The 1140346-nt window shown below is 44.5% G+C and overlaps 25 protein-coding genes, 2 long non-coding RNA genes and 7 pseudogenes across 50 annotated transcripts in view; 22 read left to right on the top strand and 12 right to left on the bottom strand.

Moving 5' to 3' along the window:
• The first annotated feature begins 68535 nt into the window (after positions 1-68535).
• LOC308349017 lies at positions 68536-71036 on the top strand. Its single transcript, XR_013967415.1, has 3 exons — positions 68536-69153; positions 69366-69461; positions 70243-71036. It is a non-coding gene; the product is annotated as an uncharacterized lncRNA (long non-coding RNA).
• Positions 71037-78070: 7034 nt separating this feature from the next.
• Positions 78071-78788, top strand: LOC308349157 (uncharacterized protein; the record flags this gene model as incomplete). The annotated part of the gene is made up of 2 exons (XM_080813678.1): positions 78071-78707; positions 78772-78788. 2 exons carry the CDS (start codon positions 78071-78073, stop codon positions 78786-78788), a joined length of 654 nt encoding a protein of 217 aa, XP_080669804.1.
• Positions 78789-78912: 124 nt separating this feature from the next.
• Positions 78913-80166, top strand: LOC308349156 (uncharacterized protein; the record flags this gene model as incomplete). The annotated part of the gene is made up of 2 exons (XM_080813677.1): positions 78913-79736; positions 80153-80166. Exons 1-2 carry the CDS (start codon positions 79046-79048, stop codon positions 80164-80166), a joined length of 705 nt encoding a protein of 234 aa, XP_080669803.1. The 5' UTR covers positions 78913-79045.
• A 73-nt stretch (positions 80167-80239) lies between these two features.
• Positions 80240-82274, top strand: LOC308349155 (uncharacterized protein; the record flags this gene model as incomplete). The annotated part of the gene is made up of 2 exons (XM_080813676.1): positions 80240-81235; positions 82254-82274. 2 exons carry the CDS (start codon positions 80240-80242, stop codon positions 82272-82274), a joined length of 1017 nt encoding a protein of 338 aa, XP_080669802.1.
• A 212-nt stretch (positions 82275-82486) lies between these two features.
• On the bottom strand, positions 82487-115255 carry LOC308349007 (intraflagellar transport protein 172 homolog; the record flags this gene model as incomplete). Its single annotated transcript, XM_080813547.1, is given in 46 exon segments — positions 82487-82520; positions 88304-88433; positions 88547-88656; positions 88902-89082; positions 89266-89330; positions 89443-89536; positions 90422-90564; positions 90893-91009; positions 91094-91229; positions 91359-91456; positions 92043-92132; positions 92895-92951; positions 92954-93044; positions 93220-93340; positions 93534-93612; positions 93792-93946; positions 93949-94039; positions 94262-94309; positions 94313-94339; positions 94863-94955; positions 95263-95347; positions 96722-96794; positions 96797-96828; positions 96996-97105; positions 97107-97133; positions 100159-100326; positions 101137-101168; positions 101171-101212; positions 101215-101247; positions 105149-105234; positions 105411-105514; positions 105732-105785; positions 106139-106300; positions 107650-107745; positions 108139-108262; positions 109150-109253; positions 109471-109548; positions 109552-109581; positions 110641-110728; positions 110941-111020; positions 111232-111297; positions 111596-111635; positions 112073-112185; positions 112410-112440; positions 112442-112551; positions 115217-115255. Coding segments are annotated over 46 exon segments (3957 nt in total). The 3' UTR covers positions 82487-82496.
• Positions 115256-117214: 1959 nt separating this feature from the next.
• LOC308349014 (fibronectin type III domain-containing protein 4-like) lies at positions 117215-120525 on the bottom strand (annotated as a pseudogene). The gene is made up of 7 exons (XR_013968499.1): positions 120152-120525; positions 119814-119958; positions 119617-119731; positions 119177-119391; positions 118434-118523; positions 118007-118131; positions 117215-117832 (listed from the first exon to the last, which is right to left on the bottom strand). The product of XR_013968499.1 is annotated as a fibronectin type III domain-containing protein 4-like (transcript).
• A 1485-nt stretch (positions 120526-122010) lies between these two features.
• Positions 122011-146751, top strand: LOC308349009 (glucokinase regulatory protein-like). Of its 4 annotated transcripts, XM_080813548.1 has the most exons (19): positions 122031-122244; positions 122535-122690; positions 122858-122926; positions 123529-123597; positions 123964-124037; positions 124481-124547; positions 124731-124784; positions 125742-125836; positions 128158-128263; positions 129382-129500; positions 130135-130233; positions 130472-130569; positions 130903-130979; positions 131364-131460; positions 131643-131740; positions 131847-131930; positions 143575-143724; positions 145769-145903; positions 146375-146751. In XM_080813548.1, exons 1-19 carry the CDS (start codon positions 122185-122187, stop codon positions 146543-146545), a joined length of 1878 nt encoding a protein of 625 aa, XP_080669674.1. In that variant the 5' UTR covers positions 122031-122184; the 3' UTR covers positions 146546-146751. The 4 variants fall into 4 exon arrangements, with proteins under 4 accessions (XP_080669675.1, XP_080669676.1, XP_080669674.1 ...); XM_080813549.1 differs by lacking the exon at positions 143575-143724 and having other exon boundaries at positions 122011-122244; XM_080813550.1 differs by lacking the exon at positions 122535-122690 and having other exon boundaries at positions 122030-122244.
• Positions 146752-164165: 17414 nt separating this feature from the next.
• On the top strand, positions 164166-166807 carry LOC308349016. Its single transcript, XR_013967414.1, has 3 exons — positions 164166-164924; positions 165137-165232; positions 166014-166807. It is a non-coding gene; the product is annotated as an uncharacterized lncRNA (long non-coding RNA).
• Positions 166808-178257: 11450 nt separating this feature from the next.
• LOC308349008 (intraflagellar transport protein 172 homolog) lies at positions 178258-210798 on the bottom strand (annotated as a pseudogene). The gene is made up of 37 exons: positions 210760-210798; positions 207953-208094; positions 207616-207728; positions 207139-207178; positions 206775-206840; positions 206484-206563; positions 206184-206271; positions 205009-205119; positions 204688-204791; positions 203676-203799; positions 203187-203282; positions 201676-201837; positions 201270-201323; positions 200949-201052; positions 200687-200772; positions 196673-196783; positions 195695-195862; positions 192540-192677; positions 192266-192372; positions 190807-190891; positions 190407-190499; positions 189806-189883; positions 189336-189583; positions 189078-189156; positions 188764-188884; positions 188439-188588; positions 187814-187903; positions 187130-187227; positions 186865-187000; positions 186664-186780; positions 186193-186335; positions 185214-185307; positions 185037-185101; positions 184673-184853; positions 184318-184427; positions 184075-184204; positions 178258-178291 (listed from the first exon to the last, which is right to left on the bottom strand). The product of its transcript is annotated as an intraflagellar transport protein 172 homolog (transcript).
• A 2542-nt stretch (positions 210799-213340) lies between these two features.
• LOC308349013 (fibronectin type III domain-containing protein 4-like) lies at positions 213341-216066 on the bottom strand (annotated as a pseudogene). The gene is made up of 7 exons: positions 215693-216066; positions 215354-215497; positions 215157-215271; positions 214717-214931; positions 213976-214065; positions 213549-213673; positions 213341-213375 (listed from the first exon to the last, which is right to left on the bottom strand). The product of its transcript is annotated as a fibronectin type III domain-containing protein 4-like (transcript).
• Positions 216067-218110: 2044 nt separating this feature from the next.
• LOC308349011 (glucokinase regulatory protein-like) lies at positions 218111-234461 on the top strand (annotated as a pseudogene). Its single transcript has 7 exons — positions 218111-218498; positions 218737-218834; positions 219907-220004; positions 220103-220186; positions 231315-231464; positions 233487-233621; positions 234084-234461. The product of its transcript is annotated as a glucokinase regulatory protein-like (transcript).
• A 9147-nt stretch (positions 234462-243608) lies between these two features.
• Positions 243609-257116, top strand: LOC308349154 (uncharacterized protein; the record flags this gene model as incomplete). Its single annotated transcript, XM_080813675.1, has 5 exons — positions 243609-246542; positions 247203-247257; positions 247470-254716; positions 255008-256959; positions 257087-257116. Exons 3-5 carry the CDS (start codon positions 248347-248349, stop codon positions 257114-257116), a joined length of 8352 nt encoding a protein of 2783 aa, XP_080669801.1. The 5' UTR covers positions 243609-246542; positions 247203-247257; positions 247470-248346.
• Positions 257117-257808: 692 nt separating this feature from the next.
• LOC308349153 (spermatogenesis-associated protein 31H1-like) lies at positions 257809-261902 on the top strand (the record flags this gene model as incomplete). Its single annotated transcript, XM_080813674.1, has 2 exons — positions 257809-261028; positions 261883-261902. Exons 1-2 carry the CDS (start codon positions 257962-257964, stop codon positions 261900-261902), a joined length of 3087 nt encoding a protein of 1028 aa, XP_080669800.1. The 5' UTR covers positions 257809-257961.
• A 323-nt stretch (positions 261903-262225) lies between these two features.
• LOC308349152 (intraflagellar transport protein 172 homolog) lies at positions 262226-280797 on the bottom strand (the record flags this gene model as incomplete). Its single annotated transcript, XM_080813673.1, is given in 24 exon segments — positions 262226-263314; positions 265068-265197; positions 265311-265420; positions 265667-265759; positions 265919-265985; positions 266531-266673; positions 266992-267108; positions 267193-267328; positions 267458-267500; positions 267503-267712; positions 267817-267880; positions 271304-271471; positions 272295-272326; positions 272329-272406; positions 276313-276398; positions 276575-276633; positions 276637-276678; positions 276896-276949; positions 277314-277475; positions 279085-279180; positions 279577-279700; positions 280600-280679; positions 280681-280785; positions 280789-280797. Coding segments are annotated over 24 exon segments (3297 nt in total), but the record flags the coding sequence as incomplete, so codon positions are not given.
• LOC308349015 (intraflagellar transport protein 172 homolog) lies at positions 280786-287914 on the bottom strand. Its single transcript, XM_080813555.1, has 6 exons — positions 287589-287914; positions 284059-284202; positions 283723-283835; positions 283246-283285; positions 282591-282670; positions 280786-280818 (listed from the first exon to the last, which is right to left on the bottom strand). The coding sequence occupies exons 2-6, from the start codon at positions 284176-284178 to the stop codon at positions 280806-280808; spliced, it is 366 nt and encodes a 121-aa protein (XP_080669681.1). The 5' UTR covers positions 284179-284202; positions 287589-287914; the 3' UTR covers positions 280786-280805.
• Positions 287915-288350: 436 nt separating this feature from the next.
• LOC308349012 (glucokinase regulatory protein-like) lies at positions 288351-308546 on the top strand (annotated as a pseudogene). The gene is made up of 8 exons (XR_013968498.1): positions 288351-289690; positions 290315-290413; positions 290652-290749; positions 291822-291919; positions 292018-292101; positions 303212-303361; positions 305383-305517; positions 305989-308546. The product of XR_013968498.1 is annotated as a glucokinase regulatory protein-like (transcript).
• A 12352-nt stretch (positions 308547-320898) lies between these two features.
• On the top strand, positions 320899-326520 carry LOC308349151 (uncharacterized protein; the record flags this gene model as incomplete). Its single annotated transcript, XM_080813672.1, has 5 exons — positions 320899-321245; positions 321907-321961; positions 322174-322269; positions 323050-324496; positions 326410-326520. Exons 2-5 carry the CDS (start codon positions 321933-321935, stop codon positions 326518-326520), a joined length of 1683 nt encoding a protein of 560 aa, XP_080669798.1. The 5' UTR covers positions 320899-321245; positions 321907-321932.
• A 301-nt stretch (positions 326521-326821) lies between these two features.
• LOC308349150 (uncharacterized protein) lies at positions 326822-329364 on the top strand (the record flags this gene model as incomplete). The annotated part of the gene is made up of 2 exons (XM_080813671.1): positions 326822-328211; positions 329342-329364. The coding sequence occupies 2 exons, from the start codon at positions 326822-326824 to the stop codon at positions 329362-329364; spliced, it is 1413 nt and encodes a 470-aa protein (XP_080669797.1).
• Positions 329365-330877: 1513 nt separating this feature from the next.
• Positions 330878-331595, top strand: LOC308349149 (uncharacterized protein; the record flags this gene model as incomplete). Its single annotated transcript, XM_080813670.1, has 2 exons — positions 330878-331514; positions 331579-331595. The coding sequence occupies 2 exons, from the start codon at positions 330878-330880 to the stop codon at positions 331593-331595; spliced, it is 654 nt and encodes a 217-aa protein (XP_080669796.1).
• A 243-nt stretch (positions 331596-331838) lies between these two features.
• On the top strand, positions 331839-335081 carry LOC308349148 (uncharacterized protein; the record flags this gene model as incomplete). The annotated part of the gene is made up of 2 exons (XM_080813669.1): positions 331839-334042; positions 335061-335081. The coding sequence occupies exons 1-2, from the start codon at positions 331853-331855 to the stop codon at positions 335079-335081; spliced, it is 2211 nt and encodes a 736-aa protein (XP_080669795.1). The 5' UTR covers positions 331839-331852.
• A 212-nt stretch (positions 335082-335293) lies between these two features.
• LOC308349006 (intraflagellar transport protein 172 homolog) lies at positions 335294-367841 on the bottom strand (the record flags this gene model as incomplete). Its single annotated transcript, XM_080813546.1, is given in 46 exon segments — positions 335294-335327; positions 341111-341240; positions 341354-341463; positions 341709-341889; positions 342073-342137; positions 342250-342343; positions 343229-343371; positions 343700-343816; positions 343901-344036; positions 344166-344263; positions 344850-344939; positions 345475-345531; positions 345534-345624; positions 345800-345920; positions 346114-346192; positions 346372-346526; positions 346529-346619; positions 346842-346889; positions 346893-346919; positions 347443-347535; positions 347843-347927; positions 349302-349374; positions 349377-349408; positions 349576-349685; positions 349687-349713; positions 352735-352902; positions 353713-353744; positions 353747-353824; positions 357729-357814; positions 357991-358049; positions 358053-358094; positions 358312-358365; positions 358717-358878; positions 360230-360325; positions 360719-360842; positions 361731-361834; positions 362052-362129; positions 362133-362162; positions 363227-363314; positions 363527-363606; positions 363818-363883; positions 364182-364221; positions 364659-364771; positions 364996-365026; positions 365028-365137; positions 367803-367841. Coding segments are annotated over 46 exon segments (3957 nt in total). The 3' UTR covers positions 335294-335303.
• Positions 367842-369809: 1968 nt separating this feature from the next.
• LOC308349929 (fibronectin type III domain-containing protein 4-like) lies at positions 369810-373083 on the bottom strand (annotated as a pseudogene). Its single transcript has 7 exons — positions 372729-373083; positions 372385-372529; positions 372188-372302; positions 371748-371962; positions 371019-371108; positions 370592-370716; positions 369810-370416 (listed from the first exon to the last, which is right to left on the bottom strand). The product of its transcript is annotated as a fibronectin type III domain-containing protein 4-like (transcript).
• A 1576-nt stretch (positions 373084-374659) lies between these two features.
• On the top strand, positions 374660-399154 carry LOC308349928 (glucokinase regulatory protein). 6 transcript variants are annotated; one of them, XM_080814868.1, is made up of 19 exons: positions 374660-374819; positions 375110-375265; positions 375433-375501; positions 376104-376172; positions 376539-376612; positions 377056-377122; positions 377306-377359; positions 378317-378411; positions 380732-380837; positions 381956-382074; positions 382709-382807; positions 383046-383143; positions 383477-383553; positions 383937-384033; positions 384216-384313; positions 384420-384503; positions 395908-396057; positions 398102-398236; positions 398708-399154. In XM_080814868.1, the coding sequence occupies exons 1-19, from the start codon at positions 374760-374762 to the stop codon at positions 398876-398878; spliced, it is 1878 nt and encodes a 625-aa protein (XP_080670994.1). In that variant the 5' UTR covers positions 374660-374759; the 3' UTR covers positions 398879-399154. The 6 variants fall into 6 exon arrangements, with proteins under 6 accessions (XP_080670994.1, XP_080670995.1, XP_080670997.1 ...); XM_080814869.1 differs by lacking the exon at positions 395908-396057 and having other exon boundaries at positions 398708-399088; XM_080814870.1 differs by lacking the exon at positions 375110-375265 and having other exon boundaries at positions 374696-374819.
• A 19652-nt stretch (positions 399155-418806) lies between these two features.
• SPATA31H1 (SPATA31 subfamily H member 1) lies at positions 418807-429224 on the top strand (the record flags this gene model as incomplete). Its single annotated transcript, XM_080813668.1, is given in 4 exon segments — positions 418807-426072; positions 426076-426911; positions 427413-428298; positions 429018-429224. Coding segments are annotated over 4 exon segments (9195 nt in total).
• On the top strand, positions 429152-460228 carry ZNF512 (zinc finger protein 512). 4 transcript variants are annotated; one of them, XM_080813544.1, is made up of 14 exons: positions 429152-429253; positions 429782-429840; positions 440343-440527; positions 441172-441267; positions 441566-441649; positions 442314-442438; positions 442964-443050; positions 443463-443561; positions 444182-444349; positions 446652-446846; positions 452982-453083; positions 454054-454116; positions 455118-455216; positions 458203-460228. In XM_080813544.1, the coding sequence occupies exons 1-14, from the start codon at positions 429224-429226 to the stop codon at positions 458509-458511; spliced, it is 1701 nt and encodes a 566-aa protein (XP_080669670.1). In that variant the 5' UTR covers positions 429152-429223; the 3' UTR covers positions 458512-460228. The 4 variants fall into 4 exon arrangements, with proteins under 4 accessions (XP_080669670.1, XP_080669668.1, XP_080669667.1 ...); XM_080813541.1 differs by having other exon boundaries at positions 429155-429253; positions 440346-440527; XM_080813542.1 differs by lacking the exon at positions 452982-453083 and having other exon boundaries at positions 429153-429253; positions 458203-460224.
• A 2863-nt stretch (positions 460229-463091) lies between these two features.
• CCDC121 (coiled-coil domain containing 121) lies at positions 463092-466377 on the bottom strand. Its single transcript, XM_080813545.1, has 2 exons — positions 465872-466377; positions 463092-465407 (listed from the first exon to the last, which is right to left on the bottom strand). Exons 1-2 carry the CDS (start codon positions 466213-466215, stop codon positions 464489-464491), a joined length of 1263 nt encoding a protein of 420 aa, XP_080669671.1. The 5' UTR covers positions 466216-466377; the 3' UTR covers positions 463092-464488.
• Positions 466378-466459: 82 nt separating this feature from the next.
• On the top strand, positions 466460-485928 carry GPN1 (GPN-loop GTPase 1). Of its 2 annotated transcripts, XM_080813538.1 has the most exons (14): positions 466466-466599; positions 467300-467393; positions 470244-470283; positions 471293-471359; positions 472063-472100; positions 473763-473841; positions 474046-474140; positions 475094-475139; positions 475772-475918; positions 477033-477115; positions 478999-479038; positions 479875-479965; positions 483745-483852; positions 485101-485928. In XM_080813538.1, exons 1-14 carry the CDS (start codon positions 466489-466491, stop codon positions 485184-485186), a joined length of 1125 nt encoding a protein of 374 aa, XP_080669664.1. In that variant the 5' UTR covers positions 466466-466488; the 3' UTR covers positions 485187-485928. The 2 variants fall into 2 exon arrangements, with proteins under 2 accessions (XP_080669665.1, XP_080669664.1); XM_080813539.1 differs by lacking the exons at positions 470244-470283; positions 471293-471359 and having other exon boundaries at positions 466460-466599.
• A 2054-nt stretch (positions 485929-487982) lies between these two features.
• On the bottom strand, positions 487983-495504 carry SUPT7L (SPT7 like, STAGA complex subunit gamma). Of its 2 annotated transcripts, none has more exons than XM_080813537.1 (5): positions 495347-495504; positions 493148-493755; positions 491252-491576; positions 489978-490215; positions 487983-488655 (listed from the first exon to the last, which is right to left on the bottom strand). In XM_080813537.1, exons 2-5 carry the CDS (start codon positions 493558-493560, stop codon positions 488393-488395), a joined length of 1239 nt encoding a protein of 412 aa, XP_080669663.1. In that variant the 5' UTR covers positions 493561-493755; positions 495347-495504; the 3' UTR covers positions 487983-488392. The 2 variants fall into 2 exon arrangements, with proteins under 2 accessions (XP_080669663.1, XP_080669662.1); XM_080813536.1 differs by having other exon boundaries at positions 495308-495496.
• A 67-nt stretch (positions 495505-495571) lies between these two features.
• On the top strand, positions 495572-530394 carry SLC4A1AP (solute carrier family 4 member 1 adaptor protein). Its single transcript, XM_080813325.1, has 14 exons — positions 495572-496447; positions 496661-496853; positions 498799-498921; positions 500364-500424; positions 500739-500878; positions 514369-514529; positions 515750-515819; positions 516410-516596; positions 519747-519858; positions 521674-521911; positions 523685-523771; positions 525058-525125; positions 526543-526612; positions 528787-530394. Exons 1-14 carry the CDS (start codon positions 495785-495787, stop codon positions 528834-528836), a joined length of 2223 nt encoding a protein of 740 aa, XP_080669451.1. The 5' UTR covers positions 495572-495784; the 3' UTR covers positions 528837-530394.
• A 62567-nt stretch (positions 530395-592961) lies between these two features.
• Positions 592962-602635, top strand: MRPL33 (mitochondrial ribosomal protein L33; the record flags this gene model as incomplete). The annotated part of the gene is made up of 6 exons (XM_080813667.1): positions 592962-593063; positions 593711-593804; positions 594674-594692; positions 596441-596547; positions 600370-600479; positions 602541-602635. 6 exons carry the CDS (start codon positions 592962-592964, stop codon positions 602541-602543), a joined length of 435 nt encoding a protein of 144 aa, XP_080669793.1. The 3' UTR covers positions 602544-602635.
• LOC308348534 (small ribosomal subunit protein eS4-like) lies at positions 597850-603586 on the bottom strand (annotated as a pseudogene). Its single transcript, XR_013968497.1, has 2 exons — positions 603567-603586; positions 597850-598627 (listed from the first exon to the last, which is right to left on the bottom strand). The product of XR_013968497.1 is annotated as a small ribosomal subunit protein eS4-like (transcript).
• On the bottom strand, positions 603273-687014 carry RBKS (ribokinase). Of its 3 annotated transcripts, XM_080812667.1 has the most exons (8): positions 686887-687014; positions 671018-671150; positions 660028-660091; positions 659048-659110; positions 655700-655864; positions 647648-647739; positions 641831-642019; positions 603273-604691 (listed from the first exon to the last, which is right to left on the bottom strand). In XM_080812667.1, the coding sequence occupies exons 1-8, from the start codon at positions 686973-686975 to the stop codon at positions 604518-604520; spliced, it is 969 nt and encodes a 322-aa protein (XP_080668793.1). In that variant the 5' UTR covers positions 686976-687014; the 3' UTR covers positions 603273-604517. The 3 variants fall into 3 exon arrangements, with proteins under 3 accessions (XP_080668793.1, XP_080668794.1, XP_080668795.1); XM_080812668.1 differs by lacking the exon at positions 655700-655864 and having other exon boundaries at positions 686887-687006; XM_080812669.1 differs by lacking the exon at positions 641831-642019 and having other exon boundaries at positions 603274-604691; positions 686887-687006.
• Positions 687015-687333: 319 nt separating this feature from the next.
• BABAM2 (BRISC and BRCA1 A complex member 2) lies at positions 687334-1088655 on the top strand. 2 transcript variants are annotated; one of them, XM_080812665.1, is made up of 12 exons: positions 687334-687470; positions 691036-691186; positions 728730-728806; positions 775274-775368; positions 811177-811371; positions 830640-830714; positions 911113-911222; positions 1003390-1003489; positions 1006567-1006637; positions 1009551-1009633; positions 1054581-1054734; positions 1088329-1088655. In XM_080812665.1, exons 2-12 carry the CDS (start codon positions 691059-691061, stop codon positions 1088390-1088392), a joined length of 1152 nt encoding a protein of 383 aa, XP_080668791.1. In that variant the 5' UTR covers positions 687334-687470; positions 691036-691058; the 3' UTR covers positions 1088393-1088655. The 2 variants fall into 2 exon arrangements, with proteins under 2 accessions (XP_080668791.1, XP_080668792.1); XM_080812666.1 differs by lacking the exon at positions 1009551-1009633.
• A 51129-nt stretch (positions 1088656-1139784) lies between these two features.
• Positions 1139785-1140346, top strand: part of FOSL2 (FOS like 2, AP-1 transcription factor subunit) — a 19814-nt gene continuing 19252 nt past the window's right edge. The window contains exon 1 of the mRNA XM_080812741.1: positions 1139785-1140346. This exon is cut by the window's right edge and continues 358 nt beyond it. The gene's annotated coding sequence lies outside the window, so the exon portion shown is untranslated.

The following is a 1140346-nucleotide window of genomic DNA, read 5'->3' as shown; positions in this document are numbered from 1 at the left end:
AAAAATTCAACGGAGGAGAGATAGTCTTTTCAGCAAATGATGTTATCTTACACAAAAATCAACTCAAAATGGATCATCCCCTAAGTGGACCTCTTTGACCACTAACTATTCTCTTCCTCTTGGAGCTGATTCTCCAGGACCTAATCCAATTATCCCCCTTTCTAAGAAGCCTTCCCCGACTCTCTGCCCCTTCACAGACTTCATGGTCATGGAGTCTCTCTGCACCTGGGCGCTAAGGTTCTCAAGGCCAAAAGCCTTCTTAGTGATCATTGTTTCTGCTCCCTCTTCAGCCCCAGCCTCCAGTACAGGATACTTGAAACCAGTGAACAAATGAAAGAATGGCCTCATCTACTTGTTGTACCCCAACACGATCGAAAGGCTTCAAGCAATGAGTAATAGTAGGCCGTTACGTATTCGTTTTCTGGGTATGTCCGGGACAATGCTCAGCTTTCATCCCTTTTCCAGTACCGGAAATTACTGTGGACAGAGCAGAGGACCCAACAGATTTCCTCTTATTCCTGTCATTTCATTTGCCTGCCACCAGGTAAGCTGTGAGGAGGCTGTCTCCCAGGATGAAAAGGCCTTAGAACCTGTTGAAGGAGTATCTCTTGTAAGGAGGTGGGTCACCTATCTGGTGATCTTAGCCTGCTCTCCTGGAAACACCTGGTTAAGCAATTTTTGTCAAGCTGACTAGGCTGGAATGCATGGAAGTCCTGACACCAAGAAAGTTGGCTGGGGCCATTCAGGGTAGACCCTGAGGCTCTCCTGCTGTTAGGAGAGGCCAGTCCCTTGTGGGGCTGCTGCTGGGGGTGGCGCTGGGGAACAGGACAGGTGGTGGGAGTGAACCCTGTTCCCTTACACAGCAACAGCTGTTTCCCAGGAATACCTGCTCCCCTCCCCACAGGTGTCAGTCCAACCTCTGGGGAGAAGGGGCCCTCCCCCTAGTGAGGAAGGTGGTGGGCAAAGAGGCCGCGGGGAGTCAGGTGACAGAGATGGGAAGATGGGACAGTCACTGCCACAAGCTCATTGTCTGAAGTCAGATGAAGCTGAGTATATTTGATCTTTTGTCCTAAAATCTGAAAACTGGAGTTTTAATTTAATATGCAATTAGGAAATGAATTTCTTCACAGGTGAGGGACACAACCATCCTGGCCAAAGGAAGCCCAGAAAGGCTGACAGATGCAATCTTCCTCTCTCCCATTACAGAGCCAAGGCCAAGGGCGACCGTGAAAGGAGACTTCTCAGTTTGCACTATAGGGAAGTGATGGTGGTGGTAGGGGTGGCCAAAAGAAGACACCCCCACTTCCAGCCCCCTGTGCAAATATATAATCCTCACCTTTTAAAACTGCTCTAGGGCAAGAGGAAAAACAGCAGCATTCATGCTGGGAAACCGCTTATTGTTTATGTCAGTGTTGTAAAGGGAATATTGATTTGCTTTAGAACGCACACCTGAAGGGTGGGGGGAGGGGGGTCCTTGAAGGGTGATATGATAATGAATTACTGGGAATTCCCATCTGAGCTTTGATACTGGTATCAAACCCCGAGGGTGTCTTCTTCAGTAGAAATGAGAGCAATCGCTCTTAGTAACCTAACACCCCGTACCCGGCACACTTCACACGCGTTCAGCCACGCGCCAACTAACCCCGAGAAGTAGGAACCTTAGTCTCCTTTTTAAAGAGGCGGAAACAGAAGTTTTGGAAATGAAAGGCCACACAACTCCGCAAGAAGGATCAGATTCATATTCATGTCTGAGTTAACAGAAAGGTTGAGTTGGTTCTGGGTAGAAGAGTTACAAGGGATTTTTATCTTCTTCATGGTTTTCTGTATTTTCAAATTATAATAGGATAAAATTGGGTCCCCCACCCAAACTATCTTTTTCTTCTTTCTTGCAGAAATCCCTGACAGTTAACCTAGCTCTGAAGAGACTAGATTCCCAGGATAACCTCAGAGGGAACTCCTTCTCGTAACTTAGGGGACCCTATTAATGCTAAAAATCAGTGCACACCTACTGTATACTGGGGTCCTCACTAAACCCATCATTTGCCTTATCTTCTTTGATCCTTACAATGCCCTGGGATACGTAGCATGATTGTGCCATTATCGCCCTGGGATGGTTGAGGCTTAGAAAAATTAAAGGAACCATCCTCAAGGTCACACAGCAACTTTGCAACAAAGTAGGGACTGAAAGCCAGACGATGCCCAGAGCTGTTGTGAACTGAAAATTTTGTTTTTCCAAAATCACACCGGAAAGCCCTTACCTCCAGTGTGGCCGCATTTGGAGGTGAGGCCACTGAGGAAGTTTCTCAGGTTAAATGAGATCATAGGGTGGGGCCCGGATCCCACAGGATTAGTATCCTTATAAGGAGAGATGCCGTAGGGCTCAGTCCGCCACCCACCACTAGGCCTTTTCATAAGGACTGAAAAAAGGCCAAGTGCGAAAGGAGCCATCTACCAGCCTGGAAGAGAGTTCTTCCAGGAAACGGACCACATGGACACTCTCATGTCAGACCGCCAGCCTCAGAACGGTGAGAAAATACATTGTTTTATCAGCCCCCCAGTCTGTGGTATTTTGTTATGGCAGCCCTAGCGGAAAAGAGCTTACGCTCCTGGCCAGGGGCCATATTGCCAACATGGAGGGGCGCCGCCTGCTGGAGCCAGTTCTGTGGGTGCTGGGAGCTCCAGCCCCACCCTCTGGCAGACGTCTAGCTTCAGAACACGCTAGGGTTACGTGTGAACAAAAATGAACATCTGTGTGCCCTCACATAGTCTGGAACCTCACTCTCTTCCAGTGTCAAGCACCAGACCCAGCCCCGAGGAAGACACCGGCCTTGCTCTCAAGAGCTTCAGTCTCGTGGGTGACAGAGACCCAAACTGTGTTACAAAGTGACGAACGGGTAATGGGACGCTTCTTGCCTAAAAACTAAGTTACCAGGAATTGGTTTAAACTGGGTGTGTCTCACGTAGTACCAGACACCAGAGCTGAGAGTGAGAGGAGTGGTTTGGTGATGGTGGGATGATGGTCTTGCTACACCAGTATACCCACCCCCACGCTTCTCTAGATTTCCAAATTGTCTGGCTGGCCAGGAAGTCTCATCCTGCCCAGTTCCCCTCACCAGTGAGGTTGGCATTCATTACGCTTCTCACCTCCCCCAGTAACCTCATTAGCACACAGTCCTCCAGCTCTCCCTGCTAGTCTTTGCTAAACTAAATGAAGAAAAGATGTTCCTGGCATCTTTTTCTGCAGCGAGCCTTCTGTCTGTGTACGTACGTTTGTGAACATAATGCGGTGAGGGGGTGGGTGAGTGGGGAAGACACCTTGGCCCTCTTAGAGAGTCCCTCGGGAGGGAAAAGATTTGAGCACATTTTGAAATACACGAAATACATACTCATGAGCTCCTTAAATGCCACTAGCTATGACTGTCGTTCCCTCCATATTCAGAAAACATTCTTGTCAGGTGGTCACCGTTGGTATCCGTTTTACTAATTTATGGTGCTTCGAATCACTCATTTATTCCAAACACAGTTACTGTGTAGACAGAGCCAATATCGGCCCAATGGTTTACTACATAGGCTGTGAACTGAACGTCTGTATCAGCCCCCAAATTCCCATGTTGAAGCCGCAGTCACAGTGTGATAGTATCTGGAGCTGGGTCTTGGAAGGGAACTAGGTCAGGAGGGCAGAGTCCTCATAAGCGGGATTAGCGCCCTTAGAAGAAGTGACAGGTGATCTCTGACACCCCCCACCTCCTTCTCTCCCTCTACTCCGCTCCCCTGCAGCTCCCACCCCCTGTGAGGATACAGAGAGAAGGCAGTCATCTGCAAGCCAGGCGGAGAGTCCTCACCAGCAAGTGAATTGGCCAGCGTCTTGATCTTGGACTTCTCAGCCTTCAGAGCTGTGAGGAGAAATTTTCTATGGTTTAAGCCACCCAGTCTATGGTATTTTTATTGCAGCAGCGCGAGCTGACTAAGATACTACATCAGACAGAAGTGAACATTATAATCAAATCATCATTAAGTAACAACTGTGCCTTAAAATAAATGTCACCTCCTTTAAGGACTTCTGGCTGTATCCCACATCCCCATTTGTCTAATCCAAAACTTTGATCACCCAGCTATTTCGTCTATGCAAATGAAAGAATTCAAACCACATGGCTGTCCTCCCAGGCAGAAATGGAAGCATGCCAGGGAGTTAAATGGTATTAGAAGGAATAACTCAGAACTATGGAATTCTAGAGCTGCGGAGATTCCTCAAGTCTACCCTGACCACTCCTTCAGTCCTGGGTCTCCACTAACAGTGACCTTGAAAAGGAGAGGCAGTCAGGACTGAGAGGATGCAGGTACACTGCAAATGCGCAGATCTTAAGAATTCTACAATGTATGTGGGGAAGCAATGATGCCTTCCACAGCAAGATGGATATCTTTGATACGCCAAGATTTAGCCAACTGTATGCGGTATATATTCCCCAATTTCCTAATTCTGTGGCATGCAGTCCTTATGTTCCCAAACCCCTGCTGGGTGAAAGCCAAGGTGATGCACGAGCTGGGGGAGCAGCACTGTATGACCTGGGAGTGCAGTGTCTCCCGAGAAAGGCTTTTTATGTTTAAAACAGTGACAGTGACTGCTGTTTGCTATCTAATAACCGTCTTGCTGGATAAAGGACAATTTCCCGTACTGCCCACCCTCCTGCTGCTTACCGCAGTGAGCAGTTCCAATGCAAAACTGCACAGGGGGCACTTTGCCGGCTGGATGGTCAAGGTCATGGCAGCTGCTGCTTCTCATTCATGAAACGCACACAAGCCCAGGCTCTTAGAAGGCACACAGTGTGGTCCTGCCAAGGAAATGCCAACCCGAACACTGCATCTTGCATTTGCCTGCTTCTGTCATCACCTTCCCCAGCTCCCCTGTGCCTGCAGTGAGGTGTGAGACGCAAAGAGCCTGCAGTCTGGCCTGCACAGCTGCCTCCTGCCGGCAGCTCAACTGGAGGGGGCCTGGGGACTCCGGGGCTCCACAAAGACCAGAATGGTGCGAAAGGGATGCTTCCTGCAGAGAGACCTTAAAACAAACTTGATAGGAATCGGGTTTGTATTGGACGGATTTCCTTTTGAATAGGGGCTGGTTTAAGACTCCCATTTCCTCTTCTGGTCCAGCCCGCAGAAGGTGTGATTTTACAGACAATCGGTTCGGTCATTGTGATATCAAGGCACACACATGGCAAGCGCACACAACTGCCCTTGGGCACGAAGGATCCACAGCGGGTAAGCCAACCCTAATGGCCGATGGGCTACTAACTGGTAGGGCAGGGGAAGCCAGCTCTGGTCGCTGGGGACACACTGAATGGTGCAGCTTTTCCTTTGCTCCAAGCAGATAAAGTTTGCCAAAGGACCAAAAGGCAATATTGGCAGCGGTTAGTAAAAGAAAACCAAAACACGCAGCTATTTTTCTTCCTCTGATCAATACATAGGAAAGGGTAACAGAACGGAACTGGGAGAGCCGACCCTAAAGGGGGTTGCGGGGGCGGGGGAGATGGGAGTGCTTGTACTTGTACTTGTAGCATCCTCGATGATTCCCCCGAGATGAAAAATGAGAACAGATGAAAGGTTGGCCAGAACACAAGAGCCAAGAAGGGAAGTTTGAGGTGAGTGGGCAACAGCGAAGGCTTTAAGTTAATACATATAATTTTTTAATAAAGTGAACTGCCTTTCTAAACAGTAAAGCACTAAACAATTCTTAACTAATATTAAAGCAAATATAATTTCATAATTCTTAATTGGCTTTATCAACTCTTGAGTCGATTTAAAATGGTATTTAGAACATCCATGTCGGGTATAAAGCAAAATGACAGACACCTGTGAACTCACCATCGTCACTAACCCTGCAGTCCTACACCTCTTTCATTCCAGCCCAACCCCACTTGCAGACACAACCACTGCCCTAGTCAATTTGTATGAACTCATGAAAATAACAATTAGGTGTCAAGTAAAAATAAAAAAGACAAGCTCGGGGCGCCTGGGTGGCTCAGTGGGTTAAAGCCTCTGCCTTCGGCTCAGGTCATGATCCCAGGGTCCTGGGATCGAGCCTCGCATCGGGCTCTCTGCTCAGCAGGGAGCCTGCTTCCTTCTCTCTCTCTCTCTCTGCCTGCTTCTCTGCCTACTCGTGATCTCTGTCTGTGAAATAAATAAAAAATAAAATCTTTAAAAAAAAAAAAAAAGACAAGCTCACAGTCATTTCCGCTGCACGACCTCTAACCACGTCCCATGATCACACTTTACCTGTCTTATGACGGACTTCTTCAGTACCTGGGACCCTGCTTTCCAGGGTAAGCAGGAATCCAGAAACTATTCTGTGCCAATGAGGGTGTGAGGGCATTTCACATCCAAATGCCCATGGACCATTCCATGGGAATATTCCACGGGCACAAACACGCAGCCTGTCCAAAACCAGCCGCACCATCCCTTATCACCCACCCAGAAGCCCGAGACTCTTCCTAGTCTCCTCTCCAACCAGGCCAGCATTGGCATTGAGGGCTGATCTGAATGGTGGGCCTGGTTTGGGTCACCCAGCAGTTTTGTACAAAATGTTTGGAGAGATTCTGGAGGTAGAACCTAGCCGTGGGGAGAGAACTGGGGAAGGTAAAAGGGCAGGTCTGTCTTTCATGTGGGGCTCAGGCGTCTTCTGGAGATCCAGAGGCAGAAAAAAGCGCCTATCAAGCAAAGGGGTCCCACATGAGGGGGCGGATGCTCCACGGGCTGGGGTTGATGTTACACCCCCAGGAGATACACTGGACCCTTCGTCCTGCAGCCATAAGCCACAAGAGCCCAGCACCGAGCCCACAGTAAGAGGACAGGCCTGCAAAGGTGACCCGATCTGGCCATGGGATGGACGGGAATGTGGAGAACAAGGGATTGTTCTTGAAGAAGTGTAAAGAAACAAGGACAAAGGAGCTGCTATCAGTAAAGCCCGAGACGCGGGCGGGCCTGGCTTCTGGGAAGGCATCTATGGACCCAAGTGGGCCGAGTCCTTAGGCTGAGATGGAGTAAGAAGTCTTAATCCCATGGCTTCACCGCGCCTGGCCTGGCCCAGCCTGGTGGGACTCCACCAACAGGGCACAGAGGGAAGAGTGAAATTCTAAGGGATTAGCCCAAGAGAGTGGTAAGAAATGGAGCTGCAGACCATCTGTTCGAGATTAGCCGTGAGAGAAACCGACCGCTGTGGGAAGGCCAGGCTGACAGTAAGGGCGAGCGTGTGTGGCGTCGGGATCGAAGAGGCCTGCTGCGTGGTGACACGTGTGTGACACTCAGCGCATCACGGCCCCTGAGTGCAGCCTTTGGGTCTGGCCAGAAACCTTGCTCCTTTCAAGTGCTCCCCGGCCCTGGAGGCTTTATGTTTGAGGCTGGGGGAGACTGAGTACCAGCAAAAACCAGTAAAGGGGAGTAAATCCCTTTCTGTGAGCCCACGGCGGGGAGGTGTACAACTGGAGATGAGAATCCCGGCCTGCAACCGAGGCGTCAGCCAGAAAGCACCAGGCTCTTGTGACTGGTAGTCACCATCGCCACCATAACCCTTCCCCAGGCGGACCTTCTGGCGGATTCCTCAGCCCCGCTGTGCTTTCCCCGCTCTCACCAGCTGTCGGCAGGCCCCAGAAATAATTCCGTCAGCTCTCTTGGAAGGACAGCAGCTGCAGCTCCAGGACTCCAGCGGCCCAGAGTGGCTGCTTCGTAGAATGCCAGCCAAAGGGCGGAGCGGCCAGCGCCCACTGCCAGCAAGAGGGAGGGGCAGCGATGCTTCTCGGTCTGAGACCCATCCCCCAACCCGTCCCACCCCGTCCCGTTCTCAGGTCGGGGGTGGGGAAAGTCACAAGTAGGGGAACAGAACACATTTTCCTAACTATAGAAGTGTCCCAGGGGCGCTTGGCTGGCTCAGTCGTGGAGCATGTGACTCTTGATCTCAGGGTTGTGAGTTTGAGTCCCACATTGGGTATAGAGATTACTTAAAAATAAAAACAAAAATAAAACTGGTGGCATCACGTTACCTGATTTCAAGCTTTACTACAAAGCTGTGATCACCAAGACAGCGTGGTACTGGCATAAAAACAGACATATGGACCAGTGGAACAGAGTAGAGAGCCCAGATAAGGACCCTCAACTCTATGGTCAAATAATCTTCGACAAAACAGGAAAAAATATCCAGTGGAAAAAAGACAGTCTCTTCAATAAATGGTGCTGGGAAAACTGGACAGCTATATGTAGAAGAATGAAACTCGACCATTCTCTTACACCGTACACAAAGATAAACTCGAAATGGATAAAAGACCTCAATGTGAGACAGGAATCCATCAGAATCCTCGAGGAGAACATAGGCAGTAACCTCTTTGATATCAGCCACAGCAACTTCTTTCAAGATATGTCTCCAAAGGCGAAGGAAACAAAAGTGAAAATGAACTTTTGGGACTTCATCAAGATCAAAAGCTTCTGCACAGCAAAAGAAACAGTCAACAAAACAAAGAGGCAACCCATGGAATGGGAGAAGATATTTGCAAATGACAGTACAGACAAAAGGTTGATATCCAGGATCTATAAGGAACTCCTCAAACTCAACACACACAAAACAGACAATCATATTAAAAAATGGGCAGAAGATATGAACAGACACTTCTCCAATGAAGACATACAAATGGCTACCAGACACATGAAAAAATGTTCATCATCACTAGCCATCAGGGAGATTCAAATCAAAACCACATTGAGATACCACCTTCCACCAGTTAGAATGGCCAAAATTAGCAAGACAGGAAACAACATGTGCTGGAGAGGATGTGGAGAAAGGGGAACCCTCTTACACTGTTGGTGGGAATGCAAACTGGTGCAGCCACTTTGGAGAACAGTGTGGAGATTCCTCAGGAAATTAAAAATAGAGCTTCCCTATGACCCTGCAATTGCACTACTGGCTATTTACCCCAAAGATACAGATGTAGTGAAAAGAAGGGCCATCTGTACCCCAATGTTCATAGCAGCAATGGCCACGGTCGCCAAACTGTGGAAAGAACCAAGATGCCCTTCAACGGATGAATGGATAAGGAAGATGTGGTCCATATACACTATGGAGTATTATGCCTCCATCAGAAAGGACGAATACCCAACTTTTGTAGCAACATGGACAGGACTGGAAGAGATTATGCTGAGTGAAATAAGTCAAACAGAGAGAGTCAAGTATCATATGGTTTCACTTATTTGTGGAGCATAACAAATAATATAGAGGATAAGGGTAGATGGAGAGGAGAAGGGAGTTGAGGGAAATTGGAAGGGGAGGTGAACCATGAGAGACTATGGACTCTGAAAAACAACCTGAGGGTTTTGAAGGGGCGGGGGGTGGGAGGTTGGGGGAACCAGGTGGTGGGTATTAGGGAGGGCACAGATTGCATGGAGCACTGGGTGTGGTGAAAAAACAATGAATACTGTTACGCTGAAAATAAATAAAAAATTAAAAAAAATAAATAAAATCAAAAGAAAAGTGTCTCAAACCTGGGCTAACCGGTAAGGTCAAGATTTGGGGTAGAGACTGAGTGGAAATACATAAAAATTCTACATTTTCTCTTTTAAACTAAAAATGAGTATGAACTAATAACAGCTACATATAACATCTCACAAAAAACTGAAGCCACAAAATAGTAAATACAGGACAGGTCCATAGAACATTCAAAACCAGGCAAAACTGAACTACAGTGTTTAGGAGGTATATAGTCATAGGAAGAAAAAAACCAAGAAAATCAGGAAAGTCAGGGTGGTTGGTTATCTCTGGGAGGCCAAGGCGGAGCTGTGTTTGGGAAGGGACACATGGTGGGAAGCTTCTCGAGAACGGCAAATATTCAAGTCTCTTCCTTGAAAAGGATGGGAGTTACACAGGTGTTTGCTTTAAATTACTCTTTAAATTAGACATACTTTCTGCACTCTTCTGTATGTATCTCACTAAACACATAAAAATTTTAAAAGAAGAATCGCATGTCAGTACATGGAAATGATATTGCTGTGTGTTGCTATAATCATGTAAAAACATTGCACACAAAAAACAGACCAGGTGGGAATAAATAATGAGGTCTGTGTTGATTGGGATAATAGGTGATTTCACTCCTCTAATTTTTCAAATTTTCTGTATCATATTATATTGATTTTATAATGTAAAATAACTACAGTAATTTAAAGCCACCCAAATAGCTTTATCCTGCTTGGAAAAAAAAAATGAAATAAGGTGAAAAACGTTCCATCTTCTTCTCAGGAAAACTTGCTGTCCTCCTGCCATCTCCTGGAAAATTTCCTCAAAGGACTGGGCTTTAGGACAAACCAATTTCCTTCCTTATTTTGACTCAAATAGATTTCAGAACGACGCAGACTTTTTTCCCCTGTGATGTAAGACTCCTTCCAAGAGGTACTGGACACTTCATCTTTGCGCTAAAAATGTGTTTCCACCTCTCCCTCCCAGATGCAGTGTTTTTACCTGCCATTGACTTTATACCCAGAATGCTTCCGCCTGGTCAATGTCATCCCCTTCCCTCTGCCTGCGTCTGCCAGCTGCCTTCTCATGAACCTGGCTCACCTCCATCACTAAAGCAAATAGGTATTTTTACTTTAACCCAGAATTCTGGAGCCTGAAGAGCAAATCTCACCAGTGTTTGCAACAATACATGACTGATGGAATCCAGCTTTGGGGAGCCGGGCACCAAGTAGGGGAGCACTGTGAACTCTGTCACCTCCTACAGGAGACACGTTCTCATGGGCGACACCCCCAGGCACATGTGAGAAGCACGGTGCCCACCGGGAGTGGCAGATCAAGTGGACACTCTCCAGAGACTTGAAGGCAGGCCTGGGGTGAAAATGGGCAGCTTCCTCCACCTGGGGAGTGAGGCCACTAGCCTGATTGTGTCTGCATCCCAGCGGCCTATTTTAGAGCAGCAGATGGGGCAGGAAAGGGTGCAAGGGGGTAAGAGGAGGATATGGAGCTGCTGAGAAGAGGAGCAATGCCCTGAGCACTGAACTTGGCTTTGCCCCTCTAGCCACATGACTGACTGCCCCACGCAGCATGTTCTCAGCTGTCAAGTGGATGTCAACACCATCAACACCACATTGTCATCACTGAGCTCTGTGTGACAGACTCAGACACAGTTTCAAAGAAAGCTTAGAGCACCCCAGTGAAGTAGTTCGAATGGATAATCCCCATTTTATGGATGAGGAAACTGCGTTGGAATCCATCCATATTAGACTGGGGCTCCTCGACGGCAGAGCTAGGCTTCATTTTACCCTTGTAAGTCCCTGGCACACAGAGGGGCTCACTAAATGCTAGCTGAAGGAAGCGAGGACTGGCCGAAGGAGATAGTGGGCTAAGAGTGTTACAGAGTGTTAGCCACAGTAATGGGCTGTGAGGAATGGGACGGAAGGCTTCTCCAAAGAGAGTTCCATGCTGGCTGTGAGAGGGTCTGGTGCAAAGCCTAGGGCAGAGGATCAAAGCTGGCATTGTCTGGGTTGAAAAAAAAAAAAAAAGTGGCAGAATAAGCAGGTACAGGCTGGGAAAGTCCAAGAGGCTAGAATGGACTGAGCAAGCAGCTTGGGGAGCCAGGATATGAGGTCTAGGGGCGTGCAGGGCAAGAGGCCCAGCCCTCTGAATGAGACCCACTGGGCACAGGATGACCTGGAGCACTCAGAGAGGGACCCCGAGGCTGGTCAGGGGATGGGCACATGATCTGGGGGCTGGGCTTCCTGCCTTTTTACTTGCACAGGTTGGGTGAAGGCTGGGAGAACAGCCACGGTGGTAATCCAGGCGGGAGGCTGCAGTGGGTTAAACGGATGGTGCCAACGGAATAGAAGAGGAAGGCAGGGCCGAGAGAGGGCTGAATGCTGGTAGGCTGTCTGGAGGAAGGGGAAAACAGACTGGGAAAGACGGGAAGAATGGAAGCACGGGTGAGCAGAGCAGAGAGCTGGCGGGGACAGATGGAGACCAGCTGTCAGGGCATGCCTGGGGTTGACAGAAACCCAGTGATGAAAGCCGATTTCAGCTTCTCTCTCGAGGAACGCTTCAGATCAGTCAGACGACGGCAACTGACCCAGTCACCCACGAAGGGGATGGCAGGACCGGAGAGAGAACACCTACTAAATGGTAGTAAGCGCCAGGGGCCGTGAAGGCTCTTATCACCGTGACATTTAATTGAAACAACCTCACCATTGCCCTTGGAGATGGTGGGCCGTCTCTACTTAACAGACGATGACTAGAGGTCATGACCAGTCAAGGTCACACAGCTTCGTGGGAAGGAACAGCAGCAGCAGTTTATTCTAAACACCAAATAACACAAAGATCAAAAGGTCTGGACTGTGCTGATGGGCTGACATTCTGATTTTGTGTGTTGAACACTTAGGAGACGCCTCAGACAAAACACTACTCGAGCACTATCTGTCCTACTTACTAAATCTGTTTCTTATCCATCCTCTTTTGTCCAAACAGACTGCCTCAGTTCGGGCCTTACCATCTACCTGCATTTAGCTATCACTCTTGCCTGGAGACTTCTAACTGGTCTCCCAGATTCCACACTGTTAGCACACTGAGTTTGCTAAGATGCCAGTCGGATCACAGAGGCAGGCTTAGCACCCACACTATACTAAGCGCCAGATACCGCACCACGCCCTAGGGAGCTCACAGGGTTGGAGTGGAAAGAGAGGCATAAACCAAAAATCTGTGAGTTAGGAGAAGCCTGTGTCAGTATCAGGAAGGGGGGCAGGGGGCGGCACTTAACACACACCGGGATGGAGGACTGCTTCTCAGAGGAAGTGCCTTTGAGAAGAGCCCTGACAGTTGTTTAGGAGTTTACCTTGCTTGGGGAGAGGGAAGTCACACCTGAGCATTCCAGCCAGAAGCAGGAAGCAGAAGCAGGAAGCAGAGCCGGTGTGGTCTAGCTGGGGGCATTCAGGATGGCTGGTGTGTCTGATGAGCTGAAGGGAGCCCAAGCCATTCAAGGCCTGAGGGGATGTGCTCCCAGCGGGGACCAGAAGGACTGCAGGTAGGGCAAGCCAAGAAGTGACATCATTAGATTTGCATTTCACATAAAAATTCAAAGGGTAAAGTACTAGAAGAAAACATAGAAAGATACGTTTATAAATTTGGATGGGTTATGGCTTTTTAAGCATAACCCAAAGCCAGAAACCAGAAAAGAAAAGATCGGTACGGGTAGGACTACATAACAAAGAAAAACTGTAATATATCCAAAGATGCTGCAAAATACATTTAATAAAGACAAAAGCTGGTTAGGACATGCTTGCAGCATCCAACCAAGGATGAATATCTATAGTATGTAACAACGTTTATAAATCTTAAGAGAAAGACAAGGACTCCAGAAAAAAATAGGCAAAGGATGTAAACAGGCAACCCCGGGGATGGGCAGGACACAAACAGCTAAGACGCAAATGAAAAGATGTTTGTCTTTATTAATAATCAAAGAAACGCAAATGAAAACAATGAGATTACATGTTTCACCTATCGTAATGGCACAGAAAAAGAGAAGAACAATGCCCAGAGGGAGGAAAGCAAGCCTCCCATACCCTGTTCCTAGGAGTTCGAACTGATGCAAGCTCAGCGGGAGGAAATCTACAAATCTACACGAAAACGTAAAATCTGGGTTTTACATCTAAGAATTGCTTCTAGGAAATAATTGGACCATTGCCCGAAAATGTATCATGAGGGTATTTTGTTGCAGTGTTGTTTATAATAGCAAATACTTTGAGAACAAGCTTAAGGTGTGTCAATGAGAGGGCTGTTTAAATAAATAACGGTATATTCACACAATAGAAGGCTATGCAGCCGTTGAAAAAGTAGATCTTTACTTTTTTAAAAGATTTTTTTATTTACTCATTTGAGAGAGACAGAGAGAGCACGAACAGGGGGTAGGGGCAGGAGGAGCAGCAGACTCCCTGCTGAGTCGGGACTGGACTTACGGCTTTGATTCCAGAACCTGGAGATGATGACCTGAACCGACCTGACCCGAGCTTGAGCCCACCTGACCTGAGCCTGAGCCCTGGGCAGAGGCTTGACCACCCAGAGGCCCCTCACGTAGATCTTTAAGTACTGACATGGGATGTTATCCACGACACAGTACTAAGTGAAGAAAACAGATTACAGAACGGGACTCATGGTATGTGTTGTGTATCTACTTCTGTATACATAAGTGAGATATATATAGCTGAATATATATGAATATGAAATCTCACTTATATATAAACTTTTCATCTATATATGACAACTCACTTATATATAAAAATGAGCCTTGGCATAAAACACTGGTAAGGTTATTCGCTAAACTGTTAACCACAGTTGTCTCGAAGAATTGTAAATTGCAGCAGGACTCAATCTCTCTGCAGTGTTTGACTGTAAAAAATATGCATATAATAGACCAGCTGTGGAGTCCACAGTAGCTCTGGTCAGGGGGAGGGAGCACCAGAGTACACAGAGTGGGCTCTGAGGAAGCCCGCCCCAGTGCAGGCAATTCACTAGCAAGTCAACATCACTTGGACATTTATTTAACCATCAATGTATATATCTAATGGCCTATTAGATCCTTCTCCTTTAACGTCTCACTGGCCCTTCAAAATGATCACATCTAAAACTGAGCTCATTACACTCCATCTCCACTCAGCTCCTCTTCTAGTGTCCCCCATCTCAGTGGAAGACACACTACCTCCCACGCCAGGACCAAGCATCATTTTCTTTCTTTTCTTTCTTTCTTTTCTTTTTTTCCTTTCCTTTTCTTTCCTCCTTCCTTCCTTCCTTTTTTTTTTTTTTAAATTTTATTTATTTATTTATTTGAGAGAAAGAGTGGGAGCAAGGGGAGCAGTACGGGGGAAGGGGAAGGTGGGGGAAAGAATCTCAACCTGACATGGGGCTCGATCCCACGACCCTGAGATCATGACCTGAGCTGACACCAGGGGTTGGACACTTAACAAACTGAGCCACCCAGGTGCCCTGCAAGGGCATCATTTCTGATGAGGAGCACAAGGGATAGCTCCCCTGGCAATAGGATAGAGCCCCCTTCCTCCTCTTTGTCCCCTGGTGCTCCAGACCAGGCAGCGTCTTCTCAAATGGCTGCATAAAGGGGCAGAACACCTCCTTTACCACGGCCCATCTGGCTGCTGCCTTCCTTGAATGAATGGTTGGAGACTCGGAGCAATTGACTGATTGGGCTCAAAAGGCTCTTCCTGGCAGTTGAGTCTGAAAACGTGGAGATAAATCATTCACTTAAACAAAAAGAGGTAATGAGCCCTTCCCTGGAGCGCTCGCTAGGCAGGGAGCACTTGCTGAGTGACTGCCAAGAAAAGGGACGAGGTCAGCGTCTCTGGAAACAAGTAAATGGGAGTAAATGGTCATCAGCCCACCGAGTTCATCCCGGATGCCAGCATTTCCTTTTCTTCTTGTTCACCTGCTTCTGCTAGAAGAGAGGTGGGGTTGGAACTGACGACAGACACCAATGACTCTGATAAATACTGTTTCTTCCCCTTCTACTTTTTAGAAGAGCTGGCCAGATTCCCTTGGTTCCCAGTCCCTGGCAGCCTCGTGCCCACCCCCAGCCCAGGCCAGGGACCTAACCCCGAAGGCAAATCTAAAGACTAGAGTCCAACATGCTGAAGCCGGAGGTTAGGACACCTGGGACTGTGCTCCAGATCTTCCCCGGACTCCACATTGGGAACTGATGCCCTGCGTCCACACCTTGTTTGATCAAGGGCCTACTATCTCATTGCCAGGAGGCTGGCACACGCTTCCTGGTCGTGGAGGCCTGCCCATCCACATCTGAGGCCTCTCCACCTGCTGGCACATTCTCCTGACAGCAGCTGCCTCCTCTTACCCACACCCCCGTCACTGGATTACTCAGATATGTAAGTATGTCCAAACCCTTTGAGCTGTACACGGACAATCCATGCATCTACTGTATGTAAACTGCACCCCAACAAGGCTGACTTAACAACAAACAAAAAAGGGTGTGTGGCGGGCTCAGTCCATAGAGCATGCAACTCTTGATCTGGAGGTGGTGAGTTCAAGCCCCACACTGGGTGTAGAGCTTACTTTAAAAACAACAACAACAACAACAAAAAAAAAAACAAAGCACATTTAAAAAAGAGGATTGCTAAGGCACCTGGGTGGCTCAATTGGTTACTCATCTGCCTTCCGCTAGAGTCATGATCCCAGGATCCTGGGATCAAGTCCCCCACTGGGCTCTCTGCTCAGCGGGGAGCCTGGTTCTCCCTCTGCCTGCTTGTGCTCGCTCTCTATGTCAAATAAATAAATAAATAAAATCTTAACAACAACAAAAAAGAATTGCTAAAGGGCGACCAGAAAAAAACGAGACAGAACTTAGTAGGAATTACATTTAGCACTAAGCTTCCTGGCAATCCAAGCAGAAGGGTAAATGGTCTGGGAAGGAAAACTTCCTATTGCTGGATAAAAGGGAAGCTCTGATTACCCAGGAAAAGCCTTTTGAATTCCAAATAATTCATTACCCCCCTCCATCCAACTGACCATTTAAGAGAAGGCATCAGTCAGAATGTTTTAGAAAAAGCAGGTTTGCTCTCTAAGTAGGTAATTCCAAAAGGAATTTACTAGATTACTTTTTAAGGAGTAAGAAACATGCCAGATATATTTGACTGCAATTTTGCAGAAGGTGCAGAAATATTCTCCAGTGACTATTTTTAATATAGAGCAAACAACAATAAAGGGTTGAGGAAATAACACTAAATTTTTACTTAGTGATGATATTTCTACAGGGTGTTAAGTAATATAGTCCAATTATCAGTTTATATTTGGTGCTCTAATCTGTACTGTAAAGAGAGTGCAAATATGTCTTGTCCATCCTTTAACTGGTAATGGTTAGAAAGGTATCTCAATAGTACTCCACTAGGGACACCTGGCAGGCTCAGTCGGTACAGCGTGTGACTCTCGATCTCAGGGTTGTGGATATGAGTCCCACTTTGGGTGTACAGATTATTTAGAAATAAAACCTTAGGGGTGCCTGGGTGGCTCAGTGGGTTAAAGCCTCTGCCTTCGGCTCAGGTCACGATCCCAGGGTCCTGGGATCGAGCCCTGCATTGGGCTCTCTGCTCAGCAGGGAGCCTGCTTCCCCCCCTCTCTCTCTGCCTGCCTCTATGCCTACTTGTGATCTCTGTCTGTCAAATAAATAAATAAAATCTTAAAATAAAAATAAAAATAAAACCTTAAAAAACATATTACCCCTCTAGTGGGGCCACCGCAACCTCAGCCATCACCTAAGCCAAATTCATGCTCCTTGATTTCTTCTCCCCTCAGCCTCGTATTCCAAAATGGAGGAAAATGTGTACAGGCGACTTTAAGAGGTATACTACTTGGACATAAATGGCATTGAATCACAAGTTCTCTTTCTATACTTCTGATTACAACAAGGACAACCTCTCAGTGGGTGGGTGTGCATCTGCTAATACCTAGCACTTGTTCATTTTCTTTTTTTTAACAAGGGGAAGAGCAAGGTCTAGTTTGCTACTGGAATTTAATAACATTGATTGGCTTTCATTGTATTTCTTTTTCTAGCTATTTATTAATGGCAAATATTCCCATTTATGGTATTGATATAATGTTTCTCTTAAATATGTAAGCAAAAAATGTGAGCTATTTGAAGAAAAATATTAAGCATCAGCTTGTAGATGGCATGAAAAATGGGAGGAGGGTCTATGTAAACGACTCAGGTGAAGAGACAATGACCTTGACCAAGGGTCACCAAACTTTTTCTGTAAAAGGCCAGAGAGTAAAAGTTTTAGGCTTTGTGGGTTACGATCAGGGTTTGCCCACCCAGATGCTAGAGCTGAGTTGTCAGATGAGGTGACAACTAGCTCTGTGTGGCCACTGAGCATGGCCTGTATGACTAAGGAACTGAAATTTTAATTGTCTTTATTTTTTTTTAAAGATCTTACTTATTTATTTGGCAGATAGGGACACGGGGAGAGAGGGAACACAAGCAGGGGCAGTGGTAGAGGGAGAAGCAGGCTTCCCGCTGAGCAGGGAGCCCAATGTGGGGCTTGATCTCAGGACCCTGGGATCATGACCTGAGAGGAAGGCAGATGCTTAACGACTGAGCCACCCAGGTGCCCCTAAATGTCTTTATTTTTAAGTTGCTAAGGCACTACACAGTGCAGCTCCAGCCAATGATTAAGGAAGTGCATATTCCATTCCAGTCATAAAAGACAAACATCAATGTAAAGATTAATTCCCGGGGCGCCTGGGTGGCTCCAGTGGGTTGGGCCTCTGCCTTCGGCTCAGGTCATGATCCCAGGGTCCTGGGGTCCTGGGATCGAGCCCCGCATTGGGCTCTCTGCTCAGCGGGGAGCCTGCTCCCCTACCCCCCACCTCTGCCTGCCTTTCTGCCTGCTTGTGATCTCTGTCTGTCAAATAAATGGATAAAATCTTTAAAAAAGAAAGAAAGAAAAAAAGAAAGAAAGAAATATAACTCCCCCTCAACCTTTTTTTACTTTCTCTGCCTCTACCACTTCATGAAGAGTTGTCAATACATTACATTTTCATGCAAGTCATTGTCATTATAATCAGAAATAAAGCATGGATGCCTTTTCTAATCGTAATTATTAAGCAGTGTTTGCAATTTTCTTAAAAAATGGAATAAGAAAATTAAATCCTCAAAATAAACATGGGAAAAAAGGACATAAAATGTGTTATGATATACCTAGAAACCCCAAGAAAATTTGTAAGGTAATAATAATAAGATAAATGTAATAAAATTAGTATTTTTTTTCCCTATACTAGCAGTCAGCCAGCTAGAAATAGAAACAGGAAAAAAAAATGTGTTCACAATAGTGAAAAACACTGTGAAACACTTAAGCATAAACAGTAAAACACTAAAAAGGTTCAGAAAAGGCAAATCTAAATATAAAATATTTTCTCTATTTTGATAGATTTTGTGTAGTGGCTGCTCAGAACTGGGTTTGGGAATGGGAATGACTGCAAATGGGCTTAAGTTTTCTTTTTGTGGTAGTGGAAATTTTCTAAAATTAAATTGCATGATTAAATTGCACAACTCCTTAAATAATGATCAGTGAATTGTATAAAGTGGATGAATTTCATTGGATGTAAATTACACTCAATACAGCTTCAGAGGGGCGCCTGGGGGGCTCAGTCGGTTTAAGCATCTGCCTTCAAGCTCAGGTCATGATTCCAGGGTCCTGGGATCCAGCCTCCCCACTGAGCTTCCACATCAGGTTCCCTGCTTAGTGGGCAGCCTGCTTCTTCCTCTCCTGTTCCCTCTGCTTGTGTTCTCTGTCAAATACGTAAAATCTTAAAAAAATACATACATAGCATCACACACACACACACACACACACTCACAGTACATAAAATAGGATCTAAACAAAATGAAATAAATATATGCTTCGATGGGAAAAGCTAATACCATAAAATGTGAATTTTCCCAAAGATTAATATATAAATGTAATACAGATCTTATTAGAGTTCTTAATGTATTTATTTTGAAATGGATAATAATGGAATTGAAGAGAGTCAAGAAAATTATGAAAAGGAATACTGTGGGATAGGGAAAGGACTATCCTAGGAATATTAAAAGATGCTATATGCAATTACTATAATTAAAACTATGGTGTCAGCATATGATTAGACAAATGAATGAAAGGAGCAGAATAAGATGCTTGGTAGCGATTTCAATTAAATCTAACAAAAGTGATACTTCAATTCAGTGAAGATGAAATGATTTACTTAATAGATGGGGCAGCATCGGTGGTAATTTGTCTGGAAGAAAATTAAGACAGCCCTCTACCTTCCAGCATGTAATCTGTAATCCATCTGGAATTCATTTAAGTGTAAAATATAAAGCAATAAAAATATTAGAAGCCCAGGAAACGACATGCACAATTTAGGAGTGGGGGAGCCCTTTTAACTCGGTCTGGAAACCCAAAAGTCATAAAAGAAGGATCACATTTCTGGCTTTACACACATTAAAAATTTGGTAAAGTAAATGATACCACAGAAATAGAAAAAGTCAATAGAGAAACAATAAATATCCTGAGAAAACATGCAGGGCTTGTGACAGCAATGAATGCTAACAAACTGATAGGAAAAATACAACCAAGAGAAAGATGGGCTCAGGATATCACTAAGTGCTACAGAGAAGAGCACATCAAAATGACCCACAACATAGGAAAAGATGTCCAACCTTTCCACTGATCAAGAAGATGCAAATGAAAGTCACAACGAGGTGTCCTTCCACACCCATCAGGCTGGCAACAATTCCAGGGTGGCAGGACTGGTGGGGGCAGGGAGGAGAAGGGTGTTGCTAATGAAATGCTAATGAAAACATGAATTATCCAAGGCTTTTAGAGAAGAGTCTGAAAAGTTCTCTATTAAAATTTTAAAAAGCTCTCTGACTTGGCCATTCCATTCCCAGGACTCTATCCATCAGAATAGAAGCCGAGAGAACACAAGGAGATGGGTAGAGAGAGGTCCATGGCAGCAATGTGGGTAGGACAAGAAGCCGCCAAAAACCTGGAAACAAACTGAATGCCCATCAATGGGGGGAGGGGGCAGTGAATGGTACTATCTAAAGGAAGACTACTCTTCCACTCACAACATTTCTTCTTCTTTTTTTTTTAAGAAGATTTATTTATTTATTTATTTAGAGAACACGAGTTGGGGGGGCACACACAGAGGGAGAGGGAGAGAGAGAATCTCAAGCAGACTCTGCACTGACCATAGAGCTGAACACGGGTCTCGATCTCATGAGCCTGAGATGATGACCTGAGCTGAAATCAAGAGTCGGATGCTCAACCAACTGAGTCACTCAGGTGTCCCTCCCACAGCACTTTGGAGGCTAACCACCGGGAGTTAGGGCAGACCCCCCCCCCCCGCCCCCGGCTGAGGGCTCAGTCCCTGCTGAGACTGCTCTCCCCACTGCAGACGCCAGTTGCCTGGACCAGGCTGTCACCTGTACTTCTGACCACCTGACTATAAATCAGGTGTTGCCATCATTCCATCTTCAAGGTTGATAACCTGCTAGAACAGCTCACAAAGCTCAGAGAAGCACTTTATTTACTATGACTGGAAAAAGTCAGGAACATTCAACCAGAAGAGACGCATGGGGGCCAGGGAAGGACAGAGCACGAGCATCCATGCCCTCCCTAGAGGCACCACCCACCCAGCATCCAATCTGGAAGTTCTCCAAACGCCTCTGTTTGGGTTTTTATGGGGATTCCACTACAAAGACAGGATTGGTTCATTCATTGGCCATTGGTGATGAACTCAATCTCCAGCTCTTCTCCCCACCCCCCTCCAGGAGGGGTAGGGGATGCAGGCTGAAAGTTCCAACCCTCTAATCACCTTGCTGGTTCCCATGGCAACCAGCTCCCATCCTCCACCCCAGTCGCCTCATTAGCATAACTCAGGTTTGGGGAAGGGGGCTTATTATGAATAACAAAAGATGCTCCTTTCACCCTTGTCACTCATGAAGTTATAAGGGCTTTAGGAGCTCCAGGGCAGGAACTGGGGATGAAGACTAAATACAGATTTCCTATGATATTATGAGATCACATCATCCATGCCTTAAATATCATGCGACTCTTAAAAAGTCAGATCAATACCAATTGCCTTAAAGCTTCTTCCATGGGTGGTGCACCGAGGTAGACCCAGTGGGTTCAGGGTCCAACTCTTGGTTTTGTCTCTTGATTTCGTCTCTTGGTTTTAGCTTAGCTCTTGATCTCAGGGTCCTAGGACCGAGCCCAGTGTGGGGCTCCACGCCCAGTGCAGTCTGCCTGCCCCCTCTGCCCCCACCCTGCTCGCACTCTCTCTCAAATAAATAAATAAATAAAATTGAAACAAAACAAAACAAAACAAACCCAAAACCCTCTCCCTGGGGTGTGTGGCTGGCTCAGTCAGTGGAGCATGTGACTCTTGATCTGGGGGTTTTAAGTTCAAGCCCACGTTGGGTACAGAGATTACTTCAAAATCAAATCTTTAAAAGAAAAAAAAAAAAAACTTCTTCCAAGTTGTAATGATAAGACAAGTCTTAGAGGTAATATAATTTACCAAACTGGAACTCCAATGCATGTACCCATACATTCACATCCACAGACACAGACATAATGGGATCCCATTTTGATAAAATGTACAAGGACAAAAAATATCTTTGTATCTTATTTATACACAATAATGTGTAGGGAGCAAGATACAGGTGAAAATACCCATTTGTTTATACCGATTACGAGAGGGTGAGAGGTGGCATTTAGTTGAAGAGGGTGGAAAAGAGTCGGGGGGAGAGTCTATTAAAGAAAAAAAAGAAGAAAGAAAAAAATGTCAAGAATTAAGACAGGATGTGTGTGTGTGTGTGTGTGTGTGATGAAGACAGTCCCCAAAACGTGAACGGTGGCTGTCTTAAGGTGGTGGGACTTCAGGTGACTTTTACTTTATTTCACTTACATTTAATTATTGTTTAAAATTTTCACGGTGAATATGTATTATTTAGAAAACCAAGGGGAGAAGAAAGCAATAAAACCACCGTCACTGAAGCGGAACCTACCTATCTGAACTTCAAGGCTGGTCAAACGTACAAAGCCCCTGTTCTGTGCCCTGCACTGTACCAGACCCTTCATGTCTAAGCCTCGAAGCCACCCCGCAAGGACTCAGGACAAAGGGGCTCAGCAAGGCTGGGAGGCTTGCCTGGTATCACGTAGATCATCAGCAAGTCTGGAAGGTAAGATCCGCACCCAGATTTAACCCGCAGATGTTCTCTTACCCTCCTCTGCACTGCACTCTCACAGTGTGGGCTCTGCGGGTCATAGGACATCTACTTTGAGTCTGGCCAACGCATGTGCCAACCCCCCACCCTCTTGACCCTCACTGTTCTCGAGGGCAGCTGCAACATGGGCACAGCAGAATTTCTGCCTCTGAGAGTCTCAAGTCTAGCTCCGTGTTAGCATTTCAGCCTGGGGCTGCTGGAGGGGCGAGGACTGGGCAATCCAGATATTTCCATGTGAACAGCCGGGTTCCTACTGGGCACAAGGCCCTGTCCATATTCACTACTACTTAAGAGTTAAAAACACAAACAGAGAAGCCCTGAGCTATGTTTTCCAGGCTCTTGAAGTTCTCTTCGCCCACAGGGTTTTTCCGCATGGGCCGTACTCAGTACTTTAAATTCTCTTTTTCTTTTTTTTAAAGTAGGCTCACACCCCACGTGGGGCTTGGATTCACGACTCTGAGATCACAAGTCTCATGCTCTACTGACTGAGCCAGCCCGGCGCCCCCAACCTTAAATTCTTATATAAGGAAATACTTGGATTACTCCAAGCTCACCATAAACTTAAAAAGAAAAACATAAACCTATTTACACATCTTAGCTGAGAACAGAGGATTCCACAATTGGGAGGAAAGAGCGTATTTTCCGTGCTATGTACTGGCTATTTGGAGCATGAAAGACATACACAAAAGGTGGTCAGAGAAAGGAAGAACAAGAGACCGGCCTTTTAATCCAACCTTAAGAGGAGAAAAGGCGTTGCATATATTCACATGATTTTCTTCCTTTACAAACACGCACATTAAGCGTAATATATTTTCAACCTTGTCATTGTATTGTCACTGGTTTTCATTAGGAAAGAAAAATCGCCGAGGGTGGTCTGGAGGCCCAGGGAACTGGTCAGACTGTGTAAACTCAGGCAGATAAAGGCCTCATTTTCCACCCTCTGGGCCCCCTCTTTGTCACTCCCCTGAGCACACAGGGCCCCAGAGGGGAAGAGCCGGTAAGGGACAGAAGTGTGGGGGTAGGGATGTGCTCAGTTGCCCAAACAACCTTCAGTCTGCCCCTCCCCCCGCTGCCCAAGCCTCCCCTGGGACACCGGCCACACACATCCCCTCCACCTCCTTGGCTCCAACTTCTTCCCCAAATCCTGCGCCAACACCTTGTCAGAAAAGGCCTTTGATGTATCCTAACAGCCAGATCACTCTCTCAGCCCGAGGGTGACCTTAGCTACACTCTGCCACTTCCGCAGACAGTACACAATCTGCAAGGCCTGGTCTCCCTCCATCTTTTTCTTCCCACAGTACTTAGCATGGTGCCTGCTGAGCGGCAGAGGCACAGAGAACGTTGTTCATCTTCCCCTTTAACCATCTACCCAAATAATCCGACTTTGGGATTTTTATCTGCTCTAGAAAGAGAGATCTAGATGAGGTCAGAATTATCTAGGCCTGCTCTTTCAGACCAGGGCCCAAAGAGAGCAGAATGAGTGAGCCCCAGGGCCCACAGGGCACCTCTTCCCGGAGCGCTTTGGTGGGACTGAACGTTTTAACACTATGTAATTTCCAAAATTCTTTATAACTTCATGTCAACACATGGAAAGGGTATATTGTGAATTAAGAGTGTAGACACTGCATCCATTTTTCTTCAGATTAAAAAATGAGCAGTCATGAAAGGCCACACATGATTCCGTTCATTTGAAACATCTGGAACGGGCAAATCTGTAGAAAGTGGATTAGTGGCTGCCAGGAGCCGGGAGTTGGAGGGAATGGGGAGTGACTGCTAATGGGTAAGGGGTCGTTTCTGGGGCGATGAAAATGTTCTAAGGTTAGAGCATGGTGAGAATACAACTCTGTGAATACACTAAAAACCACTGCATTGTATCCTTTCCAGGCGTGAACTTTATAGTATGTAACTTCTACCTCAATAAAGCTGTCAATAAGGCTTCAAAGATTTCAAACTTGCATCTGGGTGCTGCACGCTAAGCCCACAGGACAAGCTTTAAGAAACAGTAATAGGGGAAGAATGGAAATTCCAGACTGGTCTGCAAGTCAAGAAACAGGTTCCCAGGAGGGCATCTAGAGTACAGATGTCAAGAAATGTCCCCACGGCTCCTGATCAACAGCTGGAACTGAACCAGTGTCAACCAGGACAAGGAAGATATCAAAGGTGCAGAGCCTGATTCTGGGAGCCGATCTATAGCCTGTGTCAGAGCTGTGGCTTTCCAGAGCTGAGAACCAAAGGGGTGGGATGGGCCAAGGGCAATGCAGGCGGCTGGCTTGGTGTGAACGTAAAGGGACATTCAGGTGACATGTGGGAACCTGCCTTGAGCTCCCTCAGGTTGTTGACAGAATTCATTTCCTTATGGTTGCAGGCTTTCAGCTAAAGGCCACTCTAAGCTCCGAGAGGTCACCTAATTTCTTGCCAAGTGGGCTTCCCCAACAGATACACTTCATCAAGCGAGCAAAGAGAATCTCCAGAGTAAGTATGCTAGCAAGACCGGTTCTTGTACATTACATAGTCATGGCGATGACATCATCACCTTTGCCATCTTCTATTGGTTAAAAGCAAGCTGTAGGAAGAGATTACACAGAGGTATGGACACCAGGAGTTGGGGATCCTGGGAAGGGACACACCAAGAGTCTATCTTCACAGTCCTTACAGAGAAAACATCCCCACAAGTAACCAAAACATTAAGCAGAACGGAATGAATTCTACGGGATGATCTGGGGGCTTCTTAATCTGTCATTTGCGACCAAAGAGGGCAAAAACCACCAGATGCTTTCTCTGCACTGAAATAGCTCATTGGAAGTTAAACTGCCCTGAGGTTCCTTCTCTGTGAAATGATGAAATGCTGCCAAATTTCTTCTCAGCCCCCATGTCCTATGATACCACCTAGCTCCCTGTAGGTATTCAACAGCACCTGTTCCATAAAGGAAGGGATGAAGGAATGAGCACTCGCACACATGATGGTGGGAGGTTCATGAGGCCCAGTTAGAGCTTCTCATCTTCAATATCCTAAGATTTACACCACATTTTCCTGAATAAAAATGATGAAAAGGGGAAATATTAGAAATGCTACGTGTTAATTGCAGGAATGGGCCATCCTCACTTCCTGGTCCCAGCACCTCTCTTTTTTGAAAGGGTTACACATTCTGTCTCTTCAGTGGCTCGAAAGCCCTACTCTGCATGCTCGTGTCTTATTTTGGGGGGCTCATCCACATGGGGGCCCATTTGAGAACAGAAGCCATGAGCATGGGGCCAAGAACTAAACCTTTTTCACGTTTTCGTGAGTCCCTAACAGGGTGAGCCAGAGCCAGCAAGGGCTGCCAAATTATTATTGTTTGAACAGATAAAAAATAATGACATATTTAAGACCATATAAACAGTCCCCTCCTCTAGAGATCAGCACCATCATAGGTTTCTTTGCACGGACAATCTATACATATTTAAGCATCTATGTATCTATTTTGTTTGCACAAAGAGCAGCATGCATTAAATACTGCTCTGCCTGCTTTCTTTCCATCATGATATAAATTGGAGGTTGTTGTATATGAGAACAGAAATATCTGCCTTGTTTTCTTAATGGCTGCATAATACTTCTTTGTAAGGATGTATCAGAATGTATTTAACTAGCTCTCCAGTGATGGGAATCGAGGTTCGGTCTAATTTCTCGCTAGTACAAATAATGCTGCAATAATAGTCCTCTGTAGTTCTCATCCTGCACGTATGCTTGTAGATCTTTGGGATAAATTCCTAGAAGTGGTCTCGTTGGGTGAAAGGGTATGTGCTGTTTTAATTCTGCTGGATAGTGCCCAACCACAGCCCGCAGGTTTCAGCTAGTAAGACATCGTGGCACTGGGGCGCCTGGGTGGCTCAATGGGTTAAAGCCTCTGCCTTCAGCTCAGGTCATGATCCCAGGGTCCTGGGATCGAGCCCCACATCAGGCTCTCTGCTCAGCAGGGAGCCTGCTTCCTCCTCTCTCTCTGCCTGCCTCTCTGCCTACTTGCGATCTCTATCTGTCAAAGAAATAAATAAAATCTTAAAAAAAAAAAAAAAAAGACATCGTGGCACTCCCAGCAGAGACACAGCATGGCTGTCACAGAACATCAAAGCTGTCAGTCAGCATCTAGGCTTCATGTCCTCACTGTACATTGGGAACAAGACCATTTTGACCGGATTTCCTATGTGGTCTCTTGTACCTCTGCATCCATGATCACATCGTCCAGTCCGTTCATTTGCCAATCATAGAGCTTTGAGCATGCTTTTACATATCTCAGAGCACCGAACCCAGCACCTAGAGACTTCCAGTAGCTCTGTTTACTGAGCGCTCACCACGCACCCACCACGCTCCAGGCACGTAGGCCCTAGTCCTCCTCACAAACACACGCTCTTTTAAATCACGAGAAAATCGAGGCTCGGGGAGGTTGACTGTGCCTAGGTCTCTCACCCCTAGAAAGCTGCGGAGCCGGGATTCAAAGCCACCTCTCTCCCAAGGGCGAGCTCCTTCCAGGAAATCGCTCTGAGCCTCGCGCGAACTCAGGAAATAACGCGAGATCAGAGGTCCGCGCTTCCTCTGGAGTAACAGCTCAGCGCAAGTCCAGTCCGGTTGTCCCAGGTTAGTAAACGTCTCGCTGGCCGGGCTGCTCCAACATTCATTTCCGGTTCCTAGGTCTTTGCGTTCTACTCCCAAACTAGAATATAACTAAGTACGGAGTGCTCTCTCTAACTTTGTGATCCCTCCACGACTTGGAGAGCATGTCCTGTCTTTCACAGTGGCCAACTATGGGTGCTATTTGCTATTAAGAAACAGCACAGTTTTATAGGATTTATTGATAAAAATCGGCTTTACTTGGGGTCCTTTGCCTTCCAAATTAGTACAGCAGTCCTGTTTTTTAATGACCGGTCATCTCAGACGATTTTATGCCTACATTTACACAAATTCTTTGATGACTAACTTGCTAAGACTGATTAGAAAGCAATTGGGGAACTTTGTGAAGTTGGTCTTTGAATCAAGGGATTTACATACGTTTATGCATTTGTCTTTAAGGGCAAACTACCAGGTACTGTGATTAAAATTGTATTATTAAGGGCGCCTGGATGGCTCATTTGGTTGAACGACTGCCTTCGGCTCAGGTCATGATCCCGGACTTCCAGGATCGAGTCCCGCATCGGGCTCCTAGCTCCTTGGGGAGTCGGCTTCTCCCTCTGACCTTCTCCTCTCTCACTCATTCTCACTCAAATAAATAAATAAAATCTTAAAAAAATTTTTTTAATTGTATTATTAAAATCGCACACCGAAAACTCTTTTAAGAGAATTTCAGTTCTCAAAAACGTATCAGCTGGGTGATAAAATCATGTATGTGATTTCACAAAGATGTGAACAGTATTTAAAATAATAGAAAAGAATTGGACATAATCTAAATGTTTATCAATAAGTAAATGGTTAAATACAATAGTGTACCCAGGCGCCTGGGTGGCTCAGTTGGTTAAGGGTCTGCCTTTAGCTCGGGTCATGATCCCGGGCTCCTGGGATGAAGTTCCATATCTTGCTTCCTGCTCAGTGGGGAGCATGCATCTCCCTCTACCTCTGCCTGCCACTCCCCCTGCATGTGCTCTCTCTGTCCATCAAATAAATAAATAAGATCTTAAAAAAATAATAATACAATACTGAACCTTCAAATGGAATGGTAGGCAGCCATTTATAAGTTTACATTTCTAAATTAGAAACATAAAAAAGTTCTTCTTTAATGTCAAATGAAGAAACAATATGAAATAGTATCCATGTTGCAGTTACAGCTCGGTAAAAATTATGTGAACATATGGACAAAGGTTTGATGGAACTAGCAATCATTACATTAGCTTTATTAGCAAAATGGTCTATAGGTGATTTATAATTGATTAAATATTGGAATATTATGCATTTTATTTATTTTTAAAAACTTTATTTATGTACTTATTTCTTTGAGAGAGCATGAGCAGTGGGGAGAGGCAGAGGCTGGAGAGGGAGAAGCAGGCTCCCTGCTGAACAGGAAGCCCCACGGGAGGCTTGATCCCAGGACCCTGAGATCATGACCTGAGCCAAAGGGAGATGCTTAATCAACTGAGCCTCCAGGTGCCCCAGAACATTATACATTTTTAAAGTACAAATTAAATCCTGTACTATATCTAAGAGCTTTTTTTTTTTTTAAGATTTTATTTATTTGACAGAGATCACAAGTAGGCAGAGAGGCAGGCAGAGAGAGAAGGAAGCAGGCTCCCCGATGAGCAGAGTCCGAATGCGGGGCTCGATCCCAGCACCCTGGGATCATGACCTGAGCCGAAGGCAGAGGCTTTAACCCACTGAGCCACCCAGGCTTAAAGGACTCAGAGTCCAAGCAGTAAACCTAGGTTTTAAAGCAATGATAAATCTTGTCACATTCACTTGCTTGTATAAGGACCCATACAAACATAGTGGGTCACATGACAGGAAAAAAGTCCTTCTTAGGGACAACTTGGGCTCTGAATGGGTCCCATATGGAAAAACCTGCGGAGTTAGGAATTCATGCCTGCCTTGTCCTGCTCCCTTGATGGTCCAGGCTTCATTATCATCATCCCGTGTCACGCCTAAACTGCTGCCTGTGATTTACACTGGCCGTGTTTAACGCCACCATCTCTCATGGATCTTTGTTGATGAGATGGGTTTGTCTTATCTCCACCATCTGAAGGCTACTGCTCTTTGTGCCTCATCTCTATTGGTTTTCAGTAGTTGCAGAGGCTTTTTTCCATTATAGTCCAGTTGTAAAAATCATGTCCATTAAAAATCTTTTTAGAAACCCGCAAAAAATAATTAAATAAATAAAAAAGGATATATGCTATAATTCTAATTCCCCAAATAAGAAATCTGAACTCTGTGATTCCAAGCTGCCGCCTTTTGAGAGATTTTTGTAAGCCACAGAAATGACACAATGCAAAATTGCATGTATTTGACTGGATGTATTTGACTCGATACAAGAAATGCAAAATAGTTAACAGAGAAAAAAATCACTTGTTAATCTTGTTCAAGGCTGATAGGACGTCTCTGGAATGAACTTTGGACCCACGTTGCAATTATAATCTGATTCTCATCTTTTCCTTAAGGAACAGGAGTAAGGAAATTGCTGTAGCAAGACTATGGCTGAACCACAACCATTAGTTTAAAAATGTTCATTTCAGCTACTGTGGAATCAGACACAGCTTCAAGTTCTATTTTTTGCTGAAGAATAAGAATTGGAAACCAAACTCTGATCAAGCCACGACATGATGCCAGCCTCTTGGGTTTCTAAAAATGGTTTAATCACAGCAGTGCATCCCTAAGAGTGTCTTTTAAAAAAAAAAAATCTTTTTTTTTTAAAGATTTTATTTATTTATTTGACAGACAGAGATCACAAGTAGGCAGAGAGGCAGGCAGAGAGAGGAAGGGAAGCAGGCTCCCTGCTGAGTAGAGAGCCCGATGTGGGGCTCCATCCCAGGACCCTGGGATCATGACCTGAGCCGAAGGCAGAGGCTCCAACCCACTGAGTCACCCAGGCGCCCCCCCCAAAAAAATCTTTTAAAAAATGTTTTTAAGTCACCATTAATCTTACTTATTTGGCACAGTCTACTAAAAAATAACATATGCAGGGCGCCTGGGTGGCTCAATTGGTTGAGCAACTGCCGTCGGCTCAGGTCATGATCCCGGAGTCCCAGGATCGAGTCCCGCATTGGGCTCCCAGCTCCACGGGGAATCTGCTTCTCCCTCTGACCTTCTCCCCTCTCATGTTCTCTCTCACGGTCTCTCTCTCAAACAAATAAATAAAATCTTAAAAAAAAAAAATAACATACGCAAACCCTTGACCCAGTAATTCCACCCCTAAGGATATACCCAACAGAAACACACATATGTTCACGAACAAAACATGTACTAGAATATACACAACAGCACTACTCAGGATAGCCCCAAACTGGAAACGACCCAAACACCCATGAACAACATAAAGGGTAAAGGAACTACGGTACAGTGGAACCATACGTAGCAATGAAAATGAGCAGATGAAATCCAACAAACGTGACATTGAGCAAAAGCAGCCACTCATGAAAGACTATCCACTATGATTCCATCTGTGAAAGTTCAAGAGCAGGCAAGGCTTATCTACGCTGTAGAAGTCTGGATGGTGATTACTGACACTGGAGGAAGATCAGTGACCGGGAGGGGACTGAAGGGGGTTGCTCTGGGAGGGTACCTGGCTGGCTCAGTAGGGGGAGCCTATGTCTCTTGATCTCCGGGTTGTAGATTTGAGTCCCATGTTGGGTGCAGAGATTGAAGGGGGGAGGGGGAGGCTTTGGGGTACTGGTAATCTGTTTCTTGTCTGGTGCTGACTACATGGATATGTTTAGTTGCAAAAATTCATTAAGTTACACACGTATGATTTGTATATTTTCTTTATTTCCATTATATTTCACTAAAGAGTTTAAAAATAAAAATATTTTAAAAATACACCCTCACCTATCCCCCCCACCCCCTGCAAAAGTCACCATCTTATGCATATGTATTGCTCACACACTTGGCAATAGGGCAACCTTAGAATAATCCAAATAACTTCATTAAAGTTGAGTTTCACATGTGTTGGAAACAGAGCTTAAGAAACATTAAATGAAAAAAATCAGAGACTGTGTTTGAATTTTATGACAGAATGAACCTATCAATCTGCAAAGACAGAAATCTGGATGAAGTAGTAAAAATGAGAAAGGAGAGGGCTTCTCCATCAATGGTGGGTCATGCCCTGCGGAGGGACAAAGGCAAGGACAGGACCAGACAAAAGCAGGGAGAATAAAGACCCAAAGCCTGAGAAATTAGAGGGAGCCCATGGTGGATTTGAAATCAACAAAGGGCTGCCTATCAATGGACACGGAGGGGACAGAAAGATGGTGTGGCTGAGTATCGGGCACTGCTGATGTGTGGGAGACACATTCACAGGGAGCTAAGGCAGCGACAGACTTGAAAAACTTTGCCGAGCCGATGAGAATGCACAGGTGTTGGGCGTGACACCCCGCTCAATGCTGAATGCAGATACTCTTCTTTTCCCAAGAGAATGTAGTCATTCATAGAACTTCAACTGCACTTGAGCCAAATAATTTTAAATGTAAATGGGTAGCCAGAGGTCTCAATGACTGAAAAATCCTGTAAAATATCCTCAAAATCATCTAGTCATTCTATAAATATTATTGAATGCTTACTGTGAGCAGTACTCCGTGCTGGAAGCTACATGGACCAAAAAACAGGTCCAAATATTATTTGAAACAAGGTGAGGAGAACCATTTTATAATGGAATAGCCCATTAAAAGTTCTTTCATTTGGGGTGCCTGGGTGGCTCAGTGGGTTAAAGCCTCTGCCTTCGGCTCAGGTCATGATCCCAGGGTCCTGGGATCGAGCCCCGCGTCGGGCTCTCTGCTCAGCAGGGAGCCTGCTTCCTCCTCTCTCTCTCTGCCTGCCTCTCTGCCTACTTGTGATCTCTGTCAAATAAATAAATAAATAAAAATCTTTAAAAAAAAAAAAGTTCTTTCATTTACTGGAAACTGTACACCCACCAGGTAAGGTTCTTAGCTTGGAGTCATGTTCAAAAGCATAGGGGTCCCTGGGTAGCTCAGTCATTAAGCACCTGCCTTTGGCTCAGGTCATGATCCCAGGGTCCTGGGATGGAGCCCCACATCAGGCTCCCTGCTCAACAGGAAGCCTGCTTCTCCCTCTCCCACTCCCCCTGCTTGTGTTCCCTCTCTCCCTGTGTCTCTGTCAAATAAACAAATAAAATATTTTAAAAAATAAAAAAAAAAAGCATAGACTCTGTGATGGTTGTTTTTTATGTCACGTTGGCTCAGCTATAATGCCTGGTTATTCGATCAAACACTCATCTATCGATGTTGCTGGGAACGTATTTTGTAGATGTGGTTAACATCTATAATCAGTCGACTTTAAGTAAAGGAGATTTTTCTTACTAATATGGGTGGGCCTCATACAATCAGTTGAAAGGCCTTAAGAGAAAAACAGGTTTCGTTGAAGAAGAAAAAATTCTGCCTTGAAACCTCAACATCAGGGGCGCCTGGATGGCTCAGTCAGTGAAGAGCCCAACTCTTGATTTCAGCTCAGGTCATGATCTCAGGTCGTGAGATGGAGCCCCACATCAGGCTCCGAGCTCAGTGTGGAACCTATTTAGGATTCTCTCTCTCCCTCTGCCCCTCCCCTCCTTCTTAAAAAAAAGACCTCAACATCAGCTCCTGGCTGAGAGTTTCCAGCTGGCTGGCCTACCGTGTATATAGCAGATTTGCCAGACTCCACAATCACATAGGCCAATCCTTATTGGTTCTGTTTCTCTGGAGAGCCCCGACTTACACACTCTAAGCAGACTCCCTGGGTTTGAAACTTGGCTCTGCCACTTCCCTAGCTGGGTCCTTTCTGCGCCTCTGTTATTTCAACTGTAAACTGGGGATAATAATAGCACTGAACTCATAGGAACTAGAACAACCCCTAACACGGAGTAAATGCTTTGAAAGTGTTTGTTAAATAAGTGATGCTGTGGTGCCGAGTTTATTTCTTAGCTGAAAAACCTGAGCTATTTTAATTCCCAACAAATTGCCATCAACCTTAGAGTGCTCTTTCCCATACGAAAACCAGAACAACCTCGCGGCAGCAGCACCCGACCAGTTTCAGGTGTCTGATTCTTTTAGATGGTGTAGGAGCAGGTGAGATGCCCGGCCAGCCCCACACATGGTGATGATTTGGCAAAGTCAGAATCAGAGCACTTCTGGAACATTCTTAACTGCTAGTTCTCAGCTGCTGACGACAGCTGTGCTTAAAGAGGCTCAGATTCAGCACAGAGCTATTCCTACTATTTGCAAGGGTGGGAGTTCGTAAAGGGGTCCGAATCATTCTTTCGGTTCCCACTGTTGATACCCTACAGCAGCCTGTCCAGCCCCTTGCAATTAAAGATTAAATGGAGAAAAAAAGTAACCAAAAAAGGGGCGCCTGGCTGGCTCAGTCAGTAGAGCATGCGACTGTTAATCTCAGAATTGTGATTTGAGCTCCCGTGTTGGGTACAGAGATTACTTAAAAAAAAAAAAAAAAAAAATCAGAAAAAAAAAGAGATCAAATGGGGAATCAAAATGTTTTTGTGGACATATTCTAAGGGAGATTGTGATGTTTGTGATAACAATGTTCACTTGGTAGGTGCTGGGCACTCCCAATGCTAGGTAAACACTAACTCGTACAATGCTTGTTGTATAGACGAAGATACTGAGTCCCCAAGAGAAAAGTAATTTGCCCAAGGATAGACAGACAAAAAGTGGCAGAGTGGGGATTTGACCCCTGGATTTCTGGCTCAGACCCAGGCTCTTCCTCCTGGGCACATTGCCTCTGAGTCTGGACTACAAGGAGGGGATCCAGGCAGGAACACAGGAGCAAGCATCAAACTAGGCTGACTGATGGGAGGGCATGAGGGGGGCACCTGAGTGGCTCAGTCTGACTTCTGTTCAGGTCCCCATCTCTAGGTCCTGGGATCCAGCCTGGCTTTGGGCCTCCAAGCTCAGTGGAGAGTCTACTCGTCCCTCCTTCCTCCCCGCTCCTATGCATGGGAGCGCTCTCTTTCTCTCTCTCTCTCAAATAAATAAATACAATCTTTTTTAAAAATGGGAGGGCATGAGGTCTCAGGGGATTCTACAGTTAAATTTATTTAAGTTAAACAAGTTTCAAAGACTGAAATAGAAGAAATCGTAAATATCCCTTCATGAATTTCTCTTGTTAAAGTCTATAATGTGGGGTGCCTGGGTGGCTCAGTCGTTAAGTGTCTGCCTTCTGCTCAGGTCATGATCCCAGAGTCCTGGGATCGAGCCCCACATTAGGCTCCCTGCCCTGCGAGAAGCTTGCTTCTCCCTCTCCCACTCCCCCTGCTTATGTTCCCTCTCTCGCTGTGTCTCTCTCTGTCAAATAAATAAACAAAATCATTTAAAAAAAAAAGTCTATAATGTGTTTGCTTTATACACAAATACCAAATTTCATTAAAGATTCCTATCACAGTATTTGAACCTTTCTTTCATCTTCATATAAAAACTTTAAGGCAGCTGCGCCTGGGTGGTGGCTCTGTCAGTTAAGTGACCAACTCTTGGTTTTGGTTCAGGTCATGGTCTGATCTCAGGGTTGTGAGATCCGCCCGGCCTGGGGCTCCCAGCTCAGCACAGACTCTGCTTGAGATTCTCTCCCTCTGCTCCTCCCCCCACTCAACCTCAAGCTCTCTCGGATATAAATTAATTCATAAAAAACAAACAAACAGGGGCGCCTGGGTGGCTCAGTGGGTTAAAGCCTCTGCCTTGGGCTCAGGTCATGATCCCAGGGTCCTGGGATCGAGCCCCGCATCGGGCTCTCTGCTCAGTGGGGAGCCTGCTTCCTCCTCTCTCTCTGCCTGCCTCTGCCTACTTGTGGTCTCTGTCTCTGTCAAATAAATAAATAAAGTCTTAAAAAACAAACAAACACATTTAAGGCAAAGTGATCCTGAAGTTATTTCTCATTTATTCACTAGCAGTGCAAAATCAAACACCTTACTTGTTATTCTCACTTGATTTCATGTTACGTCGACTTCTTCCTACAGGTTTTCACCCTGACAGAGATTTTCTGTATTATTGTTTTCCTATAGGGTCCTGTGAACTAAGTCTTAGAAGACTTTTCTGAAATTCTTTTCTTATAGTTCAGAAAACAAAAAAGAACAGGATCAGATTCTATCAGAATTTGGTTAATTTTGGGTGCCTGAGTGGCTCACTGGGTTAAAGCCTCTGCCTTTGGCTCAGGTCATGATCTCAGGGTCCTGGGATCGAGCCCCACATCGGGCTTTCCGCTCGGCAGGGAGCCTGCTTCCTCCTCTCTCTCTCTCTCTCTCTGCCTGCCTCTCTGCCTACTCGTGATTTCTATCTGTCAAATAAATAAATTCTTTAAAAAGGAAGAATTTGGTTAATTTTTACAGCAGAAAGATAGAATCTAAGATTTTTTAAATGTAATTTAAAAATTACATTTTTAAATGTAATTAAATTTACATTTAAAAAAATTTTAATTACATTTTTTAATTACACCCAAAGTGGGCCTTGAACTCCTCATCCCAAGATCAAGAGTCACAGGCTCTACTGACTAAGCCATCCAGACACCCTAGGGTCTTAAATACTTTTTTCTAATAGTACTTTATTACTACTTCTTAGATACTTTTTTTCTAATAATACTGACTTCTCTGGCTCTCTATAATTATCTAAATCCTGATTTACCCCAGAGAGGTATCCAGTTGTGATGGCCTTTGGCCTACAGTTCTCTGGAGCTAAATAGGATCATGCTAAATCCTGGGTCAGAGTAGCTGTTATGAAGGAGAGAAAATTCCCAGGCATCCACGGTAGAAGAACAGAGAGAGGTGGAAATACCACAGATGAAGCCTACATTAACTTAACTGTGGTTAAGTTGTGTATGCTTGCCTTGCTGTGGAGCTGTTCCCGTAGGTGGAAACTCCCAGGGCATTCTGCATATTGAAACTATCCTGGCTTACATCTCCATTTTGGAGAGGCTATGCTGAAAACAGCCAGGTCTTCATGTCCTATGAGCATTTTTTTTTTTAAAGATTTTATTTATTTTAGAGAGAGAGAGAGAGAGAGAGAACGCATGCGCAGGCAGGAGATGGAAGAGGGGGAGGAAAAGGGTGGGGGAAAGAATCTCAAGCAGACTTGTGCAAGCATGGGGCCTGATGCTGGACTCGATCCCATGAAGAACTGGAGAGCACGATCTGAGCAAAAGCAGAAGTCAGATGCTCAACCAACTGAGCCACCCAGGCGCCCCTATGAACATCTTGTATACTAGATCTTGTATACACCTAGCTGAGGTCTCCAGGGTCAGGGAGATGGGAGTTAACAACGGCACCCCAGAATTCTGGGGTCACCTGCCTCCCCCTTCTGGGCTGTCTCCCAGACATTTTCAGAGGAGGTAGGAAGGGGATGCTGCTTTCTCTCCATCTTCCCTGTAGGAAAGGGCTGATCATACTGGCATTCCACATCTCTGGACTCCCCAGGTTGGAGTCATTTCCCACGGGAAAACATTGGGTTGGATGTTCACACCAGGCTCGACAGGATCCCACCCTTAAACAAATCCATAAAATTCATTCAAAAAGAATAAACCAACAAACATTCCTTTCTGAAACTTTCCCCTTGGGTAATGACAGAAAAAACATTTTCTACTGGAGATTTTTCATAAGAAAAAACCCTTCATGTCAGATTTTGGGTTTTCTAATAGGGAGATCCCTGGTTTGCATCTAGAGATAGGCGTAGTCTATTAACTTAGCTTCAAACATCCAATGAACAACATTCCAGCTAATCCTCTCAGACCAGTTTTGTAAATTCTGAGAGGCACCGCCTCAAAGCAACATCCCTGAAAACCAGCAAGATACAGTCTACTTGCTTTCCTGTGGCCACTTGGTATAGCCCAGATAAGAGGACTTGAGGTTGGCAACTATCAAACGTTCTGGGCAAGAGCCAACAGTGACATCACAGCCTTATGCATCAACCTGGTTAAGAAAGAAAATCCTGGGTTTCAAGGCTAGACAGAGCCAAAGGCTCATCCAGTTAACTTACGGGCAAATATAAGTCACAATGATTAGTCCTGTGATGCTCTGTCTTTTATCCATGCTTCCTTCAGTCTTGGAATAAAAACACTCTGCCTTGCCCTCCCTCCCCACCTTTCTGTTAAATGAATGGCAATTTAAAAGTATAAACCTTGTGCTGAAGAGTCACCTTTAATATAACCCAAACAATGATGAAAGAAAACCTCGAAAACCAAATTTTGGTATTAGGCAGTCTTTTCACATGTCAAGATGCTGGAGGCCGGCATGAAAGATGCTTACACTCCAGCAAGTGCATGGAGAGCTTTGCTGAATCCCTGTTTTGTGCTTCCATTTCTGTTCATCTGCTTTCCCACGGGCAAGCAGCCACCTCCTATCACAGAGCCATCCCCATCTTAGGTCAGCAGACAATATGGGCAAAATCTGCGAAGGATGGACACGTTGGCTTGGGTGTGGTCACTGGCAATGGGAAGCTTTGGTCCCCGGGCTGCAGGCTCTAAAAGCCAGGAGCCGCACCCTTGGCGGGTAATCTCCCAAACCACTTCTCCGGATTTTAGCACACAATCCGCACCAACCCTGACTGCTCCCTCTATGAACACACAGCCGCCCTTAGACGCGACCAGCCTGGGCAGACAAAGCCGACTGCTCAGGGAGCCACTCTGCACCGAGGCAACCTCCAGGTCGCCGCCGGGCCACCACGCCGCGTCTGGGCTGCTTGATGGTCAACAGCAAGGGGCGGGAGGCGGGCGGCGCCGAGGTCACCAGGCACCAAAGCCCGTGTCCGCGGCTTTCTGCCCGCCCCCCAGTCTGGGGGGACGCGCGACTCACACTAGGGAATTAAAGGCAGGCCTTGATGCCCCAACACCGACCCCAAAAGACGAGAGCATGCCCTAAGATTTCTACGGAAGCTTTTTCTGCACCAGAAAACTGCACACTTGAGTTCGGGAGGGGGGCGGCCCTAGTTCGGGGTCGGGTGGCTACCAGTGCCGGCTATTGTTCTCCCGGTCTCTCCGGCGGGAGACGTCCCCCATCCCGCCTCCCAGCCAGCATCTGCCACTGGACCAAGCCTTTCAGCTCCGAGAAGAAAGGGGTGTGTGCCTGCGGCGCTGCGGATTATCGCAAAACCTGAAGCGAGTCCCTAAGGGCTGTGTCAGGCCGGGAGACAAAGCTCCTGGTGGGGACAGCGCAGCCCGGTCGCGGATCCGCCTCCCCGGGTCTGTCGCCTGTCCGAGGGCCACGCCCAGCTGGCCACCTGGACCGCCACGCTCCAAGTCAGAAGCCGAGGGTCTTCAGGCCGGAGACCCGCCTCCCAGCCGCCCGCCCCTCCCTTACCTGGAGACCTTCCACCCCTGGGAGACCTCCCTCCCCAGAGAGACCCTCCCCCAACCCGCGCGGGTCTCCTCCTCCCGGGCGTCTACCCTCCTCAAACCCTGGCGGTCTCCACCCTCCAGCATCTCTCCTCCCATCCTCATTCTTCATCAGCCCCAGACTCGCCCCGCCTCGCGCCACCTGCACCGCACTCCTTCCCTCCCTCCTCAGACCCGCCCCCCGCCCCCTCTCTTTCCTCCTCAAACCCTGGTCTCCACTTCCCCCTCCACCCAGACCCCCCAGTCCACCTGTCCCCACCCAGCTTCCCCATCTCCCCATCTTTGCTCAGACAGAGGCCTTGCGTCCGCCTCTCCCCATCCCAGCTTCTCTCTGGCTTGGGCTCTTGCCCCTCCCCAGGCCTGGAGCGTCGGTGTCTGTCGCCCGCCAAGATCTACGCTGCGGGGAGAGCTCCCGCACTGGGCTCCAGCGAAGGGACCCAGCTCGGCGCTCGCTCTGGGCCGGGCAGCCACAGGCGGCCTTTGTGGTTCAGGCAGGTGCCTCGGAGGCGGCAGGCGAGTCGTCCTTAGGCGACCGCTGCGTTAGCCAGACCGGTGGAACGGGCCGTCGGGTCCGGTCCAGGCTGGACAAATCCCAACCCGAAGCCGAGACGCACTCAGGGTGTGTGTACTGGTGGGAGTGGGAGGCCAGAGGCAGCGACGATCTAGGGACTCGGGGAGGACGGGCCCTTAGCCAAAGAAGCCCCCGCCCAACCTTCCAGCCATTCACTGCACCTCGACAAGCCAGGTCGGGCGCCTACTGTGTGCCGAGAGTGAACCCCCTTCGACCAAGCCGTCTCCTCACCCCAGTTCTTTGCAATCCCACGAGCACACCTGAAACGCCTACTATGAGCAAGGCACTGCACGGCGTTCTGTGGGCGTACAAAGAGCACAGGATTCGGGCCGCAGTTTAGCCCCGATGGCCGCCCCAATCCCAAACCACACCTCCCGCCGCGTCCCCTGAGGCCGGGCCCCTGGGCGCAACCCTATCCCTGCCCTTTTGTGCGCCTCCCAGAGAAACAGAGGCCGTGAGAACGATGTCCCAGCCCGGGGAGAATAAGCCCACCGCCCGCCCCGCCATCACGCACTCCTCCGGGATGCTGCGGCCGCGAGGGTCCGTCGGTCGATCCGTCTCTCCTCGGTCTCGCCGCGGCGCGGGAGCTGCGGGTGCTCGGGCAGGCGGCGGCTGCACGCGCGCTCGCTCGATCGCCGCCTTGGCGCGCGGGGCGCTGGAGTCGGAAGCCGGGAGCTGGGGAGGGGACGTGGGTGGGGGCTGGAGGCGGCCTCGGCCAATCACCGACCCGACACCTCCTCCCCAGTGCTCCCCACCTCGCGCTAGCAGGTTAGGGGGAGGCGGGGACAGGCGGCGCCCCGCATCTTCGCCGCCGCGCGCGGCCGCCACCTTGGGACTACAACTCCCGACAGGCCCTGCTGCAGGGCTGGGGTCCGAGAGGGGAAGGAGAGTGAGGCCAGAGAACCCGCCGACCCCCCTAGCGTCCTTCTCCGAGTTCCTTTGGGTTTCCCTGGTGACTGACGGCACTTCACAAAGCCCCGGCGCTGGGACGCGCGGATGCATGAGTCCCCTGGGAGGGCTACGGGGCGGGTCCCAAGGACACACCGCCTCCCCTCCCCCTGCAGGACCCCACCCGAGGGGCTGAAACAATGCCCCCGTAGCCTCACCCGGCTGCTCCCGGGCCTGCCCTTTGCCGCCTGGTTCCCTCCGAGACCCAGTACGACGCCTTCGAAGTGGGCGCTCGGCGGGACCGCAGGATGGAGGGCGGGGTGGTCGTTATAGCAAAATGTTCTGACGTACGCTATATAGTGGACGGCCACTCGGGGCCGACTAAGTTCGCAACTGTCCCCTCTGGGTCCCCTCGATGAACCCGGAGTTCATTCTCTGGGCTGCTGTGAGCTAGAGCTTCTCCATCCGGAGCCCTCAGACCCAGCTGCCTGCCCTATTTCTGACACCACCTTTCAGGACATGGCGAAGTCCCTGGAAATGTTTTAGAACTCAATTTACACTCACCTTTTTTTTTCTTCACGTTTTAAACACAATTTAAATCAACGAATCTAAAAGAGGAGAGGGAGGATCATCAGGCCTTTGTACCACGTACCTAAAACCCTCTCAAGCCTTTACTGTAATATTTTATGTAGTGGTAATAATAGCTCAGATAGGTTAGTAATTTGCCTCTTTTCACTTAATGTCCCTTCAAAGGCGTTCCTATTGATTAAAATGCACCATTGAGTCCTCACCTTCAACCCCATCCCAGGGTCCCTCTAGGGAAACTCTTATGGGTTCCTGCAGAAACCCCTCTCTGAGAGAAGGGGCCAAGGTGAGGGAGTTCCCAGCTGTCTCCACTGCACAGCCATGCCCAGAGAGGTAGTTCACACCTCTACACAAGTTATTTTCAACCAAATTGGTGCTTCACTACTCCCCCAGGATGCCCTCCTCCTCCTCTCAGCAAAACCAACCCGGATGGCAGGCCCACAGAACCTGCCAAAGTGAGATGTCGTTGGAGCACATTCACTGCCGTCCTTTGTGGTGGGCTCAGGGTCTGGACGGGCCAGGCTGGCAGTTGGAGAAGGCTTACTGCTGGATTACCCACACGGAGTCTCTGCTTCTCCGAGGAGGAAGGTTTACTCTTCTGCCCTCTGCCCCACACATCCTGAACTTATGCAGGGAGCCCCTGAATGAGCCTAGCGGCGACACCAAAGCATTCCTGATCCAGGGAGCCCAGGATGCTCCTGTGAAAACTTCGAGGGAGAGTGGCTTGTCCCTCCCACTGCTTCAGCTTGGGGCACTGCCCTAGGGATTCACAAACTGGCCAGGCTCTGTAGGGACCCAGGGATTTAGGCAAAATGGATTGAGCCTCAGGGAGGTGGCCTAAAGCCCCCTACAGGCTGGCAATAGCGGATCCCTGGCTACCACCTTCCTTGGAAGCTGCACTTTCTGCCTAAGGGGGAGGGAGTCCTCTAGTGGAGGAAACGTTTTCTGCAGTACTTAGGGGACCTCAAACTTGGACTCTTCCTTCTTTCCTTTCCTGGAAATAAAATCTTTATTTTATTTTTTTTAAAGATCTTATTTATTTATTTGACAGACAGAGAATCACAAGCAGGCAGAGAGGCAGGCAGAGAGAGAGAGAGGAGGAAGCAGGCTCCCTGCTGAGCAGATCATGACCTGAGCCGAAGGCAGAGGCTTTAACCCACTGAGCCACCCAGGCGCCCAATAAATAAAATCTTAAAAACAAAACAAAACAAAACAAAACAAACAATTGTGAGCCAGCAGTCAAACTTCTGTATTCAGGTCAGTGCCCCAGGGCAGGAACCAAAAGGGAGTCAGAGAGATAGACAAACGGACATAGAGAGAAAGACAAGAAAGGAGGCCCATAGAAGACCTAAAGGAGTAGAACTAGGCGCGCCTGGCTGGCTTAGTTGGTAGAGCATGCAACACTTGATTTCAGGGTTGTGGGGTTGAGCCCCATGTTGGGCGTAGAGATCACTTAAAATTAAATCTTAAAAAGTAATAATTAAAAAAAAATAAAGGCATGGGGCATCTGGGTGGCTCAGTGGGTTAAAGCCTCTGCCTTCGACTCAGGTCATGATCCCAGGGTCCTGGGATCAAGCCCCGCATCGGGCTCTCTGCTCAGTGGGGAGCCTGCTTCCCCCTCTCTCTCTGCCTGCCTCTCTGCCTACTTGTGATCACTCTCTCTGCCAAATAAATAATTAAAAAATCTTTTAAAAAAAATAAAGGCATAGGGCTAAATAGATACACAAACAGGGGCAGTGGGGAATAAGACTAAGAGAGTGTCACATTCCAGAGCTGTGGCACTGAGACACAGGGGAGGGGACCCCACCCTCAGACTGGGGTGACTCTGTTTGAGCTGAAAACATCAAAGTAAATTCCAGGGGCTTATCATTGCTCTTGAAATGCTGATGAGCTCTCTAAAAATTTAAATAATTCCTTTTGGTCTAGGAAACTTATTTTTTCCTGCTTTTATTTTTAAATTTCAACGTTTAATTTTAAAATAAAAGTGTGTCTTGTCTTGGAACTAGAATAGCCACAAGCCAACATAAAGCAAGAATTGCTGCGTGACTCCAGCCCCATAGCAGAAATCTACAATATGAAATTTACATTTATTTCACACCCAGAGAAGGAACCTCTGAATTGCAAGGTTATACAGAGAAGGATAAGGAGGTTTTGTTTTAAGCCATATTCTCCCTTAACAAATCAACTTCATCTGGGCATTAGCAAGAATAATAGTGACAACATGGAACAACTTAAATATATAGAAGCACCTTCAGAGAACAAAACAGTTACTCTAAGAGCCAGATCTTTAAATCATCTTTTTGTCCCCCACCTGTCACACTCCGCAGCACAATGCTTTATTAAACCCCTGATGAATGCTGAAGAGCTGAGAATATTGGAAAGAATCCCCACACCCTGCCACCAAGCTGGATTTTCATTTACAAAATGAGTCCAAAGAAATATAACACTGAGGGGTGCCTGGGTGGCTCAGTGGGTTAAAGCCTCTGGCTCAGGTCATGATCCCAGAGTCCTGGGATGGAGCACTGCATTGGGCTCTCTGCTCAGCAGGGAGCCTGCTTCCCCCTCTCTCTCTACCTGCCTCTCTGCCTACTTGTGATCTCTGTCTGTCAAATAAATAAAATCTCTTAAAAAAAAAAAAAAGAAATACGACACTGAAAATTACCCATCACTGCCTTTACCTGATTTTTTCTCATATTATTTTATGAAGCCAACCCTACAGTTCAGCTAATTTTTTCCTCTTTCGTTGCATTACTCAGAATTTATCTCAATAAGAATCAAAGCAAGTATTAATTGAGTATTTCTTGCATACTTTACGTACATGATTCAATTAATCCCCGCAGCAGACGATTTGAGAAAGTTATCATAATAGCCACTTTATGAAAAAGGGAAACAGGATCTCAAAAGCAAGTAACTTGCCCAAGGTCAAACAGCTCCAAGGGGCAGAGCCCAGATCAAAACCCAAGTCTGACTCCAGAATCCGTATTTGTTCATTTAGACCATACTGTCCGTTCTTGAACATTAGACTATTTACATTTGCCCTTTTCTCAAATCTGTAGTGGTTTTGGGGGATTCATCGTGTAATTTTCAAAGCGGCGGCCATCCCGTCCAGCTTGGTGATTGACTTTGAGTAGTTTCCCTTCTTCCCTTCCCAATGAAAACCCCATGTGGGAGTGCTATGAGGGACCCAGAGAGCCATGTGTCAAAGTTACAGAGTCTCAGAGCACTTGGAATTGTCCCACATGCTTGCACATTCTGTTTTGTTTTTTCATTTTTTTCTCTTTGCATTTAGTTTGAGAAATTGCTATTGGTATATTTTCAAGCACACTGATTTTTCCTCAGCTGTGTTAGGTTTGCTGATGAGCCCATCAAAGATATTCTTTACTTCTGTTACACTGTTTGTTCCTAGTACTTCTTTTTGATTCTTAGAGTTTCCATCTTTCTACTTGCAGCCCCCATCTGTTCCTGCAGGTTTACTTTTTCCATTAGAGTCCTAACATCACAATCATTGTTATTTTTAAATTCCCTATCTCATCATTCCACATGTATGGCATAGCTGATTGCAGTTCTGATGCTTGCTTTGTTTCCTCAGACAATATTCTTCCATGCTTTTTAAAAAAGTTTTATTTATTTAAGTAATCTCTGCACCCATCATGGGGCTTGAACTCATGACCTCAAGATCAAGAGTCACATGCTCCACCAACAGAGCCAGCCAGGCATCCTTCTTTTGTGCTTTTTTAACATGCCTTGTAAATTTTGTTGAAAGCCAGACATGATGGATTGGATAAGAGAAACTGAGGCAAACAGGTTTCTAGTATAAGGCTTTGTGTTAATCTGGGCGGCAACTGGGCTATATTTAATAATTGGCATGGTTGTGAGTGCCAAAGTCTTGTTTCCTCTAATTTCCTTGTTTTTCCTTCCTTTGTTATCTTTGGTTTTCCCTAAGAATTCCTTCTTAAATAGACTCTTTGATTTGCAGCTCTCCCAGTTATAATCCGCTGTTACTATCTTAGAGCCTATTGATGTGGTGGAAAGATGTTGGGAAGGGAAGTGTTCCATAATCTTCTGATTAAATCTTATTTTTTTAGCAGCCCCATGTCCCGGGGCTGTGACCTTTAGAAGCATTTCTCAGCCTTTTTTCTCCCTTCTCTTACATCAGACACAGAGGCAACACAGTGTCAGAACTGGCTAATAGCTCTTCCTTCAGGAAAGAAGAGGCCCCCTGGAGGGCCCTTATTTTGGAGAACCCTCTGGACTTATTTCAAAGTGGTTACCATTCCAGAAACATAAGGGGAATCCTCTCTAGTCTTTACCATTGAGAACCTGGTGGGGTTCCTGGAGTGAAAACCCATGAAATGATAAGGGCCCTTCTAAGACTGGGCTCTGCTATAGGCTGAATGTTTGCCCAATTTCATATTATGAAATCCTAATGCCCAATGTGATGGTGTTAAGTGGTGTGGTCTTTGGGAGGTGATTAAGTGATCAGGTCAGAGCCTTCATGAATGAGATTACTACCTTATAAAAGAGGCCCAGGAGAGCGGGACAAAGGCCCTCACTAGACCATGACCATACTGGCACATTGATCTTGGACTTCCCGTTTCCAGAACGGTGAGAAATAGGAACTTTGCAGATTTAGTCAAATTAAGATGAACCCATTAGGGCAGAATTTAATCCAATATGACTGGTGTCCTCATATGAAGGGAGAAATTTAGGCACAGATACACAGGGAGAATGCCATGTGACAATGGAGGCTGAGTGATGTCTACAAGCCAATGACCTCCAAGGCTTGCCAGGAGCAAGAAACGGGAAGAGGCAAGGAAGGATTCTTTGCTAGCAGCTTCAGAGAGAACATAGCCCTGCAGACAACTTGATCTGGACCTTTAGCTTCAAAACTGGGGAAATATGGGGCACCTGGGTGGCTCAGTGGGTTAAAGCCTCTGCCTTTGGCTCAGGTCGTGATCCTAGCGTCCTGGGATCGAGAGCCCCGCATCGATGCTCTCTGCTCGGCGGGGGGCCTGCTTCCCTTCCTCTCTCTGCCTGCCTCTCTGCCTGCTTGTGATTTCTGTCAAATAAACAAACAAAATCCTTAAAAAAAAAAAACTGGGAAAATATCCATTTCCATTGTTTTATAACACCCATTTAGTATTGCGGTCCTCAACCCTAGGAGACAAATACGGTACTCTTTCTGTGGAAGGCCAGGCTTGCACCTTCCTGGGCTTACCTGATCTCTATCCTGACTGTGTCTTTCGCCATCTTGAATCATGTTGTAACTCTCTAGAATAAAATGTAATGTGGAGAATTCATGGTAATTGTAAATGATTCCTGTTTACCGACACATAAATGCATTTTTCTCCAGTAAAGATGCAATTAATTTCATCCGGTGAAAGAGACCAGTCTCGCCTCTATGATCAGCAAATTCATCTCAGTATCCTGAGTATTTGTATATGTGCTTGTTATTTTGATTCTCCTTGTTAATAATTTTTATATCTTACTGGTTCTCTCAGTAATAAAATGAATTAAATAAAACTTTTAACTTGTCTTTATTTTATATTAGCATGTCATGAGTTTACATTTCTTTCCTTCTTTTTTTTTTTTACAATTTTATTTATTTATTTATTTTTAAAAGATTTTATTTATTTATTTGACAGACATAGATCACAAGTAGGCAGAGAGGCAGACAGAGACAGAGGGGAAAGCAAACTCCCCGCTGAGTAGAGAGCCCGATGCGGGGCTCGATCCCAGGACCCTGGGATCATGACCTGAGCTGAAGGCAGAGGCTTTAACCCACTGAGCCACCCAGGTACCCCCAATTTTATTTATTTATTTTACAGAGAGAGAGAGAGACAGCGAGAGAGGGAACACAAGCAGGGGGAGGGGTGAGGGGGAAGCAGACTTCCCGTTGAGGAGGGAGCCCACTGTGGGGCTGGAGCCCGACGTGAGGCTCAATCCCAGGACGCTGGGATCATAACCTGAGCGGAAGGCAGACCCTTAACAACTGAGACGTCCAGGTGCCCCTACCTTTCTTTCTTTCTTTCTTTCTTTTTTTTTTAAGATTATATCTATTTATTTGACAGAGATCACAAGTAGGCAGAGAGAAGCAGGCAGAGAGAGAGGGGGAAGCAGGCTCCCTGCTGAGCAGAGAGCTGGATGCGTGGCTTGATCCCAGGACCCTGAGATCATGACCTGAGCGGAAGGCAGAGGCTTAACCCACTAAGCCACCCAGGGGACCCTATTTATTTATTTTTAAGATCTTATTTTTAAGATCTCTACACCCACCATGGGGCTCGGACTTAAAACCTTAACTTTACTATTCTGAAAAAGATACCACCTAGGTACAGAGCGTAAGGGGATAATATTTTGAAATGTCTACTGATATTTCTCCATTTTCCCTTGGTTCTTTCTCCATTCAGTCAGCTAGGGTATTCATCATTCACTGCCTCAGGAGAGGCAGAAAGCAGAGAGAAAAGGGAGTTGATTCCTCTCTTCAGTGTTTCCAAAGCCTAACCCTCAGGGAGAGCTGAAGGAACTCAAGCATAATCCATAGATTTGGAAGTTGGAAGAATATAGGAGTCTGAGTTAAGTCTTTTTTTTTTTCTTCCGATTTTATTTGTTTATTCGACACAGAGAGATAGGGAGAGAGCAGGAACACAAGCGGGGCAGTGGGAGAGGAAGAAGCAGACCTCCCCCGTAGCAGGGAGTCCGACCTGGGACTCAATCCCAGGACCCTGGGATCATGACCTGAACCAAAGGCAGACGCTTAATGACTGAGCCACCCAGGTGCCTCTGAGAAGGTCTTCTGATGCTCTGGAGGCCAGATTAATATTTCCAGACTTGGGCCCAATAGAGTGACAGAGGGCCGGGTGAGGAGGGCTGAACACAGCTGTGTCCATTCCCCCTGCCCCGAGCCAAACTGTGGTGGGTGGGACGATAGACTGCCCAAACGGCAGAGAAATCTAGAGCAGAGAGTGTTTGCTGTTACTCTCGGTAGGGCCCCCCTCCCCCGGAATTTAGATACACCCCACAGGACAGGAACCACAAATTCTCTGAGATTAATTTACCACTGCTTCTCCGCCCTACCCCACCTCTGGCTGAATGGGTGCTTACGGTAAGAATCAAGTTCAGCTAGGAAAATCAGGTTCACAGTTTCAGATTCAGCCCCCTTATAAGAGCATCCCACTTCTATTCAGGTATCATCACTTATTTTACCTATTTCCTAATCTGGTGCACATTTGACAATCTTTTTGGCCTCTCAGCATCCAAATTCCCTTCCAGCACAAGGAGAAGCAGAGCCAGCCTCCCTTTAGAGAAACCAAAAGTCCCCAACTGGTTCCTGGGCTCCCTTGACGGTGGGGCACAGGCATGGGATCCAGAATCTACCCATGGCCCGCACACCCCACGTTTCCAGCTAGAAGCTGGTGGCCCGAAAGCAGAGAAACCCTGGAGGCCCTCTGGTAGAGGCAGCCGGTGCAGCAAGATGGCGCACTGCTAGAGAAACCCGCTGCCAGGCGGAGCTGGTGGTGATGACTAGTGCTGGGCACTTGTAGGGTTGGAAGTGCACACCAACGCGGTGGTGAGCCCGTTGCACTGGCCCTGCCCGTGGCCCAGGTACCCTCCACTCCCAGCTTCAAAACTAAAGCTATATGATATCCTTCTAATAAATCCCTTTCCCACCTTAATCAGTCAGAAATGCTTTCTGTTGCTTGCAACTAGGGACCCTACCCGTAGACTAGACTATTTTCGAATTTCCAGATTGTTTGTGGGTTTTGATTATTATAAACAGTCCAGAACAAACACATCTAAAGAGCTAACTTGGTATCCTTGTCTAATTATCTCATTAAGGAAAACCAAATGGTAGAATTGTTGGGGGACTCATACTTTTAAGGGTTTTGATACAGAAAATATTAAATAATGTAAGGGAGAGGAGATTCTCCTTTACTCTCTGGGTCTCTGGCTGGGCCCAAGGATTAAACTGATAACCAGACAGATGAACAGGAGAAAAGCACACGCATTTGAAGTTTTACATGAACATGGGAGTCTTCACAAGAGAACGAAGACCCTAAGATGTGACCAGAGCAGGAAGCTCTTATACCTTTGAGACAAAGAAACAAGAAATTTGTGAAGTATTGACAAGATGGAGGGGCTGGGGGTAGCGGTAAGAGATGGTGAAGAAACTGGGAAGATAAGGGTTAGTTTAACAAAGTTTGTTTATATACAGCCTTCTCGGCCCTAAATTTTCTGTCTCTGGTGATAAGGATGCCTTCTACCCTCTAGCCAAGGAAGGTCCCTTTCACAGTGGATGTTTAGCTGCTTTCAGGAGGGTAAACAGGGTCAGATTATCCTTCTTGTACCTGCTATTTCTTAAGTACCTTTATTTATTTTTTTAAAAAGATTTATTTATTTGACAGAGATCACAAGTAGGCAGAGAGGCAGGCAGAGAGAGAGGGGGAAGCAGGGTCTCTGCTGAGCAGAGAGCCCGATGTGGGGCTCAACCCCAGGACCCTGAGACCATGACCTGAGCTGAAGGCAGCCGCTTAATCCACTGAGCCACCCAGGTGCCCCTCTTAAGTACCTTTAATTCAAAATAATCAATATGTCCAAGTGGCATATTTTGGGGGTGATGTATTCTGAAGCCCTCCAATTATATTCTCACCTGCAGTCTGTTTATGAGCCCCTCTCCCTACAGCATGTTTATTACCCCAGAATTCATCTTGATAAGACTCATTTCTGTGTGTGTGTGTGTGTGTGTGTGTGCGCGCGCGCGCACGTGCATGTGGGTCCAGGCCAGCTGGAATGCTATCTCCCTTCCATCCCTGCGGAGCCCCCAGGCCCTTCCTCCCAGACTTGCGGATCAACTATTGCACTGTAATTCTTCATTACGTAGTTTGGAGCTCCTCCCAACTCATACCCACTAGAAAAATGTCATCAAACTGAAGCATGAAATGAATGAAAGAAAACCAGTCACGAATAAACGCCCTGTGTTAATTTCTCACCCAGGGGTGAGCCCTGTCCTGTCCTCATATCTAGGCTAGAGGCTTGCTGGTTGGCCACAGTTAGCTCGGGTGGGGAGGAGGGAGCCTGGGCAGGGCTGGGCCCCTGAAAGCATTGGGGTGGAGAAATGTCCAGCTCCTCGCATGGGAGGCTGTACTTGCCCCGCCAACCCCCACCCCCAAACTCTTCCCTTTAACCTATATATAAAAGGGAGCCACCAGGTTCAGCCCGCACCACAGCCATGAGGAGAAAGGGGCTGTTCTCTGCTCCTGTGATTGAGGCTTTGCTGCTTCTCCTGTTGCCTGGGATTGCCTCCCACGTAAGTAGTGTTCGATCTCCCCTTGACATTGAAGGTGCTTTCTGTCACGTGCTCTCCCGTCGCTGATGACTCCTGAGGAGCCACGTCTGCCCTTCCTGCAGCAAAGGAGTCTCCCAGGCTGAAGCAGGAGGTGTAGGGGGTGAGGGCCATGGCTGGGGTGTATTTTGGTCTCCTGTCAAGACAGTGGCCCCCACTTCCCGAGGGAGGTCCCAGGAAGTGGGCTAAGTGCTTTATACACATTACCCCATTTAATTCTTTCAATAACTTAATTATATTTTCAGATGAGAGAATTGAAGCTCAGGAGAAGTCAGCTCAGGAAGGGGTTTAAGTTCTATACGCTGTCAGAGTGTTTGGATTTGGGAGAAGATCAAGGCTCTGAGCAGAGGTGAGGCCAACACTTTGCTTTTTGGCGTATGCTGGGAGGTTCAGGAGCTCCCAAGATGCCATAGCTTCTGGTTTTCCCTGGCCCTTTCCTGGGTTAACCTCGTTATGTATACTGGGATGATTTTAAATTTTTTAAAAAGATTTATTTCTTTTAGAGAGAGAATGCAAGTGGGGGCGAGGGGAGGAGCAGAAGAAGAGGGAGAGAAGCAGACTCCCTGTGGAACAGGGACCCCCCATGTGAGGCTCCATCCCAGAACTGTGGGATCGTGACCTGAGCCAAAGGCAGATGCTTAACCAACAGAGCCTGTTTTCTGCCTATGTCCTCTACTAGTTAATTTACATGGGTTAAAAACAGTGGGTTCTCTGTGGCCTTCATGGCAGGGCCTTCATGGAAAGGCAAGGCAAGCCAGGACACAATGGGGCCTTCACAGCAAGGCAAAAAGTTCATCTGCCGGCACCCTGCATAGCCTAGAACTATGGGGAAGTTGGGGGAAGGCAGGCCTCCCTCCTACAGGCCTTTTCTGGCAGGGAGTGATCATAGTGATTTCGTTCGAAGGACGCCTCTGGTTGCCTTGACTCCAGGCGCGTGGGAACACCACACAGGAGTGGGGGTGGGACAGCACCCAGGAGTCGGGTTCAAGTGATTTTCTTGGTAATGAACCATTTCTACTTTTCCAGGAACATGGCAGTTTCCTCTTCAGTTTCATCTCCCTTGGGTTGGCCTAACCCACTGGAAACAATTTGGATTGTAAGATCTAAGGAAAAAGTGGGGCACCTGGGTGGCTCAGTGGGTTAAGCCTCTGCCTTCGGCTCAGGTCATGATCTCAGGGTCCTGGGATCGAGTCCCACATCGGGCTCTCTGCTCAGCGGGGAGCCTGCTTCCCTTCCTCTCTCTCTGCCTGCCTCTCTGCCTACTTGTGATCTCTCTCTGTCAAATAAATAAATAAAATCTTTAAAAAAAAAAAAGATCTAAGGAAAAAGAAACTAATCTTCTTCCGTAACAATGCATGACCTCGGTACTCCTTAGGAGAGAAGGAAAAATGGCCCATTAACGGGACAGTAAACTTTAATACGATCTAGATCTCTATCTCAAGAAACGGGGCAAATGGACAGAGATGCTCTATGTTCGGGCTTTCTTGCCTCTAGATCAGGTTCTGGACCTAAGGGCCTGTTGCAAAATGTGTTCGGCCACTAATCAGACCAACAAATCCCCTCCTGATGTATTGGATAATGATTGTCTGAACACTAATGAATCTGAGTTGTCAGAGGAAGCACAGGCCTCTCCAAATGAAGAGGACTTCGATCCTGTCACTTCTCCTTATGAGCCTGAAGGCCCTTCTCTACCCAGCCCAGCTGAGCACACGAGGAGCAGACTTCTTACCTCCCTGGAGCTCCCCCTAAATCAGCGTTATATCCTCCTTGGGAGGTTGCCAACGGAGAAATGGGCACTATACGAGTCCACGTCCTGTTCTCCAGGGCAGACTAGGGTCAAAACAACAATTAGGACAATATTCTGAAAATCCCTCTCCATTTATTGAGGGTTTTCAACAAATATCCATTATGTTTGATTTGATCTGGCCATATATATGTGTGTATATATAAAATATTATATAAATAATATAAAAATAATAATTCATATATAATAAAATATAAATACATATATATATAATATTGCATCTATCTATCTATCTATCTATCTCAATCATACTAACTCGCTGCTGCACCTCTGAGGAGAAAAACAACCACATCTGGGTAGGCGCCCAAGAGTGTGCTGATGACAACAAGGGACAGAGAACATTATCCGGTGGGGGGGGGCTGCTGTCCCAAACACTGAGTCACATTGGAACTATCAGGAGGTTAGTCAGGGAAGAGAGGAACAAGATCGTATGATCACTTGCCTGACAGAAGAAATGAGAAAAGGCTTTACTAAAGGTATACATTTTAACAAAATTCAGGAAGTCACACTAGGAGCTGATAAAAATCCTGTTCTATTTTGGAGTAACTTAGCAGACGAAGCTATCGGCAAGTATGGAAACCTGGACCCAGGGACACCTGAGGGAATAACTATTTTAAACAGGCAGTTTATAAATCTTTCCGTACCAGACATCTACCTAAAATGGCTTTAGGACCTCAAACACCCACTCAACATCTCTTGGAGGTGGCCACAGGAGTTTTTAGTAATAGGGACATGATATTAAAACAGGAAAACCGCCAGAGGGCTAAATTAGAGGGTGAGATACGGGCTCGAATACTGGCTGCCAGGACTGAGAACTCCCCACGACACCCGGCTAACCCGGAAGGAGGCAAGGGCCGCTTCCGGGTGAAAGGTCGGGTGAGACCCCATGCTTCCGATGCGGCCAGATTGGACACCGTGAGAAAGGGGCAGGCAGGGCTAGGTAGGGAGAGATAGGTAAGGGGCTACATGATCAGGTTCATAGAAATCTCCCAAATGCGGAGGTGTAAGGAAACCAGAGACAAGGGAACTCTCCAGAGCACCCTCCCTTAGCTGTCCGAGGGGGAAGTCTTATTTATGACGGTCTTGGGGCGCCTGGGTGGCTCAGTGGGTTAAGCCTCTGCCTATGGCTCAGGTCATGATCTCAGGGTCCGAGGATCGAGCCCTGCATCGGGCTCTCTGCTCAGTGGGGAGCCCACTCCCCGCACCCCCCCCCCCGCCCCTCTGCCTGCCTCTCTGCCTACTTGCGATCTCTGTCAAATAAATAAATAAAATCTTTATTTATGACGGTATCCTGCGGTCAAAAGAAAATAACCAGAACCCTAAGAAGAAGTAAGCCATTAAAGACGTTATCACTAGCCCTTAATCAATGGTGTTGCCAGGAGAGAAGTCAAAAAGATACAGGTTAGGGGCAACTGGGTGGCTCAGTGGGTTAAGCCTCTGCCTTCGGCTCAGGTCATGCTCTCAGGGTCCTGGAATCGAGCCCCACATCGGGCTCTCTGCTCAGCGGGGAGCCTGCTTCTCCCTCTCTCTCTCTGCCTGCTGCTCTGCCTACTTGTGATTCTATCTCTCTCTCTGTCAAATAAATTAAAAAAAATAAAATCTTAAAAAAATTAAAAAGATTAAAAAAAAAGATACAGGTTACCTGGTTAAGTTTCAATAAAAGACCAACCCAAAAAGCTCTCAGTGGCCCCCCTGTCGGGACCCCTCTCACTCCTGAGAGCTTTTCTTTCTGTACTCTTGCTTAATAAAAATTCTATCGCTTTACTCATAAGAATGAATGTCTGTGAGATTCATTCTTTGACTCCTTGAGACAAGAACCTAGCTCTCCCACTTCAGTTGGAGCAGTAAATGTCCCAAGAAGGGCTCTCCCTCTGGGCCATGTCCAGCATGTAAAAAAGAAGGACGTTGGAAGAGAGACTGTCCTCGTCTCCAGAGAGAGAGGAGGTCAGACACTCACGTCCTGCCAGAGAGGAAGCAGAACTGGAGGGTCCTCCATGACGGGACCATGAGGCTGGTTGGTCTGGCTCTTTTGAGGTCAAGGTGATTGAGTCCCGGGTTGCCCTAGAAGTGGGAGTTGAGTTTATCAATTTTCTTATGGATACAGGTGCCACTTACTCTGTCCTTGTTCAGCCCTCTGGCCCTACTTGTCTTTCTAGCTATAGAGTTGTCCGTATAGAAGGGGAAACTGAAACGCACCATCAGACTGTGACTCTAATTTGTAAATACAAAAGCCAATTGCTTACTCATGGTTTTCTGGCCCTTCTGTCTCATCCCACTCCATTACTCGAGCAAGGCCTGACCTATAAACTAGGAAGCAGTTTTGCTCTTTTTTTTTTTTTTTAAGATTTTATTTATTTATCTGACAGAGGGAGATCACAAGTAGGCAGAGAAGCAGGCAGAGAGAGAGAGGACGAAGCGGGCTCCCCACTGAGCAGAGAGCCTGATGCGGGGCTCAATCCCATGACCCTGGGATCATGACCTGAGCCAAAAGCAGAGGTTTTAACTGAGCCACCCAGGCGCCCCAGCAGTTTTGCTCTTACAAAAGAAGAGGATGGTACGCTCTCTTTAACACTTGGAGAACAAAACCCTTACCCTGATATCCCTTTTGATATTTGGAAGGAAGTTAACCCACAGGTCTGGGATTATGATGTCCCCAGAAGGGCTCTTAAAGCACAACCAGTTAAAGTGACCTTAAAAGACCCAGTTGCTATGCCTTATAGAAGACAATATGCCTCAAAGGCTGAGACAAAGGCTGGATTACAACCACTTATTGATATATTTCTCACATATGGTATTTTAAAACCATTTCAGTCTCTTTATAACACTCCAATTTTACCAGTAAAAAAGCCAATGGGAGGGCTCAGTTGTTTAAGCGTCTGCCTTTGGCTCGGGTTGTGCGGTCTTGGGATCGAGTCCCACATCTGGCTCCTTGCTCAGTGGGGAGCCTGCTTCGCCCTCTGCCCTTCCTCCCTGCTCATGATGGCTCTCTGTCTCTCTCTGTCTCTTAATCTCTCTCTCTCTCAAATAAATAAATGATTTCTTCAAAAAAGAAAAGAAAAATCAAATGGAGAATATTGAGTGGTACAAGACCTAAGGGCCATAAATGAAGCAGTCATACGTATTCATCCCAGAGTGTGCCAACCCATATACTATTCTCATCCTGGTCCCTGGGGATGCCAACTGGTTCACTGTACTTGATTTAAAAGACACCTTCTTTTGCATCCCTTTGAATGGGCCTCCCCTTCCAGCCTGCTGAATGAGCCCGGACAGTCCTGCCATGGGGATTTAAAGACACTCCTCACTTATTCTGGGCTGCACTTAGCAAAGACCTCCGTGATATCACTCTGCCTCAAGGGCCTATAATTCAGTATGTGGGGGATATTTTAATCTGTGGTCCAACAGAGGAAATCTGATAAAAATTCTATAACCTTACTTAATTTCTTGGCAGACAGATGGTATCATATCTCTCCTAAAAAGGTGCAAATATCTGAGCAGAAAGTATGATATTGGGGATATGAACTAACACCATATCACTATACTCTATCTACTGATAGAAAAAAGGCTCTAGGGTGCCTGGGTGGCTCAGTGGGTTAAGCCGCCGCCTTCAGCTCAGGTCGTGATCTCAGGGTCATGGGATCAAGCCCCGCATCGGGCTCTCTGCTCAGCAGGGAGCCTGCTTCCCTTCCTCTCTCTCTGCCTGCCTCTCTGTCTACTTGTGATCTCTCTCTATCAAATATAAATAAAATCTTAAAAAAAAAAAAGAAAAAGAAAAAAGGCTCTATTAGATCTTGAGCCCCCAACTACTAAGAAACAACTCTGAACTTTCCTCGGCGTGGCAGGCATTTGCTGCCTAGGGAATCCCTGGATTGGGGCTCATAGCCAAGCCCTTGTATGATTCAATTAAAGGTCTTGATGAAGAGCCTTTACTCTGGACTGAAGCCCAGCAGACAGCCTTCAGAACGTTAAAAACTAAACTCCTATCAGCCCCAGCCTTGGTTCTACCAAATTTAGAAAAATGTTTTACTTTATACATGCAGAGAAATGGGGCCAAGCTTTGGGAGTTATCACCCAAAAATAGGAGATGAAACAAGACCAGTGGGCTATTTTTCTAAGTCACTCGACAGTGTAGCACGAGGGTGGCCGGCTCATCTCTGAGAGGTGGCTGCGACTGCCCTCCCGGTAGAGGAAGCATCAGACCTTAGTATGGCACAGTCCCGAACTATGATGACCTCACACCAGGTCCACAGTGTTTTAGGAACTAAAGATTAGCAATGAATGACTGGGACAGTGGGGGGTGGGGGTGGTGTGCAACTTACTAAACACCAGGCTGTGCTTTTAAACATACCTGAAGTGGTCCTTAAGACCTGTCAGACTTAGGGGCTCCTGGGTGGCTCAGTGGGTTAAAGCCTCTGCCTTCGGCTTGGGTCATGATCCCAGGGTCCTGGGATCGAGCCTCGCATGGCTCTCTGCTCAGCAGGGAGCCTGCTTCCTCCCTCTCTCTCTCTCTCAGCCTGCCTCTCTGCCTACTTGTGATCTCTGTCTGTCAAAAAAAACACAAAAAACAAAAAAACAAACATGTCAGACTTAGGGGCTCCTGGGTGGCTCAGTCAGTTAAGCATCTACCTTTGGCTCAGGTCATGGGATCAAGCCCCACATTAGGCTCTCTGCTCAGTGGGCAGTCTGCTTCTCCTTCTCCCTCTCCTGCTACTCCCCCTGCTTGTTATCTCTCTCTCTCAAATACATAAATACAATCTTAAAAGAAAAAACAAAAAGAAACTTGTCATTTGGTCTGGACCTGACCATTGTATTTCTATAGAACATAACTGTTCTGGGGTTATTGATCTCGTTCATTCTAGCCAATCAGACTTAAAATATTTTCCTATTGATAAAGCAGATGACAGTGTTTAGTGGTGACGGTAGTTTTATGGAAAAGAGGATAAGAAATGCTGGGCATGCAATCATCAGTCTAACTCAAACTATTGAAGCCAAAGCTCTCCCAGCAAATACATCTGTCCCCAAAACAGTTCGTAGCATTCACTTGTGCTTTACCATTGGCAAAGGACCTCAGAATCAGTATCTATACTGACTATAAAATATGCCTTCCTGGTCCTACAGGTGCACAGGGCAACCGGGAAAGAGAGGGGGCTATTATAAACTCCTAACTCTGCCATTAAATATGGACCTGAAATAACAGATCTCCTAGAGACTGTGCATGAACCCAAAGAGGTGACTGTAATTCATCTCAGGCGACATCAAAAGGACAGGTCCCTGGAATCAGAAGGGAGTAACACAGCAGACGTGCAGCCCGGGAGGCTGCTCAAAGCCTGCTAGTACCAGTCTCCTACCAGTCCTGCCGCCAACAAAGGTATATCCCCAGTCTATTCAAATCAAGAAACCTGAGTAGCCCAGGAACGGGGATTTTCAAAAAATGCACAGGACTCGTTTATAACTGATGGAGGAAAAGTCTTTATACTCAAAGGCAACCAATGGAAATTAATGCAGGGTATACATCAGACTACTCGTTTGGGTAGCAAGGCCTGGAACAAATGGTTAAAAATACCTTTGATGGGATTTGCTTAATCACTACCATTGAACAGGTTTCTCAATCCTGTGCTATTTGCGTACAACCAAATCCAGACGGAGCTATTGGTGCCTCCCCCTGCCCCCTGGCTTTTAAGACCAGTACAAAGGTGTGGAACATATCCTGGGGAGGACCAGCGATTAGATTTTATGCAGATGCCATTATGGAAAGGATATAAATACTTCCTGGTTTTGTTTTTTTTTTAAGATTAAGAATTTCTTTTTTTAAAAGATTTTATTTATTTATTAGTCAGAGAGAGAGAGAGAGCACACGTGCATAGGCAGACAGAGTGGCAAGCAGAGGCAGAGGGTGAAGCAGGCTCCCCGCCAAGCAAGAAGCCCTATGTGGGACTCCATCCCACGACGCTGGGATCATGACCTGAGCCAAAGGCAGCTGCTTAACCCACTGAGCCACCCAGGCGTCCCAATACTTCCCGGTTTAAACAGACACCTTTACCGGATGGATAGAGATCTTTCCTTGTAGAACAGAAAAGGCCACTAAGGTATTAAAAACTTCGCTAAGGGAAATTATCTCTAGATTTGGACTCTCTCAGTCCCTACAAAGACAACGGACCATCTTTTATTGCACAAATAACTCAGCAAATAGCTTGGGCCTTAAAGATTAATTTCTGGTGGGAGAAAAACCATAAGAGACTCTTAACTCTAGGAAACAAATGGAGGATTGCTGGAGAGGAGGGGGATGGGGTGAGGGGGGTTAACCAGGGGATGGGCCTTAAGGAGGGCACTGATGTAATGAGCACTGGGTGTTACATGCAACTGATGAATCACTAAATTCTACCTCTGAAACTGATAATACACTGTATGTTAATTGATGAAGTTCTGGAACCTAGGTGAGGTTTGGTGGGGTGAGGTCCGGAGCCGATGACCAAGAAATAATTCTTGAGACATCTTTGGTGCAAAATGGTGGTTTATTAAAGCACGGGGACAGGACCCATGGGCAGAAAGAGCTGCTGCTCCCCCGGGTTGTGAGGGATGGCAGTCTATCTATGTACCCTGCGTTTGGGGGAAGGTGAGGGAAAGGGAGGTTTCAACAGAGCTTTCATATGTTAATTCTTTTTTGTTTTGTTTTTTTTTTTTAAGATTTTATTTATTTATTTGACAGACAGAGATCACAACTAGGCAGAGAGGCAGGCAGAGATGGGGAGGGGGAAGCAGGCTGCCCGCTGAGCAGAGAGCCCGATGCGGGGCTCGATCCCAGGACCCTGAGATCATGACCTGAGCTGAAGGCAGAGGCTTAATCCACTGAGCCACCCAGATACCCCCAAAGAATACATTTTTAAACACATAGAGGAAAAAGTGGGGCGCCTGGGTGGCTCCGTTGCTTAAGCGTCTGACTTTGGCTCAGGTCACCATCCTGGGGTCCTGGGATTAAGCCCTGTGTCTGGCTCTCTGCTCAGTGGGAAGCCTGCTTCTCCCTCTCCCTTTGCCCCTCCCCCTGCTTAGAGACTCCTCTCTCTCTCACTCTCTCTCAAATACATAAATAAAATCCTTTTTAAAAAGGGTTTGTCAAATTGTACACACGTGTTCTAAGAACCAAAACTCTACCTCCACCCCTAACCTTGGAACTCCAGGCTGGCATATACCAGTAACCTGCCACGTAAGGTGTGCTCAGCCTATCAAGTATCATTCTTTATAATCTTCATAGTGACTGCAAAGTCTTTCATAATGTGGGCATATCATGTGTTTTTTAACCACTTCCTTGATGATGGGCTTACTGAGAATATTACTTTGGCTGCCCCAGTGGGTTGAACATTCTGTAAGGTGAGATACCATCATTGTCTTTTTCAAAAACAGTGCCTGCTATTCCATAGTTATTTAATTAAATTGATCTTCCAAATTAACATTCCTACAAGAAAAAAAAAAAAACCCTGGCCGGTTTTATTCATCTTTACTATAGCATAAGTTGATTCTTTGTCAATTTTGTTTACAGTGAATTCGCCATAGAGAATCCAGCTAACTCTGGGTGTAATGACATAATACATCTTCTAGAAAATGAGACTATGGATTTTGGATTTCTCTGTTTCAATGCTATAGCAACTAAGGAATGTGTCAAACTTTGGAGTTAGGAAACCATATATAATCACATTTCCTGAGAGTATCTGTACTGAAGATAGCCTAGCTTTCCTAAATGGACTGGCCTCAGTATTCTAATGCGTGATTGGGAACATATGACAGCAGACCTGGACCTCTAGGGAGTGAATGGTTCCAGAGAAGATGCTTATAGGACAAGCCCAGCCCTTTGGAGGGGCTGCTCCTTTGAAATCTTGCCTCCATACACTCTATGCCAACTTGTCCAACCCAATCCTAGTAGAATGCTAAGGGAGGTCTTCCCTGAGCATTGGCTGCCAAAGGCAGAGCCCATGGGCAGCTGCAGGAAGGGGCCTCCGATGGACACACATCTCAGAGAAGAGACCCAAGCAGCTCCCACATTGGCTGGGCCCTGTCAGGTTTACCTTGCAATGACCATTGTGATGTCCTATGGAGTCACAACCTTGAGGGGTAATATTGTTGGGCTGAGAGGGGCATGGGGTTGAGAAATGGCACCGATTTGGGGGCTGGCCATACCGCCTCCGTCATGTGTCAGCCTCCTACTACTATTTGGTTTCCTCGTTTGGGGGCTTTGGCTGCTCTTCTCTGGGAGACAGAGCAGGGAGCAGGTGGCAGCCAAGAGAGCCTCAGAGGTATGTGATGCCACCTTCCCTGGAAATCCACTGCTCCCCGTCCCTGCCTCTGAAGCACTGGAAACTCCTACATCTTGGGCCAGGGGAGGAACCGGGTGGGGGAAGAGGGGACTTGAGATAGTGCCTATGGATGTCTTCCTGTAAGTGTAAATCATCCTCAATCCTGTTCCTTTCAGTTTACTTCAACAAACCTTGAGCTCCTATTATATATGGTGGCGTACTGGACGTTGAGGAAAAACAAAACCCCAACCCCACCCTCTAGGAGCTCTAGGCGAGCCTGGGGAGACAGAGGGATGTATACATAATGAAAGAGAAAATGATAAGAGTTAACAGAAGTATAAACACTGCTGAAGAGGTTGGAGGCAGTCTTTTGAAGCAGGGGGATCTAGAAAATGCCTCTGGGGGAGCTCAGGTTTGAATTGTGCTTCAGAAGAAGGGAAGGGCTTTGAAGATGGATAGGCTGGATGGAAGAAAGTAGGGAAGACTTTCCAGTTGGAAGGGATGGATTGGGGAAAAGCAGGGGAAACTGAAGAGTGTTGGATATGTTTGAAGAGAGGACACCTATGTGGATGGAATGTAGAAGTATAGGGAGCTCAGTGAGAGAAAAATCTGGAAAATTGACAGAGGTGACATTGTAGAGGGCTTTCAATGCCAGGCTGAAGAGTTCGTATATATTTCATATATATATATGTGTGTGTGTGTGTGTGTGTGTGTGTGTGTGTGTGTGTGTATCATTCTATATGCAATGGAAAGATGTCAAGGGGCGCCTGGGTGGCTCAGTTGGTCTGTGACTCTTGATTTAGGCTCAGGTCATAATCTCAGGATTGTGAGATCAAGCCCTGCGTCATGCCTTGCGCTCAGCAGGGAGTCTGGCTCTCTCCCTCCCTCCCCCTGCTCCATGCTCTCTCTCTCTCTCTCAAATAAATAAGTAAATCTTAAAAAAAAAAGAAAAAAAGATGTCCAAGGTCTTTATTTTTTGAAGATTTTATTTATTTATTTGACAGACAGAGATCACAGGCAGGCAGAGATGGAGGGGGAAGCAGGTTTCCTGCTGAGCAGAGAGCCCGATGCAAGGCTCGATCCCAGGACCCTGAGATCATGACCTGAGCTGAAGGCAGAGGCTTAATCCACTGAGCCACCCAGATACCCCCAAAGAATACATTTTTAAACACATAGAGGAAAAAGTGGGGCGCCTGGGTGGCTCTGTTGCTTAAGCGTCTGACTTTGGCTCAGGTCACCATCCTGGGGTCCTGGGATTAAGCCCTGTGTCTGGCTCTCTGCTCAGTGGGAAGCCTGCTTCTCCCTCTCCCTTTGCCCCTCCCCCTGCTTAGAGACTCCTCTCTCTCTCACTCTCTCTCAAATACATAAATAAAATCCTTTTTAAAAGGGTTTGTCAAATTGTACACACGTGTTCTAAGAACCAAAACTCTACCTCCACCCCTAACCTTGGAACTCCAGGCTGGCATATACCAGTAACCTGCCACGTAAGGTGTGCTCAGCCTATCAAGTATCATTCTTTATAATCTTCATAGTGACTGCAAAGTCTTTCATAATGTGGGCATATCATGTGTTTTTTAACCACTTCCTTGATGATGGGCTTACTGAGAATATTACTTTGGCTGCCCCAGTGGGTTGAACATTCTGTAAGGTGAGATACCATCATTGTCTTTTTCAAAAACAGTGCCTGCTATTCCATAGTTATTTAATTAAATTGATCTTCCAAATTAACATTCCTACAAGAAAAAAAAAAACCCTGGCCAGTTTTATTCATCTTTACTATAGCATAAGTTGATTCTTTGTCAATTTTGTTTACAGTGAATTCGCCATAGAGAATCCAGTTAACTCTGGGTGTAATGACATAATACATCTTCTAGAAAATGAGACTATGGATTTTGGAGTTGAGTGATTCTCTAAGATCATTTAATTTCCCTAAGTGACATCTCCTCTCTGTTTCAATGCTATAGCAACTAAGAAAGGTGTCAAACTTTGGAGTTAGGAAACCATATATAATCACATTTCCTGAGAGTATCTGTGCTGAAGATAGCCTAGCTTTCCTAAATGGACTGGCCTCAGTATTCTAATGCGTGATTGGGAACATATGACAGCAGACCTGGACCTCTAGGGAGTGAATGGTTCCAGAGAAGATGCTTATAGGACAAGCCCAGCCCTTTGGAGGGGCTGCTCCTTTGAAATCTTGCCTCCATACACTCTATGCCAACTTGTCCAACCCAATCCTAGTAGAATGCTAAGGGAGGTCTTCCCTGAGCATTGGCTGCCAAAGGCAGAGCCCATGGGCAGCTGCAGGAAGGGGCCTCCGATGGACACACATCTCAGAGAAGAGACCCAAGCAGCTCCCACATTGGCTGGGCCCTGTCAGGTTTACCTTGCAATGACCATTGTGATGTCCTATGGAGTCACAACCTTGAGGGGTAATATTGTTGGGCTGAGAGGGGCATGGGGTTGAGAAATGGCACCGATTTGGGGGCTGGCCATACCGCCTCCGTCATGTGTCAGCCTCCTACTACTATTTGGTTTCCTCGTTTGGGGGCTTTGGCTGCTCTTCTCTGGGAGACAGAGCAGGGAGCAGGTGGCAGCCAAGAGAGCCTCAGAGGTATGTGATGCCACCTTCCCTGGAAATCCACTGCTCCCCGTCCCTGCCTCTGAAGCACTGGAAACTCCTACATCTTGGGCCAGGGGAGGAACCGGGTGGGGGAAGAGGGGACTTGAGATAGTGCCTATGGATGTCTTCCTGTAAGTGTAAATCATCCTCAATCCTGTTCCTTTCAGTTTACTTCAACAAACCTTGAGCTCCTATTATATATGGTGGCGTACTGGACGTTGAGGAAAAACAAAACCCCAACCCCACCCTCTAGGAGCTCTAGGCGAGCCTGGGGAGACAGAGGGATGTATACATAATGAAAGAGAAAATGATAAGAGTTAACAGAAGTATAAACACTGCTGAAGAGGTTGGAGGCAGTCTTTTGAAGCAGGGGGATCTAGAAAATGCCTCTGGGGGAGCTCAGGTTTGAATTGTGCTTCAGAAGAAGGGAAGGGCTTTGAAGATGGATAGGCTGGATGGAAGAAAGTAGGGAAGACTTTCCAGTTGGAAGGGATGGATTGGGGAAAAGCAGGGGAAACTGAAGAGTGTTGGATATGTTTGAAGAGAGGACACCTATGTGGATGGAATGTAGAAGTATAGGGAGCTCAGTGAGAGAAAAATCTGGAAAATTGACAGAGGTGACATTGTAGAGGGCTTTCAATGCCAGGCTGAAGAGTTCGTATATATTTCATATATATATATGTGTGTGTGTGTGTGTGTGTGTGTGTGTGTGTATATCATTCTATATGCAATGGAAAGATGTCAAGGGGCGCCTGGGTGGCTCAGTTGGTCTGTGACTCTTGATTTAGGCTCAGGTCATAATCTCAGGATTGTGAGATCAAGCCCTGCGTCATGCCTTGCGCTCAGCAGGGAGTCTGGCTCTCTCCCTCCCTCCCCCTGCTCCATGCTCTCTCTCTCTCTCTCAAATAGTAAATCTTAAAAAAAAAAAAAATAGATGTCGAAGGTCTTTTTTTTTTTTTTTTTAAGATTTTATTTATTTATTTGACAGACAGAGATCACAAGCAGGCAAAGAGGCAGGCAGAGATAGAGGGGGAAGCAGGCTTCCTGCTGAGCAGAGAGCCCGATGCGGGGCTCGATCCCAGGACCCTGGGATCATGACCTGAGCCGAAGGCAGAGGCTTTAACCCACTGAGCTACCCAGGTGCCCCAACGTCTGTTCTTTTAAATGTCATTTTCTAGGGACACCTCCCTGGCTCAGTCAGTAGAGCATGTGACTCTTGATCTTGGGATAGTAAGTTTGAGCCCCACACTGGGTGTAGAGATGATTTAAATATAAAATCTTAAAAAGAATGTCATTTTCTAATTATGTCAACACTTCAAAATAGGGTGCCTGGGTGGCTCAGTAGGTTAAGCAACTGCGTTTGGCTCAGGTCATGATCCTGGAGTTCTGGGATTGAGTCCTGCATCAGGCTCCCAGCTCCACAGGGAGTCTGCTTCTCCCTCTCATCCTCTCCCCTCTCATGCTCTCTCTCTCTCACTGTCTCTATCTCAAATAAATAAATAAAATCTTTAAAGATTTTTTTTTATTCATTTATTTGACAGACAGAAATCACAAGTAGGCAGAGGCAGGGAGAGGGAGAGAAAGAGGAGAAGCAGGCTCTCCGCCGAGCAGAGAGCCCCATGCGGCCTCCATCCCAGGATCCTGAGATCATGACCTGAGCCGAAGGCAGAGGCTTAACCCACTGAGCCACCCAGGCACCCATAAATAAAATCTTTAAAAAATAATAATAAATACCTCAAAATAAAATGGACTTTTCAAAAAAAAGGTTTTTCTATATTGACCTTTTATCTAAAAATCTTGCTAAATTTGCTTATCAATCCTGAAAATGTATCGGTAGATGCTTTTCCAAAAGCATATTGTGATTCCCTACACAGTCACATTGTCTGCATATGATAATTTTATTTCTTCCTTTCTAATGCTATGACTTCTATTTCTTTTCCTTGCTTTATTGCATGGAGTAGGATTCCCAGTACTGTGTTCAGTAGATCGTGGGGATTTTTATCTTCTTTTTTTATGTAGAGGAAGGTTTTCTTTAATTCACCATTTATGCGTAATGTTTGCTGTGTGGTTTTTTTTTTTTTAAGATTTTATTTATTTATTTGACACAGATCACAAGTAGGCAGAGAGGCAGGCAGAGAGAGGAGGAAGCAGGCTCCCTGACGAGCAGAGAGCCCAATGCGGGGCTCGATGCCGGGCTCGATCCCAGGACCCTGAGATCATGACCTGAGTCGAAGGCAGAGGCTTTAACCCACTGAGCCACCCAGGCGCCCCTGCTGTGTGGTTTTTGTAAATACTGTTTAGCAGATGAAGAAAGCTCCCTTTTACTTCTGGTTTGCTAAGAATTTTAGCATGAATGGGTGTTGAATTTTATCAAGCACTTTTTCTGCCTCTATTTAGATGTTCATACGATTTTTCTTGTTTATTCTATTAAAGTGCTGAATTACAATGAATTTTTTTATAAGATTTTATTTTATTTATTTGATAGATCACAAGTAGGCAGAGAGGCAGGCAAAGAAGGAGGGGGAGGCAGACTCCCTGCTGAGCAGAGAGCCCAATGCGGGGCTCAATCCCAGGACCCTGAGATTATGACCTGAGCCGAAGGCAGAGGCTTTAACCCACTGAGCCACCCAGGAGCCCCTACAATGAATATTTAAAATATTAAACCAACTGTGAATTCCTGAAACAAATATAACATGTTTGTGATACTGTTCATGATCCTTTTTAGACATTGTTGGGTGATGTTTGCCGATATTAAGTTTAGGAATTTTGCGTCTGTTTCCATGAAAGAGACTGACCTGTGAGTTTTCCTTTCTTTTTTTTTTTTTTTTTAAGATTTTATTTATTTATTTGACAGGCAGAGATCACAAGTAGGCAGAAAGGCAGGGAGAGGGAGGAGGAAGCAGGCTCCCCGCCGAGCAGAGAGCCCAATGCCGGGCTCGATCCCGGGACTCTGAGATCATGACCTGAGCTGAAGGCAGAGGCTCAACCCACCGAGCCACCCAGGCGCCCCTTGAGTTTTCCTTTCTAATAATGTCTGGATCAGATTCTAGAATCAAGGTTAATTCAGCCTCCTAAAGTAAAGGGAGAAGTAAGGATTCTTTTCTACCTCATTAGCATAACCAAGGCATTCCTATCACTCAGGAAATTCCCAGTGTTTTTGAAGCTCTGTGTCAGGAGTCTGGGACAAACACCAGATGTGTTTTTATTATAACACCACACACACACACACACACACACACACACACACACCCCCACACACCCACACACACACGGGTGGGGGGAGATTGAAAAATTGGCTGATATTAATATATTTGTGGAGGCTGATAAATCCCAACTTCTTGAGGCAGGCTGGAAACTTAGGCAGGGTTTCTATTTTCAATCATTTTCTAAAAAATTAAATTATTATTTATTTTTAAAAATATTTTATTTATTTGAGAGAGAGAGAGATACAGTGAGAGAGGGAACACAAGCAGGGGGAGTGGGAGAGGGAGAAGCAGGTTTCCAGCTGAGCAGGGAGCCAGATGTGGGGCTTGATCCCAGGACCCTGGGATCATGACCCAAGCAGAAGGCAGACGCTTGACGACTGAACCACCTAGGTACCCCTAAGCATCCAACTCTTGATCTCAGCTTAGGTCTTGATATTGATCTTTATCTTGAGCTTAGGATCATGAGGTCAAGCTCTCCATTGGGCCCAGTATGGAGCCAACTTAAAAAAAAATACAACTGATTTTTGGGTGTTGATACTGCATTCTGTAACTCTGTTACATTCTGTAACTCTGATACTGCATATCTGTAAACTCTACTGATAATAAATTCATTTATTAGTTCTAATTGGGTTTTGTGTGTGTGTGTGTGTGTGTGTGTGTGTATTCTTTATGATTTTCTGTAAATAAGGTTATGTCATCTATGAATAGAGATTGTTTAACTTTTCCTTTCCAAAGGAAAGGATGGCTTTTATTTTTCTTTTCTTTTTTTCTCTTTCTTTTTTCTTTTCTTTTTTTTTTTTTAGAAAGGAGGCTTGGTTTGCCTTCTTTCTTTTTCTCTTTCTTTCTTTCTTCCTTTTTTAAGATTTTGTTTATTTATTTGACAGGCAGAGATCACAAGTAGGCAGAGAGGCAGGCAGAGAGGCAGGCAGAGAGAGAGAAGAGGAAGCAGGCTCCCTGCTGAGCAGAGAGCCCAATGCAGGGCTCGACCCAGGACCCCGGGATCATGACCTGAGTGGAAGGCAGAGGCTTTAAACACTGAGCCACCCAGGCGCCCCAGCTTTTATTTTTCTTACATAATTGCTCTGGTTGGAGTTTCTAGCACAATGTTAAAGAAAAGTAGTGAAATTGAGCATCCCTGTCTGTTCACTACCTTAAAAGAAAAGCTCTCAGGCTTCCACTGTTGAGAATGATATTAGCTATGGGTTTTTCATTAATACCCCTTACTATATTGAGGAAATTCCCTTCCATCCCTAGTTTGTTGAGTGTTTTTATTTTTTTATTAAATCATGAATAGGTGTTGGATTTTGGCAATCCTTTTTCTCCACCAGTTGAGATAATTGTCCAGTTTTTTTCCCCTTTGTGTTATTAATGTGGTGTATCACATTGATTTACTTTCTTAGGTTGAACCACCATTCTTGGGAGAATTTTTGCTTTTAACACTTTTATTCAACATTGTTTAGCTAAAACATTTGGCAATACTATGAATAATATTATGTAGGCTCTTATAATACACTCTCCAAGACTGATATCATGATTCAAAATTGTTTTACTTGACATGGTAACAAATGTAATTTCTGCCTTTCAAGTGACTTGGAACATGCTTGCAAAAAACTCAGGAGTTTACGTTACTGATCGGGAAATTCTGACCTAAAGGATAAAATAAAAATTCCATCATTTGATAAAATCTGGCTTCCACTTATATTTTCCGCTTTTGTCTTAGCAAATGTGCACCTGACACTCGTGACTTTATAATCTTCTGGGTGATGTTGCTTTGGACTTGCCTGGAATGCTCTTTTTTCACCTAAAAACTTTCTGCTGATTCTTCAGACGCCAGTACAAATGGCCACTTCTTGAGTAATTTTTCCCATCTCTCCCAGGCAGTTAATCACTGTCCTTTTATTCTCTAACACTTATATTTCTGTTATATATTTATTAATATATCTATAAATTTTAATAATTTATTACTATATTTAGATGTTTCTGTTATCTACTTATTTACATATTATTTATGGGTTATATATTTACCACACTGTATTATAACTTAGCTGTTTAGACATCTGTTTTCCCCATTAATGTGAATTCCCAGACTACAGGGGTCCTATTTATCTTTGCAGTCCTAGCACCCAACCTAATGCCTAGAACCTAGTAAGCATTCATTAAATGATCTATGAATACATGAATGGGGTGCCAGTTGTGCTGTGGTTATGGACACCAACTGTATATCAATATTTGTGTCTGTAGGAGGAAATGTGCTCTTGATTCTCTAACCTAGAACATTTTCTGATTTTATTTTTTTCTCTTTGTGCCTCTCTAGACTTCAAAGCAGCATACACTGAAGAAGATTCAGAAACTCACAGGTCAGAAAGATCCTATCCTTTATTCTTTAGCTCAAGGCTGATGACAAATCAACTGTGGGTCTGCTTTAAGACTCCAGACTTCAATAACAGGTTGAGGAAGGGAATTTGAAAGAGATTATGTAAATGAAAGAAATGTGCTTATTCTTTCTAGCATCTCCAAAGATGCTAGATTCTTTTTAGCAACTTCCAAAGAGATAGAAACAGATTGATAATTCTTCCTATGCTTCCTTTCCCCATGCTTTCTTGCCTAATTTTCCTTTTGTGTAGAACTCAAAGTATCAGGAAAGAAATCTGGTGAGATTAATGTTTGGTGCAGGAAGTTCCGATAACTTTTTCCCCTGTCATAGGCACTGGATAGACTCCTTTGGGGGGAAAAAAATACGTGTTATGAACTTTTGTTCCCCTACTCCAACTCCCTACTCGCATGATTGTTCCTGCTCTTTCCAACAGCTTAATCTACTACATGGTGAAGGCAGCATAGTAGAGTTCAAAATATAAAAACTTGAGCCCTGGGTTAAGTCTGAGCTCTACCACTCATTAAATTAATGATCCTAGGCATGATTTCACCTTCGTTTTCTTATCTGTAAAACAAGGGGGTGGAACAAGGTAGAGGTGCTATCAACAATTGGGGTGCTAAAAGCTTCTTTACCTCTGCTCCCAGCTTCCCAGGGGGAAGAAAATCTTAGGATGAGCTGCTCTGAAGCTAATCCGACACAGTGAGTAGAGTTGACCTTCACTATCTATTCCTCCTCTCTTCAGCTTACTCTACTGATAAACTCTGTAGGAGTTAGGAGAAAGGTACCTAGTACTGTTTTACTTCCCTCACAATGACAGCTGTTCCTTTTCTAAGTTAAGTCACTATTCTTACTGGTTTCCTTACTAGTACTTTAATATCACTTCAGTGACATTGACCTACTCTTGTGTCCAGCTTTTCAGGTCTCCCTATGGGATGGACCCAGGAGCATGCACTCTGGTCAATGGACAGAAGTCTTCAACAGATCTTCCAACATCTGGAATGTGCAAGGTCAGGGAAGGTCGTTTCTGGGAGGGGGTTGGGTGGTGGAAGTTTTTGTTTTTGTCTTAAGTAAACTCTACCCGCAATGTCTTAAGTAAACTCTACCCGCAATGTGGGGGTTGAATGCTTGAGATCAAGAATTGCATGCTCTACCAACGGAGCTAGCCAGATGCCCCAAAGGTGGTAGAACTTTTAAGAGGGAGGGAGCAAGAGACGGAAGAAGGGAGGTAGTAGAGAGGGAAAGAGGGAGGGAAAAAGAGAGGGAAAAGAGAGATTGTTAGTTGGTCGCTTATTTACTTCATTTTGGCAGCGGGGATAAATTCTGGGTCCAAAGGTTTAGTCCATGGATCATTTCTTTTTTTTTTTTTTTTTAGCACTTTTTTTTAAAGATTTAATTTATTTATTTGTCAGAGAGAGAGTACACACAAGCAGGCAGAGAGGCAGGCAGAGGCAGCGAGAGAAGCAGGCTCCCTGCTGAGCAAGGAGCCCGATGTGGGACTCGATCCCAGGACGCTGGGATCATGACCTGAGCCGAAGGCAGCGGCTTAACCAACTGAGCCACCCAGGCGTCCCCATGGATCATTTCTGATTGGAATGGAGACCCATACCTTTCTCTCCTCCTCGTAGAGGAATTCCTTACATAAGTAATGGATATTGGGGAAAAGAATCTCTTTTGTTGTTATTGTTCTCCCTCAGGCCAAAATATTTCACATTTGAAATAGCCGTTACCTTTCCCTTGTCCTACTTTTTCCTGCCTCAAAGCAAATGGAAACTTTTCTTTATTTCTTAGATCAAGTCTTCTGGAACTGAGTTTGCCTGAATCACAGGATACGATTTCTTCCTCCACCTCCTCTGTGCTTGTGGCTCAGGAGCCGGTTCTACCCTGTTGTGGCTGTAAGAAGGCAAAACATTCTACTAAGGACAGCAGCTCCTCCGGATCATTATGCAACAACTCCAGCCTGTCCGGATCATTATGCAACAACTCCAGCCTGTCCCACCTATCCGACTTTTCTGAAGGAACAACCTGGCAACTCCAGAGCCATGGTTTACCTAGTTTACCCAAAAACCAGTCTTCCATGTTCAGGAACCAAGGGTTTGGGAAATCAAAACTTTTCCAGAATTTGGCAGCTCTTTCACCCTTAAGATCCCAAAACTCTTTTATCAACTCACTGTTTGAATCCCCAGATCTCTGCCAACAAGAAAAAACAAAGAATGGGGGAGAGAGCAAGTGTCCTTTGCCATTGGATCATGGGCCAGATTTGATTTTCACCAAGGCAAGACCACGATTCTCGGGGTGGGCTCCAATCCGGCTCTCTCCTTTGGCTAGGGGGGAGTTAGAGGGACATATGGCTTGGAAGGTTTATACTTTGAGGGAACAGACAGTGCCTCTGCCTGTGAGGAAATCGTGGGCAATGCTGAATTACTTAATTGAGGCACAAGGTGGAGTTCCCGAGCCAGAGAAACCTCAAATCCAGGTATCTATGCCCATTCATCAAAGCACTGAACAAAGTCTCTACAATAAATTCCCAAACTGTCCATCATTTCAGCTCCATGTGAATATTGGAGTGGAATCTGGATTAAATAGAACAGAAACAAAAATTTCACAGTCATTCATCCCAGGTAAGCAGTCGCAACTTGGGGATGGCCCGCAAATCCTTAAATGCGGGCCCTTAATTACATCATTGGGCACTCCGCTTCCCAAAAGTTTAGGAGCTGACATAATTCCAGAGAAAACCACTGGACTGCAGAAGGAGCCAAAACATGTTCTAGAACTTAATATAGAACAGAGGGTCACGGGTCTTCTGGAAAAAAGGATTCAGCAGCATAAGTCCCACATGACTAATGTGGAATTGACCCCAAGGCTACCATGTCAAGTTACAGATAGCATAAAGGTAACTCCTTTAGCATTACTTCAAGTCATGGATTCAATGGGGATGATCCCAGAATCACATTCAGAAGTGATAGAATCTGTGGGTTTGTTCCCACAGCCACCAGACAAAGTTGGGAAACCAATGGAAACCACAAAAAAAGTGAGTGTAAGCACTAAACCATCATATCAAGTAACTAAAACAGTGGAGGTAACATCAAGTGCTCAGCATCACGTTATGGAATCAAAGATGACCTCCAGACCACCGAACCAAGTCACAGATAATGTGACGGTAACTCCTCCAGCATTGCTTCAAGTCATGGATTCTATGGGGATGGTTAATGAATCACATCTACATATCATAAAACCCGTGGGAATAACCCCAAGAACACCATCTCAAGCCATGAAATCAGGGGAAATAACCACATCGTTGGACCATAAAGTCATACCATCAGGAAAGATGCATCCAAAGGCACAATATACAGTTCTGGAAACTGTGGAAATGACTTTCGGGCCACATCCTGAAGTTACTGAATCAGTGGATATAACCTCAAAGCCACAAAGTCAAATCACAGGACCACTGAAGATTCCTCCAGGGCCAATATGCCCAAATACAAGATCATTGGAAATGATCTCCAGTCCATTGCATCAAGTTACTGATTACACGAAAGTTACTCCAGTGGCAGTATTACAAGCTATGGATTTCGTGGGAATGATTCCACCAGCACCGCCACACGTTATAGAATCTGGAGATTCACAGTCTGAAATTGCAACTTTGGCCCCAGGAGCAGCTCAACCAGTTGGTTTGACATCTTCTAGCTCTCCTCCACCTATCAGTCCACCTGGAGTGGTAGGATCTGTGGGTTTACCTCCAAAGCCACCACTTAAAGTCACAGAATCAGTAGGGATGATTCCAATGCCATCACATCAATCCATACATTCTTTAAAGGTAACTCCAGTAGCACTGGGGTCATCCATGGAAATGATCATAACGCCACAATCACAAGTTGCGGAAACGCAGGATTTGACCTCAAGGCCAGTATCTCAAGTCAGGAAACCTCTGGAGTTGACTCCTGGGTCATGGATTCAAGTGCAAGACTCTGTGGAGATGACTCCACAACCATATGTTCAAGGCACAAAAACTACAGCATTAACCCCAGGACTACCTCATCAAGTCATGGAATCTCCAAGTTTGACCCCATGGCATCAGATTGTAGAATCTTCAGAGAGGAGTCCAAGGCAAAGCCATCAAATGATGGAAACTATGGGGTTGGCTTCTGACCCCACGATCAGAAATCTGACTGAGTCAAAACAGTCACATCATCAAATAATGGAACATGTAGGGACAGTCCCAAGATCACTGGGTCAAAGAACAGCATCTAAGGAAATGAGCCAAAAGCCACTGCATCAAGTCACAGAATCTGCAGTAATGACCACTACATCTCTACTTTCACGTGCGGAATATTTGGGGGTGAAGCCAATGCCACAACTTAAGACTGTGGATTCTATGAAGTTATCCCCAGCATTGCGAAATGTAAAATCTACAGACATGACTCCAGGTTCGGTCCCACAGATGGTAAAATATGGACAGCTGATCCCGACTGTGAGCCCTACAGAACTGGCCCCAGAACGTCAACTGCAGATTGTAAAATCTAATGAGGTGGCTCCTATTTCACAGCTGGAACGTGGGAATTCTGTGCAGTTAGCCCCAGGGTCTCAGCTTCAAGGTGTGAAATCTATTCATTTTACCCTAGGAACACAACAACAAAGTGGAACATCTGCTGTGTTAGCCCAGGCACCACAGCTGCAAAATAGGAAATCGCTAGATTTGACCCACAATTCACAGCTGCAAGGTCTGGAATATGTTCGTTTGGCCCTACCACCGAAGTTTTCAGGTACAAAAGCTGTGGAGCTGATCCTAAGACCACCACAGGAAGGTAAGAAATCCATGGAGTTGGCCCCAAAACCCTGGTTACAAGATGAAAGATCTAAGGAGACAGCCCCAGTACTATTGCTTAAACATGTGAAATTTCCTCAAATGGTAGAATGTAGAAATGTGATTCCTGAAACACAGGTGGAAAGTACGAAATATGAGGAGCCGATCTCAGGGGCACACATTCAAGCAGTAAAATCTGCAGAGCTGAAGCTCAAGCCAAATCATCAAGCCACAGAACCTGAAGCATTACCCCCATGGCATCAAGCTTTGGAATCTTCAGGAAGGATCACAGAGCCAGGATATCAAGGAGCAGAAGTAGAGTTGACTTCCGACCCTTGTCACCACAGGAAAGAATCTATGGCGTTGACACAATCATCTTTAAGAAGTACTCCAGGGCCATTGAGCCAGACTTCAGAACCTATGCAGGCGAACTCAGTGCCATTCCAAGGTGCTCTTGAGACAATGCTCCAAGGCATAAAAGCCTTGGAGACTCGAATGCCTCAACACATAATACAAGAATCTCCAGAGTTAGTACCAGGATCAGAGATGCCAGGAATGAATCCAGAAGTGTTGAACCCAGAGTCCCAAAGTATGAAGATTGTTCATCTGAATCTAGGGCCGTATTCAGAATTTATGAACTATAAGAAGTTGACCCCAGAACCTCAGTTCCAGGGAGTAAAGTCTATGCAGCTGCATCCAGAGCCACAATTACAAGATGTGGAATATGTTAACTTAATCCTACAGCCAGCTACTACTGGAATGGTAGAATCTGAGAAGCTGGTACAAGAACCAATACTACAACGTATAATATCAAAGGAATTGACTAAGGGGACACAGCTTCAGGGTGTGAAACTGATCCCAGGGCCACGTTTGCAAAGTGTCAGATTTTCAAATTTACCTCCAGGACCACTTCTTCAAGGAGAAAAACCTGTAGATTTCATCTCAGGGTCCCCACATCATAGTGTGAAATCTCATGCACTGACCCCAGGTTCCCCAGTTCAAGAAATCAAATTGTCAGATTTTACCCCAGGGCCAAAGCATCAAAGTGTTACGTCCGTACAACTGTGTCCAGAACCAGAAACTCAAGGTATGAAATCTGTGGAACAAAACTCAGGACCACGCTTGCAAGATGTCAGATTTTCTGATTTGACCTTAGAACCAAAGCATCGAGGTTTGAAACATGTGCAATGCATACCGGGAACACAGGTTCAAGATATACAGTCCTTAGGATTGGTAACAGAATCACCTTTGCCATTAAGCCAAGGGCTCTTGAGTGAAAATGTGAAAACTCTTCCGTCTATTGAAGGATCACAGTTTCACAGCATGCAGTCTATGAAATTGACCTCAGAACTACAGTTTCAAGGTGTGAAGTCTCAGGAACTGAACGTAGGGCCAAGGCAGCAAGATGTCAAATTTTCTGAACTGACCTCCGGGCCAAAACTTCAAGGTGTCACATTTGGGGAGCAAAGCCCAGGATCAGTGTTTAATGGTGTAAATTCTGTAGGGATGACTCCAGAATTAGCATTTCAAGATTCTAAAGTAGCAACGACGTCTCCGGGGCTTCAAGATATAAAACAGGTGGGGCTTACCCCAGGGCCATGGTTACAAGATGTCAAATTTTGTGATCTGACATCAGGAACTCAACCTCAAGGTGTGAAATCTTCAGAGTTAAACTCAGGGCCACAACTACAATATGTGAAATTTTTTGAGTTGACCCAAAACCCAAAGATGCAAGGAGTACGATCTGTGGGGTTGTCCCCAGGACCTCAAAAGCAAGTGGTCAAGCCTGATATGCTAGTACCAGAGACACTGTTTCAAGGTGTAAAAAATTTAGGGATGGACCAAATGTCCAACTTGGAAGGTAACATTTCTTACAGAATTGTCTCCCAGCCAGAGAAACCAGAGGAAAAATCTATGGGGTTGACTCCCGAGTCACAGTTGCCAAGAGTAAACTATTCTGAGTTGGCCAGAAGAACACAGTTCCAAAGTATAAAGTCTTCTGAATTGATCCAAGGGCCAGGTGTGGGGGGTATGAAAGCAATGGAGCTGACCCCAGACTCAAAACTTCAAGGTGTACGATCTGAGCTGTTGACCTCGGAGCTGAAAGATGTGAAATCTGTGGTCTTAACTACAGGACAGGGTCTAAAAGGTACGAAATCTACTTTGCTAACCCCTAGTCCACAGCTGGAAGGTGAGAAATCTATGGAGATCACCACAGTGCCATGGATAGAATATGTCAAACCTGTGAAAAGCACCAAAGATACCAAGCTTCAAGGTACAACTTCTGACTTGATTCTGCATGCAAGAATTCAAGACTCCAAAGCTGTGGAGTGGGTCCAAAGAACACAACTGCAAGATGTGCAAACTGTGGAATTGAAATTTGAGCCCAAGACGGAAGGTGAGAAAGCTGTGCCTTTTGCACCAGGGCCATTGCTCCAAGGGTCTGAACTGCAAGGTGTGAAAGGTAAAAAATTAGCAGACCTCAATTTTGAGTTACAGTTTGAAAGTATGAAATCAGACTTGACTCCAGAATCACATATTCAAGGTTTAAAACCTAAAGGATTCAAACCGGAGCCACCTGAACCGCAGGTGCAAAGCATAAAGTCTCCTCAGTTGACCCCAGGGGCGCCACTGCACCAAATTAAAGGCTCAGAGTTAGCTTCGGAGCCACAGCTTTGTGTAAAAACCATTCCGTTAAAACAAGAGCCACTGCTTCAAAGTATGAGATGCATTCAGTGGATACCAGGACCTACGTTCCACGCTGTGAAATCTGTAGAGTCAAATCTCGGGTCACAGTCTCAAGGTGTCAAATCTGTAGGGTTGAAATCTTCGACACAGTTGAGAGATGCGAAGTCATCTGAATTGACTCTAGGGTCAAAAACTCAAGGTGCGACATATACAGAGTTCAACCTTGGGCCACAGTTGCAGAACATGAAAACCCCCGGGGTGCTCCCAGGAACACAGCTGCAAAAAGGGAAGGTTTTGGCATCAACCTCAGAGCCACAGCTTCAAGATGTAGAAACTACTGAGTTCCAAAAAGAGCCACAGCTGGAAAGAGTGAGGTGTATCCAGTGGATACCAGGACCTGATTTCCAAGGTGTGAAGTCTATAGGGTTACAGTCTCAAGGTGTCAAGTCTCTAGGGTTGAAACCTTTGATGCAGTTAAGAGATAGAAAGTCATCTGCATTAACTCCAAGGCCAAAGCTCCAAGATACACAATCTTCGGCATCACTCCAGGAACATAAGCTTCAAGACTGTGATTTGAAACCTTGTCTACAGGTGAGGAGTGTGAAATCATGTGAGCTGACTTCAAGGTCAAAGCTCTGTGATACAAAATTTATGCCACTGAAATCTAGGCTTTGCATGCATGATAGGAAATCTACTCAATTGACTGCAAAAGCAAAGCTTCAAGAAGTGAAACCCTTACAGTCGTCCCCAGGAGCACAGCTTCAAGGTGTGAAGTCTCTGGTGCTTATGGAAGATCCACAGCTTCCAGGTGTGAAATCTGGGGTATTAAGCCAAGGGTCACAACTACAGAGCAATACAACTAGAGAATTGAACTCCCCACTACACTTGACAAGCCTGAAGTCATCTGAATTGACTCTTCAGACAAAGCTTCAAGGTGTGAAATCTGAGAATTTCAACTCTGGGTCACAGTGGCATGATCTAAAACCTTCTAAGTTGTCACCTGAGATAAAGTCCCAAGATAAGACATTTACTGAGTTAAATCCAAGTTCACAGTCAAAAGGTATAACATGTTCTACACTGATCCCAGGAACAAAGATTCAAGGTACCAAATGTACAGATTTCAACCTTGGGCCATTGTTACAACATGTGAATTCCTCTGAAAGGACCTCAAAGACAAAGCTTCAAAATGTAAAACATAAAGAAAGCTGTCCCAGTCCCCGCGTGCAAGTCGTGAAATCTTCTGACCGGACCCTTGGATCAAAGCTTCAAAATGTGCAACTGGTGTTCAACCCTGACCCACAGTTTCAAGGAGTGCAATGTTCTAAATTAATCTCAGAAACAAAGTGTCAAGATGTAGTATCTGCGAATGTCAAACCTGGGCCACAGCTGAGAGGTGCGAAATCTTCTGAATTGATACAGGGGACAAATCTTCAAAAAGTGAAGTCCGTGGATTTCAAGTCACGCTCACAGTTGGAAGACATGACATCTAGGTTGATCATGGGTATAAAGCTTCAAGATGTAAAATCTATGAATTTCAAGGCTGGACCACACTTGAAGGATGTGAAATCTTCACAAGTGATCGCAACGGAAAAGCTTCAAGGTGTGAAATCTGCAGAATGGAAAGCTAATCCAAAGTTACAAGGTGAGACATCTTCTGATTTGACCCTCAAGAGGAAGTTTTCAGGTATGAAAGCAGGCCCAGAGTTACAAGATGTGAAATGTTCTGAGTTGATCATAGGCATAAAGCTTCAAGATAAAAAATCGGCAGGGTTTGGTTCTAGATCACACTTGCAAGGTATGAGATCTTCTGACGTGATCCCGGGGTCAAAACTTCAAGAAGTGAAACCCTCTGAGTTCAACCACAGTCCACAGCTACAAGGTGGGAAATCTGATTTAATTCAGATGAGGAAGCTTCAAGGTGTGAAGTCTGTGGAGTTCAACCCCAGACCACAGAGACAAGGTGAGAAATCTGATCTGATGCTAGAGCGCAGGCTCCAAGATCTGAAATCTGTTGAGTTAAAACCGGTTCTGCAGTTACAAGGTGTACCATCTTCTGAGTTAACACCAAAAACAAAGCTTCAAAGTGGAGAATCTGTGGAGTTCCTTACCAGACCCACGTGGCAAGACATGAAACCTCTTGAATTGACTCTAGGTGCAAAGACGCAAGATGTGAAATCTTTGGGGTTTGAGTCAGTCCCACAGTTACAAAATAGGAAATTGCCTATGTTGACACCAGGATCACACATTCAAGGTATGAAATCTCTGAAATTCAGTCCTGGGGCAAAGGTGCAAGGTGCAAAATCTCCTGAGTCTGTAAAGCTTCAAATAATGAAAACCACAGAGGTCAACCATGACCTAGAGTTCCAGGTCGCAAAACCCTCTGAGTTAGTCTTGGAATCAAAGATTTGCAATGTGATATCTTCCGAGTTCAATGCTAGGAAGCAGTGGCAAGAAGAGAAGACTTTTAAGTTGAAACCAGGGCCAGACCTTCAAAGTGTGAAAATTGTGGTATACACCCCTGGACCACATTTGCATCATATACAATCTTCAGAATTGTGCAAAGAGACAAAGCTCCAAGACGTGAAATCTAAGGAATCCAATCCTGAGCAACAGTGGCAAGATGTTAAATCCTCTGAGTTATGCCGGGGATCAAGGCTTCAAGGTATGCCATCTTTCCAGTTCAATCCTGGGCCACAGTTACAAGAAGGCAGGAAGCTTCCATATGAGCAATTTCTGGAAACGAAGCATCAACCTAAATTACAAGGTGAGAAATCCTCTGAATTTAATCTAGCCCCACAGCTTCAGTGTATACATGTTAGGGCATTCAGTACTGGACCACAACTGAATGGTGTACAATCTGAGTTGAATTCTGGATCAGAGCCTCAAGGTATAAAATCCCAGGTGTTCTGCCCTGGGCCACCTTTGCAAGATGTGAATTCTTCTGCATGTATTTCAAAACCAAAACTTCAGTGTGTAAATTCTGTTGGATGCAAATCTGAGCCACCCTTGCGAGGTATAAACCCTTCTGAATTAACTTCAGTTTCAAAACTCCAAGGTACAAAGTCTTCTGAGTTGAGGTCAGAGATCCCAAGGGAGACAACTATGGTCTTCAACCTTGACCCACATTTGCAAGATGTGAAATCTGAAGTGATTCCAGGGTCAAAGTCTCTTGCTCTAGCACCTATGGAATGCAACCCTGAGCCACAGGTGAAGTGTGTAAATTCTTCTAAATTGAATCCAGAGCCAAAATTACAATGTGCAAATTCTGTGGGCTGCAAACCCGGGCCACCTTTGCAAGGTGTACAGTCCTTTGAATTGACTTCAGGGGCAAAATGTCAAGGTACAGGATCTCAGGTGAATCCGGGGCCCAAGAATCAAAGTGAGACATCTATGGTGTTCAGCGCTGAACCACATTTACAAGAGTTGAAATCCCAATTGATTCCAGGGTCAAAGTTTCTTGCTGTAGCACCTATGGAATGCAACCCTGGGCCACAGATGAAGTGTGTAAATTCGTTGCAGTTGGATCCAGAGCCAAAATTACAATGTGCTAATTCTATGGGGTATGAACTTGGGCCACCTTGGCAAGGTATACAATCTTTTGAGTTGCCTTCAGGGGTTCAATGTCGAGGTATGGGATCTTTTGATTTGAATCTGGGGTCAGAAGTTCTAGGTATAAAATCTCTTATGTTTGACCCTGTGCAACATTTACAAAATGTGAAACATGAACTGAGTCCAGGGACAAAGTTTCAAGGTATAACATCACAAGAATTAAACTGTGGCCCACAGCTGCAAGGTGTGAATTCTTCTGATTTGAATTTTGGGTCAGAACGTCAATGCATAAATGCCATAAAGTTTAATCCAGACCCACAGATGCAAGGCATGAAACCCTCTGACTTGAATCCTACGTCAGAATATCAAGGTACAAAATCTATTCTGTTCAACCCTGGACCACATCTGCAAGGTGTAAAATCTTCTGAGTTAATTCCAGGGACAAAGTTTCCAGAAATCCAGTTTTTGGAGAATCACTGTGGGTCACGGCAACAAGTTGTGCACTCAGTGTTCACTTTAGGCTCTTCGCTGAATGGTATGAAATCTGTGTTATTTTTACCAAAGCCACTGCTTGAAGATGTAAAGTCTGTGAAGACGAACAAAGAGCCAGCGTCTTGTGGTGGAAATTCTGTGAAACTGGCTTCAGGCTCTGAGCCGCAGGACTTGAAATGTGAGATGTTTGCACTAGAGCCATGTTTTACAGAAGGGAAATCTGTGGAGTTAAATCCAGGGCCACATCCTCAAGGTATGAATTCTGGGGAGTTGCCCTCACACGTCAGGCAGCACAGTGAGAGATCTGTGGTGTTTGCACCAAAGTTGTGTTTTCAAGATGTGAAATCTCTGGAGTTGAAACCAGCGCCACAACCTCAAGACGTGAATTCTAAGGATTTGATTTCTCGCCTCAGGCAGAAATCTGTGGTGTTTGAATCAGAGCCATGTTCTCAAGATGTGACATCTCTGAAGTCAAACCTGCAGCTACAGCCTCAAAGTGCTAATTCTTCAGGGTTTCCATCATGCCTGAGGTCACCAAGTGTTAATTCTGAGGACTTTGCACCGGAACTATGTTTTCAAGATGTGCAATCTGTAGAGTTGACACCAGGGTCCCAACAGCAAGGTATGAATTGCCAAGAGTTGACTTCAGGATGGCAAGGTATGAAATCAATAGAGTTGGCACCAGAGCCAACTAAGAAGTTCGTACCAGGACCCATGTTGAGTAGTGTTAGATTTTCAAATTTGTCTCCAGAATCACAGCGACAAGGTGAGAAACCTTTGGAGTTTACTCCAGAAGCAAAGTTGCAAAGTATAAAACATGTGAAATTGTCTTCAGCATCTCTGCAACAAGATATGAAATCTGTAGAGTTACTACCGGGGTCACTGCTTCAAAGAACAAAATCTGAGGAACGAACTCCAAAGAGGAGCTATCAAATCACAGGCTCCTCTGAGATAATCCCTAGGCCAGGGCATCAATTTGTAGAAGGTGCAGAGATGATCCCAACACCAAAGCCTCAAGTCCCTAAATCTGTGAATTTGGTGATCCCAACACCAAAGCATCAAGTCTCCAAATCTGTAAATTTGATTTCAGTACCAATTTATCATACCACAGAAAGGTTGGCCCATCGAGGCAATGAAACTGTAGAAAAATCTGTGGGGTTGACTCCAAAGTCAACAAGTAAAACCATGGAATCTTCAGGAGTGCCTCTAAGGCTAGATCTTCAAGTACCAGAATCTGTTGACCCGACTCATGTGCTAAGGAATCAAGGCTCTGAAGCTTTAGAATTAACCTTAAGGAAAATTCCAGAAACTCTCGAGTTGCTCTCTCAGTCATGGCCTCAAGTTAAGGACTTGGAGGAATCATATACAAGGCCAGTGCAGGAAGTTACAGGATCTGAAGAGATGACACCAGAGCCCAAGCATCACACTACAGAAACTATGGGGTTGGCCCCCAAAGCAAGGCCAACAGAGAAGGAATTCCTTGGCATGACCCCAAAGCCAATAAGTAAAACCACTGGATATGCAGAGAGCGCTCCAAGGCCCTATCCTCAAGCACTAGAATCTGTGGAGGTGATCTCCGAGAAAAGACTGCAAAGGGAAGAATCAGAAGCACTGACTACAAAGTCATTACATCATGTCCCAGAATCTTCAGAGATGACACCAAGGCTAAAATATCCAGTTCCTGAATCTGTGGGTTCAACCTCTAAGCAATGGCTTCAAAGGGAGGAATCTTTAGATTTGTCCCCAAGGCAAACAGGTCAAGCTCCAGGACATGCAGAATCTGTAGAGCTCCCATCTGAGACATGGCAGCAAGGGGATGGACCAATGGGGCTGACACACTCACAGAATCAAAGTATGAAATATGCACAGATAGCTCCCGGACTACAGGGTCAAATTACAGAGTTTATGAGGATTAGTCCAAAGCCGCTAGATCAAGTCACAGGATCTACAAAGACACTGCTTCAAGCTGCTCAACCAATAGGAAGAACCTCAGTAGGCGCCCCCAAAGTTGCTGAGTATGTGAAAGTGACTCCTGGGCCACCACTTCAGGTTGTAAAGTCTGTAGCATTAACACCAGGGGGAACCTCTCAAATGGCAGACTATGTTGAACTGACTCCAAAAGTACAAGATGTGAGACCTTCTGAGTTTACCTCAGGGCTATGGTTGCAAAGTGTAAAATCAAAGGAATTAACCACAGAGCCAACACACCAGATTTTGGATATAATGAAGCTGACAGGGTTTCACATTGTAAAGACTGTGTTAATCCCAGGGCCACCACTTCAAATTGTGAGATCTGAGGAATTAGCACCACTACCAATTCCTCAGATTGTGGAACCAATAGGAGTCTCCTTAGGATCAGCTACTGAAGTAATGGATTGCTTGGATTTCTTCCCAAGGCCACATCTTCAAGAAATGGTAGAACCTGTAGAACTAACTCTGAGGCCAAATACCGAAGAGAAATCTTCAGAATCACTCTCACAGCCAGCATCTCCTTTGGAGGAATCTACAGTGTTCACTCATGAACAAGGGCTTCAGGCTGTGAAAGGAATGGGGATAAAAATAGGGCCTCCTCAAATCATGGAACGTGAGGATTTGAATCTAGTCCAGGGATATCGGAATAGGGAATCTGAGGATTTTATTTCAAGACAGGAGTTCCAAATAGGGAATTATTTCTCTAGATTTCTACAGAACTCTTCAAACTCGCTCATCTCAAGCTCTGTCGAAGCATCTGAATTAGGAAGCCTTTGTGATTTGGAGATGCCAGAAGTGTCAAGGGCCTTGGATATAAAAAACTTTGGGACAGATATTTTGCAGTCTGAAGAATACTTTAGAGACCCTACTACGATACAAACTTCAACCCTTCCCTTGTCCCTTCACAATCAACCCTCTGATAAGATAGCTAACGTTGTCGAAATCCCACATTTTGAGATCCTAGGAGTGGGTGTCGTATCTAAGAGGACTGATCAGAAGCAGGTGGAGAAGCTAGAGCATTCACTCCAGCGCCCATCCCAACATCCACTGCAAAGCTGGAGATCACCATCTAGGATCTTCCAGTCAGGATCAGGAACTCAGAGAGGCCTTAACTGGTCTGTCTTGAGCAGACAACAGAATGTCTGGGAGAATCACTCCTGGAGACAGCGACTACCCAGAAAATATCTCTCCAATATGCTAGTGTTAGGGAATGTCTTGGGAACCACTATGGAAAGGAACCTTTGTTCTCAATCATCTTTCACGGAAAGAGCCACCGCAGGTATCTGTCAATCTATTCAGAATTTATTTGGGGTTCCTGCGGAACTGATGGAACTTTCCAAGAGTCTGCTAGAGAAGAGTCAAAGTATTATTTCTCAGGCTTCAGTGTCCAAAAACTACATTCAGAGACACACTTCGTATCACGGTCACGAACAAAGAATAGCCTTAAGGATGTGGACACGGAGCTCCATGTCCTCCATAATACAGCAATACTCTGGGGCTAGCGCCAAACGAAAGAAAAGCTCGAAGCTTAGTGGTATATCCCAGGAAGTCATTCAGCACATGCCTGTTTCATGTACAGAGGGCCAGCCTCCTGTCCCGGTAAATTTAGAGTCTCCCTTCAATATAGTTTTCACTAGGAAAGATTCTGTTCCAATGGAAGAGAGTGAGAACTCACAGAGTTCACAGACAAGGATTTTTGAGTCCCAACACTGTCTCAAGCCAAGTTACCTTCCCCAGGCCAAGACTGACTTGTCAGAACAGTTCCACTTGCTACAAGATCTGCAGCTAAAAATAGCAGCAAAACTGTTAAGGAGCCAAATACCCCCCAATGTACCTCCACCTCTAACTTCAGATCTCGTTTTAAAATACCCTATCTGCCTACAGTGTGGCCGATGTGTAGGATTTAATTGCTGTCATAAATTACAGGGCACTTTGGGGCCTTACCTTCTTATCTACCCACAGCTCCACCTTGTAAGCACTCCCGAAGGCCACGGAGAGATTAAGGTGAGTCTTGGCTTTAGGCTGCAAACTGGGAAAAGATCCCAAGTCCCAAAGTATCACAGAAGAGACAGATCCATCACACCAAGGAGTTCTAGATCATCATCACTAAGGAAAGCTAAAGTCTATACTCGAGCTTCCAAGAGTCCTACTTCTACAATGGATTTCCGGTCTGTATCTTCCCAGTCTCGTGCTCCTGTACAAGTCCACATGAGGCAAAGACGGTATAGGAGCCCCGCCCTAGCAGGAAAGACGACAACTGGAGGGCTAGGGCACTATGAGTTTACTCAAGTTCACTCTCTACCACAGAGTGACTCTGAAAGCAATCAGGATGAAAAAGCGGCTAAAAGGAGAACCAAAAAGACCCGTAGTTCAAAATACCCAAAGAAAAGAATCACTACGGGAGGCAGAACACAAAACACAAAGTTCTACACAAATGGCAGAACCACAATACGGAGTTCTTCTCGGGATTTACCAGCCCAGTTAAGAGAGAAGAGGAATGGAGCATCTCAGACAACTACTGCCTCTTCAAAAAGACAATCTAAGAAATCCTCCCAACCCAAATCCATTCAACTGCTTTTTCAAGGTCTAAAGCAAACATTCCAGACAGCATGCAGAATTATGGCTTTTCCTGGACAGAAGCCTGAGGATAGGTCAAGGCCAGACCATTTGTGTTCAAGCAAAAACCACCATCCAAAACAAAAAGCCAGAGATTATTCCTCATCAAGAGATATCAAAAGAGATAGGATGTCAGTTGTTAAACTAAAGCCAGCAGACACAACCACTAAGCAGATGATGTTATGGGAAGAAATACAGCAATTCAGATCAGCTCATCAACCAAAAAGAGGTAGCTCTTTCCAACTTAGACATACCCAACTACCCAAGCCCATAGTTTCCCAAGGAAGTGCTATTTTCAAAACCACTTCAGCCGGACAGCCTGTGGTTATTGTTCAAAACGACAATAGCAGCAAAGGTAAGAAAAACTCCTACAGATGTGAAATCTCTAGCCAGGAGTCCAAGAGCTCCAAAAGAGGAACCAGAGTTCAAGCCAGAGGGAGAAATCGACACGGTTCACTTAAGAGAACCTCACACAGTCACCTTAAAGAGAAACTCACACCCAAGAAGCGAAACCACCATAGCTTCTTAAGGGAGAGAACCCCATGTAATTCCTCTGAAAGGAGCCATCGCAGTCCCTCTGAGAGGAGCCATCGAAGTCCTTCTCTAAAGAGACATCACCGTCTCTCTGAGAGGAGCCCCCGAAGCCACCTTCAGAAGAGCCATCACCGTTTCTCTGAGAGGAGGCTTCGAAGTCCTTCTCTAAAGAGTCATCACAGTCCCTCTGAGAGGAGCCACCGAAGCCACCTTCAGAAGAGCCATCACAGTCCCTCTGTGAGGAGCCACCAAAGTCTTTCTCAGAAGAGCCATCACAGTCCCTCTGAGAGGAGCCATCAAAGTCTTCCTCGGAAGAGACATCACAGTCCCTCTAAGAGGAGCCACCGAAGCCGCCTTCAGAAGAGCCATCACAGTCCCTCTGAGATGAGCCACCGAAGCCTTCTTCAGAAGAGACATCACAGTCCCTCTGAGAGGAGCCATCGAAGTCCTTCTCTAAAGAGCCATCACAGTCCCTCTGAGAGGAGCCATCAAAGTCCTTCCCTAAAAAACTACCGTCTCTCTGAGAGGAGCCCTCGAAGTCCTTCCCTACGGAGCCATCACCGTCTCTCTGAGAGGAGCCATCGAAGTCCTTCTCTAAAGAGACATCACCGTCTCTCTGAGAGGAGCCCCCGAAGCCACCTTCAGAAGAGACATCACAGTCCCTCTGAGAGGAGCCATCGAAGTCCTTCTCTAAAGAGCCATCACAGTCCCTCTGAGAGGAGCCATCAAAGTCCTTCCCTAAAAAACTACCGTCTCTCTGAGAGGAGCCTTCGAAGTCCTTCTCTAAAGAGCCATCACAGTCTCTCTGAGAGGAGCCCTCGAAGTCCTTCCCTACGGAGCCATCACCGTCTCTCTGAGAGGAGCCATCGAAGTCCTTCTCTAAAGAGCCATCACCGTCTCTCTGAGAGGAGCCTTCGAAGTCCTTCTCTAAAGAGCCATCAGAGTCTCTCTGAGAGGAGCCCTCGAAGTCCTCCCCTAAAGAGCCATCACCGTCTCTCTGAGAGGAGCCCTCGAAGTCCTTCTCTAAAGAGCCATCACAGTCTCTCTGAGAGGAGCCCTCGAAGTCCTTCCCTAAAGAGCCATCACCGTCTCTCTGAGAGGAGCCATCAAAGTCCTTCCCTAAAGAGCTATCACAGTCCCTCCGAGAGGAGCCATCGAATTCTTCCTCGGAAGAGACATCACCGTCCCTCTGAGAGGAGACATCAGAGTCCCTGTGAGAGGAGATGTCGCAGTCCCTCTGAGAAGAGATGTCGCAGTCCCTCTGAGAGGAGATGTCGCAGTCCCCTTGAGAGGAGCAGTCGCAGTCTCTTTCAGAAAACTCATCACAGTCCCTTAGAGGTGAGAGGACACAGCCCTTTTGAGAGAGGACGGCACAGGCCCTCTGAGAGGAGTGGTCACAATTCCTCAGAGAGAACTCACTGTAGTCCCTCTGAAAGAAGTGGACGCAGTCGGTCTGAGAGGAACAGACACAGTCATTCTGAGCAGAGCCAACAGAGCCACCTTGAAAGGGGCCAGTACAGTTGGTGTGGCAAAACCCATCTCAGTCCCTCTGTGGGAACCCATCACAGTCCCGCTAAGGAGAGACTCAAACACAGCTCCCCTAGGGAGAGGCTCAGACATGTTCCGTCTGAAGATTGCAAGGGCTACTCAAACACGTCTCCTAGGGACCACACACAAAATGCTCCAAAACAGGCCAAGTTTAGAGGCCTGAAGCTAACAGATGAGAAGAGATTCGTCCCCATTATTCACTGACTGGCTCAAGCCTTCACCGACCTGCCCCTTATCTGGCTTCTTTCCTGCTCAGCCAATGCCTCCCAAACCTGCACCCTCAGCAATCAAAGAGCCTCTCTACCTGGGAGGAGGGAGGGCGGGAATGGGTCTGTAATTTCTCTAAGATAAATAAAGGGGCAATAATTGATCTCCACCTAGAAAGACCACTCGTCGTGCTGGAGGGGGGAATGGAGGGTGAAGGGATATTTGGTGTTGCGCAAATGGATGGAACGCCAGGAAGAGGCCCTGAAGCCAGGTTTGGGGCTCCAAACCCCACCTACAGCTTCCCAGGGCGGGGTCTCAGAGGAGGGAGTCGTGTCACGTGACTCACTCCAGCCGCAGCCCCCTCGGAAGCTGCCAGGGGGAAGTAGACATTCAGACTTGGGATCGGTGGCGCCCACTCCACATCCCCCTCAAACTCCTAATACCATATTTCTCTGAATCAAAGATGCATCATTTACTTCTTTTTGGTTTTTGTTTTAGACAGCACGAGTGGGGAGGGGCAGAGGGAGAAGAAGAGCGAATCTGAGGCAGATTCCACACCCAGTGCAGAGCCCAATGCAGAACTTGATCTCACAACCCTGAGATCATGTGCTGAGCCGAAAATTAAGAGTCAGATGCTTTACCCACCAAGTCACCCAGGTACCCCAGAGACATCATTTAAAACTTCACATGCAGGGGCGCCTGGGTGGCTCACTGGGTTAACCCTCTGCATTCAGATTGGGTCATGATCTCAGGGTCCTGGGATCGAGCCCCGCATCGGGCTCTCTGCTCAGCAGGGAGCCTGCTTCCCCCTCTCTCTCTGCCTGCCTCTCTGCCTACTTGTGATCTCTCTCTGTGTGTCAAATAAATAAATAAAATCTTAAAAAAAAAACACACAAAACATCACATGCAACCCAATTTCTAAGATAATAAAATGTGATTATATATATGTTTAGGAATTGATGAAACCTACTGACTTGGCCTAACCGGCTAGATGCTTCTTTTTAGGAGCTCCTATGTAGAGGAGGAGCCTCTGCTTTCTTCCTGGCTTCCATCTGGCCCCAGCTCTGGCCTCTGGATTTGCCCTTCCAGCTCTGGTCCCAGGTCTACCCCCTCCCTCACACAGCCTCCCTCCCTCTCCGTCGAGACCTCCCCCTCCTCTGAACTCCACTTCAAATCACATCCTTTAGTTTTCACCCAGGTACTCAATTAGTCGAGCCACAGTGGTCCAACTTCCCCCAATTTCAGGCTGTTAGGGGTTCTGCCTCAGATCCCCTTTTATAGTTTTCATAGCTCTGGCTCTAGCATCTAGCAAGCACTCAGCAGGTACCTGCTGCCTGAGCGAAAATGAGAGGCCCAGGAGGAAAAAGCAATGTCTGAGGAGGAATGCTGGCTGTGAGAGCGGTCCGGGAAGTGGACAGCCAGGAAGGGTGTAGCCTGCCTCACCTTCATCCAGCACTTGCCCACCAGGCTGCTGCCGCCTGAGTCCCGCACCTTGAGGTAGCAGTCGACAGCGCGGCTATACTCTCCAGCCTGCTCCCACTGGCGAGCTTGGTCCACGAGCCCCTCCATGCCCCTGAGATGAGAGTACACGTGACCAGAACGGGTTGGGCAGCGTGGCCTATCCTGTGCATACCTTGTGACCCACCCTCCAGCCCTGCCGACACTTGCTGCCTCCTGGCGTCATACCTGGCCCCTCTCTTGGTAGCCTCCCGCTCGTACTCTTCCTGCAGGGCCTCCAGTTGGCCCGGCACATAGTCCTTGCAGATCCACAGGGCATCACTCCATAATCCAGCCTCCTGCTCAGATTTCCAGGTATCAGGAAGGCAGAGGCCGGCATGACACCTTCCCCCTGCCACACAGGTGCTCTCTACTATGGGCCACGGATCCCTAGGTCCTTGGACCTCTCTTCTCCTTCTCGTCTCCTTTCCCCTCTCCAATGCTAACTCTCTGGATCCTTCCCAGGAGTAGTGGTTAGTGTAGTGCTCTGTGGGTTCTTACACTCTCTCCCCCTCCCCTCATGGCCCTGAATCCGGTGCCCTACCTTATAATAATTGAGGGCCAGGCCCGGTCTCTGGGCCCGAAGCAGCAGCCCTTCTGCTTTCTGAAAGTCCTCCTCCTCCGAGGCCCCCCGGGCCTGCCCCACAAGCACCTCGGCGACACTGTCAGGATCGTGAGCCTCGGACACACGCTGAGCTGCCTCCCAATCCTGGTTATGGACGAACCTGCTCCCACAAGAGGACACAGGGGAGGCTCAGTACAGGACTGAGGCCTCAAGAGCGGGAGACAAGCAGCCATGTCAGAGGGGGTAGAAGATTTATTGGTGCCAGGTTCAGGTGAAGGTGGCAATGCCAGGTCCTGGGGCTGCGGATGGGAGGACGGGAGTAAGGAATTGATGGGTAACTCACATGAGGACTGCTTCCTTGGGCTTACCAGCCCTGATGAATTCAGCTTCAGCCTCTTCAAATTTACCCTGTAGGGACAGAAGGGCGGCCGCACATGATCAGAAGCAGAGTGCCATCATGGCAGCCGTGAGACAGGAGGAGGTCAAGGTCAAAAGCAAGGGAGCAGGAGCACGTCCATACCTCATCCTCCAGGTACGTAGCATATCCGAGATGAATCTCAGGGGTTTTGTGCTTGAGGGCCAGCCGAGAGAGTTCAAAAGCAAATTCAAATGAGCTGAAATGGAAGGTGTAAGGAAGGTCTGCCTACTCAGTACTTTCCTTTTATAAGAGGGGGAACAGGGCAAGAGAAAACAGAAAGGGTCGAGACGGGGCCGGGGGAGGGAAAGGACAGATTGAGAAGACAATCCATATGACGTGACACAGAAGCACACAGACACGTAAAGGAGGACGTGGGTCGGGGGACACTCGGAAAAGCCTGTGCTTCCTGCGACGAGTGGGCGTAAAGGAATGGGATGGGCGCGAGGCAGGGGACCGCAGTGAGCCTCACAGCACTACTCTGCCTCGGGAGCAGGGGCTCCGGGTTCTCCACCACTTCCTCCTGAGCCACATTTACGCTAGCAGAAAAACTGTCTCTCTAAAACATTAAGAGGACCCTCAGCCATCTGACTCCATGCAGGATTATCACTGGTCTTTGCAACATTTGCTTAAGAAAAGCTCTTTTTGCATTTAACAGAAGCACACTTCCTTGACTCAGAAGTCAATTACTGGCTTAGTGCACCTTAGCTTTAAAAGCTTTAAAAGCTCTTCTCTCCGGGGCACCTGCCTGGCTCAGTCTGTAGAATGAGTGACCCTTGATCTCGGGTTGAGTTCAAGCCCCACACTGGGGATAGTAATTACTTTAAAGAGGTCTTTTTGAAAAAGAAGGAAAAAGGCTGATCACTTTCCATCTTCTTAGAACAGCTAAACACTGTTCTGAGCCCCCGGGGAACAGGGGCAGAGCTACTGATTCATTCCTTGCCTCTCCATCACGTTCTTCTGAGGATTTCTTCACTCCTGCCTCTGTCTTCAGAAACACTTCTCAGCTATACAGCAATTTTCCTTGTCTACGCAGAGGCTCTCTCTCGAAAGGGGCCAGTGGAGAGAAGCCCTGGGGCCTCACCAGTTGTCAGCGGCGTGGTCAACGGCAGCTTCCGGGAGTCCGAGCTTATTAAGCAGTCTCACTGCGGACTCTCCTCCCAGGCTCTTTGCCCACAGATAGGCCACGTGTTTGTGGGCATTAGCTCCTCCGTGAGCCTTGGCCACCTGTGAAGCAAAGCCATTTGGCAATCCTCCCACGCAGGGCCACATGGCGGCTCCCTTCTCCCCTCTGATCGGACTTCAGCTTTGAAGTCAAAGCTGAAGGGTCAGGGCTTTCTACTAGAACAGGGAGAGGGCTCAGTTTTGGGGTCTGTTAGCCTGCTCAGGGGCCAAGGATGGACTTCAGGTAGTCCACAGACCCCTCCTACCGCATGTGAAATTTTGCCTGTTGGTATGGACATTTTTCAAAGAGACCCACGACCAGTTCAGAATGCATCCCTTGAGAGTGGGGAAGAGGGACGGGCGTATCCCCAGAGCGACCTGGACTCCTTACCCGGTAGGCCTCCTCCCAAAGCCCACTGGACCTGTACATGTCCACCGTTGCCTTCCACTCCTGAGCCTCGAGGTAGTGATACTCGGCCTCCTGCAGTCGGCCTTCAGCCTCCAGCTCCTGGGGAAAGGAGGGTCAGGATGGGGCGAGGGGGACGTGGAGCCTGTTCGGGGAAGAGATGGCCGAGACTGGAAAAAGGCTCACTTTGCCCGGGTGTAGGTGTGTGTCACTGAGGAGATCTGGGTGGTGCTTCCCTACCAGGCGGATCACATCATCATCCAGCTTGTGCTTTCTGAACATGGTGATGGCAAGATCAGGCTCTTCCACTGTCACGTAGGGCCTGCGGAGGGGAGAGAGACACCCGGGGCCTCCTCGACCCAGATTCCTGCATCACTGCCTTCTAGGCAGACGGCGCGCATCCTCAGACGCACCCCTCTCCCTGCACGCCTCCCCTGGGGCTGCGGCTCACCTTTCTGCCTCCGGGTACTTGCCCTGCTTCTCCATCTCCTGAGCCTGGCTGATGTACGGCACCGACACGTCTTCCGGCCTCATGCACTTCATTGCCAGCTGTGCAGACACACAGAGCCCCAGTAGCCTCTGGCACGCTTCCGAGGGAAGCAGGGGGGCTGCGGAGTGGCCAGGGAGGCGCGACTCGAGGATGACCTGTGTTCCCAGCAACTCTGAACCTTCCCAACAACCACAGGGGTTTGTGTACGGATGATTTCCTGGTCAGTCTAGGGAATTCCAAGACCATAAGGAGCAAAGTCAGAACTATATTCTGCTCAGGCAAAAAGGCCAGAGATGCCCTCTGCTGGGCACGTGTTCCCACTCCCGTGCTCCCGCCGTACCCACCGGGTTTTGGGCGCAGGCAGGGAACGAAGTTGCCACTCTGACTACAGCATGGGGAGGGGCATTTGGGGCTCCCCAGCTCCCAAACCCTTCTGCTCGCTTCGGAATTACAGGTTTGGAACAAGGGCCTCTTCATCCTTGCCTTTCCCTGTGGCTAGGTCTCCAAGCGCTCCAGACTTTTCTATTTTGGTGCTCTTTCTCAGCTTTCAAGGAGGCCGGTGAAGAGGGAACATCAGAGCCCAAGGAAAGTGGGGACGGCCCCAGAGAGGTGGAGCCCTCGGACGAACCGCGCCCCGCTACCTACCTTGTGGGCTTGCTCCCAGCGGCCGGCCCGAGTGTACATGTCTAGTGCATCTTTTGTTCGGTCTCCCTTAATGTAGAGCTCCTCCGCAATCTGTGCTCCAGACAGCAGATACAAAAGGCCGAGAGCAAGAGCATTAGAGCAAGAGCGTTAGAGCGGCCTGCACGGGGGAGAGCGAACCTCAGCTGGGATGGCGGGGAGGGGACGGGACCCTTAGTCCACAACACAGAAGAAAAGAGGGCTATCCCGTCTCACATCCTCTACTCTTTTGAAAACAAAAACAGAAACAAAAAACCAGCCAAAACCAGAATGGGGGGACGCCTGGGTGGCTCAGTTGGTTGGGCGGCTGCCTTCGGCTCGGGTCATGGTCCCAGCGTCCTGGGATCGAGTCCCGCATCGGGCTCCTTGCTCGGCAGGGAGCCTGCTTCTCCCTCTGCCTCTGCCTGCCGCTCTGTCTACTTGTGCTCACTCTCGCTCCTCTCTCTCTCTGACAAATAAATAAAAAAAAAAAAAAAAAAAAAAAAAAAAAAACCAGAATGGGGACACTACAACAGGCAGTTTAAAAGGACCTAAAAGGACCTCGTACTTTTGCAACACAGGGCCATTCCACATTGGAACTCCCATGGAGTTACATAGGAAGAGAGCTGGAGACTCGCTTTATAGATCTGGGAGAGGGGTCTATGTTATGTTGGAATGAAATAAGGGAAATAAACTGCTTTCTTCTCACTCAGGGTGGCTGGTGCTGCTGGGACCCAGAAAGAAGGATTTGGTAAGAGGGCCCCCACTTCCGGTTCTGGGGTTCTCATCTCATTCGGTACTGCATTGCCTCCAGCTCCAGCAAGGGACTTTCCTCACCTCATACTCCTGCAGAGACGCATAGTGTTGGGCCACGCGGGGATAGTATTTGGTGTTCCGACAGTGTTCCGGTCCTGTAGATCTAATACATAAATGGCCTTCTTCCACTGGCGGGCGCCCAGGGCAGCTTCAATTGCCTTAATGGAGCGCCTGGCAGAGCTGGGAAAGGCATCCGTGCCTATGAGGCAAGGGGAAGACAGGTAGAGGTAGGGAGACACCTCAAGCCTACTCCAACCTACATGGTGCCATCTCTCTTGGAGCCTCGGTGCCCTTACTTGCCCCATCACCTTGGACCTCACGCCCAGTCGCCTTTGCACCCCTCTACCTGGCTTCAATGTAGTGATTAATGGCTGCATCGAGCGGCTTCTGCTGCACCAAACGATCTCCCCAGGCCTCTTCCAGTCTCACCACTTCCACTGGGAATGCCAACCGAGCCAGCTCCACTGCTGCCAGGGACAGAGAGGGCACTCGGCTAAGCCTTCCAGGGATGGGAGTCAGGGAAATGGGGTGTGGAAAATAGGTGAGAAGTGGAGGGATGGAGAACTGAGCCGATCCACCAGAACAGATGCACAAAATTGGTGCAGGGGGACTATTCGGGCAAGACTCTAACAGGGAAGGCTGGGTTGTCCGGGGCAGTACCTTTCACGAATGCGCTGCCTTTACAGTAGCACTCCAGGGCCCGCTCCGGGTTTCGAATCTTCTCAAAGAGATCACCTGCCTGTCGACACATACCACATGACTACAACCACAGTCCTACTACACTAAGAATCAAGTATCAGCCCCCAAAGGTGGAGACTCGGCCACCAGTTCTGGGGGCTGTGCACTCCAGGACTCCCCTGGGTAGGAGGGAGCGCTGAGTCCTGGAGATGAGGGACAGGAACGGGAAGCCAGCCATACCCTTTCATACAGCTCCCCCTTGATAAGGGCTGCAGTGATGTTTTCTACCAGCTCGGTGTTAGCTAGCAGTTCCTCCCGGGCCAGCACCAGTCGGGCAGCTTTGGCAGGGAGCCCGGCTTTGAGGTAGAGGCTGATGGCTGCTAGTCCATCCCCCGGCTCTCCTGTAGTTCACCGGCTCGCTCCTCTTGCTGTGTGTCCATCAGCCACTGGTAGTAACTCCGGCGCAGCTTCTCCAGGGCTGGGTGCCCCTGGACGTGCAAGAGAGGCAAGACAAGTCACCTCCCTCCTTCCTGTGCTGCTTCCCAAACTTCTCCAATCCCACTGTAACAACGGAAAGCCTCCCGGACACCAACGTGCCAACTCCCAGCCCAATCCTGTTCCAGCTCCTATAGCCTCCTTGGTAAGAAGAGGCTTCGGATATTGGTGGAACTGAGCTGCGAGCACCATGGAGAAGACAGAACTGGTAGTACCTTGGCCTGAGCCACAGCGATACACTCATCCCAACGGTGCAGCTCCTGCTACATGTCCATAGCCTCCTCAACGGCATTCTAGGGGAAGCCGGGCAGAGGAGAGAGGGACACCAAGAGGTGGGAGGAGCATCAGGGATCAGCAGGCTGTCCTCAGCCCGGGCATGATGCCAGCCCGCGGGGACTGAAAGCCTCACCCTTGACTTAGGCACAAGCAGTGGCACACTTATCAGGAAAGGAGAAGGAGGTTAAGCCCCAGGGCACCTTATTTGCATAGGCCCCTTCCAAGGCATTATTTCTTAAGGAGGGCTCCTCAAATTCTATCAGCCTCAGGCCCCACAAACCCTGAATTTGCCTGTGTACACAAGCACGACCAGGGAAGGCTCTGGGGTAGGGGGAGGCGGCAGATGGGGAGGCAGCAGACAGCTTATAAAGACCTAACTGGAAGGAGGAAGGCAGAGCAGAGCCGGAAGGAAGGAGTGGCATTTTAGCTGTGTCAACCTTTCTAAAAGCTCTCCCCCAGGGCTCTCTCCTCCCCTCAGGCTGCCTCACTCCCCCTCCCGCCCAGCTCCCCTCTTCAATCTGGTCCCTCTGCTCCCATCACCTGTTCCAAGAAGATCATCTCAGCCAGCTTGTAGTTCTTCTCCAGCATGGCTAGGCGTGCTCGCACCTGGTAAAAGTCCGTTCCTTCTCCACCCTGTGGGGGAGGAAGAAGGCTCTGGTTATCCTGGCAGCACTGCAGGAGCCATTCGGACTATTGTGAGCTTATTAGACAGGAAGGCCACAGAGACGAGGAAGCTAAAAGACCAGAAAGCTGAAAACCTTCATGGGGCTTAAAGGATGAGGTCTGGCAAGCCATTCCAGAGCGCTCTGACTCGAAGGTGGAGGTGGGCTGGGCAGAACCGAGGGCGCGAGCCATGGCCGGAAAGCCAGGGGTCGTGGGGCTGCGCGTGAAGAGAAATCTCAGCTCGAGAGACTGAATAATTCAGGAGGATAATACTTGCATATTCCCGAGACACCTGGTCTGCAATCTCATTGGTCTCATGCAGGAATCGAGCTTTTGCTACATGGCCCAAAGCAGAAAAGCACCTACAGGATGGAAGCAATCACAGTAACAGCAGCATTACTACAGGATCAGCGCGGACGCACCGGCCCAGCAGCCGTACACTGAGCCTCGGTTAAGTGCCGCGCGCGGTTTCTGCCACTTGAGACACAAGGGGATATGACGGATGAGGGCCTCGCTCTCAGGGAACTTACTTTCTAGGGGAAACAAGTAGTTAGTACGCAAACAAAGACATTCCAGAGAAAGAAGAGTAAAATGGAATAACGTGACAGTACATATAAACCGTAACGGAGGGGGCTAGTTCAGCTGGTACTCAGAGAAGGCCTATCTGAGGAGCTGACATTTGTGCCAAGACCTAAATACAAGAAAAAGTCAGTCACGCAAGATGAGGAAAAATTATTCCAGGCAGAGGGAACAGCGCATGTAAGGTGCCATGGCAGGAATGAGTTTGAGATACTCAAAGGGCCCAAGGGATGCCAGTGTGGCTGGAGACTAACGGGCAAGTGGGTACCTGGAAGATGAAGGGGGCAGAGGCCAAATATTGTAAGGAGTTAGGACACGCCAAGGGTTGTGGATCTTATACTGAGTAGAACAGAAAGCTACTGGAAGGTTTGAGCAAAAAAAGGACACAATCTGATTTATGGTGTAACAAATGATTTCAGCTATTGTGGGATGAATGGATGGTAGGTGTGTAAGAACAGGATCCGTGAGACTAAGAGGTTTTTGTGACACTGCAGGTAGAGGTGTGGTCTGTTCTAGGCTAGACAGTAAGAGCTTCGGGATGTGTTTTGAAGACGCTGGGTCAGGGCCCTAGGACGAGCTGGTCGTCTAGCTGTGGGGCCACGGGAAAGGAAGGAGCCAAGAGGACTCCTGGCAAAACAGCAGCTGTTGACATTTACTGAGCACTGAGAATTCTCCTACTTTCTTCACCGCCCCTATGATTCTTCTTTACCACCCTAGGAGGTAAATGCTATCATTACTCCCCTTTACAGAGAGGAAATTGAGAAACCAAGGTTTGGAAAGGTTCCCTTAACTCATGGTCATACAAGCTGTTAAATGGAGCCAGATAACTCGAAAGAGTCTAAAATGCCAAGACTGTCCTACTAACTACACTCCTATGCCGCATTCGGAAATACACGTCAACACCTGGACTGGAGGGCATGGGTGTTAAAACTCTGATGGGGCACCTACATAGGGGAAGCAAAAGCAAAAAATATCTTATAAACTGGGATGGAAGAATGTTTGGAATAACTACCTGGAAGGTGTTACTGGTTGTAATGGCAGGGGACTGGTGCCTTAGCCCTGGAAGGAGCCTCTCACACACACACCCCACCCCCTACCGAAAATGGCCTCTGGCCATCCTTCCTAGCTGCCCGCACCTCACTTCTGGTCTGCCTCACCTCTCCGCGAAGTGGAGCTGCCTTGCCTCGAGTGCCAGTTTGCTCAAGGTTTTCCACATTGCGTCTGTTTCTAGGTCATTTCCAGAGTCTCCAAGAAGGCTGTGGCCCTGAAGAGAAAAGGAAGGAAAGCAACAGTCCAGGCGCCGCAGGGTGCAGAGGAGCACTGGTGATGGGGCAGGTGTGACAGGGCCAGTTGTCTGGCCCATCCCAGGTCCTCCAGACTCAGAACCAGCCTCTCCCACCACCTCACGGGGATGTCAGCCCAGCCCCTCACTGGGTGTAGATGCCGTCATCAATGGCCATTCCAAACTCGATCAGGCCCTTATCCAGCGTGTAGGCAACAGTTGTCACACCTTCGGTCACCATCACCTCGGTCTTCCCCCCTGCCCCGCTCCAGACCTACCACATCACCCTGTAAAATTTCAATCCCCCTGCCCCACCCGAATTCCAGGTTAGTGTCTCCACCAACTCCACTGCAGAACAGACCCAGCCTTACCCCAACCTAGCGCTTACACACTGAGGGAATTACAGCGGCCCTTGTTTGCCCAGCGTTTAATTTCCTTCAAGCAGCTAAGAATCCCTTATCTACACTAATGCCCTCAGGTTCCTGTACACTCAGAGCTGTGCCCGCACTAATGCCTGGAGGTAACCTGACAAAGTGTGCAACCACTTCTGCTTCCAGCTTGAGTCCTGTTAAAATACAACTTTAACCTGGGCTGTACTTCTGAATACATTCATTGCTTAGGTCCCCTGAAGAAATCACTAGGTATGCTTCCTAGTCTCCCACGGGGAGGAAGGAAGGGAGGGAGGGAGGAAAGGGAAGGAAAAGTAGGGAGGGAAGGAAGGGAAGAAAAGGAAGGAAGGGAAGAAGAGAAAGCAAAGGAGAAAAACAGAAAAGGAAAGAAAAAAAAAAAAAAAGGAAAAAGCTGGTAAGTGAAAACCTGAGCAGGAAAAAAACAGGGGAGCAAGTGGAAAGGGTACAGTTGCCCTGATGGCAAACACAGCAGTGGGTGAATAAACCAGGGGTCCTCGAGCAGGATGAGGGGGCGATTCTGAGAATCTGTTAGTCATGAAATCTGGGATCCTCTCTTCCGGAAAGGGAACAAAAGTCATTAGTATGCCTGATTCCTACAAAAGCAAACACTGATCATCTCTAGAGGAAAACATGCCCATGTTAGGCCCTTGAGCTTCTAAAAATTATATTCAATGTAACGTGAGCCCCCCAATAAAAAAAGGTACCAAAACAGAAGTTAACCACCATAAAGGAGTAAACAATAACAATAACTACAGCACTTTTGGACCTCCAAGGATTTCCAATATTAAAAATAACAATTACGGAAGAACCAGTTATGGAATATGAAAGAAACGTAGAATGTTTAAAGACCTAAGAGATGGAATGAAAAATTAAGCAAGAGACAAGAGACCATAAAAAATGGCCAGGTTGTGTTCGCTTCAGCAGCAAATATACTAGAAAAAATGACCAGGCAGACTAGAGAAAGAACCAAATAAAACCGTACGAAAAATTCACTATTTGAAGTAAGAAAACTCAGTGGGTGATTTCAATAGCAGATGAGATAATAGTGAAAGCGAACCCCTGACTTGCAAGATGTTTCTTTTTTTTTTTTAAATAATCTTTAAAAAATTGTATTTATTTATTTATTTGACAGAGAGAGAGGGAAACAGGCAAGGGGAGTGGGAGAGGGAGAAGCAGACTTCCTGCTGAGCAGGGAGCCCCAGGCAGGGGCTCGATCCCAGGACCCCAGGATCATGACCTGAGCCAAAGGCAGACACTTAAGGGCCTAGCCACCCAGGCGCCCCTTGCAAGATGTTTCTTAAGGAATTATGCAGAATGTAGCATGGAGCGAGAAGGAGGAAGGAAGAGTAAGACGTTATAGAGGCACAAAGACAGGACAAAAAACGGAACACATACCTAATTAGAGTTCTGAGGGTGAGAAAGAGAGTTCGAGAGAAGCAGCAACATTTAAAGAGCTCATGGCTGAGGAACAAGGTGTCCTCGCAGATGGGACGCGCACACACACACACACACACTCGCGCGCGTGCGCATACACACCAAGCACAGTTAAGTAAAAGGACATTTATATGCAGACATAATGTACTGAAGCTTCAGAATGCTGAAAAAACAAAAGACTTTAAAACCAACAAGACCGGGACGCCTGGGTGGCTCAGTCGGGTAAGTCTCTGCCTTAGGCTCAGGTCACAATCCTGGAGTTACGGGATTAAGCCCCCCGCAATCCCTCCCTGCTCAGCGGGGAGTCTGCTTCTCCTTCTGTCCCTCCCCTTGCTCTCCCAAATAAATAAATAAAATCTTTTTTAAAAAAGCCAACAAGACAACACAAGGAACTGTTAATAAACTTCTCAGAACTAAGGGGGTCAGTCAATGGGACGGCAGTATTTGCAAAAGACTAAGAAAAACTGTCAAACTGTTCTTTCAAGAACATGCCAAATAAAAACATTTTCAGATCATTCCATTCTGATAATTTTCAGAAACTGATGATTCATCTTTGAAACACTTTTTCTCAAGGATGTTAACTCCAGAGCAAAGGTCAGCAATGCAAAAAGAGTGAGCAGAGAAACTGGCACCATGATGGCAAATGTAACCAAATTCCGGCTGTGTAAAAGAATAACGTCTCACTTTGGGGATAAAAAAATACTGGGCAATAATGGCAAAGGGGAGGTAATCAAAGTTCAGGTCCTTGTATCATTTGCCAGGGATAAAATGCTAAATAAGTTGAAACTATTCAGAATAATTTAAGGGTATGGTAAACTTCCAAGGGTAACCACTCTAGGAGTCAAATGTATGACCTCCAAAGCAAAAATGTGAAAAATGTGTTTTAAAAAGGACAAAACAACCCCCAAGCGCCAAACTTAATTAGTCTAAAATGAGGAAAGAAAGGAGGGAAAGAAGAGAGATAGAAAAAAGGCAAAAAGAACTATCACATGCTCGCTCTGTACCCACACCAGTCATCCTAGCCTAGCACAGGGGCCTCTCTTGTTTTCCCTCCCAGATTCTGCAAGGTCACTGGAATGTACGTGATGCTGGCGGGACAGGAGAGGGACTGATCTTCAGTCTGATAAAAAAAGGAGCTCTGAACAGCTTACAACAGAGAATCCTCACCCAGGAACTGACAGAACTGCCCCCGCTATGGGGGCTCTTCCAGCCTAAGAGAACTCATTATGACCTGGTGAATTCCCCAGGGCCACTGTAATAGAGAGGACAGGATACAATGTCAGGAATCTGAACAAGGACGGCTCTGGGGCCTAGCGCACTGTGGGCAAGGATCTAAGCTTTACTTGCCGACTCTATCACAGAGATGATGGGTGGTGGGCCACAGAAAACCAAATAACCTTTGGAGCTTCCTCAGGGCCCTAACTGATCAGTGAGACACTATGTCTGAGGACCCCTGGCACCGATGTACCCTAAGAGAGGATGTGGTGACCCTCTCGGGTGCCTCAATGTTGTACCACACACACAGGCTGTTTCGGTTCTGAGCCACCAGCACGTCACTTCCTGGGACCCACTGCACGTAGGAGCAGAAGTTGAGGATCATCGTCTTCGAGCGGCTTTCAATATCGTATAGATGCAACTGCGGAAGGAAGAGGTGGACAGCGCAACAGAAGGGGCTATGGGGCGGCTTCTGATATCGACCATTTCTCTGACGAAATGTGGCGAGCTGACCCACCAGTCAGGCAGATGCTGAATTTCAAAGCTTACTAGCCTGCAGTGCTCGACATTTATGCTGACTTGGTACATCCTGACTCTGGCCCAAAAGGGATGACCAAGTGAGCCCAGAGCTACACCCAGAAATTTAAGTTAGCTGAAGGTCAGACTTTCGTTCTTAGAGTTTAACTCTGGGCCAGAGTTGCCAGACTGGATCACAAAAGGAAGGCCACCACGCACATTAAATGGTCTGGAAATCGGCGATGTGGCTTTCACATCACAATGAACATGAAATGAAAAATCGCCAGATGGTCTCTTTGCCCTTGAGGCTGAGCTCTTTGGTGATACCATATTGAGATCAGAGTCAATAAGGAGTTCGGGGCAGACTGTCGAGCCAGCCTTAACGCTGTGGGGTACGAGTAGCTGAGGAATGCTGCAACAGGTGTGGGTAAAGGTCAGCCAGGCATGCGGGGGTGAGGCAGTCTCACGAGGGCACAGACTTGGGAACAGTAAAAGAGAAACCAGCTCTCAAATTTCCCTCTTGACTTTGGTGCCATCACAATACCATCTTCCTAAGGTATGGGCTATGATAACAGACACAATGTTGATTCTTCTGTGCCTTTTGCTATGTTAATGGCATAGTGCACCAAGAAATTATGCCCCCGCAATCCCTGGCAGCAGGTAGTACATCCTCTATGGACTACTCAATGGCTAAGACCTTAGTAACCCTTCTTACACAAAGTTTCCGGTCCCTGAAGAGAAGCTTGGCCCCGTTTCATTAAGTTCCAGCCAATCCACACGGCTCTCGTGGTGATGGTGCCAATGTTGTAGCCACCAGTCAGATCCACTACAAAGTAAAGGAGACAGGGTTAAGAAGACAGATTCCACATAATCATAGACAGGACACAAGGCAGCCTGCAAAAGTCTTGCCTTTGATTATTATGTTGGGCTTTAAGAATGTTACATCCGTGTAGAGTATGAGGAACATGACATAATTTTGCTAAGATGCTTACAATACTGGATTTCTACTAAAATTGTAGAGATTTTGTTTAGCTCTGTAGCTAACTCAAAAGGTCCAGATCCATCAAGAAATCAGATTCCTCTCTGGGATCTTGGAGTTGTCTCATAGTAGATCAGAACACATCAGAGCAACGGGCATCCGTTACTCAAGAAATCCTCTGGAAGGCAGCACTGAGCACATTAAGGAAGAGCCCCAGTTCCAGCACAACCACGAAGAGAAAGCTGATGGATGAAATGACCTCGATGAACATATTTGCTGCAAGGAGTTCCCTGCATTTTGAGTGTCAATGATGTAAGAGCCCCGAGGGGCAAACAGTGGAGAAGGCACACAGACAAAACAGAAGGAACCTCTGATTAAAGTCAGGCTGAGAGTGCTGAGGATAAGAATTTTAGGTTGGTGTGAATTTTGCAGACAATATAAGATATGATCACACTTAAGGCCTGGCTAGGATGCTTTCAGGGAGTCTCCTGAACACGGCGCATTCACAGCTCTTATTTGTATACGTTACCAATGCGCAACGTCCTGCCGTGATCCGTGCTGGAGCTCAAGACCAAATGCCAGCTAATGTCTACAACTGAGAAGACCAACTTAAAAATGAAATTTCCTTGAATTAAAAGCCAACTTGATAAAGCCATGTTTCAATGTCTTAATTTATAAGTAGAATCACAGAATACTAGAGCTGTGGGACCCTATCTCTGTGAACACCCTGAAATTATATACAAAATTCTATGTTTATGTATATTCTTCTGGGAAAGGATCTATGATTTTTTAAAAAAGATTTTATTTATTTATTTGAGAGGGAGAGAGAGAGACAGAGCATGAGAGGGGGGAGGGTCAGAGGGAGAAGGAGACTCCCTGCCAGGCAGGGAGCCCAAAGTGGGACTCGAGGATCACAACCTGAGCTGAAGGCAGTCGCCTAACCAACTGAGCCACCCAGGCACCCCAGGATCTATGATTTTAATTAGATACTCAAAGGGGTCACTAGTGAAAAAAGGTTAAGAGAAGAACTCTGTCATTTTATATACTATTGAAGACGAGCGCTGTGTAGTGGGATGACTTGTTCAAAGTCTCACAGCTCCTTCCTGCCACTGGAACATGGGCCGCCATACTACATCATTTCCATAACAACTCAACAATCTGATGTGAAACATAAAACTCAGGAACTGTAAAAGTATCTTAAGAACGGACCCATGTGTATTTGGAAACTTGATTTATAAGAGGTGACATTACGAATCAGTGAGTACAGAATGGATTTCCAATAAATGGTTAAACATGGAAAAAGTAAAATATGAGCCACACCCACATTATGCACAAAAATTAATTCCAGGTGACAAGCAAAATCTAAAAATATTAAAATATAGGAGGAAATAGGAAACTTTTTCTTTTTGAAAATTTTTATTTATTTATTTATTTATTTAACTCTACACCCAGCTTGGGGCTCAAACTCACGATCCTGAGATCAAGAGTCACATGCTCCTCTGGCTCAGTCAGTCAGGTGCCCCAGGGAAACTTCTTAAACAAGACCTCAAAAATCACAGACTAGGGGCACCTGGGTGGCTCAGTGGGTTAAAGCCTCTGCCTTCAGCTCAGGTCATGATCTCAGGGTCCTGGAATTGAGCCCAGCATCAGGCTCTCTGCTTGGCAGGAAGCCTGCTTTCCCCTCTCTCTCTGCTTGCCGCTGTGCCTACTTGTGATCTCTCTCTCTCTCTCTCTCTCTCTCTGTCAAATAAATAAATAAATAAAATCTTAAAAAAAAGGGGCGCCTGGGTGGCTCAGTGCGTTAAAGCCTCTGCCTTCGGCTCAGGTCATGGTCTCAGGGTCCTGGGATCACGCCCCGCATCGGGCTCTCTGCTCAGCGGGGAGCCTGCTTCCTCCTCTCTCTCTCTCTGCCTGCCTGTCTGACTACTTGTGATCTGTCAAATATATAAATAAAAATCTTTAAAAAAAAATCACAAACTATTTCTTAAAAAGTGATGAAATGAACTACATTAAAATTAGAAATGTCTGAACACTAAAAGAGGCTGAGACAAATATCCGCAACACAAATGACCATCGAAGGCTAGATATGCACATACACAGAACTCCTTCAAGTCAATATGGAAAAGACAGCCTGATTTTAAAAATAGGCAAGGGATAAGAACTGGCAAAATGCAGAAGAACAAATCCAAACACCAATAAACAAATGAACAACAACAAAAATGAATACGATGAAGTATTATTTCACATAAGTCAGATTGAGCCAAATTATGAAGTCAGGCAATTTCAAGTACTGCAGAGGATGCAGAACACTGGGACCTCTAACTGCTGGTGGGAATGTAAATTGGTACAATCTCTTTGGAGAGCAATTTGGAAAGATTTAGCGAAATTACAGATATACCTCTTCTATGATTCAGCAGTTCTGCTCTAGGTGTAAACCTGAGAGAACCAAAACACTGGAAATGGTGAAAAACCAACAACTTAAATGTCCCTCAGTAAGAGGAGAGATAAAAGATCTGAAGAAAATATAATGAAAGGACAGGACATGATAGAACTAGGGATGGTGGGGGGGGCGCCTGGGTGGCTCAGTGGGTTAAAGCCTCTGCCTTCGGCTCAGGTCATGATCTCAGGGTCCTGGGATCGAGCCCCGCATCGGGCTCTCTGCTCAGTGGGGAGCCTGCTTCCTCCTCTCTCTGCCTGCCTTTCTGCCTACTTGTGATCTCTGTCTGTCAAATAAATGAATAAAATCTTAAAAAAAAAAAAAACTAGGTATGGGTACACAAGTAATAATAATAATATTAATAGCTAACCTTTATTAAGTGCTTATTATGTGCCAGACATTAGACTAAGTGCTTTTCATATAAGGTAGGTACGATTTTTATCCCCATCTTGTGGATGAGGAAATTGAGATAAAGAAAGGTTAAGAAATTGACCTAAGATCACACAGGTATAATTGCAGAAGTGGGGAGGTTTGACTCTAGACCCTTGTTCTTAACGACGCTATATGGATATGTTATTCTCTATACATCATAAGGAATAGTGGGCTGTTCTAAAAACATTTTTCTATACTTGATACATTTCATGATACGGTTAATTTTTTTTTAAAGATTTTACTTATTTGTCAGAGAGTGAGTGCACAAGCAGGGAGAGCAGAAAGCAGAGGGACAAGCAGGCTCCCTGCTGAGCAAGGAGCCTGATGTGGGACTTGATCCCAGGACTCTGGGATCATGACCTGAGCCGAAGGCAGGCTCTTAACTGACTGAGCCACCCAGATGTCCCCAGAGCTAATTATTAATATATATAAATAAGATGTATTTATTTAAGTGAACACTTGTGAAATTCAAATAAATTTTGTCATCACGGGCTACCAATGTCAAACTCGACAGAAAATAAGTCCCCTTCTGGTTCAAACAGTCCATTATCCTATGTCCTAAGTCTAAACAGGAAAATTCATAAATTTACTAATGGTTCCGCTCTACAGTTCACAATTCCTAGCCCTAAGATACATGCCTAAAGAACATGAATAATTACAGAGACAAGCTGATATGCGTAACAGTGTATCTGTATCTCCACAGCTAGACGCAGACTCACACATGTGGGTTAGAACACTTCCCACATCCTCTGTGAGAGCAGGGCCATACATTTACCTGGTGCCTCTCAGGTTCCTGCATTCTCCACTCTACACACCCCTGTGATATGGAAGCATACTATAAACATCTGTTTTGTTATCAGAATTATGAGAGAGTCTTACCTATAGCAATAGTCTTAACATCAACAAGATAAGCCAATTTCTTACTGTCTTCCATCCCTCGTTGACGCCGCTCATTAATACGGACACTGAAACACGAAGGGTGAGGTAAGGCAGAATGGACTTGGGTCATCGGGATGTTTCGCAAGGGCCCCAAAGTACCATATGGGATGAAGTTTTTAGATTAATCTTGAGGATACAGGAGTTAGAGGTTAAAAGGGACTTCTTTTGGGTTTCAAAAATTTAGAGAACCTTGTGGGGTTACCTGATGAGGTGGGGGTTCATGAATTCAGTACGTACAGAACCCAGGGTATCATTACTCCCATATTCCACCGGGGTTAGCTCTCCAGCATTGAAGATCATGTACACCTGGGGATGAAGGGAACTGTCACGTGGTAGGACGTTTGCATGAAGAAGTCTGCATGGTCAACGGTAGTAGAGGGAGATGTCTTGTCAGTGCAAAGTGACTCCCACTTTCCTCTTTATTCTGTTCCTCTGCCTATCTCGCCCTCCTTTCTTTATCTGCTCTCTCTTAGCTAGGAGGTTTACTGAGATGGTGATGGTTGGTTAATCAAGCTCTACTCACATTTTCATTTTCAAAGAAATACTTCTCATTGCCATCAGATCCCTGCCAAGCCACCTGTAAAAGAGGGAGAGGCCATAACAACAATGTGGGTAAGTATCCAAGACAACGCTGACAGAAGGACGGGGTAGGAAGCAGAGAGAAGGAGTTTAGGAAGGCCCTGATTGTTGCACAAGAGGGGTGCTGTGTCACATTCTGCCCTAGGCTTCTAGGCTTCTGAGAGATGCTGTAAAAACAGTCCAACAGTGGGAATTCCCATTCCAGGATTCTAAATCTCCAGGGTCTCACTCCCAGGTCCACCAGGTCCCCAACGCCAGCATCTTAGAGCTTTTCCCCCTCAGGGACCCGGGTTCCCCGGAAGTAGCAGCTCACGATGCTCCATTCCCCGCCCCTCTGCCTGGGGTTCCTACCTCACTAAGGCGATTAGTGTTCAGGTCCCCCAGCAGCAGCGTGTCTGACGTGTGGGCCACCACGTAACGTTCCTTTCCGAGGATTTTCACCTCTTCCACCTCAGAGCCACAGTGTGACTTGAGTACCACTCGGGTCCCCGATGACAGGTTCTTCACAATCACCTTGGTAAGGTACAAGTCTGAGCTCCCTGAGGCTTCCCTCAACCCCAAAGAGGGGTGAACCTGCCGTGCCCACCTCCACAGTGTTAAACAAAGCTAGTCTCTCATTTCCTCACCTAGCCTAGGCTGTTGTTGGTAAAAATGACACCTCCCGTTCACACAGTGCTCTACTATTTACAAAATGTTTTCAGAGATTATCTCCTTCAATGCTAATACATAACACATACGGGGTAAAAGTAATCACCCTCTTCACATTCCTGTACCTCTTCTGAAAATCTTTGTGATTACTTTAATCATGGTGTATACTGATCATACTCTCATTTCATATACCTCTTTGCTAAAATGATCCTGATTAAGGAACAATATAACACAGGCAATTATCCTTGTATTCTCTGTCCTAACAGTGCTCATGTATAGAGAATGGACAGAAAATGAAAGAACAGGAGTGCCTGGCTGGCTCGGTCAGAGGAGCATGCAACTCTTGACCTCAGTTGTGGGTTTGAGCCCCAAGTGGGGTGTAGAGTTATTTAAAAATAAAATCTTAAAAAAAAAAAAGAGGGGGCGCCTGGGTAGCTCGGCTGATTAAGCATCTGCCTTCAGTTCAGGTCATGACCTTGGGGTCTTGGGATCAGGCCCCACATTCAGCCCCACGTCCGAGTGCTCCCTCTCCCTCTGGCCTTCCCCTGCTCCTGTGTGGACACTCTGTCAAATAAGTGAACAACATTTCCAAAAAAGAGAAAAAAAGAATGAAGGAACCAATGAATAATAAATGGAAGGAAAAGAGGACAGAGGTAGAGGAAACAGAAAGGTGGGCTCAGGAACTAAGAAATTACCTTGCAATGTCATACACGGTGAGTTCAGAGGCCCTAAAGCAATGTTATGCACCTGCATAATCCTAAACTCCCCAGTTAACAACATATAGGTAATAAAGCTTTTTCTGTTTTGTTTTGTTTTAGAGAGGGATGGAGACATGGGTGGGGCAGAGGGAGAGGGAAAGAGAGAATCTTCAACAGACTCCATGCCCAGCGTGGAGCCCCATGCGGTGCTTGATCTCACAAGCCTGAGATCATGACCTGAGCTGAAATCGAGAGTCCGACACTTAAGACTGAGCCATCCAGGCGCCCCAGGTAGTAACGTTTTAAACCAGGAAGATGGAAGGGGCGATCTCTGTACCCCTTAAATTTGGTGTTTAAATCTTGTCTTACAATAAGCTGGAAGGGCTACAGCAGGAAAGTTGCCAAAGAGTTGCCTGATACACTCTGTTCTCCAGATCAGCTCTACCAGGGATTAAATTTGGCACCATGGCAGTGTCCAAAAGGAGATTTTGGTGCAGTAGGCTATCAGCTGCTTACCTGGCTAGGTCCCACATACGTCAACTCAAACTTATTCTTGTAAATGCTTCTCCGGAGGCAGCAGTCAAACTGTTCCACTCCACCACAGAGTGTGCCCTAGAAGGGAAAGCGACAACATAAAAGGTAACAGGCATCGGAAGGATATCTAGAGACACCCTTGAAACCCAAGTTCTAGAATCTAGGAAAGAGTTGGCAGTAAAAGGGCTGGCAGTTTTGGGAAGTACCAGATGGAAAGAGGTGGCACTCACAGGACTCAGGGATAGTGATGGGATGAAAGGGAGAAATCAGCCCTGCCTACAGAATTGTCTCTTTTGGCTTCCCATAAAGTGCGAATTTCTCTTTCCTGCCTTTAATGCCATATTTTTAGGTTGGAGTCAAAAGGGAAGAAGAGATTCTCTAGTTTCAGGGAGAGTGCTTTAGGCTAAGGCCGGATTTTTCCTCGTTTGGAGAAAGTCACCCAGGCGGAAAGGGATTACTGGTAAAACGCACCGCACAGAGTTGTGAGCCATCCCGTCTCCAGGCCAAGGCAGTGACGGTATATAAGTTGGCAATCTCCTTGGGCTTTGCCTCCTCCCAGATGCTTCTTCGAGGGCTCCAGTTGAGTACCCGAAGTCTGAAATTAAGGAGGTGGATTTCAGAAGAGATGGAGACTGAGCAAAAGGGTGGAAATGGGTGGGTAACTGAAGGCGATGAGTCTCGCTGTATCAGAGAAGAAAGGAAGTGCAAGAGAACACACATGCTAGGGAATCTCATAGGAGAGGACAAAAAGGTTCAAAGGAAGGAAGTTGGGAAAATCAAGCCAAAAGCAAAATGGGGTGAGAGCGATAGGAGTGGAGAAAACAAAAGGAGATCATGGCTGGTGAGAAAAATGAGCTGCTAGCAAAGGAGAAATAAGGAAAAAGAAACAGAGAAAAAGGAAGGAAGAGACCCACGTGACATCGAAGGGGATAAAAGGACAGGACTGACAAAGCTGATGTGAGGAGACCGGGGCCCTTTCTTTGTTTTATTTATTTTATTTACCCTCCCATCATCCCTCCCTCCCTCCCTCCCTTCCTTCCTTCACCAAACATTTAAGCATACATTATGTACTGGATGCTAATTTAGCCACTGGAGATTTAAAAAAAAATGAACAGGCCCTCTTCTCAAGGGCGTTTCAGTTTAGCCAGATAACTATAAACACCAAAGTGCAATATCATGTGACAAACACTGAGCCAGTGGTCTGAAAAGAGGTAATGGCAATACAAAGAGAGTGGAGATGAATTCCACTGTGGAGGCCCAGGCAGAGGCACAGAGACACAAAATCCTGGTGTACTGTGGAACTCCAGAGTCCCAGCAGATGGTGGGAGCAGGACAAGGGAAGTGAGTGAATTAAAACCTGAGGATCTCTTTCAACCTACACTTGATTTCCAACCATTCTCCCACTCTGGCTGAAAATAACTGGGCTAGAGCAAGGTGTACACAGGGAAAGTAGGCAGAAGATGCACATGGAAAGGGACCCACCTGTCATAACTTCCCAACACAACAGACTGGCCCCCAGGGCTTGCAGCAGCCGTGGTGAACTCCCGCTCCTGAGGGTCACGGCTGTAATCAAAAGTTTGTAGCACGTGGGGGGCCCCTGGGTGGCTCAGAGGGTTAAAGCCTCTGCCTTCGGCTCAGGTCATGATCCCAGGGTCCTGGGATCAAGCCCCGCATCGGGCTCTCTCCTTGGTGGGGAGCCTGCTTCCTCCTCTCTCTCTCTGTCTTCCTCTCTGCCTACTTGTGATCTCTCTCTGTTGAAAAAATAAATAAAAATCTTTAAAAAAAAAAAAAAGTTTGTAGCACGTGGCCTTCCTTTCCATAGGCTACAATTCTCCGATCACAGCCTGCAGCCACGATGCTGTTGGTTGCCCAAGCCAAGGCCTAGGGTGGGCATGGGTGGTTAACCAACTTCCCCTAAGACAAAAGTAAAGGGTTCCAATCGCTCTGACTCTCACAGCCTCAGCCAGGGAGTCTTCCTTTCTAGGAAAAATGTATACCCTGTACAAATCTTCCTCCCAACATTTTCCCACCCCAACACATCCTAATCTGGAGAACGTCACAAACTGTCTTTAGGTTTTATACTCTTACACACAAATGTATGACATACACACACACGTCTGACATTGTCCTCAAGAGGAAACCTCAAAAGGCTTGTATGTTGAGTTCTTTAGTAAACACCTATAAGGCCCCCAAAGGGACATATCCTACACATTAACTAACACTGGGTAGGTCCACACGGAGCATACAACTCCTTCTTTACACAAGAAATACATTTAATTATTACATGAGTAATTCTTTTTTTTTCATCTCTTTTGGCTTCCAATAAAGTACGAATTTCTCTTTCCTGCCTTTAATGTCGTATTTTTAGGTTGGAGTCGAAAGGGAAGAAGAGATTCTCTAGTTTCAGGGGAGAGTGCTTTAGGCTAAGGCCGGATTTTTCCTAGCTTGGAGAAAGTCACCCAGGCTGAAAGGGGTTACTTTGTTTTTTTTTTTTAAAGTTTTAGTTATTTAAGTAATCTCTACACCTCATGTGGCGCTCAAACTCACAACCCTGAGATCAAGAGTTCCATGATCCACCAACTGAGCCAGCCAGGCACCCCTCTACAAGTAATTCTTAAGGTAAGTTAGTCAAACAATAGAGAATTACATAAAGTAAAACATAAACATTCCTTCTATCCCCCACCCTTTCCCTTTTCTCTCTTGAGAATGACTTTTTTTTTCCTATGAATTTATACATATAAACACACTTTTTACATAGATAAGAATAATTTTCACTTTCCCTCACTCTCAGAATCCTTTCCACTCGATTCCTCCTTGCCCACAAATATTAAGCTGTAGCCTCCGGAATAAAAATTCTCTCTGTGGCTGCATCTAAATGTACCCCCGCCAACCACCTCAATCTTCATGTTCAACCTCCCCTAGGAGGGATCTTGGGTTTCTTTACCCCCATCTCACAGCATCCTTTAGTCATACTTGTGACTCTCCAGAGCCTTCATCATCGAAGAAATACCTAACAATGGTCCCATCTGCATGACCAGAGAGAATTCCTTCCCCAGAGGAACTAAAAAAGTGAGTGAATTAAAAGGAAGAGGAAGAGGAAGAAAGAGATTACTCTGTCTCACCAAGAAATCCCGCTTCTGTGTCAAACATTACCCTACCTGGGCTCCCTGCTACCAGTCCTCCCCATCTTCCATATTATAGTCTCCCAGTCCCGACATCCCCATCGCTTCTTCCTACGTCTCCAAGCTTGGGATACTGCTCTTCCTTACTCACTTTGTTGTCAGTGACACCACGGAAGAATCTGTCCCATAGATGGTAGGTGATTTATTAGTTTGAGTGTTTGCTAAACGAACCTGAAAATGGGAAAATGGATACAAGTCTGGTTAGGTTCCTTTCAATGCCACCCAGATCCTAAGGAAAGAGAAAGAAATAACAAAAAACTGGTCCTTCCGTTTTCTCCCCCAATATATAACTGGACCCTAAGGGAGACATTTAACCATATTTCTCTCTCCAGGACCATTATCCCCACCCACAGGCTCTCCTGTGTTTCTCTTCCTCCTTTACCTTCCCTTCAGCCAGTCCAAAAACAATGACGTGCTCTGCTGGCCACTGCAGACAAGTGACAGCACTCGGGAAGGAGGAAATCGTGAAAAGGATAACCCTGTCCATGGAGCCCAGCGCATTTATAACAAACTGAACCCCCCGCCACATGCCACCACCCCAGTCGCCTACAGAGGAGAAGAGGACACAGCCGGGCTCAAGGAGGAAAGCAAGGAGGACGGGCAGCCACGCAGCACCATCCTCCATCCTCTCAGTTGGAAAGGGCAGACTGACAAGTTAAAAATGCAACTTCTGGTTACATTTACGAGTAGATATACTGATATATGTTTGCTCATCCCAATCTCCCAGGGACAGGTCTGAACTTTACCGTCTGGATGAATTTGTTACAGATGACTTTCTTGTCACCCCTGCCAAATAAAAGGAGGGAAAACATATTAAAAACACTTCCATAAATAAAGTGCCACACGTGATGCTGGGGGAAGGGAAGAAAGACCAGATACGTTCCCTGCTCCCCCTAATGTTTCCTACCGTTGCATAGGAGCCTTGAAAGGAGGCATAAAATGGAGCCCGAGCAGTTTTAGAACAGGAACAAAGATGCTGTGTCACCAAGGGCTCCCATCACAGGTCCTCATGCTGACCTTAGGCTGATTCCACCAGGGATGGGATCTCACAACACATGAGGCAGGCACAGATAGGGAAGCAGCAACAGACTCGGGAAGGCCTTTGCTCTCCACGTCCCAGCCTGGACCATCATCTTCTCTACTCCCCTTTCCCCGATGAGACATTTCTTCCTGCCTTCCCCTTCTTTCCCAGGTCACCCCCACCTCCCAGGCTCTATCCTCACCAATCCTCGCCAATCTTGTACACGTAGATGATGTTGTCGGTCTGTCCTATGGCAATTTTAGTGGAATCAGGAGAAAAAGCCACGCCCTTCACCATATAGCTCTTCCTGCCATACTAAGAGTTCAAAAAGGAAAAGAAAAAAAAAGTCATGAGTACACATGGTAGAGAAAAGAGAAGAAAAGGTGTTTGTGTGACTGTATTGAGTGTGAGGGATTTATCCTGAGAAAAGATGGGGCAGGCCATTTCCTGTGCAGATGGCTGGGGAAGTTAGTTAGGAAGTTTTCCAGATTCCTAACACCCCATGAACAGGTTAAGGACACACAGAGTACTCTCTTCACCTTCACGTCAGCTGGTTTCGTGGAGAATCTCTCTCCGCTCCCCATGTTCATCGTATAGCAACACCACTCGGTCCACTGTGCAGACGGCAAACTTGGCATTGTTCTGGGACCAAGCCATGCAGGTCACCTTTGCAGCTCCATCCTGCAGAGGCAGAGGGGGCAGTTGTTCGTCTAGAGTGACAAAAGCATTTCTAGTTCCTTTAGCTCTAGTGTGACTTTGGTCAATTCTCCACATCACAGTCCTTAAAACAAAAGATGCATCCTGGTCTCCAAGGCTGTAAAACCCTGGTGCAGGAGAACAAGGTGCTTTAGAAACCATTAATGCAAATACACTTCGAGGTGACACGCAGAGTCAACTGTACCAATGTGCCCCTGCAATGGCCTTGCTCCTTCATAGCTCAACTGAAATAAATTCAATTGGTCTGATAAGTTTTTGTTTTTTTTTAAATAGGTTCTGGTCTTCAGTCATTCATTCAACATACACATTTTTTTCATTCAATACTATTTTTTAAAGGTTTTATTTATTTATTTGACAGAGAGACAGAGAGAGAGGGAACACAAGCAGAGGGAGCGGGAGAGGGAGAAGCAGGCTTCCCAGTGAGCAGGGAGCCCAATGTGGGGCTCAATCCCATGACCCTGGATCATGTCCTAGCTGAAGACACTTAATGACTTAGCCACCCAGGCACTCCTCTTTCAATGTTTTTTGAATACCTTACGGGGAAAGGCATGTAGCCAGGCGCTGAGAGGAAGACAAAGGGCAAAATATGGTCCCTGCCCCCAGGCTAATAACATGGTGCAAAACAGGAAAAATCCCATTAGAGAGGCATGTACAAAGCAGATGATAGTTTGGAGAAGCCTGAAATCGTTTTATGTTTAAATGACCAACTTTAAGGTTTGAACATTGGATGTAGTTAAATGGGGGAAGTTATCTGAAGTAGAAGGAATGATAGGAGCAAAGGCAAATCTCATTAAGAGACAGTAATTTAATTTAGCTGAAACTATCTTGCAAATAGAACAGACGAAGTAAGGCAGGAAGAACAGTGAGGCCAGCGCAAAAAAAACTTTGAAATTTGGCCAAGGAGTTTGGGCTTATTTGGTAGGAAAAAGACAGTGAAAGTTCTGGAATGGGGAGTAAAACAATCAGAGCTTAGATTTAGGATGAAAATGTCACTAGCTTTTTTTTTTTTTTAAATTCCCCCTCCAAACTACACACTGCTCAGAAGTCCAATTTTGAAATGATCATCTCCCAGTCGATTATTCTCTTCCACATCTGTCCACCACCTGGTCCTCAATGGTTCTGCACTAAGGACTTCCCTCCTTGAAATAAAACATTTAGCTTCTGCTCCAATTGTGTGATTAATTACTTGGGCTCCAGAGCTCTGGTTTGAAACGTTGTTACTTTTCACTCCTAACCCACCTACCTCCAAAGTCCCAGGTTTAAAAGGCCTTTTTTTTTTTCTCCCCTCCATCACAATCCTCAGAGTCAGAAAATAGCCACACCACCACCTTTACCCCCCTCCATCGCTTGATTAAATTAGGTTCGAAGGGCTGAGGGTTCCTCATTTTCCTTGCTCATCATCTTCCTTCATCATTTTGCCAATCCTGGGCGTTGGCCCTACCCTGCATCATGACATCTTATTTTGAAAGACTGAAGGGGATTTTCACTTCCAAGTATTCCATGAGGGTAAAGGAATTTTTAAATTACAATGTCGGGGGCAGTTTCCTGAGCAATGAGCACTTCTCTCTTTTGTTCCAGTTTCCCTCTATTCTCCTCATACCACATTCGCTGTGAAGCCTTCCTCATTCCTCACAGCACTGTCCTGAGGATTAAATGGGGGCAGGGAGTAGAAGAATAAAAACTAACCTTTAACAAGATCTTACCATTGACTAGGCATTTTGATAAATGCTCAATATGCATTGTCCTTTTACTTCATAACGCTGAGACAGATATGATTATGCATATTTTACAGATGGGGAACCTGAGGTTCAGAAAAGTTAAGTCATTTGCTCAAATTTACATACACAGTTCATAACGGGGTGGAACCAAGATTTAAATCCACGTATGTCTGACTCCACAAACCACAGTCCTAACTCCTTAAATTATGCTGTCTTGCTACATATGAAACATTCACTTATGGCAGATGATATCATTAGCTGTATGAGTCTATCCTTTGAATTTTGAATGTTCTCTCTCGTCTATCAGTTTCTACAGGGCTTTTCAGTTCGCTAAGGCTTTTGCGCACGTGACTTTCTTTAACTCTTCCTCCAAACCCCCTCAGGTTGCTATTATTGTTCCTCCCATTTTCCAAACGAAGTAGTTGGGTGGGCGCTCAGAGACTGTGTGCCGAGGGCTTCAAGTCAGCGGGATTGGACCATTTATTTCAAGTGGAGCTGCCACCAGGACTTGAATGCTGGTCTCCCAGCTCCAAAACCCAGCCTTTCTTTAGCATGGCTCCTCTCCCGGTGCCCAGCCTTTTCCGAATCTGAGATCTTCATCATCAGAACGAACGTGAGGTCTTCGGCACTCCGTCTTTGGGGCTTTTACCTAAAGCGCTTGTATACCTGGGCGCAGACTTAGGTTCGCTGTTTACATGGGCGCCCAGCACGGGGCCTCGTACACAACTGATGTCAAATGAAACGGAAATGAAAGCTACCGACGTTAGCGGTCCGTCTTGACTACTGCACCCTACCGACCGAGCAGCGACTCCGCATACAGTAGGCGCCCAACATCGTGAAGATGTCAGTTCCCCCACTTCTCTGGGAACGTTAAGGCTGGCGAGGGAGGGAACAGGCACGCAACTCCTCACCTGAGGGCTCTGCAGGGTCCTCAGGTGCTTCAACTGCATGACGAACACCTGCCTCTCTGATGCCACCAGTCAGCGACAACTCCCGTCGTTACCTGGACAACCCGCCACGCGGCCGCAGCCACTGCCGCTGACGCAGAGGCGACTAGAGCGCGACGCACGTCGCAAGTTCAGCACGTAGCTTCGCCGTGAAGCAAACAGAACGTGCGCAGGCGCAGTGAGGACGAGGGCGGGACCCCGAGAGGACTCGAATCCTCTCTTCAACCAATCCTGTCGTTGCTTGCACACTCAAGCTCAAGCCACGCCCACAAGCCCTCCGCAAACTCGAAGTCCTAGGTAATGGCGGTTTTTCTCGCGCCGGGATTGTGAGTAAAGTGTGGCTGAACACTTCTTTTAATCCTTACAACCCTGGAGGAAGGCAGGGCGGTCGCTTTCATACGTTTTGCAGCGGCCCGGATTGAACCCAAATAGGCTATGATTTGCACGGGGTATCACGAGGCTAATAATGATAGCTAACTGAATACTCAGTATGCGTCTGCCAGGTACTGTGCAAAAGGTTGTCGATGCATTATCTCATTTAATCTCAAAGACACCTTTTGAAGGGGATGGCATTATTAGTTCCATTTCACATGCCAGGAGACTCAGGATTAGAAGGGTCACTTAACAAACTAACAGTAAATGATGTAACTGGGATTCAACCCAGAGCTGATGCATTTAAACAGCCTTTATCTTCTGAACTTCTAGCTCCCTATATCTATGCCATGCTCCTATACCCCGTGCCACTTCCATCCCAAGAGATGAGGTGTCCAGAGTCAGAGATGTGAGTGTTTCCGCGCCAGCGGCCAGTGAGAGGTACTACTTCAGAACTGGGTAGCAGTGGATCAAAGACTGCTGCCCAGATCTGGGTGCTTTTGTGGTTCAAGGCAGAGGGCAAATGAGAACTTGGCTTATCTGATAGGGTGAAGTTAAATCTTGTGATACCTGGGGTTGGAGCTTGGTGAAGTAGAAAGGATAATGTCTTCTTGATCTGTTTGGATTCGGGTCCCTTTCAGAATTACTGGTCTAAATTCTTGTAACATGCCAGAGAGACTGAGATGCAGAAAAGGAGCGTTCATACATCTCCTCTGGAAAGATCCGAAGTTGAGAAGACCTATAATTCTCCAGCGAGTATAGCATATGATGTCCAGATTCTGGGTTCTGCAGCCTTTCCCTCACAGTGGTTGCAAACGTCAACAGGTATTTCTCTCACTGGCACCATCCCCCCACCCTTGGAATTTAGGCAACAGTAGGGGAAAACCTCTATTTTCACAGGAAGGAAGTAGCCCCAGAGCCCAAAGTATAAGTCTTTTGACAGGGGCGTTCCAACCCCTCAGTTTTATTTCCATAATCCTCCTCTGGATATAGTGGCAGAGAGTGACTATAAACTCATTTACACTTCACAGTTCTTATTGACTTTGACCGAATCAGCAGAGACAGAGGCAGACAGAAACAAAAGGAAAAGTGAGGGCGGGGAAGACTATAAGTAGAGGAGTGCACAGGAGAGGAGCATGTGGCACTGAAGGATCCATTAGTGGAGCTGCTCTTTCATTTGTCCCCAAACACCGTTCAGTCCTTTTCTGGAAATTAACTCAAGGTTGATGGAGGAGTCAGAGGAATAAATGGTGAAAAGCTTGGGTGTCAATGTGGGCAGTGAACTTAAAAAGGTTACCGGCCCCTCTCATGTGGTATAACCTTCGTTTCCACGGGTGCAGGAGAATTTATATCCCTCCCTTCTCTTCCTTCTCCCCCCTTCTCACTGAACAAAAGGAACTAGGGCTCTAGTTTTCTACACCCATTTCTGTCCTCTCCCCACCCATCCCAGGCTATAGAATCAAAACAAACACCTTAGAACAATGAGAGTGCTCCTGTCGAGTTGGTGGTGGTGTGAGAGGCCCTTGTGGTTGGGGGAGAGACAGTGGGGAAGTGTCTTCAGCATACTGTACAGTATCCCATACAGTCATCTCCAGTTTGTCCAAGAACGTTTATTGGAAAAATGTCCAATGGGTGAGGTCACCAGCAGCTGGGGGGGGGGGGCACCAGGTGAGAGGGGGAGCACCTGAGGCTCCGTGGAAGACATTGGAGTAGTGCAGTGCAGCATCTGCCTCCAGACCCAGACAATTCCTTTGAGTTGCTGGGGGAGGGGGAGTACCCAAAGAAACACCCCTCTCTGAGACCCAGAGGCAAGATGTGGGGGCAGCTGGGGATGCCGAGAGTCCTGATGCAGGTGCGATGGGGGCCCCATCTGGGACCTAGTGGGATACAGTTGAACAAGTGTCTCTCCCCTGGACCTGGGGGATGGAAGGACATATCCCATCTGATAGCCATTCCCCAGGTCCAGGGGCACAGACCCTAAGAGACCTACCTTCTGGCCCTGCTCACAGTGGAAAGAGGATGGGTACCCGGCCTGAGATTGTGGGAGTGTCATTACCCTCTAGGAGATTATGGGATCCTTCAGCCTTGGGTAGATCACCAACTGAGGCTCTCCCTGACCCTATCCCCATCCCCAGGTTGTTAGTGCATCTGGTTTCAAGTTCGGTTTCTTCACTCATACATCAGTGGTGTTGATGATGGTGACTTTTTCTGTTTAAAAAAAAAAAAATGGCTTGAGTCTCATGTCAGGAAGGTAAGAGCCTCCTCCATCCCAAATATCCATTTCCCCTCTCTTCCTGCCCCTCTTTGGCCTTCTCCCTTTCCCTGACTGCTTCTAGAAGCAAAATCACCCTTCCCTCCCTCACCGGCCCCACATCACATCACCTGTCTCGTCCCCACAGGCCTTCCCTGAGGACTCTGTTCCGGCCCCTTCCCCTTCTCCTTGGGGTTGTTGTTGGAGTCGTTGTCCTTGATGATATCATACTGACGGCAGAAGAGCCCAATTACAGCTGAAACACAACAATACAATCTGCACCTTGATCTTGACCTCCCCACTCACAGCCTTGAAGGGCAGTGAGATATCCACACGGTTTCTAGAAAATCTGAGAAGAAAACCCTTGAATTTCTGGTGCTCATCTGCGAGCACCACCCTCTTAGCCTTCCTCTCCTCAAACTTCTGCTCACCCCCAACTAAGAATCTCCCCGCTGCATTTCCTTCCCTGCCTTTTCTCCCGACAGCCTTCACCACCTCCCACCTTCACTGAGCCCCCACTCCCCCAGTCCTTGGTCCCCCGTGCAGCTGCTCACTCACCGGCCCACATGAGCAACACCACCACAATGATCACCACTTCCCCTGTCTGCAGTGGTCGCTCTCCCTCCAGACCCTCCACTGTGATGTCACCTGAGAAGAAAGATGGACTCCAGGTTACGGGGAGCGGCCACAGAGCTCTTCTATGCAGACCCGTAAGGATGGAGAGTCTGGGGCCAGGGTTGCCCCTGAGAGCCCCTCTCTAGGAAGCTGTTGGTGGACAGGTAGTTAGAGACCAAAACAGCAGGACCGTTGCGGGCAAGTATTCACGCAGACTGCGGCGGCTGGGAACAGAGGGTGTGGAAAAGGAAGCTTAAAAGCCCTTCTCCCGGGGCACCTGGGTGGCTCAGTGGGTTAAAGCCTCTGCCTCCAGCTCAGGTCATGATTCCAGGGTCCTGGGATCGGCCCCGCATGGGGCTCTCTGCTCAGCAGGGAGCCTGCTTCCTCCTCTCTCTCTGCCTGCCTCTCTGCCTACTTGTGATCTTTCTGTCAAATAAATAAATAAAATCTTTAAAAAAAAAAAAAAAAGCCCTTCTCCCAAACGATTCATTATCAGCCTGTTTATACCCAGTCCCCTGCCAACCTTTTTCCTTCGTTTCTTGGCAGTATGATGAATTAAGTCATCCTTTTATTCATCTAAGCTAGACTGTGGCTTGTTTAGGGGGAAGTAAACAAGAGGCTAAAGGGCAGGTAAAAAGCCAGAGAATCCAAAGCTTTCGGGAGTGGAGGATAGCTGAGCCTCTCACCTGGGCTTGAGCTGTTGGAGGGTAGCCGGTTGGAACCCTTGAGAGTTCGGAAGTGCACCCGAGGCCCTGGGGGGCTCTCTCCCCGAAGGCCGATGCTCCGAACCTGCATCGTGTAGCATCGTGTAGTCGCTGTCTTCAGCCAGTCCCCAGAGGGCACAGGCCCGCGTGGTGGTGTTCACCTCCCCGATCACACGCTGCCCAAGGCCATTCTGTCGCTGCGGGGAGATGATGGGACAGGAGGGCAGTCTCACACCAGTCCCAGGACTCAAACATCCAAGCACTCCACGGAGTAGGATGACAAGGGCAGCTTGTGCCAGGGGACACCAGCTCCCAGAATCCCCCACCACGGGGAGGGGAGCTTTGGTCTCCGGTGGGGGTAACGGAAGGAAGGCTCAGAGTTCCAAGGACACGGGCTGAGGGAGCAGAAGGATGATTCGTACTTGCTGGGAAATGGAGTAGCCAATGACGATGTTGCCTCTGGGACGTCCCAGGACACAGTGGCCGAGTTGGCTCTGAGGTGAGTGACTGTCACATTCACAGGAGAGGGAGGCCAGTCTGTTGGGTGTGCCAGAGTGAATACGTTAACAGGTCCCGTCTGCGGACTAGCTCTGCTTGATCCCACTACCCCTTTACTCACCTGCTCGCACAAAGCCCAGGTCACTACTGACCAGCAGGAGGACCGTAGGGCTTAAATATGGGGAGAGGGGCATCAGCGAAGCCATGGTCCCCACCGAGTCCGCTGGGAGGCACTGGGGTATCCGCTTGACATTCAGGCGGGGCTCCTGGAGGCAGGAGTTCTTGTTGGCGGGGGGGGGGGGGGTGTCCAGGACTGCGCAGAACGCACGGGTGGCAGCAGCTCTCCTGGGCTCCCCTCCGCCCACAGCAGCCCCGGATCCCCACGTTCTCCCCACGTCTTCCCCGCCCCCGTATCACCCGGGTGTCCCCAGTGCGCCGCTCTGCCCGGCCCACACCCACCTCCGCCGGTCCTCGCGGTCGGTCAGGCCTCGGGGGGCTGCTCGGTGTCCAGAGGGCGGCCCATCGCCCGGCTCCGTGGCGCTGCCCCTACCCCATCCCGGCGCGGGCCGGGCGCGGCGGGCAGCGCGGGACCGAGCTGCGGGCAGAGGGCAGGCGGAGGCGTAGCGGGAGCGGGCCGCGGGGCTGCGGGGGCCCCCAGAGCTCGGACGGGCCGCGTAGTCTGTCCCTGAGCGGGGGGCGGTGCCGGCGCGGCCTGGCCGCTGTCCGGAGTCCCGGTGCGGGAGGCAGTGCGGCTGCTCCGCCGGCCCCTGCAGCGGGATGTGACCGTCCCGGCTAGTTAGCCGCCGCCTTCTGCAGAGCTGGCCGCGCTCGCTCCGCCGCAGCCCGACCGGGACGTGCCGGCCCGCCCCGCCCCGCCCCGCCCCGCCGGGGTTCTCGCCGCCTTCATCCCCCTCACCCCCCCTCCTTCGACCCCGTTCTCCCGGGGCCCCTCCCACGACCCTCCCATTGGCGGCCTCCCGGGTCCCCCTTGCCTCTAATCCCGGCTCCGTCCGAGGAGCCCGCAGGGGCGTAGGGAGAGGCGCAGATGCGAGGGTCTCGGGCACCTGGGAGGGCCCCTCCCTCCCCGGGTGGAATTAGCCACGTTGGGAGGAGGAATCCCACTTCCCCTGCGGGAGGGGACAGAGTGGCGAGAGATAATTGTTCTGAAATCTCCTACTTGTAGACTGCGTCAGCTTTTAAATCTCTTCCCCATTCAGAATCTGATACTGATTCTCTTCGTTCTCATTCATTTTTAATTTATTAAACAAATATTTATTGAGCGTCAGCTAGGTGTCTGGGCGTGGGAAGAGCAGGAGGACAGCGGTTAAGACAGCAGGCTGGGTTTATAGGGGCGGAAGTCTAAAGAGTAGCAACCTATGGTTTTTAGCTCTTCTTCCTGCCTGGCGTGGAGAAATTGGTCGTCTAAGTGTCAGGTTTCCTAAAATCAGAGCGTCTAGAACCTCATAGGGCTGTTGGCAGCATCCAGTGAGATAATGTTGGGGAATGTCTCTATAAATCTTATGACACTGTGTGAGCGAGGGATTAGCATTAATTTGCACCAGTCTGTTAGTTACTTCATTCGTTTAACAAACAGAAATCCTTAAACTATTTCATGAGATCTGGAGTAACAACCTGGGTGTGAGTCCCCTTTCTGTCAACTGTGTGATCTTCAGCAATGGACCTAACTTCTCTGAGCCTCTGCTTTACCATCTGCAAAACGAGGGTGTCAGTGTGGTCTCCTTAGTGTGAATGTACCCAGTGAGATACTGTATGTGAAAAGTGCATTGTTCAGTGTAAATAAATGTTGGCTCATGTTGTATTTAGGGCAGATACTTTGGTTTCTAATTCTCATTGCAGCATTTCTATTTCTGTGGCACTTTTTTCCTGTAATATTCAGTTCAGCGTGTGTCCCCCTGGGGCTCCAAAGCTTCTGTTACCTTCCTTCTGAGATGAAAGAGTGAAGTGGAGCAAGAGGGGCCCGGAGGACTGTGTGTTCTGGACACGTGATCAAGCCATGGCTCAGGTCCTGTGACCTCTGCTGTGCCTGAGGACCCTGATCTCTGGCCTCCTGTTGCATCCTGGTCCCGGAGCACTCTGCTCAGGGATTCTCCTTGTCCTGGGACTGGGTATTACCCTGCACTTCTGAGCTCCAGGCCCTCCAGAGAAGAGGTCATTGTGTCCAAAGGTTAAGAGTAATGAACCTCAGGTTTCCCCCTTCATGGGGGCAAAGCAGAGGCTGGGCAGTCTGCATGCATGCAAAGAGGGACCCCTGGAGCTTCCCTGGGGTGTCCAGAGGGCTGGTGGCCAACTGATGAGGAAAGGGTGCGGGGAGAGATACTCAGAGGGGGTGGTGCTCAGAGAGGCCAGGGTACCTGGGTTAATCATCACTGTGGCTCAGATAAGGCCCCGCCAGCTGGAAGCAGACTTAGCGTGACAGAAGGGTTTGTGTGGCTGAAGACGCAGGCACGACAGGGTGTCCACAGCGTGCGACCATGCCGGGCACAAAACGGTTTCAACACGTGATTGAGACCCCAGAGCCTGGCAAGTGGGAGGTGAGACCCCCCTCCTTCTCCATATTGGTCTTCTGCACTGATTCCTAGAATCATTTCTCATCTGGACTTCCCTCCACCCTGGGTTTCTGTTTTCCCTCCTCCTTCCCGTCTTCCTTCCTGACCTTCCCCTATTGCGCCCAGAGTACCAAGTTCAGGCTAAATCCTTGGATGGTGTGTGTGTGTGTGTGTGTCCCCAAACCTTGTGCCCGCTGCCGCTCCCACCTCCAGATCAAGAGGCATGAGTGAGGCCAGGGCTTCCTGTCTGTATCCTTGTGCCCCCTTCCCTCTAGTTGTCTGGGTATGAGGCAGCCCTGCCAATCACAGAGAAGTCAAACCCACTGACCCAGGACCTCGACAAAGCAGATGCTGAGCAAATTGTTCAATTGCTGGGACAATGTGATGCTGAGATCTTCCAGGAGGAGGGGCAAGTCATGCCCACATACCAGGTGACCCAGACCCATCCCCTGGACACTGAAAATAAAGATGCCAACTCCATGCCAATGGTCCTTAGTGTTTGAGACCTGAGAGCCCCTCCACCACACCATTCATTCCTCCTCCTCCCCCAAATGCACTGTCCTTTTCTTGGCTTCTGATTCCCACCTGTTCCCGACAGAGACTGTATAGTGAATCAATTCTGACCACCATGGTCCAAGTGGCTGGCAAAGTTCAGGAAGTGCTGAAGGTACAGTCTCTCTGTCTTCTCCCCTCCTAACTTCTCTCCCTCCCCCTTCTCTCTTTTCTTGGCTTCCACTTCTCATTTTACTCCATCTCCGTTCTCCTTTGTCCCAGTCCTCCCTCTGGACTCTTCATTGTCATCTTATTAATCAACAGTAATTATAATAACTATTAACTACATCACACTCTGTAATTGACATTCTGCTTTCACACTCATTACCTTTGCAAAAACCTGTGAAATTCGTGTGATTGTCTCCACTTTTTTTTTCAGATAGGAAAACAAAGGATAATCACAGTAGCTTGCCCAAATATATCCAGCTAATAATTGCTGGGTAGCGCTCTTTTTTATTGAGTGATTGGTTGATGACAAAGCTGCTCTCAGTCCTTTCTGGAATGAGTAAGGGTTTGAATAAGTAGCTAAGCCAGAGTTGGGAGTCAGACTGAAGTTTCTTTCTCAAATCCAGGCATCTTTCTGTTCCCTTTTGTGGTAAAAGGAGGGTTAAGGAGTCTCCCCAGGTGTTCTTCTGCTGCTGACAAAGAAGGAATGAGCTTCCCCCAACCTGAGCTATGAGCTAGGCCCTGGGGACACAGGCAATTTTTCTTTCTCAGGAACCTGAGGGGGGGCTGGTGGTGCTGAGTGGAGGGGGCAACTCTGGCAGGATGGCGTTTCTCATTTCGGTGAGTACCCTGATCCCCGATTTTCCTTCTTCTGCCTTCTCGGGGTAACCCTCAGGACCATAAAGCTCATCATAGCTAAGCTCCTAGGTGGCCCTCTTGAGGCCTGGCTCCCTCTCTTCTCAAAGCCAGATCTCACCATGGAACCCCCGTATCTTCGGAACCCACCTGGGCCCCACTCCGTCTATTGCACGTGTCTCTACATCCCATGCACCCCAAGCCGTCATCTGCAAGTAGCTTTCAAAGTGCCAAATTCCAAGCAGGACTGGCTTAAGCGCTGGCCTGAGGGAATCCTCATACTAGTTGTCAAAATCCAAGGTAACCGCTCCCTTCACTTTCATCACTACCTCATGTCCTTCCCCCCGATAGGTCTCCTTCAACCAGCTGATGAAAGGTCTAGGACGGAAACCTCTTTACACCTACCTCATTGCAGGCGGTGATAGGTAAGCCAAGTTGGCCCATGCATATTTTCGTTGGCCTGGATAGTGTTTTCTAGAAATAGAATTTTAAGGCTTTCAGGTGGAGATCGTGCCCAGTTTGCTTTGGTCCCCATCATTTCTTATTGCCTTATCCTTGGCCCACTTCACATACTCATGTCACCTGACTGGCCCTTGTAAGAACTGGAGTTTTTTAGCCCCAGAAAGCGTCTATCATGGTGTTTAGCAAATAGTGCTCGCTTCGGCAGCACATATACTAAAATTGGAACGATACAGAGAAGATTAGCATGGCCCCTGTGCAAGGATGACATGGTGTTTAGCAAATAGTAGGTATTCAATGATATCTTTTCCATCATTCCCTTCTCTTAAAACATTCCCTTTTCTTCCCTTGTATACCATAATCTTCTGCTTTTAAACCAGTGCCACTGACTTTGAGTCTGTCCTCTTAGGTCTGTGGTGGCATCTAGGGAGGGGACAGAAGATAGTGCCCTGCACGGGATTGAAGAACTGAAGAAGGTCTGTGTTTTCCCCTCATACTCAACCTGACATCTCTGTCTGTTCCTTCTCACGAGGACACAGAATTCCCCATCCAACCAAAGCCCATCCTCTTCCCCAGTCCTGACCCTGTCATCTCTATGCAATAGGTTTATATCCTAGAATCCTCCTGGTGGCACTGTCTCACCCACCCTCCTCTCCTAGGTGGCCACTGGGAAGAAGAGGGTGATTGTCATTGGCATTTCCGTGGGACTCTCTGTGAGTGTGAAGACAGCCTGGGGGGATCCATTCTACAGGGAGGAAGGGGGTGGGGGCAGAACAGCATGGAAAATAGATTGACGAGGTGGGTACTAGAAAACAGAAAAGGTTCGCCCAAGGAATTTTGATTTTACTTTCACTAATTAAGACCCAGCTGCATGAATGTGGAATGACAGGGAAAGGATCCTATTCCAGAATACCTGTGTATCAGTCCATTCAACAACCAAGGTAGATGGACTAGTCCCAGGGTCAGCAAACCACACTGGCCAATCATGCTGCTGCCCATTTTTGTAAATAAAGTTTTATTGAGACACAGCCATTTGTGTTTACATAAGATCTATGGTCACTTCATGCTACAACGATAGGGTTGAGTATTGCACAGAGTTCATAGGGGCCCCAAAGCCTAAAATATTTACTCTCTTGTTCTTTACAGAAGAAGCTGACCCCTGGACCAGCCCTTTGCTACTTAAGCATGGTCCTTGCTTAGCAACATCAGTATCTCCTAGGATTTGCTAGTAATGCAGAATCTCGCCCCCCACCAAGACCTATTGAGTCTGAATCTGCATTTTAACAAGATTCCAAGCACCGGATTTGGTGACCCCAGTTTTCTCTCACCACTGCAGTATACTGATTCTAACAATTCACTAAGCAGAAACAGGTCCAGCAATGCTAGATGCGGAAGGAGGCCCACAAGGAGGGCAGGACACCGAGCTTAAAGAGTGCACAATTTAGTTCAGTAGTTCTTAAACTTTACCATGCAGAGGATTTGGTGGGGGAACTTGTTAAAAATACAGGCCTGGGGCTGTCCCCTTCCAAGGCAGATCCAGTAGATCTTACCTGGGCCTGGGACTGTGCATTTCTAACAAGCACTCAGGGGGATTCTGATGTTCCTGGGCCTCAGGAAACTAGAGTAATCCCTCCCCTCTCAACATGCCCTTTTTCTCGCCGTACCATCAGGCTCCCTTTGTGGCAGGCCAGATGGACTACTGCATGGACAACCCAGCCACCTTCTTGCCAGTCCTGGTTGGTTTCAACCCCGTGAACATGGCCAGGTGAGTCCACTGTAATGAAAGGCAGTGACTGGCCAGGCCCCTGGGGGAGGCTGAGAGGAAACCCATCAAAATCTACAGTACAGCCACAAGGAGGAGGGCATGGTGGCTACGGTCTTATTCACCGCATCTCAGAACATTAGAGTAAATCCTGTCTCTGAGCTTATGAGGTTTTTGTTCTCAGTGGGTTTTTGTTTCGTTTTTTTTTTTGGTCCACCGGTTGATGTAGTCTCTTGTTTCGGAAAGGATTGAAGGCAGCTTGCAAAGGGCACATAAAATACCAGAAAGCAGACATTCAAAACAGGAAGTGAAGAGACAAGGAAAACAAGGGCCAGAAGATAGAATAGGGTCGGGAAGATGTGTACCCCAAAGATAAGCATCTTTTCAAAGGAGCCGTGGGTGCTGAGTGGCCTCTGATTCCCTTTGCCCATCTCCCTTATTGTAGCAACCATTCTCCTTTGTCATCCTAGGCTCCCCTTGGGTCCCCCTCTGGCTACTCAAACCCCCACCCTGTCCCCCTTTCCTGAGAACTCTGTGCCACCCAATGACCTCCACCTTATTCTCTATGTAGATGGCCGCTTTGATCCCAGAGGTCAGCATGTGAAACCGATAGTGCTCAGGTGTGGTTCCCTGGATGTTCAGCCTCAGGAGTGTTAAAGCAAGAAGAGAGTAGATTCGTAGGCCCTTGTGTGAGAGCTCTGATGTTGGCGCTTTGGGGTGAGGCCCTGAAATACCTTAATTTTTGAGACCATCCCTGGAGATGCTGGTGCCCAGCCAGGTGCGGGGAGCTCTGCTGACTTAACCATTGGAGTGGGCCTCTTGATGAAACTGAAGGCTTCCTGTCGCTGGAATATTCCAGGGAAGGCTTGTCCATTCCTCAAGAGCAGCTCTGCACATGCAGTGGTGGTCCTGGGGGGAGGGGCGGCCGGGTGCTTTCTGAGGTCCTTTTCTCAAGTCCCAGATTCCAGGCTTGTAGCGTAATTCATGTGAAGATATAAATGAGTCTGAGATACTTTTAACCCTGCTCCTTTTAATGGAGGACTCTCCTTCACCCAAAATGTCTGTGCTGCAGTGGATGCTAATTTCAGGCCCTGTGACTAAGTGAGATGACGGATGTCAAACAATGTGGGCGCGGAGATCTCCCAGTTGTTCCTTACATCAATGGCTCCCAAACTTGGCCAATCTTCAGAGTCGTCTGGGAAGCATTTTAAAAATACAGATTTTGGGGCTCCACTCCAGAACTCCTGAAACTGACTCTCAGGGTGGGCGTGGTATCCAGAAACGGGTAGTTTAAAAAAAACAAAGAACAAAAATAAACCAACCCCAACTCCCCAGGTGATGTTGAGACTAGCCAAGTTTGGGGATCTCAGTGTTAAACCGCACAACGACGAACCCTGGCTCCGGGCTCTGCTTAGGTCTCTAGGGACTTTCCGAAGTAGATTGAGGACAAATGACAGGAAACCCTTTTACAAAATGGGCATGCAATATGTGAAATTTGCTTGCCCTCGAGGAAATACAAATGAAAAAATACAAAAGTAGTTAAAGAAGGGGTAGACATTTTGCGGGGATGGGAGGATGAGGGGAGGTTAGGGAGGCCTTATACAGAGGTAACTCTCTGAGCTCCTGCCACAGTGGGTCCTTGGCCGGGTATCCCCTAGCAGAGTTGACCAGTAGAGGTCCACTACAGAAGATCCCCGTTCTTTGAGATTCCATGGTTGCACCTAAGCAGGTGACAAGCCTGATGTTCTCTTGTCCCCTTAGCACATTGTTTTGTTCATGGTTAATTTATTCGAGAAATGTTTGCCAACTGTTGGATGCTACGCTTCATGCCTTGTAGCCGTGCTCCTTCAGTAGGAGTGGTTGTCCCTCCCTCAGGTAGTGAGGGGTTCGCTCTTTGGGGAGATGGTCAGATTATATTTCCAGGAATGGGAAGGGCTTCTGATGGACCTTAAGACTGAAAATAAAGTGGCATTTTTGACATTCTGGTGATAGGCACTCCTCCAGGGGCCTACAGAGAGTTGTGGGTATTGTGGCCATGGCAGCAGGACATGGGCAAGGACCAGGACATAAGAAAGTTCTGGTCTCAGGCTGGAGCTTTAAACTTGAGTGTTGGCTTTGCTCTGGGATTAAATGGCTGAATATTTTACTAACCCTTTTCCTTGGGATTCAGGGATATGGTGCCCCTATGAGCTCCAAAGCACATCTCTAGGAGAATGTTGACGTTAGACCCCAATCCCAATGTGGTCTTTGATCCCGACTCTCATCTGAGGTCCTTCCTTTAGATTCTCACCATCTCCCCACGTCTCTCTCTCTGTGGGCCCCAGAAATGACCCCATAGAAGACTGGAGTTCCACATTCCGACAAATAGCAGAGCGCATGCAGAAGCTGCAAGAGAAACAGGAAGCTTTCGTGCTCAATCCTGCTGTTGGGGTAGGATCCTCCCCACCCTCAGCTAGGGAATGCTTGCCGCCTCCTGGATGCCTCCGATCTTGTTACATCTTGTCTGAATTCCTGGCGTTGTATGTCAACTAAAACGTCGTAAAGCAAATCCTATTTTCCCATTTCCTGGTTCACCTTAAGATGTTGTATTTCTGTCCTGACCCTGTCTGCTAAATCCCTAATCATTAAACAGCTCACCCATCTAGGGCAGGTTTCCCTTTGAAGAACCTCTTTTGCATCTGTGAGTAGAGAGGATTGAATGGGAGGTGAATTGCTTTCTGTTTCTCTTACACTTTCCTTTCAGAGGTGGGCTTTGAAACAATGGGATGCAGTTTCATTCTTCTATCTTTCTAATCCTCTCCCAAACTGGGTGGACCTTCCAACCCTCCATGCTGCTCTTTCTCTCGAGTGTGGTCTACCCTCACTTTGACTTGACACGGCCCTGAGCCGAGTCCCTGCCCCTCGGCCTCTCTGCCAGGGACGGGCCCATGTGTGACATTGTCCTCGCTCTTCTGTGAGATGGGAAGGCAGCCGCCCCGTGTGAGGTCTGTATCTTTCAGCTCTCAGGCGCTCATCTCTCCTCCCATCTGCAGTTGTTTTCTTTAAATCTCCTTTCTCAGACACCAATTCGGTCATTCTCTTTGCAATAATCTCTTTATGCTTGGTGTGTCCTGTTACATCCCTGTCCATTACAATGGCTGCTTCATTGGTCTGTCCAAAGGACCTGAAATGTGATGTTTGCATTGACAAACCGCTATTAAAAAAGTGGAGGGTGGGTTGGAAGAAACTTCTTGAAAAAACAAAGCAAAACAAAACCCTCTCCAAAAAACACTTATTTCCTGCTAACGGGACACTCAGTCACTGTGGCTTCCTCCTTAGAGTCCTGAATGTGCCATGGAAATGACCAGAGGTGGCCCTTACCCTCTTTCTGCTTGTCTCAGGGAAGCCCACAACCCAGCCCTCCTCATAGTGCACTGGGCACCCCCCAGTCCTGCTGAATGCAGGCCCAGTGGCCTCTGACCAGAGCACATGCCCAGCAGCCACTAATTCATGAACTACAGGACACTCCTTCCTCTCCCAATCTCTCCCGGGTGTCATCACCTCTTTAGCCCGAGGGCCTCAGTGGCTCCTCCCGGATGAAAGGTGGAAGCGCGACCAAGATCCTGCTGGAAACCTTGCTACTGGCGGCCCATAAGACTGTGGACCGCGGCATCGCAGCCTCTCAGAGGTAGGAGAGAGCGATCAGAGTCAGGCAGGGAGGGGGTCGGTACGGGCAGGGGGATGACAAGTCCAGATGCAGAGACAGACGGGTTAATGGCAGGAAGACTGAGGCCCAGTAACATCACCCCACACCCCACCCTGTGCCGTGGGAAAAGAGCTGACCTGGGTCTCTTAGCACACAAAGTCTCACTTGTTTCCAGTGGACCGTAGGCTCCTCAGGTCCCACTGATCTGTGTGCCCACCTGGGACACCTACTCCCTGAGCCCACCTGGGACACTGAAAGCTCACCTAGTTTCAGAGAGTCTTTGGCTTGGGGATGGTCCGGGTCGTGCAGGAAGAACTCCTGCTGGGTGTCTGTGTCCCTTACCGGGGTCTCTGGCCTGGCTCCCAGAATCCCCACTTACCTCCTCGTCCACTCTGATCCCATGCTCCTCTCACCGCTCTCTTCATGTCCTTTGCCCTCTGTTGGATCTTTGTGTTCTGCTCATTGAAGCCCTTTCTGTCCTCTGTCATACGTTCTGACAGTACTCGCCGCACCTCTGCTAGGGACCAGCAGAACTTAGTTCTGGGCAGGGGTGGGTACCCATGCTATCTAGAGGGGGCCCTGGGCCCACCCCGGGAGCTGGTGGCCTTTCTCCCAGGTGCCTTCTGGAAATCCTGCGGACATTTGAGCGGGCTCATCAGGTGACCTATAGTCAAAGCCCGAAGATCGCTGCCCTGATGAAGCAAGCCAGCACCAGGTGTGTGGAAACGTGTCAGGAGTGGGGAAGTGGCGTGGGTGGGGGACTGTCCTGAGAACAGTGGAGACTCTACAGGACTCCTTAACACGGTGAGGGGAGCAGGTCTGCGTGGTGGAGGGGCACGGTAACCTTTCTGTTGGTTTACACCTGTGCTTGGCCGTGTGCATCTTTCTCTGATCCCTGATCTTTTCTCACTGCGGTATCTCCTCTCGTGTCCTGACCTCTGGCCCGTGCTCAGCCTGGAGAAAAAAGGCCGCGTGTACCTGGTTGGCTGGCAGACCCTGGGCGTCATTGCCATCATGGATGGAGTGGAGTGTATCCACACCTTGGGTGCCGGTGGGACCCCAGTCCAGACTTTCTTCCTGGCTCCTCCTGAATGCAAACCGATTTCCTACCCCCATCGCCAGCCCGTGGGGGTTCCTGTTGGATGTCCAGACTGTCCTATTTGGATAGGCATTTCAGTCAAATGCTCCTTGCTTTGAACCCCTACTCAGGCCTTGGTCCCTCAACTCCCAGCCCTGCTTAGCTGTGGCCTCCCATGTGTGTGACACCTCACCCTACACCCCACTTGGCACTTTCCTCCAAGGCCCATGAACGTTCCCCCAAGCCTAGAATCTTTCTTTCCTGTAAAGCCCATCACTCCTTTCTCCCTGTCCTTAAACTTTCCAGACTACCGAGATGTCCGCGGCTTTCTCATTGGTGATCACAGTGATATGTTTAACCAGAGGACTGAGCTCCTCAACCAGGTGGGAGGATGACGGGACATGGGGGAGGCTGTGAAGGTGACTGGTGTGCAGAGAGTGGGAGGTGACGGGAGGTGGGGACAGGTTGGGGAGTAGAGCAGGGCAGACAGTCCAGGGAAGGGAATATGGGTTAGAGGTCGGGAGGCTTTGGGGGAGCACAGGGAGGGTGGAAGGCTCTGGATTCTCCCTCTAAAGCTGGCTCTAGTCCAGGGCTCTTCCCTCAATTTGGTGCATCATCTTGGGCAAAACACTTGACCTCGTTGAACCTCGGTTCTTTTATCTGTGTACAAACACGCTGTGTGAGGGGTCCTGTGAGGCCCTCTGTGGTCTCCAGGTCTGTGTGTGGGAGTTTTTCATGGGGGGGGATCCCCATCTTCTTGTGCCCAGGGTCCCCAGTTCTCCTTCTCCCAAGAGGACTTCCTGACTTCCATCTTGCCATCCCTCACGGAAATCGACACTGTGGTTTTCATTTTCACCCTGGATGGTGAGAGGGAAGGCGGGAGCGGTGGGGTGAGCAGATGGAGGCAGGGGAGCGACTCGGGGGAGCTGTCATTTTTCTGGGTCTTAAGGCGCCTGCTCCGAGGCAGGGAGAGGGGCGCGTGTCCTGACGGGACCGCAGGGATCAGGAAGAACAGCTTTCATCTCTGGTGCCTTCCCCTCTCCTAGACAACCTCACGGAGGTGCAGATGCTGGTGGAGCAGGTGAAGGAGAAGACTGCCAACATCCAGGCCCTGGTGCATAGCACCGTGGGGCAGACCCTGCCGGTGAGGGTCCAGCCTTGAGGACGGAACCTGGGGTGGCAGTTACAGCAAGGCCTTCCTGGGGATGCAGCTCTGGCTCCTCTCTCTCTCTCTCTCTCTGTTTCTCCAGACCCCTCTGAAGAAGCTCTTCCCCTCCATCGTCAGCATCACGTGGCCACTGCTTTTCTTCGAATACGAAGGGAGCTTCATCCAGGTATGCGGGATGAGAGGGAATTATCTGTGCTGAGGAACTCAGAGGGGAAGGGTTCCAGAAATTAGAAAACTCAAGGCTGGGGCGCCTGGGTGGCTCCATGGGTTAAGCCTCTGCCTTCGGCTCAGGTCATGATCTTAGGGTCCTGGGATCGAGTTCTGTATCGGGCTCTCTGCTCAGCAGGGAGCCTGCTCCCCCCCCACCCCTACCTACTTGTGATCTCTGTCTGGCAAATAAATAAATAAAATCTAAAAAAAAAAACCAAAAAAACAAAAAACCTCAAGGCTGGAGGGTGGAAAGCTTTGCTGGACTTCCAGAAAGCCAGCTGGGCAAGTTCTTGTGTTACCAGGTCACTGGTCAGTGTTTCCAAGGCAATGGCTCAGTTCTCTCCAGGAATATGTGAAAAAGACAGGCCAGGCCACCAGTCACCTCACAGATACTCATTTGTCCTTTGTTTCAGGTTCATTGTTGATGTTACAGTCATCCTCACTATATAGAAGTCTTTAAGCTATATCCTTGCAAGTTCACTATGCTGAATTCACTGCAGACAAAATTACTGATATTGTCTGTAATATAATGAAATTATAATTTCACTAGTTTTCACTAATTATAATTTATTATAATATTTGTAATTATCATTTTACTGATTATAATTTTACTACTGAAACACTGATAATGCTTTAGCAAGACATTATCAGTACAATCCCTGAAAATAATCATAGAAATAATTATCAGTTTGGGTACACTTTGCAGTTTGGTCTGGAGAGGGCACTGGGACATCTGAGTGTTAGTTCACCTGTGCTTTGTGGCCCAAGAAAGAAGGCAGTTTTGCATCTGTGGTTCCTCCGTTTTCTCACCTGACACCTGCCCACCATCCACGGGGCACAACCAGGGCCCTGAAGGGTTGCGCTGGAGAGATGTGGTCTCATCCATTATTCAGATCACCTCCTCCAGGAAGCTTCCTGACTTGACCAAACAGCTGCCATGCTTTCTTATCTGCACTCAGAACTCAAAGGAAGCCCTTCCCCCTGAGCCAGGGGGTCCATGCTCCTTCCAATGCGTACCTTTGTCTTCCCTTCCAAATGGTGTTCATTGGTCACAGCTCTACTTTTGTGGCATACTTTCCACATTCGTTGTCTCCTTTGACATCTCACATCTTCTAAGAAGACTTCTCCGATGAAACCCACATTGTCTAGAATCACATTTCATCTCCGATGAAACCCACATTGTCTAGAACCCTCCTTGATGTGAGATACCTCAAGGTTCCAGGTTCCACTGTGCCGTCATCATACCTAATACACACGTAGGACTCCGTACTTTACAAACTATTTCTTTTATAATATCATTTCTCATAATGGGTTCCTAAGGGATGTAGGTTTTTCCCCCCATCTCAGATAAGGAAACTGAAACTAAGAGATTAAGGCATTTTAATCACAGCCACGTGGCTAAAGCAGGAGCCAGGACTCGAACCCTGGTCTTGTGACTCTAAGTCCGTGGTTTATTTCACTTTACAGTACAAATTTCAACCATATCCACGAATTGAGCCAGATTCTTTTACTCATTCATTCATTATGCACCTATCACACGCCAGGTCCTATTCCAGGTGTAGGGGATATAGTTGGGAATGTTAACCTGTGATCTTTTGAAAAAGATCTGTGTTTTTAAAGAAAATTATAATTATAGTAGCAATATTTTTATTGTAAACACTTTAGAAAATACAGAAATCAAAAGGAGAGAAGCATCCATAATAACCTTCTTCCAGGGGCACCTGGGAGGCTCAGTGGGCCTCTCACTGAGCCCCAGTGTTCTCAGGAGACTAGAGGATCTAAGGGATCCCTTATATTCCTTAAATTCGACCTTGACTGTGCCAAGGAAAAGAATAAATCTCAGATACAAATGCTTTTTTTTTTAATGTTATGAAAACAAAACACCCAGTTTCCCATTTTAAAGATTTTATTTATTTATTTATTTATTTATTTGACAGAGATCATAAGTAGGCAGAGAGAGATGGGGAAGCAGGCTCCCTGCTGAGCAGAGAGCAGTTTCCCATTTTAAAACATATCCTTAGAATGGGGTGCCTGGGTGGCTCAGTGGGTTAAAGCCTCTACCTTTGGCTCGGGTCATGATCTCAGGGTCCTGGGATCGAGTCCCACATCTGGCTCTCTGCTCCGCAGGGAGCCTGCTTCCTCCTCTCTCTCTCTGCCTGCCTCCCTGCCTACTTGTGATCTCTGTGTCAAATAAATAAATAAAATCTGTTTTAAAGAAAACAAAGAAAAACAACCTTCTTCCAAAAAACCACTTAGACAAATTTTGGAGAATGTCCCTCTAGGCTTTTTTATGCATATGTAAGTATGTCAATATATTTATACAAAAATAGGACCATCTTTTGCCATGCTGTTTTTTACTTGCTTCTCTTCACAGAAAATTATGAACACCTTTCTGTACAAATATATCCATATCATCATTTTTAAAAAGATTTTTATTTATGTATTTGAGAGAGAGAATGAATAGGGGGAGGGGCAGAGGGGCAGAGGGAGACGCGGACTCTCTGCTGAGGGCAGAGCCCAACGCAGGGGCTAGATCCCAGGACCTGAGGTCATGGCCTGAGCTGAAGTCAGACACTAAGGTAACGGAGCCACCCAGGGGCCCCTAATTCAAATTCCTGTGATGACTATCAGATTGGCCGCTTAAAGATATATATTGGCTATTATTTTTTTTCTTTATTGTGTTACTTCTTCATGCCTTCTGCGCATATTCACCCATTCTTTTGGGCATATTTAATTTTTTCTTACTAATTTATAAGAGGGAGTGTATATAGCAAGGACAGTAGCCTTTTTTTTATTCCTGTTCTATGTTTTCCCCTAGTTTATTACTATTTTTTATTTCTCTATTTTTGATGGAGAGATTTTTCTTTACATTTTTACATAGTCACATCAATCAGTCTTTTTTTTTGGTGTGTATAGTTTCTGTCTTTTGCTTGGTTCTGCTTTGTATCTTTCCAAATATATTGCGACTGTTTGAAATAAAAAGGCTTCCATTAGTAAATCTTTCCATTAGTAAATCTTTAGTTGCAGAAATATCGTTGATGTAAACTCCTGCCACACTTTTATTTTGAAAAATTTTCCACCCTACAGAAAAATTGCCAGAACAGTGAACACCCATACAATTTTCCCTAGATTCACCAATCTTTTTTTTTAAAGATTTTATTTATGTATTTAACAGAAAAAAAGAGCACATAAGCAGGGGTAGTGGCAGGCAGAGGGAGAGGAAGAAGGAGAAGCAGGCTTCCCACTGAGCAGGGAACCTGACATGGGGCTTGCTCCCAGGATCCCAGGATTGAGACCTGGGCCTGGGCCGAAGGCAGATGCCCAACCGACTGAGCCACTCAGGCGCCCCTAAATTCACCGATATTTAACATTTTGCCACATCTGCTTCATCCCTCTTTTCCTCTGAATTATTTGAAAGATACTTGGAGATAAGATGACACTTGACACAAATTACTGTGTCCCCTAAGAACAAGGACATTTGTCTACATAACCACAATATAATTTTCACACTCAGGAAAAAGGACTGTGAGTACGATTATTGAATATGCAGACTGTATTCAAATTTCCCCAGTTATCTCTGCATTTTTATTTCCAGGTCCAGGATCCAATCAGAGATAATGTGTAGCTCTTAGTTATTAAGTCTCCTTAGTTTTCTTTAATCTAGATTGATTCTTTAGCTGTTTTCTGTGTCTTTTATGACATTGATAGTACAGGAGTCTGACCAGTTATTTTCCAGAATGTGCTTCACCTTGGATTTGCCCGATTGTTTCTTCATTATATTCAGGTGAAGTGTTTCGGCAGGAGTTCCGCAGAGATGAGGCTCATAGATGAGTGTATCACATTGGGAGATGCCTGGTGTCAGTTCATTCCTTTACTGGTGATGTTATGTTTTATCACAGATTTCTTTTCTTTTTCTTTTTTAAGCTTTTATTTATTTATTTGAGAGAGGCAGAGAGAGAATACGAGTGGCAGGGGAGGGGCAGCGGGGGAGGGACACGCAGACTCCCCACTGAGCAGGGAGCCCAATGTGGGACTCGATCGCAGGAGCCCAAGATCATGACCTGAACTGAAGGCAGAAGCTTAACCAACTGAGCCACCCAGGTGCCCTGGTAGTTTCAGATTTCGATGCATCCTGTTCCTTAGTGATCTTTCACCCAATGGTTTTAGCATCCACAGATCATTCTTGGTCGAATCAATTTATTACTCTGGTGGTTTTTAAATGGTTATTTTTCTATTTCTATCTTTCTGTCTACATTTAATAGTTGGTATTCTTCTGTAAAGAAAATCTCTCCCTTCTCTCCCCACCCCATCTACATTTATTTAGACTCAGTGTGGAGTTTTAATCCATTCCTGTCATTACTGATTTTAATACTCAAAATGAGAGCTCATTCAAGCTGGCCCCTTTGTCGTTGTGACATAGTCACATTAGTGTTGGAACACTCTTTGCTGAGTTTCTTTTTGGAAAAAGAAAAAAAAGCACCTTTTCTCGAATGCAGAAGAGTAGCATATGATAGTCTTTTGTGCCTTGCGTTTTTTCTTAACAAGGTATCTTGGAAATCACTCCGCTTCAGTTTCTAACTCCCTTAATTATTATTATTTACCTGTGTGTGTGTGTATGTAGATGTGTGTCTGTACAGTAGTGTCCCCAACCATCTATGTAGGAGAACAGAAATGTGGTCCCAGGTTCACCTTGTACTTTCCTAGTTCCAGTCCTGGCTGGAATCCGTAATTTTCGAGGAGCGCTGGTGCTTGTCCGTGGGGATCGGTACGGCAGTCCTGCCTTCTCACGGTTGTGCTTCCCACAGCTTCATTTACCCTAATCTACTGGTAGTCCAGAAGCAGATGACCCCCTTACGGATCGCCAAAGGGTCGGTAGTAGTCTAACCCTATGTCACGATGCCTACGTCATTCCCGTCCCTCCATGTCATGGAGCAGCCATTTTGCCATCTCATATCGTCACCAGAAGGCGAAGGATGAACACAGTACAATAAGATACCTTGCGAGAGAGACCCCAGTCACATAACTTTTATCATAGTATGCTGTTATAATTGTTCTATTTTATTATTGGTGGTGTTCATCTCTTACTGTGCCTAATGCATGAACTCATCTTTATCGTTGGAATGTATGTAGAGGAAAAAATGGTATGTGTATGGCTCCGTACTGTTTGCAGTAGCAGACATCTATGGGGGGCCTGGAACTTAAGCCCCGGGGTAAGTGGGGGCTGCCGTATTTAGAAACCTAGGTGCTAGGTACGCTCACTGCTCCTGCTGACTTTGCCTCTAAGCAAAATTCTTTGGTAGAAAGAACAAGGAAAAACAGGGACACCGGGGTGGCACAGTCGGTTAAATGTTGGACTCTTGATTTTGGTTCAGGTTATGACCTCAGGGTCATGAGATTGAGCCCCACATCTGGTTCCAAGCTCAGCGTGGAGTCTTCTTGAAATCCCCTCTCTCCCTCTGTCCTTCTCCCTGCTTACATGTGCACGCGTGCGCTCTCTCTTTCTCCTCTGTCTCAAAAAAGAAAGAACGAACGAACAAACAAGGAAATACAGTTGATCATGAACAACATGGGGCTTAGAAGCACTGGCACCCCACACGGTTGAAAATCCCTGTATAACGTTTGACTCCCCCAAACTTAACTAATAGCGTACTCTAGACCAGAAGCCTTCCCAATAACATAAACACTCAATTAACACATATTTTTTAAGTTATATGTATTATATGCTGCATCCTTACAATAAAATAAGCTAGAGAAAAGAAAACGTTAAGAAAATAATAGAGAGGGGTGCCTGGGTGGTTCATTCGTCAAGCATCTGTCTTCTGCTCAGGTCATGATCCCAGGCTCCTGGGATCAAGCCCCAAATTGGCTCCCTGCTCGGCGGGAAGCCTGCTTCTCCCTCTCCCACTCCCCCTGCTGTGTTCCCTCTCTTGCTGTGTCTCTCTCTGTCAAAAAAATAAATAAAACCTTAAAAAAAAAAGACAAGAAAAGAAAACCATACAGAAAATTCATTTCTAGTACACCACACTGTATTTTTGAAAAAAATCTGCATATAAGTAGACCTGTGTAGTTCAAACCTTTGTTGTCCAAGGGTCAAGTGTATATGTTTTTTTCACATAAGTACATATATATATATGTATATATACATACATATACATTTATGAATGTATATATGTTCTCCTTCCTGTTTTCCCTTAATGAGAACGTTGATTCTGAACATCATCAATTATTTGTCCATTTCCTTAGTCCTACAATAAATACCCATTTTGAAATTGCCACCCTGATACCACTATCATCAACAAACTTACCAAGAAACAGTCAAGATTTCTTTGCAGTTCTTTTTGTCTTCTGACCATATTCCACAAAAGACACATAAAGTGTTCAAAAGTCACTAGGATTAGAGTGCCTGGGTGGTTTAGTGGGTTAAAGCCTCTGCCTTTGGCTTGGGTCATGATCCCAGGGTCCTCGGATCGAGCCCCCCTGGGATTGAGCCCCGAATCCAGGCTCCCTGCTCAGTGGGGACCCTGCTTCCCCCTCTCTCTCTGCCTGCCTCTCTGCCTACTTGTGATCTCTCTGTCAAATAAATAAATAAAATCTTTTAAAAAAAGTCACTAGGATTAAAATTTTCCTCTCTCTGTAGTTATGTTATCAATATGATATATAGTGAGTTTCATTTCCTTTATTTTTTTTTTCATTTTAGAGGGGTTTTTTTTTTTTAGGATTTTATTTATTTATTTTTCAGAGAGAGAGACAGGGAGAGCACAAGCAGTGGGAGCAGCAGGCAGAGAAGCAGGCTCCCCGCTGAGCAGGGAGCCCAATTGCAGGACTGGATCCAGGGACCTTGGGATCATGACCTGAGCCAAAGGCAGACACTTAACCAACTGAGCCACCCAGGTGTCCCTGAGTTTTGGTTTTCGATATCACTTTATCTTTTGAATATGTAAAACATAACGTGGTTTAAAGTCAAACTGTATCATAAGGAGATGTCCCATCCCCTTCACTCTTCCTTCCACCTGTTTCCACTCATCCCTGCAGGTAAACAATTTCATTAGCTACTGACTTGCCTTCCTATGTTTCTCTTTGCAAAAAAAGCATATTTGTATGTACTTTGCAATTTTTTCTTTTATAAGAGGCACTGTGCTATGTATATTCTTTTGTGCTTTAATGAGATATCCTGAAAATAACTCCACTTGGGTTTATAAAACCCTTCCTCATTATTTTTTACATTTGTGTGTAAATTGTACATGTGCAAGAATGATTGGGGCAGTCTCTGATATAGGGCATTTGGTTGTTTCCAGTGTTTTGCTATTACCAACAATGATGCAATGAATATGCACGTGTTTATGTAATGTAGAAGTGTATCTTTGGGTAAATTCCTAGAAGAAGGAGAGCTGGATCAAAGGATAAATACATATGTAATTCCATTAGATACGGCAACATTTCCCCTCGGAAGGATTGTCCCATTTTGCTTCTTGTACCAGCAATATAGGAGAATGCCCGTTTCCTATAGTTCCTTTTTAAAAAAAGATTTATTTATTTATTTGAGGGAGGGGAGGGCGGTGGGAGAGAGTCTTATGCGGACTCTGCACTGAGTGTGGAGCCCAGCATGGGGCTCAATCCGTGACCCTGAGATCAGGACCTGAGCCAAAACCAAGAGTTGGATGCTTAACCAACTGAGCCACCGAGGCACCCCTTCCCCATAGCCTCTTTAAAAGCATTCAAAAGCTTTTGAATTTTTGCCAATCTGGTAGATGAGAAATTCTATTTCTGTGTGGTTTTCATTTCTATTTTACTTATTATGTGTTTGGTTGAGCATCATTTCACATGCTTAAAGGTCTTTAGTAAATCTTTTTCTTTGTAACTGTGTGTTCATGTAAATACATGAAATATACAAATTTTCTAATGGTATTGGGGTCTGTATGCCCCCTTGATTTTTAGTACTTTATTTCTATTTAAAGATATATTTATTTGAGAGACAGAGAGTGAGAGAGCACAAGCAGGGGGAGCGACATGCAGAGGGAGAGAGAGAGAAGCAGGCTCCCCGCTAAGCAATGACCTCGATGCTGACCTTGATCATGACCTGAGCTTAAGGCAGAGGCTTCTGACTGAGCCCCTGATTTTTAGTACTTCATAAATCAGGGGCATTAGTTCTTTCTTTCTGATATGCATCGTGAATATTTGGGTTTTAACCATGCAAACGTCTTTGTTTTAATTCTACTGGGGTAGAACTTATTAATCCATTTTTTGTTGAATCTGGACCTTGAGGCACAAAAAGCTCTCTGCTACCCCCAGGTTGTAAAGGGACTCCACCTGTGTTTTCTTCTAGTACATGTTTCTTCTAGTAAAAATGGTTTCTTTTTTCCTTTCCTTCTTTTTTTTTTTAAACACTTAGACCTGCAATTCATTAGTTTATTCTTGTCTATGTGTTAAGGTATGAACCCAATTTAATTTTTTTCTACGTGACTATCTGATTGTCTCTCTCCATATATATATATAATTTATTCGAGAGAGAGAGAGAGAGAGAGAGAGAGAGACGGAGCTGGGGGAGGGGCAGAAGCAGGCTCCCCGTTGAGCAGGGAGCCCCATGGGGAGCTCCATCCCTGGACCCCAAGATCACGACCTGAGCTGAAGGCAGACGTTAACCAACTGAGCCCCCCAAATGCCCCATCTCAATACATTTTTAAAATTCATCTTTTCCTGAGTGATTTGAGATGCAACCTGTATCAGATACTTAGTTCGCATTATTTCTGGACTTTCTGTGCTGTTCTACCAGTCTGTCTATTGATGTGATGATGCCATTCCGTTTAAATATAGAGGCTTCTTGTGGGCTTACTATTTGAAAGGTTAATGCTTCTCTCACTCTTCTTTTTAAGGATTTTTCTAGGCACAGTTGGTGCCTTTTTTCTACATGGACTTTAAAATGAATGTGTCTGGATTCAGATTATGTACACTTTAAAATATTTTTGTGTTGGGGCGCCTGGGTGGCTCAGTGGGTTGGAGCCTCTGCCTTCGGCTCGGGTCATGGTCCCAGGGTCCTGGGATCGAGTCCCGCATCGGGCTCTCTGCTCGGCAGGGAGCCTGCTTCCCCCTCCTCTCTCTGCCTGCCTCTCTGCCTACTTGTGATCTGTCTCTCTGTCAAATAAATAAATAAAAAATCTTTAAAAAAAAAAAATAAAATAAAATAAAATATTTTTGTGTTAATGATAGTTCATGGTACAAATGGTTATTTGATGGCCAGTGACATAAATGATATAACCCAGATTTGACTGATCTCTTTCCCACAGGGCAGTCTGTGTACTGCATACTAGCTAGCTTCATTCTGATTGGTCAGATTTCTGCGTGCACTCTTTTTTTTTTTTTTTTTGCCAAATGAGCCACAATATCTTTTTCTTGTGTTTTTTTTTTCAGTTTTTATCTAAATTCCTGTTAGTTAACATACAGTGTAATGTTAGTTTCAGGTGTATAGTATCATGATTCAACACTTCCATACAACCCGGGGTGCTCATCACAAGGGCACTCCTTAATCCCCATCACCTGCTTCACCCCCCCCCCCGCCCCCACCTGCCTCCCCTCTGGTAATCATTGTTCTCTGTAGCTAACAGTCTGTTTCCTGGTTTATCTCTCTCTCTCTCTCTCTCTCTCTCTCTCTCTCTCTCATATTTTCCCCTTTGTTTTCTTTCTTAAATTCCACACACAAGTGAAATCCTATGGTGTTCATCTTTCTCAGACTGACTTAGTTCACTTATCCTCATAGTCTCTAGCTCCATCCACATCCTTGCAAATGTTCCTATTCAGTCTTCATGTCCTTGTCAGTCACTTGTTAAGTATTTTCACTATACCCACTGCAAGGGGTGTGTGTGACCTGCTCCTTCTAGAAGGCCAGAATAAGGAGGCAGAAGTAGTGGTAGCTTGTTCCCCAGCCTGGCAAGGACCCAGTCATTAATCCCCTCGATTCGTTTTCTGGACTCTTGTTACAGTTAGATACAAAGTGCAGTAATAGAAGGTTATATAAGGGCAAGAGATGAGGGCCAAGGACAGGTGGTCTTTCACTCACAGTACCGTGTGTTTGCACAGTGTTTTAGTATTCAGTGTGCTTGCATATACACTATCTTATTCCCCCAAGGAGATGATGGTGGCCAAGTAGGGAATGTCTTCATCACAGATCAGAAGACCTGGATTTAGGTCCTGAGTCTACACGTCACTATCATACAAACTTACTCAAGTGGCTTTTTTTTTAAAAGATTTTATTTATTTGTTTGACAGAGAGAGACATAGCGAGAGAGGGAACACAAGCAGGGGAATGGGAGAGGGAGAAGCAGGCTTCCCGCGGAGCAGGGAGCCAGATGCAGGGCTTGATCCCAGGACCTGCATCATGACCTGAGCTGAAATGAAGGCAGACGATTTATGAATGAGCCACGCAGGCGCCCCTCAAGTTACTTCTTTTTATTTTTTAAGATTTATTTATTTATTTGAGAGAGAAAGAGAGAGTACAAGCGGTGGGAGGGGCAGGGGGAGAAGGAGAGAAAGAATCTCCAGTGGGCTCCCAACGCAGGGCTCGATCTCCTGACCCTGAGATCGTGACCTGAGCCAAACTCGAGAGTCGGCTTAGCCGACTGAGCCACCCAGGTGCCCCTCAAGTTACTTTACTTTTGACCTCTAGTTTCCACAGATGTAGAAATGGGATAAAAAAGCCTAGTTCATTGGGTCATTATAGGGGTTAAACTGAACTAATTGTCAACAAATGTGTATTGATCAGTAACCATGTATCAGCCATTATCAAAAAGATTGGGGCTCTGGGCGCCTGGGTGGCTCAGTGGATTAAAGCCTCTGCCTTCGGCTCAGGTCATGATCTCAGGGTCCGGGGATTGAGCCCCGAGTCGGGCTCTCTGCTCAGCAGGGAGCCTGCTTCTCCCTCTCTCTGCCTGCCTCTCTGCCTACTTGTGATCTCGGTCTGTCAAATAAATAAATAAAATCTTAAAAAAAAAAAAAAAGATTGGGGCTCTGGAGGAGAGTAAGACACCATCTCTGCTCCAGGAGCCTTTGGTTTAGTGGAATGAGTCCCAGGACCTTCACTCCTCCCCTGTCGGGCACCTGGGAGGCAAAAGGAACGTTCCGATAAGTGCAAAACCCTTCTGGGCAAGAACTCAGAGAAGAGATGTGTGTCCTGGGGGGTCAAAACCACAAATGTGTGACACCAGCAGTTTTGCCGGGGACAGTCCTGCTTTACAACTACCGTCCTAACATCTAAACTCGGGGCTGGTCAAACAAATTTCATCTGTATTTAGGGCCATCTTTGTTTTTTTTTTTAAGGATTTTATTTAATTTGACAGACAGACATCACAGGTAGGCAGAGAGGCAGGCAGAGAGAGAGGCAGGGAAGCAGGCTCGCGGCTGAGCAGAGAGCCCGATGTGGGACTCGATCCCAGGACCCTGGGATCATGACCTGAGCTGAAGCCAGAGGCTTTAACCCACTGAGCCACCCAGGCACCCAAGGGCCCTGGTTTTTGATCCCTGGATTCCTGTCTGACAGTAGGGCCCTCTGCACCCTGTTGCTCTCCCGTCCTCTCATTTCCCAAACCCCCGTGTGCGTGTGCCCTGTTTAGAAGTTCCAGCATGAGCTAAGCACCAAGTGGGTGCTGAATACCGTGAGTACAGGGGCCCACGTGCTTCTTGGGAAGATCCTCCAAAACCACATGTTAGACCTGCGCATTCGCAACTCCAAGCTCTTCTGGAGGGCGCTGGCCATGCTGCAGGTAGGCGGCGATGGGACGTGGCCGGCTGGGGCCTGGCCTCCTGCCTGGGCTGCCAGGGAGCTATGGACGTGGGTGGAGCTAAGGGCTGACTTTCCTCCTGCTGTTGTCTTATTGGGCTCATCCTCTCCTCTAGGGAATGCATGTGCATGCTTGGGGCATGCCTGTGAGATTATAACTATCAGACAGTTCTTTCAGTTACAAGTATGGGACAGACACCTAGTTCATTCTGGTTTAAGCTAAACAAGGCACATGACTGGTTCACGGAACTCGGGTCCCAGGATAGCCAGATCCCAGTACTCTAAACAGTGTACTCCAGAGAATGTCAGCCTTGAACTTTCATCTATGATGCTCTCCTTCGCAGGCAGCTTTTCTCCAACAGGTGGCAAACTGGGCCCCAGCAGTGCCGGCCCTGCTTCCTACCAATTTAGCAACCCGGATGGAAGGAGAGTGTATCTGTGCCCGTGATTCCCATGCATGCCTGGGAGGAAGGTGGCTTGTCTTGGGTCACATGCCATCCCTGAGCTGGTTACTGTTCTCCAGGGGAAAGCAGCCCTCTGCCCAGGCCTGGCTCATGTGCTCTCCCTGTGGGATGGCACTGGAGGAAAGGGTGGGAAGTGAGTCTCAGTCAAACAGCCTGGCCTGAGAATGGAGGGACGATAGTTTTCTGGAGGAAGTTCAAGGCGCTGGTACTAGGAGGAGGAGGAATGGCTGCAGAGCACATAGCACAACAGCTGGTCATGAAAGGAGGGTTGCTAGGTTTAGCGAATAGAAATACAGGACAAATTTGAATTTCAGGTAAGTAAAGGATTTTTTGGGCATAAGTGTATTTCATACAATATTTGAGGCGTACTTACAGTATTTTTTTCATTATTCACTTGAAATTCCTCTTCCTGGGTATCCTGTATTTTTATTTGCTAAATCTGACAACCCTGTGGAAAGGAAATCAATCAAAGAGCTTTAGTGAGGACCCACCAGGTCCCTAAAACCTTCTCAAATCAATAGAACCAACCAACCAGAAAAAGAAAAGTGCATTATGCTCTTTAAGATGCTGGGGTTGGGGTGGGTAGGGGGAATCAGAGATCTGTCTGATCCAGGCCTCGCCATCGCAGAGTGGCCCATCGGAGGATTACGTGGAAGACTGAAAGCCAGACCAGAATTCGAGCTTGCCAAATACAGCTAGACCCAAATCATCCAAAATGGCAGCAACCACCCATATGTGGCTACTGAGCCCTTGAAATGTGGTTAGTGTGTCCGAGGAGCTGAACTTGAAGTTTTGCTTAAAAACTGAAGCAGGGTAATTTTCTTCATTAAATGCAACTTTATTGTTTTGGTAGAGCTACATTTTACTTTTACATCGAAACTCAGTACCTGAACTGAGATGAGCTGGGATTATAAACTAGACACTGGATTTCAAAGACATGATACAAAAATATTGTAGAATATCCTACCGATAATTTTTAATATTATTGACATGTTGAAATAATATTTTAGATCTATTGGATGAGATAAAACATGTTTAAAATTAATTTCCTGTTTCTTTTGCATTCCACATGTTTCTTTTTTAATGGAGTACTAGGAAATCCTAAATTACATGTGTGGCTCGCATTATATTACTCTTGGGCAGTGCTGAGCTAGTGGAGGGGAGGGGAGGGTGACAAAAAGGAACAGATTTGCCAACGAGCCACCTTGGCAGGGTATAAAAGAAGGATAGGGTTGAGGAGGAAACCGGAAGAGTGAGTTCAGTTTAAGATGACCAGCCTATGGGGTTGGAGGCACACGGCTGAAAGTGTGACCAGTTTGCCATTAATCCTCCAGTTTAACCCAGCCAATCAAAGCCCGCCACTAACCCTTTTTCTTCACACCTGGGGATTGTGAGTTTGGGATCACCTATGGGGACCACTTCTCTGCAGCCTCTGTGGCCAGTCTTCGGGATCCCAGGCGCCTGCCTCCCACTCTCCCACTTGTTTCTCCTCCTCCACTCTCTTCCCCCGCTCCCCCAACTTTGCCTTCCAGCCGGACACTGACCTTACTGCTTCTTCCACAGCGGTTCTCCGGACAGCCCAAGGCTCGATGCATCGAGACCCTCCTGCAGGTGATCCACTTCCCCCAGCCACTGTCGGATGACATTCGGGCTGCTCCCATCTCCTTCCACATCCAGCTCGCACACGAGAAGGAGCAGGTATCTCGCCGGCAGCTAATCATTCAGCAAACATTTACTGAGTCCTTAGGACTTAGGACTCAGTGTATCAGGAATCTTGCTTGGTACTGGGTTTACAAAGTTAGAGACGTTCTGCCAACGAGCTCCCTGTTTCTCAGGGCATTGTGATCGTGACAAGGAGGCACAGAGGTGCGGAAAGGCTGCTGCAGGGGTGCAGAAACTGGGTCTATTTAGGAGGGGAGCCAGGAAAGAGGGGGAAGGGCCTCTGAACTGGGTCTTAAAGGATGAATAGGAGTTTTCTGGGTCCGGGGGAAGGCGTCTTTCTGTTCTTAACCCATCTGACTACACTTTCTGGTCTTGATAACTCCCTTCTGTGCTTGCATCCAACCTAGTGGCTTCTGACTCCCACACCGAATGCTCAGGCTCTTCCGGGGCTCTTCGCAGATGGCCTCACTCTCTCTGGCTTCAGTTCTCCCTGCCTCTTCCCCACAGGTGATCCCGGTAGCCTTGCGGAGCCTCCTATGCCGGTGCGCCATCCCCGAGGCGCAGGCGCAGCTGGCTGCCGCTCCGTCTGTCTGTGAGGCTGTCCGGAGCGCCCTCTCTGGGCCAGGTCGGAAGCGCGGCGCGGACCCCCTGGAAGGCCCAGAGCCTACCCCGCTGTGACCTGCTATTTCTGGGCGGGTGAAGCCCTTGGAGGCGTGGTGGACTCGCAGCACGGGAGGAGGACAGGCCCAGTTCCCGGGGCCACCCGCAGCCCAGGGTGGGGGAAAAGCGGCTCTGTACTTTGGTGGGGGGTGGTTCTTGCCCTTGACCCACTGGCATATTCTGATTTCAGAAATAAAACGAAATGCCTTGTTTGGGAAAGTTAACCTTCCGATCTCAGGAGATCAGAGTCAGTAAATTAAAGGTGGGCCAAGACGGGTGGCATGGGTTGGTCCCAACAACCGGTTTATTTCTTTACATCCGCCCTGCCCCCTCGAACCCATTTCATTGTCCACTGATCCAGACCTTATCCCAGCACCTCTGTATCCCTCATCTCCAACATGTGGATTTGTGTGAGCGCGCGCACCCGCACATACCTTCGGCTCCTGCACGGACTCACACACGCAGGGAGAAGTGGGAACCTAGATGATTCCAGAGGAAGGGGGAAAGTTGTATCCCCAACATAGGACACCCAGAGAAAGGATCCCAATTAGGCAGGACAGCAGGCTCCTCATCACTAGAATTGAAAGCTACATCCACAGAGTAGACCCTGAAGTGAGAACTGCTTCCCCTGCCCTAGTTTGTAAGGGGGACATACGGAACTCTGGGGGTGTTGAACAGCCTCTGGTGGTGGGGTGCGACGAACACTAGAAACCCGGGTCCGTCCATTTGAGACCTCAGCTTCGGCTGTTGGGACGTGGGGAAGGCAAACCTTGCCCATCGCAGACCCATTCCAGCCCTTCAGTGCCTAGGGCGTAGGACTCTGATAAAAGAGAGCTGGCTCCCCCTTGTGCCCGAGAAGTACACAGGTAAAAGCTCTGGAGCTCCCTGGAACCTTCGGGCAGTAGGGTGACCGCTAAGGAGCCAAACAGATTTTGGTTTTATGAGGATAGAGTCACCAGCCTTATAAAGGCGGCTGGAAGCGCCCCTAAAATGTCTGGGGGCCTCCATCCTCTATCGGAGCGCTCTTTCCCTGCCATACATTGACATTTACGTTGGACCCGAGATCCTTAACCAGGGCCACTTTCTTCAGCCACCACTCCCCTGACTTTTCAGTTTCATCCCTTTGTTTTTCATCCTCCACAAATGCCTCTTCCTAACTCCATAGCTCAAGATGGGTAAAGTGAGGAAAGGGTCCTGTAAAAGATTTCTGCTTCTCTTTACCTAGAACTCTCCTGCTTGTTTGCATTGCGTAAATTCCTCTTTCTTCTCGGCATCGTGAGCAGGGTCGTCAGAAGAGGTACCCAGCTCTCTAGCACGGGAGAGGGCAGAGTACCCCGTTGATGCTGTTGATGATGCCGGCCTGCAGTAGCCTCGCTCCCAGATGTGGGATGGGTACGGTTCAGGGTCCGATTTCCCCAGTGCTGGGTGCAGGAGGACTCTAGAAGTCCAGAGGGTGTTTTGTTTTGTTCTGTTGCCAAGTACTTGGATGGTGCCGTAGTATCAAGTCAATTCAAGTCTTGTTCAGTTGTGTGTGATGTTCAGGTATAATGAACTCGATGGAGTAGCAGCTGGGGGAGATAAAGACGGCTAAGGTCTGATCCCCACCCCCTAGGAATTCACAAGCACAAAAGAACAATTCCAATACAAGACAGAGAGAGTTGAAATGGATTAAAAAAGCAGGCTTATTTGGGGAGATTACGGGGTAGGCCAAGAGTCAAGGAAAATTTTGGAAGAGAGGAGGCTGGGGGGTGCCTGGGTGGCTCAGTTGGTTAAGCGACTGCCTTCAGCTCAGGACTTGATCCTGGAGTCCCAGGATTGAGTCCCAGGATCGAGTCCCACATCGGGCTCTTTGCTCAGTGCGGAGTCTGCTTCTCCCTCTGACTCTACTCCCTCTCATGCTGTCTCTCATTTTCTCTCTCAAATAAATAAATAAAATCTTTAAAAAAAAAAAAGAAAAGAAAGAAAGAGAGGAGTTTGGGGTGGGGAGAGGGAACATCCAAAGAAAACCTGGGAATGTTTGGACACTTGTACTGATATGTGGTTCCAATATCAGAGAGTCAGGTCATTGTCAATGGAACCTGACTTCTAGGCAGAGCTAAAGAGGTTCAAAGACTTTTTAGAATTATCCAGAGACAAATGGTAGGGTGACAAGATTTACCATTATTTTGAATAAAGCAAAGCAAACTTCCGAGGTTAAGAAAGCTGTAATCTATTATCAACACAAGGCAGCAGTTGTGCTGAAGCAATGAAAGGATCTATCCCAAGAGATTGGGTTGGATTGTGGAAAATGAAGGAAACAATTTCCTGCTATATTCATTTGCTCAATCAAAAGTAAGCAGTGAAGGGTGGGAGATATTTGGATATTGCATATACTTCAAACTTAATATATTAAAGACTGGAGCCCAAGATCTCTCCTCCCAATCAGCCATTCTTTTCATAACATAGGTGGTCTTGAATATTAAACAGGCTGGGCCAGGCACGTGGGACAGTAAGGCTGAAGGAAGACATTGGGACCAGGTAGGAGATCACAGGGCCTCGATATGACTCCAGGGATGGGCCCTACAGCACAGCAAAATGTCTAAGATCCAATCCAAATTCAGCTATGGTTTGGACGGGGCGGGGGGGGGGTCCAAATCCTAGGCACTCAATCTAGGAGTTGTGAAATGCTTCCATCCTGGAGGGGAGAAGATTCGGGCTTACGTATAAACTAGAGGCTGGTGTGCTCTGGCATGGGAGGAAGAGACAGAAAGGGGAGCCAGGAGCATCTTGTAATGCCAGAAAGTAAAGAAGCGCCCATAAAAACAAAAGGGACCTAGAAATCAACCTGAGAGAGCTCCCAGTGGCCAACGTTGGAACAATGTGAGCAACAAAAGAAATAATGTACTGGACTGTAACACAGAGTTCAAAATAAGTATGCATGAGTTCATATGGATAGAACAAAATAATTGAATAAATAAATTAGAGGAGGAAACAAATCTTCCGTACACAAGAATTCCAAATAACATAGGTAGATATACCCCACTGCAAGACACGGAGCTTAACAACCCCTTTCTCCTTCCGACGTAGGCTATACATAGGGGCTCGCTTCCAAAGAACAGAGTATGGAAAGAGAAAAATGATAGCTTCACTGGGGAGAAACCTGGCAGGCACTCACTACCTTGGCCAAGTAATGAAGATTCAAAACACCAGCTGCTATCATGTACTACCTGAGAGGATGTAATGAGAAGGTCATGTCGCCTCTGTGGTATTTTTCCCAAAGTACATAACCTCAGTCTAAGCCTCCAGAAAACAGAGAAACCCAAATGTAAGAACCTGCCTGCCAGTACTCTTCTAAACTGTCAAGGTCAGAGAAACTGTCACAGACCAGAGGTGACTAAAGAAGCATGACAACTAAATCCAGTGTGGGCCCTGGGTTGGATGCCGGACAGAAAAAGGACTTTAGTGGAAAACCTGGTGAAACCTGAATGGAGTCTGGCGCTCAGGTAAAAGTGAATGTGCCAGTGTTAATCACATAGATTTGACACGTGTACCAAAGTTCTGTAAGATGTTAACATTGGGTGAAACTGGGTGAAGGGCGTATGAGAACTCACTGGGCTCCCTTTGCAACTTTTCTGTAAATCTAAAATTATTCCAAAATAGAGTTTATTAAGAAAATAAAATTCCTGGCCATAGTAACCTATATGTGGAAAGGGGTAAATATAATTAAAATATTCAGAGGGCCTTGACAGAGGTTTTAATTTAAGAATGATACATTAAGTGTGTATATTGCATTTTAAAGGGGTTGCATTAAAAAATGGGGTTGGTGGGGCGCCTGGGTGGCTCAGTGGGTTAAAGCCTCTGCCTTCGACTCAGGTCATGATCCCAGGGTCCTGGGGTCGAGCACCGCACCCGGCTCTCTGCTCAGCAGGGAGCCTGCTTCTCCCTCTCTCTCTCTGCCTGCCTCTCTGCCTACTTGTGATCTCTGTCTGTCAAGTAAATAAATAAAATCTTTAAAAAAAATCTACACTCAAAACTCCAAGCTTGTATGGCTTTGTTGACAAATTGTACCAAATGTTGAAGAATCAAATAGTTTCAATCTTTTTTTTTTTTAAAGATTTTATTTATCTATATGACAGACAGAGATAACAAGTAGGCAGAGAGGCAGGCAGAGAGAGAGGGAGACGGAGGCTCCCTGCCAAGCAGAGAGCCCGATGTGGGGCTCGATCCCAGGACCTGAGATCATGACCTGAGCCGAAGGCAGAGGCTTTAACCCACTGAGTCACCCAGGCGCCCCTCAAATAGTTTCAATCTTATGCAAACTTTTTCAGGCATTAAAAAAAAGAGGAAATATTCCCCAACTCAGGAGTCTAGCCTGACCTTGATACCAAAAGCCTGACAAAGACAGAACAAGAGAGAAAAATCACAGGATGGCCTCATTCATGAACGTAGGGAACAAAAATCCTAAACAAAATATTAGCAGCTGGAATGCAGCATTATGTTGAAAAACAAAATGCCCAATTAACTCATGAAAATGTGTTCACAAGTTAGTAATGATTAGTAACCGGAGAGATTGAAGTCAAGCAATGGAATACTGTTACCACATATACCAGATTGGCTAAACAGAAACAGCCTGCTGATACCCCGCGGCGGCAGGAAAATGAAGCAGGAAGAACTGCCATTCACCACTGGGGGAGAGATTGACACGGCCAGTCAGGAGAAGAGAGTTTGGCACTGTCTCCTAAAGCTCACGTCACACGCACTCGATAACCCAGCCATTCCACTCCTTGGTTGATGCTATAGAGCAGGGGTCCTTAAAGTGTGGTCCTGGGTCCAACAGTCCCAGCAACGACTGGAAACGCCTTAGAAATGCCAGATTCCTGAACTTTACTCCAAACTCCATCCATCAGCACCTCTAGGGGTAGGGCCCAGCAGTCTGTGTTTTTACAAACTGTCCAGGTGATTCTGATGTATGTTAAAGCTGAAGAGCCACGGCCGTAGAGAAACAAGAATATATATCCATGAAGATACAAGGACATGGATGTTTTTAACAGCATTGTTTATAACAGCCAAACATGGAAAACAAATGTCCATCACTATCGTAATAGATAAATGAGTTATGCAATGACTGATGAATCACGGAACACTACATCGGAAACTAATGATGTACTATATGTTGGCTAATTGAGTTTAAATTGAAAAAGAAAAAAGTAAGTTATGCAATGGTTACCATGCAATGAAGTAATAAAAACGAATCCCCGAGGTACAGAGTAGCGTGGATAACTCAAACATAATGGTGAGTCAATATTCAAGATATGAAGAATACATTTTTTAAAAGATTTTATTTATTTATTTGACAGAGATCGCAAGTAGGCAGAGAGGCAGGGAGAGAGGGAGGGAAGCAGGCTCCCCAGTGAGCAGGGAGCCCGATGCGGGGCTCGATCCCAGGACCCTGAGATCATGACCTGAGCTGAAGGCAGAGGCTTAATCCACTGAGCCACCCAGATACCCCCAAAGAATACATTTTTAAACACATAGAGGAAAAAGTGGGGCGCCTGGGTGGCTCTGTTGCTTAAGCGTCTGACTTTGGCTCAGGTCACCATCCTGGGGTCCTGGGATTAAGCCCTGTGTCTGCTCTCTGCTCAGTGGGAAGCCTGCTTCTCCCTCTCCCTTTGCCCCTCTCCCTGCTTAGAGACTCCTCTCTCTCTCACTCTCTCTCAAATACATAAATAAAATCCTTTTTAAAAGGGTTTGTCAAATTGTACACACGTGTTCTAAGAACCAAAACTCTACCTCCACCCCTAACCTTGGAACTCCAGGCTGGCATATACCAGTAACCTGCCACGTAAGGTGTGCTCAGCCTATCAAGTATCATTCTTTATAATCTTCATAGTGACTGCAAAGTCTTTCATAATGTGGGCATATCATGTGTTTTTTAACCACTTCCTTGATGATGGGCTTACTGAGAATATTACTTTGGCTGCCCCAGTGGGTTGAACATTCTGTAAGGTGAGATACCATCATTGTCTTTTTCAAAAACAGTGCCTGCTATTCCATAGTTATTTAATTAAATTGATCTTCCAAATTAACATTCCTACAAGAAAAAAAAAAAAACCCTGGCCGGTTTTATTCATCTTTACTATAGCATAAGTTGATTCTTTGTCAATTTTGTTTACAGTGAATTCGCCATAGAGAATCCAGCTAACTCTGGGTGTAATGACATAATACATCTTCTAGAAAATGAGACTATGGATTTTGGATTTCTCTGTTTCAATGCTATAGCAACTAAGGAATGTGTCAAACTTTGGAGTTAGGAAACCATATATAATCACATTTCCTGAGAGTATCTGTACTGAAGATAGCCTAGCTTTCCTAAATGGACTGGCCTCAGTATTCTAATGCGTGATTGGGAACATATGACAGCAGACCTGGACCTCTAGGGAGTGAATGGTTCCAGAGAAGATGCTTATAGGACAAGCCCAGCCCTTTGGAGGGGCTGCTCCTTTGAAATCTTGCCTCCATACACTCTATGCCAACTTGTCCAACCCAATCCTAGTAGAATGCTAAGGGAGGTCTTCCCTGAGCATTGGCTGCCAAAGGCAGAGCCCATGGGCAGCTGCAGGAAGGGGCCTCCGATGGACACACATCTCAGAGAAGAGACCCAAGCAGCTCCCACATTGGCTGGGCCCTGTCAGGTTTACCTTGCAATGACCATTGTGATGTCCTATGGAGTCACAACCTTGAGGGGTAATATTGTTGGGCTGAGAGGGGCATGGGGTTGAGAAATGGCACCGATTTGGGGGCTGGCCATACCGCCTCCGTCATGTGTCAGCCTCCTACTACTATTTGGTTTCCTCGTTTGGGGGCTTTGGCTGCTCTTCTCTGGGAGACAGAGCAGGGAGCAGGTGGCAGCCAAGAGAGCCTCAGAGGTATGTGATGCCACCTTCCCTGGAAATCCACTGCTCCCCGTCCCTGCCTCTGAAGCACTGGAAACTCCTACATCTTGGGCCAGGGGAGGAACCGGGTGGGGGAAGAGGGGACTTGAGATAGTGCCTATGGATGTCTTCCTGTAAGTGTAAATCATCCTCAATCCTGTTCCTTTCAGTTTACTTCAACAAACCTTGAGCTCCTATTATATATGGTGGCGTACTGGACGTTGAGGAAAAACAAAACCCCAACCCCACCCTCTAGGAGCTCTAGGCGAGCCTGGGGAGACAGAGGGATGTATACATAATGAAAGAGAAAATGATAAGAGTTAACAGAAGTATAAACACTGCTGAAGAGGTTGGAGGCAGTCTTTTGAAGCAGGGGGATCTAGAAAATGCCTCTGGGGGAGCTCAGGTTTGAATTGTGCTTCAGAAGAAGGGAAGGGCTTTGAAGATGGATAGGCTGGATGGAAGAAAGTAGGGAAGACTTTCCAGTTGGAAGGGATGGATTGGGGAAAAGCAGGGGAAACTGAAGAGTGTTGGATATGTTTGAAGAGAGGACACCTATGTGGATGGAATGTAGAAGTATAGGGAGCTCAGTGAGAGAAAAATCTGGAAAATTGACAGAGGTGACATTGTAGAGGGCTTTCAATGCCAGGCTGAAGAGTTCGTATATATTTCATATATATATGTGTGTGTGTGTGTGTGTGTGTGTGTGTGTGTGTGTGTGTGTATCATTCTATATGCAATGGAAAGATGTCAAGGGGCGCCTGGGTGGCTCAGTTGGTCTGTGACTCTTGATTTAGGCTCAGGTCATAATCTCAGGATTGTGAGATCAAGCCCTGCGTCATGCCTTGCGCTCAGCAGGGAGTCTGGCTCTCTCCCTCCCTCCCCCTGCTCCATGCTCTCTCTCTCTCTCTCTCAAATAAATAAGTAAATCTTAAAAAAAAAAGAAAAAAAGATGTCCAAGGTCTTTATTTTTTGAAGATTTTATTTATTTATTTGACAGACAGAGATCACAGGCAGGCAGAGATGGAGGGGGAAGCAGGTTTCCTGCTGAGCAGAGAGCCCGATGCAAGGCTCGATCCCAGGACCCTGAGATCATGACCTGAGCTGAAGGCAGAGGCTTAATCCACTGAGCCACCCAGATACCCCCAAAGAATACATTTTTAAACACATAGAGGAAAAAGTGGGGCGCCTGGGTGGCTCTGTTGCTTAAGCGTCTGACTTTGGCTCAGGTCACCATCCTGGGGTCCTGGGATTAAGCCCTGTGTCTGGCTCTCTGCTCAGTGGGAAGCCTGCTTCTCCCTCTCCCTTTGCCCCTCCCCCTGCTTAGAGACTCCTCTCTCTCTCACTCTCTCTCAAATACATAAATAAAATCCTTTTTAAAAGGGTTTGTCAAATTGTACACACGTGTTCTAAGAACCAAAACTCTACCTCCACCCCTAACCTTGGAACTCCAGGCTGGCATATACCAGTAACCTGCCACGTAAGGTGTGCTCAGCCTATCAAGTATCATTCTTTATAATCTTCATAGTGACTGCAAAGTCTTTCATAATGTGGGCATATCATGTGTTTTTTAACCACTTCCTTGATGATGGGCTTACTGAGAATATTACTTTGGCTGCCCCAGTGGGTTGAACCTTCTGTAAGGTGAGATACCATCATTGTCTTTTTCAAAAACAGTGCCTGCTATTCCATAGTTATTTAATTAAATTGATCTTCCAAATTAACATTCCTACAAGAAAAAAAAAAAAAACCCTGGCCGGTTTTATTCATCTTTACTATAGCATAAGTTGATTCTTTGTCAATTTTGTTTACAGTGAATTCGCCATAGAGAATCCAGCTAACTCTGGGTGTAATGACATAATACATCTTCTAGAAAATGAGACTATGGATTTTGGATTTCTCTGTTTCAATGCTATAGCAACTAAGGAATGTGTCAAACTTTGGAGTTAGGAAACCATATATAATCACATTTCCTGAGAGTATCTGTACTGAAGATAGCCTAGCTTTCCTAAATGGACTGGCCTCAGTATTCTAATGCGTGATTGGGAACATATGACAGCAGACCTGGACCTCTAGGGAGTGAATGGTTCCAGAGAAGATGCTTATAGGACAAGCCCAGCCCTTTGGAGGGGCTGCTCCTTTGAAATCTTGCCTCCATACACTCTATGCCAACTTGTCCAACCCAATCCTAGTAGAATGCTAAGGGAGGTCTTCCCTGAGCATTGGCTGCCAAAGGCAGAGCCCATGGGCAGCTGCAGGAAGGGGCCTCCGATGGACACACATCTCAGAGAAGAGACCCAAGCAGCTCCCACATTGGCTGGGCCCTGTCAGGTTTACCTTGCAATGACCATTGTGATGTCCTATGGAGTCACAACCTTGAGGGGTAATATTGTTGGGCTGAGAGGGGCATGGGGTTGAGAAATGGCACCGATTTGGGGGCTGGCCATACCGCCTCCGTCATGTGTCAGCCTCCTACTACTATTTGGTTTCCTCGTTTGGGGGCTTTGGCTGCTCTTCTCTGGGAGACAGAGCAGGGAGCAGGTGGCAGCCAAGAGAGCCTCAGAGGTATGTGATGCCACCTTCCCTGGAAATCCACTGCTCCCCGTCCCTGCCTCTGAAGCACTGGAAACTCCTACATCTTGGGCCAGGGGAGGAACCGGGTGGGGGAAGAGGGGACTTGAGATAGTGCCTATGGATGTCTTCCTGTAAGTGTAAATCATCCTCAATCCTGTTCCTTTCAGTTTACTTCAACAAACCTTGAGCTCCTATTATATATGGTGGCGTACTGGACGTTGAGGAAAAACAAAACCCCAACCCCACCCTCTAGGAGCTCTAGGCGAGCCTGGGGAGACAGAGGGATGTATACATAATGAAAGAGAAAATGATAAGAGTTAACAGAAGTATAAACACTGCTGAAGAGGTTGGAGGCAGTCTTTTGAAGCAGGGGGATCTAGAAAATGCCTCTGGGGGAGCTCAGGTTTGAATTGTGCTTCAGAAGAAGGGAAGGGCTTTGAAGATGGATAGGCTGGATGGAAGAAAGTAGGGAAGACTTTCCAGTTGGAAGGGATGGATTGGGGAAAAGCAGGGGAAACTGAAGAGTGTTGGATATGTTTGAAGAGAGGACACCTATGTGGATGGAATGTAGAAGTATAGGGAGCTCAGTGAGAGAAAAATCTGGAAAATTGACAGAGGTGACATTGTAGAGGGCTTTCAATGCCAGGCTGAAGAGTTCGTATATATTTCATATATATATATGTGTGTGTGTGTGTGTGTGTGTGTGTGTGTGTGTGTGTGTGTATCATTCTATATGCAATGGAAAGATGTCAAGGGGCGCCTGGGTGGCTCAGTTGGTCTGTGACTCTTGATTTAGGCTCAGGTCATAATCTCAGGATTGTGAGATCAAGCCCTGCGTCATGCCTTGCGCTCAGCAGGGAGTCTGGCTCTCTCCCTCCCTCCCCCTGCTCCATGCTCTCTCTCTCTCTCTCTCAAATAAATAAGTAAATCTTAAAAAAAAAAGAAAAAAAGATGTCCAAGGTCTTTATTTTTTGAAGATTTTATTTATTTATTTGACAGACAGAGATCACAGGCAGGCAGAGATGGAGGGGGAAGCAGGTTTCCTGCTGAGCAGAGAGCCCGATGCAAGGCTCGATCCCAGGACCCTGAGATCATGACCTGAGCTGAAGGCAGAGGCTTAATCCACTGAGCCACCCAGATACCCCCAAAGAATACATTTTTAAACACATAGAGGAAAAAGTGGGGCGCCTGGGTGGCTCTGTTGCTTAAGCGTCTGACTTTGGCTCAGGTCACCATCCTGGGGTCCTGGGATTAAGCCCTGTGTCTGGCTCTCTGCTCAGTGGGAAGCCTGCTTCTCCCTCTCCCTTTGCCCCTCCCCCTGCTTAGAGACTCCTCTCTCTCTCACTCTCTCTCAAATACATAAATAAAATCCTTTTTAAAAGGGTTTGTCAAATTGTACACACGTGTTCTAAGAACCAAAACTCTACCTCCACCCCTAACCTTGGAACTCCAGGCTGGCATATACCAGTAACCTGCCACGTAAGATGTGCTCAGCCTATCAAGTATCATTCTTTATAATCTTCATAGTGACTGCAAAGTCTTTCATAATGTGGGCATATCATGTGTTTTTTAACCACTTCCTTGATGATGGGCTTACTGAGAATATTACTTTGGCTGCCCCAGTGGGTTGAACATTCTGTAAGGTGAGATACCATCATTGTCTTTTTCAAAAACAGTGCCTGCTATTCCATAGTTATTTAATTAAATTGATCTTCCAAATTAACATTCCTACAAGAAAAAAAAAAACCCTGGCCAGTTTTATTCATCTTTACTATAGCATAAGTTGATTCTTTGTCAATTTTGTTTACAGTGAATTCGCCATAGAGAATCCAGTTAACTCTGGGTGTAATGACATAATACATCTTCTAGAAAATGAGACTATGGATTTTGGAGTTGAGTGATTCTCTAAGATCATTTAATTTCCCTAAGTGACATCTCCTCTCTGTTTCAATGCTATAGCAACTAAGAAAGGTGTCAAACTTTGGAGTTAGGAAACCATATATAATCACATTTCCTGAGAGTATCTGTGCTGAAGATAGCCTAGCTTTCCTAAATGGACTGGCCTCAGTATTCTAATGCGTGATTGGGAACATATGACAGCAGACCTGGACCTCTAGGGAGTGAATGGTTCCAGAGAAGATGCTTATAGGACAAGCCCAGCCCTTTGGAGGGGCTGCTCCTTTGAAATCTTGCCTCCATACACTCTATGCCAACTTGTCCAACCCAATCCTAGTAGAATGCTAAGGGAGGTCTTCCCTGAGCATTGGCTGCCAAAGGCAGAGCCCATGGGCAGCTGCAGGAAGGGGCCTCCGATGGACACACATCTCAGAGAAGAGACCCAAGCAGCTCCCACATTGGCTGGGCCCTGTCAGGTTTACCTTGCAATGACCATTGTGATGTCCTATGGAGTCACAACCTTGAGGGGTAATATTGTTGGGCTGAGAGGGGCATGGGGTTGAGAAATGGCACCGATTTGGGGGCTGGCCATACCGCCTCCGTCATGTGTCAGCCTCCTACTACTATTTGGTTTCCTCGTTTGGGGGCTTTGGCTGCTCTTCTCTGGGAGACAGAGCAGGGAGCAGGTGGCAGCCAAGAGAGCCTCAGAGGTATGTGATGCCACCTTCCCTGGAAATCCACTGCTCCCCGTCCCTGCCTCTGAAGCACTGGAAACTCCTACATCTTGGGCCAGGGGAGGAACCGGGTGGGGGAAGAGGGGACTTGAGATAGTGCCTATGGATGTCTTCCTGTAAGTGTAAATCATCCTCAATCCTGTTCCTTTCAGTTTACTTCAACAAACCTTGAGCTCCTATTATATATGGTGGCGTACTGGACGTTGAGGAAAAACAAAACCCCAACCCCACCCTCTAGGAGCTCTAGGCGAGCCTGGGGAGACAGAGGGATGTATACATAATGAAAGAGAAAATGATAAGAGTTAACAGAAGTATAAACACTGCTGAAGAGGTTGGAGGCAGTCTTTTGAAGCAGGGGGATCTAGAAAATGCCTCTGGGGGAGCTCAGGTTTGAATTGTGCTTCAGAAGAAGGGAAGGGCTTTGAAGATGGATAGGCTGGATGGAAGAAAGTAGGGAAGACTTTCCAGTTGGAAGGGATGGATTGGGGAAAAGCAGGGGAAACTGAAGAGTGTTGGATATGTTTGAAGAGAGGACACCTATGTGGATGGAATGTAGAAGTATAGGGAGCTCAGTGAGAGAAAAATCTGGAAAATTGACAGAGGTGACATTGTAGAGGGCTTTCAATGCCAGGCTGAAGAGTTCGTATATATTTCATATATATATATGTGTGTGTGTGTGTGTGTGTGTGTGTGTGTGTGTGTGTGTGTGTGTGTATCATTCTATATGCAATGGAAAGATGTCAAGGGGCGCCTGGGTGGCTCAGTTGGTCTGTGACTCTTGATTTAGGCTCAGGTCATAATCTCAGGATTGTGAGATCAAGCCCTGCGTCATGCCTTGCGCTCAGCAGGGAGTCTGGCTCTCTCCCTCCCTCCCCCTGCTCCATGCTCTCTCTCTCTCTCTCAAATAGTAAATCTTAAAAAAAAAAAAAATAGATGTCGAAGGTCTTTTTTTTTTTTTTTTAAGATTTTATTTATTTATTTGACAGACAGAGATCACAAGCAGGCAAAGAGGCAGGCAGAGATAGAGGGGGAAGCAGGCTTCCTGCTGAGCAGAGAGCCCGATGCGGGGCTCGATCCCAGGACCCTGGGATCATGACCTGAGCCGAAGGCAGAGGCTTTAACCCACTGAGCTACCCAGGTGCCCCAACGTCTGTTCTTTTAAATGTCATTTTCTAGGGACACCTCCCTGGCTCAGTCAGTAGAGCATGTGACTCTTGATCTTGGGATAGTAAGTTTGAGCCCCACACTGGGTGTAGAGATGATTTAAATATAAAATCTTAAAAAGAATGTCATTTTCTAATTATGTCAACACTTCAAAATAGGGTGCCTGGGTGGCTCAGTAGGTTAAGCAACTGCGTTTGGCTCAGGTCATGATCCTGGAGTTCTGGGATTGAGTCCTGCATCAGGCTCCCAGCTCCACAGGGAGTCTGCTTCTCCCTCTCATCCTCTCCCCTCTCATGCTCTCTCTCTCTCACTGTCTCTATCTCAAATAAATAAATAAAATCTTTAAAGATTTTTTTTTATTCATTTATTTGACAGACAGAAATCACAAGTAGGCAGAGGCAGGGAGAGGGAGAGAAAGAGGAGAAGCAGGCTCTCCGCCGAGCAGAGAGCCCCATGCGGCCTCCATCCCAGGATCCTGAGATCATGACCTGAGCCGAAGGCAGAGGCTTAACCCACTGAGCCACCCAGGCACCCATAAATAAAATCTTTAAAAAATAATAATAAATACCTCAAAATAAAATGGACTTTTCAAAAAAAAGGTTTTTCTATATTGACCTTTTATCTAAAAATCTTGCTAAATTTGCTTATCAATCCTGAAAATGTATCGGTAGATGCTTTTCCAAAAGCATATTGTGATTCCCTACACAGTCACATTGTCTGCATATGATAATTTTATTTCTTCCTTTCTAATGCTATGACTTCTATTTCTTTTCCTTGCTTTATTGCATGGAGTAGGATTCCCAGTACTGTGTTCAGTAGATCGTGGGGATTTTTATCTTCTTTTTTTATGTAGAGGAAGGTTTTCTTTAATTCACCATTTATGCGTAATGTTTGCTGTGTGGTTTTTTTTTTTTTAAGATTTTATTTATTTATTTGACACAGATCACAAGTAGGCAGAGAGGCAGGCAGAGAGAGGAGGAAGCAGGCTCCCTGACGAGCAGAGAGCCCAATGCGGGGCTCGATGCCGGGCTCGATCCCAGGACCCTGAGATCATGACCTGAGTCGAAGGCAGAGGCTTTAACCCACTGAGCCACCCAGGCGCCCCTGCTGTGTGGTTTTTGTAAATACTGTTTAGCAGATGAAGAAAGCTCCCTTTTACTTCTGGTTTGCTAAGAATTTTAGCATGAATGGGTGTTGAATTTTATCAAGCACTTTTTCTGCCTCTATTTAGATGTTCATACGATTTTTCTTGTTTATTCTATTAAAGTGCTGAATTACAATGAATTTTTTTATAAGATTTTATTTTATTTATTTGATAGATCACAAGTAGGCAGAGAGGCAGGCAAAGAAGGAGGGGGAGGCAGACTCCCTGCTGAGCAGAGAGCCCAATGCGGGGCTCAATCCCAGGACCCTGAGATTATGACCTGAGCCGAAGGCAGAGGCTTTAACCCACTGAGCCACCCAGGAGCCCCTACAATGAATATTTAAAATATTAAACCAACTGTGAATTCCTGAAACAAATATAACATGTTTGTGATACTGTTCATGATCCTTTTTAGACATTGTTGGGTGATGTTTGCCGATATTAAGTTTAGGAATTTTGCGTCTGTTTCCATGAAAGAGACTGACCTGTGAGTTTTCCTTTCTTTTTTTTTTTTTTTTTTAAGATTTTATTTATTTATTTGACAGGCAGAGATCACAAGTAGGCAGAAAGGCAGGGAGAGGGAGGAGGAAGCAGGCTCCCCGCCGAGCAGAGAGCCCAATGCCGGGCTCGATCCCGGGACTCTGAGATCATGACCTGAGCTGAAGGCAGAGGCTCAACCCACCGAGCCACCCAGGCGCCCCTTGAGTTTTCCTTTCTAATAATGTCTGGATCAGATTCTAGAATCAAGGTTAATTCAGCCTCCTAAAGTAAAGGGAGAAGTAAGGATTCTTTTCTACCTCATTAGCATAACCAAGGCATTCCTATCACTCAGGAAATTCCCAGTGTTTTTGAAGCTCTGTGTCAGGAGTCTGGGACAAACACCAGATGTGTTTTTATTATAACACCACACACACACACACACACACACACACACACACCCACCCCCACACACCCACACACACACGGGTGGGGGGAGATTGAAAAATTGGCTGATATTAATATATTTGTGGAGGCTGATAAATCCCAACTTCTTGAGGCAGGCTGGAAACTTAGGCAGGGTTTCTATTTTCAATCATTTTCTAAAAAATTAAATTATTATTTATTTTTAAAAATATTTTATTTATTTGAGAGAGAGAGAGATACAGTGAGAGAGGGAACACAAGCAGGGGGAGTGGGAGAGGGAGAAGCAGGTTTCCAGCTGAGCAGGGAGCCAGATGTGGGGCTTGATCCCAGGACCCTGGGATCATGACCCAAGCAGAAGGCAGACGCTTGACGACTGAACCACCTAGGTACCCCTAAGCATCCAACTCTTGATCTCAGCTTAGGTCTTGATATTGATCTTTATCTTGAGCTTAGGATCATGAGGTCAAGCTCTCCATTGGGCCCAGTATGGAGCCAACTTAAAAAAAAATACAACTGATTTTTGGGTGTTGATACTGCATTCTGTAACTCTGTTACATTCTGTAACTCTGATACTGCATATCTGTAAACTCTACTGATAATAAATTCATTTATTAGTTCTAATTGGGTTTTGTGTGTGTGTGTGTGTGTGTGTGTGTGTGTATTCTTTATGATTTTCTGTAAATAAGGTTATGTCATCTATGAATAGAGATTGTTTAACTTTTCCTTTCCAAAGGAAAGGATGGCTTTTATTTTTCTTTTCTTTTTTTCTCTTTCTTTTTTCTTTTCTTTTTTTTTTTTTAGAAAGGAGGCTTGGTTTGCCTTCTTTCTTTTTCTCTTTCTTTCTTTCTTCCTTTTTTAAGATTTTGTTTATTTATTTGACAGGCAGAGATCACAAGTAGGCAGAGAGGCAGGCAGAGAGGCAGGCAGAGAGAGAGAAGAGGAAGCAGGCTCCCTGCTGAGCAGAGAGCCCAATGCAGGGCTCGACCCAGGACCCCGGGATCATGACCTGAGTGGAAGGCAGAGGCTTTAAACACTGAGCCACCCAGGCGCCCCAGCTTTTATTTTTCTTACATAATTGCTCTGGTTGGAGTTTCTAGCACAATGTTAAAGAAAAGTAGTGAAATTGAGCATCCCTGTCTGTTCACTACCTTAAAAGAAAAGCTCTCAGGCTTCCACTGTTGAGAATGATATTAGCTATGGGTTTTTCATTAATACCCCTTACTATATTGAGGAAATTCCCTTCCATCCCTAGTTTGTTGAGTGTTTTTATTTTTTTATTAAATCATGAATAGGTGTTGGATTTTGGCAATCCTTTTTCTCCACCAGTTGAGATAATTGTCCACTTTTTTTCCCCTTTGTGTTATTAATGTGGTGTATCACATTGATTTACTTTCTTAGGTTGAACCACCATTCTTGGGAGAATTTTTGCTTTTAACACTTTTATTCAACATTGTTTAGCTAAAACATTTGGCAATACTATGAATAATATTATGTAGGCTCTTATAATACACTCTCCAAGACTGATATCATGATTCAAAATTGTTTTACTTGACATGGTAACAAATGTAATTTCTGCCTTTCAAGTGACTTGGAACATGCTTGCAAAAAACTCAGGAGTTTACGTTACTGATCGGGAAATTCTGACCTAAAGGATAAAATAAAAATTCCATCATTTGATAAAATCTGGCTTCCACTTATATTTTCCGCTTTTGTCTTAGCAAATGTGCACCTGACACTCGTGACTTTATAATCTTCTGGGTGATGTTGCTTTGGACTTGCCTGGAATGCTCTTTTTTCACCTAAAAACTTTCTGCTGATTCTTCAGACGCCAGTACAAATGGCCACTTCTTGAGTAATTTTTCCCATCTCTCCCAGGCAGTTAATCACTGTCCTTTTATTCTCTAACACTTATATTTCTGTTATATATTTATTAATATATCTATAAATTTTAATAATTTATTACTATATTTAGATGTTTCTGTTATCTACTTATTTACATATTATTTATGGGTTATATATTTACCACACTGTATTATAACTTAGCTGTTTAGACATCTGTTTTCCCCATTAATGTGAATTCCCAGACTACAGGGGTCCTATTTATCTTTGCAGTCCTAGCACCCAACCTAATGCCTAGAACCTAGTAAGCATTCATTAAATGATCTATGAATACATGAATGGGGTGCCAGTTGTGCTGTGGTTATGGACACCAACTGTATATCAATATTTGTGTCTGTAGGAGGAAATGTGCTCTTGATTCTCTAACCTAGAACATTTTCTGATTTTATTTTTTTCTCTTTGTGCCTCTCTAGACTTCAAAGCAGCATACACTGAAGAAGATTCAGAAACTCACAGGTCAGAAAGATCCTATCCTTTATTCTTTAGCTCAAGGCTGATGACAAATCAACTGTGGGTCTGCTTTAAGACTCCAGACTTCAATAACAGGTTGAGGAAGGGAATTTGAAAGAGATTATGTAAATGAAAGAAATGTGCTTATTCTTTCTAGCATCTCCAAAGATGCTAGATTCTTTTTAGCAACTTCCAAAGAGATAGAAACAGATTGATAATTCTTCCTATGCTTCCTTTCCCCATGCTTTCTTGCCTAATTTTCCTTTTGTGTAGAACTCAAAGTATCAGGAAAGAAATCTGGTGAGATTAATGTTTGGTGCAGGAAGTTCCGATAACTTTTTCCCCTGTCATAGGCACTGGATAGACTCCTTTGGGGGGAAAAAAATACGTGTTATGAACTTTTGTTCCCCTACTCCAACTCCCTACTCGCATGATTGTTCCTGCTCTTTCCAACAGCTTAATCTACTACATGGTGAAGGCAGCATAGTAGAGTTCAAAATATAAAAACTTGAGCCCTGGGTTAAGTCTGAGCTCTACCACTCATTAAATTAATGATCCTAGGCATGATTTCACCTTCGTTTTCTTATCTGTAAAACAAGGGGGTGGAACAAGGTAGAGGTGCTATCAACAATTGGGGTGCTAAAAGCTTCTTTACCTCTGCTCCCAGCTTCCCAGGGGGAAGAAAATCTTAGGATGAGCTGCTCTGAAGCTAATCCGACACAGTGAGTAGAGTTGACCTTCACTATCTATTCCTCCTCTCTTCAGCTTACTCTACTGATAAACTCTGTAGGAGTTAGGAGAAAGGTACCTAGTACTGTTTTACTTCCCTCACAATGACAGCTGTTCCTTTTCTAAGTTAAGTCACTATTCTTACTGGTTTCCTTACTAGTACTTTAATATCACTTCAGTGACATTGACCTACTCTTGTGTCCAGCTTTTCAGGTCTCCCTATGGGATGGACCCAGGAGCATGCACTCTGGTCAATGGACAGAAGTCTTCAACAGATCTTCCAACATCTGGAATGTGCAAGGTCAGGGAAGGTCGTTTCTGGGAGGGGGTTGGGTGGTGGAAGTTTTTGTTTTTGTCTTAAGTAAACTCTACCCGCAATGTCTTAAGTAAACTCTACCCGCAATGTGGGGGTTGAATGCTTGAGATCAAGAATTGCATGCTCTACCAACGGAGCTAGCCAGATGCCCCAAAGGTGGTAGAACTTTTAAGAGGGAGGGAGCAAGAGACGGAAGAAGGGAGGTAGTAGAGAGGGAAAGAGGGAGGGAAAAAGAGAGGGAAAAGAGAGATTGTTAGTTGGTCGCTTATTTACTTCATTTTGGCAGCGGGGATAAATTCTGGGTCCAAAGGTTTAGTCCATGGATCATTTCTTTTTTTTTTTTTTTTTAGCACTTTTTTTTAAAGATTTAATTTATTTATTTGTCAGAGAGAGAGTACACACAAGCAGGCAGAGAGGCAGGCAGAGGCAGCGAGAGAAGCAGGCTCCCTGCTGAGCAAGGAGCCCGATGTGGGACTCGATCCCAGGACGCTGGGATCATGACCTGAGCCGAAGGCAGCGGCTTAACCAACTGAGCCACCCAGGCGTCCCCATGGATCATTTCTGATTGGAATGGAGACCCATACCTTTCTCTCCTCCTCGTAGAGGAATTCCTTACATAAGTAATGGATATTGGGGAAAAGAATCTCTTTTGTTGTTATTGTTCTCCCTCAGGCCAAAATATTTCACATTTGAAATAGCCGTTACCTTTCCCTTGTCCTACTTTTTCCTGCCTCAAAGCAAATGGAAACTTTTCTTTATTTCTTAGATCAAGTCTTCTGGAACTGAGTTTGCCTGAATCACAGGATACGATTTCTTCCTCCACCTCCTCTGTGCTTGTGGCTCAGGAGCCGGTTCTACCCTGTTGTGGCTGTAAGAAGGCAAAACATTCTACTAAGGACAGCAGCTCCTCCGGATCATTATGCAACAACTCCAGCCTGTCCGGATCATTATGCAACAACTCCAGCCTGTCCCACCTATCCGACTTTTCTGAAGGAACAACCTGGCAACTCCAGAGCCATGGTTTACCTAGTTTACCCAAAAACCAGTCTTCCATGTTCAGGAACCAAGGGTTTGGGAAATCAAAACTTTTCCAGAATTTGGCAGCTCTTTCACCCTTAAGATCCCAAAACTCTTTTATCAACTCACTGTTTGAATCCCCAGATCTCTGCCAACAAGAAAAAACAAAGAATGGGGGAGAGAGCAAGTGTCCTTTGCCATTGGATCATGGGCCAGATTTGATTTTCACCAAGGCAAGACCACGATTCTCGGGGTGGGCTCCAATCCGGCTCTCTCCTTTGGCTAGGGGGGAGTTAGAGGGACATATGGCTTGGAAGGTTTATACTTTGAGGGAACAGACAGTGCCTCTGCCTGTGAGGAAATCGTGGGCAATGCTGAATTACTTAATTGAGGCACAAGGTGGAGTTCCCGAGCCAGAGAAACCTCAAATCCAGGTATCTATGCCCATTCATCAAAGCACTGAACAAAGTCTCTACAATAAATTCCCAAACTGTCCATCATTTCAGCTCCATGTGAATATTGGAGTGGAATCTGGATTAAATAGAACAGAAACAAAAATTTCACAGTCATTCATCCCAGGTAAGCAGTCGCAACTTGGGGATGGCCCGCAAATCCTTAAATGCGGGCCCTTAATTACATCATTGGGCACTCCGCTTCCCAAAAGTTTAGGAGCTGACATAATTCCAGAGAAAACCACTGGACTGCAGAAGGAGCCAAAACATGTTCTAGAACTTAATATAGAACAGAGGGTCACGGGTCTTCTGGAAAAAAGGATTCAGCAGCATAAGTCCCACATGACTAATGTGGAATTGACCCCAAGGCTACCATGTCAAGTTACAGATAGCATAAAGGTAACTCCTTTAGCATTACTTCAAGTCATGGATTCAATGGGGATGATCCCAGAATCACATTCAGAAGTGACAGAATCTGTGGGTTTGTTCCCACAGCCACCAGACAAAGTTGGGAAACCAATGGAAACCACAAAAAAAGTGAGTGTAAGCACTAAACCATCATATCAAGTAACTAAAACAGTGGAGGTAACATCAAGTGCTCAGCATCACGTTATGGAATCAAAGATGACCTCCAGACCACCGAACCAAGTCACAGATAATGTGACGGTAACTCCTCCAGCATTGCTTCAAGTCATGGATTCTATGGGGATGGTTAATGAATCACATCTACATATCATAAAACCCGTGGGAATAACCCCAAGAACACCATCTCAAGCCATGAAATCAGGGGAAATAACCACATCGTTGGACCATAAAGTCATACCATCAGGAAAGATGCATCCAAAGGCACAATATACAGTTCTGGAAACTGTGGAAATGACTTTCGGGCCACATCCTGAAGTTACTGAATCAGTGGATATAACCTCAAAGCCACAAAGTCAAATCACAGGACCACTGAAGATTCCTCCAGGGCCAATATGCCCAAATACAAGATCATTGGAAATGATCTCCAGTCCATTGCATCAAGTTACTGATTACACGAAAGTTACTCCAGTGGCAGTATTACAAGCTATGGATTTCGTGGGAATGATTCCACCAGCACCGCCACACGTTATAGAATCTGGAGATTCACAGTCTGAAATTGCAACTTTGGCCCCAGGAGCAGCTCAACCAGTTGGTTTGACATCTTCTAGCTCTCCTCCACCTATCAGTCCACCTGGAGTGGTAGGATCTGTGGGTTTACCTCCAAAGCCACCACTTAAAGTCACAGAATCAGTAGGGATGATTCCAATGCCATCACATCAATCCATACATTCTTTAAAGGTAACTCCAGTAGCACTGGGGTCATCCATGGAAATGATCATAACGCCACAATCACAAGTTGCGGAAACGCAGGATTTGACCTCAAGGCCAGTATCTCAAGTCAGGAAACCTCTGGAGTTGACTCCTGGGTCATGGATTCAAGTGCAAGACTCTGTGGAGATGACTCCACAACCATATGTTCAAGGCACAAAAACTACAGCATTAACCCCAGGACTACCTCATCAAGTCATGGAATCTCCAAGTTTGACCCCATGGCATCAGATCGTAGAATCTTCAGAGAGGAGTCCAAGGCAAAGCCATCAAATGATGGAAACTATGGGGTTGGCTTCTGACCCCACGATCAGAAATCTGACTGAGTCAAAACAGTCACATCATCAAATAATGGAACATGTAGGGACAGTCCCAAGATCACTGGGTCAAAGAACAGCATCTAAGGAAATGAGCCAAAAGCCACTGCATCAAGTCACAGAATCTGCAGTAATGACCACTACATCTCTACTTTCACGTGCGGAATATTTGGGGGTGAAGCCAATGCCACAACTTAAGACTGTGGATTCTATGAAGTTATCCCCAGCATTGCGAAATGTAAAATCTACAGACATGACTCCAGGTTCGGTCCCACAGATGGTAAAATATGGACAGCTGATCCCGACTGTGAGCCCTACAGAACTGGCCCCAGAACGTCAACTGCAGATTGTAAAATCTAATGAGGTGGCTCCTATTTCACAGCTGGAACGTGGGAATTCTGTGCAGTTAGCCCCAGGGTCTCAGCTTCAAGGTGTGAAATCTATTCATTTTACCCTAGGAACACAACAACAAAGTGGAACATCTGCTGTGTTAGCCCAGGCACCACAGCTGCAAAATAGGAAATCGCTAGATTTGACCCACAATTCACAGCTGCAAGGTCTGGAATATGTTCGTTTGGCCCTACCACCGAAGTTTTCAGGTACAAAAGCTGTGGAGCTGATCCTAAGACCACCACAGGAAGGTAAGAAATCCATGGAGTTGGCCCCAAAACCCTGGTTACAAGATGAAAGATCTAAGGAGACAGCCCCAGTACTATTGCTTAAACATGTGAAATTTCCTCAAATGGTAGAATGTAGAAATGTGATTCCTGAAACACAGGTGGAAAGTACGAAATATGAGGAGCCGATCTCAGGGGCACACATTCAAGCAGTAAAATCTGCAGAGCTGAAGCTCAAGCCAAATCATCAAGCCACAGAACCTGAAGCATTACCCCCATGGCATCAAGCTTTGGAATCTTCAGGAAGGATCACAGAGCCAGGATATCAAGGAGCAGAAGTAGAGTTGACTTCCGACCCTTGTCACCACAGGAAAGAATCTATGGCGTTGACACAATCATCTTTAAGAAGTACTCCAGGGCCGTTGAGCCAGACTTCAGAACCTATGCAGGCGAACTCAGTGCCATTCCAAGGTGCTCTTGAGAAAATGCTCCAAGGCATAAAAGCCTTGGAGACTCGAATGCCTCAACACATAATACAAGAATCTCCAGAGTTAGTACCAGGATCAGAGATGCCAGGAATGAATCCAGAAGTGTTGAACCCAGAGTCCCAAAGTATGAAGATTGTTCATCTGAATCTAGGGCCGTATTCAGAATTTATGAACTATAAGAAGTTGACCCCAGAACCTCAGTTCCAGGGAGTAAAGTCTATGCAGCTGCATCCAGAGCCACAATTACAAGATGTGGAATATGTTAACTTAATCCTACAGCCAGCTACTACTGGAATGGTAGAATCTGAGAAGCTGGTACAAGAACCAATACTACAACGTATAATATCAAAGGAATTGACTAAGGGGACACAGCTTCAGGGTGTGAAACTGATCCCAGGGCCACGTTTGCAAAGTGTCAGATTTTCAAATTTACCTCCAGGACCACTTCTTCAAGGAGAAAAACCTGTAGATTTCATCTCAGGGTCCCCACATCATAGTGTGAAATCTCATGCACTGACCCCAGGTTCCCCAGTTCAAGAAATCAAATTGTCAGATTTTACCCCAGGGCCAAAGCATCAAAGTGTTACGTCCGTACAACTGTGTCCAGAACCAGAAACTCAAGGTATGAAATCTGTGGAACAAAACTCAGGACCACGCTTGCAAGATGTCAGATTTTCTGATTTGACCTTAGAACCAAAGCATCGAGGTTTGAAACATGTGCAATGCATACCGGGAACACAGGTTCAAGATATACAGTCCTTAGGATTGGTAACAGAATCACCTTTGCCATTAAGCCAAGGGCTCTTGAGTGAAAATGTGAAAACTCTTCCGTCTATTGAAGGATCACAGTTTCACAGCATGCAGTCTATGAAATTGACCTCAGAACTACAGTTTCAAGGTGTGAAGTCTCAGGAACTGAACGTAGGGCCAAGGCAGCAAGATGTCAAATTTTCTGAACTGACCTCCGGGCCAAAACTTCAAGGTGTCACATTTGGGGAGCAAAGCCCAGGATCAGTGTTTAATGGTGTAAATTCTGTAGGGATGACTCCAGAATTAGCATTTCAAGATTCTAAAGTAGCAACGACGTCTCCGGGGCTTCAAGATATAAAACAGGTGGGGCTTACCCCAGGGCCATGGTTACAAGATGTCAAATTTTGTGATCTGACATCAGGAACTCAACCTCAAGGTGTGAAATCTTCAGAGTTAAACTCAGGGCCACAACTACAATATGTGAAATTTTTTGAGTTGACCCAAAACCCAAAGATGCAAGGAGTACGATCTGTGGGGTTGTCCCCAGGACCTCAAAAGCAAGTGGTCAAGCCTGATATGCTAGTACCAGAGACACTGTTTCAAGGTGTAAAAAATTTAGGGATGGACCAAATGTCCAACTTGGAAGGTAACATTTCTTACAGAATTGTCTCCCAGCCAGAGAAACCAGAGGAAAAATCTATGGGGTTGACTCCCGAGTCACAGTTGCCAAGAGTAAACTATTCTGAGTTGGCCAGAAGAACACAGTTCCAAAGTATAAAGTCTTCTGAATTGATCCAAGGGCCAGGTGTGGGGGGTATGAAAGCAATGGAGCTGACCCCAGACTCAAAACTTCAAGGTGTACGATCTGAGCTGTTGACCTCGGAGCTGAAAGATGTGAAATCTGTGGTCTTAACTACAGGACAGGGTCTAAAAGGTACGAAATCTACTTTGCTAACCCCTAGTCCACAGCTGGAAGGTGAGAAATCTATGGAGATCACCACAGTGCCATGGATAGAATATGTCAAACCTGTGAAAAGCACCAAAGATACCAAGCTTCAAGGTACAACTTCTGACTTGATTCTGCATGCAAGAATTCAAGACTCCAAAGCTGTGGAGTGGGTCCAAAGAACACAACTGCAAGATGTGCAAACTGTGGAATTGAAATTTGAGCCCAAGACGGAAGGTGAGAAAGCTGTGCCTTTTGCACCAGGGCCATTGCTCCAAGGGTCTGAACTGCAAGGTGTGAAAGGTAAAAAATTAGCAGACCTCAATTTTGAGTTACAGTTTGAAAGTATGAAATCAGACTTGACTCCAGAATCACATATTCAAGGTTTAAAACCTAAAGGATTCAAACCGGAGCCACCTGAACCGCAGGTGCAAAGCATAAAGTCTCCTCAGTTGACCCCAGGGGCGCCACTGCACCAAATTAAAGGCTCAGAGTTAGCTTCGGAGCCACAGCTTTGTGTAAAAACCATTCCGTTAAAACAAGAGCCACTGCTTCAAAGTATGAGATGCATTCAGTGGATACCAGGACCTACGTTCCACGCTGTGAAATCTGTAGAGTCAAATCTCGGGTCACAGTCTCCAGGTGTCAAATCTGTAGGGTTGAAATCTTCGACACAGTTGAGAGATGCGAAGTCATCTGAATTGACTCTAGGGTCAAAAACTCAAGGTGCGACATATACAGAGTTCAACCTTGGGCCACAGTTGCAGAACATGAAAACCCCCGGGGTGCTCCCAGGAACACAGCTGCAAAAAGGGAAGGTTTTGGCATCAACCTCAGAGCCACAGCTTCAAGATGTAGAAACTACTGAGTTCCAAAAAGAGCCACAGCTGGAAAGAGTGAGGTGTATCCAGTGGATACCAGGAACTGATTTCCAAGGTGTGAAGTCTATAGGGTTACAGTCTCAAGGTGTCAAGTCTCTAGGGTTGAAACCTTTGATGCAGTTAAGAGATAGAAAGTCATCTGCATTAACTCCAAGGCCAAAGCTCCAAGATACACAATCTTCGGCATCACTCCAGGAACATAAGCTTCAAGACTGTGATTTGAAACCTTGTCTACAGGTGAGGAGTGTGAAATCATGTGAGCTGACTTCAAGGTCAAAGCTCTGTGATACAAAATTTATGCCACTGAAATCTAGGCTTTGCATGCATGATAGGAAATCTACTCAATTGACTGCAAAAGCAAAGCTTCAAGAAGTGAAACCCTTACAGTCGTCCCCAGGAGCACAGCTTCAAGGTGTGAAGTCTCTGGTGCTTATGGAAGATCCACAGCTTCCAGGTGTGAAATCTGGGGTATTAAGCCAAGGGTCACAACTACAAAGCAAGACAACTAGAGAATTGAACTCCCCACTACACTTGACAAGCCTGAAGTCATCTGAATTGACTCTTCAGACAAAGCTTCAAGGTGTGAAATCTGAGAATTTCAACTCTGGGTCACAGTGGCATGATCTAAAACCTTCTAAGTTGTCACCTGAGATAAAGTCCCAAGATAAGACATTTACTGAGTTAAATCCAAGTTCACAGTCAAAAGGTATAACATGTTCTACACTGATCCCAGGAACAAAGATTCAAGGTACCAAATGTACAGATTTCAACCTTGGGCCATTGTTACAACATGTGAATTCCTCTGAAAGGACCTCAAAGACAAAGCTTCAAAATGTAAAACATAAAGAAAGCTGTCCCAGTCCCCGCGTGCAAGTCGTGAAATCTTCTGACCGGACCCTTGGATCAAAGCTTCAAAATGTGCAACTGGTGTTCAACCCTGACCCACAGTTTCAAGGAGTGCAATGTTCTAAATTAATCTCAGAAACAAAGTGTCAAGATGTAGTATCTGCGAATGTCAAACCTGGGCCACAGCTGAGAGGTGTGAAATCTTCTGAATTGATACAGGGGACAAATCTTCAAAAAGTGAAGTCCGTGGATTTCAAGTCACGCTCACAGTTGGAAGACATGACATCTAGGTTGATCATGGGTATAAAGCTTCAAGATGTAAAATCTATGAATTTCAAGGCTGGACCACACTTGAAGGATGTGAAATCTTCACAAGTGATCGCAACGGAAAAGCTTCAAGGTGTGAAATCTGCAGAATGGAAAGCTAATCCAAAGTTACAAGGTGAGACATCTTCTGATTTGACCCTCGAGAGGAAGTTTTCAGGTATGAAAGCAGGCCCAGAGTTACAAGATGTGAAATGTTCTGAGTTGATCATGGGCATAAAGCTTCAAGATAAAAAATCGGCAGGGTTTGGTTCTAGATCACACTTGCAAGGTATGAGATCTTCTGACGTGATCCCGGGGTCAAAACTTCAAGAAGTGAAACCCTCTGAGTTCAACCACAGTCCACAGCTACAAGGTGGGAAATCTGATTTAATTCAGATGAGGAAGCTTCAAGGTGTGAAGTCTGTGGAGTTCAACCCCAGACCACAGAGACAAGGTGAGAAATCTGATCTGATGCTAGAGCGCAGGCTCCAAGATCTGAAATCTGTTGAGTTAAAACCGGTTCTGCAGTTACAAGGTGTACCATCTTCTGAGTTAACACCAAAAACAAAGCTTCAAAGTGGAGAATCTGTGGAGTTCCTTACCAGACCCACGTGGCAAGACATGAAACCTCTTGAATTGACTCTAGGTGCAAAGACGCAAGATGTGAAATCTTTGGGGTTTGAGTCAGTCCCACAGTTACAAAATAGGAAATTGCCTATGTTGACACCAGGATCACACATTCAAGGCATGAAATCTCTGAAATTCAGCCCTGGGGCAAAGGTGCAAGGTGCAAAATCTCCTGAGTCTGTAAAGCTTCAAATAATGAAAACCACAGAGGTCAACCATGACCTAGAGTTCCAGGTCGCAAAACCCTCTGAGTTAGTCTTGGAATCAAAGATTTGCAATGTGATATCTTCCGAGTTCAATGCTAGGAAGCAGTGGCAAGAAGAGAAGACTTTTAAGTTGAAACCAGGGCCAGACCTTCAAAGTGTGAAAATTGTGGTATACACCCCTGGACCACATTTGCATCATATACAATCTTCAGAATTGTGCAAAGAGACAAAGCTCCAAGACGTGAAATCTAAGGAATCCAATTCTGAGCAACAGTGGCAAGATGTTAAATCCTCTGAGTTATGCCAGGGATCAAGGCTTCAAGGTATGCCATCTTTCCAGTTCAATCCTGGGCCACAGTTACAAGAAGGCAGGAAGCTTCCATATAAGCAATTTCTGGAAACGAAGCATCAACCTAAATTACAAGGTGAGAAATCCTCTGAATTTAATCTAGCCCCACAGCTTCAGTGTATACATGTTAGGGCATTCAGTACTGGACCACAACTGAATGGTGTACAATCTGAGTTGAATTCTGGATCAGAGCCTCGAGGTATAAAATCCCAGGTGTTCTGCCCTGGGCCACCTTTGCAAGATGTGAATTCTTCTGCATGTATTTCAAAACCAAAACTTCAGTGTGTAAATTCTGTTGGATGCAAATCTGAGCCACCCTTGCGAGGTATAAACCCTTCTGAATTAACTTCAGTTTCAAAACTTCAAGGTACAAAGTCTTCTGAGTTGAGGTCAGAGATCCCAAGGGAGACAACTATGGTGTTCAACCTTGATCCACATTTGCAAGATGTGAAATCTGAAGTGATTCCAGGGTCAAAGTCTCTTGCTCTAGCACCTATGGAATGCAACCCTGAGCCACAGGTGAAGTGTGTAAATTCTTCTAAATTGAATCCAGAGCCAAAATTACAATGTGCAAATTCTGTGGGCTGCAAACCCGGGCCACCTTTGCAAGGTGTACAGTCCTTTGAATTGACTTCAGGGGCAAAATGTCAAGGTACAGGATCTCAGGTGAATCCGGGGCCCAAGAATCAAAGTGAGACATCTATGGTGTTCAGCGCTGAACCACATTTACAAGAGTTGAAATCCCAATTGATTCCAGGGTCAAAGTTTCTTGCTGTAGCACCTATGGAATGCAACCCTGGGCCACAGATGAAGTGTGTAAATTCGTTGCAGTTGGATCCAGAGCCAAAATTACAATGTGCTAATTCTATGGGGTATGAACTTGGGCCACCTTGGCAAAGTATACAATCTTTTGAGTTGCCTTCAGGGGTTCAATGTCGAGGTATGGGATCTTTTGATTTGAATCTGGGGTCAGAAGTTCTAGGTATAAAATCTCTTATGTTTGACCCTGTGCAACATTTACAAAATGTGAAACATGAACTGAGTCCAGGGACAAAGTTTCAAGGTATAACATCACAAGAATTAAACTGTGGCCCACAGCTGCAAGGTGTGAATTCTTCTGATTTGAATTTTGGGTCAGAACGTCAATGCATAAATGCCATAAAGTTTAATCCAGACCCACAGATGCAAGGCATGAAACCCTCTGACTTGAATCCTACGTCAGAATATCAAGGTACAAAATCTATTCTGTTCAACCCTGGACCACATCTGCAAGGTGTAAAATCTTCTGAGTTAATTCCAGGGACAAAGTTTCCAGAAATCCAGTTTTTGGAGAATCACTGTGGGTCACGGCAACAAGTTGTGCACTCAGTGTTCACTTTAGGCTCTTCGCTGAATGGTATGAAATCTGTGTTATTTTTACCAAAGCCACTGCTTGAAGATGTAAAGTCTGTGAAGACGAACAAAGAGCCAGCGTCTTGTGGTGGAAATTCTGTGAAACTGGCTTCAGGCTCTGAGCCGCAGGACTTGAAATGTGAGATGTTTGCACTAGAGCCATGTTTTACAGAAGGGAAATCTGTGGAGTTAAATCCAGGGCCACATCCTCAAGGTATGAATTCTGGGGAGTTGCCCTCACACATCAGGCAGCACAGTGAGAGATCTGTGGTGTTTGCACCAAAGTTGTGTTTTCAAGATGTGAAATCTCTGGAGTTGAAACCAGCGCCACAACCTCAAGACGTGAATTCTAAGGATTTGATTTCTCGCCTCAGGCAGAAATCTGTGGTGTTTGAATCAGAGCCATGTTCTCAAGATGTGACATCTCTGAAGTCAAACCTGCAGCTACAGCCTCAAAGTGCTAATTCTTCAGGGTTTCCATCATGCCTGAGGTCACCAAGTGTTAATTCTGAGGACTTTGCACCGGAACTATGTTTTCAAGATGTGCAATCTGTAGAGTTGACACCAGGGTCCCAACAGCAAGGTATGAATTGCCAAGAGTTGACTTCAGGATGGCAAGGTATGAAATCAATAGAGTTGGCACCAGAGCCAACTAAGAAGTTCGTACCAGGACCCATGTTGAGTAGTGTTAGATTTTCAAATTTGTCTCCAGAATCACAGCGACAAGGTGAGAAACCTTTGGAGTTTACTCCAGAAGCAAAGTTGCAAAGTATAAAACATGTGAAATTGTCTTCAGCATCTCTGCAACAAGATATGAAATCTGTAGAGTTACTACCGGGGTCACTGCTTCAAAGAACAAAATCTGAGGAACGAACTCCAAAGAGGAGCTATCAAATCACAGGCTCCTCTGAGATAATCCCTAGGCCAGGGCATCAATTTGTAGAAGGTGCAGAGATGATCCCAACACCAAAGCCTCAAGTCCCTAAATCTGTGAATTTGGTGATCCCAACACCAAAGCATCAAGTCTCCAAATCTGTAAATTTGATTTCAGTACCAATTTATCATACCACAGAAAGGTTGGCCCATCGAGGCAATGAAACTGTAGAAAAATCTGTGGGGTTGACTCCAAAGTCAACAAGTAAAACCATGGAATCTTCAGGAGTGCCTCTAAGGCTAGATCTTCAAGTACCAGAATCTGTTGACCCGACTCATGTGCTAAGGAATCAAGGCTCTGAAGCTTTAGAATTAACCTTAAGGAAAATTCCAGAAACTCTTGAGTTGCTCTCTCAGTCATGGCCTCAAGTTAAGGACTTGGAGGAATCATATACAAGGCCAGTGCAGGAAGTTACAGGATCTGAAGAGATGACACCAGAGCCCAAGCATCACACTACAGAAACTATGGGGTTGGCCCCCAAAGCAAGGCCAACAGAGAAGGAATTCCTTGGCATGACCCCAAAGCCAATAAGTAAAACCACTGGATATGCAGAGAGCGCTCCAAGGCCCTATCCTCAAGCACTAGAATCTGTGGAGGTGATCTCCGAGAAAAGACTGCAAAGGGAAGAATCAGAAGCACTGACTACAAAGTCATTACATCATGTCCCAGAATCTTCAGAGATGACACCAAGGCTAAAATATCCAGTTCCTGAATCTGTGGGTTCAACCTCTAAGCAATGGCTTCAAAGGGAGGAATCTTTAGATTTGTCCCCAAGGCAAACAGGTCAAGCTCCAGGACATGCAGAATCTGTAGAGCTCCCATCTGAGACATGGCAGCAAGGGGATGGACCAATGGGGCTGACACACTCACAGAATCAAAGTATGAAATATGCACAGATAGCTCCCGGACTACAGGGTCAAATTACAGAGTTTATGAGGATTAGTCCAAAGCCGCTAGATCAAGTCACAGGATCTACAAAGACACTGCTTCAAGCTGCTCAACCAATAGGAAGAACCTCAGTAGGCGCCCCCAAAGTTGCTGAGTATGTGAAAGTGACTCCTGGGCCACCACTTCAGGTTGTAAAGTCTGTAGCATTAACACCAGGGGGAACCTCTCAAATGGCAGACTATGTTGAACTGACTCCAAAAGTACAAGATGTGAGACCTTCTGAGTTTACCTCAGGGCTATGGTTGCAAAGTGTAAAATCAAAGGAATTAACCACAGAGCCAACACACCAGATTTTGGATATAATGAAGCTGACAGGGTTTCACATTGTAAAGACTGTGTTAATCCCAGGGCCACCACTTCAAATTGTGAGATCTGAGGAATTAGCACCACTACCAATTCCTCAGATTGTGGAACCAATAGGAGTCTCCTTAGGATCAGCTACTGAAGTAATGGATTGCTTGGATTTCTTCCCAAGGCCACATCTTCAAGAAATGGTAGAACCTGTAAAACTAACTCTGAGGCCAAATACCGAAGAGAAATCTTCAGAATCACTCTCACAGCCAGCATCTCCTTTGGAGGAATCTACAGTGTTCACTCATGAACAAGGGCTTCAGGCTGTGAAAGGAATGGGGATAAAAATAGGGCCTCCTCAAATCATGGAACGTGAGGATTTGAATCTAGTCCAGGGATATCAGAATAGGGAATCTGAGGATTTTATTTCAAGACAGGAGTTCCAAATAGGGAATTATTTCTCTAGATTTCTACAGAACTCTTCAAACTCGCTCATCTCAAGCTCTGTCGAAGCATCTGAATTAGGAAGCCTTTGTGATTTGGAGATGCCAGAAGTGTCAAGGGCCTTGGATATAAAAAACTTTGGCACAGATATTTTGCAGTCTGAAGAATACTTTAGAGACCCTACTACGATACAAATTTCAACCCTTCCCTTGTCCCTTCACAATCAACCCTCTGATAAGATAGCTAACATTGTCGAAATCCCACATTTTGAGATCCTAGGAGTGGGTGTCGTATCTAAGAGGACTGATCAGAAGCAGGTGGAGAAGCTAGAGCATTCACTCCAGCGCCCATCCCAACATCCACTGCAAAGCTGGAGATCACCATCTAGGATCTTCCAGTCAGGATCAGGAACTCAGAGAGGCCTTAACTGGTCTGTCTTGAGCAGACAACAGAATGTCTGGGAGAATCACTCCTGGAGACAGCGACTACCCAGAAAATATCTCTCCAATATGCTAGTGTTAGGGAATGTCTTGGGAACCACTATGGAAAGGAACCTTTGTTCTCAATCATCTTTCACGGAAAGAGCCACCGCAGGTATCTGTCAATCTATTCAGAATTTATTTGGGGTTCCTGCGGAACTGATGGAACTTTCCAAGAGTCTGCTAGAGAAGAGTCAAAGTATTATTTCTCAGGCTTCAGTGTCCAAAAACTACATTCAGAGACACACTTCGTATCACGGTCACGAACAAAGAATAGCCTTAAGGATGTGGACACGGAGCTCCATGTCCTCCATAATACAGCAATACTCTGGGGCTAGCGCCAAACGAAAGAAAAGCTCGAAGCTTAGTGGTATATCCCAGGAAGTCATTCAGCACATGCCTGTTTCATGTACAGAGGGCCAGCCTCCTGTCCCGGTAAATTTAGAGTCTCCCTTCAATATAGTTTTCACTAGGAAAGATTCTGTTCCAATGGAAGAGAGTGAGAACTCACAGAGTTCACAGACAAGGATTTTTGAGTCCCAACACTGTCTCAAGCCAAGTTACCTTCCCCGGGCCAAGACTGACTTGTCAGAACAGTTCCACTTGCTACAAGATCTGCAGCTAAAAATAGCAGCAAAACTGTTAAGGAGCCAAATACCCCCCAATGTACCTCCACCTCTAACTTCAGATCTCGTTTTAAAATACCCTATCTGCCTACAGTGTGGCCGATGTGTAGGATTTAATTGCTGTCATAAATTACAGGGCACTTTGGGGCCTTACCTTCTTATCTACCCACAGTTCCACCTTATAAGCACTTCCGAAGGCCACGGAGAGATTAAGGTGAGTCTTGGCTTTAGGCTGCAAACTGGGAAAAGATCCCAAGTCCCAAAGTATCACAGAAGAGACAGATCCATCACACCAAGGAGTTCTAGATCACCATCACTAAGGAAAGCTAAAGTCTATACTCGAGCTTCCAAGAGTCCTACTTCTACAATGGATTTCCGGTCTGTATCTTCCCAGTCTCGTGCTCCTATACAAGTCCACATGAGGCAAAGACGGTATAGGAGCCCCGCCCTAGCAGGAAAGATGACAACTGGAGGGCCAGGGCACTATGAGTTTACTCAAGTTCACTCTCTACCACAGAGTGACTCTGAAAGCAATCAGGATGAAAAAGCGGTTAAAAGGAGAACCAAAAAGGCCCGTAGTTCAAAATACCCAAAGAAAAGAATCACTACGGGAGGCAGAACACAAAACACAAAGTTCTACACAAATGGCAGAACCACAATACGGAGTTCTTCTCGGGATTTACCAGCCCAGTTAAGAGGGAAGAGGAATGGAGCATCTCAGACAACTACTGCCTCTTCAAAAAGACAATCTAAGAAATCCTCCCAACCCAAATCCATTCAACTGCTTTTTCAAGGTCTAAAGCAAACATTCCAGACAGCATGCAGAATTATGGCTTTTCCTGGACAGAAGCCTGAGGATAGGTCAAGGCCAGAACATTTGTGTTCAAGCAAAAACCACCATCCAAAACAAAAAGCCAGAGATTATTCCTCATCAAGAGATATCAAAAGAGATAGGATGTCAGTTGTTAAGCTAAAGCCAGCAGACACAACCACTAAGCAGATGATGTTATGGGAAGAAATACAGCAATTCAGATCAGCTCATCAACCAAAAGGAGGTAGCTCTTTCCAACTTAGACATACCCAACTACCCAAGCCCATAGTTTCCCAAGGAAGTGCTATTTTCAAAACCACTTCAGCCGGACAGCCTGTGGTTATTGTTCAAAACGACAATAGCAGCAAAGGTAAGAAAAACTCCTACAGATGTGAAATCTCTAGCCAGGAGTCCAAGAGCTCCAAAAGAGGAACCAGAGTTCAAGCCAGAGGGAGAAATCGACACGGTTCACTTAAGAGAACCTCACACAGTCACCTTAAAGAGAAACTCACACCCAAGAAGCGAAACCACCATAGCTTCTTAAGGGAGAGAACCCCATGTAATTCCTCTGAAAGGAGCCATCGCAGTCCCTCTGAGAGGAGCCATCGAAGTCCTTCTCTAAAGAGACATCACCGTCTCTCTGAGAGGAGCCCCCGAAGCCACCTTCAGAAGAGCCATCACCGTTTCTCTGAGAGGAGGCTTCGAAGTCCTTCTCTAAAGAGTCATCACAGTCCCTCTGAGAGGAGCCACCGAAGCCACCTTCAGAAGAGCCATCACAGTCCCTCTGTGAGGAGCCACCGAAGTCTTTCTCAGAAGAGCCATCACAGTCCCTCTGAGAGGAGCCATCAAAGTCTTCCTCGGAAGAGACATCACAGTCCCTCTAAGAGGAGCCACCGAAGCCGCCTTCAGAAGAGCCATCACAGTCCCTCTGAGATGAGCCACCGAAGCCTTCTTCAGAAGAGACATCACAGTCCCTCTGAGAGGAGCCATCAAAGTCCTTCCCTAAAAAACTACCGTCTCTCTGAGAGGAGCCCTCGAAGTCCTTCCCTACGGAGCCATCACCGTCTCTCTGAGAGGAGCCATCGAAGTCCTTCTCTAAAGAGACATCACCGTCTCTCTGAGAGGAGCCCCCGAAGCCACCTTCAGAAGAGACATCACAGTCCCTCTGAGAGGAGCCATCGAAGTCCTTCTCTAAAGAGCCATCACAGTCCCTCTGAGAGGAGCCATCAAAGTCCTTCCCTAAAAAACTACCGTCTCTCTGAGAGGAGCCTTCGAAGTCCTTCTCTAAAGAGCCATCACAGTCTCTCTGAGAGGAGCCCTCGAAGTCCTTCCCTACGGAGCCATCACCGTCTCTCTGAGAAGAGCCATCGAAGTCCTTCTCTAAAGAGCCATCACAGTCTTTCTGAGAGGAGCCCTGGAAGTCCTTCCCTAAAGAGCCATCACCGTCTCTCTGAGAGGAGCCTTCGAAGTCCTTCTCTAAAGAGCCATCAGAGTCTCTCTGAGAGGAGCCCTCGAAGTCCTCCCCTAAAGAGCCATCACCGTCTCTCTGAGAGGAGCCCTCGAAGTCCTTCTCTAAAGAGCCATCACAGTCTCTCTGAGAGGAGCCCTCGAAGTCCTTCCCTAAAGAGCCATCACCGTCTCTCTGAGAGGAGCCATCAAAGTCCTTCCCTAAAGAGCTATCACAGTCCCTCCGAGAGGAGCCATCGAATTCTTCCTCGGAAGAGACATCACCGTCCCTCTGAGAGGAGACATCAGAGTCCCTGTGAGAGGAGATGTCGCAGTCCCTCTGAGAAGAGATGTCGCAGTCCCTCTGAGAGGAGATGTCGCAGTCCCCTTGAGAGGAGCAGTCGCAGTCTCTTTCAGAAAACTCATCACAGTCCCTTAGAGGTGAGAGGACACAGCCCTTTTGAGAGAGGACGGCACAGGCCCTCTGAGAGGAGTGGTCACAATTCCTCAGAGAGAACTCACTGTAGTCCCTCTGAAAGAAGTGGACGCAGTCGGTCTGAGAGGAACAGACACAGTCATTCTGAGCAGAGCCAACAGAGCCACCTTGAAAGGGGCCAGTACAGTTGGTGTGGCAAAACCCATCTCAGTCCCTCTGTGGGAACCCATCACAGTCCCGCTAAGGAGAGACTCAAACACAGCTCCCCTAGGGAGAGGCTCAGACATGTTCCGTCTGAAGATTGCAAGGGCTACTCAAACACGTCTCCTAGGGACCACACACAAAATGCTCCAAAACAGGCCAAGTTTAGAGGCCTGAAGCTAACAGATGAGAAGAGATTCGTCCCCATTATTCACTGACTGGCTCAAGCCTTCACCGACCTGCCCCTTATCTGGCTTCTTTCCTGCTCAGCCAATGCCTCCCAAACCTGCACCCTCAGCAATCAAAGAGCCTCTCTACCTGGGAGGAGGGAGGGCGGGAATGGGTCTGTAATTTCTCTAAGATAAATAAAGGGGCAATAATTGATCTCCACCTAGAAAGACCACTCGTCGTGCTGGAGGGGGGAATGGAGGGTGAAGGGATATTTGGTGTTGCGCAAATGGATGGAACGCCAGGAAGAGGCCCTGAAGCCAGGTTTGGGGCTCCAAACCCCACCTACAGCTTCCCAGGGCGGGGTCTCAGAGGAGGGAGTCGTGTCACGTGACTCACTCCAGCCGCAGCCCCCTCGGAAGCTGCCAGGGGGAAGTAGACATTCAGACTTGGGATCGGTGGCGCCCACTCCACATCCCCCTCAAACTCCTAATACCATATTTCTCTGAATCAAAGATGCATCATTTACTTCTTTTTGGTTTTTGTTTTAGACAGCACGAGTGGGGAGGGGCAGAGGGAGAAGAAGAGCGAATCTGAGGCAGATTCCACACCCAGTGCAGAGCCCAATGCAGAACTTGATCTCACAACCCTGAGATCATGTGCTGAGCCGAAAATTAAGAGTCAGATGCTTTACCCACCAAGTCACCCAGGTACCCCAGAGACATCATTTAAAACTTCACATGCAGGGGCGCCTGGGTGGCTCACTGGGTTAACCCTCTGCATTCAGATTGGGTCATGATCTCAGGGTCCTGGGATCGAGCCCCGCATCGGGCTCTCTGCTCAGCAGGGAGCCTGCTTCCCCCTCTCTCTCTGCCTGCCTCTCTGCCTACTTGTGATCTCTCTCTGTGTGTCAAATAAATAAATAAAATCTTAAAAAAAAAACACACAAAACATCACATGCAACCCAATTTCTAAGATAATAAAATGTGATTATATATATGTTTAGGAATTGATGAAACCTACTGACTTGGCCTAACCGGCTAGATGCTTCTTTTTAGGAGCTCCTATGTAGAGGAGGAGCCTCTGCTTTCTTCCTGGCTTCCATCTGGCCCCAGCTCTGGCCTCTGGATTTGCCCTTCCAGCTCTGGTCCCAGGTCTACCCCCTCCCTCACACAGCCTCCCTCCCTCTCCGTCGAGACCTCCCCCTCCTCTGAACTCCACTTCAAATCACATCCTTTAGTTTTCACCCAGGTACTCAATTAGTCGAGCCACAGTGGTCCAACTTCCCCCAATTTCAGGCTGTTAGGGGTTCTGCCTCAGATCCCCTTTTATAGTTTTCATAGCTCTGGCTCTAGCATCTAGCAAGCACTCAGCAGGTACCTGCTGCCTGAGCGAAAATGAGAGGCCCAGGAGGAAAAAGCAATGTCTGAGGAGGAATGCTGGCTGTGAGAGCGGTCCGGGAAGTGGACAGCCAGGAAGGGTGTAGCCTGCCTCACCTTCATCCAGCACTTGCCCACCAGGCTGCTGCCGCCTGAGTCCCGCACCTTGAGGTAGCAGTCGACAGCGCGGCTATACTCTCCAGCCTGCTCCCACTGGCGAGCTTGGTCCACGAGCCCCTCCATGCCCCTGAGATGAGAGTACACGTGACCAGAACGGGTTGGGCAGCGTGGCCTATCCTGTGCATACCTTGTGACCCACCCTCCAGCCCTGCCGACACTTGCTGCCTCCTGGCGTCATACCTGGCCCCTCTCTTGGTAGCCTCCCGCTCGTACTCTTCCTGCAGGGCCTCCAGTTGGCCCGGCACATAGTCCTTGCAGATCCACAGGGCATCACTCCATAATCCAGCCTCCTGCTCAGATTTCCAGGTATCAGGAAGGCAGAGGCCGGCATGACACCTTCCCCCTGCCACACAGGTGCTCTCTACTATGGGCCACGGATCCCTAGGTCCTTGGACCTCTCTTCTCCTTCTCGTCTCCTTTCCCCTCTCCAATGCTAACTCTCTGGATCCTTCCCAGGAGTAGTGGTTAGTGTAGTGCTCTGTGGGTTCTTACACTCTCTCCCCCTCCCCTCATGGCCCTGAATCCGGTGCCCTACCTTATAATAATTGAGGGCCAGGCCCGGTCTCTGGGCCCGAAGCAGCAGCCCTTCTGCTTTCTGAAAGTCCTCCTCCTCCGAGGCCCCCCGGGCCTGCCCCACAAGCACCTCGGCGACACTGTCAGGATCGTGAGCCTCGGACACACGCTGAGCTGCCTCCCAATCCTGGTTATGGACGAACCTGCTCCCACAAGAGGACACAGGGGAGGCTCAGTACAGGACTGAGGCCTCAAGAGCGGGAGACAAGCAGCCATGTCAGAGGGGGTAGAAGATTTATTGGTGCCAGGTTCAGGTGAAGGTGGCAATGCCAGGTCCTGGGGCTGCGGATGGGAGGACGGGAGTAAGGAATTGATGGGTAACTCACATGAGGACTGCTTCCTTGGGCTTACCAGCCCTGATGAATTCAGCTTCAGCCTCTTCAAATTTACCCTGTAGGGACAGAAGGGCGGCCGCACATGATCAGAAGCAGAGTGCCATCATGGCAGCCGTGAGACAGGAGGAGGTCAAGGTCAAAAGCAAGGGAGCAGGAGCACGTCCATACCTCATCCTCCAGGTACGTAGCATATCCGAGATGAATCTCAGGGGTTTTGTGCTTGAGGGCCAGCCGAGAGAGTTCAAAAGCAAATTCAAATGAGCTGAAATGGAAGGTGTAAGGAAGGTCTGCCTACTCAGTACTTTCCTTTTATAAGAGGGGGAACAGGGCAAGAGAAAACAGAAAGGGTCGAGACGGGGCCGGGGGAGGGAAAGGACAGATTGAGAAGACAATCCATATGACGTGACACAGAAGCACACAGACACGTAAAGGAGGACGTGGGTCGGGGGACACTCGGAAAAGCCTGTGCTTCCTGCGACGAGTGGGCGTAAAGGAATGGGATGGGCGCGAGGCAGGGGACCGCAGTGAGCCTCACAGCACTACTCTGCCTCGGGAGCAGGGGCTCCGGGTTCTCCACCACTTCCTCCTGAGCCACATTTACGCTAGCAGAAAAACTGTCTCTCTAAAACATTAAGAGGACCCTCAGCCATCTGACTCCATGCAGGATTATCACTGGTCTTTGCAACATTTGCTTAAGAAAAGCTCTTTTTGCATTTAACAGAAGCACACTTCCTTGACTCAGAAGTCAATTACTGGCTTAGTGCACCTTAGCTTTAAAAGCTTTAAAAGCTCTTCTCTCCGGGGCACCTGCCTGGCTCAGTCTGTAGAATGAGTGACCCTTGATCTCGGGTTGAGTTCAAGCCCCACACTGGGGATAGTAATTACTTTAAAGAGGTCTTTTTGAAAAAGAAGGAAAAAGGCTGATCACTTTCCATCTTCTTAGAACAGCTAAACACTGTTCTGAGCCCCCGGGGAACAGGGGCAGAGCTACTGATTCATTCCTTGCCTCTCCATCACGTTCTTCTGAGGATTTCTTCACTCCTGCCTCTGTCTTCAGAAACACTTCTCAGCTATACAGCAATTTTCCTTGTCTACGCAGAGGCTCTCTCTCGAAAGGGGCCAGTGGAGAGAAGCCCTGGGGCCTCACCAGTTGTCAGCGGCGTGGTCAACGGCAGCTTCCGGGAGTCCGAGCTTATTAAGCAGTCTCACTGCGGACTCTCCTCCCAGGCTCTTTGCCCACAGATAGGCCACGTGTTTGTGGGCATTAGCTCCTCCGTGAGCCTTGGCCACCTGTGAAGCAAAGCCATTTGGCAATCCTCCCACGCAGGGCCACATGGCGGCTCCCTTCTCCCCTCTGATCGGACTTCAGCTTTGAAGTCAAAGCTGAAGGGTCAGGGCTTTCTACTAGAACAGGGAGAGGGCTCAGTTTTGGGGTCTGTTAGCCTGCTCAGGGGCCAAGGATGGACTTCAGGTAGTCCACAGACCCCTCCTACCGCATGTGAAATTTTGCCTGTTGGTATGGACATTTTTCAAAGAGACCCACGACCAGTTCAGAATGCATCCCTTGAGAGTGGGGAAGAGGGACGGGCGTATCCCCAGAGCGACCTGGACTCCTTACCCGGTAGGCCTCCTCCCAAAGCCCACTGGACCTGTACATGTCCACCGTTGCCTTCCACTCCTGAGCCTCGAGGTAGTGATACTCGGCCTCCTGCAGTCGGCCTTCAGCCTCCAGCTCCTGGGGAAAGGAGGGTCAGGATGGGGCGAGGGGGACGTGGAGCCTGTTCGGGGAAGAGATGGCCGAGACTGGAAAAAGGCTCACTTTGCCCGGGTGTAGGTGTGTGTCACTGAGGAGATCTGGGTGGTGCTTCCCTACCAGGCGGATCACATCATCATCCAGCTTGTGCTTTCTGAACATGGTGATGGCAAGATCAGGCTCTTCCACTGTCACGTAGGGCCTGCGGAGGGGAGAGAGACACCCGGGGCCTCCTCGACCCAGATTCCTGCATCACTGCCTTCTAGGCAGACGGCGCGCATCCTCAGACGCACCCCTCTCCCTGCACGCCTCCCCTGGGGCTGCGGCTCACCTTTCTGCCTCCGGGTACTTGCCCTGCTTCTCCATCTCCTGAGCCTGGCTGATGTACGGCACCGACACGTCTTCCGGCCTCATGCACTTCATTGCCAGCTGTGCAGACACACAGAGCCCCAGTAGCCTCTGGCACGCTTCCGAGGGAAGCAGGGGGGCTGCGGAGTGGCCAGGGAGGCGCGACTCGAGGATGACCTGTGTTCCCAGCAACTCTGAACCTTCCCAACAACCACAGGGGTTTGTGTACGGATGATTTCCTGGTCAGTCTAGGGAATTCCAAGACCATAAGGAGCAAAGTCAGAACTATATTCTGCTCAGGCAAAAAGGCCAGAGATGCCCTCTGCTGGGCACGTGTTCCCACTCCCGTGCTCCCGCCGTACCCACCGGGTTTTGGGCGCAGGCAGGGAACGAAGTTGCCACTCTGACTACAGCATGGGGAGGGGCATTTGGGGCTCCCCAGCTCCCAAACCCTTCTGCTCGCTTCGGAATTACAGGTTTGGAACAAGGGCCTCTTCATCCTTGCCTTTCCCTGTGGCTAGGTCTCCAAGCGCTCCAGACTTTTCTATTTTGGTGCTCTTTCTCAGCTTTCAAGGAGGCCGGTGAAGAGGGAACATCAGAGCCCAAGGAAAGTGGGGACGGCCCCAGAGAGGTGGAGCCCTCGGACGAACCGCGCCCCGCTACCTACCTTGTGGGCTTGCTCCCAGCGGCCGGCCCGAGTGTACATGTCTAGTGCATCTTTTGTTCGGTCTCCCTTAATGTAGAGCTCCTCCGCAATCTGTGCTCCAGACAGCAGATACAAAAGGCCGAGAGCAAGAGCATTAGAGCAAGAGCGTTAGAGCGGCCTGCACGGGGGAGAGCGAACCTCAGCTGGGATGGCGGGGAGGGGACGGGACCCTTAGTCCACAACACAGAAGAAAAGAGGGCTATCCCGTCTCACATCCTCTACTCTTTTGAAAACAAAAACAGAAACAAAAAACCAGCCAAAACCAGAATGGGGACACTACAACAGGCAGTTTAAAAGGACCTAAAAGGACCTCGTACTTTTGCAACACAGGGCCATTCCACATTGGAACTCCCATGGAGTTACATAGGAAGAGAGCTGGAGACTCGCTTTATAGATCTGGGAGAGGGGTCTATGTTATGTTGGAATGAAATAAGGGAAATAAACTGCTTTCTTCTCACTCAGGGTGGCTGGTGCTGCTGGGACCCAGAAAGAAGGATTTGGTAAGAGGGCCCCCACTTCCGGTTCTGGGGTTCTCATCTCATTCGGTACTGCATTGCCTCCAGCTCCAGCAAGGGACTTTCCTCACCTCATACTCCTGCAGAGACGCATAGTGTTGGGCCACGCGGGGATAGTATTTGGTGTTCCGACAGTGTTCCGGTCCTGTAGATCTAATACATAAATGGCCTTCTTCCACTGGCGGGCGCCCAGGGCAGCTTCAATTGCCTTAATGGAGCGCCTGGCAGAGCTGGGAAAGGCATCCGTGCCTATGAGGCAAGGGGAAGACAGGTAGAGGTAGGGAGACACCTCAAGCCTACTCCAACCTACATGGTGCCATCTCTCTTGGAGCCTCGGTGCCCTTACTTGCCCCATCACCTTGGACCTCACGCCCAGTCACCTTTGCACCCCTCTACCTGGCTTCAATGTAGTGATTAATGGCTGCATCGAGCGGCTTCTGCTGCACCAAACGATCTCCCCAGGCCTCTTCCAGTCTCACCATTTCCACTAGGAATGCCAACCGAGCCAGCTCCACTGCTGCCAGGGACAGAGAGGGCACTCGGCTAAGCCTTCCAGGGATGGGAGTCAGGGAAATGGGGTGTGGAAAATAGGTGAGAAGTGGAGGGATGGAGAACTGAGCCGATCCACCAGAACAGATGCACAAAATTGGTGCAGGGGGACTATTCGGGCAAGACTCTAACAGGGAAGGCTGGGTTGTCCGGGGCAGTACCTTTCACGAATGCGCTGCCTTTACAGTAGCACTCCAGGGCCCGCTCCGGGTTTCGAATCTTCTCAAAGAGATCACCTGCCTGTCGACACATACCACATGACTACAACCACAGTCCTACTACACTAAGAATCAAGTATCAGCCCCCAAAGGTGGAGACTCGGCCACCAGTTCTGGGGGCTGTGCACTCCAGGACTCCCCTGGGTAGGAGGGAGCGCTGAGTCCTGGAGATGAGGGACAGGAACGGGAAGCCAGCCATACCCTTTCATACAGCTCCCCCTTGATAAGGGCTGCAGTGATGTTTTCTACCAGCTCGGTGTTAGCTAGCAGTTCCTCCCGGGCCAGCACCAGTCGGGCAGCTTTGGCAGGGAGCCCGGCTTTGAGGTAGAGGCTGATGGCTGCTAGTCCATCCCCCGGCTCTCCTGTAGTTCACCGGCTCGCTCCTCTTGCTGTGTGTCCATCAGCCACTGGTAGTAACTCCGGCGCAGCTTCTCCAGGGCTGGGTGCCCCTGGACGTGCAAGAGAGGCAAGACAAGTCACCTCCCTCCTTCCTGTGCTGCTTCCCAAACTTCTCCAATCCCACTGTAACAACGGAAAGCCTCCCGGACACCAACGTGCCAACTCCCAGCCCAATCCTGTTCCAGCTCCTATAGCCTCCTTGGTAAGAAGAGGCTTCGGATATTGGTGGAACTGAGCTGCGAGCACCATGGAGAAGACAGAACTGGTAGTACCTTGGCCTGAGCCACAGCGATACACTCATCCCAACGGTGCAGCTCCTGCTACATGTCCATAGCCTCCTCAACGGCATTCTAGGGGAAGCCGGGCAGAGGAGAGAGGGACACCAAGAGTTGGGAGGAGCATCAGGGATCAGCAGGCTGTCCTCAGCCCGGGCATGATGCCAGCCCGCGGGGACTGAAAGCCTCACCCTTGACTTAGGCACAAGCAGTGGCACACTTATCAGGAAAGGAGAAGGAGGTTAAGCCCCAGGGTACCTTATTTGCATAGGCCCCTTCCAAGGCATTATTTCTTAAGGAGGGCTCCTCAAATTCTATCAGCCTCAGGCCCCACAAACCCTGAATTTGCCTGTGTACACAAGCACGACCAGGGAAGGCTCTGGGGTAGGGGGAGGCGGCAGATGGGGCGGCAGCAGACAGCTTATAAAGACCTAACTGGAAGGAGGAAGGCAGAGCAGAGCCGGAAGGAAGGAGTGGCATTTTAGCTGTGTCAACCTTTCTAAAAGCTCTCCCCCAGGGCTCTCTCCTCCCCTCAGGCTGCCTCACTCCCCCTCCCGCCCAGCTCCCCTCTTCAATCTGGTCCCTCTGCTCCCATCACCTGTTCCAAGAAGATCATCTCAGCCAGCTTGTAGTTCTTCTCCAGCATGGCTAGGCGTGCTCGCACCTGGTAAAAGTCCGTTCCTTCTCCACCCTGTGGGGGAGGAAGAAGGCTCTGGTTATCCTGGCAGCACTGCAGGAGCCATTCGGACTATTGTGAGCTTATTAGACAGGAAGGCCACAGAGACGAGGAAGCTAAAAGACCAGAAAGCTGAAAACCTTCATGGGGCTTAAAGGATGAGGTCTGGCAAGCCATTCCAGAGCGCTCTGACTCGAAGGTGGAGGTGGGCTGGGCAGAACCGAGGGCGCGAGCCATGGCCGGAAAGCCAGGGGTCGTGGGGCTGCGCGTGAAGAGAAATCTCAGCTCGAGAGACTGAATAATTCAGGAGGATAATACTTGCATATTCCCGAGACACCTGGTCTGCAATCTCATTGGTCTCATGCAGGAATCGAGCTTTTGCTACATGGCCCAAAGCAGAAAAGCACCTACAGGATGGAAGCAATCACAGTAACAGCAGCATTACTACAGGATCAGCGCGGACGCACCGGCCCAGCAGCCGTACACTGAGCCTCGGTTAAGTGCCGCGCGCGGTTTCTGCCACTTGAGACACAAGGGGATATGACGGATGAGGGCCTCGCTCTCAGGGAACTTACTTTCTAGGGGAAACAAGTAGTTAGTACGCAAACAAAGACATTCCAGAGAAAGAAGAGTAAAATGGAATAACGTGACAGTACATATAAACCGTAACGGAGGGGGCTAGTTCAGCTGGTACTCAGAGAAGGCCTATCTGAGGAGCTGACATTTGTGCCAAGACCTAAATACAAGAAAAAGTCAGTCACGCAAGATGAGGAAAAATTATTCCAGGCAGAGGGAACAGCGCATGTAAGGTGCCATGGCAGGAATGAGTTTGAGATACTCAAAGGGCCCAAGGGATGCCAGTGTGGCTGGAGACTAACGGGCAAGTGGGTACCTGGAAGATGAAGGGGGCAGAGGCCAAATATTGTAAGGAGTTAGGACACGCCAAGGGTTGTGGATCTTATACTGAGTAGAACAGAAAGCTACTGGAAGGTTTGAGCAAAAAAAGGACACAATCTGATTTATGGTGTAACAAATGATTTCAGCTATTGTGGGATGAATGGATGGTAGGTGTGTAAGAACAGGATCCGTGAGACTAAGAGGTTTTTGTGACACTGCAGGTAGAGGTGTGGTCTGTTCTAGGCTAGACAGTAAGAGCTTCGGGATGTGTTTTGAAGACGCTGGGTCAGGGCCCTAGGACGAGCTGGTCGTCTAGCTGTGGGGCCACGGGAAAGGAAGGAGCCAAGAGGACTCCTGGCAAAACAGCAGCTGTTGACATTTACTGAGCACTGAGAATTCTCCTACTTTCTTCACCGCCCCTATGATTCTTCTTTACCACCCTAGGAGGTAAATGCTATCATTACTCCCCTTTACAGAGAGGAAATTGAGAAACCAAGGTTTGGAAAGGTTCCCTTAACTCATGGTCATACAAGCTGTTAAATGGAGCCAGATAACTCGAAAGAGTCTAAAATGCCAAGACTGTCCTACTAACTACACTCCTATGCCGCATTCGGAAATACACGTCAACACCTGGACTGGAGGGCATGGGTGTTAAAACTCTGATGGGGCACCTACATAGGGGAAGCAAAAGCAAAAAATATCTTATAAACTGGGATGGAAGAATGTTTGGAATAACTACCTGGAAGGTGTTACTGGTTGTAATGGCAGGGGACTGGTGCCTTAGCCCTGGAAGGAGCCTCTCACACACACACCCCACCCCCTACCGAAAATGGCCTCTGGCCATCCTTCCTAGCTGCCCGCACCTCACTTCTGGTCTGCCTCACCTCTCCGCGAAGTGGAGCTGCCTTGCCTCGAGTGCCAGTTTGCTCAAGGTTTTCCACATTGCGTCTGTTTCTAGGTCATTTCCAGAGTCTCCAAGAAGGCTGTGGCCCTGAAGAGAAAAGGAAGGAAAGCAACAGTCCAGGCGCCGCAGGGTGCAGAGGAGCACTGGTGATGGGGCAGGTGTGACAGGGCCAGTTGTCTGGCCCATCCCAGGTCCTCCAGACTCAGAACCAGCCTCTCCCACCACCTCACGGGGATGTCAGCCCAGCCCCTCACTGGGTGTAGATGCCGTCATCAATGGCCATTCCAAACTCGATCAGGCCCTTATCCAGCGTGTAGGCAACAGTTGTCACACCTTCGGTCACCATCACCTCGGTCTTCCCCCCTGCCCCGCTCCAGACCTACCACATCACCCTGTAAAATTTCAATCCCCCTGCCCCACCCGAATTCCAGGTTAGTGTCTCCACCAACTCCACTGCAGAACAGACCCAGCCTTACCCCAACCTAGTGCTTACACACTGAGGGAATTACAGCGGCCCTTGTTTGCCCAGCGTTTAATTTCCTTCAAGCAGCTAAGAATCCCTTATCTACACTAATGCCCTCAGGTTCCTGTACACTCAGAGCTGTGCCCGCACTAATGCCTGGAGGTAACCTGACAAAGTGTGCAACCACTTCTGCTTCCAGCTTGAGTCCTGTTAAAATACAACTTTAACCTGGGCTGTACTTCTGAATACATTCATTGCTTAGGTCCCCTGAAGAAATCACTAGGTATGCTTCCTAGTCTCCCACGGGGAGGAAGGAAGGGAGGGAGGGAGGAAAGGGAAGGAAAAGTAGGGAGGGAAGGAAGGGAAGAAAAGGAAGGAAGGGAAGAAGAGAAAGCAAAGGAGAAAAACAGAAAAGGAAAGAAAAAAAAAAAAAAGGAAAAAGCTGGTAAGTGAAAACCTGAGCAGGAAAAAAACAGGGGAGCAAGTGGAAAGGGTACAGTTGCCCTGATGGCAAACACAGCAGTGGGTGAATAAACCAGGGGTCCTCGAGCAGGATGAGGGGGCGATTCTGAGAATCTGTTAGTCATGAAATCTGGGATCCTCTCTTCCGGAAAGGGAACAAAAGTCATTAGTATGCCTGATTCCTACAAAAGCAAACACTGATCATCTCTAGAGGAAAACATGCCCATGTTAGGCCCTTGAGCTTCTAAAAATTATATTCAATGTAACGTGAGCCCCCCAATAAAAAAAGGTACCAAAACAGAAGTTAACCACCATAAAGGAGTAAACAATAACAATAACTACAGCACTTTTGGACCTCCAAGGATTTCCAATATTAAAAATAACAATTACGGAAGAACCAGTTATGGAATATGAAAGAAACGTAGAATGTTTAAAGACCTAAGAGATGGAATGAAAAATTAAGCAAGAGACAAGAGACCATAAAAAATGGCCAGGTTGTGTTCGCTTCAGCAGCAAATATATTAGAAAAAATGACCAGGCAGACTAGAGAAAGAACCAAATAAAACCGTACGAAAAATTCACTATTTGAAGAAAACTCAGTGGGTGATTTCAATAGCAGATGAGATAATAGTGAAAGCGAACCCCTGACTTGCAAGATGTTTCTTTTTTTTTTTAAATAATCTTTAAAAAATTGTATTTATTTATTTATTTGACAGAGAGAGAGGGAAACAGGCAAGGGGAGTGGGAGAGGGAGAAGCAGACTTCCTGCTGAGCAGGGAGCCCCAGGCAGGGGCTTGATCCCAGGACCCCAGGATCATGACCTGAGCCAAAGGCAGACACTTAAGGGCCTAGCCACCCAGGCGCCCCTTGCAAGATGTTTCTTAAGGAATTATGCAGAATGTAGCATGGAGCGAGAAGGAGGAAGGAAGAGTAAGACGTTATAGAGGCACAAAGACAGGACAAAAAACGGAACACATACCTAATTAGAGTTCTGAGGGTGAGAAAGAGAGTTCGAGAGAAGCAGCAACATTTAAAGAGCTCATGGCTGAGGAACAAGGTGTCCTCGCAGATGGGACACACACACACACACACACACTCGCGCGCGTGCGCATACACACCAAGCACAGTTAAGTAAAAGGACATTTATATGCAGATATAATGTACTGAAGCTTCAGAATGCTGAAAAAACAAAAGACTTTAAAACCAACAAGACCGGGACGCCTGGGTGGCTCAGTCGGGTAAGTCTCTGCCTTAGGCTCAGGTCACAATCCTGGAGTTACGGGATTAAGCCCCCCGCAATCCCTCCCTGCTCAGCGGGGAGTCTGCTTCTCCTTCTGTCCCTCCCCTTGCTCTCCCAAATAAATAAATAAAATCTTTTTTAAAAAAGCCAACAAGACAACACAAGGAACTGTTAATAAACTTCTCAGAACTAAGGGGGTCAGTCAATGGGACGGCAGTATTTGCAAAAGACTAAGAAAAACTGTCAAACTGTTCTTTCAAGAACATGCCAAATAAAAACATTTTCAGATCATTCCATTCTGATAATTTTCAGAAACTGATGATTCATCTTTGAAACACTTTTTCTCAAGGATGTTAACTCCAGAGCAAAGGTCAGCAATGCAAAAAGAGTGAGCAGAGAAACTGGCACCATGATGGCAAACGTAACCAAATTCCGGCTGTGTAAAAGAATAACGTCTCACTTTGGGGATAAAAAAATACTGGGCAATAATGGCAAAGGGGAGGTAATCAAAGTTCAGGTCCTTGTATCATTTGCCAGGGATAAAATGCTAAATAAGTTGAAACTATTCAGAATAATTTAAGGGTATGGTAAACTTCCAAGGGTAACCACTCTAGGAGTCAAATGTATGACCTCCAAAGCAAAAATGTGAAAAATGTGTTTTAAAAAGGACAAAACAACCCCCAAGCGCCAAACTTAATTAGTCTAAAATGAGGAAAGAAAGGAGGGAAAGAAGAGAGATAGAAAAAAGGCAAAAAGAACTATCACATGCTCGCTCTGTACCCACACCAGTCATCCTAGCCTAGCACAGGGGCCTCTCTTGTTTTCCCTCCCAGATTCTGCAAGGTCACTGGAATGTACGTGATGCTGGCGGGACAGGAGAGGGACTGATCTTCAGTCTGATAAAAAAAGGAGCTCTGAACAGCTTACAACAGAGAATCCTCACCCAGGAACTGACAGAACTGCCCCCGCTATGGGGGCTCTTCCAGCCTAAGAGAACTCATTATGACCTGGTGAATTCCCCAGGGCCACTGTAATAGAGAGGACAGGATACAATGTCAGGAATCTGAACAAGGACGGCTCTGGGGCCTAGCGCACTGTGGGCAAGGATCTAAGCTTTACTTGCCGACTCTATCACAGAGATGATGGGTGGTGGGCCACAGAAAACCAAATAACCTTTGGAGCTTCCTCAGGGCCCTAACTGATCAGTGAGACACTATGTCTGAGGACCCCTGGCACCGATGTACCCTAAGAGAGGATGTGGTGACCCTCTCGGGTGCCTCAATGTTGTACCACACACACAGGCTGTTTCGGTTCTGAGCCACCAGCACGTCACTTCCTGGGACCCACTGCATGTAGGAGCAGAAGTTGAGGATCATCGTCTTCGAGCAGCTTTCAATATCGTATAGATGCAACTGCGGAAGGAAGAGGTGGACAGCGCAACAGAAGGGGCTATGGGGCGGCTTCTGATATCGACCATTTCTCTAACGAAATGTGGCGAGCTGACCCACCAGTCAGGCAGATGCTGAATTTCAAAGCTTACTAGCCTGCAGTGCTCGACGTTTATACTGACTTGGTACATCCTGACTCTGGCCCAAAAGGGATGACCAAGTGAGCCCAGAGCTACACCCAGAAATTTAAGTTAGCTGAAGGTCAGACTTTCGTTCTTAGAGTTTAACTCTGGGCCAGAGTTGCCAGACTGGATCACAAAAGGAAGGCCACCCCGCACATTAAATGGTCTGGAAATCGGCGATGTGGCTTTCACATCACAATGAACATGAAATGAAAAATCGCCAGATAGTCTCTTTGCCCTTGAGGCTGAGCTCTTTGGTGATACCATATTGAGATCAGAGTCAATAAGGAGTTCGGGGCAGACTGTCGAGCCAGCCTTAACGCTGTGGGGTACGAGTAGCTGAGGAATGCTGCAACAGGTGTGGGTAAAGTTCAGCCAGGCATGCGGGGGTGAGGTAGTCTCACGAGGGCACAGACTTGGGAACAGTAAAAGAGAAACCAGCTCTCAAATTTCCCTCTTGACTTTGGTGCCATCACAATACCATCTTCCTAAGGTATGGGCTATGATAACAGACACAATGTTGATTCTTCTGTGCCTTTTGCTATGTTAATGGCATAGTGCACCAAGAAATTATGCCCCCGCAATCCCTGGCAGCAGGTAGTACATCCTCTATGGACTACTCAATGGCTAAGGCCTTAGTAACCCTTCTTACACAAAGTTTCCGGTCCCTGAAGAGAAGCTTGGCCCCGTTTCATTAAGTTCCAGCCAATCCACACGGCTCTCGTGGTGATGGTGCCAATGTTGTAGCCACCAGTCAGATCCACTACAAAGTAAAGGAGACAGGGTTAAGAAGACAGATTCCACATAATCATAGACAGGACACAAGGCAGCCTGCAAAAGTCTTGCCTTTGATTATTATGTTGGGCTTTAAGAATGTTACATCCGTGTAGAGTATGAGGAACATGACATAATTTTGCTAAGATGCTTACAATACTGGATTTCTACTAAAATTGTAGAGATTTTGTTTAGCTCTGTAGCTAACTCAAAAGGTCCAGATCCATCAAGAAATCAGATTCCTCTCTGGGATCTTGGAGTTGTCTCATAGTAGATCAGAACACATCAGAGCAACGGGCATCCGTTACTCAAGAAATCCTCTGGAAGGCAGCACTGAGCACATTAAGGAAGAGCCCCAGTTCCAGCACAACCACGAAGAGAAAGCTGATGGATGAAATGACCTCGATGAACATATTTGCTGCAAGGAGTTCCCTGCATTTTGAGTGTCAATGATGTAAGAGCCCCGAGGGGCAAACAGTGGAGAAGGCACACAGACAAAACAGAAGGAACCTCTGATTAAAGTCAGGCTGAGAGTGCTGAGGATAAGAATTTTAGGTTGGTGTGAATTTTGCAGACAATATAAGATATGATCACACTTAAGGCCTGGCTAGGATGCTTTCAGGGAGTCTCCTGAACACGGCGCATTCACAGCTCTTATTTGTATACGTTACCAATGCGCAACGTCCTGCCGTGATCCGTGCTGGAGCTCAAGACCAAATGCCAGCTAATGTCTACAACTGAGAAGACCAACTTAAAAATGAAATTTCCTTGAATTAAAAGCCAACTTGATAAAGCCATGTTTCAATGTCTTAATTTATAAGTAGAATCACAGAATACTAGAGCTGTGGGACCCTATCTCTGTGAACACCCTGAAATTATATACAAAATTCTATGTTTATGTATATTCTTCTGGGAAAGGATCTATGATTTTTTAAAAAAGATTTTATTTATTTATTTGAGAGGGAGAGAGAGAGACAGAGCATGAGAGGGGGGAGGGTCAGAGGGAGAAGGAGACTCCCTGCCAGGCAGGGAGCCCAAAGTGGGACTCGAGGATCACAACCTGAGCTGAAGGCAGTCGCCTAACCAACTGAGCCACCCAGGCACCCCAGGATCTATGATTTTAATTAGATACTCAAAGGGGTCACTAGTGAAAAAAGGTTAAGAGAAGAACTCTGTCATTTTATATACTATTGAAGACGAGCGCTGTGTAGTGGGATGACTTGTTCAAAGTCTCACAGCTCCTTCCTGCCACTGGAACATGGGCCGCCATACTACATCATTTCCATAACAACTCAACAATCTGATGTGAAACATAAAACTCAGGAACTGTAAAAGTATCTTAAGAACGGACCCATGTGTATTTGGAAACTTGATTTATAAGAGGTGACATTACGAATCAGTGAGTACAGAATGGATTTCCAATAAATGGTTAAACATGGAAAAAGTAAAATATGAGCCACACCCACATTATGCACAAAAATTAATTCCAGGTGACAAGCAAAATCTAAAAATATTAAAATATAGGAGGAAATAGGAAACTTTTTCTTTTTGAAAAATTTTATTTATTTATTTATTTATTTAACTCTACACCCAGCTTGGGGCTCAAACTCACGATCCTGAGATCAAGAGTCACATGCTCCTCTGGCTCAGTCAGTCAGGTGCCCCAGGGAAACTTCTTAAACAAGACCTCAAAAATCACAGACTAGGGGCACCTGGGTGGCTCAGTGGGTTAAAGCCTCTGCCTTCAGCTCAGGTCATGATCTCAGGGTCCTGGAATTGAGCCCAGCATCAGGCTCTCTGCTTGGCAGGAAGCCTGCTTTCCCCTCTCTCTCTGCTTGCCACTGTGCCTACTTGTGATCTCTCTCTCTCTCTCTCTCTCTCTGTGTCAAATAAATAAATAAATAAAATCTTAAAAAAAGGGGCGCCTGGGTGGCTCAGTGGGTTAAAGCCTCTGCCTTCGGCTCAGGTCATGGTCTCAGGGTCCTGGGATCACGCCCTGCATCGGGCTCTCTGCTCAGCGGGGAGCCTGCTTCCTCCTCTCTCTCTCTCTGCCTGCCTGTCTGACTACTTGTGATCTGTCTGTCAAATATATAAATAAAAATCTTTAAAAAAAAATCACAAACTATTTCTTAAAAAGTGATGAAATGAACTACATTAAAATTAGAAATGTCTGAACACTAAAAGAGGCTGAGACAAATATCTGCAACACAAATGACCATCGAAGGCTAGATATGCACATACACAGAACTCCTTCAACTCAATATGGAAAAGACAGCCTGATTTTAAAAATAGGCAAGGGATAAGAACTGGCAAAATGCAGAAGAACAAATCCAAACACCAATAAACAAATGAACAACAACAAAAATGAATACGATGAAGTATTATTTCACATAAGTCAGATTGAGCCAAATTATGAAGTCAGGCAATTTCAAGTACTGCAGAGGATGCAGAACACTGGGACCTCTAACTGCTGGTGGGAATGTAAATTGGTACAATCTCTTTGGAGAGCAATTTGGAAAGATTTAGCGAAATTACAGATATACCTCTTCTATGATTCAGCAGTTCTGCTCTAGGTGTAAACCTGAGAGAACCAAAACACTGGAAATGGTGAAAAACCAACAACTTAAATGTCCCTCAGTAAGAGGAGAGATAAAAGATCTGAAGAAAATATAATGAAAGGACAGGACATGATAGAACTAGGGATGGTGGGGGGGGCGCCTGGGTGGCTCAGTGGGTTAAAGCCTCTGCCTTCGGCTCAGGTCATGATCTCAGGGTCCTGGGATCGAGCCCCGCATCGGGCTCTCTGCTCAGTGGGGAGCCTGCTTCCTCCTCTCTCTGCCTGCCTTTCTGCCTACTTGTGATCTCTGTCTGTCAAATAAATGAATAAAATCTTAAAAAAAAAAAAACTAGGTATGGGTACACAAGTAATAATAATAATATTAATAGCTAACCTTTATTAAGTGCTTATTATGTGCCAGACATTAGACTAAGTGCTTTTCATATAAGGTAGGTACGATTTTTATCCCCATTTTGTGGATGAGGAAACTGAGATACAGAAAGGTTAAGAAATTGACCTAAGATCACACAGGTATAATTGCAGAAGTGGGGAGGTTTGACTCTAGACCCTTGTTCTTAACGACGCTATATGGATATGTTATTCTCTATACATCATAAGGAATAGTGGGCTGTTCTAAAAACATTTTTCTATACTTGATACATTTCATGATACGGTTAATTTTTTTTTAAAGATTTTACTTATTTGTCAGAGAGTGAGTGCACAAGCAGGGAGAGCAGAAAGCAGAGGGACAAGCAGGCTCCCTGCTGAGCAAGGAGCCTGATGTGGGACTTGATCCCAGGACTCTGGGATCATGACCTGAGCCGAAGGCAGGCTCTTAACTGACTGAGCCACCCAGATGTCCCCAGAGCTAATTATTAATATATATAAATAAGATGTATTTATTTAAGTGAACACTTGTGAAATTCAAATAAATTTTGTCATCACGGGCTACCAATGTCAAACTCGACAGAAAATAAGTCCCCTTCTGGTTCAAACAGTCCATTATCCTATGTCCTAAGTCTAAACAGGAAAATTCATAAATTTACTAATGGTTCCGCTCTACAGTTCACAACTCCTAGCCCTAAGATACATGCCTAAAGAACATGAATAATTACAGGGACAAGCTGATATGCGTAACAGTGTATCTGTATCTCCACAGCTAGACGCAGACTCACACATGTGGGTTAGAACACTTCCCACATCCTCTGTGAGAGCAGGGCCATACATTTACCTGGTGCCTCTCAGGTTCCTGCATTCTCCACTCTACACACCCCTGTGATATGGAAGCATACTATAAACATCTGTTTTGTTATCAGAATTATGAGAGAGTCTTACCTATAGCAATAGTCTTAACATCAACAAGATAAGCCAATTTCTTACTGTCTTCCATCCCTCGTTGACGCCGCTCATTAATACGGACACTGAAACACGAAGGGTGAGGTAAGGCAGAATGGACTTGGGTCATCGGGATGTTTCGCAAGGGCCCCAAAGTACCATATGGGATGAAGTTTTTAGATTAATCTTGAGGATACAGGAGTTAGAGGTTAAAAGGGACTTCTTTTGGGTTTCAAAAATTTAGAGAACCTTGTGGGGTTACCTGATGAGGTGGGGGTTCATGAATTCAGTACGTACAGAACCCAGGGTATCATTACTCCCCTATTCCACCGGGGTTAGCTCTCCAGCATTGAAGATCATATACACCTGGGGATGAAGGGAACTGTCACGTGGTAGGACGTTTGCATGAAGAAGTCTGCATGGTCAACGGTAGTAGAGGGAGATGTCTTGTCAGTGCAAAGTGACTCCCACTTTCCTCTTTATTCTGTTCCTCTGCCCATCTCGCCCTCCTTTCTTTATCTGCTCTCTCTTAGCTAGGAGGTTTACTGAGATGGTGATGGTTGGTTAATCAAGCTCTACTCACATTTTCATTTTCAAAGAAATACTTCTCATTGCCATCAGATCCCTGCCAAGCCACCTGTAAAAGAGGGAGAGGCCATAACAACAATGTGGGTAAGTATCCAAGACAACGCTGACAGAAGGACGGGGTAGGAAGCAGAGAGAAGGAGTTTAGGAAGGCCCTGATGTTGCACAAGAGGGGTGCTGTGTCACATTCTGCCCTAGGCTTCTAGGCTTCTGAGAGATGCTGTAAAAACAGTCCAACAGTGGGAATTCCCATTCCAGGATTCTAAATCTCCAGGGTCTCACTCCCAGGTCCACCAGGTCCCCAACGCCAGCATCTTAGAGCTTTTCCCCCTCAGGGACCCGGGTTCCCCGGAAGTAGCAGCTCACGATGCTCCATTCCCCGCCCCTCCGCCTGGGGTTCCTACCTCACTAAGGCGATTAGTGTTCAGGTCCCCCAGCAGCAGCGTGTCTGACGTGTGGGCCACCACGCAACGTTCCTTTCCGAGGATTTTCACCTCTTCCACCTCAGAGCCACAGTGTGACTTGAGTACCACTCGGGTCCCCGATGACAGGTTCTTCACAATCACCTTGGTAAGGTACAAGTCTGAGCTCCCTGAGGCTTCCCTCAACCCCAAAGAGGGGTGAACCTGCCGTGCCCACCTCCACAGTGTTAAACAAAGCTAGTCTCTCGTTTCCTCACCTAGCCTAGGCTGTTGTTGGTAAAAATGACACCTCCCGTTCACACAGTGCTCTACTATTTACAAAATGTTTTCAGAGATTATCTCCTTCAATGCTAATACATAACACATACGGGGTAAAAGTAATCACCCTCTTCACATTCCTGTACCTCTTCTGAAAATCTTTGTGATTACTTTAATCATGGTGTATACTGATCATACTCTCATTTCATATACCTCTTTGCTAAAATGATCCTGATTAAGGAACAATATAACACAGGCAATTATCCTTGTATTCTCTGTCCTAACAGTGCTCATGTATAGAGAATGGACAGAAAATGAAAGAACAGGAGTGCCTGGCTGGCTCGGTCAGAGGAGCATGCAACTCTTGACCTCAGTTGTGGGTTTGAGCCCCAAGTGGGGTGTAGAGTTATTTAAAAATAAAATCTTAAAAAAAAAAAAAGAGGGGGCGCCTGGGTAGCTCGGCTGATTAAGCATCTGCCTTCAGTTCAGGTCATGACCTTGGGGTCTTGGGATCAGGCCCCACATTCAGCTCCACGTCAGAGTGCTCCCTCTCCCTCTGGCCTTCCCCTGCTCCTGTGTGGACACTCTGTCAAATAAGTGAACAACATTTCCAAAAAAGAGAAAAAAAGAATGAAGGAATCAATGAATAATAAATGGAAGGAAAAGAGGACAGAGGTAGAGGAAACAGAAAGGTGGGCTCAGGAACTAAGAAATTACCTTGCAATGTCATACACGGTGAGTTCAGAGGCCCTAAAGCAATGTTATGCACCTGCATAATCCTAAACTCCCCAGTTAACAACATATAGGTAATAAAGCTTTTTCTGTTTTGTTTTGTTTTAGAGAGGGATGGAGACTGGGTGGGGCAGAGGGAGAGGGAAAGAGAGAATCTTCAACAGACTCCATGCCCAGCGTGGAGCCCCATGCGGTGCTTGATCTCACAAGCCTGAGATCATGACCTGAGCTGAAATCGAGAGTCCGACACTTAAGACTGAGCCATCCAGGCGCCCCAGGTAGTAACGTTTTAAACCAGGAAGATGGAAGGGGCGATCTCTGTACCCCTTAAATTTGGTGTTTAAATCTTGTCTTACAATAAGCTGGAAGGGTTACAGCAGGAAAGTTGCCAAAGAGTTGCCTGATACACTCTGTTCTCCAGATCAGCTCTACCAGGGATTAAATTTGGCACCGTGGCAGTGTCCAAAAGGAGATTTTGGTGCAGTAGGCTATCAGCTGCTTACCTGGCTAGGTCCCACATACGTCAACTCAAACTTATTCTTGTAAATGCTTCTCCGGAGGCAGCAGTCAAACTGTTCCACTCCACCACAGAGTGTGCCCTAGAAGGGAAAGCGACAACATAAAAGGTAACAGGCATCGGAAGGATATCTAGAGACACCCTTGAAACCCAAGTTCTAGAATCTAGGAAAGAGTTGGCAGTAAAAGGGCTGGCAGTTTTGGGAAGTACCAGATGGAAAGAGGTGGCACTCACAGGACTCAGGGATAGTGATGGGATGAAAGGGAGAAATCAGCCCTGCCTACAGAATTGTCTCTTTTGGCTTCCCATAAAGTGCGAATTTCTCTTTCCTGCCTTTAATGCCATATTTTTAGGTTGGAGTCAAAAGGGAAGAAGAGATTCTCTAGTTTCAGGGAGAGTGCTTTAGGCTAAGGCCGGATTTTTCCTCGTTTGGAGAAAGTCACCCAGGCGGAAAGGGATTACTGGTAAAACGCACCGCACAGAGTTGTGAGCCATCCCGTCTCCAGGCCAAGGCAGTGACGGTATATAAGTTGGCAATCTCCTTGGGCTTTGCCTCCTCCCAGATGCTTCTTCGAGGGCTCCAGTTGAGTACCCGAAGTCTGAAATTAAGGAGGTGGATTTCAGAAGAGATGGAGACTGAGCAAAAGGGTGGAAATGGGTGGGTAACTGAAGGCGATGAGTCTCGCTGTATCAGAGAAGAAAGGAAGTGCAAGAGAACACACATGCTAGGGAATCTCATAGGAGAGGACAAAAAGGTTCAAAGGAAGGAAGTTGGGAAAATCAAGCCAAAAGCAAAATGGGGTGAGAGCGATAGGAGTGGAGAAAACAAAAGGAGATCATGGCTGGTGAGAAAAATGAGCTGCTAGCAAAGGAGAAATAAGGAAAAAGAAACAGAGAAAAAGGAAGGAAGAGACCCACGTGACATCGAAGGGGATAAAAGGACAGGACTGACAAAGCTGATGTGAGGAGACCGGGGCCCTTTCTTTGTTTTATTTATTTTATTTACCCTCCCATCATCCCTCCCTCCCTCCCTCCCTTCCTTCCTTCACCAAACATTTAAGCATACATTATGTACTGGATGCTAATTTAGCCACTGGAGATTTAAAAAAAAATGAACAGGCCCTCTTCTCAAGGGCGTTTCAGTTTAGCCAGATAACTATAAACACCAAAGTGCAATATCATGTGACAAACACTGAGCCAGTGGTCTGAAAAGAGGTAATGGCAATACAAAGAGAGTGGAGATGAATTCCACTGTGGAGGCCCAGGCAGAGGCACAGAGACACAAAATCCTGGTGTATTGTGGAACTCCCAGACTCCCAACAGATGGTGGGAGCAGGACAAGGGAAGTGAGTGAATTAAAACCTGAGGATCTCTTTCAACCTACACTTGATTTCCAACCATTCTCCCACTCTGGCTGAAAATAACTGGGCTAGAGCAAGGTGTACACAGGGAAAGTAGGTCGAAGATGCACATGGAAAGGGACCCACCTGTCATAACTTGCCAACACAACAGACTGGCCCCCAGGGCTTGCAGCAGCCGTGGTGAACTCCTGCTCCTGAGGGTCACGGCTGTAATCAAAAGTTTGTAGCACGTGGGGGGCCCCTGGGTGGCTCAGAGGGTTAAAGCCTCTGCCTTCGGCTCAGGTCATGATCCCAGGGTCCTGGGATCAAGCCCCGCATCGGGCTCTCTCCTTGGTGGGGAGCCTGCTTCCTCCTCTCTCTCTCTGTCTTCCTCTCTGCCTACTTGTGATCTCTCTCTGTTGAAAAAATAAATAAAAATCTTTAAAAAAAAAAAAAAGTTTGTAGCACGTGGCCTTCCTTTCCATAGGCTACAATTCTCCGATCACAGCCTGCAGCCACGATGCTGTTGGTTGCCCAAGCCAAGGCCTAGGGTGGGCATGGGTGGTTAACCAACTTCCCCTAAGACAAAAGTAAAGGGTTCCAATCGCTCTGACTCTCACAGCCTCAGCCAGGGAGTCTTCCTTTCTAGGAAAAATGTATACCCTGTACAAATCTTCCTCCCAACATTTTCCCACCCCAACACATCCTAATCTGGAGAACGTCACAAACTGTCTTTAGGTTTTATACTCTTACACACAAATGTATGACATACACACACACGTCTGACATTGTCCTCAAGAGGAAACCTCAAAAGGCTTGTATGTTGAGTTCTTTAGTAAACACCTATAAGGCCCCCAAAGGGACATATCCTACACATTAACTAACACTGGGTAGGTCCACACGGAGCATACAACTCCTTCTTTACACAAGAAATACATTTAATTATTACATGAGTAATTCTTTTTTTTTCATCTCTTTTGGCTTCCAATAAAGTACGAATTTCTCTTTCCTGCCTTTAATGTCGTATTTTTAGGTTGGAGTCGAAAGGGAAGAAGAGATTCTCTAGTTTCAGGGGAGAGTGCTTTAGGCTAAGGCCGGATTTTTCCTAGTTTGGAGAAAGTCACCCAGGCAGAAAGGGGTTACTTTGTCTTTTTTTTTTTAAAGTTTTAGTTATTTAAGTAATCTCTACACCTCATGTGGCGCTCAAACTCACAACCCTGAGATCAAGAGTCACATGATCCACCAACTGAGCCAGCCAGGCACCCCTCTACAAGTAATTCTTAAGGTAAGTTAGTCAAACAATAGAGAATTACATAAAGTAAAACATAAACATTCCTTCTATCCCCCACCCTTTCCCTTTTCTCTCTTGAGAATGACTTTTTTTTTCCTATGAATTTATACATATAAACACACTTTTTACATAGATAAGAATAATTTTCACTTTCCCTCACTCTCAGAATCCTTTCCACTCGATTCCTCCTTGCCCACAAATATTAAGCTGTAGCCTCCGGAATAAAAATTCTCTCTGTGGCTGCATCTAAATGTACCCCCGCCAACCACCTCAATCTTCATGTTCAACCTCCCCTAGGAGGGATCTTGGGTTTGTTTCTTTACCCCCATCTCACAGCATCCTTTAGTCATACTTGTGACTCTCCAGAGCCTTCATCATCGAAGAAATACCTAACAATGGTCCCATCTGCATGACCAGAGAGAATTCCTTCCCCAGAGGAACTAAAAAAGTGAGTGAATTAAAAGGAAGAGGAAGAGGAAGAAAGAGATTACTCTGTCTCACCAAGAAATCCCGCTTCTGTGTCAAACATTACCCTACCTGGGCTCCCTGCTACCAGTCCTCCTCATCTTCCATATTATAGTCTCCCAGTCCCGACATCCCCATCGCTTCTTCCTACGTCTCCAAGCTTGGGATATTGCTCTTCCTTACTCACTTTGTTGTCAGTGACACCACGGAAGAATCTGTCCCATAGATGGTAGGTGATTTATTAGTTTGAGTGTTTGCTAAACGAACCTGAAAATGGGAAAATGGATACAAGTCTGGTTAGGTTCCTTTCAATGCCACCCAGATCCTAAGGAAAGAGAAAGAAATAACAAAAAACTGGTCCTTCCGTTTTCTCCCCCAATATATAACTGGACCCTAAGGGAGACATTTAACCATATTTCTCTCTCCAGGACCATTATCCCCACCCACAGGCTCTCCTGTGTTTCTCTTCCTCCTTTACCTTCCCTTCAGCCAGTCCAAAAACAATGACGTGCTCTGCTGGCCACTGCAGACAAGTGACAGCACTCGGGAAGGAGGAAATCGTGAAAAGGATAACCCTGTCCATGGAGCCCAGCGCATTTATAACAAACTGAACCCCCCGCCTCATGCCACCACCCCAGTCGCCTACAGAGGAGAAGAGGACACAGCCGGGCTCAAGGAGGAAAGCAAGGAGCACGGGCAGCCACGCAGCACCATCCTCCATCCTCTCAGTTGGAAAGGGCAGACTGACAAGTTAAAAATGCAACTTCTGGTTACATTTACGAGTAGATATACTGATATATGTTTGCTCATCCCAATCTCCCAGGGACAGGTCTGAACTTTACCGTCTGGATGAATTTGTTACAGATGACTTTCTTGTCACCCCTGCCAAATAAAAGGAGGGAAAACATATTAAAAACACTTCCATAAATAAAGTGCCACACGTGATGCTGGGGGAAGGGAAGAAAGACCAGATACGTTCCCTGCTCCCCCTAATGTTTCCTACCGTTGCATAGGAGCCTTGAAAGGAGGCATAAAATGGAGCCCGAGCAGTTTTAGAACAGGAACAAAGATGCTGTGTCACCAAGGGCTCCCATCACAGGTCCTCATGCTGACCTTAGGCTGATTCCACCAGGGATGGGATCTCACAACACATGAGGCAGGCACAGATAGGGAAGCAGCAACAGACTCGGGAAGGCCTTTGCTCTCCACGTCCCAGCCTGGACCATCATCTTCTCTACTCCCCTTTCCCCGATGAGACATTTCTTCCTGCCTTCCCCTTCTTTCCCAGGTCACCCCCACCTCCCAGGCTCTATCCTCACCAATCCTCGCCAATCTTGTACACGTAGATGATGTTGTCGGTCTGTCCTATGGCAATTTTAGTGGAATCAGGAGAAAAAGCCACGCCCTTCACCATATAGCTCTTCCTGCCATACTAAGAGTTCAAAAAGGAAAAGAAAAAAAAAGTCATGAGTACACATGGTAGAGAAAAGAGAAGAAAAGGTGTTTGTGTGACTGTATTGAGTGTGAGGGATTTATCCTGAGAAAAGATGGGGCAGGCCATTTCCTGTGCAGATGGCTGGGGAAGTTAGTTAGGAAGTTTTCCAGATTCCTAACACCCCATGAACAGGTTAAGGACACACAGAGTACTCTCTTCACCTTCACGTCAGCTGGTTTCGTGGAGAATCTCTCTCCGCTCCCCATGTTCATCGTATAGCAACACCACTCGGTCCACTGTGCAGACGGCAAACTTGGCATTGTTCTGGGACCAAGCCATGCAGGTCACCTTTGCAGCTCCATCCTGCAGAGGCAGAGGGGGCAGTTGTTCGTCTAGAGTGACAAAAGCATTTCTAGTTCCTTTAGCTCTAGTGTGACTTTGGTCAATTCTCCACATCACAGTCCTTAAAACAAAAGATGCATCCTGGTCTCCAAGGCTGTAAAACCCTGGTGCAGGAGAACAAGGTGCTTTAGAAACCATTAATGCAAATACACTTCGAGGTGACACGCAGAGTCAACTGTACCAATGTGCCCCTGCAATGGCCTTGCTCCTTCATAGCTCAACTGAAATAAATTCAATTGGTCTGGTAAGTTTTTGTTTTTTTTTAAATAGGTTCTGGTCTTCAGTCATTCATTCAACATACACATTTTTTTCATTCAATACTATTTTTTAAAGGTTTTATTTATTTATTTGACAGAGAGACAGAGAGAGAGGGAACACAAGCAGAGGGAGCGGGAGAGGGAGAAGCAGGCTTCCCAGTGAGCAGGGAGCCCAATGTGGGGCTCAATCCCATGACCCTGGATCATGTCCTAGCTGAAGACACTTAATGACTTAGCCACCCAGGCACTCCTCTTTCAATGTTTTTTGAATACCTTACGGGGAAAGGCATGTAGCCAGGCGCTGAGAGGAAGACAAAGGGCAAAATATGGTCCCTGCCCCCAGGCTAATAACATGGTGCAAAACAGGAAAAATCCCATTAGAGAGGCATGTACAAAGCAGATGATAGTTTGGAGAAGCCTGAAATCGTTTTATGTTTAAATGACCAACTTTAAGGTTTGAACATTGGATGTAGTTAAATGGGGGAAGTTATCTGAAGTAGAAGGAATGATAGGAGCAAAGGCAAATCTCATTAAGAGACAGTAATTTAATTTAGCTGAAACTATCTTGCAAATAGAACAGACGAAGTAAGGCAGGAAGAACAGTGAGGCCAGCGCAAAAAAAACTTTGAAATTTGGCCAAGGAGTTTGGGCTTATTTGGTAGGAAAAAGACAGTGAAAGTTCTGGAATGGGGAGTAAAACAATCAGAGCTTAGATTTAGGATGAAAATGTCACTAGCTTTTTTTTTTTTTTAAATTCCCCCTCCAAACTACACACTGCTCAGAAGTCCAATTTTGAAATGATCATCTCCCAGTCGATTATTCTCTTCCACATCTGTCCACCACCTGGTCCTCAATGGTTCTGCACTAAGGACTTCCCTCCTTGAAATAAAACATTTAGCTTCTGCTCCAATTGTGTGATTAATTACTTGGGCTCCAGAGCTCTGGTTTGAAACGTTGTTACTTTTCACTCCTAACCCACCTACCTCCAAAGTCCCAGGTTTAAAAGGCCTTTTTTTTTTTCTCCCCTCCATCACAATCCTCAGAGTCAGAAAATAGCCACACCACCACCTTTACCCCCCTCCATCGCTTGATTAAATTAGGTTCGAAGGGCTGAGGGTTCCTCATTTTCCTTGCTCATCATCTTCCTTCATCATTTTGCCAATCCTGGGCGTTGGCCCTACCCTGCATCATGACATCTTATTTTGAAAGACTGAAGGGGATTTTCACTTCCAAGTATTCCATGAGGGTAAAGGAATTTTTAAATTACAATGTCGGGGGCAGTTTCCTGAGCAATGAGCACTTCTCTCTTTTGTTCCAGTTTCCCTCTATTCTCCTCATACCACATTCGCTGTGAAGCCTTCCTCATTCCTCACAGCACTGTCCTGAGGATTAAATGGGGGCAGGGAGTAGAAGAATAAAAACTAACCTTTAACAAGATCTTACCATTGACTAGGCATTTTGATAAATGCTCAATATGCATTGTCCTTTTACTTCATAACGCTGAGACAGATATGATTATGCATATTTTACAGATGGGGAACCTGAGGTTCAGAAAAGTTAAGTCATTTGCTCAAATTTACATACACAGTTCATAACGGGGCGGAACCAAGATTTAAATCCACGTATGTCTGACTCCACAAACCACAGTCCTAACTCCTTAAATTATGCTGTCTTGCTACATATGAAACATTCACTTATGGCAGATGATATCATTAGCTGTATGAGTCTATCCTTTGAATTTTGAATGTTCTCTCTCGTCTATCAGTTTCTACAGGGCTTTTCAGTTCGCTAAGGCTTTTGCGCACGTGACTTTCTTTAACTCTTCCTCCAAACCCCCTCAGGTTGCTATTATTGTTCCTCCCATTTTCCAAACGAAGTAGTTGGGTGGGCGCTCAGAGACTGTGTGCCGAGGGCTTCAAGTCAGCGGGATTGGACCATTTATTTCAAGTGGAGCTGCCACTAGGACTTGGATGCTGGTCTCCTAGCTCCAAAACCCAGCCTTTCTTTAGCATGGCTCCTCTCCCGGTGCCCAGCCTTTTCCGAATCTGAGATCTTCATCATCAGAACGAACGTGAGGTCTTCGGCACTCCGTCTTTGGGGCTTTTACCTAAAGCGCTTGTATACCTGGGCGCAGACTTAGGTTCGCTGTTTACATGGGCGCCCAGCACGGGGCCTCGTACACAACTGATGTCAAATGAAACGGAAATGAAAGCTACCGACGTTAGCGGTCCGTCTTGACTACTGCACCCTACCGACCGAGCAGCGACTCCGCATACAGTAGGCGCCCAACATCGTGAAGATGTCAGTTCCCCCACTTCTCTGGGAACGTTAAGGCTGGCGAGGGAGGGAACAGGCACGCAACTCCTCACCTGAGGGCTCTGCAGGGTCCTCAGGTGCTTCAACTGCATGACGAACACCTGCCTCTCTGATGCCACCAGTCAGCGACAACTCCCGTCGTTACCTGGACAACCCGCCACGCGGCCGCAGCCACTGCCGCTGACGCAGAGGCGACTAGAGCGCGACGCACGTCGCAAGTTCAGCACGTAGCTTCGCCGTGAAGCAAACAGAACGTGCGCAGGCGCAGTGAGGACGAGGGCGGGACCCCGAGAGGACTCGAATCCTCTCTTCAACCAATCCTGTCGTTGCTTGCACACTCAAGCTCAAGCCACGCCCACAAGCCCTCCGCAAACTCGAAGTCCTAGGTAATGGCGGTTTTTCTCGCGCCGGGATTGTGAGTAAAGTGTGGCTGAACACTTCTTTTAATCCTTACAACCCTGGAGGAAGGCAGGGCGGTCGCTTTCATACGTTTTGCAGCGGCCCGGATTGAACCCAAATAGGCTATGATTTGCACGGGGTATCACGAGGCTAATAATGATAGCTAACTGAATACTCAGTATGCGTCTGCCAGGTACTGTGCAAAAGGTTGTCGATGCATTATCTCATTTAATCTCAAAGACACCTTTTGAAGGGGATGGCATTATTAGTTCCATTTCACATGCCAGGAGACTCAGGATTAGAAGGGTCACTTAACAAACTAACAGTAAATGATGTAACTGGGATTCAACCCAGAGCTGATGCATTTAAACAGCCTTTATCTTCTGAACTTCTAGCTCCCTATATCTATGCCATGCTCCTATACCCCGTGCCACTTCCATCCCAAGAGATGAGGTGTCCAGAGTCAGAGATGTGAGTGTTTCCGCGCCAGCGGCCAGTGAGAGGTACTACTTCAGAACTGGGTAGCAGTGGATCAAAGACTGCTGCCCAGATCTGGGTGCTTTTGTGGTTCAAGGCAGAGGGCAAATGAGAACTTGGCTTATCTGATAGGGTGAAGTTAAGTCTTGTGATACCTGGGGTTGGAGCTTGGTGAAGTAGAAAGGATAATGTCTTCTTGATCTGTTTGGATTCGGGTCCCTTTCAGAATTACTGGTCTAAATTCTTGTAACATGCCAGAGAGACTGAGATGCAGAAAAGGAGCGTTCATACATCTCCTCTGGAAAGATCCGAAGTTGAGAAGACCTATAATTCTCCAGCGAGTATAGCATATGATGTCCAGATTCTGGGTTCTGCAGCCTTTCCCTCACAGTGGTTGCAAACGTCAACAGGTATTTCTCTCACTGGCACCATCCCCCCACCCTTGGAATTTAGGCAACAGTAGGGGAAAGCCTCTATTTTCACAGGAAGGAAGTAGCCCCAGAGCCCAAAGTATAAGTCTTTTGACAGGGGCGTTCCAACCCCTCAGTTTTATTTCCATAATCCTCCTCTGGATATAGTGGCAGAGAGTGACTATAAACTCATTTACACTTCACAGTTCTTATTGACTTTGACCGAATCAGCAGAGACAGAGGCAGACAGAAACAAAAGGAAAAGTGAGGGCGGGGAAGACTATAAGTAGAGGAGTGCACAGGAGAGGAGCATGTGGCACTGAAGGATCCATTAGTGGAGCTGCTCTTTCATTTGTCCCCAAACACCGTTCAGTCCTTTTCTGGAAATTAACTCAAGGTTGATGGAGGAGTCAGAGGAATAAATGGTGAAAAGCTTGGGTGTCAATGTGGGCAGTGAACTTAAAAAGGTTACCGGCCCCTCTCATGTGGTATAACCTTCGTTTCCACGGGTGCAGGAGAATTTATATCCCCCCCTTCTCTTCCTTCTCCCCCCTTCTCACTGAACAAAAGGAACTAGGGCTCTAGTTTTCTACACCCATTTCTGTCCTCTGCCCACCCATCCCAGGCTACAGAATCAAAACAAACACCTTAGAACAATGAGAGTGCTCCTGTCGAGTTGGTGGTGGTGTGAGAGGCCCTTGTGGTCGGGGGAGAGACAGTGGGGAAGTGTCTTCAGCATACTGTACAGTATCCCATACAGTCATCTCCAGTTTGTCCAAGAACGTTTATTGGAAAAATGTCCAACGGGTGAGGTCACCAGCAGCTGGGGGGGGGGGGCACCAGGTGAGAGGGGGAGCACCTGAGGCTCCGTGGAAGACATTGGAGTAGTGCAGTGCAGCATCTGCCTCCAGACCCAGACAATTCCTTTGAGTTGCTGGGGGAGGGGGAGTACCCAAAGAAACACCCCTCTCTGAGACCCAGAGGCAAGATGTGGGGGCGGCTGGGGATGCCGAGAGTCCTGATGCAGGTGCGATGGGGGCCCCATCTGGGACCTAGTGGGATACAGTTGAACAAGTGTCTCTCCCCTGGACCTGGGGGATGGAAGGACATATCCCATCTGATAGCCATTCCCCAGGTCCAGGGGCACAGACCCTAAGAGACCTACCTTCTGGCCCTGCTCACAGTGGAAAGAGGATGGGTACCCGGCCTGAGATTGTGGGAGTGTCATTACCCTCTAGGAGATTATGGGATCCTTCAGCCTTGGGTAGATCACCAACTGAGGCTCTCCCTGACCCTATCCCCATCCCCAGGTTGTTAGTGCATCTGGTTTCGAGTTCGGTTTCTTCACTCATACATCAGTGGTGTTGATGATGGTGACTTTTTCTGTTTAAAAAAAAAAAATGGCTTGAGTCTCATGTCAGGAAGGTAAGAGCCTCCTCCATCCCAAATATCCATTTCCCCTCTCTTCCTGCCCCTCTTTGGCCTTCTCCCTTTCCCTGACTGCTTCTAGAAGCAAAATCACCCTTCCCTCCCTCACCGGCCCCACATCACATCACCTGTCTCGTCCCCACAGGCCTTCCCTGAGGACTCTGTTCCGGCCCCTTCCCCTTCTCCTTGGGGTTGTTGTTGGAGTCGTTGTCCTTGATGATATCATACTGACGGCAGAAGAGCCCAATTACAGCTGAAACACAACAATACAATCTGCACCTTGATCTTGACCTCCCCACTCACAGCCTTGAAGGGCAGTGAGATATCCACACGGTTTCTAGAAAATCTGAGAAGAAAACCCTTGAATTTCTGGTGCTCATCTGCGAGCACCACCCTCTTAGCCTTCCTCTCCTCAAACTTCTGCTCACCCCCAACTAAGAATCTCCCCGCTGCATTTCCTTCCCTGCCTTTTCTCCCGACAGCCTTCACCACCTCCCACCTTCACTGAGCCCCCACTCCCCCAGTCCTTGGTCCCCCGTGCAGCTGCTCACTCACCGGCCCACATGAGCAACACCACCACAATGATCACCACTTCCCCTGTCTGCAGTGGTCGCTCTCCCTCCAGACCCTCCACTGTGATGTCACCTGAGAAGAAAGATGGACTCCAGGTTACGGGGAGCGGCCACAGAGCTCTTCTATGCAGACCCGTAAGGATGGAGAGTCTGGGGCCAGGGTTGCCCCTGAGAGCCCCTCTCTAGGAAGCTGTTGGTGGACAGGTAGTTAGAGACCAAAACAGCAGGACCGTTGCGGGCAAGTATTTATGCAGACTGCGGCGGCTGGGAACAGAGGGTGTGGAAAAGGAAGCTTAAAAGCCCTTCTCCCGGGGCACCTGGGTGGCTCAGTGGGTTAAAGCCTCTGCCTCCAGCTCAGGTCATGATTCCAGGGTCCTGGGATCGAGCCCCGCATCGGGCTCTCTGCTCAGCAGGGAGCCTGCTTCCTCCTCTCTCTCTGCCTGCCTCTCTGCCTACTTGTGATCTTTCTGTCAAATAAATAAATAAAATCTTTAAAAAAAAAAAAAACCCTTCTCCCAAACGATTCATTATCAGCCTGTTTATACCCAGTCCCCTGCCAACCTTTTTCCTTCGTTTCTTGGCAGTATGATGAATTAAGTCATCCTTTTATTCATCTAAGCTAGACTGTGGCTTGTTTAGGGGGAAGTAAACAAGAGGCTAAAGGGCAGGTAAAAAGCCAGAGAATCCAAAGCTTTCGGGAGTGGAGGATAGCTGAGCCTCTCACCTGGGCTTGAGCTGTTGGAGGGTAGCCGGTTGGAACCCTTGAGAGTTCGGAAGTGCACCGGAGGCCCTGGGGGGCTCTCTCCCCGAAGGCCGATGCTCCGAACCTGCATCGTGTAGCATCGTGTAGTCGCTGTCTTCAGCCAGTCCCCAGAGGGCACAGGCCCGCGTGGTGGTGTTCACCTCCCCGATCACACGCTGCCCAAGGCCATTCTGTCGCTGCGGGGAGATGATGGGACAGGAGGGCAGTCTCACACCAGTCCCAGGACTCAAATATCCAAGCACTCCACGGAGTAGGATGACAAGGGCAGCTTGTGCCAGGGGACACCAGCTCCCAGATTCCCCCACCACGGGGAGGGGAGCTTTGGTCTCCGGTGGGGGTAACGGAAGGAAGGCTCAGAGTTCCAAGGACACGGGCTGAGGGAGCAGAAGGATGATTCGTACTTGCTGGGAAATGGAGTAGCCAATGACGATGTTGCCTCTGGGACGTCCCAGGACACAGTGGCCGAGTTGGCTCTGAGGTGAGTGACTGTCACATTCACAGGAGAGGGAGGCCAGTCTGTTGGGTGTGCCAGAGTGAATACGTTAACAGGTCCCGTCTGCGGACTAGCTCTGCTTGATCCCACTACCCCTTTACTCACCTGCTCGCACAAAGCCCAGGTCACTACTGACCAGCAGGAGGACCGTAGGGCTTAAATATGGGGAGAGGGGCATCAGCGAAGCCATGGTCCCCACGAGTCCGCTGGGAGGCACTGGGGTATCCGCTTGACATTCAGGCGGGGCTCCTGGAGGCAGGAGTTCTTGTTGGCGGGGGGGGGGGGGGGGTGTCCAGGACTGCGCAGAACGCACGGGTGGCAGCAGCTCTCCTGGGCTCCCCTCCGCCCACAGCAGCCCCGGATCCCCACGTTCTCCCTACGTCTTCCCCGCCCCCGTATCACCCGGGTGTCCCCAGTGCGCCGCTCTGCCCGGCCCACACCCACCTCCGCCGGTCCTCGCGGTCGGTCAGGCCTCGGGGGGCTGCTCGGTGTCCAGAGGGCGGCCCATCGCCCGGCTCCGTGGCGCTGCCCCTACCCCATCCCGGCGCGGGCCGGGCGCGGCGGGCAGCGCGGGACCGAGCTGCGGGCAGAGGGCAGGCGGAGGCGTAGCGGGAGCGGGCCGCGGGGCTGCGGGGGCCCCCAGAGCTCGGACGGGCCGCGTAGTCTGTCCCTGAGCGGGGGGCGGTGCCGGCGCGGCCTGGCCGCTGTCCGGAGTCCCGGTGCGGGAGGCAGTGCGGCTGCTCCGCCGGCCCCTGCAGCGGGATGTGACCGTCCCGGCTAGTTAGCCGCCGCCTTCTGCAGAGCTGGCCGCGCTCGCTCCGCCGCAGCCCGACCGGGACGTGCCGGCCCGCCCCGCCCCGCCCCGCCCCGCCGGGGTTCTCGCCGCCTTCATCCCCCTCACCCCCCCTCCTTCGACCCCGTTCTCCCGGGGCCCCTCCCACGACCCTCCCATTGGCGGCCTCCCGGGTCCCCCTTGCCTCTAATCCCGGCTCCGTCCGAGGAGCCCGCAGGGGCGTAGGGAGAGGCGCAGATGCGAGGGTCTCGGGCACCTGGGAGGGCCCCTCCCTCCCCGGGTGGAATTAGCCACGTTGGGAGGAGGAATCCCACTTCCCCTGCGGGAGGGGACAGAGTGGCGAGATAATTGTTCTGAAATCTCCTACTTGTAGACTGCGTCAGCTTTTAAATCTCTTCCCCATTCAGAATCTGATACTGATTCTCTTCGTTCTCATTCATTTTTAATTTATTAAACAAATATTTATTGAGCGTCAGCTAGGTGTCTGGGCGTGGGAAGAGCAGGAGGACAGCGGTTAAGACAGCAGGCTGGGTTTATAGGGGCGGAAGTCTAAAGAGTAGCAACCTATGGTTTTTAGCTCTTCTTCCTGCCTGGCGTGGAGAAATTGGTCGTCTAAGTGTCAGGTTTCCTAAAATCAGAGCGTCTAGAACCTCATAGGGCTGTTGGCAGCATCCAGTGAGATAATGTTGGGGAATGTCTCTATAAATCTTATGACACTGTGTGAGCGAGGGATTAGCATTAATTTGCACCAGTCTGTTAGTTACTTCATTCGTTTAACAAACAGAAATCCTTAAACTATTTCATGAGATCTGGAGTAACAACCTGGGTGTGAGTCCCCTTTCTGTCAACTGTGTGATCTTCAGCAATGGACCTAACTTCTCTGAGCCTCTGCTTTACCATCTGCAAAACGAGGGTGTCAGTGTGGTCTCCTTAGTGTGAATGTACCCAGTGAGATACTGTATGTGAAAAGTGCATTGTTCAGTGTAAATAAATGTTGGCTCATGTTGTATTTAGGGCAGATACTTTGGTTTCTAATTCTCTGTGCAGCATTTCTATTTCTGTGGCACTTTTTTCCTGTAATATTCAGTTCAGCGTGTGTCCCCCTGGGGCTCCAAAGCTTCTGTTACCTTCCTTCTGAGATGAAAGAGTGAAGTGGAGCAAGAGGGGCCCGGAGGACTGTGTGTTCTGGACACGTGATCAAGCCATGGCTCAGGTCCTGTGACCTCTGCTGTGCCTGAGGACCCTGATCTCTGGCCTCCTGTTGCATCCTGGTCCCAGAGCACTCTGCTCAGGGATTCTCCTTGTCCTGGGACTGGGTATTACCCTGCACTTCTGAGCTCCAGGCCCTCCAGAGAAGAGGTCATTGTGTCCAAAGGTTAAGAGTAATGAACCTCAGGTTTCCCCCTTCATGGGGGCAAAGCAGAGGCTGGGCAGTCTGCATGCATGCAAAGAGGGACCCCTGGAGCTTCCCTGGGGTGTCCAGAGGGCTGGTGGCCCACTGATGAGGAAAGGGTGCGGGGAGAGATACTCAGAGGGGGTGGTGCTCAGAGAGGCCAGGGTACCTGGGTTAATCATCACTGTGGCTCACATAAGGCCCCACCAGCTGGAAGCAGACTTAGCGTGACAGAAGGGTTTGTGAGGCTGAAGACACAGGCACCACAGGGTGTCCACAGCGTGAGACCATGCTGGGCACAAAACGGTTTCAACACGTGATTGAGACCCCAGAGCCTGGCAAGTAGGAGGTGAGACCCCCCTCTTCCCCATGTTGGTCTTCTGCACTGATTCCTAGAATCATTTCTCATCTGGACTTCCCTCCACCCTGGGTTTCTGTTTTCCCTCTCCTCCTTCCCATCATTTTCCTGACCTTCATCATTGGGCCCGGAGTACCAAGTTCAGGCTAAATCCTTGGATGGTGTGTGTGTGTGTGTGTGTGTGTGTGTGTGTTGGTGTCCCCAAACCTTGTGCCCGCTGCCACTCCCACCTCCAAATCAAGAGGCATGAGTGAGGCCTGGGCTTCCTGTCTGTATCCTTGTGCCCCCTTCCCTCTAGTTGTCTGGGTATGAGGCAGCCCTGCCAATCACAGAGAAGTCAAACCCACTGACCCAGGTCCACTCTGATCCCATGCTCCTCTCACCGCTCTCTTCATGTCCTTCGCCCTCTGTTGGATCTTTGTGTTCTGCTCACTGAAGCCCTTCCTGTCCTCTGTCATGCGTTCTGACAGTACTCGCCGCACCTCCGCTAGGGACCAGCAGAACTTAGTTTTCAGGGAATTGTACCCTCCCCTGGGCAGGGGTGGGTACCCATGCTATCTAGAGGGGGCCCTGGGCCCACCCCGGGAGCTGGTGGCCTTTCTCCCAGGTGCCTTCTGGAAATCCTGCGGACATTTGAGCGGGCTCATCAGGTGACCTATAGTCAAACCCCGAAGATCGCTGCCCTGATGAAGCAAGCCAGCACCAGGTGTGTGGAAACGTGTCAGGAGTGGGGAAGTGGCGTGGGTGGGGGACTGTCCTGAGAACAGCGGAGACTCTACAGGACTCCTTAACACGGTGAGGGGAGCAGGTCTGCGTGGTGGAGGGGCACGGTAACCTTTCTGTTGGTTTACACCTGTGCTTGGCCGTGTGCATCTTTCTCTGATCCCTGATCTTTTCTCACTGCGGTATCTCCTCTCGTGTCCTGACCTCTGGCCCGTGCTCAGCCTGGAGAAAAAAGGCCGCGTGTACCTGGTTGGCTGGCAGACCCTGGGCGTCACTGCCATCATGGATGGAGTGGAGTGTATCCACACCTTTGGTGCCGGTGGGACCCCAGTCCAGACTTTCTTCCTGGCTCCTCCTGAATGCAAACCGATTTCCTACCCCCATCGCCAGCCCACGGGGGTTCCTCATTCGATGTCCAGACTGTCCTATTTGGATAGGCATTTCAGTGAAATGCTCCTTGCTCTGAACCCCTACTCAGGCCTTGGTCCCTCAACTCCCAGCCCTGCTTAGCTGTGGCCTCCCATGTGTGTGACACCTCACCCTACACCCCACTTGGCACTTTCCTCCAAGACCCATGAACGGTCCCCCAAGCCTAGAATCTTTCTTTCCTGTAAAGCCCATCACTCCTTTCTCCCTGTCCTTAAACTTTCCAGACTACCGAGATGTCCGCAGCTTTCTCATTGGTGATCACAGTGATATGTTTAACCAGAGGACTGAGCTCCTCAACCGGGTGGGAGGATGACGGGACATGGGGGAGGTTGTGAAGGTGACTGGTGTGCAGAGAGTGGGAGGTGACGGGAGGTGGAGACAGGTGGGGGAGTAGAGCAGGGCAGACAGTCCAGGGAAGGGAATATGGGTTAGAGGTCGGGAGGCTTTGGGGGAGCACAGGGAGGGTGGAAGGCTCTGGATTCTCCCTCTAAAGCTGGCTCTAGTCCAGGGCTCTTCCCTCAATTTGGTGCATCATCTTGGGCAAAACACTTGACCTCGTTGAACCTCGGTTCTTCCATCTGTGTACAAACACGCTGTGTGAGGGGTCCTGTGAGGCCCTCTGTGGTCTCCAGGTCTGTGTGCGGGAGTTTTTCATGAGGGGGGGATCCCCATCTTCTTGTGCCCAGGGTCCCCAGTTCTTCTCCCAAGAGGACTTCCTGACTTCCATCTTGCCATCCCTCACGGAAACCGACACTATGGTCTTCATTTTCACCCTGGATGGGGAGAGGGAAGGCGGGAGCGGTGGGGTGAGCAGATGGAGGCAGGGGAGCGACTCGGGGGAGCTGTCATTTTTCTGGGTCTTAAAGCACCTGCTCCGAGGCAGGGAGAGGGGCGCGTGTCCTGATGGGACCGCAGGGATCAGGAAGAACAGCTTTCATCTCTGGTGCCTTCCCCTCTCCTAGACAACCTCACGGAGGTGCAGACGCTGGTGGAGCAGGTGAAGGAGAAGACTGCCAACATCCAGGCCCTGGCGCATAGCACCGTGGGGCAGACCCTGCCGGTGAGGGTCCAGCCTTGAGGACGGAACCTGGGGTGGCAGTTACAGCAAGGCCTTCCTGGGGATGCAGCTCTGGCTCCTCTCTCTCTCTGTTTCTCCAGACCCCTCTGAAGAAGCTCTTCCCCTCCATCATCAGGATCACGTGGCCACTGCTTTTCTTCGAATAGGAAGGGAGCTTCATCCAGGTATGCGGGATGAGAGGGTATTATCTGTGCTGAGGGACTCAGAGGGGAAGGGTTCCAGAAATTAGAAAACTCAAGGCTGGGGCGCCTGGGTGGCTCCGTGGGTTAAGCCTCTGCCTTCGGCTCAGGTCATGATCTCAGGGTCCTGGGATCGAGTTCTGTATCGGGCTCTCTGCTCAGCAGGGAGCCTCCTCTCCGCGCCCCCCCCACCCACTTGTAATCTCTGTCTGGCAAATAAATAAATAAAATCTTAAAAAAAGAAATACAACCCCTCAAGGCTGGAGGGTGGAAAGCTTTGCTGGACTCCCAGAAAGCCAGCTGGGCAAGTTCTTGTGTTACCGGGTCACTGGTCAGTGTTTCCAAGGTAATGGCTCAGTTCTCTCCAGGAATATATGAAAAAGACAGGCCAGGCCACCAGTCACCTGACAGATACTCATTTGTCCCTTGTTTCAAGTTCATTGTTGATGTTATAGTCATCCTCACTATACAAAAGTCTTTAAGCTATATCCTTGCAAGTTCACTATGCTGAATTCACTGCAGACAAATTATTGATATTGTCTGTAATATAATGAAATTATAATTTCACTAGTTTTCACTAATTATAATTTATTATAATATTTGTAATTATTATTTTACTAATTATAATTTCACTACTGAAGCACTGATAATGCTTAGCAAGACATTATCAGTACAAGCACTGACAATAATCATAGAAATAATGATCATTGTGGGTACACTTTGCAGTTTGGTCTGGAGAGGGCACTGGGACATCTGAGTGTTAGTTCACCTGTGCTTTGTGGCCCAAGAAAGAAGGCAGTTTTGCATCTGTGGTTCCTCCGTTTTCTCACCTGACACCTGCCCACCATCCACGGGGCACAACCAGGGCCCTGAAGGGTTGCGCTGGAGAGATGTGGTCTCATCCGTTATTCAGATCACCTCCTCCAGGAAGCTTCCTGACTTGACCAAACAGCTGCCATGCTTTCTTATCGGCACTCAGAACTCAAAGGAAGCCCTTCCCCCTGAGCCAGGGGGTCCATGCTCCTTCCAATGCGTACCTTTGTCTTCCCTTCCAAATGGTGTTCATTGGTCACAGCTCTACTTTTGTGGCATACTTTCCACATTCGTTGTCTCCTTTGACATCTCACATCTTCTAAGAAGACTTCTCCGATGAAACCCACATTGTCTAGAACCACATTTCATCTCCGATGAAACCCACATTGTCTAGAACCCTCCTTGATGTGAGATACCTCAAGGTTCCAGGTTCCACTGTGCCGTCATCATACCTAATACACACGTAGGACTCTGTACTTTACAAACTATTTCTTTTATAATATCATTTCTCATAACAGGTTCCTAAGGGATGTAGGTTTTTCCCCCCATCTCAGATAAGGAAACTGAAACTAAGAGATTAAGGCATTGTAATCACAGCCACGTGGCTAAAGCAGGAGCCAGGACTCGAACCCTGGTCTTGTGACTCTAAGTCCGTGGTTTATTTCACTTTACAGTACAAATTTCAACCATATCCACGAATTGAGCCAGATTCTTTTACTCATTCATTCATTATGCACCTATCACGTGCCAGGTCCTATTCCAGGGATAGGGGATATAGTAGGGAATGTTAACCTGTGATCTTTTGAAAAAGATCTGTGTTTTTAAAGAAAATTATAATTATAGTAGCAATATTTTTATTGTAAACACTTTAGAAAATACAGAAATCAAAAGGAGAGAAGCATCCATAATAACCTTCTTCCAGGGGCGCCTGGGAGGCTCAGTGGGCTCACTGAGCCCCAGTGTTCTCAGGAGACTAGAGGATCTAAGGGATCCCTTATATTCCTTAAATTCGACCTTGACTGTGCCAAGGAAAAGAATAAATCTCAGATACAAATGCTTTTTTTTTAATGTTATGAAAACAAAACACCCAGTTTCCCATTTCAACACATATCCTTAGAATGGGGTGCCTGGGTGGCTCAGTGGGTTAAAGCCTCTGCCTTTGGCTCGGGTCATGATCTCAGGGTCCTGTGATCGAGTCCGCAGGGAGCCTGCTTCCTCCTCTCTCTCTCTGCCTGCCTCTCTGCCTACTTGTGATCTCTCTGTCAAATAAATAAATAAAATCTGTTTAAAAAACAAAAACAAAAAAAAACAACCTTCTTCCAAAAACCCACTTAGACAAATTTTGGAGAATGTCCCTCTAGGCTTTTTTATGTATATGTAAGTATGTCAATATATTTGTACAAAAATAGGACCATCTTTGCCATGCTGTTTTTAACTTGCTTCTCTTCACTGGAAATTATGAACACCTTTCTGTACAAATATATCCATATCATCATTTTTTAAAAGATTTTTATTTATGTATATGAGAGAGCGAATGAATAGGGGGAGGGGCAGAGGGGCAGAGGGAGACGCGGACTCTCTGCTGAGGGCAGAGCCCAACGCAGGGGCTAGATCCCAGGACCTGACGTCATGGCCTGAGCTGAAGTCAGACACTAAGGTAACGGAGCCACCCGGGGGCCCCTAAGTCAAATTCCTGTGATGACTATGGAGATTGGCCGCTTAAAGACATATATTGGCTATTATTTTTTTTCTTTATTGTGTTACTTCTTCATGCCTTTTGCGCATATTCACCCATTCTTTTGGGCATATTTAATTTTTCCTTACTAATTTATAAGAGGGAGTGTATATAGCAAGGACAGTAGGCTTTTTTAAATTCCTGTTCTATGTTTTCCTCTAGTTTATGACTATTTTTTATCTTTCCATTGTTGATGGAGAGATGTTTTCTTTACATTTTTACATAGTCACATCAATCAGTCTTTTTCTGGTGTGTATAGCTTCTGTCTTTTGCTGGATTCTGGTTTGTATCTTTCCAAATATATTGCGATTGTTTGAAATAAAGAGGCTTCCATTAGTAAGTCTTTAGTTGCAGAAATATCGTTGATGTAAACTCCTCCCACACTTTTATTTTGAAAAATTTTCCACCCTACAGAAAAATTGCCAGAACAGTGAACACCCATACAATTTTCCCTAGATTCACCAATCTTTTTTTTTTTTTAAGATTTTATTTATGTATTTTACAGAGAAAAACAGCACATAAGCAGGGGTAGTGGCAGGCAGAGGGAGAGGAAGGAGGAGAAGCAGGCTTCCCGCTGAGCAGGGAACCTGACATGGGGCTTCCTCCCAGGATCCCAGGATTGAGACCTGGGCCTGGGCCGAAGGCAGATGCCCAACCGACTGAGCCACTCAGGCACCCCTAAATTCACCGATATTTAACATTTTGCCACATCTGCTTCATCCCTCTTTTCCTCTGAATTATTTGAAAGACACTTGGAGATAAGGTGACATTTGACACAAATTACTGTGTCCCCTAAGAACAAGGACATTTGTCTACATAACCACAATATAATTTTCACACTCAGGAAAAAGGACCGTGAGTATGATTATTGAATATGCAGACTGTATTCAAATTTCCCCAATTATCTCTGCATTATTTTTATTTCCAGGTCCAGGACCCAATCAGGGAGAATGCGTTGCACTTAGTTATTAGGTCTCCTTAGTTTTCTTTAATCTAGATGAATTCTTTAGCTGTTTTCTGTGTCTTTTATGACATTGATAGTACAGGAGTCTGACCAATTATTTTCCAGAATGTGCTTCACTTTGGATTTGCCCGATGGTTTCTTCATTATATTCAGGTGACGTGTTTTGGCGGGAGTGCCGCAGAGATGAGGCTCATCGATGAGTGTATCACATTGGGAGATGCCTGGTGTCAGTTCATTCCTTTACTGGTGATGTTACGTTTTATCACTTACTCAAAGTAGTGTCAGATTTCTTTTCTTTTTCTTTTTTAAGCTTTTATTTATTTATTTGAGAGAGGCAGAGAGAGAATACGAGCGGCAGGGGAGGGGCAGCGGGAGAGGGACACGCAGACTCCCCAGTGAGCAGGGAGCCCAATGTGGGACTCGATCGCAGGAGCCCAAGATCATGACCCGAGCTGAAGGCAGAAGCTTAACCAACTGAGCCACCCAGGCGCCCTGGTAGTGTCAGATTTCTTTGCATCCTGTTCCTTAGTGATCTTTCACCTAATGGTTTTAGCATCCACAGATCATTCTTGGTTGAATCCATTTATAACTATGGTGGTTTTTAAATGCTGGTTTTTCTATCTTTCTGTCTACATTTACTAGTTGGGATTCTTCTGTAAAGAAAATCTCTCCCTTCTCTCCCCACCCCATCTACATTTATTCAGACTCAGTGTGGAGTCATGAATTTTTTGTTGTTAAATGTGTTTTAACCCATTCCTGTCATTACTGATTTTAATACTCAAAATGAGAGCTCATTCAAGCTGGCCCCTTTGTCATTGTGACATGGTCACATTAGTGTTGGAACACTCTTTGCTGTGTTTCTTTTTGGAAAAAGAAAAAAATGCTCCTTTTCTCGAATGCAGAAGAGTAGCGTATGACAGTCTTTTGTGCCTTGTGTTTTTTCTTAACAAGGTATCTTGGAAATCACTCCGCTTCAGTTTCTAACTCTCTTAATTATTATTTACCTGTGTGTGTGTGTATGTAGATGTGTGTCTCTACAGTAGTGTCCCCAGCCATCTATGTAGGAGAACAGAAATGTGGTCCCAGGTTCACCTTGTACTTTCCTAGTTCCAGTCCTGGCTGGAATCCGTAATTTTCGAGGAGCGCTGGTGCTTGTCCGTGGGGATCGGTACGGCAGTCCTGCCTTCTCACGGTTGTGCTTCCCGCAGCTTCATTTACCCTAATCTACTGGTAGTCCAGAAGCAGATGACCCCCTTACGGATCGCCAAAGGGTCGGTAGTAGTCTAACCCTATGTCACGATGCCTACGTCATTCCCGTCCCTCCATGTCATGGAGCAGCCATTTTGCCATCTCATATCGTCACCAGAAGGCGAAGGATGAACACAGTACAATAAGATACCTTGTGAGAGAGACCCCAGTCACATAACTTTTATCATAGTATGCTGTTATAATTGTTCTATTTTATTATTGGTGGTGTTCATCTCTTACTGTGCCTAATGCATGAACTCATCTTTATCGTTGGAATGTATGTAGAGGAAAAAATGGTATGTGTATGGCTCCGTACTGTTTGCAGTAGCAGACATCTATGGGGGGCCTGGAACTTAAGCCCCGGGGTAAGTGGGGGCTGCCGTATTTAGAAACCTAGGTGCTAGGTACGCTCACTGCTCCTGCTGACTTTGCCTCTAAGCAAAATTCTTTGGTAGAAAGAACAAGGAAATACAGGGACACCTGGGTGGCACAGTCGGTTAAATGTTGGACTCTTGATTTTGGTTCAGGTTATGACCTCAGGGTCATGAGACTGAGCCCCACATCTGGTTCCAAGCTCAGCGTGGAGTCCGCTTGAGATCCTCTCTCTCCCTCTGTCCTTCTCCCTGCTTGCATGTGTGCGTGTGCGCTCTCTCTTTCTCCTCTGTCTCAAAAAAGAAAGAAAGAACGAACGAACGAACGAACAAGGAAATACAGTTGATCTTGAACAACATGGGGCTTAGAAGCACTGGCAACCCACACGGTTGAAAATCCCTGTATAACGTTTGACTCCCCCAGACTTAACTAATAGCGTATTCTAGACCAGAAGCCTTCCCAATAACATAAACACTCAATTAACACATATTTTTTAAGTTGTATGTATTATATGCTGCATCCTTACAATAAAATAAGCTAGAGAAAAGTAAATGTTAAGAGAATAATACAGAGGGGTGCCTAGGTGGTTCATTTGTCAAGCATCTGTCTTCTGCTCAGGTCATAATCCCAGGCTCCTGGGATCAAGCCCCAAATTGGCTCCCTGCTCTGCGGGAAGCCTGCTTCTCCCTCTCCCACTCCCCCTGCTGTGTTCCCTCTCTTGCTGTGTCTCTCTCTGTCAAATAAATAAATAAAACCTTAAAAAAAAAGACAAGAAAAGAAAACCATACAGAACATTCATTTATAGTACACCACACTGTATTTTTGAAAAAAATCTGCATATAAGTAGACCTGTGTTGTTCAAACCTTTGTTGTCCAAGGGTCAACTGTATATGATTTTTTTCACATAAGTACATATATAGAGATGCATATATACATACATATACATTTATGAATGTTTATATGTTCCCTTTCCTGTTTTCCCTTAATGAGAACGTTGATTCCCAACATCATCAATTTATTTGTCCATTTCCTTAGTCCTACAATAAATACCCATTTTGAAATTGCCACCCTGATACCACTATCATCAACAAACTTACCAAGAAACAGTCAAGATTTCTTTGCAGTTCTTTTTGTCTAATGACCATATTCCACAAAAGACACATAAAGTGTTCAAAAGTCACTAGGATTAGGGCGCCTGGGTGGCTCAGTGGGTTGAAGCCTCTGCCTTCGGCTCATGATCTCGGGGTCCTGGGATCGAGCCCCCCTGAGATCGATCCCCGAATCCGGGCTCTCTGCTCAGCGGGGAGCCTGCTTCCGCCTCTCTCTGCCTGCCTCTCTGCCTACTTGTGATCTCTCTGTCCAATAAATAAATAAAATCTTTAAAAAAAAAAGTTACTGGGATTAAATTTTTTCCTCTCTCTGTAGTTATGTTATCAATATGATATATAGTGAGTTTCATTTCCTTTTTTTTTTTTCATTTTAGAGGGTTTTTTTTTTTTTTTTTTTTTTTTTTTTTTTTTTTATTTTTCAGAGAGAGAGACAGGGAGAGCACAAGCAGTGGGAGCGGCAGGCAGAGGGAGAAGCAGGCTCCCCGCTGAGCAGGGAGCCCAATTGCAGGACTGGATCCAGGGACCTTGGGATCATGACCTGAGCCAAAGGCAGACGCTTAACCAACTGAGCCACCCAGGTGTCCCTGAGTTTTGGTTTTCGATATCACTTTATCTTTTGAATATGTAAAACATAACGTGGTTTAAAGTCAAACTGTATCATAAGGAGATGTCCCATCCCCTTCACTCTTCCTTCCACCTGTTTCCACTCATCCCTGCAGGTAAACAATTTCATTAGTTACTGACTTGCCTTCCTATGTTTCTCTTTGCAAAAAAAGCATATTTGTATGTACTTTGCAATTTTTTCTTTTACAAGAGGCACTGTGCTATGTATATTCTTTTGTGCTTTAATGAGATATCCTGAAAATAACTCCACTTGGGTTTATGAAACCCTTCCTCATTATTGTTTACATTGGTGTGTAGATTGTACATGTGCAAGAATGATTGGGGCAGTCTCTGATGTAGGGCATTTGGTTGTTTCCAGTGTTTTGCTATTACCAATAATGATGCGATGAATATGCACGTGTTTATGTAATGTAGAAGTGTATCTTTGGGTAAATTCCTAGACGAACGAGAGCTGGATCAAAGGATAAATACATATATAATTCCATTAGATACGGCAACATTTCCCCTCGGAAGGATTGTCCCATTTTGCTTCTTGTACCAGCAATATAGGAGAATGCCCGTTTCCTATAGTTCCTTTTTTAAAAAAGATTTATTTATTTATTTGAGGGAGGGGAGGGCGGAGGGAGAGAGTCTTATGCGGACTCTGCACTGAGTGTGGAGCCCAGCATGGGGCTCAATCAGTGACCCTGAGATCAGGACCTGAGCCAAAACCAAGAGTTGGATGCTTAACCAACTGAGCCACCGAGGCACCCCTTCCCCATAGCCTCTTTAAAAGCATTCAAAAGCTTTTGAATTTTTGCCAGTCTGGTAGATGAGAAATTCTATTTCTGTGTGGTTTTCATTTCTATTTTACTTATTATGTGTTTGGTTGAGCATCTTTTCACATGCTTAAAGGTCTTTAGTAAATCTTTTTCTTTGTGAACTGTGTGTTCATGTAAATACATGAAATATACTCATTTTCTAATGGTACTGGGGTCTGTATGCCCCCTTGATTTTTAGTACTTTATTTCTATTTAAAGATATATTTATTTGAGAGACAGAGAGTGAGAGAGCACAAGCAGGGGGAGCGACACGCAGAGGGAGAGAGAGAGAAGCAGGCTCCCTGCTTAGCAATGACCTCGATGCTGGCCTTGATCATGACCTGAGCCGATGAAGGCAGAGGCTTAACTGACTGAGCCCCTGATTTTTTAGTACTTCATAAATCAGGGGCATTAGTTCTTTCTTTCTGATATGCATCGTGAATATTTCATTTGGGCTTTAACCATGCAAATGTCTTTGTTTTAATTCTACTGGGATAGATCTTATTAATCCTTTTTTTTTTTTTTAGATTTTCTATTTATTATTCATTTGACAGAGATCACAAGTGTAAGCAGAGAGAGAGAGGAGGAAGCAGGCTCCCCGCTGAGCAGAGAGACCGTTGCGGGACTCGATCCCAGGACCCTGAGACCATGACCCTAGCGGAAGGCAGAGGCTGAACCCACTGAGCCACCCAGGCGCCCTATTAATCCATTTTTTGTTGAATCTGGACCTTGAGGCACAAAAAGCTCTCTGCTACCCCCAGGTTGTAAAGGGACTCCGCCTGTGTTTTCTTCTAGTACATGTTTCTTCTAATAAAAATGGTTTCTTTTTTCTTTTCCTTCTTTTTTTTTTTAAACACTTAGACCTGCAATTCATTAGTTTATTCTTGTCTATGGGTTAAGGTATGAACCCAATTTAATTTCTTTTTACGTGACTATCAGATTGTCTCTCTCCATATATATAAAATTTATTCGAGAGAGAGAGAGAGAGAGAGAGAGCGAGAGAGAAGGAGCTGGGGGAGGGGCAGAAGCAGGCTCCCCGTTGAGCAGGGAGCCCCATGGGGAGCTCTATCCCTGGACCCCGAGACACGACCTGAGCTGAAGGCAGACGTTAACCAGCTGAGCCCCCCAAACGCCCCATCTCAATACATTTTTAAAATTCATCTTTTCCTGAGTGATTTGAGATGCAACCTCTATCAGATACTTAGTTCCCATGTGCACTGGTTTATTTCTGGACTTTCTGTTCTGTTCTACCAGTCTGTCTATTGATGTTATGATGCCATTCAGTTTCAGTATAGAGGCTTATTGTGGGCTTAATATTTGAAAGGTTAATGCTTCTCTCACTCTTCTTTTTAAGGATTTTTCTAGGTACAGTTGCTGCCTTTTTTCTACATGGACTTTAAAATGAATGTGTCTGGATTCAGATTATGTGCACTTTAAAATATTTTTGTGTTAATGATAGTTCATGGTACAAATGGTTATTTGATGGTCAGTGACATAAATGATATAACCCAGATTTGACTGATCTCTTTCCCACAGGGCAGTCTGTGTACTGCATACTAGTTAGCTTTATTCTGATTGGTCAGAGTTCTGCGGCACTCTTTTTTTTTTTCCCCCCAAATGAGCCACAATATCTTTTTCTTTCTTTCTTTCTTTTTTTTTTTTCACTTTTTATCTAAATTCCTGTTAGTTAACATACAGTGTAATGTTAGTTTCAGGTGTATAGTATCATGATTCAACACTTCCATACAACCCCTGGTGCTCATCACAAGGGCACTCCTTAATCCCCATCACCTGCTTCACCCTCCCACCCCCACCCCTGCCCCCACCTACCTCCCCTCTGGTAACCATTGTTCTCTGTAGCTAACAGTCTGTTTCCTGGTTTATCTCTCTCTCTCTCTCATTTTCCCCTTTGTTTGTTTTGTTTCTTAAATTCCACACACGAGTGAAATCCTATGGTGTTCATCTTTCTCAGACTGACTTAGTTCACTTATCCTCATAGTCTCTAGCTCCATCCACATCCTTGCAAATGTTCCTACTCAGTCTTCATGTCCTTGTCAGTCATTTGTTAAGTATTTTCACTATACCCTCTGCAAGGGGTGTGTGTGACCTGCTCCTTCTAGAAGGCCAGAATAAGGAGGCAGAGGTAGTGGTAGCTTGTTCCCTAGCCTGGCAAGGACCCAGTCACTAATCCCCTCGATTCGTTTTCTGGACTCTTGTTACAGTTAGATGCAAAGTGCAGTAATAGAAGGTTATATAAGGGCAAGAGATGAGGGCCAAGGACAGGTGGTCTTTCACTCACAGTGCCGTGTGTTTGCACAGTGTTTTAGTATTCAGTGTGCTTTCATTTACACTATCTTATTCCCCCAAGGAGATGATGGTGGCCAAGTAGGGAATGCCTTCATCACAGACCAGAAGACCTGGATTTAGGTCCAAATTCTTCATGTCACTATCCTATAAACTTATTCAAGTGGCTTCTTTTTTTCTTTTTTTTTAAGATTTTATTTATTTGTTTGACAGAGAGAGACATGGCGAGAGAGGGAACACAAGCAGGGGAGTGGGAGAGGGAGAAGCAGGCTTCCCGCGGAGCAGGGAGCTGGATCCAGGGCTTGATCCCAGGACCCTGGGATCATGACCTGAGCTGAAATGAAGGCAGACGCTTAACGAATGAGTCACCCAGGCACCCCTCAAGTTACTTCTTTTTATTTTTTAAGATTTATTTATTTATTTACTTGAGAGAGAAAGAGAGAGTACAAGCGGTGGGAAGGGCAGAGGGAGAAGGAGAGAAAGAATCTCCAGTGGGCTCCCAACGCAGGGCTCGAGCTCCTGACCCTGAGATCGTGACCTGAGCCACACTCAAGAGTCGGCTAAACCGACTGAGCCACCCAGGTGCCCCTCAAGTTACTTTACTTTTGACCTCTAGTTTCCACAGATGTAGAAATGGGGATAAAAAAGCCTAGTTCATTGGGTTGTTATAGGGGTTAAATTGAACTAATTGCCAACAAATGTGTATTGATCAATAACCATGTATCAGCCATTATCAAAAAGATTGGGGCTCTGGAGCAGAGTAAGACACCATCTCTGCTCCGGGAGCCTTTGGTTTAGTGGAATGAGTCCCAGGACCTTCACTCCTCCCCTGTCGGGCACCTGGGGGGCAAAAGGAACGTTCCGATAAGTGCAAAACCCTTCTGGGCAAGAACTCAGGGAAGAGATGTGTGTCCTGGGGGGTCAATACCACAAATGTGTGACACCTGCAGGTTTGCCGGGGACAGTCCTGCTTTACAACTACCGTCCTAACATCTAAACTCGGGGCTGGTCAAACAAATTCCATCTGTATTTAGGGCCCTGGTTTTTGATCCCTGGATCCCTGTCTGACAGTAGGGCCCTCTGCACCCTGTTGCTCTCCCGTCCTCTCATTTCCCAAACCCCCGTGTGCGTGTGCCCTGTTTAGAAGTTCCAGCATGAGCTAAGCACCAAGTGGGTGCTGAATACCGTGAGTACAGGGGCCCACGTGCTTCTTGGGAAGATCCTCCAAAACCACATGTTAGACCTGCGCATTCGCAGCTCCAAGCTCTTCTGGAGGGCGCTGGCCATGCTGCAGGTAGGCGGCGATGGGACGTGGCCGGCTGGGGCCTGGCCTCCTGCCTGGGCTGCCACGGAGCTATGGACGTGGGTGGGGCTAAGGGCTGACTTTCCTCCAGCTGTTGTCTTATTGGGCTCATCCTCTCCTCTAGGGAATGCATGTGCATGCTTGGGGCATGCCTGTGAGATCATAACTATCAGACAATTCTTTGAGTTACAAGTATGGGACAGACACCTAGTTCATTCTGGTTTAAGCTAAACAAGGCACATGACTGGTTCACGGAACTCGGGTCCCAGGATAGCCAGATCCCAGTACTCTAAACAGTGTACTCCAGAGAATGTCAGCCTTGAACTTTCTTCTATGTTGCTCTCCTTCTCAGGCAGCTTTTCTCCAACAGGTGGCAAACTGGGCCCCAGCAGTGCCGGCCCTGCTTCCTACCAATTTAGCAACCTGGATGGAAGGAGAGTGTATCTGTGCCCGTGATTCCCACGCATGCCTGGGAGGAAGGTGGCTTGTCTTGGGTCACATGCCATCCCTGAGCTGGTCAGTCTGCCCAGGCCTGGCTCATGTGCTCTCCCTGTGGGATGGCACTGGAGGAAAGGGTGGGAAGTGAGTCTCAGTCAAACAGCCTGGCCTGAGAATGGAGGGACAGTAGTTTTCTGGAGGAAGGTCAAGGTGCTGGTACTAGGAGGAGGAGGACTGGCTGCTGAGCACCGTAGCACAACGGCTGGTCATGAAAGGAGGGTTGCTAGGTTTAGCGAATAGAAATACAGGACAGATTTGAATTTCAGGTAAGTAAAGGATTTTTTGGGCATAAGTGTATTTCATACAATATTTGAGGCGTACTTACAGTATTTTTTTCATTATTCACTTGACATTCCTGTTCCTGGGTATCCTGTATTTTTATTTGCTAAATCTGACAACCCTGTGGAAAGGGAATCAATCAAAGAGCTTTAGTGAGGACCCACCAAGTCCCTAAAACCTTCTCAAATCAATAGAACCAACCAACCAGAAAAAGAAAAGTGCATTATGCTCTTTAAGATGCTGGGGTTGGGGTGGGTAGGGGGAATCAGAGATCTGTCTGATCCAGGCCTCGCCATCGCAGAGTGGCCCATCGGAGGATTACGTGGAAGACTGAAAGCCAGACCAGAATTCGAGCTTGCCAAATACAGCTAGACCCAAATCATCCAAAATGGCAGCAACCACCCATATGTGGCTACTGAGCCCTTGAAATGTGGCTAGTGTGTCCGAGGAGCTGAACTTGAAGTTTTGCTTAAAAACTGAAGCAGGGTAATTTTCTTCATTAAATGCAACTTTATTGTTTTGGTAGAACTACATTTTACTTTTACATCGAAACTCAGTACCTGAACTGAGATGAGCTGGGATTATAAACTAGACACTGGATTTCAAAGACATGATACAAAAATATTGTAGAATATCCTACCGATAATTTTTAATATTATTGACATGTTGAAATAATATTTTAGATCTATTGGATGAGATAAAACATGTTTAAAATTAATTTCCTGTTTCTTTTGCATTCCACATGTTTCTTTTTTAATGGAGTACTAGGAAATCCTAAATTACATGTGTGGCTCGCATTATATTACTCTTGGGCAGTGCTGAGCTAGTGGAGGGGAGAGGAGGGTGACAAAAAGGAACAGATTTGCCAACGAGCCACCTTGGCAGGGTATAAAAGAAGGATAGGGTTGAGGAGGAAACCGCAAGAGTGAGTTCAGTTTAAGATGACCAGCCTATGGGGTTGGAGGCACACGGCTGAAAGTGTGACCAGTTTGCCATTAATCCTCCAGTTTAACCCAGCCAATCAAAGCCCGCCACTAACCCTTTTTCTTCACACCTGGGGGTTGTGAGTTTGGGATCACCTATGGGGACCACTTCCCTGCAGCCTCTGTGGCCAGTCTTCGGGATCCCAGGCGCCTGCCTCCCACTCTCCCACTTCGTTCTCCTCCTCCACTCTCTTCCCCCGCTCCCCCAACTTTGCCTTCCAGCCGGACACTGACCTTACTGCTTCTTCCACAGCGGTTCTCTGGACAGCCCAAGGCTCGATGCATCGAGACCCTCCTGCAGGTGATCCACTTCCCCCAGCCACTGTCGGATGACATTTGGGCTGCTCCCATCTCCTTCCACATCCAGCTCGCACACGAGAAGGAGCAGGTATCTCGCCGGCAGCTAATCATTCAGCAAACATTTACTGAGTCCTTAGGACTCTGTATCAGGAATCTTGCTTGGTACTGGGTTTACAAAGTTAGAGACCTTCTGCCAACGAGCTCCCTGTTTCTCTGGGCATTGTGATCGTGACAAGGAGGCACAGAGGTGCGGAAAGGCTGCTACAGGGCTGCAGAAAAGGGGTCTGTTTAGGAGGGGAGCCAGGAAAGAGGGGGAAGGGCCTTTGAACTGGGTCTTAAAGGATGAATAGGAATTTTCTGGGTCCGGGGGAAGGCGTCTTTCTGTTCTTAACCCATCTGACTACACTTTCTGGTCTTGATAACTCCCTTCTGTGCTTGCATCCAACCTAGTGGCTTCTGACTCCCACACCGAATGCTCAGGCTCTTCCGGGGCTCTTCGCAGATGGCCTCACTCTCTCTGGCTTCAGTTCTCCCTGCCTCTTCCCCACAGGTGATCCCGGTAGCCTTGCGGAGCCTCCTATGCCGGTGCGCCATCCCTGAGGCGCAGGCGCAGCTGGCTGCCGCTCCGTCTGTCTGTGAGGCTGTCCGGAGCGCCCTCTCTGGGCCAGGTCGGAAGCGCGGCGCGGACCCCCTGGAAGGCCCAGAGCCTACCCCGCTGTGACCTGCTATTTCTGGGCGGGTGAAGCCCTTGGAGGCGTGGTGGACTCGCAGCACGGGAGGAGGACAGGCCCAGTTCCCGGGGCCACCCGCAGCCCAGGGTGGGGGAAAAGCGGCTCTGTGCTTTGGTGGTGGGTGGTTCTTGCCCTTGACCCACTGGCATATTCTGATTTCAGAAATGAAACGAAATGCCTTGTTTGGGAAAGTTAACCTTCCGATCTCAGCAGATCAGAGTCAGTAAATTAAAGGTGGGCCAAGACGGGTGGCATGGGTTGGTCCCAACAACCGGTTTATTTCTTTACATCCGCCCTGCCCCCTCAAACCCATTTCATTGTCCACTGATCCAGACCTTATCCCAGCACCTCTGTATCCCTCATCTCCAACATGTGGATTTGTGTGAGCGCGCGCACCCGCACATACCTTCGGCTCCTGCACGGACTCACACACGCAGGGAGAAGTGGGAACCTAGGTGATTCCAGAGGAAGGGGGAAAGTTGTATCCCCAACATAGGACACCCAGAGAAAGGATCCCAATTAGGGAGGACAGCAGGCTCCTCATCACTAGAATTGAAAGCTACATCCACAGAGTAGACCCTGAAGTGAGAACTGCTTCCCCTGCCCTAGTTTGTAAGGGGGACATACGGAACTCTGGGGGTGTTGAACAGCCTCTGGTGGTGGGGTGCGACGAACACTAGAAACCCGGGTCCGTCCATTTGAGACCTCAGCTTCGGCTCTTTGGACGTGGGGAAGGCAAACCTTGCCCATCGCAGACCCATTCCAGCCCTTCAGTGCCTAGGGCGTGCGACTCTGATAAAAGAGAGCTGGCTCCCCCTTGTGCCCGAGAAGTACACAGGTAAAAGCTCTGGAGCTCCCTGGAACCTTCGGGCAGTAGGGTGACCGCTAAAGAGCCAAACAGATTTTGGTTTTATGAGGATAGAGTCACCAGCCTTATAAAGGCGGCTGGAAGCGCCCCTAAAATGTCTGGGGGCCTCCATCCTCTATCGGAGCGCTCTTTCCCTGCCATACATTGACATTTACATTGGACCCGAGATCCTTAACCAGGGCCACTTTCTTCAGCCACCACTCCCCTGACTTTTCAGTTTCATCCCTTTGTTTTCATCCTCCACAAATGCCTCTTCCTAACTCCATAGCTCAAGATGGGTAAAGTGAGGAAAGGGTCCTGTAAAAGATTTCTGCTTCTCTTTACCTAGAACTCTCCTGCTTGTTTGCATTGGGTAAATTCCTCTTTCTTCTCGGCATCGTGAGCAGGGTCGTCAGAAGAGGTACCCAGCTCTCTAGCACGGGAGAGGGCAGAGTACCCCGTTGATGCTGTTGATGATGCCGGCCTGCAGTAGCCTCGCTCCCAGATGTGGGATGGGTACGGTTCAGGGTCCGATTTCCCCAGTGCTGGGTGCAGGAGGACTCTAGAAGTCCAGAGGGTGTTTTGTTTTGTTCTGTTGCCAAGTACTTGGATGGTGCCGTAGTATCAAGTCAATTCAAGTCTTGTTCAGTTGTGTGTGATGTTCAGGTATAATGAACTCGATGGAGTAGCAGCTGGGGGAGATAAAGACGGCTAAGGTCTGATCCCCACCCCCTAGGAATTCACAAGCACAAAAGAATAATTCCAATACAAGACAGAGAGAGTCGAAATGGATTAAAAAAGCAGGCTTATTTGGGGAGATTACGGGGTAGGCCAAGAGTCAAGGAAAATTTTGGAAGAGAGGAGGCTGGGGGGTGCCTGGGTGGCTCAGTTGGTTAAGCGACTGCCTTCAGCTCAGGACTTGATCCTGGAGTCCCAGGATTGAATCCCAGGATCGAGTCCCACATCGGGCTCTTTGCTCAGTGCGGAGTCTGCTTCTCCCTCTGACTCTACTCCCTCTCATGCTCTCTCTCATTTTCTCTCTCAAATAAATAAATAAAATCTTTAAAAAAAAAAAAAAGAAAAGAAAGAAAGAGAGGAGTTTGGGGTGGGGAGAGGGAACATCCAAAGAAAACCTGGGAATGTTTGGACACTTGTACTGATATGTGGTTCCAATATCAGGGAGTCAGGTCATTGTCAATGGAACCTGACCTCTAGGCAGAGCTAAAGAGGTTCAAAGACTTTTTAGAATTATCCAGAGACAAATGGTAGGGTGACAAGATTTACCATAATTTTGAATAAAGCAAAGCAAACTTCCGAGGTTAAGAAAGCTGTAATCTATTATCAACACAAGGCAGCAGTTGTGCTGAAGCGATGAAAGGATCTATCCCAGGAGATTGGGTTGGATTGTGGAAAATGAAGGAAACAATTTCCTGCTATATTCATTTGCTCAATCAAAAGTAAGCAGTGAAGGGTGGGAGATATTTGGATATTGCATATACTTCAAACTTAATATATTAAAGACTGGAGCCCAAGATCTCTCCTCCCAATCAGCCATTCTTTTCATAACATAGGCGGTCTTGAATATTAAACAGGCTGGGCCAGGCACATGGGACAGTAAGGCTGAAGGAAGACATTGGGACCAGGTAGGAGATCACAGGGCCTCGATATGACTCCAGGGATGGGCCCTACAGCACAGCAAAATGTCTAAGATCCAATCCAAATTCAGCTATGGTTTGGACGGGGGGGTCCAAATCCTAGGCACTGAACCTAGGAGTTGTGAAATGCTTCCATCCTGGAGGAGAGAAGATTCGGGCTTACGTATAAACTAGAGGCTGGTGTGCTCTGGCATGGGAGGAAGAGACAGAAAGGGGAGCCAGGAGCATCTTGTAATGCCAGAAAGTAAAGAAGCGCCCATAAAAACAAAAGGGACCTAGAAATCAACCTGAGAGAGCTCCCAGTGGCCAACGTTGGAACAATGTGAGCAACAAAAGAAATAATGTACTGGACTGTAACACAGAGTTCAAAATAAGGATGCATGAGTTCATACGGATAGAACAAAATAATTGAATAAATAAATTAGAGGAGGAAACAAATCTTCCCTACACAAGAATTCCAAATAACATAGGTAGATATACCCCACTGCAAGAGACGGAGCTGAACAACCCCTTTCTCCTTCCGACGTAGGCTATACATAGGGGTTCGCTTCCAAAGAACGGAGTATGGAAAGAGAAAAATGATAGCTTCACTGGGGAGAAACCTGGCAGGCACTCACTACCTTGGCCAAGTAATGAAGATTCAAAACACCAGCTGCTATCATGTACTACCTGAGAGGATGTAATGAGAAGGTCATGTCGCCTCTGTGGTATTTTTCCCAAAGTACATAACCTCAGTCTAAGCCTCCAGAAAACAGAGAAACCCAAATGTAAGAACCTGCCTGCCAGTACTCCTCTAAACTGTCAAGGTCAGAGAAACTGTCACAGACCAGAGGTGACTAAAGAAGCATGACAACTAAATCCAGTGTGGGCCCTAGGTTGGATGCCGGACAGAAAAAGGACTTTAGTGGAAAACCTGGTGACACCTGAATGGAGTCTGGCGCTCAGTTAAAAGTGAATGTGCCAGTGTTAATCACATAGATTTGACACGTGTACCAAAGTTCTGTAAGATGTTAACATTGGGTGAAACTGGGTGAAGGGCGTATGAGAACTCACTGGGCTCCCTTTGCAACTTTTCTGTAAATCTAAAATTATTCCAAAATAGAGTTTATTAAGAAAATAAAATTCCTGGCCATAGTAACCTATATGTGGAAAGGGGTAAATATAATTAAAATATTCAGAGGGCCTTGACAGAGGTTTTAATTTAAGAATGATACATTAAGTGTGTATATTGCATTTTAAAGGGGTTGCATTAAAAAATGGGGTTGGTGGGGCGCCTGGGTGGCTCAGTGGGTTAAAGCCTCTGCGTTCGACTCAGGTCATGATCCCAGGGTCCTGGGGTCGAGCACCGCACCTGGCTCTCTGCTCAGCAGGGAGCCTGCTTCTCCCTCTCTCTCTCTCTGCCTGCCTCTCTGCCTACTTGTGATCTCTGTCTGTCAAGTAAATAAATAAAATCTTTAAAAAAAAATCTACACTCAAAACTCCAAGCTTGTATGGCTTTGTTGACAAATTGTACCAAATGTCGAAGAATCAAATAGTTTCAATCTTTTTTTTTTTTTAAAGATTTTATTTATTTATTTGACAGACAGAGATCACAAGTAGGCAGAGAGGCAGGCAGAGAGAGAGGGAGACGGAGGCTCCCTGCCAAGCAGAGAGCCCGATGTGGGGCTCGATCCCAGGACCTGAGATCATGACCTGAGCCGAAGGCAGAGGCTTTAACCCACTGAGTCCCCCAGGCGCCCCTCAAATAGTTTCAATCTTATGCAAACTTTTTCAGGCATTAAAAAAAAGAGGAAATATTCCCCAACTCAGGAGTCTAGCCTGACCTTGATACCAAAAGCCTGACAAAGACAGAACAAGAGAGAAAAATCACAGGATGGCCTCATTCATGAACGTAGGGAACAAAAATCCTAAACAAAATGTTAGCAGCTGGAATGCAGCATTATGTTGAAAAACAAAATGCCCAATTAACTCCTGAAAATGTGTTCACAAGTTAGTAATGATTAGTAACCGGAGAGATTGAAGTCAAGCAATGGAATACTGTTACCACATATACCAGATTGGCTGAACGGAAACAGCCTGCTGATACCCCACGTCGGCAGGAAAATGAAGCAGGAAGAACTGCCATTCACCACTGGGGGAGAGATTGACACGGCCAGTCCGGAGAAGAGAGTTTGGCACTGTCTCCTAAAGCTCACGTCACACGCACTCGATAACCCAGCCATTCCACTCCTTGGTTGATGCTATAGAGCAGGGGTCCTTAAAGTGTGGTCCTGGGTCCAACAGTACCAGCAACGACTGGAAACGCCTTCGAAATGCCAGATTCCTGCGCTTTACTCCAAACTCCATCCATCAGCAACTCTAGGGGTAGGGCTAGTGGGTAGGGCTGTGTTTGTAAAAACACAGCAGTCTATGTTTTTACAAACTGTCCAGGTGATTCTGATGTATGTTAAAGCTGAAGAGCCACGGCCGTAGAGAAACAAGAATATATATCCATGAAGATACAAGGACATGGGTGTTTTTAACAGCATTGTTTATAACAGCCAAACATGGAAAACAAATGTCCATCAGTATCGTAATAGATAAATGAGTTATGCAATGACTGATGAATCACGCAACACTACATCTGAAACTAATGATGTACTATATGTTGGCTAATTGAGTTTAAATTGAAAAAGAAAAAAGTAAGTTATGCAATGGTTACCATGCAATGAAGTAATAAAAATGAATCCCCGAGGTACAGAGTAGCGTGGATAACTCAAACATAATGGTGAGTGAATATTCAAGACACGAAGAATACATTTCTTAAAAGATTTTATTTATTTATTTGACAGAGATCGCAAGTAGGCAGAGAGGCAGGAAGAGAGGGAGGGAAGCAGGCTCCCCAGTGAGCAGGGAGCCTGATGCGGGGCTCGATCCCAGGACCCTGAGATCATGACCTGAGCTGAAGGCAGAGGCTTAATCCACTGAGCCACCCAGATACCCCCAAAGAATACATTTTTAAACACATAGAGGAAAAAGTGGGGCGCCTGGGTGGCTCCGTTGCTTAAGCATCTGACTTTGGCTCAGGTCACCATCCTGGGGTCCTGGGATTAAGCCCTGTGTCTGCTCTCTGCTCAGTGGGAAGCCTGCTTCTCCCTCTCCCTTTGCCCCTCTCCCTGCTTAGAGACTCCTCTCTCTCTCACTCTCTCTCAAATAAATAAATAAAATCCTTTTTAAAAAGGGTTTGTCAAATTGTACACACGTGTTCTAAGAACCAAAACTCTACCTCCACCCCTAACCTTGGAACTCCAGGCTGGCATATACCAGTAACCTGCCACGTAAGGTGTGCTCAGCCTATCAAGTATCATTCTTTATAATCTTCATAGTGACTGCAAAGTCTTTCATAATGTGGGCATATCATGTGTTTTTTAACCACTTCCTTGATGATGGGCTTACTGAGAATATTACTTTGGCTGCCCCAGTGGGTTGAACCTTCTGTAAGGTGAGATACCATCATTGTCTTTTTCAAAAACAGTGCCTGCTATTCCATAGTTATTTAATTAAATTGATCTTCCAAATTAACATTCCTACAAGAAAAAAAAAAAAAACCCTGGCCAGTTTTATTCATCTTTACTGTAGCATAAGTTATTTCTTTGTCAAATTTGTTTACAGTGAGTTCACCATAGAGAATCCAGTTAACTCTGGGTGTAATGACATAATACATCTTCTAGAAAATGAGACTATGGATTTTGGAGTTGAGTGATCCTTTAAGATCATTTAATTTCCCTAAGTGACATCTCTTCTCTGTTTCAATGCTATAGCAACTAAGAAAGGTGTCAAACTTTGGAGTTAGGAAACCATATATAATCACATTTCCTGAGAGTATCTGTACTGAAGATAGCCTAGCTTTCCTAAATGGACTGGCCTCAGTATTCTAATGCGTGATTGGGAACATATGACAGCAGACCTGGACGTCTAGGGAGTGAATGGTTCCAGAGAAGATGCTTATAGGACAAGCCCAGCCCTTTGGAGGGGCTGCTCCTTTGAAATCTTGCCTCCATATGCTCTATGCCAACTTGTCCAACCCAATCCTAGTAGAATGGTAAGGGAGGTCTTCCCTGAGCATTTGCTGCCAAGGCAGAGCCCATGGGCAGCTGCAGGAAGGGGCCTCCGATGGACACACATCTCAGAGAAGAGACCCAAGCGGCTCCCACATTGGCTGGGCCCTGTCAGGTTTACCTTGCAATGACCATTGTGATGTCCTGTGGAGTCACAACCTTGAGGGGTTATATTGTTGGGCTGAGAGGGGCATGGGGTTGAGAAATGGCAGCGATTTGGGGGCTGGCCATACCGCCTCCGTCATGTGTCAGCCTCCTACTACTATTTGGTTTCCTCGTTTGGGGGCTTTGGCTGCTCTTCTCTGGGAGACAGAGCAGGGAGCAGGTGGCAGCCAAGAGAGCCTCAGAGGTATGTGATGCCACCTTCCCTGGAAATCCACTGCTCCCGGTCCCTGCCTCTGAAGCACTGGAAACTCCTACATCTTGGGCCAGGGGAGGAACAGGGTGGGGGAAGAGGGGAGTTGAGATAAGTGCCTATGGATGTCTTCCTGTAAGTGTAAATCATCCTCAATCCTGTTCCTTTCAGTTTACTTCAACAAACCTTGAGCTCCTATTATATATGGTGGCGTACTGGACGTTGAGGAAAAACAAAACCCCAACCCCACCCTCTAGGAGCTCTAGGCGAGCCTGGGGAGACAGAGGGATTTATACATAATGAAAGAGAAAATGATAAGAGTTAACAGAAGTATAAACACTGCTGAAGAGGTTGGAGGCAGTCTTTTGAAGCAGGGGGATCTAGAAAATGCCTCTGGGGGCGCTCAGGTTTGAATTGTGCTTCAGAAGAAGGGAAGGGCTTTGAAGATGGATAGGCTGGATGGAAGAAAGTAGGGAAGACTTTCCAGTTGGAAGGGATGGATTGGGGAAAAGCAGGGGAAACTGAAGAATGTTGGGTATGTTTGAAGAGAGGACACCTATGTGGGTGGAATGTAGAAGTATAGGGAGGTCAGTGAGAGAAAAATCTGGAAAATTGACAGAGGTGACATTGTAGAGGGCTTTCAATGCCAGGCTGAAGAGTTCGTATATATTTCATATATATATATGTGTTTGTGTGTGTGTGTGTGTGTGTGTGTGTGTGTGTGTGTGTGTGTGTGTATAATTGTATATGCAATGGAAAGATGTCAAGGGGCACCTGGGTGGCTCAGTTGGTCTGTGACTCTTGATTTAGGCTCAGGTCATAATCTCAGGATTGTGAGATCAAGCCCTGCGTCATGCCTTGTGCTCAGCAGGGAGTCTGGCTCTCTCCCTTCCTCCTTTCTCCCTCCCCTCCCGCTGCTCCACGCGCTCTCTCTCTCTCTCTCTCAAATAAATAAGTAAATCTTAAAAAAAAAAAAAAAAGATGTCGAAGGTCTTTTTTTTTTTTTTAAGATTTTATTTATTTATTTGACAGACAGAGATCACAAGCAGGCAAAGAGGCAGGCAGAGATAGAGGGGGAAGCAGGCTTCCTGCTGAGCAGAGAGCCAGGTGCGGGGCTCGATCCCAGGACCCTGGGATCATGACCTGAGCCGAAGGCAGAGGCTTTAACCCACTGAGCTACCCAGGTGCCCCAACGTCTGGTCTTTTAAATGTCATTTTCTAGGGGCACCTCCCTGGCTCAGTCAGTAGAGCATGTGACTCTTGATCTTGGGATAGTAAGTTTGAGCCCCACACTGGGTGTAGAGATGATTTAAAAATAAAATCTTAAAAAGAATGTCATTTTCTAATTATGTCAACACTTCAAAATAGGGTGCCTGGGAGGCTCAGTAGGTTAAGCAACTGCGTTTGGCTCAGGTCATGATCCTGGAGTTCTGGGATTGAGTCCTGCATCAGGCTCCCAGCTCCACAGGGAGTCTGCTTCTCCCTCTGATCCTCTCCCCTCTCATGCTCTCTCTCACTGTCTCTATCTCAAATAAATAAATAAAATCTTTAGAAATTTTTTTTATTCATTTATTTGACCGACAGAAATCACAAGTAGGCAGAGAGGCAGGCAGAGAGAGAGAGAGAGTGAAGCAGACTCCCTGCCGAGCAGAGAGCCCCATGCGGCCTCCATCCCAGGATCCTGAGATCATGACCTGAGCCGAAGGCAGAGGCTTAACCCACTGAGCCACCCAGGCACCCATAAATAAAATCTTTAAAAAATAATAATAAATACCTCAAAATAAAATGGACTTTTCAAAAAAAAAGGTTTTTCTATATTGACCTTTTATCTAAAAATCTTGCTAAATTTGCTTATCAATCCTGAAAATATATCGGTAGATGCTTTTCCAAAAGCATATTGTGATTCCCTACACAGTCACATTGTCTGCATATGATAATTTTATTTCTTCCTTTCTAATGCTATGACTTCTATTTCTTTTCCTTGCTTTATTGCATGGAGTAGGATTCCCAGGACTGTGTCCAGTAGATCGTGGGGATTTTTATCTTCTTTTTTTATGTAGAGGAAGGTTTTCTTTAATTCACCATTTATGCGTAATGTTTGCTGTGTGGTTTTTGTAAATACTGTTTAGCAGATGAAGAAAGCTCCCTTTTACTTCTGGTTTGCTAAGAATTTTAGCATGAATGGGTGTTGAATTTTATCAAGCACTTTTTCTGCCTCTATTTAGATGTTCATACGATTTTTCTTGTTTATTCTATTAAAGTGCTGAATTACAATGAAATTTTTTATAAGATTTTATTTTATTTATTTGATAGATCACAAGTAGGCAGAGAGGCAGGCAAAGAAGGAGGGGGAGGCAGACTCCCTGCTGAGCAGAGAGCCCAATGCGGGGCTCAATCCCAGGACCCTGAGATTATGACCTGAGCCGAAGGCAGAGGCTTTAACCCACTGAGCCACCCAGGCGCCCCTACAATGAATATTTAAAATATTAAACCAACTGTGAATTCCTGAAACAAATATAACATGTTTGTGATACTGTTCATGATCCTTTTTAGACATTGTTGGATGATGTTTGCCGATATTAAGTTTAGGAATTTTGCGTCTGTTTCCATGAAAGAGACTGACCTGTGAGTTTTCCTTTCTTTTTTTTTTTAAGATTTTATTTATTTATTTGACAGGCAGAGATCACAAGTAGGCAGAGAGGCAGGGAGAGGGAGGAGGGAGCAGGCTCCCCGCCGAGCAGAGAGCCCGATGCGGGGCTCGATCCCAGGATTCTGAGATCATGACCTGAGCTGAAGGCAGAGGCTCAACCCACCGAGCCACCCAGGCGCCCCTTGAGTTTTCCTTTCTAATAATGTCTGGATCAGATTCTAGAATCAAGGTTAATTCAGCCTCCTAAAGTAAAGGGAGAAGTAAGGATTCTTTTCTACCTCATTAGCATAACCAAGGCATTCCTATCACTCAGGAAATTCCCAGTGTTTTTGAAGCTCTGTGTCAGGAGTCTGGGACAAACACCAGATGTGTTTTTATTATAACACCACACACACACACACACACACACACACACACACACCCCACACACACACGGGTGGGGGGAGATTGAAAAATTGGCTGATATTAATATATTTGTGGAGGCTGATAAATCCCAACTTCTTGAGGCAGGCTGGAATCTTAGGCAGGGTTTCTATTTTCAATCATTTTCTAAAAAATTAAATTATTATTTATTTTTAAAAATATTTTATTTATTTATTTGACAGAGAGAGAGATACAGTGAGAGAGAGAACATAAGCAGGGGGAGTGGGAGAGGGAGAAGCAGGTTTCCAGCTGAGCAGGGAGCCAGATGTGGGGCTTGATCCCAGGACCCTGGGATCATGACCCAAGCAGAAGGCAGACGCTTGACGACTGAACCACCTAGGTACCCCTAAGCATCCAACTCTTGATCTCAGCTTAGGTCTTGATATTGATCTTTATCTTGAGCTGAGGGTCACGAGGTCAAGCTCTCCATTGGGCCCAGTATGGAGCCAACTTAAAAAAAAATACAACTGATTTTTGGGTGTTGATACTGCATTCTGTAACTCTGTTACATTCTGTAACTCTGATACTGCATATCTGTAAACTCTACTGATAATAAATTCATTTATTAGTTCTAATTGGGTTTTGTGTGTGTGTGTGTATTCTTTATGATTTTCTGTAAATAAGGTTATGTCGTCTATGAATAGAGATTGTTTAACTTTTCCTTTCCAAAGGAAAGGATGGCTTTTCTTTTTCTTTCTTTCTTTCTTTTTTTTTTTTTTTTTTTAGAAAGGAGGCTTGGTTTGCCTTCTTTCTTTCTTTTTCTCTTTCTTTCGTTCTTCCTTTTTTAAGATTTTGTTTATTTATTTGGCAGGCAGAGAGAGAGAGGAGGAAGCAGGCTCCCTGCTGAGCAGAGAGCCCAATGCGGGGCTCGATCCCAGGACCCCGGGATCATGACCTGAGTGGAAGGCAGAGGCTTTAACCACTGAGCCACCCAGGCGCCCCAGCTTTTACTTTTCTTACATAATTGCTCTGGTTGGAGTTTCTAGCACAATGTTAAAGCAAAGTAGTGAAATGGAGCATCCTTGTCTGTTCACTACCTTAAAAGAAAAGCTCTCAGGCTTCCACTGTTGAGAATGATATTAGCTATGGGTTTTTCATTAATACCCCTTACTATATTGAGGAAATTCCCTTCCATCCCTAGTTTGTTGAGTGTTTTTATTTTTTTATTAAATCATGAATAGGTGTTGGATTTTGGCAATCCTTTTTCTCCACCAGTTGAGATAATTGTCCAGTTTTTTTCCCCTTTGTGTTATTAATGTGGTGTATCACATTGATTTACTTTCTTAGGTTGAACCACCATTCTTGGGAGAATTTTTGCTTTTAACACTTTTATTCAACATTGTTTAGCTAAAACATTTGGCAATACTATGAATAATATTATGTAGGCTCTTATAATACACTCTCCAAGACTGATATCATGATTCAAAATTGTTTTATTTGAAATGGTAACAAATGTAATTTCTGCCTTTCAAGTGACTTGGAACATGCTTGCAAAAAACTCAGGAGTTTACGTTACTGATCGGGAAATTCTGACCTAAAGGATAAAATAAAAATTCCATCATTTGGTAAAATCTGGCTTCCACCTTATGTTTTCCGCTTTTGTCTTAGCAAATGTGCACCTGACACTTGTGACTTTATAATCTTCTGGGTGATGTTGCTTTGGACTTGCCTGGAATGCTCTTTTTTCACCTAAAAACTTTCTGCTGATTCTTCAGATGCCAGTACAAATGGCCACTTCTTGAGTAATTTTTCCCATCTCTCCCAGGCAGTTAATCACTGTCCTTTTATTCTCTAACACTTATATTTCTGTTATATATTTATTTATTAATATATCTATAAATTTTAATAATTTATTTATTACTATATTTAGATGTTTCTGTTATCTATTTATTTACATATTATTTATGGGTTATATATTTACCACACTGTATTATAACTTAGCTGTTTAGACATCTGTTTTCCCCATTAATGTGAATTCCCAGACTACAGGGGTCCTATTTATCTTTGTAGTCCTAGCACCCAACCTAATGCCTAGAACCTAGTAAGCATTCATTAAATGATCTATGAATACATGAATGGGGTGCCACTTGTGCTGTGGTTATGGACACCAACTGTATCAATATTTGTGTCTGTAGGAGGAAATGTGCTCTTGATTCTCTAACCTAGAACATTTTCTGATTTTATTTTTTTCTCTTTGTGCCTCTCTAGACTTCAAAGCAGCATACACCGAAGAAGATCCAGAAACTCACAGGTCAGAAAGATCCTATCCTTTATTCTTCAGCTCAAGGCTGATGACAAATCAACTGTGGGTCTGCTTTAAGACTCCAGACTTCAATAACAGGTTGAGGGAGGGAATTTGAAAGAGATTATGTAAATGAAAGAAATGTGCTTATTCTTTCTAGCATCTCCAAAGATGCTAGATTCTTTTTAGCAACTTCCAAAGAGATAGAAACAGATTGATAATTCTTCCTATGCTTCCTTTCCCCATGCTTTCTTGCCTAATTTTCCTTTTGTGCAGAACTCAAAGTATCAGGAAAGAAATCTGGTGAGATTAATGTTTGGTGCAGGAAGTTCCAATAACTTTTTCCCCTGTCATAGGCACTGGATAGACTCCTTTGGGGGGAAAAAATATGTGTTATGAACTTTGGTTCCCCTACTCCAACTCCCTACTCGCATGATTGTTCCTGCTCTTTCCAACAGCTTAATCTACTACATGGTGAAGGCAGCATAGTAGAGTTCAAAATATAAAAACTTGAGCCCTGGGTTAAGTCTGAGCTCTACCACTCATTAACTTAATGATCCTAGGCATGATTTCACCTTCGTTTTCTTATCTGTAAAACAAGGGGGTGGAACAAGGTAGAGGTGCTATCAACAATTCAGGTGCTAAAAGCTTCTTTACCTCTGCTCCCAGCTTCCCAGGGGGAAGAAAATCTTAGGATGAGCTGCTCTGAAGCTAATCCGACACAGTGAGTAGAGTTGACCTTCACTATCTATTCCTCCTCTCTTCAGCTTACTCTACTGATAAACTCTGTAGGAGTTAGGAGAAAGGTACCTAGTACTGTTTTACTTCCCTCACAATGACAGCTGTTCCTTTTCTAAGTTAAGTCACTATTCTTACTGGTTTCCTTACTAGTACTTTAATATCACTTCAGTGACATTAACCTACTCTTGTGTCCAGCTTTTCAGGTCTCCCTATGGGATGGGCCCAGGAGTATGCACTCTGGTCAATGGACAGAAGTCTTCAACAGATCTTCCAACATCTGGAATGTGCAAGGTCAGGGAAGGTCGTTTCTGGGAGGAGGTTGGGTGGTGGAAGTTTTTGTTTTTGTCTTAAGTAAACTCTACCCGCAATGTGGGGGTCGAATGCTTCAGATCAAGAATTGCATGCTCTACCAACCGACCTAGCCAGATGCCCCAAAGGTGGTAGAACTTTTAAGAGGGAGGGAGCAAGAGACCGAAGAAGGGAGGTAGTAGAGAGGGAAAGAGGGAGGGAAAAAGAGAGGGAAAAGAGAGATTGTTAGTTGGTCGCTTATTTACTTCGTTTTGGCAGCGGGGATAAATTCTGGGTCCAAAGGTTTAGTCCATGGATCATTTCTGATTGGAATGGAGACCCATACCTTCCTCTCCTCCTCGTAGAGGAATTCCTTACATAAGTAATGGATATTGGGGAAAAGAATCTCTTTTGTTGTTATTGTTCTCCCTCAGGCCAAAATATTTCACATTTGAAATAGCCGCTACCTTTCCCTTGTCGTACTTTTTCCTGCCTCAAAGCAAATGGAAACTTTTCTTTATTTCTTAGATCAAGTCTTCTGGAACTGAGTTTGCCTGAATCACAGGATACGATTTCTTCCTCTACCTCCTCTGTGCTTGTGGCTCAGGAGCCGGTTCTACCCTGTTGTGGCTGTAAGAAGGCAAAACATTCTACTAATGACAGCAGCTCCTCCGGATCATTATGCAACAACTCCAGCCTGTCCCACCTTCCCGTCTTTTCTGAAGGAACAACCTGGCAACTCCGGAGCCATGGTTTACCTAGTTTACCCAAAAACCAGTCTTCCATGTTCAGGAACCAAGGGTTTGGGAAATCAAAACTTTTCCAGAATTTGGCAGCTCTTTCACCCTTAAGATCCCAAAACTCTTTTATCAACTCTGTTTTTGAATCCCCAGATCTCTGCCAACAAGAAAAAACAAAGAATGGGGGAGAGAGCAAGAGTCCTTTGCCATTGGATCATGGGCCAGATGTGATTTTCACCAAGGCAAGACCACGATTCTCGGGGTGGGCTCCAATCCGGCTCTCTCCTTTGGCTAGGGGGGAGTTAGAGGGACATATGGCTTGGAAGGTTTATACTTTGAGGGAACAGACAGTGCCTCTGCCTGTGAGGGAATCGTGGGCAATGCTGAATTACTTAATTGAGGCACAAGGAGGAGTTCCCGAGCCAGAGAAACCTCAAATCCAGGTATCTGTGCCCATTCATCAAAGCACTGAACAAAGTCTCTACAATAAATTCCCAAACTGTCCATCATTTCAGCTCCATGTGAATATTGGAGTGGAATCTGGATTAAATAGAACAGAAACAAAAATTTCACAGTCATTTATCCCAGGTAAGCAGTCACAACATGGGGATGGCCCGCAAATCCTTAAATGCAGGCCCTTAATTACATCACTGGGCACTCCGCTTCCCAAAAGTTTAGGAGCTGACATAATTCCAGAGAAAACCACTGGACTGCAGAAGGAGCCAAAACATGTTCTAGAACTTAATATAGAACAGAGGGTCACGGGTCTTCAGCAGCATAAGTCCCACATGACTAATGTGGAATTGACCCCAAGGCTACCATGTCAAGTTACAGATAGCATAAAGGTGACTCCTTTAGCATTACTTCAAGTCATGGATTCAATGGGGATGATCCCAGAATCACATTCAGAAGTGATAGAATCTGTGGGTTTGTTCCCACAGCCACCAGACAAAGTTGGGAAACCAATGGAAACCACAAAAAAAGTGAGTGTAAGCACTAAACCATCATATCAAGTAACTAAAGCAGTGGAGGTAACATCAAGTGCTCAGCATCAAGTTATGGAATCAAAGATGACCTCCAGACCACCGAACCAAGTCACAGATAATGTGACGGTAACTCCTGCAGCATTGCTTCAAGTCATGGATTCTATGGGGATGATTAATGAATCACATCTACATATCATAAAACCCGTGGGAATAACCCCAAGAACACCATCTCAAGCCATGAAATCAGGGGAAATAACCACATCGTTGGACCATAAAGTCATACCATCAGGAAAGATGCGTCCAAAGGCACAATATACAGTTCTGGAAACTGTGGAAATGACTTTCGGGCCACATCCTGAAGTTACTGAATCAGTGGATATAACCTCAAAGCCACAAAGTCAAATCACAGGACCACTGAAGATTCCTCCAGGGCCAATATGTCCAAATACAAGATCATTGGAAATGATCTCCAGTCCATTGCATCAAGTTACTGATTACACGAAAGTTACTCCAGTGGCAGTATTACAAGCTATGGATTTCGTGGGAATGATTCCACCAGCACCGCCACACGTTATAGAATCTGGAGATTCACAGTCTGAAATTGCAACTTTGGCCCCAGGAGCAGCTCAACCAGTTGGTTTGACATCTTCTAGCTCTCCTCCACCTATCGGTCCACCTGGAGTGGTAGGATCTGTGGGTTTACCTCCAAAGCCACCACTTAAAGTCACAGAATCAGTAGGGATGATTCCAATGCCATCACATCAATCCATACATTCTTTAAAGGTAACTCCAGTAGCACTGGGGTCATCCATGGGAATGATCATAACGCCACAATCACAAGTTGCGGAAACGCAGGATTTGACCTCAGGGCCAGTATCTCAAGTCAGGAAACCTCTGGAGTTGACTCCTGGGTCATGCATTCAAGTGCAAGACTCTGTGGAGGTGACTCCACAACCGTATGTTCAAGGCACAAAAACTACAGCATTAACCCCAGGACTACCTCATCAAGTCATGGAATCTCCAAGTTTGACCCCATGGCATCAGATCTTAGAATCTTCAGAGAGGAGTCCAAGGCAAAGCCATCAAATGATGGAAACTATGGGGTTGGCTTCTGACCCCATGATCAGAAATCTGACTGAGTCAAAACAGTCACATCATCAAATAATGGAACATGTAGGGACAGTCCCTAGATCACTGGGTCAAAGAACAGCATCTAAGGAAACGAGCCAAAAGCCACTGCATCAAGTCACAGAATCTGCAGTAATGACCACTACATCTCTACTTCCACGTAACATTTCTTATAGAATTGTCTCCCAGCCAGAGAAACCAGATGAAAGATCTATGGGGTTGACTCCCGAGTCACAGTTGCCAAGAGTAAACTATTCTGAGTTGACTAGAAGAACACAGTTCCAAAGTATAAAGTCTTCTGAATTGATCCAAGGGCCAGGTGTGGGGGGTATGAAAGCAATGGAGCTGACCCCAGACTCAAAACTTCAAGGTGTACAATCTGAGCTGTTGACCTCAGAGCTGAAAGATGTGAAATCTGTGGTCTTAACTACAGGACAGGGTCTAAAAGGTACAAAATCTACTTTGCTAACCCCTAGTCCACAGCTGGAAGGTGAGAAATCTATGGAGATCACCACAGTGCCATGGATAGAATATGTCAAACCTGTGAAAAGCACCAAAGATACCAAGCTTCAAGGTACAACTTCTGACTTGATTCTGCATGCAAGAATTCAAGACTCCAAAGCTGTGGAGTTGGTCCAAAGAACACAACTGCAAGATGTGCAAACTGTGGAATTGAAATTTGAGCCCAAGACGGAAGGTGAGAAAGCTGTGCCTTTTGCACCAGGGCCATTGCTCCACGGGTCTGAACTGCAAGGTGTGAAACCCAAGGAACTGACTTTAGAGCCACAAACCCAAGAGAGTAAATTTGTCGACAGTACCCCGTGTTTAAAGCATCAAAGTTTACAGTCTGTAGAGGAAACTCCAGATTCAGATCCGCAACGTGTAAAAGCTGTAAAGTTGACCCCAAGGCTAAACAAGCAGGAAGTAAAATCTGTGAAAGTGGCGAGAAGATCAAAGTTTCCCGGAGGAAAAACTGTGGATTTAGGCCCAAGGCAACAGTTTCAAGAGACGGCGCTCATGAATTTAACTTCTGGGCCAGAACAGGATGGCACGCTATCTGTAATCTCACCAAAGCAGCAACGTGTGAATTCAGAGCCGTTGAAGGGAGTGGCTAAGTCGGACGATGGGCTGTCTTTGGAGCTAATTCCAGAGCTAAAATGTAAAGGTAAAAAATTAGCAGACCTCAATTTTGAGTTACAGTTTGAAAGTATGAAATCAGACTTGACTCCAGAATCACATATTCAAGGTTTAAAACCTACAGAATTCAAACCTGAGCCACCTGAACCGCAGGTGCAAAGCATAAAGTCTCCTCAGTTGACCCCAGGGGCGCCACTGCACCAAATTAAAGGCTCAGAGTTAGCTTCGGAGCCACAGCTTTGTGTAAAAACCGTTCCGTTAAAACAAGAGCCACTGCTTCAAAGTATGAGATGCATTCAGTGGATACCAGGACCTACGTTCCAAGCTGTGAAATCTGTACAGTCAAATCTCGGGTCACAGTCTCAAGGTGTCAGATCTGTAGGGTTGAAATCTTCGACACAGTTGAGAGATGCGAAGTCATCTGAATTGACTCTAGGGTCAAAAACTCAAGGTGCGACATATACAGAGTTCAACCTTGGGCCGCAGTTGCAGAACATGAAAACCCCCGGGGTGCTCCCAGGAACACAGCTGCAAAAAGGGAAGGTTTTGGCATCAACCTCAGAGCCACAGCTTCAAGATGTAGAAACTACTGAGTTCAAAAAAGAGCCACAGCTGGAAAGAGTGAGGTGTATCCAGTGGATACCAGGACCTGATTTCCAAGGTGTGAAGTCTCTAGGGTTACAGTCTCAAGGTGTCAAGGCTCTAGGGTTGAAACCTTTCATACAGTTAAGAGATAGAAAGTCATCTGTATTAACTCCAAGGCCAAAGCTCCAAGATACACAATCTTCGGCATCACTCCAGGAACATAAGCTTCAAGACTGTGATTTGAATCCTTGTCTACAGGTGAGGAGTGTGAAATCATGTGAGCTGACTTCAAGGTCAAAGCTCTGTGATACAAAACTTATGCCACTGAAATCTAGGCTTTGCAGGCATGATAGGAAATCTACTCAATTGACTGCAAAAGCAAAGCTTCAAGAAGTGAAACCCTTACAGTCGTCCCCAGGAGCACAGCTTCAAGGTGTGAAGTCTCTGGTGCTTATGGAAGATCCACAGCTTCCTGGTGTGAAATCTGGGGTATTAAGCCAAGGGTCACAACTACAAAGCAAGACAACTAGAGAATTGAACTCCCCACTACACTTGACAAGCCTGAAGTCATCTGAATTGACTCTTCAGACAAAGCTTCAAGGTGTGAAATCTGAGAATTTCAACTCTGGGTCACAGTGGCATGATCTAAAACCTTCTAAGTTGTCACCTGAGATAAAGTCCCAAGATAAGACATTTACTGAGTCAAATCCAAGTTCACAGTCGAAAGGTATAACATGTTCCACACTGATCCCAGGAACAAAGATTCAAGGTACCAAATGTACAGATTTCAACCTTGGGCCATTGTTACAACATGTGAATTCCTCTGAAAGGACCTCAAAGACAAAGCTTCAAAATGTAAAACATAAAGAAAGCTGTCCCAGTCCCCGCGTGCAAGTCGTGAAATCTTCTGACCGGACCCCTGGATCAAAGCTTCAAAATGTGCAACTGGTGTTCAACCCTGACCCACAGTTTCAAGGAGTGAAATGTTCTAAATTAATCTCAGAAACAAAGTGTCAAGATGTGGTATCTGTGAATGTCAAACCTGGGCCACAGCTGAGAGGTGTGAAATCTTCTGAATTGATACAGGGGACAAAGCTTCAAAAAGTGAAGTCCGTGGATTTCAAGTCAGGCTCACAGTTGGAAGACATGACATCTTCTAGGTTGATCATGGGTATAAAGCTTCAAGATGTAAAATCTATGAATTTCAAGGCTGGACCACACTTGAAGGATGTGAAATCTTCACAAGTGATCGCAAGGGAAAAGCTTCAAGGTGTGAAATCTGCAGAATGGAAAGCTAATCCAAAGTTACAAGGTGAGACATCTTCTGATTTGACCCTGGAGAGGAAGTTTTCAGGTACGAAAGCAGGCCCACAGTTACAAGATGTGAAATGTTCTGAGTTGATCATGGGCATAAAGCTTCAAGATAAAAAATCGGCAGGGTTTGGTTCTAGATCACACTTGCAAGGTATGAGATCTTCTGAAGTGATCCCGGGGTCAAAACTTCAAGAAGTGAAACCCTCTGAGTTCAACCACGGTCCACAGCTACGAGGTGGGAAATCTGATTTAATTCAGATGAGGAAGCTTCAAGGTGTGAAGTCTGTGGAGTTCAACCCCAGACCACAGAGACAAGGTGAGAAATCTGATCTGATGCTAGAGTGCAGGCTCCAAGATCTGAAATCTGTTGAGTTAAAACCGGTTCTGCAGTTACAAGGTATACCATCTTCTGAGTTAACACCAAAAACAAAGCTTCAAAGTGGAGAATCTGTGGAGTTCCTTACCAGAACCACGTGGCAAGACATGAAACCTCTTGAATTGACTCTAGGTGCAAAGACGCAAGATGTGAAATCTTTGGGGTTTGAGTCAGTCCCACAGTTACAAAAGAGGAAATTGCCTATGTTGACACCAGGATCACACATTCAAGGCATGAAATCTCTGAAATTCAGCCCTGGGGCAAAGGTGCAAGGTGCAAAATCTCCTGAGTCTGTAAAGCTTCAAATAATGGAAACCACAGAGGTCAACCATGACCTAGAGTTCCAGGTCGCAAAACCCTCTGAGTTAGCCTTGGAATCAAAGATTGGCAATGTGACATCTTCCGAGTTCAATGCCAGGAAGCAGTGGCAAGAAGAGAAGTCTTTTAAGTTGAAACCAGGGCCAGAGCTTCAAAGTGTGAAAATTGTGGTATACACCCCTGGACCACATTTGCAACATATACAATCTTCAGAATTGTGCAAAGAGACAAAGCTCCAAGACGTGAAATCTAAGGAATCCAATCCTGAGCAACAGTGGCAAGATGTTAAATCCTCTGAGTTATGCCAGGGATCAAGGCTTCAAGGTATGCCATCTTTCCAGTTCAATCCTGGGCCACAGTTACAAGAGATAAAACCTGAGTTGTGCACAGACAGGAAGCTTCCATATGAGCAATTTCTGGAAACGAAGCATCGGCCTAAATTACAAGGTGAGAAATCCTCTGAATTTAATCTAGCCCCACAGCTTCAGTGTATACATGTTAGGGCATTCAGTACTAGACCACAACTGAATGGTGTACAATCTGAGTTGAATTCTGGATCAGAGCCTCGAGGTATAAAATCCCAGGTGTTCTGCCCTGGGCCACCTTTGCAAGATGTGAATTCTTCTGCATGTATTTCAAAACCAAAACTTCAGTGTGTAAATTCTGTTGGATGCAAATCTGAGCCACCCTTGCGAGGTATAAACCCTTCTGAATTAACTTCAGTTTCAAAACTTCAAGGTACAAAGTCTTCTGAGTTGAGTTCAGAGATCCCAAGGGAAACAACTATGGTGTTCAACCTTGATCCACATTTGCAAGATGTGAAACCTGAAGTGATTCCGGGGTCAAAGTCTCTTGCTCTAGCACCTATGGAATGCAACCCTGAGCCACAGATGAAGTGTGTCAATTCTTCTAAGTTGAATCCAGAGCCAAAAGTACAATGTGCAAATTCTGTGGGGTGCAAACCTGGGCCACCTTTGCAAGGTGTGCAGTCCTTTGAATTGACTTCAGGGGCAAAATGTCAAGGTACAGGATCTCAGGTGAATCCGGGGTCCAAGAATCAAAGTGAGACATCTGTGGTGTTCAGCGCTGAACCACATTTACAAGAGTTGAAATCCCAATTGATTCCAGGGTCAAAGTTTCTTGCTGTAGCACCTATGGAATGCAACCCTGGGCCACAGATGAAGTCTGTAAATTCTTTGCAGTTGGATCCAGAGCCAAAATTACAATGTGCTAACTCTATGGGGCATGAACTTGGGCCACCTTGGCAAGGTATACAATCTTTTGAGCTGACTTCAGGGGTTCAATGTCGAGGTATGGGATCTTTTGATTTGAATCTGGGGTCAGAAGTTCTAGGTATAAAATCTCTTATGTTTGACCCTGTGCAACATTTACAAAATGTGAAACATGAATTGAGTCCAGGGACAAAGTTTCAAGGTATAACATCACAAGAATTAAACTGTGGCCCACAGCTGCAAGGTGTGAATTCTTCTGATTTGAATTTTGGGTCAGAACGTCAATGCATAAATGCCATAAAGTTTAATCCAGACCCACAGATGCAAGGCATGAAACCCTCTGACTTGAATCCTACGTCAGAATATCAAGGTACAAAAGCTATTCTGTTCAACCCTGGACCACATCTGCAAGGTGTAAAACCTTCTGAGTTAATTCCAGGGACAAAGTTTCCAGAAATCCAGTTTTTGGAGAATCACTGTGGGTCATGGCAACAAGTTGTGCACTCAGTGTTCACTTTAGGCGCTTCGCTGAATGGTATGAAATCTGTGTTATTTTTACCAAAGCCACTGCTTGAAGATGTAAAGTCTGTGAAGACGAACAAAGAGCCAGCGTCTTGTGGTGGAAATTCTGTGAAACTGGCTTCAGGCTCTGAGCCGCAGGACTTGAAATGTGAGATGTTTGCACTAGAGCCATGTTTTACAGAAGTGAAATCTGTGGAGTTAAATCCAGGGCCACATCCTCAAGGTATGAATTCTGGGGAGTTGCCCTCACACGTCAGGCAGCACAGTGAGAGATCTGTGGTCTTTGCATCGAAGTTGTGTTTTCAAGATGTGAAATCTCTGGAGTTGAAACCATGGCCACAACCTCAAGACGTGAATTCTAAGGATTTGATTTCTCGCCTCAGGCAGAAATCTGTGGTGTTTGAATCAGAGCCATGTTCTCAAGATGTGACATCTTTGAAGTCAAACCTACAGCTACAGCCTCAAAGTGAGAATTCTTCAGGGCTTCCACCATGCCTGAGGTCACCAAGTGTTAGTTCTGAGGACTTTGCACCGGAACTATGTTTTCAAGATGTGCAATCTGTAGAGTTGACACCAGGGTCCCAACAGCAAGGTATGAATTGCCAAGAGTTGACTTCAGGATGGCAAGGTATGAAATCAATAGAGTTGGCACCAGAGCCAACTAAGAAGTTCATACGAGGACCCATGCTGAGTAGTGTTAGATTTTCAAATTTGTCCCCAGAATCACAGCGACAAGGTGAGAAACCTTTGGAGTTTACTCCAGAAGCAAAGTTGCAAAGTATAAAACATGTGAAATTGTCTTCAGCATCTCTGCAACAAGATATGAAATCTGTAGAGTTACTACCGGGGTCACTGCTTCAAAGAACAAAATCTGAGGAACGAACTCCAAAGAGGAGCTATCAAATCACAGGCTCCTCTGAGATAATCCCTAGGCCAGGGCATCAATTTGTAGAAGGTGCAGAGATGATCCCAACACCAAAGCCTCAAGTCCCTAAATCTGTGAATTTGGTGATCCCAACACCAAAGCATCAAGTCTCCAAATCTGTAAATTTGATTTCAGTACCAATTTATCATACCACAGAAAGGTTGGCCCATCGAGGCAATGAAACTGTAGAAAAATCTGTGGGGTTGACCCCAAAGTCAACAAGTAAAACCATGGAATCTTCAGGAGTGCCTCTAAGGCTAGATCTTCAAGTACCAGAATCTGTTGACCTGACTCATGTGCTAAGGAATCAAGGGTCTGAAGCCTTAGAATTAACCTTAAAGAAAATCCCAGAAACTCTCGAGTTGCTCTCTCAGTCATGGCCTCAAGTTAAGGACTTGGGGGAATCATATACAAGGCCAGTGCAGGAAGTTACAGGATCTGAAGAGATGACACCAGAGCCCAAGCATCACACTACAGAAACTATGGGGTTGACCCCCAAAGCAAGGCCAACAGAGAAGGAATTCCTTGGCATGACCCCAAAGCCAATAAGTAAAACCACTGGATATGCAGAGAGCGCTCCAAGGCCCTATCCTCAAGCACTAGAATCTGTGGAGGTGATCTCCGAGAAAAGACTGCAAGGGGAAGAATCAGAAGCACTGACTACAAAGTCATTACATCATGTCCCAGAATCTTCAGAGATGACACCAAGGCTAAAATATCCAGTTCCTGAATCTGTGGGTTCAACCTCTAAGCAATGGCTTCAACGGGAGGAATCTTTAGATTTGTCCCCAAGGCAAACAGGTCAAGCTCCAGGACATGCAGAATCTGTAGAGCTCCCATCTGAGACATGGCAGCAAGGGGATGGACCAATGGGGCTGACACAGTCACAGAATCAAAGTATGAAATATGCACAGATAGCTCCAGGACTACAGGGTCAAATTACAGAGTTTATGAGGATTAGTCCAAAGCCGCTAGATCAAGTCACAGGATCTACAAAGACACTGCTTCAAGCTGCTCAACCAATAGGAAGAACCTCAGTAGGCGCCCCCAAAGTTGCTGAGTATGTGAAAGTGACTCCTGGGCCACCACTTCAGGTTGTAAAGTCTGTAGCATTAACACCAGGGGGAACCTCTCAAATGGCAGACTATGTTGAACTGACTCCAAAAGTACAAGATGTGAGACCTTCTGAGTTTACCTCAGGGCTATGGTTGCAAAGTGTAAAATCAAAGGAATTAACCACAGAGCCAACACACCAGATTTTGGATATAATGAAGCTGACAGGGTTTCACATTGTAAAGACTGTGTTAATCCCAGGGCCACCACTTCAAATTGTGAGATCTGAGGAATTAGCACCACTACCAATTCCTCAGATTGTGGAACCAATAGGAGTCTCCTTAGGATCAGCTACTGAAGTAATGGATTGCTTGGATTTCTTCCCAAGGCCACATCTTCAAGAAATGGTAGAACCTGTAGAACTAACTCTGAGGCCAAATACCGAAGAGAAATCTTCAGAATCACTCTCACAGCCAGCATCTCCTTTGGAGGAATCTACAGTGTTCACTCATGAACAAGGGCTTCAGGCTGTGAAAGGAATGGGGATAAAAATAGGGCCTCCTCAAATCATGGAACGTGAGGATTTGAATCTAGTCCAGGGATATCGGAATAGGGAATCTGAGGATTTTATTTCAAGACAGGAGTTCCAAATAGGGAATTATTTCTCTAGATTTCTACAGAACTCTTCAAACTCGCTCATCTCAAGCTCTGTCGAAGCATCTGAATTAGGAAGCCTTTGTGATTTGGAGATGCCAGAAGTGTCAAGGGCCTTGGATATAAAAAACTTTGGCACAGATATTTTGCAGTCTGAAGAATACTTTAGAGACCCTACTACGATACAAACTTCAACCCTTCCCTTGTCCCTTCACAATCAACCCTCTGATAAGATAGCTAACGTTGTCGAAATCCCACATTTTGAGATCCCAGGAGTGGGTGTCGTATCTAAGAGGACTGATCAGAAGCAGGTGGAGAAGCTAGAGCATTCACTCCAGCGCCCATCCCAACATCCACTGCAAAGCTGGAGATCACCATCTAGGACCTTCCAGTCAGGATCAGGAACTCAGAGAGGCCTTAACTGGTCTGTCTTGAGCAGACAACAGAATGTCTGGGAGAATCACTCCTGGAGACAGCGACTACCCAGAAAATATCTCTCCAATATGCTAGTGTTAGGGAATGTCTTGGGAACCACTATGGAAAGGAACCTTTGTTCTCAAACATCTTTCACGGAAAGAGCCACCGCAGGTATCTGTCAATCTATTCAGAATTTATTTGGGGTTCCTGCGGAACTGATGGAACTTTCCAAGAGTCTGCTAGAGAAGAGTCAAAGTATTATTTCTCAGACTTCAGTGTCCAAAAACTACATTCAGAGACATACTTCGTATCACGGTCACGAACAAAGAATAGCCTTAAGGATGTGGACACGGAGCCCCATGTCCTCCATAATACAGCAATACTCTGGGGCTAGCGCGAAAAGAAAGAAAAGCTCGAAGCTTAGTGATATATCCCAGGAAGTCATTCAGCACATGCCTGTTTCATGTACAGAGGGCCAGCCTCCTGTCCCAGTAAATTTAGAGTCTCCCTTCAATATGGTTTTCACTAGGAAAGATTCTGTTCCAATGGAAGAGAGTGAGAACTCACAGAGTTCACAGACAAGGATTTTTGAGTCCCAACACTGTCTCAAGCCAAGTTACCTTCCCCGGGCCAAGACTGACTTGTCAGAACAGTTCCACTTGCTACAAGATCTGCAGCTAAAAATAGCAGCAAAACTGTTAAGGAGCCAAATACCCCCCAATGTACCTCCACCTCTAACTTCAGATCTCGTTTTAAAATACCCTATCTGCCTACAGTGTGGCCGATGTGTAGGATTTAATTGCTGTCATAAATTACAGGGCACTTTGGGGCCCTACCTTCTTATCTACCCACAGCTCCACCTTGTAAGCACTCCCGAAGGCCATGGAGAGATTAAGGTGAGTCTTGGCTTTAGGTTGCAAACTGGGAAAAGATCCCAAGTCCCAAAGTATCACAGAAGAGACAGACCCATCACACCAAGGAGTTCTAGATCACCATCACTAAGGAAAGCTAAAGTCTATACTCGAGCTTCCAAGAGTCCTACTTCTACAATGGATTTCTGGTCTGTATCTTCCCAGTCTCGTGCTCCTGTACAAGTCCACGTGAGGCAAAGACGGTATAGGAGCCCCGCCCTAGCAGGAAAGACGACAACTGGAGGGCCAGGGCACTATGAGTTTACTCAAGTTCACTCTCTACCACAGAGTGACTCTGAAAGCAATCAGGATAGAAAATGGGCTAAAAGGAGAACCCAAAAGACCCGTAGTTCAAAATACCCAAAGAAAAGAATCACTACGGGAGGCAGAACACAAAACACAAAGTTCTACACAAATGGTAGAACCACAATACGGAGTTCTTCTCGGGATTTACCAGCCCAGTTAAGAGGGAAGAGGAATGGAGCATCTCAGACAACTACTGCCTCTTCAAAAAGACAATCTAAGAAATCCTCCCAACCCAAATCCATTCAACTGCTTTTTCAAGGGCTAAAGCAAGCATTCCAGACAGCACGCAGAATTATGGCTTTTCCCGGACAGAAGCCTGAGGATAGGTCAAGGCCAGACCATTTGCGTTCAAGCAAAAACCACCATCCAAAACAAAAAGCCAGAGATTATTCCTCATCAAGAGATATCAAAAGAGATAGGATGTCAGTGGTTAAGCTAAAGCCAACAGACACAACCACTAAGCAGAAGATGTTATGGGAAGAAATACAGCAATTCAGATCAGCTCATCAACCAAAAAGAGGTAGCTCTTTCCAACTTAGACATACCCAACTACCCAAGTCCATAGTTTCCCAAAGAAGTGCTATTTTCAAAACCACGTCAGCCGGACAGCCTGTGGTTATTGTTCAAAACGACAATAGCAGCAAAGGTAAGAAAAACTCCTACAGATGTGAAATCTCCAGCCAGGAGTCCAAGAGCTCCGAAAGAGGAACCAGAGTTCAAGCCAGAGGGAGAAATCGACACGGTTCACTTAAGAGAACCTCACACAGTCACCTTAAAGAGAAACTCACACCCAAGAAGCGAAACCAATATAGCTTCTTAAGGGAGAGAACCCCACGTAATTCCTCTGAAAGGAGCCATCGCAGTCCCTCTGAGAGGAGCCATCGAAGTCCTCCTCTAAAGAGTCATCACAGTCCCTCTGAGAGGAGCCCCCGAAGCCACCTTCAGAAGAGCCATCACAGTCCCTCTGAAAGGAGCCACCGAAGTCTTTCTCAGAAGAGCCATCACAGTCCCTCTGAGAGGAGCCACCAAAGTCCTCCTCGGAAGAGACATCACAGTCCCTCTAAGAGGAGCCACCAAAGCCTCCTTCAGAAGAGACATCACAGTCCCTCTAAGAGGAGCCATCAAAGTCCTTCTCTAAAGAGCCATCACAGTCCCTCTGAGAGGAGCCATCAAAGTCTTCCTCGGAAGAGACATCACAGTCCCTCTAAGAGGAGCCACCAAAGCCTCCTTCAGAAGAGCCATCACAGTCCCTCTGAGAGGAGCCATCAAAGTCTTCCTCGGAAGAGACATCACAGTCCCTCTAAGAGGAGCCATCAAAGTATTCCTCGGAAGAGACATCACAGTCCCTCTAAGAGGAGCCACCGAAGCCTTCTTCAGAAGAGACATCACAGTCCCTCTGAGAGGAGTCATCGAAGTCCTTCTCTAAAGAGCCATCACAGTCCCTCTGAGAGCAGCCATCAAAGTCTTCCTTGGAAGAGACACCACAGTCCCTCTAAGAGGAGCCACCCAAGCCTTCTTCAGAAGAGCCATCACCGTCCTTCTGAGAGGAGCCACCAAAGTCTTTCTCAGAAGAGCCATCACAGTCCCTCTGAGAGGAGCCATCAAAGTCTTCCTCGGAACAGACATCACAGTCCCTCTAAGAGGAGCCACCGAAGCCTTCTTCAGAAGAGACATCACAGTCCCTCTGAGAGGAGTCATCGAAGTCCTTCTCTAAAGAGCCATCACAGTCCCTCTGAGAGCAGCCATCAAAGTCTTCCTCGGAACAGACACCACAGTCCCTCTAAGAGGAGCCACCCAAGCCTTCTTCAGAAGAGCCATCACCGTCCTTCTGAGAGGAGCCACCAAAGTCTTTCTCAGAAGAGCCATCACAGTCCCTCTGAGAGGAGCCATCAAAGTCTTCCTCGGAACAGACATCACAGTCCCTCTAAGAGGAGCCACCGAAGCCTTCTTCAGAAGAGACCTCACAGTCCCTCTGAGAGGAGTCATCGAAGTCCTTCTCTAAAGAGCCATCACAGTCCCTCTGAGAGGAGCCATCAAAGACCTCCGTTAAAGAGCCGTCTCAGTCCCTCTGAGAGGAGCCATCAAAGTCCTTCCCTAAAAAACCACTACCGTCTCTCTGAGAGGAGCCTTCGAAGTCCTTCTCTAAAGAGCCACCACCGTCCCTCTGAGAGGAGCCCTCGAAGTCCTTCTCTAAAGAGCCATCACAGTCTCTCTGAGAGGAGGCCTCAAAGTCCTTCCCTAAAGAGCCATCACCGTCTCTCTGAGAGGAGCCATCGAACTCCGTCTCTAAAGAGCCATCACAGTCTCTCTGATAGGAGCCCTCGAAGTCCTTCCCTAAAGAGCCATCACTGTCTCTCTGAGAGGAGCCTTCGAAGTTCTTCTCTAAAGAGCCATCACCGTCCCTCTGAGAGGAGCCATCGAAGTCCTTCCCTAAAGAGCTATCACAGTCCCTCCGAGAGGAGCCATCGAATTCTTCCTCGGAAGAGACATCACCGTGCCTCTGAGAGGAGCCATCGAAGTCCTTCTCTAAAGAGCCATAACAGTCTCTCTGAGAGGAGCCCTCAAAGTCCTTCCCTAAAGAGCCATCACCGTCTCTCTGAGAGGAGCCATCGAAGTCCTTCTCTAAAGAGCCATCACAGTCTCTCTGATAGGAGCCCTCGAAGTCCTTCCCTAAAGAGCCATCACTGTCTCTCTGAGAGGAGCCTTCGAAGTCCTTCTCTAAAGAGCCATCACCGTCCCTCTGAGAGGAGCCATCGAATTCCTTCCCTAAAGAGCTATCACAGTCCCTCCGAGAGGAGCCATCGAATTCTTCCTCGGAAGAGACATCACCGTGCCTCTGAGAGGAGCCATCGAAGTCCTTCTCAGAGGAGCCATCACAGTCCCTCTGAAAGGAGCCCTCAGAGTCGCTGTGAGAGGAGATATCGCAGTCCCTCTGAGAAGAGATGTCGCCGTCCCTCTGAGAGGAGATGTCGCAGTCCCCTTGAGAGGAGCAGTCGCAGTCTCTTTCAGAAAACTCATCACAGTCCCTTAGAGGTGAGAGGACACAGCCCTTTTGAGAGTAGACAGCACAGGCCCTCTGAGAGGAGTGGTCGCAGTTCCTCAGAGAGAACTCACTGTAGTCCCTCTGAAAGAAGTGGACGCAGTCGGTCTGAGAGGAACAGACACAGTCATTCTGAGCAGAGCCAACAGAGCCACCTTGAAAGGGGCCAGTACAGTTGGTGTGGCAAAACCCATCTCAGTCCCTCTGCGGGAACCCATCACAGTCCCGCTAAGGAGAGACTCAAACACAGCTCTCCTAGGGAGAGGCTCAGACACGGTCTGTCTGAAGATTGCAAGGGCTACTCAAACACGTCTCCTAGGGACCACACACAAAATGCTCCAAAACAGGCCAAGTTTAGAGGCCTGAAGCTAACAGATGAGAAAAGATTCGTCCCCATTATTCACTGACTGGCTCAAGCCTTCACCGACCTGCCCCTTATCTGGCTTCTTTCCTGCTCAGCCACTGCCTCCCAAACCTGCACCCTCAGCAATCAAAGAGCCTCTATGCCTCTCTACCTGGGGGGAGGGAGGGCGGGAATGGGTCTGTAATTTCTCTAAGATAAATAAAGGGGCAATAATTGATCTCCACCTAGAAAGACCACTCGTCGTGCTGGAGGGGGGAATGGAGGGTGAAGGGATATTTGGTGTCGCGCAAATGGATGGAACGCCAGGAAGAGGCCCTGAAGCCAGGTTTGGGGCTCCAAACCCCACCTACAGCTTCCCAGGGCGGGGTCTCAGAGGAGGGAGTCGTGTCACGTGACTCACTCCAGCCGCAGCCCCCTCGGAAGCTGCCAGGGGGAAGTTGACGTTCAGACTTGGGATCAGTGGCGCCCACTCCACATCCCCCTCAAACTCCTAATACCATATTTCTCTGAATCAAAGATGCATCATTTACTTCTTTTTGGTTTTTGTTTTAGACAGCACGAGTGGGGAGGGGCAGAGGGAGAAGAAGAGCGAATCTGAGGCAGATTCCACACCCAGTGCAGAGCCCAATGCAGAACTTGATCTCACAACCCTGAGATCCTGTGCTGAGCCGAAAATTAAGAGTCAGATGCTTTACCCACCAAGTCCCCCAGGTACCCCAGAGACATCATTTAAAAGTTCACATGCAGGGGCGCCTGGGTGGCTCACTGGGTTAACCCTCTGTCTTCAGCTTGGGTCATGATCTCAGGGTCCTGGGATCGAGCCCCACATCGGGCTCTCTGCTCAGCAGGGAGCCTGCTTCCCCCTCTCTCTCTGCCTGCCTCTCTGCCTACTTGTGATCTCTCTCTGTGTGTCAAATAAATAAATAAAATCTTTAAAAAAACACACAAAACATCACATGCAACCCAATTTCTAAGATAATAAAATGTGATTATATATATGTTTAGGAATTGATGAAACCTACTGACTTAGCTTAACCGGCTAGATGCTTCTTTTTAGGAGCTCCTATGTAGAGGAGGAGCCTCTGCTTTCTTCCTGGCTTCCATCTGGCCCCAGCTCTGGCCTCTGGATTTGCCCTTCCAGCTCTGGTCCCAGGTCTACCCCCTCCCTCACACAGTCTCCCTCCCTCTCCGTCGAGACCTCCCCCTCCACTGAACTCCACTTCAAATCACATCCTTTAGTTTTCACCCAGGTACTCAATTAGTTGAACCACAGTGGTCCAACTTCCCCCAATTTCAGGCTCTTAGGGGTTCTGCCTCAGATCCCCTTTTATAGTTTTCATAGCTCTGGCTCTAGCATCTAGCAAGCACTCAGCAGGTACCTGCTGCCTGAGCGAAAATGAGAGGCCCAGGAGGAAAAAGCAATGTCTGAGGAGGAGGAATCTGGCTGTGAGAGCGGTCCGGGAAGTGGACAGCCAGGAAGGGTGTAGCCTGCCTCACCTTCATCCAGCACTTGCCCACCAGGCTGCTGCCGCCTGAGTCCCGCACCTTGAGGTAGCAGTCGACAGCGCGGCTATACTCTCCAGCCTGCTCCCACTGGCGAGCTTGGTCCACGAGCCCCTCCATGCCCCTGAGATGAGAGTACACGTGACCAGAACGGGCTGGGCAGCCTGGCCTATCCTGTGCATACCTTGTGACCCACTCTCCAGCCCTGCCCACGCTTGCTGCCTCCTGGCGTCATACCTGGCCCCTCTCTTGGTAGCCTCCCGCTCGTACTCTTCCTGCAGGGCCTCCAGCTGGCCCGGCACATAGTCCTTGCAGATCCGCAGGGCATCACTCCATAATCCAGCCTCCTGCTCAGATTTCCAGGTATCAGGAAGGCAGAGGCCGGCATGACACCTTCCCCCTGCCACACAGGTGCTCTCTACTATGGGCCACGGATCCCTAGGTCCTTGGACCTCTCTTCTCCTTCTCGTCTCCTTCCCCCTCTCCAATGCTAACTCTCTGGATCTTTCCCAGGAGTAGTGGTTAGTGTAGTGCTCTGTGGGTTCTTACACTCTCTCCCCCTCCCCCTCATGGCCCTGAATCCGGTGCCCTACCTTATAATAATTGAGGGCCAGGCCCGGTCTCTGGGCCCGAAGCAGCAGCCCTTCTGCTTTCTGAAAGTCCTTCTCCTCCGAGGCCCCCCGGGCCTGCCCCACAAGACAATCCATATGACGTGACACAGAAGCACACAGACACGTAAAGGAGGACGTGGGTCGGGGGACACTCGGAAAAGCCTGTGCTTCCTGCGACGAGTGGGCGTAAAGGAATGGGATGGGCGCGAGGCAGGGGACCGCAGTGAGCCTCACAGCACTACTCTGCCTCGGGAGCAGGGGCTCCGGGTTCTCCACCACTTCCTCCTGAGCCACATTTACGCTAGCAGAAAAACTGTCTCTCTAAAACATTAAGAGGACCCTCAGCCATCTGACTCCATGCAGGATTATCACTGGTCTTTGCAACATTTGCTTAAGAAAAGCTCTTTTTGCATTTAACAGAAGCACACTTCCTTGACTCAGAAGTCAATTACTGGCTTAGTGCACCTTAGCTTTAAAAGCTTTAAAAGCTCTTCTCTCCGGGGCACCTGCCTGGCTCAGTCTGTAGAATGAGTGACCCTTGATCTCGGGTTGAGTTCAAGCCCCACACTGGGGATAGTAATTACTTTAAAGAGGTCTTTTTGAAAAAGAAGGAAAAAGGCTGATCACTTTCCATCTTCTTAGAACAGCTAAACACTGTTCTGAGCCCCCGGGGAACAGGGGCAGAGCTACTGATTCATTCCTTGCCTCTCCATCACGTTCTTCTGAGGATTTCTTCACTCCTGCCTCTGTCTTCAGAAACACTTCTCAGCTATACAGCAATTTTCCTTGTCTACGCAGAGGCTCTCTCTCGAAAGGGGCCAGTGGAGAGAAGCCCTGAGGCCTCACCAGTTGTCAGCGGCGAGGTCAACGGCAGCTTCCGGGAGTCCGAGCTTATTAAGCAGTCTCACTGCGGACTCTCCTCCCAGGCTCTTTGCCCACAGATAGGCCACGTGTTTGTGGGCATTAGCTCCTCCGTGAGCCTTGGCCACCTGTGAAGCAAAGCCATTTGGCAATCCTCCCACGCAGGGCCACATGGCGGCTCCCTTCTCCCCTCTGATCGGACTTCAGCTTTGACAAGGGTCAGGGCTTTCTACTAGAACTGGGAGACGGCTCAGTTTTGGGGTCTGTTAGCCTGCTCAGGGGCCAAGGATGGACTTCAGGTAGTCCACAGACCCCTCCTACCGCATGTGAAATTTTGCCTGTCAGTATGGACATTTTTCAAAGAGACCCACGACCAGTTCAGAATGCGTCCCTTGAGAGTGGGGAAAAGGAACGGGCATATCCCCAGAGCGACCTGGACTCCTTACCCGGTAGGCCTCCTCCCAAAGCCCACTGGACCGGTACATGTCCACCGTTGCCTTCCACTCCTGAGCCTCGAGGTAGTGATACTCGGCCTCCTGCAGTCGGCCTTCAGCCTCCAGCTCCTGGGGAAAGGAGGGTCAGGATGGGGCGAGGGGGACGTGGAGCCTGTTCAGGGAAGAGATGGCCGAGACTGGAGAAAGGCTCACCTTGCCCGGGTGTAGGTGTGTGTCACTGAGGAGATCTGGGTGGTGCTTCCCTACCAGGCGGATCACATCATCATCCAGCTTGTGCTTTCTGAACATGGTGATGGCAAGATCAGGCTCTTCCACTGTCACATAGAGCCTGCGGAGGGGAGAGAGACACCCGGGGCCTCCTCGACCCAGATTCCTGCATCACTGCCTTCTAGGCAGACTGCGCGCATCCTCAGACGCACCCCTCTCCCTGCACGCCTCCCCTGGGGCTGCGGCTCACCTTTCCGCCTCCGGGTACTTGCCCTGCTTCTCCATCTTCTGAGCTGGGTGATGTACAGCACCGACACGTCTTCCGGCCTCATGCACTTCATTGCCAGCTGTGCAGACACGCAGAGCCCCAGTAGCCTCAGGCGCACTTCCCAGGGAAGCAGGGGGGCTGCGGAGTGCCCAGGGAAGCGCGACTCAGGGGTGACCTGTGTTCCCAGCAACTCTGAACCTTCCCAACAACCACAGGGGTTTGTGTACGGATGCTTTCCTGGTCAGTCTAGGGAATTCCAAGACCATAAGGAGCAAAGTCAGAACTATATTCTGTTCAGGCAAAAAAGCCAGAGATGCCCTGTACTGGGCACGTGTTCTCACTCCCGTGCTCCCGCCGTACCCACCGGGTTTTGGGCGCAGGCAGGGAACGAAGTTGCCACTCTGACTACAGCATGGGGAGGGGCATTTGGGGCTCCCCAGCTCCCAAACCCTTCTGCTCGCTTCGGAATTACAGGTTTGGAACAAGGGCCTCTTCATCCTTGCCTTTCCCTGTGGCTAGGTCTCCAAGCCCTCCAGACTTTTCTATTTTGGTGCTCTTTCTCAGCTTTCAAGGAGGCTGGTGAAGAGGGGACATCAGAGTCCAAGGAAAGTGGGGACAGTCCCAGAGAGGTGTCTCCACCGACTCCACTGCAGAACAGACCCAGCCTTACCCCACCCTGGCGCTTACACGCTGAGGGAATTACAGCGGCCCTTGTTTGCCCAGCGTTTAATTTCCTTCAAGCAGCTAAGAATCCCTTATCTACACGAATGCCCTCAGGTTCCTGTACACTCAGAGCTGTGCCCGCACTAATGCCTGGAGGTAACCTGACAAAGTGTGCAACCACTTCTGCTTCCAGCTTGAGTCCTGTTAAAATACAACTTTAACCTGGGCCGTACTTCTGAATACATTCGTTGCTTAGGTCCCCTGAAGAAATCACTAGGCAAGCTTCCTAGTCTCCCACAGGGAGGAAGGAAGGGAGGGAGGGAGGAAAGGGGAGGAAAAGTAGGGAGGAAAGGAAGGGAAGAAAAGGAAGGAAGGGAAGAAGAGAAAGCAAAGGGAAAAAACAGAAAAGGAAAGGAAAAAAAAAAGGAAAAAGCCGGTAAGCGAAAACCTGAGCAGGAAAAAAACAGGGGAGCAAGTGGAAAGGGTACAGTTGCCCTGATGGCAAACACAGCAGCGGGTGAATAAACCAGGGGTCCTCCAGCAGGGTGAGGGGGCGATTCTGAGAATCTATGAGTCATGAAATCTGGGATCCTCTCTTCCGGAAAGGGAACAAAAGTCATTAGTATGCCTGATTCCTGCAAAAGCAAACACTGATCATCTCTAGAGGAAAACATGCCCATGTTAGGCCCTTGAGCTTCTAAAAATTATATTCAATGTAACGTAAGCCCCCCAATAAAAAAAGATACCAAAAAAAAAAAAGGTACCAAAATAGAAGTTAACCACAATAAAGGAGTAAACAATAACAATAACTACAGCACTTTTGGACGTCCAAGGATTTCCAATATTTAAAATAACAATTACGGGGGGCGCCTGGGTGGCTCAGTGGGTTAAAGCCTCTGCCTTCGGCTCGGGTCATGATCCCAGAGTCCTGGGATCAAGCCCCGCATCGGGCTCTCTGCTCCGTGGAGAGCCTGCTTTCTCCTCTCTCTCTGCCTGCCTCTCTGCCTACTTGTAATCTCTGTCTGTCAAATAAATAAATAAAATCTTTTGAAAAAAATTACGGAAGAAATCAGTTATGGAATATGAAAGAAATGTAGAATGTTTAAAGACCTAAGAGATGGAATGAAAAATTAAGCAAGAGACAAGAGACCATAAAAAATGGCCAGGTTGTGTTCCCTTCAGCAGCAAATATACTAGAAAAAATGACCAGGCAGACTAGAGAAAGAACCAAATGAAACCGTACGAAAAATTCAATATTTGAAGTAAGAAAACTCAGTGGGTGATTTCAATAGCAGATGAGACAATGGTGAAAGTGAACCCCTGCCTTGCAAGATGTTTCTTTTTTTTTAAATAATCTTTAAAAAAATTGTATTTATTTATTTGACAGAGAGAGAGGGAAACAGGCAAGGGGAGTGGGAGAGTGGGAGAGGGAGAAGCAGGCTTCCTGCTGGCAGGGAGCCCCAAGCAGGGGCTCGATCCCAGGACCCCGGGATCATGACCTGAGCCAAAGGCAGACACTTGAGGGCCAAGCCACCCAGGAGCCCCTTGCAAGATGTTTCTTAAGGAATTATGTAGAATGTAGCATGGAGCGAGAAGGAGGAAGGAAGAATAAGAGGTGATAGAGGCACAAAGACAGGACAAGACAGAACACATACATAATTAGAGTTCTGAGGGTGAGAAAGAGAGTTCGAGAGAAGCAACAACATTTAAAGAGCTCATGGCTGAGGAACAAGGTGTCCTCCCAGATGGGAAACACACACACACACACACACACACTCGCGCGCGTGCGCATACACACCAAGCACAGTTAAGTAAAAGGACATTTATATGCAGACATTTTGTACTGAAGCTTCAGAATGCTGAAAAAAAAAAAAAAGACTTTAAAACCAACAAGACCTGGACGCCTGGGTGGCTCAGTCGGGTAAGCCTCTGCCTTAGGCTCAGGTCACAATCCTGGAGTTATGGGATTAAGGCCCCCGCAATCCCTCCCTGCTCAGCGGGCAGTCTGCTTCTCCTTCTGCCCCTCCCCTTGCTCTCTCAAATAAATAAATAAAATCTTTTTAAAAAAAGCCAACAAGACAACACAAGGAGCTGTTAATAAACTTCTCAGAACTAAGGGGGTCAGTCAATGGGACGACAGTATTTGCAAAAGACTAAGAAAAACTGTCAAACTGTTCTTTCAAGAACATGCCAAATAAAAACATTTTCAGATCATTCCATTCCGGTAATTTTCAGAAACTGAGGATTCATCTTCAAAACACTTCCTCTCAAGGAGGTAACTCCAGAGCAAAGGTCAGCAACGCAAGAAGAGTGAGCAGAGAAACTGGCACCATGATGGCAAATGTAACCAAATTCCGGCTGTGTAAAAGAATAACGTCTCACTTTGGGGATAAAAAAATACTGGGCAATAATGGCAAAGGGGAGGTAATCAAAGTTCAGGTCCTTGTATCATTTGCCAGGGGTCAGATGCTAAATAAGCTGAAAGTATTCAGAATAATTTAAGGGTATGGTAAACTTCCAAGGGTAACCACTCTAGGAGTCAAATGTATGACCTCTAAAGCAAAAATGTGAAAAATGTGTTTCAAAAAGGAGAAAACAACCCCCAAGCGCCAAACTTAATTAGTCTAAAATGAGGAAAGAAAGGAGGGAAAGAAGAGAGATAGAAAAAAGGCAAAAAGAACTATCACATGCTCGCTCTGTACCCACATCAGTCATCCTAGCCTAGCACGGGGCCTCTCTTGTTTTCCCTCCCAGATTCTGGAAGGTCACGGGAATGTACATGATGCTGGCAGGACGGGAGAGGGACTGATCTTCAGTCTGATAAAAAAAGGAGCTCTGAACAGCTTACAACAGAGAATCCTCACCCAGGAACTGACAGAACTGCCCCCACTATGGGGGCTCTTCCAGCCTAAGAGAACTCATTATGACCTGGTGAATTCCCCAGGGTCACTGTAATAGAGAGGACAGGATACAATGTCAGGAATCTGAACAAGGACGGCTCTGGGGCCTAGCGCACTGTGGGCAAGGATCTAAGCTTTACTTGCCGACTCTATCACAGAGATGATGGGTGGTGGGCCACAGAAAACCAAATAACCTTTGGAGCTTCCCCAGGGCCCTAACTGATCAGTGGGACACTATGTCTGAGGTCCCCTGGCACCGACGTACCCTAAGAGAGGATGTGGTGACCCTCTCGGGTGCCTCAATGTTGTACCACACACACAGGCTGTTTCGGTTCTGAGCCACCAGCACGTCACTTCCTGGGACCCACTGCACGTAGGAGCAGAAGTTGAGGATCGTCGTCTTCGAGCGGCTTTCAATATCGTATAGATGCAACTGCGGAAGGAAGAGGTGGACAGCGCAACAGAAGGGGCTATGGGGTGGCTTCTGATATCGACCATTTCTCTGACGAAATGTGGCGAGCTGACCCACCAGTCAGGCAGATGCTGAATTTCAAAGCTTACTAGCCTGCAGTGCTCGACATTTATGCTGACTTGGTACATCCTGACTCTGGCCCAAAAGGGATGACCAAGTGAGCCCAGAGCTACACCCAGAAATTTAAGTTAGCTGAAGGTCAGACTTTCGTTCTTAGAGTTTAACTCTGGGCCAGAGTTGCCAGACTGGATCACAAAAGGAAGGCCACCCCGCACATTAAATGGTCTGGAAATCGGCGATGTGGCTTTCACATCACAATGAACACGAAAAGAAAAATCACCAGATAGTCTCTTTGCCCTTGAGGCTGAGCTCTTTGGTGATACCATATTGAGATCAGAGTCAATAAGGAGTTCGGGGCAGACTGTCGAGCCAGCCTTAACGCTGTGGGGTACGTGTAGCTGAGGAATGCTGCCACAGGTGTGGGTAAAGGTCAGCCAGGCATGCGGGGGTGAGGCAGTCTCACGAGGGCACAGACTTGGGAACAGTAAAAGAGAAACCAGCTCCCAAATTTCCCTCTTGACTTTGGTGCCATCACAATACCATCTTCTTAAGGTATGGGCTATGATAACAGACACAGTGTTGATTCTTCTGTGCCTTTTGCTATGTTAATGGCATAGTGCACCAAGAAATTATGCCCATCCTGCCCCCCGCAATCCCTGGCAGCAGGTAGTACCACATCCTCTATGGACTACTCAATGGCTAAGGCCTTAGTAACCCTTCTTACACAAAGTTTCCGGTCCCTGAAGAGAAGCTTGGCCCCGTTTCATTAAGTTCCAGCCAATCCACACGGCTCTCGTGGCTGATGGTGCCAATGTTGTAGCCACCAGTCAGATCCACTACAAAGTAAAGGAGACAGGGTTAAGAAGACAGATTCCACATAATCATAGACAGGACACAAGGCAGCCTGCAAAAGTCTTGCCTTTGATTATTACGTTGGGCTTTAAGAATGTTGCATCCGTGTAGAGTATGAGGAAGATGACATAATTTTGCTAAGATGCTTACAATACTGGATTTCTACTAAAATTGTAGAGATTTTGTTTAACTCTGTAGCTAACTCAAAAGGTCCAGATCCATCAAGAAATGAGATTCCTCTCTGGGATCTTGGAGTTGTCTCATAGCAGATCAGAACACATCAGAGCAACGGGCATCCGTTACTCAAGAAATCCTCTGGAAGGCAGCACTGAGCACATTAAGGAAGAGCCCCAGTTCCAGCACAACCACGAAGAGAAAGCTGATGGATGAAATGACCTCGATGAACATATTTGCTGCAAGGAGTTCCCTGTACTTTGAGTGTCAATGATGTAAGAGCCCCGAGGGGCAAACAGTGGAGAAGGCACACAGACAAAACAGAAGGAGCCTCTGATTAAAGTCAGGCTGAGAGTGCTGAGGATAAGAATTTTAGGTTGGTGTGAATTTTGCAGACAATGTAAGATATGATCACACTTAAGGCCTGGCTAGGATGCTTTCAGGGAGTCTCCTGAACACGGCACATTCACAGCTCTTATTTGTATACGTTACCAATGCGCAACGTCCTGCCGTGATCCGTGCTGGAGCTCAAGACCAAATGCCAGCTAATGTCTACAACTGGGAAGACCAACTTAAAAATGAAATTTCCTTGAATTAAAAGCCAACTTGATAAAGCCATGCTTCAATGGCTCAATTTATAAGTAGAATCACAGAATACTAGAGCTGTGGGACCCTATCTCTGTGAACACCCTGAAATTATATACAAAATTCTATGTTTATGTATATTCTTCTGGGAAAGGATCTATGATTTTTTAAAAAAGATTTTATTTATTTATTTGAGAGGGAGAGAGAGAGACAGAGCATGAGATAGGGGAGGGTCAGAGGGAGAAGGAGACTCCCTGCCAGGCAGGGAGCCCAAAGCGGGACTCGAGGATCACAACCTGAGCTGAAGGCAGTGGCCTAACCAACTGAGCCACCCAGGCACGCCACGATCTATGATTTTAATTAGATACTCAAAGGGGTCACTAGTGAAAAAAGGTTAAGAGAAGAACTCTGTCATTTTATATACTATTGAAGACGAGCCCTGTGTAGTGGGATGACTTGTCCAAAGTCTCACAGCTCCTTCCTGCCACTGGAACATGGGCCGCCATACTACATCATTTCCATAACAACTCAACAATCTGATGTGAAACATAAAACTCATGAACTGTAAAAGTATCTTAAGAACGGACCCATGTGTATTTGGAAACTTGATTTATAAGAGGTGACATTACGAATCAGTGAGTACAGAACGGCTTTCCAATAAACGGTTAAACACGGAAAAAGTAAAATATGAGCCACACCCACATTATGCACAAAAATTAATTCCAGGTGACAAGCAAAATCTAAAAATATTAAAATATAGGAGGGAGAAGGAAACTTCTTCTTTTTTAAACATTTTATTTATTTATTTATTTATTTAACTCTACACCCAGCTTGGGGCTCAAACTCACGATCCTGAGATCAAGAGTCACATGTTCCTCTGGCTCAGTCAGTCAGGTGCCCCAGGGAAACTTCTTAAACAAGACCTCAAAAATCACAGACTAGGGGCACCTGGGTGGCTCAGTGGGTTAAAGCCTCTGCCTTCGGCTCAGGTCATGATCTCAGGGTCCTGGAATTGAGCCCAGCATCAGGTTCTCTGCTCGGCAGGGAGCCTGCTTTCCCCTCTCTCTCTGCTTGCTGCTGTGCCTACTTGTGATCTCTCTCTCTCTCTCTCTCTCTCTCTCTCTCTCTGTGTCAAATAAATAAATAAATAAAATCCTAAAAAAAGGGGCGCCTGGGTGGCTCAGTGGGTTAAAGCCTCTGCCTTCGGCTCAGTCATGGTCTCAGGGTCCTGGGATCACGCCCCGCATCGGGCTCTCTGCTCAGCGGGGAGCCTGCTTCCTCCTCTCTCTCTCTCTCTCTGCCTGCCTCTCTGACTACTTATGATCTGTCAAATATATAAAGAAAAATCTTTTAAAAAATCATAAACTATTTCTTAAAAAGTGATTAAATGAACTACACTAAAATTAGAAATGTCTGAACACTAAAAGAGGCTGAGACAAAATATCCGCAACACAAATCACCATCGAAGGCTAGATATGCACATACACAGAACTCCTTCAAGTCAATACGGAAAAGACAGCCTGATTTTAAAAATAGGCAAGGGATAAGAACTGGCAAAATGCAGAAGAACAAATCCAAACACCAATAAACAAATGAACAACAACAAAAATGAATACGGTGAAGTATTATTTCACATAAGTCAGATTGAGCCAAATTATGAAGTCAGGCAATTTCAAGTATTGGAGAGGATGCAGAACACTGGGACCTCTAACTGCTGGTGGGAATGTATATTGGTACAATCTCTTAGGAGAGCAATTTGGAAAGATTTAGCGAAATTACAGATGTACCTCTTCTATGATTCAGCAGTTTCGCTCTAGGTGTAAACCTGAGAGAACCAAAACACTGGAAATGGTGAAAAACCAACAACTTAAATGTCCCTCAGTAAGAGGAGAGAAAAAAGATCTCAAGTAAATATAATGAAAGGACAGGACATGATAGAACTAGGAATGGTGGGGGGGCGCCTGGGTGGCTCAGTGGGTTAAAGCCTCTGTCTTCGGCTCAGGTCATGATCTCAGAGTCCTGGGATCGAGCCCCGCATCGGGCTCTCTGCTCAGTGGGGAGCCTGCTTCCTCCTCTCTCTGCCTGCCTTTCTGCCTACTTGTGATCTCTGTCAAATAAATGAATAAAATCTTAAAAAAAAAAAAGAACTAGGTATGGGTACACAAGTAATAATAATATTATTAATAGCTAACCTTTATTAAGTGCTTATTATGTGCCAGACATTAGTCTAAGTGCTTTTCATATAAGGTAGGTACGATTTTTATCCCCATTTTGTGGATGAGGAAATTGAGATACAGAAAAGTTAAGAAATTGACCTAAGATCACACAAGTATAATTGCAGAAGTGGGGAGGTTTGACTCTAGACCCTTGTTCTTAACGACGCTACATGGATATGTTATTCTCTATACATCATAAGGAATAGTGGGCTGTTCTAAAACCATTTTTCTATACTTGATACATTTCATGATACGGTTAATTTTTTTTAAAGATTTTACTTATTTGTCAGAGAGTGAGTGCACAAGCAGGGAGAGCAGAAAGCAGAGGGACAAGCAGGCTCCCTGCTGAGCAAGGAGCCTGATGTGGGACTTGATCCCAGGACTCTGGGATCATGACCTGAGCCAAAGGCAGGCTCTTAACTGACTGAGCCACCCAGCTGTCCCCAGAGCTAATTATTAATATATAAAATAAGATGTATTTATTTAAGTGAACATTTGTGAAATTCAAATAAATTTTGTCATCACTGGCTACCAATGTCAAACTCTACAGAAAATAAGTCCCCTTCCGGTTCAAACAGTCCATTATCCTATGTCCTAAGTCTAAACAGGAAAATTCATAAATTTACTAATGGTTCCGCTCTACAGTTCACAATTCCTAGCCCTAAGATACATGCCTAAAGAACATGAATAATTACAGGGACAAGCTGATATGCGTAACAGTGTATCTGTATCTCTACAGCTAGACGCAGACTCACACACGTGGGTTAGAACACTTCCCACACCCTCTGTGAGAGCAGGGCCATACATTTACCTGGTGCCTCTCAGGTTCCTGCATTCTCCACTCTACACACCCCTGTGATATGGAAGCATACTATAAACATCTGTTTTGTTACCAGAATTATGAGAGAGTCTTACCTATAGCAATAGTCTTAACATCAACAAGATAAGCCAATTTCTTATTGTCTTCCATCCCTCGTTGACGCCGCTCATTAATATGGACACTGAAACACGAAGGGTGAGGTAAGGCAGAATGGACTTGGGTCATCGGGATGTTTCGCAAGGGCCCCAAAGTACCATATGGGATGAAGTTTTTAGATTAATCTTCAGGATACAGGAATTAGAGGTTAAAAGGGACTTCTTTGGGGTTTCAAAAATTTAGAGAACCTTGTGGGGTTACCTGATGAGGTGGGGGTTCATGAATTCAGTACGTACAGAACCCAGGGTATCATTACTCCCCTATTCCACCGGGGTTAGCTCTCCAGCATCGAAGATCATGCACACCTGGGGATGAAGGGAACTGTCACGTGGTAGGAACTTTGCACGAAGAAGTCTGCATGGTCAACGGTAGTAGAGGGAGATGTCTTGTCAGTGCAAAGTGACTCCCACTTTCCTCTTTATTCTGTTCCTCTGCCTATCTCCCCCTCCTTTCTTTATCTGCTCTCTCTTAGCTAGGAGGTCTACTGAGATGGTGATGGCTGGTTAATCAAGCTCTACTCACATTTTCATTTTCAAAGAAATACTTCTCATTGCCACCAGATCCCTGCCAAGCCACCTGTAAAAGAGGGAGAGGCCATAACAACAATGTGGTAAGTATCCAAGACAACGCTGAGAGAAGGACGGGGTAGGAGGCAGAGAGAAGGAGTTTCGGAAGGCCCTGATGTTGCACAAGAGGGGTGCTGTGTCACATTCTGCCCTAGGCTTCTAGGCTTCTGAGAGATGCTGTAAAAACAGTCCAACAGTGGGAGTTCCCAGTCCAGGATTCTAAATCTCCAGGGTCTCACTCCCAGGTCCACCAGGTCTCCAACGCCAGCATCTTAGAGCTTTTCCTTAGAGATCTTCCCCCTCAGGGACCCGGGTTCCCCGGAAGTAGCAGCTCACGATGCTCCATTCCCCGCCCCTCCGCCTGGGGTTCCTACCTCACTAAGGCGATTAGTGTTCGGGGTCCCCAGCAGCAGCGTGTCTGACGTGTGGGCCACCAGGTAACGCTCCTTTCCGAGGATTTTCACCTCTTCCACCTCAGAGCCATAGTGTGACTTGAGTACCACTCGGGTCCCCGATGACAGGTTCTTCACAATCACCTTGGTAAGGTACAAGTCTGAGCTCCCTGAGGCTTCCCTCAACCCCAAAGAGGGGTGAACCTGCCGTGCCCACCTCCACAGTGTTAAACAAAGCTAGTCTCTCGTTTCCTCACCTAGCCTAGGCTATTGTTGGTAAAAATGACACCTCCCGTTCACACAGTGCTCTACTATTTACAAAATGTTTTCAGAGATTATCTCCTTCAATGCTAATACATAACACATACGGGGTAAAAGTAATCACCCTCTTCACATTCCTGTACCTCGTGTGAAAATCTTTGTGATTACTTTAATCATGGTGTATACTGATCATACTGTCATTTCATATACCTCTTTGCTAAAATGATCCTGATTAAGGAACAATATAATACAGACAATTATCTTTGTATTCTGTGTCCTAACAGTGCTCATGTATAGAGAATGGACAGAAAATGAAAGAACAGGAGTGCCTGGCTGGCTCGGTCAGAGGAGCATGCAACTCTTGATCTCAGTGGTGGGTTTGAGCCCCAAGAGGGGTCTAGAGTTATTTAAAAATAAAATCTTTTTTTTTTTTTAAGATTTTTTTTAATTTAATTTGACAGACAGAGATCACAGGTAGGCAGAGAGGCAGGCAGAGAGAGAGGAAGGGAAGCAGGTTCGCTGCTGAGCAGAGAGCCCGATGCGGGGCTCGATCCCAGGACCCTGGGATCATGACCTGAGCCGAAGGCAGAGGATTTAACCCACTGAGCCACCCAGGCGCCCCCTTAAAAATAAAATCTTAAAAAAAAAAAAAGAGGGGTGCCTGGGTAGCTCGGCTGATTCAGCATCTGCCTTCAGTTCAGGTCATGATCTTGGGGTCTTGGGAGCAGGCCCCACATTCAGCCCCACGTCCAAGTGCTTCCTCTCCCTCTGGCCTTCCTCTGCTCCTGTGTGGACACTCTGTCAAATAAGTGAACAACATTTCCAAAAAAGAGAAAAAGAATGAAGGAACCAATGAATAATAAATGGAAGGAAAAGAGGACAGAGGTAGAGAAAACAGAAAGGTGGGCTCAGGAACTAAGAAATTACCTTGCAATGTCATACACGGTGAGTTCAGAGGCCCTATTTTAGTATATGTGCTGCCGAAGCGAGCACGAGTTCAGAGGCCCTAAAGCAATATTATGCACCTGCATAATCCTAAACTCCCCAGTTAACAACATATAGGTAATAAAGCTTTTTCTGTTTTGTTTTGTTTTAGAGAGGGATGGAGACATGGGTGGGGCAGAGGGAGAGGGAAAGAGAGAATCTTCAACAGACTCCATGCCCAGCGTGGAGCCCCATGTGGTGCTTGATCTCACAAGCCTGAGATCATGACCTGAGCTGAAATCGAGAGTCCGACACTTAAGACTGAGCCATCCAGGCGCCCCAGGTAGTAACGTTTTAAACCAGGAAGATGGAAGGGGCGATCTCTGTACCCCTTAAATTTGGTGTTTAAATCTTGTCTTACAATAAGCTGGAAGGGCTACAGCAGGAAAGTTGCCAAAGAGTTGCCTGATACACTCTGTTCTCCAGAACAGCTCTGCCAGGGATTAAATTTGGCACCGTGGCAGTGTCCAGAAGGAGATTTTGGTGCAGTAGGCTATCGGCTGCTTACCTGGCTAGGTCCCACATACGTCAACTCAAACTTATTCTTGTAAATGCTTCTCCGGAGGCAGCAGTCAAACTGTTCCACTCCACCACAGAGTGTGCCCTAGAAGGGAAAGCGACAACATAAAAGGTAACAGGCATCGGAAGGATATCTAGAGACACCCTTGAAACCCAAGTTCTAGAATCTAGGAAAGAGTTGGCAGTAAAAGGGCTGGCAGTTTTGGGAAGTACCAGATGGAAAGAGGTGGCACTCAAGGACTCAGGGATAGTGATGGGGTGAGAAGGAGAAATCAGCCCTGCCTACAGAATTCTTTGTCTCTTTTGGCTTCCCATAAAGTGCGAATTTCTCTTTCCTGCCTTTAACGTCATATTTTTAGGTTGGAGTCAAAAGGGAAGAGGAGATTCTCTAGTTTCAGGGAGAGTGCTTTAGGCTAAGGCCGGATTTTTCCTCGTTTGGAGAAAGTCACCCAGGCGGAAAGGGATTACTGGTAAAACGCACCGCACAGAGTCGTGAGCCATCCCGTCTCCAGGTCAAGGCAGTGACGGTGTATAAGTTGGCAATCTCCTTGGGCTTTGCCTCCTCCCAGATGCTTCTTCGAGGGCTCCAGTTGAGTACCCGAAGTCTGAAATTAAGGAGGTGGATTTCAGAAGAGATGAAGATTGAGCGAAAGGGTGGAAATGGGTGGGTAACTGAAGGCGATGAGTCTCGCTGTATCAGAGAAGAAAGGAAGTGCAAGAGAACACACATGCTAGGGAATCTCATAGGAGAGGACAAAAAGGTTCAAAAGGAAGGAAGTTGGGAAAATCAAGCCAAAAGCAAAATGGGGTGAGAGCGATAGGAGTGGAGAAAACAAAAGGAGATCATAGCTGGTGAGAAAAATGAGCTGTTAGCAAGGGAGAAATAAGGAAAAAGAAACAGAGAAAAAGGAAGGAAGAGACCCACGTGACATCAAAGGGGATAAAAGGACAGGACTGACAAAGCTGATGTGAGGGGACCGGGGCCCTTTCTTTGTTTTATTTATTTTATTTACCCTTCCAACATCCCTCTCTCCTTCCCTTCCTTCCTTCCTTCCTTCCATCACCAAACATTTAAGCATACATTGTGTACTGGATGCTAATTTAGCCACTGGAGATTTAAAAAAAAAAAATGAACAGGTCCTCCTCTCAAGGGCGTTTCAGTTTAGCCAGATAACTATAAACACCAAAGTGTAATATCATGCGACAAACACTGAGCCAGTGGTCTGAAAAGAGGCAATGGTAATACAAAGAGAGTGGAGATGAATTCCACCGTGGAGGCCCAGGCAGAGGCACAGAGACACAAAATCCTGGTGTACTGTGGAACTCCAGAGTCCCAGCAGATGGTGGGAGCAGGACAAGGGAAGTGAGTGAATTAAAACCTGAGGATCTCTTTCAACCTACACTTGATTTCCAACCATTCTCCCACTCTGGCTGAAAATAACTGGGCTAGAGCAAGGTGTACACAGGGAAAGTAGGCAGAAGATGCACATGGAAAGGGACCCACCTGTCATAACTTCCCAACACAACAGACTGGCCCCCAGGGCTTGCAGCAGCCGTGGTGAACTCCCGCTCCTGAGGGTCACTCACGCCTGTAATCAAAAGTTTGTAGCACGTGCCCTTCCTTTCCATAGGCTACAATTCTCCGATCACAGCCTGCAGCCACGATGCCGTTGGTTGCCCAAGCCAAGGCCTAGGGTGGGCATGGGTGGTTCACCAACTTCCCCTAAGACAGAAGTAAAGGGTTCCAATCACTCTGACTCTGACAGCCTCAGCCAGGGATTTTTCCTTTCTAGGAACAATTTATACCCTGTATAAATCTTCCTCCCAACATTTTCCCATCCCAACACATCCTAATCTGGAGAACTTCACAAACTGTCTTTAGGTTTTATACTCTTACACTGACACGTATGACATACACACCCACGTCTGACATTGTCCTCAAGAGGAAACCTCAAAAGGCTTGTATGTTGAGTTCTTTATCTTTTTTTTTTTTTAATTTGTATTTATTTGACAGAGAGAAATCAGAGCTAGGCAGAGAGGCAGACAGAGAGAGGGGGAAGCAGGCTCCTGCCGAGCAGAGAGCCCGATGCGGGGCTCGATCCCAGGACCCTGAGACCAAGACCCGAGCCGAAGGCAGAGGCTTAAACCACTGAGCCACCCAGGTGCCCCTGTTGAGTTCTTTAGTAAACACCTATAAGGCCCCCAAAGGGACATATCCTACACATTAACTAACGCTGGGTAGGTCCACACGGAGCATACAACTCTTGCTTTACACAAGAAATACATTTAATTATTACATGAGTAATTCTTTTTTTTAATCTCTTTTGGCTTCCAATAAAGTACGAATTTCTCTTTCCTGCCTTTAATGTCATATTTTTAGGTTGGAGTCAAAAGGGAAGAAGAGATTCTCTAGTTTCAGGGGAGAGTGCTTTAGGCTAAGGCCGGATTTTTCCTAGTTTGGAGAAAGGCACCCAGGCAGAAAGGGGTTACTTTTTTTTTTTTTTTTAAAGTTTAAGTTATTTAAGTAATCTCTACACCTCATGTGGCGCTCAAACCCACAACCCTGAGATCAAGAGTCCCATGATACACCAACTGAGCCAGCCACGCACCCCTCTACAAGTAATTCTTAAGGTAAGTTATTCAAACAATAGAGAATTACATAAAGTAAAACATAAACATTCCTTTTATCCCCCACCCTTTCCCTTTTTCTCTCTTGAGAATGACTTTTCTTTTCTATGAATTTATACATATAAATACACTTTTTACATAGATAAGAATAATTTTCACTTTCCCTTACTCTCAGAATCCTTTCCACTCGATTCCTCCTTGCCCACAAATATTAAGCTGTGGCCTCCTGAATAAAAATTCTCTCTGTGGCTGCATCTAAATGTGCCCCCGCCAACCACCTCAATCTGAATGTTCAACCTCCCCTAGGAGGGATCTTGCGTTTCTTTATCCCCATCTCACAGCATCCTTTAGTCATACTTGTGACTCTCCAGAGCCTTCATCATCGCAGAAATACCTAACAATGGTGCCATCTGCATGACCAGAGAGAATTCCTTTCCCAGAGGAACTAAAAAAGTGAGTGAATTAAAAGGAAGAGGAGGGGTGCCTGGGTGGCTCAGTGGGTTAAAGCCTCTGCCTTTGGCTCAGGTCATGATCCAAGGGTCCTGGGATCAAGCCCCGCATCGGGCTCTGCAGAGCTGGGGAGCCTGCTTTCCCTCTCTCTCTCTGTCTGCCTCTCTGCCTACTTGTGATCTCTGTCAAAAAAAATAAATAAAATCTTTGAAAGAAAAAAAAAAAAACGGAAGAGAAAGAGGAAGAAAGAGATTACTCTGTCTCACCAAGAAATCCTGCTTCTGTGTCAAACATTACCCTACCTGGGCTCCCTGCTACCAGTCCTCCCCATCTTCCATATTATAGTCTCCCAGTCCCGACATCCCCATCGCTTCTTCCTACGTCTCCAAGCTTGGGATACTGCTCTTCCTTACTCACATTGTTGTCAGGGACACCACGTAAGAATCTGTTCCATAGATGGTAGATGATTTATTAGTTTTAGTGTTTGCTAAACGAACCTGAAAATGGGAAAATGGATACAAGTCTGGTTAGGTTCCTTTCAATGCCACCCAGATCCTAAGGAAAGAAAAGGAAATAACAAAAAACTGGTCCTTCCCTTTTCTCCCCCAACATATAACTGGACCCTAAGGGAGACATTTAACCGTATTTCTCTCTCCAGAACCATTATCCCCACCCATAGCGTCTCCTGTGTTTCTCTTCCTCCTTTACCTTCCCTTCAGCCAGTCCAAAAACAATGACGTGCTCTGCTGGCCACTGCAGACAAGTGACAGCACTCGGGAAGGAGGAAATCATGAAAAGGATAACCCTATCCATGGAGCCCAGCGCATTTATAACAAACTGAACCCCCCGCCACATGCCACCACCCCAGTCGCCTACAGAGGAGAAGAGGACACAGCCGGGCTCAAGGAGGAAAGCAAGGAGGACGGGCAGCCACGCAGCACCATCCTTCATCCTCTCAGTTGGAAAGGGCAGACTGACAAGTTAAAAATGCAACTTCTGGTTACATTTACGAGTAGGTATACTGATATATGTTTGCTCATCCCAATCTCCCAGGGACAGGTCTGAACTTTACCATCTGGATGAATTTGTTACAGATGACTTTCTTGTCACCCCTGCCAAATAAAAGGAGAGAAAACATATTAAAAACACTTCCATAAATAAAGTGCCACACGTGTTGCTGGGGGAAGGGAAGAAAGACCAGATACCTTCCCTGCTCCCCCTAATGTTTCCTACCGTTGCATAGGAGCCTTGAAAGGAGGCAGAAAATGGAGCCCGGGCAGTTTTAGAACAGGAACAAAGATGCTGTGTCACCAAGGGCTCCCATCACAGGTCCTCATGCTGACCTTAGGCTGATTCCACCAGGGATGGGATCTCATAACACATGAGGCAGGCACAGATAGGGAAGCAGCAACAGACTCGGGAAGGCCTTTGCTCTCCACGTCCCAGCCTGGACCATCATCTTCTCTACTCCCCTTTCCCCGATGAGACATTTCTTCCTGCCTTCCCCTTCTTTCCCAGGTCACCCCCACCTCCCAGGCTCTATCCTCACCAATCTTCGCCAATCTTGTTCACGTAGATGATGTTGTCGGTCTGTCCTATGGCAATTTTAGTGGAATCAGGAGAAAAAGCCACGCCCTTCACCATATAGCTCTTCCTGCCATACTAAGAGTTCAAAAAGGAAAAGAAAAAAAAGTCATGAGTACACATGGTAGAGAAAAGAGAAGGAAAGGTGTTTGTGTGACTGTATTGAGCGTGAGGGATTCATCCTGAGAAAAGATGGGGCAGGCCATTTCCTATGCAGATGGCTGGGGAAGTCAGTTAGGAAGTTTTCCAGATTCCGAAGACCCCATGAACAGGTTAAGGACACACACAGTACTCTCTTCACCTTCACGTCAGCTGGTTTGGTGGACGATTTCTCTCTCCGCTCCCCATGTTCATTGTATAGCAACACCACTCGGTCCACTGTGCAGACAGCAAACTTGGCATTGTTCTGGGACCAAGCCATGCAGGTCGCCTTTGCAGCTCCATCCTGCAGAGGCAGAGGGGGCAAAAATAAGCCCAGCTGTTCATCTAGACTGACAAAAGCATTTCTAGTTCCTTTAGCTCTACTGTGACTTTGGTCAATTCTCCACACCACAGTCCTTAAAACAAAAGATGCATCCTGGTCTCCAAGGTATAAAACCCTGGTCCAGGAGAACAAGGTGCTTTAGAAACCCATAATGCAAATACACTTTGAGGTGACACGCAAAATCAAGTGTACCAATGTGCCCCTGCAATGGCCTTGCTCCTTCATAGCTCAACTGAAATAAATTCAATTGGTCTGATAAGCTTTTTCTTTTTTTTAATAGGTTCTGGTCTTCAGCCATTCATTCAATATATACATTTTTTTTCATTCAACATTATTTTTTAAAGGTTTTATTTATTTATTTGACAGAGAGACAGAGAGAGAGGGAGCACAAGCAGGGGGAGCGGGAGAGGGAGAAGCAGGCTTCCCAGTGAGCAGGGAGCCCTATGTGGGGCTCAATCCCACAACCCTGGATCATGACCTAGCTGAAGACACTTAATGACTTAGCCACCCAGGCACTCCTCTTTCAATATTTTTTGAATACCTTATGGAGAAAGGCATGTAGCCAGGGGCTGAGAGGAAGACAAAGAGCAAAATACGGTCCCTGCCCCCAAGCTAATAACATGGTGCAAAACAGGAAAAATCCCATTAGAGAGGCATGTACAAAGCACGATGATAGTTTGGAGAAGCCTGAAATTGTTTTATGTTTAAATGACCAACTTTAAGCTTTGAAGAATTGAATGTAGTTAAATGGAGGAAGTTATCCGAAGTAGAAGGAATGATAGGAGCAAAGGCAAATCTCATTAAGAGACAGTAATTTAATTTAGCTGAAACGATCTTGCAAATAGAACAAAGTAAGGCAGGAAGAATAGTGAGGCCACTGCAAAAAAAACTTGGAAATCTGGCCAAGGAGTTTGGGCTTATTTGGTAGGAAAAAGACAGTGAAAGTTCTGGAATGGGGAGTAAAACAATCAGAGTTGAGATTTAGGATGAAAATGCCACCAGCTTAGTTTTTTTTTTTTTTAATCCCCCCCACCCCCCCTGCTCTCAAAATTGCACTGCTCAGAAGTCCAATTTTGAAGTTAACATCTCCCAGTGGATTATTCTCTTCCACATCTGTCCACCACCTGGTCCTCAATGGTCCTGCACTAAGGACTTCCCTCCTTGAAATAAAACATTTAGCTTCTGCTCCAATTGTGTGATTAATTACTTGGGCTCCAGAGCTCTGGTTTGAAACGTTGTTACTTTTCACTCCTAACCCACCTACCTCCAAAGTACCAGGTTTAAAAGGCCTTTTTTTTTTTTTTCTCCCCTCCATCACAACCCTCAGAGTCAGAAAATAGCCACACCACCACCTTTACCCCCCTCCATCGCTTCATTAAATTAGGTTCCAAGGGCTGAGGGTTCCTCATTTTCCTTGCTCATCATCTTCCTTCATCATTTTGCCAATCCTGGTCGTTTGCCCTACCCTGCATCATGACATCTTATTTTGAAAGACTGAAGGGGATTTTCACTTCCAAGTATTCCATGAGGGTAAAGGAATTTTTAAATTACAATGTCCGGGGCAGTTTCCTGAGCAATGAGCACTTCTCTCTTTTGTTCTAATTTCCCTCTATTCTCCTCATACCACATTCCCTGTAAAGCCTTCCTCATTCCTCACAGCACTGTCCTGAGGATTAAATGGGGGCAGGGAGTAGAAGAATAAAAACTAACTTTTAACAAGATCTTACCATAGACTAGGCATTTTGATAAATGCTCAACATGCATTGTCCTTTTAGTTCATAACGCTGAGACAGATATGATTATGCATATTTTACAGATGGGGAAACTGAGGTTCAGAAAAGGTAAGTCATTTGCTCAAATTTACATACACAGTTTATAAGGGGGTGGTACCAAGATTTAAATCCACGTATGTCTGACTCCACAAACCACAGTCCTAACTCCTTAAATTATGCCGTCTTGCTACATATGAAACATTCACTTATGGCAGATACTATCATTAGCTTTGTATGAGTCTATCCTTTGAATTTTGAATGTTCTCTCTCGTCTATCAGTTTCTACAGGACTTTTCAGTTCGCTAAGGCTTTTGCGCACGTGACTTTCTTTAACTCTTCCTCCAAACCCCCTCAGGTTGCTGTTATTGTTCCTCCCATTTTCCAAACGAAGTAGTTGGGTGGGCGCTCAGAGACTGTGTGCCGAGGGCTTCAAGTCAGCGGGATTGGACCATTTATTTCAAGTGGAGCTGCCACTAGGACTTGAATGCTGGTCTCCTAGCTCCAAAACGCAGCCTTTCTTTAGCATGGCTCCTCTCCCGGTGCCCAGCCTTTTCCGAATCTGAGATCTTCATCATCAGAACGAACGTGAGGTCTTCCGCACTCCGTCTTTGGGGCTTTTACCTAAAGCGCTTGTTTATCTGGGCGCAGACTTAGGTTCGCTGTTTACATGGGCCCCCAGCGCGGGGCCTCGTGCACAACTGATGTCAAATGAAACGGAATGAAAGCTACCGACGTTAGCGGTCCGTCTCGTCTACTGCACACTACCGACCGAGCAGCGATTCCGCATACAGTAGGCGCTCCACATCGTGAAGATGTCAGTTCCCCCACTTCTCTGGGAACGTTAAGGCTGGCGAGGGAGGGAACAGGCACGCAACTCCTCAGGGTCCTCAGGTGCTTCAACTGCATGACGAACACCTGCCTCTCTGATGCCACCAGTCAGCGACAACTCCCGTCGTTACCTGGACAACCCGCCACGCAGCCGCAGCGACTGCCCCTGACGCAGAGGCGACTAGGGCGCGACACATCACGTAGCTCGCCGTGAAGCAAACAGAACGTACGCAGGCGCAGTGAGGTCTAGGGCGGGACCCAGAGAGGACGCGAATCCTCTCTTCAACCAATCCTGTCGTTGCTTGCAAACTCCAGCTCAAGCCACGCCCACAAGCCCTCCGGAAACTCGAGGTCCTACGTAATGGCGGTATTTCTCGCACCGGAATTGTGAGTAAAGTGTGGCTGAATATTTCTTTTAATCCTTACCACCCTGGAGGAAGGCAGGGCGGTTGCTTTCATACGTTTTGCAGCGGCCCGGATTGAACCCAAATAGGCTATATGATTTGCACGGGGTATCGCAAGGCTAATAATGATAGCTAACTGAATACTCAGGCGGGGCTCCTGGAGGTGGCAGGAGTTGTTGGGGGGGGGGTGTCCAGGACTGCGCAGAACGCACGGGTGGCAGCAGCTCTCCCGGGCTCCCCACGGCCCACAGCAGCCCCGGATCCGCCCGTTCTCCCCACGCCTTCCCCGCCCCCGCATCACCCGGGCGTCCCCAGTGCGCCGCTCTGCCCGGCCCACACCCACCTCCGCCGGTCCTCGCGGTCAGTCAGGCCTCGGGGGGCTGCTCGTGGCCAGAGGGCGGCCCATCGCCCGGCTGCGTGGCGCTGCACCTGCCCCATCCCGGCGCGGGCCCGGCGCGGCGGGCAGCGCGGGACCGAGCTGCGGGCAGAGGGCAGGTGGCGGCGTAGCGGGAGCGGGCCGCGCGGCTGCGGGGGTCCCCAGAGCTCGGCCGGGCCGCGTAGTCTGTCCCTGAGCGGGGGGCGGTGCCGGCGCGGCCTGGCCGCCGTCCGGAGTCCCGGTGCGGGAGGCAGTGCGGCTGCTCCGCCGGCCCCTGCAGCGGGATGTGACCGTCCCGGCTAGTTAGCCGCCGCCTTCTGCAGAGCTGGCCGCGCTCGCTCCGCCGCAGCCCGACCGGGACGTGCCGGCCCGCCCCGCCCCGCCCCGCCCCGCCGGGGTTCTCGCCGCCTTCATCCCCCTCACCCCCCGGTCCTCCGACCCGGTTCTCCCGGGACTCCTGCCACGACCCTCCCATTGGCGGCCTCCCGGTTCCCTTTGCCGCTGATCCCGGCTCCGTCCGAGGAGCCCGCGGGGGTGGGGGGCGGCGTAGGGAGAGGCGCAGGTGCGAGGGTCTCGGGCACCTGGGAGGGCCCCTCCGGGCCCTCCCTCCCCGGGTGGAATTAGCCACGTTGGGAGGAGGAATCCCACATCCCCTGCGGGAGGGGACAGAGTGGCGAGGTAATTGTTCTAAAATCTCCTACTTGTAGACTGCGTCAGCTTTTAAATCTTTTCCCCATTCAGAATCTGATACTGATTCTCTTCGTTCTCATTCATTCTTTAATTTATTAAACAAACATTTATTGAGCGTCAGCTAGGTGTCTGGGCGTGGGAAGAGCAGGAAGACAGCGGTTAAGACAGCAGGCTGGGTTTATAGGGGTGGAAGTCTAAAGAGTAGCAACCTATGGTTTTTAGCTCTTCTTCCTGCCTGGCGTGGAGAAATTGGTCGTCTAAGTGTCAGGTTTCCTAAAATCAGCGTCCAGAACCTCATAGGGCTGGTGGCAGGATCCAGTGAGATAATGTTGGGGAATGTCTCTATAAATCTTATGACACTGTGTGAGCGAGGGATTAGCATTAATTTGCACCAGTCTGTTAGTTACTTCATTCGTTTAACAAACAGAAATCCTTAAACTATTTCATGAGATCTGGAGTAACAACCTGGGTGTGAGTCCCCTTTCTGTCAACTGTGTGATCTTCAGCAATGGACCTAACTTCTCTGAGCCTCTGCTTTACCATCTGCAAAACGAGGGTGTCAAATGGTCTCCTTAGTGTGAATGTACCCAGTGAGATACTGTATGTGAAAAGTGCATTGTTCAGTGTAAATAAATGTTGGCTCATGTTGTATTTAGGGCAGATACTTTGGTTTCTAATTCTCATTGCAGCATTTCTATTTCTGTGGCACTTTTTTCCTGTAATATTCAGTTCAGCGTGTGTCCCCCTGGGGCTCCAAAGCTTCTGTTACCTTCCTTCTGAGATGAAAGAGTGAAGTGGAGCAAGAGGGGCCCGGAGGACTGTGTGTTCTGGACACGTGATCAAGCCATGGCTCAGGTCCTGTGACCTCTGCTGTGCCTGAGGACCCTGATCTCTGGCCTCCTGTTGCATCCTGGTCCCGGAGCACTCTGCTCAGGGATTCTCCTTGTCCTGGGCCTGGGTATTACCCTGCACTTCTGAGCTCCAGGCCCTCCAGAGAAGAGGTCATTGTGTCCAAAGGTTAAGAGTAATGAACCTTTCCCCCTTCATGGGGGCAAAGCAGAGGCTGGGCAGTCTGCATGCATGCAAAGAGGGACCCCTGGAGCTTCCCTGGGGTGCCCAGAGGGCTGGGGGCCCACTGATGAGGAAAGGGTGCGGGGAGAGATACTCAGAGGGGGTGGTGCTCAGAGAGGCCAGGGTACCTGGGTTAATCATCACTGTGGCTCACATAAGGCCCCACCAGCTGGAAGCAGACTTAGCGTGACAGAAGGGTTTGTGAGGCTGAAGACACAGGCACCACAGGGTGTCCACAGCGTGCGACCATGCTGGGCACAAAACGGTTTCAACACGTGATTGAGACCCCAGAGCCTGGCAAGTAGGAGGTGAGACCCCCCTCTTCCCCATGTTGGTCTTCTGCACTGATTCCTAGAATCATTTCTCATCTGGACTTCCCTCCACCCTGGGTTTCTGTTTTCCCTCTCCTCCTTCCCATCATTTTCCTGACCTTCATCATTGGGCCCGGAGTACCAAGTTCAGGCTAAATCCTTGGATGGTGTGTGTGTGTGTGTGTGTGTGTGTGTGTGTGTGTGTGTTGGTGTCCCCAAACCTTGTGCCCGCTGCCACTCCCACCTCCAAATCAAGAGGCATGAGTGAGGCCTGGGCTTCCTGTCTGTATCCTTGTGCCCCCTTCCCTCTAGTTGTCTGGGTATGAGGCAGCCCTGCCAATCACAGAGAAGTCAAACCCACTGACCCAGGTCCACTCTGATCCCATGCTCCTCTCACCGCTCTCTTCATGTCCTTCGCCCTCTGTTGGATCTTTGTGTTCTGCTCACTGAAGCCCTTCCTGTCCTCTGTCATGCGTTCTGACAGTACTCGCCGCACCTCCGCTAGGGACCAGCAGAACTTAGTTTTCAGGGAATTGTACCCTCCCCTGGGCAGGGGTGGGTACCCATGCTATCTAGAGGGGGCCCTGGGCCCACCCCGGGAGCTGGTGGCCTTTCTCCCAGGTGCCTTCTGGAAATCCTGCGGACATTTGAGCGGGCTCATCAGGTGACCTATAGTCAAACCCCGAAGATCGCTGCCCTGATGAAGCAAGCCAGCACCAGGTGTGTGGAAACGTGTCAGGAGTGGGGAAGTGGCGTGGGTGGGGGACTGTCCTGAGAACAGCGGAGACTCTACAGGACTCCTTAACACGGTGAGGGGAGCAGGTCTGCGTGGTGGAGGGGCACGGTAACCTTTCTGTTGGTTTACACCTGTGCTTGGCCGTGTGCCTCTTTCTCTGATCCCTGATCTTTTCTCACTGCGGTATCTCCTCTCGTGTCCTGACCTCTGGCCCGTGCTCAGCCTGGAGAAAAAAGGCCGCGTGTACCTGGTTGGCTGGCAGACCCTGGGCGTCACTGCCATCATGGATGGAGTGGAGTGTATCCACACCTTTGGTGCCGGTGGGACCCCAGTCCAGACTTTCTTCCTGGCTCCTCCTGAATGCAAACCGATTTCCTACCCCCATCGCCAGCCCACGGGGGTTCCTCATTCGATGTCCAGACTGTCCTATTTGGATAGGCATTTCAGTGAAATGCTCCTTGCTCTGAACCCCTACTCAGGCCTTGGTCCCTCAACTCCCAGCCCTGCTTAGCTGTGGCCTCCCATGTGTGTGACACCTCACCCTACACCCCACTTGGCACTTTCCTCCAAGACCCATGAACGGTCCCCCAAGCCTAGAATCTTTCTTTCCTGTAAAGCCCATCACTCCTTTCTCCCTGTCCTTAAACTTTCCAGACTACCGAGATGTCCGCAGCTTTCTCATTGGTGATCACAGTGATATGTTTAACCAGAGGACTGAGCTCCTCAACCGGGTGGGAGGATGACGGGACATGGGGGAGGTTGTGAAGGTGACTGGTGTGCAGAGAGTGGGAGGTGACGGGAGGTGGAGACAGGTGGGGGAGTAGAGCAGGGCAGACAGTCCAGGGAAGGGAATATGGGTTAGAGGTCGGGAGGCTTTGGGGGAGCACAGGGAGGGTGGAAGGCTCTGGATTCTCCCTCTAAAGCTGGCTCTAGTCCAGGGCTCTTCCCTCAATTTGGTGCATCATCTTGGGCAAAACACTTGACCTCGTTGAACCTCGGTTCTTCCATCTGTGTACAAACACGCTGTGTGAGGGGTCCTGTGAGGCCCTCTGTGGTCTCCAGGTCTGCGTGCGGGAGTTTTTCATGAGGGGGGGATCCCCATCTTCTTGTGCCCAGGGTCCCCAGTTCTTCTCCCAAGAGGACTTCCTGACTTCCATCTTGCCATCCCTCACGGAAACCGACACTATGGTCTTCATTTTCACCCTGGATGGGGAGAGGGAAGGCGGGAGCGGTGGGGTGAGCAGATGGAGGCAGGGGAGCGACTCGGGGGAGCTGTCATTTTTCTGGGTCTTAAAGCACCTGCTCCGAGGCAGGGAGAGGGGCGCGTGTCCTGATGGGACCGCAGGGATCAGGAAGAACAGCTTTCATCTCTGGTGCCTTCCCCTCTCCTAGACAACCTCACGGAGGTGCAGACGCTGGTGGAGCAGGTGAAGGAGAAGACTGCCAACATCCAGGCCCTGGCGCATAGCACCGTGGGGCAGACCCTGCCGGTGAGGGTCCAGCCTTGAGGACGGAACCTGGGGTGGCAGTTACAGCAAGGCCTTCCTGGGGATGCAGCTCTGGCTCCTCTCTCTCTCTGTTTCTCCAGACCCCTCTGAAGAAGCTCTTCCCCTCCATCATCAGGATCACGTGGCCACTGCTTTTCTTCGAATAGGAAGGGAGCTTCATCCAGGTATGCGGGATGAGAGGGTATTATCTGTGCTGAGGGACTCAGAGGGGAAGGGTTCCAGAAATTAGAAAACTCAAGGCTGGGGCGCCTGGGTGGCTCCGTGGGTTAAGCCTCTGCCTTCGGCTCAGGTCATGATCTCAGGGTCCTGGGATCGAGTTCTGTATCGGGCTCTCTGCTCAGCAGGGAGCCTCCTCTCCGCGCCCCCCCCACCCACTTGTAATCTCTGTCTGGCAAATAAATAAATAAAATCTTAAAAAAAGAAATACAACCCCTCAAGGCTGGAGGGTGGAAAGCTTTGCTGGACTCCCAGAAAGCCAGCTGGGCAAGTTCTTGTGTTACCGGGTCACTGGTCAGTGTTTCCAAGGTAATGGCTCAGTTCTCTCCAGGAATATATGAAAAAGACAGGCCAGGCCACCAGTCACCTGACAGATACTCATTTGTCCCTTGTTTCAAGTTCATTGTTGATGTTATAGTCATCCTCACTATACAAAAGTCTTTAAGCTATATCCTTGCAAGTTCACTATGCTGAATTCACTGCAGACAAATTATTGATATTGTCTGTAATATAATGAAATTATAATTTCACTAGTTTTCACTAATTATAATTTATTATAATATTTGTAATTATTATTTTACTAATTATAATTTCACTACTGAAGCACTGATAATGCTTAGCAAGACATTATCAGTACAAGCACTGACAATAATCATAGAAATAATGATCATTGTGGGTACACTTTGCAGTTTGGTCTGGAGAGGGCACTGGGACATCTGAGTGTTAGTTCACCTGTGCTTTGTGGCCCAAGAAAGAAGGCAGTTTTGCATCTGTGGTTCCTCCGTTTTCTCACCTGACACCTGCCCACCATCCACGGGGCACAACCAGGGCCCTGAAGGGTTGCGCTGGAGAGATGTGGTCTCATCCGTTATTCAGATCACCTCCTCCAGGAAGCTTCCTGACTTGACCAAACAGCTGCCATGCTTTCTTATCGGCACTCAGAACTCAAAGGAAGCCCTTCCCCCTGAGCCAGGGGGTCCATGCTCCTTCCAATGCGTACCTTTGTCTTCCCTTCCAAATGGTGTTCATTGGTCACAGCTCTACTTTTGTGGCATACTTTCCACATTCGTTGTCTCCTTTGACATCTCACATCTTCTAAGAAGACTTCTCCGATGAAACCCACATTGTCTAGAACCACATTTCATCTCCGATGAAACCCACATTGTCTAGAACCCTCCTTGATGTGAGATACCTCAAGGTTCCAGGTTCCACTGTGCCGTCATCATACCTAATACACACGTAGGACTCTGTACTTTACAAACTATTTCTTTTATAATATCATTTCTCATAACAGGTTCCTAAGGGATGTAGGTTTTTCCCCCCATCTCAGATAAGGAAACTGAAACTAAGAGATTAAGGCATTGTAATCACAGCCACGTGGCTAAAGCAGGAGCCAGGACTCGAACCCTGGTCTTGTGACTCTAAGTCCGTGGTTTATTTCACTTTACAGTACAAATTTCAACCATATCCACGAATTGAGCCAGATTCTTTTACTCATTCATTCATTATGCACCTATCACGTGCCAGGTCCTATTCCAGGGATAGGGGATATAGTAGGGAATGTTAACCTGTGATCTTTTGAAAAAGATCTGTGTTTTTAAAGAAAATTATAATTATAGTAGCAATATTTTTATTGTAAACACTTTAGAAAATACAGAAATCAAAAGGAGAGAAGCATCCATAATAACCTTCTTCCAGGGGCGCCTGGGAGGCTCAGTGGGCTCACTGAGCCCCAGTGTTCTCAGGAGACTAGAGGATCTAAGGGATCCCTTATATTCCTTAAATTCGACCTTGACTGTGCCAAGGAAAAGAATAAATCTCAGATACAAATGCTTTTTTTTTAATGTTATGAAAACAAAACACCCAGTTTCCCATTTCAACACATATCCTTAGAATGGGGTGCCTGGGTGGCTCAGTGGGTTAAAGCCTCTGCCTTTGGCTCGGGTCATGATCTCAGGGTCCTGTGATCGAGTCCGCAGGGAGCCTGCTTCCTCCTCTCTCTCTCTGCCTGCCTCTCTGCCTACTTGTGATCTCTCTGTCAAATAAATAAATAAAATCTGTTTAAAAAACAAAAACAAAAAAAAACAACCTTCTTCCAAAAACCCACTTAGACAAATTTTGGAGAATGTCCCTCTAGGCTTTTTTATGTATATGTAAGTATGTCAATATATTTGTACAAAAATAGGACCATCTTTGCCATGCTGTTTTTAACTTGCTTCTCTTCACTGGAAATTATGAACACCTTTCTGTACAAATATATCCATATCATCATTTTTTAAAAGATTTTTATTTATGTATATGAGAGAGCGAATGAATAGGGGGAGGGGCAGAGGGGCAGAGGGAGACGCGGACTCTCTGCTGAGGGCAGAGCCCAACGCAGGGGCTAGATCCCAGGACCTGACGTCATGGCCTGAGCTGAAGTCAGACACTAAGGTAACGGAGCCACCCGGGGGCCCCTAAGTCAAATTCCTGTGATGACTATGGAGATTGGCCGCTTAAAGACATATATTGGCTATTATTTTTTTTCTTTATTGTGTTACTTCTTCATGCCTTTTGCGCATATTCACCCATTCTTTTGGGCATATTTAATTTTTCCTTACTAATTTATAAGAGGGAGTGTATATAGCAAGGACAGTAGGCTTTTTTAAATTCCTGTTCTATGTTTTCCTCTAGTTTATGACTATTTTTTATCTTTCCATTGTTGATGGAGAGATGTTTTCTTTACATTTTTACATAGTCACATCAATCAGTCTTTTTCTGGTGTGTATAGCTTCTGTCTTTTGCTGGATTCTGGTTTGTATCTTTCCAAATATATTGCGATTGTTTGAAATAAAGAGGCTTCCATTAGTAAGTCTTTAGTTGCAGAAATATCGTTGATGTAAACTCCTCCCACACTTTTATTTTGAAAAATTTTCCACCCTACAGAAAAATTGCCAGAACAGTGAACACCCATACAATTTTCCCTAGATTCACCAATCTTTTTTTTTTTTTAAGATTTTATTTATGTATTTTACAGAGAAAAACAGCACATAAGCAGGGGTAGTGGCAGGCAGAGGGAGAGGAAGGAGGAGAAGCAGGCTTCCCGCTGAGCAGGGAACCTGACATGGGGCTTCCTCCCAGGATCCCAGGATTGAGACCTGGGCCTGGGCCGAAGGCAGATGCCCAACCGACTGAGCCACTCAGGCACCCCTAAATTCACCGATATTTAACATTTTGCCACATCTGCTTCATCCCTCTTTTCCTCTGAATTATTTGAAAGACACTTGGAGATAAGGTGACATTTGACACAAATTACTGTGTCCCCTAAGAACAAGGACATTTGTCTACATAACCACAATATAATTTTCACACTCAGGAAAAAGGACCGTGAGTATGATTATTGAATATGCAGACTGTATTCAAATTTCCCCAATTATCTCTGCATTATTTTTATTTCCAGGTCCAGGACCCAATCAGGGAGAATGCGTTGCACTTAGTTATTAGGTCTCCTTAGTTTTCTTTAATCTAGATGAATTCTTTAGCTGTTTTCTGTGTCTTTTATGACATTGATAGTACAGGAGTCTGACCAATTATTTTCCAGAATGTGCTTCACCTTGGATTTGCCCGATGGTTTCTTCATTATATTCAGGTGACGTGTTTTGGCGGGAGTGCCGCAGAGATGAGGCTCATCGATGAGTGTATCACATTGGGAGATGCCTGGTGTCAGTTCATTCCTTTACTGGTGATGTTACGTTTTATCACTTACTCAAAGTAGTGTCAGATTTCTTTTCTTTTTCTTTTTTAAGCTTTTATTTATTTATTTGAGAGAGGCAGAGAGAGAATACGAGCGGCAGGGGAGGGGCAGCGGGAGAGGGACACGCAGACTCCCCACTGAGCAGGGAGCCCAATGTGGGACTCGATCGCAGGAGCCCAAGATCATGACCCGAGCTGAAGGCAGAAGCTTAACCAACTGAGCCACCCAGGTGCCCTGGTAGTGTCAGATTTCTTTGCATCCTGTTCCTTAGTGATCTTTCACCTAATGGTTTTAGCATCCACAGATCATTCTTGGTTGAATCCATTTATAACTATGGTGGTTTTTAAATGCTGGTTTTTCTATCTTTCTGTCTACATTTACTAGTTGGGATTCTTCTGTAAAGAAAATCTCTCCCTTCTCTCCCCACCCCATCTACATTTATTCAGACTCAGTGTGGAGTCATGAATTTTTTGTTGTTAAATGTGTTTTAACCCATTCCTGTCATTACTGATTTTAATACTCAAAATGAGAGCTCATTCAAGCTGGCCCCTTTGTCATTGTGACATGGTCACATTAGTGTTGGAACACTCTTTGCTGTGTTTCTTTTTGGAAAAAGAAAAAAATGCACCTTTTCTCGAATGCAGAAGAGTAGCGTATGACAGTCTTTTGTGCCTTGTGTTTTTTCTTAACAAGGTATCTTGGAAATCACTCCGCTTCAGTTTCTAACTCTCTTAATTATTATTTACCTGTGTGTGTGTGTATGTAGATGTGTGTCTCTACAGTAGTGTCCCCAGCCATCTATGTAGGAGAACAGAAATGTGGTCCCAGGTTCACCTTGTACTTTCCTAGTTCCAGTCCTGGCTGGAATCCGTAATTTTCGAGGAGCGCTGGTGCTTGTCCGTGGGGATCGGTACAGCAGTCCTGCCTTCTCACGGTTGTGCTTCCCGCAGCTTCATTTACCCTAATCTACTGGTAGTCCAGAAGCAGATGACCCCCTTACGGATCGCCAAAGGGTCGGTAGTAGTCTAACCCTATGTCACGATGCCTACGTCATTCCCGTCCCTCCATGTCATGGAGCAGCCATTTTGTCATCTCATATCGTCACCAGAAGGCGAAGGATGAACACAGTACAATAAGATACCTTGTGAGAGAGACCCCAGTCACATAACTTTTATCATAGTATGCTGTTATAATTGTTCTATTTTATTATTGGTGGTGTTCATCTCTTACTGTGCCTAATGCATGAACTCATCTTTATCGTTGGAATGTATGTAGAGGAAAAAATGGTATGTGTATGGCTCCGTACTGTTTGCAGTAGCAGACATCTATGGGGGGCCTGGAACTTAAGCCCCGGGGTAAGTGGGGGCTGCCGTATTTAGAAACCTAGGTGCTAGGTACGCTCACTGCTCCTGCTGACTTTGCCTCTAAGCAAAATTCTTTGGTAGAAAGAACAAGGAAATACAGGGACACCTGGGTGGCACAGTCGGTTAAATGTTGGACTCTTGATTTTGGTTCAGGTTATGACCTCAGGGTCATGAGACTGAGCCCCACATCTGGTTCCAAGCTCAGCGTGGAGTCCGCTTGAGATCCTCTCTCTCCCTCTGTCCTTCTCCCTGCTTGCATGTGTGCGTGTGCGCTCTCTCTTTCTCCTCTGTCTCAAAAAAGAAAGAAAGAACGAACGAACGAACGAACGAGGAAATACAGTTGATCTTGAACAACATGGGGCTTAGAAGCACTGGCAACCCACACGGTTGAAAATCCCTGTATAACGTTTGACTCCCCCAGACTTAACTAATAGCGTATTCTAGACCAGAAGCCTTCCCAATAACATAAACACTCAATTAACACATATTTTTTAAGTTGTATGTATTATATGCTGCATCCTTACAATAAAATAAGCTAGAGAAAAGTAAATGTTAAGAGAATAATACAGAGGGGTGCCTAGGTGGTTCATTTGTCAAGCATCTGTCTTCTGCTCAGGTCATAATCCCAGGCTCCTGGGATCAAGCCCCAAATTGGCTCCCTGCTCTGCGGGAAGCCTGCTTCTCCCTCTCCCACTCCCCCTGCTGTGTTCCCTCTCTTGCTGTGTCTCTCTCTGTCAAATAAATAAATAAAACCTTAAAAAAAAAGACAAGAAAAGAAAACCATACAGAACATTCATTTATAGTACACCACACTGTATTTTTGAAAAAAATCTGCATATAAGTAGACCTGTGTTGTTCAAACCTTTGTTGTCCAAGGGTCAACTGTATATGATTTTTTTCACATAAGTACATATATAGAGATGTATATATACATACATATACATTTATGAATGTTTATATGTTCCCTTTCCTGTTTTCCCTTAATGAGAACGTTGATTCCCAACATCATCAATTTATTTGTCCATTTCCTTAGTCCTACAATAAATACCCATTTTGAAATTGCCACCCTGATACCACTATCATCAACAAACTTACCAAGAAACAGTCAAGATTTCTTTGCAGTTCTTTTTGTCTAATGACCATATTCCACAAAAGACACATAAAGTGTTCAAAAGTCACTAGGATTAGGGCGCCTGGGTGGCTCAGTGGGTTGAAGCCTCTGCCTTCGGCTCATGATCTCGGGGTCCTGGGATCGAGCCCCCCTGAGATCGATCCCCGAATCCGGGCTCTCTGCTCAGCGGGGAGCCTGCTTCCGCCTCTCTCTGCCTGCCTCTCTGCCTACTTGTGATCTCTCTGTCCAATAAATAAATAAAATCTTTAAAAAAAAAAGTTACTGGGATTAAATTTTTTCCTCTCTCTGTAGTTATGTTATCAATATGATATATAGTGAGTTTCATTTCCTTTTTTTTTTTTTCATATTAGAGGGTTTTTTTTTTTTAATTTTTATTTTTCAGAGAGAGAGACAGGGAGAGCACAAGCAGTGGGAGCGGCAGGCAGAGGGAGAAGCAGGCTCCCCGCTGAGCAGGGAGCCCAATTGCAGGACTGGATCCAGGGACCTTGGGATCATGACCTGAGCCAAAGGCAGACGCTTAACCAACTGAGCCACCCAGGTGTCCCTGAGTTTTGGTTTTCGATATCACTTTATCTTTTGAATATGTAAAACATAACGTGGTTTAAAGTCAAACTGTATCATAAGGAGATGTCCCATCCCCTTCACTCTTCCTTCCACCTGTTTCCACTCATCCCTGCAGGTAAACAATTTCATTAGTTACTGACTTGCCTTCCTATGTTTCTCTTTGCAAAAAAAGCATATTTGTATGTACTTTGCAATTTTTTCTTTTACAAGAGGCACTGTGCTATGTATATTCTTTTGTGCTTTAATGAGATATCCTGAAAATAACTCCACTTGGGTTTATGAAACCCTTCCTCATTATTGTTTACATTGGTGTGTAGATTGTACATGTGCAAGAATGATTGGGGCAGTCTCTGATGTAGGGCATTTGGTTGTTTCCAGTGTTTTGCTATTACCAATAATGATGCGATGAATATGCACGTGTTTATGTAATGTAGAAGTGTATCTTTGGGTAAATTCCTAGACGAACGAGAGCTGGATCAAAGGATAAATACATATATAATTCCATTAGATACGGCAACATTTCCCCTCGGAAGGATTGTCCCATTTTGCTTCTTGTACCAGCAATATAGGAGAATGCCCGTTTCCTATAGTTCCTTTTTTAAAAAAGATTTATTTATTTATTTGAGGGAGGGGAGGGCGGAGGGAGAGAGTCTTATGCGGACTCTGCACTGAGTGTGGAGCCCAGCATGGGGCTCAATCAGTGACCCTGAGATCAGGACCTGAGCCAAAACCAAGAGTTGGATGCTTAACCAACTGAGCCACCGAGGCACCCCTTCCCCATAGCCTCTTTAAAAGCATTCAAAAGCTTTTGAATTTTTGCCAGTCTGGTAGATGAGAAATTCTATTTCTGTGTGGTTTTCATTTCTATTTTACTTATTATGTGTTTGGTTGAGCATCTTTTCACATGCTTAAAGGTCTTTAGTAAATCTTTTTCTTTGTGAACTGTGTGTTCATGTAAATACATGAAATATACTCATTTTCTAATGGTACTGGGGTCTGTATGCCCCCTTGATTTTTAGTACTTTATTTCTATTTAAAGATATATTTATTTGAGAGACAGAGAGTGAGAGAGCACAAGCAGGGGGAGCGACACGCAGAGGGAGAGAGAGAGAAGCAGGCTCCCTGCTTAGCAATGACCTCGATGCTGGCCTTGATCATGACCTGAGCCGATGAAGGCAGAGGCTTAACTGACTGAGCCCCTGATTTTTTAGTACTTCATAAATCAGGGGCATTAGTTCTTTCTTTCTGATATGCATCGTGAATATTTCATTTGGGTTTTAACCATGCAAATGTCTTTGTTTTAATTCTACTGGGATAGATCTTATTAATCCTTTTTTTTTTTTTTTAGATTTTCTATTTATTATTCATTTGACAGAGATCACAAGTGTAAGCAGAGAGAGAGAGGAGGAAGCAGGCTCCCCGCTGAGCAGAGAGACCGTTGCGGGACTCGATCCCAGGACCCTGAGACCATGACCCTAGCGGAAGGCAGAGGCTGAACCCACTGAGCCACCCAGGCGCCCTATTAATCCATTTTTTGTTGAATCTGGACCTTGAGGCACAAAAAGCTCTCTGCTACCCCCAGGTTGTAAAGGGACTCCGCCTGTGTTTTCTTCTAGTACATGTTTCTTCTAATAAAAATGGTTTCTTTTTTCTTTTCCTTCTTTTTTTTTTTAAACACTTAGACCTGCAATTCATTAGTTTATTCTTGTCTATGGGTTAAGGTATGAACCCAATTTAATTTCTTTTTACGTGACTATCAGATTGTCTCTCTCCATATATATAAAATTTATTCGAGAGAGAGAGAGAGAGAGAGAGAGCGAGAGAGAAGGAGCTGGGGGAGGGGCAGAAGCAGGCTCCCCGTTGAGCAGGGAGCCCCATGGGGAGCTCTATCCCTGGACCCCGAGACACGACCTGAGCTGAAGGCAGACGTTAACCAGCTGAGCCCCCCAAACGCCCCATCTCAATACATTTTTAAAATTCATCTTTTCCTGAGTGATTTGAGATGCAACCTCTATCAGATACTTAGTTCCCATGTGCACTGGTTTATTTCTGGACTTTCTGTTCTGTTCTACCAGTCTGTCTATTGATGTGATGATGCCATTCAGTTTCAGTATAGAGGCTTATTGTGGGCTTAATATTTGAAAGGTTAATGCTTCTCTCACTCTTCTTTTTAAGGATTTTTCTAGGTACAGTTGCTGCCTTTTTTCTACATGGACTTTAAAATGAATGTGTCTGGATTCAGATTATGTGCACTTTAAAATATTTTTGTGTTAATGATAGTTCATGGTACAAATGGTTATTTGATGGTCAGTGACATAAATGATATAACCCAGATTTGACTGATCTCTTTCCCACAGGGCAGTCTGTGTACTGCATACTAGTTAGCTTTATTCTGATTGGTCAGAGTTCTGCGGCACTCTTTTTTTTTTTCCCCCCAAATGAGCCACAATATCTTTTTCTTTCTTTCTTTCTTTTTTTTTTTTCACTTTTTATCTAAATTCCTGTTAGTTAACATACAGTGTAATGTTAGTTTCAGGTGTATAGTATCATGATTCAACACTTCCATACAACCCCTGGTGCTCATCACAAGGGCACTCCTTAATCCCCATCACCTGCTTCACCCTCCCACCCCCACCCCTGCCCCCACCTACCTCCCCTCTGGTAACCATTGTTCTCTGTAGCTAACAGTCTGTTTCCTGGTTTCTCTCTCTCTCTCATTTTCCCCTTTGTTTGTTTTGTTTCTTAAATTCCACACACGAGTGAAATCCTATGGTGTTCATCTTTCTCAGACTGACTTAGTTCACTTATCCTCATAGTCTCTAGCTCCATCCACATCCTTGCAAATGTTCCTACTGAGTCTTCATGTCCTTGTCAGTCATTTGTTAAGTATTTTCACTATACCCTCTGCAAGGGGTGTGTGTGACCTGCTCCTTCTAGAAGGCCAGAATAAGGAGGCAGAGGTAGTGGTAGCTTGTTCCCTAGCCTGGCAAGGACCCAGTCACTAATCCCCTCGATTCGTTTTCTGGACTCTTGTTACAGTTAGATGCAAAGTGCAGTAATAGAAGGTTATATAAGGGCAAGAGATGAGGGCCAAGGACAGGTGGTCTTTCACTCACAGTACCGTGTGTTTGCACAGTGTTTTAGTATTCAGTGTGCTTTCATTTACACTATCTTATTCCCCCAAGGAGATGATGGTGGCCAAGTAGGGAATGTCTTCATCACAGACCAGAAGACCTGGATTTAGGTCCTAATTCTTCATGTCACTGTCCTATAAACTTATTCAAGTGGCTTCTTTTTTTCTTTTTTTTTAAGATTTTATTTATTTGTTTGACAGAGAGAGACATGGCGAGAGAGGGAACACAAGCAGGGGAGTGGGAGAGGGAGAAGCAGGCTTCCCGCGGAGCAGGGAGCTGGATGCAGGGCTTGATCCCAGGACCCTGGGATCATGACCTGAGCTGAAATGAAGGCAGACGCTTAACGAATGAGTCACCCAGGCACCCCTCAAGTTACTTCTTTTTATTTTTTAAGATTTATTTATTTATTTACTTGAGAGAGAAAGAGAGAGTACAAGCGGTGGGAGGGGCAGAGGGAGAAGGAGAGAAAGAATCTCCAGTGGGCTCCCAACGCAGGGCTCGAGCTCCTGACCCTGAGATCGTGACCTGAGCCACACTCGAGAGTCGGCTTAGCCGACTGAGCCACCCAGGTGCCCCTCAAGTTACTTTACTTTTGACCTCTAGTTTCCACAGATGTAGAAATGGGGATAAAAAAGCCTAGTTCGTTGGGTTGTTATAGGGGTTAAATTGAACTAATTGTCAACAAATGTGTATTGATCAATAACCATGTATCAGCCATTATCAAAAAGATTGGGGCTCTGGAGCAGAGTAAGACACCATCTCTGCTCCAGGAGCCTTTGGTTTAGTGGAATGAGTCCCAGGACCTTCACTCCTCCCCTGTCGGGCACCTGGGGGGCAAAAGGAATGTTCCGATAAGTGCAAAACCCTTCTGGGCAAGAACTCAGGGAAGAGATGTGTGTCCTGGGGGGTCAATACCAGAAATGTGTGACACCTGCAGGTTTGCCGGGGACAGTCCTGCTTTACAACTACCGTCCTAACATCTGAACTCAGGGCTGGTCAAACAAATTCCATCTGTATTTAGGGCCCTGGTTTTTGATCCCTGGATCCCTGTCTGACAGTAGGGCCCTCTGCACCCTGTTGCTCTCCCGTCCTCTCATTTCCCAAACCCCCGTGTGCGTGTGCCCTGTTTAGAAGTTCCAGCATGAGCTAAGCACCAAGTGGGTGCTGAATACCGTGAGTACAGGGGCCCACGTGCTTCTTGGGAAGATCCTCCAAAACCACATGTTAGACCTGCGCATTCGCAGCTCCAAGCTCTTCTGGAGGGCGCTGGCCATGCTGCAGGTAGGCGGCGATGGGACGTGGCCGGCTGGGGCCTGGCCTCCTGCCTGGGCTGCCACGGAGCTATGGACGTGGGTGGGGCTAAGGGCTGACTTTCCTCCAGCTGTTGTCTTATTGGGCTCATCCTCTCCTCTAGGGAATGCATGTGCATGCTTGGGGCATGCCTGTGAGATCATAACTATCAGACAATTCTTTGAGTTACAAGTATGGGACAGACACCTAGTTCATTCTGGTTTAAGCTAAACAAGGCACATGACTGGTTCATGGAACTCGGGTCCCAGGATAGCCAGATCCCAGTACTCTAAACAGTGTACTCCAGAGAATGTCAGCCTTGAACTTTCTTCTATGTTGCTCTCCTTCTCAGGCAGCTTTTCTCCAACAGGTGGCAAACTGGGCCCCAGCAGTGCCGGCCCTGCTTCCTACCAATTTAGCAACCCGGATGGAAGGAGAGTGTATCTGTGCCCGTGATTCCCACGCATGCCTGGGAGGAAGGTGGCTTGTCTTGGGTCACATGCCATCCCTGAGCTGGTCAGTCTGCCCAGGCCTGGCTCATGTGCTCTCCCTGTGGGATGGCACTGGAGGAAAGGGTGGGAAGTGAGTCTCAGTCAAACAGCCTGGCCTGAGAATGGAGGGACAGTAGTTTTCTGGAGGAAGGTCAAGGTGCTGGTACTAGGAGGAGGAGGACTGGCTGCTGAGCACGTAGCACAACAGCTGGTCATGAAAGGAGGGTTGCTAGGTTTAGCGAATAGAAATACAGGACAGATTTGAATTTCAGGTAAGTAAAGGATTTTTTGGGCATAAGTGTATTTCATACAATATTTGAGGCGTACTTACAGTATTTTTTTCATTATTCACTTGACATTCCTATTCTTGGGTATCCTGTATTTTTATTTGCTAAATCTGACAACCCTGTGGAAAGGGAATCAATCAAAGAGCTTTAGTGAGGACCCACCAGGTCCCTAAAACCTTCTCAAATCAATAGAACCAACCAACCAGAAAAAGAAAAGTGCATTATGCTCTTTAAGATGCTGGGGTTGGGGTGGGTAGGGGGAATCAGAGATCTGTCTGATCCAGGCCTCGCCATCGCAGAGTGGCCCATCGGAGGATTACGTGGAAGACTGAAAGCCAGACCAGAATTCGAGCTTGCCAAATACAGCTAGACCCAAATCATCCAAAATGGCAGCAACCACCCATATGTGGCTACTGAGCCCTTGAAATGTGGCTAGTGTGTCCGAGGAGCTGAACTTGAAGTTTTGCTTAAAAACTGAAGCAGGGTAATTTTCTTCATTAAATGCAACTTTATTGTTTTGGTAGAACTACATTTTACTTTTACATCGAAACTCAGTACCTGAACTGAGATGAGCTGGGATTATAAACTAGACACTGGATTTCAAAGACATGATACAAAAATATTGTAGAATATCCTACCGATAATTTTTAATATTATTGACATGTTGAAATAATATTTTAGATCTATTGGATGAGATAAAACATGTTTAAAATTAATTTCCTGTTTCTTTTGCATTCCACGTGTTTCTTTTTTAATGGAGTACTAGGAAATCCTAAATTACATGTGTGGCTCGCATTATATTACTCTTGGGCAGTGCTGAGCTAGTGGAGGGGAGAGGAGGGTGACAAAAAGGAACAGATTTGCCAACGAGCCACCTTGGCAGGGTATAAAAGAAGGATAGGGTTGAGGAGGAAACCGCAAGAGTGAGTTCAGTTTAAGATGACCAGCCTATGGGGTTGGAGGCACACGGCTGAAAGTGTGACCAGTTTGCCATTAATCCTCCAGTTTAACCCAGCCAATCAAAGCCCGCCACTAACCCTTTTTCTTCACACCTGGGGGTTGTGAGTTTGGGATCACCTATGGGGACCACTTCCCTGCAGCCTCTGTGGCCAGTCTTCGGGATCCCAGGCGCCTGCCTCCCACTCTCCCACTTGTTTCTCCTCCTCCACTCTCTTCCCCCGCTCCCCCAACTTTGCCTTCCAGCCGGACACTGACCTTACTGCTTCTTCCACAGCGGTTCTCTGGACAGCCCAAGGCTCGATGCATCGAGACCCTCCTGCAGGTGATCCACTTCCCCCAGCCACTGTCGGATGACATTCGGGCTGCTCCCATCTCCTTCCACATCCAGCTCGCACACGAGAAGGAGCAGGTATCTCGCCGGCAGCTAATCATTCAGCAAACATTTACTGAGTCCTTAGGACTTAGGACTCAGTGTATCAGGAATCTTGCTTGGTACTGGGTTTACAAAGTTAGAGATGTTCTGCCAATGAGCTCCCTGTTTTTCAGGGCATTGTGATCGTGACAAGGAGGCACAGAGGTGCGGAAAGGCTGCTGCAGGGGTGCAGAAACTGGGTCTATTTAGGAGGGGAGCCAGGAAAGAGGGGGAAGGGCCTCTGAACTGGGTCTTAAAGGATGAATAGGAGTTTTCTGGGTCCGGGGGAAGGCGTCTTTCTGTTCTTAACCCATCTGACTACACTTTCTGGTCTTGATAACTCCCTTCTGTGCTTGCATCCAACCTAGTGGCTTCTGACTCCCACACCGAATGCTCAGGCTCTTCCGGGGCTCTTCGCAGATGGCCTCACTCTCTCTGGCTTCAGTTCTCCCTGCCTCTTCCCCACAGGTGATCCCGGTAGCTTTGCTGAGCCTCCTATGCCGGTGCGCCATCCCCGAGGCGCAGGCGCAGCTGGCTGCCGCTCCGTCCGTCTGTGAGGCTGTCCGGAGCGCCCTCTCTGGGCCAGGTCGGAAGCGCGGCGCGGACCCCCTGGAAGGCCCAGAGCCTACCCCGCTGTGAGCTGCTATTTCTGGGCGGGTGAAGCCCTTGGAGGCGTGGTGGACTCGCAGCACGGGAGGAGGACAGGCCCAGTTCCCGGGGCCACCCGCAGCCCAGGGTGGGGGAAAAGCGGCTCTGTGCTTTGGTGGTGGGTGGTTCTTGCCCTTGACCCACTGGCATATTCTGATTTCAGAAATGAAACGAAATGCCTTGTTTGGGAAAGTTAACCTTCCGATCTCAGCAGATCAGAGTCAGTAAATTAAAGGTGGGCCAAGACGGGTGGCATGGGTTGGTCCCAACAACCGGTTTATTTCTTTACATCCGCCCTGCCCCTCAAACCCATTTCATTGTCCACTGATCCAGACCTTATCCCAGCACCTCTGTATCCCTCATCTCCAACATGTGGATTTGTGTGAGCGCGCACCTGCACACACCTTCGGCTCCTGCACGGACTCATACACGCAGGGAGAAGTGGGAACCTAGGTGATTCCAGAGGAAGGGGGAAAGTTGTATCCCCAACATAGGACACCCAGAGAAAGGATCCCAATTAGGGAGGACAGCAGGCTCCTCATCACTAGAATTGAAAGCTACATCCACAGAGTAGACCCTGAAGTGAGAACTGCTTCCCCTGCCCTAGTTTGTAAGGGGGACATACGGAACTCTGGGGGTGTTGAACAGCCTCTGGTGGTGGGGTGCGACGAACACTAGAAACCCGGGTCCGTCCATTTGAGACCTCAGCTTCGGCTGTTGGGACGTGGGGAAGGCAAACCTTGCCCATCGCAGACCCATTCCAGCCCTTCAGTGCCTAGGGCGTGCGACTCTGATAAAAGAGAGCTGGCTCCCCCTTGTGCCCGAGAAGTACACAGGTAAAAGCTCTGGAGTTCCTTGGAACCTTCGGGCAGTAGGGTGACCGCTAAAGAGCCAAACAGATTTTGGTTTTATGAGGATAGAGTCACCAGCCTTATAAAGGCGGCTGGAAGCGCCCCTAAAATGTCTGGGGGCCTCCATCCTCTATCGGAGCGCTCTTTCCCTGCCATACATTGACATTTATATTGGACCCGAGATCCTTAACCAGGGCCACTTTCTTCAGCCACCACTCCCCTGACTTTTCAGTTTCATCCCTTTGTTTTTCATCCTCCACAAATGCCTCTTCCTAACTCCATAGCTCAAGATGGGTAAAGTGAGGAAAGGGTCCTGCAAAAGATTTCTGCTTCTCTTTACCTAGAACTCTCCTGCTTGTTTGCATTGGGTAAATTCCTCTTTCTTCTCGGCATCGTGAGCAGGGTCGTCAGAAGAGGTACCCAGCTCTCTAGCACGGGAGAGGGCAGAGTACCCCGTTGATGCTGTTGATGATGCCGGCCTGCAGTAGCCTCGCTCCCAGATGTGGGATGGGTACGGTTCAGGGTCCGATTTCCCCAGTATTGGGTGCAGGAGGACTCTAGAAGTCCAGAGGGTGTTTTGTTTTGTTCTGTTGCCAAGTACTTGGATGGTGCCGTAGTATCAAGTCAATTCAAGTCTTGTTCAGTTGTGTGTGATGTTCAGGTATAATGAACTCGATGGAGTGGCAGCTGGGGGAGATAAAGACGGCTAAGGTCTGATCCCCACCCCCTAGGAATTCACAAGCACAAAAGAATAATTCCAATACAAGACAGAGAGAGTTGAAATGGATTAAAGAAGCAGGCTTATTTGGGGAGATTACGGGGTAGGCCAAGAGTCAAGGAAAATTTTGGAAGAGAGGAGGCTGGGGGGTGCCTGGGTGGCTCAGTTGGTTAAGCGACTGCCTTCAGCTCAGGACTTGATCCTGGAGTCCCAGGATTGAATCCCAGGATCGAGTCCCACATCGGGCTCTTTGCTCAGTGCGGAGTCTGCTTCTCCCTCTGACTCTACTCCCTCTCATGCTCTCTCTCATTTTCTCTCTCAAATAAATAAATAAAATCTTTAAAAAAAAAAAAGAAAAGAAAGAAAGAGAGGAGTTTGGGGTGGGGAGAGGGAACATCCAAAGAAAACCTGGGAATGTTTGGACACTTGTACTGATATGTGGTTCCAATATCAGGGAGTCAGGTCATTGTCAATGGAACCTGACCTCTAGGCAGAGCTAAAGAGGTTCAAAGACTTTTTAGAATTATCCAGAGACAAATGGTAGGGTGACAAGATTTACCATAATTTTGAATAAAGCAAAGCAAACTTCCGAGGTTAAGAAAGCTGTAATCTATTATCAACACAAGGCAGCAGTTGTGCTGAAGCGATGAAAGGATCTATCCCAGGAGATTGGGTTGGATTGTGGAAAATGAAGGAAACAATTTCCTGCTATATTCATTTGCTCAATCAAAAGTAAGCAGTGAAGGGTGGGAGATATTTGGATATTGCATATACTTCAAACTTAATATATTAAAGACTGGAGCCCAAGATCTCTCCTCCCAATCAGCCATTCTTTTCATAACATAGGCGGTCTTGAATATTAAACAGGCTGGGCCAGGCACATGGGACAGTAAGGCTGAAGGAAGACATTGGGACCAGGTAGGAGATCACAGGGCCTCGATATGACTCCAGGGATGGGCCCTACAGCACAGCAAAATGTCTAAGATCCAATCCAAATTCAGCTATGGTTTGGACGGGGGGGTCCAAATCCTAGGCACTGAACCTAGGAGTTGTGAAATGCTTCCATCCTGGAGGAGAGAAGATTCGGGCTTACGTATAAACTAGAGGCTGGTGTGCTCTGGCATGGGAGGAAGAGACAGAAAGGGGAGCCAGGAGCATCTTGTAATGCCAGAAAGTAAAGAAGCGCCCATAAAAACAAAAGGGACCTAGAAATCAACCTGAGAGAGCTCCCAGTGGCCAACGTTGGAACAATGTGAGCAACAAAAGAAATAATGTACTGGACTGTAACACAGAGTTCAAAATAAGGATGCATGAGTTCATACGGATAGAACAAAATAATTGAATAAATAAATTAGAGGAGGAAACAAATCTTCCCTACACAAGAATTCCAAATAACATAGGTAGATATACCCCACTGCAAGAGACGGAGCTGAACAACCCCTTTCTCCTTCCGACGTAGGCTATACATAGGGGTTCGCTTCCAAAGAACGGAGTATGGAAAGAGAAAAATGATAGCTTCACTGGGGAGAAACCTGGCAGGCACTCACTACCTTGGCCAAGTAATGAAGATTGAAAACACCAGCTGCTATCATGTACTACCTGAGAGGATGTAATGAGAAGGTCATGTCGCCTCTGTGGTATTTTTCCCAAAGTACATAACCTCAGTCTAAGCCTCCAGAAAACAGAGAAACCCAAATGTAAGAACCTGCCTGCCAGTACTCCTCTAAACTGTCAAGGTCAGAGAAACTGTCACAGACCAGAGGTGACTAAAGAAGCATGACAACTAAATCCAGTGTGGGCCCTGGGTTGGATGCCGGACAGAAAAAGGACTTTAGTGGAAAACCTGGTGACACCTGAATGGAGTCTGGCGCTCAGTTAAAAGTGAATGTGCCAGTGTTAATCACATAGATTTGACACGTGTACCAAAGTTCTGTAAGATGTTAACATTGGGTGAAACTGGGTGAAGGGCGTATGAGAACTCACTGGGCTCCCTTTGCAACTTTTCTGTAAATCTAAAATTATTCCAAAATAGAGTTTATTAAGAAAATAAAATTCCTGGCCATAGTAACCTATATGTGGAAAGGGGTAAATATAATTAAAATATTCAGAGGGCCTTGACAGAGGTTTTAATTTAAGAATGATACATTAAGTGTGTATATTGCATTTTAAAGGGGTTGCATTAAAAAATGGGGTTGGTGGGGCGCCTGGGTGGCTCAGTGGGTTAAAGCCTCTGCGTTCGACTCAGGTCATGATCCCAGGGTCCTGGGGTCGAGCACCGCACCTGGCTCTCTGCTCAGCAGGGAGCCTGCTTCTCCCTCTCTCTCTCTGCCTGCCTCTCTGCCTACTTGTGATCTCTGTCTGTCAAGTAAATAAATAAAATCTTTAAAAAAAAATCTACACTCAAAACTCCAAGCTTGTATGGCTTTGTTGACAAATTGTACCAAATGTCGAAGAATCAAATAGTTTCAATCTTTTTTTTTTTTTAAAGATTTTATTTATTTATTTGACAGACAGAGATCACAAGTAGGCAGAGAGGCAGGCAGAGAGAGAGGGAGACGGAGGCTCCCTGCCAAGCAGAGAGCCCGATGTGGGGCTCGATCCCAGGACCTGAGATCATGACCTGAGCCGAAGGCAGAGGCTTTAACCCACTGAGTCCCCCAGGCGCCCCTCAAATAGTTTCAATCTTATGCAAACTTTTTCAGGCATTAAAAAAAAGAGGAAATATTCCCCAACTCAGGAGTCTAGCCTGACCTTGATACCAAAAGCCTGACAAAGACAGAACAAGAGAGAAAAATCACAGGATGGCCTCATTCATGAACGTAGGGAACAAAAATCCTAAACAAAATATTAGCAGCTGGAATGCAGCATTATGTTGAAAAACAAAATGCCCAATTAACTCCTGAAAATGTGTTCACAAGTTAGTAATGATTAGTAACCGGAGAGATTGAAGTCAAGCAATGGAATACTGTTACCACATATACCAGATTGGCTGAACGGAAACAGCCTGCTGATACCCCACGTCGGCAGGAAAATGAAGCAGGAAGAACTGCCATTCACCACTGGGGGAGAGATTGACACGGCCAGTCCGGAGAAGAGAGTTTGGCACTGTCTCCTAAAGCTCACGTCACACGCACTCGATAACCCAGCCATTCCACTCCTTGGTTGATGCTATAGAGCAGGGGTCCTTAAAGTGTGGTCCTGGGTCCAACAGTACCAGCAACGACTGGAAACGCCTTCGAAATGCCAGATTCCTGCACTTTACTCCAAACCCCATCCATCAGCAACTCTAGGGGTAGGGCCCAGCAGTCTGTGTTTTTACAAACTGTCCAGGTGATTCTGATGTATGTTAAAGCTGAAGAGCCACGGCCGTAGAGAAACAAGAATATATATCCATGAAGATACAAGGACATGGATGTTTTTAACAGCATTGTTTATAACAGCCAAACATGGAAAACAAATGTCCATCAGTATCGTAATAGATAAATGAGTTATGCAATGACTGATGAATCACGCAACACTACATCTGAAACTAATGATGTACTATATGTTGGCTAATTGAGTTTAAATTGAAAAAGAAAAAAGTAAGTTATGCAATGGTTACCATGCAATGAAGTAATAAAAACGAATCCCCGAGGTACAGAGTAGCGTGGATAACTCAAACATAATGGTGAGTCAATATTCAAGATATGAAGAATACATTTTTTAAAAGATTTTATTTATTTATTTGACAGAGATCGCAAGTAGGCAGAGAGGCAGGGAGAGAGGGAGGGAAGCAGGCTCCCCAGTGAGCAGGGAGCCCGATGCGGGGCTCGATCCCAGGACCCTGAGATCATGACCTGAGCTGAAGGCAGAGGCTTAATCCACTGAGCCACCCAGATACCCCCAAAGAATACATTTTTAAACACATAGAGGAAAAAGTGGGGCGCCTGGGTGGCTCCGTTGCTTAAGCGTCTGACTTTGGCTCAGGTCACCATCCTGGGGTCCTGGGATTAAGCCCTGTGTCTGGCTCTCTGCTCAGTGGGAAGCCTGCTTCTCCCTCTCCCTTTGCCCCTCCCCCTGCTTAGAGACTCCTCTCTCTCTCACTCTCTCTCAAATACATAAATAAAATCCTTTTTAAAAAGGGTTTGTCAAATTGTACACACGTGTTCTAAGAACCAAAACTCTACCTCCACCCCTAACCTTGGAACTCCAGGCTGGCATATACCAGTAACCTGCCACGTAAGGTGTGCTCAGCCTATCAAGTATCATTCTTTATAATCTTCATAGTGACTGCAAAGTCTTTCATAATGTGGGCATATCATGTGTTTTTTAACCACTTCCTTGATGATGGGCTTACTGAGAATATTACTTTGGCTGCCCCAGTGGGTTGAACATTCTGTAAGGTGAGATACCATCATTGTCTTTTTCAAAAACAGTGCCTGCTATTCCATAGTTATTTAATTAAATTGATCTTCCAAATTAACATTCCTACAAGAAAAAAAAAAAAACCCTGGCCGGTTTTATTCATCTTTACTATAGCATAAGTTGATTCTTTGTCAATTTTGTTTACAGTGAATTCGCCATAGAGAATCCAGCTAACTCTGGGTGTAATGACATAATACATCTTCTAGAAAATGAGACTATGGATTTTGGATTTCTCTGTTTCAATGCTATAGCAACTAAGGAATGTGTCAAACTTTGGAGTTAGGAAACCATATATAATCACATTTCCTGAGAGTATCTGTACTGAAGATAGCCTAGCTTTCCTAAATGGACTGGCCTCAGTATTCTAATGCGTGATTGGGAACATATGACAGCAGACCTGGACCTCTAGGGAGTGAATGGTTCCAGAGAAGATGCTTATAGGACAAGCCCAGCCCTTTGGAGGGGCTGCTCCTTTGAAATCTTGCCTCCATACACTCTATGCCAACTTGTCCAACCCAATCCTAGTAGAATGCTAAGGGAGGTCTTCCCTGAGCATTGGCTGCCAAAGGCAGAGCCCATGGGCAGCTGCAGGAAGGGGCCTCCGATGGACACACATCTCAGAGAAGAGACCCAAGCAGCTCCCACATTGGCTGGGCCCTGTCAGGTTTACCTTGCAATGACCATTGTGATGTCCTATGGAGTCACAACCTTGAGGGGTAATATTGTTGGGCTGAGAGGGGCATGGGGTTGAGAAATGGCACCGATTTGGGGGCTGGCCATACCGCCTCCGTCATGTGTCAGCCTCCTACTACTATTTGGTTTCCTCGTTTGGGGGCTTTGGCTGCTCTTCTCTGGGAGACAGAGCAGGGAGCAGGTGGCAGCCAAGAGAGCCTCAGAGGTATGTGATGCCACCTTCCCTGGAAATCCACTGCTCCCCGTCCCTGCCTCTGAAGCACTGGAAACTCCTACATCTTGGGCCAGGGGAGGAACCGGGTGGGGGAAGAGGGGACTTGAGATAGTGCCTATGGATGTCTTCCTGTAAGTGTAAATCATCCTCAATCCTGTTCCTTTCAGTTTACTTCAACAAACCTTGAGCTCCTATTATATATGGTGGCGTACTGGACGTTGAGGAAAAACAAAACCCCAACCCCACCCTCTAGGAGCTCTAGGCGAGCCTGGGGAGACAGAGGGATGTATACATAATGAAAGAGAAAATGATAAGAGTTAACAGAAGTATAAACACTGCTGAAGAGGTTGGAGGCAGTCTTTTGAAGCAGGGGGATCTAGAAAATGCCTCTGGGGGAGCTCAGGTTTGAATTGTGCTTCAGAAGAAGGGAAGGGCTTTGAAGATGGATAGGCTGGATGGAAGAAAGTAGGGAAGACTTTCCAGTTGGAAGGGATGGATTGGGGAAAAGCAGGGGAAACTGAAGAGTGTTGGATATGTTTGAAGAGAGGACACCTATGTGGATGGAATGTAGAAGTATAGGGAGCTCAGTGAGAGAAAAATCTGGAAAATTGACAGAGGTGACATTGTAGAGGGCTTTCAATGCCAGGCTGAAGAGTTCGTATATATTTCATATATATATATGTGTGTGTGTGTGTGTGTGTGTGTGTGTGTGTGTATATCATTCTATATGCAATGGAAAGATGTCAAGGGGCGCCTGGGTGGCTCAGTTGGTCTGTGACTCTTGATTTAGGCTCAGGTCATAATCTCAGGATTGTGAGATCAAGCCCTGCGTCATGCCTTGCGCTCAGCAGGGAGTCTGGCTCTCTCCCTCCCTCCCCCTGCTCCATGCTCTCTCTCTCTCTCTCAAATAAATAAGTAAATCTTAAAAAAAAAAGAAAAAAAGATGTCCAAGGTCTTTATTTTTTGAAGATTTTATTTATTTATTTGACAGACAGAGATCACAGGCAGGCAGAGATGGAGGGAGAAGCAGGCTTCCTGCTGAGCAGAGAGCCCGATGCAAGGCTCGATCCCAGGACCCTGAGATCATGACCTGAGCTGAAGGCAGAGGCTTAATCCACTGAGCCACCCAGATACCCCCAAAGAATACATTTTTAAACACATACAGAAAAAAGTGGGGCGCCTGGGTGGCTCCGTTGCTTAAGCGTCTGACTTTGGCTCAGGTCACCATCCTGGGGTCCTGGGATTAAGCCCTGTGTCTGGCTCTCTGCTCAGTGGGAAGCCTGCTTCTCCCTCTCCCTTTGCCCCTCCCCCTGCTTAGAGACTCCTCTCTCTCTCACTCTCTCTCAAATACATAAATAAAATCCTTTTTAAAAGGGTTTGTCAAATTGTACACACGTGTTCTAAGAACCAAAACTCTACCTCCACCCCTAACCTTGGAACTCCAGGCTGGCATATACCAGTAACCTGCCACGTAAGGTGTGCTCAGCCTATCAAGTATCATTCTTTATAATCTTCATAGTGACTGCAAAGTCTTTCATAATGTGGGCATATCATGTGTTTTTTAACCACTTCCTTGATGATGGGCTTACTGAGAATATTACTTTGGCTGCCCCAGTGGGTTGAACATTCTGTAAGGTGAGATACCATCATTGTCTTTTTCAAAAACAGTGCCTGCTATTCCATAGTTATTTAATTAAATTGATCTTCCAAATTAACATTCCTACAAGAAAAAAAAAAAAACCCTGGCCAGTTTTATTCATCTTTACTATAGCATAAGTTGATTCTTTGTCAATTTTGTTTACAGTGAATTCGCCATAGAGAATCCAGCTAACTCTGGGTGTAATGACATAATACATCTTCTAGAAAATGAGACTATGGATTTTGGAGTTGAGTGATCCTCTAAGATCATTTAATTTCCCTAAGTGACATCTCCTCTCTGTTTCAATGCTATAGCAACTAAGAAAGGTGTCAAACTTTGGAGTTAGGAAACCATATATAATCACATTTCCTGAGAGTATCTGTACTGAAGATAGCCTAGCTTTCCTAAATGGACTGGCCTCAGTATTCTAATGCGTGATTGGGAACATATGACAGCAGACCTGGACCTCTAGGGAGTGAATGGTTCCAGAGAAGATGCTTATAGGACAAGCCCAGCCCTTTGGAGGGGCTGCTCCTTTGAAATCTTGCCTCCATACACTCTATGCCAACTTGTCCAACCCAATCCTAGTAGAATGCTAAGGGAGGTCTTCCCTGAGCATTGGCTGCCAAAGGCAGAGCCCATGGGCAGCTGCAGGAAGGGGCCTCCGATGGACACACATCTCAGAGAAGAGACCCAAGCAGCTCCCACATTGGCTGGGCCCTGTCAGGTTTACCTTGCAATGACCATTGTGATGTCCTATGGAGTCACAACCTTGAGGGGTAATATTGTTGGGCTGAGAGGGGCATGGGGTTGAGAAATGGCACCGATTTGGGGGCTGGCCATACCGCCTCCGTCATGTGTCAGCCTCCTACTACTATTTGGTTTCCTCGTTTGGGGGCTTTGGCTGCTCTTCTCTGGGAGACAGAGCAGGGAGCAGGTGGCAGCCAAGAGAGCCTCAGAGGTATGTGATGCCACCTTCCCTGGAAATCCACTGCTCCCCGTCCCTGCCTCTGAAGCACTGGAAACTCCTACATCTTGGGCCAGGGGAGGAACCGGGTGGGGGAAGAGGGGACTTGAGATAGTGCCTATGGATGTCTTCCTGTAAGTGTAAATCATCCTCAATCCTGTTCCTTTCAGTTTACTTCAACAAACCTTGAGCTCCTATTATATATGGTGGCGTACTGGACGTTGAGGAAAAACAAAACCCCAACCCCACCCTCTAGGAGCTCTAGGCGAGCCTGGGGAGACAGAGGGATATATACATAATGAAAGAGAAAATGGTAAGGTTAATAGAAGTGTAAACACTGCTGAAGAGGTTGGAGGCAGTCTTTTGAAGCAGGGGGATCTAGAAAATGCCTCTGGGGGAGCTCAGGTTTGAATTGTGCTTCAGAAGAAGGGAAGGGCTTTGAAGATGGATAGGCTGGATGGAAGAAAGTAGGGAAGACTTTCCAGTTGGAAGGGATGGATTGGGGAAAAGCAGGGGAAACTGAAGAGTGTTGGATATGTTTGAAGAGAGGACACCTATGTGGATGGAATGTAGAAGTATAGGGAGCTCAGTGAGAGAAAAATCTGGAAAATTGACAGAGGTGACATTGTAGAGGGCTTTCAATGCCAGGCTGAAGAGTTCGTATATATTTCATATATATATATGTGTGTGTGTGTGTGTGTGTGTGTGTGTATATCATTCTATATGCAATGGAAAGATGTCAAGGGGCGCCTGGGTGGCTCAGTTGGTCTGTGACTCTTGATTTAGGCTCAGGTCATAATCTCAGGATTGTGAGATCAAGCCCTGCGTCATGCCTTGCGCTCAGCAGGGAGTCTGGCTCTCTCCCTCCCTCCCCCTGCTCCATGCTCTCTCTCTCTCTCTCAAATAGTAAATCTTTTTTTTTTTTTTTTTTTCAAATAGTAAATCTTAAAAAAAAAAAAAAAATAGATGTCGAAGGTCTTTTTTTTTTTTTTTTAAGATTTTATTTATTTATTTGACAGACAGAGATCACAAGCAGGCAAAGAGGCAGGCAGAGATAGAGGGGGAAGCAGGCTTCCTGCTGAGCAGAGAGCCCGATGCGGGGCTCGATCCCAGGACCCTGGGATCATGACCTGAGCCGAAGGCAGAGGCTTTAACGCACTGAGTTACCCAGGTGCCCCAACGTCTGTTCTTTTAAATGTCATTTTCTAGGGACACCTCCCTGGCTCAGTCAGTAGAGCATGTGACTCTTGATCTTGGGATAGTAAGTTTGAGCCCCACACTGGGTGTAGAGATGATTTAAATATAAAATCTTAAAAAGAATGTCATTTTCTAATTATGTCAACACTTCAAAATAGGGTGCCTGGGTGGCTCAGTAGGTTAAGCAACTGCGTTTGGCTCAGGTCATGATCCTGGAGTTCTGGGATTGAGTCCTGCATCAGGCTCCCAGCTCCACAGGGAGTCTGCTTCTCCCTCTCATCCTCTCCCCTCTCATGCTCTCTCTCTCTCACTGTCTCTATCTCAAATAAATAAATAAAATCTTTAAAGATTTTTTTTTATTCATTTATTTGACAGACAGAAATCACAAGTAGGCAGAGGCAGGGAGAGGGAGAGAAAGAGAAGCAGGCTCTCCGCCGAGCAGAGAGCCCCATGCGGCCTCCATCCCAGGATCCTGAGATCATGACCTGAGCCGAAGGCAGAGGCTTAACCCACTGAGCCACCCAGGCACCCATAAATAAAATCTTTAAAAAATAATAATAAATACCTCAAAATAAAATGGACTTTTCAAAAAAAAGGTTTTTCTATATTGACCTTTTATCTAAAAATCTTGCTAAATTTGCTTATCAATCCTGAAAATGTATCGGTAGATGCTTTTCCAAAAGCATATTGTGATTCCCTACACAGTCACATTGTCTGCATATGATAATTTTATTTCTTCCTTTCTAATGCTATGACTTCTATTTCTTTTCCTTGCTTTATTGCATGGAGTAGGATTCCCAGTACTGTGTTCAGTAGATCGTGGGGATTTTTATCTTCTTTTTTTATGTAGAGGAAGGTTTTCTTTAATTCACCATTTATGCGTAATGTTTGATGTGTGGTTTTTTTTTTTTTTTAAGATTTTATTTATTTATTTGACACAGATCACAAGTAGGCAGAGAGGCAGGCAGAGAGAGGAGGAAGCAGGCTCCCTGACGAGCAGAGAGCCCAATGCGGGGCTCGATGCCGGGCTCGATCCCAGGACCCTGAGATCATGACCTGAGTCGAAGGCAGAGGCTTTAACCCACTGAGCCACCCAGGCGCCCCTGCTGTGTGGTTTTTGTAAATACTGTTTAGCAGATGAAGAAAGCTCCCTTTTACTTCTGGTTTGCTAAGAATTTTAGCATGAATGGGTGTTGAATTTTATCAAGCACTTTTTCTGCCTCTATTTAGATGTTCATACGATTTTTCTTGTTTATTCTATTAAAGTGCTGAATTACAATGAATTTTTTTATAAGATTTTATTTTATTTATTTGATAGATCACAAGTAGGCAGAGAGGCAGGCAAAGAAGGAGGGGGAGGCAGACTCCCTGCTGAGCAGAGAGCCCAATGCGGGGCTCAATCCCAGGACCCTGAGATTATGACCTGAGCCGAAGGCAGAGGCTTTAACCCACTGAGCCACCCAGGAGCCCCTACAATGAATATTTAAAATATTAAACCAACTGTGAATTCCTGAAACAAATATAACATGTTTGTGATACTGTTCATGATCCTTTTTAGACATTGTTGGGTGATGTTTGCCGATATTAAGTTTAGGAATTTTGCGTCTGTTTCCATGAAAGAGACTGACCTGTGAGTTTTCCTTTCTTTTTTTTTTTTTTTTTTTTTTAAGATTTTATTTATTTATTTGACAGGCAGAGATCACAAGTAGGCAGAAAGGCAGGGAGAGGGAGGAGGAAGCAGGCTCCCCGCCGAGCAGAGAGCCCAATGCCGGGCTCGATCCCGGGACTCTGAGATCATGACCTGAGCTGAAGGCAGAGGCTCAACCCACCGAGCCACCCAGGCGCCCCTTGAGTTTTCCTTTCTAATAATGTCTGGATCAGATTCTAGAATCAAGGTTAATTCAGCCTCCTAAAGTAAAGGGAGAAGTAAGGATTCTTTTCTACCTCATTAGCATAACCAAGGCATTCCTATCACTCAGGAAATTCCCAGTGTTTTTGAAGCTCTGTGTCAGGAGTCTGGGACAAACACCAGATGTGTTTTTATTATAACACCACACACACACACACACACACACACACACACCCCCACACACCCACACACACACGGGTGGGGGGAGATTGAAAAATTGGCTGATATTAATATATTTGTGGAGGCTGATAAATCCCAACTTCTTGAGGCAGGCTGGAAACTTAGGCAGGGTTTCTATTTTCAATCATTTTCTAAAAAATTAAATTATTATTTATTTTTAAAAATATTTTATTTATTTGAGAGAGAGAGAGATACAGTGAGAGAGGGAACACAAGCAGGGGGAGTGGGAGAGGGAGAAGCAGGTTTCCAGCTGAGCAGGGAGCCAGATGTGGGGCTTGATCCCAGGACCCTGGGATCATGACCCAAGCAGAAGGCAGACGCTTGACGACTGAACCACCTAGGTACCCCTAAGCATCCAACTCTTGATCTCAGCTTAGGTCTTGATATTGATCTTTATCTTGAGCTTAGGATCATGAGGTCAAGCTCTCCATTGGGCCCAGTATGGAGCCAACTTAAAAAAAAATACAACTGATTTTTGGGTGTTGATACTGCATTCTGTAACTCTGTTACATTCTGTAACTCTGATACTGCATATCTGTAAACTCTACTGATAATAAATTCATTTATTAGTTCTAATTGGGTTTTGTGTGTGTGTGTGTGTGTGTGTGTGTATTCTTTATGATTTTCTGTAAATAAGGTTATGTCATCTATGAATAGAGATTGTTTAACTTTTCCTTTCCAAAGGAAAGGATGGCTTTTATTTTTCTTTTCTTTTTTTCTCTTTCTTTTTTCTTTTCTTTTTTTTTTTTTTAGAAAGGAGGCTTGGTTTGCCTTCTTTCTTTTTCTCTTTCTTTCTTTCTTCCTTTTTTAAGATTTTGTTTATTTATTTGACAGGCAGAGATCACAAGTAGGCAGAGAGGCAGGCAGAGAGGCAGGCAGAGAGAGAGAAGAGGAAGCAGGCTCCCTGCTGAGCAGAGAGCCCAATGCAGGGCTCGACCCAGGACCCCGGGATCATGACCTGAGTGGAAGGCAGAGGCTTTAAACACTGAGCCACCCAGGCGCCCCAGCTTTTATTTTTCTTACATAATTGCTCTGGTTGGAGTTTCTAGCACAATGTTAAAGAAAAGTAGTGAAATTGAGCATCCCTGTCTGTTCACTACCTTAAAAGAAAAGCTCTCAGGCTTCCACTGTTGAGAATGATATTAGCTATGGGTTTTTCATTAATACCCCTTACTATATTGAGGAAATTCCCTTCCATCCCTAGTTTGTTGAGTGTTTTTATTTTTTTATTAAATCATGAATAGGTGTTGGATTTTGGCAATCCTTTTTCTCCACCAGTTGAGATAATTGTCCAGTTTTTTTCCCCTTTGTGTTATTAATGTGGTGTATCACATTGATTTACTTTCTTAGGTTGAACCACCATTCTTGGGAGAATTTTTGCTTTTAACACTTTTATTCAACATTGTTTAGCTAAAACATTTGGCAATACTATGAATAATATTATGTAGGCTCTTATAATACACTCTCCAAGACTGATATCATGATTCAAAATTGTTTTACTTGACATGGTAACAAATGTAATTTCTGCCTTTCAAGTGACTTGGAACATGCTTGCAAAAAACTCAGGAGTTTACGTTACTGATCGGGAAATTCTGACCTAAAGGATAAAATAAAAATTCCATCATTTGATAAAATCTGGCTTCCACTTATATTTTCCGCTTTTGTCTTAGCAAATGTGCACCTGACACTCGTGACTTTATAATCTTCTGGGTGATGTTGCTTTGGACTTGCCTGGAATGCTCTTTTTTCACCTAAAAACTTTCTGCTGATTCTTCAGACGCCAGTACAAATGGCCACTTCTTGAGTAATTTTTCCCATCTCTCCCAGGCAGTTAATCACTGTCCTTTTATTCTCTAACACTTATATTTCTGTTATATATTTATTAATATATCTATAAATTTTAATAATTTATTACTATATTTAGATGTTTCTGTTATCTACTTATTTACATATTATTTATGGGTTATATATTTACCACACTGTATTATAACTTAGCTGTTTAGACATCTGTTTTCCCCATTAATGTGAATTCCCAGACTACAGGGGTCCTATTTATCTTTGCAGTCCTAGCACCCAACCTAATGCCTAGAACCTAGTAAGCATTCATTAAATGATCTATGAATACATGAATGGGGTGCCAGTTGTGCTGTGGTTATGGACACCAACTGTATCAATATTTGTGTCTGTAGGAGGAAATGTGCTCTTGATTCTCTAACCTAGAACATTTTCTGATTTTATTTTTTTCTCTTTGTGCCTCTCTAGACTTCAAAGCAGCATACACTGAAGAAGATTCAGAAACTCACAGGTCAGAAAGATCCTATCCTTTATTCTTTAGCTCAAGGCTGATGACAAATCAACTGTGGGTCTGCTTTAAGACTCCAGACTTCAATAACAGGTTGAGGAAGGGAATTTGAAAGAGATTATGTAAATGAAAGAAATGTGCTTATTCTTTCTAGCATCTCCAAAGATGCTAGATTCTTTTTAGCAACTTCCAAAGAGATAGAAACAGATTGATAATTCTTCCTATGCTTCCTTTCCCCATGCTTTCTTGCCTAATTTTCCTTTTGTGTAGAACTCAAAGTATCAGGAAAGAAATCTGGTGAGATTAATGTTTGGTGCAGGAAGTTCCGATAACTTTTTCCCCTGTCATAGGCACTGGATAGACTCCTTTGGGGGGAAAAAAATACGTGTTATGAACTTTTGTTCCCCTACTCCAACTCCCTACTCGCATGATTGTTCCTGCTCTTTCCAACAGCTTAATCTACTACATGGTGAAGGCAGCATAGTAGAGTTCAAAATATAAAAACTTGAGCCCTGGGTTAAGTCTGAGCTCTACCACTCATTAAATTAATGATCCTAGGCATGATTTCACCTTCGTTTTCTTATCTGTAAAACAAGGGGGTGGAACAAGGTAGAGGTGCTATCAACAATTGGGGTGCTAAAAGCTTCTTTACCTCTGCTCCCAGCTTCCCAGGGGGAAGAAAATCTTAGGATGAGCTGCTCTGAAGCTAATCCGACACAGTGAGTAGAGTTGACCTTCACTATCTATTCCTCCTCTCTTCAGCTTACTCTACTGATAAACTCTGTAGGAGTTAGGAGAAAGGTACCTAGTACTGTTTTACTTCCCTCACAATGACAGCTGTTCCTTTTCTAAGTTAAGTCACTATTCTTACTGGTTTCCTTACTAGTACTTTAATATCACTTCAGTGACATTGACCTACTCTTGTGTCCAGCTTTTCAGGTCTCCCTATGGGATGGACCCAGGAGCATGCACTCTGGTCAATGGACAGAAGTCTTCAACAGATCTTCCAACATCTGGAATGTGCAAGGTCAGGGAAGGTCGTTTCTGGGAGGGGGTTGGGTGGTGGAAGTTTTTGTTTTTGTCTTAAGTAAACTCTACCCGCAATGTCTTAAGTAAACTCTACCCGCAATGTGGGGGTTGAATGCTTGAGATCAAGAATTGCATGCTCTACCAACGGAGCTAGCCAGATGCCCCAAAGGTGGTAGAACTTTTAAGAGGGAGGGAGCAAGAGACGGAAGAAGGGAGGTAGTAGAGAGGGAAAGAGGGAGGGAAAAAGAGAGGGAAAAGAGAGATTGTTAGTTGGTCGCTTATTTACTTCATTTTGGCAGCGGGGATAAATTCTGGGTCCAAAGGTTTAGTCCATGGATCATTTCTTTTTTTTTTTTTTTTAGCACTTTTTTTTAAAGATTTAATTTATTTATTTGTCAGAGAGAGAGTACACACAAGCAGGCAGAGAGGCAGGCAGAGGCAGCGAGAGAAGCAGGCTCCCTGCTGAGCAAGGAGCCCGATGTGGGACTCGATCCCAGGACGCTGGGATCATGACCTGAGCCGAAGGCAGCGGCTTAACCAACTGAGCCACCCAGGCGTCCCCATGGATCATTTCTGATTGGAATGGAGACCCATACCTTTCTCTCCTCCTCGTAGAGGAATTCCTTACATAAGTAATGGATATTGGGGAAAAGAATCTCTTTTGTTGTTATTGTTCTCCCTCAGGCCAAAATATTTCACATTTGAAATAGCCGTTACCTTTCCCTTGTCCTACTTTTTCCTGCCTCAAAGCAAATGGAAACTTTTCTTTATTTCTTAGATCAAGTCTTCTGGAACTGAGTTTGCCTGAATCACAGGATACAATTTCTTCCTCCACCTCCTCTGTGCTTGTGGCTCAGGAGCCGGTTCTACCCTGTTGTGGCTGTAAGAAGGCAAAACATTCTACTAAGGACAGCAGCTCCTCCGGATCATTATGCAACAACTCCAGCCTGTCCGGATCATTATGCAACAACTCCAGCCTGTCCCACCTATCCGACTTTTCTGAAGGAACAACCTGGCAACTCCAGAGCCATGGTTTACCTAGTTTACCCAAAAACCAGTCTTCCATGTTCAGGAACCAAGGGTTTGGGAAATCAAAACTTTTCCAGAATTTGGCAGCTCTTTCACCCTTAAGATCCCAAAACTCTTTTATCAACTCACTGTTTGAATCCCCAGATCTCTGCCAACAAGAAAAAACAAAGAATGGGGGAGAGAGCAAGTGTCCTTTGCCATTGGATCATGGGCCAGATTTGATTTTCACCAAGGCAAGACCACGATTCTCGGGGTGGGCTCCAATCCGGCTCTCTCCTTTGGCTAGGGGGGAGTTAGAGGGACATATGGCTTGGAAGGTTTATACTTTGAGGGAACAGACAGTGCCTCTGCCTGTGAGGAAATCGTGGGCAATGCTGAATTACTTAATTGAGGCACAAGGTGGAGTTCCCGAGCCAGAGAAACCTCAAATCCAGGTATCTATGCCCATTCATCAAAGCACTGAACAAAGTCTCTACAATAAATTCCCAAACTGTCCATCATTTCAGCTCCATGTGAATATTGGAGTGGAATCTGGATTAAATAGAACAGAAACAAAAATTTCACAGTCATTCATCCCAGGTAAGCAGTCGCAACTTGGGGATGGCCCGCAAATCCTTAAATGCGGGCCCTTAATTACATCATTGGGCACTCCGCTTCCCAAAAGTTTAGGAGCTGACATAATTCCAGAGAAAACCACTGGACTGCAGAAGGAGCCAAAACATGTTCTAGAACTTAATATAGAACAGAGGGTCACGGGTCTTCTGGAAAAAAGGATTCAGCAGCATAAGTCCCACATGACTAATGTGGAATTGACCCCAAGGCTACCATGTCAAGTTACAGATAGCATAAAGGTAACTCCTTTAGCATTACTTCAAGTCATGGATTCAATGGGGATGATCCCAGAATCACATTCAGAAGTGATAGAATCTGTGGGTTTGTTCCCACAGCCACCAGACAAAGTTGGGAAACCAATGGAAACCACAAAAAAAGTGAGTGTAAGCACTAAACCATCATATCAAGTAACTAAAACAGTGGAGGTAACATCAAGTGCTCAGCATCACGTTATGGAATCAAAGATGACCTCCAGACCACCGAACCAAGTCACAGATAATGTGACGGTAACTCCTCCAGCATTGCTTCAAGTCATGGATTCTATGGGGATGGTTAATGAATCACATCTACATATCATAAAACCCGTGGGAATAACCCCAAGAACACCATCTCAAGCCATGAAATCAGGGGAAATAACCACATCGTTGGACCATAAAGTCATACCATCAGGAAAGATGCATCCAAAGGCACAATATACAGTTCTGGAAACTGTGGAAATGACTTTCGGGCCACATCCTGAAGTTACTGAATCAGTGGATATAACCTCAAAGCCACAAAGTCAAATCACAGGACCACTGAAGATTCCTCCAGGGCCAATATGTCCAAATACAAGATCATTGGAAATGATCTCCAGTCCATTGCATCAAGTTACTGATTACACGAAAGTTACTCCAGTGGCAGTATTACAAGCTATGGATTTCGTGGGAATGATTCCACCAGCACCGCCACACGTTATAGAATCTGGAGATTCACAGTCTGAAATTGCAACTTTGGCCCCAGGAGCAGCTCAACCAGTTGGTTTGACATCTTCTAGCTCTCCTCCACCTATCGGTCCACCTGGAGTGGTAGGATCTGTGGGTTTACCTCCAAAGCCACCACTTAAAGTCACAGAATCAGTAGGGATGATTCCAATGCCATCACATCAATCCATACATTCTTTAAAGGTAACTCCAGTAGCACTGGGGTCATCCATGGAAATGATCATAACGCCACAATCACAAGTTGCGGAAACGCAGGATTTGACCTCAAGGCCAGTATCTCAAGTCAGGAAACCTCTGGAGTTGACTCCTGGGTCATGGATTCAAGTGCAAGACTCTGTGGAGATGACTCCACAACCATATGTTCAAGGCACAAAAACTACAGCATTAACCCCAGGACTACCTCATCAAGTCATGGAATCTCCAAGTTTGACCCCATGGCATCAGATCGTAGAATCTTCAGAGAGGAGTCCAAGGCAAAGCCATCAAATGATGGAAACTATGGGGTTGGCTTCTGACCCCACGATCAGAAATCTGACTGAGTCAAAACAGTCACAGCATCAAATAATGGAACATGTAGGGACAGTCCCAAGATCACTGGGTCAAAGAACAGCATCTAAGGAAATGAGCCAAAAGCCACTGCATCAAGTCACAGAATCTGCAGTAATGACCACTACATCTCTACTTTCACGTGCGGAATATTTGGGGGTGAAGCCAATGCCACAACTTAAGACTGTGGATTCTATGAAGTTATCCCCAGCATTGCGAAATGTAAAATCTACAGACATGACTCCAGGTTCGGTCCCACAGATGGTAAAATATGGACAGCTGATCCCGACTGTGAGCCCTACAGAACTGGCCCCAGAACGTCAACTGCAGATTGTAAAATCTAATGAGGTGGCTCCTATTTCACAGCTGGAACGTGGGAATTCTGTGCAGTTAGCCCCAGGGTCTCAGCTTCAAGGTGTGAAATCTATTCATTTTACCCTAGGAACACAACAACAAAGTGGAACATCTGCTGTGTTAGCCCAGGCACCACAGCTGCAAAATAGGAAATCGCTAGATTTGACCCACAATTCACAGCTGCAAGGTCTGGAATATGTTCGTTTGGCCCTACCACCGAAGTTTTCAGGTACAAAAGCTGTGGAGCTGATCCTAAGACCACCACAGGAAGGTAAGAAATCCATGGAGTTGGCCCCAAAACCCTGGTTACAAGATGAAAGATCTAAGGAGACAGCCCCAGTACTATTGCTTAAACATGTGAAATTTCCTCAAATGGTAGAATGTAGAAATGTGATTCCTGAAACACAGGTGGAAAGTACGAAATATGAGGAGCCGATCTCAGGGGCACACATTCAAGCAGTAAAATCTGCAGAGCTGAAGCTCAAGCCAAATCATCAAGCCACAGAACCTGAAGGATTAACCCCATGGCATCAAGCTTTGGAATCTTCAGGAAGGATCACAGAGCCAGGATATCAAGGAGCAGAAGTAGAGTTGACTTCCGACCCTTGTCACCACAGGAAAGAATCTATGGCGTTGACACAATCATCTTTAAGAAGTACTCCAGGGCCGTTGAGCCAGACTTCAGAACCTATGCAGGCGAACTCAGTGCCATTCCAAGGTGCTCTTGAGACAATGCTCCAAGGCATAAAAGCCTTGGAGACTCGAATGCCTCAACACATAATACAAGAATCTCCAGAGTTAGTACCAGGATCAGAGATGCCAGGAATGAATCCAGAAGTGTTGAACCCAGAGTCCCAAAGTATGAAGATTGTTCATCTGAATCTAGGGCCGTATTCAGAATTTATGAACTATAAGAAGTTGACCCCAGAACCTCAGTTCCAGGGAGTAAAGTCTATGCAGCTGCATCCAGAGCCACAATTACAAGATGTGGAATATGTTAACTTAATCCTACAGCCAGCTACTACTGGAATGGTAGAATCTGAGAAGCTGGTACAAGAACCAATACTACAACGTATAATATCAAAGGAATTGACTAAGGGGACACAGCTTCAGGGTGTGAAACTGATCCCAGGGCCACGTTTGCAAAGTGTCAGATTTTCAAATTTACCTCCAGGACCACTTCTTCAAGGAGAAAAACCTGTAGATTTCATCTCAGGGTCCCCACATCATAGTGTGAAATCTCATGCACTGACCCCAGGTTCCCCAGTTCAAGAAATCAAATTGTCAGATTTTACCCCAGGGCCAAAGCATCAAAGTGTTACGTCCGTACAACTGTGTCCAGAACCAGAAACTCAAGGTATGAAATCTGTGGAACAAAACTCAGGACCACGCTTGCAAGATGTCAGATTTTCTGATTTGACCTTAGAACCAAAGCATCGAGGTTTGAAACATGTGCAATGCATACCGGGAACACAGGTTCAAGATATACAGTCCTTAGGATTGGTAACAGAATCACCTTTGCCATTAAGCCAAGGGCTCTTGAGTGAAAATGTGAAAACTCTTCCGTCTATTGAAGGATCACAGTTTCACAGCATGCAGTCTATGAAATTGACCTCAGAACTACAGTTTCAAGGTGTGAAGTCTCAGGAACTGAACGTAGGGCCAAGGCAGCAAGATGTCAAATTTTCTGAACTGACCTCCGGGCCAAAACTTCAAGGTGTCACATTTGGGGAGCAAAGCCCAGGATCAGTGTTTAATGGTGTAAATTCTGTAGGGATGACTCCAGAATTAGCATTTCAAGATTCTAAAGTAGCAACGACGTCTCCGGGGCTTCAAGATATAAAACAGGTGGGGCTTACCCCAGGGCCATGGTTACAAGATGTCAAATTTTGTGATCTGACATCAGGAACTCAACCTCAAGGTGTGAAATCTTCAGAGTTAAACTCAGGGCCACAACTACAATATGTGAAATTTTTTGAGTTGACCCAAAACCCAAAGATGCAAGGAGTACGATCTGTGGGGTTGTCCCCAGGACCTCAAAAGCAAGTGGTCAAGCCTGATATGCTAGTACCAGAGACACTGTTTCAAGGTGTAAAAAATTTAGGGATGGACCAAATGTCCAACTTGGAAGGTAACATTTCTTACAGAATTGTCTCCCAGCCAGAGAAACCAGAGGAAAAATCTATGGGGTTGACTCCCGAGTCACAGTTGCCAAGAGTAAACTATTCTGAGTTGGCCAGAAGAACACAGTTCCAAAGTATAAAGTCTTCTGAATTGATCCAAGGGCCAGGTGTGGGGGGTATGAAAGCAATGGAGCTGACCCCAGACTCAAAACTTCAAGGTGTACGATCTGAGCTGTTGACCTCGGAGCTGAAAGATGTGAAATCTGTGGTCTTAACTACAGGACAGGGTCTAAAAGGTACGAAATCTACTTTGCTAACCCCTAGTCCACAGCTGGAAGGTGAGAAATCTATGGAGATCACCACAGTGCCATGGATAGAATATGTCAAACCTGTGAAAAGCACCAAAGATACCAAGCTTCAAGGTACAACTTCTGACTTGATTCTGCATGCAAGAATTCAAGACTCCAAAGCTGTGGAGTGGGTCCAAAGAACACAACTGCAAGATGTGCAAACTGTGGAATTGAAATTTGAGCCCAAGACGGAAGGTGAGAAAGCTGTGCCTTTTGCACCAGGGCCATTGCTCCAAGGGTCTGAACTGCAAGGTGTGAAAGGTAAAAAATTAGCAGACCTCAATTTTGAGTTACAGTTTGAAAGTATGAAATCAGACTTGACTCCAGAATCACATATTCAAGGTTTAAAACCTAAAGGATTCAAACCGGAGCCACCTGAACCGCAGGTGCAAAGCATAAAGTCTCCTCAGTTGACCCCAGGGGCGCCACTGCACCAAATTAAAGGCTCAGAGTTAGCTTCGGAGCCACAGCTTTGTGTAAAAACCATTCCGTTAAAACAAGAGCCACTGCTTCAAAGTATGAGATGCATTCAGTGGATACCAGGACCTACGTTCCACGCTGTGAAATCTGTAGAGTCAAATCTCGGGTCACAGTCTCAAGGTGTCAAATCTGTAGGGTTGAAATCTTCGACACAGTTGAGAGATGCGAAGTCATCTGAATTGACTCTAGGGTCAAAAACTCAAGGTGCGACATATACAGAGTTCAACCTTGGGCCACAGTTGCAGAACATGAAAACCCCCGGGGTGCTCCCAGGAACACAGCTGCAAAAAGGGAAGGTTTTGGCATCAACCTCAGAGCCACAGCTTCAAGATGTAGAAACTACTGAGTTCCAAAAAGAGCCACAGCTGGAAAGAGTGAGGTGTATCCAGTGGATACCAGGACCTGATTTCCAAGGTGTGAAGTCTATAGGGTTACAGTCTCAAGGTGTCAAGTCTCTAGGGTTGAAACCTTTGATGCAGTTAAGAGATAGAAAGTCATCTGCATTAACTCCAAGGCCAAAGCTCCAAGATACACAATCTTCGGCATCACTCCAGGAACATAAGCTTCAAGACTGTGATTTGAAACCTTGTCTACAGGTGAGGAGTGTGAAATCATGTGAGCTGACTTCAAGGTCAAAGCTCTGTGATACAAAATTTATGCCACTGAAATCTAGGCTTTGCATGCATGATAGGAAATCTACTCAATTGACTGCAAAAGCAAAGCTTCAAGAAGTGAAACCCTTACAGTCGTCCCCAGGAGCACAGCTTCAAGGTGTGAAGTCTCTGGTGCTTATGGAAGATCCACAGCTTCCAGGTGTGAAATCTGGGGTATTAAGCCAAGGGTCACAACTACAGAGCAATACAACTAGAGAATTGAACTCCCCACTACACTTGACAAGCCTGAAGTCATCTGAATTGACTCTTCAGACAAAGCTTCAAGGTGTGAAATCTGAGAATTTCAACTCTGGGTCACAGTGGCATGATCTAAAACCTTCTAAGTTGTCACCTGAGATAAAGTCCCAAGATAAGACATTTACTGAGTTAAATCCAAGTTCACAGTCAAAAGGTATAACATGTTCTACACTGATCCCAGGAACAAAGATTCAAGGTACCAAATGTACAGATTTCAACCTTGGGCCATTGTTACAACATGTGAATTCCTCTGAAAGGACCTCAAAGACAAAGCTTCAAAATGTAAAACATAAAGAAAGCTGTCCCAGTCCCCGCGTGCAAGTCGTGAAATCTTCTGACCGGACCCTTGGATCAAAGCTTCAAAATGTGCAACTGGTGTTCAACCCTGACCCACAGTTTCAAGGAGTGCAATGTTCTAAATTAATCTCAGAAACAAAGTGTCAAGATGTAGTATCTGCGAATGTCAAACCTGGGCCACAGCTGAGAGGTGCGAAATCTTCTGAATTGATACAGGGGACAAATCTTCAAAAAGTGAAGTCCGTGGATTTCAAGTCACGCTCACAGTTGGAAGACATGACATCTAGGTTGATCATGGGTATAAAGCTTCAAGATGTAAAATCTATGAATTTCAAGGCTGGACCACACTTGAAGGATGTGAAATCTTCACAAGTGATCGCAACGGAAAAGCTTCAAGGTGTGAAATCTGCAGAATGGAAAGCTAATCCAAAGTTACAAGGTGAGACATCTTCTGATTTGACCCTCAAGAGGAAGTTTTCAGGTATGAAAGCAGGCCCAGAGTTACAAGATGTGAAATGTTCTGAGTTGATCATAGGCATAAAGCTTCAAGATAAAAAATCGGCAGGGTTTGGTTCTAGATCACACTTGCAAGGTATGAGATCTTCTGACGTGATCCCGGGGTCAAAACTTCAAGAAGTGAAACCCTCTGAGTTCAACCACAGTCCACAGCTACAAGGTGGGAAATCTGATTTAATTCAGATGAGGAAGCTTCAAGGTGTGAAGTCTGTGGAGTTCAACCCCAGACCACAGAGACAAGGTGAGAAATCTGATCTGATGCTAGAGCGCAGGCTCCAAGATCTGAAATCTGTTGAGTTAAAACCGGTTCTGCAGTTACAAGGTGTACCATCTTCTGAGTTAACACCAAAAACAAAGCTTCAAAGTGGAGAATCTGTGGAGTTCCTTACCAGACCCACGTGGCAAGACATGAAACCTCTTGAATTGACTCTAGGTGCAAAGACGCAAGATGTGAAATCTTTGGGGTTTGAGTCAGTCCCACAGTTACAAAATAGGAAATTGCCTATGTTGACACCAGGATCACACATTCAAGGTATGAAATCTCTGAAATTCAGTCCTGGGGCAAAGGTGCAAGGTGCAAAATCTCCTGAGTCTGTAAAGCTTCAAATAATGAAAACCACAGAGGTCAACCATGACCTAGAGTTCCAGGTCGCAAAACCCTCTGAGTTAGTCTTGGAATCAAAGATTTGCAATGTGATATCTTCCGAGTTCAATGCTAGGAAGCAGTGGCAAGAAGAGAAGACTTTTAAGTTGAAACCAGGGCCAGACCTTCAAAGTGTGAAAATTGTGGTATACACCCCTGGACCACATTTGCATCATATACAATCTTCAGAATTGTGCAAAGAGACAAAGCTCCAAGACGTGAAATCTAAGGAATCCAATCCTGAGCAACAGTGGCAAGATGTTAAATCCTCTGAGTTATGCCGGGGATCAAGGCTTCAAGGTATGCCATCTTTCCAGTTCAATCCTGGGCCACAGTTACAAGAAGGCAGGAAGCTTCCATATGAGCAATTTCTGGAAACGAAGCATCAACCTAAATTACAAGGTGAGAAATCCTCTGAATTTAATCTAGCCCCACAGCTTCAGTGTATACATGTTAGGGCATTCAGTACTGGACCACAACTGAATGGTGTACAATCTGAGTTGAATTCTGGATCAGAGCCTCAAGGTATAAAATCCCAGGTGTTCTGCCCTGGGCCACCTTTGCAAGATGTGAATTCTTCTGCACGTATTTCAAAACCAAAACTTCAGTGTGTAAATTCTGTTGGATGCAAATCTGAGCCACCCTTGCGAGGTATAAACCCTTCTGAATTAACTTCAGTTTCAAAACTCCAAGGTACAAAGTCTTCTGAGTTGAGGTCAGAGATCCCAAGGGAGACAACTATGGTCTTCAACCTTGACCCACATTTGCAAGATGTGAAATCTGAAGTGATTCCAGGGTCAAAGTCTCTTGCTCTAGCACCTATGGAATGCAACCCTGAGCCACAGGTGAAGTGTGTAAATTCTTCTAAATTGAATCCAGAGCCAAAATTACAATGTGCAAATTCTGTGGGCTGCAAACCCGGGCCACCTTTGCAAGGTGTACAGTCCTTTGAATTGACTTCAGGGGCAAAATGTCAAGGTACAGGATCTCAGGTGAATCCGGGGCCCAAGAATCAAAGTGAGACATCTATGGTGTTCAGCGCTGAACCACATTTACAAGAGTTGAAATCCCAATTGATTCCAGGGTCAAAGTTTCTTGCTGTAGCACCTATGGAATGCAACCCTGGGCCACAGATGAAGTGTGTAAATTCGTTGCAGTTGGATCCAGAGCCAAAATTACAATGTGCTAATTCTATGGGGTATGAACTTGGGCCACCTTGGCAAGGTATACAATCTTTTGAGTTGCCTTCAGGGGTTCAATGTCGAGGTATGGGATCTTTTGATTTGAATCTGGGGTCAGAAGTTCTAGGTATAAAATCTCTTATGTTTGACCCTGTGCAACATTTACAAAATGTGAAACATGAACTGAGTCCAGGGACAAAGTTTCAAGGTATAACATCACAAGAATTAAACTGTGGCCCACAGCTGCAAGGTGTGAATTCTTCTGATTTGAATTTTGGGTCAGAACGTCAATGCATAAATGCCATAAAGTTTAATCCAGACCCACAGATGCAAGGCATGAAACCCTCTGACTTGAATCCTACGTCAGAATATCAAGGTACAAAATCTATTCTGTTCAACCCTGGACCACATCTGCAAGGTGTAAAATCTTCTGAGTTAATTCCAGGGACAAAGTTTCCAGAAATCCAGTTTTTGGAGAATCACTGTGGGTCACGGCAACAAGTTGTGCACTCAGTGTTCACTTTAGGCTCTTCGCTGAATGGTATGAAATCTGTGTTATTTTTACCAAAGCCACTGCTTGAAGATGTAAAGTCTGTGAAGACGAACAAAGAGTCAGCGTCTTGTGGTGGAAATTCTGTGAAACTGGCTTCAGGCTCTGAGCCGCAGGACTTGAAATGTGAGATGTTTGCACTAGAGCCATGTTTTACAGAAGGGAAATCTGTGGAGTTAAATCCAGGGCCACATCCTCAAGGTATGAATTCTGGGGAGTTGCCCTCACACGTCAGGCAGCACAGTGAGAGATCTGTGGTGTTTGCACCAAAGTTGTGTTTTCAAGATGTGAAATCTCTGGAGTTGAAACCAGCGCCACAACCTCAAGACGTGAATTCTAAGGATTTGATTTCTCGCCTCAGGCAGAAATCTGTGGTGTTTGAATCAGAGCCATGTTCTCAAGATGTGACATCTCTGAAGTCAAACCTGCAGCTACAGCCTCAAAGTGCTAATTCTTCAGGGTTTCCATCATGCCTGAGGTCACCAAGTGTTAATTCTGAGGACTTTGCACCGGAACTATGTTTTCAAGATGTGCAATCTGTAGAGTTGACACCAGGGTCCCAACAGCAAGGTATGAATTGCCAAGAGTTGACTTCAGGATGGCAAGGTATGAAATCAATAGAGTTGGCACCAGAGCCAACTAAGAAGTTCGTACCAGGACCCATGTTGAGTAGTGTTAGATTTTCAAATTTGTCTCCAGAATCACAGCGACAAGGTGAGAAACCTTTGGAGTTTACTCCAGAAGCAAAGTTGCAAAGTATAAAACATGTGAAATTGTCTTCAGCATCTCTGCAACAAGATATGAAATCTGTAGAGTTACTACCGGGGTCACTGCTTCAAAGAACAAAATCTGAGGAACGAACTCCAAAGAGGAGCTATCAAATCACAGGCTCCTCTGAGATAATCCCTAGGCCAGGGCATCAATTTGTAGAAGGTGCAGAGATGATCCCAACACCAAAGCCTCAAGTCCCTAAATCTGTGAATTTGGTGATCCCAACACCAAAGCATCAAGTCTCCAAATCTGTAAATTTGATTTCAGTACCAATTTATCATACCACAGAAAGGTTGGCCCATCGAGGCAATGAAACTGTAGAAAAATCTGTGGGGTTGACTCCAAAGTCAACAAGTAAAACCATGGAATCTTCAGGAGTGCCTCTAAGGCTAGATCTTCAAGTACCAGAATCTGTTGACCCGACTCATGTGCTAAGGAATCAAGGCTCTGAAGCTTTAGAATTAACCTTAAGGAAAATTCCAGAAACTCTCGAGTTGCTCTCTCAGTCATGGCCTCAAGTTAAGGACTTGGAGGAATCATATACAAGGCCAGTGCAGGAAGTTACAGGATCTGAAGAGATGACACCAGAGCCCAAGCATCACACTACAGAAACTATGGGGTTGGCCCCCAAAGCAAGGCCAACAGAGAAGGAATTCCTTGGCATGACCCCAAAGCCAATAAGTAAAACCACTGGATATGCAGAGAGCGCTCCAAGGCCCTATCCTCAAGCACTAGAATCTGTGGAGGTGATCTCCGAGAAAAGACTGCAAAGGGAAGAATCAGAAGCACTGACTACAAAGTCATTACATCATGTCCCAGAATCTTCAGAGATGACACCAAGGCTAAAATATCCAGTTCCTGAATCTGTGGGTTCAACCTCTAAGCAATGGCTTCAAAGGGAGGAATCTTTAGATTTGTCCCCAAGGCAAACAGGTCAAGCTCCAGGACATGCAGAATCTGTAGAGCTCCCATCTGAGACATGGCAGCAAGGGGATGGACCAATGGGGCTGACACACTCACAGAATCAAAGTATGAAATATGCACAGATAGCTCCCGGACTACAGGGTCAAATTACAGAGTTTATGAGGATTAGTCCAAAGCCGCTAGATCAAGTCACAGGATCTACAAAGACACTGCTTCAAGCTGCTCAACCAATAGGAAGAACCTCAGTAGGCGCCCCCAAAGTTGCTGAGTATGTGAAAGTGACTCCTGGGCCACCACTTCAGGTTGTAAAGTCTGTAGCATTAACACCAGGGGGAACCTCTCAAATGGCAGACTATGTTGAACTGACTCCAAAAGTACAAGATGTGAGACCTTCTGAGTTTACCTCAGGGCTATGGTTGCAAAGTGTAAAATCAAAGGAATTAACCACAGAGCCAACACACCAGATTTTGGATATAATGAAGCTGACAGGGTTTCACATTGTAAAGACTGTGTTAATCCCAGGGCCACCACTTCAAATTGTGAGATCTGAGGAATTAGCACCACTACCAATTCCTCAGATTGTGGAACCAATAGGAGTCTCCTTAGGATCAGCTACTGAAGTAATGGATTGCTTGGATTTCTTCCCAAGGCCACATCTTCAAGAAATGGTAGAACCTGTAAAACTAACTCTGAGGCCAAATACCGAAGAGAAATCTTCAGAATCACTCTCACAGCCAGCATCTCCTTTGGAGGAATCTACAGTGTTCACTCATGAACAAGGGCTTCAGGCTGTGAAAGGAATGGGGATAAAAATAGGGCCTCCTCAAATCATGGAACGTGAGGATTTGAATCTAGTCCAGGGATATCAGAATAGGGAATCTGAGGATTTTATTTCAAGACAGGAGTTCCAAATAGGGAATTATTTCTCTAGATTTCTACAGAACTCTTCAAACTCGCTCATCTCAAGCTCTGTCGAAGCATCTGAATTAGGAAGCCTTTGTGATTTGGAGATGCCAGAAGTGTCAAGGGCCTTGGATATAAAAAACTTTGGCACAGATATTTTGCAGTCTGAAGAATACTTTAGAGACCCTACTACGATACAAATTTCAACCCTTCCCTTGTCCCTTCACAATCAACCCTCTGATAAGATAGCTAACATTGTCGAAATCCCACATTTTGAGATCCTAGGAGTGGGTGTCGTATCTAAGAGGACTGATCAGAAGCAGGTGGAGAAGCTAGAGCATTCACTCCAGCGCCCATCCCAACATCCACTGCAAAGCTGGAGATCACCATCTAGGATCTTCCAGTCAGGATCAGGAACTCAGAGAGGCCTTAACTGGTCTGTCTTGAGCAGACAACAGAATGTCTGGGAGAATCACTCCTGGAGACAGCGACTACCCAGAAAATATCTCTCCAATATGCTAGTGTTAGGGAATGTCTTGGGAACCACTATGGAAAGGAACCTTTGTTCTCAATCATCTTTCACGGAAAGAGCCACCGCAGGTATCTGTCAATCTATTCAGAATTTATTTGGGGTTCCTGCGGAACTGATGGAACTTTCCAAGAGTCTGCTAGAGAAGAGTCAAAGTATTATTTCTCAGGCTTCAGTGTCCAAAAACTACATTCAGAGACACACTTCGTATCACGGTCACGAACAAAGAATAGCCTTAAGGATGTGGACACGGAGCTCCATGTCCTCCATAATACAGCAATACTCTGGGGCTAGCGCCAAAAGAAAGAAAAGCTCGAAGCTTAGTGATATATCCCAGGAAGTCATTCAGCACATGCCTGTTTCATGTACAGAGGGCCAGCCTCCTGTCCCGGTAAATTTAGAGTCTCCCTTCAATATAGTTTTCACTAGGAAAGATTCTGTTCCAATGGAAGAGAGTGAGAACTCACAGAGTTCACAGACAAGGATTTTTGAGTCCCAACACTGTCTCAAGCCAAGTTACCTTCCCCGGGCCAAGACTGACTTGTCAGAACAGTTCCACTTGCTACAAGATCTGCAGCTAAAAATAGCAGCAAAACTGTTAAGGAGCCAAATACCCCCCAATGTACCTCCACCTCTAACTTCAGATCTCGTTTTAAAATACCCTATCTGCCTACAGTGTGGCCGATGTGTAGGATTTAATTGCTGTCATAAATTACAGGGCACTTTGGGGCCTTACCTTCTTATCTACCCACAGCTCCACCTTGTAAGCACTCCCGAAGGCCACGGAGAGATTAAGGTGAGTCTTGGCTTTAGGCTGCAAACTGGGAAAAGATCCCAAGTCCCAAAGTATCACAGAAGAGACAGATCCATCACACCAAGGAGTTCTAGATCACCATCACTAAGGAAAGCTAAAGTCTATACTCGAGCTTCCAAGAGTCCTACTTCTACAATGGATTTCCGGTCTGTATCTTCCCAGTCTCGTGCTCCTGTACAAGTCCACATGAGGCAAAGACGGTATAGGAGCCCCGCCCTAGCAGGAAAGACGACAACTGGAGGGCCAGGGCACTATGAGTTTACTCAAGTTCACTCTCTACCACAGAGTGACTCTGAAAGCAATCAGGATGAAAAAGCGGCTAAAAGGAGAACCAAAAAGGCCCGTAGTTCAAAATACCCAAAGAAAAGAATCACTACGGGAGGCAGAACACAAAACACAAAGTTCTACACAAATGGCAGAACCACAATACGGAGTTCTTCTCGGGATTTACCAGCCCAGTTAAGAGGGAAGAGGAATGGAGCATCTCAGACAACTACTGCCTCTTCAAAAAGACAATCTAAGAAATCCTCCCAACCCAAATCCATTCAACTGCTTTTTCAAGGTCTAAAGCAAACATTCCAGACAGCATGCAGAATTATGGCTTTTCCTGGACAGAAGCCTGAGGATAGGTCAAGGCCAGACCATTTGTGTTCAAGCAAAAACCACCATCCAAAACAAAAAGCCAGAGATTATTCCTCATCAAGAGATATCAAAAGAGATAGGATGTCAGTCGTTAAGCTAAAGCCAGCAGACACAACCACTAAGCAGATGATGTTATGGGAAGAAATACAGCAATTCAGATCAGCTCATCAACCAAAAAGAGGTAGCTCTTTCCAACTTAGACATACCCAACTACCCAAGCCCATAGTTTCCCAAGGAAGTGCTATTTTCAAAACCACTTCAGCCGGACAGCCTGTGGTTATTGTTCAAAACGACAATAGCAGCAAAGGTAAGAAAAACTCCTACAGATGTGAAATCTCTAGCCAGGAGTCCAAGAGCTCCAAAAGAGGAACCAGAGTTCAAGCCAGAGGGAGAAATCGACACGGTTCACTTAAGAGAACCTCACACAGTCACCTTAAAGAGAAACTCACACCCAAGAAGCGAAACCACCATAGCTTCTTAAGGGAGAGAACCCCATGTAATTCCTCTGAAAGGAGCCATCGCAGTCCCTCTGAGAGGAGCCATCGAAGTCCTTCTCTAAAGAGACATCACCGTCTCTCTGAGAGGAGCCCCCGAAGCCACCTTCAGAAGAGCCATCACCGTTTCTCTGAGAGGAGGCTTCGAAGTCCTTCTCTAAAGAGTCATCACAGTCCCTCTGAGAGGAGCCACCGAAGCCACCTTCAGAAGAGCCATCACAGTCCCTCTGTGAGGAGCCACCGAAGTCTTTCTCAGAAGAGCCATCACAGTCCCTCTGAGAGGAGCCATCAAAGTCTTCCTCGGAAGAGACATCACAGTCCCTCTAAGAGGAGCCACCGAAGCCGCCTTCAGAAGAGCCATCACAGTCCCTCTGAGATGAGCCACCGAAGCCTTCTTCAGAAGAGACATCACAGTCCCTCTGAGAGGAGCCATCGAAGTCCTTCTCTAAAGAGCCATCACAGTCCCTCTGAGAGGAGCCATCAAAGTCCTTCCCTAAAAAACTACCGTCTCTCTGAGAGGAGCCCTCGAAGTCCTTCCCTACGGAGCCATCACCGTCTCTCTGAGAGGAGCCATCGAAGTCCTTCTCTAAAGAGACATCACCGTCTCTCTGAGAGGAGCCCCCGAAGCCACCTTCAGAAGAGACATCACAGTCCCTCTGAGAGGAGCCATCGAAGTCCTTCTCTAAAGAGCCATCACAGTCCCTCTGAGAGGAGCCATCAAAGTCCTTCCCTAAAAAACTACCGTCTCTCTGAGAGGAGCCTTCGAAGTCCTTCTCTAAAGAGCCATCACAGTCTCTCTGAGAGGAGCCCTCGAAGTCCTTCCCTACGGAGCCATCACCGTCTCTCTGAGAGGAGCCATCGAAGTCCTTCTCTAAAGAGCCATCACCGTCTCTCTGAGAGGAGCCTTCGAAGTCCTTCTCTAAAGAGCCATCAGAGTCTCTCTGAGAGGAGCCCTCGAAGTCCTCCCCTAAAGAGCCATCACCGTCTCTCTGAGAGGAGCCCTCGAAGTCCTTCTCTAAAGAGCCATCACAGTCTCTCTGAGAGGAGCCCTCGAAGTCCTTCCCTAAAGAGCCATCACCGTCTCTCTGAGAGGAGCCATCAAAGTCCTTCCCTAAAGAGCTATCACAGTCCCTCCGAGAGGAGCCATCGAATTCTTCCTCGGAAGAGACATCACCGTCCCTCTGAGAGGAGACATCAGAGTCCCTGTGAGAGGAGATGTCGCAGTCCCTCTGAGAAGAGATGTCGCAGTCCCTCTGAGAGGAGATGTCGCAGTCCCCTTGAGAGGAGCAGTCGCAGTCTCTTTCAGAAAACTCATCACAGTCCCTTAGAGGTGAGAGGACACAGCCCTTTTGAGAGAGGACGGCACAGGCCCTCTGAGAGGAGTGGTCACAATTCCTCAGAGAGAACTCACTGTAGTCCCTCTGAAAGAAGTGGACGCAGTCGGTCTGAGAGGAACAGACACAGTCATTCTGAGCAGAGCCAACAGAGCCACCTTGAAAGGGGCCAGTACAGTTGGTGTGGCAAAACCCATCTCAGTCCCTCTGTGGGAACCCATCATAGTCCCGCTAAGGAGAAACTCAAACACAGCTCCCCTAGGGAGAGGCTCAGACATGTTCCGTCTGAAGATTGCAAGGGCTACTCAAACACGTCTCCTAGGGACCACACACAAAATGCTCCAAAACAGGCCAAGTTTAGAGGCCTGAAGCTAACAGATGAGAAGAGATTCGTCCCCATTATTCACTGACTGGCTCAAGCCTTCACCGACCTGCCCCTTATCTGGCTTCTTTCCTGCTCAGCCAATGCCTCCCAAACCTGCACCCTCAGCAATCAAAGAGCCTCTCTACCTGGGAGGAGGGAGGGCGGGAATGGGTCTGTAATTTCTCTAAGATAAATAAAGGGGCAATAATTGATCTCCACCTAGAAAGACCACTCGTCGTGCTGGAGGGGGGAATGGAGGGTGAAGGGATATTTGGTGTCGCGCAAATGGATGGAACGCCAGGAAGAGGCCCTGAAGCCAGGTTTGGGGCTCCAAACCCCACCTACAGCTTCCCAGGGCGGGGTCTCAGAGGAGGGAGTCGTGTCACGTGACTCACTCCAGCCGCAGCCCCCTCGGAAGCTGCCAGGGGGAAGTAGACATTCAGACTTGGGATCGGTGGCGCCCACTCCACATCCCCCTCAAACTCCTAATACCATATTTCTCTGAATCAAAGATGCATCATTTACTTCTTTTTGGTTTTTGTTTTAGACAGCACGAGTGGGGAGGGGCAGAGGGAGAAGAAGAGCGAATCTGAGGCAGATTCCACACCCAGTGCAGAGCCCAATGCAGAACTTGATCTCACAACCCTGAGATCATGTGCTGAGCCGAAAATTAAGAGTCAGATGCTTTACCCACCAAGTCACCCAGGTACCCCAGAGACATCATTTAAAACTTCACATGCAGGGGCGCCTGGGTGGCTCACTGGGTTAACCCTCTGCATTCAGATTGGGTCACGATCTCAGGGTCCTGGGATCGAGCCCCGCATCGGGCTCTCTGCTCAGCAGGGAGCCTGCTTCCCCCTCTCTCTCTGCCTGCCTCTCTGCCTACTTGTGATCTCTCTCTGTGTGTCAAATAAATAAATAAAATCTTAAAAAAAAAACACACAAAACATCACATGCAACCCAATTTCTAAGATAATAAAATGTGATTATATATATGTTTAGGAATTGATGAAACCTACTGACTTGGCCTAACCGGCTAGATGCTTCTTTTTAGGAGCTCCTATGTAGAGGAGGAGCCTCTGCTTTCTTCCTGGCTTCCATCTGGCCCCAGCTCTGGCCTCTGGATTTGCCCTTCCAGCTCTGGTCCCAGGTCTACCCCCTCCCTCACACAGCCTCCCTCCCTCTCCGTCGAGACCTCCCCCTCCTCTGAACTCCACTTCAAATCACATCCTTTAGTTTTCACCCAGGTACTCAATTAGTCGAGCCACAGTGGTCCAACTTCCCCCAATTTCAGGCTGTTAGGGGTTCTGCCTCAGATCCCCTTTTATAGTTTTCATAGCTCTGGCTCTAGCATCTAGCAAGCACTCAGCAGGTACCTGCTGCCTGAGCGAAAATGAGAGGCCCAGGAGGAAAAAGCAATGTCTGAGGAGGAATGCTGGCTGTGAGAGCGGTCCGGGAAGTGGACAGCCAGGAAGGGTGTAGCCTGCCTCACCTTCATCCAGCACTTGCCCACCAGGCTGCTGCCGCCTGAGTCCCGCACCTTGAGGTAGCAGTCGACAGCGCGGCTATACTCTCCAGCCTGCTCCCACTGGCGAGCTTGGTCCACGAGCCCCTCCATGCCCCTGAGATGAGAGTACACGTGACCAGAACGGGTTGGGCAGCGTGGCCTATCCTGTGCATACCTTGTGACCCACCCTCCAGCCCTGCCGACACTTGCTGCCTCCTGGCGTCATACCTGGCCCCTCTCTTGGTAGCCTCCCGCTCGTACTCTTCCTGCAGGGCCTCCAGTTGGCCCGGCACATAGTCCTTGCAGATCCACAGGGCATCACTCCATAATCCAGCCTCCTGCTCAGATTTCCAGGTATCAGGAAGGCAGAGGCCGGCATGACACCTTCCCCCTGCCGCACAGGTGCTCTCTACTATGGGCCACGGATCCCTAGGTCCTTGGACCTCTCTTCTCCTTCTCGTCTCCTTTCCCCTCTCCAATGCTAACTCTCTGGATCCTTCCCAGGAGTAGTGGTTAGTGTAGTGCTCTGTGGGTTCTTACACTCTCTCCCCCTCCCCTCATGGCCCTGAATCCGGTGCCCTACCTTATAATAATTGAGGGCCAGGCCCGGTCTCTGGGCCCGAAGCAGCAGCCCTTCTGCTTTCTGAAAGTCCTCCTCCTCCGAGGCCCCCCGGGCCTGCCCCACAAGCACCTCGGCGACACTGTCAGGATCGTGAGCCTCGGACACACGCTGAGCTGCCTCCCAATCCTGGTTATGGACGAACCTGCTCCCACAAGAGGACACAGGGGAGGCTCAGTACAGGACTGAGGCCTCAAGAGCGGGAGACAAGCAGCCATGTCAGAGGGGGTAGAAGATTTATTGGTGCCAGGTTCAGGTGAAGGTGGCAATGCCAGGTCCTGGGGCTGCGGATGGGAGGACGGGAGTAAGGAATTGATGGGTAACTCACATGAGGACTGCTTCCTTGGGCTTACCAGCCCTGATGAATTCAGCTTCAGCCTCTTCAAATTTACCCTGTAGGGACAGAAGGGCGGCCGCACATGATCAGAAGCAGAGTGCCATCATGGCAGCCGTGAGACAGGAGGAGGTCAAGGTCAAAAGCAAGGGAGCAGGAGCACGTCCATACCTCATCCTCCAGGTACGTAGCATATCCGAGATGAATCTCAGGGGTTTTGTGCTTGAGGGCCAGCCGAGAGAGTTCAAAAGCAAATTCAAATGAGCTGAAATGGAAGGTGTAAGGAAGGTCTGCCTACTCAGTACTTTCCTTTTATAAGAGGGGGAACAGGGCAAGAGAAAACAGAAAGGGTCGAGACGGGGCCGGGGGAGGGAAAGGACAGATTGAGAAGACAATCCATATGACGTGACACAGAAGCACACAGACACGTAAAGGAGGACGTGGGTCGGGGGACACTCGGAAAAGCCTGTGCTTCCTGCGACGAGTGGGCGTAAAGGAATGGGATGGGCGCGAGGCAGGGGACCGCAGTGAGCCTCACAGCACTACTCTGCCTCGGGAGCAGGGGCTCCGGGTTCTCCACCACTTCCTCCTGAGCCACATTTACGCTAGCAGAAAAACTGTCTCTCTAAAACATTAAGAGGACCCTCAGCCATCTGACTCCATGCAGGATTATCACTGGTCTTTGCAACATTTGCTTAAGAAAAGCTCTTTTTGCATTTAACAGAAGCACACTTCCTTGACTCAGAAGTCAATTACTGGCTTAGTGCACCTTAGCTTTAAAAGCTTTAAAAGCTCTTCTCTCCGGGGCACCTGCCTGGCTCAGTCTGTAGAATGAGTGACCCTTGATCTCGGGTTGAGTTCAAGCCCCACACTGGGGATAGTAATTACTTTAAAGAGGTCTTTTTGAAAAAGAAGGAAAAAGGCTGATCACTTTCCATCTTCTTAGAACAGCTAAACACTGTTCTGAGCCCCCGGGGAACAGGGGCAGAGCTACTGATTCATTCCTTGCCTCTCCATCACGTTCTTCTGAGGATTTCTTCACTCCTGCCTCTGTCTTCAGAAACACTTCTCAGCTATACAGCAATTTTCCTTGTCTACGCAGAGGCTCTCTCTCGAAAGGGGCCAGTGGAGAGAAGCCCTGGGGCCTCACCAGTTGTCAGCGGCGTGGTCAACGGCAGCTTCCGGGAGTCCGAGCTTATTAAGCAGTCTCACTGCGGACTCTCCTCCCAGGCTCTTTGCCCACAGATAGGCCACGTGTTTGTGGGCATTAGCTCCTCCGTGAGCCTTGGCCACCTGTGAAGCAAAGCCATTTGGCAATCCTCCCACGCAGGGCCACATGGCGGCTCCCTTCTCCCCTCTGATCGGACTTCAGCTTTGAAGTCAAAGCTGAAGGGTCAGGGCTTTCTACTAGAACAGGGAGAGGGCTCAGTTTTGGGGTCTGTTAGCCTGCTCAGGGGCCAAGGATGGACTTCAGGTAGTCCACAGACCCCTCCTACCGCATGTGAAATTTTGCCTGTTGGTATGGACATTTTTCAAAGAGACCCACGACCAGTTCAGAATGCATCCCTTGAGAGTGGGGAAGAGGGACGGGCGTATCCCCAGAGCGACCTGGACTCCTTACCCGGTAGGCCTCCTCCCAAAGCCCACTGGACCTGTACATGTCCACCGTTGCCTTCCACTCCTGAGCCTCGAGGTAGTGATACTCGGCCTCCTGCAGTCGGCCTTCAGCCTCCAGCTCCTGGGGAAAGGAGGGTCAGGATGGGGCGAGGGGGACGTGGAGCCTGTTCGGGGAAGAGATGGCCGAGACTGGAAAAAGGCTCACTTTGCCCGGGTGTAGGTGTGTGTCACTGAGGAGATCTGGGTGGTGCTTCCCTACCAGGCGGATCACATCATCATCCAGCTTGTGCTTTCTGAACATGGTGATGGCAAGATCAGGCTCTTCCACTGTCACGTAGGGCCTGCGGAGGGGAGAGAGACACCCGGGGCCTCCTCGACCCAGATTCCTGCATCACTGCCTTCTAGGCAGACGGCGCGCATCCTCAGACGCACCCCTCTCCCTGCACGCCTCCCCTGGGGCTGCGGCTCACCTTTCTGCCTCCGGGTACTTGCCCTGCTTCTCCATCTCCTGAGCCTGGCTGATGTACGGCACCGACACGTCTTCCGGCCTCATGCACTTCATTGCCAGCTGTGCAGACACACAGAGCCCCAGTAGCCTCTGGCACGCTTCCGAGGGAAGCAGGGGGGCTGCGGAGTGGCCAGGGAGGCGCGACTCGAGGATGACCTGTGTTCCCAGCAACTCTGAACCTTCCCAACAACCACAGGGGTTTGTGTACGGATGATTTCCTGGTCAGTCTAGGGAATTCCAAGACCATAAGGAGCAAAGTCAGAACTATATTCTGCTCAGGCAAAAAGGCCAGAGATGCCCTCTGCTGGGCACGTGTTCCCACTCCCGTGCTCCCGCCGTACCCACCGGGTTTTGGGCGCAGGCAGGGAACGAAGTTGCCACTCTGACTACAGCATGGGGAGGGGCATTTGGGGCTCCCCAGCTCCCAAACCCTTCTGCTCGCTTCGGAATTACAGGTTTGGAACAAGGGCCTCTTCATCCTTGCCTTTCCCTGTGGCTAGGTCTCCAAGCGCTCCAGACTTTTCTATTTTGGTGCTCTTTCTCAGCTTTCAAGGAGGCCGGTGAAGAGGGAACATCAGAGCCCAAGGAAAGTGGGGACGGCCCCAGAGAGGTGGAGCCCTCGGACGAACCGCGCCCCGCTACCTACCTTGTGGGCTTGCTCCCAGCGGCCGGCCCGAGTGTACATGTCTAGTGCATCTTTTGTTCGGTCTCCCTTAATGTAGAGCTCCTCCGCAATCTGTGCTCCAGACAGCAGATACAAAAGGCCGAGAGCAAGAGCATTAGAGCAAGAGCGTTAGAGCGGCCTGCACGGGGGAGAGCGAACCTCAGCTGGGATGGCGGGGAGGGGACGGGACCCTTAGTCCACAACACAGAAGAAAAGAGGGCTATCCCGTCTCACATCCTCTACTCTTTTGAAAACAAAAACAGAAACAAAAAACCAGCCAAAACCAGAATGGGGACACTACAACAGGCAGTTTAAAAGGACCTAAAAGGACCTCGTACTTTTGCAACACAGGGCCATTCCACATTGGAACTCCCATGGAGTTACATAGGAAGAGAGCTGGAGACTCGCTTTATAGATCTGGGAGAGGGGTCTATGTTATGTTGGAATGAAATAAGGGAAATAAACTGCTTTCTTCTCACTCAGGGTGGCTGGTGCTGCTGGGACCCAGAAAGAAGGATTTGGTAAGAGGGCCCCCACTTCCGGTTCTGGGGTTCTCATCTCATTCGGTACTGCATTGCCTCCAGCTCCAGCAAGGGACTTTCCTCACCTCATACTCCTGCAGAGACGCATAGTGTTGGGCCACGCGGGGATAGTATTTGGTGTTCCGACAGTGTTCCGGTCCTGTAGATCTAATACATAAATGGCCTTCTTCCACTGGCGGGCGCCCAGGGCAGCTTCAATTGCCTTAATGGAGCGCCTGGCAGAGCTGGGAAAGGCATCCGTGCCTATGAGGCAAGGGGAAGACAGGTAGAGGTAGGGAGACACCTCAAGCCTACTCCAACCTACATGGTGCCATCTCTCTTGGAGCCTCGGTGCCCTTACTTGCCCCATCACCTTGGACCTCACGCCCAGTCACCTTTGCACCCCTCTACCTGGCTTCAATGTAGTGATTAATGGCTGCATCGAGCGGCTTCTGCTGCACCAAACGATCTCCCCAGGCCTCTTCCAGTCTCACCACTTCCACTAGGAATGCCAACCGAGCCAGCTCCACTGCTGCCAGGGACAGAGAGGGCACTCGGCTAAGCCTTCCAGGGATGGGAGTCAGGGAAATGGGGTGTGGAAAATAGGTGAGAAGTGGAGGGATGGAGAACTGAGCCGATCCACCAGAACAGATGCACAAAATTGGTGCAGGGGGACTATTCGGGCAAGACTCTAACAGGGAAGGCTGGGTTGTCCGGGGCAGTACCTTTCACGAATGCGCTGCCTTTACAGTAGCACTCCAGGGCCCGCTCCGGGTTTCGAATCTTCTCAAAGAGATCACCTGCCTGTCGACACATACCACATGACTACAACCACAGTCCTACTACACTAAGAATCAAGTATCAGCCCCCAAAGGTGGAGACTCGGCCACCAGTTCTGGGGGCTGTGCACTCCAGGACTCCCCTGGGGAGGAGGGAGCGCTGAGTCCTGGAGATGAGGGACAGGAACGGGAAGCCAGCCATACCCTTTCATACAGCTCCCCCTTGATAAGGGCTGCAGTGATGTTTTCTACCAGCTCGGTGTTAGCTAGCAGTTCCTCCCGGGCCAGCACCAGTCGGGCAGCTTTGGCAGGGAGCCCGGCTTTGAGGTAGAGGCTGATGGCTGCTAGTCCATCCCCCGGCTCTCCTGTAGTTCACCGGCTCGCTCCTCTTGCTGTGTGTCCATCAGCCACTGGTAGTAACTCCGGCGCAGCTTCTCCAGGGCTGGGTGCCCCTGGACGTGCAAGAGAGGCAAGACAAGTCACCTCCCTCCTTCCTGTGCTGCTTCCCAAACTTCTCCAATCCCACTGTAACAACGGAAAGCCTCCCGGACACCAACGTGCCAACTCCCAGCCCAATCCTGTTCCAGCTCCTATAGCCTCCTTGGTAAGAAGAGGCTTCGGATATTGGTGGAACTGAGCTGCGAGCACCATGGAGAAGACAGAACTGGTAGTACCTTGGCCTGAGCCACAGCGATACACTCATCCCAACGGTGCAGCTCCTGCTACATGTCCATAGCCTCCTCAACGGCATTCTAGGGGAAGCCGGGCAGAGGAGAGAGGGACACCAAGAGTTGGGAGGAGCATCAGGGATCAGCAGGCTGTCCTCAGCCCGGGCATGATGCCAGCCCGCGGGGACTGAAAGCCTCACCCTTGACTTAGGCACAAGCAGTGGCACACTTATCAGGAAAGGAGAAGGAGGTTAAGCCCCAGGGTACCTTATTTGCATAGGCCCCTTCCAAGGCATTATTTCTTAAGGAGGGCTCCTCAAATTCTATCAGCCTCAGGCCCCACAAACCCTGAATTTGCCTGTGTACACAAGCACGACCAGGGAAGGCTCTGGGGTAGGGGGAGGCGGCAGATGGGGCGGCAGCAGACAGCTTATAAAGACCTAACTGGAAGGAGGAAGGCAGAGCAGAGCCGGAAGGAAGGAGTGGCATTTTAGCTGTGTCAACCTTTCTAAAAGCTCTCCCCCAGGGCTCTCTCCTCCCCTCAGGCTGCCTCACTCCCCCTCCCGCCCAGCTCCCCTCTTCAATCTGGTCCCTCTGCTCCCATCACCTGTTCCAAGAAGATCATCTCAGCCAGCTTGTAGTTCTTCTCCAGCATGGCTAGGCGTGCTCGCACCTGGTAAAAGTCCGTTCCTTCTCCACCCTGTGGGGGAGGAAGAAGGCTCTGGTTATCCTGGCAGCACTGCAGGAGCCATTCGGACTATTGTGAGCTTATTAGACAGGAAGGCCACAGAGACGAGGAAGCTAAAAGACCAGAAAGCTGAAAACCTTCATGGGGCTTAAAGGATGAGGTCTGGCAAGCCATTCCAGAGCGCTCTGACTCGAAGGTGGAGGTGGGCTGGGCAGAACCGAGGGCGCGAGCCATGGCCGGAAAGCCAGGGGTCGTGGGGCTGCGCGTGAAGAGAAATCTCAGCTCGAGAGACTGAATAATTCAGGAGGATAATACTTGCATATTCCCGAGACACCTGGTCTGCAATCTCATTGGTCTCATGCAGGAATCGAGCTTTTGCTACATGGCCCAAAGCAGAAAAGCACCTACAGGATGGAAGCAATCACAGTAACAGCAGCATTACTACAGGATCAGCGCGGACGCACCGGCCCAGCAGCCGTACACTGAGCCTCGGTTAAGTGCCGCGCGCGGTTTCTGCCACTTGAGACACAAGGGGATATGACGGATGAGGGCCTCGCTCTCAGGGAACTTACTTTCTAGGGGAAACAAGTAGTTAGTACGCAAACAAAGACATTCCAGAGAAAGAAGAGTAAAATGGAATAACGTGACAGTACATATAAACCGTAACGGAGGGGGCTAGTTCAGCTGGTACTCAGAGAAGGCCTATCTGAGGAGCTGACATTTGTGCCAAGACCTAAATACAAGAAAAAGTCAGTCACGCAAGATGAGGAAAAATTATTCCAGGCAGAGGGAACAGCGCATGTAAGGTGCCATGGCAGGAATGAGTTTGAGATACTCAAAGGGCCCAAGGGATGCCAGTGTGGCTGGAGACTAACGGGCAAGTGGGTACCTGGAAGATGAAGGGGGCAGAGGCCAAATATTGTAAGGAGTTAGGACACGCCAAGGGTTGTGGATCTTATACTGAGTAGAACAGAAAGCTACTGGAAGGTTTGAGCAAAAAAAGGACACAATCTGATTTATGGTGTAACAAATGATTTCAGCTATTGTGGGATGAATGGATGGTAGGTGTGTAAGAACAGGATCCGTGAGACTAAGAGGTTTTTGTGACACTGCAGGTAGAGGTGTGGTCTGTTCTAGGCTAGACAGTAAGAGCTTCGGGATGTGTTTTGAAGACGCTGGGTCAGGGCCCTAGGACGAGCTGGTCGTCTAGCTGTGGGGCCACGGGAAAGGAAGGAGCCAAGAGGACTCCTGGCAAAACAGCAGCTGTTGACATTTACTGAGCACTGAGAATTCTCCTACTTTCTTCACCGCCCCTATGATTCTTCTTTACCACCCTAGGAGGTAAATGCTATCATTACTCCCCTTTACAGAGAGGAAATTGAGAAACCAAGGTTTGGAAAGGTTCCCTTAACTCATGGTCATACAAGCTGTTAAATGGAGCCAGATAACTCGAAAGAGTCTAAAATGCCAAGACTGTCCTACTAACTACACTCCTATGCCGCATTCGGAAATACACGTCAACACCTGGACTGGAGGGCATGGGTGTTAAAACTCTGATGGGGCACCTACATAGGGGAAGCAAAAGCAAAAAATATCTTATAAACTGGGATGGAAGAATGTTTGGAATAACTACCTGGAAGGTGTTACTGGTTGTAATGGCAGGGGACTGGTGCCTTAGCCCTGGAAGGAGCCTCTCACACACACACCCCACCCCCTACCGAAAATGGCCTCTGGCCATCCTTCCTAGCTGCCCGCACCTCACTTCTGGTCTGCCTCACCTCTCCGCGAAGTGGAGCTGCCTTGCCTCGAGTGCCAGTTTGCTCAAGGTTTTCCACATTGCGTCTGTTTCTAGGTCATTTCCAGAGTCTCCAAGAAGGCTGTGGCCCTGAAGAGAAAAGGAAGGAAAGCAACAGTCCAGGCGCCGCAGGGTGCAGAGGAGCACTGGTGATGGGGCAGGTGTGACAGGGCCAGTTATCTGGCCCATCCCAGGTCCTCCAGACTCAGAACCAGCCTCTCCCACCACCTCACGGGGATGTCAGCCCAGCCCCTCACTGGGTGTAGATGCCGTCATCAATGGCCATTCCAAACTCGATCAGGCCCTTATCCAGCGTGTAGGCAACAGTTGTCACACCTTCGGTCACCATCACCTCGGTCTTCCCCCCTGCCCCGCTCCAGACCTACCACATCACCCTGTAAAATTTCAATCCCCCTGCCCCACCCGAATTCCAGGTTAGTGTCTCCACCAACTCCACTGCAGAACAGACCCAGCCTTACCCCAACCTAGCGCTTACACACTGAGGGAATTACAGCGGCCCTTGTTTGCCCAGCGTTTAATTTCCTTCAAGCAGCTAAGAATCCCTTATCTACACTAATGCCCTCAGGTTCCTGTACACTCAGAGCTGTGCCCGCACTAATGCCTGGAGGTAACCTGACAAAGTGTGCAACCACTTCTGCTTCCAGCTTGAGTCCTGTTAAAATACAACTTTAACCTGGGCTGTACTTCTGAATACATTCATTGCTTAGGTCCCCTGAAGAAATCACTAGGTATGCTTCCTAGTCTCCCACGGGGAGGAAGGAAGGGAGGGAGGGAGGAAAGGGAAGGAAAAGTAGGGAGGGAAGGAAGGGAAGAAAAGGAAGGAAGGGAAGAAGAGAAAGCAAAGGAGAAAAACAGAAAAGGAAAGAAAAAAAAAAAAAAGGAAAAAGCTGGTAAGTGAAAACCTGAGCAGGAAAAAAACAGGGGAGCAAGTGGAAAGGGTACAGTTGCCCTGATGGCAAACACAGCAGTGGGTGAATAAACCAGGGGTCCTCGAGCAGGATGAGGGGGCGATTCTGAGAATCTGTTAGTCATGAAATCTGGGATCCTCTCTTCCGGAAAGGGAACAAAAGTCATTAGTATGCCTGATTCCTACAAAAGCAAACACTGATCATCTCTAGAGGAAAACATGCCCATGTTAGGCCCTTGAGCTTCTAAAAATTATATTCAATGTAACGTGAGCCCCCCAATAAAAAAAGGTACCAAAACAGAAGTTAACCACCATAAAGGAGTAAACAGTAACAATAACTACAGCACTTTTGGACCTCCAAGGATTTCCAATATTAAAAATAACAATTACGGAAGAACCAGTTATGGAATATGAAAGAAACGTAGAATGTTTAAAGACCTAAGAGATGGAATGAAAAATTAAGCAAGAGACAAGAGACCATAAAAAATGGCCAGGTTGTGTTCGCTTCAGCAGCAAATATATTAGAAAAAATGACCAGGCAGACTAGAGAAAGAACCAAATAAAACCGTACGAAAAATTCACTATTTGAAGTAAGAAAACTCAGTGGGTGATTTCAATAGCAGATGAGATAATAGTGAAAGCGAACCCCTGACTTGCAAGATGTTTCTTTTTTTTTTTAAATAATCTTTAAAAAATTGTATTTATTTATTTATTTGACAGAGAGAGAGGGAAACAGGCAAGGGGAGTGGGAGAGGGAGAAGCAGACTTCCTGCTGAGCAGGGAGCCCCAGGCAGGGGCTTGATCCCAGGACCCCAGGATCATGACCTGAGCCAAAGGCAGACACTTAAGGGCCTAGCCACCCAGGCGCCCCTTGCAAGATGTTTCTTAAGGAATTATGCAGAATGTAGCATGGAGCGAGAAGGAGGAAGGAAGAGTAAGACGTTATAGAGGCACAAAGACAGGACAAAAAACGGAACACATACCTAATTAGAGTTCTGAGGGTGAGAAAGAGAGTTCGAGAGAAGCAGCAACATTTAAAGAGCTCATGGCTGAGGAACAAGGTGTCCTCGCAGATGGGACGCACACACACACACACACACTCGCGCGCGTGCGCATACACACCAAGCACAGTTAAGTAAAAGGACATTTATATGCAGATATAATGTACTGAAGCTTCAGAATGCTGAAAAAACAAAAGACTTTAAAACCAACAAGACCGGGACGCCTGGGTGGCTCAGTCGGGTAAGTCTCTGCCTTAGGCTCAGGTCACAATCCTGGAGTTACGGGATTAAGCCCCCCGCAATCCCTCCCTGCTCAGCGGGGAGTCTGCTTCTCCTTCTGTCCCTCCCCTTGCTCTCCCAAATAAATAAATAAAATCTTTTTTAAAAAAGCCAACAAGACAACACAAGGAACTGTTAATAAACTTCTCAGAACTAAGGGGGTCAGTCAATGGGACGGCAGTATGTGCAAAAGAATAAGAAAAACTGTCAAACTGTTCTTTCAAGAACATGCCAAATAAAAACATTTTCAGATCATTCCATTCTGATAATTTTCAGAAACTGATGATTCATCTTTGAAACACTTTTTCTCAAGGATGTTAACTCCAGAGCAAAGGTCAGCAATGCAAAAAGAGTGAGCAGAGAAACTGGCACCATGATGGCAAACGTAACCAAATTCCGGCTGTGTAAAAGAATAACGTCTCACTTTGGGGATAAAAAAATACTGGGCAATAATGGCAAAGGGGAGGTAATCAAAGTTCAGGTCCTTGTATCATTTGCCAGGGATAAAATGCTAAATAAGTTGAAACTATTCAGAATAATTTAAGGGTATGGTAAACTTCCAAGGGTAACCACTCTAGGAGTCAAATGTATGACCTCCAAAGCAAAAATGTGAAAAATGTGTTTTAAAAAGGACAAAACAACCCCCAAGCGCCAAACTTAATTAGTCTAAAATGAGGAAAGAAAGGAGGGAAAGAAGAGAGATAGAAAAAAGGCAAAAAGAACTATCACATGCTCGCTCTGTACCCACACCAGTCATCCTAGCCTAGCACAGGGGCCTCTCTTGTTTTCCCTCCCAGATTCTGCAAGGTCACTGGAATGTACGTGATGCTGGCGGGACAGGAGAGGGACTGATCTTCAGTCTGATAAAAAAAGGAGCTCTGAACAGCTTACAACAGAGAATCCTCACCCAGGAACTGACAGAACTGCCCCCGCTATGGGGGCTCTTCCAGCCTAAGAGAACTCATTATGACCTGGTGAATTCCCCAGGGCCACTGTAATAGAGAGGACAGGATACAATGTCAGGAATCTGAACAAGGACGGCTCTGGGGCCTAGCGCACTGTGGGCAAGGATCTAAGCTTTACTTGCCGACTCTATCACAGAGATGATGGGTGGTGGGCCACAGAAAACCAAATAACCTTTGGAGCTTCCTCAGGGCCCTAACTGATCAGTGAGACACTATGTCTGAGGACCCCTGGCACCGATGTACCCTAAGAGAGGATGTGGTGACCCTCTCAGGTGCCTCAATGTTGTACCACACACACAGGCTGTTTCGGTTCTGAGCCACCAGCACGTCACTTCCTGGGACCCACTGCACGTAGGAGCAGAAGTTGAGGATCGTCGTCTTCGAGCGGCTTTCAATATCGTATAGATGCAACTGCGGAAGGAAGAGGTGGACAGCGCAACAGAAGGGGCTATGGGGCGGCTTCTGATATCGACCATTTCTCTGACGAAATGTGGCGAGCTGACCCACCAGTCAGGCAGATGCTGAATTTCAAAGCTTACTAGCCTGCAGTGCTCGACATTTATGCTGACTTGGTACATCCTGACTCTGGCCCAAAAGGGATGACCAAGTGAGCCCAGAGCTACACCCAGAAATTTAAGTTAGCTGAAGGTCAGACTTTCGTTCTTAGAGTTTAACTCTGGGCCAGAGTTGCCAGACTGGATCACAAAAGGAAGGCCACCCCGCACATTAAATGGTCTGGAAATCGGCGATGTGGCTTTCACATCACAATGAACATGAAATGAAAAATCGCCAGATAGTCTCTTTGCCCTTGAGGCTGAGCTCTTTGGTGATACCATATTGAGATCAGAGTCAATAAGGAGTTCGGGGCAGACTGTCGAGCCAGCCTTAACGCTGTGGGGTACGAGTAGCTGAGGAATGCTGCAACAGGTGTGGGTAAAGTTCAGCCAGGCATGCGGGGGTGAGGTAGTCTCACGAGGGCACAGACTTGGGAACAGTAAAAGAGAAACCAGCTCTCAAATTTCCCTCTTGACTTTGGTGCCATCACAATACCATCTTCCTAAGGTATGGGCTATGATAACAGACACAATGTTGATTCTTCTGTGCCTTTTGCTATGTTAATGGCATAGTGCACCAAGAAATTATGCCCCCGCAATCCCTGGCAGCAGGTAGTACATCCTCTATGGACTACTCAATGGCTAAGGCCTTAGTAACCCTTCTTACACAAAGTTTCCGGTCCCTGAAGAGAAGCTTGGCCCCGTTTCATTAAGTTCCAGCCAATCCACACGGCTCTCGTGGCTGATGGTGCCAATGTTGTAGCCACCAGTCAGATCCACTACAAAGTAAAGGAGACAGGGTTAAGAAGACAGATTCCACATAATCATAGACAGGACACAAGGCAGCCTGCAAAAGTCTTGCCTTTGATTATTATGTTGGGCTTTAAGAATGTTACATCCGTGTAGAGTATGAGGAACATGACATAATTTTGCTAAGATGCTTACAATACTGGATTTCTACTAAAATTGTAGAGATTTTGTTTAGCTCTGTAGCTAACTCAAAAGGTCCAGATCCATCAAGAAATCAGATTCCTCTCTGGGATCTTGGAGTTGTCTCATAGTAGATCAGAACACATCAGAGCAACGGGCATCCGTTACTCAAGAAATCCTCTGGAAGGCAGCACTGAGCACATTAAGGAAGAGCCCCAGTTCCAGCACAACCACGAAGAGAAAGCTGATGGATGAAATGACCTCGATGAACATATTTGCTGCAAGGAGTTCCCTGCATTTTGAGTGTCAATGATGTAAGAGCCCCGAGGGGCAAACAGTGGAGAAGGCACACAGACAAAACAGAAGGAACCTCTGATTAAAGTCAGGCTGAGAGTGCTGAGGATAAGAATTTTAGGTTGGTGTGAATTTTGCAGACAATATAAGATATGATCACACTTAAGGCCTGGCTAGGATGCTTTCAGGGAGTCTCCTGAACACGGCGCATTCACAGCTCTTATTTGTATACGTTACCAATGCGCAACGTCCTGCCGTGATCCGTGCTGGAGCTCAAGACCAAATGCCAGCTAATGTCTACAACTGGGAAGACCAACTTAAAAATGAAATTTCCTTGAATTAAAAGCCAACTTGATAAAGCCATGTTTCAATGTCTTAATTTATAAGTAGAATCACAGAATACTAGAGCTGTGGGACCCTATCTCTGTGAACACCCTGAAATTATATACAAAATTCTATGTTTATGTATATTCTTCTGGGAAAGGATCTATGATTTTTTAAAAAAGATTTTATTTATTTATTTGAGAGGGAGAGAGAGAGACAGAGCATGAGAGGGGGGAGGGTCAGAGGGAGAAGGAGACTCCCTGCCAGGCAGGGAGCCCAAAGCGGGACTCGAGGATCACAACCTGAGCTGAAGGCAGTCGCCTAACCAACTGAGCCACCCAGGCACCCCACGATCTATGATTTTAATTAGATACTCAAAGGGGTCACCAGTGAAAAAAGGTTAAGAGAAGAACTCTGTCATTTTACACACTATTGAAGACAAGCCCTGTATAGTGGGATGACTTGTCCAAAGTCTCACAGCTCCTTCCTGCCACTGGAACATGGGCCGCCATACTACATCATTTCCATAACAACTCAACAATCTGATGTGAAACACAAAACTCAGGAACTGTAAAAGTATCTTAAGAACGGACCCATGTGTATTTGGAAACTTGATTTATAAGAGGTGACATTACGAATCAGTGAGTACAGAATGGATTTCCAATAAATGGTTAAACATGGAAAAAGTAAAATATGAGCCATACCCACATTATGCACAAAAATTAATTCCAGGTGACAAGCAAAATCTAAAAATATTAAAATATAGGAGGAAATAGGAAACTTTTTCTTTTTGAAAATTTTTATTTATTTATTTATTTATTTAACTCTACACCCAGCTTGGGGCTCAAACTCACGATCCTGAGATCAAGAGTCACATGCTCCTCTGGCTCAGTCAGTCAGGTGCCCCAGGGAAACTTCTTAAACAAGACCTCAAAAATCACAGACTAGGGGCACCTGGGTGGCTCAGTGGGTTAAAGCCTCTGCCTTCAGCTCAGGTCATGATCTCAGGGTCCTGGAATTGAGCCCAGCATCAGGCTCTCTGCTTGGCAGGAAGCCTGCTTTCCCCTCTCTCTCTGCATGCCACTGTGCCTACTTGTGATCTCTCTCTCTCTCTCTCTCTCTCTCTCTGTGTCAAATAAATAAATAAATAAAATCTTAAAAAAAGGGGCGCCTGGGTGGCTCAGTGGGTTAAAGCCTCTGCCTTCGGCTCAGGTCATGGTCTCAGGGTCCTGGGATCACGCCCCGCATAGGGCTCTCTGCTCAGCGGGGAGCCTGCTTCCTCCTCTCTCTCTCTCTGCCTGCCTGTCTGACTACTTGTGATCTGTCTGTCAAATATATAAATAAAAATCTTTAAAAAAAAATCACAAACTATTTCTTAAAAAGTGATGAAATGAACTACATTAAAATTAGAAATGTCTGAACACTAAAAGAGGCTGAGACAAATATCCGCAACACAAATGACCATCGAAGGCTAGATATGCACATACACAGAACTCCTTCAAGTCAATATGGAAAAGACAGCCTGATTTTAAAAATAGGCAAGGGATAAGAACTGGCAAAATGCAGAAGAACAAATCCAAACACCAATAAACAAATGAACAACAACAAAAATGAATACGATGAAGTATTATTTCACATAAGTCAGATTGAGCCAAATTATGAAGTCAGGCAATTTCAAGTACTGCAGAGGATGCAGAACACTGGGACCTCTAACTGCTGGTGGGAATGTAAATTGGTACAATCTCTTTGGAGAGCAATTTGGAAAGATTTAGCGAAATTACAGATATACCTCTTCTATGATTCAGCAGTTCTGCTCTAGGTGTAAACCTGAGAGAACCAAAACACTGGAAATGGTGAAAAACCAACAACTTAAATGTCCCTCAGTAAGAGGAGAGATAAAAGATCTGAAGAAAATATAATGAAAGGACAGGACATGATAGAACTAGGGATGGTGGGGGGGGCGCCTGGGTGGCTCAGTGGGTTAAAGCCTCTGCCTTCGGCTCAGGTCATGATCTCAGGGTCCTGGGATCGAGCCCCGCATCGGGCTCTCTGCTCAGTGGGGAGCCTGCTTCCTCCTCTCTCTGCCTGCCTTTCTGCCTACTTGTGATCTCTGTCTGTCAAATAAATGAATAAAATCTTAAAAAAAAAAAAACTAGGTATGGGTACACAAGTAATAATAATAATATTAATAGCTAACCTTTATTAAGTGCTTATTATGTGCCAGACATTAGACTAAGTGCTTTTCATATAAGGTAGGTACGATTTTTATCCCCATTTTGTGGATGAGGAAACTGAGATACAGAAAGGTTAAGAAATTGACCTAAGATCACACAGGTATAATTGCAGAAGTGGGGAGGTTTGACTCTAGACCCTTGTTCTTAACGACGCTATATGGATATGTTATTCTCTATACATCATAAGGAATAGTGGGCTGTTCTAAAAACATTTTTCTATACTTGATACATTTCATGATACGGTTAATTTTTTTTTAAAGATTTTACTTATTTGTCAGAGAGTGAGTGCACAAGCAGGGAGAGCAGAAAGCAGAGGGACAAGCAGGCTCCCTGCTGAGCAAGGAGCCTGATGTGGGACTTGATCCCAGGACTCTGGGATCATGACCTGAGCCGAAGGCAGGCTCTTAACTGACTGAGCCACCCAGATGTCCCCAGAGCTAATTATTAATATATATAAATAAGATGTATTTATTTAAGTGAACACTTGTGAAATTCAAATAAATTTTGTCATCACCTACCAATGTCAAACTCGACAGAAAATAAGTCCCCTTCTGGTTCAAACAGTCCATTATCCTATGTCCTAAGTCTAAACAGGAAAATTCATAAATTTACTAATGGTTCCGCTCTACAGTTCACAACTCCTAGCCCTAAGATACATGCCTAAAGAACATGAATAATTACAGGGACAAGCTGATATGCGTAACAGTGTATCTGTATCTCCACAGCTAGACGCAGACTCACACATGTGGGTTAGAACACTTCCCACATCCTCTGTGAGAGCAGGGCCATACATTTACCTGGTGCCTCTCAGGTTCCTGCATTCTCCACTCTATACACCCCTGTGATATGGAAGCATACTATAAACATCTGTTTTGTTATCAGAATTATGAGAGAGTCTTACCTATAGCAATAGTCTTAACATCAACAAGATAAGCCAATTTCTTACTGTCTTCCATCCCTCGTTGACGCCGCTCATTAATACGGACACTGAAACACGAAGGGTGAGGTAAGGCAGAATGGACTTGGGTCATCGGGATGTTTCGCAAGGGCCCCAAAGTACCATATGGGATGAAGTTTTTAGATTAATCTTGAGGATACAGGAGTTAGAGGTTAAAAGGGACTTCTTTTGGGTTTCAAAAATTTAGAGAACCTTGTGGGGTTACCTGATGAGGTGGGGGTTCATGAATTCAGTACGTACAGAACCCAGGGTATCATTACTCCCCTATTCCACCGGGGTTAGCTCTCCAGCATTGAAGATCATATACACCTGGGGATGAAGGGAACTGTCACGTGGTAGGACGTTTGCATGAAGAAGTCTGCATGGTCAACGGTAGTAGAGGGAGATGTCTTGTCAGTGCAAAGTGACTCCCACTTTCCTCTTTATTCTGTTCCTCTGCCCATCTCGCCCTCCTTTCTTTATCTGCTCTCTCTTAGCTAGGAGGTTTACTGAGATGGTGATGGTTGGTTAATCAAGCTCTACTCACATTTTCATTTTCAAAGAAATACTTCTCATTGCCATCAGATCCCTGCCAAGCCACCTGTAAAAGAGGGAGAGGCCATAACAACAATGTGGGAAGTATCCAAGACAACGCTGACAGAAGGACGGGGTAGGAAGCAGAGAGAAGGAGTTTAGGAAGGCCCTGATGTTGCACAAGAGGGGTGCTGTGTCACATTCTGCCCTAGGCTTCTAGGCTTCTGAGAGATGCTGTAAAAACAGTCCAACAGTGGGAATTCCCATTCCAGGATTCTAAATCTCCAGGGTCTCACTCCCAGGTCCACCAGGTCCCCAACGCCAGCATCTTAGAGCTTTTCCCCCTCAGGGACCCGGGTTCCCCGGAAGTAGCAGCTCACGATGCTCCATTCCCCGCCCCTCCGCCTGGGGTTCCTACCTCACTAAGGCGATTAGTGTTCAGGTCCCCCAGCAGCAGCGTGTCTGACGTGTGGGCCACCACGCAACGTTCCTTTCCGAGGATTTTCACCTCTTCCACCTCAGAGCCACAGTGTGACTTGAGTACCACTCGGGTCCCCGATGACAGGTTCTTCACAATCACCTTGGTAAGGTACAAGTCTGAGCTCCCTGAGGCTTCCCTCAACCCCAAAGAGGGGTGAACCTGCCGTGCCCACCTCCACAGTGTTAAACAAAGCTAGTCTCTCATTTCCTCACCTAGCCTAGGCTGTTGTTGGTAAAAATGACACCTCCCGTTCACACAGTGCTCTACTATTTACAAAATGTTTTCAGAGATTATCTCCTTCAATGCTAATACATAACACATACGGGGTAAAAGTAATCACCCTCTTCACATTCCTGTACCTCTTCTGAAAATCTTTGTGATTACTTTAATCATGGTGTATACTGATCATACTCTCATTTCATATACCTCTTTGCTAAAATGATCCTGATTAAGGAACAATATAACACAGGCAATTATCCTTGTATTCTCTGTCCTAACAGTGCTCATGTATAGAGAATGGACAGAAAATGAAAGAACAGGAGTGCCTGGCTGGCTCGGTCAGAGGAGCATGCAACTCTTGACCTCAGTTGTGGGTTTGAGCCCCAAGTGGGGTGTAGAGTTATTTAAAAATAAAATCTTAAAAAAAAAAAAAAAGAGGGGGCGCCTGGGTAGCTCGGCTGATTAAGCATCTGCCTTCAGTTCAGGTCATGATCTTGGGGTCTTGGGATCAGGCCCCACATTCAGCCCCACGTCCGAGTGCTCCCTCTCCCTCTGGCCTTCCCCTGCTCCTGTGTGGACACTCTGTCAAATAAGTGAACAACATTTCCAAAAAAGAGAAAAAAAGAATGAAGGAATCAATGAATAATAAATGGAAGGAAAAGAGGACAGAGGTAGAGGAAACAGAAAGGTGGGCTCAGGAACTAAGAAATTACCTTGCAATGTCATACACGGTGAGTTCAGAGGCCCTAAAGCAATGTTATGCACCTGCATAATCCTAAACTCCCCAGTTAACAACATATAGGTAATAAAGCTTTTTCTGTTTTGTTTTGTTTTAGAGAGGGATGGAGACTGGGTGGGGCAGAGGGAGAGGGAAAGAGAGAATCTTCAACAGACTCCATGCCCAGCGTGGAGCCCCATGCGGTGCTTGATCTCACAAGCCTGAGATCATGACCTGAGCTGAAATCGAGAGTCCGACACTTAAGACTGAGCCATCCAGGCGCCCCAGGTAGTAACGTTTTAAACCAGGAAGATGGAAGGGGCGATCTCTGTACCCCTTAAATTTGGTGTTTAAATCTTGTCTTACAATAAGCTGGAAGGGTTACAGCAGGAAAGTTGCCAAAGAGTTGCCTGATACACTCTGTTCTCCAGATCAGCTCTACCAGGGATTAAATTTGGCACCGTGGCAGTGTCCAAAAGGAGATTTTGGTGCAGTAGGCTATCAGCTGCTTACCTGGCTAGGTCCCACATACGTCAACTCAAACTTATTCTTGTAAATGCTTCTCCGGAGGCAGCAGTCAAACTGTTCCACTCCACCACAGAGTGTGCCCTAGAAGGGAAAGCGACAACATAAAAGGTAACAGGCATCGGAAGGATATCTAGAGACACCCTTGAAACCCAAGTTCTAGAATCTAGGAAAGAGTTGGCAGTAAAAGGGCTGGCAGTTTTGGGAAGTACCAGATGGAAAGAGGTGGCACTCACAGGACTCAGGGATAGTGATGGGATGAAAGGGAGAAATCAGCCCTGCCTACAGAATTGTCTCTTTTGGCTTCCCATAAAGTGCGAATTTCTCTTTCCTGCCTTTAATGCCATATTTTTAGGTTGGAGTCAAAAGGGAAGAAGAGATTCTCTAGTTTCAGGGAGAGTGCTTTAGGCTAAGGCCGGATTTTTCCTCGTTTGGAGAAAGTCACCCAGGCGGAAAGGGATTACTGGTAAAACGCACCGCACAGAGTTGTGAGCCATCCCGTCTCCAGGCCAAGGCAGTGACGGTATATAAGTTGGCAATCTCCTTGGGCTTTGCCTCCTCCCAGATGCTTCTTCGAGGGCTCCAGTTGAGTACCCGAAGTCTGAAATTAAGGAGGTGGATTTCAGAAGAGATGGAGACTGAGCAAAAGGGTGGAAATGGGTGGGTAACTGAAGGCGATGAGTCTCGCTGTATCAGAGAAGAAAGGAAGTGCAAGAGAACACACATGCTAGGGAATCTCATAGGAGAGGACAAAAAGGTTCAAAGGAAGGAAGTTGGGAAAATCAAGCCAAAAGCAAAATGGGGTGAGAGCGATAGGAGTGGAGAAAACAAAAGGAGATCATGGCTGGTGAGAAAAATGAGCTGCTAGCAAAGGAGAAATAAGGAAAAAGAAACAGAGAAAAAGGAAGGAAGAGACCCACGTGACATCGAAGGGGATAAAAGGACAGGACTGACAAAGCTGATGTGAGGAGACCGGGGCCCTTTCTTTGTTTTATTTATTTTATTTACCCTCCCATCATCCCTCCCTCCCTCCCTCCCTTCCTTCCTTCACCAAACATTTAAGCATACATTATGTACTGGATGCTAATTTAGCCACTGGAGATTTAAAAAAAAATGAACAGGCCCTCTTCTCAAGGGCGTTTCAGTTTAGCCAGATAACTATAAACACCAAAGTGCAATATCATGTGACAAACACTGAGCCAGTGGTCTGAAAAGAGGTAATGGCAATACAAAGAGAGTGGAGATGAATTCCACTGTGGAGGCCCAGGCAGAGGCACAGAGACACAAAATCCTGGTGTATTGTGGAACTCCCAGACTCCCAACAGATGGTGGGAGCAGGACAAGGGAAGTGAGTGAATTAAAACCTGAGGATCTCTTTCAACCTACACTTGATTTCCAACCATTCTCCCACTCTGGCTGAAAATAACTGGGCTAGAGCAAGGTGTACACAGGGAAAGTAGGTCGAAGATGCACATGGAAAGGGACCCACCTGTCATAACTTGCCAACACAACAGACTGGCCCCCAGGGCTTGCAGCAGCCGTGGTGAACTCCTGCTCCTGAGGGTCACGGCTGTAATCAAAAGTTTGTAGCACGTGGGGGGCCCCTGGGTGGCTCAGAGGGTTAAAGCCTCTGCCTTCGGCTCAGGTCATGATCCCAGGGTCCTGGGATCAAGCCCCGCATCGGGCTCTCTCCTTGGTGGGGAGCCTGCTTCCTCCTCTCTCTCTCTGTCTTCCTCTCTGCCTACTTGTGATCTCTCTCTGTTGAAAAAATAAATAAAAATCTTTAAAAAAAAAAAAAAGTTTGTAGCACGTGGCCTTCCTTTCCATAGGCTACAATTCTCCGATCACAGCCTGCAGCCACGATGCTGTTGGTTGCCCAAGCCAAGGCCTAGGGTGGGCATGGGTGGTTAACCAACTTCCCCTAAGACAAAAGTAAAGGGTTCCAATCGCTCTGACTCTCACAGCCTCAGCCAGGGAGTCTTCCTTTCTAGGAAAAATGTATACCCTGTACAAATCTTCCTCCCAACATTTTCCCACCCCAACACATCCTAATCTGGAGAACGTCACAAACTGTCTTTAGGTTTTATACTCTTACACACAAATGTATGACATACACACACACGTCTGACATTGTCCTCAAGAGGAAACCTCAAAAGGCTTGTATGTTGAGTTCTTTAGTAAACACCTATAAGGCCCCCAAAGGGACATATCCTACACATTAACTAACACTGGGTAGGTCCACACGGAGCATACAACTCCTTCTTTACACAAGAAATACATTTAATTATTACATGAGTAATTCTTTTTTTTTCATCTCTTTTGGCTTCCAATAAAGTACGAATTTCTCTTTCCTGCCTTTAATGTCGTATTTTTAGGTTGGAGTCGAAAGGGAAGAAGAGATTCTCTAGTTTCAGGGGAGAGTGCTTTAGGCTAAGGCCGGATTTTTCCTAGTTTGGAGAAAGTCACCCAGGCAGAAAGGGGTTACTTTGTCTTTTTTTTTTTAAAGTTTTAGTTATTTAAGTAATCTCTACACCTCATGTGGCGCTCAAACTCACAACCCTGAGATCAAGAGTCACATGATCCACCAACTGAGCCAGCCAGGCACCCCTCTACAAGTAATTCTTAAGGTAAGTTAGTCAAACAATAGAGAATTACATAAAGTAAAACATAAACATTCCTTCTATCCCCCACCCTTTCCCTTTTCTCTCTTGAGAATGACTTTTTTTTTCCTATGAATTTATACATATAAACACACTTTTTACATAGATAAGAATAATTTTCACTTTCCCTCACTCTCAGAATCCTTTCCACTCGATTCCTCCTTGCCCACAAATATTAAGCTGTAGCCTCCGGAATAAAAATTCTCTCTGTGGCTGCATCTAAATGTACCCCCGCCAACCACCTCAATCTTCATGTTCAACCTCCCCTAGGAGGGATCTTGGGTTTGTTTCTTTACCCCCATCTCACAGCATCCTTTAGTCATACTTGTGACTCTCCAGAGCCTTCATCATCGAAGAAATACCTAACAATGGTCCCATCTGCATGACCAGAGAGAATTCCTTCCCCAGAGGAACTAAAAAAGTGAGTGAATTAAAAGGAAGAGGAAGAGGAAGAAAGAGATTACTCTGTCTCACCAAGAAATCCCGCTTCTGTGTCAAACATTACCCTACCTGGGCTCCCTGCTACCAGTCCTCCTCATCTTCCATATTATAGTCTCCCAGTCCCGACATCCCCATCGCTTCTTCCTACGTCTCCAAGCTTGGGATATTGCTCTTCCTTACTCACTTTGTTGTCAGTGACACCACGGAAGAATCTGTCCCATAGATGGTAGGTGATTTATTAGTTTGAGTGTTTGCTAAACGAACCTGAAAATGGGAAAATGGATACAAGTCTGGTTAGGTTCCTTTCAATGCCACCCAGATCCTAAGGAAAGAGAAAGAAATAACAAAAAACTGGTCCTTCCGTTTTCTCCCCCAATATATAACTGGACCCTAAGGGAGACATTTAACCATATTTCTCTCTCCAGGACCATTATCCCCACCCACAGGCTCTCCTGTGTTTCTCTTCCTCCTTTACCTTCCCTTCAGCCAGTCCAAAAACAATGACGTGCTCTGCTGGCCACTGCAGACAAGTGACAGCACTCGGGAAGGAGGAAATCGTGAAAAGGATAACCCTGTCCATGGAGCCCAGCGCATTTATAACAAACTGAACCCCCCGCCTCATGCCACCACCCCAGTCGCCTACAGAGGAGAAGAGGACACAGCCGGGCTCAAGGAGGAAAGCAAGGAGCACGGGCAGCCACGCAGCACCATCCTCCATCCTCTCAGTTGGAAAGGGCAGACTGACAAGTTAAAAATGCAACTTCTGGTTACATTTACGAGTAGATATACTGATATATGTTTGCTCATCCCAATCTCCCAGGGACAGGTCTGAACTTTACCGTCTGGATGAATTTGTTACAGATGACTTTCTTGTCACCCCTGCCAAATAAAAGGAGGGAAAACATATTAAAAACACTTCCATAAATAAAGTGCCACACGTGATGCTGGGGGAAGGGAAGAAAGACCAGATACGTTCCCTGCTCCCCCTAATGTTTCCTACCGTTGCATAGGAGCCTTGAAAGGAGGCATAAAATGGAGCCCGAGCAGTTTTAGAACAGGAACAAAGATGCTGTGTCACCAAGGGCTCCCATCACAGGTCCTCATGCTGACCTTAGGCTGATTCCACCAGGGATGGGATCTCACAACACATGAGGCAGGCACAGATAGGGAAGCAGCAACAGACTCGGGAAGGCCTTTGCTCTCCACGTCCCAGCCTGGACCATCATCTTCTCTACTCCCCTTTCCCCGATGAGACATTTCTTCCTGCCTTCCCCTTCTTTCCCAGGTCACCCCCACCTCCCAGGCTCTATCCTCACCAATCCTCGCCAATCTTGTACACGTAGATGATGTTGTCGGTCTGTCCTATGGCAATTTTAGTGGAATCAGGAGAAAAAGCCACGCCCTTCACCATATAGCTCTTCCTGCCATACTAAGAGTTCAAAAAGGAAAAGAAAAAAAAAGTCATGAGTACACATGGTAGAGAAAAGAGAAGAAAAGGTGTTTGTGTGACTGTATTGAGTGTGAGGGATTTATCCTGAGAAAAGATGGGGCAGGCCATTTCCTGTGCAGATGGCTGGGGAAGTTAGTTAGGAAGTTTTCCAGATTCCTAACACCCCATGAACAGGTTAAGGACACACAGAGTACTCTCTTCACCTTCACGTCAGCTGGTTTCGTGGAGAATCTCTCTCCGCTCCCCATGTTCATCGTATAGCAACACCACTCGGTCCACTGTGCAGACGGCAAACTTGGCATTGTTCTGGGACCAAGCCATGCAGGTCACCTTTGCAGCTCCATCCTGCAGAGGCAGAGGGGGCAGTTGTTCGTCTAGAGTGACAAAAGCATTTCTAGTTCCTTTAGCTCTAGTGTGACTTTGGTCAATTCTCCACATCACAGTCCTTAAAACAAAAGATGCATCCTGGTCTCCAAGGCTGTAAAACCCTGGTGCAGGAGAACAAGGTGCTTTAGAAACCATTAATGCAAATACACTTCGAGGTGACACGCAGAGTCAACTGTACCAATGTGCCCCTGCAATGGCCTTGCTCCTTCATAGCTCAACTGAAATAAATTCAATTGGTCTGATAAGTTTTTGTTTTTTTTTAAATAGGTTCTGGTCTTCAGTCATTCATTCAACATACACATTTTTTTCATTCAATACTATTTTTTAAAGGTTTTATTTATTTATTTGACAGAGAGACAGAGAGAGAGGGAACACAAGCAGAGGGAGCGGGAGAGGGAGAAGCAGGCTTCCCAGTGAGCAGGGAGCCCAATGTGGGGCTCAATCCCATGACCCTGGATCATGTCCTAGCTGAAGACACTTAATGACTTAGCCACCCAGGCACTCCTCTTTCAATGTTTTTTGAATACCTTACGGGGAAAGGCATGTAGCCAGGCGCTGAGAGGAAGACAAAGGGCAAAATATGGTCCCTGCCCCCAGGCTAATAACATGGTGCAAAACAGGAAAAATCCCATTAGAGAGGCATGTACAAAGCAGATGATAGTTTGGAGAAGCCTGAAATCGTTTTATGTTTAAATGACCAACTTTAAGGTTTGAACATTGGATGTAGTTAAATGGGGGAAGTTATCTGAAGTAGAAGGAATGATAGGAGCAAAGGCAAATCTCATTAAGAGACAGTAATTTAATTTAGCTGAAACTATCTTGCAAATAGAACAGACGAAGTAAGGCAGGAAGAACAGTGAGGCCAGCGCAAAAAAAACTTTGAAATTTGGCCAAGGAGTTTGGGCTTATTTGGTAGGAAAAAGACAGTGAAAGTTCTGGAATGGGGAGTAAAACAATCAGAGCTTAGATTTAGGATGAAAATGTCACTAGCTTTTTTTTTTTTTTAAATTCCCCCTCCAAACTACACACTGCTCAGAAGTCCAATTTTGAAATGATCATCTCCCAGTCGATTATTCTCTTCCACATCTGTCCACCACCTGGTCCTCAATGGTTCTGCACTAAGGACTTCCCTCCTTGAAATAAAACATTTAGCTTCTGCTCCAATTGTGTGATTAATTACTTGGGCTCCAGAGCTCTGGTTTGAAACGTTGTTACTTTTCACTCCTAACCCACCTACCTCCAAAGTCCCAGGTTTAAAAGGCCTTTTTTTTTTTCTCCCCTCCATCACAATCCTCAGAGTCAGAAAATAGCCACACCACCACCTTTACCCCCCTCCATCGCTTGATTAAATTAGGTTCGAAGGGCTGAGGGTTCCTCATTTTCCTTGCTCATCATCTTCCTTCATCATTTTGCCAATCCTGGGCGTTGGCCCTACCCTGCATCATGACATCTTATTTTGAAAGACTGAAGGGGATTTTCACTTCCAAGTATTCCATGAGGGTAAAGGAATTTTTAAATTACAATGTCGGGGGCAGTTTCCTGAGCAATGAGCACTTCTCTCTTTTGTTCCAGTTTCCCTCTATTCTCCTCATACCACATTCGCTGTGAAGCCTTCCTCATTCCTCACAGCACTGTCCTGAGGATTAAATGGGGGCAGGGAGTAGAAGAATAAAAACTAACCTTTAACAAGATCTTACCATTGACTAGGCATTTTGATAAATGCTCAATATGCATTGTCCTTTTACTTCATAACGCTGAGACAGATATGATTATGCATATTTTACAGATGGGGAACCTGAGGTTCAGAAAAGTTAAGTCATTTGCTCAAATTTACATACACAGTTCATAACGGGGTGGAACCAAGATTTAAATCCACGTATGTCTGACTCCACAAACCACAGTCCTAACTCCTTAAATTATGCTGTCTTGCTACATATGAAACATTCACTTATGGCAGATGATATCATTAGCTGTATGAGTCTATCCTTTGAATTTTGAATGTTCTCTCTCGTCTATCAGTTTCTACAGGGCTTTTCAGTTCGCTAAGGCTTTTGCGCACGTGACTTTCTTTAACTCTTCCTCCAAACCCCCTCAGGTTGCTATTATTGTTCCTCCCATTTTCCAAACGAAGTAGTTGGGTGGGCGCTCAGAGACTGTGTGCCGAGGGCTTCAAGTCAGCGGGATTGGACCATTTATTTCAAGTGGAGCTGCCACTAGGACTTGGATGCTGGTCTCCTAGCTCCAAAACCCAGCCTTTCTTTAGCATGGCTCCTCTCCCGGTGCCCAGCCTTTTCCGAATCTGAGATCTTCATCATCAGAACGAACGTGAGGTCTTCGGCACTCCGTCTTTGGGGCTTTTACCTAAAGCGCTTGTATACCTGGGCGCAGACTTAGGTTCGCTGTTTACATGGGCGCCCAGCACGGGGCCTCGTGCACAACTGATGTCAAATGAAACGGAAATGAAAGCTACCGACGTTAGCGGTCCGTCTTGACTACTGCACCCTACCGACCGAGCAGCGACTCCGCATACAGTAGGCGCCCAACATCGTGAAGATGTCAGTTCCCCCACTTCTCTGGGAACGTTAAGGCTGGCGAGGGAGGGAACAGGCACGCAACTCCTCACCTGAGGGCTCTGCAGGGTCCTCAGGTGCTTCAACTGCATGACGAACACCTGCCTCTCTGATGCCACCAGTCAGCGACAACTCCCGTCGTTACCTGGACAACCCGCCACGCGGCCGCAGCCACTGCCGCTGACGCAGAGGCGACTAGAGCGCGACGCACGTCGCAAGTTCAGCACGTAGCTTCGCCGTGAAGCAAACAGAACGTGCGCAGGCGCAGTGAGGACGAGGGCGGGACCCCGAGAGGACTCGAATCCTCTCTTCAACCAATCCTGTCGTTGCTTGCACACTCAAGCTCAAGCCACGCCCACAAGCCCTCCGCAAACTCGAAGTCCTAGGTAATGGCGGTTTTTCTCGCGCCGGGATTGTGAGTAAAGTGTGGCTGAACACTTCTTTTAATCCTTACAACCCTGGAGGAAGGCAGGGCGGTCGCTTTCATACGTTTTGCAGCGGCCCGGATTGAACCCAAATAGGCTATGATTTGCACGGGGTATCACGAGGCTAATAATGATAGCTAACTGAATACTCAGTATGCGTCTGCCAGGTACTGTGCAAAAGGTTGTCGATGCATTATCTCATTTAATCTCAAAGACACCTTTTGAAGGGGATGGCATTATTAGTTCCATTTCACATGCCAGGAGACTCAGGATTAGAAGGGTCACTTAACAAACTAACAGTAAATGATGTAACTGGGATTCAACCCAGAGCTGATGCATTTAAACAGCCTTTATCTTCTGAACTTCTAGCTCCCTATATCTATGCCATGCTCCTATACCCCGTGCCACTTCCATCCCAAGAGATGAGGTGTCCAGAGTCAGAGATGTGAGTGTTTCCGCGCCAGCGGCCAGTGAGAGGTACTACTTCAGAACTGGGTAGCAGTGGATCAAAGACTGCTGCCCAGATCTGGGTGCTTTTGTGGTTCAAGGCAGAGGGCAAATGAGAACTTGGCTTATCTGATAGGGTGAAGTTAAGTCTTGTGATACCTGGGGTTGGAGCTTGGTGAAGTAGAAAGGATAATGTCTTCTTGATCTGTTTGGATTCGGGTCCCTTTCAGAATTACTGGTCTAAATTCTTGTAACATGCCAGAGAGACTGAGATGCAGAAAAGGAGCGTTCATACATCTCCTCTGGAAAGATCCGAAGTTGAGAAGACCTATAATTCTCCAGCGAGTATAGCATATGATGTCCAGATTCTGGGTTCTGCAGCCTTTCCCTCACAGTGGTTGCAAACGTCAACAGGTATTTCTCTCACTGGCACCATCCCCCCACCCTTGGAATTTAGGCAACAGTAGGGGAAAGCCTCTATTTTCACAGGAAGGAAGTAGCCCCAGAGCCCAAAGTATAAGTCTTTTGACAGGGGCGTTCCAACCCCTCAGTTTTATTTCCATAATCCTCCTCTGGATATAGTGGCAGAGAGTGACTATAAACTCATTTACACTTCACAGTTCTTATTGACTTTGACCGAATCAGCAGAGACAGAGGCAGACAGAAACAAAAGGAAAAGTGAGGGCGGGGAAGACTATAAGTAGAGGAGTGCACAGGAGAGGAGCATGTGGCACTGAAGGATCCATTAGTGGAGCTGCTCTTTCATTTGTCCCCAAACACCGTTCAGTCCTTTTCTGGAAATTAACTCAAGGTTGATGGAGGAGTCAGAGGAATAAATGGTGAAAAGCTTGGGTGTCAATGTGGGCAGTGAACTTAAAAAGGTTACCGGCCCCTCTCATGTGGTATAACCTTCGTTTCCACGGGTGCAGGAGAATTTATATCCCCCCCTTCTCTTCCTTCTCCCCCCTTCTCACTGAACAAAAGGAACTAGGGCTCTAGTTTTCTACACCCATTTCTGTCCTCTGCCCACCCATCCCAGGCTACAGAATCAAAACAAACACCTTAGAACAATGAGAGTGCTCCTGTCGAGTTGGTGGTGGTGTGAGAGGCCCTTGTGGTCGGGGGAGAGACAGTGGGGAAGTGTCTTCAGCATACTGTACAGTATCCCATACAGTCATCTCCAGTTTGTCCAAGAACGTTTATTGGAAAAATGTCCAACGGGTGAGGTCACCAGCAGCTGGGGGGGGGGCACCAGGTGAGAGGGGGAGCACCTGAGGCTCCGTGGAAGACATTGGAGTAGTGCAGTGCAGCATCTGCCTCCAGACCCAGACAATTCCTTTGAGTTGCTGGGGGAGGGGGAGTACCCAAAGAAACACCCCTCTCTGAGACCCAGAGGCAAGATGTGGGGGCGGCTGGGGATGCCGAGAGTCCTGATGCAGGTGCGATGGGGGCCCCATCTGGGACCTAGTGGGATACAGTTGAACAAGTGTCTCTCCCCTGGACCTGGGGGATGGAAGGACATATCCCATCTGATAGCCATTCCCCAGGTCCAGGGGCACAGACCCTAAGAGACCTACCTTCTGGCCCTGCTCACAGTGGAAAGAGGATGGGTACCCGGCCTGAGATTGTGGGAGTGTCATTACCCTCTAGGAGATTATGGGATCCTTCAGCCTTGGGTAGATCACCAACTGAGGCTCTCCCTGACCCTATCCCCATCCCCAGGTTGTTAGTGCATCTGGTTTCGAGTTCGGTTTCTTCACTCATACATCAGTGGTGTTGATGATGGTGACTTTTTCTGTTTAAAAAAAAAAAAAATGGCTTGAGTCTCATGTCAGGAAGGTAAGAGCCTCCTCCATCCCAAATATCCATTTCCCCTCTCTTCCTGCCCCTCTTTGGCCTTCTCCCTTTCCCTGACTGCTTCTAGAAGCAAAATCACCCTTCCCTCCCTCACCGGCCCCACATCACATCACCTGTCTCGTCCCCACAGGCCTTCCCTGAGGACTCTGTTCCGGCCCCTTCCCCTTCTCCTTGGGGTTGTTGTTGGAGTCGTTGTCCTTGATGATATCATACTGACGGCAGAAGAGCCCAATTACAGCTGAAACACAACAATACAATCTGCACCTTGATCTTGACCTCCCCACTCACAGCCTTGAAGGGCAGTGAGATATCCACACGGTTTCTAGAAAATCTGAGAAGAAAACCCTTGAATTTCTGGTGCTCATCTGCGAGCACCACCCTCTTAGCCTTCCTCTCCTCAAACTTCTGCTCACCCCCAACTAAGAATCTCCCCGCTGCATTTCCTTCCCTGCCTTTTCTCCCGACAGCCTTCACCACCTCCCACCTTCACTGAGCCCCCACTCCCCCAGTCCTTGGTCCCCCGTGCAGCTGCTCACTCACCGGCCCACATGAGCAACACCACCACAATGATCACCACTTCCCCTGTCTGCAGTGGTCGCTCTCCCTCCAGACCCTCCACTGTGATGTCACCTGAGAAGAAAGATGGACTCCAGGTTACGGGGAGCGGCCACAGAGCTCTTCTATGCAGACCCGTAAGGATGGAGAGTCTGGGGCCAGGGTTGCCCCTGAGAGCCCCTCTCTAGGAAGCTGTTGGTGGACAGGTAGTTAGAGACCAAAACAGCAGGACCGTTGCGGGCAAGTATTCACGCAGACTGCGGCGGCTGGGAACAGAGGGTGTGGAAAAGGAAGCTTAAAAGCCCTTCTCCCGGGGCACCTGGGTGGCTCAGTGGGTTAAAGCCTCTGCCTCCAGCTCAGGTCATGATTCCAGGGTCCTGGGATCGAGCCCCGCATCGGGCTCTCTGCTCAGCAGGGAGCCTGCTTCCTCCTGCCTCTCTGCCTACTTGTGATCTTTCTGTCAAATAAATAAATAAAATCTTTAAAAAAAAAAAAAGCCCTTCTCCCAAACGATTCATTATCAGCCTGTTTATACCCAGTCCCCTGCCAACCTTTTTCCTTCGTTTCTTGGCAGTATGATGAATTAAGTCATCCTTTTATTCATCTAAGCTAGACTGTGGCTTGTTTAGGGGGAAGTAAACAAGAGGCTAAAGGGCAGGTAAAAAGCCAGAGAATCCAAAGCTTTCGGGAGTGGAGGATAGCTGAGCCTCTCACCTGGGCTTGAGCTGTTGGAGGGTAGCCGGTTGGAACCCTTGAGAGTTCGGAAGTGCACCGGAGGCCCTGGGGGGCTCTCTCCCCGAAGGCCGATGCTCCGAACCTGCATCGTGTAGCATCGTGTAGTCGCTGTCTTCAGCCAGTCCCCAGAGGGCACAGGCCCGCGTGGTGGTGTTCACCTCCCCGATCACACGCTGCCCAAGGCCATTCTGTCGCTGCGGGGAGATGATGGGACAGGAGGGCAGTCTCACACCAGTCCCAGGACTCAAATATCCAAGCACTCCACGGAGTAGGATGACAAGGGCAGCTTGTGCCAGGGGACACCAGCTCCCAGAATCCCCCACCACGGGGAGGGGAGCTTTGGTCTCCGGTGGGGGTAACGGAAGGAAGGCTCAGAGTTCCAAGGACACGGGCTGAGGGAGCAGAAGGATGATTCGTACTTGCTGGGAAATGGAGTAGCCAATGACGATGTTGCCTCTGGGACGTCCCAGGACACAGTGGCCGAGTTGGCTCTGAGGTGAGTGACTGTCACATTCACAGGAGAGGGAGGCCAGTCTGTTGGGTGTGCCAGAGTGAATACGTTAACAGGTCCCGTCTGCGGACTAGCTCTGCTTGATCCCACTACCCCTTTACTCACCTGCTCGCACAAAGCCCAGGTCACTACTGACCAGCAGGAGGACCGTAGGGCTTAAATATGGGGAGAGGGGCATCAGCGAAGCCATGGTCCCCACCGAGTCCGCTGGGAGGCACTGGGGTATCCGCTTGACATTCAGGCGGGGCTCCTGGAGGCAGGAGTTCTTGTTGGCGGGGGGGGGGGGGGGGGGGGTGTCCAGGACTGCGCAGAACGCACGGGTGGCAGCAGCTCTCCTGGGCTCCCCTCCGCCCACAGCAGCCCCGGATCCCCACGTTCTCCCCACGTCTTCCCCGCCCCCGTATCACCCGGGTGTCCCCAGTGCGCCGCTCTGCCCGGCCCACACCCACCTCCGCCGGTCCTCGCGGTCGGTCAGGCCTCGGGGGGCTGCTCGGTGTCCAGAGGGCGGCCCATCGCCCGGCTCCGTGGCGCTGCCCCTACCCCATCCCGGCGCGGGCCGGGCGCGGCGGGCAGCGCGGGACCGAGCTGCGGGCAGAGGGCAGGCGGAGGCGTAGCGGGAGCGGGCCGCGGGGCTGCGGGGGCCCCCAGAGCTCGGACGGGCCGCGTAGTCTGTCCCTGAGCGGGGGGCGGTGCCGGCGCGGCCTGGCCGCTGTCCGGAGTCCCGGTGCGGGAGGCAGTGCGGCTGCTCCGCCGGCCCCTGCAGCGGGATGTGACCGTCCCGGCTAGTTAGCCGCCGCCTTCTGCAGAGCTGGCCGCGCTCGCTCCGCCGCAGCCCGACCGGGACGTGCCGGCCCGCCCCGCCCCGCCCCGCCCCGCCGGGGTTCTCGCCGCCTTCATCCCCCTCACCCCCCCTCCTTCGACCCCGTTCTCCCGGGGCCCCTCCCACGACCCTCCCATTGGAGGCCTCCCGGGTCCCCCTTGCCTCTAATCCCGGCTCCGTCCGAGGAGCCCGCAGGGGCGTAGGGAGAGGCGCAGATGCGAGGGTCTCGGGCACCTGGGAGGGCCCCTCCCTCCCCGGGTGGAATTAGCCACGTTGGGAGGAGGAATCCCACTTCCCCTGCGGGAGGGGACAGAGTGGCGAGATAATTGTTCTGAAATCTCCTACTTGTAGACTGCGTCAGCTTTTAAATCTCTTCCCCATTCAGAATCTGATACTGATTCTCTTCGTTCTCATTCATTTTTAATTTATTAAACAAATATTTATTGAGCGTCAGCTAGGTGTCTGGGCGTGGGAAGAGCAGGAGGACAGCGGTTAAGACAGCAGGCTGGGTTTATAGGGGCGGAAGTCTAAAGAGTAGCAACCTATGGTTTTTAGCTCTTCTTCCTGCCTGGCGTGGAGAAATTGGTCGTCTAAGTGTCAGGTTTCCTAAAATCAGAGCGTCTAGAACCTCATAGGGCTGTTGGCAGCATCCAGTGAGATAATGTTGGGGAATGTCTCTATAAATCTTATGACACTGTGTGAGCGAGGGATTAGCATTAATTTGCACCAGTCTGTTAGTTACTTCATTCGTTTAACAAACAGAAATCCTTAAACTATTTCATGAGATCTGGAGTAACAACCTGGGTGTGAGTCCCCTTTCTGTCAACTGTGTGATCTTCAGCAATGGACCTAACTTCTCTGAGCCTCTGCTTTACCATCTGCAAAACGAGGGTGTCAGTGTGGTCTCCTTAGTGTGAATGTACCCAGTGAGATACTGTATGTGAAAAGTGCATTGTTCAGTGTAAATAAATGTTGGCTCATGTTGTATTTAGGGCAGATACTTTGGTTTCTAATTCTCTGTGCAGCATTTCTATTTCTGTGGCACTTTTTTCCTGTAATATTCAGTTCAGCGTGTGTCCCCCTGGGGCTCCAAAGCTTCTGTTACCTTCCTTCTGAGATGAAAGAGTGAAGTGGAGCAAGAGGGGCCCGGAGGACTGTGTGTTCTGGACACGTGATCAAGCCATGGCTCAGGTCCTGTGACCTCTGCTGTGCCTGAGGACCCTGATCTCTGGCCTCCTGTTGCATCCTGGTCCCGGAGCACTCTGCTCAGGGATTCTCCTTGTCCTGGGACTGGGTATTACCCTGCACTTCTGAGCTCCAGGCCCTCCAGAGAAGAGGTCATTGTGTCCAAAGGTTAAGAGTAATGAACCTCAGGTTTCCCCCTTCATGGGGGCAAAGCAGAGGCTGGGCAGTCTGCATGCATGCAAAGAGGGACCCCTGGAGCTTCCCTGGGGTGTCCAGAGGGCTGGTGGCCAACTGATGAGGAAAGGGTGCGGGGAGAGATACTCAGAGGGGGTGGTGCTCAGAGAGGCCAGGGTACCTGGGTTAATCATCACTGTGGCTCAGATAAGGCCCCGCCAGCTGGAAGCAGACTTAGCGTGACAGAAGGGTTTGTGTGGCTGAAGACGCAGGCACGACAGGGTGTCCACAGCGTGCGACCATGCCGGGCACAAAACGGTTTCAACACGTGATTGAGACCCCAGAGCCTGGCAAGTGGGAGGTGAGACCCCCCTCCTTCCCCATATTGGTCTTCTGCACTGATTCCTAGAATCATTTCTCATCTGGACTTCCCTCCACCCTGGGTTTCTGTTTTCCCTCCTCCTTCCCATCTTCCTTCCTGACCTTCCCCTATTGCGCCCAGAGTACCAAGTTCAGGCTAAATCCTTGGATGGTGTGTGTGTGTGTGTGTGTCCCCAAACCTTGTGCCCGCTGCCGCTCCCACCTCCAGATCAAGAGGCATGAGTGAGGCCAGGGCTTCCTGTCTGTATCCTTGTGCCCCCTTCCCTCTAGTTGTCTGGGTATGAGGCAGCCCTGCCAATCACAGAGAAGTCAAACCCACTGACCCAGGACCTCGACAAAGCAGATGCTGAGCAAATTGTTCAATTGCTGGGACAATGTGATGCTGAGATCTTCCAGGAGGAGGGGCAAGTCATGCCCACATACCAGGTGACCCAGACCCATCCCCTGGACACTGAAAATAAAGATGCCAACTCCATGCCAATGGTCCTTAGTGTTTGAGACCTGAGAGCCCCTCCACCACACCATTCATTCCTCCTCCTCCCCCAAATGCACTGTCCTTTTCTTGGCTTCTGATTCCCACCTGTTCCCGACAGAGACTGTATAGTGAATCAATTCTGACCACCATGGTCCAAGTGGCTGGCAAAGTTCAGGAAGTGCTGAAGGTACAGTCTCTCTGTCTTCTCCCCTCCTAACTTCTCTCCCTCCCCCTTCTCTCTTTTCTTGGCTTCCACTTCTCATTTTACTCCATCTCCGTTCTCCTTTGTCCCAGTCCTCCCTCTGGACTCTTCATTGTCATCTTATTAATCAACAGTAATTATAATAACTATTAACTACATCACACTCTGTAATTGACATTCTGCTTTCACACTCATTACCTTTGCAAAAACCTGTGAAATTCGTGTGATTGTCTCCACTTTTTTTTTCAGATAGGAAAACAAAGGATAATCACAGTAGCTTGCCCAAATATATCCAGCTAATAATTGCTGGGTAGCGCTCTTTTTTATTGAGTGATTGGTTGATGACAAAGCTGCTCTCAGTCCTTTCTGGAATGAGTAAGGGTTTGAATAAGTAGCTAAGCCAGAGTTGGGAGTCAGACTGAAGTTTCTTTCTCAAATCCAGGCATCTTTCTGTTCCCTTTTGTGGTAAAAGGAGGGTTAAGGAGTCTCCCCAGGTGTTCTTCTGCTGCTGACAAAGAAGGAATGTGCTTCCCCCAACCTGAGCTATGAGCTAGGCCCTGGGGACACAGGCAATTTTTCTTTCTCAGGAACCTGAGGGGGGGCTGGTGGTGCTGAGTGGAGGGGGCAACTCTGGCAGGATGGCGTTTCTCATTTCGGTGAGTACCCTGATCCCCGATTTTCCTTCTTCTGCCTTCTCGGGGTAATCCTCAGGACCATAAAGCTCATCATAGCTAAGCTCCTAGGTGGCCCTCTTGAGGCCTGGCTCCCTCTCTTCTCAAAGCCAGATCTCACCATGGAACCCCCGTATCTTCGGAACCCACCTGGGCCCCACTCCGTCTATTGCACGTGTCTCTACATCCCATGCACCCCAAGCCGTCATCTGCAAGTAGCTTTCAAAGTGCCAAATTCCAAGCAGGACTGGCTTAAGCGCTGGCCTGAGGGAATCCTCATACTAGTTGTCAAAATCCAAGGTAACCGCTCCCTTCACTTTCATCACTACCTCATGTCCTTCCCCCCGATAGGTCTCCTTCAACCAGCTGATGAAAGGTCTAGGACGGAAACCTCTTTACACCTACCTCATTGCAGGCGGTGATAGGTAAGCCAAGTTGGCCCATGCATATTTTCGTTGGCCTGGATAGTGTTTTCTAGAAATAGAATTTTAAGGCTTTCAGGTGGAGATCGTGCCCAGTTTGCTTTGGTCCCCATCATTTCTTATTGCCTTATCCTTGGCCCACTTCACATACTCATGTCACCTGACTGGCCCTTGTAAGAACTGGAGTTTTTTAGCCCCAGAAAGCGTCTATCATGGTGTTTAGCAAATAGTGCTCGCTTCGGCAGCACATATACTAAAATTGGAACGATACAGAGAAGATTAGCATGGCCCCTGTGCAAGGATGACATGGTGTTTAGCAAATAGTAGGTATTCAATGATATCTTTTCCATCATTCCCTTCTCTTAAAACATTCCCTTTTCTTCCCTTGTATACCATAATCTTCTGCTTTTAAACCAGTGCCACTGACTTTGAGTCTGTCCTCTTAGGTCTGTGGTGGCATCTAGGGAGGGGACAGAAGATAGTGCCCTGCACGGGATTGAAGAACTGAAGAAGGTCTGTGTTTTCCCCTCATACTCAACCTGACATCTCTGTCTGTTCCTTCTCACGAGGACACAGAATTCCCCATCCAACCAAAGCCCATCCTCTTCCCCAGTCCTGACCCTGTCATCTCTATGCAATAGGTTTATATCCTAGAATCCTCCTGGTGGCACTGTCTCACCCACCCTCCTCTCCTAGGTGGCCACTGGGAAGAAGAGGGTGATTGTCATTGGCATTTCCGTGGGACTCTCTGTGAGTGTGAAGACAGCCTGGGGGGATCCATTCTACAGGGAGGAAGGGGGTGGGGGCAGAACAGCATGGAAAATAGATTGACGAGGTGGGTACTAGAAAACAGAAAAGGTTCGCCCAAGGAATTTTGATTTTACTTTCACTAATTAAGACCCAGCTGCATGAATGTGGAATGACAGGGAAAGGATCCTATTCCAGAATACCTGTGTATCAGTCCATTCAACAACCAAGGTAGATGGACTAGTCCCAGGGTCAGCAAACCACACTGGCCAATCATGCTGCTGCCCATTTTTGTAAATAAAGTTTTATTGAGACACAGCCATTTGTGTTTACATAAGATCTATGGTCACTTCATGCTACAACGATAGGGTTGAGTATTGCACAGAGTTCATAGGGGCCCCAAAGCCTAAAATATTTACTCTCTTGTTCTTTACAGAAGAAGCTGACCCCTGGACCAGCCCTTTGCTACTTAAGCATGGTCCTTGCTTAGCAACATCAGTATCTCCTAGGATTTGCTAGTAATGCAGAATCTCGCCCCCCACCAAGACCTATTGAGTCTGAATCTGCATTTTAACAAGATTCCAAGCACCGGATTTGGTGACCCCAGTTTTCTCTCACCACTGCAGTATACTGATTCTAACAATTCACTAAGCAGAAACAGGTCCAGCAATGCTAGATGCGGAAGGAGGCCCACAAGGAGGGCAGGACACCGAGCTTAAAGAGTGCACAATTTAGTTCAGTAGTTCTTAAACTTTACCATGCAGAGGATTTGGTGGGGGAACTTGTTAAAAATACAGGCCTGGGGCTGTCCCCTTCCAAGGCAGATCCAGTAGATCTTACCTGGGCCTGGGACTGTGCATTTCTAACAAGCACTCAGGGGGATTCTGATGTTCCTGGGCCTCAGGAAACTAGAGTAATCCCTCCCCTCTCAACATGCCCTTTTTCTCGCCATACCATCAGGCTCCCTTTGTGGCAGGCCAGATGGACTACTGCATGGACAACCCAGCCACCTTCTTGCCAGTCCTGGTTGGTTTCAACCCCGTGAACATGGCCAGGTGAGTCCACTGTAATGAAAGGCAGTGACTGGCCAGGCCCCTGGGGGAGGCTGAGAGGAAACCCATCAAAATCTACAGTACAGCCACAAGGAGGAGGGCATGGTGGCTGTGGTCTTATTCACCGCATCTCAGAACATTAGAGTAAATCCTGTCTCTGAGCTTATGAGGTTTTTGTTCTCAGTGGGTTTTTGTTTCGTTTTTTTTTTGGTCCACTGGTTGATGTAGTCTCTTGTTTCGGAAAGGATTGAAGGCAGCTTGCAAAGGGCACATAAAATACCAGAAAGCAGACATTCAAAACAGGAAGTGAAGAGACAAGGAAAACAAGGGCCAGAAGATAGAATAGGGTCGGGAAGATGTGTACCCCAAAGATAAGCATCTTTTCAAAGGAGCCGTGGGTGCTGAGTGGCCTCTGATTCCCTTTGCCCATCTCCCTTATTGTAGCAACCATTCTCCTTTGTCATCCTAGGCTCCCCTTGGGTCCCCCTCTGGCTACTCAAACCCCCACCCTGTCCCCCTTTCCTGAGAACTCTGTGCCACCCAATGACCTCCACCTTATTCTCTATGTAGATGGCCGCTTTGATCCCAGAGGTCAGCATGTGAAACCGATAGTGCTCAGGTGTGGTTCCCTGGATGTTCAGCCTCAGGAGTGTTAAAGCAAGAAGAGAGTAGATTCGTAGGCCCTTGTGTGAGAGCTCTGATGTTGGCGCTTTGGGGTGAGGCCCTGAAATACCTTAATTTTTGAGACCATCCCTGGAGATGCTGGTGCCCAGCCAGGTGCGGGGAGCTCTGCTGACTTAACCATTGGAGTGGGCCTCTTGATGAAACTGAAGGCTTCCTGTCGCTGGAATATTCCAGGGAAGGCTTGTCCATTCCTCAAGAGCAGCTCTGCACATGCAGTGGTGGTCCTGGGGGGAGGGGCGGCCGGGTGCTTTCTGAGGTCCTTTTCTCAAGTCCCAGATTCCAGGCTTGTAGCGTAATTCATGTGAAGATATAAATGAGTCTGAGATACTTTTAACCCTGCTCCTTTTGATGGAGGACTCTCCTTCACTCAAAATGTCTGTGCTGCAGTGGATGCTAATTTCAGGCCCTGTGACTAAGTGAGATGACGGATGTCAAACAATGTGGGCGCGGAGATCTCCCAGTTGTTCCTTACATCAGTGGCTCCCAAACTTGGCCAATCTTCAGAGTCGTCTGGGAAGCATTTTAAAAATACAGATTTTGGGGCTCCACTCCAGAACTCCTGAAACTGACTCTCAGGGTGGGCGTGGTATCCAGAAACGGGTAGTTTAAAAAAAACAAAGAACAAAAATAAACCAACCCCAACTCCCCAGGTGATGTTGAGACTAGCCAAGTTTGGGGATCTCAGTGTTAAACCGCACAACGACGAACCCTGGCTCCGGGCTCTGCTTAGGTCTCTAGGGACTTTCCGAAGTAGATTGAGGACAAATGACAGGAAACCCTTTTACAAAATGGGCATGCAATATGTGAAATTTGCTTGCCCTCGAGGAAATACAAATGAAAAAATACAAAAGTAGTTAAAGAAGGGGTAGACATTTTGCGGGGATGGGAGGATGAGGGGAGGTTAGGGAGGCCTTATACAGAGGTAACTCTCTGAGCTCCTGCCACAGTGGGTCCTTGGCCGGGTATCCCCTAGCAGAGTTGACCAGTAGAGGTCCACTACAGAAGATCCCCGTTCTTTGAGATTCCATGGTTGCACCTAAGCAGGTGACAAGCCTGATGTTCTCTTGTCCCCTTAGCACATTGTTTTGTTCATGGTTAATTTATTCGAGAAATGTTTGCCAACTGTTGGATGCTACGCTTCATGCCTTGTAGCCGTGCTCCTTCAGTAGGAGTGGTTGTCCCTCCCTCAGGTAGTGAGGGGTTCGCTCTTTGGGGAGATGGTCAGATTATATTTCCAGGAATGGGAAGGGCTTCTGATGGACCTTAAGACTGAAAATAAAGTGGCATTTTTGACATTCTGGTGATAGGCACTCCTCCAGGGGCCTACAGAGAGTTGTGGGTATTGTGGCCATGGCAGCAGGACATGGGCAAGGACCAGGACATAAGAAAGTTCTGGTCTCAGGCTGGAGCTTTAAACTTGAGTGTTGGCTTTGCTCTGGGATTAAATGGCTGAATATTTTACTAACCCTTTTCCTTGGGATTCAGGGATATGGTGCCCCTATGAGCTCCAAAGCACATCTCTAGGAGAATGTTGACGTTAGACCCCAATCCCAATGTGGTCTTTGATCCCGACTCTCATCTGAGGTCCTTCCTTTAGATTCTCACCATCTCCCCACGTCTCTCTCTCTGTGGGCCCCAGAAATGACCCCATAGAAGACTGGAGTTCCACATTCCGACAAATAGCAGAGCGCATGCAGAAGCTGCAAGAGAAACAGGAAGCTTTCGTGCTCAATCCTGCTGTTGGGGTAGGATCCTCCCCACCCTCAGCTAGGGAATGCTTGCCGCCTCCTGGATGCCTCCGATCTTGTTACATCTTGTCTGAATTCCTGGCGTTGTATGTCAACTAAAACGTCGTAAAGCAAATCCTATTTTCCCATTTCCTGGTTCACCTTAAGATGTTGTATTTCTGTCCTGACCCTGTCTGCTAAATCCCTAATCATTAAACAGCTCACCCATCTAGGGCAGGTTTCCCTTTGAAGAACCTCTTTTGCATCTGTGAGTAGAGAGGATTGAATGGGAGGTGAATTGCTTTCTGTTTCTCTTACACTTTCCTTTCAGAGGTGGGCTTTGAAACAATGGGATGCAGTTTCATTCTTCTATCTTTCTAATCCTCTCCCAAACTGGGTGGACCTTCCAACCCTCCATGCTGCTCTTTCTCTCGAGTGTGGTCTACCCTCACTTTGACTTGACACGGCCCTGAGCCGAGTCCCTGCCCCTCGGCCTCTCTGCCAGGGACGGGCCCATGTGTGACATTGTCCTCGCTCTTCTGTGAGATGGGAAGGCAGCCGCCCCGTGTGAGGTCTGTATCTTTCAGCTCTCAGGCGCTCATCTCTCCTCCCATCTGCAGTTGTTTTCTTTAAATCTCCTTTCTCAGACACCAATTCGGTCATTCTCTTTGCAATAATCTCTTTATGCTTGGTGTGTCCTGTTACATCCCTGTCCATTACAATGGCTGCTTCATTGGTCTGTCCAAAGGACCTGAAATGTGATGTTTGCATTGACAAACCGCTATTAAAAAAGTGGAGGGTGGGTTGGAAGAAACTTCTTGAAAAAACAAAACAAAACAAAACCCTCTCCAAAAAACACTTATTTCCTGCTAACGGGACACTCAGTCACTGTGGCTTCCTCCTTAGAGTCCTGAATGTGCCATGGAAATGACCAGAGGTGGCCCTTACCCTCTTTCTGCTTGTCTCAGGGAAGCCCACAACCCAGCCCTCCTCATAGTGCACTGGGCACCCCCCAGTCCTGCTGAATGCAGGCCCAGTGGCCTCTGACCAGAGCACATGCCCAGCAGCCACTAATTCATGAACTACAGGACACTCCTTCCTCTCCCAATCTCTCCCGGGTGTCATCACCTCTTTAGCCCGAGGGCCTCAGTGGCTCCTCCCGGATGAAAGGTGGAAGCGCGACCAAGATCCTGCTGGAAACCTTGCTACTGGCGGCCCATAAGACTGTGGACCGCGGCATCGCAGCCTCTCAGAGGTAGGAGAGAGCGATCAGAGTCAGGCAGGGAGGGGGTTGGTACGGGCAGGGGGATGACAAGTCCAGATGCAGAGACAGACGGGTTAATGGCAGGAAGACTGAGGCCCAGTAACATCACCCCACACCCCACCCTGTGCCGTGGGAAAAGAGCTGACCTGGGTCTCTTAGCACACAAAGTCTCACTTGTTTCCAGTGGACCGTAGGCTCCTCAGGTCCCACTGATCTGTGTGCCCACCTGGGACACCTACTCCCTGAGCCCACCTGGGACACTGAAAGCTCACCTAGTTTCAGAGAGTCTTTGGCTTGGGGATGGTCCGGGTCGTGCAGGAAGAACTCCTGCTGGGTGTCTGTGTCCCTTACCGGGGTCTCTGGCCTGGCTCCCAGAATCCCCACTTACCTCCTCGTCCACTCTGATCCCATGCTCCTCTCACCGCTCTCTTCATGTCCTTTGCCCTCTGTTGGATCTTTGTGTTCTGCTCATTGAAGCCCTTTCTGTCCTCTGTCATACGTTCTGACAGTACTCGCCGCACCTCTGCTAGGGACCAGCAGAACTTAGTTCTGGGCAGGGGTGGGTACCCATGCTATCTAGAGGGGGCCCTGGGCCCACCCCGGGAGCTGGTGGCCTTTCTCCCAGGTGCCTTCTGGAAATCCTGCGGACATTTGAGCGGGCTCATCAGGTGACCTATAGTCAAAGCCCGAAGATCGCTGCCCTGATGAAGCAAGCCAGCACCAGGTGTGTGGAAACGTGTCAGGAGTGGGGAAGTGGCGTGGGTGGGGGACTGTCCTGAGAACAGTGGAGACTCTACAGGACTCCTTAACACGGTGAGGGGAGCAGGTCTGCGTGGTGGAGGGGCACGGTAACCTTTCTGTTGGTTTACACCTGTGCTTGGCCGTGTGCCTCTTTCTCTGATCCCTGATCTTTTCTCACTGCGGTATCTCCTCTCGTGTCCTGACCTCTGGCCCGTGCTCAGCCTGGAGAAAAAAGGCCGCGTGTACCTGGTTGGCTGGCAGACCCTGGGCGTCATTGCCATCATGGATGGAGTGGAGTGTATCCACACCTTTGGTGCCGGTGGGACCCCAGTCCAGACTTTCTTCCTGGCTCCTCCTGAATGCAAACCGATTTCCTACCCCCATCGCCAGCCCGTGGGGGTTCCTGTTGGATGTCCAGACTGTCCTATTTGGATAGGCATTTCAGTCAAATGCTCCTTGCTTTGAACCCCTACTCAGGCCTTGGTCCCTCAACTCCCAGCCCTGCTTAGCTGTGGCCTCCCATGTGTGTGACACCTCACCCTACACCCCACTTGGCACTTTCCTCCAAGGCCCATGAACGTTCCCCCAAGCCTAGAATCTTTCTTTCCTGTAAAGCCCGTCACTCCTTTCTCCCTGTCCTTAAACTTTCCAGACTACCGAGATGTCCGCGGCTTTCTCATTGGTGATCACAGTGATATGTTTAACCAGAGGACTGAGCTCCTCAACCAGGTGGGAGGATGACGGGACATGGGGGAGGCTGTGAAGGTGACTGGTGTGCAGAGAGTGGGAGGTGACGGGAGGTGGGGACAGGTTGGGGAGTAGAGCAGGGCAGACAGTCCAGGGAAGGGAATATGGGTTAGAGGTCGGGAGGCTTTGGGGGAGCACAGGGAGGGTGGAAGGCTCTGGATTCTCCCTCTAAAGCTGGCTCTAGTCCAAGGCTCTTCCCTCAATTTGGTGCATCATCTTGGGCAAAACACTTGACCTCGTTGAACCTCGGTTCTTTTATCTGTGTACAAACATGCTGTGTGAGGGGTCCTGTGAGGCCCTCTGTGGTCTCCAGGTCTGTGTGTGGGAGTTTTTCATGGGGGGGATCCCCATCTTCTTGTGCCCAGGGTCCCCAGTTCTCCTTCTCCCAAGAGGACTTCCTGACTTCCATCTTGCCATCCCTCACGGAAATCGACACTGTGGTTTTCATTTTCACCCTGGATGGTGAGAGGGAAGGCGGGAGCGGTGGGGTGAGCAGATGGAGGCAGGGGAGCGACTCGGGGGAGCTGTCATTTTTCTGGGTCTTAAGGCACCTGCTCCGAGGCAGGGAGAGGGGCGCGTGTCCTGACGGGACCGCAGGGATCAGGAAGAACAGCTTTCATCTCTGGTGCCTTCCCCTCTCCTAGACAACCTCACGGAGGTGCAGATGCTGGTGGAGCAGGTGAAGGAGAAGACTGCCAACATCCAGGCCCTGGCGCATAGCACCGTGGGGCAGACCCTGCCGGTGAGGGTCCAGCCTTGAGGACGGAACCTGGGGTGGCAGTTACAGCAAGGCCTTCCTGGGGATGCAGCTCTGGCTCCTCTCTCTCTCTCTCTCTCTGTTTCTCCAGACCCCTCTGAAGAAGCTCTTCCCCTCCATCGTCAGCATCACGTGGCCACTGCTTTTCTTCGAATACGAAGGGAGCTTCATCCAGGTATGCGGGATGAGAGGGAATTATCTGTGCTGAGGAACTCAGAGGGGAAGGGTTCCAGAAATTAGAAAACTCAAGGCTGGGGCGCCTGGGTGGCTCCATGGGTTAAGCCTCTGCCTTCGGCTCAGGTCATGATCTTAGGGTCCTGGGATCGAGTTCTGTATCGGGCTCTCTGCTCAGCAGGGAGCCTGCTCCCCCCCCCACCCCTACCTACTTGTGATCTCTGTCTGGCAAATAAATAAATAAAATCTAAAAAAAAACCCCAAAAAACAAAAAACCTCAAGGCTGGAGGGTGGAAAGCTTTGCTGGACTTCCAGAAAGCCAGCTGGGCAAGTTCTTGTGTTACCAGGTCACTGGTCAGTGTTTCCAAGGCAATGGCTCAGTTTTCTCCAGGAATATGTGAAAAAGACAGGCCAGGCCACCAGTCACCTCACAGATACTCATTTGTCCCTTGTTTCAGGTTCATTGTTGATGTTACAGTCATCCTCACTATACAGAAGTCTTTAAGCTATATCCTTGCAAGTTCACTATGCTGAATTCACTGCAGACAAAATTACTGATATTGTCTGTAATATAATGAAATTATAATTTCACTAGTTTTCACTAATTATAATTTATTATAATATTTGTAATTATCATTTTACTGATTATAATTTTACTACTGAAACACTGATAATGCTTTAGCAAGACATTATCAGTACAAGCCCTGAAAATAATCATAGAAATAATTATCAGTTTGGGTACACTTTGCAGTTTGGTCTGGAGAGGGCACTGGGACATCTGAGTGTTAGTTCACCTGTGCTTTGTGGCCCAAGAAAGAAGGCAGTTTTGCATCTGTGGTTCCTCCGTTTTCTCACCTGACACCTGCCCACCATCCACGGGGCACAACCAGGGCCCTGAAGGGTTGCGCTGGAGAGATGTGGTCTCATCCATTATTCAGATCACCTCCTCCAGGAAGCTTCCTGACTTGACCAAACAGCTGCCATGCTTTCTTATCTGCACTCAGAACTCAAAGGAAGCCCTTCCCCCTGAGCCAGGGGGTCCATGCTCCTTCCAATGCGTACCTTTGTCTTCCCTTCCAAATGGTGTTCATTGGTCACAGCTCTACTTTTGTGGCATACTTTCCACATTCGTTGTCTCCTTTGACATCTCACATCTTCTAAGAAGACTTCTCCAATGAAACCCACATTGTCTAGAATCACATTTCATCTCCGATGAAACCCACATTGTCTAGAACCCTCCTTGATGTGAGATACCTCAAGGTTCCAGGTTCCACTGTGCCGTCATCATACCTAATACACACGTAGGACTCTGTACTTTACAAACTATTTCTTTTATAATATCATTTCTCATAATGGGTTCCTAAGGGATGTAGGTTTTTCCCCCCATCTCAGATAAGGAAACTGAAACTAAGAGATTAAGGCATTTTAATCACAGCCACGTGGCTAAAGCAGGAGCCAGGACTCGAACCCTGGTCTTGTGACTCTAAGTCCGTGGTTTATTTCACTTTACAGTACAAATTTCAACCATATCCATGAATTGAGCCAGATTCTTTTACTCATTCATTCATTATGCACCTATCACACGCCAGGTCCTATTCCAGGTGTAGGGGATATAGTTGGGAATGTTAACCTGTGATCTTTTGAAAAAGATCTGTGTTTTTAAAGAAAATTATAATTATAGTAGCAATATTTTTATTGTAAACACTTTAGAAAATACAGAAATCAAAAGGAGAGAAGCATCCATAATAACCTTCTTCCAGGGGCACCTGGGAGGCTCAGTGGGCTCACTGAGCCCCAGTGTTCTCAGGAGACTAGAGGATCTAAGGGATCCCTTATATTCCTTAAATTCGACCTTGACTGTGCCAAGGAAAAGAATAAATCTCAGATACAAATGCTTTTTTTTTTAATGTTATGAAAACAAAACACCCAGTTTCCCATTTTAAAGATTTTATTTATTGGGGCGCCTGGGTGGCTCAGTGGGTTAAAGCCGCTGCCTTCGGCTCAGGTCATGATCCCAGCGTCCTGGGATCGAGCCCCGCATCGGGCTCTCTGCTCAGCAGGGAGCCTGCTTCCTCCCTTCTCTCTCTGCTTGCCTCTCTGCCTACTTGTGATCTGTCTGTCAAATAAATAAAAATTAAAAAAAAAAAAAATATTAAAGATTTTATTTATTTATTTATTTATTTATTTATTTGACAGAGATCATAAGTAGGCAGAGAGAGATGGGGAAGCAGGCTCCCTGCTGAGCAGAGAGCAGTTTCCCATTTTAAAACATATCCTTAGAATGGGGTGCCTGGGTGGCTCAGTGGGTTAAAGCCTCTACCTTTGGCTCGGGTCATGATCTCAGGGTCCTGGGATCGAGTCCCACATCTGGCTCTCTGCTCCGCAGGGAGCCTGCTTCCTCCTCTCTCTCTCTGCCTGCCTCCCTGCCTACTTGTGATCTCTGTGTCAAATAAATAAATAAAATCTGTTTTAAAGAAAACAAAGAAAAACAACCTTCTTCCAAAAAACCACTTAGACAAATTTTGGAGAATGTCCCTCTAGGCTTTTTTATGCATATGTAAGTATGTCAATATATTTATACAAAAATAGGACCATCTTTTGCCATGCTGTTTTTTACTTGCTTCTCTTCACAGAAAATTATGAACACCTTTCTGTACAAATATATCCATATCATCATTTTTAAAAAGATTTTTATTTATGTATTTGAGAGAGAGAATGAATAGGGGGAGGGGCAGAGGGGCAGAGGGAGACGCGGACTCTCTGCTGAGGGCAGAGCCCAACGCAGGGGCTAGATCCCAGGACCTGAGGTCATGGCCTGAGCTGAAGTCAGACACTAAGGTAACGGAGCCACCCAGGGGCCCCTAATTCAAATTCCTGTGATGACTATCAGATTGGCCGCTTAAAGATATATATTGGCTATTATTTTTTTTCTTTATTGTGTTACTTCTTCATGCCTTCTGCGCATATTCACCCATTCTTTTGGGCATATTTAATTTTTTCTTACTAATTTATAAGAGGGAGTGTATATAGCAAGGACAGTAGCCTTTTTTTTATTCCTGTTCTATGTTTTCCCCTAGTTTATTACTATTTTTTATTTCTCTATTTTTGATGGAGAGATTTTTCTTTACATTTTTACATAGTCACATCAATCAGTCTTTTTTTTTGGTGTGTATAGTTTCTGTCTTTTGCTTGGTTCTGCTTTGTATCTTTCCAAATATATTGCGACTGTTTGAAGTAAAAAGGCTTCCATTAGTAAATCTTTCCATTAGTAAATCTTTAGTTGCAGAAATATCGTTGATGTAAACTCCTGCCACACTTTTATTTTGAAAAATTTTCCACCCTACAGAAAAATTGCCAGAACAGTGAACACCCATACAATTTTCCCTAGATTCACCAATCTTTTTTTTTTAAAAGATTTTATTTATGTATTTAACAGAAAAAAAGAGCACATAAGCAGGGGTAGTGGCAGGCAGAGAGAGAGGAAGAAGGAGAAGCAGGCTTCCCACTGAGCAGGGAACCTGACATGGGGCTTGCTCCCAGGATCCCAGGATTGAGACCTGGGCCTGGGCCGAAGGCAGATGCCCAACCGACTGAGCCACTCAGGCGCCCCTAAATTCACCGATATTTAACATTTTGCCACATCTGCTTCATCCCTCTTTTCCTCTGAATTATTTGAAAGATACTTGGAGATAAGATGACACTTGACACAAATTACTGTGTCCCCTAAGAACAAGGACATTTGTCTACATAACCACAATATAATTTTCACACTCAGGAAAAAGGACTGTGAGTACGATTATTGAATATGCAGACTGTATTCAAATTTCCCCAGTTATCTCTGCATTTTTATTTCCAGGTCCAGGATCCAATCAGAGATAATGTGTAGCTCTTAGTTATTAAGTCTCCTTAGTTTTCTTTAATCTAGATTGATTCTTTAGCTGTTTTCTGTGTCTTTTATGACATTGATAGTACAGGAGTCTGACCAGTTATTTTCCAGAATGTGCTTCACCTTGGATTTGCCCGATTGTTTCTTCATTATATTCAGGTGAAGTGTTTCGGCAGGAGTTCCGCAGAGATGAGGCTCATAGATGAGTGTATCACATTGGGAGATGCCTGGTGTCAGTTCATTCCTTTACTGGTGATGTTATGTTTTATCACAGATTTCTTTTCTTTTTCTTTTTTAAGCTTTTATTTATTTATTTGAGAGAGGCAGAGAGAGAATACGAGTGGCAGGGGAGGGGCAGCGGGGGAGGGACACGCAGACTCCCCACTGAGCAGGGAGCCCAATGTGGGACTCGATCGCAGGAGCCCAAGATCATGACCTGAACTGAAGGCAGAAGCTTAACCAACTGAGCCACCCAGGTGCCCTGGTAGTTTCAGATTTCGATGCATCCTGTTCCTTAGTGATCTTTCACCCAATGGTTTTAGCATCCACAGATCATTCTTGGTCGAATCAATTTATTACTCTGGTGGTTTTTAAATGGTTATTTTTCTATTTCTATCTTTCTGTCTACATTTAATAGTTGGTATTCTTCTGTAAAGAAAATCTCTCCCTTCTCTCCCCACCCCATCTACATTTATTTAGACTCAGTGTGGAGTTTTAATCCATTCCTGTCATTACTGATTTTAATACTCAAAATGAGAGCTCATTCAAGCTGGCCCCTTTGTCGTTGTGACATAGTCACATTAGTGTTGGAACACTCTTTGCTGAATTTCTTTTTGGAAAAAGAAAAAAAAGCACCTTTTCTCGAATGCAGAAGAGTAGCATATGATAGTCTTTTGTGCCTTGCGTTTTTTCTTAACAAGGTATCTTGGAAATCACTCCGCTTCAGTTTCTAACTCCCTTAATTATTATTATTTACCTGTGTGTGTGTGTATGTAGATGTGTGTCTGTACAGTAGTGTCCCCAACCATCTATGTAGGAGAACAGAAATGTGGTCCCAGGTTCACCTTGTACTTTCCTAGTTCCAGTCCTGGCTGGAATCCGTAATTTTCGAGGAGCGCTGGTGCTTGTCCGTGGGGATCGGTACGGCAGTCCTGCCTTCTCACGGTTGTGCTTCCCACAGCTTCATTTACCCTAATCTACTGGTAGTCCAGAAGCAGATGACCCCCTTACGGATCGCCAAAGGGTCGGTAGTAGTCTAACCCTATGTCACGATGCCTACGTCATTCCCGTCCCTCCATGTCATGGAGCAGCCATTTTGCCATCTCATATCGTCACCAGAAGGCGAAGGATGAACACAGTACAATAAGATACCTTGCGAGAGAGACCCCAGTCACATAACTTTTATCATAGTATGCTGTTATAATTGTTCTATTTTATTATTGGTGGTGTTCATCTCTTACTGTGCCTAATGCATGAACTCATCTTTATCGTTGGAATGTATGTAGAGGAAAAAATGGTATGTGTATGGCTCCGTACTGTTTGCAGTAGCAGACATCTATGGGGGGCCTGGAACTTAAGCCCCGGGGTAAGTGGGGGCTGCCGTATTTAGAAACCTAGGTGCTAGGTACGCTCACTGCTCCTGCTGACTTTGCCTCTAAGCAAAATTCTTTGGTAGAAAGAACAAGGAAAAACAGGGACACCGGGGTGGCACAGTCGGTTAAATGTTGGACTCTTGATTTTGGTTCAGGTTATGACCTCAGGGTCATGAGATTGAGCCCCACATCTGGTTCCAAGCTCAGCGTGGAGTCTTCTTGAAATCCCCTCTCTCCCTCTGTCCTTCTCCCTGCTTACATGTGCACGCGTGCGCTCTCTCTTTCTCCTCTGTCTCAAAAAAGAAAGAACGAACGAACAAACAAGGAAATACAGTTGATCATGAACAACATGGGGCTTAGAAGCACTGGCACCCCACACGGTTGAAAATCCCTGTATAACGTTTGACTCCCCCAAACTTAACTAATAGCGTACTCTAGACCAGAAGCCTTCCCAATAACATAAACACTCAATTAACACATATTTTTTAAGTTATATGTATTATATGCTGCATCCTTACAATAAAATAAGCTAGAGAAAAGAAAACGTTAAGAAAATAATAGAGAGGGGTGCCTGGGTGGTTCATTCGTCAAGCATCTGTCTTCTGCTCAGGTCATGATCCCAGGCTCCTGGGATCAAGCCCCAAATTGGCTCCCTGCTCGGCGGGAAGCCTGCTTCTCCCTCTCCCACTCCCCCTGCTGTGTTCCCTCTCTTGCTGTGTCTCTCTCTGTCAAATAAATAAATAAAACCTTAAAAAAAAAGACAAGAAAAGAAAACCATACAGAAAATTCATTTCTAGTACACCACACTGTATTTTTGAAAAAAATCTGCATATAAGTAGACCTGTGTAGTTCAAACCTTTGTTGTCCAAGGGTCAAGTGTATATGTTTTTTTCACATAAGTACATATATATATGTATATATACATACATATACATTTATGAATGTATATATGTTCTCCTTCCTGTTTTCCCTTAATGAGAACGTTGATTCTGAACATCATCAATTATTTGTCCATTTCCTTAGTCCTACAATAAATACCCATTTTGAAATTGCCACCCTGATACCACTATCATCAACAAACTTACCAAGAAACAGTCAAGATTTCTTTGCAGTTCTTTTTGTCTTCTGACCATATTCCACAAAAGACACATAAAGTGTTCAAAAGTCACTAGGATTAGAGTGCCTGGGTGGCTTGGTGGGTTAAAGCCTCTGCCTTCGGCTTGGGTCATGATCCCAGGGTCCTCGGATCGAGCCCCCCTGGGATTGAGCCCCGAATCCAGGCTCCCTGCTCAGTGGGGACCCTGCTTCCCCCTCTCTCTCTGCCTGCCTCTCTGCCTACTTGTGATCTCTCTGTCAAATAAATAAATAAAATCTTTTAAAAAAAGTCACTAGGATTAAATTTTTCCTCTCTCTGTAGTTATGTTATCAATATGATATATAGTGAGTTTCATTTCCTTTATTTTTTTTTTCATTTTAGAGGTTTTTTTTTTTTTTAGGATTTTATTTATTTATTTGTCAGAGAGAGAGACAGGGAGAGCACAAGCAGTGGGAGCAGCAGGCAGAGGGAGAAGCAGGCTCCCCGCTGAGCAGGGAGCCCAATTGCAGGACTGGATCCAGGGACCTTGGGATCATGACCTGAGCCAAAGGCAGACACTTAACCAACTGAGCCACCCAGGTGTCCCTGAGTTTTGGTTTTCGATATCACTTTATCTTTTGAATATGTAAAACATAACGTGGTTTAAAGTCAAACTGTATCATAAGGAGATGTCCCATCCCCTTCACTCTTCCTTCTACCTGTTTCCACTCATCCCTGCAGGTAAACAATTTCATTAGCTACTGACTTGCCTTCCTATGTTTCTCTTTGCAAAAAAAGCATATTTGTATGTACTTTGCAATTTTTTCTTTTATAAGAGGCACTGTGCTATGTATATTCTTTTGTGCTTTAATGAGATATCCTGAAAATAACTCCACTTGGGTTTATAAAACCCTTCCTCATTATTTTTTACATTTGTGTGTAAATTGTACATGTGCAAGAATGATTGGGGCAGTCTCTGATATAGGGCATTTGGTTGTTTCCAGTGTTTTGCTATTACCAACAATGATGCAATGAATATGCACGTGTTTATGTAATGTAGAAGTGTATCTTTGGGTAAATTCCTAGAAGAAGGAGAGCTGGATCAAAGGATAAATACATATGTAATTCCATTAGATACGGCAACATTTCCCCTCGGAAGGATTGTCCCATTTTGCTTCTTGTACCAGCAATATAGGAGAATGCCCGTTTCCTATAGTTCCTTTTTAAAAAAAGATTTATTTATTTATTTGAGGGAGGGGAGGGCGGTGGGAGAGAGTCTTATGCGGACTCTGCACTGAGTGTGGAGCCCAGCATGGGGCTCAATCCGTGACCCTGAGATCAGGACCTGAGCCAAAACCAAGAGTTGGATGCTTAACCAACTGAGCCACCGAGGCACCCCTTCCCCATAGCCTCTTTAAAAGCATTCAAAAGCTTTTGAATTTTTGCCAATCTGGTAGATGAGAAATTCTATTTCTGTGTGGTTTTCATTTCTATTTTACTTATTATGTGTTTGGTTGAGCATCATTTCACATGCTTAAAGGTCTTTAGTAAATCTTTTTCTTTGTAACTGTGTGTTCATGTAAATACATGAAATATACAAATTTTCTAATGGTATTGGGGTCTGTATGCCCCCTTGATTTTTAGTACTTTATTTCTATTTAAAGATATATTTATTTGAGAGACAGAGAGTGAGAGAGCACAAGCAGGGGGAGCGACATGCAGAGGGAGAGAGAGAGAAGCAGGCTCCCCGCTAAGCAATGACCTCGATGCTGACCTTGATCATGACCTGAGCTTAAGGCAGAGGCTTCTGACTGAGCCCCTGATTTTTAGTACTTCATAAATCAGGGGCATTAGTTCTTTCTTTCTGATATGCATCGTGAATATTTGGGTTTTAACCATGCAAACGTCTTTGTTTTAATTCTACTGGGGTAGAACTTATTAATCCATTTTTTGTTGAATCTGGACCTTGAGGCACAAAAAGCTCTCTGCTACCCCCAGGTTGTAAAGGGACTCCACCTGTGTTTTCTTCTAGTACATGTTTCTTCTAGTAAAAATGGTTTCTTTTTTCCTTTCCTTCTTTTTTTTTTTAAACACTTAGACCTGCAATTCTTTAGTTTATTCTTGTCTATGTGTTAAGGTATGAACCCAATTTAATTTTTTTCTACGTGACTATCTGATTGTCTCTCTCCATATATATATATAATTTATTCGAGAGAGAGAGAGAGAGAGAGACGGAGCTGGGGGAGGGGCAGAAGCAGGCTCCCCGTTGAGCAGGGAGCCCCATGGGGAGCTCCATCCCTGGACCCCAAGATCACGACCTGAGCTGAAGGCAGATGTTAACCAACTGAGCCCCCCAAATGCCCCATCTCAATACATTTTTAAAATTCATCTTTTCCTGAGTGATTTGAGATGCAACCTGTATCAGATACTTAGTTCGCATTATTTCTGGACTTTCTGTGCTGTTCTACCAGTCTGTCTATTGATGTGATGATGCCATTCCGTTTAAATATAGAGGCTTCTTGTGGGCTTACTATTTGAAAGGTTAATGCTTCTCTCACTCTTCTTTTTAAGGATTTTTCTAGGCACAGTTGGTGCCTTTTTTCTACATGGACTTTAAAATGAATGTGTCTGGATTCAGATTATGTACACTTTAAAATATTTTTGTGTTAATGATAGTTCATGGTACAAATGGTTATTTGATGGCCAGTGACATAAATGATATAACCCAGATTTGACTGATCTCTTTCCCACAGGGCAGTCTGTGTACTGCATACTAGCTAGCTTCATTCTGATTGGTCAGATTTCTGCGTGCACTCTTTTTTTTTTTTTTTTTGCCAAATGAGCCACAATATCTTTTTCTTGTGTTTTTTTTCAGTTTTTATCTAAATTCCTGTTAGTTAACATACAGTGTAATGTTAGTTTCAGGTGTATAGTATCATGATTCAACACTTCCATACAACCCGGGGTGCTCATCACAAGGGCACTCCTTAATCCCCATCACCTGCTTCACCCCCCCCCGCCCCCACCTGCCTCCCCTCTGGTAATCATTGTTCTCTGTAGCTAACAGTCTGTTTCCTGGTTTATCTCTCTCTCTCTCTCTCTCTCTCTCTCTCATATTTTCCCCTTTGTTTTCTTTCTTAAATTCCACACACAAGTGAAATCCTATGGTGTTCATCTTTCTCAGACTGACTTAGTTCACTTATCCTCATAGTCTCTAGCTCCATCCACATCCTTGCAAATGTTCCTATTCAGTCTTCATGTCCTTGTCAGTCACTTGTTAAGTATTTTCACTATACCCACTGCAAGGGGTGTGTGTGACCTGCTCCTTCTAGAAGGCCAGAATAAGGAGGCAGAAGTAGTGGTAGCTTGTTCCCTAGCCTGGCAAGGACCCAGTCATTAATCCCCTCGATTCGTTTTCTGGACTCTTGTTACAGTTAGATGCAAAGTGCAGTAATAGAAGGTTATATAAGGGCAAGAGATGAGGGCCAAGGACAGGTGGTCTTTCACTCACAGTACCGTGTGTTTGCACAGTGTTTTAGTATTCAGTGTGCTTGCATATACACTATCTTATTCCCCCAAGGAGATGATGGTGGCCAAGTAGGGAATGCCTTCATCACAGATCAGAAGACCTGGATTTAGGTCCTGAGTCTACACGTCACTATCATACAAACTTACTCAAGTGGCTTTTTTTTTTAAAGATTTTATTTATTTGTTTGACAGAGAGAGACATAGCGAGAGAGGGAACACAAGCAGGGGAATGGGAGAGGGAGAAGCAGGCTTCCCGCAGAGCAGGGAGCCAGATGCAGGGCTTGATCTCAGGACCTGCATCATGACCTGAGCTGAAATGAAGGCAGACGATTTACGAATGAGCCACGCAGGCGCCCCTCAAGTTACTTCTTTTTATTTTTTAAGATTTATTTATTTATTTGAGAGAGAAAGAGAGAGTACAAGCGGTGGGAGGGGCAGGGGGAGAAGGAGAGAAAGAATCTCCAGTGGGCTCCCAACGCAGGGCTCGATCTCCTGACCCTGAGATCGTGACCTGAGCCAAACTCGAGAGTCGGCTTAGCCGACTGAGCCACCCAGGTGCCCCTCAAGTTACTTTACTTTTGACCTCTAGTTTCCACAGATGTAGAAATGGGATAAAAAAGCCTAGTTCATTGGGTCATTATAGGGGTTAAACTGAACTAATTGTCAACAAATGTGTATTGATCAGTAACCATGTATCAGCCATTATCAAAAAGATTGGGGCTCTGGGCGCCTGGGTGGCTCAGTGGATTAAAGCCTCTGCCTTCGGCTCAGGTCATGATCTCAGGGTCTGGGGATCGAGCCCCGAGTCGGGCTCTCTGCTCAGCAGGGAGCCTGCTTCTCCCTCTCTCTGCCTGCCTCTCTGCCTACTTGTGATCTCGGTCTGTCAAATAAATAAATAAAATCTTAAAAAAAAAAAAAAAGATTGGGGCTCTGGAGGAGAGTAAGACACCATCTCTGCTCCAGGAGCCTTTGGTTTATTGGAATGAGTCCCAGGACCTTCACTCCTCCCCTGTCGGGCACCTGGGGGGCAAAAGGAATGTTCCGATAAGTGCAAAACCCTTCTGGGCAAGAACTCAGAGAAGAGATGTGTGTCCTGGGGGGTCAAAACCACAAATGTGTGACACCAGCAGTTTTGCTGGGGACAGTCCTGCTTTACAACTACCGTCCTAACATCTAAACTCGGGGCTGGTCAAACAAATTCCATCTGTATTTAGGGCCCTGGTTTTTGATCCTGGGATTCCTGTCTGACAGTAGGGCCCTCTGCACCCTGTTGCTCTCCCGTCCTCTCATTTCCCAAACCCCCGTGTGCGTGTGCCCTGTTTAGAAGTTCCAGCATGAGCTAAGCACCAAGTGGGTGCTGAATACCGTGAGTACAGGGGCCCACGTGCTTCTTGGGAAGATCCTCCAAAACCACATGTTAGACCTGCGCATTCGCAACTCCAAGCTCTTCTGGAGGGCGCTGGCCATGCTGCAGGTAGGCGGCGATGGGACGTGGCCGGCTGGGGCCTGGCCTCCTGCCTGGGCTGCCAGGGAGCTATGGACGTGGGTGGAGCTAAGGGCTGACTTTCCTCCTGCTGTTGTCTTATTGGGCTCATCCTCTCCTCTAGGGAATGCATGTGCATGCTTGGGGCATGCCTGTGAGATTATAACTATCAGACAGTTCTTTCAGTTACAAGTATGGGACAGACACCTAGTTCATTCTGGTTTAAGCTAAACAAGGCACATGACTGGTTCACGGAACTCGGGTCCCAGGATAACCAGATCCCAGTACTCTAAACAGTGTACTCCAGAGAATGTCAGCCTTGAACTTTCTTCTATGATGCTCTCCTTCGCAGGCAGCTTTTCTCCAACAGGTGGCAAACTGGGCCCCAGCAGTGCCGGCCCTGCTTCCTACCAATTTAGCAACCCGGATGGAAGGAGAGTGTATCTGTGCCCGTGATTCCCACGCATGCCTGGGAGGAAGGTGGCTTGTCTTGGGTCACATGCCATCCCTGAGCTGGTCACTGTTCTCCAGGGGAAAGCAGCCCTCTGCCCAGGCCTGGCTCATGTGCTCTCCCTGTGGGATGGCACTGGAGGAAAGGGTGGGAAGTGAGTCTCAGTCAAACAGCCTGGCCTGAGAATGGAGGGACGATAGTTTTCTGGAGGAAGTTCAAGGCGCTGGTACTAGGAGGAGGAGGAATGGCTGCAGAGCACATAGCACAACAGCTGGTCATGAAAGGAGGGTTGCTAGGTTTAGCGAATAGAAATACAGGACAAATTTGAATTTCAGGTAAGTAAAGGATTTTTTGGGCATAAGTGTATTTCATACAATATTTGAGGCGTACTTACAGTATTTTTTTCATTATTCACTTGAAATTCCTCTTCCTGGGTATCCTGTATTTTTATTTGCTAAATCTGACAACCCTGTGGAAAGGGAATCAATCAAAGAGCTTTAGTGAGGACCCACCAGGTCCCTAAAACCTTCTCAAATCAATAGAACCAACCAACCAGAAAAAGAAAAGTGCATTATGCTCTTTAAGATGCTGGGGTTGGGGTGGGTAGGGGGAATCAGAGATCTGTCTGATCCAGGCCTCGCCATCGCAGAGTGGCCCATCGGAGGATTACGTGGAAGACTGAAAGCCAGACCAGAATTCGAGCTTGCCAAATATAGCTAGACCCAAGTCATCCAAAATGGCAGCAACCACCCATATGTGGCTCCTGGGCCCTTGAAATGTGGCTAGTGTGTCCGAGGAGCTGAACTTGAAGTTTTGCTTAAAAACTGAAGCAGGGTAATTTTCTTCATTAAATGCAACTTTATTGTTTTGGTAGAACTCCATTTTACTTTTACATCGAAATTCAGTACCTGAACTGAGATGAGCTGGGATTATAAACTAGACACTGGATTTCAAAGACATGATACAAAAATATTGTAGAATATCCTACCGATAATTTTTAATATTATTGACATGTTGAAATAATATTTTAGATCTATTGGATGAGATAAAACATGTTTAAAATTAATTTCCTGTTTCTTTTGCATTCCACATGTTTCTTTTTTAATGGAGTACTAGGAAATCCTAAATTACATGTGTGGCTCGCATTATATTACTCTTGGGCAGTGCTGAGCTAGTGGAGGGGAGGGGAGGGTGACAAAAAGGAACAGATTTGCCAACGAGCCACCTTGGCAGGGTATAAAAGAAGGATAGGGTTGAGGAGGAAACCGGAAGAGTGAGTTCAGTTTAAGATGACCAGCCTATGGGGTTGGAGGCACACGGCTGAAAGTGTGACCAGTTTGCCATTAATCCTCCAGTTTAACCCAGCCAATCAAAGCCCGCCACTAACCCTTTTTCTTCACACCTGGGGGTTGTGAGTTTGGGATCACCTATGGGGACCACTTCCCTGCAGCCTCTGTGGCCAGTCTTCGGGATCCCAGGCGCCTGCCTCCCACTCTCCCACTTGTTTCTCCTCCTCCACTCTCTTCCCCCGCTCCCCCAACTTTGCCTTCCAGCCGGACACTGACCTTACTGCTTCTTCCACAGCGGTTCTCTGGACAGCCCAAGGCTCGATGCATCGAGACCCTCCTGCAGGTGATCCACTTCCCCCAGCCACTGTCGGATGACATTCGGGCTGCTCCCATCTCCTTCCACATCCAGCTCGCACACGAGAAGGAGCAGGTATCTCGCCGGCAGCTAATCATTCAGCAAACATTTACTGAGTCCTTAGGACTTAGGACTCAGTGTATCAGGAATCTTGCTTGGTACTGGGTTTACAAAGTTAGAGATGTTCTGCCAATGAGCTCCCTGTTTTTCAGGGCATTGTGATCGTGACAAGGAGGCACAGAGGTGCGGAAAGGCTGCTGCAGGGGTGCAGAAACTGGGTCTATTTAGGAGGGGAGCCAGGAAAGAGGGGGAAGGGCCTCTGAACTGGGTCTTAAAGGATGAATAGGAGTTTTCTGGGTCCGGGGGAAGGCGTCTTTCTGTTCTTAACCCATCTGACTACACTTTCTGGTCTTGATAACTCCCTTCTGTGCTTGCATCCAACCTAGTGGCTTCTGACTCCCACACCGAATGCTCAGGCTCTTCCGGGGCTCTTCGCAGATGGCCTCACTCTCTCTGGCTTCAGTTCTCCCTGCCTCTTCCCCACAGGTGATCCCGGTAGCTTTGCTGAGCCTCCTATGCCGGTGCGCCATCCCCGAGGCGCAGGCGCAGCTGGCTGCCGCTCCGTCCGTCTGTGAGGCTGTCCGGAGCGCCCTCTCTGGGCCAGGTCGGAAGCGCGGCGCGGACCCCCTGGAAGGCCCAGAGCCTACCCCGCTGTGAGCTGCTATTTCTGGGCGGGTGAAGCCCTTGGAGGCGTGGTGGACTCGCAGCACGGGAGGAGGACAGGCCCAGTTCCCGGGGCCACCCGCAGCCCAGGGTGGGGGAAAAGCGGCTCTGTACTTTGGTGGGGGGTGGTTCTTGCCCTTGACCCACTGGCATATTCTGATTTCAGAAATAAAACGAAATGCCTTGTTTGGGAAAGTTAACCTTCCGATCTCAGCAGATCAGAGTCAGTAAATTAAAGGTGGGCCAAGACGGGTGGCATGGGTTGGTCCCAACAACCGGTTTATTTCTTTACATCCGCCCTGCCCCCTCGAACCCATTTCATTGTCCACTGATCCAGACCTTATCCCAGCACCTCTGTATCCCTCATCTCCAACATGTGGATTTGTGTGAGCGCGCGCACCCGCACATACCTTCGGCTACTGCACGGACTCACACACGCAGGGAGAAGTGGGAACCTAGGTGATTCCAGAGGAAGGGGGAAAGTTGTATCCCCAACATAGGACACCCAGAGAAAGGATCCCAATTAGGCAGGACAGCAGGCTCCTCATCACTAGAATTGAAAGCTACATCCACAGAGTAGACCCTGAAGTGAGAACTGCTTCCCCTGCCCTAGTTTGTAAGGGGGACATACGGAACTCTGGGGGTGTTGAACAGCCTCTGGTGGTGGGGTGCGACGAACACTAGAAACCCGGGTCCGTCCATTTGAGACCTCAGCTTCGGCTGTTGGGACGTGGGGAAGGCAAACCTTGCCCATCGCAGACCCATTCCAGCCCTTCAGTGCCTAGGGCGTAGGACTCTGATAAAAGAGAGCTGGCTCCCCCTTGTGCCCGAGAAGTACACAGGTAAAAGCTCTGGAGCTCCCTGGAACCTTCGGGCAGTAGGGTGACCGCTAAGGAGCCAAACAGATTTTGGTTTTATGAGGATAGAGTCACCAGCCTTATAAAGGCGTCTGGAAGCGCCCCTAAAATGTCTGGGGGCCTCCATCCTCTATCGGAGCGCTCTTTCCCTGCCATACATTGACATTTACGTTGGACCCGAGATCCTTAACCAGGGCCACTTTCTTCAGCCACCACTCCCCTGACTTTTCAGTTTCATCCCTTTGTTTTTCATCCTCCACAAATGCCTCTTCCTAACTCCATAGCTCAAGATGGGTAAAGTGAGGAAAGGGTCCTGTAAAAGATTTCTGCTTCTCTTTACCTAGAACTCTCCTGCTTGTTTGCATTGCGTAAATTCCTCTTTCTTCTCGGCATCGTGAGCAGGGTCGTCAGAAGAGGTACCCAGCTCTCTAGCACGGGAGAGGGCAGAGTACCCCGTTGATGCTGTTGATGATGCCGGCCTGCAGTAGCCTCGCTCCCAGATGTGGGATGGGTACGGTTCAGGGTCCGATTTCCCCAGTGCTGGGTGCAGGAGGACTCTAGAAGTCCAGAGGGTGTTTTGTTTTGTTCTGTTGCCAAGTACTTGGATGGTGCCGTAGTATCAAGTCAATTCAAGTCTTGTTCAGTTGTGTGTGATGTTCAGGTATAATGAACTCGATGGAGTAGCAGCTGGGGGAGATAAAGACGGCTAAGGTCTGATCCCCACCCCCTAGGAATTCACAAGCACAAAAGAACAATTCCAATACAAGACAGAGAGAGTTGAAATGGATTAAAAAAGCAGGCTTATTTGGGGAGATTACGGGGTAGGCCAAGAGTCAAGGAAAATTTTGGAAGAGAGGAGGCTGGGGGGTGCCTGGGTGGCTCAGTTGGTTAAGCGACTGCCTTCAGCTCAGGACTTGATCCTGGAGTCCCAGGATTGAGTCCCAGGATCGAGTCCCACATCGGGCTCTTTGCTCAGTGCGGAGTCTGCTTCTCCCTCTGACTCTACTCCCTCTCATGCTGTCTCTCATTTTCTCTCTCAAATAAATAAATAAAATCTTTTAAAAAAAGGAAAAGAAAGAAAGAGAGGAGTTTGGGGTGGGGAGAGGGAACATCCAAAGAAAACCTGGGAATGTTTGGACACTTGTACTGATATGTGGTTCCAATATCAGAGAGTCAGGTCATTGTCAATGGAACCTGACTTCTAGGCAGAGCTAAAGAGGTTCAAAGACTTTTTAGAATTATCCAGAGACAAATGGTAGGGTGACAAGATTTACCATTATTTTGAATAAAGCAAAGCAAACTTCTGAGGTTAAGAAAGCTGTAATCTATTATCAACACAAGGCAGCAGTTGTGCTGAAGCGATGAAAGGATCTATCCCAGGAGATTGGGTTGGATTGTGGAAAATGAAGGAAACAATTTCCTGCTATATTCATTTGCTCAATCAAAAGTAAGCAGTGAAGGGTGGGAGATATTTGGATATTGCATATACTTCAAACTTAATATATTAAAGACTGGAGCCCAAGATCTCTCCTCCCAATCAGCCATTCTTTTCATAACATAGGTGGTCTTGAATATTAAACAGGCTGGGCCAGGCACGTGGGACAGTAAGGCTGAAGGAAGACATTGGGACCAGGTAGGAGATCACAGGGCCTCGATATGACTCCAGGGATGGGCCCTACAGCACAGCAAAATGTCTAAGATCCAATCCAAATTCAGCTATGGTTTGGACGGGGCGGGGGGGGGGGTCCAAATCCTAGGCACTGAATCTAGGAGTTGTGAAATGCTTCCATCCTGGAGGGGAGAAGATTCGGGCTTACGTATAAACTAGAGGCTGGTGTGCTCTGGCATGGGAGGAAGAGACAGAAAGGGGAGCCAGGAGCATCTTGTAATGCCAGAAAGTAAAGAAGCGCCCATAAAAACAAAAGGGACCTAGAAATCAACCTGAGAGAGCTCCCAGTGGCCAACGTTGGAACAATGTGAGCAACAAAAGAAATAATGTACTGGACTGTAACACAGAGTTCAAAATAAGTATGCATGAGTTCATATGGATAGAACAAAATAATTGAATAAATAAATTAGAGGAGGAAACAAATCTTCCGTACACAAGAATTCCAAATAACATAGGTAGATATACCCCACTGCAAGACACGGAGCTTAACAACCCCTTTCTCCTTCCGACGTAGGCTATACATAGGGGCTCGCTTCCAAAGAACAGAGTATGGAAAGAGAAAAATGATAGCTTCACTGGGGAGAAACCTGGCAGGCACTCACTACCTTGGCCAAGTAATGAAGATTCAAAACACCAGCTGCTATCATGTACTACCTGAGAGGATGTAATGAGAAGGTCATGTCGCCTCTGTGGTATTTTTCCCAAAGTACATAACCTCAGTCTAAGCCTCCAGAAAACAGAGAAACCCAAATGTAAGAACCTGCCTGCCAGTACTCTTCTAAACTGTCAAGGTCAGAGAAACTGTCACAGACCAGAGGTGACTAAAGAAGCATGACAACTAAATCCAGTGTGGGCCCTGGGTTGGATGCCGGACAGAAAAAGGACTTTAGTGGAAAACCTGGTGAAACCTGAATGGAGTCTGGCGCTCAGGTAAAAGTGAATGTGCCAGTGTTAATCACATAGATTTGACACGTGTACCAAAGTTCTGTAAGATGTTAACATTGGGTGAAACTGGGTGAAGGGCGTATGAGAACTCACTGGGCTCCCTTTGCAACTTTTCTGTAAATCTAAAATTATTCCAAAATAGAGTTTATTAAGAAAATAAAATTCCTGGCCATAGTAACCTATATGTGGAAAGGGGTAAATATAATTAAAATATTCAGAGGGCCTTGACAGAGGTTTTAATTTAAGAATGATACATTAAGTGTGTATATTGCATTTTAAAGGGGTTGCATTAAAAAATGGGGTTGGTGGGGCGCCTGGGTGGCTCAGTGGGTTAAAGCCTCTGCCTTCGACTCAGGTCATGATCCCAGGGTCCGGGGGTCGAGCACCGCACCCGGCTCTCTGCTCAGCAGGGAGCCTGCTTCTCCCTCTCTCTCTCTGCCTGCCTCTCTGCCTACTTGTGATCTCTGTCTGTCAAGTAAATAAATAAAATCTTTAAAAAAAATCTACACTCAAAACTCCAAGCTTGTATGGCTTTGTTGACAAATTGTACCAAATGTTGAAGAATCAAATAGTTTCAATCTTTTTTTTAAAGATTTTATTTATTTATTTGACAGACAGAGATCACAAGTAGGCAGAGAGGCAGGCAGAGAGAGAGGGAGACGGAGGCTCCCTGCCAAGCAGAGAGCCCGATGTGGGGCTCGATCCCAGGACCTGAGATCATGACCTGAGCCGAAGGCAGAGGCTTTAACCCACTGAGTCCCCCAGGCGCCCCTCAAATAGTTTCAATCTTATGCAAACTTTTTCAGGCATTAAAAAAAAGAGGAAATATCCCCCAACTCAGGAGTCTAGCCTGACCTTGATACCAAAAGCCTGACAAAGACAGAACAAGAGAGAAAAATCACAGGATGGCCTCATTCATGAACGTAGGGAACAAAAATCCTAAACAAAATATTAGCAGCTGGAATGCAGCATTATGTTGAAAAACAAAATGCCCAATTAACTCATGAAAATGTGTTCACAAGTTAGTAATGATTAGTAACCGGAGAGATTGAAGTCAAGCAATGGAATACTGTGACCACATATACCAGATTGGCTAAACGGAAACAGCCTGCTGATACCCCGCGTCGGCAGGAAAATGAAGCAGGAAGAACTGCCATTCACCACTGGGGGAGAGATTGACACGGCCACTCAGGAGAAGAGAGTTTGGCACTGTCTCCTAAAGCTCACGTCACACGCACTCGATAACCCAGCCATTCCACTCCTTGGTTGATGCTATAGAGCAGGGGTCCTTAAAGTGTGGTCCTGGGTCCAACAGTCCCAGCAACGACTGGAAACGCCTTAGAAATGCCAGATTCCTGAACTTTACTCCAAACTCCATCCATCAGCAACTCTAGGGGTAGGACCCAGCAGTCTGTGTTTTTACAAACTGTCCAGGTGATTCTGATGTATGTTAAAGCTGAAGAGCCACGGCCGTAGAGAAACAAGAATATATATCCATGAAGATACAAGGACATGGATGTTTTTAACAGCATTGTTTATAACAGCCAAACATGGAAAACAAATGTCCATCACTATCGTAATAGATAAATGAGTTATGCAATGACTGATGAATCATGGAACACTACATCGGAAACTAATGATGTACTATATGTTGACTAATTGAGTTTAAATTGAAAAAGAAAAAAGTAAATTATGCAATGGTTACCATGCAATGAAGTAATAAAAACAAATCCCCGAGGTACAGAGTAGCGTGGATAACTCAAACATAATGGTGAGTGAATATTCAAGACACGAAGAATACATTTTTTAAAAGATTTTATTTATTTATTTGACAGAGATCGCAAGTAGGCAGAGAGGCAGGGAGAGAGGGAGGGAAGCAGGCTCCCCAGTGAGCGGAGAGCCCGATGCAAGGCTCGATCCCAGGACCCTGAGATCATGACCTGAGCTGAAGGCAGAGGCTTAATCCACTGAGCCACCCAGATACCCCCAAAGAATACATTTTTAAACACATACAGAAAAAAGTGGGGCGCCTGGGTGGCTCAGTTGCTTAAGCGTCTGACTTTGGCTCAGGTCACCATCCTGGGGTCCTGGGATTAAGCCCTGTGTCTGCTCTCTGCTCAGTGGGAAGCCTGCTTCTCCCTCTCTCTTTGCCCCTCCCCCTGCTTAGAGACTCCTCTCTCTCTCACTCTCTCTCAAATACATAAATAAAAATCCTTTTTAAAAAGGGTTTGTCAAATTGTACACACGTGTTCTAAGAACCAAAACTGTACCTCCACCCCTAACCTTGGAACTCCAGGCTGGCATATACCAGTAACCTGCCACGTAAGATGTGCTCAGCCTACCAAGACTATGGATTTTGGAGTTGAGTGATCCTCTAAGATCATTTAATTTCCCTAAGTGACATCTCTTCTCTGTTTCAATGCTATAGCAACTAAGGAATGTGTCAAACTTTGGAGTTAGGAAACCATATATAATCACATTTCCTGAGAGTATCTGTGCTGAAGATAGCCTAGCTTTCCTAAATGGACTGGCCTCAGTATTCTAATGCGTGATTGGGAACATATGACAGCAGACCTGGGCCTCTAGGGAGTGAATGGTTCCAGAGAAGATGCTTATAGGACAAGCCCAGCCCTTTGGAGGGGCTGCTCCTTTGAAATCTTGCCTCCATACTCTCTATGCCAACTTGTCCAACCCAATCCTAGTAGAATGGTAAGGGAGGTCTTCCCTGAGCATTGGCTGCCAAGGCAGAGCCCATGGGCAGCTGCAGGAAGTGGCCTCCGATGGACACATCTCAGAGAAGAGACCCAAGCGGCTCCCACATTGGCTGGGCCCTGTCAGGTTTACCTTGCAATGACCATTGTGATGTCCTATGGAGTCACAACCTTGAGGGGTAATATTATTGAGCTGAGAGCATGGGGTTGAGAAATGGCACCGATTTGGGGGCTGGCCATACCGCCTCCGTCATGTGTCAGCCTCCTACTACTATTTGGTTTCCTCGTTTGGGGGCTTTGGCTGCTCTTCTCTGGGAGACAGAACAGGGAGCAGGTGGCAGCCAAGAGAGCCTCAGAGGTATGTGATGCCACCTTCCCTGGAAATCCACTGCTCCCGGTCCCTGCCTCTGAAGCACTGGAAACTCCTACATCTTGGGCCAGGGGAGGAACCGGGTGGGGGAAGAGGGGACTTGAGATAGTGCCTATGGATGTCTTCCTGTAAGTGTAAATCATCCTCAATCCTGTTCCTTTCAGTTTATTTCAACAAACCTTGAGCTCCTATTATATATGGTGGCGTACTGGACGTTGAGGAAAAACAAAACCCCAACCCCACCCTCTAGGAGCTCTAGGTGAGCCTGGGGAGACAGAGGGATATATACATAATGAAAGAGAAAATGGTAAGGTTAATAGAAGTGTAAACACTGCTGAAGAGGTTGGAGGCAGTCTTTTGAAGCAGGGGGATCTAGAAAATGCCTCTGGGGGAGCTCAGGTTTGAATTGTGCTTCAGAAGAAGGGAAGGGCTTTGAAGATGGATAGGCTGGATGGAAGAAAATAGGGAAGACTTTCCAGTTGGAAGGGATGGATTGGGGAAAAGCAGGGGAAACTGAAGAGTGTTGGATATGTTTGAAGAGAGGACACCTATGTGGTTGGAATGTAGAAGTATAGGGAGGTCAGTGAGAGGAAAATCTGGAAAATTGACAGAGGTGACATTGTAGAGGGCTTTCAATGCCAGGCTGAAGAGTTCATATATATATATACATTCTGTATGCACTGGAAAGATGTCAAGGGGCGCCTGGGTGGCTCAGATGGTCTGTGACTCTTTTTTTTTTTTAAAGATTTTATTTATTTATTTGACAGAGATCACAAGTAGGCAGAGAGGCAGGCAGAGAGAGAGAGGACAGAAAGCAGGCTTCCTGCTGAGCAGAGAGCCAAACGTGGGGCTCAATCCCAGGACCCTGGGATCATGACCTGAGCCGAAGGCAGAGGCTTTATCTCACTGAGCCACCCAGGCACCCCAGGTCTGTGACTCTTGATTTAGGCTCAGGTCATAATCTCGGGATTGTGATATCAAGCCCTGCGTCATGCCTTGAGCTCAGCAGGGAGTCTGGCTCCCTCCCTCCCTCCCCCTGCTCCATGCTCTCTCTCTCTCTCTCTCTCTCCCAAATAAATAAGTAAATCTAAAAAAAAAAAAGTCCAAGGTCTTTTTTTTTTTTAATTTTATTTATTTATTTGACAGAGAGAGAGATTACATGTAGGCAGAGATAGAGGGGGAAGCAGGCTCCCCGCTAAGCAGAGAGCCCGATGTGGGGCTCGATCCCAGGACCCTGAGATTATGAACTGAGCCGAAGGCAGCAGCTTAATCCACTGAGCCACCCAGGTGCCCCCAAGTTCTTTTTTTTTTTTTAATTTTTTATTTATTTTCAGCGTAACAGTATTCATTGTTTTTTCACCACACCCAGTGCTCCATGCAATCTGTGCCCTCCCTAATACCCACCACCTGGTTCCCCCACCCTCCCACCCCGCCCCTTCAAAACCCTCAGGTAGTTTTTCAGAGTCCATAGTCTCTCATGGTTCACCTCCCCTTCCAATTTCCCTCAACTCCCTTCTCCTCTCCATCTACCCTTGTCCTCTATATTATTTGTTATGCTCCACCAATAAGTGAAACCATATGATACTTGACTTTCTCTGTTTGACTTATTTCACTCAGCATAATCTCTTCCAGTCCTGTCCATGTTGCTACAAAAGTTGGGTATTTGTCCTTTCTGATGGAGGCATAATACTCCATAGTGTATATGGACCACATCTTCCTTATCCATTCATCCGTTGAAGGGCATCTTGGTTCTTTCCACAGTTTGGCGACCGTGGCCATTGCTGCTATAAACATTGGGGTACAGATGGCCCTTCTTTTCACTCCATCTGTATCTTTGGGGTAAATACCCAGCAGTGCAATTGCAGGGTCATAGGGAAGCTCTATTTTTAATTTCCTGAGGAATCTCCACACTGTTCTCCAAAGTGGCTGCACCAGTTTGCATTCCCACCAACAGTGTAAGAGGGTTCCCCTTTCTCCACATCCTCTCCAACACACGTTGTTTCCTGTCTTGCTAATTTTGGCCATTCTAACTGGTGTAAGGTGGTATCTTTTTTTTTTAAAGATTTTATTTATTTATTTGACAGACCGAGATCACAAGCAGGCAAAGAGGCAGAGATAGAGGGGGAGGCAGGCTCCCTGCTGAGCAGAGAGCCCCATGCAGGGCTCAATCCCACGACCCTGGGATCATGACCTGAGCTGAAGGCAGAGGCTTTAACCCACTGAGCCACCCAGGTGCCCCGTCACAATTTTTTTTAAGAAAGGAAATTTTTATATTATTTTATTATTTTAAAATTTTAATTGCAGTATAGTTAACATACAGTGTTATATTAGTTGCAGGTGTACAATATAGTAATTCAACAATTCTATACATCACTCAGTGCTTATCAAGGTAAGTGTACTCTTAATCCCTTTCACCCATCCCCCACTCCCCACCTCTGGTAACCATGTTTGTTCTCTGTAGTTAAGAGTCTGTCTTTTGGTTTCTTTCTTTATTTTTCCTTTGTTCATTTGTTTTGTTTCTTAAATTCCACATGTGAGTGAAATCACATGGAATTTGTCTTTCTCTGACTGGCTTATTTCACCTAGCGTTATACTCTCTAGATCCATCCATGTTGTTGCAAATGACAAGGTTTCATTCATTTTTATGACTGAATAATATTCCATTGTGTGTGTGTGTGTGTGTGTGTGTGTGTGTGTATTCTTTATGATTTTCTGTAAATAAGATTATGTCATCTATGAATAGAGATAGAGATTGTTTAACTTTTCCTTTCCAAAGGAAAGGATGGCTTTTATTTTTCTTACCTAATTGCTCTGGTTGGAGTTTCTAGCACAATGTTAAAGAAAAGTAGTGAAATTGAGCTGTTCACTACTTTAAAAGAAAAGCTCTCAGGCTTTCGCTATTGAGAATGATATCAGCTATGGGTTTTTCATTAATACCCCTTACTATATTGAGGAAATTCCCTTCTATCCCCAGTTTGTTGAGTGTTTTTATTTTTTTTTATTAAATCATGAATAGGCGTTGGATTTTGGCAATCCTTTTTCTCCACCAGTTGAGATAATTGTCCAGCTTTTATCCCCTTTGTGTTATTAATGTGGTGTATCACATTGATTTACTTTCTTAGGTTGAACCACCATTCTTGGGAGAATTTTTGCTTTTAACACTTTTACTCAACATTATTTAGCTAAAACATTTGGCAATACTATGAATAATATTATGTAGGCTCTTATAATACACTCTCCAAGACTGATGTCATGATTCAAAAGGGAGAAACAAAAATTGTTTTACTTGAAATGGTAACAAATGTAATTTCTGCCTTTCAAGTGACTTGGAACATGCTTGCAAAAAACTCAGGAGTTTACGTTACTGATCGGGAAATTCTGACCTAAAGGATAAAATGAAAATTCCATCATTTGGTAAAATCTGGCTTCCACCTTATGTTTTCAGCTTTTGTCTTAGCAAATGTGCACCTGACACTCGTGACTTTATAATCTTCTGGGTGATGTTGCTTTGGACTTGCCTGGAATGCTCTTTTTTCACCTAAAAACTTTCTGCTGATTCTTCAGATGCCAGTACAAATGGCCACTTCTTGAGTAATTTTTCCCATCTCTCCCAGGCAGTTAATCACTGTCCTTTTATTCTCTAACACTTATATTTCTGCTGTATATTTATTTATTAATATATCTATAAAATTTAATAATTTATTTATTACTATATTTAGATGTTTCTGTTATCTATTTATTTACATATTATTTATGGGTTATATATTTACTACACTGTATTATAACTTAGCTGTTTAGACATCTGTTTTCCCCATTAATGTGAATTCCCAGACTACAGGGGTCCTATTTATCTTTGTAGTCCTAGCACCCAACCTAATGCCTAGAACCTAGTAAGCATTCATTAAATGATCTATGAATACATGAATGGGGTGCCAGTTGTGCTGTGGTTATGGACACCAACTGTATCAATATTTGTGTCTGTAGGAGGAAATGTGCTCTTGATTCTCTAACCTAGAACATTTTCTGATTTTATTTTTTTCTCTTTGTGCCTCTCTAGACTTCAAAGCAGCATACACTGAAGAAGATCCAGAAACTCACAGGTCAGAAAGATCCTATCCTTTATTCTTTAACTCAAGGCTAATGACAAATCAACTGTGGGTCTGCTTTAAGACTCCGGACTTCAATAACAGGTTGAGGAAGGGAATTTGAAAGAGATTATGTAAATGAAAGAAATGTGCTTATTCTGTCTAGCATCTCCAAAGATGCTAGATTCTTTTTAGCAACTTCCAAAGAGATAGAAACAGATTGATAATTCTTCCTATGCTTCCTTTCCCCATGCTTTCTTGCCTAATTTTCCTTTTGTGTAGAACTCAAAGTATCAGGAAAGAAATCTGGTGAGATTAATGTTTGGTGCAGGAAGTTCTGATAACTTTTTCCCCTGTCATAGGCACTGGATAGACTCCTTTGGGGGGAAAAAATATGTGTTATGAACTTTGGTTCCCCTACTCCAACTCCCTACTCGCATGATTGTTCCTGCTCTTTCCAACAGCTTAATCTACTACATGGTGAAGGCAGCATAGTAGAGTTCAAAATATAAAAACTTGAGCCCTGGGTTAAGTCTGAGCTCTACCACTCATTAAATTAATGATCCTAGGCATGATTTCACCTTCGTTTTCTTATCTGTAAAACAAGGGGGTGGAACAAGGTAGAGGTGCTATCAACAATTGGGGTGCTAAAAGCTTCTTTACCTCTGCTCCCAGCTTCCCAGGGGGAAGAAAATCTTAGGATGAGCTGCTCTGAAGCTAATCCGACACAGTGAGTAGAGTTGACCTTCACTATCTATTCTCCTCTCTTCAGCTTACTCTACTGATAAACTCTGTAGGAGTTAGGAGAAAGGTACCTAGTACTGTTTTACTTCCCTCACAATGACAGCTGTTCCTTTTCTAAGTTAAGTCACTATTCTTACTGGTTTCCTTACTAGTACTTTAATATCACTTCAGTGACATTGACCTACTCTTGTGTCCAGCTTTTCAGGTCTCCCTATGGGATGGGCCCAGGAGTATGCACTCTGGTCAATGGACAGAAGTCTTCAACAGATCTTCCAACATCTGGAATGTGCAAGGTCAGGGAAGGTCGTTTCTGGGAGGGGGTTGGGTGGTGGAAGTTTTTGTTTTTGTCTTAAGTAAACTCTACCCGCAATGTGGGGGTTGAATGCTTGAGATCAAGAATTGCATGCTCTACCAACCGAGCTAGCCAGATGCCCCAAAGGTGGTAGAACTTTTAAGAGGGAGGGAGCAAGAGACCGAAGAAGGGAGGTAGTAGAGAGGGAAAGAGGGAGGGAAAAAGAGAGGGAAAAGAGATATTGTTAGTTGGTCGCTTATTTACTTCATTTTGGCAGCGGGGATAAATTCTGGGTCCAAAGGTTTAGTCCATGGATCATTTCTGATTGGAATGGAGACCCATACCTTTCTCTCCTCCTCGTAGAGGAATTCCTTACATAAGTAATGGATATTGGGGAAAAGAATCTCTTTTGTTGTTATTGTTCTCCCTCAGGCCAAAATATTTCACATTTGAAATAGCCGTTACCTTTCCCTTGTCCTACTTTTTCCTGCCTCAAAGCAAATGGAAACTTTTCTTTATTTCTTAGATCAAGTCTTCTGCAACTGTGTTTGCCTGAATCACAGGATACGATTTCTTCCTCCACCTCCTCTGTGCTTGTGGCTCAGGAGCCTGTTCTACCCTGTTGTGGCTGTAAGAAGGCAAAACATTCTACTAAGGACAGCAGCTCCTCCGGATCATTATGCAACAACTCCAGCCTGTCCCACCTTCCTGTCTTTTCTGAAGGAACAACCTGGCAACTCCGGAGCCATGGTTTACCTAGTTTACCCAAAAACCAGTCTTAATCAAAATTGTTGCAGAATTTGGCAGCTCTTTCACCCTTAAGATCCCAAAACTCTTTTATCAACTCAGTGTTTGAATCCCCAGATCTCTGCCAACAAGAAAAAACAAAGAATGGGGGAGAGAGCAAGTGTCCTTTGCCATTGGATCATGGGCCAGATTTGATTTTCACCAAGGCAAGACCATGATTCTCAGGGTGGGCTCCAATCCGGCTCTCTCCTTTGGCTAGGGGGGAGTTAGAGGGATATATGGCTTGGAAGGTTTGTACTTTGAGGGAACAGACAGTGCCTCTGCCTGTGAGGAAATCATGGGCAATGCTGAATTACTTAATTGAGGCACGAGGAGGAGTTCCCGAGCCAGAGAAACCTCAAATCCAGGTATCTATGCCCATTCATCAAAGCACTGAACAAAGTCTCTACAATAAATTCCCAAACTGTCCATCATTTCAGCTCCATGTGAATATTGGAGTGGAATCTGGATTAAATAGAACAGAAACAAAAATTTCACAGTCATTCATCCCAGGTAAGCAGTCGCAACTTGGGGATGGCCCGCAAATCCTTAAATGCGGGCCCTTAATTACATCATTGGGCACTCCGCTTCCCAAAAGTTTAGGAGCTGACATAATTCCAGAGAAAACCACTGGACTGCAGAAGGAGCCAAAACATGTTCTAGAACTTAATATAGAACAGAGGGTCACGGGTCTTCTGGAAAAAAGGATTCAGCAGCATAAGTCCCACATGACTAATGTGGAATTGACCCCAAGGCTACCATGTCAAGTTACAGATAGCATAAAGGTAACTCCTTTAGCATTACTTCAAGTCATGGATTCAATGGGGATGATCCCAGAATCACATTCAGAAGTGATAGAATCTGTGGGTTTGTTCCCACAGCCACCAGACAAAGTTGGGAAACCAATGGAAACCACAAAAAAAGTGAGTGTAAGCACTAAACCATCATATCAAGTAACTAAAACAGTGGAGGTAACATCAAGTGCTCAGCATCACGTTATGGAATCAAAGATGACCTCCAGACCACCGAACCAAGTCACAGATAATGTGACGGTAACTCCTCCAGCATTGCTTCAAGTCATGGATTCTATGGGGATGGTTAATGAATCACATCTACATATCATAAAACCCGTGGGAATAACCCCAAGAACACCATCTCAAGCCATGAAATCAGGGGAAATAACCACATCGTTGGACCATAAAGTCATACCATCAGGAAAGATGCATCCAAAGGCACAATATACAGTTCTGGAAACTGTGGAAATGACTTTCGGGCCACATCCTGAAGTTACTGAATCAGTGGATATAACCTCAAAGCCACAAAGTCAAATCACAGGACCACTGAAGATTCCTCCAGGGCCAATATGTCCAAATACAAGATCATTGGAAATGATCTCCAGTCCATTGCATCAAGTTACTGATTACACGAAAGTTACTCCAGTGGCAGTATTACAAGCTATGGATTTCGTGGGAATGATTCCACCAGCACCGCCACATGTTATAGAATCTGGAGATTCACAGTCTGAAATTGCAACGTTGGCCCCAGGAGCAGCTCAACCAGTTGGTTTGACATCTTCTAGCTCTCCTCCTCCTATCGGTCCACCTGGAGTGGTAGGATCTGTGGGTTTACCTCCAAAGCCACCACTTAAAGTCACAGAATCAGTAGGGATGATTCCAATGCCATCACATCAATCCATACATTCTTTAAAGGTAACTCCAGTAGCACTGGGGTCATCCATGGGAATGATCATAACGCCACAATCACAAGTTGCGGAAATGCAGGATTTGACCTCAAGGCCAGTATCTCAAGTCAGGAAACCTCTGGAGTTGACTCCTGGGTCATGGATTCAAGTGCAAGACTCTGTGGAGGTGACTCCACAACCATATGTTCAAGGCACAAAAACTACAGCATTAACCCCAGGACTACCTCATCAAGTCATGGAATCTCCAAGTTTGACCCCATGGCATCAGATCGTAGAATCTTCAGAGAGGAGTCCAAGGCAAAGCCATCAAATGATGGAAACTATGGGGTTGGCTTCTGACCCCATGATCAGAAATCTGACTGAGTCAAAACAGTCACAGCATCAAATAATGGAACATGTAGGGACAGTCCCAAGATCACTGGGTCAAAGAACAACATCTAAGGAAATGAGCCAAAAGCCACTGCATCAAGTCACAGAATCTGCAGTAATGACCACTACATCTCTACTTCCACGTGCGGAATATTTGGGGGTGAAGCCAATGCCACAACTTAAGACTGTGGATTCTATGAAGTTATCCCCAGCATTGCGAAATGTAAAATCTACAGACATGACTCCAGGTTCGGTCCCACAGATGGTAAAATATGGACAGCTGATCCCAACTGTGAGCCCTACAGAACTGGCCCCAGAACTTCAACTGCAGATTGTAAAATCTAATGAGGTGGCTCCTATTTCACAGCTGGAACGTGGGAATTCTGTGCAGTTAGCCCCAGGGTCTCAGCTTCAAGGTGTGAAATCTATTCATTTTACCCTAGGAACACAACAACAAAGTGGAACATCTGCTGTGTTAGCGCAGGCACTGCAGCTGCAAAATAGGAAATCGCTAGATTTGACCCACAATTCACAGCTGCAAGGTCTGGAATATGTTCGTTTGACCCTACCACCGAAGTTTTCAGGTACAAAAGCTGTGGAGCTGATCCTAAGACCACCACAGGAAGGTAAGAAATCCATGGAGTTGGCCCCAAAACCCTGGTTACAAGATGAAAGATCTAAGGAGACAGCCCCAGTACTATTGCTTAAACATGTGAAATTTCCTCAAATGGTAGAATGTAGAAATGTGATTCCTGAAACACAGGTGGAAAGTATGAAATATGAGGAGCCGATCTCAGGGGCACACATTCAAGCAGTAAAATCTGCAGAGCTGAAGCTCAAGCCAAATCATCAAGCCACAGAACCTGAAGGATTAACCCCATGGCATCAAGCTTTGGAATCTTCAGGAAGGATCACAGAGCCAGGATATCAAGGAGCAGAAGTAGAGTTGACTTCCGACCCTTGTCACCACAGGAAAGAAACTATGGCGTTGACACAATCATCTTTAAGAAGTACTCCAGGGCCATTGAGCCAGACTTCAGAACCTATGCAGGCGAACTCAGTGCCATTCCAAGGTACTCTTGAGACAATGCTCCAAGGCGTAAAAGCCTTGGAGACTCGAATGCCTCAACACATAATACAAGAATCTCCAGAGTTAGTACCAGGATCAGAGATGCCAGGAATGAATCCAGAAGTGTTGAACCCAGAGTCCCAAAGTATGAAGATTGTTCATCTGAATCTAGGGCCGTATTCAGAATTTATGAACTATAAGAAGTTGACCCCAGAACCTCAATTTCAAGGTGTGAAATCTGTGCCACTGACCCCAGAACTGCAGCCCCAAAGTACAAAATGAGGAGTTAACTCTAGGTCCGTTCATGCACGGCAATAAAGTTGTGGATTTAACTGTACCACTGGAAGTATTTAAGAGGTTGATTCCTGAAACACACTTACATGTTGAATCGAGGACACTAAGCTTGGAACCACACTTACAAGCAACGACATCTTTGGGTCCAACTTCTAGATCAAGGCATCAAGACACAGCATCCGTAAAATTAGCTTCTGAGACCTGGCCACAAGAGGAGGAATCTGAAATTAATCCCAGAGCAAGTCACAGGAACTACTGGGATGATGCCCAGGCCATATTTTCAGAATTTTTCAGAGATGACTCCGGGGCCAGGCCATCAAGACACAGAAACTGCACGGCTCTTCTCTGGGGCTTTGCTCCAAGTGGTATTAACACCAAAACCAACAGGTCAAGCTATAGAATCTACAGGAATGACTCTAAAGTCACACCTTCAAGTTACTGAGCCTTCAGAGATACCCCTATGGTCAGAATACGAAAACACAGAACCTTTTGGGTTGGCATTGTCTCAAGTTGAAAATATCCAGGAGACAATGCTAGTACCACCATATTCAGTAAAAGGATCCCTGGAATTGACTTTAGGACCACGAATGCAGTATGAGAAATCAGAGCGACTAATGCAAAATTTGAAGTCTGTGAAGTTAACCCCTGAGTCATCCCCAGTAGTGGTGGGACCTAAACAATTTATCCCAGGACCAAAACGACAAGTTCCGGAGTTGACCCCAGAGCCACAGTTCCAGGGAGTAAAGTCTATGCAGCTGCATCCAGAGCCACAATTACAAGATGTGGAATATGTTAACTTAATCCTACAGCCAGCTACTACTGGAATGGTAGAATCTGAGAAGCTGGTACAAGAACCAATACTACAACGTATAATATCAAAGGAATTGACTAAGGGGACACAGCTTCAGGGTGTGAAACTGATCCCAGGGCCACGTTTGCAAAGTGTCAGATTTTCAAATTTACCTCCAGGACCACTTCTTCAAGGAGAAAAACCTGTAGATTTCATCTCAGGGTCCCCACATCATAGTGTGAAATCTCATGCACTGACCCCAGGTTCCCCAGTTCAAGAAATCAAATTGTCAGATTTTACCCCAGGGCCAAAGCATCAAAGTGTTACGTCCGTACAACTGTGTCCAGAACCAGAAACTCAAGGTATGAAATCTGTGGAACAAAACTCAGGACCACGCTTGCAAGATGTCAGATTTTCTGATTTGACCTTAGAACCAAAGCATCGAGGTTTGAAACATGTGCAATGCATACCGGGAACACAGGTTCAAGATATACAGTCCTTAGGATTGGTAACAGAATCACCTTTGCCATTAAGCCAAGGGCTCTTGAGTGAAAATGTGAAAACTCTTCCGTCTATTGAAGGATCACAGTTTCACAGCATGCAGTCTATGAAATTGACCTCAGAACTACAGTTTCAAGGTGTGAAGTCTCAGGAACTGAACGTAGGGCCAAGGCAGCAAGATGTCAAATTTTCTGAACTGACCTCCGGGCCAAAACTTCAAGGTGTCACATTTGGGGAGCAAAGCCCAGGATCAGTGTTTAATGGTGTAAATTCTGTAGGGATGACTCCAGAATTAGCATTTCAAGATTCTAAAGTAGCAAAGACATCTCCGGGACTTCAAGATATAAAACAGGTGGGGCTTACCCCAGGGCCATGGTTACAAGATGTCAAATTTTGTGATCTGACACCAGGAACTCAACCCCAAGGTGTGAAATCTTCAGAGTTAAACTCAGGGCCACAACTACAATATGTGAAATTTTTTGAGTTGACCCCAAACCCAAAGATGCAGGGAGTAAGATCTGTGGGGTTGTCCCCAGGACCTCAAAAGCAAGTGGTCAAGCCTGATATGCTAGTACCAGAGACACTGTTTCAAGGTGTAAAAAATTTAGGGATGGACCAAATGTCCAACTTGGAAGGTAACATTTCTTACAGAATTGTCTCCCAGCCAGAGAAACCAGAGGAAAAATCTATGGGGTTGACTCCCGAGTCACAGTTGCCAAGAGTAAACTATTCTGAGTTGGCCAGAAGAACACAGTTCCAAAGTATAAAGTCTTCTGAATTGATCCAAGGGCCAGGTGTGGGGGGTATGAAAGCAATGGAGCTGACCCCAGACTCAAAACTTCAAGGTGTACGATCTGAGCTGTTGACCTCGGAGCTGAAAGATGTGAAATCTGTGGTCTTAACTACAGGACAGGGTCTAAAAGGTACGAAATCTACTTTGCTAACCCCTAGTCCACAGCTGGAAGGTGAGAAATCTATGGAGATCACCACAGTGCCATGGATAGAATATGTCAAACCTGTGAAAAGCACCAAAGATACCAAGCTTCAAGGTACAACTTCTGACTTGATTCTGCATGCAAGAATTCAAGACTCCAAAGCTGTGGAGTGGGTCCAAAGAACACAACTGCAAGATGTGCAAACTGTGGAATTGAAATTTGAGCCCAAGACGGAAGGTGAGAAAGCTGTGCCTTTTGCACCAGGGCCATTGCTCCAAGGGTCTGAACTGCAAGGTGTGAAACCCAAGGAACTGACTTTAGAGCCACAAACCCAAGAGAGTAAATTTGTCGACAGTACCCCGTGTTTAAAGCATCAAAGTTTACAATCTGTAGAGGAAACTCCAGATTCAGAGCCGCAACGTGTAAAAGCTGTAAAGTTGACCCCAAGGCTAAACAAGCAGGAAGTAAAATCTGTGAAAGTGACGAGAGGATCAAAGTTTCCCGGAGGAAAAACTGTGGATTTAGGCCCAAGGCAACAGTTTCAAGAGACGGCACTCATGAATTTAACTTCTGGGCCAGAACAGGATGGCACGCTATCTGTAATCTCACCAAAGCAGCAATGTGTGAATTCAGAGCCGTTGAAGAGAGGGGCTAAGTCGGACGATGGGCTGTCTTTGGAGCTAATTCCAGAGCTAAAATGTAAAGGTAAAAAATTAGCAGACCTCAATTTTGAGTTACAGTTTGAAAGTATGAAATCAGACTTGACTCCAGAATCACATATTCAAGGTTTAAAACCTAAAGGATTCAAACCGGAGCCACCTGAACCGCAGGTGCAAAGCATAAAGTCTCCTCAGTTGACCCCAGGGGCGCCACTGCACCAAATTAAAGGCTCAGAGTTAGCTTCGGAGCCACAGCTTTGTGTAAAAACCGTTCCGTTGGGCGCCTGGGTGGCTCAGTTGGTTGAGCGACTGCCTTCGGCTCAGGTCATGATCCCGGACTTCCAGGATCGAGTCCCGCATCGGGCTCCCAGCTCTTTGGGGAGTCTGCTTCTCCCTCTGATCTTCTCTCTCATACTCTCTCTCACTCATTCTCTCTCAAATAAATAAATAAAATTAAAAAAAAAAAACCGTTCCGTTAAAACAAGAGCCACTGCTTCAAAGTATGAGATGCATTCAGTGGATACCAGGACCTACGTTCCACGCTGTGAAATCTGTAGAGTCAAATCTCGGTTCACAGTCTCAAGGTGTCAAATCTGTAGGGTTGAAATCTTCGACACAGTTGAGAGATGCGAAGTCATCTGAATTGACTCTAGGGTCAAAAACTCAAGGTGCGACATATACAGAGTTCAACCTTGGGCCACAGTTGCAGAACATGAAAACCCCCGGGGTGCTCCCAGGAACACAGCTGCAAAAAGGGAAGGTTTTGGCATCAACCTCAGAGCCACAGCTTCAAGATGTAGAAACTACTGAGTTCCAAAAAGAGCCACAGCTGGAAAGAGTGAGGTGTATCCAGTGGATACCAGGACCTGATTTCCAAGGTGTGAAGTCTATAGGGTTACAGTCTCAAGGTGTCAAGTCTCTAGGGTTGAAACCTTTGATGCAGTTAAGAGATAGAAAGTCATCTGCATTAACTCCAAGGCCAAAGCTCCAAGATACACAATCTTCGGCATCACTCCAGGAACATAAGCTTCAAGACTGTGATTTGAAACCTTGTCTACAGGTGAGGAGTGTGAAATCATGTGAGCTGACTTCAAGGTCAAAGCTCTGTGATACAAAATTTATGCCACTGAAATCTAGGCTTTGCATGCATGATAGGAAATCTACTCAATTGACTGCAAAAGCAAAGCTTCAAGAAGTGAAACCCTTACAGTCGTCCCCAGGAGCACAGCTTCAAGGTGTGAAGTCTCTGGTGCTTATGGAAGATCCACAGCTTCCTGGTGTGAAATCTGGGGTATTAAGCCAAGGGTCACAACTACAGAGCAATACAACTAGAGAATTGAACTCCCCACTACACTTGACAAGCCTGAAGTCATCTGAATTGACTCTTCAGACAAAGCTTCAAGGTGTGAAATCTGAGAATTTCAACTCTGGGTCACAGTGGCATGATCTAAAACCTTCTAAGTTGTCACCTGAGATAAAGTCCCAAGATAAGACATTTACTGAGTTAAATCCAAGTTCACAGTCAAAAGGTATAACATGTTCTACACTGATCCCAGGAACAAAGATTCAAGGTACCAAATGTACAGATTTCAACCTTGGGCCATTGTTACAACATGTGAATTCCTCTGAAAGGACCTCAAAGACAAAGCTTCAAAATGTAAAACATAAAGAAAGCTGTCCCAGTCCCCGCGTGCAAGTCGTGAAATCTTCTGACCGGACCCTTGGATCAAAGCTTCAAAATGTGCAACTGGTGTTCAACCCTGACCCACAGTTTCAAGGAGTGCAATGTTCTAAATTAATCTCAGAAACAAAGTGTCAAGATGTAGTATCTGCGAATGTCAAACCTGGGCCACAGCTGAGAGGTGCGAAATCTTCTGAATTGATACAGGGGACAAATCTTCAAAAAGTGAAGTCCGTGGATTTCAAGTCACGCTCACAGTTGGAAGACATGACATCTAGGTTGATCATGGGTATAAAGCTTCAAGATGTAAAATCTATGAATTTCAAGGCTGGACCACACTTGAAGGATGTGAAATCTTCACAAGTGATCGCAACGGAAAAGCTTCAAGGTGTGAAATCTGCAGAATGGAAAGCTAATCCAAAGTTACAAGGTGAGACATCTTCTGATTTGACCCTCAAGAGGAAGTTTTCAGGTATGAAAGCAGGCCCAGAGTTACAAGATGTGAAATGTTCTGAGTTGATCATAGGCATAAAGCTTCAAGATAAAAAATCGGCAGGGTTTGGTTCTAGATCACACTTGCAAGGTATGAGATCTTCTGACGTGATCCCGGGGTCAAAACTTCAAGAAGTGAAACCCTCTGAGTTCAACCACAGTCCACAGCTACAAGGTGGGAAATCTGATTTAATTCAGATGAGGAAGCTTCAAGGTGTGAAGTCTGTGGAGTTCAACCCCAGACCACAGAGACAAGGTGAGAAATCTGATCTGATGCTAGAGCGCAGGCTCCAAGATCTGAAATCTGTTGAGTTAAAACCGGTTCTGCAGTTACAAGGTGTACCATCTTCTGAGTTAACACCAAAAACAAAGCTTCAAAGTGGAGAATCTGTGGAGTTCCTTACCAGACCCACGTGGCAAGACATGAAACCTCTTGAATTGACTCTAGGTGCAAAGACGCAAGATGTGAAATCTTTGTGGTTTGAGTCAGTCCCACAGTTACAAAATAGGAAATTGCCTATGTTGACACCAGGATCACACATTCAAGGCATGAAATCTCTGAAATTCAGCCCTGGGGCAAAGGTGCAAGGTGCAAAATCTCCTGAGTCTGTAAAGCTTCAAATAACGAAAATCACAGAGGTCAACCATGACCTAGAGTTCCAGGTCGCAAAACCCTCTGAGTTAGCCTTGGAATCAAAGATTTGCAATGTGATATCTTCCGAGTTCAATGCTAGGAAGCAGTGGCAAGAAGAGAAGTCTTTAAAGTTGAAACCAGGGCCAGACCTTCAAAGTGTGAAAATTGTGGTATACACCCCTGGACCACATTTGCAACATATACAATCTTCAGAATTGTGCAAAGAGACAAAGCTCCAAGACGTGAAATCTAAGGAATCCAATCCTGAGCAACAGTGGCAAGATGTTAAATCCTCTGAGTTATGCCAGGGATCAAGGCTTCAAGGTATGCCATCTTTCCAGTTCAATCCTGGGCCACAGTTACAAGAGATAAAACCTGAGTTGTGCACAGACAGGAAGCTTCCATATGAGCAATTTCTGGAAACGAAGCATCAGCCTAAATTACAAGGTGAGAAATCCTCTGAATTTAATCTAGCCCCACAGCTTCAGTGTATACATGTTAGGGCATTCAGTACTGGACCACAACTGAATGGTGTACAATCTGAGTTGAATTCTGGATCAGAGCCTCGAGGTATAAAATCCCAGGTGTTCTGCCCTGGGCCACCTTTGCAAGATGTGAATTCTTCTGCATGTATTTCAAAACCAAAACTTCAGTGTGTAAATTCTGTTGGATGCAAATCTGAGCCACCCTTGCGAGGTATAAACCCTTCTGAATTAACTTCAGTTTCAAAACTCCAAGGTACAAAGTCTTCTGAGTTGAGTTCAGAGATCCCAAGGGAGACAACTATGGTGTTCAACCTTGATCCACATTTGCAAGATGTGAAATCTGAAGTGATTCCAGGGTCAAAGTCTCTTGCTCTAGCACCTATGGAATGCAACCCTGAGCCACAGATGAAGTGTGTAAATTCTTCTAAATTGAATCCAGAGCCAAAATTACAATGTGCAAATTCTGTGGGGTGCAAACCTGGGCCACCTTTGCAAGGTGTACAGTCCTTTGAATTGACTTCAGGGGCAAAATGTCAAGGTACAGGATCTCAGGTGAATCCAGGGCCCAAGAAACAAAGTGAGACATCTATGGTGTTCAGCGCTGAACCACATTTACAAGAGTTGAAATCCCAATTGATTCCAGGGTCAACGTTTCTTGCTCTAGCACCTATGGAATGCAACCCTGGGCCACAGATGAAGTGTGTAAATTCGTTGCAGTTGGATCCAGAGCCAAAATTACAATGTGCTAATTCTATGGGGTATGAACTTGGGCCACCTTGGCAAAGTATACAATCTTTTGAGTTGCCTTCAGGGGTTCAATGTCGAGGTATGGGATCTTTTGATTTGAATCTGGGGTCAGAAGTTCTAGGTATAAAATCTCTTATGTTTGACCCTGTGCAACATTTACAAAATGTGAAACATGAACTGAGTCCAGGGACAAAGTTTCAAGGTATAACATCACAAGAATTAAACTGTGGCCCACAGCTGCAAGGTGTGAATTCTTCTGATTTGAATTTTGGGTCAGAACGTCAATGCATAAATGCCATAAAGTTTAATCCAGACCCACAGATGCAAGGCATGAAACCCTCTGACTTGAATCCTACGTCAGAATATCAAGGTACAAAATCTATTCTGTTCAACCCTGGACCACATCTGCAAGGTGTAAAATCTTCTGAGTTAATTCCAGGGACAAAGTTTCCAGAAATCCAGTTTTTGGAGAATCACTGTGGGTCACGGCAACAAGTTGTGCACTCAGTGTTCACTTTAGGCTCTTCGCTGAATGGTATGAAATCTGTGTTATTTTTACCAAAGCCACTGCTTGAAGATGTAAAGTCTGTGAAGACGAACAAAGAGCCAGCGTCTTGTGGTGGAAATTCTGTGAAACTGGCTTCAGGCTCTGAGCCGCAGGACTTGAAATGTGAGATGTTTGCACTAGAGCCATGTTTTACAGAAGGGAAATCTGTGGAGTTAAATCCAGGGCCACATCCTCAAGGTATGAATTCTGGGGAGTTGCCCTCACACGTCAGGCAGCACAGTGAGAGATCTGTGGTGTTTGCACCAAAGTTGTGTTTTCAAGATGTGAAATCTCTGGAGTTGAAACCAGAGCCACAACCTCAAGACGTGAATTCTAAGGATTTGATTTCTCGCCTCAGGCAGAAATCTGTGGTGTTTGAATCAGAGCCATGTTCTCAAGATGTGACATCTCTGAAGTCAAACCTGCAGCTACAGCCTCAAAGTGCTAATTCTTCAGGGTTTCCATCATGCCTGAGGTCACCAAGTGTTAATTCTGAGGACTTTGCACCGGAACTATGTTTTCAGGATGTGCAATCTGTAGAGTTGACACCAGGGTCCCAACAGCAAGGTATGAATTGCCAAGAGTTGACTTCAGGATGGCAAGGTATGAAATCAATAGAGTTGGCACCAGAGCCAACTAAGAAGTTCGTACCAGGACCCATGTTGAGTAGTGTTAGATTTTCAAATTTGTCTCCAGAATCACAGCGACAAGGTGAGAAACCTTTGGAGTTTACTCCAGAAGCAAAGTTGCAAAGTATAAAACATGTGAAATTGTCTTCAGCATCTCTGCAACAAGATATGAAATCTGTAGAGTTACTACCGGGGTCACTGCTTCAAAGAACAAAATCTGAGGAACGAACTCCAAAGAGGAGCTATCAAATCACAGGCTCCTCTGAGATAATCCCTAGGCCAGGGCATCAATTTGTAGAAGGTGCAGAGATGATCCCAACACCAAAGCCTCAAGTCCCTAAATCTGTGAATTTGGTGATCCCAACACCAAAGCATCAAGTCTCCAAATCTGTAAATTTGATTTCAGTACCAATTTATCATACCACAGAAAGGTTGGCCCATCGAGGCAATGAAACTGTAGAAAAATCTGCGGGGTTGACTCCAAAGTCAACAAGTAAAACCATGGAATCTTCAGGAGTGCCTCTAAGGCTAGATCTTCAAGTACCAGAATCTGTTGACCTGACTCATGTGCTAAGGAATCAAGGGTCTGAAGCCTTAGAATTAACCTTAAAGAAAATCCCAGAAACTCTCGAGTTGCTCTCTCAGTCATGGCCTCCAGTTAAGGACTTGGAGGAATCATATACAAGGCCAGTGCAGGAAGTTACAGGATCTGAAGAGATGACACCAGAGCCCAAGCATCACACTACAGAAACTATGGGGTTGGCCCCCAAAGCAAGGCCAACAGAGAAGGAATTCCTTGGCATGACCCCAAAGCCAATAAGTAAAACCACTGGATATGCAGAGAGCGCTCCAAGGCCCTATCCTCAAGCACTAGAATCTGTGGAGGTGATCTCCGAGAAAAGACTGCAAAGGGAAGAATCAGAAGCACTGACTACAAAGTCATTACATCATGTCCCAGAATCTTCAGAGATGACACCAAGGCTAAAATATCCAGTTCCTGAATCTGTGGGTTCAACCTCTAAGCAATGGCTTCAATGGGAGGAATCTTTAGATTTGTCCCCAAGGCAAACAGGTCAAGCTCCAGGACATGCAGAATCTGTAGAGCTCCCATCTGAGACACGGCAGCAAAGGGATGGACCAATGGGGTTGACACACTCACAGAATCAAAGTATGAAATATGCACAGATAGCTCCCGGACTACAGGGTCAAATTACAGAGTTTATGAGGATTAGTCCAAAGCTGCTAGATCAAGTCACAGGATCTACAAAGACACTGCTTCAAGCTGCTCAACCAATAGGAAGAACCTCAGTAGGCGCCCCCAAAGTTGCTGAGTATGTGAAAGTGACTCCTGGGCCACCACTTCAGGTTGTAAAGTCTGTAGCATTAACACCAGGGGGAACCTCTCAAATGGCAGACTATGTTGAACTGACTCCAAAAGTACAAGATGTGAGACCTTCCGAGTTTACCTCAGGGCTATGGTTGCAAAGTGTAAAATCAAAGGAATTAACCACAGAGCCAACACACCAGATTTTGGATATAATGAAGCTGACAGGGTTTCACATTGTAAAGACTGTGTTAATCCCAGGGCCACCACTTCAAATTGTGAAATCTGAGGAATTAGCACCACTACCAATTCCTCAGATTGTGGAACCAATAGGAGTCTCCTTAGGATCAGCTACTGAAGTAATGGATTGCTTGGATTTCTTCCCAAGGCCACATCTTCAAGAAATGGTAGAACCTGTAAAACTAACTCTGAGGCCAAATACCGAAGAGAAATCTTCAGAATCACTCTCACAGCCAGCATCTCCTTTGGAGGAATCTACAGTGTTCACTCATGAACAAGGGCTTCAGGCTGTGAAAGGAATGGGGATAAAAATAGGGCCTCCTCAAATCATGGAATGTGAGGATTTGAATCTAGTCCAGGGATATCTGAATAGGGAATCTGAGGATTTTATTTCAAGACAGGAGTTCCAAATAGGGAATTATTTCTCTAGATTTCTACAGAACTCTTCAAACTCGCTCATCTCAAGCTCTGTCGAAGCATCTGAATTAGGAAGCCTTTGTGATTTGGAGATGCCAGAAGTGTCAAGGGCCTTGGATATAAAAAACTTTGGGACAGATATTTTGCAGTCTGAAGAATACTTTAGAGACCCTACTACGATACAAACTTCAGCCCTTCCCTTGTCCCTTCACAATCAACCCTCTGATAAGATAGCTAACGTTGTCGAAATCCCACATTTTGAGATCCCAGGAGTGGGTGTCCTATCTAAGAGGACTGATCAGAAGCAGGTGGAGAAGCTAGAGCATTCACTCCAGTGCCCATCCCAACATCCACTGCAAAGCTGGAGATCACCATCTAGGACCTTCCAGTCAGGATCAGGAACTCAGAGAGGCCTTAACTGGTCTGTCTTGAGCAGACAACAGAATGTCTGGGAGAACCACTCCTGGAGACAGCGACTACCCAGAAAATATCTCTCCAATATGCTAGTGTTAGGGAATGTCTTGGGAACCACTATGGAAAGGAACCTTTGTTCTCAAACATCTTTCACGGAAAGAGCCACCACAGGTATCTGTCAATCTATTCAGAATTTATTTGGGGTTCCTGCGGAACTGATGGAATTTTCCAAGAGTCTGCTAGAGAAGAGTCAAAGTATTATTTCTCAGACTTCAGTGTCCAAAAACTACATTCAGAGACACACTTCGTATCACGGTCACGAACAAAGAATAGCCTTAAGGATGTGGACACGGAGCTCCATGTCCTCCATAATACAGCAATACTCTGGGGCTAGCGCCAAAAGAAAGAAAAGCTCGAAGATTAGTGGTATATCCCAGGAAGTCATTCAGCACATGCCTGTTTCATGTACAGAGGGCCAGCCTCCTGTCCCGGTAAATTTAGAGTCTCCCTTCAATATAGTTTTCACTAGGAAAGATTCTGTTCCAATGGAAGAGAGTGAGAACTCACAGAGTTCACAGACAAGGATTTTTGAGTCCCAACACTGTCTCAAGCCAAGTTACCTTCCCCAGGCCAAGACTGACTTGTCAGAACAGTTCCACTTGCTACAAGATCTGCAGCTAAAAATAGCAGCAAAACTGTTAAGGAGCCAAATACCCCCCAATGTACCTCCACCTCTAACTTCAGATCTCGTTTTAAAATACCCTATCTGCCTACAGTGTGGCCGATGTGTAGGATTTAATTGATGTCATAAATTACAGAGCACTTTGGGGCCTTACCTTCTTATCTACCCACAGCTCCACCTTGTAAGCACTCCCGAAGGCCATGGAGAGATTAAGGTGAGTCTTGGCTTTAGGTTGCAAACTGGGAAAAGATCCCAAGTCCCAAAGTATCACAGAAGAGACAGATCCACCACACCAAGGAGTTCTAGATCACCAACACTAAGGAAAGCTAAAGTCTATACTCGAGCTTCCAAGAGTCCTACTTCTACAATGGATTTCCGGTCTGTATCTTCCCAGTCTCGTGCTCCTGTACAAGTCCACATGAGGCAAAGACGGTATAGGAGCCCCGCCCTAGCAGGAAAGACGACAACTGGAGGGCCAGGGCACTATGAGTTTACTCAAGTTCACTCTCTACCACAGAGTGACTCTGAAAGCAATCAGGATGAAAAAGCGGCTAAAAGGAGAACCAAAAAGACCCGTAGTTCAAAATACCCAAAGAAAAGAATCACTACGGGAGGCAGAACACAAAACACAAAGTTCTACACAAATGGCAGAACCACAATACGGAGTTCTTCTCGGGATTTACCAGCCCAGTTAAGAGGGAAGAGGAATGGAGCATCTCAGACAACTACTGCCTCTTCAAAAAGACAATCTAAGAAATCCTCCCAACCCAAATCCATTCAACTGCTTTTTCAAGGTCTAAAGCAAACATTCCAGACAGCATGCAGAATTATGGCTTTTCCTGGACAGAAGCCTGAGGATAGGTCAAGGCCAGACCATTTGTGTTCAAGCAAAAACCACCATCCAAAACAAAAAGCCAGAGATTATTCCTCATCAAGAGATATCAAAAGAGATAGGATGTCAGTTGTTAAGCTAACGCCAACAGACACAACCACTAAGCAGAAGATGTTATGGGAAGAAATACAGCAATTCAGATCAGCTCATCAACCAAAAAGAGGTAGCTCTTTCCAACTTAGACATACCCAACTACCCAAGCCCATAGTTTCCCAAGGAAGTGCTATTTTCAAAACCACTTCAGCCGGACAGCCTGTGGTTATTGTTCAAAACGACAATAGCAGCAAAGGTAAGAAAAACTCCTACAGATGTGAAATCTCTAGCCAGGAGTCCAAGAGCTCCAAAAGAGGAACCAGAGTTCAAGCCAGAGGGAGAAATCGACACGGTTCACTTAAGAGAACCTCACACAATCACTTTAAAGAGAAACTCACAGCCAAGAAGCAAAACCACCATAGCTTCTTAAGGGAGAGAACCCCATGTAATTCCTCTGAAAGGAGCCATCGCAGTCCCGCTTAGAGGGGCCATCGAAGTCCTTCTCTAAAGAGACATCACCATCTCTCTGAGAGGAGCCTTCGAAGTCCCTCTGAGAGGAGCCTTCGAAGTCCTTCTCTAAAGAGACATCACAGTCCCTCTGAGAGGAGCCACCGAAGCCGCCTTCAGAAGAGCCATCACAGTCCCTCTGAGAGGAGCCACCAAAGCCTTTCTCAGAAGAGCCATCACAGTCCCTCTAAGAGGAGCCACCGAAACCTTCTTCAGAAGAGACATCACAGTCCCTCTGAGAGGAGCCATCAAAGTCCTTCTCTAAAGAGCCACCACCGTCCCTTTGAGAGGAGCCATCGAAGTCCATCTCTAAAGAGCCACCACCGTCTCTCTGAGAGGAGCCTTCGAAGTCCTTCTCTAAAGAGCCATCACAGTCCCTCTGAGAGGAGCCATCGAAGTCCTTCCCTAAAGAGCCATCACAGTCCCTGTGAGAGGAGCCATCAAAGTCCTTCCCTAAAGAGCCATCACAGTCCCTCTGAGAGGAGCCATCGAAGTCCTTCCCTAAAGAGCCATCACAGTCCCTCTGAGAGGAGCCACCAAAGTCTTCCTAGGAAGAGACATCACAGTCCCTCTAAAGGGAGCCACCGAAGCCTTCTTCAGAAGAGACATCACAGTCCCTCTGAGAAGAGCCACCGAAGCCTTCTTCAGAAGAGCCATCACAGTCCCTCTGAGAGGAGCCATCGAAGTCCTTCTCTGAAGAGCCATCACAGTCCCTGTGAGAGGAGCCATCGAAGTCCTTCTCAGAGGAGCCATCACAGTCCCTCTGAAAGGAGCCATCAGAGTCCCTGTGAGAGGAGATGTCGCAGTCCCTCTGAGAAGAGATGTCGCAGTCCCTCTGAGAGGAGATGTCACAGTCCCCTTGAGAGGAGCAGTCGCAGTCTCTTTCAGAAAACTCATCACAGTCCCTTAGAGGTGAGAGGACACAGACAGCCCTTTTGAGAGAAGACAGCACAGGCCCTCTGAGAGGAGTGGTCACAGTTCCTCAGAGAGAACTCACTGTAGTCCCTCTGAAAGAAGTGGATGCAGTCGGTCTGAGAGGAACAGACACAGTCATTCTGAGCAGAGCCATCAGAGCCACCTTGAAAGGGGCCAGTACAGTTGGTGTGGCAAAACCCATCTCAGTCCCTCTGTGAGAACCCATCACAGTCCCGCTAAGGAGAGACTCAAACACAGCTCCCCTAGGGAGAGGCTCAGACATGGTCTGTATGAAGATTGCAAGGGCTACTCAAACACGTCTCCTAGGGACCACACACAAAATGCTCCAAAACAGGCCAAGTTTAGAGGCCTGAAGCTAACAGATGAGAAGAGATTCGTCCCCATTATTCACTGACTGGCTCAAGCCTTCACCGACCTGCCCCTTATCTGGCTTCTTTCCTGCTCAGCCAATGCCTCCCAAACCTGCACCCTCAGCAATCAAAGAGCCTCTCTACCTGGGAGGAGGGAGGGCGGGAATGGGTCTGTAATTTCTCTAAGATAAATAAAGGGGCAATAATTGATCTCCACCTAGAAAGACCACTCGTCGTGCTGGAGGGGGGAATGGAGGGTGAAGGGATATTTGGTGTCGCGCAAATGGATGGAACGCCAGGAAGAGGCCCTGAAGCCAGGTTTGGGGCTCCAAACCCCACCTACAGCTTCCCAGGGCGGGGTCTCAGAGGAGTGAGTCGTGTCACGTGACTCACTCCGGCCGCAGCCCCCTCGGAAGCTGCCAGGCGGAAGTAGACGTTCAGACCTGGGATCGGCGGCGCCGACTCCACATCCGGGAGAGGAGAGGAGAGCGGAAGTGGCGTTGGTCTGGCCGGAGCCCTTGGGTGGATTTGTTAGGCGTGGAGAGGGAGTGATGTCTTCCAGACTCGGTGCAGTACCCGCCGTGAGTTTCTCGGTTTGGCCGTTATGCCTTAGGGGTAGCGCTGTGGAGCCCGCAACACGCGGTCCCTCGCTTTTGTCCCGTGCTCAGAGTTGGTTTTATCAGAGCCCATCGTAGGCCCCACCCTTCTAGGTCAGATCTACCTGTCTCCTTTTTTTCCCCCCACTTACCGCTGACTGTTCCCCACCTCCTTGGACTCAGTTTCTCGCCCGATTGCCATTAGTTTCTGTTCCTTTTATATCTCCAGTACCTCCCGTATCCGTATCCTCTCTTTTCGCCTCCCTTTAGAACCTTTATCTGGGACAGGGCTTTGGGAATGGTGAAGACTATGGTGAAGACTATGGTGTTGTCAGCTGCCTTAACTCTGTAGGAAGACAGGACGACACACTTTTCTTAAAAAGTCTTGCCTTTTTCCGTTGGAGGTAGTTGCGGGGGGAGAGCTACATTTCTTCTGAGCACAGGGGGATTCGTCTTTTTGTGGTCAGGATTCAGAGGTCCCTAGCATTCACTCATGTGCTTGCGATTTGCTAGACACCGGAACCCACATCCTTTAAGCAGCAGAGGAGCACGAAGATCGTGGGAGCTAAGAAGTAAGTGAGGTTTTCTGGGATCCATTTACAATTGTGTCGCCAGCGCTGGCCAGTAGAACTTCCTGTGATGATGAGAAAATGTTCTGTATCCACACTGTTCAGGACCGTAGCCACGTATGGCTTTTGAGCACTTGAAATGTGGCCAGTGTGATTGAAGAACTGAATTTTCAATTGTATTTAATCTTAACTTAAATTTAAATAGTCACCTGTAGCTAGTGCCTACCTGATTGGACAGTGCAGGTCTAAACCTAATGTAGGGGAGAAGAACCTAGCTTGCAAAGTATGAATTATATTAAAAATGGAACGTATTGACAGTGTAGCCCCGCATGTCTTCAGACATCAAGTATATACTCATGAATACATTGATGAACATGGAAAGGACTGGTAAAAATGGCTGTAAGAAATCCTTTTATTTTCAGACTATTTGGCTTTAAGGCGGGTTTATTTCGTAGACTGAATGTGCTAACTTTTTCCATATTTTATTTGTTGGTACAAAAGAAATTCTTATTAACTAGGTATTCATTGGAAGGAATTAATTCCTTCAGATAACATTTGCTGAATATCTCATGTGCTACAACACATATATCTGTAGGATATACAGACAAGAAAAACACAGAATAGTCTAAATAGTCTAAAAGGGGAGATAGGCAAGTACATCAACATGATAAGGTGTAAGTAAATATTTTTAAACAGGAATTTAATATAGCACTTGGGGAAAGGGGAGTGATAGTTCAGTTCAGTGATAGTTCAGAAGGGAAGAGTTGCCTGTCAAGGGATAATCCAGTTAGCCAGAAGGAAAAGGTATTTTTTTTTTTCATAGAGAACAGAATGTGAACAGATAAAAGCTTTTAATGGAATAGCAAGTGGTTAATTTTTAAAAAATATAAAGATTAACAGGTCCTTGTCTATTATTCTGAATCGGAATCACTGGAGTTAGGGCATAGGAATCCTTTGTAAGAGATTGAGAACCATCGGTGAGAAGTGAGACTAGAAGAGGCTAGAGGATGAAACCCTAGAGAACATCAACATTTAAAGATTGGGTAGAATGAACGGAGGCTGCAAAGGAAACTGAGATGAACTGAAATAATTTTCTAATGAAGTCTAAGTAGTTGCACCTGGAGAATGAACTAGGGTCTCTGAAAAATTCTTGGTAGGTCAGAAAGGAGTTGAAAATTGGTTAAACTTTTCACTCTTGTGGTTAGAAGCTGAGACCCAAAGGTGTGCTGCACACAACAAATTATGAAGTCACTACAATTATGATTATATTCTTTAAACCAAAGTCTTTCTCTTGCCATATTTATGGAAAGGGAAGTTTGAAATTAATCTGGGTTTTTACAAGCAATCAAGTACTGTCATATGACAAGTGTTGTAAAATACTAGATAAATTGTTTTTGTTGAGTCCTTTGGAAATAAGAGAGACCTATCGGGAGGGATTCCCCTAATCACATTGATTTAATTTCTAAGATGTTAATCATACTGATTATATGAACTATTGATATTTATTTATTTACTTATTACTGTGCTTGTACTTATTCATGAGAGGGGGTATGGGTGTATCTGAGTCCTACATTGACAGTAAAGAAATTCCTATGAGGACAGTTTATCAAGAGGAGTCACATGGGACTTGACTCTTAATGGCTTCTTGATACTATTAAGTGTTCCTAGTAGAGATTGTTCCCATTGTTTTGGATGGTGGGTTTTGGCCCTAGAGGCCTGCCAATTCCGATTAAAAATTTTTAAATATTTTTTGAGGTATTACTGAAGTACAGTAGACTTCATATTTATAGTATACATATTTAAAGTGTACAGTATGATCAGCTTTGGTATATGTAAATAACCATAACAGTGTCACCACAATCAAGATACCATTTCCATCCCTCTGAAAAAATTTTTTGGGTTCCTTTGCAATCCATTCCCTCCTCTACTCCGGTTCCCAGACACCACTGACCTTTTTCCTTTCACCATATAGTGGTTTCCATGTTCTAGGATTTTATATAAATGAAATCATGTAGTATGTTCTCTTTTTGCATGATTTTTTTCACTCAAAATAATGATTTTGAGTGAAAATTAGTTTTTATTGCTGAACAGAATTTGATTATAGATATATCATGATTAGTTTAGCCATCTATTTTGATGGATAGTTGGGTTATTTTCATTTTGAGGTTATTAAAATAAAGATGCTATGAACTTCCACGTACAAGTCTCTATGTGGAAAAATGCTTTGTTTCTTTTTTCTCTTGATAAATACCTAAGATGGTATTTATTTACTAAGATTTACCATCTTAGGTTGATTGGGTCTTATGTCAGGAGTGTTTACCTTTTTAACAAATTGCCTATTTCCCAAATTGGTGGCATTATTTTCTATTCTACCACCAGTGTATGGGAATAACGTCTTCAATTTTAGCCAATTTTATGGGTGTATAGTGGTGTTTCATTGTGATTTTAATTTGCATTTTCCTAATGAATAATGATGTAGAACATCTGTTCATGTGCTTATTGGCCATTCATACATCATCTTCTGGAAAGTGCCTGTTTATTATATCTTTTGCCCATTTAAAAAAATTGAGTTGTCTGTCTTACTATGGAATTGTAGCATTTTTAAAAATTATATTCTGAATACAGTTCCTTTGTCTAATAGATATGTCTTAAATATTTTCTTCCAATCTCTGATTTGCATCATATCTTCATGGCGTGTTTGAAGACCAACAGTTTTATTTATTTTTATTTCTTTAAAGATTTATTTATTTAGTTTAGAGAGGGGGGAAGGGCAGGGGGAGTGAGAGAATCTTGAGGCAGACTCCCTGCTGAGTGTGGAGCTGGACTTGGGGCTTTATCCCATGACTCTGAGATCATGACCTGAGCTGAAGCCACTCAACTGACTGAGCCACTTGGGTGCCTTGAAGATCAACAGTTTTAAATTTATCATTAAAAATGATTAAAATATTATTTTTTTCCTCCTGTGTTTCATGCTTTTTGTATTATATTTGAGAAAACTTTGTCATCCCTAATTGCAAAGATTTTCCTCTTTGTTTTTTTCTGGAAGTTTTCTAGGTTTTACATTTGGGTCTATGACTTGTTTAGAGGTAATTTTTTGGTCATGGTGTGTTATAACAGTCAGTGTTAATTTCTTTTCATTTTGTATATCCTGTTGTTAAGACTTCCCCTATTCAATTGCATTGGCACCTTTGTCAGAAATTATTTGAACATATATGTGTGTGAGTCTGTTTCTGGACTCCTTATTCTGTTCCATTGATGTATGTATCTGTCTTTTTGCCAATACTAAACTGTCTTGATACTGTGGGATTAGAGTAAGTCTTGAAATCAGATAGGGTAAGTCATTTAACTCTTTTTTGTTCTTTCTCAAAATTTGTTTAGTTAGGGGTGCCTGGGTGGCTCAGTGGGTTAAAGACCCTGCCTTCAGCTCAGGTCATGATCCTAGGGTCCTGGGATCGAGCCCTGCATGGGGCTCTCTGCTCAGCAGGGAGCCTGCTTCCCCCTCTCTCTCTGCCTGCCTCTCTGCATACTTGTGATCTCTGTCTGTCAAATAAATAAATAAAATCTTCAAAAAAAATTGTTTAGTTATTCTAGGTTCTTCATCTTTTTATATAAATTTTAGAATTAGTTTGTCAGTTTCTATAAAAAGCACGCTAGAGTATTGATCACTATTTTATGGAGTCATCAGATCAATTTGGGGAGGATTGCCATTTTAACAATACTAAGTTTTCTGACTTATGAGCATGTTATATTTTTCCATTTATTTAGATCCCTAACTTGTCTCACCAACATGCTATAATTTTCCTTATAAGAGTCTTGGTTATCTTTTGGGGCACCTGGGTGGCTCAGTGGGTTAAGCCTCTGCCTTCGGCTTGGGTCATGATCTCAGGGTCCTGGGATCGAGTCCCGAGTCAGGCTCTCTGCTCAGCGGGGAGCCTGCTTCCCTTCCTCTCTCTCTGCCTGCTTCTCTGCCTACTTGTGATCTGTCAAATAAATAAATAAAATCTTTAAAAAAAAAAAAGTCTTGGCTATCTTTTGTTAGATATATTCTTAGCTTTTTAAAAATATTATTGTAAATGACACTTAAGTTCATGGCTAATTGCTTGTTGCTATTATCTCAGTCTAGCTACAAGGTTGTCAATTTTGTTGGTCTTTTCAAAGAACCAGATTTTCTCTGTTTTCTGTTCTAATGCATGAATTTCTCCTCTCCATTATATTTTTCCTTCTATTTGCTTTGGGTTTACTTTGCCCTTTTTAAGATATCTTGAGATGAAATCTTATCGTTGATTATAGATCTAATTTTCTAATAGCAGTATTTAGAGCTGTGAGTTTCCTTCTAGGTACTACTTTGGTTGCAATCCACAAATTTTGATGTGTGTATTTTTGTTGTTATTCACTTCAGAATATTTTGTAATTTCTCTTGTGATTTCTTTTTGACCCATGAATTATTTTCAAGTAGATTGTTTAATGTCCATATTTATTTTATTTTAGATCTCCTGTTGTTCTTGATTTCTAATTTAATTCTGATGTGGTCAATGAATACATGTGTGATTTTTATCTTTTTAAGTTTTAAGTTTATGGCCCAAAATATACTCTGTCTTGTTGAATGCACAGTGTTTACTTGAAAAAACTGTATCCTATAGTTGTTGGATGTAGTTCTATAAAGTGAGTCTAGAGTAGTATAGCTAATAGTGTTGTTCACATCTTTTATGTCTTACTGAATTTTTGTCTCATTCTACCAATTCCTGAAAGGAGGAGGTCTTAAAGTTTTTGCTAAGACTGTAGAATTGTCTGTTATTTTGCTTTAATTATATCAGTTTTGCTTTGTGAACTTTGAGCTTGTACTACTAGATGCATACACTGAATAATTATGTCTTTGTGATGATTTGTTACTTTTATCATTATGAAGTGTCCCTTTATATCTCTGGTGATACTCTTGCCTTGAAGTCTGTTTTATCTGGTATTAGAATAGCCACTTCAGCCTTCTTGTGTTTGCTGTATATGTCATTATATTGAAAGTTTGGGGGCACCTGGCTGGCTCAGTTGGAAGAGCATTTGACTCTTGATCTCGGGTTCCTGAGTTCAAGCCCCACATTGGGTACAGAGATTACTTAAATAAATAAATAAAATAAATAAAACTTAGAAAAGTAAAGAAAAGAAAAAGTGTGCCTCTTATAGGTGCAGTATACAGTTAGTTGACCCTTGAACAACACAGGGGTTAGGGATGCTGACTCCAACACAGTTGAAAATTAGCATATAACTTTTGACTTCCCAAAACTTAACTACTAATAGCCTACTGTAGGCTGGAAGCTTTACTGATAACATAAACAGTCTGTTAAAACAGATTTTGTATGTTATATATTATATTCTATGGTGTTCTTACAATAGAGGAAAGAAAATATTAAATATTAAATATTAAAATATTAAATATTAAATTTAAATATTAAATTTAAATATTAAAATTACCAGGAAAAGACATTTACAATACTGTACTGTATTTATAAAAAAAAATCCATGTATAAGTGGACCCGTATAGTTCAGATTGTGTTGTTCAGGGGTCAACTGTACTAGAGTATTGCTTTTTTATTCATTCTTTAACAGTCTTGGACTTCTTAACTGGAGTGTTGAGACCATAAACATTTAAAGTAATTACTGAGGGACACCTGGGTGGCTCAGTTGGTTAAGCAGCTGCCTTCTGCTCAGGTCATGATCCCAGTGTCCTGGGATCGAGTCCCACATCGGGCTCCTTGCTCGGCAGGGAGCCTGCTTCTCCCTCTGCCTGCCACTCTGTCTGCTTGTGCTCACTCTCGCTCCTCTCTCTCTCTCTCTCTGACAAATAAATAAATAAATAAATCTTTAAAAAAAAAATAAAGTAATTACTGATATGGTTGGATTTAGGTTTGCAGTTTTATTTTGGTTATCGTACCCTGTGTATTGTTCCTTTATATCTTATTTTGGGTTATTTGAATATTTGGTCTCTGATTTTAGTTTATTGATTTTTTAATCTCTCTTTCACTTTTCTTTTTTTTCTGTTTTTCTCATGTGTAGTGGTTGCTCTAGGAAATACAGTGTATATACCTACTGTTTCATAGGTTACTTAAAGTTATTATACTACCACTTTGCTTAAATCTAGAAGCCTCACAACCTTGTAGAATTCCTCAGCCCCCTGTCTGCTGACCATTAAGTTATCACTCTCATATGTATTACATCTACATATTTTAAAAACCTCACCAGATAATGTCAAAATTTTGTTTTTTTTTTTCTTTTAAGATTTTATTTATTTATCTGACAGAGAGATCGAGAGAGCACTAGCAGGGGGGACAATGGGGAGAGAGAGGGAGAAGCAGACTCCCCGCCCGAGCAGGGAGCCAGATGCGGGGCTCGATCCCAGGACCATGGGATCATGACCCGAGCCGAAGGCAGATGCCTAACCATCTGAGCCACCCAGGTGCCCCCAAAATTTTGTTTTAAAGTAGTATTGTTTTTTGTGTTTTTTTAAGATTTTATTTATTTATTTGACAGACAGATCACAAGTAGTCAGAGAGGCAGGCAGAGAGAGAGGAAGGGAAGCAGGCTCCCCGCTGAGCAGAGAACCCGACTCGGGGCTCTATCCCAGGATCCTGGGATCATGACCTGAGTAGAAGGCAGAGGCTTTAACCCACTGAGCCACCCAGGCGCCCCTGTTGTTGTCATTGTTAATATTTTCCCAGCTATTTACCATTTCTTTTGCTCTTCTTCATTCCGAAAAATCCAGATTTCTCTCTGGTATCATTTTCCTTCATTATATCTGGAATAATTTCCGTTAGCATTTCTCATAGAGCAGGTCTATGAGCAGGTCATAGAGCAAACAACAAATTTTCTTTTTTTTAATTTTTTTTTTTAATCTGAAGAAGCATGTCTAAGGGATATTTTTACTTAGTATAGAGTTTTAGATGGGCAGATCTTTTGTCTCAGGATTTTAAAGATGTTACATTATCTTCTCTTCTCCTTGGTTTCTGTTGAGAATTCTGTAACCGTTCAAACCATTGTTCTTTATATGTAACATGTCATTTCTTTCTAGCTGCTTTCTAGATTTTTCTCTCTCAATATTCACTTTTGAACATTTTCGTTAGGATGTGTCTAGGTGTGTTTTTCTTTCAGTGTATCCAATGAGTATTTGTTGAGCTTCTAGAATCTGTAAATTTATGTCTCATTAAATGTGGGTGATTTTCCACCATTATTTTTTTCAAATGTGTTTTTGTGCCACAGTTTCTTTTTCCTTTCCTTCTGGACACCTTTTGGTATTTTTTTTTTTTTTAATGATTTTATTTATTTATTTGACAGAGACAGAGATCACAAGTAGGCAGAGAGAGAGGACGAAGTAGGCTCCCTGCTGAGCAGAGAGCCCGATGTAGGGCTCCATCCCAGGACTCTGAGATCATGACCTGAGCTGAAGGCAGAGGCTTAACCTACTGAGCCACCCAGGTGCCCCACCTTTTGATATCCTTAAGGTGTTAAGTGACACCTTTTGATATTGACTCATAGGTTGTTGAAGCTCTGTTGACTGTTTTTCAGTCTTTTTTCTCTTTGTTCTTTGGAGTAGATAATTTCTGTCTTCAGGTTCACAGATTCTTTCCTTTGTCATCTCCATTCTGTTATTGAGCCCATTTTGTTATTATTTCAAATATATTTTTTTTTCAGTTCTAAAATTTCAGTTAATTCTTTTTTTGGTTTCTTTTTTCTGCTGAGAAGTCCTACCTTTTCCTTCACTTGAAGTGTGTGTTCCTTTATTTCATGGAACATAGTTATAATAGCTGCTTTTTTTTTTCCCCTTAAGATTTTGTTTGTTTATTTGTCAGAGAGAGCGCAAGCAGGGAAAAAGGCAGGCGGAGGGAAAAGCGGGCTCCCTGGTGAGCAAGGACTCAGTCCTAGGACCCTGGGATCATGACCTGAGCTGAAGGGAGACACTTAACTGACTGAGCCACCCAGTAATACGCCCAGTGTTACAGGCGTCCCTATAATAGCTGCTTTAAATCTTTGATAGTTCTAACATCTTGAGGTTGACATTTGTTCATTATCTGTTCCTTTTGAAATTATGCAGATTTTCCTGCTTCTTTGTGTATTGCATAATTTTGGAACTTATTCCCGAGATTGTGAATGTTATTTGTATAGACCTTGGGTCTTTTTAGAATCTTCTGGGGGATCATTGCTATTTTTATTTTAGCAAGTAACCTGTTTACTGTTCAGACCATAAGTTCTGTCTTACTTTCTGAGGTCACTGGGTCAGTCTTAATTCCATTCTTTGAGTCTTTGCTATGATGGTTTAGGTCGGTCTTGAACAGCTCAGGGATTTGACTGAGACTTTTTTGGGTGTTTCAAGTCTCCTTTCATTTCTCCAAGCTTTTGATACATTGGGTCTATCTTTTATTAGCAGCTCAGGGGTTTTTCTGAGACTTGTGTCGTTTGTTCAAATCTTATTTCATTTCTCAAAGCCTTCGCTAAGCTGGTTTCGGTATGCTCCAAACATATGTAGTTCAGATTAAGCTGTGATTTGTGTGGATTCGTACATAGAATTATGGGATCATCTTCTTTGCCTGGTTCTTCTGCACAGTTCCTTCACACATTTTAGTCTGTGGAGACCCTTTTCCTGGTTTCTGTGGCCAGAAAGAGAGTTTCTGTTGCAATTTAGACTGCCCATGCTCCTCTGCAAATGGGGCCCACCCCTATTGCATTGCTGCATGTGAGGGAAAACAAACAAAATGGGGCAACACACCCATGTGAGTCACTTCTCCCAGTTTTGACACCTCTCTATAGTCCACCTACTTTGTTTACTTTTCAGAGTCCAGGATTTTCAGTTGTAGTCAGCAGGAGGGATGAGCTGTGGTGGCCTTATGCACCACGGCGGAATCAGGACTTCGCTGTATTAAATTCGTAATTTTGGATCTCATGTGCAGAGAATGGAAAATCATTCTTCTCTGTTCCTAGCATACTGACATCATCAGTCCCTGTTGTTTTTTGTTTTCCCTGTTTCCATTTCCATTCCCTTCCAGAGACAACCATGTTAACAAGTTTGATATTTGTCCTTAAATATTTATGAATCCTTATAAAATAGCCAGTGTTGTTTATATGTGTATTTGTTTTTAATTTACAAAATTGACATTAAGTCTTGCTCTTTCTTTATTTTTCTTTTAAAGACTTACTTCTTTTTGGAGAGAGAGAGAGAGCAGGCACGCACACAGAGCATGCACGCGAGAGTGTGCGTGTACACATGGTGGAGGGGGTGAGGGAGAGGGAGAGATAGCGTCAGGCAGACTCAGCACTGAGCACCGAGCCCAACGCAGGGCTCCATCTCACAGCCCTGAGATCATGACCTGAGCTGCTGAAACCAAGAGTCAGATGCTTAGCTGACTGGGCCACCCAGGCACCCTGTTTCTTGTTCATTCAGCAGTATGCTCTTTTGCTTATGTTCACGTCTCTATTTGTGGAAATGGTTTATTGCTTCCAACAACTACCTAGAATTCCATAGTGGGCCTGTATCATATTTTACTAACATACATTCTTAAGAATGGTCACCTGTGTTACTTCCATCTCCTTACCTCAGACCTCTACGTGATTCTTATCAGCTGTACCACAGAAGTGTTATCTTGAATTTGTCAACTTATCTCTGGTACAGAACCTTAGTTCAGGTCCTTATGAGCTCTTATCCATACTGTTACCTTGAGCGGCTAGCCCTTCTCCCTGTATTCACTCCTCCTCCACGGGTCATTTTCCATACAGCATCCAGAGTGGTCTTTCTAAACCGTAAACATAAGGCAGGCCTCACGCGGATCTTCAGCTGGAAAAGGGTTGTCTCGAGGTCCTTGGACCACACTGTGAGAACTGCTGCTCCTCTGTGCATTCTGAACGACCTAGTTACTGGTGAATGTTTCTTAACTACGTACTGATTGGTCTTAGATTTGGGAATTTGGATCCAGCTGTATACCAGACTTCTCCAGCCAGCTTACCTTAGATAAGGTAGCTCCTTTAAGGCTGGGAGCTAAGAATCATGTTGCCTAAATAAGACAGGATAGCGCTGACACAGTGTTTAGGGAAGATGGATCAGACTAGGGACCTACAAACTCTGCTTTTCCTTCTTTGTTCTCAGGGATAGTATTTATTACTGTCCCTCTGTCAGAGAAATTGGGAGGCCTGGACATACCTGGTTACTGAAGGATCTTCTGAAGGATCAAAGAACACCCTATTACTTTCACTACTTTCTTTTCTTTGATCAGTCTAGAAAAGAGTGCCTACTTGGGCTCCAGAGTGATCATTAATGTGGACTGCTTTTATTACAATGAAGTGTAATAATTTTATATGTTGCATTTGATCACAACTCTTGTAATTGTTAGAGTACAATCTTAGGTCTGATTTTATTAGGCTTTTTAGTTTTTGCATAGGTAACCAACTTGTCTTCTTATGATATAAAAAATTAATAGGAACTTTACTCCAGATCCTCCTTTGTGGTATGTCTATTTGTTTCGTATTACTAGCAGGACCCAGTGCTCCATAAAGGATAATAGTTTCCAGTACACTATCCCTCATGATGACTCCTTAAGTGGTTCATCATCTGCCTCATCATGTGAGCCAGTGAGTGATTTTCCACCGTCCTTCCGAAAATCTACCTACTGGATGAAGATGAGAAGGGTCAAGCCAGCTGCGGCTTCCCGTGTCGAAGGTATGAGTATCTCTGTCTTATGTCAAAGGCAGAGCACTCTCTAGGTACTTGTTGTAAATGTCACATATGTGTATCTCACATTTATGTTAGGCTGCCACATACTATTCAACTTTGTGAACTATCCTTCTATTTTAGAGTGAAATTCTGCTGATCTCACTCCTCTCGGTTAGACTGGTGTCAGCCTTCCCTCTTCACATGATTTGAACTTCTTTCCAACTGTTCCAGTTTGATCGTCTGTTGAAGTTTAGGGGCTGGTGTAAGGGCGATTCTGGGTGTCATTGTCTTGGTGGGCGTAGTCTCAAGGGTCCTTAGTAGCCCTTTATCTGGAACAGTTCTACTTCGTGTTAGCTTTGAATCAAGATCAAAGAAAGCACATTGCCTGAAGGCTTTTATTACTCATAGGGGAACAGTTGATCACTTGGGTGAAGAATAAGAAAAAGGGAAAAGGGGAGGTTGAGTGAGTTAGTGAAGTTTTACCAACTTCCCTAAAAATGTCAAACCACTTCTGTGAGGCCTGTGCTCACTGATGATCTTCCTCTATGATGGTCTCGTGACTGAAGTTTCAAAACTTCAGGCAGGCCAGAGACGTTCACTTGTAAACCACACTGAGGGTTTTGTTTGTTTGTTTTTGTATGGTGTTTCAGGGTCAGGTGGAGTATCAACCAAAGGAAAAAGGAAACCCAGGCAGGAAGAAGATGAAGACTATCGAGAATTTCCTCAGAAGAAGCATAAGCTTTATGGTAAGGGAGTAACTTTGCTCATTCTCTTTCCGTGGGCGCCTGGGCTTTATTCTTTAGAGGTACAAGAGAGACCTTAGGTTTTGGCCCTTGAAGCACTGTTGAGCCCTTTGATTTTTTGGCATGGAATGGCTTCCATCCTGCCTGACTCTACGAGTTTTTTTCTGTTACAACTTAAGGGAGTCAGTTGGTTGAGGGAGTGGGGGCACAGGGTGTTGAGAAGATGAGGGAGGAGATTTTGGTAGTAGAGACGGGGTAGCAAAGTTGATATGTTGGGCTTCAAGTTTCTGTCTTGCGTCAGGGAGGAAGCAACGGCCTAAAACTCAACCTAATCCCAAATCCCAGGCTCGTCGTATTCGGAAGGAACCACCAGCTTATGCAGCAGGTATGTTTTCTGTTGGAAGCTTTGGGGTATCTAGTTCTCACACCCTGTCTTTGTTGTTGTTGGTGGTGGTTAAGGGATGATGTAGCAGAGAGTTTCTTTCAGGAGGCAGTTACTAAGGGCATGGGTTTGGAGGCCGGTCAGACCCTTGTGGAAGGTTTGGCTCTTAATTGGTTTTCTGGCCTGCCACCATCTAGTTAACTTCTGCAAGCTTTGGTTTCCTTGTCTCTGAGTGGGATAATGAAGGCAGTCAGAATTTTCATAGAGATTAAATGGGATAAAAACATTGTACAAAGTTTCAGGTACACAGGAAACACTCAGCAAACCGGCTGTTAAATATCTCAGTATCCCGTTGTCATATGCGGCTATGAAAGTATTGCCCATTGTGGCTTGTATCTCAGTAAAGCTAGGAAAAAAAAAAACGTTGCCCAGTTCTGTAAGCCACTGGGCTTTTAAGTGGTGCCCAGATGGTTCTTATCATGGGAAACTGAGTAGGTGTTTCCTCACTGACTGAGAAAAAAATATTTCTAGAAATTATACGCAGAGAGTCTTTTCCCCAGGAAGGGAACAAACCATTTTTATGGTACTTTTACTAAGTTTCAGGATTGTGCTTTTTGTTTCAGGAGAATTCTGCAGATTACGAGGTGTTCCTTTTTCTCCTTTGTAGGCAGTTTGGAGGAACAGTGGTACTTAGAAATCGTGGATAAAGGCAGTGTCTCCTGTCCTACCTGCCAGGCAGTGGGGAGAAAGACCATCGAGGGCTTAAAGAAACACATGGAGACCTGCAAACAGGTTAGAGATTTTGTGGCATTTCGTGACAGTTATGCTCTTTCCCCATACCTTAGCTCTCTATTCTGTGTCGGGTGTGCTGATACCTGTGGAGAAGCAGCAGCATTGTGTTAGAAGGAAGACAGAGGCTTTTGAGTCCGACAGACTTGGGTTTGAATCTTCACTCAGCCACTTATTTGTTGCGTCATTTAACTTTTTTATGTGTGGACCTTGGTTTTCTCATTTATAAGAGAGAGAAGATAATTTTGTGCAATCCCTGAGAGGAGAAGAAAGAAAGAATACATGCAAAGGGCCTGTTCCATTACTTGGCAAATATTGGCACTTAGTAAATGGTCATTCTTGAAAAATGAGTTGCTTTTCCTCCTTTGTCCTTAAGGACATGACGCTGAGGTTGTGGGATTTTGAGATGCCTTGACTGTCGAGTTTGGGAGTGAAAGGAGATACGGTTGAGAGTATCTGAGTAGGACTTTTTAACATTTTATTTCTCTGTTGAACAGCCTGGCACTGAGCAGTATTTCTTCCTCGTAGGAAATGTTTACTTGTCATCATTGCGGGAAACAGCTTCGTTCCCTGGCAGGGATGAAGTATCACGTCATGGCAAATCACAATAGCTTGGTAAGGTGTCTCCTGTCCCGTATGAGCCTGCGGGGGGTTCGCATGTCTTTACATAGATGGGTTTGGATAACCCCGTGGAGGTGGCTGAGGCTCTGGGGCTTTGCAGGCGTGTAAGAGCACCCTTTTGATAGAAGAGTTATGTACAGTGAAACCGTTGTGGTGGGTATTTTTGTGTTTACATTAGCCCCAAAGTTTCGTCTCCTAGAAGACAGAGGCTCTGAACTCTTACTTGCATTGCATTTGCTTCCTTGTCTGTCTAGGAGAAGATGGAGAAAGCCAGGAGTCAGATAACTAAGCTTCATGGGCCTCGGCTTAGGTGCTAGTCCAGTCCTTGATTCTCCTATGATACCATTTTTGTCTGTATCTGTCTTTTCCGTGCATCATCTGCTTGTTTGCTTCTCTTGCTTTCTAGCCCATTTTGAAGGCTGGGGATGAAATAGACGAGCCAAGTGAGAGAGAGCGGCTCCGGACAGTTCTAAAGAGACTGGGCAAGCTCAGGTGCATGCGTGAGGTAAGAGCCTAGGGACAGCGTCTCCTTCTGCCTGGAGTCTCGAGTCACTGTCTTTCTGTTTCTTTCTTCCATTTCTTCTCCTCCTCTCTTGTAGACCTGGTTCTGTGTCACCTTCCAGCATTAAGACTGGCTCCTGCTTTTCCAGGTGTTTTGAGTTCATTAATAGTTCTTTATTTTTCTTTCACATCTCCACAAACTTATTTTTCTCCCCTTTTCCTTTATTCAAAGGGGTTCCTTTCCCACCCTTCTTTAGTGTGATGAAAAGGCTCCTGGTAATCTCCCTGTGAGGAGCTTTGGCATCGCTGGGTGTTTGCTGCTGGGGTGGGGTCGAGTCCCGAGCCAGCGAGGAAGCTCTGCGGCAGAGGAGACGCACGGTGCTAGTGGACTGGATGCTGACTGAACTGACGGAACGTCGCTCTTGGTGGCAGACAGGACAGCTGTTAGGGCAGGGACGAGGGACAGGGAAGGGTCATGCTAATGGGAAGTGTTGGAGAGGGTCTAGCCATGTTGGAGGATCTATCGATAGGATGTGGTGGTTGAGTCTTTTGTGGCTGTTTAGAAATTGAGAGATCTTGTCAAAAGATGGAAGATTATAGTTCAGGCCTCTCTCCTGTGTTCAGAGTTGCTCTAGTAGCTTCACCAGCATCATGGGATATCTGTACCATGTCAGAAAATGTGGCAAAGGGGCTGCAGAGCTGGAGGAGATGACCCTGAAATGTCACCACTGTGGAAAGCCATATAAATCGAAGGCTGGACTTGCGTATCACCTGAGGTCAGAGCATGGGCCTGTGAGTACTGATTACTTTCCAGACCCTGTTTGGGGGATCTGTTTCGTGGTGACTACTAACCCTGACATTTCCCATACCTCCTTGGTTCCTCATTTGTATCCCCTTTTAATCTTTGAATGCTTTTGTTTTCTCTTGTTTTTCCTTGGTTCTCTTTTTTTCTGCCTTTTGAACCTAATTAGCTTAGAGAAATCAAAGTTCACTGTATGATCTGTGCAGAAGTAAATTCATTATTATATTTCTAAAGCTTAAGGTGTTCCCCTTTAGCTAGAAATTTTCTGGAAATCTCTGTTCAGCTGGTTCTTCTGTCCCAATTTTTTTGTCTTGACTTTTTTTTTCTTGATTTCTAGGCTTGCCCCACCTCATTTTTTTTTTCAGAGTTAAGTTTCAAGGTATACTTTACATATGGTAATTAATATTCACCCTTTTTAGTGTACAGTTATAAGAGTTTTGACAAATACATACAGTTGTGTAGTCACCAGCACATTCAAGATCTAGAATGATTTGACCACCGATCTATTTTCTATCCCTATAGTTTTGCTTTTTTTCAGAATATCATAAACGGAGTCATACAATATATAGCCTTTTGAGTCTGGCTTCTTTCATTTAGCATAATACATTTGAGATTCGTCCCTGTGTTGCATGTATCATTAATTTTATTTCTTTTTATTTCTGTCTAGGATTCCATTGTATGGATGTTTCACAGTTTCTTTATCCATTCACCAGTTGAAGAACATTTGAGTTGTTTCCATTTTTTGGCAATTATGAATAAAGCTGCTATAAACATTCACATAAAAGGCTTTTCTGTGAAAACAAATTTTAATTTCTCTTGGGTAAATACTTAGCAATGGGAATGCTAGGTCAAATGATAAATACATGTTTATAAGAAACTGCCAAACTGTTTTTCAAAGTGGCTGTGCCATTTTGCATTCTCACTGGCAAAATGAGAGTTCCAGTTTTTTTGTGTCCTTGTTAGGACTTGCTATTGTCAGTGTCATTTTTTTCTTAATCCATTCTATTAGGTATGCAGTGGTATTTCCCTGCAGTTTAAATTTGCATTTTCCTAATGACTAATGACATTAACCCTCCTTTCATGTGCTTATTGGCAATGTGGGTCCTTAGTGAAGTGTCTGTCCTCTTCAGTGAAGTGGCCATTGAAAGCCTTTCTTATTGGAGTTTCATTGTCTTACTGTTGAGGTTTAGAAATATTCTGAGTTTTTTTTATGTATTTTGGACAGAAGTCCTTTACCAACTACCTGTTTTATAAATATTTTCTCCCAGCTTAGCTTTTTATTTTTGGATAGCGTTTTTCAAAGAGTAGAGTTCTTAACTTTGATAAAGTTCATTCAATTTATTTTTTTTCCTTTTATGGATAATGCTTTTATTGTATCTAAGATATATTTTCCCAGCCCAAGGTACAGTTTTTCTATTGCTGCTATAAAAAAAAAAATCACAAAATCAATGGCCTAAACAACACAGCTGTATTAACTCTGCTTGTCAAGCCAGAAGTTCAGGTATAGCACAGCTCAGCTGACTCCCCTGTGTAGAACCTCACCAGGCTGGCATCAAAGTGTGAGTAGGGCTATTCCTTTCTGGAGGCTCAAGGGGAGAATCTGTTTTGAGGCTTCTTAAGATTAAGAATTGAGTTCCATGCAGTTGTAGGACCTCACTTCCTTGCTTGCTGTAGGCCAGGAAGTGTCCTCAGCTTCTGAGGGCCATGTGCATTCCCTGGTTCCCTTCATCGTCACGGCAGCAGACGTAGTGAGTCTCTCTCATGCTCTGAATCTCTCCCGCCTTTTCTTCTCTCACACCTCTCCTACTTGATTTTGGACTTTAAAAATTAGATCTGCAAGGTACCTTCCCATCAGCATGCAGGTTAGTGTTTGGTTGAATAGCTGATGACTGTAGCCTAGCCAGGGTGACACGTCAAGAAACCGTCATACCCAGGCTTACGAAATTTTCTCCCTTGGTTTCTTTTAGGAGTTTTACAGTTATATGGTTTATGTTTGATTCATTTTCAGTTGATTTTTGTATGTAGTATGAGATATGGGTTGAGGGTCCTGTCTTTGCACACAGCCATGTCTTGACCTTTAACCAATTTGACTTATCAAAACAACAGATTTTATCCTGAGAAGTTCTTTTTTTTAACCAACAAAATACGCATTAAGGTGGTAGAACTTTATGCTAATGGTTGGCAAGCTATAAATAGCTTTTGATACTTAGAACAGGAAGGATAGCCTTTAATCATTGGCTCTGATGGAAGCCACCTCTCAGGCTTGTGTTCTGCTATGTCTCATTCTTGCAGATCTCATTCTTTCCAGAGTCAGGACAGCCAGAGTGCTTAAAGGAGATGAGCCTGGAGCCAAAGAGTGGCGGTCGAGTTCAGAGGCGTTCTGCCAAGATAGCTGTATACCACCTGCAGGAGCTGGCTTCTGCTGAACTGGCCAAGGAATGGCCCAAGAGGAAGGTGCTTCAGGATTTGGTACCTGATGATCGGAAGGTAAAGTAGAGACTTAAAGTATTAATGTTGAACCGTGTCTGCTTCTGTGCTTACTGCATACGGAAAACTAAATGCACTGGAGTGCGCGATAAATTGCTTCTTTATTCTTAGAGATGAAACATGAGTGTTTGGATTCTTGTGGGTCCTAGAGAGACAGTCCGTTTCAGAAGTTCCTTAAGGAACCTTCTTAATTTTGGACTACTTCCAGAGGGAATCGGCATTTCCAAATTAGTTTTTTGCCTGGTTGTTGCCTAGTGTGTTTCCACTTTGTTACTTCGTATGTAGTAGTTTATATTTAGTTTAGATAAATGCTTGCAACTTGCTTTTCTGGCCACGGAACTCCTCTCCCTTCCCACTCTGTTTTCCAAATGGAAGCTTATATAAAACACCAGTATGTAAAAGAAGGGGCAGCAGAGTCGCTCTGAATAACTACGGGGTAGTGAACCCAAAGCCTTGTCTACTTGGCTTTCTCCTTGATACTTCCATCATTCCCTCCATGGTCGCAAGTGTATTTCTGCGGGGTACAGAACCCAGCTTGGAAGCCTTTGGTTTAAAATAGATCATAGACCAGAGGAACATTATTTGGCCAAGAGGAGACAAGGGGTATATGACTTGTGGGAGTAGTCATGGGAAGGGCTTGGGAGGATCTACAGTGAAGATTGAGATTAGAGCTAAGGACCTATTACTCTCCATGGTATGGACAAGAATAGTTTAGATTTGGCTTAGGGCTTTGACTCATGTGAAAGGAACGTCATATGTTAAAAGAAAATGGGTCAAATCCTAGAAGTTAATACCTCTTACTTGGCCTAAAAATCAGTCCTACAGGTGTCCCAAGAGTAGGGTCCTGTTTTTGAATAGCAGAGCATCCTTTCTTGTTTTAGACTAATGCTGCTTTCTTCCTGTCACAGGCTAAAGAATATGGTTATCTAAATTCAGTTTAAATGTGAATTTTGTACAGTGATGTGTATATTGTGATATTGTAGACCATCTGGTTTCACTGTGCATGGTCTGTGGTAGGGAATTTGACATAAATACTTGTTAGCTCATTGATAAGTTTTGATAGTCTTTTTTTTTTTAAGTTTTGATAGTCTTATCTCACAGATACTTTTCTAAAATCATCTGTTTTATACTTTGACATTGTGTAGGCTAAGGGAATTATCAAATTTGGGGGCACCTGCTGGGTGTGGCTCTGTCAGTTAAGTGTCTGACCCTTAATTTTGGCTCAGGTCATGATCTCAGGGTTGTGAGATCAAGCCCTGCATCGGGTCAGCACTGGGCGTGGAGCCTGCTTAAGATTCTCTCTCTCCCTGTGCCCCCCGCCTCTCTCTCCCTTTCTAATAAAAGGGGGAAAAAAAAGAATTTGTTTCAGTAGATTATATATTCTTATCATTCAAAAGTCAAGATTGTCATAAATACTGAGATATCACACTCTTACCCTATCCTTGTTCTATCCTGTTTCCATGGTTAACCATTCTTGCTGGTTTCCTCAGTGTCTTCCAATGCTGCTTTTTCTTTCTTTCTTTTTTTTTTTTTTAAGATTTTATTTATTTATTTGACAGAGAGAGAGAGAGTGTGAGTGTGCACAACCAGGGGAATAGCAGAGGGAGCTGCGGAAGGAGAGGGACAAGCAGGCTCCCCGGTGAGCAGGGAGCCCGATGTGGGTCTCAATCCCAGGGCTCTGGGATCATGACCTGCGCCGAAAACAGACGCTTAACTGAGCCACCCAAGTGTCCCATTCCAGTGTTTCCTGATACAAATACAAGCAATATTGTCTAGGAAGAACTCTTGTGTTTTCCTTTACTCACATCAACTGCATGCTTAACAAACTTCTGACGCCAGGTGTGTGGGTTTTTCCCACACAGACCAATTTTCTAACACCACCTGGGTGTCCCTCAGATAATTCAGGTCTGACATTATCTACCCGGAGTTGGTGTCAGATCCCACAAGTTAGGGGCTCCGTCCCCCACAGAACTGCTCTGATTTCAGATGCCAATCACGAGTCTCAGGTTGCTACCCGTGCGTCTGACTGGTTTGGCTATAAATTGGGGTTCCCATAACCCCATCCTTGGTTTTGATAATTTGCTAGAATGGCTCACAGAGCTGGGGAAACACATTTACTGGTCTGTTATAAAGTATATAATAAAAACCTACAGATGAATGATCAGTTGAAGAAATAAATAGAATGAGGTCTGGAAGAGTCCCAGAAGGAGGAGGAGGAGCTCCTGTCCCTGTGGAGTTGGGAGTACACCACCGCCTTGGCATATATATATATATATAGTTATACGTTAATCAATCTAGAAGCTCTCTGAACCCCATAATTTGGGGATTTTTATGGAGGTTTCATCAAGTAGGCATGATTGATTAACTCCATTTCTAGCTACTTTTCCTCTCCAGAGAATGGGGAATGGGTCTGAAAGTTCCAAGCTTCAAGTCATGGCTTGGTCCTTTCTGGTGACTAGCTCCCACCCAGGAGCCTACCGAGAATTGCCTCATTAGAACAAAAGATACTCCTGTCACCAGAATGTTCCAAGGAATTATGAGCTCTGTGTGAAATACTGGTATTACTCAGGAATTTTGGAGTTTTAGGAGCTCTCTGTCAGGAACCAGGGTCGAAGACTAAGTGCTAACAGGAACTGAGTGCAGAGACCAAGATACATTTTTTATTATTTCACAAAGTATATATTCCATTTTGAAAAACCTTTTTTATTTGGGAATAATTTTAGACTTGCAGAGCTATTGCAAAATTAGCACAGAGTTCCCATATGCTCTTTACCTGGCTTCTTCTAATGCCAATTCCTTACATAACGAATGACATAGTATCCGATCAGGATTCCATCATAGGACACCATCAGGATCCCCATTTAATTCTCTTTACTGTCTCCTTAGAGTCCTCTCATCTGTTAACAATTCTGGCTTTTTTGGGGGGGTCTTTTGTGCTCTTGACTCTTTTGAAGAGGACAGGCTGGTTATTTTGTAGAATATCCTCAGTATGGATTTGTGTAGTCTTTTCTTGAGATTAGATTGAGGGTCATATGTTTTCGTCAAGAATACCACTGAAGCAGTGTTGGCACTTCTCAGTGCACTGTATCAGGAGGGATATGATACTGGAACGTCTTTTTACTGATTATAACTTTGATCACTTGATGAGGGTGTGTTGTCGCGTTTTTCTCCAAGGCAAAATTACAGTTTTCCCCCTTATAATTAGTGAATATTTTGTGGGGGGATTTACACTATACAACTGCCCTTCTCTAACCATACTTCTGCCCACTTAACATAGTATCCGTCACTGCAACAGTTATGGTTGTTTGCCTAATGATGTTTAGTGTTCCCATTATTTCTTCTGCAGTTATTAATTGGAATTCTGTGAGAAAGATACGTCCTTTTCTTCTGTTACTCTGTTTATATCAGTATGGACTCAAGGATATTTTATTGTAGCATCATAATAGGGTGCTATTATTGTTGGTCATTTTGTGGCTCAAGTCGTCTCAGAGTTGGCCATCAAGAGCACTTCCAAGTGGGCCCCTGTGTCTTTCAGACATGCCTCTATCATTTTTTTGAGTACTTCTTAAATTTTTGACACCACGAGATGCTGTAGGGTCATCTCATATATTCCCTGCCCTAGCCATGGAATCAACCATTTCTCCAAGGAATGCTGATTTCTCTTATTGAAGAATATATTTAAAAACCAAGATTTGAATGCTGGGTGTGTTCATGCCTGCTGGGGTATCAATGCTTTTGGGCCTTCTTGGTGGATAGAGTTAAAGTTATATGAGAGAGAGAGTGTGTATGTGTGTGTGTATCCATGGGTGTATATGTCTGTGCATATCCATGTATATGTATATTCATGGGTGCATACACACACTCTGTTCTTTTCTTTTTTTTCTTTTTTAGATTTCATTTATCCATTTATTTGAAAGAGGGAGTGAACGAGCGGGTGAAGGGGGGAAGGGCAGAGAGAGAGTGACAGGCAGACTCCACACTGAGTGTGGAGCTCAAGATCATGACCTGAGCTGAAATTAAGAGTCGGATGCTTAACTGACTGCACCACCCAGGCCTACTTTCTCTCGTGTTCATTTCTCTATCTGTATGCATATTGAAAGCCATGATACCTTCAATTCCAGTCCAACACCACAAGTTTCATTCTTGCCTTCCTCTGTGCTTATTTGTAACTCCTTTCTCCAACAGTGAGAGACCTGGCTCTCATTGTGTACAAGCTATTTACTTAATGCTTAATTCTAGTATAATACAGTTTTACAGTTGTTAACCCACACCCCTGTAAAAACAGATTTGCTAATTAGAGAACAGTAGTCGTTACAGTGCTTGTCATCTTTGGCCTCACACTATATAATGGAGTCCTATTTTATAGTTACTTAGATCGTCCCCCCCCCCCGTTAGGTTTCTCATTTGTAATCATTAGGTTTATATGTTATCTTATTACATTTTGGGTCCCCGCTACATCTTGTTTAATTGAAACTAGTCATCTATCTTGGGGGTATGGGAAACATTACCATAGTTCTAAGTCAGACCGGTATTAAAGGTCTTCTCAGAGAAGGGCCACTGCCCTCTTTCCAGTTCCCAGTTCCTAGAACCCTTTTATTTCCATCCTGTTCCCACCCTGCTCCCCACAAAGGTAAACACACTCAGTAGTTTCTGGTTTGTCCTTCTTATATTTTTATGGGATGGATGGCCAGATGATGCGTATTTTCTTATATTCTTTTCTTTCTTACATAAGTACTTTTCTGTACTTTGCTTTATTTCACTTGAAAGTATATCCTGGAACTCACTCCATATGTGTTCATTGAGATTATTCTCATTTTTTTATAGCTGCATAAATATGATAGTTTATTGTATGAATACAATAGCTTATGTAAATATTCTGATATCACTCTAAAAGGATTTTAGATGGATCCATATACACTAGCTGCATATATATAAAGCCAGTTCTGTGCTCTGATTTCTTTTATAGATTTGCCAGAGTTCTTTAGGGTGACTTCCTTACTACCCCTTACCACTGTGGGCTTTGGTTCTGTTTTTCTGTCTCAGTATCTGTTTCATATACTTAGTTTTTCAAGCAGGAGGATCGTTTACTCCCTGGAAATATAGCTATTACCTGTGGTGAACTTTGTAAGAACTGTCTCTCCAGGTGCTAGCTGTCTCTTTTCTGGAAAGTACAGTTGCCCTTGTAAGAAGAGACTAAGTTGTGTCAAAGCACATGGAGGCAAGTGTGAGGAATAGTTAATTCTGCTTGGGCAGTAGAAGGAAAGATTGTGTGTTCCATCCCTAGAGTTCTCTCGCGTCTTTGTTTCAGGTCGAACCTCAGTGTTTTTGTTTGAATTTTTGAAATATCAAAAATTGGGGCTCTTGGGTGGCTCAGTTGGTTAAGCATCTGCCTTTGGCTCAGGTCATGATCCCAGGGTCCGGGGATGGAGTCCTTCTTTGATCCCAAGGAGCCTGCTTCTCCTTCTTTCCTCTGTGCCTCCCCCTGCTTGTGCTCTCTCTTGCTATCTCTTTCGCTATCTCTGTCTCTGTCTCTCTCTCAAATAAATAAATAAAATCTTAAAAAAAAAAACCCCAAAATTAACATGACACCTTTGAAGAAGAAGTAGAAATGCAGAGGCGCAGGGAAAAAACATTAAAACCGCTCAAAATTCCACCACCCAGAGATGACTACTGCTAACATGTTCATTTATAGCCTTCTAGCCTTTTCCCCAGCTACATATATATCTATTGAATGTATTATATATGTGTGTGTATATATGTACCCTGTAAGTATACATGTGATAAGTGCATTTTATATATAGTACATATTTGTATCCCTTTTTTGTAACAATTGTTTTAACTGTATAAATGCTCTGTCACTAGCTTTTTCAAACTGTAGATGAAGTGCTATATCTGAAAGTCTCCTGCCCTCTGTTAAAAATCAGACTATCCTAACATTAAACAATAGACAGCTATACTTACCAGTTTCAGGTAAATTTGGATTTCAAATTTCTCACATACTACAAATTTTTTTTGCATATGAAAGTATGCTTGTTGAACTCCAGAATTACATAACCTGAAGCATTGGGTATGAAACTTTTGGGGTATTTTGGTTGGAAGTTGGATTCCTCCAATAAAATGTTTCTTGTCTTGTAGTTAAAATATACTCGCCCTGGGCTACCTACCTTCAGCCAGGAAGTCCTACACAAATGGAAGTCAGATATCAAGAAATATCATCGCATTCAGTGCCCTAACCAGGTGGTTCTTTCTCATTCATTTCTTCAGTAAATGTTTATCAAACTGCTTTTTAGTTATTTATTCCATCATGGCGAAGTACCTGAACCTCAGTGGCTTAAAACATCAATTATTGGATTTGTTCAGATTTCTATAAATCAGTAATTCTGCTAGGGCTCAGAACATTCTCCTGTTGTACATGGCATCAGCTGGGATCACGTGTGAGTTGCATTTGGCTGCAAGCTGGGATGGGACCTGAATGTCCAAGATGGCTCCTGTGCAGCTAATTCAGCTGGGAGCTCGGCTGTCCCCATGGCCTCTCTCCATCAGGGTGTAGTGGGTTACCAGCAGGGTACATGGCAACTGACTTCCCAGAGTATCCCAAGAACATGAAGGTAGGAGCTGAAGATCTCTTATCGCCTAGCTTCAGAATTTGTTCTGCATCATTTCCATGGCATTCTATTGGTCAAAGGACTCACAGGGTTCACCCAGATTCAGAGGGAGGGTAAGTGGACTCCACTTCTCACAGGAAAGAGTGGCAGAGAATTTCCAGACATCTTTAATCTACCACAGAGCCATATATGCTCACATGTGCTCATATCCTTCCCCAAGTAAGGAGCAGATACACAAGAAATAGGAGACACATTTGTACTCAAGAAAGCAGATTAAAAAAAAAAAAACCAACAAACTAACTGTGCGTTTTTGTTTCTCTAACTGTTAAAGAAAAAGTACCAGAGAAGAGAGTATCTTAAGCTTTTCTGAACAGCTTGTTCACCTTTTTTTTTTTTTTAAACCTTTCCTTGTTTTTTTTTTTTTTTTTTTTTTTTCTTTTCATTTTGCTTTTGTGGCTTGTTTGTGGATTCTTTTCCTGTTTGGTTTGCCATGCGATTTATTGGGCTTCTTCCACATGTAGGGTTGGTCAGTGTAAAGTAGGTTGCTAAGAGAAGGACAAGGTTTCATATAGTCTTATGTTATTTCTTCTTCTCTTTTGCAGGGTTGTGAGGCTGTCTACAGTAGTGTATCAGGCCTTAAAGCTCACCTGGGCTCTTGTACCTTGGTTTGTAACTTTCTGAACAATTTACCTTAGCATGACCTCTAAAGTAGTCTGATAACGGAAGAGAATTCAGTTTAGGTGAACAGCTAGTTGTCCTGTTTGCTGTTATCTTCAGAGGCTGGTTTAGCTTTTTAAGTCCTAAAGATTCTTGGTCTGTTACTGGATGGGATGCCAGCATATGTCCAAGATACAGAAAAAGCCAACCTAACCTTAAATCTTATCAATTAAAGTATTTGGAGAAAAATATTACTAATTTTGAGTCTCTACCAAGGATTTAATTTCTTCCACCTGAGCCTCTCCTGCCTTGGGCCTGGCCCGTCTTATGGGCCTTTAACTTTCTAGAATCAATTTACCTGTGCTTATCTGGATTGGTGAAGAGCCTCTAATCTCATCTGAATTGTACTGGCCTCTGGGGACGAGAAGTAGACTCTGTCCCTGGGTGTCAAGCAGATAGCTGTTCACCTCACTGAATCTTTTCTGTGTTGACCCAGGTGCCCTACAACCCACAGCTATGGGGACTGCTGCCACTTAGTGTCTGAGTCCTTAAACTAGGCATTATGGATGATACTTCTCTAATTTTGGATGTCCAAGGCACTCTTTGGAGCAGTGGATTATAGTGGGAAGAATTATATACATTGGTGCCTCTGGTGAACTTCAGAAGTTTGATCATTTGGGAAGAGGATCCAAGAGAACCTGGAAATGAAATGACAGAAACAAGGGAGGATAGAAAAGTGTGACGTGTTCTATAATACAAGTAGGAGAACTTCAGGTTGTGTTGAGAGGGTGGGGAGATTACATGTAGAGTTTATATTAGGATAGATTTGTAATGGTGACAGTCTGCTCAATCTGGTTTTCCTAAATATATTGCTGTTTTGGATTTTCTTCCTTCCTACCTTTGCGGCAGTAAAATCCCCTTTTTTCATCTTTAACGATCCCTATACATGACCCAGGTATGTGTTCCTGAATTTACCAGTAATTTCCTTTTCTTTCTCTCTTGAAAACAGGGAAACTTTGTGGCTGGAAAATACAAGTGTCTTCTGTGTCAAAAAGAATTCGTGTCAGAGAGTGGTGTCAAGTATCATATCAACTCTGTCCACGCCGAGGTGAGGTCCCTGCTTTCCCACCATGTTTTTGTAGTCCTGTGAAACCCATACATATGCCCCAAGAAAGGTGGATTTTGTGCGTTTTTGTGGGCTAGGACTGTCGTAAAGTAACTCAAAAGTGGTTACCAGAGATGAAGTTAAAATACTTTGTAAAATTACGTGCATAATTGTATTTCTCTTTGAAAGCATTTGAGCTCACTGTAGGTGTGAGCGTGCCTGAACTCTTCTGATTCTTTTAAATTCAGTGAAATCAGGCACTTGGGCACCAGGCTGAATTTACACCTTTGGAATTCTTGTTTTATAGCCATCTCTGTACTTCTGTTTTCTTTTATTCTAATGTCTTTGAGCAACCTGTTTTTAATGTTGTTTCAGATGCTGCAAAGAAACAACTATAAAGGGCATTAGTGAGACAACTGGAGAAATTGGAATATGGACTTGATTAAATAATAGTAATGAGGCAATATTCATGTTCCCAAATGTGATTACTGTATTATAGTTGTACAGGAGAAAGCCCTTGTTCTTAGGCAGATCTGTGCTGAAGTTGTTAGGGATGAAATAAATCTGCAGATAACTTGCAGGTGGTTCAGCAAAAGGCAGAAAAGAAGGAAGAAAGGGAAGAGAAGTTAACCCTAGTACAAATCTAGGGTTCATTGAACTCTTGCCACTTTTCTTAAGGTTTGTAAATTTCCAAAATTAAAGAATCAATTCTGTACTAAAATGCTTTAAGGTTCAGAAAGTCAAGAGTTTTCTCTTAGGCCAACTTTTTAATAATACAGGTGAATAGAGAAATTGTTTCCTGCATAATTAAATACCTGTATTGCAGAAGTTAAAGGAGTAAAGTGTGCATTCTCTTGGAATATCAATTATCAAATGATCAAACTTCTGAAGTTTACTACAGAAACTGTTGTTGCCTGATAAGGAAAAAGAGCGAGCACCTTTAGCTGTTCTCTGACCTCACATTCTTAACAATGTGGGCTGTAGTTAGTGTCACCAAATGTGGTCCCTGTTGTTTTATAGGTTTAAGCTTTGGGAGTCTCTTTGCATATCTGAGATTTCTTCCGGAAGGCAGTCATATCTTTTTTTATAATAATAGCATACTTTTTCGTATTTTAGGAATTCTTTAAGAGATAATTGATCTTCTGACAAAATCTGGCCTTTACGTAGTTAACCTGTTTCTTCAGTTTCTTCTTAAGAAGTTGGGGCCAACAAATTTCACTGGGTTTGCGGCCTGTTCCTTGAGCGTTACTTTGATGATTTGTGCCTGTATTTATGAACTATATGGGGTGGTAAAACATTTTTACTCTCTTCCTCCCTCTTGGCGTCACATTTTCTTATACTACTTTTTTTTTTTAAAAACAGAAATTTTCAAATACATGAAAATGGACAGAATAGTATAATGAATAGCCTCAGCAGACATCAGTATGGCCAGTCTTGTTTTCCTTTATAATCACACCCACTTTTCTTGTCCCTAAAAGGCTTATTCTAAAGCAAATTCCACATACCATGTCAGTTGTTACTGCTTCTTTTGATGTTGTGTCTGAAATGTAAGGACTTTTAAAAAGGTATAACCACAATCATCATTACACCTGAAAAATTAGCAGTGGTTCTTGAGTATTATCATATACCCGGTCATTATTTAAATTATTTAAATTTGCTGATTGCCTCATAAGTTTTTTCAGAGTTGGTTTGTTCAAATCAGGAGCAAGGGGAGAAAAAAAGGTCCATATACTGGGTTTTTTGTGTGTGTGTGTGCATGTTTTAATCCAGAGTGCTACCTAGTAGAAATGTAATTTGAGTCTTCTATGTAATTTAAGATTTTCTGGTAACCACATCTTAAAAATACAAAGAAAACAGGTGAAATTAATTTATCTAATTTAACCCAGTATACCTAAAATGCTATCTTTTGAACATGTAGTCAATACAAAAGTATTAATGAGATACTTTACATTTTTTCATACTAAACCTTTGAAATTTAATGTGTATTTTTTATACTGAAAGCGTATCTCAATTTGGATTAACCATTTTTCAAGAGCTTAGTAGCCATGTGTGGCTAGTGACTATCTCATTAGACACCGTAGGTCTAGAAGTTTCCCCCTTTCTCTGAAGAAGCGGTCATTTGTCACATATGTTTACATACCTTTTGGGTTTTGCTGATTGCATTTCTATGGTGGTGGTCCTCTCTCAGATATTTCCTATAAATTGGTAGTTAGATCTAGAAGACTGATCAGATCACTCACTTTCAGTTGAAATTCATTTCCTTCCGTCCCCTTCCTTCCTTCCTTCCACAAGAATATTTCACAATTGGATTCCATGTTCCTCAACTCTTACTTTTTTAAACTGAGTCTCAGAGAGGTTAAGTAATTTCCCCATGGTCACAGAGCTAGAAACAGTTGGGATTAGCACCTAGGCGGTCTGGGTGTAAAGTTCATACCCTTAACCACCATACTACCATGAAATAAAAATCTCCTATGGCCCAGTGCTTTCTAGCTCATGAGATTTTTCTAAAGGAAATAAATGAGTGGGATGATGCTAAATGAACAGACTTTGTAGATCACTTACTGAAGTCTCCCAAATCATGTCTTAGACAATAAATACTTGTAATGACTACTTTGTATTGAATTTCTCCAGTTCAAAGAGTACAGAGTTAGAAGGTATGGTTCCTATCTGTTTCCTTCTTAATGCCTTCTGCCCTAACCATGCCTTTTAGAAATTCTTCCCACACCCAGGGGAAGTTGAGTTGGCGGACTCTTGATTTCAGCTCAGGTCATGATCTTGGGGTTGTGGGATCGAGTCCTGTGTTGGGCTCCACGCTTGGCAGGGGGTCCGCTTGGGATTCTCTCTTGCCCTCTGCCCCACCCCCTCCTCATGCTCTCTTTGTCTCTCAAATAAATCTTCAAAAAACAAAAAAGTAAAGAATGTCTTCCCATACTCCTTTATGCTCGCTACTGTGTATTGACTGAATGGTTTTTCCATTTTGCCTCTGTAGGATTGGTTCGTTGTAAACCCGACAACAACCAAAAGCTTTGAAAAGCTAATGAAGATAAAGCAGCGGCAGCAGGAAGAAGAAAAGCGGAGGCAGCAGCACAGGAGCAGAAGGTCTCTGCGAAGGCTGCAGCAGCCTGGCATCGAGCTTCCCGAGGCAGAGCTGAGTCTTAGAGTAGGGAAGGATCAGAGGAGGAGTAATGAGGAATTGCTAGTGTCGGCCTCCTGTAAGGAACCGGAGCAGGAGCCCGTGCCGGCACAGTTCCAGAAAGCAAAGCCCCCAAAGACTAACCATAAACGAGGAAGGAAGTAGGCAGGCAGTGCGAAAGCTCCTAGGAGGGCGGACGTGATGCTGTTGTCACGGGGACCTGTGCTGGGAGGACTGAGTCACGGGGGCTGAGTGAGGAGAAATGTCCTTTTCCAGCTGTTTGTGTAAGGCTGTGAGTTTCTCAGCTCCTTCCTCCTGTGTAAATTTCACTGTTCTCCCTATTTATTCACTTTGGCCCCACCCCTATCCCCACCCCTTTTGGGTAGGTTTTCCTGCTCTTCCTCATTGGAGTCCTCTTGTTTTTCTCTTCTCTTGCCCAAAGAGCTCCCTCTTAAGGCTAACTGTGGGCCCCTCTTGCCCTCTACAAAACTGAGAAACCCATTTGGTTGTCCTTTTCCTTCCTGGGCTATAGAATGTTCTTGGACTCTCCACTGATTAAGTAGTCATTCCATCATCTCGCTTATACAACAATTCCAAATTAATTTTTTAAAATCATACTGACTTACCATTTTGTATTTGTGATATAACAATCTAGAAGCTAGAACTGTTGTCACTCATGTAATAAGCTTATCCTGTCTCCTTGGGAAACAGATTTTATGGAGGCTGTTTGTTCTCTCAATATGGTTTTAGGATTGAAAGTAAGAAAATGGATTTAGGATGAAAAAGCTAGAACCTCTCTACGCTGGTTTTCCTGGGAAATGTTTCGTTTGTCCCAAGTAGCAGTGACTGACTGACTAGACCCACAAGCATGAAAAACAGCTCAAACATTAACATGTCCCAAACGTGAAAATGATTGGAAAGAAGGAAGTAGAAGAAGCAATAAATACTGCCTTGACTTTCTTGGGGCTTGAGGCCTCATCAGTTGTTACGATCAGTGCCCTCTGGAAGCTTGTTTTCTCCCCCAGTTTTAAGGATTGAGAAATAACCACATTGCACTTGATGTTTTGACACAGAACCCTAGTGTTCCCGGTAATGCCACTAAGATTGGCAGCCAAGGTACACATTCCTTCTCCCCTGGACTTGACCTCACTTGTTAGTCTACACTGTGCTAAGTCTTCATTCCTCCCTTTAGCCAACCTCTGTCTCTTGGGAGTTTTCTGAGAATATTGTCGTTTGTCCTCTTTTATATGTGGAGTTCTGTCCTCTTTATATCTTGAGACTTTGACACCAGAGGTGGATATTTATCTGATGTCGGAAAGAAAAACTCCTTTACTGTACCTCACACCTACCTGATAAAAAATGTCTGGTGGGCTACTTTTCTTCAAGGCTGGCTTTCTCTGGAGCGTTGCTTAGAACAGCTCTGTTGCTGTGTTTCTAGATTCTCTTCCCCTTTTTCACAAATACTGGTCTTCTATATTCTTGCCAATTTTTGTGGCACATGCCACATAAAGAGCAAAGACCCCAAACCCTGATATGGATAAATACTACGTTTCCAAATTCTGAAAGGCTGTTACTACTCTTGAGGTCTGTGTTCTGTGCCGCTCCACATAGCTTTAAAATGTGGGCTTTTGTGAAGACCACTTTCAAACAAGGGAGCATGGAAACCAGATTTGGATACTGCCAGAATAGATAGTTTTGAAACAAGTCAAGGGCATGGTCTGTCCACTCTACATTTTCCTGGGCAGTTGCACCTTTAAAAACCCTTTTGGTAGATGAGGATTGTCAGGGAGGAGAAATGAAGAAGCTATATTAATTTCTGGTGAGTAAGACTTGGGGAATGTTGGGCAATGACAAAAGAAATAAATGACTGTCGGTTAGAATGATGTTTGCAGTTGTTCATTGACTTCGACCTGCTACTCCACTCCTTGCTGACACAGCGTATGGGGGGTAAGACAATGGCTAGACATGGGAGTGGGTTTGAAATAAGTACCAAATGCAGGGGTAGCGATAGTTTTTTAGCCCCTGAAATCTGCTGGTTAAAATGAGTAATTTGTTTGAGATTAAAGTGAATTAGTATAGAAAACTTGTCCAGTCTCATCCAAGGCCCTTGCAGGCACTTTAAAAAATTTTACCTTGAGGCGCCGGGTGGCTTCGTCCATTAAGCGTCTGCCTTCGGCTCAGGTCATGATCTCAGGGTCCTGGGATCGAGCCCCTCAGGCTCTCTGCTCAGCGGGAAACCTGCTTCCCCTCTCTCTCTGCCTGCTGCTCTGCCTACTTGTGATCTCTCCCTCTCTCTCAAATAAATAAAATCTTAAAATTTTTTTTTTTCCTTTCTGAGGCCAGTTCTCAGCAGGATTCAGTAGAGAGTATCATATTCATACCACTGAGTCTTTACATTTTTAAACCAAATTCATTGGAATAATACAAATTTGACAATACTGAGTATAGCCAGGTTGTGGAGAATGTGAACTCTCATGGACGGTTTGGAACGTAAATTTGGTACAGTCAGTTTGGAAATGATTTGGCAGTATCTAGTCAAGCTGAAAATATGCCCTAAGACTTAGCGGTTTTACTCCTGGGTACATAACAGAAAAATCCTCTTGCCCAGCTGTACCAGGAGACATAAACAAAGAATGATACTGTGGTATGGTTTACAACATGTAGCAGAGACTACTAGCTGTCCACCAAAATCTGCTCTCACCTTGCAGAGTTACAGGACTATAGGACAAGTGGTTAGGCTATGTTTCCCAGCCCTCTAACCCCCTGCCCTGTAGTGAAGGGGTAGCCAACCAGCTTCCCAGCAGTAGATCGTGAGGAAAGTGACATGTCACATCCAGGCTAGATTTTAAGATAGTGCGTGTACCTCTATGTTTTCTTTCCCCTTCCTTGGCTGAATGCAGTTAATAGAGTGTCTTTGGGGGGTGGCAGAGCACAAAATGGAAAATAGGTGATACCCTGAATCCCCCCCATGAAGGACTAACTGCCGACCAGGTACATCTGTCTGAAACTACTGAAGAGAAAAGAATAACTGTTATTTGAGGCATTATATATTCTTGGGTGTCTTTGTTAGCCTACTCTAATACTAATCTAAATGTCCATCAGGAGAAGGGATAAGTTGTGATAGAGTCATCCAGTGGATTACTATACAGCTTATAAAATTAACTAGGGCTGCTTGTGTCATAAAGACATCTCAAAAATAATGTCTGGGAAAAGCAAGTTACAGTGGACATGAAGTGTGCCGTTTTATATAAGGTTTAAACAAAAACTATGCTCTATATTGTTTATGGGTGTATTAAAATATCTATTTCTATGCTATATAAGTATTTGTATTTAGTGTACATTTACAGTTTAATATCACATTTACATACGCAGGAATGATAAACACCAAATTTAGGACAGTGCTTCTGGGATTCAGAGGGACTACAAGTGAATTTTTAAGTTCTTATTTCTTAAGGTGGTAGTTAGTTTGTTCTGGTCTTCTATATTGTGTGTCTGAAATACTTCATTTTAAAAATCAGTTCTCACAAATTATGCTGCTCACCGTCTTCTTAAAAGGGAACACTTGAGAAATTTCCCTTGTGCTTCATTCTTAACCCTTCATTTTCCCTTCACCCTTTAGCCTGCTCTTCTTTCTAGTCACTTCTATTTCAGCCACCCCAGTCTGAACCATCATCACCTCTTGGCTAGACCATAATAGTTTCCTGATTGCTTCTTTCTGGTTTTTACTGGCTTGGATACTTGCCACATAACAGCTGTATTTTTTTAAAATTGTAAATCAGACCTCATTCACCTGCTAAAAGCCTGGTTTCTCAGCGCCCTTAAAGTCACTTCCTCTTTGTCCCATAGGCCTTCTGCTCCCACTGCTAACCCATTTAGCCTCCTCTCCCTCTACTCCACCTCTGTTCTCTGACCATTCCCTAACTGCACTTTAGCTACATTAACCTTTTAGTTCCTGGAACCTACTAAGCCTCATTCCCGTCTTAGGACCTTTACCTTATTTATTGTTCCCATTGTCCAGAGTGGCTTCTTCCCTGATTTTTGCAAGGTGGGCTTCATTGTATCATTTAGATCTTAACCTAAATTTCACCTTGGAGGTCTTTTCCATCTAAGTGCACTTTCTGTAACATCACCCTGTTTCATCTTCTTCATAGCTAAGCAGGCTAAAAGTAGGTTGAGATTAGTTGGCCAACCTACTGCTCACTTGGCAGGTATGGATTTCAAAGTACCCTTAATCAGGTAATTCACCACCCTCTAAAGTCTTCAAGTGTTGAGACCTAACTCTGAAAGGGACAGACATAAAGCAATACACCATTCATTATTTGGGATGATAGGAATTAAAAATAAATGTATGGGATGGAAGTTATCTACTCCCCAATTAGATAATTGGGACAGCAAAGGCAGGAGAGAAATTAACAGCAGAATAGTAAGATTCCAAATCCCTCCTACTTTCCAACTTCTTACAGTCTTAGTATCTATTTTCCTATGCTTTTTTGCACTTTTGCATCCACAGAGAATAGGGCTTCAAATTTGTCTTAGTTACCATGTTTTTCAGGTTCAGTCTTTCTGTATTTTCAGCTCAGGAACCAAAGTATTCAGGTTAAGGTACTCTGCATACTATCAAATTCTACTTTCTGTGTTGAAATTGCAGTTTTATTATGTGCACACTAGTAAGAATAAGATATGCAGTAGCAGTAGAAGAGAGAAGAGGGATGAAGTAGAAAATACCCTGGGAAAAAATCAACAGATACATTATAATCTAAGGTGTTTATTTTTAATAACAAACTACATATTTAACAAAAACATTGTTAAAGCTAGAAGTTGAAGGCATTGAGGGAGAAAAAGATTTTATTCCACAATTTTAAAGGAATTCATTTTACATAGGAATAAAACTGAAAATTCAGGAAAATTATTTTGAAGTTTTTCATCACTGACAGTTTCTGGAAAACATAAAGTTACCTTTATTTTCCCATAGAGGAGTGATGTTAAAATATGTGATTATTTTATATTCCTGTACCTGGGATTCAGCGTGCAAAGAAATAAAAGAGTCCAACCATCAGTATGTCTTTAAGTGCAAAAAAATTTTTAAAAACTACCCTAAAAGTCTATACTAATTAAAAATATTCCCAGTTCTCCTAAACAGACATAAACATAAGGCACATATTGATTACAAAAGGCATTTCATGTACTATCAAGTGCACACATAGTAAGAAAATGCAGTAAGTGACCTAAAACTGAAGTACTTATTACATCTAACGTTAACTAATCTTACTTGTCTTAGAATTTAGAATGTTGTTAGGGAAATAGATGGCACAAGACCCTTTAAAGTCCCAATATGTTAAAAACTTCTTTTCATATATTTTCCTGAACTTAACAGTGACCTCATTAATGATAGAGGTCTTTCTTCACAGACAAGATTTACAAAAGTGAGAGCTGACCTGATAGACATTCCCTTTATCTGCTGTTCCCTTCTCAGTTTACTCAAAGCTAACACTGTAGGGGCTGAGCATCAGACAAAAGGTCATTCCGCGCAGTGCTCTGGCCCCCTCCTCCAGCTTAATGAACGTGCTGTTTAGATTACTTTTCCACTCTGGACAAAACCATAGAAGGAGCCGCCTGGCCCCTGGTGCAGACTTGCAAAAGAGCTTTTTAAAAGCACTTGGCCTTCTTTGTGTGCAGCTGGCCAAGAGGCATAAGGATAACTGGTTGTTTACTGAGCCGGGGCACTACACAAAGCCAGTCTGAAATGCTATTCTTAGAAATCTAACTTACTTAGATGAAATAAATCACAGAACTGTTTTCCTTTCACTACCTCAAGGTGGTTTTCTTGAGCTAGTTTAAGGTACTGGTGTTTGGGAAATGGTATTATGTTATCTGGAGATTTGAGGAACATCCCATTTATTACAAGATCTAATTAAGGAAAAACCTAATTAAGGGAAGCTGATGGCACAAATATCTAGCAGTACTGCTGGAAAAACACACCTAATCTTTCCCACTAAACACATCACGAGGATGTTTTACCATAGCATTCTGAGATGCCAAAGCCTTCCTAACCAGGTGTATACAGCACATAAGAATATTCACTCCAGTCCTTTTTTAATCTGTTATTTTAGGAACTGCTTTGGATTAATCCTTGGTTTGGTACTCAGGGGGCGCTGTGGTCCTTGGGAGCATCCTGTCTTGGGCACCAGTTATGCCTCCTTTGCAATCGTTGCCTCCCCCGGATCAAGCACTGCACATACCACTGTTCCTGCTGCAGCTGCTGCTTCTGATTTTTTAACTGGCTTTTAATAGCCTGCAAGTCCTGGCACTGCTGAGTTTGCTGCAGTAATTTCTTCTGTAACTCCCAGTTCTCTCTCCTGATGCTGCGATAGAACTCCAAAGTATACTGCTTTGCTTCCAGCTCCAAGGCCTGGGCCTTCCTGTCCAGCGCCTTTCTTTTTCTGTTTCCCAGCTGCCTCATGTCTGGCTCACTGAGTTGTTTCTCCAGGAATGCTTTTTCCTGGAGTAACTGGACCTGGAGTTCCTCTTTCTTTGCCTCTGTCTCAGCTTGGGTTTTCTTTTTCTCCTCCTGTAACATCTGCATTTCTCTCTCCTGTTTCTCTTTTAAGAGTGAAATATTCCTCAGTGCCTGCAACTGCTGCTTTAAATTGAACTGGAGCTTTTCCTTCTGCAAGAGCTCCCTTTTAAACGCTGAAGTTTGTTTCGCATACGCAGAGACTGATTCTTGCCTCCTTTGTTTAATCTCCTCACTTTTTTGTAAATAGTTGTTCCACAGCTTTTCAGGCTGCCTTCTATACTCCTCAGTTTTGTTGGTTAGGTATTCCAGAAAGAATTTGTTTTCAGTCTGGACAAGGAACTTTTCAGCGTAGAGCTGCCTGGTCTCCTCCATTAGTAATTCTTGCTGGGTTTGAGCTTGTTTTATTTGGTTGTCCAGCCTCGCTATTTCCACCACTGCCTTTTCTTTAAACCTCATCTCTGAGTTTCTTGGCTTCCCTGGCTTGAAAAAATTGTTAATTAAACTAAGATACGGTGGAGCGGAACTCCTAGAATCCTTAGCAAACCTGAAGGAAGAACAAGTGAGACATTACCCCATCAATTCTTAATGAACATTTAGTAAATACAAAATGCACAATTATACTTTAATTCATACCAGGAAATCTCTTTGAGTACCTATTATGGTTCTGCCGCTATGCAAGTCACCAAGGAATACAGCTAGGGATAAAGATGAATGAGTGTAGTTTACAATTTACAATGCTAACTCACTACAACCCTGTGAGGTATTAACTCCAGTTTAAAGAGGAGAAAACAGGTTCGGATAATTTAAATGACTTGGCCACGATTTATGCCGCCAGCAAATGTGGGTGTGAGATCCAGATTTTAGGATTTATTCAACACTACAGTAGCTACAGAGGACCACAGGAACACGCGGGATGGTCCAGAATAGCCATAACTTTCACGGCTTTTCCACCACCTTTCCGGTATCCGAGGACACTTCCGTGGAGAGAAGCGCCCCTTCAGTACCTACTTGCTCCAGGAATCCAAGCGTTCATCTCCAAGGTCACGGCCTGATTCACTGAGGGTGACTGACAAGGAGGGAGCGCTGGTGTCAGGGGCCTGCGACACTTGGAAATGGCGTCCCCTTGCGGGAAGTTTTCGCAACTTCTCCGTGCCGTACTCCACGGGTCTCCACGCTGCCCCGCAACCCGCCGGGTCGCACTCCGCCCCAGTCCCGGCCGGTCCATCCCTGAGCTGCTGAACCTCGTCGGCTGCCGAATAAGCCCCAGCAGCCGCTTGTCCCGCTCCTTGGGGGCCGAAAGAGAAACGCACTCTCATTTTCGACCCGTGGGTGCCCTGCCTTAGGGACTCCATCTCGTCTCGCCCTTCTGGGGATCAAAGTTTTGCCCCTCCCAGAAAACCCCTACGACGGTGAGTGCCCCTTTTCCTGGCCCTCTCCAGGCCTCTAATTCCCGGCCACTGTCGCTAGTTGGCCGGGGGGCTAGGATGCTCCGGCGCCGGTCCCGCCCCTTCGCTTTCGCTTTTAGCGCTAGTCGGGTTCTAGCCTCCCTGGCTGCCCCGAGCGTCACCGCAGCCTCTCTAGGCACGCAGCGTCTCTATGGCAGAGTGGGCGGAGCCAGGAGGAAGATGGCGGCGCCCGCGGAGGCCCCTGACTCGCAGGCTTCGGGGGGTCCTCGGCCCCCAGTTTGTCTGTTGGTGTTGGGAATGGCAGGATCTGGGAAAACTACCTTTGTCCAGGTGACGTAGACGGCGCGGGCGTAGTGGGTGCGCGCGCGAGGTTGTCAATGGTGGGCGGAAGGCCAGGGAGAAGGGGAGGGGGAGGTCTCTCAGAGTTGGAGGGGACCCGCGTGTGGCTTTCAGGAACTTGCCAGCATCTCCGGTTCCTTCCTAGGTTGGCCTTTTCGGACTCTAGCCTGGTTTAATTAAGGCTCTCTTCTTCGCACCCTTAGGTCATATTTGCTACAATTTACCACGTTGTTCTGGAATTGTCTTACCGGTACAATTGCTGACTCCTCGAAGGCAGAGGCATACCTTAACTGGCAATTAATACAGGGTTAGCACACAGGCTTTTGGTGTAGATTACTAAATAATTATTTCTTACGCAGCTCTCATGTTTCAAGCCCTGGAGATAACAGCGATTGAATTTGACTGGGTTCCCGCTTTTTGAAGCTAATATTTTAAAGAGAGTGATAGGAAAAAAACCTCACAAAAATCAAGTAAATAAGTGATCGAGAGTAGGGGAGACTCTGTTAGATGGGTGATAAAGAAAAAGATAGCATTTATGAGAGTTGAATGTTGGAGGTGGATACCGGGGACGAATATTTCACGTAGAGGGAAATGTAAGTGCAGAAGTCTTCAGTTATGATGGATAAAGGAATCTTGGCCCCTTATCATTCCCTCTTTGTCTCACTCCATCCCTCTTCTTATATCTCTACAGAGGCTTACTGGACATCTGCATAGCCAAGGCTCTCCACCTTATGTGATTAATCTGGACCCAGCTGTACATGAAGTACCCTTTCCTGCCAATATTGGTGAGTAAAATGTAACAGAACTGTGTGAAGTCCTTCAGAATATGGAAAGCCCCCAGCCCACCAGTCCTTAATGTTTTCATTTTCATTTTTTCTTTCTTTTTTTAGATTTTATTTATTTAAGAGAGAGAAAGAGAAAGTGCCGGGGGAGGGGCAGAGAGAGGGAGAAGCAGACTCCCCGCTAAGCAGGGAGCCCTAAGCAGACTCCATCCCAGGACTCTGGAATCGTGCTCTGAGTGGAAGGCAGACGCTTAACTGACTGAGCTATTCAAGTGCCCCTCATTTTAATTTTTTCTAAACTACTTTCTTTTCCTTGAATTTCCTAGAATCTTTAAACAAGCCTTCTCTCTTATTCACATTTTCTTTATTTACTCCTTTCCCTAAGTAAGTTTATTTCCTTACCTCTCACTGTTATCTACTTTTTTTCTGACCAGAGGATTCAGGCTGTTGTTATTTGGGATAATGAAGTGACAGAAAGCCAGTCCTCTAACCTCAAGGTCAAAAAGCCTTCAGCAGGCTCAGATACATAAACTTGTTTTATTTAGTTTCTTTTCTCAAAAGTTTATAGAGTTTAAGGGTTCTTGTGTGGTAGTTTATCCACCGGTCTATAGGAACCTTTCTTCCACTCCCAAAGTTCCATAGGAAAAAGTGTATATATATGCATAGATACATTTTTGGGGGAGAGGTTTCTAGTTATCAGACTGTCAAAGGATCTGTGACCAAAAAAAATTTAAGAGTAGATAAGATTCAGTGTCATGATTCTTGATAGGATCTAGGGGCCTTCTGATTTCCAGGCTGTCACTGTGCTAGTACTCTCCCTCTTTGTTTCTTCTTAATCCTGTTAAGCTAATTGTGCCCCAGTCATACTAATAAAGGAAGACCTTGTTAAGAAGCAGAGATCATTTTTGGAAGAGTTTGGGAAAAAGTTGATACCTTCTCACCTAAAGGATGAACTTCTATCTGTTGATAGATGACTGGATAAAGAAGATGTGATATATATATATTCCATATTTATATATATATACATTTTTAATCACATCTTTATATATATATTCCATATTTTCCATTATATATACAGATATAATGAAACATTACTCAGCCATAAAAAAGAATGAAATCTTACAATTCGGGATAACATGGATGGACCTAGAGGGTGTTATATTAAGTGAAATAAGCCAAGACAGAGAAAGACAAATACCTTATGATTTCACTTATATGTGGAATCTAAAAAATAAAGCAGAAACAGACTCATAGATGCAGGAAATAAACTGTTGGTTACCATAGCAGGGAGGAGTTGGGAGGTGAGTGAAATAGGTGAAGGGGATTAAGAGGTACAAATGTCTGGGTACACTGTAAGTCGTGGGGATGTAACGTACAGCATAGGGAATATAGTCAATAATATAATAACTTTGTATGGTGACAGAGGGTAACCAGGCTTATTGTGGAGATCATTTTGAAATATATAAAAACATCAAATTATTGTGATATAAACCTGTAACTAGTATGATACTATATGTCAGTTATACCTAAATTAAAAAAAAAAATTGGAATTTTAATAGTTGGTGGGGTTTACAGGCTTGTAGACAGGTTTAGTTAGATCTTCCCGGATGCATTAATTCCCTTTGAAAAATCATGTCTGCATTACGTTCATTACCAGTGGACAGTTAGTAATCAAGTTCTTGATTTAGCTCCCATTTTCTTTTCTTCTTTCTTTTTACTTTTACTTTTATTTTAATTCCGGTATACTAAACATACAATATTAGTTTCGGATGTACTATATAGTGATTCAACAATTCAGCAGTTTTTTGCTCCCTTTTTCTATGCGTATGGTCACTGATAAGATATTTAAGTTGTACAAAACTTTTCTCCTGGGGCACCTGGGTAGCTTAGTCAGTTAAGCATCCAACTCTTGGTCTAAGCTCAGGTCATGATCTCAGGGTCATGAGATCGATCCCCAAATTGGGCTCCAGCTCAGGGGGAGTCTGCTTGAGATTCTTTCCCTTTCCCTCTCCCTCCCTCTCTGCTCCTTCCCTTGCTTGTGCATGAGCGCGCTCTCTCTCAAGAAAGTTTAAAAAAACAACCACAAACTCAAAAAAAGAAAAACAAACAAACAAAAAACCCCCAACCAAACCCCATTCTTGCCACATTACTTAAAAAACAAAACCAAAAACCAGTAAAACTTCTCATTGTTTCAGATCATTTCTACCATAATTTCTGAGCTCCTAGCTAACATTTTTCATGGGTTACTTCCCAGTTACCTCTCTCTTTTTTTTTTTAATGTTTATTTTTATTATTTATTTGACAGAGAGAGCGACACAACGAGAGAGGGAACAGGAGCAGAGGGAGTGGGAGAGGGAGAAGCAGGCTTCCCGCTGAGCAGGGAGCCTGATGCGGGCCTCAGTCCCAGGATCCTGGGATCTTGACCTGAGCCGAAGGCAGACGCTTAACTGACTGAGCCACCCAGGCGCGGCCCCCCCCCTCCCCGACTCCTCCCAGTTATCTTTTGTAAGGAAGGAATCCAGGGTGAAGCTGGGGGATTTAGTAGAAGAGAATGCAGATAAGAGAAGCCTGAAAGGCTGGTTTCAGCTTCTTGCTGGGGGAGAATGTACTTCTACCATTTGTTCTCTTCACTATCTTGCTTTTTCCCCCTATCACAGTTCAGTGACCTTAGCTTAAAAATTTGGAAAACAGATTTGAAAAGTAACTGAGATGCCAAGAGAGAAACTTACTTTTTTTCCTCAGAGGAAGCAGAGATGATGTGAGGGGTCCATTGTCTGAGGATATTATAGGTAGAGAGTATCGAACTGTATTGTTTCTATGTGTTAAATTCCAGTGAATTCTTTTTCCCCCCAGATATTCGTGACACTGTGAAGTATAAAGAGGTCATGAAACAGTATCCTTTTCGGCATCTGCTTCGGTGCTGACTCATCCCTGACTGGTTGCTGTCTGTTTTGTTGTGGCTTTGAGAGCGTTTTTGCATTTCTCTGTGAAATACATTAGCAAAAGCATTTAATGGCTTTAAAGTAATTTTTGAGGATAGAAAGATGAATGTGAGGAGAGGTATTTTAGGTGATTAGAAATACTGTTTCAGCTTGTGGTTTCAGTTTTTTTTACCATCTTCCTAGACTACAGGCTGTTGTAATTAGCATGGAAAGTGAGAGGCTAGCTGATGCTGGGCCTGGTTCCAGAGAGCAGTATCGCCTTGGAGACCACTGCCTCCTCTGACTGGGAGACTCAGAAATGAACAGGTTCATTTAGTAGGATTAGCTCTTAGTATGTTGCTGTATGAAATGTGTACTTTCCGTGTAGGTAGGTCTAGGTGGATAGACTAATTCTACTCAGCAGTTAGCTTGATCAGTGAGGATCAGAGCAAGGAGTGTGATTTAAAAAATATATATATTTTATTTATTTATTTGACAGAGAGAGAGAGAGAGAGATCACAAGTAGGCAGAGAGGCAGGTGGGGGGTGGGGGGAGCAGGATCCCTGCCAAGCAGAGAGCCCGATTTAGGGCTCGATCCCAGGACCCTGAGATCATGACCTGAGCCGAAGGCAGAGGCTTAACCCACTGAGTCACCCAGGCACCCAGGAGTGTCATGTCTTAATGATATTTTAAGATGATCTTAATGGCTAATGCTATTAAGCTGTCACTTCCACATGCATCTCTCTGTTACATTTTGGTCACTTTAACGTCTTCATTTGGCCTCGGCATCCCCAAAATGATAAAGATATGAGGAAGATGTTGATAATGAAATTCTTTGTGTGGTATGTCAAGGATAGGCTGCCAGCATCCATTCATGGAACACTAATGTTACAATGCTGTTTGTGTGAATGATGGCCTTAGTGTGAATTTCAGCATCTAATTTGATCTGTAAGTAGTTTAAATCCTCAACTTAGTGTCCAGGTATGGACTTGGGCCCAATGGTGGTATAGTGACGTCACTCAATCTCTTTGCTACGAGATTTGATCAGGTATGTCTGTCTTTACTTTTATAGGCATGGCTGTGTAAAAACGTTTGACTTTTAAATGCCTTAGCTTTCTCACTTTGAGAAAGAAGAGCAGTAAACCTGGACATACATAGAAAATAAATAAGCATTTTGGTAGACAGAGAAGGAGGTTATGAAAGGACGATCAATGTTTTGAGACACTTCACATTTAATATTTGTGATGGCCAATAAAACAAAAATCCAGGTTCTTTTTTTGTATCTTGGCTTGTAGTATCACCTTTAGGATGGAGTGGACAAATGGGGAGTGGGACGGGCTAGTGGGCATGGAATGGAAAGATAATGGGCTTTTTTACGTGTGACAAATAATTGCCACTTTTTAAGTTTTTCTCTATCATCTACTTCCATAAGAGTGTTTTGTAATCGCTCATTTTTTACCCTGATGTCACTCCGTGAGACAGGTTGTTAACATTTTACTGACGCACCAAGAGATGTGTCGCAACGGTGACGGATTGTCTTTAGCTTCTTAGGGCCTTGCAGTATACTCCAGCGTGTTGCAGGGCTGCTGGTGTGGCTGTGTTTCTTTAACTCATGGAGTTTATAAGTTGGTGTCCCAAGATTGAGAACAGAGATTGAATAGTTGATAATGCCTGTAAGTTGGACCACCCTAGAAAGAGTGATTTTTGTGTTGAGAATGGATCCTGTTGTAATCGGCATCTTTTTCTCTTAGGTGATGAAATTTATCGAGAAGGCCCAGAACATGTCTAAGTAAGTGATTTCAGTTTAACACCAATTTGTTACTCTGTAGTTGACGTGTCTCAAGGATTTCAGGATACCATCAAATTCCGAAAGAATGTAGATTGAGATGAAACCATTAGAAGTGGAAAAAAAAAAGTAGGCCAGAAAAACCCCAAAACCCCACATTAAGGTCATATACAGTGAAGAGCTAAATTTACTAGTATTCTGCCCTCAATCACTGTCATATATGCCCATGGCTTCCTAGAAGGTATTTTTGAGACTTTGTCCATATTCAGTTGTCTACTTGCCTTCTCTTGGGAAAACCACATTTGTGGGTATTAAAATCTCTGCAACATCTTTCTAACCCTTGTTTAAAAATAAATCTTAAAAAGATTTACAACTAAAAAAAAAATTTACAACTATGCATAATATTTAAGAGATAAAATTATTTCACCCTGATTCCTAGTAGAAACAACTATCATTATTACTATTATGTTGTGTTATATTATTTTATAATGTATAACATACAGTATTATTATATAATAAGTATTATTGTCATTACTACTGTTGGTAACTATCATATATATGTAGAGGGATGGATGGATAAGGGATAAGGTGTTTCACAAAAAATATTTTTTATAAAAAACTACTAGAGGTAGTTTAAAAAGAAGTAACAGCTTTATTGAGATATAAATTCACATAACAAAGGCCCATTCTAATTTTTAAGTATACAGTGTAGTGGTTTTTAGTACATTCTTAAAGTCATGTAATGGTCATCACTATCTAATTCCAGAACTTTCTCTTCATCCTCAAAAGAAACTCCATACTCATTAGCAGTTCCTGTTATTCTCCCTTCTCGCCCCAGCTCCAGGTGGCTGTACCATTTTACATTCTCACCAGTACTGTGTGAGGGTTCCTGGTCCACATCCTCACCAATACTTGTTATTATCCTCATTTTTGGTTATAGCCATGTCAGTGGGTGTGAAGTGGTGTCTCATTATGGTATTGGATTCGATTTATATTTCCTCAGTGATTAAAGGTGTTAAACATCATTTTATGTACTTTTTGGCCATTGGTATATATTTGGAGAAATGTCCATTCAAAATTTTTTGATTATTTTTAAAAACAGCTTTATTTAGATGTAATTCATATATCATTTAAAGTGTATAGTCCAGTGGCTTTTAGTATATTCACGGAATTGTGCAACCATAACTATAGTCACTTTTAGAATATTTCCATCACCTCAAGAAGAAACCCTGTATTTAGCTGTTACTCCCCTATTTCTGTTTTCCTCCTTCCCCTCCACCTTCCTTCACCCCCACCCCAAGAAACCAGATAGTTTCCTGAAACTTTTGCGAAATTTGGTTTTGTTTATCTCTCATTTTCAATGCAGCGTGTTTCTGAAACTATCACGGTTTCCTCTGTGATCATTTGCAGCAGTTTGTGGACTACTGCTCCTGCCTGGTAGCATGAATATTGGACATTGAACAAAGCCTGGGGGAACGTGGAGTACGTTTTAAGGGCAGTGGGAGGAAGTTAGACTTGACAGTGTGATGAGGTTATTCCAGTCCCGGATAACCAGATGTTCAGTGTTTTGTGTGCTGGGATATCTTTCAGCATTGCACAAGTGTAATACTTCTTTTTTTTTTTTTTTTTTTTGTAATACTTCTTTAATGGTCGTTCTTGACACAGATACGTCTTGATTGACACACCTGGACAGATTGAGGTGTTCACGTGGTCAGCTTCTGGGACAATCATCACTGAGGCCCTGGTGAGTATTGTAGGACTGGTTACTGAGAGTAACTAGAGAGCTAGACTGGTTAAGCATCTTTTTATTGCATGGGACTTTATATGGGAGGGAGTTACAGCGCAGCTCTGCCTAAGGCGGTTCTCCCTTGCTAAGGAAGGTGGGAAAAGAGTTTGGAAATAGCTCATAAGCCCTTTGACTAAGGCTGTGATCATTTTTTGGCTTTAGGCATCCTCATTTCCAACAGTTGTCATTTATGTAATGGACACATCAAGAAGTACCAACCCAGTGACCTTCATGTCCAATATGCTGTATGCCTGCAGGTAATTGATTGCTGGTAGGCATGCTGTTACGTCCAGGGAGGAGGCCTCTTTTTTTCTCTTTTGTATTTGACTCCCGAGTACTTATTAACCTGGATTTGTGCTCATTCAGATGTGGTCCTCAGTTTAGTAGTTCTGAGCTGGGGAGAGGTTAGAAGAGAAAAGAGGCATATGTGTTGGCATTCTCTGAGAAGCTTCTTATCTTCCTCTCTTGCTTATTACAGAAATGGGTGGTGTATGAATATGAACCTTTGGTAGTTGCTAAATGATGAATGAAACAAGTCTAAATAGAACAGAGCCCTCTGGTCTAAATGCTCCTTTTCTGTGTTATGACATGTAGAGTTAAATTATGAGAGATTATGAATAAAGAGATTTATCTGTAATTCCACAAAGCACAAGTTTGCCCAACTTGGTATCATTAGAGACAGAAGGACATGCCTCACTAGGGTGTGTGAGTGCAGAAGACATAGGAGCAAGGCAAACTATTATTAAATCTGAGAGAATTCATTGGGGGGAAGGTACACACAAAAGCCATTACCAGCATTTATGCCTTCTAATATGACTAGGGCTATCCCTTCTTGTTAGATGCAAGAAATCCTAGTCCACATAGAAATCTGAGGACTGACAGCATTTTTTGTTTCCATATTTATTGTTTAAAAGACAATTATTTGGTAAAAACAACCCTACAAAAAAAAAAAACCCATATACAGAAAACAAGATCAGTCTTAAAGCATTATTATTCCAAGAAAAAGCGAGCATGTGTGTATGTGTTGTTTGCTTGATGGTAATGGTGGTTTTTCCTCTTGGGAGAGAAGAATGAAGGCATGTGAGAATGGATACCTACAAGTAGAGTCTGAACCCATTCCACTTGTCTTTAGTCGGTTCCAACAGATTGACACCGGGCAAGCAAGAGCTTAAGTGTTTTTACTAAAAATGTCTCGATGTTTAATTCTCAGCATTTTGTACAAAACCAAGCTGCCTTTCATCGTGGTTATGAATAAAGTAAGTGGATCCTTCCTTTTGTGGTTCAGTATTTCTTTTTCATCAGAACCTTGGGTTACTGGAAGGTTTGGGTAGGTGAGGATTTTCACAAGTCGGAGAACAGATTCAAACTTATCTGAAACAAAGTCATGAGCACTTGTAGGAAAAAGATTCAGTCAATTAGAATGAATATTTATCACTGGCTCTCATCAAAGTAATTTTAAACTAGATGGAGTAGCCCCTCAACTGTAGTGTATAGGTTATCCCTCAGAATTGCAACTGTGTATGTGTGGGAGGGACTGCTAGTTTATTAGCAGTCACAGTTAAAACAGAAAACTTCACTGTTGTTGGGTTGACAGCTGGGATTCGAGACATGACTTCAGAGCCTAGAATGTGCTGGCATCTACTGTTGCCATGGTCACTTGGCAGTAGATAGTGAAGGGTCTGCTTCAACCAAGAGAACACATATCTTCGTTTCATTATATACAGTAGTCTTGGCCCTTTATGGTTTGTTGTAGTGGAGGAGGGAAGGGGGGAAGTGGGGGCAAAAATATATGAATAATTGCTTTGTTGCCGCTTGATTAAAATTTTTTTCGATGTTTGCTATCTAAGCACATCTCTGGGTGCTGATAGTTGACTTCTCTCTGGTACAGACTGACATCATTGATCACAGCTTTGCAGTGGAATGGATGCAAGATTTTGAGGCTTTCCAAGATGCCTTGAACCAAGAGACTACATACGTCAGTAACCTGACTCGTTCAATGAGCCTGGTGTTAGATGAGTTTTACAGCTCACTTAGGGTAAACTTTCTCCTCTGCTTATACTGACAGTCCCTTCAGACAACCTCTTAACCCATAGGGCTGGCTTTGAACCTATGTTAGAAAAGAAGTTTGTTACCTTATAAAAAAAAGCATTTAAGTATTAGTTATTAAAAATTGGAGTTTTGTGGGTTTTTTTCATTCTTTTGTATGTTGCTGGCCAGTTCTAAAACTGGAGGTTTAAGACATAAATAGAGGTGCCTGGCTGGCTCAGTCAGTAGAGCATATGGCTGGCTCTTAATCTTGGGGTTGTGAGTTTGAGCCCCATGTTAGGCACTGCGATTACTTAAAAAAAAAAAAAAGATAAATAACGTAAAAAACCCTACCTTCAGAATTTATGGTTTAGTTTGAAGAGAGGGCTACATACAGAATTGAAACATGATGTATTGTGATAAGGACCTTATGAAGATTGGTGGTTGGGCCTGATGCTGATAAGGGGTAGATCACTCTTGAAATGAGGGATTTTGGAGGATATAGCATTAGAGGTATGCTTTGAAGGAAGGGTATGATTTGTTTTTTTATTTTTCTTTTAAAGATTTTATTTATTTTTGTGCATGTGTGTGCGCGCGGAGGAGAGAGAGAGTGTGCGCACGAGTCAGGGAGAGAGGTAGAGGGAGATGCAGGTTCCCCACTGTGCAGGGAGCCCAATGCAGGACCCTATCTCAGGACCTTTGGATCACAACCTAAGCTGAAGGCAGACGCTTAACTGACTGAGCCACCCAGGCTCCCGGGAAGGGTACGATTTATATAAGTAAAAGTACATCGGGGTGTCAGGGAGGATGGTAATTGGCCAAGCAAAGGCATTGCAACACTGATTTTTGTAGAGAACAGACAGTGGTTGTATTGGCAGGAAATAGATGGGGAGTCTTGCTATGTGTTTCTCCTACTTCTTTATTTTCTAGTCCTCTCTTTTCCATACACATCTTTCCATGGCTCTTGAGTATATGTGCTGTTTTGTTTTGTTTTGGCTTCACTCTTTGCCGGAAACTTCTTGAAGTATCTAAACAACTTTTAGGAAAATTTTATGATATTTGAACACAGTAATGTACACCATGTAAAAATATAGTTTCCTTAGTGGCATTGATGCTTTTGACAGGTGGTGGGTGTGTCTGCTGTTCTGGGTACAGGCTTAGATGAACTCTTCATGCAAGTCACCAGTGCTGCAGAAGAATATGAAAGGTGAGGATAAAGGAAAATCCTGTTGATGACATTTTTGGTAACCTATAATCTGATATGATAGCAGTTTTGCCAGCAAAGCATTTTGGTTCTCATAATCTAGGTATTGTTTTTGCCATATGTATGTGTGCTGGATCTGTACGTGTACACTTAGGGATAACAAGTCCCCATTAACCTTTTTTTAAAAAATAGGAGTATAAAACCTTCTCTGTATTGAATGATTTTTAATTTTTTTTTCGAAGATCTTATTTATTTGACAGACAGAGGTCACAAGTAAGCAGAGAGGCAGGCAGAGAGAGAGGGGGAGGCAGGCTCCCCGCTAAGCAGAGAGCCCGATGTGGGGCCCGATCCCAGGACCCTGGGACCATGACCTGAGCCAAAGGCAGAGGCTCAACCCACTAAGCCACCCAGGCGCCCCTGTATTGAATGATTAAGAGCAGGAGTCTTCAGACTTTCTTTTGGTAAAAAGCCAGCTAGTAAATGTTTTAGGCTTTTGTGGGCCATATGATCTTTGTTGCCACTGCTTACCTGTCATTGTGGGGCAAAAGCATCCATAAACAATTTGCAAACAAATGGGCATGGCTGTTCCAATAAAACTTTATTTACAAAAATAGGCATGATTTGGCCTCTTCGCCACATTGGCTGACCTTGGATTAAGAACATAGACTTTGGGGGCGCCTGGGTGGCTCAGTGGGTTAAAGCCTCTGCCTTCAGCTCAGGTCATGATCTCAGGGTTCTGGGATGGAGCCCCGCATCAGGCCCTCTGCTCAGCAGGGAGCCTGCTTCCTCCTCTCTCTCTGCCTGCCTCTCTGCCTACTTGTGATCTCTGTCTGTCAAATAAATAAATAAAATCTTTAAAAAAAAGAACATAGACTTTGGAGTCAGACAGCCATGGGTTGGATTTCTGCTTTCTCCACTGAGTAAATGAGTGGCCTTAGCAAGTTTTTGTCATTTGTAGATCAGGGATAATAGCGTTTATTATTAAGGTTGTTGGGAGCATTATTTGAGAAAATATATCCAAGCATCTAGCACAGTTGCTGACAGCGAGCAAGCACACTTCATGATAAATGGTTGTTACTACTATTATCATGGTTAATACTGGAATTCTGTTTACTTACATGGAAATGTAATCAGAGCACTTTCCTTGGGCTGATGCCATGATAATTAGCTGCTTACTGGCGTGTTTCTTTGGCTTCATACTTAGCAAGATTCTAACAACCACGTGGTGGTTTTTAGACACATTATTTTGATTTTGATTCCTCAGACAAGGGGTCTTTCTGTGTGTGACCAAAGTCTCAGGAATAGACCCTTCTGTCTCCTTTTGTTACTGCCCAGATAAACCACATAATTACATATTGGGCTTCCTGAGCCCATCAGTCCTCCTTTTTTAAATTTACTTGACAGAGAGAGAGGGAGAGAGTGTGTGCCTGTGCACAAGCAGGGGGAGGGGCAGAGGGAGAGGGAGAAGCAGGCTCCCTGCTGCGCAGGGAGCCTGACATGGGGCTTAATCCCAGGACCCTGGGATCATGACCTGAACTGAAGGCAGATGCTTAACAGACTGAGCCACCCAGGCGCCCCAGGCCTCACTTTTTTTATTCATCTCAGTTTTATCCAAACAAATGCTGAGCTCATGAGTTATGGACGCCACAGAGTTAATCTTTCCAGGCCAGCAGTCTTTTGTCTCTGCTGGTTTCAGGGTGGGGACAAGCACCTTGACTTCTAATTGCATAGGGATAGAATCTCAGTGGTTAAGCCTTGTTACATATAATGTTCAGTGAAGTAAGGTCTTCTGTTATTGTGAGGGAACTAGGAAAATAGAAATGGTGTGGGGGCGGGCAGGACAGATTATTAAACAAAGGAATTTAGAAAGTGTTTTCTCTTTCCAGGGAGTATCGCCCTGAATATGAACGTCTGAAGAAGTCACTGGTAAGATTGGCTGTTTGTGTATTTTGGGCCACTGAAAAATAACTTTAAACCATGCACTAATCCTCCTGCCATAAATGCTTTTGTTTTGGCTATCAGTGTATGTTGTAGATGTTTGTTACTTAAGTTAGTAAATCTGTGTGTTTGCTGTCTAGATGCAGCAGGGCCCCTTAATTATTTTTCTTCTCTTTATTTGAATCTTTTAAAGTCTGATTTTTCTTGCTACATTTGCTAAGCACTTCTTGGGCCCCACCGCACCCCTACTCTCAAGGCTCGTTTAAGGACTGGTTATAGAATTTTAAGAAAAAAAGGTGGTTCACAGTGCTTATTCCAAATAATCCCTTGGCCTGCCCTCGTCAGCTGCATTGGGCCCCTTACCACTGCTCTGTCTGCTTGAGGATTCTTTTGATGTGTTCTCATGTCCAATTTCCAAAACCTCTCATTCTGTCTCCAGAGCCCTCTAGACTGAACTTGTGCTCCTCTGGGCCCACACCGCTTGGCGTTTCTATGTCTGTCATCTCTTAACTGCCCCAGTGTCTAAATAGTCCTTAGTATTTGTTTATTTAGTCTTTTCTGTTAGAAGTCTGGCATCTAACTTGGGGCTCCTTTTTTTTTTTTTTTTTCAGATTTTATATTATTTATTTTGGAGAAAGAGTGAGTTATTTGGAGAGAGAGAGAGGATGGAGGGAGAGAGAGAATCTTAGGCAGGCTCCACACTCAGCAACCCTGGGATCATGACTTGAGCCAAAATCAAGAGTTGGACGCTTAACTGACTGAGCCACCCAGGTGCCCCTAGGACTCCTTCTTTAACATGGAGATATTTTTCTCTGTATGTACAGGCCAGCGCACAGAGCCAACAGCAGAAGGAACAGCTGGAGCGCCTTCGGAAAGATATGGGCTCTGTAGCCTTGGACACAGGGACTGCCGCAGGTATTGGAGGGTTTCTTGGTGTTAGGAACTGAAAGGAGGATATGCTCAATTCCACTGAGCAGGAAGATGCTTAACTTTGAGAGAGAGAAAAGGATAAAGATAATGTGGTGTTTTGAGATGGCTCGATACACTTTGTGATTTGGAAAGGTAAACTCCTGAAAGTTGTGTATAACTACCACTCTGAGTTCTTCCCCTTCAGATAATTTTTGCTTTACTTCGGCAAGACACATAATATTCTCTATTTTCTTAAATACTTCAAAAAATTTTAAATTAAAGTTAGTTAACATACAGCATATTGTTAGGTTCAGGGTACAGTTTAGTGATTCATCGGTTGCGTATAATACCCAGCACTCATTACATTACTTCCCCTCCTTAACACCCATCACCCAATTACCCCATCCTCCACAGTTTTCTTAAATACTTTTTACCCTCTACCCCTTGCCCTTTTTTTTTCCCTGTTTATTTTGACCTACTTTCCGATTAACAGAAAAATTGTGTGGCTAGTTTAAGAATTACTATATACCATTCAACCAGATTCGCAAAATGTTAACATTCTACCACATTTACTTCATTCTTTCTCTTCTTCTCATTATGTATGACTTTATGTATAAGCCTATAAATGTATTTGTAAACAAAATATATATTATGTATATACCTGTTTTCAAAATCATTTAAGAGTAAGTTATAAGACTTAAATATTCTCTTTGAATACTTGAGTGTGTATTTCCTAAAAACAAAGGTATTTTATATAAGCTCATTACTAAACAGTTAGGAAATTAACTCTGATCCTGTTGTCTGATGTGTTCCTTATTTAGATCTAGCCATTTGCCCTGTGTAGCGGGAGAAAATCCTGGATCTGCATTGCATTTAGTTGTCTCAACTCCTGTAATCTGGAACGGTTCCTTCATTTTTCTTTGTATTTATGGCAGTGACAATTTCGAAGTGTATGGGACAGATATTTTATAGAATGTCCCTCAGTTTGGGTCTGTTATTCCCTCAGGACTCCATTCAGGTGGCTCCTTGTTGGCAGGACTTCACAGGAGTGAAGCTGTGATTTTTCCATGCACGACATCCAGAGGCCCACCATGTAGATTTGTCCTGTCATTGGTGGTGTTATTTTTGATCACTTGCTTAAAGTGGTATCTGCCAGGTTTTTCATTGTAAAGTTATTTTTCCCTTTATAATAAATATTTTGTTGGATGATGCTTTGAGAACATATGAATATCCTTTTAATTTTCACATTTACCCACTAGTTTTAGTATCCATTAATGTAATAGGGGTAGTATCCATTTTTCTGTCATGCCTGTTAGAAATATTTTCTCTCTGTCACTTGTTTTTTGACTTTGTCCATGGTGTTATTTTGCCAGGTGAAAGTTTCTGTTTTGTTTTGATCTAGGCAGATTTAGTTCGCATTTTTACTGCCTCTGGATTTTGAGTCATAATTGGGAATCCCTTATCTATATTATGTTAAAGAGGAATTCACACATGTTTTATTGTAGTACTTGTATGGTTTCATTGTATTTATTTATTTATTTTTAAAAAGATTATTTGAGAAAGTGCGAGGAGCGAGAGAACACTAGTGGGGGAAGGGGCAAAGGGAGAAGTGGACTTACCGAGCAGGGAGCCCGATGCGAGACTCGATCCCAGGACCATGGGATCCTGACCTGAGCTGAACGTAGACACTTAACACACTGAGCCACCCAGGTGCTCCACTGTCTACATATAAAGATTTTTATTTATATATTTGAGAGAGAAAGAGAGAGAATGTACCAGTGTGACAGGAGGGTGGGGGGTGAGCAGAGGGGGAAGGAGAGGGAGGGGAAAGAATCTCCAGCAGGCTCTGCACTGAGTATGGAGCCGGAAGCAGGGAGACTGAAGCGGGCCTTGATCTCATGACTCTGAGATCATGACCTGAGCCGAAACCAAGAGTCAGAGGCTTAACTGACTGAGCCACCAGGTAACCCTCATTTTCTGCATTTAGATCCCTGATCCATTTAGAGTTTATACCTGGGTATGATGTAGAGTATAGGTCTGTATTATCTTCTTCATTAACAGTTGTACCTGCACTGTTTCTCAGAAGGTCCACCTTGGGGCTCCTGGGTGGCTCAGTTGTTAAGCGTCTGCCTTTGGCTCATGATCCCAGGGTCTTGGGTTCAAGCCCCACATCGGGCTCCCTGCTCAGCGGGGGGCCTGCTTCTCCGTCTCATACTCCCCCTGCTTGTGTTCCCTCTCTCACTGTCTCTCTTTCTAATAAATGACTAAAATCTTAAAAAAAGAAAAAAAGACTGCCTAACCACTGAGCCACTAGTTTTTTAACCACAGGTGCCCCACTTTTTAAATATTTTTTTGAAGATTTATTTATTTGAAAAAGAGAGTACACCCCTGGGGTGGAAGTGGAAGAGGAGGAGGGGGAGGACAAGAGAGAGAATTGGAAGCAGATTCTGCTGAGCGAGGAGCCCAGTGTGGGGCTCGATCCCATGACCCACGAGATCATGACCTGAGCCAAAACAAGAATAAGTGCCTCAACCAACTGAGCCACATAGATGCCCCTGAATTTTCTTAATGTTTGAATTAGTTTTGTCATTGATTCTTAGGGGTTCTAGGTCGGTGTTCATATTTAGTATGGGTGCACCCCCTCCGACCCACACTTATGGATGGACTGGCCTTTGAAGGAGTGAAGTTCTGTTCATGAAAGCTATTGCTGTATCTTCACTAGACAACAACAGCAAAGCTGCTTGGAGGGGGAGATGCTAGAAACTGGCTGGATTTACCTGTTACGTGAACTTGCCTGGCCATCCTTGTTGTGCACCTCGGTGCCATAAATTTCTGTGCTCATCACTCAGGAATATATGAAGCAGCAAATGTTAAATCTGCTGCAAAAGGCCTTCCACACTCAGATAACCTGTTGAAGGTTGAGAGCTTGCAGTAAATAATTTGGGGGCAGTCACAGGTATAGGGGGCCCAGACTGAAGCACTGATTGTTAGCACCCCGTGTCCCCATCCCTCTTTAGGGCCACGGGCCCCTTGAGATTTGTGCCCCTTGATGTCGCTGCTGTTGGTCTCCTTCATCCCCTGCTAACTTCTCTCCAGCTAGGCTCCTGCAGAGAGTGGTCGTGTGCTCTGGTAGCTCTAGGATCCTGGGCATCATTTTAGGTTCTCAGAGCCCAACCCTTGCAGGCCAAATCCCCTGCACAGGAATGAAGTGATTTGACTTTGATTGGCACTTGGCCTTTGTTCAGTTGCCCGGAGTAGGGAATTTGCCTCTGTTAGTATATTCAATTTCCCATTCCTCCCTCCCTCTTTTGAATAATATCCTCACTCCTTTACTGTCATTCCACCGTCTGTTTTCTTCAGACCCTCAGAACACATTTCCCCCAGGAATCTTCCTCAGTCCTCTACACTTTCGCGCTGACTCCCCAGCACACTGCATCTGCTCTGATGCGTTTAGTCTTCAGAGGAAAAACTGTAGCCTCTTCTAAGTTGTGAGCCAATAAGAACAAACGATGTTACTACCAGGACAAGCTACTTGAGAATTATTTTCCTCAATTTAAAAATAGCACCTCTTGGGTTACTGGGATCCCGAGAGCATTTTATGGACTACACTACTTTAAAAACATTAAGTGGTATTAACAATAGTACATTTAGAATAGGTAAGATTGTGCATTTATGTTTATGACCACCTTCATCCTGCCAATTTATAATCATAGTTACTGAATCAGAACACCTTTTTGAGGAGGCAGAGGTTCCTGATGTACTCCTGACAGGTGTTTTCTCTGTAGACAGCTTGTCTCCTGCGCTGGACGCTTCTGACCTGATCCTGACTCGGGGAACGCTGGATGAAGAGGATGAGGAAGCGGACAGCGATACGGATGACATTGACCACAGAGGTGAGAGGTGGCTGAAGTGCTCGTGAGAAGAGAGTAGCTGCTTCCTTCCACATTATTTGCTCAGGAGCTTCTTGCCAAGAGAAGCCTTACCCATGCAGCCAGTGATCAGGAGAGAAGACGTGGCCCTGGAATCAGATGCGGGAGAGTTCCACGTATCAAGTTCCTGGCCCGTCTACTGAATGGTTAATACTGAGCGCATCACAAGCTTTTAATTAGTCTCTTGTCCTCTCATCGTTAGGGCCTAACTCAGTTTGAGAAATCCAGGATGTTAGTTTGGTTTAATAACGGTTTTAAGAATACATGAGGTAGGGAAAAAGAATGCCTAAGGAGGCCTTGGCAGACCGAAGCCAGTTACAAGGGACTGTACCACTGAGGCTAGAATGGCTCTGGAAACCCAAAAGCGTTCCACCTGGCATAGTTTTATGGGCTGTGAACAGAATCTGTTTCTTGAAACAACCTTTATGGTTCCAGCTACGACCAAGAGCAAACCTCTCTTTACCATCCAGTGTGCTGGATGCTAACATCTAAATTGCCTCATTGACTCAGATGTATCAAGGTCTAATTTACTAACAGTAAAGCCCACCCTTTTTAAGTGTATAGTTTGATGAGATTTAACAAATATATGTGCACTCGAAACAGCCATCATAGTCAAGATACAGAATACTTCCACCACCGCCAGAAGTTCCTCATGCTTGTTTTTATTCAGTCCCGTTCTCTCACACTTAGTTCTTGGCAATCACCAATCTGATTTCTGTTCCTGTAATTTTGCCTTTTCCAGAATGTTGTCTAATTGGAATCACAGTATTTAGCTTTTTGGATTTGACTTTTTCAGTCAGTGTAATGCTTTTGCAATCCATCCATGTATCCGAAGTGCACTCTTTTTATTGATGAATAATATTCCATGGTACGCCTTTTACCACAAGTGGTTTATTCATTCATCAGCTGATTGCCATTAGGGTTGTTTCCAGATTTTAGCTATTATGAATAAAGTTGCTGGATATATTTCTCTTGGTTAAAAGTACGTAGGAGTGGGACCTCATTTTAGTTACTTTATGAGGGGGGGTTTTTCTCCCCACTTAGAGATGAAAGAAACTCGACATTTTGGGCTCCATGATAGAGCATGCTTCTGGGAGAAATGAACACTTAGTTTATTAGAAGCTGAGTACTGTTTGTGATGGATTGGTGACAGAACTCTATTTTACCGGTCTAATGGGAAAGTTAAAAGAATTGACCTTTTTTTCCTTGTAGTTACGGAAGAAAGCCGTGAAGAGCCAGCATTCCAGAATTTTATGCAAGAATCAATGGCACAGTATTGGAAGAGAAACAACAAGTAGTTTCTAGAAGTCCAGAATTTTGGAACTCTGTGAAGGAATTATCCTAACCTCTGATGGGGACTACTTATAAAGGACAATTTTGTTCAGAGTAGCAGAGTTTCTCTTATAGGGAAATTTGACTCAGATGCAGCCAGGGATAGAAAACCATTGGACCTGGCAGGTAGATGCCAATTCCCTTGGCCTTTCCCTTGGATTTATGCAAGGAAGGATATTCTCACTATTCTTGGATGCTGATAGCCCTTCAAGCCTAAAGCTTCAAGTTTTATCATTTGAATTCAAGTACTTTTGCTGCTGGTGGATCGAACAGCGAGAAATCACTATTCACTTCAAACTTCTATCAGGCTGGATCTGTACTCTACTTTCCCAGCATCTTGCCCTTGACCCTATACCATGAGTTTCCCTCCTTTTAGCAGAAAGGGAGAGGAAACATGAGCTTGCCCAGGGTGGCAGTGGAGTCTCCTTGGCAACCAATCAATGTTGGGTACAAAACGTGCCTCAGGTGGGGGTAACTCATTATAGGACAACAGGTTCATTGAGAAAAGTGAGCAAAACATGATTAATGAATAAGATCCTGTTTTGAATGATAACTTGGATACAGTGTTTTTAATTTTAACTTCGTTGTAAGCCTGCCTGTCATAATTTCAAATAAGAAAATTATGTAACTGCAAATAGGTTCACTTCTATTCAACACAGACTTTTAAAGCCACATGTCCAAACCTGTCTCAGTAAAGAGGGGATGTTTACTAATACTAAAGTCTCCCATGTACACCTACCAAGTAACCAGGTACAGACTAGGCATTGTTTGTGTTATACTTTAAGGCAAAGTATCCTTTGTGATTTACTCAAAGGCCATGAATTTGGGTCAGGTGCACATTCCATATATGATAGCCTTAGTAAGGTTGGCCCTGCCTCCACATTCTTCACAGTATCTTAGAACATAGTGCATTTCTCTTAAGGAATTTTATCCCTGCCTAATCTGTACTCCAATTCAATGGTTCTCAAGTGTGGTCACTGAACCAGAAGCCTCAGCATGACCTGGAAAATTGTTAGAAACACACCACTTAACACTTGAATCAGAAACTGGGGGTGGTACCTAGACATCTCTTTTAATAAATCCTAAGGGAATTCCCGTGTACGTTAAGTTTGCAAACTGCTCTAGCTAAAATAGCCTGTGACAGTTCTAGGCCAGGAGAATCTCAGGTATCTTAAAATGACCTGCTTTATCACAGTACCTAACCTTGACCATCTGGTGCCTATACTCCAATGTAAATAGTCTAAAAAGTATTTCATTTTGCCATTAAGTATTAATTTCAGTCTTCTGTACCTATAGATTATATACCTATAGATACTAATTTCAATTTTTTTTTAAGATTTTATTTATTTGCTAGAGAGCACAAGTAGGCAGAGTGCAGGCACATGAGAGGGAGAAGCAGGCTCTCTGCTGAGCAAGGAGCCCGATATGGGACTCGATCCCAGGACCCTGGGATCATGACCTGAGCCGAAGGCAGCTGCTTAACCAACTGAGCCACTCAGGCGTCCCCCTGCTTTCACTTTTATTCTCAGTGCCTGGGATATTGAAGGCATTCGATAATGTATTAATTCAAGTTGTGCCTTGATTTTGGTCTCCTGAAAGAATGCTGTAAATTTCAAAAGACTGTATTCTGCCTCCCAAAACCAAATTTCAGCAGTATTTAACATGCTGGCACCTACTACCAAGGCACACATTTGCTCATTACTCCTAGTAATTCCAGTGTGAATCATTCACTTAATAAACAGTGACTGTGACTATCCGATGCCAAGCGGGGCAGATACTGTGATGGGTAACAATGTAAAGCTGAGGACAGGATATGAAGGAGAGAGATGTGTACTGTTCGCCTTTGAGAGGCTGCCCAGCCCGCAGGAGCACAGCGCAGCTGCCGCATTCTGGCATAGGAGTGGCCTGCTGCCCGCGGATGGCGGAGTAGATGCAGCAAATGCAGTCAGCTCAAGTCTGTCCTTGGACAGGTCCTGGTTGCTCATTTCCAAGGGAGGAGATGAAGGAAACAACTGAAAAAAGGTACATGGTGAAACATTTTCACAAATCTGAACAGAGGGGCGCCTAGATGGCTCAGTTGGGCATCTGCCGTCTGCTCAGGTCATGATCCCGGGGTCCTGGGATTGAGCACTGGGCTCCTTGCTTGGGGGGAGTCTGCTTCTCCCTCTGCCTGCTGCTCTTTTTCTCTTTCTGATAAAGTCTTTTAAAAAAATCTGAATGGGGGACACCTGGGTGGCTCAGTGGGTTAAGTCTCTGCCTTCGGCTCAGGTCATGATCTCAGGGTCCTGGGATCGAGCCCCGAATCAGGCTCTCTGCTCAGTGGGGAGCCTGCTTCCCCCTCTCTCAGTGCCTACTGCTCTGCCTACTTGTGATTTCTCTGTCAAATAAATAAATGAAATCTTAAAAAAAAAATCTGAATGGAAATAAAACGACAGAAAGGATGAAGGTAGATGGAATAAGTGTAACAAGGGAAGACGAGGGGCAGGCCTGGCTGCTCTGTTGGAAGAGTGTGACTCTCTTGGGGTCATGAGTTTGAGGGGCAGAGTTTACTTAATAAAAAAGAAGGAAGAAGAAACGATGTGCACAAGATCAGGAGGGCTGTCTAAAGGAGCACCACAGACCCTTGGTTTCCTAAGACATGAGCAGCAAAAACTGTTTAAAAAAGACTACTGATGGATAAGGGGATTAGCTATTCCTGTTAGGTTTTAGTACTGGGTTCCCAATGATCTGACCCCAAAGTGAAGGAAATTCAATGAAAAAAACTGGCTTCTGATATCAATACATATTTACTTGTGAGTCTCTTCAAGCACAGCTTTGAAGTCTGATGAGAATCTCAATCTGTACAACATCCCTGCGATACGGAGCCGAGCAGTATGATTCTTCTCAGTTGTCAAAGGCAGACACCAGTCAGGGACAGTGCTCTGGTCTCCTGATTACCATCCCAGTACTGTGAACTGTCTGTGAAAGGTGGCCTGGTTGTGGAAAAGAACAAAAACTGGCTATATAAGTAAAATGCAAACTTGTTTGGCTAAATCCAGCTCCAATGAAATCAGGAAGATCCACTGTATTCAAGAGTTAAGAGTCAAATCACCCTGTATGGAAACAAATTTGAATGCAGCAAGGTTTTCTGTTTGGTCTTGTAGGTCTGGAGACAAAGTCTCCTCTTTTCCTTTTATATTTTCCTCATCCTCTTCTTGCAGCGCTGGTTGAAAACAGGGGAGGACCCCATGAGGCTATCCGTGGAATGGGAACCGTAGCTGCTGTCTGAGTCATCAGGGCTCTGGGGGATCCCAGCTTCACTCATCCCGGACATGGGCTCCTCAAAGACATCGCTGCCTAGCACACCATGCCCAGAGACATTGCCTTCTTCGCTCTCTTGAGGCTCCATTTTCACATGGGCCAGATTCCAAAGTGGTGAAGCATTGACCTCTGTGCCTAGCAATGGAAGAGAATACAACTAGTGGTAAGCCACGGCTTGAATGCAGCAGAACAAATATCTCACCCAGGGCAGATTCCTAGCCTTTGAGCTCAGACTTCACTTTGGCTTTACCTGGCTGGAGAATATGGTGGTTATTCTCTGTTCCAAAAACTACCAACTCTTGAATATTTTCTTTTCCACTTCCTCCACCCTCCTTTACCCCACCTCACCCACCTGACATTTGGCCTAAACCAGGGAAATAAAGCTACGCAGGTGGGATGATTCGCTGTCTCGTGGCCCAAAGGCAGGCACATCCACAGGCTCTTGTTCAGGGGTTCAGTCCCTTCCCTCCCACCTTCCCTCCTTCCCTCCTTTTCTTCCTTCCTTCCTCCCTCCCTCCCTTCCTTCTTTCTTTCCTTCATTTCTTCTTTCCTTCATGCTGTCCTGTTTTCCTGCCTTTTGTTTGGATCCCTGGTCCTCTCTCACATTATGAAGTTACCACTACAGAACACTGGCAGCAGTTCCCAGACTGCTGAAAACAGACTTCTAAAACTGCAAACATGGCTTCTAAATCCGCAACACTCTCTCTTTGGCCCTCCTGTCTCTGTTCTGGCAATGCTGTTCTGTGATTATTACTTCTTCACGGTAAAAGGCTCTCTGCCCAACACTTTAAAAAATGTGGCCTTTGTTGTGTAGATTTGTTACTTGTATCATTTCTGCACTGGTGAAATGACAATTTATATTTCTGTAGAACTGAGTAGACCAGTTTGCAATCTAACTGACTTAAGGATTGAGTCATCCTGGTTCCCAAGGTGATCACAGAGTCTGTCTGGAAGAAGAGGCCAGTTGTCTCGACTGAATAGCCCTATTTTAGTCCCTTTCAGCTCCAATCTGTTGGGGGCACTCTAGCAAGGAAGCCCAACTATTCAAACAGCCTCGAGCAATTAGCCTTCCTCCATCTATCCAGAAGCTGTCTTACTAGTACAAGCATCAGGAAAAACAAACACTAAGCATACTAAGGGATGAAGGGGCGTCTGCTCACCCAGCTAGATCAGCTAAATTAGCTCCAGTATGCAATAGGAGAGCACACACTGCATCTACAGCCTAACTAGGAATTGTTTTACAGAATGCCTGTAAGGTTCTGCTAGTCCTCCCTTTACTAATTTCAAAGAGAAGAATGTTGCTTTATCTAGATCAGTGAGGCTGTGTTTGTTTTTAGACTTGCCATTCTCTGGCCCAACCCCCTTTTTTTCTCTCATCTCCAGAGTTTAACTCCAAAATGCAAAAAGTGTTGAGACCGGCAGATCTCCCAGAATCAGAGTCAGCTGCTTTCTCTTACTTGAAGCCTGTGGCGAAGCCTCGACCTCCAGATTAGATGGGAAGCGCTCACTCTGAGCCCCGAGGACCCCCATGGGCAGTGACTGGTCTCCAGGAGCAAGGTCAGCCTCCAGTTCCTCACTGACAGGGAAGGTGATGTCACTTACAGGTTCTTCCTTGATCTTTACAGGTTTAGTGTCCTCTGTGGCCTTCTCAGGATTGACAATCCTTTCATACTCTTCAGATAGTTGCTTACTAATCTGCTGGCAAGCAAGAGTCAGTTTTTCAAAGGCATGTTAAAAGCAAGGTAGATGGTTAGCTTGTGGCATCCCACGGAAAAGCCAACATAATAGGGAATATGCATAAAGCAACCACTGCCAATGGAAGGAATTTTTTTTTTTACTTCTTTTGAGCATAGTAGACACATGGAAGGAATTTAAGGTGTTGAGTTTGCATTTGTAAATGACAGAGACACGTAAAAAAAGGTTGTTTAGCAGACAGTGTGTGTGTCATTAATTAAAAGTTACATAAAGGTAAAAGAGACTTTGTTAAAGATAAATCAGAATGGGGACAAAAGATCACATTTTTGGCTGTAAAAATGAGCAGTTGACACAGGACCCTACATGGATAAGGAAGGGTGTAGGAAATCTGGATCACTTAGCAAAGACTTTTTTGTGGGGTGTTAAAAATTCCTTTTCATATTTTAGATTTAGGGAAACCAAAATAATGAAAAAAATGACTTGCTGAAGGCCACAAGGGTTGAAGAGATTAGATATTTCTGGCTGTAACCAAAAATGGTATCTCTACCCCTTATTCCACCCTTGGGTAGTATCACCTCATTCTGATTGGTTTTGCTTTTCATAGCGCTTAATGCCACCCAGAATTGTTTTGGTCATTATTTACTTACTTGTTTTTGTTTCCCGCTCAAGAATGCAAGCTCCAGGAATCTGTCTTATTAACTGCTGTCTCCCACAGTGCCTGACCCACAGTAGGCACTCAGTAACTACTTGTTGAATAAAGCATGCTAACCACATTCTTTCAGACTCCATATTCCTGTCTATAATTTCTTCCAGCAGAAGTGTTATCAATAAATGCGGCCACTCATTGACTAAAGGAGGTCCCAGGGGCTGGCGAGGCCAGCAATGAAGCCAGTGGAACACACCAAGGGCCCTAAGGAGAGCAGACCTGTCCAGTCTGTTCCAAGACCCCATGCTCTACTCTCTAGGGCAAGTTTGGGATCCCGCTGAATACTCCTGGATTACACACATTTACCCGATTCTCCCAGGGTGACCTCACCTGTAGCATGTAACTGTGATAGTCCTTGATGCGGTGCTGCCAGAACTTCTGGAGGGAGAGCACGCTGCCAATGCCCACCTCATGGAATACTTGCTCCATAATGTCAGGGAAAGGAGTCTGCCCCAGCCGGGCTTCTCGATCCACAGCAAAGCGCAGCAACTTGGTAAATTTGAGGCAATACTCATGTGCCACATCGGTGAGAGTCTCTAGGACGCTTTCATTAGCACACTCAAAGCCCGCGTGGGCCAGGATTGTGGCCACTGCCTGGTAGAGGAGCTGCCGGCAGGAGTGCCAGCTGAGTTCAGTCACAGGTTCCCCCTTCCCCCTGAAAGGGGAGACATGGCAGGGTTATTAGTGCTCTTGCAAAGGGGTGAGCTGTCCTGTCTCCCTAGGAGTTTTACAATTTCAGTCGAACCACTGGCTCAGCTTACTAGGGGGATTCTCTGCAGCTACAGAGCCCAGTTTCATCCTGCTGCTGCCAGGGCGTGTCTCAACGACCCACAACCCTCTCTGAGCTCCTCCAATTACATAAAGTCTTCACAGGCAATACATGTCTACAATAAACAATATAAAAGTGTATCAGATGAATAGGAAGTTTCCTTTTACCAACTGCTCAGTTTTGATCACTTTTAGGATATAATAACCTGTAACAGGATAGCTCAGGTACAGCTCCAGAGTGCTCTAATTATTCCATCACAACACAGTTTCCTCATCTACTGGATGATACTCGGAGTTTCAGAAATTCACAGTCCCAATTAGGAGAGTCTTACACAACTACAGCAGGCCATTTGTAAAACTGGGAAAGCAACTCAATTTTAAAAAAGCAATTTAAAATGTATAGAGTTTACAAAGCACTTTTATCCTATCCTGTGCACAGAAATGGGCAGTAAGTCCATATTATGATTCCCATCTGGCAGGTTTGAGTAACTGAGGTTCAGAGGGGCTGACCTGCCAGAAGTTGTTTTGGTATTATCAGAAGGTGGAGCTTCTGACTTCAGATCCCATGTTCTTCATAATACACCATTTTACCCCTACTCACTGTTGTAGAAATCTTAATCTAAGAAAAAGAAAATTCAAAAAGCTGTCTGATCTCCTAAAAATAACTTTTAGTAAACTTCTAATTATTTACTTGTCTCCTGAAAATTCCTATCTTCTGCCTCCCTCTGATGGTCGTAAACAATTAGAAGTTTGTTGCAAAATTACAAAATTCTAAATAACACCATCAGTTTAATATGATGGACAATATTATTTTATAAAAGCTAAATTGCCTTCAAAATGTGAACATGGTACTAATCAGTGCAGAACAAGTGTTTTGAAGTTGGCCGTATCTATACAAACATGTGCCATGCCTATAATGGTACAATTAACCCTGCCTTTTTCATTATTTCAAGACTTCAGAACCTTCAGTTATACTGTGCACCAGGACATCATCTGGTTTTCATCTGGCCCAACTGCAATCCTTACATATTAAGTCCGTTTCTGTCTTTTTCTCATTAATTTGGGACAATTAAAATAGTAGTAACTACTACCATCAATAGCAGATGCAATAAGTGTTATACAATTTTACTTATTTTTAATTTTTTTTATTTTTGCCAAACATATTTAACCTGAATCTAATCTTGAGGAAATAATCAGCATATCCAGTGAGTGGGACATTCTACATTCCAAATGTCCTGAACTCTTAAAAAAGATTAATATCATGTTTTTTTTAATAAAAGGAAGGAGGATTAGAAGTTCAGGATTCAAGTCTTAGACTTCCTAATTACCTGAGCAACTTCAACCATGTTAATTACCCTTATCCTCAGTTTCCTCATGGAAATATTATTACATGCTTAACAGTGCTGTTGTGAAGATTTTTTTTTGAGAAAACTAAGATACAGCAAAGCCTCGTCTTACCGATAAAAGTCACTCTCTGGGTCACTGTGCCGGATCTGGAATGGCGCATTGGGATTCTTACAATCTAAAGGCAGGAGGTCATCAGGAAGAGGAGGTGACCCAGGGCAAGAGGGAAGAGGTTCAGTCTCTTCAGTCTTTACACCTTCTGTCTGTTGCTGACTCTGGGCCTGAGCTGTGGCAATGAGATTGCGCAGACGTCGGTTGTGCTGGATCAGCTGAATAGTATGGATGGTGAGGCTGCACGGCTCTGAGGGGATGTCCAGCATTGTGGGGGGCTTGGGCTTGTTGGCTGAGGGCTGGTGCAGGGGTGGGTCATGGACTTCCACCAGACGGAATTCCCGTGGGAGCAAGTCAAAGGAACTTCTGTTGGTCTGGCTGGATGAGATTGGTATCTCTCCCCAGTATCTCAACATTTTGGAGTAAGAAAGGAAGAGCTTTCAGGTTAAATGTAGTCGTAACCTAAAAGCAATGTTTTAAAAACTCTAGGATGTAGGCTTCTGTAGTGAAAAATATGAAGTATCGCCAGTTATTTACATAAAAAGTAGGCTGTTCAAGATCACTCAGAAAATGTCAGGGTCAGCAACACTGTAGGACCAAAGATGTTCTCCCTGAAGAGATTAAGAGAAATAAAACCATTAGATGCCAGTCATCACAGTCACAAACAATGGCAATTCTTGCTGGACTGAATCACAGGAGGAATTTGGGTCATTAGTAGACTTAAAGATGCAACAGTATCGGGAGCGCTAGTGTCCATGTTTTCCATCTCACCCCACTAACTCATTACTATAACTATCCTCATGCTCAATCCTGAACAATTTGCAAGGCAAGAAACTTAAATGAGACCTGGAATATTTCTCTGAGTATCTTGACACATCTGTCCTGAATCAGCAGGAGAAGGGGAAGTAGAGTTAAAGACAGGAAGAGGTGGTTCTTAATTCTGTGTGTGTCAAAGACAGGCAACCCTTTCCCTGGTCCTGATGCAAAATTTATTGACCAGTAATCTAAATGGTCTTACACATTCAACTTCTGACACATATAGGGGAGAATCTGAGTGATTTCTGCTGCCTCCTAATTAGTATCCCTTACTCCAGTCTCTGCTTACATATAATCTATTCCCCAGTGCTGCCAGACTTAATCTTGTAAAAAATCAGATCTAATAGCTTCTTGTTGCCTACTGGAAAAAAAAGTCAGCCAGAATTCTTGGGCCTCCCATTCATCAAAATCTGCAATCTGGCTTCAACCCACCTTTCCAGATTCATTGCCCATACATCTCTTCAAGTTCAACAAATGTTTTATCAAATGCCAGGCATTATAGAAGGAGACAAAGACCACTGCAAGATCCCTGACCTGAGGTGAGGGAGAGAAATATAAACAACATTTTTTCCATATGGAAGTGTGCAGTAAGGGATGTTCTAACCACACAGACACAGTAGAAGCACAAAGAGGGAGCTTCCTGGAGGAAATCACTACCCTAGTTCTAACAATAGCATACTATTCAGTTTCTTGAAAATGTCATGCATTTCCAGTTGACCCTTTAAGTTGTGATCTCTGCTAGAAATGCCCTGCTGCCCACCACATCCCTGGCAGACTTGTATTCACTCTTATGGATAGTTTAAGTCACCAGTCTCCATCACCTCCCCAGTAAATCTCTGTTCTTTATATTCTCACAGCACTTCCCATGTCTCCACCACAGCGTTTATACCTGGATTTAAACTAGGTCTTACCTTAATTGAGTTTATTCTCCCATTAACTACCCCCCCATTATAATCTTTGTACCGTGTCTGGTACACCGTATATCTGGCATTTATTGAGTGTTTACTATGTGCCAGGCTTTGCTTTTATTGTTTAATTCAATTTCCCCAATTATCCCATTTTTTTAGATGTGGAAGCTGAGGCCCACGGTCTTGCCCAATGTCACAAATGTGGGAGGGAGAAAACGAAGACAGTTTCGAGTCTGCGGTCTTAACCACTACACTATGCAATCTCAGTAATTAGTTTCGGAAAACAACAACAACAAAAGAGTTAACAAAGAAACGGATCAACGAAGGGACCCCCCCCCCCCAACCCAATCACCCTCTTCCTTAATTTCAACGAAAAGAGCAAGAATAAGCAGCGCAAGTTCAAAGAATGCCCAGGTCCCTCGGGGGCTCCTAGAGTCACCTGCTGCCGGCGGCGGCCGGGAGACGAGGAGGTCCGTACCTAGACCCAAGCAGGGAAGCGCTCCTGTTCACCGCAGCGTCACAGGAGCTGGACTGGACGACCGTGTGCCTCCGAAAGGCCTGAGGCGAGGGTCGCCCTAGGCCGGGAGGGCGGGCTTGTTGATTAGTGGTCCTGGGTCGCCGGAAGCGCTTCTTCTCAATCAGGGTATGCCACAGGAAGTTGTTACCAGCCGGTTGCAACCTCTAAAGATGTCCCTGTTCCCACAGAGCATTGGCGGCCCTTTTCTGTTTTTCCTTCCCGTAATATTCACCTCTTCGTCACGTTGTGGGTGGTGAAGGAGCAACTCCGCTATTGCTGCCCAGAGAAGCTGCTGGGAGCTGAAGGGGGGGGGGGAGAGGGGGGGGGCGTGGAGAGGAACTTAGAGACCGAAGGGGGAGGTTTCCCAGGAACAGATTTCGAGCCTGCATCTGACCGAGGATGGCTGACAGTCCCTCTCAGTCCGAGCCTCTGGCTTTGCAAGACCTCAGTGATGACTTCAAGAAGCCGACCTTGCCGGTGCCCCCGGTTGTGCGGGGCAAGGCCCCAGCCCTCAATCCTTCAAACCCTGAGGAGGCGAAGAAGGAAAGGCCCGCGGCGCTGCTAGAGCCCGATTCCGGGGAGCCTGACGTCCCGCCACCGCGGCGGGACAGCGGGGGCACCAGGAGTCCACCGAAGGAGCAGCCGCAGCCCCCCACAGCGGCTCCTTCCCTCGGCGGCCCGGCCCGGGCTCCCCCTTACCGAGAGCCTCCGTGGGGCGGCCCCGCGACAGCCCCCTACAGCCTAGAGACACTCAAGGGTGGTACCATCCTTGGCACCCGTAGCTTGAAAGGGACGAGTTGCTGCCTTTTCGGGAGGCTGTCTAGCTGCGACGTGTGCCTGGAGCACCCTTCGGTGTCCCGGTACCACGCCGTGCTGCAGCACCGGGCGTCCGGCCTGGAAGGAGAATGCGACGGCCACGGGCCGGGCTTCTACCTTTACGATCTGGGAAGCACTCACGGCACTTTCCTTAACAAAACTCGCATCCCACCCCGCACCTATTGTCGCGTCCACGTCGGGCACGTTCTTCGCTTTGGAGGTAGCACCCGGCTCTTTCTTCTTCAGGTAAGTAGAAAAACCTGGGATTGCAATCTCTGCAGTGCACGGGGCTGGGTTCCAGAGCTCCTTAAGCTTTCGCCGAGGAAGGCGAGTCTCCCAGTGAGCGATGACAAAAGTGGAGTCTGGCCCCTCTCCAGACCTCTGTATGCATCGCCATACTTCTGAAAGTGACTCCAGCAATGCTGAACTCTGAAAGAATTCTTTCGCTTGGTTCGTCAGGGACCGGAGGAAGACCGGGAAGCAGAATCCGAGTTGACCGTAACGCAACTGAAAGAACTGCGAAAGCAGCAGCAAATGATGTTGGAGAAGAAGATGTTAGGAGAAGACTCGGACGAGGAGGAAATGGATGCCACTGAAGGGAAGAGAAATACTAGTAGTCAAGATGATGAGATGGGCTGCACCTGGGGAATGGGTAAGAAATTAATATTGCTGCCAGAGGTTAATATTTTAAATTCATGACTAGTGGTATCCTTAATTGCTTTCTGTCATACAGCTTTTCATGTCTTTTTGAGATAGGTGAGACAAATACAGTTTGGACATGAGATTTTTTTTTTAAGATTTTATTTATTTATTTGACAGACAGAGATCACAAGTAGGCGGAGAGGCAGGCAAAGAGAGAGAGGAAAGCAGGCTCCCTGCTGAGCAGAGAGCCATATGCAGGGCTCCATCCCAGAACCCTGGGACCATGACCCCAGCGGAAGGCAGAGGCTTTAACCCACTGAGCCACCCAGGCGCCCCTGGACATGAGATTATTAAAACCCACTGAGATTTGTTAACTTTTCTGATGTCAAAAAATTGAATTATGGGCCCTATGGATTTCTTTTAATGCGTTTTACAGCGCACTCCCTTGTTCAGAATTCTTCCTCAGCACACAACTAATTTATTTTTACTGTTTATATATATCTTTATATATATATATATATTTATGTATATGTTTATATATGTATCATGTATGTAGTACTGATTTTGATGATCATCCCTGGAGGGGGTGGGACTATATTCAGTCAAATAACATGGGATGTTTAGTATAGGATAGTCCCTCAAATTTTTTTGTACTTTATGTAAATTCCCTGAAATGTGAGATAGCTAGTCAGAGAAAGCTTGTCCCATAGCCAGAGGAATGAATTGAATTTTCCATAATGCCAGACATTTTGAAGGATGAGTATTCAGGAGCTAGGAATATAAAAAGAAGATGACCTTAATATGTTGATGGGATGACTGGATAAATATTATGAAATTACTTTTGTAATGGCAAAACAAAAGCTAGAAACCATAAGTATGCCAGAGTAAAGGTTCAGAGAAGGGAGTAGCCATTGAGGAGTTAGACTTGCACTGTCCAGTATGGTAGCCATTACCCACATGTGGTTATTGGACACTTACAGTATGGCCAGTCCAAACTGACTTGTGTTAAAAATGTAACATACACTCTAGATTTCAAAGACTCAGTGTGAAAAAAGAATGTGAAATGGTCATAATATTTTTATACTGATTACATGATAATAATTTTACCTGTTTTTCCTTTTTAATGTGTCTGCTAGAAAATGAAAACCTTCTTTTTTCCAAGATTTTATTTACTTTTTTAGAGAACAGGCATGAGGATGGGGAGGGGCAGAAAGAGAGGGAGAAACAGAATCTCAAGCAGACTCTGCACTGAGTGTGGAATCCGAGGAGGGGCTGGATCCCACAACCCTGAGATATGACCCGAACCAAGATCAGGAATCAGACTGAGGCACCCAGATGCCCTGAAAATGAAAAACATCATGTATGGCTTTCATTATATTTCTGTTGGGCAACACTGACTTAAAATTTGGGAAAGTTTTTAAGTTTACAAACAGACAGGTCTTGAGGTGGAACTTGAAAGAAAAGAAAATTAGCCCCCAGGAAGCTGAGTGTTGAGAATGGTTTTCAGGGCAGGATTGATTATTTTAAGGGAGTGATGAGTAGACCCGTCTATTTGACAGATACAGTAAATATTAAGAAACTGTATTAGAGACAGAGTATTAGACCCAGGTGATCTAGAGCGGGAATGCCAGCCAAGAAGCTTAGATTTTTTTTTCCATGGACAATGTGGTAGGTGATTTTGTTTTTAAAATATAGTGATGGAGGGAAAAAAAAAAAAAAAACAAAAAAAAAGCAGGAAAAAAAAAAACAAGATGCCATGAAAACAAGTTTTAATTTGTTACACAGCTTAAAAAAACTAAAGGTATTTATACTGGTGATTTTGTGTTTGCCTCTTTCTCACCCACCCCCCACCTTTCTTTTCATTGGTAACTGTATCTTCATGCAGGCCGAATGGAAAGTGGACGTCATTAAGACAGTCTCTTCCCATGTCTGTCTTTCTTTTCCATATCCTGTAGGAGAAGATGCTGTTGAAGATGAGGCTGAAGAGAACCCCATTGTCTTAGAGTTTCAGCAGGAAAGGGAGGCGTTTTATATAAAGGATCCAAAAAAGGCTCTCCAAGGTTTTTTTGACCGAGAAGGTATGTAAACAGATTCTGATCCTGCCAGTAAAAGGTATCCATAGCAGTGTTGTTTTGTAGATCTTCAGGGTACTTAGAAATGCTGTATTTTTTTTTAAAGATTTTATTTATTTATTTGACAGACAGAGATCACAAGTAGGCAGAGAGGCAGGCAGAGAGAGAGGGGGAAGCAGGCTCTCCGCTGAGCAGGGAGCCAGATGCCGGGCTCGATCCCGGGACCCTGGGATCATGACCTGAGCCGAAGGCAGGGACCCTGGGATCATGACCTGAGCCGAAGGCAGAGGCTTCAACCCACTGAACCACGCAGGTGCCCCAGAAATGCTGTATTTTATCTGCTGTTCTCCTTAGTCAGTTCCTTCACTGTGATCAATTGCTTCAGGTTTATTTTGAAAATGTTAAAAGTCTTCCCATGTTGGAAAAAAGGGACTGGTTTTTTTTGACTCATCTCATTCTTCTCAAAAGATCCAGAACTTGGGTGTTGGGGAGATTGACCTAACTTTGTAAAATTTTTTGTTTCTAATTCATCTGATATTTTGTAATTCTTGTTTTTTTTTTTAAGATTTTATTTATTTATTTGACAGAAAGAGATCACACGTAGGCAGAGAGGCAGGCAGAGAGAGAGGGGGAAGCAGGCTCCCTGCTGAGCAGAGAGCCCTATACAGACCTCGATCCCAGGACCCTGAGATCATGACCTGAGCCGAAGGCAGAGGCTTAACCTACTGAGCCACCCAGTCGCCCTTGATCTTTTGTAATTCTTAACATGGATATTCACTTTATATGATTTAAAGAATGTCTCCACAGAGGATTGTTTCAGTAGAGGTGCTTTGAAAGAACATCTCTGTGTGTATGAATATATATATGAACTGGTTGCATTCTGCGTATAATATTTATGCTTCTAAAAATGAGGCAATTGTGACAAATTAACAGCTTACACCTACAACTTAAATATCTAGCGTGAAATCTGCTGTATAGTGGACAAAGCTATTTTTGGAGAGTTGATTGTTTTGATCTGAGTTTGGTTTTCTTCGCCTCAAGTTCATCCTAATTTTTTTCAAAGATTTATTTATTTATTTTAGAAAGAAAGTGAGAGAGCAAGCAGGGGAAAGGTCAGAGGGAGAGAGATTTCCTGAAGCAGACTCCCTGCTGAGCGTGGAGCCCAACATGGGGCGCTATCCCAGGACCTTGAGATCAGGACCTGAGCTGAAATCAAGAGTGGGCCGTTTAACTGACTAAGCCAGCCACCCAGGCTCCCCAAGCTCATCTTAATTTTATTATCAGATGATAATCCCTAGAAAAAAAAGAAGTGAAATGCTTTGAAATTTAGTGTGCAGTGTAGTATGAGAACTTGATATTCTTATTTAACCTTTCCTCTCTTTTCCCTTTGTCTCAACTAGTAGTTTTCAGATGTTATTAAAATTGTTTTGTCTTTCTTCCTCCCATAGGAGAAGAATTAGAATATGAATTTGATGAACAGGGACATAGCACTTGGCTCTGTAGAGTGAGGTATGTTCTGTTCTCATTAATGTCCATTTTTTAAAAGTGGTCAGTTTCAGGTTATATACAGCAAACCCAAAGAGTGACTTTAACCTTATTTTTAGGCTGTTCTTGAATTTGGGCCTTGATAATTTGGCAGGTGGGGTGGAATGGGTCAGAGGTATGAGGAAAAGATTTGAAGTCTGACCTTGGCAAGATAGAACAAGATGAATGGAGAAATTAAAAAGGCATGTCAAAAAATGACTATTATCACAGCACATTAGTTTTTTTTCATGAGAATTGGAGCTTAATACTGTGCTATGATTCCCTCCAAACCAATACAGATTACCTGTGGATGATTCAACTGGAAAACAGCTGGTAGCTGAGGCCATTCATTCAGGAAAGAAAAAAGAAGCAATGATCCAGTGTTCACTGGAAGCTTGTCGAATCCTTGATACTTTGGGATTGCTGCGGCAGGAGGCAGGTATGTGGGAACACTTCTTTTCCTTGAAAGAAAGAAAGAGAGAGAGAGAGAAGCAAAAAGGGAGAGAAAGAGGGGAGAGAGATACAATGAGATGGACAGAGAGAAAGAAGAAAGGACAATTTAACACAGAAGGCAATAAAATATCTTTTTAGGAGGAAAGTGTAAACTATCTAGAATTCTATGCAGGGAAAAGAAAAGATTCCATATCTTGATACCCAAAGGAAGCCGTTGCTTATATTCTCCTAGACATTTTTTATAATACAGATGTGTGTTCAGAACTAGATCCTTTAATAAAAAGCAAATACTCATATACAAATGCGTTTATATTACTTATACTCTTTCATACTTACATTTTTAATGTAAGAATTTATCATGGATATTATCTGTGTGATTGCATTAAATTTATCCCATTTAAAAAACCTGTCTGGTTATATCATCATTTATTAATAAAGGCTTATGCTGTATTTTTGTTTATTCTAAAATTAGTTTTTATTATTGCAGAGAAACTTACGTATAGTTTAAAACTACCAAAGGCTTATTATAAAATATACCTGTTCCTTGCCCTGCTCCTCCTCATTCTTCAACCTTAGAGGGAAGGCTTTTTAACTCTTTCAGTTACTCCTTTTGGCATTTAAAAATATCCATATTTCCGGGGCGCCTGGGTGGCTCAGTGGGTTAAAGCCTGTGCCTTCGGATCAGGTCATGATCTCAGGGTCCTGGGATTGAGCCCCACGTTGGGCTCCCTGCTCAGCGGGGAGCCTGCTTCCCCCTCTCTCTCTGCCTGCCTCTCTGCCTACTTGTGATCTCTGTCTGTCAAGTAAATAAATAAAATCTTTTAAAAAATCCATATTTCCAAAAAGGAAGAGTATAATACTTTATTTTTGAGTTATTTATTTTATTTTATTTTTTATTATTATTTATTATTTATTATTAACATATAATATATTTTTAGTTTCAGAAGTAAAGGTCAGTGATCCATCAATCTTATATAATACCCAGTGCTCATTACATTATGTGCCCTCCTTAATGTCGACCCAATTATCCCATCCCCCTAACCCTTCCCGTCCAGCAACCTTCAGTTTGTTTCCTATGGTTAGGATTCTCTAATGGTTTGTCTCCCTCTCTGATTTTGTCATTTTATTTTTTCCTCTCTTTCCCTGTGCTCCTCTGTTTTGTTTTTTGAATTCCACATATGAGTGAGATCATATGATAATTGTCTTTCTCTGATTGACTTATTTTACTTAGCATAATACCGTCTAGTTCCATCCATGTCATTGCAAATAGCAAGATTTCATTTTTTGATGACTCCATAATTTCCCATTATATATATATATATATGAATATATATATATATGAACTATATATATATATACACACACACACACACACACACATATATCACATCGCATCTTCTTTATCTTTTCATCTGTTGATTGGCATCTAGGCTCTTTCCATAGTTTGGCCATTGTGAACATTGTTATAAGCACTGCGGTACAGGTGCCCCTTCGGATCACTACATTTGTATCTTTGGGGTAAATCCCTAGTAGTGCAATTGCTGGGTCATGGGGTAGCTCAAAGTTTTCAACTTTTTGTTGGAACCTCCACACTGTTTTCCAGAGTGGCTGCACTAGCTTGCATTCCCACCAGAAGTGTAAGAGGGTTCCTCTTTCTCCACATCCTCACCAACATCTAGCATTTTGTGACTTGTTAATTTTAGCCATTCTGATAGGTGTGAGGTGGTATCTCATTGTGGTTTTGATTTGTATTTGTATTTCCCTGATGCCAAGTGATATTGAGCATTTTTTCATGTGTCTCTTGGCTATTTGTATTTTTTTATAATATTTTATTTATTTAGCAGAGAGAGAGATGAGAGCCCACACAAGCAGGGGGAGGGGCAGAGGCAGAAGGAGAAGCGGGCTGCCTGCTGAGCAAGGAGCCTGGTGCAGGACTGGATCCCAGGACCCTGGGATCATGACCTGAGCCAAAGGCAGACACTTCACCGACAGAGCCACCTAGTCGTCTTAATTCTTTGGAGAAATGTCTGTTCATGTCTTCTGCCCATTTCTTGTTTGGATTATTTGGTCTTTGGGGGTTGAATTTGATAAGTTCTTTTTTTTTTTTTTTTTTTGAGTTTGATAAGTTCTTTATAGATTTTGGATACTAGCCCTTTATGTGATATGACACTTGCAGATATCTTCTCCCATTCTGTTGGTTGTCTTTTGGTATTGTCGACTGTTTCTTTGCTGTGCAAAAGCTTTTTTTTTTTTTTTTTGTGCAAAAGCTTTTTATCTTGAAGTCTCAATAGTTCATTTTTGCCTTTGTTTCCCTTGCCTTTGGAGACGTGTCTATCAAGAAGTTGCTGTAGCCAGGGTCACAGAAGTTGCTGCTTCTAGGATTTTGATGGATTCCTGTCTCACATTTAGGTGTTTCATCCATTTTGAGTTTATTTTTATGTATTGTGTAAGAAAATGGTCCAGTTTCATTTTCCTGCTTGTGGCTGTCCAATTTTCCGAACACCATTTGTTGAAGAGACAGTCTTTCCCACTGGATATTCTTTTTTGCTTTGTCAAAGATTACTTGACCACAGAGTCGAGGGTCCATTTTTGGGTTCTCTGTTCTGTTCCATTGATCTGTGTGTCTGTTTTTGTGCCAGTACCATACTGTCATGATGATTACAGCTCTGTAATAGAATTTGAAGTCTGGAATTGCAATGCCGCCAGCTTTGGTTTTATTTTTCAACATTCCTTTGGCTATTCGGGGTCTTTTCTGGTTTGATACAAACTTAAGGATTATTTAGTCCAGCCCTGTGAAAAAAGTTGATGGTATTTTGATAGGGGTCGCGTTGAATAGATTGCTCTAGGCAGCATAGACATTTTAACAATCCATTTGTTCTTTCAGTCCATGAGCATGGAACATTTTCCATTTCTTTGTGTCTTCCTCACTTTCTTTCATGAGTGTTCTGTAGTTTTCTGAGTGTAGCTCCTTTGCCTCCTTGGTTAGGTTTATTCCTAGGTATCTTGGGTTTTGGGTGCAATTATAAATGGAATTGACTCCTTAATTTCTCTTTCTTCTGTCTTGTTGGTGTATAGAAATCCAACTGATTTTTGTTCATTGATTTATATCCTCTGACATCGCTCAATTCCTATATGAGTTCTAGCAATTTTGGAATGCAGTCTTTTGGGTTTTCCGCATAGTGTCATGTCACCTGCAAAGAGTGAGAGTTTGACTTCTTCTTTGCTGATTTGGATGCCTTTTATTTCTTACTGTTTTCTGATTGCTGAAGCTAGGACTTCTACTACTGTGTTGAACAACAGTGGTGATAGTGTACCTCGCTGTCTTGTTTTTGACCTTAGGGGAAAAGCTCCCAGTTTTTCCCTATAGAGGATGATATGCTCTCTGGGCTTTTCATAGATGGCTTTTATGATATTGAGGTATGTTCCCTCTATCCCTACACTGTGAAGAGTTTTAATCAAGAAAGGATGCTGTACTTTGTCAAATGCTTTTTCTGCATCTATTGAGAGGATCATACAGTTCTTATCTTTTCTTTTATTAATGTAGTGTATCACATTGATTGATTTGCGGGTGTTGAACCACCTTTGCAGCCCAGGAATAAATCCCACTTGGTTGTGGTGAATAATCCTTTTAATGTACTGTTAGATGCTATTGGCTAGTATCTTGGTGAGAATTTTTACATCCATGTTCATCAGGGATATTGGTCCATAATTCTCTTTTTTGGTGGGATCTTTGTCTGGTTTTAGGAGCAAGGTAATGCTGGCCTCATAGAAACAGTTTGGAAATTTTCCTTTCATTTCTATTTTTTGAAATCACTTTAGAAGGATAAGTATTAATTCTTCTTTAAATGTTTGGTAGAATTCCCCTGGGAAGCCGTCTGGTCCTGGACTCTTACTTGTTGGGAGATTTTTGATTATGGCTTCAGTTTCCTTGCTGGTTATGGGTCTTTTCAGGTTTTTATTTCTTCCTACTTCAGTTTTGGTAGTTTATACGTCTCTAGGAATGCATCCATTTCTTCCAGATTGCCTAGTTTGTTGGCATATAGTTGTTCATAATATGTTCTTACAATTGTTCATATTTCTTCAGTGTTGGTTGTGATCTCTCTTCTTTCATTCATGATTTTATTTATTTGGGTTCTTCCTCTTTTCTTTTTGATAAGTCTGGCCACAGGTTTGTTGATCTTATTAATTCTTTTTTTTTTTTAAAGACTTTATTTATTTATTTGACAGAGAGAGATCACAAGTAGGCAGAGAGGCAGGCAGAGAGAGAGAGGGGGAAGCAGGCTCCCTGCTGAGCAGAGAGCCCGATGCGGGACTCGATCCCAGGACCCTGAGATCATGATGAGCCAAAGGCAGTGGCTTAACCCACTGAGCCACCCAGGCGCCTCTCTTTTTTAAATTTTTAAAAAATTAACATATAATGTATTATTTGCTTCAGGGATTTTAATTAATTCTTTCAGAGAACCAGCTCCTAGTTTTGTTGATCTGTTCTACTGTTCTTTTGGTTTCTGTTTTATTGATTTCTGCTCCAATCTTTATTAATTCTCCTGCTGGGTTTAGGCTTTATTTGTTCATCTGTCTCCAGCTACTTTAGGTATAAGGTTAGGTTGTATTTCTTATTTCTGGAGAAAGGCTTGTGTTGTTATATACTTTCCTCTCAGGATCACCTTTGCTGAATCCCAAAGGTTTTGAACAGTTGTGTTTTCATTTTCAATTATTTCCATGAATTTTTAAAATTCTTCTTCAGGGACACCTGGGTGGCTCAGTGGGTTAAGCCTCTGCCTTCAGCTCAGGTCATGATCTCAGGGTCCTGGGATTGAGCCCCACATCGGGCTCTCTGCTCAGCAGGGAGCCTGCTTCCCCCTCTCTCTCTGCCTGCCTCTCTGCCTACTTGTGATCTGTCTGTCAAATAAATAAATAAAATCTTTAAAAAAAAAATTCTTGTTCAATTTCCTGGTTGATCCATTCTTTCTTTAGTAGGAAGCTCTTCAGCCTCCATGTATCTGAGTTCTTTCCAGATTTCCTCTTGTGATTGAGTTCCAGTTTCTTTTTCTTTTTCTTTTTTTTTAAGATTTTATTTATTTATTTGACAGAGAGACAGAGTGAGAGAGGGAACACAAGCAGGTGGAGTGTGAGGGAGAAGCAGGCTTCCTGCCAAGCAGCGAGTCTGATGTGGGGCTTGATCCCAGGACCCTGGCATCATGACCATGACCCAGGCACCCCTAAGTTCCAGTTTCAAAGCATGGTGGTCTGAAAATATGCAGGGTTGATCCCAGTCCTTTGGTATCAGTTGAGAACTGATTTGTGACCCAGTTTGGATCTGTTTTGGAGAAAGTTCCATGTGCAACTCGAGAAGAATGTGTATTCTGTTGCTTTAAGATGGAATATTTGGAATATATCTGTAAAATACATCTGGTCCATTGTGTCATTCAAAGCCCTGTTTCCTTGTTGATCTTCTGCTTAGATGATCTGTCCATTTCAGCGAGTGGGGTGTTAAAGTCCCCTAGTATTATTGTATCATTATTGATGTTTTTATTTTTGTTAATAATTGGTTTATATAACTGACTGCTCCCATGTTTGGGGCATAAACATTTACAGTTCTTAGATCTTTTTGTTGAATGGATCCTTTAATTATGATATAGTGTCCTTCCTCATCTCCTATCAGGTCTTTGGTTTAAAGTCGGATTTTTCTGGGGCGCTTGGATGGCTCAGGCATTGGGCATCTGCCTTCGGCTCGGGTCATGATCCTGGAGTCCTGGGATCGAACTCTGTGTCGGGCTCCCTGCTAAACAGGAAGCCTGCTTCTCTCTCTCCTGCTCCCCCTGCTTGTGTTCCCTCTCTCACTGTCTCTCTCTGTCAAATAAGTATATAAATAAAAATTTTAAAATAATAATAAAGTCTAATTTGTCTGATAGAAGGATTGCCACCCCAGCATTATTTTGGTGTCCATTAGCATGATAAAATGGTTTTCCACCCCCTCACTTTATTTACTTATTTATTTTAAATATTTTATTTATTTATTTGTCATAGAGAGTGAGAGAGCACAAGCTGGGGGAGCGATAGGCAGAGGGAGAAGGAGAAGCAGCCTCTCTGCTGAGCAGGGAGCCTGATGTGGGACTTGATCCCAGAACCCTCGGATCATGATCTGAGACAAAGGTAGATGCTAAATGATTAAACCACCCAGACACCCCTCTACCCCCTCACTTTAAATCTGGAGGTGTCTTTGGGTCTAAAATGAGTCTCTTGCAGACAGCATAATGATGGGTCTTGCTTTTTTATCCAATTTGATTCCCTGTGTCTTTTGATTGGGGCATTTAGCCCATTTACATTCAGAGTAACTATTGAAAGATATGAATTTAGTGCCATTGTATTACCTGTAAAGTTACTGTTTCTGTATATTATCTCTGTTCCTTTCTGGTCTATGTTAATTCTGGGCTCTCTCTTTGCTTAAAGGGATCCCCTTTAATATTTTTTGCAGGGCTGGTTTAGTGATCACAAATTCTTTTAGTTTGTTTGTCCTGGAAGTCTTTTATCTCTCTTTCTATTTTGAATGGCATCCTAGCTAGATAAAGTATTCTTGGCTGCATATTTTTCTCATTTAACACCCTGAATATATCATGCTTATCCTTTTCTGGCCTGCCAGGTCTCTGTGGACATGTCTATTGCCAGTCTAATGTTTCTGCCCTTGTATTTTATGGACTTCTTGTCCCAAGCTGCTTTCACAATTTTCTTTGTCTCTGAGATTTGCAAGTTTCACTATTATATGTTGGGGGGTTGGCCTATAGTTTATTGATTTTGAGGGGGATTCTCTTTGCCTCCTGGGCTTGAATGCCTATTTCCCCACTTAGGGAAGTTCTCTGCTATAATTTGCTCCAGTATGCCTTCTGCCCCCCACTTCTCTTTCCTCTTCTTCTGGGATCCCAATTATTCTAATACTGTTTCACTTTATAGTATCACTTATCTCTCGAATTCTCCCTTCGTGATCCCGTAGTGGTTTATCTCTCTTTTTCTTAGTTTCTTTATTCTCCATCATTTTGTTTTCTATATCACTAATTCTCTCCTCTGCCGCATTTATCCTCTCAGTTAGAGCCTCCATTTTCAATTGCATCTCATTAATAGACTTTTTTATTTCAACTTAATTAAATTTTGGTTCTTTTATTTCTCCAGAAAGGGATTCTCTAGTGTCTTCTATGCTTTTTTTCAAGCCCAAGTGGCATCTTTATAATTGTTATTCTGAACTCTAGTTCAGACATCTTGCTTATGTCCATACTGATTAGGTCCCTGGCAGTCCATACTGCCTCTTGTTCTCTTTTTTGAGGTGAGTTTTTCCATCTTGTTATTTTGTCCAGAGAAGAATAGATGCATCAGAGAACAAAATACTAAAATGGCAACAATGACCCCAGTTAATATACACTAAACAAATCAGAAGAGGCCCGAAATAAAAAAAAGAGAGAGAGAGAGAGAATATAATCAGACAGGTGAACAAAATAGAGCAGTGCACTGAGATCCTGTGTATATTTCGATCTGTTTGTTATAAAACTAGGTCCCAAAATTGTAAAGAAAGAAAAATTTTTATATGTACAAAAATAAATACAGTGAAAGGATAGAATGTAACTGTAAAAATGGCAATTAAAAACAACAACAAAGGGGCGCCTGGGTGGCTCAGTGGGTTAAAGCCTCTGCCTTCGGCTCAGGTCATGATCTCAGGGTCCTGGGATCGAGCCCCGCTTCGGGCTCTCTGCTCAGCAGGGATCCTGCTTTCCCCCTCTCTCTCTGTCTGCCTCTCTGCCTACTTGTGATCTCTCTGTCAAATAAATAAAATCTTAAAGAAAACAACAACAACAACAACAACAAAAGAAGGAATATAAACAGGTGAACAAACAGACCAATACACTATATCCTGAGTATATTTTGGTCTGTTGGTTAGAATAAACTACATCTCAAAATTGTAAATAAAGAAAAACTTACATATATAAAAGAAATACCATGAAAGGTAGACTGTAACTGTAAAAATGGAAATTTAAAAAGATTAAAAAAAAGAGTCGATGAAATCAGAAATTGGGAAAAGAGAAAAAAATAAAATTGAAAGACTAAAGTAGCGTGGGGGAAAAAAAGCCATGTATTGTATTCCCCTAGTGCTGGAGTTTTGCAGGTTCCTATGATAAGTAAACTTGGTTTTAACCAATGTTCTTGCTGCTCTTCTTGGGGAGGGGCCTGTTGTGTTGATTCTTAATTGTCTTTGCCTTCTGGAACCTGTGTACTGCCCTTGCCAGGGGCCAGGCTAAGTAATCTGCTCCACATTGCTCCCTGTGGCTTTTGTTCCCTGAAGAATTTCCATGCCACTTTAGGATGAGAATGAAAATGGCAGCCTTCCAGTCTCTAGCCCCAGAGCTGAGAGCGTGGGGCCCCACTCCTTAGTGTGCCTTTAAGGAAAAACAGTCAGTCACTCCTGTCTCCCTGTTCTCTGTCCACACTCTGTGCTCACCCAGCTGGTGACTGACTGTTTTTGTATCAGGCATTTGACTTTGTTTCAAGTGTCCAAACCCTGAAGACTCCAGCAGTGCACAACCACTCCTCCCGAGGGAAGGGGGTGTCTCGCTGTGGTTCTGCCACTTGCTGGACCCCTGTTCTGAGCACAGTGGTCCAATTGTACTGCAGTTCACGGTTTATTGCAACCCCGAGCTAGAGCCCACTCCTGCCACACTGATTGCAGCTGGCTTCCCTGCTCCAGTGCTTGGGAACTCTGTCACGCTCAGGTACCCCCAGTCTTCCTGTGACCGTGGGGATCCTCAGACCACACTGTCCCAGCTAGGGTTCCACCCACGCTAGCCACCTGAGTGATGTCCCTCACCAGAACAGACTTCCAAAAGTTCTGATTTTGTGCTCTGCTGCTATATCACTTTCTGGTGCCAGTTTAAGGAGGCTCCCTTCCCTTGTGGTTTATCTTCTGATATATCGCCTTGGATTCACTTCACTTCTCCACACCTCCTACCTTGCAGCAAGTAGTCACTTTTCTATTTGTAGAGTTGCAGCTATTCTTTTCTTAGATCACTGGTTGAGTTCACAGGTGTTCAGAATGATTTGATAGCTGTCTAGCTGAATTACAGGAACCAGATGAAACTAAGGTCTACTCCTCCTCCGCCATCTTGGGCTATCGACCTTGAGTCATGTATTCTAAACATTATCTACTTACTGTGTTAAATTAGTGTTTAGTATTTCCATGATTGTGTTTATGCAAATATTAGTCACAACTGAGCAATTTTTTCTTTCTGTTTTTCCTAAAGTTAATAATTGTGTTTGTTCTTCATGTGTTTGGATTTTATAGCTCTGGGTCATTCTTCTCTCACCTTTCAATAGCCTTTCAGTATATTTTTCCACATGGTCAATCGCATTCAGTAATTGATCAGTTCTGACTTTTGGAAACATTTCTCCTGAAGAGCACTATTGTTTTAGGGCTTACTGCTCTCTAGACCTGCTGCAGGACTGACACCTGGGTGGCTCAGTTGGTTAAGCATCTGCCAACAGCTCGAGTCATGATCCCAGGGTCCTAGGATTGAGTCTCGCATTGGCCTCCTTCTCTCTTCCCTCCACTTCTCTCTGCCTGCCGCGCCACCTGCTTTCTCCCTGTCTCTTTCTCTGACTAATAAATAAAGTTAAAAAAAAAAAGCTGGTACAAAAGTAGAAACCATGCATGATGATAGTCTTCAGTGGATTTCACATCTTTGATTTTTCCTAGCCTACTCTCTTGTTTTGGTGGATATCCTCTAGTAGATTCCTGAGAAAGGATGTATAACAAGTAAACTTTATTAAATTCTCCATTCTGAAAATGTAATTATGCTAGCTTTACTCTTGGTTAATAGTTGGTCTAGGAGTAGAATTCTAAATTGGAAATAATTTCCTTCACAACTTTGAAGTTATTACTTTTATCACCTATATCCAGTGTTGTTCTCACAGTCCAAAACTGTTCAGAATCCTAATCAATTATATGTCACTCCCCCCACCCCCTCCACCCCAGAAGTTCATCAGAGTTTCCCTTTGTTCTCAAGGTTCTGAAACTTAACTATGATGCACCTTTCTGTTGGTCTATTTTCATTCATTTTTGTAGGTACTTATTGGGTCCTTTGGTCTGGAAAAAAATTTTTTTAAAAGATTTTATTTATCCATTTTAGAGAGAGTGAGTAGGGCAGGGCAGGAGCAGAGGGAGAGAATCCAAAGCAGGCTCTGCGCTGAGCCCAGAGCCCAACTTCGGGCTCAGTCCCACAATTCAGGAGATCATGACCTGAGTTGAAATTAAGAGCCAGAGGTTCAAGGGACTGAGCCACCCAGGTGCTCCTGATCTGGAAATCTTTTGACACTTCAGGAACATTTCTGGAATTATGCCATTAATCTTTTTATCCCTCTGTTTTCTCTTTCTCTCTGGAATTTTATTCTTTAGATAGTGAACATCTTAGACTGACTGTCTAAAGTTTCTTGTCTTTTTTTTTCTTTGTGTTTTTATCTCTATGTCTTTTTGTTCTTTCTGGGAGATTTCTGCAGCTTTATCTTTCTGTCTCTATTTTGCTATCAAGATTTTAATTTCCAAAGCTCATTTTTGTATAAAAATATACATTTTTAAAAAGATTTATTCATTAGAGAGATGTGTGCACACATGGGAGTGCAACTCGGGGGAGGGGTAGGGGATGAGGCGGGGAGAGAGAGAGAGAGAGAGAATCTCAAGCGGACTCCATGGGGGGAGGCAGAGCCTGACACAGGACTTGATTTCACCATCCTGAGATCATGACCTGAGCCAAAATCAAGAGTCAGATGCTTAACCAACTGAGCCACCCAGGTGTCCCTGAATATTCATTTTTAAAATGTAATATGCCATTGTTTCCTGGATTGTAAGTATCTCATCTCACTGCTAATCTGTGCTCTCCAGGTTGTCTTTTCTTTTTGTTTGTGTGGTCTCTATCCTGCTTGTTAGATGTGTTTCTCAGCTATGTAGTCCTTGATTGTAAGTTCTTATTTGGGGACAAAAAGGTGATTGATAGCTTGAATTATATAGGTAGGACTTACTAACTTTCCGCAACAATATGGAATGATGTTGGTGGGCCTTTTTTTGGGGGGGGGGATTCCCTTGTAAATTTCCTTGGGTTTTTCCTCTTCTGCTGGCAGGATTCCTCAGAGAATATTCTTCCAGTCTCCTGCATGAGATGTCTAGGGCTAAGTGCTGGAGGATCGCTGAGCAGATTCTCAATATTGAGATATTCACAGGACAGTACTATTTTTAGAATAGAATAATATATGCCCTCAACTCAACCAGTCAGTCCACAATGCACAGACTTCCTGTCTTACCCTTTCTAGAGATTAACTTCTGGATTCTTTCCGGGATGGGAAGGAGGTAAGTAGGCAGGGAGGAGGATCTGTTTCTCAACCAGCTTTTACTCATTTCTGCTTATTTTAGCACAACTATCCATCCCCAGTTCCAGATCCTTTTGTAGACTCTGCAGTATCATCAGACTGATTCTCTGCTTTCCTCACTGTTGGATTAGGATTTATCTTTTTTAGCTCTGCTAATTTAGTTTCAACTTGTCTGCTTTCTAATTTCCAAAAATTTGGTGTTGCTATCCCTTCTCCCATTCTCCTTTCTTTGCAGATTTAGAATTTTTATTTATTTTTTAAGTAAGTTCTATACCCAGCATTGGACTCAAACTCACAACCCTGAGATCAAGAGTTGCATGCTCTACCAGCTGAGCCAACCAGCTGCCCCAGTAGATTAGTGTTTGTATTTATTTATTTATTTTCTTTATTCATTTATTTATTTTCAGATTAATGTTTTTAAAAAGGATCTTTTCATTGTAGCTTTAGTAGGATATGGGGAAAGTGAAATTAGATATGGTCAGTGTACCATCTAACTTGGAAATTATGAAGTTTATATTAGTAAAGACTGTTTGGATTGTAAATAATGGAAACCCAATTCAGATTAGCTTAGGGAGAAGAGTTATTGGCTCCAGAACCTGAGAAGAGTAGCTTACAGGATTGAAAGAAGAAGTGCATGAACCATAACTTAAGTTCTGGTCCTATCAAGCCAGAACTCTCAGTATCACCAGGATGCCATAAAAGCTGTATGTGTGTATCTGTGTGATCTGTTTCATGAGCGCATGGTTTTATTTTGCAGATAGATTCTTACCTCGTCTGGAAAAGCTGGCTGCTTACAGAATTTATATCTTCCCTCTTTCATAATCTCATTGGAAAGAGAACCCTTTTTTCCTTTTATTTAATATAAATATGAGATTCTTACTGATTGGCTTTGGTCACTTGATTACCCCTAATCCAGATGGAATGAGGGAAGAGTTTTCTAGAAGAAAAGGGGTACTTTTACCAGAACAAGGGGAGTAAGATGGCATAGAGTAGATCAAAAATTAGTAGCTACCATAGTCCCCTCTTGATGAGCTTTCCATATTTTTCACTGTTATAAACAATGTTGCCTTGATGTATGCGGGGTAAATTCTTATAAGTGGAATTGCTAGGTCAGTTGGATTTTTATTATTGACAGATGTGAGATTGATCATCAAAAAGATTGTATCAATGTATATTCCCACCAGCTGTTTGAGAGTCCATTTCCCCATACCCTGGCCAAACTGGGCATTATTAATCTTTTCTTTTTTCTAGTCTATAGGTAAGAAGTGGTATCTCATTATTTTAATTTGTATTTTTTAATTATTAAAAAGTGTTTAACATCTTTAAAAATTTTTTTGGCCATTTATGTTTCTTTTTCTGAACTGCTTTCATTATCCTTTAAAAAATTTTTGGATTATTGGACTTTTCCTTATCTTTTTCCCTTTTTACTGATTGGTTTTTGGGAAATTCTTGCTCATTAAATAAATTAGCCCTTTGTTTTAATTCTTTTATTGTGGTAAAATATACATAATATAAAATTTACCATTGTAAGCTTAAATACATTCACATTGTTGTACAACCAGCACTACTACCCCTTCTCAAAAGTTTCTTATACCCACTGAAAGCTAACTTCTCATTCTTCCTTCCTCCATCCCCTGGTAATTACCATTCTACCTTCTGTTTCTGTGAATTGGGCTACTCCAGTTAACTCTAAGTGGAATCCTGTGTGTCTGGCTTATTTCACTTAGCATAATGTCTTCCAGGTTTAACCCTTTGTTTGTATATGTAGTTTGACAGCTTGTTGGGTCTTGCAGTAATTGATAGTGATTTTTTTTAATTTTTTAAAGATTTTGTTTATTTATTTGATAGAGGGAGAGATCACAAGCAGGCAGAAAGGCAGGCAGAGAGAGAGGGGGAAGCAGGCTCCCCGCTGAGCAGAGAGCTGGACGTGGGGCTTGATCCCAGGACCCTGAGATCATGACCTGAGCCGAAGGCAGAAGCTAATCCACTGAGCCACCCAGGCACCCCTGATAGTGATATTTTAAGCTTCTTATCTACTTGTCTCCTTTTTCTTTTTTTACCATTTATTTTATCTCCTAGTATCTCGGAAAAGGAAAGCCAAGAACTGGGAAGATGAAGACTTTTATGATAGTGATGATGACACCTTTCTTGATAGAACCGGCCTGGTTGAAAAGAAGCGTCTGAACCGAATGAAAAAAGCTGGGAAGATAGATGAGAAGCCAGAGACCTTTGAATCATTGGCAAGTTTTATTTATAGAAGTAGCTGTGGTAGTTTAATTTTTAAATAAGATAATGTATTATTCAAATTTGTTTTATAATTATAATTTTTAAACCAGTAGCATTGAAATCTGGTCTAAAGTATAAGTTTCTTGATTTATTTTATTTTATTTTTAAAGATTATTTATTTATTTATTTAACAGAGAGAGAGAGAGATCACAAGTAGAGCAGCACGCGGCGGGGCGGGAAGCCAGCTCTCTGCTGAGCAGAGAGCCTGATGTGGGGCATGATCCCAGGACCCTGAGATCATGAACTGAGCTGAAGGCAGAGGCTTAACCCACTGAGCTACCCAGGCACTCCAACTTTCTTGATTTTAAATTTGATAGTAACAACAGTATTACCCAAGTTGGAAAAAATTTGGCTTGCTGCTAGAGACTCTGTCCACCCATAGGTGGATATTGATGCATGAATGAGCGATCTTTGGATATTATGTTAAAACTACAAAAAGAAAGGAAAAAGTTCCAAATTGGGCCATTCTGAGGTGAAATCAACTTTAGACTTTTGGCAGTCAAGAATTGTGAAAGGAATTTTGAGGAGTATAGTTTGGTAATAGTCTTAAACTATATATCCTTCATGAAACCATCATAAGTTAGCCTGTGTTTTCGCTATAGTAAGTAACATTCAGAGAGCTTTAAAACATTACCCAACATCTGTTTTTTTGATTCATCAATGAAAACAAATGCCTTGAGTTCTTTCTTTTGAGTAATGTCAAGTCTGTATTCTTTTTCTTTTTTTTTTTTTTTTTTTTTTTTTTAAAGATTTTATTTATTTATTTGTCAGAGAGAGAGTACACACAAGCAGGCAGAGAGGCAGGCAGAGGCAGCGAGAGAAGCAGGCTCCCTGCTGAGCAAGGAGCCCGATGTGGGACTCGATCCCAGGACCCTGGGATCATGACCTGAGCCGAAGGCAGCGGCTTAACCAACTGAGCCACCCAGGCGTCCCAAGTCTGTATTCTATACATATATTTTGTTTAATTCTGAGTTAATTCAGAAGTTAACTCAATTCAGATTAAATAAGCACATGAAAATTGTTAACTCCATAAGATGCAGATTCAACTGGAAATTCTAAATGAATCCTCTTAAACCTTGTAACAATAATGAAAATAAGAGGAGGAAGACAGAACAGCTACCATGTTTTGAAAGAAGAAAAACATTTGCTGACCCTGTTTATTTGGGTGTTACAGGTTGCAAAGTTAAATGATGCTGAAAAGGAGCTCTCTGAAATTTCTGAGAAGCTGAAAGCCTCAAGCAAAGGTAAGTTAATGACCCATTAAATAAGTCTGTAGTAGGCATCTGCCATATGTAGTGCACTCTGCCAGCACTGAGTCTAGTTAATAAGATATACAGAACATGGAACCTTTCTAAGGTTCTAAGCATCTTAGTATTAGAAAGAACATTATAAATTATTTCATTTAAACTCTTTATGTAATAGATGAGGAAAATGAAGCCCAGTGAGGCAAAATGATGTTCCAAGGTCTTCAAGCTATAACCTGTTTTCTTATTCCCAATATGAGTAGTGTTCTCTGACCAGTTTTATGTTAGTGACTTTTTTTTTTTTAAAGATTTATTTGGTTTTTTTGAGAGCGAAAGAGTATGCAGCAGGGGAGGAGGGCAGAGGGAGGAGAGCGAGAATCCCAAGCAGACTTCCTGCTGAGTGTGGAGCCCGACACAGGGCTTGATCTCACAGCCCTGAGATCATGACCTGAGCCAAAATCAAGAGTTGGACGCTCGACTGACTGAGCCACCCAAGCGCCCCTGTTAGTGACTTTTCTCTGGAAACTTTGGGAAATATTAAAATATTTGAGGCCATTTTTCTGAACATATATTATTCCTTTCTTGGACAGCCCTGTCAGAGTCACCATCTCAGGACTCTTTAGAGGCATTTATGTCAGAAATGAAATCTGGGAGTGCATTGGATGGTGTGTCCCGGAAGAAACTTCACCTGAGAACTTTTGAACTGAGGAAAGAACAACAGAGACTTAAGGGATTGATAAAAATTGTAAAGCCAGCAGAGATTCCAGAGCTGAAAAAGTAAGTCTTAGTTATACTTGAAATTTTAAATAAGCATATTTGCATAGATAACATTTTGAATTATGTTATTTTCTTAATCATTAGAGAATAGAAATAAAATGTAAGAAACCCTTTAAAGCACAGGAGGCAGTGATTTCGTAGAGTCAGAGCCATTTCATTTGTGAAATATAGACTGCTGTATGGTTTTTAGAGAAAACTGTAGTGATTCCTGTTTCATTGGAAGGCTTTTTTTTTTTTTTAATAAGATTTTATTTATTTATCTGACAGAGAGTGAGAGAACACAAGCAGGGGGAGTGCAGAGGGAGAGGGAGGGGGAGAAGCAGGCTTCCTGCTGAGCAGGGAGCTTGATGCAGGGCTCGATCCTAGGACCCTGGGATCATGACCTGGGCCAAAAGCAGACCCTTAACTGAGTGAGCCAGCCAGGTGCCCCAAGGCTCGGAATTTTTTACTTAATCTTTTAATGCATAGTAAACTTCTTTAAAGAGGAACATGCCACAAGGCTGATTTTGGTAATATATAAAGACCTTGAATAGGTAGACCACCATCTACCAAAGAGAAAAATGGGAAAAGGGTATCAACTGACAGACCACTGAAGAAGAAATACAAATAACTCTTAAATGTATTTTAAAAAATGCTCCATCTTGCTCACAAGAGAAATATAAATATAATAATGTAATGCCATTTTTTAATCTATGATTTTAAAACCACAGATGAAAAAAATACAAGTGCAGATTGTCGTTTTTGCACCTGGTTTGTCATTCCTAAGAACCAGTCGATAACTTTAGTGTATTTAAATACCTTTTTTAAAAAATATTTTATTTATTTATTTATTTGAGAGAAAGAGAGAGAGAGAGAGAGAGGGAACACAAGCAGAGGGAGAGGGACAAGCAGGCACCTAGCTTAGCACAGGGCCCGATCATGATCTGAACTGAAATCAAGAACTGGTTTTCCAGTTGATTAAGCCACCCAAGAGCCCCTATACTTAAATACTTTTTTCTTATATACTTAAATACTTTTAAAGTGGAATTTCTTTTAAAATCGGGGAAGGCATAGTCCCCTAAAGTTGATTTTATTAGTTAACTTTGATTTTGTGAAAATTATTGGAAGAAGTTAACCTAAATCCATTTTTCTGAGTAATTTGTAAACAAGATTTTGGGAATAGTTTTTCCCAGATTTAGCTAATGTTTGTGAGTGTGTGGATGTTTGTATGGGGTGTGTGTGTGTGTGTGTGTGTAAGAGAGAGAGAGAGAGAGAGAGAGAGAGAGAATAAGATGCAGTCTTTCAATTTGGCAGTATTTTCAAATTTTGTTCTATGTGATATCAACAAATTTTGAAAATGTTGAGTAGGTTGCTGTGGAAATGAGCAACTCCTAGTGAGCACAGTTCAGGTAGGCATCTCAAAAAGTGGTATTGCCTGGGTGGGATCACTCATGTATGAAGGCAAGTAACTCACTTATGAAGTTTCTTGTTTTCTTTTGGTCTGTGCTGTCCTGTATAGCACCCGGTAGTCTCCTGTGATATTAAAATTAAATGAAATTTAAAATTCAGTTCTTCATTCAAGTTAGTCACATTTCAAGTCCTCAATAGCCACATGTGGCTAGTGGCTACTATATTGGACAGCACAGATGTAGAACATTTCCATTATTGCAGAAAGTTCTGTTTGGACGGTGCTGCTTTAAGTAGGCTTAGCATGGAGCCCAACTTGGGGCTTGAACTCACCACCCAGATATCAAGACCTCAGCTGAGATCAACACCTGAGCTGAGATCAAGAGTTGACCACTGAAACGACTGAGCGACCAGGTGCCCCATGGACAGTGCTGCTTTAGATTGTCATTAAGCATTTATGTAGCCCTTTACAAATGTGTACAAAACCTGTAATTTGATGCTGGGGTTGTTGCATAGATGAATATCTAGATATTGGGAGGCACTTTTTTTTTTATGGGGATGTAAAGGTAAAATGTTCCTGGAGCCCTTGATCATCTGTACAAAAAATCCCCAAATTACTAGCAGATTTGTTAAAAGATTGATGTGTAGTTTGGATATTCATGCAGTGATTTGTAGGTCAGTCCACAAAGGCTGTCATCCAAGTGGTATTTCATTTACTGATAGTGAGGAGGGGGGTTAGCACTCAAGTTAGACTCCTTGGCTTTTGCTCTCAGCTCTATGAATTATTTTTGGGCATTTAGAGGCAAGTTATTTAGTTTCTTTGATCTTTGCTTCCTCATCTGTAAAGTAGAAGTACTATTGATGTTGAAAGATGACATGAATAGGGGTGCCTGGGTGGCTCAGTCAGTTGGGCACCCAACTCTTGGTTTCTTGGTTTTGGCTTGGGTTATGATCTTCGGGTCATGGAATCAAGCCCCCACATTGAGCTCTGTGCTTGGCAGGGAGTCTTGGGATTAGCTCTCTCCCTCTGTCCTCCCTCCTCCCCCCACTCATGGGCTCTCTTTCTCTCTCATTAAATAATATCCTTAAAAAGGGAAAAATGACATGAATAGCACTTGACAAAGTGCTGGCCTATGTGTATTATTATTGTCATCATTGTCCTATTTCTGTTATACCTAGCAGCTATTTGTAACATTGAATTTGTGGAGAAAGGATGAAAATTCCTGAGGCATAGTTCAGGGCAAACAAATAACAGTGAGTTTTATTTTAACTCCAAATCCTTTCCCTTGGTAAGTCATCCCTGTGAGAGGGGTATGTCAGTGTCCTCTAGAGCCTCCCCTCTTGCTGTGTTTGTGTCTGCTTAGTTTTTCCTCCCTTTCCTACTTTAGATCCTGGCCTTTAGATGTGTGTACCGCTTTCTTCCTCTTCTTGAGGATTGAACTTCCAAACTTTCTACCTAACACCTTTCTCCCCTGACCCAAGCAGCTCTTGATTGTGATCCCGTCTTCTGCCTTTTCATCTCCCTGTGGTGTCTTTTCTTATCCTCCAGACCAGCCAAGCTATTTATTGGAGCTGAAAAATATCTGTGTTGCTCTTGACTTTGTCCGTGTATGCCAGAATCTTCCTGAGGCCTTTGGGGAGGGGCTGTGAAGGATAGTATTTGGCACAGGGTCTTTAAAGCCAGGCACACAGGATTCTTCTGGTGTTTTGGATAAAATCTTGGCCTCACCGGAATAGATGTGTATAATTGTTCTTTCTTCTTAGGACTGAAAGTCAGGCTACAGATGTGGAAAACAAAGCTAAAAAGCTTACATTGCCTCTCTTTGGTGCCATGAAAGGAGGAAGCAAATTCAAATTAAAAACAGGAACAGTAGGGGTAAGTCGTGGGTCGTGGTGTTAAACTTTTCGCTCTTCAGTCAGTTTGCATGTAACTAATTTGTGATGAATGTTGCATTTAAGAAATGTCTCTTTTCTGGGTGGGTGGATATTGTAACATTCGGACTCTGCTAACATTTGTTAGTCATGTAGTCCCTGCACCTGGCCCTGCCATACGGTGTTCCTAACTTCATTTAATCCCTCTAACACTTTGTGACGTGTGCAAATTACCACCTCTCGCAGGTGAGGAAACAGTGTCAGAGAGGTTAAATATGAGATCACATCATCATTGAGTGATTACTAGACTGGCAATCAAATCCAGGTCCTCTGTTTCTTGAGTTTTGTGATCTTTCTACTGTCCTCTAGCACTTCACTGGTGAATGTGTTTCCTTTGTGTACATCCCTCTTTACAGATTCAGCTTTTAAAAGGTCTCATCACCTAAAGAGCAGAACCTTGTATGTGAGTGTGTGAGGGCTGCCCTAACCAAACACCACAGACTGGGTGGTTTAAATGACAGAAATTTATTTTTCTAACAATTCTGGAGCCTGGGTCCAAGATCGGCATGCCTTGGTTTCCCCTGAGGTGTCTTTCCTTGGCTTGGAGATGACTGCCCTCTTCCTGCATCTTCCTGTGGTCTTCCCTTTGTGCACTTGCACTCATGGGGTCACCCTTACCAGAACGCCAGTCATCTTGGGTTAGGGCCCCAGTCTAACTGCTTTCTTTTAACTTGCCCCTTTAAAAATTTTATCTATAAATATGTTTACATTCTGAGGTACTGGGGGTTAGGACTTCAACATACGAATTTTGTGGGGACAGAATTCAGTCCCCAGGACCTTGAATTAGGGCAAACTGCCCTCTGGTGGCAGAAGCCTGAAGTCTCGGGTTCACCTGAGAGGCAGGCTTTTCTGTGAGGGTGAGGGGAGAGGAGGTGCTTATGTTTAGTTAGAGGATAAACTCTTTACTAAAGAAGCTCTCTAAAGAGGTTCACTGAATTCAATCCTATATTTAAAAAATGATATGCCCAACATATACTTTGGTATCTCTCCATTCCTTAAGCTTCAATCAACCTTTTCTTTTTCTAATAATTTTATTAAAAGGTTTTGATTAGAAAATTTGGCTTTATTCTTCAAGAAATGTCTTCGGGGGGCTCCTGGGTGGTACATTCGGTTGAGCATCCAACTCTTGGTTTCACCTCAGGTCATGATCTCAGGGTTGTGAGATCGAGCCCCAGGTCAGGCTCCTAGCTCAGTGCAGAGTCTGCCTGAGATTCTCTCCCTCTCCCTTCACCCCTCCCCCTGCTCGCTCTCTTTCTGTCTCTCTCTCTTTCTCTAAAATAAATAAATAAATCTTAAAAAAAGAAATGTCTTCAAGATCTATTTTACTGATTTACATGTCTCATTTCTTTGTAATTGTGTTAAATCTAAAATGGAAAAGCTGCACAAATGATCTGTTTCTTAGAAATGTGTGTCTGATTTACTCCTGGAAGAATTTGTAATGAATTAAGATCCTTTAACACCATGAGGGGTGACAGAACAGGATTCCTGCAGCTGGCACCTGCAATAAATGTTAGTTCCTACAAGCTGTTTCAAGTGTCCCATACTTAATATTCTTTTGACTCTAGAAACTAATAAAGGTATGTGTTAAGCGTCCATAGATGGGCAAAATCTCATGTGCAAGTCCTCTCTCCAGCAGAATTCTGCAGGGCTCATCAGCCTAGAGAGGTTAGACGTTTTACATATTTAGCTTAATCTCCTTGAAGAGATTTGTCTCTGTCATTATGTAGCACTATTTGTTCATGATTTGTTTCTTTCATAGAAGTTACCCCCTAAGCGTCCAGAACTCCCTCCAGCTCTATTGAGAATGAAGGATGAGCCCGAAGTAGAAGAGGAGGAGGAAGAGGAAGAGGACGAGGAGGGAGAAAAGGAGGGAGATGAAAGGGGGAAAACGGAGGCTGGAAGCAGTAGGCTGCAGCACGAGACAGAGCCAGAAGATGCAGTGCAGGAAGTGAGGCCTCCCACTGACTTCACCTGTTCTAAAGAGACAAAAGCCCATGGTAATATTTTTCTCCTTCTTCCCGTGCTGTTCAGTGGGGCGTTTGCATTGATTGTGCTTAGGTTTGGAAAGCAAAGCCAGTTCTTGCTTGTGTATTTTGACTTTGTGGCACTTTATGGTATGGGATGCAGCTGACTCTGGAAACATACTTTTTTGGTCTTTCTTTGACTGTTCGTCATTATTTATCCTCATTGCAAAGCAAGAGCAGGCATTTCCAGTCTATTCCAGAATTATGGAACATTGAAAGCTGTGGAATCTGAAACCACAGCTGCTGTGGAACAGCCCAGAGCTGCTACCATTGTGTGATTGGTGGGCAGTAGAAGAGGGTGCATGATGGGGCCTGATCATGTAGTCTCAGGGTAAACCTCCCCTTGGTCATTATTTTCCCCCTCCCTAAAACAGAGGCTAAGCATCACACTTCTTAGGAAGCATAGCGCCTTATTCATCTTTTTGTCCATGGTACCTAGCGGAAAACCTGGCACACCGTACTCACCCACCTCAGCCAAGATTTGACGGCAAATGACAACAGAGGGAAGTGATTGGTTTGTAAATATGTTTTCTTCTGATTATGAGGAAGGTGTATTCATTTTAGAAACTTTGGCTTACACCTCTAAGTCCACAGAAGAAAAGGGAAATCTCCTGCAGCCTCACCCCCAGAGATCATTGTTCATCTTTTCAGTATCTTGTCCCTTGTCAACTGCAGGAGTTACTTCCTGCAGGGTGGCCAACCTGTCTGGCACTGTTAAGACTTCACAGAAAATAGAGCACATGAGGAAAAACAGAACAAAAACCGACATGAAATATGCATGGGAATGCATGCATGTTGCTTCCAAAACAAACCCGGCTTGTCTTCATAAAGGCCAGGCCTGGTATGGAGGCCTTCTCTTGAATCATTCTTAGTTGTTTGAGAAAGAAAAGTTTCTGTTTTTTCATCTGTGAAGAGCTCTTTTGTTTTTGCATGCTCCTTTGTTTAGTTACTGACAAAATGCTTAGCCTTTTCAAACGAAGTACTGACACATACTTTTTTTGTGAGTCCAGTCTCTGATCCATACATTGTGAGGGTGGCATATAAACAGATTAGCAGGAGGCCGAGCAATAAGGATTGTATTTTTTTTTGTTCAGGGACCACAAGAAATATGTGTGTGTATAAAAATAGCAGATTTTAAAATTTGGTAAAGACACATTAATGAGTAAATCTGCAGTTGATTATGGATTACTCTAGGCCTCTTTTTCTTTTTTCAGTGTTAGGATCGTGTTGTATATGCTGTTTTATAACCTATTTTTTTCTGTGTCTTAAAATACTCTTTTAAACTGTGGAGTCAAATGAGGAGCACAGTGGTCCATCACATGCTGGTGCCGTGATTTATGTAATCACCCCCTATTGTTAGACCTGAACATAATTTATTATTTTTGCTATCCTAAACATATTGTATATATAATAAATCTTGGTACTCATCTCTGATTATTTTCTTTGAATATGTTCCTGGAAATAGAATTTCTAGGCCAAGGAATATGTACATTTTTAAGGCTTTTGGTAAGTAGTGCTGAAAAGTTTTAACTCAGAGTTGGCCAGTTTTTAAAGTGGAAAATTGATTTCTCTGTTAAACATATGGAGGCACATTTTTTTGAAAATCTAATTAAGGTTATTGAAGCTAATGATAGCAAAGCTGGATGATTATGTATTTATGTAGCTTTTCTTGCTTTTGTTTTTGTTTTCTTGGTTCCCCACTATGAATTAAATAATAACAATATGCTCTGGTTCTGCATTTTATAGAAAACATGTCTCAACTCAGCCAAGTGGAACAGAATAACGATTATCAAGAGATTAGAGAAACAGCTGCATCATGTGAGGAACCCTCAGGCAAGTAGTGCAGCCAGCTCCATTGCTGCTCTGCATACAAGCAAGCAGCTGGTGTCAGAGAGGAGGGGTTGGCAGCTGAGCTGAGGCAGCATAGAGAATGGCCTTTCAGACACTGGGGAGGTGCTATGCCAGGACCCTGGACAGAACTGGAATATATGAGAGGTTATGTTTGGTGCCATCCCATTTGCCTTTCTTAATTCCTTTTCTGCCTCCTGGGGTTCCGTCTCCCTGATCTGCAAAATTCCTACTGCTTTCGTGCTTCCCTCTGCCCGTGCAAAGCCCTCCGCAGCTTTTCATCTCCCAGAGATGAATCTGCCTATCATGGGAGCAGTTCCAAAACTATTAAGATAAATTGGTTGAAAGATTGGCCTTTCAAAGGCCTGGTTTGGGGGCACCTTGGCAGCTTAGTTGGTTGAATGTCTGACTCTTGGTTTCAGCTCAGGTCATGATCGCATGGGTTGTGGGTTCGAGCCCTCCATCAGGCTCTGCGCTCAGCACAGAGTCCATTGGAGATTATCTCTCTCTGTCCCTCCCCTCACTCATGTGCACTCTCAAATAAAAACCTTTATTTATTTATTTATTTAAAGATTTTATTTATTTCTTTGACAGAGAGAGAGCACAAGTAGGCAGAGAGAGAGCGAGAATCAGGCTCTCTGCTGAGCCGAGAGTAGGATACAGGGCTTGATCTGAGGACTTTGGGCCAAAGGCAGACACTTAACTGACTAAACCACCCAGGTGCCCCAATAAATAACCTTCAGAAAGAAAAAGGGACTGTTTTTCTACTGTTTGAACTGTAACAGTTGAACTGTAGAATGGTAAAATCAGCCCCATTTTTCTTTCCCTTTTCAAATGGTGTGATTATATTCAAGCTTGTAGAACAGCCTTAGGATTGAAAACTAGAGTTATTAGCAGAGAGAAAATTCTCTTAAGATAGTCTTATAGTAGAAGGAATTTATTTTTTAAAGATTTTATTATTTATTTATTTGACAGAGAGAGAAATCACAAGTAGAGAGGCAGGCAGAGAGAGAAGGAGAAGCAGGCTCCCTGCTGAGCAGAAAGCCCAAGGTGGGCCTCGATCCCAGGACCCTGAGATCCTGACCTGGGTGGGAGGCAGAGGCTTAACCCACTGAGCCACCCAGGCATCCCTATAATAGAAGGAATTTTTGAGAATTTGATGGTTACATGTTTTTTTCCATTTTTATAATGATCTCTTAGGAGGAATTTTTTTTCTGTTTTACTTATTCTGAAATAGCTAGTGCCTCTTGCTTTTCTTTTTCTCAAATTAGCATCAAAGAATGAATATCAGAAAAACAGAGATGAATTGAAGAAGAAGAAAGCTCCCGGTCCAGGCAAAGTAAGTACTTTAGCCGTAATCTTCACCTCTCTAGAATTAGAAACGAATCCCTTTGTCATGGACCACACTTAGAAGAGTGAATTTTTAGGGATTGTCTTAGCAGAATTCCCAATTGCCTAATACTCCCTCTTTTAAAAGTCTGGGCTCTCTTTTATTTCTGAATTTTTATGTTTTCAATTCTCTATTCTTGTCTCCGTCCACACTGTTCCCTATAACTCTGCATATACCTCTTTGATTAATTTGTGAATCTTTGTTCATATCCTTTTATGCCATACAAAGACATTTGAATAATATATTCTTATTTGACTATTTTTATTACACAGAAGATAGAATATAATGTTCCGCATTCTACGTCAGGATTTATTATTTTTAACCTATTGTGGAAATCACTGTGTATCAGTTTACCAAGAGCTTCCTACTGTATGGCTGTACTGAACTTAGCCAGTTCCCTACAGGTGGACACTTGGGTTGTTTCTAATCTTTTACTATAACAGTGCTATAATGAATAATCTTGCATATGCATAATTTTATGTGGATATAGTAAGTTCCCCGAAGTGGGATTGCTAGATTGTGTCAGGAGGTCCCCAGGACCCTCAGGCTAGGTCATTCACAGGAGGCCTCACAGGACTCAGCCTGTGGTTGTACTCATAGCTATGATTTACTAGAGTAAAGGATACCAAGTACAGTCAGCAAAGGGAAAAGGCACAAGGGGCAAAGTCTGAGGAAACCAGGCATAAGCTTCCAAGAGTCCTTTTCTTCTGGAGTCACACAAGATGTGTTTAATTGCCCTGGCAATGAGTTGTGACATCTTATGAAATGTTGCTAATTAGCGGGGCTCCTTAGACACTCAGTGCCCAGGATTTTTATTGGGGACTGATCACATAGGCACCTTCTGCCTGTCATGCCCTCAAATTCTGTTCTCCCAGAAGAAAAATCGATGTTTAGCACGAACCATATTGTTTTTATAGACAGTTTAGGCACAGTGAACCACTTTTATCAGGGTAGTAGGAACCTTCCTGAAATCCAGGTCCCCAGATACCAGGCGAGGGGCCAGCCTTAAAACAGGCCTTTCAAAGGATAGTCAGGCTTGCCCTGTTAACTCTTTTCTGCACCTAGATCAAAAGACAAATGACAAATTTCCCTCTGTGTGGGTTATACCATTAGAACTCATGCCTCCGTTAACAGTCCCTTTTAGAAAACGTCACTTCACTCTCACTGGCTAAAAATCAGCTTGTTGAGGCTTTATGGGAAAAAGTCAAGGTTCAGAGAGAGTGTGTTTCACCATTTTTTGGTTACTTATGTCAAGGTAATTAATGGAAGCTTTTCCCTCTTAGTTTTTATTTGCTGACAGGTATAGGGACAATAATTCTTAGAGTTAAAATTCTTTTGAGTAAAATAACCTATCTTTCCTTTGTAGCTTCCAGCAACACTTTCCTCCAAATATCCAGAAGATGACCCAGACTACTGTGTGTGGGTCCCACCTGAAGGTAGATTGTTTTTATTACTTTTCTTCTCTTCTAAGACTTATTTATTTATATTTCTGAATAGGTAATGTAGGTTTAAGGTTCAGAATAAAGGTTTTAGAAGAGTATATGGTGGGATAGGGCACCTGGATAGTGTTCAACCCTTGATTTCGGCTCAGGTTGTGATCTTAGAGTCGTGAAATCGAGTCCCGTGTTGGGCTCCTCACTCAGTGCAAAGTCTGTTTGGGATTCTCTCTCCTTCTGCCCCTTCCACTGATTTACTTGGCGTGCTCTCTTTCTTTCTCTAAAATAAATAGGGGCGCCTAGGTGGCTTAGTTGGCTGAGCATCACGTCATGATCTCAAGATCCTGGGATCAAGCCCCACGTCTGGCTCCCTGCTCAGCAGGGAGTCTGCTTCTCCCTCTCCCCCTACTGCTTCCCCTGCTCATGCTCTCTCCCTCTCTGTCTCTCTCTCAAATAAATAAGTAGTCTTTTTAAAAAAAGTTAAAAAAAAAGCATGTAGTGGGAATGTTCTCCCTTCTAGGGAAACAGAGTAAAAGATCTAAAGAGACATATCAATCAAATACAATTTGTAGGTTCTGCTTGAATCCTTATTTGAACAAACTATTTAAAAAATTATACACTAGTTAGATAATTTTGAACACTAGCCAGATATGTGATGATACTAGGAAATTATTAATTATTTTAAAATGTGGATGATGTTATATTTTTTAGAAAAAGTCCTTATCTTCTAGGACTGTGTACAGAAGTGTTCACAGACAGAATATCTGGGATGTGCCTTAAGATAATCCTGTAGAAGTAGAGGATGAGGGAGCATGGAGGGGGTAATGTCACATATTATTGTTGTAGCTGGGTGATGAGTATATGGAGATTTATTACATCTTTTTTTTAACTTCTGCATGTCTTTTACATTTTCTTTAAAGGTATTAAAACAACTACTACTGGCTCTGCCTTAGCTACTTGGTGTTTTCCTCTAAAGCCAGCCAAATATCACCTTCTTGCGACTTCTTATATATGTCACATAAAATGCTTTTGTGAGCAATTAAATACATAATATTTCACCATTGTTTTTATACAAATAGAAGCATATTCTTTTTTTTTTTTTTTTAAGATTTTATTTATTTATTTGGCAGAAATCACAAGTAGGCAGAGAGAGAGAGAAGCAGGCTCCCTGCCGAGCAGAGAGCCCGATGCGGGGCTCGATCCCAGGACCCTGAGATCATGACCTGAGCCGAAGGCAGAGGCTCAACCCTTTGAGCCACCCAGGTGCCCCTAGAAGCATATTCTATATCTTGCTGTTTCATACTTAACACTATATGGAGATCCTCCCATAGCTATTTATAGATTCCTTCCTTCCTTCCCTCCCTCCCTCCTGTCCTTCCTTGTAGCATAGTTCTTTCTTATGGTACAGATAATACCTTTACTTATTTATTCCTTCAGTGTTCCTTCAATGAATATTTGCTGTATTTCTAGTTCCTTCATGAATATTTGCTGTATTTCCAGTTTTGCCATCACAGACAACTCTGCATGGAGGAGAGGGGTTTGGGGGCTGGGGTAACTGGGTGATAGACATTAAGGAGGGCATGTGATGTAACGAGCATGGGGTATTATATAAGACTGATGAATCACTGACCTCTACCTCTGAAACTAATAATACACTGTATGTTAATTAATTGAATTTAAAAAAAATTCTGCAATGAGCAACCTCTAACATAATACTTTTACAAGTATAGAGGTGCATATGTAGAAAAAAATCATAAAAGTTAACATGCTGGGTCAAAGGCTGTAAACATTTTTAAGACATTGTAAATTGCATTCTGTCGAGAGGATACAGCTTATGGTCATACTTACACTCTTAAGGCAATATATGAGATGCTTGTTTCCCATGTGCTCATCACAAGTTGCTTTTTCTATGGATCAGGTTTCTAATATATTCGTAGTTAATAGAAATTTTAGAAATTTTGTTACTAGAAATGTTTGGTTTTTATTGGCTAATAAATAATAAGGGTAGAAATGAAAAGAGGACCATATTTTGAAATCGTATGCAAAAAGGCAGAGTTCTAGAATAGAAGAAACTCTTTTGTCTGTTTTACTTTTTAACCCACTGATATCTGGGTATCTTTTCCCTCCCAACTTTAGGAAATTGAATGCGTTTCTTTCTTTATACTCTGATCTAGGACAAAGTGGAGATGGCAGGACCCATCTGAATGACAAGTACGGCTATTGACTGCTTCAGAATCCTAAAGGAAGACCTTGTGGACCATGTGACATGGGATATGTAGGGTCCTATATCAAGTTGAATGTCCAGAGAAGGAGTTCAGGTGATCTTTTGCAAAATCTGGTGACTGGCCTTTTCTTTCATGGCTCCCTAAATTTATCTACTCATCTGATTCTCTTGAATTTGGCATTTATGTTTTAAAGTGTTTGTGTATGTATGTAAAAAGAAACCATACAGTTTGAGAATGGGTAAAGTGAGAGACATGACCCTATTAAAAGAGAAGGTAAAGATGTCTCATGTTTGCTTAAGGCCACGATGTCTTTCATTAAGTTTTAGGAACTGTGCTTCTCCTGAGCAATAGGGTGATTCTGGCAGTTAGACTCTAGACTTCACTGATTTGGCCTTCTCAAATAAGTGGTGAAATATGAGGTCACGCCACAGTGTGACTCTGGGTGTCCCTTGTCATTCCTGGAACTAAAAGTAGATACAGAATGGGGCTTCCTACTCCCTCCTACTATAACCTTGTGCCAGGTTTGAGAACAGACCCTCATTTATCAGGACACAGGTCAGGATCATAGTATACCTTGTGTGCTCAGGCATCAGTCCTGATAAAAACTCAGTCCTTTCAATGTCCTGGACTCTGACCAGTCAGATTAGTCACCCCTTGTCCTGTGGAAAGGTACAAATAGGGTCATAGAATGAAAAGCTGGAAGTGTTTTGTCCAGTGTGGAGCTTCTCACTTCTGCGGAGAGGAGACTATAAAAGGTTTTCCTCTCTGGAAACACAAAAAATGCGAGAAGTTGTCTTATATTCCCCAGTGCACCCTCTTCCCCCGCAAACATTAATGGACGCCTCACTCCACAGGGAATGAAGGCCTAAGAGTAGAAGCAAGGTGGCGAGTTTGTGGATTAGGCTGGAGGTAGACCCAATGAGCAGGCAAGAGAAACGCTGTGGCCTAGCAAGAGAGTGGATGAGGGTGATGTTTTCCTTTTTTTATATACGGTATATATATATATTTTTTTTTCTTCATTTTATAGTACGCATGAAGTAGGCAGGGAGCAGTAATGAGTAACTTCAGTTACCCAGACAGATGTGGGAAGTCTGGTCTGCTGAAAGCAATGCCCTTCATTTCTCAAAAAACAATACCAATATTGGCATTATGAGAAACTACTATTTTGAGCTTCATTTAGACCAACGGGGAAGAACTTGATGTTAGAAGTGACAGGAATCTGGGGGCAGAGTGACCTTGCTATCTTGGATTGAAACAGTAAGCAAAGGTCCAAGCCATGTCAGTGGTCTTCAAAGGTAGAACTCTTTATTCAAACAAAATCATATGTGGGATCCTTAGGTCTGAACAGGTAAAAATATATCTACTGTGGTTTAAATGTGGGCACAGAAATGGGCTCTATAGATACATCCCTGCATGCATCCTCTCCATCTCCCCTCATGGCATTCCTTAGGAATCCTAATTTAGGAAGGCAGATTTCTAAGTGTTCTGGAGACCCCCCTGAAAGCAAATAGGACTCCTTATGACAAAATAAAATAGAAGTATGTCACTTGTACAATTAACATCAGTGGTTGGTGGCCTTGATTGAAAAGATGTGTGCCGGAATCTTAGCTCCCTTTACCAAATAGGAGACTTTGGGGACATGACTTAAATCTCCTGAGCCTCAATTCTGTCATGTGTGAAGCAGGGGCAGTAATGCTTCCTGCTCTTTAAACCTCAGATTTGTTCTAAGGATCGAATGAGATAGTGTAGAGCGGTGTGCTGTATAGGGCTTTGTAGGCATTAGTAGTTGTCCCTACAAACAGGAGACAAATCCTGACCTGTGGGGCTGCCCCTCATGCGTGAGGGAGGAGATGGGATGAAATCAGTGGTTCTCAACTGTGGCTACCTATTAGAAACACCTATGGAAATTTGTTAAGTTTTTCATTTTAATGCTTAGATCCCACCTTAAATCTCTTTAATCGGAATCTCTGATGTGATCCCTTTTAAGAGGCATTCTAGGTGATTTTAATGTGCAGCCCAGCCTGTATAGCATGGTCAGCAAACCTTCTCTGTTACTGGCCAGGGACACCAGGCTTTGCAAGCCCTGCAGTCCCTATCACAGCCACCCTACTGTGCCACTGGGGGGCAAATGGCATAGGCAGTACACAAATGGATGACTGGGGCTGTGTTCCAGTAAATATTTCTAAAAACAGGTGGCAGGCTTGATTTGGCCTGCAGGGTATCATTGGCCAACCCCTGCTCTATGCTAATTCATCTTCAGGGTCCCATCTGGCTCAAGGTGTTTGCAAGAACTTTAAGAAATAATGTGTTCCTCAGTTAATGGATGTTTGAAGAGTTTCTGTTCAAAAGGCTAATTATCCCCTCCTAGACAGGGAGGTTGCAGTTTTATGTTACCAGAAATCGAGGTAATCCAGTTTTCTTTTCACAGAAAAGTGACGTTTTTAGTCATTACAAAAAATACTGTTATAGCAAGAACACAATCGGTTAACTAAAAGCAGGGTATCCCTGGTCAGCTGTCCTGGTCTCCCCAGGAGTTCTGTATCACCTCTGCCTTTATATGTAAAGAACAGTGGAAAGCCATTTGGGTGTTAGTGATGGTGAATGATCAGATTTGGGTTTTTAAAAGTACTGAAAGTTACAGGGTGGAGGAAGAAGGGAAGAGGACAAGAGGATTAGGTTAGAAGTCTGCTACAGAAGTCCCGGTGAGAGATTGTGGCAGCTTGCACTAAGTAGAGATTGAAATGCAAAGAGGTACATGGGTCCTAGCAATATCTTGAAAAGTGGAATGGCTGAGACTGAGTGATGGGTTGGTGGGAGGAGGGGGTGGAGTCAGAGGAGAATAAAAGTTCAGTTTTGGACAAGTTGAGCTTGATGTCCCACTGAGACATCTAAATAAAGACATCAGGAAAGCAGGTGGATACAGGAGTCTGGATCGCAGGAGAGAGGGCTGGCGAGCAGTTGCTCGCCACATGAGCCTAGGAGTCCGGGCACCAGCAGGTGAGGGGTTAAAGACCAGGAGGCAAGCAGGAAGTTTGCAGGCCACCGCAGTCTTGGATAGCTGATTGCCCTTTCTTTGGTTTTGGGAGCACTTTTTTTTTTGTATGGGTACTCATTTATTGGAGAAAAAAGATAAAAAGTAAGTGTCACAGTGAGCAGCGTTCTAGAGAAAGAAAAGTCAAGGATAAATATTTAACATTACAACAAGTCTCTTTGTCTGCTTTAGGAAATTTCTAAGGAGTTTGCATAGTGCCTGGTACATTTAAATGTTGAGTGCCTGCCTTAAGCATCTTCCCTGAAATTGCCCCAGTCTAGGATAGGAATTATGAAGCCTCATTGTCTCCTTGTAACCCAAGCCTTTACCAGTTACCACTTCATTGGAACTGGATGGAGTTAGCTCTTTTGGGAAATATGACACAATTCCCAACAAACTTTGAGGCTGTTAGCCGCCGCCTGGGCATCTGTTGCTTTGCCATTGAAATGCTGCCACCTTCCGGATAGGGTGTGACAAGTGGCCAGCAGCTGTGGCTGGCTTCCTGAAAGTGGGAACCAGAGGGAAGCTTGCCAGCCCAGCCCTGAGGTAGTCAAAAGCAGGAATCCAAGCCCCTGGCCGGGGAGCTCTGTTCCCATACAGGGTTTGGTCCAGCCCTGTTTGGACCTAACCAGGTTGGACAGACTGCTGGGAAATGACATAAAACTCTCCCTGACCTTTGGGAAGTGGGTCACAGCATTAAACTCCCGTGGTCTCTTCTGTGACAGGCTGCTCTTTGATCCTGAGATTCCTCACTTGATGTGGGCATTGAGAACAATTTTCCAGATTTCTTCTCTGGTCTCAGAGTAGACTTTGCCCTGCTTTGTTTGGCCTTAGAGGTTTGGCACAACCATAATCCAGGGTGGGATTGAGGCTTCCATTCTGTGCGAGACCGGAAGTTTCCCTTCCCCCAGTAAGAGGAGGTGGGTTGGAAGGTTCAGCATGGGAGGGAACAGTGGTTCCCACCAAAGGTAGCTCCGTTCTCTTCATCCCCCAAGTCAGTCTTAATAATTTCTGTGTGTAAAGTTTTAAGATTCATCTCTTTGCTTGCCCACTGCCCTGACCCAAGCTCCCCTCACCGCATGACTCTTTACAGAGCTCCCTTCCTCTTGTCTCTGCGTTATCGTGCTCTCCTCCACACATCTGAATTATCCCTGAGCAGGATTCTGTGCTCTGAAATCTGGAAGGTTCTTCAGTATCTGAAGGGTGAGGTCTAAGTTCATTTGAGGCTTTAAAATCCAATCCTTGATTATAGGGTTCCTGTAATTTATGATCATCATATACCCCATATGCCCTTGTCCTTTCTTTCTGTCACCTCACCAGGTGTACCTGGTACTCTACTAATAAAAGATTCTTTCCCCAAACACATTTTTTGCTTTTACTTCTTCCTATATTTTCTATCAAGCCTTGCTGTACATGATCTTAAGCCTCGGTTTCCTGGTCTGTCAAATAGAGAAAATAATGCCTCATAGTAGTATGGAGATTAAAGAACAGATCCCTACAAAACCCTTAGCTGTGCTTGATGCATAATCAGCTCCCCCCAAATGTAGCTATTATTAGTATCACTGTGGTCTTCCTTGTTCACATCTGCTCATGTCTGTCATTTTTTTCGAAGTCCAGCTTGAGTCTCACTACCTTCAGAAAACCCTGATCCCCAGGGTCATCATGAATCTCTCCTTCCCCACCAGTCTTGTAGCATTTTGTGTTTTACTTCTCTGATGGCCCTTACACCGATGGCCCTATGTCCGTTAATTACATGTATGCTTCAGTTAGTTACATTTGTAAACTTTATGAGTTTTTGAGGATAGGAATTATGTATCTTATTTTGTACCCCACCCTTAACCTATGTCACTTACCAGTTCACAAAATGAGGACTCTGTTTATTGTTGGTTTAAATGAGCGGGTGTTGGAAGTTCTGGTCCTGGCCCTTTCTACTCTTGGGACTTCCGGGCAGTGAAGGAATACCTCAAGGCTGCCTCATTTCCAAGATCTTGCTCCAGACAAACTGGACAATCCAGGAACTGACCATATGAGTAGGGTTAATGCAGAGGGCCTGGATTCCTGTCCTACTTGGGGCAAAACCAGGCAGAACTACCCCTTCCCGTCAAAAAGCTCTGGATTCCAGCAGCTGGCTTTAATTTGGGCTTTAAGTCCTCTGCTGGCCCTGGAAAATCTTCATCTTGAGGGTTGGCTCTGGTTTCCTGAGGCTGTCACGCACACCCCTTCAAAAGTCAATGCAGCGGTGTCAGAGAATGGCCACAAGAGGACAGTAGAGACCCATTACTATGCAGTCAATTTGCATGCTGGGCTGAAAGCAAGAAGAAAATGTTTGAAAGCAGAAGAAAGAGTACAAATCAGAGAAGAAAATAAAAATTCTGAAAGAGTTAGAGGCAGCAAGCTGGTTTCGCTCACCAGTGTCTTCCTGGGCCCAAGACCTGAGAGCAGCAAGTTAGTCAGGGATGCTGGTAACCCCCAAATGGTGCTCCTTAAATCTCTTCCCAACCTGTTGTTGCTGGTGCTTCATTTTACCTTGAGAAAGTCATTCTCTAGTAGTAATGCAAATACTCTGTGGAGGAGTTTGGGCACTGCCTATCTAGTACTTACACACTATATTACAGCTTTATGGTTTTTTACAGAGAATTTTTCACACTTGTTTCTCCCCATCTTTATTGAGGTGTAATTGACAAAAATTGCATATAATTAAGATACACAACTTGATGTTTCGATATATCATGCCCATTTTTGAAATCTGAATCTCCCTTTAGTCTTAAAAGGTAACAAGAAGAGATGTCATCCTGCCAGGTTCGTGGTGGAACCAAGTCTAGAGTTTCTCTGATCCCAGATATTTTGCTTATTCTTTGTAGCTTTCCATTACTGATGTTTGTCAGCTCTTGAGTTTTTAAGAGCAAGGACTACGTCTGGTTTATCTGTATGTCTCTGTGTACCCTTTAATTTTTAGGACTATGACTGGGTGTGTGGTATAAGGCCCTGCCCTGTGGGAGTTGACTTCCATGATCTCTCCCTTATCCTCCCTGATTCAGGAACTTTTGATTTTGAGGCACAGCCCTAAAAACAGCAGTGGTTTCCCCAAGCAATGCCACTAGCTGGCCATTTCTATAAAGGCAGCCATTGGCTGCCAGTCTGTGAAGATCCATCCTTAGTAATGTGGACTTGATGTAGGACAGTTAGACAGTTTCTCAAAGAGTGCACTGGCATCCTTGGTGTTACGAGAGTTACTTTAAGGAAGGAGGATGAAAATGTTTAATTTTAGCAGTTACACATATATTACTTAGACATATATTTAGATGCATATGTATTGTTGCTTAGAATGAAGTCTATTTTTTAAGTGAGTTTATTTAAAGAAAAGTATTAAGTAAATAATAGTATGGTGGTGTGCAATAGCCAAAGAGCATGAAGCAGGTGTACCAATGATTCAAGTTCAAGGAATTGCTGTGAGATGGGAAGATGTAACTAGAGCCACAAAATTCATTTCAAGTCTGGCTCTGTGACCCTCAAGCCATGTAGCCCTGATTAAGTTGCTGACCTTAAATGAGCTTCAGTTTTCTCATCTGCACAGTCAGAAAAGAATTCTTGCTCTCCTTCACTCAAATGAGAACAAATTAGAGCACACCGAAGCCTGGGAAACCCCTGTGCAAATGTCCAGTGCTGCTAATATCCCAGTTCCCTGTCTTACCGAGGTTTATCTAGGACCTTTTGTCTTTCTCTCTCTCTTTCTTTAATATTTACTTATTTATTTGGGAGAGAGAGCCTGAGTGCATGAGGCGGGGGAGGAACAGAAGGCAAGAATCTTAAGCAGAGTCCTTGCTGAGTGTGGAGTCCAGCCACTGGGGCTCCCTCAGTCCCACAACCCCTAGATCATGACCCGAGCTGAAATCAAGAGTCAGACTCTTAACTGACTGAGCCACCCAGGCACCCCCAGGACTTCCTCTTCACTGCTGCAGAGGATTCCTCCTAATTAGAATCCATGGATTCCGAGGACTGAGTTCAGTTCACTTAGTGGTCCACACCTAGGTTTGCCATTCTGAAGACTGGGAGGAGGGAGTTGCTGGAGAAACCTGGAATCAGGGCAGGAACAAGTCCCAACACATGTCACTGTTTGCTTTGTCATCCTGATTCAGTGACCTCATACAAGGAAGGGAGGGAGCAGAAGGAGCTGTTCTCTTCCAGATACCTAAGGAGGCTTCTGACATCTACTGTTTTCCTTGGCATGAAAGGAGCAGGCGTCGGGCTGTGATTTTTAAGGTCTGAGCTAATCTTGGAAGTGAAGGAGAACAGCACCTCCCAGAGCTGGCCAGACTCTGCTTCTTGGGGAGCTGCCTGGAGTAAAAGGGCAGAAGAGGAGTGACCCCCAGGGCCAGGAAGGATCATCATCCTCACACATTCATACATTCGCTGAATACTTTCTGAGTACCTACTATGCACCAGGCCTTTCGGGGAAATGAGGCAGCCAAGTGTATCAAAGGGCTGCGTAGGATCTTAGAGTCACGTTTTTAGCACAGAAATCCTTTTGTCATCCTTACCCCATCCCTTCTCCCACCCTAGACTTAATTAAGGTTTCAATAAATTATGTTGTCACCCAAAAAGCTGCATTTATTAATTATTTACTTCTGAGTTTTTGGTAATTAATAATTTATGTAACCGCAAGTGAATGTTTTTGATCAACGCAAGGTCATAACCAGCATTACTACACCAAGTAAACAAAAGCAAAGTAATCAGCATTTTAGCTATCCTGTTTATCCTAGTTGAGCTCTTTAAATTTTGGAAAGTGGCTGGCCAACTACCTGGGGAGTCTGTTTTAGAGATGGTGACCATAACCGCTGGGTTTTGAAGGATAAGCAAGAGTTCATAAGCAGAGAGAAAGAGGGCGCTGCAGGTGGAGGGGGCAGAAGGGTCCCACACTGCTGCTGTGTGTGCCCCTCTACCCTGATGGAATGGATCGGGCTGTGACATGAACTTAGTGGGTGGAAGCTGGGTTGTGGAATGGAGCTAATGAGGGTGGAGATGAGAATTGGAAATCTTATGGTCGAATGTTCTAGTCTGTCCACATCATGGTCCTGGGGAAACTGAGGCAGGAAATCCCACTAGAGTCCCTTTGGTTCCCAAGGGCAGAAGGGAAAAAGACAGCAAAGGACACGCCAAAACTCTGCCCCAGAACTGGCCTGAAACCTGTCTCCCACCCTGGCTGCCCCGCCCCTTAGCTCCAATAGCAGACCATTTTTCTGTGATTTTTTGGCTCGTCTCATAAATGTTCCAGAGTCAGAACAGACTGTGCCATGGCTGAAACAAACTTGTTGAACAAATAAACAAGGCAGGCTGCAGGGCTGGGGAAGGCACCAGACATGGGTCCCCAACCCGGTCCATGAGTTCTGGTAAGTCTGTCCTGAGCCTGGGTTTCTGCTTCTTCCTTCCAACATGAGAGGTGGGAGCATGAGATTTTTGGGGTCCCTTCCAGCTCTGTGATCTAGGCAAATTGTCCACACAGGGGTAAATGTCCAAGCTCCAAGTTCAAAAGAAACCTTTCTGCTACGTGGTACAGCTAAGGAGGGCTGGGAGAGGGGAGATCTTCGCATGGCAGATACTAAAACCAAGGGATACCCATTTCCTTGTTCACTCAGCAAACACTTAACAGAGTGTCCAGTCTTTGCTAGGTGCTCTGCTGCCCCTTCCTTCAAGGAGCATTCAAGGAGTTCTAAATGCTGTAGCAGAGGAGAGTATGTCATAGTTCCTTACATGCACTGAGTTGTTCCCCACCTCAGGGCCTTTTCTCCTGCTGCTCCCACCACCTAGAATGCCAGCCTCTCCCTCCTTGTTCCTCAGTCTCGGCTTAAATGTTGTTTCCTCAATAAGGCTTTCCCTGACGTATATGTGGTAGGGTTCCCCAGCTCTCCTGCCACACTGCATTACTCTCAGAATTTTTGGTAGTTTGTAGTTCTACATCTGCTGGTTCATTTAGTTATTTGCCACCATTTTGACCATAGTATAAGCAGCATGAGGGCAAGAATTCTGTTTGTATTGATCACTTCTGGACCCTTAACAGCATATACCTGTAGAATATGAGAAAAATATGTTGGCTATTTTTCATGGACTACCTCATTTAATCCTCTTGACAACCCTAAGAGAGAGGTGTTATTATTATGTACATTTTGCAGTGAAGGGACAAAGTCTAGGGATGGTAAGTATCTTATAATTCACAGCGCTGGGTTTGAACCTCATCTCAAAGAGTCAGGGCTCTTTCTACTTCACCACACAAGGCTGTGTGCCTGGCACCCCCTGACTGACTTTTTCTTTTTTACTTTTTATTTTGAAATAATTTCAACTGACCAAAAAGCTACAACACTAGTACAAAGAACTCCTGTATACTCTTTACTCAAGTTCACCAGATGTGAGCATTTTGCCATATTTGTTTTAATATTCTCTCTTCCTCCTAGCTTGTGTTTTTCCATGTTTATACTGATTTTCTTGTTTTGGATGATTTTAGAGTGAATTGCAGACATTATACATCTCTGCCCTTAAATACTTCTGTGTGAATTTCTCAAGAACAAGGATATTCTTTTATACAAAATCAAAATCGGAATTTACATCAGTATGATACCACTACTTAATATACAATCCATACTTAATTTATCCAGTTGTTTCAATAATGTTCTTTATAATGATACTTTTTTTTTTAAAGATTTTATTTATTTATTTGACAGAGATCACAAGTAGACAGAGAGGCAGGCAGAGAAAGAGAGAGAGGGAAGCAGGCTCCCCACCGAGCAGAGAACCGGATGCGGCACTCGATCCCAGGACCCTGAGATCATGACCTGAGCCAAAGGCAGTGGCTTAACCCACTGAGCCACCCAGGCGCCCTATAATGATGCTTCTTTAGTACAGGATCCAACCCAGGATCATACATTCCTTTTAACTATGATATCCCTTTCATTTTTTATTCAGAACAGTTCTTCAGCCTTTCTTTCTCCTCCATGACACTGATATTTTTCCAGAGTATAAGCCGGTCATTTTGTAAAATGTTTTCTCAGTTTGGTCTAGTCTGATTCTGCTCACGATTAGATGCCGGTTAGGTTTTTGTGGACAGGAGTCTCAGAAGTGATGCTGTGTCCTTCTTAGTGCATCCTGTCAGGAACCACATGCTGTCTGCTTGTTCTAGTATTGGTGACATTAGCTTCAAACACTTGGCTAAGGAAGTGTCTGCCAGGTTTCTCCACCATAAAGTTACTGTTTTTCTCCCTGTATAATTTTTTTCTATTTAAAAAAATTTTTTTTTAAATTTTATTTATTTATTTGACAGAGAGATCACAAGTAGGCAGAGAGGCAGGCAGAGAGAGAAAGAGAAGCAGGCTCCCTGCTGAGCAGAGAGCCCAATGTGGGGCTTGATCCCAGGACCCTGAGATCACAACCTGAGCCTTAGGCAGAGGCTTAACCCACTGAGCCATCCAAGCACCCCTATTTTTTAATTTAAATTCAACTAATTGGCATATAGCATATTATTAGTTTCAGAGGTAGAGTTCACTGAAGCACCAGTCTTATATAGCACCCAGTGCTTATTACATCATATGCCCTCCTTAATGTCCATCACCCAGTCACCCCATCCCATCACCCTGTTGCCCTCTAGCAACCCTCAGTTTGTTTCCTATGATCAAGTCTCTTATGGTTTGCCCCCCTCTCTGATTTTATCTTTGTTTATTTTTCCCTCCCCTTCACCTGTGCTCCTCTGTTTTGTTTCTTAAATTTCACATGCATGAAATCATGATAATTGTCTTTCTCTTACTGACTTATTTCACTTAGCATAATACCCTCTAGTTCCATCCATGTAGTTGCAAATGGCAAGATTTCTTTTTTTGATGGCTGAGAAATATGCGCGTATATATACATATATGTATATGTATACGTATATGTGTGTGTGTGTGTATACACACCACATCTTCTTTATCCATTCATCTACTGATGGACATCTGGGCTCTTTCTTTCTCTGTAGTTTGGTTATTGTGGACGTTGCTGCTATAAACACTGGGGTGCGGGTGCCCCTTCAGATTACAGTGTTTGTATCTTTGGGGTAAATTCCTAGTAGTGCAATTGCTGGATCAAAGGGTAGCTCTATTTTTAACTTTTTGAGGAACCTCCACACTGTTTTCCAGAGTGGCTGCATCAGCTTGCACTCCCACCAACAGTGTAAGAGTGTTCCCCTTTCTCCGCATCCTCACCAACATCTGGCATTTCCTGACTTCTTATTTTGGCCATTCTGACAGGTGTAAAGGGGTATCTCATTGTGGTTTTGATTTTTATTTCCCTGATGCCAAGTGATACTGAGCATTTTTTCATGTGTCTCTTGGCCATTTGTATTTTTTTTATATTTTATTTATTTGGCAGAGAGGGATAGAGAGAGAGAACCCACACAAGCAGGGGGAGGGGCAGAGGCAGAAGGAGAAGCGGGCTGCCTGCTGAGCAAGGAGCCTGGTGCAGGACTGGATCCCAGGACCCTGGGATCATGACCTGAGCCAAAGGCAGACACTTTACCGACAGAGCTGCCCAGGCATCTCAGTTCTTTGGAGAAATGTCTGTTCATGTCTTCTGCCCATTTCTTGTTTGGATTATTTGATCTTTGGGAGTTGAGCTTGATAAGTTCTTTATAGATTTTGGATACTAGCCCTTTATGTGATATGACATTTGCAAATATCTCCTCCCATTCTCTTGGTTGTCTTTTGGTTTTATTGACTGTTTCCTTTCCTGTGCAAAAGCTTTTTATCTTGATGAAGTCCCAATAGTTCATTTTTGCCTTTGTTTTCCTTGCCTTTGGAGACGGTTCTAGCAAGAAGTCGCTGCAGCTGAGATCACAGAGGTTGCTGCCTATGTTCTCTTCTAGGATTTTAATGGATTCCTGTCTCACATTTGGGTGTTTCATCCATTTTGAGTTTATTTTTGTGTATGGTATGAGGAAATGGTTTCATTCTCCTGCATGTGGCTGTCCAATTTTCCGAACACCATTTGTTGAAGAGACTTTTTTCCATTGGATATTTCCTGCTTTGGCGAGGATTATTTGATCATAGAGTTGAGGGTCCATTTTTGGGTTCTCTGTTCTGTTCCATTGATCTGTGTGTCTGTTTTGTGCCAGTACCATACTGTCTTGAGGACTGCAACTTTGTAATATAGCTTGAAGTCTGGGCCTGTGATGCCACCAGCTTTGGTTTTCTTTTTCAACTATCCCCTGGCTATTCAGGGTCTTTTCTGGTTCCATACAAATTTTAGGATTATTTGTCCCAGCTCTTTGAATCTCCCTTTATAATTAATAAATAATTTAAGGGGATATATTTTAAGCCTGTGAATACTCTGCCCTCACCAAACTTTTCCATCTGTTGATGATTCTTGACTGAGTCAATGATTAGTATGACAGTTGCAAAATGGAGATGTTGGTTCAGATTGTAAGGCTGGTGTCTCTATTTCACGATAATAGGGCAGGATGAAAGGGATGGGGGAGCTGGAGACAACATCTAATTTTGTAAACAGTTGGTTTCTCAAGTGTCTTTGTGGAAAGTAGAAGATGACTGGTATTTACTTTCTAACACTAGGAAAAAAAAACTAAAAAATCAGACTGGATTTTATTATTAATTATTTTTATTAACATATAATGTACTATTTGCCTCAGGGGTACAAGTTTGTGAATCGTCAGGCTTACAAACTTCACAGCACTCACCATATGACATACCCTCCCCAATGTCCATAACCCAGCCACCCACTCCACACTCCCCCTCCCCCCAGCAACCCTCAGTTTGTTTCATGAGATTAAGAGTCTCTTATGATTTGAGATCAGACTGGATTTTAAATGATAAAAGATGCTACTTCCTAATAGAATAATGATTTCCATTTATGTAGCACTTACTGAACTCCAAACACCCTGGGAGCCACTTAGCAGACACTGTTTCACCAGTCCTTGTAACAAGCCTGTGAGAGAGAGCATTGTTACCTCCAATTTACGGATGAGGAAGCTAAGGCTCAGAAAGGTTAGGGTATTGGCCAAAAGTGGTAGAGTCTAGGTTCTAACTAAGATGTGTCAGGCTGCAGAGCTCTTACTCTTTTTGGTGGGATGGAGCTCTGGGTAGTGTCATGACATTCAGCCTCAACACACATTCACAGGGCCGGGTTTTCAGCTAATTCCCAGCTTAGGGGTGAGGTTAGCCTCCCAACGTGGATGTTAAAGCCAGGGGTCTGAGTCTTGCAAAGAGGCTGGTATAGTTATCTTTGGCCTCAGCCGGGGGTCCCAGACCATGTGCAGCTCCTTGGCTGGGAGTGGCCTGAGAAGATCTCCTGGCCTGCTCAGCGGCCATCCCCATTAGCTCAGGTCATAGAGCCATCCCAGACATGGACTCATCAGTTCCCCTCGCCCTGCATTGCCACATCTCCTGTGCTTAGAAAGGCAGGAAACTGGACTCTGGTACTTCAGAAAGTTTTTCAACAATAAGCTTGATAATAAGGGGATTTTCCAGTTAACCTTGGAGAATTTCAGTTAACCAATGCCTTATTGTATTCCAGTTCTTTGAAATGCAGTAATCTATGTGCAGTATGTTTTTATGGTAAATCTCATTTTTTTTAATTGTATGGGAAACTTCACTAACCAGACTATTCAATTAAACAGCATTTCTCCCACTATTTAGGATAAACTGAGGAACCACAGAATTACCAAGTTGAAAAAGCTTTGGGGATCATTTAATAGGATCCTTCATGTACAGATGAAGAAACTGAGTTCCAAGGTTACCCACCTTGTTACTGACACAACTGTAACTAGAAACCTGTAGTCCAAAATGTTTCTGCCATGTCAAGAATAATTACAAAGCAGGAAACCTTTATGTCCAGGGTTACCTACAGGCTGAATTTAGCCTGTGGCCGTGTTTTGTTTGGCTTGCACAATGTTTTAAAAGTTGGGAAATTTCCCATAAAAATCCAACTTTGTTTCTTTTGAAAAGCTGGAAAATCTAGTTATACCTGGCCCCGTGGCAATGAAGGAGGACCGAGTAGCAGCAACCCCTCTAACTGGGGACATGGGATCTAGATGCCATCTCCCATCACCCTGCCGTTGTATACTTGGCCTACCTCACCCATTTCATGACCTGCTGGCCCCTCCAGGCACTGGAATTTGGGTTCTCTGCCTTATGGTGAAGGGCCTTCCTCGTTTAATAAAGAAGAGGGCTGCAGTGAGCCAGACCAAAGAGGGGAGACAATGAGGAATCAGAACACTTGTATTAAATACCAGGGTGCAACACCAGAGGTCCTGGCTCGTCCTTGGCAAGCTCAGATTAGGAGCTGAGAGAGAGCTCTAGGGTCTTTCCATTTAGGTGAAAAAATGTGAAACACTAAATAACAATAGGAGAGGTGTTACCTGGCAAGAGAAGATGTACTGGCAAAGTGACTAGAACAGGCAAGGTGAGCTAAAGCAGTTCAAATGGTTGAGAAAGCTATAATGGAGATGGGTCTTGACTCCCAGGTGAACCTCTTCTAAAAAACAGAGAGACTGTGAGTAGAAAAACTAGCCAGGAATCTACTACAGCTATCAGAGCTGAAAGCTAGGTTTAGGTGAATGGAGGTGGGAAAGGGAAGGAAGGGTGACAACAGAGCTTTCATTTACTGTCCTAACAGGCAGATGGGACTGGAACTCAGGAGAGGTCAGAGCTGGTAGCCTAGAGGTGATAGCTGACACCACCAGGATCAGTGCCACCAAAAGGCAGAGGGCACAGGATGGGGAATTGATGGCAACGTGATGAACCCTGGGGATAGCCACCCTTTAAAATGCGCAGAAGAGGAAGAGAGCCAACAAAGAGAAGGAGCAATCAGAGAGGCAGGAAGAGAGAGCTAAGTTAGGGTATTGCTGTAGGAGCTCAGGAGAAGAAAGCTTGAGAAGAGCCCTCTCTAGTGTCAGAAAACATGTCCAGAATTCGAGAGAGAGAGCAGGGACTGAGCAAGGGTCCCTGAACTGGACAATGAGGAGGGCATCACACTGAGAACGCATATTTAGGAGGTAGAGGTGACTCTGGCAGTCTGGAGACATCTCACAGGGCTGGGAGGAAGAACTGAGACCATAAGCAGAGGGCACCTTAGGAAACAGGGAAGGGGAGGATGGGAGGAAAGTGTGTCTGTAGGTGGTAGGGAAGGCTTCGGTGGAGAGGGAGAGATTGAGGATGGATCTCTTTTAACACCTGTGGGAAGAGGGGAGGTCCTGAATCAGAAGCAGCCAGATTTCAAAGGCTGATTTCCATGGTAGCTGCTCTCTTTGCTTGGGGATGGGCTCTTGACTTCTCACTCATCATTCTGGAGATTCTCATCTCACATCGCTTACTTATTTTGGGCTCATTTTTCCAATCAGCATTAAAAAAGAAAACAAAAACTTTATTAGGTGATGTCTGTTCTGAAGGGGCACCAGACAAGGTCTGAGTGATTGAGTGAGAAGTAAACTGGCCCCTCCCTTGACAAAGAAATCCCTTTGAGAGCTGCCCCCCTTTGCACTGCCTCATGCAGTCCTGCCAGGGAAGTTTTATTAATAGAGTTCCCTTTGTGCCGGTGAGGTGGAGGCTCAGGGAAGTCAAGGCACCAAAGCTACTAAGTGTTGGATTCCAGTGCAAGCCTTCTCAAGTCCAAGTGCGACGTCCTTTCCACCACCGGTTAGGCCGGACCCAGGGAATGAACTAGACTGGAGCTCAGGGATGCCCACTATCCCAAGTAAGCACTTTACAAACTGACCTCCCATGGCCCTTTGGGGTGAAATCCTTGCACATACAAAGCCACTTTCAAAAACATACACTGATTGAATATAAAGAGGCAGATCACAGGGGAGGGGAGGAAAGGAAGAAGGGAACAGTGAGTATGTTTGGGAGGAAACTGACAAGAGGAGCTGATCTATGGGTTACTCAGGGCCTCTGAGCTGCGGCTTTTGACCTGGGGTCCTGGGACTCCTAGGGTTGCATGCACAACCCTGACGTTACAAGCACAATTGCAGGGTCTGTGTGTGTTCGGGAGGGGGAGGGGGTTGCACATAGATACTTTCTGGGGAAAGCATGCATAGCTTTCATCAGATTCTCAAAGGGGCCTTTGTCCAAAGAAGAGTTGAAAATCACTGATTCTGAAGCATCTACAGGGACACAGTGGTATAATTTATACCTGGTCCCTGTCATTTTTTTCTAAATCCTTGCCCAGAAATACATTCTAGCTAGCCTTTCATCGGGCACAGGGTGGGGAGGAGGCGTGTTGAGCCCTCCTCCTAAAGCCTCCTTTGGGGCGCTTGTGGTGGAGTGAGTCCCTGAAGTCTCCAGGGTGCTGCGCAGTGCAGGGCACAGGGGTGGCCACCCCGGGAAGGGTCGCGTTGCTGCTTCCAGGGGGCGGGAGGGGGAGGCTGTGGGAGCTGGAGCGGATGTCACGGCTTACCTCAGAGCCCGAATTAGAAGGCTGAAAAAATCACAGCAGGAAATAATGTGGTGCCTAAAATAGAAGCATCAACTGGGAGAGAGGCCGGGGAGTAGGTGGCATTTGAGGCTCCTGCCGAGTCCTCCCCAGCGGCTGCCTGACTAGTGCGTCGGAGGCGTGTGTGGATGCAGTCAGGCCAGAAAAGGCCAGAAAAGGCCAGAAAGGCCAAGGCTGCATTTCTGCTGAGAAAGGAGGACTGCTCAGTAAACAGTCACACTCTAGGATGGGAAGGCGGGGCTGCCCTTTCTGGCCTGGGGCCCCGCTCTCTCCCTGCTGGTTCCTTCTCATCTGCCTCCTCCTTCCCTCTCCCCCACAGTCTCCCCTCCCTGACTTTGGTCTTCCACTTTCCCCACTGCCTCCAGCCTCCTCCTCTACCCACTACCTTTCCCTTAACCCTTCCTTTTTTCCCCCCTCCCTTCCCCTGCCCTGTTTTTTCCCCACACCGGCCCCTCCATTTCTACCCTCTCCCCCAGGAGACTGCCTGCTTTGCTCCTGGCCTCTGGGCTGTAAGCACCTTGCCCTCTTATCCAGGAAGCTGCCTGGAGGCCTGGTGTCTTCCTAGGCAATCCAGTCAGAGGTCATTCTAGGAGCAATAGCCTTCAAGGTCAGCCTCCCTGTCTGACTGCATGACCCTTCCACCACCCCTGCCCCTGGCACCCCTGTGATGCTCTCAAAGCCCCTGTGATGCTCTCAAAGCGGGGTGCCTGCAGGATGGCTGGCAGGGCAGGCTTTGCTTCACCTGGACCACTTCTCCAGAGGGGTTGAGCAGTAGCAAAAACTCTGCCTGCAGACGGGGGCTGGTCCTCCCTCCGTGGGCACGTCCACAGCGGGCGACCCTCACAAAGACTGGCTATGAGGTTTGCCACGCAAGGGGCCCACTGCTACAGTGCTGCCTGAGACCAACAGCCGCATACAAAAATAGTACCTGGCCAGCACTTACTAACTCTGTCCTCCCAACGACCTCCCACTAGAAAAGTAGGTACTTTTATTATCCCCATTTTCCAGATGAGGAAACTAAGACACAAGAAGATGAATTACCTTGGCCATGTTCTCAGAGACAGTCAGGTGGAAGAGCCAGGATTCGGGCCCCAGGGGTCTGACCGCAGGGTCCCTTCTTCCAGATTTCACGTGCTGTTGCCTCCTAGCTTAGTGCCCTTCTACGCAGCTTTTCTTTCTAAAAATGATCTTTGTTTTGTTAATTTTTTTTTCCCCCTGAAAATAAGTGTAAGGTATTTGAGATTCTAAGCATTATGGGTGCTTGGAGATTTCAGTTCTTAAAAAAATCAGATATTCTTATTTTTACTTCACTGGGTGTTTTTCCCCCCAGCTGTTCCTCTCCTGAAAATAAGTGCTCTCATTTTTGCCATTTTCAAATGCTGTGCATCCTCATCACCATCTGGAATGGAGCGGGCATTCACTCATGCTCAAGTGCGCTGCCCACACGCATACGTGCGCCACTGCCTCCCTCCCGCGTTATGTCTCTGTGTGGCTCTGGGGTTAATGGCTTATGACTTGCCAAACAGAATTCTCAGGAACGTTATGTGGCTAGCATGGCTTACTGTGGACTTTATTCCCTGGAGACTGGGAATTATTTGAATAAGTGGTAAGAAATAGGCTAAGGTTGTAGGAAGGGGACTAAAAGAAATGTCAGAAAAAAATAATGATACAGTTAAGATTTATTAATACTAAATGCAGAGCGCCTGGGTGGCTCAGTCGGTTAAGTGTCTGCCTTCGGCTCAGGTTGTGATCCCAGGGTCCTGGGATCAAGCCCCGCATCAGACTCCCTGCTCAGCAGAGAGCCTGGTTCTCCCTCTCCCTCTGCCCACTGCTCTGCCTACTTGTGCTCTCTGTAGCGCTTTCAAATAAATAAGTAAAATCTTTTTAAAAAATTGTTTAATACTTCCTCAATGCAAGTCATTGTGCTAAGCATTTTATAGGCACGATCTCACTGAAGTGACACAATAACATGTGTTATTAGTAGTATCACCCTGTGGCATTAGTGGTATCACCACCATTTGACAGAAAACTCGAGGTTGGGGAAGGCTTAGGGCTTGAGGGGCTCGTGCACTGAACCAGGACTTTGCAGATTAAAAGGAGGTGCTAGTTTTGGCAGCTTTTTTCCTCCACAATTACCCAGAAATATCTTTGTCATCATGCTAATTTTACAAGTAATATGCTCACTGTGAAGAATTAAAACAACACCGAAGTGTACAAAGTAAAATATAGAAGTCCTTCCCCACAATGTGCCTCTGCATAGGCTTTGACACACTTCTACATTTTAAGAAGCCTGGTCTCACACACTATCATGCTCTTCTGTGGACGTCTGTGTGTGTGGGCAGGCTACACTTGATTACCATTTCAAAATGCCCGTGGGGAATTGGTGGGCCAGAAGTTATGAACACTTATATTTTGGTCACTCACTGAAATGTGCAAGTTGTGGTTTTATCTTAAACCATGTTATGCAGTGAAAGGTAGCGATGCAGTGCAAATTGGCCCTCGCGTTGCTGATGGCACTTTAATGAGTACCGTCTTAGAGAAAGCAATTTGTTAACGTGTATCGGGAGACTTAAAAACGTTCCCACTTTCTGCCTCAGAATGATTCCACCTGTGGGAGTCTAACCCACACAAATAAATAAATGAAAAAGTAATATTTAGCATTATGAGAGCCAAACTTTGGGCATAACTTAAATGTCTTTCAATAAGGGAATGGTTAAATAATAAATAGGGAAAAATGACAACTTTTTTTTTGTGGGAATACTATATGCTCATTAAAAATGGTAGTTCTGAAGACTCTAGTAACATGGTGGAAATGCTTAGAATGTAAAGTCCAATGAAAAAAAGTAGTTCACACAGTTACATGCCCATACGATTGTAATTGTGTAAAAGAAACCATAAAGAGATAGTAGCAGAATGATGTCAGTGGTTATATTACAGTGTTGGGATTAATGTGGTTTCTCTTTTTCACTCTTTCTGTAATGTGGTTTATTTTTATAGCAAAAATTATATTTGTTTAAAGGCTGGAAGATGGATGGAAATTGTCAAAGAACTTTTCTTCCTTTCTTCTCTCTGGATTTTAGTTTCAGTTTCTGTAAGAAGCAGTTAGACTAGAAGGAGAGGACTGCTAACTCATCCCAGTTCTGATATTGTGTATTCTCTGATAGAAGCAGGTGGCTTTTTCTGTTACAGGTTCGAAGCCAAAAGTCAGTCTTCACAACTGAAAACGGATAGATCAGACAAGAACCTGTTTTATAACCGTTAGTTTAGGCTGTGCTTGCACATGTCAAAGTCTCCATGCTCATTGCAAGAAGAAGAAAGTTGTTTGAATCTGTGTAGATGCATCCTAAAGGTTCAGTGTTTTCATGGGGAGGAAGAGAGCCCTGGGACTGGATGTTGAGCAGTCACTTCCTGGCCCAACCCAACACTGCGGGGCTGTGTCTGGGACCAGCTCCCTCATTCCCCCTCCTAGGACCCAGGATTGCCAGTGGTGTGTATGGCTCTCCCAGGGCCATACTGGCTCACTCCTCTGCAGTGCAGGGCCTGAATGAAAACTGTTTCCCCTGCCTGGTAGAGAGCTCCTTTTAGACAAGAACTAGGTTTTTATCCCTAGTATCTGAACTGTAAGTGAATGAATGAGAGGGAGATAGAGTGAAGAAGGGCCATTATATGGGAGACCCAGGATTTCACTGAACCTTTGAAATAAGTGAGGCTAGCAGTCAGGGGAAGCATGTTGTGAGTTCACGAATCTGGAGTAGTGAGTGTGCCTGTGGGGGGGTGGTGCGGGGGGGGGCGTGTTTGGAAAGGGGCAAGGCTGGAAGAATACCTCTCTGCTAGCACAGCCTTCGTCAGAGCCCCGAAAAGGGCTGAGTGGGCTCTGACTCAGCTCTATGACTCACTCTCTGCATTGCCATCTCCACGCTCTGGGCACATCCTCTGGGCCTTTTCAGCCCAGCCTCGAGTGGAGGAGGGCGAGATTGGGGCCGGCACCTCCGGATGACTCATCCTGCTGAGCTGGAAAGAAGGAGCCAAGGCCCCACTATCCTGTACCCCCATCACCACCCCTGCCTCTCCAGGGCTTCCCATGCAGTCCAGATCTCATGCATAGGTTATGATTGTTCTGCTAAGGCCCCCACCCAGGCACTGCCCACCCACCTCCCCACACCTTCCTGCTTAAACTGCCATAATTTCATCTGAGGTAAGCCTGTAAGGAGGCTCGAGGGCTCCTCCACACCACCCAGGTGCCATTCTTTTCTTTACCTCTCACAAAACTTTCCAGTTTACAAGATAGTTTTACATCCCTTTTCTCAGTTTTGAGTCTCTCTGAGACCTACAAAGCCTGGCAGGGTGGCAGATATGAGCACTATGCAGGGAAGGACATGGGAAGTCAGAGAAGCGAAGGACACGGTGAAAGGATGAGTGGAGGGCACCGAGGGCTGGGTGGACAGAGGCAGTCCGAGGAAGGGGCAGAGCTGGCAAGGGAACTGCGAGGCATGTGGGTGGACAGTGGGTTGGGGAGGAGGGACGGTGCTGACTGGTTTGTGACACAACAAGAAATATGGCTGTATGGGGGCAGAGACAGACAAGGTGTTTTGACTTAATCCTGAGACCGGTGGGAAAGCCTTGAGGGTTTTGAAGCAGGGGTCCCTGGGTATGGTGTGGCAGGGAGCAGGGCAGGCCGGGAGGCTGGCTGCAGTTCAGGTGAGAGCCGATGGTCTGCCTGTGACAGCAGCTCCGGGGTGGCTGTAGATCGCCCCTGAGTTGGTTGTAGATGCAGGTTTTATGTTAAAAGGTCAGATCTCTCGATAGACGGTGACTGGGGCCGGGCGGTAGATGAGGTTGCTCAGGGAAGAGGGAGGAACACTGGGGACCCCAACACTTAAGAGCTGAGCAAAGGTGGGTACAGACCCTGCGACAGTACTCAGGAGGACTCCTGGTGTAATGTTAGGGCACCTGCTCACCGGGGACCTCCATCCATGAGGACAAGACCCTGTAAAGGAGATTACTCCTGTCTCACAGAGGTTCACAGGTCAAATGACCCAGGGGGACCCTTGGTTCTTCCCTCTGTCATGTTCCTTCTCCTGCCACCCAATGCGGGGCTGCATGAGTCACCACCCAGGAAGTGAGGACACAGCCTTCGTAGACAGCCAGGAAGTGGCCTCTCAGAAGAGTTCCAGAACAGACAGTGGGCTCTAGCTACAGGCTCTGGGAAGGCGCTGGATTCCCGAAGCTCTTTTAACCCTGGGGATTTCAGGGAGCATAAGGTTTCCAGATAAAATATGGGATGCCCAGTTGAATTTGAATTTCAGATAAATAACAAATAATTTTTAGGATAAGTATATGTCAAACATTCCATGGGAGGGGCGCCTGGGTGGCTTAGTCTGTTAAGCATTGACTCTTGATTTCGGCTCAGGTTGTGATCTCAGGGTCGTGAGATTAAGCCCTGCATTGGGCTCTGTGCTCAGCGTGGAGTCTGCTCAAGATACTCTCTTTCCCCCTGCCCTGCCCCCTGCTCGCTCTCTCTCTCAAATAAATAAAATCTTTAAAAAAAATTCCATGGGATATACTTATATTTTAAAAGTATTTCATTCTTATCTGAAATTCAAGTCTAACTGGATGTCCGTCCTATTTTTTATTTGCTAAATTTGGCAACCGTTGGGGTGCCTCACTGCCACTGCATACCAGGGCCTTGGGGATTTTCCTCTGTCCGAGACCATGTTAAGAATAACCTCTCTGTCCCTCAGCCTGCCCTGGGGCTCAGGTCACCTGGAGAGACAAGCTCTGTCCCTGATAGCCTCCAGCTTCTGGCTCAGCCCAGCAGGCATCTAACCCACGCTATGGTGGCCTTCTGTATGCTAGCGGCTCCCCACCTGGATGGACAGCCTGCTGCTTCTGATCATGGGACCTAATAAATGAGGTACCAGGGTTCAGTAGCATCTGCCAGGGTGTCAAATTCAGGCCCAAAAGGTGGCCCAGCAGGCCTGGGACTAGAGGACTGGAGGAAAAGGGACAGGTAAGCTCTGCCCTAGGTCTAGGGGATGAAGGTATTGGGGTCAGGGTTGGAGGGAGGGTGTTTGTGTTTCAGAGGCCTACTGATAGAAAATGGCAGCACCACACCTGGTCTGGGCTTTACCAAGTTCAGGGGCTGTCACATGTCTGACCTCATTTGACCCTTACTCTGTCCTTCTCAAGTGAGCAAGGAGGGCATTTGCAGCCGCCTTCTCCTTTATAGATGAGCAAACTGGGGCTGAGAGGTTAAGTCTGCCTAGAGAGCTGAGGCTCCCCCCAGCACAGAGCAAAGTGATCTCTGGGGCTGCTGCTCCAAGAAGGGTGGGATTCGGCACTCTGGGTGAAATTTCTGCATTTTCACAGTAGGGGGCAGGCCTGAGGCCTTACTTTAAAAACTAGGTGGACAAGGCCGCAGCCCTACCGTGGCCATAGGCAAAAAAGGCAGGCTGGCCCCTCTCACTGAAGGAGAGAGTACTCTTCCAGGGTACATCTTATCTGTACCCCTTCCTGGGCATGGAGTGGGCAGTGCAGAGGACCTCCCTGGGGCAGCAGGATGGGTACTAAGTGCCGTGAGTGAGGATGTGGGTCAGTCACAGCAGAGTGCAGTGAATGTTGAACCAAACTTTGAAGGAGGAAGACAGTGGTGTGTGGGGCTGAAATTGCTCATATGAGGAGTTGTATGTATTTATTCCAGAAATATCTTCTGAGCATCCATTACATGCCAGACGCCATTCTAGATCCTGGGGATACTAAAGGATAGAATATATGTGCACACTTCTGGTGTCTCACACAGTGTTCTCTCTTGCTTGTGCACTGACTATTTTGACCACAGCAAATTTACCCCTTTACCAGCTTCCAGAAAAAAATCCTTTTCTATCAAACATAGGGTGAGGGGCTCATTTTACTGAAGATTTCCTGGGACAGGGCAAGAAGCAGTATGGCTCTTCTCATAGCCCCTCATTATGCAAATCCTTCTCCCATGGCTCCCTATGGCCCTGCAGCTGTCCTGGGGGCACACCTCCCTCCCTCCACCTCCCAACCCAAGCTCCTAGTCTGGCCAGCCTTTCCCCTGCAGTTTTGCACAGACTCTAGTCTTGGGAGGGAAGGCTTTTGTCTCATTTCTTTCTCACTGTTTGGCCTTGAAAAACGTGGCCTCGATCTGCAGGGCCCCTGCTTTCTGATGTGGGGATGTTGTCTATATCCCATTTCCAATCCACTTCTCAGAATTATTCAAGGGTGAAATGAGCTCATATCTGAAAAGCCTTTTCCTCAGATCTCTAGCACTGTGGGTCAGGTCAACCAGAGACACCCTTGATGTCATCTTGTTCAATGTTAGATTAGCTAGGGGAAGACCAGGCTCCCATGTTTTATAAACTCAGGAGATGATGTTCCTGTGGGTATTAAGGTTCCCTTTTAAATTGGATGTAGTTTAGCACCTTTTTTCTCACTCTTGATAAAATAAAACAATAAACACACACTACCATCAAAAAACGTTGACAGCCTGTGTTTCTGTGTTTGTGTTGTGTCTGTCACTAAACTGCAACGGTATTATAGATTTTTAACAAAACGAGTTTTCACTCAGTGCTGGGGAGTATGATAAAAAGGAGGGCAGATTCCTCTACTGGGTCTTTCCAGTCCTGCTTTCTCTTCCTTTTCTTCTTTTTTCTCTCTTTCTCCCTTGTAACAGAGGTGTTGACCCCTCTGTTAACATTGACCTTGGCCATGTCTGACAAGGCCAAGGCAAATAAACTGGGTTCTAAGAGTGCCGGTGCTCACTCTGCGAAGAATCCCACTGGGGAGCCTGGCAAATGCTCTCCTTCCTTCTGCTGTTGCTGGGGTTTTTGTCTGCTGCTCCGCCCTGCCCTCCCCTCAGAGGTCCGCCTTGTGATCCAGACCAACGAATGTGGTGCCTCTAGCGAGCAATGTGCCAGTAAGGAGAGCAAGGAAAGAGAAAAGGAAAGAAGAGAAAAGACAGGGAGCAATGAGAGACTTACCAGTTGCCTTGTGAGCTCAGAGACAAGGGTGACAGACCCAGTGGTCATTTATACATTTTAATCAGAAGTGCCTTTAATCAAGGGTGCCTTGGCTGGCTCAATCAGAAGAGTGTGTGTGACTCTTGAGCTTGGAGTTGCGAGTTTGAGCCCCACTTGGGGTGTAGAGATTACTTAAAAAAAAAAAAAAAAAGTTGGTCTGTTGGCTGAAAGTAACAGGAACCATTCTAATTAGCTTGAGGCCCCCAAGGGAAAGGTGTTGGCTCACATAAGCTGACTGTGGAGCAGAGAGGGAACAACTGGGTTCCGGGAGTGGACACCCTTGGGACTCACCTTCCCCTCTTGGGTGTTGGTTCATTCACAGCTCTCAGGGCTGTGCCAGAGAGAAGAGAGATCTTCCCACCAGCTTCAGGTAGAAAGCCTCAGCAAAGAGCAACCTACCACTTTTTGGGTGTCAGATTTCAAAAATGTTAAACTTCGATGATCTCAACTATTGTTGAAGGGATGGGAGGATGGGGACCTCTTAATGCTCTGATACACTGCTGGAGGGGGTGTAAGTTGTCCCAGTCACTTTGGAGGGAAATGTGGCACTATGTCCTATGAGTTTAAATGTGGGCACTATTGAGCTGATGGTGCCACTTCTCAAAACTCGGATTAGTAAATTTCACACATGTGCATAAAGAAATAAATGCAAGGATGTTATTTGAAATGTTATTTGTGGAACGAAATTAGGAATAACTTAAAATGTCCATCTTTAGACCATGGTATATTTTATACTCTGAAAATATGGAAACTGTTAAAAAAGAATGAAATATGTACTGACATAAACCCGTAAGACATCTTGGTAAATGAAAAAAGTAGTTTGCAGAATGAGGCATACAGTATGGTATCACTCAAGCATAAACAAAAATGAAAACAAAACCTCAAGATAATAATAGATATGTCTATATGTATGTTTTTCACATATATTTCACACTGTATTCAAATGATTACAAAAAAGTGATGAGGGACTAAGATTGGGGTGGGAATGGAAGCAGACCGTCAGGGTAGATGTTTTTCAATGATAACATTTCTGTATAATTTATTTAGAATTAAAAGTGAAGAGGAAAAATGATGGAAGCATTCTGATTGGTTCAACGTGGGCCATGTGACTATTCCTAGACCAGTCAGTGGCCAGGGGTTCTGTGATGGGCCCCACCTGGGTTATGCCTTCACCACTGGAACCATTCTCGTGTTTGGCAGCTCCTTCCATAATTACAGATTGTTGTGGGGAAGGAGCCATCCCCTTAAAGAAGGGAGGTGCTGTTCTGGGCAGACAAAATGGTAAGTTTCTGTAGTGAAAGCATTTGGGCCAGCATCATCTGTATAGGTTTATGTATGTGTCATCGAAGGCGGAAATGCTTTGTTCGCTATATTTCTATTACGGTGTGGGAGAAGAATCTGTACTGCTCGCTGCTGTTATCTCCAGAATCCGTGAAAGTTCAGGGTATATAGTAGTTACTTGACTTAGCAGATATTAGTTGAGTGAAGATACCGCTATTATCATCTATGATTATTCTAATAGTAACCTACCAATGGACCAGCTGACAGAGGCAACTCCTCCCAGATGCTCTCAGTAGGGGCAGAGGGAAAAAGGAAGAGGAAGTCAGATTGCCAGCTCAGAACTCCCAAGGGCAGGGAGTCACCAGGACACACACCTGGGACAGTTTGGCAAGGACCTGGCAGAGGCATGGGGTTGGACAGGGGCAGTGTCTGCAGCCCAGGCACTCATACTTCTCATGACTAAGCGGTGCTTCCTTTCCAGGCTCCTCACTTTGCAAATGCTCCCTTAGCCTGTGTTATAGCCTCACCAGCTGTGGAAGTAGGGCCACAGTGAAAGAGAAGGTAGTAAAATGGGGCCAGGTTACCCAGGGTGGATGACCCTTGGGGGAGTCACCTAAGTCATCTGAATTCTTTCCTTATCTGCAAAGTGAGAATGATATCTTGAAGAATCTCTCCCTTAGCCAGTGGTGAACATGTCCCCCAATTATCCGTTGGTAAACATAGAGGGCTCATTTTTCTGAGGGAGCCCACCATGAAGAACAAAGTCAGAGTCCCAAGGATTGAGTCTTGGGGGGTGCCTCCAGCAGGGAAGGAAGGGCTTGGAAAGGGCACAGTGAAGGAAGAACAGGTGGGTTCAGGGGAAGAACGGGAGCTTGAGATCAGGAAAGCTAATGATGCAGATGGTTCCAGGAAGAGGGACACCAGTAGTGTTAACACTGGTGCTGTTGGAAGGAGGCCTGTGGGACTCTGGGAAGAGTATGGTTCCAGAAAACTGGTGAGGCTGGAAGCCAGCCTGCAGAGGGGAAAGAAGAAAATGGCTTCCAGTTCTCTTCTTCCCACTTCCCAAGAAGACTGGGTAGTCCTTCCTCTCCCATCCTCTTCCTGGGTGCTGGCCTCTTCCTGGGGAAAGAGCTAGTCTGCCCCAGGTCTGCAGGCATGGAAGGCTTAGCCCCAAGCCTCAGGGCTGACCCAGCCTTTGTCACCCCTCTGCAAGGGGACTGGATCCTGCTGGGTCCTGCACTCACCCCACCCCCTGTTCCCAATGGGCTGAGATCCTGCCTGGAAGGGACTGACCAGCTGGAACCTTTCTTCCAAGGCCTGGACTTCCTGGGCCCAGTGGCAGATGAGCTGCCTTTGCCAGGTCCAGAATGTGTCTGCTCTAGGAGCTCTGTGTCTTAGGCCATGTGGTTTTCCCTGCCAAGCAGGTATCCCCAAGCTCTGTGCCTCCTCTGCTGCAGAGTTCCCAGAATGCCCCTCACCTGAGCATCTTTTCCAAGTGGGGAAATAGGATGTCTTCAGACAGAGAAAACATTAAAATGTTCTATAAACATCTACATAAATCTATAATTTTTAAGTGATGTAATATAATGTGCATATGTCTATATGTTTTATATTTGGGGGTTGAGATTTTACCGTAGAGATACAATTTTGTATGCCGTCCCTTTTTTTTCACGTAGCACCAAATCAGAAGCATTTTTCCAGGTCATGGGAAAATGTGTGATGGCATTTTAATTAAGGCCAGGAGAGACCAGCTTGGAAATCACTGTATATTTGTAAGGAAAAGGAGGAAGTGTGAGTGGAGAGAGAGGCTCAAAGACACAGGGTGACAAGTCAGCCAGGAGCCCAAGTTGGGACCAGGGCCAGGAGGGAGGGCACCGGGGCAGGTAGGGCTGGAGGTGTCTTGGATGGGGAGGCAGACTGCCCCTGCTTTCACTCTCACACCTGTACTAGCTCCAGTGACCTCCCCCCCTCCCCAGAGACCAGGCAGTGAGTCCACATTCTTCAGGTTCAGTGGATTTTCTGGTTGGAGAAACATGAGAATTTAAATTGTTGCCACTAGACAGATCTAGCTGCTGAACCTTTGACCCTTGAGCAGAGTTTGGCTTGGCCGAATCTTCCATAAGAAACCAAGGGGGACTGGAGTTGTGCATGTCTGGTGGAGACTAGAAATCTGAGCCAGACAATTCACAAACTGAGCAGATTCCAGGACACATTTTCACCATCTTTCCTTCACCCCCCAGTGCTCTGTCTCCTCATCAGCCCAGTCACCACTGGCCACCTTGACTCCCACAGCTGAGTTTCTGCACCAGCAAACACTACCCTGTGCTGTGGTCATTACCTAGCATTTGATAAGTGTCATTCATTCAGTCAACAAATACTTATTGAGCATCTACTGTATGCCAGATACTGTGCTATGCCAATGTTACAAGACATATCCTTGTCCTTAGGAGACTTCCATCTAACCAGCAGCTATCTCAGGGGGAACACCACAACTTTTGTCTGGGTAATAGACCCCTCTGTGAACTGAAGACAGCTTTGTATATCTCCCCAGAAAAACACAACATGCACAGACGTTTGCATACACTTGAAGGTGGCACGGATTCCTTGGAAGCCCATTTATGATTTGAGCATCTGTGCTCCCCAAGTCGCAAATGCTTTATCTAATTTAACCCTCTCGTTCTGTAGATCAGGAAACTCAGACCTGAGAGAGAAGTCACTTGTCCAAGGTCACACAGTGGGTTAGGGACTGAGCCAGTTCTTGCTGCCAGGACCACAGGCTCCCCAGGCACTGCTTCACCAGGCTTCCGCTGCCTTCCCTGCTGGTTGAGAAAACCCGGCTGGAGAAGGGTCCTGGGCCACTTCCCTTTTCAGCTGTCAAGTCTGGGGCTGCCCAGTCCTTTTCCACCACTCCTCTGCCCCCTCAGGGTTGTAGGCAGTGGTCAGGAGTTCCCTGAACAGTTTGCTCTGGCCCTAACTACCCGACTAGTTCCTCCCAGACATCAGGGGAAATGTTCTGCAGAGAACAGGATGTGTTTTCCTGCAAAATCATTTGTCTCACAAGATGATTTGCATACTGGTAGGGACACAAATGTCATTCCCTGCCCATTTCCTCCCTAGAGAGAAGTGTTCCCATCACAGCTTTCCCCTCAAAGGACAAGCCCAGCCCAGTCCCAGGGGACAACTTCCTGATGGGAGGGAATCAGACATTAGTGAGGGCTCCTGGAAGTAAGGAGGCTCCTGTCTTTGCCTTCTCCTCCCTCGCACATCTTGGCTCCAGCTTTGGCAATGGCTACTCCTGTGATCCTCAGGGTCCTGGGCATCTACCTTGCTCTTACAATATTTTCTTGGAGATAAATTACTGAAAATTCAGCCACGAGAAGGGAGGCTTGAGGTGATGTTATGTGAAGTACAGTAGCAAATACTTAGTGCTTATAACATGCCGGACATGGCTCTAAGCAATTTAGTGTAAGTTCATGGGGTCCTCACAGTAAACCAGTGAGCTTGGTTCTATTACTTTTTCCATTGTCCACATGAGAAATCAAGGTTCAGAGAGGTTAAGTAACTTTCCCAAGGTCACAAAGTGAGTACACAACACAGAATTTAAACAAGGCCAATCTGCCTCCTAAGTTGGGACACTGTGTTATAAGAGGGAGAACTAGAAGGTTGGAGGTCTGTTCTAACCCTTGAAGGCTGTGTGGTAGTCTAGAAGCACTGGCATGGAGTTTGAGTTCCCTTATGATCTGGTCTCAGCCCCACGGCTCTCCCTCCCTGCCTTCTATTGCCATGATCCACTGCCTGAACAGTCCATTGAACATGGCCCAGCTGTCCACACGTACCGTTTTCTCTACCCAGACAGTGCTTCCCCATTTCTCTTTCTGAAATGTCTCTTTTTCTACAGAGAACCTCTGAAAAATCCTTCCAACATCTGTAGACTGAGTCAGATGAAACTGTCTCTTTTTTTTTTTAAGTGTGGTGCTCATCAGTTTGCCTTCTGATTATTTACTAGTAAGTCTCTTTTGCACCTGGATTTCACTCCTAAGGGAAGATGTCTGTCTTATTCATTTCAGAATCCTCACCACTATATCCAGCACACCTGATACATGGTAAATACTCAGCAGAGGTCTGTTACATACAGTGAACAAAGTATGTTACAAAATAATATGCATAGTATGCTAAATACTGTATTATGTTTACTCTAAATATATCACCACCCGATCAATCCCAAATGTTAATGATTTTCACAGAATTTGGGGGTTACAGGTGATTTTTATTTCTTTGTATATCTGCGTTTTCCAGAATTTCCATAATGATCATGTATTACATAATGAGCATGTATTACATGCTGCTGTGAACATTGGCGTACAAGTTTTTGTGCGGACACATGTTTTCATTTCTCTTGGGCATATACCTAGGAATGGAATTGCTGTGTCATATGCTAACTGTATGCTTAACTATTAGAAGAATAATAATGTCATTATTATTTCATTGTTTGTTTGTTTTTTTTTTTTAAGATTTATTTACTTATTTGATGGGCACCTGGGTGGCTCAGTTGGTTAAGTGACTGCCTTCCGCTCAGGTCGTGATCCTGGGGAGTCCTGGGATCAAGTCCCACATCAGGCTCCCCACATCAGGCTCCCTGCTCAGCTGGGAGTCTGCTTCTGCCTCTGACCTCTCTCCTCTCATGCTCTCTCTCTCATTCCCTCTCTCTCTCTCCCAAATAATAAATATTATATATTTTTTTAAAGATTTATTTACTTATTTGAGAGACACAGAAAGAGAGGACGGGGGTGGAGTAGGGTGGGAAGAAGCAGAGGGAGAGGGAGAGAGGAACTCAAGCAGACTCCGTGCTGAGCGAGAACCCCACGCAGGGCTTGATCTCGATCCCATGACCCATGAGATCATTACCTGAGCTAAAACCAAGAGTCCAACACTTAACCAGCTGCACCACCCAGGTGCCCCTGTCATTATTATTTCTGAACCTTATGAGAATAAGTTGCAGATGTGCCCCTTTATCCCTAAATACTTCAGAGAAAACAAACCAAAGACTTTTTTCCCCATTTTTTTTCATAAATTTCAGTAACCAAATTTAGGAAATTTAGCCCCAATATAATATTACTATCTATGATATAGTCCCTATTTACATTTTGCCAATGATGTCCTTTCCAGCAGTTTTCCCCTGATCTGGATGTAGTCCAGGGTCACTCTCTGCGTTCAGTGGTCATTCTCTTTAGTCTCCGTTAGTCCCGAACAGTCCCTTGGCCCTGTTATCTTTCTGTTTCTCTGTAACGAGCCCTCAGTTTAGTTGTATCTGACATTTGGGTGGATGAGTTTCCACGCTGTTTGGTAGGCACTGAGGTCAATTCATGTAGCAGCAGAAGGGAGGAGACGTGGCTGGGCACACATCTGCCCCTTCCAGTCAGACCCGGATGCAGGGAGGGGGAACCCTATGGAAAATTCCTCCCCTGGAGGATCTGCTGGGAAGTGCCATGGGAAAGAAAAGAGGCTTTGTGGGGGTTTCTTCTTCGGGCTTCTCTAGAGCAGCTGAGAGAGCGAAGGATGTGTTTCTGGACCATGTGCTTCCTCATGGCTTCACCGAGGGCTCCTGAGGGCTGACCAGCCTGAGCCCAGCCTGGGAAAGACTGCAATGAAGGACACCAGCATGTCCGGGAAAGGGCAGAGGGGGGAGACCAGCAGGCTCAGTGCTAGGAAGGACCTGCCCCTTCTGGGAAGGACCCTGATGCAAGTGCCCACCCCCTTTTCTGCCCCCTCAGCCTCACCCTGCTCTCCTGCTTCCGGCAGCCCCAGCTTAATTCTTTGGAAGTCTCTGGGGGAGGAGATTGTGGCCTGATTCTAATCAGAGCACGAGATAGAGATTGGGAGCTGGAAGGCAGTTTGCTTCACTTGGCTCTGAGCCTACTTGCTCCACAAGGACTCCCAGGCGAAAGCCCCACCAACCTTCGCAAGAGGCCCTTTTGGAGCTCTGTCAACATTATTGAGAAGAGCATAAACTTCAGTCCTACCCCACAGCTGCCAAGCAAAATTCTACCTGAGGCAGCCCTGGCTCTTTCATTTGTTCTTAGTTCATTCATTCATTCATTCATTCACTCATTCATTCATTTTGTGGTTGAAGATCCCTGTTCCTCATCCTTCCCTCTCCCTTTTGGGAAAGAGGCTTGGTGGGGCTTTCAGGTGGCAGACCTGCACCCAGTCTGCTTTTGTTGAGAACATCTGTCATCCCCTGGCCCCGCCCATGGCCTTGGGTTCAGGCCACCCCAGGGCTGAACTATCCCCAGCTCAGTTTACAATGTGGATAACAGACTATGGGAAAGGCAGAGCCTTAGGGAGCGAGGAAGAAAGGAGTAAAACAGGAAGAGGAGGAAGGAGATCCATACTTTGAGCAGGTAGTGTGTCAGGAGACCTGTAGGAACATCGTTGTCATCTGAGTTGACACTCAGCCTGCAGACATGTTCCGTCCTGTCCTCATAGGCTTTTAAAAATTGAAAAAGTCCACATGAAAATCCATATTTCTGATTTTTCTGACAAATAAAAAGCTCTTACCCCTGAGCCTATGTTCTACGAGGCAGCCATGGTTGAATCAGGAAAGCTTTTTGGGGAAGTTCTCGTCACTAGTTCCATTACCTCCCTGTTTCCCAAGAGCACCTTTGATCTCACTCAGGCCACCTCACCCCCCTGTGAAGAACATTAACCCCATTTTGTACGTGAAAAAAGCAAGGGGAGAGATCAATAGCCCATGGCCCAAGGTCATAGCCAGGGAGAGACAGAAAGAACTGGGAGTCTCACCCAGTTTTTTCCTGATCAGAGAGCTGGTACTCCCAGCAGTTGGATGGATTGCAGATGTAGACGGCAAATGAAAATCTGGCCACCCAGCTCTGGGGCCTTCTAGGCCCCTGCAGAGTCCTGAGCTTGGCTAAAGAGCTCTTGGCTGAGGCTCTGGAGAGGCAACGCTTTACCAAAGCATGGAGCGGGAAGTGGTTGGTCAGTGGGCCCACAACAAACATGGACAGGTGAGAGGCCCCAGGCACCTTGGCATGGGGGCACTGACCTCTCTCTGGTCAGTCTGAGTGGTTGCCCTTCCTGCTTTCTCTCTCTTCTCTGGAAGCAGACTCCCTTTGGCAGCATTTTGCTGCATTTGGCCTTTTCGGCTACACATGGCGTGTCCCGATGGCTCAACAGTGCCAGAACCACCAGAGTCTGTAAATCACAGCCCAGTCCAGTCCAGTCAGCCTTCCTCCACCAAAGCACTCTTTCTGGTCCATTGTACCTTCTCCTCCTGGAAAGGCTGGCTGCCTCTCTTCCTTGGATGGGCTTGACCAGTACTCCCTAGCAGTTTCTAGGAATGAATGGAAGGGCACTCCCTCAGGGTCACAGGGTGTCAGAGGAGGCAGGTTACTGCTAATAAGAAGAGTTCAGCTATGTATGGCACTCCACAGTTTATTAAAAAAAAAAACCTTTCACATCCATGTGTATTATTTCGTGCTCATAATTTTATGAGCCAGACAGAGCAGAATTGGCAAATACGCTCATCTAAGGAAAGGGCACAGAATATTGAGTTATCTTCTCAATCCTGCTACTTATCTTGGGCAAGTTCACTTCATCTTTTAAAAAAGCTAAAGCTTTTATTTCCTCATTGCTTAAAAAAGACAATAATGTCTCAGGCAGGGCTACGCTGCTTTATAACTCTAGGGAGTGCTATTCACACTGACTACCAAGTGATGGGTCCCCTTGCTCGTAAGTGAGGGGTCCCCTTGCAGTTGTTCCTGGCGTGGAACCCCTCATATGCATGTTGTGAAGATTAAGGGACATGATTTGTGTACTAGCAGCGCAGGGCCTGGTAGACAGTAGTTGATTAACAAATGCTTGTCAAGTGAATGAACTGCTCACTCAGTCATGATGGCTTTTGAGAGGCGCTCACAGGAAGAAGGAAGTAGTCCTGGCTCCCTGTGGCTGGTGTTGCATTTCCTGCCCATTTTTCTGTGACTCTTGCCAAGTTGCCCTTTGTCCCAGGCCTGTGGGCTCCCAGCCGGCTGGAGGCACAGACTTATCTATGGGGCCTGGAGAGCTGGGCCTGGGCCGGGTAATGACCAGCCTTCCGCTCACTTGAAGTTTCCGTTGGGGGGCTGGAAGCCACAGCATCCAGATGGCTAATTGCTTTGTGCCTGTTTCTGCAAATCACAGTGATTCACTGTCCCTGCTGAAAACATGCTCTCTTTTCAAAGATTTAATGGTTTCCAAAATTAATTTAGCCTCATCTGTTATCCCCCTGCCCTTCTGCACTGTCCCCTCCTCCCAACACCATCCTCCACCCCAGGATGGAGCTTTCTGCTCCAGAAAGCTGACTTTCACTCTGTAGGGTATAGTAGGAAGGGTTGGGGAGCACAGAACACTTTCCAGCGTCACCTGAGCAAATGCTGAGTTTGGAGCTTTTGGGTAGAAGCCCAGGAGGGAAGGGCTGGTGTGAGGGGGCACTTCTCTCACCCTCCTACGTGCTTCTGGCTACCCAGCCCAGGTATGACTGACACTCCAGGATCAGGAACTCCAGGAAGCTCCCATTTGCACTGCTTTGCTTATAAAACTCCCAGACATCATCTGTTTTCTACATGTGAGAGACACTGTTTATTTTAGATAGCTCATTGTGGGTCCTTGAGACATTGAGGCCAGAGCCTTGGCTAAGAGACCAGAAGTTTAGGGAGTTTACCTCCATCTGATTCTGACTTGTTTCTTGACCATCTTTAGGCCTTTGTTCTCCAGTAATATAAAGGTAATGTAATTCCTACCTCTGCCCACTATTCATTTATTTTTTTATTAAAACATTTTTTTTAGATTTATTTATTTTAGTTGGGGAGAGGGAGAATCTTAAGTAGGCTCCCCACTGAGCAGAGAGCCCAATGCAGGGCTGGATCCCACAACCATGAGATCATGACCTGAGCCCAAATCAATAGTCAGATGCTTAACTGACTGAGCCACCCACTGAGCCCCACTATGCATTTACTTAATAAACATTGAGCCTTTCAATATTTTAGGCATTTAGGGATTGAGGGTACAGCAGTTAAAAAACACGATAATCCTGGCCTTTCACAGGAACTCAGCTCACAAGCTAGAGTGGAGAAAGGAAGGCCCAAGGCCAGCAGGTGAACACACACTGTGTTAGGGAATGTCAGGCATCTGAGGAAGCACCTAGGCTGGCAGAGCCAGAAAGGCTCCCTGGAGGAGGTGATGCCTGAGCCATTTAGGATCTAAATCCTAAATGATTAGAAAGAATCATCTTGAAGAAGAAAGAGGAGGAGAAGGAAAAGGAAAGGAAAGGAAATAACGTAGGCAAAAGCCCCGAGCAAGGGAAACCGTGGTGCATACTAAGGATCTATAAACCAGTTTGGTGTGACCGGCTGTGAGAGTGCGAGTGTAGGAAGGTGGCTGGTGACAAATGTCGGACCAGAGAAGCAAGTCCTTTTATCACCTTATGGAATCATTGCTGGATTTTAAGCATGGTCCAATGCATGTTTTAGAGAAATCACTCTGGCTTTAGTGTGTAGAATTAATTGGATGAGGTAAGACAGAAGTATGAAGGTCAGGTATCCAACGGCTACATCTAAAAAGTATTCCAAGACTCTGGGTGAGATACTGCTAGCCATTTTTTATGAAACAAGTGAACAGAATATCTTTATGGATTTGTAAAATTCTCTCTGTAACTTTTTTATTTTGCTTTATCTGTTTCAAGGCTGTATTAAATACATTGAGATTCCTAGTTAGTATATCTTCCTGGTGAATTGTTCTTTTTATCAGTATGAAATGTCCCACTTTGACACTTACAATACTTTTTACCTTAAATTCTGTTTTATTTTTTATTATTATTTTTTAAAGATTTTATTTATTTATTTGACAGACAGAGATCACAAGTAGGCAGAGAGGCAGGCAGAGAAAGAGGGAGAAGCAGGCTCCCCACTGAGCAGAGAGCCCGATGTGGGGCTCGATCCCAGGACGCTGGGATCATAACCTGAGCCGAAGGCAGAGGCTTTAACCCACTGAGCCACCCAGGTGCCCCAATTCTGTTTTATTTTGCCAATCAGTAAAGGACTAGTTGAATCATTTGTGGTATATCTACACAATGGAGTACTCTGCAGTTGTGAAAAAGAATGAGTGACATCTCCATGTGCTTCTATGGAGTGATTTCTAGCTTATATTGTTAAGATGAAATAGTAGAGTGGAGGAAACATATATTGTATGCTACTGTTTATCTAAAAAAATTACTTGTCAGTGTATGTGTTGTCTATATATTAAAAAGCAGAATAAACCATAACACAAAAAAATAAGGAATAAAATGGTTCTCTCTGGGAGAGAGGCTGAGTACAGGGGTCATTGATAGAAGATAGACTTCTTTGGGCTTTTTGCTTGTTTCTTTGTTTTGTTTTTTAAAGTTTTTATTTTTTTATTTTTAAGTAATCTCTATACCCAATGCGGGACTTGAACTCACAAATTAAAAGATGAAGAGCTGCATGCTCTACTGACTAAGCCAGCCAGGCCCCCGAAGCTAGACTTCTTTGAATAGGTGATGTTATAGGCTTGACTTTGGAGCCATGTAAATATTTACACAATTACAAAACAATTAAATTTAAAGAGAAGAAAGCAATTTTTTAAAAAGGAAATGATACCATGTATCAAATTGGTGGCAAAACTCAGGGAATTGTTTCAATAGACTTTAAAACATAGTAATTTGAGGATGTGACTATAGACTACAGATTTTGGTAATCATTGTTAGTAATATTATTAATATTATTCTGGAACTATTATATGTAGGTAAGATGAAGCAAATAAACAACTATGTTAACATCATTAGCTCCAAGATTTCAAGGTAAAAGAAAAGATAGACACAAATATAAAAGTAAAATAAATTAAGCAAAAATTCAAAATTTGAATTGGACATATAAGTATGGACTTATAATTAGTTTATTAATTTACTTATTTTTTATTTTTTTAAAGATTTTATTTCTTTATTTGATAGACAGAGATCACAAGTAGGCAGAGAGGCAGGCAGAGAGAGAGGAGGAAGCAGGCTCCCCGCTGAGCAGAGAGCCATATGCAGGGCTCCATCCCAGGACCCTGGGACCATGACCTGAGCCAAAGGCAGAGACTTTAACCCACTGAGCCACCCAGGTGCCCCTAATTTACTTATTTTTTTAAAAGATTTAATTTTTGAAGTAATCTTTACACCTAGTGTGGGGCTCAGACTCAAAATCCCCATGCTCAAGAGTCACATGCTCTACCAACTGAGCCATCCAGGCATCCCTGGACTTAAAATCAATTTAAAATAATCTCCCAGTGGGGTCAACTGAGCAGTCCTTTCAAACAATAACCAACCCAGTGACAGTGAACACCTCTAACTCCCAGACTGTGATTTCTAAATACCACATATTACTAAGACCAGGGCTCCTTAGGGGGAAAATCGCTGATTATAGGATAGGATAATGTACTGTGTAGAAGAATCAAACCAGATAGAAGGAAGCTGTCCAATACTATTAGGGTCTTGTCAAAAGAACAGCAGCATCAACTTGAAGAGGCTCCCGCTGGCCAAAGATGGGATAGTTTAAGTGTCAGTAATAATGATAACTTCACTGGATTAAAACACATACAATATCTTAAAGCCTGAGTTAATATTATTATCAAAAAAATAGTCACCTTTGGAGGATGCTAGGAAAATAGCTCATAATTCTGAAAACTGGTAAAAGGAAAAGATTAAGCATTTAACCTCCCTCCTATATGAACTGTATCTCAGGGTGACCAAAAGGCTGATGAAGTGTTCCAGCTGATTAATAAAAAAGGAGTAACAGATTTTGAATATCATTTTGTAATGTACTAATGATAGATTTAGCAATGGCCATTATCAATGGCCAATAAAATCACAGAGAGAGACATCCAAAAATAATGTGAGTCCTGATGGAAGTATGTAACACAATCTAGTAAGTATTCTTGCCAAGAGCTGAACCTGAATCAAATAAAAGTGACACATATTTACCAATTCAGTGGACATACAGGGTATAAAGAAAGATGTAAACAACACTAATGGTAAACAACAAAAATTCACCTGAGTAAGTTTGAAGATCCAGTTAGCTTTATTAAGTGATTCATGAGTTGGGCAGCATGCCATTTAGCAAACAGAGGAGAGCTTCCAGGAGTTGTACAAAATGGAAGGGTTTTATAGGAAGGCTCATAGGGCAAGCAGCTATTAGCAAAAGAAAAGAAAGGATTGTTTCAGGCAATATCACCTTCCTTTAGAGGGAAGGGCTGGGGGTCTTATCTTGCAGATTACCTCATCTTCCTTTGGAGGATGGAGGGGGCCCAATGTGACAGATTACCCTGTTGGTAAAGACCAGAAAAATTCCAGATTGGTTTAAAATTCCACTGCTGGAGGCTGCCGGGGTGGCTCAGTCAGTTAAGTGTCTGTCTTCAGTTCAGGTTAAGGTCCCAGGGTTCTGTGACAGAGCACTTCTCCCCTAGGAGTCTGCCTCTGCCTCTCCCCTCTGCCTCTCCCCTCTGCCCATGCTCTTGCGCGCGCTCTCTCTCTGAAAAATTCCACTGCTGGGGAGGTTGAAACTGCAGTTAAGTCTTGGTTTGCTGCTTTGGGGGCGAGTTACTCCACTTTGCATCTGTGGTTTTCTTTTAACACTACAAGAGACGATCAGCAAAATCCAGACCATGGGAAATTCTATTAAAAAATGACAGTTTCATATATACATATAATATTAAAAATCTATTTTAAGATATATATTTAATAATATATATTTAATGTATACAAAGTATGTAAATATATAATAAAGAATAAAAAGGGAGGGACCCTGCAAATTAAATGAGACTTAAAAGACATATCAACTAAATGCAGTTTGATATTAAAAAAATAATCTTAAGAACCTTTAAGTGTGATACCATAGCCACGAAGTGGAAGCAACACAAACATCCATCAATGGATGAATGGTTGACTAAAATACCATATACACATACAATGGAGTTATTCAGCCTTAAAAAGGAAGGAAATCCTGCCCCATGCTACATGGATGAATCTTGAGGACATTATTTTAAGTCAAATAAACCAGTTTTAAAAGACAAATACTGCATGATTCCACTTGGATGAAGTATCTAAGGTAATCAAATTCATAGAAACAGAATGTGGACTGATAGATAGTTACCAGAGGCTAGAGGTGGGGGTAGGGCAGGAAGTGGAGGTGTTTAATGAGTATAGAGTTTCAGCTTTGCAAGATGAAAAAGTTTTGGAGATCTGTTTCATAACAATGTGAATATACATAACACTACTGAACTGTATGCTTAAAAATGGTTAAGATGGTAAATTTTAAGTTATGTATTTTTTACCACAATTTAAAAAAATAGGTTCAAGGCAAAAAAAAAATTTAAGTGTGATAATGACATTGTGGTTATTTTTAAAGAGAGTCTCTTAGCTGTTAGAGACACATACTGAAATATTCACAGTTTAAATGATAAGAGATCTTGGACTTGCTTCAAAATGATCCAAGACAAAGATGGGGGCGTGGGTGGGGATATAGTTGATAGAACATTCCCTAATTATTGAAGTAGAATAATGGGTATATGGAGTTTCATTATACTATTTTCTTTATTTTTCTATGTTAGAAAATTTATATAAGGTGTTAGCTTTTCTGTGTGGACAATCCTCCAAATCTTGTTATCAAAATTTAGGGAACTACTCATTCTCAGGTGCTGGATGGTGGCTCAAAGTTCATTTCACATCTCAAACTGTCACCGTTTCTTTCAGTACTGGTTGGTGGCTCTTTTGAGAATGTCGTTATCTCCAAAACTTTGTCTTTTTTTTTTTTTTTTAACTTTTTGATTTTAGGGAGCTCTGTATGTCCATAGCTGTTCCCATAATTCTTTTGGAGAATTGCCTCTTTCTAGACTTCATTGCAAGTATTTTGATTAACCAGCTTCTGTGGAATCCTGTTTATACTCTCTTCTTTGTCCAACTGAAAGGATGTACTGGGGGCTTATTTTCTTTAGAATTGGGTTGTTGGTTTGTGGTTTTTTGTTTGTTTTTTTTTACCTTTTCTTTCAAATAAGTTAGTTGCTTTAGTGCTGTTTTTTCCTTTCTAATTCTAAATAACTGAAGGGCAGAGGTTCTGGTATTTATCGCTTATTTCCAATATGCTGTGGGCCCATGGGAGGGTCTCAGGAAAAACATGCTGGTGAACTAATGACCGATAAATGAAAACCTGCTCAGGTAACCCATTTTACCCTTAGATTATGAATTTACTTTTAAAATTAAAATGCCCTTGTAGTTAGCTCAGTACTCAGTGAGGTGGGGGAAGACCCCTTAACCCAAGTCTTTGTTTGTGTGGCGATTGGTGGAACAAAGTGGGTGGGGGTGGTGGGGAGGTGACTGTGAAAACATGCAGCTCTTCATGATAGTCACGTCCAAATCCATGGCTTTTGGCTCCTACTGCTAAGCCCAAAGATACCAAGTCTGATACCTCCTGGCCTACCTTCCATGTTAGGATTTCATCCACCCACCCATCTCTCTGGGTGCTGGTTTATACAGAGACTTCCTACGTGAATAGGTGGTTTGGGTCTCTGCAGCTTCTCCTACTGCCTTGCCTGTGTTCATGCATGCCCTCTCTACAGTCAGCATCAATTACCAGCATTGCTTCCAGTCCTGATGCTTCCAGTCCCCATGCTCTCTGGCACTGTGGAACAGGAAGCAGAACAGGCAGAGCAGACCATTAACGGGTGTTAATGGCCTTCACCTTTCTCATATTCTGTCTTGGCCGGTCAGGACCAGATGTGGCCTTGAGCTCAGATTGAAATCGTGGGAAGTCTCAGAAGGCAGGAGGATGGGTCCAAACACAAACTCTTGGACCAGTCGCATCAGTTCTGTAGGTGAACTCCTGTGACAACTGGAGCTCTTCTAAGCCTCCCTTGAGGAAGCAGCCTCTCGTGGGGGAGTCTGCATGGAACAGGAGCTGGGGCCACTGCGTGTTCTCATTGGTAGGGTGGGCTCTTGGTCTAGTTCTGTTTAGCAGTTTTAACAAGTCTTTGCCTAAAAGGCTGTGTCTTAATTGACCTGGTTGCATGAAACATTTCTCTGCTTTATTTTCTGTTGCTCTTTCAACCCTGCAAGTCCCCGAATTCTGGATTCCCTGTTAATCTTCAATCCCTTCTTGAAAACCAGCCAATCATTTTCTAAGCCTTCTTCTGTCTTGTAGAACATTGTCAAATGCAAGTGGTAATAACCAGGACACACGACTAAACATCCTGTTTCACAGCCTCTTCACTTGAACCTACAAGTTCATTAGGTACCTAAGCCTTCCAAGTGATCACAGATGACAGTTTCTCAAATGATGCACCACTGTGACACGCAGGGCACCATTTTTTTTCAGCTTCCAGTAAAAATACTCTTTGCCCAGCTTCAAAGCCAATATTGTAGTGTTTTCTTTTTCCCTTCCCTTTTTCCTTTGGTATGGCAGTATCTCAGTTCTATGTAGCATTTTCTGTATCTGCTTTGCTGGAGTAATAAACATACCACACATACGAAAAAGACTAAAGAAAAGAACGCTAAAAATTATATTTTATTTGACAATAACATTGAATTAAAACTAGCTTTTTATTAGTTAATACTTGCTTGGTGTCTCTTTTTCTATCCCTTTGTTTTCATCTGTTTTATATCATTGTTTCAAGGCTTGTTCCTCTCTTATACAGGGTCTAGCTGGATTTTGATTAAGAGATTTAATTGGAAGTATTAATTTCTAATTAATATATTAAATCTATATTTAATGAGATTTATGATATACTTGGGCTTTTTTTTTCCTGCCATTTTTAAAAATTTCTATCCCAGAAATCTCATTATAGGAATCTCACCACTTTTGTTTTTTAAATCCCGTATCTTTATCTTTCTAGCTATGATCTCTGAGACCTCCCCACTTCTCTATTCCAAATCACTAAAGCATACCTCAGACTAGAGTTGCAGAACATGAAACTGCTTAGCCACAGTCTAGAATTGGCCCCTCAACAATAGGTAGGTGTCTCATAACTCATGTTTCAGTCATCTGGCCCCTTTTGCTTTAGTGTCACCCTTTTTGGTGTCTGGGACCAGGGTCACAGGGAGCTGACACCTTTGGCTTCTTCTTTTTGTTGTCTTATGTGATAATAAATTATCTAAATCTAAAAATGGCCCATTATATTTTTACTGGTTGACTCAATCAGGCCTTGGCCTTACCTTGACTCCTATGCATGAGCTTGCCAGATGCTATCTGTCGATTTCCTTCATGGTAATTGAAATTTTAGTTTTCTTACATTGTCTCTTCTCTTGTGTTCCCATATAATATGATTTTTAAAAATTAAATCAATAGTCATGTCTATTTTATTGTGTAAATTTTATTTACTGCTGAACAATATTACAAATTACGTTCCTTCCAACTTTGTGTTTTTCTTGCAGTTAACAGTTGCTGTAGTTTTTCTTTTGCTTAGTTTTTTTAAATAACTATAGCTAGTATTTTAAAAATGTTTTCTGTGTATCTATTTAACAGCTAGTGATGTTTCTTTCCAAATGTCCAAATGTATCAAATAACCTATCAATATCTTTCTTGCCATCTACCCCTGGAGGTCTCCTTTTTATGTGCTCTCTCATCTTACTTCAATTTGGATGGGTTACTCTTCATACCTGGGACTCAGGTGTCATCTTAGGACTCCCTTTTATCATTCTTATCCTTTGGATTGTTTCTGTTTTCTGGCATCCCCTTGTTCCTGGTTCTTGGCTTAGCCTTTGATTTCACTGAATCATATCCTTCACTATCTTCCTAAGAAAAGGTGTGTGGGAGGTACAAATTTTGAGTTCTTACGTATCTGAAAATATCTTTATTTCACACTTATACTTGTCCTTTATTTCGATAAGTATAGAATTATAGGATAAAAATAATTTTCACTCAGAACTTAGGGTGCCTAACACTGCTGTCCTCCAGCATCCTGTACTGCTGTTGAGAGGTCCAGTTCCACAGCTTCTTACACCTTCACACACAACATGATCTTTTTCTCTAGAAGCTATTAGGTTATGTCTTTTATTCTAGCATTCTGAAATTTAAAATTATTGCCTTGGTATTTTCCCCTCTATTCTCCTGAACATTTAGAGGGTAACTTTAATTTGGAGATTTATGTCCTTTCTTGGAAATTTTCTTATATTATTATTATTTAAAAATTTCCCGTATTTTGTTTTCCGAAACTGAATACAGATATCAGAACACCTTGAATAATCCTCTAAAACTCTTTTCTCTGAAATTAATTCTCATTGATGCTTTTATTCTACTTTCTGGGAGATTTCTTCCACTTTATTTTTCTGCTCGTGTTGAATCTTTTATTTTCGCTATCACATTTTAAATGTTAAATTGCTCTTGCTCATCCTCTGATTATTCCTTTCTCAAACCATCCTGTTCTTTCTCGTGGAAGTGCATCTTCTTCTAGATCTGAGGCTATTAATTAAACGGATATATAAAAAATATTTTCTTTTCTTCATCTCTGTTTCCTCTAAGTTCATTTTCTGTTTTTAATGTTCGTTTGCTTTGGTCTCTCTCTTTCATGTGGAGTGGTTCCTGCAAATTTCTGGTGATCCTGGGCCATATAGTCCTTTAAAACAGAGAGCTGTCAAAAAGATAGAAAAAAAGAAAAAGAAAGAAAGAAAAAAAAATCAGAGAGCTGTCAATGTGGGTGGCAACTGTGTGTGCAGTGTGGGGACATGAGAGGGATTTGATGAGTGGGCTTCACTTTCAGGCCATTTCATGGGGAGATCATGAAAAGTTATTATTTAGAGGATTTCTCTCTGGAGGTAGTAAGTGTTTTCCAGTGAAGAATCCTCCAGTCGTCTACCCAGGGGACATATACTTAACTGTCCCTTTCTGGGAATGGGGTAATGGAAGGAGTCTGCCAAAGGGCCCCAATATTAACGTGTGAACTTACACTTGATTTCCCTGTTGTCAGCCAGGCAGCTGCCCTTCTACTGTTGGTGGAGTCACTGAACTTGGAGGTGCTTTGTTTTAATTTTTCTAGAGGAAAAAAAAACAACCCTTCTCTGGTAGGGCCATAGTTCCCTGACTGTATGGGATTAAGAGGGCATCTGGAGATGTTCTTTCTTCACATATCTTTTTCAACCAAATCTCTAGTGTTTAGCTCATGCTTCAAACCCACTTCTTGCAAAACCTGCTGCCTCTGGGTTCCCCATCTCTCTGGGATCTGTGGGTAGAATCTGCTTCATTATCACCATCAATTCCCTCTCCAGGCCCTTCTGACTCTTAGTTTTACTTACCCTACTGCCTCAGTTACCTCTCTTCCAGCCACTGTCAATCATCCTCAAATTGCTGAACTAACTCTCTTGTCCACTAATGTCCTCACTTCTATTCTCTGTATTCTCATAGGTCTATACTTAAAAAAAAATGTTGTGAGTGTGTGGAGGGAGAGGAGATAAAGGCATATTATTAATTTGTTGTCCAACTAGAAGTTCATACAACTTTAAAAAAATGTTTATAGAATTTATAAATAGTACATTGTAGAAAAATTGGAACAGCACAGTAAATCAAGCATTCATGGAGATGTGTGGGTGGCTCAGTAGGTTAAGCATCTGACTTTGGCTTAGGTCATGGATTCCGGGATCTTGGGACGGAGCCCACATTGGGCTGCCCACTCAGTGGGGAGTCTGCTTGTTCTTCCGTCCCTTCTCTTGCTCTTGTTCTCTCTCTCAAATAAATAAATAAAATCCTTTAAAAAAATAAAGCAATCATTCATGAACCTACCACCCAAAAATAATCAGTGTGAACATTGTGGTGCATGATACAATTAGGTACTTAAAAAAAAAAAAACCTTTATTTTAGAATCGTTTTAGATTTATAGAAAAATTGCCGCGATGGCACAGAATTCTCATATACTCCACACCCACTTTCTCCTGTTACTATCATCTTGCATTAGTATGATACATTTGACACAATAAGTGAACCAATATTGATACCTCATTATTAACAAAGTGCAAACTTTGTTTAGGTATTTTAGCTTTTCCCTAATGTCTTCTTTTCTGTTGCAGGATCACATCCAGGATACTACATTATTTAGTTGTCATGTCTCCTTAGGCTCCTCAAGGCTGTGACAGTTTCTCAGAATTTCCTTGTTGTTGATGGCTTTAACAGTTTGGGGGAGTATTGGTCATTTTGTAGAATGCACCTTGACTGGGATTTGTCTGATGCTTTTCTCACAATTAGACTTGGGTTATGGATTTTTTAGGAGGAAGACCACTGAGGTGAAGTGCCATTCTGTCACATCATATCAAGGGTACATACTTATCAACATGACTTATTACTATTGATGTTGACCTTGATCAACTGGCTAAGCTAGTATTTAACATGTGTCTACACTGTAGAGTTACATCCTGCCTCACTCCTTTCCAAATTGTCCTCTATTTAAGGAAGTCACTATGGGGAGCCCACAGTTAAGGGGTGGGGAGTTAGGTAACAACAGAAATTATTTGGAATTGTTCTGTGTGTGAGATGTTATCTGTTCTTCCTAATTGACTTACTTATTCATATCAGTATGGACTCATGGATATTTATTTTATACTTTGGATTACAATACAATGCTACTTTATTTTCTTTCTCAAATTATTCCAGCTTTGGCCATTGGGAGCTCTTTCAACTGTGTCCTTTTGGGTTTCTCTCCACCTCCCCCATCATTGTGGACTTCTGGGGTACTGCCTTACCTCCTGACACTATTAGATGCTTCTGGATCATCCTGCATATTTCCTGCCCCAGTTCTAGAATCAACCATTTCTCCAAGGTGACCTAGTCCTTTTATTGGAGAGTGGCATTATAAACCACGGTCTGGGGGCGCCTGGGTGGCTCAGTGGGTTAAGCCTCTGCCTTTGGCTCGGGTCATGATCTCGGGGTCCTGGGATCGAGTCCCGCATCGGGCTCTCTGCACAGCGAGGAGCCTGCTTTCCCCCCTCTCTCTCTGCCTGCCTCTCTGCCTACTTGTGATCTCTGTCTGTCAAATAAATAAAGAAAAATCTTAAAAAAAAAACAACACAGTCTGGTGCTAGATATGCTTATTTCTATGGGGATGTCATTCTCCCTAGGTCTTCTCAGCTGACATATCAAGGAAATAGATGTACACATATCTATAAATATTTCCATATGTAACTATTTCTATATTAAGTTAAGCATGGGTTCCCACTGATGTCTTCAACTCTAATTCATTAACTGGATCATTTTAGCCTTCTCCCCATGTTTATCTATAAATATAAATTCCAGAAATAAGAAATCTGACTCCCACTATCTATCAGCTATTTACTCACTCAATTCCAGTATACCTGTCTTGTCAACCACCCATTTTTTAAAGTAGGAATTCATTTTAATTGTTCCCAGACTATTTACTTCGAGTGCCTAAAACTCCATAAAGGACTTTATGTCACTTTGTTCTTATAGTCCCTGATCCGTTCCCCGTTTTTAATTTGCCAAACTAAAATGCCAGTTCTCACACTGATATCCTCTCTAGGCTTTGAGTCATCGTGGTTGTTTTTCTCTGGCTTTTCTCCAGTTGAAATGTCCTTCTGGAGGTCCACTGACCAAAAAATGTATTCATCGTAGGTACTCCCTGAGTGACAAACTCTTATTCTACCAAAATCTGTGCCCTAAATGGTTTAGTAGACAGTGTAAAAGGCAGGGCTTGCTTTTGCTGGGAGAGAGGAGCTATGTTCTCCACATTTTTCCTCACTCCAGACAAAGTTCTCAGAAGCCACTTTGACTGCAATGAGAGATGGAGGTATCCTTTTAACGGTGTGTTCCCACATACCACATTGCCCAAGGAAACACCACTATAAATGGTACTTGGTACTTGGTACTGGATTAACAGCCTAGTTAATCCAGATGTGATGGGGACTTCGTGGGATGGGGAGAAAGCAGAAAAGGAGATAAAGCAAGGAGAAAGGAAGAAGAAGGATGGGGAAAGGGTGGTGATAATAATGTTTATAATCAATGATCTTCATAATTACATGTGCAAAGAACTTCCACATACACGGTCTCATTTATCCATTAATTATAACTCAAAAAAGTATACATTCACTTAAACTATCTTATACATTAAATTGGCTTTTGTAGGGTCTAGATTCAGGGATAGGTACAAGTCTTGAGCTGGGCCCATGAGAGTTGGCTCTGGGATTATTACTAGAAGTATTGAAAAAGAAGCATATTCTTTTTTTATGGGGATTGTAAAATAAGTGTAGGTGAATGTTCAGTATATCTAGTAATTTGTTTATATGCATAGAGGAAGCTCTGAAGGAGTATTCTGAAATGGTTAATGTCGATTAATTTTTAGTGGTGAGATAACTGGTGATATTTATGGCTTTTACCTCTTACATATTATTTATATTTTCTATAAAGTAGTGTATTATATTTAACATGGATTTTTCTGTTATAAATTACTGTTTTTAGTTATTTATAATATATTTATGCTATATACATAGTAATATAGTAATATATTTGTCATCTTTACAATATATTCATATAAATAATAGATTAATGTAATTTTTTACACTAATGTAAGACAGAAGTGCTTTAACCCGCAAATGTCTATTTATTCCTTCCTTTGGTTACTGCCTTAAACCGGGTTCCCTATGCCTGGCAGGACATGCATCCTTAATCTCACGATAATCCAGTTTCCTAGAACAACTTTCTCAAAATAGAGTATTTTACCTTATCAAACTATTGAGGAAAAAGAAAAATTTTTAAAGTAAAACATTTAGCAACTCAAAGGTTCTGCTGGTTTTGTCCACGTCCCACCAGACCTTGGGGCTACTAGCAGAACCGAGTTGAAAGGTGGGGAGGCTCTGCTCTCACAGAGGGGTTCTTACTCCGCCCTGGGTGGGCTGTGGCAGGGGTCTGGGGGTGGATGTGCCAGTTTTACATGACTTTGTGGTCTTTTCAGAAAGAGCTCCGTGGGTTTGGGGAGGGCTTTGATGGTCTCAGTAGCCCTGCCAGAGAGAGGAAGCGATCACAACCCCCACCAGAAGAGGAACAGCCCAGGTCCTGGCTCAGGCCTTTCCTGGCTTTCCTCCTCCAGGATTTGTGAGGCCTCCTGGGAATCCCACACTGATTGGGAGGCCCTCCCTGCTGGCCAGGAGCTCAGTCCTTCTCTCTTCCGCAGCCCATAGGGGCCCCTCCCACGACTCCCCAAAGCACAGCTAAGTCCAGGCTGCAGCATTTAACAAAACTCCCCCTAAACCCTGAAGAGATGCCCGTTCGTTCCGAAGGAAAACTACCCTCTACAATTATGATGCAGGGCCTGTAGCTTCACATTGTACCGAACTGCTTTGTCTCTTTTCCAGAATAAGTTGAATTTTATCCTTGCGTAACCCAAAGACCTATTAAAGTATTTTCCTGAAAACAAAAGGGATTATTCCCGCCTTAGCAATCTGCTTCCCCCTCCGCTGGAGATAGAGGAACCAGTATAAAAACCCCAGCCCATGCAATTCTGAATAGCAGCTTGGCCCCTTTCCTTGCCATAGCTGGTTCCAGAAACAGCAGCACCCACCTTCTGCGCGCTCCGCTCCGCTATCTGCTTGTTTGGACACAAGACGGACTCTGAAAGGGGGGCAGGGATTTGGCTGGCTGGGGACTATGCGAGAGACTCACGAGAGGGGCAGCAGGCCAGTGGCCAAAGAAACCACCACTTTTCCCAAGCCTGGGGCTTTAAATCTTGGAGTCAGATGCGGAGAGGGAGCTCCGGGATCTCCAGCCACTTCGGAATGTAAAGGAGGCGCTGGAGTAGACGACCTCTCCGCGCTCTTCCTGCTCCGAAACTCTCTGTAGCTCAGTGAGGTCAGTGTGGCAGGGGCTTGCTACCCAGGTGTCGGTTTGCACTGGGCTCTTCCCGGATTGCTTCAGCGCTGCTCAAGCGCCAGTCCTCCCACCCCACCAGCGCCTACACCGCCCTCCTCCCCTCCCGAGGCTTCTTAGCTTAAGATAACAGTCTTTTGTTCTCCCAGTGACTCCACACCCAAGGGGAGAGGGAATGAGGAAATCTTGGGAAAGTGCCGCCTATCTGATGAAGGTAAGAGGTAAGAGGCAGCTCCTTGGCTCCTGTGGCTTCCAGGGGAGCTCAGTTCCCAAGGGCCCCCACCCAGTTCGGGAGGCCTTTTTGGGCTTGGCTTCCTGGCAGGGGATGCTCAGAGGCATTGGTGGTGCAGAGGTTGATGAAGTACCTTGGCTCATAAATTTTCATCTTGGAGATACATTAGGGATTTTTTTCCCCCAAGGAATCCTCCAAGGAGAAGGTGGGTGTCTTCTAGTGACTTCCCACCAGACCCATGATAAGATCCAAACTGCTTAGCGTGGCATCCAGGAATCTGCAGAATCTTGCCTCAGCCTCCCTTGCCAATCCCCTCTTGTGCTCTCTCTCCCCAGACCCGCTGGGCTCTAGCTACATAGAACTACTGTTATTCCCCTGAAGATGTTACGCATTTCCATGCCTCTAGGACCACTTTGCATATGCTATTTCTTCTGCCTGGAGTGCCCCCCCACTTCTTAAAGAACTCCTATTCATCCTTCAAGACCCTATTCAAAAGTCAGATGCCTCCCAATCTTGCTTGACTTCCCAGAAAGGATTGGATGCCCTGCGCTCCAAGGCATAGGGTTCCTTCCCTGGCTCATCACCCAGTAAGTAATTATTAGGATTTGCATGTTTATCTTCCTCTTATTGCGCCTTGGGGCAGGGACTGTCATTCACCTGTGTAAATCCAGTTGGGGGGGGGTGGCTAATAATTCCTCCGGCAATATTTGTGTAAGAATGAACACCATTTCTGCCGGGTCTGTGGTATTTTTGAGTGGCATTAAGAGGACAACACTCTGTCACCATGGGCCTCCCCTGGCCCACAGTACCATCTCTCCAGACGAGGGCCATGTGGGTGAGTCTGTGTATTCACACAGCATCTGTACAGCAATCCTCAGGTAGTTTTACATCAGATTTATTTATTTTATACATGAACTCTCCAAGTGGTTATTATAGTTACCATCATAAGATGAAGAGACTGAGATGCCAGGAGATTGAGTAATATTGTTCAAGGTTACAGTGCATACAGAGTAAAGCTGGGACTTGAACCCAGGTCTTTTGGCTGCAAGAGCCACAAGATCTCTGCCTACACCAGAGATTCTCAATAAGTTGTCTTTGAATTAGCAGATCAGCATCACCTTGGATCTTGTTGGAAATGCAAATTGTTGGGCCCTGCCCCAGACCTACTGAATCAGAAACTCCTAGGACAGACCCGCAATCTGTTTCAACAGCCCTTCAGGTGATTCTGTTGCATGGTTCATTTCAAGTTCAAGAACCCGGACCTACATCATGATTGTACCCGCAGCCCAGAGCCAGAGCCAGAGCCAGAGCCAGAGCCAGAGCCAGAGGAGGGCGCTCCAAGGCAAACTTTCACCCCTAAGCTGTCATGGCAGCTGGGATGGGACAGGTAGAAGGGAAAAAAAGGAACAGAGTGAGTTAGGAGACAGAGTTCTAGTCCCAGAAGTCGGTTCTACAGTTATTAGCTGAATGATTCTGAGGACTTTTCTGGGTCTCAGTTTTCTCATCTGTGAAATGAGGATGTTGACTAGCTGGTCTCAAATTTCCCTTTATGTTCTGTTATTCAGCTCTCCTTCTTTGGAATTCCATGTTGTCTATGCTAGGAATAGAATGAAGACAGAGTATGAGGAAATGAAGACGGAGTGTGAGTGCTCATTTTTAATGGATTTTTCCCATACTTGGAAATCAACGCCCCCAATTCCAAATCCTTGGACGAGCTACCTTCTTCCTCCTTAGGGGCAGAAAGTCAGAGCAAACATTTGAGTCGACTCATGAAACTTTGTTAGGCAAAAAAATAGAAACCCATCCGATGGTATTGGTTTGGACCTCCCTCCACTGTCTGGGGCTCCTTCCAGTGGGCCTTTTCCCTGATCCCTCTCTCCTGTTACCTGCTTCCCCACTGTGACTCTGCCAGACCCTCTTGCTCACAGGATCATCTTCCTGTTTCCCCAGGGAGCATGGGTACTTTTCCGACTCCTTTCCACGGGGTTGCCAAACTCAGAGGCTCTCACACGGAAGCCCTATCCTCTGGTCCTGAGGGCCCTACCTGGAGCCCCCAGCATTTACTGGCTGCTGGAAGATCTTTCTACATCAGGCTGAAAAGAAGGAAGGTTGTTTCTTGCCTCTTTGAGATGATTATGAAAATTTGAGAGAAGTAATTGCACCGTAAGAGTAGATCCCTGAATCAAGAGGATGGGCGGTCTGCAAGAGAACGAGGCTGACCTCTCGAGTCCAGAGGGGCTATCAGAAGGTGGGCAGTACAGCTGGTCAAATACTGTGTCACCTTTAACACAATCACATGTGCCAGATAAACAGCCCAAGTGTCTAGCAAATCAGTATCATGCTCACAAACTCAGGTGGGAGTTTTCCAGAGTTCAAGGAAAGCTTAAAATGCAGGATATAAGGTGTTGCCCCAGTCCTTAGGTTAAAAGCCGAAGAAGGTGGTTATTAAAGAGGGCCCCAGAAAAGACAGGAGCTCCCCAAAGCTGTACTCCTTGGCTGCAAGTGGCTCAGGGAAGCTGGCTACCTCCTAGATTGGGCATCAGTGGAATTACAGGTTAGTAAAGAATGTGTATGTTCTCCAAACTCATCAAGTATACATGAAGTATTTTTAGCTTTTCTGTATGTCAATCATACCTAAATAAAGTGTTTTTTTTTTTTAAAGCAATATGTGTGTGAATTTGTGTGCAGTTATAGCTCCTAATGTACTCTTTAAGTCAGAACACATGGTCAGTAGTTCCTGATCTCCACCCAGTTCCCTGGAGGCCCACGTTAACACCTTCATTGATGGATGCTCTTTTTGTCCCCTGTTCTGAGTCCAGGAAAGTGGGCCTGGTAGTGGAAGTGCAATCTGGAACCTGCCAATCTTTCTCAGTGGGCCTGGCACTTCCCAGGATGAAGGGGGCTTGAGGTCCCCGGGCAGACCCAGGCATAGGCTCATCTCACTGGGACTGCTCCAGAATGGGTCCCTCTTTCTCCCTCACCATCTGTTCTTGCCCCAGCTCAGCCTCCTACTGGCCTGTTCTCCTGTGCGATCTCCCTCTCCTCCTCTTCTGCATATGTTCAGAATGTATGTCAACCTCACCTTAGAATCCTAGAATCTTCTAAGCATCTTACCTGCCAGCTTATGTGACTTCTGAACATTAATTTCTGGTGCTGTCTTCCTTCCGAAGATTGGCCAAGTCTGGAGTCTGAACACTTGGTTCTTTAGCTGTTCTGAGGTCGTGGGGGAGAGAAGAGGTGTGGGCCATAGTCAGAATAAGCTGATGCAATCTACTGTGCGCCCTGCCCACCCAGGCAAATCACGTTACTTCCCTGGGCCTCACTTTTATCATCTGTAAAAGTAAAATATTGATTCAGATGCCCTCTGAGTTTCCCCAGCTCTAAGACTCTGAGATCCTGGAGCCCACCCTGGCTCAAACAGAAGGCTTCGAAGTCCTGCCCATGACCCCACCCATGCCCAAGTGGAGCTAGAAGGGAGCACTTGTAGTGTAAGGACAGCGGGGAGAACTGTGGGCCAGCTGGGCACTTGTTCTTTGTGGACTCAAGTTTAAGGAGCGCCTGTTGGGTGGGGCCTGGCTGGAAGGAATGAGCCAGATTTCCCCCCTGCCTGAGTGCTTGCCTCACAGGCTGTTACTTCATCCTCCTTACCACTTCCCAGGGCGGGGTGAAGCAGGGTGGGGAGGAGGGGCAGGGCGGATGGGCTGCTGCTGATGCAATAGAGGAGGGACAGACGCAAGCCTGTGTGGTTCTTCGAAGACAGAGCAAAGGTCAGCGGGGCCAGGTCCACCTGGGCTGCAGCTGTGAGGCTCGGCTCTCTGTGGGGTTTCAGCTTCCTCTTCTTCCTTGACTCTTTCTCCTGGAATGGAGTTTATTCTCTGGTTGTCAGAGCCAATAGTTGATACTAATGTGTTAGAGTCTCCCCACATCAATTCACCTGCGGTGCTCTAACCTGCAGCGAACATCCTTGCCTGCTAGAAATGTGCACGTATGTGTGTGTGTACACACACACACACACACACACACAGGCGCACGCACACCCAGTGGGGACATCCGGAAGTAAGATAGTTATTCTAAGAATGTGCTCTCCGTGCTCTTCTGAGGAAGTGGGTTCGGTGAGGAGGCTCAGAAAGTGTCAGAAGATCTAGAAATTTCCTATGTAGCTAAAGTCTCAAAATAACGGCCTAAGGAATGCCATTTCTATTCAAGACCCCTTGTGTCAAATATCAACAAGACTCCAGGCTGCTTGCCCATGTCCTGGGGATCTGCACACCTTGGACAAACCCAAGTCTGCAAGGGGAACAAACCAAGGTGCATCAAGTCTTTTGTCAAGTCCCTGACAAAAGGAAAAATTGCTAAATACTGCACTCAAACTAGCTCGATAACGAGTAACTATACCTTCATGACAAATGGCAAAGAACTTCGTCCTATTAAATTCATGCTTCGAGGCTGCACATTTTGTGCACAAGGCTCAAGAAGTAAAGTCTAAGTACAGTTAGGCCCTACATGACTCATAATCATCATAATTTACTGTGCATTTACTATGTGCCAGGCCTTGTGCTAAGTGATACACATGAATTATCACATTTTGTCCTCAGACCCATGAAAAAGTCTATTATTATCCCCTTTTACAGATGCAGAAACTGAGGCGCAGGTATTGAAGTAACCTAAGGCCACGGAGCTAGTAAGTGGTTGAGATGTTAACCTTGTTCCCCTGACTCTGAGCTTTTTTCCCCCTTCTCATAACCACCTGAAAAACTCACCTATACAGAGGATTTAAGTTGGACAGAATCCTTCAAATTACAAAAGGATTCACCAGAATGTTCTCTAAATACCAAATTGCCTTATCACTTTAGTCAATAAAATAAATCCACACTTTTATTTTCTGGACTTTGTTTTTCGCTCTTTGGGAAGGGTCACTACTAACCCTCTCATCAAATTAGTTAATTCCAGTTTGATTAATGCTGATAATAGTTAATAATCGACTTATTTTCTCGTGGGTATTGAATAACTAAATTTAGAAAGGAGCTTTGGGCAAGGTAGTTTATAATTTAAATATGAATTTTATAATTATACATTTGTCTATCTTCACACATGATCAAATTTAATTGAATAAATAGCCTGAAAGAGTGAAATTATAGTGTTATCACAGTGTAGCAGGAGTTGGGGGCTTTCTTCTTGAATTAGCCATCAACTTGATTTATAGATGTTTTATCTCATTAACCTTTATGTTGTGGAGCTAATTAGTGATGCTGGGAACTGCAAAACACACTTGAAGCAGCCATGTAGCTCTTTAACTCCATCGTGCACCAAATTAAACTGGACCCAATTATTCTGAATCATAGAAAACATCTTTGGAAAGACTTTGCCTCCTTCATTTCAAATGGCTTACTGGAATGAAAATCAAACGTGATGAGAACCCGTTTTTCTCTTTTGGCTGCATACCATTTTACATCGAAACCTGAATCCTTGAAAAGCTCTTCCCAGAGAGGAAGACACATGCAGATTGCTCTGACCATGCCTGTTTGGGCAGAGTTTTCCCAGGACTCCGTGGAGGGTCCTGAGGATTTCACAGCTGGCCTTCCATGTGCTGGTGGACATCAGGGCAGCCATGCCAGAACCCAGCCCAGAACCCAACCCATTCGGAGGACTGCCGTCTTGAGGATGGAGGGGGTCCCTCAGGTTCTCATAGTGTTCTCCACATCCTTTTGCTCTGGTTCCCCATTCTTACTTTTGGGACTAAGCCCCTGAGGCCCCGGTAGTTGCAGTCTTTCTTCCCTTCCAGCCTTTTACGGGAGGATTCTGAGCTGCGTGGCCTCCCATTCTTTTTTTTTTTTTTTAAGTTTTTATTTATGTATTTGACAGACAGAGATCACAAGTGGGCAGAGAGACAGGCAGAGAGAGAGAGCTCTCTGCTGAGCAGGGAGCCTGATGTGGGGCTCGATCCCAGGACCCTGCGATCATGACCTGAGCCGAAGGCAGAGGCTTACCCCACGGAGCCACCCAGGCGCCCCTGGCCTCCCATTCTTGTGGCTGGATTAAGGTGATGGCTAGGAGGAAGGACGATGAGAATCACAGAGGCTGGATTGATTTACGTAGAAAAAAGTGCGAAGCTACTCTCTGGAGAAAGAATGGGCTGGGTGTAACTCTTGAGTGGAACTTTGAGAAAAATGGCCCCTTCTTCAAGAAGCTTAGCCAAAATTTACATTTTTTAAGGCATTTGGAATTCAGCTTTTGTGTTTTTTAAAAAATATTTATTTATTTTTAGAAAAAGGGGGAGAGGGCAACAGCCCTAGTTGGGGGAGGGACAGAGAGCGAGAGGGAGGGAAAAGAATCTCAGGCAGACGCCATCGTGCACGGAGCCTGATGCGGGGCTTGATCTCATGACCCTGAGATTGTGACCTGAGCCAAAATCAAGAGTCAGGCGCTTAACCAACTGAGCCACCCAGGTGCCCCAACTTGTGTTTCCTTTGAATAGGATACCACATGAAGATGGACCTCCATAGGGGAGGCTCAGATTTATTCAACTTGCATTTCGAGTAATTTTCTGAGAGAGGAAACTGGTTCGGGTGGAAAAATGTAAGACCTTGGCTTACGGTGGTGTTTTCTGAGTTTGCATGGGCTTAGAACAGCACTGTGAAGTGTGGGGAGTCATAGAGAAGGACCCATGGGAGGATATATTACCTCCACCTCCCTCAGATTTGTGGGTGAAGTTGAGGTTTCTTTTGGGGGTGATTTCACTTGAAGAGTAAACCTCAGTACTGGGGTAAGGTGACACCAAACTTTAACTTCTTTTCTTGGTTTAGTTTAAAAATGGACTAGATCGTTAACATACAGAAGAATTTTTCTGTGGCTTCTTGCTCCTTAAATGCCAAACTGATGTTCTAATGCCGTTTGACATGTCTCTTGGGTGAATGACTCAGCCCTGGCCTCATGGACCCTCCACAGGCTCTCCCTCCCTCAGGGGTGCAGGTGTGTCCCCACCTCGGTTAGAGGCCAGGAAACTAACCACAATCTCTTGGCTATGAGACTCTAGGCTCCTGCCTTGGAGGCAAAACAGGGTGAAATACAGGCAGGCAGGATCCCAAACCACAGAAGCTCAAGTTAGGTCATCTTTATGAACATGACAACTCGCTGTCTCTCTTAGTCAACAAAAAGAAACATAGACCCATTCAAAAATGTCTTGAAAAGATGGAATTTGCATGACTTTGGTGACTTGCCATTGGGTGCTATTCCAAACTAAAGGGGAATTCATTAGTGAGTCCTTTTCACAAGCCAAGAAACGTGCAACGGTACACTCACACCGGTTTACTGCAGGACCATTGAGTACATGAGTTTAAATCGCTTGTCTGGTAGCCAGGGAGTACAATGTCTGATTAAGTTTTGTTCCCGCCTCACATGCACCTGGCAACTTGGGGGACTGTGTGCTGGGCAGGAACCATCTCCTTTTTCTTTTTTTTAAAAAGATATTATTTATTTATTTGAGAGAGAGAGAGTGTGTGAGCATGAGCAGGGGGTGGGGTAGAGGGAAAGGGAGAAGCAGACTCCCTGCTCAGCAGGGAGCCCGATGCGGGGCTCCATCCCAGGACCCCAGAATCATGACCTGAGCCGAAGGCAAGTGCTTAACCAACTGAGCCACCCAGGCACCCAGGAACCATCTTTCAAAGCCCTTGGAGAAGTGGCAGACACACTGTCCCTCTGTGGAACCAGGCTCATTGGGGCAGTTAGAAATTAGGGTGAGGATCAGGTTAGTGGGGAGGAAGCAGTGATGGAAAATTATTCTTCTGAAAACAGTTATTCATGGGAACTCTGCCATGACTGGTATGGCCATTAATATGGTCATTTCATTTTGCCTTAAATGTGGGATCCAGTCCAAGGCAGAGGGAGATGAACGCTTAGGAATGCACAGTGACTATTCACCCAGTTTACTTGTGGGAATCAAGCAAATGAAGCGGCCTGAGAAAAACAACACTGCTTTAAAAAGCATTCTTTTGTGTTCATAGCATATTTACAACAATCGTTAGGGAAAAGGGACTGGTGGTTTGAGGAATCTATCAGAAATCTTCAGCCCAGTCTGTTGCTAGGGCAGAGAATGAATTTACCTTACGGAAGTCCTAACTGCTACTGTCAGAGTGATCCAGAAAGTCCGGATAACGCTACACACAGGAGTAACAAACAGAAACGTTTTCTTTTCTCGACTGGCACCCCGGAAGACTAGGAATAACAGTCACTTCAGATAGGAGTTATTGATCCATTCCTCCAAGGCTAGTTAATAACAAATTCTGTTTGTTCTTTGTAGGACGTAACATTCGCCCAACCTACGTATATAGCACATGGAATTTGGCCTTAACCCACAGAGCCACACTGGTTGCCTTTGACCCCGGCATGCATCTTAACGACATCTGTTTTGAGCAGAGGAAATAGGAGAGTAATTGAATTGATCCCGAGTGAACCAAATTCCACCCATAACAAACATGTTTCAGGCAGCTTCATGGAATTACTCCTATAGCCCAGATGAGATATTTCTGGACCTGAGGCCTCTCTGGCCACCTGTCCCTCCCTCCCCACCCCCAGGTTGTTGATGCAGTCCCCAATTCCTCTAGCAGACCTACTTAAGAAGGCCGGTGTATTTTTCTGGTTTCATTGTTCTGTTGCCTGTTAATCTCCACAGAAGAGACAGTTTAACATGCTCGTGTCTCTTGTGGCCAGAGATCTGCTCTGTGACATCATCGGGATCAATCTTGTCCTGGGAGGAGGCCTAGACAGAGCCTGGCCCTAGTAGTTACCATCGAGTCATGGTGGTTCCTGGCTCTAGGAGCTGGACTCTTCCCTTGTCCATTCACTTTATAAATATTGACTGAGCACCTGCTCTGCACCAGGCCCACAAGTATGGCAGTAACAAAACAGATGGAAATCCCTGCCCCTCTCTGACTTGTGTTTCATTTTAAGAATCTGAGTGTTGTCCTACCATTCTGTCCTGAATTTTAGTGACTTCCGGTCAGTGAGCCACTTCTAGAACAATAGCTCGCAAACTTTAATGTGCATGCAAGTCACCTGGGGGGCCTTGTTAAAATGCAGATTCTGATTCACTAGGTCTGGGTGAGACCTGAGACTGTGAACATTTAACAAGCTTCCAAATGATGCTGCTCGGCTTACGCTTTTGAGTGGCAAGGATATACAGCCAGCAGTATCAGCACCATCTACGAATTTGACAGAAATGCAGATTCTCAGGCCTTCCTTCAGACCTACTGGCTCAGAATCTGTCCTTTAACAAGAGCCCCAGGAGCTGAGAAACAACAGTCTAGAGCAGTGATTCCCAAAGCACAGGCAACATCAGAAGCCACACGTGACAGTTCCAGAATCCCTGTGGGTCTTGTTCCTCTACCCACTGAGGTGTATCACCTGGCAGTGAGCACCCTGGGTGATTCTGATGGATACCAGGTTTGAAAACCTCCAAAGCATTTTCGGAGGACAATGTCTGAGCTTCACGAGACTGGAAAAAGCCTTAGAGGTGACCTGATGATAATCATCTGAGATCATGTGCTCCTCTGAAGTTACCCTCACACAAGTCCCAGATAAGAAACTGAGGCCAGGTTCTTGTCCAGGGTCTGTGGTTACAAATGGCCGAGTCTGGCCTTCAGCACATGCGCAGTTCTCCTCCTACTGCAACCCTGCACCAGGAAATGCCTCTCCTTGACCCTGACCCAAATCTTTCCCTCTTTCAGCGGTGAGTTTCAGCCCATTACCTCTAAACCTCCACACCCTCCCCACCCACGTTTCCCACCAACGAAACCACACATTTAATTGGTTGACTTCCCCAAAGACCGTTTCTGTCAGCCTTTTGATAATGTTTGCGGCTCTTCTTGGGGGCAGGTGAAATATGTGGGTGGCAAGGGTGTTGTCCTCTGGTTTTCCATCCATCTTTCAAGAAGGCAGTTGAACTTTCAACTCTTTGTCTTCCCTTTCAGCGTCTCTGCTAAGTGTCCTGCAGCCTTCTGGAATGTAAGTGAGCACGTCCTCTCTTGGCTTACAGCTTCAAGACTTCCTCATTCTTCCAGACTGGCCACTTTCTCCCCTCCTCACCCTACTCGGGGAGGTGCTGCTCACCATGTGAGGTTGCGTGGACATGCTCGGAGCTCATGGTCTAAGATTAGGGTCTTAGCTCAGCATCCACATACCCTAGCCCAGTCCTTTTCAATCTTGAGTGTACATTAGAATCTCTTAAGGAGCTTAAAAAAACCCGATGTCTGGACTGCATGCAGACCGATTAAATTAAAAACTCAGGGTGGGAGGTAGGCATCAGTAATTTATGTGCAGCCAAGGTTGGGGCTTCCCAACCTAGACTGAAAGTCCAGGGAAAATTGTTTCTGGGTAAGTATATTTCCTGGAAAAGCTAAGCGATTGCTTTTATCAGATGCTCAAAGGTGTCTATGGCACCTTCCGCCTCCCCACCCCCCAGAAAAGGCTCAGGGAACTGGTCAAAGATAATAGATAAACAGGAAGAGCTTACCAATTATTAAGGAAATACCAAATGCTTGTGTTAACTAAATAAATAGGCATTAATATGCAGAGGAGAGAAAGTGCTGCTTTGCAAGTGAAGAGGACCTTGGGAGTGTTCTGGTTGGAGGGATGGGAGAGTCCCTACCTCTCCCAGCTGCCAAGGAAAACCATGTGATTTCAGGTTCTGCCACTCTAGGGGTCTGATCACATCCCTTAACTCCCCACCGCCACCCAGCAAAATCCTGACTCCCAACCACAACATCCTGGTTCCTTCGTGACCTAGCTCCGGCCATCCTTTCCGGCTCCTCTCCATCACTTCTTCACACACTCAAGCCCCAGGAGGATGCTCGCTGTCCAGTGTGTAGACACGGTGCCTTTGCTTCTATTCCTTCCCAAGTTCCTCCCACTCTGCCGGCCTTGGGATGGACCTCGGGAGGGAAGGAAGATTGAAGAGACAGAGGATGGCTGGAGGCATGTTGCCCGAGGGTGCTCAGGTCGTATTTGCCAAAGCGAGTAGGGCAGCCACCTGAGGAGCTCCTGCCTGGGGGCTTAGAGGGATGACTTGCGGAGATTCAGAAGCTCTGGTCTTCAAGGGACTTACATGCCAGTGCGGGGAAGCAGACCGGTGAGGAGTGCAGGGAAGCATGAGAAGTGCTCTGAGAGGGATATGTGGAGGGACATGTGGGGTGGGAGAGGGAGTGGACTTCATCCAGAAAGGGATTGATGACCCAGCAGGCCCCAGTGAAGAGAGATGGGACTGAATCAGGAGGCTGAAGCTAGATTACGGAGGCCATTCAATGCCAACCTGAGGACACCCACCACACAGATTGAACCCAGCTGGTGCCCTCAGGTCTTGCCAGCTTTTAGTCTTGCTCCCTCAGGAAGTCTCTGGTGTAATGCTAAGCTGTTGAGGCAAAGGAGCTAACTGTGGATCCGTCTTATCTGCCTGGGGGTGTCTGTGCTTGGGAGGGTGCCGGCTTTTTGCAGGGAGCCCTGGCCTTCTCCCGTAGAGCCTCCCTTCCCACCCCGCCCCTGTTCCCAGGGCCCTGGAATAAGTGACTGACCCTGTAGATAAGAATAGTGGCTGTACTTCCCAGCCATAAGTCAGGTGGGTCATAGGTATGATAGTGGTCTGGACAATGGGCAGTCAGGGACCTCTCGGAACAGTAGAGGAGGAGGGGAATAGCTTCTAGATCTTGGGTCTGAATCCCAGTGCTAAGCCCTGGGAATGCAAGATTAACTGGTGTAACACAGACACTATGTCTAAAGCTCTGCGAGAATAAATAAATGTTCTCCTCCACCTGCTTTCCTGGGCTGAGAATCCAGGTGAAACAGCTGTATCTTTCCCCCACTCAGCACCTCCCCATAACAGAGATGCGCGCCCCTCCCCCAAGGCCTTCACCCCTTCCACCTGGGCTGCCGGGATTCTCTAATTATTCTACACTTTAATAAGGCACAGAGGCACAGAGGGCTCATTATGTAAATTCAGGCAAAAAAAAAAAAACCACCCCAAAACCCAAATCATGAATCGCATCTGTATTAATAAACATTGTAATTAACACTTACCAACTGCCAACAAAGTGTTAGATGTAAATAACAGGTGGATGCAGGTTGAAGTAATGAGACTAGAAAGCCATTACTTCCTTTCTACTCTGTCCAGGAATTTCAAGAAATAGTTCATATGCTATCTCTTTTTATTCATTCATTTATTTATTTTTGGTTTTTTAAGTAGGCTCCACTCTAGTGCAAAGCCCAGTGTGGGGCTCAAACTCAAGACAGTGAGATCAAGACATGAGCAGAGATCGAAAGACCAATGCTCAACTATCTGAGCCACCCAGGCACCCCGATAGCTCTTTTAAAAATATTTTATTTTATTTTATTTTAAAGATTTTATTTATTTATTTAATAGAGAGAGACACTATGAGAGAGGGAACACAGGTAGGGGGAGTGGAGAAGCAGGCTTCCCCCTGAGCAGGGAGCCCAATGTGGGACTCGATCCCATGATCCTGGGATCATGATCCCAGCTGAAGGCAGATGCTTAACAACTAAGCCACCCAGGTGCCCCCAAATTTTTAATTTATTTACTTAATCTCTACACCTAGTGTGGGGCTTGAACTCATAACCCCAAGATCAAGAGTCACATGCTTTTCCAACTGAGCCAGCCAAGTGCCACCCTACTATCTCTTTTTAAAAACAAGCTTATAGGGGAGGCTGGGTGGCTTAGTTAAGTGTCCGGCTCTTGATTTCAGCTCAGGTCGTGATCTCAGGGCCCTGATTTCAGGGTTGTGATATTGAGTTCTGCATCAGGCTCTGTGCTGGGCATGGAGCCACTTAAGATTCTGTCACACCCTCTGACCCTCCCTGCTCAGTGTACACACTCTGTCTGTCTCTCAAAAACAACAACAACAACAACAAAAAAAAAAAAACCAAAGCCCCCCACAATCTTATAAATTCTCCTGAACTCTGAAACCACTAGTACAATTTATCCACTGAAACGACTAGTACATTTATCATTGTTTGCTATTTAAACATATTTAATAGTAATTTAACATTTGTGTGATGCTGTCTTATCTCAGATTCATTTATGCATTCAGCAGCTAGTCAATATATGTGGTAGGCACTGTTCTAGGCACCAGGATACAGCAGTGAGGAAATAAGACAAAGTTCCTTATCTTAGGAAGTTTACATTGTGGTGGACAAAGACAGATAATAAGGAAATCAACAAATACGCACACAAAATATTAAATGGTGAGAAGTGGTGTAGGGAAATGTAAAGTGAGGTAAGGAGAATAGGGAGTGTGTGTGTGTGTCTGTGTGTGTGTGTGTTCCTTTCCTTCTGTGGCCAGGCTTTACTGATTAGGTGACATTTGAATGACAGAATTTATTGATTGTTTGCATATACAGCATGAGAGAAAGAGGTAACAATTTGGCTCCTGGGCTTTTTACTTGAGCAACTGAAAAAATGGAATTGCCACACACTGATATAGAGGAAGTCTTAGAGATACAGAGCAAGTTTGGGAATTGATTTTGGACATGTGATGTCAAGTAGGCAGTTAAATATGCCCATGTGGAATCCAGAGGAAAGGTTGAGACTGGAGATATAAATTTAGAAATCCTTAACCCCTAGATTTTTCAAAACCCAAACTAGCTGTGACCACCAAAGGAATGAGTGTGGACAGAGAAGAGATCTAAGGACTGAGCATGGGCCTGGGCATGGGCCTGGGCATGCCTCCACTGGAAGGTGGGTGAGGTGAAGACAGAGAAAGGATTGCTGATGAGGAAAGAGAAGAACGAAGAGAGTGGATACCTGCACACCAGGTGAAGGAATTTTTTCAAGGAGTGAGCCACTGTGTAAAATAATACTGACTGATGCTGAGTAACAGAAAGCTCGAGAATTGACCATGGGGCTTGGTACTGTAAAGATCATTAGGCCCTCACCAGAGTGGCTTCTGTTGAGAGGAGGAAGGAGGGAGGCAAAAGTTGGATGCCAGATTCTGAGAGAGAGAGAGCGAGCTGTCTTAATCCATTGACTGGATACTGGTTTTGAAGAAACCAGCTATAAAATATAATTTGAGTATGGACTAGATATTAGGAAACTATTGTTAATTTTTTAGGAGTGAAAATACTATTATTGTTATAATCTTAGTCTTGACACATACCTACTTAAATGTGTAGGGGTGAAGGGTTGTGATATCTGCAACTTAATTTCACACAGATTAGCAAAAAACCATATATATAAAATATATTTTTCAGACTACATAGCAGAATGTCAACGTTTGTTGAACTGGGCATATAGTGTGTGTGTTCATTGCACTATCCTTTCAACTTTTTGATATGTTCGAAATGCTTTTCTTATAGAAAACTTGGGGAAAATTCAGACTCTGGGCCTCAGTGGTGGCAAATGGATTTTTTTATGGTTTTTTTTTTTTTAAAGATTTTATTTATTTAATTGACAGACAGAGATCACATAGTAGGCAGAGAGACAGGCAGAGAGAGGGGGGAAGCAGGCTCCCTGCTGAGCAGAGAGCTCAATTCGGGGTTCGATCCCAGGACCCTAGGATCATAACCTGATCCAAAGGCAGCGGCTTAACCCACTGAAGAACCCAGGTGCCCCGGCAAATGGATTTTTAAAAGACCACAGGTGACTCTGATATACCATCAGGGATGAGAACCACTGAATAAATGCCCCACTGAGCATGAAACTGAGGTGTGAATAGTTGAAAGACTTTCCAAAGGACAGAACAAAGGCTAAAATGCATGTTTCTTGACTTCCAGTTCTGTGTACTTTTCTTGTATATCCTCTAAAGGAATTTCCTAGATAAGAAACCTGACCTTCTTGAACACCTAAAACTCTTTATCAGCAGATGAATTGCACAATGCAAAGAAGGTTTTGGGCACTTAGGGGTACTCATTTGTTAGAGTCAGGTTATCAGAGGACCAAAAATCATTAGAGGGTTAAAAAACTGTAAGGTACTAAGGACAAGTACAGTCCTAATTAAAAAAAAAAAAAAAAAGAAAAAGAGTTGAATTATATTGTACTGAAGAGCTAAATTTTCTTTTAAATAATTTTATTACTTTTTGTGATGATAATCCATGAGATTGAATTTTATTTCACACGGTTGTAAGATTTAATATCTAGACAAAACCAAAGATTAGGAAAAAAAATCCAAAGTCCTGATTATTGGGAAATGAGGTTACAGATGAAGTTCTTGGTGTTGAAAGAGCCCGGGTTCCTTGCAGAGCAATATGAAGAACTGAAGATGCAGATTACTAGTAGGTCCCAATGTCTGGTGGGAAAGACGAGTCTTGGCCATCAGACAAGACCTGAGTTGGAATTCTGACTCTGCCATTGACTGGTTCGGTGACATTAGGCAAGTTATGTGAGCGCCCGAAATCTGTTATACAGCCCCTTTTACAGGCACGAGGTGCTGGGATGCAGTTAACATAGATGCACAAGGTGGTGCCGTCTTGGAAATCCAACAGGTGACTAAGGAATGGGGGGTATTCAGGCGGGGTTTCTAACTCCAAAGGGACTGAGAGCAGCTCTTAACCAGATGAAGTTGGATGGCGAGAGGCAAAAGAAGGCAACATTTTAAGGAAATATGGGATTGTCGTGGAGCCTGGAGCAGCTGAGAAACACATAAAGTTTTTGCGGCTTTAATGCTGGTGATGGCCATTATTTAGTGAAACAAGTATGGAAAAGCCTAACTCTGACCTAGAAATAAGACGCAGAGCTTGGGGCGTGAACCGGAGCGCTTTAAACTCTCTCTTTGCTTGGGAAGGGGACTCCAACCTCCAGCACCACAGAAGTAAAATGCCTGGCCTGGGCTGAACACAACACACAGGTGGCGACAGGACGGGAGGTTTACGTCGGCGGTGGGGTGGGGGTGGGGGGGCGTGGCTCCAGGCAGCTCCTCGACGTTCTCTTCCGGAACAGGCCTGTGCCCCGGAAGCAGTTGTTTGTCGAGCGACTCCGGCCCGTTTAGGAGGCTGCGAGCGTGTTGTCAGCATGTTCCTGTCCGCGGTCACCTGTAAGTGGGGATGGGGGCAGCGGCAGGGCCTGCGGCGAGGGCGGGAGGAAGGCGTCGGGACGGTGCGGGGCCGAGGGCGCGCGCCGGCCGGGGAGGCTTCCGCTACTACTCTCCAAGGCCTTCAGGACTACAGCGTCCGGCATGCCCCGCGGCGCAGCGCCTTGCGGGGCGGGTTGCGTATGGGGGTCTGCGGCACTAGTTCTTGGTCGGGTGGGTTCCGAGACAGCGGTGGTCGAGTCTGGTCAGCAGTAATGGGGCGCTTTCCCCTCCCTCCGTACGGATGTGGTAGCACAATTCCCGAATGTCCTAACTGGGAAAAAAACCCTCAGAATTTTTAGTTAACTCGTTTCAAATTCCGAAGATGAGGAAATGGCTTGAGAAGGGCAGTAACTTACCCTAAGTCAGTACAGCTGGGCTGGGAAAGAAGTGTTTGTCTCCCCAGGTCCTCTCTCTTCCCTGCACCAGGCCAACTTCTAGGTTAGTTTCCCTCCTCCACCTGATGTGGTGGTGGTTGCAGTTTGCATGGGTTAACTTGTCAAACCAGTGGCTTGTTCCAGGGCAAATATTTTGCACCGTAGAAGAGGAACATGTGGAACAGATCTTAGAGAGATTTGAAAAGTAACCGGTCCAACTGAAGAGAGATTGTGCAAAGCATTGCATCCAGAATGTGTTGGTCTTATTGGATCTTTTGTCTTCTTTCTAGAATCCTAGCGGGATCTCTGCAAGCTAGGGAGTAGTTACCTGAGTGACAACCCATTGCATACTTCATCACTTACCTGTTTATTACAGACATTAATATGAACTTTGCATAAGAAAGATAATAAGTTGATATTTTCTTTTCTCTTTCAATCTTCCTCTCTGCGAGAAAGTTGCCAAGAGCAAGTCAAAGTAAGTAAGGCTTTTCTTTTTTTAAACTTTATTTGTTTATGTTTGGTTTGTTTTTCCAGCCATTGCCAACACATCCTTATGTTAAATTAAGCATTTGGTCTTGATTTTCTGAAAGTTGGTTCGAGGCTTACTTACTTGGTGAATTGTTTTGGCTCTGTAAACTCTTTGAAAAAATATTTCCCCTCCTGCCCAACTGACTTACTTAAGTGAGTGTTCAAATAATTGAAGGAACTCTTGCTGTCTTGTTCCTAAACAAGTCATTAGGGTTCCCATGCTCTCTTTGGATTACCGCCATATTTCTGCTTCTTCAGAGGGAGGACTGGGGGCCATTTGTCTGAGGACAGGGATCTGGCTGAAAAAGCTGTGATTTGATTGAACTATAGAGTCAGTTTTAATGAGTTTTGTAATCCTTTGCATTCATGGAATAAGCATTTCAAAAACAGCACAGATTAAAGATTCCATGCTATACCAGAGATACTATAAATACCAAACTGGCATCTCAAAATAAATTTTGTAGATAATAACTGAAGTAAGATTTTATGTGTTAAAAATAGGAAAATTCTTTTCCAGAAAAAAAAAAAAAGGAACATTCTAAAACAGCCTTTGCTTACAACCCAAGACACATCACAGATCATAAAACTAGATTTTTTGGATGAAAGTTAATGAAAAATATGTAAGTTAGTGTTTTCTCCCATATAGGTTTTATTCATTTTGCTTTTCCCACAGTCCAGTTATTTATGTTAGAATTCCCCACTCAGAGTTCTGTAGGAATCTCCCTTGCCTTTGGTTTCTTTGGAGGTACTCCTGCCTTTCATGTTCTTTGTATCCTTGGAGCATCTATCAAATATGTCTTGCCTTATATACCTCATATATACAACTCACCTCCATACTATTCTGTTGATCCCTGGAGGGGGGAGGGGCAGCCTAACAGAGCTCCACATTTTCCCTAGTGCATTCCACAGAGTAAGCACTTAATAGGTATTTGTTAAATCTTTCTGAATGAATGTCTGCTGTCTTTCTTAATTAACAAATATTGTGTGCCTCTTAATATATGAGGCACTGTGCTGGACATTGAAAGGGAGGCAAAGATATGTAATGTATTAGTAGATGCTACAGACTCTTTTTGGAACTAGATGAGAAATAAAATAGCCTGGTCTGCATAGGGAAGCCAGACACATGAAAAAGTAACAGTACAAGGTATTAAAGGCAGTGAGGAACTAGTGAGGAAAAACATGAACTTTATGTTTGGGATGACTGTAAGTTAAACGAAATATGAAGGAGAGCAAGGTCTTACATGTTAGCAATGTAAAAGTTCCAGTCTTTTTGTTTTGTCTCTTCTGATTGTTCTCCTGTTGCACATCCTGGAAGACAGGGCTCTGTTGAGATAGCCGTCTTTACGACTTCCTGACTGGCCAGCTAGGGTTACCAGGACTTTTGTATTTTCCCCCTTCCTGACTTCTGCTTCTTCTCAGTGGTGGGAGTCTGAGTCTTTTCCCACAATGTGGTTTTATCTTGTTGATTGGTTAGTCGATTACCAAGGCACTCAATAATGAAACAAACCTTGGGTATCAGAGCCGTTGAAATTGTGGTTTATGGAAAATGTAGGCTGTCTTAGAACTGAACCTTCTTAGGGCTAAATGATGTCCCACAGCTAATACTACTATACAGAGTTCTCAAAATGTGCCATCCTCCCATGACTGATTTTAGTCTATTTCCTCAGCTTATAATAGCTTATTTTTAAATCTTAGAACCATTCTGGTGAAAATGCTGAGCCAAGCTGGGACAGGTTACTCCTTCAACACTAAGAGAAGCCGACTACGGGAGAAACTGACTCTCTTGCATTATGATCCAATTGGTAAGATTCAGAGAAATTACTCCACAATAAATTCAGATGCTTTCAAGGCTTGCTGCCCTTTCCAGACTGAAGTGCAACATGTCTTGGCGGTTTTGTAGGCCCTTTGACTCTCTAGCTTTCAGTCAGCGAGTGAGTATTGAACGTTTACTGTAGTGCCAGTGGCTGTCCCAGGTGCTGGGATACACCAGGACACATTCAGGCTGAGTGTCTGCACTCTTGGTACTTGCAGTCTGGTGTGGAAGGGAGAAAAAGAAAGAAAAAATGATGTTCTATTCAGTACTTTGAGGGAAACAAGCAGGATGCTGAGATACACTATGAAAGTGGGGAGAGGCAGATTCCACCTTTAGCCTAGCCTTTAGATAGAGTGGATCTGGGAAAGAAACCAGCCATATAACGAGAATAAGTGAGACTGTTCTGGAAACAGAAAAGAGTGTGTTCAGATGGGGAGGGAATATTCTCCTGGGATCATCGAACAGTGGCAAGCGGTTAGGTCCAGATTTGAATTAAAGTAGTGTGGTATCTATATATTAGTGCAGGAAGGTAAGAAGTGTCGTTTTCCATTTTGTACCGTCTGCTAAAATGGCATAATAAATGGTAACTTTAAATGGTCTCAGTAGAGAGGCGCCTGGGTGGCTCAGTCGTTCAGCGTCTGCCTTCAGCTCAGGTCATGATCCCAGGGTCCTGGGATCCAGGGCTGTGTTGGGCTCCTTGCTCAGCAGGGAGCCTGCTTCTGCCTCTGTCTGCTGCTCCCCCTGCTTGTCCTCTCTCTCTCTCTCGCTAGCTCTTTCTCTCTGTCAGATAAGTAAGTAAATAAATAAATAAAAATCATAAAAAATATATAAATGGTTTCAGTTGATAGAAGTGTTTGTCCAAAAGACACAAGTGTTCCCAAGGCCAGATTGCCTGCTTACATACAAGACAGCAGCTTATTGCTATTGGTAGAAGCCCAGTTTTGGATTTCATGAGAAGATTTATATAAAGTAAACTAGCAAACAGATTATTTGTTTTAAAACTTCAGGCCATTGGTTTCATTTTTGTGCCCTTGATTCTGAACAGCCTCTTGATAATTGCTTCTGAATAAGAACTGTACTGGAGCTTCTGGGTTGTTGACCGTGCAGTGACTATGGGAGAGTGACCTGCTGGGAGAAGGCGTAGAGGCTGTGCGTCCCTTCCCCGTACCTGCCCTATGTGTCACTTCATCTGGCCGCTCCTGAGTTACTAATCACTGATAGCTGGTATCAAGATTTTTCTTCTTTTTTTAATCATGCTGTGTTAGTTTGAAGTACAAAGATTCCAGTCACATCACCTGTAGACCCACTGCTCTGGCTGCCAGTCTCTTGTCTCTCTCCTAAGCAGTGGTGAGGCAGATACCCTTTCCACGGGGAAGAGAAATGATGGTTTGTTGCCTTTGCCAATAACAAAAATGTTGGAGAGCTGGTGGCAAAGCTCTTGTATTGGCATCTTTCAGGTGAACTGTATCAAAAGAGCCTGAGTGTCTGTCTCTGTCGGTGGTCAGACCGATTATTCCCAGTTAGCACCTCTGGTCACCATACACAGATGACCAGTGTCAAACTTGACGGCCTCCATCATCTTTGCAGTGTCCAGATCCATCTGAATGGTGTCCTTCACCTTAATGAGAGGATCAGGGTAGCAGATGGTACAAGCATCATGGGTCACCAGGTGAGGGATTCCTTTTGTCCCCACAGAGATCTTCCTCACTTTGCACAACTGCTGCTTGACCTCAGGTTTAACATGATGAACAGCAAAGTGACCCTTGGTGTCCTACGTCAGACGGAAATTCTCCCCAGGCTCGTAAAACCCGCAGCGTAGGTTACATCAGTTCGGACCTTGCCATCAGTCTTAATAAAACCCTGCATACAGATCTTCTTTACTCCATCTCCTGTTAGGGTGTACTTAAGTCTGTTCCTTAGGAAAATGATGAGAGGGAGACATTCTTCTCAGTTTATGGGGACCAGCAGATGGCTGAGGAGCAAGCACAGTGGTCAGTTCATCCAGCGTCCAGTTGCTGTGGACCGCCGCATGCTTTGGATACTTCTTGGGACCATAAGCCATGGCTGTGCTAGGCATGAAAAGAGAACAGAATTGAGTTAAATTGTAAGATACCCAGTTGGTGATCAGAATTGAATTGGTACTGCAATCTTATTACCCAAAATTAATTCATTATATAACAAAAGACGGATGCTTAACCTCATAATCACCTTTTTTGTTAACTAAGAATGAGCACTCATAGACTCTCACTTCTGGCCAAGATGGAATAATAGGAACCGAATGTCCCTTCCCCCTGGAAACAACAACAAAAGAACAGCATAGGCAATAAAAGACAGCGATCCCCGAAAGAAAGGAGACAAACTAGTGTTTGTGAGTGGTCAGACAAAATGGAAAATTCCATCTTGTTTGCTTACCTGCACAAGCCTCTTATCTTCAGATGTCATGAACACGACCATCTGTACTCTCCAGGTAGTCTCTGATTTACAGATGACGAATCTGATGCCAAGGATCTTAATCAAGGACACACAACTAAACTATGTCACAGAGATTTGAACTCAAGACTGTTGGACTCCAGAGCCCGGGCCCTAAACCACTCTGTATAGGGACCTATTAATGAGAGGTTTCACAGGAGACCAAAACCTACCTACCAGTGCATGACTTCGGCAGGATATTAGCACAAATCCTGGCTAATAGCTACATTCATAGCTGCCTTCAGAGTTGGTACAGAAGGTCTTATAACCGCCATTGAACCATTCATTATGCTCCGTTCATCACTAAGAGAAATAAAAATATCACCTTCAAAAAAAAGGTCTGTACCAGTGGGAAGACGCATTTAAAAAAGGCTCTGAGAAGCCCCGTTGTAAAATTGGATGATTTCCATTCTTTAACGGGGATAAAATTCCCTGCTGTTTTTATGGTGTTACAGTTTTGGTCATTCTTTACCATAATAAAAAAGGAATTCCCGGTTTGTACCTAATGACTGAGAGTCTGGATTTCAGGATGATACCTCGTATGGTAGAAAAATTGGAATGACAGGTATGTGTCTTAGTCCTTTTGGTTTGCTATAACAAAATACCACAGACTGTGTAGCTTATAAACAACAGAAATTTATTTCTCAGAGTTCTGGGGCCTGGGAGGTCCCAAGGGCAAGGTGCCAGCACGGTTGCTTTCTGGGGGAAGGCCGCCTTCCTGGTTCGTAGCCTGTGCCTTCTTGTGTCCTCACATAGTGGAAGGGCAAGCAAGCATTGTGGGGTCTTTTATAGTGCATTAATCCCGCTCATGAACACACCCTCATGACCAAAACACCTCCCAGAGGCCCCACCTCGCAATACCATTGTGTTTGGGGGTTAGGATTTCACCATAGGAATTTGGGGCAGGGGGGCACAAATTTTTCAGACCACAGCAATATGATACTGAGTTGGTGTGAAACTCTTCTCCCTCTGATTTCTTTGTATCAGCTGGTAAAAACACAAAGTGATGAACTTTATAGTAAAGTAATCGTTTTTCTAGAGTTTAGCTCCTTTAGGGTTTATTTTTAGGAACTTGTGCAACATTCATGTTACTTGAATAACCTTTCATATTTCCAGTATGAAAATGTATGAGGATTTTCATCCTTAGTGTAGAGTTGTTAGGAACTAATTATTTGTCAGATTGATTTTGAGTTTTGAGATTGGGAAAGGACACAGCCATGAACAGTTCGGTTCCTAAGTTGAAAGTGGGAGAGAAGATTCATATATAAATTTCAAACAGACTGTTAGAACTTTTCTGATAAGGAATGGTCTAAGCCTGGACAGCATGACTTTGTCTTTTCAGAAGAAGAGATAGTTCCGGGACAGTGGACTGCCTGGCTTTCTGCCCACCTCCTGAATGCCCCACAGGCTAGCGTGCTGATGTCTGCCCAGGGGCCTGCCCCATTGCCCAAGGTACCAAATAGCTTGGCAGTCCTCCCAGCAGATGTTACTGCAGTGAGTAGAGTTAGTTTAAGGGTAATGTTTTGTTAGTCTGCTTTATAAAGGAAATCAGGTAAGGACACAGAGAAGTTCCCAATTATTTGAGCATTTCATAATATAATCTGGCTAGAACCAGCCTCTGTCTTTTCAAACTCCTTTTCCTCATATAAAACAAGATGCTGATTTCCAAGGAGGATTAAAGGCTGAGGCGTAAATTTACTAAACTTTGCTAAATATGTGAAGGCTTACCATAAAGAAAATGAAAACTTGTCAGTTTTGATTCCTTGGATGACTAAACAAGACAATATAGACTTTAATTGAAGCAGAATAGATTTAGGTTAGATATAAAGAAAGAACTTGACAGATTCATTCTTCTACGAATTAGGCAGCAAATATTTTGACAGAAAATTAGTTTCTGTTTATGATTATGGATAGCAGTGTGTCATTTCAACCCAACTGTATATCTGGCAACAGCCCTGTGAGGGAGTTGGAGTTATCCCCTCTTAGGGAAGCAAACTGAAGGCAGAACATTGTGAGAAATTTGTCCAAGGACTCACAGCAGATGTAAATGGTAGAGCCAGGGTTTAATAAATGCAATCTTTTCAACTCCAGGCTCCCTATTTTTTTTTTTTTAAAGATTATTTATTTATTTATTTGACAGACAGAGATCACAAGTAGGCAGAGAGGCAGTCAGAGACAGAGAGAGAGGAGGAAGCAGGCTTCCCTCAGAGCAGAGAGCCCGATGGGCTCGATCCCAGGACCCTGGATCATGACCTGAGCCGAAGGCAGAGGCTTTATTTAGCCCACTGAGCCACCCCGGCGCCCCTCCCTATTTTTTCTATGACATGAAGCCAAATTAATGTTCCTATTACTATTTTTTTAATTGGGGAGTGCTATAAGGCATCAGAGGAACAGTGAAAACCTTATTGCTCAGCATCCAGTCTCTGATCTTTCTTCCTTTTTTTTTAAAATTTGAGATTATACTTATTTATTTGACAGAGAAAGAGAGATCACAGGTAGGCAGAGAGGCAGGTAGAGAGAGGGGGAAGCAGGCTCCTCGCTGAAGAGAGAGCCCAATGCCACCGATCCCAGGACCCTGAGATCACGACCCGAGCTGAAAGCAGAGGCTTAACCCGCTGAGCCACCTGGGTGCCCCTGGTCTCTGATCTTTCATCCAGGCAATTAGTACCTTTTAAAATATTTTATTTTTATTTATTTATTTTAGAGAGAGAGAGAGAGAGAGCATGTGTGTCCACACGTGTGCACGCGCACACACACGTTATCGGGGGAGGGTTAGAGGGGAAAGGAGAGGAAAAGAGAATCTTGAACAGACTCTGGACTGAGCACGGAGCACAAAGTGGGGCTTGATCTCTGACCCTGAGATCACGAGGTGAGCTGAAACCAAGAGTTGAATGCTCAACTGACTGAGCCATCTAGGCGCCCCAGGCAAATCAGTACTTTTGGTTTTGTTTCAGAGAGTGTACTCTGTTATGGTATTTTCAATAATGAGATTTGGGTTATAACTTTCATTCTATTACCATACTCGAAAATCAAAAGCCATCTCTGGAAGTACACGATTTGATGTGTGTTTACTCCTCCAGCCAGACTGCCGTTTCTTCCTTGGTCTGCTCAGTTCTTGTTGCTTTTTTCTCTGGAGTCCAGCTCTCAGTCTGTTCCTGCCCATCGCCTGCAAGTGTGTTCCTTAACTGGGTGCAGACTTCGAGTGTTTGCCATGTTTTGTTCCTAGTTTTGTTTTTTGATTTGGATATTTCACACTGGGTGGGAAATAACCTTGTGGGGTACCAAAGACACCACTGATGGGCTGGGGAGCCGTCCCTTGATTTCCTTCCCATTTTCTCTAGGTCTCTCTGGCCTCTGGGATCGAGGAACTGAGTTTGTAAATCTCTTCCATCCCCATGTCAGAGGAATAGTAAAATCAGAGAAAGGAGAGTGCTTGTGGTGTGATACAGGTATTTATTTAAAAATGGTGATGAAACCTTCAGCGTTCTGCTACAACCCATTTTTCTCTTTCAGTGAAAACAAAAGTTCTCTTTGTGGAACAGAAGAAAATACGTTCCCTATAAACAATGGATTGAAAATGAATTTGATTTATAAATGAGAAGACTGAGGGCGGGGTACTGATTCAGAAATTCTGCAGCGTGTTATAAAAGAAGAGGAAATGGCACGGAATCACTGGCTCCTGTGATTTGAAGGCCATTGTGAAGAAAAACAATGTACCGAAAGAAAGTTCTTCATATTAGGACATATATCATTGCATCACATTTATTTATCTTTCTGGATATTTTTATAGCCCTTAATAAAAAATATTAAAATAGCCTGTGCTATTGTCTCTTGGTGATGTTTTCCCCCACTCTTTGAAATAAAAAACAACTACATCACTAAAGAATAACCATTGTTCGTATAAAAGAAAGTTTCCATAGTGAAACTTGTGCAAAACTTTCCAGTCTGCTCCTCTTTGTACCTCATAGGAAACGCAGAGTCAGTCTCCAGAGTGATCTTGAAAAAACTCCCGTGTAATAACAGAGATGGTAACGGGGAACAGGAATAAGAAGGGGACCAGCCTTCTAACACAAAAGAAACCACAAGAACTTCTGTTTTATGCTTATAAAATCAGGAAAAATGACATTGGCCCGTATTTTCAAACTCTAGTCACTGAAGCAGTAGCTGGGAGTTTCTAGGAATGCTTTGGACTCCCTTTATTGTCTAGATTTCTTTCTTTCTTTCTTTCTTTCTTTTTTTTTTTTTTAAAGAAGAGCTATGGTGTATTTCCATAGAGCCGCAGTAGGGCTTCTGGGGCATGGCAGCACACAGCCAACCAACTTGGAAATCCCACTGATAATCCCTAATGTTCAGGTAAGACTGCCCTACCCAGACTGACGTACTTTCTGATGCAAGCTGTTGTTTCCTACAGATTTTCAGAAATACTCCATTTTCCCCTCACATTTCTGACTGAATGGAAGAAGGGCAGCTTTTGAGTTTTGCTGGTTCGTATTCTAGACCATTTAAAGCATTTATGTAGAAGAATGATGGCTTGCTTACCATAGCCTCAAGCAGGACGAAACCAATGTTCCAGAGTAACAGGTGTTCCCTCTCCGTGGCCTAGTCCGTCCGTGGAGGACATGCGAGAGTAGCTTTTCTGAAGTTGGGATTAGAAGTAGACAGTTGTGGAGTCCCCGGGGGCTTGTGGCATTAGAGTCAATCAGCTGTTTTCGGGCATCTTTTGTTCAATCTCTGGCTCAAAGCTGTAATAGGGGAGATCTTGGCTATTTTTCGGTTGAAACTACACACAGTCATTTTGGGTTACAAGAAAAATCCTTCACCTGGTCCTACCTAAGCCTGCTATAAAGGGCCTGTGACTCATGAATCGACATTTTAAAAAAAGCAAACCAACAGCTTAAAATCTGGCTTAAATGACTTGTCTCTTCAGCACAAGCGCTGCATGTGGCCCACAGGTGGTGTTTACATTTTTAAAAAATCAATTGCTGATACTTAAGCATTGAAGAAATTTCAATAAACATCCAAACTTCTGGCTTCTCTCGCAAAACAGAAGCTTCAACAACGCTAACCCTGAATATCAACCGTCTCTCTTAGGAACTGCCTGAACAGCCCAATTCATGTGCCCCCTTCCCTTGCTTAACGTTCTCTGCTCGGACTCTAGACACTGTCGTCCACAAGCCCTGCTCCGTGGCGGCCACACAGCATCCATGATCTGTTGGCAAGTGAGTTTGCTGATCCTGATCCTCGTAATGTTTATACACGTCCCAGTCGTGGATTCCTTAATTTTTGGTTGGCTCTTGCAAATACACGGAAAGTAAAGAAATCATCATTATAAAAAAGTAAATGAAAGGCTGAGAATGACTTCGGAAATGAACATATTTGCAAAGAAAGGCGAAGAGGATATTTTATAGTAAGCTGCTGGCTGAGAGAGGCCACCTCCCTCCCCCCAGTCCATTTTATTTCCAGGTACATTTATTTTAGGGTTAGTAGCAATCAAAACAAATCGCGTGGCAGGTCTTTTTTGTATGGATAAGATGACTGTGTTCCTGTAGCCTGGACACTGACCGCTGCGATGAAATTGGATCTCCTGAGCATTTCTTCCAAGGGCAGATTTGGGTAGTAAGCCAGGTAGAAGGCCAAAGCCCCCACGAAACTGTCACCAGCACCCTGTAATAAAAGCACAGTTGTGGACATAAGCATGTAGTCACCTGGTGCCCAGACTGTATTTGAGAAATATTTAAGTACACCTTTTATTGTAGAAGAGTTTTAAATTTACATAAAAAGTAAAAGGATAGTACACAGATTTCCATATACCCCACATCCTGTTCTGGTAACATCTGGTAACCTCTGGTAATGTGGTGCATTTGTCATAATGAATGAAATGTTATTGATACTAGCTGAACTCTGCTTTATTCAGATTTCACTAGTTTTTTTAATGTCGTTTTTCTGTCCCAGGATCTCCTCCAGGATACCCTGTTACATTTAGTTGTCATGTCTCCTTAGACTCCTATGGGCTGTGACAGTTTCTTGGACATTCTTTGTTTTCAATGACCTTGACAGTTGTTTTTTTTTTAAAGATTTTATTTATTTGACAGAGAGAGACACAGTGAGAGAGGGAACACAAGCAGGGGGAGTGGGAGAGGGAGAAGCGGGCTTCCCGCTGAGCAAGGAGCCGGATGGGGAGCTCAATCCTGTGACCCCAGAATCACGACTGAGCCGAAGGTAGACGCTTAATGACTGAGCCACTCAGGCGCCCTGACCTTGATTGTTTTGAGCATTGGTCAGATATTCTGCAGAATGTGCCTCAGTTGGAATCTGTTTTCCTCATAGTTAGGCTGTGGTTATGGTTTTTGGGAGGAAGACCACAGAGGTGACGTGTCGTTCTCTCATCACATTTATCAAGGGTACATACTGTCAAGAGGACTTGCCACTGAGAATGTTAATCTCGATTACTTGGCTAAGGCAGTCTTTGCCAGGTTTCTCCACTGTAAAGTTACTTTCCTCCCTCTTTTCATACTGTACTCTTCGGAAGCAAGTCACGAAGTGGAGTCCACGCTTAAGGGATAAGGCAGAGTATTATTTGGAATTCTCTATGGGAAATTTGTCTCCCCCTCCTCCGCATTTATTCAGTCACCTAATTGTATCTGAATGAACTCATGGGTCTTTAAAAAATTTTTTGTTCTTTGGGCTATAACCCAGTACTATAATTATTTTATTGCTGAAATTGTTCCAGCTTTGGCCATAGGGAGCTCTTTCAGTTGGCTCCTGTGTCCCTTTGACATACTCCCATTGCTTTGTTTTTCGAGTGCTTTACTTTCTGATACTATAAAATGCTCCTGGTTCATCTTGTATATTTCCTGCTTTAGTCCTAGAATTAATTAGCCATTTCTCCATTAAAATGGATGCAGTACATGGTGAGAGCTATTCAGATATTATTTTCAAACTAACTATAGGGACAAAACAGTTTCTCTCCCTTTTCTCCGAAGCTCCAAAGATCTGAGTTGGTAAAGTACCTATACGGACCCATAGAAATAGAAAATCCCAAAGTCTGTTGACTTCCGCCTCAGGCAGGGTTATACCTAGTCATTGTTCACCTAACAAAAATCATTCTGGTATTTAATAGCTTTCAGGGTCATTTTCCAGTTTTTCCCAGTTTGTTGTTCCTTACACCCAGGGGTTTTCATGACAAATCTTGAGGCTCTCCTTCAGCCTTCATGAAGGGCCTTGGCACGCAAGATCGTTCCAGTTGCAACGGAAGTATTTAATGAGCTCTATGGCCAGGACAGTGACGGGTGCTAGTAAAGGGTTAGAAGCCATTGTAGATTAAATGCTAAGTAGTGTGGCAGAGTTTGTAAATGTTACTGGATCCTAAGAAAGAGTTTGAAGACAGCCTCCTTGAAGAAGGGAGTTCTTCCAGATGAGACAGATTTATAGAGAAAGGAGGCCTCAAGGAACAAAGACACAGGAGGAGGAAGGAACAGAGTGAGCTCATGAGACAGTGAATGGCTTTAAGGAGAATGACATTTCCCCTTGTTTACACAGATAAAACAGTCAGTATTAAACTTGCCAAGGAGTCATAGTAACGCAGGTGTGAATTCAACACTTTCCTTCCTCCTATAAATGTTTTCTGAGGGCCCAGAATGTGTCAGGCACCATCTAGATGCTTTGCAATTGTTTATATTACTCTTTCCTGGTGGAAACAATGGGGAGAGACATGGCTTTTGCCCTCCATTAGTTTACAGCAGAGCAAAGCAACAGTGTTAATATTTGGTTTTCTTATTTACAAGGAAGGGGGGCAGTATTTTCTCTTTTATGTATCTTTTAAATTATTGCTTAAGCTAATTATAAGCTTATAGTTTTCCAAAAAAAACCTTAGGAGAATAAAAATATTTTATGAATAGGTAGGTCATATTTCTGTACCTCTCTCACATTTAACTTGTAGCCTAACCAGTGCAAAGGCACAGGGCTGCGGGGAAACATTCTAGCATCACTGCCAGAAATCAGTTTTATATAATCCTGTTGTCTAGTGGGATATTTAGCTGCAGACAAGATCTTTAGCGAAGTATAAAACACATTGTACGTATAGACTATTGAAATAATTTAAATTGCTTCCCATTATAGCCAAAGCCAGGGAAACACGGTGTTTGGTGGAACTGTGTGTGTTGGAAGCATTATTTAGGCAACAGTGATTTTCACAACCTGATTTCCTTTCATTCTTAGTGCTATACACTGTGTTTGTAGAGACTGCAAAGGTGCCGAAAAAGAAATTCAAGAAACAAAAGACAAAAACAAAAAGACAAAACACATCAATGTTGCTCATAAGCTTAGATGCAAAAACCTTAAAAAAGTTTAGTAAACTCTGTGTGTGTGTGTGTGTGTGTGTGTGTGTGTGTGTGTGTATGCACGCATGCATCTCATGACCAATAGGGTTTATCCCAGGAATGCAAGATTAATTTAACATTAAAACTAATTACATTTAAAACTAATTGGGGCGCCTGGGTGGCTCAGTGGGTTATGCTACTGCCTTCAGCTCGGGTCATGATCTCAGGGTCCTGGGATCAAGCCCCGCGTCGGGCTCTCTGCTCAGCAGGGAGTCTGCTTCCTCCTCTCTCTCTCTGCCTGTCTCTCTGCCTACTTGTGATCTTTGTCTGTTAAATAAATAAATAAAATCTTTAAAAAAAAACTAACATTAAAATATCAGTGTAGTTTGCTGAATTAAAAGCCTTATGATAATTTTAGAAGCAGAAAAAGCATTTGAAAAAATTCTACATCCATTTATAATAAAAATTCAACAAATTTGAAACAGAAGGTATAAATTGATCTTCTTGATAAACGGCATTTATGAAAAATCCACAGTTATCATCATACTTAATGAGAAAGATTGAATGATTTTCCCTCTATATTGGAAACAAATCAAGGATGTCTATACTCATTACTTCTATTTGACATCATACTGGACTGCTGGTCAGTGCAGTAAGATAAGAAAGGTTAAGCAGATTTGAAAGGAAGAAGTAAAACTCTTTCTTAGCAGATGGTATAAAAAATCCTAAGAAATTCAGCAAAAAAGCTACTAGAAATAGTAGATTCAGCAAGGTCATAGGACACAAGGTCAATATAAAAAAATCAACTGTATTTGTATATAGCAGCAATGAACAGTAAAAAATTTAAATTATCAAAACACACCAGTAAGTAGCATCAAAAATATGAAGTATTTAGGGTTAAATGAATCTGTGCTATATGAATGAATATGTGCAAAATTTATAACTCTTACTATGGAAAGTAAAAGAGATTAATGAAAACAAATAAATGGTGAGATAAACCATGTTCATGAATTGGAAAACTCAATATTGTTAACATGTCAATTCTTAAACTGATGCAAAGATTCAGTGTAATTCCAATAAAAAATCCCAAGTTAGAAATTTTTAGAAATCGGTAAACTGATTTCTAAAATTTATATGGAAATACAAAGGACCTAGAGTACATAAAACAATTTTGAAAAAAAACAAAGTTGGAAGATGTAAATTGATTTCAAGACTTACCATAAGATATAGTAATCAGACAGTGGAGATACTGATGTAAAGATAGACACTTAGATCACTTGAACAGAAAGAGAGTCTGTAAATACACCAGCAACTTAATTTTAACAAGGTAATTCAGTGGAGGGAAGGATAGCGTTTTCAACAAATGATGCTGGAAGAAATGGATATCCACATGGAGAAACAGGCAACTTCAGACCATACACAAACATTAACTCCAAATGGCCCAGAGACCCAAATATAAGGGTTAAAACAACAAAACATCTAGACGAAAATAGAGGAGAAAATATTTGTAACCCTGTGTTAGGCAGATTTCTTAAGATACCAGAAGCATAAAACTCTTAACTGATAAATCTGACTTTATCAAGATTTAAAACTTTTGTCCTTTAAAAGAATACCAAAAGACAAGCCATGAACTAGGAGAAGATATTTGTAAAACACATCTCTCATAGGGTGCCTGGGTGGCTCAGTTGGTTAAGCATCTGATTTTGGTTCAGGTCATGATCTCAGGATTCTGGGCCTGAGTCCTGTGTCCATGCTGCATGCTCAGCAGGGAGTGTGCTTGTCCCTCGCCTTCTTCCTCTGCCCACCCCCTGCTTGTTTTCTCTCCTTCTCTGTCTCAAATAAATAAAATATTAAACCCATATATCTGATAAAGCCTTCTTATATTTCAATAGTGCAAACCCCAAGACAAAAACCCCAATAAAAATTGGCAAAAGATTTGAACAGAGCCTTCATCAAAGAAGATAGATGATGGCAAATAAGTATATAAAAAGATGCTCAACATCATTAAACATTAGGGAAGTGCCGACTAAAAACACAATGAGATAATACTACAAACCCATTAGAGAGGCTAAATTAAAAAGCCTGAAAATACTGACTTTTCTTCCGGTGGAACAGCTGGAATTCTTATCTGTTGTGGGAATGCAAAATGATACAGACACTTTGGAAAATAGTTTTTGGCAGTTTCTTCCATCATTCAGCAAACACTTATCATATAGCCTAGCATTTCTCTTTTTAGGTATTTATGTAGAGGAATGGAAACATATGCACATAAAGATTTGCATGTGAATGTTTATAGGAGCTTTAAAACCGCTCCAGGTTGGAAATGATCCAGATGTCCTTGAACAGATGACTGTGGTACATCCACAGAGGGGAACACTACTTAGCAACAGAAAGGAACAAATTGCTTATACAACATGGATGGATCTCAAAAGCATTATCTTAAGTGAAAGAAGCCAGACACAAAAGACTACATACTATCTTGCACGGTTTCATTTATATGAAATTCTAGCAAAGGCATATGTATATCAACAAAAAGCAGGCCAGGTGCTGGAGAATATCAACTCCACAGGGGCTGCACAGGGAAATTTCTGGAGTGCTAGAAAGTTCTGTAATTATGATTGGTGGGCAAATGACTCTGCATTTGTCAAAACTCATTGAATCATACACTTAAAATGGCTGAAATCTTATGTGTGAAAATGATATTTCAATAAAGCTGATTTTTATATAGGCAGGGTTGGGGGATGGGAGACACTGAGTCATGTAGGAGTGTAATGTAAGTTTTGAAAACTTCGGCAAAATCTAGGTGCCCTTGGTTTATTGCTGATAAAAGTGCATGGTTGGGATAATTTTGAGACTTACGTGGGCCAGGGTTAATTGTTAGGATTGGCATATAGGAACCTATTAGGCCTTACATCGTGAGCCCTAATTCCACCTCTGTTCTGTAGATGTTTCTCTTCTAGCGGTGTGGCTTTGAAGTCAGATCTGTATTTGAATCTTGGCTTTGCCACTTACTAGCTCTGTGACATTGGGAAAACTAATGTAATTTCTTTGTGACTTAGTTTTCTCACAAATAATGAGACGATTACTATCTCATAGGGATTTTGTGAATCTGTCATTCCTTGCTTTGCAGTTTTCTGACCCAAATTCAACTCACAGAACTCATGTTGCTACTTTAACTTAACCTTTCCACCTTACTCCCCTATTCATTCTATCGCCCTGCCCTTCGCCCACCCGACTTTGTCCTGCCACGCCCCCCTTTCTGTGTCCAGTCATAAAGTATGATCATGCCACTCTTCTTTACCTTCTCATGTCTTCCTGCAAAACCCCTTTCCTTCCTTTCTTTCTTTCTTTTTTTTTTTTTAAAGATTTTATTATTTATTCGACAGAGAGAGACCACAAGTAGGCAGAGAGGCAGGCAGAGAGAGGGAAGCAGGCTCCCCGCTAAGCAGAGAGCCCTACGCAGGACTCGATCCCAGGACCCTGAGATCATGACCTGAGCCGAAGGCAGCAGCTCAACCCACTGAGCCACCCAGGCACCCTCCTTCCTTTCTTTAGAAGGGACTGTTCCCTTGTGTCTTTTCAGCGTATCAATTTTGCCACAGCTACTTAAAATTGCTTTGATAACCTATGTGTTCAACCAAAAATCCCCATAAAAAGTTCAGTTTTTTATTTCCTGTCTGCCTTTGTAAGTAGTGGGGTGCAGGTTAAGTGTTCAAGTCCACGTAAAAAAAGAAATCTCCGTGCAGTGCGGTTGACCCATCCACAGATGCAGAGGTGATTTATAGAAGGGATGGATAAGAGATAAATTGTTAACAATCACTTGAAAATTGGCTCAGTGGGTTAAAGCCTCTGCCTTTGGCTCGGGTCATGATCCCAGGGTCCTGGGATTGAGCACCACATCAGACTCTGCTCGGCGGGGAACCTGCTTCCCTCTCTCTGCCTGCCTCTCTGCCTACTTGTGATCTCTGTCAAATAAATAATTAAATAAAATCTTAAAAAAAAAAAAAAAAGAATCCATGAGTCTGGGGTGCCTGGGTGGCACAGTCAGTTAATGATCTGACTCTTGGTTTTGGTTCAGGTCATGATCTTGGGGTTGTGAGATCGACCTCTGAGTCAGGCTCTGTGCCCAGTGTGGAGTCGGCTTGGGACTCCCTCACCCTCCGCCCCTGAATAAATAAATGAATCTTAGGAAAAAACTGAATTCACAAGTCTATGCTGATTTTAAGTAGATAAATGAAAAAATAAATAACATAGAAGGGAAAAACGCTTCCTTAAAGTAGAACACCAGTTAGTAAATACAGGAAGTTTGAAAAATCACCACTTTGCAACCGTCATACTAATAATTGATTCAGGCAAGAATCATCAATGGATGCTTTTAAAACTGCTGGATAAAGGTTTGATGAGGATACGATATTTACAAGTTTGAAAGTATCTCCATACAGATGGCCTAGTCATAACCGATAAAGGGCTAGCAGAGAAACCTGGGGGACACCACCTTGACCAAGTGTGCAACAAACCAATCATGAGACAAACTGCCATCACGTGTTCCCCAATGTGGGGCCTTGACAAGGACATAATGTCACTTGTGTAGTATTCTTGCCTAAAATGTGTCACCTAACTCAGATCACGGGGAAGCACTGGACAAACCTAAATGGAGAAAAATGCGACAAAACAATGAACTTGTGCTTTTCAATGAACTCCTGCTTTTCAAAAAAATATCAATATCGTGAAAGACAAGGTTGAGGACCTGTTTCCTATTAAAGGAGCCTAAAAGAGCCTGACAATTAAATGCCATACAAACTCTTGGATTGCCTCCTGGACCAAAGAGATTATAAAAAGCACTTTTGAGACATTATTGGACTATGCATATAAGATTATTTCAGTGTTAAGCTTCTTGAATTTGATCATTATATTGTAGTTTTGTTATGTCCTCGTTCTCAGGAGGTCTCCCCCGAAGTCGTAAGAGGTGTAGAGTCATGATGTCTGCAACTTACTCTCAAATGACTCATCCAAAAAAAGTACATTTGTGTACTTTGAGAGGCAGCAGTAAAACAAATGTGACAGAATGTTAATCACTGGAGAAACTCCGTGGCATATATAGGCCTATGACGACTTGCCAGTTTTACCTAGGTAAGCAGACATTTTAAAGTTTTTAATCAAAGTTGATTTTTAAAACTTCTTTAGTAAAATTTCATCAGTCACTCTTTGTGAATTTACAAATGAGCCAATTTTAGCCTCGAATAATTTTCCTTTCTCTTAATTCAACTAAGTGGACATCGACTCTAAGTCGGGGTGAACCGAACTGAGAGACACTCCTTCCTGCATTGAGAACCCCCATCTTGTCATCTCATGCAGGAAGTTTCCCTTGCAATGGACTGGGCAGTGACATCCACCTGAAAGTCAAGGGGACTGGGAGGAACTTTCTGGCCGTGACAGTGATTGCAGAGCAGCTGAGGTCCGAGATGGTAGTGGCAGCCCTGTGGTGATGGCATCCAGGGTCCCATCCTGGGATCACAATTGGACTGCTGTGTTCAACCAAGATCCAAGGGCCTCGACTGAGATGACACCCTATGTGGAAGTCTTATGGGAGATCAGAAAACTTGTCTAGTTCTTTCCTTGATTCCTCAGAGTTATACAACCCTTCTACAATGTGTGCTCATATATAATACATGCTCCATTAATGATTGCCAATGGGCCACTTCTCAGCTGCCCTGGTCCCAGGTGGGGTGGGGTGGGTGTTGCTTGTTCTTCTTTACAAAGAGGGCAGCTGTTGGGCCTCTGAGTCCCCAAACACAGCAAAGTAGGAAAGTCCTTGGAGGACGGGGGCTATCGACTCCAAACCATGAAGACCAGCAAATGCTACCTTGAAAATCACATTACATCCCATGATGGAAAAGCTCTTCAAAATTTAAGCATGAAAGGGGTGGAAAAGTTAAATACTCCTTAACCTTCACAGAGGAGTGGAAGCATAAGGAAGGGGGTGAACGTTTATTGTGTGCTCCGCATCAGGGAGCCGCAAAGCTCGGTGCTCACATACACACACGAGACATTTCATCTTTACAACCACAGGCCCCTGCCCCCTGCAACACTTGCGGGGCCAAATCCTAGAGACATGAAATAATTCATCCTTGGGGTCATACGGCTGGCAAGTGGCAGTCTGCCTCCAGACCCAGCTGATTTCCATATTCTGTTTACATTACACCACAGAGTGACTGTTTGTGGGAAGCACAGTGAGGGCAGAAGGAAGGAAATCACCAAGTTAAAAAGAAGCTCTCTCCCTTCTGTCTCCTATTCCTCTGCCCTTCCCTCAAGACACGGTACTGGCGGCTGTGTCGTGTACAGGCCAACAGTCTGGGACAATCTGAAAACCCTTGGAGGGCAGAGGCCCTGTCTCTGTCCCCTCTGTCTCTCCCACTGCCTCCCCCAGTGCTTTGAGTTGACCTGCCCTGTTGGACCTCGTTCCACTGTGTTCATTTCCAAGGTGGCCAGCGAGGATTCGCTGAACTACATGTGACTTTCTTTTGTGTCCGTGAAAATGGAGGTTAGGTTGCCACAGCCCAGAGTTACTTGAGATTCATTCTCATTGTTGAATCTATTTATATCGCAGGGCTTTCAAGTGCCAATAAATTCCTCGGCTGTTGATTCACATCTTCAGTATAACTATTTTTATACATTGGTATGATTTTTTTTTTAATGGAAAGTGCTTTAAAAGTGGAAGCTGCATTGTATCACTTTGACTTTCCTGTAAAGAAAGTACTTTCCAATCAATCATTCTTGGAATAATGGAACAGTTCTCATTGATACAACATGATGGTTTTAACCTTTTACTGAAAATTATTTCTGTGCCAGAAGGGGTGATGGCATAATTCATCTTTCTTCCATAAAAATACCCAGGTGGCTACTATTCGCTGCCTTTGCACAGTGATTTCCTCTTAAGGAAGAGCCACTCTTACAGGGTGGACGGGGCCTTCACACTCATGGGTTTGGAGAAGTTCTGGTCTGTGGTATCCATGGAGGCAGGTGGACTGGCAGTGGAGTGAAAGGACAGCAAAACATGCCCTACGGCCTACCTGAGCCCTCCGGGGGGGGTGGGCAGGTGGAGGGGCCCAGTACTCTGCGGGGCTGGTGGGGTAGGGAGCATGACAGTCATGGGCAGCTAGTGAGGGGTCCCAAGGGGAGCATCTGAGAGGTGGGAGCTCCCGAGGGCAGCACCCTAGAATTGGGGTGTGGGGTTGGGGTGGGCAGCCTCTGGTCCAGTGCCTGAGGCAATGTTGCCCTTGGGAGGTTGTTACTCATTTCTGTTCTCCTTCCCTGCTGACCACTGTCTCTGTCCAACTCTCCCACTCCCTACGCCCTCCCCACTGCCCCTTGCCCACCCAGAGCCCTTGACTATGACCATGGGTCTGCTCCCTCACTTATCAGCTCACTTCCGGTCTCTCAGGGCTCCGCTCTCTTGAGGAGAAATGGGCGCCCACTGATAAGCCTCATGGAGCTGGCAGCCAGTGCCCGAAGATGGCCGCTGGCACCATCCCGGCAGAGCATGCCCATACATTGGTCCAAGTCCAAGTGGGCTACATTAACTCTTTTGTCTGAGGTTCTGAGGCTCTTGGCTCGGTGCTGTGCCTGGGATGGCCTATATTTCCCAAGGCCCCATGGAGAGGTGGGTGTGGTTGGGGCCCCATGTACGGTGATTCAAGGCGGCACTGCACCAGGGTGCCCAGGTGAGGGGCAGGGGACTGTGGTCCGCAGGCCATGCCCAGCTCATCACGCTGTGTGTTTGGCCAAAGGGGCACCTTCTTCTAATTTGCACAAAGTGCCCCCGAGGTCGGCAGCAACACCACAGGGTCCTGATTTTAAAGCTGAGGAAACTAGGATTTGAGGAGGTTAAGTCACCGGCCCAAGGGAAGAATAAAGGTGGCAAAGGGCAGTCAGGAGCTGTACCAAGGTCATCTGTGTGGAAATTCAGCAACAGAGCAGGTGGAGAAGCTATTTTGGGAGACAGCGGGCTTTTGGCCACGGCTTGGATTTTCCTACTTCCCCATGGGAAGGCTTAGGTTTTCTGTAGCTCTGAAGAAGGACGAGGATGACAAAGTGGAGACGGTGAATGTCTAATGCTGTCTCTGTACGGGGTCCCAACTTCCTCGGTGTGCTTGGGGCAGGAGCAGAGAAGAGACGGTGACCTTGCGTTGCCCTTGTCAGGTGTGGGGAAGCGTGGGAAGTGCGAAGAAAGCTAAGGTTTCAGGAAGCACCACCTCCGATGAACAGCCAGAGAGTCTAACCTGGTTAAGGAAGGAGGGGAGGTCAGGAGGGAGTCAACAGGTCAGGGCAGTGACAGGAGTGAGGTAAGAGGTGAGAGAGCTGGTTGTGCCCAGAGAGCAGGATGTGGGGTGTAGGCCCATATAATGGAAGCCCGGCAGGCATTAACCATTCCTGGGAGTCCCCTGGGAGTGGGAGGCTGGAGGGGAGGGGCAGAGGTGAAGTGAGGGCATCTGGGAACTATGAGACTCGTTGATGGTTCACCCTCGTGGCCCTGAAGTCATCTGACAGGATGGCAGCAGCGGGGTGGAGAGGAAAATGGGGATGTCGCTCAACAGAACGGTCAGGCATTATAAGTGAACTGCACGAGCCTTGAAGATGCAGGAAATCTCTACAGGAGGGGAGACGAGGGATGGCTGGAGGCTGCAGTGAACAGGCTTTGGGGTAGGAACGGCTCTGACCTGTGAGGGCTTTCTGGAGGGTTAAGGTTGTGAAGGAGCTTACTTATGAGGACAAGGACAGCCGGGGGTGCTGCAGTGGAAGGTTCGAGAGAGGGGGAAACACAGAGCAGCAAGGGACTCTCCAGGGTTCCGTGTCTCTGACTCTCCTTTGTCTCTACCACGGGGCCCTTTTCCTTCTCCTGCACTAACAATATCGGCACTCCCTTGGCTTCTGTCCTCGCCCACTGTCCTCCTCCTTCCCCATAATTTCCAGGGGGGCCTCTGCTGTTGTGCAGCTCTACCTTCAGCGGCTGTGAACACGATGAGCCCCAAGGCAGCATCTTCAGCACGCACTGTCCTCTGTCTTCGGATTCATGTATCCAGCTACCCGTGAGTCTGCTCGACCAGGCTCATGTCCCCCGCAGCCTCCCCTAACTCGGCATGCCCCAACTGAGCTCGCACCTCGGCCTGAGCTCGGGGCCCCTTATTTTTCCCACACCAAGAGTCTGGGGGTCTTCTGGATATCTCCCTCCCACAGAACTAATGAGTCACCAGTTGCCAAGTTTATATCTGGGATATTTCTCCACTCTGTCCTCTCACCTCCACCCCTCCTCGCATCACCCTGCTTCATGCTCACGTCACCTCCAGAGGATGGCATTAACCCCCCGACTCGACTCCCTGACAGCCCAGACTGCTGTAAATCTGGCCACCTCACCTCCACACCCGAGCCCTTTGAACGTTTCTCGTCTTCCTCAGGATACAATCTTGGCTCTTCAGCATGGCCCGTGAGGCTCCCCAGGACACGTGCCCAGTTTCATCTCTTCCCTCTTCCTATTCACCTACGGAACCATGGTCTTCATTCACGGAAATATCTCACTTGGACTCTGCCCTAGACTAACTCCCACCCATCTTCCAAGACTCCACTGAGCTATTAACTTAGTCATCATGTATTTACTGACTGGCACCACCTTCAAAGCCCGGTGTCTTCCCCGATCCCCTGACTGGGCGGGTGCCCTCCCACACGCTCCTGCCCTCCTCCTTGGCCTTCATCCCCTCAGACTAGCACGGTGCCGGGCTCACCGCCGAAAGGCGTGCTGACTGAAGGGAGGACTGTCAGGAGGACGGTGCTGAGTGATCGGGTGAGGAGCACACACTGTCCCAAGAATGCCCTGGAGCAGGCATGACAATGAGACAGACCCATGAAAATTCTAGCTGGTAGAAAAGTGGATGAGTTAGAAGGCAGGATGGCTATTAAGTGTGGTTGGGAAAAAACCCGTGTGATGAAAATCCCCAAGGTAAGAACTTGCAGGCGGCTACGACAGATCCCAGACAATCTTGCAAGAATGATGTCACCACGAGGCTTCATTTCTCAGGAATCCGTCCCCACGCTGAATGACTCATCACCCGAACTGCTGACGGACCCTAAGAGCTAAAACCCTCACATTCTTCTTCGATGGCTTCACACGTTCCATCTGACGAGCAGATACCACTTTCTTTCTTTTCAGAACCTCTCCCTACACAAAGCTATTCAAAGCCCACACTGTGGACCCGAATTCCTCAGCCAGGCTTGTGGTTTTAGAGGCCAGGGAAAAGGCAGATGGGAAGAAACATGACTAAATCCCAAATCAATGCACCATTTCTTCTCAAGAAAGAACTACCGCAAGGGGTTCAGGAAAGAGAGAGAGAACAAGGCCCGCCTGCTGGGCTCCCTGCCCCCTCCGCCCCCAGGCGGGCTCGCCCTCGGGCTAGCGTGGGGGCCAGTCCTGCTCTGCTCCTGCCTCCATGTTCTGAGAATGGGCTCCTGCCTCGCTCCCGTCTGCAGAGGGTCGAGGCAGGAACCTCTGGCAGGCCTGGGGAAGCACAAGTCACTATCCTTCAAGGCCTCATCACGGACTGGCGAGAGCTCTCGTGTTGTGACCCTTGGGGAAGCCGGACAGAGGGAACAAACAAACGTGGTTTTAAGTCCTGCCTTTTTACGAGCCATGCGTCATCTTCTACGAATGGCTAATTCAGCATTTTTATACCTACAGGGGAGCCCCGCTGGGCATAGCTGAGGAAAATGGTTTTCTCAACTGGGAACATGTTTTCTCAGCTGGGACAATGCAGTCAATGATCTGGAATCAGATGGACCCGAGTTTATGTCCTGATCTCAGCACCCTGGCAAGTTCCTCAACTTTCTCTGTGACTCTCTGTCAAATGGGACCCTCCCTCGCAGGGCTACTGTACATGCTGAATGAGAGAATGTATAGGAAAGGCCTCGCCCAGCGCCTGGCAGAGCGGGTGCTCCACAAGGTGGTGGTGGGGTGGCGGCGGGGGGGAGTAGATGACATCATCTCAGAGGACCCCTTTGTTTGTTAAGGGGATCCCTTTGAAATGAAAGCCCATGACCAGACAAGGGTTCTAAGGGACAAAGAGGGCCGTGATCCTAGGGCATGACCCAAGGATCCTAGGGGAAGGAGTGTATGCTGTGACTGGCCTTAAGCTGCAAGTTGCTCTCACAGCCAGGAAGAAACAGCAGCCAGTGTCCTGCGGCTCTTAATCATGAGGGAGGCCAGGGTCCCGAGAGTTCTAGTAGTGGCCGCCTGTAATTGCTGGGGTCTGGGACATCCGTTTTAGGAGACCTTCAGGAAGGCTGTAAGAGGAAATGAAGGAAATGTAAAGGGAAGAGTGTAAAGGTCCCTCTAGTCAGCGTCAGGCTGGGGAGACCTGGTAAATGTTCTGCTTTCACCTGGGGTGCAGGAACACAGGGAGAGCAGCGAGTGAGGCTGCTGGGAGAGCCTACAGCGGGGAGCGGCTGGAGGACAGTGCGCGGGGCCCCTCCGCCAGCCCCGCGGCTTATGATGGAAGACTCCGCTTTCCATCACAGCAAGCCAGCCACCGGGCGGAGGGCTGCTGCCCGGGAGGACGTGGTGGCAGAGCCTGGAGGACAGCAGGCAGGCGGAACAGATGGCGCAGGGACAGCGTGATTTTGGAGGACACTCCTCTAGCCGTGCTGGCATCTGAAGTCGGGGCCCATCCTGGTTAGTGGTGGCCACTGGGCCACCTGATCCGTCCTCCCTGCGGGACTGACCTCACCACGCACTCCGAGTGTGAGCAGAGAGAGAGAGAGAAGCCCTGCCTGACCCTGTCTGACCCTTCATTCCATCCAGGGCGCGCATTCTCAACTGGGGCGGCCCCTCCCCAACGGGGTGAAAGTTCAGGCTTGCGTGGTGGGGAGGGGGGTGTGGTGAACATTTTTTTCAGATATTACAATGATTTGTGGCTCTCTGGAGGGACAGTAGGTAAATGTATCTCTCTACCTAGAAAGAGAGAGTATCTGTGGTACTAAAATTTCATGGGGGAAGATGACAAATAGGAAAAAAAAAAATCTTAAAAGGCTCAGTTGGGGTGGGTGGTGATTACCACAGACGGGTTGAGAAACCCTGAAGTACAGCCTTGGGTCCCTGAGAACACGCCAGTGGCCTCGTTAGGATCTGCTGGTGCGCCAGGAAGCCCGACCCAGGGGCGCCTGCATGATAAATCAGTAAAGTGTATGACTCTTGATTTCAGCTCAGGTCATGATCTCAGGGTCATGAGATCAAGCCCTGTGTCAGGCTCCACACTGGGCGCGGGGTTGGCTTGAGTTTCTCTCGCCTTTTTTTTTTGCCCTTCCCCCAACCACTTTCTCTAAAATAAATAAATATATCTTAAAAAATAAAAATGTCCTAACCAATCTCCAAACTGCAAGGCACACTAGACAGGTGTTGGTAGTCCCTGCTTGCTTTCTGTTGAGCCAAAAGCCCTACCTCTCCCAGCCAGTTCCTCTCCTGAGCCTCAGTCAGGTCTCCATGGCCCCCAGTGGGCCCTGGGCAAGCCTCACGCCCGGAGTGAGGACTTTCCAAGGAGATTTGAACTGGTGGAGCCTGGCCTATCTTCCCAAGGTAGGAAAGTGTAAAGATTCTCCCCTAGGCAGATACCAGTGAGTCTGATGAGCATACCACGAGATAGGATGATGCTTACACTAGAGTCCCATGTCACAGCTCAGATCTGAATATCTCTATTTTCTCTTATCAGCGCATACTGACATCATAAGGATGAGATCACATCCTTTCCAACCTCAGCCTTCTGGCCACCCTAACCAGATCAGTTTAGAAGCATAGAGATGGACGGAGAGAATCCAGCTTCCTTATCACAACTGTGTAAGAGCTACTGATTTTTATTCCAAGTAAACCTGTAGAGAACACGGGCAAATCATTATGTCATAAATGTCCATGACTCTGGCTTCAACTATTAGCCACCTTTGTTTATTACATTTGAATTTCAACTATTAGGCTGAGATAGTCAGCTTTTAAAACACTGTGTGATTAAAAGAGAGAGCCAATATTTCCTGCCTTATTAATGTATTTCAAATGATTATTATTTCATATTAATCAAGTATGAAACTGCATGCAGTGAAGTATTGATGATTTTTATCCCTGTCTTTTAAATAGGCACAGTATTTTCCCAGCTCTACAATTTATAAGCTATTCGATTAAAAGGAAAAAAACCACCTTTTGGGGAGGCTGGGTGGCATGGTTGGTTAAGTGTCCAGTTTTGGCTCAGGTCATGATCTCAGGGTCATGAGATGAAGTACCACATCGGGCTCTGTGCTCAGCGCAGAGTCTGCTTGGGTCTCTCTCTCCCTCTCCTTCTGTCCCTCCTGCCGCTCCCCCAGTTCTCTCTCAAATAAATAAATAAATCTTAAAAAAAAACCCCACCAAAAAACACCCCCCTCTTTTTTTGGAAAGTCAGCTCTAGGCACACATTTTTGAGCAAAATCATTTCATATTCCAACTCTATAATTAACCAATAGCTTATTATTGCACAATCAGCCAATAACTTAATCACATTTAACCAATTAGATTCATACCTAATCTCTTGATTTTAGCTGGCACTTTGTGTGAAAAGTGAAGTTGACGTTGGTCTAGTAGGAACGGCTCTGTGTTGCGAAAACTGCATTCCTAACAAGCACTAAGGCAACAGAATTAACTTCCTGCCCAGATATGTGCATTGAACAGTCCGTAAAGTTTTAAAGCGAAATGATAAATGCATCATGAGCTTGCTGTTGAAGAATTCCTGTGGTGAAGGTGTTTGTAAAGGCTAATCTCTAAGGGCACCTGGGTGGCTCTGCCTTCGGCTCAGGTCAAGATCTCAGGGTCCGGGGATCGAGCCTCATGTTGGGCTCCCTGTTCAGTGAGGAGTCTGCTTCTCCCTCTGCCTCTTCCCCATTTGGTGTTCTCTCTCTCCCTCTCTCTCAAATAAATAATGTCTTAAAAAAACAAAAAGCAAAACCCAGCTAATCTCTAAGGCAAAATCTACCACATACTCTCCAGCACAGACATGTTCACTGGTCTGGCTTTGAACTCTTGGTTTCTGTAGATTTGGTTTGCTTGAGGGATTTTCTTTTTGGTCCTCTCTGCAATGATTACTGTGCAGCAATGGACATTTAGCGTCCTTCTTGAAGGTCATGACTCCCTTGCATAGCGCTGAAATGGGTGGTTTCAGTCCAGACCCTTCGGCTGCCAGTATGTGACAAGTTCTGCTTATGAGAGCTTCAGTGCACATACACAGAGTCCGTCCTTACCAATCATCACATAGAAAAGAGCATGTCTGAAAATGGCTATATTTTTCTAGACCTCGTAGCCATTCATCAGGCAGGGGTGTCCCTCTCTTAGCACCAGATAAACAGCTGGGCTGAAATGGCAGAATCTTAGGCATGTCCACTAAGACGATGAAGCAGTCATTATACAGACAAAAAGGTGGATATAGCCAAGGAAATTATAACTTTTTCCAAGTTTTTGCCCTGGAATAATGCTCAGATTACCAGAATCCTGTCTGCAGAAATGCCAGTAGCATACCAATATGCTTTCCAGAGCATGTTTGCAGATGTGATTCACTTTGAGTCTCATTACAGTCCGGTGACATAGGTAGGATGGGTCTTTGATTTTCCAGGTGAGAAGCCAAGTGTGAGAACTCGCTCAAGGTCAAACAGCCAGCTGGTGGAAGTGGATGCCTCAGCTGAGGTAGGTCTCTGCGAAAGCGGTCCTCTGGAGAGGCCATATATGGACCCCAGCTTTGCTCAAAAAGATTTCAAAACTTTTTCTTTGGAATCCTTTCCAAATCTTTAGCACATCTTTGAATGTCTTCAATGGAGGCAATATCTCATCTTCTAAGTCACTGGTTCTCGAACTAGAGTAGAGTGAGCATCAGAACTACCTGGAGGGCTTAAAACGTGGATTGCTGGGCCCACTCCCAAGCTTCTGATCCAGTAAACCCGAGGTAGGGCCCAGAAGACGCTCCCAGCGTCTTCTGATACTGATACTGATGTAGCTAGTCCAGAGCTGCATTTTGAGAACCATTATTCTCAAGAATTATTTCTGGAAAGAGGGAATCATTTAAAACCAAGTCTAATGATGACAGTGGGAGATGAAGCTAGTGAATTCCACCATTGGCCAAGACAGCGGGCAGCTATAAAGACCACCACCTCTCCTGAGGGAAATTCGACTAAAGAACTCCAAAAAGGTTCTAAATCATGGCAGTTTGGTTGGACTAAAGTGAAGGTTCCCAGGATCACTACCTTAGAGGGGATTTCACTCTTTCAGATGTGTGCTAAAGAATTTTTCTCTGACACAGTGGTACATGTGTGAGATGTGTGTTACTGACTCTTTAATTTCCCAGCTTTAAGGAAAAAAAAAGAAACCATGGAGGGGACACCCACATTTGGGAGAGTCAGTATCAGGGAAAAATTAATAGCTATTTACAGTATCTGACTAGTCAGACTGGTGTAGTAGAGGTCCTTTCTGGGCTGCAAGCGTGATGGGTGTGGAAGATGGGGGGAAACGTGGACTCTTCCTACCCTGACTGTTGAGATTAGAATGGAAAAGGTGAAACATCTAATTTTGGATGCCAAAGACAAGCACGCAACATGTTATGGGGAAAGAAAACTCCAGTAGGCAAGAAAAATGAACTGTCTTAGGCACTTAGGCTGGGAGTCAATCCTTAGTGTCACAGAAGGGGAAAAAAAAGAGGCGGAGGATTGCCTAAATATTCGTTCTAATTTTATTTTCAATTCTACATTACATTAAACTCTCCTTGTACTCCTCTTTAATTTACAGCAACTGCTGACACAAATTGGTGTGCCTTCTCTTCTTTGACATCAGTATTTCTCTTGAATTATGCATTTCCATCTGGAATGAGGTTTGGGGGCTAAAGCCATCTTTATTTTAGATGGATGAAAACAGAGAAGGATCAATCGGGGGTTGAGTGTAAAACCAAAGTAAGGTGGGGTCAATATACGTTCAAGGTAGTATCTCACTGCATCAAAACACTATAAATGGTATTCAAAAATGACACCAGTCTTTCAATTTTCAACATACTGATTGAAATTCAACTATAAGAGAGTAAGAAAAACTCTATCAGCCTTCCTCCCAGAACTTCCAGATTCCTCACTTACTGGTACCTGCAAGTATTTGGCAATCATGTATAAGAGTACGGACGATTATAATAATCACATCAATTCTATTTGATTGGCATTGTACATTGGTTGTGGTGTTCACCCTCAGAGGTCAGCGCCACGGACTGATCTGGCTCCAGTTTTGGTGTTATATGGCTCCTGGTCCAAGTCAACCAATGGTCCATGTTGACAGAAGTCATTTGCTGGCTCCATCTGGGGTCTGATTGATTCAGTATCTACTCTCAGTTTCTGGTTTTTGATGTTTCTGGGCTGCCCAGTCATACCCGTAATGAAATGGGTCATTTAAAAAAAAATATTATTTATTTGAGAGAGTGAGAGAGAGAGAGAACAGGAGGAAAAGCAGAGGGGGAGGGAGAGAGACAGGGAAGGAATCTCATGGAGACTCCATGCTGAGTGCCGACCGGGATGTGGGGCTCGATCCCACAATGCTGAGAACGTGACCTGAGCCTAAACCAAGAGTCAGATGCTTAACCAGTGGAGCCAGCCAGGCGCCCCGAAATGGGGCATTTTGATGAAGCTATTTTGAGTTAGCACTTGCATCAAAATGACCATGTGAAATGCAGACCTACTGTCTCAAATTATCAAATAACATACAGAACAGACCTCCCTGTCCCCGTATCCTTTTCTGTACCTCATGCCACTCTCAGCCCAAGCCTGGGCTCTGCCCTAAAAGCAATCTTCAGCCATCTCAGAAAAGCCTCCATTTTTAATCTTGCCCCGGTCACACAGTCCATCCCAGGAGTGGGAATTGGGGATAAGGTGAAAGTCTTTGTACACTGCTTGATGGTTTAGAAAGGAGGAGAATTTCATGTTTTAGTTATCACAGTTTTATTTTTTAAAGATTTTATTTATTTATTTGTCAGGGAAAGAAAGAGTACGAGAACAAGCAGGGGAGCGACAGGCAGAGGGAGAAGCAGGCTTCTCGTGAGCAAGGAGCCCCATGCGGGTCTTGATCCCAGGACCCCGGGATCACGACCTGAGCCGAAGGCAGCCTCTTAACTGAATGAGCCACCCAGGCGTCCCTAGTTATCACAGTTTAATGTGAAACATGTTTTGGAATCTGTATGACCACACAAAAGCAGCTCGAGCATAATATTGTTTGGCTAAAACTGGCTGTGGCCAGCAGCCAAGGCATGACGTCACTTCCTCCCTAGAACAGCAACCAGTGCTCGACCAGCCTGAAGAACATGTGAGAGTCTCTTGTCAGCCTAGGACTGGTGGGCCATGAGGCCAGGGAGCCCAGTGGCTGCCCTAGCCCACCCCTCTGGTTCAGGTTCAGGTGCCACTCTGAGTCACAGCCCTCACTGCTCTTCGGTATGGCTGGCCACAGAGAATGGCCTGTGGAGACTTGAAACTGGTTAAAAAACCCTATTCTGGCCAAAAATGTCTGTGTTGGATTAATTTATTCTATAATTTAAAGAATTCCATTATTGGAATGGAATTAATGAGAAAAGTAGAATCCTAAGTGTGAGCTAAAACTGGAATAAAAAAAGGCCCATTCTTCAGGCAACATTAATGGAAGCTTTGTATATAAATAACTTTATATCTTGGTGAGTAAATGGCACTTACAACTAAAATGTCTGTGAGTGATTCACCAGGTTCTAAAGACTGGCCTTGCCTTCTGTGGTCAGCCATCTTTCTTCTTCGTGACGCCACTATTCTAGACAGAAAACAGCTAATCCGAAATGATTTAGTATCTCACAAAAGATTCTGCTAAAACATTTTCTGCCAAATGGTCATCTTCTAGCAGCTGCTTTTTTATGTCAGTGAGAGGTACCTGAAATAAAATCATTGTTCTCTCTGAAAAACGCGTGCTCCATAATACAGAGCTACCAGGTTATTAAACACTAAAGACATCTGATAATATTAGCACCAACCACAGGTTCCACTTCTGCTGATGCACAAAATTTTGAGTAATTAGTCATTGCACAATATCGTATTTATATCCTTTTTTTTTTGCTTGAGCTGTTAGGCCACAGAATCAGTAGGCAGTTGCTGTTATAAAAGGGTTCTCCGGGTTATTTATAATGTTTCTGGTTCCTTACAGTTGCTGGTTCACTCTCGGGTCTCGGGCTAGTTGTACACCGTGGAAGCGAAGGATGGAACTGAACAATTGTTCTGAGAATCTCACTGCTGAAGGTTGGTGTGGATGAGTCACGACAAGCTGTGGGCGCCTTGGCTGCCATACTTGGGGTTTTGGTCACACAACCCAAATTCGTCACATACAGGCTGATTGGGCCCTTCGTCAGGGAGAGAGCGTGTAGTTAGGTGAGGGCTGTGTTTGTATCTGGAAAGCTAGTGTCTCAGGCACAGGTGGTAGGGGAGATACCCCAATCAGCACTGTGTTATGTAAGAATTCCCTTCACATGCTGTTTTACTTTAAGTGAGGGATAAATTTCTGCTCCAGATGCTTCTCTGTTGCACAGATCAGTGATTCCCCAAAATGGGGGTGGCAGGCAGCCAGACGTGCTCAGTGGCAGGGCATGCAGGGATCACTTGGGTATTTCATTTTATTTTCTGTAAACTACACCTCTGTCTTCCTGTGCCATCTGCGGAGAATCACCAACGATATACTGCTTCTGTTGGGAGTAGGTCTTGGTCCTTAGGTGAGTCAAGGCTCAAAAAAGATGCTGACAATCACTGACGCTGGTAGAAGGATCTATTGGTTTTGCCCACGAAATAAGCATCTTACTTGGTCCCCACATCCTTTTGTTTTAAAGGAAATGGCCTACTGTTATGTTCTCTGAATTCTTAAGACTTGTTTTTTTTTAAGTCTTTTCTTTATTTATTAGACAGAGAAAGAGAGATTACGAGTAGGCAGAGAGTCAGGCAGAGGGAGAGAAGCAGGCTCCCCGCTGAGCAGAGAGCCCAATGCAGGGCTCGATCCCAGGACCCTGAGATCATGACTTGAGCCGAAGGCAGAGGCTTTAACCCACTGAGCCACCCGGGCACCCCTGAATTCTTAAGACTTTTCCTTTTTTTTTATAATTTTAAAAAATTTTTTATAAACATATAATGTATTTTTAGCCCCAGGGGGACAGGTCTGTGAATCGCCAGGTTTACACACTTCACAGCACTCACCACAGCACACACACCCCCCCCAATGTCCATAACCCCACCACCTGAATTCTTAAGACTTCTTAAACTCACTTCTGAACATCCGCATTGCCACCTCCCTCGTCCAGGCTGCCATAATCTATTAGTAGATCACTGCAACAGTCTGGGTGGTTCTCCCTGCCTCCAGTATTGTAATCTCCAATTTATTCTTTTTATTTTATTTTTTTAAAGAATAAATTAGAGTGCAATGCAGAACTCGAACACGGGACTTGAGCCCATAACCCTGAGATCAAGACCTGAGCCACCCAGGTGCCCCCCAGCTTATTCTTTATAAGCAGCCATCTGAATCTTTTAATGGAGTACAAACCTGATAAGACCTACCCCTGCTTAAACTCTTCAGTGGCTCCCCATCGCCCTCAGGAGAACATGCAAATTTCCGTTGTGGCAAATGCAGCCCTTCATAACCTGTCCCTGTTACCGATGCACCTCATTCTTTTCCATCCTTTGTTGTACTGTATGCTCTTTCCACACAGAACTACTTGAAAAGGCACCCACGCTGACATGCTCTCTTGGGTCTGGACCTTTCATGAGCTGCTGCCTCTGCCTGGGTTACCCTTCCCCAAGCTGACTCATCCTTTAGCTCACCTTCCCTTGCCCTCTCCAAGCAGGGTCGCAGGCTCCTGAGGCCAGCGCCGCTCCTCAGTCCCCATTACGGCACTTCTCATTCGACCGTGGGCTACAGACTCCTCCAGACTCCAGCTCTTTGGGGCCAGGGACTGTCTTTTACACCAGTGGCCCTATGACACTGGTGCACACCTGCTGTTTGCAATGCAGAAAATTAAAATACAGTGTGTGGAGTAAATGTGTGCACAGTGGGGTGCTTCTCATCCCATTTTGCCATAACATCTCACAGGGGTCTTTTCTATTTCTTGAAGGACTGTCACATTCTGTGTTTAAAGGATAGTATTTTCAGTTCTCAAGGTCACTTGAGTTTTATCGACCCTGGAACAAGAATAAGGTGTCAAGCAGCCTCAGGATCCCAGGCTTCTCTCTCTAAGCAGGTTTCTTTCTTTCTTTCTTTCTTTTTTTTTTTTTTAAGATTTTAATTATTTATTTGACAGACATCACAATTGGGTAGAGAGGCAGGCAGAGATGGGGAGGAAGCAGGTTTCCCGATGAGCAGAGAGCCTGATGCAGGGCTTGATCCCAGGACCCTGGGATCATGACCTGAGCCAAAGGCAGAGGGTTTAACCCACTGAGCCACCCAGGTGCCCCGTTTTTTTTTTTTTTTTTAAGATTTTATTTGAGAGAGAGAGAGAGACAAACAGAGAGACAGAGACAAAGAGAGAAGAGAGAAAAAGAGCACATATGGGGAGGGAGAGGGAGAATCCCAAGCAGACTCCCAGCTGAGCACAGAGCCTGACACTGGGCTCGATCCCATGACCCTGAGATCATGACCTGAGCTGAAACCGAATGGGATGCTCAACTAAGTGCGCCACCCAGGCGCTCCTCTCTCCAGCAATTTTAAAAGACATGAATAGAAAAGAGACAGTGTAATATATTATCTTCTAGGGGTTCCAGAAGGAGACAATTGAGGAAGTAGGGGAGGCAATAATAAAAGAGAGAATGCCTAAGAATTGTTCAGAATGGAAGAGAAACACAAATACTGAGGTTCAGGAAGAACAGTCAGGAACAGTATAAATGAGAATAAATTCAGATGCGGGCTCATTTTAGTAAAACTGCAGAATGGCAAAGATCAAGAGAAATTCTTACAAAACCCTACTGTTCTTCTGCTCAAACGTGTTTCTTTTTTTTTTTTTTTTATTTTATTTTATTTATTTGACAGAGAGAAATCAGAGCTAGGCAGAGAGGCAGACAGAGAGAGGGGGAAGCAGGCTCCTGCTGAGCAGAGAGCCCGATGCGGGGCTCGATCCCAGGACCCTGAGACCATGACCTGAGCCGAAGGCAGAGGCTTAAACCACTGAGCCACCCAGGTGCCCCTCAAACGTGTTTCTAAAAGCTAGGTTCAGACACAGGCTGCGTCTTCATAGCACTAAGCATCCTAAGCCAAGAGGTCACATTGTGTTTGTGACATTTTATTTCTTAAAAACTACCTGTAGCAAAAATAGCAAAATACGAAGAAATAACAAAGCTGGGTGATGGGTCCACGGGTGGTCATGATCTTGTTCTCTATACTTTTCAGTGTCATTGAAACATTTCACAGTTTATAAAGAAGGAAGGAAGGGAGGACACAGGCAACCTGACTGGCCTTGGGATAACTGAGGGAAGTAGTCAATGTAAGTATTTAATGCAAATTATATTTCACGTACAACTGAATCTACACAATTAGATTCCCACATGCTAAAATTAAAAGAGCAGACTAAGTAGAGGAAGATGGTTTTCATTTTCTTTTTTTAAAAAATTTTGGGGGCTCCTGGGTGGCTCAGTTGGTTCATCAACAGCCTTCAGCTCAGGTCATGATCCTGGAATCCTGGGATCGAGTCCCACATCAGGCTCCCAGCTCCATGGGGAGTCTGCTTCTCCCTCTGACCTCCCCTCTCATGCTCTCTCACTCTGTCTCTCTCTCAAATAAATAAATAAATAAATAAATAAATAAATAAATAAATTTTGGGGGAAGATTTTATTTATTTATTTATTTGAGAGAGAGCAGGAGCAAGCATGCAAATATGAGCAGGGTGGGGAGGGATAGAGGGAGAATCCTGAAGCAGGCTCCCTGCTGAGTGTGAAGCCCGACTCCGGGCTGGGTCCCAGGACCCTGAGATCCTGACCTGAGCCAAAGGCACCTGCTTAACCATCTAAGCCACCCAGGTGCCCCGGAAGATGGTCCTTAACTGGGAATAGGACAGTCATGGGAAGTCACTTAGCAAATGTAACCGTGATCTTTCTTTTCCTAGTTTTCATTTTTTTAAAAAAAGGTTTTATTTATTTATTTGAGATAGAGAGAGTGAGCGAGAGAGCAGGAGGAGGGGAGCAACAGAGAGTGGGGGGAAGCAGGCTCCCCACTGAGCAGAGAGCCCAATGTGGGGCTCGATCCCAGGACCCTGAGACCATGACCTGAGCCGAAGGCAGAGGCTTCACCGACTGAGCCACCCAGGTGCCTATTTTCATTTGTTTTGACCAAAGGAAGGAAAAGGATATAAAACTTTGTTTTTAGAGACCCTTTCAGGGGAAATGTAATTCACCTAACCTCTGGCCCCCTCTATCCCCAAATCTTGTCCCTTTCTCAGGGTTGTACCACAGTACAGAGCCCTCCTATCATGTTTAAAGGAATGAAAGGAGGAGGAGCAAAGTGTGAGTGACCACCTGGCCCTTTACACCCTGTTCCGCAGCAGTACGTTTTACTCACATACACAGGCACGCACGACACTCATGCCACCAACAGTCTATTCACACAGCGCAGACATCCTCAGCGTGGAATATACACGAAGTATACACACTACTAACCTACAACACACATGCTCTCACACCAAGGCAGACAGAAGTCCGCCAAGGCTCTTTTCTCATTTCCTTGGTCACCTCTGTCAGCAGCTACGGCCCCGGCACGGAGGGCACTGGGCGTGGCTCCAGCTCCCTGGGCTCTCCAGTTTGGCTCTTTTCGCCTCTGAATTTCAGGTCTACCCAAGAAACATCTTCACACACTGGAAACCCCTGAGAAGCACCATAGTCTAGTCCTGGCAGTTCTGCTCCGGAGGACGCGAGTGTAGCATCCTAGCAAGTGGGCAAGGCGCAGACTGCCGTCCCACCTCCTCGTGATCACACTGCTTGAGGAGCAGGGGGGCGGGAGGGGGAGGATAGCGGTAGGAGGCTCCAAGCAAGCTCCTGGAGCCTTCACCCAGCCCTTCTTCCTGGGACAGGGGCTGTTTCCCATCCTTTCAATTAGTTAGCGCCCATAGAACACTCTAAATCTGGATTTAGATTTTGCTCTCTCGACTTTTGCTGAGGTTTTGATAGTTTTTTTTTTTTTTTTTTTCTTCTCTACATCCTACCGCCACCTCCACGCCCCTCTTCTCTACTACTGTGGCTCTTTTTAATCTCCGGCTGCATCTGAGCTCAGAAGCAGCGTAGGGGACCTGGAAGATGTGGGCACCAGGCACGTGTACATGCCTGTCCAGGTCTGGCTGTGGGAGGTACTTTAGGAAAATGGAAAACACAGCCTGGTGTTTGGCCCTGGTCCAGTTCCTCAAAGTGAAGATGACATTTCTGGTAGGCAGTTACAATCAGATTTTTAGAGCCCTGGGTTTTCAGCGGATCACATGCAGGATTACAAAAGATAATGTAAAATATTTAATTCTGCCTGATTAGCCAGCAAATGAGGTGATCTGCTGATACGGAAGTAATGTAATAGAGCTAATACGGACCCCCGGGCATGGCAGATGGCTTGTGCCTTGTCCATCAGTCTGCTCAGCAATCACCTTGTCCTCTGTCCTTTCTTTATATTCAGTCAACTTCTTTTTGTCATCTTCATCTTTTCTGGCAGCCAGAGTTGGCAGAATTTGCTCAGATGCCACGTCCATTTTATCGATGTCATTCCTAAGGAGAGAAGGCTCTCAGCCGGGTTTTCTGTATTCTATGACGCCGGTTTCAGAGAGGCCATCTACCCTCTGTAACTTAATTTTGGCCTGGCCTTTCTATCACACAGGTAAAATAATCTAAGGATATATTTTTTTTAATTTTTAAAGATTTTATTTATTTATTTGACAGACGGAGATCACAGTAGGCAGAGAGGCAGGCAGAGAGAGACGGGGAAGCAGGCTCCCTGCTGAGCAGAGAGCCTGATGCGGGGCTCGATCCCACGACCCTGAGATCACAACCTGAGCCGAAGGCAGAGGCTTAACCCACTGAGCCACCCAGGTGCCCCATTCTAAGGGTAAGTTTTAGAATGGGAAACTGGGTGTTTTGTTTTCATAACATTAAAAAAAAAAGCATTTGTATCTGAGATTTATTCTTTTCCTTGGTACAGTCAAGGTCGAATTTAAGGAATATAAGGGATCCCTTAAATCCTCTAGTCTCCTGAGAACACTGGGGCTCAGTGAGCCTAAGTGACCCCGGTACATACACTCGTCACAGAAGGAACTAGAACTCTTCCGTTATTTCAGGAGGACCTGTTATTATATGCTAAGCACATAGTAAGCAGTGGGACTGCCCAACTAGGAACTCTCTGAGCCGGACCATGAGGATGGAAAGGATTTTGTAGGCAGGGAAGGACGAGGGTTTTTTTGTTTTTTGTTTTTTTTTTTTTTTGTCTTTCCTGAAACTGGAGAGCTTGTTTGGGACTGTTAAAAAAAGAGGATTATATTTTCCCTAGCCTCTCTCGTTAGCAAGCCAGGCCCCTATTTGAAGAATCTCATGGACAGACGATCTGGTTATATTCTCTAGGAGCGGCGCGCCTCTCCTTCAGGTTCGGTCATTCAGTGGCAAGAATGAATGGTAGTGGTCTGTGCCCGAAACTTTGATATCTGGACTGAAACGATCCTGGCACACTACTATCTGTGTAGTCCAGCTCCTGGTACCATACAGGAAGATGCCGGAACAGAATGGCAGTGAGACCTGGGTTTCTTTCCAGTAATGTACAGAGCCAAGGTCATGCCCGCTCTGTGTACTGGAGAGTGATGCGCGCTCCTGGTATATGCTTCCTGGTACCACCCTGGCACCCCCAAGTACAGTGAGCAGACACAGAGGGAGGGACCTACTAGTGAGCACTAAGAGGTACTGGGTGCGTACACGTGCCACGTACCGTTCCTACGTGGGTTCCTGCCTTCAAGTAGACCACAAAGCAGGCTGTACCTTTGCAAGATCTGGAAGCTTCTAAAAATCTAGAGAAATGGAGGGATTATAGAGGACTGTATCATGGCAAGTGACACGGAAAGTCACTGCTGAAATGCCATAGAGGAGGGGCTGAAGGCTGGGCGGACGGCCACATCAAGAGACAGAGGGGTATGGCAGAGAGTACCTGCACACAGGGGTCAGACAGACAGACCAAGAATCAGTTCCTGGCTCTGCCAACCTGCCAGTTGTCTGACTGGGCAGACTGTTCGTCTTTAGGAGCATTACTTTCCTCCTCTCTAAAAAAGGCATTAAATCGGGGTTTGAGCTCAGGACATCATCTGGCCTTTCCTTACTGGGACCGATGATTACAGTTACACCATAAGCAGTACTCTCAAGATAGCTCACCAAAAAAGGTAATTTAGGCTGATCCTGTTAGTTCACTTCAGATTATTTTCTCCTCACAAAATAGCCGACTTTTCAGTATTCACTTTAGGTTACTTCTGAAGTACGCTCATTTGCTTTCTTGTGTGTGTTAGTCTGCTTGGGCCGCCATTTAAAAAACCACCGGCCGGGTGGCTTCAACAACAGAAATTTATTTCTCACAGTTCTGGAGGCTGGAAGTCCAAGATCAGGGTGCTCACAAGGCGGGCTTCATTCTAAGGCCTCTTCTCCTGCCTTGCAGGGGGCCGCCATCTTGCTGTGTGCTCTGATCTCTTTGAGTCTATCCAGAGAGTGAGCTCTCTAGTGTCTCTTCCTGTAAGAACATTAGTCCTATGGCTCTATTCTTATGACCTCATTTAACCTTAATTACCTCCTTCAACATATGAATTTTGGAGGGGACACACTTCAGTACAAAGGATTGTGTTACATATGTTCCTCCATCCCTCATGAGGCTTTCCATTCAGGTCTGTTTCAAATGGGAGGTACATGGACAATGAAGTATGTGAACTATTAAGTACTTAAAAATGAGGTATCACTGGACACCTGGATGGCTCAGTGGGTTAAGCCTCTGTCTTCGGCTCAGGTCATGATCTCAGGGCCCTGGGATCGAGCCCCGCATCGGGCTCTCTGCTCGGCAGGGAGCCAGCTTCCTCCTCTCTCTCTGCCTGCCTCTCTGCCTACTTGTGATCTTTTTCTGTCAAATAAATAAATAAATTCTTTTTAAAAATGAGGTATCACCTACGGCCTGGCCCTTTTTACAATTCCTTCAGGTCATCAACTAATAAAGACTGAGAAATATGGCAAAGCCAAGGTTTGGATCATTCAATATATTATTAGTTGTGGGAATGAAGGTTGAAGAGTTCAGACATGTCAGCAGACCCATTCAGAAAGAAAACGTGACCATGAGTTAAAGCTTCTCTGAAGATCTGTCATGCATTTGAGTGATGAACAGAAACAGTGCTGCTTTGACATTTATTCTGTTATTTCTAAGGGAAACTGTAGAAAATAACATATTCTTGAGGGAAATTGTTTCTTTAGAAAGATAAAGGAAATAAAATATGCTTTTATTTACAGGTAGCTAGAGTTATTTTTAAATAAATGGCACCATTACTATTATCATTTGATTTTCTCCCGCTGATGATGATGTAGATATGTCTGATCAGTTTTTGATTATTACAAACAAAGCCAGGATATTCTTTAGAAACATTTGTATATATGGACATTTCTGCAGGATAGATTTACTGGGTTAAAGGGAAAGCATATTTAAATAATTGGGACTATCAAATTGTCCTCTGAAAACATTGTAAAATTTATACTCCCACCAGGATTATGTAAGTGCATGTGCTTCCAATTTACGTTGACATTATCAGTCTTTATTTTTTGCTGAACTGATGGGAATAAAGGGGGGAGCTCACTGTGATTTTCATTTATATAATCCTGATTTCTTGTGAGGTTGAACATTATTACATTTATTTACTGTATTTCTTCTTCCGTGAATTTCCCTTTACATTAATCTAGAGAAACAGTTGATCTTTCTGAATTGTAGAGGCATCCCCTAATTACACATATTAATCTCTGCTGGGGGAAATATTCAAATTTTCCATTAACAAATATTCGAAAATGCATGAATGGGTCTAGAAAAAAATATGGAAGGATTTATACTAAGAGGATAATGGTGAACAGGGTGCCTGGCTGGCTGGGCCAGTGGAGTGTGCGACTCTTGATCTCGGGGGTTGTAGGTTCGAGCCTCATGTTGGGGACAGAGACTACTTAAAAATAAAATCTTTAGAAGGATAACAGTGGCTACATCTAAGTGGTAGACTCATGGGTATTTGACTTTCTTCTTTATACTTTTTTATGTTGTCTGCTTTTTTCTCCTCTTGAGAATAAGTATTTATTAATTTTATGAATAGAAGGAAAAAACCCAGTAGACTGATAAGTAGGGTCAAATGCTCTCAAGGTATTCTAAAATAAGATACTTTGAGCAGTGGCAGTATCAGTAGATACTTAATTTTCCTGAGGTCAAAATGTGGAGGAAACAACAGTTACTTCTTGGATAATGAGTTGATATGGCGGTTAAAGTCAGCCTCGTTATTTTATAGTTACCTCTTCAGCATCCAAGATTCTCTTGCTCTTGACCCACAGTGTTTTCCTTTCCCAACCCTTTTCCAAGTCTTGGCAATCAAGAGTGAGGGGAGCTCAAACTATTTCTGGGCTATAATGTAGTTTCTAGACAGAACTGTGCAAAGGCTCTTTTCAAGGACAAGATGGAGTAGGAGCTACGACGACCCCTGAGAAACCCTATTAATTATTAACAAGTGCAAAGAATGTATATGTTCATCAGAAAGAAAGAAGTGGGAGGGAGAAAGAGTGCTTTGCTGGGAAAACATATTTTAAGGAGCGTCACCAAGACTAACACTGGCAGAGCCCGTGTAAGAACTGGTGAGTGTTCAGTCCTCTCAGCAAGACTATGGCTAAGTAAGAAACACCCCAGTTTGCCTGAGTTGAGGAACAGATCTTAACAGCTCTAAATTTAGTGGTTCTAATGACCACTGGCCAGGGGTGGCAATAGGAAGAGGATATAGGTTGGGGGGAAAAGTCATATCAACATGGGAAAACGGCCCTTCAAATCTGGGTTTTCAAAGGCTGAACAACTTCAAAGAATGACAATTCTGAATGGTACCTCAGAGATAGATTACTAGGAGCCAATCCTTAAGAACAGCCTGGAGGGCTGAAGGCCAGATCCTGGGATGTGAGGAATGCACTGAAGAGAAACTAACTTGGAGGGGCGCCTGGGTGGCTCAGTGGGTTAAGCCTCTGCCTTCAGCTCAGGTCATGATCTCAGGGTTCCAGGATCGAGCCCCGCATCGGACTCTCTGCTCAGCAGGGAGCCTGCTTCCCCCGCCCCTCTCTCTGCCTGCCTCTCTGCCTACTTGTGATCTCTCTCTCTCTGTCAAATAAATAAATAAAATCTTAAAAAAAAAATTAACTCAGAAAACTCGGGGTAACCCACCAGTTGCAGCAATCACTTACCTTCTTGAGTGCTTCCAAGCAAACTTTAAAAGAAACCATCCCCACTTCCTACTGGTGCAATTTCTAGTTCAGAGTGCACCCTCCAAGCCCTGAATTATCTGTTGGGGGCAGCCACACAGCTGGGCTGACACTGCCTCGTGCCTCACCCAGCAACTGTGAATACCACAGGACTCAAATATAATGGACAGAAAAAAGGGGGATAAAGAAGAGGTAAGAGAGTCCCGATGCCCCTGGCTTTGGATTACTGTCAGTTTACTTATATACCTTGCACTATGATGATTTATTATAAGGTAAGTGATTCTTGGGAAGACGGATTTGGCCTATAAGTTGAGTTCTTAAAAAGTAAGAGGATGAATGCAGACGCTAGGACTTAACCATTTACCTGTAGAAAAGCAATTTCTATATCAAGAATTTTATACAGCTTGTAGGCCAAGGATAACTAACGTTCAAATATATCACATGAGCACGATAACCTAAAATATTACCATGCTTAAATGTGTGCGACTCTTGACTATGGAGTGATGATTTAGTGCCATCAACACAAGAAGGCCAAGCCCCCTACTGTTCAGGGTGGAGGACAACATGGGGGACATGAGGGCCGTGGCGTTTTGAGGCTGAGATTCGGATAATACAGAGAGATGGGAAAAGAGACACATCTGTCATGTCTCCCAAACTGGGCGGAGGACATCTGTGCTCCCCCCACCCCCCATGTCACTGTAGTACAACAGGAAAGATGGCGGTAAAAAGTGATACAGCCAACTGTGGACACGGAGGCGAGCTGAACAGAGCAGTGTGGAAGCACCGACGGGAAATGGCTCCTTGTAGGGCACGCTGCCTGTCTCGGGGTGGACAGAACCAACTGAAGGGATTTCCACCGGCCAAGCCACCCCCAATTTATTTATTTATTTCAGTTTGGCCAGAGCTGCTGAGGTGTGACTGATGAGAACTGTCTACATTGAGGTGGCATGACATGAATTTTTTTTTTTTTTTTTAAAGGTGAGCATCGTGAGTGATTAGGAGGAGAAAAGTGAGGTCATCAACCGCCTGAGAGCTTGTAATGCCCTCCTGACAGAAATGTGAAGGGGCCCATTTGTTGCGGAGAAAATGTCTCCCTGGGAGCTCCTCGCCTCACCATGCGAATTATCTCCTCTTTCTTAGACTTATGAAGAGGCTTAACAGTGGTGTGCGGAACAGGCAAGGATTTTCATAATGACAGTGCAGGAGGAGAGGACAAAGATAGCATAAAAACGCTGAGGGAGATTGTACACCCAGAAAATAACTACCCTTGTTTCCTGTGTCACTTCCGCTCCACTGGGGGGACACTGAGAGCCCATTCAGTAGATTCAGTAGAGCGATGAACTGGAAGATTCTTTATCACAAGAGTATCCGCTTATCAGTGAAGGGCCTAGATGGAGCTTTGTGTTATTGTTGTTTGACCTTTGTTTTCTAAATGGATATAATTCATATACCATGAAACTCACCCTTTAAAAGTATGCAATTCAGTGATTGTCAGTATATCCACGAGGTTGTACACCCATCACCACCATCTGATTCCAGAACATTTTCCTCACCCCAGGAAGGAATCCTGTACCCGTTAGCAGTCACTCTCCCCGCCCCCTCCCCGCCACCCAGCTGTTGGCAGCCATCAATCTACCTTCTGTTTCTATAGATTTACCTATTCTGGACATATCATCTACATGGAAGCATATAATATGTGGCTTTTTATGTTTGTCTTCTTTTTTTTTAAGATTTTACTCATTTGAGAGAGAGAGAGAGAAAGACAGACAGCATGAGTGGGAGGGGCAGAGAGAGACAGAGAGAATCTCAAACAGGCTCCATGCTGAGCGTGGAACTCAACATGGGGCTCAATCCCAGGACCCTGAGATCATGACCAGAGCTGAAACCAACTGACTGTGCCACCTGGGCATCCCCTATGTTTGTCTTCTTTCACTTAGTATAATGTCTTGGATGTTCATCTAGGCTGTAGCCCATGTCAGTATTCCATTTTATGGTTGAATAAGATTCTATTCTATGTATATATCATAATTTGTTTACCCAATAATCTGTTGTTGAAAGTCAGATTGTTTCCCATTTGGGGTCAGTGGGAAATAACACTGCTAGAAACATCCATGGGTAAATTTTTGTGTGGATACATGTTTCCATTTCTCCCGTGTGTATACCTAGAAGTAGAATTCCTGGGTCCTATTGTAACTCTAAATCCAACCTTTTAAAATTTAACTCTAAATTTAATTTTTGGAGCACTTCCAGATTGTTTTCCAGAGCGTTTCCATTTCCATTTTTACCTTCTTACCAGCATTGTTTGAGGGTTCTGATTTCTCCATGTCCTCGTTACACCTTGTTATCATCTGTTTTTTTATTCCAGCCACTCTAGTGGGTGTCAGGTGGTATCTTAGTGTTTTGTCATTTCAGAAAAGGATCAAAGCCATCCGTGTATATAGTGTAAAAAGACAAGGCTTGAAGAATAAATGCCGCATCTCTCTGCAGAACCATTTCCATGAGGCAAAGACTTTACATTCCTTTAGCGGTTTCTTTGAGTATCTGTCTTCGATTCCTGGTAGTAGGCTTAAAATCAGTTTCTGATATTCTCTCTTGACTTCCACCTCTGGAGGATGGGCATTCAGCTCTCTTCTCTTTCCCCGGGCGCACACAGACACACACTCACCATATTCTTCCATCTCCAAAACAGGATTATAATCTCCATGTTGGGATAAATCAATAATTGGCACTTACACTGTTATGACTATGTATTCACAGCCGTGTGGTATGTGATTATATTTACTTCATCACACTTTAACCCTTGGACTGCAGATGACGTAGAGCAAAAATCTGCCTCTTTTCTTCACTGCCACCATTTTCTGCATATTAATTACTCTCCATCCTTAAATTCTGCAAGAAAGCTAAAACTCTCTGGGCATATTTAAACACATGGATATTCCATTGTTTCTTTCTTGGTCCTTTCCTGATTTTGTTTTGGTTTCTGGGAGACATTCCTCCAGGGCTCTCTGCTCTCCTCCTCTCACTGGGACAGCCTCATTAGGGGTCTGCGGTATTGCTGGGGTCCTGAGACTCCCCTTCCTCGTCCCGACTTCTCTCCTCAGTGGCCTTGCCTGCTTCCTGGATCTCGTGTTTCCCTCTGTCTTCGTTTGATCCCTCACTTTCCAGCAGCATATCTTCCAGTAGCTTCTTTATTCTTCCATTCCTGCCTTTTGTGTTAAGTAGATATTTTTAAGGATACCACTGTAATTCCCTTGTGTCTTTTATTTTTTTTATTTTTATTTTTTTAAAGATTTTATTTATTTACTTGACAGAGAGAGATCACAAGTAGGCAGAGAGGCAGGCAGAAAGAGAGGGGGAAGCAGGCTCCCCGCTGAGCAGAGAGCCCGATGCGGGGCTCAATCCCAGGACCCTGAGACTGTGACCTGAGACGAAGGCAGAGGCTTAACCCACTGAGCCACCCAGGGGCCCCTCCCTTGTTTCTTTTAGTTTAGTTTTTTTGTTTTTGTTTTTGTTTTTTTAGTTCTTTTCTTAGTGATGCTCTGGTGATTCTAGGTAACACCTTAACTTAAAACAATCTAGTTTAGACTAATACCAACCTCATGTCGCTAGCATGCAAAGTTGTTTGTGGCCGCTTTCATGCCACCACGGTGGAGGTGAGTAGTTGGGACAGGTGGTATATACGCAAGGCCTGTGAAGCGCAACACTTCACTATCTGGCCCTTGGTGGAAAACACCCTCCGATCCCCATCCAGGGCCCTGGTCTTTCATGATCCCATTCTCGGCCTCCTGCCTCCAAGCATTAAGTTCTCATTTCTCCTTTGAGCTCTCACTGGGTTTCTCCTTCCCTGAGACCAAAACATGAACTGCACGTGCTAAGGAACCAAATGAAAGGGCACAAGACAGTAGCAACAAAGTGAGAAAACCTCCTTGTGCCTCTTGCTGTGCTTCAGATGCTCACGATGCCATCCATCATGATTCCACATGGACCGGCTCTGCGGATGACTGCTGAGTCAAACCCGTACATGTCTGCGGCTGCTTTCCTCCTCCCCGGCCTGGGCAGTGCATCACCCCACGTGTGGTCTGTGCCTGGCAGGCTTCGTATCTGTCTGACCAGCATCCACTTCCCATCCTCTGGTAAGAGTTCTTTAATTTGTTTTTGTTTTTTTTTCTTTTAGGTTCTTTTTTTTTTTTTTTAAGATTTTATTTATTTATTTGACAGAGAGATAGAGAGAGAGCACAAGTAGGCAGAGGGGCAGGCAGAGGGAGAAGCAGGCTCTCCTCTGAGCAGGGAGTCCGATGCGGGGCTTGATCCCAGGATCCTGGGATCATGACCTGAGCTGGAGGTAGACACTTAACCGACTGAGCCACCCAGGCACCCTTAAGTAAGCTTTATGCCCAACGTGGGTCTTGAACTCATGACCCTGAAATCAAGGGTCACATGCTCTACCGACTGAACTGGCCAGGCACCTCCCCCCACCCCAGGACCCTTCATTTTCTTCCTTTCTTTTTTTATTTATTAGGACCCTTCATTTTCAACAAAGGAAGAGTGAACTCTTCTGCTCTAGTTCAGGACCTGGACTACTTTTAGTCTAATGCAGGGTCGATTTCAGAACTAAGAAGGAACCTCTCAAATTCAGGTGACTGCTTGACAGAAAGAAAAAAAACTAATGGTTTCCAAAATGACTCAGTATGAAGGGGATGACAACACCAAGTATAATTTATCAAATGCCTGATCAAGCACACTGTGAAGGCAACCAGGGTGTAATTTCATGTTATAAAAGCATTCCTTGTACTTACCTGTTTTTCAAAGCATACTCGCACCCATAACTTCATCAGATTCACCTAGGCTCCATTTTGATAAATGACCCACATCTCAAAGTTTTTACGAAGCATAAAAGCCAAAATATATTTTATAAATAATTACATATTAATTTCTTACACATAAGAGCCCTAAAATGTTTATTCTTCCTCAACTCTGGTTTTGGGTCCCTGACATTTACTTATTTTGCTAGTCAGCTCTTCTCTCTTTTTAAAATAATTTTTAAGGAGGCTCCACACCCAGAGTGGAGCCCAGCGTGGGGCTTAAATTCATGACCCTGAGATTGAGACCTGAGCTGAGATCAAGAGTCAGCGGCTTCACTGACCAAGCCTCCCTGGCAGACCCCTGGCTCTTCTCAATTCTAGGCCACAAGCAAATAATTTTTAGTTTTCCAGTTTTAGAGGAGCCCTAAGCTTTTTTTCCTAACTTTTTTTCTTTCCACCCCATTCTGGGCTGTGACTTGTCTACTTAACCTGCTTGTCCTTAACGTGGTGCCTTACATAATAAGTGTCTGGCGTCCACGGGCTGAGTTTTGAACCCCCAGCGCTGTTATGTCCTAGCATTATGGTCCTGAGCAGGTTTCTAAATCTGTAAAGTGAGGAGGTAACCTGCCTCTTATAACCATTGTAAAGATGATATGAGATGTATGCAAAAGAGACATAGTCAGCAGATAGTAAACGTTAGCTTTATTTGTGGCTAAAAGAATGAGTTCTGCCAGCCAGTGCTCCTTGCTCTTACGAGAGCCTTGTAAGAACCAGGAATTGCTACAGCATCCACAGTCTAAGCCCCATGAGACAGAGACTTTGTCTTGTTCATTGCTATAGCCCCAGCACCTAACAGATGGGATTTGGTACATATTTACTGGATGAATCAATGAATGAATACAGGTAATACAGGTATAATGCTACCTTCACCTATGGATGAGGAAACTGCAGCTCAGAGAGGTTAAGTGACTTGGATAAAGTCTCCCAGCCTGTTAGGGAAGGATTAAGATCTAGTCCCCCAGGCCTGGGTTTTCTTCTCTTCTACCATATCACCTCCTCGGGCTCTTACCCCATGATCCAAAAATTCAGGTGCAGGATCTTTGTTACTCAATGATGATGTTCAAGGGGACAGAAATGATTCTGAAAATTTTAAACCTACCGTGGTATCCACAGCCTTGACTTTCTCAGTGGGAATGTGCTTTGGCATGGGTTCTGTCTTTGACAGCATCACACATCCTTCAGCACCTAAGGTGATGATGACCACGTGGCAGCCCTTTCCCTTGAGCAACAGAGCAGCCCGCGTGGCGTCTGCAGGGCTGTGGACCTTCAGGCCAGTTAGGATCTCAGCCTGGGATACAGACAAGTGAGAGCAAACAGTGGTGAGAACAGGGACCTGGGTCCACTTCCAGATTCGATTTGCTTTTCTTAGAAAACATCTCCCTTCTTCTGCATAACAACCCATGCCAGGGGGAACGCTGATGCTTACTGGCTCAGGGAAAGAAAGAAAAACCCCAGTAACAATGACAACAAAAAGGAGCTCTCAAGGACATTCTTGAGACAACTGGACAATCTGAATGTGGCCTGGATGTTAGATGACAATAGAGAATTGTTACTACTTTCTCAAGTGTGATCACGGTATTGTGGCTCCTCTTAAAAGATGCGCACTGAAGTAGTTAGGAGTCGCGTATCATGTTACCTGCAACTTTGAAACGATTCAACAAAAACAAAAAGCAACACACACAGGGGAGAGAGGAAGCAACATAGCAAATGTTAACAACCATCTGGGCGGACAGTAGATGACGGTTCATTGTACTGTTCTTCCAGATTTTCTGTGTGTATGTGTGATAATTTTCATCAAAAAGAGTTAGAGGGGGGCGCCTGGGTGGCTCAGTGGGTTAAAGCCTCTGCCTTTGGCTCAGGTCATGATCCCACAGTCCTAGGATCGAGTCCCGCATCGGGCTCTCTGCTCAGCGGGGAGCCTGCTTCCTCCTCTCTCTCTCTCTGCCTGCCTCTCTGCCTACTTGTGATCTCTGTCTGTCAAATAAATTAAAAAAAAAAAAAAAGAGTTAGAGGGAACAAAGAATTCTGCAGGAGAAAGGAAGAGGGGAGGGAAGACGGGAGAAAGGGAGGGACCACTGCCAGTGATTTTGATATAAATCACGCCTGTAAATGTCACACTTAAGGCCGTAATTCTTCTAGGCCCCTCTTGGGCCATAATGCCTTTCTCTTATTACTAGCTACGGCTTCCCATGTTTGCACAACACCCATTTCTTGTGTTTGTTTTTGCTCCAGAAGATGGAAGTGGGGTAGGAGGGTCACTGATGTAGCTGAGAGAGCACCGTGCTGACATTCAGGAGATGTCCGCTGCTTACTGACCCTGGGACTTACCCAAGTCGGGTACAGGCTGTAGAATGAGGGGCCTGCACAGGGCCACGGTTCTCTCCGAGAGCGTGAAAAGGGCTCTGGCTGAAGTAAGGGGGAAGGACTGCAGCCCTCCTTCCGCACCCCCTAGGCACCTCTGGGGACCTTCTCTGGCTCTGAAATTAGTGGCTGCAAAATTACTAGACTAGATGAATTATAGGATACTTCGGGACTCACAACGTTTATAACTAAATTATGTCTTTTCTGTATTCCATTTCTTCCTAAGAAAGGGCCTGTTTCTCCTGTGCCTGCTCTGAACATGTCCGGATTAACCCTGCTTGGGACCTATACATCACCCCGCAGTGTCTGCTCGTTCTGGGCTTTGGCTTTCCCCAGCAGCAAAGGTTTCATTCACTCGACCATGTGTCCTTCTTGAAGCGGCTTTTCCACAGACCCTTTCTGTCTGAGATGGCTATGTCTTGAGGCCACCTTCTGTTTTTTTTTTTTTACTTTCTCTTTTCTCTCTCTCTCTCTCTTTTTTTTAAAGATTGTATTTATTTATTTGACAGAGAAAGAGATAGCGAAAGCAGGAACACAGGCAGTGGGAGTGGGAGAGGGAGAAGCAGGCCTCCCGCCGAGGAGAGAACCCGATGTGGGGCTCGATCCCTGAGTCGAAGGCAGATGCTGAATGAGCCACCCAGGCACCCCTTCTGTTTTCTTTTCATAAGTTTTTCCACTTATCTTCATTACTGCAATCACTTACATCTATGGGGTTAGATGGTCTATTTTCAGAAACACTGAATTCTCGTGGTTTCTAAAAACCTGTTAAAAAACTATTCTTTGATGAAAGGATCCTGAATGTAAAAAATAATGCAACAAACACCCATGAACCTACCACTCACTTTTAGTAAATCTTCATGTGTTACTTTATTTACTTCAGATATTTCTCTTTAAAGATGGTAAATCATGTTTTTCATAGATATTATTTGACAGTGTGCTTCTTCCCTTCATATAATTTCACTTGCGTTGATATTTGTGGCTCTATTCTGCCAAACTGGACAGTATACCACTCACTATGAACATATTGCAAATATACTACAGGTTAAAAAATCTATTATCCTTTTTATGGATACCAATTTTTCCATTTTCCCCTTTTGCAAGCAATGAAGTATTGGATATTCTTAGTACTTATATGTAATCTGTCTTTTTTTCCCTCTGGCCATTTAAAAATATTTTTGTCCCTTTTAAAAAATATATTTTATTTATTTATTTGACAGAGAGACATAGCGAGAGAGGGAACACAAGCAGGGGGAGTGGGAGAGGGAGAAGCAGGCCTCCCGGTGAGCAAGGAGCCTGATGCGGGGCTCGATCCCAGTACCCCGGGATCATGACCCGAGCCGAAGGCAGCCATTTAACAACTGACCCACCCAAGGGCCCCAATATTTTTGTCTTTGTGTTTCATTTTATGCAGTTCCATTAAAATGTATGTTACCATAGAGTTATATCCATTTATCTCAGGTGATTTTTTTTTTTTAAGATTTTATTTATTTATTTATTTATTTGAGAGAGAGAGGGAGAGCGAGAGGGAGCGAGAGAGAGCATAAGCAGGGGGAGGAGCAGAGGGAGAAGGACAAGCAGATTCTGTGCTGAGTGTGGAGCCCGACATGGGGCTCGATCCCACAATCCTGAGATCATGACCTGAGCCCAAATCAAGAGTCGGGCGCCCAACTGACTGAGCCACCCAGGCGTCCCACGTGTTACTTTTAATACACTTTTCATCTGATGACTCATGCCCTTCTGTAGCTCCAGACAACACCTTGCAGTATTTCCTCTAATATCGCTTCTCTCCAGGTCCCTCCTTTCTCTTCTTCTTTCACTCCAATTAGGTCTATGTTAGAGCTGCTCTGGCAATATTTCATTCTCTAAATTCCTCCTTATTATTAAAAAAAAATTCTTTCTGTGATACTTTCTTGGTGAATTGAGTTTTTCCCTTGTTTGTGAATTGATGAATTCTCTTTCAATTCACCAATTCTTCCTTCCGGTCTAATGTTTATCTTCCTCATGAGCGTTTTATAGAAAAATTTCAAAGGTGGTTTTTTCATTTTCAAAATATCTAACTGCTTTTCAGATTCACATATCGTTACTTCGATCCTGTGTCTCTTTCACACTTAACTTTCTCCTTTTTTAATGAATGAGAATCTCAATCGTATTTAAAGTCTTTTTTGGGCATTGTTTCAGTATTTGAGTTGTTGGATAACTCTTGAGCATTATGTTTCTTCATCTGCAGGCTCATGTTGCTGTCTGTGGGTTGGGGAATCCCATACTTCAGCTCCCACTAGGCTTATTCCTGCCTTTCCAGTGGTCTCATAGTTGCATCCACCAGCCCCTCAAGGGTCTCTAAACCAGAGCCAGGTAGGTGTTATGTTGGCAATATGGAGCTCTTGTTCTGCTGTTCTCGGTGATGTTGCCAATCTGGTCACATTCCCGGTCACCAAGTTAGCAGTTGGCTTAATTTCTTTCTGATCACAGGCAGTACCTCTGTCCTCCTGTCTCCTCAGCTTGGTAGCTTTGCACAATGCTGTAGAGTGCCAGGTAGCAGGCCTAGCAGATTCCTCTACTTTACCAGGGATCTAGCATCTTGGGTCCCAGCGGTGGGCACTGCTCCAGTCTCCCATGAGGGGCACATTTTTAGTGCCCATGACCCACTGGAGGTCCTTACCACCTACACCTGCTTCTAGCACACTCAGGGCTGAACACTCTAGGATTCTGTTCCCTTTCTGATCTGTGGAGTTATCTTGGTTCTGAGCTTGTATCTTTTCATTGTCTCTTGTATATTTATATGTTAATGGTTTGTGTGTGGAGCAGAGAGAGTTCTTTCTTTCTTTCTTTCTTTCTTTCTTTCTTTCTTTTTGAGAAAGAGAGCAGTGGGATGGGGAAAGGGAGAGGGAGAGAGAATCTTAAGCAGGCTCCATGCCTAGCACAGAGCATGATGCTGGGCTCGATCTCAGGACCCTGAGATCATGACCTGAGCCAAAATCAAGTGTCAGATGCCTAACCAACTCAGCCACCCAGATATCCCCAGATGGAGTAAGTTAAAGCATGAATTTATGTTATTATCATGATTAGAAGTCATCCATAAGAGCATTAAGCTTTTAAAGTTTTTCTTTTTTCCATTGAGTGTTTGAGATCAATTTTCTTAAAGACCAAAGTTTGTTCATTTGTTCACTCACTGAAAAAGCATTTACTAGGTGCCAACTATATGCAAGTACAATATAACAGATGGTAATTTCCAAAGATAACTCTATCGATACATATCACATCATATATGCTCTTTTCACACTGTGACAAGGACAATCTTCTATGGAGAGGTGGGGCGCGAGGGCAGACTTTCCTCCCTCAATCAATAGAATGGACCAGAAGGGATGTTGTGTGACTTCAAAATAATAAATAATTGGAACAGTGATGAGTGTTTGAAGAATAAATATAGGCTCCGCAAATATGTAGCAGGCAAATCCAAGCCAGTTGGCAGTGGAGGGTAATCAAACTTCTTACTGGGAAATGGTAACTATTTCCCACAATCCCTTTCTCCTAGCACAAGGCCTGGCCATGATGGTTGCTCCAAAATATTGCATAACCTATTGTGATTTGTTAAACTTAGTTTCCTTGTGGCAGTCTTCTTTTTTGTTTACTTCATGTCCTGAGAGATACAATTAGCAAAAGGGCAGGTCAGGAAATCATGGAAACATCCATTCAGCCTCTGAACCACATGGACAATTATTATTATCTTTCATTCATTACTAACTCTCACTCTCTGCATGTTGCATTGTATCGTATGTTCTGCCTCCCAGTGTTGAGAGTGAGCTCTGGTCTAAAACTGTCTGTCCAAGGAAGGGAGAGATACTGCAATTTTCTTCCTAAAATGCTCCAGAATGAATGGCATAGTCTGAATGTGTTGGCAGATGTCTTATGCGGCTCTGTCCATTATGATCTATGTCCACTATGACCATTATGACGGAGAGGGCCTTCTCCTAACAGAGGGGCCCCCGAGGTCCTTCCTGTGGCATCAATGGAGCAACTTTGTCTGTCCACCCCGTGGTCACTGGGTCTTCACAGGAGAAGGCAGCAAATGCTCCAGGGGTTGTATATTACTTAGGGTTGTTGGACCCACTGAATTTGAATTTCAGATAAATAACAAGTCATTTCATACTAGAAGTACATTTAATATATTATTTGTTGTATATCTGAAATTCACATTTAACTGGGCACCTGTGTTTTTATTTGCTAAATCTAGCAACTCTACTGCAAATTAATCCATAGAATACAGAATTAAAGAAGAAAACAAACCACCAACAGTGTGAAGGCAGGGAGGGGACTAGAATTAGCTGAGGTTTTTGATAAGTAACAGATTATGGAGATGACTCAGATATACTTTTTGTTTTCCCCCTAGGAGTCACTAATTTCCTTTTTCCACATCCCAGGTAGTGAAAATTGTTTTCACTGGGTCCAAGAATTTACATGCGATCAAACTGACGTGGTTAGTCTTGCCTCTTTGCTTTATCCACTTGCATGAAAGCCCTTGGCTTCTCATGGACTGAGCAAAACGTTCTGTCCTTACCTCAGTTTCGTTGCAGCAGAACACATCTGAGAGGGTGTAGAAGCGCGGGTCCAGGTCAGCAACTGCAGGAGCTGGGTTGAACAATGTTTTCACTGTAGAGGAACAGAAAGGGGGCTCAGTGGTCATCATTTTTTTTTTTTTTGAAGATTTTATTTATTCATCTGACAGAGATCACAAGTAGGCAGAGAGAGAGGAGGAAGCGGTCTCCCCGCCGAGCAGAGAGCCTGACGCGGGACTCGATCCCAGGACCCTGGGATTATGACCTGAGCCGAAGGCAGAGGCTTTAACCCACTGAGCCACCCAGGTGCCCCAGTGGTCATCATTTTTAACATGATGCACTTACAGTCAGTAAGGGAAATCCCCTGTGCAGCCATTTTCCCCATTAGATGAACAATCAATTTAGAAAAGTCTGGAATCTCAATCTCCATGGCGACTTAGTACCAACCCCTTCTTATTTGTATTTCCTCCATTTTTCACTTTACAATATTTCAACTTCAAGGGCAAGTGACAGTATTACAAGCAAGGTGATCACAAAGTTATGGCAAAGGGCAACAACATTAAAGAAAATTTTAAATGCTGTGGCGTGAAAGGACGTGTATGAATGTGAACATTCAGGCTGGTGTGAATGTTTTTGTTCATATATCTATTTTCCAGGAAAGAAAAAGAGTGATGTTAGGAAAGAAATAATGAAGAAGTAAAAAATTTCCTGGTAAGAACAGGACGTAGGAAGTTCATGTACATGTGTAGGTTTTGAACACCTATGCATGACTTCCAAATATATCATGATTACTCATGCAAATATAGATTTTTTAAAAAAAGATTTTATTTTTAAGTCATCTCTACACCGAAGGTGTGACCCAAACCCACAATCCTGAGATCAGGAGTTGCATGGTCCACCAACTGAACCAGCCAGTGCTCCAAACATACACTTTTCACAGAAGCTTACGTTCTTGGCAATCTGGGAGTATAAAGGAAAGCCCGAGAAAGGAGCAGAAATTCAATCCAAAGCTGAGAGCTAGCTCATACTAGGAGCCTACAAGAGAAGAAGATGGATGGGGATAGCAGACACAGGGAAAATGAGAATGTCACAGCATTACAGTGTCAGAAGAATTTTTACACTTTTCAGAGGAGAAAAGTGAGTTTCAGAGAGATGAGGTCTAAGGTCATACGCTGGGACATGGTTAAGCTGGGCCCCCATCTGGGGTCCTTCAGCTTTAAGCCCAGTGTTCGGTCATCTCTCTAGGCCAGGACTCTGTTCATGGCAGCACAAGCCCCATCCCAATTTACAGTATTTCGAAACAGGCTTTGGGGTGGAATTTTGTAAATACATATTTTTTTGAAAGTCTTTAGGGATTCCACACACAGGAAGCTCCCCCTTTGTCAAAATGCTAATCCACCAGGGGACCCAACTAGATTGGTTGGTCTTCTTTTCCTCTACCCAGATCCACTGACTTATGTGTTTAGTGACCCCAACCTACTACTGACCCATAGAGTCAAATCTTCCAGCTGCAGGTCTCAGAGACCCTTCTAGAACAGTGGCTCCCAAGCTGAGCTGCACACCAGCATCACGAAGGGAGCTTGTTAGAGTGCATGACTTTTGGGCTCCACCTCAAACCCAGGGATCAGAATCTCTTGGGGAACACGCACACGGATGAGTTCCCCAAGTGGGAACTCATTCTTCCATGTTCTTGGGGAGACACTCATCAGCACGGCTGATGGAAACTGCCCAGTACTTCTGCCTGATGAGGCTAGTTTGCCTCCACACCTTCCTTGGTCTTCACATTTTGGTTTGGTCTGTGGATCTTGTCCAGTGGTTTACAGGCTAACGCGATTCCCACATTTGCATTATTTTAGAATCCAGAATGTCCACCCACAGAGATTCTATGGTATATTTTTGGCTGCTCATATTTTTGCACAGGTTACTGCGTAGCTTAAATTAGAAAACGGGTGTGAAAGCCCTGTGTAAACTGTAGAGTGTTGTACAAATGTAAGGGATTATTACTGTTATTATATTGTCCTTCACACACAGCCCGACACCCCCGCCTGTCCACCCATCTCTTTTGTCTTCTGTTGGAATTCGTAGCCTGGCAACAGTCTCTCATGGGTGTTCCCACTTCTGCAAGGTCTTAGAGATGTCAATTTTGCATAAAGGCCCTCAATGCCCAGTAATGCAACACCCCATTTATTTTTTATGGTTCCAGGACAAATACATTGCTCCCTATTTTCTTCAAATGGTGAACTGAAAAAGCAATGCTCATGTATTGTGATCTCCAAATCTGTATGCAAAGGCATTTGAGCACAGGGTAGAGCAAGCTACCAGTATGGAAAAACAGCATTAAGCCATTCTTTTTTTTAAAGATTTTATTTATTTATTTGAGAGAGAGAGAGAGAGCATGAGCCGGGGTTGAAGGGGATCCCTGCTGAGCAGAGAGCCGGATATGGGGCTTGAACCAAGGACCCTGGGATCATGACCTGAGCCAAAGGCAGCCACTAAACCGACTGAGCCATCCAGGCGCCCCAGCATTGAGCCATTCTTATAAAAGTTCCATTTTATCTCAAAAGATCCCTGATCCAGCAATTTCTTTTCCAAACCTATCCTACAGACATACACAGGCAAGCAAAGATGCGGTCCAGTGATATTCAGCTCTGTTTTTAACAGAAAAAACCCAAAAAACAAAAAGAAACCTAAGCTTCCACCAGACAGGACTGGTTAGGAAAAAAACCAAAACAAAACACCTCTAATGGAATAATCTGCTGTGGTTAGAAAGAATGAAGCAGATCTCTGTTTTGTTACAGAAATACTTCTATAATTTGTAAGTGAAAAAAGGAAGTTTTGTAATAAAATCTACAGTATGACTCCCTCTTTTTTCTAACGAAACAAAGCATAATTATATGTGTATTTGTATTTATACACTTGCATAGAGGAGAAAAAAGTCTGAGAGGTTACTCCCTAAACTAATAAGGGATTATTTCCAAAGGGTGGTGGGAATCAATCTGCCCAGAGATTACCTGGTATACACCAGGGAAAGACAGAATTCTTTTTTTTTTTTTTAAAGATTTTATTTATTGGACAGACAGAGATCACAAGTAGGCAGAGAGAGAGGAAGGGAAGCAGGCTCCCCGCTGAGCAGAGAGCCCGATTTGGGGCTCGATCTCAGGACCCTGAGATCATGACCTGAGCCGAAGGCAGAGGCTTTAACCCACTGAGCCACCCAGGTGCCCCAGACAGAATTCTTAAAACACATACAATATCTTACATCAAAACCCAAGTGCACTGTGAATGACATGATATAATGTCTGGCTGGTGCTACCAAATATAACCCAAGGTTGCAGTGGTGGGGGGGTGGGGAATAGTGCATTGGGGTGTAAATGCTACCAGATTGGGCACATGTTGAGAATTGTTGAGGCTAGATGATGGTATATATGGGCTTATCATACTGTTCTCTGCATGTCCATATATATTTGAAATTTTCCTCAATAAAAGCACATTTTAGGGCACCTGGGTGGCTCAGTGGGTTAAGCCTCTGCCTTCGGCTCAGGTCATGATCTCAGGGTGCTGGGATCGAGCCCCGCATCGGGCTCTCTGCTCAGCAGGGAGCCTGCTTCCCCCTCTCTGTCTGTCTCTCTGCCTACTTGTGATCTCTCCATCAAATAAATAAATAAAATCTTTTAAAAAACCACATTTTAAAGAAACAGTTACACTGAATTTTAAGCAATAAGAAGGGTTGCTGGAATGAGAAATCCTATAATTTAATTTGACCATAAACATTGTATAAAAAACGACCAAATCTTTATGTGTATTTTGTTGAAGGAAAGCACTCTGACCAATGCTGGACAGTAACAGGCTTAGAGTGACTGGTAAGTAAATTTAGGGGGAAAATGAAAATGCCATAAAGAAATGACTCTTCTTCAGCTCCCACCACCATAAATAAGCATAAACACTTTAACCTGGTGAAAAAAAAATGCGAAGAATGAGTAGATGTTGCTAATCAAAGAAGAATACATTGGAAGTATGATTGGGGTGCCTGGGTGGCTTAGTTAGTTAAGTGTCCCACTCTTGATTTCAGCTCAGGTCATGATCTCAGAGTCATGAGATCAAGTCCCACGACGGGCTCCTTGTTCAGCACAGTCTGCATGGGATTTTCTCCCTCTATCCCTCCCCTGGCTCTCTCTCTCAAATAAATAAATAAAATCTTAAAAAAAAAAGAAAAATGCACATTTGTGATAGATACAGTGGGAAAAGTGGTATCATTCTGGAATCATGTAAAAATAGAGACACAAGCTGTACCATGGAGTAACTTGGAGCTGCAGAGTGACGGATAGCACCCGACGTAATTATTGTTCATGACAACATCAGATGGACTAAACTCCCAGTTGTCTCAACGGCATGCTGTCAGTGAGGATCTGGGGAGGCCTGTGAGGGCAGCTGCGCAGGTGCCGAGCCAGGAAAATGAGGTGGAAGCTCATAGTGGTGTCATCATGGAGGGCAGGCGCAGGACAGTTAAGAAGGCTCTTAATAACTAGCTCAGAGAAACAGGAAGAAAGTCACCCTAAGTAAAGAAGCCGTGGGAAGGTTGGGGTAACCAAAATGCTGCCTTGGTGGTCCCCCTCGAGGGGTTGTTTTCTGTGAGTTGAGGAGCAGCAGAAACACTCAAAGCTTGGGCTACGTGCTGGACAACGTCACCGCGAAAGTCAAGGTGTCCAGCCAAGAAGTTTGGTTTTGCCAAAGAGGAAAGGACTACAGTGTCATTAAAAGATATTTTGTGTCCTACCCAGAATTTAATCTTGGCGATCTTACAATCTCAATTATTTATAATTGTTCCTGTAATGTTCCATTTGCTTTGAAATGGATAGAAAGACCAGACCCGACATGCATAATTTCATCACGAGCAGCTGTAGCAGCAGCCCTGCTGTGGGCCTGCCTCACGGCATCATGACCCAGAGAGGAGGGGGCCATCGAGGGCCACTGGTTCATCTCTGGTGTTGCAGGGGCTGTCCATTGAAAACCAATGCTTTCCTTTAGGTGAAGACAAGAGAGTGTTCTGAAACCATATGATCAAAGATGGAGTTGGGGGGGGGGTCCTCTTCCCTCTGTATTTTAGCAACTATATATAATCCAGTCATACAATGTGTTTAACTCAGAGTTCATTACTTGTAAGAAGGACAGATAAGGGAGCTATGATAACAGACCCACAGAGGAGGAGGGGAAGGAAAAGCAGGAGGAGGAGGAGGAGGATTTTACCACTTTTCTCATAGATGGAATACTGCTGATTAGCACACAGGCAGTCTCACGGGGCAGTGGACAGGCCACGCAGTGCCCAACACATCTCTCAGCACTGCCGGCTCTGCTCTGCGATCAGTCCGTTCATACATCGTGACAGGAAGCAGCTGGGAGAGCTTGCAGACCCGTTCTCCTGTTTCACAGAGGCCCGGAGCGAAGAACTGACTGACTTGCCTGTGGTCCCCCACTTACTAAGGGATGGATTCTGGATTCAAAGCCAAACTTCATGACTCTCAAACCAGTGCTCCCTTCATTGTATCACTCTTCCCTGACATGAGAATGAAAACACAGTAAATTCACACACACACACACACACACACACACACTCTCTCTCTCTCTCTCTCTCATGGTATAGAATTGGAAACCACTTCTGGCTGGTTACTACGAAGGGAGGATCAGCTGAGTTCTAGTCAGCAGAGTATGTGTGTGCGCGGGCACATGCATGTGTTTTATGGGAGCGGGGAAGGGACACATCGCAGGAAGCACTCGAGAGTATCGAAAACACTCAAAGCTGAGGCCACATGTTGAACAAGGTTACAGTTTGTGGATTTTATTTTTCTCCACGAAGGCTCAGGTCCTTGGAGTCAATGGGATGGGGCAGTTTCTTTATTTAAAGTGCGTTCTAGAACACAGAAGTTGGGTCTTGGCCTCTGAAATCTGGGTTTCTACACTGACCCTGGTTGAGCTAATTACTTACTCTCCAAGTCTATCTTCCTGCCTTCAGTTTGGGAGAATAATGCCTGCCGTATCTGTCATAAGGTTCTTCTGAGGGTTAAGTACATATGAGAGTGCATGGAATTCATACTCAGACATGCTGGCTCTTAGTAAAAACGTGAAGTCGGCTAGTGCTCTTTGGCTTACCATCACTACCCCTGCCCATTCCCTCCCTACCTGCCCCCCTTTATTTAAATGCAAGGCTTGAATTCATGACCCTGAGATCCAGACCTGGGCCATCCAGGCGCCCCTTTCCCCTGCCGGTTCCTGATGCCCCGGGTCTTCCAGCTGCCCACCCAAATGACAGCCCGAGGTTGTCTGCCCCCCTGGATAACTCCAGCGTCACCTGTGACAGGTTAGATCCTCACCCGTGGTGTCCGTACCTTTCTCTCCTCCACAGGCTGGGTAGCTAACAAGGAACTAGACTAGGACAGAGGCAACAGTGATCTCTGAGAAGCAAACGAGAGTAGGAAATGGAGTTAGATGAGAATATGCCTTGACCTACAGAAAGCAAGACAGGAGTGTGAATGAAGTGGCGTGTTGTATCCACACTGCTTGATTCACATGAAGGCAGTGCAGGCAATGCTTACCAGAAGCATTAGGCTCTCTCTGTGACACCCTGGGAAAATGTAACCAAATGGGTTTTGGCTTCGAATTCTTTCTGACAGCTTCAAGTCCATTAAAAATACATTAAATGTCAGTGAGAATTTTGCCACAGCACGTTGTTTTGCCAAGAGGAAAATTTGTTAAATCTGGCCATACATTTAAAGATTCTCTACAAAATCATTTCAAGTAACTTACTTTCATTGCTATGCAGAATGCTGTCGACTTTGGGAGAAGTCACTTATACAAACACACACACACACACACACACACACACACACACACTTACTGTTCTTTTTCTTCCCTTTTTTTAGTTTTGTATCTTGACGAGAAAGTTTCATGTGCAAAAGTCAAAGAAGTTCTTGTAAGTCACAGAACTACAGTTGCAATATCAAAAGGAAGCCATTGTTTTAGAGTGGCGACTTTCTATTTTGATTTTTTTTTTTTACCAAATGGTGTTCAGGTCCGGATATTACCCTAATTTTTAAATTTAAAGAGACAGGTGAAAAGGAGAAGCTATTTGGGATTTATTGACATTTTATTTTATTATGTCATGCTCAGCATCATGTTTTATTTTATTTTGTTTCCTTCTTAGAAGAACAATTCTGCAGGGGAGTATTTCTTCTATAAGCATTTCACAAACAAGGCTCAGAAATGTCGGATAATTCTGGAGAGACCACAAAGCTAAAAAGGAATGGAAATGGGATTCTAACTCAGAAGATGCTTTGCCCACGAGTCAATGGTGAGCAAGAAACAAACACAAAGAAACTATTTGGATTTTTTAAAGAGTTTGTGATTTGCAGGGAGAGAAAGGAGGGCAGTGAGTGGGAGGACAGATGAATCAACCTTGGTCACGTGCTGGTTAATTGTTGATGCTGGGTGAAGGGTTTCACTGTGTAATTCTGCCTGCCTTTGTATGTTTGAAAATTTCCAAAATTGAAGGTCAAACAAAACCAACTCCCTGCTTAAAGGCCGCTGACAACATAGAAAATACTACATATAAATAATCTTTTGTGGTTTATAGAGCAGAGATGGAGTTTTAGAAAAAGGAGCAAGAGCTAAGCTTCAATTCCTAGAGACATTTGTCAAAATACACCCACCTGTCTGGTCATGATACATGACGTGCACCTTGGCCTCTGCTTCTTGGAAAAGCCATCATTCTGCTGTTGGGCCCTGGGCTGCTTCTGAGGTTCTAGCCGCTACTTGTATTATTTCTAACTAGATTGAGGATTTATATCGTGGGATATCAGTAGTGCTACTCAGGTTACTTTTTTACCCTATCTGTAAGCCCTTCTAACACTATCAAGAACTACAAGAAGACCGTGAATCTCACAGGTAGGAGAAAGCATATTTCACTCCAGGGAAAGGACTGGTTTGCTTAACTTGAAAGACTACCTTTCACTAAAACAGCGACAAAAGCTTTTCTAGGAAGAATAACAAATACGGAAAATCACCTCCATTGCTGTGGGCCATCATCAAGGCTTCCAAAGACGTTTCTGGAGTTATTTCTAACTGGCAGATCATTACTTTGGCTCTGCTAATGGTCCTGGCTGCTTTCTTCAGGTCTTCGGTATTCAAAAGTAAATTGGCTCCAGCCACTATAACAATGATGTTCTGGCCTATAAAGAATTTCCGCATATTTATATTAAAAACCAAGCGATGATATTCTGCAATGTTACAATCACCCTTACAATGTCATTATACTAAATGTGTTATAAGTATTAATTTTGACATTTCTAGGTGATTTGGGTGAAATTCTAGTTTTCTGCTGTATCTTTGTGGATCCCTGCTCTGTAAGATTAATATTATTCTCATCATTTTGAGTAAAATAAAAAAAATAATTCCCCTATCAATCAGTCTTCTTATATACAAAGAAAACTAGCTGGAAGGTGATCCCTAACAGTTAAAAATGACGGGTACAAAGCATGTGGTAAAGATTCCAAATCCAAAATGACAGATGTCATAATGACGTGTATGAACAGGAGTAAACTTGCCCAACACTGAAAGCCAAGGCTCTGTGGTACGCAGTCAGTTCACGTGTGCACCTAGGATATTCTGAAAATCAAAACATGTTTTGTAATACGTAACAGATGGGAAATTGTGCCAGATCACCTAAGGTCGAGAAGGGGATATTTGACTTAGGCAGCATCAGATCAAACAGAGGCAGAAGGGGCGGCTGGGTGGCTCAGTGGGTTAAGCCTCTGCCTTCGGCTCAGGTCATGATCCCAGGGTCCTGGGTTCGAGCCCCACATCAGGCTCTCTGCTCAGCAGGGAGCCTGCTTCCCTTCCTCTCTCTCTGCCTGCCTCTCTGCCTACTTGTGATCTCTATCTGTCAAATAAATAAAATCTTAAAAAAAAAACACAAAACAGAAGCAGAAGTAGGAATCTTATACACTCTTTACTTGGACCCACTCTCGACAGTCCCACCTAAATGGGGGAAGAAGTGGGGGTACATTTTATATGTGCGGTGAACTTCCCGGAGCTGTGCTGTCCCATATGAGTGTCATGAGCTCAAGCCACATGTGGCCCTTGAGCACTTGAAATGTGTCTGGTCTAAATTGAGATGTGCTTCCATTGTAATCCATAGCAGATTTTATTTTTATTAAAAAAATTTGGGGGGTGGGGTGCCTGGGTGGCTCAGTGGGTTAAAGCCTCTGCCTTCAGCTCAGGTCATGATCCCAGGGTCCTGGGATCAAGACCCACATCGACTCTCTGCTCAGCGAGGAGCCTGCTTCCCTTCCTCTCTCTGCCTGCCTCTCTGCCTACTTGTGATCTCTGTCTGTCAAATAAATAAATAAAATCTTAAAAGAAAATTTTTTTTATTATGTTCAGTTAGCCAACATTCAGTACATCATTAGTTTTCGAGTTGGTGTTCAATGATTCATTAGTTGTGTATAACACCCAGTACATAGCAGATTTTTAAAGGCTGAGTACAAAAAAAAAAAAAAAGAAGGTAAAATATCCCACTCGTTTTTAGGAACATTTTGATCACATGTTGAGTATTTTCGATATATTGGGTTGAGTGAGTATATTAAGATTCATTTTACCTATTTCTTTTGACTTTTTAAAATGCGGCTCATGGAAAATTTCAAATTATGTCTGTGGCTTGCATGATATTTCTTTTGGACGGCTCTGATCTAGAGGGACGAGTTGTAGCAGTCATTTCTTTTTTGTGCTCCAGGCTGCTCGTGCTGATCTTGTATAGACATGTCCTAAAATTACCTCTGAACACAGAACACATGCTAGCCTATCATCTTACCACAGATGTGTCTCTTGGCCACAAGGAGGACTTAATAAAGTGGGGATGGTTTAGCATAAACCCAATCTTGGTACTGGAAAAATTCAAAGTACCCACACACTGAAAGACAGCCTCCTCCTTCCTTCTCTCCTTCAGTGACCTCATTCTCTCTGCTAGAGTCAACGGGTGTTTCTGTGTTGCTGATTCCTGGATCTATGTTTCTGGCCTGGCTGAACCGACGACAGCTGTCCAGTAGACACGGCCAGATGGCAAGACCATTCATGCCACCAATTTAACTTGTCAAAACTGAACTCCTTACTTTACGTTGCTACTCATTCCTTCACTTAAGGGAGCTGATGGTCCCCTCTCTGGTATTTGTGTTAGCTCTTCTAGGACATTCTATAGTCTCAAGGGTATTACCATATACGATAAATAAATCAGACAAGTTCTAGCATAACAGGCATTCAATACACAACATTAAACTACATCTTTGCATGGAAAGTGTAGTTTCTTGCAACATCGATAAGGATGAAACGGAACTCAAAGATATCCTGAGAACACGAAAAAGGTTGAAGACAGGGAATGAACTGCCGTTGGCAGTGATGATGACTTAAAATGTAGCTTCAAGTAATGAACACTGACTGTCTATTGTTAGAGTGAAAAATTTAATCGGCTTTAAGTGGAATACATCTTTTCATTGTTGTTATTGCCACTTTGGGATCACGAGAGTAGAGCTAAAAATACCGTATCTTCTGTGAGAAATGATCGTATGAAACTATATTACAAATCAAAGACATATTCTGACAAATCATAATTCCACAAAATACATGCTGACTGCCCACAATGCCCCAGGTTCTGTCTGAAGTGCCCCATGAAATGCTTGGTCCTTAATTCTGAATTAAAGTATTTCACATAGGTTTAAAAAAAATTTTTTTTTTAATATTTAAAATAGTTGGCAGAAATGATGAAAACTTTACTGGAGGGTAAAGGGAAGTTACTGTTTTTCAAGACAAATGTTTTAACTGTCGCAAGGCCCTGTGACAGACAGACATAGTTGTATATATAGACTTTTGAGGGTCGATTGCCGTTTAAAGAGCAGACAAAATTGAACACTAATGATAACTTAGAAGTAATTAGTTGCTGCCATTTGCTCAGTAAATATTCTATAAATATGATTCATTAACTTCCTTGTGCACCTATCTATTTACATTTATTTACCTAGTATAACTGAAATGACAGATGAATACTTAACTGCTTTTAGAGACAAATATCAATGCTGCATTCACAAGAAGGATAATGGGACGTTTCACCATATAAATAATATTTGGAGGCAACTGTAACACTTCCTGTGTATTGGATGGCCAATTTTATATTTAAATAATCAAGTTGGGAAGTATAAATAAAAGGAAACATGCATAGTTAGATGGGAAGGACCACACTTGAGGCCTTGGGGTGGTGGGTTTGGTAAGAGATCCATAGGATTACGGTAAAAATCGATGCTCCTGCCCTAGTTCTGGACACGAACTGCTTCATGAAATGACACTTCAGTATGCGAAACACGTACCTTCGTTATTGACAATTATAGACGCAGTTCCTGTAGCAGCATCTTGAGTCTGATATGCAAATTCTAAAAGAAAAAAGAAATTACAATCATGTACACACAGCCTGGCATGGATAATCTCTTTTAGCGATTTCAATGCACCACTCATCTTTGGAAAAACTTTTTAACCTTTAACCATCTGGAATGATAAAAGAAATAAGCAATTAGCGCTAATTTATACCCATCACCTATACAGTGAGGAAGACAGAAGCCTTTACGCTTAGTTGCACCTTTGCTCTACATTACGAACAACCTCCCTTCCAATTCATCCACACTATTCATAGAGGATACATGTGCATTTTTCTAGACCATCACATTTCTTTTCTTCAGTGAAAGAAATGATAGACTTGAGAGATTAAAGGTCAAATCTATACAATGAACTCAGTTGCATTTCTTCGGAAGCTTTGCATCTCATCAAGAATCATGGTCTGGAGTGTAAATGGCAATGTTGATCAGGCGGCCTTTCGCAGCAGCGAAATAGCCTTGAAATGGAGCCAAAGACCTGCATTCTACTCCTGCCTCTGGCTCTAACTAGCTGTGTGCTCTTGGACACGTTGAGAACCAATCTGGCCTTCAGTTTCTCTTTTGTGCAACGATGGCATCAGCTTCAGTGGTTTCAAAGATCATTTCCAGCTGTGACATTCAATGACTTTTCTTAAAATATCTTTTGTGAACACAGCACCTGTTTTCTCTTGTCACCTGCTTTTGGAAACATTTCTACAAGATGAAGGTTTGTAACCTCTTATCATTTTATTCCCATCTGGAGGAATATACATGAAAGAATTAACCAAACGACATTTAAGTAAGACAAGACGAGGCTGCGCATAGAAATTCTCTGGCCACCAGAGGAGGATCTAATAATTCTATTCTATATTCAACTGTTCTTGTAGCCAGATCCCAGGGGAAAGTCATAATAACTAACTTTAAAAAAGATGCAATTTTACCTGTAGAAATATCGTTCTGTTTTAAGTTTTCTATATAATCATTGCCAAAAGAATCTTTGCCAACCTGTACCAAAAAAAAAAAAAGATGAATGTTAGATCTTTTACATTTAGTAAAATGCTACAATGTAGTTTTTAGAATACTTAGCATTTTAAAAGGGCATATCTGCACAGTACTTTATAAACATTAGCTAATTAATCTTCTTAATGTAAGATGCTAAACTTGATTTCAGCCCAAAGAATTGTTCTACTTACATCCTACCTAAAACGTGAAGCATTTAATGACTGTCACGAGTTCTAGAACTTTGCTCTCATTTTGATCTGTTCGTGTGGAAACTCCCACTAAGACAGAGCTGTCTACCATCAACAGTCCTCAATATTTATGGGGAATCTCAGTTGTTTGTACTTCACTATAAACGAGAGCATCTTTGTAATGACTTGCCTGGTGTTTTGGAATCTTATCTGACACAGGATGGGGGCAGAGAAGAGGGAACTGAAAAAGCCCTTGTTAACTTGGGTTAACTGGGTATCGTGGAAGTCTGTTGCTTTTGCCTCCTTGCCTGCATTCTGGTAATGATACTTCGGTTCTCCCCTGGGACACCCATTCCTCTTCCATTCATGGGCAAGGTGGTTAAGGTGCCACATCTGTTACAATCAGTAATCCCATGTTTGACACATTGTTGCCACCCAGACTCCATAGTTTACCTTAGGGTTCACTCTGGTGTTGTACACTCTATGTGTTTTGACACACGTATAGACACGTATTCACCATTATAGTATTATCCAGAATGGATCCCTGTGGCAAAACCCCTCTGTGCTCTGCCTGTTCATCCCTCTCTCTGTCCAAGCCCCTGGCAACCACTGATCTTTCTGCTGTCTCCATAGTTTTGTCTTTTCCGGAATGCCATATCATTGGAATCATACAATATGTAACCTTTTCAGACTGGCTTCTTTCACTTAGAAAATACATCGAAGTTTCCTCCATGTCTTTTTGTGGCTTAATCACTCATTTGTTTTTAGTGCTGAAAAACGTTCCGTGGTACGGGATGAACTGCGGTTTACCCATTCACCCACTGAGGGACACCCTGAGTTGCTTCTAAATGTTGGTAATGATAAATTAACGTGCTGGCTTTTGTGCGGATGCCCGATTTTATTTGTATTTTACTTTAATTTTAGTGTAGTTAATGTACAGTGTTATACTGGTCTTCCTCCTATTTTATTTTAAATTTCAACCAGCTGTCACCATTTAAGTATTAGTGGACTTCACAAAAACAAATTTGCAGGAGGTCCTGAAAATCCTGAGGTTCTGATAACACTGGGCCCACATTCCTGCAAGGCCACCCCGGCTGGAACTGCCCCAAAGGTGAGCGCACGCTCTCTAGCCCACAGCCCCCCACCTGGCCTCCTGTAATTTATGTTACCTGCCTGGCACCTGTAGGCTTTGGGCTTGCCACTCCTGAACTACTATCTCTCTGTCTCGCAAGTGAGCACTTCAACGGATGATGTATCTGTCCGGGTCTCAGCCGCTCCCGGTGTGCTCTGCTTTTCCACAGAAAACTCCTCCTCTCTGGATATATCAATAGAAGGAAACCTACAGGATTACTTGGGACAAGATCCTCGATGAGTGATGAGAAAACTTCCTGGTGAGATCCTGGATTGTCTAGATCAGGGGTTGGAAAATTTTCTTTTATAAAGGGCTGGAGAGATAATAGTTTAGACATTGTGGGTCAGATCGTCTCTTTTGCAACTATTCAGCGCTGCTGTTGTAGTGTGAAGGCAGCCAAAGAGAATCTGTAGACAAATGGATGTGGCTGTGTACAAATAAAACTTTATAAAAATACATGGTAGGCAAGATTTGCCCCATGGGTGGTAGCGTGCTGACCTCTGATTTAAATGCCACCTCTGAGAACTTCTTCCTCAAAGGACATTTTTCCCTGTGCTCCTTTCCTGGCAGAAATGCGGATTAGGCAATAATCTGGAACGATATATAATAATTTTCTTTTTTTTAAAAAAGATTTTATTTATTTATTTGACAGAGAGAGAGATCACAAGTAGGCAGAGAGGCAGGCAGAGAGAGAGAGGAGGAAGCAAGCTCCCTGCTGAGCAGAGAGCCCGATGCGGGGCTCGATCCCAGGACCCTGAGATCATGACCTGAGCGGAAGGCAGAGACTTAACCCACTGAGCCTCCCAGGAGCCCCTATAATAATTTCTTATTAGCAGAATTTCTTATCTCTACAATGAAGAGCGTCCACTAGAAAGCACTGCCATGGGGGAGAGCTCCCTGGTTGAAGGACGTCATCTGTCAAAGGTTTTCTTCATGGAAGGCTGACCATTTATCAACCAAAGCATCCCATTTCTTAGGTCAAAGATTCATACCAGAAACGAATTGCTTTCTCTCTCTCTCTCTTTTTTAAAAACATTGTTTAGCTGTCTCCCATGGGCAATCAAGATACTATAGAGTTGGGAAGGCATCATTATAAGAATGTTGTAGGGATTAAAGGAAGGCTATTCCTAGGCATGTGGGACCTGGTACAGATGAGAGCGAAGAAACTTCTCCCCCCTTTCCTATTAGTTTAATACAGGAGAAATCAGTACCACCCACTTCCCCCCCGAGAAAAATCCGTTTAAGGTGAATTTCAAAGGCATGTTTGATAAATGGTGTGGTGATATAAACATTAGGAAATGCAGGGATTAGGAAGATTTGTTGGAAGGGAGGAGAAAACCAAAAAGCATGCGGTTTTGCCCTCCAGAAACTGTCAGAGGGAAAATAAGACTGAGAGAGGCACCTGTCCCACCAAGTGGAATATTGCCCCCATCCGAGGCAAAATTAGGAAGGGACGGCATGCTCACGGTAACTGCATTTTGCAGGCTTGCTACAGTGGTATTTTATTTTTAATTTTTTGTGAGGCTTGAACTCACGACCCTGAGATCAAGACCCATGAGGTCAAGACCTGAACTGGGATCAAGAGTCAGATGCTTAACCAACCGGGCCCCCCAGGCGCCCCATGCTGCAGTCCTGTTCCTCCTCCGGGAGTCATCTGATGGGCTGCAGCCCCCCAGGCACAGTGGTGGTTCCAGTTTTAGTCCAACAGTGACTTCCTGGCAAACCTGTCGGCTGACGTTGTAACTGCTATGTGAGACTTGGAACAAACATACTTTGCCTTCGCCCTCTTGGATATTCCCATGACAGAAATAAAAATCTGGTAACTAAAAAATAATGGCAAAGTAACAGCACTGCTGAGGATCAAGAGAAGGCAACCTCAGCTCTGTGAACTTGGCCTCAGGGTCGTGGTGACACATTCCCAAGTAAAAGAACTGATGAGAAGCCTCCAAACAGGAAGGCGATATTCACATTTCTGTTGTGTAGGTCAGAAGCCCCTTCCCGACTCCTGTGGTTTGGGGCAAGCCGCTCTAACGGCCTCTTGGTCTCAGTCTCCTTATCTGGAAAGTCACAGCAAGTTTGCTGCAGGGATGAAATAACACGCGTGAAGCGGGTTGACAACTGTGAAGGATTCAGTAATGGCTTGGCACTATCAATGTCACAGCCATCGTCCGCATCCTCATCATCACGAGGACAGTCCTGCTGCCACAAGGGCTGCTTCCCTTGCGGGGAGGGCACGGCTCCTGCTGCTTGGATTCAATTTTTCTTTTTTTCTTTTAATTTATTTATTTGACAGAGAGAGAGAGATCACAAGTAGGCAGAGAGGTAGGCAGAGAAGCAGGCATGTGGTGCTGGATCCCAGGACCCTGGGATCATGACCCGAGCTGCAGGCAAAGGCTCTAACCCACTGAGCGACCCAGGCACCCCTGAGTCAATCTTTCTTATAAACTACATTCCTCCCTATCTGGTTCTCCCTGATGCTTCCAATTCTGCCTGCTGCTCCCTATTTTCAAACCGAAGAGCACCTGGTCATGGAAGCAAGCACGTGGGTGCACTGAATTATTTTAAAAATAAGACCATATTACTATTATTGTAATGAAAACATAACGTCTGCATTAATGGTGAAACTAATGCTGTTTAATGTAACCCGGTATCCCGTTACTTCCGTAAGAATAACACAGCCAACCGAGAGCGTGTCTGTGTCTTAGACATACCTATCTATTATAGCGAAATGTGGGCAAAAAGCAGCAGAGATCTGAGGCCTCTTTTTTCTTTCTGCATTACAGAGTAGCGCGGATGCTTTGGGCAACATCATCCTAAAAGAATGCCCTTTTCCCTGTCTCCCCACCCTCAAACCTCTTACGCAATCATTTATTCTGCTGGATTGACTTTAAAAAAGGTCAAGAGGAGCGAACACCTTCCAACCCCCTTTGGCTGCTTCTGCCTCAAATGGAAGCCTCTTCCCCAGGAACTGGAAATTCATAACCAGAAATCAGAGGGGTGGGACCCAGGCTAAGGCATCATGCATTACCTCATTGAGAGCTGGGCGAAAGTATCTTGAAAATCACGGTGAATGACACAAACGGAACGATTTGTAATGACTGTGAATGAAAATCACAGTGAAGAATTCTTGAATACTACCTCTGAAACGAATGATCTGGCTAACTGAATTAAAATTAAAAAAAGAAAATCACAGTGAATGATTTCAAACGGTCCTTGAAACAAAAAGGACTTGACATCATAATTCCAGAGGAGAACCTCTTTAGGTATTTTTGGAGGCTTCTCTGTCTTCCCGCTCACATTTGCCTCTCAAATTGATAACGAGAACTTTAAGTGTAAGTATCCCGGCCGCGAAGCAAAATAGTGCGACTGGGAGTCAGGAAATTTGGAATTGAATTTCAGTTCTGCCATTATCAGGCTAGTTAAAATTCTTTATGTTTTGCGGCAAACTGTTCCCCCTGAGCCAGATGGGGTGGGACTGCGGTGGGTTCTGTCGGGCAGGTAGGAAACCGGTAGTAGTTCTCAGTCTTCGCTGGGCGTTAGAGCTCCCGAGCAGCTTACCCACATCCTGGTGCCCAGGTGACACCCCAGGTCAATGAAAGCAGCCCCTGTGCAGGTGGGACCGTGGCCCACGCCCCCGGTGATGACAATGTATGCCTCCAGCTGAGGCCCATGGGCTTGCAGGATGAACGCTTTAGAGTGTGGGTGAAGCTTTGTGTGAAAGAAACGAGGAGGGAGAGAGGTCCTGCCTGGCGCTACCTTGGGAAAACACAGTGTGGCCTGCACAGTCTGCCTGGAGCGAGGGGTCCAGCGGGGACCAACACGGGGATCAAGGGATCGTAAAGCTACAAACATCGCCAAGCGTGTGTTTGTGGACTCTGGTCTCAATTTCATGTCACCAGGCCTGCCTCCCCTTGCTCTGTGGGCTTCTAACACTCGTATTTGGCAAAAATCTTTGGATTTCTCTGTTCTACAGAATGGTCAGCGGAAAGGCACTATTAACTTGATGTTATCATTCGACTGCGTTAAAACACAAGGTGAGTACAATATATCTCTATTTTCTTGCCTTCTGAGAACTTAGACGTCCCTTCCTCTCGCCACCTAATCAAACCTCACCTGTTTTTCAAGTGCAACTTAAGGCCTACCTCCCCTACCCTAGCCCTTCTCAAAGCTCTCATTTCCTCAACTCCTACAGTATTCCTACTAGATACCATGAAATATTTAATTGAATACCACCTTCTATTGTTTGCCTAAACAATCTTCCTAAAAGTCTAGCCTTCCTAAAACCTTATCGGAGACTCTAGCTTGGCCTGTGCATGAAATGTGTTCTATACGTGTTTGGTCATCTTAGTCGCCTGTCTGTTCATTTTCCTTGGCCCATCTTACCATTTTTTTTTTTTAAAGATTTTATTTATTTATTTGGCAGACAGAGATCATGAGTAGGCAGAGAGGCAGGCAGAGAAAGAGGGGGAAGCAGGCTCCCCGCTGAGCAGAGAGCCTGATGAGGGGCTCCATCCCAGGACCCTGAGATCACGACCTGAGCCGAAGGCAGAGGCTTAACCCACTGAGCCACCCAGGTGCCCCCAATTTTCTCATTCTTAAAGGGACATGACAACAGGCACTCAGATTGTCCTAGCTGTGGCTGCCAAAAGGTCCTACACAAGGTTTTGCTCCTAATAGACCCCTGGAAGGCATTCCTATACTCTTCCAGTAGCAACAGGGAAATATTTTAGGCAGAAGGATTCTGGGAAAAGCACATAGAATGAGGTAGCCTGGGTAAGCCTGTTTCAGGTGAAAGAAGCCAGGTCATCGGCAGTTATGGACAACCACTTGCACTTAAGCCAAGGCAACTCCTACAACCCCAGATGCTCTTCAGGAAATCCCAGGCTCAGCTCTTCCCGGAAGCTTGTAGAGTCACGCAGTTGACTAGAACTTTCTGCAATGCTGAAATGCCCTCTCTCTCTCTGTGCTACCCCAAACAGGCACTTGACATGTAGCCAGTATGACAGAGCAACTCAATTTAAAATTTTATTTTAATTACATTTAAATCCAGCCACGCATGGCTAGTGGCTGCCATCTTGGCTAATGCAGCTATAGAGAGACGTTAAGTTAGAATCATGGAAAACAGCTGGTCAGGTCAGGAGTAAGAGCTTTTCCTCCAGCTAAGGTTCCTGAAGTATATCCTTCACTTTTACCACCGAGAAGGCTCTCTGCATTGAGGGAGAGCCCATCACTGGCTTCCACAGTCTAGAACTGTGATCTGGTGCTGAGGAAGGTGACTGCAGTTAGCGCTACCGTATAGTGAATGTCTACATTTCAAAATGGTTGCGGAATGGGCTGCTTGGAATCCTTGAAGAGTAGAAAAATAGTAGAAATTCTAGGGATTCCATCTGTTGACATATAGCTGAGGTAAATAAAACCTAGAAGACTAAGATATCTTACCCAAGGTCATATGAAGTTGAATATTTCTGCTAAAAAAGTTATCACCTCTAATAAAACAGGTTGCCAGTTATCAGTTCTCAAAGTTAGAATGCACAGAAATATAATTAACACTAAAACCAAGCTGAGTGCAACTTAATCTTTGTGATTCAGGACAGAAGAATACAAAAAATTCCCATTGTTCAAGCTAGCTGGTGGTTTAAATCCTATCTAAATGGGGATAATGGCCTTTAACATCCAAAATTAATGTCACAGTCCCCATTTATGAGTTCTGCTTATCTGACAGGGGAGGTAGGGAGAAGGTAAGAGCTGGTTGGTGGTAATCCAATTTTCTTCCAATCTTCCTATATGAGACCCATACTGTTTATTTGCTTAGGGTCCTAGGGTACCCCGTATTTGGACACGTGGCCAGGCATTCCAATCAATAGAGCCATTAGTTTTAGCCAGTTGTCCTTCAGCAAAGTTCAGGAAAGGACAAATTTCACTTCATTAACATATAATGTGGGAAGCGCTGGTGACTACTTTTGATCTTGGAAAACTAAATCTTAATGCACGAGCAGCTGACGGTCCCACAGTCATCTAACAGACAATCTAACTTTTTTGGTTAAGATGATGAGTCCTCTAATACACTCCATCTGTAGTGAAGGCTGTTTTTCTTTTTTCATTTTCAATCTACTGTGGACTAATAATTCTGTAAAATGTAACAACACTGAAATAAAACCAGAAAAAAGAGTCCTACAAAATACCAGGCTTAATTTATTGTTACTATTACATTCATCAGCTATACACATTATTCTGTCAAATGCTGTAACTGTTGCTAATTGCTTACTCATAATTCCTGTACTGTCCAGACCAGTGACCGTTTGCAGTCTGGCCCGAGGATCAGACTTTGGGCAGCGTTTCTCTAGTATCTACCCATTCTGCAAGGAAAACACACAAGTGCTTGTATTTACAGAGGTGGATTTTTTTTTTTTTTTTAAAGGAAGCTCTACGCCCAGTGTGGGGCTTGAACTCACGACCCCAAGATCAAGAGTCACGTGCTCTACCGACTGAGCCAGCCAGGCGCTCCTAGAGAGTGTTATGTTCGAGGAAAGTAAGATCAGTTAATTGGTTGAGGGTCTCCCCACTTGGCTCATTTCAGATCTGGGTCATTTGGGGCCATGCCTGTTCAGGGCTTCTTCCCACCACATGAGAAGCAGGGTCTTTGGGCTGAGACTGGGCCACTGTGTCTCGAGTTCTTTTTTCCTACTCTGGCCCTCCTGACAGTCCGTTTCGGGTATCAAGATATAACATTTAGTTTGAATGGAATGACGGAGGAGGAAACACTTAAGAAAATCAGGTGAAGTCCTATGAAAGGCAGCCTCACAGACTCTTTGTCCTGCCAAGAAGACTTTCATTTTCTTTGATCTCTGCCTGGATTTGTAATCTGAAAATACTACTGCCAATTCTCCTTGGACTGTGGCCTTGGGCCCGGTGAGTACTGACTATACCACTCTTTAATGACTTGAAGTGTTTCATGATTACATGTTTCCCTTGATGCACATTGATGGGCTCCTGCTTAACAGTCCTTGTCTCAATATCTTGGCAGATAAGTCCCTTGAGCACAATATAAGCTGTTTGGCATGTGGCATCAAACGGTCTTACTTCCCCAGAGCTGGGATTTTGGTTTGTTGTAGGGTGGTGGTAGATTAAGTTAATGTGGCCAAGAAAACCGCAGGAAATTTTCTACCTGTTTTTCTTTTACTCCGTCTGTTCATTTTTATCTTGAGTAATTTCATGATTTTGGTTTCTACTTGGAATTTGTCATCTTAAAAAAAAAAACTGCTATACAGCAGGTTGGCTACTTTGCTTAATGAGAATATACTTCACCATGGAAAAATATTGTGACGGATGGATAACAATAGCTTCTATTATAAAAAAGATAACTTTTCTTTTGAAGAAGTCTAAGAATATTATGCAATTTGTTTAGGCTTAAAGAAATCTATGTCTAAAGATTCCAGGTTGTCTAAGCAAAGTCACCCCATGTGGGTTTTGGCTGAAGCCAAGCTTTCTCATCCTCTCTGTACGGACACCCACACGAAAGCCGACTGCGGGGTGTTAATGGCCGCTGGCTGCCTCGGGGCACCGCAGGTATGAACAGCTTGCACAACTGTACAGGTGCTACCCTAAACTGTCATACGCAGACCAGAATAAAACAAACAGGACCGCTGCTTTATCAAACTCCTGACTGTACCATTTCCCCAAATACAGCCCTCTGCTGTCTATTCCTCTCACATCCACTCCTGACGGTTGCATGATTCACTTCCCAAGTTCAGTTCCACAACTCAAATATTTTCTATTTTGCGTTTCTCTTTGCCTCAAATTCAACAGACCCAAAATAACACCAATCTCAATCTTCGAGTTGGATGAGATCCCAGGGGACATCCAATTTTGACTTTCATGGCTACATGAATAGCATTTATGAAGCTTCCAAGAGGGGTTCTCTAATCTCTCCTGTTACGGCTCCAGCTCGAGGGAACTCCTCTCTTCCCAGAGCAGCCATTTTTGGTATTTCGCTTCCAATACCAATTCTCTGTCCATGTTTTCCCAGCTGGCAAATATCCTCCTCTTTCCAGTTCCCAAGCCCTGTTAAGTCAGCACCATCTGATGAGACCCCAGACCCTTCATTTCCAATCAAGCATAGGATCGTCAGGCCTACTGCTCCCTCTCCAAGCCCCACAGTTCCTAGCATGCACTAGGTCATCAGTAATTAATGGCTGATTAGTTGACATTTAAAATCAAGAGTTCAACCTTAGAAGATGCGCATTTCTTACTTTGAACCTTGTGCTTCGTGGGATGTTTTTGACCTAAGAGCTAGATAAGAATTTCATCAGGTTAATCATAAATTAGAAATAAAACTACAGTTGATTAGCAGATGAAATGATAATTGTATAGTTTGTACATCATTGAAAGACTCCTGTGGAGAGAAGAGTGCCGTAGGCAATGGGAAATGACATTGCAGAGAAATATTGGTGAAACTGACCCAGCTCACAGGAGCGAGCTCATTCTTTGAAATTTCTCAGATTTTTCTTATCCTTTACTGTGCAGACTGAGTCTAGCTTTCCTAAAATGAACTTTCGTGTTCTACCAGTAATGCTAGCATCTTAAAATTTCATTAAACACACAAACGCTGAACCTTTGGTAGCCAATTTTATTTTCAAATGACTTCAGTCAGATGGCTAGAAAGAAGGACTACCGTATTTAACATGCCATTTCCTTATATACCTGAAAACAGAACTATGCCTAAGGATTAGTTATGGGTAGTTCATTAAGGCCCAGATTCCTTTCTGATCCAAGAGCTAGCATTAGAAGAAATAACTTAGAGATGAGTGAATCACCAGTTATTAGACCAAGTTTCCAAAAGTCGTGTTGTAGCAAAAATTGCTAAAAACAGGATGACTTCTGCTGTTTAGAAGCTGGGCTGTAGAAAGCCCGTGGGCTAGGCAAATTCCTCTCCCTTCTCACCCTTCACTTAGAAGCTCAGTAAGTTAAAGGAATGCAGCATTACGCTACTTCCCGGAGGATTCAGTGAGGGAGGAATGGATATAAAGAATAAGGAAAAGGAATCTCTCCTGTTTCAATCTTTAACAACACAAAAGAGATACTCAAGCACGTGCATGCACAAGCATGTTCATGGCAGTACCGTTCGCAACAGCCAAAAGGTGGAAACAGCTCAGGTGTCTATCAACAGACAAGTGGGTAGACAAATTATGGGCTATACGATGGGATATTATTCAGCCAGAAAAGGAATAAAATAGATACATGCTATAAGGCAGATGAACCTGGAGAACATTCTGCTAAGTGAAAGAAGCCAGACACAAAATGCGACGTATCCTATGATTCCATTTAGAGGAAATATCCAGAATAGATCAATCCTCAGAGATGGAATGCAGACTGGTGGATGCCAGGGGCAGGAGGTGGGATGGGGGAGTTGGGGGAGACTGCTTCACGATAAGGGGTTTTACTTTGGAATCACAGGAATGTTCTGGAACTAAGAGAATGGTGGTTGTCCAACACTGTGAATGTACTAAATGCCACTGAATTGTTCCCTTTAAAATAGTTAAAAAAAATAAAATCAAGTCTTAAAACCAGACCCTTGCCTCTAGAATCCTCTCCACCATGTTTTACACTTACCTTGCATACCATGGATGTCTTTGCTCCAAGCCTGGCAGCTTGGACACACTGGTTGGCACCTTTCCCTCCAAAGCCAATAAAAAACTTATGTCCATGGATGGTTTCTCCAGTTTTGGGCAAACGAGAAGTAAGACTGCCATAATTTAAAAAGAGAAGGAAAAAAAAAAAGGCACATCAATTTAAGTTCTTCAGAAGAGAGAGGGAAGGTTCTCTGATGGGAGTCTAGTCCTAGCAATCAGAAATGTAAGCAGAAGCAGAGTAGATCACTTTTTCCTTTAAGACAGCATTCGGCAGTTGGCATCACGACCCAGAATGCATCTGCTGACAGGATGTCTTTCTGTCTCCCCCCGCCCCGCCACAGTCTCACAGCCACGCTACCGGAGATCCACTTCAGATAACAGTTTATAGTGCCTACTGCATCAGGGGTACTCATGGGTGCCTCCGTTTTCCATCGTGGGGAGCTCTTACAGGGAAGTCCCTTCCAATTCCCACTTCCCAGCGCCCAGCACAGACCTTTATTCACAGTGGGATAAGTTAATGTGTGTTTCTGTACAGGTTTATCTGGTCACTTTAACAAGAAGCAGGAAGTGTACCAGGGTTCTGGTAACCATGCTCAGGACCTAAGGAGAAGAAGGAAGTTGCAATTCCAGGCACTCAGGAATCCCATCTGTTTCCTGGCAGGTGGGGCGGGAGTGGGTTATGACTTCGATGGCACGATCAAGTTGTAGTCCCAGTCCATCCTGTATCCCACCCATTTCAGGTACTAACTCAAAAAGAGCATCTAAGCATCTATTCTTAAAAAATGGAGTCTAGAGAGCTAAGTTTAGTTGAAAATTTTTACTATAGAAAATTTCAAACCTATAACTAGAGAAAACAGTGTACTAACTTCCCTAGCCCAAGCACTCATCCCCCAGATTCAACCACTGTCAACTCCTAGCCAACCCTGCTTCAGTCTCTACTTTTGTGGACCCCTCCAAGAGCGAAGGAGTTTTACTCACCTGTTATTGCCTGGTGAGGGTGGTAGTAGAGGAAACAAAAAGTCAGAGTGAAAGGTTTTCTCCAGGGTATGATTTTCATAACATTAAAGTGGAAGATGTGAAGAAACAACATCTTTGAGGGACAGAAGATGTGAAAATGGAGAGAGTCCTGTGTGTAAGGGTTAGTGAGGAAGATGGGCCCGAGTAGCATGAGGACTGGATGGCCACAAAGAAGTGGGCTGAGGGTCAGATGGAGTGCCGGCAGGTGCGACCAAAAAAGGTTAAGTAGCTTTAGATGGGAAAGAAAGGCCAAGAGGGGAGTTCACGACAGTAAGTCGATTGAGAACCTACTCTGTTTTGGCAGATCTGAAATTTATATTCATTTCCCACCTAGCCTGTGTTCTATTTGAAACCAGTCTCTTACGCCTAATGTTAGAGTACCAGGACAATGCCAATTCCTACAGGTCACTAAGAGCCTGTTTGCAATGGAATGACTTATGACCGATGCCAATAACTCACAATGGTGTTGACAATGACCAAGTTCATCCTGGGCACCTTCTTTATGTAGTTCGAAAAGTCTCAGCGAATTGGGCTAACCTACTCCATTCCCTAGCACTGCAGTGTCAAATATGGTTATTTGAGATTCAAGAGAGACTCATCAATAATTTGAAAACATTCTATTCCACTCCTCCCCTTTTCAGTGCTATTTTTACCTCCTATTCTAAATGCATTTATAGTACTGATGAAAAAAATATCCAGCTACAAGTTCACTTCTGAAAAAGGTACTCAATCAAGAGAAAAATGGTTTTAATGTAATGTTATTATCCTGTCATTTAATTTAGCAGTGACAAGTGATGATGAGATTTTGATTTGCATCAGAAATCTTAAACATTTTAGGATTCTGTTATGAACAGGCAATGATGACTAATCTGTGCGACTGAGTAACTATGTGAATTCTTGGCTTATTGACGCTGCTACCAACAACATCCATAACAATTTTAAAAAGAAAAAATATCCAACGTGGCTAAAAACAGGCCAAATAACTGAATTAGTAAGATGGTCGGTATAGAAACTTACGACTTTCACTATATTTATACTTAGGGTCTGGGTCACAAGTATATTTTTTATTATTGGCTGTGGGAAATCATGAAAAATAGATCAGCAGATGATTATTGGGATGTGTATGTATGGGATGGAGGAGTGAAATCAGGGGTACAGTGTTGTGTATTTGATGTGGGAGCAGATGGCTGGGATTTCAACTCCTTTCTAAACAACTTATATTAACACAAGCACTGTACTAATTTAGCCATCACTGAAATTTCATCACTGAAATTTCTCTCCTTGGGAATTGTACTCTTTTCTTTCTGCATCTCTGCCCTACTCTTCCTTCCTTTCTTCAATTATAGACTCTCCCTGTATGGGGACAAGGACCAAGTCTGTCCTGGTCTCCATTTTATCCAGAGTGCCTGCCACTTAGCAATGGGCTTAACATATTTTTTGACTGAGTGAATTTTTTAAAGAGACTTCCCTTGTCTCCTTGAAGGGTAGGAGAATATGACTGGAGATGCTCAGGACACACTGGCCAAACAGGCCGCTTTGGTGTACTGCTGATGGTGAGCTGTAGGCACATGAAAAGGAGCAAAAGGGGGGAGAGGCTTTCTCTGACCTGCCCCATATCTGCCTCAAGACCAGTTCCCCCAAAGGACTCCACAGCCATGAATCCCCTCCCTGGGAATTTCATCAACCAGCAAGGATGGACTCCTGTCACAGGCAAGAAGTCACCACCACACCCAGACAATTGTCACAAACATTGTCATACCTCCTATTTATAAAACCGAGGGCCAGTCCATCTTTCCTAAATCATTTACTCTCCCCAAGAGGACTCCCACCCCTTTCCCCCTTCCCTATTTAAGAAGCCTGAGTTCTTAATCCCCTTGGGGAGTTACTCCTTTTTCCCCTGGGCCTGGCCCACGTACACCTGGGGCATTCAGGTTAATACACTTGTTTGTTTTTCTCGTTAATCTGTCTTTTATTACCAGGGTCTCAGGCAAGAACTGAGAAGGAAAGAGGGAAAATTATCTCCCTTTCCACCTCTCTTTTCTGTATCCCTGTGTAGCATCCACCCCTACTTCTGAATTGCAGACGTGGAGGTGTTGGTGAATGGGAAGGAGGAGCCTGGCGGGAATGTCAATTGTCTGGCAATGACAATTTCATGGTTTACCAGACCTTGCCCACCGCCTTCCCCGTATTAGCAGCACGCCTCTCCTATAAGCAGGAACCGTAACCAGAAATCAGACTATCCTTCTTCATTCATGGATTAATTCAACAAACGTTAAATGGGTGTTTTCCAGTCTACCTCTACGGGACAAAAGCAACTTCTGACAATATAATAAATCCTAACCCTGATGCAAGCAATAGATGAGTGGGGGGGAAAAAAAACCAGTTCAGAGCATGAGATTATTACGATCTGATTCATGATTTTTTTTCTTTTAAAGATCAAATTGGTTTTATTAAAGGAGTCATGACTCGGGCAGCATCTAAGAAGTAGAAGGGAGCGCCCCAACTCATGGTTTTTAAAAATAAAAAGATGCATGTATATGTTCTCATAATATGTAAATGCACAGAAAATGAAATGTTAATGACAGGTATCCATGAAAAGGGTGGAGAGTGGGAGCAAAAGTTCCTGTTTTACTTTGTATACAGAGGTGTATACAACAGGAATACCTTTGTGCATACGGGAAGCCACCTGTTACTACTTCAGAGTCACCCAGCTTCCCAGCATCGTATTCCAGCGTCCTGGTAGCCGGGTCCTTGTAGGTGCAACGTTAACACAGCCTTGCCCAGTGCCGCTCTCTGTCCATTCCAGGGTTTCTGTCCCTTTGTCATGGTTCCCCCGGCTGTCCCACAGCATCGAGCAACCAGCCAAACACGTCAAGTGTCTTTGTACTGGCTTTTCTCGCTCCCTGCATTACAGTCCTGCACAGATTATATGCTCTTAAACCTTTGTTTTGTGACCTTTTTGTTGAACCCAGGCTAAGACAGTTTACTGCTTAGTTATTTTTTAAGTAAATGAACTGGAGCGGAAAGCAGCTTTGAGAGCAACTGGAAAGTTACAGACAGGCAGAAGCTTTCCGAATTAGAAATCCCAATTCACCTTGAACTAGGGTTTCCTACCTCTTTCCTTATTAAGTTCATGAAATCAAGGTCCAGCTCAAGAAAGGACCTGCACAAAGCACTGCCCCCTGATGAAAGCATCGCTATGATTTGCCACGATTCAGACGTGAGGCTTAGCAGGGCGCCAAGGACAAAGTGCTCAAAGGAAGATAAAAGGAGAGCAGTATACTGGTAGTAATGCACTGTTGCTACCATTTAAAAATTAAAAATAGAGTCAAGTTTCTGGATGACGGAGAAAACCCAGAGAAAACCAACCATAAGAAATATACCTGAACTTAAATTTGTAGCTTTAAAAATGTCACCTTTTAAATTTGCACAGGAGGAAACACTGCTAAATGTTCATAGATGGCCCCACAGTCTTCTGGGCCCTGAGAGGTCACGTGGCTAGGGCCTAGTTGCGCAAGGTAGCAGGCCTGAGCCACTTACTGATTGTACTACCTTTGACAGCTTTTCCCTCTTTGAACCAGCTTCTTCTCTTGCAAAACAGGTTTAATAATACTTGTCAACTCCTTAAATGCCTGGGTTTTGTGCACTGAGTTATTTCACTGACAGGTGTTATCAGAACAACTAATCAATTGCTTTTAGCTTCTTGACAATGATGTGCTTGTTACGGATTCTCAGAGATGATTCATACCAAAGGAAGGAATGACCTGGTGAAGCAGGGAAGCGAAGTCTTTCGACCAAAGAGGTCACACTACCCAGGCTCCAGCCAAAAGTTGAGGAATATGTTGCGTTTCATCCTTTCTTCTTCTGGCTGCAAGCTTGCCAGCACCCGGTATGCCTCTCTAACAGGGGACTGTACTATTACTGCACCATTAAAATTCATTACACTCATTTGTTATTCCTACTGCCTGTACTCTTCAGCCATATCTGTTCTTCTCAGCATTTGTCTATGTCACATTTATAGGACTGAGCGTCATTTCCAAAAAAACCTAGTGATCTCTCTTCCTAGCTCGGGAAAAAAACAAAACAAAACAAAACCCACTTAGCTTCCAATCTTCATTCTGTGGTTCCTAACCCTAAATTTGCAGACATAGGATTTATTTAGGGGAATGAAAGCTGAATTATGCTTTAAACCAGTTTTTTAAAAAACTGATTTAAAAAAAAAACTGATTTTGATTATTAATTCCTATTTTTCCTAGCTAACCAGTCTGGGGCTGAAAAGTAGTTTTGCTTGAAGATGTAGCTATCCTTGAATTTATAGAATAGCTATGAAGAGTATTTGTCACAAGTGGCCAGCCTTTCAGAGTGTCCTACCCTTGAACCTTATTTAAATTTTGCTCGTGTGAAAAAGTGTAGTAGGCACGGGAAGAGCCAATAAGGTGTATGTTATGGTCTTACGTGGCTGCCTTCCTTCCCATCTCTGCTCAGATGTTACCTCCTCACACAGGTCTTCCCAGATCACCTTACGGGAGATGTCCCTATACCTAATTTTTGTTAAGTTATTAATTCATTCGGACAAGGAATACTGTGTTTCTGGATCAGAGACAGCTTTTTAATTACTCATAATTGTGTTAGCTCTCTGTGTCCCAATCTCCCCCAGGGTGACATGAGAGGAACTTCCAAATAATGAATTCTTGGGAGTTTGTATGGAAGCTGACACAGCTGTTGCTCCTCCTCCCCTCGGGGGTGGGGAAGGAGAGGGAGAAAACACAGCCAAGTGACCTTTGCTTTGTAATATAAACCAACGCTCTCAGGGGAGCGAGGGGTGGGAGGTCTCTAGATTTACAACCCCTCGAATGTAAATAAATGTGTCCAAGAAAGAAGTCCCAAAATCTCTCCAGAAGTCTCTGACTTGCAAGGTTTGTTTGCCATTCAAACATTCTTTAATCCTGGTGCTAGCAATCTTTGCTCAGAAAGTCCTGATCATGCAGAAATGCGAGAACATGCATGGGAAAAACATTCATTGCTTCCCAATGATTTTCTTCAGATCAATAGCACTGTCTGACATTATAATACTCATTTCTCTCCTCCCTCCCTATCTCCTTTTGGATTGTCTTCTATCTCATCTTCACTACTGATGTTGACTCCTTTTTTCCCCATTTTTTAAAAAACGGTTTTATTTTTCGGGGTGCCTGGGTGGTTCAGTTGGTTAAGCAACTGCCTTCGGCTCAGGTCATGATCCTGGAGTCCCTGGATCGGGTCCCGCATCAGGCTCCTTGCTGGGCGGGGAGTCTGCTTCTCCCTCTGACCCCTCCTCTCTCATTCTCTCTCTCTCTCTCTCAAATATATAAATATAAATAAATAAAATCTTAAAAAAAAATCTTAAAAAAAAGATTTTATTTTTAAGTAATCTCTATACCCAACATGGGGCTTGAACTTACAGCCCTGAGAGCAAGAGTCATATGTTCCCCCAAATGAGCCTGCCAGGCGCCCCTCTCTTATTTCTATTTCAAAAATCTGAGGTTTACAACAAGCATCTTTGACTTATCACAGCTTTTTTTCAAACATTGCTACACCACTTTACTTGTAAGTGTAATTTATTCTTCCATTTCCCTTCCTAATCTTTGTGCTATCACATATTTTATTTCTATGTGATATAAACCTTACAACACTATGCTATTATTTTTTTATTTAAACCATCAATTGCCTTTTAAAGAAATTAAGAAGTGGAGGAAAGAAGTCTTGGCATTTGCCCATATATTAACCGTTTCTGGGGCTCTTCATCCCCTTGGGTAGATCTCGGCTTATATTTTAGCATCATTTAGATTCTGCCTAAAGAACTTCCTTCAGTATTTATTGTAATGTGAGTTTCTGGTGATACATTCTCTCAGCTATTATTTTCCTGCATTTCCCTTACATATTTGAAGGATATAAAATCCTATGTTGACAGTTTACTTTTTAAGGACTTTAAAGATTTCATTTTCTCCCCCTTGGCTTGCATTATTTCTGACAAGAAGTCTGTAATGAATCTTTGTTCCCTTATTTGTGATGTCTGTTCCCTTATCTGTAATGTCCCCCATGCTTTTAAGAGTTTGTTTATAATTGGTTTGCAGGGATTTGATTACAATGGGCTTTGTGGTTTACAGTATACTTATCCTGGTTGGGGTTCATTGAAATTCTTAGACCAAATTGAAAAAACTTGAAAAATTTTCAGTCATTATTTCTTCAAATATTTTTTGTGCCTCACCTACTCTTTCTCTTAGATTCTGATTACACAAACGACAGTCTCCTTGTCTCACATCACAAAGACTGTGTAGTTTGGTAATTTTTCCCTCTATAATTCAATTTAGATAATTGCTCTTACGGTCTTCAAGTACACTGATCCTTTCTTTTGTAATGTCTACTCTCCTGATAAGCCCATCAAGTGAACTTTTCATTGCAAAAATTTTATTTTTTCATTTCTTAAACTTCTATTTTTTTTAAAGATTTTTTTAAAAATTTATTTGACAGAGATCACAAGTAGGCAGAGAGGCAGGCAGAGAGAGAGAGGGAAGCAGGCTCCCTGCTGAGCAGAGAGCCCTATGCGGGGCTTGATCCCAGAACTCTGGGATCATGACCTGAGCGGAAGGCAGAGGCTTAACCCACTGAGCCACCCAGGTATCCCATCTTTTTTTTTTTTTTTTTTTTAAAGATTTTATTTATTTATTTGACAGAGATCACAAGTAGGCAGAGAGAGAGGAAGGGAAGCAGGCTCCCTGCTGAGCAGAGAGCCCGATGCGGGGCTTGATCCCAGGACTCTGGGATCATGACCTGAGCCAAAGGCAGAGGCTTTAACCCACTGAGCCACCCAGGCGCCCCCCATCTATTTTTTTTTAAATGTGTTTCCCACTTTTCTCCTCACTACGGTCTTGTTTTTCCTTTGAATCAATGGGCATTTTATAATGGTGCTTTGAACATCTCTTTCTGCTAATTTCCCCATCCTGGCCATTTCTCTATGTCAGGTTTGGTTGGCTTTCTTCCCCTTGGTTATGGATCACATTCTTGATTCTTTGCATGACTATTGATTTTTGAGTGAATGCTGAATATAGCAAATGTTACACTACTGAGTGTCTTAATTTTGATGTGTTTTTCTAGAGGATTAGACTTTGCCTTTTTTGGGCAGCGAAGTAATTTATTTGTTTGGTCCTTTTCAGGATTGCCTTTGAGATTTATTAGGGACAGTTTCAGGTAGCCTTTACTTTGGGGCAAGTTTACCCCCTTTACTAAGTTGTGGTCCTTCTGAATGCTCCAGGGGTTCAATAAGTCTCTTATGCCAAATAGAATGCAATATATCCCGTTCCTGTACGATTTCTGTGGAATGTTCAGCTTAGAACTCTCTAGTAGTGGCCCAGCTTTGTGCAGTCTCTACGTCTGTCCATGTAGAATTCAGCAACAGACTCAAGGGGACTCCTATGCAGATTTCTGGACCCTTCCCTGATTAGCTCCTTCCTCTCCAGTACATGTGCCCACACATTTGAGCCATATGAGTCTCCCTAAGCTATGAACTCAGTTTTCTCAACTCACTGATCTTGCCATACTTCCCTGAGTTTCTTCTCGCTGTGCCATGGTCAGTGATGTCCCTCCTGCTTGTTTCCTTTCTTGTCGGGATAACACACCTGTGGTCTAACATCTGAATCAGCTGCTTCATATATTTTGTCCCTTATATATCCCATTTTCTTGTTGTTTATGGTGGGAAAGTAAGGCCAGTACTAGTCACTCCATCATGGTCAGAAGCAAATATATTTTTTCGTAGATTTATTTATTTATTTTAGGGGGGTGGTGCACACGGTGGGGAGGGGCAGAGGGAGTGGGAGAGGGAATCCTCAAGCCGACTCCCCCCCGAGCGTGGAGCCTGATACTGGGCTCGACTCCTGAGATCATGACCTCAGTGGAAATCAAGAACCGCTGCTTAACTGACTGAGCTACCCAGGTACCCCCAGAAGTAAATATTTTTGAATGAATATTCTACACTTTAAAAGACATTTATAGAGATAACTCGGATGACAGATGCCCGTGTACACAAGAAGGCACAGAGTGAGGTGAGAGCAGTGTAGAAATGGTACGTATGAGCGTGGCCCAAGGAGAAAAGTAAACCAGTTATCAAAAAGGAATATGGCCAGAATAAAGGGGCCGCATCCTCCTTTATCCCTCTGACATAGGATTGAAGACTGAGTAAGAAGACACTGGAGAGGCATATAGGTCAAGTAGTTAGAAACGTACTTAAAAATTATAATGCCATCTGATATCAACTCACCTTTTTGAATAATTGTACAGAGACTTCCTGCCTCCCAGCTGAGCAAAGTTCTGGACAAAGAAGAGCAGCTTAGAGAGGTAGGGAAGGAGCTAATCCTGGAGCTAGAACGTGCGAGAGGAGAGGGCAGGAGAAGTATGTGTGTGTAGGGGGGTTAGTGAGTGGGGACTGGACAACCAGAGGATGCAGTAAGGTACGTGAGAAAATCAGGATGCAGAAAAACAGAGTAGAAGGGGAAATGGTGAGACTAAAGCATTCGTCAAAGTTCCTGATGAAAACCATTTTAATTCATTGAAGAAGGCAAGTATGAATAGTGACAGATAACTACAAAACTGGTATTTTATTTTCTATTTTGCCAATTAATTATAGTAAACTTTAAATTTCAAAATGATTTCTGTCACCACATTGTAATTATCTAGGCTACTTCTTCCTGCCATCTGCTGGTGTAGGTTAAAGAAATACAAATGGAATTAATTTTATCCTAAGCAAAATATAATTAGAAAGATAAATCAGCATACAAAAAATAATGTATTCTGGAATCAATTATTAAAAATTTTAACTTATCTGCAATTTCTGGTTTTTGGTGCTCATGCTTCTTTCACATTCCCATCATCATGAATAATCAAGAAAGAGTATATTTGAGCTTCCTGATACATTTGTGAGATGGGTTAGAGCAGGCATTATCTTCACTTTGGCAGCCGGTGAGCTATGTGAAATGTCATGTCTGTCCTTTGAGCCCTTCACTGGTTCCCAGGGCCTGTGGAATACAACCCAGGCACCCAAGCATGGCTGATGAGACCTTTCTGTAACATCTTTCCTCTGATGCTCTACAGACCTAGTTGCGGCTGTCCCAGCATGCTCCATGGATACCCACAGCCGTGACTTTGCTCTTGGGGATCATCCCAGCTGGCCACAATGTATTCCCTCCTCTTTTTTGCTGGGTTAGCACCTGCTCATTTTCTAAAACTTGGCTCCGGAGGCATCCCAACCAGACCGTTTTCCCTATACTCCCAACAGAACCTGCAGGCACTAACTGCATCGCACTCCAATGATCTCTCTTGGTGTCTGCCTTCTTTTTTGGACTAGAAATTCCTCAGGAGCAAGGACTATGTTTTACTAATTGCAGCATCCCTAGCACTTAGCACAGTCCCAGTCTTTTAATAGCTACACAAGTGACCGAAATCCTGGAGAGTCACTCATCACGAAGCCCACCCAACCTTCTTCTCCCAAGAGTGCAGAGACGAAGGAAGGCAGGCATGAAGAGCGGGCAGAGCAGGGATCACTGAATGAACTTGTTTGTAATACCACACGGTAGGTGTACTTGTTCTGACAGGTGCAGTATACTTTTTAATGTGTTTTCCTCAAAGGGACCACAATTAGCAAATTTCCCATGAATGATCTCTTTTGATGTTAGGAAATCTGGTTGACAGAAACATGTTTACCGAAATATTAATTTAAGAGTTGGTAACAGATATACGACTTTCAAGACCAATTTAAGGAGCAGGAAAGATAATAAAGGATATTCCTCTAGCACTGGGAATGCATGATACTCCTCAGGTCAACAATCCTCTGGCTTTTACTTTACTGAAAATGTAATGCAGAAGAGATTTTTTTCTGTTCCAAATATGACAAGTCAAAAGGCTTCTGGTGGAATGCAGGATAGAGGTTACTGTAATATGTTAGGCACAGGTAACCTTTTCTAGGTATGGTGTACATTTTTGGCTTTTTTTTTTTTTTTTAAGTAATCTAGGTCCTACATTTCATCCACTTTGGATTGAAAAGCTTCTAAATTCACTTATTCCGCCATCCAATTAAAATCTTTTGACAATTAAGCAATCATTTCCTGACTTGCCAAGGATTAAATTTAGATGCTTGGCTGAACATGAGCCTTATCTCTCAAGCCATCACTTTTAATTGGAGCATGTAAAAGGATAACACAGGGTTGTAGCTGACATCATAGTCTATCGCCATGGAAATGTAAACATGGGTTTGTATTGAGCTTGTCTCAAAGCAAGTTTTAGGGGTTTAGAGAGACTGGGCGATGGGAGATAAATTATGTAAAAAACGTATGCCATAGATGTTGGAGCGCCCTAGGAGTTCAGACCTTCAGTGATCTCATCCTGCCTCAAGGCCTCAAATATCCTCGACACACTGTTGACTCTCAAATTTATATCTCCAGCTGGTCCAAACTCCTGTAATCTGTCTTCTTGACGGCCTCAGTTGGATCTAACAGGCAACTCGGATCTCCCATGTCCACCCTGAGCTCCTGATACTGCCCTCTCCCCAGCCAGTTTGCTCTGCTCCCAATCTTATTTCTTGGCAAAGGTCAGCTTCCCCTTCCACATGCAGAGGCCACAGAACTTGGGAGTGATCCTTGACCCGTCTGTAGTCCTCAACGAATCCTGTCCGCTCTGCCTTCAAATATATAATAAAAAAGATGCTCCCTTCATCTTCATGGACTGCTTTCAGGCTACTGTCATTTCTTGCCTGGATTATTGTAAAGACTCTGAACTGGTCTCCCCTTTTTGCCCTTGCCTGCCTTCAGTCTGTTCTCACACAGCCCCCACAAGTGATGATATTAATATGTAAATCGGATTAGGTCACCCCTCTGCTCAAACCCTCCAGTGGCTTTTCATCTTATTCAAGGTATGACCCCAAATCCTTTAATCATTAATTGCCCTCCTCCCTCCCTTTTTTTCTTGTTCAGCCACACTGGACTCCGTGTTGTTCACTGATCATAAGAGGCATGCTTCTGCCTCAGGCCCTTATGCTCCTACGCTGGTTATCAGTATGGCTTGCTTCCTTTCCTCCTTTACGTTTTTACTCAAAATCACCTTCTCAGTGAGGCTTTCTATGGGCAAGGACCTAAAATTACTACTCCCATCTCCCTTTCAAACCTTACTTTCCTCCTTAGCATTGATCTAACCTACTATGCATTTTACTTATTTCTACTGATACAGTCTCTTCTATTAGAATGTGAGCCCCACGAGGCAGGGTCTCCTGGCTGTGTTTTTCACTGTTGCATCCTTAGGGAAGTTCCTGGCATATATAAAAAGTTACTAAATATTTGTTGAATGAATATGAGATGGATGATACATGTCCTAAGAAATAAAGATGCTCAGTGAAAGCATGATTGACAAAGATCTGTGAACTTAATCTCTAAAGAAGTTCACTTCTTGTTGGGTTTTCATGGAATCCTGTCTTTGGAGGAAGTCTGACTTAATTTTCCGCAAGCTTGATTTCTCTTATCTTTGCACTGTGGAACTTCAGAGATGGGTGTTCAGGAAGAGAATGATGGTAAACATAGGTGGGTATTAAACAATGTTCATGGTTTGCCATGTTGGATGAGCTAATGATATTTTAAAATTATTAGTACACAGAGCTTACTATTCACAGCAAACTGAAATCAGACATGAAAAAAAAAGTTGCTCATTGATTGAATTAGCAGTGTCTGGCACACAGTAATGTAATATATAAAGTGAATTGGATTGGGTGCTGTCCAAGAGGGCTTGGTTACTGAAGTAGTTTTGTTTCTGAAGTGAGTCTGTGGTATAGGCACGGGTGTCCAGGCTGTGTCCAGTTAAACCAAGAAATAAAGGGACAGTCACGGAGATACCATCTCTAGACCTGAACATTATTAATCCTTAGTTGTTCTTTATCAGCTTACAAAGTAAACAATGCACGCACTGCAAGTTTTCAAATGAACTGCAGAGGAAAAGGGCAAAAATACCAGCCAGAGGTAGAGGTAGAGGCAGGATGATATAACGGAAAGATAAAGCTTGGGAAACGTGGGTTTCCAACTTTCTCTGTGCCACTAACTGGCTGTGTGATTTGGGGTGGGGGGAGGTCATCTAACAAGTCTCTTAGTTACCTCACCTGTAAAATGTGGAGAATGGACCGAGGGGCTTCAGTGATCCCCCAAGCTCTAAGTATTGTAAGATTTTTTAACCTTAAGCTTCATCATTGTGGCAGGTAGAATAATGTCCCTCCGCTCCCCTCCCACCCTGCCCCATGGATGTCTACATTCCTAACCCCCAGAACTTGTGAATGTTACATTACATGGCAAGGGAAATTAAGATTGCTAATAAGCTAACTTAAAATAAGGATATTATCCTGAATTATCCATTTGGGCCCAACATAATCACAAGGGCTCTTATAATGTGGAAGAGGAAGGCAAAAAGTGAGCATCAGAGTGATGCCATGTGAGGAGGACTTGACTGACCACTGCTGGCTTTGAAGATGGGAGTAAAGGGCCATAAGCCAAGGAATGCGGGCAGCCTCTAGAAACTGGAAAAGGCAAGAAAACAGATTTCCCCTTAGAGCTGCCAGGAGGAACGCAGCCTACCGAAGTCTTGATTTTAGCTCAGTGAGATCTGTGTCAGACTTCTAACCTCCAGAACTATATTAAATTTGTATTATTTGAGCCACTAAGTTTGTGTCAATTTGTTATGGCAGCAAGAGGAAACTAATGGGATCATGATATATACCCTAACTAGCAACGTTAGACCCAAGTTTATCACAGATGAAGGATTTTAAATAACAACAGGTATTTTGTAAAGATCTTCAGAGGCAGGAGTAATCAGCAACCATAAGTAGTTTGCAGAAAAGCTGTGAGACAGTCTCTAAGGGAGTAAAACTTTTACTAGTGATTCATGAGAAGTAGACACCTGGTTATTTTACAAAGGAAAGAAAGTGGCAAGAGAAGAGAAATTAGTAAGTTTATATACAATGTAAGAGTTTTTTATTTCTCTGTACCTCAGTTTACTCCTTTATGAACTGAAGAGGTGGAATAAATACTCTCTAAATTCCTCTAGATTTTTAAAAAAAATTTTTTAAGACAGAGAGGGAGGAAGTGAGGGAGGGAGGGAGAGAAAGAGAGAGAGAGAGAGAGAGAGAGAGAGGAGTGAGACTGAGAATCTTAAGCAGGCTCCACGCTGGGGCTCAATCCCACAATCCTGAGATCATGACCTGACCTGAAATTAAGAGTCAGATGCTTAACTGATGGAGGCATCCAGGCACCCCAAATTCTTCTAGTTCTTAAATAAGATCTTAAAATCCTGACAGATGCTACATGAGCCCTTGACACTCCACCCTCCCCCAACTATGAATAATATTCATTTTATGAAGTATTGTTATCCTTAACGTTTGATGGTCAAGCTTCACAGAAAGCTCAGACTTAATTTAAGATGAAAGTGGTTCTGAATTTTAAACCTGACACTTATCCAGGTAGGGTGCATGGGAAAATTGTTTAGTTTTCTGACTCTTTTGCCACTGAATCTATAAAAGTATGTTTTTGGCATCACTAGCAGTCTCTCCCCCTTTCTACTCTTTGTCTGGAAATTTGATAACCTAGCTTATAAATAATTTAAGCAACGTAAGACTAAATTGGTTACATACAAACCCTGGAACTATTTTCTAAGTAAAACATAGGTGGTGCAGAGATCTGGTGACTTGATTTTCTCAAGGCCTTTTAACCTATTTCCAGGCTCTCTGCTATCCTTTGGAAAAGCAACGTTGCAGGACAGATGAGGTCTTACTGTAGTATCCCTGATCATTTTTAATTTTTATAATGTAAAAACAACATATCTGAAAAGCTAGTCACAAAAATATTAAACAGAAGCAATCTGAATGGTAGAATTTTCTTGCAATATCTGATTGTTTTTAAAATAATGTATATTATTGTTATAGTCGGAAAAGCCATTTTCTTTCCTTTTTCCTTTCCTTCTCTCTTTCTCTCTTTTTTTTTTCCAGTAGGCTCTAAGCCCAAGGTGGGGCTTGAACTCACAATCCCAAGATCAAGAGTTGCGTGCTCCAGTACCTAACCAGCTAGGCACTCTGCCATTTTCATTTAAAAAAAAAAAAAAGGGAAAAATTAGGGATCTCTCCATCGAACGTATTTTCAGTTAGCATATTTTCATTATTTTATCACGTTTTTTAATGTTGTAAACTTCGTGTTTATGGGTTTTTGATTCACACTCGGGTTGCCACAAGATAACCCATATACTGATACACATAATACTGAAAAGCAAGGAATGCCAACAGCCAATATGGTGAAAGGTGACGCCGCGAAAGATCGATTGTCTTTTGGACTTTTTGGCCTCTGTTCCAATCATTCAAGTTCAGACGACTAATACCCAACCTGGTTCATGCCACCGTTCACAAAACACTTTCCTTCATTTAGTCCTCACAACCACCCTGGGAGGTGGGCACGTTCTCAGAGATAAAACGACTTGACCAAGGTTAGTCAGGCTAGTCAGGGGACAGGCTCATCCGACGGGTCGAAAAACCCGAGCAGGTCTTCGCGGGCGCTTCCAGTAACAGGAAGAGCTTCCACTACACCCGGGCCTCTTACGTTCCCGAACTTGACAGTTAACCTTACCAACTCAGATTCTGCCTCTTCCACGCCAGGGCGGCAGGCTGCGGGCTAGGGAAGCCGGCAGCTCACCCCCCAAGCGGGCCCTCTCCATCGCCGAAGCTCCGGTGCCAGGCACAGTCTCCCCCCCGCCCCCCTCCACCGCAAGCTCTGCGTACTGAGCCGGACTAACCTGACCAGGTCGGTCATGCAGGAGCCCACCACTACCACCGCGGCCACCTCCTCCTGCCACTGCCGGCCGGGTTCCCCAGATGCGGCCATGGCCCAAAGGAGATGCTCTCCACCCCGGAGGCTGACCTTTGCCCTTTGCCCGACCCCGTAACCAGGAACGCCGCTCCTACGCTCCCTAACGACGCGGGCCTTCCAGACGCCTCTGCGGGTCGCCCACCTGACTGCCCGAAATAACCCCTCCCCCAGCCGCCCTCTGTTCTTCCCGGGACGGTCTCCCTGCACCCCCTCTCGTTACAGAGCCCTCCTGAGAGTTCCAGACTCCACGCCGCTCGCCACCCACGAGGCTGGCGCGGAGGAAGGACCTTTCAGGCACGGCGGGGACGCCCTTCCGAGTGCCCGGTTTGGCGCGTCCGGGGGCGCGCACGCCGCCCGGCTCCCGGGCCGCAGAGGGGGCGGGGCGGGACGTCCGGGGGCGCGCACGCATCCGGCTCGCGGTGCGCGCGCAGGTCGGTGCGTCGGTCGGGGGCGCGCTCGGGTAACCTGTACCCCACGTAGTCGCCGGTTACCGATCGGACTAAGTTCCAGGTACCTGGACTGGGGCTGGTGCGGGGAGGTTGGATCCCGAGTCGCACAGGTGGCCTGTGCACAGGATCGTGGTTTAAGTATGCCCAGGGCTCGCCGCCTCTTCCTATAGAGAAGGCCCCCGTTCTGAAGATGCCCTGCTCATTCCCATCACGCTGGTCCCCGCAAGAACGAGACCCCCCCCCCAAGGCCAGAGGCAGCTCTTTTTGCATATCTAGCCCGCCCCCTGCTCCCTCAATAACCTCAGACTCCTTTCTTCTGCCCGCCTGAAGAGGGGACCATACAGTTTGGGAAAAGGGAGAGTATCCCTTTTTAGATGGCCCCTAGAGTGGGGTGGTCATTCTTTGGGTCTGAGCCGACTTGTTTTTCTTGAATGTTGCCCCTGGAGAAATTGCTTCCCCACTTAACTTCCCTCGTGCGCTTTATGACGTTGAGGTGACGCAGCAGGACGCCACCCCTTTCCGTTCCATGACGTCAGCAGGGCACACGTTTCCGTGTTTGTCATCTCATCTTAATTGCGAGATACTGGACGATGCCTTAGACGTCTTTGTAGTCCCCAGGCTGCCCCTCTGAGGACCTCATGTGACCCTGTTTCGAGCAGCAGGCCCTGTAAAAATTGTATTTCTGCATTTTCCTTTTGTAATACGTCAAAATCAGGAAATAGAAATCGCACAGCTAGCACTCAGGGGAGGCTGGCCACTGTAAATTTGTGCCTAGCTGGGATCTGTCATGGAACCGTAATGTGTGAAAGCCACTATTGTGGGTGCTCCCCCGTCCATGTCCCTGGCTCAAAAGGATCACACCAAAGAACCATCATCTTTGGTTATTTGGTGACCTCTGGTTTTGGAGTATTTATTTCTCCTCTGTCTTAGAGAAGTCACTACACTTATGGTTGAAACATTTTAATGCTGCAGGAAGTCTTGCACTGTCAAAAAATAGTACTGTAGCTGTTCTAACACAAAGAAATTCATTCCTTCAGGTGTTAGTCAAAGGTCCTGACAGTTGCTGAATTGGAATGGGCTGTTGTCACCTTAAGTATAGTTTGGCTTTTGGTGCAGGTTTCTTCCCTGTGGCATTTGACTGGCGGGTCACTCAGGCTAGCTTTGGCAGCAGACCAGCTGTAGTCAAACGTGTTTCTGGTGGTCAGGCAACCATTTGTTCAAATTTGTAATTTTTTTTCTGTTCCAGTTTCCAGTTTTATAAGTTGTACACTTGAAACGGGTGACTTTGATGCCTTTCTCTTTGCAATTATACATGCTTATGTGAGAGCAGGATGGGTATAGTGGACTTTGAGGGAGATCTGGATTCGAATGCTGGTCTTTATTCTTGCTACGTGTGTGACTTTGAACAGGTTACTTAGTCCTGCTGTGCTTTAGTTTTCCTATCTGTGAAATGGGAACAGTAATAGAGAACAGGGTTGTTGGGGTGAAGTAAATGAAATTACAGGTAGAGGTGGGTGAGAGAGTGCCTGATACTCAGTAGATTTTTCAGAATGTGTTAATTCTTTTTCCGTTTTTCATAGAAATGAGAGGTAAAATAATGATAGATATTATGGGGAAAAGCATGGAAGAATAATTTTGTAATGTAGGTGAGATCCTTTGCTTTTTTTCCAGATGAGTATTTCTGTGTTTTGCATATGATCTAGATAAGCATCCTTTCAAGAACTGTGACATCAGTGGATAGAAATAAGAATGGAAATGTCACAGAATAGGAAAAAAATGCTTCAAAATGCTAATATGGGTTAGTATGCTGTTCAAAGACAAATTACAGAAATTATCCTTATCTCCCGTAGAGTGGGAATTCTAAAACCTGCCTACTGCCCAGGATTGTGAAGATCAACTGTGATAATGTTTTTGGAATCTCTTTATAAGTGGTAGTGTTACAAAAATGTACAGTGTGGTTTTTATGATTGACAATACAGGACATTAGATGTTTATTCTTACTTTGTAGTGACTTTGGAATGGTGGGGGGAAGTAATCTGTTAAGTGGATGGAAGAGGAGCTTGTTTTATATTTGCAGAAAGGATGATTTGAGTACTGAAGTGTACAGCCTCAAAGGTACTTCTGGGTGTCATCACCATATAAGGTAGCTAAATTATTTTTTGAAAGATCATTGCAGTCCTTCCCTTTATTACTATCCAAAGTGATTAAAACAGGTACTGGTTTTCAACATTTCTTTTGGCAGAGACCTCTAAGTCCCCATATGGTAAAGTATATGAAAACTAGGACTAGGACATCATTTCCTTATAGTTGTAACTTATAGGAAATTAATTTGCTTTTGATGAGGGATTATCCTTTCAGATTGAGGAAGAAAGTGACTATTTAAATGGACTTACTCACCTCTGAAAGTAGAGGTTTTCATTAAGAAATCTATTTAGAGGAATTCATACATTCCTTCCCCTAGCCCCTGGGTTTCCAGATAATTTAGACATGCTTTGTTGGTTTTACTTCTGTATTTTCAAGTGCAAGAACTTCTTAGTGCCTGAAAGGCTAAGACTTTTAGATGCATGTTTGTTTGTGCTGGCTAATATCCGGATAAGTGTATGTTTTCATGATTTAATTGTTAAATAGCTTTTTTAAAAAATATTTTATGTATTTATTTGACAGGGATCACAAGTAGGCAGAGAGGCAGGTAGAGAGAGAGGGGGAAGCAGGCTCCCCGCTGAGCAGAGAGCCTGATGTGGGGCTTGATCCCAGGACTCTGAGATCATGACCTGAGCCGAAGGCAGAGGCTTCAACCCACTGAGCCACCCAGGTGCCCCGTTAAAAAGCTTTTGCTACATATGTTCCTCAGATACATTCTCCTTGACCAGATTTTTTTGAGGGAATATTGTCTTCTCTCCATACCTTAATATTTCTCTAGTTTTTTTTTTGTCTCTTTATTCATTTGTTTATTTAAAGATTTTTACTGGATGCTTAGCATGTGCCAGGTACTTTTGTTAAACACTAGGGATTCAAGACATAGTCCCTGCAGGGGAGAGATCACAAAGGAGGTGATAAGTTATAACACACTGTTATAACACACAGTTATAACACACTGTGGAGGGACAGTATATCAGAAGTAAATAATTTTTCGTAGGTAACAATTATAAGTAGGTTGTGCTTATTCTTGAATTTCATACAGTATTACCAATCAAGTCCTTCTTGTGGGGACACCAAGGGAGCAGTTCCAAACTTAATGGTGTGCACATTTTGTGCGCTGGGGGAGAGGATTGTTGGTGAAGGCTTCTTAAGGCCTCAAAGTAGGAAACTGTTAGTTGTAAGATAGAGCGGGGTAGATTTAGGTTGCGTGGGGCAGTGTAGCGGTCAGCTTTGGAAAGGAGGAGGGAATTGGATTGAGGGGCTGCTTCTGGCCTGAAAAGCATTGGTGCAGTCTCTCTCCTGAGGAGGTGAGGAACAGGAGGTTGGTTTCTTCTGAAGGGGTCATTGGAAGAGGCCGCTGTAAGACAGGAAGTGAAGTATTTATTCATGCAAGAGAAATTTCCGTGTTGCTGTGCCAGTTTTCAGGAAACCCGTTCTGTCTAGTTCCTCTGAATACTCTGACCACCATCCCTTCCTTCTCCTTTCAGTGTGATTTGCAAGTCAAGCCAAAATGTCCCCAGAAGTGGCCTTGAACCGAATTTCTCCAATGCTGTCCCCATTCATATCTAGTGTGGTCCGCAATGGAAAAGTGGGACTGGATGCTACGAACTGTTTGAGGATAACTGACTTGAAGTCTGGGTAGGTACCAGCACTACTTCAACTAGTGCATCAGACCCAATCCAGCCTTCACCTACTAATAAACTTTTCTCACCAGATTCATCAGAATTGAATACCACAGGAATTAAATCAGGTCTTGAACTTATCACATGTTGATGCAGTTGGTTTTGTCCAGATCTTGATGTATTATGTTTCAAGCTGTTTTATTTGTGTTGTGGGCCATTGCTTTATGATCACAATGTTCATGTCTTCTTCTTCTTCTTTTTTTTTTTTTTCTTTGACATGTCTCTTTGTTAACAGTGTGCCATGTGGTTTTTAGCAAGTGTGTTTTTCATTCATTGACTCAGTTTCTTGTTACGTCTATTGCAATTCAGCATGTACTCTTAGAGTTGGGTTTTGGGATTCTGAATCTGATATCATTTGGTAATCTCTCCTAATAGGAAAATTAAAATAGCTAGCCAGAATGAGTCGTTTTTCACAGTGGGGTTGAAACAGTAGTGTCTGACACCTGGAAATGTTGAATTAAAAAGCCCCAACTTTTTACTTCAAAATAAATGTAGATTTACAGAAAATTTACAAAATTCAACAAAATTAATGTTGCTGTAATGTTGTTGATTGTTTTACAAGCATTGTTTGAATTTTGTGACTTGTTCCACTCATGCATGTCCTTTTTTTGGCCCGGAATCCAATCCAGGATCCAAACTGAATTTAGCTGTCACATCTGGGTCTTCTTAACCTATTAATGTTTCTGTCTTTCTTTGTCTTTCATGATTTTGACACCTTTTTTTTTTTTTAAGAGAGAGATTTTATTTATTTATTTGTCAGAGAGAGAAAGAGAGAGAGCATGCACAAGCCGGGGGAACAGCAGGCAGAGGGAGAAGTAGGCTCCCTGCTGACCCTGGGATCCTGACCTGAGCTGAAGGCAGGTGCTTAACCAACTGAGCCACCCAGGTGTCCTGATTTTGACACTTTTGGAAATAGCACTGGTTAGTTATTTTGTAAAGTGTTGCTTAGTATGGGCTCATCTACTGTTTTCCCTTTGTTACAGTGAGAACTGCATCTCCCCCCACCCCACCCCAAGAATACTACAGAATTGATGCTGTATGGTTTTCAGTGTATTAGGTCAGGGAGTACGTGACGTTCATGTCTGTGACTGGTATGTTAACTTTGACCACTCAAGTAAGATTGTGTCCACCAAGTTTGTCCACTGTAGCGTTAGCTCGATCTGACCTTTGTCATTGGTAAGTGTCTTGTGGAGGGATGCCTTGAGATGGTGCAGATGCTTACTTCCTCATGGTACTTTTGGCCACTAATTTCAGCGGTCATGGATGGTTCTGGCCTGCAGTCATTATCACTGTGGTGCTGATCTAAATGATGTTCTATTTCCCTTACTTCCCCCGCCCCCCCCACACTTATTAACTTGAATTCTACTGTAGAGAAGCATTGTCCCTTCTCCCCCAGTCACTTACTTATTCACTTATTTTTTTATGTCAGTGTGAATTTTTAGGTGTTTATTTTAGTCTGTAGGTTATCATCCAAATGCTGTGTTCATTTATTTTGTTGCTCAGTTGTTCTAGCTTTGTCATTGGAGCTCTGTTGAGTTGGTGTTTGTGTCTTTTTGACATATCCCCATCAGTTTTTGAGTATTTTCTTACTAGAAATATGATGCATTCTTGATTCTCTTTTAGCTTTTCTTTTTAGGCTCTTTTGCCTTCTGTAAGTCTTGCTGTTTTTTTGCCTTTTTTTTTTTTTTTAAAGATTTATTTATTTATTTATTTGACAGACAGAGATCACAAGCAGGCAGAGAGAGAGAGAGAGAGGAGGAAGCAGGCTCCCCGCCGAGCAGAGAGCCTGATGCAGGGCTCGATCCCAGAACCCTGGAATCATGACCTGAGCTGAAGGCAGAGGCTTTAACCCACTGAGCCACCCAGGCGCCCCAGTCTTGCTGTTTTTTCACTAAGCAGAAGACTTAGATATGAGGATGTACACTTCCTTCAGTAGGAGGATAGAGAAGACTAGTTAGAGTTAGTTGGACTAGTTAGAAGACTAGTTAGGTTAGTTGGATACTTTATTGGGAAGATCTGGCATTATTTAATCAGTGGGTGGGGAGTTTCTTTTGGGGGTGACAAAAGTGTCCTAAAAGATAGCGGGGATGGTTATACAATTCTGTAAATATATGACAGATGACTGAACTGTGCTACCTGTAAGGGTGGATGGATTATAGCTTAGGGAAGCTGTCCTCAAAAGGAGCCAAACCCATGAACCAGGGATGTTTACTGTCTCGATGGATAGGGCATGGGTTTTTTTTTTTTTTTAAAGATTTTATTTATTTATTTGACAGAGATAGAGATCAAAAGTAGGCAGAAAAGCAGACGGGGTGGGGGGAGCAGGCTCCCCCCTGAGCAGAGAGCCCGATGCGGGGCTCGATCCCAGGACCCTGAGATCATGACCTGAGGTGAAGGCAGAGGCTTTAACTCACTGAGCCACCCAGGTGCCCGGGTGTTTCTTCTTTAGTTTGTCACAACCGCTTTTTTTTTAAAGTTGGCGAGGATGTGACAGGGGACTGATGGCCAGGGGACTGGGATTGGCTTATGGGAGATGACGTCATCTGAACTTCTTACTCTTTGTATCAGTGTCCTGAGGGAACAATTGGGTTCATCAACATGAAGTCACTTTACTTCTTTTCCGCAGACTCCTTCTCCAGTGCTCCCTGATTCCTGAATGTTTGGTTGAGTTTTTAAGTCCAAATAGTGGATCTGATGATACATTTGAAATGAATCCACTAGAACTGGCCGGGTCTGGACTAGCTCTTCGAAAAATATTTGAAATGGCATCATTATGTGGCATTTAGTATTTATGGAATTTAATGGAATTATATGGAATTATATGGCATTTAGTATTTATGGAATTTACTTTCTTTAGATTTAAGAGAGGAATGCAGATACCTCTACCTACATTAACTGAGTTGCTATGCATGAAATGATGTGAAGAGTCTTATGATCTAGAGCATTAGTGATGCCTTTTATGCAGTGCTTGTCTGAAAGATTCATGAAAGTTCCTCAGAGTCTCATTAACAATTCTTTCTTCAAACCTTCCATCAGGCAAAGTGTGCATTCCTCAAGTTTCTATAGCAAAACAGTGGCGGGGTTTGGGAACAGAATGGCTTCTTTTTTAGCGTGTCATTTATTGGCATTTCCCTTTCTTTTACATCAGCAGCACTCATTTACAAGAAATGGGGTCCACATATATCAGTTCTGTGAATCCTGTAGGGCACAGCATGCGCAGAGCTAGTCTTATTTCTATATATGGTTACGTGCCCTTGAAGAGATGAGGTGTGAGTATCTATATTCTAGATCTGGCTCATAGAAGGAATAGATAGGTAAGAATCTATTCCAAGTAAGATTAAAAAAAAAAATAGCAACTCATCTTTCTGTAATGGCCCCTAAATCTTTGTACCTTATGTACACCTATGTATGTATATATGTATGTATATATGTGTTTGTGTCTGAGCTCCATTGCTAGACTGTCACGATCTTAAGGACAGGGTTCTTATTTAATTTATTTTTAGGCCTCCTTAAGGTCTGCTGTGGTACTTTTCCTACATAATGTAGCAAGTAGGGGTTGAGTGAGTGAAGAGGTAAGATGTTTTCCTAGAGAAGTTGCCTGGTTTGGGGATCATAGCGGTTTGAACTTCTGGCTGGGAAACCTGTTTCTCGGTCTGGTAGATTATTGCTTAAACTTTATTATACATAATTCTAGAAAATGTCATTCCTGGATAAGTGAATTGATATTTTTGAAATATCAGTACCGAAAACCAGCACTGGGTTTACTCTTCTAGGTAGAGGGGTCGAATTTTTATTTTAGGGAATTATTCCATGGGGCTCTTGACTGTTTATTAGCTTTTTGCTCTGTGATAATTTGATCCCAAGCATGTGCTATTTGTAAGATGCCATATTTTGTCATTTTTGGTGATTTACTAATCTTGAAGCTGTCTCCATGTTCAGTGTTCTGGAATGGTGCCTGGCAAATATGAGAGAGGAAAGCAGAGGGCTTACTGCAACCTGTGGCAGCCAAGCCTTATTATCTTTTTTCAGCATATCACAGTGACTCACCCTTACTGGCACATGGCTGTGTTTGGGGCATCTGCTGTGACATCTCAGCCGCCCACAACTACCTGTTGCATTTTTTGTTCATGTTCTGAATTTCATTACTTAATTAAAAATAGATACTCAGTGTACTTAGTTACTAAATAGAACCGTTTTCAAAGATGAGTGCTGTAAGCTTTGAAGACAGATCTCCGTTTGCTCCATTGGTCCCTTTGGCTGGCAGGCTGAGCCTTTATTAGCCCTGTGCCTGGAAGGAAGCTGCTGGCCCAGGAGCCAATACTTCAATTCTGAAGATGGGCAACTTTTAACCCTTTAGTATCCAGTTGTTCCCTGGGCTTGTCCATTTCTCTTTCTTTTCTGTGTTCTTTTGTGATCTTTTTCCTTTTCTCCTGTGCATACCTTTATCCTTTATGTATTCATTATATAAAAATATATCCCTAAACCATATATAGTATTATATTGCATGTTTAAGAAGTTTAGAGAAATGATATCATCATATATGAGTGTGTATGTGTCTGTGTGTTTTCTTCCACAGCTTCTTCTGCTTAGTAGGAAGTTCTTGAAATTTACTTATGTTAATACTTAGGGTTCAAGTTCTTTGGTTTGCACTGCTGTATCATATTCCATTGTATGAATGCGCCTCCAATTTTTTATTCACTCTCCCACTCTCACCTTTGTGCAAGAAGGTATGAGAATATTTTCTGGGGCATGGGTTTTTGAACTGGGTGTGTTTACCCATTAGTGGTTATAAAATCTATTGAGTGAGTCACTCCAACGTTTAAAAAATGAATGAGAATAGAATGGAAACTACCAGAATGTGTCACACATAATAAGAGTAAGCACTGTTTTGTGAATTTTGCTTTCAGTTAAATAAGTATGTGTGTACTGGGTTACAATGTGAAATATGTGTGTCATGAAAAAAAATGTTTGAAAGCAAAAAAAAAAAAAAAAAAGTTTTGAAAGCTATTCCTCTAGGTACGTTCCTAGGAATAAAACTGCCGGCTCTTAAGGTATATGCATCTTCTATTTTATTAGATATTGCCACATTATATGAATTTCCTTCCACCAGAAATGAATGAGACTTCCCATTGTTCTGTAGCCTTAACAATAGTCTGCATTGTCAGACTTAAATTTTTGCCAAGTTGATGGGTATGAAATAGTATCTCATTGTTTTTAATTTGTATTTCCCTGATTACTAGTGTAGTGAAGAATCTTTTCAAATCTTTATTGCTAATTCAGATTTCTTCTTTTAGGAATATCCTTTGCCCATCTTTTAACTGGGTTGTTTGTAGTTTTGTATAGGTTTTAAATCATTCTTTATATATTTTGGATATTAATCATTTAGCACTTATATGTATTACAAATATTCGCATTCAGTCTGTGGCTTACAGTCTTAATTTGATGCTACTGATGTCCAGAAGTTTTAATTTTAATGAAGTCACATGCATCAGTATTTTCCTTTTTAGATTTGTGCCGTGTGTGTGTGTGTGTATGTGTGTTTGTGAGAAAGAGAGAGAGAGAGAGACGAAGGCATTTCAGAAAATCCTGTCATACTCAAAAGTCATAAACCTTCCTCTAAGATTTTCCTTTTTTGGTCTTCAAATAGAAATTTATTTTTTTCTGTAAAATATGTTGTGAAATAGGGATATAGTTTTTTTGTTCATGCAATTCGTTGATTGTCCCAGCATCATTTATTGAAAAGGTCATCCTTTGTCTAGAGATCTGCAATGCTACCTCTCTTATTATGTCAAGATCATACACAGATCTGTTTCTAGGCTTTCTGTCCTGATCTGTCAGCCTCATTGTCCTTATGCCAGTTGTACTCTATCTTAACTATTAAAACTTTATGGCATGTCATAATATCAGGTAGGAAAATTCTCACCCATCTTGTTTTTATTCTTAAAAATTCTCTTGCTTAACCATGTGTTCTAGATGCTTTTTGATAACCTCATTTAAATAGTCACATGCCATTCTCTTAGGACATCCCAAATTTCAGTTAACAAAAATTCTTCTTTTTAACTCATTGAGGAAAGGAAATGAAGGGAAACTGATCTGGTGAAGGACTAATTGAGAATTAATGGTCAGGAAAGCTCTCTGAGGAAAGGACATTTAAGTTGAATCACGAAAGATGAGAATAATCCAATGTAAAGAGCTGGGGAAGTTGTTGTATAAAGGGCATATGATGTATAAGGCAGGAGAAAGCTTCGTGTGTTCAAGGATCTGCAAGGCCACTGAGTGTTGGAATGTAGTAAGAGAGCGTGAGAGGGAAATGAGATGAAATTCTAAAGATAGTCAGGGGCCAGAATATGCAGAGCCTGGTGGGCTATATTAGGAAACTTGGGTTTTATTCTGGGTGGAATGAGGAGTTATTGAAGGATTTTAGGCAGAGTGACATGATCTAATTTATATACAAAAAAAAAAGCATTGGTTGTTATATAGAGAGAGACTTGTGCAGGGTAAGGTAGACAAGATAGCTGCCCATTTGTAACAATAGACCAGGTGACAGATGATGAAATCTTACAATATGGTGGGGGTGATGGAGATGGAAGGAGGTGAATAGATTATAAACTAGTTAAAGGTAAAAACATGAGGATGTTGAATCTGGGACTTGAGAGAGAAGCAAGAATGACTTCTTCCTTCTTTTTTTTTTTTTTTTTTAAATATTTTATTTATTTATTTGACAGACAGAGATCACAAGTAGGCAGAGAGGCAAACAGAGAGAGAGGGGGAAGCAGGCTCCCTGCTGAGCAGAGAGCCTGATGCGGGGCTTGATCCCAGGACCCTGAGATCATGACCTGAGCCGAAAGCAGAGGCTTTAACCCACTGAGCCACCCAGGTGCCCCGACTTCTTCCTTCTTAACTTGAGCAAGTGGGTTGAGATGGTTATGCCATTGGTTGAGATGGGGAAGGTTGGTGGAGGAACAGCTTGAATTCGGATTGATTATTGTCTGCCCCTCCTATGCAGTTATCATTGTGGCTCTCCTTTTGCTTCTTCCCTATGTTGAGTCTCATGTTTTCCTTTCTTGTTTTTCCCTCTTGCTTTGTTGGAGCATGCACTGTAGTAGCATCCCAAGAGAGGGAGAAGAGGAGGTTTATTCTTTGGGTTTGTGAAGGTCTGAAATGTGTTTATTCTGCTTTTAAACTTGATTGATAATTTGGGCAGGTATAGAATGCTAGGTTGCAAATTTTCTTCCCCTCAGATTTGAAAGGCCTTGGTCTGTAATATTGGGGACCCTCAACACACATATTGTTGTAGTTCCATGGATGCAGTGTCTTCTCTGCTCTGTAAGGATATTAATTATTGTTTGTTTTTAAAATTGAGGTACAGTTGACGATTACAACTTTTGAATGTTTTAAAAACCATTTTTTATATACTTTGCATTATCTCTGTTTTGCTCTTCATCTTTAGTGTTGGCAGGTTTCCTCAAACTGGTGATTCTTGGCTGTCCATGTCTATTAAGGAGAGAGAATGTAAAATATGAATTTGAAGCTTTAGATGCACAAGTGGACTTCTCAACTGCTGAGCTTCACTGTAGTATGATCATGCATGAACTTGGCCTCTTTATCAGGTGATTGCCAGACTCATTACCTGGAGATCTTATCTCTGTGACTATAAAAGATAGAAGTGCCTGTATGGATGCATGTATTCCTATGTGTCAAGAAAATTCTAACTATTGGGCCAGAGTATGTAAATTTTAAGATTTTGATGTATTTGGTGTATTCTTCTTGGGTCTGGTCTCCTTGAGAGAGACTGGTCCATGTAGCCAGCTGCCCTGGCTGCTCCAGCTCTGTTGGGCCCCACAACCAACCTATCAGCTGAAGGCAGCTGCATGCATGGGCCAGTGAGAGGCCAGCAGAACTGACCAGCCCCTGGCACAGAATGATGAGAAATAATAAATTGTTTCCTTAAGCCAGTAGTGTTAGGGTAGTTTTTTATGCAGCACTAGATAATTGATATAGTAACATATTATATATTCATGTTACCTGTATATTTTGAAGACTGTCCACATTAGTATGGCTTGAACTGCTGCCTCCTTTTAAATGCCTGTATAATATTCCAATATAAGAATGCACTGTAATTTAATCATTTATCATCCAGAGCTGTTCATTTGTATCTGTCTTCTGTTATTAACAGGAGGTTGTAAAGAATCTCCTTTCACATTTATCTTTGATATGCCAAAATGTTTACTTTTTATGTTGTCATCGGATCGATTTCCTTCATTGGTTCTTTTAACATTTTGCAGAATTAATGCCTTTTCCACTGAGACGCCTGTTTTCTTCTGAGACCCCTGTGCTTTCTTCTGTAGTTTTATTGTTCCTTGAAATTAATCTGGAATTCATTTTGGTGTATGATATAATGTAGGAATGGGATATTATTTTTCTAAGTAATCATCTGGGTGTCCTAGCACTATTTATAAGATAAATCCTTGACTTATTCATTATTTTGAAATGCCATCTTACATGCTAAATTCTCCTGTTTATTTCTGACTTTATTTTCAATGATCTGTATTTGCTTTGTGCAATTATACAGCTTTTCAATTCTACAGCTTTATAGTATGTTTGAATACTCATCATCTCACCTGCTGGGAGTTTGATTGGCATTGGATAAAACTTTTTTGTTTGGAGAGAATGGACCTCTTTTACAACAGATTTTAGCAAACTTTCTGTGAGATCAAATAGTGTTTTAGGCATGTGAGTCCTATGGTCTGTGTCACAACAGCTCTTGTAGCGTGGAATTTATGTCAGTACACAAGTGAGTGAGTGTCGCTGTGTTCCAGTGAAACTTGATTTACAAAAAGAAGCAAGTGGCCTTGGATTGTAGCTTTACAATACTGAGCATACTTGTTTTATAATATTGATACTGTCCTATTTATGCCCACTTTTATGTCTGTAAATAAAGGTTCGTGTTTTCTTCATTTTGTCCCTGCACATGGACTCTTCACCTTCTTCCTAGGTGGCTTATTCTTTGGTTGCTTTCCTGTAGAAGTTTCTAGTGGTTTACTGACATAGATAAGAGCTAATATAAAAGGTAGATTGAAGTAGAAGGAGAAGGTGTATTAGAAAATTTAACAATTCATGGGGCGCCTGGGTGGCTCAGTGGGTTGAGACCTCTGACTTCGGCTCGGGTCGTGATCTCAGGGTCCTGGGATCGAGCCCTGCATCGGGCTCTCTGCTCGGAGGGGAGCCTGCTTCCCTTCCTCTCTCTCTTCCTGCCTCTCTGCCTGCTTGTCTGTCTGTCAAATAAATAAAGAAAATCTTTAAAAAAAAAAAAAGGAAATTTAACAATTCAATAATCTCTTATCCAGATCCCTAGGAATATTTAAGGAGAATTCAAAGAAAGTTCAAAGAAAGGAAAAATGGTCAGAGCCAGAAGTGCTAACACAATGCTGGTGGAAGGGGCAGGGGTGGCACAAGGCAGAAGGCAGTTTGGACAAAGGATGGAACCCAGTGAGCCATCTTTAGGGGTGTGGGATGGCAGCATAATATAGTGGTAAGCATGAAGGTTTTTTAGTCAGTGAGGTCTGAGTTTGATTCCTGATTTTGCCACTTTATTAAGTGACATTATTAATGACCTTTGGCAAGTTACATACCTTTTCTGTACCTCAGTTTTCTCTTAATTGAGGATGACATTAATAATTGTCTTACTGAGTAGTGATGGGGAATATATATATATATATAAAAATATATCTCAATATATTTGGTCACAGTGCTCAATAAATGGTCACTATTTTTATCTACAATAATAACAATGCTGTTATTATCATATTAAGTGTTACATATATTACACACATTATTATATGTATTATTATTTTACTGTATTGTTGTTAGGCAGCTGGTAGAATCACTTTGGCATTTCAGAATCAGGGACTATAAAGAGGGAGTGTCCATGCAGGCAGTGTAAAGGAGCTGTCTAAGTAAGACTCAGGAAAGCAGAGCAATATAAGAGGTCACACATGTAACAAAAGTCAGAGATCATGGAGCAGAAAAGGACAGGAGAGCCAGGAATTTCTATTTCTAGGGTAACTCGTTCTTTGCCTTTTGGAGATCAGTGGAGGCAGAAACAATATCAGTGTGGCTAATTTAGATGGTGCAGGTGGATGTACTTTGAAATATTTGATTAGGTTGAAGAATGAATGGGCTTGGAAATGCCAACTTCTTTTTTTATTTTTTATTTATTTTTATTTATTTCAAAGATTTTATTTATTTTTTTGACAGAGTGAGCGAGAGAGGGAACATAAGCAGGGGGAGTGGGAGAGGGAGAAGCAGGCTTCCCGCTGAGCACGGAGCCTGATGCAGGGCTCGATCCCAGGACCCCAGGATCACGACCTGAGCCGACAGCAGACGCTTAATGACTGAGCCACCCAGGCGCCCTGTCCAGCTTCTTTTTTTAACAGACAGAACCTGTTTTCAATAGTTATTAGAGATTGAACCATGGCTTTCTTGAGCAGAGACATGCAGCAGTTCTCAGCAGAGGGTTGAAGAAACCTGCCCGCCAACACCTCGTAAGGTGGGGACTAAGGTGGGGAGCTCTATTGGAGGGCGGAGAGCTAGTGTGGGCGGCTTGTGAGTGTTACAGGGCAGAATTTTGGCTAGGGCTCAGGGTGCTGGGGCACCAGGGTTAGGGCTAGGCACCAGGGCATCCAGACATATAGAGAACAGTGCAGAGTGTTGATATTTTGAGCCCTATTACCGTGCCTAGGTTATCCTCCAGGAATTACTTCTTGTTTTGTTTTGTTTTGTTTTTTAACTCAGAGAAATACAAGTTGTCCTGCTTCTCACGCTCCAGCCCATAGTCTTTTCTTCCCTTCGATCTTTAACTTGGGTAGCTGCCTGTCCAGCTGCCTTGTGATTATAATAGTATAATACAGTAATGTAAATAATGTTAGTGAAACAGTTAATGGGTCTTTTAACATTTCAGAGGGCTTTCATTTATTTTGTATTTAGGGTTTTTTGGGGGAAAAAGTCAAGGGGATAGTATTGGCCTTGGCCCAGTAAACTCTGAAATCATTGACCTTAGGAACTTGTGCTAGGATTCCACAGTCTTCCCACAGAGACTAGAGTGGTGAATGCTGGGAGAACGCTGGCTCTGGAGTTTTAGATGGTTATGAATCTTGGGCTTTTCATGCGCTACAGTGATTTCATTTCAGAAAGACTTCCTTTGGTATGGAATTTGGGGTAGGGGAAGAGGTGAGGGGAAGTAGCCAGTCTAATGTGTAAAGGAAAGGAGGTAGAAGAATCTTTTAGTCTATTCCCAGCTCTACTTTGTACTATTCAAGGGGACAAAAAATCACTCTTATGTTATCTTTTGTATCCTCTCTTCTATGCAGTTTTAAGTGGTATTTTTTGATGGTTTCTGTTTCATTAGAATGGCAAATTTCCAGAGTGCTTTAAGATTAGATGAGCAGGGCTCTTTTAGTTTACGTTAATAGGCACATGTTAATAAGTTTGTCTGAAGACTGCAAATTAACTAGTTCTGTGCTCTCACACAGGTGAAAGGACCCTTATGCCCATGTAGACAGCCCCCTTTTTAACTTCCATGATGGTTGAATAATCCCGCTTTCTGGTGCCATATTCTTGAGAAATAATTTTGTAACTTTCCTTTCAGGGCCACATTTCCCGAGTGATGTGGTTATCTTTCTTGTGGCATGTGATGAAAGTTGTTTTTCCCATTGACCTTGACTTTTTGAAAAATGTATCCTTTTTGTTTTCTGAAACAGTTTTCATCTCAACCTTTGCTCTTGCCAATTTATTGATAAGAGCTCTTGAGTCAAGTGGAAGTTTTGGAGAATATTTTGAGTTCTACCGTGAAGTGGGTACAGTGCCCTCACGATGATTGTTTTTTCTATCTAAGGACTCCTTAGACTTTTTTTTTAATCTGAAAAACATCATTTTTAAAATTTTGTGGCTCAGTAAATTATTACTATGTAGATTCAGTTTGGGGCTTAGCACGTACTTTTCTTGTCTGTGGTAAAACATACGTTCCATTACCATTTGCACCAGTGGCATTCCAGTTCAGTGGCGCTGAGTCCAGTGGCATTCCAGTTCAGTGGCGCTGAGTCCAGTGGCATTCCAGTTCAGTGGCGCTGAGTCCAGTGGCATTCCAGTTCAGTGGCGCTGAGTCCAGTGGCATTCCAGTTCAGTGGCGCTGAGTCCAGTGGCATTTCAGTTCAGTGGCACTGAGTACACGCACATTGTTGTGCAGCCATCACCACCATTCATCTCTAGAACTTTTTTAATCTTGCAAAACGGAAACTCTCTGCTCATTAAATAATACCTCCTAATTCCTCCCTTCATCCACCCCTGGAAATCACTACTTTATTTCCTGTCTGTGTATAAATCTGACCTCTTTAGGTACCTCGTGTAAGTGGAATTACACAGTATTTGTTCCTTTATGACTGGCTTATTTCACTTAGCATAACGTCTCCAAGGTTTTCCATGTCGTAGCGTATGTCAACATTTCCTTCCTTTTTAGTCTTAGCTGAGTAATATTCCGTTGTATGCTTAGACCACATTTTGTTTATCCGTGTACTGTCACTGCATACTTGGGTTGCTCGCGCCATTTGACTATTGTGAAGAATGCTGCTATAAGCATAGGCATCCAGATTTCTGTTGGAGCCCCTGTTTTCAGTTCTTTGGGGAATATACCCAGAAGAGGATTTGCTGGATCATATGGTAATTTTCTGTTTAGTTTTTTGAGGGATCACCATGTCATTTTCTGCAGTGGCCGCATCATTTTGTATTGCCACCAGCAATGCATCAGGGTTCCAGATTTTCCACATCCTCACCAACACTTGTTGGTTTTTAAACTTTTTCTGTTTTTAAACTTAAAAAAAAACTGTAGTCATCCTAGTGGGTATGAAGTGGTATATCAGTGGTTTTGCATTTTCCTAATGAGCAGTGGTGTTGAGCATCTCTTCGAGTGCTTAGTGGCCATTTGCATATCTGCTTTGGAGAAGTGTCTGTTCAAGTCCTTTGCCCATTTTTTAATTGTGTTGTTGATCGTAGTGAGTTGTAGGAGTTCTTTATATATTCTAGATAATTCCTTATCAGATATATAATTTGAAAATACCCTGCCTTTCCCATGGGTTGATAGTACCTTTTTTTTAATTCTGTTGATAGTATTTTTTTTTAAAGATTTTATTTATTTATTTGACAGACAGACATCACAAGTAGGCAGAGAGAGAGAGGGGGAAGCAGGCTCCCTGCCAAGCAGAGAGCCCGATGTGGGGCTCGATCGCAGGACCCTCGGATCATGACCTGAGCCTAAGGCAGAGGCTTTATCCCACTGAGCCACCCAGGCGCCCCTGTTGATAGTATCTTTTGATACACAACATTTTTACTTTTGATTAAAAAGTAATCAAGTTTGTGAATTTTGCTCGATCGCAGGACCCTCGGACCATGATCTGAGCCTAAGGCAGAGGCTTTAACCCACTGAGCCACCCAGGCGCCCCTGTTGATAGTATCTTTTGATACACAACATTTTTACTTTTGATTAAAAAGTAATCAAGTTTGTGAATTTTGCTTTTGTTGCCTGTCCTTTTGGTTTCATATCCAAGAAATTACTGCCAAATCCGGTGTCTTAAAGCTTTTTCCTTATGTTTTCTTCTAAGAGCTTTATCATTTTAGCTCTTGTGGTTAGGTCTTTGATCCATTTTGAATTTTTAATTCAGAGTTTTTGTGTATGGTATAAGGGTCCAACTTCCTTTTTTTCCCTTTTTTTTGTGTGCATGTGGATATCCTGTTTTCACAACACTATTTTTTCCTCCACTAAATAGTTTTGGCACTATCGTTGAAATTATTTGACAATATACTTGTGGGTCTATTTCTGGGCTATTTCTCATATAGTTGGTTTATATGTCTGTCTTTATGCCAATACCACAGTGTTTTGATTACCCTAGATTTGTAGTAAGTTTTGAAATCAGGAAGTCTGAGACCTCCAACATTGTTCTTCTTTGGCCAGATTATTTTGGCTATTCAGGATCCCTTGAGCTTCCACATAAATTTTAGAATGGCTTTTTCTATTTCTGCAAAGGTTGTTGTTGAGATTGTGATAGGAATTGCTTTGAATTGATAGATTGCTTTGTGTGGTATCGACATTTGAACAGTATTAAGTCATCAGTGAACGCAGGATGTCTTCCCATTTACCTGTGTCTTCTTTAATTTCTTCCAGCAATGCTTTGTAGTTTTAAGTATGGTCATCCCTCTCTTTCTGTGGTTTTGGTTTTCGTGGTTTCAGTTACTCATGGTCAACTATGGTCCAGAAGCCAGTGATCCTCCTCCTGACACATCATCAGAAGGTCAGTAGTAGGGACGCCTGGGTGGCTCAGTCAGTTAAGTGTTGGCCTTCAGGTCATGATCCCAGGTCCTGGGTTTGGGTCCCGCATTGGGCTCCCTGCTCAGCGGGGAGTCTGTTTCTCCCTCTGCCACTGTCTGCTGCTCCCCCATGCTTGTACTCTCTCTCTGTGACAAAGAAATCAGTAAAAAATCTTTATTAAAAAAAAAGGTTACTGGTAGCCTAATGCTACCTCATGATGCCTACCTTGTTCATCTCACCGCATCTCATCATACAGGCGTTTGATCATCTCACGTTGTCACGAGAAGCGTGAGGACAGTATAAGGAAATATTCTTTTTTTTTTTTTTTTAAGATTTTATTTATTTATTTGACAGACAGAGATCGCAAATAGGCAGAAAGGCAGGCAGAGAGGGGGTTGGGGGGAAGCAGGTTCCCTGATGAGCAGAGAGCCTGATGCAGGGCTCGATCCCAGGACCCTGGGATCATGACATGAGCTGAAGGCAGAGGCTTAACCCATTGAGCCACCCAGGTGCCCCAGGTGAGGACAGTATAGAGAGAGGAGAGAGAGAGGCCACATTCACATAACTTTTATCACAGTATACTGTTAAAATTGTTCCATTTCCTCATTAGTTTTGTAATTAATCTCTTGCAGGGATTACTTTATAAATTAAACTTTTCATAGCAATATAGGGAAACACGATACACAGAGCGTTTGGTACTGGGCTTTCAGGCATCTGCTGGGGCTCTTGGAATGTATTTACTGTGGATAGTGGGGTCTACTATAGACAACCCTTGCCCCCTTGGTTAAGTTTGTTCCTAAGCATTTTATTCTTTCTTTTTTTTTTTTTTTTAAAGATTTTATTTATTTGACAGACAGAGATCACAAGTAGGCAGAGAGGCAGGCAGAGAGGGGGGGTGGGAAGCAGGTTTCCTGCTGAGCAGAGAGCCCGATGAGGGGCTCGATCCCAGGACCCTGAGGTCATGACCTGAGCCGAAGGCAGAGGCTTTAACCCACTGAGCCACCCAGGCACCCCACATTTTATTCTTTTTAATACTATTGTAAATGGGATGTTTTTATAAATTTCGTTCCAGATTGTTCATTGTTAGTCTGTATAGAAGGGCAACTGAGTTTTGCATGATCAAGTAGCCTGCAACTTTGCTGAATTTGTTTATTAGTTCTGGTTGTGTGTATGTGTGTGTGTACTCTTCAGGGTTTTCTACATGTACGATTGTGTCCCCTGCAAACAGATATTTTTCCTCCTTCCTTTTGGATGCTTTTTATTTCATTTTCTTGCCTGCTTAATTTGGTTAGGAGTTCCAGTACTATTCTGAGTAGAAGTTCTGAAAGCAGGTATCCTCGTCTTATTCCTGACCTTAGAGGAAAGGCTAGCAATCTTTCACATTTGAGGGTACCCCCCCCAATTCATGCTTTGATTTAAGCCTTTGGCTAAGGATGCAAACTAGTTAAGCACAGTGAGAAAAGTTAAAATAATGTTGAAATGGTGAACTTATTCTTGAACTTGTAAATTCTTATGAAAATTGCTTCTGTAAAGGAGTCTGCCCCCAGACTTAAGCCGGAATAAACGGGTGAAGCCACCCGCATGGTGTTAGAAACAGCTGAGGGTCTTGAAACTCAAAAGAGACTTTTTTTCCCTTTTCAGTCTGTGTGAGGACATAGATTTGCATTCACACTGTGTTTTCACTCGTACGCTGTGAATGTGTCTGTGTATACACTGGTTGGTGTCGGGCTGAGGGAACAGCGGTTGGGAAGAACAGAGGGAAGCAGCACCTGTAGACCGTTCGGGCCCTGTGCTAGTGGCTTTTAGCGGGCTTCTGCCTACAAAATAATGACAGTAACGAGAGCAGGAGTAGCTGCTGCTCCAGATCCTGTCCTTGCCATATTAGGTCTCTTCCTTCCTGAAACCTCCCAGTGCTGTACGAGGTACAGATTTTAGCATCCTCACGTTACAGGGGAGGACTCAGTCCAGAGAGGTCAAGGTGAGGGGCCCAAGCTATCATGCGGCAGTGCCGGGGTTTGAAACCGAGTCTCTGATCATAGAGCTCTGCAGCTTTCCCCTAAATGTGTTGTCTTTGTTTTGTTTGATTTTAGTTCTATAACCGTATCTTAAGCTTCTTTAAATACGCACCTTGACTCATTGTGGTCAGCACCAAGAATGTGCTGGTCACAGAATAAGTTAAGGTACAGTCCTTCATGTACATTTCTTTGGTTGGTTAATTTGATCTCTGAGATGCTGATTATCACTTCCCTGGCCCCTCTCTTAGCACTCTTTGTGCTTGATTTTTCTTTAAAGGTGAGAGAGGGCTGTGCTGAATTTGATCCAGGCCTTTGTATCATTATCACCCCTTGAGAAGGAGAGGAGAGCCATTAATTGATAGATCTGCTTCTACCCAGAGTAGAAGCCTTTTAATTGAGAATTAGTGACCCATAAATTATTATTCATTGTTACTATTACTGTATTAATGCATAGATCATGCTGATGTTGGTTAACTCAAACGGCTCTATATTAAGCAGTAAGGACAATAATAAGAGCTATTATCATTCATAATGCTATTATTGTCCTATAAGTGCTTTGAGAGATATTATCATGCTCAATGCTTATAAAAATCCCCTTAAGGCAGATGAGGTAGCTGAGACTCAAGTAAGTTAAGTGACTCGTTCAGGGTTGCCTCAGACCATTTCATCAGAAGCAGGTCTCCCGTGTTTTTCTCCATCCCAGGCTCTGTCTTCTTGCCAGCCTCAAGCTTTTATTTATAGTCTGTTTTCTCAAAGAAAGCAGGGGCCTCATCTGGCGTCACAGATGTGTCCTCCATGCCTCACACGGAACCTGGTACATAGAAGAAGCACAGTCAGCACAAAGTTGGGAAACTGAAGGTGGATTGCATGGTTCCAAGTTCAGGGCTGGATCACAGTTGTCTTTGGGCTGGAAGAAAAAATTTGAGGGCACCAGGGAAGCCAAGAAGTGCTTAGTTTTTGCTCGTCCCTTCCCCTGGACATGAAAGGTGTAAACTCGTTGATGGAAAAAACCTTTGTATTGAGGTATGATATACATTTAGAGATGTGCTCCTAAACATATGTACATTACTCAGAGAATTTCCAGAAACTGAACACATTTGTGTAATTGGGACCTAAAAAAAGGAACATCACCAGCACCTCACACATCTTCTGGTGCTTTCCCCTTCCCATCACACACGCACAGAATAACTACCATCCTCTCCTGCCTTCTAAAAGCAGAGGTTGCTTTTGCCTTCTTTTTTTTTTTTTTAAAGATTTTATTTATTTATTTGACAGAGAGAGAGAGAGATCACGAGTAGGCAGAAAGGCAGGCAGAGAGAGAGAGAGAGGAGGAAGCAGGCTCCCTGCTGAGCAGAGAGCCCGATGCGGGGCTCGATCCCAGGACCCTGAGATCATGACCTGAGCTGAAGGCAGGGGCTTAACCCACTGAGCCACCCAGGCACCCTGCTTTTGCCTTCTTAAAAAAAACTTCCTATCAGTGGAATTTGTATCCCACAGAGTGGCATTTTGTGTCTAGCTTCTTTTGCTCGGCATCGTGTCTGTGAGATTCTATATTGTTGCAGATCTGTTCGTTCTCCTGGCTGAGGAGGGAGCGTTGCGTTATGTGAGCAGACCAGTTTCTCTGTTCTGCTGCTGAAGGACATTTAGGTAGTTCCAAGGTTTTGTGTCTCATGAATAGTGCATCTGTGAATATTCTAGGACCTGTCTTATGGTGAATGTATATATACATGTCTGAACCTAAGAATAGGATAAATAAATATTAAAACATTATTTCAGTTCCATATTGTAATTAAGTAAGGGAGAAGGCTGGGGAGGGAAGAGAGAAGGGGAGCAGAGGGATAGAGGGGAGGCAGAAGGGCAGTGTGAGGGGGAGATGAAATCGAGGAAGAGGAAAAGACTGTGAAGAAAGGGTGAAGAGAAGCAGAGGCACGTGTACAGCCATTGAAGGGGCCCTAAATGCCGTGTCCTGAAAACCCTGTCCTGTTCCAATCTTGAGGATGGGCTTTGAGGTATTATCGCTCCCGGAAATGCCCCTCTCACTGCCCCCCCGTCCGCACCTCTCAGAGGCTCTCTGGCCTCCAGTCTACCCATTTACCTCCCGTCTATGCGGTGGATTCAGATCTCCAAGCAGACGATGTCTGTCATATATATTTTTTTCTATGAAGAAATGAGCAGTAAATGAATTTAGTTTTTGTGAATGGTAAAAAGCTCTTTTTTCATAGGTTGTCTTTGCCTCAGTCGATCTGTGAGGAATATTTTATATCCTCCCCTCACAACTTTTTTTTAAACACATGTGGACAACATGAGTCTCAGAGATGTTAAGCATCTCGTTCAAGGTTACTTAGCTGGTAAGTGGTGGAGTCCAGGACTAGATCCCAGGACAGGATCCAGGTTTTCTTTACCAAATGTTCTGTATTTTGTCAAGAAAGCACTGGCTGTCATGTGATCAAGGAACAGATGCCTTATAGTGTGGACCTAGGTATTAGGTTTACCTTAGTCCTACTTCTTATTTTCTGGATCTGCCTAAAGACCAGGAATAAATTAGGCCTCTAATCCGGGTTCCATTTGATATTTACCCCTCCATATGCTATTCTGTGGTGATCTTTTTTCCCTCCCAAATTTTTTTAGAGAAAGTATACTATATTTTACCAATCCTGTTCTTCTCTCATAGCTCCTCTGTGGTGAATTAAATCTGTTTAAGTTAAAATTTCTTTTATTATACATTTTAAAAATATTTTATTTATTTATTTGACAGAGAGAGAGAGAGAGAGCGAGCGCACAAGCAGGGGGACTGGCAGGCATGGGGGAGGGAAAAGCAGACCCCCACAGAGCAGGGAGCCTGATGCAGGACTCGATCCTAGGAACCTGGCATCATGACCTGAGCTGAAGGCAAACGCTTAACTGACTGAGCCATCCAAGTGCCCCATATATATATATATATTTTAAGTAGGCTTCTCACCCAACGTGGGGTTTGAACTCATGACCCTGAGATCAAAAATCACATGCTCTACTGATTGAGTCAGCCAGGCACACCCTAAAATTTTTTTATTTTTTATTTTTATTTATTTTTAAAATTATTATTATTATTTATTTGACAGAGAGAGAGGGTTCACAAGTAGGCAGAGAGGCAGGGGGAAGCAGGCTCCCTACTGAGCAGAGATCCCGATGTGGGGCTCGATCCCAGGACCCTGAGATCACTACCTGAGCCAAAGGCAGAGGCTTAAACCAATGAGCCACCTAGGCGCCCCCTGAAATTTTTTTTAAATATGAAGTCCTGTATAACGACACTAGGCCTTCTTAACTTATAAAAAAAAAAAAAAAAAAAGCATTGGCCGGGAAAAGAATCACTTGTTAATATAATATAGTCTAGGTTGGGTTTTCTGGCTAGATGTATTTATCTGTATTTATGAAGTATCTTTAGAGATGGACATAAATAAGCCCCCCAGTTGCTGGTTAGAATCCAGATAGAAATTGGTTAGGTGACTGAGATGAAAACTTAAACATCAGGAATAGTGCAGTTTTAGAATTCCTTCAGTTTTAGAACTTCAGAAAAGATAGCTATTGAAAATAGCAGTATTTTCTATGGTATAGATGGGTGAGATCCCAGATCATTTGACAAGAGTTTGTAGATGCCTGCAAATTATAGATTGAGGGGAGGGACTACGATTTCCTAGTTGGTACTAGGACAGAAATTCAACACCTGCAGTTATTTTATGGTGTGTCATGGATTAACTCTTTGACCTAAATTATCAGACTCTTCTTCTTCTTCTTCTTCTTCTTTTTTTTTTTTTTGCATCATTTAAGTTATTGAAGAATTGAGAGCTTGGTTGATGTTGATGTTAACTAAAAGCATGTAATTATTGGCACTGTGGGATAATTTCTTACAGCACATCACCATGTATTTAACTTTTCCTAAGAGTATGACTCATCATATTTTTATGTAATAGAAATATCCTTAGGAATTGTTTGTTGGCAAGTTTTTAGGTTTTTATAAATGTATTTATTAAATCCATCTTTATACATGTTTGTGTAAGAAATAAAAGAAAGTATAAGTAAGGCAGAAGAGGATTCCGGGCACCAAAATACTTCAGATAGAAAATTGAAAGTACAGGTGTGTTGGCAGAATTGCCAAGATAAGCAGTCTTTTAGCATGAGTGGAGGCCTAGCATTTAAAACCATGCTGTACTGTCTCTAGACTCTCAAAGATGACAACTGACTGCCACGGATTGTGCCAGCTGCCATGTTGCAAGATCGGGTGACCCTCCAGACTAGGTCATCAAAGTGGTTAATATCTTCTTACAAGGAATGAATCCGGGAATATGTTGGAGCTATGTCTGTATGTAGAGGAAATAGTGTGCAAATTCTGAGCAGTCAGATAACCTTATGATAAATTTTAAGCAGTGAACTATGTTGATATTACTGGCAATTTAGCAGAGATATCAAAAGAACACTTGAATAAATTAGTAGGGTTTGTTACTGTCGTGGGGAAACCAAGGTGAATAGGGAGATTAGGGGACATCAAAGGAAAGCATTTTATCTTCCTATCCAAGGACCTTCAGCATTTAAAGGAACTTTTGAGAACTCCGTCTTTGGTGAAAGATAAGTGTTTTAAAATTTTCCCGATCTGTTACTGATAGTTTTGTAAAACATAATAGAAACGAATTACTAGAAAAATGAAATAAAAACACGAGATACAAGGCTGGGCTTTTTAATATTTGATTCATCAGGCTTAAAACTAGTCTTACATATTGCTATGAAAGTTTCTTACTCTCATTTTCTCTGCTTCCCTTATTATGGATTAGTAACAGTTCATAGTGCACTGGTCCATGGGCCCTACTTTGAGTAGCACTTTTCTAGAAGGGTTTCTGTATTCTAACAGTCCAGGACTTGGCTTCTGTAGAATTCTGTTTGAGAGTAGAGATAGTACATTAGTACGTTAGTGATAAGTAATTCCTAACTACACATTGGATAATCTGAGATACTGCTTTCTTTTTTCTTTTTAAACAAATATGGTAGAGGGTTGTAAGAATGAAGACTAAAATTTTCAATTTAGTTGGGTCAGTAGAAAATGAGAGAGAAGTACTACTTTGTTTATGATATCTGCATGTATAGCAAAGAAGCATGACTTGAGTAGGGAGAGAATGTTTACAGTATAGTCTTTTCTGGATAAGCATTCTTCCTTTATTCAAGCACATATTAAAGCTCAAACATTGTTTTGCTCTTTCCTTGCTAAAACAATATATGGATTTATATTTCTAAGTTGATGTACATCTTAAAATACGTCAGTGACTTGGTTGGTATTTCAGTTTTCTTCTAGTTGGAATTGATGAAGATTGGGTGACTGTGTTAGGCACTTTGAGTCAACTTTTATTATATTGTTTTTGTTAAAATGTTATCATTTGCCTCTTCAAGTTGGTTTTATGTAGTTCATGGTAGAATTTATTTTTAAAAAAATTTTATTTTATTTTTTTAAAGATTTATTTATTTGAGAGAGAGAGAGAGAGTGCACAAGCGAGCAATCGTGGAGGGAAGGGATGAGGGAGAGGAGAGAGAGAATGTCAGACAGGCTCCCCGCTGAAAGTGGAGCCCGACTCAAGGCTTGAACTCACGACCCTGAGATCATGACCTGAGCCGAAATCAAGAGTCAAATGCTCAACCCACTGAGCCACCCAGGTGCCCCAGAATTCATTTCTTTTTAAAAACTTAATAAAGAGGGGTGCCTGGGTGGTGCAGTGGTTTAAAGCCTCTGCCTTCGGCTCAGGTCATGATCCCAGGGTCCTGGGATCGAGCCTTGCATCGGGCTGTCTTCTCAGCAGGAAGCCTGCTTCCCCCTCTCTCTCTGCCTGCCACTCTGCCTACTTGTGATCTCTGTCTGTCAAATAAATAAATAAAATCTTCAAAAAAAAAAACCAATAAAGAAATGGTGTTGCCTTTAGAAGTCATATTATAGTATAATATTGTCTTAATCTAGTTGAGAATTACAGAATTTCAAGATTAGCAGCATTAAACTCTAAAGACCACCATGTGCTGAATGAGTGCCTTCTGGACTTCTCTGCCACTTGACTGTCTTGTCACAGGGAAGCCCCCTGAGGCCCAAGGCCGTTTGCTGGGCTGCAGATACTGTTAGAAAGGGCTTTCCTGTGTTGACTGAAGCTCTTTTTTGGTCACTTATACCTCACGGCAGGGTATGGAACAAGTGTAATCAGTCCTCCAGGTGACAACACTTCAGATGAATGAAACTAGCTATGGTGTGTTGTGTTTTTCTCTTCTGCAGTCTAACATGGAGTCTTTGCTTGTAATCAGGTGATTTGTGTCCTTTTAGCATCCTTGCTGGCTCCTTCCCAGTGAGATCCAATTAGTCTCTGTCCTTAAAGTGTAACACCTGGAACTGAATGAGGTGAAAAGAAAGAATAAATAAATAAAAAAGGAGAGGGTCTGTATGGTTTACTTGGAGAAATGTTAGTAATCAGAAGAGCAAATAGTGGGCTGTTGCATAGATTTCTGGAAAAAAAGAATAATGAACATTTCCATTACATAGAAAAAAAATTATCTAGAATTCCACATATTTTGTAGAAGATCCTGGGAACAAATTAGAGTATCATTTTGAAGAATAAGCTTTATGCCAACTCACCATTGCAAAACATTGACCTGCTAAATAGAGAGGAAATATTATGTGATTCGTATCTCAAGATGACTTGTGTCTGGCTGGGCCAGTGAAATGCACCAGCATGTTATTTCTTCCATAGTGATAACCTATAGGGATTAACTCAGAAATCTGTCAAGAATTTTATATATATTAATATATATAAAATAATGACTATGTATGTAGTTGAAAAAAAGATACTCTTTAATTATCCTAGTGACTTTAAAATATTGAATATATGTAAAGAACTTATTAGATACTTTCTTATAAAATGCCAGTATTTTAGAATATATTTTGTATCCCTGAAACTATAGATTTTTATTTTTTGGCAATGGCCATGGTTATTTACATGTATAATAATGATATTTATTTAGAAGTCTTCATGATTAAATTACATTATTACCTGTCTTGCCACATTTAAAAAATTTCATTTAGCTATAAGAAGAAAATATAGTTTAAAAAATATTAGTGAGGAAGATCATTCTATCACAAGCCCGCAAGCCATTAAACAAAAATAATAAATTAAAATACATTAAAAAAAATCCTGACCAGTTTAAAAAAAAACATAAAAAAGGAAAACCTATTTCTTATTTGTGTATAATGTATGTACATATACATCTATATTTATAGTTACTTCCCTTTCATGGGTCAGTAACCCACCCTGGGTTGAAAGAAAATTTTGTTTATGTTTTAGCTATAGGCAGAAGATACATGAATCTTAAATCTAGCAGAATGTATGCAACGGTTACCTTTTCTGCTTTTTAAAAAATTTTTTTCTAAAGATTTCGTTTTTTTAATAATATATATATATTTTAAAATTTATTTCTTTTCAGCATAACAGAATTCATTGTTTATGCACCATACCCAGTGCTCCATGCAATACGTGCCCTCCTTAATACCCACCACCTGGCTCCCCCAACCTCCCACCCCCCCCCCCACCCTAAAGATTTCATTTTTATTTCATCTCTACACCCAGCATGGGGCTCAAACTCATGACCTGAGATCAAGAGTCACATGCTCTGGCGACTGAGCCAGCCAGGCGCCCCCCGTTTTTTTGTTTTTTTTTTTTTAAAGATTTTATTTATTCATTTGACACAGAGAGAGAGATCACAAGTAGGCAGAGAGGCAGGTAGAGAGAGAGGAGGAAGCAGGCTCCCCGCTGTGCAGAGAGCCCAATGCGGGGCTTGATCCCAGGACCCTGAGATCATGACCCGAGCCAAAGGCAGAGGCTTAACCCACTGAGCTACCCAGGTGCCCCTTTGTTTTTTTTCTTTTTAAGTGTAACACCTACAGCTGAATGAAGTGTTCAAGAAATAGTTTTGACCAGTGTGGAGTGGAGTACTATTGTCTTCATTTTTCTGGAAGCCACATTCCATGAGGTTGTATTAGATAGAACTGTGTGTTGCAAACCATTGGTAGATTGTGATCCACTGGTGTGGATCATGTCAAATGAAATCATTTTAGTGGGTCTTGATTTTAAATAAAAAAAATATGAAATAAAATTGAATCAAACAAAAAATATTTGTGCATTTCATGTAATAAAGCTAAATGTTGCATAAAAATTTGTTTCAGTTTATATATACATACAAATACACACACGTAGATGTACATACATGCTTAGTAGATACATGTGTACCAAGTGGGGATATGAAATAGTGATTTAAAAGTTTCTTACTTTGTGTAAAAAATTTCGAAGGCCTTGGTCTAGACTAGAGGCTTCCCCTTTTTGTTTTTTTCTCTGACGACTCCATCTAGTCTCTTCTTACCCTGTCTACCACTTAGATCTCCCATTTTCATTCTCTTCTCTATCTTCTCCTGTGGTTCTCCTGCTCTGTAGCACGAGGAGCCTTATAGGCTCCATTAGATTTGCTTTAGGACCTATGAAAATCATTTTATTGTTCTGATTCAATCCCTTGTTAACTGGACTCCCTCTGAGAATTTTTGTCTGTGGAATGAAGAAGGCATAGTAATGCAGTGAATGGGTCAATTGAAGGTGTTTTTTTTTTGTTGTTTTAAATTTTGAAAATTATTGCCCAACTGAATTAGGGTTTAACGAAAATGTTTGAGATAGACCCTCCTCTATATTTTCGACTTTGCAGTTTGTGCTTTTGAATAATCATAATAGTAAGGATCTACTATGTGCTGGGCACTGTTCTAAATACTCTGTATTTGCCAAATCAGAGGATCCTCATAACTCCATGGGGTGGGGCTATCATCCCCATTTTACAGATGAGGAAACCAAGGAAGAGACTTACTTAACATGTACAAGGCTGGAAAATTCATAGTGTGTAATGATAGTATCTCAAGCAGCAGTCTAAGAAAAAAAATCCCCCCAAACCATGGAAAACACCCCAGTACACGGATGCGCATTTATCCCATTACCCTGCAGTTCCAGATATGCCCATATGGCAGGTGCTGAGTCTTTTTGTGATCACTTTAGTAGAAGAGTTTGAGGATTTAAAGAACATTTCTTGGCGCACTTGGGTGGTTCATTTGGTTAAGCATCTGCCTTCAGCTCAGGTCATGATCTCAGGGTCTTGGAATGGAGCCATGATGCTTAAAGCAGGAGAGCCTGCTTCTCCCTCTTCCTCTGCTCTACCTCCACCCCCCCCACCCCCGCTCATGCTCTCTCTCAAGGAAATAGGTAAAATCTTCAAAAAAAATTGAAAAATTAAAAAAAAAAAACTTTTCTTCCATCTTGAGAAGGCACCTTTCACCAACAGGAAGGACAGTCCTGGAAAGGCACTTTAGAATCTATTAATTCCCCTCTCCCCTTCTTTTCCACTCTTCCACTCTTTCTCCATTTCTGCCTCCAGTTTCTCTGCACTACATCTCATTCTTCCGTTTTTTTTCTTCTCCCTATTCTTCCCCCCCACCCTTCTACCAGTTTTCCATCTTTCTTTTCTGTGTCCTGCCCCTGTACTGTTCATATTCACTCCAATGTATTTTTCGTACAGAAAGCATATACTGACCACTTAGTGTGAAGCACTGTGGAGATGGAAATATGAATGAAGCAACGTCAGGAAAGCCAGTGAGGGAGTGATCATTGCTGCGCTAGTTCATTCCCTTGAAAATCTGAGCTCCATGCCAAGCTTCTTTCCAGTCCTTGTCCGTGAGGAGCAGGAATTGAGATTGGGATTTAGATACAGAATATACAAGTGGTATAAAATATAAAGCCCCCAGAATTCAGAGAATCAGGAATACATCCATTTAGGACATGTTTTGGGTCAAGCAATGAAAATGATGACCGAAAAAGTTAGCAGGAATATTTTTACTGAACAGATTAAAGAGTTTAGTATAAAAATTACTTTTTATAAAATTATGTTGCACATTAAATGTATAGAAATAGTATGGAAGCTGGCTTTGTCCCTGGGGATTTTAAAAAAAGATTTTATTTATTTATTAGAGAGAGAGAGACAGAGAGAGAGAGTGCGTGTGCACATGAATGAGGCCGGGGGGCGGCGGGGGGGGCAGAGGGACAGGGAGAAGCAGACCGCTCCTGAGCCAGGAGCCCTACACGGGGCTTGATCCCAGGACCCTCGGCTCACAACCTGAGCCGAACGCGTTTAACTGACTGAGCCACCCAGGTAACCCCCTGGAAGTTTCTTATAATATTTATTAATGGGAGAATCACCAGCCTTCCCCCGGTTGGATAGGAGATCAGTCCAGGATATTTACGTAATTTGTTTTGACTTTGACATGACCTTGGAGTGTGCTTGACATCTCCAGCTCCACTCTTTCAGCGGCACCGTTTATGGGGCAGGTACCAGGTGTGTCCTGTGTGCCAGCAGGTGGGCTGCGGGGCACTAAGGGGTTCAAGGTTTAATAGACTGTTTCATTAGAGAGCTTTCAATCTAGCTGAGTTTCTGTCTCCTTGGTTTTGTCCTTATTTAAAGACTATGGTAAGTAAATATTTTCCTTCCCCTGCCTAGCTTGACCGGATCCAATGCATTCTTTAGAGGCCCGTGTATTCCAGTGAACTTTCCTTGATTACCCAGCCGAAAGTGGTTTCTCTGCTCTGGCAACTTCTATTGTGCTTATTTTCTTTAACCACTAATTTGGCAATTAATCATGTTAATTGGTTTGTGACTTTTATCTATTGTTGTCTTGAATTGTTATTTAAATTGTGCTTATTTGACTTCCAAGTTCGATTTTTGTCTTCTGATTTACAGTTCAAGGTTCTAGAGAAGAGACACTCCTTTCCTTACTCTTTTAGCAGTGATCTCTAAACTTTTTTCATTATGTACCTCTAATAATTTGTTTATGAACCCTTAATACATGTGTACTTATTTAATTATGAAATATATTTATGTATTATAAACATATAAAATATAAATTAAAAAGAATGATATAAGATGAAATGAGCAATATTGAAAATAATTTATATTACTTATAATACTGTATTTTCATCTGTCATATCCAAAACAGAAATCTGCAAAAATATGCTGATACTAATGAGAGAAAGGCAGCCTTGGCTGTATACACTATGCCGCAGACCAGTTTTTAAGGGGCGCCTGGGTGGCTCAGTCGGTTAAGCGTCTGCCTTCAGCCCAGGTCATGATCCCAGGGTCTTGGGATGGAGTCCCACATCCACGCTGAGCAGGGAGCCTGCTTCTCCCTTTCCCTCTGCCTGCCACTCCCTCTGCTTGAACACTTGCTCTCTCTGTCAAATAAATAAATAAAATCTTTAAAAAATGTTATAAAAAAGATCAGTTTTTAATCCCATTTAGTAGTGTTGGTTTGATTTTAGCCACCCTGATGGGTGTGATGTGGTGCCTTATTATAGATTTAAATTGCATTTCTCTTGTGACTAATTAGGTTAAGCACGTTTTCATGTTTGTTGGCCATTTGGATCCCTTTTTATGAAGTGTTCTTTCAGGTCTACTAACTTGTCTTTTTCTTATCAATTTGTAGGAGTTCTTTATATATTTTAATATCAATTTTACATGTTGCAAATATCTTCTCTCTGTGGTTTTTCACTAAAAATTTTTTTAATGAAAACTCATCTTTTCCTTCATAGTAATACTTTTTGGGAATTTTTGTTCACCCCAAGTTCTTGAAGATTTTCTTCTGTTTACCCAGTTACCCTTCCCCTATTGTCTTCTAAAAATATTTTGCTTTTGCTTTTCCCATTCAGAGCTTCAGTTCACTTAGACTTCATTCTTGTGAATGGTATGAGGTAGGGATCGAGTTTCATTTTTTTTCCCCCCTTATGTCTAGCTGACTCAGCATTATTTATTGAGAACAAGCTCCTTTCCTTACTATACAGAGATACCTTTATCATAAATTAAGTGTCCAGACATATGAGGACTTGTCTCTGGTCTCTATTCTGTCTTTGTCTATCTTTGTGTATCAGCCTCAATATTTTAATTATTAAGATTTAGAATAATTTTTGATATCTAGTAGAACAAGTTCTCCTATTAAGTTTTCTTCCTTATTGTGGTAAAATATGCATAAAATTTATCATTTTAACCATTTTTAAGTATATAATCATGGCATTAAGTACATTCATGCTGTTGTGCAAACCATCATCACCATCTATTTCCAGAACTTTTTCCTCTTGCAAAATTGAAATTCTGTACCCATTAAACGCTGTCTGTTGCACCCTCCCTCAGCTCCTGTCAACCACCCGTCTACTTTGTATCTCCTTGAATTTGATAACTCCAAGTCCCTCATATGAGCAGAATCATATAGTATTTGCCCTTTTGTGACTGGCATATTACACTTAGCATAATATCTTCAAGGTTTATCCATGTTGTAGCCTGTGTCAAAACTTCTTTCCGTTTTAAGGCTATTAAATAATATTGTATTACACATATATGTCACATTTTGTTTATCCATTCATCATCAGTCTCGATGGACACTTGGGTTACTTCCAGTTTTTGGCTATTGTGTATAATCCTGTCACGTTTTTCTTCAAGAGAATCTGATCTATTCTTGGTTCTTGACATTCTATTCGCATTTTAAAATCTGCCTCTCAGGTTCCAGATCAATTAAGGGGAACTGACATCTTTTCATTATGTGTCTTTTAATCTATGAACATTTCTATATTCATTTATTTTCTTTCTCTTCTAATAATAGCTTTCTACATAGAGGTCTTGTACATCTTCTGTGACATTTCTGTGTATTTGATAGTTTGATGTTAACTTTGATGACATCTTTCTGAAAGTTTTTTTTTTAACTGGTTGTTGATGGTGTGTAGATATACGTAGATAGTCTACAGTTGATTTTTCTGTATGTCCTTTGTTTAGCAACTTTGCTAAGCTCACATATTTGAATAATGCCTGTGAAGATAAAAGTTTTCTGTATGTGTAGTCATCTTGTGTACAAATAAGTATAGTTTTATTTCTTCTTCTCCAATATTTATACCCTTATATTCCCATGCTGCTTCGTACTTGCTGTGACTTACAGTATAATGTTGAATAAAAGTGTAAGAGTGGGTGACATCTCGTTCTCTGTCTCAAAGTTAAAAATGTAACCTTTTGTTACTAAATGTGATATTGTAGGTTTTCTTGTAGATGGGCCTTATTATATTAAGGAAGTTCCTTTCTGATCTTTATTTGCAAAGAGTCTTTAAAATCATGAATGGATGTTTAATTTTATCAAACATTTATCCTGAACTAATTGAGATAATCCTATTGATTTTCTCTTTTGTTCTGTTAACAGAGTGAATTAAGTGCACATATTAGAAAGGAAGAAAGGTTGACTATTAATGAGCTAAGCATCCATCTCAAAATATTAAGATTTCCTGCCTCCTCGTTAACTATTAAAAAGTTTTTGAGCCCCTCATTCCTACTGGAATCGTACTGTAATTTAAACCACGTTTTTGTTATGGGAATACCTGCTAACACTTAAAAATATTCCCTACTTCATAGTTGAAGTCTATCATTTATAAATGGGGATACAGCATACAAATTGGGAATAACTGTTGTGCCACATGATCAGCAAACACATTTTTTTAATATTGTAATTTTATAATTTTTAAAATGTTCTGAGCTGAGTCACTTATTTTGGTAATGGCATTTTGGAATCCTGTGCTAAGAACTGAATCCGTCACTTTCTAGTACGGCCTAGAAATAGATTGTAGGCTTTAGCAATATCGAGGAGATATTTGGTGTGTCGGGAACATCCTATGTCATCAAGCAAATAGGGCCATTCTTCTGAATGATTTAAAAAATCTCTCTCAGTGCAGTCTTTTGTTTTGCTTTCTTGTACCTGTTTTAATTCAAGAGTGTCCTCCCCCCCCCCCAAAGCCTAAACTTGACTTATCGGGTTTTGATGGGCCCTAATTCCCTTCTAAGGCAGAGGGTGTAAGATCCTGTGGATCAGCAGCGCAGATGCCTTTGCAGACGCCTTTGCAGACCACATGCCGGTTTTGCTTATGATTCGGTAGCTGTTGAGATAGCCTGAGGCACTCTTCCAGCTTCTTTGCTGCTGCCTTTCAGTCTAGCAGCTCTGAGGCTGCTTTGGTCTGAGTGGAATCAGAGGAAAGCAATTCTATAAAATGAAATGGTGGTGCATAGGAGCTAACAAGAAGCCACTCTAATTTTTGTGACTTCACATTCATGTAGCAGCCTGTTACTGGTCTCTGAGCTGAACTTGGTTCACAGTTACCTGTGATTTTAGGTTGCCAAGGCTGAGGACTTCCTTCTCAGCTGCTGGTGAATATTGTTGGTTAAGCACCAACGTCATTATCAAGAAAACAGGAAGCTCTGTAGGAGAATGGGCCAAATGGTAAATTAATAGCGTAAAGGAAACTGACGTAGACTCAGGGAAGGAACGCTGGACTCATCTACTTTGTTCTTTTCAGATGGCTCGGAGAAGAGAAATGGCTTAAATCATTCTTTTTTCCAGAAAGCATATCCAATAATAGGTTCAGTATTAAATCAGAAAGCTTGTATTTTGCTTTTATTTTGCATTCTCTTAAAAATGCTAATGTCTTATTGCAGAATACCTTTGTATAACTTTGTTAATTCAGATTAATTTTTGGCTGTCACGAAAATCCTATAAATTGCCAGCTTTTCCTGTTTATAGCAATTCCTCAATAATTTGAGTCAGATCTCAGGAACTGTGAACAAGTAATAATTTAAAGGTGATTCAAATCCAAATTTACTTTCACCATTTGTTTAAAGGGTTTGCTAAATAAGTCAGTAGTGTTAACATTGCAGAGCCTATTTAATCAAATTAGGAGTACCTTGTTTCCGCTTTTGCATCACTGATTTTAATGTATACAGTTCTAATACTTATTACTGGTAAATCCTTTTCATTTTCCTGAAGCTTGCATGATAAAACACTCTTTTTAGCAACATTTTGTCAGCCTTTTCTTTTTATTATTTTAGGTACTTAATAAAATGGCATTTATTGACAAGTTTATTATTCACTTTTTTTTTTTTTTTTTACTAATTCTGATGGTTTCCCCTTTTAATTATTGAGAGATGATTTAGAGTGGTGTTTAAGAAAATGGACCTGGATCAAACATCTCAGGTTTGGATCCAGGCTCTGTCACTAACTAGTAACATACTGTGCCTCAGTTTCCTCATCTGTAAAATGGAGGTCATAATAGCATCTATCTCTGAAGGTCACTGTGGGTTTAAATAGTTCAGTCTAATTAAAGAATTTAGAATAGTACCTGCCACAGAGCAAATGCTCAACAAATGTTAGTGTGTGTTCTTAGTTATTGTGAAAATAGAGTAGTTTTAGGAAGTGACTTCATAAATTCTGGGTCACATGGACAGCTCCTCAAAGGGACGACCTTTTACAAATAATCACACTTTATCTCAGAGGTGAGGATAAGAGCGGCTTCCCAGTTTCAGTTAAATCAGTGGTTTTGATCATGAAAAGAGCATAAGGCTGGGAGTCAAAGTCTACGCATTCATTTGGCAAACCTTTAGCCATGTAGTTATTGACGTATCTATCCATGGCCCCAACAGCAGTGTTAGATACTGGAGATTCCCAGATGACTGAAGTATGCCTGGGTCAGGGGGATGAAGGTGTGGCCGGAGAACCCTGAACATGGTTTCCAGTCCCAGCACTCTCACTGAGCACTGTGAGACCCTTGGCCCTCACTGTCATCATTTGTAAAATGATAGTTGCTGAGTTTAGTTTATGACATTTAGTAGATGCTGAAGTGTCATTGGTGCTGGATGCTTGGTACTCTGCTAGATGCTACAGTAGGACATAAAACAGTTTTGGCACCAAGAATCTTTTTTTTTTAAATTTTATTTATTTATTTGAGAGAGAGAGAGTCAGAGAGACAGAGAGAGCATGGGCAGAGGGAGAGGGACAAGCAGACTGCCCACTGAGCACGGAGCCCGATGAAGGACTCGATTCCAGGACCCTGAGATTATGACCTGAGCCAAAGGCAGAGGGTTAACTGACAGACCCTCCAGGGACCCCAGCACCAAGAATCTTAAGACCTAGTTGGGAAGACAAACCACAACTGGAAAATAGGTAAATAGTAATCTTGGGAGTCATGTGATTAGATAGATATAGGTAAGCCATGGTAGGGACAAGAGTATGTGGAGGTTGTTACGTTTAGCATTTTACTGTATCTGTGGTTGTGGAGGTTGTTACGCTTAGCATTTTACTGTATCTGTGGTTAGCTGGCTCTAATTTCTGTAATAAAGCACCCAGTAAACTACCTGTTCTGATGTTATCAGGAAGTCCCACTTGATAATTCCCACTTGCATCATCTGCAGAATGTGGTGGTTTAACTCCCTTTGTTCTCCCATGTGTACAACTTTGAAAATGGTGCATTTGCAGTACAAGATATATTTTTAGAGCATAGTTCTTCATGCAAAACCTCTTTTTCCCCCAATATAATGCCAAGACATTTTTTGTTTGTCACTGCTCTATTCTGTGTACCTAGCGCAGTGCCTGACAAGTGGTAAGCACTCGAGAAATTCAGTGGAGAGACAAATTTGAGGTTACATTTTGATTGTCAGCACTTTAAAAATCTTTTAAAATTCTTTTCTTATTCAAAGATACTCAATTTGGAATATTGGTTTTTAAATCTTAGATCTAATGGTGTTAGGACAAGTTGCCATTATACAAATATAATTTTAATGAAGCCAGCAGCTTATTATTTAGTAGCTTTTTCATACTTTTATAAGGAAATGATTTTCTAGATGAATGAACTTCTCCACTACATTAGTTACCTGTTAATGACGTCTGATTGCAATTTCCCAGGAGATCCTACACCAGAACTGCTCAGTCAGGCCATTCCCAAACTCTGACACAATGGAACTGTGAGGGATAATAAATACTAGTGGTGTGAAGTTTTGTGATATCACGATGGAAAGACTTCCATATATATTTTACTTGAAAACTTCATCAGTAGATTATCCTTGCAGCTTTTCTCAAAAAAAGAGTGACGCTCTTTAGAAGACAAAGATAAATGATAAATCAAGCCATCTAGTCAAATATATAAAGGATCTACCTTAACTTTTTTTATATAATTACAAAATAGTCCATGTTCATCATAGAAATCAAAGCAATGCAGAAAGGTAATCAAAAGAAGTAAAGAGTACCCAGATCCTGCCACCTTTTGGCAAACTTCCTTCTGAAATCTGGTTATGTGCATAGACACACACACATATAGATCTTTTTTGTAAATGGAAATCATACTATTCATATGTGTTCTTTGATCTTTTTAAACTCGTCTTTTTTTTGAGTAACAAAAAAACTAATGCTATCCTTCAATGCGATCTGAAATTTCACAGTAAATTAAATACATGACCAAAACCAATTTTAGACAGAGGTAATTTTGAAGCAGGGGAAACATTCTTAGTTTAATTTTATTTTTATTTTATTTATTTTTTTTAAAGATTTTATTATTATTATTATTTTTTTATTTTTTTGACAGACAGAGATCACAAGTAGGCAGAGAGGCAGGCGGAGAGAGAGGAGGAAGCAGGCTCCCTGCTGAGCAGACAGCCTGATGCGGGGCTTGATCCCAGGACCCTGGGATCATGACCTGAGCCAAAGGCAGAGGCTTTAACCCATGGAGCCACCCAGGTGCCCCTTTAGTTTGATTTTAAAAGAACCTTTAAGTAACACAACATTGGCTTATTTCCCATACAGCTGTTTATCTTGGGTAGTATGGAAGATAGAGCATAAGAGATAGTTTAAATATTTGTTCAACATTTCATGAGAGAAACTGAATGCTGTTTAGGAGAGAGAGACCTGCTAATGGCAGCTTCGTTTTTCCCCTGTTGCCTTCAACTGTGAAGTTCTTGGCCCTGAATTTGTATATTCCTCTTAGCAAAACAGAACCCTGCAGTTAACTGGAGGTTAGCCATTTTAACTTGGGAATGTCTTTGGGGAGTATGACCCTTGCCCCTGTCCCCACACCAAGTAAGTGATCTTTTCAACAATATACAGCGCTTGCTCCAAGGTGAGTTTTGGCAAATTCTTCTAATGTCTTTTCCATGATGTTTTCATGGCTTTCATGGATTGGCTGTCCCCCCCCCCCCATTACTCTGGCTGTGTTTCTGTATATGATTTGGCTGTTGTCTCACACTGTATACTCTTTTCTTAAGGATTTTATTTATTTATTTATTTGTCAGAGAGAGAGAGAGAGAGAGAGAGAGAGAGAGAACACACAAGCAGGCAGAGGCAGAGAGAGAAGCAGGCTCCCTGCCGAGCAAGGAGCCTGATGTGGGACTCAATCCCAGGACCCTGGGATCATGACCTGAGCTGAAGGCAGCGGCCCAACCGACTGAGCCACGCAGGTGCCCCTCACACTGTATACTCTTGATAGCTCTTCTTCCTAAACTTGCTTCCCTCCCAGTCTGCTCTAGTGAGTAAATCCGCATCTCTCCATTGGTACTGCTGCTCCCCTAGCCCAAGGATCCCTCATCTTTCTTTCCTGAAACGGACTCCTGTTGGTTTCTGTTGGACGTTTTTACAGTCTCTTTCTCTTTTTCCATACAGTAGACAGTGATCTCGTAAAAAGCGTAGAATCAGATAATGTTACTCTTCTTAACACCCTCCTTTGTGCTTGGAATAAAATCTGCATTAATTGCCACCACCTACAAGGCTCCACGAGATCTGTCCCTTGCTTACCCCTTGTCCTGATCTTTTGATGGTCTCTCCCTCTCCACTCTGCTTGGACTGCATCGCCCAAACATATCAAGATTGCTTCCCCCAGATAGATCAGACTTGTTCCTGCCTTCACGCCTTTGCACCAGCTGTTTCCTCTGCCTCCAGTGCTCTGCCCCAGAACTCAACCTGGGAGGCCCCTTGGTGATGGTTATGCAGCTTTCAGATGTCACCTCCTCCAGGAGGTCTTCCCCAGTCCTCCAGTGCAGGGGAGCTCCTGTTCCACGGCAGCGCTGTTTTATTTTCTGCGCAACATCTAGCCATCTGGAACCATCTTTGTGTCTCTGTCTCTTATCGCCTCTTTTTTCCCTTGTCAGAATTTGAGTTCCATGGGAGGGTAGAGCTTGTCTGTCTTGTCCACCCTGTACTCCTAACCCATAGAACAATGCTCAGTAAATCTTTACGCCTAGGTTAAAAAAAAAACTCAGTGAGCAAATCACTCAGATGGAGAAATGTGCTTCTTAACACCCCAGGGTGGCTGGAACCGGCTGTTCACGTAGGAAGGGAGGAAGGTGAAGGGGGAGAGCGTAAAGCGCTTTTCAGTTCTCGTTAAAGCGTAAAGTGAAGAGTACAAAATGTGGCCCAACAGTGAATGCACAACTGATTTCACACTGAAGAAGGACAAGTTCTTCAAACAAACTAGAATCAGATTAATCCTGAGGATTTCCTGTACTATTAATAACTTCAGTTGCTAAGCTGTGTGAGATAGGTAGATAATTTGATCATCACGCCCAGAAGAAATGCTTGATTGTGAATGGCGTTTTTTTGTATTAAAATTTTTTAAAAAAAATATTATTCTTTGAATATATATGAGAAAAAATTTTTGGTGTTGCTTGTAGGTCATTTCTATCATTAGGTCATACTTTATATTTTGTAATGCTTTAATTTATGTGTTTTCCAGAAGTGTTTTCAAATAACTGCCATGCTATGGGCTAGGACAGATTGTACTATAAGGGAAATATTTTACTACCTTTAATAAAATGTGCCCCAAAGAATTTTTATATTGAATAGTAAAGGAGAATGTGTTCATAAAACCTATAAGAAAAAATTGAAATAGGTTACTATACAATTACTAGTGCAACTTTGTTGTTTAGTTTGTAAACTGGTCTTTTTTATTGTCCCCTAAAGATAAGAGGAATAATCAACCTAGTGATTTATGTTAAATACATACGAGATAAACTTTCCATCTGGTTCTTTTCTCTTTCCCGTGGAGATAGTTTTGGTAAAAGTAATGGTAAATCTAATATGAGATGTCAGTTTCTTTTTAGAGTCAACATTTTTTCCCTGAGAAATAGAGCATGTGCATCTGCGTGCAGGTGCCTGAGTGGGGCAAGGGGCAAAGGGAGAGAGATAATCGCAGGCAGAGTGCACTGAGCTTGGAGCCCCACACCGGCCGGATCTCACAACCCTGAGATTGAGACCTGAGCCGAAATCAAGAGTCAGACACTTAACCAACTGAGCCGCCCAGGCATCCCTTAGAGTCAACATTTCTTGACTATTGCCTTCAAAGTGGCATCTGGGGAGGTGGTCCATATATTCTAACAACGCCTCCGTTCCTTCAAATACCCTTTTCAGAGATGTCTCATGGTCAGTATTGGAATCATGAAAGAAATTTGGCATTTCTTTGCTTTATAATGGAAAACCCTCAGTTTTAAAAACTAAATGAAGGCTTATGACTTCCTCAGTTGACTTCATATTCATATTATATTAATTTATGAAGCCAGTACTATTGTTGTGCAGTTGAAATTATGACTTGTGAGGTCATGAAAGAGCTTGTGAAGTAAGTCTGGGTAAAGAACAAAGAACATCGTATAATTTTGTGAAGGAAGAGATTCAAAAGAAACAAACCCAGACCTGAGTGACTAACTCACTCTCCTTTCCATTTGCATTTTATCTGAACACGAGGGCAGTGCCTTATGCTCTGCGGTAGATGGAAGTCCTGGGGTGCCAAGTTCAGAGGAAATGCCCTACCTGTGGAGAGAGAAAATGATCTGGTGTCAGAAAGAAGTGGACTCTTTTTAGTATGAGTGCAAATTAAGGGTCTGTATTTAAAGTCTGTCCATAAAACTCTTAAAATTCTTGATGCCAAAGACTGTTTTGGACAATACACCTGCATCAGAAGCCAAGATACACTTGTTGGAGAGAAGTAGTCGAAGCTTCCTTGGTGTTTGTCCTTAGAAAGCAGGTAAGTTTTATTGTGAGATAAATGGATTATTTGTTTCAGGAGATGTCTTATTGTCTTGGCCTCCATGACCATCAAGGACTTTTATTTTCTTTATAACCCAGTGTTTTAATCTTTTATCTATAAGGAGCAGTTTTCATTTACTTTATTAGATGTCATAAATAACTGGGCTTTAAAAAAAAATCTTTTCTTTCATTAAAGCTGCACATCATTGACTCCTGGACCCAACTGTGACCGATTTAAACTGCACATACCATATGCTGGAGAGACATTAAAATGTAAGTAAATGATGACTCTTTTATCAAAAGTGTAGATTACAGTAATAGTTGTCAGACTTTGCTTCCGTTTTTGCTTCTGGCTGTTAGGTGTTATCGCTAGGATTTACCACTTTTTAAAAGTTTGTCTTTCATTCCTCGTTCTATTCAAAGTAAGGCACTTGGGAGGGAATAAGCTGTGGTCAACGAGGCATACACCGAAATTCTCAATTTTTAGGCCTATGAGGTAATTCTTGTATTTTTTTTTTTTTTCTCCACTGGAAGATCTTATGTAATGCCCCAATAGAGGGAATCCACTACTTTAAAATACGTACTATTTAGAAACAACATTTCGGTAGGAATGGCTGCTATGCACCACTGTCGCTAACTTCTTTCTGGAGCCATTGCTGCCAAGAGCCATTGTTGCCAACGTGCTCCTGATTGCCCCCTGAGCCTACAAGTCCTAACCCAGAGACTCTTGGCATAGTTTCGGAATGCCGAGAGGTTTCCAAGGGTCAGAAATGCAAATGGCTACCACAGCTGGACTGGTAACAGAAATGAGGGGAGCGGGCTAGGTGGGGCAAATTGGGGCACACCTACCCTCCTGGAGGGGACTGCCTCTGTTGATTTATTGAGAAAAGGTGGAAATCCATATCAGTTTTGGATGCTGACCACTTTTTTAAAAGTTAAAACGTAGTGTGGGCCAACGTGTAGTGCAGTTCCAGCCACATGTGTGGGGGTGTGGCCGGAGCTCTTGGACCGCTGGTTTGGAACCTTGGAGAAGAGCAGGCAAGACCTACCGCTGCTGATTCAGTCCACTGTCTATACGCCCTGGGTTGTATCCGCCCTTCTCTGCCGTTAGGACCAGTGCTGACGCTCTAGCCCAGTGTGGAGGTAATGGTGGCTTTGGTTAGTTAGTAACGATCTCACCAGGAATTTTCTCTCTTGGAACCTATTCTTGTGGTAAACAGGGTCCTGAGGTCTTTCCATTCTTAACAAGAGGAATAAAGAACATAAATGTTAAAGATGGGACAGATGAGGAAATAGTGCCTTTCAGACTGTGGATTCTGTGTCTTACAATGACAGGCCACCAGGGGCCACATCTTGGTATTCTGTAGAATCCCAAGTGCAGCTTTAAATGAAAAATGCAGACATTGGGGGGCGGGGGTATGTGCTATGGTGAGTGCTGTGAAGTGTGTAAACCTGGCGATTCACAGACCTATACCCCTGGGGCTAATAACACGTTACATGTTTATAAAAAAATTAAAAAATTAAAAAGAAATAAATGAAAAATGTAGGACATGCTAACTTATGGAGCTGGCATTATTAGCTCATTCTCTGGAAACCGTTAAAATACATACGAATTTCACCTGCCCATAGGACATTCTAGATGGTGAGTGTTTTTGAAAAAAATTATTCACTAAATTTAAAAGAAGGGATCAAAGTAAATCACTCACATGACTAAAAATGGAAAAAGTTCAGAAATTTTTTACACATAAACGCGGTAGCCTTCTGTTATGTTTCTTCCCAAGTCTAGTCCTGTTTCCCAAGGGAACCACTTAAATTCTGTTGATGTTGTTTCAGTATGTAGTTCTTCTGGGGATGATCGCCGTTTGTCTAAATAATATTTATGCCTCTGTTTCTTGACTTACCAGTTTTAGATATTGTTATCTTTTGACTTCCTGCTCTGATACATGAGGCATCTGCCTATTTTCACCACACTCTTTATCTTTCTCTTTCCTCCCCTTTAATGTAGTTATTATCACCACTGCTGGTTCCTGTGTTGGTTACCCTGTAGCTTTAACATTTTTCCTTTCTTTTTTTAAGGATCATTTTGAACATCGTGTGGTACAGTTAAAATGAACAACCCCTAGAATGTTCTTAGTAATTTCCCGGCACACAGGTAGCAGCGCTGTTGTTATGTAAGCACAATCTCTGGGTTAGGATATTTTTATTTAGTTTCCCATGAATCAGAGAGAGTGTCTTTTGGCTCCCCACTTTGTGAGATGAAGATATTAGCTCCTGCCCTTCCTTCCATTCCTCTGCTTTCACCTCCCAACTTTTGTATTATTTTCCTTTTGCAGTGTCAAAATTAGTAACTTATTGTCTGTTCTAAAGCTAGCATATCTTCTGTGCTTTGTTTATAAATCGCTTGAATGAATGATCTGTAGTCCTGCTGTGGGGTTTGCCTGGTTTCTTCTCTTGGATTCAACCTTGTTTTGTCTAGTGTATATATTGGGAATTCTGTGTTTTGTAGGTTAAAGAAATTGCTGGAACACGGACAGATACTTTGCTTAGATTCCATTCCTCCCTCCACTCCTCTACTTTTCCTGGAGTGCTTCTGGTAATTGTTATTTACCATAGTCATAATTTGGTATCTTAGTTTCTGAGAGCTTTCTTGCTCTTGCTCTCTGTTCCTCTTTCACAACATCTTGTTCTTATTTTATGAATACAGGGTCTTGAAAGCTTTCAAAGAATAGAGATTTTTAAAAGAAGTTTTTGTAATTATTTTAATTTTCTCCAGGGATTGTATTTTTGTTGGTTTATCATCTTTGTCCTTCTCTGTTATTCTATAGTCTTTCCTTAAATAAAAGATGGGTTGAGGTGCCTGGGTGGCTCAGTCGGTTAAGTGTCTGTCTTTGGCTCAGGTCATGATCCCAGGATCCTGGGATTGAGGCCTGCATCGGGCTCCCTGCTCAGTGGGAAGTCTGCTTCTTCCTCTCCGTCTGCGTGCCGCTCTGCCTACTTGTGTTCTCTCTCTGGCTCTATCTTTCAAATAAAATCTAAAAGAAAGTGAAAAAGATGGGTTTTGGTTGTCTACTTACATTTACGACAGACAATAAAACATTAATTAAGACTTCTGTATGGGTGAACCGAGCTTATTGAGTGTGTGGGTTAATGGTGGGCTAGCTGTTAGTATGAGGAACCCCTATGTGTCATATTAGGGAGTTCAGCTCTTCTGGCACTCCCTGAAATCATTCTATTTCTTTAGAAAATCCCCTACATTTTGGGGGGGCATACACATCTGGTCACCATGCCATTTTTGGGGGGCGGGTATCATAGACTATTCCCCATGGAGCTTTTTGTTAATTTCCCCATTCTTAGCCCCATTTTTCATTCTTCCCTTTCCTACACTGAATGACCACAAGTTTTTATGGGTTTCTAGGACACATGGCTTCCCTCTCATAGGTAGCCTCTTGCTCACATTACTGCAGCCAGAGCTTACTCTGCCCTGTCTCATCAGTGACTCCTCCTCGGTCTCCGTCCTGCCTTCTAGGAATTTGTTGAAATTGCTCATCTACTGATTGCTACTCTCTTCCCTTCCTCTTCACTTAATGTTGTTTTGGATTCTTATTTTTCCTCTTTCATTATTATTTAATGGAAGGATGGTTCTTACAAGGGAGAAGAAATAAATGTATGTGGTTAGTCCACAGTCTTGAGCCAGAAATAATGTAATTTCACAAAGATCTTACTTGCTGTATGAGTTTGTGTTAGAAAGCATTTACTGATATTCTGTATCTTCTCATTGCTTTATGATTTTCACAGGAAGCCTCGCATAACATTGATGATTATGGTATTTGGACTGGCACTCACCATATAAGTTAATTATGTCCTCTTAAGCTACCGCTCTATATAATCATTATGTACTAGGGACTTAAACCATAGAATGCTTTATAATAATGGAATAAAAAATGAAGTTTGCATATTGAGGGTCTTCCGCATTAAGATAAGTCAAGATTCTAGTATTCTAGCCTTCAACAGCCCACAGCTGAATAAAAGGAAAAAGCAATGGATTATACACTATTTTTATAAAAGTTCATTGAATTGGAAGAATGAGTATTTTTTTTCTTCTGAAATTCTTGACATTATTTAGGAAGGCTTTCTGAAAGATACTGGTTATATGATTAAGGTTAGTGTTAGAATCCCTCGCTTTAAAAAAATTACGCGTTAAACTCTAAAAGTGTATACTTTGAGGTGCCACAGTGCTTCCAGACTACCAACCTTCTAAAATTTGCAGATGGAAATTGTTTTGTAATAGCTGTTGAAAATGTGATAGAATTGTCAAAAATAAATCAACCGCATGAATTATGAAACACAAGGCACTGTTCTCTGACAGAATAAAAAATGGAAAAATTTACACCAAGAAAATCAAAACAAATACACAAACCTTTTGATCCAGTTAAAACTGAAGTGAAGATCAGCAGAACCATCTTTACTGCACCAGTGTTTTGTGAATCTGCCCACATAAATTCGTTCACGCCAGTGGTTATACGGCAAAGTTATTTTACTTTCCTTAACTTGTGGAATATCTAGGTTATCGTTATTTCAACTTGCTTTCTTTGCAACTTTGCTTATTTTAAAATTATTTCAAAATTAGATGTTTCCCGTTTTTATTTTTTTAAAAGATTTTATTTATTTATTTGAGAGAGAGAGAAAGAGAGACAGATCACAAGTAGGCAGAGCAACAGGCAGAGAGAGAGGGGGAAGCAGGCTCCCTGGTGAGCAGAGAGCATGATGCGGGACTCGATCCCAGGATCCTGAGACCATGACCTGAGCCGAAGGCAGAGTCTTAACCCACTCAGCCACCCAGGCGCCCCATTCCAGTTTTTAAATAAATGTTTCTGTGAGTAGTTTGTCGAGTTGTTCTATGTTGAGAGTCGTCGTAATGTAGAACGCTTAGATATTTTATTGACCACAATAATTAGTATAGGTTTGTTCTGTGCATGGTTTGAAGTTCATGGAAACAGATAATTTACTATAGCAACCAAGTTTATTGTAAAAGAATAAATCATTCCGGGCAAATCATGAATTTGCAAAGAATCATTTTCCCCTCTTGGAGAACACTAAGATCTTGCATTGCTTTAAAAGTAATGTTAGACTCACGCCTTTCTCTATTTTTTTTTTAAACTCCTTCATTTTACTTTTAAAAAACCTGGCAACGCCAGACACTTTTTACATATGTTTTTACTCCATCAGTTTTTATAATCTCAAATGTATTATATTCAAGATCAGTAAGGGCATAGTGGTTAAATATCACAAGATTTGTGATTGAATTCCACCTCCTACAACCAACACAGTGTTCATCGTTAGATAATTAACTATTACTCTCTATAATAAATATTTTAACACACATAGTTTCCTAAAACAAACATGTAATTGAAAGGTTATATGGTTTAATAGTCCTTGGAAAACAACTGTCACAACAAACAGAAAAACTCTTTGCCTTATTTAGGAAACAGACCCAGAAAGAGACTTAATTTCATGGTAACAAGAAACTCATAAGTATTGATTTAAATTATATTCTATGGTAACTACCAGATAAATATTTTCTGACTTTACCTTTATCTTTCTAAACACCAGGCAATGGCTAACCCAGGGCTTTACAGTTTCAAAGCCATTTATATAATCAACGTCTTTATCTAAAGTTTCTCATTAAATCCTACTGAAAACTTTTGGTGGGGGGTTTCAACTATAATTTTAACCCAGGCTGAATCAAATTATTTGACTCTTATAGTAATTTTATTTCACAGCTTTAAGTTCAATGAGGTTAGAGATGGAGACTGTTTTGTTTGTTAAATGGTATCTCCAGGCCCTAGCCTAGTGAAGATATTCAACTCAATATTTGTTGAAGGAATGGAGTGAATGCATACATGCATGAATTAATGAAGCTTAGTATTCAGATTTTTGTCAGTTGAAGTATCGTGTTATAAAAAATGTGGCATTCTGTTACTTGTATCAGTCTTCTACCAACAGAAATTCAGTCTTTAGAAGTTATTTATTATACAGGGAATTTGTAATTGGAATGCTGCTCTTAACAATTCAGATAAAAAGAAGGATGTAGGTTATTTTGTAGATTTGGAGTCTGTATCTGTTTTGTCTGTGTACATTTCACTTTGCCTTAAAGTAGATGAAATGAAAATAGCATGTAACTAAAATCTGTATTTCAGCATATTTTATATATTAGAAAATAGCTCTGTAAATGTTTCCTCTGTGAATAAGGGACACTGTGCAGTTCGTAATCCTGAGGACGAAAGACAAGGGAGAGGACATATTTCTCCCATGAATTTGTGAATTGACGTCTATAGAATTAACCCACATTCAGAATTAAATCATTGAAATGAAAAAGACCAGAAGATTATGGTACATCAGGAATGCTGTTTTTTCTTCGGCTCTTTCAATGTGAAGAGGCAACTGTGGGGCAGTGAAAGACACGCCAGCTTGTGTAAGATTCCCGCGCAGGGTATCAGGGAATGTCTGAGTCAAAGACAGGTCCTTGAATTTCATCATTATGCCAGAGACGATTGGAAAAGTGAATCTTCAGTGATCGAGACCAATTTAAGGAAAAACGCGTGTTGAGGTTTAGGATGATGTCACTGAAACGAGTGAAAATCTCCCAGTTATAACAAAATTCAGAGAAAGAGCAGTGAGCTTCGTAAAAACACAGATTTGTAGATATGGCGACCGTAGTCACTCTGTCTAGCACTTAACTCTTGAAGAAATTACTGTGTGGATGTTTTTGTGGACCCTATAAATAGGGCAGGGAGTGAGGCTGTTTTGCTATTTTATTTCCAATCTCTAGCTTATTGCCTGGCATATAGAGGGACTTGTTTAATAGATGTTGGCGGAATACATTAACCATGTTCACTCTTTGGATCTGGCCACGATGAAGTTTAATGAAGGAGTGACAGAACTTTGAAGTATTCTCAATTTTACAAGTTCTTTGAATGGCACTACTTATGTATCTACAGAAAGAGGTTATTGAAATATTTTAAGTATACTGAGGAAATTAATGACCAGTAAATCGAGCTGTTAGCTAACATTGGTTTCAAGTTTGAAATTATCTTTTGTTTAAAATTTGTATTTTTCATACTAACAATTTTTTTTCTTAATCAGAGACTGTTTGGTTATAAGAAACCCAATGAAAGAAATGAAAAGCGTTTGTTTGTCTTCATGAGGAATTAAATGAATTCCATGGTGCCCAAGGGCAGGAAGTACAGCCAGGCCTCAGAGGGACTGGAGCCTGGGACTAGCAGGATGGGAGACACCATAGCAGACAATTGGCATCTGTGTCCTTGTTCGTCTGTCTCTTTCTCCTGCAGCACAGTCTGTTGTCACTTTATTTACTTTATTCTTTTTTTTTAAATTTACTTTATACTTTTCCCCCAAGATTTGGCTGTTTCTCCTCATATAGAGTGGAAATGCCTGAGCCCCCTTTGGGACTCAGTTCAAGGCCACCAGAGGCAGCCTCTGGTCTTTGAGTCTCAATTCTTGGGAGAGATGGTCTTATTGGCAGCTTGGACTGGGTGTCCACTCTTGATCCAGGGGTTTGATCAAGAGTCCTGGGTTATGGTTATAGGGGGACAGTTTAGCACAGGTAAGCACGAGCTGGGCAGGTACCCAGAGAGGTATCTGTTACAGTGTTACAGGGATTCTTTCGAAAGAGCTTCCAAATGAAACTATAGACTTTTTCCTTTGTCTTTAACAATAGAAGCAGTATGGTTGTTTATCATTTGAGAGGAATGATGAACATTTCAAAGCCATTTGCAACAGAGTGAAGAAGTCATGCCAAAAAATTATCTCCAAAGGTTTTGAAGTGGAAAGTCTTTTCCAGAGGAAAAGCCTGTGTGTGTGTGTGTGTGTGTGTGTGTGTGTGTGTTTCCAAGAGAAAAAGTGGAAAAAAAAAAAAGATTATGATTTGGATAATACATTCCTTCCCATGTCCTCAGAGGAACATTTTAAAGTTACAGTTCATTTCCAAGGTTTCATCACTGAATTTAAATTTGTGTTTTGGGGAATGATTACAATAAAATGAGATCAACCTTAGAACTGCTACTTAAGTGGGATGTTTTATTAAAGAGTGGTCACACATACACAAAGATTTTTACAGACACATTGCAAATAGTGTTCCAGAACTTCTGCTTTACTGGGTCTTGAAACTCAACTTCACGTTGGATCCTGTCTCCTTGCAGGAGACAGTGTGGCTTGGCTGCTCCGTGTGTGCACGTGCTCTTACCCGGAACTTTTCACATCTCAGATCTGCCACGTTTTGCTTTGTCTTAGCTAGCCGCATTGGTCAACTCAGAATGCTCATTTTTTTTTTTTTTTCTTTTCCCGGCGTTTGTCCTCTATGATCTTTCTTATGCAGTACTGTGTAGAGACCCTCAGGGTCCTGATGCAGAAACGGAACACCAGGGTGGGACCCCGCAAAGGCCCCGGGGTGTTGTGGCGAGTGTTGCCCCAGCTGAAAAAATTATTAAGGTCCTGTTGATTTAATCTCATCTCTAAGAAGTTTGCACTTTGTTTGGTTTGTTACTATCCCTTGTATTTTGCATTTGACCAATAGATCTGATAGCTGGCTATGGTGGCTGTAGCTGCCGGCACTTACTGGGACGGCAGTGTGATTTCTTTCTACATTGTTTAAAATAAATAATCTGTTTGGACAGTGTTAACTGAGTAATCTTTCTGCGTTAACCCTGTCCTCCTCCCTTTCAGTATTTTAGTGACTGAAACGCTCAGCCTGGTATTCAAGGCTGTCACAGCCTGCAGTTCCTGCTTCCCTGCCTCCCCGCGCCCCCCCCCCCCCAATTGGGGCTCAGCTGACAACAATCCAAGCCAAAAGCCTACACAACCGATTTGCGCGGTGTACTTCTTAAATACCCCGCCTTTCCAGTTTCAGCTTTTGTTCACACCGTTTTGGCTTTAGTAGGACGGGCCAAGGAAATCATAAAGTAGCCTGACCGTTTTAGGGGCATCTTTGGTTCTTCACTTGAACTCACAAGTCTGCCGCTCTGATGGATGCGCTGCTTGGCTGGCGCCCTTCTCGTCTCCAAGATCACCTGCAGGGAGAGTAGGCATTAACCGTGCTCCCTCTGACTTGTAACAGTTGAGCTAAGTAAAAAGTTGGACACTGTGTCCAGGGACTTAGTATTTTGCATCATGCTGAGAGGCATTATAATTTTCCTTGGTAGCATAGTTCATTTTACTTTTATTTTTATCTTTTTAAAAGATTCATTTACTTAAAGATTATTATTATCTAGCATTCAGAGTATTTTTAGAGGCTAATTAGGGAGGCAGGTCACCTTTGATGTAGTGAGTGTTCTAAAAAATGCTCATGAAAGGCAAGTAAGAAGTGCTAATTTCGTGGATTAGACATTATCTCTCCCTTAGATTTTGAGGATTCCTTTGTCCTGGTATTTCAGAACATTTTATTTTCTTGGAATTCATGGAATGTTAAAAAAACCTTCTGATTATCATTTATTAAAAAATAGCTGATATAATTATTAAAATAACTTATTTAGTATTTATTTTATTTAGCAGAAGTAGAGAGTTAGGCTTATATAAATGATCTCATTTAATCACACAGTGAATCTGAGGTGGAAATTTATATTCCTTTTTTAAAATACTAACTTTATTGAGATATAATTTGTATATAATAAAATGTACCCATTTAAAATATACAGTTTAATACACTTTGTTAGTTGTAAACACCTGAGTAACTTAACCATAGTCAAGATACAGAACATTTCCATCCCTCCAAGATATAGAACATTTCATTCCTTCTCTAAGTCTGTGTCCTCCACCACCAGCCCTGTAATCCTTGAGCCTTCTCTCTCAAGCTATAGAACAGTTTTGCCTGTTTTAGAACTTCATATATATGGAATCATATACGATATAAGTTTTAGGCGTCTGGCTTCTTTCATTCAGCATAATGTTTCTGGGATTTGTCCATAATTTTCCTCGTATCAGTACTTCGTTTCTTTTAGTGCCACACAGTACAACATTATACGAGTATATGTGCCACAGTTTTGTTTTTTTTTTAAATATATTTTTTTAAGATTTTATTTATTTATTTGACAGGCAGAGATCATAAGTAGGCAGAGAGGCAGGCAGAGAGAGAGGGGGAAACAGACTCCCTGCTGAGTAGAGAGCCCGATGCGGGGCTTGATCCCAGGACCCCAGGATCATGACCTGAGCTGAAGGCAGAGGCTTTAACCCACTGAGCCACCCAGGCGCCCCTGTGCCATAATTTTTTGTAATCATTCACCTATTGAGGACATTTGAGTTTCCAGGTTTTGCCTATTAGGAATAAAGCTGCTATCATATTTTTGTACATGTCTTTTGTGGAGATACGTCTTAAGTTTCCTGGGTACATTCCTAGGACTGGTATTGCTGTGTTGTAAGCTAACTGTATGTTTATAAGTAATTGCTAACCTGTTTTCCAAAGTGGTTGTATTGTTTTACATTCCTGCTAGAAATTTAGGAGCAGTCTAGTTACTCTTTGTTTTTGCCAAATTGGGTATTGTTATTATTTTTAATTATATCCATTCTAGTGGATGTGTAGTGATAGCTCATTGTGGTTTGAATTTGCATTTTTATGTCCATCTGTCCATCTCTCTTAGGTTGTGAAATGCCTGTTGACATCTTTTTTAAAAAAATATTTTATTTATTTATTTGACACAGAGAGAGAGATCACAAGTAGGCAGAGAGAGAGAAGAGGAAGCAGGCTTCCCGCTGAGCAGAGAGTCTGATGTGGGGCTCGATCCCAGGACCCTGGGACCACGACCTGAGATGAAGGCAGAGGCTTTAACCCACTGAGCCACCCAGGTGCCCCCTTGTTGACATCTTTTGCTCAACATTTTGATTGGATTGTTGGGCTTTTTGTTGAGTTATAGGTAGTCTTTATATAGTCTAGAAAGAACTTAGTTGTTATTTTGTCAGTATTTTCTCCCAGTCTGTGGCTTCCCTTTTTAGTTTCTTAATGATGTATTTCCAGGAGCAGAAGTTTTTAATAATGATGAAGTCCAGTTTAACAATTTTTCTTTTAAAGTTTATACTTCCGGCTTTTTAAGAATCTTTGCCTATCTGAAGGTGTTGAAAATTTTCTCCTAGGAGTTTTATATTTTTACCTTTTGACCACATATACATTAATTAACCACTTACATATGAGTCTGTTTCTGGATTTTACATTGTATTCCGCTGATGTTTCCTCTCTCCTCATGTGCCTGTAACACTGCCTCAATTCCTATAGCTTTAACGTAAGTCTCTAAATTAGGTAGTGTGAGTCCTATAAGTTCTTTTTTTTAAAAATAATTTTTTAAGTTTTGATTATGTTATGTTAGACATCATATAGTACATCATTAGTTTTTGATGTAGTGTACCGTGATTCATTGTTTGTGTATAATACCCAGTGTTCCATTTAATCCGGGCCCTCCTTAATACCCACCACCAGGCTCACCCATTCCCCTGCCCCCTTTTAAAACCCTCAGTTTGTTTCTCAGAGTCCATAGTCTCTCATGGTTTGTCTCCCACTCTGATTCCCCCCTCTTTGTTTTTCCTTTCTCCTGATGTCCTCCATGCTATTTCTTATGTTCCACAAATAAGTGAAACTATATGATAATTGACTTTCTCTGTGTGACTTATTTCACTCAGCATAATCTCCTCCAGTCCATCCATGTTGATACAAAAGTTGGGTATTCATCCTTTCTGGTGGAGGCATAATACTCTATTGTATATATGGACCATATCTTCTTTATCCATTCATCTGTCGAAGGGCATCTTGGCTCTTTCGACAGTTTGGCGACTGCGGACAGTGCTGCTGTGAACTTCTTTTTCAAAACTGTTTTGGCTATTCTAGGTCCTTAGTATATCCATAGAGATTTTAGAATCAGCTTGTCAAATGTAGAAGTCCTGCTGGAATTGCACTGAATTTGAAGATCAGTTTGTAGAGAACCTACATCTTAATATCAAGTGTTCTAGTAGATAAAAATGGTAGTCTCTCCAATATTAGGTATTATTTCCTCTGTATCCTTAAATTCACTTATTAGTTTTTAGTAACTTTTTTGTAGGCTCCTTACGTATTTTCTTTAAAAACAATCATGTCACTTGTGAAAAAGACAGTTCTGCTTCTTCCTTTCCAGTCTGTAGGATTTATATTTCTTATTCTTGCTTTACTGCACTGAACGGGCTCTCCAGCATAGTGTTGAGTAGAAGTGATGAAATCAGACATCCTTGCCTGATTTCCACCCTTAAGGGGAAGGCGTTAAGCATTTCATCACTAAGCACAATTGTCAACTGGAGTGTCCCTTTATCAGTTTGAGAAAGTCGCCATCTCTTTTAACAGGCTGAGAGTTTTTATTATGAAAAGAATGTTAATATGTTAAATGCTTTTTCTCTGTTAGGATGACGCCATGGTTTATCTCTTTTTTATTCTATTAATATGTAAGTAAGCTGATTTTCAGATGTTGAACGATGTTGCATTCCTGGGATTAATCGCCGTTTATCATTATGCATTATCCTTCTTAGGTATTGCTGGATTTGGTTCCTTCATATTCGTTTAAGGACGTTTGTATCTGTATCTGGTGCTGTTCTTTCTGTCCTTCTCTTGTGGCCCTTTGGTATCAAAAGGTACAAATTCCAGTTATAGAATAAGTCATGGGGATGTATTCTATAGCATGGTGACTATAGTTCTATATTGCCCATTTGAGAAAATAAGAGAAGAAAGCCAGTAGTGGCTTTACCCTTCCCATTTCTCTTTCGATACCATTCACATTAATACCATTGGTAACAACCCCACTGAAACAAAACAAAACAAAAATCCTTGTTTTTCTTCTGCCTTTGGCTACAGGGCTAGGTTGTAAAAAGGAAGGGAACAAAATGTTTTAGTAAGATCATGTCTTTAGTGATGGGGAATTAGAGCCATTAAAAAAACACAAACAACTTAACCAAAAATATGGCAAAAGACGAAGGTGGTGGCTAGATGGCTCAGGACATTCCAGGGAGTTTTGTAAATTCGGGATTGCAGATGAAGACCAGATACATCTAATCTGTGAGGAGGAATGAAAGACTCAGGGAGGAAATGGCGTTAGCTTGAGGAGAAGAGAGAATTGTTTAAAAAAAAAAAAAAAAATCTTGTGCAGTCTGAATAAAATTTATGTTGCCCCCTTCCTGGGGCCTTAGAAATTAGAATCTTTGCACAGTACTGTCATGCCCTGTGTTGGATAGTGGTACTGTGAGCCCAAGTTGATGTGGTTGCATTCAGTGTATAGGAAAGTTACATACAACTCATCTCCAGTTAGTTCTTCTTTTGTACTGATGCCTAAACCTCTCCATCTGGACCAGTGCCAATTTGCCACTAAATTTAAATAAATAAGAACATTTCTCATCAATAGGGGTGGCAAATTTAGCCCCTCTTTAGAGCACTGAGCAATTTATGACCATATGTTAAATACCATAAAACAGCTTTAAAGACTTGGTCCCTGGCCATTGCCAGATTGCACCGTAGGAGTACAGCAGCGCTGCGAAGGACTGGGAATGCTTCCTCCGGCCCTTGGAGGCCTCAGTAACTCACTGATGTCACAGCCAGAGAGGCCTGTTTTCAAACATTCCCTTTATAAAGGTGAAATACTAAAAGATTCCATTTTGGCATTTGGGTGCAAAGAAGGCAGGACTTCTTTCTGATTCTGAAGGGTCAAAATTAATATGGAAAGTGTTGTGTGGGAGAATGAGTAACTTGGCAGCAGTGAGTCCAGAAGGCAAGTCTAGGAATAGGTAGTAGATATCCTACTCATTCTTTTTCTTGGAGCATGAACTGGACTTTTATAAGGCACAAGCAAACCAAATATCACATGCTTCTAAATTGTTTTCCTTCTGCCAACTTTTATGGCATTAATACTAATGTTAAAAATGGTTATTAAAATTTCATCCCATAGTGCTGCCAGTTGTAAGGATTTCTTTTCTTCCAGGAGGATGACTCACGATTTGGTGAACTCCAAATATTAGTTTTTCTCCGTACCATCACCCCAGGCCGTGAATCACTGATGGCATCCAGCAGGCTCATGGCTGAGGGAAGGAAGGGGGGGTGTGTGTGTGCCAGCAAACATGTGATTTTTGGTACTAGAGGACCTCAGCTGGACTTTTAGCCATGTTAAACCTCTGGTTCAGGCAGGGGGCAGTGTTATTAAAAAGGAACAGGCACCAAAAAGCTTTGTACAGGTTTTTCGAACTGTTCCTTCTGAAGGATAAGTCTTCCTACAAAGGAAGATGATGAAATTTGGCTGCCAGAGGTCCAGGATTCCTAGCCTTCTCGAATGTGTAAGTGCCAGCCCAAGGGCTGATTTCCTGTCAGTTCCTGTGTGGTTTGCACTACATCCTCTTTGCAACAGATCGGTATTTTAGGTCATCTATCATAACTGCTATCCTGTACATTCTTGGCAATTTGATCTCCGTTTACAGAAGGCAGCTGGCATATTTCTCTAGGAAGTGCAGCTGGAGAGTCCTGTCTCCCTCTTCCTAAGGCCAGGAAGTACACTATTGTTACTCGTCTCTGCTTTCTTCCTTTGAAAGAGCAAAAATCTTCAGACTTCGGCAAATTGTACAGTTCGAAATTACTGTTTCCATTTTGTCGGTCTGCGGCAAAAACTTGAGTGATCTTTGACATCATTTGTAAGTCTTGCCTGGTTTTCCCATAACACAGATATGTGTGTTAGTGTGCTCCCCCCACCCCCCTCCTCCCATCACCCTCCCCAATGAAGTCATGCTGAAGTCCTCAGAGGCAGGCCGGGTGTTTTGTTTTGTTTTGTTTTGGGTTTTGGTTTTCAAAGGTAGTTCTAATTACTCAGGCCGTGCTATTGCTTAGTTATTCCTTCTCTGTGTTTCTTGCCCTCTACAGTGGGATTTTTCTCTTCCTGTAAGCAGCAGCCATCAAGACTTCACTCTGGCTATGACTTAAGTATTTCCATTGGATTTTCAAACTGTACGGAACGCAGGGATAATTTAAGTCACATTTCTTCACCATTTAATATATTTTTTTAAGAATTTATTTATTTATTTGACAGATCACAGTAGGCAGAGAGGCAGGCAGAGAGAGAGAGGGGGAAGCAGGCTCCCTGCCGAGCAGAGAGACCGATGTGGAGCTTGATCCTTTGACTCAGGGTCCTGGGATCATGACCTGAGCTGAAGGCAGAGGCTTTAACCCACTGAGCCACCCAGGTGCCCCTCTTCAGTATTTAATATTAAGATCAAAGTGTCAGTTTAGTTTTTTCAAGTTACCATGCCAGAGGGTGAACTATGTGGTGGAATTTAGAAAGCGAGCAGTTTTCCTCCTTTCGTATGACTCAGCAGTCACAATTTGGTGATTTTTTAAAAAAGATTTTATTTATTTGTCAGAGAGAGAGTGAGAGCACAAGCAGGGAGAGCAGCAGGCAGGCAGAGGGAGATGGAGAAGCAGGCTCCCCGCTGAGCAGAGACCCCGATGTGGGGCTTGATCCCAGGACCCTGAGATCATGACCTGAGCCGAAGGCAGACATTTAACCGACTGAGCCACCCAGGGGTCCTGGCAATTTGATTTTATTTATGGAGAACAGGAATTGCCTTTAGCCCAGTTCATCTGGGAGAAGAACCCGCTTGTAAAGAGAATGCAGACTCATGCCTGAGTTATTTTACATGGTACCCATAACAGTCTGTAGTGGTGCGGATCATTTCTACTTCTGGTTCTTTTCTCATCTTTGTAGAAACTCCCATCTTTTGCGGGGTTCAGTAGCATCATTAGTGTAGCTCTTGGTTTCCTTTGTGTTCTGGCTCTTAAGATGAATGCAGGGCAAGGAGAGATAAATTGTGCTGCTCTACAGAAAAAAAGAAAACGCCACGAAGATGGATTTGATGTCAGATTTAGGGACATTAGGCGGTGTCATCAGAGAAGCAGCCACGTCTTGCTGGTGTACCGAGGATGGCACGAAGGAAGAAATTTGGATTCAAGACATGGGAGAATTTGATATCCAGATTACTTGTATCAAATTAAATCTGTAGTTCCTGAGATAATATGTTGTGAAACTCGAGGGGTGGGAACCCCTTTAATCTCTAAGGTCTGTATGACCCGTGGAGTAGTTGATCAGGAGACATTTGTTGATTAAATGAATGAAACCAGGGCACTAAACGATTCTGTCTTGTGTGCAAGGTCTTAATTGGAAGGAACCTAAGTTTTGTGACCTTTCAGTGAGACAAGGGATATCTAAAGATCTGAGAAAGGCCAGCATGGTTTCCTTATTGAAGAGAGGGAAAGAGAATGAAAGCTTATATACATCAATGCGGTTGATACGCATATTTGGAAAGAACCCAGAAAAAGACTCACAGAGGTCGTTTACTAGTACTTGGGCTAGAATAGGACTAACCAGTTTTACTTTGTAAAGAAAAACTCTTAATACATGAATGTCTTATTATAGAATGACGAGTATAAAACTAACTTGGGAAGAAGAGAAAGTTGAATCTATCCCGAGAGTAGCCGGGCTTTTGATTCCATCTTTGAGATGGATCCAGGAAGTAGATCATGAAATGATTAGTTAGACATAAAATTTGTTGCTTGAAAATGTGCCCAAAGTCTCATAACTAAAGAATGAGTGCTACTTAGTGTTGAAATCAGAGAATTTGGTCATCTTAACGTAGAGCCTCTGTAGAGCGATTGTTTCGTCTATGGTTATTTCTTTATTTATTTTTATTATTCTTATCCTTGTGTTTCTCTTCCCTGTGATTTCACCGTACTTGGGTAAGACAAGTTCCAGGCAATTGCACTCAGACATCAGATTTTTTTTTACCTGCTTTCGCAGAGTTGGCCATCTCCCGTAGAAAGGAGAGGAAAGAAGCCACAAACGTCAGAACGCTTTCACTTCTCCACCCCAGCTGCCTGTGGCAGAGCACACCTGCCTCCCCAGCCCAGATTCTGCAGCACGGGATCGGAGGGCCTCCATTGTTTGGCACCATCGTAACCCTTCCAGCGTTCTCTCTTCTCCCAAAACCAGATTACTTTTTGACAGTCTGTCCCTGACCTTTGTTTTCAAGTCTGTCTGCTCTTCTCCCTTCTGAACATCTTGTTCCTATCAACGTCATCTACTCATCATTCCTGGGGCACGTGATTTTCTGCTCCCTCAGTTTTGCTAATTCTTTTGCCCTTGCCTGTAATTACCCTCTCATGTTTCCTTGTCTCAGCCTACTCTGAGCAGCACAGAGAATGGACATTTTTAAAAAGGATTAGATGGAGCATGATTTTAGATGAGGTGTTCATTGAAGTAGGAGACTGTGGTGGCTTGTCCAGAGGTGGCCACGGCTGACTCTCCTGTCCCACATGCTCTTCTGTACTGAGTGTGACCTTGCCACTCCTCCTTCAGGGATTGGCGTGTAGTTTTCCTCCCCCTGATTCTGGGTGGGCTTGTGACAATTTTGATCAGTGGAATGATGCAGGTCATGTCACATGACTTCTGAGGCTGGGTAGCTTCGGGCTTCTCAGCAGGAATACTTATGCTTGGAGCCCTGTGCTCTGCATCAAAATACATCTGACTGGGGCGCCTGGGTGGCTCACTTGGTTGAGCATCTGCCTTGCCCTCAGGTCCCATCCCCAAGGTCCTGGGATCGAGCCCTGTATCTGGCTCTCTCCTCAGTGGGGAGTCTGCTTCTCCCTCTCCCTCTGCTCCTCCGCCGCTCATACTTGCTCTCTCGCTCTCTCTCAAACACACTCTCTCTCAAATAAATAAATGAAATCTTAAAAAAATAAAAAGAAAGGAGTATGTCTGGCTACAGTGAGGTGGCCTTGCTGCCAGGTTCGCCGCGCCGCATGGAGACACCACTGGGAGGCATGCAGTTGGCAGGTTTGGGCTGTGAGTTACCGGGGTACCAAACCTGTGAGCAGAAACTGTATTGAACCCTGGCCACCAGCTGAATACCGCTCAGTGATCTCAGTCAGAGCTGCGAGGGGCAAAAAAAAAAAATCACTCATTTGTACTCTGCCTGTGTGTCTAAGCCCCAGAGTCTGTGACTGTAATAAAATGGTTGTTTCAAACCTCTCAGTTTGGGGGCAGTTTGTTAGGTAGCATTAGTAATTAGAATCTAGTCACTGGAGAGCAGGAGCAGAAGAGGAACCTGTAGGAGGGTGGAAGGGACGGGTCTGGGAGCAGACTACAGAGGCTCAGGCTCCAGAGGGAGGAGGAAAAGACCAAAGACTTAGAAAGGAAATGGGTAAAGTTTAAGGAGAAAGGGTGGGGAATATACACTGATGGTCTGTTATTACTAATTGTATATATACAAACGTATCTTTGACTATATTTATATTCATGTTGTGTGGAGTTGGGGTTGAGGTCACCTACCAAGGGGCAGGAGGAAGGCCTGGCGAGAGCCTGGCGGCCTAGTGGCGAATACCGAAGACAGGACAGATTATTGGCATTCAGTTCCTTGCCTTTAGCAAATGCTTTTGTGGGGAAAGATAGAGGCATGGCATTTTATTGTGGCCTGTTTTCCTCCAGAGAGCTTTGTGCGTAGTCTGCGTGGTCACTGTGAAGCCCTGTGAGCCCTTCTTCTGAAGAAGTAAAAGCATTTCTTTCAGAGGAGTGCCTCAGACCGCTGTGGCTCTGTGTTTACGAGTTCTGAACCTCAGCATGACTCTTCAGGGTTTCAGATAACCAAGCTGCTTGTGGTTTGGGGAGATGGAAGGGATCCTACCTTTTAGAGTCGGGACTTTGATTTTAAGTAGCAGCTTCCTTGAGAGGGGAGGGGCACAGCTCTCTAGTTCTGGTTGTGGAGGCTCAGAGGGCCCTTCTCCACTTTGAGGACTCAGCAAGTGTTGTTAATTGAGCGGTGGAATGGCTTATACAAAAGCATTGTTTTCTGGAGCATCCAGGGGTCTGGCCACCAGCCACATGCGAGTCAGTCTGTTTCTGTGAAGGATTACATGCTCCATGTCTCCACACACTCTTAAGAGTCCGGGAATCTTGCAAGTCTTAGAAAGTTTTAACCATGGAGTGGACTATCTGATTTGTTGTTGAAATTGTTTATTTAGTGTTGTACTGCTCTGGAACCTCACTGAAATGCTGTTGCTGGGCAACAGAACACTACTTTCACGACAGGGTAGCCATGATGGATCAAACCTTTACTTCATGGATTATGGGCAGGATATATGAAATTCTGTAATATTCTAGAATTTGCCCTTGTGCCCTCAGGGATCCTCCTGTGGTTCAGTTGGTCTCTGTTACATGCTTTTGTTTCATCATTTCTTAATGTTTTATTTTTATTTATTGGTTTTTTTTTCACTGTGTTGGGGTGACCTTGGCACTTCTGAGCTGTTATGACTTGGGTTTTGCGTATTTCTCCACCTCTTCCCTGAAAATTGCGGTATGTGTAGATAACTCGCTCTTACAGACCCTGCTTGATTTGTTTCTTTCTGGCTTGCGTAATTTTCCTGGCAGGAGCATGACTGTCTTTGTCCGTTGTTATCATCAACTTAGATTTAAATGATGAAACAGAAAAAGTTGTCATTGTGATACTATTGCTTTTAAAAAAAAAATTGCTTTAGGGGCCTCTGGGTGGCTGAGTCAGTTTAGTGTCTGACTCTTGATCTCAGCTCAGGTCTCGATCTCAGGGTTGTGAGTTCGAGCCCTGCGCCCGCTTAAAGACCAAACAGAAAAACTGCTCATTTTCTGTTGCTTGGTTTTTGATTTTTTCATATTTTCAGTAAATGTTGGCTAGAGTTTGTACACCTTTCACTGTTTTTATTCTGGTAGTAGTTTTATTTGTAAGACTTTTTTCCTTCATTGCTTCTGAAAAGCATTTTCTTATATCGACTTTTGAAGAATTTTAGTTTCTTTATCCTTATTTTTCAGCATCCTAAATTTTCACTCATTTCCACAGATTTCTCCCCACTTTAGCTTCTGTGGATTATGGGGACTTGCTTTTGTTCATTGTTAGACTTGTTTAGCTCTGTCGTGTGTGAACTCAGAGGATCCTTCATACAATTTTTTTTTTTTTGGAAACATCTTTCTTGGGCCAGCTGCTGGGCATTTCAGAATTATTTAACAGTAGGAAGTATTATTGAGTGGTTTTTTTTTTTTTTTTCATGAATTCCACAGGCTAACGTTTGGTTTTCACAAAGTTTCTGCAAGTTTATGAGTGGGCTTTTGCAGCATCTTCCAAGCACTGTTTTTGTGGGCGCTGGAGCATAAAGTCTGGTCTGAGATTGTTCTTTGTGTGCTAGTTTGATTCTGCTTCTGGTGCTCTGGTTTGTGCCTGTGGATGCAGTCAGCAGAAGTCACATTGTTAAACAATGAACTCAGAATTGAAAGAAAGATTGGTGTGGTTTCTTTCCCCCCATCTTGCATTCTGTGGTTATTTCTCCGGATTTTTTGGCAAGTGTTGTCTGTGTCACGCTGTGCCACATCAGCCGCGGGTTTCTGCTTTGTATAATTCAGTGAGGAATTAGAAAGAAGTATTTACAGTTGTATAGCAGTCCATATTTTCCAAAGTATTTTTACTTCAATGATCTCATTCTAATCTCCCATATAAGGGAGAGCTCATAGAGTTTTAAGTGACTAGCAGCCCGAGGTCACATAATTGGGAAGTCAGGGACCCAGAACTCAAATCCAGGACTTCCGAGGATAAGCTCAATGCTTTTCCCACCATACCATGCTGGGAAATAAGTATTGTTTTTTATTATCTTACGGTAACAGTGTGCTTCGCGGTAGAAGCAGATAATAGCAAATAAACACGAATAATCAGCGGCTCACAGTGAGAAAGTTCAGCAGGAAGTAAAAATAAGCAATGGCATCGCTCAGTAGGAAGTAAACACAACATCAGATGCTAGAGGCATCTGTCATACATCGCTAGGAAGGGTGGCGGTCCGTTGACTAAAATCTGATTGGAACTTAACTGACAGGTTTCCACTTTTGTGTGGATATCTCTTGGACACTTGGGCTTGGTTTTCTTTTGGAGGGCAAGTTTCACAAGAAGTTTGTAAAGATAGAGTGAGAAGTTAATCAGGTTTATGAGAGATAAAGGCTGAGTTTCAGCTCTGAGAGATAGGGAATAGTCTTAAATGCTGTATTTTACTCTTTGTGTCTTTGTGACTAGTTTGCCCGTGATCTTAACTTATCTTGGAGGCCCTGACCTAGTAACATAACTTCATGATTCTGGTCTGTTATCTCGTCTGATACATCTTTAAAGATTTTTATTTATTTATTTTGTGAGAGAGACAGAGTGAGAGAGAGCATGAGAGGGGAGGTCAGAGGGAGAAGCAGACTCCCCATGGAGCTGGGAGCCCGATGTGGGACTCGATCCCAGGACTCTGGGACCATGACCTGAGCCGAAGGCAGTTGCTTAACCAACTGAGCCACCCAGGTGCCCTCGTCTGATACATCTTTAATTGTCTTAATTTTATCTTTTTGATATAATAAAAATTGTCATTTAATTTATGGTCAGATCGCAAATTAAACAACAGTTTTGAACCATTTTGTAAAATCACTTGGGCGATTTTTCTTTAATGTGGAGAAGATAAGGGAGGAGGACTTAAGGGTCAAGATAATAAGGTGGATCAGATTATATGGCTGAATTCTTTGGACATTTGTGAGTGAAAAAATTGGGTTTTCATTTTAAAATGTACTTAAAATTTATTTATAGATGAAATTATCAAAAGATTTTCACCTTAGCCTGTACTTCAGGGTAGAGTCTAAGTGACTATCTGATTAAGTACCCAGTTTTATTTTATGAAACAGAAGGGATCTGAAAGAAATGAGATAGGATCAAAGGCAAATATAATTAAAATAGAATATTCTTCCCTCAGCCCGTTAGTCTTGCTACATTTCCTCTTAAGAGACATGGATTTGTCAGAACTTATGTCATCCTAATAATTAACCGAAGCAAAAGAACTCTATTTTTAGAGGCAAAGATCCTTTGCTGCTATCTACTTTACTACCTGTTGTAACAGCTTCCTTGGTAGTGTCCTTGGTAAGTGGATGTATAACTACTGTTGTTAATTCAAATCATATTATTCATGAGACAACATTACAGTGCTCTTTCAAAAAATATTTTTGTCCCAGGGACAGAACAACTTTATTTCCTCATCTATGTGAAAGTTTCATGGTACTGAATAGAGAGAGCTCGGTAGAATTCTTGTTTGAATTAATTAGCCATACCCATGTTCTTTTTGTAGTGGTGATCTTTTTGAAAAATGGAATTACTAGAATTGCCAAATAACCGTCAGGGTGGAGAAATTGTGGATAGTGGCAGCAGACTACAGATGAAGAAAAACATGGTCCCTATATTTAGAGAAAATGAAGGAGAGACACATTCTTGAAATTACGGTCTAATTTTTATACTGGCATTGGGTAAGATTCAAGAGCTGATTATTAAACAAATGGTCTGAGAGCATTTGAAACATGTTTTGTCTTTAGTACCCAACGGAGGTTTACTTAGAAGCAAGTTATATCGGGTGGCTCAGTTGGTTAAGCATCTGCCTTTGGCTCAGATCATGATCCCGGGGTCCTGGGATCGAGCCCCGCATCAGGCTACATGCTTAGCGGGGAGCCTGCTTCTCCCTCTCCCCACTGCTTGTGTTCTCTCTCACTATCTCTTTCTGATAAATGAATAAATAAAATCTTTAAAAATAAGCAAGTTATGTCAAACTAACATTATTTCTCTTTTGATGGTTGATCAGCTGATATAGTAAATCATTTCAGCAGAAAATCTCGACCATTTCTCTGTGTTGTTTGCTGGATATTTTATGTTTTTGAACCAAAAAATGGTAAATTGGTTAATCATTGGAAAGTTTTTTAGGGTCATATGTTTTACTATGTTTTATTCAGCATTTTGGTGAATGATATGGGTATATTTGTTCAACTTGTGGGAGAGCACGCATTTAAAGAGATTGATACTATTGTATGTGCAAAACTTAAATTTACCCCATTAAGCTTGTGTATTGGATCAGAAACAACAGGATGAAATTGGACAAGGAGAATGTGGAGTCCCTCATTTGGATTTCAAAAATTAGCTGCAAAGGTAAAGGAGAGCATTTATGTGAGGAAAGATCAGGGATGTATAGTGTGAACCACTAATGTGATGTGACTATAGAGAAAGCCAGCAGTCTTATTCTGTATTAACAGAAACATCCCGTCTGTAGCTTGGAGGGAGGTCCCTGTGCTGGGCCTGTGGCATAGCAGACCATACATGGGTGCTGTGTTGACATGAAACTAGCGTGTACTTGACACCTCAACAGTGCTTGAAGAAACGCGGGGTCCTAGTTTTTAAAGAGAGAATGACTGGAAATGGAGTCTCAGAGAGGTTAAGTCACTTGTCCAGGATGGTATTAGCTAATGCCAGATCTAGTTTTCTTCTCTTAGTATAGGGTTCTTTCTACTCATCACACTTTGCTTTTCCAGAAAGTAAAACCAATATTACCAGGGAGAAGTTATTAGAAAGCAGCTTTTGACTCTACACAAGAGTTTTTAATAATTGGTCCAGATCTGGGGCACCTGACTGGCTCAGTTGGTGGAGTGTGGGACTCTTGATCTCAGGATCATGAGTTTGAGCCCCAGGTTGGGTATAGAGATTACTTAATTAAAAAAAAAACTGTAGTTAAAAAATTGGTGTTGTATTAGGAGAAATGAATTCTTTATTATTGGGAGACTTGAAATAGATACCATATAACTTTTTTGTTGGAGATATTTGCCTAAAGGGGGATAATTCTGAGCTGTCAGGAACTGAGCTGGACTATCATATGTGCAAAGCAATCAACCATGTTCCTCTTTATATCTCTTGTCCTGGTTAATTATTAATAATGTCCCCCTTCCCACTCTAGGATGCTCTACTTTGGATGATAAATTGTATGATTGGCTTTATTATAAAGGCTTCTTCCAACTCTGTGTGTCTGCTGTATGAAAATTATTTTAACATATATTATCTTAGTTTACCCACAGAGATCAAGTCCTAGTGGCAGTATGTGGCATCTGAGAAAGTCACTTGAAAAAAATTTTTAATGGAAAATTTCAAACGTAAAGGTAGGAGAGTGGTATAATGACTTCCTAGGTACTTGTCACTCAGCTTTACAGTTACCAGCTCATGGTCAACCATGTTTTATGTGTCATCTCCCCATTTTTTCCCAGATGATCTTGAAGCAAATCCAAAGTGTCATATCCATAAATATTTCAGTGTGTATTACTACAAGGTAATGACTTTTTAAAAATGTAACTTTAATATCATTGTCACACTTCAAAAGCCAACACTAATTCTTAAATCTGTTGCTACCAGTTAGTGTTCAGATTTCCTCGGCCAGTACATACACACAGACACCTGTGCACACATACACATGTGAATTGTGTGTGTGCACATGTACGCATGTGTGTGTGGGTTTTACAGCTTATTTCAATGTTCATAGTGTGTACATTGCAATAGATCAATATATTATTTAAGTCTCTTTATAGTCACCTCAACTACTGGTGCTCCCTTTTGTTTTTCCTTTTCTTTCTACTCTTCTTCCTTTTCTGCCTTATATTCTTTTTCTCCTTTTCTCCTCTTCCTCCTTCATTCTTTTTTCTCTTTTCTTTTTCTTCTTTGTTTTCAACTTATTCATGAAGAAACTGGGCTACTTGTCCTAGAGAGTTTCCCTCAGTTTGAATTTTGATGATTTTAGCCCCGTGGTGTGGTTATAACATGTTCCATTGCTCCTGTATATCCTGTATGAATTGGTAATTTGGCAGAGGCTTAATCAGATTCAGCTTTATTTAACATTTGTTTGGCAGGACTATTTCACAGGGTCACATGTTACTCCATTTGAGGCTTATAATGTCTTACTGTCTTTTGATGCAGCAGAGCCTTCAGTGGTCATGACTTAGATCCATTAATTTGTTAAGAGTTGCAAAATGTGATAGTCTGTTATCTCTTCCTTACTTATTAGGTGAAATATTTCTTTTCTTTTCTTTTTTTTTTTGGTTGAAGATTTTATTTATTTATTTATTTGACAGGGAGAGAGAGACAGTGAGAGCAGGGACAGAAGCAGGGGGAGTTCTCTGGAGAGGGAGAAGCGGGTTTCCCGCTGAGCGGGGAGCCCGATGTGGGGCTCGATCCCAGAATTCTGGGATTGTGACCTCAGCCAAAGGCAGATGCTTAAGGCTTGAGCCATCCAGGTGCCCCTAGCTGAAATATTTCTGTAAAAAGTTTTTCCTGATTAACTATTTGGTAATCCTAAGTACAATTCCTTTAGAAGAAGAGATTAGATGCTTGATTCTTTTTTTTTTTTTTCTGGTTTCCAAATATTGAGTATGTTTCTGTGTATCTTCCAAAGATAACTCTAACTATGGTTTTTGAGAAGTGTTGTTATTAACTCATGGTTTTAAAATTTGATGTGTTTTAGCACAGTACACTTACTGTTGTTACTGATGTTTGAAGTGAGCCTCTTCATGATGTTCCTGTGTCCTGTTGATACAACCCCAAAAGCCTTTGATAGCTTTCGTGCTTTCTGGCATGACCAGATGTTCCAGGCTCATCTTGTGCTTTTTTTCATTCTGGGCCTCAGGCCAGCCTCATCACTCTTCCTCGCCCTCCAGGGAACAAGCGGGGAAGCAGTTTCTTGTATGAAATTGCTGCATTTTGCAGAGTTGTGTGCCTATGTCTAGTGAGTTGCTAAGCCGGATTCTCACAGGTCTCAAGCTATGCTTTGGTTTGATTTTAAGTCGGTATATCAGGCAGCTTTGATAGCTTGAACCATTCTCCTCTATTTGAAATAATTCTATTTGGTCCATCTTTTATTCCTTTTTTTGCCTTTTGGGTGCTGCATTTCTTTATTGGCTGTGGGATAGAAAGGGAAGTACTGAAGCCCTGTCTCATGGCAGTGAACTTGAGTGCCCCATACTGAGCGCTGCTTTCTTGGGAGGTCATTATTGAACAAGCAGAACTGTCAGGGATGAGATTTTGGAAAACCAGACACAGCCACGGTTCAACATTAGATGTGTCGTTTCTTCAGGAGCAGCATATATTTCTTGATTGAACAGCCAAATTTTTGACTTTGTTTGGATTCCTAAAAAACAGAGCTTGGACAAGGGTCTTGGTATAGATAGCTTATTTGGGAGGTGATCCCTGGAAGCACAAGGAGGGAGGGAAGAGAGACAGGGAGGGAGAAAGCCAAGAAGGGTACATAAATGAGTGGGTTAGTAATGTGGTTAAATCCTACTTCCAGCTTCCCAGCTGTGTATAACTCATCTCAGCATTGTTTTAAGGAAGACAAGGAAATTGTTTATATATTCACTCTCATCTCCTGTTCTTAGTGTCATTCATTTTCAGGCACTGGGGCTTTTTGTTGTTGTTGTTGTTTCTTTCCCCTTTTTGCTGACCAAGCTCCCTTTTAGGCCAGATAGATAAGGTTATTTGAGCTGGGGGCTTGGGACACTGGTTTATGGCTATGGTCAGGGTAGAGGTGAGAGCGCACAGGGGTGAGGTAGGGTGTAGCAGGATGAAGAGGAGAGGTAGGGGCATGGGAGTGGGGTTCAGAGCGGGGAGGTGGTGGTGTTCCCCAGAGATCATTGGTAATATCTGGAGACAGTTTTGGTTGTCACAACTGAGGGCGGAGGAGAGTGCCACTGGCTGGCATGTAGTGGGTTGAGCCCAGGGATACTGCTAAACATCCTGTGATGCATAGGGCCACTGCTTGCAACAAAGCATTATCCAGTCTCAGGTGTCAGTAGTACTGATTATGGGAAACTCTGATGTATAGGAACCCAGAGCAGCAGGTGACCACTGGGATGGGCGGACCGAGGGAGAGTGGCTGGGACACCAGTGGCATCTGCTCTGCTTCCATCGACGTGTCCTAGGTCTCCTGCCGTTCTGCTTTTGCTCACGGTGTTCCCCTCATAGCCTCACTCCTAAATCCTTTTTCTTCTTTAATGTCTGGGGTATATATTCTATATTCTTTCTCTTTTTATAGAAGACTATCAATGTATTTTATACAGTTTATTTCTGTTAGAATTGTTTGTGTTGCCTGACACCCAACCCAGCTCAAGAGCCACTCTTCGGTGAAGCTTTCTCTTACACTCTTTACTAATCCCTCCATTTTCAGAATTACCATCGCATGTTATTGGTGACATTTCTTACAACACTAATTAATTTTACCCAGAACTATTTTTTCTTCTCAAACTGTTATTTTTAAAAATAATATTCCTCTGATAAAATTTTTGGAAGAGTTGTATGTACAGTGAGTATCTGTAAACCCTTTATCTAGTTTATCATTTGTTAACATTCTGCCAGTTTATTTCTCTCTCTCTGGACTCACACACATATGTGCATATGTATGCAGATATAGATATATATTTTTATCTATATAGCAAAATATTTTTGCTGAACTATTTTAAAGTAAGTTGCAAACATTTCTATACTTTGCCTTGAATACTTCAGTATAAATCTCTCAAGAAAAGGGTATTTTTCTTCTGCAGAGTCTCAGTACCATTATGACACTCAAGGAATTGAACATTGCTAGAATAAGATTATTCAGTAAGTGGTCCATATGTATGTTCCCACAGTGGTCTGTTAATGTTCTTTTAGCTTTTTTCCTGTGTCTGTGGTCTAGTGAAGAATCAGACCCTGTATTTCCTGTTCATATCTACTGAATTTTCTTTAATCTATAACAATTCTCTAACCCTTTTTTTGTTGTTGTTCATGATACCAATGGTTTTGAAGAGTCGAGGCCTGTTTTGGAGAATGTCCCATAATTTGGTTTGTCTCATTATGTCTTCATGGTTGTATTTCAGTGAAACGTTTTGGTCAGGCTTTCTAAATAAGTAATGTTCTGTCCTCACAAGGTCCATGGTGTCTGTTTGTTCCAGTATTGGTGCTGCTAAGTTTAACCCTGTGGTTAAATTAAGGCGACATCTGCCAACTTTCACCATTGTAAAGATAGATACCTTTTTCTATTGCAATTTATTAGTAATCTGTAAGGTGATACTTTGAGACTGTATACTGTTCCCCAGTAACCTTTTTAAAAAAAACTTATTTAATTTTTTTTCGGTGTAACAGAATTCATTGTTTATGCATCACACCCAGTGCTCCATGCAATACGTGCCCTCCATAATACCCACCACCAGGCTGGCCCAACTTCCCACCCCCCGCCCCTTCAAAACCCTCAGATTGTTTTTCAGAGTCCATAGTCTCTCATGCTTCATCTCCCCCTCCAATTTCCCTCAGCTCCCTTCTCCATCTCCCCATGTCCTCCATGTTATTTCTTATGCTCCACAAATAAGTGAAACCATATGATAATTGACTCTCTCTGCTTGACTTATTTCACTCAGCATAATCTCTTCCAGTCCCATCCATGTTGATACAAAAGTTGGGTATTCGTCCTTTCTGATGGAGGCATAATACTCCATAGTGTATATGGACCACATCTTCCTTATCCATTCGTCCGTTGAAGGGCATCTTGGTTCTTTCCACAGTTTGGTGACCGTGGCCATTGCTGCTATGAACATCGGGGTACAGATGGCCCTTCTTTTCACTACATCTGTATCTTTGGGGTAAATACCCAGTAGTGCAATTGCAGGGTCATAGGGAAGCTCTATTTTTAATTTCTTAAGGAATCTCCACACTGTTCTCCAAAGTGGCTGCACCAACTTGCATTCCCACCAACAGTGTAAGAGGGTTCCCCTTTCTTCTCATCCTCTCCAACACACGTTATTTCCTGTCTTGCTAATTTTGGCCATTCTAACTGGTGTAAACTGGTGTAAGGTGGTATCTCAATGTGGTTTTAATTTGAATCTCCCTGAGTACAGACAAAAGGCTGATATCCAGGATCTGTAAAGAACTTCCCAAACTCAACACACACAAAACAGATAATCATGTCAAAAAATGGGCAGAAGACATGAGCAGACACTTCTCCAATGAAGACATACAAATGGCTATCAGACACATGAAAAAATGTTCATCATCCCAGTAACCTTTTGTTGAATGGTTCTAGTATCCATTGATGATCCTATCCTGAATCAATAATTTATTAGTGTTTGTAGTTATTTTATAAATGTCTTACCTCTAAGATCTTATCTCTTAGATTACAGGCTTTATTGGGGGCAGAATCTCCTAATTATTTCTGTTACTGACACTGCATGGAGTTATTGCATATGCTTACTTTTTGAGGTATTGAATGAATTAATAAGTGAAGATGCGAAAATAAGAGAAAATAAGAAAAGTCTTCTTTTATCCTGTTAGCTTAACCCAAATCTTTAGTCATGTGCTCCCTTTCCTAAGCTTCCTCAAGTCTAGAGTAATTGATACCATTTTGTTTGCATTGGTTCACATTTCAGGAGTTTTTCCATAGTGTTCTCTAAAGGATAGTGTCTGTTTTTCTTCTCTATAAATGCTAAACTGCTTACACGATACATTTAAAGCAGCCTTTTTGTCCATCTCCCTGACAGGTTAGGTCACAGAAAGTGAAATGTAAATACATGGTTGTCTAGAGCCTACACCTGAATTAATCATATATGTATGAAAATCAAGCTTATTTGCTAAGTTTTCCTATATTATTGTTTTCCCAGTTTTTCACAATTTCATGACAAGTCATCATTACTGATTTGTTCTAAAATTATCTTTAGTTCCCAACTACCTTTTAAAGCTACAAAAAAAAAAAAAAATCATGGAAGGTTGAGAAAGTGTATTTTCTTTTTATGGTGTCAATGCATTATAGTCATTAAAAAGGAATTGGTAATACATTATATTAATGAAACAGTTTGTGAATATGCATTAGAAAATTATTAGGACTAAATTTTCTGCAGTAGAATATTTATTATTCAATAAAGGAATGCTAATTCATAGCATTTGACTTAAATATTGTTATTTTATGCACTGAAATGAGTATACAAAAATACAAGGTTAAAGGTTCATTTAAAACATATTGTAATGTCTGAAGATGGGGTTTTATTACCTTTCCTAATTAGTCCGAGTTTCTGAGAATCAGCAACTTAGAAAACTCTCTCTGATATACCTAAGAATCATGTAGTTTAATTTCCTGAGAACTGTCTTTTATTATAAACCACTAAAATAACCAGGCATGTTTCACTTGGAGAAGACTAAAAGAAAAATCATTTGCAGATGGATTTGGGGACAGACATATAGAATAATGCTTAGGGTAGGACTACCCTTAATAGGTCAAAGTGATTTGTAGGCATATGTATATTTTCAACATATGAAAGAATTTTTTCCATCCACTAATAATTGCACAGCAACAGAAGGTGCTGCCTAATGAAGTGGTGAGTACATTTCACCGGGAAGGAGTCATGGAAGGTTGCATGGCTTTTCCTTCATTCCCTTTGTTCTCTTCTTCCTTTTCATTGGCTCCTCTAGATTTGTGATGCCTCACATGGTCACTACCAGCCACCTGTGGCAATGTAGTACTTGAAATATGGTGAGTCTGAATTGAGATGAGCCGTATGACACATCAGATTCTGAACTCCTAGTTCTAAAAATAGTATAAAATATCTCACTAGTTACTTTGACATTGATTACATGGTGAAACGATACTATTTTATATCTACTGGCTAAATAATTGTATTAATTATTTTTACATATGCTTATGTCTTAAATATTTATTAAGAGTACAGATCAGTTCTAGATAAGAAGATGTAAACACTCTCCACCCGATCTCTCTCACTGGTTGCAGTGAAAAACCCTAGAGTACCCTGAAGAATACCTATGGCAAATACCTGAGGACTCTTAAAAGTAGATAATAACAGACATACTAAGAACAAAAATCAGAACTCAAAGAGTGACCCATGTAAAGTTAGTTTTCTGTGTCTTACCTCCCCCTTTTTTTCTTTCACATCTCCTGGTTTAGATCATAGGGCACCCTAGATCCTGGAACCAAAGGGGGAGGGGCCCTTCAGGCTGGAGTGTTTCTTTAACTCTCTTGGTCCTAACTCAGCCATGTTACAGTGATGAAACTGGACTTCTCCCTCAGCAGCCTCTCCAACTTTTCTTTTGCTGTGTTACCCCTAGGTGGATACAGTCATGGCAAGTATACAAGAACATGGCGAGGCTGAAACTCCCACTTTCTAGGCAGAGCGCCAGGAAAAGACACCCCTGGAAACCAGAGACTGTGTAGGGGGATGTCCTACAGAGGAGGGAGCTGGAGGAAAGGATCTTTTAATTTGTGTATGAAGTCTCAGGCTTGTCCTCAAGCTGCACATGTATGGAACTGGGCAGAATCAACATAGCAAAGGCTTTGAGAACTGATCTGTAGTGTAGACCAGCGCCTAAATCCCAGACTGGTCTTTGGGTAACACACACTTGGGGAAGACTAGAATAGCATGAAATGGCTTTGAAAATGACACTTAGTGCTCGCTTCGGCAGCACATATACTAAAATTGGACTGATACAGAGAAGATTAGCATGGCCCCTGCGCAAGGATGACGTGCAAATTCGTGAAGCGTTCCATATTTTTTCACCCAATAAATTTAGGAGCGCCCCCCCCCCCCAAAAAGACACTTACATTGAACCAAGTCCACAGAAGATGGCTTAGCACTTTCAATTTGAGCCTGGCTTTATGCCAGTTCCTTTAGCAACTTCAGTGCAGTGGACACATTCCTTGAAAGACATAAACCATTAGAACGTTCTTTTAAGTTTTTAAAAATTTATTCATTTGAGAGAGAACGAGAAAGTGAGAGTGAGTGAGAGCATGAGCAGGGGGAAGGGTCAGAGGGAGAAGGAGAAGCAGCCTCCCCGCTGAGCAGGCCCCCAGGATCTTGACCTGAGCTGAAGTCAGACGCTTAACCTACTGAGCCACTCAGGCGCCCCTCTATCAGTTCTCTTTCAAGAAGAAATAGATAATCTGAATAGTTTTATTATCTGTTAGAACAATGGAGTTCATAGTTAAAAATAGTCTTTCAAAAATGAAAGTGAAGCCCAGATTATCTCAGATGAATTCTACCAATCATTTAAAGGAGACACAGCCCTAATATACAGCCTCTTTCAGAAATTGAAGTGGACACAGAATTTTCAGATTCATTTTATAAGGCCACAATTCTCCTGGTATCAAAATTAGTCAAAGAAAGTACAAGAAAAATGAAACAAGACAAACGATAGATCAGTATCCCTCATTTGAAGAGAGAAGCAAAACTCTTTAAAAAACATTAACAAATTAAATCCAGCAGAAAAAAAGTATATATGAGATACATGTACATTTATGACCAAGTGGATTTTATCCTGGGAATAAACCTGTAACTAACATCATACGTGATGAAAGACTAAATGGTTTCCTCCTAAGATTGAGAACAAAGCAGGGATGTTCACTTTTACAATTTCTATACAATATTATACTAGAAGTTGTAGATAGTATAGTATGGCCATAAAAAGAAATAAAAGGCATACAGATTGGAAGGGAAGAGGTAAAACCGCCTTTATTCACATATGACATATTTGTCTACATGGAAAATCCTAAGGAATTTCTAAAAAACTTCTGGAACTAATAAGTGAGTTTTTCAGAGATGTGTAGGATACAAGGTCAGCATAAGAAAGTCAATCCCATTTCTTTTTTTTTTTTTTTTAGATCCTATTTCTTTATACTAGCAAGAACAATTGGAAACAGAAAATATTTAAAAAGTGCCATTATAATACCTATCCTACAAAAAAAAAGGAAAAGAAAAAATACTTAGTTATAAAACTAAAAAGCTATGTTCAGGATTTATATGCAAGTGAAAGGAATTGAAGATCCCAGTAAATGGGAAGATACCATATTCATGGATCGGAAGACCCAATATACTTAAGTTATTTTCTCTGAATTTATCTACAGTTTTAGTGCAATCCCCATAAAGATCCCAGCAGGATTTTATAGATATTAAAAATATTTCTAGCACGGTATCTTAATAAAGAATAAAGTTCTTCTCTTTAAAAAAAGAAATATTACTTCAGGGTGCCTGGGTGGCTCAGTGGGTTAAAGCCTCTGCCTTCGGCTCAGGTCATGATCTCAGGGTCCTGGGATCGAGCCCCGCATCAGGCTCTCTGCTCCATGGGGAGCCTGCTTCCCCCTCTCTCTCTGCCTGCCTCTCTGCCTACTTGTGATCTCTGTCAAATAAATAAATAAATAAATCTTTAAAAAATATTATTTTAACAACTCAGGAAACAACAGATATTGGCAAGGGTGTGGAGAAAGGGGAACCCTTTTACACTGTTGGTGGGGATTTAAACTGGTACAGCCACTTCTGGAAAACAGTATGCAAGTTCCTTAAAAAGTTAAAAATAGAGCTACCCTATGATCTAGCAATTGCACTACTAGGTATTTAACCAAAGGATACAAACATAGTGATTCAAAGGGGCACATGCAGCCCTATATTTACAGCAGCAATGTCCACAACACAATAGCCAAACTATGGAAAGAGCCCAGATGTCCAGCGACAGATGAATGGAGATATATATAATTTATACACACACACACACACACACACACACACATACATATGTATGTATTCTTTATCCATATATATAATGAAGTATTACTCAGCCATCACAAAGAATGAAATCTTACCATTTGCAATGATGTGGATGGAACCAGATGGTATTTTATGCTAAATGAAATGAGTCAATCAAAGACAATTGCCATATTATTTCCCTCATATGTGGAATGTAAGAAACAAAACATATGAACATGGGGGAAGGGAAGGAAAAATAAAATAAGATAAAAACAGTGAGGGAGGCAAACCATAAGAGACTTTTAACTATAGGAAACAGACAGCATTGCTGGAGGGGAGGTTGATGGGGGAATGGTATAATTGGATGATGGGCATTAAGGCGGGCACTTGATGTAATGAGTATTTGGTGTTATATGCAACTGATGAATCACTGAATTCTGCTGAAACTAATAACACACTATATGCTAATTAAACTGAATTTAAATAAGAAATAAAAAAATATGGGTGGGTGGGTGGCTCAGTTGGTTAAGCATCTGCCTTCGGCTCAGGTCATGATCCCAGATCCTGGGAGTCAAGCCCTACATCAGGCTCCCTGCTCAATGGGGAGTCTGCTTCTCCCTCTTCCTCTGTTCCTCCCCCTGATTGTACTGTCTGTCTCTCTCACTTTCACTCTTTCTCAAATAAATAAATAAAATATGTAAAAGACAAATAAAAATTTATTTTGAAAGGCAAGGGAATTAGAATAATAAAAATAATTTTGAAAAGAAGAAAAGAAGAACAAAGTTGGAGGAGTCAGACTATTTAATTTTAAGACTGATTCTTCGGGCATTGTGGTATTGGCAAAAGGATAGATACTGATCAGTAAAACAAAACAGTCTAGTAATTGAACCACATAAATATGGTCAGTTGATTTTTCAGTTATGCAATAGCACTTCAATGGAAAAAGGATAGTCTTCTTGACAAATGTTGCCAGACAGTTAGGCATTCATATGGCTCTCCCTGCCTCCAAAGAAGGATCTTGACCTGTATCTTAAACCATGTACAAAGTATAACTCAGATCATATTCTGAAATTCAAATTTCAAACTATCAGACTCTGAGAAGACATAGCAGGAAGTCTTTGTGACTTGAGGTAGGCAATTAATTCTTAGATACAACATAAAAAACCCAGTCCTCAAAAAAGTTGATAAATTGGATTTCACCAAAATTAAAAATTTTTGCTCTGCTGAAAATGCTTTTGAGGGTTTGAGTAGATAAGACACAGTGGGAAAAAATATTTGCAAATCACGTATCTGACAGAAGACAAATTTCACCAAAGGAGATATACACATAGCAAGTAAGGACATGAAAAGATGCTCCACTTCATTTGTCATAAGGGAAAAGTAAATTAAAACCATTGAGATGCTGTGATACACCTATTAGAAAGACGAAAAACAAGGGCAGTGACGACGACGACAAACTGACCACATCAAGTGTTGGTGAGAATGTGTAGCAATTGAAATGCTCATGCTTTGTGTGACTGTTCAATGAAAGTGCCATTCTGGAAAACAGTTTTGATAGTTTGTTTTAGGGTTAAAGATACATTTTTTTTCATATGACCTACTGATTCCACTCTAGGTATCCAGAAAGGATAATCATTTCTCTAGAAATGTAAATTTATGTTTACACAAAAACCTATGCATTGATAGTTGTAGTAGCATTATTCATGACCATCAAAAACTGGAACTAACCCAAATGTCATCCATTGGGTAAATGGATAAACAAACTGTACATCCATAGAACGAAACACTAGTCAGCCATAAAAAGGAACAAACTGTTGATAGATGCACTTAAATATATCAGCATATCTGGCGGGTTCTTAAATATCTCTGCTAAGTGAAAAGAAGCCAGTTTCCAAAGGTTACATACCATATGATTCCATTTGTATGACATTCTGGCCCATGTGAAACTGAAGGGACAGAGACCAAACAGATCAGAGCTTGCCAGGGCTGAGGGATGGTGGGAAAGTTTAACTACAAAGGGATAGCCTGAGGAAATTTGGGAGGGTGATAAAATTGTTCTGTATCCTAGTTTTGGTGGTTTACACAGATCTATATATGCATGAATCTATGCATGCCATAAAACTCATGTGCTTGTACACAAAAGAGGAGAATTGTACTATATATAAAATTATAAGAAATAGTTTAAAATTTAATTTCACCCTTTTATTCTTGTCATGTGGCTACTAATAAGTTTAAAATTAGGTACGTGATTTGTATTTCTGTTGTACAGCACAGTTTTAGGAATGCAAAGGATTAGATGTAGTCTCAGTCTAGAGATAGGGATCTCATAGAAGGAAGTCTCATAAGGAAAGGAGGCCAATTTAAATGACCTGTTTCATCTGCCCCCGTTTCCATCCTTTCTCCTACAGGTAGTTTTTGAGGACATGTTTCATGGAAATTATGCCAACTCTCAGATACGATAATTCTTTATAGTCTCTTTTCCTTGATATAGGAAAAGAAATTCTACCTCTCAAGACAGAGTGTGTGCTGTACAATGGAATCATTGACCCTATCTCTGAATTTGTAGGGCAAAGAGTACATCTTTGAGGCACGTGATAAATTTCTTCATGATATCCTTGTGATGAATGTTTAGTCTCGTGGTGTTATTGGGTAAATATTATTTAAATGATTGTACCCAAGAGGTACTGATTAATTGAACTGTGGCTGCCAGAGAGGGAGTTTTCCAGAAGCATGCTTATATCTGTTTATAACTCAGAACTGGGAGTGCCAACCCAAAATTGGAATAGAATCTAAGAATATTATAACAGGCTGTAAATAGAGAGATAAATCTAACAAGATTGAAATATAATAGGGATAAATTTAAAATCCTGAAATGGATTCCGAAATTCAGCTGTCCAAATTAAGAATGAGAGATATATGGCTTAGCAATAGTGTGTATATAAAAGTCTTTGGGCTTTTAGTTGATAGGAAGCACAATACAAATCAACACTGATGTGGCTGCCAAAAAAGCAATTTCAGTTTGCAGTGGTATTTATTAATAGAAGTTTAGCATCTAAAATGAAGGCATGGATTTTTTTTTTTTTTTTTTTTTACTTGATTCTGTGTTCTTTAGAGCAAACTTGGAATCTTATGTGTAGTTCTGGGTTATTACCCTGGAGCAGGGCTACAGACAAACTGGTACCCATGCAGAGAAGAGAGAGGAGAGGGCAATAAAGGAAACTGAGGCCATGTTATGTGAGGAATCGTGAAAGAAACTGGAGTATTTCCCCTGGTGAAGAGGTGACTCATGGTGAGGTTGAAAGGGAGGTCACAAGGACTGCCTGCAGATCATTGAAGGGCTATGATATTAAAGTGAAACTAGAATCATTCCATAAATTTTTAAGATCCAGTGGATGAAATTTTTGGAGAGACAGAGAATTAAATTTAAGCGTAAGGAAACATTATCGAGAGTTGGAGCAAACTCTTGGAAATGAGTCACCTCTCCAAAGTCTTTTGTAAAACTACTGCTTGAACCTACCTTTCCACTGAAAATCTCCGTCACCCTGGCATTTCCACAAGATTGATGTCTGACTCTTACTTCCTATACTTGGAGTTTTAGTAAGTTACCATTTTATGCAGCAGTTGATAGGGATAATTCTTTGGTCTTTGGTTATTTACCATCTGAATTGTTTCTTTGAAACTCTGTTTTCCTGGCACTTATTTAAACTCTAAGATAGACAAACTAACACGATGGTATTTCACTGGTGTAAGAATAAGGAGAGGAGCCTGTAGACCAGCTGTGTTCTTTCTGTAGCTGGGGGGCAGGACATCTGCTCCATCCTCCAGATCTGGTGATTGGCCTTCTGGGGATGGTGCTATAGCTTCTAAAGATTGTCAGCTGCCGGGGCACCTGGGTGGCTCAGTGGGTTAAGCCTCTGCCTTCAGCTTGGGTCATGATCTCAGGGTCCTGCGATCGAGCCCCGTGTCGGGCTCTCTGCTCAGTGGGGAGCCTGCTTCTCCCTCTCTCTCTGCCTGCCTCTCTGCCTACTTGTGATCTCTGTCAAATAAATAAACAAAATCTTTAAAAAAAAAAAAAAAGATTGTCAGCTGCCAAGGTACCAGCGTGTGAATAAAAACTAACTACATCTGGAATTTCTGTGAGTTCATGTATGTGTAATATTATGAGCCACGTTAGGTAGGTATTTTCAAAGGGAAGAACTTCTGCCCCGTTGGTCCCACTGTGGTAGCCTAGCAATCTTTAAGGAGTTCTGGGAAACAAGATGCGACACGATCATTTGGTTGTCAGGTGGTCATAACACTTTCGGCCGTTATAGGGGTTTTGTTTCTTTACTTTTTCCTTGTTCCTTTTTTTAACCTCACCTTATATCACCTCTGGACCTATTTTTATTACTTTGTTCTCTTGCCTACTCTTCCATTTTATGAAAAGTTGAAGTAAGCAGTATCCAAGTAATGTGTACTCTGTGTTCCTATCATCTTCTCCAGGGTGGAATAAAGGAAATACAATGTTATTGCTCTCCCGTATGATTTGTGTTGGTCTTTTCTCCACCATCTCTGCCTTGAGGTCACGTACTATGTTCTCTACTTCCGGTATAACTCCCCAGGTGTCCAGTATGTGCATCTGTGCATGGTGGGTTTTTAATAAATGTTCTTGACTGATTTACTGACTGTTCACCACAGCAAGAAAACACTGCCACGTTTTATTTCAAATAAGCTATAGAGTATTGAGGCAAAGTGCTTCAGGGGTTCTTTGAGGTCTGGAGGTAAGTATTTGAGAGATTCTAAAATGTAAGAGTATGAGATTCTGAAAGATATTTAAATTATTCCCTTGTTTTGAAAAATACTTGTATAATGTTTTTACTGTATGCAATATAGTAATCTCCCTCTTTCTCTCCAAAGAGATCTTTTTAGTTGAGGGCGTGCTACTATGGTATACATTGTTTGTTTTTTAAAGAATTATTGTATATTCAAATACTTTTGGCTGCTTTAAAAATTTAAAAAAAAAACAAAAGTTAAAAAAAAATTCCCCAGTATCTTCCTTTAAAAAGGGGCCATTTGGGGGTGCCTGGGTGGCTCATTTGTTGAGCGTCTGCCTTTGGCTTAGGTCATGATCAAGCCCAGCATTGGGCTCCCTGCTCAGCGGGAAGCCTCCTTTTCCCTCTCCCACTCCTACTTGTGTTCCCTCTCTCACTGTCTTTCTTTGTCAAATAAATAAATAAAATCTTTAAAAAAGGGGGGGGCGGGGCGCCTGGGTTGCTCAGTGGGTTAAAGCCTCTGCCTTCAGCTCAGGTCATGATCCCGGGGTTCTGGGATCGAGCCCCGCATTGGGCTCTCTGCTCGGTGGGGAGCCTGCTTCCTCCTCTCTCTCTGCCTGCCTCTCTGCCTACTTGTGATCTCTGTCTGTCAAATAAATAAATAAAATCTTTAAAAAAAGGGGGGGGCATTTGGAGGAACTTTTATTTTTTTATTTTTTAATTTTTTAAAAGTAGGCTCCATGCCCAGCATGGAGCCCAAGGTGGGGCTTGAACTCACCACCCTGAAATTAAGAATTGAGCTGAGAGGTCAAGACCTGAGTTGATCAAGAGTCAGATGCTTGGGGCGCCTGGGTGGTTCAGTTGGTTAGGCTTCTGCCTTCGGCTCAGGTCATGATCTCAGGGTCCTGGGATGGAGCCCCACATCCAGCTTCCTGCTCCACGGGGAGTCTGCATCTCCCTCTGCCTCTGCCCCTCTGCCTTCCCCTGCCTGTGCTCTCTCTCTCTCTCTTTCTCTCTCTCTGTGTCAAATAAATAAATAAATAAATAAAATCTTAAAAAAAAAAAGAGTCAGATGCTTAACTGACTGAGTCCCACCCAGGTGCCCCTGGGGGATCTTCTTGAAAATAAAAATCTTTGTTAGTGTTCATCTTATAAGAATATTCTTTGCTTTTTAAAAAGACCTCATTGTAGAGTTTCTGTAAATGGAAAACTTTCCAACTCTATTTTCAAGAGGATTTTATTTATTTATTTTTTAAAGATTTTATTTACACATTTGACAGGGAGAGAGAGAGAGAGAGAGAACACAAGTAGGGGGATAGGCAGGGAGAGAGGGAGAAGCAGACTCCCCACTGAGCTGGGAGCCTGATGTGGGGCTTGATCAGGAGTCTGAGATCATGACCGGAGCCAAAGGCAGATGCTTAACCATCTGAGCCACCCAGGTGCCCCCAAGATGATTTTATTTATAAAAAGTAAATTTACTCATAACCCTTGAGTAGCCACTTGCTAATATATTTGTGTTTAAGTTAAGATTAAAATAGAACAGATTTTTGCATCAGATTATAAAAGTTTTATTGAGATATAATTCTTACACCATCCAGTTTACTCTTTGAAGTGTTCAGTTCAGTGGTTTTTAGTATATTCACAAAGTTATACAACCATCAGTATTAATTCCAACATGGATTTTCATCCCCACCAGAAGAAACTTTATACTCATTATCATTAGCAGTCCTTCCCCACTCTCCCTGTCCTGGCCTCTGGCAACCATTAGTCTTCTTTCTATCTCTGTGGCTTTACATATTCTGGACATCGCATATAAATGGAATTATATAATAATCATACACTATATGTGGACTTTCGTATCTGTTTTCACTTAGTATAAAGTTTTCAAGGTCATCCATATTATTATTATTATTATCTAAAGATTTTATGTGTTTATTTGACAAAAGAGAGACAGTGAGAGAGGGAACACAAGCAGGGGGAGAGGGGAAGGGAGAAGCAGACTTCCTGCTGAGCAGGGAGCCAAATGTGGGGCTTGATCCTAGGACCCTGAGACCATGACCTGAGCCCAAGGCAGACGCTTAATGACTGAGCCACCCAGGTGTCCTGGTCATCCGTATTATAAAAGGCACTAATACTTCTTTCTTTATAGCTGAATGATATTCCATTGTATGTATGTACTGTATTTTATTTCTACATTAATCAGTTGATGGACTTTGGGTTCTACTTTCTGGCTGTTGTGAACAATGCTGCTGCAAACATTCATGTGCAAGTGTTTGTGTGGATGTATGTTTTCACTTTTCTTAGGTATGTACCTAGCAGTGGAATTGGTGGGTCATAAGGTGATTCTCTATTTCACAGTTTGAGGAACTGCCAAACTGTTTTCCAAAGTGATGGCACCCTTTTATATCCCCACCAGCAGAGTATGAGGGTTTCAGTTTTTCCACATCCTCACCAACACTTGTTGTTCTTTTGGATTGTAGCAATCATAGGTGGTATGAAGTAGTATCAGATTGCGTTTGTTTTTTTTTTTTTTTTTTAAGATTTTAAAAATTTATTTACTTGAGAGAGAGAGAGCGGGAGGTGAGGGTCAGAGGGAGAAGCAGACCGCCTGCTGAGCAGGGAGCCTGATGCGGTACTTAATCCTGGGACTCCAGGATCACGACCTTAGCCAAAGGCAGTCGCTCAACCAACTGAGCCACCCAGGCACTCCAGATTGTGTTTTTGTTTTTGTTTTAAGATTTTATTTATTTATTTGTCAGAGAGAGTGAGCACAGGCAGACAGAGTGTCAGGCAGAGGCAGAGGGAGAAGCAGGCTCCCTGCTGAGCAAGGAGCCCGATGTGGGACTCGTTCCCAGGATGCTGGGATCACGACCTCAGCCGAAGGCAGCCGCTTAACCAACTGAGCCACCCAGGTGTCCCCAGATTGTGTTTTTTTAAAAAAGATTTTATTTATTTGAGAGAGAGAGAGGGAGAGCATGAGCGGGGGGAGGGGCAGAGGGAGAGGGAGAAGCAGAGCAGGGAGCCTGATGTGCGGCTTGATCCAAGGACCCTGGGATCATGACCTGAGCTGAAGGTGTTGCTTAATCGACTGAGCCACCCAGGTGCCCCTCAAGTTGTGGTTTTGATTTTGATTTCCTTAATGACTAATGATGTTGAGCATCTTTTTGTATGCTTATTGTCATTTCTATATCTTCTTTGGAGAAATGTCTTATCAAATATTTTGTCCATTTTAGTTTTTAATTAATTTATGAAAGTTAATCTTTCTATTTAAAAAAATTTAATTCCAGTATAGTTAACATACAGCATTATATTAATTTTAGGTGTGCAATATAGTGATGCAGTACTTGCATACATTACTCAGTGCTCATCAAGATAAGTGTACTCTTAATCTCCATCACCTATTTCACCCATCCCCCTGCCTATCCTCCCTCTGGTAACCATCTGATTGTTCTCTGTAGTTCGGAGTCTGTTTTTTGTTTGTCTTCCATTTTTCCCCCCCTTTGTTCATTTGTTTTGTTTCTTAAATTACACATATGAGTGAAATCATATGGTATTTGTCTTTTTCTGACTTATTTCATTTAGCATTATACCCTCTAGGTCCATCCATGTTGTTGCAAATGGCAAGATCACATTTTTTTTTTTTAAGATTTTATTTATTTGACAGACAGAGATCACAAGTAGGCAGAAAGGCAGGCGGAGAGAGAGGAGTAAGCAGGCTTCCTGCCGAGCAGAGAGCCCAATGCGGGGCTTGATCCCAGGACCCTGGGATCATGACCTGAGCTGAAGGCAGAGGCTTTAACCCACTGAGCCACCCAGGCGCCCCCCCCACTTTTTTTTTTATGGCTGAGTAATAATCCTTAGTGTATATATACCACATCTTTGTGAATCTTTGACAAAGCAGGAAAAAATATCCAGTGGAAAAAAGACAGTCTCTTCAATAAATGGTGCTGGGAAAATTGGACAGCTATATACAGAAGAATGAAACTCAATCATTCTCTTACACTGTACACAAAGATAAACTCAAAATGACTGAAAGACCTCAGTGTGGGACAGGAATCCATCAAAATCCCAGAGGAGAACATAGACAGTAACCTCTTTGACATTGGCCACAGCAACTTCTTTCAAGTTTATTCTTTATCTGTTCATCTCTCCATGGGCACTTGGGTTGCTTCCATATTTTGGCTATTGTGAATAGTGCTGCAGTAAAAACAGGGGTGCATATGTCTTTTGGAAGTAGTGTTTTTGTTTTCTTTGGGTAAGTATGAAGGGTATATTTTCTTGCTCATATTTATTCTCTATAGAAAGAGGTAGAAGTAACTCTTCTGAACTTTATTTCTTATTGTAGATTTTTGTCAGTACTTAGATATCCAATTCAGAGAGTAGAGTTGTTTCACATATTAGAGTATTTCTTGAATATATTCTTTATGTCACACTTTGCCCCCATTGGAAATATGAAATAAGTATAGGTATGCTTATTCTCTGGAAACTTGCAAGATATTTAGGAAGATCAAGTATATGTACTACCTTGTACTGCTCTGTGTTCTATGGTTCTGTGTATATGTTCCTGCCTCCCTAACTAAATGTATGGTCCTTGAGAAGAACCACCTTTGTATTGACACTTGTATCAGGAGACCATTTAAAAGGGTCTGATAATTGAATTCTTCTAGTCAACTCTAAAAGAACAGAATTTTTTCTTCGATCATTAGTGGCTAGAGCAGGGTTCAATTTTTGTTTTTGTTGGATGCATAATGTATGAACTAGGTCATCTGGGCCTGGATAGAGCTCTTAGCAGTGGGAAGTACCCTTATGAGAAATATTTTGGAGAAAGAACTGTGATGACTTGTTTTCTAAGAGTATAAAGGGTATGGATAAGGTTGAAGAGGACACTGAAGTCACAGCATGAGAGATTAAGGAATCTCTAGAAATAGGGAATTCAACTAGGGGAAGAGAGGAGTGGGAATAGGAACAGTCCTGAGCATGTTTGTAGACTTGCTGAGTTTGACATTGAAATACATAGTCATTTTTCAAAGTGCTGGAACAGACAATCCTAAAATTTGTATGGAATCAGAAAAGACCCCGAATCGCCAAGGAAATGTTGAAAAAGAAAAACAAAGCTGGAGGCATCACAGAGCCTGATTTCAAGCTATATTACAAAGCTGTGATCATCAAGACAGCATGGTACTGGCACAAAAACAGATACATAGACCTATGGAACAGAATAGAGATCCCAGATACGGACCCTCAGCTCTACAGTCAAATAATCTTTGACAAAGCAGGAAAAAATATCCAGTGGAAAAAAGACAGTCTCTTCAATAAATGGTGCTGGGAAAATTGGACAGCTATATACGGAAGAATGAAACTCAATCATTCTCTTACACTGTACACAAAGATAAACTCAAAATGGCTGAAAGACCTCAATGTGGGACAGGAATCCATCAAAATCCTAGAGGAGAACATAGGCAGTAACCTCTTTGACATTGGCCACAGCAACTTCTCTCAAGACATGTTTCCAGAGGCAAGGGAAACAAAAGCAAAAATGAACTTTTGGGACTTCATTGAGATAAAAGGCTTCTGCACAGCAAAGGAAATAGTCAACAAAACAAAGAGGCAACTCACAGAACGGGAGAAGATATTTGCAAATGACACTACAGACGAAGGGCTGGTATCCATGATCTATAAAGAACTTCTCAAACTGAATACCCAAAAAACAAATAAGTCAAAAAACGGGCAGAAGACATGAACAGACACCTCCAAAGAAGACATACAAGTGACTAACAGACATGAAGAAATGTTCATCATCATTAGCCATTAGGGAAATTCAAATCAAAACCACTGAGATACCATCTTATACCAGTTAGAATGGCAAAAATTGACAAAGCAAGAAACAACGAATGTTGGAGAGGTTGTGGAGAAAGGGGAGCCCTCTTACACTGTTGGAGGGAATACAAGTTGCTACAGCCACTTTGGAAAACAGTGTGGAGTTTCCTCAAAAAATTAAAAATGGAGCTACCCTATGACCCAGCAATTGCATTTCTGGGTATTTATCCCAACGATACAGATGTAGTGAAAAGAAGAGCTATATGTACTCCATTGTTCATAGCAGCAATGTCCACAATAGCCAAACTGGAAAGAGCTGTGATGCCCTTCAGAAGACGAATGGATAAAGAAGATGTGGACCATATATACAATGGAATATTACTCAGCCATCAGGAAGGATGAATACCCCACTTTGACATCAACATGGATGGGACTGGAGGAGATTATGTTAAGTGAAATAAGTCAAGCAGAGAAAGTCAATTATCATATGGGTTCACTTACTTGCGGAACATAAGGCATAGCATGGGAGGACATTAGGAGAGGAAAGGGAAAAATGAAGGGGGAAAAATCAGAGAAGTAGACAAACCATGAGAGACTATGGACTCTGAGAAACAAACTCAGGGTTTTAGAGGGGAGAACGGCGGAGAGATGGGTTAGCCTGGTGATGGGTGTTAAGGAGGGCATGTATTTCATGGAGCACTGGGTGTTATATGCAAACAATGAATCATAGAACATTACATCAAAAACTAATGATGTACTATATGTTGACTAACATAACATAATTTAAAAAACCTTAATTGAACTCATGTACTTAAGGAAATAACTTTATCTTGATAAAAAATGACTTCTGGGGGCACCTGGGTGGCTCAGTGGGTTAAAGCCTCTGCCTTCGGCTCAGGTCATGGTCTCAGGGTCCTGGGATCGAGCCCCACATTGGGCTCTCTGCTCAGCGGGGAGTCTGCTTCCTCCTCTCTCTCTGCCTGCCTCTCTGAGTACTTATAATCTCTATCAAATAAATAAATAAAATCTTGAAGAAAAAAAATGACTTCTGAGAAACAAAGATATGTGCCTATAAATAAAAAAAAGAAATACATAGTATGTAGGAAGAAAGGCTCAGATGAGAACTGAAGTCTGAGTGTATCAATTTGGATATTACTATGAAGATATTGTTTGAGCAGGAAAAATGACTGGACTGATAGAATTGTGTGTGCATGTACACACGCATATATACTCTTATATGCTGGAACCCAGTATGTGTGTTTGATTGTTGATATACTAGTTTGATGGTTGGTACTAGCAGAATGATGAGTACTGGTTCTTGAGGTGAGCAGAGGGGAAAAAAAAAGCTAAAGAAGGAGACAGGAAAGGAACAGAGGTGGAAGAACGTAACACAAATTTGCTAAGGACACTTTGTAATTTGTCTTGTGTTTCAAGATAGTATTAGTAATGACTAGTAGAACTCCTGTATCATTACTAAGTGCTTACTGTGTGCCAGACACTGCGATAGGCATGCTGTCTCTATCTTCACATCAAAACTGTGGTATCAGTACTATTAGATCCCCTTTTCTGAGAAAGAAACGGATGTCTAAAGCAGTTAAAATTTGCCCAAGATGAATTGAGCTAATAAATAATTAGGATAATTGTGGATATAAACCTCACTTTTTTGACCCCAAGCCAAATACTCTTTCCATTGTACCAAAGGTTTGTATGTTTAATTTCTTCAAGATAAGATCTTTATCCTTAGAGAAATAGTTCCCAATAAAAATTTATTAATTAGCAGGCAGTGATTGGACAGTCATATTTCCTATAAAAAAATCTGCATGTACTTTGGATGTGGCTGCTGCTTTTCTTTCTTTCTTTTTTTAAAAGATTTTATTTATTTATTTGACAGACAGATTACAAGTAGGCAAGAGAGGCAGGCAGGGAGAGAGAGGAGGAAGCAGGCTCTCCACGGAGCAGAGAGCCCGATGTGGGGCTCGATCCCAGGACCCTGGGATTATGACCTGAGCCGAAGGCAGAGGCTTTAACCCACTGAGCCACCCAGGCGCCCCAGGCTGCTGCTTTTCTACGTGGGTATTTATGTTTATAATGTGGTAGGGAGATAAAGTTTTTTTGATTGCGTATTGTGGATATTTATTTTATTTTTAAAAATTTTATTCATTTGAGAGAGAGAGAGCGAGCACAAAAGAAGGGGGGGGAGCAGTAGTGAAGGGAGAGAGGGGGCCAAGAATACCAAGCAGATTCTGCCCTGAGTGCAGAGCCCTGTGGGCGGGGCTCCATCTCATGACCCTGCGACCAGGACCTGAGTCGAAGCCAAGGGTCGGACATTTAACCGACTGAGCCACGCAGGTGTTCCTGTGCATATTAGTTTAAAAGATGATATCAGTTCTTTCGTTTGAACAATTAATCATTCAGAGAGTGCCTTTCAGATTTTTTTTTAAAGATTCTATTTATTTATTTGACAGACAGAGATCACAAGTAGGCAGAGAGGCAGGCAGAGAGAGAGGAGGAAGCAGGCTCCCTACTGAGCAGAGAGCCTGATGCGGGACTCGATCCCAGGACCCTGGGATCATGACCTGAGCCGAAGGCAGAGGCTTTAACCCACTGAGCCACCCAGGCGCCCCCCAAATTTTGTTTTTTTGTTACACTAATATAAACTTCTTTTGGAAGTGTTTCTGATGCATGCCCCGGAACATTCATAAGTTAGCAAGGAAATAATAAGGGCCTGATGGTTTCTTTTCTTTCAGGGGATATCATTTTCAATGCCCAATACCCAGAGCTCCCCCCCGATTTCATCTTTGGAGAAGATGCTGAATTCCTGCCAGACCCCTCGGCCCTGCATGTGAGTACCACTGGCTCATGTCGAATGATCTTTATTTGTTGAAGAAAAGTAAAATCAGCTTTTGACAATTGCTTGACAGATAAATTTGCCAAACATGTGGGGTTTTTTCCACCCCTTTCTTCTCTGTCCTCTGAAATCAGTACAGCTCCTCATGTGCCAACATAGTTTAAAGAAAAGATTTTTTTTCATTACAGTTTTACTTTCAGACTATTTTGAATTAAAATCTCTAGCACATTGGTTAAAATATTTTTACTTCAGCTTAAAGAGACATGTTGAAGACATTGCTTTAATTCAATACTTCATGCCTGCGATCCCATTTTCTAATGTTTACTAACACTTCATCACAGAGCTTGTTAGGGGAGGGTTTCTTGGCTCTTCAAGAGGCCTTTTTATATAGAAGTGAAAGTGGCAAATGTGGACTTGTATCCATATTATCTCAATATTACTATCAGAAGGGAAAAGACCAGATTAAGTGTTCTTTATTAAGCAAGACCAAAAACTTTGTAGTTAAAGTAACATGTTTCTGGTGTTAAAGTGGGGAAAGGAGTGGTGGTACTTGTCAGAGCACATGTGGTTTACATAAAAAATTGTGCATTTCACATTGCTGGTGGAGAAAAACATGTGCCATTTTGTTTAAAAGGTCTGACCAGACAAAATGTCTCTTTCTTTTCCTTGTCAAGTACAATTTTGCTAAGATGCCTATACTGTAGTTCAAAACTATGTTCTCTGTTTTGTTTTTTGGACTTTTTTTTTGGTCTCAGAGTTTTGTAATTAAAAATTGCGGTGATTTACTGTGAAATCTTGCCCCCTCCCTTTTTAAAAAGGGAAGTGTTAAACAGGAAGTATCAACCCAAACCTAAAGAATGACCTTAAATTTTAGAACACAGCTGAAAAAATGCAGTTGGCAACGAACCCATCCCTGCAAAATTTTGAATGATTACACTCAAACTGTTAGTTGATTTTTAAAAATCTGTAGTTTAATCATGGTTCCTGTAGATGCTGTGTGTTACATATTCACCCCATAACGAAGCTGAGGGGCTTACCTGGAGAAAATGAGGCAGAAGTATCTCTCCAGACCTCTTCCGTGCCAAAGCTGCCGGTGGAGGGTAGCATTAGCCACATGCCGAAGGTGTGTGCTAAGCTAAGTGCTCCAGGAAATTAAGAAAGGTTGTCAGAAAGGGCTAGAGGTGAGACTTGGACTCATTCTTGAAGAATGGAGCCTAAGTGGGAAGTATGGCAGAGAGAATTTCAGGTAGGGGGCGTGACATAAACAAATGAAATGTGTAATATGTTACAGAAGAAGGTACGGGAAGGTTTGCTGAAGTGTAAGTTAACACAAGGAAGGGCTAGGAAAGGTTAGAGAGGGAAATTGGACTAAGATTGTGAAGAACATAGAATTCTAGGTTAAGAGCCCCAGAAAAAGGTGATAACTGGAGAATCATCTCACAGCAGTGTGGTCAGCATCACGGCTTCAAGTAAGATGAGGATCAGAGTTGAGGACTGTTGCAGAAATCCAGCGGAGGGAGAAGGAAGGGGCTTTGAGCTAGGATGATACAAGAAGGGGAATACTGTGAAGGAAAGGATAAGAAATATGTTTACAACTTCTGTTTTTTTTGGAATTGCCTTTAAAATTTGCAAGGCACATCTTCAGTGGTGGTATTGTGAGATCATGGAATTTCAAAGCCAAAAAGGACCTTGAGGTTCAGCTTATACCATTCTTCTCTTTTAGTATTGAGAAAATTGGTGTAGAATGATATAATTGTGCCAGACTTGATAACTCCTCTCTTTTGGTATTTAGTCCCTCAGTGAAGTTTCTGCAGATGTTTTTGAGATTAGCTGAAGAGGAACAGCCGAAAAGAACGAAAGCATGTATCTAAGAGAAAGATTGCCAGTCTAGGGGAATACTTTCTCTTTAGCTGCAGTCAATCTGAGCGCTCAGCCAGGCTACCCAGTGCTTCTTCAGGGACCAGCGGTTTGGGCAAGCCTGGGAAAGCAACCAGGGTCCACCCTCCACCAGCCGGTGAGGTCCTCCCAGCCCTAGCAGTGCCCCTGGTGCTCACTGTCATCTGGCTAAAACACTAGGACAGGATACATGTTGGCAGACGCTTCTCTGAGCATAGCAGGCCTCGGAAGGACTTTTCACTCATCGGTTAACAGGCTATGGTTTAGTTCTTCAGTTCAGTTCAGCCTTTTTCCCTTCCTTCCTGAAATGCACAAAGCACAGTCACCAGTCACCTGATTAGTCCATTCTGGTTCTGAATGAAGGAGGGATTCCATATTTCTTCATCCATGGAGTAGAGAGCAGAATGTCGAGATTTTTTCAGATTTTTCCCCTGAAGTGTACTAACTGTAGGAAGGAATGAATATATACCCTTAGGTTCTAGGAGTGTAGTCCATAGTCCAAAGTAGTTGCTATGGCAAATATGGAATTTCCTTAAATCTTCTGGGTTTTATCTTAAAAATTAATAAAAATTATTTTGTATTTGATTCTATAACATACCTGAGCTCTTTAATAAAAAGTATATTAAGTTACAAATATTTGAGAAAAAAAAGTGTCCCGGTTTGAGAAACAAAATTTTTGAGACTATATGTGATCTTTTATTTATTAAATTTATTTAAACCAGCTTCTTTCTAAAAGGATTTCAAGTAACTTAAGTAAAGGATACACGTGAGGTTAATAAAAATATGTGAGGTGCTCTAATCCAGCAGATGAAGCCACCTCTTTTTAAATTCAAGCTCTTCATTCACAGAGATGAGTTTCATTAAGAATTTTAAGATCCTCAGATGAATGGAAAACACTAGGTAGAGATACCAGATCCAGATAAATGCGAGGTAGATACCAGAGACAGGTATTTCATATATACTGGAGAATCATAAAATCATGGAGTTATAGTTGTAGTTGTCCAGTGGTTCCCCTTCTGACTCTCCATCAGAATAATTTAGGAAGCCTGTTACAAATACAGATTCTTGGGCACCTTGGTGGCTCACTTGGTTAAGCATCTGCCATCAGCTCAGGTCATGATCTCTGGGTCCTGAGATTGAGGCCCACATCAGGCGCTCTGCTCAGCAGGGAGTCTGTTTCTCCCTCTCCCTCTCTCTCTCTCTCTGCTCTCTCTGTCTCAAATAAATAAATAAAATCTTAAAAAAAAATCGGATTCTTGGATCCCACTGGAATCTGAATTAGACCCATTAGGGAACTGAAGAGTCATTAAATTCTCTGGGCCATTTCTGTGTATTGTCCGCGAACTGCTTTTGAGAATCACTTCTGACAGAAGGCCCACTTGGGTTTGCTTGACATTATTTCCAGTGAGGTATCATTTTCCATTTTGGGGAGAGCTCCATTTTTTTTTTTAAGTTAAAAGCTTTATTGAGGCATAGTTTATACGCCATATAATCCACCCATTTTAAAGTATATAATTCAGTGGGTTATTTTAGTATATTCACAGAGTTGTGCAACCATCACCACAGTTAAATTTAAATGTTTTAAATTGACGTATAATTGACATTTTAGCATTATGTTACTTTCAAGTGCACAACATAATGATTTGGTATTTGTATATATTGTGAGGAACTCCTAGAGTGTTTTCCAAAATGGCTATCCAGTTTTACATCCCCGCCAGCATATAAGTGTTCCAGTTTCTCCACACCCTTACCAACACTTGTTATTATCTTTTTGATTATAGCCTATGAAGTGGTATCTCTTTGTGGTTTTAGTTTGTACTTCCCCGATGGCTAATGATGTTTTGCATCTTTTCATGTCCTTATTGGCCATTTTTATATCTTTTTTGGAGAAATGTCTATTCAAAGCCTTTGCTCTTTCTTAAATTGGGTTATTTGCCTTTTATTGTTGAGCTATAAGAGTTCTTTGTATATTATATCTCTGTATATGCCAGAATTTTCTTTCGTTCTGTAGATTGTCTTTTCACTTGTAGGTAGTATTGTTTGAATGATGAAAGTTTTAAGTCTAACTTACCTATCTTTTATTTTGTTGCATATGCTTTTGATTTCTTACCTAAGAAATCATTGCTTCGTCCAAGGTTACGAAGTCTTACTATTATCTTTCTTTAAAAACTTCTATAATTTTTGCTCTTACTTTTAGGTATTTGGTCTATTTTCGGTTAATTTTTGTATATGGTGTGAGGTAGGAGCCCTGCTTCGTTTTTTTTTAAGATTTATTTATTTTAAAGATGGGGGAGAGAGAGAGAGAGTACATGAAGAAGCAGAGGGAGAGAGAGAAAGAGAGAAGCAGACTCCATGCGTCCTCAAAGCCTGATGCAGGGCTTGATCCCATGACCCATGAGATCATTACTTGAACTGAAGCAAGAGTGGGGCATTTAACTGACTGAGCCACCGAGATGCCCGCCAATTCATTGTTTTATAAGTGGAGATCCAGATGTCTAAACATAATTTATTAGAAAGACTCTGTTTTCCTTATTGAGTTGTCTTGGCATTTTTGTTGGAACTCAGTTGACTATAAATGTTAGGGTGTATTTTTGGACTGTCAGTTCTATTACTTTGATCTGTCTTTTTACCTTATACCAATACCACACTGTCTTGATTGCTGTTACTTTGTAATAAGTTTTGAGATTGGGAAGTGTGAGTTTTCCAACTTTGTTCTTTTCCAAGATTGCTTTGACTATTGTGGGTCCCTTGCATTCCCTAGGATCAGCTTGTCAATTTCTGCCAAGAATCCAGCTAGAATTTTGATAGGAATTGCATTCAATCTGTAGCTTCAGCTAGAGATTTGCTGTTCACCATTTTCATCACTTCTGCCGGGAATTCTCTTCCCCCATTTATCTGAACGGCTTGTTCTCCTCTCTTCAAATGTCATTATATCAGAGAGGCCTTTCCTGGTGTCCCTATACAAAATAGTGGTAATGCCCTCCCCATTACTCTCTCTCTTTTTTTAAATCATGCTTTGTTTTCTTCATTACAGTTACCACTATTTGATAAATTTTTCCTTGCTTATTTGGTATCTCTCTGCCAGGGTGACCAATGGCCCTGGTTTGCCTGAGGCTGATGGGTTTTCTGGAATGTAATACCTTTAGTGTTGAAACTGGATAGTCCCAGGTAAATTGAGATGGAAGGTTATCCTTGTTTCTTTACTGGAATGGAAGCCTCATGAGAGAATGAATTTGTTTTCTTCACTCCCTACATCCTTTTAACTAGAAAAAGGCCTGGTATGTCGAGCTGCATAATACACATTTGTTAGGTAAGTAGGTTTCCTTTAAGGTTGTGTATTTCTTAGGGGACTTGCTGGTTTCCAAGACTAGAAAATCCATTTTAGATGAAAATTTCAAAATAGCAGAAGAGATTCAGTTTTAGAGAAACTGGGAGATAAAAATCAGTTAACAGAATCTCCGAAGCAGTGATTTTCAGCCTTGGTTTTGCAATGCCCTGTGGTGTGTTTGGCTACCTCAAAGGGCATTGTGAAATTCTTTCCCCAAAAGTAATAGTAATAATTCACTTTAATTTAAAATAAAATTGCATAAAGGAGGAAGGGTGGTTCATAAGTTTAAATGAGAAGGACATGTTGTAATTATAGCAGAATTGGAAACCACTGATATCTGACTTCCTAGTTTGAAGAAGGTGAGGGCCATTTGGGGTTTGGGACAAGCATCCAGGGTGGGAGTCTAATGCTATCAGTTCCTTCACTGATTCTGTTCTGCTCATACGGAATGTAAGAGGAGAAAGACACATCGTGTTGACACCTTGTCACTTCTCCTGCCCTACTCTTCATTGTGCTGCCTCCAGAAGGACATCTTTTGGTGAATGTGTCCTTGCAAAACAGTGCCCGTCCCCGGTGTACATGAAATACATGTGAAGGATGCACTTTGCTGAGATGGACTGTGTGCTCCGCTGCTAGAAAATGCCGGCCAGGTGTGTGGTGCTCCTGTTCTTAGACACTTCCCTGTGCCATGGCCTATAGTACATTTTAAAGCAGAATTCTCTGTCATTTTTAAAATACTGATTTAATGCCTCCTTTGAGGCTTTTAGAAAACTCATCTTCAGCCTTGAGGCTGAACATAACGCTCAGGACAGAGACGCTTATGCAATCGCAGCCTGAGGTGACATGTGCAGGGACAGCAGTAGAGGCACGTGGTGCTGTGGGGCCATGGGGGGGGGGCGCTTTGCCAGGAGAGTAGGTGTCAGAGACGTAGAAGCATAGTATTTGATTGTTTATAAATCATCCGCATTTTTATGTAACTGATAGTCAAACGACATACCTACAGGAGAGTGTGCAGATCACAAGTGTGTTACGTGGAGAACTTCCAAAATGTAAACACAGCGCGTAACCAGCTCTTAGATCAGGAACAGAGCATTTCCAGGTTCCAGAAGCCCCACTCAGTGACCCCTCCCATCATGGGGACTCCCTGGCCCAGGGGTAAACACTGTGCTGACTTACATCACCGTGGTTAATTTCGCCTCCTTTTGAGCTTTCTACATACGGAGTCAAACAACCTGTACTTGGGTGTCTGACTTCTTTCGTGCAACATTTATTTACAACTTTCACCCCTGTGGTTCGTTATTGTTAGCTCATTCCATCGTGCGAGCAGAGCATGGTTTATTTGTCTGTTCTAGTACTGATCAGCATTTGGATTCTTTTCAGGTGTTTGCTGTTGTGAGCAGTGCTGCCGTGAACATTCTTGTGTGTGTCTCAGTGAATCTGTGTGTGCATTTCTGAGGGGCTTATGCTGGAGGGCGGACTTGCTGGGCCACATGGTATAGAGGACTAAGGAGACGCATATGCATATACATACATAATTTCGAAGATGTGTGGTATAAACTAGGCTTTAAAGCACAGCTGGAGAAAAACAGAACCTCTTAAAAGTACAAATCAGGTACACTTAAAATGGAACTTGACCAGTTTATCAGTTCGAATCTAGTTAGGAGGCAGAAACTGTACCAGTAACTTGAATAGGGAAAATTGGCTTTAGAGTTATGAACTGCTTTTTTTTAAAATTTTATTTATTTATTTGACACACAGAGATAATGAGAGAGAGAGCACAAGCAGGGGGAGCTGCAGGCAGGCAGAGGGAGAAGCAGGCTCCCCACTGAGCAGGGAGCCTGATGCAGGGGCTCGATCCCAGGATCCTAATCACGGTGTGAGTCAAAGGCAGAGGCTTAACAACTGAGCCTCCCAGAAGGGCCATGAACTACTTAAAGGAACAGAAGAGAACTCTAAGGAATGCAAGCATAGCAGCTGTAGAGAGCAGCTACTCTGTGGCTGAGAGAAAAAAAACCCTAGAGGGAATAAACTCGGAAGGCCCCAGACTGAGACTCCGCCCTCCCTGTTGGAGTGGGTGTGGCTGCAGCCCCCTGGGTGTTGGAGACCTGCATTTGGGGGTGCTGCAGGCCAGAACGGGTGTGGCCTACTGGGTGCTGGTGGGCCAGTGGGGCTGGGTGCCAGCCAGCAGGCTGGAGGGAGAGCGCTGCTGGGTGTCCTGCCTGTTGCGCGGGCAGCCGCATGGTAGGAGCAGCTATGCCAAGTCCATCAGAAGTGGAATAGGAAGCTGCTCCGTCTGTCAGGCCTTGCACTACCCGCCCCCCACCATCACTTTCTGTGGACAAGCTAGACATTGCACCAGCTGGCAAAGGGGAAGTGCTTGCAGGGTCCAGTCCCGGGTTCATGAACAGGACAGAGAAAAGTAGATTTGGAAGATGAGCAGCAATCAATGAGTAACTAGCACAACTAGATAAGGCCAGGCTTATCTTCCAGTTTATTGTTTTCAGTGCTGTCTAATCTATTAAATCTGTCTAATGAGTTCTTAATTTTAGGTCTTATGTTGTTTAGTTCCACAGTTCTTTGGTGGATCTATCTTTTCCTCTGCAGTTTTCTCCATTTATTGCACATGCTGATACTTAGTTTCAAGTCCTAGTCAGCCAGCTCTAATACCTGGAGTATCCTAGGGTCTGTTTGTTTTGCCTGCTTTTTTTGTTGGTTATCAATCCTGTGGTTCTGTATTTGGTGTTTCTTGTAGTTTTGAGTGAATGTCGGGGATTCCTGTTAAAAAAAAACAACAAAAAAACCAAAAAACTGTAAAGGCTTCAGATGATGCAGTTGTCTTATAGAGAGAGGGTTCATTGTTCCCTCTTGTAGGCAGAGTGTGTCGATGGATCATCTTAATGTAGATGGGGGCTTTACTGGGTTGAGGCCACCTTGTGCCTTCAGTAAGGGTCATCTACCTGTGGTTCACTACGATTTTGGAGACAGAGTTCTTCAGGGTTTTTTTCTGAAGGTCTGGAGTGGCCAGTGTAAGTGCCTTGGCCTATAAAATATTCTAAAGAATTCCACATCATTTATCAAATATTCAAACACCCAAACAATGTGGATCATTGCCCTAATAGATTCGAAATCCTAAATTTTATATTGTAAGACTGCTGATAGCTCTAATCTGCTTTTCAGAGGTACTTGCTTAATTTTAGCTTCTTGCCCAAGGGCTGCCCCAGAATTCATTGGATTGTCTTGAGGATAACTGGCTACATATTTGTGGTCTCTCAAGACTTTGCCAAAAGTTCTAATGATTTTTCTGAGTCCAGCAGCAGCTTTGTGAGTATGCAGAGCCTGGATTCTCAGCCTCCCTCCTGTGCCTGGAATTTGTAAATGTCCCCAGGGTAAAAGCAGAAGTCAGTTGTCTTACATTTTTGAGAACATACAATTTTACCCTTTACTTTCATAGCAAAAACATAAAAAATTTTAGTGGACCATAAAATACCGCTCGCTTTGGGGCACCTGGGTGGCTCAGTTGATTAAGCATTTGCCTTTGACTCAAGTCATGTGATGATCCCAGCATCCTAGGATTGAGTCCTGCATCAGGCTCCCTGCTCAGCAGGGAGTCTGCTACTTTTTTTTTTTTTTTTAAGATTTTATTTATTTATTTGACAGAGAGAGAGAGAGAGAGAGCGGGAACACAAGCAGGGGGAGTTGGAGAGGGAGAAGCAGGTTCCCCATTGAGCAGGGAGCCAGATATGGGGCTGGATCCCAGGACCCCAGAATCCTGAGCTGAGCCGACGGCAGACGCTTAATGACTGAGCCACCCAGGCATCCCAGGAAGTCTGCTTCTATCTCTGCCTCTCTCTTTCTCTCTCTCGCAAAAATAAATAAATAAAATCTTTAAAAAGAATACTACTTGCTTTGTTGGCAAGAATACGGAATTAATAGAATTATTAATAAAAATGTTTGATGTTCATAAAAATATTCAGTAGCATTATAAAATGTTTGAAAACAATGTACTTCTTCCTTTTTTATGAAAATGAGCCATGAGAGACTATGGACCCCAGAAAACAAACTGAGGGTTTCAGAGGGGAGGGGTAACAGGGTGATGGGTATTAAGGAGGACATATGCTGTGATAAGCACTGGGTGTGACACTTAACTGATGAATCATTGAACACTACATCAAGAACTAATGATGTACTATACAGTGGCTAACTGAACATAATAATAATAATAATGAAAAGAAAACCTAGATTTTTAAGTTCCAGTAGACTTTTCTAAGGTAGAAATAAGGGTAAACATTATTTAGAGGTGGGATCTCTAGTTCTCTTGAGTTGAATGCAACTTGGTTTCGAAGGATGCATCAATGTATGATCCAAGTGAACATGAGAAAGTTATGAGAAATTTTGATGCAAAATTGGTTTATGTGCTGATGAATTAAAAACTCTATTTGTGCTTCTACCATTATCTGCTTTTACTTATCAGCAATGGAACCATTTTAGGAGGTAGGAAGAATGTCGATGTTGTCATTCTTTGTAATATGTATTCCTAAGGGGAGACAGTGGGAGGCCCTGGTTCAAAGACGATGATTTATGAGTTCATCTATTTTTCCAAAGGTGTTGCTATTATAACCAGTTGTAGATTAAGGAGAGGAGTATTAACATACACACATGTGTATACAGACATATAATTTTGAAGGCATGTGTTATAAACAAGGCTTTAAAAGCATAGTTGTAGAAAAACAACATCTTGAAAGTACAAACAAGGGACATTTAAAACGTTCACTCTCATAAGACAGATGAAAAAAAAGGCAAACCAAGTTATTTTTTGAAATCCAATGGCAAATATAACATTTAGCAGATGTTACCAGTTTTGATTTATTCGATTGAATTTGTAAAAATGCTTTTGGGAAAATGAGGTACAGAGTTGCATGGGAAGCTTTTCAGCTCAAGAATTTGCTTACCCAGAGGAGTTAATGACCCACTTTTGGATTGTTCGTTGTCTCTGGTTGGTTGTCTCTCTTGGTCATCCTCCCTTTATCACCTCCTATCCTCTCCTGCAATCTTCTCAAAGAGTTGGGTTTAAAAAGTTATGATACTGTATTTTTATTACTAGTCACATAAAATATAGGCAAGTGCCAAGGAAACAATTGTATAGTCACACACAATTTAGAGATGAGTATGGTCACCATGTTAATGTATCTACTCCCTGTGTTCTATGTCTGGGTCGTATGCACACATGTCCTCTACAGTGGTCACTATTTGTTTTTACTTTATATGTAAAGTATCTGTAATGTATATACTCCCTTTATATGTAAAGTATATGTAATGTATCTACTCCCTGTGTTCTGTGTCTGGGTCGTATGCACACGTGTCCTCTACAGTGGTCACTGTTTGTTTTTACTTTATATGTAAAGTCACAAGCATGTCTCCCATGACATTACAGATTGATTGGAAGCCGCTTTTAAGATTGGCTTCTATACTTTGGACCTGTCTCTGATGGTTAATACTTCCCCAGGCAAATAAAAGATGTATCTCAAACCAGTCCTTTTTCTTCAGTTTTAAATTTGTTTCTCATTAAAAAAAAAGAAAAAGCCATGAGTGCCATTTGAGGCTGTTACCTACGTGAAATGGTGATAATTTGTGAATTCTTAATAACTGATAGTTGGTTATGGTTAATAACTTACTAAAAACAGTCTTAATTCATCATTGTAAGTCTGATGTCTGTGAACAGAGATTCTACCCACATCTGTTTTTAAGAAAATAAGGGTGGCATGAAATTTTAGTAAAACATCAGACTTGTTTTTGGACAGCATACCTACAGCGTTGAGTAGGAGATGAAGAACTCTACCTTTCAAGAAGACCTTGGTTTATTTGGTGAAACAGGACTTAAATGTAAAAGAGAGAAATTCTGTAGCAAATGGCAGTGGGGTGTCATGGCACCTTCTAGTACCCTGGAGCCACTGATGTTTTGCGTAGGAATGGTGCGTTCCCATGTTTGTCTTTTCCTAGAGCACCTTGAAGCAGAGACCATACCTTACTCATCTTTAATTTCCCCAGCACTTATTTGTGGTATAGGTACTTAGTAAGCACACACGAACGTTGTTCTTCTTCTTCTTTTTTTTTTTTTTAAGATTTTATTTATTTATTTGGCAGACAGAGATCATGAGTAGGCAGAGAGGCAGGCAGAGAGAGAGGGGGAAGCAGGCTCCCCGCTGAGCCGAGAGCCCGATGCGGGGCTTGATCCCAGGACCCTGGGATCATGACCTGAGCTGAAGGCAGAGGCTTTAACCCACTGAGCCACCCAGGCGCCCTGTCTTCTTTTTCTTCTTCTTCTTCTTCTTTTTTTTTTTAAATGGAGGAAGATGCTAAGTACCACAGTAATGTCAGAAGTTTTAGTGAGGGAGTCATTATTGAGTCTGTGGTGATCTGAGGCTTCATGGAGGAGGGAGGGTTTTAGCTGGGTCTTCAAGCAGGGGCAGGATTTAGAAGATGAAAGAGGGGATGGCACTGTAGGTAGGGGACAGAGCTGACAGAGAAGCATCACAAGCCGAGGATGGGTGCATGGGAGGCACTGAGCGAACCGGTTTTGTTGGAGGAGAGTTTGCACAGGCAAATATTAGAAAATGCAATTATAGAAGGAGATTGAGGTGAAATTGTTAAGGGGTTTGCAATACAAAGCTAAAGATTATTCATTACTAGTTTGGGCTCTGATTTTAAGAAACTGCTGCAGACTTAGGTTTTGTTTTGTTTTGTTTTCTTCTTCTTTTTTTTATTTTTTATTTTTTTAAAGATTTTATTTATTTATTTGACAGACAGAGATCACAAGTAGGCAGAGAGGCAGACAGAGAGAGAGGAGGAAGCAGGCTCCCTGCCAAGCAGAGAGCCTGATGCGGGGCTCTATCCCAGGACCCTGTGATCATGACCTGAGCCAAAGGCAGAGGCTTTAACCCACTGAGCCACCCAGGCGCCCCTCTTTTTCTTCTTTTTAATATGGTTTAAGAAGACATTGAAGCATTTGTAGGGTGTTCATGATCTGAAGATAATATTTTTCTCCCCTGTGGTATTGAGGATTACAGAAATTTTTGGTATGTTTACTTTTTAGCCAGAAGTACACTTTCAAAAATAGTTAAGAACTTCATGTGCATTAGTTTTTCAGAGGAGTCAAATTTTTACTGTATATTTTTAAAGAAAAATGTTCAGTTAATTGTTGTCTGTATTTCTTCAAAATCTGAAATGTACATTCTCTACTTGTTTCAAAGCTGGTCTTACAACTAGTTTAGTACTTTGTGTGCTTTTGGTATACAGGGCCTGACAAGTGAATAAGCTGTAATAAACTTTTAGTTTTAGAATTTTTAGGTTTGGATTTGCAGAATTATTGCAAAGATAGTACAGAGTGTTCCTGTAAACCCTACATTCGGTTTCCCCTGTTGTTAACATCTTACTTTACTGTGATTCGTATGTGAACATTAATGAACCAGTATTGAAAATTATTAATTAAAGCCCGTCCTTCATTCTGATTCCCTTAGTTGTTTTTTTTTTTTTTCTAATGTTCTTTTTCTGTCCAGGTTCCCATTCAAGACACCATGTTAGATTTAACCCTCACGTCTGCTTAGGCTCCTCATAGGTTGTGGCAGTTTCTCAGACTTTCCTTGCTTTTGATGACTTTGACAGTTTGGGAATGTGCTGGTCAGCTCTGTTGATTACTGGGTGGATTATGCTGGCCAGGATACTTAGTAACTATGCATATATTTAATTGATAAAATGGTTAATATTAGTACCAGTTTCACAAGGCTCTTGTAGGAGTAAAGAAAGTAACATTTGAATGGAAAAATGGAAATAAAACTGGAGGTGTGGAAACCAAAATGACCACCGGCAACATATAATCATAACTCCAGAGGGCTTAGTGAATACTGACCTTTTTCAAAGAAGTCCTCTAAGTTTCCGGTATAATTTGAAGCAGTTTATTCTGATTTTTGCATTTACATTTAAACTCCTGTAAATGTGAGGTTTTGTATTTATTGAAAGTCTTTAGGCTTGGGATCATTTTGCTGTATTTGGTTTATCTATGACGATGGGAACATTAAAAAAGAAAAAGAGCCTTATAAATTTGAATGTGGTTCTAATGTATGCTTTCTCCAACATTTTCAAAAAGCTAAAAAAAAAAAAAACCCTCTTAGCCATTTAAAAACATTTTTCAGAGAAATTATCTGCATCCGGCTGAGAATTTTAAGCCAAACTGCAGCCCCCACACAAGCTTTGGAGAGCCAAGATATTTAAACCTGCAAAGTGCCAGCTCAACCCTTACGCTGGTCTGATGTAATCATTTAACCACAGAATGGTTTGTACCCTTGAACTGACAATGACTCAGTAGACCTTGTATACATTTAAAAAATGTTTTTAAATTGTTGGGATTGTGAAAATACCATAGAAGCACAATATTATTATAAGTAAAACATTCAACACATTTAATGCAGTTTCTTGACTGTATTTCAGGAACGTTTATGAGGAAGCCATATTGAAAAGTAAAAAATCTGGATTATTATTGATTTTTTAAAAGAAAGGCAGATAATTACTTATCAGAGATCATCACTCATTTTAAATCAAAGGGGTCCTTTAGGAGATTTGAAAAAATTAATTGATAAGAATAGTGATTAGTGTAACAATTGTATATTATTTTTGTGTTTAAAGGTACATTTTAAAAGGATTTATTTTACTGATTTGGAGTTTTTGGAAATTGACATGAACTTTAGCTTGGTTGGCCCCTGGAGGAATTATTTTAAAAATGCAGAGTCTGTCCCAAGGAAGTTTGAGTTTAATTTAAAAACTAAATAATTGGGGCGCCTGGGTGGCTCAGTGGGTTAAGGCCTCTGCCTTCAGCTCAGGTCACGATCCCGGGGTCCTGGGATCAAGCCTGACATTGGGCTCTCTGCTTGGCAGGGAGCCTGCTTCCTCCTCTCTCTCTGCCTGCCTCTCTGCCTACTTGTGATCTCTGTCTGTCAAATAAATAAATAAAATCTTTAAAAAAAAAAAAACCCAAATCTAATGTATTATGTTAAAAGTGTAAGCTAATCATTTGTTTTACTCTCAGCCCTTTCCTAAGTACTATTCCTGAGCCCAAATTCACTAAATCCACTCACATTAAAGTATAAGTATTTTAAAGTCAGGAAAAGATGAAATAACTATTTCAAACATTTGAGTTTCTATGTTTATGTTGATACACGAATAAAGTGAATAGAAATAATTTTGAGATACTATAGATTTATGTTGTAATGTAGGTTTTCTAACTCAAAGTGAATAAATCATGGCACCCTTTATATAAATTTTTTAAAGAGTTTATTTTTTATTTTTCAGAGAGAGAGAGAGCACAAAAAAGGGGGAGCAGCAGGAAGAGGGAGAAGCAGGCTCCCCACTGCGCAAGGAGCCCAATGTGGGACTTAATCCCAGGATCCTGGGATCATGACCTGAGCCAAGGGCAGACACTTAACTGACTGAGCACCCCCGGCGTCTCTACCCTTAATATTTTGTGAATGAGAAAATCTGTAATGGTAATTTCCAAACTTTTAAGACTAAAAATAAACATGAAATACATGAAACATGTAAAATAAACATGAAAAATAAACATTGAAATACTATGCATTAACCTAATGATTTTAACTTCCTGAAGAGAGCCTAGAAACCATTTCTTACTTTTTGTACTTTTTTAGACCTTTTTATTTATAGTCATTTAAGTTGTAATCTGAACTTTTGTGCTAGTTTACAGCATGTCCTGTGAGAATTTTTGTTTTCTAAGAAAATAACGAAGATGTTTATAAAATTTAAGGTAAAGGATTGATGAAAATTTTGGAAGTTGAGAAACATTTTAGCTAGATTAAAAAGTTAAGATTAGTTGAATATACAGCTTTTTTTTTCAACTTTCAGCATCATTTTTATGACTATAAATTTATAACTATCCATTTTTAGAAATCAAAGCACAATTCTTAGATACAATTTTTAGTAATCACAGCAAAACAATGTTCTCTATAACTATAGAGTTGCCTCATTTTAAAATACTTTGTGTTATGAAGAATTTCAAACATACACAAAAGCAGATAGGTTTTTTTTTTTTTTAAGATTTTATTTATTTATTTGACAGACAGAGATCACAAGCAGGCAGAGAGAGAGGGAGGAAGCAGGCTCCCCGCTGAGCAGAGAGCCCGATGCGGGGCTTGATCCCAGGACTCTGGGATCATGACCTGAGCCGAAAGCAGAGGCTTTAACCCACTGAGCCACCCAGGTGCCCCCAAAGCAGATAGTTTTATATAATGAGTCCTCATGGGTCTATCACCTAGCTTTAAGAATTATCAACTCCCAGGCAATCTTGTTTCATTTGTATCAACATTCACTTGCCTTCTACCATATTATTATTATTATTTTTAAAGATTTTATTTATTTGAGAGAGAGCATGCATGTGCATAAGTGGGGGGAGGAGCAGAGGGAGAGGGAGAAGCAGATTCCCTGCTGAGCATGGAGCTTGGGGGACTGGTGGCTTGATGCGAGGCTTGATCCCAGGACCCTGAGATCGTGACTTGAGTCAAAGTCAGATGCTTAACTGAGCCACGCAGGTGCCCCTACCATATATTTTGAAGCAAATCCCATACATTATGTCATTTCATCTGTAAATACTTTGGTATTTACTCAAAAAGATAAGGGATCTTATATTTATTATTATTATCATTATTTTAACACACAGTGTTTTATTAGTTTCAGGTACACAGTGTAGTGATTCAACACTTCTGTGTGACACCCCTGTGCTCCTCACATGTGTCCTCCTTAATCCCCGTCACCTATTTAACCCACCCCCTCTGGTCCCCATCAGTTTTTGGTTAGACTCTGTAATTGAGTCTGTTTCTTGATTTGTCTCTTTTCTGCCTTTGCTTGTTAGTTGTTTTGTAAGTTACACATACGAGTGAAATCATATGGTACTGGTGTTTCTCTAACTTATTTTGCTTAGCATACCATAGTCTAGCTCCATCCATGTCATTGCAAATGGCAAAATTTCATTCTTTTTTATGGCTGAATAATATTCCTTTGTGTGTGTGTGTGTGTGTGTGTGTGCACACATATACATATATATGTGTTATAATACACACACACACACACACACACACACACACACACGTCTTTATTCATTCATCGATTGGTGGACACTTGGGCTGCTTCCATAATTTGGCTCTTGTAAATAATGCTGCTATAGACAGTGTTGCAGCTATCTCTCTGAATTAGTGTTTCTGTATCCTTTGGGTAAATACCTAGCAGTGTGATTGCTGAATCATAAGGTAGTTCTGTTTTTAACTTTTTTTTTTTTTAAGATTTTATTTATTTATTTGACACAGAGAGAGAGAGATCACAAGTAGGCAGAGAGGCAGGTGGAGGGTGGTGGTGAAGCAGGTTCCCTGCTGAGCAGAGAGCCCGATGCGGGGCTCAATCCTAGGACTCTGAGATCATGACCTGAGCCGAAGGCAGAGGCTTAACCCGCTGAGCCATCCAGGTGCCGCTGTTTTTAACTTTTTGAGGAACCTCCGTACTGTTTTCCGCAGTGGCTGCATCAGCTTGCATTCCCACCAACCGTGCATGAGTGTTCTTTTTCTTCACATCCTTGCCAACACCTGTTGTTCCTTGTGTTACTGATTTTTAGCCATTCTGACAGATGTGAGGTGATAAGGAATCTTTTAAAAGATATCACCAAAATACTATTATCTTGCCTAAAAAAATTACTGGTAATCCCCTAGAATTATCCAGTAACCTGTCAGTGTTCGAATTTCAAATTTTCTGAACCAAAATCTGTATGTTGTGATTAATTTTTATCCTTTTTTTTCTTTTTTTGAAGATTTTATCTATTTATTTGACAGAGGGATCACAAGCAGGCAGAGAGGCAGGCAGAGAGAGAGGGGGAAGCAGGCTCCCTGCTGAGCAGAGAGCCTGATGTGGGGATTGATCCCAGGACCCTGGGATCATGACCTGAGCCGAAGGCAGAGGCTTTAACCCACTGAGCCACCCAGGCGCCCCAATTTTTATGTCTTTTAAGTTTCTTTTAGCTGGTAAGCTTTCTCCATCTTCCTTTCCTCTCCATTAGCAGTTCATGGTGGAAGAAGCAGGGCCATTTGTTTTACGAAATTTCCAGACTGGATTTTTTTTTTTTTTACAATTTTTTTTTAAGATTTTATTTATTTATTTGACAGAGAGAGATTACAACTAGGCAGAGAGGCAGGCAGAGAGAGGGGGAAGCAGACTCCCCGCCAAGCAGAGAGCCCGATGTGGGGCTCGATCCCAGGACCCTTGGATCATGACCCGAGCTGAAAGCAGAGGCTTAACCCACTGAAGCCACCCAGGTGCCCCTACCAGACTGGATTTTGTGGATTATATGCCTATGGCGTGGTTTAACCTGCTCCTTTGTTCCTCTGAATTTCCTGTAAATAGTTGGTAGATACATGTCTCCGATTTCATGTACCTTTAACCACCTGGTTGTAGTCACAAATGAAAATGACCCCCAGCCCTAAAAAAGAAGAGGTCCTTAATTTTATAACTGCCATCTAGGGACTGTGTGCCTTATTTCATACTTGAGCTATAGAAGCATCTTTAGTTTTTATTTAGATAATTGTGTATAATGTATGACTAAAGAGTAAGATCTACAATGACACGGGCTATATAGCCAAATGAGACAAAGGTATTTATAGTAATTTGAAAGGAACTATCAAAAACAACAGAAAGATTTTAAAGGGGCATTATCCTAGAGTTATTTAAGGAAGATAGACCTACTTACTTTAAAAACCCCTAATGATACCACTCTTAAAAAAAGGCGGCAGTGTAATATATTCTCACTATAATGACCTTGATTGAACAGGAAAGGTGAATTGTATTTAATGTGCCTTAGATTTAAAGAGTAACAACCACAGCCTGAGAGTCAACAGTTTGGCTCTTCAAGGACTGAAGAATTATGTGTCATCGTTGTAAAATGTGCTGTCATGGTTGGTCTGCAATCCCTGTTAATAATGCATGTAATATGTGCACATTAAATGTAGGAGCCATATGTTCGAAATTATGGAAATTCTGCTTTATCTAGAATAACTGGGAAGTAAGGGATACTGATAGATCAGGTATTATGACTCTAAAAATTTACTGGATAAGCCATATATGAATCACCAGTTCTTTTAAAATAATTGAATTTTGAAGAGCTCCTGGGTGGCTCAGTTAAGCGTCTGCCTTTGACTCAGGCCATGATCTCAGGGTCCTGGGATTGAGCCCCACATCGGATTCCCTGCTCAGTGGAAAGCCTGCTTCTCCCTCTCCGTCTGCCTTCAGCTTCCCCTGCTTGTGCTCTCTCTCTGTCAAATAAATAAATAAATAAAATTTGAATTTTGATAAAATACCCTTTACACTAAAAGTGGAACATGATTTGATCTTTCTTTGATGAGTCAGAAGATTTTAATCAACTGTTTATCCCATCAGCATTATTATCATTCGCCTTGATTTTCATTATGTTGGAGCTGCAGAGTAAAGCTGGTTAATGCAGATTTCCAAAGTCATGTTAATTACCAGAGAATTATTACTGGATTAAGGACGTCTGAACCGGCTTTGTGACCGTGCTGTTCACAAAGTGTCAAATAAAGAGGTGTATAGGACCCAGTATGCGTGGATATACATGTGTGGCTGCATACACTGGTGTGTTCACCTCTGTGCACGTCTCCGTGTTACTGTTAACTTTATGATGTATATTGTTAAACACACACACACATATATATACTAACTTGTGGCATGTGCAGCCATTACCAGTACTAAGGAAGCTGCAAATTGAAGGAATTTGATCACAATTTACCAAGAGGAAATTGGCTCCAAGGCATTATGATTTTGGCTAGAGAAGATAGTGATCCTGGCACCGTATACGCTCTATTTCCTTGTGAGAGCTCCAAGATTAAATGAATTAGCTACATAGAGGCAGATGCTTGGTAGTTTTCTGGAAGCACAATTATAAGGTTTATGAAAAACAGGAAGATCAACATCTCATGCAGGTTTTTTTGAATTGGGAACCGATTTAATGTGCTGTTTTGTATCCCTCAGACCTTGTCTATTGAGTAATGATAATTTGTTTTTACAACTTTTTTTTTTTTTTTTTTTTACATTCTTACTTTAAGTGTGCTAACCTTTGGAAAGAAATGATATCTTGAAGTGCTTATAAGATAGTATTTTTCAGACTGTTCAAACTTTTCATGATTGCTGACTGTAATTAGTCATGTTGCAATATTGTATTTTCAAAACTGCCCTTCAGTCTCCCTTGTCTGCTCTTGTTCAAAACGCAGATCAGCTTAGCTCCCAGGGGCCAGTATCTTTCTTGACCCTGGAAAAATTTTGAATCCTTTAGTACATTTAACTTAGTTTATAATGAATTGGATAGTTGTGATCATTTACTTGACAAGTGTCCACGTTGAATAGCCCAGGTCCAGCCCAGCCCTTGCACAAAGATGAATGGCACTGTCCCTGTTCTCAGAGTGTTTATGGTCTAATAGAGGGAAATTAAGATGAAATAACTGTGTCACCCAGATAGTGATTTATTTTACAAACATTAGTGGGCACATTGAATAGCAAACTTTCTTTTTATCTTTCAGTTTCAGTGCCTGAGAAACTTTAGCCATTTATGCTGTTGCATTTTGCTTACATCAATAAACACCTTATGTATCTACCACAAGTGAAGGAACCGTGGAGGGGACTAAAAATATCTTTAGGAAATGCCCTAAAATCTTAATTCAGGTGTTGCAAACTCAGGTGCCTGAAGGAGCCAGCCAAGTAATAAACATGAGTGAAAAGCATAGGTGTAAAGACAGTTGTAATTGGTGGGGATTGTGACCTACTGAAGTGTGTATGCTTTGTCTAAAGATTTTAAAATAAAAAATTTGTGTGGCTCAAAGAAAGCATGTCTGCACTCTGAGACTGCCAATTTGCAGCCCTTCTGTAATTCCTTAATATTAATGGAAGCATCACAAAAAACATTGGAGGGAAATGATGGTGAGTTAAAAGTTAAATACATCCAATTTAAGAATGATCACACCACGTAGTAATCTATTTGGTGCTTTGCTTCTGGGGCATAGGTGACATTCAATTAGGGATGGTGGGATTCTAGGAGGAGCCTGGATGACATTATTGATCTAGGCGGGTGAGGGGATCAAGTTTAGGAGAATCATTAGTGTTGGAGAAACAGATTAGTAAGAATGATGTTGACTCCCCATTGATGAAACATTCCCCCCCTCCCCCGGGATATGGAAAGCCCTGAATTCCAGGTGTTAATTATTAGAGGTAGGTCAGAGGTCTGGAGACACATTCTGTTAATACCTGGGAAAAATGTGAGGCAACTTTAATGGGAAGCTTTAGAAGGTGGAGCCTTTCGCCATCATTTATTTAGACAGTGGATCTTATGTGAAGGCCTAATGAATTTATGTGAAATTACTTGCGTCTTTGATCTCAGTGAGAAAATTCACCAGAAAGATGATCAGATTTTCTGGGCTTCTGCCTTGCATTACAATGCCTGGATGCAACTCCAGAAATCACGAAACAGATTCTCTAGGGCCAAGGAATATGTATCCCTCCAGGTCTGCTGAACCAGTGTCTCAGACGGTGGGATTCGAGAATCTGCCTTTGTAAGATGCTTCCATGGTTCCTCTGATGATAGCCTGGATGGGAACGAAAGCTGTAGGTAGAGAAGTTTTCAGATACTTGCTGGAAGATAGCAGGTTTTCTCGGTCAGCGAAGACTGAGTATTGACAGCCCTCTATTAAGGGAATTAAAAAAAAAACCTGGTGTTTAGTGATAAAAAGAACTCTATTCTGTTGGATGATAGTGAGTTGTCAGTAATAGAAATTGGTAGCTCGGTATATTAGAGCTTTGTTAAGGTTCTGGAGGCATTTCCTTGGAGGTGTACGCATGGTTATTAACCCGAACTGAGATCCGGGGGTGGTGGTTTAGATGGTACATTTGAAACAAATGCTTTTCTTTAGTTGGCTGTGAGGGGCCCCGCAGCTTTTTAAAAAGATTATTTATTTGTTTATTTGAGAGAGAGAGAGATTGAGATCACAAGTAGGCAGAGAGGCAGGCAGAGATGGAGGGGGAAGCAGGTTCCCTGCTGAGCAGAGAGCCCGATGCGGGGCTCGATCCCAGGACCCTGGGATCATGACCTGAGCTGAAGGCAGAAGCTTAACCCACTGAGCGACCCAGCAACACCCCCACCACCCCCACCCCCCCACCCCCGCCACCGCAGCTTTGAAAGAACTGATGAGGAACGACTTTGGGGGCTGGAGAGGGATGATGAATTTAAGGAAGTGAAAACTGATAAAACTGATCTTTGTGTTTTGCTAAGTTTACAGATGGTTCAAAGGCAGTCACCGTGGCTACTTTGTGGGGGCCCTGTTTTAATCTCTGGAGAGAGAACGTGTGCAAAAGGCATAAAGGCTTACTAGCCAAAGGTACACATTTCAGGCTTGGCATGGAGCCAGCACTCGTGGGCCATCACAGTACGATTTGTGTGTGCTGGTTATGTTTCGGTCAACCGGAGGAAAGATAAAAACATCTCCTGTTTACAGGACCGTAAAGCCGGAGAAGAGCTCCTTTCTAAGCTCAGTGCTGTTCCTCGACTTGTCGGATACAGCCCCAAACCCATGTCAGGAACCACAGTGTCTTTATCCAATCTAGAATTGTTCACTTTTGTCCTCTACACCCTTCAGTAGGACTACTGGCTTTTACAGAACTTTTGCTTTATTACCCATCCCGCCCCCATCCAAAACCGTACTGGTGTTTGAAGAGCTCTATCTTCGATGCATTTTATCTTAAGTTCATTGAATGAATTGTAATATACAAAGGATACAAGGGTAGAGTCTTCTGTCTTTTCCTTCTTTCTTCCTTTTTATTTATTTTTCCCTTAAGAGAAATGACTGTAGTCATTACTGGGCTAGTGGAAATCGATTAATCCTCTATGTAGATTTTTCTGCAAGATAATGTAAGGAACTACTTAACTTTTTTCCTTGCAGAAAACATCAGAACCCAAACTGAATCTATACTATGGATTATATAGGTCTCTTGAATTGTTGTGTGGCCCAGTCAGGGTTCATGCACCTCTCCCTCTGTCCTTTCTCCTGGAGGAGGTGAAATGGAGATATGGTGTTACTGTGTATCAGCACTCTTACTCTGCTTCCTCCTTCTTCCTCTACTCCTCTCCCTCTTCCTCCTCTTCTTCCCGTTTCACAGAAAAGCTGATTGAAACTGGCTTAAAAGGGAATTCACCCGCTTACAGAAAAGATCAGAGGTGGGCTTCAGATGAGGCTTGGCCCAGTGGCTAAAATAATGTAATTTAAGAGCCTAGTTTCTTTCTTTTTCTGCTCTGCCTTTCACTGTGTTGATTTTGTTCTTAGTCTTTATATCCACCCAGCAGCTCGGTCCCTTCTCTTGTCTTCACAGAGTTGTTACTCTAGTTCAGACTTTATATTCTCCTACCACAGAAAGAAAGAATGTTTTTATTTCACAGAAATCTCAACTGATGTCTTCATTTATCTCACTGGCTAGATGCTAGGTACACAGGAAATGTTGATAGGGTTAGGCAATCAGGACCCGTGGGGCTTGGAGTGGAAGTTCTTACTCAAAACTCACACCTGAGAATGGGGAGGAGTGGTTTCCCAAAGGAAATCTTTGTTACCAGAAGGAGGGTAATGGATGTTGGACATCAAACAATGGATGTCTACTAAATCGGGATTTAGAACAATGACGTTATATGGACCTGGGACTAGGAGGTAGAGTTTTTAGGGGGAGGGGTAAAGACACTGAAAGCTTCTGCTACCCCATATATTATATTTTGTGGGTATCTTTTCATTTAGTTGGTGTTACTTTGCATTGCTCTTTTTTTCTCTCTTTCAGCTGCTTGTAACTGGACTAACGGAAACAGCTTGGGGTAGCCTCCTTCTTAGCTGACATCTCCCTCATCATTTACACACAAACTGTTACTAAGGCACTGGTGACTTTAAGACCACTGGCCTGGAAGGCTCAAGACTGGGGTTTTGACTAAGAGAAGGGGGATCTGGCAAGTCCACAAGTCTGGAATTCAGTCCAAAAGAGCTCAGCTAAGGTCGGGAGAAGCAGTGGTATAATAAAAATCATTGTCGCCCAGAGGCCAAGTCTAGCTAGGGAAATCCTCAAGGGCAGGGGTCAGAAACCAGGTGCCAGAGCCTGCAGGTGTTTCTCTAGTTAAAAATAACTTGGTTGAAGCTCTTTGTTCTGTCTTGTTCCATACTGCCCATTCCTATGGGTCTCTTTGTGATTACATAGTTGGAAAGAAATGAGAATTTACCCTGAGGTCTGGTCCTGGCTGAGGCAGGCAAAGAATTACCGTGTTGATTCAGGAGAATGGGTAGGACTCCTATGATGTTGTGACTCACCTATGGCTAAAAACCACTCAGTGCCACAAAGGGTCACTAAGCTTGAACGATCATTTACTGTGATGTAAATAATTTGCTCCAAGCTCAAAATCTATGGGTCGAAGTTGGGATTTGTAACTCTCTAAGTTTAAAAGACTCCTGAAGACATTTTCTACTGAGAAACGAAACCTTAACAAAGTGTTTGCTTTAACTAAATGATTGCAGTTAATTTCTTGTAAAGAAACACAGAAGCACACATTAACTTAAAATAAGCTCACACTGTTGTTTCTTGTAGTACAGCCAGGAAAACCAGTAGCAAGCTGTCTCCTTCAAAATCACATCCCTGGATGATATTCGAGCAACCTGGACGATTTCAATACATCCCCAGGAAAAACAATTTGAATTAAGTTAGAAATCATATCTGCCAATTTTCTTTCTGCTATTGCGGTGTTGCCTTTTATTCTTAGAATCTGAGTAGCAAAGATTGAGAAGGTGTGTGGCATTAGTGACTCTGATAAATGGCAACATTCATTTCAGTGGTACAACTAATTTGGGCCTCAAAGGATTTTTTTTTTTTTTTTGTAATTGATGGGATCTTGGTGAGCTGGATGTGTGCTCAGCATAAAGGAATTTAAATTTATGTTCTTTAAAACACTTTGTTGGCCACACAAAAGGATTTTTTTAATGCTTTGGGCTTATTAATCAAATTTTAGTCTACACAGGCATTTTATGCAAAATTGACTTCATATTATTATTCATACTTTTTTGATGAACAGGAGGTATAAAACTTGAACATTTTGGCTCCAAATAGATTTGATTTTATATTCAAAAGATAGCACCTTAAAGCTGTGAGGATATAGATAACATCTTATAGAGGAACTGGAGTCGATTTAGTTATTATTCAAGTCTCCATCCTCCAAACTACTTTTGTTCAGTGATGTTTGTGTTCCCAGTCTTAGTCCTTTTATTCATGTCAAAGAAAAGCTCCCATTCCTATTCTTGAAGTGGTTCTACCATTGAGAGAAGAAAGGCTAGTAAAGGTTCTGTGGAGGGTACTCTTTCCCTTGTTTTCAACCCATTGCATCTGAGGGGGTTTCCAAATAGAAAGGAATCTGCTCTGCCTTCTCCATTTTAATAAACAAGAAAAGCTCAACAGTGGGGTGTGGCTTGAGATTCCTTCCCTCCCTACTCTCTCCAGCCTTTGTGTCTTATCATCTATCTGTCTCCACTTCCAAAGAAAGAAACAGAAATGCACTGGGTGACCTTCGGGACCTTATGTGAAGTGGCAGTTCAACATGACACGGGGCTGCATGCTGGTCACTTTTTAAGGAGAACTGAAAGGTGATGTTACCGTAACTTCTGATGGGCAAGAAGGGATACTGCAGTTCTTTTTTTAAAGATTTAATTTATTTATTTGACAGAGAGAGAGAGACAGTGAGAGAGGAGGGGGAGTGGGAGAGGGAGAAGCAGACTTCCTGCCGAGCAGGGAGCCCGATGTGGGGCTTGATCCCAGGACCCTGGGATCATGACCTGAGCTGAAGGCAGATGCTTAACGACTGAGCCGCCCAGATGCCTGGGGATATTGCAATTTTTAAAAATTTCTAAATGGAACCAAGGGTATAGTTGTAGATACTTTTGTATATTCCAGATGAAAAGCATGTTTACCTGTGGAAGAAACTAAATAAGTAAAGTAAACCAGTTCCAGTGTTTCTGACACCCTAGCACAAAATTGGGATGATAGAAAAATTCTCATGTAATGCGCCAGTGGTGGGTCATCCCTCTGTAGATATTTGAAAATTCCCCAGATCTCCTCTTTTGTTGTTGTTGTTGCTGTTTGTTTGTGTTTTAAATCTCTGTTAATTGGAAGTTTTCCTTACTTAGCAACTGTAGGTAAGGCTGCCTATTGAATGGCATTTCAAAAAGTTCAGATTTAAGATTCCTTGTTTTGTGTTTTTTTTCTATTACAAGCCTGTCGATTCTATCACTGGGAAAATCACGTGGGAAAGTGATCTTTCAGGCACTAAGGTTAATTGTGAATTTTGCTTAGGACATTATCTCTGTCCTTCTCAAGGGTAGGTAATTGTCATGTTCTATGCTGACATACAATCAGGATCATTTTACCATTAATAGGGGAGATTTTATTGATTGTAAGCCACAGAATGGACTACTGTATTTTATCCTTCAAGGCAATACAAAATTCTTTTAGAAAGATTCTAGGTCACAAAAAGTTAATAAATAACAACAACAAAAATCAGGGAAGTTGGTTTTTCGTTGGGAGGCAGGTCAGAACCTTGGAGAGCTCTAAGAATAAGCTGGGGGAGAAATCAGCGCCGGAAGCGTCCATGGTTGGCCCAAATAGATTAGATTTTTTGAGAAGATGCCAATTCCATTTTGCTTATGGTTAAGATATGTATGATTTAAGGTGACAAATCCCTTTCACTCTAAGCATGAGCTGTGTATTTGTGGACTAATTGGTGACTTGGGGCTCATGTCTTAAACCAGAGAAAATGCATTTCTTCAACACATCTTCTTGTCCTCCAGGTCATTTTATGAGTTTGGATTCCTCTTATTAGGGCTTCTGGTACCAAAACGAAGATGGTGGCAAACAGAATGGAAGAGCATAAGGTTTCACTGAAGTGTTCACAGTGTACTAGATGAGATCCATTTTTCCAGTAGAATTTTTTTTTTCTGATGACATCTTAGGTAAAACTTCAGTAAAACAAAGCCAAAGCCAAACCAAACCAAGCCAAATAAACAGAATGGCAGAGGTGTTCTGGTGAGAGTAGTATTTAAGAGGTCTGGAGGGCCTCTGCTCAGATTACCCCTGGCTCTCCCAGTAGCCACCGAACACAGGCAGCAAATCACCACGTTTCACCAGAGTACATTCAGTTTACTTGTCAGACACAGTTCCCAAGTCGGTGTGAAGACTTGATCTAACTACTTCTAGGAATACCTTTATTAGCCCCTAATGATTCCAGAAATGGCCTTACACTGGTTGTCTCCTTACCTATTCATTTCAGTGCCAGAGATTTGCATCTTTCCAGTTAGCTTTTGTGCTTTCCAGAAGTTTTCCCACTGAGTTTTCAAAGACTGTAATTAACAACAACTTCAAACATCATGGCAGTAATCTCAGACCTCAGACTCACTAGGGCCCTGCCTAGAAGGATAAAGATAATTGTTAAGAGTATTTGAAAATAAAGCCACTGAGGATTACAAAATGACCCTATTTAATTTTTTGCCTTACCAGTATTTATTTCTGTGAGTACCCTACACATTTTAGTGGAACAGAACACAAGTGTGGTATACTCTCCCCTTCCACACACTCCATTTTGTTCTTAACACTTGAGTTTTCTCAAAAATAAAGTCCCAAAGCATTAACTACAAGTTCACTGTAAAGAATGTGATTGGGAGTGCTGGCTTGTCTTTTCTGCTAGCGGCATGACTGTGAACATGCGGAGGGTAGTTATATGGAAGTGGGAGTAGACTTGCTCTGAGGAGTCCCACTTAGCTTCTCTTAATTCAGCTTCCCTGCCCTTACGTTTCATGTTATGTTAACTCTACTGTAAGAAGTTGCTCTAATTTAAGAAAGTATAAAGAAAGTTTAAAGTAATTTCATTTAAATTATTTTAGGCGACGCGTTAGACGAGTTCTAATGGACAGTGTGGATATTCAGTTTTGATAATGCCTGGTCCTCTTACAAATAGTTCAGTTAGCAGATTCATTTTTATCTTTTGTATTCCCTAGATGAAGTGACATTTAAAAAATTCACGCTGTCCAGCTACAATTCTGTTAGAAGTGGGAAATGTCACCAGTCATTTCCTAAGACTTCCTTCCAGAGAAATGTAACACAAAAGAGTTTTGGTTGGGAGAAGCGTAACAGATTCCTACAACTGTTCCCATGGCATGATGGCATATTGCAGTAGCTTTCTGGAAACGTTCTGTGAGGTTTAGAATTCAAGAAACAGTTCAAAGTTGCTTAAAGCATATTTATTTAGGGTTAAGTGATGCAAGATTTGTTCCAGAAGGCTATGGAGCTGGGTAACTTTGAGTGATAAAAAGAGACCAGTGAAGCCTGACTTTATAAAACATGTAAGTGGCAAGTGGAATTTCTTAAACTTTGAGATGGAAACACAGTTCGGGATGAAATACTTGAAGTATGCTATTCTATTTTAAAAATTTATAGTTTTCCCTTATGAAAGTATGTGCATGTGTTACGTATGTGCACATATATACATACATACGTCTGGATAACAATGCACTTAGAAAATGCAGAAAATCTAGAACATTAGGAAGAAGGAAAAGAGAACACTGGTAAACAGCTCCCAAACCATAGACATCAGTTGTGAACATTTCTTTTAGTAATTTTTTTTATGCATAGATGTTTTTTGGTATAGGAGGTTAGGAAGGAATGGGAATAATCAAAGTTAAGATCATAATGTATATGCAGTTTTATATCTGTCTTCATTTAATATTTTGTCAGTATTTAATAGTATTTTCTATACTGTCTCCCAATATTTGTAAACATACTGGCTACATAGTATTCCTTGAGTGACCATAACAGTTTTTCACCAATTTCTTTTTATTAGGCATTTAGGTTATTTGCAGTTTCGTGATATTTTAAATTACATTTTTCTGCCTATAGTGCTTTCCCCCCTTATTTTTGCTTTTTTCTTAGATAGATTCTGAGAAATAGGACTTCTAAGGGGTTTTGAAAGTGAACATTTTTATGCTTCTTGAAAAATATAAACTGCTTGTATCAGTTTTCACTCTCATGTGTAAACGTGTCCATTAAACTGCATCCTTCCTTCCCAGCATTAGCTGTTTGCTTGAGAAGTGAGGAGCTGGCCAAATGGTGAGTCCCATGAGAGCAAGAGACGATTTGTGGGGCCAAGGCCCCATCTTGGAGTAAAAGTCAGGCTACTGAGTTCAGATTAACACCTGATTCAAGGGAGGCTAGTCGAACCATGGGAGCCAGGGTATGTAGCTTCAAAGAGTGGGGAGAAGGTGCAGAGTGAGCAAAGCTAGAGGTGATCTAGAATACCCAAGAAGGGTCAGATGTTGCCACCCTACACAGTCCCAGCGTGGATCTTTCTGGGGGATAAGAGTAGTCTACTTGGGGAGTGGGGGTGGGGGGATCTAAAATAAGTTGTGAGGGTGACTTACTTTTGTTCTTGATAATCTTTTATGCTATTGGAGATGCTGTTTCTTTTACCATGTATATTATTTCTTCAATGAAAAGTTAGTTTATGAAAAAGAAGAAACCAGAGAAATTAACATTTCTTTGATTATTGGTAAGGTTGCATGCTTTTCACATACTGTTAATCCATTTCAATTTCTGTTTTATCCGAATGCCAGACAGCACAAAATTTTGTGGTATGAAGTGTCAAATAATTCCTTTTATCAATGGAAAGTTTTTTTTTTTTTTAAGATTCTATTTATTTATTTGACAGACAGAGATCACAGGAGGCAGAGAGGCAGGCAGAGAGAGGAGGAAGCAGACTCCCTGCTGAGCAGAAAGCCCGATGTGGGGCTCGATCCCAGGACCCTGGGATCATGACCTGAGCCGAAGGCAGAGGCTTTAACCCACTGAGCCACCCAGGCGCCCCGGAAAGTTTTTGTTACAAGATTTGTTTCTGTTAGAGAAAATTTTTTCCCCTTAGATTTCTTTTCTCTCCTTTATTAGACAGCGATGGGTCCCAGGGCTCATTTGCTAATTTGCTTATATTCCTCCTTTGTCTCCCCAAAGATAGGAACTCAGTACATTGTTGCCCAACTTCTTTCCTGGATTGGTGTCAGTGTGTGTGGTGCTCAGAAGCCAGGTTTTCCGTAAGTGAGATATGAACTCGGGTGAGCTGGGCCTCGGGAAATAGCATCCCTCACTATGTTTCTGACCTAAGGAAGCTGACAAGGAACTGAGAATTGGTTGGACATGTTCGAGGTTGTGGCTTGATTGATTGGGGAGTAGCGTGTGTGGCGGACTGCGTTGACGAGAGAGTAATGTGGGACGGTTGAGGGTCCCAGACACAGGAGCTTCCCTCAAATCAGGCAGCCTCGGGCAGGCGAGACACCATGGGGAACCCCGAATTAATGCCAGGTGTGAGGTACGTCGTGGCAGTGGCAAGGCAGGTGCCAGTTGTTTGGTTAGAAACTGGTATTTCAGTGAACTGAAGAGAGGGTCGGCAGGTTTATATTCTCTACTGTCACTTCCCCACCCATGAATATCAGAAGAACTCTTCAACGGCTCTAGTTACCCAGTCTTTAAAATGAGCTGAGATGACACCTCCTTGAACTGTTTCATCAGTGTTCAGTGAGAGTGAGGCAAGTTTCACGCTAGTAGTTAATTCTTTTGCTTTTGTTTATTTACTTTTATTGGGTTTTATCACTTTCTTCTAATATGTGTTTCATTCCTCGTTTTTGAAATCTCTCTCTCTTTTTTAAGATTTTATTTATTTACTTGTCAGAGAGAGAGAGAGAGAGAGAGAGAGAGGGAGGGAGAGCACAAGCAGGGGAGCGGCAGGCAGAGGGAGAAGCAGGCCCCCAGCTGAGCAGGGAGCCGGATGTGGGACTCGATCCCAGGTCCCTGGGATCATGACTTGAGCTGAAGGGCAGGCGCTTAACTGACTGAACCACCCAGGTGCCCCATGAAATCTCTTTTCTATTCTCTTTTCTTTGGTAATATGTGTCCTGTGCTTACTCTTTGGGGCCATCTTCTTTCAGATTTCTTCTTTCATGCATGTCCAAAAAAATAAGTAGAATAGGACTTAATATATATAGAATAATATATGTGTGTATATATATTGTGTGTATATATGTATAGTAATACAGAGGGAAATGCTTCTTTTTCTCTTTTTTCTCAAGAGGCCTCTTAATTTATACCTTGAGCTATTCCTGCCCCCCCCCAGCCCCCACTTTGTTGTGGCTTGCACACTTCCCTGAAGAAACTTTGGACATTTTCTCTGTCTCTACCCAAGACAGTGGAAAGCTCCAACATCTGCCTCATTAGACCATTTAAAAAATATGTCCTTGTCTTAGGACATGATCACAATCTTGTAATATCTTCTCTGTTCTCCCCTTCTAAACAAAGTGTCTCAAACCGCAAATTACGTAAGTGAAAGTGGTCATGTAGCAATAGTGGGGAGATTTTTATTTTGTTGAGTCTGTCTGTACATCCCCTGATGGGGATGCTTTTTGGCTAAGTCATTTCCCAGTGAAGTGTACGTACACTGAATGGTAGAGGTCAAATGTAATTCCATGTACTGGGAGATTGTATTTTAATGGGAAGGGACTTGTTAGCATATCTTTATGCATTTAACAATTAGGCTGAATTACTTGAAATGAATTCACATTGGTAAGAGATGTTTGCCAGCTTATATGCATCGTGTGTGTGTGTGTGTGTGTGTGTGTGTGTGTGTGTGTGATATAGGTTAACTTGCCAAACAGGTAAAGAGAAATGATAGAATTAAAAAAGTACAAGTTGAGGCAACTAAACTTTTTTTTTTTTTTTGTCCTAGAACAGGGACTTGACCACTGACCAAGAAATGGAAGTTGTATATTTTTCCTGTTAATGTTTAATGATGATCTCTGAAGGAAATGCATAGCAAGTTACATAATCATTTTGAGTTCTCTACTGTGTTATTGCATCTTTTTTTTTTTAAAGACTTTATTTATTTGAGAGAAAGAGAGAAATCAGGAGAGAACGAGCAGGGGGAGGCACAGAGGAAGAGGGAGAAGCAGACTCCCCCTGAGCAGGGAGCCCGACATGGGGCTCAGTCCCAGGACCCTGGGATCATGACCTGAGCTGAAGGCAGACGATCAACAGACTGAGCCACCGAGGCACCCTGTGTTGTTATATCCTATTGATAACTTTGTGGTCTCGAGTAGCTCAAAAGGAATTTTCAGAATCTTGAGGTCAAGAGATTGGCCAGTGAGGACTTTTGCACTCTTCTTACCAAACAAATTCATAGGTAGGACTGACTGTCTTTCTTTCACTGTAAGATGTTCAAGAGCTAACTTTTTCCTCTGTTCATCAAATCTTTATTTGAACATCTCTTAAAACCTGTCTATCTTGTACCTAAGAGAGCATTTCGTGATTTCCCATTGTCATTTGGTGCCTGGAGATCAACCCACTTGGTAGATCAGAGTAATTGCTGTCCTTTGAAAGGATGCACTTTTTTTTTTTTTTAACCTTTTGTTTGTTTTCTTTTGATAGAAGACTTTTCTGGTGAAATTAGTTATGATATTAATGAATGTGATTATGTAAATGAATTTGTGATTATATAAATGAAATGTGTCAATGTTTGGAAGATCTGCATAACTCCGTGAATCGGTATTTTCTGAATGACCAAATGCATGATGGTACAAAATCATATAGTAAGTAGAAGATACATTTAAAGTGCAGGATAGGTGAATGGAATTTAACGTAAGAGTATGAAATGTTTATTAATATAGTTTCGGATTCCACATTGCAGCTAGCCTTTAAGAAACTTCCACTTGTTGGGGTGCCTGGGTGGCTCAGTGTGTTGGGCCTCTGCCTTTGACTCGGGTCGTGGTCTCAGGGTCCTAGGATTGGGCCCTGCATCGGGCTCTCTGCTCGGTGGGGAGTCTGCTTCCTCCTCTTTTTCTATGCCTGCCTCTCTGCCTACTTGTGAGCTCTGTCTGTTGAATAAATAAATAAAATCTTAAAAAAAAAAAAAAGAAACTTCCACTTGTTGAGTTTTGGTATAGTATCCAAGAAGAATATATCTAGAATTATTTGACAAGGCTATTAAAATACTTCTCTCTTTTTAAAGTACATATTTGAGTGAGGCTGGATTTTTTTTCATATCCTTCAGCCAAAACAGCATATTGCAACATTGAACGTAAAAGCAGATATAAGAGCTCAGCTCTTTTATTAAACCAGACATTAAAGAGATTTGCAAGAATGTAAAACAATGCCATGCCCTATTTCTTTTGGAAATCCTAGTGAGTCCATTAAAAATGTTTTTATGTTAACATGTAGTAGGTTTGTTATTTAAAAAAATGAATAAATATTTTTAAAATTTCTCGGTTTTCATTTTTAATATAGTAAATTTAATCCCTATAATTTGTCTACACAGAAGATCTTCCGTGTTCTCAATACTTCTTTTTTAAAGAGTGTGAGAGGTTTCCAAGACCAAAATGTGTAAGAACCTTTGGTGTAGTGCTTAAGCAGGGACTTGGAGCCAAATTGCTTAAGTTTGAAACTCAGCTTGATTGTTCAATAGCTCTGCATGAGATACTGAACCACTTTTGCCTTGTCTATAAGGTGGTGTAGTAATATACTTTATACGGTTGTGATACGGCCTAACTTGAATATATGAAAAGTTCTTAGAATTTATATAGCATTTGGCAAGCTATATAATTATTAGCTCTTGAACATTGGTAGCGTAACATGTGTTCTCTTTTGTTGTTGCTAAATTTCTAGCTTTCAAGAGATTGGATGTTTTGGGGTATTAACACAGTCAGCTGTTATCAACAGAGTCCTATATCCACAGATGTCCTGTATCCACAACCTTTTCCATAATCCTTTCTCCTCCAAGTCAGTGGTTCTTTGCTGCACATTCGAATCACCGAAGGGGCTTTAATTGAAAACAAACACCCCAACACCCAAGACCTCAAAGAGGGACCTCAGTTTAACCCATTTGAACGAAAATCAGAAGGTGGGGGGGTTAGGGCCCAAGCCTTAGTATTTGGAAGGCTCTCTAGGTGATTCCATAGCAAAGACTGATAACCACTGCTCTGGAGTCTGTCTCTGTGCCTGGAGGGTCTGCCTTTCCCTCCATGTTCTCCAGTATTGGAGCTGATTTCTCTCTCCCGTCCTTTAGACTATTGTGTCTGGGGGTGTGGTGGCTGTTATCCTTGCTCTTCGGTGCTGTTACCAAGGAAATTGTCATTCCCTTTTCCTTAAAATTTTCTGTGTATATGATTTGAATGCATATAAATGATTCTTCCAAGCCAGGCACACTTTTGGTGGCACTCTACACCTGGTCAGTCCCAGTTACAGTCCCTTGGTTGTAACCATCCTGTTCTCTGGCCACACCTCCCATCTTTCCAGTTCATTCTTTCTAGTAGTTATCTGTAGTATGTTATCTCTTAAGAGTTATCAAATCCATTAGTCTTTTTATTAAGCCAATAGCACTGGCCGTAGGATTAACTGCTGTGTTGACCTCATTGGAGGAGCAGACCTCACCGTAATGAGCATCAGCCTGTCAGGCCTTTATTACTTTTGTCATTCTTACTCTATTCACTGTCCTTGAATTTGCAGCAGCCCTAGTTCAAGGTTATATATTTTCCCTATCAGTAAGCCTTTCCTCATGTAGTAATACCTAATGACCCACCAAACGCGGGACCACTCACCCTGCCACCCTTTCACGAATTCTCACCTCCCTTACAAACTTGCTTGGCTTTTTCCTGGCTTGACGTCCATGGTCCATAATTATAATCATTCTTTTGCAAACCCTCTAAGATCTTTGCCTCTCTTTCTTTCTGTTGTGCTCTTCTGGCAAAGTCCCAAGCTTTGTTAAATCCAAATTCCTCTCACTTCACGTTTGCACCCAGGCAGGGTAATTTATGCTAATTGGCCCCACTTAAAAACCATCCCTCTAACCTCACTGGGGCTTTTAGTGCTATCTGGAATTCCTCCTACATTTCTCCAGTCCATTTATTCTACTAAATGACTCTTCTAAATGACTGTTTCATACTTTCTTCTCCAACTTCCAATATCCTTTCCTTCTTCCTGACTCCCATTTGATGACCTTCCTTTCTGTTTCAAGGAGAAAATAGAAGCTCTCTGGGGAGAACTGCCACACGTCCTGTCACCACATGAAACAACCTGCCTGCACTTATACTCATTCACTTGATTTTTCCTCCCATTCCTGTGGATGGGCTTTCTGTGCTCCTTTCTAAGGCCAGTCCTCTTGGAGATCCCATCCCTATCTACCTATATGGTTTCTTTCCTCCTGCTGTTCTGCTTCCCATCTCCACCTTATCCCCCCACCCCCTCTTCTCTACATGGACATCCCAGCAGATGACAAACATCTGAACAAAACTTTCCCTTGACCCCACACTCCCCCACTAGTTCCCAGTTTGAATTGTCTGCCCTAGCTATGTGCACTTTCTACCCATCCTTTTTTAAACACCTGACAGTCATGTTTTACGTTACCAAAGAGCACCTGTTGAAGATGCTGTTGATGGGTGTGTCCCTGGGCCCAGGGTCAGCTCTCAGGCTTCCTTACCTCACCTTGTTAACACCATTTCGCACAGCTGATCGCCTCTTTCTCCTTGAACCACTCCCCTTCCTAGGCTTCTGGGATGCATGGTGTATGGTCCTCAGCAGCATTTACTACCATCCACTGATCTGTTTCATTTTTGTTAGTTATCTTGGCCCACTAAAATGTAAGCTCCTGGAGAGCAAGGGCTTGCCTTGTTTTCTTTACTGCCTAGAACAGTGGCTGTTGCTTAATAATACGCATTTGATAGCTATTGTTGAATGAATGAACGTGAGCTTCTTAATGACTATTGACCAGATCTTCCCCCATTCCCAGCTCCTTTCTTGCTTGTAAGCTGTCATGGCCATTTCCTTCCTCTCTCTGAACCTCGAATTTCCTGATTTAGTTTCCCTCTTCTCTACTCCATTCTTATCATTTCCAGGCCAAACCATCACCGGTATGCTTTTCTTTCTGTGGGGCTGCAGTGTTTATAGAGTGTGTATTTATATCTGATACTACAGATGCAGGTGGTCTGGGGACCTGGGTTGAATGATGTTAGCATATAATGCTGGATGTATGTGCAGATTGAAAAAAATTAAAATTGTAAAAGAAGGAAATTAAGTCTTCTAGGGCTAAAATGATGGTCTTCCAGGATATCTAGGTTTCTTGTCTTATTACTACACTGCTCTACACTTTACTGTTTCTGTGTCCTCATGATGGAATTCCACCTTGATTTTTCTGCCAGGATTTGTAGAAGGCAGGAGAAGTCACCAAGCTCAAAAGACCCTTCTAACTTCAATTCTGAGTTTATTGCTAATTAAGAGTAATCTGTTCCTCTTAGATTTTTGTAACTCTTTTCCTCTGTGTTGCTGTGCTGATGTGATACTGGATTTGTATGAAAATTCCTTTTTAACTGGTGTTTTATTTATGGCTTCCACAGAACCTCGCCTCCTGGAATCCTTCAAATCCTGAATGTCTGTTGCTTGTGGTAAAGGAACTCGTGCAGCAATACCACCAATTCCAATGCAGCCGCCTCCGGGAGAGCTCCCGCCTCATGTTTGAGTACCAGACGTTACTGGAAGAGCCACAGTATGGAGAGAACATGGAAATTTATGCTGGGAAGAAAAACAACTGGGTAAGGTTTTTTTTTTTTTTTTTTTTTTTAGGATGGGAAAAAAAGGCACTTCATCTGTAATAAAATAATTCAGATGTTCATTTACCATTTCCTTAGATAAATATGGTTTGGGTTGCCTGCGTACATGCTCATAATTTAGAGCTTGAAGGGACTTGAGTGTTCACCTGGTTCATTATGTTCCTCAAAACGACCACCTGGAGAAGTTTGTAAAATCTGGAGTCTTCTGTCCTCTGCCCCAGATGTTCACGAGTCAGAGGTGAAGCCTCAGGGGCTGCCTGTATAACCAGGTCCCTTGGAGGTGCTGACGCAGGTCACACAGGCCACATATCTGAGACACTGCCGAGTGCCCCTTCCTTTTGGGTGTCGAACGTCTCTCCCAGTCAGATAAGAGAGGTCAGTAACTCTGAAGGTAGCTAGCTTATATGGAGCCTTTTATAATCTCTTTTGGGAATTTCTCGACTTTATAGGATCTTTTAAAGACACGAGTCGGGTCATAGCTCTCCTATGTAAGCCCAGAACTTACATATAACTCTCTTTTTCTCATGTGATGAAGCCAAAGTCCCCCCAGTGGCGTAGATAGGCCCTACTTGCTTCCTTCTGCCAGCGCCCTCCACCCATCATGGCTTCTCTACTTCGTCTCTTACCTCTCCTAGAAGTTTCCAACTCCGGCGTACTAGGACGCGTGCTGGGCTGCAGATGCAGGGTGCTCCTGCCCTAGGGTCCCTGTGTAGCTTTCCCTTGTCAGGCATCTTTCCCCTAAATATTCTCATGGCTCGTACCCTTTCTTTTTAGTTTTCACTCATATGTTATATTCTGTGTTGCCTGTGTTAATACCTCCCCCCTCCTTTTTTTAAAGTAGACTCCATGCTGAGCTCCCAGGGTGGGGCTGGAACTCATGACCCGAGATCAAGATCTGAGTTGAGATCAAGAGTCACCTAGGCGTCCCAACACCCCCAATTCTCTTAAATAGGTTCTTTGAGGTACAATTTGCATACTATAAATTCCCGGGTTTTAAGGGTCCAATTCAGTGATTTTTTTTTAACACATTTGCCAACTTGAGCCACCACCACCACAATCCATTTTGAGAATGATTCCATCACCCCGATGAGATCGCTCATGCTCGTTTATGGTTAATTCTCTTCTTACTCCAACCCAAGAGAAAGTAGTTAGGAACTACTAAACTACTTTCTCTCTGTGTAGATTCTTTTCATACAGTGGTGTCATTTAATATGTGGTCTTCTGTGGCTGGCTTCTGTCACTTGGCAGAGTATGTGTCAGCTTCTCCCGTGATGTAGCGTGTGTCATACCACGTTTTGTTTATCCATTTACCTAACGATGGACATTGGGGTTGTTTCTGCTTTTTGACGCTCATGAATAATGCTTCTACAAACATTCATATGCAAGTCTTTGTCACAACCCCCCCACACTTTTCAAAAATATTTTATTTATTTATTTGAGAGAGAGAACATAAGCAGTGGGGTGTGGGGGTGAGAAGGGCAGAGGAAGAGGGAGAAGCAGATTCCCCGCTGAGCGGGGAGCCTGTTGTGGGGCTCGATCCCAGGATCCTGAGATCATGACCTGAGCCAAAGGCAGATGCTTAACCGACCGAGCCACCCAGGTGCCCTGCTTAACACCCCTTTTTAAAATTGTGTCTCCCACACCTCCACCTTTACTCTGCTCTACCTTTTTTTTGCATCTCTTTTTAACATACATATAATTAGCCTGTTGTATTAATATATAGTGCTGCATAAATTAACCATTCCAGAATTCAGTGGCTTCAAACAACATTTATTATCATAGTTTTTGTTTGTCAGGAATCTGTATAGACCCTCTGTTTCTGGGTCCCTGATAAGCTGAACTGATGGTATTGGCCAGGACTGCATCACCTCGAGGCTCAGCTGGAGGCGGGTCCATTCTAAGTTTATTCTTGTGGTTGTTGGTTATTTAGTTCCCTGTGGGCCTTTGGATTGAGGGTCTTAGTTCAGCGCTGGCTGTTGGCTGGGACTGCCCTCAGCTCCTTGCCTCTTCACAGACCCCCTCCACGGGGCAGCTCGCAAGATGGCGGCTGGCTTCCCCAGAGCAAGCAAGCAGGAGTGTGTAAGTAAGGCAGACGTCACAGTCTTTATGACCTAATCTTGGAAGTGACGTCTCATCACATTTGCTGTGTTCTGTTTGTTAAGTCCAGTCCATATGCGGGGGGACGTACATGAGAGGGTGAATACCAGGGGCCATCGGGAGCCACTTAGAAGCAGCCTACCTCCCTCATTTACTGTTTGTTGTTTGTCTTTCCCCACTGGAATGTAAAATTTCAGGAAGGCAGGGATCTCTGCTCTGTTCACTGTTGTATCAGAAACACCTAGAGCAGTACCTGCCACACTGTTCAGTTTCTATAAACATTGTTAAATGAATGAATGAATAACCTAGTTAATTTAATCATAGAGTAACTTTTAGGTTCCCTTCTCTGTCTTAACTCTTTCAGGTTTCCCTTAGTCTTCCTTCTCTTAAGTTAAATATGCTTCCTCCCATTTTATTCTTCAGTGTTTTCTTAACGGACGTGTTTCCTAAGGTCTTATACGTGATTAATGCCTTTGAATCAGTATGTCTAAAATTGATTGTTACAAATCATCATGTTTGTTCAGTTCAAGGTTTTTTAAAAAAATTATTTTGTTTATTTTACTGTGGTAAAAGACACGTAAAATCAAATTTACCACTTTCATTATTTCTGAGTATACAGTTCAATAGTGTTGAGTATCTTCACAGTGTTGTGCAATGTATCAGTAGAACTTTCCCATCTTGCAGATTTGAAACTCTGGACCCATGAAGTACCAATTCCCCTTCCTTCTAGCCCTTGGCAACTACCTTTCGACTTTCTGTTTCTGTCATTTTGAGTTTTTTAGATTCTTCCAATAAATGGGATCATGCAGCATTTGTCCTTTTGTGACTGGCTTATTTCATTTAGCATAATGCCTTTGAGGTTCACGCAGGTTGTAGTATGTGACAAATTTCATTCCTTTTTAAGATTGCGTAGTATTCCATTGGAAGTATATACACATATTGTTTATCCATTTACCCATTGACGGACATATGAGTTGCTTCCGCCTCTTGGCTGTTGTGAACAATGCTGCACTGTGTAAGGGTGTGATAATACGTCTGCAAGATCCTGCTTTGAATTCTTTTGATTATATCCCCAAGAGTGGGATTGCTGGTTCATATCGCCAATGCTATTTTTAAGTTTTGAAAAGCCTCTGTACTATTTTCCAGAATGGCCACACCATTTTCAGTTTCCACCAACAGTGCAGAGTTTAAGGCTTTAAACTCTTGATGATTTTGCATCTTGAATCTGTTCCCATGGATAGTCAGGAAAATTTTGTTGAACTTAGTCTGTCCTCTTATCATAGCATTTTTCTTATTAAATAATCATCTTTGTTCTCCAAAAAACAGATGTTAGGTTAATTTGGCATGACTTCTTGGTGAACCTGTGTTGTCTTTAGTGCTGATAGACTCATTTGAAAATGGGAATCACTGTCAGAACTAATTGGTCTTTAGTTTTTAGGATTTTCCTTCCCACCCAATTCACCCTTTGAATATTAAGGCTGAATTTAAATATATCCAGTTTTGTGGCACATTTTCTGATCTAAAAGTTTTTAAATTACAATTGACCCTCGGACCACATGGCGGTGAGGGCACCATTTCACCCCCTCTACCCCCACCATGCAGTCAAAAATCCATGTGTAACTTTGGACTTCTCCAGAGCTTAACTACTAATAGCCTACTGCTGACCGGAAGCCTCACTGCTAACATGAAAGGTCGATTATATACTGTTTTCTTACAGTAAAGTAAAGAAAATGTTATTGAGAAAATACATTTATAGTCCTGTACTGTATTTATTGGAAAAAAAAATCCTTATAAATGGACCCGTGCAGTTAAAACCTTTGTTGTTCAAGGGTCAACCTTATTTTCATTGGCTCAGCTAATACTTGACTTGTAGTCCATCTAGATGTTGAAGTTTTTGTTCATTTAAGGCAGCTGGAGGGTTTAAATTTATCTTGTTTTGAAAACTTTGTATTTAATGTGAACCGATTCTTCATTCTTCACCTAAAAAGCCGACTACTGCTATACGTACCCCAGTTTATTTTGATTTGCTATTGAGTAATTTGTAAGCATTAGGGCAAATGGGTATGGATTCCGGGGAAGTAAAGAAACTGAGAATCCCATAACAAGGCAAGGTTAGAGGTTAAGTTTCCAGGAAAGCAGGCCTAGAAGGGCCTAGTAGAAGTGGGAGCTGAGACTACAGAAGTGAAAAGATAGGCGTATGAGTTAATCACTGGTCAAGGAACAGAGTATAAAGGTGTCTTGAGAGATGAAACGCATTCAAGTTTGGCAGACTGATTCAAGAATGCATTAAAGGGCAATCTGCTAATGGAATCCAAAACTAGACCAAGAACCCGGGCAATAAACACAGGGCCCTGGCAGAAAGCAAGGAACTTGATTTTGAGTTTTGAGCCAAGATTTTTTTGAACCTGGGACGTATGAGTTTCCTCTTGCTGCTCTCTAAAAAACTACCATGAACTTGGTGGCTTTAAACTACACAGATTTATTATTGTTACAGTTCTGGAGATCAGAAGTCTTCAGTGGGTCTCCTTGGGCTAAAATCAAGGTGTCGGCAAGGCTGTGCTTCTTCTGGAGTCTCTAGGGGAGACTGTTTCAGGGTACTCAAGAAATTGGCAGATGTGCTCTCAGAGGTATCTTTGAGAAACTGGAGAAGCAGAAAGATCCTAAAAGACTGTAGAAAGTAAGAATGTTGTGGAGATTTTTAAAAAGAATTACACTCAGGTCTTTTATGTGGATGATTTGCAAACTTTTTTTTTTTTTTTAAGATTTTATTTATTTATTTGACAGGGAGAGAGAGAGAAAGAGAGAGAGAGAGAGAGTGCACACACAAGCAGGGGGAGTGGCTGGCAGAAGGAGAGGGAGAAGCAGGCTGCCTGATGGATGTGGGGCCCCATCAGGGACCCTGGGATCATGACCTGAGTTGAAGGCAGACAAGTAACCTTTTGAGCCACCCAGGCACTGCGTGATTCGAAAACATTTAAATAAGAATGCAGTAGTCCGTTGGAACCTCAGTTGGGTAACCAAGAAACAGTCATGGCAGTTTAATTTTACCCTTTGAAGGAAGATGGATGTCGTTGACTTAGATTATCTCATTTTCAATAAAGCATTCTGTCATTCTCCCTTAGGATTCTACTGACTGTAAGTTCCTCTCTTGGTTGTTTTGAATCTTTGGAAGAGCTACACCTAAAAGATTGCATGTAACTCTTATTAGCCATTAGGTGCCTTGTGGAATGTCACAGGACTTTTCTTCGACCCTGTTGTGTTTTTTTTGTTTTGTTTTTTGGTTCACTGTTTTATTAGGAATTGAAAAGCATGCTTTTCAAATTTTCTGTAACAGGGAGTTTGAAAAGGTAGTTATTATGAAAGACTGCAGAATCTATTTAAAATTAATTTTATATTTGTATGCACTGGAATGCTGCAGCAACCCCCCAGGATGCAGTTTGGTAGGGCTAAGCCAGTGCTTGACTAATGTCCATTTACAGAAAGTCTCCTCTGCTAGTTTTGGGTGAAAAAGAGTAAGCCTTCCCAAAAAGGGGTAGCCTAAAAAAGTTTTGGGTAAAAAGTATACCAGTCACAGCTTTTGCTCTTGAGGATGTCAAAAATCCAGTTGAGGGGTGCCTGGGTAGCTCAGTGGGTTAAAGGGTTAAAGCCTCTGCCTTTGGCTCAGGTCATGATCTCAGGGTCCTGGGATTGAGCCCCATATCGGGCTCTCTGCTCAGCGGGGAGCCTGCTTCCCTTCCTCTCTCTCTGCCTGCCTCTCTGCCTACTTGTGGTCTCTCTCTCTGTCAAATAAATAAAATCTTTAAAAAAAAAATCCGGTTGAGAAGACTCAATACACATTTGTAAAAAAATGAAATAGCAGCGTTGGATAGATGGTCTGAAGTGCGAGTACAGCCTGTAGAAGAATGTAGTAGACCCCGTCACCAAGGAGTGAAGTGGCTATGGAAAGCTGTCCCCAATGAACTAGACCTGGTGGAGGCCATAGGGGAAGGGGACACAGCATGTTGGTGGAGGAGGGCAGTGGGCAATGGCTGGAGAATCACTTAGGGGCATGACGTGCACGGGGAGCAAGAATCGTAAACACACATATACGACTGGCTTGCTTATCAATAAATCACATCTCTTCTCTCTCTCTCTTTCTAAAGATTTTATTTATTTATTTAGAGAGTGTGAACATGCGCATGTCGGGGAGGGGGGTAGGGGGAGAAGAGGAGAGAGAGAATCCTCAGGCAGACTACCTGCTGAGCGCGGAGGCCGATGTTTGGCTCAAAACCCTGAGATCATGGTCTGAGCCGAAATCAAGAGCTGGATGCTCAACTAGACTGAGCCACTCGGGCGCCCACATCTGTTATCTCTTATTGGAATATTGAAGCCTGAAGACTTTTTGTATGAAATAAATGGATGTTTATGAATTAAAACATTAATATGCTCTCCAAATAAAACACTGTGAGATCAATGTGTTCTTCCTGGCCTAAGTGTAAATCCATTTATTTTGGATCCGACTAGCCCATCTGATAAATACTCTTGGTGATGGTTCTAAGACTGTGCGCAATTATTTAATACCTTTGGATTACAAAATTCGGTATTCTTTTGAGAGGGTGATGACTGCTTGTCATCAATGAAAATTTCTTTCTGCCACATACATTTATGTTCTTAACTTTCCACTTCTGTTCTAGAAGTGTGAGGCTCTTAAAAACCTGAGATGCCTCTTCTGTGTTACGATCACCTGGCGAAAGGAAAATTTTAACAGCCATGGAGAAGAGGGAGAGGGCTCTGATCTCCTGTCAGCCTTCTGACAAGCCTGCTAACTTGAAATTCAGTGTTCCCTCCATGCCACCTCAAAGACACTCTTTTTTCCCCCAAACTTCCATCCAGAAGGTTTCAGCCAGTGCCCACTTGAAGGTACCATTTTTAAGAAAGCCAGCAAACACCCTTTGTTCTTAGCCTTTATCTTTTTATGAAGTCATTTGTCTTATTGGCTTGCCCATCTCCTTGAATGAGTAGATGTTAGTTTTGAACATTGTATTCCTTATCTCTGATGGTTTTATAATTTTTAGTAAGCATTGTTCTTTTTAATCCGGAGAAAACAGATAATATGTTGAAATTGTAAGATTTTATGTCCAGAATGAACAATTCTCATGTGCTGCATGGTCAGGGTTATTTTTAAGGTATATTTATTTATTTAGAAATAACTATAGATTCGTAAGAGGTTTTAAAATAGTACAGAGGTCTTGCATACCCTTCACCCAATTTCCTCCAGTGGTTGCATTTTACATATTGATAGTACAGTATGGAAACTAAGAAATTGGCCTTGGCACAATGTATGTGTATGGCATTTACCACATGCATCACTTCCTGTAACTACCACTGCAGGCGAGACATAGAATTATTCCATGACCACAAAATTACCTGCTGCCTCTTTGAGCAGAGTTAGTTTTAAGATTAGAATGTTAATTTTGATGAATGCCACGATATAAGCTACAGGTTTTAAAATCATATATACTGTGTCGATACACCCTATCAAAGTAAGGGTGCATTATCAGTTTTGTCAATGGGTAAAGTCTAAGGTCTCATTTTATATTACGTATATCAACTGCCTAGCCAGCATTTCCTGCATGGGTCTGTTGTATCTAAAGAACCAGTGTTCGTAAATTGTAACAAAGCACAGTAAAGAAATTTGTGATTTTTTTTTTCCTTTGGCTTTTAATTCCCAGAACTCAAAGTTAGTTTATCATACCTAATATTTTGATCAGAGACATTTTTCTTTCCTGCTATGAAGTGAATGTTTTGAGATGTTCCACAACCACATGTTTTCACATTTTTTACATATTAAAGAATACCAGTGGGTGATCTGTAAGGATTTTGGCAACATATTTTTTCCTTTTGTGGGTATTTTCTTAATAATGACATATACTTATATAATGGAGAATGTGAAGAAGTTATCTTTTTTTGTTGTTGTTGTTATTGTAGTTGACCCCAAATCCCAGTAAGATTTTAGGAATCTATGACTTATAAATTAAGCTCTGGCAGCATTTAAGAATATTGTGCAGAAAAGAAAGGAGCCATTCCATGAGGAGCTCCTCATTTGACTTAATGACCCAGGCTTCTGTCATCTCATCCTGCTGTTGTTACGTTTGAGGGGAAGGTGTATGAGGTTGGTTAAAAAAATAAACTGAGGCATATTAAAATTTTTAAGAATTGGAGCACATTCTACTGACCAAAGCTAGGGGGCAGGGTTTTTGTAGCGAAGACACAGAAAAAAACCAGGGGACTTATTTGACTGGCTGTAGCCTAAGGGGTTGCATTACTTGGGAAAGCCCAGTTGACTGTTTGTGACCGATTGTTCTTCTTAATTTGGAGGCATTTATAGGAAATGATTGGCTTAGATTTCAGTTTGCTTAAGTCAGCTACCACAGCATGAGAGCCCCCTCAGTCTGGTGGCCTTGGCTGATTACTTCTCTAGCAGTGTGTGTTAGAGTGTAAAGTCCTGCAGAGCAGAGGCCCATATCCATAGGCAATGTATTGGAGAGAGAGTGTTCTGGAAAGCGGGAGATTCTAATTCTGTCATTAGTTTCGTGTGTGTGTGTGTAACTAGGTTTTTTCCCTGTGTCACTTTCCTGGAGGTAACCCTTGACACAAAAATAAATGAGATCCTGTGTGTGGGAAGCAAACAGAATTAAGCAAACATGGAGTTATGTAATACAAAGTATTATTATCATTAGCCTTGTCTTGTAAATAGTTGAGGTGAATTATGGTAGGTAGGGGCTCCATAAATTCTAGGTTAGTGGTTGTTCCCGGATTATCTCTGAAAGTGCTGTAAATCGGAAAGTCCCTTATGTGAATTAGTAGAGGTTGGTGTCACTAAGATGCAGATAAGGAATGGAAAGCAAGGTGAAAGGGAAAGTTCCTATTTAAGAGGGAGAAAGCGGTGCTTATCTTTCCAGGACCAGTTCTGATGGGAGTTCTGAGCCGGGGAGAGCAGACTGTAGGTTGTCAGGAATGTAGGTGGAGAAAATGAAGTAAAGACAGTAGGTTTAGACATTTTTGGAGAAAGGAGGAAAAGCCATATTATCTGGAAGGGGCAGTGGGGTCCCATGATCACCCCCTACTAACCGGATGACACGTATCTGCCTTCCTGTGAGGAGTGTGCCAGGTTCATGGTATTTGGTGGCTCAAGTAGGTCTTCAGGCATTTGTGACGGTGAGCATCTAACTGAACGTGGGGATTAGTATTGATGGAACAATGTCTAGAGCCGTGCGGCCCAGTGTAAGAGCCGCTACCATACTTGCAAGGTTACTCCGAATTGAGATCTACGCAAACGTAAAATACATTCCAGAATTCCAAGAAGTCATACAAAAATGATCTCCTTAACAATTGTTATGTTGTTTACATATGGAGATGAGAATATTTTGGATATAATGGGATATAGTATTAAAAGTGATTTCACTTGTTTCTCTTACCTTTTTAAATGTGGCTATGAGAAAATACTAAACATCTTAAAGTACGCATGTATGTTTGGCTTACATTTGTGTGTTGTACTGTCTTTCTCTTGGAGAGCACTGGTCCAGAAAGGTGGGAGAGGAGGGCCAGAGTGCTAAGAGAGGGATCAGAATATCTGGAGGACCTGGAAACATGTGGCCTTTTCCCGTCCCGCCACGAGGATGGGGTAGGTGTTCTGGCGATGCCTGTCAGCCTTCTGTGTGTAGCCGGACATCCCAGGGGCTTCTCTCATAACCCCTGTTGAATTGACACTGCTTGGGAGTTACGGCCTAAAGGCATTTGACTTGTAGACTGGGGTAAACTTGCACTTGCTCCTTTGAAAAGGGTATAGTGTGGTAGTCAGCTGTGTTACACACGCTTCTAGAGCTGACAGATTTGTTTTTGTTGTAACCACATGGAACTATTAGGAGTTGAACATGATTTAAAATAAATGAACCTATGACAGGGGCTCACAGTTTTGTTGTGTTCGTAATGGATTTGTTACACTGAATCTTGACCTGTATGTCAGTTGGCGTACTTAGGATCTTGCTAGCGGTCGTTTGTATCTCAGATTTTGACTTCATTCCTAAGAAGTAGTATGTGTGTGTACCTAATTTAGAGACCTTAAAGGTGAATATGATAGCTTTTTCAGTGTTATTGACATGTAAAAGGAATTTTGTTATTTTTTTAAATAATAGTACCAGTAGGAAATTCAGGCTTCTTTAAGCAGCAGGGTGCATTGAGTGGAAAAGACTGGTTTTATGGAGGCATATGAAGCACAAAGGAAATCCTTTCCGTTTCCTTTGCCTGTACCTTATGGAGCATCATCTGGTGAAGGACTGGAATCATGCCTCGTGCCCCCCACCCCCGCCCTGCCCCACCCCTGCTTCTGTTTGGGAGGCCACGTGTTTGTTCTGAAACCTTGGGTGCCCTGCTGCATTTCCTCCATGGCCATGTAGATATCGGGAGCACCCTTTACACAGCTTTCTCAGCCTGAAAGGGATCTACAAGGGTCTTTAAAGGACCAGATGCTTTCTTTCCATGTACTAAGAGGAAAAAGGTGAGGGACCCGGTATATGAAGTGTGCTATCAGGAAACCCTCAGACTGTTTTATGGCTTTGGGAGCGTGTACATATAACTTAATCCCTCCCCCCCTTCCTAAAAATGTTTCCTAGTTTTTCAGTTATTTTCAGCGAATTTATGGTGCCACTAACTCTTTGACTGTAATGAAGCATGGAGGTCGTGTTGACTAGGTCGGAAGGCACAGAAGGCAAACACAATTCTTGCCTGGGAATGTGGAGTTAGCACAGAGAAAGTGAGGCTGGTTTCCTTATGAGTAACTGGTGGGTCACATGTAAATTTTTTCTCATGTTATCTAGTCAGAAGAATCAGAAAGTGGTAGGTGCAGAGAAAGTAAGACAAAGCAGAAAGCGAGCAGAGATAAGACAAGGAGAAACTGCTGAGGGTATTCAAGTCTCTCGAACTAAAACTGTGTTTTTAGTCTTAGATTCCATGAGATACTGCATAGCATTTTAAGAAATTATCTTTCTTTTGCTCAGGTGAGTTTGAAATGGAATTCTGTCACCTAAAATGCAGAGTCCTAACTCAGTTACTTCCAAAAGTGTGCGCTGAATATCCCTGTCAGAGCATTACATCATAGTATTTTGTTCATCTACTCGGAGGAGACTTTAAGCTCCATGAGGCCAGAGACTGTATTTTGTTTGTCTTAAGATCTCCGTCACCGGGGCGCCTGGGTGGCTCAGTGGGTTAAAGCCTCTGCCTTCAGCTCAGGTCATGATCCCAGCGTCCTGGGATCGAGCCCCGCATCGGGCTCTCTGCTCAGCGGGGAGCCTGCTTCCTCCCTTCTCTCTCTGCCTGCCTCTCTGCCTACTTGTGATCTCTGTCTGTCAAATAAATAAATAAAATCTTAAAAAAAAAAAAAAAAAGATCTCCGTCACCTAACCTGGCACCTGTCACAGTAGGTGTTCAGTAAATATTTGTTGAATGAATGAATGAATGAAGGATTGAGTATGTGAATTATGAACATCTCAATGTGTACACATTTAATTTGAAGATTCCTTTTTAAAAAGATTTTATTTCTTTATTTGAGAGAGAGTGGATGTGAGCAGGGGGAGGGGCAGAAGGAGAGGGGGAGAGAGAGAGAACCTGAAGCAGACTCCGCCCTCAACATGGACCATGTCTCAGGGCTCATCCTCATGACCTTGAAATCATGACCTGAGCTGAAATCAGGAGTAGGATGCTCAACCAACTGAGCCGCCCAGGCACCCCTGCAAATTCCTTTTTAAAAGTTTTTGAGTGAGTAATGTATTCATATTGTTGAAAAATCAAAATCTGTTAAAATATATGAAGTGGAAAGTCTCTCTCCCATCATTGTCCTGTGTCCACCCAAATTAGAGCCATCGTCCTTTTCCTCCTCCACCCCAGGTGAGCACCGGTATAGCTTTTTTCTAGTGTACCTTTTCATAGTTTCTATATGCACATAAAAGGAAGTACAAATATATATATATTCTCCCCTTTTAATGCTTATGGTAACATATATTATATACCATGTTTGGCATCTTGCTTTTGACCTAACCTAGCTTAGGGATTTTTTTCCCAAATATAGAGAGTTCCTTCATTCTTGTACCTGTCATTTTGCATGTGTTCAAGTATGTCTTATTATCAAGTAAAATAAATAACTAGAAGAGGAATTGCTAGATCAAAGATTATATATGTTTATAATTTTATTTCTAAAATGCCCTCCATGAAGTTCATACTAATAATTTATTAATCCAGCAGCAGTATATAAAAGTGATTACTTCTCCACAGTGTAGTCAACAATGTACTAACATACTTGTAGATTTCTGTCAAATTCCACTTTGCATAATGGCCTGGTAGCTTCTGGACTAACCATTCCACACATAACAACTCTAAGCTCTGGACAGAACATAACAACCTGTGCCTGAAGATGGGATTGAAAGCAGTTAGATACTGGATAGAGATTGATACTTGGTAGAGAGGAAGGCGGAGCTTATGGGACCAAATCAAAACATCGAGTATACGTGAAAGTAGAGTCCTAGGAGGAGAGGAGAGGAGAAAAAGAGGCAGCAGGGAAATCTTTGATGAAATAATGCCTCAATATTTCCAAATATGGTGAAAGACATAAATTTACAGATTCAAGAATCTCAACAAACCCTAACCAAGAAAAATGCAAGTCAGAATACTGAAAACCACACATAAAGAGAAAATCTTAAGTGATCACAGAAAAATGACACTTTATCTGTAGGTGAGCAGTTACTTGATTCAACACTGACTTGACATCAGAAACAGTGGAGGAGAGAGCACAGTGCAGTTAATACCTTTAAAGTGCTGATTTCCACCAGTCTGTTTGGTAAAAAATGATATTCAGTTTAGTTTTAATTTGTATTCCTTTGTTATGAATGAAGTTAGGCATTTTTTCATGTTTAAGAGTTATTTGTATTTCTTTTCTGTATATTCATAAAATATATATACATATATGTGTATATATACATAGGTATGTAGAATATATAAATATAAACATATATTTGAATATATGTTTTTCTCTTGGGTTTTTAAAATCTTTTTTTCATTAAGGGTCGTTAGCTTTTTGTGATAGGATTGCATGTACACTTAACTCTGTCAGTTGTCTTTTGACTTTGCTGATGGTGGTTTTTTCCCATCCACAAAATTTTTATATTCAGGCCATCAAATTTACCCATCATCCCCTTTATGGCTTCTGAATTTGGAGTCATATTTGAAAGGCATTCCCTGCTGCAAGGTTATAAAGGCATTCGTCAGTGTTTTCTTCCTTATGGTTTCAATTTTGTACACTGAAATTCATAATCCACTTGGACTTTATCCTCATATATGATGTGAAATGTGGATCTGACTTTATTCCTAGATGGCGATGCAGTTGTCTCACATCATCAATCATACACTAAATGTATTTGGCCCTATTTCTGGACTTACTATTCTGTTTATTGATTTAATACCAGTATTACCGTCCTGTAATTTCTGTATCTTTATTATCCAGTGTAGCAAACCCCCTCTCCTTGCTTTGCTTCTTTGAAGTTTTCCTGGCTGGTATTAATTGTTTATTTTTCCACATGGTCTTATGACTTGGCTTTCTAAGAGTTCCCACAAAGTAGTGAACCCCAAAGCCTAGATAGGTCCAATCTTCCTGAAACATCAGAACACTCTGCTCTTTCTTGCATAGATTTTTCACAGGTTGTAATTTATAGGAGCACTATTTTGATTAATGGCTGACTTACCCACTAGATGATAAGCCCGAAGAGGGCAGGGGCCGTGTTTCTTTGACTCATTATATTTACAATGCCTTGCTTAGGGCCTGACAGACACACTTTAGGCTCTTAATCCATACAAATGAAAAGGGTGAATGGATCTTGAGTCTTGAAGTTCACCCCTGATTCTTTATTGCTCTCTCAATGGCTGTGGTCAAGTTCCTTGACTGTTCTAGGACTAAGTTTTCTCATTTCCGAAATAGGTTTAAGGGAATTATATATATTAAACAGGGCTGTGGGATAAATAAATAATGTAACATTAGAAAACATTTTGTAAAGTGTGAGATGTTGCGAAATCCTAGTTAGACTGATTTTGGCTTTCATTTTCATATGTAATGGGTAGTTACACATTTGCCAAGGAATAGTCTGTAGACTTGGGCTGTTGGTTGTCAGAGTCCACTTGAAGAATCACCCTTATCCTACTGTCACCCTGTTAAAGTTGTAGTCATTCTTGAGTGTTTCTTCACTTGTAGCTATCCAAGTGGTAGAAGCAGTCAGTTTCAGATGACAGCTTGTTTGTAGAGAAGAAAGTGAAATTTCCCTTTACCGAGCAACCTGGGTTTGGAACCCATTCTGCGCGAGATGTCTACCTGTCAGTGCCTGTCATGTGACACAGCTTCTGTTACCAGAAGAAAAGCTCAGACCTCATAAATTGCCAAAACTCAGAGTCTTGTTAGTTTAAGTTACTTGCCAATGTACTATAACTTGAAAAAAAGAAAGGATGCACATATTTATTGCTAAGCTGGGGAAATTGCCATTAAGGCAGTTGGCAGAATGGCTGACATTTTAACAGTCATAGGTCAGATAATTTTCTGCATCTATCCAAGAGAAGATTTGACCAAGGACTGACAAAAAAATCAAATTATTCTGTTCACTTGGCTGCATCTAAATGTCTCATTTTCAGCTTACAGGAAAGATTGCTATGGAAGCAATCTTTGACGTTACAACAGAGTGACCGTAAATTGCTTGAATAACTGTTGGAACTTCGAATATAAAAACACAGAAGAAGTCATCTGAGGTAGAACTCAGAATGGATTTTTCACTTATGTTTTGCTCCTTATGTAATTTATAGCTTAAGTTTTATATTAAGACATGTTTTAAATCAGCATTGACTTAGTTACCCAGAAGGAGATTACTTCCAGGTCACAAGGAAAATCAGTGGCAGAACTGAAAACTGAATTCTTGAGTCGTAGTTTCCAATGTTTCCAACACTGTTAGAAGCAAGTGCTAGGTTTTCTTTATTCTCTCACTGGCAAAATAAAGAATGTATAGTCAGCTGGAAAGTAGGAGATCAAAAAGCACTTTCTGTGGTTTCCAGAGCACCAAATTCCTTTCACAGCCTTAAGTTTCTTGTATTATGTCATCTGGTTGTGTAAATCAGTCCGTTGCTGATAAACAGAAACTCCTATTAGTCCTTGGATCAACTTGCCTTTTATTATGAGTTTAGTTGTAGAAATCAGTCTTTTGCCAATAAACATAAATTTATATTAGTTCTAGGATCAACATTTTGAGAGGGGATAAAGTAGGGATTGTCCAAGTGTTTTTAAAGGAATGTTGGTCTAAAATAGCTGGTAGAATAAAAATATATTGTACAAACTAAAATAGGGCAAAAGAGCTAAAATGTAGTACATGGACCAAAATAACTAGCAGTTCACATGAGTCCAAGTGCTAAATATGTAATTATATTTCCCATTACCTTATATGTACAAGGCTTGTTTTAATTTTTAAATCCTACATTTTCCTCCTTTTATTGTTTTCAGAGAAAAAAAAATGTAGAAACAGCCATTGAGTCTAACATGAGAGTTTTGAGGTTGCCATTTTAATTCACCAATTGACGTTGTATTCCAGTAGGTAGAAATGGCTGTTTATTGATTGTAGATGGTTTGTGTCTCTAAATTGAAAATGAAGATGAATCGAGTTTGATTTATTATTGTCTATCCAACCAACTGCCTTGTGCAACCTCTTCTAACCCATTGGTACTTGTAAAAAACCTCTCAGTATCCCCAAGAGTGACTTAACAAACATTCCATGTAGTTGCGGTCGTCATTTCGGTGTTTGCTAATGTTATGAGGGATTGTTGTACATCCTACAGCGGTTAGGAAAAGAGGGTTTCTGGGCCCCCTCTGATCGGTGTTGTACTTGTTTGCTCCTTCTGGAACATCTAGGCCTATATCTGCACCAACCCTTTTTACACTTGGTGTTCTCTTTGCCTGGGATGTTCTTCCTCCACATTCCGCATGGTTTTCTTCCTCATCTCTTTCACAAATGTCTGCTCAGTTGTTGCCTTGTCAGATTATTCTATAAAGGAGCTAAACTGTACCATTTGGGAGTTTTCAGCAAAGGAGGATCCTAATCTGACTGATGTATTGAAAGTGTTGCTGTGCCTACGGAGATGGGAACAAGCTTCTGGATGAAGCAGCTGGGGGTGAGGGCAGCGGCCTAGGCTGGAGATAGCCGTGACTCAGATCAGGTGGTTGTGCTGCGGTGAGAAGTGGTTGGACTAAAGATCCATCGTGAAGGTAGGATTGACAGGATTTGCCGCTACTTTGAACGTAGGATGAGCAAGAAAGAGAGGAGTCAAGGAGGCTTCTGAGGTTCTTGGCCTGAGGGATTGAAAGAACGGAATGGCCATTTACCAAAATGAAGACTATCAAAGGAAGGAAATCAGGAGTTTAGTTTCATTCATGGTGGTTGGATAAATGAAGCAAGTTAAGGAAAGGTCTGGGCAGAGATAGAACATTTGGGAATCGTCAGCAGATAAATGGTATTGAAAATCTTGAGCCTAGATGAGGTCACCTGGGAAATTTCAGGAAGGGGAGAGAGGAGGCTGAGCTGTGGTTGTGTTCAGAGGCTGGGGCGGCTGTAGGGAGGGCTAGTGAAGTAAAGTCAAACCAAGGCAGAGTGGGATCCTGGAAACCAAGGAGAGAATGTTCCAGGAAAGGAGAAATAATCAGCTATGTCAAAACACTACTGAGAGAACAAGTAATAAAATGAGCACTGAGAAGTGACTGTTGGATTTGGCTGTGGGGAGGTCACTGGTGACCTTGATAAGCTGCTGGGGTTGACTGGTGGGTGGGGGGATGGCTGGCAGGAGAAGGTGCCAGAGAGAATAGTAAAAGAAGAAATAAAGACCAGTTCTTTACAAGAGGTTGTACTGTGAAGTAGAACAGAGAAATGAGATGGGACCTGAAGAAAGGTAGGAAATTAAGAAAGACTTTTTATTTTATTAAAAAAATATATTTTTGGTGAAGACTTTTTAAATGATGTTTGCATACTGATGGGAGTGAGTGAGTAAAGAGGGAAAAATTGATTATATAGGAGGGAGAGTGGGGACAGTGGTTGGGAATTGTCTTCTTTGATGAATGTCCCTTCCTCTATAGCACTGTTCCAGCACTCAGGGAAGACCCTTCTGTTCTTCCCGCACCCCACAATTTCCCACTGGGCTGGATGCCCCTCTCATAAGCTCCCATATCATTCTCTAGTGCTTTATGTTCCTATACTCACCTCTTTTAGTATATGAGCCCCATACTTGGATCCAAAGAATCACACTCAATAGGCAGTGTTAGTTGTAGAGTCCTCTCGGAGCTTAACAAAACGCCCAAAACATACCTTTCTAGTAATCTCGGACTGTAATAGAATGTGAGAATTTTATTAGGCTCTTTCACAAGCCTTCCCCTCCCCCCTGCCGTGGTGAGCTGTTTGTAGATCCCTAGGTGGCTCCTGACTAATCTTTCAAGTAGCCCGCACGTGTTGGCGTGCCCAGCTCCTGTGACTCCTCCTGTTTCTTACCACGGGCATTTCTCGTGGCCCAGTGGCTTCTGTGAGTCTGTCTGGCTTGCCTCAGTGTTGAGTCTGTCCATTCACTGCTCTCATTTCTGCTTTTTGTGTCATGGGGTTAGGCTTGTGGCATTGAGGACGTGCTCTGTCCTCAGCCAGAGGTCGATGCAAGTTGAAAGATGTTGTAAGCAGTCAAACGACGAACCACCGTGCAGATGGTAGTTACCAGTTTTATCTTTTGAGCTCAAGGTTTATATTTCTCTTTGCTTTTTTGGGGTTTTAGGTCGGAGTTTAAAAATGGTGGCCAGTTGTTAGGGTATTTGTAGAAAGGCGTGGTGATGGGTGTGGAATCTTCTCTAAGAGGTGTGTAGGTATGCTTATGTGCCTTCGTCCACCGAGCCAGAAAAAAATATTTGTAAATGCTGGTTGTGTTGAAGCATGTGTTGTAGGAGTTTGGGGTGCTTGGTTTTTTTTTTAAGGGGAGAAGGCAGTGGAGTTACTGGGAGCTCTTCAGTGTTCCCCAAATATAAGAATGATAGAGATCCACTCTTTAGAGTAGTTCTGGATCATCCCCGAAGTTCTTTGTTCAAACAGCATGTTCTAGGGAAACCCAGGGTGTCAGAATCCCAAGGTGAACTGCAGGCTTGGTTGTGAGAGAGGTTGGAAGGCCCAGGACCCCACCAGCTCCGCACCCTGCTCTGTGGCCTTTGCAGAGGTTCTTTGGAACCTCTGGGTGTGTGATGACCCAACCGGAAGACCTCTTCTCTACACTCTGACAAAGGTTTTTTAAAAGCAGTGTGATGCCTTAGCTATGCCCATCATAAAAAAACAAAACAAAGCGAAACAAAACAAAACAAAACTTGATGATTTCCCATCATAGTAAAATGAGAGGAAGATTTTTTTCTTTCACATGAGTTTTTTTTTCCTCTTTAAAAAGAACATAGAAGTCATTATTTAGGCTTAAGTGTTTTAAATCTCTAAACCTCTGTACATCTTTCCTATGGAGACCAGTTCATAGAATTACTGAAAAATATTAGTTGGTGATGATGATGTTAATAGATTGTTCAAGAAATTAGAATCTTATTTGGGATACCTGCTGATAAACTACTTTCTCTGGACAGAAGTTTGACCTTTGTATGTACTTCCAGACACACTGTAAAGGATAGTGATATATATCAGTCACGTGTGGGTTATAAATCTTATGGTCTGAGTGCTTTAGTAAAAAAGAAATGAATCAAAGGGAGAGGTCTGTCTCTATTGCTTAGATTAAAAAAAAAATCATGCATTCATGTATTCTTTTTACACTTAAAAAAACCGAAAAGGTAATGTGACATTATAATTTTATTGCCCATTGAAAATGCAGATTTAAAAATTCTAATTATGCTTTTAGTAGCTAATAATTCAAGAATTCTTTTTGATCTTTCCCTGCTTTCCAACCTTCTTTTCTTGCTAATGTTAGGAAACCCAAATTGAAAATGCCTCCAGTTTGAACAGGTTGAACTTGTGGCCTTGGCTATAATTGTCACTTCACAATCAATTTCTTATTTTAATCTTATTATTATACCTTTTGTCCTACAGACTGGTGAATTTTCAGCTCGTTTCCTTTTGAAGTTGCCAGTGGATTTCAGCAATATTCCCACATACCTTCTCAAGGTAAAAATATGTGCTATCACATATGAGCTTTTAAATGTAATTATTTAAATGTAAATGAGCTTTTAAAGTAATTTAACTTTGAATATTTGTATGATTGGCTTGCCAGCATCTCTTTCAGGCAATGAATTTATTGAAAGTATTTATTATATGAAGATTCACTGAATTTGTTATTGAAAAACTAAAATAGTAGTCCTACAAGTAGTTTCAAAATGAATTTTCCTTGTAAGGTAAAATTAGTGTAAGTAAACTAAATTTGGGGGAAAGTCACTATTAGTAATCTTACTGGGAGGAAAGACTCTCATGGAAATTATGTAATAGGCATTCTGTCTTCTGTGCTAAAGGGCATCTCTTTATTGTGTCAGCAGTTCATCTCCGGCACCTTCGCAGCTGGTCTGTTGAGAATCTGTTTGGACCAGTGTGTATGGTGCTGTTTAAAATGTGATGCAGGCAAGGTGTGGCTGGGAGAGCAGCCACCTTGGGGCGGGGTTGGAAGATACTTTGCACAGAGGAGGCACATTCCAGGTGACTAGGCTCCCGTTAGTGTGAAGGAAAACCACATGGACCAGGGAGCAGGTTCTGAACGTGAGGCCTGGGTCCATCACAAATGAGGATTTTGGTTGTGATTTAAGCTGCGGCTGGCTATCTTCTGCCCCGTATTTCAACCTGTAGTCATATAGCTTTAGTTTAATGTAAGAAAAGTTTCTGCCTTCCTAATTTAATGTTGTTCAGAGCGTCAATGGTATTTATAACAGTCTAGAGAGAAGATAGGAACCTCGTATAAGGGCGCCTGGGTGGCTCAGTGGGTTAAAGCCTCTGCCTTCGGCTCAGGTCATGATCTCAGGGTCCTCGGATGGAGCCCCGCATTAGGCTCTCTGCTCAGCGGGGAGCCTGCTTCCCCCCCTCTATCTCTGTCTGCCTCTCTGCCTACTTGTGATCTCTGTCAAATAAACAAATAAAATCTTAAAAAAAAAAAAGAAACCTTGTACAAGTTTTCCTGTATGTTGTAGTAGTTACACATAATATTAGATACTGATCTTTTTTTTTTTTTAAGATTTTATCTATTTGTTTGAGAGAGAGAGAGTGAGAGAGAGTGGCAGAGGGAGAGGGAGAAGCAGACTCCCCATTCGTTGAGTGGGGAGCCCGATGTGGGGCTCCATCCCGGGACCCTGGGATCATGACCTGAGCCGAAAGCAGGCATTCAACCCACTGAGCCACCCAGGCGCCCCAGATATTAATCCTGATGATAATGATGGGAAGTATAGTTTGGTGGAATATAAAGTATAGACTGTAGAAGAGATTGGGGAACACTTTTTCTTATACATTCCACTCAAGGTGGGGAAATTGTTTTCTTTTCCCTTAAGTAAAACATGGGATTTTGTGCCTCATTAAACTTTCATTTTTAGTTTCTGGTTGACGAGTTTTCCACTCCGTATCCAAGGGTTATGAAGTGCAAGTGAGAATGGAAGTCAGCAATTTATGTTAGTTTCTCCACCCTCCTGTTGTGGAAAATATACATATGAGATCTGTGATTACCAAGCATAATTAATTTGGTTTTAGCAATTATTATGCTCTATTAGAGTGGCAAGCAGTCTCCTTGGTAACCCTTAGATCGCAGACTCATTGACCTCCGTGTATTCCAGTTAAAACTCGATTTCAGTTCATTTAAAACCAAATTCAGTAGTATGTAAGAGTACGTTGTTTGTATAATCACTTTAATCCATAAATTTACGGTTACAATACCTTTGTTTTGATTTGTTGGGCCTTAGCAGTTTGAACGGTTGTCTTATTTGAGCCTACATGAGCCTCCGCTCATGTTCTTGAAGGTCAAAGGAAAAAAAATCCTTCTTGGATTATAATCTAATTTTTTTCTCTTCAAAATCAAATTTCCATATTTTCTGTTCAAAATCAAATTTCCATATTTTCTGTTCTAAGAGTTCTAACTTTATATTATTATGTCCTTACTTTCCTTGCCGGTCAGACAGGAAAAAAAGTGGAACCTATTTGGCAAAATGGGAAAGTGTCCCCTCCCCACACACCCCAAAGTACGACGAAATGACATTTCTACTGTAGGTGAAATGCCTACATTGCAGCACTGGTGTCTTTCTGCACCTTTAGTCTGTGCAGAGAGAGTAAAGCAACAAGGCAGACAAACAAAAAAAGGAAAAAACTGTTGTATAGCACAAAACAACCAGGAAAAAAAATACCTGCATCCATGAAGGCATCCAGAATACTTGTTGAAAATTTTAAGATCTAAGTTCCTGAAGTTGGTTGTATCATAACCATTTAACATTTGGCTGTACTACTCTGAAAACCAAGTTTGCCTTAGGAGCTAATTTACATATTATTAGCCTGTGGATGCTTCTAATCTGATTATCAAGCTGCTATGGATAGTCTCAGTCCCAGAATAAACTCTTCAGATTCCTAGGATGAGGACACGGTTCGCCAGTTTCAGTGTAGTTTTACGTTGCCTTCCCAAAGAAATGAAAGGTGAATGGAATAGCAGGGAGTTTGACCGCATCCTGATTTGCTACAGTGATGTCATTATACCACCGTGAAGCCATCATCCACTTACAAGTTTGTATTTCCAAGCATATGTCTTTTATCCACTAATAGAGTTTTTTGATGTTAGAATGACAAAGTCACTTTGTATTCAGTGATAGGATTTTACTTAATACTACGCTTTAGGCATATATGGTTCTTACATGGGATGGAGTGAGTTTATTCTGAAAATAGATCCTGACTTCAGTGTCTAAATTTTATTCTTAGACGAGGTAAGTCAGTAGGTTAGATAAATCATTTACGTAAGAACTCAGTCAGTAAAACAAAAAAATGACTTCTGTATTAGTTAGGATTCTTTATTTGTGGGTGGTAGAAATCCAGCACAAACTACTCTAAATGAAATGGAAAATGTAGCTCAAATCCTCTATTTCCATAGTCCAGATAGCAGGAAACGGATTCCATGTTGAACAGTCTACAGATAGGCATAGATCAGCTTTCCCGGGTCTGTCCCACTTGGGCCAGGTCCGCATCCTTGCCCTTCTCAACTGGTAGGTTCATGTTGAGAAGTTTTGATCCCCAGGATAAAAGGGGGATTATTGAAAGGACAAAAGTGTAAGATTCACTACAGTTACTAAACCAGAGAAAGATTGTTTTTTTCTTAAAGAACTAGTCATGAGGCTGAATCATATGTCATTAGAAGATGCTGCCCTTGATTTTCTTCAGGATGTGGTGGAAATTGACTTATATATATTCTTGTCTTTATTCTTATTCTGAGAATTATTAAACCTGAGTATATGATGCTGGGAAAGCCTATTTTTTTTTACTTCAGGAAAAGCGTACTCCGTAGAGAGATAACTAAGGAAAAGTTCTAGTTGTCTACTAAAATTTATCATCGGAGCAAGAAGTACTCAGAAACTCGGAATATAGTGTTTTGGGGAGAGGAGAAGCTTAACTTGTAAACATGGTATGTGTGTGAAGTAGCCTCTTAAAATTATAAGCCAGTTTATTCAGAATATAGTCAAAATTTTATAGTTAGGACCCCCGTCGGTAGCGTCATACAGAAATATCCAGGAACATTTCAGGGTCTCACTGCACTAGAGGGTGAAATAGTGATCATTTCCTGCTGATAGTAGATGTGACAAACATAACCTTTAAAAAATATCAGTGCTAATAACTTTTCTTTGTTTGATAAAACCATATTGTTTATATAATTGTCTTGGTCCAACTCTTCTAACAAAAAACACCATAGACTGGGTGGCTCAAACAACACATATTTATTTCCCACATTTCTGAAAGCTGGGAAGTCTCAGATCGAGTCACCAGTGGATTCACTGTCTGGTAAGGGCCTGCTTCGTAGGTTGTAGACAGCCCTTTCCTCGCTGTATCCTTGCGTGGCCAAGAGAGAGAGCTTCTCTCTCAAATCTCTTCTTAAAATGCTGCCAGTCCCATCATGAGGGCTCCAGTCACAAGACCTGGTTACTTCCCAAAGGCCCCTCCTCCAAATACTGTCACCTTGGGGATTAAGGATCATAATATACATTTTGGGGGGGATATTAAGATTTTATTTATTTGAGAGAGTGAAAAAGAGTACAAGGTGGGAGAGAGGCACAGGGAGAGGCAGGCTCTCCGCTGAGCAAGAAACCCAATGTGGGGCTCGATCCCAGGACCCTGAGATCATGACCTGAGCCCAAGGCAGGCGGCTTAACTGACTGAGTCACCCAGGCACCCCTAAAAATTCATTTTATAGCAGTAGTCTAAATAGTTTCTGGAGTGTCCTCACACCTGGTACCATGGCACCTTAGCCCAGTCCAGAGGTAGGACTGTAACTAGTTTACTATGACTGAAGAACTTGAACTTCTAGTTTCTACGGGAATCTTCTTGGCATCATTTCATTTCATGTGGTCCGAAGGACCACTGGCTGCAGTTTAGTCCCCCCATGGTGCCTGAATCATGACATAGTATGGAAATGAATTGAAAGTGAAAAAGCTGAAATTGGCCATCTGGGTCAGGAGATGAGGTTCTTAGCTTTCTCATCCTTCCTCAGAAGCCGCCGTGGCTATACTGGTCAGGCAGGGCACACTCAGGGCAGGGTTGTGGCACACAGGTCCTTGTGTCAAACAGAGGCAGAAGACAGGAATTAAGGTCCAGTTATCCAGATAGGGTCAGGCGCCCAGGACAGGCAGAGAGTGTCAGGAAGATATCCAGAGTGGAATCATACATGGCCTAAGAAGGTCATTAACCCAGAGGAGCACGTCTAAGATGACCTGGGTGCTGAGGTTATCCCGTGTAGGAGCTGCCTCTCAGGTTGCACAGGCGTTAACAGCCGTGGCTACTCAGGGGGCTGGGCGGGTCTGGAGAAGGAGGGCATCTGGCTGGCTGAACTAGCGCAGGACGTGGGGAGAGCTGCAGGGAGCCAGCAGCCAGGAGCTTCAGCTGGAGCAGCCGCTGCCCCACACCTGCGCAGCTGCGGCCCACGTGACAGTAGGGGCCTCGTGGTGCCACGTTTGCAGATGTCATTTAAGGGAGCCTGCAATCTCAGGGTTTTTTTTCATATGAAAAAATGGCTGCTTTTGAAGTGATGGCCATGGGTACATATTTTTTTATAACTCTGCTGGCCAAACAGAATGCCCCCGTGTGCTGGCCAGGGCAGCCTGGCAAGCCAGGTGGGCTGTGGAAGGGTGTTCCGAAGACTGTCTCAGGCAGGTAAGGTACAACTACCCCCAGCCCAAGGCCGGGCACTGATGGCTGGGCTACGAGAGCAGTGGGTGGGTTGACTCTGCGTTTTGCCTTCCGACGTGCAGATGCTGATTCGGAACCAGGGAACCATTCTGTATTTGTCAGTGTTCTCAGGAGCAACAGAAAAAATGGAATCTATAGAAGAGGAGATTTCTTACAATACTGGTTCCCAAGGTTATGGCGGCTGAGAAGTCCACAGTGTGCCATCCTCAGGCTAGAGAACCGGGACAGGCCCGAGAACCGGGGGAGGAGAGGAGGCACTGGTGTAAGGCATGGAGTGTGAAGGCGAGAGAACCAGGAGTTCTGTTGTTCAAGGGCAGAGAAAACGGACTTCCTGGCTCAAGGGAGGAGAAGGAAAAGGGGAGAAGAGGAAGAGGGCGGAGAGAATTCATCCTCAACTTTTTGTTCTGTTCGGGCCCTCAAGGAGTGGTTGATGCCCATCCCCATTGGTGATTTTCTTTCCTCAGTCTGGGGATTCAAATACTAATCTCTTCCTGAAATACCCTCAAAGGAACAACCAGAGATCACGTTTTACCAGCTAGCTAGCTGGGCGTTGCTTAGTCCTGACAAGTTGAAACAAAGCTAACCACCACATACACATTCTGTTCTTAAGGCTGGTGAATTCATGACTGGAGCCACTAACTGAAACACAGCTCATGTATAATTTCATGCAGAAAGCAGCTCAGGCCTAGATTTTCGGGTGTTCTAGGACATAGAAAGTATATTTTAAAATTTTCTCCTGAGGTATGTATTGTGTTTTCCTTTGGGAGGTATGACACTCCAGAATTCTGTTACGTGCTTATTGGCTACTTTTCCATCTTGATTGCTGTTGTATTACGGGATAGAGATTCATATGAAGTGACTTGGTTCCCTGAGATTATTTTAGGAGTCTGTGGAACCAAAGTAAATTTGGGGAGATTGCATCCATTCTGCACGGTCTTGTCTGGGGGAGCCTGTAACAGTCGGCCACAAGTGCCAAGGGTGCTGGGTTCCATTTAACTCTGGAAGATGCCCATTAATTTTCATCAGTGGTTCGAGTGTTGGGCTGCACTGATACCCTGGCCCTACCTCGGGTCAATGAAATTGGAATCTTTGGCAGTAAAAGCCCAAATAGTCTGATATTTTAAAAGTTCCCCAAGTAATTCTGATGTGCACCCGGGGTTAAGAACTGCTGCTCTAAGTAGAAGCTATGGATTTCTGCTTTGGCTCGATAAACTCGGATGTAAATGGATTTATTGGCACAGTGATGGCATGACTGCAACCGCTCTAGCACCTCCGGCCTCATTTATTAAGGGGCTGCCAGTGCTGAGCTTAGAAGGGTGGGAGTGGGGAGAGGGAACTATTGGTATTGAATACATACTGTTGGTAGGAACTGGACTGGGTGCTTCGTATATGTGATCTCCTTTAATATTCTCAATAGCTCTGCAAGGTAATTTTTTCCCTCCGTGTTTTTAGAGGAGGACTCTGGAGGCACCATGATGTAAGGGATCCAGGTAGAGCGGTTTGTGGAGCTGGGATTTGGAGGCGGATTCCTTGGCTCGAAAGCCAGTGGTCTTTCCAGCACATCACACCGCAGTGGGAAACACTATTGCTAGATTAGAATCTAGAGTGGGAAGCTAGGGCTCCTTAGATCTGTCCTGAAGTAGAAAGAAGAAATAAGATTGAGGAAGGACACTCAAGTGAGAGCTGCAATGATCTGTTTTCCAAGGCAAATCTGTCCGGAGTGTTTTTCAGAGGTGACGTGGTGATGTGCTCTGGGAGCCCTGCAGTGGGTAGGACAAAGGAGGAGGGTGACATGGATGTCCCTGAAGTAGGTGAAAGTGGGAGGTGCAGTGCACAGGGACTCCAGGCACAGCACAAGGAAGAGAGAAGGTGGTCAGAACGGAATCAAGGGGTGACAGTGGCAAAGAGGTGAAGGCAATGTGGGGGAGCTAAAGACGGCCCTTTGTGGTGTGTAATTCTCAGTCAGGATGGCTGGAAATGTGAAGGGATGCTGAAACTCCCTGCCACTGTAGGAGAGCTAATTGTGTTCATACATGAGTCATTTTGTTTTAACTGGTGTGAGGAGGTTGGTTCGACCCGGAAACGGGTATGTCACTGGGGCAGTTAGAGGCTGAGAAGTTAGCATGGGGTCAGAGATGGGGTCCAGACCCTTCTTGTCTTTCCGTGACTTACACTGTAGAGTGATGTTGAGGGAGAATCTTAGTGTGACCCAGTGGATGACAGAAGGAGAACCTTGGACTAAGGTAGCTCCAGAATCCCCCTTCCCTCCGCCCCGGTATCTTTAGCTGTTTATAGCTGCGACAGAGTGTACAGAACAGGCTTGTTTTCATCCTTCCTGTCTGTCTGTCTGCCATTGTATGTATATACGTATCTAATCATCCATCCGTCCATCCATCCATCCATCCATCCATCCTCTAACCCTGAGCCTGAGCCTGAGCCCGACCCTGACCATATTGGCTTGACTTGGTTCTTCAGTGCAGTACTATTGTATAGAAGTATCTATTTTGATGTATTGATTTTGATTTTTTTTTTAAATTTTATTTATTTATTTGTCAGAGAGAGAGAGAGAGAGAGCGAGCGTGCACTGGCAGAAGGAGGCAGAGGGAGAAGCAGGCTCCCCGCCGAGCAAGGAGCCCGATGTGGGACTCGATCCCAGGACGCTGGGATCATGACCTGAGCCGAAGGCAGCCGCTCAACCAACTGAGCCACCCAGGCGTCCCTTGATTTTGATTTAAAGTGATCCTGTAATCTGTTGAAGATTAGACAGGCAAAAAAGAAAAGAAAAAAAAAAAGGAATATAAGGATAATTCTAGGCCTTTAAAAATGTACAGATTGTTATGGATTGGAATGGTTAGAGAAGCCTTTGTGACCAAGTTTAGGCATAAACTAGACCCCTAAAGAAGCATAGCTTTTGAAGACTGGAAAAGGAATAGGGACAGCTAAGGTGTGGCCGATTGAGTCATTCGTGGTGGGACTGTGGTCGCACTGGATTCGGGGCGCAGGGAGTAATCTAGACTGGAAAAGAAATTTCTTGCAGAGAATAATGAGAGAGAAAGCTGGAGAGATGAGTTGGAAAGATCTCGAGTGCTTGAAGAATGATTTCAGACTTCATTAAGCAGGTAGTCTTAATCTCTTCACACCTGGATTATCATGGTAATAGTTTCCTATTTCATTTCCTTGGCTTCCCGCCCTCCCTTGTCTAATTTCTCTGCAGTATGATCGCTAGAGTAGTCTCCTTTAATCTTCTCTTGAAACAAATAATGGTTTCTTCTTGGATCCTGCTTCCAGAGCCTACCCATCCATGCATGCAGTGCTGTTTTCTACTGTTCCCCAACCTGTGCTAGTAATCTGAAATGGGCAGTTCTCCTCATTGTCCCGCCAATACTGTGAGAATTCCCAGTGCTGTCACTTTGTTTGTGTTCCCCCTCACAGCTCTGAAACCCCTACTCTTTAATCTTTTCCTAGAGAATTTACTTAATTGACATAAGAATGTAGTGAAGCCCAAAGAAGTTCCAGTTACTTGCCCAAGACCATTAAGTATTTACTTGGAGCTGTTGACAGAGTATCTAGTCTTAATTATTGGCAGCTGGGACCAGAGAGGAGCTAAGTGATCAAAGTGGAGAAGAAGGGGATCATGAAACCAAAGTGAGGAAGTATTAAGTGTAACATACAGCTATTGGGAGAGCCAAGGCCTGAACTTAGAGGACCCAGTGGAAGAGAGTTGTCATTTAGGTAGAAGGACTTCAGGAGCACAGTCGTGTAAGCCAAAGATTTTAAAATTTTATTGAAGAAGGCAATGCTCAAATGCCATTGAATGAGCAAGAATAGACTGGGGAGGGGAGGGGAAACATTTGACTTGGCTAGAGCCATAGGGATGGTGAGAATAGGAAATATTTCTGTGTAATGGTCAGGGAGAGACCAGATTGTTGGTGTTCATGAGGACATAGGTGAGAAGAAAATTTACTCAGTGGGTGTTTGACAAAATGAGTTGTGGAAATGGGATGGAAACTTGAAAAACTGAAATGATTAAATGAAATTTTTAAGAAGAACAATGGAGATGATAGCACACTGGCCAAAAACAGTCATAGAGAAGACTTTTCAAGAAATAGCTTTAATTCGTGACAGACTTGAATATGATAATCTTACTGGTGTTCTTTCTTTGAAAAGTTTAAAGGGAATGTTGCTGGGGAAACCCATTTCAAGTGTTCTGGTTCTTTCATCTAGTCAGGGAAAAGAGGTAATGATGTGTGTGTGACAGTCACATTTTGTGAGTTATCAAAGATTGAGTTTTAGTAAATTTGCAGTTTTGAAATTTCTCATTCTTCTCACCTTCCCTTAGGAACAGGGGAAGATTTTGCGTTCTCTGAACCCAGAAAAAGAGAATTAGGCTGATTAATTTCCCTGGAATTTTTTTTTTTTTTGGATAATTTTTTGCATTGTCCTTTATTATTTGGAATTGTTTGAAAGTCCACTTAGTTTTACATATTTGCTGGGAAGGAAATTGATAATCTCCCCCAAATATTCTCTTTATTTGACATCCAGCCCCTAGTTTGGGTGATATATATTGATTAAAGTCATTTCTCAGCACGCATAAGATAGCAAACATTAAAAAACTTTCTGATCCTGACAAATGACTATAAATTCGAGGACTGACCTCACAAAAATTTTTCTCTAAACCACAGATTAAATGATGCCTCAGATTTTGAGACCTTTAGTTTAGGGAATTTTTTGGATCCAAAAAAGTCACGCTTTTAGAAATAAAGATTGCTTTAACTCATTCTTGTGAAATCTGGTTTTAAAGCAAAACAGTTGTCTGCTGCTTGAAAGACCATAAAGAATTCACGGGGAACCCTCATCTTATCTCAAAGGAAATAGTTTCTGTCTAGTCAAATAGGAATGGGCATACTTTCATAAAAGGGGGAGTGTGTACCTGGAAGAAAGTGCTGTTAAAGTAGGGTGCTGTGTATTCTCGTAAGAAGTCGGATTGATCATTGCTAACCTTGAGCCAAATTTAGCATTTAAGACTTAATCACAAAGGGAGCAGTGAGATGGTCTGAAAACTTACTCGGCAGGGAACTTCCCTTTCTTCCTTCCTGAAGAAGTCGGGGACCCCTAGCTGCTTTCGTTCATTGTCCTTGTCGTACCTCCCTCCTCTAGAGAGAGAAGCAGGGCTTAGAGAAAAATACACTCTAAATCAGGGGCCCCAGACGTCTTCTCTAAAGGGCAAGATAGTAAAATTTTCGGCTTGCAGGCCATATGGTCTCTTTCACAACTACTCAGTTCTGCTGTCACAGCATGAAAGCAGCTACAGACAATATGTGAATGAATGAGTGTGGCTGGGTTCCAATAAAACTTTATTTTCAAAAACAGGCACCGGGCTGGGTTTGGGCCCTTGGCAGTTGTTTGCCAATCCCTTTTCTAGACGATGGAGGGGACTGTTTCTTCACAAGCACTGGGGACAGCATGGAAAGATAAGTAAAGGGATTTGGTTCAGTGAGGATGAGGGGCTTTTAATGCTGAGGTCTCTTCGTGTGTGTTTTACTAGTGTCCTCAGCGCGACTGAAGACCCTCTCCCTCTTTTCCTTCTTCTCTGTTTCCTTCCTTGTTTTCTTCCTTCCTTTATTCCATCTTCTCTTTTATTTTTAAATAATCTGTTCATACATATAATTTACTAACCTCTCTTTCAAGTCTTAAAGTCCCTGCTAAAACACGGTCAGGCTATGCACACCCGCCAGATTTTGGGGAATATTAATGAGATAATGTATAAAGTGGTACTTAATGTACGTCTGAGTTTGAAGTACATGCAGAATAGAAGTGGTTTTGATTTTATCGAGTCATTTAATTTGTATTTCAAAGTATCGAATTTATTGTGGGCTAGGAAGAAAGTAAGTATCCCACTGAAAGTAGGATAAATTATATTTGTGCCTTCTCTTTTCCTCTCTCCTGATTTTCCCCATCTAGAATTCAAAACCCAAATTTACCCCTGCCCCAGATTTCTAGATATAATTTGTCGTAATTCTGACAACCGCAGGTGGCTTCTGTGAATTTCCTTTCTTTTTGGATGTCCTTTTATAGTTTTATTTTGCCTTTATTTTTTATGGTGTGCACATGTTTTTGTTTTCTAAATTAGAATTGTAGAATATAGATGTATCTCCAATGATCATCAGTCAACCTGCTCTGCTCCCCTGTCCCCGTATGTGGTACTAATCCTTCAAGTACAGTCTATTCTGCCACAGAGCTTTAGTACCATGAATTGGCACATGATTGGTAGTGGAAGCATGTCAGTTTAATACAAAAATTGCCATGGTTTTTGGTTGACTTTTCCCATCAGGTTACTATTTTGACCACTAGATAACAGCCGCTGAATCCAAAATACCGACGAACAGAGCAAGCTCTGGAGGGGTGAATGGACACAAGGTCCATTCACTCCATGTCCTTTCACTTGGCTTAGTTTTGCCATACACCTTGTATTTATGTACATGTTGCATGGTTTCCCCTGATCTTTACAAAAAGAAACAAACTCAAGACAGTGAGTCGCAGCTGTCCCTCTCTGGTGTCATTACATTTTGTCCCAAGCCTGCTTCTCCACTGTAGCTTGTGATGATGTCCCCCCACTCTTTACTGTAACTCAGCAGCCCAGCCTTTCATTGTAGTCCCTTTCATTAAGTTATCTTTGCATTTTCAGGGGTCTTATATTTACTGCAATAATTCCTTATTCTTTAGGAACATGGCATGATGTTTTAAGTATGTCAGTATTTCTTAACTGGAGTTTGGTTTTTGTCAATGCTGTGGTTACAAAGTTACACAGGTAACTGTAAGGTAAAGTCTAACTTTACTGTATTTTCCTCCTCAACCTCTTATTCTTTATATGTAACTTACTAGAATGCAGGTTTATTTTTTTTAAAGGAATGAATTTATCATGTTGTAGCAGAATCACTTGCATTTTCACCTATAGAGTCTCTTCTTCTGTAGGCTAGGCATTTACACTTTCAGTATATATTGTAAGTTCTAAATCCTTCTCTATCCTCATGATTCTCTTCAGGAAATGTTCCAGATTGTCAGCATCTCTCTTAAACTGTGGTGCACAGAAATAAGCACAAAATTTCAGATAGGATTGATCAGGCCAGTCTTCCATTAGAATGCTTTACCATTAGTTAGTATTTATCGAGTTTGTAAAAAACCCAGACCTTTTTGTTTTGTTCATCCTCTTTTATATGCAGTTGGTTTTTTTTTTTTTTTTTTAAGGCAACGTATAGACTCATTCCATCATGTGTTTTTGAATTTGCCTGGATATGGGGGAGGTGTCACCGCCTTTAACCACATTGGAACCATGTAGCACAGGGATTATGGGGTGTGACCATTACAGGTGACCATTTTTAAATCTGGAGTTGCTTTTCTCTAGGACGGATTTTTCTCTACTCACATCATAAAGGTACCGCCTGGCGTCTGAAGGAGTTGGCTTATCGCTGTCACCTGTCCTCATGAATCCATTTTCGTCAATCAGCAGCTTTCAGAATAAAAGTAAAGTCTGGTTAGGGGCATAGGATGACTTCATAGACAACAGTAATGCAATTCATAGTGACTTAACTATAAGAGAAGTACAAGGTTCTTTTAGTGAGATGGTGAGAGATCACCACATCTCGTTAGGAAAGAGGTGACATTTGGGATGAGCCCTGAAAGATTGTTCGTATTGATAGAAGCTGGAGACTGATTTCAGCTCACAACAGTAGCACATTTGGAGAAAAACAGAGCAGCCCAGTTTGTCTAAGTCCTGGAACATGTGTCCAAAGTTGTGGGAGGTAAGTAAGGAAAGGCATTTAAAAGATACAGTGATACATGGGGGGCGCCTGGGGGGCTCAGTGGGTTAAAGCCTCTGCCTTTGGCTCAGGTCATAATCTCAGAGTCCTGGGATCGAACCCCGAATTGAGCTCTCTGCTCAGCAGGGAGCCTGCTTCCCTTCCTCTCTCTCTGTCTGCCTCTCTGCCCACTTGTGATCTCTGTCTGTCAAATAAATAAACAAAAAATCTTAAAAAAAAAAAAAAGATACAGTGATACAGATAGAGCCTTAAATTTAAATTCAGCTAAGGAGTTTAATGGTTGTTTTTAGTAGTATTGTGATTGGGATTGTATTTAAGAAGAGGAATCTGCCAGGAGACAATATATAACATGACTGGGAAAAGGGGCTGATAAGGTCCAAAGGATTTGAAACAGTATTAAAGCTCCCGGTGACCCATGTTTCAGACTTGCTGAAGTTTTCACGTGTGTAGCTGAAGTGCTTGCTCACCCAGCTCAGTGATCCACCTGGATGATTGAGAGAGAGGAAAGGGGGAAGTTGGAACCTTCCAGTCAGTGCTACCCAAAGTGTATCTCTTTTGGTTAATGGTAAGTACAGAATCAAAAGTCTTTAGAAACATTTAAAGCAGTTTGACAGAATAATCATATGTCTGTTATCTTGTAATGATAAAAATATTGGGTTTGCATTTTGATGTCTTAAAATTTTTTCTTTTCCTAATAACTCATTTCTAATGTTTTATATGAAGCCATCAATCTGTGAAGGATTAGGAAAAACAAAACAAATAAAAACTGCTCTTTCACTGTACGTAGTTTGAGAGGCCTTGTTCTAGCCCACGCTCTGTCTTCTCTGGCCCCTGGCTGCCATTGCCTCCCCTATCCTGAGACACAACAGTCTTTTAAGTATCCTTGGGGTTTTTCAGTTTTGTTCTTTTTGCTGAACTGGGTTTTGTATTCACTGTTTTTTTTTTTTAATTTTTATGGTTTTTTTAATGTTAGTCACCATACAGTAAATCATTAGTTTTAGATGTAGTGTTCCATGATTCATTGCGTGTAACACCCAGTGCTCCATGCAATATGTACCCTCCTTCATACCCATCACTGTGCTAGCCCATTCCCCCAACCCTCCCCTCTAAAACCCTCAGTTTGTTTCTCAGAGTCCATAGTGTCTCATGGTTCATCTCCCCCTCGGATTTCCCCCCCTTCATTTTTCCCTTCCTTCTCCTAATGTCCTCCATGTTGTGCCGTATGCTCCACAAGTAAGTGAAACCATATGATAATTGACTTTCTCTGCTTGACTTATTTCACTCAGCATAATCTCCTCCAGTTCCATCCATGTTGATGCAAAAGTTGGGTATTCATCCCTTCTGATGGCTGCGTAATATTCCATTGTATGTATGGATGGACCACATCTTCTTTATCTATTCGTCTGTTGAAGGGCATCTTGGTGCTTTCACTGGTACCCAGCCTTCTTCTCCTCCTTTTCTCATTATAAATGCGTTCCCAGATTTGGAGTAGGAGAAAGAACCTGCAGCCCTTGATTAGAATGATACTTATTATAGACTTGGAAAACAGGGATTTTTTTCTTTTATAATATATCAGATTTTAACAGCATACTTATATTTTGATGTAGTTTCATGATAAAATAATGTCACAGTGATTCCCATCCTCTTTCTCACATTTTTTGAGGACCCATTTCCTTTCTTGAATCCATTAGCTGTGGCTATGTTTACATTCTGACCATATTGTTGGAAGGGGTGACACCCAGAAATAAGGTTGGTGCCATTCTCTGTTCCAGGGTTGCTTATGAAAGGTTTTGGCTCTCGGAGCAGGATAAGATGGTGATTTAGGTTTTTCAAGCTTTGTACTAACTCTAAAAGTAGTCTACAATGCTCCGAATATCTGTTCAATATGTGGATACTTAATACACTTTTTAAAAAAAAGATTTTATTTATTTATTTGACACAGAGAGAGAAAGCACAACGGCAGAACGGCTGGCAGAGGGAGAGGGAGAAGCAAGCTCTCCCTTGAGCAGGGAACCCGATGCAGGATTTAGTCCCAGGACCTTGGGATCATGACCTGAGCTGAAGGCAGCCCTTAACTGACTGAGCCACCCAGATGCCCTACTTCATACACTTTAACATAAAATCCTGGAATACTGATGGTGATGGTATTCTTAATTTCTGTTAGACCAGAGCTTCACAGAGTGTGGTCTTGGCACTTGGGTATCTCTAAGACCCTTTTAGAGGGTCCATAAAGTAAAAACTATTTTCAAAATTAAATTGAGAATTTTTTAAAAAATTATTTATTTATTTATTTATTTGACAGAGAGAAGGAGAGAACACGAGCAGGGGGAGCAGTAGGGGGAGAGGGAGAAGCAGGCTCCCCACTGAGTAGGGAGCCTGATGTGGGGCTTGACCCCAGGGCCCTGGGATTCTGACCTGAGCTGTAGGCAGAAGCTTAACCAACCGAGCCACTCAGGTGCTCCTAAATTGAGAATTTTTTACTTAATTAGCGAATAGTGTTTTCCAGAGGCTACATGGTATGTTAGTATTTCATCGTCACTCTAATGACCAATGGCATGTTTGTTTGTGCATCCTGATAGTTTAGAAATTTCTCAGTTTTATCAAAGTGTGTTCAAGAAGAAATGGATAACTTGGATAGTCTCATGCCTATCATAATTAATGAGGTAAGTACCTTCCTGTAAAGGGAATTCCAGGCACAGACGACTTCATTAGTAAGTTTTGCCAATCATTTAAGGAAGAAATAATATAAAATTATACACACATTCTTTCTGGAAAATCAAAAAGGAGAGAATACTTTTCTGACCGATTCAGTGAGGAAAGCATTGCCTTACACAAAATGCAGACAATTATAAGAGTACTACAGATGACTCCCTCTCATGAATATAGATGTAAAATTCAAAAGGAAATTTTAACAAATTCCATACAATATTATATTGCAAGGATGATACATCATGATGAAGTGGGGTTTATCCCAGGGATGGAAGGTAGACTGAATATTAAAAATCAGATGATTCACCATACTAACAAACTAAAAAGAAAGATCACATGATCGTCTTAATAGATACAGAAAAACATTTGACGCTTGATAAAAACTCTTAGCAAATTAGAACTGGAAAGGAACTTCCTCAGCCTCATTCAGTGCATCTGTGAAAATCCTATGGCTAGTATCATACTTAATGATGAAGGATCAGATGCTTTCTCCCTAAGGTTAATAGCTGGTAGGTTAGTAGATGTTTACTTTCTTCAATTCTATTCAATACTAGAGGTTCTGGCCAGTGCAATAAGGCAAGAAAAAGGAATAAGAGGCACTCTGAGTAGAAAGGAAGAAGCAAAAATGTTTTTTATTCACAGGTGGAATGATTATTTATATAGAAAAGCCCAAGGAATCTCCAGAAAAGCTGTAGTACATAACAAGTGAATTTTTAAAAAAAGAGTTTATTTATTTGTTCTAGAGAGAGTGCACATGCTGCAGAGAGTACAAGCAGGGGGAGGGACAGAGAGAGAGGGAGAAGCAGGCTCCCTGCTGAGCAGGGAACCTGGTGCAGGCAGAGCTTGATCTCAGGGCTCCAGAATCCATACTGAGCCAAAGGCAGATGTTTCACCACTTGAGCCACCCTGGTACCCCAATAAGTGAATTTTTTAAAGTTGTGGGATACAAGATCAATATACAAAAAATCAGTTGTATTTTTATATGCTAACAACAAATAATTTGTAGTTGGAATTTAAAAAATATTATTTATAATAGCATCTTAAATTGGAAACACTTAGGGATAAATGAAAAGATATGAAAGACCTATATGCTAATAAGTCAGTCAGAAAAAGACAAATACTATGTGATTTCACTCATATGTGGAATTAAAAAAAACAGATGAATGTAGGGGAAGGGGAAAAAAAGGGAGAGAGGGAAGCAAACCATAAAAGGCTCTTAACTATAAAGAACAAACACAGGGTTGATGGAGGGAGGTGGGTGGTGGATGGCCTATATGGATAATGGGTATTAAGGAGGGCACTTGTTTCAATGAACACTGGGTGTTGTATTTAAGTGATGAATCACTAAACTCTAAACCTGAAACCAATTTTACCATATATGTTAACTAACTAGAATTTAAATAAAAACTTGAAATAAAAAAGTACCATCTTTAACAAAAAACCCAATTTATAAAGCCTTGCCGAAAGAAACTAAAGAAAACCTTAACTAATCGATGTGCCACGTTCATATGTTAGAAGGTTCAAACCTTATAAGGTATTAGTTCTTCCCAACTGGATATTTAGATGAGACCCAGTCCTAGCAGGTCAAAACCCAGCTGACTTTTCCTTTTTTAAAACACTCTGATTCTAAAATTTATTTAGGAATAGGAAGGGCCTAGAATAGCCAAACAGTTTGCAAAAGAAGAACCAAATTGGAGGACTTACACTGCTTGATTTCAAGACTTACGCAAAAGCTGCAGTAATTAAGACAGTGTGGTGATGCTTTTAAAAAGACAAATAGATCAGTACAGATCAATGTAACAGAGCAGAGTAGCCAGAAATAGACTCACACATGCATAGAGAACTGATTTTTGATGAATGTGGAAAGACAATTCAGAAGAAAAAGAATGATCTTTCCAACAAATGGTGCCAGAACAATTGAACAGCTATATGAAAAAGGAACTTCAATCCGTACCTTTGAACCATACAACATTTAGCTCCAAGTGAATCAACTTAAATGTAAAACCTAAAAACTACAGAATTTCTAGAAAAAAGCATATGATAAAACTGCACCAAGGCTGTTTTTAAAAAATCTGTTTTAATTTCTGATATACTAAGTATCAAAATAAACACACATAAGCAAGAGCTCTTTGGAGTTCTTGGTACTTGTGAAAAGAAGGTCCTGAGACCAAAATATCTGAGGATTGCTGGTATCGGCTCTCTAGCCTGTTGTATTTCCTACGGGTTCATAGCATACTGTAAATGTGTTTCATAAAACCTCTGCATTCTCAGTCATGCTAATCGTACTAACAAAGTGTTATCAGCTCCAACCAATGTAGAGTAAACCTGGGATCATTACCAGTTGCTCTTTAGAATCAATTCTACTCATAAGCTGCCAGCTTTTAGGGTTTCAGTACAAACTGTGGTCGGTTTAGATACATTTGATGAATACTCAAATGGAGAGATCCAGAGTGCTTCTCCCCTTTTGTGTATTTGCCATTTTCTGTGATGACTCAGAGCCACCTATTTATTCAAAGGGTGTGTGGCTTAATGTTACAGCTAGCATTGAATGAGGGCTTTTGGTGCCAGTGTTGCCACTGATAGGGCAGTTATACATGAGTTCATATTTAATCCTCATGCTGTACAAGGTGGCGTCGTGGGTATCTGTTGTCTGCCTGGCATCTCTCTTCCCCTTCTTCTGGTAATAGTATTCCGCGTTCATCTTCTTTGCCCCGTGCCATCCCTGTGGTTCTAACAGGGCTGTACATTACAGTTCCTCTTCTGCCTGGAAGGGATTAGTCCAAGGGCTGGGTATGTCATGGCCCAGTCAGAGTCTTCCCTACAACATTTGAAAATTGAAGTATGAAGGGAAAAATTTGTTCTGTGTTGTGATGTTTGTAGGCTGGGGTGAATTGAGTCCATAACTGTAGGCAGCCATGTTCCTTACCATGTGGGAAATCTTCTAGGTCAGCACTGCTCAGGAGAGATATAATGTGAGCCACATGTGATTTCTACTAGTCACATTAAAAGAACTAAGAAGAAATAGGTGAAATTCGTTTTAATAATGTTTTATTGAACTTATATCCAGAATATTTTAATATGTAATCAAAATTAAAATTATTAATGAGATCTTAGATATATGTGTATACATATAGATAGATTTTTGGGGTACTAAGTATTTGAAGTCTGGTGTGTATTTTACTTTGTACTACCTCTCGATTGTGACTTTTCCCATCTGGAATGCTCCACAGCCACATTTGGTTAATGGCTGCCATATTGGACAGGACGGCTCTACACAGAGGGAATGAGGAAAGCCAACACAGAAAAAGAAGGAAAGATGAGAGTGAGAGAGTTAGAGAAAAGAGTATTGTCAGTGCTGAGGTTTTGGTTTTAGTCCTTGAATTTTAAGTTGCTGTCTGGGCGCTAACTCCCATTATCAGCTGTCCTTTGGAGTCTCAGGTTCTCTCATAGTTTTCCAATAGATAATCTATTTAGCTTAAGTGAGTATGATTTAGGTTTTTGTCATTTATAACCAAGAAGACTTTTTTTATCGTGTGTGTGTGTGTGTGTGTGTGTGTGTCTGTGTGTGTGTGTGTGTGTATAAACAAGCTGAAAGAAGTTGGGTTACCCAGAGTTATCTTAATTGTAGACTGCAAGGCGTCGGTTTCAGTCTGGGTTTGTCTTACTCAAAAGCTCATGTGCTGTCCACCACAAGAGACTGCCATGGAAGTGGGGTGTAGAGACGGCCTTTGCTCTGGGGAAAGGGATGGAACTTTACTCTTACACATGCAATGCCGAACACAGTCTTTCTAGCTTCTGACATAATGGAATTATGAAAATACTTCTTTTTTGACAGGAACTTCTTGGTGCGGATGCATAGTAGTCCTGTCAACACATTCTCCCTCCACCCCTTTCTGAAAAGTGACTTCAGCAAGTCACTTGCCAGTAAGTGGAACCAGCTTCAGTCCTGCGTACCTTGTGGCCACATCCATGCTGCCTTGCAGCTTGGTGGAGTAAACCTTGTTTCATTTGAAATACCTTGTAGCCTGTCCAGGAAACTTTGTTAGTACCTCTAAACAATCACATCATTAAAAAGCAGGATTTATGAGCTCTGTTAAGGCCAAGATCTGTTTTCCACCCTGAATAAAGTTAAGCAAGTTCTCCTAATAAGTTTGGAATAATTCATTCTTTTCTAGTTGCTGTAAGTGATGTTGCAAAGAGCTGGAAATCAACAAGAGGCTCTTCTGCATTTCAGAATCATACTTTTGAATGATTACAATACTCTAATGTTGAGTTCATAGTTGATCCATTTTAGCAAATTGTCATAAACTGATATGCTGAGAATTAACATGAATGAGGCTTGAGGTTTTTTGCTGGGACACCCAGGCAATCCATAATTGCAGTAAAAAATTTGTCCTTGATGGCACTTAGGTCACAGTTCAAGTTAATTTATTTACTTCCTTAGCACACTATCAGATGTTTCATTATTAAACAGGAACAGTTCAAGGCAATTTAGCTTACCTGGGCAGTGTAACATAAAGCTACCCCCACATTAAAATCTTCAAAGCAAGTGTGCTGTCTGGTTTACAAGTCTGAGGTCTGAACGTATCATCCCCATCACACCTCTCACTCGAACATTCCATCAGTACCTCTTCTACACCATGTGTTCAAAGGAAAAAAAAAAAAGACAATGGCTTCACACTGAGAGTCTGCCCACTCAAGATCCTGCTGTACTGTTCTGGCTTCTCATCTAGAGTTATTACAGCTGATAGCCAGTTCTTGGTGTCCTGGGAACTCTGCTCATGTGGTCCTGCCATGACAGGAATCCCCTCCAAAACTAATTCTCCTTTAATCTCCTCTGTTTTCTAGGGCTAAGTGGTCTGGTTCTTTACTTTCTTAGATGTCAGGTGTGGGAAGGGAAACTCCATCTGCACACATACCCAGTTTGGAGGGGCTTCTAGGATAGCTGGCAAAGTTCTGTATCTTGACCCGAGTGGTTCTTTCCAGGGTGTTTGTCTTTTAGTAATTCACTAAGCTGTAGATATTTTTTGCAAAGGTTTCTGGATTTGTATTTTTCAATAAAAAGGTAAAATAATATAAATGAAAACAATATATTGATTGTAGAGAGTTCTAGGGAATTATATTTTCTCTCTGTTTGCTCTGCCTTCGTCTTGTCTTTTGTCAAGAAACCCCAGGCTGAGAGATCTGTAATAGTATTAGAAAACCTTCTTCAGAGCCACCCTCAGAAAGGAGTCCATTCACCCATTCAATAACTATTTATTGAGTTGTTACTGTGAGTCAGGTACTTACTGTACTTGATGCTGAGGGATAGATACGGTGTGTGTGTATATTTCTGTGTGATCAACATGATAAATGTGATCTGCGTCCTCGCTGTGCTTTTTTTTTTTTTTCAAGATTTTATTTATTTATTTGACAGAGATCACAAGTAGGCAGACAGAGAGAGGGGGTGGGGGTGGGGGGGAAGCAGGCTCCCTGCCGAGCAGAGAGCCTGATGCAGGACTCGATCCCAGGACCCTGAGATCATGACCTGAGCTGAAGGCAGAGGCTTAACCCACTGAGCCACCCAGGTGCTCCCTCACTGTGCTTTTTAATTATGTCAGTGATACCACAGATTGAAAGACTATTTATTCTTTAGTATCCTGTTTGGGAATATTGTCATAATGATTTAGATTTATATCTGAAGCCATTGACCTTCTTACTGGTAGACATTTATCGGTAGGTAGCAAAGCAGTTACCTATGGGTCCATAATAAATTACTACAAAACCTTTTAGTGGCTTAAAACAACAAATGTTCATTATGTCTAGTTACTCTGGGTGAGGAATTTGGGAGTGATGTAGCTGAGAGGTTCCAGCTTCTCATGGGGCTGCAGTCAGGATATTGGCAGTGTCTATAGTCATCTGAAGGTTTCACCGGGGCAGGAGGATCCAAGGTGGCTTCCTCCCACGGCTCTTGGCAGGGGAGTTTAATTCCTCCTCCCATGGGCCTCTCGACAGGCTGCTTGAGTATCCTCATAACATGTCACCTGACTTCCTCCAGGGCAAGCAGTCTGGGAGCATGATTAGCAAGAAGGCAGCTGCAGTGCTTTTTAAGATCTGGTTTCCAAAGGCCCCGATACTGCCACTTTCTCTTATTCACTTCATTACGAGTGGCTTGAGTCCTGACCACACTTAAGGAAAAGAAAATTGGGCTTTCCTTTTGAAAGCAGGACTATCAGAGAATTTGTAGACCCATTTTAAAACCATCACAGGTGGTAAGTAGGTAAATAGGTCGAGAGAAAGATAAATACTAGGGTCTAAAAGTTCACAAGCATTGCATTACTCTTTTTTTTTTAAAAACATTTTTAAAAAAGTTTTATTTATTTGTTTGACAGAGATCACAAGTAGGCAGAGAGGCAGGCTGAGAGAGAGGGGGAAGCAGGCTCCCCACTGAGCAGAGAGCCCAGTGTGGGGCTCGATCCCAGCGTCCTGGGATCATGACCTGAGCCAAAGGCAGAGGCTCCAACCCACTGAGCCACCTAGGTGTCCCAAGCATTGCATTACTCTTGTGTCTCTCTACTTAACTTGCCTTAACCTTACCTTTCAGCATACTAGAAAATTTTCCTGAACTTTTCTTACTCTTTCTTGGTGTCTCCCTCCATGTAGAATACTTTATATCACAATTTCTGTTAAAATCTTACCCATCATATGTGGCTTTATTCCACTGTCATATCTGGGAGGAGTGAATGTTTGAGGAAGGGCCTAGAGTGGACAAGTTTGAATCCTGTTCAAGGAAAAACAAGATTCTTGAGTAGGGATTGCCAGATTACAGGGCTTGAACTTCATCTAGTACACGCTAAAGAGTCAGGTTGAAAGTTACTTGAAAACAGGCAAGACACAGTGAAGGCTTCACTGGCGCTGGCACAGGGAGGCAAGGAGCATAGGTTGAAGGAGACTGCGGTAGTCTAGAAGGGAAGTGATAGACCAGGAGCAGTGCAGATAGTAAGGAAGGGCTGATGTTTGTAAAAGTTTGAACTCCTGCTGGCAGAATTAGTCTGAGTCACCTCTGAATTTGCCTGTATCATATAGCACAGTGCCCTGAACGCAGTATTTGCTCAATAAGATTTCACTGTAAAAATTGATACATGTCTGTGTGCTTAGTACATATAAAATGATTGAATGATGGTGTAGATAAGTTCTTCTATCATTCAAGTGAACCCTACATTTTTAACTCATTTTAAAAAAGGAAACACAATGTACAATTACAGCAATTAAAATCCTAAATCTAAAGAAAACATAAAAGGAAATATAACTCTAGAAGTGATTCTATTTTTATTCAGAACCTATATTTTATTTGGTATGATGAGACTAGCCTAATAAAGAATAGAAACAGACTTCTGATTATGTAAGAGCCCACAATTATTTTTATGGTTATTGCATTCCAGTCTTCTTATGCAATATTTACAATGTACATGTGTAGCAAGGGCACAAAATACAAGTTCTAACAATCTTGACAGTAAATCAGAATCAAGTCACGCACTGTAACATTTGTGAGCTTGCTTGGCTGATGCAGACAACCTTTGTTAAAAATGCATAAAATACCAAGTTTATAACTGTGGTAGATTTGGAGTTTCAAGTTCTAAAATTTAATTATCCCCCCCACCCCACCCTATAACTAATTCTGCCAAGACATTTTGATACTGGTTTAATTTTGAAGGTGGGGGAAAACTCATATTCAATTTTGAGAAAAACAAAATGTTTTAAATATTATATGAATGTGCTGAGAATTTCAGCAGATTATGGCTACAAAAGATTATGATTCAGCCTGAAAACATAACCTATGGAGAATCAACTGTTCAGAATGAGCTCTTCCAGATGACAGATCTTACGAAGAAAACCTGCCAATAAAAGAGAGAATGCTAGAAGAAGAAGAATCCCGTTGACTTTCAACATATGGCCCCGACACTGACAAATTTTATAGTTTTTAGTGAATAGCAACCCAAAATAACTGGGTTGATAAAAACCAAAAAAAAAAAAAAAAAAGAGTGCGTGAATTTAAAAAATTCTTCTCTAATTTTTTTTGCACTTTTATTTCAGAGGATGTTTTTAATGAAGTAAATGTGTTTGTATCTTTGTACAGGGGTGATGAAGGGGTACTCCCTAATTGTATTTTCACCTTTCAGGATAGTAGAGACTCCTAGCAAACTGAAAATAAAGACAAATATCCATGTAAATTCATGCATTAGTGAGAGCATTGCCATCACTGTCTGTTATCCTCATTGGCAGTTCTCACAGCTACACAGTCCCTGCATTTGTTCTTTTTTAACCCTCTCTTCTCTCCGGGGACTCCCTCTTATCCCTTTCTTCAGTTAAACCTTTCAAGTACTACTTAGCGGCCACTAGAGATGGTCTGGCTAACTTCCTCGGCGTTAGGTAGGTTGTATACTGTGTCTGAATGCTCCCTGAGGTTATCTCCTGTGTTCATTTTTCCTTTCATTTGAGAAGTACTGAGTGCCTGCTATGTGCCAGGCACTATACTAGGGAAACTTAAGAGTTCACAGGCTGAATCTTGTCTGATATATTTCCAGATGTCTTTGGTGTGGAATGGGTCAAAGCATTACAGTGAGTTAAGTTTGTCGGTCAGGTTTATAGGTCAAGTTTACTCCTGATACTTCCTTCCCTGAAGTGGAACTGGTACAGATAGATACTTCCTCTAGAGAGCTCTTAGTTTCTCCTAAATTCCATGAAGATTGTCCCACCGCCGTGGGAACTGTGGTGCTAATTTAGAGCAGGATTGGCCGACCAGGGAGAGGAACTGCCAAGTAACTGCAGAGCAGTGGATAAATGCTCTCAGGGTGCATTTGATGCGCATTTGAGAAACACACCAAAATGTCAGTATTCCAGCTCTGCCGCTTGCCAGTGTGTGCCTTGGTTTCTTCATCTGGAAAAAAACAAAAACCAAAAAACAAAAACAAAAAACCCCAAGCATATAACTACCTACCTACTTCTGAGAGTGGCTATGAAGATTAAGTGAGTTAATGCCTGTCAACCAGTTAGTCCAGTGACTACCACAGAGCATTCTGGAAATGTTACATGTTACCATTCCTCTTACTGTGATTGTGGTCAGAATTAATTCTTAAAATAACAGGACAAATATTTACTAATTTCTATGACTAATTATTATGATTTACACAACAAATACAAGCCTAGATGTTACATGGAATAAACTTAAAAGAGTTAGACCTACTTTAAGGCACAGGTTCAGATAGCTTCATTCAACCTAACTATAGTCAAATTAGTTTTGCGCTCTGGTTTTCTTTATTGCTTTAAGAAAATTTTTCAATTGTCACAAAGCTTTTAGTGTCTTTTCCTGTTGGTTCTGGGTTGCTATGCAAGCTTTCCCCTTTGTTAGCTACCCGGACAGGTTTTATCTACTGAGAGACCTCCTGTTCTAATCCCTGGTGCATGTCTCTTTTTCTTTGGAGAGGTGTTTTGTCCTCCAGTGGCCGTACCTTGGCTCTCTTCAGAAATCCCCATGGAAATTTTTATTTTGGTTGGTAGAAAAAGCACGAGATCATGATAGGGGGCATCATTCCTGACTCTCCTATCCTCGGTTCCAGGAAAAGCTCACTACTGCAGCTACTTTGAAGTACCTTCCTTATCAGTCTGAAGTTGCCAACAACTTGGCTTGGCAAGGACCAGGATTTTATCTTAGAGTATATGTTTCTTTCTTTATGTGGACATTGAAAACCACCAGAGCAAAACAGTATTTCAGATGTGAAATTCATTGAACTTTACCCTCAAGTAGAGTTATGTTCAAGATTTGTGTACTTTACTTTTGTAACTTAGACCTCAAGGAAAAAGAGGTGTTAAATCACAGTTAAATTCTGGGCAAGAGCTTAAGCAAGTAGTCAGATTGCTTGTGTCTAAACTACACACCTACCATTTATTATATAACACTGGCAAGTTGCTCAACCCCACCAAGCCTCAGTTTCCTTAATTATAAAACGAGAACAGTAATCTCTGTTCCACATGTCACTGTGTTAGGGTTCTGTCTTGACTTCGCATGATCCATCCCAGTCCCAGCCGCCTTTCTCCCACCACCCTGAGTTTTAGAAAGAAACCCTGAGCTTCTATTTATAGTTTTTTCATCCAAGTGTGCGTCCCTTAACTATAACTGGGTTTTTACCTATTGTTTTAAAATTCGATGTGGCTTTTAAGTTTCTTTCTGTCTGCAGGTTCTTCCTTTCCTTCCTTTTCTTTTCCTTACAATTTGTTATTGAGGGACCCAGGTCATTTACTTGAAGAGTTTCCCCTCTTCTTAGATTTTGCTGATTGTACACTCTTTGTGCAGTTCAGCCAGTTCCTTTGTATTTCCTGCAAACTGGCCGCTGAATGGAAAGGCTTAATCAGATCTGGGTTCAGTGCCTTTGGCAAGACGATGGCTGGTGGTGGGTTCTTTTAGCAGGTAAATGTCTGGTTGTCACTCTTTCCGTGATGTTAGCAGGCATCGGTGCTTTGTGCTTAGATCCCTTAATTCACTGAGGGTTACAAAATGGTGATACTATAATTTTATCATTCTGTTTTTATTTATTAGCTGGGATAATTTTATAAGGAGATGATTTTTCTCATCTACTATTTGGTTATCCAGTGGTATAGTTCATATAAGAAAGGCAGGGTAAGTGCTTGATTCTTTCCTACTACTTGCCCAGAGTTTAAGATAATGATTGGTCTGTCACTCTTAGAAGTTGACTAATTAATTGTCTATATTCAAATTCCTTTTGAACTTATGACTTTAGATATATTTGATGAGTTGAAATTTAAATTGTCCCATCTCTGGCCAGCAGTAACCTTTTCAGGTTGGTTCCTGAGTCCCTTTGACATGACCCTAGTAGTAGTCTTTGATGTCTGATAGAAGGAGATGTTTGAGACTCATCTTTACTATTTCCTGACCCACATCTGAAGTCAACCATTTTTCTAAGAAACTCTGATTTCTTTTAGCAGGAAATATTTCACTCTCATGTTAGGCTCTTGGTATATTCACTGCTATTGGGTTGACTATGGTTTTTAGACTTTCTCGTGGTACAGAGCTAGGAAATAGATATTCAACATGCTTAAGAAACTTCGGTGGTGAAAAATTTCAAATGTACACAGAGGTAAAGAGGACAGTATATTGCATCACCATGTAACTCATTACCTAGTTTCAAAAGAATTACAAACAGAAAGCTGATCTATTTTAATTGTGTTTTGCTCCTTTCCTGTTCCCCACGCTGGATTATTTGGAAGCAAATCCCATACTTGATGTGATTTTACTTATAAATGCTTTAGTTGACTTTTTTTTTTTTTTAAGATTTTGTTTATTTATTTGACAGAGAGATCACAAGTAGGCAGAGAGGTAGGCAGAGAGAAAGGGGGAAGCAGGCTCCCCGCTGAGCAGAGAGCTCCACTCGGGGCTCGATCCCAGGACCCTGAGACCATGACCCGAGCCGAAGGCAGAGGCTTAACCCACTGAGCCACCCAGGTGCCCCAACGTTTGTTTGTTTGGTTTGTTTTTTAATGACATCCTCTGTCTTTGCTTCTCTTCTGTGAAGTTGAGCCCTCTTTTACTGACCTAGCTCTGCCACTTAGCAGGTGGGACTTAAACTCTCTAATCCTCCATCTTCTCAAAAAAAGTCATAATTTAACTAATGGCCCAAGGTTAGGTAGTGAAATTGCTGTAATATTTTTCAGGGTGGGACTCTTAGTGCTCCACTGAAAGTCTCTGAGCACATACGCATTTATCTAATTACTAATTTCAGATAAAGTCTTAGAAGTGGTATTACCGGCTCGGGGAGTATACAAGGAACAGAGTAAGAAAAAGAGAAAGATTGAGTCTATATATTACTAAATATTTAATACTTACATTTACATTTATTTTGTATTATATATATTTTTTCTAACAAGATTATATCAATTTACTCTCCCTCTGATTTTTATGATTGGTGTTCTAAGGCTTGGTTACACTTGGGAGCAAATCGCTGGGACCATTAGGATTTGGGTGGTGGACAATTCATAAAGAGTAGACCTGGACTTATGGGGACAGAGTGCCATTTAGCATTCTTCAACCCCAGCACTATGGACATTTTTGTCAGATAATCCTTTTTTGTGAGGGTCTGTCTTGCGTATTGTATGATGTTTAGTAGCATCCCTGACCTCCAGCCACTTGATGCCATAGAACTCTCCTCCCGCCCCCCAGCTGTGGCAACTAAAAATTTCTCTAGACATTGCCAGATGTCCCCTGGAGGACAAAATTGTCCCAAGTTGAAAAACCACTGAATTTTCCCCCCTAATTTTGTTTCTATAATGGAAATCTGTTTGTTAAATGTTAATTCGTAGTCTCTGCATACTAATAATTAAATTCCTGTAAAGTAGTTAAGAGGTATTTTCTCTTTTTTGTTATAGTAGTTTGAGGGGGGAGAAACAGTCTGGGTTCAGTTCCCTTGGTAAAACTATGGGTGTTCTTGCCTTATTCCCTTAACAGTAAAGACAATTTGTGGAAAATGGCATATATTGGGAACTTGTTTTTGAATCACAGTGTTTTTGGTTTCGTTTTGGTCACTGACAACCTAACGTGTTCTCTCACTTGGGCTGCGTTATCCTGCTGTGTTACGCCTGTACCCCTCTCTGTGAAGCTCGCTGCCAGGGTCTGCCATCCTCCCCTTGCCCGCTTTAGTGCACTGAGGACCCGTTTTACTCCAGTCATGATGTCCCTTTGCTGCTGCTTTATCTGGCCATGAGTTCACTTAAGAATTTCATGCCCTCTTCTTCTCCCCTCCCAATCAAAAATGAATTCAGCGTGCATAATCTTGGAACTTTATTTCAGCTTTTGGAAAATTGCATATGTGGTGTTTCCATTGGAGTTTTGCTGGTGAGGCTGATAGAGACCAGACCTTAAGTGTTGTAGCGAGCAGACCGCATTTTGTCAGTTGTACTTTTCAGACCTGTTTGAAATGGTATGTAAAGAAATCGGAATCATTTGTTACCACAACATTACCTTTGCGACAGGAGCCATGACAACAGAGTCCTTCTCTGACCCTGATTTCCTCTCCAGGACGCTAGCCCCTGCTTCAGGTCCGTGGGTGCTTGGGATTTAGGATTGCAAATACATTTTCTAAGGAACAGCCACTTACAGACTTTGGGAGGTGCTTGAGGTAGGTGAAAGACTATGCCTTTGACCAAACAATCAAGCCCCCTTGACCTTTAGATTCTTCCTTGCACTCACCATCAGGAAACTTGATAGCCAGCTGTGCTTTGAAGTCAGCTTTTCTCTTTATTATGTATAAACTCAAATAACATGTTGTTGTTCAGGTTAACCTCACTTGGCCCCTCGAATCTCTATTCTAATATCAGATGCCACTGGTAACATTTGTTTCTTCATTCAACAGATAGAGAGTGCCTTACTTCTCAGAGCAAGGGCCAGGGCCAGTGCTTCTGGAGCAAATCCAAAGTTAGCCCTTCTTAGCTTCATGCGTATGGTCATGGGTAGCACGGGATTGTTACTTCGCTGGCTCTTCCAAAGAAACAGTGTCATTATACTATTGGTAAGTCTCCAGTAGACTGATTTCCCTTTCTATGGACTTTTGTACTCCCTCCATGACATTAGTAAGGGTGAGGGAAGATGAAAAGCATGGAGAACTTACTAGAGGGAATGGTCACCCAAGCCATGGTCACACCTAGACCTGGGGAAGGTACCTGTTCACTACCGAGAGTCTCTCCATTGATTTGGATCAATTTGGAATTTCACACTCTTGTTTGAGATGTAGATTTTCCTTAAATAGTAAACTTTACACTTTTAGTGCACATTTAACTAGATATTTGAGACCATACTTCTGCCAAGATTTTTTGGGAATAGGAGGTTTGATTCAGACCGGGAAAAAGGACAGCAGTTTCTTGAAGAAGCCCCCGGAGGCTGTACCTAATGTAGTTGTCACAGATATTCTCAATTCGTGGACCCTCAGTACCACATCTGCATCAAACTCTGAAGATTTTCCATACCACTGAGTTAAGAAGCCAGCTGAATGAATCTCGGAATACCGAAAATAAAAATAAAAATAAAAATAAGCCAGCTGTTTCCTTTGTCTGCCTCCATTTTTAATATAAAATGCACCCAATACATTCAATACAAGTTCTAACAAGCAAGCCTTTTTCTTGGTGACAACAGAAACTGTTTGGATCTGGCAGGGTTTGCTGGGACAGAGTTGTCTGAATTGGACCACACCTCTGCTTGAAAGCTGAGAGGGCTGCCTTGAATTTACTTTCTTTCTTTCTTTCTTTCTTTCTTTCTTTCTTTCTTTCTTTCTTTCTTTCTTTCTTTCTTTTTTTTAAATGCAGATTATTTGGCCTTCCAAGCTCCTAACAAGTGGGGATGGAGTGCTACAACTGGGGGTCCCCATCCCTGTAGTAAACAGTGGCTCCCTAATTCATAATGGGATTCTCTTCTAGGCAGGGAAAATTTGTACTTAGGCAAAAAAGGTTAAAAAGTAAGGTTAGATTTGAAAGAGTGTTATACCTTCCTGTTGCCATTTCAGATTATAGCTACTGTCAAACAAAGACTCTGAGCACGTGTGTGCCGTGTGCATGCGCGTACACAGGGTATCCGTTTAGGGGCTATCCCCTGTCTTTGTGTCCTGAAGTTTTTGGCAGGTACAGATAGTTACTTTAGCTAATTATTTGAATTCGGTATACAATGTTTGCTACTTGTACTTCAGAGATCACTAAGAGGCAGCTAACTCAAATAGAATGTTCTTTAGCATTGATGATTTATGATTCCTTTCATAGAATAATAATTTTTACTTCCTTTGCATAAAACTATTTCCGTATGGTCTCATGTACTTTTCTTCATTTACTGTATAAATTTTAAAATTTATATGTACATTTATTTTATGTTGTATGAATTATTATAATGTAGATTATTAGATATAATTAAATTTATCTGAAGTAGAAAATTTCATCCCTTTTTTGGTAAAATTTTAGGTTAAAAATGTTTGTGAAGGGGTACCTGGGTGGCTCTGTTGGTTACACGACTGCCTTTGGCTCAGGTCATGATCCTGGAGTCCCGGGATTGAGTCCCGCATGGGGCTCCCTGCTCAGCGGGGTGTCTGCTTCTGCCTCTGACCCTCCCTAATCTCATGCTCTCTCTCTCATTCTCTTTCAAATAAATAAATAAAATCTTTTAAAAAAATTACTAAAAAATGTTTGTGAAAATAACCTGTTTCAGTAATTTAATGTATAGTTTGAAGTCGTTTAAATCCTAGATGACCACTTTATGTTTTTATACAGAATTTTATCATCTTATTTTTTTTTTTTTACTTTGTATGAAGTACAAAGTATGTCTATACTATGAGCTCTTCAAAGATAGATTCAGTGTCTTATTCATCTTTGTGTCATAAATACCTAATTTAGGTGATTAGCAATGTTCATCAACTTGACATATTCTTTAATTAATTGGAAATTGGTAGTGGGAGAAGTGACTTAGAAAATCTATAAATATCCTTTCAAAGACTGTCCTTCATTTTAAGAGCCTCAGCAGATCTCTCAGCCTTTAGGTTTTAGAGATAAACACTAAAATTATCCAGAGTTTTGCCTACTTACTGGCAATAGAATTAAATATAATTAATGGGGATGGAGAGACTGGTTAGTTATAAAAGGACATGAATGTTCGTGAACAACAAAGCACAACCTTCTATATTTGATTATCTTCTTACGGCATGTGTAAGTAAAGCTTTTCCTCTTTAAGGACTATAGTTTTAAGAGAAGTTTTTGCTGTTCTTTGTTCCTGTATGTTTTATGAATTTAAAATATTTTTATAGAGTGTATAAGATGCTATTAAAATTATAGTAACTTTTGGCTTTTATTCCCTAGTATAATTATCCTTGATTACAGACTTCAGAAAAGGTAGTGTATGGAAGAGCTGTTTATTTCACAAAAAAATTTCACATAAGATTCTAGAGTTTACTTTCTAAAAATAAAGGCTGTTCTTTTTGAGGTAATTTAGATCTTTTTTTTTTTTTTTTTAAGGACAACTGTCTTTAGTTTTGAAGAACAAATATTTTTCAGTCTGGTTTGTTGTGAACACCCAGAATGTCTAGCAATATGATCATATCACTTCAATTCCTTTCTTAACCTCCCTCCCACTCCTTCAACCCCACCCCAAAGCAAATGCTCAGGAAATAGACAAAGGCAACATATCCTGTTATCAGATTTCCTTTCTGTAGTTCTCTAGAGTGCCAGTGTCTTGGGGAGATAGGATGATGTTAAAAATAGTTTTAAAGAAATCCATTTTATATCAAGAAAATTAAATATTAACAGACAGGTTGATGACTTGAGTACCTGGGTAGATGGTGATGCCCTTTACTTCAATGGGGAGGATAGGGACTGGAGAGGGATACAAGTTTGGGGTGGACGAGCAGGTTGAAGGGTTGATCAAGAATTCCAACTTGGACATGTTAACTTGGAGCTACCCACTAAACATTTCAGTGGAAATGGCCAGTAGATAGGCTATGAAAGTCTGGAGTTCAGAATAGTGGTTGAGGTAGAAATGTAAACTTGGAAGTGTGTAGCATGAGGACTTTGTTTATATCCATTGGAATGCCTGAGGTCACCCAAGAAGAAGGTAGACAGCGAAGAGCCCCAAGGCCCGAGGACTATTTAGAGGTCATTAGTGGTGAAGCAGTCAATAAAGGAGCCTGATGAAGATGATTGTTGAAATGGTTTTAAAACCAGGAGGGAGTAGATTGCAGAAGCCACGAGAGATGTTCCAGAAGAGAGCGCAGTCAACAGTGTCTAATGCTGCTGAGCACTGACTGAGAGGAAAACAGTGTTAAAAATGTGGTGACTAACTTGCTTGTTCTTCATTCATCCGTTCATTCACTCGTTCGTTCTCTGTTAGTCTTCATTAACAAGTGGTTCTCAACTTAGCTCTTTTTTTTTTTTATGATTTTATTTATTTATTTGACATCACGAGTAGGCAGAGAGGCAGGCAGAGAGAGAGGAAGGGGGAAGCAGGCTCCCTGCTGAACAGAGCCCCGATTCGGGGCTCGATCCCAGGACCCTGGGATCATGACCTGAGCCGAAGGCAGAGGCTTTAACCCACTGAGACACCCAGGCACTGCCTCAACTTAGCTCTTATAGTTACTCATGTTTGGAGCACAAACCAATATTTAATCCTTTTTTATATCAGTTGAATATGCAGATTAACATAAATTCTCAGATAACTTGGGGAATATTGATTTCAGCTTCTCTAAGTAAGAGAAATTTGCAGAGAGAAAAAAGTGACAATAAAAAACATTTCTCAAAAGCCGTCAAGTGTTCCAGATTAGTCTCAGAACAGAAATTTCAGGATGGTGGGAAATTGGGAAGGGGATGTAATGCGGTAGGGAGCCCACAGGCACTTCTTTGTGTTTAATGTCTTTCTTTATCTGCATTGTGAATGGATTGATACTAATTATGTTTGTCTGGAGTATTTCATGAAAGAAAATACACATATCTCTTGAGAAAGTCATCAGAATTTAGTGACTCCAATGACAGTGTTTCTTCATTTTCCTTTTGTTATAGTACAAGTAAGGCAGAAATTAGGAAGAGGTCAAATAAAAGCTCTTTGCTTCCTTTACTAGGAAATGTAGTGTGCTACAGAAAGGGTTTCTAATGAATTATGGAATTTCAGTATTATTTATGTAAACTTTATTCTGTAGTAAATAGTAAATAATTATATTACTGTTGATAACATGTTTTTAAAAAAAATTTTGAGCTCTAGGGGCACCTGGGTGGCTCAGTCAATTAAGCGTCTGCCTTCGGCTCAGGTCCTGGAATCCAGCGCTGTATTAGGCTCCCTGCTCAGAAGGGAGTCTGCTTCTCTCTGTCTCCCTCTGCCCCTCCCCCTGCTCATGCTCTCTCTCGCTCATTCTGTCTCTCTCAAATAGATAGATAAAATCTTGGAAAAAGTTTGTGTTTTTTTTTTTTTTTTTTTGAGCTCTAGGTCCCTAGTTAGGTATTTTTCCTTCATAATTCTTTTCATGGGAAACTCGGAGTCTCATTATATTATTTGGATTTACGGTGCTTATTAAGCCATATAATTCTTTGTAAATGCAAGCATTACCTTTAATTTGAAGTAAAGGTAGGTGGATTTTATTTTAGTGATTAAAACTGTGTCGAAAGGATTAGAAGGTAAAATGTTTACTCTTTCGTTCTCAGATGGACCCATTTTGAAGAAGACAGAATTACCCTAATGTTTTATTGATAGTGGCATAAACAGTCAAAGTTATTTTATACTGTTTTACAAGTATGTTACCTAAAAATCAGTCATGAATTTAGCCTTCTGGTTAACTTAATGCTATAGATATGTTTCTATAGATTTAGTGTACATTTATTTTGCATAGTGAATTCTTAAACTATAGGAGCTCATTTTTTAATAAACTGTTTAGGCAACCCTTTTATAAAAGCAAATAACTTTGTAAGCTCAAATTCTAGATTAGATTTTTCAAAATAGTTATTACTGGGTACCTTTATCATATTTGTCCTTGTTAGTGGTGTGACTCTAGGGAAGTTAAGAAACCTCTTTGAGTTTCACCCTTTCTTATCTTTAATTCCAGAATTAGGTTAGATAATCTCTGAGGCTCGGCCTTGAAATTCCGTGATGCTCATTAAAAATAACTGTACCATATAGCATTTAAAAAAGTTAAGGACTCGTGTATCCTTCAATGACAGCAGTATTATTAGAACGTTGGGAAAATTTTTTAAAAAGGAGTGGGATTGATCTCAGTAACATAGATTTTTGTCTGTTGGGCAGACGACTTGGATAGGCAGAGGAATCCACAGACCAACTGTCTCAACCTAAGAGGAAAAATATCTCCAGAAATAATGGGGAAGAGTGTACTGCTTTAGAGGAGCTATCCATTCAGTTGGTGGCTTTTTAAAAACATTGTAGTACAAAATATATAACATAAAATTTACCTTCTTAACCGTTTTCAAATATACAGCTCAGTGGTTTAAATACATGTACATTGCTCTGCTGCCGCCACCACCGTCCATCTTCATAACTTTTCATCTTGCTAAACTGAAACTCTGTGCCCATTAAACAGTAACTTCCCATCCTCCCCTCCCTCCAGTACCTAGAAACCACGATTCTACTTTCTGGCTGTATGATTGTGGCCACTCTAGTATCTCATACACATGCAATCATGTATTTGCCTTTTTGTGATTAGCTTATTTCGCTTAGCATAATGTTGTCAAGGTCCCTTCATACTGTAGCATATTACAGAATTTCCTTCATTTTTAAGGCTGAATCATATTCTATATATGAATATATCATATATATGATATATATCATATGAATATATATATCATATGAATATATCGTATCTTGCTTATCCATTCATCAGTCGATGGACACTTGGGTTGCTTCCCTATTTTAGCTATTGTGAATATTGCTGCTGTAAACATAAGCATACATATATCCTCTCAAAACCCTGCTTTCAGTTCTTTTCAATATATACCCAGAAGTGGTATGATTGCTGGATCAGATGGTAATACTGTTTTGAATTTTTTGAGGAACTGTCATACGGTTTTGCTGTGGCTGTACCATTTTGCATTCCTACCAGCAGTGTAGAAGGGTTTCTAGTGGGTGTGAGATCGTATATCTTTGATCTGCATTTCACTGATGATTAATGCTTTCTTTTTTTTTTTTAAGATTTTATTTATTTATTTGTGAGAGAGAGAGAGGGGATGAGAGAGAGAGGTCAGCGGGCGAAAGCAGGTTCCCTGTTGAGCAGGGAGCCCGATTCAGGACTTGATCCTGGGACTCTAGGATCATGACCTGAGCCGAAGGCAGCCACTTAACCAACTGAGCCACCCAGGTGTCCATGATTAATGCTTTTGGCCTTTCATATACCTGCTTTGGAGAAATGCCTGTTCAAGTCCTTTGCACATTTTTGAGTTGGGTTTTTAATTTTGTTGTTGTTGCATTTTGGGAGTTCTTTATATATTCTAGACATTAATCCCTGAACAGACATATGATTTGCAAGTATTTTCTTTCCTTCTGTGGGCTGCCTTTTTACTCAGTTGATACTGTCTTTGATGCACAAAATTTAAAAACGTTTAGGAAGTCCAGTTTGTCTTTTTTTTCCCCTTTTGTTACTTATGCCTTTGGTATCATATCCAAGAAATCATTGCCAAATCCAGTGTTGTGAGCTTTTTGTCCTATGTTTTCTTCCAAGAGTTTTATTGTTTTTGGTCTTAAATTTAGGTCCTTGGTCCATATTGAGTTAACTTTTGTATATGGTGGTAGGTAAGGGTCCAGCTTCATTCCTTTCATGTGACTGTCCAGTTTCCACAGCACTTTTTGTGGTGGTTTTTGAATACAGTGAACAAAGCAAGTAATCATGGTATGAGAGACCAACCCATACCCTTCAGTGCTTTATAGACCACATTGTTTGAAGCATGATTCAAATAGAAAGAAAATTACTTTTAAACCATGTAAAAGTACCTTGACATTCTCATTTTAAGTAGTCCTCTATAAGCATATTAATTTTATTATTTCATTGAACTCCTTATTTGATTAACTAATGACCTAAGTAAACATTTGTCAGGATATGTCTTCCCTGGAAACGTATTAAGCCTAGAGTGTATAAGGCATCTTTTCCCCTTCAGTGTTAAGTTAGGGAAGTATTGTGGTGATGTTGTGATTACAATTGTCTAAGAACATGAAGAACCTTCGTCTGGATCTTTTGTAACCATAAAAGGCAATGTGTCATGCTTTCCTGTTTTGCATGGATGAGAAGGGAGTAAAAAACACCAAAAGAATTTTTATTGCATAGAAATATTTCCTTCCTAGCAGTGTGTGAAGCAATAATGAGCCTCAAAAACAATCTTATATAGCGGTGGGAGAGGAAGGCAGGCAAGCACAGTGCAGTCACACAGACTCGAGGGCTGGTCCTGGCACGCGGGATTCCAGCCAGATTTGCTTCTCTCTATTGGCGTGGCACTTTCTCCTGCCCATGGGGCCGTTCTGTGCTCCTTCTCACAGCCCGATGAGGCTGGGAGGCCAAGTACGAGCTTCCTCTCCTCTAGAAGAGAAACTTGTCAGAGTCTGTGGTACAGATAATTGGTGAAGACAGGCTACAGCCGGTGTCCCTAATTGCCAGTCTGTGGCAAAGGCCAGAGAAGTATCCATTGTGTTGAGATGTTTTCTGTGAGGCAAATTGCTCAGTACACAAAGTGTTGCGTTCAGGGTCTCCAGTGGTAACTTGACCATGGCAGACCATCACCATGTAAGGTGGGTGCACCTGAATTGTGGATTCGAGTACAGCCTGCAGTGGTCGTTGCACTTCACACATCTTAAGAGCCCACATTTCCCACCAGCCTAATTTACCTTGGGCCCTCCGTCATTTTTCATACTGTCCTACCCCTGTTTCTTTTCCTAGCATCTCCCTCATTTCATCCCTGAAAAAACTTAGGTTGCTGAACAGAAACTTTTTAATTTTTTTAAAGATTTTTATTTATTTATTTGACAGAGAGAGAGATCACAAGTAGGCAGAGAGGCAGGCGGGGGTGGGGGTGGGGAGGGAAGCAGGTTCCCCGCTGAGCAGAGAGCCTGATGTGGGGCTCGATCCCAGAACCCTGTAATCATGACCTAAGCCAAAGGCAGAGGCCCAACCCCTGAGCCACCTAGGTGCCCCATGAACAGAAACTTTTTAAGCCACATTAGTTAGTCTTTAGTTTGTGCCCCACACGTGCCTCATTCTCTGGGTGTGGAAATGATACTGCTACCGAAAAAGCACATGGATATGTTTTTACCAAATGCTCTTGTAAGGATGTTTTTACATGCAGTTTCATTTTCAAACAGTTCTGTACTATGTATAAGAACAGAAGCGTTAATACATAGTATGTTCTGTGCTTTTTAGTAATGGTTTCATAGTACCACTGTGCAGACGACCTAGAGTTGTTCACTTTCCTTGGAGGCGAGGAAACAAATATGGAGACAAAACAATCAGTTCCTGACGTGGCTGCTGCCTGTTGCTGTGGAGGGAAGGAGAACGCAGGCCATTCACTGTGCTCTCCATGACGGGAGAGTGGGACGGAGCATTCTCAGTACCCTGCAAAAAATGTGTGCTGCTGGATCTCCGACGTGGTTGAGGATTGGTACTGCATGGCTTTAAATGGAATGTTTTAAAGATAAAGGAGCAAAGAGCAGAACTATGGGAAGTGGGAAGAGTTTATACCACCTGAATTCTGTCAGTGGTCAAGAACAGCGACGGCTGTCAGATCGCCCCTAGGTTCCAGTCCCAGCTTTATCACGGACTCTGACCTTGGGCAGGTAGTTAGCATCCTCTTCTCTAAAGTGAGTGCAGCGCCTTTCTGACGGTCCAGTTGTAAGGATGGAGTAACATGAGGCGTGTACCATTTCACCTAGTGCCCAGTGCATGTAGAGGCCTCTGAGAGTCATCATTGATGAATTTGGTAATTGTTATTTTTGTGGTACCTTTAAAGGCTTTCGGAGGGGGCGCCTGCATGGTTCAGTTGGTTAGGCGTCTGCTTTTGGCTCCAGTCAGGATGCCAGGGTCCTGGGATTGAGCCCCTTGTTGGGCTCTCTGCTGAGCCAGGGGTCTGCTCGTCCCTCTCCCTTGGCCCTGCTCCTGCTCTCTCTCTCTCTGTCTCTCTCTCTCTCAGTCTCTCTCAAATAAATAAAATCTTAAAAAAAAAAAAAAAGGCTTTCAGGGTATTTTACTAATAGACTCAAAGCTTGTTTAATCCAGCCAACATTATAGGAATATGTTTTATCAAATGCTCTTGGAAAAGCATATTTGCATGCAGTTTGATTTTGAAACAATTCTATACTATGTATAAGAGTTAAAGTAATAATATAGAATATGTTTTGTGTTTTTTAGTAATGGGTTAATAGTAACACTGTGGAGACAACCCAGAGTTGGTTATTTTCTTTGTGATTTCATCTGGACACATCCCTCCTCAATCTTAAATCCGATCTGTGCTCCTTTATAAGGCTTCTCCTCTTGTCCTTAGTGAAAATTGATTTCTCTTCTGTGCTGGCCTCACTTTCCCCACTTCTTCCGACTCACCGAGGGAGTATTAAAACATAGTCATCTGTCCCCTTGCATCATTGTCTTCAAGTAATCACGGCTCTCCCCGCCCTAGGACTCATCCCTACTTAATCAGGCAACCTCAGTACCTGGGACGGACCTTTTCTCCATGCTCTGCCCTCCTCCTTCCCGGTTTGGGTGTGTGGGATGAGCTTTTGCGTTCATTGTTCTTCAGCCTGTTCGGCTCTTCCCGCCTCCTTCTCTCTTCTCCACCTCCGCCTCTCTGTGTACCTTGTGCTTCTTCATCACTGCTCTGCGTCTAGGATCTCAGAGCTTTCCCTGGTTTGCAGAGTCCTCAACTGCTGCTGCCTCTTGATTCAGATCTGTGGCGTTGGATCTTTGCCTTGGACCGTCCACTTCTAGACACTGCTGATTCCCTGCCTAGCTTGTCCCAGAGACCTGCTGCTTCAGTACCTGCTCCAGGGCCCTCCCAACCACGTGCTTGGTCCACTGTGATGGTCACAACATGCTCTTTCTCTTTTTGCACTCTGATGATAGAACTTTTTAGAAGAAAGTCCTGGAACCCTATTGATGTGTCATTCTGACTTCATTTTAGACCCTTAGTATGGCTTAACAGTAATTTCTTACCAATTCTTTAGCACGTTTTCTTTACTGACTAATAAATATTTTCTATTTTCCCTCTGCTCCCAGTCTAAGCAGGGCCCCCTCCCTCTTGGGAGGTGATCTTCCCCCTTACTTTACAGAGATTATTGGTGTTTTCTGCTGCCGTGCATGTACTTACATTGTCCCTGGGAAATTGATGAACAAAATGTTACAAAGCAGCACTGTGTCTCTGAGGTCTGATCAAGTCTTTAAGTTACCAGATAAGGGGCATCTGGGTGGCTCAGATGGTTAAGCGTCTGCCTTCAGGTCAGGTCATGACCTCTAGGTCCCGGGATCGAGCCCCATGTCGGGCTCCCAGCTCAGTGGAGAGTCTGCTTCTCTCTTTTCCTCTGCTTCTCCCCCTGCTTGTGCTCTCTCTCTCACCATCTCTGTATCTCTCTCAAATGGATAAATATAAAATCTTAAAAAAAAATAAGTTACCAGATAGTGAGGAAAATTAGAAAGAGAGTAACACGCACAGCCCATCCTCCCTTTCTCCAGATTGATAATAAAGGAGACAAACCTACCTAATTTAGGTAGAACTTCCTTATTAGGCACTCACTTCTCACCATAGATTTGGTTACCTTAAAGGTGTCCTGCATTTTCTTGTGTTGTAAGGTAGAGCAGGGTGCAACTTGACGGGTGCCATGGCTGTCTTCCTTCTGATTCCAGAGCTGTGATAGCTGTTCTTATGCCCGTGAGTGATAGAGATGCACTGGCAGCCATTCAGAATTTTTTATACTTGTGCTAAAGAAAGATTTGGAGAGGGTCTAAAGGCAGAAGAGTAGTAGGAGTTATGAAATTGACTGGAGTAATAGGCCTGGAAAGGCCTCTCAGTAGGGTGTGTTAAGAGGGAAATCGGAGCTAGGCTTGGAGGGGGGAGAAGTATCATTTGATGAGGTCATGTGCGAAGAACGTCTCAGGGATATAAGTGGTGATCTTGGCTGGAACAGCTTGAGAGCTAGCCTTGACTCTAATGAGAGGTGAGGGCCCATGGCATTTCTCTAGAGTAAAACGTAAATATCAACCATCGTAGAAGCTTTTACATAGAATTTGCCCATCATTTTAATTTTTGTGTTCAATGGTATTTGAAAGTCGAACTTGGTTGGAATTGATAACTCACAGGATTCTTTTCCTGCTTTCTGTAGTTATGGCTCTTGAAAGAGCCAATGGGTATGTGGAAGGGAAGAGTTTTATGCAAAATCTCTCAGATGTCTCATGGTGGGTAGTTTTGAAGAGAGAGTGTTGATGCCTTGTACACGTGCTGTCAGCATTTTAGTTTATTGCCAGAGAATAACCCTAGAGATTTGATTCATTGAAGGAATCCATTGTGGCCTCTGACAGGTCTGGGACAATAATTTAGGGTCCATGGTCCATGAAAACTTGCCTGAGGAGCCCTTTGTCCTTCTCACAGACTTAGGATACCACAGGAAAGAGAGAAACCTAAGGGAACTTTAAGCATTCCTGTTTCTGATGCTTTACCAGTCCCCATGTGATTTTTTAAAAAGGACAAAGTGTGTGCATTCAGGCACTCCCCAGTGTCACTTTATGTAGTGTAGTGTTAGAAGCAAAAGAAACTGATTTCTTCTTTATTTGTATTTAAAAAAATAAAAAGAAGATTGCATTTACAGAATGAAGATAATAGTAGTAGAAACAATAGAAGGAAAGCATTTTTTTTTTTACAAGAAATAAAACTTTTCAGCCCCTCTCCTTTGTGCATTTCCTAACTTGAATACTGCTTTTAAATGTCACTTATAATCAGACATAACATAAGGAATGTTTTAAATACCAAATTTCAGTTTGGGATGAATAGAACATTATTTGTGTTATGTCAACAAATACATAAATATAAATTGTTTTAAGGTGCATATTAAGCTTTATTGGGCAAAGAGATAAATATTTTGTCTCTGTTACTGCTTAACTCAAGCAACAGTAAATCTTTTAAGTCCACCAAAACATGAATCATTGCACAATGCATGGTACATTATAAGTGTATTCTCCAGAAGAGATTTATGCATATGACTTTTATGGCACTGAGTTTCAAAACCTCATAAAGAAGTCATTTTAGAGAAATGTCATGCTGACCTGTGCTGAACGAGAGGTAAAATTTGTCCATGTGATCAGTTTCATTCCAACTTGACTTGAAGAGTTATGGAGTTGAGAACTTGCACATTGCAGATACTCACTAAATGTTTGTCAAATGAATAATTAACACATTACTCGAGTTATGTATTAGTGGTTCCTCTAAAATTTGGGATTTTTAGCCCCAGTGACTGAAACTTGGTTTCTTGTGTAGCATGTTATCAGTCCTCCTTCCTTTTGGGCCATAAAGAGAGCCGTACTGTTTCTAGGACATTACCATGGCATCATCATAAACGACTTGTATTTGCTTTAAAAATTCATATCATAGCATCTTTAATATATGGCAGTTTTAATATTTTGGCATCTCCTACACATTGACTTATCAGGGAAGATTATGTCTTTATTTTACTTTAAATGAAGTACTGTTTTCAGAGATGATTTCCTTAAATCCATCTGCACTGAAAAAATGTAATTAATCTGACATTTTGTAAAGGTTTCATTGAATTATATTCTTGTCTTGTGCTGTACAAGGATAAGCACATATACATTTTCAACTAAGATTAGCTTTAGGATGTGTTAAGGAAAAAAGATAACAGTACATATTTTATGATCAATATATTTTAATTAGTCAATTTTCAAATGAGCGTGTCCATCTGTAAATGGTGGATAGGATATGCCCAAGTGCAGAGGAAAAAAAAAAAGATTTAGAGCCTAGACAAACAGCAGGAAGAATTTTGAATCTGTGTAAAGCTCATGTCCAAGAATAGGCTGGTTGGTCTGTGACCCACCAGTGTACTAATACATTGACACCATCCCCAAGTACTGGAAAAAACTGGACTCCGGCTTAAAAGCCCTTTTGAGTTCATAGAACAGGTTTTTTTGTCTGTTTGTTTGTTTTTTGTTTTTCCCTTGATTAATTTATTTCTTAACCACAGTGAGTTTATTAGATCCCAAAGGAAACGTGCCTCTGTCTTGGAGGAGCTTACAGTTTCCACGTTACAGATGGGCAAGTTTACCTATAAATACCTGTTTAATGCATGTGGACACCTGTTTCCAGGTTAAAATATTCCTTTTTGAGTCTAGCATGACATATAGTTACTTTCATGGTTGAGTAAGGTCATTCTCTTGCCTAAAGAAGGGAGAATGTTCAAATATGTTTTCAAGGGACTGATCTATTTTTCTGGTACTATGATTCTATTACGTAACTACTCTACTATAAAACTTCACTTAGAAATAGCAATATAAGAAGAACTTGCTTAAGGTATACTTTTCCCTCTTCAAATTAATAATTTCAAAAAAGGTTCTTAAGCACAAAAATGCTCCTGAAAGTCTCCAATAGATGTATCTTGATTCCAACGTAGTTTCCCGAATTGTTGCTGATGTCTTCATACGTCTTCAAAATCTCTGTAAGAGTTAACTCTTAATAACCTACCTTCTAAATTAGGGAAGGAACAGATGTTTACCTCTGCTCTGCCACCACACTTCAGCAGCCTCCTGATATGTTTTTGCTTCAAGAATACAAAATTAATTTTAATATCCGTTTACGTGAATCTTCATTAGCAGGGAAACAACCCTGCTGTTAAGAAAAAACAACAACTATTCATATAATTTATTTTAGTCTGTCTGCCTGTTAATTTTTTCTTCTTCTTCTTCTTCTTTTTTTTTAAAGATTTTGTTTATTTATTTGATAGACAGAGATCACAAGTAGGCAGAGAGGCAGGCAGAAATAGAGGGAGGGGAAGCAGGCTCCCCACCAAGCAGAGCGCCCGATGCGGGGCTCGATCCCAGGACTCTGGGATCATGACCTGAGCAGAAGGCAGAGGCTTAACCTAACACTGAGCCACCCAGGCGCCCCAATCTTTTTCTTCTTTAGTGTGGATCAGCAGAAGCTGACTGTGTCAGTAGATGGTTTGGACCCTTTCTATGTGGAGACTCTTGTCTTTCAGTTCTAGGAAGTTGTATTTTTCCTTTGAAAATTTGCTCCATTCCATTTTCTTTGTTCTCTTTCTTTAGAACTCCGTTTTGTTTGATATTAGACTCTAGATTTGAATCCTTTCCTTTGTTTTCTTATACCGCCCCTGGTCCTCTTTACATTTTTGAGTCTGCTTTCTGGAAGATTTCTTTGACTTTATCTTCAGTTTTTCCATTGAATTTTAAAATTTTGCTATTATTTTTAAAATGTTAATTTTTTATCTTAATATTTCTGTTTTCTTGGAGTTTCTTCTTTTTAGTGTTGGAGGCTTTCCTCAGAAGTCTGGTGGTTCTTTTATATTTAGGAGTGAGATACTACAAGTCGGAATAGAAGCTGTGTGTGTGTGTTTGTGTGTGTGTGATGGAGGAAGATTGTGTGTTCATGGGTCGCAGAGAGTGCTTGTTAACTGGGGGCCTAACTACGGGAAGATTAGGCAGTGAGCTGTCATTTTCACTGGAAGAGCCTCCAGTGCCAGTTTCAGTAGGTCTTTCCTGGGGCTGGATTTTAGAATTCTCTAGAGGCTCAGTTTTTCGTCTCTTGCCTGGGGATGGAGGGTGGAGTATAAGATAATAGGCCTGGCTGTTCACATTCTGTAAGTGAACGTCTGGTTTCTGCTCTGTGACGTGAAGAGTTGGAACAACAGAGGTCCTGTCTTTACCGCAAGAAAACAGCTGGACAGACAGATTTTTGTGAACTCATCAAAGAACTGACGTCACAGAACAAAAGGCCCCAAATCCAGAAGGAGACACAGGCCCTCAGTGAGACCCACAGTACAAACACTTGCTAACCTGAGACGGAGTCGCTGAATGTTTATAGGAGACAAAACTGGAAATTTTCATGAATCGCTGGAAGCCAAGGTTCTTGAGAACATGAAGTTTCTGGCCCCCACGGTCACAGAAGGGCGCTCACTCTTTTGCAAGCTTATATACACAAAGGCCCTGCCCCTGGCCTCAACTTCCACTGAACTGAGTACCTCCGTCTTGCCCTTTGGGGCTTTGTGTGAAAAAGCAATGGGAACTTGCTTCTTATCCCTATCAGCTCTGTGGTTTCATCTGTCAGCTTAGCTAGAAGCCTCCATTGCAGTCTTTTATTACCTGAAAATAGCCCGTGACAAAGGAAAATATACAGGAGATCTCTCTTTCTAAAAAAATGTATGACGTACATACACACAGATCACAGACTGTGTGAGATGCTTTTCTTCTGTTTTAAAATTTTTCTATAAGGCTACAAATAAACGTTGAAGAGAATGCAGCCAACAGAAGTATGTACCTGCAGGTGGTCCCTACTGCTTAGAAGACTCTTTTGTTTGTTTTCTTCCCACTTGCACTCATCTAGGTGTCTAGGGTAGTAAACACCTAGCATTCTGGTGAAACTTGCCATTTGGCTGTATAACGTGGTGACCGCAGCCGTTCTTTATAGCGGGACCCCCGGGGCTGCCTGAGAGCTCACTGTTGGGGTCCCCTGCCTCATCCTCGGGCTCTACGTTGCACTGCTCTGGAATTGCAGGTGTGGCTGAAGCTGACCCTTGGGCATGTGCACTCCCTCTGTTCTCCCAGGTGACGAGACTTTTATAGGGCAAGGTGGTTATTGAATTCCCAGGAAATTCTGAGCCGCTCTCAACCTGGGGAGTTTTCAAAATTCCCAGTACTGAAGTTCCATTCCATACCAATGAAATCAGAATCTCTGGGGAGGGGACCCAGGCCTCCATAGTTTTTAAGACTCTCCAAAGGATTACAGCTAACATGGCAAGTCCCCACTCTAAAGAACAAATTAAACATTTTCATTCCTATGTAGCTATCTGGATGTTCAGGCTTAACCTGAAAAGGTATATTCTCTGTGCTTGCTATTATCAAATATGTACGTTGTGGGATTCTGTAGACACTCCCTGCCCTGTGACTATCAGGGCATGCTCCTGTGTGTATATGTGTGTGCATCTGCCTTAATGGGACACATTGTAAGCACTAAGAGGAAAGCCAGTCTTTTCCTTCTGTTTATCATCGTATCCCAAGTGCCTAGAATAGTCCCTGACGTTCTAGTAGATTATCAAGAGATATTTATGAAATTAATGAATTCAGTTTTTACTGCAAATAGGCAATGACTCTTCAATGATCAAAACCTCGTTCTGCATTCCTTGATTTTTAAAGAGCTCTCCCAGCCCCCAAGGAAAGACCTCTTCTTCATTCCTATAGCGTGTGGATGGGGAATATCCGTAGTTTGCTCAGACATTGTGCCTAGAAAGACATAAGGCGTGGAGAACCAAACCTGCAGAGAAAAAACCCACCATATTCACTCTCCCCTTCCCCATGGATGTCTGGCCCATCTCTGTCAACCAGTCCCTGTTGTTAGAGCAGGAAGCCCTGAGGTGAGTTTCACACATTCCCTGATACTGCTAAGCAGTTTTCAAGAACAACTTCAGGGCCTGATTTTCATTCTTTTCACAGTTAGATTTTTGGCCAATGGCCAAATGATAGATTTCTAGGTATTATAACAGATGATGTAACCCACAATTCCATTTGAAGTTTACAGTAAACAACCTGATGAGAAAAAAATTGATATTTTCATTGTGCTTATTTTACAGACAAGGTAACCCTTTTAATCACTCAAAACCAGTAGTAGCTCAGCTGGGACTTCGGCCTGGGTCCTCTGACTTGAGATCTTCTGAGTGAGAAGGGTTAACACTGCACTGGGCAGGCCGGGTTGCTTTTGTACTTCATGTAGGGAAGTTCAATGCTGTTAAAAACTTGAGTCACAATAAATTAGTTTCAGTGCCACTAATATTTGTTTTTAAAATCATTACCAGTTATCATTGTTAAGCTGTGGGTTTTTAAAAATTTGTTTTGTTTTTGGGCTCTCTTTGTGTGTTTAATGAGCTAGTATTGTTTTATGGAAAGACGTGGGGACTTGAAGGTGTGCTCAGTGAGTTGGCAGAACCACAGATACTACACGTTAGGGTTGGTTTTTCGGTCTCCAGTTTTCAGATAATCTTAGAATAATTTTCACCTGTCTTTGTTAACAGGCATTATACTCACAACTGCTTAACTCCTAATGCGTGAGTAAAAGATAGTAATCAAGAGATGGCCAAATGACAGAGTGCTTATATCCTGTACTCAGAACGTGGGTCCTTGAGAAAAGTAAATTACCTCTTGTAATTTCTCCTCCAGCTGTTACTTCCACATCTTTATTGTCTTTCCTGTGGGTATCACCAATCAGAATAGTTAATTTGGGGCTTGAAATAGATAGGTATGCTTCCAGCTCAGGGTCACTCCAAGGGGGTTATACTTCTTTAAGGTCTAGTCTTTAGGATAGATTTATCTTCAGGTTTGCCTTTGGTCTTATTCATGCGTAAATTTTATATACAGCCAACCAAAGGGCCCCTGCCGCAGAGTAGAGCGCTTTTGTTATCTGGAATTAGAGGACAAGGTTAAAGTCCAGATTTGCCATTTGCTGTTAGCTTTCTGAACATGTTTTCTCACCATAAAAATTAGGGTAGTACTTTTTATCTTTCTATTTTCCTGGGTTTTGGAAGACTCAAATGAGACATGTGTAAAACACATTCTTAACTGCCAAGTGCTATATAAATAATAGATATCATTGTTTTTTCATCAACCGTAATGATAATATTATTTTCCTCATTCTTGTGATCCTTTTTTTTTTTTTTTTTTAAAGTAGGCTTCATGCCCAGCATGGAGCCCAGTGTGGGCCTTGAACTCACGACCCTGAGATCAAGACCTGAGCTGAGATCAAGAGTCGGATGCTTAACTGACTGAACCACCCAGGCGTCCCTCATTAAGGCGAGCTTTAATAATATATTTTCCCCTTTTCTACTACTTTTATAAATTTAACTTTCCAGTCACAGATTTTATATAAAGATAGGAAAGTCAGTTTAATTTCATATTACCTTTAACATTCATCAGAACCTCTCGTTTTCCAGTCCTAAAGCAATTAAAATGGAGCCTCATGCCACTCAGGACCTTGCTCTGATTAAAAATGGTGTGGAAGAAAAATACTAGCTCCTTTAATAAAGGGTCTTTTATCCAAATGGATACATGATGCTTATGTGTTGCTCACTCAGAGTTTCACAGTGTTTTCCATGGCACAGGAGGGTCAGGGTAACTATCCTGGTAGGGTGCATGAGGCAGAGAGAGAAGAGTGTTCGGATGATTGTTGGGATGGGAAGGAGTAGAGATCTTGGTTCCATCTCTACTTGTGTATGGTCTGGATGATGGAGGAGAGAAGTCATTTCTCCCTTTGGGGCCTATTTACCCATCCTTTGAAAAGTTGAAGATGTTAAAATTGGTGATCTCCAAAGCTCCTTTCAGCTTTAGGCTTCATTGAGTCTGTGACTGAGTATCCAGGGAAGGTGAGAGAATTGTAACCAAACTAAAAATAATAATAAACTAGGAGTGGTTTTCTTTCTCAGAATCAGGGAAGTATAAAGATATAAAAGATAAAGAAATATAAATATTTGATGTTTAGCACCATCCAAAAATGACCTCCTTGTCTCTGGAAGGTAAATGATGAGCACCAGAGAATATGGAGTTAAAGTGAAACATGGCTTAGTTTTCTCCTTACGGTAACTTGGGAGAATAATATTTTGTCAATGAATACTTTGCGTGTAATTGCTTATATAATAGCTTCTCTAATTGTTTAATCGCAAAATTTAGCAACCATTCTCTGGATTTGGCATTTTCATTGCTACAATCAGCTGTAAATTTTAGTCCATCAGGGTAGTTCGATAGAATGGTTATTTTGAGGTCAGAATAACTCTAATATCGAACCTATCTCGGATGCAGCAAGAAGAGAAAATTACAAACCACTATCCCTCATGTGTGAACATAGATGTAGAAAACTTAAACAAAATATTAGCAAATAAAATTGAATATTATATTTAAAAAGGTAATAATAATACATCAAGTGGAGTTTCACCCTGGAATGCAAAGTTGGTTGAATTTTCAAAAATGAGTGTAATTAACTACATTAATAAAATAAAGAATAAAAGTCATATGATCGTCTTAGAAGAAACAGGAAAAATATTTGACAAAATTCAGTACTCATTCATAGTAAAAGAAAAGAAAAACTCTCAGCAAACTATGAATAGAAGTCAATGTCCTTGGGGCGCCTGGGAGGCTCAGTGCGTTAAGCCTCTGCCTTTGGCTCAGGTCATGGTCTCAGGGTCCTGGGATCAAGCCCTGCATCAGGCTTTCTGCTCAGTGGGGAGCTTGCTTCCTCCTCTCTCTCTGCCTGCCTGGTCTGCCTACTTGTGATCTCTCTGTCAAATAATAAATAAAATCTTAAAAAAAAAAAAAAAAAGGAGAAGTCAGTGTCCTCAATCTGATTAAGGGGATCTACAGTACACCCATTTACTAATGAAACGTTGACCACGTTTTTTCCTAATATCAGAATAAAGGCAAAGATGTCTGCTGTCACCACTTGTATTCAGGGTTGTATTGGATGTGCTAATGAATGCAATAAGGCAAGGGAAATAAATAAAAGACATAGTAATTGGCAAGGAAGAAGTAAAAACATCTTTGCAGACATTGTAATTGTATATGTAGAAAATCAAATGAAATTTACAAAAACCTATTAGAACAAAGGGTAAATTTAGTATAGGCACAGGGTATAAGATTAGTATTAGAAATGATTTATTATATTTCCATATACTAACAGAAAAACTGGAAAATAAAAACAATACCATTTAAATAGCATCCAAAAACATAAAATATTTAGGAATACATTTGATAAAAGATGTGGAGGATCTCTACACTGAAATCTATAATACTTTACTGAGAAAAATTATAGACATAAGTAAATGGATAGGTAATACTATGGAGCAGGGCCCAGGAGTTGTCAGAATACCCCCAGGATGGTTTGAAACTGGGTCCTGGTTAAAGAACAGGATAGAATGGGTTTTTAATTCTCCCATATAGTATTTTGTACCTAACAAATTACAGCCAGTCTCTGCCTTCCCCACTCCTGTCCTCTTTCCCTTTCTTCTTTTCTTTCACACACACACACACACACACACACACACACACACACACACAGTCCCCCAATTACTTGTACTTACTTCTGCCACCCTCGCTAGACTGTGAGTCCTTACACAGTTAGGATCACAGGACCATGTGTTTCCGTCCATACTCTCAACATCTGGCATAGTCTCTGGCATGTGCATACCGAGTAGGCTCTATGGGATCACTGCTTTTCACTGGTGTTATCTTCAGGTCATTCTTTATGGGTACCATCAAAGGACAAAAAGGTAACTTTTGAGGAACTGACACTTTTGTTTAGATGTAATTTTTCCTTCTTGTATTTAATCTTTCTGAGTTTTAATCACTAACAAATCTTTGGTCCAGATTTGAAGAATATTCAGCCTTGTCCTTTAAATTTGTATACACCATCATAAAACTCTCAGGAAGAGTGTTCATTACCAATTCCATGTGGTAGGAAGGAGTCTGGGGTAGACAGTACATGTATGTGTATATATATATATATATATTCAGACACACACATCCAAGTATATATGTATGTGAACATATATGTGTGTATATGTATATTTGTATTTTTGTTTGTTTTTCCCATTCTTAGAGGAGGAAACTGTGTCAGAAATATTGAACCACTTGCTCAGGCTTTCAAAGCTAGTACGTAAAGGTGGGGCCTGAACCCATGTCTTTTTTGGGGGGGTAAGATTTTATTTATTTATTTATTGAGAGACGGAGAGATCATGAGCAGAGGAAGGGGTGGAGGCAGAGGGAAAGATCTCAAGCAGACTCTGCAGAGCGCAGAGCGGAGAGCCTTTTGCAAGGCTTGATCGCAGAACCCTGAGATCATGACCTGAGTGGAAATCAAGAGTCGGACACTTCACTGATTTAGCCCCCCAGCTGCCACTCACCCCCTGTCTGTTTATTTCATTTTTTAATTTCATTTAATTTCACTTTTCTTCACTGTACCACACCACGCACTACCTTCTTGGTTGAGACGTTTACCTCTCTTTGGAAGACAGCATGTCGTCAGCATCGTGTCGGGGGCCCTCAGCTGCCTCTGTTCTCCGTGTGGCCATATCCTGTCTTTGGGGCCTAGAGCTGGTGACCGTGTGTACTTGTAATGGGAATAAATGTAGAACGTTAATTTCTTTTCGGTTTCTTGGTTCCTTTTCAGTTTTTAAATTTATCCTTAGTTTAGTTTTGTGGTGATTTAATTATTCCTTTGTTCCCTTATTCATTATTTTATCCCTCTAGCAAATGTTTATTGACCACGTACGATGTATTTTAGGTGTTGAGTAAGACTGGGACTGAGCTCTCAAAGTGCTCAACAGTTGGTGGACACCACATAAGAGATCAGTAATTGAGATAAGAGTACATGCTATCTTGTGAAATACTTGAACCCAGTGTAAGAATCAAATGTTAGTACTGCTCTGAGAGATTGGTAGTGTGAATATATAGGAAGTCGGGGTGGGGGAGCTAATCTGTGAATTGATAACCAAATTCTTATCTCTCCTGAGCCAGGTTAAGGGACACATTGTCATAGCCAACAGCATTTTCTAGCCTGTTCAGGGTAGGCCCAGGTTGGATTATCAGAACAACTGCCTGGCCCCTCCTCAAATTTAATTTAAAAGTTTTAAAGTAGGGGCGCCTGGGTGGCTCAGTAGGTTAGTGTCTGCCTTCGGCTCAGGTCATAATCCCAGGGTCCTGAGATCGAGCCCCGCATCGGGCTCCCTGCTCAGCAGAGTCTGCTTTACCTTCTCCCTCTGCCCCTCCCTCCCTCCCCCCTGATCATGCTCGCTGCCTTTCTCTCTCTCTCTCACTCTGTTCTCTGTCTCTCACTCTCAAATAAATAAAATCTTTAAAAAGATTTTTTAATTAGATTTGAGAAAATTTTCTATAAAAAGATTAAAACAACACAAATATCTGTATGTTGAGAAAGAGGTGATAAAGTTATATTGAAATTTAGTATTAACATCTGTAGAAGGATGATTTATGATCCCTACAGTGAATACTTCATCAGTTCAGAGACCTTTTAAATCTCGTCCGTGGCTGCACCTGGCTCAGAGTAGGTGCACAATAAATCTTTATTGAATTCGATAAATTGGGAGGCATTTGAAACATTTAAATATAGATAGAGGAGATTGTGTTGGCCACAGAATACAGGGTTTTAAGATACTCATGTTGGTCTGACCTAAGTATTCAGTTTTTTAAAAATTACAAATGTAAACATCCTTACAAATAAGCAGAGAACCTGATGAATATTTGACTATGTTATTACAAGGTTAAGTCATGTAATTACAGAACAGTAAGAGTAGAAGAGCTTCAGAAATCATCTAGTCCAACCTTAAAATTAATGTAAATAAGTAGTTAATACATTTGCATGAGTCAAAAATTGAAATATGTAAACAGGTTTACATTCCCATCCCATTTCCACATACCCCTTTCCCCTTCTGGTCACCTCTAGGTAATCACTTTTAGTACTTTCTTATATATCTGTCCTTCCAGAATTTCTTTATGCAAATATGTGTATATTATGTTCTTATGCATTATATATGTTTATATTATATATTATATAAATATAAATGGTATAACTATATAAGTAATATATACTTATATTATTATATACTATGTAAACCCTATATTATAATCTAAACATATAAACATATATATTATTATGTTCTTATGTATTATATATATTCTTATTTATCTTCTTACACAAAAGGTGGTATACTGTATTCACTACTCTGCATTTTGGGTTTTGTTTTGTTTTTTTTTAAAGATTTTATTTATTTATTTGACAGAGATCACAAGTAGGCAGAGAGCAGGCAGAGAGAGAGAGGGGGAAGCAGGCTCCCTGCTGAGCAGAGAGCCCGATGTGGGGCTCGATCCCAGGACCCTGGGATCATGACCTGAGCTGAAGGCAGAAGCTTTAACCCACTGAGCCACCTAGGCGCGCCCCCCTTTTTTTGACTTAACAAAAATATCTTGACAATATAGCTCCCTCTTTTTTTTTTTTCCCACCAATGCCTAGTTGTCTGTTTTGTGATTATACCATAGCTTCTTTAATCATCCTCTATGGACGCTGAGGCTTTGGCTGTTATAAATAGTGCTGCACTTGAATAATCTTGTATATGCATTATTTCCTGTGTTTGCTGGTATATTTGTAAGACAAATTTCCAGAAGTAGAATTGCCAGGTCAAAGGGTAAATGGATTTGTAATTTTGATGAGCACTGCCAGGTTTCCTTCAGAGTGGTCTTTTCATTTTATAGGTGAGGAAACTGAGGCTTTGGGAGTTAAGTCATTTATTATGAGCGGCAGAGTGAGGACATGTCTCTCGAAGGTCTTTCCAGACCCAAGTTTAGATCAGGTGCATTTCCTCCATGCTCCTATATTACCCTTAATATCCTCTCAACCAAGCCTTTATCCCATGCATTGTAATTGTGGACTTACTTGCCTGTCTTCCTATCTGTGTGCTTATAATTATAGCCCAAATACCTAGCACAGGGCGTGATACAGAGTGGGTTCCTAATAAATATTTGTTAACTGAATGACTGGAAACAAGTTAGATCTTCTGACTTATAGTACAGAGATCATTATATTCCATTTAACATTCTTAAAATCAACTTTAAAAGACACATCAGCTGTACAAATAGATGCAGGGTATAAGGGAGATGTAGTTAGAACTGTTCACGTGAAGAAGATTTAGGGCATTTAGGATTCATATGTAAAGAATTTGGGAGTCAGCTGTCAAAAATCTTACGTAATAGAAGTCTTCATTAATGGAAGTGCTGTTTCCAGGACAAAGGAGGTGGTAGTTTCAAAAGCCGTCTCTGGAGTGTTGAGTAGCATAATTCTGGGTGCTGCATTCTAGGAGGTATATAGGTGAAGATGACGACTAACAGTGGAAGGTGAATAGGATAGCAAGAGATCTGAATTTCTACCAAGTATGAAGAATTAGTGCTATTTATATAAGAAAAGAGACAACTTAAAGAAGGTGTTCTTCTTTTAGGTATTTTAAAGGGCTCCATAAAGAACAGAATTTTTCTCTGTAGTTTCAGGGGGGAGAACTGGAGCTATTATGTCAAAATGATGGATTTGCTGATTTTAACTAAATATTGTTGAGTCTAAAAGCGAACGCCTTGTGAAATGTCACAAAAGCCTTGGCCTTTGGATTCCCTTCATGAAGAAGACCAAGTCAACACTTGTGCAGGGTGGGGACAAGCCTAGCTAACATAAAAACTGTGTCCCTCTCGAGAGAGATCTCTTTTCCAAGGAGAGACTATTAGAAGCATAGTGTTGATTTCTTTGAAGTCCATTCCAAGGGGCTACAACAACAGGAAAGAGTTTCTGAGGAAATACAAGAGATGATGGCTATAGGTTTAGGTTCTGTGAGTGAGGAATTCAGCACCCTGTCAAATGACATGAAGTGCAGAGCTTGGTTTTATTTTCAGGAGGTAACTAGCATGAGAACCAGTCATGCCCTTGGCGCACAGGCGAAAGGTTGCACAGAATAAGTGTAGTCTGATGTCCGCTATCAGAGGCTAACTTCATATTGAATACTGGATGCAAATAAGAGGAGTAATTAAGAAAAATATCATTATTGAGCACTTACTGTGTGCTGGGCATTTTACAATACTCCCAGTAGTCCAAAGAAGTAGGTATTAGCGTCCCCTTTTTGTAGCTAAGAAATCTGTGAATCAAGAAACTTAAATAACTTGTTAGAGTCAGGTATCATGTAGTGGAGACTGGATTCAAACCCAGACCTATCCTCTTACTCTCTGCACTTACTGCCTTTCCCTGTATTGTTCACTGATTAGGAAAGGGCCTCCAAATATGTCAGGGAAGGCTCCCATTGATTCAGGCCCTAGGTGGGTTTGAACCTAGTAGTAGTCCTCACAGCTTGGGGGGCAGAGTAAATGGGGGCCTAACAAGAACAGATTTAGGCAAAGCAGAGGTTGAATGTCTGGCGTCTGTCAAAAATGCCATTGTTTTAAAAACTGAACTACACAAAGCTTGGAAACCCAATTGACAAAAGTTTAGACACTCATTTAGAAGCAGGGAGGTTACAACAATTTTTAGGTATTGTTGATCTGGAAAAAAAATTAAACTGTGGTGGAAAAAAGAAAAACTTTTCCTCCTTGGTGGGGTTGGGGGAGAGTACAAAAAGAATACGATATATGGGGTGAGCATAGGGGTTCAGGCAACTAATTTCCAAATCCTTTCACTTCTGATATTACTGAACTATCCCTCTAGTTGTTTCCATGTATCTGTGGTTTACATAGTTAACTATTTTAAAGTAGTTCTGGAACGTTCAATTATGTTACTATTTCATGGCTTTACCAGCCATTCTCATACCATTAGATACTTAAATGCTCTTTCCTTCTTCCTGTCTTCATTTTCCTCCCTCCCTCCATCTTAACTGCCTTCTTTCATTCCTTCCTTTTTTTTCTCTCTCTCCTTATTTCTAGTAGTGCTGCCTTGAACATCTTCTACTAATTTCTGTCATTTTCTTTTGAATTATTTCCTTGGAATCATTCCCCCAAAATAGAATTATTGGGTTGAAGGAAGGATAAGCACAGTTTGTTACATATTTCCAGGTTGCATTCAAGAAAGATTATACCAATTTATAGTTTGGTTGAACAATATGGGTTTGAACTGTGCATTTTTTTTTCTGATAAATACAGGACAGTGCTTTAAATGTGTTTTCTCTTCCTTATGATCTTCTTAGTAACATTATCTTTTCTCCAGCTTACTGTATTGTAAGAAATTAGTATACATTACATATCTATAACATACAAAATATGTCTTAATTGACCATTTATGTTATCAGCAAGGCTTCTGGTCAACAGTAGGTTATTAGTAGTTGAATTTGGGGGGAATCAAAAATTATACATAAATTTTCAGCCACGTGAGGGTTTGGCACCCAGCCTCTGCATTGTTCAACTGTATTTCCAACAGTGTGAAAATGATCTCCATGATTAATTATTAAGATTCTGTGTATTGTGGGATGGGTCTGGCCCAGAACCTGGCCTTGGAAACGAAACCAATCCATTGGGTAGGATGGTAATCCAAGAAGGTAACAGTACCAGATAACCACAAGGCATTCAGGCAGGCAGAAAGAGAGACCAGTGACAGTAATTGATATTATTTTAGTCTCTGAGAGCATGGGCAGAGCAAGGTAGAGCCAGAGCTGTGTAAGATTTGTGATGCCTGGCGGCAAAGCACCTAGGGTCTGGAAGATAAAACTCAGATTTATTTACTGGAATGCTTAGAAAGTAAGTTCTTGACCATATGTAACCAGGCAAGGCCCACAAAAATAACCAGAAAATCTGGAACTAGCTGGGAAGATGAGTAGGGTTTGGAGAGTAAGAGGCAAATTTTTTGGTACTCCAGCCCTGGCTTAATTGGATATCTGTTATTTTCACTTATTTTTGATAAGTTAATAGTTACATGGTAATGCCTTAAAATGATTTTTTATTGACTTGTCAAGTTGTGCTTTTTTCCAGGGTTCATATTCTTGGAGCACTTTTTCAAGTAAAATCTGGTTATTGAGTCTTTTTGTTTATGCGCCATGGATAGTAGGATTGTATCACATTTAGCTATTCTGCTCTCTCTGTCCTTTAGATAATTTAATATTATATTGGTAGATATTTGCCATTTGGTATATTTGGGGGAGTAAATTCTTTTATATTTGAAAATATGTTATCTGTGGTGATATTCTACTTTTTTTTGGCTCTTCCATAGTTGCAATAAATATGCTGTCCTGTTTTTTTGGTACATATATCATCACTCTTTAGCCTGCACATATGGTACGAGTTTAAGCTCTAACTTACTTCTTTGCATCTCTGTTCACTCTTCAGTTATTCACTCGCACTTTTTCTCCTGCAAGAAGATTGCTTCTGGTTTATCATGTACTAACACTTTGTATTTATTTACGAATTCTATTTTGAGCTTATTTTATTTCAACCAATACTGTATCTTTTTTAAAAAGTAATTTTTCTTTTGTAACAGTTTAAAATTTGATAGTATGAAACCGGTATCATGACTTCACTGTCTTTGGGGTGTTTTTTCTACTTTTCAAATACTTTTTTTTTTTAAAGATTTGAGTAATTGTGTATTTCCTTGTACCAGGATAAATGCTTCTTATCACACCACTGAAGCAGGAAATTACAAGGGGTAGGGGTGAGTTGCCGTTTGACTCGAGCACCCTAATTGCTGCACACACATGCTGAGAAATGTTTTGTGATTTTTTTTCCCAGAGAGGGGTGGGAGGGGCAGAGGGGGAGAGAGAGTCTTAAGCAGGCTCCACGCCCAGTGCAGAGCCCAACACGGGACTAGATCTCAAGGATTCTGAGGTCATGACCTGAGCTAAAATCAAGAGCCGGCCACTTAACTGAGTCAGCCACCCAGGTGCCCCACATGTTTAGAAATGCTGTTCTGAAATTCTCAGCATTGATTCTGTTTCATGCTGATCATTTGATGGTACAGAATTGAAGACAACTAGAAATTACTGTTTTTCATCATTGCCTTCACACTGCTCAGAGGAACCTTTTGAGACTGTTGTAAGGATTAATTTAGTGATGATGATGGTGGTGGTGGTGGTGGTGGTAGTGATGGTGGTGATTGCTATTTCACTATTTCTTTTGGACAGAATCCACCGATCAGCATTTAAACATGGAAGTATGTCATTTGTGTTTCTCAAAGGAAGCCAACATCAAGTTCTGTAAAATCAGTATTTTATTTAATCTACATAATAATTTAGGGAATGTTGTCATCTTTACTATATTTAGTTTCCCCAGCATGGAGCAAATTATATTTCTCCATTTATCCATCTTTCTGCCATCAGACTTTATGTCATATTTGAATAAACCTCTAATTTTCTGATTTAAATTAATACCCACTTATTGAATTTTTTGTCAGCATTGTAAGTGGGGTCTCTTCCACTGTATTTTCTAGCTGTGGGCCATGGTACATAGGCTTGTAGTAATTTGAAATGGATTTTTACCCTGCAACTTTGCTGAAGTCATTTAACACTAATTATTTAAAATTGATTTTATGGAGTTATATAAGCATATAACTTTATAACTTAATAACCTAGAACTGTTTCATATATAAAATATTTTTCTTTCCTTTCTGTGGTTATGTTTTTTAATTCTTTCTTCTCAAATACCTGATTGCCCATTCAGTGAAGGAACTACTCTTGCTTCCCTTAGACCTGGGAAAAAAGGGAATCAGATTACCCTGTGAAAGTTGCAGCCAGCACATAAGTGGATAAAGGTATTAACATGCAATATTCTCTTTGGGAGATGAAATGGATCCCAGGTGAGCAATATTAGACCTGTTTGAGTGTGTTCATGTATCTGAAGAAGGAGTGTATCAAACCAAAGCTAGGGAAAGAATGGGAAAAAAAGAATGTTGTAGAGTTAAAGTTTGGTAGTAACTATTCCAGCATTACCCAGAATAAAGGATGGGTAACTTTGAATTTGAATAATCCACAGTTTGAATAACCTGAAAGTGGAGATGGATACAAGAGAATGTAGCTCAGATGTAAGTACTCTTGTCATCCCCATTGGTCCCAATTACCAGGTTCTCCCAAGAGTGAGATTGGTGTATCAGCCTTTATTAAAATGCAGTTCCTCTAACCCCCTTCTTCTGAGCCCTTGCTCACCTAACAACCCACACAGGTCTTCTTCAGAGAAAGAGAACGAACACACTGATCTTAGGGGCTTGGAGTATTCCATTCCCTGTGACTGTGATTTGTAATTAAAAGTAATAGACTGATATTGTGGGAAAGAATGCACTAACCATATGAACTTAGAATAATTTTAATACCTAATTAATTTCCCATAGTGAACTAATGAGTTAGCATTTTGGTTGTATGTCACTTACCCTTGGGCAATGGCTTTGCAGTTGGTGTGCAAACAGAAGTGTTCCCGAGCTCAGATGTCTCACTAAGACCATAAACCACACTCCTGAGGCCTCTTTGAGAGAGCCTGACAACCTGGCGGTAGTGTTTGCATTGCCAGGGGGCGTACAATGGGTATTTTCGTTTTCTGTGAGCATTTACTGCAACAATAATGTGATCCTTACTACTTCTCTTCTTTATGTGATGAATTATATTGTTTTCCCTGTGTCCAGTCATGCAGTGCAGGTATAAATTCTGCTGGTTCATTTTGAAAAATTATTTCAATGTGGTCTTGTATTTTATTTAATAAGATTTTTATTTAGTTATTAGAGCCATACTTAGGGCCACCTGGTTGGCTCAGTCAGTGGAGCGTGTGACTCCTGATCTCCGGGTTGGGGGTTCGAGCCCCATGTTGGGTGTGGAGATTTCTTAAAAATAAAAGATCTTAAAAAAACACACACACACCTTTGTGAATGTCTTGTGTGTTTATGGAAAATAAAATTATATTAGCCTAATGAAGTATTTTGAAAAGCACAACATTCTTACCTATTTTTGGAAAGGTTAGAAACATTCTACAACAAACTCACTGGCTATAGGCATTTTTTAAAAACAGTAATTCTTTTTTTTTTTTAAGATTTTATTTATTTATTTGACAGACAGAGATCACAAGCAGGCAGAGAAGCAGGCAGAGAGAGAGAGGAAGGGAAGCAGGCTCCCCGCTGAGCAGAGAGCCCGATGCGGGGCTCTATCCCAGGACCCTGGGATCATGACCTGAGCCGAAAGCAGAGGCTTTAACCCACTGAGCCACTCAGGTGCCCCCAAAACAGTAATTCTTAATAAAATAACTTTTCTTTTTGTTGTAAGTTATTCATTTAAGTTTACTATTTCTTGATACTTCTCTTTTATTCTCTTGTAATTTTGAATTTTTATCTGTGTCCATTTAATAACTAAACTTATTAGCATATAACTAAAATTTATAATGCCCTAATTAAAAGAAAAACCTATTTTCCAACTAACAGTTCTGATTTAATAATACAGGTTTTTCTCTCTTCGGGGCTGGTTGCAGGTGCTTAGCTTGTTTGTTATGTTTCTTCTGCTCTTAGTTTTATTTTTTGCCCTTTCTAATTTTAGTTTTCTGTGGCTTCTTTGCTCTTTGTAAAGATTCTTTCAGAGAGATTCTTTTTTTTTTTTAAGATTTATTTCTTTATTTTGAGAGAAATAGAGAGCAAGCAGGGAGAGGGGCAGAGGGAAAGAGAGGGAGACTCTCAAGCAGACTCCCCATTGAGCGAGGAGCCTGATGCAGGGGCTCAATCCCATGACCCAGAGATCATGACCTGAACCGAAATCAAGAGTCAGATGCTTAACTGACTGAGCCACCCAGGTGCCCCTCAGAGAGAGTCTTGACTTTTTTTTTCTTTCCTCAGTAATCTAGACATTTGGGACATCTTTTGTAGGAGGACTGATTTCCTTAAGATGGCTGCCTGACTTTTAAAAACCCAATTAGTTATCATTCACATAAAGATGCTTGCCAAATTATGTAAAAAAAAAAAAAGAGAGAGAAAAGTCCTATTGCTTGAAAACATCCCCTTTGGAGGTATATATATGGCCACTCCTGCAGTCAGGAGTCATCATTTTAGTATTGCCTTCTGGTCTTCAAACTCAGATGATTTCACGTCGTGTAACTATTTGGATAGTACTAATAGGAAGCACAAGAACATGCTGGAGAGGAGATGGTTTCTGGAACAGAAAAGCTATTATATATACCTGTTGGGATTTTTATGCCCTTCAGGAAAACAGCCAGGAAGTTAGTTGCCAAATGAAAGGGCAGATGATGGCTGTTGGTCTGTGACTTTGAATTCAAAGTCCAGGGCCTGTGCAGAGGCCCTACCAAGCAGGGTGTGGGTTCTAAGGGGTGGGAGGTGTGTGGCAGTTGTGGTGCCACTCATTTATCACAGGAGGGACCAAATGAGAAACCGATTCTGCATAGACAAGTCAGGATCTGCCAGCAAAGAGTTCACGCACAGAGACAGCAATGGACGGGCATCATTTCCGGGGAAATGGGCCAGGCTCCGTGGGCATCAAGAGCAGGAAATCACTGAGCCAGATACCTCAAGGTGATCTGAGATTGCAATGACAATGGTGATGGCCGTAGTGGTGGCCACCTTTTACACATATTACTGATACAATAGTTTTATAACCTTTCCCATTTCATGGTTGAGGAAACAGAAGCTCATTTAACTGATTTACCAAACCAGGTTGACATAGCAAGTGAGCAGTGGGGCCCCGATTCTTACTAGTCCCAACTCCAAAGCCTGTGATCGTTCTACTAAACCACATTACCTGGGCTTTACCCTGCAGACACATTGACACACGACTCAGACGACTGACACAACAGGGTTACAGCTGCTTACATCTAGGACTGAAGCTATATGTTCTCCAGGTCTGGCTTTTCCATGCTTTATTCAGTGTGTGTTAACAAGAACTGGCAGGTCTGTGATGGCAGGTAGCATGAGGCAGGGTCCCCTAAATTCCCATCCCTGAGATGGTTCGAATTCTCCTGCTTCTCTGCCTAATTCTCTCACCTGTGCTAGAAGTGATATTTTTAGAAGTTTAGGGAGCAGAGTGAGGGCTGAGATGAAGTCTGCCTTCCCAGGCTGGCTGTGAGTCCCAGGTCCTCCCCTCTGGTTCTCCTACCCACTCATCCATCCGAGCAACCTGCAGGCCTCCTGGGGTGCCCCACATGGTATGCTGTAGCCTGTGTGGGTGGCCACCCAGATTGGGAAAAGTAGTCATTTATTTTTATCTCATCCTCTTAGAATTTCTACTGTTGGTGGATGTTTCATGATGTTCACTTGTATTCACGCCCCAGTTCAGTATATGGCTTACAGGGACATACATGCAGACATCTTGATGTGGAACTCAAACAGTGTTTCCTGATGGGGTATGATTTTAAATGTTTGGATATCGGTATTCCAGGGGAATAGACCCCTCCTGATATGTTAAAACAAAACAAAACAAAACAACAACAAAAAAACAAAGCTCAGATTTCCTTGGTCCACCCACACTTTCTGAAGCACAATCTCCAGGGGTAGGGTCCAGGATTATGATTTTTAACAAATGCCAGAAATTGAACTCTTCCAGGGGATGGTCCCTCAAAACTATACTTGAAGTTGCTGGAACAAATCTTGGCACCAATGGTTATAAATAGACTTTTGGAAATCTGAAGTCCTTTGAATTGGCTGACTTGTTTATTGTGTGTTATGCCCTGTTGAAGGGTTAGCTCCAAGAGGAGTTCACCGCTTGTTCCTAGAATAGTGCTGGATGCATAGGAGTGCTCAGGAAATACTTGTCAAATGAATGAATGAATAATGGAACCCTTTTCCCCGCTGTGTTTGGGCAACACGTGTCCCTTCTTTCCTCAGCTACCAAAGAATGAACACATTTCAGCTGTGCGGCTGTCAGCTTGAACACTCTGATGACGTCCATAGTTGTTCTACTGAACTGACTGCAATTGTTTCATGTTCAAAAATCATAATGTTAATTCTCTTATTTTATTGTATTTTCATTCCACCAGAGACAGTAGTGGTGGAATATGGAATTGGAAGGTGATGTAGAGATCTGCTTTTATTTCATTGCTCGTTTCACGTCTCTGTGTCTTTAAGGAAAGGGCCAAGCTACGACTTGGTCATTCTCCAGATCCAAGAGGAAGTGGATTGTAGCAGTTGTGCCTTTGTAGAGCAGATGTTTTGGTTGGAAAGGCTATCAGCCATCTGACTCATAATAAATCCTCAATTCCAGTAAATTCCCAGTTTTTAGTTACAGTAGGTAGGATGCAGGAAAACAATGTCTTCCACTTTGGGATCTTTAACTTGTCTCAGATATTACCACTATTCCCTGTGCATCACCGTGTGTGAAAGAATGAAATGCTAGGGGAGGTTAGAGCAATTCCAGGAATAGGCTCAGTCAGTTTTTAAGAGAGACCATTGAAGGTAGACCAAAGCCACTGCCCTCTCTGACGTATTATTAATGACAAGAAGCGTAACTGCATTGAGTTTTCTTATAAGTTTCTGTGTTAAAATCATTTCTAGGTTACATTAATTTGAGTAATCTATAAACAAGCCTATACTTTTGTTTTTTTATGGAGAGGGTTTCCTTTTTCCTTTTCCATAAACTTTGAAAGTAATTATATGGTTCCTTATATAACATCTTTAATTGTAGAATATTTGCTGTATGGGGAAAATTTACTCAGTACATACAAGTGTCTCAAAATTCTACCAGGACCTTCTAGCTAGTGTTCCAGATGGATAAATCAGAGTCACAGAAATATTCAATAGATCATATTTTGTGTTACGATCGTGGTTGAGAGAATTCATTATTGACTTAGTAAACTGCCGTCTTACTCTCCTCCCTCTGCTTTCATCGAGGAGCCCGTCGTTTCTTTTTCACCATCGCTGAAACAGCTCCTCCCAGAGATGTCTGAAGCCTTCAAGGTCCCACTGCTTCTTCAGAGCGCAGGAGTGCCCTTGCTTCTAGTCAGGGGCCTGGCTCTGGTTTCGGAGGGCTTCTCAGGCCATCTGTCCCATCAAGTGAAACATTGAAAGTTTGGGCGGAAGCAGTTCACTTGCTAGAACTCCTGCCGTTTTCCTGAGTTGGTCTTTGGCTTTCCTATCCAGCATCACGTTCTTCAGAAGCATTACTGTTCCCTTTATACTCCTTCTATGTCATTTGTCCTCTCCAGTTTTAGCTAATAAAGGGGTCGTTATATACTCAGAAGGCTGATTTAGCACGGTACGTTAAGAGAGCACCTTTTGACCTTCATATTCTAGGCACACTCGTATCTCTTCAGAATTGCCAGAGGTATCTCTTCAATGAGGGAAAAGGTAGAATAAATAGTGTCCCTGAATTCATCACGTGGTCTATTCAGTTGTGATGAGAACTGGTGTGTGGGAGAGTCACGGCAGGAGGTAAGAGGCAGAAGATTCTGATTACAGCATAAAGGGGGCGGGCAGGAATGGTCAGTTCTCTGAGAACGGGTCTGATTCTTTTTGCTGCTCCCACAGTGAATGGCGTGGTGCCATGTGCCTCGGGAGCTATGGGATCCCAGTGGGAAAAGCCTGGGCTTTGAGCTGGAAAGGACTGAATTTGTGTGCTCATGCTCTCTTTACTAGTTGAAGACTCTGGATATTCTGCTTAATGTCTTTTAGAAAATTTAAATGTGCAAAATGGAGATGATACAGTATCTGTCTTAAAGGGTTGTTGGTGATGTCAGTTTCGGTGTGATATACATATATATATACATACATACATATAGCACTCAGACACAGATAAGCCTTATTAAGCCGTTTTCTGTTACGGAGCACTGCTAACCTAGGTTTGACTATCTCAGCCATCAAATCTCGGCGCCAGCGTCAGGTGGAGGCCAGCCATTCCAGGTTTGCCATAGACAAACCTAGCAAGATTCCTAAACTTGGTTAAAATAGCAGTGTTGGGGGAAATAGTAATTTTTGTTATGATTTGAGAATTATGCACATCTTATTGTACAATTAAGGATAAATATGTACCATTAAACTTTTAAGTATTATTTAATGGGTTCCTGATTTAAAATTCCAGCTTCTCTCTTTCCTTTTATTCCTAAGAGAACAAGGTCTTTATATAGTCAGGTCGGATTTTATTATCTGCCAATTGTTTTCTTTTCTTTTCTTTTTTTTTTTTAATTTTGAAACAGTATCAAATTCATAATGGAAATACAAGAATGGTACAAAGCACTTTTTTCTTTAACCATTTCAGAGTGAGCTATTGATGTGATGCCCTTCGCCTCCAAATACTTAGCATGTATCTCCCATAAATGAGGACATTCTTTGACATAATTATAATACAGTCCTAAATATCAGGAAGGTAACATTTCTCTAGAACTATCATCCCATTCTGAGACCCCACTGACACTTCACCAGTTGTTCTGGTGGTTTCCCTATAGCAAAAGAATTCCATTTGGAATCACGCGTCACAGTCAGTCACTGCGTCTCTTCAGCCTCTGATAGTTCCTCAGTTTTTCCTTGACGTTTACAACATTTTTGAAGATTATAGGCCAGTTACTTCATAAAATGACTCCTGATTCAGGTTTGGCTGGTGTTCCATCGCGATTAGATTTTTTTTGATATATTTTTTTAAGATTTTATTTATTTGACAGTGATCACAAGTAGGCAGAGAGGCAGATGGGAGGGGGGGAAGCAGGCTCCCTGCTGAGCAGAGAGCCCGATGTGGGACTCGATCCCAGGACTCTGAGATCATGACCTGAGCCGAAGGCAGCGGCTTAACCCACTGAGCCACCCAGGCGCCCCGTGATTAGATTTTTAAAAAAATATTTATTTATTAGCGAGGGAGAGAGAGTGCATGCTGCGGGTGGGGGGGGGGCAGGGACAGAGGGAAAAACATCTCCAACAGACACCCCGCTTAGCTCAGAGCCTGATGCAGGGCTCCATCTCACAACCCTGAGATCATGACCTGAGCTGAAATCAAGAGTCAGATGCTTAGCCTACTGAGCCACCCAGATGCCCCTTCGTGATGACTGGGTTTTGACTATGTGTCTGTGACAGGAATGCCATAGGAGTGATTCTGTCTCTGTCTCATTGCCCCCTCTCAGGTGGTGCACACTTTGACTCATTACTGGTGATGTTCTTACATGGACTGCTTGTTTCAGGTGGGGTCTGTAAGGTTCACTCTGACTTTCCTTCCCCCCCCCCTTTGTATTGGTACATATTTTGTGGGGTGGTCCTTTGAAATTATATAAATATCCCATTTTCATCAAACTTTCAATTTGTGTATTTATAGCAGTATGGACTCGTGATTTCCCATTTTATTGAATGCATTGTAGTCAGTTACTATCATTTATTTTGATGTTCAGCATTCTTTCTCTTTCTGTCTAATGAGCAACCATGTTCATACTGGTACCTCCAATTCTGATTGAGTACACTGAGTTTTTTATATTATCTTTCTCTTTATACATACTCATGACTTCTCTGAATGGGATAGATCCAGTGCCCATTATTTTTAATAGCCCTTAATATATTATATGTTACATCCATCTGCCTGTATGTCACCATCCGCCTGTACGTCACCAGCCTCCTGTTGCTGCTGCCACTCCCCCATGTGGGCACCCTCCTCATTCTGCCTGGGCCCTGACACTGGCACCGAGTTGCCCTTTTCTGGGAATGTCCTTCTCACTCTATTCTGAACCACTGTAGACCTCTCTCCCCCTACCCTCCATTCAGCCTTGCCTCCTTCAGTCCATCCTTCCAGGCTGTTAGAATATCTTTCTAAAACAACCTGATTGTGTCATTACCCTGTTTTTAATCCCTTCTCACATTCCTCTTCAATAATAAAACAAGCGATTTGCCTTCCACGCAACAGGGTTGTTGATGATCGGGCCTCCAGACCTGTTCAGCTTTATCTTTGACCTCTCCTCCATATTTCCACTCTTTCAGTCTCCCTGAACAATGCCCTGAATGTGCCACATGCTCTTACTCTTTTCTCCTTTCGATCACTTGGATTCCTTTCAACAAAAACATCTCCTGCTTGAAAAGTCTTAATGTATCAACCAGTTCTGCCTTCTCTTTAGGACCCATTTGTCTTTCTGCCAGAGGTGCTCACCTCTCTTATAACACACCTTTATTGTAACAGTTTTAACGTAATGGTCAGTTTACTTCCTTATTTTTCCACTTGACTGTCAAAGTTTTGAGGGCCTGTGTTCCCTAGTGCCTTCTAGGTGGCACCTAACCCACAGTGGGGCAATAATACGTGTTTGCAGAATGAATGAATTCCAAGGTCAATCCCAAAGATATACTCAGTACAGCAGGGAAATGGAAGTAACTGAAGACAGAAGAAATTTTTTGAAAATCTGCAGCATACATTGTCCACACTGCACAGGCAGCAGCAGGTCCAGCCCCGGCTTATTTGGGGGAAAGGCCTGCTTTGGTTTGTTGAGGAACTGGAAAGTTTTTTTGCTCTTGTGTTGTTTTGTAACATAGTTCACGAAACCTGTTTTGGATGGTTGCACATGTTTTCTTGTACATTACCAACATTTAATTCAGTAAGTAATAGACCCCAAGAAACCCAAGAAGCTAATAGCCCTAACTAGTCCACTATTTTAATTGCCTTCTTTCATGCTTATTTAGTAAAAACTTTTTTTCAGTAAGTTGAATCCACATTCCAATGTGAACTAGAAATGTTAAGCTGTTAATAGCTTCCCTGGAGAATTGCAACTTGCTGGAATGCTTCGGTACTGTCATCATCATTTATGCATCGTGAAATGTCACAATATCTGTTCATAAGCACAAAACGGTAAACGTATGTTAATTGGTCTATCGTAAACCTGTTATTAGTTCAGAAATTAAAGAAATATTCCTCACTAACTCAAGTCAGTGATAAAGTCTAACTCAGTTTATAGTTCTTCTAAATCTGGTCATCGGCACTTCTATAATTAGTAAAGTTCTTACAAAGCCACCTACTCAATAGTTATGCTAAATCCAACATTTACAGTTTTACATTTTGGGAACTTTTAATATAACATATTCTTCCCCATATGAATCTTTCCACTCTTCATAATTCCCTCCTCTTTGGGATCTTAGAGTTCTTTTTAATTCACACAGGCTCATTTAGTACATGACAAAGAGTTTTCAAAGCAAATTTGGATATAGCAGAATGATGGAGTGGAGAAAAAGCATTGAGGCCCGAAATCGGCAGTCATGGGCTTTGGTTTCGGCCCTGTGACTAATTAGCTCTGCACTTGAGACGAATCACTTCCCTTATCTCAGTTTCTCCATCTGTAGATCTGTGAAGTATGGGTGTTGAAATTAATGGTTACGAACTTTATTTTTAATATACTAGCAACAGTTTTACAAACACAGTCTTTCTCCGAGGGTCCAGTATGCAAAAACAGATAGAATTAGTAGTCACTCTTAAGACATAAACTTGTAACTTGCACGTGACCCCTCGCTCTCTGGAACACAGAGTAATAACCACTGGATGAGAGAAGCCTTAGAGAAGGGGCTTTTTACCTATAACGTTCTCTGATTTTGTTTACCCCTCACTCGTGTCATTATACCTATGGCACATTTCCCCATCATCACGGATGCCAGGGGCCAGTCCCAGCAGTGCCGGCTCTGTCCTCATGTCCTCTGCTCCCCCACAGATGTGGACATGGCTGGTGAGAAGGCTATTTGAACTTTTCAGCTCCCACCACCGTGCTCTCCTCCATTTAACCGTGAGTTTTTGGAAGATGTCTTAGATACTTTTATTTGTCTAAGAGAACTTCTACTCTCCTTGCCCAGTGGAAACATCATAGTTCTCCTCCTGTTGAGTCACAGGGTGGCTCTCTCTTTTTTCAGTTCTGTCTTCCCCTTTTGACCCATTTTCTTTTCCTTATGTGCCAGCTCTCTAAGCCAGTGCTTCTGAGACTTGAACATTCACAGAAATCACCTAGGATCCTAGGAGAAGGAAGGGAAAAATAAAACAAGACAAAATCAGAGAGGGAGACAAATCGTAAGAGACTCTTAATCACCAGGAACAAACTGAGGGTTGCTGGAGGGGAGGGAGGTGGTGGACTGGGGTAACTCGGGAATGGACAACCCAATGGACAGCTGTGGGTTGTCCATTCCCCAGTAACTGGGGTAACTGTGAACTCGCAAGTTCACAGATCCTGAGGAAAGGACTGGAGGGGCTAGGAACAGGCAGCTTGATCAGGAGCACTAAATGTTGGGTCCGGAATAGAGAGGGGCTTCCCAGGAGAAGACTTAAGGAGGGCACGTGATGTAACGAGCACTGGGTGTTCAACAACTGTTCAACTGATTCAACAACTGTTGAATCACAGACCTCTACCTCTGACACTAATAATACACTATATGTTAATAAATTGAATTTAAATGTAAAAAACAAAGTTTTTATTTAAATAAAAAATAAAGAAGTCACCTAGGAAGTTTAGTATCTTGGGGTGAAACTGATCCTCTTGGTCTGAGTAACAAGGTTCTGCTCGTCTAGGCTTCAGGTGCTGCCACTCACACCTGTGAAGCTGCATCGCCAGCCTGGTACTGGCCCCCATCTCTGTGCATTTTGAACTAGGTAGTCAGAGATGTGGAAGAGGTCCGACTGTCTTCCCTGGGTAATGGCTAGGAAAGCCAAAACCTCTTTCCCTGCCTTTTACCGCTTTGATAAGTTGTGCATTTTTTCTCATGGTTTACCCATTACTTTCCTGTTTTCTGTATCTCCTCTCATGTAAGAGGCTCATGCCAGGAAAGAGTCTGATGGATATTCTCAATGCACAGAAACAACTGATGAGGTTTTCAGCCTTTCCTTACAGGACTTTTGATGATTAATCACACACTCCCTTACAGGATCTCTTATGGAAGGAGAAGGAAAAACTTCTCTTAGCTTCGTGTGTTAACATCTATCTGCCCCTTTGAGTTGGAGAACTAAATCTTGCAATTTTCTTGCAATTCTTTTTTTTTCTCCTTACTGTGTTTTTCGAAGTGTCTGTACCTGCTAGGTACGTCATAAATGAGTATTGGCTTAATGATAGCACATGGTGTATTGTTGGAAGTTTATTAGGAAATGCCAAAGAGATTTTTCTTGCTTTTCTGTTCTGCAGGGTTTGATCTCTCTGTTAAGTGTTTGAACTTGAATTTTCCTCTTATTCCTGGGGTGGTCTGAACCCAGGGGTCAGTGGCTCATTCTGCCCAAGTGTACTCCCACTGATTAATATTGGAAAGTCAAGTTAATAATCTACATAGGCTTTTTCTACTAGGGAAATCCACTTGGGGTAACCCATGTTTGGATCAGTAGTTCACTGGCAAGCACAAGTAGTTTTCTTTCATACATATATTCATACATTTGTTCATAAATATTTATTGGGTGTCTATTTTTGTGGTAGGCACCATGCTAGGCACTGGGAATTGCTCTTAAAAGAACTCGATCAGATAATAAGAGGACATAGCTAAGTAAATACAAAATACAAATTTAAAATACAAAAGAAACCATCACATGTTACCATATAAAGGGTGTGGCTGAAGACCGGTAGGATTTCAGTGGAGAAACTTTTGCATCAGAGAGTGGAGTCAAGAAGTCTCATGGCAGGACATGGCGCCCAAATGGGACTGGAAGGAATATGTAAAGTTGGGAGATTGGGGGGTTAGAGAAAGGCATTCAGGATTGAAAGGCAGAGTAGAGAGGGCATGGAGTGTGGGCACCTGCCGCAGTCAGTGCGTGTCAACGGGGTGGGGGAAGACAGCTTGGAGGGGCTTGAACGCAGGCCGTTGTACATGCCGGTGGATTCAGAGGTCCGGAGAAAGGTGCAGTATTTTCTCTGCTTCTCCTAGCTCATCTTCTGCACTGAGCCTTTCTTCCAGCCAGTTCCAGAGGCCGAGCTTTTTCCGAGTGTTTTTCAGAGCTCCTCTCTGCCCTTTAGGTTCTGTAGATAACACCAATGTACAAATCAGAACTCTGGTTCCTTCAAGGAGAGGGTTGCTGGTAGGCTCCGTTCTCTGTTTTAACACCTGTGGTTTGCGATTGTCTTCAGTTAATGAGGGTGTGGTGCCAGGTGGCTGAAAGAACTTGGAAGTAACTGATTGCCTAGTTGCCATGGGCACGGGGCAGTTTGAGCCAAGTGACTTGCCAGGTGGGTGGGTGCAAGGTGTTACGCACTTGTATGGCGCCTTTTCCTTCTGTCCTCACTCGCAGAACCACCTGGGAAGAATCTCTAAACCCTGTAACTCAAAGCAACTTGGAGAGGAAGGGGTAGGGGTAGCTTTAGTAGTAGGAAGACTAGCATGGTCATGGAAATGCTGTCAGGCCAAGAGTCTGGAAGGAGGAAGAAAAGTGAAAGTGACATTTACTGAGCACCTTCTTCATGCGTGCTTCTGTGCTTGGCGCTTTCCCATACATTTACCAAAGCTGTGGACACCTGTTGCTTTCCGTAATGTCTACACTTAGCCCATCATAGGGAAAAAACGAAAACATGTAAACTCACTGCAAAAAATTTTTATTTCTATCAGTAAAAACTCACCATTTTTATGCAGTTTTTAAGTTGCCTGACAAACTTGCACAACACTTCATGTGTTCAAATGGCATGCTGCTATGGATTTTCTGCCCTTAGGATTGGCACGGCTGATGCCTTTCTGCTCACTGGCAAGGTCTAGGGGGTTTAGAGCAGAGTGCAAAGTGTTTCATCCACGACTCGGGATGGGCTGATATCCATCAGGATGAGAAGCAGGGAGCCCAAAGAAGTAGCCTGGCTGTAGCCGGAGCCTGGGGCTGCCTACAGATTGTTCCAGCAGAGCTTGCTTCTGGTGCTTTCGGGGCATGCCACTTCGCCTTGTCCTCAAAGTCCTTCTTGGGTTCCCATTGGGGCCCAGCATTCCGTAGTGTGTAACGGGGATGCCACTAACCCAGGGGTGAAAGTCTCATTTTAGCACTTAATTCTGTAGATTTGCCATGGTGATCATCTATATTAGTTTAATCATTTACAAGAGAAAATGTTAGTTATAAGTAAAGGGAAACCACTTCAAACTGGCTTAAGGAGATAGGGCGATTTATGAGCTTCCCAAAGCTGGGAGAAGATTGAGGAGCCAAACCACAGCAGGAACAGGACACAGCTGGACCAAGAGCCTGGGAACCAAGGGGGTGTGAATCCTGTGCCAAGACTCTCTTCTCATTCGTCCCCACTTCTCTCCACGTGTTGGTTTTCTTCTCTCCCCACTGGAGCCTCACCCCTTCCATGTATGGGGAATATGACTGCTGACACTTTCCTTTGCCTCTGCACAGGGACTGGCCTGCCCTTGGCTCACAAGTTCACAGATCCTGAGGAAAGGACTGGAGGGGCTAGGAACAGGCAGCTTGATCAGGAGCACGAGTGTTGGGTCTGGAGGAGAGAGGGGCTTCCCAGGAGAAGAGAAGGTGCCAGGCAAGCCTTGTCCCAGGTGTCCATTATATCCATTACCATTTTACCTCTGTGCTCCTTTCGCTAATCAAGAGGGTTATAAACTATTTATGTAAAAGCAGTATCTCCCTTTTCTTTAAGTTATGGAGACGTACAGGGGATGTGGTCAGTGGTGTTCATATTTGTTCCACACTTGCTTGAGTGAAACTTGCTGTTGGTTTAAAAGTCTGGCACAAGATTTGTATCAGTAGGTTCTTGCAAAATCACAGCACAGAGGATATCTGAAGATGTGGTTCAGTATGATTTGTAAAAGAGTTGCAGAAATGGATGTTTATTTCAATAAGCTCAGCTCCTCATTGGACTCATTAAGAACGCAATTGTTAGGACAACAGAGGAAATCCCATATTCCACATTCTTTCTCTAAAAATGTGGGCGAGTAGAGAAAGAGGTAGAGGCAAGGAGAAATCCTTTGCTTCTAGTGAGGACGTTGGCTGTACGGCAGAGATTCTCCCTTCCCCCGGGCCTTTGCTGGAAAAAGGCTCCATTTCACATGCCTTTTAGAGTGACAGTGCTGTGACTAGTCAGAGAAAGCTGGTGGATGGCAAGGCTACATCTGCTAGGTATGATAACTGAGGGGACAGGATTTGACCAGTGAGATCTTGATCATTATTTTAAAAGAGCCAGGGTTTTTTTCTCCCAGAGTTTATTTGTACAACATGTGTTTCACTTTAGCTTTATAAACAGAAGCTATAACCAACATGTTAAGGGTAAGTACAGCTTCGCAAGCTGATTCCTGCATAAGCGAAAGCAATGAAATGGTCTTTGTTTATGAAAATAATAAGCAAGATATAAATTAGGAAAAAACTCTAACCCCATAGTGCATCATGACATCTAGTAGTAATGAACTCAAGATGTCCCTTTGAGAAAGCATGGGTAGGTGACAACAGCTCTATCCCGGTGTCCTGGACTCACCCTCGAAGAGCTGGCTATTTCAAGAACATTGCAGCTTCCCTTTCCTGACCTGACAATCAGCTCTGTCTATTTTCACTGAGTATAGTTAGTTAATCATAGAATGTGCCTAACCAGACGTAATTGAAGGAAGGTTGATATTATGGCTTAGAACTCCACAGGCCTCTGCGGTGTTCTTAGAGAAGCCATCCTTCCTTCTATACTGGGTCTGTTGGAAGACATCAAATGAATACAATTTATTTGGCATAGTGACCTTTATAGCTTTTAGTCTTTATACTCTTTAGGATTTTAATTTCTTGTTCTACAGTTCCCCCCCCCAAAAAAAAAAAACAAACCAAAAAAACAAAAAAACAGTAGGGGCACCTGGGCGGCTCAGTGGGCTAAGTGTCTGACTTTGGCTCCGGTCATGATCCCAGGGTCCTGAGATTGAGTCCCGCATCGGGCTCCCCACTTGGCGGGGAGTCTCCTTGGCCCCCCGCCTGCCGCTTCCCCTGCTTGCACGTGCTCACTCTCTCAAATAAATAAATAAAATCCTTACGAAATAATAAAAAATAAAAAGTAAACATTAAAACACATAAAGCATATACTTCTTAACTTGTTTTAAATACCCATTATGTGCCTGGTGTAGGCCAGGTTGTCTACTTGGGTACAAAGGGAATAATGTTTCCTTAAGATGTTCATAGTCTTTTGGAACATACACGATTTAGAAACTAAATGAAGAACAAGTAAGTGTATAATAAATCTCAGGTATCTTTATTGCATATGGGTTTTCAAGGTTTTTATGCCTTTTTCTGGGCATTGATACTGAGTCCATTCTTTGTGCCCAGCAGCATGCGAGGGGGCATAGCATTGTGGGTAAGAGTCCAGGTTCAAAGCCAATATACATGGTTTCAGAACTCATATTTAACATTTTAATGTCTCTCAGTTTCTTTATTTGCAAATATATAATAATAGTACCTACCTTTTAAGGTTATTACGATAATTATGTGAGATAATGCATACAAGCACTAAGCAAAATGACTGCTGAGTAAACAGTGAATAAATATCAGTTCTTATTATTAGGCATAATAGGAAGTAGGAGATCTCTACCCTACCTTTAAGAAATTCACAATCTATTTGGAATATAAACTGCATACTGCTTAAACAGCGAGGGAAATTCAGGGAGAACATGCTGAGAACTGCCAAGGGTGGGCATAGGTTACATTGCAGTTGAAAGGAATCTTAATGGAGCAAGTGAATTTACAATGAGAGTTAAAGAAATTAAAACCATGTTAATTAAAAGGAGAGAAAGAGCTTTTTGATAAGGAGATGACTAGTGTCAAAGTGTTAAGTCAAGGTCTGATAAAATATATAGGGAATGGTCCCGTTTGACTAGACTAGGCTGGGAGATTCTTTTTACTCCTATTTCCATTTGGAGAAACCAAATCAGAAGTAACTCTCTTAAATGCTTCCTTCATCAGAGATATCAAAATATCAAAGGAGTTTTCAGCAGAGAACTCAGTATTTGGTGGACATAGGCTATAACTAGGCTTTTGGAACCCCTCCCCCTGTGCTCCACCCCCTTCTGCATGGAAAGGAGGAGGCTCAGGGTTAGGAGCCACACGAAAGGCAGAAGAGGCAGACATGGCACCCACTTACTTCTCTCCCTCTTCTATTTGGCTCAGTGTCCTTACCCTTGGATTTGTTTTGCTTTCTGACTATTGCTTTCCCTGGCACTTGTACGTTTCCCAGGACTTTGGTGACAAGGAAGTGACCTGATTTCCAAAATGACCAGTGTCTTTACTGGACAGAGACCCCTTAGCAGTGAGACTAAGGTCTTATGTACATCATTTTCCTTGTTCTTCGGTCTTTCTCTTGCTTAAATTTAATTCCATTTCTGGCATATTCATTGTCATGTCTTAATGCCAATAGAATCCAAACCCAATTTTGATTGGGCTGTTTCTGTTGATAGACAACACATGGAGATGTTTCTATCCTGAGTCTCCTGTCTTAATGAGAGTCCATTGTTGCATCCATAAACCATCCGTCACCACTCTCTTTAATCTTCCATTCCCTCCTTACTCCTTTTCCCCTTTCTCTGCCTTAATTTTACTCCATAACATTTGTAACATGCTGTGTATATTTTACTTACTTTGTTAAATGCATGAATGAATGGTAGCGCTCCGAGAGTCTTGTTCTCCTACTTGAAGAAACTTGACTTTGAAAAGTCTAGATTTATGTAATTTGGTGATGAATCCATAGTATCAAAACATTGGGGCCTCTAAAGTACGAATCTCACTTAGTATTTAAAAATAAAGAATCTGTTTTGAAAATTTTTAATTCGCTTACAGTTTTTCAAAAACTGATAGCTCTTGTATGAGGTGCTTACTGAAACCTAGTTTTTAGTCACTCTGAGACTTGTGATCAGTAGTGGGTCTCGTTTAATACCATTTAAGTGTAACTCAAAATGGTTCTTATCTGATTTGACCTACTGTATGGTGGCTTCTTTATAGTCCTTTTGTCTACGAACTGGTTTTGCTAGTAATGATTACAGCTTTGTTTTAAGCCTTTTGAATTGAGGAATACAGTGGCTTTTTTACAGCCTTCTTACGTGACCTGTAGTTTGTAATATTTATTGTTCAGCTCATGTCTATCAGCAGTAGTTAATTGGTAGTTTGTACCTATATTGACATTCAACATTCAACATATAGGGGCTTGTTTAATGGCTGCTAGCCTTACTTGGAATTAGCATATCAAAGGGGTACAGCATAATGATAAATTGTGCTTGTGTTTACTTTTGTTTCCAAGGCTAATCATTGTTTTTTCCTGCACCCTTTTGATATTTGTAAAGAGCCCCAATTGAGAATAGTTACATGAATAAGCCGTTATGACCTATCCGGAATGTTAACTCTTAGTAGTAGGTGCGTCTTTTGCTTATATGTGGTTCAGACTTGAGTTTTCTTTAACAAAATCTTAAGTAGTCATAGATTTAAGGAAGAATGAAATAAGTATTAAGAGTCTTTCTAACTGAAAGTACTTTCTACTTAACTCCATCGTTTACTCATTCTTATAGTCTTTCCTGCATTAATTCAGTTTTCTTTTTTTTCTCCCAACCAGTTTGCCATATACGTGCTTTTCAGACGTTGGGTATACAAAAACAAACAGGAAGAGCGCCCAGCCTGCAAGGAACTCACCACTGTATTCACTATATATAATGAATAAGTGAATATTGACTACAAGCCGTAGGAACCCCTTGCTGTTCTATAGCCAAGTGCTGAGCCCAAATCATTGTTGAATCTCAGCAAAATATCATGGCCATATTTGCTTTGCCATATGTATGTCAGTGCCTGGTACGCCTTTGTAAAGGTAGGAGGCAATACTCTTTTTTTGTTTCAGCAGATTCGACATCTTTCCCCCCATTTTAGCCTGCTGCACTTTTAGATGGTACAGATAGAAAGCCTTGAAAATGTATACTTGTGCATTTTTAAATGTCCCCTACTACACTAGAACCTCCCCCTGCTTTCCAAATGTTGCCATTAGTGGTTACAATAATCATCTGTAATGTTAGCTTCTAAGAACCACAGTACAAGAGCTTCTTTTATAATTCCCCAGATGGGAAGGAACACATGTACAAGCCTGTTAGAGTTGCAGAAACTGGAAACAGTACTGTGTGGATTTGTATTTTTGGAACTCTTTGGGCTTATTTAAGCACTCAAAGTCAAACTTAGGTATCCATTAGGAATCAAATACCAATTCAGGGGAAACTCATGTGTCACACCAAAAGCAAGTAGATTTTATTAAAAGTAGTTCATAAAAGGAACTCCTGGAAACAGCTCTTTGCCTATTCAGACTAATGTTTCATGTACTCTTTGCAGGATGCCAGATGATAAATGTTGATTATATAAACCAGGGTCATTCCGTTTGTTTAGAGGACTGTCTCTGAGCATTTCTTTTCTTTGCTTAAATAGCAGTGAAATGAGAAGTTAAAAAGTAGGAAAGGGAGATAATTATAATAAAATATCCATAGCTATATGGAGTGAAGCTACTAATTAAAAAGATTTTCAGTGGCCTCTAGTTTTTTTGCAGTGTTTTTGTTTTTTTCTGAATATGTATCTTTGGTGTTTTCTTTTTTTTTTAAATTTTTTATTTTTTATTAACATATAATGTATTTTTAGCCCCAGGGGTACAGGTCTGTGAATCGCCAGGTTTGCACACTTCACACACTCACCATAGCACATACCCTCCCCAATGTCCAAAACCCAACCACCCTCTCCAGACCCCCCTCCTCCCAGCAACCCTCAGTTTGTTTTGTGAGGTTAAGAGTCTCTTATGGTTTGTCTCCCTCCCGATCCCATCTTGTTTCATTTTTTCCTTCCCTACCCCTCAAACCCCCCACGTTGCCTCTCAAATTCTTCATATCAGGAAGATCATATGATAATTGTCTTTCTCTGATTGTTGTTTTTGTTTTTAACCAGGTTTTGTGACTTGTATTCAGAGCCTTGACCTTTAACAAGGAAACTCAGTCACTTGGGGGAAGGTATCTGAAAATCATTGTTAGTTCTTTTTTTATTATCTTACTTTAAGGTGACCAATCTGACTCTAAAGAAGACCACTTATATACTTAGATCATAAAATGAATTTGTCTCTCTGAATGTGAGTACTTTCAAACTCAGCTTTAATCTTGGAGGTGTGTTATGGAATTACATAGTTTCTATTTGTTGAGATCTAAGTGTTTTTTAACATTTCCATCCTCATTTTACAGAAAGGAACATTCAAGGTTGAATACTTTATCATCTGTCAAAGAGCAAGAAATGATAGATAAACTCAGGTTCCCAGTCTTGACTCTCCTTTTGAATCCATTAGTTCTAGGGACCTTGGTATATTATGGGAGGCAGGAGCAAGGAGTCAGTACTGAGTTTCCAGATACCACTGCTGAAGCAACTTTTGTAAAGCAGGTTCCTGAAAAGCACTAGGTAAGGAGAATAAAGGTTAGAAATTAGCATTAATTTGTTTACTGTTGTACTCACTCAGCAAACATGGAGCAATTTTTGTGTTCCAGGCACTGTACTAAGGTCCTTCTCTTATATATTTCCTAAATCATACTACCTAAAAACACATTCCAGAGGTATTAAAAATCTACATGTAAAAATAAAATGTTAGAGGAAGTGGTAGGGAAAGAAAGAACCTCAGAGTTATTGACCAGATTTAAGTCTGTAGAAATCTAAATTTTCTGTGTTGTCAGAAGAGTCCCTAGACAAAGTAAAAAGCCAAAAATTGGACTGAGAGAAAATATTAATAACATATGTGATAGCTAGGGTTAATAAAGCCCAATAAACAACAAGAGCAAAAAAGTCCAAGAAGCTTTAGCACGAAGGATTTGATCAGAGAAGTGACAGCAGAGATGACCAGTAAGCAAGTAAAACGTGGCTCGCCTTTAGTCACTGAATCTCACCTGAGACACCGTTTTCCAGCAGTCAGACCGCCAGCATTAAACTGCAGAGTGACAACAGCTAGCCTTATCAAGTTATTCAGGGGGAGCCGAAGCAGGTGCTCTCTCCTGATGCAAATTCAGGAGTCTGAATGTAATTGCTGTAAAATTTTTAGAAAAATAATCTTAAGCTATTAAAATGTAAAATGTTCATAACCTTTGATCCAACAAGGTCCATGTTAGCTCGCAATTCGAAAATATAAGTCCCACTAAGAAAGGATACACATATATCCTTTCTATGCGCACATTTAATGTAATACTATCAAATGGCTAAGAACTGCAGACAACCCGAATGTCTGTTGCTAGGGGAATGGTTAAAAAAAAAAAAAAAATCCATGGCATGGAATATTATGTGGCTATTTAGGAAGCAATCGGTAGGGTGATATGTATAATACAATTCCATTAAGGAAAACAAAACAAAAGGTTAAAGAGCTATTTATATGCAAGTGAGTGTATGTGTTTATGAGCATAGAGAAAGCTGTTTGAGGCTCTGTACACAGTTAATATTGGTTACCTTTAAAAGTGTGGGGGGGAGGGCGGAAGAGCTTTTCTTATAAACTTCTGTACGGCTTCACTTGTTACAACAAGCCTAAATTTTGTCATGTAACACCAAAAAATAATTGAGAAGTAAAAGCATAAAAAATCACAAAGCTGCAAAGAGAGGGGGGATGTGGTTCCAGAGACAGAGGATCAGGAGAGTGTTGCTTCCTAGAAGCGGGAAACTGAGAGTATTTCCAGAGGAAAGAGATTATCCATGTCAAATACTGTTCAGAGATCAGTTAAGATAAGCACAGAGAGGGCTTTGCTGTGTTTTATGGATGCCTGGGGGAGGGCAATCCCGATGGCCTAGTGGGGTCAGAAGGCCATTCTCCTGTGCTAAGGGATAATGGGAAGGAAGGGAATAGAGACGGGCAGTGCAGACAACTTTTCAAGCAGTCTGTGAAGGAGAGGAGAGAGGTGAGAGAGAATGTGGTATAGAGACCGACATGATTCTTTTCTTTCCTTTTAGAATTTTTATTTTATTTTTTATGTTTTAAAGATTTTATTTATTTATGAGAGAGTGTGTGTGCACATGAGCAGGGGGAGCAGCAGAGGCAGAGGGAGAAGGAGAAGCAGACCCCTCACTGAGCTCCCCACAGAGCCTGATGCGGGACTCGATCCCACGACCCCAGGATCATGACCTGAGCCGAAGGCAGATGCTTAACTGACTGAGCCACCCAGGTGCCTCTTTAAAGTTTTTATTTTTTAAGATGGAAAAGACTTCTGGTTCTTGCCCCTTTGTGTACTTGCCACACGTGCATCCTGTAGGCACAATAGAAGGCAGAATGAGGATGATGTCAGAGCTGAGCTGGATGAGTGTGATGGCCAGCTTCCCACGATACGGGAAAGGAAGGGGTGAGGTTAGTTTCAGACAGAAATGAGGACCGCGTATTCTGTGGTTCTCAGCACGTGTGGGCAGTGATTCTTAAAGTCTAGATTGGAACCCTCCTAGGATGGCAAGTGGGGCCTCCAGAGGACCTGTGAACCAATCCAGAAATATAGGCCAGTTCTTACCAGTCCTTATGGGTGAAAGATGTGCAGTCCTGTTAAGTTTTCAAAAAATTCATATTCGACTTAGAGCCACTACCAACCAAAAGTAAAATGATTAAGGGTTACTAAAATCTGGTATTCACAAAGTAAAACCATTACGCTACTAGAATTTATGCTAATTCAGTATTTTATTCAGGAGTCTGGCAAATATTCAGTGCTTGGCAGTAATCGTGAACCTATAAATCCCAGTTTTGACTCAGGACATTTCATCAGTGTTGGCTTAAGTTGGTTATGACATTTGGTTATCACTATCCTTGCTTTTAAATTATAAATTACAGGACGTTTAGCTTTATCATTACCAGTTCAGTTTATTGTGGGTTGTTAACCTCTCAATGTTTTTTTGTATGTATTTGGATCAACAGTGTTTTTGTCTCATAGTATTCTTATAACCAGGCTTTTAAGATATGTATGTCTTGTGGTTCATCTATGAACCATGCACAGTTATTTTGCAAAGTCGATGTGTACATAACCCCTTGCCATTTGCTTGTACCGTGGCACAGTTCGTAGCGATATGTTTCTTGGGGATTTTTGCTATTTAAGTAACTTATAACATCCTATCAAGGTATATATAATAAAATTACTGGGTATTTTGAGATTTTGTGGTTGTCTTATGATATAGATCATGTTCATAATTCCTATTCTTCCTATAAAAAGAAAATCATAAGTCATTTATATATATTATAAAAATTATGACATGACATACATCATTAGCAACATGTTTACGGCAATTTGTTAATTAGGCTTTTGACTAATTCTTGTTTGTTGCCAAATTCACTTTTCCCCCCTTGGAATGTCGGAACAAACAAGATAGGTGGGAGTCTTCTCCTCACAGTGGTCAGCTCTGGTCAGAGAGTTGGACAGCCATCACTCTAGGGAGTGGATACGCAGTGGCAAAGGATACGCAGAGCTGCTAACTTCAAACCCAGGTGCCTGGCACGCTCTAGCCTTGATGCCAGTGGGCTGTGAGCTCAGCACCGGAAAGATGTTAGGAGAGCAGGTACTAACGATATTTTGTTTTCCACTCCCTGCTTAAGGATGTAAATGAAGACCCTGGAGAAGACGTGGCTCTCCTTTCTGTCAGTTTTGAGGACACCGAAGCCACTCAGGTGTATCCCAAGCTATACTTGTCACCCCGAATTGAACAGTGAGTATCAACGTCATTAGTTTTATGTGGCCTGGTGTTTCGCCTTGTTAGCCAAACATATCTTGCTAATTCTTTGGCCACTCTTGAACTCTTAGAGTGATTTCTCCTCATTGACTTTCATTTTCTTAAAAATGAGTTGTACCAGGAGTTTAGATTGCAGAGTAAATGCAGTTAGTATTTGCCACTGCAGTCTTTGGATGAGTCTTAGTTGTGCAACTTGTGATATGAATTCCGTACCTTTGTAGAGAGGGATGAGTAGGCAGGCGGAATCCGAAATTACGACTCCTTCCAAATGTTCCCTGGGTACATATGGTTATAGCCTAAAGAGGACTGCTCAGCAGCGTCCTAGCCAATGTCTTATATTTCTGTAAGTATTATAGTTATTTGTAAAAATGTAACTAGTCTCCTGAAAATATTAGCAAAAACTTATTCTGAAGTTAGTAATGGTGATATTAAAAAGCAGATAGCTTAAAAAGATGACACATTTGAATTTCTCTTTTGTGTCTAAATAGTGCTCTCTAGTTGTACATGACTTTCAGGCTCTGGGGTACAAGCAGTTTGATGCCACATTTGTGTTTTAACCTAGTACCTTGACTCGTTGGTGATGAATTTTACGGGGGCTAGCCTCGCAATGTGCTTATTGTTGGCTGAAATGCTTCAGAAGCTTATTCTACTTCAAAGGAAGCTGAGGTTCATTGAAAATAGATTGTAAGCAGATTTGGTTGGGAGCTTCTGACAGGACAGATTTTTCATCGGCAGACAGAGTTTTTACAGATTCTGATTGAAATATGCGATTCAAAATCTCAGTCAGGGTTGGCTGATTTCTGTCTGTGAGATGTGGTCACCATCCAACATTCATATCCTGAATCATTTTTACTCCCTCTGGCCCTAGTTGTTCAACTTTGTGAATCATGGACATACTGTCTTCCACACTGGAAGAAGACATAGGTGTTCATTGTCCCATATGGGTGACTAGGGGCGCCAGTAATCTATAGGCATTCTCTTATTTATTTGTATACCTCTGTGAGCACCTGGGACGGGTTTTACAGTAGCAGGCATTCACTGAATGTTTTCATTTTTAATTGAAAATACTAACCCATATTGGTAAAGATGCCAAAGAATGTTGGAGGCAATATGATGTAAATAGGCCAGATCTCTCGGTCCTGCCAAGAGGGCCTAGCCCAGGGTGCTGCCACTTAACAGTTGGTAAAATATTTAACATCTTTGAACTTGCTTCAAAATAGGGCTAGTATTACCTATTTTATAGTGATATTTTGAGGATTTTATTAAACACTGTTCTTAAGGCATTAATTGCAGTGCCTGACACTATGGCAAGTGGGAGCTGTACGTGTTGTCATTATTGATGGCGTTCATAGGAGAAGAATGCGTGAGGGAGTGAGTGGTTAGGACAAGCTGGGGCAGAAAAAGCAAGGATGGGTAAATGGGAGAGCAGATACTAGTTCTAAGTAGTCACTCTGTACATATGTGATAAATCAGGAAGGTATGTTGGTGATGAGGAAAGAGGGATCTCAATGAAACCATCGCAAGATGTAGGTAATAATATATTAGTTAAGCTGCAGATAGGAATTTGCCAACTTGGAAAAATGATTTTCCCAGCACCCACGTTATTTTACTTGGAAGTTACTGCACCTAGTTTGCAAATAAACTTGCTAATAAAATATTTCTCCCTCTAAAAATCTGAGATGTGATGTGACAAATTATCAGTGAAGGTTATATTTGAAAAGTTATTTCTTCTAAAATCTAGCTTTCCTGCATGTCCTCCCTCTTTTTTTATGTTACAAACTGGCCGCATCTTACTTTTCCAGATCAGTTTCTAATGCTCTTCCCTCCACTAGCTTGTCATTCAGCCAGACACCATCACTTGAACGTTTCTTAATTTCCTTGTGTGCCCTTGCCCATGTGCCTTTGCTAAAGCTATCACCCCCGTGTGCAATGCCTTCCCTAACACCCTTTTCCTGTTGGAATAGACCTTTCTAAATCCTGTCTCTACCATTTCTCCTGAGCACCATTGGGCTGCCTTCTCTGGCCATCCTGTGAACTCTTACAATACTGAATTTGTATCAGTTAGAATCTGCTCATCACAGATTTAGTTAGCGATGCATATTTGTTTTCCCATCTTTTACTAAATTGCAGACTACTCAAGGGCAGGAACAAGTCTTTTCATTTTGTTAATGTCTTGCAGAAATGTAGTGCAGGGGGAATGGGAGCCTGGTTGGCAGTATTCTGGGTCAATACATAATTCTTAGAAGAAAACTGGAAAATGCTGCATTGAGAGTCTTAACGTTTTTCCTGGTTGATAGAGATTCGCTTAGTAGAACTGTCTTTGTAGTACCAGTGAAAACTGCCAAAAGTTCTTATATCCTTGAGTAGAGTTTTAAAAATAAGGTTTCAGAAGAAGAGGTTAAAATGGCAAGTGGTCAGATTGTCGTATATAACTTTCTAAGGCTTGAATAGTTACTAAAGTTATTAATATCTTTGGTTAACTCATGCAGAGTTCAGTGTGTAGAATGGAGGTAATGTCGTTTCAGTAAGGCCAAGGTCATAGGATAGATTTTAAGAACTGAATGAGGCAAATTGGTACTGGTCTTTGATACTGTGTTAAAGTCTCACTAGTTTTCTGTGTTTCATACTATCCTGTCAACTCCGAGCCATCCAAGCATTGATTATTGACTCAGACTTGGAGAGTGCTTTCAGGAGTCATGGGGAAAGCATCCCATGTGGCCACGCCCAAAGCCATGGCCAGACGCTTGTGCTAAGCTTGTACTCTTTTTGGCTTTTGCTATGGCTCTTTCTAGGAAGTTCCAAGCCCCATGCAGTGCATTTGACAGGCAGGGGTCCAGGCCTGATCAATGTGGGTCAACGGTAATATGCATCAATGGCCTGATCCACATTAGGTGAAAATTGGCAAGAAAAGATGCATTCTCTCTGTCTGTTCTCCGTGGGCACGGAAAGGTGTCTTGAGCCTGGGAAATACCTCATTTCAGTCTGGCTATGTCCCTCTGCCCCAACTTGTCCATGCAGTGGGCAGGAATATTATGCTAACACTAACTAGTCTCAGAAATGGGAAAAGGCTACTTTGGGTTTTGTCTTCACATGTGGGAAGAAGGATCCATTTATTGTACCCTAAATGTTTCTAGGGACATGGTTACCAAATGTCCTCAAAATAGACAATCCCCACAAAAGGAAACATCTGTCAGAGACACGGGGTTGAAAACTCCCAAGTGTATTATAATGAACGAAGCTCTAAAATGTAATCCCCACTTCAGAAGTCTGTCTCTTTGCCCAGGATCCTGGAAGAGTTTCTAGTGTTTCTGGTGACACTGGAGCCCTACTGTGCGCCTCTGTGGTGTTTGGATGTATGTTTTTCCTGGTCTCCCACTGTGCACGTGTGTGGCTTGCAAAGGAAAGCTTCCGAGAACTGCGCGTTCTTCTCGCACAGGGGATGTTTATGAAATACACTTATTTCGGGCTCTCTATACGTTGTTTTCCAAGGAACCCAAACCAAATGGGACACTAAGTACAGTTCATTAAACAAAACAGAACAGGTAGTAGTCAGTTGTGCAAAACAGACTTTGGTTGACTCTTAAGAGAAGGAAAAAAAAAACCTAGTTCCTAAACCAGTTGCCTCTTTTTTCCCCTGGCAGTCAAGCTGGCCTTGTGAGGTTACATCATTAGAGCCGGCACCAAACCTGCTCTGCCTTTCCCTCCTTCTCAGACTGTTGGCAGTTCCAGCAGTGACACCAGAGGTGAAACGGGCAGTTCTTTTTCCCGAAAGGTGTGGGCCCATTTCTTGGCTTGAGCCTGTTGGTGGGAGTGGTTTGAAGAAAGCCAGCTTGTCACTCCCTGTGCTGTTCCCACTCGGTGCATAAAAAGAGGATTTCAGCCCCTGAGGCAGACCAGGTGGCATCTTTCACAAGTACAGAATTTGTTTTTAGAACTTTTTGTTGTTAAGTTACAGTCCGCCTTAGAAATACGTCCTCAAAGCTTAGCAGCCCACAGACGCTCACCACTAGGGAGGCCCTCATGCCCACAAGTACTTTCAGCAACAAAAGCACAAGAATTGACCAAGTGGCATGCCCTTGGCTGGGTGCTTCAGAGGAAATCAAGATGAATGAGATTTGGCTGTGCCCTTGCTAGTTTGCTTGATTTTAAAGGGAATCAGAACAGACAGGGCAAGTCCCAAGTTGTGTGTTAGTAGAAAAGGCACGATAAGACTTGGCACCAGGGGACCCTGGTTCCTCCACTTGACTACCTGACAGTCTTGGCTCAAGACAGTTAGCCTTTCTGAGCCCCACTCACGGCATCCTCTGCAAAGGTGGGTCAGTCCTTACTTCTCAGTTCACCTCCTCCAGGGAGGGGGCGGGGGTCATAGAGAAAAGCGCCCCCTGCATCTTCGGCATGGGACTATGCCCAGGTAGCGTGTCTTGAGTTGTTGAAACACCAAAATTCGACTTTGTAAGTACTGTGAGAGTCCAGGGCAGGACAAGATCCCGTTTCCATTTGGCTCAGTGGAGCAGGGCCCTTGTGGAAGACTTCGGGAAGCCTGGCTCTTCCAGCACAGTGTGGCTTTCCTAGAGACTAAACCTGCGCAACTATGAAAATCATAAGTATATATTTGTTCAGTACTTTCAGATGTTTAAAGTGCTTTCACTCGACCATCCCATCTGATCCTCACAATAGTATCCCTCACATGTTCTAGAATACATCTCTTTTCTCCTATAACCTGGAGCTCTTAGACCCTTCCCGGTCCCCTCCACTGACTCTTCTTCCTTTTTCAACCCATTACATTATGCTAAGTTACGTTTCCCGTGATTTCATCCCCAGAGCCCTACCTTTTTGTGGATGCCCCCCCCCCAGATCCCCATTTCTTTTTTTTTTTTTTTTAAAGATTTTATTTATTCATTTGACAGAGAGAGATCACAGGTAGGCAGAGGGGCAGGCAGAGAGAGAGGAAGAAGCAGGCTCCCCGCCGAGCAGAGAGCCCGATGCGGGACTCAATCCCAGGACCCTGAGATCATGACCCGAGCCGAAGGCAGAGCTTAACCCACTGAGCCACCCAGTCACCCTAGATCCCCATTTCTAATCTCAACTTTTCTCCCAGCTTTTCTAGCCGCTTGATAGACATGTCTGTCCGTGTGTTCACTCGACAGCTGAGATTGGACGTGTCTGGAGCCAAACTCCTCATTCCTCCAGGAAACCAGGGTTTCTTCCTTACAGCCCCATTTCTTTTCTTTTTTTTTTTTTTTAAAGATTTTATTTATTTATTTGACAGACAGAGATCACAAGTAGGCAGAGAGGCAGGCAGAGAGAGAGGAGGAAGCAGGCTCTCCGCTGAGCAGAGAGCCCGATGCGGGGCTCGATCCCAGGACCCTGGGATCATGACCTGAGCTGAAGGCAGAGGCTTTAACCCACTGAGCCACCCAGGTGCCCCAACAGCCCCATTTCTATTCAGGACATTCTCAGTTTCTTAGGTGTCCAGGTGCTGCCTCCAAATGGCGTTAGCCAACCCCCCCGTTTTGTACTAGAAATCCTCTCTCCATTATATCTGTATTTCTGGTCATTCCTACTGTCATTTCCTAGTTTAGTCCTTCATTTGCTATGTCTCCTGATGGCCTTTTAACTTTCCTTCCTATGTTAGTTTATCCAGCCCGGAGCTGTCACTGTCTTCCTGAAGGAAGTTTGGGTCATATAATGTTCTTTCCCTGCTCAGCACCATTAATGCCCCCCATCGCCAACAGAATTAAGTATGCATCTCTCTGTGACATCCAAAACTTCTTCTGTTGTCGTCCCAGCTGACCTTTCTACCCTGATCTGGGTTCTTTGTGTACCCTTTGTTCAGCCAAGCTAGTTTTCTGGGATTTCCTGTGAACACACCTTGTATTTTTTTTTTTTTTTCACTTTCATACCTTTGCTTGGGCTGCTTCTCCTATGAGAATGTTGAATTTTATTTCCCTTTCCTGTGGAATCTGTCAAAGTTTTGTCTGTCCTCATAGATCTTCTCAGTTCTCCTCCTCCCCTGTGGAACTTTTCCTGACTACCACCACCTGCCTGCCCAGCAAGACTATGCTTTTCTCACCTGTGTTCGTGCCTCTGTTGTTATACTCTTTCCTTGGACCGTGCACTCCTTAAGGATGCTCCTCTGTTTCCATCAGTCGAGTGCTGGTGAGCCACAGCCCATGTTCTGCCAAGCTGGCCCTGCCCTCGGGCCCTGCCTGAGCTCAGCTTCAGTTCCCACTGTCTGGATTTGCTGGCCGATCAGCAGGCTGGGGACCTGTTGGATCCCTGTGCTACAGAGGCTAGTGGTCTCCAAAGTACATGTGTCTTGAGGCCCAGCCAGCAGGCTTATTTCCCTTACATACCCCTGGTCATGTTTCCTAGAGGTGGAGCTTTATTTCCTGGGAGTGGCTCATCAGCTGAATCCCGAAGGTGGTAAATATGCTTTTGATCTTATGTGACCTGTTATTTCTTCCTGTTGTGACCTCTCCAGCCCTCTTTTCCCTGCCCTTACCCCACAGTGTGCCTGGCCACAGACATGGTCACTTGCAACATTTGGATAGCCTGTAATCCAAAAAGACTGGGCTAAACTGAAACTTATCTAAAGGGCCTAGGGAAAGGGTTGGGAGGAGCTGAAAATTAAAATAATACTACTTAGAATTATGGGTGAGGTTTAATGAAATTATGGATATAAAATTCAGATATATCAGATAAAGTAAGTTTTTAAAACAAGAGCAAATTCAATATTTTGTGATTTTTATTTAAATTTTGTGCTGAATTCAACATCTTAACAGGATGGAAAATTTTTGTTTTAGACGCTTAAAAGTTTTTTTAGAATAATTAGAAAAATTGTGTAACTAAACAAATTTTAAAGAAAAGATAATTTTTGCCTTCCTTTTTTCTTTTTTCTTTTTTTTTTTCTTAACCTACGTCAATTGTCTTAAGAAATAAGACCCTAGATCTCTTGGGGTGATTTTATGTCAGGATTTAAGTAATAGAACATCATAGTAAACATGGTTTAATTTAGCCTTACTCATGTTTACTTGAGTCACTGAGATAATCCTATAATAAATATTGTGCTCCTAGAGGTTTTTTTTTTTTTCCCCCTTTGATAAATATATAGTCCCAAGTATGCTAAGACAACCAGCTGTCAGGAGATGTGTATTTGGTTTTAGTGGAACGAGCTATCTTAGCCTCCAGGGATTTGAGATGTTCGTTTTACTAGTCTGGGAGCAGGGCCAGAAGGGTTCTTCGTGACTTCGAATGGAATTCTGAAAAGTAAGTTCAGCAAGTTTTCATTAGTGAGTTTGGCCTTTTCTCTTGCCTGTGCCTCCCAAAAGATCAAGAGCTCAGCCTGCACTTTGAAACATTACCAAAAAGAACCAGAACGGAATTTAGTTGGGGGAGAAAATCAATCAGCCCCCAAATAGCATATTTTTGGAAACATTCTGGTGTAGAACTCCTACCTCCCCAGCTGCCTGAGTTGGTGATGTATCAATGTTTTTATCTAGCTTTCTTTTTAGGCAGAAAAAAATATACATTTCACAAGAAGATGTATACAATAAGTCTGTGATAATTCAGATCTCACGGGTACTTGTTTCTTAAACTTGTTTGCCCCCGAAGCTCTATCTCAGATTTATTTTGTGTCTGTGGGCAGTTCTGTGCCTTGCTTCTCCTAAGCGCTGTTCTCCAGTCTACAGCATGATGATGAGCTCTAAACTCTAAGATATAATGTGTCTTCGTTTAAAAAATCAGCATAGCGCCTCTCTGCTGAACATCTCAAGGATTTTGTGCAGCATTTTTTTCTGCAATGAAGATGAGAAGTTTATGATTTTCAATTTTGCACTATATTTCAACAGCAAAACTCTACTGTTTCAAAACTCTGTTTCATGTAGTGTTCATTTGTATTTATTCACAAGTAGGAAAATATTCCTCAATGGAAGGTCTGAAATGTACAGTGGTAGTTAACAAAAACATGAGGCTGTGTTATAGGAAGGAGCAGAGAAATTAGGAAGTGGAAGAGAAAATGATTTAGAATGTTCCAGAACTGATGGAAGATACCAATCTTCAGATAGAGGAAATACAGTGAACCTCAAACAGGCTAAATTAAAAGAAGTTGACACCTAGACACATCATCTGAAGTTGCAGAACATCAAAGGTTAAAAGTATCCAGAGTTGACATACTGTTTTAAAGGAGTAGCAGATTGACTCAGACCTCTTTGAAAATCTGATGAGAGTTCATGGACTTCAGCCCAGAAAAATGTACAGACACAGAAAGTTTAAATACAGTTTTGAGAGTAACACACCTGCCCCTGAAGCTAATCCACAAGCCTCATTTAAGGATCCTTGTTCTAGATTTCAGTTCTGCATTTTTAATGCCTTCTATACCCTCTCATGCAAGAATAATCACCGAGGCTTGAGATTTAATATTTTTTTAAAGATTTTATTTATTTATTTGACAGACAGAGATCACAAGTAGCAGAGAGGCAGGCAGAGAGAGAGAGAGGAGGAAGCAGGCTCCCTGCTGAGCAGAGAGCCCGATGTGGGGCTCGATCCCAGGACCCTGGGATCATGACCTGGGCCGAAGGCAGAGGCTTAACCCACTGAGCTGCCCAGGCGCCCCGAGATTTAATATTTAAGAGTAAATTATGGTCCACCACTACCCATTTCCCCCCTCCAAAATCTACACTTCCCCTGTGTTCTTTATCTTTATTAATGGTGTGACTAGCCTCGTGCCCACGGCCATGACACCTAGGCACCCTATTTTTTACCTTCCCCTCACCATGGTTGCCGGTATTTACACAACTGCTGGCTGATTTTGCCTCCATGGTATCTCATGTTCACCTGCTCACCCTTTCCCCAGCCCCGTTTCAAGCCTGCGTATTTCACTGTTGGCCACATTAATCCTTTGAAAGCAGAGCTCCGTGCATGTCACTCCCTTGCTGAAACACCCTTAATGGCTCTTTTCAAGACAGGGGAGCAAACTGTGTTGGCGTCCTGTCTGAGAAGGCTCCGTGCTCAGCACACTCACAGCGGCCTACATACCCTGTATCCCAGACTCCCAAACCACAGGTGATGGGACCAGGGATAGGTACTTCTGGGGAGTCTCCTCAGTTCTTTTTTGGGAGTATAGTTATTGTGGTTTAACAGTTTTTATCCAGCAGAGTTAGGTGTTCCGTAGCAGGAGGACTGCAGGCCATACTGTGAGATATGCTGCATTGTGTCTTGATTGTTCTAGATTTTTAAAAGTATTGACTGTGATTGTAGATTTTCTTTGAATGATATTCCACTATATTCAGCTGCTTTTTCCTGTTCTTTTTATTTCTTGTGGTTTTTAGTAAACCTCCCCCTTTGGGATAACTTATCTGAGCTACTGTTGTCTCATAGCTGGACTATTGAAATACTCTTCTAACCGGTCTTTCTTGCTCACTCCTTCCCCACTCCTAGCTAGTTGCCAAACTGCAGGCAGAGTGGGCTTTCTAATCAAATCAGATCTCATCATTGTTTAAAAAAAGAGAAGAGTTCATTACTTTTATTCACAAATGATCACTTACCAGCTTTATCCCACTGAAGGTTTTCTTCCTGTATCTCCCAGGCATATATATTTATTTTAATACTACCTATTGTCATCTTTCATCAAGTTCTACTATTTTTTCCTTCATACTGTCTTAAAGTCTGAATTCCTCCAAGTCTTATTTCTTCCTATCCTGTTATTTCAGTTTCCTTCTCCTTTAATCCTTTCTGTCAAACCCTGGGACTAAGGGTTTGGTCTACTGAAGTAGAGACTAATGTGTAAAAAATGGGGCATAAAATTATGAAAAAGATGGCCTTCAATACTTTGTGGCAGTTATTCCCATCCCTTTCAGGTGTGAGGACCAGTTTTTAGTCAAAATCTTTTCCATGAGGGGGCACCTGGATGGCTCAGTCTGTTGAGCTTCTAAGTCTTGGTTTTGGCTCTGGTCCCTGTGATGGGCTCTGCACTGGGCATGGAGCCTGCTTGGGATTGCCCTCTCCCTCCGCCCCCCACCCCTCACACCCATGCTCTCTCTCAAAACAAAACAAAACAAAACAAACAATAACAACAACACAAAACAAACCCAAACACCTTTTCCGTGAGGATGAAAGGACAGGAGGGCTTGACTAGAACCGCGTGGCACAAGGAGATTTTTTAGGATTATTTTAGGATGATGGAATTGTTTGTTCTGTATCATGATTGTGGTGTTGGATATACTGCGCATTTGTCAAAACTCAGGGAACTGTGCCTTAAATTTCATAGATCTGTACAGATAAAAAGTAATACTTTTTAGTATTTCATGTGAATAAATGATGAATTGAATGCCTTTTAAATGAACCTGTGTTTTATTAATCACTTCAGTGTATGTATGCATATTTGAGAAATGGATACATGTATATGCTTTGTGTGTGTAGGTGTGTGTATGTGTATACGTATACACACATTCATGAATCTATTTTTATATGTGTGATATATTACACATAGGACATTTATTTGGTCTTCAAGGGCTTGGTAGCCAATAAATTAGTAAACCTTTGATACCAGCATAAGGCCCCATAGTGTCCTAAAGCCAGGAGATTGGGAACATTAGTAATATGGGATGTTTCATCAATGACCATTTTTCCATGAATTCTGTTGTGTGTTATTTGTTTAAGTAAAAGCACATTTTAATTTATTTCTTGCTCTCAAAATAGCTAACGTAATTACTATGTTCAGCAGCAGTTTTTAACCTTATTGTTGTGTCTCCCAGTGGAATGACAGATCCACCAAGAGCCCTGCCATTCTTGCTCCTCTCTGCCCAACACAAACACCTGGGTTTCTTAGTTTAGCTCATGGTGAGGACAGAGGAACTCCAGAAGGGGCAGGGCTCTAGGGTATTAAAGCCAAGACTTTGGAGCTCTCCTTTTGTGGTTGGCCTTGACCTGCATGAAGCTCTTGAGGTTCACAGCCATTCTGCTAGGGCTCCTAGCTCTCAGATGTTCCACTCTTTTCTCAGACCAGTATGTTTCTAGCTACACAGTGATCTCTGAATTGGTCTGTTACATTCATGTAACATCTTCATTTTCAGAGCAGAGTGTGGATGTGGATCAGGGTTATGACAGTTGGATTATTTTTTAAAAAGTCATCTTGCCTCATTTTCTTCTTAAAAAAAGTACATGTTTTGTTATGTCCAGAACACAGTTTCAAAGGGTAATTATTTAGTGCAGAAATTAATGGCATGGTTCTTGATTACAGGTGTTTGGTGTAAGTAGGTAATGACTAAGGCTCTTAATGTATAAAATTCATACATAAAGTGGAACCCCTTATACTGTTGTTGGAGGAAAGGTCTAACACCAATGGTGTTGTCAGATTTTACTATGTGAAGTTTTATTAAAGAGCATATAATTTGATCCTGGTATGTCTGATTTTGATTCCCATAATATAAGGCTCTAATTATATTGGAGTTTTTCTGTACTTATTAAAATTCAGACACGCTGTCTTTCACTAATGACTTTAATGAATGGAGAAGCCTTTAGTTTAAAACAAAACAAATGATGAGTTAACATAATATTGTAAATAGGACCATAACAGGGAATGAACATCCTGTCTGAGAACATTATCTTTTATAGACAGCTTCACCAAAACAGAGGCCATTCTTAAAAAAGACTAAAATCTGCTACCTTGCCAGATTTCAGCTAAACCAAACCATTAATTTGAAGAAGGTATGCATCAGTGGAAAACTTACTTTACTGACAGCCTTTTTTTTTTTTCTTTTTTTCCTACATAGGAAGAACTTTCTCCTCCTACTTTTTAATCCCTCCCCTCCCTACTCCACCCCAACCTTTAAAAAGGATGATGTAAGATTGGATTGTTTTGTGCCAAGTTTTTCATCCTGGAACAGATTTTTATAGCCATGTTTCTTTGAGAAGAGGAGTTTATGACCAAATGGTGATAACACTTCCATGTTTTCATTTCCTCCTCTGACCTAGTACTTTTTTCCTAACTTTGTTGGAATTTAACATGACCAGTCCAATTGTGTTAAAGCCAAAGAAAATTATTCTGAAAGCTTTGAAGTTTTCATTAACTGTAATACTATATATGATTCTTTGGAAAAAAGCAGATTATGGAGCATGTAATTATTCTAAAATTCTAGAATTTTCTATTTCTACACTAAGGAAACCCTTCAAAATATTTGTTTGTGGATATTATTTGTTTTGGTGACTGATCTTTTTTATTTCCACTCTGTTATGGTTATTCACTCTTCATTTACTTTTTGCATACTCTTTTTTAAAAACACAGATAAACCTGGGCCTGTTTGGTCTTGGTCGCTGGACCAAGACAAATTTAACATTAGGGGTCCAAGTGGTAGAAACAGCTGAACTTGTCCTCAGTAGAGACGTGACTTGAAATACTTCGGCATAGAAGGAAGCGAGAAAGAAGTAGGTAGATTTCTGTGTACTCATATGGGCAGGTTTATGAGGTGAAGAAAAAGATGAGCAGAATTATACATTTTTAAGTTAAAAAAGAAAGCTAGGCTTCAAAACCATCATACGTATTTTCTGCAAGGGTGTGCGTGTGTGGAGGGCTGTGTATAGACTGGACGCTAGCAATAGCTAGTACTTGATGAGCACTTAGGTCACAGGTTTTAAGTACACTCTACCCATTAACTCACTCAGTCCTCACAACAACCCTATAATCGTAGTTGGTTACTACTGTTGTCCCTATTTTATAGACGAAGAGGCTGAAATTCAGAGAGGGCCAGAAGCTTGCCTGAGTCACATCCCCAGCAAGTCATGGCAGCCCATGTGCCTGTAGGTAGTTTGACTCGAACAGGACTTAGGATAAGGAGCAAAGGGAACTTTAGCCTGCTGGACACGTTTTGATTTTTTTTTTTTTCCGTGTGATTCTAGGTATTTTAATTATGAAATTAAAATTCTTAAAAAACCAAAACCAGTCTGACTGGAGGAAGATTACTGGCTCTTTGATGACTTACGTACTTTGCAATGAAACTTGTGTTCTGCATATAATAAATGTGATTCTTAGTGGGGCTTCTGAACATTTCGTAGTTATCTGAAGTACTGTGCTGGGATCCCTGTCATCGACTACAGGGTCTCTCAGCTTTGCCCCTGTTGACATTCTGGCCTGGATGGTTCTTTTCTGTAGGTTCTTTCCTGTTCACAGGTGGTTAGCAGCATCCCTGATCTCTGCACACAAGATGTCAGTAGCATCCACCGGCCCCCCAGTCACCACAGTCAACAATGTCAGTAGTGTCCCTTGGGCAAAAGGTGGCAAGGGAGGCAAAATCAGTGCCATTTGAGAACTACCTATCTACTATCATTGCCTTTCAGGAACCTTCAGGAGTCTATCTGTACCTGTGCTAAGCTTTACAAATATCTTTCCTTCATACCATCACACTGTTTTCCTTTAGTTTATATAACAGTTGTCATGCCAAGGTCATGTAGAACAATTAGGAATTGAAATAATGGATCCTCAGTACTCTTCAGTCATTACCCAATTCCTGTCTTACCCCTAAACTCAAAGCCTCTAGTATTTACCTGTGTCATGTGTGCTGTACCACCAACTTACTTTTAGGGTCTCTCAAAGTCACTGTCTACCTCCTGGCCTCCTTTAATCTCAGGAAGGAGGACCACAGCTCTCGACCTGGTACCATGTTTAAGGTATGCTTCTCCACTTGTGTCTTTTTTTTTTCTTCCCTGCTTTCCATTCCACAGATGAGTATGTCCCGGTCAGTTCTCAGTTTCCTCACACATTTTGGGGGTCAGAGCAGTTTGGCATGTTTATACTTTTGGGCTAATTTTTATAGTCTTATTGGAAGGGTCCCTCACCATTTTAGTTCCAAAGGACTAGTATATCTCAAAGATCAATAGGGCACAAAGCCCAGTTCTACCTTTTGCTCAAATTCCCAATGTTCAGGAGATAAATGTAAGGAAGCCAGAAGCAGAATCTTCACCTCTGTTCTCCATAGCTGCAACACCCTTGATCTTGGCCACTGGGCCCCCCCACCAAGATGAGGTATTTAGTGGCCTACGAAGGTAGGCATTGGCTCAGAGCACTGTTTTGCAGTAAGACAGATTTGGGGTTAAGCCTGACTGCCAGTCTCTGGTACGTGTGACCCAGTGTCAGTTACTTAACCTGTCTAACAGTGTCTTCATCTGTGATCCTCCCAGAGTTCTTGTCAGGATTGAATGAGAGAAGGGTTCATGTGTAAAGTGCTCAGTATAGTGCCCGGCACCTCATTAACCCCTGATACATGGTAAGGTACTCTTCTTATTACTGCTGTCATTGTCATCAACATTGTCACCGTCTTTCTCCTCCTCCTGAAATGTTCAGAGACCTCAGTTTTTGAGAATCCCACTCCAGGTGCTGGGCACTAGGACCTGAGGGTAACGTCAACCCCCTGAATTCACTTAGGGTAAGCTAGTGGGGGAAACCCACTTAAGGACAGCTGAAATGAGAGACAGAAATGAACTAGATTTCTATTAGGGAGTGGCTCTTGACTGTTTTGGGGTCACAACCCAACTCCAAACTTGAAAACCCCACAACAGCTGTGACCACCCTCGCCCCTCCTACTCCGGATGATTCTGTGTATTCTTCAAAGATCCACAGACTTCCTAATGTACAAGCCCAGATCCTTGAGGGATCCACTAGCCCTCACTTAAGAATCCTTTCTCTGAAGTTTCTCCTTGAGATACCAGCCAGTGAGATGGCCGCTGGCTGCTGCAGTGGGTAAGCTGGCCAAGGACAGGAGTCACAGACAAGAGCAATCCAGCAGCCTGGGAGCACTGGCTGTGACAGACACCATGCCGGACACACGACAAACATTATTTCATTCCATCTGCGCGGTCAGAATTGCTGGCTTGCAATTGCACATGTGGCTTTCTTTCTTTCTTTCTTTCTTTTTTTTTTTTTAGATTTTATTTATTTGAGAGTGAGAGAGAGAGAGAGAGCACGAGAAGGGGGAGGGTCAGAGGGAGAAGCAGACTCCCCGCTGAGCAGTGAGCCCGATGCGAGTCCTGGACCATGACCTCAGCCGAAGGCACTTGCCTAACTGACTGAACCACCCAGGTGCCTCACATGTGACTTTTGAGGCATAGAATTGTTAAGTAACTGTCAAAGGCCAACAGCAAGGATGTGGCAGCAACAGGGTTCAGACTCTGATCTGTCATTTTCCTCAGCCTTTGCTCTTACCTGCCACCTAACACTTCAGTGGAGGGGCCACAGATGTCTGGCCGAGGGCAGCAAGCGCTGTGCTTCCCAGCATGGTCCACAGAATACCACCTGTGTCCACGGGAGCTTGGGAGTTGGTTAAAATTAGATTCCTGAGGCCACCCACACTGGGAATCTAAGGTCTGGGAGTGGGTTCGGGAGCCTGTGCTTTTACAAGTACTGAGGGATTCTTGGGCTCACTAAATATTTTGGGGGTCACTCTCATTCCAGTGCCATGTGGCCTGGAGTGCTGGACAGAACTGAAACAAAGGACTTGGGAGGGCAGACAGAAGGAGCCAACTGTATGCCCTGCACGTGCCCATATCTTTAAGTCTTGCTTTTGTTTTTGTTCAGCCTTGGCTGTTTTCATCTGGACCCTTATGATTTTCCATTAATTTAGTTCAGCCTTTCTTTTGCTGAAATTTTGGCTTCTTATACTACATTCTCTTCCTGACTTTCATCACGTCTTAAAAGTTGTGTTTTCTCCCCACTTTTTAATACTTACCCCCCTAAGGCTCGCAAGAAGTGAGCTGTGTCTGAAGCCTGATATTGTCTCCCTGGGTTTCAGGCGTTCTGTCATTCTTTTCCTCTCCTCTGTCTTGGCTCGGTTGCCTTGTTTTGTCATTCTTTTCCTGTACTTGGCCTTGCTATTTTTTTAAATAGCAGCTTTATTGAGGTATAATTTGTACACCATATCGTTCATCTATTTAAAGTAGACAGTTGAGCGTTTTTGAGTATCTTTACAGAGCTGTGCAACCATCACAACAATTTTAGAACATTTTCATCACCCTAAAAGAAACTCCATTCTCATTAGCAGTTACTCACTTTCCCCTCGGCCCCAGCAACCACAAATCTACTTTCTGTCTTGGTGGATTTGCCTGTTCTGGACATTTCATATAAAAGGAGTCATATAATATGTGGTCTTTTGTGGCTGACTTCCTTCACTTAGCATCATGTCTTCAAGGTCCGTCTGTGTTTATCATGTACCAGAACTTCATCCCTTTTTACTGATTAATAACACTCCATTGTATAGACACATTTTACTTATCCATCCATCAGTTAATGGGCATTTGGATTGTTTTCACCTTTTTTTCTATTATAAACAATGCTGCCACAAACATTCATGTTACAAGTTTTTGTGTACATAAATGTTTTCAGATCCCTTGGGAAGAACATTCAAGTCTTTTCTCCATTTTTAATTGGGTTATTTTTCCTTTTATTATTGAATTGTAAGAGTCCTTTATATATTCTGGATCCTAGACCTTTATCAGATGTATGATTTACAAATATTTTCTCCTATTCTGTGGGTTGTCTTTTCCCTTTCTTGTTGGTGTTCTTTGAAGTCAGCCACTTGCTGAAGTTCCTTTTGACTAGTATTTTTGTCTACTTCCTACTCTAATCGTATTTTATAATTTTCCCATGTGCATATTTTGTCTTTTCTATATTCATTTATCTCCCTGATTAAAGATCCAAATTGCCGTTTCTTCATTTTATAACATTTAAACATACAAATTATAAACCTAAAATAACCAATACAGGATTCATATCCAGAATAAGGAACCTGATAAGAAAATGGCAAAAAAAAAAAAATCTTATAGAAAAATGGGCAAAAAACAGGAACAGACACTTCACAGACAAGGAAGCATGGATGACTAGTAAAATATTAACAAATATCTCATCAGTGGGCCACTGTAGACTGTTGAGTGGCTGGAACTATTGAGTGACTCTGGATTTTGCTGAGCCTCTGAGACCTTAAGACTGAACTGAACTTTTGATAAGAACTAAAGGCTTGGAAATTCTTCAACCACCTAGTGAAGCCATTCTGATCCTGGCTTAGAACCTAATCTTAAGAACTAGTATATTGATTAAATTCCCAGCGTTTGGAGGAATGTTAAGAAAATGTTAAGAATGTTAAGAAAAACCAGTATAGGCTTTTAAATTCATTTTTAACAGTGTTCAAGGCCTCCCCCACCCCACCCCTGCCCTGCCCCGAGAGAGTCCAAGGACTAAGGAAGCCTTTTCATTTTAGCAGATTGCCTTGGACCCCAAATTGGACCTGCAGCAGAATATAGTAGCATCCGGAGGGTCTGCTCATCCCACAGCTAAACATCTGCATCCTTTCTGGAGATCTGAAAGGAGAGGTTTTGTGCTTAATGACTGTCCTTCACGTTGTCACTAACTGCTCATTTGCAAGACAACTAGGAAGTCTCAGTGAGCTGCAGAGTGAGAAGAGGGCCTCTATAAACCCCCAACTTTGGACCAGGGGTTCCACACTAAAACATTAGTGTAGCCCCAGGCAGATTTACCCTACAGAGCTGAGCCAGCCTGGAGCCTCTGCGCCCACGGGCTTTTTTTGGAGCACTGTCCTTTCATAGAAATTAAAGCTGCTTTCTTTTTCATTTTAACAAATCATTGAAAAGTGTTCATTTACTCATTTGCTTAAAAGTTCACATCTTTGTACTAGAACACCCTCATTAAACAGATTAAGAACTTTACAAATCTTAGATTTTGTTTACCCCTCCCTTTCTATCTTTTGTTTTTAAGGGAGAAGGCTCAAGTGGCAGTGCATTACAAACTGGTCATTTTCCCATGAGGAAATCCTTTAGGTGATGCGCCCATTTTCAAACGTGGATGTTAGACTCGTTTTGTTGTGTGTTGCTTTCCTGTGCAGTGTAGGACACTCAGCATCCTTGGTCCCGACCTGCTGCCTGAATGACCCCACACTGATGGGGACCACTAAACATATTGCTGTACATTTCCATATGCCCCCTAAGGAGGTGCTGTCACCCCAGTTGAGAAAGAAAATCATTGCCTTTTTCCCTTTGAGTGCCAGATGATAAACCGAACATCTTACTATGTTTTTACGTGAGAATCTTACTGCTCTTCTTAGAAGAGATTTCTAGGAATCCCAGAAGTACTTTACTCTTATTCTGTAGTTGTCTGGCCTGTTGGTTTCAGACCAGGGTCCCATCGGAGTATAGTTGACTACAGAAGGTGTCCCGTGGCTCGAGTTGGCACGTTTTAGGTCTGGCTCTTCCCACCCCTGGCCCTTCCCTGATAAGAGTGCCCTTGGAATCTGGCTGCACAGAGACACCTGCTTTGGCTCCAGTCAGGTTTTCAAGGCTGTTCTCTGAGCTTACTAAGTTTTTCAAGTGTGGGCAGCCCCCCACGAATAGGTTGCATTTCAAACGGGATGTGTGTGTTGATTATTTAGACTCTGGGACATGTTTTTGCCATGGAAACCACTCAGTACACAGTTAGGTTGCCAAGGAAACTAGATGTACTGAAGGAGTCTTTCAAGCCATAGGGCCTGCCTGCCTTGTATATCACCACCTTCTGAGGGATAGAACCCAACCCTTTTTCTTTCTCTCCAGAGGCCTTGCTGGGGATGGCAGAGAGCCAGCCGTGATCCAGCCATGGCGGATGGGCCAGGCTTGGTTCACCCAAAAGAAGTCCACCTACCCAGAGGTCCCCAAAGCCTTCTTTCTACAAAGTATAAGTGCAGAGCAAACAGCGCCTGAGCTGTCACTCAGTTCTGGCTTATTAATCTGGAACAGCACTAGGCAGCTTTCCCTCGTGGTCTATGAAACCTGCCCCTCATCCCAGGGCCAGGAGAACCCGAGCAGAGTGAGCACAGAGAGGATGACGTACTTTCCTTTCTTCCTTATGTTTTCAAGTGCCTTGGCAGTGCATGATTGTCTCTGAGTCGCCTGTGGTCACCCAGGGAAATCCAACCAACTTAAACCGGGCAGGAGGCCTTTCCACAAAAGCTTATTACCCCATGGTATAGGTTCTTGAGTATTAATTGCAAAGCATTTCCCTGTTATATGTCACTTATTACAGTAAAGATAGGAACTGAGAGAACAGTAGGCCCATTGTACTGTTCTGAACACAGGAATGGTAACGGCATTATTGCTGCCGTGCTTTTATTGTCTTTGTTAAAAGTAAGCTGAGTATAACCTCGGTGTTTATCGAGGCTGTTTCTCACCTGCCCTGTCCCCTGGCATGGCGGGTCAGCGTCGGCCTGCCAAGCACGGGGTACATAGTACTCAGCCCTTTGGTGGGGCTTCCTTGGAATCTTCACTTGGTGCCCCCTGGTCAGGGTGGCAGCTTCCGTCCTCTGTCTGCTCATCACCCTTTTGGGGCTTCCTTACTTTCATCTTTTCTCACCCATCTTTGCGTGCTGGTTAGTAGCAGTCATTTAACCTGACGCCGCTGTCGCGTTTCCTACTTCAGAAGCGCACGCTCCACTCTAACCTTTGCAAGCTAGGTAGGGCTGCTACTGTCATTCCTGTTTTCCGGGGTTAAAGTCAACAACTCGGGTACCTTAAAGGTCCTGCCCGGCTCTGGCAGCCCTCCGGACGGGTCTGCAGCTGGAGCATAGGCCTCCGGGGGTCCTTTCACTGCCTTTTCCACGACCCCCGCACCCTGGCTGCCTCCTTGAGCTCTGCGTAGTCCTCGCTGGTAGCTCTCTTCCCAGTCTTTGCCGGACAACACCTCCCCACCTCCTGGTGTGAAACATCTCTTGCACAGAGCGAAGCTGCCCGCTCTGGCTGCTCTAGTCCGTGTTCTTGGCACTTTGGCCCTAGTGTACCTCTTACTTCAGCAAATTGGCACCTTAGGACAAGCTCTTGCTGTAGCATATTTATTAGTGAATTGGTACCTTTGCATATTTTATAAAGTGAATTAATGCCTTCAGGTATTCATCTTGGTGCTTAATAATTATATTTTGTTTTATATAGTGTCTTTTCATCAGAAGCATATATTATCTTCCATTATATAGGGGAAGTTAACTAGTTAAATTGCTCGTCTAAAATCTTTCTTTTTTTTTAAGAGAGAGGAAGAGGGGGAGTAGGGGGGAGGGGCAGAGGGAGAAGGAAAGAGAGAATCTTAAGCAGGCTCTATGGCCAGCGTGGAGTCCGACTTGGGGCTTGATCTCACAACCCAGAGCCAAAATCAAGAGTCGGCCGTTTAACCAAATCAGCCATCTAGGTGCTGCTGCTTATCTAAAATCCTAACACTACCAGCAGAAAAGGGGAGAAGGAGATTAATTTCTTTGAGGAGCTCCTGTGAACTAGACACTGTACTAGGTGCTTTAAATTTATGATCTCATTTCATCCTTGCAAAAACCCTATGAAGTAGGGTTTTATGTTTTGCAGGTGAAGAAACAGTAGTCCGGACAAGCTAGGTAACTTACCCTGCAAGTTCAAAGTAGAGGGAATATTAAAATCTGGCCTTGTGGGATTCCAAGGCTTGCATTGCCTCTGCTGTGCCACACACCTTCTCTTGGGCAAAGAGCACCATTTGTGGGCCTTATAGTAATGAACAGAAGCATGCCTTGGACGCGTGGCGGGGAGGGGGAAGCTGGAAGACAGTCCTTTCTTTTTCCTGACGGCCACCAGAAAGGAGCGAACTCACTCCCTTCTCTTTCATCTAAACATCACAGATCTCTTGACAAATGCTCTGATGTAAGTTTGGCCTCGTAACTCAGTTGAACTGAGGTAAACCGACCAAGAGCACCTCTTGGTGTTTTAGCGGCTGTTAAGGGAGCACCGTTCGTAGACATCGCCCGTGCTGAGCAGCTGGAAAGTCACTTGGAGAGAGGGCAAGAGCCCAGCAGGTCGAGCAGCCAGAAGTCGGGGGTCTGTGTTCTGGGCCTGTTTTCTGCCTCTGACTCTGGCTGTGTGACCTTACATCAACAGGTCGCGCCACCTCTCTGGGTTCCAGTTCTGTCATCCGTAAAATGTGGGAACTGAGTAGAGGTCTCTCCCAGCATCTGCAGCTTTGCTGTCATCCATAGAAAATTCTTCGTCATGTTAGTAGGAAAGAAATCCTTAGGAAACAAGACCATGGGAATGATGGCAAACCTCTGTCAACTCGATGCCCTTGCCAGTTACAGTTTTTGAAACAGCCCCGGGTGTGAACAGCTCCTAGAGATTTGACTCTTGTGAGGAAGATAGATGCCTCAGAAGGTAGTGTTGTAATCAGATTTGTAAGATAGTTATTGATTATTAAATGATTGGTGTTGAGATTGTGATTGTTGTGATTTATGGTTTTACTTGGTAGGTTCTAGAATAAGTGTATATGAGGTTTTGAAATTTCTCCTAGACGCTATGTCTGCAGCATTTTGGCGGGTTCCAGATGACCTGTGGTGCCTTATTTGCACCTGCACGCTCCAGGCCAAGTGGCTGCTTTTGAGGCAATGGCGGACTTTCCATTACACAGAATTTTCTACAGTAATTCTTAAATAGTGAGCTAAAACTAATAACTAATGGCTGATAATCATATAACAAATATGAGAAAAACTGTAATTGAGAGCAAGATAGTTCAAAATACTTCAATACAGTGTTGTCCCTTCCTTAATAAACTAAAATTTTAAACCTTTGCTACTTAATCTATCTCTGGATTTCCCTAAGTGGAACATTCAGTTCATATCTTTTCTTGGAGAGAGTTTCAGGTCGGATGTCCTGGGACATCAGAGTGTTCCAGGTTATCGGTGGTTTTCACACACAGATTTTCCTCACTTTTACTGAGTGCTAAACACCTCAGCACGAAGCGGGCAGGTGTGTGTGGTGTGAGGACCAGATTATTTACACAGCACTGGAAATAAGTGATAAACCTAATCCTTCCAGGGGCTGTTTTTGTTTTAAAAGAATGATTTTAGAAGAAGTGATCCAAATGAATCTATCGTGCTAGAATATCGTGCTAGAAAAAGCTTTCTGAGGAGACCTGTCTTCCTGAGGCAATTCAGCTGTAACATGCCCCACACAGCGTCACTCCTCCGTGTGCTCAGAAGACCCACACTTACATTTAGCAGCCCCCCTCCACCCCCAGAAAGGATTTAACCTCTTGCTTTAAACAATTTAGAATGAAGATCCACAGACCCCTAGGACTTTGACCCCAGCCCCTCTGCCCGGGTATCCTGGAACTGCCAAGTCCCGGGCATAGGGCTTCAGAGCTTTCTTGTCATGTTTTAAACGCTTCTGAGTGGTGCTTTCCGGAAACCCACTGTGCACTGGGCAGCTTCTCATCTCCAGCCATTAACCTTGATACCAGCTTTGATTTCTCTCTGCCCAGGAAAGAGCCCCCTTGGCTTTAGGGGATCTCCCCCCTTCCCCATGTCTAGACTGGGCCTTTTTGTTTTGGACGAGAGGCAGGGAAATTGCAGGAGCTGTGTGGTTGGGAGGAGCCGAGAGGCTTTATCTGCTTCAGGGAGAAGGTGTCTGGGGTGAGTGGTCGGGAAGGCAGGAACAGGGGCAGGGCAGCAGTTGGAGAGAACCAACAATGGGAGAGAACCCAGGATGAATGAAGCTGCCCATCCATCTGCAGTCATGTTAATACACCAACAGAAATAATACCGAAAACCAGTATTGTAATCACTAGTAATCAGATTTCTCTTGCTAGGGTGGTAAGGAAGGGAAGGCTTCACAGAAGAGGTGTGATTTGAGCTGGGTCTTATAGGACAATCACCAGCTACTAGTTAGTGAGCCCTAATTACAGATCCAGTCGATTTGGCTGGTGGCTACACCAGGAGTTGAACATAAAGTTTATATACGACTGTCTCTGCCGACAGTTCGGTCTGTAATTTAGTAGAGGGGTGGGGTGTGTAGATGGTTCTGTTGTTCCGCAAAGCCATTCTTGCTTCATTCAGCTATGTCTCTTCTACCCCTACTTGTCTTTGTAATAAAAGCTTCCAGGAATCACTTGAGCAGTTTTGTGTGTTATTCTTAGTGGGTAACACTTTGAAACATTAACACCTCATAACATTTCACTGGGAGTTGTTTTTTTCTCCCCCATGACTTTAGCATTTAAGAATGTAAAGACACATTAGGATTTTGGATCCTGTTTCTTGGATGCTCCTCCTTACAGAGGCTTATTCACAAATGGCTTTTTTTTCTCATAGTTTTTCTTTTAATGGGCATTAAATTGATCCATTGTTTATCACACCTGTTCTCTGAGCTGCTAGTTGGTGGTCTTGAAACTGCAAAGTGTGTAACAATCACCTTTGCTACCTAAAAGGGTTTCCTTCTGATTTCTTCTGTTCATTTACATGTGGATTTCTTGATATCACATTTTTGGAACAGTTTCTCAATCCAGCCTCTTTTTATTCAAGACTTTAGAATGAGTAGTCCAAATCTTAGCCACTGAAATTGCTGTTTAATTGAAACTGTGTTGGAAAGTAATTCATACGTCTCACTTTGTGTTGTCATCTTTGAGACCTCTAGATATTTGTCGAATGCATTGAATCAGAATTTTGTTGTTTTACGTGATGGCTTTCTGGAACCCCAAAGCACTGCTTCTGAAGAGTGTGGTTAGCAGACCGCCTGCACCAGTCTTGGAAGTTGTTAATACTGTAGATTCCTTGGACGCACCCCAGACCTACAGAATCAGAATCTTGATGGCTGAGAAACCTGCATTTTTATAAACTTTATAGGTGGTTGTATGCGCACAAAGTTTGAGAACTTCTGCCTTGAAGTTGGCTCAGTGCTCACTTATTTGGGATTTAGGATCTAAATTTCTCCAGGACAGACACGATTGAGTTTTGGTCTTTGTACAGTCTCTCTTCGATTTGAATTCTATGAAGAACAGTCTTAGGTAGGAGTAGGGTCCTACTTTCCTGGATATTCAGCAGAGCTGCAGAGAATATGAGGTTCCAGAACGATTGTCAAAGCCCAAGTCACCTGGACTCTCCCAGACCTATTGTGTGTGGAGCTTTGGAGGTGTCCAGGAGCAATGGACCTTGTGCATGATGCTTGGAGATCACCTCTCTGGGTCATAGAGGACCACTTAGTACCTTAGACATTAGTCTATAGCTGATCTCAGCTCTGGAGCCTTATAATGATAGTAATTCACGTAATGACACTTTGTATTTCTCAAGTGCTTTTAAGCTGAAGGCCTTAAAGTGCCATATTAAACACAGCGTACAACCTACAGCCTAAAAAATAGAAGTTCTGCTTGGACACTTCACTTGGATAATGGCGTGTGCAACTTGGAGAAATGGGAATATTTCAAAGGAAACATTTATGATTTTAGTGGGAGGTGAGGTGGTGGTGGTGGTGGAAGGGTGGTAGCTATTTTGGCATTCCAGGATATCCTGGGTTTAAAGAACCCATTTTTGGTTACTTTAATTAATGCCTTTAATAACAAGAGTGTTTAGCTTGACAACACTCTCATTTTTCTTATTAGCTTTTCTGTGCATTTTATAAGTTCCATATTCCTTCTGGCTCCTTTATCCACCTTTCTTTTCCCTGGCCCTCTTTATTTTTTAATCATTTACAGAGTCAGAGAATGTTAAACAGACAAACAACCTTCTAGAAGGGACATTAAAGATCTTATCATCAGATCCCTTTGTTGTACAGGGCAAGATCATGGAGACTGGAAAAAACGAAGTGAAAGACTCACCCAAAGTGGCCCAAAGAGTTTGGGTGTGGAGAAAGGAACTTTTAAGTTCTGCTCTCTTAGCACATTTCAGTTATTCACTACGGTGGTGACAACTGTGGCCGCCATGATTTTATTAGATCCTCAGACCTTTTTCCTCTTAGAGTGTAAGTTTGTGCCCTTCCAACAACCTCTCCCTCTTTCCCCCACCTCCCAGCCCCTGGCAGCCACTTTTCTGCCCTGCTTCCAGAGTTCCTACATTTGGTGTTCATTTGTGGATCTTCTATCAGCTGACCTGGAGTATGTATTAAATGAACACAGTTTAAAGTTGAGACTCAGTTCAGGTCTTTCAGAGACCCTGTTTGGTTGTCACCATTTTGTCTTCTCATTTTTCTTTCTTTTGTATTCTTTTTTTAACCTCAACTTTTGACCCTATGGTATTTCTTTGCTATTGCTTCCTTTTCATTTTGCTTCCATTTGCTTTTTCTGTATGCTTCCTAGCTCTTTTCTCTTTCTTTTGCTTTTAGGAACGAATTCTGTTGCAACTTAGCAATTAAATATCTCAGAAAAATAGAATTGAGTAAGTTTTTGAAAATCTTAAAGACCGACACTTTGGATAAAGTCAGACTTAATTAAAAGATAAAGAAAAAAGAAAAAGTACCTGGAGACTTCTGGAATATTTGGATATGTTTTTTTAAAGCACTCCAACAGCTGTAGAAATAGAAGCTTCTTTATTCACAATCTTTAGTAGCCTCCTCCTGCTCAGCCACAAGTGTATGCATAACCAGCACTGCTCTTACGGGTGATTGATGGTGAACTTGGTCTTACAAATAAAATGAAAAACAGTTTTTTAGATAACAGATTAAGAATTTGAAAAGAAGAGGATAGAAAATTTAATCATTTATTCATCAAACATTTGATTGATAGAGAGGGATTATCTCCTTATAGAATACGCTGTATTTTAATGCAGGCTGATGAGAAGCCTGGTGATTTATGCAGCACCGTTCTTCATCTTCATAGTAAGATGACTGAGCTAAAGGGACTCAATACATGTAAAAATGCTTGGGAAAGATGGAAGAGGCCATGCAAAGCCTTGTGATTTCTTATTCAAAACAGCTCAATTCTATAAATATTTACTGGGAATCTAGAAAACAAATATTTGTGTACTAAGGAACAGGTGCTGGAGATACTGAGCTATAGAGAGAAAGGTAGAAACAGTGGGAGGAACATAGCAAATTAATTTCATTTCTCCGGGGAGGAGAATTAGTGACTGAAACACTAACCATGTAGTTCCCCATACTAACCACCAGATGGGGCTGTCAGCCATAGGCAGCTCAGTTGCTCTTCCAGTGGGCTTCCTATTGGATAGTAAGGGGAGGAGGTCTGAAACTAGTTGCTGTGTATGCAGGTAATCCACATCTCGAGGTACCTGTATGGTAGGCAAAATACTCCCTTTATTCTTTTTATCCCCTCTTTCTGAGAAGAAAATCACAGTGATCTGATTAGATTTGTTTATGAAATGATGCCAGTTACTATTAGCTCTTTTCTGATGCTGACAAATTTAGTTTTGGGGCAAGTACAGATACATTTTTCTGAGCATATGTGTCCAGAGTTAAGAGAGAGAATGAGAAAAGTTATTTCCTGTTTTCTCTGCCTTTCCAGTTAATTCCTATTCTTCCAAGACTGAAATGTCCCCTCTTTTCCAAGACCTTCTTTACCCTTTTACCAAACAGAGTGAAGAATGCCCTGGTTCGTAACCCTGCATGGCTGTTTATGCTCTGTGATAGTTCTTACCTCACTGAATTATTTTTTTAACGGTATTATCTCTGCCACTAATTAAGAGATTCTTGAGACCATATATAATTTCTATTTGCACTGTTGAGTATAAAACTGAGTGTAAAACCTGGCAGGTATTAGTCACAGAAGAAGCAGGTTTTAAATATTTGGGAACTATAGTTTTTATAGGCTATCTGAAGAATATTAAATTATTAATAGTCCTGAGAAGTCTTCCCGAGGATTATAAATAAGCTATCAGGAGTCAGCTTACAAAAGAATTGATTTTAGAAAACTTTTAGAAAGAAGCATTTATCTTAACACGAAAAGGGTTAGAGGATTATTTCCCAGGGCCATGCAATACGAAAGGCTTATCTTACTTTAGGTCTGCTCCTAGTGCAGCAGATGTATGGAATTTTAAGACTTACTTGGAATTTTAATTTTATGGCTTATTTGGAATGCATTTTCGTATTACTTTAATTGAAAAAAATACGTCTTTTTCTTAAATGAGTTTAAGTAGTCTGGGGACATCTTTGAGTAGTAGGCCAAATTTGATTCTATATTATAAATTTTTCAGAGGATCTTAATGGGAAAATGTGATTCACTCCAATCAATTCAAGTGATAGAAATCTGTTTCACAGCCAACTTTTCTTTAAAGTGAACTTTGTATTTCTCCTTAGAAAACAAACATATCTGCCTATAAGTTTTAGATTTCTGTGAGAATGAAAGTAGCTCTTTAACTTAAAATTGTAAGACTTTTCCTTATAAAAATAACATCCCATTTATTTCCCTGTGTATGGAAAATTTCCATTTCTCTAATCTCGACTGGAAAAGTTTATCCAGGGCCATTTAGAAAACTAAAGAAAAAAGCATTTCATCGTCTTCAGCAAACATTTATCAAGTGCCTGCTAGGAGAAGGTCATATTCCCAGTTTCTTGGAAAAACCCCACTATCCAATGGTGAGACTCCCAGAAGCCCGCTGGAAAAGTGCTTTGATCCTGGCACTCAGAGAAAAGGAGGCAGAGGAACTGCAGAACCTATTTTCTTTTTTTTCTTAAAGATTTTATTTATTTATTTGACAGAGAGAGAGATCACAAGTAGACAGAGAGGCAGGCATAGAGAGGGGGAAGCAGGCTCCCCGCTGAGCAGAGAGCCTGACGCGGGGCTCGATCCCAGGACCCTGAGATCACGACCTGAGCCGAAGGCAGAGGCTTTAACCCACTGAGCCAGAACCTGCAGAACCTATTTTCAAAATGCACTCAGCTGTTTTGTTTTATACTGACCTGGAAACTCGGTTAGTCTATTTTATACCCATAGCATATATGGAATGACAGACTAGATGGTCCGGTAGGCTGCCACGGATAGATGTGCTTTGATAGCAGCAAAAAAGACAGCCGTACGAAGCAGGAACATCCAAAATACAATATGCTGACTGACATTCACAGCAGTGGCTCCACACTGTCCATAGAGTTTGTACTCAAATCTATGCATTCTGTTAAGCAAATTATTTAAGGATGTGGGCTGTGGCACCAGACGGGCCTGGGTCCTAGTCTCACATATACCACCTAGTGATGACACAATCATGAGCAATTTACCCACCGTTCAACTGAGCTTTTCTTCTGTGTCAAAAATACCAAGAAAACAATAAACAAACCAGAGAGATTATCTGTCACAAATACAACAAAAGCTGACATTTTTTTCCCTGTGAGAATGGATCAGAAGAACACCCTGTCCTGTCGTAAAAGGATAAAGAATAATGCCATTTCGTTTCCAAAAGAAGAAATAAAACCACTAATGAATATGGAACATTCACCCTCACCTAATGATCCCCAAATTCAAAATCGAAACGACATAATACTTGTGTCAGCTTTAAAATCAGCAGGACAGTGAAACTGTCCGAATAAGCTCTAAATGGAGAAGCTCAGGGTGAAAAGACAGAGTGGAAAAACAGAGTGAAAACAGAGTCAGGAAAAACAGAGTGACTGCTTGTAGGAATGCTCACCGTGGCAGGAAAGTTAAAACATGCGAGTGTACACAGTGTTCTCCCAATAAGGTAGCTCCCACTTTACGGCTCATGGTGTCCCTAATGCCATCTGGAGCAAAGGTGGTTTCTGGGAAGGGACCCCCTGTCACCATTCTGGATCTCTGTGCTACCACTGTGGTCCCCGTAAGAGCTTCCAGGAATAGTCCTCTGTTAGGACTGGCAGTTTTCACACTTGTGTTTGTATTCCCCATTTCTGGGATCTTTCTGTTCTCGGTCTCTGCTATTTGGAAGCCAAATTCTTACTCTTTGAGCATCAGGCAAGGGCAGGGTAGCATGGTTGGAGCTCCGACCTCCCCTCCCCTTCCGATGGGCCCCATGCACCTTGTGTTTGTGTTGCTGCTATTGCGTGACTTACGCTTTGGATTTTTACCCAGAGATTGTGGGAGGCTTTCTACATGGAAGAAAAAAATTAAAGTTGGCAGAGTAGGACATTTTTGTTTTTCCCCATTAATGCCTTTGTCATTGCTTTCTCTGTTTCAAGTCATCACCTGTGCCTGAAGCTGTCTGGCAGCCTCAGTTCTGCTTTAGTTCATGCCTGGAAATTGAACAGGTATCGAAAGCAATTGGTGGAGCTTTGGAATCATCAAGAAGATTCTCTTTGCGTTTGAATGTCTGGAGGAGAAAGCATTTGATCTGAAATTCCTGTTTTCCGAGGGAACTGATCTGTGGCAAAGCATCGCAGGAGTTTGTGATGAAAAAAAATGCAAAATAGAGTTCTTTATTCACTTGGCCAACTTCATTGGAGTGCCTGTCACACGCCAGGCGCTCTCCAAACACTGTCGGGGTGGAGGGAGGGAGCTGTGGAATAAGGGTGAGGATGGCCAGCCCTGAAGAAGAATGCAGTCTACTGGTAGAGACAAGCAGAGAAGTTACCAGCTGGGACAGGGATGAAGTCCGTGCTGGAGGTGCACACAAGGACCCAGAGGGAGCCAGCCCAGAGCACTGTGAATTCTGTCCACTTCGGGTCTGAGGGCTCACAGAAGGGGTAGTGAAGGAAGAGTCAGGTTCTCCAGGGGGTGAAGGAGAGGACAGGTGTTCCAGGCAGAAGGGACGTGTGAACGAGGCCCAGAGGCACAAGTGTGCCTGGTGTGGTGAGTGAGACCATGGGAGTGCTTCTACTCAGTTAGGTAAAAGGTAGTGATCCAGAAGGATTTCACATCATCCAGAAGGACAGAGCAGAAAATCATCAGGTTTTAGTGTGTTCTCCGTGGCTGGATCCTGTGCCGAGCTTACCCCGTGCTCGGGTGAAGTGGACACCCCTCCAGGGCCCCCCGCCTCCCCAAGCCGGCTGTGTTCACATCTCTCTTCACACATCATGTTTCGAGCGGCTCCCTGTTCCCTCAGCCTCCTTGCTGGGCTGCAGAGGCAGTGATTTGAAGGAGCCCACACCCGTGCCCCCACGCGTCATTGCCACCCACACACAGTCACGCAGATGTGCTCTTTTGTCTTTACTTCCATTATTCCTCGTAAAAAGTCGAGCCCCTGCGAGGCACCTTCTAAATATTCGATGGTTTTGGGAGGCACAGGCACTAGCAGCTAGCACAAGCAAGTATCACAAGCACGTTTACCTAGAGAGCTGAATGATGTGAACGTGGAAAGGGGCACAATAAATCGCTTTCTTTAAAAAAGAAAAGGAGGTAGGTGGGACCTCCTAATGCAACAGTGTGGGCCAGTGAGTGAAGGCTGTGATTTGGTGGGGGCTGGAAAGTGACAGTGGTGAAGCAGGGAGTCTGGAAAGTGGAGAGACTTGTGGTCTCAGAGTGTCAGAATCGGGCACATTAAAGATTTCTACCGTCCATGGTTTGTTTGTTTTTTTTTTTTTCCTTTAAACCTAATGTTATTTAGTCAGATTTTTGGAGGCTACTACAATGTTCAAAGTATTAATGTGGTTCGCTTTGACTTTGTTAATGGTGGTTTATAATCATGATGATCCCAAGTTTTCCAACAGGAAAGAGCCAGCTTTTCAACAGAGTTCCCATTACAGGAGAGGCTCGTAACTGAGGAATTAGTTTCAGCCAGCTAGACGTCGTCGGGGAATTATGGGTAGGCAGTTTCCTTTTTAAGTGGCTTATAAAGCATTTGAAAAATGCCATTGTGGGGCAGAGAGCACGTGTCCAACCATTGTCCTTTTTTGGGGGAGGGACGCTAGTTGGCACATTCTTGTTTTAAGTTGCCTGATCCCTTGGGCTTCTGTGTGCCTCTTCGGGTGCTGGGGTGGCTCCTGGGATCGAGGTCGGTGCTGGAGGAAGCCGGCGAGCCTCTCCAGGCTGGAGCAGGTTTACAGCGCTGGTGGCTGGGGAGCTTGGGCGTGGGGATGGGGACCAGAGTTGGGCTGGGAGTCGGTGGAAAGCAGAAATTCGATGCAGATTTGATAAGGCGAAGCCATTTATTTTCCTCAAGCTTGGGGAGTCTCTGATTTGGCCCAACCAACCTCCCAAAGTGTCTCAAAGGGCCTTCTTCCTTTTATTGTAGAACTGCCTAGAACCGAGACCCTCTTACTTTTCAAGCAAGGGTTAGCCAGAGCTCTGTGGCAGACCTGCCCAGGATCCTCTCCTGAAATCCCCGTGAGCCAGACTGAGCCCTGCATTCAGAGTATAAAAGGGAACACAAGTGGGTGTGTCCTTTTTGGCACTGGTCCCCCTCCAGTTTGTTCTTTTGCGGTCAGAGAATCCTGCACAGCAGTTACTCAACGTCAGGCTGGCACAGCTGCAGCTGATTTAATCGGTCATCTGTTGAGTGGGGTCCTATTTCCATTTTGCAATTGGGGTAAACTGAGGGACGAGATCTGTAATTACTTGATTTCAAGCCAGAGATAGATGCTGCTAGAACCAGGACCAAACATTTGGACATCCTCATCTTTGCTTTCAATTTCAGGCGCAGGTCACTAGGATGATACTGTTTCCTGTACCCTTAATTAGCATAAGTTTAAATTTTAGCCACTGCAGCCATCTCTTCAGACCAGTTACTAATTCCTAAAGCGAGCACCAGCCCAAATGAAGCCTTTTGAACTTAACGGCCAAGTGACTAGGAGTTGCAGTTGTTTAAATAGAAATTATTTAGAGATTCGAAACGTCACACTTTTGCCTTTTTTCATGCTCCCTCTAGTAGGTGTTCAGGCCCAGATGAAGAAAGTACCATCCTTGGGCCCTGAGTGCATGACTCACGCCAGGGCCGTAAAGATCAAGGGCACTTGACATGTCCTCCAGTTTCTGCAGAAGGACACCCTGTGAGAACCTGGGACTTGCATCGTGGTTAAAGGGTGGACTCCAGAGGCTGCCAGAACTGGGTTTGAATCCCGCCTGCGATCCTTATGAGCTGGGGAACACCGGACAGGTTCCTTAAGCTCTCTGTGTGTCGCTTTTGTCCCCCAAGGACAGTTGTGAGGACCTGGGAGTTACAGCTCGTGTCGCACCGAGCATGGCTGCTGGCGGACTCTGCTGTGCGCGGGGACCGGGAGCTGTGCCTGGGCCGGCCTCCTCGGGGCCGGGCTGCTCATGGGGGGCCGTGACGCACGTTCCTCATCTCGCTTTCCCCACCACGCAGCCAGGTAATCCTCTCCCTTCCACGACTAGAACAGTGTTAGTCAAACATGTGATTGTGAAGCATCTTGACTGAATATGACACTGCATCGGTGACATTTTGATAGCTGTCATTGCATGGTTTAGTTCCAGCATCTTTCAGCACTTTCAGAAGCATCAACCTTTACATGTTGGGGCTTCTCCAGCAGCAATTATAGCCACAAATGAAGAAAAGCTATACACGTTCCCATCAAATATCATTGAGATTTGTGTCACAGGCCTCCAGTGACAAAGACTTATTTAGCTGCTAGATGTCAGCTCTTTTTTTCCTTCAGATAAAATTAAACTGTGGGGCAACCATTCAATCCATGAGAATAAATTGCCTTTTCAGTCACAATTCTGTGGAGAGTCAGGACTGGTACCAAATAGCTTTACTTATGTGGATTTTTGTTATTGTGAGTATGTGGACAGATAGAGTGGGATGCCCCAAAGAAAGGATGTCAGAATTGTGTTTTTGACCAGCTTCTGGCATTTTCCTGTGGTGAAATCCTTGCTCTTACGTGCGAGTCTTCTCAGCCTGTAGCTGCTCTGCTTTCTCAATGACCTTCATCTGAATGTGAAGCTCTGAGCGCCGGTCCTTTTTCCAGCCAACTCAGTAGGGGGACCGGGATAAGATTTATAATTAGTTTCCTTGATGGCCCCAACTGGCTACTCTGAAAACAGTTGTGTTAAACGTGGCCTCTTGTGTTACACAGGGTAAGTCAATGGCTAGCTATCTGGGGGGCTTTAGAGATGTGAAGAGCTGTATGCCCCTGGGAGAGAAAGAGCATTTTTCTGAACTTGGGTCAGGTCAAGAAAATGTAGCTCTGGAAAATAATCACCCATGACTTAGAGGCTCAAGGCACCCCTTACGTCGACTTACAGTCCTTGTGGAGATCACATGGAGCTAGGAGCAGAGGTCTAGGAAAGGCACGTAAGGCCATCACCCCTGCCTGGTAGTTAGTCAGGTGCCATATTTAGACACTAATGTTGTGAGAAGAGTGAAACACGGACGCTGCTGGGCCTTCGAAAGGGAAAAGGGAAGTGAATCGGAGAGCAGAGCAAGAGGAGTTTTGCCCGCAGCCAGAAAGATGACGACGGGAGAGGCAGAGACTGTCTCCACCCGACACAGCATGCTCTGTGGAACTTGGGTTGGACGGGTTGGGTTGATGGAACTGGCCAGAGGGCCCCCAAGTGGACCCATGGCCCAAGGCTCTAAAGTGAGGTGATCTGGAGCCATGAGAAGGAGAATGAAGGCCACCTGTCCCTTGGAGGTGTTTCCCTCAGGGAAACTGCCCACTGAAAATTGCTAGGTCATTCCCAGCTAGTTTCACCTCTAGGTCCACAGCTGCTCACGTCTCCTCAGTCAGGGAGGCCCAGGGCTGGAGCAGAATTTTCCCTGGAGATCTCCTCTCAACAGGAAGGCCTAGACTCAGTGACTGATTGCGGGGACACATCTGGCACAAGGAAACAGACGCTTCCAACTTACCGGACCACGTATCTTGAAACCAAGGACCATAGGGATGGAAAACAAATGCAAATCCCTCTCCATGTGACAAGTTGGGCGGCTTCACGCAAGCAGTAAAGTTACAGTGTTGGTGGAAACGTGGCAAATAGAGCAGGGCGGTTCTGCCTGGACGGACGGTTGGTATTAACTCTTCTCATATATGTGGTGGTTCTCCTTGTGTCAAACACAGTGCACGGAGAGTTACCTCTCTCAGCCCCGACTGGAGTTCCAGCAGCATGTCCGACCCAGAGCAGGCCTCTCTCTGGGCCGCCCTGTGGGCCGCCTGAGCTCTGGGAGCACAGATAGAAACCTCGGGCACATGAGGACACGCACAGGCCACGGAGCCTGTCAGGGGCTCTGTCATGTTCCGAACGAACAGATGTTTATCCCACAACATTTTTCTTCTTGGGGTTTGTCCAATGCATTAAAAAAAAAAAAAAAAAAAAAAAGAACTGTTTACACTAATTATTCCCTTTTGCTGCCTGTGCTTGTTTTGCTTTGCTCTTTTCTTTTTTCCCATACATTAAGGACTATTCGTGTGAGGAAATTCTGCCCAGCTGCTTTCTGGAACAGGCCATTCCATAGCTTAAACCAGGAACCCTTTGTTCTTGGATCGGAGCAGAGCTCAGGCTGCCTTGTCACGTGTATCTTGGCGCTTCTTCCCTGCAGTTTACAGGCTTTTTAGAATCCATTTCCTTTCTACCCCAAAGATGATCAGCTTCCATAACTTTTCTGAACATAAGTAACTCCAGATCCCTTCCCTATTGCAGGTTTTCTCCTGTGGCTCGGTCAGTATTTTATTCCATCCTTTATTAAGCATATACCAGGTTTCTGAATACCATGGCTCTGTACTAGGTATTAAAAGAGAAATGGAATTATTTTCTCATGCATTGGTTTGTTTGTATTTCCATTTACTTTCTCATTTCCTTTATTCAAGAAATATATATGTATTTTTTTTTTTTTTTAGTTCCTACTATGTGCCAGGTCTGTGCTGGGTGCAGAGGAATCAGCAATGAGCAGAACGTGCACAGTCCTTGCCTCCAGGGAATAACCAGTGTCGGGGGGGAGGGGAAGACATGTAAAGAATTAATTGCAATTCAGGGAGATACATGCTATAAAAGTAGGGTGCTCAAGGTTCTTTGAAGAGTGGGAAGAGTGTAATTGGCCCTGCCTCAGGCATCAAAAATAACTTCTCAGAGTACCTGACATGTGAGAGTACTCCAGGCAGAGAGAACAGCAGATTCAGAGACAAGGAGGTATGAAAGCGTGTTCAGAAAATGAGAGTTGGTTCAGTGGGCTCAGTATCTAGAGTGCAGAGAGACAGAGAAGACAGAGCCGGAGAAATAAGATGGGCATCCAAGTGGTGAGAGTCACGTGGCATGCCACATTCAGAAATCTAGAGTTGGTCTTACGGAAGATCAAGGTGGGGGACAGTGAAGGGCTTTTAAGCAGGGAAAGTACACACACAATGTCACCAGCTGAATTGCGCTCCCGCGGAATTCATATGTTGAAGACCTCACCCCTAATATGTCAGAATGTGATTGTATTAGGAAATTGCGTTCTTAAAGAAGTTAATTCAGTTAAAATTAATCGTTAGGATAGGCCAATCAGATATCACTATTGTCCTTATAAAAAAAAAGGACGTGAGGACACAGACACACCAGAGGGAAGACCCAGTGGAGGCAGAGGGAGAAGAGGCCATCTACCAGCCAAGAAGAGAAGCTTCAGGAAAATGCCAGCCCTGCGGGCACCTTGATCTCAGACTTCTGTCCTCTAGAACTGTGAGAAAATGAAGTTCTATTGGTTAAGCCAATGATGAGTGAAATAATTTTAACGAGAATATTTAAGTAGCTTAACAGAGGAAAACATGTGTAAGTAGCGTATCCTTAAGGATCTCAGAAATGCATTTATTTATAAGTAATGCATATTATTCAGCTATTTTTATCTATTTGTTAACCAGTTTGCTAAGTCCCTTTGGTAGACAACGCGCTGTTGGCTGAGATTCAGTTAATCTATATAGATTCCACGGTAGTTAAACTGTAGCACCCATAAAAATCAAGAAGATAACATTGTTCAGATGCTGTTTTTCCTGCACTGTCATGTTTCTCCCCCATGAAGTGGGTACCATTAATATCCTCCTCTTTGCCAATGGTGAAACAGAAGCTTAGAGAAGTTAACTAATTTTCCCAAGACCACACAGCTCGTGAATGTCAGAGCCAAATGCTTCTATTTATCTGCATAAATGAGAGTTTTCATTAATATGTGGAAAAGACTTTCTTGGACCCCATCCGAGGACTTACTGTTGCAGAAGAACTCAAGGAACCCAGTGCAGCACACTCACACCTAAAAGGTGTGCTTCTGTGATCTGGACTCAGAAGATAGCTTTCGAGAAGGTCCAGCATGGAGTTAAACCGTTTTAGTATGAAGGGCTGGAATTGCCCATGTAGGATGGATAAAATATATTCTTTCTATCTTTGGCTGGTATAAAAGTTGTGTCCTCTGTACCAAATTAAATAATTTCACCAGAATTTGGTTTCCTTGGAAGGCCATCACTTGCAGGCCTGTGTAAGGATAATCAGAGTACATTCAGTACTTCTTAAGCCTTGGCCTACTGCTTCTGGAAGTCTGCATGTGGCTTGGTGTGGTATCTTGGGAGTTTGCTGGTCTTTGATCAGGTGATGATAACTCCTAGTGGCCATGAATTTTTTCCTTTCATTTATTTCTAATTCTCCCCCCTTTGGAGGTTTTGCAAGGTTTGGGGACATACAAACATGAAATGGTTTATGGCCCAAGGCCCTTATCACTTTTTTGTTCAGTGCATTGTTGACAGTTGTCAGTATATTTATGATTCTTGGAGGACAGGAAGCGTAGTTCTGAGCAAATTTCTAATCTCTAAAGCTAATATCTTGAATGGATTTGAAGGACCTCCTTTAAAAAGTTGAATGGCTTCAAGTCAGACCTGAAATGGAGACAGGAAGGTATTAGTATCCGCACTTTTTTTTCTTCATGTCTTATCTTGGTGGAGATCTGGTAACTTCCCCTGTCGTCCAGGAGAGTTAGTCTCAGTTCTGCTCCCCAAATCAGTCAGTTCAACCAACCTTACAGCAACACCGTGGTATAGATTCTGAGCAAACTGATGAAAGATTTAGTTTAACTCCAATGTGTGGGCTTATTATTTTACTACTCATATTGAAGACCTGCCTAACTGTATTTTCTTATGGGTTTATTTAAAACTTCATTTTTTTAAAACCCTGGTAAGGATCGTGGGTCATTTTTTAAGGGCTCTTTGGAGCCTCATATTGAATGAAATTTTCTTTCAAGCTGTGGTAACGAAGTAAACCTGAAACCTATTATTACTTTAATTATCATTGTAGGTGTCTTTGGTTGAGGGGGAAAAAATCACTTCTATTTTTAAAGACATTTTTAGTTTACTCTAAGTGTGCCCAATATCAATGACATTGTTGCTTGTTACCCATTCTGGAAGATAACTTGACAATATATGTTTAAAAACTTTGAAAAAATTCATACCTCCAGAATTAATACAGTTCTGACCTGGGTGGGGCCTTCTTGGCGTAAAGCATTTATTCACCTACCTTTATGATCTCTTCAAAGAGACAGTCTAAATGTCCAATAACAAGGGGTTAGATAAGTGTTTTATGACATATCAGTATACCAGAATCCTGTCAGCCATTTAAAAAAATAACTAATGTCATGGAGATAGATTTCTAATGCAAGGCATGCAGAAGTCTCCGTGCAGTGTTAAGCTTTAATAACTTTAGAAGTATAAATGCTTCAAATTAAAAACAAAAACAAAAAAATTGATTTTGAAGTTTAATTCTTAAAATTTCTTTTACATTTCAGTTTGTGAATTTGTGGTGATTTTTTGTTTTTTTGTTTCAGTTAACATTTGTCAGAGAGACTGAAACAAAAAATTAAATTAAAAAATTGAAATTTTATAGGTAATATATATTTTATAATCATAAGCCCCCAGATTATAAAACATGATAAATAGGGGTGATAATTTATTAAAGCAGACTTTTAAAACAAGTTTGCTTGATTCCAGTTGTGTAAAAAAAAATATACTTGTGTGCATTGGAAATAAAAAAGGAAGGCTCTACATCAGAATTAATAGTGGTATTCTCTGGGGGTGGTGGGATTATGAATTGTTTATATTTTCTTCTGTGCTTTTCTCTATTTCTCAAGTTTTCTACAATGAACATGTACTACTTTCTATTCAGAAAAGTGTTATTTAAATACTTTAAAGAAGAGTCAGTATCTTGATTTCTCTGATACCCAGGGTATCACAACTATTGTGTATAAAAATCTAGGAATATTAACACCATCCACCAATTGCCATTAAAGTAATTAACTATTAATGTTGAAAATAAAAAACAATTAAAATATAAGAAATATTCCCCCCTATAGCTACAAATTATGTTTCTATTTGATAGTATCACAGTTTATAGAAATTATTTTTAGACGTCAACGGAATTCTGTAAATGTAAAAGGGAGACTAGAGAGCTTTTTCATCATTATTATTATTCTGTGCTTTATGGTTCTACATGATTAAACAAAGATTCATAAATAGAAGCAATAAAGGAAAATACTTTATCTTGGTAAGAAATTTATTTCTCCCTCACAATTTTAAAATATTTTTAAGAGGAAAATCAAACAGGTTATCCATTATAGGGTATACAAATTAAAAAGATATTTAAGTGAGTAAAAGATATAAAAGGATATATAATGCAGAGTACATTTGTGCAACCCCAGATCCCCTAGATTTGTAGTCCCTGTCCCCAAAAGTAGCCAGTTGGCAAGTCTGTGTGTCCTTCAGGAATATGAAAGGGTATCAGAATGTATCCTGTCGCGTGTATGGTATCAATCTAGACATAGTGTACTGTAGCCTTTTTTTTTTTTTTTTACTTAAAAATATATCATGGAATTGTTTCATATCAAGCCAGGTAGGTCCACTGGATGGTTATAACATAATTCATTTAACCACATGCTTGTTGATGAATATACGAGTTTTTATTTTTGTTCTCGGTCTTTTGCCACTGTCACTGAACAGGCGTGTCTTTCTGTTTCCGCTGAGGATTGCTGTTACAGTTGTCACATCTGTCAGATGATGAGAGGTGGTGGTGGGACTCTGAGATTCCTATGCACTTGCTCGTTTCCAAGGCTTTGCTTTTGTGTTACCTTGTCTGCCTCCCTTGCTGGCCTTCACAGATGGCTAGTTCTCCACGGTTGGAGGTGATCAAGTATCAGATGCATTTGCAAGATCACTGTAGAGACCCGGTCACGCACTGAATGGTCACGGTGCCTTCTGGCCAGGTTGCAGAGAAGTGAGGCAGTCCATTCCTGCTTTCCCGTCCCATAGGTCTTCCCTTAATAAAGGCATATTTGTTTCGGCAGTTGGTGTTTTCTTGCCAATACTGACTGAAGACAGGGGGAGAGGAGGGAAATCTCATTGTATTCTAATGGTTTTTCATGTCTAGTGCTCTATGCTCAGTATTTTTTTTTTTAAGATTTTATTTTATTTGAGAGAGAGAGAGTGAGAGAGAGAACATGAGAGGGGAGAAGGACAGAGGGAGCAGGAGACTCCCCATGGAGCTGGGAGCCCAATGCAGGACTCGATCCTGGGACTCTGGGATCATGACCTGAGCCGAAGGCAGTCCCTTAACCAACTGAGCCACCCAGGTGCCCTCTACACTCAGTTTTAATTGGACTGCTGTGGTTGAGAATTTCATTTACCCCTTGCTTGGGGCTCTTCTCCATTCCATATTAATTAATAAATTATGTCATTGATCCTGTAGCTGGCTCTCGTGGGGCATTGTTTGCTGCACCCAGACTGTTCACTGGTTTTTAAGAGGCATGTCAGAAAAAACTATAGATTAGGACCTCGTCTTCTTCAGATTTTAGAGTTAATTTTATTTTCTTCTCTTCAGCTGACTTAGAAACAATGGCTACTTGATATTTGTGTGTGTGGATAATTTTAGAACAAAGGACTTCCTTAACATGTTATATGCTCTTCAGAGTTTAGTTCAGAGATGTGATCAAAAAGGGAATAGAGGGGCGTCTGGGTGGCTTGGTCATTAGGCTTCTGCCTTTGGCTTGGGTCATGATTCTAAGGTCCTGGGATCGAGTCTTGCATCAGGCTCCGTGCTCTGCAGGAACCCTGCTTCTCCCTTTCCCACGCCCCCTGCTTATGTTCCCTCTCTCGCTCCGTCTCTCTCTGTCAAATAAATAAAAATCTTTTATTTAAAAAAAGGGGGGGAATGGAAAAGTCACCGAAACTCAGGGCATGAAACACTGTTAAAGATTACCTACCTCTTCCGTGTTTGTCTTGTTTTGTTTCGAGTTGTGTATTGACAGTATCCAGCACACTACCCTTAATGGAATTGGCCATTCTTTTTCCCCTGGCATCTCACATATATTTGCTTCAGGTTTTGGAGAACAGCCTCTGTGATCATCTGCCTGGGTCTGTTCTCCCGACTTCTAAATGCTTGATAGTCATTGTGTCAGCTTTTCTTTTCAAAAAGACAAAAACAGGCTTTATAAGAATTTGGAGGCTCTCCTCCGATTGGTTACAGACCAGGGAGGATGCCGCGGTGTTTCGTGGCCTCCACCCACATTTAGACCCAGCGCACCTGCACCGCCTATGTCTGCTTCCCTGTTCTGCTTCAGTAGCTCCTTCGGAAAGGAGGAACACTGGAAGAGGACTGGGCCAGAAGTCCGGGGCTGTGGCACTCTGCTTTGACATGTCCTTTTTCCCCCAGGATATCCTGGGTCTGTTCTTTCTATCAGCTTATACTTGCTTGCAAAGAGAACCTTGTCTCAGCGAGATGTGGCTGCCCTCAGAGTACTCTGGCTGTGTGCATGCGTGTGTGTGTGTGTGTGTGTGTGTGTGTGTTGTGGTGATGGACAAGTGTTCTTGTACTTTCTTACTGAGTAGAAGAAGAAATCAAGTTTTGAGTATTATCAACAGAGCATTCCAAGTGTGTTTTCTGGGACTTAACAATTTAAAGCAACTTTTAAAATGTAGAACCTCATGTATTAGCTTGGGTCGCCATAACAAAATGCCCAAGAGTGGGTGACTTAAACATCAGCAATTAATTTCTCACAGTTCTGGAGGCTGGGAAGTCCAAGTTCAGTGTGGCCAGTTTCTGGTAAGACTCTTCCTGGCTTGCAGATGGCTGCCTTCTTGCTGTCTTCCTCCGACGGCAGAGAGAGCAAGCAGGTGCTCCAGATCTCCGTTTTAGGGCACTAATCTCATGACTTCATCTCATCTAATTACCTCCCAAAGACCCCATCTGCAAATACCATCACATTGAGAATTAGAGCTTCAACACATGAATTTGAGGGGGACGAAGACATTTGGTTCCTGCTTGGGTTCGCCTTGTGAGGTCTGCCCTAGTACAGGTTATCATTGACATATTACAAGGCCCTCATTGAGCAGAAACTAATGATATAGAAGTATGTGACTCTGTTTACTCTTACCCCCTTTGGTGTGTACAATTCCCAAGCCCCTAGGCCTCATAAGACCTCAGGTAAGGACCAGGTAGGATGCCAAATCCCCTAGATCCAAACAGCCCCAGGAAGGTGTGAGATTTTTTAGAATTACCTGAGATGTTCTAGGGTTCAGAGCAGTGGAAGGGTGTGCTTGAATCCTGAAAAGCAGCCCCAGTGACCCCGCACGGCTCCCATGATCTGGCTCCCAGGTTCTTGAATGCAGAAGGGAACGAGGCTTTTGGATCACGCTGAGCGTGGCTTTAATGTGTGCTGCTGGTACTGCATGACTTCATGCTGGGACCACAGCATCCCTGATCTTTCCTTGCTGATTTTAGAATTCTGTCTCAGGTCTAGTTGTTGGATTGATATGATACTGTCATTTCTGTTTGATTTATAAGTGCATCACTTGACAATGTACTGCCAAGAAATCAATGACAGCTCTGTATTGCCAATGAAAATTTCTGGCAGCTGGAAGCATTCTGTGGTACAGGTTGGTACATGACCTTTTCGGTTTGCAAGTCTTGGATATAATCCAGGAGAAACACAAAATGAGGACAAGATTGAGAAATAGGATTTATAAAGGTTAAGAGAATTAGGAGGATGAAGAGGAAGATTAACTAGAAACTCCCTTGTGCACAGGTATTTGCAGGGAAAAACACATAAATTATGAAGGGACAAGATCCCCTGTGTTAGAGTAGAATGGTGTCTTCTCGCCAGTTTGTCTGCAAAGCACCTTTCACCAAGGAGTTTTAATTTTCCCATTAATCTTCACAACAAAATCAGAAATGTGGTTTTCCACAGGCCTGTATTCCAAACCTTTGGCAAGTCCTGTTGACCCATTTTTTCACTCATTAAACAAGTTTTTACTGGGCACTTACTTTGTACCAAGCGTTGCTCCAGGCACTGAGATACAGCAGTGACCAGAATGGACAAAAATTCCTGTCCGCATGGAGATTGCGCTCTAGCTGGGGGAGACGGACAATGAAATAAACAAGAATGTGGAGAGAAAGCAGGGAAGTGGGACACGGGGTGTGGGTGGGGATGGAGGCACAAGGTGAAGTTGCTGTTTTGGACAGGGTGGTCAGGGAAAACCTCCCTGAGAAAGTGACATTTGAGCAGAAGGAAGTACAAAAGCAAGCCATGCATATATCTAGGGGAGGAGAGTCAGCAAGCCTGGAGGCTGGGATAGGAGTTTACTAAAGGTGATCAGGGACCAGCAAGAGTCCCAGTATGGCTGGAGGAGAATATGTGTTGGGGGTGGGGGGAAGGAGGTGGAGGGGCAGGACGAAGATGAATGATGTGATCTGTCATTTTAACAAGATGACTCTGACTACTATCCTGTGGATAGATGAGAGAGGCAAGGGTGGAAGAAGCCAGGAGACCAAGTACGAGGCTCCTGCAAAATCCAGGTGAAAGGTGATGGGAGCTTTAAGCAGAATGATAGCGGAAGTAATGATGAATGGCACGTGTGTGAATATATTGAGGCAGTTGAGGATTTGCTGATGGACTGGATGTGGAGTGAGAGTAGAACTAGGGTTAATTCGGAGTTTTTGTTTGTTTGGTTGGTTTTTATGTTCAACCAGAAGAATGGAGCTGTCCTTTATTGAAATAAAAAAACACTGTGAGTAAAGCAGGTTGGGGTGTGGGGTGGGGCTAGGGAAGATCAGGTGGTAGGTTTTAGGTGCATTAACTTGAGATGTCTATTAGCTCTCCGAGTGGATACGCCAGTTAGACAGTTGGATGTGTGAATCTGGCCCGGAGATACTTATCTTTGAGGGTTGTTGGTAGGTAGGTACCATTTAAAGTCTTGGCACTGGATGAGCTCATGTAGCCAGCAAGTGCAAGATGGAGAAGAGAAGACTGATCTCAGCTGTGGAGCTCCTACAGGAACCATCTCGGGCAAAGGTGAATGTCTAAGTCATAGGCCAGCAAACTTCCGTTGTAAAGGATCATATGGTCAATACTTTATGTTTTGTGGGCCATCTGGTTCAACTCTGCCAGTGTAGTACAAAAGCAGACATAGACAGTGTATAAACGACTGAACATGGCTGTGTTCAGTAGAACTTCACAGACACAGGCAGAGGGCTGAATTTGACCCACGGGCCATCATTTGTCAATCCTTAGTATGTTCCCACACTTGTCTTTGTGCCAAGACTGCAGACTGTAGACTTAGACAGTCTTTTATTCTAGGAGTCTGTTTTGGTTAGCTAGCCAAAGTGTATGATAGAACCAGTATATAGCCTAATATATTAAATTTTTCTGGCCTGAGCCAGCCAGAGAAGTCCTAAATTTTAAGATTTTACTTTACCTTCAGTTCTATCTCTTACTATATTTTAACTCATTTCTATGAGGAGAATACATAACAATTACTGGAGATAAGAAGATAATTTTTTGATGTTAAAAAAATTGTTCAATATTTTACCCAAGATAGTTCATGGGTTAACTACCTTAAAAGATGTTAGTTTTCTTTTGGTTTTGTTTTTTTAAAGGTTCTTGCTATAATTTGGGGGTAGCTGGTGTTCATTTTATAATCTGAGGACAAAGATATTAAATACATGGCACCGAGGTCTCTCTTTGTCCACTGATAATATTTGTTCACTTAATAATACTCATCTAAGTTTCCTTCATGAGGTGCCTGGGTGGCTCAAGTTGGTTAAGTATCTGCCTTCAGCTCAGGTCATGATCCCAGGGTCCTGGGATCTAGCCCCATGGCCATTGGGCTCTCTGCTTAGCGGAGAGCCTGCTTCTCCTAATCCCTCTGCCCTTACCCCTCGCTCATGCTCTTGAACTCTCTCAAAATAAATAAATAAAATCTTTTAAAAAAATGTTCCTTCGTGTCTTTCCATGGCATAACAGATCATTTCTTTTTAGTGTTAATAATATTCCATTGTCTGGATGGACCACTATGTATCCATTCACCCACTGAAAAACATCTTGGTTACTTCCAAGTTTAGGCAGTTACGAATAAAGCTGATCTAGACCGCCATGTGCAGGTTTTTGTATGGACATAAGTTTTCAGCTCTTCTGGGTAAATACCAGGGAGAATTGCTGGGTAATGTGATAATAGTATGATTAGCTTTGCAAGAGATTGCCGAGCTCTCTTCCGGAGCGGCTGTCTTGTTTGCGTTCCCACCAGCAATGACTGAGGGTTCCTGTTGCTCCACACCCTCCCCCGCATTTGGGGTTGTCAGTGCTCGGGATTTGGGGTCTTCTAATCTATCTGTTAAGGTCTTTGGCCCCCTTTTTTAATTTGGGTTGTTTGCATAATTGACCTGTTGATGGGTCTTGGTTGCTGGGTTGGTTTAGGGGGCAGGATTAAGGGTGTATTTCCAAAGAATTGTCTTTGAAGTATAGAAGAGCCTTGTAACTATCTAAAGAACTTGGAGTAACAGTAGTAGGTGTTGAGTAATAGAAGTTTGCTCAGGGCAAAAACAGAGTCTGCTTCCACAGCCTTGTGTCATTTTTGAGAAATCAGTCCATTAAGGTAGCTCTGACATAACTATTTATCACTATATATTGCTTGTTTAGACAATAATATGTATCTATTGATAGTCAGTATCTAGATATACTGATGCCAAGAATACGGTTCCCAAGGACTTTGAAGGCCATCTGGATTGATCTGGGACTCTCCTTTTGGCCTCATTATTCTGGGTCCTCAAATGGTCTAGTGATCCTGGAAACCTTAGAACCTCTTGTGAACTCTTGAAGAAAGAGCCATTGTAAACCTGCTTCGAGTTGCATAACACCTTCCTTACTCCTCCATTCAGCCTTTTTTGTTCCACGCACAGTCTCAGGTTGTCTGGAGAAGGCCCCGAGATGTTGTCTCCAGTACAGAGAGGTTGTCCTCCCAGAATCTGTCTCTCTTTACTTTGGGGGAAGGTGGGATGTGTGGGAACGTTTCAGAGCTGATGACTTCCCACTTGGGTTGAAGGGTTCTCCTTCTACTAGAGGATGTCGCAGGGTCTGTGTAGAAACACATTCCAGGGGACTGAAAGAGTGGGGTGTGATTGCAGTACACTTTGGTAGGGCTTCTCTCCTGAGGGGCTATAGGCTTCAAAAACATGACACAAATAGAATCGTGACTCACAGTGCTGTGTTGAGACATCACTAGGGCACCCCTGCAGCCCCACACAGCTGAGGAAACTGTGGAACAGAGACGTCCTTCCCCTGTTCGGAGTCACACGACCCACTAAATGGCAGTGGTAGGACTAGACTTAATGGAGGGTCAGTGTCAGAAAGGATTTGGAACATCTGTATTGTAGTTTGGGGTTCCCAGCTACACCAAGGGCCAGGTTGGGATCAGGGATATGCTATAGGGTTATTACAAAGTCTGCAAACTCATATGTACACCAACTGGTGTTTGCAGACTCAATAAATGTCTAACATCTGTATGCCATTACCTTAAGAATCAGTGCGGACTCTGCTGTGATTAATAAATTGGAATTTTATTTTCAGCTGTCACTGTGTCAAAGGTATCTTTTTATCATGGTGTATTTTCTAATTGCACAGATTCTTAAAGTACAATGGCTGTCATTTGAGTCGTCTGAGAGAGGTTCTGATGTGTAATCATGTCCTTCAGGCTTGAAAAGGTTGGGAAAGGCAGATCTAGCGCAACCCTCTGACTTACTTTGTGGGCTAGGATACTGAAATCGGGAGGAGATTGTCACTAATGCAGTAGGGCCTAGATCCTGGTTCTTATGGATCCAAAAGGGAGTATCGTTTTGGTGTTATTTAAAAAAAAAAAAAAGTCACTTATGGTTCCCATTAATCCAAAACACTCCTATGAATGAAGAAAATTCCTAAAATACACTTCTTCCCTCAATAGAAGGGGAGGTCGTATAATGAGGCATTAAGCAAGCAGGCCAGAGCAACACATTATGGCAAAGGATGGTGCCCAGCTTTCCTGCCGAAAAGCCCGGCAGCCGCCTAACCCCAGAGCCAGTCCCCAGCCCAGACGGCATCGAAACATGCCTGACAGGTGTGTTCGCTGCGTTCTAAGCCTTACCCAGATTCTGCAGACACACTGTCAACCCGGCCACCCAGCCTTTCAAATTACTTTTGGATAGAAGATGCTACACAAAAATAAAGTACATTGATTTGTTTGTAAGAGCTGCGGGTAGACACCAACATCTGTTAACCAAATGGTGGGCTGTACAAAATGCATCTCCTGCTTATGTGTGTGCGTGTGTGTTTTATAGAGAGGATTTGTTTTCCTTGGGAAAGCCTAATCTCAGAGAGTCACAATGTAGTTATTTGCTCACAAAGACACACACATAACTCTCTTTCCTTTGTGCTCTTATTCACACAAAACTCGGGTGCTTGTCCGTTGAGCAGTGGTTCCCATTGGAGCATAGGAAATAAGTCCACACTCGCTCAGCTGGCTCAGTAACTCCTTTGCATTGTTCGTCTACTTTTGTAAGTGAAATGAATCTCCAGGTTACTGGGAACCTTAACCAGAGATCCAGGGCCATGACCGGTGAGGATTACCTGGAATGACTTCTGTTCAATTTCCCCCACCCCCCCCGATTCTAAGGAGTTTCCAAATTCATGAAACAATTAGTGTGTCATGTCTTACATGTAAGAGATGTTTACTATGAAATCAATCATTGGATGTATTGTGCACACTACTTTGTGGGGTGGCTTTGATTAAGTCGCTTGTTTTCTTTAGACTTTATCTTGATCATTTTCTTTCGTGGTTCATAACGAGATGGAAGAGATTTATGCCTCGGCTTTCCTGAAGCTTTTGTGTTACTCTCTTAAGTTTATTGAGGCCAAAAAGAATAAATAAGGCTATTTAAATCCTTGGTGACTGTAACTCCTTTATGTTGAGCAATGGATCTTTGAATAGGTTAAAAAAGAACATAAAGGCAAGGGTATAAGGTACTTGTCAGCTAAAAAGACCCACCCAGCTTAGAGTAACATTAATGTATCAAAACCTCATTTCTTATCAGACCGTAGTTCTAGTAGAACAAAACTCCAGAGAGAAACTCATCTGCCTGCAGACAGAGCCATCCACCTGAACTCCAGGTGGGCGTTTGTGTTTGGGTCCGTTTCCAGGTGGGATGATCTCATGTTCTGCTCTTACCACAGAATGGTGCAACCTTGATACACACCTGTGTTTTGATCTTTAAAATCTGTCGTGGTTACATGTCAAGCAATTTTAAATAGCTTCATGGATGATCCAGAATGCACGTCTGCCAGAAACGTTGGGAAGCACAGTTTTGCAACTGACTTGGACTCCTGTAATACTGAACTTTAGTTGCATTGAAAATATATTGAGTCTCCCATTCTAGCTGGATGCCTGAGGCTTTTGTCTGAATGCATCTTGGAACCCAGGCAATCCCCTGGGCAGGGGTCCGTCCGTCGGGTCTTTCCAGTCATTATTAGAGCGGGCAACTACTTAGAAAGTAAAGCAGGTTATCTGGTTCACCACGTTTCTTTTATTTTCAGTATCGATCTTAAATATCTGAAACATTCTTTTGCCCTTTTAAACACCTCTTTTTCATAAAAGTTAGTTTAGGGGCACCTGGGTAGCTCAGTGGGTTAAAGCCTCTGCCTTCAGCTCAGATCATGATCTCAGGGTCCTGGGATCGAGCCCGGCATCAGGCTCTCTGCTCAGCAGGGAGCCTGCTTCCTCCTCAATCAATCTCTCTCTCTCTCTGCCTACTTGTGATCTCTGTCTGTCAAATAAATAAAGTCTTTAAAAAAAAGTAAAAGTTAGTTTAAAATGGGACCATTTAAAGTGCCTACTAAATGAGTTGCCCTTACGTGGAATGTCACTGACTTCTTTCTGTCTTTAAAGGCTGGTGCATAACCCAAGGTGGGGTTAAGTGTGGGAAATGGTAAAGAGGGCGAAAGGAGGAGGGCTGAAGACAGGGCCTCCTTTCTTCAAAAGAGAGTGACTCATGAATGCAAATTAAAGCATTTCTGTCATGTCTGCAAATCCATGGTTAATTCCTGCCGTAGCCTACTGCCATGTTTTCAGGGCAAAAGGTTGATGAGGTAAACATTTGAAAAATGATTTATTTTATTTTCAGTCTTTTATTTCAGAAATATACAAAATTTCAGAAATATACAAAAGCGGACTAGGGTAATGAACCTCAGGTCCCCATCAACCTGCTGCTTCTGTCTGTGGGAGTCTTGTTCCCCACCCTTCCCAGTCCCAGCTTTCCCTCCCTCACTGGATCATTTCAAAACAAATCCAAAAATGTGTGGTAGGCATGTTTGTCTTTTAGGGGGACATTTTAGAGGATGTTATTGTCACGCAGAGAGAGCAAAAGGGAGGTGAGACAAGAGAAAGAGTGGGAAGAAGAGGAGAAGAGAGGCAGGTGAAATTGGAACCGTGGAGAGGAAAACTGGTACCCTACCCCATTGTTCTCCACTATGTATTGGATCGTGAGAACTTGATCATTTTCATTGTGGAGAAATAGTCTTTGACGGCACACGTTGCTGGCTCTGTGGTATGTGAGCTTGACTGTTTCCATCTCTCTCATGCGTACCTCTGCATCTCAGCCCCAGTCCTGCCCAGAAAGTGACAGTGCAAGATGCAAAGATCCTACAGGCCTAAGAAGATGGCCACTGGACTGAGCATCCCAGGGGCAGGATCCATGTCTGTTTCGCGTGGCACTTTTGTGATTTTCACAGTGCCCTGCAAGTGTTTGTTGAATGAGGGAATTCTTCTGTCTGTAGAGCCCTTTCCACATACAGTTCTCCTTCAGAGTACTTTAAAGACAGCAGAATCATGGGAACAGGTTGGGGGATTTTTTGTGCTTTGAGTCTTTTAGTATAAAATTCCATCTATCCTACTTATCTGTCTGAAATCTAAAAAGATTCTTTTTTTTTTTTAAGATTTTATTTATTTATTTGACAGACAGAGATCACAGGTAGGCAGAGAGGCAGGCAGGGGGAGAGGAAGGGAAGCAGGCTCTCTGCTGAGCAGAGAGCCCGATGCGCGGCTTGATCCCAGGACCCTGGGATCAGGACCTGAGCCAAAGGCGGAGGCTTTAACCCACTGAACCACCCAGGCGCCCCTATAAAGATTCTTGATAATGGCCTCTGGCTTTTACAAACACACATCCATAATCTAGTTATAACCATTCCTATATAACAAGACCATTGGGATTATTTTTTTAAAGAGCTTCCTTACTACCTTTGTAATGTAAAAGGCCATAATTCCATTTCACCCCACCCCTATCCCAGGCAGTAGACATGGGTGAATTCTTTGGGATTGAACCTGAGGGTTGCTTGGTAACAGAAATAAAATGCAAATCCACCATCGATTCTTTATGTCATTGGGTCCATAAACATTAGATTTTATAATGAGGCCTAGTGGATTTTGAACTAATATTTCTTAATTAACTTTGCTATAGTGACACTGTTTATTTTTCCCACTTACACCTGTTTATTAGTATGTATCTCTGTTTTCCTGTTTGTGGAACGCTGGATAGGATAGCCCTAGCACTCTGTAGTGAGCTTGGGGTGGGCAGCTAGCCGTCTGACTGCCACAGCCCTTCACTTCTCCACTCTGTTATCTGCAGCTTGTGATGTGCATCGAGATGGCTGACATGGGGGAACTCAGAAAAGCTGAGATGTGCATAAGATGGCAAACTGCAAACATAGACCAGATCCAAAGTACCTTGTTTGCAAGCTTGATGTTTTCGTTTCTGGATTACGTGAACTCTTGAGACATGTGCCACTGTAGGCTCCACACACAGTGCCCGTCTCTTACATCCGCTTCTCATGCCTCTCATGAGATCATTTCTGGGCATGGGTCCCTTTCTCCATTCTACCTACACATTCGTCTCTGTCGCAGCAGCAGGACCTCCCAGCCATCTAACTGGCTTGCCACTTAAAATACACTATTGATGACTTTCTTAAACTGCCTTGTATTCTTTGTGGCAAATAAGCTTAAAAGTGGTGTTTTTTGTTTTTGTTTTTTTTTTTTTTTTTTTTGCTTTGAAGGGGAGAGAGGAACCCTACAGTTCAGGGGCTTGAAAACAAGTTGATTAGTCTTGAACTATGCTGAGAAATGATTAGGGCCAGAATCCAGAATCCCATCATGGGCCTGAAATCACTGAAAATAATTCTTGGATATGGAAAGGTAGAATTTGGCCCGTTTCTTATAAATAGCTGTCTGTATCTTGTAAACAGACTCGATCAGATGCTAACAGCTATTTGTCAGAATCGTGCATACCAGGGTCTGAAATGGAAAGTGGACAGAAGCCATCGTGGAAATAGGCTTCCCCCCAACAACAGGCCCGGGGCCCTTTGAGAGCTGCCAGCCAGACGTGGAGGGCATGGTCTGGGCCATGCTTTCCTTCCTGGTGAGCTGCCTAAGGACAGAGAAGCAAATCCACTGTTCTTCCAACTCCTTAGTCCCTAGGCTCCAACAAACACATATTTAATACTGGTTTTTTAATTGCTGAATTCTAAGTTAGTACCGAATGCAGACAACCTAGAGTTTTAAACAGGTTTTGTTTGCTGAATTTTGAGTCCCTTCCTTAAAAAAAAGATTTCTTTCCTGTTTGTTTATCAATATTCTAAGCATTTGTGGATTTACACAGAAGTATACATTATAGTTTTTACTCCCAAGGGGCAGGCAATGTAGTTGGGCAGATAAGACATGCATAAAAAATAATAAAAAAACACAGCAGCATGTGTGACAACGTGAAGTTGTGTGATAACCAGAGGTAAGTGTGCTGTGTAAGTATGACAGTCAGTGAGAGCAAAGGGGGAAGAGGGCGTCAAATGCCAGAGTCTTCAGATCCTGGCATACGGGAGTTAACAGAAAATGCTGGTCGAACAGAAGGCTAGAAGATTAGAGTGAGAGAATAGAAGGAAAAGTTCACATCTTTCCTTTGAAAAAGGATTGTTTTTGTTAATGCCGTTACGAACAGCATCAAAAATCAAGGAATATTTGACAAAAGAGGCCCAAAACCTGTATGCTAGAAACTGGAGAAGTGTAATTAAAGGAGTCCTACATAAATGAGAAATGTATTATCCATGGATTATAAGGTTCAATAGTAAAATGTTAGTTTTTCCCAAGTTGGTCTATTGAGTCAAGGCAATCCTAGTCAAAATCTCAACAGGTTTTTTATTTGAAGGAATTAACAAGCTAGTCCCAACATCTATGTGTAAACGCAAAGGACCAAGAACAGCCCTAACAATTTTTAAGAAGTGCATAGTTGGAGTAAGGACGTATATTACCTGAACTCAAGACTTACTGTAATGTTATAATAATTGAGGCAGGGTGGCATTCATGTAAAATGATAAAAATAATAGAACATCAAGTCTCAAAATAGATCCACATATATATGGACAGTTGATTTTTTAAAAGATTTTATTTATTTATTTGACAGAGAGATCACAATAGGCAGAAAGGCAGGCAGAGAGAGAGGGGGGGAGCAGGCTCCCCACTGAGCAGAGAGCCCAATGCGGGGCTTGATCCCAGGACCCTGAGATCATGACCCAAGCTGAAGGCAGAGGCTTTAACCCACTGAGCCACCCAGGCACCCCCTGGACAATTGATTTTTGACAAAGGTGCTAAGGTGACTCAATAGAGAAAAGATAATCATTTCAAAAAATGATGCTAGAACAGCTGGATAGCATAAGCAAAAAGGTAAGCCTCAGTCATTTCCCCATACCATATACAAAATCAACTCAAACTAGATATAGACCTAAATGTAAGAGCTAGAACCATAGAACATCAGAAGAAAGCATAGGGAAAAAAATATGAGTGACTTGGGTTTGACAAAGATTTCTTAAGTATGATACACAAAAGTAATGAAATAGAAAATAATGTATCAATAAATTGGACTGCATCAGAATGTTCGCTCTCAAGGGCACCTGGGTGGCTCAGTTGGTTAAGCATCTGACTCTTGGTGTCTCCTCAGGTCATGACCTCAGAGTTGTGAGTTCGAGTCCCTCGTGGGGCTCTGTGCTGAGAGTGGAACCTACTTTAAGATTCTCTCTTTTCGTCTCCCTCTGCCCCACGCCCTGCACACTCTCTCTCTTCCTCTCTAAAATAAACAAATAAATCTTTAAAAAAAATGTTTCCTCTTCAAAGACCTGGTTATGAAAGCAAAATGGCAAACCAGCAGACTCTAGAGAAAACATTTTCAAAATGTGTATGACAGAGAATTTTTATCCGGAGTATACAGTGAACTCTTACAACTTAAGAATAAGAAGACAGACAACTCAATAAAATATAGGCTAAAAAGACTTGAACAGATACACAGTCATTAGTGAAATGCAAATTAGAACCACAGTGAGATAACACTACCCACCCCCTGTAAAGAGTAAAATTAAAAAGACTGACCAAGCCAAGTGTTGACAAGAATATAGAGGAACTAGAATGTTAATGAGAATATAAAAAGGTACATCTACTTTGAAAAACAGTTTGGTAGTTTCTTACAAAGTTAAACATATACCTGCCATATGACCCAGTCATTCTCTTCCCAGGTGCTTAGCTAAAAGAAGTAAAAGCTTATGCAGATGAGTTTCATAGCAGCTTTACTAATAGTACTCAAAGGTGGAAACAATTCAAATGTCCATCAGGAGGTGACTGGATAAACAAAGTGTGTTATAGCTGTACAGTGGAGTCCTACTTAGTAAATGAAAAATGAAAGTATCTTTGATACATGCAACAGTGGATGAATCTCAAAATAATCATGCTGAGTGAAAGAAAGTAGTCAAAGAAGAGTGCATACTACATGATCCCATTTTTGTTAAAGTCTGGAGAATGCAAACTGTTGTCTAATAGCAGAAAGCAGAGCAGTGGTTGCCTGGAGAGAGCATCGGTATAGCTGCAGGAGGGAGAGATGACGAAGTGTAAGATGAAACGTCTGAATGATGGATGCATTCATTGTCTTGATTTGGGTGGTGATTTCTTGGGTATATACATACAAAAGTCGTTAACTCTGTTCACTTGGAAGATGTGCGGTTTATTATATGTCAGTTACTCCTCAAAGCTGTAAAAAAGAAAAGCATTGATTGCTTAATGTGGTCATTTTCATTTGACTGATCACATCAGTCCAAGAGATATTTCTAACAGGAGCTCAGTGTCCCCATTGATGTTGGCAGGAGATTATCCATTAAGGCAGGTAGAAGAGCTGAAGCAATCACAATTTGTGGGTCTTCTTTAACTTGACTGGTTTCCAGCTCCTGATTTTAACTTGTTTGCCTTTGTTTCAAAGAAGGTGCTCTAGAGCAATAGTTCTGTCTAGGGTACCTATGGAAAATAAATAAGGCGCATTATAAAATTACATTTTGATTAGATTCTAATTTGTTCAAGATGGAAGCTAATAATTATGCACTCTTGAGCCCTTGGCCCTCAGGTGTTAGGCAAGGTGCTGGATTGATGCCCTGTGCCAAGTGGACCCAAGTCAGCCCTCAACAAGGAGTCTGAAGGAAGGCCTGGTCTCTGGCTCTGGCTTTGCCACTTACTAAACTCACGACATTGGCAGGTCGTGTATAGCAGAGTTCCAGTTTCCTCATGCGTAAAATGAGAGCCATAATACTACCTACGTGCCTGCCTTCCCGAATGGATATGAGTTACGGTGACCACTCTTGAAAAGCTGTAAAATGGCATAAAAGTGCAAGGGGTTATTGTTCCCTCTGTTATTATCTTGCCCGGGATCTCTTGGTCAGCTTATTCATTGCTCAAGAAAACCAAATTACATAATCTTTGCAATTAACAAGAAGGAAAAGAACACTATGTCATAATACTACTTCTGTGTAGAAACAGATGACGTCACTCAGTCGTATGACACGATTGCAGTGGACACTCCACCCTGTTCCTTCAAAAGCAATTCTTTCTCTAGTCCCTTTTTTTCCTTCCCTCCTCTGCTTCCTCCATTTAGTCAACAGACATTTGCTAAGCACCTGCCAGGTGTCAGGTCTTGTAGGCGGTAGAAATAAAACAAGGAAGAAAACAGATGAGTCACTGCCTTCGAGAAGCTGACATTCCACTAAGGAGCTGTGGTGCGGTTTGATAAGTGCTATGCAAGGAAAAACGGGGGGGCTGGAGCACGTGGGAGGGCTCCTTACCCAGATCTGGGGAGTCAGGGGAAGGGACATCTAAATAGAGACCTGGAGATAAGTGAGGATTTAGCCAGGCAAAGAATGGGAAGGAGTGTTCCGCTCGAAAGGAACAGCGTGTGGAGGGCTGTAGAGAGAGCCTGGTGTGACCGGAGATTAGAGGGGAGGGAGGGTAGGCAAGAGGTGGAGTCGGGGGCTTCCTGAAATTGTGTGGAGCCTGGGAAGCCCTGCGAAGAGCAGCCAGGAGCCATGGCGGGGTTTAAGCGGGATGCATTGGCTGGTTCCCTGACTCTGTGGGAGGCTTCCTGCTCCCAGGTTCCCTGTGAAGTCCTGCTCCCGGTCCCCAAGATGAGGGAGGCCATGGACCTCCATCTAGGCAAGGTTTTCTTGCATAGAACTTGGCTTATGGTGACCAAACTGACTTTGTTTGCATTGTTTTTCTAAAGAAAACAGAAACCTCTCCAAATAAACAGTGACTATTACATATACTGGTTAATAAAACATACTTTTCAGTGTTTCCCTCACAGTTTGCTGTGTGGTTGCAACAGAGACGTTGTAAATGGGGATTCTCTACCAGAGAGAAAACTGTGCTTGATCAGAGAAGACTAGAAAGATTTGAACATAGGGGAAACTCTCTGAGGTCAAATGCAACAAGGATTTTTTCTTAAGACTTTATTTATTTATTTGACAGACAGAGATCACAAGTAGGCAGAGAGGCAGGCAGAGAGAGAGAGAGAGGAGAAGCAGGCTCCCTGCTGAGCAGAGAGCCCGATGCGGGGATCCCAGGACCCTGAGATCATGACCTGAGCCAAAGGCAGAGGCTTTAACCCACTGAGCCACCCAAGCGCCCTGAGAATTTTTCTTAACAGAAGAATAATTAATCTCTGTTCCCTTTTCTTCAGATATCACACTGGCATTTTTTAAAACAACTTAGGGAAGGTGTGCCAGCTTTTGCAGGCACAGGGATACTGTTAAGAGTGTGTCTGCAGTTTTTGCTTATTTGTACCTGCGTTGGTCTTCCTTTTATCTATTTTATAGCTGTAGGTTTCTTTGGACAACTTCTCAGGCTATACTTTTCAGATTCCTTGGTCTCTGACAGCTAATAATAACATATCATCTTTACAGAATTTCTCCAGGTGCCAGGATGATTTGTTGCTTATTTGTTTTTATATTCGGAATTCTCTCTGGGAGAAAGTCTCTAAAACATGAGAATTCCAAAGGGCAAAGGGCTGGGGCCCTATTAGCGAGGGAACCATTTCCTTCTGTGGGCAGGGGAGGGGGTGGCGTTTGTCAAGAAGGCTGGAGTCTTCAGGTGCACTGGTGGATCGTAACTGAACAAAATATTGGTGTCTGTTGAGTACAGTTCAGACATGAACAGCCCATGTGTGGAGAAGGGGCTGTCATTGGACATAAGGTCTCAGCAAGCATATTTGACACAGGCCGTTAGTCAACTCACCAGCAGAAATGGGAGTGCCAGGTTGAGCATACACATGTTTTACACAAGATAGTTGAAAATTTAAGTCTGGATAGTATGGAGGTAGCTTTGGACAATTCGAACACACACATAAAATATTCGTTCGAGCAAGCAAAAAACAGTTCCCCATGCTGTATTCCAAAGCTAAGTCGCTAACGCCTAACAAGGTAGAAGCTGGTTCGCTGTGAGCTCGCATACCGTATAGGTGTGTCAGCTTCCACCATAGTGGGCCTCGTAAGGAATAATCCAAAATTAAGACATTTTCTCACAAAAATTTTAACTTTTTTAAGGTTACACATGCACACTCTGTCCACTACGCCATAACTTGGCCTGTGCTTGTGAGCTCGTCTCTGACTATGTTTTAACCCCATTTTCTTCATCTCTGAATGGGCATAGCAGTTTACCAACGGAAATGTCAGCCCCGGGAGGACATGAGACTGTGTTCCATACTTCTGAGAAACAGTGTCGTACATAGAGTCACACTGACTTTTTATTCAAAGCTTCAAAGCCTATGTGTCCCTGACCAATTTATTTAGCATTGCTGAGCTTATAATGTTATTATAAAAGTATAGCTTAGTAATACATAATTCACTAGGCTGAAAGAAATAGAGGAGGTAGTGTATGCGAAATCAGAAAGGGAGGGCTTTATGCTTTACAAATGCTTAGAATGTGCTTCTCTCCCTTTTACAAGTACCAAAAATACTTGTGATAGAAAAATGCATGGTGCATTGGCTTAGAACATTTCTTCTTTACAATTATCTGCATGGCCTACCCTTGAACCTACATGGGAGGTGAAGATAGGGTAAAAGAGATTAATTAGCTAATTGCTGTTTTAGTTAGCAGGAACCAGGAAATTATGTCTACTGCAGTCAGAGTTTTAGAGCACTAGTAACCAAACCTGATTCCATGTTGGGATCATCTGAGGAACTTGCTCCTGAAAAATACATGTTTCAACTTCTGTTTCTCCCAGTATGTGCGATTGAGTACCTAAACAAAAATTCTGACTAAAAACTCTGAAAATGGACTAAGCGAAAATTAAAGCTGAAAGAAAGTAACACAGCCCCAAAGGCCAGAAATAATGTGTAAGCAGGAGTCCAGTGGAGTCGGTTAGGGCTAAAGTCAGCTTTCAACGCAAAGACATCTGCTAAACTGTGATCTCTGTAGCCTTAGGGTCTCGGAACTTGACGTTGAGAATAGGAGCCAAATCCAAGGTTTTGCTCCAGGTGAGTCCAGTAAAAGGAATTCATATAAAATTGGGACCCTAAAGTGCAGTACCCTCCATGTAAGGAAAAATTAGAAAGGAGTCTGTACTGCAGAAGGGGACAGCAAAGAAACATGCCTGCCTAGACCTTGGCGTTGGGTAGAAAGGAGCCAAAGCTCTCTCCCGAGAATTCACAACCACAGGCAGCCTGCAAGCAGGTTTACCCCTGCATTCACAACGTCTGAGGATCTGGAAACCTTCAACCAGAGTCGTCTTTAATGTAGTTTTGGATTGTGGGTACTGATGCTTCCTTTTTACTCCATATCCAAAGCACCTGCCCCCTCCTTACCTTCATTGCCTTTAGTTCCAATGACTAAATACCAGGAAAGGCCAAGACTGGGAGTTTTTTTTGACCTTCAGTTGCTAGAGTTTATAGTTGGCTGAAATATTCTTCATTAATATCAGTCTTACCACAGGCCTTTAGGTAAACAGAGACCCTCTGTGGCATCCATAATCATTGGTCTTGACCTGCAGCATACAAGTGGGAAGGGCGGAAAGGAGAAAAGAGAACTTTTTTATACCCTAACTATATTAAAAAGTAATCCTAACCATAACAACCCTCCCCTCCAAAAGCAGTCTGAAAGCAAGCCCTTTGTGGGCCTCAGGGATGGGGGTCAAGGGGTGTGCTTTAAGAGTGTGGTGATTTTGGCCACAGGACTGAGACAGGAACATCTGAGCAGGGTGAGACCCCTAGAACAGCAAAAGAAGAAAGTCGGTAACTGGGCCCTTGGGTTTCCCACAGGGCCTGACCCACTAAGTACCCTGGGAGTGCAGGTTCAGCAATGCTACTGCTTAGGTAAGATTCTGAAAAGGTAGAATCCGGGTTGGTTGGCTTGAATTGGTGTCCCTGTTTCCATGGTTCTGGCCCAGCATATCTTTTAGTGCCTTCCTTGTGTTTGTGCTTCTTGGAGTCATCTTTATAATGCATGGCTGATCCCTCTGCTGGGTCAGCACTGAGGGCAAACAATTGATTTTGGAATCATCGTGCCAGTCGGTTAATCCCAGAAGCAAGGTGGCGTGTGTTATATTAACATGCTGAGTTGACTTCTTGGCTGACCCAACCTCTGCTCTTTTATTGTGTGTTTGTTGCAAGTTGCTTGTTTCACGTGCATATTTTTGGCTGGTGCAAGGTCATGCCACCCAGCTCTGTCCCTAAGTCTGTGCTCGCTGCTTGGTTGGCTGTGGGTTTTTCTAGTCGATGACAGTCTTTCTGTCTAAATTTAAAAATTTCACAAATGACCTTTTGTTCACTACTGTACACCCAACTCCTAGAATTATTTGGCAAATAGTAAATGCTCAGTGAATTTTTGGAATGGATTATATTATTTTGTATAGACTGCAATTAACATCCAGAAGATAAAACTGAGAGTAGGTATTAGCTAAGAGGATATGACCTGGTGTTGTAAGCCAAGGTTGTGGAAGATTCAGGGGTTGTATTGTCCCTTTAGTTGGCAGTGAAGCAAGTGAGGAGCAGAGATCCAACTATCGTGTTGTGTCAGTCGGCAGGTTGAGCTGTAGAAAGGTAGCAGTGTGTAGCAACCGAAGTTTGAAGAGCCTGTGACAGATGAGTTTCTGGCCAAGACTTGGGAGAGCCATTGTCAGCAGGTGTAGAACTCAATCCCATGGATGGTTAAGACCCAAATCAGTGCTCCTTAGCTAGGTTTGGTATGCATGCAGACTGTGGCGAGAGTGGGATGGTTCCTGAACTCCTGTTTGTTTTGTATGTGTTAATAAAAGTGAGTTGCTAATCACAGTTTGCACTGGTATCTTTACTCCTAAATGTGTGAAATGTGCCTTTGAGGGAAAGAACAGTACACATCTTACTCTTGTTGATCTTCATGATTGAATCAGTATCCACTTTCCGAACAACCTTTCCTAGCTGCTGTGCTCTTGACAATGAACAATAGTAAGAGGAGAAGGCAGGACCAGAGATTGGATCTTTGCACTAAATTTCTTTCCCTCATTAGTCATTGCTGAGTCTTCTGTACTCTTTTCAAGGATCGTCATTGGCCGTTGGCCTCTCACTAAGTCCAAATGTCTCTGTTGAATGTGTTTGTACGTTATTACCCTCTACTAATGGAAGGCTAACAAGGTTAATTTGTTAGAGAAGTGAATGAAATATAATGTTATCCTATCCATAGATATTAACTCTCTTCTTCACTCCTGTTGATAACAGCACTACATCATTTCAGATGGAAGAAAGCACCACGAGCTCCCCATTTGTGACCATACTGTGCACACGCTCAGTAAGAGGGTCAAGTGCATATCAGTAGGCAGCTGGGAGTTTGCTGGAGCAATTAATCGGCCTCATCATCTATAAATAATAGTTTAAATAACTTCCTCTTCTCGCTCATTTGACTGAAACAGCCAATCAAATTCAAACAATAGAAAACATCATTGACCTTCCCAAAAATAGACTAAGACTACTACTAAGTTTGTCTCTCGTGATTAAAAACTCCAAGTTGTTCACATTGTTTACCAGGTTTTGTGAGTTTTTTAAGGGGTGGGGAATAAATTTCAGGAATAACCAAGGAGCTATGTCTTATCTTCCATTAAAAAAAAAAAAAACTATGCTATTCTGAATTAAAGTGTCATCTATTTTTTGGTTTTGTTTTGTGTTTGAGGATTTAGCTACAAGGAAAGAACTCCTAGTATACATCACGGTAGCAGAAATAAACAAGATGCCAGATTTTAGAGATGAATTTGAATTTCATATTCTTTGCTCCTAATATCACATAATGATTGTTTTTACCCAAAAATACCATATGGCTAATGTGGACCCGATCTCCTCAACATTTGTTTGCTGCCTTACGCACACATTTTCATTTTATTTCTTTTTTCTTTTCTTCCTTTTTTTTTTTTTTTTTTTTTTAAATATATGGAGCTTCGAGTAAGATGCCAAGAGAGACGATATGTTTGAGGAAGCAGCGCCCGCTCACAGTGGATGTGGTGTCGGCCTGGGCGTTACATGGCACTCTCAGTCTCTCTTTGCGTAAGGAGGAGCCTTTGATTTTTGGCCGTGGTTGTCACCAAAAGACCATTGCTAATTTTCCTTAAAAACTCTTCTGTTGTGGATTTTCAATATGAAGGGAAGGAAAAAAAAAATCAATGACAAGTGTGGCCAAACTTTTAAGATTTGGCTCTATCAGGAATTTCATCTCCATTTTGTAGCCTCGACTAATCCTGCAGTTTCTTGCCAGGGATTTCTTAAGTCTTGAGGCTTACAAAGATGCTGGCAAGCAACTGCAGCGCAGCAGCAGGAACAGGTTGCAAAATGAAGACAAAGCAAGCCTCTGGCAAGACGTGGAGGACTGATAGAGGCCAGGCCCCAAAATGGAGCTGAAGCCCCAAATAATGAAAGATCGCTGTGGTCACCATACAGATGCGGAGACGGGATGTTCCTCCATTTGGGGAGTCATGGAGGGTGAGCCTCCGTGCCCAGCTGGCCAGAGGAACGATGAGGAACAGCAGGCCAAAGGGCCTCCTTTGCCAGAGGACGTTAAAAGCTTTTAGAACTGAGAGTACTCAGAAGGCTCAGAACAATCTTTGGACGCAGTTGACACCTCCACTCTGATAAGGATTGTAGACCGGCTGGAAAAGCACTTCCAGGTCAGAGGATGAAAATAAATCCTAGAGAAGAGAACAGATTTGGTTAAGTATTCCCTTATGGAGTCCAGTTCGTGACCAGGGTGCTTTGCTGGATTCCTAATACTGCATTACTTTAGCCTTGCTCTATCAGTCGTCCTTGACTTTGACCCTGCTCTGCTCAGCCCACCTCCTCTCCCATACCCTGTCCCCTGCTTCCTGGTGCCTCCTCTCCCTCCTTCCTTCCTTCCCATCCCTGTTTGTGCCCCCTCCTTCCCTTTCTGCCCCCCTCCCCATGCCTTCTCCCTTCTCCTCTGATGGAAGAAGTAACTGATCTCTCAGTAACAGTATCGTGCATTGCTCGTATTCTTACAAGGTTGGGTATGAAGTTCCTCAGAGGACAGAAAATTCTACTTCAATTCCAGCATCTGGTTGCTACAAAAAACAGCGGGATGAATTGAATTTGTCAAAGCCAGGCTTGGTAATGTTGCTCTAGTTTATGTGATGGGAGCATTTTAGTTGGGGCTTTTGTTAATTTAATACATGCAGCTGGGGGAAGAGTAGGACATAGCATTGGTTACCTTGTCCATGACATTATCTTTCAGTATCTCCCTCAGCATTGAATGTATGAGTACGAATAATCAGGATTTTTATCCTTTCTTAAGATGTGATCAAAGAGGACGCCTGGGTGGCTCAGTCGGTTAGCCACTGCCTTTGGCTCAGGTCATGATCCCAGGGTCCTGGGATCGAGTTCCGCATCGGACTCCTTGCTCGGCAGGGAGCCTGCTTCTCTCTCCGCCTCTGCCTGCCACTCTGCCTGCTTGTGTGTGCCCTCTCTCTCTCTCTCTCTGACAAATAAATAAATAAATAAATAGAATCTTTAAAAAAAAAAAAGATGTGATGAAAGAGGGAGAGAGGGAGAAAAGAAAAAAGAAAAGAAGACAATTATAATAAATATCTCCAACAGGTATTATAAGTCTATAAAACACACAACACAAATGTATATGCCTTTAGTGCTTTCAACTTGGGAGAAAACTACTCCATTTTTTATGGCAATTGATTGTGGCAGAGTATCAGCCCGTGTTTTGTACCTTCGCTCACCTGTGTCCTTACACACCCCCGTAGAGAGAATACATTCTTAGTGATGAGTCACTGTGGGACACATCCTGTCTCGTGTGTAGGGTAATGATGTGCCAAAATTAACACGTACCCAAATTGGGAAAGTCAGAGTGAAGTGTCAGAATGAGCCAAGGTGACAGGTAGTACTTTGACCTTTATAACGAATTCACTTAATTTTACTTCTAAGTCTCTGTGACTGTGTTCTTCAGGATCTGGGTTTCTCGCTTCAGAACATTTATCAATTAATTCTACAGAAAAAGGCTCACCTCTGAAGGCTCCTGTGAAACAGTTTTGGCCTACTCTGGCAGTTAGGAAAACACGTATATTTTTGATTTGCCTCAAAGTCTTTTCTGCTTAGATCCCCGCCACGCCATAGCCTTTTATTCCATTTGTCTACGTATGTCAGTCGGAAATTTCAGGAGGAATTTTGTGGATGAGTAACAACTAATTCTTGCCAATGTTCTTCTACCTTTTTGTGAGGCTTTGAGTATCTGTGGGACTTCTGGGGAGAGTCTTGAATTCGTTATACCGGTTAGTTAATACAGCACATTATCCTCATCACCAATTGGGACAAGGCCCTGCTTTTGCTTTCTTTTTTTATTTCTTCACCTCCCATCTGTGTTCTAGTCCCATTACCCTTAGTAGTGTTCTTGATATGCCCTTAAAAATGTGGAGTGTTGTTTCGTGGATTTTGCGTGAGTGATGTCTGTCATTTACATAAGCGATCTGCTAAGGTTCTCATTCTATTTCTCAGGTTCGCTAGGCTTCATGCTTTTAAGATCTTTCCTCTTTGGAGCACTTGGGTGGCTCAGTCAGTTAAGTGTCTGACTCTTGGTCTCAGCTTAGGTCTTGATCTCAGGGTCGTGAGTTCAAGCCCCACATTGGGGCCTACTTAAAAAAAAAAATCTTTCCTCTTAATTTTTGTAGCTTTTTCAGAAAATATGATTTTGTGTTTGCATTGAGCTAGAGGTTGGCAGTAGATGGTATGAAAATTATAATGTTTAGGCCAATGTTTAGAGAACTCAAGAACCAGCCTGAAGCAGTGCGCAGAATGCATTCCCTGGGAAATTTCCAGGAAGCGTTGTCACCGGGTGGGGGGAAGTTCATAGTCACTGACAGTGTGGACCAGTACTTTCATCATCTGTGGGGATCATCCTGACTCTGGACTATCTTTCCCCAGCATGCCTAGGAATGGGGTCATTTCAGATGCCCACATAGGTGCAGAGAGATCACATTAAACTCCAACTCAGACTGGATTTTCACTCTATAGGAGATTTTTGAATATAAAGATCTTGTGTTGGTTGGGCCTGCAACATGTAACAACTTCTCATCAGTCACACATGAACACAGTTGACAGTGCCTCTTTTGGGTTGTGTTGGAAAACAACAACAACAACAACTCATTTTTTGGTCGTTTTTTAAAAAAACTCTTTTATACCAAATTGTCCAGGCCCTCTCTTCTCCAGCCAGCCTGGACCCTTGAGCATTGAATTGAAGACAGCTACCCAGGATGGTCACTTGTGCGTGGAACCAACTTTCTATGAGCTTTTGCTGTGATAAGACACTAACATGTGTGGGGGTTGTAATATGTGCGGCATTGTCTAACCTATCCTAACTAATCAAGTATAGTGCCAGTATTATCCCTCAACGCTGTAGGTGAAGAAGACACAAGAAATTAATGTGTCCACATTTCTCAGGTCCTAAGTCTGACTCCAAAGCTCAACATCTTGGCTTCAGTGCAGTTCTTCCTTGAAATTAACTTTGCTCATTTCAATTAAATAGACGTTACCATCCGAGACATGTATACATACCTGACTTAACAACTATAATGGACAATTATCCATTTATTCCGCATACGGGGCACTAGAGTAATTTGGCTACTTCTAGAGGAGTACGTTTTTTTGCCAACACTTCAGTTTTCAAAAATGATAAAAAAAAATTATATTGCTGACTTCCTTTTAAATTGAGCAGTTTGATCAGATTATCCCATGGAAGAAGAAGTTAGGATGTCGGGAAAGCTTCCAAATAGGACAGACATGGAAGGAAAGATAAAATTGTGAAGGCTGAAGGGGTTTCCTGGTGAAAGGGTCTGCAGTAGGCAAATGCATTCGTTTTCCAATATTTATTGAGCACTCACTGTATACTAGCCATTCTTCTAGGTACTTGGGATACACAGCTGAGCAATACAGATAAAAATCTGTATCCTTGTGGTATTGATAGTCTAGTAAAGATAAGCAAGAAGTATTTGCAAAGCTTCCAGGTGGCAAGAGAGAAAATGCAGCTCAGAAGTAGATTTGAACCATAGAAAACCTTGAGTTCCAGCCCGAGGAATCTGTTTGTGACTTAGCTGGACGTAGAGAGCCAAAAGTCTCCTAGAAGGATAACCTGATGGGAGCGGTGGCCCAAGACTTGCTTAGACCTGAAGATGGAATTCAGGACTATTAGAAAGAAAGATCTAGAGTAACCAGAATTGTTGATGTCTCTTCTGGGTTCTTGGTGGTGGTGATGGTGATGCTGATGGTGATGAGGTGGTGAATGGGGCCTGAAACCCACCAGTGCTCCCCTTGCCCAGCTGCCCTTCCTGCCAGGCTAGAGCCCTTGAGCACATCCCTCCACATAGAGGAAGGAGCATCTGTTTGTCATTCATCTTCGAGAGAAAGAAGGGGTCTGTCTTTGTGAAATCTGCATAAAGATTCCTTGTGTGCCTGCAGAAGCCCAGAATAGGAGCGGCACCAGGATTTGATCCAGCCCTACCTACTAACCCAGGTTAGTGATTTTGCCACTACTTACTCCTTAGCTTACAACTTAGCTGTTGTAACAGCTGCCGCTATGACCCCGAGTACTGTGACGACTACTACTAGCTTGAGGGAGGAGAAGAAACAAATGGCATCTGGCATTCCTTGAGAGCTTGTTGTGTGCCAGGCAACCGTATTCAGTGCCGTCCATACATGACCATCTGATCTCCATCATGTCCCTGTGGCACAGATGCTGACACTAGCTCCCTAAGTGACAGAATGGGGGGTGAAGCCCATCTTTCTGACTCCAAATCTGAGGGCTTACCCACTCTATGTATGAGATCTCCCCTGAATACTTACGGATGAAGTAACTGAGAGAACAAAATGGCTGCACTGTTAGAAGTCAAATGAATCAACAACAGATTGTTCAAGCAACACACCAGCGGGGGCTAGTGTTAGCCGTGCACTCCGCCATGGTGGGTGCTCCGCAAACGCTGCACAGGGTTTGTACACATAGCCATCCTGAATGCTGGGACTTGAGTTGGGGGACGGGGGGTTAAATTAGAGGGCACTGTAAAAGTAGATAAAAACAGTTGTGAAAATTATGATGGTAGTTTCTAGATACTCCAAAGAGAGCTTAAGTTTGGTGGGATAGGCTGACTGCTAACCAGATTTAATTTCACTTCCTTTTCTACACCGTGAATACATGTTGAGTTCACTGCCTATCCCTGGTGGGCTTGTCCTCTGCGATTTACGTCCCTGGTTTTTGCTGCTGCTGTTCAGATATCTGTTTGGTTTTGTTTCTTTGCTTCACAAATGGAGCAAAGAGAGACAGTACATTTTGCCGGAGACTGTTTATCAAAACTTGTGAGAGGGGAAGGGAAAGTGTGAAAGGCCGTGCCCATACATACCTATGAGAACGGGATCACTCAGCGGCAGCAGACTTGAGAGCTATAGTGGGAAGACACTTGTGGGCAAGTAGTTGTCTCCAGATACTTGCTGCCTGGGGTTCGTGGTAGTCCAGGAGAGCCTGGCTGTAATCAGGACAGACTCCCCGTGGGACGGGGAGCACAGCTCAAGATGTCATGTCCGTAGCGGGCCATTTACGTTTATGAAACATTTCCTGACTGGGTTTTGCCATTAAAACAAACAAACAAAATCAAAACTGACTTACTGAGTTTGGTTTAGAAGTACTATAGGACAATGGTTTTGAGACCTTTACAATGTTTTCAGTTAGCAGACCTTTTCCAACCTCCGCTTGTACGACTTTAGAATAAGAACACAGCCTGATGGACCTCTGTGTACTTCCGTTTTTCTGCTGTCCATTGCCTTCTAGACAGATTCTTCTTTTACTGTATGTTTCCTACAATTTCAGTTTCTTTTTTCTTTTTTTCCTTGCATACCTGCTTGAGTGCTCACCCTTGTCTTCTATTCTTCAGACCATTTTCTAAGCTCCTAAGCAGTTCTGTCCAACTGACAGTTTTATCCTCTCAGTCCTCGCAAAGGATTTGGCAGACTTAAACCAGGCGAGCAGGGAGGGGCTCTGGAACCCACAAGTGGGGTGATGAGGTAGCAACCTCCAACCACCAAGAACTGATTATAGGTTTCACTCCTTATTTTTCTTTGTTTCTTGGTCCCCTTTCTTTGCTGGGAGACCAGAAACATGGAGTAGATGGTTCTAGTCATAATTGCTTTCACTGGCTGTGTTCTCAGGAAAGTCTTTTAATGTGTCTGGTCTCCGATTCCTGAAATGTACAGTGAAGCTAAATTAGGTCTGAGGGTGCCTAATAAGTTCTTTGTAATAAGAAGTTTTGATAGCCAAAGCCAGTTGAGTTGGTCACAGTGGCCATCACACCCCAGTCCCACAGCTCGGAGAGCCTTTTCTGGCCCACAGTGGGCACCAGAGCAGGAGTCAACATGTCTCTCCTGATTCTTCCTCAGAGTGGAGGTGGAATTGGGGTGATGGTTACTTTGTTTATCTCCAAGGCAGTGTTGTTTTCAGTAGTAGCTGCCTTGGGTGGAGAAGGTTCTGATTACCTATTAGCAATCTGCTAAGACTGGCATCCCACAAATTGGGGGTGGGGACTTTGCCAATAATAGAAACTTTGGACTTCAACCCGATCTTCAGTTCAGATTCCTTGTAGAAGGTGTGGCCTGGAGGAAAAGGATTACCTTGATAAGGAACAGTAAAAATTGTTAAGTTTCTAGACACTGAATTATAAGCATTGCCAACCGAGGGAGAGGAGGGAGGGCCTGCCAGCTGAGTAGAAGACGATGTATGTGCTCTAATTGTGTTGTTATTGTTGTCATATTACTCATTCATTCATTCAACATACATTCACTGAACAGCTATGTGTCAGATACCTGTCTAGCCACTGCGGTTTCTTTATTCCTCAGGGCCACTACTGAGGACTGTTTGTTTTTTTTCTTAGACGTTTGGCCTACAGTTAGGGTTTCCTGCCATTAGAAGGTAGTGATTAGAAGGTAGTGATTGGTCATGCTACATCAGCCATTCCTAGGGATTGAGATACAGACATGGTTTACTTGAGATAAAGTTTCCAGTATGATTTTCTTTCATAGAAGTACAATTATTTCACAAAATAGTTAATCTTGAATTCTAGGGGAGGCATCTCTATTTTAATGTAAATGATACAGAGAAATCCAAAAGGAAACAGAAGTCTTGGTATAATTTTAAGTACCTTATTCACATACCTTTAACTGTTCTAATTGTTAACCCTGTGGTTTCATTTCCATGTGTCACCATTCTTTTCTTGTACTTCCTTCCTTAAATGTAGAAATCTCTGGGCTTATTCATGGCTCACTGGCTCTGTAGCTTCCCATAATGTCATCCCATCTCCTTAACTCTGAAGTCTCTTGAAAAAGAAAAGCCTGCAGGGGGAGCTAGGGGAGGGGAAGGCCTCTCCTCTCTGGTTCTTCCTGCTTTCCTGTCTATTATTAATTTATAAGATATTCACTACCTATTACGTGCCTGGAATGGAGCCAAGTCCTGTAGCTACAAAGATAAACAAGAAAGATGTGTTTCCACCCCTCAGCTGCTCACGGTCTAGGGAGGGGGTACAGCATAGGAGACAGTAAATTATACTCTACTGTGGAAAGTGCTATGCTTGGGTTCTGAACAAAGTACAGTGGGAGAAGTGAAGAGAGTGCTGGTAACTTCCGGAAAGGGTGTAGGAGTTGCACCAAGCTATGATGATGGTTGAGCTAGATAGTAACGAAAGCCATGGAGTTTGCCAGGTGGCAAAGGTGGTAGCAGGAGACAGTATTTCACCTTTATAGCTCAAGAAAAGAGAAAGATGCCAAAAGCATGTACTACGGTAATTTTTTTTTGCCAGTGAAAAAAAGGAATTCCTTTGTTTTTTTCCCCTTGAGAGAAAGAGAGAGAGAATGCAAGAGAAGGGGAAAACAAGGCAAGCAAGACTTCGTCTTCCTAATAGTTAGTGTCAGTTGAAGGTCCTGGATGAGGCATTCCATGGAACTCAAGTACAGTAGCAAAGCTTAGTCATTAAATAATTCTGGCCAGTCCCTTTGAAATGAGTCTCCAAAAGGAAAGAAAAAAATAACTTCCTCAGAGCAGATTTTTGAAATAATTATATTTCCTCTAAACAAAACACTTTAAACATTTAAGCAGAACACTTAACAGAAATTTTGGAACAAAGACGTAGAGTGATTTCATCCTAGTGTTAACTCTTAATTTCTTATACAAACATCAGACAGTAGTACAAGACAACTCAGGTATTTTAAATCTGTTTTCAGAACACATTCTATATAATTTAGAGCTCCAAGTTCACCATGATATTTCTTTTGGATCAGTAATAAAATGAGTTAGCATTTTCTCAGCAAATAGTAGTCAGAACCTTCAGAGGGCACCACAGAAATTCATTCTCATGTCCCCTGAATTTCTTGTTGGTCATCCGAATGGAGAACAGGTTGGTTTTGGAAATTGCTGTCTTTACATTGAGCTAGGTTGGGACTTAAAAATATTTTTTAAGGGGCGCCTGGGTGGCTCTCTTGGTTGAGTGTCCCACTCTTGGTTTCAGCTCAGGTCTTATCTCAGTGTTGTGAGTTCAAGCCCTGCATTGGGCTCCATGCTGAGCATAGAGCATTCTTTAAAAAAAGGAAAAAGAAAAAAATATATATGGTCCTCAAGCATACACAAAACCGGAAAACAGTATAATGGATTCCAGATAGCCATCCTTCATATTTAACAGTATTTCGTTACACCTTGCATCCATCTATCCTCTCTTCAGCTTCTTTTTAACCTGCATTCATTTGTGTGTTTTTGTGCATGTGTGTGTGTAGCTCTATGTAATTTTATCTTACGTAGTTTCATGTAACCACCACAATCATGAGCCAGGGCTGTTATATCACTGCAAAAGAACTTGTTTGTGCTCTTTGTTTTTGCATTATACCTAGGAAGGGTAGGTAGGTATTTATTTTGAGGGAGTGATTATAAATGGTACTGTGCTTTTAATTTTGGTTTACATATGTTCATTGTTTGTATATAGTAATATGATTACTTTTTGTGTGGTGATCTTATATCCTACCATCTTGCTGAATTTGTTTATTGGTTCTACTGGCTTTTTGTAGATGACTTAGAGTTTTCTACATAGACAGTCATGACATCTACAAATAGGACAGTTTTATTTTTCTTTTCTGATATGTATACCTGTTATATTATTTTCTTGCCTTATTGCATTAGCTAGGACTTCCAGTACTATGTTGTGTAAGGGTGGTGAGAGGCAGCATTCTTGCCTTGTTCCTGATCCTAACTGGGAAAGCATTTGGTCTTTTACTATTAAGTATGATGTTTGCTGTGGGATTTTTCTAAAAGTTCTTTACCAAGTTGAGGAAGTTCCCTTTTATTCCTATCATGAATGCTTGTTGGAATTGGTCAGATGTGTTTTCTGACCATGATTATGACTATTTATTAAACCAACATGCTTATTTGCTTTGGCAGTTGAAATCTATCTTGAATTATACTTGCTGCCTTTCCCAAACACTCATTGGGAAACACTCATATCGCCAGTGGTTAAATAAAGTAATCTGAAGAAGAGAAACATTCCAGAGAAAGCAGTCTGGGATATGAATTCATGTTATTGTTAATTCTGCATTGATGAATATCAAGAGGAATTGACCAGATACTTGTTGAGAATCTGGGCTTTGAAGATCTTTCCTTTCTTAGCTTTGCTGTGGAATTTTTGAGGTAGGTATAGAGCAGAGAGGTTAAGAGCATGCACTTTGGAATCCAACTTTGTTCTAATGTGGCCTTCATCATTTACTAACTATGCATGACCTTAAGCAGACCACTTACATAAGCCTCAGCTTCCTCATCTGTAAAATGGGTCTAGTAACTATCTCATGTTGTTATGAATATTGAACAAGATCATACATATATCATACATATAAAATGCTCAACACAGAATAGGCATTTAATGGCTTCAGCTGCTGCTCTCCTAGTTATTGCAACGTTCATGTATTTAACAATAATTTATTAAACTCTCTCACATCCAAAGCATTGTGCTGGGTATTTTGGATGAGATAGGGTTATATGAAGTGCCGACTCAGTCTTAGAAGAATGCGCCTTTTGATTTGCAAACATCCTGTATGTTTGAATAAATGAATGAGAACTTTCTTCTCTTTCAACCGTCTAAGACCAGTCAGTCTTTGGTCATTAGCTTCTCACCCCTGCTCCTTTGCACCTGTCCTGTCTTTCTCACTCTCCTCCCCTTCCTCTCTCCTCCACACCTTTCTGGTTTTTGGTAACCATCAAGCTGTCCTAGGTGAACCAGCTTCCACCCCTCCACGCTTGCCAACTCTCATGGGGATTCCCTCTTTCTCTCTTATTTTACTTTTTCAGGTTTTCATGGTTCCCCTAATTATGTCTTTCTCTTTAATCTCTTCTGTTTCCTTAGAGAATCTCAGGACAGCATGAAAACCTCAGGGCAACCCCTCTTCATGGTTTGTCCTCTTATTTCTGAGCCCAAAATGACCATGATTATGACTAAGCTCTCTGAGAGACACCTGAATCCAAAGTAATAATAATAAAAAAATTAGTGATGTTAACCTCTAAAAGCCTTGATGGTGCCCAGAATTCCTTAATAGAATCTGCACTAAATTCTCCATTTCTCTCCTCATTTTCTTCTAATTAAATCTTCTTTTCCTCAGATAAGATCACTAAGATCAATTAAAAGCTCCAACTTAATTTTTGTTTAATTGCTACATTTCAAAAGAACTCATTTCTATTATTTTCTCATTGCAAAATTTATAGGATTTCTGCTACTCTGTGGATTTTTTAAAAGCTTTAGTGGATTGGTCTAGGAGTAGAACCTCCTTTACAACATTATTTCTAAAGGAAAATGCATCCCTTGACATCACAAACAAGCCAACTTTGGGAACCCACTTCGTTGGTAAATGAGGCACTCCCTGTACTAAATGTTCCAACTTGTAGAGGATTGCAGTCCTTTCAGATATTTTAGAGAACCAAACCAGCCTGTAAGTGCAGTATTTGGTTCATCCTCCTTGGAAAGAAAACCAGCTAATTAGAGTTGCTATGGCAACTGTGTTTTCCTGCAGTGTAACAGACCTATTGACCTGAAGTTAAGGTTGATGGAGCACATGTACGTGTTGGTGACAGAAACCATCACCCAAGATCTTAGAATATTGGCTCCATTTCCCTCCTGGCTTCTTTTCTAATTTATGCCCCCTAGCAAGCATTTATTAAGCACCTGTTGTGTGGAGAGCTTATATAAACCCATAAATAGCTTCATAAGAAGAAAGAAACAGTAAAAGACTCTGTCGTGGAGATAGAATTAAATCCAGACACCTTCCTCACCTCCACAGTCGAGCCCCTGCCACCACATCTGGCCCTTCCCCTCCCCCCTGCCCTGGTGCTCTCTGGTTGGGCCACATCGAAGTCTTCCTGAGCTCCAAGCACTCCAGCCACCTTGCTGCCTTTGGGCTTTGCACGTGCTGTTCCCTATACCACAAAGACTCTTCCACCAAATGTTTATTTGGCTCCACTTCATCATTTGGGTCTATTTAAATTTATTTCCTCAGAGAGACTTTCCTGATGGCCGTCAGGTTGTCTCCCACTACTTCCACATCCCTAGTCCTGCTCTTTGACATTATCTTTTGTTTCCTTCTTAGTGCTTTCTGCTCTTTTCAGTTATTTGGTTATCTTTTGTCATTACACTGTTTGTTTTGGTTTGGTTTTATTTATTTATTTGACAGAGAGAGAAAGAGAGAGCACAAGCAGGCAGAGCGGTAGGCAGAGGGAGAGGGAGCGTGGGGCTCGATCCCGGGATCCTGGGATCATGACCTGAGCCTAAGGCAGCCCCTTATCCGACTGAGCCACCCAGGCGCTCCTATTATTTCCTTGTTCGTCTCTTATTAGAAATTCTGTGAGGGCAAGAGTGGTGTTTATCTTGTTCCCTGCTGTGTGTATTAATATTTGCTGAGTGAATGACGAGGGGAGTGATTGAACATCATGGTGGTGAGAACGGCTCCAGATCACCTTTGATGTTCAGCAAGTGAAGTAGCATAGGTGGTTTTTTTCAATTATCCTTCTCTGTTTTTAATAGATCAATGGCAAATTACTTGCTTATTGTACAGTTCTCTAACAAGAATTATTGCTTCTTGTTAGAAGTTACTGAAAAATGCAAAAATAGTAAAGTGATTAAAAAGGAAAAAGAAAGAAAAGAAAGGCTTTGTGGGCTGGCACTCGTTTAAGTGTTTTGGATGATGGATGTGGGCTGGGCAGGCGTGATGGCCAGAAGGCATTAATTTGTGAGGAATTACCTGTATTCATAAGCACTGGGAGGAAGTCGGGAATCGTTCAGATCATCAGTAAGAGCATCTCTGAGTGTCCAGCCGAACTGCAGCGAAGGCAGCACGGAGAGGAAGCGGGAGGAAGCTGGGCACGTGGAACTCAGAATGCTAAGTCACAGTTCAGTTTGGCCCGAGAGCTATGGGGGCCATCCTGCATTCGGGAGAATAAACAGTGCCCCCGAAGTAGAAAAAGAAACCCCCAGAAAGTCTCCCATACGGAAGCAATTCTCTGTTTGAAGAAGCATGTCTAAAGTTGTAGAGTCTTAGGGGTGAGGGTGGGGGGGGGGTGGAGGAGGGGCCCGTTAGACCAGTGACCTAGGAAGTTTCAAAAGAGCCCTCTAGCTACACTTTCCTCCAGGGCAACTTGGTTTTTTAAGTTCATGAAAAGTGTGACTTTTCAAGCATTTGGCAGTATTTTGTAGTTTGATGTAATGTTGATGCTCTGTCTTGGGAGAGAAACAATGAAGTATGTAATAATTAGCACGCAGGGGTTGTAAGAAGCAGCCTTTGAAACTATGTGTGAGCCACTTGCTAAATACCTCATGTGATTCTTTAATTTACCTTTCACAGTAGTTCTGGGAGCTTTGTTCTCGTGCCCATTTCATAGACGAGCACACTGAGGCTTAGGGAAGTTTTAAACAACTTGTCGTTAAGGCCGTTATTCTGAGTGGCCAGATTGGATGTCAGATCCTCAAGGCCCATCTGATTCCAGAACAAGGGTTCTTACCCACTTCATTTTTCTGGCTCATTCACACTTGAGGCTAATTTTTGTTAAGTTTTAATTTTATAGATGCTGACTTTCTTTTCTAAAACTGAATTGCTTGATGTTTAGTCGACAGATACTCATGGCTTGCCTTCTGTACGCAAGCTATTACATAGCATATCGATGATAGTAATTGAACGATCAGCTAGCCAGTTACACATTCCATTCCATTAGAGAAAATTGAACTCATTGAACTCCTATTTTCTTCCCCTAAAATTGTCTTTGTGTGTCAGAGAACAGCAGATATGAGCATAACAATTTAAGGGATAATTTATAGGGTTTTTGGGGGGGTAACTTTCTATGTTGATATTTAAACTGAAGAAAGAAGCTACAAGAACAGAATGTGAGCTACGTTCTATCTTTTACCCAGTTTCACCAGTTATTTACAGTTTTCCCCATTTGCCTTGTCATTCTGTGCATGTATATTTATATACCGTGGTTATTTTTAACTCGGCCAGTTAAGAGTAAGTTGGGCCCATAACGCCCTTTACCCTACCTGCTTCAGAAAGTATTTCCCAAGAACGTGGACCTTCTCTTACAGCTACAGTGCAGTTATCAAATCAGGAAATGGACCACTGACACAGTACTTTTATCTGATCCACAATCTGTGTTCTCATGTTGTCAATTGTTCCAATAATATCCCTCTTAGCTATTTTTTACCCTGGTCCAGGATCCAAGCCAGGATAACCCATTGCCTTTAGTGGTCATGCCTCTTTATTTTTCTTTAGTCTGGAGTGGTTTCTCAGTCTTTATCTTTCTTGACCTTGAACAGTTTTGAAGAGTACAGGCCATTATTTTGTTCCTCAGTTTGGGTGCATTTGATGCTTCCTTGTGATTAGATTCAGGTTACAGGTTTTTGACAGCGGTGCACATACATGGTGCATGTCCTGAGCGCATCGTACCAAGAGGCACCTGACACCAGTTTGCCGCAGGTTCGATGATACTAACTTTGATCGCCCAGTTAAGGGGGTGTTCACCAGGTTTTTTTTTTTTAATGTTACTAATTTTCTCTTTGTTATTAATAAGAAATTTATGGGGAGATATGTTGAGACTATGTAAATATCCTCATCAGGCTTTCACCCACTAGTTTTAACATCCATTGATGATTTTCTAGCTTCGTCTTTCCGTCTACATTTGTTAGTTGGCTTTCAGTTATAAAGAAGAGCTTTTCCCAATTCCTTCTTTATCCATTTATCTATTTGTATCAGAAAGTCTTACTGATTCTGTTGTATTTCATGGGACATACGCCATTTCTGTCATTGTTTTGTTGCATAAAGAAAGGCAACCTCACCTCCAAAACACAACTATTTTGAGTTTATGGTGGATTTCTCTTGCTGCTGTAACAGATCACCACAAATACAACAGCTTAAAACAACACAGATTTATTATCTTATAGTTCTGTATGTCAGAAGTCCAGTACAGGCTTCACTGGGCTAGAAAGAGGGTGTTAGGGAGCTGTAGCCCGTTCTGGAGGCTCTACTGGAGAATCTGTTCATTCCCTTGTTCCCTCCAGTCGTTGGAAGAATCCAGTTGCCTACAATCAGAATATTGAGATCCACGTCCTTGCTGCAGGTCTGCGAGGGCCCTTCCCATCTTCTGGAGGCTGCCCGCACTCCTTGGCTTGTGGCCATCTTCCTCCAGCTACAGAGCCAGCAGCAGGTCCCTCTTGCTTCCCATGTTTTCTGTACTTTTCTGTTGTCACATATCGTATTTACTTTTCCGTTTTCGTCTTCTGCTTTGAAGGACTCGTGATTTGATTGAGCCCACCCAGGTAATCCCTGGTAATTAATTATGTCAAGGTCCTTGACCTTCTGCAAAGGCTTTTTTGCCATGTCGGGTACCATATTCACAGGTTCTGAAGATGGGGGCTCAGACATCCCTCAGGAACCATAATTCTGTGTGGCAAATGCCTACCCTTGTTCCAGATTTATGCTAGGGGCTTCCTTCTATTTAATCAGATGAAACATTAGGCAGAGGATTATAAACAAAGAAACTATTCAATGAGATACTGTTTCATATTTAGTTAAAAGGAATAGGCTTGTAGTCAAGAGTAGGGGCTAAGAAGAAAATGCAGCATTCACAGGGCCCCAGCAACAGTGCCCAAAGGGCTGGGCAGGCTGCGAGGAGCCGAGCAAGCATGTAGGGCTTAGCGTCCAAGTGTCCCTGTTGCAAAATAAAACTGGGGTAGTACCAGCTGCAGGAACTTCCACCCATGCGGGGCTGGTGAGAGATCATATGTCGTGGACAAGCATGGTTCAGGGTCCCGTGACAAAACAGTGTCCTGTTTCAAAACCATAAAGGATTTGAGAGTTAGCTGGTCCCATCGTCACTGTGCATATAAGAAAACAGTACCGGGAGAGCTAAGCGAGCACTAAAGCCCCCACAGCCAGGTGGTCTGCGGTGCAAGGCAGGGTATGGAGCATTGGTGGAGTCTGTGGCTTCAGGAATCGAATGTCTGGGTTCTATCAGTGTCTGTCGTTTACTAGATGAGTTAACTGAGTCAGTTACTGAACCTGCCAAGCCTTCCTGTCCATCTGTAAAACCCATCGGCAGTAGAGGGCTCTGGTCGGGAGTAAATAAAGCTGACACACGGAGACTTGCCATACAATGCCGGGCTCATGGAAAGTGCTCAATGCTCTGAGTACAGTAACTGTCACTTCTGTTCTTCTAAACAATAGTAGAATTCAGATCAATAATGTGGAATCCCCACAGCCCGTGGGAATTTTAGAGTCCCAGGCCCAGAAGCAAACTGTGTTAGTGCCGTTGGCCTTCCCATTACGCCTTCGCTCACCAAGTTCAGTACCTTCTATGCTTTGCATCTACTTATTTTAATACCTTGGTTGTGCTCTCTTTCTTTTTCTCCCTACTATCAAGGTAATAGGTGCCAGTTATAGCCACCAATACCAATTCCAGTGCCACCAAAGAACAAAGTATACAAGGTAAAATGTCCTCTTGGTCCTCCAGCAACTCTCTCTTACCCTGGAGATTACTCGACAACATGGTCTCCTCATCTCCACTCCAAGCAGTGGAATTAAAAACCCCTCTCCATTTGGATTTCCCTCGGTTAATCTAGAACTTCTATCCTTTCTTCGCTGCTAGTTCTTGTTCTCGCTCTCTCGCTTTCCCCTCTGAGGCCCAAAGAAGGTCTCTGAGATACCCAGGCAGACAGACCCTGTTCTCCCTGACTCTGTCCCCTTTCCACCTCTGTATCTTTCCATTCCTGCCTGCAGACTGTGCTCCTGAGTGCTCTGCCCTCCCTGCTTCCCCATGTCGGGAGGGGGGGGGCGGTCTCTGACCTGTGTGGTGTCACCCTTTTCTTCGGGGCAGTGCGCCTCGAGCCTTCACCTCGGTGAAAAAGCGGAGGGGAAACATGACTTACTGGAAAATACACAACATGTAGATGTCATATTTTCACAGCATTGTTCCTTGTAGCTCATTTGGGGGTTTTGTTGTGGTGGTTTTCATTTAGCCATAAAAATGGCGTGCTACGTATCGTTCTGCAGCTTGCTCTTTCCTGTAACAATATATCATGGCCATTTTTCTGAACCGTGACCTCTAGGTCACTCTCATTCTTCCCTGGTGGCTCTGTGGTTCTCCACTGGAAGGTTCACTCATGTGTTCTGCTCCTTGATGGGCAGCTGTTTCGTGTCAAAACTCGCTTACGTTTGTGAATTGGTTCTGCCCGTGTGAACTTGTCGCACATTGTCCCGGAGCATTGGCTCAGTCCTCGCCCTTCTGTGGAGGCTCGCGTCTGCAGAGATGCCTGACCCACATGTTGGCTCTAGAGGACAGCTGCAGTGGTTGCTGCTCAGGCAAGGAGCATGGCTGTCGCTTGGGTTTTCGGATGGGATGTGAGTGGGTTTCAGGGCTCCCCCTGCTCTAAAGGGACCCTGTGCCCTGGTTAGTGCCCAGCGACACGAGAAAGCACCCACAAAAGGGAGTTGTCCTCAGCTCACCACAGGGCATCCCAAGAAGCGCTCTGTGTCTGATCGGAAAAAAGGGATGCTGATCGTCTGAGTGGTTGGAGGCTCTGCGGTGAACAGCTGAGCCCTGCACGCTCTGATGCTCAGGGTTTGCCTGGTGGCCTGGCCCGAAGTTGTGGACCCCTCCCTGCCTTTCTCCTTGAAGACTGGAAGTGCCTACAGGACTTCCATGGGGTTGTTAGTTGGGGAGAGAACCAGGACTCCCGAGAGTCAAGAGTGTCTGAACCTGCATCCTAACCTCAAGAGGTCTAGTCAGCATGTCCTTCTTCTGTGTGGGTCTGGGTGAAATTCCTTCAGGCCCGTCGATGCCCCGAAGACTGAGTGGCTCTGGTTCAGCCATGCAGCCTGTTAAACAAGTTACATTTGCATTCCTCTCTCTGCTGTTAATATTGCTGTATTACTAAGTTTTAAGTGTTCTAGTTGGGAAAGCTGAAGAAAAATAAAAATTCTGAAGCAGTCAAGAAAGTGAGTTTCAAACAAGCTATTGGGCCAAACCCAATTATATTTGGCCAGTGAAATTGGTGTCATCCTTGTCTACATTTACCAGAACCCACGCCCTTCCTGACGAAGTCTCTCTCCTTCTGTTGCGTCTGTGTCACGGGGTTAAAGAAGCAAACCCATCTGCCTTGCGGGGTCATCAAGCTCCCCATAAGCCCAGATTCCCCTGAGCTGCCTGGAGCGGGGCCTGCCCCCTGGGCCGCCTGCTGCTTCTCCTCAGGCCTGCTCTGTGGTCTTTGTCTGGGCCTGAGCAGGCCCTTGTTTCCTATCATGGCTGTTTTGAATCATCTATTGTAGAGAATTTGATAAAAATAGTGTTTAAACCTAAAAAAAGATACACATTTTTTTTAAGTGAAAGACACAGGTAAATCCATTGTGATATTCAGAAATAGGCTCCCAGTTCAGCACAGATGGATATTAACAGAACCCAACTCCCACTTTCTCCATTGGTAAGTGAACAACTGATTAAGATAAAACGTTTTTCAGGTGACAGGCGTCTACTGAATGCACAGTATTTCTGTTAGGATTCTGACAGTGCTCACAGCCTCCTCCATCCCCCATCTCTGCAGCTTCCCAGATGTCCCTCATCATCATCTTTTTCCTCGGCTCCCTCTCCCTACTGCGCTCCAGAAAATGGCTCCCCCGCTCCGCAGGTGACTTGGGAGCATTCTGCCTGGACGTGGGGCACGGTTCTGTGGAGGGCAGCCGTACTTCCATCCACTGTCTGGGACCTCCTGCCCGCACGTTTGCGGCCATTTCCCAGAGCGGTAGCTGGAGGCAGGGCGAGGCACCTCAGCGGCAGCAGCAGAAGGCTGAGGGGAGAGGGGGTGCTTCCAAGCAAGCACCTGCCTGCGGTTCCCGCTTCTCTTCATCATCCACCTTCTCGGCTGTATCAGGCGCTCGCTCATCTCGGGCAGCCGCGGTGCCCTGGAACGGGGAGGAGAGAGGAGATACTTCTTCTTCTCCCCCTTCCCTTCTCCCCAGGAGAATCACGGGAGGGACGCCACATTACTTGGAGGTGCTGGGGCAGGTAAAGGTGGGGAAACACTGCCTAGGGCCTGTCTGTTGACTGTTTGTAGATGCTGCAGACGATGTTCAAGATTTTGAACGTCATTTCCAACATTAACCGAAGTGGCCTGTGACTGTTCCATGTGAACCAAACCAAAATCACAACAGAAATACTGACCTTCATGTTATGGACAGTTTAGTTTACCAGCTTAGTCACAAAAGATAAAACTATCACACCAAAAATGTTTAACTTCTATAACTGGGGTTTCCATTTATGATGAATATTATTAGCCAGCTGTTATTAAACATTAATTCTAACACATATATCCTGAGGAAATGGAATAGTGACTTCCAAAATTTTTGGAATTGTGGCACCTTATTGTTGTACCTAAATGGTTTATGTGTCGGACACATATTCTTAATTTAGAACAACAACAAAGCAATACTTTAACTGTACGCAAGCCCTTTTGTGAAAACTGTAGACTTAATGAGTGTCATAGAACCAGACCCAAGAATGGGTCTGGTTCAGCCACTAAGCTGAATGTGTAATTCATTCCTTCATTCATTCATACTGAATATATTGTTACTTTGTATTGCTAAGTTATCCTCCATTTTGTTTACCTGGTCTGCTCCTCCCCCAAATGTGTTTTTTTTAATTTCTGCAGGTGTATTCAGGCTAAAGTTTCTCTAGCTTACTAGAATTTGGGGTGCTTCATGCTTCAGTCAGTGTCCTTGGAGTGATTGTCCCTCTTGTGATGCGGGAAGCATGCCTAAGGAATGCCCAAGACACTGCCTTAGGCTTCTGCTGACAACCCCGAGCTCCTCACAAAACGCTGAAGGTTTGGCCCGCATACCATCAAGAAGCCAACATCCCTATCCTAAGTACAGGCCTGGCCTAAGGTTAACAGTAAGACCAGCATTTTGTTGCTTCATTTTCCTATTAAGCTCTGGGTTGCTGATTGAAGCAAAATTCCAATGTATTGACACACTACCACATTGTTAACACGATAGGGAGGATTTGATTATGGGAGAACAAGTCCAAAAACGGTAAATTGACAAAAAAAAAAAAAAAAAAATTCGGGCCTTGCTTCTCAAGGCAGCTTTTGTGGTTGCATTCCTTTATTTGATGTGGTTCCCTTCCTCTCCTGTGCCAAACGGTGCAGTGCAGAAAAATGATGAAGTTGCAAAAAAGGGCAAGGGAGGGGCCCGGAGGAGATAGGGAGTGAACTGTTTAGTAACAAGAGAAAGAAAACAGAGCTCAGGGATCAAAGACAAAAATACCTGTTTCTCGAAGCAGGAAAAAGAAAGAAACACGGGATTCCTTTCCTGGTGCTTGGGTCCAGGCTGAGCCCGCCATCAGCTGGCGCCTCTCAGGCCAACCCAGAGCAGGAGAGACGGGAAGGCCCCAAGCTGCCTCTAGGTGAGAAGAGCCGCAGCTTGGGAAAGGCAGAGTGGAGTGCCCTGGGTTACCAGAAACAGCAGGGTTAGCCAGGGAGGGCCCCAGGGAAGAGGGGTGGAGAACAAAGGCTGCCTTCCATCATCAGATTATGGGACTGAACACGTTTTAACACCAGCCAATCTTGGAGGCAAGTCCCAAGACAAGCATCGGAATCTAAATGAGGAAAACTGTTTCCATGCAAGAACAGGATTTTATTTATTTACAATTTTCAGGCTGGGCAGCTTTTCTAATTGTATGGTGTGTGACTACCCAAAGTGACATTTTCTGAGTTTTAAAATTATCTCTTTTTGCACTGTGAAAAGAGCATATATGATTCATCTTAATATTTCTGAAGATCAGTCACCAACTAACAGCTAGTATTTTGGGTGGGAGGAAGGCTTTTGTAGGCAGCTTTTTCACCTAGCATTGAAGGAGAAAGCACCAGAAAACGCCTCAAGCTTCATTCGAGATGCTAAAAATACCTCTCTTGCACAGCTCCAATCCAGTATCAGTATGAGAACTCCCACAGTCCACGAGGGGCCTCGACGTGCCTACCGCTCAGCTCACCCTTGCCCGAAGAAGACGAACGCTTGCGGTTGCCGGGGCTGGTCGAATATAGTCTGTAAGGGGTTTGACCAGAGGGGCTGCTTCTCATTTTTGCCAGCCCACTCCGGGTCTTTTTGCCTCTCTTTCTTCCTGGATACATCCCCATCCTCGGCATTCCTCGAATTATCAAACGATCCTTTGATCCTAGATCAAGAGCCCACAAACTACAGCCCACTTTGTTCGGCCCATGAGCTAAGAATGATGTTTCACATTTCTTAAATGACTAGAAAAACAACTTAAAAATTTGTAAAAATTGTATGAGATCCACATTTCAGCATCCGTAAATAATTCCATTGGCACCCGGTGCGTCACCCGTTTACGTATTGTCTGTGGCTGCTTTCATGCCACAGCGTCAGAGCTGGGCAATTGCGACAGAGATATTGTGGCCACAGAGCCGACACCAGTTACTGCCTGGCCCTTTGCTGACGGAGTTTGTTGACCCCTGTCCTGGGCCCTTTCACAATGACTGTTCCAGAAAAGATGTATACATGCCTTCTAATGTCCATTTTGGAAATTTGACCCCCTTACCTTTCCCTACATTCATTTGACTTTAATACCACAACTATTTATTGAGTGCCTACTATGAACTTGGCATTATTCCTGTTTCTGGTGTCGCAGTAGTGACCAAAACAGACAGAGGTCCCCATTCTAGTGAAGGGTGCTGGGGGAGACGATGAACAGATGCCATACGTAGAGTGTCATCCCTGGGATGTAGGTGGGTTGTTACAAGCAGCTGCTTCAGGAATTCGTGAGACCTGAGGAAGACCTGAGGCAGGTCAGGCAGGAGCCCCCTACATGGCCAGGAAGAGTGTTCCAGGCCGAGCAAGGAACAGAAGGACTGGGCCAGTGGTCCAAGGTGGGATAGTCCCGGCCTGTACGTGGAGGCAGGAATCCGGATGAGAAGTTTCGGGAGACTGGACAAGGCCTGCTGACTGCGGCGTGTGAGAGAGGAGAGCCAGGGATGACTGAGGGAGCAGGGAGCAGGAGGCTGGGGCTGCCGTTGGCGGCCGCGGGGCGAGCAGGAGGTTTCGCAGGCAGGCTCTGCTTGTGAGCAGGTTAAGTCGGAAGCACACTTTAGACATCCAGGTGGAGGCAGCCAGCAGGCAGTCGGCTCTCTGAGTCCCAGGTTGAGGGAAGGGCCGGGCTAGAATATAAATTTGGAAGTTGTCAGATGCTGCGCTAAGCATCAAGACTGCCTGAGATTTAGTCTCCAGCTTCAGACTGTTCTCCCCGGGACATCTCTCACTCTCTGACTGGACAGAACTTCTTTTCTTATCTTTTTTTTTTAAGATTTTATTTTTATTTATTTGTCAGAGAGAGAGAGAGAGATTGAGCACAGACAGGGGAAACCGCAGGCAGAGGAAGAGGGAGACGCAGACTCCTCGCTGAGCAAGAAGCCCGATGTAGGGCTCAATCCCAAGACCCCAGGATCATGATCCGAGCCGAAGGCAGATGCTTAATCGACTGAGCCACCTAGGTGTCCGCAGAACTCCTTTTCTAACCTCAGATTTTCTTTCCTGCCCAGGTCACCACTGGCGTGCGTCAGGATCTACCATTGTATCTTCTTACTCCCTCTCCTGGCAGATGCCCTTTTACCCGTAGCTCTCCCAGGCAGGCTGAAGTGGGACAGATGCTTTTCTCAAGGGGGCAAAAGCTGCTCACTGTGTTCCAGGAGCCGTGGGCTGCTGCCCACAGAGTCCCCAGCCTTTGAGGCAGTGCCTTGCCTTTTGAAGTAGAATCTGCGACCTCCCTACTTCGGTCCCCAGTCTTGAATTGACTGCTCCCTCGCCTGGGCTTCTGGTTACCCACCTGCAACTACACTGCCTTTTGCCCACAAATCATCTCATTGGTAATCACCTTCTTTCTAGTTGCTTCCAAAAGTATCTTATACTCCCATACTAGACTTTAGTCCATCAGAGCACATCTGTGTTTTTTTCACCTTCTTACCCAAGTGCCTTTCAAATTGTCCGTGACCTAATGCCCCAGGGATGGGAGGCAAATTTGTTTTTCTCACACCTTTCCCCATTCCCAGTCCTGGGTGTGTAGGCTCAGCATGAGGTGCAGAGCAATGGGGTGAGGACCACCTGCACCTGCATCCTCTAGGGAACCTCTTTTTTGTTGTTGTTGTTATTTATTTATTTATATTAGATCTTTTAATTTTTTTATTAACATATAATGTATTATTAGCCCCAGGGGTACAGGTCTGTGAATCAACAGGTTTATACATTTCACAGCACTCACCATAGCACCTACCTTCCCCAGTGTCCATAACCCAACCACCCTCTCCCTACCCCCCTACCCCCAGCAACCCTCAATTTATTTTGTGACATTAAGAGTCTCCTATGGTTTGTCTCCCTCCTGATCCCATCTTGTTTCATTTATTCTTTTCCTACCCCCCACACTCCCCACGTTGCATCTCCACTTCCTCATATCAGGGAGATCATGTGATGGTTGTCTTTCTCCAATTGACTTATTTTGCTAAGCATAATACCCTGTAGTTCCATCCACGCAAGATTTCATTTCTTTTGATGGCTGCATAGTATTCCATTGTATATATATACTGCATCTTCTTTATCCATTCATCTGTTGATGGACATCTAGGTTCTTTCCATAGTTTGGCTATCGTGGACATTGCTGCTATAAACATTTGGGTGCACGTGCCCCTTTGGATCACTATATTTGAATCTTTAGGGTAAATATCAGTAGTGCAATTGCTGGGTCATAGCGTAGCTCTGTTTTCAACTTTTTGAGGAACCTCCATGCTGTTTTCCAGAGTGGTTGCACCAGCTTGCATTCCCACCAACAGTGTAGGAGGGTTCCCCTTTCTCCGCATCCTCGCCAGCATCTGTCATTTCCTGACTTGTTAATTTTAGCCATTCTGACTGGTGTGAGGTGGTATCTCATTGTGGTTTTGATTTGTATTTCCCTGATGCTGAGTGATGTGGAGCATTTTTTCATGTGTCTGTTGGCCATGTGAATGTCTTCTTTGCAGAAATGTCTGTTCATGTCCTCTGCCCATTTCTTGATTGGATTATTTGTTCTTTGGGTGTTGAGTTTGCTAAGCTCTTTATAGATTCTGGATACTAGCCCTTTATCTGATATGTTGTTTGCAAATATCTTCTCCCATTCTGTCAGTTGTCTTTTGGTTTTGTTAACTGTTTCCTTTGCTGTGCAAAAGCTTTTGATCTTGATGAGGTCCCAATAGTTCATTTTTGCCCTTGCTTCCCTTGCCTTTGGCGATGTTCCTAGGAAGAAGTTGCTGTGGCTGAGGTTGAAGAGGTTGCTGCCTGTGTTCTCCTCAAGGATTTTGATGGATTCCTTTCTCACATTGAGGTCCTTCATCCATTTTGAGTCTATTTTCGTGTGTGGTGTAAGGAAATGGTCCAGTTTCATTTTTCTGCATGTGGCTGTCCAATTTTCCCAACACCATTTGTTGAAGAGACTGTCTTTTTTCCATTGGACATTCTTTCCTGCTTTGTCGAAGATTAGTTGACATAGAGTTGAGGGTCTATTTCTGGGCTCTCTATTCTGTTGCACTGATCTATGTGTCTGTTTTTGTGCCAGTACCATACTGTCTTGATGATGACAGCTTTGTAATAGAGCTTGAAGTCTGAAATTGAGATGCCACCAACTTTGGCTTTCTTTTTCAATATTCCTCTGGCTATTCGAGGTCTTTTCTGGTTCCATATAAATTTTAAGATTATTTGTTCCATTTCTTTGAAAAAAAATGGATGGGATTTTGATAGGGATTGCATTAAATATGTAGATTGCTTTAGGTAGCATAGACATTTTCACAATATTTGTTCTTCCAATCCAGGAGCATGGAACATTTTTCCATTTCTTTGTGTCTTCCTCAATTTCTTTCATGAGTACTTTATAGTTTTCTGAGTATAGATTCTTTGCCTCTTTGGTTAGGTTTATTCCTAGGTATCTTATGGTTTTGGGTGCAATTGTAAATGGGATTGACTCCTTAATTTCTCTTTCTTCTGTCTTGTTGTTGGTGTAAAGAAATGCAACTGATTTCTGTGCATTGATTTTATATCACTAGGGAACCTCTTAAAATGCAGATTCGAAGGTCCCGTCTCAGACTGAATGAGTAGGCTTCTCTGGGGTGGTGCCTGGGTTTCTTGAGTTTTTAACAGGCTTTCAGGTTATTCTCACACAGTCATGAAAACTACTAGAGCAGAGAAAAGATCGTAAATCCAGTTTCACTGTTTCCAGTGAGACCTTGGGCAAGTCATCTATCTCAAGCCTCAGTCTTCTCATCTCTACAATGTATATAGTAAGACTTGCTGCCTACTTTGTAAAGCTGTTGTAAAGGGGAAAAAAGCACTTCGGAAACATAAAGTGTTCTGTGCCAGCACCCTGGCTAATCTTATCTTGCTTGTTTTTGTGTGCACCAGCCCAACTGCAGCTTTCTACAGATTTGCTCCTGGAGCTCAGAGACCAGTAACGTGTGCATGAAGTTGCCTAATGTTGTTTGTGTGCCTGAGGCTCTAGTAAGTAACAGTAACCAGGAATCAGGTAGATACCCTTCTCTGCCCTAGACAGGCAGAGGTATTTTTTTTTCCTCATTCTCTGCATTTCCTTTGACCATTAAAACCAGTGTGTAGTGAGGAAGGAGGTATAAAAATGCTTGTGCATGTAGCTGAGGGTAACTACGATATGCATTGATTTTTTTTTTTTGACTGGCTTTATTGAAGTATAACTAACAAATTTATAAGATAGTCAAAGCATACATTGTGACGATTTGATATATGTATGTATTGATTTTTTTCCCCCAGTAAATGTGTTATGAAAGTAACCATACCTGGATAATAGCAGAGCGATACAGCCATTCACTGGGGCCTCGGAGTTGTACATTTCTAACAAACCCGTAGTAAACGTACTCAGTCCCAATGCCTGATATTTGAAAATAGTTCCATTTCTTAAAGAAATTGTGGTGGAATCAACTGCAGCTCAGAGGCCAGGGATCAAAAGGCAGCCAGAGGGGAACAGCTTCTCTCTTGTTTCTCCTGCTCACGTCTAGTGTAGCCAAGCTTCGTCGTAAGTAGTTCATCCCAAACCTTAATAGAACATCTGCTAAGTCCATTGTTGTTTCGGGGGATTTACTTTAAATGCTTTTCCACATGCTAACAGAATCCTGATGGTGGACATCTGTTAAGATTACCATCCCTTGAAGGCTTTTTTAAGATGTTAACAGACTTAAAAAACACATTTCCGAGCAAAAACTCGGTTAGCGTTCATGTCGTGAGACATATTCTGTTTGCAGTTACAATATTCCCATCACTTGTGTTTTTTTCAAACATCAGGCTTCCTTGCTTGCGTGCCACCTCCTGTCTGCTGGGAGTTGCCCATCAGGTCCTCTGGCCCGCAGAGTTCTTCTGGGTTTCCTGGGGTTCATCTGCCTAGAATGAAAAAGGAATTGCTTCAGTTCAGGTACCTAAATCAGTTTAATAAACGTCCTGGAAACAGCCTCCGTGCCTCAGCCTGAACTACCCAAGCCACAAGGAGCCCGTGAACCTGACGCATGTGGAACCAGATGTCAGGTCTGCAGATAGATTTTTGTGTCAGAAATCACGAAGACCTTGGGGGGAGGGGGGGTGGGTAGATTTAGGTCAGAGTCACCTGGATTTAGATGCTTCTGTGCCATTTACCACCTGTGTGACCATGGAGAGGTTCTGTAGCTTCTCTGAGCTCCAGCCTTCCCATCTGTAAAATGGGATAACACCTCTGTTGCAGGTTGGTATGAAGCAGAGATGGTATCATACAGGAGGGGCTTAGCATAGTGCCTCATACCTAGTGCTTCTTAAATCGAACTATTATTCCTGCCCCATCACTCGCTGTACCAATGAAATCCATCATATTTTAAACTCTTCATGTATATACTGTGCATAAGCAAGGAACAGCTGATTCAAAAGGTCCTTAGAGTATGTCTTCACATTTTTAAAAAAGATTTTATTTATTTATTTGAGAGAGAGAGAGAGTACGAGTAGGCAGAGTGGCAGGCAGAGGGAGAAGGAGAAGCAGGCTTTCTGCTGAGCAGGGGCTTGATTCCAGGACCCTGGGATCATGACCTGAGCCAAAGGCAGAGGCTTAACCCACTGAGCCACCCAGGTGCCTCTGTCTTCACATTTTTAAGTCACTCTATTTAATAATTCTATAACTTGCTAAGTAATTTCAACAATTTCAGCTTCTTTTTAGACTTTGCTCCAGAGGAACATTTCCTCAGTGTGTAATCATATTTATCATGGTGTCAGGACATTTCCATTTTCATGTGTCCCTCTAAAAATGGGAAACACAAAGTGGGATCCAGTACTGTAGTAAAGGCCTGCCAATATACCATGAAGCATGTTTAATGGAAACACTGGGTTAATCACAGACGCAGTATGGCCAGGCCTCCATTGGTTCCTAGTGAACCCCTCATCCAGTTTGACTCCCCAGATTTTCTTCTGCTTGTAAGCTTAACTTGTCACTGTGAGCTCTTACTTTCTTTCTCCTGTTATACTCATTGAGATTTTTCGATTTTGAATTAGACTCTGGTTTTGTTTAACTAAAGTATCAAGAGACTCTTGAGAGGGCTCAAGGTTGAATCTATGAAATGAGAAAAGGGCTGACAGCACCTCTAGAAAATGCTTTACTAGCACAAAGAAAATCCAGTTGGGGGAAACAAACGAATCAGAGTCTCTCTTTAATGTACTATCTGTGCACTTCTGGGTTTTGAGAGCCTAGATAGGACTTTTTTCTTTATCATATAAGTTAACTTGTTATGACATATGATATCTTAAGACAAGGACGAATAAGATGAGTTTTATGGATCTAAGATTTTCTGAGGATAATTTCAGCCACTTACTTATACCTCTGCTTCAGGACATAGCTGACTGTCACACTGTCTTTCTATGAAAGAACTTCTGACAAAAAAGGATGTAGACCTTGGAACCAAGAAGATTGGGTTTCGAGCCCATCTCTGCAGCTTACTTGCTGGGTGACCTTGGAAAGATGCTCAGATCTTTAGAACCTCAGTGTCCCCTTCTATAAGTTGGACTACTTAGGTCTACTTGGTCAGGTTGTTATGAGTTTAGAGATAATGAAATGCCTAGTAGAGGGCCTGGCAAAAGCAGATCCTCAGTAAATAACAGTGACTTGTGTTTTGCTGTAATGGCTCTCCTGGCAGGCCACCAGGAAACATACTCTGACATTATAGAGTGCCCCAGATTCCTGAGGGCCCTGGCATTCTTCTACCTTGGAGGGAATTAGCAGGGGTGCCCTAGTATGGATCCAGAACAGGAAGCTAAAGTCCACAGACAGAGTTGGGCATACAGTTAGTGTTTGTTGAGCTGAACTGAGAGTTCACTTTTCCTATGGATGTGTCTTAACCTGGGCGCTCGTGGCAACTGGAGTCCATCAACCATCCTGGGAGCTCCCCCTGTCAGTGCCTCACCCTCCAACACTCCCCTGAATCATCCAGTGGAGGAGGCAACCAGATCATCTTCCTCTCCCTCGGAACCCAGAACCTGGAACCCGATTCGGAGGCAAAGCAGGAAGGTAACACTGATCCTGGTGTCTCTGACAGGGCCTTGTCATAACCCTTGACGGTAGCTTACACAAGCAGGAGACATTTTAGAATAAAGTCTCTCGTAGAGTGCTTGCTTGGTGCTCACTTCATATTACTGTAATTCTAATTGTTGCTTTATCCCTTGAGAGAGATGGGCCTTTTTGAGAGTGGTGGTATCCCACAGCACTGATGAGAAAATTGAGTAGACCCAAACAGACCAAACTTGGCAGAAGCAAGAATTATAATTGAAAATCACTGGCCCTTCTGGTTTTCTCCAGTGCCAGGTCATGTTTTGCTCATTTTATTTGGCCAGTGAGGTAAAATCCCACACAGAGAGGAGGGAGTTACTATTCCACAGTGGGTTAAAATCAAACCCCGTTGTCCCAAGTGAGGCCTTCAGACAGGCTGACTCCCTGCGTTTTTCCATGTCAAATTCTCAAAAATATTTCCCTCATGCTGTTGCACCACAGCCAAGTCAAGTCTTCAGTGTTAGAAGTGCTCTGAATATTTGCAGACAGAGCCCGGCTCCCAAAGGGCTCTATTAGCCGTATTTGCATGGAAAACAACCACATCAATACAGTGAACACAGACAATTCTTACATTTGAGTTTTAGATCCAGTGAATCGGACCTGGAAGTGTTTTTCTGGCTACCTTTTGGTCTGCTTAACTCCATTGTTGGAAGGTTTCTCAGACTCTGGCCTTGTGTCCTTCTAATTTATGTCTACGGATTCAGTTTCAGGTCTGAGAATTAACGGCTGAATTTCACTTGTCATTTCAGTCCATAAAGAGAAGGTGCTTTCTCATCAAAACAGCCCCTACCCCTTCGTCTTCTCAGTCTCAGCCTGAGACCTCACCACTCTGGTTGACTTTTCCTCACTTTTGACCCTACTTCCTCCCCTCATGGGTCTGGAGATCAGAAGAATCCACAGCAGTGGTCCCTTCTACCTTCTGCTCTCCCTGGCCCTCCCCGCCCCTCCCCGCCCCTCCCCGCCCCTCCCCGCCCGCCAAGGAGCCAGTCCGTCCAGCCCTGCCTTCTCTCCAGCGCGCCCTGCATTCCCGGGAAGCAATCAGGGAGCCTGGCAATCTCCGCACCGGCTGAGCTTTTCGTTATATGTGCCCCACCCAATAGTTTTTGATTCGTGAATCTTAAATAATTAGAGATCACCAGGCCAGCCCTCTGTCCTGCACCCTTTAAAACCATAACAGCTTTTTTATTTCATGGCACTTGACTTTGTTTGTTCAGCACCATCGAGGCAGCATTCGGGCCAGAGCAGCCTGTTAAATATTTACCCGCGAGGCGGATATTTCTACAGCAGTCAGCAGCGCTTATCAGGATAGGACGCAGGCAGTCAGGTTCAGAACCCCCACAAGCTAAGGAACTTACTGAGTTCGAGAAAGGGTGCAGTAAGTGTCCTTTTAAAGATAAACCCTCCTTTAGAGCAGTCCTTCGTAATCTCTCAAGTGCTTCACACACTGAGGCTCAGAGCTGCGTAGGCAGCTGTCGCTCACAATTAGACGGGCAGAGGGGTCCACCCTCACACCCGAGATCCAGCGGATGTGGTTGTTTGATGGCTGTGCTGGGAGAGATGAAGGCATGAACAAAATGGACGGGAATGCTTGCTCTGTGGCTGTGGGGACAATTGTTGAGAGAGATGAGCATCCCAGTGCCTGCTTTAGTGGTGGTCTCCACGCGCTTCTGGAAGCCCTGGGGCGTCACTGCAGTCCCAACCCCTGCTCACTGGAGGCCACACCCTCTGTTTCTTCCCACCCCTGGAGCCCTTTCCTGAGTCAAATCCCCCTGCTCTCAGCCGTAACAGCGGGGACTCTGCCAACCAGCAGACCCCAGTTCAGATCTGGGCTTACCATCTCCTAGTTGTGTGAACCCAAGGAAGTTTCTTCTGCCCTGTGAGCCCCAGTTTCTTCACCTGTAAAATTACAGTGCTAATTCTCACCTCCCTGAATTGTGGGGAGGATTAAACTAGGTAACGAGAAAGCACCTGGCAACAAGGGTTAGTTCCGGCGAATCACAGAAGCAGAGTGCGGAGAGGTGGGCCTGGAGGCCGAGCGGCCGGTCTTCAGACTTCTCTACACCTGTGCTTCTCTCCACCGTTATAGGTCATTTTTGTTTAATGGCTGTATGTCAGAAGCAGAGCGAGTCTCAAGTTTAGAGGATTACCCATGAACTGTTTTCATTTTTTTGGATTCGTTTAGTGAACGATTAAGAACTTATACTGTAATATTGTATACAGGTCAGAGCCCATTTTAATCAATTCCAGGAACCTGTCCAAATTATTTTATTTTTTGGAATTTTAGGATGCTGAAGATTGTTCCTCTACGTACACTGTGAGAAGCCTGGATCTTGGTATTTCTATGTTATGCAGATATTTCCCCCCAGGAAAGACAAGATATAAATATAGGATTTATTTCTCTTGTACTATAGAATTTTTCCTCTTAAGCAGTTTCCATCCTAACGGAACTGTGAGAACTTGCCGGTTAGAAGTGTGCCCTCTCTGTACTTTTGCATACAAAAGAAGGGACAAAAAGCCTTCTTCCAGGTCATGAGAAGTCATAGGAATTTTCCTAGCTTCCTTCGGAGTTTAGTCTAAATCTCCTCCAACGTCTACTCCGAGAGTAGCAGACGGAAGTGATGTTCTTGCTGATTCTGTGCAGTTGCAGACTGTAGATGATTCATTAATGTCAAACTTAGTCAAATGCTGTCTCATAATTTTCTCAGTTGTCAGAGTTGTTGTGCTTTTTAGGTCTCATCTGAATAGAAAAAGTCAACACCAAATATTTCCACCCCATGTTGACTTCCTCACATCGCCCGGGATTTTATTCATATGTTGGGACTTTTTCATTCCATAAACAAATGAAGATAATATCCATTACTACCGGAAAAATTAATTTCAGTGTGGTCAATAGGGCGACAGGCTGGGTCTGGGACCCTTTTCAAAACTTACGTGTGTTTTTCCCTGTATTGCAAACCCTAGGCTAAGTCTGTCTGCTCTAAACTATTTAGGAATGATTCTCTAGACTTATGGGGAGGCACTTTGCTTCCATTTACAGCCTTGTAACTGGGGACTGAGTTAATGAATAACCACTGTATTCACGGATCTTAGGGGTCTCTTTATACCCCATCATATTACAGAGGTGGTATAAGGGGCTTTTGCAGTAAGAAACCTATACATTAAAATAAAATTCAAGCGAGAAAAACAAATTAGGACCCAAGGAAAGTGAGAGTAGGAAAGAAGATGAAATCAAGATTAAGGATGGGCTATGAAATGTATACTGTGAAGTTCTAAACAGTTTCTTTAGTAATTGTATGCTGGTTATTTAAACTGAAAGGGAATCTCCACAAAAGTCCTGGGAACTATTTCTGGATCAGTGTTGTGTCTTATTACTGCTTGGATTCCTGATTTTTGACTGCACCTTCTTGTGTAGATGAATTGAATGTGAGTGTCGACTTGGACTAGTCGCTGACTTTTCCCATATTGACCCACAGACACAGGACCGAGCAGCACAGTGTTTCCGAAGATGTTTAGTTCGTTGCCACCATTTAAAATTTGAGACCTTAAGTCATCTGGATTTTTGGCTTCACGTGAAAAATAAGGGTCTGTGAAGACTAGGCTTGTGTTTCCAACATAGCAGAGATCAGCTGGAGTTGGGTGCAGAATCTCTCGGGTTCTCCGTGCTCACTTATATCAGCTGCCTGGGCCTGGTGGAGTCTGGAGTCTGGAGTCTGCAGCCCCTGTCCTAGACCACCAGCCTCCTGGGGCTTTCCCCTGGCAGCAGAGCTGGTAAGGGGCAGAGCTGGTCCCTCCAGTGTGCTGTGGTGGTGCTGAGGGAATTCAGTTCAGTTCAGTACAGGGGTTTAAGGAATGACTTCTCTTTGCCTAGCACATAACGGAGAGTACAAACACATGCGTCTCTCCATCAGAGGTCCAACCCATTAATATTGGCAAGACATTTACCCATGCCAATCAAAATGTGCTATTTTGTCCTATTGTGTATGATAGAACCATTAGTTGTTATCAGTCATTATTGGTAGTCATGGGTCATCTGAACATGCTGATCTAACAAAACAAATAAAGATAAAGAAATGTCATCAGCAAGTGAAGCCCATGTTCCCATCCTCATTAACTCAAGTGGTTGGTGGGCAGACGTTGATAAGAGAAGGCGAGTCTGTTTGGGGGTGTCACTTCCTGCATTGCTGGAGCCCTAAGAGAAGTGTCCCTTGTACTCTTGTCCTTTCAGTGCCCTTGGAGGCTCCTCAGCTCTTCATATCCCAGCTTTTCCAGGAGGAGGATGTCTCATTGATTATGTGCCTCAAGTATGCCACCTACTCACCAACAAGGTAAAAACAATCTCCTGGCCCTCCCCTCGTGAGGGTCCTCCCTCCACGTAGCCCCGCCCCAGCATTGTGGGCATTGTTCTGCAGGTGCGTCCTCTGCACCCCATCCCAGCTTCAGCCGCCACCTGACACTGGCCTTTCCTACTTGGAATTACAGCTCATCTGTTTCTCTCCCCAGTTCTTCGAGCTCCTTCTTCCTTTCCTAAGGATTCTGCCCTCCCATTCCAGTCTTGTCTTCATCTTTTAAACTTCTACCTCCTCCTCCTTTAATTTCTTTTATGTCCCAAGTTTTTGCTAGGTCTTGCGCCTTTGAACTCCTCCATTTCCCAGTTGTCTGGTGCATGCGTGGGTGTGGGGGTGTGGGGGGGTGCGAGTGAGTGTGTGTTTGCCACTAGTGAGTATCAAGGTAATTCACTAGAGCTTCCCTTACCTCTTTTCTGCTTTGCTGTACCTCACTTTTTACTAGTCAGCTCTTGATTCTCTATGTCCTGTCTAGGAGCAGCTTGCCGGAGTCCCCGCTTATAGGGTAGGGGCAGGATTTCCAGATCAGCTGGGCTGGTAGGCAGGCCCATCAGGTTATCGAAAGCTTTCTCCTAGCCGCACGAATAACATTAGCGAATAACTGAGTTTACATTAATGGCAATTGTCAGATATTTCTAAAAAGTGTAAGTATGTACTTGTTAATGGCCAGTCACTGTAGTTAGCTGAAAACTGGAGATATCCGCCCACAAGCAATACTGACTTTTTTCCCGTCTCCCACATCGACTCACTCCGTTCGCTCGATTCCCAGAGCACTGTTTTCTCTGCTCCTACTGACTTGTGCACACGGGCTTGGAAAAGAAATCTTTTGTTTGTCTCTTTCTTTCAAAAGATAGCTCATCTCAATATAGGAAATATTTTTGAAGTGCAATAATATTTCAAAGGCTTCAGTATTATTTTTTAAATGTCAGAGAAATGAAAATCTGGCAAGTCTGCCGTCTGTGGGCTTGGCACGGATTCCAGGGCATCTAACTCTCGTGGAGTGGTTGCCTCTCATTGGACCAAATTCCCCCAGCCTCTGCCCTCCTTCAGAACTGTTTGGAGGATAGAATTCTTATTTACATTGTGGGACTTTGTACTGCCTTCAAATCTGTGTCCCAGTATTATAGAGAAACATGCACATTTTGGTCTTCCAGAACTGAAAAGAAAAGCCTTTTTAAAAAAGCCCTCCAATTGAGATTAATTTCTAGTCATATATTTTCCTTCAAAAAAATTCTGTTACCGTTTTCCCAGAAATATAAGAATCAGTCTGTTTTTTTATCTGGTTCCCTTTCATTAATTTTACTTGTCTTTTAAAATTGATGTTCTTATGCTTGCTACAAACGAGGACAGTATGGGCTGCTTTTAGAAACAATCTCTTCAAATGAATTTCCATAATTACATTGGAATCTATCTTTATAGCCAGTTTTGTTGTGGGTTTCTGTTAAAATGGTTTTCTGTTTTTAAAATCAAGTACACAGAACTGTTTTCATCCCCTTTTTAAACAAAGCCTCTTAAGCAAACTTATCATCTGTTTTTCTTTTCCCAAAATAACATTTCTGATCCTGCATTAAGCCTGCAAAGTAAGCACTGTTTTTATAAATTGACATAAACCCCTATTATATAAATAGAATTGTTTTACTTTTAAAGGGTACAAAGTGGCTATCACTACCAATTGTGTCAAGGTTATTTCAAGTACTTTATCTTGAGCTTTTGTTAGCCATGGAAACTCATTGTGGCTACCGCCAATATAAACAGTTTTGGGGGCCTCTTTCTCCCCTGTTTCTTTAAGCCATTATGGGGACATTATAAGGAATGTATTTTTGTGTTGGTACTGATGGGTAAATGACTAATTTCCAGATGTCCAGCTTAATAGGTTCACAATTTTTTTTTTATAAAAACTGTCATTTGGTGATATCAAGGAAATATAAAAAGGCGAAATAAAATCCCCTATTGTAACACTCTTTTCCTGGATATTAGGAATTTAAAAAGAAAGAATTCAACATTGTCCTGCCTTTTCAATAGGAGTTGAAGTTCAGAGTAAAATAACCCCCATTTGATGAGCGGAAGCTCTTCTCTACAGATAGTTCCAGCTGATAAACACACAAGGAGTGAGAGAATTCAAAAAGTCACCGTTTTCCGGCTCCTAATGAAATAATTGATTCAGACAAGGCTCTCCAGCAGATACTAAAATCATCAGGTGAAAGGTTGAGAAGGGACTAGATCTTCATAGGCTTTGAGAAGTGTGCCTACAGCTCACTCCCGGCGGCAAAGGGGAGACCTCCCTTTACAGTGGGGTTGGCCTGCTGTTGGTCGTCACCCGAACCAGTGATCAAGGCCACTATCACTTATGAGGTTTTCTTGCCAAAAATGTTTAGCGTGAATCTAATCACACCTTTAGTCTAACTTCCAGTTTATGGGAAATACAGGGACCTACAGAGTAGAGGGAAAAGGAGAGAACCACCCACAGAATGTAGAATGCAAAACATCCTATGAGACAACTAGCCCAATCTCTCTGAAAAGTCAGTATCATATAACACATAGACGCATGTGCACACCCCAAGAGGTACTCTTATTCTACGTAAAAGACTTTCTAGACTAAATGCCTGATCCCTGATTATACCCTCGATTGTACCCTGCCTTTTAAAAGAATATTTTGGGGACAATTGGAAAATCATGACAAAGCACAGGACACTAGATGAAGTCGGAGAATGACGGGCTAGATTTGTTGGGTATGGTAATGACATCATGGCTCTGTAGGAAAAGGTCTTGTTTTTTGGAGATACACGCTCACGGATCTAGGGGCAAGCTGTCAAATGGTGTCTCTCATTTCCCTTGAAGTGTCTCAGCAAGATTGATTGATAGCTTGATGGGGAGGTAAATGGCTGCATGAAGCAGCCGGACCAAACGTTCATAGGTCTTGTTGAATAGAGGTGAGTATAGGTGATGGGAGTGTGGTGTATTCATTTTTACCGTTCCTTCTGCTTCTCTGAGTCTTGGGAATGTTTTGTAAGGAAGCATGTGACAATTCCCCACTCCTCATCTTCGGGTTCCTGTTCTAGGTGCAGTATGTGATCCAAGGGTACCACAAAAGAAGGGAGTATATTGCTGCTTTCCTCAGTCACTTCGGCACGTAAGTTCCTCCTTGTTTAAACCACATGCCAGCAACACCCTCGTGTCCTCACGACCCTAATGTGGGGCTTGATTAAGAAAATAGCGGCTCGTGCTTCCCCGTGCTAGCTTTTCAAGGCCATTTTGATTCTTGCTGGTATGTTGCTGAAACTGAAGCTCCTAGGAAGATGGTTTTTAGGATTCTTTGCTAAATTACAGAAACAGGTATCTTCCTTGGAGCAGCATCATACTCACCCAAAACCCAGCAGTGACAAGGGCAGCACCACCTGCTTGTTCTAGAACCCTACAGTTCGCATAGCGCTTTCACCGCCATCGCTCCCAGGGGTCGTGAGTGAGCCGGCCTGCCGGGCGGTATTGGCACAATTCGCTCCAAGAAGCCCTGAGACTTTGAGAAGCCCAATGACCTGACGGAAGTCATCCACCTGACAGCCAGAGCCAGAGCCAGGGTGGGGGCCTGGGTTCTCAGGACTCAGGTGTCCCGACAGGACTCTGGCTCGCAACTTGCCCCCAAGATCTGAGGAGGGCATCCCGCATTAGACCCAAAAGCAGCAACTCCCACTTGAGATTAGAAGTTGGAAGAAGGCACAGAGAGGGGAGGGGAGGCAAGTGACTGTAGGTATAGGGGGCGTGTCCTGCTGCTGCTGCCCAAGCCCCACCTGCCGCCCCTCCCCCTTGGGGCCTGGGCCTTTCCTGCAGGTTGCCAGAGGCCCTTCTGCTCCGCAGCTCTGTTTCCTTAGATGACGTCAGAGGCCTCCTTGAGCTTCTGCTCAGGGCTTAGCCCAGTGGCTGAGGGGACGTGCTTTCCCCTCAGTCTTCTTCAAAAGGCGGGGCCTTCTACCCATTCAGGGGGACTGAGCACTGAGGGTGTTAATGGTCTGCTTATATCCCACCTTATTCTGTAGGAAGTGTATAAATATAGAGAGATATAGATAGTAACACAAAATTAAAATTTTAAATAAGAAATGAATAAATTAGGACCAAAAAAGTGGGACTAAGGAGGAGCAGGTAAAATAAAGAATAAGGTTGGTCATTCCCTGGGATATAATTTTATAAACTATGGTATAATTATGGGCCAAATTTCTGACTCCTCAGAAATAATTTTAAGAAATTGAATTTTTTGTGCTTCCAAAATAGAACTGTCAATATCTAAGCAGTGTGACTGTCTCTCGCATGAGTCTTTAATACTTAGGATATTTTTCAGCTTTATTTATGAACATTTTGAGAAAGTACTTAGGATACAAACAGTGGTTCATAAATGACACCATTGGTCTTCTGATTTTCAAAGAAGATTATCTTTAGTATATATAAGTAAAAATGGAGGAGCTAGCCCAGTATGCTCCCAAGTAGGGTGCACACACCTGAAGGGTGTGTGTCCCCCCTCACTCCATTGGCTCACAAGAAAAATAGGAAAACTGCATTTTAAAAATCTCATTCTTGGGCACCTGGGTGGCTCTGTTGGTTAAGTGTCTGCCTTCCGTTCAGGTCATGATCTCAGGGTCCTGGGATCGAGCTCTGCGTCCTTGGGCTCCCTGCTTAGCAAAGAGCCTGCTTCTCCCTCTCCCTCTGCCCTTCCCCCCAGCTCATGCTCTCTCTCTCTTTCTCAAATAAATAAATGAAATCTTAAAAAACAAAAACAAAAATGAAAAAACTCGTTCTTTTTTAATATACATTTTGCGTATGTTTTATTATGCATATAATAAAACAATATGGTAGTACCTGTATTCAACTACTAAATCATATACAATTGCTGTTATATTACTGTAACTATGAATAACAAAAAGGATTCTGTGTTTGTTTTTACTTATAGCATGCAGGATTTGAAAAGTTTAGATAGCAGTATTATAACGTATTGAGTTGATTATAAATTCATGAAAAGAAATATAAAGCAGTAAGTAAAATTGTTGACCTAAGTCAGAAGATCTGAATGATATACCAACAGTCTTTGAGCAAATCACTCAACTTTTAGCGTCTTAGTTCCTTTACCTTGACAGTGAGTTCCCCCTTCCTACTTAAACTGGGAGGCCATCAGGATTAATGGTCTCATTGGCCTCACTCAGCGAGGGAGACAGCAAACACCTCCTGGTGTGGCTGACAGAGATGATTATGTTCCGCCTCCTGGTGTGGATGACAGAGACAATTATGTCTGTCTTCAGTGTGTGGTTAGTATTGTCATGTTATGGTGATGTCTCCCAGGCACTCAGGCTTTGTGGAAAATGGGGGAGGCGAGTCTGTCAGCCCTTCAGCAGTCCAGGCCTGTTCTCCTTGACACATGACACGTACCCTGTGTGTCTCCCATCCGAGAACCAGCGCCCACCCAGCTAATGGGGCTTCTTTGTCTTGAGCCTGGTGGGGAAGACAGGGGACACAAGTGAAAGGATTCTAAGTGCTTTGGAAGAAAATAATACAGACTCCTAAACTTAGTAATGTTGCCATTGCTGATTACTGCTTAGTGCCTGAGTAAAAGTGAGACTTAGTCATCACAGAAAGTAGTGTCGTCGCTGACCTGATGGCTGCCTTTGTCCTTTTACTCATAACTGGTAACCAGCATTTGCATAGCATTTTATGGTTTATCTTACTTGTTTTTCACAATCCTGTAAGGAAGTTTGAAAACATTATTGTATGTGTTTTACAGATGAGGAAACTGAGGCCCCAGAGGTTAAGTGATTTGCCTGAAGTCATAACAGTACATAGCAAAACAGTAACTTAAACGTAGATGCTGTCATTCCAAATCCCATGTCCTTCCTGTGGTAACACTCCCTTAACCTTAAATGCATCTCGGATTCAATCACCGTGATGTTATGAATATATTCTTTACTTGGTTCCATCTCTCCTGTGCCTAATTTTGATGAGGGTTTTTTTCTGTGTGTGTGTGTGTGTGTGTGTGTGTGTGTGTGTGTGTGTGTTTATCACCTAGAGGCGTCGTGGAATATGATGCAGAAGGCTTTACAAAACTCACTCTGCTGCTGATGTGGAAAGATTTCTGTTTTCTTGTACACAGTGAGTATACTTCTGCTGTGAGCACGTCAGCATACATTTGCAAAGTCCTAAACCGTATGTAATAATGACTGTGAAAACCTTCAGTGTCCTGAGGGGGTTCTCTTGAAGAGAAAATACCTCTAGACCAGTGGTTCTCAACCAGGTCTAATTTGCCCCTCCATAGATGTTTGTCAGGGTCTGAAGACTTTTTTTTTTTTTTAAGACATTTTTGATTGTCATGACTGAGCAGGGCGGAAGTGGGGATTGTCACTTCTGGCATTTAGCGGGTAGAGGGTAGGGGTGTTGCAGGACGACCCCCCAACAGCAGCTGAATCGTCGGGTACAAGATGTCAGTAGTGCTGAGTTGAAGAAACGCTGTCCTGTGTCCCGGGTTCCAGACTCCTGTTTCAAAACGTTTTTCCAGCATGAGATTCCAAAACTTTCAGGGTTATTCAAAACATACTTGCTTTGGTCATGTGGCTATCAACCTTATTAAGGGAAAAAACCTACAACTTTGATAATAACATAATAGTTATTTGAAAGGTGAGACAAGTTCAAATGTATTCCCAGCATCACTTTTCAATTTTATTCCACGAATAGGCATCTTTAAATGCTTGTTGTTTTACCTTAATCAGTGATTCAGTAAACCTTGGTCCAGCTTTCTCTCTCTCTTTTTAAAATTAACTCATTTATTTTAGAGAGAGAGAGAGCTAGCAGGGGATGGGCAGAGAGAGAGAGATCCCCAGGCAGACTCTGCACTGAGCATGGAGCCTGATGCGGGGCATCAGGCTCCATCTCAGGACCCTAAGATAAAAAACAACTGCAGTTGAAACCAAGAGTTGGCCACTTAACCAACTGCGCCACCCAGGTGCCCCTGGTCCAGCTTTCTCCTAATGGATAATTTGGAGCTTCTTCTATTTATTTCTCTGTTATGTAAGAACCATTGACCCATGGTGCCAGGTTCAAGTTTTAAGTCAACCAAGACCTTTATTCTTTAGCGTTTGATACGAACAATGCCCAGTCTTCAGGCCAAAGACACAGAAGTTCCAGCTTTCCCAAGTCACGTTACAGAAAAGCGGTGGCCTGGGGTTGACTTCACTTAGTGGATAGAACTAACCCTTGACCTTTAATAAACTATTCCCGGGAGAGGAGCTTTGGCCCTATTCAGCCACGCCGTCAGTGTAAAGGTGTTGGTTTGGGGGTTTTTGTTTCCCTGGCGGACTGACGTCCTTGGTTGTGATTTGCTTAGGCTAAAACATGGTTCTGAAATTGATTTGTCTTACCCCATTTCACAGCAACAGATAGTAGGGGAAGAAAGCCTCTAATGCCATGGTGTAACCCGCACAGGGAGAACTGAGTGTTGGCTGTGTTTTTAAGATGTTTCCCAATGATAAGCACCTTGCCTGCAGAGCTTTCTGCCGAGCTTCTACTCTAGAGCAGGTCTTCCGTGGGGACTCTCAGGAACGCAAGCATATTGCTGCGCATTAGTTATGTGCACAGACAAAAACAAAATTGCAGAGGTGAGATTTTAGTATGGGTATTCCTCCAACTGGTTATATGACGTTATCCAAATCACTAAGACATGCTTCCCTCTGCTTGAGTTTCCTCATGTGTACGCTGGGGATCTGGTTGGTAAGTCCTGTGGAGACGTTCACATATGGAGCTTGACCCAGAATACAGGGCCAGATGGTGGAGGGAGCCTCATGGTCAAGGCCTCCTGGCAGTCTCCTCTCTGCCTGTTGTCTATGTGGCCCTAATGTTTGATTGTCACCTTCTGTGTTGCCGTTTTTGTTTTTTCATTCTGACACTTAATTCCTGTGTGAGATCTCATCACCTACTTGCCATATTCACTCCGTGCACAGTCTTGATTCCAGGGATTCCACCTCTACCCTGGTGACCCCCCCCCAGATCCTGACTGTATCCTTGGTTTGTCTCGCACGACCCTGGACAGTTGTGCGGGTGGTCTGGTTGGCGTGACTCCCTCGCCCAGGTCAACAGGAGGGGCCAGTGCCCTGCCTTGAACAGTGGTGGCGACAGTCACAAGTCTCCAGAGTGGCTCTGAGAGAAGGACACAGGAGGGACACACGGAAGGACAGTTGCAAATGGTAAATTAGAGGAACGCTCAACCAAAGTGGCTTGAAATCGCAGTCCTTTAAATGAAATTTACTTTGGTTTTCTAGCTATGATTCTGTTTTCAAAAATCTTGATGTCAGATCATATCAGATAGAAGAGAAAAAAGATACTCTTGGTATTGCTCATTGTCACCTGTGCTTGTCACATGCGACCCAAGAGTCACTCTTCTGGTAGGGGCGAGCAAGAATGATGCCCAGGGATAAAGGAGTACTCACCTCTCAGTGCCTGTCCTCCCTTGTCAGTCCATTTGGTGTTCTAGCAATTCTCATTTCTTTGAAAGGTCTGTTCCCCAAAGAATATTTCCCTGGTACCACTCGTGCAGTATTTCTTTTTTTTTCTTTTTTTTTTTTTAAGACTATTTATTTATTTATTTATTTGACAGACAGAGATCACAAGTAGGCAGAGAGGCAGGCAGAGAGAGAGGGAAGCAGGCTTCCCTCTGAGCAGAGAGCCTGATGCGGGGCTCGATCCCAGGACCCTGAGATCATGACCTGAGCCGAAGGCAGAGGCTTTAACCCACTGAGTCACCCAGGCGCCCCACGTCCAGTATTTCTTACAGCTCCGTCTCCGCCTTCCTGTCTTAGCTTCTCCAAGTCAGACACGCAGTTAGTTAGTTCACTTAGTTCTGGTTACATTCTCCAGAAATGTGAACCCACGGGCACTCTTTAAAACAACTACAAGGACTTCGGGATTTGTTTAATTCACTTTTGCCGGAGTGTTTCCTCGGGCCATTATTCCCTTCCTCCCCAGGCTGCTTGCCGCTGTCTCTTAGCATCACCGTCTACACTCACAGCTCTTGGGCAGATATGACCTGGTCCGTGAACCAGGGGACTCAGTGCTGTTTCCTGCTCCATCATTAATACACAGCCTGTCTTTAAATAAATTATTCCCACCCTATTGCTTCTTCCATCTAAAATGCAGGACTTGCTGCATCAGAGTGTAGCTTGGTTGGATAATGTGTCTTACTCCATCATGCAGTTAAGCATCTGACACTTTCCTTTGGAAAGAGCTGCTTGCTTGGTTACAACACCCAAGGGACGACTTGTTCCCTTTTTTCTTTCCATGAGGATGGGGAGTAAATATGGGCTGGCAGAGCCTTAATGATAGCACACTTCAGTGAAGTTCTGAGTTCTAAAGAACATGAAGGAGGAGGGACGTGCCTAGACATGGAGCCAAGGTTCTGGGGCTGCCTCTGCTGCTCCATGGGGAGTGGACGCCTGGCAGGACACCACATAACAGCCTCACTCTCCTTCCTTTGTCCGCCTCTCCCAGGCCCGGAAAGAAAACGGTCACTAGAGCAGGTGCCGGTAGTCATTCTGAACATTTTGGATGCTAGAGGAAAGAGGCACTCCTCTCTTGAGGCAGATGGCTCTGACCTCACGCTTTGCTAGAGTGTGCAGAAGCAAGAATGCCCATGGGGAAAACATTGCACATATTCTGGGATCTCTCACGAGACACTGCAACCTCCAGCGTTCTGATGGTTTCGGGAGCGGAGGTGTGACCGTGATCATGGCCGTGGAGTTTTTTTTCATCCGTTTATTCCTTCTTTCTTTCCTTCTTTCATCCGTGATCAACATACTGCAAGATTTGGAACCACGCAAGGATCAGGGAGTGCTCCCATCCAAAAACTGTTTCCAGGAAGGTTTCCCGGCCATCATCTAAGAACTGTTTATAGTTGGCTATGGAGGTAATTCCATATTTACCAAGCTCTGGAGGTAGATGGTATCTTGAAGCCAGCACCTTTTCGGAATGCTGGGTGACAAGAGAACCAGACAGCAAAGACAGTAACACAGAACAGAAGCAACTGCTGGGAGAAACATGAGCTCTTCTTCAGGGTCCAAGTCAGCTGCACTGTGAGTAGGCACGAGAGGAGGCAGCTGCCTGTGGTAGCAGGGTTTCTGCTCCGAAATGGAGGGTATTGAGATCTGTGACCCCCGAGGCAAGTGAGAGAGTGTGTGATTGTACGACAAGCTGTCTTTTCCCATCGCCCATAAATCATTGGTAAGTGACCCTTTGAGTCATCCAGCCTGGACCAGAGGCCGTATCTCCCTGGCAAAATGCCTGCCATTCTAAATCTGACCATTTGGGCTGTTCCATTAAATTTTTTGTTCTCTCTACTCCTAACCCAATCACTTTCACCCAATTCAACTGAGTGCTGGGTTTGTTGAGAACCTTTGTGTGCTCACTACTAGGAAAGGTCCCAGGAGATACGAGTGAGTATGTCAGGCTTGACCTTAAGACACTTGGAGTCTCGTGCTCGCTTCGGCAGCACATATACTAAAAAAAGACACTTGGAGTCTGGCATAAGAGTTGGCAGATGACACCCTGTGGGTCACATCCTGCCCTCAGCCTGTTTTCATATGGCCCTCAAGCTGAGGGTGCTTTCTGGGTTTTGAAAAGGTTGTTGGGAATGGGGGAGGCATAGGCAACAGAGATGGTAAAGCCTAGAATACTGACTCTTTGACGCTAGACAAAAATCATTTGTGGCCCTGGGTCTAGTTGATGGGAAAAGAGATCAGATAACGATGAATTACAGTGGTATGCATTTTTTAAACAAATACTTCATGAACTTGCCTGCTATATGACAGGCACAAAGAGACGTAGGGCAGAGAGAACTTCATGTGTTTTATGTATAAGAGAGAGATGTAGAAAAAGAGAGAGACCCTCCCTAATGGAGTCTGATGAGAGAGACAGACAATAAAGAAGTAAACTATCAAATATATAAATTTCAAGTGCTAACAAATACCATAAGCATTATGGGCTGCAGGAGACCGAGGGGAGGTGTTACTGGGTCAGTCAGGGAAGACCAGTTCCTGAGCGGAAGGGAGTGGACTCATCTCTTTGCCACAAAAACAACGTCTTGTAGAGTGTTTAAGAGCAAAAAGCAGGATAGTTACTTGCTAGATAATGAAAACCAAAATTGTGAGGTTTTTCAAAACTTGCTGAGTTTTTGGGTATGAATCACATTTTTATATAAATAAGTAGATTTGAAGAACAAATGAGAATTATTGAAGTAATTAAAATCAGGAACTACAATGTTATATATTAGAATTCATTTCGAAGCGAATCCATAAAAAGTGTAATATTATTTAGGATTCATATGATTACCTCAGACGATGCATATATAAAGATTTGTGGCTCAATTTTATCATTTCTAGTAGGAATAATCGCTATCAACACAACAGGAACCAAAATCGATTGTGAATAAAAAGTGAAACTAATCAGTTCTCTTTATTGTTCAAAGAGATAAAAGAATATGGAAAAAGATGAAAGAAATTCTACTTCCTAAAATGCCTTTTTGCTCTGATTATGAGAACTCTTGGTCCTTTAGGTACTTCGAGCATTTCAGTTAATTTTTATCTGGGCTTCCTTGAAAGCGGTTAGCTCTGTGAGGTGAAGAGGTTTTCATCTTTAGGTTCCATTCACAGGCACCCCGTTCACGGTTGAAGCCCGAATAGCTCTAGAACTTGATCGACCACTGTCACTGTTGTGATTCATATCGAAACTCCTGTTTCATCTTCAGAGTCTACTTCTAGAAAGACTTTCTCTGCAGTGTTTGACACTGCTTTGAGAATGTATTTCCTTAATCTTCATAATGTTCTTGGGAATATTCTTTTCATTCGAATACCTTGGATTTAGGTGACACCTTTTTAATGACCTTAAAGGCCTTCTTGTAAGGAAGGAGGTTGTCAATCAGATGCATGATGCCGTGTGGTGGCTTCTTGCCCTGTACCGTCTCATGTGTATTGTGTGATTCCTTTCAGTTGTAATTATTGGACCGAAGTAATTGCTGAAGTGAGCTTATCTGATCAAAGAAAGGGCATTAAAACGGAGTGATTTTGACTTAAAAATGTATGCAGCTGCTTCGAAATGAACACATTGTAACCCAGGAAGGCATGTAACTCAATAAAGAGAGGAAGCTCTTTCCAAAGAGTAACTTTTATAGTGTTGACGCAGTTCCATATTACCTTTTCTTAGAATTAATTTTCAAGTATTACTGACATGGGCAAAACAGGGCCATTATTTTGGGGTGAAACTTTTGCTGTTGTTGAAGATGATAGTAATAGTAGCAGTCGCTAACGGGTGTTGAGAGCGTATATACCGTGCTCTGGACATGGCTCTCGGTATTTTGCATGTATGGTATTGTGTGGTGCAGTCCTCATCACATTCTTCTGAGGATAATTACTAGTATTACCACATTTTACAAATCAGACAAGCGTGGCACAGAACAGTGACAGAGCTAGGATCTAAAATCCAGGACCTGATTCCAGAGCCCATGTGCTAAACTGCATTGCTCTACTGTTTCAGAAAATTCGTTGGCAGTAACCCCAAGTGTGTGATGAATTTTGAAAGCCTTTGGAGCTTCCCAGAGAACCCGTAACTCTAGGAACAGAAGTGTTCACCCCGGCACTACTGCCTCATTTCTCAGACACATGAATGGCCATCTCACCAAAGGCTGTATTGCCCTGAAGGTGGTGTGGCGTGCCCCTGGCGCTCCTCAGTCGTGATGACAGGCTGTCCAGCTGTAAACCCCTGGCTAGCAGCACAGACACACTGGCTTGAGTAGGGCTTCACTCTCTGACTATAGAAAGACCAAACTAATGGATTAACCAAAGCATGAACCACCTTTGATGATCTAAACTAGATTTCACCTGTTTAGACATAGTGAATGTGGCCTGTTACAATAGCTCATTATACAAAGTCCCATGAATGCAGAACCTGCAAAGTTGGAGGCAGACAGGGCGCTGTCACCGTGAGATTGCCTGGGTTCTAAGACAGGAAGGAGTGGCAAGAGCTTTGGCAAGCTTCTTTATGTGGTTCTTTTTTTTTTTTCTAAAAGGGAATATAATCCAAACGTTTCTGTGGCCTGGATTTATCCTGATGGCCTATGAATCTCTTTTTAAAGAACACTTTTTAACAGTACAGAGGCTCCTCAAAAAGTTAAAAATAGAACTACCCTATGGCCCAGCAGTTGCACTACTGGGCATTTATCCAAAGGATGCAAACATAGTGATTCGAAGGGGCACACGCACCCCAGTGTTTATAGCAGCAATGTCCACGGTAGCCCAGATGTCCGCCGACAGATGAATGCATAAAGAAGATGCAATATAGCCACCACCTGGGTGGCTCAGTCAGTTAGGCCTCTGCCTTCAGCTCAGGTCATGGTTCCAGGGCCCTGGGATTGAGCCCTGCATCGGGCTCTCTGCTCCGCGGGGAACCTGCTTCTCCCTCTCCCTCAGCATCCCCTGCTTGTATTGTCTCTCTCTGTATCTCACTCTCTCACTCTCTGTCAAATAAATAAATACTTGAAAAAAAAAAGAGGTGGTATATCTATGCAATGGAATAAAACTCAGCCATCAAAAAGAACGAAATCTTGCTATTTGCAACAACATGGATGGAACTACGGGGTATTGTGCTGAGCAAACGAAGTCAGTCAGAGAAAAACAAATACCATATGATTTCATTCCTATCCGGAATTTAAGAAACAAAACAAATGAACATAGGGGAAGGGAAGGAAAAATAAAATAAGATTTAAAAAAGAGAGGGAGGCGAACCATAAAAAACTCTTAACTCTAGGAAACAAACTGAGGGTTGCTGGAGGGGAGGGGCATGGGGGGATGGGTAACTGGGGGATGGGCATTGAGGGCACGTGATGTGATGAGCACTGGGTGTGATATGCAACTGATGAATCAGTGAATTCTACCTCTGAAACTAATAATACAGTATATGTTAATTAAATAGAATTTAAATATATTTTTAAAATTTTAAACAAGAAAAACCACTTTTTATTATAAAAATATTAAACAAACACAGAAGTAGAGAGGAAAATATAATAACCCATTACCCATATTGCAACTTTGTCTGCCTTGTTTCATCAGTCCCTTCCTCCTTTTTAAAATAATTTTTAAAATCTTCTGGAATATTTTGAAGCAAATGTGCAGTATTTCACCTATAAATACTCAATGTGTATCTCTAATAGATTTTTTAAAAAGATGTATGCAAAACAATGCTGTTAGAATATTACAATAACAAATTATGATATTAATATCGTCTAATAAGCAGTCTGTGTTCACCTTCCCCTATTTGTCTCAAACATGTTTTTTCTTTTTTTACAATTGGTCCGTTCAAATCAGAATCCAAGTAATTCAGGACCCATGAATCTTGAGAACCTTTCCTTAGAAAAGAAGAGATGTGGACTGAGATAATGGCTGTCACCACCCCATTTCTTTCCCCATAATTTAGTTTAGAAAATATGGAGTGAAATTATTAAAAACATCACTTCACCCAGGGGCCTATAGAAGACAAGGTCTGGCATTTGTTTATCACTTTTATTTCAAAATGCCTTTTAATTACCACACTTCAACGTGAGTCATCGAGTCTCTGTGTCAGTTCTGAATAGATTTCTTAGCACTAGAATGAATGGTTAGGGATTATCTAGCCCAGGGACGTCTGATGTTCTTGTGCCAAAGATGCCTTTGGGAAACCCTGTGGATCCATTCTTTGAACAGTATTTTTTTTTTTAAAGATTTTATTTATTTGACAGACAGAGATCACAAGTAGGCAGAGAGAGAGGGGGAAACAGACTCCCTGCTGAGCAGAGAGCCCGATGCGGGGCTCAATCCCAGGACCCTGAGATCATGACCTGAGCTGAAGGCAGAGGCTTAACCCACTGAGCCACCCAGGCGCCCCTCGAACAGTATTTTAAAATGCATAAAGTAAAATAGCACGACAAAGGAAGCCAATTCTATTAAAATACTTTTATCCAGTCGCTAAAAATGATTTAATCCTATGATTAAAAACATATGATATGAGATATGGGCTTCTTGGATGATACCTTGAATAACAGTATCCAGTGGCAAATCTAACGATTCTTCTAACTTTGAAAGAGTGATGTGCATAAAGAATATTTTAAGATACGAGCAGCACCTGCAACGTGATACAGAAATGGCTGTGATTTCTTTCGGTAACGAAGCCAGGGTACTGCTAATACTGCTGTAGATTATTGCTTGTGTTCATAATCGAAGGAAATCTAAATTTCAGTTAAAGATAGTGAATGTAAAGATACACATTTTTTCCTCTGCAAGTTCCCAGATGCCCAAATTTGATCCAAGGACACTTGTGGAGTGGGAGGTGAAGGGAGGTGTGTAGGTCTCAGATTGAGAATCTCAGAAAACTCCCTGTGTGATGGAGGTAGGATGTGGCTGAGTACCTAACCCCAAGCCGTGCATAATGTAATGTAATAGGGGAGAATAGGACTAGAAGCCTGGTTCCTGCAATCCAGTTAAGCATTTTTCCAATGTTTGAGTGGCCAAATTCTGAGAATTCTAGGCAAGGTAAAGGTAAATACTTTTACAGCAGTATGTGGTCAGTATTGTATTGCTGTCTTAACGCTAGCCGAACAGCGGAGTAATGTCCAACATAAGGAAAATACCAGGAAATAATGCTCAGATTTAAGGTTTAATGCCCTTCCTTTTGCATACTACATGCTCCCTATTTGCACAAGTTCAACTTTCCTAAAAGCCCATGGGACATTTTTCCCCTATCTTTTTTCAGGTATAACTTACTATAACTTTATTATAACTTATAGTAAAACTCACCCATTTTAAGTGAATACTTTAATAAATGTTGGCAACCACCTACAGCCACAGAACTAGAACCACAGCCAGGACACGGGACATTTTCATCACCCTACGAAGTTTCTCATGTGTCTTTGCAGCAGATCCCCTCTCTTCACCTTCAGCCCCAGATAGTCACTGAGCATTTTCTGTGACGACAGTTTATTCTGTTATAGAGTATGTAGAATTCCATAAAAATGGAATCAAACTCTATATGGTCTTTCGTATTTGACTGCTGTCCCTTAGCACAGTGTTGTTAAGATCTGTCCGTGGTGTGTGTGTGTATTTCATTCCTATTTATTGCTTTTTCCTTTCCACTAGTTATCCATTTACCAAGTTGATGGACATTTTATTTGTTTCCAGTTTCTGGCTCTCAAGAATAATGCTCCCATGAACAAAATTTTAAGTATAAGTCTTTGTGTGGACATGATTTGTTTCTCTTGGGTAACAACTTATGAGTGAGAATTCTGGATCATAGAGTAAATATGTGTTCAACTCAGTAGTATATATTATACTACTGCTATATTGTTTTCCAAAGGGCTGTAACCTGCTGCATTCTCACTAACAGTGTGTGAGAGTCCGAGTTCTTACATAGCCTCTCCAACACTTGCTTTATCAATCCCTTTCCTTTCAGCCATTGTAATGTATGTAACAGTATTTCACCGTGGTTTTAAAGTACAGTTCCATAATGGCTAGTGATTTTGAACACCTTTTCATGTGCTTTTTGCCAAGTCAATTGTTTTGTGAAATGTCTGTTCAAATCTTTTTCCTGTCTTAATTGGATCGTTGTCTATTTTGAGTCATGAATTCTTTTTTATTTTTTAAAGATTTTATTTATTTATTTATTTATTTGACAGAGAGAGAGAGAGAGAGAGAGATCGATCACAAGTAGGAAGAGAGGCAGACAGAGAGAGCGGGGGGAGGGAGGACAGGCTCCCCACTGAGCAGAGAGCCCGATGTGGTTCTCCATCCCAGGACCCTGAGACCATGACCTGAGCTGAAGGCAGAGGCTTTAACCCACTGAGCCACCCAGGTGCCCCCCCCTTTTTAAAAAGATTTTAATGAATTCTTTATATGTATTAAATGCAAGCCCTTTGTCAGTTATATGCTCTACACATTTTTTCCCCAGTCCGTGGCATGCCTTTTCATTTTCTTAACTGTTTCTTTGAAAGAGCAAAAATTTTAATTTTGATGAAGTTCATTTTAATCATGTTTTCATTTTATGGCTGTGGTTTTGTTTATTTTAATTCCAGTGTAGTTAACACACAATGTTATGCTAGTTGCCGGTGTACAGCATCGTGGTTGCGCAATTCTGTGATAAGTGTGCTCTTATTCCCCATTGCCTGAGTTCACCCATTCCCCTCTCCCAGCTCCCGTCTGTTGACCAACAGTTCTCTGTAGTTAAGAGTCGTTTTTTGGTTTGTCTCTTGTTTTTTTCCTCCATTTGTTTTGTTTCCTTAATTCTGCATGTGAAATCATATGGTATTTTTCTTTCGCTGACTAACTTATTTCACTTAGCATTATACCCTCTCGCTCCATCCATATCATTGCAAATGGCAAGATTTTATTCTTTTTTATGGCTGAGTAGTATTCCATTGTATCTATATATACCACATTTTATCCATTATCTATCAATGGACACTTGGGCTTCTTCTGTAATTTGCCTATTGTAAATAATGCTTCAGGGAGCATGTATCTTTTCCAGTTAGCGTTTTCATGTTCTTTTGGTAAATACCCAGTAGTGGAATTACTGGATCATATGGTAATTCTGTTTTTCATTTTCTGAGGAAATTCCATACTATATTCCACAGGGGCTGCACCTGTTTGCATTCTCACAGGCTGTGCTTTTAGTGTCCCGCTTAAGATATTCTTGCCTACTCTAGTCCAAAAAGAATTTCTGCGTTGTTTTCTTCTGCAGAGTTCATAGTTTTAGCTCTTCCGATTCCCATTCCATTTCCAGTTAATTTTTGTGTATGATGTGAGGTAAGGGACACGGTTTATATATTTTTTTCTAAACTAATATCCATTTGTTGAAAAGACTGTTGAATTACCTTGACACCTTTGTCAAAAAAAATCAGTTGAATATATATATATAAAAGTATATGTATTTCTGTATATATACATATATATTTCTGTAATATATATAATATTTAATTATATATAATATATTATATATAAATATAATATATATTTCTGTAATCCAGCATTCTGTTCTGTTGATCTACATGCCTGTGCTTTCACTTTATAGCACGTCTTGAAATCAGAGAGTATAAGTCCTTTAATCTTATATGTCTTTCATTTAAATTGTTTAGGCTGTTTAAATCCTTTACCTTTCCATATACATTTTAGAATTAGCTTGTCAGTTTTTTTCACTAAAAACTTGATTGGGATTGCATTGACTCTATAGCTTAATTTGGGTAGAATTGCCGTCTTAGAAATACTGAGTCCTCCAATCCATGAACATGTTTTATATTACCATTTATTTAGACCTTTTTTAGTTTCCCATAGCAGCGCTTAGTAGTTTTTAGTACACAGGCCTTGTACATCTCTTGTTAAAATTCCTAAGTATATTTTAAGCTATTGTGAATGGAGTTCTTTTTAAAATTTTTCATTTTCTGATTGTTTATTGTTAAGATATAGGAGTACAATTGGTTTTTGTATATTGACCTTTAGTGGATTCCTTAGAATTTTTATGTACATGATCATGTCATCTGCAAATAAAGGCAGTTTTACTTTTTCCTTTCCAACATGTATTTCCTTCCTTCTTCTTTCCTTCCTCCCTCCCTCCCTGCCTCCCTCTCTCCCTCCCCTCCCTTCCCTCTCCCCCCTCCCTTCCCTCCCTCCATTCCTTCCTCCCCCTTCCTTCCTCTCTCCCTCCCCTTCCCTTCCCTCCCCTTCCTTCCCTCCCTCCTCTTGCTCCCTCCCTCCCTCCCTCCCTTCCTGCTCTTCAGTGGCCTCCAGACAAGACTTAAGCAATAGTTTACCTGTTTATTGGTCTAGTCCTTCATGCACCTTGTGTTGAGCACCTGCTCTGGTTCAGGTACTGGCAAGACCCGAGATACCAGGATGAATGCCGCTGGCTCTGAAATGGCTCCATCTAGTAAGACCATATGAAAACAACAGTGAAACATTTCAAGCAATGCTAGGCATCCTCCAGATGTTTTGGGAACACAAGGAAGGGGCACCCAGATAGCACAGGAGGGCTGTAAGAGCATTTCAGGCAGAGGGGCTAGCTAAACAAAGGCACTGAGGGGAGAAACAAGAGTGAGTCTATTAGGATTTCTCAAATGTATATTGGATCCTGGGGAGTGGAGAGAGACTGAGCTAGAAGCAGGCAGAGCCCAGAACTCGGAGAGCATTGTATACCAGGCTGGTGAGTATGGACGGACTCGGTCTCCCAAGGATAGCAAGGAGTGATGGATGTTTGCTCAGTAGAGAAGTGGTATACCTTTGCTTTTTTAGGAAAGGGGACTGTTTTTGTGTTATGTAGAAGATGACTTAGGCAAAAGTTGATGAAACCTGAATGAGAAGAGTCATAACAGGGATGGAGGGGAAGGAACACTGTATTTACAAGTTTCTGTTTGGGAAGCTGAAGACAGTTCTGGAGGTGGACGGGGGTGACGGTTGCACAGGGGAGGGGATGTACTGCTTTGTGCCGCTAAACTGTACACTCAGAAATGGTTAAAACAGGAATTTCTATGTTAATGTGTATTTTACCACACTTTAAAAAATGGAAACATAAAAAGACACAGCTCATTAGTAGGCAGGTGTCTTATTGGCAAACCTTCTTCAGTCTCAGTCAACATGGTGTGTTTTTCTAATTCATTGTCACTCAAAGGTTACTGGTGATAAGAAGTGACCTCTAATGATAGGCAATAATGGTAATAATGCCCTTGTGGTATATAAATAATATTATTTGCTGAGTGCTCACTCTGTGCAAAGTCCTGTGTTAAGTACTTTACCTTCATGATTCCATCTAATTCTCCCAAGAGCCCTATAAGGCGGCTCCTTATCTCCATTTTACAGTAGAGGAAAGGAGAACACCTAGAAATAAAGTAACTTGCCACATGTCCCATAGCTAGCAGTTGAAGGAAACAGCATTCGAACTAAGACCTTTTCATTCCAGAACTCTTACTCTTAACGGTTCCCTGGAGCTTCCTAGTCTGCGTGCTGGGGCACACCACTGGGTTGGGAAGAGGCTACAACTGGGCTGCTGATCACTTTAGTTCTTGTGGGAGCTGGATCCCATGTCAGCAACCTCTGCTGGCCTCACATTTTCCCAGGATGCCGTAAAACCTTACCATTTTTCTGATGATGCTGTGATTTGGAAGAAGCTGGGGAGCGCAGTGTAACACTGTGTTGTCTTTTCTAAAACAACAAGAAGACCCTAGGTATGTATACGATGAGGAGAATCCCAATCCCAGTCCATGTGATGGGTAAAGATCCTGATTCCTAGTTCTTTTCTGCAAACGAAGTCCCATAGGGTTCTCCAGTGTTACTTCTGATGTGCCTAGCTGTGAATCTGTCTCTTTGTACTCTGAGTCTTTTGAGCTCTCCAGAGTGTTGAAAAGGTGGATTAGGGTTCCCGGGTCTCCAGGGAAACTGTAGTGCCCGCCAGTGATCAGCAGACTTTGCATACAGGTGAGCCCAGTGAAGATAATTGCAAAAAGGAATCCGTGAGTGTGAGTGAGGCCAGGGAATTAACATTCACATTTTAAACAACCTCTTGGAGTCTCTGACCTAGACCATTGTTCCCTTCGGTTTGTTTCCCAGTATAGGGCCAAATTTAGTTCTTTGCATTTTCCCAGTTAGTCTTTCAGGTTAGACACAGTCTTATTCAGCTTTATAGTCCTGAACATTTATTGGACTGGGGTTTGCTTTTTTATGTACGCCCAGGTGACAGGTGTGTTTAACTCCGTGAACATTTAAGCATATTCTTGGTGCCAGACGCCATACTGAATACTAAAGATCTAGGGCTGAATGGGACATGTTCCTTTTCTAAAGAAACTCACAGTCTCATGGACTCCGTGATGCTTTTCCCAATGAAGATTGTCTTTAAAAAAAAAAAAAGATCTTTGGCTTTGCCAAAATTTCTTCTTTTTCATTTGGCTGCAGTTTGGAAACCTCATATGTATTGTAAACTGTCTCCTGTGGCAGACAAATTAAAAAGAATTTACAAAGTTTATCCTTAAGCTCTTGTTTGATTGAGACCTCAGACATGAACTGTGGTCTGAACAAAGCATCTCCAAATGGTGCGTAGCCTTTGTTTTATGTTGGAAGAATGGAGTGGGCCCAAACCCTCAGTTCAGACTGTCCCACCACAGTTAGTCAATGAGAAGGTAGAACCTATTTGATGGGACAACGCTTGAACACTGTATTTACAAGAAGATGAAAACATACTCACTCGGCCTCTAACCAAGAGGTTAGATACTTCAAAAGACCCATTATTCTGGGAGATGAACAGCCCAAGATCGCAGACTCAGTGGACTCCACAGAGAGTAAACAAAAAGAGACTGTCTGCTCCAGTGTTCAAAGATGGTTCACTCCAACCTCATCCATTGTTTCCATTATTCCCAAGATCATGGGGCCTACAGAAAACCAACACAGCCAGAATTTCAGCTTTTTCAGCCAGATTTCAGCTTTCCAAATTTAATTCTTTTAACAACTAGGAAGTCCTTCAAAACAGCCCACATTTCACTTTGGTACCCTGAGAATGTTCATTGTTTTCAGCCACATATGAACAAGGAGGTACCGACGAGTGGCTGTGGTGCTAAGTGGGAGTGAAGACCTCAGTGTCTATTTCTGGTCCCATTTTGTCCTGTCAAGTGAGTTAGGTCAGCTCAGTCTCCCCACATAAGGTAATAATGTAATTAAGTTAGTTGTTCTTCAAGTGAGCTAAGGGGCAGAAAATTGAAAAGCATGGGTAGCTACTGTGGTGATTCACCTTGCATGACTCCTGGGTATTTCCAGTTTGGGAGAACAGGAAGGAGGTAGGGCTTGGCCAAACTTTTCAGGCATGTGTAGGCTTGTTTTTGCATGTGTGTGCGTACACACACACACACACACACACACCCCACACACACCCCTCAGTGATGACACTCAGTTAACACTCCTGGAACTAAGGCCTTGAAAAAAACCAGAAAGTAACTGTCCCTTCCCCCACACACACAAAATACAGGGACCCTCCCTAAGAATCTTCCTTTTTAAATTTTTCATTTTGTTGTTGGAGTTGGCAGTATAGTCGCTAATTTTAAAAAAATATACACACTAGGACAAAAAATTTCTCCTTCACCCCTGCTCAGTCCATCCTGTTTCTCCTCCTCTTACTTTTTTTGGAAGTATAATTGACATTCTGTGTTATAGTGGTTTCAGGTGTATGAAATATTCGTGGCATTTTATTAGTTTCTGCTGCCTTGCAGAGTTTCTTCATGTGGATAAAGTAAATATAAGAATATAATAAATATAAATAAAATAATAAATAAAATAAATAATAATAATAAATAATAATAATAATAAAAATAATAAATAAAATAAATAAAAATAAATAAAATAAATATAAGAATATAGTCTTAGTTTTCTCCTCTCTTCCACGAGAAGAAGCCTATTACACACCTGATCTGGAAGAAGTACTTTTGATGTCTTGTTACCATGGATGTACAGTTCCTAACCTCCTCTTGATCATGGTTGCTGAGTTAACACAAAGGCTCAGAACCTGCTTCTTTCCAGCTCTTGTAAATTTAGGTGGGATTTGTATAATGCTTCTGTCACTCTCAAGTGGATGTTAGAAATACCTCTTCAATATCCAGTATAATTTACAATATTTAAAAGGACTTTCCTACTTAGCATCTCATTTGATTTGAATCTCCCCAAACCCCATGGAGTTGGTAGGGCAGGTATTATCCTTGTTTTTAAGGTGAGGAATTTAAGGGTAAAGGATGTGCATTGGGTCCTACATCTGGATCTAAGGGCCATTCTCTGTACCTAACACTACTTTTCCTGTTTTCCAATAAGAAGGCAGAAATTGCCTTCCATGGTTTTATTAATACTTTTCCATATCTACCACATAGTCTTTCATCGCTTTTTAAAACTTTTTATTTTGAGATAATTATATAGTCACACATATGTGTAAGAAGTAATCGGAGAGATGCTGTGTACCCGCTACTCAGTTTCCTTCCGTGCTAACATCTTGAACACCTGTATTACAGTAGCAACAACCAGGATATTCACGTTGACACTGTTGTGGGGCAGGGCACCTCCATCCCCAGGAGGATCCCCGGAGCCCTGGTCCGTTCCTGTTCCCCTGCCGTTTTTGTGAATTTCCCCTACAGTTTCCATTGAATCAGCCACCCTCAACCAGTAACTCCGTCTTGTTCAGACTGTCAGTGTGACTTGATGTCTGCTGCGGAGATTATGCCATGTAGAGAAATCCTGCAAAGTTAGAGTGTGATCCTTCCCAACAAGAGGCAAGTTTTATGTGTCTGAATTGACTAAACACTGTTCCTTTAAATGGATCTCATACCTACAAAGAAGTAACCCAATCCCCCATTTCAGCAAGCCAGAGCTGAGGCTCGTGCTCTCCAGGTATCCCCACAGGTACATACCCCCCTTCCTGAGCAACCAAATTACTTAATCAACGTGCCACCCCTTCTTTATCTCCGAGTGAAAGGCCCAAAGGAAGCACCAGTCATAGTTGCCAGCCAGGATCCATTCCTTATCTGGCTGCTGTCAACCTGTCTGTAAATAATCAATACAGAACAGTCCTCTGGGGGGTTTTCTCTCCCGAGTCTTCTCTCCTCTTCTCCCCAAGATTTGACCTTTGCAGTCTCCACCTTCTGGAGGGGATCCTGTGCTCTCCCTGCACCTAGAAGGAGTCAGCATATGGGTACGTACCTGCATTTCCAGGGAAATGGACTGAGTTTATCAAAAAACCTGATCTGTCTAACCCTAGATCAAAATCAAGGCATTTTGTAGCAACCCTGAGAGCCGAGCACTGGAACATACAGTCCTTCGGGAAACATACAGCTCCTTCGGGAAATACCTGCCCGGGGAGTGACTTGCGGTCTCCTGGGCAAAATGTTCATTCACTTCTCAGACAGCAAAGCCTTTGTAAAGGCGAAACAGACTCCAAGCTGGGTGGTGACGAGATAAAGGCAGGCCACTCCTGTTGGAATGTTTGTCGTTTTGGTGGGGAGTTTGTTGAACAAGGCTTCTACCTTATCTGTCTCCTTTTAGATTTATAGCTCCAGAGCCCGCAGATGTGAACACAAGCTGTGGCAAGATTAAAAACAAACCTAGGCCCTTCGATAAAAGTCATCTCAAGAAATTTGGTTTTGTTCTTGTCGTTCATTAGAGCGGAGAGCACGTTAGAGGCTCTAACAGAGTCTTGACTAGTAGGACTTAGCAGTCCTTGGCTAACCCTACAGATCGCACAGTGCTGGAAGGAATATCGCCTTGGTGTTACTGATAGTAAGTGTGCTGTTTCCCATTACTCTGCCCTGGAAAATGGGTTTCCTACTATTTTAAGTCAATTAAACGATTCAATTAAACCTACTATTTTAATTCAGTTAAACTGTTTATTGAACCTTTGTCTCAAAGCCAGCCCCAGTATCAGGTATATGAATAAGCTATGGTCCCTCCCTCATGGAACTTAAAATGAGAAAACCATCTCTACATCTTACTGTTCCAGAAATTAGCTCTATGAAAGGGCCAGACCAAGGAACAGACACCGGGGGGTGTCTGGCACCTCCTATGCGGCCTTTCCACTGTGGAGGGATTTTGGGCCGCAGCTGTTGTTGGACATGTATTTAATTGTACCAAAGCCAGATGCCACCTTTGCCTTCTGCTCGTGAACAGAGGGTCATCCTGCCGTTCACCCACATGACTTCATTATTACTTCCATCTTTTGACCCCTTCTGCTGTTTCTATGGAAGAGAAAGTGTCTCGGCCCTCAACTCAAATCACACTGATCATTGTCATATATGGAACCCTCGCTAGGAGACAGTCACTTTGCTAGATAGTTTATGTGCCTTATCTCATGTCATCCTTACAGTCCTGCCAGATAAAAATCGTGATTCCCATTCTACAAATGAAAAGCGAGAAGGCAGAGAGGTGTAGTAACTTGCCTAAGATCCCACAGGTGATAAATGCAGAATGATTTAAATCAGGTCCCAAGTGTTCAAACTCTGAGCCCTTTCTGCTCTGCCTTGCTTTATCTTTCACAGTGATAGAATGCTGTTATCTCTTGATTCTTGTCGTGGTGTGATCTTGCCCTGTTTCCCGGGGATTTAGGAGTCAGTTACTCATGGAGTGCATGAACACAGAGTTAACTTACGCATACTATGTTCCGGAGCCTTGGGTGCAGAAAAGCATGTAGGGCATCTTATTTGGCTTTTCCGGTTAGAAGATGGGAAGGCCAAAAGATGGCCATCCATGGCTAGATCTCAGTGGAGTGCCCAGCTTGTCTGTAGAGTTTGAGATGAGAAGAGGCTGCTTCATATGTATGGAATGCTTCCAAAGAACACAAGCCCAAGGGCTTAGAGTTTTCACCCATCATCCAACTGGAGGAGGTTTTTGTAAATGCAGGGTAGTTGCATGTGTTTGATTTGGTTGGGCCTCAAGCTGGACCAGAGCCACCACCTGCCACCAGGGCCACTTCCTGGTACATCGGGGAGATTGTTCCTTCAAGGACTCACCCACCCAGGCGGTGACCCAGTATGACCTCCTCTCCACGTGACATGGGCCCCACAGGGATGGCTGTGCTTCCAACTGCAGTGATGTGACTTGGTCTCAGTCTTCAAATAGTTCCCGGTTTTCTTTTCCAGAAAGTTTTGAGAGGTCAGCCTGTTAATATGCTGCAAAGGAAACAATCCCCTGAAATGTCCATGCCCTCAATCCCACTTGGTTGATCTGTAATTGAATATTTCAAGTTGCATGTACAGTTGACCCTTGAACAATGGGGAGTTAGCAGAGCTGATGACCAGCCCCGCCCCCATACTGTGCAGTTAAAAATCCACGTATGACTTTTGACTCCTCCAAAACTTAACGTTGAATAGCCTCTTAACCAGAAGCCTTACCAATAATATAAACAGTCAATTAACATGCTTAGTATGTTTTATGTATTATACACTTGTTCTTACAATAAGCTAAGCTAGAAAAAAAACATTACTGAGAAAATCATAAGGAGGAGAAAGTACATTCGCAGTACTGGATTTATTGAAAAATCTGTGTGTGAGTGAATCCACACAGTTCAAGCCCATGTTGTTCAAGGGTCAGCTGTATTTAAGGTGTGCAACTTAATTGTTTTGTTGCAAATGGCAGGATTCCCTTTTTGAAGGCTGAGTAATATTCCATTGTGTCTCTATACTGCATTTTCTCCATCCGTTCCTCTGTTGACAGATGTTTAGACTTGTTTGCCTCTGGCTTTTGTGAATAATGCTACGGTGAGCATGGGAGTGCGGATATCTCTTCATTTCCTTTGGATATCTATCCAGAAGTGGGATTGCTCGATCATATGGTAGTTCTATTTAAAAATGTAGTTTGATGCAATCTTACTTGTCTATTTTTTTCTTTAGTTACCTGTGCTTTTGATGTCATATCTAAAAAAAAAAAAAACATTGCCCAGACCAGTATCAAGAAGATCTTTCCTTATGTTTTCTTGTAGCAGTTTTACTGTTTCTGGTCATATGTTCAGGTCTTTATGTTGAGTTGATGTTTACATATGATTGGCTACAAGTCAGTTTCATTCTGCATGTGGATATCTAGTTTCCCCAGTACCGTTTATTAAAAAGACTGTCCTTTCCACCATGTATGTTGCTGATAATCTTGTCAAAGGCCGGTTGACTATAAATGCACGGATTTATTTCTGGGCTCGCTCTTCTGTTCCATTGGTCCACGTGTCTGTTTTTGTACCAGTACCGTACTATTCTGATTGCCATAGCTTTGTAATATATTTTGAAATCAGGATGTGTGATGCCTCCAGATTTGCTCTTCTTACTCAAGATTGCTTGTGACTATGCTGGATCTTTTTGATTCCATATACATTTTAGGATTCTTTTTTTCCAAAAGATTTTATTTATTTATTTGAGAAAGAGAGAGTGAGCACAAGCAGGGGAGGGGGAGAGGGAGAGAGAGAAGCAAGCTCCCCACAGAGCAGGGAGCCCCATGCGGGGTTCGATCCCAGGACCCTAGGATCATGCCCTGAGCTGAAGGCAGATGCTTAACCAACTGAGCCACCAAGGTGCCCCTAAATTTTAGGATTTTTAAGAATTTCTGTGAAGAATGCCATTGGGATTTTGTTAAGAATTGCACTGAATTTATAAATCACTTGGTTTATATGGTAATTAGTCCGTGCCCCTTACAGCAAGAGTTCCGTTAACATATTGAAACGGAGGCAACTCTGCAGTATTGGAAAAGATTTTAGATAAATACAAAAAGCATGTGTCACCCCAAGTCTTTCCTTTCTGGAGCCATTAGTTAAAAGGGAAATAGCCAGCCACGCAAGTTAACAATACAGTGTCATGCTGAAAGACTGCTTATCAATTTGAAAATGGCAAGTTTAAAATGGCTTTACAAGTTTCACAGATGTGTGCTCAAGCTTGGTAATTGCCCATCGCGTATAACATTTATGCTAATCAGTAGCATTTAATAATTCTAAATGATCGCTTATCCTGTTCTAGGAGCATGGTCAATGTTAGAGGTGATTCCTGCTGTTAAGGGCATTAACTTCCCATTGGCATGTGTGTAGGCAGAATACAGAAACCATAGATACAAATAGATTTTAAGAGGGGAGGACTAGGGAGAGTTGTGTTGGCCAGTTAGAGAACTGGGAGAATTCTTTTGGGAAAACATGTAAGGACCTTTAAGATTTCACAGTGAAGGAAGCGTGTGGTGTGATGAATAGACCAAGAGATTCTTTCTAATAGTTAGTCCCATTTTCCATTCACAAAAACAGCAGCGGAGGTCCTTGACCAAACTATGTTCAGAGCTGTCCTCAGTGAGCTTAATAGAAATCAAACCCTTCTCCCTGATAAAGTTGTACAAGCTGAATGGAGTAGCAATGTTTTTGCTTTGGTTTAGAATCGTGTCCGCTTGGTGAGGTAATGTGGATATCTCCTGGCAATATGGTCAATCAAGGCAAACTCTTTTAAAACTTGTAGCTTTGGGGAGGGAGGTAGAGGGGAGGGTGAACCCTATATGATAAAGGGGCAGCCTACAGCTTAGGCAAAGGCTCAGAGGTAAGCGGAAGGCTCACTGGGCTCAACTCAAGGGTAAGTCGGAACAGTTCAGTGAAGGTGTGGTTTGACAGAAATTTAATTTTATTCCAGAAGGTGGTTGAGGGTGTAGCCAAAAGCTGAGAACTGGACTCAGCTTTATTCAGTTTAGACTCAGTGGCCACCACACAGGATAAACAAAGAGGTACTGAGCCTCTCTGGAGTCCAAAGTCTGAGGTGATGCTCCAGGGGCCTGCTGTCAAGTTGCTCGCTGGCTAGCCCTGAAGTCTGTCAGACCTGGAACACCCACCGTGGGGTAGACGCTGCTAAGTTCTGTGGAACACTGAAGAAGGTTCTGAGAAGCTTGGAGAAGGCTTCACCAAGCCGCTCGAAGCGGGGAGTGGCCTGGCTGAGGCAACACGTGGAGTAATGAGAGCTTCAGAGATGGGAGCCAGGAGGGCCAAGCAGCACCCGTGCCCACTCCGAGCTGGGAGAGAGAGGGTCCCCAGCACAGGAAGTCATGTTCCCAGCCACTGCTCTCAACACATCTTCTGGAATGCCGTAGAACTTCTTTTACTCTGGCTGGCAAAGATAAAAGATAAGAGCTGACACAACATCCTGGTGTAGGAGATCCTTTTTACCAGATTCCCTGGATTGAACATCCACTTCACCCAGCTTTTAAGGACAGGACCAGACTCCGTGAACAGAGCCTCTAAGCCACGGTGTGGTGTGTAATTTCCCCTCCTCTTTTCCCCCGGTTTTCCGTCGGGGACCCACGTGATGCAGCAAGGATAGCCTGTGGTTCCAGCCCCGACTCAATGCCTGAAACCCCCAGAACCTTGAAAAGGCCTGCCGCCCCCAAGCCCCCTGGCCTTTCTCCTTTCCCATCACCTTCTGTGCTGCTGAGTCAGAATTAGAGGTGAGGGGAAGTGTGTATTTTAAAAACAGCTTCCTGATGAGTGTTTAGTCACTCTCTGGTGTCAAGCTAGTCTTGCTTGACAACTGCACGGACAGTGGAAGGAATGTGCCTCACAGCCCGAAAACGTGGCTGGCGTTTCCATACTCATGACATACTGGCCCCCAGACTGCTCCGCATCTGTGAAATGGGACCGGTGCTTATCCTGCCCACTCCACAGGGGTGGAGGAGTAAATCACATGGGCAAGTTAGACCTCATCACTGCTGTAAAAATGGAAGATGTTATTTATCCCTATGTTTGCCATTCCCATGCCCCCACCCTGGAGGATATGACCGGTCCCTTCACTCTAGGACTAGTTCGCTGGCCAGCTGGTTTGTCTCTTGCCTCTGCACCTGCCACCAAATTATCATATTGAAATACCACTTCCATTTTGTGTCTTCTCTGCTCAGAAGCACCTGCTGGCCCCCTCTGAGTAGACAGGCTCACCTTGTCCATCAGACTTTCCCTCTCACTTGGCCTTGGCCTCTTTGTTGTCCCTGTTTGCGGTCTCTCCTTGACCTCCATATATATATTTTTTTGCACCATTTCTTAAAACCTGTTTCCAGTTTTCTCTCTAACCTGATCACCCCCATCTTGATCCAAATAATGTAAATATGAGACTTTAACACATATTTTCTGGGATGATTTTTTAATTGCCATGTGTATTTGCTTCATTATTCTAGTTCATTTGCTTGCCAAGGTCCAAGGCGACATCTAAGTGATGCGTTACATTATGATGTGATTTTGTGCAGTGCCCTGTGTGGGATTAGGCACGTGGCAGCAGCCCCACAGCCTTGTGCTAGGCCTGGGCTGAGGGCAGGGGAGGCTGGCTGTCAGAGGGCACTTGCGGCCTGTGACACACTTTCACTTCCAGGGTCGCTTTTGATCATCGCTACACTGGAAGGCAGTGGTTGTTTGTCCCATTTCATGTGAGAGAAGAGAGGCTTAGGTGAAGGAGCATCTGTTTGGGGGGGGGGAAAGGAGACAAGGGGACCCCATGTCCTCCAAGGGAGCCAGAGTGTGTGTGGCAGAGCCCACAGGAGGGTATGGGAGCGAAGGGGAGCTCCTGTGGGTCGTGTCTCAGTGTTGGCCAGGCCAGGGCTGAGGCCAAGTGAGTGAAGACTCAGCAGTAGAGAGCAGACCAGTCGGACGGTGGTGTTCGCCGGGCTGGTTGCTCACCAGGGGGAAGAGTAGGGTCCAGGTGACTCCAGCTGGCCTCCTCGGGACAAGGCAAGTGAACAGGAGTCAGGAAGGATTTGGGTGACTCAGCCTCTGCCCTGGTGGTAGCCAGGCAGTGGGGCTTGGCAGGCCATTTCCTGGGGAATTTTCGAAAGGACCAGTGATTTCATCTTTGTCTTCTAAAGCACCTCGTTCCCTGGGAGCTGTTGTTTATGGGGCCCTCAGACTGAGGCCACATGTCTGATCTCTTAAAGGAGAAGCTGAAACAGCACTGGGGGCTTTCTAGGCCTAGAGGTAGCAGTAATTCCGTTCCTGCGCAGCACTGATAAGAAACCCTTCCAGCTTTCTCTGGCTACAGCCAGAGCTCAGATCACCGGTGCTTTGACATTTCCGTATTGCTGCCTAATTTATGAAGGCATAAGCCCCATGCAGGTAACCTGCTCCTGCCGCTGGTTGAAGTCATCGTGCTTATTGCCTCACTGGGACGGGCCTGGGGTGGGGCTGGTGAGGGCTGGTGACTCCAGCCCAGGAAGGCTAAGACCAGCAGGCAGGCCCGAGGGTTGGACAGCTACCCAGCAAGTGGGTGCAGACCAACGCTGAGTTATAGAGCCAGAGAACCCAGGGCGTGATGAGGGAAATCAGCCACTGGGACAGTAAAGACTCATGTTGAATACATATGCATTTATTAGCGTGTCTGGGTCCTTTGTCAGAAACATCATAAATTCACAGTTCAGGATTTTAAAGTAAGTAAGATCACGGATAGTTCTCCGTCAGTGGTCTTTAAGCACCCCTCACAAGAAGAAGAGTACAGAGTCTTTCGATTCATCTTTAACCTGAAATATTAAGATTGGGGGTTTTTTAATTTTTTTTATTATTTTTTGAGAGAGTGTGAGCAAGGGGAGGGGCAGAGGGTGAGGGATAGAATCAAGTGGGGCTTGATCTCACAACCCTGAGATCATGACCTGAGCTGAAATCAAGAATTGGATGCTTAACCGACTTAGCCACATCGGCACCCCTAAAATTTGTGTTTATATACGCTGTTAGAAACAGCTTTCAAAGTCTTTCCCCCCCACAAGCACCTCAAAACCCTGCCCATGTCAGAGGTTAAGAGTGAGCCCTATTTTCATGAAAACATTTGATGAAACCCTCCTCCCTTCCCTAAGCCTACCAAATTTTGATCTAAAAAATAAAATTTAAAAAATTAGGTCTGATATGACAGAAAGATTTGTCCTTTCACAAGTAAATATTACAGTTTAGCTGGGTAACTTGTGGAAGCTTGTCAGGTCGAAGTGACTCACTTGCATAGATGAAGTTATTTTTAGAGATGTAATTTGTACTGTTTAGAAAAGAATAAAGAGATGGTAAAAGGCTAGATCGCTCATTATAGTTTACAGAGCTCATGAACCCAGCATCCATGCAAAAGATGACTAAGCAACGGGTCGGTTGGTACTTTCTCTCAGAATTTTACAGGCGTGAGTCACCCACGTTATACTGCAGACACAGCATCGAGGTACCTGTGACTCAGCTCCCATTTAGAAAGAGCACTAGAATTCAGCTCTGGTATGCTTTTATAGTTCAGTACCGAGGAAATTACATACCACAGCAAAATATGTCTCTGTACCACGCAGCCGTTGGATGTTTTTAGCAAGGATTGACGGATGTTCGTCTCTGGCCTCTGAGACAGTCTGTCCGTGATCCACGCAGGCTAATGTGCCCCTTCAGTCTGTTGCCATGCGCTGCTGGGTTACCTCCTTGATGTCTGGGTCCCTGACTCTGGCACACGACTGTCCTCACCCTTTCTGCACGGGGATGTCCGGCATTGAGGCCCACTTCCTTTAACCGAATGTGTGTGTGTGTGTGTGTGTGTGTGTGAGAGAGAGAGAGAGAGAGAGAGAGAGAGAGCATGCGTGCACGTGTGTGCATGAAAATCTACTGTATTAAAATTCTGGTTTTTATGACCTGGCCAAAAGAGCTTCCAAAGGCTTGCTTCCATGCCCATGTCAGGGAATTAGAAGAAATAAAAGCACATTTTTTTGCAATATATTCTTAACTTAAAAAAAAATCATACACACATGGATCAGAGTGATCTCTGTAAGTAGGCAAACTTGTCGAAGCAAATCCGTTCTCTCTGCAGGGCCTCTGTGGGCTCTGCGGGCTAGTGACCCTGCAGCTGGCCCCCCTCCCCTTGGGGTCGCCCCCAGGCATGGGGACATGCTGATGGTGCAGCCTGATGGAGATTAAGCTCTCCGATCACAACCCGTCTGTTCAAATGTACAGAAAACGCAGTTTGTGGTTCGTAGACATAGCAATAGGTTACTCATAACCAACAAAGAATTGTATAGTTGTTATTTTTATCGAAGAAACATGAGTGTGGTTACAAAAGCAAAAACTCCAGAAAGACGAACAATGGAAAGCAAAAGTGCTCTGGCCCGTGTCTGCTCAGCAGCGGTCACGTTTACCTCCTCCCGTCAGCGGGCCTCCAGCTCCGTAACTGTTCCATTCCTCCCCTGCTCTGTATGTAGCACCATCACTAAGGACACCGGGTTAAAAACGCGCTTCTGTTGTCAGAGAGAAAGAGCCTTGCATGCACTCAGGTCAGCTCGGCAAACACTGAGCATGTACGATGGACCGGCCCCTGTGTGAGACCCTGCAGTCACCTGGGGGGGTGGGGGGGGTCGGAGTTTGCAGTCAGGTCAGGAGGCAGGTAGGGTATCTCCCTCGTGTAGGGTTCTACAGAACTACAGAGCTAGGTCTTTAAGCACTCCTAGAAATTTGCTCCAGAGATAACAAAGAAGGGGTGTCCCAGACTGAGAGAACTGTGTGCTCCTGGACAGATGGGGTGCATTCAGAATGCATGGAATAGTTCGTTAAAATTGCATTTTTTTAGGGTGCACGAGTTAAGGCAGTAGCAGGGGATGAGACGGGAAAAAAGGAGCTTTGTAGGGGAGGCGTTCAAAGTACGTGCTATTACTGTTGGAGAGCCTCGCAAGGATTTGAAGCTGCGGCGTCATCTCAGTGGGGCTGTGGGGCTGCTGGCAGAGGGGAGGAGGAGTTAAGTGGGAGAAATCCAGGGGTAGGAAAACCCTTTGGGGTAACTAGTCCAGGCAAGGCAATGTCGGTTACTGAGTCAGTGGGAGGCGGGAGGGAGAGGAAAGGCCCGGCCCTAGAAGGGCTGCAGTGGTAGCATCAGCAGGCCACTGTGGACACAAACTCGGGAAGGACGGCAGAGTTCCCTGTGAGTCCTGGCCAGGCTAGCTGAGTGGAGAACAGAAATTAAGAGGACCGGACGTGGTGGAAAGACAGTGAGTTTGAATATGTTGCATTTGAGGTGTTTATGGGATAAGCAGGTGGAGATAGTCAGCAGCCGAAAATGAGAGGCTGGAGTTGGGAAGGGCCATCCTGGCGGCTGCCGGCGCGTGGGCCGCGTGGCCTGGGAGTGGCGGGCGGCTGCGGGCCATGTGTGTCATGGGAGAGGACCCGCAGAGAGGGAGGGTGAGAACCGGGCGGGAGGGGCACCGGGAAGGCAGGGCGCCAGGTGAGCCGAGGCGAAAGGGCATTTGCTCTGGTCATCAGCGTCCTGGGGCGAACGAAGTGTTAGAGTAGTAAAGGCAGCCTGGTGGCCACAGGTTGACAGTGACAGTGAAGAAGTTGAGCCTGGCCTCTTCCAGAGTTTGGAAAACCAGAGGAGAACGAATGGGAAGTAGCGGGCAGGGGTGGTGGTCAAAGGGTTGCTTGGGCCGATGAGGGATTCTCCAGCATGATGAGAAGGAACCAGGGGAGGAGGTTGGAATTTACAGAGGAGAGTTGGAAGAGTGAATTCCTGGTGGTGGCTCAGGAGCGTGGTGTCCGGGACACAGTCGAGGAATAAGCTTTGCAGAAAAGGAGCCCACCTCTTCCGGGACGGGTGCAAAGGGTGCAGACAGCGCTCAGTAAGAGAGTGAGGAGCAGGGAAGGCCAGAAATGGAGATATTTGCCCCTGAGTCTCCATTTTCTCTAAGTAGTTGCACAAGCAGGACTGTCTCCTGAGGAAAGATGTCAGGGTAGGGTTTTTGTAGGGGTCGGGAAGTGTTGGGGTGGTCGTGAGAGGCAGCGCCGCAAAGCGAGAGGTGTTTCACTCATCCGTGTTACCAGCACCCGACTGTGCTGGACCATAAGCAGTGCGCACAAGTCCCTCTGAATCGATGAATTTTTAAATTGGGTCTGAGACAAGGATTTAGGAAGTTACTGTTTTGGGAGCGGAGCACAGGTAGATGAGAAGGTTCGGGGTTTGGCTGCAGGGACGTGGGTGCTGGCTGGGTCGTCCTCGTATATGATGCAGCAGCACTGGGTGGTCACAGAGATGCGCGTGGAGAGGAGGCCTGGAGCCGGTGCGGAGGTGTAGTCAGGAAGCAGGAGCCTGTGCGGATGACAGCAAGAGGCGGGACAGAGGTGATGTGGTTGGATGCTAGGAGCCTCCAGTGGGGGGTGAGGCTTGAGTGTGCAGGCAGCTCTGGGAAAACGGGGAGCTTCTCCTCAGGGTGGTCATGAGAAAAGGCCAGATTTCACTGGAGACGGGAGGTAGCAGGAACATCCTGAGAGGAAGCGAGAAGGGGACTCCTGGAGCAGAAGCAGAGGTAACCAGGGTGTGGTACAGACTGGCTGCTTGTCCTAAGAGGTGACAGACGGCATTAGGAAGAGTCAGGAGGGCAATTTTTTTTTTTTTTTTTTGGACCAGCAGTGAGCCTCACTGAAAGTGAGGGACTGGTCGGCTGCGCAGGAGGCAGAGGGGAAGAGCGGTATGTAAGGAGCCGCACAGGGCCAGCCCCAGCCGCACGGAAAGGTGTGGTAAACGGCTTGTCACTGTTCGGACAGGCCCTCAGGGAGGGTCCCGCGGCCAGGTTGCCCCGCGCGCGGTAGCACACACGGGAGTGCGCCAGGAGGCCTGCCCGGAGGCTCCAAGTGCGGCTGCAGACCCGCTTCAGACCTGACTGAAGAGACACAGGCGCTGAGGGAAGCGTTCCGAGACCTGTACAGCAGTTTGACATCGCTGCCACATCCAAACACACCATGGTTTTCTCGGTTACTCAGTTTGATCTGTGACAGACTGGAAATTAAAGCAAAACGGGCTCTTCACCTCAGCGAATTTCAGAAGCCCAGCTGTCCAGCATTCCTGTCTCAGCCTGAGGCCTGGAGCAGAAGCCACCCCCTCCTCGGATGAGGCCCAGGGGCCTGTCACCCCGCTGCGGGCCTGCAGTCCCAGTGACCAGCACGGCCTCTTTAAATGTCGTATGGAGCCTCTTGCTCCAGACTCCTCACACTATACCATGAACCTTCGGTTGGCTGACCTTTCCCAGTGATGAACTTTTTAGGGCAGAGTCTGTCTTTCCTTCTTCTTGAAATCCCCTTCCCTTGGCACAGGGGTCAGTCAGGGCAACTCAGAGTCTTGGTAAAACGATGTACAAACCCCTGAACTCTTTTCTTATTTGACTGATAATCATCCATTTAGTCCTATTCTTATACCAAGTAATAACTGATTTTTTTAAAAAGATTTTATTTATTTATTTGACAGAAAGATCACAAGTAGGCAGAGGCAGGCAGAGAGAGAGGGGAAGCAGGCTCCCCGCTGAGCAGAGAGCCGGATGCAGGGCTTGATCCCAGGACCCCGAGATCACGACCCGAGCTGAAGGCAGAGGCCTAACCCACTGACCCACCCAGGTACCCTTCATAACTGATTTTTAAATCATTAAAATGCCATAGGTCATATCAATGGTAAAAGATGCCTGAACTCTCACGGGCCAGGACCCAGTCCCATGGTCGGAAACACTCATGGTCACTGTCTTTGGGGTTCAGACAAGCGGCTCTCTCTCCTCTTTTTGTAGAAGTCTTAAACTGCCCTGCTGCTTAAACCAAATACATACACATATGCCCACATGTGTAAATTTAGATAGGGTGTGTGTGTGTTTATGTGTGTTTGCATGTACACGCCTATGCACGCACACACGTGAGATATGGCACCACCTGGTAAAGCCTTCCTCTAGGCCTGAGATTCCCCCACCCCTCCTCCTCTGTTCTCTTTCCACTTCTTGGTGCCTGTTCATGTGCTCCTCTGCAGATTTCTGTTTAATTTTTCCACGAGCTAAGTTCGAGCAATGACTTAATAAGTTGAACATTTAAAGAATCAAACCCGGTTTTCCATGAAACCAGTTAATGATATACGTCAAGCGAACCATTTGGCTTCTGGAAACAAGGAGTTTCCCATCACAAGAGTATTGGTAAGGGGTCCTGAATGAGATGAGCCAGTAAGAATGGCTGTTTCATCGTAAGGGCAGCAGGCAGGCCGAATGAGAAGGTTGATTGTTGGTTGAGTTCACATCACGCTCTCTGCTGATGTTTAAGGTACTTTTTATGAAAGCTCTTTGGAACCTCCCTCTCTCTGTTATTCCTGTCTGATTCTTTTCTTCTCCTTAAGTGTTCTGTGTATATGAACTTCAATCTTTGTGTTCGAGTCTTGGTCTTTTAACCAGAGCCAACGGCTGTACCAGATCTTCTTTAGAAGGAGAAGCTAGATACGCCTCATCTGACTTGCCCTCACTAGAACACAGAACGTGTACTTTTTTTTTTTTTTTAAGATTTTTATTTATTTATTTGACAGAGAGATCACAAGTAGGCAGAGAGGCAGGCACAGAGAGAGGAAGGGAAGCAGGCTCCCTGCTAAGCAGAGAGCCCGATGCGGGGCTCGATCCCAGGACCCTGGGATCATGACCTGAGCCGAAGGCAGAGGCTTTAACCCACTGAGCCACCCAGGCGCCCCAGAACGTGTACTTTTATCCAGGAGACCTTGGTTAGTCTGTATGGGCTAGAACAGGGGGTACGGTTTAGGCAGCTAAGCTGGCATCGGGGTGTAGGACAGGTAGAAAAGGAATTCCCAGAGGCAGAGGAAGCATATTGAATTACTTCAGGTGTGAATGATTGGTAGTTGCCTCGGACCTAAAATGATGGGCGTGGGAGGCTTAAGACAAAGTGGACTCAGCTGCGTAGAGTAGGGTTGCTGTTTTTTAAAAAAAAATCCCACTTCCGGTTCTCCACCATGGGGGTAGACATGGCCCCCGGCCCCCGCCAGTCCCCTCATAATAGGACAGTGCCTGTAGGATGAGCCTGTCCAGAGATGGAAACAGATGTAAGAGGGTCAGGTGACAGAATATTGACAGAATATGACCCAGCCAGGATGTGAGTGAACAAGGAGCAAGCAGTGGCTTTTCTTTCAGACATGCGGTATGACTCGTCCCCCGTCAACAGTAGAACATTCTCATGGCACCAGAACCACTGGGTTCAAAATCTGAAGACCTGAATCTGAGGTCCAGCACTATTACATAACCATAATTTTCTCAACAGCCTGCATTCTGTCTCTGAGTGTCCGTGTTCTGACCTGTAAATGGGGTAATAGGTCTAGCTTGAAAAGTACACATGAGACAGCATATGGGAAAATAGATTTAAGCCATGAAAACTTATGTCCTGGCATTCACCTGACGTCTGGCATTATGAGACCGAAGGGCAGGCGAGCAGTCAGGGAAGGATACAGAGATTTTGAAGTCGTCAGAGGGTATGGATGGATGGGATTTTCTGGAACTTTCTAAAGGAGGGAAGCTGAGGGCCAAGCCTTCAGGGTTAACAAGTCCCTCAGTTGAGCTTTGGGAATGAGGGGCTGTTAAGCAGATGGAGAGAAGACAGTAAACATTTTAAAAGGAAAGGAAGTAGCAGATCAATACAGTGTTATGGAAACCGTGGGAGAAGAACAGAAATGAGTAACAGTGTCAAATGCCATTAAAACCCCATAGATACGAACATAAAATCCTTTCCCAGTCAAGAGGAAGAAAACAAGAAATTTGAAACATCAAAAATAAAAAGTCTTAGAAGTCTGAGATCATTGTACCCTGGAGCAGAACTTACAGGGTCTGAAAGACAAATGCCTCCTCGTCCTCCAGTTCTGTGGGGACTGTGCGCTGGCCCCTCTCCGCCCTCTCTTGTTTGCTTTCTTCCTCAACGGCCAGAGAGCCTGCTTGCCCACAGCAACCCTGGCTGAGGTGGCAGATGAGCCAAAATGCCCCTGAGGGGAAACTCCTTCCAGAATGTCAGAGAAAAGCAGTTCACATAATTGGTAGCACTTGAAGTGCGAAGAACCTAGACTCCAGACCAGACGGGCTACTCCCAGCCCGTCTTCTTCATGGCTGCCAGCAAGTTCTCAGGCTTGCCCCAGGGACCGGCCTGTTCCCTAGTGACCAGAGGCAAGAGAGAGTCGTGTGGCAGAAAGTACCCAGTATGTCGTAGGTGTCTGATAAATGTTGATTTCCTTCCTGTTTCTTAGCATAAACAAAACCGAAAACTACCACAGAAACAAAGAACTACCTATGTCTAACTGTTGTCTGTCAAGAGATGTTTCAGAGTTGGGGTACCGAAGACCCCAGAGTCTTTCTGTAAAAGCATCTGGGTAGCTGCAGCCCCTCGGCTCCTGCCGGGAGATGTGCCAGGTTACAAGTGGCCAGTGTAGTTTACTGGACGTGGGGTCAGGGCCCCTGGAGTCCTCGGGGCAGCCACTCAGAAGGCTCACCCTTCCGTACTGCACGCTACTCAGTTATCAAGCACACAGATGATTTCCACGGCCCCTTTCTCTACTGTTGTTTAACGAGTGTGGCCTCTGTTTGACAAGACATGGAGATTTTAAAGTAAGTATCTCACCTCTCTGCAGCTCAGCTCTACCCTGTGAGCACACCTGTCAAAACACAGCTGAAAGGAAGGGAGTTGGCTAAAGAGGGGTCACAGAGTCTGTGTATTTTACTCGCAGGGAAACCTCCAGGCCTGGCTCTCCTCCCTTCTAATAGGCGGGTGCGGTAGTTCCCAAGCTTCCAGCAGCTTGAGTGCCCGTAGCCAGTCCATAGCATGCAGGTGTACAGACCCAGTAGCCCCAGCTGGGCGGGAGGGGTGGAGGGAACCAAGAGACTACAGACAGCAGGCGTCAGACAATTCCTATAAAGGCTGGCTTGCTCCTGCCTGGTGTCGCGACCGTGTGGCCCACTCTGAGAGTCAATATTTACAATTTTCACTTGGAGCCATTTAGAAAGGGATGTGAGAGAAGTAAATGTGAAGTCTACTTTAGAAGGATGTCTATCAAGATCAGTAAAAAAGAGAAAAGTTGAGGAGCTTCCAAGAATAGAGCCTCAGTTATTGAATGTGAAAGTGCTTTTCTCAGGTCACTCGGGTCCAGCCTTTGCTTGAAAATGCTCCTCCTCCTCCACATTTGAATGTACGGGCCGAGCTGCTCCGTCAGCTCGAGGGCTTGCCTCCACGGGATCACCTCGGCTTACACAGTTTTTCTTTTCTGAGTTAGTGAGATAGGAGAATAGGGCCATTTAAAAACATCATTTCCCACAGTGGTCATACTTTCCTCTCAAACGACATTTCTGATGAGAATTGCTATCAAGGAAGAACACGAATTCATTCCCATTTCCCTACTGCACCCCCCACCCGTTCTCACAGAAGAAATAATGACCAAGGAGCTCGATCCAAAATGGTAGCCACCAAACAAAAACATGGAAATTCACAAATAGTAATCTTTAAATATAGGAAGACTGATTGTATTTCTGGTCTTTTTTTTTTTTTTTTCCCAAAGAGCAAAACCACTTACGAATAAATAGCAAAAAAAGAAAAAGCCTTTAACTTACATAAAGCCTCTGTGTGAACAGAGAGAGCGGCTCAGTATCCAAGCACGAAAGGGAACCGTCTGGCCACGTTCTCACCAGGCTTCCTCTGTCTTCAGCTGTTCTCTGCTCCGGGGTCAACTTTTGCTGCAAAACTCCGTTTGACCTTAGATGCTCCAGATTTTTTTTTATTTGAAGGAAGAAGATCGTAGAATTCCAAGGGTAGGGTTCTAAAGGACTCCTGAGTTTGCCTCAAGTAGAAATATGGGCAGAATGAAGTTGGAAGCTTAATTGAAGGAATTTGGCTACTTTTAATCTACAGGTTGTATTTTCTTGGCTGAAAGTCAGGTTGGAAAAAGAAATTATATACTCAGGTTTGTTTGTTTGTTTGTTGTAATTGCTTCTAAGAGAAAATGAGTAATCATAGGTCTCATTTATAGATATCTGCTATGTGCCAAGGAGTCTATATATACTCATTATATCGTGTAAAGCACTCAACAGACTTGCAAGGTAGGTATTATCCCATTTTAAAGATTAGAAGACCTAGACTCAGGGAGTTTAGTAAATTGCCTGTGGTCACCCACGTGGTCACTGGAGAGTAGGAATCAAGGCCAGATCGGTCAAATTCCAAAGATCATATTCTTCCCAGTATACCATCCTATTCTTGATTTCTTTTAGGCTCCAGATACTGTACCACATGTTTTATTTCCAACCCAGAGGTTAGAGATTTTCTTGTTTGATGGATGAGGAGAGAGTCTCAGGGGAACCAGTTAATATGCCGAAGTTGTACACCCATTAAGTGGAGCCTAGTTCGCCAGGTACAGAGCATGTGCTTTCTTCACCTGAACATTCAAGTTCGCCTAGATAAGCTATTTCCTGCCCATCTCACCAGATGGAACTGAACCTAAAGCCACAAAGAATGCAGTGGCTTCTCTTGGAACATTTCTAGGGAAGATACCCAATACCACCTAATCTAGTGGGTTGGCGATTTTCTGATAATTTTAACATCCCAGCACAGTATGAATCTGGAGTGGAGAATGCTGGGAAAGTGCAATGCAAATGAAAAATAGGCTAGTGGAGGTTTCTGTGGAGCAGAATGACATGGTGACCCAGGATCCTAATCCTGTCTTATGAGGAAGCACGGATGCACTCTTGAGGGTCACGGTTTCCAAGCACTGCCAGACACTTGACTTAAACTGTGTCCCGTTCCAATCTTAAATCCAGTCCCAAATCTCTGGCCCTGCTATGGATTGTCCACCGAGGAAGTCAGAGTTATTTGAGAGAAAATGGAAGACTCCCGTAAATGGCCAGAGCCCATTATCATCAGGCTTCTTCCTTAAAGCCTCCCATGACTATGAGGGACGCTCAAGTCTTAAGAAATGTTTTATAAAGAGGACTCAATCCCCAGACTGAGGCATGCACAACTGCTGTCCTCTAATGATAAATAAAAGTGATTTTTTAATTAACATATAATGTACTATTTGCTTCAGGGGTACAGGTCTGTGAATCATCAGGCTTACACACTTCACAGCACTCACTGTAGCCCATACCCTCCCCAATGTCCATAACCCAATCACCCTATCCCTCCTCCCCACCCCCCAGCAGCCCTCAGTTTGTTTCATGAGATTAAGAGTCTGTTATAGTTTGTCTCCCTCCCTGGTCCCATCTTGTTTCATTTTTTCCCTCCCTAGCCCCCATGACCCCCTGCCCTGCCTCTCAAATTCCTCATATCAGGGAGATCATGTGATAATTGTCTTTCTCTGACTGACTTCTTGTGCTCAGCATAATACCCTCTAGTTCCATCCATGTTGTTGCAAATGGCAAGATTTCATTTCTTTTGATGGCTGCATAGTATTCCATTGTATATCTATATACACCACATCTTCTTTATCCATTCCTCTGTTGATGGACGTCTAGGTTCTTTCCATAGTTTGGCTATTGTGGACGTTGCTGCTATAAACATTCGGGTGCATGTGCCCCTTCGGATCACTACATTTGTATCTTTAGGGTAAATACCCAGTAGTGCAATTCCTGGGTCATAGGATAGCCCCATTTTGAACTAAAAGAATTGATTCTTGATTTGTGCATTCTACTCTCCGTTCTGGAAGATTTATACTATGCTGGGGTTATTTACGTTATAGGAAAACTTCTGACCCTCTGCAGTGAGTGGGATGGGTTATTTCCTCTAGGAACGTTCCAGGCTAACACTGCTCATAGAAAAGTGTCCATATTTCTTTGCTTTGTGTTCACATTTCTGCACAGTTTGACATACTCTTCTCTCTTGTGGCTGACCAATACGGTTCCCTCCGCCTGGAATCCCCTCCTCTTCTCCCTCTCCTCCCAGTCAGAATCCTCCTGCTGCACCTACCTGTTAAAACCCCACTTGTCTTTCAAGGTCGTGCCCATCTAATAAGGCTTCTGGAAGCTGTTCCGTTTTGTTTTGTTTTGTTTTAATTTTTCAAAAAGGGAGAGGGAGAGAGAGAATCTTAAGCAGGCTTCACCCCCAGTGCAGTGCCCAGTGCGGGGCTCAGTCTCACAACCCTGACCTCATGACCCGAGCCGGATATCCAGAGTTGGGTGCTTAACTGACTAAGCCACCAGGCGCCCCGAGGCTTCTGGAAGGCTTTAGACAGGTTCTCTTTCGCCCCCAGACCCCGTGGTGGTTACTACTTCAACTATAAGCCACACCGCTGTCTCCCTTCCTGAGGACAGTGAGAGTCAAGTGCATGCTGGCACTGTCCAGAGGGGGACCCAGCTTTGGTCACGTGGCCTCCCTAGAGCCAGCTGCTAGTCAATGCTCCAGGAATGCTCGTCGCATTGGACACTTGCTGCTGTTTTCTCTAGAATATAAAGCTCATAACTAGATCCCTTAATAAAACAACGTTAGTTTCAGACTTTTTTTTTCTTCATAAGGCCATGTTAGTCATCCTTTGCTCTGGAGTAGTCACCGTGTTTGTAAATTTGTAACTGGCAGGATGTTCCAGTTTTCAAGACTGGAATTTTAAACTGACCAGTATCAATCCCTCTACTTTAACTATTTTAAATGTGTCCTTTTCCTTCTAATCGTCTACATTTGGTACATTGTCCATGGATTTTTTTTTTTAATTAAAAGCTTAGGGCGCTTTAAAAGACTGCCTAGTTTTTAAGTGCCAACGCCTTGGCGTTTGAATATATTTTCACTTATTTAAGGATTCTTTTCATCAGATTCTTCCCTAATTTAGCCAGATTTCTTTTTTAATCCTCCCAGGCCAGGAGTTTATTTATTGTGACTAAGTTTTTTTTTTTTTGATGACTAAGTTCTTTTAAAGATAGAAGTTAAAACAGTATTAAATGCTATTTATGGTGTTCTCTGTTGCTTGATTTCTTCTGCATCTCATAAAAACATGTTTCCTTTTTTACATGTCTAGTGCAATCAGCGTTTCCCCACTTTTATGATCTGTGCCAATCCCTGGTTATGTATCAGCCAACTACTGTGTGTCTGGCCCAGGGTTACACATGTGGAGGATATAAAATATCAAGTACACTGAGTTGTTAGCAGTCCAGCCGTGACTGGATTATGTGACTATGGAGGATGGAGAAATCCCTGAGTGACAGAGCAGGCAAGGAAGGCTTCCTGGAAGAAGGTGGGACCTGGACTGTGTCACAGAAGCACTTGCTGGTTGAGAGATTGAACAAGGAGCTAGGCCTGAGGAAATGCTTTTCTGAATTAAATATATATACTGTAAGATATGCCCCTGAATAATATACCACAGGGTAGTTATCCAGGCTCCTGTAGCTAGACTTGACACGTTTCCAGCTTTTGTTACCACAAATAGTGCGATAGTGAACTTTCTCCCATGTGTCCTCTTATGTACATGGGATAGTAGTTTAGGAGTGGAGTCGCTGAGTTATGAAGTATGTACATCTTCCCTTCTGTTGTACGAGAGGTTATAGAAATTTCCATTCTCATCCATGAATGAGAATTCCCACTGCCCTGACAACCCTTGAGCATTGCTGGGTTTTAAAATTGTCAATCCAGTGGGTATGAAATGGGACAGCCTCGAGGTTTTAATTTGCAGTTCCCTCACACGCTCCTTCAGTGCAGTAAGCATTTATTAAGAGTCTCTCCCGTGCCATGTACTCTTCCAAAGACTAGAAATACTAAAATAACTAATCCCTGACCCTCACCCTTGGGAGCTCACGGTCTGAGTGATTCCGACCCGGGGAGAAACAGCAGCATCCCTGAATGTGCCTTCTCAAAAATCAGGGGTCTGAGGTAGGCCCAGGCAGCCGCACTGTCAATTCCGTGGTGACGCCAATGCTTACTTCAGCCAAGAACCTGTGATCTCGTGGGAGGAGAAGCCTACTCTATTCAGTCTGGGCTCGTCTCTGTGGGCAGAGTGAGAGAGCCTCACGCTTCACTGGCCGGCGCGATGGCATCCCTTTTATCTTGAGGTTCTTCTTACAGTTTTATGTGAATGTCTCATTGGGTGTTGGGATGATTCATTTATATCTATAAAGTACCTCAAAAGCAGATGCTAAACAAAATATAAGCAGGGACCAAATTTCCCGTAACTCCAACTATCTGGGACAACCGTAGACCTGGAAGGAAACAAACAGAAACGAGAGGAGGAGGAGGAGACCGTCAGTGCGCGGGGCCGGAGGGAGGCACCCCGGAGCTCACACCCCCTCAGCTCCCATCCGTGCAGCACCTGCTCGGCACCGCCTTCTGGTCCCGGGAAGGACCGTTTGTGGCACCCGACCCTTCAGAAGCTGAGACGCCTGTGGAATGAAGGAGACCAAGAGAACAGAAGAGGAGAACAGAGAGATGCCTTTGAGAGTTGGCCTTGATGAGAAGTGGCAAAGCACAAAGGCGCTGGCTGGAAAAAGGAAACAAATGAAGCAGAGAAAGTTTGGCATCAGGGGACAGACAGCAAGTCACTCCTACTGAGCCCTGGGGACCTCCGTGGGCTGCTCTGAGGGCACGTCACCTCTTAACTGTGCACAGCTTAGGAGGTCTGGCCCTTAGGTAGGAAGCATTGGGAAGGAGCAGGCTAAGTCTTCCTTAACACTTGAGGCCATCGTGTAGAAATGATTTCTTCCATGTGCTTTCTGTCATCCAGAAAAGGCTAAGCTATTTCCAGCATACTCTGTATGCTGAGACGGGGAGGTCTGCCCAAAGTTTAGAAAGTGCCATCAAAATAGCTAAAACTTACGTGCTGTGAGTGTTTATGCTCTAGTTAGAAATTTCACATACAGGGAACCGAGGAGGAAGCCAGATTGAAAACCAAACAAAGAAGGAAGGGGGGAAGGGGAAGGGAATGCATATGTATTTATGACCTGCTCTGCTTTTGTCCAGTCTTGTCAGCACTGCCGAGAAAAGAATTATCCTCATTTTGTAGATGAGAACATCAGGATTCAGAGAGATGAAATATTTTACCTGTGGCCTCACCACTAATAAATGGTGGGGCTAGGAATTAAACCCATTTTTGTCTGACTCCAAAGGCTGTGCTTTTTTCTATCATACCACACTGTCTCCTCCCGTATTAGGATGTTGAGAATTTACAGCAGAATTCAAGGATCGGGCTTAGTTTGGTCATATTAAAACCCCACAGGTAACCTGTCTGTCTGAATAAATCTGACAAAGTTTAATGAAACTATGAAGCCACCTCAACAAAATCTGGTTAATATTTAATCTCTCCTGTCTCTTAAATGTGAGACAGGGATGGTTAAAGGAGACACCATTCGATTTTTGATGCCTTGGGTAGGGATACTTCTGAACTGGAAACCTTTCCTTTTATATTTCTTGTAGGAGTGTGCTTTGGATGTGTGGCGTTTCCCTTTCTAGTGGTTAGAATCCCTGTGTCTCAAAGGTTTAGCGTGCAGTTAGTAAGACGGTGTCGGTAAAGGATGGTCAGTTAATAAATTGGCAGACTTCGCTGGGTGGGTGTGTACCCACTGCGGGGGTAGCCTGGGAATGAGATGTGAGCAAACTGCTCTCAGGGAGAGTTGACCTCAGATGAAGTCATTGTCAGAGGGACCTTTACAGCAAGGCAACATGGGGTTAAAACTCTGCTAACGAGGCTTCGAGGAACTGGAGAGCCTGTTACAGAGGACTGGAAATGGAAACACTACCATAACCACCATAAAGCGAAGGCGTGAGTATCTCTCCTACTGACCCAAGAACGCAGCAATATAGCGTTTGGAAGGTTTGGAGAAATGAAATAACGGCTGACTTGTGAATAAGGATGAAAATATCCGATGATGTGACTCCCAGGGAAGCAATTATGGTTAACCCCTCATTTGTTTGGCATTTTCAAGTATTGAACTGTCCCACAGAACTGCATTTTCCTGACAACTCAGACTTTCCTATTTATGTGCCTTGAATATTTTCAACCATGCTTGGTGGAAATACTTCTGAAATTGGTTATTCAATTATCCTGCCCTCTTGAACAGAAGCTGCAAGAAATAACATTTCTTCAGATGCTTTTGGCTGCAACTCTGAGAAAACCTGGTTAAAAGAGGTTTAAGTAATTAGGACTCGCAGTGGTCTCACATAACAAGGAATCCAGAGCTGGGCATTCCAGGGCTGATGAATTCAGTCACTCACTGATGTCAAGCTGACTTTTCCCTCGTGGTCACAAGGTGAGTGCACAGCTCCAAGCCTCAAGATCTCACATGACAAGGTCTAGGCAAGAATGAAATGGGGGCTTCTCCTTATACTTGTCTTTACTCAGAGAGGAAAATATTTCTCAGAAGACCCCTAGCCAACTTCCCTTTGGGTCTTATTGGCAGGACTGAGTCACATTTCCATGCCTTGGTCTTAGAGAAGGCTGAGAGAGTAAACACCCAGCACTTTGGGACTCTGAAGTGGGAGGAGGGCTCTACCCACAATAAAGGGGGATGGAGAGGAACCTGGGTGGCTCAGTTGGTTAAATGTCTGACTCTAGATTTCGGCTCCAGTCATGATCTCAGGGTCATGAGATCAAGCCCTGCATTGAGCTCTGCACTGGGTGTGGAGCCAGCTTAAGATTTTTCCTCTCTCCCTCTCCCTCTGTACCTCCTCCCTTCTCTCTTTTTTAAAAAAAAAAAAAAAGAAAGAAAGAAAGAAAAGAAAAGGATGGACAATGGATGGCTGTTAGTAGGGAACCAAGAGTGTCTGCCAAGTTACCAAAATTGGGAGTGAATATCACTTAGAGTATGGCAATAGCTTGAGGGATGATTGGGCTTTTCATTCTATGCTGAATGACCCCAGACTGGGATTATTTTTTATTTTCTAAGTCTGGTTTTATTTATTCTCTCTCCTTCCTCTGTGCCAGACTGCTAGTTATCATGACTTACTATTCATGTATGTTGTCCTAATCTTGCCATAGTTAGATTACTTTTTTCTGGAAAGATCCTATGACCAAACTTGGGAGAACTGTGCCTCAAGCGCTCTGAGTACCTACCTGATAGCTGTCCTGTGTGTCACCTACGTGACGTGGCATTCCTTTTGGCTGCTCAAGGCCATTTTTCCATCGTGAGGTCTTCGGAGAAGTGACAAATTTCTAGAGAGTCTTATGAATTTAGATACAGCTCTCATGAGTTTGTCTTATGGTGAAAGGATGAGCATTTGGGGACAATTAAACTTGTTTACTAGAGAAAGCAAAACTGCATCTGTCCTTCCAAATCCCAGCATGGTGTAGAGGAGGCAGCAAAGTTTGTCGGTCCATATTCGGCTCCTTCTCAAAGCCGCGTGGCTGCCAGTTGCCTACAGAGCAACCGCGAGCTCTGGGAGTACAACCTGTGGGACTCGTCCCTGCAGCGACTGTCCAGCACAGGGCAAGCCGGGAGGGCCTCACAATCCCTGCCCTCCGCCAGGGCAGTAGGGCCCTGGGAGGGCATCCTGTGAAGTGCCCAGGTCGCACCAAATGGCAAGTGTAGGGCAGGGACTTGTTTCAACAAGTTCTTGAAGAAAGTCATACTTTGGCAGTGGTCCTTGAAATTATACTGAACAAGGGAGGACCATCCCTCCCGTGGATGGAGAGCTGACCAAAATCCAGTCTCTGTATACAGGAGGAAGGAAATAGGCGGCAGTTGTCAAAACAGCCCTGGGATGAGTAACGGAACCGAATGGAATGATTCTCCTCTGGGAGCGGGTAGGTGGGCTGTGTTTGAAGGAATCCAGTGGTTAAAATGTTCCATTTCAATCTGGCTGAAGCTATGAGCCCAATCAGCTTGGAACCCCGGGAGTACCCTCAGAGCGAGTTAGCTGTTTGAAGGCCTCCAAGTCATTATTTGACTTCGTGACAGAAAATCCTGAGTGAGGGGCGCCGGGCTGCCAAGCCTGCGGTTCTTGATCTCAGAGTTGGGTTTGAGTCCCACGTTGGGTGTGGAGATTACTTAAAAATAAAACCTTAAGAGAAAAAAAAAATCACGAGTTAGCTTTATAGGCAAACGTTAAGTGGCAGAAACATTTGGGACTAAGGAAAACAAGCTTTGTATTTTTAAAAAATTCTGACTAATTTGTACCATTCGAAACATTCTTACAAGAAAAAATGTGAAATATTTCTCATAAACATTTTAGTTATTAACTCTCTCATATACAGAACATTTTTAAAGAATCTGTCCTCTTACTGACTGCTGACTGATACAGATAGGATACAGTTTAGTTAAGTTGAATAAGATATTTATATTTTTTGAGTTTTATTTTCTCATATGTAGATTACGGATTTTATTTCTCAAGTACTCTGACCACTCCTGCTTTGCTGATCATCCCGCTACTGTGTTCAGATTTTCATATTGGCTTCAACTATACTTTTTTAGAAAAAGCTCCATGGAGAAAGAATCATGCAATCAATGTTTTTCTGGGATCGCGGTACATATCAGCATGTAGCTGGCTGGCAGTTTTTTTCCCTTTAATCAGAACAATTCACTTGCCTGAGTAAATAAATCTACATTCACATTTTGAATGGTTTCTGATCTTAATTGGGCAATTAGGGGGTCAAAGTGGATGGTTCAGAACTAGGTGGGAAAATCAGTTTTCAGCATGTCAAAATACCAGCAACTCATTTTCTACAAAACAAAGTAACAGGAACAAAAAAATATAATCTATTCCAAAGCCCAGAAGAAGCTGGTAGTTTGACAATCCTGGAGACGGCGGTATTCTCTGTATTACTTTGATACTGAATGTGACTGTACTTACTTTAAATTGGTTAATTATTGCCACTGAATTCTATTATTCAAAATGACTGCATTTTTGAAGGGAAGCTTACATGCTAAATGCTTTTCCCCAGTGCTGTTGATGACTGCTCTGGGGGTTAATGTGAATCTTGTTTTATATTTGGAAACTTAACATGTAATATAAACAATCGAAGTCAAATTAAACTGTATGTGAATAGGCATTTTTTCTAAAATTAGAGGAGATGCAGTGAGTAATCAGAAATGATATAAACTTAATTTTAGAAAGCAATATTTGTTCAAAATGACTGAAGATCTTACAAATCATGCTTTGCAATGTAAAGGGACTCAAAAGGGTTTTCCGAATTGGATTATTTCTAATTAAAGTCCGTCTGTTTTTCGTATTTTGTATTGTTCCTGCCTGTTACTACATCTCTGCTTTGGCACAAAGAGGCACGTGGAAAATGTGACTTACGAGTGGACATTCACAGTCTTGCCACTTTCTTGGGGTTGGGCTGATTCATACGTAGAAACCCCCTGCAGCCCTGAGTCAGAGTCAGAGACGCTCAGGGACCGAAGAGGGCCTGCCACCGGCCAGTTTTTCTGTTTCTTGTTTTTTGGGGGTTTTTTAAAGTTTGCTGCAAACTTGGCTTTTCCTTCATGAAATCGTGTTGGATGCTTAGAGGGCCTGGCCCAAGTCAGATGTCACCCTACACTGGCACAGTGACAGTACACAGCCAGCTTGCGTGTATTTTCATGTATCTGCTGCATGTAGCCAAAAAGATGAATCTAGTACATTCTTCACAGTAGAGATTTTCGCTTCCTAAACTGTAATGGTAACACAGCGACTGTGTTGTGAGCAGGTTGTACTGGTATCATGAAGAGCAGGAGGCAGTGGGGCCCAAGAGAAGGAGCTCAGGGTTTACACTGTGGGTCTAGATTTGAACCCTGCCTCCACCTAGCTAGGGCCGGGGCAAGTCAGTCAACCCCTTGGTGTCTCAAGTTTGCTTGTCTGTTAAATGCACGTGGTAAAAATAATGTCTCCTTCATGGAATCACAAGTCTCAAATTAGATAAAATATGTAAAAGTACTCTGTAAAGCTAGGAAATTCTATACACATTTTTTCCCTCATTATTATATTTCCCCAAGTTTATGGGCCTGTTCTTCCCCCTGGAAATGATAACATCCACACAACTATACATGATATGCCTTGAGGAATGTGCTATTGAAATAGTCTGTGTTTATAATGTCGGTTTGCCTCAAACTAAAAAGAAGGAATCATTTTATTCTTAAAAATTGAGTGAAGGGACCCCAAAATGAACAGATACGAGCACATAATACGTGTTAGGACCCAGCACTGGAACCAGTCTGTACTCTCTCAGCAGACCTAATGCGGTGCTCAGATGAGTCCCTGTTTTGTTCCACTAAGGAGCCCTCACTGGTTTAGGAACTATATGTGGTAACACATCTGGAGAAGCTTCAAAGTGCTGAGTATCCGAATTCACTGCTTGATTGGAAGTAAAGTGGTAACTTTATTTTTGCTGGTGGTCCCGTGGCTGTGTCCTATAAAGTAGAGAGATTATCACCTGCTTTCTTGCCCCCGTTCTAAATCCCTTCTTTAAGGACAGCCTCCAACCCGCTTCCCCCATCCAGTGCTGGATGAGGAAGGTACTGCCCAACGTCTGAAGCGTTTATGATTTAATAGAGACTTAAAACAGATAATCAGCTAACTTCTCCACGGAATCCCGGACAAGGTAAGTGCCGTGGGAGGAGTTCACGTGGCTGGGAGTGCCTGGCTTCTGAGAACAGGGCATAACTTCCGTCAACACCCACACTTCATGCCTCATATTGGTTAAATTTATTTATGTGTGATTTTCATGTATGTACCTAGATTGTAAACTCTTTGAAGGCAGGGAAGCCACCTGGGTATTTCTTGTTCCATCTCTCCATACCTTTTACCTAAGCCTCAAACAGTTTCTGTGGTTCAGATAGAGTCTGTACCCAACATCCAGGTTAAACCCATACATTTAAGCCCGAACTTGTTTTCTTTTCTTTTGTCTTTGCAGTCGACCTGCCCCTGTTTTTCCCTCGAGACCAGCCGACGCTCACATTCCAGTCCGTCTATCACTTTACCAACAGTGGACAGCTTTATTCCCAGGCCCAGAAGAATTATCCATACAGCCCCAGATGGGATGGAAATGAGATGGCCAAAAGAGCAAAGTAAGTGACTCCACTGCTGTTTCCTACACATAAGAGCATTTCCCTTATCTAGACCAGGGGTTAGCAAGCTACTGCCCGCAGGCTAAATCCTGTCCTGTGCCTGTTTCTGTAAATAAAGTTTTATTGAAACACAGCCACGCCCATTTCTTTACTTTATTGTATGGCTGCTTTCATGCTACCATGGCAGAGTGAGAAATTGCAACAGATCACATGTGGCCTGCAGAGCCAGAAATATTTGCTGTTTGGCCCTTTACAGAAAAAGTTTGCCAACCCCTTATCTAGACTCATCAGGTAGGTTGTTTGTTGTGTTTTTGTTTTTTTAAATAGGTTACAGGGTTTGTCTGAAATCTACTGGTCTATTTAGATTAGAGAAGAAGTACTAGAAGAATTAGAGTTGTGGATAAATGATGTTGATGATGAACATGTTGGAAGCTACTTTCGTATTTGTTTTTTTAAAAAACGGAAAATTTCAGCTGACAGTAAGCAAATAGAATTTAGGCTTAGTGGTCAGTATGTGGGTCCAGTACCGAGTTTTTCATGTGGAACTGTAATGTCTCTGAAGGAAAAAACATTATATACCTCATTACATCTCTGCCACCATTGCCCAGAATTATTCCTCGTCTGAATGAATGGCTACGCAAATAGCTTGGAACTGGTAGGATCCCTATGGATGTAGGCTGGAAATCTGATAGAGGTTGAAGTCAGCTAGAGTTTGGAGCGTAGAGATTTAAGTACTGCCCATGAACCTATCTGTGGAAAGTGTTCACAAGTCCTATGGGATAGGTAAATGTATAAGTATGTTGGTGTTCTATGGTGTTTTATGTTTAGTATCTGGAACACCAGTCTTCATGAACCATGGCCTCCCAGACTGAAGCCACAGTGGACCAAAATCACAGTTTCCAAAAATAAGTCATGGTTAGAGTGGCCAGTGGTTATTACTTTATCGCTCTGAACAACCATCCGGTCACCCCTGTGATCCCGTCCCTGAAGGATGATGAGATCCACAGAATCACAGGTGTGAAGGATATTTATTAAACATCCTCTTCATTCAGTCACTCACTGTTTATTGAGCATCTACCATAGTGCAGGCAATGGGCTCCATGCTGGGGAAACTGTGATAAACACACTGGAGGTTGTCCATGTCTTCGTGGAATTTATAGCCCAGCAGGAGAGATCAAAGCCTTTATCATACCAGACTTCTGACAATGTTAAGGACTAACAAAACCTGGCCTGCCAGACCTAGAATGCTCTCGATTAGCAGGACTTTTTGCTCTTGTCTCCCCCTCCCTGAGACTTCTTTCCCTCCCAGGGGGCCCCCTGGCATCTCCTGTACGCCCTGTAGGTACAAAACCTTCGCTTAATCAGAACTGGAGCTCTGTTCAACGATGACAGGGCCGCTTTCCCTTTCTGCAGGAACACAGACCTTCCCACATTCATATGTAGAATCCAGAAGTGTTATCTGAGATGTCGGTGTGCCCTTTTTGCCTGCATTTTCCCTTTTATCCATGAGGTCCAATTCTGAAATTCTATTTAAGGAAAACAACAGACATATGCAAACATACCTAATAACAATGATTAAGACTTAGATGTCTTGAAACAGACTTGAAAGAAAGGGGGGATTCAAAAATAAGTTTTATGTTTGAGGTATTGCAGTTGTTTAATTTTCTGGGCTTTCCCTGTGTATATACAAGATCTGCCCTTAGAAGATGGGCTGTTATTTGTGGTATGTGCTTTGGAGTCTGAACCAGACATGTCCTTGTGGTTTCCATAGCAAAACTCTGTGTGTGTGTGTGTGTGTGTGTGTGTGTGTGTGTTTCTTAACTAGACATTTTAGCATGTATGAATTGAGTCTTCAAGGAGTTGCAGACCACAAGCCTGTGATTTCAGTGTAGGACTGTCGTAAGTGAAGCCTGTTTATCTTAACAGATTGGTTCAGAGCTTCAGGAGACATTTGCTTTATGTTAACACCAGTCTAAAGAAAACATCTGAAGGAAGGTTAAAAAAAATCTGCTTTTACTGTAGGGAAGATGGATTCGTTTTAAATGTAATAAAAGAAAAAGCCAGCCACTCATACTAGGAAGAAGAAGTAGTTTAACAGCTCTCTTCTTAAATTGAACCGAGTAACTTCCCTGGGCTGTGTCAGGAAAGCCAGGTAATGGGTAAACACAGTCCGGGAGCTGTCCTGCAGGACAGGCTTGAGATTGGGGGAGAGGATTGGAGAGAAAGGACAGAAAGAGAGGAAGGTCAACTGTAGCATTCCTTACACGCCCTGTTTCTTTATCCTGTGAAAATATTGTATGTGCACAGTGCGTAAAAGGCTATAATTCACTTGGAGAGCTCTGCCCATGACATAAACACTCTCACGGTTTATGAACAGCATAGAGCCCTTCGAGTGGAGTCAGCTGTTTATTCCCTCCTCTAAAGCAAAATTCTAAACATGTCAACTCAGGAAGGACACTTTCTGGCACTGACCCGGGCTTTGCCTAGGACTTGTGCTTCTTGCTCATGGCTGTCTAGTGAATTCTGTTTGTACAAGTGAAATGCCCTCTGCTGGGTGAGCACAGGTTTTGGGGTCACGGATGTCCATGCCCGGCTGCTATCACAAGTTCTAATCAGATAAGCTCTGTGGACTTGGGCAGGGCTCTTAACCTTTCTGAACTTGATCCCGTAAAACAAGACTGTACTCCTCCCTTTGGATGGGCTTGATATGAAGGGTCAGTGAATGGACATATGAAAGACTCTTGTGTTTAGCTTCTGCTTTGTCCCATAGTGCCTTTGCTCACTCCTTCTTCTTCCCTCTTTCTGCACCTTCAGATCGTCAGCATTCTTCCTTAGGGTTTCCTCCATCCATGCTAACGTGCAGGCAGCTTCTTTCCGTCTTCCTAGTCTCAGTTGACTGTTGGTCATGTACAGATCTTCCTTAGCTTTCAAAAGGGTTATGTACCTATAAACCCATTGTGAATTGAAAATATAATTTATAAGCTGAAAATGCATTTATTACACCTAACCTACCCAACACCATAGCTTAGCGTAGCACTACCTTAATGCACACAGGACACTTAACTTTAGCCACAGTTGGGCAAAGTCATCGAACACAAAGCTTATTTCATAATACAGTGTTGAGGAGCTCACATAATTTACAGAACAGTGTACATGGTTGTACGAGGACAGAACGGTTGTAAGCGTGTCCGCTGTTCACCTTCACGATGGCGTGGTGGACTGGGCAGAGGCAGCGAGCTGGATCCTGCCACGTTCACTAGCCCGGGAAGAGATCAGAATTAAAAATTCAAAAGTATGTTTCTGCTGAATGTGTGTCGCTTTTGTGTCATCGTGAAATCAACAAATTAAGTGGAACCGTTGAAAGTCAAGGACCGGGGGTGCTGCTTTGAAATCTCTCTCGTATTTTTCTTTTTCACATCTTTATATTGTTTCATTTCGTTAATCAAATGTTGAGTTCTTTGAAGGCGGGGGCTTTGCATATCTATCTTTTAAAGATATTTATTGCAATGCATTCACATACGATAAAGTGGACAGATTTCAGTATATCTTTTGCTGGAGTTTTGACAGACTTACCTTCTCCCCTTTCCAGTTAGTCTCCCCATCTCCAGGACAGACCCTGTCACATGTCATAGTCTTTCCTTTTCTAGATACTTTGTATAAATGGAATAATACAGATGGTACGCTTTTGTGTCTTCGGTAGTCAACATAATTATTCTAGATTTATTCTAGATTCTAGATTTATCTGTTACGGTATTCCTTTTTTGCTGCTGAGGGATTTCCATTGTAGGAATATACCATAATTTATTAATGCACTCATCTGCGTATATATATTTAGTTGTTTCCATTTTGGGGACTTTATGAAATGAGCTGCTAAAAACGTTCTTATATGTGCCTTTTTATAGACATACAGTTTCAATTCTGTGAGTAAATAACTGGGAAGGGGAGTATGTGTATGATTAACTTTATAAGAAACTGACAACTTTTTTCTGAAGTCTTTAGACCAGCTTACACCCCCACTGCTAATATACCGGGTTCCTTTTGTTGCATATTCTCTCTACCACTTGGTATCGTCAGTCTTTTAATTTTAGCTGTTCCAGAGGGGAAGAAATGAGATGTCGTTGTGTTTTTTAATCTTAATTTCTTGATGATTAATGACGTTGATCATCTTTTCATGTGCTTATTGGTATATCTTCTTTCAAAAAGTGCCTGTTCAAATTTTGCCTATTTTTAACTAGGCTGTTGGTTTTTTATCATTGAGTTTTAAGAGTTATTTATATATTTGTCAGATTTATGCATTACAAGTATTTTCTCCCAATCTGTGGCTTGCCTTTCATTTTCTTAACAGTGTCTTTTGGTGGGCAGAAAATTTTTATTTTTAATGAAATTTATTTTTTTAGTGTTTTCTTTTTATGTTAATACTTTCTGGAGCCTCACACTTATTTGCCTACCACAAGGTCATGAAGAGATTCTTCTGTGTTTGTTTGTTTTACAAGCTTTCATTTTGGTTTGACGTTTAGGTCTCTGATCCATCTCAAATTAATTGTTGTGTATGGTATGAGATGGACACTGAAGTTAATAGTTTTTACATATATCCAGGTATTCCAACAACATGTGTTGAAAAATTTTTCTTGGGGCGCCTGGGTGGCTCAGTGGGTTGAAGCCTCTGCCTTCGGCTCAGGTCGTGATCCCAGGGTCCTGAGATCGGGCCCCGCATCAGGCTCTCTGCTCAGTGGAGAGCCTGCTTCCCTTCCTCTCTCTCTGCCTGCCTTTCTGTCTACTTGTGATCTCTGTCTGAAATAAATAAATAAATAATCTTTTAAAAAAAGGAAAAAGAAAAAGTTTTTCTTTCTCTGTTGATTACCTTCACACTCTTGTCAAAAGAAATTGACTATATATGACTCAGTCTATTTCTGGATGCTCCGTTCTGTTTCATTGGTCTGTTTTTCTGTTGGTATCCTAATACCAGTATTTCTTAAAATCAGGAAATGTAAATTCCTCAACTTTGTTCTTTTTAAAGATTGTTTTGGCTATTCTGGGTCCTTTGCATTTCCGTATAAATTTTAGAATTAGTTTGCCAATTCCAACTCCAACTTCCCCTCAGAAAAAAAAAAATGCCCACTGAAATTTTGGTTGGGATGGTGTTAAATCTATAGGTCAACAAGAGGGAAAATTGACATTTTAACAATATTGAATCTTTGACTCAGTAAACAAGAGTTTTCATTTAGGTCTTTAATTTCTTTAAGAAGTGTTTTGATATTTCATTGTAGAAGTCTTGCATTTTTTAAGTGGTTTTGTTTTATTGTAAATGATAGTTTCTTAGGTTTTATTTTCGACTTGTTGCTGGTATATAGGTATACAAACGATTTTTCTATATTGGCCAGGTGTCCTGTGACATTGCCTAAGTTCATGATTGCTACTAAATTCTAGCAGCTTTTTTGTAGTTTTCTTAAGCGTTTTTTTTTTTTACATAAACAATCATATCATCTGTTAACAGCTTTACTTTTTTATTTCCATCTTTATTATTTTTGTGGTTTTGAATTTCTTTTTCTTACCTACTTGGACTAGCTTGGACCTCCAGTACAATGTGCACAGTGTTAAGAGTAGACATCTGGCCATATGTGTTCCCACTAAGGTTGAGGTTAGCAGTAGGTTTTACATAGATGTCTCTACAACATTGAAGAAGTTCTCTTATATTCCTACTTCGCTAAGAGTTTTTATCATGAATGAATGTTGAATTCTGTAGAATGCTTTTTCCGTATCTATTGGCCCAATCCTATGGTTTTGCTTTATTCTATTAAAGTGGTGAATTATGTTAATTAGTTTGTGAATATTGGACCAACTTTGCATTCCAGGGACCAATAAACCTTCTCAGTCATGATGTCTATCCTTTTTTATATTATTAGATTTGATTTGCTAATGTTGTGTTAAGATCTTTGTATTTTCACACTTATTTTAATGAGTGATGTTGGTCTAGAAATTTGTGTTGTACTTTTAGATTTTGATAAATGCACCGTGCTGGCTTCATAAAATAAACTGGAAAATTTTCTTTCCACCTCTGTTTTCTAAAAGAGTTTATGTAGGTTCAGCAGTAGTTTGTTTGTTTTTTTAATGTTCAATAAAGTTTTATTTATGGAAAGAAATTCAAAGAAATATTTACTAAATATAGGGATATTCATCATTTTTTCTTGCGTTAGTTTTAGCAAGTTGTGTTTTTTAAGCAAGTTATCCAGTCTAAGTTGTTGAATTGACTGGTGTGATATCTGTGGGCTATAGTGATAAAATTTCTTTCATTCTTTATAGTGAAAGTTTCTGTGTTGTTGTTGTTTTCTCTCCTTTTCTTAAAACAGTCTAGCTAGGGGTATATCAGTTTTACTTATCTTTCCAAAGAAATTTATTTTATTAATTTATGCTTTTATCTTTATTATTTCCTTCCTTCTAGTTTTCAGTTTAATTTGTTCTTTTTCAGACTGGAAGCTTACATCATTGATTTTAATCCCTTCTACTATAAGCCTTTAAACTACAGATTTCTCTTTTAAGGTTTGCATTAACTGCATCCCACAAATTTTGATACATTTTTTGTTACTTTGTTAGAAATATTTCTGATTTCTCTTGTGAATTCTTTCTGAACCATGCATTGTTTATAATTGTGCTGCTTGAATTTCAAGTGTTTGGGGATTTTTCTAGATATCTTACTGATTTCTAATTTAATTCTGTTTTCATTAGAGATCATATTTAAGCCTTTGAAATCTGTTGAGATTTGTACTGTGGCCCAATATATTGCCTGTCTTTGTAGATAGTCCATGTGAACTTCAAAAGAATGTGTGTCCTGCATTTTTGAATTATGGTATTATATGTACAATATTAATTAAGTCAAACTACTTCTTACTATTATTTAAAACTTCGATATCCTTACTGTTATTTTTTGTGTTTATTATTATATCAGTTTTTGAAAGGAGGTGTTAAACTTTCCACCTGTGGTTTATTTCTCCTTTTAGTCCTGTCCATTCTTGCTTTTTGGATTTGGAGGCTTGTTACTTAGGTACATATATATTCAGAATTATTATGTCTGGCTAAATTAGCCCTTTGATCATTCTGAAATGACCCTCTCTATTTCTGGTAACTCTCCTTGACTTGAAGTCTGGTTTGTTTGATATTAATATGGTTATACCAGCTTTCTTATATGTATTTTTTGCATGGTTTATCTTTGTTCATCCTTTTTCTTTCATCCTATGTGTCTTTATATTTCAAGGAAATCTTTTGTAGGTTGGTTTTCTTTAAATCTAGTCTGATAATCTCTGCCTTTTAATCAGAGTATTTGGCTTACGTACATTTCGTGTAGGTAATGAACTGATGGAGTTGAAATCTACCATCATACTGTTTGTTACTTAATTTCATTGATATGTTTATGTATTTTATATTCCTTTGTTCTTCCCTTTCAAATCTTCCCTTTGATTTATTTGAGTATTTTTTAGTATAACATTCTTTCTCCTATTGTCCTTTTAGCTACAGCTCTTTGTGTCATATTTGAGTTATTAATCCACTAAAACACATCCTTAATTTATCATTGTCTACTATGAAGTAATATCATAACACTTTAAGGACAATGCAAAAACTTAAAACACTCCTAATGCTTTTTATACTTTCTACTGTCCTCTGTAGCATAATACCCAAATGTTTCACTTCTACATATTTTGTGAATCCCATAGTACATTCTTACTACTTTGGCTTTTAACAGTGAGCTGACTTTTAAAGAACTTAAAAGAAGAAAGAAAAATCACATTCCACCTTATTCTGTAATTCCCAAATAAAGAACAAGGAGACTCATTTCCTTCCCCAAAAACCCCCACTAATTTTTAAATGTCTTCCTTGGAACAAGCCATCAGAGAACAATATCCATCCTATACACAGAAGACGTTGAGACTCGAAGTCATCAAGAAAAGGAAGCTATCCCTGGATGACATCCATGCACCTTTGTTTGCCTGTGGACTTGACCATTTACAGTGCACCCTCGCACACCTTCATGGGATCATCACTGCAGCCCTGTGTGGGGTACAGTATAGAAATCTCATTGTCCTTCATACAGATAAAGAAACTGAGGCTCAGAGTGATGAAGGGACTTTCCTAAGGGCACACAGCCAACTTCTAGTAGTCAGGGCCCAACACAGGGCCTCTGACTTTCTGCACATCTGTCCCCAGGCAGACAGGTACAGTTCCCCCATTCTCTTTACCACTTGTCTGAGCCTCCCTCCTCAGGGGCCTGGCACTTGAATAACATGAATACAGAGAGGAAATGCTTGTGGTAGTTAAGAGCACTGACCCTAAAGTCAAGACAGCTGAGTTGAAACCTGTTTCTACCATTCACCAGCTGTGTGACTTTGGGCAAATTCATAATCTCCCTGAGTCTGTCCCCTTCTCTGTTAAATAGTTAAGGTAGTTGTAGAGGTTATTATGAGTATCAAATAGTGTGTATGATTTTCTGTTTTTTTTTTGTTTAAGATTTTTTTTATTTGAGAGAGAGGACATTTGTGTTTGCGTGAGTGGGGGGAGGGGCAGACAGGGAGAAGCAGACTCCCTGCCGAGCAGGGGGCCCAGTGCAGGGCTTGATCCCAGGTCCTCAGGATCATGACCCGAGCCAAAGGCAGAAGCTTAACCAACTGGTTAAGCCGCCCTGGTTTTCTATTGTTAATTAGCAGACTACGACACACTTAACAGCTTAAAACCCCACAGATTATTATCTAGTTTCTGTGGCTTGGGAGTCCAGTACAGCCTTCCTGGGTCTCCTTTCAGGGTCCCAAACAACCGAAGACGTTGACCGGGGCTGCTCTCTCATCTGAGGCCCAGAGCCTCTTCCAAGCTCATTCGGGTTGTTGGCAGAGTTCATTCTTTGTGGTTGTAGGACTGAGGTACTGGTTTCCTTCCTGGCTGTCAGCTGGAGGCTACTTCCTGCCACGTGGCCCCTCCACCATCAAGCCAGTGGCGGTGCATCAAATCCTCCCATTTCTAACCTCTGACTTTGGTGTCACTGACTTCTGAACTCAGACTTAAAGGGGTCATTTGATTAGGTCAGGCCTACCTTTAATCTCCCTTTCTTAAAGTCATCTGTTCCATGTAACCTAACAATCCCAATTACAGGAATGAAATCCATTTTCACAGTCCTGGGGATTGGGTGAGGGATCTCGGGCCATCTTGGAATTGTGAGTACCACATGGGGTGATGTAGGTGAATTGTCCAGCAGAGGGTCTGGCGTGTTGAGAGCACTCAGTCGTTGTTCACCATCAGTGTCACTATGCCTGGACGGAAAAAGAGTTTCAGTTAAAGGATAGCAGAGTCAGTATTGCACCCAACTGAACAGTTCCCCAGCCTCAGTGAGTTGGCAAGAGATTCTTAGCTTCTGGGCTGTCCCATCCATGGGCAGTATCACCTATGGTTGTATCTTCTTGGTGCCAACCCAACCAGCTTAGAATGTTGAAAAAAAAAAAAACAAAACTGTGCTCCAATTGTTTAATCTACATAAAGCCAACTGTCACTTTGGAAAAAAAATCTGAATTTACTTTATTACCTACCTTGGCATCTTGTATAGCTTAAATCTATCTAGATGAATCAGTCAGATGATTTTATTAATCCTTTCTAGTCTGATAAATCTGTGACTAGATGGAGGGCGTTTTCCTTGAGTTTCATTGTATAAAACATCAGCTTGATCCTAGAGGCCTAAGTAGTTTCTTAGAATAGGATTTAACCCCACATCACCCACTGCAATGCTTTGTCACAAATTAAATCCATTATATAAAAATGGAATCACTTGAAGAATATTTCAAAAAATAGCTTCTCAGTCAACACATTGGAGTAATTCATGAACCTCCCAAAACCATTTGTTGTTTCCCTTCTTGCCTCAAGGTCAGAGAGAGATGTTATTTTCTTATTTAGAAACCTATCCAAGTGCTCCCAAAGCAGTCCATAATTCCCCATATGTTCATCACCCTGCATACTCACATTATTAGTCACCCAGTTGTCTTTGCAGAATAATTTTCTCTTTCAGAGGTTCTTTAAAAATCATCTGCATTCTAGACTATTTCAATTATCTTTCATTGTTAATACCTCAGTATTCCCAAAGACACAGTTTTCTTCAAATTTGTCATTAGCTGCTAAATGCTTCAATCCAGTCTTATGCATTAGCCCTCTAAATAAACCACATAAAAAAAAAATCTCCTTTCCTTGATTGCAGAGAAGGGGGTTCGATGCCCCCACCTGATTTGCTCCCCATCCCCACCCTTACTGTGGCTGTGAGGCCCCTCTGGGTCCCTCTGGGTCCGTGGAGCACAGCGTGGAAGCCGTTTCCACGGGTAGTGCAGTGTGGTCATGGGAGCCCTGAGGCCTGAGAATTCTTTGGGACTAGAGGAGGGCTGTGGGAGGGCTGTTGATGAAGTGGAAGTGCTTGTAATGTGAGCCTGTGTATGTGATTGTTATCCAGAACTCACTCAGTCACTTCCTTGCTGCCTTGTTGGCAGCTCCTTAAGGCAGCCCAAACTATGCTCTGTTCCCGTTGAGATTTCCTTTGCAGAGTCAGGCCTCCCTCTGCGGTCCCTGTGCTTGGTCAGCTGGCCAGAGGAACACCCTGAGAGGTGTGACACCCATCAGTGTTACGGAAAACCCTGGCAGGGACTTTGCCACCCTCTCTTTCTCCCTGGACCACTGCCTCCCCTTCTCCCTACCACCTCTCTGGCTCCCATCCCTCCTCCTGTTTATAGCTATATTTCTGGAACCGTCGTCTGCAATGAAGGGTAGGGGAATGACCAGGAAGGTAAGAATTGTGGCCAGCTGTGATTGCTCACCCCCACGTATCCCCTCTGCGAGGGGAGCAGCTACTGAACTGAGCCACTGTGGGCCAGAAGAGTCACTGGCAGAAGGGAAGGCAGTGAGGGAGGAAAAGCCATCAGGTCTGGGCTCCCAGGAGGCTGTGCCCCAGCGATAGAACCTACAGTTCCAATGCTGCTATGATTCATGGGTTTTCTTTATTATTTTATTTTGCCTTAAGTTCCCTAGGAAGAATTCCCTTAAAAAAAAAAAAAATCCCAGACTCATATTAGCTGTCCTCCCTTCTGGAGAGAAGAGGGAATTTTCTGGCCTGGCCAGCACAGCTTGGGCAATCAGGGTGCCCCGGGAGGATGGAAACAGAACCAGGATGGAACCGGGGAAGGCCAGGGTCACCCAAGCCTTCCCCTCACCCGTATGCCCCGGGTTCCTTCCTGGGCAAGCACGCCTGTCCCTCCCAGGGTTGAGAACTATAGAAGCTGTGAAGAGAGAAGTAAAGTAAATAAATAACATGGAATGATCGGGTCCTTGAACTCTCCAAGAGAATCATTTTGAAAAGTATCTTCAAGGGATTTGGTTTGTTTTTCCTTTCAGAACAGAGAGCAAGCGAGATGGGGAGGAATCCAGCTCTGCCTGCCGTCCAGGCATCCTCTCCAAATTGCGTAGGTCAGAGAGAACATGTTATTTATTAGAACCTGACATCTGTTGCTGTGAAACGATAAGCTTCCTTCAAAAGCCTGGCCGTCCACTACTGCTAATGCAGCCCTCATCCCGAGAGAGCCGCGTACCACCTTCCAGCCCGCGCCGGCCAGGCCGTACCAGGCACGGAGCGTTTGCAGCCCTGCTCAGCCTCCTGACCTGCCCCCCTTGAGCAGGACCCCCCCAGGCCCTCTTTTACAGGCTCTGCCACTGTGTCCCTAGCTTCTTTTGATTCCACTCTTTGGGCTTTCTGAGGTCTGCTTTAAGGACTGATACTTCCCCGCCCCCCTCCGCCCCCCCCCAACATCCGTCCTGCCCTCCTCCTTTCTCAGTGGTACACAGGGTGAGGGTTTCCTTTCTGGTCTCAGTCATGTAAGCCAGAAGAAACCGCACGTGAAAAGAGTAGCTGGGTAATCAAGACATCTTTGTCATGGAAATGGACCGAGCTGTACCATCATAAAGCTACCGAGTGCTCAGGGAAGGGTTCTGATGATCCCTCCCAGCCCCTGTGAAAATGTGGCGATAACCACATACAGCTACTTCCTTGTTTGTGAGTTATGGCCATTTATTCTCTTTCTTGGAAAAATAGGCAGCTGTCCTACAGAGCCAAAAGGCTAGGGAAATGGGTTCGGGTGTTTTTTTTTATAGCCCATCAAAGTAGAAACATACATTTATCAATGGAATCAGAGCTCAACAGAAGTTGAACTGTTGGAAGAAGAAATGTAACAGTAAATGAACATAACGCAAAGAATAGTGACCTGGGAGTTGGGAGACCTCGTTCTCATCCAAGCACGATTATCAATTGCACATGTGTTCTTGGGAAAGAAACTTCACCTCAGGCCTCGGGCCCTCATCTAAAAGCACTGGGCTAGTAGTTGATGATGACTAAGTTCCCCTGTATTGGGGGATTTTAAGTGAAAATTGTATGTAAGGTAGCTTAGCATTGCTTTTTTATCCACGTTGAGAAAATTCCATCTCTGTGGCCAGAGGTCAGATGCAAATTGAAAACATTACTAAATGGAATTAAGTACGCTCTGTACGTGATGCTTTTTCGTACAACCTGTATCTGGTATTTATAGAACACTTCGGTTGCGGAACGTGCACACATGTGCCCTGAACACACACCCAGTAAAATACTTCTAGATGTAATACATTTTCAGATGTCAAGTTAAAACAGCTTCTTGGGAATTAGGCTTGACCGTTCCGATGTACGTGTTGGTTTTTGACAGGTGCCGCCAGGGCTGCTCGGGGTGGTCATGTGTGATGTGGAGTCCGGCCGAGGCAGGAGGGCCAAGCTGCTTGTCTTGATCACTTTTCATTAAGGCATGAGTTCTAGAAAAAAGGGAAGCAGCAAAGAACAGTCAGACCCGTCCATCCTATGCACATTATGAGCGACAGGCAGAGGCCTCGCTTCTTCGGAAATGGGATTCTGTCTTGTGTGTTGTCAGACCGTGCAGCACAAATGAGCCAGGTTCATGATGTGTTGAAGTGCAGCTTTATAGAGGTGAGCAGAAACAAGGAGCAGGTAGTGGGGCAGTTACCTCTGCTCAGAGCGCGGCAACAGAGCCCACAGCAGAGCTGAGATGGGTGGCCGAGCGGAAGTGTAGGTGTGACAGTGGGGACCAGTCTCGGGACATGGAGCTTGGAAGGAGCCTTAGGAACCATCTGGTACAGCCAAGACCGAGTATGGTAAGCATCAGCCATTGTGGTGGGAATTAAGTGAAAGGATTGGCAGAAGCCCCTTAGCATAGCAGTTGGCATAGACTTGACATTCAATGCACCATTTTCATTTCCTGAAAAACACGTTCAAGACCAGACAGTACTATGATTAGAACACTGTGCTCCTGCTCACTGGTCCAGGGTCCAGCCCAAGCCACCTCTGACCTCCCGCCTTTACTCTGCCTGTTGCCCACTCCCTTGCTCCCAGGAGCGGTGCAGGGAAATCACTGCCCGCGTGCACACAGCCATCCACCGAGCCGGTGTGTGGCCTGCCGTCCTCCTGGTGGCTCACCTGGGAGGCTGGGGGCTGCTGTGGCCATGGAGGAGAGCCCGGGGTACTCTCGAGCAGAAATAGCTCTCCTGGGAATATAGAGACCTGGCACTGAGTACCTTGAAGGGAAAGTAAACATTCCTGTGGCTGAACTTATCCCTAGAATCAGTGGGCAAAGGAAGAAGGGGGGTGTCGTAAGGGAGCAAAGGATAGATGCTGCCTCACACCCTCCAAACTAGCAGGAAGGCTGCACGTGGAGAAGGGGATGAAAAATTCCAGTGACTCTTATCTTCCCAGACAGACACAACCCCTGGCACTTAGTCATGCCTGGTGGAAAACGGAAGCCAGGAAAGCAGAAGTGAGGCTGCAGTGCTCTAGGGTCGTCCTTAATCTGAACTCACTTCTGAGGAGAACAAGTGTTTTGCCTCCTGGCCGGTCGGGGCCGAGCTGCCCAGTGGAGATGCTGTGGCCTGAGTCAGGAGAACAGGCTTCAGGGCAGCCGTGATTGTAAGAACCAAGTGTAGCGGTGGCTTCTGCAGTTAGGTTGTTGCTAGTAATTCATTCAGCAAACATTTCAGGGTGATATATACGATACACAGAGTAGGTGCAAAGCACTGGGGACCGCAGCACACCCGGTTTGAAGAGCCCCAGCTACAAAGCCTGCAGATGGATTGGGGGACACTCCATCTCTGGTTGACGTTCCGTTCTGACAATGAAGCCGTCCATTCTTTAACTACTTAGTGCCCTGGGTATGAGTCAGATTTACAAAGTGGGGAGCCCTGTCGCTCCTCTAAAAATCAGAATCAAAATGTAGAAGACCAAAATTTCCCATTATTGGTCATTTTAGGGATCAGGTAGTCTTTAAATAGTCATTATCCCAGTTGCCCAGAAAAGTGAAATTTATAGGAACATATCTGTAAGGGCATCATCTCAACAGAAATGATAGTGGACCCTCCTGTCTCTCCTGATCATCTGACAGACAATGATGGTAAATGTGTGCCGATGGCTTGCACTGTACCAGCACAGCTCCAAATGCTTCGTAGATTTTCAGTTCCTATAATTCTCGTACCAATCCTATGAGATCAATACTGCCATTATACCTATTTATTTAATTTAATTTATTTATTTGACAGAGAGAGAGATCACAAGTAGGCAGAGAGGCAGGTGGGGGCAGGGCGAAGCAGGCTCCCCGCTGAGCAGAGAGCCCCATTCGGGGCTCGATCCCAGGACCCTGAGATCATGACCCGAGCTGAAGGCAGAGGCTTAACTCACTTGGCAACCCAGGCGCCCCCTGCCATTATACCTATTTTACAGATTATGAAACTGAGGCCCTGCAAAGCAAGATGACTCATCCAAGGTCACTGGGTAACACAGCACAGGAACTGAGAATATACCTTGGGTTCCCTGACTTTTCAACTACTTTCTGTTCTTATACCACCCTGCCTCTCTTCCCCCTTGATTGAGTTCTCCCAGCTCGGCCAGGCAACTGAGCTCAGCATTCTTTTCAGAACTGCAGAGTCTCCAGGCTCTCGGCGCTGGGTGACACCCAGGTTTGGAGTGCCCCAGGGTGGCTTTGCACATATTCTGATTGGGATTGGGCTCTCCCCAGATCACCAGCACTCTGCCAGCCCGCCAGCCAGCCAGCCAGCCAGCAGATGTTTACTGTATTCAGAGTAGGTATCAGGCGCCATGATAGTGGTGTGTGGGACCCCTTCCCTGCCTTCACGGAACCAGAGTTGGGTGGAAATGCCACATACGTGGCTGTTTTCTAAGACAGCGCTGTGCACCGTGTGCAGGGGGGAATGCAGTAGGAGAGAAAGGAGGTCTGTTTCCCGAGGTTGAGGAGGCTGACATTGGAGTATGGGTAAGATGTGCTGGAGGGAGGACGTCCCTGCCACAGGGAAGAGACCACCCGGAGGCCAGGAAGCAGGAGGTTCTGGGTAGCCCGGACGCACTGAAGAGGGCAGGGGTGGATGAGGCAGGAGAGAAAGAAAAGAGGCAGGTCACAGTCTGCAGGCTGGAGGGAACATGAGCTCTGAAATCAGACCAACCAGAAGTCCAGTCCTAGTCCTGCCACTCTGTGCGAGTATTTTGTTACCCCTGTAGACGTTGGTTTTCTCATCTGCCCGTGAGGGAACAGTCCTCTTTCACAGAGGACTATGAATGTTCGACGGGAAGAGGATTATAAAACACGGGCGTATTGTTGGTGTTCGGCTAATCACCGGTGGCTATTAACTGCTGAGACATTCGACCTTTTCTTCTGTGGGCAATGAGGGTTTTCTTAGATCCATAAGGTCCATATCCATGCAGCGTTCTGCCTGGGAGTAGATGTGTAAATCCCAGTAGATCCTCCTCGGCCTGGGAACCAGTCACAAAGGCAGGAGAAACTAAGTTCTGTGGTCATGTTGGCGGAATGCTGTAAAGGAATGTTTGCCTTCAGTCCTTTCCCCCTTCTTTGCCACTTCAGTGCCCAGGGCTTTCAGAGACCAAATCATTTAATATCAGTAGATCCCATGCAATACTTAGAACATACTTACACTAAAAAGTTACTTGTTGTTGACCTGAAATTTAAATTTCACTGGGCATCCTATACAAAAGGACAGCCCAAGAATCAGTCACAACAGTCTGTGTGGCTTTCCGGGGAAAGGGAGCTCAGTGGTCCTTTAGGTTTCTCTCGGGTTCTATAAGCTCTGCGCAGCTGGCCTTAGGCAGTGCCTTCAAGTCACATCCTGAGCAGAGATGTGAAGTGCTCGGGGTGCCCTTGTGTGTGTTTGAAGGAGGGAGTAGGTGTGATGGGGGCTGTCTTGTACCAGTTTTCCCGTATCCCCACCCTCTTCCTTCAGAAAAGAAACCCATGCCTGCAGACAACTGGAAGAACGAAGACAGCCTTTGTGAACTGGTAACTTGTCTCACAGAAGAAGTACCAGCCCCCTTTCACAGAGTTTTTCTTCTGGGAGCAGTGCCAAAAGTAGGGACTTCAGCTGTCCCTTGTGGTGACTTGAGATGGTCGTAGCAGGCATGATGGTAACTGACCCAATGCCCCCTGCTCCGGTGAGTCTGAGGACCAGAGCCCTGGAGCCGGAAGGCCCATCCGGCCCCCTTGCTTTGGAAGCGAGACAAGACCCAAGAAAGGGAGCCCAAGGTCACTCAACTATTCAGAACTTGAGTCTGAGTTGAAGTCTGGGTATGCGACCCTAGGCTCTTCAGTCTTAATTTAGGGGATCTGGAAACTTCCACCACACTTGTCTAATTGATTTCTGAACGTTTGCCCTGGGTTGCTTGATAACAGTACTCTCCAGATCCCCATCTGGCTGCGTGGCCTTTGGTGCTGCCACGGCCAGCTCTGTGTCTGACTCATCCCCTCCTTGAGGCCGAGTTTGTTAAGCCCCTGAGTGAGATCACTCCTGGTAGGGAGTGAATGCACTTTCGAAGACCAGCTTGATCTTGGCCCTCGCCTTTGGTGCCTCCGTGCTGATCTCTTTGCCCCACCCGACCCAAGCACTCTGCAGTTGAGATGGAAAAATCCACCTTAAAGCAGATGGCTTTAACCTCAGTTGCAGAAGCATAATTTGTCCACGTAACATGAGGTGAAAATTAAAACAACGCAGGGCGTGGGTTTGAGCTGCACAGTGCCCTTGGGCTTAAGAGTGACTTTGACCTATTCCTCCCAGATCAGAATGATTATCCAGCTGCCAGAGAGTTCTTAGAGGAATCACTTGATTAAATGGTGTCACGGGTGAGGTGGTATTAGCCCTAAGACCGGCTTTATCTGCACACTCTGCAGGCAGACCTGACCGTGCAGGCAGGGCTGGCCCACGCGGAGACCCGGAGCCGGGATCATGGGATCTTCCAGTCTTTTCATTTTCTTCTTGCCACAACCTGTCACGAGACCAAGAAAACTTGTTTTGAAAATGCTTGACAGCCAAAACAACCTGTTCTCAAGCCCTGGACGACAGGGTTTGTCCTCTCTGACCACGTATACCCTGTTAGAGCTTTGACTAGCTGCTGACTGGAAAAAATGAATTTGCTGTTTTCTTCTCCTGTGTTTCACAGACAAGTGCCAGCGGCTTCACAGGAGCTTGTTTCCCTTTTCTTTCCAGCCCTTCACCAGAGACATCTTAACACTGGGCCAGAGTCTCACTGATGAATGAACCTTAGCAACATATACTTACGAGGATATAACCGATGGTTACACCCGTGCCAGCCAAGCTTGATATGTGGGTTGTCTTTCCCGTCCTATTAGACTTTAACCTGTGATTTTCCACTTGCATTTTGGGCCTCTCTGAAGTTAAATGTGGGAGTCAAACTCTCCGGTTACCCCAGAGGCTGGTTTGGCCTTCCACACGGGTAGCTCTAAGGCAGGCAGCAGTGTCTGTGCTCCTCCCCCCAAGCCATGCAGGTCTCCCATTTGGATGGTCTCCCTTTTGGAAGTCACTGTGAAGGAGTCACTTCACTCCTCTGAAAATACTGGGGTTGAACTAGAATAAGAATTGGCAAACAACAGCCAGCTGCCTGTTTTTATAAATAAAGTTTTATTGGAACCCAGCCACACCTATTCATTTACGTATCATCTGGGGCTGCTATCACAAGAGCAGAGTCAAACTGGAGAGATAGAGTATATGGCTCACAAAACACAAACTAATTACCATCTGGCCCTTTCCAGAAAAAGTTCACTGATCCCAGGACTAGAAAATCTTTAGGGTTTGGGGATCCAACTTTCTCTGACTTTTGAACTTGCAGATAGGCAGTTTTTATATAGCGAGAGTTCCTGGAGTAACTACTGAGGGGCTTGACACTCTCTTCCCAGTAGCAGTAACGGCACAAAGCATGCTTTGAGATTGGTGGAATCTGCAGAGGGTGGGGACTTACTCCACTCTTTTATGGTTTATTTTGCTACATGACTGTGTTTATTGGTCTGCTGGCTCTGGCATCCATGGTGTTCACCAGTTCTGGAGAAGAGACTCCCCAGCTGTGCGGGTCTGACTGCATTCAGTGGCATGGTTCACGGTGGGACACCATTTGTACCCCCATGGGAGAGAATACGGAGTTGTTGGCTTGACCACCACGGCAGTAAAAGGGAGCAGATGCTGCCCTGAGGACCCATCCCACCCCTGTTCTGTGTTTGTCCCTGAGTCCGAGCTACAGGATGGGGCAGGAACAGCCCAGAGTGCTGGGGTAGGTTGGTGGCTGCAGTCAGAGAAACAGAAATGGGTCCTTAAAATGCCTTAAAAAATTCGGAGACTAGGAGAGGACAAATCTCTTTCATCTTCTTCCCCCGTTAGCAATCCAAACAAGATTCTAATTTATGAACTTGGCATCCTAGTGACAGGCATCCCCTGTGCGTGCTCCAGGTACATAATAGAGAAACCAAAGTACAGAAATGAATGGTCCTCTTCTCAGGGCCGATCTGGTCTATAAAGAACTTCTGTGCTCACTAGAAAAGGTGCCCTCTTTGGGCTGGTGCAGAGCAGAGTTCAACTAATAGCTTTGGGTATGAAAAAAAAGAAAAAAGAAAAAAGGAAAGAAAGAAACCTGTCTGTTTCTGTGGGCACGTAGCGCTGGGAGAACACACAGCTTAGCCAGGAGAGCGGGGGTGAACTCTGGGCCGCCACTTGCTGCTTCGGCCAGACGCCTTTGTGCAGAGTAGAAGCTGCTTCCCGGATGTATCCGCATCTTAGAAGTCTGTGGGGTCTTCTCCCAGGGGCCTCGCTGGCTGGCAACAGGTTAACACTGGTGGCCTCAGTTTCTGAGTCACTGCAGCCGGGCTGTCCCCTGGCATGCCCGTTTTTACCTGTCCCTGCCAGTGATGTTGCCTGGCAGAGGTGGCTGCAGCATTTCAGGGCGGGAGGAGGGGTGCCCCACAGCCGGAAGCATGAAGACTTGGTTCCTTCCCAGCAGGCAGCATAGACCTTGATCTCCTTTAGGTGCCTATCATGGAGAGCCCACGTCCTGGCTCCTCTTTGCTCGCTTCTGACCTGAAGCTGGCTCTCAGCTTCAGGAGCACCCGTGATTTTTGAGTTCTACCCCAGAGGTCAGATGCGAGCAGCATGAAGAAATCTGTTACGGGGTCCAGAATAGACGAGCTCACAGTGGCAGGAGCCAACCTCACTGCCGAGGCATTGGGCTCCACGTCCCCCGGGGTGTGCAGTGACGCCATCCCACCGGGACAGCCCTCCTCCGTCGGGTGTGTTGTCAGAGTGGTTTCCAGGAGGTGGTTATGAACTCTCCACGAGTGAGATGGCTTTGTGGGCAGATCCGATTTCCAGCGCTCAGCTCCCGTTGGGAATTGTGTTTGGGCCAGCTGTGTGGGCAAATTTTGAAAGATTCCTAACCTACCGTTTTCATTCCGCATCTAGCCGCGGTTCTCAGCAGTTCAGAGGCTAGACGATTGGAAAGAAGGAGAAGCCAGGAGCCCACAGTAGCCCAGGACTTAAAATCTACTTCCTGTCCCCTTTCTTGGTTCTCAAAGGCTACCAGGAACAAGAGGAAATGTAGTTTGTCATTGTTTTAAGCCCCTAAAATGTGCAGAGCACTGCGCTAAGCAACAGAGTCCCGTGTCCAAGAGCACTTATCTCTGTGCCCTAGTAAGACGCCGTTGGGAGGAAGAGGGTGGGCCATGGGCATCGGCGCTAGCGCACCCTGGGGGGACAGGTGACGGCAGCCCAGGGAAGCTGGCCCCGGGGAATATCCCTGCAGTTAGCTCAGGACCAGAGGCCCAGGGTCTGAGAGAAAGAAAGCTTACACTTAGCAAATGTTTCTGATTTTTAAAACGGAAAGCTCCTTCAGGTCACCAGGCTCACAATGATGCTGTGCACTTTGAGCTGCAGATGCTAAGGGCAGATGTGGGGTGGGGAGCCGCGCTGAGCAGGGCCCTCCCAGCGCACCATGGCTAGGTCCCGAGAGCCCGGTAGTAGAACAGGAGTGCCCCAGAGTTCTGCCCTCCCCGCACCAAGCCTGTGGCCACAGAAGACACAGAAGACCTTCCTGCGCAAGCATGGTGCTGCCACGAGGCACTAGCCTCTGCCCAGGTCCCCCTCTGTCTTTACCGCACAGCCGAGCTCAGGCGGGTTCCCTGCTCTGCCCACGTCTGTTTCTACCTGAAGTGCCCAGGGAGGGGGTAGAGCAATGGTCTCTATTTCATACACTTGATTGTTGCTTGGCTTAAGACAGGCTTATTTTAAAAGCATATTATAAACTATAAAATACCAAGTATCGAGTTGGTTCATTTCCTCACTCAGCAAATATTAAATGCCTCCACGATGCCGGCCCCATCCAGGCAGTGCTCCCAGGTACTCCAGACCGGCTTGTAGACGGGAGCGATTCCGTCTGTGTCTGTTGCCTTAAAGCGAGGCAGGAGTTAGCTGCTCGGAGCGTCCCTGCAGCCCTGTGGTGGGTGTGGAGGGCGGGAGGAGAGGAAACCAACATGGTCTGAGTCCTTACCACGTGCCTGGCACGGGTTCCTCATCACAACCACACGAGCTGAGTCCTACGGGAAATATACGGAGATTCAGGGTGGCCAGGCGGCTTCCCCAGTGACACAGGTACTAAGTGACTGATCCATATTTGAATTCAGTTCCCTCTGACTCCCAGATCCACACGTAGGGATAGTTGCCGGGGGCTCCCCTTTGCCACAGAACGACCCTAGCAGTTTCTCTCTCTACACCCTCGGATTTTTCTCCTCCCAAATATCCCCCAGCTCAGTGACTCAGTCCAAATCCTAGCCAGAAATGATCCCTCCTGATTCTAGGCCAGAAAATGGGGATCATGTGAAAGGAAAGCAGGACGACGCTGTATCACCACGAGCCAAGCGTCGTATTCACAAGGGGGCAGGTTTTAGGAAAACAACAGCCTTTGCTGCGTGCTCACAACTCCTCCCGTGGTGAGACCCAAACCATGTACTCTGGGAAAGGGAGGGTGGGGGTCTTTTCAGGCAGAAGGCTACCAGCGAGTACCCAGAAGTCTGTCAAGGGAGATGTGGATTTCCCCAGAAGAGCTAGTTTCTGGAAATAAATGTGGCAAAGGATTTCATTTGCCCGCGTCCTGAGGCCTCTCTTGCCTCTAACCACCTGGAGAGGACAGGGGATCATGGAACTCTCGTCCTTGTGTCTGTCCTGGCTCAGCGGCGGTGCCTCCTTTTCTTAAGTTTATTCTGATAAAGAAGGGCTAAAAAAGGAACAAACAAGGTTATCGTCTGGCTTGGTCTCCGAAAACCAGTCCCCACCATTGACAGTTATGCCTGGACTTACTAGATCCAGGAATAAAGGATGTTCACTCCTTGTTCGTCCGTCACGTGGCAGAACGTGGGAGTATTTCTGTGTTGCTGAGGTGCAGTCCCCCAAGATGAACATGGAGGCCTCCAGTGTCTACACCAGCGGGGGTGGGGGATCTAAAGAGCCGGGTTCAAAGCTGGGCAGACCCAGGGCTTCAGAGCCAGCGACACGAGGGAGCTCCTGCCCACAGTGCTCAGGAAGGCAGCCTGGCCTCGGGGCCCCGAGTGCGTGGTGGAGGCTCAGCCGCCCCGGCCTTTCCGTTCACAAGCCCCCTGAAACCTCGGCTGAACGTGAGCCACCTTGCTCTGCCCAAGGGTCATCACGGAAGCAGACAATGTATATATAAGAGACACCAACCTGCAACCCCAAGCCATTGAGATGGGGTGTTTTGTTCCAGAAGACACAAGTAGGACCCATGGGCAGGGGTTCCCAGGAGACAGATTTCAGATTAGACTAAGGCAAAACATGACAACTGGTAGATGTGCCTTGAAATAATGAGCTCTCCCTTATGAAAGGTATTCAGGCCAGGGCTAGAGGATCACCCCTCAGAGGTACTGTTAGGGCAAGTCCTGCCCTAACAGAATCCTGAGATCTCCTCCAGTCTGTCTCTGGCTGGTCCCAAATGAGTGGCTCCATGGTTGGCCCTCGAGCTCAGAGGCAGGACAGATGCTGAGGCTGGGGTGGGTAGCCACAGGCTTTGTGGAAGGCCCAGTGCTTATGCCAGGCCTTGAGGGTTGGGTCGGTTAGGGTAGGAAGGGAGGCCCCCAACTTGTTGCGTGGTCCAGGAAGATTCCCTTTCCCTGCAAAGCAAACAAGTGCCTACTTAACTGGCTCCCAGCGTTGCGAAGGGGAATTAATTACTGTTTGTGATACACTTGAAGATTCCCCGATGAAAGGCCTTGTATAAATGCAAATTATTATTATTGTCATTAAAGATGCTAGACGTCTGGCCTGCTGGATAATGCCCTGGTCTAGCTCTGAGCAGAAAGGAAAGCCAGCTCCGGGCAGAAAGTTTGCTCTGGTCGATGCGGGACAATCACAGTAAGAAAGAGGTCCGGGAGGGCTTGGCGCATGACTGTGAGAGTGAAGCCACCCAGCTCCTGACCAGAGTTAGCATGCCACTCTGTGCTCCAGGAGCCAAGTGTCCGTGGGCCTCTGACGTCCAGGGCCCTGCTCAGGTTCATTCCTTGATCCCTGCAGGACCCGGTGCCGAGACCTGAGCAGGGGCTAGCCATGAATGAATCGTTCAGTCGTCTGCCAGGCTGAGGGATAGAAGGAAGACAGCCAGGATGTATGCTGGCCACTCAGTCTTGGGGTCCTGTGTCAGATCTGGAGACAAAGGAGAGGGATCTAGAAACCGCAGATATGTGTGATGTCTCCGATGATGCTTATTAAGGCTTTGAGAGAACCCCTCGAGCAAAACGCAGGGAGAGCTCATTTATTAATTACTGTTTCCACTTAAGACAACCGTCTCTGGCTAAAGTGGTTGGATTGCGACCAAAGCAATAATAATAGTAATAATAATGGATAATAGTGTATTAGACCTGGACGTGAACTCAGAAGCCATCCCTTCTCTCGACAGAGGAGGCATCTGGGGTTCACGGAGGTGAGGTGGCCCATCCCCAGGCACATAGCAAGTTAGAGGCAGAGCCGGAATCACACTTCAGGCCTCCCCACTCTAGTCTACAGCTCAATTATTTTAAGATAATAATACCTCCCATTTTATAGCACTTTACAGACGTAGTACTTCTCAAAAGCCCTGGAGAGTTCTAAGATGCCAAGTGACCTTCATGTTAAAGGACTTTCTGCCCTCTGCTCTTCTGGGGCTCCTTATTTAGAGAACATTCACGATGTCTGGCACGTGCAGCTGGTAGATGGCACATGTCACATGTCCTTCTCGTGGACATTCAGAGTAGGCCTCACGCTTCATCCGGGCGCCTGAGTACTTCCAGGAACCAGAGGGACAAGTGAGAGGGAGGCCAAGTTCACCCCTTGGTCCCTTGTTACTGCAGTCACAGTTTGACTCCAAAGCCACCCAGTGCAGGTCCCCAGAAGGGGACTGAAGAGAGCACTCAACACCCCTGGACACATAAACCTGTAAGAGAGAGGGCCGTTTAGGGGGCTTTGCAAGAACAGAGGTGGGTGTGAAGGGAGCTGGCAGTAAGGAGCTCTCTAAATTCGTAACCGGGCTGTGGGCATTTCTCGTTTTCACAGAGGAGACTGAAATATAGCTAAGCTGATGTTTGGGAGGGGAGGATCCACGCATCAGAGCATGGAGTGGTCCCCAAGCACACCCCCTCACTCAGCGTCCTGCAGCTGCCCCGAGGTGGACCCCTGCCCTCCCCATACCTCACTAGCTCTCGTTCCTCTGGAAGCCATGGCGGTGGGGAAAGAATGTGTACTTCGGGGTCAGTCAGCTCTGGATTCACAAGTAGCGTTGCCACCAATGTCCTGTGTGATCTTAGAAAAGTTACTTGGCTCTCTGAATTGTAGATTTCTCACCGGCAAGGACAGGTAATAAGGCCTCCCCAGTAGTAGGCCCAGGAGGAGTCAACGCAAAGTAATACAGACAGAAGCAAATAGCACGATGTCTAGGAGGTAGTAGGCATCCCCTCCCGTATACTTACAGCTTTTGGGGTTCCTGCCATCCACAGGAACACATTTATTTTATATCCTCATCCAGTATTTATAACTCAAACAAAAGTTTCCTGGAAAACTGTTTCACCCTGCCACGCATGACACATCCTAATTTTGTTTTGTTTCATGTTAATGCTAGTCGGGACCCACGAAGTGGGTTTTACAACCCGCTCCAGCCGTTATACCCATCCCTGGAACCAGCCTGTTTGATACCACGCATGGGTCTCACTTATCCCCATTGTATGTATGTCCTCCCTTTCCTTCCAGTCCTTCCTTCCTGCCCTTGCTGTCCAGCTGACACGGGGGCCACAGCTAGCTGGGCACAGCATGGCAGGGCCTCGAGCTTGGTGCAGAGGGGAAGAGCCCCACCAAGCAGGTGAGCTCCTCTGCCTGTGCTCCTTCTGGCCCTCTGCAGTGCCTCAGTGGGACCGACAGGACCTATAAGGCCCTCCGCCTGCCAGATTCTGTCTCCTGCCAGCCTGCTGGAGAACTTCGCTACTCTCCTAGCCCAGCCGAGCCCACCTGGTTTGTTCGAAGGCCACTGCAGCCCAGCGGGGAGGGTAGGCCTCAGGCATCCTCTCCCATGGAACAATTTTGTCTTTTGGAATTGCTGCTCTTCCTTCTATAAGCCCTGAGAGCCGGATGTCTGGGATGGTCTTTCAGCGGCCAGGCGTGGGGATGAGACTGGAAAGAGGGTGCATGGCCATCCTTGACGCCTCTCCCCCATTTGTGCAAAGGGCGTCTATCTGTGTACACCCAGGTGTTGGGGGGTAGGGGGTGCAAACACCCAGAGAGCAGGCAGGGGCCCAGCCAGCCAGGAAAGACATTAACAAGAGCCTCCAACTGCTGAGAGTCTAAGTGAGAGAACCCAGATTTAGGCAGACACCACTTTATAGCCCCAGGGAGATTCTCTAGGGAGGACGGAATTGTTTTATGCCCCAAAGAGTTGATTTCCTAAGCGTTTCCTAGTCCTTCAGAGGTCTGGCCCTCTTCTGGGGAGGCTGATGCGTGGCAGTGCTGAGCAGGAGCCTTGGACTGTGCCCACTGGAGTGTGACTCGGGGACAACCTGCCTTCGGCCCGGCCAGCTCAGCTGGGACCCTGAGCACTTCCTCTTTGAGGTCTAGCCTTTGGTTTTTCCACCCTTCTCTGACTAAGAGGGTAGGGTAATCTGTGACCTTGGCAGTGACTCATGGCCATCAGACAGGCGGTCCGCTTCTCCCCAGTGCAGGTGAGCGCAGAAGAAGCCCTTGCCCTGGCCAGGCCAGCGGAGGGATCTTGGTCCCCACCACCAGCATCCACACAGCCGTCTGCCAGAGCCAGGGCTCGGCTCCTGTTCGTGTAGCCCGGGGCGGAGCAAGCAGAAGATTGGTGCCCGAGGCTGAGGCACCTGGCGCCTGAGGCGGGGTGGGCAAGTGCAGATTGGGAGACAAGATGAGCCCAGGGCTGTGGCTCTGCTCTAGGGTCCCAGGCAGCGCCACGCTCCTTAGCCCCCAACACCCCCTATCTGGCTTCCTGTCTAGCCAGGTACACCCCATCATCTCAGCCCACTCCCCTACGTGGGGGCCCAGCCTTTCTCAGGGGCCACACGGGCGCCCTCCCCTCCCAGCCTCTCACCAGGTAGGTTCAGGATGGAGACAGCATCGGTCTGAGAGATACGAGATAGAGGGGACTGGCCCAGGCTCTGCCCCTAGCTCCAGGGCCTCTGGTCAGCCTTGGGGCTGGCCTGCCTCCCTCCCTCCCTTCCTTCCTGCGCCAAGTTGGTATTCGTTTGCTGTGAGGCCCAAAGGAAGGTGAGCGCCACTGGGCACTAAGGATGAACCATCCCGAAATTCTGCCCTTGACTCACAGAGAAGCTGTATGCTGACAGCTATAATTATCGTACGCTGTGTTAGAGGAAACACTAACTTCTCTGGCCCTCAGTTTTCCCTTGCCTGTAACGATTGAACTATCTGACTTCTGAGATTTCCTTTTGTTCCAAAAATTTATGATTCTAAAGTACATCTTTGAGCCAAATGTCTACATTGGTTTGAGAAGTATTTATTGAGTCGTTGTGTGCTGAGCCCTAGACACGAAGCTGGGACGTGGAGATGGATGAGTACCACCACGGGTCTGCCCTCAGGGAGTGTAAGATGACTGGGGGACAACGGCTGGGATATGACAGAGGTGGAGCCCGGTGGAGGACAGGCACCCTGCGGTTGGGGGAGGCTCAGGAACCTGTAAGGACTCCCATCCCTCCCTGTCATTTGGCTAGCTGACCTGTCCTGCCCTCCCCCGCCTTCTCAGTACACAGCCCCCCCGGGATGCCACGGGGGCAGAGACACCTGCAGCCCTTGGGAGCAAGGCCTCACCCCTGCAGTTGCAGAAGCCAGCTGCAAGCTAGCATAGCCCAGAGGAACTGGCCAGGCTCCAGAGGGCCTCCTTGGAGAGCCTCAGAAGGAGAGAGAACCACTAGGTAATTTTGTTCATTTTAGTAAGCATTTAAAAACACCCTATGATTTAGCAGGAGCCAGATTTCATCCCAATACTTTGATGTCTAGAAATGACTCCTGGTTGGTTGGTTGGCGAAGTCCTCCTAAAACAGCATTTGATTTAATTCAACACATAGTGGGACGACGGTCCTAGCCGTCGATCGTCTCACAGGCGAGGAGCCTGAGCTGTACAAGACATCGTCTAGACACCAATCTAAACATTCCAGACTCAAGGCAGACCACGGCTGGGCCTGAGGTCGGAGGCCCAGCATGCCACGGAATCCAGCAGAGGGACGATCGGTTCCAGCTGAGGGTGAGGGCCCTGCGGGAGCCTGTGAGCGTGTGAGGCGGTGTGCCCCGTCAGCGATCAAGCCTTCGCATCTCAGACGTGTTGGTTTCCTTGTTTGGCAAGTTAGGACCCCCTAAAAATGAACCAGGCATGTTCAGGGGTTGGCACATTTCGGGCGACTATGGGAACCAGTTACAAGCACTTGTTTGTTCCAGAAGCCCACACCAGAAAGCCAGGCTGACGTCGCCTGGGGCACAGCCACAAAATGAGCTCCCATTGTGCCAGTCGTTTGCCCACCAAGGCACCCAGAGTGGAATGGAGCGGTCTTCACAAGGGCCTTTGCAGGGTTTGGGGTGAAGGGCATTGGAGTAGGACCAGGTCTCTTTGTAGAGATCCCTGTTTTAGGGACGACCCCTATGACACGAGTAACCCCAAATGAGTCCATATTTACAGCAGCCGCCGGGGACAACGAGGACAAGGCAAGACCCCAAGAAATGATTAGCAGGTCTTGCCTCACACTATTTACGGGACGCCTTTGATTTTCAGACCACAATCGGTTTTCATAGGACTGATTAAAAACATGTGCCAGTGGAAGTCACAGCTGCAGAAGAAAAGTGGAAAAAGAAATGAGCCTTAGATGTTTTGGAACTTGCCTCTATTTGCAAAAATGAATTCTGACTTGATTTATATTTCCTTGATTTACTGACAATGAGGGTCGTGTCCCCGAACCGCTTCTCCGGCCCCGCCCCCTCTCCACCACCGCCTTGGCCTGACTCCGGCAAACAGCACAAAGCTCATCTCATGATTGCCCAGAGAAAATTATTTTTGAATTCCAGAAAGAGACGACTGCATTCTGCTTCGGAAGAAGATGATTGTTTAGGCTCTTGTAAAATAAAAAGACCCAAGTAAGAGAGGCTGAAGAGGCAGCAAGGCCACGGGGTCTCCTATGTGGCCCTGGGGTGGGAAGACACACTCCCGTGACCCCGAGATCAGGGTACCACTGGGTAGGTACCTTTCCTGAACTCACGAAGCTTCTGTTTTCTTGCCTGCAAACGGAAAGCAGGGCTTCCTGCCACACTGGGCATGCTGGGAGCGCCAGCCACGCTTAACCTGCTTCGTGTCGTTCCTTCCCTTTCTCCGGAGTCCCCAGTCTCTTCGGGCTTTATTTTCAGTTTTTGCTCTTGTTTTCTTAAAGCTGTACCAATTCCAATGTCGAGATGCTGTTCTCTTCTTTCGAAAAGATCCATTGAATAAATATGGAACTGCCGTTCTAGGAGGGAAAACCCCTGTGGATGAGCCTTTTTGGGGCAAAGTTCCTAAGTGGCTTCTCCTGAAGTTCGGAGGATTTCCCTGATGGCCCCTGTCATAACTCCAGGGTCTCCAGAGCCCCTTCCACAGAATAGTCACAGATGATTAACAACAACTTGAGATGGCACCTTCCCTTGGTGGGAGGACAGTGGGACAGCCCAGGAGTCAGCCTTCCGTCCCTCTCGTGAGCTGCCTGTGGTGTCCGGAAGCCTCTTCTCGGAGCCCTGCAGGATTCATCACTGACCCTGTCTTCTTGGTGAAAGAACTTGGCGGCTAGTCACAGCGGCCACCCCGCCTCGCTGCCCTGCCACCTCCTGCGACTGTGCTGTGCCGGGCCTTGGCCTTGGGCTTGGCTAGGGCTCTCACTTAACAGAGTAGTTACGTGGCTTGCTCAGGGTCGCATGGCTATCTTAGAACCGTAAGTGGGTGGCACAATGAAGTATAAATCTTTCTGTTACGGGTGAGGAAACGGAGTCCTGGTTCCAGAGGACGCACCAAATCAAGGCCTGGACTAGGGCCCACGTCTTCTGTTCACGCTTCAGTACTCTTTCCACTTGACCCACTGACTCCCCCTTACCATACCTACTGCCCTGAACAGAAGATCTGTTGCAGGCCCCAGCCCACTTTGATACCCCCATCGTGGGCAGCCGGAGCCCCGGGATTCTTAAACATCCCTCTAGTTCCCAGCTGCCACCCGCTCCCTGACCGGAGCCTGACACGGGAGCAAAGCCAGCAGGCTTGGGCAAAGGACAGCAGAGCTTGCAGGTGCCTCTCAGCACACAGCTCACCCTTAGACAGCCCAGGTGTGCCGCCGGCAGCTCTAGACTGGATTTCAGGAGACGCACGGTGTCCTGCAAGTTTGAAGTTATCCAGGAAGCCACGGCAGAAGGGATGAACGGAGGGCAGCACCCAAGGCCCTCTTAGGGCCTTGCTCTTCTGCAGCCATACATGCCCTGGCTGTTCCCACAGACTCACAGCCTCTGCCCTCAGGCCCAGTTTGGTCCCGATGGGAGCTGTTGACATCTACCGACCATCTATTCAACCAGGCACTGGGCCAAGGCTGACTTGGGCCATCTCATTTAATCCTGATGAGGATTACCCTTCGAGACAATTTAAGGCTATTTTTCCCCTTTTAGAGTTGAAGAAATTAAAGCTGAAGAAGTGAGTCTCTTGCCCAAGCGATACAGGCAGGGGCAGTGCCAGGCCGGGAGCTCAGATGTGGCTGGTTCCAGCACACACACCACACTCACTACCTCGTCCGTCCTTAACGCCCGCAGCCGGCAGGGCCTTGGGATCACCAGACTTAGCTCCCTGCTTGGTACGTGAGGAACCTGATGCCTGGAGAGGGGAGAAATGTCCCGCGGAGCACCCCGTTCCCTGACTCCTGGCCGGAGGGGTCTGTCTGCCTCGCTCCCTGCCCGGCCACTCCTGCTCTGAAATCTCAGAAAACCTACCCAGCTTTTCTTCAGCTTGGGGTCAGTTCTTCCCGGTTTTATTCTTCTCACCTGAGACTCTGGGATTGGCCTGAGCTGTGATTTCATAACACCCAGAGCAAAGGGACCACCACCAGTGAAGAGGGTCAGAACCTTACTTTGTCCTGCAGCATATTTAGCTCGAATTTGGTCTAAAAATAAATCCCCTTCCAGCGTGAATGGATGGAATGATGAGTTTAACTGACTCAGGGCCTCTCTCCCCACAGCTCCTCTTGGCTGTGAGCGGGAGGTGAGGAGACGGGCCCTCCGCCACCCGCAGCCCACCACACTTTTAAAGCTTGCCATGCGTTTTGTCTTTGGGTCAAAGAGTTTTTTAAAAGGTGGCAGATAACTAGTGCCTTTGGCAAGGTATGCCCTGGGCAGGTCTCCAGTTTCTCTGATAAAGAGTGAAATAAATGAAAACAGCACTTAAAAACAAAAAATCTATAAATGGGTGGGAGCCGTTTGTCATTCCCCCCTTCCTCCTCCTCCGTCTCCCTGAAGTGACTTCGTGAGGAGCCCGGCGGAGCAGCGCTCGCTGACAACAGCTGGTAGCCTCATGGCTCTCGACAGCCCTTCTCCACACAGCTTCCCCTTGGCGTCACGCAGCTCGCCCTGGCAGGGAAAGCCCAGGACAGAACAGGAAACTTCAGAACTTTCTGAAGGAGGAAAGAGCTTGCTCTAAAGCAGGCTCCCCCTTGCCAAGACCTTTCCTTCTGAGGAGCTGGGAGTATGGCAGCCCCTACCCCAGAAGTTTCCAAGGAAAAACTGAGCAGATCAGATTTGCTTCAGGAGCCGTGTGACCCTGGGCCTGCAGTTTGGGAGGTGGGGGTAGCGCTCCCTGCCTTAGGGCCCAGGGCCAACCCCAGCATCAGGTAACCCCACCACGCTCCTTCTCAGGTGCCTGCTGCGGGGCCAGCTTGTACACTGGGGCGGGGACACTGCCCTGCACAGGGGTGCCAGGGTCAGTCACACGCCATGGGGTACTTCAAACAGCAGTGCAAAGGCAGCGGACATTGGCAGTGGCCTGTCTGTCGCTGACCCTCAAGGATGGGCCGCCAGACTCCCCTCCCTTGAACGCATGCGTGTCACTGGGCAAATAGCAGCGGATGGAATGGGGAGGAAGGACTGTCCGCACTTGTGGGTGGTGGCAGACAGCCGGCAGGGTCCCTGCCCACGTGGTCCCATGCAACGCGTGCATGCATGCGTTTTCTTCTTCTGTACCTAGATACCACTTTTGTCCACTCCCTGAGGCTGCTGTCTCTCATCTTAATAGCATGTCATGGACCTGCCTTAACATTTTACAAACCAGCGGCCATCAGCAGGTACGTTAATGACAGCCACTGAGGTCACGCTGAGTGCTGTCCGTGGGCTGGCGAGTACCACATATGCGTATGTGACAGACACCAGGAGAAGCACAGAGACTGTCTAGGCAGAGAGAGAACCTCTTGGTCACCAGGGAAGACTTGATAGGAGCCAGCGCACTTGGCCTGAGCGTGAAGTGGAAAATGGCGCATGAGAAGAAGAGCAGGTGGCCTGATTGGAGGAGGGGGCTTGCATCCTGGACCATGCCTGGGCTTTGGGGGTCTGTGACATCCTCCCAATGCCCCCAGTTGCAGGGCTGGGGACTTCCACGAAGTTTTTCTGGGAGAGGATCCTTCGCTCTCTTAGCTTTTCAAGGGAGGGGTGCGTGAGCCTAAAGGTGTAATGGAAGGGCAAAAACGGTTTCTTTGACTTGTTGGAGCCAGAGAGTGAAAAACACTGAGTGCCAGGCTGCGCATCTGGGGAACATGCAGGGTCTTGGTTGGGGGAGTGGCAGAGAGCCACACTCCAAGAACATGTACTCAGTTGCAACAGAAAGCCGGAGTCTGCCTGTGTCCGGGGGAGAAACAGCCTTCAGCGGCAGTGTTGTTGAAGGACAAGACCAGGAGCCAGGGCGTGTCACGAAGGATAGAGGGGACATTGTGGAGAAAGAAGAAGAACCTTCAGGATAAATTCACCACGGGGCTTTAGGGAGAGGTAGAAACAGGGTTCTGACACAGAAATGCAAATGGGCCAAAGCACATTCAGACACACAGTATGGAGGAGCCCTTCATTTGGGGCACACCGGTTTAAACTGCAGGGACACCCAGGTCACAGAGTCCCACAGGTGGCTGGAATGTGGGACTGGAAATTCAGGAGAGAAGGGAGGGCCGTTCTGTGCCGAGGGGGGTGAGCCTGAGAACAGCACCATGTGTGAGGCACGTGGGGGGCGAGACAGGAGGGTTCCAGAGAGAGAGCTCGTCAGGGGCACAGCAAGGAGAAGGGAGGTAGACCTAGAATGCCGGGTGTTACCGGGGAGCACGGCTCCCTGAGAGGGGAGCCCGCGAAGGCCAGGGCCGGTGTGAAAGAGGTTTCGGTTGACTCGGTGTTGGGGCAGCGGGCAGGCAGTCAGGTCTCATGTGACTGCACTGGGGGACCCCAGGGCCTGTTGAGTTGTGCGGGGCTACTCACCCCTGCACCGACGGAGCCCTGTTTGGGGCCTTGGTGGTACTGGTGGTGACCGGGCCTCTCGGTGGCCCTTCCTGGTTCATGTCACGGTTCCGAGTGAGCCACTCAGATAAGTAGGGTGTGACGACTCTGGCCTCATGTGAGAACAGCGCTGGGGAGAAAGAAGTAGGTGGCAAGCGGGGTGACCAGGGGCAAGGGGTGCCACCCTGCCCCTCCACTTCCTACCTCACCTGCTGTCTTCCTGCAGACCTTCGAACTCCTGGCTCACAGTGGGCCGCCCCCTGCCGCCAGTCCCTCCTGCTGCTGTGTTTCTTGCCTGGAACATGGAATGCCTCCCCCACCTCCGCCTTCCTTAGTCGTGCCAGCCCAGCGCCTCACGGTACCCCCATACATGCCCTTACCGCCTCCGTGGGTATTACCAATGTGTGGGTCTCCTCCTCCAAACTGGGATCTCCTGGTGGCAGGGGCCCCGTCCAGGTCCTCTGGCAGCCCCGGGCACCACATGCCATGCCTGGCAGAGCAGGCCCGTGCAGAATGTGGAGCCCATCTCTACTGATTCAAATCTGGGTGCCAGAAAGGCCAGACCGTCTGCCCCAGATCATGTCACCTCTCCATGAGCAGCCAAGGAAGCTTCTCTTGATACCCAGCCTGGCTTTCTCTCCAGCAGACCAGACTACACATATGTCTAGAAATAAATGGAGACCATGAAACACAAGAAACCCTTTTTATTAGACCCTCTTTGTATGAAGTCAAAGATCCAACCGAGTGAAGAGTACAGCTCTCTTTATATTTCAGGTCACAGAAACGACGAGTGGCTGGCTGGGCCACTCTCTGGCTTGTCGCGGGGGTCGGGCCCTCGCCTTCGGCCTGGGAGAGGCGGAGGGAGCCCGCGTACTGATGTCTAACAGGACCTGGCAGCCTGGAAAGTCTGCATACGGGCCCTTGAAAGACCCATGCACGATAGTACAGAAGTGAACTGCTTGCACCTCCCTTGGAAAAATCCAGAGGGTTTTGCATCAGCAGGCAAGGGAAATCCAACCCAAGAGGCATGAACAATAAGTAACAACTGTTCTGAGTTAGGTTGAAAGCTCTGAGTTGCACTTTTTTCCAAGTTGTTTGCGCTAACCGCAATTTTTTTCTTCTCCCCCTCTTTCCCACCAGGGCTTATTTCAAAACCTTTGTCCCTCAGTTCCAGGAGGCAGCGTTTGCCAATGGAAAGCTCTAGGAAACACCAGCGTTGAGAGGTGGCCAGCCAGACTGCTCTGTCCACATGCGTGTCAGCACATATGGCCGCTTCCTGGAAGCCGCTTGGAATGCCTTCATGGTAGCGTTTTGCTCGCGCAGCAGCTTTGCACGCCCTGCCCGGAACCCAGACCGAAGCCAGCTGGCGCTAACCTGGGCCCTCGGGCCCCCACCTCTGGCCGCTCCCTCTTTGTTTCCTTTGGTATACTTCGTAGTTGGAAGAAATAAAATCACAGATTCTGACAACAGTACTTTTCCGGGGAAAGTAAGACATCACAAATGCACACACCCTGATTTCAGGAAGTCTTTTGTCTCTGAGACCTCATTTAAGTGTCAAGATGAAACCCCCTTCGCTTTTATTTTTCCCTGAAACTCGTGTTGTCTGTGTGTGTGTGTGTGTGTCTGTGTGTGTGTGTCTGTGTGTCTGTGATTCCCCAGCATTTCCCACTTGGGGTGGCTCTCCATTGGAAAAGGTGCTGCCTGAGTGAATCTGGCCACTCTGCATGGTCTCAGCCTCCCAGCCAGCCAGGCCCCCGGCCGGTGCTCAGGAGCACACGGGACCCAGCACCCCCCCGCCCTGCCCCCCACCCCCAACTCCCTGCGTATGCACCGTGTGCACAGAGGCAGTCATTAAAGCTTACTGAATGGGCCAGTGACTCCATCCGGCCCTCTCTCACGTCACTCAGCCCTCCCTAGGCTGATGGGAGAGCTCTTTGGGCTTCTGCAGCCCTGTGCTCATCGTACCTAGAAAACAGAGTTTGGGTCTTGTGTGCCATCACTGGCATATCTGGGACAGCTGGGTTCAGGCTACTCGGCTGTCATCCAGGGACAGAGCAGGGCAGATACCCTGAGGAAGTTCCTCTTGTCCTGTATTTATGGATTGTCACAGCCTGACGGGGTCTCAGAACGCCCCTTGTTTTCACCCCCCAGCCCTCTCCCCTGCTTCTCTTTTACGTGTACAGAGAGAAGCGAGGCCCAAGAGCTACAGAAACTCCCCTGGCAAATGGGGAGCAAACCTGGAGGTGGGGGCCAGGCCTCTCCGTTCCCATCACAGGACTTCCCTTAGCTTACTCACAGGCTGAGGACAGCCACGCTGACCCCTTGACAAGGCTTACAGTTTCTCGCTTAGCGTGGTCTGGTGCTGAAGGCTTTCCACTAGGGAGGGAGGACGGGCGGGCAGAGGTGAGAGAAACGAGCAGCGGCCTGCTGGCCTGTGCGCTCCCTTAGCCCACCCGCCCTCCCACGCGGAGGTGAAGCCCCCGCCCACCTGTCGGGTTTAACGGGCCTCTCACTGTTCTCTTGGTTCCCCCTGTGGTTCCTGGAACCCAGTTGTCCCGTGTGAGCCTGAAGGGGAACCAGATGAGGGCCCTTGCGGGGACCACGGAGGGCCCCCTCTCCTTCCTGGATCCTCCAGCACCCAGGAATACTCCCAGGAGGCAGAACAGCTCAGACACCCCCCCCGCCCCCCGCTGGCTACCAGCTGGACGACTGCCCCGCTCCGGGTTCTTACACACGTGGGAACTTTGTCCCCTGCCCCGGAACCTTGGGAACTCCCGTGACAGAGAAAAGTCCAGTGCCCTGTGTCCACACCCCAGATCTGCCCTTAACCAGCTGTGTGACCTCGAGTGAGCCCGTTCTCTGTGTCCTACAAGGCCTCCTCGGCAACCCCCCTTCCCCCCGCCCCGCCCCGGGAGCTGTCTCGAGTGCTGCTGCTCCGGCCGCCCCTGTAGTTTAGCTGAAGCAGTTCTTCACCGGTTGGGGCCGGGACATGGGGACTTCGATAACACTCCCCAGGGGCTCCCTCAGAGCCCTAAGCCGGCTGACCACCCCGGAATCTCTTCTGCCCCTGGCCAGCCAACTGCCCACTCGACCTCAGCGCAGCTGTGTGCCGTGCATCCCTCGCTCTGCCCTGTGACACTGTCCCTCAGGACTGCTGTGGCCATGTCCCCCCCACTTGGATGGGGCATGGGTGGGGCTCACCGCCCACAGAGCCAAGAGTCGACTGTGTTAGGTGTGTTTCAGACCCGGTAGGGAAGTCCAGCGCCACTTCCAGCAGTGGGCGGTTGGCAGATGTGGGGACGGGGTGAGGTCGCATGGCATGGCCTGGACTCTTGGCCTTTCAACAGCCCGGCAGTCGTGACGGCAGCCAGTAGTGGGCAGTATGATCTGGGGCGGGGGGTGCCCACATGCACAGGCCAGCCGGGCTGTCGGTGACTCGCCCGCACATCTGCAAAGCGGGCACGCTCTGACCAGGAATGGCTGTCACCCACTTTACCTCGGAGCCTCTCACAGCTGACTGGTGAAGCAGGCAAGTGGGCAGGGTGGCCCCCGTTTCACCGATGAAATGAGATCAGAGAGGTGAAGTGAGTCACCCACAGCCACCAGCCAGTCAGTGTGAGAGCCGGGTTCAGCCCAGGCTCCCAGCTCGGGACCCCACGCTGCCGCTCAGGTCCATCCACATCCCTGTCCTAAAACTTCTCTTCTTTCCTAGTGAAGGGTGGTGCTATGTAGAGGTTTGTGAGCAGGAGGATTATACGAAGTACAACACACTTTCATCCCCTTTAGCACAGGAGGAGGGTTGGGCCGATTTTCTTAGGAGGAAACCAAACAGCAGACGGTGACAATGGGCACCGTCGTGTTCCCAGTTCCCCGGATTCAAAACCAGTGCTCGAGAAGTTTAGCTGCAACCCCCACCCCCACCGCCAGCCGCGGAAGCCCATGGGGTTTGTAAATGGGTGACAGTCCCCTGCGTATTTTCAAGCACTTCTCGATAGTTGAGCCCATGATCGAGCATCGTACCTGCATACTGAGTGCAGCCCTGGACTAATTAGTAAATGACTATAAAATGCTTTGAAGAAGAAAAGTGCCGTTTAGGAGAGCACATTATTATTACCTCGTAAATCCTGTCTCCAGCTCAGTCAGCCCTTGTAATTTCAGTTGAATCTGTAGCTCAGCACAGACAAGAAGGGCTCCGATGTGTTGACCGGTAATACTAGGCACATCCTGGGGGTCCCTGGGCAGCCAGCGGTGAGCCCTCTCCCAGCCGCTCGGCTCCCTGAGGACCCGGCGCCCATAGCCGCATGGGGCTCTGCGAGAGGGGGCCACTGTGCTCCTGGGACTGAACTGGAAAGAGCGTGAACTTGAGGAGAGAGACTTATATTTGAATCCTGGCCCTGCCTACTTAGTGGCTGGCGAATATTTAACAAGCAGTTCTTCCACAGTTTGAAAAAGGACAAGAAAAACAGGAGGGGCCCGATTTGTACTGTTGGCGAGTCTCCACGGGCGTAAATACTCCCACTGTGGCCCAATTTCCAGCCGCCAGTGGGAGGTCACTGGGTGCAGATTTGGGAAGAACAGGGAGGGGGTTTGTGGGAGTCCCCACTGGGGTGAGCAGACTCGGGCCGGGTCTTCACTTCCTCTCTGTCAGTTTTGTTTTCCTCATCTGTAAAATGGACGTAAATATCATCTGCCTCCTAGGGATGTGAGAATAAAATCGTAACTGTACGTAAAGTGCCACGTGGGATGCTCAGCACACGGGCAAGTTTGATCAATGGGTTATTATTATTGCGGATCAGAAAAATGGTTTTCTGATGTGGCCTTTGGCCTTTCTCTGAAAAGTCGGAATGCCCTGGTTAAGGAAGTCTTGCCAATGAATGTGGCCTTTGGAAGTGTGACCCTTTCTCGATAACTAGGAAGAAAAAAATGATGAATCACCTGGATTTTAGCGAATGAGAGAAGAGACATCTCCGGGAGTTTCCACTGCCACCATCCCTCGCCCCCCACACCAGGGCGGCGGGACCTCAGGCTCTGAGGCACGCTGGAGACCAAACACCCTGGCGACCTGCTTATTCGCCCCGTCACCTGCTCTCCCTCATAAGAAAATCAGCGCCACAGGTCACTTTTGCTTCTGACTCCGTTTCGGCGCCTGACGACCACAGACTCTTGTTTTGGACGCCCAGCCTTGGTAGAGAAATAACCACACTCGGTTTTGCCTCCTGCTTGGGCCTATAAATAGTGCCGGCCTCAGTACCTGCCCTAGTTCCTGGGGCCTGGCCTATCCCACAGTTCTCCTTAGCACCGATGTTAGAAACATCGTCTCGTGGTCAGACGGCATCTAATGCCGTTCACGGCATCCTAATGAATTCATCGGTGCTTTTTTAAGATGAAAATGAGAAGAAACCTCACCTTTTTGCTAGAGTTAAAGGGGAGTAGACCACATGCCAAAAAGAAACCTCACCTTTTTGCTATAGTGCTTACGTCCAGCTCAGCAGAGTTAAAGGGGAGTAGACCAGATGCCAAAAAGAAACGACTGCTGGGGGGAGGCTGGTCATGGCAGGAGCTACCCTTATCAAGCTAGAAATGACATCCCATGCTAGTATTTTTTATACATTGTCTTTCTCAATCCTCAAAACGACAGAACAAGGTAGCTTATTATCCCCATTTTATAGATAGAGAAACTGAGCCTCCAAGAGGTTAAATAACTTACATAAGAGCTGGTATTTTTACCTATGCAATCATCCCTGCTGCTCTCCCTCCCTCCCTCCCTCCTCTTCTCCTGTCCATCCTCCTTCCTTACAACAGAAAGGCAGTGAGCCCAGGGCTCTCTGTTTCTTTCCACTTCCCTTATCCAGCTTCTCCAAATGGAGGGAGATTTATTGAGCAAATAGTGTATACAAGGCATTCATATCCTGGTGTTTGCGATTTTCCGCAAGAGGAGAGGGGCTAGGGGTGGTTGGGCAGGGCCGAGATCAGATGGAAGCAGGGTCTAGGTCTGCTGGTTCCAAGGCTAGACTTTAACACAGAGGGTTCTGCTGTCTGTGTGCTCGACTAAAGGATGCTTTGAAGCAGTCTCTGCGGAGATAGGCCTACGTGTATGCGGTTACATAAATATACATAAATACCCACTGGTTTTCACATGACTGAGCCACGGCCAGCCCCACAGTTGGAAAAACTCTGACTTTGTGCCATATTCTCAGGTTAAAGTCCAAAACACACTTGGTTGGAATAATGGCCTCCTATCTGGGGAAAACGAGATGAAAATAGTCGTGGCCATTATTCAGGAAGATCACCGGGGTATTTCCAAAGGCACAGGATCCACGAACTGATTCCAGAGCAAATAGGAGAGGACTCCAAAGGTTCTTTCCTAACATAACTCACGTTCTCCTTCAGGGTGCCGTGTTACTCCTCCCTTCATCTCCAACCTTGGGAAGAGCCACACTTTACAAGTCTGAGAGGTTGTGTTTGGGGTCATGATGAATTATGACTCATGGTGGCCATAAGAGTGGCCCCACAGGCAACCCAGGAATGACCAGAACGAGCCTCCCTGCTCTGGGCCAGCTGCCTTTGCGCCACATAGGGCCGGGCATGTGGAACTTGTGGCAAACACTCCTGCCTCCAGGACAGAGCCCACGACCTGCATCTTCTGTGCCACCAAGGAGCTGTCCCTCTGCAGAAGGCTCTTCATTCCAGAGACTCTCTTTGGAACGTGCCCTTCGAGCCCGTTTAGGGGCCACCCAAGAAATCATCCGTTCACCCCGGGGGAAGACCCCTCGAGGGCTGATTCCTTCACTCACACACACAGCCCCGGCTTCAGATGACTCCGAGGCCCCCTATCCTGCCTCGGTGCCCTCCTGACACTCAAGCGCAGGCCCCCTGGGGTGAGGAGTCCTCCCCACAGCCGGGCCGTCGGCCTGCGTGGGCTGGCAGCTTGCACAACCCCGACGGCCGCCTCCCCCTGTCTCCCCTACCTTCCCACCCGCACGGCACCGACACGGCAGGCCACCTCCTGGGGCGCCTCCTCTGCATTGCCCGGTGTCACCCCAGCCCCCCCAGAACCAGCAGCCCCAGCAGCCCCACCAGCCTTGCTCGCTCCGAGCGCGGCCAGTCAGCAGCCGGCAGCCACAGGGCAATCGCCGAACTATCCAGACGGAGCCCGCTTTGGTGAAACCCAGCCCTTGGCTAATTGGCTTGTTGTGGGAGATGAGGCCCGTGGGCTCTGGAGCCAGCCAGCCTGAGTCAAGTGCTGCCTCTGCCACTTACTAGAGGCGTGAACTTGAGTAAGCCACTTGACCTCGGTTTCTTTCTCCGCAGAATGGGCCTCCTGCCTACGTCACAGGCCTGGCAGAAGCGCTCTGGGATTTGGGACGCATGAAATGCTTAGACCAGCACCGGCATGTAGTGAGTGCCCAGAAAAGTCTGTCTTAAGTCTGTCTGTCTGTCTGTGTTGCTGTTTAGATTTTGTCCAGGTTAAGCTTGGCCTCTTCTTTAGTCCATTTTGCCCTTTTAGATCCCAGCTCTTAAGCTTCAACTGACCACAAAAATATCCTTCTCTGCCCCTGCCCGACAGGCATGCAGACACCACTCCCTCCTCCGTGCCTGCGACGCTCCGGCTGCCAGCTGTCACGCCTCTGCCCGCGTCCCCCGAGGCACACGCCCCTCCTCCCTCCCCCGGCCTCTCCGTGAGCCTATGCCAAGCAGCTTGGCCTGCCGCCCCCCAACTCTTCCCTTCCATCAAGACCCCTGCTTTCCAAAGGTTTTGTTTATTAAACGGCAGTTATTAAGTAATCATTTCCCCTCTTTTAACCAATGACATATACTTGCTTGCTAGGGATTCCAGAGAGTGCTAGCGACTGGAAATTACCTCACTGAATGGGCATGTTTCCAGACAGAGCTAGAACACTGTATTAGCCAGGGGTTCCTTCTCTCTGGGAAACATGCAATAAACATTATTAGCCTTCCTTAAAAATCGTGACTGTCGGTCACGGACCCCCTTCTGTGCCTTCCAGGCCTCTGGTTGGAAAGCCTGGGCCGAGGGCTGCGGAGCGTTCACAGTTCATCTGGAGAAGCAGGCTGAACCCCCAGTGTTAACCATCCTTGGCCGTGGAGAGATCCCGAGCTCCCTCTCCAGTGCCCCGCTCTCCCACGGGCTCCCATGGGCGCTACCCCGTCTTGACAGGCAGCCCAGAGGGTGAGAAGCAGGTTTCCAGGGCTGGAGAGGGTCGCATCATCCAGAAACCTGGAGTGTCCCACACCCCGTCCAGAACCCCATGGAAGGGTGGCCAGGCCTGCAGAGGCTGTAGGAAGAGACATCAGAGCCATCCTAAGCCAGAAAGCCTTGACTGAGATGGGCCTGGAGAAAAGCAGGACTTGGTGAGCCCACGAGACGGGGCTCAGACAGCTGAGGACAGACCAAACAGGTGTAAAGGTGTGTGCCTGGAGCTGGGAGCTGCTTCCAGGGAGAAGCAGGGATCGAGTCCCATTTATGCCTTAACAGACATCTGTTAAGCACCGCCTCTGTTCCAGGCACTCAGGCTGTACCAACGACAAGACCAACTCTGCCCCCCAAGAGCCAGAAAGACAAGGCAAGTACACACTCCCACTGCTCATGGTGGGGGGAGGGGGCAGTGATAAGCCGGCTGGGAGAGCAGCGGATCTACCCTGCTTACCTTCCAGCCCAGGTAAATCAGGGAGGCCTTCCGAGAGGAGGGGTCGGCTGGGCGCAGAACTAGCTTCTTGGCTCCCAGAGTATTTTACCCCTTTGCCTCGTGCGGACAGTTGGGCCTCCTGGTGGGCTCTCCAGCTGGACTGAGGAGACTGATGCCTAGTTTGCATGCATTCAGTTACCTTTTTTAAGAAAGATTTTATTTATTTATTTGAGAGAGCACAAGCAAAGGGGAGGAGTAAAGTGAGAGGGAGAAGCAGACTCTCTGCTGAGCAGGGAGCCAGATGGGGGAACCCCAGGCTCGTGACCTGAGCCGAGAACAGACACTTAACCGACTAAGCCCCCCAGGCGCTCACGTGCCTTATTTATGGAGCATCTACTTGGTGCGGGGCGCTGTTCTAGGCCCTGGAGGTAACAGCAGTGAGCAAAGCATCAGGACGCTTGCCTGTGTGGAGCTTCCATTCCCAGCGGGGGGAGGGAGAATGAATGAGACAGAGCTCGCTGTGGAGTGTTGGGTACAGTGAGGGTAAAGCAGAGAAGGGTGGGGTGTCCTTTCAGCAGGGTGCTCAGGGGAGAGCTAAAGGGGGCAAATGAAAGGGGCAAAGCACTATCATCCTCCTTCTCCTCCCAGAACCTCCTGTACTCCCAGGCCCCAGGATGGGCTTGCCTCGGGCCCCCTGGGGACCCCACCCCGTGGAGTGGGTCCCTGACTCCCGAGCATCCAGACGTGGCCGGTGAAAAGCAGTGAAGCAGGAAGGCAGGGCTGAGTCTTGGTCAGCTGTGCCCGGATCACGTGGGGCACCAGCTCTGCCTCCTCTGTGGCCACAGGCTGGTGATGAGGATAAGGCAGAGAGGGCTTGGGGATGCTCCGGGAATGGCAACGTGTCACCGCTGCAGGAGTAGTTTGTCTCTGCAGGAGTAGTTTGACTGCAGCATCTCTGTCGCTGCCAGGCAGGACCCCGGGGGAGGTGTCCTGGGGATGTGGTGGAAATACCACGAATGCACAGGAAATGGGTGCTGGAAGTGGATGACCATCCTGCTTACGCTCCACAGCCCTCCACCCGCCCATGCAGCCGCCCTGGCCCTGACCTGTGAGCCGGAGGGGAGAACGGTGCTGGCCACCTTCTCCTGGACCCACCGTGGGTCTTCTCGCCTGAGAAGAGCCCCTGGCGAGTCCTGCCTGAGAGCTCTGCTTTTCGGATCCTGGACCCTCCCGAGGTGTGCCTGAGCCATGCAGGGGCCATAGCCAGCACTGAGCTTGCAGACCCCCCATCATTCCCATCAAAACTGTGGGTATTGGGGTGCCTGGGTGGCTCAGTGGGTTAAGGCCTCTGCCTTCGGCTCAGGTCATGATCCCAGGGTCCTGGGATCGAGCCCCGCATCAGGCTCTTTGCTCAGCAGGGAGCCTGCTTCCCTCTCTCTCTGCCTGCCTCTCTGCCTACTTGTGATCTGTCTGTTAAATAAATAAAATCTTTTTAAAAAACAAACACAAACAAACAAACAAAAAACTGTGGGTATTGATGTCCATTTCCTGCCAAGAAAGGAGCAAAGAACAGAAATCACCCACAGCCCATCCTCCTAACACAACCATGTTTAATGTGTGTTTAAAGATGGGGAACAAATATTTTGTCCCTACTCTGTGATGGGAAATGATATCCCAGCTCTTCATTTTTAACATGTTCAAAAACAATATAAAACAGTTTTGTATCCTGTTTGGCTTTTTAACATGATTTTCTAAGTAGTTGCCGTCTTGCTATGGCCTTCACAACCATCTTTGGAATATCTCCCTCATATTCCTCCATAGTTCACACAGTTCACCGCTTCCCTTCTTTTTGGCCATTTGAACTATGAGTTTCCCTAATGTAAAAATATTTCATGAATAATTACTTAAACCTACTCTAGGAAAGGCACCTGGGCAAGCCGAACACAGGGCAGTCAGTTTGGCGATGGGCCAGTTCATGCTTCAAAAACTTCAGAGCAGTGGAGAATGGGAGAATGTTCTAGAATAATCTGGAAGGGGGGAGGAGGTAAGACAATGAGGAGAGGTTGGGCGTCCAGGCTGAGCTGAGATGGGGCGTGAGGAGATGGGAGGAGGTCATAGAAACGGTCAGCTCAGGAAGGCTGAGGTGTCTAGCTGCTGCAGGAAGAAGAGGGAGCCCTTGCAGGCTCTTGAGTGGGGAAGGATAGGATCAAAGCAGTACTTCGGTATTTCGGGAAGGTTCATCAGTGTGGTGGCTGGGAGTCAAAGGGCAAAAGCAGCCTCAGCGGGAACTTGTGAAGGAATCTTAGCTCCAGGTGTGGCGGGGGAGGGCCGCAGAGCTGGAAGTGGTTCTGGAAAGTTCAAAAGCGGAAGAGATGGAAAGTGGGAAAACCTTGAAGACAGCCCCTCAAGCTCTGATGCCAGTGGGCACAGAGCAAGAGAAGCCAGGGTGCTGATGCCCAGGCCGCAGTGGGGAGCTGCCTTCACCACCTGGTTTCTCACCCTGGGAATGGAAGCAGTCTGGCCAGGTGGCGTGGGGGCAGGCCTGGGTGGGGGCCCCACGGAGAGCCCTGAAACCCGTGTCTGTCTGGATGTGTGGGTGCAGAGGTAGGAGGAGCTCCGAGACCAAAGAGAAGGTGTCAGGACCTCAGAGGATGGGGCAATGCCATCCTCTGCCAGCCCGGGCCGATGGGAGACCCAGGGGGCTTGGCCTGAACACAGTCCAGAACCCGCCCCCGCCGCCTGCCCCAGCCCGCGCTGGGGTTATAAGGCCACGTCTGGAGCCAGAAATAAAAATCCTCACTAAGCTACACTCCGGCTACCTGACCTTCACCTCCATGAACCTCGGTTTCTTTGTCTGTAAAATGGGATAATAATAGCACCTACTTAACAGGCTGGTTGTGCTGATTGGACGAGTAATGGACGTAACATGCCTGTGACATAATGAGCAGCCGCGATGGGAGCTGCTCTTGTGATTATTACTGTCATTAAGGGGCCCTCAGCCCACCCCATGTCTAGCCCAGCCACACCCTAGGCCAGCGTGGGCGGCGGCAGGGGGCGGCTGACCACCTCGGTGCCCGCCAGCTCACTCACCACCAGGGCACCAGCCCTAGGCCCAGCCCCTTGGCCGGGACTCCCTGAGCTTCCCCTGGGAAGGGCCCGACCACGGGCCTCCGTGTTGGAGCGTCTCTTTTAGAATACCTCCTATGTGCCAGGCTCTGTGCTGGGCACTAAGAGATGAATCACCTCCAAGAAGCCTCCCACTTTGCCTGTCTCCAACGTCCACACAGAGAAGCAACTCTGTTCCAAGGACAGAGATGCTGAAGTCACTGGTGGCAGAGACAAACTACTCCTGCAGCGGTGACACATTGCCATTCCTGGAGCATCCCCAAGCTTATCCTCATCACCAGCCTGTGGCCACAGAGGAGGCAGAGCTGGTGCCCCGCGTGATCCGGGCACGGCCGACCAAGACTCAGCCCTGCCTTCCTGCTTCACTGCTTTTCGCCGGCCACGTCTGGATGCTCGGGAGTCAGGGACCCACTTCACGGGGTGGGGTCCCCGGGGGGCCCGAGGCAAGCCCATCCTGGGGCGTCGATGGTGGAGGTGAGAGGGGCTCTTGAGACAGATTCCTGCCAAGACATCGGCAGAGGTAGCTGGGACAGGTGGCACTTGTCTGCCCCCATGGCTTTTGAATGGGAGGAGCCAGGGAAGAGCATCCCAGGTGGAGAAAACGGCACGGAGTCCGCTGAGGACCGACACCTGGCCCAGCGGCAGGCGGACGGTGCTGACTCCCAGCTGGTGAGCATTCTCCTCCGTGCCCGCCTCAGGCTCGGACCCCAGCCCACAGCACCCCATGCCCTCACATTGACCATTGTCCCTGTGACCATTGTTTCACAGACAAGAAAATAGAAGCCCCAAAGTGCAACCCCCAGGCTCATCATAAGCACTACTGGGACTAGAACTCAGGTCTGTGCTCCCAAACTGCAGGATGCTGGGCTCCCTCTCCCAGGCCATAGGTTTCAGGGTGCATGAGGGGGCGGGGCCCAAGTGCAAGAGGAGAAGAGCTACACCCAAAGGATCCAGGGGTGTCGTCTGCTTTGGGAAGGGTCCTGGAGTCCCTCCAGCATGAACCTTCTCTGTGGCACAGGAAACCCAGGCAGTGGGTCTGGCCTGCAGCCCAGCCCTCCTCACACTCCCCATACCCTCGTTCTCCCTTCCTGCTTCTCCCCTGGCCAGTGCTCAGACCCCTGGGCCACTGCTCCCACCCCTCTTTGGGAAAGGCCAGGGAGTGGGGCAGACAGCTGTACCCGGGGCCACGGGCAACCTTTACTCTGGCACTTGTCAACAGGTCACCCCATGTCCGAGCTCCTAACGGCCCCCAAGACCATGTGGTCCAAGGCTGACACAGATAGGCAAACTGAAGCCCGGAAAGGGACAGGGATCCAGGATGAGGCTAAAATGTGATCTGATTCCCCAATTCCCAAATCAGTGTTTTTCTTCACCAGCCTCTGACTCAGCCACAGCGGGAACCAAGCAGGAGGGCCTATCACCGTCAGGGCCAGGGTGGGGGTGAGTTTGGGAATGAAAATCTCGGAGGCCCTATGACAGCAGAGGGGCCAAGATCTGCAGGGGACCGTCCAGGGCAGGATCACCCTGTACAGTAAGAGTGGGGGATGGGTTTAAAGCATCCCGCCCAGCCCCCATCTCCTCAGCAAGCCTGTGTCCGGAGCTACAGCTGCCCGGATGGCACCTTTCCACAATTTGCTCACAGGCCCTGTGGGGACCACCTGCAAACCTGATGCACGCCCCCTGCCCCAGTTCTGGAAAGGATCACTGGCCAGCTGGGATAGTGGCTGCAGCTCAGACTGCTGGAGAGCCCCTCGGCCTGGGGCAGGGGCAGGAGGGGGCTTGGGCACCCAGGGTGCTGGCCCTGCTCTGGGCTCACTTCCTCTTTCTTTCCTCCTGCGCAGCCTGGGAGCTGAGATTCTGCTTTTGTTTCCAGAGGCTGGGCCCACCCCCGGAAGTGTTTCCTCGTGTTGTGCTCATTCCTGAGAGGGCCCCTGGCACCTGCTTTGGGCTCTTGCCTCTTCCCACCTGGTCCTTGGCCCTGGCACCCACAGAGCCCCCTCACTGGGACTGCCCTCCCCTGTGTGTGGGATTGCCACACCTGTTGAGCCACAGTGGGCCAGGGCTGGCCTGGCTCTGAGCCTCCGTGGACCTGCTAGCCTCCCCGCCATGCTGTTTCCAAATCATGTCCCAGCTCCCGTCCAAGCTTGTGGGGCCTAACTGGCCTCCCTCTGCTTTTCTGGCTCTGTGCCCTTGGGCAAGACCATTTACTTGTGCTGGTGTCCCCCCTCTCCCTCACAGGATACCATGAGCTGTGGACATGACCGTGACGGTCTTTGGCCCAGTATGTCTCGACACCCCCTCCGTCTCCTTCTCCTCTCTCACTTCTCCTCTCGCCCTTCCCCTCCCTCCTCCACCGTGAGGCTCGGAGCTGCCCTCACCACCTGACAGTGACCAGGGACTGAAGGCTGGGGAATGAAGCTTTGTGTTTGGTGTCTGCTTTCTTCCAGGGGCTCAAAGCACTTTTATAAGCATTAATCTCCTTTATCCACCCCGGATGTTGTCTTGTTTGCTCTTTATATTTTATTATTAGCTGAGGTGTGTGTTGAACCCTTGGGCACCCAGGGAGGGGGAATTCCCCAGCCAGAGGTGGAGCAGAGGAGGCCGCCCCCATCAGCTTTGCTGGGACCTGGGGGCCGGGTCCCACCCAGGCGGGGGCCCAACTCTTCACCGGCACCTGCCTCTGGCCGGGAATTTGCCGCCCGCGCCCACCACAGCCAGCCGGGGAGGTGTCCCTGGAAGGCCACTGACAGCTGTGAGGTGGGGACCCAGAGGCAGTGAGGTGTGGCCTGGAGAACACTAAACACAGAGGCAGGAAATCTGGACTCTGCCCACTGCTGCCATATGACCAGTCACTTCACTTCCGAGCCTGGTTTTATTGAGACACGAGACAGTGGGAATGACACTCCCATGAATACCAGGACCAGGTCTGTGGCAGGGATCTGCAAATGCCGAAGCTCTGTGCAAATGTCCGGGGCAGTGCTCCCACCCGTAGGACAGGGGCAGGGTGACCCCATGGGCACATCAGCCCAGGATTCTCATTCTGAGATGAAAGAAATTTATTCCCTCCTCCCCACACAGCCCTGAGCCTGTGCCTCTTGGCCCAAGTGGCCGTAACTGGGGGAGGAGAGGGACAGATGGGTCCAAAATCAGCCTCCGGTGCCTCCAGGTAGATGGCCTGACCTGAAGGGGTTCCTTCTACTGCTCGTGCCAAGGGCAGCTTATGTTACCCATGAGCTCTCAGACCCAGGCAGGCCTTCAGAGCACATCCAGATGGGCTTGGGGGGCTGTCAGCCCCACTGTGACCCATCGGCTGCCAGGCCACCTGGCCAGGCTGGTGCTTTGCTGGTGTGGTGCTCCCCGCCCAGAGAAAGAGATGCCTTTCCTGCATACAAAGTTGTTCTCTCCTTGCCAAGCCTTACATCTGGGTGCTGAGCCTGCAAGGAGGCCTGCCTTACTCGAATTGGTGCAAAGGTACCAGGTGGCTGGTGGAGGCCCTGCCTGCCTGGGATGCTTTCTAGGGCAGGCGACAATGGGGAGCCCAGCTGGGTAGAAGATGCCCAGGCAACCCCCTCCCCCCACAGTGGGCTTGCCTTGGCATCAGAGCCACCCCAGAGCAAGGGGACACATTCCTGCACATCTTCCTTGACAAATCATGGTCATCACAATACAGGTCCCCCCAATTCCTTGTCTATGATTCCAAACTCCCCAAAGTACAAACCCCCTCCCCCAATTTTTAAAATAACTTATCTGGCAGCAAAACCTGGCCCCATCAAACCTCAGACTGCCTGTAGTCTTTCTTTTTCCCACTTAGGGTGAATTCTTATAGTTGTTAATGAGGAAACACTCGTGTGTTTGATCACGGGGTGCCGCCAGGACCTCCCCGGATTAGATGTGATATTGGAATGTGCATGATATTACCTTTCTGAACACTCAGGAACATACAAACGTCATCTCCGAAACAGAAATGGCTGAAGGTTTCAGGAAAGAAATCATGGTTGTGTAGTAACCAGCACTTAGACCAGGCCGCGCAACATCCCAGACAAGGCGCTGAGCGCTTCGCCGGCATTGACTTGTGTCATTCCAACAACTCAACCTATTCCCATTTTATAGATGAAGAAACCAAGGCCTGGGAGGTTCCAGCTCAGGCTCCCCAGCGAGTGTGAGGTGGGGCTGGGCCTAAATCCTGGAGACCCCAGCAGGGCCTGCTCCTGCAGATGGGGCCGGCAACGGCTCAGAAGCTCACAGTCTGCTCCGGGTTAGTCTGTCCAGCCCATCCGGGAGGAGTTCAAAATAGAAGAAGTTCCCGTGGAAAATTTCACTGGATTGGAACCAGATGACCCTGTGCAAACAGACCCCACCAGCAGGAGCAGCGTCTGGGCATGCGCTGAGCTCCCCGGGCCTGTTCCCAGCCTGCCCCGGGGAGGGAAACGGCCAGGGGGTTCAGAGAGCCAGAGACACAGGATGCTAGATAATACAGGCCTCACTGATGGGAAGGGGCAGGAGACCTCTTCTCTACTAGGGGTGAGGCGACCCCAACACTCGTTGTCTCCAACTTTTTTCCAGTTTCTGAAGATGGTTGGAGCGCTCTGGGAGAGCACCCCCTTTCCCACATGCCCCCAGTTGTTCCTCTGTTCTTCTGCTGTGTCGTTCTCCTTCGAATTCCCTCCTTCACTTGCACACCTGCATCATCCAGCAAGCACACAGAACATCTAATGTGGACGGCTGGCTGTGTCTGAAACACTAGACACACAGTCTTGCCCTTTGGAAAACCCCAGACACCCCGAACAGTCATCTCAGCATGAACGGGGATTTATGCTGGGAACACAGGAGCCACCCCAGGCTGGTCACAGAAGAGGCAATGAGCAGGAGCAGCCTGGAGGGAGCGGGGAAAGGAGCATTCGAGGCCAAGGGACAGGCTCGGTACCCCCAGCAGGCTGGTGCACATGGCGCTTAGAGAGGGCGAGTGGTGAGAAAGGGCCCAGGGGTTGGCGTGGGCCCTGTGAAAGGGCCTCCAGGCCCCATGAGTTGATCTTGAGGGTCCTGGGAGGCAGGAGAGGATTTCATGTCTTCCGGGATCCAGCCTGGTCTGGCAGTGGCCTTATCACACTCCTGGGGGCAGGGACTGGCTCCGCCCCCCATGTAGCCCCGCCCCTCGCACAATGCTGAGAGCTTTAGGAAGAGACCTCGGAGCCAAGCTGCCCTGGAGGCTATGACATGACCTGGCGCGGCCTTCTCCCCTGTGCTAGCAATCAGTGCGAGGCTCCTCCAAGGACGAGACCACCAGAGAACTCTAAACCCGCGCTGGTTTTACGTTGTGTGAAGAAATCATCATTAACGTTATCAATGATGGCTAAGAGACGTCATTGTGGTTATGTAAAACAGACACAAGTACAGTCTGTTGGGAGATAAAAACTGAAGAATTTATGGGTAAAACTATCTGATGTCTGGTATTGTTTTAAAATACCAAAAAAAAAAAAAAAGTGGTTTGGGAAGTAGGAAAGATTAGAACATGCTGCTGAGTGTCAAGGCTGAGTGGCGAGCTCATGAGGGGTCGTGATAGCCTTGTGTTAGCCCTTTCAGGTGTTTGGATTTTGTCATGATTTTCATTCCAAGTGGAGGAAGTGAGGGTTTCTAGAGCTCCGACCCTGCAGAGTGATCACGCCTGACAGGCATGACCTCACTCCTCCCACCTTGGAAATGGACGGGGTCGGGGAATCCTATGTAGCTGGGAGGTGAGAGCGCAGGGCTCCCGCTGAGGGCACCCGTAAGTGGCCCGAGAGGCAGCTCCACAGTCTCTCATCCCCACATCTCCACATTCCCACCAGTCACGAGTCCGATTTATTCCCCTTCCCAAATCTGCCCACTGGCCCCGTCCTTGCTGCCACCCTCATTCCTGCCCCTGCCGGGCCTGGCAGCCCTTGGCACTGCCCACTCTGCCCTCACCCACCCCCGGGCCCACCCCTGAGCAAAGACAATGCAAGGACACCTAGCCCAGCTGCGGGCTCGGCACTCCGACAAGGTGAATGGACTGCCTCCAGGGCCCCAGGGCTGAGAGCTGGGACAGGGAAGCAGAGAGCAGTGCCCAGGGATGGGGCTGCACGTGGGTGGTGTGTTCTTGGAGAGCAGACCACGGGCAGCAGTCCAGCCAGGATGCGGGGTGCTGGGATTTGGAGGGCTTTTGGAGTGGTCGAGGGGCTGGTCACGGGTGGCCATCCTGGCCACCTACAGGCGTCGTGACAGTGACAGCAGCATAGCACACAGAACTGCCCCTGTCTCTGGCTCGTGTATTCCCCACGAGCTGGCCCAGAACAGGGACAGCAACGATGTCCTGGAGATCTTGTTCATCCCCAGGTTCCAGAAGCCAGGGACAGCAGCTGGGCAGGTGGAAAATGAAACCCACCCCCCCTGAGCAGCCCCAACCAATTAGCATGCCAGGAAGAAGAGCAGGGAGCATTCTAAAGGACGGAGGGAGGCAAACCTGCTTCCCCTGGGGCCAGGCCACCAGCCTGAGTCTGGATAATTGGAAAAGCATTCCTGCTGATTCCTGCAATCTCCACCCAGATGCTTAATGAAGAAAATGGCTTTCCCGTGCCTCCTGAGCCGCCACACACAGCCTGGGCAGGCCCCACAGGGCCACGAAGTCCCGACAACTTGGTTTTCCCAGGCCCCTCCCACCCAGAGCAGGGCCCAGGAGGCAGTTTCTCAGTCACGAATCAGCCTGTGAGGCCGGCTCTGAGCCTGGGCCTCCTGCCAGGAGCATGAGCGAGGGAGAGCTGGGCTCAGAAACTGTCCCCAGCGCCTTTGCTCAAGGCTCACTGCCCTTGGCCTGGCCCCTTCTCCACCTCCGAGCCGCCCTTGGGCCTGGCAGTCCGGCTCCGGGTCCTGCCTGCCTCCTCTCTGAGGGCCCAGAGAGCCGCTTCGCTGAGGCCCACCTTGTGATGGTAGAGGAGCAGAAGACAGGCTGATGCGGGGAGGGGAGGCCAGAGGCAAAGAGGAACTGCTAGAGCTCTGGCTGTGGAGTGAAACCCAGCGGTGCAGGGGAGTTCTCTCCACCCCCACAGGGCGCACAGGCAGAACGGCAGCTGTGGACACCTAGGAATGCCTCCTGATGACCAGCAACGGCTTTGGGGACAGGGCTGGGGGCTCTGGGGGCTCTGCAGCCTGCCCCTTCTGCAACACAGACACCAAGCCTGTGGGGGACTGAGCTCCAGGAGCCCAGTCCGGGGACGATGCAGACCCTGCGGGCTCCCTCTGGGACTCTGACGGAGACCACCCACATGGGCTCTATCATGTCAGATTTCTCTCTAGGTCTCAGGCTCCACCCACAAGCCCGAAGGTCTCTGAGCCACTCAGGCCTTCCTCTCCGGAAGGCTTGGTCTCAACAGCTGACCTGGGGAGGCATCTGGAGCACAGGGAGGGGTGGGAGGTGGAGGGAGAGCAGAGGAGGATGGCACAGGGCTGAAGAAGCTCCCGCCTGCACTGGCCTTTGACCTCAAGGACACAGACTTCTGCGAGGAGCCCAAGCTTGAACTGGGGTGTTGCTATACCCAGCACCCCATCGGCCCTATTCTGGCCTTGATCTCTGTCTCCAAAAACACTCCCTTCCCAAAGCCCTGGGCTCTGTCCCAAAGGAGCTGTTTGCTGCTCCTCGTAAGTCTACACGCACCGTGAGCCCCACGCCGAACGTGCCTTCGTCTCGTACCTGCCGGGCTAAATCCTGCCTGCCTTTCCCAGGGCCCGGCTCGGCTGCATCCCTTTCTGGGCACACCCAATCACTTAGCACTCTGTTTTGGAATGTGGGTCCTGCTGCTTTGGGTCTGAGTTATTGGTGTTCTGTGGGCAGGACCACGGTCCTATCATCTGACAGCCCCAGATTCGAATCCCAGCTAGGCCACTTCCTACCTCATTACCTTGGGCAAGAGACCAAAGCTCAGTTGCCTCATCTATAAAATGGGCATAATGGCCATTTTACAAGTTGTTTGGAACAGGCATTAAATGAGACATGTATGTGACAGGCTTGGTACATAGGAATGCACCATAGGGCAAATACAGGGGTTGAGAACACCGTGGGGGTGGCGGTGATGGCCATTGTTTCTGGCATCATTCCTGAAAAGAGTGTAAGTTCCCTGAGGACAGGAACCCTGCCTTTTTGTCTCTGTTTCCTCTCCTCTCTGGCCAGCCTTCGTGTTCCCCAAACAGCCCTGCACAGTGAGCATGATTAGAATAAGAATTTGGATCAAGTAGAAGGAAACGGGGCCCCACTGGCTCCATTTCCCAGGAGTGGCGGGATCTGGACTGCATAGCTCTGTGCGGCTCTGGCCGTCCGCAGCCCCAGCCTGATGGCCAAGTTCTTGAGGAGGCCCTGGCTCAGTCCGGGCCCCTTCACTGTGGGTGCCGGCGCATTTGGAAGGGAAACAGTCTTGTCCTATGTGTTCCAGAGACATCTGCTTCTCTGATGCTAGGTAGCATTTTGGCTCCTTTCTACGTAACAGACATTCCTGAACACCAACGGCATGCCAGACCCGTTGCTAAATGGGGCCTCCGGCAAATCCCAAACGTCTCTGAGCCTTGGGTCTGTCATCAGTCAACTGAGCACTCCATGCATTACCTACTTCAAAGACTTGTTGGGACATTACATGAGATAAAAAAAAGCACAGAGCCTGGGACAAGGCGGGTATTCAACAGACCTAAGCAGCCCCTTCCCCGTCCTCCAGCCCCAGCATACCTCACCCCTTGTCTGGTCGGCTGCAGAAGAGATTACGTGGAGGGCATTGCCCTGATCTGAGGGAAGGGGACCGTCTCCCCAGGCTCAGGTTTCTACTGTCCTCCTGCCCTGTGGGGAAGGTGGCTTGGAGCTGGTTGCTCTGTCATGGGGGGCCCGTGAGGTCCAGCTCCTGACCTGTGCCCGATGCCCACGTTTAGAGAACGCTGCCCAAGCCTGTGCCAACCAAAGGTCTGCTAGAGGTGCCAGAAGACCCCCTTCAGCCATCGGAGGTCACCCCGCCCTGGGCCAGGCCTGCGGACACCTTCCCTGGTGGAGCTACGGGCCCAGCTGCTCTCTGGGCACCTTCGGATGAGGAGTCCGGGTAGGCCCCGTCTCCCCGAGGACCAGCGACACTTGGAGCAGTAAAGTCTCTTCTGGTTTATCTGGAGGAAGGAAGATGACGTCATGAGGTAAACCGCACAGCCTGAAACCACGAGGCCGGGTGCCCCAGTGATGTTTGCTTTTCAGCAAAAGTCATTCTTGTGCACAGAGGGGCAGGGAGCCGGGGCCTTTCTGGTCAAAGGGTGGCTGGGAAGACGGAGGGAGATTTTCAAACACGAAACCACAAGAAAGGAGAGGGCTCCCAGAGAGGACGCACGTCAGAGCCCAGACAGGATGGCTTCCTGGGTACTGGGGGAAGGTCACCTGCTGGGTGGGGCCACTCTGCTCGCCTCTCATGAGGCCCCGGGCCGGGCACCTGAGGTTCTGAGGATCGCGTTTACTGTGGTCGTCATAATAAGTGACGACAATGACAGCTATACTGATGATAGGTACCATTCATGTAGGTCCATGAGCCTGCAAGCTTCTCCACAGCACCCCATGAGATCCGACCCCGGGAGGACAGCGTGGTCCCCATGTACAGACGAAGGGGAGCGGGCTGGGGGGCCTCCACTCTGGCCTTTCAACCTCAAAACTACAAAGCTTAATTCCCAACAGGCTGGGTGTTTGCCCTGAGGCCCCGGCCTAGGCCCCAAGCCCACTTCTGTGACCTGGAGGAAGCCTGCCCTCTGTGAGTCTCCGTTTCTTCATCCACCCAAGGTCCTGACTCCCAGGTAAGGGGTTTGCTAAGGTGAAGCCCATTGTTCTGCCTTATGCCATTATTCATCAATGTTTGAGCAATTTTCTCTGAGGAAACTGGCTCCAGAGATGGCCCAGGCCCCGGTTTAGGTGGGCGGCTGGGTGGGACTGGAGAGGGTGTCCTCTGTGTAGCAGGGGCTGGTGGCTGGCTTGAATGAGGACAGCTGTGTGGAGAGACCAGGAGGAGCCTTGCTTCTCTCAGGAATCAAGGGCTGCATGGGCTGGGGTGGGGTGGGGGGGGGGGTGCCTGAAGGAAGTTCTCTGTGTGTCTGGGTGGGAGTGTAAAGCTAAGTGTGATGCCCACCGGGTGGGTAAGATCCTTGATCCTATAGCTGAGGCCGTCCATGTGCACTGGCCTGGCCCTGGCCTGGTCTCTGCCCCCACCCCAGCTCAGCGAGGGGCCACAGCTCAGGCTCGGGCCTGCTCGGGGGGCCTGCGGAGGCTGCATCTTGGGCAGGGGGCCCACCTCCTCCCCACACAGTGCTCCCGATGCCTGACCCTGACATTTTTTCACTGAGGCCTCAGCCGTTTGGGCTAAGGTTCCCCCTTTTTAGTTCTTCTCTTTACAATACAAGTACCCCATGGGAGCTAACCCTGTCAGGGTGCAGAGAAACCCAGAGACACCAAGCACAAGCCTCTCACCGTGCAGAGCAGAACACGGAGACCCGAGAGGGGAAGGGACTTGTCGAGGGCCACACAGCTAACCGATGGCCGTGCCAGAGCAAGAAGCCAGGTCACCCTCTCTCTGCTCTGGGGTTTCCCCTCCCCGGCCCTGCTGTCACCATCCTACCATGAATTTCCCAGCAAACGCTGTCCCAGATGCCACCGGCAGGAAGCAAAGGGCAAGCTCGGGCTGCGGAGCACTGGGGTGCGGGTTTGGAGCTGAGGGAGTATCCCGGGGGCGCCGGGGGAGGCTTCCAAAGAGCCTTGGCCTCTTTCGCCGCTTTCCCAGAGCCGACCCGGCACCTTGTGTGTGAGGATGAGTCACAGCAATTGCTTGACCCCAGAAGTCGTAGTTCATGGGGCTGGTATCACAATGTAGCTTTTCTGACTCATGGCCTGGGACGACACAAGGCCCTGAGGGACCAGCTAGAGATCCTGTGGGCTCCACCAGATGCCCCGGGATCTCTCTTGCCTGGTGAATGAGCCTCTGAGGAGGGAGAACAGCGGGCGTGGAGAAGGGCCGGTGGAGAGGCAAGCGGGTGCCTGGGGTCCAGCTTGCGTATGCCCTGGGCTTCTCGCCCCTTCCCAGCATCCATCAGTTTCCTTGCCCATAAGATGGATGCCACGAAGTAGGTGGCAATGCCTTAACCGTATGCGTGTTGTCAGGCCCGAGGGCCTCTTCCATCCTTGTCAAGGGGAGTGCTAACCTTCTCTCCTTTCATACAACACTTGCCCATAAGATGGAAAGTCTGATCAGATGATCTCTGAGTTTCTTCCCAGCTGGGTTCAGCCTCTTGGGGAGGGCAGGTGGGTTGGACTGGGCCTGTGCCCTACTCCAAGCCCCAAGGACTGCCAGAGCTCGGAGGCCTCCCACCCTGACTTCTGGCCTCCGAGGCTTGCTGGGGCCAGGCTGCCTGACCTGCAGGGCCCACTCTCTGCTTTGTGCTCCATCAGCAACAGACTTGGGACGCTCCCAAATCCCAGAATCCCACTGATTGGTTCTCAAATGCACAGAGCAAGGCTGCGGGAGGGCAAGAACTGATCCCAGGCCACAAGTAAGCCAAGGACGAGGACCTTCTCCTCGCACCAGCTGCCTCAGTTAGCGCCTGAAGGAACCCTCTCATATGGGAGCTGGAAGCAGTCAGACCCCTCAACGCCCCCCTCCCCAGCACCCCCGCTCCCACAGGCACCAGCATGGGCTCTGACCCTCCAGCACCAGTGCCCCCAGCTGGCTTTCCTCTTTTACCCTGGTACCTGTGGGCTTTTCTCACTCACTCATTCCCAGAGGTGGCCAGTAGGGAGGATGCTGGAGACCATCAGCCTGGGTGACCTTGACCGGGGCTAAGCTTTTATTCTTGCTTACTTTTGTCCCCTGGCAGGAACAATGGAGATGCTAAGAAACCTTCTCCCAGGTTTGTTGGGGGCTTAAATATGTCCTCAATACTCCAAAGTGCTGGGAAGGACCTGACACACGAGTACTCTGTAAATGCTATCATCCATTTACTCATTCATTCACTTATTCTATCCTGTCTCTGAAAAGATTTGAGATGACTCACAATGGCAAAGACAGATATAATAGGCCTTTAAAGTAGGGTTTTAAAAACACAAGCCTAGGTTTGAGGAGGAGAGAATTGTCCGAGAACCCCGGGCTCAGGGTGCTGGTCCATCCGAACGTGACTTCCTGGCAGTCTGGGCCGCAAGGTAATGCTGTTGGGCTCAAGCTCTCCTTTTCGGACCAGAGGGAGCCCATCAGCTTTTCAGGAGAATAGGTTTTTCTGGTTCAAAGTTTATAAGCACATGAAACATGCTTTGGTCAGAGCTTCCCCCTCCCACCTCCCTGTGCTTGAAGCAATTCCCTGAGGAACTCAGGATCTCCTCTTCACCGATTCCATTCCCACCTTGAGACCCCAAGGAGCCTGGGAACAGGGGAAGCAGAGCGCCTGCACCAAAGCTAAGCCCTCAGCTGTCCCAGGAGAGAGGGGGCCGGAGGTGGCAATTTCTGGCACCAGTGGGAACACTGGGAAAAAGTCAGGTCACTGAGGCATGAAGGGCCTTCCCTCTGATGCAAGTGAGCCCCCTCCCAGGGGCCACTTCCCAGCAGCCAGAACAGTAAGTGCCCCAGGGAGGGGGCCCTGGGAATGGTGACTGAGAAATCCCAGGGCTGCCCACAGACTTCCCCTTCTCTCAAATGCCAGGAGGATTCCTCCCGCAGGCAAGGGGAAAGGTGAGCAGGGTTCACCCCATACTGAGTCACTGGAAAGATTAGGGGACCCAGTGGAGAAGGGTCTCCTTCCATCTCCTCCAGAACCCCTGAGGGGGAACATATTTCCAGGCATGGCCTGAGACCATCTCCACAGACCTAGCAGCAGAGAACGGAGCCTCGAAGGCTCCCCCTCGCCTGCCTCCCGAGCCCCCCCAAGGTGCCTGTAAGGGCACTGTTCCTTGCTTCCCGGCACAGGGAGACTCTCCTCCCTGTCCTGTCCCATCAGGTTTTGCCTGACTGGTGAAACGCTTGGGGAGCCCCAACTCTCTCACCCACCTCTTCACCCTGGAATTCCACCTGAGGGACCCCCACACGTCCCTTCCCAGTCCAGGCCCCTGGGGTGTTTTCCCAGCAGCCTGTGGGCTTCTATCCTTAGCTGTGGGCCTTTGTGCCGTGGGAGGAATCTCTCTGCTTACATTCCTTGCTGCAGAGAGCCGGCCGAGGAGCTCACTGCAAAGGGTACCCCTCCTGGGACCACCATCCCCTGGAGCTCTGGGGGGTAGCTGCCCCCAGCCCCCCAGCCCTGTTCCCCAAGTTGGATGGAGGAGGCAGAGAAGCTGGCCCAGTGCTGGCCTGGTAGCTCTCCCTCTTTGGTGACCAAATTGTAACTAGCCGGGACATATGATTTGCCCACAAGGAGGTCTGCCCATACACTAGTCATGAAACAGTTTGCCCAGAGGGGTTTTTGAAGGCAAAGGCCAGACATGAGTGTGAGGGGAGTCCCGCTGGTCCTTGTACCCGTTTTTATTTTTTTTAATTTTTTAAAGATTTTATTTATTTATTTGACACAGAGAGAGAGAGAGATCACAAGTAGTCAGAGAGCCAGGCAGAGAGAGAGGAGGAAGCAGGCTCCCTGCTGAGCAGGGAGCCTGATGCGGAGCTCAATCCCAGGACCCAGGGACCATGACCCGAGCTGAAGGCAGAGGCTTAACCCACTGAGCACCCTCTTGGACCCGTTTTTAAAGCTGGTATCATCAGGAAGGGTGGTAATGGGTCAGGGACGGGGTCCAGGTTGGGACAGGGTTGGATTTGGGCTTGGGGCTAGTTAGGGGGTGGTGGTGGGTGGAATTACCAATCCCTCCTCTCTAGCCCTAGTTGGTCTTCATCACCTCTTATCTGGACTGTGGCTATAGCTTCCTCTGGGCCTCCCTGCCCAAGCCTCACACTTCTAATCCCTCCTCCCACCTCCACTGCACTGCTTCCTGGAGGACCCTGAGACATGTCCTGTGAGCTGATCAAGGGCAAGTCTCTTCCTGGCTCATAAATCTTCAATGGCTCCCCATTGTCCATGGAAAACAGAAGACCTTGTGGTCAACCTCAGTCAAACTTCCCAAGCACCCTTCTCACCATGCCCTAAGAGAACCTTGTGCCTCAACCAAAGACAGAACCATGGCTCCTCGGGTGCCAGGCCTCACCTTTCCCTGGACAGAGCTCCCGTCCCTCTCCTCAAGGCACAGCCCAAGTCCTTCCTCTTCCATGAGGCACTGCCTGATCATCCCATTGCGATAGAGAACATTCTCTGAACTCTTGACATTCATTTGTTGGGTAAAGAGCTCAATTTTGGAGCTATAAACTTGAGTTAAAGTGCCAGATCAGGACTAATTCCATTAACTAGCTCCGAGTCACAGAACATTTCTGAACTTCCATCCTCCACTCAGTAATTGGTATGAAAGCCTGCCCTGTGGGACACCTAGCAATATACGAGGTGGAGGACCATCTGTGATCTTGGCCTTCTCAGGGCCCGTTCCTTTTTCTTTGGGTGATATTATTTGGATTTGCTGTTGGATATGTGGTCCAGATAGGGCTGGCTTTACTTTCTGGTTCCACTGTGAGCACATGACCTGGGTCTGACCCCTGAGAATATTCCATTCCCCTGGCCACAGAAACAGGTTCCTAGGAATGGACATGTGACTCAAACCAGACCAGTGGGGAACATACTTGGGATTTTAGCTAGAGTTACTAAGACTTTCTTTCCATCAGAGTTACGAGCTAGAGCCTTCAGCCACAATGTGGGTTGAATGGTGTCCTCCAAAAAAAGCTATGTTCAAGTCCTGACCCTCTTAGAATGGGATCTTATTTGGAAGTAGGGTCTTTGTAGATGTAAGCAAGTTAAGCTAAAGCCATACTACATTAGGGTGGGTCCTAGTCCAATGACTGGTGTCTTTGTAAAAAGAGGGAAATTTGGACACAGAGACACACAGGGCAAAGGCCATATGACCATAGAGGCAGAGGTGAGAGTGACGTATCCACAAGACAAGGAAACCAAGGTTTGCCAGTCACCACCGCAAGCTAGGAGAGAAGCAAGGGACCATTTCTCCCTCAGAGCCTCCACAAGGAACCGACCCTACCAACACTGTGATTTCAGACTCCTGGTTTTCACAGCTGTGGAGAATAACTTTCTGTGTGTTCAGCCTCCCAAGTGTGTGGTCATTTGCTACAGCAGCCCCAGGAAATGAATACAGCCACCAAACGGAGAGACTGTACCTGAGATGGGGGCCAGCACTGGGGACATGAGGGCCAGGGACTCACTCGGCCTCTCGGCACCATGACAACGCTTGAATCCAGAGGCGGCTGAAGCAAGAGGCCTACAGGAGATGATACGGTCTCAGTTTTACTTGGGTCGTTTAGGCTGAGTGTCTGCCTGGTTCAGCAGACAGAGGCCTGGCTAATACAGAGGTGAGGCATGTAGAAGGTGTAGCATGGCGCCTGATGGACAGGAAGATTTGTGTAGTGATTATTGCTGTTGTCTCCATCTGGACCTGGGCCCAGCACTCTCCAGCGCAAGGCCGGCTCTCTCGTCTGCGTCACAGGCTGGGCTCCCTGGAGGCAGACGCAGAGACGGAAGCTAGCGCTCGGGTGTTTCCCAGGACGTGGCTTTGGGATCAAGTCCATGGACAAGGGGACAAAGAATCGGGACCGGGCAGAGGAAAGCTGGATACGGATGCCCAATGGCAGCTTTGGCCAGCACCATGGGAGTTCTGGAACTAGATGGGCTCTCAGAGTCATCCGCTTGGGCCTTTAAGTTCTTGGGTCCATCTGTCCCTAAATTGTGCTCCCCTGGGAAAGAGTGAACCCCTGGGAGAGGCGGGTCTCTGCAGCGGAGGCCATCCCCGGAGGGGCAGATGGCTGACCAACACTGCGTCCTTCACCAGAGGGAACTTGGGCAGCCATCTTGGTGCCCACCACACTATTCGTCGTTGAAAACATTCCTTCACTCATTCACTCAAAACCCAAGCGTGATGTGGGGCAGCAAGGTGGCCTGGTAGTCTGAGTTGATGGAGTCCTTTAGGAGGAGGCCCTGATTGGTGGCTGGCCGTGGGCTTGGAGCATGCTGGAAACACCACGATGGTGCCGAGGGGCTGCCGTTGGGTTGGGCACGATCCGGCAGGTGGCATGGCCTTGCCCAGTGCTTGGCCCTGAGCAGGTCCAAGACAGTGAAGAAGGAACTAGTGGCTGATTAGGGTGCGGTGGGCAACCATTTCAATAGCTTGTCCTAAGCCCTTTAAGCTCCCGAGGCCATAACATTTTTTTCTTCTGTTGATTTCTTTGTGTGCAGGGTGGAGTCCAGAGGCTGGTTAAGCCTTTACAGATAAACCTTATTTCTGGAGTCTCTCCTGCCTCCCCGGCCAGCTCTTGCGACAGCTATGGTGTCTCCCCCATGTCCCAGCCCCAAAACAGGTCCCCGCCAGGGCTCCTCAGACCCTGGACCCAGTGATCTGAGCTGCCTGGAAGCCTGACTGGCCAGCGCCCAGCCCAGCCCTACCTGAGAAGTCAGGCCCTCCCTCTTCGGGGATGAGAAACCAAGACTCAGAGAGAGGAAGCTCGTTGTTCGGAGTAACAGTCAGTGGTTGAGCCAGGAAGCGGGACCCACTTCTCTCTCTCCTCAGCCTTCCTCATGCGCAGGGTAAACCGCAGCTCCAAGCACGCTCCCCCTTGCTGGGCATCCAGCCTTCTGCTCGTAGCCGCCTCGTGCACACGGCTGCCCCTCGGCCCAGGTCCTGAGAGCGGGGTTGGGGGGCTGCGGGGAGGGGCCAGCAGGTGCGGCAGGGCCTCCTGGGGCTTCTGCAGGAAGGCAAGGAACAGCCAGAACGGCCTTCGGAGGCCACTGGACCTGGCCCGCCCCTTCCCCTCTCAAAGGTGAGCGTTAAGAGGAGTGACTTGGCCGCGGGGGTGGAGCCCAGTGGTTGTCCCATGTTCCCTAAATTGCTCCCCTCCCAGAGTTTACATAAAGCCCTTAACTATATTTTATTTTACCTTATTTCCAAATGGTCTTAACAAAGAACAACACAAGGATCGGTTTTATTACACTGCTTGACCATAAACATCGTAAGGGCAAGTTGCCCTTAAGGGCTACGGGAAAGGTAGATCACTTCACCTGGACCCACCCCTCCTCCCACCTTTTAAAATAACCCAGACTGCTGTTTGAGAAGGTAGTTCCATTAGTAGAAGGGCATTTTTGTCCTGTGAGCACCTGGCTGACTTAGATGTACAGAGAAGGTCCTAGAAGTCAGGCAGGAGGAGATGGGGAGGCTGAGCGGACCGCCTATCGGAAGAAGACTGGAGAGGGAGAAGAAGACCCAGAGAGAGGGGAGGGGGGCGGGCACACGGGAAGGGGGAGGGCAGAGGGCACTGAGGGAAGGGGAAGGGAGGGTGCAGAGAAGGGAAGAGGCGAGCCTTATGAAGCTGAGGCCTGGGACTCTGGGGCAGCAGAGGGGAGGGCAGGTGTAAGTCTGCCCACAATGACACGACTGGAAAGGCATCTGAAGAACCTCAGGGTGTTACCTGCAGGTCGCAACTGTTTGTTCCTGTGTCCTCCTGGCCACTGTGACACTGCTGCCCCCAGACCTCTGGGAATGGGAAAGGGATTTGGATGGCAAGAGAGGAAGGGGCAGGTGCCAGGCCTGGGTTAGCACAGGGTGGCACAGAGACAGAAAGGCTGGGTAGGACCAGAGGCTGGAGGGCCCCGTCTTACCATGCTGGTCTGGGGGGGCGTCTACAGACATCCCAGGGAGGGTCCACCATTCCTTCAAGCCTGGGCTTTCACACCAGTCCTGCTTCGACCTGGGGTGGGGGTCGGGGAGCCACAGGACCCAGCAGACTCTGGGTCACGTTTGCATTTTCTGGTTTGCTCTCTTTTCATATCTCCCTATTATCTCCATTCACCCCCAGCACCACCCAGGGCCTGGAGACATTAAACCATTCAAAGACCCCCAAAGGGTCTGTGGTCCAACTGGGATGGAGGTCGGCCTGTTCCCTCCCGGAGTCTGACCTCTGCCCTCTGCTGTCTGTCCTCACCCATGGCCGAGCTCACCATGGCTGGGCTCACCTCAGCTGCTCACTATATACGGTCCCTGTATGGAGGGGACCGAGGCACACGCACTGTGGCGGCAGATGTGTGGGTTCAAATTGAACTCTGACCCTGACCATCTCTGTTCCTTTTGGTAAGTCAAACTCTCAACCTTATTCGCTCATCTGTAAAATGGGGCTTGGATGCAGGGACATGCTAGATGCTGAAGGAGTATTAATATCATCATCACTGTCACTCGCCAGTCAGAGCCCCCCAGGAGAGAGGCTCCTCGTGCCGGAGGGGGGGGGTGTCCCACCCTTCCTGCCCTCCGTCTGTGCCCCCTTCCCCTGGCTCCATGATAAGGTGCTTTTAGAGCAAAGCTCCAAGTTCCCCCTGGCTTTCCCTGCATGCCTGGTCCCTTGAGGAGCGAGGGTCCTTCACCAGGGGAGATGCCACCCTGGCAGGGACCGTGGGAAGGACCCGTGACTACACGAGCCCCTGGGAGAGGCCTTTGGGAGGAGGACCATGGCTGCAAATTGGCCACATGAAGGTCTGTGGTAGCGGCTGGTTGCTTGGTTCCCAACTTAAATGGGGAACTGCAGAGACCACCCACCTAACCACAAGCTCAGGACCTCTGCCCTTCCATGTTCTTCTGCCACAAAAGTCCCAGGGTCTGGATAGTGTCTCTGGATCTTGGATGACGGATTACCGCCCGCACGGACTGAAAACCCAGCTGTCTACTCCCTTTTCCTTCCTGCCCCTTGCCTGGGCTGTAGGAATCCAGGTCTGGACTGGGGCCCCTCGCTCTTCCCCTTTCTGCCCTGCGATCTGCTCAGCCTCTTAGCAGCCACCAACCCTGGAGGGTGGTCCTGGGCGGAGCGCACCAGCCCGATTCTGACCGCCTGTTGTTTCATCACCGATGCCCTTCTCCAGCTCTGGGAGGTGTGGCTACCCATTTTCCAGACAAGTTTGCCCAAGTCCCTGCATCTTGACAGTGGGCCCTGGGCTCTGTGCCTGGGCACTGCCTGAAGGATCTGGAAATGAGGAAGGGGGAGGGAAGAAGGGTGAAAAGACACCCAGGTCTGCCCGGAAGCAAAGAACGTGTCAATCACGCTTCTTGGGCAGTGTTGGGCAAATGCCTTTTAGCATCACTTGAAGAACATTTAATTACTCGGTACGAGTAACAACAGCGGTGCTTCTCTTGGGCTTACTTTGTGCCAGGCACAGCGAGTAACTCGTGGAATGGAATTGGTCCTAGGGTTAGGATTAGAAAAGCTGTCCCTCTCGCCCCTCCGGTAGCAGTTTTGGCCATCCCGTGCCCCTGCATGCCACACCAGCCTCCACGCCATGAACCCAATGGCCTTGGCACTGACTCGTTGCCCACTTCTTGGCCTCCACCTGGGGATAGTTCAACACCCAGTGGGCGGTCCATCCAGATCCTTGCCTCACACTTTCTTGTCTTCTCCAAACCCCGGGACTTTCAGTTTTCCTTCAATTGGCCACCCCCTGGCCAAAATGTGAGAGTTGACCCTCCCTGGAAGGGCTCCATTCTTCAAGATCCCCCCTGAAACTGAAACATGCTGTCCATCTCCCATACGCCTCATGGCCCCTCCGACCTCCTTGTCTCCCACTTCTCCTCCTTTCTCCCCTGGAGCTTCCGGACCCCACACTTCTGCCACATACTCCCTTGAATTCTGTTTCCAGCCCACGGACACCATCAACATCCAACCAAGATAGTAACAAAAGGGGAATGCCAGGCTCTTACCCTTAGGAATACTGATACACAATTTCTAAATAAAATATTAGCATAGTGAATCACGCACTACATGATAAAAAGCACACCCTGGCCAAATAGAGTTTATTCAGGGAGAGTGATAGGATTTTATACTGTTCAATTTTATACTTTAATTCATATCAATATATCAAAAGAGGAAAAACAGCTTGGCCACTAGATGGATGCCAACAAATGTTATTTTCTAAAATTCAGTATCTATACCTGCTTATAAAAAAAAAGTAGCAAAATTGAGATAGACTAATCCTTCCTTAACATGGTTTTAAAATATCTATGTCAAATTAATAGCCAGAACCACGTGTGATGCAGAAAGCCTGGGGGTATTGCTATTAAAGTAGGCGCAGGAAGAGGGGGCCAGGCTTTGCCACTGTTTTTAGCATTACTGGGGAACTGACAATCAGTGCTATGGGCTAGAAGCAATTACCTTGAGGCAATGATACCCAGTAGCCATAAGGCATCAAGAGCCCAGATCTTCATTTAAAAATACCATTCTCCACTCAGAGGAGCCAGAGAAATGGCTGATCCCAGGGCTGGAACAGGGAAAATAAAAGATGAGATTGAAACAAGTTTTTTTGTGCCAGACAAAGAATAATGGGGACATATCAAAATAACACAGGAGTCTTCCTGAAGCCTGAATCTGGGAAAACTTGAGGATCAGAGTAAATAATTATGATAACATCATAACCCTTTGATGAAAATAGGAATCCATGAGTCCATATCGATATGAGTGAATGAGTGACAAAGGAAAACTCTTCTTTACAGTAGAATGCCAACTAATACATGGAGAATGAGTGATAAAAGTAGATAGTCGCCATTTGCCAACCATCATAGTTGCGGTTGAATAAGCCTGGAGTCATCAAAGGATGCTAAGGCTGGTGGGCGGAGATTTGACAAGGAAAAGGATATTGGCATAGTCTTGGAGTGTCTCCCCACCACATACTTATCTAAGACAAAGGCAAAGATGGTGAGTTCATGGTGCCGAAACCTGATAGGGACCAACCCGACCTGGTCATCAAGGTTAGCATCACTGTTGGTAGGATGGGTCGGGAGTGCATGCCCAGATGTGTCGCCCTGAGAAAAGCACCGCCTCGTTTCTGGTGCATTCTTGCCAGACACCCACAGCCTAAGCAGACACAAGGAAGCACTGGAGAGACCCAGGGTGGGGGACATCCTACAGAATGAATGGCCTGTGCTCTTTAAGATGGTCAAGGTCATGAAAGACAGGGAAAGATTGAGGACTTGTTCCAGACTGAAAGAAACCAGTGAGGCATGATAAGGAATGCAACTTGGGATCCTGACTTGGATCCTGGACCAGAAAGGCACAGGAGGCTTTGTTGGGACAGTTGGAGAAGTTTGGATGGGCTCCGTTGATTGAATGATGGCATTACACTAATTTTCATTTCTTAATTTGGAGGGTTGAATGACAGTAATGACGAGAGGGTATTGTTTGAGGGGAATACAAACTGGGGTATTTCAGGGTCATGGGGCATCCTAGGTCTACAGCTCGTTCACAGAGGGTTCAGGGGAAAAAATATCTATGTACACATAGATTGAGACACACAGAGCGATGGGTGTAAATGTACTAAAATATTAACAGAAAATCTGGGTGAAGGGGATATACAAGTTCTTTGTAACTGTTCTTGAAATGTTTCTGTAGTTTGAAGTTATTTCAAAATAAATGATCAGTGAATAAATCTGGGTTACCCTGCCGATGGCTGTCACACAGCTCTGCCAACAGGTGGCCGGCAACTATGCTGACCCAGTGCTCAGGTGTCCTTGTCTTCTGATTAATTGACCCTTTCATTCCTGAGACAGAACTGCCAAACTTTCACCACTGGCTCAAGCCTCCGGCTGTCCGTTCCCCCTCTCCTTTTGTCAGATGAGGATCATAGGCCACCTTCAATTCCCAATCACTTCTCTTCACCACTCACCTGTTTGTTTTAAAGATTTTTATTTATTTATTTGAGACAGAGGGGGAGAGGGTGGGGTAGGAGCAGCGGGAGAGGGAGAAGCAGGCTCCCCACTGAGGGGAGAGCCCAATGCAGGGCTCGATCCCAGGATCCTGGGATCATGACCTGAGCTGAAGGCAGAGGCTTAACCGACTGAGCCACCCAGGCGCTGCTACCACTCACCTATTTATATGCCTGGTTTGCTAGATCCCTCCTTTCCCCCTTGTTTTGGGAAAAGTACATTATATAACAGCTTCCAGCGAAAGGATTGCCTGGAGGTCCTCTTTTCTGAGCTCTGGCGTTTCTGATTCTGTATACATTTTTCTACCCTCACACTTCATTGTTAGTTTGCCCAAGTATAGGCTGGAGATCATTTTCCTTCATAATTTTAAAAACATAGCTCCGTTGTGCGGCGGCTTTCAGCATTCCTTTTGAGAAGCTGGATTTCATTCTAATTCCTGACCCTTGGCACAGGCCTATTTTCTTTCCACTCAGGAACTTTTTAGGTTTCTTTCTTTGAATCCACTCAGAAAGTTCAGTCCTATGCTCTGGTGCAGGACACTAGGCACTTGGTAGGGGGGTGGTTGGGGTGGAGGGAGCGTCCCTTGCTATCGATCACCTGCGTCATTAGTCCTGGGACCTTTTCCTCGCATTACTTATGTCTTCAGTGACCTCTCCCCTACAATTTCTCCACTGTCTTTTTCTGAAGTTATTTAGAGGCAGATTCACTTTGGGATTCATTAATTTTTTCATCTTTTGATTTTCCCTCTTGTCTAACTTTTTGCCTTTTCATTCAGTTTTCCGGGAAAGTTTCTCAACTTTACCTTCTGACTTTTCCATTGGATTTTTAAAGTTTTCCAGCCCATTCATCCCCAGGAGCTCTTCTCTATTTCCCAATGGCACCTTTTGATAGCCTCTTTTTCTTATTTTACAGGTGCAGTAAGCTCTGTCAGTTTCCTGAATATGATCATCATTTGACAGAGGTTTCTCATGCTCCCGTCATAGTTTTTTTTTTTCTCCTGCTGGCCTGAGCCAGGGGCAGGCTTGGAATGCCAGGCTTCAAGTCCCAAGGCCTCTTGCTTTGACAGTCCTCTGTAACCCCGTAACTTTCCCTTCCCTTCATCAAAACCTACCTGGCTTACGCCTGTTTCCTTAGCAACCTGCTGCCACCTCGCAAGGAAACCTCCAGGGAAGACCCCTACAAATCCAATTCTTGGAGCAGGCACCTGGGCCCTCCTTCCTTCCATCCATGTCAGGGTTCTGTTGTGCACAAGGGTTTCATAGGAGTTTCTGGTGATTAAGAAAAACCAGTGAAGGAAGTACTTGGGGCGAGAGGGACCTCCAGCCTCCCTCCCTCTGGTAGCAGATACCCCCTCTCCTTGGAGAAACAGGTCTCAGAGGAGAGCAATGCGCAGGAGCTGGATTGAACCGGCTGGAGAGAGACACCTGTGTCAGAGCTTCAAGAATTCGAGGCCACATGGGTAGCTTGAAGTCAGCCGTGGTAAGGATTTCTACCACGGAAGTTGGCAAATGCTACCTGTCAGGGTTTTTTTGTTTTGTTTTGTTTTGTTTTGTTGAGAGCTTGTTATTAAACGTACCAGCACCACTGAATGAGTATCAGTGTCCCTCATCCAGTGCTCGGGGTCCTCGGGAGCGGGGCTGTGAAGCAGATGGGTGTCTGCCCGTCTTGCTGGCCAGATTCAGGCTAGCAGCTTGGGTTTGCTATCGAACTCCTTGTTACATTAACACACTGATTTTCCTTTATGTACTGGGAACCAGGGCTTATTATGCAAACAATTGCAACCTATCTTTAAATTACTAGCTCTGGGGCACTTTAAAAAAAAAATAATAAGCACAGTACCCACAGAGTAGAGCACCCGAGAGCCAACCACAAGGCCCAGGGGCTCCTAATTGTCCCCAGAGAGCGTAATGGACCTCCTCCAGGAAAGACCGACGGTGGGCTCTCTTGTCCATGGAGCCCTCAATGGTTCTGACCGTCTGGCACCAGCCACCCACCCGTCAGTCTTGGAGCCTTCTGCTTCTTCCCCTTCTTGACTGCCCCTATAGGGGCAGCTTGGATAGCTGGGCTGGCCTCGGTTACCCAAGCCTGAGTGTGATCCTGCCTTCAAGGCGACAAGAGGGAGTTTGGGAAGCTAAGGGAGAAAGGAGAGTCTGTGCCTTGAACCCCACGGCAGTGAGCCACTCTGGCTCTTGACTCTCCCTGTCCCTTCATGCCCTCTTTTTTCATCTCCTGCTGTTGCCCTCATCCCAGCCCTCGCTGTCCCCAGTGCCAGCTTCTGGGATGGCTGCCCGGAGCACGCATGCTCCCCGGGGACAGCACCATGGGGGCAGGGGGGGAAGAATCAGGGAAACTCACCAGCCCCTGTGGCCCCTGGCTGACCGGTTCCAAGGAAGATGCCCGAGTGTATCCCGGAAGGCTGGGGGTACGAGGGACATGGTGGCAACAGATTCTAGGAATAGTGAGGTCATTCTTACCCCTTCTGCCCTGCTCTGACTTAACTTCTGTGTCTTGGTTTTCCCATATGTGAAATGGGACTAATCATCCTCAAAACACCCCTGCAAGGTACTAATTACCGTCTGTAAGAGACTTTGAGATCTTTGGATGGAATATAACAGTACTAATAATGGATAATAACACTGTGTCCCTCTCCAGTGCCTTTCATCCCTGGATCTCAAAGCCTTTTACAAACCTTAATTAATTCTCACAACACTCCAGTGCAAGAGGCTGGTGGTCATTAGCCCTATTTTACTGGTGGGGAAACTGAGAGAAGCCTGGAGATTGGCTTGAGGCCACACAATAAGTTGGCAGCCCCAGAAGGGCTGGAACTCACAGCCCCCAGCCCCTGACAACACGGGCTTCGACCCTGCCTGGCGGGGAAACTGGCAGGGCAGCAGTAGGACCTTCCCGTCTGCAGACGGGAGTCTGGGCCACTGAGCTCCGGAGAGACTTGGGAAAATATGAGGAGGCCCATAGGCATGGTTTTGCTGGCTTGGCCTAGAGACCGGGGAAGAGAGGCAACATTTCTAGGGCACCCCGTGTAGGCTGAGACCCTGTACAAGGCCCTTTTGTCATTTAGTCTCATTCTTACCTGTGAGGGAGACCATATTGCTCCCATTTCACAGGTGAGCAAACTGGCTGGTTGAGGAAGCCACCATTTCTTCTCACCCACTGTGGACCAAACAACATGCTTTTGTCTTCTTTGACCCCAATTATGCCACGAGCCATCCAGGTAACATTACCTGGCCACCGTTTCGGAACTGAGGAGGCTGAGGTACGCAGGGCAAAACTGACTTGCTCAAGGGTGTGACCTTGGACAAGTCATGTTCTTCAACAACTCCACCCTTCCCCCACCCTCAAATCCAGAGTCCCCTGGCAGCCCTGACACCCTCCCAACCCCCCCCCCCCACCCCGTGGACAGGCTGAGGTTGAATGAGATCATGTCAGGAAGGGCTTTGAAGTGCTGGAGGCAGCAGCCCAGGGGAAGATGAAAAGCCTCCCATCCTGGGCTCTGTGTCATCCCATAGAGAACTTCTCAGAAGCCTGGAAACAGCAGGGTCATCTGGGATGACTGGGTATCATCTGGGGACAGTGGCCCCAAGGGCTTCCCTCTGGGCTCTGGGGCAGCCTCCCATGTCCTGCCTGGGGGGCCTCTCTGGAAAGTACCATGCTTCCTGGGACAGAAGGCTGAGCCGTGAACCTCCCCGCCGGTGAAGGGCAGGAAGAGTTTGAGGCCAGGTCGTGGGCCTGGGCGGCTACTCTCCTTCTCCCAGGCCCAGTTCCCCAAGGGAGTTACCTTGAAGACTTCTATTTTTTTTTTAGAGATTTTATTTATTTATTTGTCAGAGACAGAGAGCATAAGGAGGGGGAGTGGCAGCTAAAAGCCCCATTAGTGGTTTTGCTCACAGCCTGCTTAACCTTGACAGAAACACTATCTAAGATGTGTGTGACCTTTTACCTGAGGTACTGCAAAAAGCTTTCGCTTCCACGTGGCTTCTCCCAACCCCCTCCACACCTGTGGGAGAGGTATAGCCCTCCCAATTTACAGATGAGGACACGGAGGCTCAAGGAGATGAAATCATCTGCTGACCCTGGCAGACCCAGGCCTCCAACCCAGGTTTCTCTGAGAAGCAGAGATATTTCTCTAGAAAGTTCTGCACCACAGAGGCCCTCCTCGAATCAATACAAGGCAGGCCCACCCTCGGCGTTGAGGGCCCAGAGCCCACTTGTTGGACCTCCTCTTGGGAGGACTCCCAGATGGTGAGCCCAGGGTGTGGCCAGCAGTGGGCGGAAGGTGCTGGAGGCTGCTGCTGGCTGGGCAGGGCAGGGCGGGCACCAGGAACAGCGTGACCTGGACAGTGTGACCTGTGATAATTGAGCGGCAAGCCGTGGGGGTGGCGGCAGGGAGGTCCCCTGTGCCTGCAGGTGGCCTCCCTGAGGCTGGGGTCCTCCGCGACTCCCGCTCCGCTGGCTGCCCCTTGGCCACTGCTCCACAGCTTCCGGGAGGCCATGTTCTTCCTCCCAGCAGATCCTCACCCAAGAGCCTGCTCAGACCTGCCCTCCTCACAAAGCACGGTAGCAACTCCCTGGGGCAGAAAATGTCTCTTCTGAAAGCAAGACAAGAGTTTAATTAAGCCCTAAATGTGCACAGTTGAGCCTGAAATTAGGGTGGTGAAGGGCGGGGGCGGGGGTGGGGGGCAAAGGCAATCGAGGACAGAGGGGCTTCAGCTCAGCCCTGCCCCAACAGAGCAAAACAGCCCTGCGAGCAAACATTTACAGAGCCCGAGGGCTTGGTTACAAAGCAGTTCTGACCTAGAAAGGGGAGAACGCCATGTTCCCTTCGCCCTGAACTTGGATATGGGAGTCTGGAGAATTTGGAAAGTGGAGAACAGGGTCTCGGGGCAGGGGCCGGGATGGGGGGGGGGTGCAGGCTGCTTCTGTGACCGGAGCTGGGCCACTGGGAACACTTCCTGCCCCTGACAGCGAGCTGGGCTCTGGGTCAGCCAGTCAGACCACACACACAGGTGTGCCAGTGTTGGGGCTCCTGCCCAGGACCCAGTCTGGCTCGCCTGGGTGGGCATAGCTCACTGTGCTCGCTGAGGAGGAAGGTAGCCGCCCTATGTGCCCCATTAGCTGGGTTCTTGGCTTCAAGGACAAAGCGGCTGAGACTTGCTTTATGAAGGACCATGGGCATTCGTGCAGTCGGCAGCTTTGGGTGGGGGTGGGGGGTGCCCTGGCTTCAGCTCCGCTCTCTCCTGTCCTCAGGTCTCCCCGGCTTGCCGCTGAGACGGTCGAACGCAGCCTCCTCCTCTTGCCTGCAACTTGGGCTCGGCCTCGCTCTGCCAGGGACTGGAGGCAAGATGAGACGGGCAGACGGGCGTGTTCTCGCTTGTCCCTGGCACCAGCCATTGCGACAGAGCCCCTGCCTGCATGGAAAAGTGCACGCGTGTAAAAGTGCAGGCTGTATGCTGGGCTGCGGGCCTGGCCCTTCTTTCCTGTGTGTGTTTGTCGGGGGCGGGGGGGGGGTTGCGGCACAAGAGGCTGAGTTCTGTCACTGAGGCAGGGGAACCGAGGACGGAGGGCGCATCCAGCTTGGTGACACATGGCCCTGCTTGTTAGGCCATCTGCTCACTCAGTGGAGATGGTCTGACCCACCAGGGATTGGACGCAGCTCACAGGTTCCTTGACGTTAAGAGACACTCTCCTTCAGAGGCCAAAGGAGGTGTCTTCACTGGTGGCTGCAGGAAGCACCAGCCAGGGTTTGGCCACTAAGTTGCCTCTGTTTACTGTTCCTCACCTGGGTCTTCCACCCTGGGGGGCTCTTCCTCCCAGGGACAGATGGGAAAGCCTGGCTCAGGCTTCCCTGCATAGAATCCCAGGTGTCGTGAGGGGTGATGACCGGTGGGCAGAGGCTCAGGACAGACCCTGAGGATCCTTCCGGGCAGCGCCCTTAGCCATCTGTGCTCATCTCCCCTTGACAGCATCCCTGTCTCCATCCGTCTCCTGTGGCTGCTGTGACAGCCACATACGCTGGACCTAAACAACAGCAATTTATGGTCTCGTGGTTCTGCAGACCCGAAGTCCAAAATCACAGTGTCGTCCCGGACTCTTCAGCTTCGGGTGGCTTGAGCATTCCTTAGCTATGGTGACTTCACATCATTGCCTTCTCCCCCACACGTGTATCATCTCCCTCTGCCTCCCTCTTATGAGGACACTCGTCCCCCCAGATACCCTAGGATGACTTCCTTATCTTGAGGTCCTAAGTTTCATTACACCTGCAAGGACACTTTTTCCAAATAAGACCACATTCACGGGTTCCCCGGATTCAGTGGTGGACATTTCTTTTGGGTGCGGGAGGGTGGTGGGGGGACCATTCAACCCTCTGCAGTGCTCTATCTGCCAGGGATGGCTTGAACACCTCCAGTGGTGGGAAGCTCACTACCTCATGAGTTGGCTCAATTCACGTCCAGACAGGTCTAATTATTTTAAGGTTCTTACTGGGTGGAGCTGAAATTCTACTCAGCAGGAACCTCTACTTGTTGGCCCTAATTCTGACCTTCAGAGCACATAGAATACATCTAGATAAATATGCTATTCGTACTGTCCCTGCCCCCAGTCACAGTGTAAAAACAAAAATCAGACAAAGCATAAGCCAGCTTAGTCCTGATGCCGGGACAGTGTACAGACTCTGGGGTCAGGAGACCTGGACCCACTGGTGGCTCCATTCCTAGGACCTTATGCCTCAGTTTCCTCTCCATAGTACCAGAGAGCTGGCTGAGCCACTATTTCCAGGGGACACCTTTGGGAAATGCATCCTGGATAGTTAGAACTGATCCTGGCATATTAAAGGCTCTAAGAAACTCTGAGTGGAGACACCCCTTTGAGCCAGTATTTTCCAAACTAATTTGAAAATAGAGTCCCTTTATCAACTACCATCTTTTATCACCCTGCAGAACTTCCGGGCTGCTTTGTGGTCTCTGTGATGCCTGGGGGTCTTTTCCAGCTTTCTCAAAGGAAGGTAAACCAAAGCGTTGAGTTCAAGTCCATGGTCTTTGGTTCCCATCCCCAGAACTGTGGCTACGCATTTTGTGGGAGGTAACAAACGATCCATTCCGGGATGAGAGGCGTGAATCTGGAACATGAGAGGCCCCTCCCTCAAGCCGCAGATCGCTGGCCTAGGCTGTGGGTCACGGCTTCCTCCCAGGGGCCCTGGCCTCGCTGGTCCCCGCCAGGCACCGCCGAGACCGGGGCCTGCGGGAGGAAGCCAAGGGAGGAAGGAACATCTTCCTTCGTGGCCCCGCCCGGAAGGACCTGCTCACCCCCAGGATTCAGACCTCACCTCAACCTCAGACCCCACCTGCTCAGCCCTCCCTGCCCGCTTGGGGAACACTTCCTCTGAACAAGCTCTTCCACAGAAGCTTCTGGTGACCATCCCCTAAATCCCTCCTAACTCTGCTTGGGGGGTGGGGGCGGTGGTGAAAATCTCAAAGAAGTTGGGTCTTATGAAATGGGGGCCACAAGTCACTCTGGGCCTCCCCAGGGATGGGCGCTCCTGGTCGAGGAAGAGAAGAGCTTGAAGGAGGTGTCCCAAGGGCAAGGAGAGAGCCTGAGGAGGGGATGGGTGGGAGCGTGGAGCTCCAAGTCCGGGCCCACGAGAAAGACAGAGACGTTGACACGAAAGGCAAAGGAGAAGAACCCAGTGGACTGAAAAGGTGGCCAGGTTTCTTCCCCTGCCTCCAGGTGACACACACCAGGGGCTCTTTCCTTTTCTGTTTTTAACACTCCAGAAGGGGCAACCTGGCTTGAATCCATCTTGTACAGAGCCCATCAGCTGACAGGTGGCCTGTGCTCTCGGACACGGCTTTGGGACTATTTATTAAGGGCCTGTGTATTAGCCACTATGGCTTAATGCTCACAACCTCTAAAATTTTACAGGTGAAAATACTGGGGCCCAGGGAGGTGTCACGTGTTGCTGAAAGTCAAGAGGCAAACAGGACCGGCTCTTTCTGGCTTCCAGTCCCATCCCATAGCGTTTGAGGTTGTGTAATAAGGCAGCCTCCGGATCCTGATGGTGTGGCCAGTTCTCCCCTTTGTCTGACCAGTGTCTCCTACCCTCGCCCGAGTTGGATCTGCAGGAAGGGCCTGTAAGTAGGTTGGATATGCTCCCAGCTCAGCCTGGAAAGACATCCTCTGTCCTCTGGTACAGGTAGTAGCCTTCCAGTTACTGGGGTGGGGAATGTTTGCTTTCTGTTAATGAGAAGAAATAGATGTGATCATAAATAAATGGCCAACCCAGTGCGGTAATCAGTGTCCCTAACAATAAGTCTCTGTGTTTGCTCTCGGCTGCGGATTAGAGTCATTGGCTAGAGCTGCTTCTCGGGAGCCCCTGTGCACGTCAGCCAGGGTGGGGCCCCAGGCACACTTACCCCAGGAGGGGAGCAAGACTTCTTGTCTGAAACTCCTAGAATTCACCCTGGGAAGTGAGGCTCCTGTAGACCGGCCTCAGAGGCTGAGGGGCAGACGGGAGTGAGGGAAATGCACCAGGCTCCAGAGTTCAAGGTGCAGTGGACATGATGCCTTGCACTTGGCGTCAGAAAACAAGTCTGGTCCCACCTCTCAAGTGGCCTGAAGCAAGCCTGTTTCCCTCCCTGAGCCTCAGTGCCTACATCTGTTTAATGCTGGTGGGGAGGGGTGTGGAGGTGCACACAATCTCTCACGTTCCTTCCAGCTCTGACAGCACAGGACCCCGCAGCCATGAGACTGCTTTATGCTTTAAGCGTATGGGCCCCTAGCTGGTGGGTGCAAGACCCCTGGGTATGGAAAACTCAAGCTCTTCCCCTGTGTGGTGGCTAGGTGGCCATCCCTGCCTCAGTTTCCCTAAACCCTTCCCTTCTTTCCCATGTTCTCTAGCTCCCACCTGTAGGGAAATTCCCAGTTTGTGAGACATTTTCAGAAATATTACCCCGTCTGAGCCTCACCACAGCCCCACGAGCCCAGCAAAGAAAGGAATGCTGTGATTCCAGCATGAGCCACGTGCCGGGCCCTTCCCTGTTGTTCGCAGAACCTTCCCCAGAGCCTCAGAAACCCTTTTAGGAGTAAGGCAGAGTGTAAATAATTCGATGGCGGATGGATATTTATATAAAGGCATACACACATAACCCTCCCCGCGGCCCTCGGGTTATAACCGCCACCACATCACAAGGGAGAAAAGTGAGGCTCTGAGGGGTTCAGTCACTGCCAGGGGTCCCTAGGCCCTCAGAAGCAGCAGGATTTGAACCCAGCTTTCTTTGATCTAGGCCCGTGGCCCTTTCTGTCCCCTTGAGCTATGCACAAATTAGCAGTCTTCACCTCACTTTGCCGAGGAGCGAATGAGGTGTCTGGAGATAACGCGACTTTGTCCAGGTTTGGCAATTCTGCGCGTAGCAGAGCCTGGAATCAAACCTTGTCTTTTGTCTACACACCTAGGGCTGTTTCCGGAAACATCACAGCTGCCTCAAAACAGAAACCTCAAAACAAAAAAGTGGGGTCCCTCCCTCCTTTCCTCTCTCCCTTCCTTCCCTTTCTACCTCCCTCCCTCTCTTCCTTCCTTCCTACCTTCCTCCCTCCCTCCCTTGCTTCCTTCTTTCCAGGAACATCGCCTACCCTGTCGAGCGCTTTCATGTCCCAGGCAGGAAATTGCGTGATGTGCTCCCTTGTGCCGAGAACAGAGCCTCCACTCTGCAGGCTCTGTGTATCTTTAGGTCCTACAAGAAGCCCATGTGCTCAGTGACCCACAGCAGCTGATCGATGGGGGGCCGGCGGGGGGGGGGAGGGGAGGGCTCAGCAGGGGTTCTGGGAGCACCGGGCCCATTCTGTGTGTTGTACTTGGCGTGTCTGGCTGAGTCTGTGCAGGTCTGCCCTCTGCATCTGAGCATACCCTGGACAACATACCCTGGAGTAGGGGGCACCGCTCAGCTAGAAGCATTGAACTTGGACTCTGCCTTCCCATCCCCTGCCCTGCTGCATTCCCTCCCTAGCTCTCTCCCCTTCATCTCTACCCTGGGTCCTTTCTGCTCCCTTCTGTCCTCTCCCCTGCCACCAGGGTGATCAGCTTCTTTAGAGTTTTCAAATTCAGGGCTGCAGCCCATGATGTGTTTTCCCTGATTTATGGGGAGAAAAAGTGCTACCCTAAAGGTAGCATTCAAAAGTGTTTGGAAACCTCATGCTTAAGGCATACCTTAGATCATGTCTTTGCTCTGTTCTCAAGAAACTGCCAATGGAGGAGTCATGGGATTCCAGATGATTCTCTGTCTCATACATATCACAACTCAATATCTTTTCCTCTCATACTTGTGTGTGGGGGGAGGAGTGGCATTTGGGGGTAAATTATTGAAATAGAAAACATACGTCCGTTCCAGTGCACAAATAATGAACACAACTCACTGAGTTTTTGCGAAGTGGACACACTTTTGTCAGTCGGCTCCAGCCAAGAGACAGGGGCCCTCATCCGCCTCTAGTCGGCCTGACCCTATGAGGGCAACCACTGTCTTGACTTCTCACATCATAGACTCATTCTGCCTTAAAAAAAAAAATTATATAATGGAACCATATAGTAAGTATCATTTTGTCTCTGGTTACTTTGGATCAATACTGTATTTGTTGACTAGGTATATGTGTGTAGTACACGTATACACACATAGGTATATATGTGTGTGAAAAAATGTATAATTCTCCTTTTCTTGCAGAAATCTTTAGGAACTTTTGTTAAAACTGAAGTACGGTCGACATGCAAGTTTATATTAGTTTCAGGTGCACACCATAGTGAGTAATTCGATAACTCTATACATTATAATACACTCACCACTAGTGTCTTGCTGAAATATTTAAAATCAGTACCCAAACATTGTCATTCATCCTTATGTTCTTTAATAGGTATCTAAAAAATATGGATGTTATCTTGCAGAAGGAAAATGAATGCCATTATCCAACATAAAAATATTGTACAAGAATCCCAGGCCTCCTCTACTATCCATCTACTACCCTAAATTGTGTATTTATAAAGGAAATTCACAGGTACAGGTGAACGTCTGACCCCATCCCTATTCCTGCCTCCTTTCCTCACTCCACAAGCTGGTGTATATCAGCATTGCCTTTGGAACGAAATCCAAACCCCTCCAAGGCCAGCCACAGGCCACTTCCAAGGCCAGCAGGGAGCTGATAGAATCGATAGAATCGTCCGGGTCAGCTGGTTCAGACCCCCATCTGGTTTCTTTCTTTCTTTTTTTTTTTTAAGATTTTATTTATTTATTTGACAGATAAAGATCACAAGTAGGCAGAGAGGCAGGCAGAGAGAGAGGGAGGAGGAAGCAGGCTCCCCACCGAGCAGCAAGCCCGATGCGGGACTCAATCCCAGGATCCTGAAATCATGACCTGAGCCGAAGGCAGAGGCTTAACCCACCGAGACACCCAGGTGCCCGCCCTCTGGTTTCTGAATCCCTTTTATGACACCCACTGAGTCCCGGCCTCATTCTGAACATCTCCCCCAAACTTCCAGTGATATTTTCAGGCAGTGCTTCCTCCTGAGGCTGAGGGCAGGTCTCAGTTACTCCCATCAATGTATTCTTCCTCTGGCATTCATGTATTTTCCTGAACCTGGACCCTTCTAACGCTGCCTGCTCGGCACCCTCCCCGACCTTCACCTTGGCAGCATCCCATTAGACACCTGTGGGCAGTGTCACCGCCAACCACCTTCGCAAGGCCATTTTGGATGTGTTCCATCTGATACGGTCTCACCCTCTGCATTAACTAGGGAACCCCAGGAGCTCCCTTGGGGTGCTCACTGCGTTATGACTGTTGCAAAGCTCTTTGAGAATCTTTCTCATCCCTCACCATTTTCCAAATTCTTGGAGGACAGCCACTTCCTTGTCTGTCCTCTTTTTTCTCGAAATGTCTGGCAAACAGGAAGTGCTACCGGTAGGCGCTCTTTATGTGCTCCAGGTATGTGAGGCAACTGTCTTGGTTGCAAGTTACAGATCGCCAGCTCATTTGCTCTGGAACAAGCAACGTGGTCTCCTGTGCCTGGCTTTCCTCTGGGCTCCGCTTATATCCCCTATGGGCCCAGGTTGTGGAGGAGAAAATCAGGAAGCCTGGCCCATGGGAGTCAGGAGACCTGGGTAACCCCTGCTCCACATTCAAGGTTCGTGTGACCTTGAGCCCATGACTCACCTTACCTGAACCTCAGTTTCTTTATCTGGAAGAGAGGACTGGGAGTATGAGACCTGTCTGCTGCATAGACTGTTGAGAAGATCAGACAGAACCCTCGCGGGGGACGCGTCCCCGTGTGTGTAGAGACGGCTTGTGACGGCACAGTGCCATGCGAATGGGAAGATTCATGAACAATTCTGTACCAAGAGTCTGGGGCCTGGATGCACACATTCAAGTCCCTGCTCTGTTTCTGTTTTGCTCTGAAAATTTGGGTGAGTTTACCTCTCCTGACTTCTTCAATTTTCCTCATTTGTTGATGGGGGATAATAATTGCGCTTGTGAATATTAACCGAGTTAATGTATATGACTCAATTAAGACACTATTGCAAGGTAAGTCCTATACAAGGTTTTTACAGGTGTCACCATTGTGACTGTTTCAGGCCCCCACTACTTCTTCTGGCTAGATTGGGAGCTGCCTGAGGGCAGGGCCCATCCTGGCTTCGGGCTTCTCTTAGGCTCTCCTTTTCCCAGCATGCACTAGGTGAATCCTGGATGGCTGTGACATAATCGAAGTGAGTAGGACTTGCCTGAAGCCTTCCATCCTGGGAAGGGCACGAGGAGGTGGGCGGGGGGTGGTTGTGATGCTCAGGCCGGGGCCCAATAGTCCCTTTGTTCTGGACTTCTGGGTCCTTAGAACAGGAGGGTGGAAAGATACATTCCCAAGCAGACCCTGAAGCTGCCTCGGCAGGAGACTCATTCTGGACAGAGAAGTGGCAGGGAAAGAGGTTCCCCTTTAGGACTTCTCTGCCTCCCTTTGCCCTAAGGTAGACCCTATGCTCTCAGTCCAATCTCCGGGCAGCAGAGGAGGAAGCAGAAGTCTAGAGATTTCAAGAGACTTACGTCAGGTCACCCAGGCAGCCATAGCAGCGTCATCTTTGGACCTCATTTCCCAAGTGGGATCCCCACCCCAAACAGCTCTGAGACCTGGAATGAGAAGTGAGGGAAGCTTTCCTCTTCTTCCTCTGCAGACCCCACAAACAGTAGCTTCTGTTCTAGCTCCAAAAGATAATTTCCAAATAATAGCACTGGGTGCTTTATCTCTGGAATGTACCTGGCTTAAATATATATATTTTTATATATATATGCACATATATACATGTATGTATGTACACATGCATATCTGTATATATGTGTGCATATGTACATATACATACATGTATACACATGTATACACATGTATACACATATATGTATACATATATGTGTATACATTGTATATAATGTGCCTGGCATAAATATATATAATGTATATATGTATGTATAAAATATAATGTATGCGTAAATATATATAATGTACCTGGCTTAAAAATTATATATATATTAAAATATATCTATATTTACATATATACATATGTAATATGTATAAATATATATTTACATATATTTATATATATAAATATATATAATATATATAAAATATATAAATATATATTTACATATATATACATATATATGTATATATAAGTATGCATATATATATAATGTACCTGGCTATATATACATATATATATGTGTGTGTGTGTGTGTGTGTATATATATATACACACACAAACAACTGGGAAGTACCCTCTTTCTGTCCGAGTCTTTCTGGCACATTGACTGCTCAGAGTCTCCCAGGACCATAAGCAGGTGGCTTTGCATATGTTTTCTGAAAAGTCTTGCACAAACTTCAGTGTAACTCCACATGTGGTCTAAGGCAACAAAAAGGTTTTGTTGTTGTTTGCTTTTGTGTGTTACCGAAGGTAAAAATACGGTAAATAAAGGTAGAGCTTAATGAATATGGGACCATCAGCCTGATGCAGTACATGGCAGTTTTCATGTTACTATTATGATGGCCTCTGGAATGAGGGTTTCTGGACATCCTTGTTTTCATTTCTTCTCATTGGTGTATGTTCTGTACACAAAATGGGAATCAGGGTGGACAGAGGGGTGGGCCACATCTCAGAACACTTAAACTGGGAAGGTCCCCCTTGGAATTTAAAGGAGGCCATGGGAGAGGGAGCCACATTACTTACAGCCCGGGCCCAAAGAGCTCGGCTCTTTGCCCCAGATGCTGATATCTTTTGATCTGTGGTTCCCAACTTGTCTTCTGTCCCCACACCTGAAGGTGAGGACACATTCCCTTAGGATTAGTGGCTCAGTGTATCTGTAAAGTTTAAAGGGAGGGGAGGTGCAGTTTGGAAAAGCTGTGCGGGTTATTCCGACACTCATCCCCACTCAGAGGTGTGGGACCCACTGTTTGCCTTGCATTCCCTCCCCCCACCCTCCACCATCCTGAAATGCCCCCTATGAGAAGAGACACCTGAGTTTAATGGCATCTTAATACTGGATACTTCCTAACTTGCTGTATGTGCCTCCCCCTTCCCCAGATCCACAGTTCACCCTTCTTTGCCCTTCTGTATGCCCTGGGGTGCTGACCTCAGTGGACTGCCTTTGGCTAGAGAGGGGGTAAGGGGAGGAGAGAGAGGGGTCTGGCCTCCCTCCCTAGCCCCACCCCCTCCTGCACTCTTTGCCAGTGGCTCCCTCTATCTGTCCTGCTTGATGGCCCTCTTCCTGGGGACCAGTGCACACCAGGCTCTAATAACACTGTTCCCTTCCCTTCTCAGTCTTAGGGGTGGTCACAGTTTCCAGCTGTTACTTGGCTCTGGATGCCAAGGTCCCTTGTTCCCTTAGTCCTGCCCCCATCTCTATGCAGAGATTCCCGCAAAAGCCTCTTCCTTTGGGGCAGCTGGGCTGAAGTCTGTTTCCTGATAGACTCCTGACTGATCCAGACATCTTTGGACAAACGCAAAGGCTTCCATATTAAACAGTCATTGATTAGAAGATGCACCGGCTTTCAGAAATGTTCGAAGATCATCAATATGTACCACTTACTCAGCATGCACAGGGGACCACTTATCATTAAGACATGGAGTTTGCTTCTGGCCAGTCGAGACTGGGAGCATAGGTGACAGGCGGAGCATTGGGTGTAAAGCCAGGTGGGATGGCTCTGAGCTCAGGCTCTGATACCCCCACGGTGGGACACCGTGAGTAGACTGCTTTGCCATTCTGTGGCTTGGCCTACTCTTTGGCAATCCAGAGACAACCCCACTGTGGTCATATCCCTGGCGGGGGTGTTGTATGAGGACAAGTGAGGCCATGTATGTGAAAGGTTTCGTGAACTGTCCAGCACTCAAATGTGTGGGCCCGTGGGGCCCAGAGCAGGCAGCTATTCTGGGATTCAAACTGGGGACCAAACATTGAGCTGGAGGGACAAAGGAGGAGACACAATGGCCATGCCCTGCAGAGAGGTCTCAGAGACCCAGAGAAACAGCGAGAAGACAGCCCCCAGCAATCCTCTTCTCCCTCTCCCTTTTCTCTCTCCTCTGCTTCTCAAACCCGACAAGACCTTTCGCTAAGCTGAGCCAGGAGGCTAGGCTGTTTATTTATTCAGCTGAGAATTAAGGAGCACCTCTAAGTGTAGGACCAAGTCATGTGCCAAGTAAAGTCCATGCTTTCTGGAGACCGGTAAGAGAGAAACAGAGACATGCCAGTAGGAGGCAGGTCACGCAGTGTCCCGGGCAAGAGGAAGACCCTGGTGTCATAGAGGCCGAGCTGCGTTTCCACCCGGATCACTAACCCACTAACCAAATCTCCAGGACAAATGACTTAATCTCACTTTCTTGGGAAATAGAAATAGAAATATTTCCAGGGAATAGTGCGCACCTCAAACATTCGTTAGGAGGACTGCATGAGACCGTTCCTGTAATCAGCCTGGAGCCTGACTCTTGGTAAGGGCTCCACGAAGCATGAGGGCCTCTATTCTTCTTGCTATGTTAGTCCGGGGAGCAGAGGCCCCTTCCTAACCGGGTTATCAGAAATGATTCCCCAAGGAGGCAATAAACTGGGCTTGGAGGTTGAATTCTCGGTTTGGCATTCATCTCTTGGCTGGACCATAGGGCCAGTCCGCGCAGCACCAGGGCGCAACTCTGCGCGTCTGGCGCTTCCGGAATGAAAGGTGAGGGGCAGGCCCAGAACGCAGGCCTCCCGACGGGCAGAGCGAACCAGCCCAAGTTCTGGAGCTGGGGAAGACCGGGATCAAAGCGCTCCGAGGCAGGCCGGGCGCACCAAAGGGAGGCTAGCGACTTGCATCAGCACAGATTCCGTGATGCTCTGCAGACGTCTCGGTGCTGCTGGGCTTTACGGGAACCCACAAGAAAGGAAAGGGCTGGGGAGCAGGCAAGGCGGGGGCGGGCGAGGGCGAGAGGGTGCGCTCGCCCGCCCGCGCGCTCCCGGCGGCGCCGGCCGGGGCCTGGGCGCGCCCGGGACGGCGGAGGCCGCGGAGGAAGCTCCCGCTCCCTTTCCCCCTCCTCCTTTCCCCCCGCATTACTGGAAGGACTGTGTGGGAGAGACCCAGAAGCGCCCGGATTTTCGAGCGCGGGTTGGGGGAGGGCCAGGCAGCCGCTGGTGCTCCAAGGGAAACCAAAAGTGCCTCTGTTCGCGCCGCTTCAGCACGCGGCTGCCCCCGGGAGGGTCCTAGGTGCGCCTCGCTTTGCAGCACGCCCCCCAATCCCCACCAAGATCTCGCTAAGGCACCTTGCGGGGTGTGGCGGCGGGGGGGTGCGTGTGGCGCAGGAGAGGACGGAGAGGCGAGTGAGAAAGTGTCACGATTTCTTTTCCTGCGCTCTCCCCGACACCGTCCCCACCCCCAGTTTTCTGGTTTTGCCACTGCCGCTGGGGAAAGGGCTGATCGGTTTTGCGTCAAAGAACTGCATTTACTCAGTCCTGCTGGGAGAGGCGCGTAAACACCCAGGCAGGCAGGACTCAGGGATGAAACGACAATAACAACAAACAAAACAACACCCCCCACCGCCGCCGCGCACTCCCCGCGGACGGTGTGCACATCCGCCCGCCGAACAACTCTCCCCGGCCCGCGGAGTTAGGGACTCTGCCCGGTGGGCGGCGGGCGGAGGTGTGAGGGGTCTGGCCAGCCTCGCCTCGGGCGTCCTTGGGGATGGAGCTCAGGACAGAATGTGTTTTATAGCTATAAACAATGACCCCGAGTATTGTTTGGGATTACCGTATCTTGGGGCCACTGGGGCGGCCAGATGCCGCCAGCCGTCCCGGAAACGCCAGCGCTTTATATAGAGCCCCGGGAAAGCTTTGAGTTCCCGGCTCTATTTTTCTTTCCTAGCAACTCCCCCACTTTACAGATAAGGAAACTGAGGACCGGATCTGTGACGTGTTACAACGCATAGCGCTTCACCAGGGCTCACGGTCTTCACACATCTTCGCGTCAGGTCCTCACAAGGACCCTGTGGGGGTACAGGTGGCGCCTCGTAAGAGCTGGGTAAACCGAGACTAAAGCAGTGCCTGGACCAGGACTCCAGTTCCTTGACTCCCAGTGCAGTGCTCCGCCGGGTCGTCTCTGCAGAAGAACTGAAGTTCCAGAGCTGGCAAGGGCCCTAGAGGGTCATCTTTCCCAACCCCTTCATTTTACAGGAAGAAACCGAAGCCCAGAATGGTTAGGGGACTCGCCCAAAGTCTCACAGCTCATAAATAGCACAGTCTCGCGTTCGTACTCCGAGGTCTGTGCTCTTTAACCCGCACCTCGCCCCGCCCCACCAGGCGAGGCGGGAAGACCCTGGAGTCCAGACTCCTTGCTCCCTGAACTTCCCTCCAAAACAGCTGAAGACGACGTTGGGGCACACCCTCTCCCGGGCCTGCCTCCCTCCCTCCTCCTCTCTTTTATTTTTTTTTCTTAATTCTTAACAGTCGAGTTTGCTTCTAACGCCCGCTTACTATTAGATGCGTCCTAATTGTCCCGCACACAGGGAGGCCGGAATGTCTTGACTGGTTAATTTCTTCTTCTGGGCTACTCCTAACAAATTAATTGTAGGGCCCGGGGAAAAAAAAAAAAAAGTGTGTGTGTGTTCGGGGTGTGTGTGGGGGGGAGCAATGGGCAGCCAGCCACGCAGGGAAAAATAGGCAGGTCGGCCCCGCCCGGCGGCGCCGCGCCCCGCCATGGGCCGGCCGCAGGGCGGCGCGGGTACCCTACGCGCCCAGGGCGCCCGCTGCACCAGGCGGCGCCGCGGAGGGCGCCGACGATCGCGCTTGGCCGCGCCCTCCCTGAGAGCGGCTCTGCGCGCCCGGCTCCCGGCCTCGCGGTGGCGCCGCACTGAACCGCCCGTCTCGCTCTCCAGGCTGTGATTATTTTGTAAAACCCGGCGCCGAGGCCCGCGCGGCCGCACTCGGGGGCCCCGCCCCGCGCCCCTTCCCAGGGCGGTGGAGGGGAGGGGGGAGGCCGCGGCGCGCTCGGGAGCCGGCGAGGGAATCCCTCTCCCTCCACGTCACCCGAAAGCGAGGGAACCCGCACTCGCGTCCTCTAACGCAAATGACCATCTTTGGCAACGTGCGCCAATGGAACAGACCAAGGGCGCTGGGCTCGGGGGTGCGCGGGGGTGGGGAAGGGCCGGGGCCGGGGCCGCCTCGGCGCCCCCAGGCCGCGCGGGCGGTCCGCTCCTGCCCCGCCACCGCCTTTCTTCCCCGCGCCGGGTGTGCGACTGGCGTCAGCGCGGCCGGGAGCCGGGGCACGGAGGGGAGCGCTGCGCCCGCCTCCTCCCGAGCCTCTTCCTCCTCCTCCTCCTTCTCCCCCCCTCCGCCTCCCCGCGCGCTCCTCCCTTGCAAGGTGGAGTCTGGGGTTGACGTGAGTGAATCCACATGGTACAGGGGCTGGAGAATAAAGAGTGTGGAGTTGAACTCGTGCCATTGTAGTGACTCATCTCGGGCAGAGCGCAGGGGCTCCGAGCGAAGCGACGGGCAAGTGAACGGCGCTCGGCGGGCCGGGGAGAGAGGCAGAGAGGCGCGGCCGGGCGAGGCGGCCCGTCCCGGAGCGGGCACCGGGGAAGGGGTGCAGTCGGGGGCCGCAGCGGCGGTACGGGCAGCGGGGCCGCGTCCTTCTTAGCGCCGGCTCGGCTGGAACGGCGCGGGCCGGGCACGGGCTACCTTCTCCCCGCAAGTGTCCGAGCCGCTCCGAAACTCCGGCGGCGAGTCGGCCACAGGAAGTTTATTCTCAGCTCCTTTTCTAAAAGGAGGAAATAGAAGTTTCTCCCGGCGGGCAGCCTTTCTTTTCGCCTTTTTTTGGTTTGTTTGTTTTGTTTGTTTTTTCTTTGCCCTGTCTGAAATCGGGGGGCCCCCGGACCTGGCAGGCGTGATCCGCCGGGCTCTTGTTCTTTTTTTTTTAATTTCCAGTTTTTGATCGGGCCGGCTGTCCCGGCTGGGCTCCGGCTGCGCGCGGGAGCGGGAGGGCGCGCGCAGGGGAGGGACCGAGGGACGCGCGGACTTTTCGAGG

This window comes from Martes martes (assembly GCF_963455335.1).
Source record: "Martes martes genome assembly, chromosome: 9".
NCBI lineage: Eukaryota > Metazoa > Chordata > Mammalia > Carnivora > Mustelidae > Martes > Martes martes.
This window is presented reverse-complemented; position numbering and strand designations above follow the sequence as displayed.

What these genes read in the sequence shown, in the direction of transcription:
- LOC308349009 (XM_080813548.1), top strand. Translation starts at nt 122,185, where the DNA reads ATGCCGGGCACAAAACGGTTTCAACACGTGATTGAGACCCCAGAGCCT. An exon ending in GGATGGCGTTTCTCATTTCG is followed by an intron (nt 123,598 to 123,963) that starts GTGAGTACCCTG and finishes TCCCCCCGATAG; the next exon opens with GTCTCCTTCAACCAGCTGAT. An exon ending in GGGCGCTGGCCATGCTGCAG is followed by an intron (nt 143,725 to 145,768) that starts GTAGGCGGCGAT and finishes CTTCTTCCACAG; the next exon opens with CGGTTCTCCGGACAGCCCAA.
- LOC308349015 (XM_080813555.1), bottom strand. Translation starts at nt 284,178, where the DNA reads ATGGCTTGGTCCCAGAACAATGCCAAGTTTGCTGTCTGCACAGTGGAC. An exon ending in CCAAACCAGCTGACGTGAAG is followed by an intron (nt 283,836 to 284,058) that starts GTGAAGAGAGTA and finishes TTGAACTCTTAG; the next exon opens with TATGGCAGGAAGAGCTATAT. An exon ending in AACAAGATTGGCGAAGATTG is followed by an intron (nt 283,286 to 283,722) that starts GTGAGGATAGAG and finishes TTTATTTGGCAG; the next exon opens with GGGTGACAAGAAAGTCATCT.
- LOC308349928 (XM_080814868.1), top strand. Translation starts at nt 374,760, where the DNA reads ATGCCGGGCACAAAACGGTTTCAACACGTGATTGAGACCCCAGAGCCT. An exon ending in AACCCCGTGAACATGGCCAG is followed by an intron (nt 378,412 to 380,731) that starts GTGAGTCCACTG and finishes TGTGGGCCCCAG; the next exon opens with AAATGACCCCATAGAAGACT. An exon ending in TATCCACACCTTTGGTGCCG is followed by an intron (nt 383,144 to 383,476) that starts GTGGGACCCCAG and finishes TAAACTTTCCAG; the next exon opens with ACTACCGAGATGTCCGCGGC.
- ZNF512 (XM_080813544.1), top strand. Translation starts at nt 429,224, where the DNA reads ATGTCTTCCAGACTCGGTGCAGTACCCGCC. An exon ending in GAAGAAGCATAAGCTTTATG is followed by an intron (nt 441,268 to 441,565) that starts GTAAGGGAGTAA and finishes GTCTTGCGTCAG; the next exon opens with GGAGGAAGCAACGGCCTAAA. An exon ending in TCAACTCTGTCCACGCCGAG is followed by an intron (nt 455,217 to 458,202) that starts GTGAGGTCCCTG and finishes TTGCCTCTGTAG; the next exon opens with GATTGGTTCGTTGTAAACCC.
- CCDC121 (XM_080813545.1), bottom strand. Translation starts at nt 466,215, where the DNA reads ATGGAGTCCCTAAGGCAGGGCACCCACGGGTCGAAAATGAGAGTGCGT. An exon ending in CGCTTGGATTCCTGGAGCAA is followed by an intron (nt 465,408 to 465,871) that starts GTAGGTACTGAA and finishes TTCTTCCTTCAG; the next exon opens with GTTTGCTAAGGATTCTAGGA.
- GPN1 (XM_080813538.1), top strand. Translation starts at nt 466,489, where the DNA reads ATGGCGGCGCCCGCGGAGGCCCCTGACTCGCAGGCTTCGGGGGGTCCT. An exon ending in TATAAAGAGGTCATGAAACA is followed by an intron (nt 470,284 to 471,292) that starts GTATCCTTTTCG and finishes CTTAGTGTCCAG; the next exon opens with GTATGGACTTGGGCCCAATG. An exon ending in GCTGCAGAAGAATATGAAAG is followed by an intron (nt 477,116 to 478,998) that starts GTGAGGATAAAG and finishes TTCTCTTTCCAG; the next exon opens with GGAGTATCGCCCTGAATATG.
- SUPT7L (XM_080813537.1), bottom strand. Translation starts at nt 493,560, where the DNA reads ATGTTGAGATACTGGGGAGAGATACCAATCTCATCCAGCCAGACCAAC. An exon ending in CCAGAGAGTGACTTTTATCG is followed by an intron (nt 491,577 to 493,147) that starts GTAAGACGAGGC and finishes CTCCCCTTTCAG; the next exon opens with GGGGAAGGGGGAACCTGTGA. An exon ending in GGCTTCGCCACAGGCTTCAA is followed by an intron (nt 488,656 to 489,977) that starts GTAAGAGAAAGC and finishes TTCCATTGCTAG; the next exon opens with GCACAGAGGTCAATGCTTCA.
- SLC4A1AP (XM_080813325.1), top strand. Translation starts at nt 495,785, where the DNA reads ATGGCTGACAGTCCCTCTCAGTCCGAGCCTCTGGCTTTGCAAGACCTC. An exon ending in GAGATTCCAGAGCTGAAAAA is followed by an intron (nt 516,597 to 519,746) that starts GTAAGTCTTAGT and finishes CTTTCTTCTTAG; the next exon opens with GACTGAAAGTCAGGCTACAG. An exon ending in TAAAAACAGGAACAGTAGGG is followed by an intron (nt 519,859 to 521,673) that starts GTAAGTCGTGGG and finishes TTTCTTTCATAG; the next exon opens with AAGTTACCCCCTAAGCGTCC.
- RBKS (XM_080812667.1), bottom strand. Translation starts at nt 686,975, where the DNA reads ATGGCCGCATCTGGGGAACCCGGCCGGCAGTGGCAGGAGGAGGTGGCC. An exon ending in TGCATGACCGACCTGGTCAG is followed by an intron (nt 671,151 to 686,886) that starts GTTAGTCCGGCT and finishes AAATTATGGCAG; the next exon opens with TCTTACTTCTCGTTTGCCCA. An exon ending in ACAGAACGATATTTCTACAG is followed by an intron (nt 659,111 to 660,027) that starts GTAAAATTGCAT and finishes TTTTTCTTTTAG; the next exon opens with AATTTGCATATCAGACTCAA.
- BABAM2 (XM_080812665.1), top strand. Translation starts at nt 691,059, where the DNA reads ATGTCCCCAGAAGTGGCCTTGAACCGAATTTCTCCAATGCTGTCCCCA. An exon ending in TTGTCACCCCGAATTGAACA is followed by an intron (nt 911,223 to 1,003,389) that starts GTGAGTATCAAC and finishes TTGTCCTTTCAG; the next exon opens with TGCCCTTGGAGGCTCCTCAG. An exon ending in TTCCTCAGTCACTTCGGCAC is followed by an intron (nt 1,006,638 to 1,009,550) that starts GTAAGTTCCTCC and finishes TTTATCACCTAG; the next exon opens with AGGCGTCGTGGAATATGATG.